At 40.1% G+C, this 1,153,433-nt stretch overlaps 8 protein-coding genes and 5 long non-coding RNA genes across 57 annotated transcripts in view; 7 read left to right on the top strand and 6 right to left on the bottom strand.

Annotated features, from left to right (window-relative positions):
- The window catches only part of TPM1 (tropomyosin 1), a 20,862-nt gene extending 5,217 nt beyond the window's left edge, over window positions 1–15,645 (bottom strand). For 2 of the 27 annotated variants that reach the window (XM_052672025.1, XM_052672034.1), the window contains exons 1-8: window positions 15,365–15,642; window positions 14,295–14,420; window positions 8,309–8,442; window positions 4,679–4,796; window positions 4,488–4,558; window positions 3,605–3,680; window positions 3,041–3,103; window positions 2,705–2,774 (exon numbers count right to left, since the gene is read on the bottom strand). In XM_052672025.1, coding sequence (XP_052527985.1) covers window positions 2,705–2,774; window positions 3,041–3,103; window positions 3,605–3,680; window positions 4,488–4,558; window positions 4,679–4,796; window positions 8,309–8,442; window positions 14,295–14,420; window positions 15,365–15,478 — 772 coding nt within the window. In that variant the 5' untranslated portion in view covers window positions 15,479–15,642. Of the gene's footprint in view, window positions 49–1,282; window positions 1,567–2,704; window positions 2,775–3,040; window positions 3,104–3,604; window positions 3,681–4,168; window positions 4,245–4,487; window positions 4,559–4,678; window positions 4,797–8,308; window positions 8,443–12,025; window positions 12,173–14,294; window positions 14,421–14,607; window positions 14,734–15,364 lie in introns of those variants that run through there. The other 25 variants (XM_052672041.1, XM_052672043.1, XM_052672039.1 and 22 more) reach the window with 23 other exon arrangements.
- Window positions 15,646–33,288: 17,643 nt separating this feature from the next.
- LOC128075127 (uncharacterized) lies at window positions 33,289–64,313 on the bottom strand. Its single transcript, XR_008203659.1, has 4 exons — window positions 64,235–64,313; window positions 55,119–55,254; window positions 37,272–37,389; window positions 33,289–34,340 (listed from the first exon to the last, which is right to left on the bottom strand). It is a non-coding gene; the product is annotated as an uncharacterized LOC128075127 (long non-coding RNA).
- Window positions 64,314–90,219: 25,906 nt separating this feature from the next.
- TLN2 (talin 2) lies at window positions 90,220–234,613 on the bottom strand. 5 transcript variants are annotated; one of them, XM_052671576.1, is made up of 58 exons: window positions 234,589–234,613; window positions 190,730–190,812; window positions 179,292–179,462; window positions 176,594–176,691; window positions 176,144–176,273; window positions 174,593–174,745; window positions 173,577–173,719; window positions 172,162–172,289; window positions 171,295–171,358; window positions 169,140–169,244; window positions 167,291–167,446; window positions 166,493–166,594; window positions 164,026–164,102; window positions 162,562–162,742; window positions 161,731–161,844; window positions 160,975–161,083; window positions 160,104–160,312; window positions 159,277–159,375; window positions 157,876–158,043; window positions 156,259–156,553; window positions 154,205–154,371; window positions 153,032–153,160; window positions 151,802–151,915; window positions 150,688–150,801; window positions 149,238–149,372; window positions 148,550–148,678; window positions 147,844–147,946; window positions 145,932–146,140; window positions 145,221–145,340; window positions 144,269–144,466; window positions 142,059–142,198; window positions 139,737–139,830; window positions 137,870–137,959; window positions 136,608–136,730; window positions 135,290–135,433; window positions 134,964–135,125; window positions 133,827–133,967; window positions 132,503–132,684; window positions 131,366–131,498; window positions 130,316–130,417; window positions 128,658–128,828; window positions 128,026–128,172; window positions 127,033–127,134; window positions 125,578–125,697; window positions 123,225–123,371; window positions 121,192–121,358; window positions 118,953–119,136; window positions 117,458–117,583; window positions 116,102–116,218; window positions 113,036–113,221; window positions 110,044–110,151; window positions 108,245–108,350; window positions 103,971–104,095; window positions 98,478–98,603; window positions 97,090–97,152; window positions 96,792–96,974; window positions 94,168–94,293; window positions 90,220–93,275 (listed from the first exon to the last, which is right to left on the bottom strand). In XM_052671576.1, the coding sequence occupies exons 3-58, from the start codon at window positions 179,425–179,427 to the stop codon at window positions 93,147–93,149; spliced, it is 7,629 nt and encodes a 2,542-aa protein (XP_052527536.1). In that variant the 5' UTR covers window positions 179,428–179,462; window positions 190,730–190,812; window positions 234,589–234,613; the 3' UTR covers window positions 90,220–93,146. The 5 variants fall into 5 exon arrangements, with proteins under 5 accessions (XP_052527536.1, XP_052527537.1, XP_052527534.1 ...); XM_052671577.1 differs by lacking the exon at window positions 234,589–234,613 and adding an exon at window positions 231,621–231,759; XM_052671574.1 differs by lacking the exon at window positions 234,589–234,613 and adding an exon at window positions 231,323–231,444.
- Window positions 234,614–254,575: 19,962 nt separating this feature from the next.
- On the top strand, window positions 254,576–258,280 carry LOC128075497 (C2 calcium-dependent domain-containing protein 4C-like). Of its 2 annotated transcripts, none has more exons than XM_052672313.1 (3): window positions 254,576–254,617; window positions 255,972–256,513; window positions 256,796–258,230. In XM_052672313.1, exon 3 carries the CDS (start codon window positions 256,851–256,853, stop codon window positions 258,144–258,146), a length of 1,296 nt encoding a protein of 431 aa, XP_052528273.1. In that variant the 5' UTR covers window positions 254,576–254,617; window positions 255,972–256,513; window positions 256,796–256,850; the 3' UTR covers window positions 258,147–258,230. The 2 variants fall into 2 exon arrangements, with proteins under 2 accessions (XP_052528273.1, XP_052528275.1); XM_052672315.1 differs by lacking the exon at window positions 254,576–254,617 and having other exon boundaries at window positions 255,670–256,513; window positions 256,796–258,129; window positions 258,219–258,280.
- On the bottom strand, window positions 258,102–289,947 carry LOC128075499 (uncharacterized). Of its 3 annotated transcripts, XR_008203864.1 has the most exons (11): window positions 289,774–289,947; window positions 287,134–287,189; window positions 284,408–284,562; window positions 281,810–281,943; window positions 281,627–281,723; window positions 281,232–281,401; window positions 277,153–277,261; window positions 274,954–275,102; window positions 269,619–270,028; window positions 268,027–268,193; window positions 258,102–260,552 (listed from the first exon to the last, which is right to left on the bottom strand). It is a non-coding gene; the product is annotated as an uncharacterized LOC128075499 (long non-coding RNA). The 3 variants fall into 3 exon arrangements; XR_008203862.1 differs by lacking the exons at window positions 258,102–260,552; window positions 268,027–268,193; window positions 281,232–281,401 and having other exon boundaries at window positions 268,227–270,028; window positions 289,774–289,943; XR_008203863.1 differs by lacking the exons at window positions 258,102–260,552; window positions 268,027–268,193; window positions 277,153–277,261; window positions 281,232–281,401 and having other exon boundaries at window positions 268,227–270,028; window positions 289,774–289,943.
- On the top strand, window positions 289,508–369,166 carry VPS13C (vacuolar protein sorting 13 homolog C). 4 transcript variants are annotated; one of them, XM_052672303.1, is made up of 85 exons: window positions 289,508–289,612; window positions 290,313–290,356; window positions 292,663–292,705; window positions 293,432–293,527; window positions 294,240–294,341; window positions 297,130–297,192; window positions 298,710–298,775; window positions 299,547–299,656; window positions 300,449–300,508; window positions 301,116–301,175; window positions 301,765–301,845; window positions 305,017–305,074; window positions 305,966–306,093; window positions 306,887–306,993; window positions 307,667–307,838; window positions 308,308–308,370; window positions 309,017–309,152; window positions 309,767–309,861; window positions 310,517–310,659; window positions 311,627–311,819; window positions 311,984–312,098; window positions 312,431–312,567; window positions 313,274–313,400; window positions 314,097–314,214; window positions 314,545–314,674; window positions 315,044–315,122; window positions 316,008–316,147; window positions 316,651–316,804; window positions 317,303–317,379; window positions 317,529–317,588; window positions 319,437–319,584; window positions 319,972–320,088; window positions 320,524–320,627; window positions 320,922–321,089; window positions 321,860–322,164; window positions 322,988–323,135; window positions 323,872–323,974; window positions 324,385–324,518; window positions 325,444–325,600; window positions 325,937–326,016; window positions 326,619–326,678; window positions 327,758–327,923; window positions 328,984–329,100; window positions 329,568–329,671; window positions 330,031–330,198; window positions 330,650–330,954; window positions 331,307–331,451; window positions 332,573–332,729; window positions 333,538–333,650; window positions 334,620–334,789; window positions 335,359–335,597; window positions 336,589–336,818; window positions 337,314–337,406; window positions 338,273–338,638; window positions 339,272–339,361; window positions 339,791–339,946; window positions 340,737–341,001; window positions 341,558–341,718; window positions 342,085–342,206; window positions 342,454–342,748; window positions 343,084–343,473; window positions 344,405–344,509; window positions 345,042–345,206; window positions 345,547–345,675; window positions 346,325–346,458; window positions 346,889–347,015; window positions 348,173–348,408; window positions 348,733–348,883; window positions 349,438–349,578; window positions 350,982–351,063; window positions 351,145–351,214; window positions 352,017–352,128; window positions 352,937–353,050; window positions 353,180–353,316; window positions 353,592–353,673; window positions 354,139–354,252; window positions 354,502–354,577; window positions 355,242–355,405; window positions 356,546–356,591; window positions 358,357–358,480; window positions 359,161–359,275; window positions 364,750–364,841; window positions 366,083–366,206; window positions 366,510–366,593; window positions 367,527–369,166. In XM_052672303.1, exons 1-85 carry the CDS (start codon window positions 289,513–289,515, stop codon window positions 367,614–367,616), a joined length of 11,247 nt encoding a protein of 3,748 aa, XP_052528263.1. In that variant the 5' UTR covers window positions 289,508–289,512; the 3' UTR covers window positions 367,617–369,166. The 4 variants fall into 4 exon arrangements, with proteins under 4 accessions (XP_052528263.1, XP_052528267.1, XP_052528265.1 ...); XM_052672307.1 differs by lacking the exons at window positions 297,130–297,192; window positions 298,710–298,775; XM_052672305.1 differs by lacking the exons at window positions 297,130–297,192; window positions 298,710–298,775 and having other exon boundaries at window positions 317,529–317,592; window positions 319,441–319,584.
- Window positions 369,167–487,707: 118,541 nt separating this feature from the next.
- On the top strand, window positions 487,708–866,321 carry RORA (RAR related orphan receptor A). Of its 3 annotated transcripts, none has more exons than XM_052672312.1 (13): window positions 487,708–487,829; window positions 518,752–518,876; window positions 519,901–520,142; window positions 766,418–766,447; window positions 844,951–845,036; window positions 853,351–853,492; window positions 854,840–855,046; window positions 857,894–858,015; window positions 859,439–859,571; window positions 860,346–860,453; window positions 861,889–861,999; window positions 863,014–863,126; window positions 864,433–866,321. In XM_052672312.1, the coding sequence occupies exons 3-13, from the start codon at window positions 519,974–519,976 to the stop codon at window positions 864,595–864,597; spliced, it is 1,386 nt and encodes a 461-aa protein (XP_052528272.1). In that variant the 5' UTR covers window positions 487,708–487,829; window positions 518,752–518,876; window positions 519,901–519,973; the 3' UTR covers window positions 864,598–866,321. The 3 variants fall into 3 exon arrangements, with proteins under 3 accessions (XP_052528272.1, XP_052528270.1, XP_052528271.1); XM_052672310.1 differs by having other exon boundaries at window positions 487,709–487,829; window positions 854,840–855,235; XM_052672311.1 differs by lacking the exons at window positions 487,708–487,829; window positions 518,752–518,876; window positions 519,901–520,142; window positions 766,418–766,447 and adding an exon at window positions 803,586–803,727 and having other exon boundaries at window positions 854,840–855,235.
- On the bottom strand, window positions 826,728–877,575 carry LOC128075500 (uncharacterized). Its single transcript, XR_008203865.1, has 6 exons — window positions 877,294–877,575; window positions 876,106–876,211; window positions 854,147–854,222; window positions 842,681–842,749; window positions 830,886–830,960; window positions 826,728–828,756 (listed from the first exon to the last, which is right to left on the bottom strand). It is a non-coding gene; the product is annotated as an uncharacterized LOC128075500 (long non-coding RNA).
- Window positions 877,537–912,959, top strand: ICE2 (interactor of little elongation complex ELL subunit 2). 2 transcript variants are annotated; one of them, XM_052672308.1, is made up of 18 exons: window positions 877,537–877,636; window positions 878,442–878,546; window positions 880,829–881,096; window positions 881,978–882,097; window positions 883,320–883,454; window positions 883,732–883,848; window positions 885,658–885,817; window positions 887,643–887,827; window positions 888,356–889,298; window positions 891,334–891,512; window positions 892,447–892,576; window positions 898,706–898,790; window positions 898,911–898,961; window positions 899,785–900,043; window positions 902,177–902,356; window positions 912,049–912,122; window positions 912,745–912,807; window positions 912,908–912,959. In XM_052672308.1, the coding sequence occupies exons 1-17, from the start codon at window positions 877,608–877,610 to the stop codon at window positions 912,770–912,772; spliced, it is 3,048 nt and encodes a 1,015-aa protein (XP_052528268.1). In that variant the 5' UTR covers window positions 877,537–877,607; the 3' UTR covers window positions 912,773–912,807; window positions 912,908–912,959. The 2 variants fall into 2 exon arrangements, with proteins under 2 accessions (XP_052528268.1, XP_052528269.1); XM_052672309.1 differs by lacking the exons at window positions 912,049–912,122; window positions 912,745–912,807; window positions 912,908–912,959 and adding exons at window positions 904,999–905,056; window positions 905,437–906,506 and having other exon boundaries at window positions 887,640–887,827.
- Window positions 912,937–938,125, top strand: ANXA2 (annexin A2). Of its 3 annotated transcripts, none has more exons than XM_052672317.1 (14): window positions 912,937–912,959; window positions 918,991–919,050; window positions 922,703–922,802; window positions 926,071–926,165; window positions 926,817–926,873; window positions 928,725–928,838; window positions 931,800–931,890; window positions 933,200–933,279; window positions 933,586–933,645; window positions 934,255–934,348; window positions 934,970–935,065; window positions 936,051–936,109; window positions 936,777–936,899; window positions 937,769–938,125. In XM_052672317.1, exons 2-14 carry the CDS (start codon window positions 919,003–919,005, stop codon window positions 937,826–937,828), a joined length of 1,077 nt encoding a protein of 358 aa, XP_052528277.1. In that variant the 5' UTR covers window positions 912,937–912,959; window positions 918,991–919,002; the 3' UTR covers window positions 937,829–938,125. The 3 variants fall into 3 exon arrangements, with proteins under 3 accessions (XP_052528277.1, XP_052528276.1, XP_052528278.1); XM_052672316.1 differs by lacking the exon at window positions 912,937–912,959 and adding an exon at window positions 914,800–914,928; XM_052672318.1 differs by lacking the exons at window positions 912,937–912,959; window positions 926,817–926,873 and adding an exon at window positions 914,801–914,928.
- A 621-nt stretch (window positions 938,126–938,746) lies between these two features.
- Window positions 938,747–1,052,456, top strand: LOC128075501 (uncharacterized). 3 transcript variants are annotated; one of them, XR_008203868.1, is made up of 4 exons: window positions 938,747–938,877; window positions 970,813–970,954; window positions 1,008,202–1,008,297; window positions 1,052,168–1,052,456. It is a non-coding gene; the product is annotated as an uncharacterized LOC128075501 (long non-coding RNA). The 3 variants fall into 3 exon arrangements; XR_008203867.1 differs by lacking the exons at window positions 938,747–938,877; window positions 970,813–970,954 and adding an exon at window positions 1,004,105–1,004,179; XR_008203866.1 differs by lacking the exons at window positions 938,747–938,877; window positions 970,813–970,954 and adding an exon at window positions 1,004,105–1,004,185.
- Window positions 1,052,457–1,081,206: 28,750 nt separating this feature from the next.
- Window positions 1,081,207–1,082,169, bottom strand: FOXB1 (forkhead box B1). Its single transcript, XM_052672151.1, has one exon. The coding sequence runs from the start codon at window positions 1,082,167–1,082,169 to the stop codon at window positions 1,081,207–1,081,209; it is 963 nt and encodes a 320-aa protein (XP_052528111.1).
- An 8,308-nt stretch (window positions 1,082,170–1,090,477) lies between these two features.
- LOC128075493 (uncharacterized) lies at window positions 1,090,478–1,095,254 on the top strand. 2 transcript variants are annotated; one of them, XR_008203860.1, is made up of 4 exons: window positions 1,090,478–1,090,686; window positions 1,090,879–1,090,974; window positions 1,093,515–1,093,617; window positions 1,094,223–1,095,254. It is a non-coding gene; the product is annotated as an uncharacterized LOC128075493 (long non-coding RNA). The 2 variants fall into 2 exon arrangements; XR_008203861.1 differs by lacking the exon at window positions 1,090,879–1,090,974 and having other exon boundaries at window positions 1,094,223–1,095,253.
- Window positions 1,095,255–1,153,433: the final 58,179 nt, after the last annotated feature.

The following is a 1,153,433-nucleotide window of genomic DNA, read 5'->3' as shown; positions in this document are numbered from 1 at the left end:
TCCAACCCGATGAAGATGTCTTTGGAGAAGTGAAGCAAAGAAAATTATCTGCACAAAAAGAAAAAGCAAGATAAGGTAGGAAATAAAAAAAGTGCAGTAAGAAGTCCAAAAAAAAGCAATAACAGCACAGCAGAATCCAGCATGCCAGGATAACTACTAGCGAAATGCCACACCATGCTGGGATTGGAATGCTATAGCAATTTCCTCATGTACCAGAGGAGGACTACATTTTAAAGCCTGTTTTCCATCAGCAAATATCCCAAATGAAAAACAAAACAAAACAACAAAACCACCAAAAACAAGTTGTAACCTCTGTTACAAAGGAGGGAAAAAAACCCCATTTGTTCAAAAAGCTATTGAGCAAATGCAGATGTGTTGGTACATAAAAAGTTGAAGAGTGGGAGGGGAGTAATGAAGAAATGTATGGATTAGAAAGGGAAAAAAAGGAAAAAATAGTTAAAACATGGATGCATGCAAAACACATTTTTTAGCTCTGAGCAAAGCTGCAGTACTGCTGAAAGTGCCAGCTTCCAAAAGAAACACTGGAACTGAACTGCACACCTCACAGGCATATGAGAAAGCCACATCTCTTCTCTCCCAAGCCAGTTGCATGGGGTTCATGCAAATGAAAGGGATGAGCATGGGAAGGGGGATTTAGCATAGCCGACCTCTGTTCAGAGTTTTATGTCAATGTGGGAAAAGACGGTACGTATCAAACACCACGTGGATTACTCACACTCCTTACAAATGATCACTTTCTGGCTTTTTTCCCACCCCAAACCCTCTCTCTCTCCTAGCTAAAGCTGGTATTACCACACCTCTGGGATTTACTAATGAATTACTACTGCCCTTCACAAGATACATACGAACAAGCAGCACTACACTTGTCACCTTCCTGGGTCTAAATCACAAGATGTCTTTACCTTCCACACTTGTAATTTAGTGGTAGCAGTAGAAAATTCAACTGCAGTGGAATTCCATTCAAGCAGTTGAGGAAATTTAAGAACAATGCAATCTATTACTAACAGAGCTAATTCTAAGTCCCTCTGAAACTTTTGTAAAGCTTTGGCAGAATAAAACAGTGAAGGCAAAAGAACACCCTGTGAATGCAGCATGTGTTGAGATAATAACTACTGGCAAATTCAAAATGATGGTAAAAAAATACTTGAACAGAGGTCAACTAGAAGGATAAAGGCAGAGCTACAAACAAATGGCAACCACAGGATATAAGGATCACTGATGCACACTGATAAAACACACATGAGCTCATCGATTAGCTTACCAAATCACCATGAGTATTTACCAGGCTTGACACGGCACACCCACACTCAGCCACAGTAAATAAATGGTTCATGGTATTCTGTACATCTAATCTCACTAAGGTAATGCATCTCCTACTACGAGGAAGTATAATCTCACAAAGCCAGAGCCACACAATCAATGAGGGCAGGGAAGCAGGCACAGGCGCAAGCTGGAAAGACATTTACATGGAAGTCATATCGTTGAGAGCATGGTCCAGCTCCTCGCTGATGGCTTTGTATTTCAGTTTCTGAGCATAAAGCTCATCTAACAGTCCCCAAGGAAAGGTAGAGGTGCACAAGGAAATGGGAGTGCGGCCATGGGATGGAATGAGAGGGCAGCGGTGTGGGATACCATCCAAAAGCAGCAGGGAAGGGTAGGAACACACAGAAAGAAGTGTTGAGGCAGACAGAACAACAAAAAAAACAAAATACAAAATTAGGGAAGAATGAAAAAACAACAGCAAATAGTTTTCTGTGATTAAGTTCATTAACAGCACTGCCAGTGGGACAACCTGTGATTTAGGTAAAACAAAGCATAGAAGGGAAGGAAAATCTGCATCCTTGTCCTGGAGATTTGTTTTAACGCTCATTAGAAAGGCACACAGGAACTGCAAAAGTCAGTACTGTGGACAGGAGAGCTGAAAACAGGGCTCAAGATGCTAACTGTTTCAAGTGCTTGGCTTTCTTCTCTGCTTCCTGAAACATACCTTTTCCATACATTTTCCACCTGCCACCTAGCTATTCTTCGTACTCTTTACGTGTATGCCTGCCATGCCAAGTAATCAAACTACATGAAATCCTAGACTTGATAGAACACACTGAAGTAGTAAGCTCCAATTACCAAACTGCTGAATTATTTTCTCTGGAAGGAGAAAGCACATTCAGCTGCAGTTCTGAAAGATCTGTCCAAACTTTAAAACAAACTCCATGAATGTAAGTAAGGTGTCCTTCTCAAGATGTATACAATCTATTAGCTTTACTGAAAACCAGTAACTGTTGTTCTGCCCTGCCCTTATCAGAACAATAAATTAAGTCAGCTTGCTACATTTTAACTATGAGAAAACTAACACAGTTCTTTACCAGCTTTTTAGTAACATGACACTATTTATCTCATAATTTACCCTATGTATTTATATACTTCCAAGCAGAAGCATGTAAAGCAAAAAAATGAAGAGTCTGGAAAACACCAGAGAAAAAGGAACAGGCAAGAGCAAAACATTTCACCAGAAACATTTAAGTTATCAATGTGTTTGAATGGGAAATCATTTTACCTTTTTACTTTTTAAGTAGACCCATTTATGTAATCTGGGCAATTTAGGTGAGTAGCAGTTGGGTAGTGAATAAAACCAGGAGCATAAAAGACCTGTATCTCTTTAGTAAGCGCAGAAAACAAAGATCCATACCTTCTAGATCATCAATGCTCTTCTCCAGCTTGGTTACTGACCTCTCAGCAAATTCAGCACGGGTCTCAGCCTGGAGTCAAGATCAATACAAACAATTGTAGGAAATACACACATGCTAGTTACAAATAGAGGAGCAGCAATTCAAAGGAAGAAAAAAAAAGAATGATGAGAGGAAGTAGATTTAAAATAAAACATTAAGGTGATGCTCCTTTTTTTGAGATATCCAATAATTAACTGTCCCCAAAGGGATATGTTCATCCTTAAAGAATTCAAGTGTTTTTTATATTAAAAGAATTGTACTGGAAGATCTGTTGTACATAACAGCTCTAATTTTACCTCCTTCAGTTTGTCAGTTAGAACTTTAATCTCCTCTTCATATTTGTCTTCTTTCTGTGAGTACTGTAATTAGAAAGAAAACCACTGCTATTAGATCAGGTATTCTACATATATAAAAACACCACTCTTCTGATGGATCAACTGTATAAAAGGGAGTAATGTGGGCCTAACGAGATTAATTCCACTGCGATTGCACACACCTTATTACAAAAGCAGAATTTCCCTGAAGTTGTATTCTAGCACTACGCAGTGGAAAATGAGCAGAATTTAGCATTACAGTTTTGAAGAGGAATAGTATTTGGAGGAATTAAATGTTAGCACACAAGTGCCATATTATATAATTAATATTTAACTCTGGGCTACTTAACGGAAGATATATTCAAACAATACCAATTTATGTGGAACCAGAAGGAATGCATATTTGACTGGAAGTCCAATTGCTACTAACAAATGGCCTTGCTGCAATGCTGAAAAGTGATCAGCATATCAAACAACAAAACAAACCAAAAAGCCTATCCAGGGGGCAGCGTAAGGAACACGTTCTCATGTAAGTCTCTAGCCTACCTTCTCAGCCTGAGCCTCCAGCGACTTCAGGTTGTTGGTCACAGTTTTCAACTCCTCTTCAAGCTCAGAACATTTGCTGTTATTTCGGAAGGAAGGCAGGAAAGGGGTGGATGGAAGATTCAGTCAAGCAAAAGAAACAGAAGGAAAAAAAAGGGGGAAAAGATAGAGAAAAATGAAACAACTACAGAGCAAAAGAACGGCCTTAAAAGCAGCTGAATCCATCACAGACTGAAAGCAAACTGTTTACGATGCCAAATTCCATTTGAAGTGTGCATTTCAACAATGGCCAGACGTAAGTTATTTACAGTCCTTGGCTGACACAGAAATATTTACAAAGCTTTTACAAATACGACAGTTCAGCTTCTTTTTGGCTGCACAGGAGACCAGTTTTAAAGGTAAAAAATGAATTAACAAAAAAGAGACCAAAGAAAACAACCAAAGCAAGATGCAAGGGAGTAGAGAGCACAGTGAGGATTTATTTGCTACTGAGTGAGCTAACTGGCTATGGAAGCTGAAAGACTCGGGTTGCAGTTAAACCTAAAAACTGTTTATTAGTATCAGTACCTTATCCTCTGCAGCCATTAATGCTTTCAAGGTTTGATCCATTATTCTTAACTGTTCTTCCAGCTGTCGGACTTGGCTGTTAGTGAACACATGAAATGCACAAAAGCCATTCACAAAATCAGTGTGCAGGTACAGCATGCAGTGACAAAACACGCGCACACATACAAACACTTTTACTTCAGTGCTGACCATTTATTTCAACCATTGAAGAGCAAACACAGCCTTGAGCTGAACACACAGTGTACTGCCAATGTTTCCATGCTGTTACAGTTTCTGTCTTGTAGCACCTCACAGGCATCTGAGGGACAATTGCACTTACCTTTCTGATAGTTCAGCACGTTCCTCAGCCCGCTCCAGGTCACCCTCAATGATCACAAGCTTACGAGCCACCTACAGGCACAGGCAAACAACAATCATGGATTTCATTTTACTGCAGCCAACACCATCTGACCCTAGAATCCAAAGTGTAGGTAAAGTGCTTTAGGCTGCTCCCTGTGCCCCAAAACTGACCTCTTCATACTTGCGGTCGGCCTCTTCAGCAATGTGCTTAGCCTCTTTAAGCTGGATCTCTTGGATTTCCATCTTCTCTTCATCCTTCTGGGCTCTGTTTTCAATGACCTTCATTCCTCTGAAAGACACAAAAAAAACCCAACCCTAAAAGTTCAGACCTTGCAAGTTAACCTTCAGTTCTACCACTGACTGGAGTGTGTCTTTCAGGCAGATGTATTACAATGAATGAAGCACATCAGACACTTGATTCTTCACACCCACGATCTAATCCTGTGTATTTACACCTCAGAAGTTTAAAGTAAAAGCAGCATGAATTACAAAGAAAGAAAAGTTCATTTGTTTTAACTCTAATTCAACTCTGCCCAGAAACTCAACCACTCAACTATCCTTTTTTCTTTTAAATTCCACGAAAACTGTTCTTATAGAAAGAAAAATAAATGGTCTTGCTTCTAAAGACTCAATCATATGACTGAAGAAACCTGTTTTTCTAACATTCATCGTGAGATAGCACACTCCAACTCCTGCAGGACTGACAGATACTATGTTTATGAGAAAACAAATTCCCATGAGTTTTCTCATCTCAGAGTCCTAAAGCACTGACCTAAAGCTCTCTGCGCTCTGAGCATGCAAAATTTAAACTCCTCCATGATAAGAAGTACAGTGAATTGCCCCATCCTTCCACACAGATTTGACTCATTCTCTTCACATTGTCAGCAAGGTAGAAACAGATATGCAGAATACTTTGGATTCGTACCCAATATAAAGTACTATGAAAGTTATATAAAATATTATTTGCATTAGTAGAAGACATCTTTTAAATCCAACAAATCCTGAGTTCCTAAATGCGTCTGGAAATTCCAGCCTAAACCTAATGGAATTTATGTGATCTCTCTCCTTTGTTCACCTTCAAGCACAGATCTTAACAGCAGGAGAACCAAAGCTTCTCTTAGCACTGGTTCTCCACATAACATTTTCTAACCACAGTACAATTAAGAATCACTCAACAGCATGAGTACACATCAACTCTGTCAGTTGTCATTCAAATACAGAGGCCTGGACTGGGTCCAACAATTTTCCCAGGAAGCAGTATGATATAACAAAAGCTTATAACAAATGCTCCAGCGACCAGGCCCTGGTTGAGTTTGAGAAGCAATGTGGGCCTGGCAAAGAGCAGGATCAGGACACTGAACTTTAGAAGAGCAGACTTCAAGCTACTCAATGGATTGCTGGCCAAGATCCCCGGGCGCGCTGCCCTCAAAGACAAGGATGTTGAGGAGAGCTGGCTGCTCTTCAAGGATGCCCTCCTGGAAGCACAAGAGGTCTCCATTCCTCTGAATAAGAAAGTGGGCAGGCGAGGTAGGAAACCGGCATGGCTCAGCAAGGACCTGCTGAGAGAACTGAGGGTGAAGAAAGGGGTGTACAAGCTTTGGAAACAAGGCTGTGTCACCTGGGAAGAGCACAGGGATGCCATCCGGACTTGCAGACATGGGATCAGGGAAGCCAAGGCGCAGGCAGAACTGAACTTGGCAAGGGACGTGAAAAACAATAAGAAAACCTTCTACAGGTACATTGGCCAGAAGAGACAGGCCAAAACGGGCGTACCTACTTTGGTAAATATAGAAGGAGAACTGGCTTCAACAGATGAAGAGAAAGCTGAGGTGCTGAATGAGTTCTTCACCTCGGTCTTCACTGGTGGCCAGGATTCTAGTCTTTTTCACGTCCATGAACCCTGCATCCCCAAACCTCTATGTGGGGACCAAGGAGGTAAATCCCTCCCCACTGTTAGGGCAGAGCAAGTCCGAGAGTGCCTCCTTAGACTGAATGAATACAAGTCTATGGGGCCGGATGGCGTGCATCCCAGGGTCCTGAAGGAGCTGGCTGAGGTGGTTGCCGAGCCGCTCTCCATCATATTTGAGAAGTCGTGGCTGTCAGGTGAGGTCCCGGATGACTGGAGGAAGGGTCACGTCACTCCCATATACAAGAAGGGGAGCAGGGAGGACCCGGGGAACTACAGGCCGGTGAGTCTCACCTCCGTGCCTGGGAAGATGATGGAACAGACCCTCCTGGACAACATGCTCGATCACATAAAGAATGAGCATGTGATCCGAGACAGCCAGCACGGCTTCACCAAAGGAAGGTCATGCCTGACTAATCTTGTGGCCTTCTATGATGGAGTGACGGCATTGGTGGACGAAGGGAAGGCGACCGATGTCATTTACCTGGACCTGAGCAAGGCCTTTGACATGGTCCCCACCACATCCTCATCTCCAAATTGGAGGGAAGTGGATTTGATGGGTGGACGACCCGATGGATAAGCAATTGGTTGAAAGGCCGCAGACAGAGGGTGGTGGTCAATGGCTCTATGTCCAGGTGGAGGCCGGTAACAAGTGGTGTCCCCCAAGGGTCTGTCTTGGGACCGGTGCTCTTTAACATCTTTATTAATGACATCAATGAGGGAATTGAGTGCACCCTCAGCAAGTTTGCTGACGACACCAAGCTGAGTGGTGCGGTTGATACGGTGGAAGGAAGGGATGCCTTCAGAGGGACCTTGACAGGCTGGAAAGCTGGGCTCGGGTGAACCTAATGAGGTTCAACACGGCAAAGTGCAAGGTTTTGCATTTGGGCCGGAAGAACCCCAGGCACCCGTACAGGCTGGGAGGAGTGGGCCTTGAGAGCAGCTCGGCAGAGAAGGACCTGGGGGTCCTGATGGACGAGAGACTGAACATGAGCCAGCAGTGCGCTCTGGCAGCTCGAAAGGCAAATGGGATCCTGGGCTCCATCAGGAGAGGGGTGGTCAGCAGGGACAGGGAGGTGATTGTCCCTCTCTACTCGGCTCTTGTGAGGCCCCATCTGGAGTCGTGTGTCCAGGTGTGGAGCCCTCAGTACAAGAAAGACATAGAGATCTTGGAAAGGGTCCAGAGGAGGGCGACTGAGATGATCAGGGGGCTGGAGCACCTCCCCTATGAGGACAGGCTGAGGGAGTTGGGCTTGTTCAGCCTGGAGAAGAGAAGGCTGCGGGGTGACCTCATTGCAGCCTATCAATACCTGAAGGGAACCTACACCCAGGAGGGGAGTAAACTCTTCAAAAGGGCTGACAATAGCAGGACTAGGGGAAATGGATCCAAGTTGAAGAAGGGAAGATTTAGGTTGGATGTTAGGGGGAAGTTCTTTACAAGGAGAGTGGTTAGGCCCTGGAACGGGCTGCCCAGGCAGGTTGTGGATGCCCCGTCCTTGGACGTGTTCAAGGCCAGGTTGGACGGGGTCCTGGGCAACCTGATCTGAATGTGTGTGTTTGGTGGCCCTGCTAGGCAGGGGGGTTGGAACTACATGATCCTTGAGGTCCCTTCCAACCCAGGTGATTCTGTGATTCTGTAAAAGCTCTAGCCCACTCTATCTTATCTTTACAACCGAGACACAAACAACTACTTAAGTCTGTGTGTGCATTCTGGACATCCCTCTAGACAAGCTGTGACTGAAGGCTGTGTGACTGAAGTCCAAAGGCAGAGTGGATGATATATGCAGAGGGACAAAGGAGTGGTTTAATTTATTTCCCTAACCCACACCCTAGCAATTACCACTTTCGTCATACAGACAATCCAGCTAATCACTTTCAGGAGTAACCCCACCCACCTTTCACTCTCATCTGCAGCCTTCTCAGCCTCTTCCAGCTTCTGCAGGGCAGTAGCCAAGCGCTCTTGAGCCCGATCCAACTCTTCCTCAACCAGTTGGATGCGTCTGTTCAGGGAAGCTACTTCACTCTCAGCCTAAGCACAGAAGAACAGAAGTTAGATCATAACAAGGCACACATGACCCTCTGCAGAGGATTACCCCATGTACCCAGCAGTGCTATTTAATGGCACCTCAATGGCTTCTGTTTTCATTCACTAAAAAGGCCATAGACAGAGATGTGCATGTCTTTACGATGCTTCTTTTCTATTAAACTTATTAAGATTAAGAAACGTGCAACTTATGCACAATCCTTCTAGTCCTGCTCTCTAGCACAGTTCCCTAAATATGTTATCTCATTAGCAGACACAAACCAATTACATCCTTTCTTCCTTCCTAGGAAATCAGCAGAAACAATCACAACCCTTACATATTACCTCGAATCCATTACTTTTGCCATGTTTAGATAATAAAGACTTACAATGTTACCTCGAGTTCCATAAAAAGAGCTCAAAGTAGGAGTGCAAAAACATACTCAGATCAGCATCTGCAATGAGACAGCTTGTTCAGGGATAGCCTAAGAGCATTTAGGCACCTGAGCACTCACAAATGTGAGTTTTGTTTATAGGCAAGATACTCAGTAGCTAACAGGGTACCAGCAGAAGTTACATCTTGGAAGGGTCCTGTAGCTACAACTGTTTAAAACATTTCATCCCCCTCCGTGCTGCCACCCTCAGAATTCCCCCAGATCCACCTCTCCCGCACAACGTATCTGCTTATTCTTTCATACAATAACACTCACAACATGTCTACCTCTTATTACAAGTCTTCTACCATTTTCAAACATACAGTTCTTAAGTTGCAGAATACCAGCCTTTCCCTAATTATTCTGTTATTAAATGTTATTTCTTTCTGAAGAAAGAACAAAAGCCATAAGTTAACTATTAATCTAAATAGTTGATGTGCAAATCTGGATTTTCCAGCAAGGGGGGGAATTAAAAAACAACAAAAAACAAGGAAATCTATCCCACAAAAGTATCAGTTTGATGCTTTTCTAAAATGTTTAAGGAACTGTTGATATTCGCTTGTTTTACTACTGCTGAGGTATTCGGATACAGCTGGCTACTACCAGAATTCTGTTGTGCCCAACACCAGTAAGAACAACTTAGGCACTACAAAAGCAAAACAACCTCAGAGAGCAGTAACACTGCCACTGGAGTTGCTAGCAGTAACACCAACATCTGGGAAGCAAATATAAGTATCTGAACATTAATGGGTGCTGGGAGTGAGCACACTGAGCCAGGAGTGGAGGAGACTGCATTCCTTCATATCAGCCCCCAAATTAAATCTTCACCTAGCCGTGTAATCAAGCAATGGCATTCCAAACCTGCAGGTTTCAGGCTTTGAACAGTAAGAATTTGAACCTTCAGAGAAACAAAGCAGCAGGGGTGGTGGTGGAAATCTATGTCCTTTCATTAACGTTACCCTTGGGAAATCTGTAATAGCACGAGTTAATTATTATCATGTCAAGACTTCTCATCTCGATAAGCACACAGAATATGCTTAGAAACACTGGGTGACTAAAGTTCGAGTTTTTACTTCCTGCTCCACCACCAGTAATGTGCTGTGGGTTTCACCAACCAACCTTATATGGCCCCACTCACCCTTCCGCGGAGCAGGACTTCTTCCTTATATGGCAAGGAAGGAAAGAACCCCAGTGACATTAGGGGCACTCCCACAGCAAATATAACCTCCTGCATTTTTGACACAGCACTCAGACACCACATATTTTTACAATGAGCGATGACATGGGTATGTTACAATTCCCTGTTAATTACTACTGCTGTAAGAAAGACTGTTTTCCAGCTAATCATACAGTTGAAGAAGGAAAATCGTATTAGCAAGACAGTCACAGCCTGGTGAGACACAACCACAGTGACTTTTTGTAAAGGCAACGGCTGCTGCTCGCAGACCCCGTACTTCACTGATCTGGTTTAACAACCACAAGTTGTGAACTGTGATATACTTTGGCTGCAGTTTCAGCTTTTGCATTGTTTGCATATCTGTACCTTGTGCAGGAAGAAATAAATTAAAAAAAACCAGCAACAGCAGTAGCCAGTCACATGCCATACACGTACAGCACTGCACTAAGGGAAGGGTCAGGTTCACATCTCAGCTTGCTCGCTCCATGTTCTCACAGCCTCCCTCAGTCATGCAGAAATACAGCTGTGACAATTAAAAAATAAACTGGCAGTAGCAAAGAAGCACAGGTCTGTATGCGTCCATGAGTTCATTTTTCTGCATTTGTTCACTGAAGTGCTGATCCTCTCCAAACAAAAACTTCGTGCCGCACAAACATACTGTGCAGAATTCCATACAGTCCACGTAAACCTGCTGCAGGCAACAGACTGACACTACCCTTAAGGATGCTAAGCCTCACCGCACGGCCAGGTCTCATGGTAAGACTTCAGAGGCAAGTGGGAATCCAGCACTGTGCCTTCTGCACCCAAAGGTGTCATCAGCACTTCCCATGGCAGGGACACAGCAGCTAACCTAGTTTAGCACTACGTATGTTGCTGAAGGCGTTCTTCACTCACAGAAAGTAGTTTATAAAACAAATCCAGCTTTCTTTAAGACAGAAACCCTTACAAGTTAATCACGAAATCACAGAACTGTAGGGGTCAGAAGGAAATTCTGTGGATCTCCCCATCCAACTCTCTGCCAAAGCAGGTTCTTTACTTTACAGTAGGCTGCACGGGAAAACATCCAGGTAGGTTTTGAATGTCTCCAGAGATGACTCCCCCACCTCTCTGGGCTGTTCCAGTGATCTGTCATCCTCACAGTAAAGAAGTTTTTCCTCATGTTCATATGGAACTTCCTGTATTGCGGTTTATGCCCACTGCCTCATCCTGTTGCTGGGCACCACCAAAGAGCCCAGCCCCATCCACCCAACAGACACTGCTGAGTACTGATCAGGTCTCTCCTCATCCTTTTCTCCATACTGAACAGCCCCAGGTCTCTCAGCCTTTCCTCATAACGCAGATGCTCCAAGCCCCCATCATCCTTGTGGCCCTCCACCTGTGGGGACCCACTTTCCAGATCTGCCCCACGATGTGATGCGATACCTTGCGATGCGATCTCTCACTCAAACAACATTACAAGGCTACGTGCACTGCCTTGTGGGTCTGCTTCACAGCTGCACGGGTCAGGAGTCACACATGGTGCTCCTCTGCTCGAGCAGCTCTGAGCACTCACCAACACCAGACACTGCTTTTTTAAGCTCGCTGCCCAGAACCCGAATTACAGATGAGTTATTTGGCATTAATTTCCCGCAAACTCCGAAGATACAGTCACAAAGACCGCTCTACATTTCATAGAAAGAAACAACAAAACTCCAGCCGCCACCATTCCCCAAGGTCAGCGCTATCGGCTTCGTGCAGCATCGGGCACCCACAGCCGCATCCACACCGATCTGCGCTGCCTACACCTGCCCTGCCCAAAGCTGCGCACACCGCCGCCCCGCAGCCCGGCCGGGCCCTCAGGCTGAGCTGAGCTGAGCTGAGCTGAGCTGAGCTGAGCTGAGCTGAGCTGCGCTGCGCCCGCCGTGCCGTGGCCGCCGCCCGCAGGTACCGCCGCGCCGGGGAGCGGCTGCCCGCGGCCCTGAGACGCCCGGGGCCCTACCTCCTCCCGCAGGGCCCGCTCCTGGTCCACCTCCCGCTGCAGCCTGCCCGCCCGCTCCTCCGCGGCGTCCGCCTGCTCCTGCAGGCTGCGGATCTTCCTCCGCACGGCCTCGAGCGAGCTCATCGCCGCCATGCCCTCGCCGTCCGATCGGCTCCGACCCGCTCCGCGCCTCGCCGCCGGCCTGCGCCGCCTCCCTCCCTCCGCCCCGGCCCCGGAAGTCCTCCGCGCCGCGCCGCGCACCGGGGCGGGGCCGGCGACACCGAGCCGGAGGGGAGCGGCGCAGGGAGGCGGCGGGGCAGCGCGCCGGTCCGCGCCGGGGTGGGGCGGGCGCCGGGCGAGGCCGGGCCGGCGGGGAGAGGCTCGGCGGCGGGGCCGGGCGGCCAGGTGGGCGCGGGGGGCTGTAGCGCCCTCTGGCGGCCGCCCCGCTCCCCGCCGTAGCCCCGCGTCGCACCGGCCGAGCGGCGTAAAGCGATGCCGAGCGGCCGGCCGGCCTCCGTCCTTCGCCCGAACGGGCTCCCGGGACGTGGGGAGCGGGGCTGAACACGGAGCGCGAGGAGTTGCCCCACGCTGCCGAGGTGAGTAGGGAGGTGCTGCTCCCTCATCTCGTGCGAGGTTGCTCCACCTCGGCAGCGGCGCTCCCTGCCCTGCTCTGCCCTTTTCCTGGGGCTCGGAACTATCCGAACGAGTCGTGCAAACGCAGGGTCACTGCAGTGCCCCAAGACACTCCACGTGGCCCAAAAGCACGGCATCCTGACATTCCACGCACACCAGTAAGTACAGCCTTCTCTCCAGCCAGGCTCTCTGCCCCAGGGTGACTGCACCCAACACCCGTCCCAACGAGCTCCCAAACGCTGCTCTCCAGCAAAGGGAAACGGCGCTGGGATTGGTCAGGGGCATCGTGCTTTTCAGGCAGGGAATCTGGTAGCACTGCTCTCGCCTTCATCCCCGGCGATTCCCAAATAGTCTGCATACTTTTCCTTATAAGGAATATCTCCCCTGGATCTGTATGCGGTTCCTTTGAACGAGCCCAATAAGGGCCCTGCTAGGAAGTGCCTCTCCTCAGTGCGGCCTCGCTCAGAAGACAGACATCTGATCCACATTACACACAGAACCCCTCTCATCCCTACGTGCACTTATTACTGAGGTCTCTCTCAAAACTACACAACTTAATTGCTTTGCTTTATGGTTTGCTCTTTCAAAAAGTAAAATAAGATAAAAGCGTGTTGTCTTTGATGCCAAGTTGGCTTTAGCAACATTTCCCTTTCTAAAAGTATCCTTCCTCCACTTTGCTCTGTGACAACTCCTTAGCTTTGAGGCTGATTCTGAAAGCTGCGCTATAGGAAAAGGATGGTCATGGCTTTGGAAGCGCTGTGGTTTCACCACGTCCTATAATTCAGACCCAAGATGTATTTGGAGAGAACTGGGTTGGACTGTAGGAGCCACACCGCAGGCAGAGCCCACACTGCTCTGGCCTTATCTGCAGGAACAGGAAACTCACATCGCTCCATGTGTGTAATGCATTAATTAGATGCATGTCAGGGGCGGACAGGTGGGTGGGCTGAGGCCTGGGAGGGACACAGGCTCTTGCACTATTACCATATAAAGTGCTGAGCTATATATATCCCCAGCCTGCTCCCAAGATCCCTGTCCTCCAAACTGCAAACCCAGCAAGTATCATCTTCCAATTTCCTCTCACGCAGGACTGAACTTTCCTTTGAGATGTGAAATCATCTTCAATTTTTCCAAGAATAAAAACTAGGAGCAGGGACTTTATCTGTGGGATGAGTGAATGAGCCCAACTAGTTCCTAGCAGCAGCACTAATGCATGTATGCCTACAACTCTCCTGCAGAAACAACCAGCAGCCCTTATTCTGCATCTGTGGGACGTACAGGATGTCCCACCTGTCAGCTGTAACCTGTTGCTGTCAGCTCTCTAATTCAGTCTCATCGACTATCACAGCACTACTGTTCCTACCCAAGCTACTTTTTCCATCATCTCAATTGACAATCCACAGCAAATGGAACAACAGCAAGTACACACAAAAAGCACGTGTTGAGTGAGCAGAAACCCAATCAATGCCTCGGACAATGTGCAAATCTCATGCAAGGAGGCAGTGCTGTGTCTCCCACCTCCCTGCCCAGGAGGTGCCAGGAGCCTGAGCCCAGCATGGCCACAGAGCGCTGCCTGGTGGGAGTCCTGGCTGTCCTGTGCAGTGGAGGTGTGTGTTCCTTGTATGAAGGGGGTGGTGGAAGGGACAGGGTAACTTACATCTGTGGCCTTTTTGTCAGCCAGTTCCAACTTTTCCTGTGCATCTTTAAGGGACTCGGAGTATTTGTCCAGCTCATCCTCAGTGCCCTTCAGCTTCTTTTGCAGAGCCACCAGCTCGTCCTCCAGCTGTGACACGGGCGGAAGGTGGTGGAGAGGGGAGGGCAGGCAGGAAAAGGTGCAGCAGGCAATGTGATCGTGCAAAGGGACAAGTGCGAGTGCAGAAGAGACAGAAAAGGACAGACAGACAGACAGACAGAGAGAGAAAGAAGGAGAGACAGTTAGATTCTCTGTGCTTACGGTAAGGGCACGATACCTTGGCAGCATTCTCCTCTGCGGAGAGGAGGCTGTCCTCAGACTTGTGCAGCTCTTCCAGCACTTGGTCTCTCGAATCCTCCGTCACGCGCAATTGCTTTTCCAATTGCACAATGTCATCCTCTAACTAGGTGCACAAGAGGAAATACAATGCACAGATACATTTCTCCCTGGGCTCTGAAAAGGGGGAAGGTCATCTTTAAATCTCTCTCCTTGCCTCTGGCCTTTTCTGGGATCTCCAAGAAACTCACAACCACCATGCCTCCAACCCCCAAACTAACAAAACCCCACGTGTGCTGGGGTGGATCAGGAGGGAGGCTTGGAGCAGGCCAGGAAAATGGGACACATATCTGGAAAGAGGGGGAGCAGCTAGAACAGGGCAAGTCTGCTGGATAGCGCTGGGGGAGGGGGGCACAAACTCAGCTTTAAGTCCTTTGCCAAATCATAGCACGTCTATCCAGAGCTAACAGCTGCTCCAGGCAGTGTCCCCCAGTCATGCCCCTGTGACAAAGGCACGGAGGCCACGCAGCTGTCCCAGGACCCCTCCCCAGCAGGATGGAGCAGTGGTCTCCTGCCGGCCCAGGGAGCCTCCAGCCACGTTCTTTAGGGGAGTTTCAGTACTTCAATCGGTTCTTCGGGCAATGGAGGGGGAGGTGGGGAAGGATACAATAAGGTACGTTAAAAAAAGGTTAGAGAAAGCGATCGCCTGGAAAGGCATGTGCCCCGGCACCAGTAACACCCGGTCTCTCGGTGCAGACCTGCTTGCTCCTCTCCTCCGCTGCCTTCTTGTCTGCTTCGGCTTGCTCGGCTCTGTCCAAGGCATTCTCCTTGTCCAGTTTCAGCATCTGCATCTTTTTCTTGATGGCATCCATGGCGGCGGTGGGTTAGGGCGCGTCCCGCGCGAACTACAGCCGAAATCAGAGCAGAGAAAGCGGCGGGAGAGCCCCGATACGAATCCGAGCCGCGGCCCCGGGGAGCGCTGGGGCCAACGAGTGCGGGACGGGCGCCGGTGGAGTGCGGGCGGCGGGCGGGGAGCGCCTCACTGATATGGCCTTTCCCAGGGGGCTGACTGCATTCCTCAGGACATCCAATACTTTTTTGGAAAGGGTTTTTTTTTTTTTTTTTCTTTTCTCCCCTCCCTCCTCCGTTTGTCCCTACCCCTTTCCCTCGCTTCGCTCGCCCTCGGCTTTTTTCGGCGGCTCGGCTCTCCCATTCGCTGCCGCCCGCCTTTTGACCGTGGATATGCCTATATATGGGATGTGACGGGCGAGGTAAGGCGGGGGAGAGGTTCGTTCCTAGTTCTGAGCGGGCAAGACGGGGCATTTCGCTGCTACTCCTAGGAGGAAAAACTAAATAAAAAAAGGGGGAAGGGCGGGGCGGGGAACGGGAGCAGAGAGCCGTGCGGGCCGCTCAGGGCGGTTGTGATGCCGGGGTGGCTGGCAGCAGGACCGTGCCGGAGCCGCCCTCACCCGTGGAAATGGTTGTTTAAAAGCAGAAGGGGCGCGGGGCAACAACGGGTCACGGGCAAGCGCGCTCCGTGTCCTTCACTGCGCCTCGGGGCACGGGAGGACAGGCCGGCGGGCGGAGAGCTGCCGGCAGCCCGGGCACCAGGACCGCCGCGGTAATGCCAGCCCGGCACAACGGCACGGCACGGCTCTCTGAGGCCGCAAGCGCTTCCCGGGTCGACCACGCTTCTCTACTGGACCGCAGTCGGGTTAAAGGGAGGGGAGCGGGGACTCAGCTGCCCCGGGAGCCGCGAGGTGCGGAGCCCGGGGAGAGCCGGCACACGGATCGGCTGCTGCCGTGCCTCGCACCCTCCGCCTGCGACGCCAGCGAGAAACTGAGGCAGCGAAGAAAGACGAGCAATCTGGAGAACAATTAACAAACCACGTAATTAAGTAGAAACCGATTTTCGCTTGTGGCTGATGTCTGTCTCCTTAGCACGCCGAGCAAGATGCAACACGCTCCGCCGGCACCACGCACGCTCCTTTATACAGCGCAGGAAGCACACGGACGTGCACGAGCCCCGAGGATTTGGTTGCACAAAGAGAAAATGAAGCAGCCTCTTTGTCTGAGCTCACGACTTGCACCAGAAAATTCCTCCCTGGTGCCGTCATCGGCTCTGGTGAGCCGATGTCACCGCGGCAGGAGGGCTTGTGGCTTGCTGGACTTGCAGGGCAAATAGGGGTAGCGGTCGGCAAAGCAGGCCGTGGGGCGGCTCCTGCCCACGGAGTTACAGCGCAGAGCTCCGGCTCCGTGCGACCAGATAGCAAAGCTGGGTTCTGAGCACAGGTCATCTTCCTCTGCCACCGAGAACGGCCTGCGGCACTGACCCACACAGCGTTCACGCGAGCTTACAGCCCGTCTCCAGGACGTATGTGATGTTAATGCCGCTGGCAGAAGAGAAGCTTTCCTATTCCCACTCCTAAGATGGTTTCTTACTGTATTCCCTAAAAAACAGACTCCTCAGAGTAATAGTAACAGTAATGATGTAAAAATAGCAAGTAAGATCTTTCTGGAGGGTGAAATTCCCACTTTTCTGCACAATCCTTATTCATTAGTCCTTACTGGTTTAAAAAAAAATACTGGTTAAACCTGCCTACATACAAACAGCAGCACACAGGCTGTAAGTGTAAAGAGTAAAAAAGAGTAAATGTAAGAGCAAAAATGCCAAAGTACTGACAAAGCCTGCAGATTTATTTGCAGCAAATGCTTAAGCATAGTTTTGCTCTTGTCGCTTATCTTGCTGTTACTGTATGGCCAGTTACAACACAAGGGCCTTTTTAAGTGCTTTGAATATTTAAAAGGCATTTAGTTACATACTAAATTAGTTACATACTAAATTAGTTACAATACAATCAACAACTTGATTGTATTGTTAAATACATCAGTGTTTTGTCCGGAGTTGAGGAGAACTTACTCCACCGCCACAAAAAAATCCCTTTAGAAGTGCATTGTGGCTGGGAATCCAGTGAGGCAGCCCTTTGCCTTTGAGTAAGCACATGTTGTGAAATTAAACAAACAGTGTCCTGTCTGGCTCATTTGGGAGTGGTGCTGATAGGCTCTTAAAGAATTCCTGTGCAGAGCCATTTTTCTACAAGAATGTTAACGATGACATGGGAACCTCTGGGATACATGAGAAAATATGATATGGGGAAGAGGAAAGAAGATGGAAAATGATATGGCCTGGAAGATGCCACCACCACAACAGCAAAACCAAATCCTGAGGCCCCATATGCATGAAAATGTCCAAAAATAGGCTTGGTTTAAGTCTAAGACAACTCTGCATCCACAGAGCTAAACTGGCTGACGTTTTTGTTGTTGTTTTTCTGTGGTAGAGAATGCGAAAAGTATAGACATATGTAAGCGTGCCTGCTTTACCTTAATTAACAGTTTGAATTGCTTGGAAATTTCCAGCTGGCAAAAAAAGATAGGTTTGGAAATCAAGTAGCTTGTATAGTCACTCCCTTTTTAATTGGGACGTGAAGAAAGACTGTATACAAATTAATTTTGTATACTGAAAAAAGAAGGCAGCACAAACCTTGTGTCTCTGACAAAACATTACTTCCCCCACGGCCACCCCACCACTGCTGGAGCTGGCTCATCTCTTGTTGACAAGTGGTGCACAAACACCCCAGCAGCAGTTTTACTCAGTTCTGCACCTCCTACACTGGTTTTGAGTTCTGTTTTTTAAATCAGGCTCTTCTGAACACCAAGGCAGCCAACACAAAGAACTGGCAAAACATATACATAAGCCATATAGGCATACATCCATATACATACACTATATGTAAGTGATGTGGCACTTCAGGCTTCCCAACAATATTTTGTTTTCCAGGATGAGGCCAGAATCTGCTTCTATCGCGATGTTCCTGCCATGCCATAGATCTCTTGACACAGGCAGAATTTGCCTTGAGAAGAATCTGCTTTTCTGTCCACAGTTGGACCAGCTGAAGGCATTTCTCAACAGAGATGCTGATGGCGTACGGATGGCAGGTGGACTCACTTGGAAAAATCCTTCAAACAGACTCTTTCTAAAAAATTGGAGTTGCCTCTTTTTTTCTTTTTCCTTTTTTTTTTTTTTTTGGAATATGCAGGAAGTGACACCTGACTTCATGCTGCAACTGGTCCTTCCAGTTCTGTGAAAACATGACTCTTAAAAGATGATGAAGGATTCGAATTAGGTCAGTCAGAATGAACCCATAAGACTACACGTGTCAGGAGAGTGTTCCCCCCACAGGGAGACAAATAAAGTACAAACATTTTGAAAAAGTTTCCGAGCCCTTTGCAGCCTTTCTAAAAATGGAAGGTTTATTTTGGATGAAGGGAGAAAGAGGACTTGGCTTATCAGTAAAAAATGGGAAATAGGAAACATCTGTGTTTACCTGGAAAATAAATTAAAAAATGGTGCTCGATCAATAAGTAGGTTTTACTACCACAAGTAGTATATATTTAATCCTGTAAGGATCTCAAAGAACTTTGCAGTTCTTTGCACAAAGGGAGCTGAGGGACAATATTCCTACAAGTGTAGAAATGGCAAAACTTCCCTTGAAGAAACTGGTCATATATACTTAGCCATGAGGCAACAGAATGGCTTAAAATAGAATGGAGGAATCCTGCTGGTCAGTGCTCTGCAGCTCCCAGTGGGCAGCAAAGGAGTACAGAAATACCCCTGAACATGCCACTCACACTTGAGAAATGACGCTGTATCCTTCTGAAGGCTCTCCTTAGTATTTCTGAGCTAACTGTGAAGAGCGCTGCGGCCTTGGAAATTAAAGAACCGGGAGACGATCTGTTGGAAAATAAATCTCTGAATTCTTCTAAAATCCTTTTGACACTCTTCCCATTCAGAACTAACGTGTTTCTGTTCAGTTTGTCACTCAGCGAGGCAACTCCACTAAATCTGTGAACTCCTTAAGGGTAAAAGTATTTATAGTACGGCCCTCTGCACCTGCCCTGATCTGTAATGCAAGGGTCTGTTCAGATGCCACTGCAAATGCTAAGGAGCTCATGACCTAACTCATGACCTAAGGGTCCTAAAATATCTCTGAGGTCTTTTTCTGCACAGCTCCTTTCACTCTAATTCCCTTTCAGCTGAGCAAATTTGAGTCTCCCAGTATTTTGCACTGTTTTTTATTTTGAATTGGGAAGTTTGCTTTAACTGATAGCTACCAAAACTACCTTAATTTTCTGGAAGTAATAAACAAGAATCAAGTAACACAGACAAAAACAAACACAACAACAAAACAAGGAAACAAAGAACCAAAAAAACCAACCACTTTTGTTAAAGATGTTTTCCCACACCCTTCTTTTTAGAGGTTCAGATAGTTTTAGGCTAGATAAAGAAAAGCAGTTTCTTTCAAACTTACTTACTTACACATTGCGGAGCTTGTGCTCCGCTCCGTTAAGTCTCTACGGAAGTCACTTAATTGAGTTCAATTACATTCATCTGGTTCTTAACAAAAATAGTCTTGCAAAAAACATCCTATCCGTTTCAATTTAAAGCACGCTAGTGTGGAAGAGAAAAGAATGCTAAGGAGGAAGGTCACAGTAAAGAGCAAGTCGTATGTTATGGGGGGAGGAATTGTATCTGGCTGTGCCAAAATGCTCAGCCGAAAAGAAGTGTGGATCAGCAGATCCAAAAGGAAGTAATTTGCTCCTGGTGAAAGGGCCCACTCATAACTTTATGTGGACACAGACATGGCACTAAATACAGTGGATTTCCTTCTGAATTGCACTGTATCAAATGATATCAGATTCAATTCTGCTGAATGCAAGGTGAGAAAAAAGTTGTTGAAATATCCACTGTCCTGGACAGTGCCTTCAATAAATGTAACTCCATCCCTGTTAAGCAGCCCATCTGCCAGAGCTCTGAGCTATATATAGATAAATACACCATTGCTGTAGCATCTACTGCCACATCTATGTGATTACAGAATCATAGAATTACTCAGGTTGGAAGGGACCTCAAGAATCATTATAAGTTGTACCAGAGTATAGCTTTGCAGTTTTGTTGGAGATTCTCTTCTGGCAGAACAGTTACCCTACAGATCCTTAAAAGATTTGTGTTCCCGACCTGCAGGAACATATGATAATATTAAATAGTGGAGGAGAGCAGGAATGGAAGAAATAGCCAAGACACCCAATGATTTTTCTGACATCCACCCTTTGATACCAGTAGTACAGAAGGAGATATTACAGACACAGCAGGGCAGACAGCTACCTCCCTTGTCTTGGCCACAACTGAGAACACTAGAAGACTTTTAAGAATTTCCTAAAATCAGATATCTAAGTTCACAGCAGGTGCAAGCATGACAGGACAAAGCAGCTCTTCTAAGTGTATCGGCAGAAGCTTCTAGGCTGTACATGTGAATGCTCATCTTCAGCCATGTTGCTTGTTGCTTTTTGTTTTATGGAGGCTCTCAAACTGTCATACAACAACAATCAGATGGAACGTAGACAGCATGAAGGAAAATACATCCACATTCCTGCAGCCCAAATTCCAGCTACCCGCTCATGACTGACAACCTTGGAAGGTAGAAAGGAGTTTTCAGAGATGCTGAGCCAAGCAGAAATACTGGCATAGGTTTCCCATCTGGCTCTGGGAAAAGCAAATGTTATATCACAGCACTTGATCATCAACATTTACTCAATTTTGATTGGATTGGATGTATCATTCAAAAAAATAAGTCATTAAATTGCCAAAATGCATTATATGAGCCCAAAAGGTAAAAAAGATTACTTCTGAAAGACAGTAAACTTCCTGATTTGAACTGAATATTCACCTTTCTGGTGGTAAGAGCCTGAGAACCAAATGAGTACACCTTTAAATAACGTTACTCTTTTTTTGCCAACAGCTGGCCTACCAGCTCTGGCCCAAGTTTTTCATTACCCTACAAGACTACACACATAGGAGAAAAAAAAAGATCAAAAGCATTTGCAGTCTAATATTCCCAATTCCAGGATGTTTTTAGAGCAAATATAAGCAAATTGCTTACTTGAGCCTTCAGCTCCCTGTAGGCACTTGGCAGAGCCAATGAAAGTAAAGGTAGTGATTGTTGTGACATGGTCTCCTGCCCACTTTCCAGATGGCAATCAGCTAATTTTAACAGCAATGTTCAGCCAAACCTAGTAGGGACCAGCTGGTATTGAGGCTATTTACCTAGTTTCTCATCCCTGCTGTCATTTTGTTCCTTCATGCATTTAAAGACTTAATTTAAAAATTTCTACTGTAATGTAGAGGTTTCTTTTTTCCTTTTTCTTTCTTTTTCTTTTTTTTTTCTTTTTTTTTTTTTTTAATAAAGAGAGGAAAGACTGTGAAGAAAGATGCATTCAGCATTATTTTATAAGCAATCATTCATCATGTTGCAGTAGAAATAGTGTTTTATCCTCTTCACTTTAGGCCTTGTGTTTGAACAGCCTGAAACCTGCTGACACAGCAAAGGAGCTGTGAAATTGTTTAGTCTCAGTTCAGGTAATTGTGTGCAGCTCAGGTACCACCTCTGTCCTTCCAACACATATCTGTGTGTATCCCACAATCCCAGCTTGTTCTTTCCCATCCTCCCTAAGAGCAAATACGCGTTTCGTATCACTCAGATCTTTGATCTGGCAACTTGATGTGTTATTATTTAAACATGACAGATGATATTCAGTAATAATAAACATAGAAAAGTCAGTCCACTGGAAAAACAAATACATATTAATCTGACCTCTCATTAGTTCCTTATCCTTTTTATCTCTGAAACCTTGCACTAATTCCTGGCAGTTAATGCTCTTCTGGTTAAAGCACTTGATGTCCTCATTAGTCTTCATGCTGCTTTTTTCTAAGGAAAGCTGTTTGGGCAGAACTCATGGGTCTGTATAATTTACATTTACAGATTTGCCTCCCTCCATGAAATGAAAAAAATGGACTAAAGTCACTTTCTTGGAATTATTTCTGATTTGATGTTGAATGTGTTTCCCCAAACTCAGAGGACATACTTTAATGTCACAGTGCAAGACTAAAATTACCAGATCTAAAGGGAAATTGTGAAATAAGTTGTTGAATTCCACCAAGAATAATGTATTTCTTTAGAAAAAAACTATCTTTCTATGACTTAATTAAAGTCAGCTTACACACCACGATGCCAAAGTGAAGAACTTTCCATTTGCTTGGGAAAGCTATATGAGAATGCTGGGTACAAGACTGCCATAGAAATGCTGTAACAGCAGAGATTGGCATCTGCAGGCCCTTTGTAAAAGTACTGTAATAGTTCAGTACATCACAACATGCTTATTTCAGCATTCAGACAACAGTTTCAAGCATTAAGATCACTGCAGGTTGTTTGGACTTACAGCTTCTTTTCATTATGAAGGTAATACGGCCCTTACATTTCAAATTTACAGATCAATTTTAGGGAGCATTGTTTTGAAATATGTCTAAGACCTCGTGGTGTTCTTTGAGTGCCATACTTCTCTCAGCTGATCACTGGTGCTGTAACAACGCCTATCAAAACAACAGCAGCTTACAGGTGCCAACAATAAAAATGTTTGAAGAGGTAATCCTCTGCACATCGACATGCTTAACATCCATTTCAACCATCCCACGGTCTGTATGAATTGTTAATCAAGTAGAATTGAAAACTGGCACGCAGATGGCATAACTGTTACAGCTGGATAGCAGGCAAAGGGCCAGCCAGAAGCTACAGTTTCATTAGAAGCTATTTTAACGTTCACGGGTCTAGGGGGACAATAGGCTCAGCAAACAATTGGACTTGCACTATTGCAGCTCTCTGCCAGAGTGATTCTTGACAGTTCGTGGCTGAAGTTAACAAGTTCAGAATCATCTGCACACTATTCCTCTGCAGCCAACAGCAGGCTTAACCAGAGACAGAATTCCCCAGTGGCTTTTTTTGCAAAAACTTTCCTTTGTTGATTACAGTTTCTCTTCAGCTGTTTATGAGAAGGAACAACGGTTTCTAACAGAGGCTGCACAACTAGCAGCATATTGAACACAAATCCATAGGAAGCTGAAGACTGCTCACTGATTTTCTTCTCTAGCATGCAGCTGTACAGCAGTGACTTCAAAAACACACAACTACCAAGCGCTAGGCAGATTCAGATGTTCTGGACTGATTGATCTGAGCTACAGAGATGAGTAGGACAGCACATTCTGCTGCATTTGGTCATTGACAGAACAGGGTTCTGCACACCATCACCTATTAATTCCAGACACCTTGCTGCAAGCTGATAACTGCTACAAAGCTAGGATATGTAAAACAGAAGCAGTTCTTGTGTTCCTTACAGGCTGCCAAGTCAACTTCTGCATAGGCAACTTAATTTTTTGCTACTGCCCCTTGCAGCCTGAATGGTTTTAAAGGCAACACTTGGACACTATTTGCCATCTCCTTCATCACTGAAACACCTGGCAGCATGCGACAGCTCTGTAACAACTGCACACTGGCACCAAGTAAGGACCAGGAAAAAAGATGTGTTTTTTGAATTCTACTACTATATCTGATTTTCAATGCATTTTATTTTAACAATTATTAATCCTGTGTCCAAAACTGGGGCATCTGCTAGGCAGCTAAAATTTATTTGCTTTAGACAAGCAATCAGCCATCTTTTGTCAGGGCCGTTGCACCAAGTGTAATTGTTTCACATGTTATTTGTCTTGTGAAAGCAAAGCATGAATTTCATTGTGTTGTTTTCACAAGCCCACAAATCAGAGAAGCAGATCATACCCATCACACATGAAACCTTCTTTTTCACCCTATATATTTTCCATACTACTTTGCTCTGAATAAAGGCATGGCTGTCTGTATACTCCAGGGTATAAATGCATTTCCTGTACTTAAGGCAATGGTATCTGGTACATTTACCAGAATTATTATTTATTTTTTCCCTTCCCACAGTGTCACTTATTACCAGATTCACTGCAGAACCTCTGGGCATGTGTGTCACATCATGAGCACCCTGTGAAAATCCTCAAGCAGGCGTTAAACTTAGTGGCAGGACTGAAAGAAGTTTAGCTGCATGAAAACACGAAGCATGCAGGCTAATTAACCAGCACCTAGAGCACTGCCAGGACACTGACTGTGCTTAGCATCTCTGCACGATACTGTGCTGCCCAGTGTAGAATCAGCAGCTTGCTTGGAGCCAAACTTGGGATCTCTGATATGGGAGTCTTTTCTGCAGAGTAAGCTTGGTCTTAGTTTTCCTCTAAATAAACTTGACCTCTTCTGTTCTGCAGAGTACAACATCTGCATGAGTGTATAGTGAAAAATACTTACTTCTGATTTCTGCATGCTCTAAAGACAATAAATATAACATACTCCTGCACCATATGTTAGAAATAGAAATAATAAAATATAATCTGGTCAGAAATGTTATGTATAGTATATTTCATTTTAATGAAAAATATATTTTAAAAGAAAAACAATAGGATCCTTCTGCCCCCAACCTGATGTGAATTAATTCTCAATGTTGGTGTAGAGGTTTGGTACTGAGAACAAGATCTTTTTTCTTCTTTTTATTCTTTTTGAACTTTGGAAAACCTTACGTTTCTCTCCTTCCTCTGTGCAGTTTATTTTGTTTAATAACTGGTTTTCAAAGCATGAAATCCTTAGGCTTTGAAGGATTCTGACAAAATGGTTGGGTGGATAAATGTTGTTTTTTTTTTTAATAAGTAATTTATTCATAGATGAAAACACCACTTCCTCCATAGCTTTGACTATTATGCTTAAAATTAGGCGGAAACTAGGGATACATGTAACTGTTTTGATAGACTAGATTCCAGAAATCTTATACAATTTTCCTAATTAAAAGGGAAGCTTTATAAAAGTTCATGCAATGTAACAATCAGAAGGAAGAAAGGACTCTTATTTTAAGTCCTTTCTTAAATTTTAAGAGCACGTCACTGATTCCCAGCTGGTGCCTTACCATGACACCTACCCTCTCTGTATCTCTGCTTCTGAATCTGTATACTATGAACACATGTGGGGCTGGTCAGAACTTAGTTGGGAAGCACCATCACAACTGCACGCACAGTAACTGTATTGTCATCTCTTACTACACTGCTTGTTATCAAGGGTCTGTCCTAACTATTTCTAGCAGTCTGTGAATCACATCTTAGCATCGGGATTTGCTAACAAATGAAAAACATCAACACGAAACATTATTAAAATCACTGTAACTGAAAGCCGTATGGAATCAAACCAGTTCCTTTAGCAGTCTTGTCTTCAAGATACTACAGCAGGAGATGATGAAAATTCTAAGGATTTAATTGAGCCAACTATTTCAGAGTGTGCTTAAAAACGTGCTTACATTCAAATTCACTAACTACGAAAAGGAAACAATTACTCACTACTTTTTATTGTGAGCACCCAACTAGAATTATCAGCCTTAAAACAAAAGCAAACGCTTTTTCATACAACGTGTAATTAAACTATGGAACTCACTGCCACAGGATGCTTTGAAGGCCAACAGTATAAATAGGTTAAAAAGCCCCAACAAAACTACTACACGAATACACAGACTATTAGCTCATGAAAATTTGTTAAATGTGTTTGCTTGGATGGAAAACTGATCATGAAATCCCTAAACTGTTGCTGGAAGGAGTGGGGAAGACCAGACAGTGCAGCTGGGAAAGAAGCATCTCATTGTGTTTTTTTGTTTTTTTCAGTCCTCCTTTAACAATTTGCTAGCAAGTACCCCAATGTTCTCATGCTTCTTTGACCCAGTACCTGTATGAACTCAATTTCTTTTCTCAACAATATACCACTTCTCCTGAGAAGCTTCAGAGGAGGACTAACCTGGAATGCATGAATTTCTCGGAAAATGAATAAATTCAGCAGATGATTAGGCAAGAATCTGCTATACGAGAAAGCAACTTCTGAAGACTGTATAATGTCCAAGGAGAAGGAGGAAATGTTCATTGAGCAGAATCTCACTGTAACTATTGCCAACTCCAGGCCCCGTCCTTACAGACACTGTCTCTACACTGTGAAGCTTGCTGGTACACAATAAAGCTGCTAGTATGATGTGCAGAACTGGGAGAACAGGAGTGTTATTCTCAAGGTTTGATCCTCCCATAGAAAAACCATACTGGAAGCATCAAGAGTATCAAAAGAGTTCATGAAAACTCAGGGCGTAAGTCTGTTTGGAGGAAGAAAAGTACTGTGCTGAACAGCGTGAAAAGAAATCTTCCACTCCCTACAAGTCAGCTAATAACAACACAGGAAACATGCTTCTTCTGACTGCAGTGATGAAATACAATCTTTACACGTTAGACAATTTTCTACATTGAGACAACGAAAAAAATGAAGATTTAAAAAACAATTCCTATTTTTCCCTTCTGGTGGGAGCCTCAGTTGTGAAGAATGTTAGCAGTTATATTACGGACACAATAAATCAGCACTGCTGTTCCTATGCAAAGAGATTACATTGTCATCATGTTTATCTACAGAACATTACATCTCAGTTAAGATACTTTTCTCCCTTATGGAGCCTGACACACTTCTCCTTGTCTTCCTCTCAGGGTACAAGCCCTGTACATAGACACCAGAGCTTTTGTTAGCACAGGGGGTATTCCCACAACGTACCACCAGTGTAAACAACAATATGCAAAGAATCATTCAAACCAGACACTGAAATTCACAGATCAAACAGAAACTACAAAGCAAAATCAGCCTCTTTATAAAAACCAACCAAGAGAGGAAAAGTGCTAGAAGTACATATGCTTGTGAAAGTCATGGAAGTAAAAAGGAATTTATGAAAGTGTTTAGAATCTGGCATGTTGAGGGTGAGGTTGTATGACAGATATTTCCGAGCACATCTTGTAAGGGCATGTCTGATTTAGGTTGTAGGATCTTATTCCTTCCCTTGTTTGTCAAACCTAGCTCATTAAATCTGCACAAAATAATTCAGTAACTCCCAACAAATCTGTGGGGCTTTTTGCTATTGTTTGTTGTTTCTCAGTTCAGTGATCTGAATTTGCTCACCGTGTCATCAGACAAAGCCTGACCTGGCAAAAGGGAATGAATGGCCAAATGTGGAGCCATCCATGAGTTGCATCAGTTAAAGTACCCTGTGGAGCTTAGCTCTAGATAATCTAGACAACTGCCTTTGCAACCTGACGGGTTAATGCCTTTCAATTTGAAGATATATATAATTCCAACTAAGATGTCAAGCCTGCAAAGTTCATTTTAATCTGCAATATTTGATTTCTTGATTCTCTTCAGCTCCTAGAGAACCACGTACTACAGGAAGGGAACTGCTACTGAACGTCTGGCACAGCCAGCATCTTCCAGCTATCTAGTGAGAAGCTAACTAATATACCATGTTATAAACATGCAGACTCAGATAGTGACAGATATGAAGCGTGCTACAGATTAATGTACGCCCATCTGGGTGGCTTATAAACTAGAACAAATTTCCAGCTGTTTTACTGATTAAACTCATCCCTATTATCATGCATTTATATAAAGTAAACCATTTTGTCAGTGAAAAATTATCTTGCCATTCTCATCACTCCAACCCAAAGCTCATTTTCTGGACAGGAAACATTAACAACAGTTGAATTCCCAGGGCACCATATGTGCTCTGTTTTGCACAGACCTGCCCAGAGGGCTAAATTAAAGAGCTTGACATTTGTCCCTCACCTTTCACCTCTGCTCAGTTTGTCTGCTTTGGAAGGATGGGAATGAGCATGGAGGGGAGGAACTACCAACGTGTTTGTTATGTTAGATATCAAGGAACACTCACTAACTGGTGCGTAACTAAAAAGCCGCTGCCTTTGAAGCTTTACATCTTGTTCCAGAGTGTCAGTTCACAAGTGTGGCACTTGTAGCTGAAGTCACCATGATGCTTGTGGTACACCACACGTCTGAGCAATGCAACATCACAACATCACTGTCTGAAGGTTCTGAGAGGTTGTGGATGCCTCTCCCTGGAAGCATTCAAGGCCGGTTTGCATGGGGCTGTGAGCAACCTGGTCTAGAGGGAGGCATCTCTGCCTACGGCCTACAGCAGGGGGATTGGAACCAGGTGATCTTAAAGGTCCGTTTCAACCCAAACCATTCTATGATTTACAGGTTTTAGTAAATTAATTCTACTTGTCTAAATGTTTTCAAGACTGAACAAATGCTATGTGTGACCTGAAACTTTTTTGCTGTCTTCCTGGCTGTAGAATACATAGCGCACAGGGATTTCCTAGCCTGAGCAAATGATACTTGCTAATAGAACATGCATACTGGGGCATAAGGACATCATCCCAACATCATACAGTCAACAAAGCAACTACATTTCCTGGACAAACTCATCAGGACTTAAAAATGGCACAACTCAAACATCATTTTAAGTGTCTGTTCAGCATCTGTAGAAAATATGATTTATGCTATTAATCAGCAAGACAAACTTAAGCTACTAAGTTACTACCTAGACTACCAGGCCACAATGTGGTCAGCTTTGCCCCAGACTGACTAGCACAATTTGAGGCAAAGCAATCCCGTTCATGTTAGGTGTCAGTAAAACATGGATTATGGCACTGCTCTTTCTTATGATTTAAATATGAGCGCTCATCAAATGCATTTGTTTTCTAAGATCTTAGGGCAACAGAATCCCATCCTGCATCACAGACAGCATAAGAGAGGAACTAATACCCTACGTTCACAGGTAATGCACAAAACGAAACTCTGACTGAGAACAGTGGATTCTTTGCTCCTTCACAGCTATTTGTTTGAACTTAAAAAACCTCATGGTTTATGTTATGCAATATTGGAATTACAGTGCTTATTTTTAAAGCAAAGTTGGACACCTGAGATGAAAAGAAAAACGAAGAAGTCACTCAGTGAGGCCTCTTCTCTGGCAGCACAGCATTTTGCAGCTCACAAAACCTTCAGGGGATTCTCCATTCAGAGCACAGCTGCTTCCTTTCCTAAATACCCTTTCTGTTACACTTCAATGTTTTCTCGATTTAGAACTAAGATTTCCTAATTTTTTTTTTAATCTCTCACTATCTTAAAAGTATTTTCTTGACGTCCTAATTCTTTATATTCCAAATACCCTCTCTTCCTCTGAGTTCCCTTATCACGTTAAAATTGTTTAAGTCATGAGGTATTGGCCAGACAGAAGCTAAACATTCCTTTCCCAGACCAGCAGAAATATGACTAGTATGAGTTCTGCTGCTACTCTCTTCACAACAGGCCACTTATTTCAGGAAGAGCTGGAAATCTATCGGCTGCAAGAGTTAAAATGATTGGGGGAAAAAAAGGTGGCTTTCAGGACAGCATAGGCTGCCTAGTAGACATTGCATGTAGGCATAGAAAGCACTCACTGTGTACAGAATACAAAACTAAGGTGAAATTTTCCAAAAGTTCTCAAAGAAACTCTCTGCTATCAAAAGTCAGTGAGCATCACTAGTTACAGGGTTTTGCAAATGCCTAATTGAATGAAAGAGAAAAATGAGGAAGAATAAACACAAGTATGCTTTTATCTGTTCCTGTCATGGGCTGCGATGGAGTGCAAAGAAAAAACACAACAGTTTGCTGAGGAGAGGCAGAATGGGGGCAAAGTAGGGGGCAGAGTCCTGTGGCCTCCATTAATTCCATAGATACTCTGAAAGCAGAATGATGTCAGGAATGTCTACCTTAAAACAACCACAAAGTCTTTTTCCTACTTTAAAATGACCAAATAGGTTAAATTCAAGTTTAAGACAAAAAAAAAATAAATCCTGGACTTCCTGTTTTAATGCCAAGTTTCTGTCTGCAACAAATTTTTGTGGTTGTATATTAATCTTGTAAACACAGCATAGAAATGTTGACAGTTGTTGTAATAGTTATTCCTACTGGTCCCTTACTGCCATAAAGTCGTTAAGATCTTGTAGTTAATTATCTATGCTTAATTATAACGTCAAGATTAAAAGATAAATAGTCCCCCTTCCAGCCATTTTCAAGAAAAGGAACCAATATCTGTCTGTAACACCAACACAGGTGACATTTGGCCATGGAACCCCAAGCTTTTGATCAGTACAATAAAAATAAACAAACAAAGGTAAATAAACAGAGCACAATATGGCTTCTGAAGCCAACATCAGTTGGTAAAACAAGGCATTTCTTTACTCACATATGATATCTGTTGTAAGGTTAGAAACAAAAATGAGTACCCAGTGTTAAACCCATCATGTAAGCAAGTTTAGTAAAATATGTTAAGGGCCAGGAAACTGGGCTAATTTCAAAGCAGATCCAAAGAAGCTGAGCTTGCAGGGAGGAATTACATCTTCATTCATTACTCAGAGGGGTAGGAATTTCCAGATTTCAGCCTAAACTTGTAAGAGGAAGCAAAAACGGACAGGGCAGGGATACACTAAAGGCAGATTTTAAACAGAAAGTGAATAAAATTTTAATGAACAGCTTGACCAAACTGAATCCAACTGCTTCCAGCAGGACCCTGATAATGATACTTTGAGTTTATCTGAACTTAAGCTATGGGTGATGCAGTGAGGATTAGAGATGAGGCTTAAATGTTATACCAGTAGAGTAGAATAGAACATACTTTCTGCTTTTGTTAACATGCAGTGGTTAGGGTAAAACAAGTCTAAACTAAAATTAAGCAGTCCTCTCTTGGTGGAGCTGCAATAGGAACTTTTGATAGGGAAGTTTGGGATTTTAATTGTACTATCCTGTGCTAAAGTTCTGCATGTGGGTACATCTGCCTCTACCATCGGATGCATTTTTACAAAGTGATTTTATGACAAACTTAAAACATGTGTTTTGATTGCTATTTTAAGATTATCAGCATGAAGGTGAAAGTCCTACTACTGTTTTTTTTTCCCACTTTGCTGGAATCAGAATCAGTATTTTTTTGGTCCGATTTGTTTGAGATTGTTACTTTTTCTTTTTTCCCCTCTACAGAACACGAAATTCTGGAATGGAGTTTCTGTAGGCAAACAGGCTGACAATGGGGACGCTGTATTCCAGTTTGACTGCTAAGGGAGAAATCATATTAAACCACAGAATTTAAAGACAATTCCTCAAAATGAGGAAGGTTGTCTAAAGAACACTGGCTCTAGATAATATGAAATTATTGTGATTCAGAATCCTAAATTCAAAATGTATGATTAAAAGCCCTTAGATTCAGTTATTTCAACAGCTACTCACAAAAGCCATCAGAAATTGTTAGAGATTTCATGTCCTCTGCTGTAATTTTAAATGGGTAGAAATGAGAAACGTAGACTAACAGAGTGAAGTTATGTACCTTGCAAAAAGTGTTCTGAACTCCAGCTATTTGTTACTGAATGCAACTGCTCATGAGAAAGATATGGGCTAATGGTGGGGAGTTCTGCTAAATCATTATTCGTGCAGCTGATGAGGTCAGAAAGATTAAAACTCAAATGGGAAAGAATATTATACAATTAAAATGCTCTTGTAAAGTGAAAGGTGTGTATTCACCTGTATTGGTGGGCAAAAGCAAAGTTGAGGCTGGTGAGGAAAGTGACTAGAGGAAAGATTTCTCATTGAAAAACACAAACGTGAAAGGAACTGTTTTAAAAAGGAGATTAACAACAACTGGATTATATAAAAACAATAAATGGTGCAGGGAAAAAAAAGACAGGAATTTCTCTTCAGCTATTCCCACGTTAAGAGGAAAATCAGACGTTACGTAAGGTGCTGGAAGTTCTAAAATGAACAGAACAGAACGCTCGGATGAAATATGTTCAATCTATGAAATTTCTGCAGGTGCAATTAAGGCTAAAACTTAGCAGATTCAAATTAGGACCTAATGGCCACGAGATCATCAAGAATCGAAAACACCAAGGGAATTCTGCACAGCACACTTTTGCAGCCTTCCATGTTGCCCCTTTCCCCTCTTCAAATTAATAGACATAAAATATAGACTCAGAGTATAAAGCTCCACGATTCAGGGAGGATTTCAGTAATTAAAAAAATATTAAAAAATTAAAAAAGAACATAGGCAGGTTCTGTCAGAATTGTGCTTTACAAATATTCAGTATTCTCCTTGAAACATCTGTCTCTGACTATCAGAGACAGACTTCTGGACTGCATAAATCATTGTTCTGAGCTGGCATGTCAAGTTTAGACTTAGCCTTTATAATGAGTATTTTGCTTTTCTGTCTCTCTATCTGTTAGAGACACAGTCAAAGCTTCCTGTGTTTATGGAATGTCTGCAAAAACCACTAACATTTTGGGTGGGGAAAACTGACCACAAGTGCTGAATGTTCAGAGATTGTCTCAAAATTCAGCCAGTGATTAAAAACAGGCTTTGGGAAAAAGGAATATCCCTCTCTTCCTCTCCTGGAGGAAGTGTACTGATTTAAATTATTTAAATGCATGCACTTTTTAAAAGGAAGATGAGGGATTTTAATTTCAATATATTTTTTTTTTTAGTAAAGTAACAAATAAAGGAAGTTTTTTGTTTTTTTTTTTTTCCCTAGGAGCAAGAATTCAAGACTGTGTTGGCTTTGAACTGCAAGCTCTGTTTCATTCATGCTTGGATCCCAGTTGGGCATCTTCTCCCACTGTGTACACACATGCAAATAATCCTCAGTATTTTCTGTGGAGGAGGGGGAATTACAAGGAAAAAAACAAACACCCTACCACTCTGCCCCTAATGCAAGCTAACTCCTTCAAGTCCCTTAAAAAAGACCTACCACAACAGCTTGGGACTTTCTCCCTCTCCTGCATCCTCTCTGAGCAGTTAAGTGAAAGTTCATTGAGTGGAGTGTGGAATAAGTGTCACAGCCTTTGCTAGAGCCACAGCCCAGTGCCTTCTTTAAGAAATACATACTAAGCACCATGGCTGCAATGATTCCCACCCAATCTCCTTCAAAATACATCAGGTTGGTGCTCCCCTACAGCAAGCTGTAATGAGGCAATGCAATTAGCCTTAGTGCAGAACCGAGGAGCTGAAGCACAGAAAGGTGAAACCACCTGCCCACTGTAGGCATACTCATGAGAGAATGGACTTGGGTCTCCTAAGTATGAAAATAATGATCCAACTGCTGAAACACCTCTTCCTACAGATACTCACTATTAATTCCCTTCGCATTCCTTATTTAGGTTAAGACACCAATCAGACATAGAAAAAAAATCATGTAATATTGAAAAATACCCATTCTTCTATATCTCATACTTGTTTTCAATGCAGTAAACAAACCTCTTTTCTTTGTAAGGATTCAATAGTACAACATTCATACAGGAGGAGCTCAGAATAGAGAAAAACAAAACTTCTGTAAGACAAATTGAGATGAAACCTGAAGTCTAATAAGGTTGTTTCCTCACAGCAATTGGTCACATAACAAATTTCAACTAGCTGCAAGCCACTGTATTTCTTTCTCACTGCAGTGAACATGTGTACTGGACTCTATGAAGCACACTATGGAACAGCCCTCCAAAACATTCCCTCTCTCCTTTTTCCGAGAGACAGTTCATTCAAAACAGAGCTAAGAGTTGGCCCTTGCCGTTTGACAAGTGCTAAACTGCATAGTTTAACAAACACATCCAGCCAAAAATGCAGAGAAATTTTAAGTAGGAAAATGATGGTTACTTACGCTGGACTTCTTAGAAGATGGAATTATCAGCACTAGCAACAAATAGCAGGTAGCTTAGACTTCTGTTTGTCACATACAGTATCTCTTGAAGTATCTTAGCACCCTCAAGGCATGTCAAGGAAGGAAGATGTGGAAATTTGAGCTTCTTAGTTGCTGTCAGTTCCATTTCTTCAACCATTGCTTTGTTTCTGTGGAAACAGAAAAGCATTAAACGTGGAGCATATTCAACAAAGCACACAAAATTAGCAGCAACAGTAACAACTACAGAGTCAAGCCAGTACAGCTTAACTGCTTGTAAACGAAGAAGGTTATTTACCACTTAGATCTGCTCTGAAGATAATTTGTGTTAGAATGGTCCAATAATCCCCTCAACATTATTGCAAAACAGACGTTTCAGAAACTAAAAATATAATTTCTTAGAATCTAAGCAGAAAGTAATTTTATAATAAAGGGAGAGCAGGGAGGAATCAATCCTTCTGTTCTTCGAGGACTGCTGTATAAAAAGTCATCTCCATTTACTTCCAGACTCTGCTCTCAGCAGCCTGTGGTGCCATTCACTCACCACGTTTTTCAAGCAGCCTGTTTCCTTTAATATGTGCATATATAAGAAGGTAGTTTTACTCCCTGCCTTTCCCACTGATGCTCATCTTTAAGCTATCCTCAAGTGCCTTGGCCAACTTAATTAGTTCAGGTCAGGCCAGGCTCATTTCCCTGGCACCAGAACTTAACAGCTCTGGTCAGCAGACAGGTATTTGGGGTTGGTTTGATGTGGCTTCATTTTGAAATCATAAGAGGGAGAGAAAAAAAAAAAAAGGTTCTCTAGCCCTAGCCTTGGGAGGTGGTGCCATCCATCTGTTTAAGACACAAGTAAAATAGAAAATAACTTCATAACTTAATCTCATACTTCAGATTTTCACTAGTGTAAGATTAGAACCAATGTGGAAGTAGTGACTGTTTGGTGTTTTTTTTTTCTGCATTAACTGTAAAGTTGCAATTTAGTCAGAGATGTAGAAAGAGGAAACGGTTAAAGAACAGCACTCCTTGGCTAAGGCACACGAGTTGATGCAAAAAAAGCACAATGAGCCCAGTATAGTAATTCTTCAACTGCATAAGCTACCAATTTATTACATGATTTATATTTCCCATTTATAAGTATGTGAAGGGAAGAAAAAGAATACTCCTTTGATGTAACAGATCAAGCAAACAGGCAAAGCTATTGTACATGGAACATGTTTACATTCTGTGGTGATAGGCAGCAGCATAGGCCTCTAATAACTTTAAAGCTACCTTTTGTAACACCTTCCCATTTTTGTTCTTGGAAGTGGGAAAACTTGCGTTGTCCTGAAATCACCGTCTAATAAACTGTGCTTCTCACCACAGCTAAATACTTGGAGGAATGCAGTTTTCCTGTGGCTATATTGCATCACTGCTGTGGGGGTGTGTCCTTTGCCTTAGACAGGCTGAACTTAGAAAGAGAGAACAGACTTTTGAACTCAGCTGCCAATGTGTAGAGAACAACGCCAGAGTCTGGGCTCTAAGTTGTGCCCCAGGAGAATTGATTTCTCTGCACTGATTTTATTCAAGCCCAAACCATTCTTTGATGCTGCTTTTTAATACTGGTAGGTCGAGTGAATTGACTCTCAAGCACAAAGTTTTGTTAGTTAGTTGTTTAAGGCAAGCTTTGGGACTGATAGAAATTTATAGGGCAAGCTGCTTTTCCTTTAAATGCTGTGATCCAGAAAGCCACAAATGTAGTTTTACATGGGCAAAAAGAATGGCAAGAAAAAAACTTGGGATGAAATGCTTAACATTTTTCTTTTAATCTAAATTTGAGATTATTGGATAAATCACTTGGAAAAAAATATAGCAAATATGTCAATCCTGCATGAAATACACATCTCAAATCAATAAGCAGTAAAATAGCATCTTCTGTAGAAATATCACAGCTAGGTAAGATACACCTTGCCAGAGACTCCTTCTATCCTAAGACTCTCTAGCAATCCCAGCACTTGATGCAGTGATCCTATGGATTTCCCATAGCAGTCAGTGGGAATGACTAACATTCTTTCCAGTGCTGTCCTCAGTAGTGGACCCCTTGCACAGTCTGCAGAAAACAATCTCTTAATCCCCTCCACTCAGTGCTGATCTAAAGGAGAAGATCAAAACACGACCCCTAGAATGACCTCAGCCTGCTCAGCAAGGGTCAGAGGTGTCAATCTGCTCCCTACGGGCCCTTGTTGTTCTCTGAGGAATGCACTCTGCATCAGACAAACAAGAAAACTCCTTTAGAAGTATGCAATACAAATACACGAGGATTACTGGCCATCTTCTTCACAAGATGTACACGCAGAACAGAAAGCAAAAATTACATGTATGTGATCAGTTTACTGAGGCCAAATTTTTTCAATGCTTAATGTTTACATTTCAGTCATCAAATGATTTCTCAAAATACAGCAGAAGACACCAGTGGCACAGCTATTAAAAATAACTGCAGAATTCCAGCATAGAAAAAAAGACATCTCAAGCAGTTTGCTTCTGATGCCAACTTGTTAAATGTACTATTTTCCATTTTTAACCTTTAGAAAGGGGGAATAAAGCTGGGAACTCGACTGTACATTGAAGACCACAATGCAGATTCCATTTTGTAAGAGGTTGGAGAGGGGGAGAATTTAGATAGATTTTTAAGTCTAATTAAAATATCTCTGACAGAAGCATCTGTTCAACTTGATTGTCCTGATGGTAAAAAAGATTCATCAGTTCACTCTTAGGAAAACTATGAACTAGCTGCTTGACTAATTAGCCTCTAATTTCAGTGTCAGCAATATAGAAACATGAACATGGTGGTAAACAATGCATTACTTAATCCCTTTGACGTGCTTAAGTCGACTTACAAGCTATTCTTTGAGGATAATTACTTATCTTTTGGCATATTTGTTCTTTTACTCTGTCAGGATTCCCTAGCTGTCCACTCACTCAAAAATGAGATCTTTATCTGAAAACGTGGATCTTTTGGACCAGCTATGAAGATTTTGATCTATGTAAGACAATGTATAGCATTTACTGCCTGTGACAAAACTCAGGTAAATGAGCAATGTCAGCATTAAAAAAAAAGCTCATACCTGAATGTGGAAGACCCCCTCAGTTTTCAGGCTCCATTCCAAAATACAATTTGTAAGTAGCTAGAGGGACTCAAGGATTACAGCATCTTGGAGATGGTCAGAAATGCATAAGTTAATTCTGAAAAAAGAGAAGGAACAAAAACCATATTCTTACAAATCTCAGGAGCATACTATTTTTCTACTGTTTATCATATTTGTAAAGAAGCACACTTTGATACCAGTGCTTTTTCACTTGCACTCCCTAGACCAGTGCTGGTCTGAGATAAGCAAGAGAAGGAAATCTGCAAAAGAACTGAAAAAAAAACACCCTCAAATGAACAACCACAAAACAGAAACATGCATTTGATATTCCACTGCACCTACCTGAAGGAGACACTAGGCAAAATGAAAGAAACTACAAACTACAGAAGAACAGTTCAAATTTATCCTCATTCTTATCACACTAACAATGTGTTTGACCATCGTCTTCCTATTATTTAGATGATGTCTAAACCACAGATTAGATAGAGATGAGGAAATATCTGAATAAGTCTCTCTACAAATGCATCTTGTTCTTCTGCTTTCTTCCAGGCATCCAGTAGCAGGGAGAGAACCTTAGGCTCCAGGTTGGAAGAGGACACTCACTCTTCACAGAAAACTGCAACTGCTGACCAGAAAAGCATTTATATGAAGAGTATAGCACTGATGGAGTCAAGGGGGGAGCGGGGGGTGTTAGAATCTTTGTAAATGATTTTCCTTTCCTGCTTCTACAAAGAGTAAGGGTAAAGGCGAGCTGTTAGTGGAACAGCATCCAGCCCACAGACTCAAAATCCTGCTGCAACATTCTAGGTCCTTTTCTACTGTAGTTTAGTGTTAGAAGCAATTGGAACATGTGTCAGCTAGATTGAGGATTTCCACTGGCAGAGCAGCAAAGAGCACTGTCTACCTTCCAAATCAACTTCTGGGTCAGCTGACAAAAGTACAAAGGGAGATGGTGCTTTAGGCACTGTCACTTCTGGCAAATTCTGCAAGGTTCTGCAGATGGTCAGACCTGCCCCATCTGAAGCATTTGAAAGATCCAAATGAGTGAGACAAAGAAAGTTCCAAGTGCAGAATCAACTAACTAATCACAAAACTTAGCAACCTGACATTAATCCTGACTGTTAATCATAAGTCTGCTACAATACAAAGATTTGTTTCCCTTTACTAACTGAACATATGCCAGAATTTACTGGAAGTCAACATAAGATCACATTTGCATTACAGCATTTATCTTGTCAGGTTACTTGTTTTCTAAAGAGACAGTTGCCACTATGGTAAACAGATGCTACTGTCTGCACTTAACATGCTGAATCACAACAAACAAAAGAAATTGGAATGCAGTTCTTCCTCAGTAGCCTTCATGTACCATACCTTTCTAATGCCCATCTATGTCCAAAACCAGCTGTTTGTTCATTCACAGACTGTGTTTTAAACTGCTGAGGGGTCTCAGAAATGATCAGATCATTTCTTGGGATGTCTTGTTTGATGCACTGAAAGCTCTCTGGCAGGAGAAAGCCTCCGGGCTATGCTACCAACATTCTTATGGCATCACATCCCACAAACACAACTGAGCTAGTTTTGCTAGCACTGTTGGCACATCTCATATTTGTCTAGCTTCTAACTAGATTTTACAGCCAGCATTGCCCTAACTGTAACTACTCAGTGTCAAAATTGCTTGTTTAAGGAAAGACGTATTAAATCTTCAGTCAGAGCCTTCCATTCTAATTATAGTTTCTGTTCTCATCTAGACTACTGAAGGAATGTCTCCAAGAAAGGCATTTTCTAGGCATTTTCTTTTTTAAAATCTAAAGAGCAGAGATGGAGAAGCAGATTCATGCTTAAAACAGCTTGGAAGGAAACGCTTGGGATCCCCAGGGGGATTGAGAAACATGTGGGTTTGGGATGAAAAGAACCCAGCCAAGAACTAGCTGGCCACTTCCAGCTTTCACACCATAAATCATTACATTCTTTAATAGTTGGCCAGCCTTCACAAACAGAAAGAAAGTGAATACAGTAGGACGTAGCAGACAAGATACAGCATAGTCAAGGGCACACTGTGTCAGGTATCCTTTCATACTCGTAGTGGCAGTGCAAAGAAACAACTGGCAGGAGGCCCAGCATCTCTGTAAATCAATACAGCTGTTTATTCAAACCAAATGCCTGGCAAAAATATCAAGCTTTGATTGTTGTAGCAATTTCCAAAAGGAAATTAATAACATTTCAGGAGATGACAGCAAACCCATGTGAGAACAAAAGAATTCTTTCCAACTAAGCTTTTATTCATTGTAGGGCTTGCTTTCAGTTCACTGCTTCAAGGTAATAATAGACAGTACCCATTATTATTAGAATTGATTATCATAAACCCCAACAGATAACAAGACAGATATTCCTTCCCAAGTATTCCTGACAGTAGAAAGCTTCAAAATATATTTGCAGTCACAGACGGCATGTGTATAAGCTTTTTGGCAACGCGTGGGAATCAAATGCCTAGATTTACATTTGGCTGCAAAGCCTGCTTAAGGCTGGCATGGACATGTGGTGCTGCAGTGCTACGTAATCCTCTGGGTGAGAAGTCAGACTTGGCACGAATCTGGCCCGAGGTTCTGCCTGCATACAGGAGCAACTGCAGCAGGAGAACTGATTTTGTGCCATGTGATATCTCGCTCTAATCCATTTTTTCCCATTTGTGGCTAAGACAGCAGATACATAAATCACTGTTACAGTGAAGTAGGAAAAACCGAGAGAGAAGGATAACGTGCATCTTTAACTTCCCTTTCCAGACTATCCTGGGTCATACAAATGTTGGTAGTATTTTTGCCATAAATAATTTGCTTTTTATTGTACAAGTGGTCCCTTTCTATTTTCAAGGTTATTGTTAATTTTTTTAAATAACCTCCCAAGAGATGGAACCAGATACTCATAAAAAACCACCAACAACAAAACAACAAACAAAAAAACCCCTATGACCTTTGCCATTTTTAAGCTATGTTGTCACAAAATTGTTGGAAATAATTTAATACAACAGGGAAGAATAAATTTGACAACTGCAAATGAGCACTGGGAAAAAAACCTAAAAACTGTCCTTTTTACAATGACAAACAATGTTGTTTCACCATGGATGGGACTCACAACACAGGCACTGGTCTGGCCCACTGTCAGAGTAACAAACCTCTCTCCTTTCCAAGTTACTGATTACATGCAAGAGGACTTCTGGTTGGAGCAGCACTAAAAGATGAAGAGTGAGAAAGCAGGAAATTCAGCAAGTGTAAATTACTACTGTAATTTACAGTGAAATGTGAAGGGAATCTGCTTTAGCAGCAGGGTTGGACTCCATCAATGATCTTTTGAGGTCCTTTCTAACTCCTTCAATTCTGTGATTCTGTGATTCCTTAGCCTGACTTTCTGTCACACTGCACGAGTGATGGATTCCAGAACATTCATGTATTTAAATAAAACCTGTGGCTGCTGACACTGCCTATGGACAAGGCAGAAAAACAGCTTATTTCATGAAAGGCCTGCCAAGCTGAAAGCAGGCAACATTAGGATGTTCAGAACAATCACTATAACAGCAAGGACCAGCAACCTGCTCTGAGAGACAGGATTCTTTTCATGCTCTGTGAACCCACTTGATTGAGAAGCACCAGGACCATCATGCTATTTTCAGTCTGTATTTTTTGAAAAGAAACAAAACTTGTGTTCCCAAGGATCACAGCTGCTAAAATGGCAGAAAAAAAGTTCTTTGTCACTGTGTTGCGGAAGAGATTTGTAGGCCAAGACAGCCAAGGTCAGCATTAGGAAGTTAAGAGTTTGGTATTGTTCATTCCTGCACAGATACATTGCTGCGACTTCTCAGACACAGCCATGATCCGAAAATAGGTGCAAGGCCATTTCACAGAAGTCCTTCAACTGGCAACAGAAGGTATCTAACCCTATCAGACACAGCTCAGAGAGTTGTGTCTCACCTCTCACAATGAGAGGTGCAAGAGAAGTAGAGTTTTGTTCAGCATTTTTGCTGTTACTGTATTGTTACTGATAAAACTTTTCCTTTATTGCTTTAAGCTTGATGATAGCCATAATAATCTAAGAGAAAAGGAGCACTGAAGATGCTCTCAGGTAAAGGTACTTCAGATGGCAACCTGCAGAATTTCTTCTGATCGATTACTTTCCCTTGCAGAAACTCCTGCATCCAAGTTGAAGCGTAGATGCCCTATTGCACCTGTGCAAAACAAAGAATGTTGAAACATAAACAACTGTCTCACACAGCCTGTAATTGAGGTCTAAATTACATCATTAAATGATTGTTTTGCCCTACATAACGCACAGCCTGCAAACACAGGAACTCTATACCACAAACATAGCCTTACGTTACATCTAGCCTTCTCCCCTAGCTAGTGATCTTGGCCAGGATTAATCTTCATCTGTTTCAGTAAAAGAAGATGAAATGAGAAAATAAGCCGTACGTTACTTCATATTTACAGAATCTCAGGATAGGATTCAGTGTTTACACAGTGCAGTGAGAAACAGGCAGGAAACGTGTAACCTGCTCATCTTTGCATCAAACCAAGCGTGTTGCTGACATTCAAAAAGAAAAAAAATAAAAGCATCCTGGAATGTTTTAATATAGTTTTTAAACAAAGGACCAAAGGAAATTTTACCCTGGCTCTTCAGAAATAGAGTTCTAAAAGTAGCCCCTAGTGGGTGAAAGTGTATAAAATCATTGCCACCACTGAGGAAACTAAAAGTTATACTCAACATAAAACAGCAGAAATAAGAAGCTAGTGTTATATTCTAAAACACCCAGGTAGTTGTGACTCTATTAATAAAAAAAACAAAATAAAAAGAGCTTGAGAATAGCATCAGTCAAGTAATGAATCACTTTATAGGGCAGCTGGGACCAGTGCAGTTGCAACATTACTGTGTATGTATTTGTCTATTTAGTTGCTGCTGGTACTCTGTTTGCTACGTAGGTACAAAGGCTTAACTCTTCCTGGATTGTGACACATCTCAGAAGAGCAGACAGTGACTCCAGATAACCCAATTGCCATTATTGAGTTGATATTCAGGGAATGAGGCTTTTAGAATAGACCTTCCTTATACAGACAAGGTCCATTTCTCTGCATCTTTCCAGAACACTGATGGGAAGGCTCAGTCCCCTCTGCCATACCACCACCATCTGCCTCTGATGCCGTGGGCCTGCATAATAAAACAGAGGCATACATTTTAAAGCACTCCTCACACACATATGTTTGTATACACCCATACACTACATTCCAGGTGTTAGAAATCTGCCTCTACATAAGTTTGAACAATTTTTTACTGCTGTCCTCTAAATCAAAGTAATGCTACTGCAGACAGCAAGTACTTGACTATCTATCTCACCAAAGTATATCCTTTCTGTTTTACGTGTCTTACTTGATGTTCATGCTGAGTGAGCATATGATAGGATTCTTCTAAGATACTGTATAAGGACTGCTACAAAAATAAGAGCAGAGAAGACTCTTAGTTCAATTTAAATGCATTTTTAACTGAAACAAGCTCACCTCTACACTCATGGGGAATGTGCAGCAAATACCGTAGCAAAGAGCAAGCGGACACTTTCAGCTTTTTAAATCTATGCAATGCTGCAAGCTCGCTGTTCTCCTTTCTGTCACACCTCTACATACTTTCTCAGTCTTTCATCACTCCAAAGCTGAATGCCAAAGTCAGATGTCAATAAACATGGGATTTAGAGCCATGGGCTGTGCACACTATGCAAATCTCTATTTTTGCAAGAAATATGAAGTAGGGCCTCTGCTCTCTTCTGTCAGACAGAAAGAGACAGCATTTTCAAAGGCAACAGGTGGAAATTTGTTTTTGACAGTAGAAATTTTTCAACTAATACAGAACATGTGGAACACTTGTAATGGGATATAATGTTGCCCTGCCACCAGGAAATTCCACTGGTGCTCTCTGGAGTGCTGGGTTAGGAAAAGAAAAAGGGAAAAAGGAAAATAAGAACAGGAATTGGCTAAGCAAAATATTTTTTCTGGATTCTGCACCAACAGATGCATTAGAATCACACTATTTGCAAGGTAGGAGTGCTGGGAATTTGTGCACTTGCATACTCTGTAGCTTGAGAATACATGGAAACAGAGCTGTACAAAACTTGTAAAGATTAATTTTGAAAAATGAAAAAATAGCTTCAATCACATTTACGTAGTATAAAAAAATTACAGCATCTCACATTGCTGTTGATGTAGAAGGTTGTTTAGATTTCCTAAACATTAGAAAGGACTTGTTACAAGTGATATCCCCCAGGGGTCGGTACTGGGGCCCATCCTGTTTAATATCTTCATTTATGACTTAGATGGAGGGATTGTGTGTACCCTGAGTAAGTTTGCAGATGATACCAAGTTGGGAGGTGGTGTCGATCTGCCTGAGGGCAGGGAGGCCCTGCAAAGGGATCTAGATCAGCTGGATCGCTGGGCTGAGATGAATGGGATGAGGTTTAGCAAGGCCAAGTGTCGGGTGCTGCACTTTGGCCACAACAACCCCATGCAGCATTACAGGCTTGGGGATGAGTGGCTGGATGATTGTGAAGAGGAAAGGGACCTGGGGGTGTTGGTTGATGCTTGGCTGAACATGAGCCGACAGTGTGCCCAGGTGGCCAAGAGGGCCAACGGCATCCTGGCCTGCATTAGAAATAGTGTGGCCAGCAGGAGCAGGGAGGTGAGCATCCCCCTCTACTCAGCACTGGTGAGGCCGCACCTCGAGTGCTGTGTTCAGTTTTGGGCCCCTCACTACAAGAAAGACATTGAGGCCCTGGAACGTGTCCAGAGAAGGGCAACGAAACTGGTGAGGGGTCTGGAGCACAAGTCTTATGAGGAGTGGCTGAGGGAGCTGGGATTGTTCAGTCTGGAGAAAAGGAGGCTCAGGGGAGACCTCATGGCACTGTACAACCTCCTGAAGGGAGGCTGTGGTGCAAAAGGGTCTGGTCTCTTCTCCCAGGCAAATAGTAGGACCCGAGGAAATGGCCAGAAGTTCTACCAGAGGAGGTTTAGGTTGGATATTAGGAGAAACTTTTTCTCTCAAAGGGTGGTCAGACACTGGAATGGCTGCCCAGGGAGGTGGGGGAGTCGCCATCCCTGGCAGTGTTCAAGAGGCGCCTGGATGAGGAGCTATGAGATATGGTTTAGTAGCTTGTGGCACTGATAGGAATGGGAGGGTAGTTGGACTGGATGATCTTGCAGGTATTTTCCAACCTTGTGATTCTGTGACTTCAGTAGAAGAATTGGTTCTAAGAGTAAGACAAACGTATTTCTTTTCTTGTGTAACCTGCATTTCACAACAGGAACATTTTCAGACCTGAAGTTAGTTCTTGCAATGGCAGCTGTGCTTTCTTTTTAAATGTTCTGAAAAAAGCTGAAAAAAGAAAGCAGATTTTTATAGCCCAGGGCTTTTCTCGCAATTGCCATGCACTGTTCTGTTAGGTCAGTGCCTCCTACAAAAGCAAATTTATTTGTTGATTTAAATCAAACAGAATATTTTATTTTCTTCCGATTTTCTTTAAAAATGCAACAATACAAACACAAACCAAAAACTCTTTGTTACCCCTTAATCTCCTACCCAACCTCTTGCACGCTGGGCTATTTGCTAGCTCATTTATTTGTCCTTCCCTTCACAAATACACTTAATAGAAAGAAAAATGTTTTGCTAATGGACTGATATTGAGCCATCAAACTCTCTAATAGTGGATCAGTGTTGAATACAAATGATGGGTTGCATGGTTATTCAATTAGTAATAAATAACTAAATGGGGTTAAAGATTCCCTCAGAACCAGCCCACTCCTGAATCCATTCTACAAGAAAGAAGTGGTTCTCCCATCTCCAGTGCAACACAGCTCATAAGATGTTTGTTTCCCAAAGACATGGCTGTGGAAATGTATTGTGACTTGCACTGTCCTTTAATAGGCGTTGTATCAAGCACTGCATAGATATCTTGTTGCTCTGGAATCTAGGCTTTGTGGGGGCTACCTTAACTTCTTGCTCCCATCATCACCATCTTTATCTTTTCAGATGTTATCTGCTTTTTCAATGCACACAACTCAGTTTTCACACAAAAGTAAAGAATATGGCACTTGGAAGTGTCAAAGACAGAGAACTGTTTACATTTGTTGTCAATATCTTTGTTCATGCTATGTTATGATCTCAAATATGGACAAACTCAAGAATAAAACCCAGTGCCCTGGAAATGGAGCTATGAATTCTAGACTATGTGGTTTGAATGGAAGGGATATTGGCAGTTTAGTCACATGCTATAGTTAGCTTCTTTCTCAAAGGTGGTATCACTGAAAAGCCTTTTGGCTAAACAACCATCTGGTCACCATTAGAGAACAATAAAGCCAGAGACACTAATAAACAGCAAGGGGCATTAATGAATTTGGAAATGTGTGTCAATAAATTTTATAATCTGTGGACACAGCAGCCAGCGATCCAGGTGATGCTGATGAAAGCTTTTTCCTATCACTTCACGATCATTCCAACCACTTCTGGTTATTGCAGAATTAAATGACAATGCCTGCTAAGATCCCTTACACATTATTATGTTCTGCCTCACCTGCTGCTCCAGCTAGATACAGTCCTATCATCTTCCCAGTCTTTGCAGAAATTAATGGCATCTCCTTTTGCTACCTGAAGGATGAATAGCTTAAGCAATCTCATTTTGTATGGCACAGTTAGGTACAGATTACAGGACTCCACCGAGACAAAATGTGAAGCTAAATTTGATAGCAGCACTGAGATGAACCACTCAAACAGACACAGTCTAGGTTTTACACTGTGGAGTATAAAAGGCATTTCCTTCTGCCCACAGTGAACAACAGTCTACAAGTCTTTATCATCCCTGGTTGAGATATTCAAGCAGGTTTTTAGCTCAGAGACTGAAACTCCTACAGCAGTGTGCACATCCACATATCCACCAAGCAGGTCATTAGAACTATGTGGGTAGATTTATTTCCATCAAACTGTCCAGCAAGAGCTTCAAGTTTTAATTCCCTGTGTGGAGATAGATGTACATGGCAAGGAACCAAATACACCTTAAGTGACCAAGATGTTCTAAGGAATGGCAAAGTAGGGATGGAAGGAGCAGAGAAGTGTCCTCAGGGATGAAAAGGAGAAAGTATCAGCCAACAGATATCTGTTGAGTTACACCTAGAGTGGCTTTCAATTGCAGTAAAGAAGGGCATTTTAAGAACTCAATGGCAAAATTCCTTTCTTTCAAGAAAACTGAAACATTTATAAAAATATGGTATCTGTCATGTATGTCATTTTACAGTGAGGGTGGTGGGGCACAGGAATAGGTTGGCCAGGTTAAGTCCCTCCCAGTTCTAAGGATTCTGTAATTCGATGTGCCACAATAGGATGAGAGAGACTGGCCTCAAGTCACGCCAGGGCAGGTTCCAGTTGGATATCAGGAAAAATTTCCTCTCTGAAATGTGGTCAGGCACTGGAATGGGCTGCCCTTGAATGCCCAGGGAGGCATTCAAGAAACACGCAGATGTGGTAACATGGAACATGGTTTAGTGGGTAACGCTTGTGGTAGGTGGACAGTTGGACTAGATGGTCTTAGAGATTTTTCCCAACCTTAACGATTCTATGATATCCGAGGCAGTTGAGAGGACTGATTTCTCATACAAAAATTTCATGCATGCACAGCTGTACCAAAAGTTTTCTATTTCAGAGCTATTAAATAACTTTGTTTCTGATTATTCTTCATCTTAAATACAGCCAGACCCTGTAGTGAGCAAATATTGAAAAATATGTTCTGTAATCTGACCTGCTGAGTTTATCAAATTACTTTCACTCCAGTAGTACCGATTTTTGCAGCAAGCATACTTAATTTCCTAGAGACATGCTGAAATATGCTAACAGACATATGAATTGCCATTGCTCAAGGCAAGCAGAACACGAGCCAGCAATGTGCCCTCACAGTCCAGAAAGCCAAACGTATCCTGGGCAGCATCAAAAGAAGCATGGTTAGCAGGTTGAGGGAGGTGATCCTGCCCCTCTGCTCTGCACTGCTAAGACCTCACCTAGAGTACTGCGTTCAGATGTTGAGCGCTCAGTACAGGAGAAATGTGGACTTCTGTGACCAGAGAAGGGCCACAAGTGATCCAAGGGGTGGATCCCTACAAGGACAGGCTGAGAGAGCTGGGGCTGCTCACTCTGGAGAGGAGAAGGCTCTGGGGAGACCTTATAAGCAGCCTTCCAGGACCTGAAAGGGAGGCTATAAGAAGTAAGGGGGCAAGCTCTTTAACAGGATTTGCTGTGACAGGACAAGAGAAATGATTTCAAACTAAAGAAGGGAAAATTTACATTGGACATAAGGAATAAGTTTTTTACAGCAAAGGTGGTGAGGCACTAGAACAGCTTGCCCAGAGAGGCGCTGGATGCCCCATTGGACACATTCAAAGTCAGGCTGGACCAGGCTCTGAGCAACCTGACCTAGCTTCCCTGTTCATGGCAGGGGAATTGGACTAGATGACCTTTAGAATTAGTTGGAGTCCCTTCCAATCCAATTTTATGATTCTATGAATTAAAGGAAGTACCCGTGAGCCAGGTGGACAGTTCCTCACCTGGAGGATCTTGGAAGTGGCATTCATATGACACTGACAAAAGCTGATAGGGAAAAGATAAGATGGGGGCCAGTCTATCATGTATCCTGCTTTACCTGGACATAACTTCCTACTGTTCTGCATATAAGGGAAGGCACAGTTATGCCTTTTGTTTCTGTCAGAGTAGTTATGTTGTCAGCAGTCCAGGTACTTCACTGTTCCAAGCTAAATGCATGAGTTTACACAATCTGAACTAAGAAGGTAACACTTTCCTGGCTGGGGCAGTAGCTAACTGGTAACATTCTGTCGGTTGGACAAGAGGCAGATGTACCCCATAGGTTCACTGGCGAGTTTCATTTGTCCAGTTCCTAAATTGCTGGTAAATCTACATAAAAAGAACACGTAGAAGTAATCTCTGCCACATTGCTGTCAATTTGGGTAAAACCAGAGTCCTTGCAATAATAGCTGAAATAGGAGTGGGTAAAGGTACATTACAGTCTGAAAGCCCAGTTATATATTCCTTCAACCTTCTAGCCCTGTCATACTCTGGGCGTTTGTTTAAAAAAGCAGCTTAAGATATACATTTAAAACATTTCATTTCTTCACTCAATGTTTTTCAGATCAAGGCTTCTCATTTAAAGCTGAGGAATGACTTGTACCTCAAAGGTTTGAGCTGTTGAGGCATTACTTGTCAAAGTCTTGTGACTAGTAAATATGCTTATTAATTACAAGAGATGCTTGCTGTGCAAATGCAGGGAGGGGTCTCAGTTTTCCAGCCATTCTCCTTTGCCCAGTTCTACATGCTCAACAGGTCTTTTTTTATTACAGCTCTGGGGATTCTACACATTCAGGTACCAATAACAAGCAGAGGGGTTAGTGATGTGACCAAATGGAAGAGCAAGTCAGGGTTACACAATGCTTCTCTGCTTGACACTAACTTTAATTCTAAGACTTCTTGATATCAATTGAATAATTTTTAAACAACACAGCCTTCAGCTCGCTAATACATATGTACCAGCATACTGGTGATTCTAGTCTAGAAAACTCTTCTCCAGTCTGTCTGCTGGCTGCGAGTGCATTGAGTGACAGGAATTGTGTTCATCTTCTCTGGGCTTTTTTCCATACCCATCAATGGAGAATGCTGGGTCTAAGAAGGGGATGCTGAATGTGCACCATTAGGAAACTGCTTGCCCCTAATGGTTTGCTGGACTTTCAGCTTGGGAAGCTTCTAAACAAGGCTAAGCTTGGTTTTAAGCACTGAATCAATTGCTTAGTACTTATACGAGCTCTGTTATGGCAGGGATCCTGCCCTGAAACCAGTCATACGTATTGCTCTCTGGGAAGATCTCCAGATAGGAGTTTACAGATAACAGTAAGGCTTTCAGACAATCTGTTCTTATAGAGGGCTAGGACTAACCTGAAATAATTTGCTTTGGCAGTCTGACAATGTTTGCACAATGCCCATTTGCATTACACCTTGCTCATACCAACACAATGAGCTACTTGCTTTCATTATCACTAAGTACATTACCAAACTTGAAAGAATGTGACTGTTAGAAATCAAGGAGGATCCCATAGCAATCCTCTGTTGAATACAATTAATTTTCCTTCTGCAAATTACCTGCACTTTTCAAAAGCTCAAAATTCAGAGTCAGCCTTATGGAATATGATAGGAAAAAGGGGACTGAGATGCAATATGGAACCTCTGTATTAGCAAACACCACTCACACAGGTCTCCGAACTAACAGCCTGACATTTATTTTACCTTACCTGCTTACTCAGCTTCTTAGCTTGCCTCTACAGGATCTACACTCATCTCCAAAACTCTTCTGTCTTTAAGGGTTATGTCATCCTCATCCCAATAACATCTACTTGCTACATCTACTTACTGGCATTGAGCTGCTAAAAAACTATATTCCCTTCCTTGACTGCCTGCTTGCTAACAAGTCAGTTCCTTTGATTTTAAGAAAAAAGTTAGTTTTACTGGGAGATGCATATATTCCTTAAGGCACAGCCTCTCTCTTTAGAGCTTTACAGCTCTAAAGAATGGGCTCTTTCCTTTGACACAACTGAATCCCCTGCAATTGTAAGTAAGTGTAGAACATGATTAGTAACCTCTCCCCTCCTCCTCCCCCTCTCCCCCCCAAAAAAAGAAAAAAATCAAGGTAAGATCTGTGCAGCGTATTTCTTCCTCTGTTCCATCTGTTTTTGAAAGACTTTACATACTGAAAAACAGTTTCAGTGATCCACTTACATTCTAAAGCTTTCCAGCTACTGAAGGAGCATCAGGAGAGATATTTCAGACTACTTTCCAAACAGATACTATAGAAGTTCTCCACAGAGAGATCTCAGGAGCTTTTATAAAACAAGAGCCCGAGTGCTTCCATAGTTGCTAAGCAATCCCTTATCTCTCTCTAGAACTCACATTTAAAACATCACAGGAACTTTTAGAGCTGGTCATTTACTAGTCTTTCATTACCCCCAGCAGAGTTGCTCTGCTGAATAACATGAACTGAAAGCTTCTATAAATTACGTGACAAGTGAAAGCAGGCAGATTTTCTTTCATATACACTGCACATAAGGGTATACCTACTTAAATCTATGCTTAAACGTGATCATTTTCTTGCACACAACTTCTGATTCTGTGGGGTTTTTCATTTATTTTTTTGAAGAGCAGAAGTAAAAAAAATATTAAACCTCCTACAAGGAAGTTAAATGATTCTCCCTGTCTTACAGAGTAAGAATCCCAAATACCTTCAGCAGTTGGTTTTTTTTTTTCTTTTGAAGAGTGACAAAAGGACAACCTCACACTAGCTCCTTAAATTCTTTCTGGAACTGGCTTCCAACCTCAAAAGCACATTCCAGATAGACTTATTTTACCTTTCTCTAAAGAAATTCTGTTTTTACTATCACAGAACCCAAATGACAAATTTCATAGCCCCTGTTCACCTTCTGTTTAGGAAGGGAGTCTCAAAACAATCTCTACTCTTCTACTATTATCAAATCTGACTGTATTTGGTTCCCACCTTTGACCTCATCAGCCACTCAGAAATCCCTGTCTGAACACTTTCCGGCTGGTCTCCATGCATGCAGATGACATCATTTCCTGTTAAGTACACCACAAAATGCGACTCCTTATCATCCCTGATTAGTCAGACAGCTTCATGCACAACCCACAAAACAAGCAAAAACCAGCTATAAGTAATACTGTAGCTCCTTAGTTGTCAATAATACCCTGCTTCCTACTCCTTCTATGTGCTAGCTGTGGTAGCTGGATTTATTTACCCACGCTGAGGTTTAAAAATACTTCTTTCCTTTGTCATTGTTTGTTTAAGGATTGCTGCTATGTGCAGTTCACAAACGCCAAAGCTCCATGTCAAGGGTTACTTATCTTGCTTCTGACTTGCCCCCAGGCACTAAAATTGGCTCCTGATGCTCTCAGAGGGAGAAGCTTCCAAAAAAGTGAAGTCACTCCTTGAGTGACCATGTGCCACAATACAATATTTCTGAAACATCTAGACAGATTCTATATAATTTTTATACACATTAAGACTTTGCAGCCCAATAAAAAGGAAATAAACTGATATTTTTAATCAAATAAAACACCATGGAGGTAAAAACACCACCACAACATAACTAACTTTCACAGCAGCATGCAGAAAACAAGCACTGTTTTTTCTTACTTGTATTTAGATTAACATAAAGCATAAAGCCTTTTCAGAACTTGCTTTCTAAATTAGACAAACGTATAAAATCACTGGTGGAGTTGTCACAGGGTGTCTTATTGAACCCCTTCACCTGTTCCTTGTCTCAGAGAGAATCATATATAGAATATGTGTATAGAGTATATATAGAATATATATGATTCTCTCTGAGAATACATGTATATACAGAATATCCCACGTTGGAAGAAAACCCCAAGGATCACAAGTGTACAACTTCTTATTTTGTGGTACCCAAACCTGCATGCAGTGCTTGAGGTGAAGATACACCAGTGAAGGGCAGAGCGGGACAATTCCTTCCCTAACCTGATACAGCCCAGGGCACACTGCTGGCTCACGTTCAACTTGCCATCAACCAGAAGCCCCAGATTCTTTCCTGTGGGGCTGGACTTCAGCTTTTCATTCTCTCATCTGCACGTACAGCCAAGGTCACCCCCTTCTCAGGTGCAGAATCTGGCACTTGTTCTCGTTGCACTTCACGTGGCTGGTGATTACCCAGCGCTTCAGTTTGTCAAGATCTCTCTGCAAGGCCTCTTCACTTGCAAAGGTGTCAATACTCCACCTAATTCAGTATGCACTTGAGTCCTGCATCCAGAACATTTATAAAAACATCAAAGAAAACTTGCTCTATAATGGAGCTCTGGGGAACTCCCTTAGTGGCTGGTCACCAGCCTGATGTAAGCTCATTTACTATATATAACCTTTTGGGCCAGCTGTTTACCCATAGTATAACGCAGTTGTCTAGCTGTATGCTAGATATTTTGTCCAGAATGATGCTGTATGAAACAGTTTTGAACACATTGTGGCACTGCTCTGGAAGAGATGATGCTTCAGAGTGTCTCTTACACTCAGCAAAGGCCGCAAAACCCTGGATAGTCTTTTGCTCCCACTGATTTCCATGCTTTTCTAATGTAAGAAGTTAGAAGAATTGATTCTTTTACCCTTCCCCTGTTCCATCAGCCCAGAAACCTACTATTTTGAAGTTATTTAAAAACCTGATGGATTGCCTTTACATGAAACTCCAACGCTTTTATTACCAGTCCCATTTCAATGAAGTAAAACTTCAAAGTGCAAAGCATACAGAGAAAAAAGTATTGTACTGAGTTCTTTGGGGTAAAAAGTTAGCAACATTGTACTACTGAAATGGAATTCTTTGATATTTCACTCTTGTTTCAAAATCAGCATTCTTCATTACAGGTTAACAGAACACACAACATACTAAAGAACTGAACAAATCCTTTCAGTATATTCATAAATATTTCACCCTCTTTCCTTCCCAGCTTCTCAGCAAAGCATTGTAGGGACAGCATAATCCAGATTTCTAGCTATGTCTTCATATGTTAAATGACAAATACAGAGTTACAGACCAATGATGAAGAACAAACCAAAACAAAACATTGCCACTTCAGCCACCAGCCAGAAGATACAGCTACACTAGGTCAATTTTCTGCTGAACAGTTTCAGACACCCTCCTCTGACTATCATGCTCGTTTTCTAACCACACTGTGAATATGTTTTTTGGTTTCATAATGCTCTGATGCCTAAACTGTGAGCTACTCCGGAGAACAAATTGTTGCCTGACATTTTCAGATCTGTTCAGATTTTCTTATTGTTATTACAATGGTTAAAGAGCCAAAATGCCAAATGATAAGGAAGATTTACTTCCAGTGAGGGAAGTTACTATTCCAGGGTGAAAAACATTCCATACTGCGAACTCAGATACGAAGCTAATCAATTTCTCAGTACTAGGGGTATGCAAAACATAACAGGTCATAAAAAATTCCTGTTTTCAGAGCTTCAACAAAAGGGGGAAACTTCTGGCAGATTCTGCAAGAGTTTGAAATCCACCATGACATGCAAATTTCTTCATATTTTGCAGAGGAAAGGCAAGAATAAAGAACACTCCAAACTTCATCCAAGCTACCTCTTCCTTTTGAATGTTTTTAACTTCACTGATGTAGGCGCTGTGAAAAAATCACAATTTCTTTTGGGAAGAGACTCTTGCTCTGTGTTGATACCAGAAGATATGAATAGCTGTGAGCTGAACTGATAGCTGTTTTCAGAATGGGTGGAATTGAGGATGGTGCTATTAATTCTCTTTTCACCAGAAAAGAGGTAACAGTTAGCACAAAAGAAACATGAGAAATCCTTCATGTAAGAAAGGCTGTAAAATGTCTTGTAAGGAAAAGCTAGCCTACGCAACTTCTCACAGTGAGCTAACATCAACAACTCTGTCTTCATTCACAGCTCTCTGACATCATCAGCCATTTAAATTCCAGTAACAGAAAGTAAAATGTTAATACTTTGATGTCATCCCTGAATATGGCTTCCTCTCTTGATGTGATTTACCCAAAGTACGCAGAACATGAGACTCATACCTACCATCTTCTATGTTCTTCATTTTTCCTTTCTCCCTTGACAGCTGGCGTATACAATTATTCTAATTTAATCTGTTAATGAAGCAAACTCTAAAAGTAGGGGGTTGGTAGGTATAAATAGCATAAAGGTATTTAAGTTCAGCCTTGATCTTAACAGGGTCCCTCAGGAAGAGGCCTTAAGATTTCCTCACGTTTCCCCTATTTCCTCTTTCTTAAGACTAGCCATGCCCATGATGGCTCTGCACCTCCTAGTCAGCTTGGGAGCACAACCAAGTGAAAAGACCTGAAAGATGAAGGCTAACTGAATGTGATTTGTGTGAAGTGTTAGATTAGATGGTTTATTAGGAATATTTATTTTATAATTAAACTCCATTTTTTGTTGTAAAGGGACACCTATGTGCAGCTCAAGAATCAAAATCTCCCATTATGCTGGTGCTGCCACACCACACATGAATTTCTTTTTTAAATCCTGGCAGTTTTGATTTTAAATGAATCAGTCAGAGATGTGGTGAAAGCAGCATGCAAACATTAGCATTTGAATGCTATTCTTCAATTCATTTTGGTATCAGTGAGTGCTGCAGCAGAAACAAAACTAAGGGAGGAAGTTAGAAAGGTAAATCATAGGAAAAACATATGCCTGATATACTGCTGCTTCTGAAGCCCCAAAGTGGAAGAATGGATTGGTATCACAGTGTTAACTCAGCAGGCTTATATTCATTGCTGTGCTGTCTCTACTTGGTTCTGTGGGAAAGGCAATGGGATGGAGGTGGCAAGGAGACAAGAATGTATTCCCAACCTTAAGACCAGTTTGATATCAACCTCAGCAGTCATGACAGCAGTTTGATATGGAGTGCAAACTCCACAAGAGCTGTAATCACAGGAGTAACTGAAATGGAGATGCTCTGTCAGCCTCTTCCTCCTGTTTCTCCCTGGACAACAATTGTTATTGCTGGGCAAACTGTGCTTACTATGTACAGCAGTAAGTATCTCTGGCATATGATACGTTTGTGCTTTTTGATATTCTCAAAACATACAGCAGGAGCAGAGATGTGGTTTGCAAATCATCGGCAGGGGTCTACACATCTTTTGTGCTGACAGATATTGGACTAAAAGAATTCAATCTTGTTCACTTACCTCTATTAACATATTTCCTGGATGTTCTACAGATGCCTCTGCTTCTGCATCCAACACATTCTGCTTTGCTTCAAGCTTGAACACTGAAAAAAATGCTCTGTAGCTCTCTGCATATTCCAAAGGCATGCTCTTTAATCTGCAGAAAAAACAAACAAACAATACAGTTCTTTTTTTCCTAGGACCATTCCCAGAAATCTAGAATAAATACCTGAAGAACACATACTGATTCCTCATTACTGTAACCCTCTACACCTATCACGGATGTCAACATGTTGATGCTGTCAGTATTGATAAATAAATTACACGTCGTTCCTCTCCAATGGTCTGCACTGTAAAGGGGAACAATGTTAGGCCACACTCCAAACATATACTGAGACAACTGAAACCCTAACAACCAAAACTGGCAGTGGGACTGGAAGGAAGTGCACGTTATTCCTCTGCTTACACACTATCCTAACCCATTCAGCTCTATCAAAGGTTCCTTTCATAGTAGCAAAGGAAAAGCAAAACAGCACCTGTCATCTTCTGTCTGAACTTACATTTTAGTCATGGAAATCAGAACTTTTATCCTATTCTACACCAATGATATAGAATATTTTATGTACAGAATATTCTATTCTATACCATATGCCCTGCCAGTAGTATGGCAAAAACTTGGTTTGGTTTCCTCATGGACTCCTAGCTGAGCCCAGAGAAGCATCTCACTCCCACATTCAGTCATAACTTGAAAAAGATATGCCAAAGAGGCTGTTCAAAACGTTCACTAGCCAGGGCAGGAAAAACAAAAACATGAACAGTAAGCCATTTCCCATTCCTTTCCATGGAGGCTACTTCCAAACCTTATACTCAAGCCTAAAACAAGTTAATTCAGAGGGCAGAATAACAAATCCCCTTGTCTGCCCTTCCTGCCCGGGAAGCTGTGAGGGAAGGGAACACCCTTCTTCTGATAAACACAGACCCGGCTTCCACTCCGGGCTCACACAGATTTGATAGGCAGACTGAAGAATGGTAATTTCTCACTCGCAGAACACCTTTAACTTGGCTGTGATATTACACACAGCATACATAAGACAACACTGGCTGTAAAGCCCCCAGCTCAGAACCTGAGCAGGAGAACAAATTGCAATACCTAGGATTTTTTGAATAATTGCTCAGCTATGTAGACACAGTATCCTTACAGGCAAATCACTGCAGACAGAGGAGAAATAGAGGAGCCAGTACAGTTCTTTCCTGAACTCAGAACTAGAGATGTTTCCTCTAGAAAAAAGAATGACAAAACAGCACAGAACACTCTCACATCACTGGATTTTTGAAAGGAGTTCACATGATGAAGCTACAGCAATGAAGACAAATATAATTCATATAAAATTAGGAAATATGAGTTAAATAATCTAAGAACTTCGACCAAAGCAAAAGCTAGACCAAAAGTAGATTTTTCCAGGCCAGAAAAAAAACCCAAAACCTGTGTAGAATCAGTGGTCACACATGAAGCAGCTTAATTTAATCCAGTATGTGCAGATCATAATGCTTTGCACTTGCACACAAGGATGAAATAACATTTTGAAAATTCAGTTTGAAAACACTTCAGTACAACATGTTATAAACTGGATGCTTTTTTTTTTATTTTAAATCCACTTCTCCAAACTCTAAAAGGGGCTCAAGAAATCTACTTTTCCAGTCCTTGTTTCATATGACCAACATGGCACATTAAGTATAGTTCATCTGAAAATAACACAGGATAAGAGAGAGAACTGTAATTCCAAGATAAGGTGAAAGAGTTCATTTATGCTGTGAAGAAATTCCAAAATCAGTACCACGTTTACTTAAAAACATATCTCAGTATACGATCAAAATCAAACCATGAATAATCACAAAGTAGTCCACACAAAAGGCCTGGAAAATAACTCAAGTTCTACAGCCAAACTATAGAACTGTCTCCAGAATTTCGGGTTCAAGCCTCTAGTGTATGCACCTCCTTCCACCTCCTGTAAAGAGAGCGCACTTGTCACCTCCCTGCTGATTGGATTTAGAAGCAGAGCAGATCAGTGATTTTTCCAGCAGTTACTGACACACCTTCAGAAAAATCTGTCCTCGGATGAACAATTTCTCCCAGTTAAAAACAACAGCATAAAGGAATATGGCACAAAAAAGTTTAGTATCGTGTATAATTTTTCACTGCGTGGTTTTGCCCAAGGGTTTTCACTTGGCATTCTTTGTCTCAGAAAGTCAGAATACATCTTACTTCCTCTATGAGTGTCAGTAAGTGGAGGAAGTGGCACAGCGAGTGATTTCTGAAAGCCTTGCCCCTTTACACCTTTACACCATAGCACTGATATGGTTGGAATTGGACTCTCCTGACAGGATTTAGAGTTCTCTGAGGATTTTGTGCTGATTATATTTGAAAACATATTGTAATTTATCTAAGCAGCAGAATTACTTTTGTTCCATCTATGCATGCCTCGTCACTCTTAGGGGGGTAGCTCAATTTCTAGTCAAGCAACACTGCTGCCTCTTTCAGTAATTACTCTGCTATCATCCTGCCTCCAGTGGGTAACCTCAGACCACTATTATCTATTCCCTTCTCATTACATTTTTCCTCTGCCATTGCTTTGAGAAGTACTCCACAACCACCACAGGCTGAGAAAAGCACATCCTAAATCAGAACTCCCTACTGGCAATTTCTGAAGATGTTGCTTTGCTTAGAGCAATACACACCAATGGGCTATGCTCAAAACCCTGACAAGTGACAACGGAGAGAACAGGACGTCTCCTTACCTTATTTCCCTTAATGTGAGCTACATGAGAACTTCAGGAAATGGCTTAATGGCTAGAAGAATAATCAACAAAGTGTTTTGTCTGAAAGCAGATACCAATTCTATACTGAACTTCTACCAAAACATTCCCAAGCTCACAAGTGCATTGGATATATGAATTGCATGCAGCCCAGACTGCCAACTTGTTCTTGTCTCGCTCGAGACAACGCACTGAGGATATTATGGGGCTGAGCTAACACTACATTTGGCACAGTTTGCTCTGTGTGCTTAATGCTGCCATCAAGAACTTCACCTTTCCAGCATGAGAGAAGAGTGCCTCTTCAAACTGCCACTTCTCAAGGCAAGAAGTATGAAGTGTACAATAGCAATCAGGATTCCAATTCCTATTGCCATAACTTTGAGAGGTTGTTTTCTTTGTTTGTTTTATTAAATAAGACCAAGGGAAGAACTGGAAACAGGCATAGCTGTTCTGAATACAGAGGAAGGATCTGAGACCAGGGTACAGTGGCAGGAGATGCCAGTGGGATGGGACAGCCTTCTGTTCGGGTCATCAGACATTTTCTATACAACTAATTATTTGTTAAGAATGCCATTTTCCACTATGACTCTGCTGACCTTCAATCAGTAATAAAATGTTTCACTTGCGTTCAGAGATCTGACCTCAGCCTTATACGGAATTTGGGAGCTCACAAAGAATGCAGTAAAGCTCTTGTCCCTTCTCTGAGGCAAATATTCTTTAAGGAGAATAATGTTAGAGATCCTTTGAGAAATGTAGGAATTTCAAGATCAAGCTACAGCCTGGTTTCTAAGGGAAAATTAAGTTCTGCTGTCCAGATTTTTTTTTTTTTCTAAAGTGTATTTTTCACAATATAGATAAACTAAGCATTGAAAATACTAAGGTGAAGAGCAAATTTTTTTTCATGGATCCAATATGATGAACTCTCACAAACTAAGTTTTAACACTACAGATAAGATGATCTTGAATACTGCTGGGTTAATCTGTTCCTAGGAAGCAGATTCTAGGCTTCCTATCCACCTGATACAACACGTTGCTCCTGCATGCAGAATCTCACAGCAGCAAGATTGTGGGACAGGTCACTCCCAAGATTTCCCAAGGAAACTCCTGACCATGGGATTCATTTCTGCTAAAAAACTGGGTCATAGGCAGATTTGACTTCTACAGCTCCCCTCTGACAGTGGTAGTGGCTATCAGAAAGCTGTCTGAATGCAGGAGCTGGTGCAGGCCTTGGGCTCATCAGAATGAAATGGCAGTTGGACAAGTTCTGGCTGCATCCAGGCGTACAAATCCCAGTTCACTTGCTGCAACAAGACCACAGCAGTCCAAGCTGTGTAAGATGTGTACTCTGACAAAAGTTACAGCAGCCTAATTTCACCCAGACTCGGAGAGAGTTTTAACTAAAAAAAGCCCATTTTTTTGGTTTTCCCACTTATCAGAGAGCTTTTGCAATGAAGTAACCTCTCAGAGCTGAATTCATTGGTGTATTCCTATCAGGAGTCTAAGAATTCCTATTTACTTAGAAGAACAACAGCCTTTCATTCACTGACAGAAGCAGGGTGATGTAAGGCAGTCTGAATTAATATTTTCAGAACGCTATTTCAAAACAGGGTGTTTTTGGACTGCACTTTAAGCAGACTGAAGGTACAAACACTGAAACTTTGGTTGCCAGATGAAAACTTCCGTATCAAACCAGGACAAAAGTGGAGGTTTGTGAGGAAAACATCTGCCTAAAGCCTCCCATTTCTGCTCTTTTTCAGAACCAGCATTTCAAAATGAAGATCTTAGCACTTGACAGCTTCCTCATGAGAGATGATGCCATGCTTTTCACCACCTTCCAATGATTGATATATAACAAAAATGCAGGTTTTTTGGGAAGTGTATTCATTTTGCTGAGGTGCTTTGAGACAATTCATACATGGAATTCTCTAAAGCTTCAAGTTGCTTTGGAGATAGGAGAAAAAAATTTCACCTCTTCACGCAGCCATCCTTCCTTGAGGCAGGTATCAGATAGAGAAAGGCTCCTCAAACACTGGCTGGAAGAAATAAAGTCCAGGTTTTCTAGCACTGCAGACTAATTGTTTTGGCTCTGACTGCCTCCTGCTAAGCAGGTTCAGGCTTTTACTTCTCTGGCTTATGCTTAGGAGGCCCCACTCACACAGGAAAGTAAAGCAGAGGCTTGATAAGATTTGATTTCAAGGCTGTTTCAGAACAAACATTTTTTAAAGAATGAGATCCAGTGCACAAAGCTATTTAATACTGAATGCAAGAATGGTTTTTGTCTCCTCTAGTCACACTTCTAGTGAAGGCACCCCAGGCAAGAGGGGCAGTGCAAACTAGAGGAGCATAAATAGTCTAAATCAGTGTCTGGGGAGCTCTGTAAACAGAGGGCATGTGGAAATGCTCTCCCCTGTTAGTTTCAAATAACACTAAATATCTATTCTCAATGCCCAAAGTACTGAAAAAGCTTAAACTAGCACATCAGCATCAGGCAGAGAGCTCTGGAACACTATTATCCCAGAAGGAAGCAGACAAATACACAAAAAATGTATACTGTACCTAGACTAGGAAGGGGCCAATAAAGAAAAGTGACTTTCCAAAGCTTCTGACACTACCTCCTACTGTAATTGTAAGAGATTTTTAAAGTCTAAAAATCTGTGCAAGAACATCAATGCACTTTGGAGTGGACACTTGTGTTTGGAGGTCAGCTCCTGTACATGCTTCTCATCAGAAACCTGCATCCTTCAGTCAACCTGTCTCACCAGTGAAACTTGAAATCTTGCCGTATTCTACAAAGAGGAGGATGTGGAACTGCAATTCCCATTGCCCACTGCAAAGTGCCTAAGCACAGCAAAGCTTGGCTGGCTGCAAGTAAGGGAACACAGCAAGCTTTCAGCCTCTAAGCAGTACAACCCTTAAAGGAAGCAGGCAGAACACCGTATCTACGGTACCAATGTTTTCTTTCCATCATTCTGAAATTATTAGTGCACACATTCAGAAACACAGTACCAGGTGTCACCATAGTTAATCCTAATAAAATTGTCAAATAGATTACCAGCATGAAATTTACTCCATGTAGTTAAACTGTCTCTTCCTACTTCTTCTTTACAAAAGGCACATTCCAGTGTCTACTGAAACCTGCAGGAGACTTTGCACTGGCTTTAAAGGCTTCTTCAATATTCTTCAAAGCTTCTTCAAAGCTTCTCAGGAATTTCTCAACAGAGATGACAGGTGAGATTAAATTTCAAATTTCAAATTAAATTCTTAGAAAACTTACTGCTGGGAAATGTCAAGAATAGGGATATTTGTTTGGAGTCAGTTTGGGCCAGAAAACATTTCTCAAAAGAGAAGAGAGTTGAAGAGAAGGTGCATGGACAAGATTTGGGGGTGATTTAGGGGCACTTCTGCTTTCAGTGCTTTCTGTTCCCTCCTCAAAAATGTAAATTAACATATCAAATTCAGGGTGACATTTCTGATAAAGATCAGTTTAAATATAATACCAGAGGTCTTTCAACTGAACAACAGAGTGAAAATGTCATTTTTACCTGCAAAAACTGCCAGTGCAAGCTGCTGCTGAATCCAGATCAGCCGCTATTTGGCATGAACTCACCAGTGCATTTAATTCTTTCAGTCCCAGAAAACTTAATCTGATTTGGAGTATAGCAATGTGGTGGATCACATTGTTGCAGTGGTATAATAATGGGAAGGCATTAGATCAGAACAGAAATTGCTCTCTATGACAGGCTCTTGCTGAATGCACAAGGCACATATTTCAAGTACAGTTAACACACATTACTAAAATGCTGTAAGGTAAACTATTTTCTTCCACAAAAGGTCTATCTTTCTACATTTTCTATATGGTAAGAATGTAATAAGATGTCCCAACATCTTCTGTGCTTTCTCTATCAGATAATCTCTACCTTTCGCCCTCTGAAAGCCACTCCCTTTTCATTATGAAACTAATGCATTAATTAATGAGACAGCTGCCTCAGTAGGAGTCAGCAAAATGCACTGACCTATTCCTTTCTCAACCAGATCAACACCTTGTAAGAAGCTGGAGAACTTCTAGTAGCCATAGGCAGTCTGTCACAGCTTGTTATATGCTGGTACAGGGACCACAGTCAAAGAGCAATCGGCTCCTTTCCATTAGAATTCCTGCTATGGGACAAACCTTGCACTGCTCTCTCCTGTGGGATGCTTATATCATAGAGGACAACACAGGTCAGCGTCTCTCCAGCTGTTGTGCCAAGGAAGCAAGAAATTGCTCTGGCCTAGAAGTAACATAAGAAATGACAGCACAGGGGGAGAAAAACAAATCCTCCCACTGCAATTCCAAGCAGAGACCAGAATCACTCTGCTGCTATATTGGGTAGGGATTTCTGGCAGAAAAGAGCACAATTCTCCCATTTCTGTATGGTAAACCAGGCAATGACAAACAGATTTGCATGTCTCAGACAACAAATCCTCCCTTTTTATTTCCCATATTTTACCACTTCAAGGTCTGCTGACTAACAGGCATCCAGTCAACTGAAGACAGCCTCACACGAGTTTGCTGAGCAGTGTGCTGCTGTTGCCTCGTACTCTTCTGCCAAATTATACTGAAAACCAAGACAGACAGCAGATAACTTCATAATGGCTTCAGTTACCTTGAGCCTGGCTCATGGAACAGGCACATGCCTGGAGTTGGGCTTAGGATAGGCTCCAACACGCAGTGACCTTGTAAGACAGCTACATCTCAGTAGCTCATAAAAATGCAACCAGCACCTGCTGCCACACAGCAAAATCCCAATATAGCGTTTAATAAATCAGAAACCTACCCCGATCCTGTCAGCCCCAAACCAGCCCTGCTCGATGGCTGCCATTTTAACTCCATAGACGCCGCGAAAACGTGGAAGGGCTCTCTCCTTTTTCCCCATCGAACACGGGGGGTGCAGGAGGAGGAGACAGGGGCACCCGCGGGAGGGAGGGAGGAACAGCCTCGAGGGGCGGAAACTACAGAGGCGGCCCTCAGCATCGCCGGCTCCTCAGTGCGGGAGGCGGGCTGGGCGCTGAGGCGCGAGGGAGCGCGCGCCCACGTCGTGAGGCCCGGCAGCTCCTCCTGGCAGCTGCCTCGAGCGCAGCTGAGCAACGAAGAGGTGGGACAGGCGGACACACCGAGGTGCTCAGCGTGTGTGCCTGCGTGGTGGAGGATGCAGCATTTACATAGGAAGACCTGAATGCTAAGACCTGTATATGAGAAGGCCACGAGAGAACTGCTTTGCTCAATAGCATCTGGGTTGTTACTATGTGCTATTGGCCACAAAAATCTTTCTAATGCATATAGATAAAACCAACCACTGTGCTGTTGTAAGGCTCAGAGACAGTGGCAGAGGGAGAATACAAAGCTCCACAGGCGTCAGCTATGCTCCAGAGAAACCATTGCCACACTGGCTTAAAGCATGACTGGTCCCACAAAGCACTGCGCCTCCAGGTAGGAGCCAGCATCCCTTAGCACAGGGAGCAGAGAGATGAGGTGTTTCTGCTCGTCAGCTACTGCAGTACGTAGCCCACATTGAGACAAAGAATGGATGTTGGTGGAGCAAAGACACTAACCTGTGCAAGGGAAGGGCCCAAGCACAGATGCTGTTCTGAGAACAGGGAGCTTAGCGGGTGGACAGCAGGAGCAATCTCGGCTTCTGTGGCTTTGCCGAGTTGGATCCTTGCCCGACTTAACTTGGATGGATCAGTGCTCATCTGTCATAGCCTCCAGTTTGGTAAAATACACCAAGCCTTACAATGAACACAGCCTGTCTGAAGCCTCTTCTGAAACACTCCATGAAAGGACAACTTAGGTGAGATTCTGAACACTGGCACAGAAATCCCATTTGTTCTGTATAAGCTTAAAACAGTAGCTATCTTTCCTTTCTCTACTCTGGAGTAACTTACTTCACCATAGCTGTTTTCTGTGAGGTAACAGAAGCTCCACTTTAATGTTCATGAACTTTCAGAGAATTCTGAACATGGGGTAACTAAAAAAAAAAAATTAAAAAAAAATTGAAATTATTGGGTCATCTCAGACCATAATGGTGTTCCATGAGTCCCCGAGACTGATTTGAGAGAAGAGACACCTGTGTTGCTGTGCTCCGTGTTAGTTGTACAGCACAGGTAGCCAAAGTAAAGATAACGTGGGAGTTGTGCCTAATAACACACCTCAAAACTGTGGAGGAGTTGAAAGCATAATGGTGTAACAATCAGAAAGATTAATACAGTAGAATAGCAATACAGAAGGTATAATAACAAAGGAACTAGCACAAATAGAAAGGCATTACAAAGGGAAAAGTGCTCACCCATTTCCGAAGATTTAGGTTTACAGGGAAAACTCCACAAAGGAGGACTCCCCCAACCAAAGATCCTTCCCCAGTGCCAGTCAGCCCTTAAATGAGCTCTGGGAGGGGAGCAACCAGGTTCCACCCCTTCCAATCACACAGCTGCATTGCCTTCACCTGTGCTCCCAGGGCTGACCCGGTCCTTTCCCCAGGTGCTCCATCAGTGGTTCAGGCCAGGACTCAGCAGTTTCCATGCAGTATTAAAGAGGTAAGTTGCACTGTAATATTCTTAAGGGGTTATTTCGGGAGAAACAGCAAATTCACTACTGTATTAGCAATGCCGACTGGATTTTGTTGTATTCATCTAGTTGACTAACTTAGAAAGGACAGTAACCGCTTCTCAGAGTTACTTGAATAATCAGTGAAATTATGCCTGGTATTATCTGTTATCCACAGAGCAGATCTGGTTGAAGACTTGTGTAATGTCTGGACCAAGAGCAAAATAAACCTTTTGTATAGTATAAAGCAGTTTTAAAAACCAATGACTTCTGGTGTCTGCAGAATTACGGAATACAAAATCTTCAAATTTAGGGTAGGTTTTAACACCAAAATATAGTATTCTTTTTTCCAGGATTAAATACAGTGTTACAGACAGCTGTGTCCCACACATGCCCACACATAATATACTGACTGAAGTAAGACTTGGTGTCTTAAAAAGAAATTGTTGAAGTATCACGTGAAAATAGTAATACCCTCACAGATTTCTTAAGTGAGGCAGGCAGATAACTAGATAAGTGACTGGCAGTCTTACATTTTTTCTCCTTTAGTAGTCTCAAAACAGCACCACAACAGTATGTTCAGACTAATGCTTCATGCAAACCACAGTCCAGTGGTATGTGTCTACTTCACCGTCACCATAGCATTGCTGCTTACAGCCTCTGATCCAAAGTTTGCATGGGGAGACGGGTCAGCTTAGATATTCAAAAACTCTTGGATAGTCTTCTCTCTTTCAAAATCACTAGTAAAACAGTGAACAGTCTCTGAGAGAATAACATGCTTAGATAGAAGAACAGATGAGGTGCCAGCAGATGGCACTCAAGAATGTGAGCAAGCACTCCTGAGCAAGCGGAGAAAATGGTTGTGTGGTGCACTGTCCAGTATTCGCATGCAGGCTGTATGTGCCCTGTATGTTCCTAGACTGAACTCAAGAAGAGTAATTAGTAGTGCTTTCAGTGTTTCACATCTTTAATCAGGAATATAAATCCTGTCTTCAGTTTAGGAAATCTTCACACCTGGGACCAAAGTACTCTATGAAGTAGCTTCTTTCTGCTTTTGGATTAAAACCAGGTTTTGCTGCATCATGGATAAGCTGAGCCATTGCTTCTAATTTTTTTGCCAAGTTCTAGAAATTTTATTGCCTCTTCCTTAGGTTCTGGCAGTCAGTTTGAGGAAATGAAACTTGGATGGTTTATGTGTTAAGAGCTCTTCCTAAAGAACAGCTTTGGTCTCTAGACTGCTACTCTTTACTGAGATCACTGCAGAAGGTTATTTCTACTGGTCTTATGAAATAAGTTAATGTCCTCCTATAATTTAATTTTAATTAACAAAACTAAAGAGATTCTGTCTGCTAGAATTTTACTGTTGGAGTCTAGGAAATGTTTGGAAAGAAACATCAGGCTCCATCTGTTTATAGCTGTCTGTCACTGACCTTAAATCACCTCAGATCTATCAGCTAACCTTCCAACTTGCAAGAGGTCATGACTTCAGTTGATGTGGAAGATAAAGTTACATCTTAGAAGGGTGACTTCAACTAAGGAAGGGAGTCTTGTTACTCTAATTAATGAAGTTTGCCCTCAATTTGCTGACAAGACTTTTCGTCTATGATTTATACCTGGACCCTAGGGAATTTGAAGGGCTTTTTCCTTGTTTTTACACTGTGACTGTGTTGAGTATACCCAGCATTCTTACACTCTGGAGTTTTCAAAGTGCCTGAGTCATACTTTTGCTTGTGTTTCTTTGGTCTAATATGGGCAGGTAAAAAAGAAGTCTGCCAATGCCAAAAGCTTTTTCCAGCACTCTCCCTGTAAGGCTTAGAGACTGAATATTAAACTCTGGGCTAAAGTCCAGCATGCTGAATCCACAGAGGTTTCATAAGTTAAATAAAAGAACTAAAAAATATTTCTGCAGTTTCAAGTCTATCCACAGCACCATGGGACTGAGTGTGGCATGGATCTGAAGCTCTTGAAAGAGTCGAATGCAATTTCCCCTATGAACATAGCTGTACAGTGGTTAAAAACTTAGCACTTAAATTGTATCTGCTGAAAGGTTGGTATGCAAGTTAACATGACAGTATTTTTCTTTTGGTCTGAAATATGGTTTACATTGGTAATACCATTTCAAAATATTTTTGTGGTTTATATTCTGGTGGTTTTCATTTATTTGTTTATTTATTTTTGTTGTTGTTTAATAGCCCATGAAAATAGGGCTTAATTAGAAAGCTGACATTTTGTACCGAACTGTTTTTCTCTAAGAAAGGCAAAGAAATGAGCCACACATGCACACACAGGCAGCATTTCTGGCTTCCAGCCCACTCTGAGATTAGCCTGCAGAAAAATTTATTGCCTATTTCCAGAGAGGTCATCTGCCATTCACAAATGTCTTAATTATTTGAGTTAAATTACAACAACTCCAGTTGCCATACATCTGTGGATAGATTTTCCTCCAAACTGTGTAGTCACCCTGATTGAGGGAAGAGTTGGTTAAAAACTGGGACTGAACTAAGTAAAAGAAAAAAAGAAACTTACTTGAAAATTACACATCTGTGTTTACACCTAAACTATTATGTGAGAGAGTGGCCTGGAAACTTGCACAGAAATTCAACTCTGAATCCATCTGTTTGTTTATGTTCTGATTTCGAGCAAGTCCTGCTTTACTGAGTTTTCTTATCCCCATCAGTTTTGGCTGGTAGTCCTAGTTAAGCCAAAGAGATTAACTAGGGTTCTTCTCTAAATACTGGTTAGTATAGTTGATCTGATTGCATTATGAATTATGGTCCTTGCTGCGGGGCTTGAAGGCACCTTGTGGTGAGACTGAAAGTTAAGATAGTTTTCATCCTGAAGACCTGATCTGTTTGGGAGACAGCAGATCCCTGCGGAGCCTGTAGGGCCATTGGAAGCCTGGCAAGAATTTTGATTCCATGTTGTAGAGAGACATTGTGGAGGAACTGAGGAGGGACTTTTTATAAGGGCACTTAGTGACAGGAGGAGGGGAAATGGTTTTAAACTGGAAGAGGGCAGATTTAGACTAGATAGCAGGAAGAAATTCTTTACTGTTAGCGTGGTGGGACACTGGAACAGGTTGCCCAGCGAGGCTGTGCATACTCCCTCCCTGGAAGCATTCAAGGCCAGGCTGGATAGGGCTGTGAGCAAGCTGGTCTAGAGGGAGGCGTTCCTGCTTATAGCAGGGGGATGGGAATGAGGTGATCTTAAAGGTCATTCCACAATTCTATGAAACATATATTTATACTGTGGCTATATAAATAAAGCTTTAGGGGACTCAAGTGGAGAACATAGCTATATAAAAACTCAGAATCATTTAAGTTAGGGTTTGGAGGTAAGTACCACAGAACTGTCATGGAATCTGGAAAAAGACCAGATAAAAGAGTGGATAAAGTGAGATACAATCAGCACAGCTGGAGATACTAACTGGGCCAAATGAAAGGCATGAAAAATGAAGCTGAAGGAATAAAAAGCAAACAAAGCAGACTGGATGAAATGGTGGAAATAGAAAGCAAGCAAAGAGGACCCAGAAGGTCGACCTCTGCTTGGCCTATGCAACAACCATTCCTAAATGAATTCAGCACAAGCTTGCTGAAAATGAGCAAAAGGTTTTGTAAGTGATAGTGTATGCTGCAGGAGAGAAGCAATAAGTGGAAATGGGATGCAAGTTGTATACTGCAGGAAAGATGACCTGCAAGATAAGTGTACACATATTTTCCCATGTTGCATAGTCCTATGCACACTCAATAATCATTTGTAGATGGTGGATTGGTCTTTAAGCTATTAGCCAAAATTCCACAGAAGGCAAATGCTATCTTGATTGGAACTTGCAGCAGAGAGGAGGGGCCCAACATTTGATTAAGAAGCTGGCTTGCACTGGTCTAAATTTGAAGTAAGCTCATTTCCCAAGATAGAATCAAAAAAATCCAGATTTGGGGACGTTTACTTGTGGCAGTTTTGTGCTTGTTTTTGTTTTACTTCTTTTCAGATCACAGTTAAAATGCCTTAGTAACAAGAGAGTCTTGATTCTGATTTTACAAGGCATTTCATACCAGGACAACTTCACAGACTACAGTTGAATTACTTCCAAATATGCTAGCGTAAATGACTCAGAATTAGACCCAGGGTGCTCATGACTTCACAATTCTTCAGGCTCCTGAATGACTCATTTTCTTATAAGTGACATGGGCACATGCAGAAGTTGGAGCATCGATGGAGATCAGTTCTAAACAATTGCTGTTGTGAATAAAGTTTATAAACAGCTGACATTCATTGCACTCGTACATTCTCTCCTCTCAGAGTGCTAAAATGTTGCCTGCCTGCATTAAAGCATATATAATTCAATGTTTATTTTCACACAATTCAAATGGCTACCACAAATGGCAATTCATACAATCATCAAAGCAAACAAATGGTAAATGGGCACACGATAGGGAAAAAAAAATCATTTGATAGAATTCTGTCTTAATGAGACAGCCAAGAGCCTCACAGTATTCTGTCTCGCCTGTAGGATCCCAGTGCAAGTGACAGGTCTTGGCAGACAGCTTCTGAAGAGAGGCAAAAGCATCACACTGAGCTCACAGCTGCAGTCAGTCTTGGCAGATGCTATTTCATTGCCATACTTGGGATTTCTCACTGGGGACGAGGTTCCAGCTGCTCCCTCAAGCTGAATAAGGAAGTGTGAGTGAACACAGTCTTACGTTACCCTTCTCATTTGGGAGTATTTGAAATCTAATCCTCGACAATGACAGGACAAGACAAAACTGTGACAAAATAACATGATGGAAATTTTCATTTTGAACCTCTGCTTTCTCTTCCTGTCCAAAATTACTTTTTTGAAAGTAATTCTTCACAGTCATCTGACTGGAAAAACCTATAAATATCAAAGCAAGTTTCTTTCAGCACTGAAACTAGTTTCCAGCCAAGCTGAACAGATTATATCTGGAGTTAAACAGATACCTCTGAAAGCTACAGTTGAGGAAAACACTAAGTAAATCAAGATTGTGGTGCCTTGACATGGAGTACACTTATAAACGGCAGTTTCATTACTTCCCACATTCCCTCTTTCAATTTTAATTTCCATATTTAAGAACAGGAAAGGTGCTCATGTTCAGGTAACTAGACACTGATGATAAATATTAATTCATCTATTTCTAACATCCCATTTAATAGGCATTGTTTTTAATATATCCTTTAATCTGGGAATTATTTTATTCATTCTGAAGGTACATCTGGTATTGATTCGACAGGGTTTAATCTTGATATTTGTTTTTGCATGCAGTTCATCCATTTAATGGATATTTTTATGAGAGTTTGAAGAAACATATTGAACTACACATTTCAATCCATACGAAAACATTGTCATATAGAAAATCTGCTGGTCATATCAAGGTGAAGGGCAAAGAAGTAATCAGACCACAGATTCATCTGTTGGCTGCATTCTTTGAATTTAGGGTTCCTGAGTTATGGGAATGGGAATCCTACTACTTAGAACAACTCCAATTATCTATCCTTGGGCTTGCTGAGCTTCTATTTCAAAGAGCAAGGGGCAGTACCTGGCAATCTTAGCTGGCTGTGATACTACGGTAGGACTTAGGATGGATTATAGTAGCTGGTTTCAATGACACTGCGTTTGGCTTTCTGCTAGCTAGGTGTCCAGTCCCATGAATCTAAAAGTGTGACAGACAGGAGCTCTATATATGTACATATACATATATATATTTATATGTATGTATGTACTGAAAGGCAAACCCAACTGTATGTCTGTAGATGTATGCAGAAATAGCAAATTTATAGGGCAAATCTTTTGGTACTAAACAACACAGTTTATCCTATAGCTACTTTAGAAGGTTTTATTTCAGACTTCTTATAGTCCTGTGTGGACTGAATGTCTGCTGAGGGTCTGGCCACATCTTCTGTTTCATCTAACAGGTACCTAATCTAGTCTCTGTGCCCCAAGACCACCAACAATACAAACAAAAGCACAGAAAATGAGGTGAACAGAAGTCCACATCAATGCTACATTTGATTTGATTTAAAATGCTCATGAAGGTGCACGCTTTGTCCTTGCTGCAGTGCGTAACTGGAATGGGTGATGCAGAGCAGTACCACTCTTGAAATCTTCAGTACCATTAGATGTCAGTGATGTCTAAATCAGTAACTTCTCTTACGTACATGCACCCTGATTTTTCCCACGTGTTTAACTGCCATTAAAAGTTCATTGCTTCCTAGGGTGGCTTTAAAGCACATTAGATTTCTTGCGGCACCTGAAGCTTATAATACCACACCATAAATGTACTATGCTGCCCATTCTGTTTACAAATGAGAAAATGTTTCCTTTCCAGCCTTTTTTTTTTTTTAATGAACAGTCTCTGTCGTTAGTCAACTCAGTCAATTTTCACTGGCCTGTAAATGCGAAGGGAAAATAAAATATGCTAAGCTGAAATTAAAATACCAAGACATACTTCACTGATTTACTGGGGAATAAACAAAGGACAGATCTTGCCTTTTATAGATGTGAGCTTCTCTGTGCCAGGGTTGTATAATCTGCCTTTGCCAAAGTTACATTACACACAACGGTGTTTACAGGCCTTTAGAATCACAATCTCTCTTAAATTCCATTAAAAAAAATGTTTTTTAAACCTATGTTTAAATACCTCACCAGAAGAAATTTTCCATCATGGGTAGGCTGTCACAAAGGAATCTACAGCAAAATAATATATTGCTGGTAAATGAAGACACTCTGTCTCCTCCCAGGAAACAGTATTTGCATGTAGATGTTTCTGATTTAACATAGCAAATACATTGCTCCATAAATGTCAAGGACAGTACGATGCCCAAGACTGGCCTGAATATTTAGAAAAGAACAATAAAATCCCAGCTCTTAAAACAGCCCGAATGCTGCAACAGTTGAGATCCATAGCACTCAGAGTGTAAAGAGAGGACCATCCAAAGTCACACTGAAAGCTCAGGGCACCACAAACCCCACAGTTTAGCACCGTCAGCATTCCCACCAAGCATCCCAGTATCGTGTACTCAGGTACACTTCACATACTAGGATCCCTGGTATGTGTCAGAATGTCATAAACCTCATTGTTATCGTAATAAGATCTGTGAATATTTTTATAAAGTGAAAAAAATCAATAATTCAATCACTTTTTTTGGCTAACTATATGCTTCAAAGACCCCGCTGTACATAGTCACTCAGACTTAGTTTTTTCTTTGTTCCATTTGGCAAATTCTTCTCCCTCTTATCATCACTCTGCTTCAGTTGTGGGCAGAACTGAGGCTGTGGTTTAAATTCAGCTGTCCAAGCTTCCTAAGCAGAACACCAGCACAGCCAAAGCCTTCAGCTGGCAGAGTTTTCCAAGACACGCAGAGAATTTTGAGGCTATCTGAGTAGCTCTTTTCTCGCATGCCCCTTTCCCAGCTTCCCAGTCATTTGGATGGCTACCATTAGCTGCCTACTTATGTTTGACAGTTCAAGAGGCAAGTGGCAGCAATAAGCTGGGTCTGCCAGACAGCAAGATGATGATGCACATTTTGGATTGTTTGTCACTGGCCACTGGAATGAGCTAGAGCATAGAGCTTTAACCAAATACCCCTAGGCCAGAGCTATTTTAGAGCTGACTCTAGCAGTCTACCTAGCAACAGCCTCTGATGTATATATGCTTTATCAGTGCAAAACTTATCCTACTGTGCATTGATTGAACCCAAAAAGTTACGGTGATAACTATCACTGTTGGATTTCTGCTGCTGAGACAAGAGCACGGCTTGAATGTTTGCTGCAGAAGTATTGATGAGAGACAATCTTTGGGTGCATGTTACTTGGAACAATAAAAAAAATTACAGATTTATAGAACTCCAGAATATTCCTGAATCTGATGGATTTTGCTTTCTGAACTATATTTTTAAGATATACAGTAAAAATCCTGGCCTCAGTGCTAGAAAAGGTGAATACTGAGCTTTTAATGTTTATTTAAGTTTTTAGATCAGTTATGTAATGTCATCCAACCTTGTGCTTACTGGCTACAGGTATTTTACCCATAGACAAGTTTTCCTCTGAACCCTACTAATAACATGAGAGCTTGAACTGATTTCATCCTTATACTTATCTGTTCTACATTTTCCTTTTCCAAGAGCAATGGCATAAACTAGCATGACCTATGTTAAATTGACTTTAATTAAATCATTTCAGTTTATGCTGATTGAGCATCTGGCCAAAAATCCATCCCTAGAACAGCTACTATTGCACTTAGGCACAATTTTTCTACTGTGCTCCTTCAGAAGGTATGGGGAGTTGGGGAGAGGAAGAAAAAACATCTATCCACTTGCATTCAAAACCAGATGTACCCAACTTATGTACATTCCCAAATAATCAATTCTTGGGAGGTAGGGGGAAAATGACATTTTCTTTGCTTTAGATTCTTGGCCATGTTTGTTCTGAGCAACCCAGAGCCTCCAACCCTGGCAGGAGGCAGGTATACTTCTACAGAGAAAACATGCAGGCAATCACTGGCCTTTAGTATTTACATCTAGCAGATTCTGTAGCTGCTGTCCCCAGTAACACATGTAAAACACTTGACACCAGTGAGTGCCAGACAACGTGTTACTGAGCTGTGGATGATAAGCATATCTCCAACAGCAATAACTGTTGTAACTTATCCAGCACATTCCCTGACCAATTAACATCTTAACTGTACATGCATTGCCTGAAGGACATACGGAATTTGACAAGGGATTAGACTAGATAACTTGGCATTATTTTTATCATGATCCTACCAGTGTTGTATCTTGCTTCTATAAAGATATTCTTAACAGCATTCCTGGTAGGAAACAAGCTTCCATCTGTTACTGTTGTTTCCCAGGTTAAGTTTATACTCTTGGCAAGTGGAAATAGGGACACTCCTGAGTGATACTAACACAGCAGACTACTCTCTTTACTTACTAACTTGATATGCATTCTAGGGTGCTGTAGAAAACATTCCCAGTACGTTACCTAGAAAGTGACACTGAGCTGGGATGTCCTTTGCAGTCCTGTTTACCTGCAACTGTCTGTAGAGATAAAAACATAAGTACACTCTAGAGGCTGATTCAAGCTCCTTCAGAAAAAAAGGAGTCCCAAACTGGGGTTCCTCTTTTCTAAAAGAACTGATCGGGGTAATTCATATTTACACCTTTGCAAAGCTCTGTAGAAACCAAGCCAGCATAAGATCAAATCACTTCTCAAGTCTCCCATGTGTTTAATTTTGCCATCTATCTGTGAGTTTTGTGTGCCATTTTACAGATTGGCTACAAAGCGTAGAGGACAAAACTAGCAACTAAGGTCATTCAGGGACTGGAATGGGCCACCCCAGGGAGTCACTGGGAAGTCACTGACCCTAGTGTTCAAGGAACGTTTGGACGTTGCCTTGAGGGACATGGTTGAGGGACATGGTAACTGGTGATAGGAGGACGGTTGGACTGGATGATCTTGTTTTCCACTTACAAGACTGATGCTATGATTCTTCACAGGAAGTCTGTGGGAAGATGAACTACTGAATAGGTTAACAATGTCCTGACACCATCACTAGTATGGTATAGAAGGTTAGCCTTTGTCACTGCAATGGACTCTGAAATAAGCCAGGGAGTGTCCCTGCTGAGAGTGCCACAATCATCGTTTTGTTTCTGAATACTTCCCAGTGCTGTATGAATGCATTTGTGTGTACACTTAAAGGGACAGATGAAGGGAATCAGTCTGGGATGCCAATTACAGCTTTGATCAGTTTGTTTATGGTACTGTGATGGTAGTTGAGAAGAACAAGTCTCCTCTCTGGGTGACTTAAAGAATACAGCTCCTTTCCCTACCATGGGGGGCTGTGAAATCCCTTGGGATGAACAGTCTTGGTGAATACTTGGCAGGTTGCAAGGTATTTTTTGGTTAAAAATAATAGTTGATGCTCTTTGGATGCTTTTGATTCCAACTCACTTCACTCATGAGTACTGCTGTGCTAGAAGTCATACTTGGTGCGTTTCTGATGTTAGCACTTGCAGAGCTCAATGTAGAGCAGCACACCTTTTACTGAGCGGAGAAAAGTGGTGAGAATTAAGAACTCAATTATTCAGTGTGGATTTTTACCAGAATACAGAAAACAACATTCAGCTTCTTAGTTAAAAAAAATGGAAAAAGTAAAAAAACTAACACAGAGAGCTTTTCATGCAAGGAATTAATTTTCTTTGCTTGCCACAGCTATTACCAGGACTCATTCAAAGTTTATAGCTGCATTTTCAGAAGTGCTACACTACAACATCTGCAGGCCAACATACAGCATATCTTTCAGTAAGAGGGACCACTCCTTCCTTTCTTCAAATAAAGAAGAATCTCCATGTCTTACATAACACATCTACCCTTTCACCCTTCAAAGCTTGTAGACATAGCCTCCTGGAACAGGATTACATCATGGAACATCCATATCAGGTTTTAGATACCTGTACCTATCCATCTAAATAATGAGACAGACTTAAGACTGTCTATTCCATTGAAGTGGCAACGTAAAACTTGCAAGTGGCCACAAAACTGAACATGGCTATGAAATCATATAATCATCATAGAGTGGTTTGGGTTTGAAGGGACCTCAAGGATCAAGTTCTAACGCCCCTGCTGCAAGCAGGGTTACCAGGCACTACATCAAGTACTAGACCAGGCTGCTTAGGACCCCAGTCTGGCGTTAAACACCCCCAGGGATGGGGCATCCACAACCTCTCTGGCCAGCATGTTCCAGCACCTCACCACTCTCCCAGCCTATCTTCATAGAAGTGCTCCAGCCATCTGATCATCTTTGTGGCCCCCCTCTGGGCCCTCTCCAAAAGCTCCACATTTTTCCTGTACTGAGGGTCTCAGACATGGATGCAGTAAAGTAAGAGATGGCAGGATAGCATGAGTCACCTTTTCTCTGGTGAAACAAGAGTTCCACTATGGTCAGCCTTTCCCTGCTCCTGAAGAGACCTCTCTATGTGATATTAGTTTTGTTTAAAGGAAACCAAACTGGCAAAATGAAAACCCTCAACCCTTCAAAATAATTTTTATAGGCCCAGTAAATATTTTTAACTTGTTGTTAGAAGCATAGAATCTTTGTGGGAAGCTATTATGTAGTGTACACACATCAATATCCTGTACTAGGAGTCTTTCAAAAATCCTATGGTACAAAGGCAAAGAAATGTCATTAGCCTTTCCAAATGTATGGTTCTTATGAAGTTCAAAAACGTTCGGGCATACCCCCGAAGTTACAGAATCACAGAATTAAAGTGGTTGGAATGGACCTCTACAGATCATCAAGTCCAATCCCTCCTGCAAAGCAGGCTCCCTTCAACAGGTTACACAGGTAAGTGTCCAGATGAGTTTTGAATATCTCCAGAGGAGACTCCACAACCTCCCTGGGCAGCCCATTCCAGTGCTCCATCACACTCACTGTGAAGAAGTCACAGATATCCTTAGCATATTAGTGTGGAACTTCCTATGCTCAAGTTTATGGCTGTTTCCCCTTGTCCTGTCCCCACAGACCGCTGAAAAGAGGGTGGCCACGTCCCCTTGACTCCCACACTTAAGATGTTTAGAAACATTAATAAGATCCCCTTACACAAATGCCTTCTTCTCATTTTGACTCAGCCATCTTCAGAAATGCTTACAATGCTTAGCTCACTGAGAAATCACCTAAAAATTTCTTCACCCTCCCTTAGAAACATGGAAATGACTGCTGCTCAAGGTGCACTGGCCTCAGGCCTCATTGGGGTGTCTAGCTCCAGAGGACTGAGAAGGGTTTGCATCGTAATGGGAGTAAGGTCTCAGACAGGGATTCCATTCCCCTGCAGCAAGAGAATTAAGACATAATCCTTTGTGGTCAAAATCTCTTCCATTCTTTCAAGAAAAACACTCACTGTACAAAACAGAGGTTTGATTCTTTCTCCACTGAGAAAAAGCCAACCAGGGCCCCAGGAACTACAGCAAGCAATAAAGAACAGCCAGCTTCTAGAGATGGGGCTGGTATCAATACATGCAAGTAGACATTAATTTCTAAAGCCAAGTATCACTTTTAAAGAGGCATCTCATGAAATTACCAAGGGTTTGGGGGTCTATTAAACACAAGAAACCTGTGAGACTTTCCTGGTCGCCAGCCATGTTTTCTGTTACATTTTAGGAGCAAAGAAGTAGATTTATACACTTGCCACTTACTATTCTCCAACCTGATTCCATCACTCACTCTTTAGCATAAAGAGCTTTAAGGCTACTGGAGTTACATTCCAAATTCTTTCCCTTCCTTACTAAGCACTTCAGGTCCACAATATGATGTTCTATTTTGTAGCAAAAGAAGTTTCCTTAAAACCATAAAATGTGGCATACTGCTATTCCAGGCTTTTCCCTGCTCTTGTTATATGACTCCCTCTTTTCCTTACACACCATATTTCTCTAGGAAGAAAGTCAAAACTCCCTGATCGATTATGGAAGAAAATTATAACACTTAAATACAGTTAAGTTGCAGAGTCTCAGACTTACATCATTCAGAGATTACTATGCACTACTGTCACTTCGAGTAGCCCCTAAAATGCAAGAAAATATGATACAAGTTTAAAACTGGAAACTGAGAGAAAATATTACTTAAGTGAGGGAGAAATGCACAGGGACCGATGTACGTCGTACTGAAAGTCATTTTTCTGTTTCGTTTTTTAATCAGTCAGTATCTCTTAAAAGCTGCTTGACAGCTTTGAAGATGGAAAGCAGATCTCTCTAATGGATGTCGAGCAGCAACCCAGGAATGCTAGCATGTTCATAAGCCTTCTCTAAGCTAGAGAAGGACTGTGAAGAGAAGCAGCCAAATATGGTATTGCTTCAGCGTCTCAAAACGCCTCGGGAGTTGCATGTGTCTGAGTAGCAGTACGTTCACCTCATCACACACACACACACACAAAAAGATTTTAACAGAGAACATTTACAACTGCAGCTCTTCCCTCTGCATTTTTACCACTCAGATTACCAATAGTTGTACCTAACCCTGTCTCCTCCTTCCTTTAAGGAAAATAAAGTTAGTAGCTTGGACAGATGCAGTGTGATAGCTAGACGTGTCTTCAGTACTGAAGCAACTGAGCCCCTGCCAGAGGGTCAGTATGTTGGCACATGCAAAGAAGCAAGTCTGCACAGCTCTGGTTTTGGAAGGCTTTCACAGCTTGTACAGAGCTATCTGCTGCTGCAAGATGACAGCTGCTGGTTTTCAAATTAGCAGCTGAATAGCATTGGTAATGGTCAGTCTTTCAATGCGGACAGGGCAGATAATTTAGAATAGGGACAAGATGTGTGAGAATGACATCCAGATCAGTCTTACAATGGAGAAAAGGGTGATATCAATTTGTGTACAAAATGAATCTCTGCCTTTCTTATCATGGCAATGATTTGTACCTCAATGAGTCAGCTGTGACATGAAAGAAAGTGCAGACTTAGTGTTAGCTTCCTCTGTTTGCACAGCTGGATTTCTCACAGCAGCACAGTCCGGAGATACTCAAGTCCTAAATGGGAGACTGGACACCAGATGTAGTCATATGAAAAACAAAATGCTTCTGAGGAAGGCCTTATCTCTTTACCATGGTTAATGCTGTAGGTTACCACAGCTGAGAAACCCCTCTTGTTCGTGTCCTCATAAGAGCAGCTGATTCTGAGCTGAACAGCAGAAATAAGAGGGGTTTAATTCAAATGTGGGAGAGGGAAGAAGCTATCCATTGCTTCATTTCCTGGGTATCACAGGGAGGGGGCAGGAGTGGAACACAGCTGTGATGCTAAGCAGCCTGGATAAGAATTATGCTGAACTATTCCAAGGTACGTTAAAAGAATGCAATGTTCACTGGTTGGCCTACTTCACCCAAAATATCTTATGGGGATGTAAATGAAGAGAAAGCAACGTAAGTTAGAAAATAATTTAAGAACCAAAATTAGCATTAACATTTATTCAATTTCTCAAATGATTATGCAGCCATTTTTTTTAAATTTTTTTATTTTTTTAAAGAGCAGTTTAGATGTGAGGCCCATTTTACTCTCCACCTACATGTATCATTAACCTTAATGTCTCACTCTGCTAAGAAAAATGAGTGCCATTGTCTGTACTCCATAAGAAAACAGGAAATTTCCAAGAACCATTCAGCTCCATAGTGAAAGAAATTCAGCTCTCAGGCTTGGGGGCTTTAAGTTACTAACAGAAATTTTGCACAGTGACATAGCCATTTCTGCTTAGCACTAGAGATAACAAGTAGAGGGGCATGTTTGGCATATGAAGGCAGAGGCATAAATTCCACCCAGTTCTTTGTTCTTTTGTTTCCCAGCATTAGCCGAATTCTTCCCATTTTCCATGATTTAAGAGCTCTTGCAGATGTTTTAGATTTCTTCTAATCATAGTTAAACACTACTTACATTTATTTTAAAAAACATGCAATATATAATTTTGTGTTAAGTTCCAGCTTGCCAAGGTCTATGCTGCCCTGTGCTTTTTTGTTCTCATGTTACCCATTATAAAAATGTTCTTGTTGGCCAAAAATTATATCCACAAATATCTTCAGGCTTTACTCATTTTGCCTGTCTATGGACCTTTCATCTATCTACAAGTACAGGGCACTAAGTGGAACTGTGGTCACTAGTATATTTGCAGATTTACACTTTTCCTGGAGAAAAACTGGCAGTTCAGTATTGCTTGCTGAAAAAGAGATGAATAGCAGTCGTGCTTGTAGAATCAAATGAAGTAGCACAAGAAGCAGCTCTTGTAGCTGCTAGGACCAGCTCGCTTTGCAAGACAGGAATGGGAGAAGTCAGAATTGCCCCATGGAGAAAAGGAATACTGGTGCTGCTGTACTGCACACCCCTAACAGTTGGACAGCACAGACAGCATCTGTGGCCATGAGTTAGCTGGGCAGCCTGTCAGCCTCTGCTCTCCATACACAAGATGAAATTCCTAAGTTTGTGTTCTGCCGTTGTCCAAGCCCTGCTTGGAAGACTGCAGGTTTCAGACCACCTTGCTGCCCGCACAGTGGTGCTAACAAATCAAATCAGCTCTGAGAGGAAGCAGGGAACCCAGAGCAACATTAACAAATCTAATGAAGTTTCTCTACTTGCTCCTTGCTTTTTCCTTTCCTTCAGTTTTGCAGCTTCTTTCAAGCAAAGCCAAGTCAAGTGGTTTCAAGCACCAGTATCCCAGAAACGCTGCTCAGGATTTAAAGAGCTTGCATTTGTTTCTCTCTTATGTTCAGTCCAAGGGCAAGCAACAAAGAGGAAATGAAACAGGCAATCTTCACCCAAAATGACTTCCTGAAACAATGACTTCCTCCCTCCTGAGGGCAAAGAGAGAGCGTGAACAGATCGACATGGGCAGGAAACGTGTTCAAGTAAAACACTCCCTCAGTGAGCGAATGCAAAAGACAACAGAAGTGGGTCATTCACTCAGGCATTCAAGAACTGTCGGCACTAGTAGGCATGGGTGAGAGGAGAGAGGCTCTGCTGAAGAGCTCAGGGCAAGCCTCCAAGTTCACAGTCAAATCATCACCAGAGTTAAGTGGAGAGAGAGCCTTAGTAAAACAGGTTTGAGTTTCTACAGTGCGAGCTCTTCTCTATACCAGTTAGTTGAATCTTATTTGCCCAGCTGGTGGGACATTGCCTGTAATCCCAGGCTGTATTCCATGGTGAAATGGTGTATTCAACAATTTGGGGAACAAAGACATTGAATTATCCTTTATAGTTGGGTGAGCAATCCAGAGGAAACACATACTACTCTTTCCTTAGAAGAAAAGAGTTTTTTGCAGCACATATGGAGAATTTTCAAGGGAAGAGGCAGTTGTGTTCTCCATGACACTTCAGCCATACCTGCACTCCAGGGTACAGTTTGCATGTAGAGGCGTTGGCTGCATATGACAAGTTTGCCTGACACATTCTGGAAGCAAATAGGATCAAGAGAACCTCGACGCAATTCTTCCCCATACAGCACAGGCTCATGTGATAGGTTAGGTTACTAAGCTACAAGCAACGTCATCTAGACTCTCCCTCGGCTATTTCTCTCCATGGAACTTAGAAGCAGATTTTCTAAAAGATCTTCTGTAGAGCTGTGTGCTTCTGAAAACTTTTAAGAGCTCTCTGCTTGTAGCAGTCATCATTTTCCAGACCTTGTTAAATGTTATTCTGGGCACTGTTCTATACCCTTGAGAAATTCCTTACTAAGCAACCAGTGACCCCATGAAAACCTTCATTTTCGTGGGATGAGGCAATGGCCAGTTCATGTTCAGGAAGTACAGTGGGCTGAGCAGAATGTGAAATGAACTGCTGAAATTCCCATGTCAGCATTTTATTTCCAATCTATTGAGGGTAAGATTTCAAAGCACAGAACAGTCCTTTAAGTTCTCTCTTTTATGAGGTCAGGCTAAATGCTTCCCTTCTATATATGAAGAGAGGGTAATCTTTGCCAGAGTCCACACTGAGTTTGCTCTTGTTTTGATTTATGTTTTGGTTGAGAGCTCTGTGTGGCAGGAAATGCAACTTTCAACAACAGTTCAGGCTTTGTTAGAAAGTGTCCCTTTAAGAAAAACAGTGGACTTAAAAGCATTGAAGCAGAGCAGCAGCAGCAGAGAAGCACCCACTTAGAAACACACTGCCTACAGGCTCTCAGGTAATCTTCCTTTCTGTCTAGTTCTCAGCTTCAAGACTCCATGCTTGATTTTGGGAATAATGTAAGTGAAAGAATAAGATGGAAAAAAGTTCGTAAGAGTAGGCCAGGCTGTGAGAAGAAGGGTAAAGATTTCAACTCCGGCCTAACATCCGGTGAGGAAGTGAAGGACAGCTTATAAAATCCAGGACTGCATGAGAGGAATCCTGTAAGATATCCTTTGCAGTAATTTGCATCTTCTTGTTTTTTCTTGTCTAGTTGGTTAAACCAACTCCCAACAGAGACTGCAGGAACCTCCAGGAAAGCATTGGAAAGTCCATTAAAAACAGAAGATTGAATGAAGGAATCTGAAAAAGTTCAGTGAGGGGTACTTGCAGAGAGATGAACAAAATGCACTAATGCAATTGTCCGTAGTTTGCCTTGACTGCAGGCACAAGCAGGGTGTCCTGAATCCACACTGCTTTTAAGATCACAGCAGTCAGCAGAAGTGGCTTGAACACTAACTTCAGCCATGTAGAGCATAGTTGTATCTGATCTTACAGAACAGATTGCTTCACATGATATGTGTATGAGAACCACGTCACCATGAAATAGTCCCACTGGACGGAGAAAGCACAGCATCATGCTGGAACACTATTCTCCAGGAGCTCAGTTAAGTTTTCACAGCTCCCAGTAATGGGGAAATTGTTTAGATTTCAGGCTGGTTAACCTGTGAAACTAGCACTGGCTTACCATCACACATTTCAGTGTCAATTCGTAAGAGAAAGAAGCAGAAGGGCCCTGACTGCCTAAACCTGTTTCTCAGCTGTGATGTCAAACGAAGGTTGACTGCTACTCTGCTCTAGCCATACTTAAAGACAAGTCCAGTGTTTCCTGCTCTGATGGCCATGAAATATCATCTTATGTAAACTCATTCACAACCAGTACATACCAATTCTTCTTATGCTAACTGTTCTGAATTTAAACAGCTGTTTCCCAACTCTGTACTTACCTTCTTGCTGTTCTTATGCAACAGATTCATATCCTCTCTCAGACTCTCTAGCAAAAAAATCTCCACCTTGCTCCCGTGACATTTCCCTCTCCTTTCAATATCAGAATTTACACCCTTAGAAATGCTGTGGTTTGCCAGCTCAAGATTTCTGATCGCAGGGATTTCTGCAGGAAAAAATAAAAATAAATAATTTTGTTCAGCATTATTCAGCGCATTCAGCACTGACACCTAGAATTAGTTCTAGGGGAACTAGCTTTGTTACAGAGCTCACTGGGGCACCGTGGAAGTGTTTGGGTTGAAAAGCTGCCAACAGAGTTTTGAGAAAACAGATGTCTTTTTCTTCAAAAATCCAAACAGAACGACAGAAATCGCTGCCGATGGAAGAGGTGGCACTTGAAACTGGACAAGTACTGCTAAATCATTAGAATTTTCCAGGGGCCATGTAACGCTTGTGGAAACAAATCTTCAGCAGATGCTAGATTACTCCTCAAAACAGACTATATATGTTCTTAGTCTAGAAGGGAACAAAATCAGAAGAACTTGATGCCAAGTAGTGGAAAAAAAAAGAAAAAAGCCAGACATTTTCTGGATGTCTGTGATATGAAATGGACCAGCCAGGGATGAGTTATTTGTCTTTAAGCTATACAGCTGTTAAAGTTCCAAGAAATGAAGTCACAGCTTTCAACATGCTCTGGTTATAGCACGTGTTTATGTTTCAACTCTGAAGGTGGCCTTGCTTCTGAGAAATACACAGATGTCTCAAAGGCCACCATCTACGTATCTGCAAGATCAGAAGGGACCAAAGCAACAACTGAGCATACCTTATTTTAAATGTAATCCTGTAATTCAGTGAGCCCTATCATCACCAATAGCATCACTGCAGTGTGACTTACCTTTTCCAACACCTGGGGAAACTTGTTTGCAGAGCAAGGCCATCCCAGCATCACAGAACACGAGCATTCAGTTGACAGTGGCTTTTGCTGTATGAATTTTGTGGTTAACTTTTACTAGCAGGGAACAACTACAGATATTGTAGTCTTGGCTTGGAAACAAAAAACTAAAACAAAGCTCAAATACTTTGAGATCGTTCTCTTAAGTTATGTATTTTCAGAGTTTCTCTAGGAATTTAAATGTAGCACAGCATTTCCTGACCCTGAGATTTGTGCCAGCATTTACCTTTCAGGAAAATCTGAGTGTATCGACCGTAACTTTTATTGTTTTCCTTTTTGCACCAGTATCTTTCATAGTGTCAGTAAAAAAATCAGAGTTGTTATCTAATGCTTTACACCTTGCTCTTGCTCAGTGAAGTTCTTTACCACAGGAGTCAGACTTTTCTGTGGAGTGATGTCTGGCATCTTTCTAGCCACATTTCCACTATACATTCACACATATCCAAATCTTTGCTGGCACCTTGATACCACTGCAGTGCAGGTATCTCTGCAAAACCCAGCGCTGCCAGTAGCCCTCCCTCCACTCAAAAGGCAATTAAGACATTTAAACCCACTCAACACGTTAAGCACGGAAAAAGAAGAGTGTGAAACAACCGAATACAAGTGAATATTTGTTGTGTTTATCTACTGACATAATGAATTTACTCATTATAAATCTACCTGAGGACCAAAGAGTGAACTCTGCTGTTAGCACTTTCAAAAAAGGGCTACATGTTGAAGATCCTCTTTTTTTAGTGACTGCTACCCTTAGGAAAGGGAAGAAGATCCAAAAAGACTCTGACCTCTTCGGTACAAAAGCACTAGCAGCCTATATTGCCTCACAAATCATTTAGTCTAGAAGGTGCTCAGCATATTTACAGTTTTTCTAGTGGAACAGGAAACTCCTTGAGAGGAAGTTTTGCACCCAGGCTCTTTTTAGATAACAAAATCTTGGACAAACCAAAATATGACTGATCTGGTCGTGTAATAAGGAGCTACTCACATGACTTTGAAGAGATCAGAGATGACTCCTGAACAGTCAGATTTACCAGAAAATTCTCTCTGTGGCTTGAATTGATGGGGTCAACAGGATCTGGAAGTATCACAGACATCATAGCAGTGGTTTGGCAAGAGAATTACCCTAAATAGCCTTAATATCACCAAATGATAGAGAATAGCAGTGGGAACTTAAGCCAAACACAACAGAATGACTTTGAAGCTGTTCTTCTGTGATCTTCTGTTTGAAATTGCCTATTTTCTTTCCCCACAATTTTGGTATCTGAAAAGATGATCTCAGTAACACTCAGTTCTAGATCAGAAGAGATCAGTAGTACATAAGAGATATCAGCAACACGTTCATGCCAGAGTTCTCATTCATTTTCATTTTCCCGAGGCAAAAAGAAACGTGCTTCAAGTTATGCTGGCCCACAAACATTTAACTGAAATCACTACTGATTTCATGAAGCAAAATTTCAGGCTTGTCTTGAAAAATATACCCAATTTGTTGCCTGCTATTCCTCCGTCTTAAGTTGTAACACAGATATTCCTACAATGACTGCACTGCTTAGATTCACATAATTTCAAATCTATTCATTCTAATTTCAAATTCTATTCCTCTATTTTATTCACTGACCATACCCGAAGGGTCAAATTTTGTTCCTGTAACTCAGTTTCATGAAGTTAGGGATTGAGTGTCATATCACTAACAGCAGTTGATAAATGGCACTGGAGGATTTGCCCTAACTTCAGAAGAGGTACTGCTCCCGATTTTGGTAATAAATTGCTAAGAGCCCTGGTTTCTCCCCAGAAAGAAACAACTGTGATGAACACTCCATGCACTGAAACATGCTGACTTTCAAGGAACAAAAGCCAATCACGAGTAGATAAAAGCAGGCAAAAACAATTACAAAAGGAAACAAAAAAAACAACCAATAGGAAACAAAATCACACACATACCAACCAACCTGCCAACCAAAACAATGAAACAAAACAAAAAAAAACCCATACAGAAGAGAAATAAACATTTATCTGCAATCTCCAATGATTTTATGGGACAAAAGTTCAGTTCTGGCTTGCAGAACACACTCATTTAGTTTCCTAATAAGCCTCTGTCTTAAGTCATAACCCAAATATTCCCACAGTGACTGGATTAACTCAACTCCAAATTTCAAGTCCATTAATCATTAAATTGTTAGTAATGAACTTCCCCCCCAGTAAAAGAGACAGAAATATCACAAGTATAAGCACTTAACGTGCATTTGAGCTACTAGATGTCTCACACCAGCATTACAGTACATACCATGTTGTGGTTTTTTTTTTGTTTTTTTTTTTTTTAATACAGCCAATAATTTTCATAGAAAAATAGAACTAGATACAATCCTCTGACTGGATCTAGAAAAACTGCACTAGCATATTAGAAATATAGTTTAATTTCATGTTTTTACTGTTAAAAATATAAACAAAGGATGGATATTTAGAAGAGACAAGGTTCTCATATAGCCAATGGCAAAAAGTAACTGCAGGACAGATAGGAGTCATTGCTGCGGTGCTGCTGATGTCTAATTCTCACACGGATTACTAAAGGTGTCTGTAACTGAACTTCAAAACTGGTTCTGTTGCTAAAAGTGTTGCAGTAGAAGGCTTCAATGCCTCAGGATTTTCATCAAATTTTGCGGGCAGCAAAATAAAACAGGAGGCTGATTTAAATAACCTGCAAGAACTCTGTCCAAATTATTACAGCTGTCACTTCTCTTGTAGAAAATGACAGAAAAATAAAGCATGAAATAAAACTGGAGAACTGAGGCCTGTGCCTTAACAGGAGTAGTTGCATGAGGCAAAGCCATAGCACTGTGCACGGATTCCTGCAGATTAATTTCAGCTCTGGAAGACAGGATGTTTATCTAAAGCATTGGCAGTGAAAGACAGAGTTGTTCTTGGCACCAATCACAATCACTGTTTAAGTCCCTCTGCTATATAGTTACAGGAAAAGAATGCATCTGATTTCTGTGGAGCTAACACAGTACCAAACCTTTAATGCAAAAAATAACGTAGACCAGTTAGCAACTAGATGGTATATAAATATTAACCTGTTCCTTGACAAGGCCTCTGCTGGTCTATCTTGTTCTTGGCTCACAGTAAGTAACTTGTTATTTCATTCGGTGCAACCTGCTCGGTGGACCCGAACAAACCACCTCCTCTCCTGCAACGTAATGTCACTTTTATGTAAAATACAGCAGAATTTGCTCTTATCAAAACGAGAGCTGCTCATCCGTAGTTCTTTTTAGTCCACAAATAAAAAGAAAAGAATCTTCTCTAAGAGCGGAGTATTCCTACTAATTCTTGAAAACCACAACAGTAATATTGGGCTGGATATAATGGAGAAGACTGTGCTGGCTAGCAGCATGCAGTAAAGCTTAGGGGTTCTGAGTGTCTGAAACACCATAGTTTGGGAAATCCCATGAGAAAGAGCTTAAATCACATTTAAGTTAAAAATAACTATATAGGAGAAAGAATATGAAGGAGCTTCTTTTTCAACAACAGAAATATGTGCCATAACATTTCCTGAACTGGAACATAAGTATCTTTTCTGCTTCACAAACAAAGCATATGAAACTATCATCTGACAGTACATTCATAATGAACTGCAATTCATTTGCTGTCAAACTGGAGAAGTTACAGCACAGTGCAAACATTCATAATATATCCACTGCCCCAGAATCTGACCAATCTTTCAAGACTTAAGTAAACATACTGTTGATCTGCTTATGTTCAAGTAAGCATTTTATTCAATAACTTAAAAATAAGATCTGCAGTTTCAATTGAAAGACTGTCAACTATAATGCTGGAACAAACAATGCACTGATCTTTTCACTTGATTAATTGCACCTTACATCCAGTCCTGAAAAAGACTGCATACTGCATTCAGAGAAGATGAAGCATGCTACCTGTGTGTATTTCAAAACAAAAGGATTATATGAACAGCCTGGAAAGCACTGAATACTGATCTGTGCAGGATCACAGATTTCAATTAACATTATGAAGTCCTGCACTTTAAAAGCAAGAACTGTATTAAGAAAACAATATATTTTTATTTTACTATCTTTACGCAGCATCTTTTCCCAACTTCAGAATACTTCTGAAACTGCTAAATCAACAATTAATTCTGTACTGCAAACGAATTTTCATCTTGCAAAGTTCTGGATTTCTGAGCTTGAAGTTCTAACACTTTCAATAAAGAGATTTTGACTTTATGGAACATAAATTACAGTTAATGACAAAAGAAAACCTCTTCACATAGGATAAACTCTCACAGTGGACATTTTAGGATGCTGAGAAATCACCAGCTCCTCCTATCAGTTTTTAAAATAACATACTTAAAGAAAATAACAGGTAAAGAATTGTAACATCTGATATATAAACCTTATGTTACCCAAACTAGCAGTGGGCAAACCCTACGTATTATTGTGGATAAGAATCCTGGAAAAAAAACCAAACAAAACAAAACACCAAAAACCCCACAGTTTAGTCTTACAGTCTTCAGGCATTACTGTGCAAGCACAAAGAATGAACTTCCCTAGCGCCTCTGAAGTTGTTTCAACACATACTGAAATCATGCTGCACAGAAAATAAGGACAGCAAATTCCCCAAATCCTTTTTCTAGTAATTGAAATTGTCATAAATGTTTAGTACTTTAAAAAGGTATTTTTAAAGAATTTAGCCTAAAACATGCACAGTGCCTCTGTGTCTGCCATTTCGTTACTAAGCTAACCAGCCCTGAAATAAGAGCATCTTCAGTCTCGTTTCCACCATGGAGGCCACAGGGAAGAAAGTCACCATATCCTCAGCAACAAGGCACACACATCTGGTGATGGACCCAACTGATGGCACTCACGATGCAAAAAAGATCCCAATGAGTGCAGTAGTATCAAAACCAGCCACCCCGCAGTGTCAGACAACCAGTAACACAACTAATCAGAATTCTGGAATAGATTTCATGTAGCAGATGAAGTAATCCATATGTACATACAGAGTTGCACGTGATGTGGAAAGCTGCTGAATAATACAGAAACCATAATGTACATAAAAGCAACGTCAGGCTTCCCTCCACAATAACTAAGGAACATGGCAACAGAACCAAACATCAGGCACCTTTGAATAACTGGCATTTGTCTTTTATACGTGTAGTTAACGTGCTTTAAAGATACTGAAGGGTTTCTGGCCTATGAAGTAGGCATTCATATTTATGTCTGTGCAGAAGAGCTGTACATAGAACTTCTGTCAGGTGGGAATTCTGCCTTTTCCCCACGCTGCAGAAAGATACTTCTGCCTTATTTTAATGAAGTAGTGAAACAATCCTTTGCATTGACAACAAGTCCAACATAAGTCACAAATACTTTCATACAAAACCAAAACAACAGAAGAGGAATTCCTTCAAGGGCTTATTTTTGGCATAGACAAAAATGCAATATATTATTTATACATTTTTGCTGGTGTAGACAAAATACAGTGCATTATTTAGACATTCTTGTTGGTGTAGACAAAAACACAATGTATTATTTAATTTTGTGTCCAGATAAGAACTACACATAATGGTGCAACAATGTGACTGTGAACTCCTCTACCTTTCTTGAGTGTAAAACTTTAATGGTAAAAGATGTTAAAGTGAGAGTTCACTATTCTGATATATACTTACAAAGATGCTGGAGGTTCTTCCACTGCAACAAAGTGTACTAATTTGTGACGAAACAGCAGTCTCTGCTGCTTTATTAGCTTTTAAAAAGCATGACAAAATGTCAAGTACTTGTAGCTCAATAAGTGAAATAATAATCTTCAGATGCTGTCAGATATAACTGTCATGGCGTTTTTCATTCCCACTGTTCAAGACAAGGCTGCTTCTGCTTGCACATTGAGCTTGGCTACATCTGATCAATCCTGTTATTACATTTCTCTGGTGCTGAAACACTGTGTCCCAGGAACTCCCCTGCAGTATCTGCTTTATGCAGAGGCTCCTCAATACGCACAGCTTAGCACCACCTTTATCATGCCTTCTGGAGACCTCTCTATAGCTCACATAAAGCTGTAAACAGCTATTACACTAAATCCAACAGTTTGTTGACTACAACCAACTGGTAAGAGCCCTGATTTGACACCCAGCAGCTAAATTAGGCCATACTGTCAATACTAGAACTACCAGCTACTAAAGAAATGAATGCTGTTGTGCCTCAGTACCAGGTCTTCCTGCATGATACAGAACAGTATGGCCTGAGTTTGGAGGTGCATCCCTCCACCACCCTGATGAGAGTAGGGATGTTGCCTCTGGGTCTGAAATATCCCCGTGTGACTACCCTGTGCTGCATGCACTCGGTGACATTTGCTCAAGGATCTCTGTAGTGTTCTTCATTCAGTGATGCTCTGTGCCCAAGGACAGAGTTCACACGTTAAATGAAATGTAGGTCATGAGCCAGATGCAGCCTGTGCATCTGTCACTTGAGGCATTCATCAGACTTCACTAAGACACCAAGGGCAGTCAAATTAGCCATCTGCAGCAGACTAGCATCACAACTGACCTAATAGCTTCTGCACTTGGCATCAACCTTTGTGCCACAGAAACGTGTTGTTCCATAAACAGGAACAACTACAACATGTTTAACTTACACTGCTGTGAGTACTGAAAAGTAGGTTACAGGAGTCGCTTCAAATACAGGCAAATAATTTGGTAATCATTACGCAGACACAGAAGGACAAAATATTTGCAGTACAAAGCATAAAAGCATTTAAACCTGTAGATTTAGAAAAATTAGGGAAGGTAGATTTAGTGATGGCGTGATCCATACTTCTGGTGTAAACGTTTTATCAGTTTGGTCCAATTAAAAGTGAAACGTGCTCACAAGCTATATGTATTTTAAGTGAAAAGGTTTCTAGAACATTTATGCATTCTCTCATTAGGAATTAAGTAATGAAGATGCAGAAAGTCAAAGGGGAAGGAATAGATGAAACAAGAGTCCAGCCATCAATTTTTGTTTTAAATCTTTTCTTACCTCGAAGCTTCCGACGAAAAGGAAAAGCTTAGACATGATAGAATGTTCCATTCAAATTATTTCCTGGGCACTTGGGGAAAACAACACTGGACTATTTGTACACAAACAACTTTGAGGCATTTTGCTTTTAATTTGCATACAATTTCTTAAAGTGAAATCCACATGAAGAAGGGTGAGATACAACAGAGCCCATTTATCGTTTCACAAGTTAACAGCACAAAGTAAACATCTGCCTTCCTTATTAACTAACCTTCATCCCTTACCCCAACTTGTCACTTCCTGCTCCAAGCTTCCATGCCAAACAAATGCACGGACTAGTTCCAAACTCCACAGATGTGCACATCTGGACTTCAGTGGTACTGCAAATTATAACAGCAAGAATAAATTGAAGTAGAAAGCTTTCAGATAAGTTTATATTCTCTGAATGTTTCCCAGATCAAGACTCAAAGTTCACAATAAAAAAAAACCTCATTGAGCTGTGTTCAACTACTTAGCTGACTGTGTTTCCTCTGTGGAGCACATAGCTAAGGAGAAAAAAGAATAATACTTCCTTGTCTGATAAGAGGGAGTACTAAATCTGAAACAGATAGGCCTCAAAACAACTGTGCTGAAATGGACTTTCCAAACACCTTTATCTGGTACACAATTAGAGCATGCTCTTCCCATCCATCGTATGATAAAATATCCTAGCCATGCAATTCTCACATACAGTTGCATTTGACCAGGATTTTGGCTTCTTTCAAACTGGCAAATACCATTCTGATCATATATTACAACATTATATATACCTACAGTAAAATACTGTCATGGTACTAAAAACAGCGTCATCTTGCTTTGATGAGACTAAATAGGTCAAACACAGCTTGAAAGAGGAGCAGTAACAAATCTGTCTGGAAGATCTATCAAAAAAATAGAGATGGGAATGTGAGGCTACCTGAATTTAAAAAAAGAAAAAAGCTGCAAAGAAGTTTGACCTACCAGCAGCAGCAGAAAATCTGTCACCTGGAGCTGTCTTTATTTAGGCCTTAGAAAAATAAAACTGATTTACCTTTCTACCTAAGATCGTGACAGTAGTCACTGAATTCACTGTGTAACAGCTGAAAGAAAAAACATCAATTGTGCTGAACTGGAAATTGCAGAACTCAGAATTGCCTGCATTTGATAGTAAGGGTTTGTGTATGGACACAAGCCTACACTTCACAGCACATCTGTCAATGCCAGCAGTTCTATCTGGGATCTACCTTTCTTTTTTTCCCTTCTCAGTGTAGATTATCCAACAATTCAATTGAATCTGAAATATTTCAGTACCAGAGAAGAAACTGCCAAAAAAAGAAAATCTTCAAACACACTAATACTTATTAATTCTGTAATCATGTTTCCTATATATTTAACACTAGTGTGACAAAATTCTTGGTAATTATATGTCATGCAAGTAACTTAAATGAAAAGTTAGCACTACCTAAACCCATAAACATATCACTAGGAGTTACTTCTGAGTCTACAAGACAAGTATTTCTGCAATACTGACTAGCTGGGTATGCTCATAACATAATAGGCTCAGTTGGAGGTATGTAACAGGTATCTAAAGACAGCACAGCCTTCAGAAGCACTGTAGCAGCAACACCTTTGACCTAAAGAGACTTGACTTTTCTATTTTTTTTTTAAGAGGGCTTGAACAGAGGTACACTGGAAATTGTAGTTAGGAAAAATGATGGTTCTGTAGTCACTCAAATAGTTTAGCTTTTATTACTTAAAGTCGCTGTAGTTTGTGTTCTTTCTCTGAGAGGATAAAATGTTTTTACTCACTCTACCCATGTTGCTACTGTTTAGGTCACTACAGAGATATTGAAAACATACAGTACCTTTCTGCAGCTGCTTAGACTGCTGCTATTCCTTCTCTGCAATTCTTTGGTGAGTACATTTTCATCAATTCCAAGTATGAAAATAAACTCCCTAGAGTCCAAAATTTTATTTTTTTATATTACAAGAAAGGTCTACTTGTAAATCACTTATTCTTTTCTCCTACAATACCCACAGGTTTCAAAACAAAATAATTACAAATGAAATTATGAGAATACCAAGAGTTGTGATAGCCTTCTGTTGTACTGGGGTATTTCCCTTTTTTAAGTAGCATACATTCTAACAGAAATCCCACAGTACAAACCAGATAATTTAAACTAGAAAACAAAACACAAACTACTCAGTTCAATGTGAGAGCATGTGTATGTGTGTATAATACTGTAAAAGTAGTCACACATTAGAGGTATATAATTGGAACAGCATTTTCCTTCATGAACCTGCTATTATTGAGGCAGTGACAAGGTTTCCATTTCTTTGTTTTCTGCGCTCTTTAAAGAATGGCATTGCCACATTTTGTGAACCGTAATACTGCACAAGCAGAAGCTTGTTGCTATCAGGTAAGGAGTAATAATACTAGTGCAAACAGGTGCAGAGAATTCCTCCAGTTTTGGGATGAACTAGTTACATAACAGACAGGCCAGGCATTTTCTTCAAAACCACACGTGTGCATCTTTCCCACTCAGACATACATCCTTTTCTGTCTTGGTCTTCTTATTACAAGGGTGGGTGGGGGAGAGCCACCAGCTCATGTGGTATTTATCACAGGCATGATTTCTTGACTGATTTCCTACTAATAATATGAACATTTTATATCAAGTCAAGGAACAATAAATGTGTCAAGCATCAAGAAAGTGACAATAATACTGATTTAAAATATTCAGTAAAAAGAGAAAGATTCTCTTCTGAGATGTAAGTCCAGGAAGGAACAGGAATGAACATAATACTGTACCATTACTTGATCATCACAGAATGCACTCCCAGATGACAAAGAACAAGTAGTTATTGCTCTCTGTTCATCCAAAGCTGTGATAGGCAGTTTATTTAGGTAAGTGCTTGACATACCAGAAGTTGTCAGGTCAGTTCTCACTATACTGTCCCCCCTTAGCTTATTTCTTTAAAAGGAAATTTTTTAAAAAGAGGAATAAAGGAAAGAAGGCAAGAAGAAAATCTCAGCAGGCTAACCCTCATCTTCTCTCAGCTCTGTGGGGAGAAATTTGTATTGCTGTTGGCGGATCTGAGCAAGTTTTTTCCTTGCCTCTTCCAGCTCTCTTTCCTTCTTCAACATTTCTTCTTGGGCTGCAATGATCTAGAAAAAGAAGCATTGATTATGTCAGACACGAATGCAGTCTGTAAAACAACTTTTCTATGACACTAGTTTCACACTGGCTGTAAGCATTTTCCAGAGTAGTTTCAACGACTTCAGTAGGAACTGCTCAAATGCTTTCCAGGTTCCAACAAGAAGGGTACTTTATTCCCTCTTGTTTCTTATAGAGAACTTAAAAAGTAGACTCTTCCAGCAGTTTTACCATACACCCATGTTCGATTTTACAGTGCTATGCTTCTCCACAGCCCTGAAGGAGGGGTTAGCAAAAATTGGATATTCATTTTTCCAGGTATTCATAGTACTTTTCTGCATCTTGAAATGTAAGAAAAGAAAAGACAGTACCATGGACACACAGAAATAACAAGTTTCAGTACATTTTAAATGGTAACAACAGCACATGCTGATCCAAATGCACAGCATCGAATTCAGAAGCTAGTATAACCTCAGACCCTTGGAATCTATTATTTTCTCATATTAAGCTTAGGATAATGAAATTCCCATCAATTCTTATCTCTTACTATCTTTGCCTTTGATGATGACACATATGCAAAACTGGTGTTTCAGTAAGACTATGGAATATTTCAAGTGCCTTGTAGAGGCTTGAAAAGAACCATTAATTTAATTTGGGAAAAAAAAAGACACTGTACTGCTGCTGTACAGCTGCTTTTATGGTAAAAGCTCAGTGAAGAGATGCAGTCATGCTATATTATTTCACTTTGCTGCTGTCAGTGGTTACCTACAGTGAGTCATCAAGCAACTCACAGATTTCTAGGTAGCTTTGTCTAGTTTGCAATACAGCGTATGGACATTGTAACACTGCTGCTTCTCCATGAGACAGTTTTTCTCTGCTACAGTTTTTCACAATTGTACCAACCTGAGCAATGCCACCCACAAATTTTGTTTTGACCACAACGTCGTCATCTTCTGCTTTTCCAAAAGCTGCTTTTTGGGCTGCCCTGACAAGATTGTCTGATGCTCTCTTGACAGCATTCCCTGCGGCCTTGGGAAAAGACAAAAGAAATTTAGTAATAATAATAAAAAAGGCATTAATTGTAACATCAGTTCTTCTGACCACCAAAACTGAAACATCTTTGCTTAACTACACAAGAACTGGTTGTCCTTCCTTTTTCTTTGTTTCCATGAAAAGCAAACTAATCTTCAAAAATTGGTGCTTTGGTCAAAAACCACCTTCCTTAATAGAGCTAAAAAGTGGAGTTGCACACGGAAGTGTAAATTGAATCTTCCATATACCACTGGCAGTTATTTAAACTGCCCCCATAAGTCACATTTCATATTTCAATATTTCGTATTTCAAAGATTTGACCTATCCCACCTCCTTGGTTCTTACTGGAATCCTTCTTCCCACCTCTCCATCATCAGTAATTGAACAGAGGCAAGAAATCTCTAGCCTGATGAGGATTTAGAGCTGAGAGGTATCATGGATTACTCATTCTGAGAGACTCCCTGAGAGACTGAGCTGTGTTCTACTCAGTTGTACATAAAAATACTGAAAAGTCGATCAATAAATGTATTTCAAGGAAAGAAACAACTTCACAGAATGGGATAGGCCACCATTCAAAGATATTTCCACCTCCTGAGCAGAAGAAACAACTGTGAAGAATTTAGTAGAGATACTAGAAGGAACATGTTACCTAGACTCCTGTAGCAATGGGCCAAATCAGCATTCGTGGGAAATGCAGTTCAAATGTCTGCTCACAAACCTTGCTGTTGTTTGTAGGGGTAGGAAAGAAAAACGTAATACACTCAAACCAAACCCATTGACTAGACTACATGAAAATACCTGTGCTAAGGGCAAAGCTGGCTGAAAAATCATAGTAGATCTGGCAAATCCACCAGTAAAAATATCTGAGATATCTCAACTAAATGGTTTAGCTATGATAAAGGACCCTGTTTCCAAGCACAAACTGCTTTTCCCTTCATTATTCATTTTGGGACAAATGCAACACTTGCTAAAGTGGCAAAGTTCAATTTCAGTCAGTGCTTGGGCTTCTTTCCATATTCCCTTCCAACGTTTCACATTCCATGTGTATTTAATAATATTTGCCTACAGTGACTGAGTACCCTGAATTTCCTGACAGAGCTGAGAAAACACGGTCTCTAGTACATGACTTTGTTCTTCTTTGTTCTCTTTGTTCTGCATTTAAAATTCATTCAGACTTTTCTCAAATTTTGGATATAAAAATGAAGATTGAATTACAGTCAGAACTATCTACCAGCTCTGATACCTCCCACCACAGACCCATGACAAGTCAATCCATATGAATTCACTTTATAGCACTAAATCTCATCATCTAAACTAAACCACCTCATCTCCAAGGTTAACATTAAGATGCCACTACTGTCTCCAAAAACAAACATTTCATATATTCCTACATTTTCTACTCCAAAGTACTTAACCCACCCCAAGACGTTATCAGTTTCCGTTGCTCAGATACTCAACTACATGTATTTCTATGAGACTTGATTCAGTCTATCCATACACCAACTGTTATAGTGAGTGTCCATTAGTAACATCTCTGGAAATAACAAAAAAGAGGAAATTCCACTATCACCAAAGTTTCTCTATGCTGATGATGTGAAAAAAAGGAGCTGAAGTACTTCTTACATCCCAAACTGAACCTGCAAGACTGAACTCAGAAAAGGCTGCAGCTATTTTTAAAATGAATACCCTTAAAACAGTAGACTTTATTCCTCGTAACTCAGTGCTAATTTAGTGGAAGTTCATACAAACTCGACATGAAATGACGCGTAATGCAAAAGGAAACAATTTTCATTCAAAAATGTTACGATAGGCGATAGTTGAGATATCGCTTCAGTGATTCTTTTTCTTTATTTTCTTTTTTTTTTTTTGGTCTGATAATGATTCACCATCTTAGAAACATTCTGCTTATAATCGATGCTGCTTGCCTCTTTTTCAAAAGAAAACTAACCACAAGCCTAGCTGGCAGCACTGAAGTGATTACTTTGTTGAACATATACGTATAATCTTGCAGAAGTCAGAAAATATACTTGTGCAACTGACTTAAGCATGCTTAACAGTTTGCAGGCTGTTTGCAAGGAGTCTGAGTACAGAACAGCTGCAGAAAAACTCACTATATTCAGTTGCCACAAAAATGCACACAGTAAATATACTCAGCTGGTGTATTCCTGAGATTGACCTTGAGGGTGAGCCTATTGATACTGCATCTAAACCAGGGCAAGGCACAGACTAGTAACTACTTGCATTTCTCAGCATCATTCAAAAACGAAGACTAAAACAAGCAGTGAACTGAGTTTCAGCTCCTGCCGAATAATGCCAAATGCACCATCACTTGATCTTTGATGAACGGTAGTTTCCCCTAGAATCCTACAAAGAAGAAAAATTGGACTGAAGTCTGAAAACACAGAAAACTTCCTAACATTTTGGATTTGTCCATGCAATATTAAAAGTGTGTACAGTGCTCTACTATGGGTTTTTGGTAATAAAGAAACAAGTACCTGTAGCCTCCTCATGGCTTCAGAGTCATGATCAGCCTTCACTTTGCAAGCCACAAGCAATTGTGCTGTAGAAGCTGCGACTTGTTTTGCAGATGAGATGAGCTTCTCCTCACTAGCGTGGCCTTGTACTGAAGCATTCGCTGCTTCACAAAGATTGCTGGTTGCAGCTGCCACCATTCGGGCCTAGGAGTTGGTAAAGAAAGTCACTGCGTATTGTCATAGGATTTGGTTTCTTTAGAGAAGGTGCTACCTTCACTAATACTTTGAAGTCCAACATAAAAGAGAAGTAGTTACTTACAGCGGAAATAAGTCCCTGAGACCACTGTCCATCATCAGCTGCATTCGCAGGGATTGCTCCAACCTGCAACAACAGTTCAGAGATGACTTACAGCAAAACAGAAAATACAACTGTTTTGTCTTAGATTTAGGCATGCAACAAATAGTGGAAAAAGGAGAACCTGGAGCTGTGACTGTGCACAGTACATAACACAAAGTCCACCTGAAAGTTAGTAGTCAGCAAACGTACTTTCAGCTTGAACTGTCCCATCCCTGATTCACATTTAGAAATCCCAGAGTAATATCTGTTGCATTGCAATCTTTGGCATAAGCAACACTGAACAGTGGATCACAATTAGTGACCTTTAATACAAGTTATTTCTGTCTCTACCACACATTTACATTATTTCTGAATCTCTTCTGATCCAAGCATTAGGAAAGGTACAAAATAGAACGTAGATCCATATGGATGCCCTCTAACTGCCTTCATGTTTAATAGTGACATTTGAGGAAAGCATCCCATTTTTCTTCTTAGTTTAATCATCGAAGAGTTCATGGCATCAACAGTACTGGCAACAATCAAGAAACAATTTTCTTTCCACTTCAGGTGAAATAAAAAAAATTCTTACCAGCAAGTAGGAAATTTATGTGGGACAAGAACGTGCCTGCTTCACAGCTATCCATATATCCCACCACTTCCAGATCAGTCAAAAGGTCAGTGAGAAATCTAAGCCAACAGTAATTACCACCTACTGTTCAGTACTGAAGCACTAGATATGCAGCAGATCAAATTTGTCCTTCCTCCTACATACTGGAGCCCACGTGCCTCAGAAAGTTTCTTGCAAAAGCAAAATGCTTCCCCCAGTATCAACAATGAAATCCTCCCACCTGACTCACTGAAGCCATTCACTATGGGCAAGAATTTGGTCAATCATTGCAGAAGGAATCACTTCCTGTACATGTGGCTGTACTTCTATGGAGGTACAGGCCACCACAGGTGTCTGAGGATACCCAAAAGTGACAATTATCTAAAAACTAATAATCAGTAAAGACCGAAAAGAGAGAAAGAACGTGACGTTGGGCTTCACTGTATCAGAATTATCTTAATGGCCTTATTTATTTGTGTATCATAATGAGAGGAACTTGCACAAACAATTCTGAAGTTTTTGGGTTTTTTTTTCCCCCATTACGTTTTCATTTTAGTTGGGGCTAATTTCTTCCTTTACACATCCTAGCCGCATTCACTGGCACAAGAGAACAGATTCCCCATGGAGGCAGGCAGCTAACATTTAACGCCATTCACTGCAAAAATTTGTAATTCTATAGAATAATAAGGAATAGAACAAAACAGCTATATATTCAGATGCCATTTCGATGCTTTCCCTGTTGCAATTTGTCCTTTTTACCCACCTTTCCCTGTGCCACCAGTTCTCTCTGTGCTGCTGAAGCTGACTTCACAAGGGCGCTGGTAGCAGCTGCAATGGATTTAGCTGCTTCCAAGATCTGTTCTTCAAAATCCAGAGTCTCATCTGCTTGCTATAACCAAGAAAAAAACAATGTCACACATTATCCACGAGAAAACAGCTGCATCTGCAAGATCAAGAACATATGCAAGCGGTGACAAAATCTCGAAACAGGAGTAGATTCAAAAAAAGGTGCAACACTTTCTGCAATGGAATTTCACATGGTCCACAGCTAAGAATTAACGTAAGTGAACTTAAATACTAAGGTGCAGCAGTGGTTGATCCATGTGAAATTGAAGATCACACAAGATAAATCAAGAGTTGTCCTCAACTTTCTAATAAACTCCACTCCACTGGGCATACTCGAAATTCCATTCAGAAAAGTCTGAAAAGACCTTTCTATGCCTTCACATATCAAAATTGTCTTTACAGCACTACAATCCCGGCTTCCAGAATCACTAAATCAGATGGAGTGTTTTCTAAATATTTAAAGACTTAGGACATTAAAAAAGAACAGTGGTAGGTGTATATTGTCTCATACGCCTGTACAAAGAAATGTTACACAGACACCAAGCAAATGAATGGGTTCAGCAGCTTTTGTTAAGAGCTGATATTACACAGAGAGCAGCACGCTGCAGCAGTCTGGTTCAGTGGTCTTGAAGATACAAAGTTCCAAAGATCTGTCTGGAATGCTTAAATCATCCAAACCTGTCTTTCCACAAGCAGGTGTAAATATATCAAACCTTCCTAATGAGATTTCTAACTTGTTAAAGACAAATCTCATGTGCCATAAAAACAACTTACTTGACTTTCTAACCATTTAGGCATATACAAAAATTGTTTATCCATTTAAGCATGCACACTAGTTTCTAAACAGTTAACAAAATAGATAGATAAGTAACCTATTTATATATATATATATGTGTATGTGTATAAAATAAACTAGTGTAATTTCTTAACTGTGATCCAATCACAAGCCTCCCAGAATCCAACAGAGCAGCACTGCTGGATATGATACCATAACAGACCACCTTGGGACACACAAGGCTTTTGAAGTACAGTTGTTTTTTTTTCCAGCTTATGCAGCCACCACATTCTTGTGTCATGCAATAACTTTAGGAATATGAGCAATGTGTCTGAGTTAGAAAATTGGGCACTCCATTTGCCAGGCTAAATGCATACATCTGCTTTTAAGGCAAGATTTGTCCTCCGGTTGCTACCATCTGATTAAATAATAGTCATTTACTAAAAAAAACCAAGTAATTATAATTATTTACAAAATAGCATAAAGCAATGCTCAATCCTACAGCATTTCATATCATTGCTACCATACAAACTAAAATAAATACAGGAGAGGAAACTGTAGTGTCCATGAACAGCATAAAATCTGAAAATTAAAAACTGACGCGGAGATGAAATTGCTTGGCACTTTATTTCTTATTAGGAAGAGCCACCTAGTGCAAAGAAAAAGATTTGTCTTGCTGTTGGGCTGATCACATCAACTGAAGTGCATGTCTTTATAAAATGAACAACTCACATTCCATCTAAATTCTTGTCTACGCCTGCAAATGTAAAATCACAAACACTGTTATGTCTAAATAGTAACGACATTGACCTTCTCAAACCTCCAATACCACATTTCCTGTCTTTGCACAACTCCTTCTACTTACAGAAAAAAGGAAAAAAAAAAACTATTCACATTTGATCTACCATGTGAAGAGTTTATTTTTGAACTGGCTTTAACTATACTCAAACTGTAGTATTTCTGATGAGTTTTTATTTTCTCTAAGAATGCCTTATTTTCTAGTCCTTCCCTTCAGCATTTTCGAGTATGACACCTAAGGGCTGGACATGTCTGCCTGAGATGGAGTAGAAGGAATGCTTAGACAGCACCATGGCCGTGTTTACTTTCCTGTAACTACCTAAAAACTTTCCTCAGCTATAGGGACATGTAGAAATCCAAGACTAAGCACACAGTAAAGAACCCTACAAGAAATGTCATTTTTCTGCTTAGTCTCATTATTAAAGACTGTGTCAAGGTAGGTTCATGCTCATCAACAGTGCTTTCACAGCTTGTGTCACTTCACAGCCTTTATGAACAAAGTCACAAACAAATGATGCGACAGCAGAGAAGTTTATGTTGTAATATTTTGAGTTACGTTAGAGAGCTATTTGTTATTTCTTTAGAAAATCAGACCTGTGAGACCAGTGATTAATCTTTCCTTCAGATAGCCATCAAAAGACAGCGCTGCTTCTTCCATAAGTTTAAGCTAATAAGCTATCACTGACTACGCATGGGTGTAAGTGGATTGGAAGATGAGGTCACCAGAACAGACAAGCCAAAACTGTTAGGCTAGCTACAAAGTTTGCAGTATAAAAATGTTGATTATGCCATTAAAAAGAATATAATTTGTTTCTGTACTTTTTTTTGACCTGTTTTCTACTAAGCTCCTTTATTAGGGGTGGCATAAATAAAGTCAGGGTTAATAACAAATAAACCCCAATGTCTCTGCTAAACATTAAAAAAAATTACGAACGACAAACCATTTTCTTTCCAAGTAGCTCTCACCTTCTATTCCATAAAGAGGAAATGTATATGGATAAGTTAGTGCACTGAGCCATGGAAAACACAATAACCATTTCAGAGAAAGTCAGCTCTTGGCATAGCTGCTCCTTGCTACCATAAAAGGCCTTGCATAACTTATAAGTCCCTCAAAGAGGAGCTGATAATGATAGAGGAGCACTTTGTAGATATACTTAAAATCAGATTTGATTATGAGTCTGCAATAAGTCTTCTAAGCCTGCTTGAGAGTGAATGTACTCCTTCACATTGCCTTCTACTATGTTAAAACCCCCGGAGACAGGGCAGGACACTGTAGGAATATGTTTGATATATAGTTGGATTAAATAACAACCTAATATATCAAACATATCACACAGAGTCCTGCAGAAAAAGACATCCAGATTTGATTCATCTTGGGGAAAAAAAGGATAAACTGCTGAAAGCTAGCAGCAGGGAACTCTTATTGACTACTAAAGACTCTTGTGTTTGAAGGCATATGCCTACATAGAAGCATGAAGAGCATACCAACAGAACAGTGTGCATACTGCAATGCTCTCTGCTGTTGTATCTTGTCTACAGCACCACTTTCCTTAGTATTCTTTTTTCAGTATTCACAAAGCATATTGTTTTAATTACATAATTTTTTTAAATTATTATTTATTTTTTTTTTCTCTCCTGCAAAGCATCAGAAATTTTAGGAGTCTGTTATTTTACAGCCAGGTTCGTATTTACAGAATGAGGGGCAAGAGGTGGCTGCATGGGACAATTGGTGCAAAAATACTAAAAGGAAACAGGAAAAAAATAATTAAAAAATATAAAAGTACAAAAAAATGTAAGATAGTGGAACAAATTAGAAAAAAAAAACCCTACCTTCAACCAATGAAGTTCTCTTTAGAGACAACAGACAAACTGGAAAAAACAAAGATGAAAATTTCAAGTCTAAAAGAAGCTCACCCAAAAATAGAGAATCAGCCACCAATTAACAACGAAGAAGATGGTGGGTTTCCTGCAGGCAGGTTATTCTAAACTAATCAGCAAAGGACTTCTCTGCCAGTCTACCTAATGATGATTATTACTAACCAAAGGAAGATACTGGACTAGCTGGGCCAGCTATCTGTTCCACTGTAGAAGACAGCTACTACTGCTGCATTTCTTGCACTAAGCATAAGTAAAATCTATTCTATCAACCCTATTACCTAGCTTAGGTATTCACACTGCAACACCATGTATGTTGTCAAAGACTTGAGCACCAAAAAGACAGAGGCTGTTCAATGCAGGCAATCCTGCTCTCAGAAGACACTAGATAACACGGGTCTTGTCCAAAATTTAACTCTTCAACAGGAAAACTGATATTTGAGCTGCTCTGCAACCTTCTCGTATCTTTGATGAACATTACAATTCATATTGTGAAAGAGATTAAACACCAAAGTACAGACTGGAAGGTTGTTAGATTTCCAAATTAAACAAAGTATGAATTTTTTATTTTATGAAAATGACAAATAAGCAGACCAATGAATCACAGAGAGGCTGGATGCTCAAATTAACATATTAAATGAGGAGCAGGTGTGGGATCTGTATTCACTAGAAAATTACAATGACCCTGAAGTGGCTTAGATATTGGAAAGAAACTGCTCCATGGTAACCAGGCAACACACACATGCTATTGTGCACTCAGTGTATAGAAAAGGTGATGGAGGACTCTTCCTCTCCTCCAACTGCCCGTGTCCTCTGCTCTGCAGAATCTCATTATAAGGAACCATTTTTTCTTTGTAAACAAAATGGATGCACTTGTTAAAAAACGCAGACAAAGAGCACTTCTTTTTCATGAACTAATTTGTTCCTGTCACCAAATGGGGAAAAAAAGGTCCTCAAAGAATTATTTCATCTCATGAGCCTGAATGGCAGGATACCACTCTGTGCTGAAAACAAAAATTCCAAACAATTCTTGAGAGCCTGCTTTTTAGAAAGATTTTTCATTAGCTTTAGAAAACAGTTTTATACCTACAAAGCAGCTTAAGCAGGAAAGTAGACGTAGTCCTTCCTGAATTAAATTATACAAAGCTAAAGTGTAATTTCATTTTAAAGATAGAATTATATTCATCAGTTATTTCTTCTAATGCCTGTCCCTGATTCCACATTGGCAAGAGGTAGCAATTCTTGGTGATCCAGTCACGTGAACCATGCAAACAGACAGAAGTAACAGCTGTGTCATACGTTCCCACTGTATCACTCACGAAGGCAGTTGACCTTATTTTATGTAATATATTCAGACAGGTTTGGAATTAACCTGGCAAGATGCAACACTACCTGCTATCATAGAGAACTGTAATTCATTTTTCTTCAGGAAAACTGAAGAAAAAGGGTGATACGACATACATGATTTGATACCAAAGCATTTACTCTTTTAGCATGGAATAAAACATTATGCTTTTAAACATAGAAAATTCTGAAGCTCTTGCATTCTGTTCAATCCTTTCTATGTTTTTTCTGCTGCTGCTTTATCCCATTATGTTGCACATGTTCAGATGAGAACAAAAGCTCCTCACAGGGGAGCAAGTGAGAATGACTTCGTAACAGTAAAATAAGTTTGGAAACAAAGCTAAGTAATCAACAGTAATTACACAGTAACACAAGCATTTGTAATCCTTGGCTTTTCTTTCTTTGCTTGCTCATGTCTTGTACTTGACTTGCTCCCTGAAAGCATCTTTTTAACCTTTTCCTTCAGAGGTAAGTCCTACCTTGTGCTGTATCTAGTGGTACTGAGACAGATGCAAATTTCTGATGGTCATGGACAGTAACAAACAGCAAGTCAACATACAGGCTACATGCATTATCTACCTTATTACCTCCAAAGAAACAACTGGGACAGACACTCACCTTTGGCTTGGCTCTTGGTTTCAGCTGCTCTAACTTCTTTGCTGCAGCCTCAATTGATGCTGCAGCTCCCAATAGCTCTGTCTCTGCAATGACTGTTGGGTCTTCTGGATCCACCCACTCTGTCCCTGAAATTAATGGAAAGAAGACAATAACTTCAGTGCCTCTAAGCCTGCCATTCAAACTGGGTGATTTACAATCGCATTTCAAGTGTCAAATACAGAATGCATTCTGTAGAATGCTCCTTTTAAATAACACAATGGAACAAAATGCTGTAATTTACGCTGAGTGTAATATTGTTCACAAAAAGGTATTTAGCAGGAATATTCTGTTAAGAAAGTAATTTAAGAACTGCATAATCAAAGCAGCTGGGAACAAAACTATCACTCAGTTTTCAGATAGCTGAGCTCTTATTAAGTCCTTGACCAAATCTGTGAGGTAGAGTGAGAAATCTAAGAAAGCGGTAAAGATGACACGTTACAAACAACAGCCAATCAGGCACAGCACGCTTCAGAGTCTCTTTTTTTGGCACTGGTTAGAGGTGAAGCTGGTATTGAATCAAGAAAGTGTGGGTTTTGACAATGTGTTTGTAATGCATTGTAGAAGCAGCCACTACCAGGTTCTGCAACACAATCAAAGGTTGTCTTTGCTGTAGTTGAGTTTTTGCCATTACTATCAGCTAAAAGACATTTTGTAGGCCTACAGAGTGAATGCTTGGCTGGAGATCATCTTAAATATTTACAAATTATCAGTGCACCCTTACTTTCAATTTCATAACATTATTCTCCAATGACAAGATATAGAAAGCATTCATGTTCTTGACTGAGGGAAGCAATGGAAGTCAAAAGTAACATCAGCTTGGGGGAAGAGAAGAAAAGCAGAAAGAAAACTTCTGAGACCAAAAACAACAAGGGGAGAAAGTGGCATCACAGGCCTTCCAGTGCCTCAAGGGGGCCTACAGGGAAGCTAAGGAGAGACTTTTTACAAGGGCATGTTGCAACAGGACTAGGGACAACAGTTTTAAACTAGGAGATTTAGACTAGATAAGAAGAAATTCTTTACTGTGAAGGTGGTGAGACACCAGAACAGATTGTGGATGCCTCCTCCCTGGAAGCATTCAAGGCCAGGCTGGCTGGATGGGGCTTCGAGCGACCTGGGCTAGAGGGAGGTGTCCCTGCCTATAGCAGGGGGGTTAGAACTACATAATCTTAAATCCCTTCCAACCCAAACTGGATTCTATGAAAAAGAATGGGAAGAAGTATACAAAAGACAAAGGAAGACTGAGCTACAACGTTTGCTTTATTTTTTCAACCTCATAAGGACTTGTAATACTTACTGAAATTTGATACAAGTTTGAGAGAACCTTACATCAACTAAAACAGTAACCACTATTAAAGAAGAATGGATAGGAAGACATTGGCACTTTGCATCAAGAATAGCATAACCTATTTCTGATTCATGGAACACAAGAAAAAATACAAAAAAACTTGAATGCTTATGGGTTCACACTGAGTATAAAAGAAGGCAGTTTCTACTATGGATGACTGAATCACAGGGGACTACAAAATGTCCTGTTCTGACTTACGATGTGCTGGCAGAAATTTAAAATACATGGCTTTGTAATTCCAGGGAGCTATGTCTCAGGTGGCTAGGATTCTCTCTGTCTCTCTCTCTCTCCCCTCTGGATATACATACATAAGTATAAATACACATACACATAAAATATGAAACACCAGAACGTTACCTGAGACAATTTCTCTGCTTAATTGGCGTACAAGATGAAGGAATTCTTTATTACACCCTAACTTTGGCCACAAAAGCAGGGATAAAAATAACAGCAGCATACAGAAATACAGATAAATCCAAACTTGCAAAACGTAGGGATTCCTCTCTCAAAAAAAAAAAACAACAAAAAAAACCCCCCAAAACCAAACACCTTTAACAAAGGTGAAAACATTAACAATCAAAATCAGTTAGGAGATAATTCTATCACGTGTCAATAAACCTAGTAATAGCCAAAAACCATTTTACTTTAAATGAAGAAACTAGTAAAGAAAAAAATCCCTATAGGCAAAATGTAAAAAAGGAATTAAAAAAAAAAAACAAACAAGCGTAGTTTGATTTTAATGAATATGAATTAAAGATCCAGAAATTACTGGCTATAGATGTCTCCAAAGATAAGGACCAGTTTTTCTTAAAACCAGTTGGAGAATTGGAAAACTCTGATATTGGCTTGGCTTATTAGTAAATGAAAAAGGAAATTTCCAAACATATGAAAAAATGCAGAAAAAAAAAGGGGGAAGTGTTCAATAAATTTACCTGGAGAGGAAGAAAGCATAATGAAAGGGACTGTTACATGAAATAGAATGAAAAAAAAATAAAATTAAGACCTAGAGGAATAATAAAACATAGGTGGGAATTAATAATTTATTTCTTATGACCAGTATCATATTCTAAGGAATGTATATTGATTCAAGCAAGAGTTAACTGAGGAAATCACACAGTATATACTGCAGAGAATACGAGATAAATGATCACAGCATTCATAGAATCATGAAATCACAGAATGGCCTGGGTAGAAAAGGAGCACAGCGCTCATCCAGTTCCAACCCCCTGCTGTGTGCAGGTCACCAACCTGCAGCCCAGGCTGCCCAGAGCCACATCCAGCCTGGCCTTGAATGCCTGCAGGGATGGGGCATCCACAGCCTCCTTGGGCAACCTGTTCCAGTGCCTCACCACCCTCTGAGTGAAAAACTTCCCCCTCATATCTAACCGAAACCTCAGATCTCAGTTTAAAACATCCCCCCTTGTCCTATTGCTATCCACCCTCATGTGAACAGCTGTTCTCCCCCTCCTGTTTATATGCTCCCTTTAAGTACTGGAAGGCCACAATGAGGTCTCCCTGGAGCCTTCTCTTCTCTAAGCTAAACAATCCCAGTTCCCTCAACCATTCCTCATAGGAGAGGTGCTCAAGCCCTCTGATCATCGTAACAGCCCTAAGATTCTCTGATCTATCTTAGGAAAGAATGATTGTATGAATTTACTATAAACCTTTTTGGAAAAGCAGGACTGAAAAAACGTGATTACACTTTTTCATTCAAAGTATTTTTCTGTAACAGTCAACAAACAATGAGATTAGAATGCTTGTATACCTTTTGATGGCTGTGAATGCTTGCTTGGAGTGAAGTTTCCTGTTAATCTTGTATTAGATACGCTTTAACAGTAGCAGTCTAATTTGCATGCGTATATATATATAATATGCATTTCCCTGCCTTTTTATGATTACTTCTCTGAAAATGTAATTCATCTTATTTAAAATGAAAAATGTTAGAATTGTTATCCTAGGAGTTTGCACACATCATTTTCTTGGTATTTGAGAAAATACCACAAATCTAAGAACAGCAAACTTCGACTAAGCAATGGAATTCCCTACATTGAGTGCTGAATTTAAGCCTGTCTGCAAGCTGCTCAATCCTGAAGAGTTCAGGAAATCATCCAGACCAGGATTTCTGAAGTCTCATTGTTTGAGTAGCAAACTTTGCCAGAACAGGACCCACATATGCACACCATACCAAAAGTCTGTCATTACTAGAAGCTGAGTATTAATTCAGCCAGATGATGACATCCCCTTTTATCTGAAGCTGTGAAGCAGTTATCACCACAAAGGACGTAGAGTGTGAGAACAAATAAGAGTGTAGGGAGAGGAACCAGCCATTCAACTACAGCCCAACTCCCAGTTCAGTAAAAATTCTATTAAATTTTGTTTTCTGCTACTGTGGTTCTTGAGTGCTATACGTGATGGTTCTACCTTCAAAGGCCACATGCTTTACAGATGATTTAGAACAAAGTGTATGAAATGAAGCAGGGTCAAACTGCCATTACAAACACTGGATATTTTTGCACAGATTATAATACTACAAGCTACACAAGAAATGCAAAATAATCATTAAAACTTTACTGGCAGGGTATGTACATCATACATACTCTGAACTTCAATAAATTTGTTCCTTGCTACACATGTACAAAAAATTACTGCCTTCTCTAACTGTAAACTAACATGGAAGTATCATCACTAAGATCATATTAATGATGTTACTGACTTGTACTCATGTGAATACTGGCAGAGAAATATGCTACCAAGACACATAGATTTAAAAGGGGCTTTGTTAACTTTTGGTTTTGGTCTAAAGTTTAAAAAAAAAAATAAGAAAAAAGAAAAAAAGATCATTTCTGGAGTAAAAAGCACACTGTGCCAGTAACCAGACTATCCAACTCACCCTTCATAGCTTCTGCTGATTGAATAAGCTCTGTAACAGCACTGGCAACCCGCTTGGAGAAAGCAGCCAACTGATGCTTTAGCTCTGGTGTTGGTTTTTGAAGGATCTAGAGAAAAAGATAAAACATAATATTTAATAATAGTAAGGTTCCAGGAACACTGGAATGTTCCCAAAAATTGCAGGAGAGTTGGACTAGATGGCCTTCAGTGGTCCCTTCAAACTCTAAGGATTCTATGATTCTAAAACACGATACTCCTTTTACAGTAAATCACTGTAAACCACCTGGATCGCATCCAGGCTGCATCTTTGTCACAAGTCCAAGAGTTAGAACTCAGGGGAAAGAAGGCAAAAGTCCCTGCATCTAAAATCCGGGAATTTACTTGGTTTGAGGCTCCAATGAAAAAGGTTTTTTTTCTTTTCACATATATTACAGGTCCTACTTCATTTAGGAAGATAATCATGGATGCATTATGTGTGTTTATGACTAATTGTAGACAGTTCATGCAAATAGTCACGATGAAGTTACCATTCTACCCTTTTTTTTTTTTCCCCAACACACACTGTTCTCTTCAATTTTGGTTGTAATTTGGATCAAGGTCACTTTCCTAAGATTGCAAGAGTTTGGGAGGGGACAACATTGAGTTTTACTCTAAAGAAAGTGAAGAGGCTTAAGATAAGAAAGGCCTGTTTCTCTTGTAGAACAAAGCAGAAAGTGGAAAATAAAGAAGAATAAAGTTAGCAAAAATTGACAGAAGTCCTTGTCCTATTCTGCTATTCAATCTGAAACGTTGCTGTGACCAACAGAAGACCAAATCTGAACAATTCCTTAAAGTACTTAAAAACTAAAAATACATGACATATCTAACGTTAAATTACATACTGCTATGCAGCTCTAGGAATCACGTTAATAAATTCAGTCTTTCATTGCTAGTGGCAAGCATAAACATAACTGTGGCTTCATGTCTATGCTCTGCATACTTGAACAAGTTGATGTAATCGATTAGACATGACATTCTCAGCAGTAAGCCAGACTTGGATTTGCTAATCCAAGTTGCAAATTTCAGTTTCATATATTTCAATATGTCTGCTTAAAGTCATTTAAAAGAAATCTCTAGCAGTTCATGAAGCTGATTCAAATTACCTCCAGAAACTTCAATATCTCAAAAATCTTTGTTCTGACACAGATTATTGCTTTCTATAGTTGTAATAGCAACTGAAGAGCAATATGTCATTTGATAATTACTTATTGCCAAGAAAAAACAAATGAATACAGGATGCATGTGTTTGGATTTAAGTGGCTTTTTTTTTTTCTCAGAACTTTGGGTGCATCACATCTGGTATGAATTGGAAAGCTCTGTGAAATGGTGCTAACTTGGGGTTTTGGGATGACATTGGTAAATGCCTCTTATTTTCCTGGAATCTGCAAAAGGCATGCGAAAGTGCTTTCATAATGTTCTCATAAAGTCTTTAGTCTAGAGAAGTAGACTTTGTTTGTTTAATACATCTAATGCTTAGAGTGGGCTTAAAAGACCACTGAAATATCTTGTTTTAATTTCTTTTTTGGGAACCACTTTTAGATCAGCACCCTTACAACCTCCACAACTGCTTCCGAATTCAATCCATTCAGTTCTTCAAGACACCCTTCTGTCTCGTGGTTTGAGCTGAAGTGCTGAGTTTGCTCTAGATTGTTTTTCCCGAATAACAAAACTGTTCATAAAATATGTTACTAACAGCCACTACAGAAAGAGAGATTCTTCTTTTTGGCAGGGTCCAGCACGTGCATGCAGGCTCCTGCTTACCAGGAGGACATGTTCCAAGAGTTCCAGGTATCCCAGTGTACATTCTGTTCCAAAGCGCAGGGCTCTCTCTCGAACTTCTTGACTCACCTCCTGGTGATATGATGCTTGCTGAGGAGGAAAAACAACATCAGTGCTCCAAAAGTGCCCCAAGGAGGTTAGGGAAAGAGAAGGGAAGAGATTTCTCCTAAAATGCAGAAGACTTTTGAACTTGAGAGCCAGCCATTTCTATCATAAACAGACAAGCAAACTGAGCTCAAAGAGCAGCAGAGCTCCAGTTCTGAGAACACTACTGAAAATACATTTCTTATTAGTTCTTCTTTAGCTTTCTCAGCAGTAATACTACTTCTTTTATCAGTGAAAAAGAAATAGAGAATCCTCTGAAGAACACTCTGAAAACAGAGGAGAATTTATGATGCATTTTAATGAAAATATTTATCTTGGAAAATATCTTGGGACTGGAATGGGCTCTCAGGTTGTACACACACTGTTCTACAGTGCAAGTTTGTGCCACCGTGGCTTTTCCCGTCTAGTATCAACAAAAATCAAAATCCTAAGTGCATTTTGCAACTCAAAAATGATGGATATTTACATCTTTCAGGTTAGAAATGTGCTAAAACTCTATTTTATTTTAAGGCTATGCAGTCAGTCTTGAAGGAAATAAAACAGAAATAGTCATCTGGTTCAGACTCAAAAGCACTGGATCCAGACCACTTTGTACCAATCAGAGTTCAAGTACCAGCCAAGAGTTTTCTAAAAGCCTTACATTTTATAAATACAATTCTATGTCACTGGGGACCTTTATACTGAAGGTAAGTGCTGACTGTCAACAAGTAAAACTTCCAAGATTAACTAAAAATGAGCATTTCCTCTCACAGAACAGCCCCATCCACCCGTGCAGCTTTCTGTCTTTGATTAGGACTGCAGATTATCTCATTGCTTGTGTATTTTGAGTATTCTCTGCAAACCCTCCACATTCAGAACAAGTGCTCTCGTGAGCTGGACCTGCAACTTGTCTGCGGGCACCCTCTGCTGGGAAGTTCAAGATCAGCAGAGCACAGCACACACAACAGATGATTTGTCACCATCAACTCCTCATCTTGTCAATAAACAATACGAAGGCAAAGGAGTTAACAAGATGGGATTCTCCCCACTTTCAGCATCCTTCAAACAAATTGCAAAGGTAATTTAAATAAAAAATCCAGTACAGTTTACTTTTTATTTTCAAAACGGAGCAGGAGACTTCCCCAGTGTTCCTTATGAAGAAACTATAAACACCTTAAAAAGTTTCTTGAGTGCTTAAATGTAAACTTCCTTTTGTACTTTGCACACATGACCAAGTCTGATATCAGAATACTTCTGGAAGCACTTTTGAGATTCGCTGAATCTTAAACCATTTACTTTGCAATAGTCTGAAGACATTTTTGGAATCCAGAGATGTACTAATAGAAATCTCACTAGATCAGTTAGGACTTGTAACAGGAATTTTTACTTTCCCAGACATGCACACCAAGCCTGCCATCTTCAACTGAAAAATGTTTCTAAAGATGTAGGAAACATATTTCTTTATGCCAAGGCTTCTCTCTGCTAACAACCCTTATTTTCTCTATATGTGCTTTCAGACCAGACTGCTTAGATCTTGTCTTAGTTGGGTCTTGGGAACCCTCAAAAAGATGGAAAAGTTGGAAATTAGGATAGAAATCAGATTTTTGTTCCAATGACTAACTACCAGTGAAACATAGGTGGAACTTCTCCTAACTTTCAGTTTTTTACTGCTGTGTTTTATCTTCCTGCTACACATTCTTCTAGAAGTTTCAGTTAACTGGATTCTGCCTAAGACATAATATGGAATAGTTCTCATGTAATTAGCATGGTTGTTAAAATTTACTGTGAAAATTAGTTTTGTTAAGCATCTGAGGTTTGCACGTCGAGAGGGCAAAATCAAAATCTGAAGCCTGAAATGTGTTCAAGAACTGTCAGACACTAAGAAACTCTAACAAAAACGAAGTCAAATAAGAAAATTTCATTCAGTAGTTTGTATAAATTCAGATTTAAGTTCTTATATAACTTGCACTTTTATATGATGATCTTTAAAAAACCCACAACACAATAAACCCTTCCATGTGGCCAGAATTAAGCTACAAGTAATGTGGCACTGACTTTGGCAGGGATGTGATGAAATAAAATTCCCACACGTCAGAGAGCACTATCATTTTCCTGCCAGCTTCCATACATGTAAAGGCAAAGCAAATAAATAGAATTTACAGACAAAGACATTTATTTCTGTAGGCTAAAAGGAATGGCTTTGTAAGGTCTTCGTAATCCCAACATTTTAAATTTATGCTTCGATCCTTTTTACGATCGGAGAAAAGATAAATGACTATTATGTCATTTGTACAACATAACCATGGCCTCTTCTCCTCCAAGTTCTGCAGATCTGCTTCTGAAAGTTCTCTAGTTCAAGTTTAGAAAACAGGGTATCACTATTTTCATTGCAAATGCAAAACACGTTTTTGTAAACCACTAAAGAAACTGAGCAAACTGCTAGGTTTAGTAAGAGGAGAAAGAAGCAAATAGATCTGAATGGCTCCTTCCACTGGTGGATTCCTAGAAGTACTGAAATCATATTTCTGACCACAGCATGATGCTTATATTCTACCATCTGTATTCACTGCTTGTCTTCCAGTTAAATAAAAAGACTGAAAACAATGAAAATTCAGGTCATTTACAACCTCTCGTTTTCATAAAAACAAAACAGTGATCATTAGTGTTGTTTGGTTTTTTTAAGCACAGAAAAATCCTCTGCTAGAAATGTTACCACATCACCTTATAATTATTATAACCATTAACTTTCTCATCTAGAAAGTAAAACACTAACAAAAAGAAAACTGAACAGAATCTGTAAGTGAAAGAGATGATTACAGAGAAGGAGAAAAATAAAATACAGAGGGGAAAAAAATATATATCAGTCTTAGACATGGAAGCAATTCTTTACCTTACAAGCTGTTAGCATGTCAGCTACTGCTTTGCGGCTGAGATTTGCTGTAGCAATCACATCCTCCTGTCTGCATGAGTTCCCAGCTGCCACAGCTTTGGCTGTTGCCATGGTGATTCCTTTCGTCATCCGGATTGATTCTTCAGGTGATGATGTCTTTTCTGGAACCTCATTTGACTGAAACACCTTTAAGTGAAAGCAGGAGGAAAGCTTGATACCCACCCATCAAGTCAAAACAACAACTCAAACCGAGAAAAAGAGACAGCAACTGGATGCAGACTTCCATTAGCAGGAAATGAGAAACACATTCAGAGTACTTCAGTATCATTCTCATTTGTTGTGAGCCTGGTCCTGATCAGCCTGCTTACCTACAGACAACAGAGAAACAAGTACTGAGCCCCTGCCGCCAAAACCAGCACAGTGCAGGATAGCCAAAGAACATCGCTAAAATATGCAGATGTCTCTTAAAAAAATGGAGGAGGAGGAAAGAAAAATCGTATTTTCTCTTATTCTACATTTAGTCTCCATTAGAATCATAGAGATCCCATTTTTCATAAGGACTTGCATGAAAATAGTTTAAATTCTGACAACACACAACATTTATGAATGGAAGACCACATTAACAGTTTTAAGATGTAGATAATACAAGATAGGAAACCTTACTTTGAGCTCATCTTTCACATTTCCAAGTTTTACTCAATTTGCTTGCCATTCTTTCACTCTGCAGCAGCAATGCAGCCATCAGGAGATGTTTTCTGTACTACATGCATTACAAACAATGCTTTGGGAGTACCTCTTCATCTTCAGCATGCTAGCGGCTACAGAACCCAAATGTCTTGACAGCCATTTGGCCTGGTCTATCCCATGCTCCTGATCAATCAACTTTTCACTTTCCCTCTTCAGAAATGGAAGCAATGTTAAAAAACAGTCTAATATGAGGATGATATTACTCAGTGTTGTTCAAATTCAGTCCCTGGAGTTCCAGGTCAAGTTCGAAACACTTTCCTAAGCTCATATGTGCCATTCTTGCTTCTTCTCTACACCAATCCAGCACCCTGCTTTTCTCCCCACAAAAGAGATGACAGCAGCTCTACTACAGGCCCATTGCTTAGCAAAACTGACAAAAGGGAAAGGAGGAGGAATATTTCAAAGAGATACCAACTAGATTGAGAAAACACACACAATAACGTTTCAAATATAGACCTGACACATTCTAGAATTTATGCAAAGGAATGATGTTCGCTTTTAGTCATCCAGATTTTCATAAGGATCCGTGACAGCGGCACGCACTCGAAACCACAGATCACCTAGATTAGAAGAGCTCCTCGAGATCAAGTTCAACCATCAACCTGATCTACTGAGTCCTAACACTAAACCAGGGCCATTACAGCTGCATCCACACATCTCTTAAATTCCTCCAGGGAATGAGACTCCAACTCCTACATAGTCAGCTTAGCTGCTCTCTGTGAAGACATTCTTCCTACTATCCAATCTAAATCTCCCCTGGCACAACTTCAGACTATTTTCTTGCATCCTATCACATCATCACTTGAAAAAATATACCAACACCCTCTCCTGGTTGCAACCTTCTCTCAGGTAGTTGTAGAGAGCAATAACGTCTCCTCTCAGTCTCCTTTTCTCCAGACTAAACAACCCCCATTCCCTCAGTTACTTCTCATAAGTCTTGCTTTCTAGTCCCTTCATCAGCACTGTTGCTCTTCTCTGCACATGGCTGGGCAACTCAATATCCTTGTAGTGGAAGGCTTAAAACTGAACACAGCATTTGAGGTGCGGTCTCATAAGTGCCAAGTACAGAGGGACAATTACTTCCCTGGTCCTGTTGGTCACATCATTTCTGATACAACAACCTGCTTTTCATAAACCCATGCTGACTGCATCTGATCACTCCACTGTCCCATTTATGCCATGTGATGACATTCAAGATGACTTGCCCCATAAAATGCCCATGCCCTGCTATCAGACAGATTCTTCTGTAATCCCTGAGTTACCCTTCCTGCCCTTTTTGTGCAGATGGCAGGCAAATTCGCTAACCTCCAGTCAAGGGGAACCTCTCTGGTTAGCCAGGACTGCTGGTTAATTATTGAAATTGTACATTCCAGATCAGATACTAAACCACGAGCTTTTGCCACCTGCTGAAAATATCTGAATTTCCAACAGGTATACAAAATGTTAAGTTTCTTTTTGTTTTCATTTCCCTTCTTCCCCAGTAAAGACTAATTTCTTACTCAAAAGAGCACTGTTCTCACCATGAAAAACAGATGCTTTCTGGAGCACCTCTGAAAAGACAATACTATTCCAGATGCAGTTACACTCTAAGTATTTTAATGCACACACAACATACAATGAAGTATTTCCCAACGAAGACATTGTCTATAGATGTTTTTTATAGATAGGTATGTTTATAGATACTTCTAAAATGCATTTTAGTCAAGGAAAGAGGGAAAGAAGAGCCTTATTCACAAACAAGCAAGTATTAATTTACGTCACTGATCAGTGTACTAGTGGAAGAGTAACTGAAAGATGCAACTCCTGGTTAAACTATCATATCTTAAAGAGGAAGGAAACTGTCATTGATCTAGCACCTAATTTGAAAGGTACTGTCAATTCCTTCTCTGATAAAATATGAGAAACCAGGCTATTTATCACTGGTAATATCATTTCTAAATAAAGGGAAGACGGAAATAAGATTAAACAACAGGCTTGGATGCTAAAGAGACATTCTGAAAGCCAAGATCAATAAGAAGCAAACAACATTTGACTTAGAAAATAAAGTCTGCAGTGAAAGCTTAATGTCTAAACAACAAAGTCGCTTCCAGATTTTTTATGTGACGCTAGCATCTCAAATCTCTCAGTGGAAACCTTTAATATCTCAAAGTAGACAGGCTGAAGAAGCATGTAATTCTATTTTCAGAGATGACGTACAATGGATGGAGGTAATGAAACTGCATCCAATTCACTGCAGAGCTTGAGGACTCCGCTGCAGCCTGGTCTGATGTTAAGAGTTTAGTTTCAAAAGCTGCTATGCATGGTCATTTTATTCTTTACCGTGAGTTCCTGTTTGATGTACTCAATTGTGGCCTCAAGAGCTCTTGTCCCTCGAGTTGCTTCATCTTCTACTGCTTTAACAGTCTTCAAAAGTGATGTGACATTTGTTACCATCACCTGAAAAACAGAGGTGAAGAAAAAAATGCACAATTCATTCCTCCCATCTTACAGAGATGGCATGTTATGAATCAAGGCAAAATAATATAGTTGTCTTATTACTTCTAATGTGGCCAAAAAAACATCATGAACTGTAATTATTATGGGAATAAGTATTGACTCTTCTGTTGGCCAGCTTATGAGAGCTCCCTGTAAGTTGCAGAAACGTCTTACTACAGAACAATACTGCATTGGTTGATCCCAGGAGAAACTCAACAGTCATAATACAGAGAATAACATACTAGTCATTGTCTTTCCTAAACCCCAATATGCTGACATACAAATGATATCTAACTAACACATCTGAATTCTTGGGAATTAAGACGAAGCAGAAAGGCCAGCTTTTTGACAACTGGAATTTAAAACGTGGATAGCTTTTCTGGGCAGGAAGAGCCAAGAAGCCACTCTTCTAGACGAGATGGGTCATTTTCAAGTTGTGCCTCTACAGTACACTGCTCTCCTTTAAAAGGAACAGAGGCACAGGTCTCACAGGTAAAGACAGGAGAGTGAAGATTGCATAGCAAAGCAAAAAGCTACCAAAACACTCCCATAATACGGAAACAGAGGTAATATCATCTCAATCTCCACATCTGGAAATATTTTGTAAGACAGTTTTAAGATCTTTTTGAGGCAAATGTCAAAATATATCTCAGATGCAAGGAAAACATAGCACAAAAATATCAGACATGGTGGAATCTGAGCACTTTTTGAGCTTTTACATCCATGTACTTCCTGGAAACATCTAGAGAGATGGATCGTTAGTCTTCATAAGCATAAAGCCTCACCACAGGGTTTTTGGTGTTGTGCTCCCCACCCTTCAAAGCTGCAAGGCCTAAACAAGGAGGGTAACATGCTCACATCTTGAGCATATATCATCATTCAGATTCCAGGACTTAAGTAAGAGATTTTACTGGATAAATTGTAGTCTGTAGTGGTATGAAAACTGGCCCTTTCGGGGTTGCAAAAGATGTTTCTGTTTAGAAAGATTACAGTTCTTCCATCAAAAATACAAAAGTCATCTGACAACCCACGAAGACTGACATGGTAACTCAGTAGCATCTTCTTATTTTCATATACATCCGAGAATGCTATTGAAACACCTCAAGGAACCAGAAATTGCTGAAATCCAAAGTCAAGCTGTCTAGGAAGCATGACTGGACCTGATACTTGCAAATAAAAAGTAAGAACAAGCTTTCATACCTTGGCAGCCCCCTTCAGCTGGTACATGGATGGGTCATCTGCTGGCTTGCTGGCAGCTCCTTTTGTAGCACCAATGAGGTCAGACAGGGCCTTTGCAACATCCTTGATAGCATTGATCAGGACAACCTATAGGAAAGAGAAACAGACCTAAGGCTCATTCAAGAAATGGATTCAAGTAAGATGAAGACTTCACAGACAATACATACACACTACAACAGCCTTGCCTATTATTTTAGGGTACTGTTTCAATAACTCCTCCAAATTCGTCCTTTTCACCAACAGAAAATCAGATGTTCTAAGTATTTTTCTAGACTTCAGAGCAGTTGTTCACTTCAAGAAAAAATAACACATGAAAGAAAAGTAAAAAAGCTCAGGAACAAACACTTCTCAACTTTTTGTAGCAGTACATAAAAATAAGAATACAGCTTCATTTTTGCCTGATTTTGTTCACTGTGATTTGTATACAAATAAAGTCCTTGATATTCCTGAAAAGTTTATCAGCTTTTGGTAGCGCAGATGCTTTATGGCCAAGGAAATATGGAAAGAACCCCTGACATAAGACATGTCAATGTGATCTGCTGTTTCCCACTGACTACGCTGTACAGCAACTAGCACTACTAGCACTGTAAGACAACTGAAACTATCATGTCAGGTAAAGTCAGCTTTGCCTTTATAGAAAAATGCTGTAATGGCACTGGGTTCTACAGTTATTAGAAATGCTCCATTTAGGACAATTTCCAGTTGGTAATATAAAATTGCTCCAAAAAATATCTATTTGTAAGTAATAGCAGTTTATTCTAACTACTGTATCCTCAGCTACATAGAAAAACAATGTTAGATAAAACTTCTATATCTGTAAATTTTTTTAAGGAAATTCTTCTGTTAAAAACAAGTATTTCCAGCAGACTTTTTCTAGACAGGAAAATCTTGGAAGTTTACTCCATTATGGAGGTCAAAACTGAACGCACAACCCTTCCAGAGCCTTATTTGAGATAATCCACACTGAAGGCTAAAGTTATTGCATTTTATTAAAAACAACACAGACACAGCTACAGAATACTGAAAGCTTGTTAGCCTATGCAAGTAACATACAGTGCCCATCCCAGCTGCCAGATCAATAAAGAACCTTGAAGCGATGCATATCTATCTACAACAAAATGAGGTAAGTCAGGATTCCCATCACAATATAATAAAACTAAGACAAACACTTCATGAAAAGTATCTGAGCACAAAGACATCAATGAAAGAAAAGCAAGAAAGTTACACAGAAGCTTGCCTATTCCTGCTCCGTGTTCCAGGGTGTTGGCTGTATTCTAAAAAATGAGCAATGCCTGATCCAAAAACACCCCCAAAGAGATGAACCCTTCATCTTTGACTTCACGTACTACTCTCACAAGGTCTTACCAAACAAAAACCTTCTCTAGCCTCTTTTTCAACTTCTGTAAATTCCTTTGATTTCTGTAAGAGTATCAGAAGAACCTCAAGAGCATCTCACCTGTGTTTCAGGATCATCTGATCCCAAGCTAGCTGCTCCCAATTTTACTACCTCAGCGAGCTGGGTGATGGTGTTAGCTGATGACTGAGCTGCCTGAGCCAGTTTGTCCTGACTTGAAGCAGCACCGGAAACCAACAATTTTGTATCTTCAACTAAGGCTTTTGCTGTTTTCAGGATATTTTCCCTGCAGCAAAAAGAAGGAAGCAGACAAGGGAGTGGAAAATGTAAAAAACATGTTTTCAACATTATGCTAACAGCTACGTGGAAGAGCTGATATAAGTTACTGTGCCAGTGTCCACTCATGACAATGTATCACAAGCCAGATAGCAATTAAAAAAGCAAAAAATGACAAGTGTTAAAATGATAGTATTATAATTTGATGCAAGGCAGTCAGTGAAGTTACTCAGTCTCAGTAAGAAGTGAGATAGGGTTAACAGCACGATAGATGGCTCCATTTTAACTCTGGGATCAAATCTGGTCAGGCTGCAAAGAAACTACTTGTCAAACCCCCCCCCCCTTTAAACAGCACACAATAAAGAAATGAAAATAATTAAGGAGGGAAGGACACAGTAGTTAGAATGGCAAAAGGAGGAATGTGACTGATTTAGTGCTCCCCCCTGCTGCCACCACCATACAGATCCAAAGCACATCTGGAGAAAAAGAAGAAACCATTTTGAGAATATGCTTCATGTACAAGACAAGTTAACTGACAGCTCTAAGTGCATTTAGGTAAAATGTCAGTCTGGAAATTAATTGCACAAAAAGCCAGTGACTAATATCTTCTATGTCACTCAGCATAGCAGAGGGACAGACTGTTGTTGTAGGGTATGTTTCAGCTAAGCATTAAATTCCAGTACTGCCACCTTAAGTAACACACATTAAAAAACTAAAAGATTGGTGTAAGACAACCATTTTAGTCTTCACTCACTTTCAGTCATCTAAACTGAGAAATGAGTCACTGCCACCCTTCTCCCACTTTAAAAAAAAAAATAACATTCCAGGAACATGGATAGGGAACACTCAGCACTTGTATGTGCACTTCATGCTCAAAGGAATTTAGAAGTAATACCTAAAAACATTATTATTCTTCAGTCTAAAAGAGTTAAATCCTGCTCTTTAACATGACAAACTTCCTGAGTTTGCTCATCCATCTCCTTTCTAAATAAATAATCTGCGTTGAAGAAAAAGAATAACATCCACTATACAATATGGAAACATTCTGGAACAAGAAGAATGCCAGATTTATTCCACATAAGCCAAAACTGCACTAAAAGAAAAAGCTTTAAACACTGTTTAAAACCACTGTAATTTCTGTTTTATTACAGATGTAGAAGCGCTACGTTTTAAATTAAATGTGCTCACAGACAATTTTAATTCATAAATATTCCGTAAGAGAAAATTGAGGCCAGTCTTCAGTACCTACCCATAAACCAATAAAGCAAGCATTAGTCCTGTGAACTTAAGAAAATGAGCCCTGACATTCACTCTGTAGAGCAGCAGCAACTTACACACCACTGCGTCTTGCCTCTTTCCTGAGCAACTCCTATAACAAGGTGGGAAATAAATGCTGACTATGCAACTGCTGTGCTATGTAATTATTCAGTTAATAAATTGTGGCTGTGAAACCTAGAGTTTTGCAGCAAAGGAAGTCAGTCAGATGGCATAAATCTCTCAGCATGCTGAAAAATGCAGTGACATTATTATATGCCAGACGCTACTAGAAGGAAAAACTGGCTTATCTCCCCCAAAGGGAAAACGTGGCATAGCTGTGCCCTATGCATCACTGCTGCTTACAAACATTAACCATATAAAGCATTTAGCATGACAAACTAGCAGTCAGAAACAGCTGTTGGAAAAAAAGTATAGAGAAGATTCTTCTTCAATGTCTTGGATCACTGATTCACCCTAACGGAATGACAGCGAATGCTAGCTTATACACTGATGAAGCTTAATTAAAAACAAAAAGGACAAAATAGTTACAATTGTGGTTATCTGTTGGAAGTGCTCTTAGTAGATGTCCTCCATCTGTTTAAAATTCTTTCCTTACAGAAATAACAGAGTGAAATTTGCTGTCCTCTACACATATCCTATTTTTCCCACTTCTATTCACATTCTTCTGCTTCATTTGACTGCATTCCTGGGAATCTAGTAAAGTAAATATTTATCTCCATGTGCCTTTTGCTTCTGCCAGTTCCATTCTTTCCCTTTGCATGCACTATTTGTTTTCATTTATACTGACCTGTGGTCTGCAAATGATTCGTTGTTTTCAGCATTAAGGGTTCCAGCAGTAGCAAACATGATAGTGGTGTCTAGATCTGCAATTATCCCAGACACAGCACTGGCTGCAGTAATACAAGCTTGCGTGCCTTTGTTTCCTGCTTGAAGGGCAGATAAAACTAAGGAGACCTGGAAACAACATAAAGGAATAAGGTTGTAATTGAAACAAAGCCTCATTATCTGATACTGAGTCAAGCTAGCTTTTAACAGTGGAAGCCCATTACTGGCCTTTGTCATTCATACAAAGACAGATTTGATTGGGCACTTATATATACAATAAATACAATTGGCATTATATATACAATAAATGAGATCAGAAAGGCCTTATCAACATCAGCTTTAAGTATAAAGAATAACATTTGGCAATCAATACTACAAGCATACATCTTCCTTACTATCTGTAAGAAAGGAAAGGTGTCCCTGCTACAATAAACAAGAATTCAAGTTATCTTACAAAGCTTTGTATTGTCAAAAAGCAGCCTGCTCACATTTACTTCAGAGTCAAAATCACTTTTCCATCATTTCCATCATCTCTGGTACTGCTTGGTAACTTGACCACGAGGCTGAAGAACTTGCCTTGTGAGTCTGTGTTGTCCTACAAACAATAGCAGAGGAGGTACACCTCTGCTGGCTGATGCTATCTAACTGCTGTTGCTGAGGTGAGATCCCTCCTCCCTGCTGTTAATAAATACACACTTTGTACAAGACGTGAGGAAAATCACGGCTCAGAGTCAATATCCTGTACTGTCCATAAACACAGTGCAGTGCTATAGTGTTAAGATGACTCTGCCACTCTGGTTTGCCTTCAAAGAAACACTCACCTAAAAACAACCACCATCTGGCAACAAACATCTGCATCCAAACAATACTTAGGACTGAACAAACGCAATCCTACATCCTTCCCCTTCTTCCCCCAAATGCTGCTTTTGTAGTAGAATCACTTGAACTGGAAGGGACCCTTAAGACCATCTAGTCTAACACCTTGCAGTGAACAGGGACACCTATAGATAGATCAAGTTGCTCAGAGCCTCGTCCAGCCTGACCTTGAATGTCTCCACAGACAGGGCATCCACCTCTTCTCTGAGTAACCTGTTTCAGTGCCTTACTGCCCTTAAGTTCTTCCTTATAACCAATCTAGATCTCCCCTCTTTTACTTTGAAACCATTTCCCTTGTCCTATCACAGCAGATCCTGCTAAAGAATGGGACAGACTCTTTTTTATGCCTTCCCCTTTAGGTATTGAAAGGCCACTATTGGGTCTTCCTGGAATCCTCATCCAGGGATATTTATACTAACCTCTAATAGTACAGTCCCTCACGAAGTTCTGTACAAACTTTTCCCCTGAACAGGTTCCTGTGATTCACTATTAATGTCATCTATAACTGTAACTCTCCTTACAAGAAACTGCCTTTGCTCAAATTTAGAATTGCTGATAAGCTGGGGTACAACACAGTAGAGAAGCTGTACAGCTGAGAGCATACTAACACAGGCTGAGCAAGTGATGTTCCATGAAATCCAAATGAAGCTGACATTTAATTCTCCACTTTCATTTCCCCCCAAAAGCAAACTACATATCACACACATCCAAAGACCAAGAAAACCAAGTCAGGCTGAAGGTGCTATTCTAAGTGCATTAGGATGGCCCAGAGAGCAGAGAGAATGCTGATACAGAAAGAAAGTGACTTCAGACAGCCTCACTGTGTTATCTGTGGCCACCTACATGGACTTCAGTGTTTCCAGGGGAAGTGTCTCATAAGACAAGCGCCATCTGCTGCCTTACGACCAGACTCCCCCTGGTACAAGGATGAAGTTTTAAAACAGGATTAGTACTAATTTGGTACACACAGTGCAGTGAATATTTGAAAGAAAAGGAGCAAAGTAAACTTACTTTAATTCAGTCAATATTCTAGTATAATGGTAAGTTTTATATATAAAATAACCGGTGCCTACACAACCAGACTGACTGACTCCTCGGGTTAATACATGGATGTCCTACCTTTTCAGTCACAGCACGAGCGCATTCTATCAGTTCCCTTTTGGTGTAACTGTCTGTAGGGCAAATCTGGAGAGCTCCAGCTTTTTGCACGAGAAAGATACAGCCGTGACCAAGTTCTTGCACCCGAGTCTTGATCTGGAACCCTATCTAGATGATAAAGGAGGTAAAGGGTAGAAGGGAGCAAAGTAAGTAAATGTCACGCTAGTGCACTGTGTCAACACAAATAGAAATGTAGTCACTCTGGTGATTCTTTATTACAAAAATTCTGCCCATCAATGTATTTTCTGCAGAGATTGGGTAGATTTAATATCATCTGTTCCCACAGTAGAACCCTGGAAAAGACCTACTTATAAAACTGGAGTGCTAGTGAACTGGTCCAGGGGACAAGAACACATCTGTAAGCCTAACATGGTTAGCACAACACATTTATCCAAGTCAAGACTACTTAATTCAAGCACACACAACTTCCCCAAAAAGGTTGCATGCATTTGAATAAGTTAATTTTCCCAAAATCTTAAAGCAGAAAAGTTACTGTCAGCATGAGATGTCTTAAAGGTATTCATGATGAGTAAAAAGTAAATGCCTGCTCTACACTGCTGAAACCAGGTTGAATAATACATGAATTCTTTCTTTCATTTTTGAGTCAAGTACATTTCTCAATACTCTAAAACTGACCACATACATATGCAATATTGAAATCTGGAAAATCCTGCCCTCACTGCTTCCAATTCATTAATAATCTTATGTTAAAACGTATGGAATATCCCTGTTTGGAAATTCACACTAGTTTTAGTACCTGTATGTACTGAGGCATATAATTTTGTATTCAGATTAATAATTAAGCAGAACTCACAGTCATCAGTATCACAAAAAATTATTCCTACTTCAGGCTGAAAGTAATGTGCACCAGTGTTCATCAATACAAAGAGAAGTGCAAGCTATTGCTTTCTGTTTAGCTACTGAGTGTGGAGCACTGAAGTAGTCTATCAGTGGTCAAATTACCAAGTCACAATCTCTAAGTAGGTCCTTTGTCCAGACAATCCAATATATCTGGTGACGGTGACACCGTCTTACCAGATCTGAACCAAGTCTTTCCATGCTCCATAATCAGAGGAATTCAATGAAAAGAAGAGAGCACAAAGGATTTATTTTTCGTTCACAGAATATGCAGCACCTGCTATGGCCGGTCATGCCATGGAGGCAAACCATAAGCACAAAAAGCATAATGCCACGTAAAGAAGCCCTTTCTCCCACATGATATTCTCATTCTATGGTATGAAAGACGCCCTGGCAGACAAAGACAACTGCGTTCCTACTGTTTGCCCATACCCCAACTTTCAGAACAGGAAGTTAGACTTGAAATCCCTTACAGCAAAAAAACAAATAAAAACAAAACAATCCCAGAACACATATGTAATTCATTAGATCCCATGAGATGAAGAGCTTTCTTTGTGTTTGCAAGTTGTTTCTAAGTTACCTGGAGGAATCCGTCCCAGTCTACATTGCTGTCTATTATTGTGAGCTGTTTATTTTTGAAGCTAGATGGAGGGGTTTAGACTAGTGAAAGCATGAAAAAAGTAAAATGCTGCTCTTTTTGCATAATCCCTAATGATTGTTAAAAATCTGTGGATTCCTAGTAGGAAATTTGTTCCATAGGCATTTTCTGTGCATCAAAAGGACTTAAAAGAACCAGAAGCTAAGGTTAAAATTTCCAATGATCAACAAAAATGTTTCACAGTAACTCCTACTTCCTATTCCACTACACTCACATGCAAGTAATGTGAAGGCTGAGATGTGCTGTACTAAATATGCACTCTGTAGCACAATGCACAGCTCAGCTGTAGCCTACAAAGCCACAATGTAAGGCAAACAAAGGCTCAACGTACAGAGTGGTATCAAACACAAATCAGATCTCTTCATAAATTATAATAAGCAGTACTTATGACACTTGTCTGTAACTAAATGTTGATGCTTTAAGGTTCCATGCAGTCTTGAAAAGACATCATTTCGTTAGATTCAGGACCTCAGACCCTGCTGCTGTCCCAGAGGGCAGAGCTCAGTGCTGCTCCCCTGCTCTGTGAGGAGCTGCAGCCACTGAGAGGCCTCACCTCAGCTCCACTGCTTTGGGCTGAACGAACACAGGGACCTCAGACACTCCTCATATATTCTACTCTCTAGACCTTTCACCATCACTGTGTCAGAATCAGCACCAGCTGCTCCCATATTACTGCAACTGAGTGATGCCATTACCTCCTGTTATTTTGCTCTATATGTATTTTATTCACTACAGTAAAGGAATACCCATGGTGGTCCCACTGTATGCACAGAATAAAGAGGTCTAAAAGCTGCAGACCTCCTCTGGTTCAGCAGTAGCTGCAGCCATTCGGCCCTGGAGAGCCAAATGCCCATAGTCATTGGTCATTTGTGATGCAAGTCCTCCCAACTCTTCCGGGTTAGTAACCGACTTAGTCATCTGAAAAAAGAACACAGGCAAGAGAAAAATGACAGGCATGAGAATAATCTGTTAATACACACCAGTTTAGATGCACACACTTTTATTTGGTCACACTGATGAAGTGAGGAAAAACGCCTAAAGTGTAAGGGAGGTGTTCTCCAGTAAGAATTCTGTGAGGAAACTCAGGCAAACATGCTTTATTAGAGTCATGATAATCAGGCACTTGCAGAACATCTGGGATAATCAAAGAGCAGCAGTTAGATCTCGCAGTTCACTCTTTGACCCAGTGGAGCAATAGGCCAGCTGCACAGTTATTCTCATTGGATGATGAAGTGGGATTTATCTTTCAGAGCCACCTTATGATGTCAAAGGTGAGCCAGCCTGTGTCAGTCTCGGCTGCTGTGGCATAGGAGCATAACAATTGAGAAAGTCCCAGGATCAGTGCAAGACATTTCTAAAATATGAGAAGAAGGATAAAGTATACCTTGGTATACATAACCGAGCATCTTTCTGGAAAATATCTACTTTTTAGACAAAAATATTTCTTCTTTGTCCAGCTTATGTTAGCAAAAGGCATGAGATTCCTTCCATGGGGGCACAACTAGTTTTAAACAAATTCTTACTATTTGCAAATAAACAGTCATGTCATAGAGAGCAGTAACACGGACTGCAGAACTGAATAATTCCTTAAAGATCATCTCTCCACAGGACATTTCTGCATCTAGCATACACAAATAATCCTCCATCCCTCCTGAAAACAAAAAGTGTTCTTCAAAACTCAAACACTTCATTCTGTTACACAGAATAGCACTGGTTCAATTAAAAAAAATTTTTTTTTTCCTTTGTTGTTTCTAAACACAGATAAACTCCAAAGTGCATGAAAAAATACTATAATATCTTAATCTATATTAATTCATAAACATAAACATCTGAAGAAATTGATGTTATTTCATGGGCTAAATTAAAATCTGCACACACTGTGAAAGGTCAACCTGAAGTCATCAATGAACGTACGGCAGTATTTTGGTGACAAGTAAACAGACTGACCAAAAGTTATTTAGGTAAAACATTTCCTTTGCATTTCTAACACAAAACAAGTAAATAAAACGTATTTTTGTAGAAGAGCCACAAAACAACCCAGAGACCCAGTGCTCCTAGAGAACGCCCCCATCAGCACATCTCTAAGGTCACGCGAGCGTATTTTACAAAATCGTTTCTTTTATTTAATTGTTCCTAAATAGATAATGCTATAGGAAATCAGCATGACAACGAGTTACACATCAGCGTGTAAAGCATTCCATGGTTCTTAAGAACACAGAAGAGCTTTTAGTCAGGTCTAGCCAAAATTCTTACCATTTCCTGTGCTGTAATGGCAATGGCTTTAGAGTATTTCACCACAGTGGTCTGATAATCAACAAATGTTCCCTTGGGATCTGCAGGTGTACTTTCATCCAGCTGCAGAAATGTGGGAAAATTATGGGAAAAAAACAAACTTCATAATAAATAACAAACTTTCCACATAACACTGAAATTATGTATTCATTTTAATACTCTCTCTTGGACTAAATGCACCACAAGATATATATATGGAACTGTAAAAAACGCTTTACGTTATTTTGTGACTGTGAAATAGAACCCAGATAGCTTTTTTTTTTTTTTAAACTTAGAGTCTTTGAGTGCAAGGCCAACTTGCATGGAAAGTTCATATCAACTCTTACTGTTCTCAACAAACGTAGAAATGAAAATGCAAGCTACAGGCAGAATTAACCCTGACAAAAATAAGTAAGATCCCCTTATGAGTTAACAGCGATGTTCTGCATGCCTTTAGAACACACATCCACAGAAAAAACATCCCAACAAAAAGAAAAGTGAAAAGATGAATTATTTGTTTCAGCTCATTTATACTTTAAACTTCAACATTCCAATATGGCTCCTTTCAAAAGGTAGAAAAACTGCTTAGGCTTTGCTGCTTTCCCATTGGCACTAACCAGGCCGATCACTTCAAGGCAAACCAGCTGATCACTTAACACACTAACATAAATAGGAACAGGAAAAAGGATAGCAATTAGAAATTTAGATGACCTGTAACTATAACTTTCTTTCACTACCAGTATGGTCCCAGACTAAAACATTCCCAACTCACTCTAACCACCACTTGCTACCAGTTTAGAACTATGAACACCATCCTATGCCGACGTTGGTTTCACAATTTGCATTACTTCTGAAACAATCTCTGGATTGCCTGTTTTTCCATGTCAATTGCCACATACTGAAATGAATTAACAGTATCTTCTGCACTGCAGATCTAGTGCCAAGGAAAATCATGCTCTGTTCTTCTCTGCTCACCTTGCTCATTGCCTCTGTTATTGAATCTACCATTCCTCCAACCATGCCTACTTCGCTAGCAGCTTCATTCAAGGTAACCATGATATCATCCACAGCCTCTTTCATCAGTTGAGCTGCCTCAGTAATTGCATCATGAGTATGTGATGCCTGAAACAGAGAGAACAACAAGATGAAATTTAAACCAAAAAACATTCTGTCAAAAAAAGAAAAAAGATTTTAAAGCCTTGCCTTAACCCCAAGTCTGTAATAAAGAAGGTTGTAAAAAACAGAACTTCTTTAAGCAAAGACACTAAAAATTGAAGAAAAAATCTACTGCAACAGCTGCAAACAAATTAAAGAGTAGGTGCTCCATCACACAGTTGTTCCTCAAGATACTGTGCGTGCTGCGCCTGTCCTTGTCCAGTAGTGCAGGAGCACCTCACGGCTCTGGGCACACCATACTCACCTCTTACTGAGCAGGAATGCGCATACCTCCAAGTGCTGGTGGGCAGACTTGTGCCCTCTGTCATTTATTCCACCACTGTCCAACTGTTTTCCAAGTCGTGTTTAACACCTTACCTCAATTTTGGTACTATGTACACTGAAAGATGCATTTTACCCTCCGACTTCTCATTATTATGCAGTGACTATACCTTGGGATTTCCTCCTCCTTCTTTGGCTGCATACAACATCTGTAAGGCAGACTCTGCTAATGTCTTGCTCTGGTCCAACACTGTCATTTGTTGCTGATGATCCAGAGTTTTGGATGCTACACCAACTGCAGCTAACACCAAGGGTTCAAAGTAACTTGCAAGCTGTGTAACCTAGGAAAGCCAAAACAACTTAATCAACAGTCTGTTAAGGCTATTTCAGAACTGAGATGAAGAACGCTACTCTCTAATTCAACTCAGATTAGCTAAAGTAGCACACTATTGTAATGCCTAAGAGCTGCCCATTTAGTTTGTAATATATGCCAGGGTGATTTTGTGAGTCAAGAGTTTTCAGTTCTGCAATAATGCAGTGTTTCTCCCCTCAGAAGCACACAGTTGAGGGTTCGTATCAGCTGAAATCACTTTCAACACTGACTCGATATCCTTTTGGGTTCCTTCCAGCTCAGGATATTCTATGATTCAATGATTGTAAGTTGCACAATCCTTAGCAGTGCAAAGAAAACAAGTCAGCCCTGTGCAAGATCAGAACAGCTCAGCCTTCAATTACACACAACAGGTCATCAGTGGCACTGCACTGGATTTGGACGGCTCTGTTGACATCAAGGACGGTTGAGATTCACGTCCTTCAAGCCCTAACCTAACCTGCACTGGATTATCATACAGACTTGGAGGGTTCTCTTATGAATAAGATGCCGTAACAGGCAGAAGCTCTACCATTTCCATTGACACAGGTCATCACTTCTCATGCATTAACTGTTGTACAAGGCAGCCACATGCCCCAACTGTCCTTACTGCTAAGAAGCAGATGGGTGGTTGAGTGCCTGCTGACAGGGCATGCTACAGAGATTACATGCCAGGCACAGGCCATGTGCTGAGTGAACTACTTGGGTTCAATACTTTGTTTAAAATACTGAAAGACACTTCGCTATGCAAGCAACTTCTGTTGAGGTAATTGACTCTTCAGAAATGTGTGAACTCAGCATCTTTTTTTCTCCTTTCTGACCCAATTTACACTGGTATGAGGAAACATCTGCTTTTGGCTAAACAACAATTCAAATAACACGATGAATTTAGTAGCTGCAAGTTCCATATCCCTGAAGCTTTTCCAGAGGAAAACAACAAAAATGCTAAGATCAGAAAGCACATATTTCACAAACATAAGGTCTTTTAAAATGCACCCAGGTGAACAGCAGGAGCCATACATTCTGCACTGGGTGGGTAAAACTAGAGTAAACTGCTTATATGCACTTTGGTAAACATTTATCAAATGAGCGAGAGAAGGAATGTGACTCCATAGCTACCTGTTATCTTTAGCCATGTCTAGTCAGTGGAAATAGTCTCCCTCAGAAAGTGGAAAGCAAGCACTTCACACTCCCTAGAAACCAGTCTAAGCCTCCATCTTTGCTTTTCCATCCCCTTTCTTAATTTGTCCTTTCTCCACTAATCTCTCTCACACCAAAAACTTCAGTGGATGTGCCTTGCTTATGGCTTTAGTTGGTCTCAGCCCCAAGTATTGAGAAATCCCAGATCTTCCTTCTTTCCAAGTACATTCCTTTTCTCTTTCAAATGAGGTGAGAAGCATTGCTTTGTTGTGGTCCCCCCTTTCTGTCAAACTGCTCAAGACTTTGTTAGGACTGCACCTTGTGCCCAAGCTGTGCTGCCTCTCCCCGAGCTGCGGTTGCTATTGGATCAATAAGATGGCCAATTTCCTGAACGACTGATGTCAGCTGCTCCTGTAGAGCCTAACAAAAAGAGAAGTTGTCAGTGACAGCTGTAATCAAGTGACGCCACACCACAGAAATCAGACTTCGACAATCTAAAATACTCCAAACAGTTAAATGGCCCACTACACCATGATACAAACATCCATGCTGCCCATCTGATTTCCATGATCATTTCTTCTCCTTTATCTAACTTCAACTACAAGAACATTGAGGTAGGCCCTGCTGCTGTAAACAGCAGCGATACGGCAGGTTTGGGGAACAAGGGAAAAGGTGGCTCCCTCCAGCTGATCGCAGGAAATTCAGGAGCAGCTGCCTTATGTCATTGCAATATGGCAGCCCCCACCCCCCAAACACACAACCAACAGAAAAACAACACAAACAAGGAAACAAAACAAACAAATTTAACACCTGTTCTTGCCCTGCCTAGGGGTCAGTATCACTGCACTTAGAGGAACTGGCTGGAGCTCCTATTTAAATGTGAAGAGATATTTCTCAAAGTAGACAATACAGCACAAGAGCTCTGCTGTAGACTGTGAAACCAACAGCAGAAATTCAGCAGTGGAGAAAGAAAAAAAAATAATTTATTGCATTAATAAAGAAAGACATTGTAATTTAAATCACTGGTCTTCTAGTAATAAATGCATTTCAAAAACATTCTAACTTCCATTCAGTTGTCAGGAAAACGTTAATTATCAGTCAGTCACATCAGCAAAGGAAACCAAAATAATACAATGGTGGTCTTTAAAAATAACTGCTTTCACCACTGCTTTTGGCCAGTGACTCTATCACCTTTCCAGAAGCAACACGCTTTGGCCAGCACGTGATTTTACCCAGAAAGACTTTAATGACAAATTCTCACCTCAGGCATAGATTCTGCTAACTGCTTGTGTTTACATGTTCAAACACACAAATGCAGGATGAACGAGACTGAGCAGCGTTCCTCTGTTACTACACCACCTCCCTTACCTCAACTGAGATGTCATCCCTTGTGGCCAGACTCTGACTGACAGCTGCAAGAGAGGCCTGCTCAATGTCTCTGATGCATCTGTTGATCCCATCTATAGAGTAATCACATTCTCTCTGCCCTGGGGCTTTATCCCTGAAAGACACCAGTGGTAAATTTGATCATGCTAGGAAGGAGACAGGCCCTATCCTGACTGTATACTGGTGCTCTTCATTAACTAGTGATACATAAAGCATGTGGGAGGAGGGCAACAATGCTTAAGTTAGCTTTGTTGTATTGGCAAGACTTGGACTTATGTACTGAGTACTCCACACACGTGGAAGAAATCTCCTCAGGCTAGTCAGGTAATTAGCTCTATAGAAAATGTCAACATGAAAAGGCAACAGACAACAGGAGAAAATATTTCTGTGCAACTGACCGATCCAGAAAACAACTCCTTTGGGTGACTGGGTGTTATCTTTTACACCCAATTCCCTGGTATCTGTTAATAAAGATTAGTTTCCAGATAGTTTCTCATGACACACAGTTTGCTATTTCAGCAAATTCATTATCATTATTAAATGCATAACTCCTTAGTGCACTATGCTCTGACAATTTTGATACTGAATTGATATTGAAAGACAAAAGATGGAGTTTAAAAGATGAGTTTAAAAGTTTTCACTAAGAAGTGGATCTACAGGTTTAGTCCAAACATAAAGAAATGTTCACACTTTCTAACAGCATACTTGCAAGAAAGCCAAGAAGACTGCAGTATCAGATGGGTAACAGAAATCCACTATATACAAGTACCATCTCACCCACCCACCAAAACTACCCTTTACCACACATTCTATGCTGTTAAGCAGTCTGGATAGAAATCACATTAGCTAATCTTGTTATTCCACAGCATGCCCTCCTGTGTTTAACTGGATCAGAGGTGGAACAGGTGAAATACAACAGAACAAAAAAATCAACCCTACTCTGAATGCTGTAATCACTGATAACAATTAAGCAGCACACATCACACAAATCACACAACAAGTTACTTCCATTAGTGAAGAATATCACAGCACCACAGGCCATAGAATATCATACTTCATTTTTCCTTTATTTGAACAGCTTAAATCTTGACATAAAAGCATTTTCTATGGAAGACATACCTGATAGAGGTGATAAGACTCTTAATAGAATCTGAGACAGTATGGGAATGCCCAGCTAGCACTGACCATGTAGGAGGGTCTTTTGGATTGATTGCCAGAGAACGAGCTGTTTTGATCAATAAAGAAGAGCTCTCTAACATTGTTTTAGCAGAAACTAGAATTGGCTCCTGTGCTCGTGATCCCTGTGATCAAAAGGCAAAAGACCACAAAGAACATTTATATCATTATTTCAGTTTGTCCACACGTTCTGATACTAAAAAAAAATAAAAGGTTTAACTGGCAGCAGTGAAATAACATGATCATTTCTTGTTCTGTACTACAATATTTACTGATAATCAACATACAAATAGTGGTTGTGAATGCAGTTCAACTGTTTCCTCTGCACCATACTTCAAAAACTACTTTTCAAGTTTACAAAGACACCATTCAGCTGATAAACAGGACAAAGTAGAAACACGTCACTAATTGTAGCCTACAGAGATCATTTAACCCACTTTTTGTCACAGAACTTGCAAGATCCAAGCAAGCATATTCTTTTCACAGGAATTACTTTGACAAGAATACTCTTATTGAGTCATTGTTTTCACAACTATCTTATCTCCAGTGACCTGGTAAACACAAGGTTCACAGGACTAGAAGGCAGGATAAGATTAGAGTCCCACAACATTTAGATTGCAACAGTTACTGTATCATCTAATATTTCCAGCTAGTTCTGTGGTTTCCAACAGCAGGAAGCAGAAGTTGTAAACTCACTAATAATACATGATCTTTACTTCTCCCAATGCTTTTATAAGCTTGAAGGATTTTTTTCCACTTAAAAAAAACTTCAACTAGTTCGGCTAGATACTAATCTGTTCTAGTTACAGGGTTGAGGACAGAACTATCAAAAATACAGATGGCCTATAAGAAGTTTCTCTTTGCAAAATGCCTGTTTTTTGTCATCGTGACTTTGCATCGTTTTTGGAAGGAAAAAAACACAGTGACATCCATTCAATCCTTTGCAGAACTAATTATTCTTGAGGGAAAAGAGGAGGTTTATTACTTCATTGCACGGAGGCACCCAGCTAACAAGACACGGAACTCACCCTTCCCATGTTACTTCACTAACAGAAAGCTGCCAGTGCTTACTGGAACATATTATTTTTTACTGGAACATACCATTTTTATTTTACTGGTGCAAAATTCAACACTGAAGGTTAAGCAAAAGACTGCAAAACACCCTAGGAAGATGGAGACATGCTTCAGGGCAGTCTCTACACTCTCTGTCTTCCAGCAGACAATGAAATCAGTGTTTTCCAGGATCAAACTGCCACATCCTGCCTACCTCAGTGCTGATCTGTGCTGGGATGCTGACAAATTCTGGATTTGAAGCAAATGCTGTCAGGTTTTCCACAGCCTCTATCAATGGCGCAGTAGCAATTCTACACTTGTTGCGGTTCTCTTCAGAGAAATCACCATCCAGGGCCTAGAAGTTAAAGCACGGTTTGAGCTCCACATGAATGGGTTTCTTTGCAAAATCAAATATGATAGTTTAATTCCTATGAGTTCAAACTGTTGTGCTAATGCCATTTGAAATCCAAAACTTCCCACAGAAACAATTCTGATGTGAAGAATGCGATAGTTTAACTCTGTTTTTGTTTGTTTGTTTTAAACTTAGATTATTACTGACCCTAAAGTCAACACAGCTGCTTTACTTCATAAGACTGAACAAGTGCTTTAAATCATTGATCTGATTTTTCTCAGAAATCATGTCTCAGTACACCTCATGCTCTAATGTGTGGAAATGGCAAACAATTTGGCTCTTTCTTGAACTATTCTTTTTTGCTTGAAAGCAAACCATTAATTTATTGTTACCATTTTCACACAAATGACCTAATTTCTTTCATAATCTCAGAAATACTTCAGTATGAAGGACCTTCCGTATTACCTTCCAGGCTTAGAAGCAAAACTATTTTCACCAGAATTTCAGTTGCTGATCAGCTAATGGATTCAGATTCATCAGTTCTCTATACCTTAGAAAGTATTATTTTTTGCTTATAAGAGGCAAAACGACCCCCTGCCACAACACAGGCAGGTATCTGGAAAATACATGACCATTAACAGAAGACTATTAAACAGCAGTAACATAAACTACTCCGGATATTAAGCAACACAGCACCACTATAAACCTTCACATTTGGTTGTTTGCACACTGTTCTAATGGTGCCAGCTCATTCTGCACATCAACACACAAGTATTCCATCTCATAATGGCCTCATAAAGGCCAGCTGCCTTTCTGTTAATATTGCCCAGTTCTTCCCATTTTGACTATGACACAGCTATACCCTGTCATAGTTTTCAGATCAGACCTTCAAGAGTGTAATTAAACATTTCTTAAAACACACAGATCACAGGTTAAACGATACTGATAACTGTTCTGATTCTGAAGAAAAAATGCAGCGTGACTAAGCAGCACTTGTACCTTGATAGTCTTAACCAGGTTAGCGGTGCTGTTTGCAACTTCCTTGGCAGATTGCACAAAGTGTCTCTTGGCAACAGGATTTGCTGTCTTTGATGAAGCAATGCGACAAGCATTGCACAGAGCAGAAGTATGTTTGGCCACAATTGTGGCAGCTGACAATACCTGTCAATGTAGATGGCACAAAACAAACAGACTGTCAGAAAGGCATGACAGTTACTATACTCTAGCTCTGCAAAGCTACAGTTCAAAGCAGAACTCCTTTGCTCGGTCACAAACAAAATGCATACCCTAACAGTGACAGTCTCACCACAATCCTCTGGAATTACCTGTGATGGGCTGCTTGCTGGATCTACCAAATTCTGGCAAGCCATCTGGATTGCTTGATTGGCTCTGGCAAATTGAATTGGGTCAACAAGACCTTGCTGACCTGCCTGACTGTTGGGATCTGAAATGCCAACCAGGTAAGCAGCCTAGAAATCAAGAAAGGAAGAAAAAAAATGATCTATGAAACAATGCTAAATTTATCTTGTCTTTCTGCTAAGTTTGACATGTGATTGCAAACAGAGTTTATTCAAAAATTATACTGAAAAATACTATGAACACTGCCTTCAGCAATACATCTCCAGAATCTGATGAAAACAGGACATCTCAGCCACTACACTTCCAAAATTTGACTAGTGAAAACAAAACCATCCTGTTTACTTAGGCAGCTGGTCTCCCTGGAAAGGTTGTTTTGCACTTGGACAGTCAATGGAAAAGCTTTAACGATCATAAACACTCCCTAGAGACTTACTGGATTTGCCACAGCTGGTGGTGCAAAGGGTTTTGATGAAGCCTGAGCAGAAAGTCAGTTTTACTTTTCTTCACTATTTTTTCATATGTAAAGCCAACAAACACCTCTCTGCATTCCTTCTCACCAGCCAAAGCCAGGACACCACAACAAATGTGGCTGCTAAGTAACTGACTATCACATCTGTGGGGATGGTCGTCACACTGCAGCTCAACATGCCTTACAGCCAAATTTACTTTCTTTCTTAATTTGAGATTGTTTCATGCCTCTCAACAAGGAGAAATTGTCTGGACTGTCAAAACTGTGTTTGAAGATCACTTTTAATCAACCTACATTATAATACACTACCTATTACTTTCATATTTCGTAAAGAATCTAGGGTTAGATGAAGTCCATAATGAGACATTCTGTATTTGTGGAAATAAAAAAGCAGTTTCCAGATGCATAGCATGATTTCCCACAGCCTGATGCTTTACTTACAAGGCTGTACCTGCTTTAACATAAGGAAGAGGATCTCAAGAGAGCAAGAAAGCAATTATAACTCTAATCGGGTCTGCAGATGTCCCCTAAATACTCTTGCAGCTGCTATTGAAGTCAGGACTGCAGCACAAAACACTTCTTCTAATTAAGAAGAAGCACATATTCCTTAACTCCAAGACCAATTACAAAGCCTTCCTGTATAAGGTCCAACCACAGTGACCATCTCTTGACTCTTTGGTTATTCAGAAAGCATCTGCTTAGCCCAAATGAAGTAAACCTCAGATTTACACATGCATAACATCCACTTTCTTAAAAACAAAAACAAGCATACATTTGCTTTGCAGACTTCTATTTTACAGGCTTCAACAGCTTACCTGAGCTGCTGCCTCTGTGAGGCCGCAAAGAGCTTTGGATGCAACTCCAACACATTCTCCAAAGACCAAAAGATCCCCGGTTTTTGCATTCTGGGAAATGCCTGCCATAGATTCTCCAAGAGCCTCAGAAATTAAGAAAACAAAGTAAGCTTCTCAATATGTCTCCTTACCAGTAAAAGGCAAATGATTTCTGGTCCTGAACCAGCTCTTGCCCCACAGATCTGCTTGACTCAGCTTCTAGAAATGTTAGCTAGTTAATAAGCTCATGGATTTGAGGACATTCCTTTGTGTGGTGTGAGGAATAACGATATGCAGATTAACACTGTATTTACAGTGCCAAGAACTAACACTATAGAGCTCTAGTGACTATGAGGATACAGAATAACCCTCAATTTTTCTATCATACAGTAATCATTACAGCTAGCCTGGCTCTAAGTAGGTTTCACAGATTTCAGAACATGACAACCACACCAGCAACTGCTTTCAACACATTCTCAATCTTCTTTGCCCCTAAACTCACTGAAACTCCCCGAAGATGGGATTGCATCTAATCCACTGGGACCATCTGGATGTCAGAATGCACACTAACTCTTAAAGCATCTCACCAATTTCATTTCATCTCCTTTTAAAATTCAAAGTAAGATTTGACCACAACAGAATAGGAATGACAGACATAGGCCCAATCCTTTAAGTATTCTCTTTTTCTTTTAGAGAACAAAGAATTCAAAACAATCCCAATGATTAAGTAATAAAAACACCAAAAGCAAAGTTTCTGAGCAAGATGTATGACATGACACAGTATGCTTAAAAATAACTTATGAGATTCCAGAAAGATCTTCTTGTGTACTGGCATATCTGGAGTGCTCAGAAATTTCTCCAAGCTGTTTCACACAGAACAGTACAATGGTATCTCATTACCAAGGCTCCCATTTACGCTCTGGGCATTTCCAATAGCTGCAGTCAAAACATATCATGATGTACAACATGCTGTATAACATAACAATAAGGAGGAGAGGGGGAAGCTGTACCAGCATTGCATACCAATCACATAGTTAAAAACTTTACCAAGGTAAAAAGCCTTTGGAGCAACAAAGAAAATGAAATGACCTCTCTCATAGCCTGATCTCAGGCTAAGTTTTACCAAGGAAAGTAAAATACATTTTAGAATAGACTGTGCTATGTTTCCAGCATGTTTAGCATGTATGTGGAAATATATGATAATACACTTTACAACTGTCACAGAGATAGGAAAAGGAAGTTACCTTTGAGTTCTCCATTACACCCTCAATACAATCAAAATACGAGAGGTCGCTCACAGGCTCATTGGGGTTATCCAGCATTCCCTTCACTGTCTAAAAAAAAGAAGCAGCTTTGGCTTAGTGACATAGTCTGAAATAGTAAGCTGAGAAAAACATACACCATCACAACCGCCCTTGTGATGTCAGTGTGGCCACAACTTTGTCTCCAGCAAGCAAATCAAACTACAGCCATGGAGAGCTCAAATACAGATGTACAAACGACACCTTAAATGCTATCCCACATCAACTGCACTGTGGTACAAACTCATTTTTGCACTACAAATCTGCTGAAAGTATAACCTTATGTAAATTAACCTGCATTTGTTATGACTGACCTATAGCAAATTACACTTGGCTGACATCAGGCAACCTGGTTTTGTGCCTGCTCTGAACAGACTAATAAATGTTTTCAGTAATATTTTAACATCTAATAACTGGAATTAAAAGGCTAAGTGATAGGGAGAACAAGATATCATTAAAGTGCTGCCAAGATACAAAAAGGGCTATCAAACTAAATTGCAACTTAATCACCTGCTGGCCTCCTCCTATAGTTAAAAGGACCCAAAGTATAGTTCCCTCTGTCAAAAACTGCAAGTGTGAGATTTAATTTTTTTTTCCTGAAATGAATCTGAAATCTAGAAATAAAAAAGTAAAAATTAGTCATATCTTCACTTAGAAAATTTATTTACATAAACTTCTAAAAAGCTGCAAGCAACAGAAGACAATAACTCTCTTATGCTTGAAAAATCTGCAAGGTGCTTCTTTCCAAGTTAGAAAGGAGAAAACCTCTCCAAACACTGGGCAAAAATGACTTAGCAACCTTTCTGAAGAAAGTGAAGTCTGTACGTTCAAAAGATCCTATTATCTGTATATTATGATATTCTCCTTGCACATGAAGGAAATCAGGGCATAACTTTAAGCCATTAGATCCGTACCAGAATTCAACTCCTAAAATTAAAACATACCTACAACATTTTTAAAGGCACAGTCCTCTTTTTCTAAGTTATAGTTTAGCAGTCTTTAAAGTTTTACAGCAATTAAACTGTGAGAACAAGGTGATGTGAAGAAGAGGTCATATGTAGAAAACAATTTCCAGTTCTCACAGCGATTCCTCATTGCTGTACCTTGTCTTTACACAACAGGTTGGGAAGTAAGCTACTTCCTGCAATATCTGCACCACCACAGAAACAGCAGCCCTCAGAACATGAGGAAACAACAGCAGAACAAGTCAGCACAACTTCATGCTGACAGGTAACATGTATTTGAGATTGATCCAACACCTCTGCATTCTCTATAATCCTACGAACCTTCCAGCTGAAATTCTGAAAGAAACTTATTGGCTCCATGGAGGCCATACAGTGAGGTCCTCTCAAGACATTATTTCATAATCTCCAGGGAAAGACCACAAAACGTGCTGACAACGATCAAGTCCAAGCTGAAATACACTGAGCATCTAAGTAGCACTGGAAGTAACAACCTGCTAAAAGCATAGAATCAAGGAGCTCCCCCCTTCAGTGCACTGCTGTTCCTGGGAATGTCCAACCCGTTGTGACTCCTTTTTAATTCACAGTAATTATGAATAATCTTGACTAAAAACTGTACTTTCTGGGAAGCAGAGAAGAGGGAGAAGGAGACACATCAGCAAATTTCACCCTGGCCAAAACCGTAAGAGGTTCAGAGAGGTTCTATGCTTACCTTGTATGCAATTAAAACCTCTGCCACAGATATCAAGTGAGAAGACAGTGACAGCAGCCAATCAAAGAAAACAGGGGAAAAACAAACATTTGGGGCCCACTGTTCTTCAATAGAACTTTCTGGAATGTAGTAATACCTCCAGTTCTCTGAGTGCATTGTCACATTCCTTCTGCCCGGGAGCCTGCTGGGTGCACAGCGTGATGAGCTGGTTTATGCTCTCAGTCACAGCTCTAGGGAAAGTAGAAGGGAAAAGATATATTTTCAAGTTGAACTATTCTTCTTATTGAAGCTTTTATTTCAATAACTGCATATTACAATGCTTTCAAGCTTTCATGTTTTGCTACTATTTTTCTTCCCACAGTCTGGGCAATAACCCTGTATTAAAGTAACCCACCTAAAGACCTCTTCCTTAACAAGCTTCATAATGCAAAAAAACTCTCACTAAGGCATTTGATAGCCATCAACATCTGAGGCAATTGCAAACAACTTAGATGTTAGTCCAGAAGAAACAGAAGCTTAATTTCAGTGACATTTATTTTGTGTGTCCATGGCATTGAGGTTCCAGCTCACACCGTGTGGACCTACTGGAGCAAACAGCTGAGCCTAGCAAATAGGCTGCTGGCACCAAATACCTCAAATCTCTTTGAGTACATCATATCAATATTTGGATCCTGCATGGCTCTCAGCCCCTGCCACAGTTCTAATTGTCTGAGGAAGTCAAGAGAAATGGCTCCAAGAGGGAAGAAAAGCCACTGAAAAGGGTAGGATTACGATGATCTCTGGAGGTCCCTTCCAACCCCTACAATTCTGTGTGATCCTGTGATTATCAATTAAAACTAGGTCAAAGGAGGAGAACAAAAAAATACAAGAAAGTTAATCATAGCACTATAAAAGACAAGAGCAAAAATAAGGCAAGTTGGTGGGAAGTAAAGAAGTTGTGCCTTGTTTGCTCATTTTCATGATTTTCACAGAGAAGAGAAAGCAAAAATAGTTGACCTGGCCGTATCACAACAGCAAAGAAAAGTGCCCTAGCAAACTTTGTCACAACTACTGCATTTGCAAAGATCTGAGAAGGGAAACACAGTGCCTAAATTGGATTGAATGCAATCCTATTGCATTTTGTTGCTGTCTAGTGTCCTTAAGAATGCAGACATACCTTCACACAAACACCACGGCAAAAGAGACCATCTAAAGACTGTACTGCTCGTCCTCCCCTTTTTTATTGAATGTTTCTACAGAGGGAATATCAGTCTGGCAGAACCTGATAAATAGGTGGGCTTCACTGGAGACACTAACCGCATTTGTACTCCAAAGAAATAGGAATACTCCAACTCTAAAGCAGAAATCCATAGCAGTCTAATGCTGTGCCATAAACACAGCCTCATGCAACTCCTTCATTTTAAGCAGTGTACCTTTGATTACCTACAGCTTGCCTAGAAGCCTACGTATTTCTGGGAGCCAAGATGGATGGCAGAACGTTTTTGTCAAGAACATGACAACAAAACAGCATACCTTACTTCTCAAAGTATTAAAAGAGTGGACTTCTTTTTTTTTTTAATTATTTGATATTGAAGTGTGATGATTCCAGGGTCCAGGACAAATATCAGCCTCCTTTTCCTTAAGAAAGCAACAGCCCTATCTTAATCACTTCCTCTCCACACTAATCTTTGAGGGAGTAAATATTTTGGAAGGCAGTAATACTAAGAGCAACATACAAATTTCATTTCAGACATCGATCTGATACAATACTGACACTTCTAAGAAAAAGTGCTTCAGCAGTCTTCTTCCAGTTTTATTTTTGAACATTCAATTAAAAGACTTCATAGCAAAGTAAGTTCATTTGATAAAAAAGTCATGAAAAAAATTTGGGAAAAAAGTAAGTGAAAAGTGATTATCCATTCAGAAACACTAAAAAGCAGTGTTATTTTTCAAATAAGCACTGAGAACTGTGACCAAAAATGGGGTCTTAGAGACAAAATTCAAAGCATGGTTAAAAATCTTTAAAGTAAGGTTATCTTTGGCCAAATAAATCTATCATATCATCCAATCCTTTCAGGTCCTCTTGATCATATGCACTCCTGGTTATAGATAGCCACCCTGATTTTTACGTACAGCTTATATAAGGACATGGATTCTGTTCCTTTCTTTCTTAAGGGCTGAGAGATCTACTATCACCAGCATCTTGCCAGAACAGAGATGGAAAGAAATGTAAAACACATTAGTTCCTTTAAAAAAAACAGGCCAACTCTTCAACTAGTGATTATCTCCGTCAGTGCTAACAAGCCATGCCAGATAAGGAACTACCACAGAATGAGCAATTTTCCTAGGACCTACATTCATTTCAACAGAACTGCAGGTTCCAACCACTCAGTAAACTGACAGTATCAGAAGAACATATTAAAAGAGGAGAGGAAAGCAAATACCTTAAGCAAAGCCTAAAAAAGCAAAGCACCCTTACCTGGCTGCTGCCGCTAATAGATTCTTGGCATTAGGAGCTCCAGGATCAACAGACAGAGACTTGGCAGCCAGTAAAAGCTTGCTGGAAGCCATAGAGATGCTCTTGAGGTTACCTATTACTTGAATCTGGTCTTCTTTTGTCTGAAAAGCCATAGCAGCATAACATTAAGTGCCTAGATTGCAATACAGAGGATGCAAAAACATTATGTGGAAACCTATTTTGTTTATCCACCTGAAGCCACTGACATGCAAAGGGCCATAACCCAGAGGAAGACATGGAGCAAAGCCTTTGTTCATCCAGACAGGTGCCTCTAGCTCCATTCACATAACAGAACAAGAAACCCATGTAACAAATAGCTTCATTTCTAACAATGGCAGTATTCAAAAAGGAGCAGCGGAGAAACTTTACTACTTGTTGAACACAGCTTTCATTGTCAAGATTCTCACACATCTCTGCCTGGCACAGCTGATCCACATTACTCCATCAGTGTGTACTGTCTGTATTCTAACATCCCGTGTAAACCACAAGCTCTCTTGCATCCAACTGGGATTACTTACACAGAAAATCCCTCCAGAACGTCCTCAGTTACAAGAAACTAAATTCAAATAAGCCTACTTCAGACCATCCAAGTCAGAATGCTTACTATTACCCATTCACTTTGCACCACTGTTCAGAAATGAAACTTTCACATGCATACAATTACAGGGAGTACTGCAAAATCACAGCAAATAGCGACAATTAGATTCTTCCTTTAGTCATCAGTAAAAGTGAATTTGTTCCAGTAGTCTGTTTAAGGCTTAAAGAAGCTGTTACTCAGTTATTATTACTCTATTACTCAGTTGATGTGAATAGTTTTTCATCTATATTTACATTCTACTCTGCTCCCTACTCTCACCTGTAGTACTTCTGTACAGGCCAAATAACTAGACACAGACAGAAAGCATTCTCTATTGAAAGATCTATCACTAATTGCTAAGATCAATTTAATTCACTATGAGAGCATAACAGGCAAACCCTGAAGGTCCACAATATCAGCTGGAATTCTCGTTTCAAGAAGCAGTTTGCATCATTCTTTCCACCTTTGCCTGCACTGAACTGCCTCGGACAAAACATTCTAAATCTTAATGAGATTTACTGGAGATTAAATTTCAGAGAATCATCTGGTATTCACTGTCTACCTCACTTCACAAATGTGAACCCAGTTACTAAGTTTGATGAAGAATAACCAACAGTTCCTGCCTGATCTCTACTCAGCATTACCTGAAACGCACCTGCTTTATAGAGGCACTTCATAGGTGGCTTTGAAGGACCAGCACACTCCAGCTAGTGTTTCTTTCAGAAACAATTTTTAGGTCTTCAGGTTCTGCTTACTAACTAGGACAAAATAGCCTACTAATTGTTTCTACTACATCCTTCCTGGTCATGTAATACATGACTTCCTCATATGCTGGCATTTGTTATGCTCAAGCATCTCCAAAAGACCAACTAGCATTGTTCAGTATGCCTAAACTCAGTAAGATAATGCAGTAAACATCCTCAACTTCAAATAAGAACCCAGATGACTAGGAATAAATGAGATAATGTAACAACATCCCTGAATGCTACCGAGTTTACCAGAACAGCACTCTTCCAGATTTTTAATCACTAAACAGAAGTGCAGGTGCTGCTGTCACATGCATGGCACTTCTGCTCCTCATCCGCTTATTCCATGCTGTAGTAGGTCTGCAGTGGCACATAAGATAAAGCAGTACAAGCCTGGAATTTAAACACATCTTTCTGTCCTTCCACCTAAAGCATTTGAACTGTAGCATAGAAAGGTGTCAAATGTTGAACGAAGATTACATAAAATACATTCCAGATTACATAAAATACATTCCAGAGTAGTTCTACCAAAATAGAGGCAACTATTTTCATAACCTTCGAGAAGTTCAGCAGGCCTTTGTATCTCCAGATATGCAGGTCATAAATCAGTTAGCAAACAGACCAAACCAGACAGGTGAACATTAAGTCACGCTTCTGACTGGCCACAGAAACAAATATACAAATGTTGAGTTCACTTCACTCTGGATGACTGCTGCATAACCTATCATCTGTCACATTTGGACACGCTTACATTAGCACATCGTACTGCGTTCCCATGACAGCCTTGTTCCCCAATAGCAAGATTTAAAAAAACAAAAAAAAAACAAAAAAAACCCAAACAAACTTACTTGAGCTTGGCCAGCCATTTCAATACCAGCATCAAGAAATTCATCAAAATCATCACTGAATTTTCCAGATGCTGCAGCCAGTTCCCCACTTTGGCCCCGTGTAGCATGGACAACTTCTCCTGCTGACTGATTCAAATCTGCTGCTGCCTGATTCAGCTCACTCTGAGCTTCTTGAAATGACTTAGAACTTGGAGGTAGCTGTAAGAGATTGAGAGCTGTATTACTGTCCACTGAATCACACCAGCTCTTTTTGACTGCAAAGTTCAACACAATTCAAGAATATGAAATGCAAACAGCACAAAGTGCCACAAACTAGAATGGAGTACTGCATCTGAACGTCTGCTGATTCAGTTCTAAAGGCAAAATATCCAACTATGGGATAGTCATCAACAAGGAATCTAGACAGTGAGCTGTTTCTTTCAAGGGACAGACCATTAAGCAAGCTTTTAAAAGGACAGATAAGATGTCAGTTATCTAACTGGAAAATTCCAAGTGTTGAACTCAGTGAAAAAAAGTCGGAGAAGTTTTGTTCTCCATGTCATTGCTTACTTCCACAAACAAGACTTCCAGAACAACAAGCAAGTATCAGCAGTGCTTCAGTGACTAAGTTTAGCCTTGACTTGATCTGACCACGCAGCATTGCACAAACACTAACATAAAATTCCTTCTTCATCCACAGGGTAGCAAGCAGGATCACTGATAGATGAGGCTGCATTGCTCAAATCACATAACCTTTCCACAAATAAGCAGTGTTCAAATGTTTTTTTTTTCTTTTTGTGACCCCTCTCTGCCCATGCCTGATAATGAATTAAGAGAACAGACTTCTTAAAACTGCGTAATAAACAAAACATACACGAAGTACTTCAGGCACATTTGCTACATAATAATTTGATACGTGGGGAACCCAGATCAGCTCTTCTGAAATTTATTTTTATGGTAAAAGACTTCTCACCAAATCAACAAGGAGCTTCTTGCTAGACTCCCCAATACTCTTCAAAGCCACGTCCACATCCTTTTGCCCAGGTAGACAATTCACACAGTTATTGAGTGAGTGAGACACTGCTTTTGCCACCTACAACACAAGTAAACACAATCACACTGAGAAAGGCCTAAGCAATCATTTAACTTACCAACCAATGATCTATAGCCAACAGTTCTGACTCCAAGGTCATTTTTGAGGCTTGCAAGCTCTTGGGTTGCACACCTGTAGTCTAGCGATCACAAACTATGCATACTCATTTGATAGGATTGTGTTGGAGGAGCAGCACCAGGAATAAAGGCTTCACCACCCCAGTTACAGGAAAGCCCCAGAAGTTAACCACATACTGATCAGTCTTCAAAAGCAGTTGCAGCATTCATGGAGATGTGCTTACTTTTTGAGTATAACATGAATACAGATCCTTTTATTAATGGGTTTAATAAGTGTTTTGTCATACACTTAACTGTACTTTTGTCTCCTTTGTTTTTGAAAGATGACTAAAATACACTTTAGCACCAACTACATTGTTTGATGCAAGACATTGAAAGCTGCTAGAAGTACCAGCCAGCTCTGATATTTCTCACAGCCTGCTGTTCTACAGTTTTTCTTACTGTTTAGTGCTGTATTCTATGGAATTTCAGTGGATTGTTCACAATTCACCTAACTGCTGAAGTCACAACTCACCTGGGCCAATCTCTGCTGACTGTCTGCGTCTCCTGGTGCAGCAAGGGCCTGCTTTGCCTCCTGAATAAGCATAGCAGAGCCTTCCATGACATCCCTTGCTGAATCCAACATTGCATGTGCTGCTACAGGGTCAGTAGTTGATGCTGCAACCCCACGTGCTGCCTGAGCCAATGTCTTCAAAGCCTGAGCAGTTTCTCTGGCAGCAACTCCTGCGTTCAGATTTCATTGAGGAATCTATTAGTGCTTTAAAGGCAATTCTTGTATTTCATGGCAGCTAAATTCGGAGGCTATTATTCCATTGCAACACAACATTCCAAACACAGTTTAAAAGACAACTTTCAAATGTGAACATATTTGAAGTATACAGCATCATTTGCTGAGAAAAATGCCTGCAGTGGAACCATGAAGTCAATATTATGCCCCAAAGAGGACGTTCTGAGGCAGCTATAAATCAGTGGCCAAATCCCAGTGAAGCAGAGGTAAAGAAGAAAAAGCAAAAAACTGGAAATAAGAGGCCTACTGTAAGCTACGGGAGAAAGTGATTGATCACTTTGAAGCTGCAGCATCTCTGTCACTTTGCAAAACATGACTTTGGGATTTTAGAGAATAGAGAGAAAAATGGCTAAAGTTCAAGGAATTAAAAGCTAAATAAAATGAGATTATTAAGGATGAGGCAACCTGATGCAACATAATCCCAGTATGAATACACACCTACAAAAAGAAGTTCAGTCAGAAAATGTCATGTAATTACTTTCAATATGCAATGAAAAGAAACTTACTATCACAGCTGTAAGCAAGAAGGAATGCTTAAATAGTGGAGGTAAGCTGTAAAGACCTTCTATCACTGATAAACAGGAGAATACACTGTAACGTTAAAAAACACTGTGCTCTTTTCAGTGCAAAGAACCTTTAACATAACAAAACACTATATAATAAAAAAAAATCCCAGCTGAACCATTGTTATAGCTTGATGTTGAGAGCTAGATCCAGCTATTGGATATCAGGCTGCAATTACCTGTATTCCTTATCAGATATCCAGTACTAACTTTCGCTTAACTGTGGAACAGAAACAAGCCATCTTAATCCAATTAATGTTCTTCAAATGAAAGCAAATACAAGTTACATAGCTCTGATGCATTAACAATCAATGAAATCTTAATTGTCCTAATGAATTCTGTGTCAGTATTAAGAACATTCTACTGTAGTATTTGCATTAATAACACAATGAAAAATTAACACAACGAAGGAAATGGAACATCGTATCATTTCAGTATAAACCCTTTTTTTCCCCTATGTGAGAAACATTCCTCTTAGTAAGTTGTTTTCAGTTCCTAAAACTGCAAGTACATAAACTGGGGCAGATACTGAAGAGAACAGATCGTAGCACGTGTCAACATTCCCCACTGGCATTTCCCCAGACTATGCAGAAGTTATATTAATGAGTCAGAAAGACAGGTTGCATTACACATGGGAGATGGCAACATCTAGTAAGACACAAACTGTCTTCGACATCACCAAACCATCTCAAGTATGTTCACATCTTATGTCATCTTATATTTCAAAACACATCCAAAGACCCTTTCACAGTCTTCTGAAAGGAAACAGAAACATTTCAGTGGTGCTGACATTTAAATTGCACTATATTTTAATTCTGTTCTTTGGAAGCAGTTTGTAATATATTTTTGAAAACAACAGATGTCTCCAGCTATTCTGATTACATACACATAGCAGACTGCAACACTTTTTTATGAAGCACATTATTTACATTAGCAATCCGCTGTAACCTGCCAAAATTCACTATCAGCATGAAGAGGTGAGCAATTCCTTAACTTCAGCAGTTTGTGATGAGAAAGCCCTCTAACAAGCATCTTATGGGAAGCAGAGCTTTCAGATATTATAAGTAAAACAGTACCTGTGTAGTGCTCGTTGCCTTGAGCAGCACAAGTTAGCAACTGGGCCATCGATGAACCAACTGCTTTGGATGTGCTTCCCAGATCCTGAGCACATTTCTCAAGCTGTAGAAAAAAATGGTGAAGGACAGTATTCTTTGCTTAAGAATATTTGAAACACATTTGCTTTCTAAGCAATATTAAAAAATTCCTCTCTCTCCAAAACTTGTCTCAGCTACAGGGCACGTGTGGTTAGTCTGAAGACTTATTAGCATGTTTTCTCAGTTCATGTTGAAATAAAATTACATATAGGTCTTATAAACAATAAAACTAGAATTGAAATATCTCATAATTAGCAAGTGAAATAAGTTACTAAGTTTTTGGTGAGAATGGTGCTTTTACCAAATAAAACATTTCATAAGCCTACCAGAAGATCAACTTCTAAGTTCTCATCTTTGTCCCCATTGAAAACAAAATATCTTTTTGAAAGGATACAACACGACTACTGCTAAACTGTATTTTGCTCAATACAGGAGGAGGATCTACACTCCTGTAATTCTGCTAACAAATATTCAGTGTAATAAGAATATATACTCTTAAAACAAGAATCAGTGTAAAAACCTGCCAGCATGATCATTATCCAATGTCTCAGGACACGTTTTGTCTCAAACATTCAAAATGCTAACAGCTAACTTTGTTTTTAAATGAAGGACATCCTTTATTAATTACAGTTTCTCCAGGAAGAGGCTTTAACTGCCCATCCACAGCTGCCATCTTTGCATCTTGCAGTTCACTTTTGAGGGTCTGGACCGTATTTAAAGCAGAATCAATTTCCATTGGGCCACATGCTTCATGAGCCTATTCAGAAATCAGATCAACAGCACTGTTAGCACATGTAAGCCATTACCAGAAATAGTAAATATACAATCCTTCCAGCATATCTATCAGTTTCATGACTTCAGGGGGCCCCTTCCAAACTACTGCACAATACCCTTAGTCTGTGAATAGACTTACATGCTGTTGAAAGCCACCACAAAATGCAATGCACCCAGTATATCCTTGCTTTCCCTAAAGAGTTTTAATTCCTTTTTTTTTGTTTTCTTCTTCAAATCACTACATGAACCTTGGAAATCTGCATCAATGGGGCTGCTCTGTGTGTGCCCTCCTACCATCTTGCAGGTTCAGCAATGGTAACACGAACTTTTCAGCTATCTTGTCAGTTATTGCTGCCTTTTCTATTACGACACAGGAGCTACATGGAACTCAGAGAAAACTGTTGACCAAGAACAACACTGAAGCATAAACATGAGCCATTTCCTGTTGGGTGCAGGGAGAAGACAGTGAGCCAAGACGGAGTGAACTCCTGACCACTCCTTAGGCCATCTTGCTTTAGCTAATTAGAACTACTACAACCTACCTTCTGGGAGGCAGTCCGCAGCTCAGCTAAGCTGGTCGCAAGGTTCTTTGCACACTGACTTAGCTGCATGGCTGCTGCTTGGTCAGTCACAGTAGGTACTGCAGCTTTAGCAGATGCCACCATTTTACTTCCAGGCTGTCCAAACAAGAGTCAGGAACACAAATTTTACAAGCTAATTTTCTTGATGTGAGACTTTGTATTTAAAGAACATGCTGTTTCCTCCTTTTACACAACAGTGAGGTTTCTAAATCTTCTGTAACGACCACTTCATGCACTGCTCCTTAACCATGCAGCTCCTAGGCTGCAGTCTTCCATTCACATCATAACTCTACATTGCAGTGTCTGCTGCAGCAGGAACCATTCATGCCTTGCTGGGACATCAGCCACTTTGTAGTAACCAATGTCTTCCTGTGGCCTTTAAGTACTCTGCAGACTGTGTAAAAACACTTGAATTTGCAGTGTTGCTGTTCAGCATCTAAGTGACATCTAAGTGCCCACAGAGGACAAATGGCAAATCTCTTTCAGTGTTTCCAAATATTAAATTCTTTCAAAATTTCACCCATGAAACAAGTAATACAACAATGACTCCACAGAGTTGGCTGCTAACACAATTAATGTACTTTCCTGATTCATATCATCACTGTGGTTCACAAATACAGGCAGAGAGGAGACAGATCATTTTAATGACTCCAAAGTTAACCATGCAGCAAAATACAAAGAGTGACAGTACTGTTATATCTCTACTACATAGGACCATAAAGAACCTGCTAATAGCATTCAATGAAAGGGTTTATTTTCACTTCACTTTTAAAGGTATGGCTGATGCCAATTAATGATAGTTATTACACAGACAACTGGTTTCTTCTGTTTGTTTCCTGTACTGTCAACAACATACCCAATAGTGTTACCAACATCCTTTCTCTCTCCTTTTTCATTTTACAAAAATCAGACTCAGAATGCATGCTTTGAGCAGAAATCAAGATCTGCTACATCTGCAGGCTAATATCTAAACCCGTGGTAATATTTCCTGTCTCTCTGCCATTTTTGAAGAATTCTGGAGATTGCTGCTGCAGCACCCCAACTCTGGCTTCATTACAAATGGTTACGACAGCACCTGTTACATTCAGACCTGTGCTTAGAAAGATGCTGAATTGTCACCACCTTGTTCACTAAACTCGTTCTGAAAAAGCAAATGCCATTCAAGTGAATGCTTCCTGTCTGTATATGTCAGGTTTTTTGTTACTTATATTCAAAACTTTGGCAGTTTTCATTCTCCTCAACATGCTTCAGCTATCTGACCTGACAAACTAAGCTCTCCCTAGCCATGGCTCCCTATCTGTGATGAACTTCCTTACGTTGTTCTTATCTGTTTACTGCTTACTTGTCAAGAATAAAAACAAAGAGAAGCGCCATTTGTTCTAACAGAATCTACTACAATGGTTTACTTCACCTGAAGGAAGTTCTGGCTGGAATTTATCAGAGCAAGCTGTGCACTGAGGTCTTCTGCCTGAGCCTGACTTCCTCTCACGCCTTGCACCAACTGAGGAATGTGGTCTGCAACATTCTATAGTAAACAAAGGGAAAAACTTTCAGCATATCAATATGAACAAACCTCTTGACATAAAACAAACTCTTTCAGGATGACTGGTAAAATTCACAGATACAATGCCTTATGCCTTCACAAAATCTGCTTAGGAGTCCATGAAACTGAATTAATACATAACAGGATTTCTCAGAAACATTCCACTCTTATTTAGAAATATTTGTTTATGTGACTCAGTTTAAAGATCCTACAAGACAGCCAAGATTCTTCTGATTTGTTATGTGCTTACACAGCATTCAGAATGACTTCGCACGCATAAATGTTCGCAGGTTTTCAAAGGAGCATCTTGCTTTAAGAAAAACAAAATTGAGCACCTCAGCCTACTTTTCCTTGGCAATCTTAATTACAGTACAGCTGTAGCATTCTGAAATGTGTATTGTCAAAACATTATTCCCGAAGTGCCCAAACTCACACTCACATAACTCCTTGTCTGTCCACTTCACATTAATCTTACCTTGGCAGCGCAACACTGAATTCCCCCCCACCTCAACATACCAAAGTAGCCTCCCCTGTCTAATAAATTGTAATCAGGACCAATTTAGAATAAATTGTAATGTATGTAGTGAATCAGCTTCTTCTTTCTTTTTAATTATTCATGCTAAAATAGCTTCCTGAAACACAATCTTGACACATACTTGGTTTTTTTATTTTTTATTTTTTTTACTATCTGATCTGTTCCTTTCGTGGTTTGGTTCTCATTCCCTACATAACTGCTCTTAAGAAGAATATGATTTTGCCTTCTATTGTCCTCTTTTCAACTTTTACTTTTTTTTTTTTAAATACAATTTCATTAAAAACTGCAAAGTAACATTTGTCTAGCACTGGTTAGAAAGTAAGCCGTAACATGTAGCATAAAACCAAAACAGAACAGCTTCTTGACACTAGGACTCTGAATTTTCACTCGGAACCATAACAACACACTTGACTTCAGGCATTTGGCATTGAATTGTGACAGGTTTACCTTACAGCTCTGCACAAGTTGCTGATGGGCTGCAGTGTTCTTATTTGAAACAGCTGCATTCTGAGAAGCTGCAATAGTCTGAGTAGCAGCAGCTGCAGCTTGTTTAGCTGCAATCTAAGGATGAAAGGAAACAGTTAAAAACTTAGTAGTTAAGACTGAGTAATTCAGAGTATGAAGTACTCTAAAAATACTGAGAAATCTTCTTCAAATGCCTGCAATTTTTGTTATCAACCTTCCCCTCTTGCAAAATTAAAAATTCCAACAATTTACCCAAGATGTTCCAACACATTATGCAATACTCCTCTTTCACTGGCCCACTACGTAAAACCATGTTTGCAAGTTCATCCTCACCATCACACACTTCATTCCTATGTAAGGAGTTAGGTATTATCAGGGCATTATAAAAATCACCTTCTCCATAAAGTTTCCTTGAATTCAGTTAGCAAATTTGAGGCACGATTTATTTCTGGAAATATTTCTGATTTTTTATTCTACAGAAAGCAGCTTAAATACGCTTATGAAAAACTGTTATTTAGTTAGATTATCTTGTCTGTCTAATCTTGCATAACTTTCAGACTACTAAAAACATTTTAAAATAGGTACTATGAAAGATATTTTTTTTTAATCTGTCTTTTCTACATTTCAGCTGAGAACAGGAAGATAAAACCTGGCCTAAAAACCAAACTACAGATAAATTTCATCTTACAGTGCCTTTTTTGCCTTGTCTCTGCCATCAGTTACTATGCATCTTCTCAGTTTTATTTCTGTTTCTTTGGATTCTGTGAGTGACTTAACATTTTATTTGGATATGGTGCATTTCGACATAACTTCATAAGGAACTTCACATGAAACTCTGGCACATGTACTGATAAAAAGCACCAAAGGATATTCTGTGTCAATGACAGATCATATAGATAATTAAAACAGTAATGAAGGAGTTTTAGCTCAGCTGTTTGAAAACTTTTCTGATTATATGGCTAAGCCACCATCAATTATTTTCTGAATCAAATGTTTACACCACTTTTACTCCATCAGTGATAAAAGCTCTTCAATTTTCCATATCAGACTATGGTATCATATGCTGGCATTTTAAATTTCAGGCCTTGATTCCAGAACTGATCTTACAGTGCTTAGTATTTTTCCTGAAGTATGCCTTTCTAATTACTTCCTTGTTACTTATCTAGGGGTTTATTGAAATGAACTGAAAATCCAGCAATATGTGTTTCCAACCTCTAATCTGTTGACAATTTTCTTCTTGATGGCGTTCTGTGCAGCAGCATTCGTAGCAACCCGCAGTCCCTCCGCTGCTTCTCGCAGACGCTGCTGCTGATCCTCATTTTCAGGATTGGCTGCAGCTCCCTGCACAAAATTTCAGAGCAAAATACATCAGCCACATAAGCTGAACTTGAAGAGGTGAATATAGAATCTTCACTTACAGTCTGCTAAGGTGGCCTTTATTTTCTTTGTATTGCCTTATCCAAAACTAGAACATTAGACTATGGGAAGAGCACTAAACCACAAAACAGTCTAAGCAGAAAATTTGTTATGAAATGTTGTTGCTGTTGTTTACTGATACTTTAGTACTTCAGGAAATGGAACATCTGCTTTATATACTACTTTTTGCATCGTGTGCTACTTCAGATGTCTGGGGAAAAAGTTGTTATATAAAAGGATGCTTCTGTGATCTGTAAAACACATTATATGAAAAAATGAAAAGAAATGGAGGTTTTGTACATCTGAAGTCTGAGAAAGTGCTGGAAAGTCAAGCTATGATTGTAGCTTGGCATATAGGTCTTCTAGAGGCCTAGGAGAATGGCTAGCCCTGATTTGTAAACACCTTTTGTGTACAGGATCTGGGACTCAATTCAACAAACAAACCCACCTTGTGAATTTAAATAAGTTTCTAGCACAGAAGGGACAGAGGAGTCTAAATATGTGCCTGTCCTGTGAGAGCAGACATGGAGTAGGGGCTGGGGAGGTGCACACAGGATACAACACATACAACACTCCCTAGAGAGAAGAAACTGTTCCTGAAAGAAACAGAGGCAAAGCAGCACTGTTATGGCTTCTGCCCGTTGGCAGAGATTATTGTAGTTTCTTGTTCTATTTGAGCTGGAAGACTGGTAAAGGAATTTGCATCACAGTGGCCATGACTGGTGGTAACAGCTCAAACTAGCTTGGGTCATGACAACCCTGCACACAAATCAGCAAAGCAGAACAAGAGTATTTAGAAGCAGGTAACTACCAAGCAGATAATTTATACAAACTTTTGGATACGCCATTAAATGCAAAACACCTACAGGACAAAAAAAACCAGTTTCTACTACAACATACTACATGCCTTCTCCTCTTTGTGCCTAACTAAACCATTTTAGGCTGACAATTGCTTCAATTTCCCCTTACCTTTGCAGCTTCCACCATGCGGGCTGTAGAATCTGCAAGGAGCTTCGCAGCTGCCAGGAGCTTTTTTGAGTTTTCCATGTCAATCTCTGCTTCAGCATCTGACCTCATTGCATTGACGAGATCTGAAGTTGCTTGAGCCAGCACCCTGGCCTGCCGTACCATTTCACCTGTGATATGCAAATATGTTTTTACTGTCCTACTCTTTGCATTTCAGCTTCGGTTTGAGAAGTCAACAAGATGAACATAACGTAACATTTGCTGAAGTATTCTTTTCATTTCAAAAAGGACAGGTAAGTAGTTCACAACTCAGGAGCTTCACAAAGTCTTGATGACAATGTATGTGATGGAAACTGCTACAGGGGACATGCAGAAGAAATGCAGTATTTATATTAGATAACTAGACAAAATAGAGTATGTCAAGCTCAGGCAAACTCCTGGCACAGTGAAGATTAACAATAATACTCTGAAATTACAGCCAAGATTTCACTCCTATAATAAAAATTACCCCCTCTTGCCTATTCTTTTAGGGCATTCCTTTTGGGAAATTATCTTCTATCTAACAACATAAACTAGACCAAGAGCTTTCAGGAAGGATTCAACATTAATAAGGTGTTTCCAGCCAAAACAACAAGGGGTGTTCAGGTCAAAGGTCCAATTCTTTTCAAATTAAAAAAAAAATTAGAAAGAAAACCAAAGCCATATTTTTTTCAGGTGCGAAGCTGACATGTAAGGCTACAGCATTAAATGTAGAAAATGAAAGTGTAGTAGCTGTTACCAGGTATTTCCCAGTGTCTATTTTTGCAATCAATATTTTATCCAAACATCTAACTCAACTCCTCCTCCACCTTTTCTCCAGTTAACACTCCCTTTAAATGCTTTCTGCAACAGTATTAGGCCAGCAAATCAAACTTAAGGAATAATCTGATTGGTAGTGATATAGCAGTCCCAAGCCAAACCATCCAGATCATGACTGTAAGGCTATGAGTAATTGGAAACACCACCTGAAATCTGAATGGCTTTTACTAAAATCCAAGTACAGCAAGCATAACAAGATACTTGACTGTGAAAGGAAACATTACCAAGATTATCCTTTATTGCATCCTTCTGTACAGAAGCTGAGTGGTTTATAAATGACATAAAACTTAACATGCTTCATCACACGTATCTACTAATTAGATTCCTTAGGATAGCTACAGAACATTATGATCAGTTCTATCAGTTTCAATGGGAAGATTAGAAACAGTTTAGTAAGCAATGCATCTTTTAAAAATCTTAATCAGATTTCTCAAAGCTGCTTCTAGGGGCAAAATACACTGAGAACTCAAATTACTTCCCTGCACGAGTTCCGCTAGGAGAGTGTTGTGCAGCTGAAATGAGTTCCTTGAAATAAACACGTGAAATAATCTGAATTTACAGGACATTTAATTTTTAATTGCCTCATACTGGCAGTACTACAAATAAAAAACTGATAGTGAAGTACTTAATTTCCCAGCCTTGTGTTCAGATAACACAAAAGAAAAAGCAGACAAAAACCATAAAAATCCCAAAAGATACCACAACTGCTTTTTAAAATTGATGCCAGTTTCAAATATTGCATGAGTTGTAGAGAGATCAAATAACACTGTGCCTTCTTATTGACAATTATCTCATTTTTAACTATTGAAGTTTCAATTTAATTTCTTACTTCCTTAGTAGAAGGTCATATTGGGTCATTTACATGTTGCACATCTCAAGGCTGCTGGTTCTAGCAGCTGCACATTTTAGAAACATCGTAAGAATAAGCACTCGGGTATCTGTCTACCTATTCAGAGATGAGAACTTACTGCACAATTTTGTTAAGTGAAGCAGTAAAAGAAAACAGGTGGAGTACTGAAGTGACTGGTTAGCACAGCTTTCACTGACGTTGAAGAATATTCATTCTATCTAGCACAGAGCTATGTGCATTTCACTGACACAACGTCATGGGTTGAACACCTACCTAGAAGTACAGTACTCTATTTGAAACGTGCACATCTCTGAATCATGAAAAGCTACTATCCATGAGAGAGACTTACCAGCATCCCCCATTGAACTGAAAATACTCTCCGTGACACACATGATGGTATCTGTGGCCTGATCATAGCGTCCAATAGGCTCTCCCCTGCTTGCAAACTGGCGGACATGCTGCAAGAGGTCATTCAGGGCTTGGCTGACAATGCTGGCAGCTGCACTGACCTGCTTCAGTAACTCAGTGTCATCTGTGGCAGCCTGGCAGGCCCTCACACAGTTCTCCACTGAACGGTCCACCAGTTTTCCTGCCTCGATCAGCTGTTCCTGGCATACTGGAGAGCTGATGGTAGGACTCACAACCTGCATGTGGGAGGGAGACAAAGCATTCAGAAAACACCTTATTTGCAAGTTTTCCAATTGCCAGTGAACAAAACATCTATTACATTACTGTTTGCCTTAGTTAGAAAACCCTGAAGTTAGTATTTAAACAGGTAATTTCAGACATCTAAATCGGGAATCTAGGCCCTGGAAATTCATTTTCATTTAGGTGTCAAGAAAGGAGGCTGGCTGCCACTTCATTCTACATCTTCAGCAGCCATTGACTTCAGCAAACATGACACAGTGGTTCTGGGTGATAGGCAAGCACTGAGCTCCTCCAAACTAAATGTACACCTGACACACTTCCGTACTCTGCAGTTTCCAAGAAAATGGAAGTTTAATTGGAATTGATTTGTAAAGCCTTCTGACACCAGCCTCTTGTTTGTTTGTTATAGGAGAATACTTGGCACAGACCAAATAGCATTCTACTCATGAAGTTACAAAGACAGGTAATAAATTCTGTAATCTATTGGAAACAATCCTTGTTTCATTCAGGCATACCTAGACAACTTTTAGCAATGGCAAAACTGTGTATATCTTCTGAGGAAAAACAGTATGCCGCTGCCTATCTTATTCTGTGCTGAAGAAATTCATAGGCAGTAAGAATGCCGAGTCCAAATAATGAAAATTCATACATATTCATTAAAAACATCCCACAGCCAAAGCAACAAGGTGAAAATATTGAAAATATAATAGTTAAAATGGGCCATTAGTTTTATTATGAGCCACCTGGATGTTTCAGAGCAGCTGAATACCCATTTACCAACACAATCCTACAGAAGCAGAACCTGCAGATTTCACAAGCAGTTTCTAAAATAAGAATTGTGAATTGCTTTGATTTTTAATGGGAAGCAATTGTTGGCCAAAAGCAATAGCTCTATTAAAACAATTGAGCTACTGCAAAACACAGTAAATACATTTGAAATCAGCATCACTAACTTGATTTTCATTAAGTTTTAGATTATGTGAATTCATTGAAATTTTAGGCTTCAACAGAAAACTTGCACAGCCTCCCCAGACAAGTCTTATTTCTTATACTAATACTTCTGAGGTTTGTCCTTTGCTCATTACCATCAATTGAAGAGATGAGCTTTATTATTTATGGAACCTTCATTGGCAATTATGGCAGCACCTTGCATCCTCTGGGCCACTCTTAGCTACACTTAGGGGAGACTATTTATTTATCAGCAAGTCTGATACCAACCAAGTTTACAACTCTGTATATTGCCTGAGAATACCAGGAATGTACAGAAGGATGCACCCAGACAGATGCTTTGCCACATCATTAACACTGCTAGCCTCACCTTGGCACAAGCCACAAGCTGGGAAGTAGAGAGTGCACACTGTGTAGCAGCAGCAATCACTCTGTTCTGCAGGACTGTATCTTCAGCAACCTGTGCGACATTCTTGGCCTTCAACACTAACATAGCAGCAGCATTTGCAACAGCTTTGGCCAGACTCATCAGAACATCCTAGAAAAATAAAGGGAAAACTCAGTCTTATAAACGTAAGTATGTGCTTTGCTAATGTAAGATAAAGTCATCTCAAGGTAAACAAAAAAATTCTATGCATTAAAACAAAATAATCACTTCAAGAAAGGCAGCAAACATAGCTATTTCTTAGAAAACTGAACAAAACAATCATAGCTTTATTTTCATCATCAAATTACTGGGCAAGTATGAACCATCTAACTTGAAAACAGCTAGGAGCCCACAAAGAACATGTAACAGTTTGGGACATGGAGCTGTTCATCTTCATCTCTGGAGAATACACCAGGACAGAAACATCTGGAGCTTAGCATTAAACATGCTAAATGTGGTAAAAAGATGAAAACCTCAAGGAGCAAACTGCTAACTAAAGACAGACAGTACTTGAAATTAATATTAAATTTGAGTACTTAATTGTGGTTAACAGTAGAACTCCATGTTGGAAGATGCCATTTCCAACCAAATTATTTCATAATTTACAAAGTAAAAATATTGCTGATCAAAAATACATGTAACAGGTCTTAACCCCAGAACATTTTTCCCCTTGTATAATAATAGTTTAGTTTCTTGAAGATGAAAAATTAAAACACAAATACTGCAGAAATAGTTCAGAAAATTTCTTCCTGTTTTCCCATTTAAAATGCTAGATTTCATATACTTCTTGTTTGTTTGCTTTGTTTAAGTGGGATGGAGCTGTGAAGAGACACTACAGATACATTGATGTGTAGTTTTCATGTGGGAGCAGAAATGGATTTTAATTTCAGAAACTGAAAAAAAACGGATTTTCATTTTAAGACATGAAGGCATCATAAACCACCTCTCTCCTTACCCATCTACAGTTCTTTCATTTACCCAAAGAAGAAAGCAGAGGGTAGGAATATATATAAAACTAGCAGTACAGATGATAAATCTGATGAAAGCTGCAGACAGATTTATTAGCGCATCAAGGGTTTAAAATGGCCTGTAAGTTTTATTTTGCATAAAATACCCTCCAGAGGTCTATCTTCTGCTGTAGAATACTTCCTCTCATTTCTCAATCAAACCTGTTGTTGGCATTGAGTGGGGAAAAAAAAAGTTTTTAATGATGCATCTAAGGAGAACAACTTTAAACTGCTAACTATGTGATTAAACAGGCATTATCCTTTGACAATCAATAATTTTAATCACCTTGTAATAAAGCTATGTAGTTCTGACAGTAACAAGCAATCCCTTCTTTACCTGGAACCTTTCATCTGTTTCATTCTCTCCAATCTGTCTCAGTAGCTCTCCACTGGCTTGCCCAATGCTTCCAGCTGCAGTCAAAACTGTCTGTCGAGGCTGGAAAAATAATGGTGAAATGAATTATTTGAAAGAAAATGAGCTTCACTTAAAACCTTGGATTTCCTCAAGGAATATCTGCATTAGCATGCAATCAACACAACTAAGAAAAATTATACCAATAATTATTTGGAAAAATCTTCATTTTTCCCTATACACAGCTGGTTTATTTTGGGAGTTTCATCTGCAGAATGTGAGATGAACTTGGGAGATTCTGAATAGTGACTACTGTAGTAACTCCTCAGAAAAATAAGGATGGACAGACAATTTGCCAACTGATCTTAAAGCAGATTTCACATTTCTTCAGAACAAATGCCTGAAGAGACTAAAAGCAAACTAGCTTCAGATTTGAACTCACAACAAACCGATCCAGATATCCTATCCAGGTTAGTACTACTTTCATTTCTGGAAAACTACCAGAGGTTAACTTCTCATTTTATTTGTCAAAGATGACAAACAGTAAAGAAATAGATCAGAAAAGAGCATCTCTTCACTTCCAGCTGGCCTCAAAATGGACCCTCTCATAGCCAATCCTGAGCCAATGATTTACATTGGCCATGCCTCTGTGGTAACATAATTCTAGAAAGTGGAGAAGTGCTGCACAACAACAGCTGGAAGAGGGGAGTGGGAAAATGTAGAGACATGACCCTGTAGGCACCAAGGTCTATGAAGAAGAAGGGGAGTTCCAGGCACTGGATGAGAAGTCCAGTTTAAACCAGCACACTCACCTCTCCTGAAGTAGGCTGAACAGCCTTCAGCAAGTCTGAGACAGCAATGGCCAATGTTCGAGCGGCTTTCAGGAGGTCCTCCCCACTTCCAACTTCATCATCCATGAGAGCAGCAAGCAGTTTCACACCTTTAGACATCTCGGTGAGGTTGGAAGAGATGGTTGTAATTGCACATCCCACAGCAGTGTAGTCAGTGTCAACAGGGTCACCTGTAGAGCAAATATTTTTCATGAGAAGAATGCTTCAGTGGTTACAAAGGAAAGTGAGGCAGCCACCCCATGCTATGGTCTGGTGAGAGACAGCAGATAGATGTGAAGATGGCCAAACAATGCCTACTAAATAATTTTAGTGTCATTTAAAAACTAAGGTCTGCTATCATTTTTCCAATCTTTATATGTCTCTTAAATAGAATTACTCTTCATCCAACATTATTTGCCGAAAAGTCCATGGTTTCAGCTATCTTTTCAATTTCAACCTTCAAAGAACTGAAAATAACCCAGTATTAACCCCCTTAAATCACTCAGCTCCTTCAATTTGTAGTTTGCTGAAGCAAAAATATTGTCAATAAATATCTACAATCTCTAACAAGTGTTAAACAAGCAATGCTTTTTTGTAGAACATTGCAGAGTGCTCTGCTGAATAAGCAAGCTACACTTTATTTTCATCAGTGCAGTACTCTCAGCATTAACAATGACAAAACAAAAATCAGAAAATTGGGTAGGTAGCTTGTTTTGCATGTCAATGCACACAGTATTGGACTATTTTGAAGAAAACTTCTCACAAGCTCCCTTGCAGTCAGTCCCTATAAAACTTGAATTGGACTGATAAATAATTAGGAGACTGCAAGCAAGTCCTTCCCTTTGAAATTTACCTGCTGTAAGGTTAACAACAGATGCAGTTCCTGCAGTGATAGCATCAACCTGAGAGTGTATTTCATGTTTCGATTCATCAACCTTGTTCTGAACCCATACTCTTGATGCCTGAAGAGCAAGAACAAAAACCAAGAATGAAGGACTGCAGTAAGGCTGCAACATGAAATCCTGAGTTAATCTCCCATTCCTTCACAAATCTTTAAAAGTGAAACAGAGGACAAATACCAAGCCTTTAAGGAGAAAAATGGAAGTAAATACTTTCTATCGCTAAATCTCTAACTACAGAATTCCCATCAACTCAACAGTTCTACTTTTAAGGTGAGCACCATAAACAGCGTATCCATGAAAGGTTATGACTCTTTACTGACAGTCTCCAATGAATTGCAGTTTCTTGATCTGACCTCCTGAGTTAGCCTGGATCAAAAGTTACAGAATCATATATTATTCTTTTTCATTCGGTCATATTTTTCAAGGTCTAGGAGATGGTTGCACTCACCACAAGTATTGTTAATAGTTTGCCTTTATTTGTATATATGCACATGAAACAAACAGAACCACAAAGTTATGCAAGGATGGCTGCTACAGCCAATCTCAGAAGACTAAAAGTGAGTTGGAGCAGTGTACGTTTATTCCTTACAGCACAAAACATTTAAAAGCTTTAGAGATATCATTTTATCTCTAGGGACAATTACTAAACCAGTCTGTAAACACTTCAAGCATTAACATCTATTTTTACGGAGACTAGAAAAACTCACCATGTCCTGCCCTAGAGGTGGTAGGTTATCAACCTCACTGAGGTCAGCTTGAGCTTGTTGAACAGCATGCATGCTGGTATTGATAGTTCCCATCAGGGCCTGCTGAGCTGAAGTCTGAAAGGCAGAACAAGGAAAATAGCTATGCCATGTTCCAGAGGACAATTCAAGCAGGTGTTACGTAGCCATTAAAAGACAGAGCGACAATACTAAGCTAAGATCGCCCTGATGCAGAGGAGGAGTTAAAGTTCACCAAAACTCCACTCACAGCCCTGATCCTGCCTAAACCATTTTACACTGACACTCCTCTGTACTTGCACACGTTTATAAAACATTAAACTTGCAGCCACTGAGATCAAACAGCTACACATACTACCCTTCAGTAGTAAATCATGAGCTTAAGTATTGAGTATACTCTCTATAGCCTACTTAAGCTTTTCGATATTCTTAATTTAAATGAGAAAACTCAGCATCAAGCCTCCTATTAAATTTCAAATTGGTAGACCACTGACAAGCTGCATATGAGCATTTTTTCCTAAAACTGTTTACTTTTGACAGTCTTTAAAATGCTTTTTTAAAGCTCCTGAATACTGTATTAACTACTTGGAAGTAAAGAAAAGGCTGGAAAAGCTAGTTTTAAGACAAATGAAGAAGTCATTCAAAATGTATCTAAATACTTCAGGGTTGCTCAAAATACATATTCAGTAAGACAGCCAGTACATCACACTCTACACCACCCCCCTGCTCTTCACGACACATGGATAACATCCTGTTTCTAGCTACTTGCAAAACCAACAGGATAAAATGCAGATACAGAACAAGAAGATTGCTCACAAGAGGGGGCATATGTCCTCTGTGCATCTGACCAATCGTGACCTGCTGCTGAGGAGAAGGCATGATGCCAACATTGAAAGTTTCTGGGCCGCTGGATCCTGAACGCATAACAGCTGGTAGTGCTACAGAGCCATGCTCTACCTTCCCTGTTCGGTTGAACTGTTGCTGTAAGATGGTAGACCTAAAAGAAAATGTATGAGTGAATAAATAAACAGACAGCTAGATGGATAAGAAAATAAATAAATAAAACAGAAAATTGCAATAAGGAATTACTCATCTCCTGTAAATCCTGCCAGATGTTCTTCCTTTAGGATTTTAAACTGCATTTCACATCATTTGGAGAAGCTAAAAAAAGTCAGTCTTTTCTTCCAACCATTTTCTAATACTTTAGAAAAAAAATACATCTGCAGCTTTCAGCAGATCAAATATTAATAGCATTAATGAGCAAGCAGCAAGGAAACAAAGTAATGCACACTTTTGGTGTACATGGAACAAAAGCTTTACCTAAGACGTTTCACAGGCAGAATCAGAACAAGGTTTATAGTATAACAGACTGCTCTGTTTCAGCTGTGTCAGAGGCTGATCAAAAGAAGCACAAATGCTTTGGAGAAGGTTTTTGTGAGCAACCTCTACATTTAGGATAAAAACTAACATAACTCCCTTCTTTACACACATATGCACACAGTACTTGCCAATAATCTGGAAGTCCAGATTATTACTCTACCCTCGTGAGGCCCCATCTGGAGTCCAGGTCTGGGGCCCCCAGCACAACAAAGAGGCAGAGTTGTTGGAGAGAGTCCAGAGGAGGGCCACGAAGATGCTCAGAGAGCCGGAGCACCCTCGCTATGAAGACAGGCTGAGGGAGCTGGGCTTGTTTGGCTTAGGGAAGAGCAGGCTCCAGGGAGACCTCACTGCAGCCTTCCAAAACTTAGAGAACTTTTAAACAGCAAGGAAGTCATCTTTTTACACAGGCAGACAGTGATAGGACAAGGGGCAATGGTTTTAAACTAAACAAGGGGAGATTTACATTAGATATTGGGGGAAATTTTTCACTGAGAGAGTGGTAAAGTACTGACACAGGCTGCCCAGAGAAGCCAGGGATGCCCCATAACTGGAGGTACTCAAGGCAAGTTGGATGGGGCCATGGGCAACCTGATCTAGTGCTTGATTTAGTGGGTGGCTATGACTTAGAGCCTGAGCTCCATTGTTCAAGAATCAACTTACCATAAATTGGTACCACTGCTTGTTGCCTTAACAAGCATTTTTACTACAGAAAAGCCTACCCTACACAATCCTATCATGAAGCTAGACTGCAGAATTGCCAGGAGGCAGTTCTCGCTTCTGTTGAGCTACTCTGTAAACAATTTCTGAAGTGTAATAACTATACTGTATTTTGAGTGATGAAAAAAGTTGCCATTACTAATGGATGCAGTGCAAATATTTACTCCTGTTGTACACACTCACTTCTTCGGTGAAACAGACTCTTCCAACATGGTTGATTCCTCATCACCTTCAAGACCAAATCTATCTTTACTTTGTTTCTAGAGGGAAAAAAAAAAAAACACACAAAGTTAAACAATATAAGTAGCTTCTTGGCTGCTATCTCTCCAGTATTTTCTTGCCATTTATCAGAAATCTAGTCAAATAAATTGCAGTCTTGTCCAGTGCTGAAAACTATGGTTGTTAGGATTTCTCATTTTTGAAAGAATGTGCCAATATAGCTTCCACCTTGGAAGAGGTTAAATTGTCCTTCAGCATCTAAGAGACCAAGTTCTAAGTCCTGGAAGACCAAGTGTACGAAGCGAAAAAGCCGTGTCATCTTTTGACTCAGGATCAGCCAACCAGAACTCAGCTACAAACTACCTTAAGAATCCTGAAGTGTCATTATATGGTGCTACCTACCACTAGGAAACACACACCCATAGGAAAGCTGTATTTAACAGTGTACCAAGTTCTTTCACCACAGTTACTTCATATACCTGGACAATCTCAAGATCTGACTTTGAGGAAGGGCTGGGTTTTGTTTGTTTGTTTTAATTTTATAATGTGAAAAAGGAGGTAAAAGCACACAAAAGCATTAACTTAGTCTAAGCCTCTAGAAAACAAACAGGAAACTATAAAAAGTTACAAAAGCATAGCCTTGTAAAAAGCAGTCTGTTTCCACTGGTGACCTAGTGCAAACACACAGCTTTCTTTCTAACTCGTTAAATGACTTGCACTCCAAATATTCAGAAGGCAAGAGGGAAATACTCCCTAATTTAGAAGCTTTAGGATTCTTAAATACATTTAAGAGGAACTCTTCATGCATATCCACATACATGCATGCTCAAACTTTCTTCTGAAAAGTCCTTACTGTTTAAGTTTCAATTTATGCATGAAACACTCTACTTCTATTTAAGATGATATCTTGCTTCCAGATTAACAAGAAATAAAAAATAAAAAAGAAAAAAAAGAATTAAAAACCAAGTAAAAGCTACTCAGGTTTAGGATTCCTTATCAACTTGTGAAAAACAACTTATCACTAAAGCTGCAGTATAAGAGTTTGTGCCGTTTATTTTTTTTTAAAGGAGCAATAGTTCAGGAGGAAAAAAATGTTACCAATCCACATCAGAATATATGAGCTGAAATAGTCCTAAAGATGCCAAGAATCATTAACATTATGCATCTGAGAGATGAACCATACTTCATAATAAGCATCAATGATGCAAGATGGCTCAACAACTGGAAACTGCATGCTTCTCATGTGCACCATGAAGCATCATAGGTATTTACTGCTTAATCTGTTCCAACTTTATCCATTTTTAAATTGGCTTTGTCAGCAGACTGCAAAGAAGAAATCAAAGACTGGAAATGAGTAGAAACATGCACATCTGCTCTATCAGAGACTGCTTTTGTTTGAAATTAAAGAGCAAAGCTACATGTGAAGTTTAAGAGAGTGAGAATTGAGTATTAAACCATCTGTAGAAGTTTGCTGTTTATTTAACGTATTAAGTCTGAGATTGACAACCTCAAAGAAAACACATTTTGGTATCCAACAACCCTCCTCAAACTCTGATTTCATAACACCTGATGTTTCATCCCACACCGTGTGAACAAGGGCAACAAATTCCCTAAACTACCTTGTTTTCTGTCACTCCTTGGCTATTAAAAATCTGCTAACGCAAATCATTAAGGTTCAGCCAAACTGCATCAAGTAAAAACTCTACAAGGAGTAAACAGTGCTAACTGAAGTACTTCAGAGCACAACATTATTTACTTGTGAATATTAATTCTGGAGGTTCATATCAACTTCTCCTCTCTTACCAGGCACACTTCACAAAAATAAACTTCAAGGCACTCTTCACAGACATTAATTTCCTCCCTCTCTCTGCAGAAAGGAAATTTATATCTTTGCTTTACTGACCACAGAATTTGATTTGCAGTATGTCAAAAAATGACTTATTTACTCATTTTTGCCAAAATACTTGCTTGGCTTTGATGCAATATATGCAACAGACAAGACAATTATTACACAGTCTTTAACACAGTTTTAAATGCTGATCATTTCTTCCAACTTAATTCATTGCTTCGGTTCATAGTGTGAAAGAGTCAGCTTAAAAGGACTTTTATTTTTTTTAAAACAGTTCCCTGGATATACACCCATAAACAGAAGTCCACCTTCCATATGAAGCTGAACCCAAGCCCAGGTGTGTTGTATTGACTCTGACCCATATTACCTCTACAGTTAACAATCTTGATATCTTCCAGAAACAACCACATACAGTGAACTGAAACAGCTTATCATACTTAAACGTAAAAGTAAATAATGCCAAAACACTGGATAGTACTGACTTCTGACTGAGAAAAACTGCAGTTTGCATTCATTCAAGCTTTAGTACTGCTATACAGTAATTTTACAGCATTTTTCCTAGACATCATCCTAATATTATACCTTCTTCAGGATGATATCAATATAACCCGCAATTAACTGAGAGATCTGCTCCCCTTCAGTGGTCTGTACTGAGTAATAGCTTTCCTGATATTCACCAAAATCCTAGAAAAAAAAAAAAAAAACTCTTTGAAAATGGTGGATAAATAAATAAATAAATAAATAGTATCAAATGTGAGATAATTCCAATTTTAAAATGGCTTAAATGGATACTTGGTTATATCTAACAGTAGATTAAAAAAAACTACTCCAAGACTATATGTAGAAGAAGAAGGAGAGAAGGATGTTTTTTATTAGTACTTAAAATAAGATTCTCAAATCCAAATAGCACAAGAGCAGTAGATATTTAGTCTGACTTTGTCAGTCACTGAATGGAAGAGGAAACCTAAGAACTGTATTCTAAAGTCTATCACCCATGCCAATGGAAATCATGTCCATTAGAGTTCTTTATAATTTATGTTCACATCCTGAAAGCCACAAATTACGTTTTTAATGGTAATCTCCATAAGGGGTAAGCAGGGGTTAACAATGTTTCTCATAACAGTATTGTTGTTCGTCGCAGAACAGATTGAAAGAGTGCTTTTTGGGAAACTGATCCATGTAACAACATCAGAATACAGGCTGACCCTAGGCACCAAGATGGGCCAACTTATTACTATAGGACTCTGTGGCTCTACTTAATTCTAGAGAATTCCAGATATTAAAAATTATGTTAAATAAATTGTTGAGATTGCAAGTCTATCTTCCTTTCCCTACGCCAAATAGATTCTTCTTCCTTTTGAAGATGCACAGAAAGATTACCAGAGTAAAGCTTTTAGGTGAAGCAGCCCAGCGTTTCACAGTTGTCAGTGGCCATTCCTGCAACACTTCTTTGGTCTTCTCATCCACACGCATCACTGAGTCCTTAGTGACACCCAGCAAACGAGGAACCAGCTTGTTTTTACCTTTCATTTTTTCCTAAACCAGAGTGTAAAAGATTGTTTTCATTAAACTGCAGCATGCCAGAGAAGAAAGGAAAGAAAAAATCACAATGAATACACTGAAAAAGAGAAGCATGCAGATAAAAAAAATTTGAGCTACCAAGCTCCGTTTTTCCAGTCACAGAAAGTGAAATTCCAAGCAATGCATTAACATCAACAAGTTCTTGTCTTTACTTCATTTTTACCAAGCAGATCAGAATACACTCCATTTCCTGTCTCCTAGTAAATAGAAGCATTTTAGGGAGGAAATCTTTGGAAGTCACTGGAAAAAAACATGACAGCAGCCTTTCTAGAAAGAAGCCTTCACAAGAGAAACCATATTAAAGAAGCTGAATGGGAAACTGGAAGACTGAGAAGCTGAATTACCATCAATTTTTGCTCTCAGCCTCTCCACTTCTCTACAAAATATCCGGAGAGTAAACAACACCAGGAAGGGTGACTGGGATTTATTTGGGCTGTAAGCAAAACGAGATTAGCCATAATTTGTTACATTCTGGATTTAAAATTTTAGTTCTTTTCAATCCACAAGAGCATCCTAACTCACGCCAGCATGACAGGGAAGGGGCCAGAATTAATCAGCATGCTACAAGTTTCTCTATCTTAATTTACTGGGCATTCCACCTCTTCAGTTTTTTAAGGTTACAGAACATAGAACACAAACAACAATTTGCTACAAAATCTATAATAAAATAGTAATTTGATGATTCATAATAAACAGCAAGTACTCCAAGATGCCTAATGAGGTACCTATGCTCCGTACAATAGACACTGGCCTATGATACTGAAAATGAACACAGCTTTGGATAGGGTTGAAAAGACATTTCACAGCCAGGTTGCTAGCTCAACAGCTCCTCTGAAGAGCTGAGACTTTCTTCACTAAAATTAACTAACAAGACATTTTTCCTTAAAAGAAGCAAAAATTATTTCAGAGGACACCCCATGAATATTATAATCCTCTGCATGTTTTTTCATTCTATTTCCACCTATCCACTTCCACAGAATTTACAGGTGACTCTAGGAAAAGGCAAGGTATTGACATTCAGCTACCTACAATGACTCTTCACTGCGACTGAGGCAACCTAAGAGTGAGAGCTTTTTCCTATGCTTAGTCTTCTTTCCTTTATATGTCAGGAGTTACTGGACACTGAAACATTAGTTGCTTCAGTCCACCTTTAACAGTAAAGCATTAGAATCTTGGTATCAATTTGTTTCACCACCTTTAGACCACAGTCCACCTTATTGTAACAACTAAGAAAAATTAATCATGCAACTCATGAAGTTCTTCATCAGATGCATGTTTCAGCATGCAATTCATATCACTATTAAGTAGAAGCAGCTTTTGAGGTTTTGTTTTTTTTTTATGTGTGTGTGTGTGTGTGTGTGTGTGTGTGTGTGTGTGTGAAGACTTCTATGATTGAAGTACTTTGTAACCAAAGACAAAAGGAGAAATGTCCATTTAAAGAAGTCCATTTAAAGTTTCTTTCTGGAATTCAGTACAAGTATGAAACTGAAGTGATCCTCTCCCATACGGTCATTTAAGCTTTTTATTTTTTCTCCCAAATGTTGCTTACAGAAAGCTTTAGAAACCTTTGACCTTTGTTTAGTGGAGACACTGAGGTAATATATAACCAAGCACATAATACAGTGTGCAAGAGCTAACAGAAACCAACCTTAACAAGAAAAAAGGACACTCCGTAGGTCCGCAGGGAGCGAGCGAGCTTCACATACTTCACTTTGGCTTCTATTTCAGTCATCTCACCACAGTTTTTATGTTCCTGCAATGAGAATTTGGTATCATTTAGAAATAACATTCTTTCTGGAAACAAAATTAAACTGATAACAGGCAACATGTTTTTTATGCTGAGTTAATAATTGTCCAAATTAAAACACTTGAAACAATGGTAGGTAGAAATGTAAGAATGACTGTATCCAGTAATTTCTGATATCGAAGTTTACAATAACCATGACCAGCATCTATTCTACCTGTGCCTCAATCAAGCAGATTTAAACTACTTCTGAATCACTTCAAATTATGGGTATTGCTGCTATTTGATACCACTAGGTTTCATATTGTCAACGTCTCCTTAATTATACTATAAATCATTTAAAGCTCATTTAAAACTTCTAGCACTCACAATTTATTCTGGAAACAGACTATTTGTGCTTTGTGCTCTACCCCTCTGATTCATAGTTTCATGAGATTCATGCCTTCTAACTTCTCATCTCTTGAATGGGTTTCCTGTGGGCTTTTGTTTTTTCATTTTTCTTTGCCAGTTGCACCTTTATTACAATCACAATTGTAATAAATCACAATTACAATCACATCACAAACTGAAAATAATTCTACAGGTGATTGTTTTTTCAGAACAGTTCAACCTGAAACATTCATCTAGGTATCTTATAACTCCATTTCTATTTAGTATTTAAACAATTTACTCATTACATTTTCTTACCTGCAAGAAATGACAATTACCAATACTAGCCTATTCAAACCTCCTACCAACATCTGCCTTCCTATTCCAAATCAGTTCTGCTGAAAATCCAGTCTTGACTTGCCAGTATTCAAGTACTATTTGTGGGTTTCCCTGGAACACTCCATCTCTCTTCACAATCATCTTCATCTTATGAACTGCTGGTTGCCATCTCCTTCGTGCTGATTGATGGCAGCAGGGGGAGCACCAGCAATACGGGAAAGATTTCCCTATTCCAGCTTAAGTTCCCACCTTAAAACTCTACAGAGGAGCACTGAGAGGAGCAATTTCAACTCTAGACATCTTCTTGCATCCTAAAAATGCTGATCAGATCTCTCAAATTCAGCATAGCACATGGTTAGGATCCTTGATGAACATGGAGCATAGACATTGTAGATGACTTAGAGAAAGTCATCTGCCAAACTCAAAAATTTTATAACTCAGGAGAACTGGTTTATGTTTTCCAAAAAGACAGCCTAGTTCCTCTGACTTAATGTTGTAGCTTGACAAGAGTCAAAGCCCTCACTGATTAATATCCATACACTGACGTACATCACTCTTGAAACTACCCAGACCTGGCAAGTAATTTGCTATCAGTCCCACACTTGGACACGAATGAAACTTCTTTGCTTAAACTACAGTGTCACCATCACCAGCTAGAAGTATACAGAAAAGTGTACCTTCAATGTAAATGAAGTGCACCTTCATTTACAAGCATGTATTACAAACTCCAGTCTGAAGATTCACCAAGCTACAGAATTCCTACATTATGAGTGTTACAGACATATAGGAAAGTATCTGACCTCCTGCTGCTCTTCTACTTCTCCTTCAAGACAGCAAATCACTGGTACATCTTTGCAGAAAACTTGATATGTATGTATGACTTGATTTCAGCTGCTGACCTCAGAATTTTCAAATTAGATTACACTCCCAAATTCATATTTCAATCAGTACAGACATTTCGGGCATCTATAGCACTCAAGCTTGAGAATAATTCCAACAGTATTAGTACTCGAGTACTCAACTGGAGACTCAACTGCTTTGAGTCTTTTACAACCATGTAATTTCCAGGTACATCACAGGATTAAAGTATTAGCTGGAAAACTCCATATTACTTGAAGCTCATAACTTCAAACAGCCAGTGCATGAAAGACTGTGCAGAAGTACTGAAAATGGTTTTCCTAAATGTGCTTCTGCTTTAGTACAAAAATACATCCTTACATTTCAATGCAACTGCGAAAAAGGTGTTATTAAGTATTTTCTCTGTCCTTTTCAACAAAGTACACTGACTAGTCATCAGGGAAGGAAAAAGAATCAGGACAAAAAACAGTCAGTTTTGCAGTCTTGCAATTACCTGAAATATTCTTTTTTCAGCCCCTCTTTGTTTGGTATATTCTTTAGGTAGGAATTCTTTTAGGCTGGGAAAGAAACAAACAAATATTATAATAGTTAATAGTGCCTTCTTGAGAAAGTATGCTTTCCACACTCCTTAACTGCTACTGTCACCCAACCTTCCTGAACTGGACATAAAATACCCATATTGTCTTTAAACTAAAAAGACAGCAGAATGCTTAAAAAATGTAAATAATCACAGAATCACAGAATGGCCTGGGTTGAAAAGGACCACAATGTTCATCTGGTTTCAAACCAGTCGCCAACCACCGGACCAGGCTGCTCAGAGCCACATCCAGCCTGGCCTTGAATGCCTCCAGGGATGGGGCATCCACAACCTCCTTGGGCAACCTGTACTCGCTAGCTCTGGCATAACAAAAGCTTTAGTACTCTTAAATCTAATTCTAGATGTGGCTCTTGAGCTGCAGAGAAATTCAGAGCAGTTCTGATGCCAGGGGCTTACATGTCTAACGTACATGACATGAGAATGAGGTTGCATTAACAGGACAGAGTCTACCAAATAACATTAACTTTGGCTTTCCAAGAAAGCAGGAAAGCTTCCATGGCCAACATCACCATGCGATTGCGAAAAACAGCTGCACAGCAAAGTGGCATTCTGGGGAAATCTGGCACCCTGTAATGGCTAATAAGCCACAGCCAAATGTCCCCTCAGCAGATGGAGCACTGATGTATGCAGTAAGGTTCCTACCACAGAAAACACATGGGATCTGGCTACTCCTGCTTGGAATACTAAAATGCATTTAGAATGTGACAACCTAACAATAGCTACACTTCGGGTCACCCAAATTTATAAGTTAACAGTGTTTACTCTAAAAATCCAGGTTTGTGTTTGTGTTCTACATGAGGTCCAAACTGGATCTGTGCTTGAAAGCCTCCAAACTCACAGGCCTTCTCAAAGGAGACAGGATGGGAACCATTCAGAATGTCATCACGAGCCTGTACAAGGTAAAGACAAGGACACTCAAGGTAATTATTCCATCTCTGAAATTCCTTAAAAGTTTAACCACAGGCCAAGAATCCAGCAACAGTTTTCTGTCTGAATGTCTTTGTTATGTTAATCATAAACACACCCACAATGGAATAATAATCAAAGGGCTAGATTCTTTTCTGGTTAATATCTAAAGAGGCATCCTGAAATAACGACTGTAAAATCTTTCATCAAGAAGTGGATTGACATACATTTCCTTCAAGATGTACACACAAAATACAACTTAAATTTATACACACTTATGTGCACGCATATACATATATATAGCCATATACATATATATATATGTATACATACATGTGGATATGCATACAATACACAGCTTAAAAGCTCTTATCTTACCACCCTGTAATAGCAGCGAAAATGAACTGCACAACTCACAACTGAAAAAACAAACAGCAAGAGGTGAAGGGAAACAGCATTTTACTCCCCTTTATTTACAATTTATGGTCATAGAAGATGATGGATTATTCAGCTCCAGAATGGAATGCTCATTTATCAGTACAGAAAATGACAAGACAGTAACTATGAACACTGTTGTAGGTGCACATACTGAAAGAAGTATGTAATGAGCAAGAGAATAGTTCAGAGTGATAATCCTCTAAAATTCTTGAAAATTTAGTGGAGACTTCCAAGCAATATCATTTTTACAACTTGCCACAGAGTTGTAAAATGTAATTTAGAGCAATCTCACTTGAACTTGAACATTATACTTGCAAGTATAATGTCTGAACACACCCAATTAAATAAATAAAACCATTAACTTATTAAAAAAAAAACAGAACAAATTGTTTAAAACTTTACTGATATCAAACTGCACTGTAGCCAGCTGCACTGGTGTATGCACTTAGAAACCATCCTCTATAAAAAAACACTTAACTTTGCTAAGGTTTAAACATCTTCAACAGTTTGGGGAACCACCTGAGTGGGCTACCACTGTGATAAACGATACAGCCCACTTCAAGCAGGAAGCCACCTGCTGTGTGTTGTCTAGGCTGCAGACTGCAAAGAGCATGAGGAAGATGTTCTCTCATTGATAGGCAGAGAGTAAAAAGGTTTAAGAAGCAGAAGGCTGACTACAAGTTTGATATGATGTTCCATGTTATAAAGAATTTGAAGACCTATGCCCAAGAACTTAAAAGGCTGATGTAAACACAATGCATTATTGAATGTTTTAAGGAAACCAGGAGAAAGCACATCCCACACAGCTAGAACTTGTGGTTCACACAGCGTACCTGAACATAAAGCAAATTCAGTTGAACAGGATCTCTTGAATCTACGTTCTGGTCTGAATAAAAGAACTTCCGTCTCAACAGCAGTGTTTCGTTCTCGTCAACTCCTTGCTCTCTAAACGTTCGGCTATGATCCAGCCAATTTACTGCAACAGAATCAGGCACACACACCCTTTAATATGCCCTGTTGCCAGTGTTGATAGCTATTGTGAACATAATATGAAAATTGCCCTTTCCACTGGAGGGGGCATCCAGCAAATAAAATATTGCTTTTATTTATGTTTCTAGTCAGTGAAACGAGAATTTAATGAAAGAACACCATGCTGTGAAACTAGAATTTACCACAGTGCAAAACACCATGAATACCTTTGAAGAAATAACAGCAAAATCAATGTTTCAGTACTAAATTCAGACCTACAAATCTGCACAGTGCAATTATTTGAAAGCTCACCAACACATTTGTTCCACCAAAACCAATTCTTTGCTCACTTCACTTTTCCGTGAATACATTTTGAAACATCTCCCTCCCAGTAAAAGTTAATCTTAGTCCCCAGATGTTAAAACAAAGATCTTCTCACCACTTTGCATATAAAACAAGTCAAATATTGTCTTAGTCCTAACTGTATTTACACTTCATGAGTTTACTTTTAAAGACTTAACAACCTTAACATGGCTTTCAGGAGGCATCAATAGTTAGACATCCTACTAGAACGAAGGTGTGAAAAAGGCCAATATGAAAATAAAAATACTCCCTTCCCAACTAAATTCTAACCCCACAACCAAAAAGCAACAACAACAACTTCAAAAGTCAAAGTCTCAAAGGTAGAGGCAACAGTTTGTCTATTTAACTCAGTTTAAAAGTACAAAGCAGAAGAAGACATCATATATGAACAGATGCAATACAAGCAGGGATCAACTGCATCACACTGAAGAAGCCTAAATTGCATTCCTGTTGCATTTCTTGTCCTGTTCTGTGGAAAAACAGTAGTGCAAGAATCATCCTGGAGCACGCTACTCACAATCATCATCTGTATGAAGCTTTGCCTTCAATTTTTCCATTTTTCTTTCATCACGCAACAACGTTCTATCTTTCTTAAGTGTGCCTGTACTCTCTTCTTTCTTTTCTTCAACGCTCTCCTGGATTAAAGAATATTCCTCATAATTTGTTATTCCTGGAATTATAAATAAACCCAGTGTTTGTAACAAGAATTTAATACATTTTAGAATAGGTATTTTCCATACATCAAAACACTGGTGGTTCATTTTCAAGTCTAAGAAAGACACTATGGAGAAAATGCAAATCAGAGCACCCAGGCTATGGGGAACGGGATCTCAAAAATAACCTACAACTCCCACATTGACAGTTCTTCAATACCAGGCACTGTACATTATTTCTCTGTATCCTGCATTTGTCAATTTCAGAAAGATATCACTTCTGTTTATGTATTTGCAATATACTGTGAGAAACAGCCAGATTAAGAACATGAGAGAACATAAAACAAGTAAATTCCAGAAAGGAGACGCACCATGGTAAAATTCTTTTCACGGATGCCTACCATCATTTCCTGAGAACTGAGCAATTTCAGCTTGCCAACAATGTGCAGAAGCTAGAAGAGCAGACTGAGGAATAAACGTACATACATGTATATATATTTATTTTTTAATTAAAGATTTCTAGAACTCTTGACTTGTCCTGTGACTTCTACATTAAAATGAATTGAAAAAAATCAGTCCACAGCATACACATGAGCTGTGTTGCTCTGATTTCTGTTCCATTCACCTTTCTCCACTGTTTGGTAATGCACATTTCTGTTTAATATTTGCCTATTTGACTACATTGTGAAAATTACTCAGATTGCTTTTTAAAGTGAATTAATTGCATACACTGGAATTTAGCACAGGAACATTGTAAATAGATACATTTAGATTTAGCTTAATTCACTTTGCAGACAAATTATTCCCAATCAATTTAAAACCACTAATTCAAAATGAGAACTATGCAAGGACGTAACATGATTCAAACTGTTCTGTGCTGAATGCATATTTATGGTAATCTTTGAATAACTTTATCAAAATGTCTGCTTAGTTAAATGTAAAAGCAGACTATAACCAATAGAACATATTTTAGTCCAACTCCTTCTCTGGATAGTTCCCATATGCAGCTATGTAAGCACTACAGTACTGTGACCAAACTTAAGGTTAAGGTACTGTATTATAACTCAAGTATATTTCAGGATTAACAGCTTCTATGATATTAACATTGAGTTCAAATACAGTTCTATTTCTCTACTACCTAGAAGTAAGCTTATGTAAGAAGCTGCACATAACTCTACTGTCACAAAACCCCGCGTCCTCAAGTACCAAATAAATCAATGTTTAAGGACATAACTAATTCTCAACTGACTACCACAAGAAAAACTGGACAATAGCTTTGAAAAGGGTTTCGTAAATGTTAGCTGATAACAAATTTCAACAGCTTTTGAACATGCACGGATTTATATGTAGCATTTAACATGCCAAATGACAAATAAAAAAAGAAATTCCTGAATATGTAGGTTCCAGAATCTTACCTATCCTGCTGCAAATGGTAACAAGCAATTCACCAACAGTTTTGGAATCATCCACCATGACTGTCTTCACCGAACCATCCAACATACGTATTTTCTGAGGTCTCTGTTTCTTTTTGTACTCCAGTACATCCTAGGAAGTAAACAGTACAGTTTCTACGTGTTTATGGAAGCCACAACAAAAAAATCAGCTCAATAGAGTAGATATTTGAAGTATGATTTCTCAATTTTTTATGCACACGGTGCATCAACATCAGGAAAAGACTTAAAATTCTCCTACTCCTCTGAATGCTAAACATTTTTCTTGCTTGAAAAATCAGTCCACAGCATTCACATGAGCTGTGTTGCTCTGATTTCTGTTCCGCTCATCTTTCTCCACTGTTTGGTAATTGCTAAGTTGGGAAATAGATTATCTAAAAACATGCTGATCAAAGAAACAGACTTGTGCCATACCCCATTTCTCAGCATGTAATAATCCAGTGTTCTTCCAGCTTCCAGCCATATACCTTTACGAGGATCTTCATCCGACAAGAACAATCCATAGTCAGAGGCTGTGGAACAGAAGGGACAGCTTGTTGAAAAATGTCAAACTTAATACAAACGTAGTTTCAGTTAAGGCTATTCAGCTTCATACTTACACTTCAATTACATTTACCTCCCATTCTTAACAAATTTAAAAAGAGATATTTTTTGGTCCTTCAGAAAATATTTAGATTAGCAGCTGATATCAGAACAGAGCAGGTATAAGAGAAGACTTGAAAATAGCTTCACTAAGCAAGAGCATTTATTTCAATTGGACCATTTGTATTATATTTACAGCTAGGTCCCTCCAGCAAGACCTTTTCTGAATGGTCATAGAACCTTCTTACAGGGCCTATATCCTTGCAGATCCAAAAATAAAAACAGTTGGGATTTAATCACAGTATACTATTTTAAGCAACAATTCTATTTCCAAATATGATTTGTTTTAACCCATAACATATTGAATTTAGGATAAACTTCTAAATCTTTTTTGGTAAATGCTCCAGGTTTATGCACTGAAGAAGATGCAATGGTTTTAGACTCACATCCATAACAACCATCTCAGGATAAACCTGCAGTTATTATAAGCTAAGCATATTCCAAACCAATTTTTTTGGAATCACAAGTGAATGGTAGAATCCTAACAGCCACAGAAGGCCAAACTCAGGCTTAGGCATCGAAGTCTAAAGTTCAGGTATTCAAACTGAAGATCACGACTGCCAATTCCAGCTCTACTAATTATCTCTTCTTGATTAAAAAGACACATGAACATTATTCAATAAATCCATGGTCTCAAACAGCATAAGCTACTGTTCATCAGCTGAGATTGCTGTAGTTGTGGTCCTAACGTTTAAGCTAATGCCTGTTTTCACAAAAGCTGGCCAGCTGTGTGCACATTCTGTTCCAGCAGTGCAGGGATGGTGCCTAGTTTATTTTCAGCCATACAATCACACCCTCTGATCAGAATGTCAGGTAAAATATAGCCACAGTTTTCGGACAATGTCTCAACTTCAGTGTGATGTATAACAATAATTTACATATATTCAAGAGCTTAATTAATGAAGGAATAACTGAAAGATACCAAGTTTTGAAGAGCCCTGCTCGATAAGAAGAATTTTTCCTACACACCTTAATTAAAAACCCCACTGAAAAGCCAAGTGCTCCATACAGAGATTTTAGGGACACAAATTCAGCACAGAACCAGTTATATAAAATTTTAGAATCTTGTGCCTATAAATAGCTTCTGACCTTTACAAGCAGACAAAGTGCCTTATGCAAAGCACAGAATTAGCAAGGCAGCATAGACTGCTCTAATTTTCATTTCTGGGGAATGCACCTCAGTAATGAAATCGCAGTGGCTGTTTAGCTTGCACGTGAATAACATGGTCATCATCTCTGTCCCAGTGTGCATGCTTGCTGGAGGAGTGAAATGTGTACGGCTGACAATCAAACCACAGGATAACTCTTTCTGTTGTGAAGGTACAAGTTTGATCAGTCTGCACTGTACCACCATGAGTCTTCCTAACATGCAAAGAAACATTTTAACAGCCACAATGAAGAGGAAAGGATATGTTGTATCTATTCACTGCAACTTCAGAAAGGAGTTCTAGTTTGCAGCTGCACTACAAACATGTATGAAGAAAAAACCCTACCATACAACCTCAAGAGAATTCCTTGGCTTCTCTATGCAATTCGTGATATTAAGGGATATTTTTTACTGAGTTTCATCTGAATTAAAAAGCTGCTCAAAAGAATTGCCTTGAGAGATCAGTACAGAAAAATGCACGCACTATATCTGAAAAATTGATGCCCTAACAAGACTTCCTAAGGGCTCCTAAAATGGGTAAGCATAACAAAGTGAAACTGATATCATCTGTTACTAGCAAGTTGTTTCTAAAAGTTGAGATAAGGTTTTCAAAAAGCCTCAGAAATTAGAAAACTAAGCAAACTGTTTTGAAGATTACATTCTGATCGCATTATACGCAGTACAGAATCAAAGGATTCCAAACAATCCGGATTTCTGGACAACTTTGGCTACATTTAAGCCAGGCTTTTTTTTGCCTGAGTGAACAAAGTGCATTTTCATCTAATTTGATTTGAGTAATACGTACACAGTGTTCTGAATATTATTTTATTTAATGAGTTTCAAACATCTTCCTTTGCAGGCTTTGGAGATGAGCAGCCATGTTTGGTAATTCTACGTTGCCCTTCCTTTGCTGAAGTACAAGTCTACCTAAATTTTCCTAGAAAGCACAGCTTTAAACATTGCTTTAAAAAGATGCTACCACAACTGTCTTTCATTTGCCTGTCAGAGAACAGAGATTTGACAAGGCTGGTGGAAGTGTATACACAGAGAAAATGATCCTTCAGACAGACAATTAATGTGAAAAGTCAATGTTTCACAAAAAGGAAAAACAAAAAAAACACCCAATGTAGAAAAAGCTCTGTCTCACAGTGAGAAGGAAGAAAAAACCAAATACATTTTTATTAACTTAAAAATCTTTCCCTTTCATCCAGAGTCTTACTCAAACAAAAACACAAACCCTCCAACCTAAAAGATAAATGGAAAAAGAATAGGCTGTAAAAAAATTAAAACAAAAATCAGTCTGTTTATTTTTTAGGAACTCACCTTGCCCCATCTGAGCCTCTGGCACTCGTTCACGAATAACTCTACAGGCATCATACACTGCAGTGGATGGTTCAAACTGCATCGTCTTCACAACATTGCATTGGCGGACACAGATCTTCAAGGAAAGGGCTACCATGGTGTCAAGTCACTTGCAATTCCCTACTGAAGTGTCTGAAAGAGCAGTGATGCATTCATTATTGCTCAGAATTTCAACTTCATGTCTTAATGTTCTCAAACTTCTCATTTAAGAATTAAACGAGTTCACTGGAATGATACGTTCTCAAATACATTTCTACACGAACTCCTACTGGCATCATCAAGCTACAACTATCCCCCTGTCCCCCCAAACAGATATTTCTCTCGGCATACTGGAAATTCACTTTCAGAAAAGGTGTGTATCCATTCCTAAAGGTTAATATTTTGTTCAAGATATGTCAAAGTGCTGCACAAGAATAGAATTTACTGTTTACATTTACTGCTTTTCATCAGCAGAAGCCAATATTTACTATTAAGAGAAAAGCAACTCCATAATTTTTAATGAATTCATTTTTCAATCTTCAGTATGACATTTAATAACAAGCTCAAATCATTGGTCAATTTTTCAGATAACATGCTAATTTCAAATCAGAACTGTTATTTTTCCTTCTCCTTTTCAGATCCTGACACCTGGGGCAAGGGAAACAGGAAGGAGTAGGTTGCTTTCCAAAGACAAAGGCATTTTCAGATGCGAAAATCAACTGCCTCCCGTAAGGATGAAAATGACTTTTCTCTCAGCTCACCTTCTTGTTAGCACTTTAGATTAACTGGCAACCAACATCTCAGAGCAATCACATAAACAAAAGATTCACAAGTATGCAATACTGTGTGTTCTTTTCAAGTCTCTAGAAAATAAATCCATTAGATTTTTTTACCCAGTTGTGCAACTACCAAAAGCTTCAAGAAGTTATTTTTCATTTGAGTTCTATTTTAGAAACATCACTGAATTTGACAGCATTTGTCTACAGAAACAGGAAGCTACAGATGCTTTTTGCTCTGCTTCATTTTATAGATGGTCTGGGTTTTGTCTCAAGTGCCTTCCCTTGCTCTCATGACACTCCAAGCCACACTCCCATCACTGGACTTTCCGTAACTATCTCCAAGAACTCTACAGAGCTAAAGGCCTTTCTCACTTGCTGAAATGGGAAAGAACCACCATTCACATTTCAACAATGTTAAGAAAACAGAGCTCCAAAGCACTGAGCTTCTCCAAGGCACAAACAACAGATAAATCATTCTTTCCACTGATACCATTTAGGAGTCACTTTTGCTCTAAGATGTCATTCTCCACTATATTTCTGGAGCAGCCCATCCATCTGCATCTTGATAAGCAATATCATCCTATTTTTCTTCTTTTTTAATTAGTTTCAGAACCACTCAGTACCAGTACAAAATGCCAGACTGCATCAGATGCTAAGACTGTCCAACAAAGGGCTGAAGGAGAGAAATGTGCAAGAAGCAATGTGAAGTGCTTTCCAAATCCAAGAGTGCCTGACAAAAACCTGGATTTTGAGCCAATCATTCTAAGTGAAGGTCTGTAAATAAATGAAGATCTTTCCCTATTAATGCTTAAAACCCTCCAAAACAGTCCAAGACTTCAAGATTCAACCATTCAGAATAGTAGCAGCACAAAATAAATGCAGGAGAAAAAACTGCTCCCTCCTCTGCCTGCAGAGGAATTTAATGCAGCTCTCTCTGGACTTTCCCTCTCCTATTTGCTATTCTTCTTTAAAAGAGTAAGAGATATAAACTGACACAAATGAACAGAAGCTCACAAGAAATACAAAAAGCTCCCCTCTCCTCTGCTTTTTTTAATTGCACCCAAAGGTGAGGCTCATAAGCCACCTGTATTGCATCTCAAATCTTGAGCGGATATCTCGTTCAAATACTGCTCCTTAAAGAAGAAAGGACCAAAATGTATTGACAGTCTGGTCTCCTTCAAACTCAATGCTCCTGTTTTTAGATGTCCCAAAAGATACTTTATTATGAAAAGAATATGAAGGGACCCTATTGGCTTCTTCCAGCACTGTGTCCTCAAAAATCTAAGACAGGTTCTCATCTGTCACCTTCAGATTACCCTCAAGCTCTAAATATTCCCACCTGGTTTTCAGTAGGTGCCGAGACAGTTTCCATCTTCTGGCTAACAGCTCAAACAGGAGAGCTGCTTTTTCTAAAACAAAATCAAAAACCCCACCCTCCGTATTCCCTGATTCACACCACATTTAAATATTTCTCGGTGCAGGTAATGGACTCCCTCTTTTTCCTCCCCAATATTACTCACTTTCAGGAATAATGACCAAAAAAACCCTACAGGATTCTTTTGATTTAGGAATAAATGTTTTGCCTTGTATACACTGTACGCAGAGGAGCAGGCAATTTCTAAATCAGACCATGACTGATCTGTGCTTGCAAGGCTGGAGATAGAAATTTTAAGTTACGGACCTGACAGGACTGGGAGAGGTAATACAAGCTCCAAACTCAGTAAGTGAACCGTTCTAGCAGTATGTATTTGGAGTGTGAACACCAAGGCTTGGAGCTGAGTCCTCACACAGCCTGTGCTCTGGGAAGACCTGACCAAACAGGAGTATAACTAGTGGCTGAAACACGATAAGCAGGTGTCCTTGTGCCCAGAGATAGCTTGGACAGACCATGACAACAATCAAACCTATTTCAAGTGTAACAACAAATATATTGCTAAACAGTGAAAAGACCCACAAGTGAGGCAGTGTTAAAGTTCTTCAGAGAGCAGTAACAGGCTGTGGGGATGCCTGCCATTCCAGCTGCAGTTCAGCACTGGTAACTGCTATGACAGCCTGCTGCGTTCCAGCTCCAGAATTTAACAGCTGCCAACATTTCTGTTTGCACAATCACATTCACCCAATTCTGACACTTTTTTTTTTTTTCCTGCATTGGCCATCATATTTAAGTAGACTCATTTCCTTAGTTTTGACAGAACTGGGTTATGGAGTGATTATCTAACATACCTTGCCAGAGAATCCAATGCACTAGTCATCTTCAGCAGTGGAACAGGAGCACCAAGTGGCCAAAGGATAATCACCCTCACTGAGTCTCATTTGGGCCCCCAAGAGACCAGCAAGTCCCTAACTTGGGAGGATAAAACATGCAGCAGGCACCCATGCTACCATTTGCACTAAACTAAATTTTCAGCAAATGCTACTTCATCTTTCCCAAAAGCTTCTTCCTTGAAACAAGTTCATAAAATGCTGTTCTACTGATTCAGTGATCTGATAGAAAATAAGCCAGAAGGCATAAAGGTAACAAAGGATAGCAAGTCATAAGGCAACAAGTCAAACAAAAACAAATATAGTTGTTAAGTCTCCTTAAAATGCCTCCAAATTAACAAGAACAAAGTCAATGTCAAAACATACCCACTCTCTTCTTCTACTGGAAATGCATTTGAAATGCTTCTCCCTCGTGGTATCAAGTAACAAATACACAAATTCCACAGCATGTTCCCTGAGAAGCTAAATGGCAACTGAGTGCCCAGCTGTGCTGGACAGGGAAGGTGGCAGTGGCATTAAGACTACCCCATCAGCTGCTGTGCAAAGAAACAGAAGGGGAAGTGCAATTATCTCAAAAAGCATTTTACAAGGGCTCCCAAGAGACATGTAACCCAGGATAAAAGGCTGTGCCTATGAATATTGACAAGAAGTTTGCATTGTGTAATTCAAGTAAAAATCAACCATCATCAAGCTAAAAGCATACAATAAAACAGTTGTATGATGGCTTACAAGATACATGAGCAATTTACAAGAAATGAGATTTACAGGGGTAACCACTTAGCAAATACTGCATTCCCTGATCATCCACACAACTGCCTCGCTTCATTTGTATCATCCCTACTCCAGTGCCTGGGGTGTCTGGCAGTTGAGGAAATACATATATTTTGAGCTACACTGCTAAGCAAACAGAAAACACAGATCATTTATTTTCTTACTTATTAGTTTAATACTATCTCTGGTTAATGTTATGATGATATGAACACTCCTTTGCTTTCCATTTCCCACCCTTGCTAATGGAATGTTTTAAGTGAAGTGCAAGTCAAACTAGCTGCATTTCTTCAATAGGCAAATGTGGAACAACTAACATTGACATGTCAAATATGAACTACACCCATCAGCAAAGCTGCCACTGTCTGTGCTGTTGGTGAAAAACAAAGCTCTGCTATGATTTTCCAGCAATCTGTCTTCCTGTAGATGTTCCTTAACTCATTCATTTGAGCTTGACCAACACATATGTAGGTCATAAGACTCGCAATCTAAAAGCCTACATTTATATATATTACTATAGGCAAAGCTATGCATTTTTATAATAGAGTAACTTTCTAAGAAAATCCAGTGGGTCAGAAGTTCTCCATTCATCTTAATACCCTTGTCACTGCCTTGGCAGCACAAGGCACCAGAAATATAGGACGTGTTACTTTTCAACTGTTCATGACAGCTGAACATCTAATTCTACTGCAACATACCGAACATTTCTTCAGTGGGTTGGTACCTGTTAAGATCTTAAGCAAGAAGTACTCAAAACCACAAACCTTGTAATATTAACCATGTACCTTATTTCCAAAGTTACAAACATAAATCAAAGTGCCATCTTTCACAGTCAGTGGCGGGACCACAGGGCAGGCAGAAAGATGGTTGTGCAGGCGTTTAGATTAACAGAACTTTACTACAAACTCAATGATACTTTAACCAGTTTGGTCAATGCTACTGTTGTCATCTTTTGTACTTATCCTGCGAAAGGTCAGGCTCCACCAAACTGCTCTCAAAGGTACCGTTAATTTTCTTAGTACACTAGGCAGATTCTCTGTAGGATCACTGTATAGTACCTGTCTGATATACTGTGGTTGTGCCTTGCCATTCATAGAATTGCTCAGGTTGGAAAAAGACCTTTTAGATCACTGAGTCCAACCACGACCTAACCAAACTGCCCTAACAACCCTATGCTAAATCATGTCCCTGAGCACCACATCCAAACTGTTTTTAAACACATCCAGGGATGGTGACTCAGCCACCTCCCTGGGCAGCCTATTCCAGTGCTTAACAACCCTTTCTGTAAAGAAGTTTTTCTGATACCCAACCTAAACTTACCCTGTTGCAACTTAAGGCCATTTCCCCTCGTCCTGAGAAATGGGGGAAACGCATTCCCCTGAGAACACTGTAGAGAGGTGCTTCAGGAAGAATTATCACCTACATCCAAGCAACTTACATGTCTATGCTGAACTCAAAGTCCAATTAGTGTTTCACTGGTGAATTTAGAAGGGAGCAGTACACACTATTCTGGCAGCCAGAAATAAAAGAGTCCCAGTTCTCTTCAAATTATCTTAAAGATGAGAGGAACAACAGTAAACATTCACTTCTGTTCTATGAGTACAAAGGTATCAGCTTTAGAAGTGATCAAAAGTAGACAAAGTCTCAGGCACTGTACGCTGTCTGGGTTGGCTAGTCAGAGGTCTTTAAATAAGCAAACAAAATAACTACAGGTCTTCCTTCCATCACATAACATAAAGGTCACTTAATGCTATTCCACAGAACATTATTCTGTGCTTGTAAAACGTACATGGACAATTAAATGCAAGATCTTTTACACATTCCCTCCCCTAAAAAAAGACCCATTTAACCACAGGGCCTATATACACACACACACATCACGTCCTGATAAGCAAGCTTGCATTTAAATCCTTCAAGAATATCAGCAAACTCACAACACTTACGTGCAGTGTGCAATACTAAGTCTTAAAAATAGGTAACTTGAAAAACATTAAGCTAAAGGTGAACGAGGGCAAGCTTAGGAAGCTACTGTAAAAGTAGCCTTTAATTATTAGCAGGCACTGATCATGTTTGACTGAAACAAGCTCTAGTGTGGAAGTCCTTAGTCTCAAGAGTTAGAAGCCTTGACACAGCAGTCAACAACTAAATTCTTTAAAAAGGGCCTCCAGGCCTTTGTTCTTATTTGGCAAGAGCAGCACAGAAGAAAGCTGAAATAAGAGAGTATGAGTTTTCTGCAAGTCAGAAGAGGTGAAGCAGCATCCTTTTGCTAGGTTCCTCTATAAATGCAGTGCTTCCCCTTTAGGCATGAGATCTTTTAAGCCTCACCTGGTAGGACAGCAATGAAGATGCTCACAGATGCTACGAGTATAACTTACGCAGTACTGAGATATGTGCACTTATTTTTAAAGTGAGAAGGAAAAAACAAACAACAGCCTGCTTGAGGCACTAATCTACATTCGTAACAAGAGCCACAATTGTTTGAAGTCAGATACATGCTTAATTTTGAATATATTTCTGGGAATTTAAAAGCACATAAGTGAATTTAAAAGGACAGAATAAATTAAGATAATGATTATTTCTTTCTCTATGGAAGAATTAAAGCAATGCAAAATTGATTTTCCACGGCAGATTTAATTGTTTCAAGCATTCCACCCACATATTCTAAATCACACTGACAGTGGCAGTAGGTCGAACTACCAAGTGGGCTGCTAAATCCAGGCTTGCAGAATTCTGCATATTCAATCCACTTTCAAGCGATGAAATCCATGAAATTTTGAAGAAAGTTCTTAAGCCTTATGTCTGGTTGTGGTTTTGAACAGACTCACTTCAATGTTTTGTTTTATTGCATTTATTCTAAATCAAAGTTCTGGCTATATCTGCCACTTCTTGACGACCTCCCCAAAGTAGAATGTGATAAACCAACTTGTCAGAGTTGCTAATATAGTCATTAAGTGACACAGCCAGGATGTGACCTACTGGATTCATCTAAATATTATTCCACATTCCTTGATTCTTTTTCAAGTGGAATGAGGGCACTACTTGCCTTCAGAAGCAGCTGTGCTACATGGAAAACAAAAACTGAATCCTGTGATGGGCTGCATATGGAATAGTTCTCTGTTCTTGCTGATCTGAAATGCTGCACTTAAGAGACACTGAAGCTGCTTTCAGTAAATTTTGATTAATTTCTCCCAACAGTCAGTTAATACATTCTAAATAGATCACTAAAACAGCAAGTGAGGCAGAGGAAAAAAAAAACAGTAAGCACAAAATGTTATTTGGATGAATTAAGTGCTATCTAGTAATTAGTATTCCACATAATTAAGTAAGAACTCAGAAGAACTTGAAGGAAGACAGCGCGAAGGATGGCAGTTATGCTGCTAATTTCATCAAATGGGTCTTTAAAATACGTTTTTCTCCTTACAATATTTATTGGAGAACTCAACATTAAGCCAATTGCTACCTGAACCTAACTTATTAATAATTCATTTCTGTTTCTACCTTTGAAATGCCCTTGATTCCATTTCCTGTAATAATACTGAGGCAATCACAACATGAATCAATACACAATACCACCATTTCTGTACCAATAATGCTCATGTCACAGAGACAAAGTTTACAGATCAGTAAAAAACCACAACAAAATACTGTGAAGAGAGCAATGATAATCCAACATTCATCCTTCCCTACAAAACTAGTCATGTAGAATGGTGGTACTTCCATTCCATCTTGACAAGTCAACACCACAGCTGACACACCATCTATGAGCCAAGTCACGCAGTTCATAAAACACATCAAACTGAACAACAGTAGATCATGTCATCTCCTAACACATTCAAAAAGTTACCAGAGAAAGATTTTCCCAGTCTTGCAACCTCCATCACCCACTTCAAACTTACTGTGAATGCACTTCCCAACCACAGTTTGCACTACCTAGAATAGCAGAGGATTTTCAGATAGTACTGCAACAAGTTTGAATGAGCTTAGTGCACACTCTTTTCACTTCCTGATGCTACAAATGAATAGCAATGCTAGCTATGAAATGAATGACATACTAGCAAATGAATAGAGCATAGGAGGAAAGGAGATAAAGACAGTGTTTTTCTACTTTACATTTTCATGCTACCCCAGAGGCTGAAAACCAGCTGTAATTTTTTCTAACACCAGATTTCCGGCTGAAACATCAATTTTTTCTCTATCTTGATTACAAAACAATTCAGATTTAGGGGAAAAAAAAAGAAAAATAACACTACTCTTTCAACAGAAAACAAACAAAAAATGGAATGACTGAAAAAGAAAACGCCAATAAATACATAGAGACTCAGAAGGAAGAGTAACAGTAAAGAAACAAGGCCCATAAACTGTAGAGAGCAGAAGGCTCAGTTACTACCACAACAATGACATCAATGAAAACAGAAAAGGTGAGCAATGGCAGCACGCTTGCACTTACAAAATCAACATTCTTGAAGCATTCGTAAGATTACTGTACGCTAGCTAACTTCAATCTGGTAGATTTTCAGACTTGATAAGGCCATGTGTCACTGCAACAGGATACCATCCTTTTATATTTCAGCTCTAGTAGGTTTGTAAGGATCCAAACGCCTTTGAAGGATTGTTACACATGAAAGGATAAGAGATACATGCTGACAATGAAAGCTGTTAAAACTGGACATGGTCTGACTACTGCAGTCAATGAGGAAAGAATTCTTACAGTCTAGGAGAATTCATCCCCCCAAACCAGGAAAAAGACACAGTTACAGCCTTCCTGATAACAAAATAGAAAAGCAGAGACACATGAGAAATCTAACATTCCTCAGTGACTGGTTCAGGCAAGCAACTCAGCCCTCATTTATTTCCAGATTTAAAAGTATTTCCCAAGGTAAAAAGCTCACAACTAATGGAAAAGGAGATAATAACGTTACAGAGTTGTGTAATCTCTGTGAAAATTTATGAAACTGGTTCAAGGTAGAGGACAGCCCACATCTCTGAGGAAACTAGGATGGAACTCCAAAGCACCTACTACTGCAGGGATAAAAAGGAAAAAAGCTTAAAATATTGCTGGGCTTTTAGTAGGGCTTAGCAGTGTGCAAGTCAAGTAGGCTATAATTAGTCTAAGACACAGTCAACTATGTGCTAATCTCAGGCCAAAACTGTACCTTCATCAAATGTGCTCATAAAGAGACCCTGACAGTGATCTTCCTTAGCAGTTCATGGTCAAATTAGCAGATTCTTCAAATGGCTGAGCCCGAATTCACATTCAGTTTCTAGGAAGGCCTATTTCAAGATGCAGACGGAACACTGGATGAATCTCATGCCTCATAACTATCTGCTCAAAAATGTTATGTAAGTATCGTATGTAAGAATAGATACTCTGTACTTACACAAACATTTAAATATACATGTATATTTGTATGAAACTTATGAAAAAACACTTGCACAGGCAATTGAAAATATATTAGACAGGCTAGTGCTTTTGACACAGGCACAAATTCACATTTAGATGTGCTGAACTCCAGCTAGGACTCTCATCTAAAGTCCAAGAAGATTACTGAGTATATTCTCTGCATAAACCATCTCTCTAGTGAACTTGGTTCCTTAAGCCAGAATAAAATAACCTACCAGGACCTCTCTTATGTCAGCTCATGGACAATAGAACTGATGGAGAAACCAGTTCAACAGGGCTATTTAGGTGAGAATCAGGGGAAAGACTTACAGGAGTCAATTTTCTCTTACATTATGTTTCCCTTGCATCAGTATCTTAATTCAGAAACAAAACAAAACAAAACAGACACTGAATGTGAAAGACAGGAAAGATTAGGTTCCTTAAGTAAAATCCAAGTAAACACACTTTCTATCACTAACCCTGAATAATCTTCTAAGGAATGGAATTTGTGCAATGACAATCATACAACATTAAACCTGATTAAGAGAATTTCCAGAGATTTTATCTTTTGCTCTCCTTTAATCCAACACATGCATGCAAAAAATAAATTGAAATGTTTCTTACTACCCAAACTCTTTTCCAACAGTGATTCCACCACTGACAGTGGTTATTTCCTTCTACTAACAAAATTTTACTTTAGGTCAGAATTGTACAAAATCACTAAATTCCAAATCCAAAGATCTTAAATTAATTTCACAGTCAGGACTTACAGCCATCAATGAAGCAAGATCCCATGAGAAGAGATCTCTGAATTCAAGTGCAGTTTGTTCTCCTACCACTCACTTACATATGCAACATCCAGAAGCACTGACATATTACTGATAGAGAAGAGGGACTTGGAGCAATTCATTTATGAATCAGGTCAACACGAACAAACTGAAAACATTTCCAGGGGAAAAATCTTCTTTCACACTTAAGAATCCCAATACTGAGAATATTCCCAAAATATCTGTTATTTCTGATTTGCAAGGAGTTATCAAAGCAGTTCAGTCACTTACACATCCACAGATAATTAGCCTGACTAATGTAAGAGATGCTTTAAAAAAATAATTTCTTACATCAAAACCTAATTAACATATTTGCCACACTATTTCATTAAACATTTGATAACAGGGATTTAATAACAGCATCACTGACATGAGGAAAATATTGGCATTACAACAGAGGACCTAATGTAGAGATAATTCATAAATACACACTGGTTATAGTGATCTTTTTGGCAGTCTTTATCATAAGAATTCCCCATAAATACTTGATTCCAACTAAAAAATATATTTTTTATATTTTATATTATTTATATTCATATTTTATATATCATAAGATATATAAGAACAAAGTAGAGCTACAAGTCTTCTCTTAACATTTGCAAATAAAATGAAATAAACAGCTTAAGCAACTATTTACTCTTTAATGATTTTACTTCATTTAACCTTGTCCTTAGACATAGCTGGTAATAAACTGAAATGCTGCTTCATTTACAGGCCATTTTAAAAGTTCACTGTAGATATTCTTCAAATATGGAGAAGGGCAGGACAAAATTCCATTAGCAAAATTTCAGTACTGCAAGCACCATTTGCAAATGAGGAATCAGAGCCAGGGACACATTTAGAGCAACAATGTGCACAGGGTCAAAATTACTCCAACAAATCAAGAAACTAGAGTATGATTTAACAACATTTTGTCCGAAGCCAGGCTTACCACTTCAGCCTTCACTTCCCATAGCATTATAGTCTAGAAATAATTTATCTGTTTAGTCTAGAAATGATTTTTCTTTTCTCTCCTGTTACCTCTCTCATATGTATTAAAATGAAGCCAAGTCGTCATCTCAGCTATTTGTTCTCATACCAGTGAAAGGCACAGCCCTTCTTTCTGAGGCTTAGAGAACTCATTTATTTTGTATTATCTTCCAGTCTCCCTGGAAACTGTTTAAAAATAGGCAGAAGATGTAATGGTCAGGTTAGTCTCCTGGCTGTTATTCACAATGTTTACTTGGAGCTTCAACATTCATGTATCACATTTGATTTTCACCTTGATTTCTTTTCACACATACATCCACAGCTGTATATATTTCATATGTTACCAACATACACAGGCAGTAGACAAAGGTTTTAAATTACTGTAATTATTCTCTGTCACACTGCATAAAGAAATCAAAGCAAACAGAACCTTACCTCAAAATTAAACTTCATTTCATAGAAAATAAGGCAGTCTCAATGCACTGTCTGACCATGCAGGATGCTCTCAGTAACCAGGTCTGTAACACAGGAAACAAACAAGTTACTTTCTTATCCCCAGTCCATTCATTTCAACATTAAAAGTGCCTTCTGCCAGGACACTGAAAAGGAAGCAACTCAGGAAACTATGAGTTTCCTTTTCTCTTTTAGAACTGGAATATGCATTGCCAAAGAAAATAGCCTATGATAATCCAATCCAACCTTCTAAATTCAAGGCTTCTAAATTACTCACATTAAAAGTTCATTACGAATGAGATCCGAATTCATAGAGGTAAGCACCTTCAAATTGTCTAGTCACTTGATAAAAAGCCTGTAGCACAAGCCTGAGTGCTAACACAAACAAAGCAATCACAGTCTCTCACACAGTACTATTTTGCAATAACACTGCTTTTCTACGGCTTAAAGTCTCCTTATGAAGTACCTCAGTGTAGTAAACACCTAAACAAAATTCTCTCTGGGCTACTTCCCTTCACAGTGCACCTCATTTTGAAAGTATGGTTGCAAAAAAACAGAGTTAAAGTTTCTGTTTTCTTTTTAGAAAAAAGAGAAGGGGAAAAAATATATATCTATTTCAAGGTTTTGGCTGTTTGGGGAAGGTGAGCTTTGTTCCTTGGGCTGGTTTTAGACTTTGCATTCCTCTGATCTGAGGCTTTGGGGAGGAACTTGTTCTTTGTTTTTAATTCAAACAAAACATAACTTATCATGGAAGTTTAATACACAACTCATGCAGATGAGCAAATCAGTTGGAACAGAAATAAATTGCAATATATATTTTTTTCCATGCAACATTATGAAATTAACAATATCTTCTATCTACGTCAGTGATTACAAAATTGTCTGGTCACTGCTCCAGACAAAGCAATATGTCTCAAGAAATAAAAAGCCAGGTTAGATTGAGCTGTGGGCAACTTAATCATGTACTTGATCTAGTGGTTGGCAACTGTGCCTGCAGCAAAGAGGTTGGAACTTGATGATCCTTGAGGTTCCTTTCAACTCAAGCTACTCTACGATTCAAAAATAAAGCTTGCCTGTGTATGTTCCATGTGTATGTTCTGTGACTGCAGTCACAGAAAGGTGTCACCCTCACTTTCAAATCTCTTGGAGCAGCTATCCAAAAGTTCAGTGTATTTTCCTTGACAAGGCTGGTTAGAAAGGTGATTCTGTTTTCCTTCCCTTGGACTTTAAAGTAACCATAACTGTATTGCCAAACAGCTCCTAGCTGTGGCACAGGTCAGACAAAACACAGTCTGCATTCGGATATTTCAGCATCCAGTGGATCATCCGCCCAGAAGCTGGCATTACAATAGTTTGCTTTTATAACCAGATGCCTCACACGTGTTCAACTTTCAATGCAGACCAAGTTATTTTGATGTACACCAAGAAGGTACGTGTGAGCTGAATTGTAAGGCACGCCATTGGTGAGCACTACAAAGATTTTTCCGCTAACATTTAAGGTGAAGACAAAGCAAGGTCAGTGTTGTGCTGAATATGTAATGCCTTCCCATGTGAAGCTATGTCATCATGCAAATAATTCAATGAAGGCAACTTTTATTTTATTTATCATTGTAAGATGATAGAGGCCTGTTCAGCACAGCCCATCAATTTGCTAGTCACTCAGGAAACTAGTTTTTATTTTTCCAAACTTGCACATAATTATATATTTTTTATTTACTTGTTTTAAATGTGATTCTAAAGTATTTCAATTTCTTTCAACATTTATACCTTTCTTCATCTTCATAGCTCTTCATAGAGGCTATGAGAGATGTTACGAGAGATGTTACGCTGTGAGAGCAGCAAATATCAGGTTAGCAGCATTTCACCTTTGCAGAATCCTCAACTGAGGCTGATACTTAACAGACTTGCATCAAAAACCAGTGTCTAAAGAACATATCATATTTATGGGACAACAACAGCAGAAGTAGCAGAGAAATGAATCTGAGTATTGCTGCTTTCTAGTTACACCTGGTTCCCCAAACAAGCTTTCCAATTTAATACAAGCTGTTCATTCATCAGGGCTGAGAAGCTGCTACGAAGCCTGCTCTTTTCAGATGCAATTCTATAACAATTTATTCCTGTTGCTAAAGAAAAACAATCTCTTGTTTTCAGGTTATAAACTGAAAACAAAATTACAGTTTCTCTGCTGTGACAGAACTCTAAATAGGTTTTTCTCTAGTTTACCATGGAGGTCTACCCAATGTTAACCCTAAATGTGACTATGATGGATGGAGGTGAATGAACTGCCCTCAAAGGTTTTATAATAGAAGGAACAAAACACCACATTTGCACGTATTACTAGAGCAATCTAATGATTAGAATATCACATTTCCAAATTACAACTTCATTTAAAACAAGAGATTCAATTATATGAATATTTAACAGAAGGAAAATGTATGAACATGGTAGAGTCTTAAATAAATTGTTTATCCTATGTTCCATTTTAAGACTGGCTTGAACAAACGTGACTGTGGGAAGGATGTTCATTTTTCAAGTGGGCCAATTGCTGCTCAAGATACAATATACTTTTTTTCAAAAAACTTGCCAAGTGACAATTGTAACTAAACAGCCTGGGATGATTAATCACTGCTTATATAGTCTATTGTCCTCACCTGGAACGCAGCCAGAAATGAAACTCAGCTGCCCAAAACCCCAGTCAGCAAACGAGCTGTGCTGCAGCCTGGGTTCCTATCACTGAGTGCACTCTCCAGCATTCTTAGCCTGCTGTGGAACGGGGGTGATGAGTTCATCAAGCACCAAACTCCACACGTTTACACAGAACTCAGTGGGGCTGAGCATTCCAAGCCTAACTCCTCCCCACTCTTTTTACTTTTAAAATCAGCTGCAGCTGCAGAACTATGAATTTATTTTGGTTCAAGTGCTACTAATGTTATTCACAGAAAAAAAGAATATTGAGTACAACAGAAAAGCACAGGGAAAGTGTTATTTCCAAATTAAATTCCAGAACCCCCCAGAACTGTGAACTGACGTGCTCCAAAAGTAATGCCTTCTATTTATTTCTTTGAAAGTGACAACAGACACAATGTGCAAAACAACACTGTTTGATAGAGCAAATTCTCAGCTACAGAAACATTATTTCTTCAACACAGTCATGACTCTTAGCTTTTCATTTTCATCAGCAATGAACAGGAGCCTACATGCTGCACTCATAAAAATCCACACCAGAAGAGGTGACCCACTGTCACTGCTGAAATGCACCACCCACTGCTCACACTCACTGGTCTCCATTAATATTAAGCAAGCACTGTTGAATGCCAATGGTGCCATTTTTTTCTGCATGGAGTAATTCAGTGTGGCCTTCCAGCAGCTGAAGAGAGCATATAAAAAGGAAGAGAACAGCTGCTTACAAGGATGGATAGTGATAGGACAAGGGAGTATGGTCAAACTGAGACAGGGGAGGTTTAGGTTAAGTATTAGGAAGAAGTTTTTCACCCAGAGGGTGGTGAGGCACTGGAACAGGCTGCCCAAGGAGGCTGTGGATGCCCCATCCCTGGAGGCATTCAAGGCCTGGATGTGGATCTGGGCAGCCTGCTCTGCTGGTTGGTGACCTGCACACAGCAGGGGGTTGGAACTGGATAAGCATTGTGGTCTATTCATCCACACCTCCACATCAGACTCCATTCTGCCAGAATGTCCTTCTGCTGCCATCGGTGGCACAGCAAATACTGGCTGGAGGGTTCAACATCTACTGCCATACCACTTTCATCTTCCTCTGATGTTGCTGGCCAACATAATAAAATAGGAGGCATTACTTAGGAGCTGCCCTCATATGATTTTGCCCCTCACAGATAGTTCAGGTAGTCTGTATTCACAAAGCTCTTGGTACTGCTGCGTTTCACTTCAGCAGTATCTGCATTGGCACCTCTCTGAGACTGTAAAGGTAGATACCAGCCTCCCCCCATACTGTGTTGTTTCCATTCACATATTTTCTCTGTGGTTGTACCTTACCAATCTAGGCAAAGCTAGCTACACCCAGGTTATCAAGAAAATCGGGTAACTCCTTACTTCGAATTTGGGAGTTTTTATTGATCTATCTGAACTCCAAACACATTAACTGTGCTTTGTTCTTTGTAACTCAAGTGGTGCTATTAAACAGTGTGTTAAGTTTGAATAGCCATTTAACCTCAACAACCAATTTCTATTAACTAACACTAATATTCTAGTTTAATCAAAATCTTACACTTCTCTGCATTTACTAAAGCCAAACATTTGTGTCTTTTTGTCTTCCAGTAGTATCTGTTCAAAATAACTACTACAAACAAACTTCTTGTTTGTTCTTCTTCAATAATGTGTAGTTAACAGCTGTGTCAGATCTCATAAATGATCACCTACTCAAAAAATGTTTTCAGCACATAGGCAGTTTTTACTATCCCTCAGCTGAAATTATACTCTCAGATACAATTCTTCCCTTAACATTTGTAACTAAAATAACTTCAACAATGTAAAGTTTATGAAAATGGTGCTTCAGTGTGTGAAGTATTCAATCTTGGGTTTTCTTCCTTCACACCTCACAGGTGGAGCCAACACAGCCTCACAATCACCTGCTATCAACCTCAGAGGCTCTAACTACAGCTTTGCTCTCTCAGGTCTGAACTGTTCTTCTGAGCTTTAAAGACTTGCCAATCTTTAGCACATCCTATAAACACGGGATAGCATCAGGAGGTCTGAACAGGCTCAACAAGTAAGTTTTGCAACACAAGGGGGAAATACAGTATTAATTTCTTCTCAAGGTATGTCTGTATACAAGGTTGAAGAAACTGCCTGTTTTGACCATTTAAAGCCATCTACACTCTGATGCATTTTCAAGATAACAAAAGTCTCCAATCTCTCACCCAATGACACTGAACTCATTTCTGCAACAAATGAGACAAACACCCTGTTTTCACCAACTTTAAGCTTTTGTCAGGTGAGGGCTGCTTTCTTTTGGATCCGCACTCCTCTTTAGTAGTGGGAAGTTCTCTTTCCCCAAACTTCTATTCCTCAAACTACATTCAGAGTTGTCATTTGAACCCTCTACATAACCAGCTCTAATTTTGTTGCCTGCTAGGAAGAGAAGATCTTATTTAATGTGTTCAATTATCTCTGTGGGAGTTGGAGAGCAAAGAAGGTTTACCAAACTAGAAATGTTAACTTACTTCCACTTTATTATTACTACTAGAAAAAGCTCCAGCAAATACTCACATTCAGTCACGGTTGTTAAGTTCTTTGAAATGCATGTGCCCGGAACAGTATGTCATCCTGGCATCAAACTGCAATGCCTTCCTTTGATGCCAGAAAGTCTGACTTGACTGATTCACCAGAGTAATGTGAAATACAAGGCAGTTATGCTTTAGTGCCCTCCTGAGAAGGCAGGCAGTAGCACAGTGTTACCTGTCAAACTCACCTATACTTCCATCATGACGTGAACAACTTCTGCCTTACAAAACATTTAGAGTCTGGCAATGATCAGCCGCTTCAACATAAGCCAGGCTCACTATGTCTGCAAGGAGTTTACTAGAATCATCTTTTAATAACAGAACTAAACTTTTTTCCAATAACGTGATACCTGGTAAATGAAACTGACAGAAAATGATGTGAAATAACACACTTTTGAACCACGAGTACCCAGCAGTTACCATTACATCAGGGTATCGTTCCCACTAACTGTAACTTCTGATCTTTCCTGACATGGAGTCTGCACTGAAGTTATCCTTTATTTACAACTGGACAAACTGCAAACTGTTCAACAACTGTAAACAAGAAGTTACACCTATTTTTCACGGAAGCATAAGGAGTAGCTTGTGTCAGTACAGGCACACTTCCTGCTGGCTTCTGATGCCTGAGCAGTGTAGAACCCCAGAGCATCAGAACAAAAAACCTCTGTACAAGGTGTGTTTTCTTCTCAACCTGTGATGCCATACACTCAGAATAATCAAATACGTACCTGGACATAAGTCAGAATTCAGATTTCTTACCCAATTATGCTGATACACACTACAATAACAATTATTCAGCAACCCCTGATAAAGCCTCGCTGATTCAGCTGAAGCTACTCAACCTCAGCAATTCTACTGCAATATAAGTAAGCAACAGAATATTTGCATTGTCTTTGTAAGAAAAAAAGCATGAATTCAACTGTCATGAGTAATTACTATCAAAAAATACACAGGAACAGCTTCTTCCTGTGCTATTAAGTCATGAATTATTCAGACTGCAAACATTTCTAAATAAGCAACATGTACAGTAGGTAAATGTAGGTTGCATTCCCCTTCAAGGCACTCATCTGAGAAAGGATAACAACTCATGATATAACAAGTTCTGCTCCCAATCTCCATTCAAGCTTTCTCCTTCAAAAAAATGCATTTCACCTTCAAATACCTCTTCTCCCACTCCACCTCTCCAAGAATAGAAGTTACCCAATTATTAATCCTCCAATATTAACCTATTCTTACAGCTGAGGTATAAAAGAATTTATCTTATACAGCAATTCCAACCACCATTGTTTTTGTATTTTGGTTTTATTAAACTTTTTGAGAAGAAATAATTACAATTTTCCTGTTGATCTACTATACAGATGGTGTATACAGATTGGAGCCCCACAGACAAATGAAATTATGGGCTTGAAACTGCATGAAGTTAGTAAGCAAGCATGTGAGAATGAGAGATCTACAAGGCCAGCCCATTCCTTGACAACAAGCACTAAAAAGCATAGGTAAAACAAGGAACAGCGTGTATTTCTGAAACTAAATTTAGCACTGAAGCACAAGCTATTATACATATTATATATGTATATTATATAATTAATACATATGCATCTGTAGCCACCTTTAAGCTTCAAAATGAGCTAACTGCTGGAAATCTGTTGTCTGTACATACGTACTTTAAGCCTTAGTGGGCAGCAGCGCTCTTGGAGTCAAGACAGCCTCAAGAAAGAGAACAGAGGCAGAACTTAAAAATGGATGCCGATCAATGCTCTATTTCTGCATCCTGAGTCTAGATAGTTCAGGCTATGTAATGTCTCTACGTGCTGTACATTTTGATGTCTGATTGACATCAACCTCATTGAAACAGATTTCTAATCATGTATATCACGTCAGAAGCTACAAAGGCCTTTCAGCAGGCTTAGTTTGCAAGTTTCATGAATATTAACTTAAGAATTGAGGTGTTTCACCACTCATTTTCTGTATGTGCATTGAGAATTTATTTAAGTTAGGAACACTAAGATACAAGAGCACTAAAGTACAGTTAAAAAAATGCACCTTCCTTCATAGTCTTTTAAAAAATCAAGCAGAAGGGTGACATTTCTAAGGATGGATCCCATGCATGAATAAAGAGTGCACATAAGAAAAGGGATAGCAAAAAACAGCATCACATGAAGTTTCAGAGCCGGCACTATTCTTGAACAATTCCAAGTCATAGTTCACTGTTATTTGCAATAGTACGTTTTCAGAGACCTGCTGTCCACCTGCAGATTGCCACTTAGTAGTGACACAGCAGAGATGAATTTAGATTCAGAAATGCACACAAGCACTGAGCTCTAGACACTGAAGACTGAAAGTGACGGCTCCCTGACAACCGACTTCAGGACTTGTAGTCTGCTCTTGTGGAAAACAGATCCAGTTAAAACCTGAGCCTTATCTACAAAGGCTGCATCTCAGCTAAGATGCAAACAAATGCAATCCTCAAGTTTCAGGTCTGAAATGTTGGAAATTCAGAAGATCCAGTGGTGACCCCCTGGCTGCACTGGTTTTTAATGCCATCATCATTAACTTTTTTCTGTTTCACTCTCCTTCATCAGGACTCTGTTCTACAGCTCTAGTTACCAACTAGGCAGAGTAGCACAGCAGTTCTAAAGGAGCCACCATAAACAGGGCTTTATTCAAACTGTAAATAGCTTCAAAGCTTTTATCCATCTTTCTTCCCTCCTACTGGCAGCAACAAGTAGGTTTAATCTTTCTGCAGACATGGACAGCAGACATTCTTATTCACTGCTGCTATTGTTTGCAATGGAACTGCAGCCTGTTGCTATTGTTAGTAGTGCTATTACAAGTTAATGAACACAAACTGCGTGGGCCACAGAAATCCTTGCAGGAAGAGTAATAGAGGTGATTGACTCCAATTACAGACAGTTAAACTGATAAAGCTTATTGCATTACCAATATTCTATTTACTTACATAACTCATTTTTACAAGTGATAATACAAGGTTATAATGAAGTTATGAGATTGTCTCCAATGTGACCACTTCCATATTGAATCGTGATGTGAAATTCATACGGAATTTTGGCTAAATGCCTGCACAAAAAGTCACCAGCAGTATGTGCAGCAACAGTTTCAGGATCTCAGCTTTACGCCCAGGGCTGGTGCCTGAGCTGGATAAACAATAAAAATGACCCTTCAAAGGGCAGGTAAAAAAAATACTACGAGGTTTGTGTTTACATAGTTTCCTCACAGTGCGTTACCACAACAGGACAACTGCTGCTCACATGGTGCAATTCTCAAACTATGTTCAGCACAGAATTAACCAGCTAATTCTATTCCCAACAAAACTACAGTCCATCTACACCGTAGCAAAGAAAGCATACAATTTATCTCTTTGGCATGGCTAAAGAGGAGTTTGCCAACTTTCCAAACATTCCTCGAAAGCTGCTCTACATTTGCGCCCTGAAGGTTAGTACAGTATTATTTTAGAAACTCCAGAATGTGTTGGAAATTCATTCTCAATATAAACAACCCGGATTTTCATTTTTATACCCTCCTCGCTGTTTCACTAGAGTGAAGTCATTCTACTTAAGAGCAGTGTTTTGCATCCTTACTTTCAGATAAAGCTATTTAACACTTATCTTAGGCAGCGTGTTTACTATCCTGATGGTAAGAAACATACCAGAGTAACATACTGAAATTCCAGAAGTTTCCATGTGCCTCCCTCTCCAAATAACAGCTACTTATTCAAGTCAGCAAAGTCTCATCAAACACGTTAAGAAGCTTACTGGCTATTTAACAGATTAGGGGTTCATTTTCTTGCAAGAGGTACAATTCTTTTGATATAACTTGAAAAAGAAAGAAGCAGCTTTATCTCTGCTAGTTATCAGAATTCTCCAATGACTGAGAATTCAGTAGCTGTACGAAGTGGACACAACTGCAGTACACCACATCAGACTGACATAAAGTTTCTCTTTCGGCCTGCTGAGTCTTAAGGACCATAAGTTAACATTTCAGATAAAACAGCACATCTTCAGGTCCTAGCATCACCATATTCTTATGTTCATTACTTTAGAGCCGCACTCACACTGTCCCAGGGGACACTATTTGGAATCACCATTTAAATGGGTGAAGAAGAAGAGGCAATGTTGAAAACACTTATGTAAGAAATGTGTGCAGCTTATACTTTTCACTGAAGCCAAACACAAAAGAAACTGAGCTTCCCTGCCACTCCACTACTGCAGTGAAAGAAAGATGTCTTCTTTTGACTGAACTAAGCTTTCTCAGGTAGTTCTGGGCTGAGGCACTGTCCAATATAGGAGTCCTACTGTCCAATATGTCCTACTATATAGGAGTACACAGAATAACCCATTTATAACCCATTTCAGAATGAGTTATCTATTTCCAACTACATGCTCTAAGTTTTGTTTGTGTGGGGTTTTTGTTTTTTGGCTTTTCTTTTTTTACACAGATCATATTTATTCAGTAACAAAGAATGGATAACTCCATCACACTTCCGCTCTGAAATGATCTTTCTCAGATCCCTGAACTGAATCAACCTTCCAATTGCATACAAGTCATTTAACTCAGAGATGTCTCAATCCATGTGAGCATCCACACAGCTGCCACTGCGCTCCAGCAGGGTGGCATGGCTGAAAAACAAACAAGCAAGCAACAACAAAAACCCACCAACCACATTTCAGCAACAAGTCAAGGTGTTCCTACAGAAGAGTAGACTGAAACTTGCCTAAAATTTCCACTGAAAAAATCTACCAAAAAAAGGTTTCCACTGTTTTTATATTCATTTTCTTAGAGTTTCAGAAAGGGAAAAAAAAAAAAAAAAAAAAAAAAAAAAAAACAGGAAAAAGCCCAAACCCAAGCAATTTACTGCCCGGTCTTCTTGAAAATTGTCAGTGTGTCACTGTGACCCCTTCACAATCTGCACAGAACTTAGTCCTAAGAGAGAAAAAGGCAAAACCATTGCACTCTTACTCCCCAGTATGCCATAGCACTGCAGCATCTTCAGAATATTACACAGTTGCTGTCCAAATTCCAATGTTTGTTCATACACCATTTGCCCAAGGGATTGATTCCCCTGCATTCTGAAAGCACATCTGAACTGCCTATCGCTTCCAGATTTTGAAAGGAGAAATTACTGTTATAACTCAGCTGGGTTGTCTTAAAAGCCCTGCTAAAAGCTCTCTGGTTTTCATCCCAGAGTCTTACTTCAGATTAAATACATTTCCTGTGCAATAATTTTCCAAGTATATAAAGCTCATATTCAAGTCTTGGGCAATACAATTCATATAATAAGAAAGAGGAACATAACAGCACTTCCATTGCAGTTCACTTCAAATACGTGCAAAATATTTGGGAACATCAGCTGCTGCACATACTGCTTCCTAATCAAGGATCTGAAACACTACATTCAGAATTTGCAGTAAGCATAAAATCTGTTAACCATGACTAGCACCCAATTCTGCACTTTATGGCTTTATCATATCAAGTTAACACACAGATAAAAACTGATTTTGCCGCCCCAGAAACACAACTAAAGTCAAACAAGTGCAACAGCCAACACAGAGACCTGCTCAAGTTAATGATAAATGAAGCTGATGTACAAAATCTCCACAGCTGCAGATCAAGCACCAGCTACCAGCCTGATCTTAGTTATCAGAGCACAGACACCAGTCAGGCTGCAAAAAAATCAGGAATTTACCCAGATGTCCCTCCCTGAAGTCACAGGCCACAAAGTTAACATACAGGAATCTACTGAGAATATAACTGGTTTTGTTGAACACAACAACTAAAATACCTGTTTGGGAACATTAACTTTCTCCATAGACTACAGGAATGTAAGAACCAACATTTAGTAAATGATTACCATGAAGCTAGGCATAAACCATTTGAAGGAACAGAGGAGCTGAGCATATCCATGAAGAAATGGTAATGTTATGCAACCATCTTTTGGTAGACAGAATTTAGCAGGTCAACAGGACAAACAGCATGGTCAGAACTCAAATTCCATCTCTGCTGCTGTTTCTAACCCTGTGCATCAGTTCCTACATGGATTTTGTCATGAAAAATTTAAAGCGCTCCTGATTAACCCACTTCTGTCACAGCATGCTTAAAAGCAAAGCCCCTGACTTGGCAGAAAATTCAGAGCAGCCCAAGTAAAGGATGCAGTGCAGACAAAGCGAGAAGCCAGCAACAAAACTGAGCTACTACTGAGACTGGAATTAGGTAATTGCCTGCCTATGACTAAAACAGTCATTGAAGCAATATTTAGTGTGCAAGCATTTTCAAGCGTCTGACTTGAAACCAGACAGTACAAGACTACAACAGTGTTTCTTAAAACCAACATTTTATCAAGTTACTGAAAGCAGAAGACAGCTGCAGAACGTCCTTCAGCATCAGTTTAACATCATTCACCATTATTTTCTGAGTTGATTTTCACTCCAGCTGCTCTCATGAAGGATGAGCACTCAAGTCTCCTGTCACCAGGGGTTACTGGCTAGTCAGATAGTGCTTTGCTGTACAGATAGATGGCCAACAAGCTTTTAAAAGCAACTCAAGCCAAGAATATCAAAGCTGAGCCTTGCTTCTTGACTGACAAGACTGAGGAGGGCCATGAAGCAAGAACTAGATCTCTGGTTGACATATTTCCCTCTGGCATGTGGCCTTGACCTAAGTGCAGCCTGCATTTAAGAGGGGCAACAGAGAAAACCAAATGAAATATAGCCCTAAAGTAGCTTAAAGAGACCCACAGATGGGCTGAGGAACAAACAATTTCAGAGATGGAAGGAAGTGAGGCCTGCAATGCGCTGAGAAGAACAGCGTAAAAGAAACCAGAACAATATTAGGCTTTTCCACTGCAGAGGTGTCAGAAGCACCCCGCAGTGTGATGCAGGCTGTGAGGCAGCTTATTGGTCTCCCAGAGACCTGGGCACTTCTTCTCCTGGAAACACAGTTTTGCTGAACTTTTCCTCTTCAAGTTGCAGAGGTTTTCCCCTTAACTTTCATTTACAGCAGGAACTGCTTCACAACTGCTTTCCAGTTCCACCCACCAGATTCTGCTTTGAAATACCAACTCACTACATCTTCCAAGACTCTCCCTTACTCTCCACTGGGACTTAAACTCACTCAGCTTTGCCAGTGATCCAGGAAATAAGCAGTTGCTGCTGTCATGCAGTCCATTTTTTACTAATTTCTGCACACAGTCACATAACGTGACCCCTCTGGGGACTACTATTACTAAGCTGTCAGTCCTAAGAAGCTCCAGTAATTACAGAGATGCCCTGGCCTCAAATTACCTTTCAAAGAGGACAGCATATTAACAACCAAGCAATACTACTCACTGCAAAATAAAGCTGAACACTGACAGTGATTAAATGACAGCTGCAAAAATTTAGAAAAGTTGCATTCTACTTTCACATCTTCCTTTTTGGTTCCAAAAGCCCTGCTTTATTTCAGGTTCTCCAGAACAAACTTGCACTGCGATTTCTGAGCCTTTCTTTCCCACTGAAGATGCTGGGCACAGTGGGAAGAGTTTGAGAACAACGAGAAAAGGCCTCAATAACTGTAGCACATTTCAGCCACAGTGAAAATTACAGCTGTGACCTTAGCTTACCAAATGTTGGTAATGCGAAACTAGTTCACACAGTACTTGAATTATCCCAGAGTATGAAATCCATGATTCTGTGGCTATTAACTCAAAAAAGAAAGTATTCAAAGGGTGCTTGCTCAATATTAAATACTGTAGCAACAACAAATCTCCAAAAATGAAACAGAACTTGCAAAACAGCTCAGTGGATTAACACCATCCAGTCTCCCACAGAATTCCTCCTCCCACACAACTGCAAGTTTGAAAGATGTTCAAAATGGATGTTATCCTAGATTTTCTTCAACTGAAAACAAGATTTGTAGACAATACATCACAGTGTTGATCAACAAGTAAATTTACAAACAAAACTAAAGTTTTTAAAACAAAAGTAGAAATTGCCAGTTAAGTACTTACTGTGTTATAAAATACATGCTAAAAATAATCAGAAATGTAATTTCTTTTACTAAACAAATTAGTCACCACAGCATTTCTCTCATTTACTTCTTAAGAATACACAGTATTAGACTGGTCAACACAACGACCTAAAAGCTTTGAGTGCTTTCAGATTTTGCTGTTTGGGGAAGGGCGTACTTAAAACACCAGTGAAAGCAATGCCTTTCATGCAAAATAATAATAATAATAACAATAATAATAATAATAATAATAATCTAAAAACCAATCAGGTTAGCTCAAGATTTAGTCTGCATGCATCAAGCAAGATGCATCAGCTTATATGCATACTTGGTAAGGATCTGCACTGCTAGGTGCACCTTTTATCTTCTATACACTACGCATGCTCAGTTAGCATACATTCAGATTCAATTAGCAGGTCACTGGACAGCTATTAGAAATCCTCATTTCATCAGTTTTAACCAAAGATTTTAGTTTGATTTGCTAAGTATCAGACTGAGAATCACGTGTTTGAGCTCAGGAGAAGCCAGGCACTCTTAAGAAACCTTCAGTACAATTTAGTAAGGCTGACATTTGTGCTCATCTCTTACCACTACACTGAAACAGCTTTTCAGGTAGTTTTTGAGAAATGCTGGAGAAACTCTTCCTACATAAGTGCTCTTTGCTGTCCTACAAAGCAAAGCAGCTCCTCCACACTCTAGGAAGCCTTTGTACTTATTTGCAATATCAAGCATCAGAAACGCCACATTTTTTACACATCTTAAAAGTCAACTTGTTCAGAGCAGAAACTGCCATGTTACACACCAAGCAACCTCAAGGCCACATCAGCACTCTCATGGCTTTTCTAAAAAGACATAGAGATGCAGAGGGTTACTTGAACCTACCTGATAAATATTGAGGACTACAAATAGCAGTTCTTGAAACACTTCCATTACTGCGCAGAAAACCAAAAGCGACTGAAATGTTTTAAGCAGCAGGCATCCTGTTCATTTCCTATTTGCTGCCTCACAGAGACGAGGTCACTTCTAACAGCCCACAGTTTGATATAAACATCTCTAACTTTGCTACAACTGTCAAGAAAGTGGCCTGACATCCAGGTCCATTTTGTGAATGTTGGTTTGCAATTAACACGCATTAGAATATGGTGGCCTTATTTGACCTGGAAGGGGCCTACAAAGACCACCTAGTCCAACTGCCTGAGAACTTCAGAGCTAACCAAAACCTAAAGCAAATCATTGAGGGCATTACCTCCTGAACAGACACGTCCAACCCGAGGCCCACATGCAGCCACCCCCCGCCCCATGCCATCATGGTGGCAGCTGGCACACGCTCATCACTCAGCAGCAGCAGCCCAAACTTCCACCTGTGATAAAGGAATTTGAAAACAAGATTCAAGATTGCAAAAAACCTACTTTTCTTTTTTGTATACACACAACACCATTTCCAGTCAGCATAAATACATGATCTAAGTATCTGCTATGTAGGGAAAAGCAATGACATGTGGAGGTTGCTATGTAACTGCCTAAAGACTCACCTGTGAAATTCCGATTGCAAAACTACCTTACTTTCTATCTCTCTCTCTCTCTCCTCAGTACAACATTCAGTGCTCTCAGAGTCATTGAGGAGACTCCTATATGAAAACTGATCTGGTTTAAAATCTGAGCGTAATTCAGCTGCCAGGAACACAAGTCACCACCCTACCTCTGGAATACAGTACCAGATTAACTGTTGGAAGTTCACAGAGAAAACTTTGATGAAGAGTATAGCCTAAAGAGTAGCACTTCTCTCCATAGCGCTGTACAATCCGTGACAATTGCCACCACAGACACTTTGTCAAGAGATGGCTTTTCCCTCATTCCATGTTTTATAACTAGACAAAATTGAACTGCTTAATTAGTAGGTAAAATTTTATGCAGCAATTATACCACAATCCACACTCACCATGCATTTCCAGATTAACATTCAATTAACACATTCCACTGCGGAAGATTTAACTCAACTGCCGCCATCTCTATCATTAAATGAAGCAAGATGAAACATCTGTTGCCTGCATTGGTATTATGACAAATAACGTGTTGGCCACCTACAACCACTTGTACTCAATCTGACCCCTTATTACTTAAGCTTTTGCATATCTACCACAAACTAAACACTACTGTTATTCTAAATTGATTTGCTTCACATTAACGCTGTCATACTCACAGTTACGCACCTAACAGGGTCTCAGTCAAGCACAAGAACAAACAATTTCAGTAGAGTAGAATCAGAGAGCACACATAACATGACCTCACAAAAAATGACTGCTTTCTTGCCATAGCTGTGAGAAGATTGAGGCCATCGTTATTTGGAAAGTTAATTTCTGAATGCTGAACTTATCAGCATTGCTTCTAGGATATATTTAGCTGCTGTACTGTAGCTCTCAACTCAGATTACACTACTACGTAAGTTTAAAAGCAACATGTGATCATAAAGCTGTTAAGAGTAAACATGCAAGCCTTAAGGAAAAGTTTGTGTGGACTAGGTTAACCCATACACATAAAGCTTAGGCATTACAGAGGAGGACTTCAGTAACTAGTTTATCACACTTTTCATCTCTCAAAAAGTACTTGCATACTAATTTCACTATTTATGACTAGAAGAGATGAATAGCTCCCCTCATTACTGGGGAATAGCCTTTCCAAAACAGGCAGATAGAAATACACATAACATACTCTCACAGGCTCAGCTTTCTTTCCAAGTCCTTTATCCACAATGATCCACACAAATCACATAAGAGAGAGGATCAGAATCGGGTATTCACTTTGTATGCCCAAACCAAGAAATCTTACCCAGCCTAACACTGTAAAGCTCAGAAGTCAGAGTGGTTCAGCTGTATTCATTCTATGGATATGGTAAGGCAGGAAATGTGCAGCCTCAGCAAACACCAGTAACACATTTGATCTGAAAGCCAAAAAGAAAACAGTAGGCTGAAGGAGAAAGACACTGGAAAGAGTTTGACAGCAGTTCTTCCTTCCGCACAGTACATTTGAAAAGACAGTTTGTGGCAGCCTCACTTGAAGATACGGAGTATCTTAAGCCACAGGAGTATGAACCACAGTCTTCTGTAGAAGACACCACTTGATAACTTATCTGCTCCCCAAAAAGCTGCTTTAAAAAAAAAAAAAAAAAAAAAGGAGAGAAAGAAAAAAGGTAGTATGTATTACAAATAAAAGAATAAAAGATTACATTTTCATTCCTCTGTAGCATTTTCATTGTCTTCAACTTTGGAAAGTCTCAGTGCCTCTGTTCAGAGTATTTAGAAGTCAAGAGTTTTAATCCATGAGTTCAATTCAGTTTAAAACTCAAACTGTTTAAGTTACTTGTGCAGTAAATATCAACACCTGATGATAATTTAGCATCCATCTGCAGAATGAACTATGGAAAAGTTCAATCAAATAAATCATTCTTTACATAAAATCTCTGTAAGAAGAGCCAGAATTTTGAGTTTAACACGTGCACACATCGTGGGACATAGTCATTTATCCAGAATGAAAGGATAACATGGCAAAGTTCATTAACAGGCAAGATCTGCAATCTCAACTCACTTTTGTTTTTAAATTTCACTGTCCAACATTAAGCACTTTTGAATATGTGCTTCCATGCTCTGGTATAGAACAGCCAAACGCTCCCTGCAAGAGCGGTGCTTATCAGCACGTAAATAGTCACAGACCAGGAGACAATAAATATCAGTCCAGCAGTAAGGACATGAAGCAATCTTTAGCAGAGCAAATCCCAGACAAGACTGAGTGGTCATACTTCATAATCAAGTTGGTCCTCAAACTCAAGCTAGCATTCAAAACAATAAGCAAAACTTATATTAAGAATCAACTGTATCGACACAAAGTCATGTCAAAGGAGAGAGGAATGACAGTGGAGAATAAGAGACAGTTCCATTCACACACAAATATTGTTGTGCACAGAAATAATCTCCAATAAAACACTAGTAACACTACTCTTCATTAAAGAAAATTCAAAGCACTGTTAGATGATGAAGGAATGCCATTTACAGATTGGCATAACGGATGAAGACACTGCAGTTCCCAGTCACATGCAAAGCACATTTGGACTAAAATGCTTTCATGTTCCTTCCTCCAGCCATCATACAGTTGATGGCTGTATTGGAACTGTTGATCACAACCTGAACCTCTGATTGACCCCCTGAGGCCCCAGCCATAGCACAGGCAATTCACCTGTGCTACCAGGAAGGGATGGAGCCTGGCTTCACCTCTCCTAAATCCCATTTAAGGACTGACTGCCACTGAGGAAGGATCTCTCTCTGGAGATTGCTCCTTGTGGAGTTTACTGCAAGCCTACAACACCGGTGAGCATTTTCATTTATCTTTATTATCTTTCCACAGTGATAACCTTAATAAGCCTAACCTCTGCATACTTATTGACTTTACAATGGAAAACATAATCCAGAATTTCCTATTTCTAAACTGCCACAGTATGAAATTCTTGCAACAATGCTTTTTTTCTTGTTCAAATGTTTCTCTACAACCTGAATATTGCAGGATGACTGTTGTTTGAAAGACTATGCAGTGGTTGGTATGGCATTCCCACTAAGGAACACCTTAGAGACAATACCAGAGATAATAGTAGAGACACTTCTTTCTTTTCTAGTATTCTTGCTAGAATATTTAATTTAGCTTGAATTCTCCACTTCCCTATGGGTAATGCACCATTTCTGCCACAACGTGTGTTCAAATGTAGTTGTTACACTCTGCAACACACCAAAGTAAAACAGCAAAGGCGCGTCATGGGGACCCAACAGCCTCCTACTTATTTTAGGGACCCATAATAAGTTGTCTGAAATAACAGACATGAAACATTACATTCAGCTGTTCACTGAAGCAAACATACGCAGGAGATGACACACTTGACTGCCTAATCTAAAACGACCTTTGAAATGTCTGCTAAAACTCCAGCTACAGAGATGTCCAGAAAGGGAACCAGTGAAGAACAGACAAAGCAACAGAGCTTGCTGAGCATGAGATCAGTGAGGGAACCAAGTCAACTGCTACAACGCTTCAGTTTCTGAAGCCAGCCTTGACATACTGACAGAAATATTTCATCTAATGTGGCACTTCTTGGTCATTCAGAAACAAAACTGCTTGGACTGCTAGAGTTGTTTCCAAACTAGGCAACTGCAATAAAATAAATTACAAACAAAATCCTCCCATGCTTTTATCATGCATCACTGTATAACACACATGTTAAGTGCATAGGCATGAGGTGAAACATCATGTATACTACACAATACCCTGCCAGAGACAAAAATTCGTAACATGTAACTTCAGGTTATCAAATTACATCCTACTATATTCAGTTAGCTTAAACTTAACATGCTAAGTCTACAGCCTTTCCTTACAGAATGCAGAGCTTTAAGTGAAAGCAAAGTATTCCCCCATTCCACGGTACTTACAGGTTCTTTTGAGCCAATCTGGGATCTCAGAATACTGGAATGGATCAACAAAACAGTCCAGCAGCGAGCAAGAATTGACATCATCCAGTGGCACAGCACTGTTGGAGGGACCACCGTCACCCCTTCTCTTTCAGCCCCCCAAAATAAACCAAGCCAACAAAGCAGCTTAAAATGGTCTAAAAAGACCATTTTAAATATTCTAAATGAGAAGGCAAATGAAAGCAAGTTATGTCATTGCTCTCTGGAACGTGCCTCTGTTACAGGCACACCAAGCCAAATAACAAAGGAAAAAAAACAACCCTTGAAATATGGCAGTAAAATGACCCATGCTCTAGTTTCTTCAAAGATAAATTATTAGCAAACCAGGGATGGAGACCTAACAGCAGCAACTGCTACCAAGCACACACAAGGAATTGCGAATAGACAGGGTTTGATCAACGCTCCTAGGAGCGGAGATGAGAACAGAAAGAAGAAACTCGATAGATAATAATTTTAGGATCTGCAGTGTCACTATTTATATCACTTAATGCTTGTGGGAAGCAAATTATCATTATTTTCAATACGACTGTGATAAACTACAGGAAATCTGCAAGTCCTCAGGCACCTCAAAGTTGTTTGTGAATCCAGCTTCCTTTAAACACCAGCCATTTTTCCTTGCTGATATCTGACAGATAGATCATAAACTTCAAGGTAGCCAAAATCCACAATGTTTTGGCCAAATCATAACAGAATACCATTTAAAAATGCTGTATTTTAGAAGCTTTTTTAAAAGGCTATATTTTACTCTCACGCAACTCAGCCATTTGACATTAACAGACTTGGGTTAGAACTTAACATAAGTGAACTAAGCAAAAAATTACACTGGAGCACTAAAGGAATACACAGTGCGATGAAAAGAAATACTTTCAGCCTACAAGTGTTTGAGCATTGATGCTGTGGTGTTAACTTGGTGAGACATGCACCATCTACAGCTGAGGTGCTTTTTCATGGACTTCATCTCCCTTTCAAATTGCTGAAATACAGATTACATGGGTTTAACAAAGAACTTTTCTAATATCAATAATGGGCTTTGAAACTTGTAACACATTACGCTTTTAAGGATTACTTGCAGTGTTTCAATGTCTTAGAAGCCAGTGATGCAGGTACACATGCAACCACATATATGCATGTAGATATGCATAACAGTGTACCTTCCATTCCTCACTGGCTTCATTACTCCCAGTTACAAACAGGCCACTACTGCACACAGTTTGAGGCTCCAAGGATTATTTTACAAGCGGTTAGCTTTTCACAAAAAGATCTAAAATGAAGTCATTTGTTTGTCTTGAAACTATAGCAGCCGTCATTACTATTCACTTTACAATTGTTGCTCATCTGTGTAGTAAAGCTGGGCATTACAGAAGGCAGTCATTCACAGCATGAGTGTCTGATTGCTGAGTGTCCAACACAGAAGAGGATCAGATTCCACTATTCTAGAGCTACTCACAGTAACCTGCAAAGCCAAAGAAAGTAATGTAAGATACTACCTTTCCCCCTTTGATTATAATACCTGAAAGGGCCTTTCAGTTTTAAGGCTCAGCAGAGGAAGCTGTTTCACAGACAAAGATGGATGAACTAAAAGCCATTTCATCTTGTCTTTACAGATGAGGGCAGTAACAGTTTCAGTTAAGAAAGCTGAAGGCACACCAGAAATATACTGGGGATTCAAAGCAAACCTACATTACAGCCAACTTTTAGTTTACCTTTAATCCTTACTGGAACTATCGTACCCTTCCTGATACAAGACTAAAACCTTACTTTATTTCCTTCTCCCCCAGTTCTGTCTGTTCCATGGCTCCAAATCAAAAATACAGGTTGACATCGAGAAAGTCTAAAACTTTGACTCATCAACTAATCAAACATTTGCAGCTGTAACAGAAAACTGCATGTGATTTGTCTGCTAGAGGAACACTAACTAGAGATCAACACATAGCTCATGGAGCGGTGTCATTTCCTCACGTATCATTTAGATGTTTAAGACAGAAACATCCTTCCTCATGTCTATACTCAACTCATGCAAGCACTAAGACACAGCTCTATACCCTCTGCCACCAGGCTGACGATGTAAAGCAGAAAAAGCATCTCACCTAGAAGCAGAGTCATTTATTTCAATCAGTGAACTCATGATGTGCCATCAATCAACTTGAGTAAGCATACTTATTGAAACTAACAGCATGAAAGCTTCTACCTGGAAGCGCTGAAAATTATCTGAAAGAAAAATCATTCAGCATGGAAAAACTACTCTGCAGACTCCTCATAACCAGGTGACAGATGTTCACTTTCAACAGCTTCCTTTTAACATTAATAACAGAGGTTTGCTGCCATTTATCTTGGCTACTTTGTAGTACCAATACTACCAGCCTTAAGGACATGAGATGTCATTTGACAAAGGGCATAAGAAGGCTTCCACTTTATCACTTGCATAGGAAAGAAGTATCAGCCTATGAGAAATGATCAACTTTCTCACTGTATTAAAAGTTCAATCTAAGAAAGCAACTCTTAACTCTCATACTGCTTGCTTGTCATACGACAGCAGATAAGTCATTATCAACACACTCTCACTGTTTTATCACAACCAAACACACCATACATTTGTTTTCTCCCCTTAGTTTTCTCAGAACTGACTTGAAAATGTTGTTTCCTTATTCATTAGGATCCATAAAGATGAATAATGAGGGGAAAAAAAATCATTTAGAAAGATTCAGAAGCTACTAGATAGTATACTTTCATATTCAGCACACACACCCAAAAGCCACGAAACGTTAAGCCAAAGGCATGATCATTATTCAAAGAGCATCATCCATTTCAAAGGCATACAAAAATGGAAAATTTTCAGATGTCATGTTTTCTCCAATAACAGCTAAAAACTGCTAAGTTGTCATCACTAAACTGTCATTATCAATAACAGTGTTTAAGAATTCCAGGATTTTTTTTAAAGAACTATGTTATTAAACCTCAAGATAAGACATTCTGCAGTGTAGCTTGGGAAGAAGAGTGGTGGGAAAAAAAGATAGAAAAGAAATACCCCATAAGTTTGCAGCGCTACAAATAATGATTACAGAAGGGAATAACTTGGAAGGGGAGACGTTAAAAATGAATGGTAAAAACTAAAACTTGACTCCTTTAGGGCTATTTTAACATTTGATTCATATTGAAATGAAGGAAACAGAGGGCTTAGTATGCAATCATAGCTGTTTTCTGCTGATATCACTTCCCCCTGCTTCCTCTGCAAACATCCATTACAAGTAAAATTATCACCATGAGCTATTCAAAACTCCTGAGATGCATAAGCTTACACAAAGCACCTTCTCACCACAGCATCTTCTGAATAGATGAACAGCAAATAGCTTGTACTTCTGAAAAGGCACAGTTTTCATTTGTCTTTGCAAATGCCTTACTGAGACATCCTAAAATTGATGTATTTCACTCTTTCACATTATGAAAATCTTAGCTAGTCCAAGCATACTGTTTGGACAACCAGTGGTAGCCAGCTAAACACAAAACAGCTTTATGATTGCATCCCTACAAACAGCTTGGAGAGGGAGAATTCAGATCATGTTTCCATCCAGCAGCAGCTGACACAAAAGGAAAAGCTAGACTCAGCAGCAGCACACTCCTATCTTCAGTCTAATCTCTGTACTGTATTCGCACTAGTCAGTAAACACAAATCTAAAATGAAACAGTTAAAAATGGCATATCAGTGTTTCCCTCTTAAAGTTACCATCATGAGCAATTCTGAAGTGTTTCTGAAGGCATAACTCACACAAAGTTCAGCTATTTACATGTGTATTGTTTAGCTTTACCAGTAACAGGCGAGCACATCACCTGCACACCTGAAGACAGGCACTGCAGCAGGTAGGTGGCTGCTTCACTGCAGCTCTTCCTGACCCTGCTCCACCAAGGAGAATCTCCAGGAAGAGATCCTTCCCCAGTGGCAGTCAGCCCTTCCATGGGGTCTAAGAGAGGTGCAGCCAGGCTCCACTGCTGCTCACACAGCTGCATTGCCTTCACCTGTGCTCCCAGGGCTGACGGGTCCTTCCCACAGGTCTCCATCAGTGGGGCAGGCTGGGACTCAGCAGTTCCCATACACTATGTAACTTCTGTCTGCAAAACTATACATAAGTTTTTTTATAATTACTAAGTAATTATTTCCATACTACATGACATCATTTTGGAGATTAAGAGACAGATATCTATCTTAATAGCAAGTCTAGAAGTCTAGCACTCTATAAATTTATGCCATTTCATACACGATGCAACGATCCTTGAAATACAGAACACAAGTATGCTACAGATTTGGATGATACCCTTCTATCAGTATAACAGGGTTGACTGTGTGGTTCCAAGACTTTCTAGGACAATCACATGCAATCTCATGGCCAGCAAGCACAGCCAGCATTGTTAGAACACAATACCAAAAAAAAAAAAACAACACAAAAAAACCCCCACAACTGCCTGGGAAAGGTTTGGGTCTAAACGAAAACTTCTAAGAAATCATAAAGCTTTGAGAGATACTTTAGGTAGATTTCCTGCCATCATTTCAACTTTTCCACCATGATTCAAAGAATAACAACAGACCTGGGCAGTTCATACCAAGAAAAATAGTCAAGCCTTTACAACCCTCATTACATGAACACAGACATTTAGGATCAACTTGGCAAGCTGTCATCCAGTGAATGCAGGGTTATTAACATGCACTTCAAAGTGTACTGGCATTAATGAAGCTGCCCATAAAGCATGTCAGCCTCCAGTGGATTACTTGTGTTACAAGAAAGGGTACTTATTGGTAGTGACCAATACTGCATAGTTTCTTTCTTTTATTGACCTAAGCCTTGTGCTAGAGGTATGTATGCTTGCATATAAAAATAACAGGGATAATTAATTCTAGGACCTCTTACACAGAACTGGCTCTCTGAAATACGTAAAGTAAAGCTTAATGGACATTCAATTGAGAAAACTTAATTAGGACACTGGTTGATTAAAATAATTTCAACAGAATAAAAGTCCATCTGTATGCATGCCCCAAAGAATCGCAGTACGATGCATAGCAATTGCAGCAATCCATGTTATTACACACCTGTCTGGCTCTACAATACAAGTGAGAGAAAGTTAAGTCAAATAGAGCTTCCTGCCTATGAACAAGCATCAGCTGAGCTAACAAACCTCAAACAAACAAATTCTAACCTCAGATAAAAAGAAACACTAGCTGGCTGGAATTACAGTTGCATGAAGCCTTTCCAATTCTGATGCACTATGCCAGCTGTAAAAGCTGTATCCGCTGATCCTACCAAGTATGCCAACCACAATTAACTAAGTGCAGAACTGCCATGTCATTTAATCAATATTTAAACTATCATTTCTAAAACTGTCTAAATCAGAAGGCTAAGCTGTAATTGGTACCTTAACAATACCAGCAGCATACAGAGCAGTCCATCTAAACAGTTCTTAAAAATGCTTAGCCAGCTTCCCTGCCAGTGACCAGCCTGAGTCCATGCAGTGAAATTCCTTTCAGAAGCATCATCCTGCTCTTCAGGAGCACATTTGGAATAAACTTCACAAAAAGATTCAAAGAATCAAGTCTTCAAAGTCAAGTTCCCTGACGTAGGTGCATTAACAACAATCTTCCTCTACAGCATAACTTTAAGCAACCAGGAACTCCCAAGAGCAATAAAGCTAACTCCAATCTTTCACACTCCCAGGGGAAAGGTCTGCAGAATCAATGCAAGAGCTGCTATTCCTTCTACAGGCTCAGTTAACATTCAAGACTGGTAGGTTTCAAATGCTCTCTGTAAATGCTAACTCTGTTTCTCTTGCAGCTTCTTCTCCCACCCTTCTGCAGTTCTGGAAATTCATCCAACATCACCTTGCTCACTTCTCTCTGGAGCAGACAATTTCACTCTACAGTGCATAATAGCACAACATTTCCACATTTGCACCACTCTTCTCACGTTGACTTGGCTATGACTCAAAGCCTTTAAAACACAGGGTTCTTAGCTTGCTTCCTATCCATTTTCCCTTATGCATATAAGGGTTGACTCAGCCAACATAACAGCTCAGTGTTTCAATTAACAAATCACCAAATGGTATTTAAAAATTACTTCTGTCAAAACCATGAATGTGGAAACCCCTGCATAACTCTGATGACAACTGAGTCAGTTGTATCTGCACTCAAAATGGATGCTTGAAGTCCCTCCTTCCCATCTCCTTCTCCCATTTGCTCCCTTCAGCTCCAACGTGATGGAGGTAAAAAGCACAGACATTCTCAGAACAGCCCTCACAGCTTCCAAAGTCTGCCATCTAGATGGTTTTAGATACCGTTACTGAAAAATCATTTGCTTTGCTTCTCATATAAGCTGTGACAAGAACATTCATCACTGTCACAACACCCATACCACCCAGTGTAGGTCAGCAAGCCAGTGAAAGATGGCTTACCCACAGCAACGGATGACATTTGAGAGGTGGCTGTTTTTCTCTTAGTGAAACTGGCCAAAATGTACAAAATGGATAAGAAAGCTTTCTAACCTTTGAAATAGCAAGCTTTTCTGCAGCAGAAAACATATTTATCTTCTTTTCCTCTATCTTTTGCTATGTTCATTGGAAAGTCAGGAGAAAACAAAAATGAAACAACGATATATTAAAAACAAACAACAGTGATATACGGGGGAAAAAAAACATGTTAATTATTTTAAACATCTTAAAGAAGAGACAGGGATGGCTAAGAAAGAACCAGTCTCCCCACAATGTATTAGCTCCCAACTAGATTTTTTGTTTTAAACCTATCCCCTCTCAACCAAATTTTAGGAGAGACAGAAATAAGTATCAGGAAACACATCAACAGTAAACTGACCACTACAAGTGCTAAATTGTATAGGACAACATGTTTTAAAACAATCACAGAAGAAAACTGAACAGTGTATACTGAATTCTGCTCAAATAACTATTTCCTTCTGAAATGAAGGAGACAGATTGGATTAATAACTCACACAGAAGAGCAGGATGATACCAGTTTTACAAACATGAAGCTGCGTAACCTGAATCCAGCTGAAGGTCTAAAGCACACTTCATCTCCAGAAGTAACTCATTTCACCAGTTAGAACTGGAAGCTCATAATGCTGGAGGACACAGCTATCCACACTTGAGAAGCAGAGCACTCCTATGAAGAGGAATACATTCCCTGGGGGATTCAGTTCTCCTCAGTTGGCACTGCCCCAGTCCTATCCTTCACTTCACCTGGCTGTATCCAAGGTACCCACAAGGCCCACAGTGCTAACCCAGCTTTTACGCCTTTAATGAGGAAATACTCAAGCAAATGTGCTCCAGAAATAGCAAGAAATGTCTCCAAGTGTTTCTCTATCAGATAAGGTCATCATTCAAGCCTACAATCAACAAGGAAGTTCAAAGTTAGGCTATTCCTTTCACTGCTGTCAACTGTACAGGAAAAGGTGAACTCACATGCATGGTACTGCCCATTACATTGAGCTTTTTCTGTCAAAGGTTCGTACAGATCTGCCTAGCTGACTGCACCATCACAGCTTCACAACACAATCAGTGTTACATTCACACTCCTAGCTATGAAGAGCATTCGTGGAAACTTCCACAAAAGGCAAATGGCACAAGTTTCTCTCTTCCTTTAAACAAATCATAATTCTCACTTCCTCCCAAAATTCACTCATTTCACTGATTTCAGCTCAAGCCTTCTACACTATAAGACTTAATGTAATGAAAGTGGATTCATGAATAATTTATATAAGAGATGTCAGATAACTCATTGCAATGCTTATAGAAAACCTCAAGACACATGTGGGGAGGAAAAAAATGTTTTCTTAATAAATTGGATATGACAGCTGCCTCCACTTTCTACATTTGTAACCGACAACAATTCTCCACAGTGTGACAGTATGCTATTTCTCAGCTGCAGAAATGTAACCAGAGAAAATAGATTCCTTCTATATTGGTAGCTAAAGAAACGTACGTAAAGTGTTCAGCAGCAAAACATTCACCATGCCATCCTTAAAGAACTGGATACCAAGTGTTCCCAATGTTGACATAACTCAAATTTTTGAAGTAGCTCGAGTGTGACTGAAAACTGGATTTTTCACATCTTATCAAGATGTTCTCTCACAGCTAAAGGAGCACTGTACACGCAGGTTCGCTGTAAACATATGAACCTGTCTTCTTGCCTCAGACACTATCAGTGCCAAAGGTCTTCATCAGCATCAGTTTTAGCAAAGGTAATTACACAGCACAGACCTTCATGAACACAAGGAAACAGCCTGGCTTACAGCAAAACCAGGAACACTGCTGCTCTGGAATGATAGCAGGCTTTGTCCTCCTCCCAGCTCTCATTTAAGCCTTAGCTCCTGATAAATGCCATAGATACAACTATTGCAGCCTACTTCATTTAGCTGCAATAAATAGGGGCTTTGTTTCCATGTTTGAAGAACAGAAAGAAGGCCCACCCCACACATTTGTGAAAGCGAACTGGAATGCAACAGCATAAAGGTCTTCAACTGTTAGTGGCTTCACATTTACAAAATACAAATTTGTTATTAACTTGTCAAAGCTAAAGACTTAATGGATTACCTCTACTCCTCATTAAAAAGCACCATATATACCACAAACACACGTACAAACAGCATATAACAGATGCTTTTAGTCTACTTGACTGTCAGATAATTGCTCACATATTCAAATGCATACTGAGAGCAGCAACTTCCATTGCACTGCAAAGAATCAGAAAGGCATGCATACTCATAAAAGGTTGCATTGTACCTTTTCCCCCTATCTTATTCTGATTATAACTTGAGATTTAAGGACTGTAATCTTGTTTCCTCTGACCATTTCAGAACTCCCACTAAAACTTCCCAAAGAAATGTTGTTCTGCAAGAAGTATAACTGAAAAAGGTGATACTCCAAATCTGAGACATGCTTTCTGTAAGCATGGAAGGCACATGACTGCAGTACTCCAAGTGGTCACTGTTACTAACACCAGCTCTACATGCTAGACGTTGTTAAGGGAAATGCCCAAATATATGGTCAGGAGAACCAACAGTTTCAATTTTCACAGAAGCATCATATTCAAATGCATTTAATTAAAGTGGAGATAATGACTTTAACCATTTCTTGTTTTCCACAGACAAGATATGAGTGCAGGGGTTCTTTTATAACTTTAAAACATAGAATGCTTTCTTGCAAAGATGAAGAGAAAAAATATTATGGGGGAGAGAAAAGAATTGGCTAAGGAGAAGTATGAAGAGAAGAGAGATTAGTTTCATTTAGCAAATAACTGTCGGGAAGTGGCAAATGAAAGTAACAGTTATGGCTTAATGGGAAACATCTATGCAAACAGGAGCTGTAGTTAGCAGAGGAGACGTCAGTCTTGAGGGAAAATTTTGGATATCAATCTTTGTGCTGAAGGCTATGAGGGTGATTCAAGTTTCTGTAATCCTTTTTGAAAACAAAGGCTGCTATTCAACCCAAACCCCTATGTTTAATATTTCAGCCATCTCAAAGTTTGTGACCAATAGCTGTCTCTGTAAAGAAGTTCATAACCACAGAACTGAACTCAAAGTAAAGCAGCCTCATTCGTCTGTGTTTTCCTCACGTTCCAAGTGAGAATTTAGATCTGATGACAAATCAGATGAGCACTCTGGACCTCACCTCCATCTTCTACTGGTGACATGCGTCAGGGGAAGCAGAGCAGCTCACCCAGGTGAGCATTTTCAGCAAAGGAAAGGGAGAAGGCAGAGGAACCAGAAGTACTACATGTAATCATCCTAATCCAAAGCCCTGGACTAATTACTAGAACTGCTTGTCTGTCACTGCCTGATGCTGGGACCTCACCCACCAACAGCAAACATTTCAAAATAAACCGCATTGCCACTTCTGTAACTTTACCAGTGGGTACAATAGATGTTCTCACATTTGGCACCATAATCTCTGTCCATTACTTGTCTTTAGGATTAAAGGAAACACACACACACACACACACCAAAAAAAAAGGTTACACACTTCTGAAAAAAGCATACAGTGTAACCATAATGAAAAATGGCATTCCATCAGTGGTACTCTAAAAACATCAGGAAAACGAGATCAATGCACTAGTTAACATGATAGCATAGAAAGAATTAAGTGTTAAGCCTACTAAACAGATGGAATCACCTCTCCGACAGAAGGCAGTTTTCAACATCTGAAACTGAAATAAAGCAGTAATTTGGATCAAGAGTTTTCCCCTAGAAGGAGCAGAATAGGAAGTTGTTGCCAATGTACCTTGGAGGAGAAAATTATTCTGCCTATTACCACTGACACCGTGATCACCTAAGAATAGTTCTGCATGCACAGACAAGGAATGAGCACTGAAACCAGTGATAAAACAGTGAACACATCCAAAGGATGAGTTATCATTAGTTGCTGCAGCAGTTTTAGCTCCAGCATTTTGACTTAAAAGGCAAACATAAGAAAGCCCAAAGCTGTAAAATCACAAGATCTCAAATGTCTGAGAGAATTACAATATAATGACCAAAGGGATGGGTGTGGAGAGGTGGGGCACAAGTGAAGGAGATGCTGCAAAAGCAATCACTGCTCACGATTTGACCTGATTGTGCCAGTCATGGAGAGCCCGAATCAGACAAATCTGATTTCATCTTCTCTGAAAAGATAAAAGGACAGAGAAGGACTGGCAAGAGCCTACTCACAGCTCACCTTTTTCAGGCTAATTCTAATTTCTCTCACTGCTTCACTACCTTAATTTGGGAAATGATACAGAAAAAATACTTGTCAGATTTGTTTCATTATCCCTTCAGTTCAGCCAGAAACTGAGCTTAACCACATTTTCCCTTCAAAAACCGAATGACACCATGCACAAAATACTGGCAGTTACTGATTTTGCTGTATTACCCACCTACCTGGCACAACACATTTTACACTGCAATACAGGACTAGTGCTTTTCATTCTGTGCACCAGAAATCACTGACTTAGAACTCATATTCCAGTGGCAGTGCGTCCGACAAACTAACACTTAATCGCTGCAAAATCCAGAGATACAAGCAGCATGATCAGGGGGGTGCTAGTAACTTCACCAGCTCACAGCTCAAAGTACACTGGTTTTGGAGTACAGCTTGTTGGCAGGAAGGCACACAGCACTGTAAGACAGAGTTTGAACACGAAAGCCATGAATGAGGGAGGGAGTTGCAGGGGAATCCCCTTCTTTCTCACTTCTATTTATAACTGAAGGCAAGTAAGGTCATTTCCAATTTAACACTCAGTTCTCAGAGCAGCTTCTGCTGGAGAGGGAGAAAGTAACAAAAGTTACATGTATTTCAAACAAAATGCCTCAAGGCAACAAGTAGCAAACTTGATAAGCTATTCATAAACTTTGTAGGACAAATGACACTGAATACCTAAAAGACACTAGCGACCAAGTCAGTACTTGGGGTTCTGTGTGTTATTTTAATGTCAAACGCAATGAATTCTAAAGTATCTGGCGTGGAAATGAGGAGTAAAGTAGTAAAACTAACACTAGTTTCCTTATCAGCAGTAAGAAAGAATACATTCTTTATTGGTTGGGTTTATTTGAAATTTCTGTTAGACTTCAAGTGTCCTTTAGAAAGCAGGCTTCAGTAGTTGGGAACATTCTTTCAAAGGGAGTCTCCAGCCCAACCTAGAAAGGCAGCGCGAGATTAAATACATCTTCATCTCTGCCAAGGTAGGACTGCTCACCAGACAGCAAATAAGACTCATCCCTAAACGTCAGTAAGAATTTATAGCAACTTCTCTACGTGATTCAATACCTGTCAATCCACAAATAAAATCCCTACCCTTACACAGAACATAATAAACCGAGATGAAAATTGCATTAGTGACAATTATTCAATCTGTGCTGCTTGGTAGTAAGCATTTCTCACCAGCATTTGGAAGGAGTTATTTATCACAAACCATAGTCAACCAAAGCCACAAGTTTTTAGTATCAGCACCAAGCAATTGAAACAAATGCTCTCTAGAAAGCACAGCTAAGACAGAACCAAAGAAGAGCAGGCACCCATGCTGTGAGTGGTCAACTCAGAAATGAAAGAACTGCTTTCCATGGAGCTCAGTGCTCCAAGCTTGCTAACTGGACACTGAATTTTTGTGGGTTTCCCCAATGATTTTCATCTCAAGTCTTAAAACTGTCACCTAGCTAAAGAGACACAACCACCACAAGTTTCACTGCAGCAGGATTAACTCTTTCCAAAGCAGGATTCTAACTTCAGTTGTGCTCACCAGGCATGCATGCAGGCACTCATTTCCCAAGGAACCACCCCTTTGTTTTCACAAGCTGTACTTCAGCATGAACCTACTAAACATTTCAGCAGTGCTGAACAGTTTGGGAAGGAAGAGAAATAGAAAGAGAAAAAAAAAAAGGGGGAGGAAAACATACATACATATTTACACTGCATACATGAACTCCACAAATAACAGATGCAGGCATTTAAGGACAAAGTTAAATGCCAAAATCCAAGAAATTTCTTTTTGAATGTTGTGCTAAGTAGTAACAGAGAATAACTGACAATCAACCAACAAAATCTTGTATTTTCCTCCTTTTTACCACTAAAGAGAAGCAAGAAACTCAGAAGCACACACTTAGCAGTTCTTCTTACTTAAGTTTAAACTGAATTAGCAACATACAAAATCCTAAATGAGGCACAAGTGGAGAGCAAGCCAGAAGCTAAAAACCTCATTTAGGTTATTGAGTCAAAGTGACACTAATGCTCAGGAAGCTGAAAGAAACTTGTAGTTACATGTCACTGCAAGATGAGATCAGTTTTATTCCTGTTAACATATATTAAAAAAAAAGGTGTATTCCCAGGTAAAATGGCCTGAATACACTTCTGACCTTTCCTTAACTGCTGGCTATCAAGACAAAATATCATCAGGTGTGTAACGTAGCTCAGTATGATCAAGATGGATTTCTAATATTCACTGTTAGCAATAGTAACTCACTTATGCAGGTCAAAAGCTGCACTTCCCTCATCAAAAATAACCAAAATTTGTCATCAGAAAGCATTTCACCAAAATACGTTTTTGAAAAAATGGTTTTCAGATTATTATGCCAGTACATTCCAAACCCAAGCCAATAATAGGAAACACTTCACATACTTCACATATAACACCAGTGTTTAATACAATAGTCGTGTTCACTTATGCTGTTTGTTTAGCTTGCTAAACAGTAAATTCATGAAAATATGTTGCTACATTTGAGTTATGATTTTATTATTTGCTATTCAGTGATGCTCTGAACAGCACTGGATTCCGAGTGCCATCTGTAAAGGAAACAGATTCCCTACTACAGTAAGATTAGGCTTGCCATTTGTTGAATATGCTTAAAGTAACACCCGCCATCAATAAATCCTGATAGGGCAATCCAGAAACTGCTGGGCTTTTTATGCACTATTAGGTTTCCTGAGAAAAGGCATACTTCTGCAGATTAAGGAGAGTTTTAAAATTAATGCTGACGGGCAAAATCTGCTCTCCAGGCTTCTCGTGTCATCAGAACACAGCAATTCAGACTTGTCATTATGTTCAGTGAATACATAAAGGGCTAGGGACATACAAGCTTAATAAAGCTTCATACTCAAGGTACAGGTCAATATCTGCCTTCAGAGTCAATATTTCAGATCCATACCTGATATTTGGGCTTAGAAACTAATTTGCTATGGCATAATTACATAATTACTTCTCTGTCAACCACCAAAGTCTCTGCCTTCACTTCTGACAGAACAAACACATATCTATGATGCTCCTGAGAAGGGAAGAACAGTCATCACTCAGCCAACACTACATATCCAATGCAAGGAAAATAACTGCTCCCTGAAGAGTCTCAACCTTAACTGCGCTGAAGGACCCTACTGTGCTGCCCACATGGCTACCCCAGCTTTGATCCCCAAAGCAGTCCCAGAGCCCACAGATGGGCTACAGGCTATAAGAAGAGAATGCAGTGTCACGTGGGGATAACTCGGCCTTAAACTACCAACCCTACTTTTCCCCACAGGGAGAGAATGAGAACACAGAAACAATTGATGCCAGTAATTCACTGATACAGGATGTGATAATTCCGTGTAAAGGTTTACTGCAAAGAAACAGTACCAGAACACAATTCACTTGTGAACACTTTAGCAGCTTATGCACAAATAATAGCCCTCTTGCCACTGACTTGTAATGGCCACATTGGAGCATTCAAATCAATACCATAGCCTCGCTATCCAACCGTTTTTTAAAGTTTTCATAAACTTTCTATAAAGTTACTTTGCAAAGTTCTGTATCATAACACAAACTTCAGCAGCTGTTCTATGTGTGCACACGTGCATCGACAGTTCCAAGTCACTTGGAGATACCTTAAAAATGAATCTCTAAAGCCTCCAGCAGCAAACCCCCCTCAAGCACAAGGCCTCTACTCATTGCCAGAGGCACAGAAGATAAAGCCTCAGTTGCTCAGCTTGTCCCCAGCACCTCCATTGCCATGCAAAGCGGCACCCATTGCTGCTTCCTGCTATTTATTCCTGTCCCAAAAGGAGTTAGGTCTCAAAGATAAAAATCACAAATAAAGGCAAGATAAGCTAAATTGGAGACACTTCTTACAAAGGAAATTCACTCCAAAAGAAAAAAAACCTAACTGTAAACCACACAGAAATAAATGTTGGTAACCTTATAGTCAGAGCTTCTTGAGGTCTGCTTCTATGTAAAGATGGGTGCTTACTGTGCCTTGCCATGCTAGTACAAAGACCACTTCACAGGTAGCAACGCTATTTTAAATAATGAGGTACTCCTTGAGCAAGAATTTTTAAGAGTTTAGTGAAGAAAAGATCAGTCTGTATCTCACTACTGTAACTCTTCAGTCTTCACAAAGCTGTAACTACAGGTAAAAAACCTACTTCTCATTTTTCCTTTTGTCCATGTAATTTCTGTGCTCATTCTACATTTTGCCTTTGGTTTTAAGAAGTTCCTTGTAAACAACTGAAAAAGAAACCACCTATTTAGCCTTCCCTTTTTACTGAAGGCCTGTTATCTACAATCCCACCTTGTTTCTGCATCCTCTTCAGGGGCTGAAGTTGCATTCCATTCCTGACGACCCACATAACAGCTACAGAACAGAGCTGTACACGGAGATACACTTTTTGGGTGGGTACCACGACAGCATTGGAGCCTGATAGCAGACGTTTAGCAGGTACTTGAAATTTATCTTTAAGGGAAGTTCTGTAGCTTCAGGATGAAAACTACACTGTAGTGCCTGCTAAACAAACTGAATAAGAATTGCTGTGGCTTCTTAGAAGTCCCAAACAAAAGAAAACAAACAAACAAAAAAAGACTACAATCACTTAAGAATGCTTATTTCTACAAGTTTACCTGGCGTGACCCGAGGCCACACTTCACAAAGGGGTGCTCATTAAACTTAGAATGTTGTCACAACACACAGAGGTCACATTACCAAACACTACCTTTTAAATACAGGAATGTGAGGTCAGCAAAGACAAGGAATTCTAACCAGGGAAACGCACCAGTGGTTTAGGGCCCTCTGTAGCTGTGATCTCGCCCAACCCAGCTCCACTCTGGCCCCAAGAAGTGCTATTATGCATTCCATGTACAGAGACTAGGGAAGATTTCAGTTTTCCTTCAAAATCCACACACGTTAACTGCTACAATCATGGCAAAACTGACAACTTTTTTCTAACATACAGTTGTTCAAGGACACTGAACGCATCAATTCAACACCTGAGCAAACAGACTTCAAATCCCTGCCCTGCTTTGATCACCTGCAGTTGAATACAAACATCACCACCACTCGTGGCCTCACCGGTAGCTCTCCAGTTCCCAGGTGAGGAAACCGGTTACATAACACACAGATCTGGTTCACACAATAAGCAAGACAAAAATAAAAACAGGCCTTCATTGTTCAGGTGTAGAGCATGCAGAGCAAGGAGGAGGCCCCCAAAATTACAGACTAAAGTGAAGACATTAAGAATGAGCAAGAGACCTTACCTAGCTGCAAGACAGTGAAACCCAGAAACTAGATCCATGCAGATGGGCTCTGGCATGTCATTACCAGGCTGTCAGCAGTGATAGAAGTAAATGCCTCATAGAGCCAAGGAAGACAAGATAACAGACAACTAAGAATGGTAAACAGGTCTCTCTAAGGACAAAACATCACTCACCAACACAGCACGTGTTAATCCATCTGAACCGATCCCATACATGACAACATCCTCTTCGTGCAATGGCCTCAGATAAGGACCATTAGACTCTGCAGTTCTCCTCCTCTCCTCTTAATACCTGGGTTTGCAGTACTAAATTTGTAGTCTGACCTGTCCAATATCACATGCAAAATTTAGTTTACCACTTTCTTCACAGGTTTCAGTCTTCTCTTCAGTTACGCTTCTCTGGTCCCCTTCAGCTGCTTTTAGATCTGGTTAGGATCTCCCTGAACACATAATTCACTTCCAGTTGCACTGACTTGGACAATTACTTCCAACTGCAAACAACAAAACTTTACTTGTTACTTGTTCAAGTCTACAATTTTCCAGAGGGTGGGTACATAGAAGACCTTGGGTTCTCCTTTAGGGTCTGTAGATCCCCAGCGAATGCACGTAACATTTCCCAGGTGTACTATAAACACCAAAACAAAGCGATCTCATTTTCCACAGCCTTTGCCTTTTTAGAACGAAGCTGGGCATTTCTCTCTCCCTCCCTGTAACACTGCCTTCAGAGATATCCTAACTTAGGAGGTTTGCTGGTTCCTTCTGCTCTGCCCCCGCATTCCTGCTGTGCAGCAGCGGTGACCACTTGATCCCTTCCTCAGATAGCTCAGATACCTCCTGCTAATGGGAGATGAGTCTTTACACTATGAACTTAATTAATACAAGATAATTTTGTAATTAAAAATAGGAAAATCACAAGGAATTGCAGAACTTGCAGGCTACCGGGAACTGCAGCATCCAACTTCTGATTCCTGATTTCATTTATTTATAAATTCATTTACAACCTTGTTCATGAATTTACATTATTTCTATTACTTCAATGTTTTTACCTTGTCTAGATTATTGCTTCCATTCCATACCACGATCGCATTCCTCTTGCCATTCTTCCCATTAGATTACTACAGGTCTTTTCTTCATCGGGGCCATCAATTCATTCTCCTCTTTCCCTCTGCCAATTACCACCTCGCTGTTTCCCCTTAGGCAGTATTTGGCTTATTTTAATTGGACAGTCAGAGGTAGCTGCCACCGGTGCCCTTAAGGACAATTAACGTATTCACTGGTACACATTCAAGCCTGATTTTTAGCACCAGTAAGTCTTCCAAACTGTTTCATGCTTACGTATTTCATGTACATTCAAACTCTCCAGAAAAAAAACACAGCTTTTCCACCTCTGCCAACAGCTAGATTCCACCTGAAACAAAGGGAGATTTGCCATCTTACAGATACCAGCTCCCAGAAAAGGCAAGAAATCTGTCGACATACAAGCATGCACTGAGGGAAGCACTGTGCAGCACAGAAGGCCTTCCTACACTGAGGACAACCCCGTTATGTAATAGGCTCTCACATCACTCAGCAGGAATACCCTCCAGTAACAAGCACCTCTCTCTCAGCTGTTAAAAATGCAAATTGTTATTCACCTTGAAAAACTAAATGGCCCACGTAATACCATTGATTCTTCATCATCTCAACTGTTATTTGCTGTGTCTAGAAGAGTGGGACCCTCACGGCTTCTTCCTGTGTTAAATGTCACTTCTCAATGGAAATAAAATCTCAGTCTTGCAAAAGCTGCCAAATAGAAAGACACATGGTCCATTTGCCATTCCCTTCAGCTCCCATCGCTTCCTGCTGCCCAAACGCAGAAAGCTGAGCTACCACTGACAATGCCAGCGAGGCAGTTCCAAGTGCCAGGCTGACCCACCCTGGCACAAATTCAAATGGTTGCTGCCAAGAAAAGGGACTCTAAGTAAGAAGCCAACATTATAGTACTGTACAGATATTTTAAGGCACCATATTATTGTACGATCACCCTCGGCCTGTAAAGTCAGTCAGGGTGTTTTCTGACTAAAAACAAACAAAAAAAGAAGCACTGGAGCTTTGAGAATCGAGGGGGTGGATCTCTGGGGATGGAATCCCAGCTTGCAGCTGGAAGTGGAAAACATCAAAATGTTATCACAATTGCTTCAAGTATGCAAGCTAATTCAAACTCAATTCCAAGATAAGCATGTGTGCACACAGCACAGCCAGGGAAACAGCTCTGACACAGCCATGAAATGGGTTTTCAGCAGCATTAGCAGGGACAGCAATCTAGAACGTTCAGCGTTCACAGTGACAAGTTTGGCACCAAGCGTAACCACAGGCTCATGGCCACCACCTCATTCCCAAGCCTCACTCAAAAGGCATCTGCTTATTACACACAGAGATGGAAGGACACAGTTCTCTAACTCTTGATCAGACCCAGGACTGCAGCACCATGTGGGCTGGCCTGGGCCTTGCAGGTTGTGAGCTGCCAGTGGCTTGTGCTCCTTTCAACACACCCAGATTTTTTCTCTTTTTTCTCTTTCCCCAATTCTTATTTTTTTTTTTTTTTCCTGAGAAAGGAATACATTACTTAATGGCAGCAATAAAAAAAAGCTTAAAATCAACGTGATGTTCATACCCATAACAACCTTGTGCACAGAGTTGCAATGGCTGAGATATTGTGCTTCGCATAGCTTTGTACTCAGGAACTGGGTTAGTCCAAAGGAAAAACAAACAAACAAAAAAAACCCCTCTTCTATCTCATTTGCATTTCCCTGCCACTTAGAGTTCTTCAATTTACTTCACATTCTTATCACTGTGTGTGGTCAAAAAGAAAATCCCAGAAGCAAAACCCTGCATTCCCCTTCAACTACAGACACAGGGCTATCTGAAGCCATGTCCAGCCATACAGCAGTAACATTTGTTCCAACTAACATACTCTAACTCAGAAACAAAACCTAACATGCAAAGCACTGCACTCTGGGACCGCCTCCCTCCATTTCCAACAACACACAACTGTTCTGTTTGCTGTTCTCAATTTGCATCAGCTCTCTATTGTCTGCAAAAACATGTATAAACAGACTTGCCAAATCTTGACAGGATTCATGAGCAGAGGAAAAAAAAAGAACTTTTGAAAGCTGAATACAGAGCTCTCACACATCTCTCCCTTTGCTAATTATATTCCAGCGCAAATGCAGCATCTGGATAAGAACTTCTTCACAAGAAACGACCTTTATTTAAACACATCAGGACATCTACATAGCTGGCAATTTCAAAACTCCAAGGCTGGGAGAGACAGGGAGCTGAAAACTGCTCCCAGCAGCAGCTTTGGTACCTTAATGCTAACACAGCGGATTGGAATGATGCTCCAGCGTGGGTCCTTTCCAACTCAGGACATTCTATGCTTCCACGCTACGCTGCAGCAAATGGCGCTGCCTGCACTTTATCACAAACATGCAATACTGCTATCACAGCAGCTATCTGACACTGAAATGCCACAGCAAGGGACGGAGGTGGCTGCCTGTACTACTGTTGAGCTGTGATGACTAATTAAGATCTAGCATTTTTGGAAGCTGCCCAGATCTTGCATTTGCACAGATTTTACAGATACATATTGGATAGGTAAGCATATAGATTAACACAGTCCAAACATTAATGCTTCAGATCATCCTTGCTATGCTGAGTCGACTTTTTGCAGAAACCATATCAAACAAGAAAAAGTTTCCACAGCAAAAACTAAGCCGTCAGGAAGACTACAGAGATCTCAGGATGCCACAGCCAGACCCATCTCTCAAGCCCACATCTCTCTCTCCAAGAATAAAGATAAAAAAAGAATCAAATAGACTGCAGTGCTGTTTTATGCTATTCAGTTATATTTTTAACTGCAAATGCCTTTTCTAATCTAAGCAGAATTTGGTGATTAAACACGTTGGCATATGATGAAAGAAGTCTAAGTAAAACTGCATAGCAAACCAAGCTCAGAGTTAAAGTACTTAATTCTTTGCAGTCCAAATGCAAATTCGTCTTTCCCAGTATCTTCTACTGCTGAACAACTATGCATCCATCGCACACTCCAAAAAACCTCTCACCCTCTGAGGCACTACTACAGTCCAATGGCAACATTTCAAATCAACTTAAATTAAGCTGTACCACATTCCATTACATGATATCAAGCAACAGATGTTACACTCCAAACACACAGGACAATTATGCAGAAGTACTCCAGGGAAAGAGCCACTATTTGGATGATAAAACGCATGGGTATACCATTAAAAATTGCCATGTTCTTCATCAAGTTTTACACAAAGATTCAGAACTTAAATACTGACTAACTTTGTCACAGTAACCCAGAGGCTCCAATGACAACCAGAAACAAGTGCTTTTATCTTACTTCGGCTCAGTGATTTTGCTACCAGCAGATAAGCTGGGAGAAAAATTCAGCCCTTCAGCAGTCAGCAGTTAAAGAAGCTGTCGTGAAGTTCACATGAAATGCACTTCTCAGAGGAAAGAAGACTTTTCCCAGCTCTGTGGTAACCTTCAATCTCAAGGCACTGCCTCAAAGATTTCATACATTGAAGGCTAGAGGGGAAGTAGTTTGGACAGCTTCATTCACTGCTAACCTAGCTAACAGCCGCACTGATTGCACAGCCTCTGACCATTACCTCAAACGAGAAAGCTTTCCACATCCTGCCATTTGTAAGGTATTCCTGCCTAACACTGAAGCTTTCACTCATACTTAGAAAATACACATGGCCATACAACTGAAAATAAACGTTGTTTTATTTAAGCAAGAGCAATCTGCTAGACCTGTTGTGCGTTTGTATTTAATCACACGGACATTTTCCATAGCTAATGGGCTCTCAACCACACAGACCTCCCGATGCCCTGAAGTACCGTGCCATGCTTTCAAACTTTGAGCAGGCTTGAAACTTAACAGGCTCAGAGTTGGCTCTAAGACATGGGTCTGTAACATAAGCTTTTAAACAAGTCGGAGTTTTTGAATGAACGTTCCTATTATCTTCTCAGATACACACTATGCAGCGGCAGGGTTTTAACACACAACAAACCACGTGGAGTAAACCAAGGGAATAGAAGGGCTACAGGGGTGTAGGGGGGGCAGGGAGAGGGGGGGAGAATGGAGAAGAGGCAGCAAGAGAGGGCAACAACCCCCCCGGGCACGCAGGAGCGCAGGCACGAGGCGGGCAGCGCACAGCCCGTGCGGGCAGCACCCCGAGCCGGGCCGCCCTGCTCCCCTGCCCGCCGGAGCGGCCCCCGCCCCGCCTCCGCGCCCCGGCCTGCGGGAACGGGCACGTGCACACTCGCGCGGCCGCACCGCGACGGACAAGGGCGCGTACAGCGAGATACGGCCGTCCTTGGGAGGTCGCCGCTTCGCACCGCGAGGATTTTCCTCTATCGCGGCGCATGGAGGCGGACGGCTCCGCGCGCCCACCCGCTATAGGGGGCTGCGCCTCCCGCCGCGGGGAGGATCCTGAAGGAGCCGGCGTTTCCCTCGCGCCCGGTCCCGCTCCCGGCGAGGCGGAGCCGCTCGTTCCCTCCCGGGGCTCGGCTCTCCCGGCAGCCGCGGCGCTCCAACTTGTTGTGCGGGCGGCGTTCCGTGCGGCTCCGCCGGCACCGCAGCGCCGAGCTGGGAGAGGCCGAGCTCCGCACGCCGGAGGCGGCACGGCGCGGACCTCTTCCCCCCCTCACCCCCCCTCCTTCCCCCGGTCTCCGCGGCGCAGCGCGGACCGGCGCTCCGCGCAGCGGTCGGGACGGGGGTCCGACGGTGCTCCTACCGACAAGGGCGTTACTGCAGCATCGCCTCGCCTCGCCCCGCCGCCGCTCGTCTCCTTCCTCCCTTCCTTCCTCCCTCCCCTCCTTCCCCCCGCTCCCGCCGGCTCCGCAGCCGCCGCCGCCGCCGCCGCGGACTCCAGCGCAGACCCCCGCCGGGAGGACAGGAAGCGCGTCATCACTCCGGGACCGCTCCGACGCCCTCCGCCCGGCTCTCGGCGCGGGCAGCCCGGGCGGCTCTCCCTCTCGCCCCCGCGGAGCGCGGCTGTTCCCTCCGCCGAGCGCGCGGGGCCCAGCCCGTACCTGGGCGCGAGGCAGCGGGCTGAGCGTGGCCCTCGCCGAGGAGATGCGGCGGCGCCTCTCGCGCGCGCCCGTCCGGATCCGCGGTTATCGGGGGCGAGCGGCGGCTCCTAAAGGAGAACGAGAAGGGCCGGGAGGAACGAGAAAAAACAAAACCGAGCGGCGAGGACCGAACCGGGCCCGGGGAGGCGGCAGACCCGCGCGCCGCCGCTCCCCTCAGGGGCCGTGAGGCGCCTCCCGCCCGCGGCTCTGCGCTTCCCGCCCGCACCGCCCCGGCGCGTGGCACCGCCGCTCCCAGCCGCGTTTCTGCGGGAGCCGGCGAAGCCCAGAGGTCCCTCAGCGTGCCTCCGCTGCTGTGCCGGTGGTTGGCGTGCCAAGACGCCTGTATTGACGGAAGAAACGGGATGGCTTTGCAAATGAAGTCCTTTATGTGAAATACCTGCATGCAGATGAGGGCTCTGCCAGCGCAGCTGTCCTTCAAAATCACGCACCCAAGTAACGGAACGCGGTGCAGCTGGAGCACAGCATCAAACCTGTCTCTGCAACCAAAGCATAGAGCCAGCCGGCAGCTGTTGGGCCTACAGAAGAAACTGAGCTGCTCAGAGGCACGAGCTGAGCGGTTTTGTTCTGTTTGCATTGCACAGTGCTGTAGCAATTCATGAGAACATCATAACACACACCAATATAACAACAATATTGTAACAATAACAGAGGTCTATCAACTGGTCCTTCCAGGAACCAGTATTTGTTATTTGAGCCATGGGAAACAGCCATACTTGAGTGGCAACAAACCCAGAGCACATACAGATTGCTGGCTGCCTCACATCACTTCAGCTCCCTGAAACTTGCGGGTGGACACATTTCTTCTGGAAAAGAGCAGCACCCATATAGATGAACCCAAACAGACTCACAGCCAGGTTCTTGTATCATCCAACACCTCTTCAGCATTCCCTGCAAATCTTTTGGCCTTTTGGTTCTATCCAGTTCCTACCAGGCTCCTGGAGCACAGAATCGCATAGCCATGAGCACACCCCACCCCAAAGCAGGTTCCCTACAGCACGTTACGTAGGAAAGCACCCAGGTGGGCTTGGACTATCTTCAGAGCAGCAGACCCCACCACCTCTCTGGGCTGCCTGTTCTAGTGCTCTGTAACCCGAAAAGCAAAGCATTTCTCACATTCAGATAGAACTTCCTGCGTTCCAATTTGTGCTCACTGCCCCTTACCCTGTTGCTGAGCCTCAAGCACCCATCCTCTTGGCACTACCCCTTATATACTGACAAGCACATGTAAGCTATAACCATCAGGCCCTTCTGCCAGCTGTGCTTTATGAGACCTGAGTATCTGCAGACACAGTAATCTCTGAGGTTGAATCTGGCCATAGTTACATGACTGGCAATTTTTTCAGTTTGTAACAGGGTGGAAAAAAATTCACTTTTTTCTTCCCAGAATAGAACATTTCTTGGTTTTACTCGTACTCAGATGACATTTTAAAACTGAAACATTCTAACACCATTCCAACATTTTGTTCTTCCATTTCCCTAGCTGCAAAATTGCAGAGCCTTTGTGGTAAGTGTGCTTTGTCAGAGCAAGAGTGCAGCCTGCTGTGCACCTGGGATGTGGCTGGGACTGGCAGTGGTGCCAGAGGTGTTCTCCAGCAGTGTGAGGTGGGACAGCAAGGCCAGGGGCATGCATCCAGCCTGGGAGAGAGACATTAACCAGCCCTCAAACCCATAGGAATGAAACAGCTACGTAAACCATCTATAAGTGCTGTCTTGCTTGTTCAGAGCCCTGCATTCATCCTTCTAATTGAAAATATTTTAGGATTCTACTACTTAATATAGCCCATGGAGGACAGCAATTTAGTGATACTTCAGGCACACCGTAGCTTAGGTGTGCATGCAGGGCTTCCTCTGCTGTGTGCTGCGAGCAATGTCCTAAGCTCCCATCCCAGATACATTTTAAATCTGCCTCAGAACACGTCCATTAAAATGCAGCACAAATCATACTCGAGCATGTAAATTAGAGTGTGTGTATTACTATGTCAATGAGCATTTCCACTGTGGAGTGACAGACTGAGAAAACTGACAGTGATAAAATAATCTTCCATTTTAAAAATGAGTGTTCTGCCACTTAGCAAGACACTTCAAGCGCCTCCATGGAAATGACATCACTTACAAGGCTCAGGAAGCACGATCCCTGTAGGATAAACTGACTGGGCAAAAATAAATAACAGCACTAACCAGCCAAGCAGCTAGCAGATGCTGGGGCTAAGATGTGACCACAGCAAGAACTGCATTAGAAGGCTTAGAAAGATGAACTGAGGAGGAATAGCTGAAAAACAACAGCATTTACATGGAGTCCAACTCATTGTTGGTGAGTCAGCCAAAATCAGCATGTTGTCAAAAACATCATTAGAGGAGAAATGCCTGTAGAACCCAGCTTACAGGACCTTTGTTTCTCCCTTGTTGTGGTAAGTGTGTTGCTGTACTGATATTGTTTAATTGTTTGGTTTTTGGCTTGAACTTGACTTCTAACCAACAGTAAAATGACTGTCTTTTCTTTCAAGAGCTTGCTACTGAACTCTGTAGTGGTACTCTACAGCACGAAAGATGAATAGAAGTAGTACCTTAGTAGTTTGGCTTCCATACTCTCATTTGTATCTGTCAGCAGATGAAGGCATCACTGATTATTTTTAAGTGTTGCTGTAAAGAAGACTCTTAAAAGCACATGAAGGTGACTGTGTAAATTCCTTCAAAGGTACATAAGCGTTCATTATAACATCTCTGGTAGTAATTAATTGTACAGTATTAAAAAGGTAGCTTGAAAGAAGCCTAAAAAAACAACTTTTGGGACCCTGCTACTGTAAGGTGCTGTACAATCAATGAATGTACAGATTTTATAGTTATGAGGTATATCAGAGAGCTCAGCTACATAGTTATTACACCAAAGCAGAAAAGATAGGATGCTCACCTATATCACGGGCTTGCTTACAAAACTCCAGCAAAGTAGATCTCCAGAAGAGATCTCTCCCCACTGGCAGTCAGCTCTTAAATGGGTCTAGGAGAGGTGCAGCCAGGCTCCATCCTTCCTGCAGCACAGGTGAGTTACCTTCACCTGTGCTTTTCATTGCTGACTCACTGCTCTCCTCAGGTGATCAATCAGGGGTTCAGGCTGTGATTCAGCAGTTCCCATACAGGTGCGTAGGTTTCTTGAGATTGTTGTAGCATTATTTCCTCTCCTAATGATTTTAGCTAATGTCTTCGTACTGCTGGTATTGATATTCTACCAGCTACAGTAGGAGGCTTCTTTGAGGACTTCATCCAGGTCTTAGTGCTAATTTAATTGACTTCTATCTGTATTTCTTTTGTTATTAGTAAAGAATTAAATCGTGGTTCTGGCTGTGTGGTTACTGTAACAATAACTTCATACCTTTTGTAACTATTATCTCATTCTGCCTTTACTACAGCAAAAGTCTTAGGTATTCCTGAAAAGCCTGTTAATTCTCTGTACTCCCGTTTGTACTGCTACTGCTTCATGTATAATTTTCAAAATCTGGGATGGCCCTTCTTATGCTTTTTCTTTTCACTTGTCCTTATATCTAGGGGAAACCAAAACAACAAAAGCACAAAACAAAACTAAAAAATTCAGCCACTTCTCAATTAGAGAATTCATTTACAGAGTTAATATCCTTAGTAAGGAATACTGAAGACAAAGACTGCATAAAATAAAGAACATGTTTGGTACCTAATCTAAGGGGAAGAGCAGCTTCAGAAGTTCAAAAAGCATGAAGAATAGGGTTGTTATTCAGCTCTGGTTCCCACAGAATATGTCAGTCCCAATGAAGTTAATGGGACACAGATTTGGCAATGTGTGAGGTCAGGAGACTGAGAGCAAAGCTGGTCCCCTCTGAGTTGCATCTTGCATGGTACGCAGACTGAAAGGGTCACAAATGGGTGCCCCAGCAGTCTGCCTGCCCTCATGCACAGCATCTGTACCATCAGAGAAACAAATGCCACAGCAGTGGTATGCTCTGCAATGCTGTCCCTCAGAGGGCCTTTTGTTTGTAAGCTCCCTACGGCTTCTGACAAATACACTTTAGCATCAGTGTTTGTGGCTGAACTACATTCTGATCTGCTGAACACTTCCAGGTTTTCAGAACTGTTGTGGGAAGAGTTGGAGAACATGCGCTGTGATTGCTGTCTGCAAACTCATGTGCATCTACGTGATAATTCTCAGTGTGAACAGTGAATAACAATGTTTGGGCTCCAGATACTCTGGAGAATAAATATACACACTTTGTGGTTGTTTTTAAAGGTACCAGCTACACAAGTGCTTATTTTTCCAGAGTTCAACCCTTTGCTTTTCTTTCCCATAGCTGAAGGTTGAACATAACATTTGCTGTGAGAAGTACATCAGGAAATACTAGACGAGCTTCCAAATAGGATTTAGTCTTCTGAGTAGCTTGAGTACCCCACAGCCCTAAATCAGACACTACTTGCCTCGTACTTCTTCAAAATAGAATTATATTGAATTTTTACTTTGTCTGAAATTCATACCATGCAGCAATTAGTGTCTTTTTTTTCCAATTGCTTGTACTTCACAGATGCTGGTAAAGCACTGGAGTGATGCCACATATTTTAGGGAATTGATTGCTACTTCCATGGCTCTCCAGATGTCACAGTGCATTAAGCTTGCTGCTGTAATAGAAAGGGTTTTTTGCTGTATTTCTTTAAGTGTAGTGATTCAGTGTTTTGGAAAAGTCTTCACCTTAAAACTCTTTCTTCAAATGAATCACTCACATAACAAGTGCTATAATGTACACAACTGTTTCCTTTCCCTTTTACAATCTCCTTCAATGACTGGCAACATCTGCACCTCATTTCTCTCATGTGGTTTCATTGTTTGGGATTACTGATTATTTGTTATGATTTATAGCTGCAAAATTCTTTGATGCTTTAAAACAATGAAACGCTCTTGGAGATACTTAAATGAATCCAACAAATGCATTGTCTGAGTCTGTGATACCAAAGGAGAGAGCTACAGCTGACACAGGAATATTTCCTACTGGACGTTTGCCAAAGAAAAATTGGCAGCAGTCACAGTATTTTTTATTGTAAATCTCCTATAATTTTTATGCTTAATAAAGCAGTAACATCTGGACCCACAGGGTAAACTCTGTGTGTACAAACAGCATAGCATTCTTCAAAATGAACATTGATTTGCAGACCTCTTAGTCAAGCAGAAAAACATCCCAGGATGCTGGGGCCACACGCTGCTCTTAGCATGACTGCGGGTTCATGTGGAACTGAAGTGTTAGGTAAGCTTTATTTCCTGCAGCTCCCATTCGGTTACACTCTTTTCTTTATGGCCACACAGGGATTCCCACGGCATGGCCCTAGGCTTCTGCAGGCAGTTGGCACTGCTGCAATTACAGAGCTCCACTGGAGAGCCAAGGAATGAAATCATGGGAAAATGAGCTGTACTGAGGGATGGCCACCTCTAGGGTAAAGTGCAGGGCAGAGCACAGGAAGGCCTCCAGCATCTCGGTTGATGGGCTGTTGCCTATGTTTGTTCCTCTGTCCCTTCTCCATTCTCTGTTTTGGTTCCTATCCCTCATGCCTCAGTGGTTGCGTAGTGACTGGAAGGGGGTATGTGCATGGAGCTGTGAGCATGGGCTTGTATATTTTGTAGAGGCTTTTCCACAACAAGAAGGGAGTTGTGCTGAATGCTTACTTCTGTGGTATCAGGTTGCAGGCCTTAATAGCTCTACCCAAAATATTGAGGAAATCTTGTTTGCATCTAGGTCTCCAGATCTGCTTTCTTACCTGTGCTTTTATTTATGCAAGGCAAACCATGAGACCTCAAGCAGGAGATACAAAAGGCTAGACAGTATTCTTTTTTTTTTTTCTTAGTGATATGCATTGTCTGCATACAAATATTGGTTATTTTGCTAGTGTATTTGCTTATAATATCTTGCTGTACTGCTGACCTGGAATACTCCATGTTGTGGGAGGCTGTGGAAGGGTAGGGAAAGTTAGTGCTGGTGCAGTACTTTGAGTAATCTTAAGAGCTTTTTAAGACACTGATGGATGGAATTTCACTCCAGAGGCCAAGTGGCTACATAGAACTAGACTGTCAGTGACCTAGGGGGACAAAGGAGTTACTATAAAGAGGGCAGGGTGGTAGGTTCTTTGTAGACTTTTTTCTACACTTGTCTTAATTGCTTATCCAGCTCTATTGAAATGGATGAAGAATGCGTTACTTAAAAACAAACAAAAAAACCCAACAAACAAAACTAAAGTAGATTAGCTTGTACAGAGACCATGTGGGAAAGAAAGGAGTTGTTGCTATCACTAAGTGGGAAAGTATAATTATACATTACATACTCAGAACATATCCTATGGATAAATGTGGAAGTGGAGTCCCTGCCTATTAGTTCTGAGCAAGTAACCTCTACCTGTGTCGTCTTTGAGCATAACAGAATGACCTGTACTTCATATTTTACTTGGTGTTTTGATCTTCCACTATTTTCCTTTCTGCTGATGCACTGAATGGATACTGGTGGTAGTGTACTTATTTCTGCCTCTTCCTAACCTGAGATGTCTACTCTTGTTGATGCATGCTCAACCAGGATTTTAAAATTAACATTTGCAATCAAGTAATTAATCATTTCTGAATATCAGATTCATACACAATCAGCTTTGCACCCATAGGAATAGCATATTAGAACTCCCCTCAACAAAATGAAAAATTCACTCTTCATATGAAATCACTGACAGCACATAATTATTACAAAATACAACTTAGATGGGAATAATTTTGTAAAAATAGATCAGTGCATCTTGTGTTTCTCACACACCCTTCTTTTGGGCTGCTTCTTCAAAAGCAAGCTGCCTTTTCTATGACTTCACCAGTAAACTTCTTGACTGTTGTGGTCTCCTGTTGATCTGTTAAATCAGTAATGATTTAAGAGCAGTTGTTAATGAGAACTATACTTCTTCTGGCAAGTCTCAGGTCTGCAGGAAACAGAAGGGTAGTTGTGAGACTTCCTTTATTCTATGCTTAGCTGTAAGACACCTTTGTGTTCTTCTCAGGGCATTTTGGTTACATTCAGGGCCTGGTTGCATTCAAATGCCTGTACCTCTTGCTGGACAGGCTGAGCTGGCATTGATCCTTCTCCCACTCTCACTGTTTTAAACACTTGTCCTTTGTATCACTTTGGGAAGCCTTGCTGCCAACCCTGTCCCAGACATGAAGCCCATTCTCCACTTATTAGTCCCTGGAGGAGCTGTTTCTACTCCTTTTCTGTGTTTTGTGTAATACAGATGAAGTGGGGCGCCATGAGGCATTTAATGTGTGTAGACACAACTACATTGTGTGCATTAGAACAAGGCTGGATGTTCCTAATCTTCATTTTAAATATCTCGTGGCGGAGAAATCGATTAAATCTACTAATTGTAATCAGGACTTGTGTTTTTGGCATTTCTCCCTTATTCCCTAATCAGCTTTATCACTTCTGCCAAGCCACCCTTTCCTTTCCAGTGTTGACAGAGCTTTGTAGAGTTGGACCTGACATGCTTTTCCTAATGGCTGAAAACAGATGCATGGATTTCTTTTTGCAATTGCATTAACTTCTGTGATGATCTGTTCTTCCTTGATCACATTTATTCTTTCAAGGGCAAATTTTACAGTTTCAGAGCAGCCTTGCATTCCTTCAAGAATGGGTGCTCTGTACGTGTGCCTGCCACCTTCATATTGGAGGAAGAGGAATGAGAGGATAGCAAAAATGTCAGCTGAGCAAGTTCTGTGTGGTTAAATCCCCAGGGCTTTCATTGCTTGAATATATCACACAGAAATGCTGTTACCTATTTCATCTTGAGCTCTTAAGGAAGAGCAGAGGAGTGCTGCCACGCTTCATGCTCCTAAGTATGCTGTGGGGTCTTTAAAGTATAGTGAACCTTCCTTAATGTTGAAACAAGAGCTCACACTTTGCTGGGGCACGTGCTCAAACAGGAACTTGGCACAGGCTTTAGCCCTTATGTACCATTCTGTACCCTATGTTGTGTATATCTAGCTTCATAGTTTGTATTTTTTGTACTCCTTGCTACAATTGATCAGCATCTGTGCAAATGTGTGTGTGTATGCCTACCCTCTCTAGTTATTGGAAATGTGATGAACAGTGTTGACTTTGGCAGCTCGGGTGGAGGATTTTTGAACATAGTGTTCTATATGTAAGATTTAGAATCTGGGTGAGATGGAGCCTGGCTCATACTGGATATAAAGATGGACAGATTTTCTTATTTCCAGTTTGCAGGCAAGACTTTTTGACTCACAAATATAACTGCATCTCATCAGATATTTATAGGTAGAAAGCATAGGCAGAGTTGTTTAGAATTTTTTATTTTTGAGTGTGGTTAATCTGGTGCTTGGCAGAACTAGGTCTAGGCACAAGAAGGCAGCAATGGGGATGCCAAGATGGGTGTTGGAGGAGCTCTGGAAGCCAGGCTGGCAGCTGCTGCTGCCAGGAGGGAGGATGAGAATGAATAAAACAGCAGCTACTTCTGGAACACAGGGTGTACACAGGCCTCTCATCCTAGTCACTTGCCTGTGACAGAAGCAGCTATTTTCAAGTGTAACCTAGATTCTTCATCCTCAGGCAGGAAACTTTCTTTATGCTGATAAGATGTCTGGAGCCAGCTCTGGTCATCAACTTGCATTTACTGAGCCTTCCAAATTAAGTAAAATCATTCACCAGCAATTTTATGCAAATCTGATCTTTTTAAACAAAAAATAAAGCCAACCCTTGAAGTGGAAATGTTACATCATTATGGCTGACACAGAAGTCTTGGAAGTATTTGGAACTACATGGAATGAAACACAAAATATTAGCAGAACAACTGAGGGAAAACCTGGTTGTGTCAGCAGAGCAGCAATCTGAATGGTTACAAAGTCTGAAGATAGAAAAAGAGGTGAGATGAGGAAATACAGGAGAATTCTGTCCAAGCTGAAGAGAAAGCATAAGTTGTGAGGCTTTGTGAAAGGGCCTAGGAGCAGCCAATTCTCTTTCATGGGAGGAAGGGTGGGATAAAGCTAATCTATGAATAATCTCATTAAGAGGTGTTGTTTTTACTTTGCCACAATTCTATCCAGAAAGAACTGCAGTAATGTCTCCAATTGTTGCAGAATCCAGTGGATAAGTTTCCTTAGTGGCTCACACCCAGCTACTTCTGTCCTCCAGGCTTTCTCTGATGGAATATTCTTCCCTTGTATAGAAGTGTGGTCTCTCTTGTGGTCTCAGACTGGCCAGAGATCTGGATTTCTCCAAAGGAGTCCAGTCTGCAGATTCTTTGTTGTTTAAATACAACAGAGATTCACAAACCAAGTTTATTTGCACAATTTTAGATGGAGCCACCTCTACAGAATGCAAAAATAGAAGACTTTGGATAGAATGTTGGCATGCAGAAGAGAAGTTTTCATTGCTATTGCTCTTTGGAGAATGACACAAGTGCTACATGTTCCATGCTCACTGTCTGCAGATAACTAATCCATGTAATTAAATGTGTACTGAACTGATCTGTTACAACTCTGAGGTCCACTTGCTCACATGTGTTCCCTCCCAGGTTTGCAGTAACTATTGGCACTTTCATGTCCTTTTCCTGACTCTCGTTTCTTTTTGTTGTATTTTTTTCTACCACTTGAATAAGGCATCATTCCCTTCTTTCCTTCTTTTTTTCTTTTTCAATTCAAAATTCGATTACCCAGATTCAGCAGCTAGACTAAAGGCTGAATGACTGAAATAGTACTGTAATCCATCTATTAGTGTGGCAATAACAAAAGAGTAAGGGCAGCTAGGCTGATATAATGGTAACCTTCTCCTTGTTGGAAAAAGCATTTCAAAAAGTAAGGAATAATTTTTTTGGTAGTTCTTACCTGATAGGCCTTTGTTTTTGGAAATAGCACGATTTGCCTATCTGCACTCAGTATCTGTAAAATCCATTCTTTATGATGTATACCACCCAGTGATACACCCAGGGGGGTATTAGGCCTTGCCATGGCTTGCTTGCGAGCCTTGTATCCTTGCTTTCCTAGCAAGAAAGTACGTCCCAAAGTGGTGATGCAGAGCCCTGTTTTTATGGCTAAGAGGGAGCTTTCAAGTATTTCTGAGCCAGGGCCACAATGCATGACAATACCTGACCTATTGCCTGACAGAATTCAGCTCTCTCTTCAGGGAAGCGCTTAATGAATCTTAAAAATGGACGTTGCAGTGCTGAAGCAACAGCTACTTTGCTGGATTAATTAGCTGCTAGTGCACATGTTTCTAGAGAGCCGGGGACTGCAACCCATGTGATGCTGTGTGCTGCTGGGTGTGCCAGGCCTTGTTATGTCATCATGCAGCTGCAGGAATATGACAAGTGTTACATTTAATAGCACTGTCTGGTACCCGTTCCGCCTCAGGATTGGTTTCAGCATTATTTCAATACAGCATAATTGCCAAACCAGGGTTACCATGCAAATTAGAAGTGCAGCTTGCACAGGAGTGTTTTGTAGCCCTCAATTACTTGATTCAATTTTATTCTAAAATTAATTTACTCTAATGGTTCTACATGAATTTTACTTCATATTCATTTACGGTCATAAAAATGAAGTGGTTAAATATTTCTAAACTACATAGGGAAAAGGGAGTTTCACTCCTGCAGTTATGGAGCAGACTTTCAGCTGTGCTTTCCCTCAGATGAAAGCTCCCCAAAGCCGAGACTGCAAGCTCTTGGGAGCTAATAGGAGCAACACGGAATTGGGGAATGTACCTTTTTGCATGATCTTGGTGCTCTCACATTGAGGCAGTACTGGGAAAATGGAGAATGATTCTGAAGTAAGAAAACACCTCTCAGGAAGCAAGGAATACATACAGTCCTCATCTGAGTGTTTCAATGAGTGCCAGAAAATTGAGGGAAATGCAGCAAGGGCTCAACCCAGGAGCCTGCCTCATTAAACAAGGGATTGCCGTTCTTTTTTTTTGCTGTGAAGTTGGTGATGTGCTTTCATATGGCCATCTTAGATGATGTACTGCTTCATTCTCCATCCTAAGGAACAGGTTGTACATCAGGGCTTCAATGGGACTTGCTTTTCAATTATCCAAAAGAAATAAAAAGTAAAAAAGCCAATAAGCTGTATGTCCAATTTCTAGAACAAACTGAACAGAGGAAGAAACATGTTTTCTTAGGGGGAAAAAAAGTTAAAATTACAATGCTTCAGGATTTTGCAGATTTTCAAAGAAAAAGTTTCTCTGAATGAAACTCTGAATGTGTATGACTAGTGTTAGTAGGGGAAATGGGATTCCAGGATGTTACATTTCATTAAAATTAATGGAAATTAAAAAAATTGATCAATGGAATAACTTGTAATTTCTCCACAAAGTCTTTAGTTTTGTTCATCTCTCTGATGGTCCATGTCAATAATCAATTTGTTGACTAGAATTTAAGGTGGAGATGTGTGAGAAATGACACTGTCACATTTCTCATTTGTAAATCTGATCAGCCCTTCCCTCTGCTTCTGGGCAGGATGTGGCACAGTAGTAGAGTAAGAGGCTTTAACAGAGACAGCCCCTTTCAATCCCTTCCCAAGTCACCAGAGGCTACGTGTGCAAGCACAGGACTGAATGATGAGATGCTGAAGGTTGTGGTGTTGGCATACCAATGGAGCCAAGGTGCTGCTGCTGGGAACCTTGTGGCTTTTCATACTTCCTGGTCAGTGGTTGGAATTAGCACTGACTTGTTAGGATGTGGCATCACTTCAGTAAGCAATGATGGTTCTATAACTGATGGAACTCAGAGCTAAAGGAGGTTGTTTGAGGTGTGGCCCTGGTAAGGGACAGCTGGTTATTTGGGCATGGCGTGCAGCTGAAATCCATGTATGTTTTCCTGTAGGCTTTACAGATGGCTGAGCTGCTGATAAGGAGCTAAACTGGCAAAGGCATGCAACTTCCTGGGAATGCAGGTAGATATCCACCAGAGTGTAAGAGCACCTGAGCTACAAATGCAAGGCACATCTTAGCAGTCAATCATGCATCTGCCTACATCCTTAAATGCACCTGCAACGTTGGCACTACAGAGCTGCTGTATGTCTTGCCTCCTTGACAACAAGCACACGCACCTCTCATCATGGCCTAAACCATGTGTCCAACCTGCTAGTTCTATGTTTTCGTTGCCCTCTTTTTTTTAATGCTGTAATAAGTTTCAATACTTGCATATGTTAACCATATCATATATTTTATATGTGGCTCAGGACTCTTTCTCTTCCCTCAGTGTGGCTCAGGCAAGCCTAAAGGTTGTACACCCAAGGAAACTTTTCTGAAGCAGAACAGAACTTGCATCCAGGGGTCAAACCCTCACTCTGTGCTGCCCATCCATCCTGCTGTGGTGAGGAGGCCCCAGCAGTGTGACACAGATGCAGCCTGTCACAAGGTGCTCTGCTGGGTGGAAATGCTCTGAGGGTGCATCTGTGGCTAGAGGTGTTCAGTGGCAGGGAGTGCTGGCTAAAGGCGCCAACTGGTAATGGCTTGAAAATGGTTTGAAAAACAAAGCTACTAGACAAGGGGGTGGGGGAAAGAAAGAGAGCAAGGCATTAGATATTAGCAAGGCACTAGGTATTAGTGACTGTGGAGGGAGTTACAGCTTTGTAGTACTGTGGGGAAATTTATTCTGCCTCAGGGAACTTGGCTACATGGCAACAGTGCCTACCAGTCTAAATTCTAAATCCTTTCCTGGCTCTCTGTCAGATTTTGCAGATGTTTCTTGTGTGCTTAGACACTGTTCCTGCCCAGCAATTCAATGAGATAAGTTTTCTTCTACCCAGCACTGAAGTACAGCCACTTCAAGAAGTAGTGATGCTTGCTGACTGACCACTTGGACTTGGTTTTTAAATGTAGAGCCTTTGAGGGGAAAGCAATCACTAAAAATAACGACTCCAGCAAAGTAAGGCGTGTTTTGTTTGTACCTGTGAGTGGTAACCATGTTAACAGTGATCAGCTCAAGTTTTTGTGACAACTTTAACACCAGTGTAAACTAGATTCTGCTACCTGCAGCCCAGCTCATATCTTTCAAGTAAACCTGCATATTCATGGAATCCATTGATCCAGCCTATCCAGATCCCTCTGTAGGACCTTCCTATCCTCAGGTAGATGAACACTTCCCCCCAGCTTGGTGTTATCTGCAAACTTACTGGGAGTGCACTCATCCAGACTGTCAATAAAAGTATTAAAGAGGATGGGCCCCAGTGCTGGCCCCTGGGGAACATCACTTGCAACTGGTTGCAGCTGGATCCATTCATCATTGCTCTCTGGGCTTTGCTAAAGCCTAGGTTGACTATGCCCATGGTGTTTCTCTCATCCACCAGGGAGTCACTCAGTCATAGCAGGAGATGAGGTTGGTCAAGCAGGAAACTCTCTGTTTTCCCAAGGAGGAAGAGCCATTACTTCAGTAAGATCTGTCAGCTCTGTTCTTTTTAATAGAATTATTAAAGCTGGAAAAGACCTCTAAGATCTAGTCCAGCTGTTGACCCATCACCACCATGCCTGATACACCATGCTAAAATGAAGTTCATCTGTATCAGTGCCTCTGAGAAAATCATGCCGTGTTATTGATAGGTTAAAGGACTGACTTATGGACCATTGAGCTGGAAAACATGGAAGTGATGCACTGTATGTATTTCTTTGTGTCCCTCATTTTTAAATGAGGCATTAAAGATGAAGTGATAACACTTTCTATCTTATCTTCTGAGAGGTTTTAGGTGCATTGGTGGCTGTATTGCTGAATATCCTATTCATTGTGCTAGGAAACTTCCAATAGCTTAGCTGAGTTTGTGTTACTAAACATAGAAGAAGATTCTTTATGGGAAAAAAAAGATGTACGTGGCTGAGGCTCGATGTTGTTTGGTTATGGGACTCCTTAAGTTAACTTACTAAATGTCCACTGTTCGACTTGCAAAGCTGTTGCAAAACATTATGATCACCTACAATCTTAAATTTGAGTTTGTACTGTCATACCCTGCAGAGAATTAAAGCATCTGCCAAAGAAAAAATTAAAAAATTACTCTTCTCCTTCACTCTGAATTTGCAAAATTGGAGAATAACAGCTGTTCCAGTGTGAACAAAAAAATGTATCTAGCAGGTGGTACCATGTATGTATGTCTAATTGTAGTCCAGCCATCTGCTATTTGGTTACCAAACAGCAAAGAGAGTGAGAAACTGTAAGTTTTGCCTCAGGAAATTACCACATTTATAGATGAGAGTAACCTAGGAGAGAGTAGCTAGGAGCAGTTCGATGCATTCTTCTTGCTTGAAATGTTGTTGTTTTTGTTTTCTGACTAGTCACTATCTAGAGGAACTGGCTACAGCTGCCAAGCATACTGCTGATATAATTGCATGTTCACTGCAGGGTTCACTGCAAGTAAACCTGACTGATGGACTGTCCATCACAGTGACATGGAGCTCATAGTCCACAGATTGCAAAGCACTGATATGTACTCTTAAGGAGCTTATATTGCACACAGTGAATCTCCTACATGTGCCTGCTCACACCTGCGCTTAGAAGGAGCAGTGAAATGAGCATATATTTTCACCTGAACAGTCCTGATGGTAATCCATTTCAACTCTGAGTAGAATATTTCTATGCAGCTTTCCCTTGGCCTCTGTCCAGGAAGTATTGTTTGTTTGGATTTCTGATTACCAACATTCTCTGCTTATTCCCTCAAACAAAGAAAGCCTTTAAGTGAGACATCCTGTGGGGGAGGATTTTGACGAAGATGGAGAAATTCTTGTTCCTCTAACAAGAGAAAACCCAAAGAACATGAAGTTTATCTGCAATGATTGGATTCTGGAATGATTTTCCTCTGGGAGAAACAGTACTGAAACTTGACTTTTCACAATGCAGTGTAAGTTCATGATGGGGAATTGAATAATGTGGTGTCTGCAATAGCAGGGGATCATGTTCAGCAACCTAGGAGATCCCTTCCAGCTCTGCATTCCTTATCCAAAAATGGCCTACTCTGCAAATCTGCCCTGTATAAATAGTCTTCAAAGAAACTCTAATGTCAACAGTAGAGTTGCTGGTAACACTAGAGGGATGTCTAGAGTGGTCATGCCACAGGGAAAGCATTGTCATAGCTGCTTGTTCTGCAATCAAATGTCTGCACAACCTTTAGGAATGAGTTTAGAAAATGGATTTGGTATGTTAAACAGAGCTGGATTTGGAGATGGCAGAAACCTGACAGGCACTTAATTTCTAGGGGAAGAAGAAAGTGGAGTTTGAGTACAATGTAACCTGAGGCAGGAGAAAAGACATAACAGACCGGAAAGGCAATGCTATGTAATATTTTTTCATGTTTTATGAGATGAAGTGCTCTAATCCTACCAGATTGGCCTTCTTTGGTCAATACGTTTTTTTCAATGGCATTGAAATGTGAATGAGGACCACTGTATGACAAATGGTTTCACCAATGGCCTAGATGGAGAGATAAAAGGGTGGCATGGGGACTGTGCTCTGTGAAAGGACTGGTATAGGAAAAAATACAGTAAAATGGAAAAGACACACACTCCACTTTGGGAGCGCTGAAGAAAGAAAACTGTTGCTGCTTTTGATGTTACAGATTGCTGGTGAGATGCTGATTGAAAAGAAATGCACGATAAAATCAGACAGAGAATTCCAGCAGTTCCTGTGTACAAGAACTGGTAAGAAACCTCATGTTGCTGCATTGTTTTCCATGAAACTCTGGGTGCCCTGGGAAAAATGACCTGCTGGATAGGAATATTACTGATGGACACTCTGGAGTCACTGTTGTGAAGGTTGATGGGAGCACAGCGTGCATTTGGCACGTGATTCTCTTCTCAGGTTGTGAAGCATTACACAAAGTTAAACTCAGCACAGCTGAGGGGAGAGCTGACTCCCAGCTGCTCCATCTCCAGGACTGATGGTGATTTATTTTAATCACATAAACTGTCAGTTTCTGCCCCATTTTTCACTGAGCCCCTGGAGGTATAATTTGTTTGCATTTCCTGTGATCAAATCAATCTTTCATCTTATTGTCAGTCATTCACTGATAGCAATCTTCCGTTAATTCTTTCTTTTAATGATACTTTATCATGTAGATAAACTATAAAGTATTTCTTTGCCTGGAGGACATGAAGTGCTGCTAACTTAAACTGACTTATGAAATGGTTTTTCACACTTCCACTAGGCAGCACTCTGCAGATACTTCTCAAAAATACTTAAAGTATCCTGTATAATAGCACAAGCCCAAGAGCATTTCAAACTGGGTGAAATTTGGTCTTGTACAGTCCAGTAGGATTATTTACCATTGAAACAGTCCTTGAAGGGACCTGTTAAATAGTGCAGTACTTTAAGAAGTCAGTGGAATGGAGTATCAGGAGTATGGCTAACAAGACATCCACAAGCCTCTATTTTATTTAGCAATTTTTCTTCAGAACAGTGGCCTAAGCAGTGTTCTGTTATGACCTGTAATGACAGGATTCTATCTGATTTCTGAGGGCCTTTGGTCAAACAGAAAGTAGAAGAGATTTTAATGACATTGTAAGAGCTGAGATGGGTTGTTCTAAAGAGGATTTGACAACTCAAGGGGGCTGAGTTGCTGACAGGTGAAGTGGGGCAGCTGTTAATGACTTCAGATTGCCTGAAAAGGCTGGCCTCTGCAGGGCAATGCTACCCAGCTACGTTGGGGCTGAAGCTGCCCTGGCCTGACTGCCACTTTATCTGCTGTTGAATGCTACTGCTTTGATACTGTAGGAGAATTGTTGAGCAGCGAATCAGTGAGTATAATATTTTAATTAGTAAAGATCAGTTGTGCTTCCTGATCAGAGTAAATAGCAAATAAAGCAAACAACACAGAGTGAGAGTGCTGTTGTTATGTAGCTCGACATTACAAATATCAGAAGCCAGAGCCATGCTCTGTCAGTGCCTGCACACCTGCTGACTCTGAAGGCCAGAGGTTTTTCTTCTTTTGCAGTGAATCAACAGCTTCCAAGTCTTTCCAGTCCCAAAGACTTCAAGGAGGGGCTGCCCTACCATCCCTATACTCACACACACACATCCATGCCTGAGCATCTACCTAGGAGTAGATGAGGGAGTACAGAGCCACAACCCAAGAAGGCTCCTTCATCACTTACTCAGATGGGAGGAAAACAAAAACCTTCTCGATCACCAGTCTGGTTTCACACTCAGCTCCAAGTGCTGCTGGTCACAAAGGAAGAGCTGTGCTTCCCGTAGCTACAGGATGGAAATGGTATTCCCTGCTATCTCATCTTTCTTCTCAACGACCTCGTCTGTGCAGCCTCTTATAAAACCAGTGCTGGGAAGCCATTTTTCAGAGCTTTCACTGCATGTTATTTTTACTGACAGACTGAAAAAGTGGCAAGAGATGCCTCTGAGTGCTACAAAGCAGAGGAAATTATCCTTTAATTTCCTTGTATGGATAGCAAAAAACGCATTTCAAGTGCTCACATATTTTATTCTGCCATGCTTTTGGGTAGTGCAAGACATCAAGTGGAACATGCATGGCAAGCAGATTGTAGCTTATTTCCATTTAAGCATTTGGGGTGGAGAGGGAAGGCTCCCAGCACACCAGCACCATGTGTAACACATCGGCTGCTCCCAGCCTCAAGCGGGGAGGCTGCCAGCCCCAAGGGGCCGGGGAGGGAGGCTCAGACTGGGATCAGGCTTGGAGCTCGCTTCAGGGAATAAGAGAGGCTGAGGCAGCTAAAGAAAAAGGGTTTTGTTTCCTCCTCCCCTCTTAACTGAAGTTCCTAACCATGTTACGATTTCTACAAAGTGCCGGGGAATCTCATGCACTCACATGAGCCTATTTCTGCTTTTCCCTGTAGCAATGTGTATATGACTGCAATCACTTCAATTTGGTTTTCTTTATACAGTAATATCTTGTAGCCATATGTTTAAACTCTGTGTGTTTGGGAGCAGTAGTAAAGCTGTTTGTTTTCTCATGCCAGTGGATTCCCTGACTTGGAAGTGATTTTGTCAGAGAAAGTCCTTGCTTTTCTCACGCTTTTGCTATTCACTGTTTTGAACTGTTGTTGTTCTGTATGTGTTTTTAACCCAGTTTGCTACTTTTCTGGTTGTAAACCATTAATGGCAGATATTCAGCACTGGGATTTGAGAGGAGAGCAGGGGGTGCTGCAAAATTCCTTTATCCCAGAGTATATGACTTTTCGTCTAATTTGTTTTAAATGAAATTTGTGACAAACAATTTCTTTCAGGCAACAAAACTGTCACTATCTGTTCCCTTCTATTTCCTAGCACTATAAGTAGCACTTCTGTAAGATCCCAGGCCTATTCCTAAAGTCACCAGAAGTCTATAGGGCTCTTCACAACATCTCCTGAAATCAATTCTGGTAGCAGTTTCACTGATAGGCTGCTTCTTTTCCTACTACTGATACTCAAAATGACCTGTGTTTTCCAAGTAATCTGCAGGCATAAGGAGCTCTGGCATAAGTGAGGTAACCATGGATTATCTATATGAACATTTACAGGGTCAAGAGCTTAACAGCGCCTGCTTTTTAAATAGAAAGTGAAAAATGCAGAACACTTTCATTTCAAAAATACTTGCACAGAAACACAACAACTTGGTGGACAGAAAACTTGTGTACAGCTGCTGAATGCACCTGGGTGCTTCTAAAATAGAACTGTCCTGAGCGGGGAAATGCTGAGGACAGTCTGAGGATGGAGGGTGGAGTTGTAAGGGTCTCCAAAAGAGCAAGGGAATCTGCCAGTGAGAACTTTAGCATTAAGACAACAGATCTACTGGGAATAAATAAAAAGGCATTGGTTTTGGTAGCAACTGTCAGCCTTCTGAATCTGTGCAAGTGCCGTGTTCAGATGGCAGAAAGCTTGTTGAGATGCTATGGGGAGAAAAAAAATAGTTTGTAAAAGGATGTTAACACTGTAAAGAGCAGAACTCTGCTATCTGTGTTGTTTGCCTGGTTTATGCTGTATTTTCAACAATTAATATTTGTCCAGGCTCCGTCTAACTGCTCATGTAGAGAGGTTGGGAAGAAAAGGATTATACAGAAAAATACCTAGAGACAAAGGAGGATAGAGCTCTGGTAAAATATCAACAGCTTGTGCTGGACTAAAGCTTCAAGCTGTGGCACACAGCTACTGCAAAAGGACAGGCCATAGATCAGATGAAGAATTTAAGCCAGTCAGTTTTTGTACACCTGTGTCAAAGGCTGTGGAGTTCCATATCAGAGGGTAAAATACATTTCAGAAGCTTGTAGGTGGTCATGTTGGATTTGAAGATCTATTGCACGAACAATTTTCTTCTTTCCTACCAGGTCACATCGTGGTGAAATGGTTGTTCACTCTTCACCTTTGCTGCCAGATGATGTTCTGTAGCCCATACAGAAAAGGAAAAGCAAAAGCAATACAGATCTCGGATGGGGCTGATACTGTCAGCACAGTGAGGATTTGTCGTCAGACACTCCATGGCAAGGATGTATCACCTTTCTGCTTCTCCTTTTCTAGAATTAAGTGTATTCTGGTGACGGGCCATTTGCTGCAAAATGCAGAGTTAGCAAGCAGGAGCACAGTCTAGATCTGGAGGGCTACATGCTGTAGGTCTGAGGAAATACTTTGATTCCTCCTTGCATTGGATTCCCATCAGTTTGGAAAAAAATCCAAGTCTAATCTTTGCATAATTTTTCTATCTTGGGCATTTTCCATGAGGGAGAAGCCAGTCAGATCTGGAGGCAGGATATAGATGAACACCAGCAAGTGTCAGGGCTGGGAGTTGATGGTGATTTTCAAATGTCATTTGAAGCAAAGCTTTGCACTGTACCAAAAGCAACCTTTTTTGTTTATGAGGTGCTGCTGACTAGCGATGCCATTCTGAAATGGATTGCGCTTGCATGATTTTTCTCCTATCCACCAAGATGCTGAAGCCAGTCCTATCAGTGTGTCACTTTCTTCATAAAGGCGTTCAATTAAATTGTAATACTTGTAGGAAATCCTCTTCTGATTCATCAAATTGCTTCTTAATGTTATACTTGTGAGTCTGAGTGGAGCTGCCTGGACTGGCAGTGGCTGCCTTACCTTACTGTAAAGCAGGAATATCTCCAAGTCAAATCTTAGATCAAACAGAGTCTAGGGATCAGCTGATATAAACAAATAGGGGTTCACCATGTGATGAGGAGGAGGGAATCAGCTCTGCATTGTAGATTTTTTTTTTAACTACTCAACAAACATTTATATCAAGTTTTAAATAGATGACTAACTTGGTGTTTGTCCTTGAGAAGTACTCTAGCTGTATATCTGGAGAGCACAAAATACTGATGCAATTAGTATTCTGTAACAACAATAGCTTTTACACCAGCAGACTCTGAAGCACCTTCTCATGTGCTCCTGGAGGCAGCTTTTCAGGCACGCACTCCTGCATGTGCACATTAGGAGCCCTCTATCTGACAGCAGAACTCCCAAAATGGGCAGTGGCTCCTTGATGCCTGCTGTCATGGTGTGCAGCTGAGCAGGGGAGACTTGGCTCCTTGGAGCTGTCATATTCACAGGCTCTCACAGAACACTGTGGCCTGCAGGCAGCTGCAGTTCATGTTATCATGGGTGAGCCAAGAAACTCTGCTTGTTCACTGACACCCCCGTCTTTGACATGGGAGGGAAGTGATGTCTGTCAACACACCTGTTTTTAAAACATTTAACACTCTGAATTAAGACCTGGCATGTTCTGACAAGGTAAATCATCCTTTTTGAAATGGCCTTGGCTTGCTGCCTCATTCATTCCCATGAGTGCTGTTTGTACTAGCAGGTTGTTACTTCAACACAGCAACGTCACCTAGTGCACTTAAGCTTTATACGTACTGTACCTGCAGGACACACTGCAGCCAGCCAGGAAGGCTCAACAGCCTGTGTTTGAGGTGCAGAAGAGAACTAACCTTTCCTTCCTTCTGTTTAAGGTTGTTTCTGGTCTGTGCTCTTTGGAGGACAGTGTGTGAGTGTGGAAGGGGAAATAGTATAAAGGCTGTAAATGTCAGGTTTGAAATAGATATGAAGGAGATACTGCCTGGGATTGGGTATATCTCCATTTTAAACATGGAGAAGCATTTAAAGAAACATGTGGCAAGATGCTTCTGCAGTACCATACTTCAGACTGAGACCAGACTGGTTTTGCTGAGTTCAGTGGCAGTGGAATTAGGACAGCATAATCTCTTTGGGTTTTGAATGGCAAGTGTCAGCTTCTTGTCACAGGACCATATAATACACTTCAAAGAAAGAATTCTTCAGATCAACCTGGTGGGCCAGAGGCACTTGATACGCTCTGCATAAAGCCTAAGTGTGCCTGAAAGGCCCTGCTACTCACATGCTCATGCTGCCAAGCAGCGTTCATTCTTCAGTTCTTTCATTCATTTGTTCAGAGGAGCAAGTACACTTACAAAATTGCACAGGAATTGGCCTCTGCTGATGAGATAAAATACCAGCTGCTACACGATATGAAATAGCATAAGAAAGTTTTCAGATTAGATTTGCTGGATCTCTGCAACTACTGAGCGCGCTACACAAATGACTGATCTAGGCTGGAAGTGGTGAGCAGGCTGCCATGAGACCTTTGTCCAAATGACAGGAATGAATCAATGTGCTAAATATTTGCTTACAATATTGATATCTAACAAAAAAAAGTCCAAATGCCTCTCAGTCTATTGATGTTTTTTCAGGAAACTACAACTGAATGACCGTTGGAAGTCTTTGCCACCTCATCCCTGCTCTCCTTGCAAGTTCCCTATTACTCCCTATACAGTTGACACTGCAAAAAGGTTTTCTTTTCCTCTTGCTCATCTTGGCTGGAAGTGCCAGGCAGGAAGGGTAGAGTCTGAGCTTCTTCCAGGGGACTCTTTGAGACTGCCAAGCCCTAGGGGAGGTGATGTGCCCTGAGCTGGGGGTGGGGAGCTCCTGTGCTGTGTGTCTGCACCTCAGGACCCACTGTCACCCGGGGTGAAAGGCTTTCCCCTGGGTTTCCTTCCAGTCCCTTGAGCCAACCACTGCCATAAATGACCAACGGGCTGGAGCACCTCTCCTATTATGAAAGGTTGAGGGAGCTGGGCTTGTTCAGCTTGGAGAAGAGAAGGCTGCAGGGAAACCTCACTGTGGCCTTCCAGTACTTGAAGAAAGGTTACAAACAGGAAGGCAATCAACTTTTTATGCAGCCTGCTAATTATGGAACAAGGGGAATGGCTTTAAATTGAAAGAGGAGACATGTAGGTTAGACATCAGAAAGAAGTTCTTTACTCAGAGGGTGGTGAGGCACTGGCACAGATGCCCAGAGAAACTGTGGGCGCCCCATCTCTGGAGGTGTGCAGAGCCAAGTTGGATGGGATCCTGAGCAGCCTGATCTGCTGAGAGACAGCCAACCCACTGCAGCGGGTGGGTGGGCTTTAAGGTATCTTTCGGCCTAAGCCATTCTATGATAGATGAATAACTGGAGCACACCTCTGGATTAGTGTAAATAGAGATGTTTTCTACCAAAACAGCTGCACTGGACAAGCTGTGCAGTTGTACAGGCTAAGGATGCTCTCCTTCCATCACAGAAATAGCTTACAGTGGTTGGGTGTGGGGCGTACACGCATATTATCTTCATGCTCGGCAGCTTGTGGAGCTACCCGTGTTTCTTTAACAAATAAGCAGGGCATTGCTTTGTTTGCGGGAGAATTAAATCATTTCTAAACTAAACCCTGAATCAAGAACTTCCGGTGGATGGAGCCTCGAGACGCTCGAGGCCGGCGCAGCCCCGGGAGCCGCAGCACGCGGCCGGCAGGGGGCGCCAGTGGGCCGCCGCTGCTCCGCGGCTCCGGGAACGAAAGCGGCGCGGAGTCGCCTAAGAGCGGCTGGGCTCGGCCGGCCCGGCGTCACCCGGCTGGGGGCTTCCGCTGCCCCGGCTCCTCCAGCACCGGTCGTGGAGTTCCTCCCGATGTTCGGTACGGGGGGGTGGGAAAGCCTCATCCACGAGTTATAGCCCTTCCCGTTCAGAAGAGGCTTATTGCAGGCGTTTTTATAGCAACAGGAAGCTTACTTGCTTTTTAATTACGCTCTGAAACTACTAGAGGAAAAGAGCAATTCTTTTGAAGGCAGGAAGCTAAGCAGCTAATCGTGCGCTGGAGTGCCTGTTCCCAGGGAGCTGTACAAGTACTCCAGGGCCGCCGAGCTGCCAGCACAGCAGCTGTCTGTAAATGGCCACAGCGTGACTGGGAGGGGGGTTCACAGCGCCCACCATTAGGCACCTGCTTGCCCTCAGTCACTGGAAGGAGGGGGGTGACAGATGAGGGGATTTGGGGAATCTCTAGCGATTTTTTTTGCTAAGTGTAGATGAAGGCTAAATGGAAATGGTGCACCTAAAGCAGGGTAGCTGCTTTATCACACCGTGCCATGATGACCAGCTCTGGGCAACATCTGTGAACTGTCACTAGAAATAATAAGCTTCCCACTAGAAAGCCCCCAGTTTCTTCACTTTTCTCCATTTGTAGAGGCCAATCTTTCTTTGATATTAAAGGCAGAGGCATGGGATGAAGCTCCCTTACGCTGTGGAAGTTCTGTGCTATGCAGTATACGGGTTGTGGTGCTACCATCCAGTGCCGCTGTAGTGTGTGCCATGCAATGTGTGCCGTGCAGCTCTGCTGCCCAAAGGAGCGTGTTCCCAAGTGCTGGGGAAGGTGCAGGATCCCCCTCCAGACCCCTATGCATTAGCTTGCAGAGCGCTTTCGGGCATTTTGATTGTGTCTTATTTAACCCCCTAGAGGATGATTACGAAAGTGAAGCTTGTAAAATGAGCGGCAGTGAGGCAGGGCTGAGCCCCAGGACACGTGTGTTCCTAGCTGAACCTTTCAGCAGGTTCAAAATGTTCCCTGCCCCTGAAACCCACTTGATCTGTTTCCTCCTGAGCACATCCAGTCTATTTCAAGCCAAGTAAACATGAACTTTAGCTCTTCAGGGAGGAAAGGAAAGACAAAATTGTTCCTGGCACTGTGTTACAGGCATTCAGCTTCAGCTGAGCTTCAGCTAACCTTTCACAGGTGTGCAGTGAAGGTTTCTCTTAGCAGCCTTTAGCACGATCATAAAGTGTGCAGAGCTCCATTTGTGTTCTGCTGCATTGCAGAGCTGTGCTGGGAAAGCTCACGGATCCCACCGTGCTCTGTGCGACGTCCCATAAGGGACGTGCATGCCTGCATTTTTAAGATGCTCCTTGTCAAGGTGACTTGCAAAAGCGTTTCTTTGCCCCCTTTCTACTTATTTCATCCACATTCTGGTTGCACCGTTGCTCTGTGTTACTGACAGGTGCTGCCTCGGGGCTTATTTGTCTCACGCTCTGTGGATAGCATGGCGAGGGGACACGCAGCCCGATGCAGAAAAGCAGCCACGTCTTTTTCAAATGAGGTGGGAAAATCGCTCTCCACGCTTCCTACTGCTCTTGGTTTGGAAAACAGCCAGGCTCTCAAGAAGAAAGGAAGTACCGAGACAATTCTGCCTTTGTACTGCGTTTGATAGATAATCTCGAAAGCGGCCGCGAATGGAAAGCAGCTGGGAACGGGGAGGACGAGGGGCTTCCTCCCGCAGGGGCGGCTGTGGCTCAGGGTTAGCCCTCCCCAGCCGGGCGCTGCTCTGCGAGGGCGCCAGGCGCAAATCGAGCTTTTTCGCCACGTGCTCGTTCTATGACCGTTCCACGCTCGGTTAAGAGCGCGCTGGCATAGAGGACGTTCGGGCCCCGCAGCCCCCCCGCTGCCTCCGTCCCTCCCATCCTGTGGGAGGCGCCCGGCGCCGCTAGAAAAGGACCGGCAGCCGCGGAGATACCGGAGTGGAGCGCGGCTGGGAGCCGGCAGGTAGGGCCTGGGATCGGCTCGGCTCCGGGGGAGCACGGAGGGGTCGCTCGGGGCGGGTAGCGACTCGATGTCGTTGAGCCTCTCTTCTGGTGGCTTCATTTTGTCCTTGCGGCAAAATCCATGAGGCTTTACTGACGGCGGCGTGTCGAGCAGAGGCTGCTCGTTTGGACGTGCGGACTGCATTTGTGCCGGTCCCGCTGTTCTCAGCATCCTCAGTGCTTTGCCTTGTTGCAGCGTGCCTGGGAAACACGTTAATGTAGTTTTGCATTTCTGTGTCTACAGGTAGATTTGCCTTCTCGGCTCTTCTCCTTTGCGGACCTCCCGTCTGGGTGCAGCGATGTGGTTCTTGGACAAGATCAGACCGCCGCAGGGCAGCAGGAACCTCCCGTGTGCCTCCTTCCTGGGCCTGCCACCCGGCCAACATCTGCTGGAAAAAGCCCGCCTGGGGGCTGCTGCTTTCCCCAACGTGCTCACCCCGGACAGAATCCCGGAGTTCTGCATCCCCCCCCGGCTGAGCAGCGCTGCTCCTGCTCAGGGTCCCGGCTCCCGCCAGCAACACGGCTCAGAGGATGCACGTCTCAGTTCCTCTGACCGCAGCTCCGGTTATTCTTTGCCCCACTTCATCCAGGTGGAAAGTGCTGAAGAGTTCCCAGCGCTGGAGGAAGAAGGCACCAACTCAGACCCGCAGTCCCAGGCCGCGCTCTCCCTGCCTCACTTCCCCAGAGCTCCCACTTCCTACGGCTTCTGCACCTTGCTGGAGAGTCCCCACACCAGGAGAAAGGAATCCATCTTCCACGGTGACACGTGCGGGGCTCTGCCCAGCCTGACGCTGCCTCGATCCAGAGCTAACACGTTCGGTGGCAAAGGGAACACGTCCAATCCCATTGCTATCAGCTTCACTTCGGTAAGGCTGCCTCCCAGGCACCTGCACAGGCAGGGTGCTTGCGACAGTGACACTGCCTCCTCCAGCGACTCCTCTCCTTTCAGCTCCCCCCTTCTCAGCAGATCGCCTCCCAGATCCTGCTCCTTGATCAAGGCACGAAGTCAGGAAGGATTGCTCTGCCGAGCACTGAAGGCCAAGAACAAATCTGGCATGTCCAGGAATAATTCTCTGTCTACAGAAGAGAGCAGCTCCACTGATAACAGTCCCAGTGCCATCAGGCGGGCCTCGGAGGGGCTGCTCGCCGCACGGAGCTGCAGTGTGTCTTGTTCTCCCCTCTTTCCCCTGGACTTTGCCCGAGGCCGGCAGAGACTGGTGGGAGAAAGCACCGTAGTCATGGACAAGGGGGGCATGTTGAGACTGTCAGCTGAATACTGCTCAGAAAATGAAAGGCTGAGGATCCGTCTGATCAGTGCAGAGGGTTTATATGATGACTCTGTAGAGCCCAAAAACATAAACTGCTGCATTACCCTCTCCCTGGTGCCAGGGAAAACACAGAAACAGAGAAGCACTGTTATAAAGAGAAGCAGGAATCCCATCTTCAATGAGGACTTCTTTTTTGATGGCATTGCAGAAGAAGAACTGCTCAGCCACTCTGTGAGGATGAAAGCAACAAATAAAGGGTGCAGCATGAAACGGGACTATACCTTAGGAGAACAGGAATTATCTTTAATGAGTATGTTGTCCTTGTAATACTACAAACAGACCCATTTTGTATTCTGAAAGTTTTCTACTAAATAAAGTTTTGGTTTCTTTTTCTTACAGAATACTTGAAAACACTGTGTCATTTGGTGTTGTTTTCATGCCAGTGTGCCTTAACGCTTTGAGCTCCGTAAGGCATTTGTTGCTAAATTCCATGGTGGCTGTTGAGCAGAGCTGCCTGTGAAGGTGAAGAAGAAAGGAGAAGGGCTGGTTTGCCGTTAGGATCAAGTGTTAAGCAGTTACCAAGTTAAAGCTGTTTTGCTTATGGTTCTGAGGAGGAAAAAGGGTTGTTTTTCATCTCCTCTGATCCCTGTAGCACGTACTCAGCATGTGCATGCAGCAGGCACTAAACTCTGGCAGCACCCAGGTAATGCATCAGTTAAATAGACCGTTTTAACAGCACCCATATTTACAGAAAGGAACATTTTAATGTGCCTTATGTTTGGGGAGTGAGAGAGATGGTTCATTTGGTAATTCCCCCTTCCAGAACGTGGGGGGAGGATTTGGATTTCCAAAGCAGGCGTTAACAGTTTCCCTTGTTTTGAGAATAACGCAATCAGCTTCTGCTGAGCAGCAGCTACGTGCTGGGGTGTGCAGGCTCAGCTCTCTCTCACACAGACCTGTGCTGTCACATTATGCAGGTGACTCCTGCTTTGCGTCACTATGGAGAGGCTGACTGCTGTTAGCGCAGTTAGCATCTTCATTCACCCTTCCCTTCCATGGTTGATTTCACAGCTGCCTGGGTGAAGCTGCCAGGTAATTGTGTTTTGATCAGGAATGTACCCTGGAGCTCTAGCTCTCAGCAACTGAGCTTCTGCATCCCTTCATAAACTAAGGCAGACAGATCAATGCTGGACGGACAAAAGATGGCTTGGGATCTCTGCAGGGAATCCCTGCTTCAGCTACGAACTTGTCGTGTACCTTCTTCAAGGCATTAGGATAAAATAAGGATCACCTTTTTCTGTAATGTATCAGCAAACATCCAGTGGCTGAGGTGCTGGCTTTAATGTCATAAGAACTTTAAAGCTACGTTCTTGAGGCACTTCCTCCTTCCCTTTTTTTCCCATTTTTTTTCTCTGCTGAGGTGGGCTGCGCAAGTGCGAGGAGGCGAAATTGTCTTGAAAGTCCAGGACTGCTGCTGCCCCCCCTTGATTAAATTACAGGTAGATAGGCACGGGGCCAAAGGAAAAGGTTTTTTTCAGAGTTCATTATGAGGCTGTAAAAACAGGGCTTTGCTTATGCCAAATCTACAGCTTAAAAGCTCTTTCAAATAGATTTCTAGCAGATCCTCCCCCTGCTCCATTCTGGCAAGAGTACAGCTGTGTGCAATCCATGGGCCTGTTCATGGGAGGCTGTGGTACTGCCTGGCCACCAAAGTATTTAATTCTCTTTTGGGCTTAACTACCCCAGGAAGGATTTTCTTCCTTGGAATAGCAGAAAAAGCCCAAGAGATGTTGAGTGTGATGGTGAGTGCTCAGTGCTAGCCCTTGGTCCATCTCACGTGAAAACTTCTTAAAACAATCTCTGTACAAAGCACAACTTGCACAGGGAAAGGGCTGGGTATATTCCAGAAGATGATTAAAATCAAATGTAATAATAATCCCTCGGTGCTAAAGCAGAGAATTAAATGTTCTGATATGTATTTGCACAGCAGGAGGTGATACACTGACACCTGAATCCTTGAGTCTGGGCAAACTGGCTACTGGAGAACACGCAAAGCCAGTGGGGAGAAGTGAAATTAAGAAGCAGAACTCCAAGGAAGAATCAGTACTGCTGCAAAAGAAACGAAGCCTTTTTAAACACTCACTGTATGCCAGACTGGCTTACAAATGAGCCGTTTCTTCCTGCTTTTCTCTTCTTGTATTGAATTCCCCAGAGGAAATCAAGTGCTTCTTCCTCAGGCAGATGACATTTTTAGTCCTTGGAACCTGAAGTTCCTTCACAGGTATACCCACATGGAGAAGCAGGCTGATGAAATACAGAAGACATTTGTGGTGTCAGAGGTTCACTTCACTCACATCACAGTGCACGTCCCCGTGCTGTGCCACTGCTGTACCGTGGGGACAAAAAGGTGGAACAGCTGAGGTGGGAAGCTGCTCTGGAGGCTCCACTGCACGAATGCTGCTGAGAGCAGTGTCCCTTTTATTGCTCCCCATCAGCCATTCGTACGCAATTACGGGATCTTTCCTGCATGCTCTCTTCACCATGCCAAAGGGCATAATGTATTTTCTAGCATCAGAAACAGGTGGCAGGTGGTTGTAAACTTTTATCTTTCATCACGCAGGGATGGAATGAAGTACTTGGAGAAAGTCCTTCATTCCTGTAATAGGGAAATAAGTTTCCAGCTGGGCTCACGTGGTCAGGTGTTTGGAGAGGAAAACCTTCACCTCTGGTCAGCTGAAAGAGAATTGAGCTGTTTCTAATGTTCTTTAAAAACGACTTATTCCTGAGCAAGTTTTCTTACAGAAGTTTGATGATAGGCTTGCCTGCTAAGGGATGACTTGGGCTTATTTTCTTGTGAGCTCAGAGCTGAACTAGACTGAAGTGGTGAATTCCTACAATGCTGCCTATGCTGCAGCTGCTTTCCAGTAGCGTCAGTTGTCCTGGGGCTGTACGTAAAACACCTGCATGAGCAAACAAGAATGCAACCGGATACGTCAACCTGAAAAAAGTCGTGATGCTTCAGTGCTAGTGTGAGTCAACAGCAAGAAGAAAATCCACCTGCTAGCACTCAAAAACAGCTTCTCAGAGTTAAGCAAGTCCTGATCAGAAGTTTTCTAACTTTAAAATGCCATATATGAAAAGGTGGTACGCTACATTGCTCTCTCAGACAGAACTCCAGTTTGGAGCAGTGTGATCAGAGGTGCTCAGTGGTGCTCACTGGCCAAAGAATCACCTGGTAACAGCATGCTTTAAAAACAGTGACAAATATTTGAGAAAATAAGTTCTTTCTGCTGAGATCCCATGCTTTTGTTTTGCTACGCAAATATTGTTTCTGCTGCACTGGATGTACTCATTGTGCTGGCCTTTTGAAACAGAGTTATTTTAGGCATGCCTCTTCAGACGGTTGTGGACAAACATTACTGCAAAAAGCAAGTACTTCCCTATTTTGATGCCATTGTCCTGATTATTAGATCAGAAACAAACCTGTGCAGATAGCACTATGCAGTGTAAAATGCAGTTCCTGTAACTGTGCTACTTTTCATGTAAATATCAGCAATAGCACCATGGGAAGGAAATACCTATGACCTCAAAAGCCTGAGTGCACAGATGTGCAGATCAGGGATTAGGAGACACAGTTACTGCAGTATCACATTCTATCTATGGCACCACTTGTTCCAAGCTGCTCCTGTTTTTTCAGACCAGCTCTGAAAAAGCAGTGCTGAAAATGGCACCCCTGCTGTCTCTGAGCCCATCCTGGGAAGGAGCTCTTGAAAGAGGATGGCCACAGTAGAGGATGCAGGGAAAAACTGAAAGCGCTGTGGGAAAATTTCTTTGGATTTGATATAACGTAACTCAGAAAGCAGGGGGACAAAAAGCTAGACAAATGTATCAATCTGTGGAAAACCTGCATTTGAGACACCAGGGTATTTGCCCCAGGCCAGGAAAGCTGTCCTGGGGAAATCCCTAGGAGTGCCACAGGCCACGTGTTCACTGCGCCATCCTTGTGCTCTCCAATAACTACTGCCTGCTTCAGTCTCCTGCCTGTCCTGCATCTAGATTAGAGGTCTTCAGCTTGCACAGGGGGCTGAATTGTTGGGCATGATATTTGGTCAAGGTAGGAAAGGTAATGAGTCACATCTATTGATGGCTTTTTGTAGCAGGATGTTTGGTTAAAACAAACAGTAGCCTTACACTCAAGAAACAAATGGCATAATTAAATGCTATCTATCTTCCATTACTGCGTATTCCAAACACACACGCACAGAGCCACGTAAAATTCACATGCATTTTTAAATAAGATGGTATTCAATACAGACATAATGCTGAGGACTGCCACTAAAATGCACTCTAGAAATATTAACATTATTAATAGCGTGTTAGAAGAAAACCAATCTTTCATTCTTTCAAAATCCTTCTGGATTATCTTTCCTCCTAGTGAAGGTAAAAGGAAGTTGAACGTTCCAGAGTGTGGGTGAACTAACCTTCTGTGCAGAAAACTGACTGATAGAAAAAGCAGGTGGCAGGAATTGGTAGACTTCAGATGCCTGAAATTAGCTCTCAGCCTGGACTGTGCACAGCATCACACAGACAGTGGAGTGGGGAAGAAGAGCTACTTCCTCTGTGCTTGCTCACTTAAGGGAGTCATGCTTTATGCTGCCAGTTTCTTTGTATTTAAGGGGTTTACAAGGAAAAGAGCTTCCAGCGGGTCTTTGCTCCTGTGAGGAATAGAAATGGCTACTGCTAAACCACTGTGGTGTTTAACAATGGATAATTGAGCACAGTACCAAAGATGAGAAGAGGATCCAACAAACAGCTGGTGATAAGACCATGGTAAGACAACAGATGATAAGAAATGACAGCCTCTTTTTGCCTTGATACCATCACAGGTCACCAGACAGCTATGTCTTTGGATTTCCATTGTTTTTTTAATTCCCTTTTAGTCCTTTTCTATTTCTAGTCTTAAATGTTGTAATGCTGCAAAATTATCTGTCCTGAATGGTACAGTGAGAACCTGACCTTGCCAAGCATCGCATGTACTAGACAGAAAAACACTGAACAAGATTTTCCAGTTCACTTCCTTCCTGTTGAAGCTTAATGACTTTTCTACTTGCATTTCTCACCCCTTTCAGAGCAAACTCAGGAGGCTTGTGGAAGACCATAAGGTGAGTGACAGGGTTGATAACAAAAGAAATCGAGTGCCTTTTTGTTTTCTAAAGTAAGATAACCAGCCAAAGTTCTGGGTCTTCATTAGATTGCTTAGTTGGGGAGCCAGGTACAGGGAAACAGGTCACAGCCTGTGTGTTTAAACTGCTGCTGTGACGTCCAGGAGGTCACACAAGTACAGTTCTCCAGTGCTTGCACATTCCTCATTGCTGTTGGTTTTACGTGGCTGTGTGGCTTTGTCTCATGATGTTCCTCAGTTGCCTGAAGAGTTCCCTTTTGCCTTCATAATAGGCAAGAAACACACTGAGAAGAGCATTTGAATACGAGCGTCATACTAAAGATGCTTGCTTTCTCACATCTCAAGGATGAGCTAGAGTAGCTGAGTGGCACTGCTCAAATTCCCATGATTATTTCTATCTTCCCCTTACCAAAATACAGTTTATTAAGTTTTCACACCTAACCGTTTAACTTCAATCCTTGCTCTGTTCATTGTGTGCACAAAACCTTCCTGTCCTAACCAGCAGCCACTCCCAGTGAGCAATTAACTTGAATTTATCATTTCAGTAAAAATAAAAATAACTGCTGTCTTGAAATGACACAGCCAGCCTAAGTTTGTCTGATGTTTCTCTGACTTCAGCAGATTATTTGATCTATGTAACTGTGATTGTAAATGAAACTCTGGTTGAGTGCACGTTAGCTTTAGTCCAGTGCCTATAGCAGAACTGTATTTGCCAGATTTTCTTCTTGCTGGGATCCAACCATCAGATTTTGGGGATCAGATGGGCACAGCTGGCTTTTGCTGTGCTGGATGCTAGAGCTACAGCGGGGACCCCAGCACTGTTCTGATACACTTAAAACAGAGCGGCAAAGCCTAGACATTAAAAACAGGCTTCACAAGAACAGCTGCCTGGCCTCTAGGGATTGGTAAGCTGTGCTGAAGCTGATGCTGACTTAGAGTTGAAACCTATATAGGGATATCACCTAGGCAAATGGCTCATCCTGAGTGCTGGTAAGAGCAATGTCACTGATGATGAAATAGTGCCTCTGATCAACAATGACTCTCACACCCCTAATTATTTTGCCTCATATGCTGAAGCTTCTTCAAGCCAGTAATTCAGCTCTGCAGTCTCAAATCAACGTAGGAGTGTACAGGCAACACAAATCAGCAACGAGAATGGTGACATATTCTGTCTGCTCCATAGGCTGTAGACACAAACCTACAGCTGGTAATACCAGCTCACTGTATAATGATCTCTTGCTCTTTGCTGAGCATAAGGAGAGCTTCATTTGCATGAATAGTTGAGCAGTGCAAGACTGCCTCATTACATGCCAGAAGTGAGTTACGCCTGGGACTCATGCCCCTGGTCTGTTCTCAGGGCATAGGGCTGGTGGAAGTGAACGTGACCTCTAGCAGTGAGTGTCCATTTCAGAGGGGCTCAGATGGTGCCACCTGCAAGAACTGTGTCCTGAATTTCCCAAACATGAGATCTGATTGACCTTGTTCTCAAAACAAGGTTAGAGCTAAATATAACCCATAGTTGCAAGGTGCACTTACAGGGCTCTGAGATATACTGTTTGTCCAGTATCTGCTTTTGCTTTGTGTAAAGGTTATCTGCTAAACAGTATGCTTTCCTGAACTCATATGAAGGGTGTAACTGACCTTTTGAAATTAAACTTCTTCAGTAGTACAGGCTGGTTTGGCTAAAGTTAAAACCACTGTTAGGAAGCTGCATTATTAACTATATTATATTACAAAACTGTATTATTAACTGCATTGTTAGCTATATTATTAAGTTATGAGAAACTACACGCAGTGGAATCATTGGGAAAAGGATATATACACACCAGTGTGTAAATTGTGCTTCCAAATAACCTGGAGGCAATCATGGCCAGGCTGGATGGGGCCATGGGCAGCCTGATCTGGTGGGTGGGAACTCTGCCCATGGCTGAGGCTGGATGGGCTGTAAGTCCCTTCCAACCCAAACCATTCTGAGATTCTCTGATTCCTACATAAACACCTCTTTGTCTTCTCTCTCCCAGATGTAACCAGTTTCTTCTTCCAGGAAAAGAGCTGTGAAGCAATAGCTAACAATGTTAGCAACAAGACAACAAAGTACTTGGCACAGCCAGGGGGAAGAATCATGCCACGTGTAGTCCATTTGTGATGGCAGGTGGAGGTGTTGTCTTGTGGGGTTATGTAGAGAATATCTAAGTAGCTACAACTGGCTGCAGAAACATTTTCTCAGAGAGGGTGATTATTCCCATGCCCTGACAGAGGATGCAATGCAGCTGAGGAATCATTTTACATCTTTCTCATGAAGACAAAACTTCTGATTTCCATTCAGAATATTCCCTAAACTATTCTCCAGCTTTGTAAGAGAAATCTAAAACAAAAACATTAATATGAAAATACTAGTAAAACAGAGCTATTCCCACTGGAAGCACTAGACATGATCCAAATCTGTGTAAAACTTGAGTACAAATCAATTCAGTAGTGAGACTTCTAAGATTTACCCTGAACATTTTTAGAGGAAAGGAATGGGCACATTCAGTAAATGCATGCCAAATGGATTACGTGAAGCACATTTCTGTGTTGTTCTGAAAATGCATATGGTTTCATTTAACCATCTGCTTTAAAAATACCTGTAGGAATGAATGTGCTAAGGTTGCCTTAGGAATGGGACTGGATGGAAGTTACTGGGCAATAGCATGCCCCAGATGGTAGTGAATGATCTGGCATGCTAGCAGGTTACCACCTGAGTCCAGAAGACAGGACGTTAACACAGAACAGCCAGATGGCAGAAAACTTGGGAACTGCACAAATGTAAACAGAAAAAAAAAGAGATACTTGATTTGTGGGACCTTTTAAAGGTCAAAATCCAGCACAATCTGAGAGAAGTTACTAGAGGAGAAACTGATAAAGTTTAAAAACAAGATGTGGAGCTAGGATTATCAACACGGAGCTAATCTGCTTCACTTATTTGTATTTCCACTCATTGTTCTTTGTTGTAAATAAATACTGTTTCAAGACTGGATACTACTCATAGTTCACTTTTTCTTGGTAAGAACTTAGTAGCAGTTTAAACTCTTATTTCTAATGAAAATCAGCCCTTGTTAGGACATTGGTCCATGACTTTCTGGCAACTTCATAATCACAGGATAGTTGATGCTGGTAGGGACCTCAGGAGATGACCTGGACATGTCCTGGACCTCTGGGCCATGGGCCACATGCATTCCTGCACAGTGCATCCTGTGTTCCCTGCTCTGTGCCATTTTGGTGGCTGTTCCCTGCCAAGTGGCTTGGCCTGACTCTTGGTATGCACCCATTGCTCAGCACCAAGACAGCAGTCAGGGCTGAAACCAGCATGAGCAGAGGGCTCTGTGCAGTGCTAAATCAAGCTGTGGCAAATAATTTTATGCATTTTGTTACATTGGCTAAATACAGTCCTCTGAACAATGACAAATATGCAGCCATCCTTTCCATTCTGATAAAGGAATTAGAGAATAGGTTTCATGACTGCTGAAAAAATCACCATTTCTTTGGTATATTTGTGATCGTTGATGTTTGTTTGTCCAACAAAAATCTCAAGCTATTTGGATTGATTGTGTTTTGCAGATACAAAATCTTTAAAGCTGTGAACACAGATGTTTCTAGTGATGAGCTGAATTTGTTAATACAAATAAATGTGTCACCAAGATGCTCTAAGAGCTTAGTGCGTCTGAAGTGCTGAGATGGGGCAGGTTGGATGCATGTTTCTCCATGCTAGGAACTTCTGATGGGTGTAAATATTCAGTATGTGTGATGGGAGGACTGTCTGTTGAAAGGATAAGGTGGGGTACAGAATTTGAATAAAACACTGTTAGGAGCCAATAAGCAGTCAAAGGGGACAATGGTTTCATACATAGGTTAGGGTGGGATATTTCTGCTAGCTACATAAATACAGTTAAATGAATACAGGCCTCTGCTACCAAACATTCTGTAAACCACAAAACAGGAGATATAAGAAAATCTTACTTAAAACTAAGTCCTGCAGGTTTCTTGAGACCATGTCCACTTCAAAGTCACAGAAATATAAACATTATCTACTGTGTAGAATTCCCTCAGATATATAAAGTAGGAAAAACAAAAGAGGAAACTGCTGATATTAGAGTAAGATTAAGATGTTAAAACATCACTGACCTCATTGAATGCAACACTACAGCCCATTGGACCAAGCAGGCTGGGCAACAGCAAGATTAAGGAAACAAAATGAGGGCTTCTTGTATCTCTCATGAATTTAAAATCATTCCAGAAAAAACAAAAAGAAAAAAAGCAGGGCTATACTAATGTCAGACTAACTTCTCAGGGGAGAAAAGGTAATGGTTGCTAATGTACCATTTGCTTTTACTATATGTTTCCTCTCCAGCAGTTTCTGAGCCTCTGCTCTAAGCTGTCACCCATGTATGTTTTGTTTGTCTACGAGTGACAAATGTAACAGAAGTCTACTCTGGACATGCGAGTGGGAAGCAGGCAGCCAGACTCTCCATCAGTGTGTATAAAACTAGATAATTCATGATTTATTCTGCTGCTGAAGAGACTGAGGCACCAGTGAATTATCATGATTAATTTAACAAAGCTTACTTAGAAATGGCACCAGAAAAGATATCTAATGGCATGTTGTTTCACTCTCAAAAGTAACACCTTATATGCATTTACAAGGAAGAAAAGGGAAATTAAAACCTGCTTTCCTGTGGTAGTCTGATAGATAAAATGAGAGGTGGCATATTTCTGATTTTTCCCTGTTTGAAGAAGCTTCAGTTTGCAAAGGAGAGGGGAACAGCTTCACCTCGTGCAAAATCAGTGATTGAACTTCAGTGTAATGCTTATGAAAGTAGGTCATTCATGGGTCTGCAGTGGTTACATGCACTGCCTAGCGAGGCTGCCAGTCACACCATGCTTACTTGGGATGTTTTGCTGTTAACCACTCTATCAGACCTGGACAGCAGTGCCCTTCCTCCCTGTGCACCCTGGCCAAAGGCATTGAAGAACATTTTGTGAATGTACCTCTGTGTGTCTCTCAGCCACTGAACTCCATGAACTGCTGACATTTCCCGGGGCAGCTCTGACTTATCAAACAGGTTCTTGAGTGAAGGCTGGTAAAACAGTGAGGTTCAGCAGCCTCATGGCTCACATACTTCTCAGACTGCATCAAAACTGTCAAACCATCAGACCTGCCACGTAAACAAATGAAATTGATATAAAACTGCTTTTAGCCTGTAATTTAATGTTTTTGTGAGGGAAATTGCCAAATCCTCGTTTCACATAAACAGATATATGAGTCATTACAGTGAGTGTGTTTATTGTACACGGCACTTCTTTCCAAAACACACATGTTTAAACAGATGGCTTATGTTGACTATTAATGCAGTTCCTGCAATTAAGTTCAGACTGAACAAAGTAGGCAGAGACTGACATTCTATTGACATCAAAGCCAGTGTATTGCATCTTCTTCTTATGAATGTTCAAATTCAGAGCAGCTACTACAGGCTTACTGAAATGTCAACTGCGATAAGTCACGATGTAAATGAAGAGGAGAGATAAGGTAGCTGGCATCTTGCTAATTTACTTTTTGACTGGGATTTACTATATGCATATTTATGCTGTTACGTGTTAATGGTGAAAGTCCACGTTTGAGCAAATTGCTGTAAATAAACATAAATAGCAGTTAGATTCAGCTTGTCTCTCCATCTCTTTAGCTATAGTGGGCTCAAAGCATGTGCAAACTAGTTTTTATCATACGGGGAGCCCAACAGCAGGGTGATGATGTGCTCTTGCTGTGTTACCAGCACAAGTAGCCAAGTGGCCCATGAACAGTTATGGCTGTGCAGGCAAAGCTGCTGTGCCAGAAACAGAAATGGCCACATCTGACCAACTCCAAGGCTCTTCTATGACAGTATTGTGTTGATGTAGCATATTGCAATAGGGGCTGGCTAAGAAGGAATGTAAGAGCAGCTCACGTGACGTGGCAGTGATTACACAGCTGAGACTGCTCCAGGGCTTCCTGACCTGCAGCCAGTTTCCTTGTGTTTAATAGTGCCTAACAGGTTTCTCCTCTATGAATTTGTTGCAGGGCTTTTGAAATTGATGTAAGCATTCAGTATTCACAGTTTCCTGTAGCAAACTGTTTCATGGAAAAAGTGCCTCACTTTCATTTGAGCTATTTGATCTGCAGGACTTGCACTGGAAGAAACAGTGAACAATAGTTCCTTATTCACTGTTTTCTGTGATTTTTTAAAGATTATTCTATCATCTGTTGTTTTTTCCAGGCTGAGGAGCTCTATACTATTTCTGGTGTGGAAGGCGTTGCATACCAAACTTTATCATATTTCCTCTATTACCCCATGAATATTCTTTACATATCCATCTATCTCATTATTTTCAGAACTTGTGCAGCAGGTAGTGCCATGGCCCTGCAGTTGGAGTCTCATGGCTACAGTTCAATGAATGGAGTCTCCAGCCCCATGTGACTCGTTTAGAAGTTGCTGTCTGTAGCTTCTAGAATGATCTATGAGAACAGATATGGCTAGGCTTAATGAAGTAAAGTGGCTGTTTAAAACAGTTCAACAAGCACTTCATATCTATTAGGTGCTGCTTACCTTTTCCTCCTTCCTTGGTACTCTCTTAAACCAAATTTCATCTGCTGTTTGTATTCTTCATTTAAATTTCGTAGTGGAAAAAACCAGCAGCTTGCATTTCATATACGTCTTTGGATAGAGATGCTTTAAAATGTTTTTATATTCAGTTGTAACTTTCTAAACTGGCACACATGGGAACAGCTTTGGTACAGCACAAAGCTGGGTAGTAGTTAGCTTACTTTGTCCTCTGCTCCAGCAGAGCCTGTGACACAAGTTCTTGGAAGACCTCCAAGTGTCACTGCGTGATGCTGGACAAGGCTGGAGCTGAAGCAGAACAAGGTCCCTTTTATTGCCCAAGTCTGGCACATCTTCAGCGTTACAGGGCTGGTGCTGCTCAGTGGAACACTGCCTCCCTGCTGAAATACCACCAGCTGTTGGAGAAGAGAGATCGTTTTCAGTCACACTAATGCAAATAACCAGAGAGCCATATTCAACAATGTTCAATTAAGGCTGAACAAGGGGAGAAACTTGATACCTTACAACCTAAAAAACAACCAATCGTCCCTCCTTCTGTGGTCATTGCTGGAAATAAAACAGTACAAAACAAAAAATTAAAAAAAACCAACACAGACAAAAACCAAAACCCACAGCATTTCTGGGAAAGACCCAGGAAAGCTATTTCAGGAACAACAGGCAGTACTTAAATTTCTTCCAATTTGTTTTCGACCACCTCTAACAGAATTCACTAAACAAAATACAAGGGAAAAACACATCTCCCATTACACAAAGTCTGCAAGCTTTCATTTCAGTTTTACCTACAATAATAAATGTTAACTTTATGGAGTTACTTCAGCACTCTGTGATAACATTAGGAAAAAACACCAAACCAAATCAAAACAGCTTTGCAAAATACCTGTCAGTGAAATGGCCTGAATGGAGTAGATTTACTCTCTAGAAAGCAGTATTTAGTGTTTTAGTTGACACAAAGCTTCATGAAGGAAATCTCAGACCCAAAAGGAAGAACAGCCTAGTTGCTTTTCCAGTAAGTGGTAACTACAGCAACCACCAGGCATGGCTATTAGCTCTCTACAGAAAGAGAGAAGTAAACTTAAGTCATTCTGCAGCTTGATTAAATATTTGTGAAGCTCATTTAATGTCCTTTCACCAAGTGAACGTATAATGCTCTAAACAGCCATGATTACAATGCATAAATATAACCTAGGAAAACAGATTCTTTTTATAACTTTGCTTGAAAAACGGCCTCAGAGCTGCAAAGGTAATGTACTGATACCAGAAACATTAGGAAGCTGATTACAAGTGCATCTCATAACACCGGTTATTCACGTTGCTTGACGCTTCCTGTCATCAGAGCTGGATTTCAGTCATTTGTAACTTTGCCAATTTATAAGTGTTTGGCCTCAAGTTTTCTAGCCTGAATGCTAACCTCACAGCTGCATTTTAGCAAGAAACATTGATCAAAAGGCACAGCCTTCTCTAAGGATCAAGTTTAAGAATAAGATCTTGGTTTTTAACTCTCATCTCCAAGGGTTTCGGAAAATGATTCAAATACAGCATTGTTGTAACAGTCTTGTAGCAGGGCCAGACCTCTCGATGTTCTCATGAAAGCTAGAAAGCCTTGATAAATTGTAATTTATAATCATATAATTGCATATGATTCATGCAGACTTTCATCTTATTTGCTAAAATGTCAGTACTTCTTGTATGGTTTGTGCATGTTTGACAGAATTAAAGTTTCTTATCTTTTATAAAGCTGCATATGAGAGAGCCATGACTCAGCTCACGGGTACAAGTAGAGTCAGACACTCCACAGCAAAGCTGTGCTGGCCCCAGCACAGTGCTTGTTTTCTCAGAGCTTGCACTGATCCTCCTGCTAGGACTGAATGGATGTGGAAGAAGGAGGAGTGAAGGCTGAGGAAAGGGAAGCAAGCTGTTAGGTTGTCTTGGGAAAGTGGTGGGATATGACAGACCCTGCAGGAGCCGTAGATGACATTGTTATGATGGTGGTGGCTGGGGGGACCAGCAGAGCTGGCCAAGTAGTCAGCAGCTCAAAGACCTGGATTCAGAGAAGACAAAACAAGAGAGGAGGAACAGAGTAGAGACAAACTGAGAGAAGAATCAAAGCAAGAGAGATTAGGCAGGGTCCACATCAGCAATGGTCAAGGCAAGGTAACAAACAGAATAGTGGAAGGTTTTCAAGCAGCAAGAACAGTTCACTAGTTTTGAGGATAAAATATTCCAAGTCAATACATATACATATTTTTAATGTATTTTCTGAAAGTTAAGTTCTAAAACAAGCTATTTCAAACCAATAGTATTAACTATAGCATGATTTCAATCACTGTAGAACACATCCAGGTCTTCCCAGGGACGTAAGTTTCCCACATTATTTCTGAAGATTGCTGGTGTTAGCAGTGAATACATCAGGTAACACACTCATTTAAAAATTTCTTAAATCTAAATTACGGATAAAAGTGAAGGAAAAATGATTAAATTACAGCTGCTAGTAGTTCTTGAATTTTATTTCCTCCTATGTTAAAGAAATGATATGGTTGTGCCAGTGCCTTTATTTTAGATTCCGTGTCTCTAAGCCTATTTCCTCATGCAATGAAAAGGTAGAACTAATTTACTGAGAGATTATAGAGCTGTGATTTATGTTGCTTTAGGCAATGATTCAGCTTCTGTCTGTCATGAAACATCAATCCCTATTTCCCTTTGGCTTGTGGATAGATGTGGCAAACTTTTCACAGCTACACCAGTAAGTTAAGGAGCTTTATAAATAAAGCAAGCTTGTAGCCACCAATTACACCTCAGAATGGCTGCTATCAGTTTAACCTTGTGGCTGCTGACCATCAGTAGCATTCCTATACTGTGCTTCCATATCTTGTGCTGACAACTATGAGGAGAGGGTAACTTGCTGGCACAACGGCCTTGGTTAAGTGGTAAGCCATAAAGCTTGATATTCAGATGTACATAGACGTGAATGGTGACAAAGTGGTGTTTTTGCTTTCCCTTTTTTTTCCCTTAAACATTTAATGTAAGTGAACAGCTTTTGCTTTTTTCCATTGAGAGACAAATTATCTTTATGTCACAAAGCATCTTTATGTCACAAAGTTTTCTTTTTTGCTTTCATGTTGAATATGAACTATCTGTCATTCAGAGAAATATCATCAGGCAGCCCTTCCACGCTGGTGCTTTTGGCACACTGGTGGTATCCTCCTCTTTCTGTGTCACTTGGCTTGGACAACTTTTACCACACACAGACAAGCACCATATATACACCTTCAAGGTACAAAGCAATTATTTGTTGCCTTATGCACAAAGACGACAGCCTGGGACTAACAAGTTCTTAGACAAAGGAAGCAGGCAGGGAAGGGCAGGGGGACTGTGGGCTTCCCTTGTTCCCTAGCAGAGGCACACCCTGAGATTTGCTGAGTTATCACCCTTGATTTTTTCTTCAGGGCTCCACACCTTTCCAGGTAAGTGATTTTCCTCCTACAACACTGAGCTGCTGACTTCAGCCATTTCAACAATTCTGCCTCTGCTTTTGCTTTTCTTATCTTGCCCAGCTCTAGCTGAGCTTTCATATTCAAAACACGGTGATTTTCTCATGCGCCTGAGTCCAGATTACACTGCTGTGCCATGCAAAACAGAGCCTGGGATTACAGAGAGCTGAGCCAAAAGGAGGAAGGTAACTGTGAAGGCATAGCCATGAAATTCCTCAACACCCTGGTTCTGTAGTGGTCTGGGAAATCTGGCACATTCCCCCCAAGTATTGTACTGGCCTAGATCTAACAGCACAGAACTAGGACTAGGTGTTAGTGTACAGAGACAGAGTATTGTTACTGAAGGCCAAAAATAGTTCTCTCAGTTGCCTCATGTTGAGGCAGTTCTGTTTATCAGGGTCTAAAAAACAACCACCGGCCACTAGACAGTCTGCTTGCATTAGCAAAAGAGTTACTCATAAGTGCCTCCCAGGAAAGGGCACATTCACCAATCCTAATGCAGCAGAGAACAGGTCTTCATAAAAAGCACCGAAACCTAGGGACAAACCTGACCTTGCAGTGAAGGAAAGGCAATCAGAGGACATAACAAACCTGATGAAGGTGTAAGATGAGTATGAGTCAACGCCACGTATTTCAAACTCCAGTTCTGTGTTATAAAATCTGACTTTTTAGAAAAATTTTAAATATATCAGCAATGAAATCCTATGAATTGGAATACTGTGCTTGAAGGGAAGGTAGCTGAAGTGACATCAGTCATAAAACTTGAATAGAGATCATAAACTGAAAACAGATGTGAGAGACTGAAAAATTCAAACTGCCTGACATACTGAGTGAATGCCTTTCAAGGACACAACAGAGTAAGTGCCTTGTTCTTCAAGTGGTCAGAGAGCCACAGCATGACAAGCCAATTCTGATATACATTAGGTCACTCTACAAGATCCATAACAATGAATAGATTTACAGTAAAGGCCATAGGAGGAATAAACAGAACTACTATGTTAATACATAGCTGCAGACAAATGAGGAGGCTTGAGAAAAGGAAATTTAATTGAGACTGTGCAGGGAGAATTTAAAGAACTCCTACCTGAAGTTTGAAGGTACAGCCTTGTCTAACATGCTTTCAGAAGGATCAAATCACAAGAAAGTGTATGGCTAAACAGGAAATGGAGCCTTGTCAAAATGAACAAACATCCTTCAAAAATAATGTTCAAACCACAGAAACAGAAAGAGCACAAGCTCTGGTTTTAGAATTAACTTGCCCCAAAAAAGAAGTCTTAAGAACTAATAAAAATCCCTCTAATGGATCTAAAGTAATAAAGCTGCCAGAAGTTCTACAGCATTCATTGAGGAAACAGTATACACAAGATTGCTCATGAAACAAAAAGCTGGATGAAAAACTCTTAAAAATAAATCAGGTTGTATGGCAGAGGTAGAATTAATGGAGGATCCTGCATGAAAATTCTTTCTTTGTAGAGACTGGGCCAAAGAATCTATCTCAAACTGTAGTGTCCAGAGGCACTACCTCTCAAAGCACGTCCATAGACTGAACGATATGGAACTGTCAGGGTCACGCAGTTCTCAGCTGATGACTGGATGATCAGATAGCAGACTGCCTGCAATTACTACATTCTGTTTTTTGTCATGCTTCATGGCTGCTCTGTGCCTGCTAGCCTTGGCCCAAAACAAGTAGAAATTCTTAGAGGTAACAGCATATCTGGCACTTGTGGAAAACATGTAAAAATATTTTACTTTAAGACTTATTATCAGTCATGCCCTTAAAAAGTCTTATTCACTGGTTAGTCAAAACACTGTATCTTTGTAAGAGGACTTACTCCATTCATAGTAGCTGCACATCCTGTCAAGCTTCTGGAGAAGAGGAACATCCAGGAATTGCATTTATGTTACGAATTACATCACGTTGCTATGCACTTGAAGCATTCAGGAAATAATCCCTTTCTTTCAAAAAGCCTTTGATCTGCTTCTAGGGAAAAGAAACAATTTTTAATCTTGCTTGGTGACAGAGCAAGCCTTCTAAAATTTTTGAATCAAGTTAATATAAAAGCACGACAATTTATCTGATATCTCCAGGGATTTATGGCTGCACCAGGTGCACAACACTAACAATCAATAGCGAAAAAAAACTGTATTGCTAATAAATTCAGAAATACCAGACATAGAAATTTGCATCTCAGTTGTAGAGTAGTCCCACTTTTCAGATTTTTTGGACTTGACCTACTATAAACTTTGATTAGAGCCTTAGTCTGTAATGAATATGCTCCTTTATCTTCAGCCACAGTCAGCCTTTGACAGCTGACAGCATGGCCTCATCAGCTCTCCTGCCTCCATAGTACTTGTGACATCTATGAAGAAAAGCTGTGTCTTTATCACCCTCCAATTTGCTAGGCTACCCAAGTCCAGCTCTTTTATTCTTCTCCTGTAGAATATGCAGGAGATACACTTACCTGTTCTCTGATCACGCAAGCAGATAAGTTTGAATTCATCCTTTTCTGGGGTGATTTTTTCTAATAAAGGCATATGTTTTTAAAGCCCTCATTTGTGTTACATGAGGGATCTGTAAAGGGCTATTAAATATGAAGGCATAATCTAGTTCTGTGTGCTTTTTCTGATTTTATTATTTTAAATACAAAGGTAAATATTAACATCACAGAAGCACACTACATAGGCTCAACTACTGAATGTTATAATCAAACCAAAATGGCAACTGAGATTAGATCAGTGTGTTACCACTTATATTGGCTTAGTTCATTAGTTTATGAAATCATAAAGTTAGTGCAGTGTGTAATCAAAGTGTGTGTCCAACAAAGAGAAGATTTGCTGTGTGTTAATTTTGCAGCAGATGATCGAAAGAGAAGTTATTTCCTTATGGTAAAGATCTATCTGTAATGGAGGACTTTAGCAACCTGGAGCTGACCAGACCCAGGATTCACAGAACAAAAGACGTTGCCTAGAAGAGAAGATTTATTTAGCTCATCTTGAGGAACTGCAGAGATTGTAATGCTGTAGCAAAAATTCATTGGAATGCTTCATAGAAATGTTTTCAGAAGTATCTCATAAATAAAAAAATGCATTTATATACAGTTCAATAGCATTAATTATGAAAGATAAAAATGGAAAAAATTTAGTTTCCCAGTCACAGCCTCACAACCTAATTTGTAATTAAGCTGATGGATGCAGTTATTAATTATAATATGCTTTTATCCTTTCCTGACTACACTAATTCCCAGAAATATTGTAAGTTCTGCTTCTGCACACAGTTTTGCTCCCCAGTAAACATACCCATCTGCTCAGTGTTTTTCTTCCTGCATAACTATTACCTCAGGTACAAGCTGCTGACTGAGGGTATTAGGCAAGAAATACGTCTGCTCTTACAGACTGCCTTGTTATAATGAAATTGGAAATCAGCTGATGTTAGTTCTATCAGATGATATCTATGTTGGCAAACGTCAGCTAGAGTTCAGGGATCCAGGTGACAGGAAGCTTCAGTGCCTACCACCTTTACTATCTAAGTGCCAAGGAACCTTTTTTTCTACTTCTGGACAGCTCTACCTTGAAGACTGTTTCAATTTAAAACAGTAGTTCTCTAAACTGTATACACCCAAAGCAGGTAAATCTGATGTGTTTATGGGCAAAATGATCATGTTCTATAAAGTTAGGACTCAGGTTATTTTAAATACTTTTCTTGTTCTCAAGAGAAGTATCACCATCTTCAGATTTGATTATTTTAATGGCAGAGATACACACATAGTGTTGACGTGAAGTTCAGGATAGTGTAAGGAACTTTTAAAACTCTGATAGCAGTTATCAGTTTCAAAGGCCCCACAGACTCTATAGGGACTAAACTTCATTGCAAATTAAACAAAGCCAACGCTACAGTTATGGCGTGTATGTGACACCAGAATAAGATCTGCTAGTTGCCATAAGGGCAAGTGCTCCTATCACATCTCTTCTCATAAAGTGAAAGTGGATAAACTACAGACTGTGTATTACATGGCCAATTACATGCTACTTACATGTGGCCAACTCCTTGATTCTAATTAGAGTCCACTGTCTCCTGAAGCTGTTTGCCAGCTTATGAGTTCTTTGCCAAAAGGCTGTGTTTTCACACTGACTCCAATTATTCTATGAGAAAGTACAAGCAAATAAAAAAATTAGTTCAGTTCAGAGGATAAGAAGATGTCTGCCACATTTGTCAGTCCTTAGTATTTACAGTGGGGACTGGCTGTTCTACCATTACTAGTTGCTTCCCACTTAACAGGGAAAACGTTTTTAGAACAACTCAGTGTCTAATTTAAATCCAGTGCAGATTTAGTTTGTGTATTTTAGAGGAGAGCAAATATTAAAAAAAAAACATTGAAACTATAGTGATTGACTAATTCTCAGAGTTGCAGGAGAAATAAATGTGTATTCGGGCAAAATACATACGTATCTAACCAGAGCATAACTTGGTATTACACGAAGGTGAATGAGAGTTAAACAAATGCAATGTGGAGAGGAAGACAGGACATCTGTCTGTGACAGTACTGCTTCAGAGGTTTCAACCTAGAGGAAGAATACTAAGTTTGGTATTTTAAGTGACTTTTAAACTGAGATGTCAATACTGAAACGTTTGAATGTGAGAGGCTCCTAATCCAGCTATGGAATTCAGATGGACCCTGCACCTCTGCAGTTAATTCATCTACAGGACTAGGATTTTGTATAAAGTGTAGGACAACAGGGCTTTTGATGCGTGTCTCTAGTTCAGAATTACTACACTGAAGTCTTAAAATCTGCAAGTCAGGAGATTTGTCATTCAAGTAGATTAGATCATCACACTGATTTCTACAGTCTCCAGCAGCACAGCATGCAAGTGCTTCATTCATGTATGTGTTTAATATTTAACAGAGCGTTTCTTTGTTAAAGTAACAACAGGAAAAAGTACATATGGTTTGCTGCTGTTAAAAAAAAAAAAAAAAAATTGAAGCACAACTAGCAGAGGCTGTTAATTCCTTTCTCATATGCCAAGAACAACCTTTCACCTAAAAAAAATATCTGGAAAAGAGAGTTGATATGTTGTAACTTTTTATGTTATTATTAAAAAGCTTTTACTCACTTCTGATAAGGGACAGCTTAAAATATGTACAACAACTTACAATACAATTCTTATCCATAAGAAGTCACGTATGCTGACTGCTCAGGGGGTTAATGGTTTCATGAGAAAATCCAACTTATGAAGTAAGGCTAAATCTATAAATAGGTTGATTACTGGACGCTGGTGATTAGGGCTGTGGAATATATAGTAGAAGAAGAGTTTGTGTTTCCTAGTATTTCCTACAAATAATTAATAATTATTCCAGTTTATTCCAGGCTGCCGTTACTGCTTCCTAAGTAGGATGCAGGAGGCTATACAGCCATCTGCTAAACAGTCAGGAAGGCTACAATACAGCTAGAATTGTCAAAAAAAAAAAAACAAACTTGAATCAGATGTTGCCAAAAAAGCTCGGTTCTTTCTTATTTTATCTTTGTATGGAAAGCTTTTTATCTGTATCATAAAGAAGGGCAAGGAAAAGGAAGCGGCACTGATTTTTAGAAGTGTAATAAACAAGGACCCACTCTGCTGAGAGCAACAAAGGAAGGGAACAGAGCAGGTGATTTCCTTGTGCTACCTCTGGCCCTGGTGACGTGGTTTGATGAGCTGAAGGCACATAATAAAGTAGGAACATGACAGCTGACTTCCTTCTATGACAGTGGACTGATTCCAGTGGTTAATGAGGGAAAGCAGAGGCTGCTGTGTGCCTTTATTTGGTCTCTTTGGGACCACTGAAGCATAGATCTGGGAGATTCTGTCTTTTGGGATACTATATTTTCTTATAGCAATCACTGGGATCAATGATGAGTACTGTGGTTTACACTGGTACACTTAATAATGAGACTGTTCAGTTTAAGGATTGCTGATTAAAAGGACATCAATCTATCCAGACCACAACACTGTCTGATGCTTCCTGAATGATAAAGTAGCCATTAGTGCTGTTGGTCATACTGTCCTGTGTTGTTTTATCTGCACATTTCGTAAGAACTCAGGTTGATCTCGGATTTCTGCTCTACTTATTTTTAAATACAAAACATATTAGACATCAACAGCAGTACATGAAGAACAGGAATCCATGTGATGGATTCCTTTTCCATATTCAGAATTTTTCTTTGAGGATAACCTGTTACAATCTCATCTTTAGCCATGTGATACTTACACATATTCTTTCGCTATTTTAATACAATGATTTTAAAATAATTCAATTTTTTTAAAGAATAACTGAACTTAATATTTCAAAAATAGTGATTTGCCACTAGACACTGTATCAAATGCACTGTCTAAATCTTCTTAAATTAGTTCTGTTGAATTCTTTTGGTCAGTGGAGCTAGTTAAGAAAGACAGCAACTGGTATGACAAGATCTTCTTTTGATAAATCTATGTGGCAAATTATTTCAGTCTGGTGACACAGGATTAACTTCTTTGGATATTTACATTGAATCTGCTGCCTAATCTCCTCCCTAGCCTCCATTGACTAGATTCTATGATTTTCCATAGAGCAGAGTTCAATTCTGCAGGCACTGTATCTGATCATATCACTGCTGCATTTTGGTACTGTACAGCTCTGAGATACACATTTGGACTGACAGTGTAACTAAAAATCATTGCCACAGGATTTATTCTTTTGTGTGCGGGGTCTTTCAATATTCTGTTAAGGTGATAACAAGGAACAGCTCAAATCTCAGCTCCTCCTGAAAAACTGTTATTTCTATTTCTCTGCACTTTTTGCCTACCATACTTCAGCATTCTCCTGCCTATCATTCACTGTCCTTACCAAAATCAGAAGTGAAGCTTTCCTATGGAGTTTGGCCTGCAGTTACATTGCCACAATCACTTCTGTATGCGATCACTACTCCAGTCCCTGTACACTTTTAAAAAAAGTCAGCACTATGGAGTTTCAGCTACTGTATGAGGGATGCTCAAAAAGTATTGCCTCTTATTTTACTGTGTTGGTCCCTGACATCAGAGGCGGATGTTGGTGGAACGGCAGTACTTACTCATTCCCACAAATATTCTGTTACATTTTGTTGCTGTGACACATGGCAGCAGAGGAGCAGTCTGACAGAATGGCACCTGACATGGAAGTGTGGACGAAGCAAAAAGGTGGAAATGAACTCCTTCACATGGAAAAAAATTGCAGCCATTGACATGCTTCTTGAAAAATAGTTGAAAAATAGTGTTTTGTAACTGAGAATTTGCTCCATCGAGCAGTGTTATTGTGCTCTTTGCATCTATTGTAGTTTCCATGGAAATAAATAGGAGACACTACTTTCAGTGTGACCTGCGTAGCTCAGTTTAGGATGTCTGACAGTTCTTGTACAGTGAAATGCTTCCTCTCCCAACCACAGGACAAGGAAACAGGATTCTTCCTTCAGTCACATTACACTGGCACGTGACTTAATCACACTGCAGCTACAGATCTCTGGATGAGGTCATAGAACAGTTTGATGAAAGGTGAAGGTTGTGCTAACAATATCTGCAGAGATACAATAAACTCTGCAAGCTTTTGGGGAGCAAAAGACAAAGCAAAGCTGGTCTTTTATCTGGAGCGTGACAACTTTATCAGTTTTTAATCTTATTGACTATTCTTGGCTTCAACAGCAAAGCCATTCTATACAATAGTGTCTATCTGCAACTGGATTTGTTACAACGTCTATATTCTATCACAACAAAATTTACTCATTTCATAACCTCATAAAAAAAAAGAAAACCAGTGAATTCTAGTTTGATTTTAGTTTAGTTCTCAGATGTCAAAAACAGGGAAGAGTTTCAGAAGCTGAACTCAGCACTATCCGAAGGTGCTCAGGCACTCAAAAGCATTGTACAAATTTTCAAATCATGACACTCAATCCACCTGCCCTGCCTTCACTTTTGGCAGAGTTAAATTACAGCACTGAATTTAAAGCTTTGGATTTAGCACAATCTAAGTGCCAAACTTGACATCTACAACATTATGAACTATCATTATTAAAATTACCAAAATAAATGAAGTTTAGATTTCACTACATCATTATCATTACTTACATGAATCTGGCAGTGGGATGTTGGCTGTGCAGGACTTTGGAAAATAGCCATCATTCTTGGTGAGTAGCGTAGGATAGGGAAGTATGAATAGAAGAGTGAAAGTTAAAAGGCAGACTTTGCTTTCAAAATCAGGCCTGGGCTGCTCAGTTCTCCTTCTCAGTTGAGTAGAACTAAAAGATAAAGAAGTTAAAGGCAGATATATATATATTTTAATTGGAGTACTGCATTTCAATATTATAGGTTGAAACCTAACCTCTGAGTGCCTCACTTGCGAAATACCTGATAACTTGCCACTTTTATTCACATACACACACTTACTATGTGAGAATCACAGCATAATGTACATCTATATTAGGAATATGAAACAGTAAAATTGGATTGATAAGCACATTTACCATCACTGGAAATTTAAATATTATAAATCCTGAAATCAGATAGGCTTTAAAAATCCTTCTCAAAGGCTTCTTCTCATATGACTATTTGGTCTCAACACTGAAATGGAAAAAAAATAAATAAAGGCCATGTTCTTCTGTAACGAGAGATCACAGTAGAGATCCCATCCAAAATTAGCAGCCTACCTGGTCTTGAGTATGCCCTTGCAGTGTCTTCTGACACACTAGGGAGAAGTTTGCCAAAGTTCACCTCTGAATAAAGGTTCTTGCAGCCCACGGAGCACCCTGACTGTGCACACACACTGTGTGCAAGATGAGCCCTGGATCAATATCATGATTAAGAGTAAAGGAGAAAAAGAGCACATTTGCATCAAGCAGCGTAGATTTGCAATAACAGAAGAAATAAGAAAATAAATATATAAAAATGTGCTACTTGTACCAACAGTACTATAGCTAATGACAGGATTCCTCCTTTGATGCACCAGTGCCTCAATCTGTTGGAATGACTGATGTAGCAAATCATCTATGTTGAAATCCAGTTTTCTAGCTGTGTTTTTCTTGCTTTTTCTGTCAAAGGAACAACTGATATGGCGACCTTCTTCCTTGTAAGGAAATATTTTTTTTCTGCTCCCCCACCCTGCCTTGCCTCTGGCTTGCCTGTTCTTCATTTCCTGTTGTTAGAACTAGATAATAACATAGAAATATGGGAGATCAGGTTGTATCCTTCTCCTTTTCATTGAGAATGACCTAACTGACAATTTATTATGTTGTTTAACTAGCACTTTTCTTTTTTCAGTTGGCTTTTGCTTACAGACTTTTTAAGACATCTTGGCAAAATTATGCATGTTATACAATGAGAAATAACAAATGCCTAGTTTTGGTATGCCCATCAGTCCCTTCCATCTGTGAGAGCTTACAAGCCTTCAGGTAAGTAAGACATGTTAGGACTGTCACTGTTGCTACGCTCAGTATATTTTCATGAATAAGTCTCATGGACTGCATTTCCAAGCTTTCTGGGGAACATTCAACAAACAGGTACCTGAACCACAATTCTTACTTTTCAGTTAACCTCGGTGCTTGTTACTTCTGTCTGACCCTCCAAATGGTGTAATGCATTACCAAGTAAGGAATCACATATTTTCAGCCTCAAGTAAGATCGTGAACATTTTAGGATATCTCATAAATAAACATTGTAAAAAGTAGGTGATAGTAAAGATTTTGTACTTCCTGTTGTTAAGAGAAATCTTTCATTTAACCAAAAGCAATAGTCTAGGACAGCAATGTCTGACGTGAGACTTCTGTGAGAAGAAACTCTTTTGATTTGAGTTTATATTAAGTGACATTTGGAATTTTTAGTAAAGAACAGGTGTTATAACTGCAACATCCTTCTGTTCTTCTCTTAGTCATTTAAGAAGCAAACTTCAGCTGATAATAAATAAGTGAACATGCAACCTTTCAGCATCCCATCCCTTCAAAACCACTCAGTAATTTGCCAAAAAAAGCCACCCATAAATTTTTATTTGTACAATTCTATCATCATCATTTTGAGAGTTTTGCTGGAAAACTGTTAAAACATCCAAGTGAATATGAAAATAACTGACATTTTTATCATAGAATCATAGAATCACAGAATGGCCTGGGTTGAAGAGGACCACAATGCTCATCCACTTTCAACCCCCTGATGTGTGCAGGGTTGCCAACCAGCAGACCAGGCTGCCCAGAGCCACATCCAGCCTGGCCTTGAATGCCTGCAGGGATGGGGCATCCACAGCCTCTTTGGGCAAGGAGTTAATTTAATGTTATCAAGTTAAATTATTTGGCTTTGGATTAATAGATATTCACATATGCTTTCACAATGGGTAAGTAAAAAATTCCTGTCAAGTGAATAAAAATACACTTATCCAGATTAGAATATTATTTCTTTTTTCCCCACTCAAAGGCAATTTATCCACTGAAACAAGTTCATTTTCATATCAAGCAATTTTCTTATATAGCTAGTGGCTTTTTCATCTTCACAGCTCATCACTGAAGAAAAAAATCTATGATTTCCAGAAATACTATCAAATAAAGTCCTCATAAAAAATTAAGTCAGATTATTTCATGTTACAACTTAAAGATATTGAAGTAATTTATAATTCAAATCTCAGTTGGTATGACATACATGTGATCAATACTAATCAGAGAGACCAAGCCTTTTGGCTTAGAAATTTCATGCAAAAATGCAGGTTCTAAATAAGAAATCTCCTAGACACAGTTAACATACAGCAGGTAAAGGAAATGATGCTTTGAATTCCCTTAGATGATCAGAGGGCTGGAACACCTCTCTTGTGAAGAAAGGTTGAGGGAAATGGGCTTGTTCAGCTTGGAGAAGGCTGCAGGGAGGCCTCATTGTGGACTTCCAATATTTGAAAGGGGCATATAAACAGGAGGAAAACCACTATTTATGAGGGTGGATAGTGATAGGACAAGGGGGAATGGTTTTACACTGAGACAGGGGGGGTTTAGGTTGGATATTCGGAGGAAGTTTTTCACACAGAGGGTGGTGAGGCACTGGAACAGGTTGCCCAAGGAGGCTGTGGATGCCCCATCCCTGCAGGCATTCAAGGCCTGGCTGGATGTGGCTCTGGGCAGCCTGGGCTGCTGATTGGTGACCTGCACACAGCAGGGGGTTGAATCCAGATGATCATTGTGATCCTTTTCAATCCAGGCCATTCTGTGATTCTATGATTCCCTTGAAAATTACCTGTCACAGTAAGATTGTACAGATACAGTGTTATTTCTTACCATGTGGTATTTATGCAGCATTTGTTCTTTTGAAAACACATGAAAGCTATGAAGATTTTTGAGTCTTGGCTTTGAATGAAGTACAGTCTGCAGGAATGCCATTTTTTAATCCAGATTTATCTGAAAACTTATTCACAGTCGAAGTGAAGCTTGTCCTGGAGAATAATGAGAAAAGTAGAATATCTATTTATTCAGAAACAGAGGTGGCATCCTATATAGAGGAATAAATCCAGCCATTGCACTAGATTTTGGACAATATATCTAGTTTAAATTATCCGGAGAAACAAAACTGGGGTTTCTCTAGATGGATGAAGTTATTTTTATTACAAAAGACAAACTTTTTCCCTTTGTAAAATGACTATGCCCGAGTATAGCAGATGAAGTTAATGCTGTCTTCATATACTGACACACTTTCATTTACTTACCAATTAGTTCTTATATTTTCTGTGCCTAGAAATCTTGTATACTTTATTATTCTGTCACAGAGAGGGAAAAAGACACAGTGAAACAGTATCAATATGAGTTCTCCAAGGCTCTCCATTGAGAACTGTGAGACTCCAGCTGTCACAAGGGAAAGGAATAGCAGATTACTGCTGTATGTTGACATCTTCTTAGTGTTTCAGCCATCTAAATATGTCCAAATCAATTGATTTAGTGATTGCTGATGTATTTGAAACAAGTATTGCAAGAGTTCCCAACACTGATCTCAGGATATTACTACTTAGCAGTTTTATGTAATTTATACAAGTCAATTTGGGTGGTTTTCATCCTTCATTTTAGCAGTTGATGTAAAAGTGTTAAGCCATCTTTTGTTTTCCCTTATTTTCCGTAAAGGCATTCAATATGAACAAAATCTCCTGTGCACTGCTTAGAAGAAAGACTAAAAACAGTGAAAAATAAAGTATAAAATAAAAAACATAGACCCAGCAACAACATAAAATAGTATTAGTTCCACAGAGTTATTATTATTATTATTGTCATTACCATTTTTAGAAAAAGAAGGATGGCAAAATTATCAATACTGACTTGTTGCATCCATTAAGTCTAAAATCTATGTATGTCTTAAATATAAAGTTATGTCTTCTGAGAATGTTACAATAAAACATTATTTAACAGGAGATTCTCAGCACCTAAAAGGAATGAAAAACCTCTCAGAATTCGGGTGGATAAAGAACAGGATACTCAGCAAAGCTGTGGTGTATCCATTTTTGGACATTTTCAAAACTTGTATGGACAAGACTCTTGGCAACCTGATGTAACTCATCACAAAGTCCTCTAATCCCTGGAGGCTTTGTGATGAGGAGAGCCGATGCTACATTACTTGGCTGATTTCCCAACTGCTAACAGGCATGCACTCTGTTTTCTGAGGTATAGTGGATAAAATTTGCCATCTGTTCACTTGCCAACAGTCAGATGGTAGGAGCTGGAGATTCTGTAATATTAATGCAGTAAAAGATGAGAAGAAAACTGGGTTATTAAGTGATCAATCCATGTACCCACCTCAAATTAGCTTTATGCTGTGATATTTATTTATGTGTGCAAGACTGTGTAACAGGCAACACCAAAAAAAATTTGTTGTTACAATGTGTATTTCTGTTCATAAAACTAAAGATTGAAACCAATACTTTCTGCGCAGATTTCCTATTCTTTCAGGCTTTGCTCTTCAGGAAGTTCTACCTGAGGGACCTGAGCAAATCTTGCCACATAAATAGTAAAACACAACATTAAGTGTTACAGTGCTGTGTTTATGGCTCCTTTTAGGAAATAGTGCTACCATAGTACACAAGAAACGTGGTTTTGAGGACTTTCAGCTGAGTTAAACTACTGACTCTATTCATATTTATCAAACCAATAATGCCTATTCAATGTTGGCATTTAGAAAAAAATGGGCAGAGTGCATAGGTTCTTCCTTGCAGTGAATGAACATTATCTGTGCTTTCAGTGAATGGTAAGCAAATACCAATGTTCCTGTTCTGCATCTGTTATTTCAGAAATCTCAGTGCTTAAAAGAAACTGCATGTATGTCTACAGTACAATAAAATATCTATGTAACTGCCTTCTTCACAGCTTGCCCATTCATAATTCCACTCTGTATTCCTTCTATTTTGCTTTTGAAATACATGCAGATTTTACTGAAACAAGATACCTGACACAGGCTGGGCTTTCTGGGAATTCAGTTCCAGGTGAAATCACATTATTTTGGGAGCAATTTTTGATCCACTAGGCCACATATTTGTGTTTGTTAGGAAAGCATGTTTGTAAACAACAACAGAAATTTCATTTACTCAACTACATGCTGTAACAAGATGATTTTCAAAAATCATTTTGGTTAAGTAGACAATGATTTGACCACATAAACGCTGTTTTCATCTGTTATCCAACAACTTATAGTTGTGATAAACTGATCTCTGCAGAATTTTCTGTGCAGAAATCAATACAGCTGTTACGAGAAGCAAAGAAAATGGTTTTATCATCCTGTTTATATTATATAATTGTTATAGAGAACATTTAGTGACACTGATTTGCACAACTGCTCTTAAATTTATATACAATAAGAGGATGAGCTGTCATTGATTAGCTTTTGCTCAAAGCTTAGTTATTCAGCCACAGTTTATATATACAAAGCACAATAAGCAAAGCTCTTTTAAAGTTTTACTGTAATAATCACAAATGAAAGTTTGTTACCAATCAGAATGGCAGCAGAAGCTCTGCACACAATTTCCTACCTTGTTTTCTTGCACTGATGCTTCCCAAGGGTACAAATGGCTCTGCACAGACAGCACTGCATGGAAGAAGTAAAAAAACCAATTGTCACTTTCTGTAGTTTCTATAAATTAAATAATTAGAATTTTTTCTTCCTGTCTGAAGCTAAACAGAGCATAGCACAAGAATGTGGTACTCGAATGCCACTCTCTAACGAAAAATCTCATCTGTTACAGTAATCATGTCAGATATCATCACATGTTTAGTTGGAAGGTCCTTGGAATCACCTCTGGCTTGACACAGGTAGAATTCTTTGAAAGAACAAAAATGGCACTAATGACTCAATTTAAAACAAATTTATCCACATACAGGCGTTAACCAGCCTTGCAAAAGGCCCAGAATGCTGCATACACAGATGATTTTGATTAATAAATTTTAATAAAGCATCTGACAGCTCTTGTCCAAGAACTGCCACAGTTAAGTGCAAGGGAAAAGGCATTCAGTGAGCTCTTGGTGCTCACCAGTGGGTGCCTACAGTTATACAAGGGTGAAATTTCCCACTGATGAACCTTTCCACAATTTCCACGTGTCTCCAGCATTCTGCCATACAACTTCTCCCACCCAATCGCACAGATCAACAAGCTGTTGATCAACATGGATCAAGTGTTTAAGAACCACTGCAGATCTGAACTTTGGTCTTAGAGGCGCAATGTTCTGCCTCGCGCTTTAAACGTTGAAAAATGCTTGTGGAAAACTTAAGCATTTAAGCATCCTAGCAATGTACAGATGTGGCACACATTGAGGTACAGCACTACATAAGGAATCTTCTTGTGCTGTCATTTGCTCTGGGCTGGCCGTATGCTTTACTGAACATGCTGATTTAACAGATCCATACATACAGGGGTGACCTCACATTCGTGCCTCCTGCACAATGGAGATAACCACACACAACCCTTCAGATCCACCTCTTTTACAGCTGCTCATAGACTTTTATCAGTTTGCAAAAACTTGCTCCTTTAGCGGTGGTTTCTCAAAACACCCTTGCATTCGTCTCCACAATGTTTTTATCAGCTTTCTGAAGCAGCATTTGGGGGTAGCAAGGCCCTACAGAGGGATCTGGACAGGCTGGATAGCTGGGCTGAAGCCAATGGGATGAGGTTCAACAAGACCAGATGCCTGGTCCTGCCCTTGGCCACAACAACCCCAGGCAATGCTACAGGCTTTGGGGCAGAGTGGCTGGAAGACCGTGCAAGGAATTGGACCTGGGTGTATTGATTGATGCTGGGCTGAACAGGAGCCAGCAGTGTGCGCAGGTGGCCAAGAAGGCCAATGGCATCCTGGATTGCATCAGGAATGGTGTTGCCAGCAGGAACAGGGAAGTGATTGTTCCCCTGTACTCAGCTCTAGTAAGGCTGCACCTTGAGCTGGGAACTGTGTTCAGCTTTGGGCCCCTCGCTGCAAGAGACTCTGAAGCCCTGGAGCGGGTTCAAAGAAGGGGGACAAAGCTGGTGAGGGGTCTGGAGCATAGGCCTTATGAGGAGCAGCTGAAGGAGCTGGGAATGTTCAATCTGGAGGAGGCTCAGGGGAGACCTCATTGCTCTCTGTAACTACCTGAAGGGAGGTTGCAGTGAGCCGGGGGTTGACCTCTTCTCTCGTGTAACTGGTGATAGGACCAGAAAGCTGCGCATGGGAGATTCAGGCGGGATGTTAGGAAATACTGCTTCTCTGAAAGAGTGGTCAGGCACTGGAATGGGCTGTCCAGGGAAGAGTCACCAACCCTGGAGGTGCTCAAGGAATGTTTGGACACTGTGTTGAGGGATATGGTTTAGTGAGACCTATTGGTGATGGGTGGATGGTTGAACTGGGTGATCTATAGGTCTTTTCCAACCTTGGTGATTCTGTGATTTGCCTCCCTCGTCTCTAATCGTCTCCACGTTGCCTTATTTTCATGTATTCTTGAGCCCTGAGTATTGCCAGTACTCATTTCCCCTTCCTCGTTCTCCTTTTCTGTCAGTTTTCACGTCACTCGGGCGGCTGGCTGAACACGAACGTTCTTCTGTGCACAGGAAGAACTATCAGCGAGCACCGCTGCGAGGCGACCCTCGCCCTCCCCGCGCCTCCTTCAGCGCGCTGCTTCCCGCCTCGGGGCCGCTCCTCTCCCTGCCCGTAGTCCCTCAAACAGCGGCTCCGCAGCCACCCCGAGCGCTTCGCCGTCCCCTCAACCCCTGCGCGGCCCCGGCTCTCCGTGTGGCACTGCGCGGCCCCGCCCCGTCACCTGACCGCGGGAACGCGCCCGGCGCTGCCTCGCGCCGCGCCCCGCCACCCCTCCCTGATCCCTCCCCTCCGCGCCGCTCTCCGCTCACGGTGGGCCGCGGGCGGCGTACGGTGGGCCCGCCTCCGCTATGGTGCTGGAGTCGGTGGTGGCGGATCTGCTGAACCGCTTCCTGGGCGACTATGTGGAGAACCTGAACAAATCCCAGCTCAAACTGGGCATATGGGGGGGTAAGGAGCCCGTTCCGACCCGGCTCTGTGGCGCAGCGGGGCCGCCGCTGCCACCGGGGAGGGCGCTTCCTCGCGGGGAGCGGGTCTCGCTGGCTCCGGTCCCCCGAGGGCTGGCGGCCCCAGTGCGGAACGGGCGGGCGGCCCGAGGCCGCGGAGCCTACCTCCTGCTCGCTCCCCCGCGGAGGGCGGTCGCTACGAGGGCCGCGGCGCTCCCGGAGAGGCGGTCGGTCGGCTAGGGACCGCGGACCACCCCCGGGGGGCGGTCAGTCGGCGGGCGCTGGGCCTCGTCGCTCCCTCGTGAGGGGTGGCGGTGGTCGACGGGGCCGCGGCTTCCCGCGCTGTTGGCGCCCCCAGGCGGCGGGTGGTGCCCCTGAGGGGGCTGGGGCGGGGCGGCTGCCCGCTGATGGCCGGCTCTTGTGGGGGCTGCGCGTGCCCCGAGGGCCGAAGCGTTTCTTCTCAGCTCGGTTGCGCAGTTGCCATGGCGGGGAATGATTCATACCTATATTATAAAGAACATCGCCCTAGGAAGTGTGGTGTTGAAGCACTCTGGTGTTACATGTGCAGTTTTCCTCATGTGTGACTCTTATGTGCCTGTGCCCACTATTGTTAGGCCTTATATTTGGAAGGCTGTGGCTGTTTTCCTTGTTCCAGCTTGCTGTGCATAGATGTTGAAATCACTGAACTTTTTTCTTCCACGTAGGTAATGTTGCACTTGACAACTTACAAATAAAGGAGAATGCACTAGTAAGTATTCCACTAATTCTCAAGCTGTATCAGTGGGTCTAAGGACTAAGCCCCAGGTCTGCTTACTGTGTGTAGTCTCACTTCACAGTATGCGCCTTCTTTGCTTGTTACTGAAAATGGTACTTGGTTAACGGCTTCTGACATTGCTAATGGTATTGGAACACAGGGAAAAAAGTCCACAGGTTATATCATAAGTACATGCCCAAGAAAAGTGCTTCTGAGAAATGACCAATGGTGTTTTCAAGTACGTTTCTGATGTTTTCTGCATGTCAGTCTGCCTGAGGGTCGGGAGGCCCTCCAGAAGCATCTGAACAGGCTGTATTGATGGGTTGAGGCCAATGGGATGAAGTTCAACAAGACCCAGTACAGGTCCTACATTTCAGTTACACCAACTCCATGTGTGGGTACAGCTTAGGGCAGAGTGACTGGAAGGCTGCATGGAGGAAGAGGATTGGGGTACTGGTTGACAGCTGAATGTGAGCCAGCACTGTGCCAAGGTGGCCAAGGTGCAGCCAGAAGGACTGGGAGGTAGTAGTCCATGTGTACTTGGCAGCAGTGAGGTTGTACCTTAAGCACTGTATTCAGTTTTTGGGCCTCTCACTACAAGAAAGATGTGGAGATTCTGGAGTGTGTCCAGAGAAGGGTAGCAAAGCTGTAAAGTCTCTGGATCACAAGTCTTGTAGGGAGCTGCAGATGGAATTGAGATGATTCGGTTCGAAAAAGAGGAGGCTCAGGGGTTGCTGTCTACAACTGCCTGCAAGGAGTTTGTAGCAAGATGGGGGTCCCCTTCTCATCCCAAATAGCAGCAACAGGATGAGAGGTAATGGCCTGAAGTTGTGGCAGGGAAAGTTCAAATTCGATATTAGGAAAAATTTCTTCTCGGAAGGAGTGATTAGGTGTTGGGAAAGGCTGCCCAGTGCAATGGTGGAGTCATCATCCCTGAAGGTGTTCAAAAAAAGGGGAGGGACACGATTTAGTGGGCAGTATTGGTGATGGTTGGGCTAAATGATCTTAGAGGTCTTTTCCAACTTTAAAAATTCTATGATTCTACATAGATATCACCTGTCCTAATATTTGAAACTTGAAATAGTAAAACTAAAATGTTTGTACATTTCTGTTACTGCTTTAGTCTTTCAGTAGAACCTAGAGAACTGAATTTCTTCTACTGCTGCATAATCGTATTTCCGTAAGGTCATAGTTTGGACTTCCATAGTGTTTATCACTTGTATGTCTAAGCAGTAGATGGTTGTATGATTCAGAACAACTTATTAGGAACAACTGGTATGCGCAGATCTGTGTGTTCTTTTTTTCTGTTTGTGTTGAATAAATGGATTTTTAAAGCCTGACTCCTGCAGATTGTTATAACTGAAGTCCTCTGAGAGACTGTGATGCTGTGTTTAGGTGTGGGTACACTGGGAGAAATTTCATCTGTTGATGAAATAAAGGCTTATGTTTGTGGCTATGTAAGTTCATTCTCAGCTAAAACTGTCAAGGGTGACATGTTTGAGATGTTTATAGTCTGAATGTGACTTGTATGTACTGATTAACCATGTAATATGGTTATTTAAATGTTCCTGTTAAAATAGGAGTAACAGTGAAGGGGGGAAAAAAAGCGAGAAAGAGCTTCCAATCAGTACCCTGATTCTTGTCTGAAAAATCCTTGGTTGGTTATTGTGTCCTGAGCTAAGAATAGCTGTACTACTGAAAGATTATAACAAACTTCTGTGTGCTTCTCACTGCACTCAGGAAAATTAGGGAAAACATGCTAAATTTTTGCTTGACATCACTCATTTTTCTTTGTTGCTCATGTCTTACCTGCTTCTTTTGCTGATAACTTTATACTTACAGCCCTTGACGAAGACATCTTTATAACATGGTAGTAAGAAAGGGAGTAGGTAAGGAAGGAAAATTAGGAAATTCTAAGTGCTGTACTGATTATCAAAAAGATAAGACCTGTGGAATGACTGAACGAAGAAGTAAAATTATATTCTCATATGTAGATGAAACTTTACTTCTTGGGTAACTTTTGTTGCAAAGCATTGTCATGCTTGTATTAAAGAGGTGCTAGAAATGTGTAACTCCTTTGTTTTTTGGCTTTCTACAAGCCTGACTGTATTTATGGATTCCCATGTTCACATGAGCATTGCTGATTAATGATACCTGTGTCATACAGAGAGCTGCATCTGTTCTGGAACTTCAATTTTGTGTGCACAGTTTTAAGAGTAATCAGGATAATAATTCTGCTGTCTGAACCAAGTTGCCTTTGCAGTACATGAATCTGTTTAATGCTTATTTTTCTTTTACAGAGTGAACTGGATGTACCTTTCAGAGTTAAAGTTGGCCAGATAGGTAAGGATTTTTGTTTTGTTTTGTTTTGTTTCAACCTGAATCTTAAAATGGAATTTTGAGTACAAGCCTCAAGATCAGTCTTGCCTTTCAATTTCTTTTATGGAGGTTTCTTAGGTGGTCTCTGTAATAGTACTTGCTGTTGAACTAGTGCAGATGTCTAATGTGACTGCCCTACGTAAGTGATAAAAAGTTCCCTGAGTAACACTGTTTGTGTAACATTATAGACTGAGTGTGAAAAATGTATCTGAAATGTTTCACAGGTACGTGGATGATCAAGGGAGCTGTTTAGTAGAGCTAGAATGTGTGTCTCTTCAAAGGGTGGATTAAGAATATGAAGAACTTAAGTATGATTGCTGAAAGATTGGCAGACGTGCCAAGAGTTTAGCAGCTCTTAGATACATGTTGTTAAAAATTCTTTCCCTAAAGGTCTGCGTTGCTTTTTCAAATGAAATGTTTTTTTGGAAATAAATGTATTCTATTCCAATCCAATCACAGTCTCAGTTTTTGATCTGAAGTCTTTGGACTCAAAACTGCAACTTCTTGCTCGCGTTTTCTCTGTGTGTATTTTTAACTCCAAGGGCTTCATAAAAGATGTACTCACACAGTTTCTCCTCAACTTCTAAGGCATTTAGAACATGAAGAAATAGAACTAATGACCTCACTATATGTTCAAACTAATCACAGCGTAGGTTTTTCTTTGAGTTAACTTTTATCTGTTTTTTGTAGATAAACTGACTCTGAAGATTCCTTGGAAGAACTTGTATGGTGAAGCAGTTGTTGCAACTCTAGAAGGCTTGTATCTTCTTATAGTTCCTGGAGCAAGTAAGTAATCTCAGCATAGTGAAATAATCAAAGAGATAAATATCCAAAGGTACCATTAAATAAGCTGCTGTTTTTCACACTCGGTTCCCCAGGGAACTTTCTAGACAAATGCAGAGAAGTGAGTGGAAGAATGGTGGGCAAAAAGAGCACTTGTTGCCTTTATGGAAAGTCTTGGTTGTGTCTGTGCGTTCTAAGTTCAGTTTAACAAACGTGATTCCTTTGATGTGTGCTATCTTGAATCCACTCTTCTACCATGGTTTAGGTCTTTTGACTGTTGCAAGATACAGTCTGCTCCTAATTAATAACAATCAATAGCAATAATTCTGTTAGAACTGATTTTTATGGAGGGGAGAAGATCAGGGAACCTAATTTCCTTTCTCTGATGTCAGATGCTTTGTTATAATAAGAAAACTTTAAAATTTCTGGAATATCATGTACAGGTGTAGCAGAAATCACACCATGTTATACAGTGCAGAGCACGTTTACATGCCTCATTATATGTGGAAAGGTACTCCTGTAAAACAGTGCTTGAATGTTGGTAGAAGCTTTTGTATCCTACTATTTTCAGGGGCAGGATGGAGGTTTCAGCAACTAGAATAGCCTTTGTTTAAAGTGTCATTTTGCAACATAATGTTCAGAATGTGCACATTGCTTGATTATGCATTTACATCATTTGCAATGTAGGGTAATGCTGTCCCAACTTGGCTTACAGGCATTAAATATGATGCAGAGAAGGAAGAAAAGTACTTGCAAGATAATAAACAAAAGGAGCTGGCCAGAATTGAGGAAGCCTTGCAGAAAGCAGCCGAAAAAGGTACAAGTTAATAATGCAAACTGTCAATGGAATTTGGGAATTTACTGTGCTATGAAGGAAGGTGTTTCGTAACTGATTTAATAAATTTTAAGTGTCTAGCTAATCTTACTACAGTGCTTTAAAAAGGCTCTTTCCTCTCTAGTTTATGCTTATGAAATGGTAAACAAAATGAGTAACACTTCTTTGTCCATTGGAAATGAGAATTCAGTTATCTGGTATGGTTTTGTTTTTTTTCTTTTTCATAAAGCTCTTTGGGAACAGGACCAAAGAGAGCAGCTGCATCTCATGAGGCAAATGTTTATGTAAATCAACATTCATTACTGAAATTCTAAAGATGTTTTAGAGGTGCATGTGAGAAGTCATTCTTTGCTTAAAAGAAATTCAAAGGAAAGTGGAAAGGTTTAATGCTTTTCACAAAAAAATAGCAACAATAATGCCTTCAGTTTCTGCTGGTTTTTACTGTATGGTGAAAGATATATGATCTATGGTGATATGATGATGGTGGTGGCAGAGCTCAAGGAGAGGGTAGAGAGATTAAGGAGCAGCAGGGAGTGTGAGCAGAAGGAACAGGAGGGATATAGAACTGTTGGAATGGGTTTTGAAAAGGGCAGTGAAGATGTTCAGAGGGTTGGAGCACAACTCTTATGAGGAAAGGTTGAAGGATTTGGACTTGGTTAGCTTGGAGAAGAGAAGGCTCTGGGGAGACCTCATTGTGGCCTTCCAGTACTTGAAAGGAGCTTACAAGCAGGAGAGGACCAACTGTTTGCATGGTCTGATAGTGATAGGACAAGGGGGAAATGGCTTTAACCAAAAGCAAAGGAGATTTAGGTTACATGTTTTTACTCAGAGTGTGGTGAGGTGCTGCAACAGATTGCCTGGAGATTGCCTTGTGAGTGTTCCATCACTAGAAGTACTCAAGGCTGAGCTGGATGGGATTGTGGGGAGCTTGATCGAGTGGTTGGCAACCCTGCCAATAGCAAGGGGGATGGAACTGGATGATCTGCGAGGTCCCTGTTGAGCTAAGCCATTCTGTGGAACTGCATTGGATCTGGTTTAAGAAATGGGACTGTCTTGATGAGGAAAGAAATGTGACACAAGAAAATAGTTAAACTTGAAGACAGCAAACTTTACTTAAAAGTTTGGATCTAGACCATTAAGAATTTAAAACTAATTGGTTAAAATAATTGAATATTTCAGATTGGGTAGTCTGGTTTTATTTTTTATCATAACAAATACTTGTGTTAAAATTATGGTACAAAATAGGCTGCTTTGGACAGAGACCAAGCTCTGAACTCATGACAGGTAACTGTGCTTGTTAAAGACCTGATTACTGAAGGTTTTGTGTGATAGGAGGTACAATGGTCAATAAGATGCATCTCTGTGAAAATGGTAATTCTGCAAGTCATGGGCCTTGGAAAAGCTCCTGAAAATGAAATTGTTCATAGAATATTTGGGGAAAGATAGTCTGTGTTGTAGCCTCTCTGCTTGCTTTATTTTCCAGCTTCAGGACACTACTGCCTTATTCTTGTTTTGCTAGTTTGAAATACACATTTGCAGTCCTTCATACAACTGTTTACCAGTCTGTATGGAGTGCAGAAATGAACCCTGCTTTATTTATTGTCTTTAATATGTCAGAAACTATCTGTGAGCTAAGCTACTTCAGTGGATGAAATTTGCAACTGTTACTTCCTACAGAAGGAGAAGAATATTCACAGAGTACTGAAGTTTGACCTTTGCTATAGCCATGCCTAAGCTGTAATTCTTTGCATCAGTAGCAGTGGGATGAAGGGAGAATATAAGAAGAGTTTAATCTAATAGGCAACACTAAAGGAATAGCAGATCTGGAGCTTTGTGCAGTGGTTAGTGCATCTGCAGAAAAGTCTTAGTATTTCTGAAAGAGATTTAATGCCTCCAATGTTTGCAAGTCGTTGGGAAAGAATTTTTTTAAAATGATACCTCAGTAGATTGACTTGTCATATGAAGAGCTACAATTAGATTTTTACTCATGTTTTGCAAGGCTGCGTTATTAAATTTTTCTCCTGAGGAGTCAGAAACTAGAGGAACATTCAAACTGGATTATTCTAAATTGCAGTCCTTCTCTTCTAGGTTATTGTGGTCAGGATGACTTGTCCAGTTCTTGTATGAGGAGATCTCCTGTCTTTGCTAGATACAAAGTTCTTGGGGTCCAAGCTGCTCTGCTGTTCTGTGAACTAATAAGAAATTCAGCTCTTTCTAAAAGCTTTTAAACTCACTTAGATGGTAAAAATCTGGGAAATAACTGAATGGAATGTTTTCACGTCTGTGAATTCTTGGCTTTATTTGCTCTTTCTATTAGTACTCAACTGACATTAATATGCACAGAATCTTAATTCAGTAGGTCATGCTATTCAGATGTTGAACAAAGTGGTCATGTCTCTGTGTGGTTAGTGTAATGTGATAGAGAAGTGGTAGCAAGATCTGCTAACAGAAGCAGAACACTTTCTATTTTCCAAGCTATTTAAATTTGTCAGTATCGAAACTCATACATGGAGACCAAAGTTTGAAACACTTGTTTCTTGCTGGATTGAGGTAAAAAGCAAATGCCATAATATCCATCTGTAGGCAGTCTTTGAAAGTAGGTATTTCTGAAGCAGCTCTGGTTGTTAGGTACTACAACGTAAATACTGTCTTGACACGAGGTTTATGAACTCAGTGTTATTTCAGGAGCTGAATGTAACATGAAATTGGGCTGTTTTCCTTCTTTTAAACAAAATGCATTTTTTGGTTATTTGCTGCCATGTGGACCAAGGTGCTCATTCACAGGATTCCCTGTATGGGCTGGAGAGTCTGATTTACAAGGACACCAAGCCTGGTGGGTATGCATGGTTAATTGCAGCTTTATGTTTTGAAACATCAGCAACAACAAAACCAAAGCTGCCCAATGTGGAAATAAGGAAACAATGCATGTTTGGTTAGCATGTGCATATCAATGATTCTAGAAATAAGATTTTAATGATTACTGATTCAGGTAGAGGCTTTAAGTGACTGAGGCTCTTCAAGAAGACTGGGAGACTGTTTAGGAAGTTATCTATCAGCTGTGTCAAATTCAGAGTGTCATAAAATGCTGATGGCATTCTTCAGCATTAAAACGTTGGTGTAGATTTTCTCCTACTCCCTCCTTAGCCCTCTTATTTTTTTATTTGTAGGGTGACCATTTTGTAAGTACTTACAGGACAGGTTGAAGTCTTGGCTGGCACTTTTTCCTCCTTACTTTGAAGGAATGCGCAAACTGCATAAAAACCAAAGCTCTTCCTCTAAGTTAAACTGGCCTTTGTGCTTGTTTCCAACTTTAGTAGGATGCACCCTTCTTGTGGTATATCTTATTAAGTTAAGTGCAGGCAGCCCTATTGCTAGGCTCTTTTCCCCCTTATGGCCAGAGGGGTGAAAGAAATGAGACAACTCAACAAACTGGTTTTCTTTAGAAATGTGGGAAAACAGACCATTAGCTTAATTTGTGGAGTGGTTGTGTTTGTTTTTTTTGACTGCAATTTGTGTGTGAATATTAGAATTTAATTTCATATAAAACTATTAAAGAATTATTATTTCTGTATGCTTTTTTTTTCTTTTTTTGCATTTTCAGCTGTCATTCATTCAATTACTTTCATATCCTGCTGTTGATTGTTGTGAGAATCTTACTGAAAAGCCTTGTACATCATGAATATCTTAACTTGGAAGTTATGCACTTGCATGGAAGTCTCATCTGGATTTTGACTTCAGTGTTTTTCCCATATGAGTATTCTATTAAGTGTTTCGTTACGTGCCTTTGCCTGAAGTCGTGAAATAAAAGCTTGGATTACAGAAAAACATATTCACCAGGGTTCTAACAAGTAGTCATGATTCTGTTTTCAGATCTACTTTGTACATTGGAGATCTGAAATGAACTCATTAAAAAGTTTGAGTGTGTATTTGCTGAGAAGCCTGGTGATTATGGCTAACTCCTTAAACTCATGGGATCTTGTGTAACAGATCTTGAAACGTGCATTTACACTTGCAGTTGGCATGGCCCTCGATCACAGTGCAATTTCTATACTGAATCTGAAGTTTTTACTGACATGGAGTAGAAAAAGAAAAGGCAGTGCTTCAGTTGCTTCCATGAAAGTGAATTCATGTATATGTGAATGATGGAAAATGATGCTCTGTGTTGTGAGGATTAGTTGATTGCTTCCTTAACAGCTATGAAATTCTTTAATTCTTTTAATGAGAACTTTCTAAGGTATTCTGTTTTGACAAGCTAAACTTTCTGCTGTCTTTTCTTTTCTTTCTTGCATTTCTGCTTTGCTAACTTGAATTTTATGCTTTTCCCAAAAAAATTGCTTGCCCTGAAAAAAGGACGTAAGCGTAAAAAGTATAAAAAGCATTTTAAGAGACCCTTTAAAGGTCGTGATCACTCAAAAGGTGGGTAAGAAACATGACTTTGATTTTGTTTTTAACTGCTACATAGTTTGCGTGCTGTTTGTATTAGTTTCTCTTAGTCTTGCATATGCGTCCACTGATTATTTTTCCTTCCCTTTTTGAAAGAGAAAATAAAGTAGAGAGAGCATTTTGTTGTTGGTTATTGGATCAGATACACTTGTGCTTAGTTCTTCTGAAATTTGAATTTTCTAACTTAGCTTAAATGATCAGAGTACAGCTCTACTACTGAAAAACTAGAATATTTCACAGAGTATCTTTATATTTTCATTTATTGCATGCAAGCTATTTAATCTTCTCAGGCAATATCCTGTGAAAAGCTCTAATGAACTGATCCTTTATTATCTAAGCATCATCTTCACCTGGGTATTTTAGGATATTTTGTGCTAAATAACACCTTCTTACCTGTTTTCTAATTGAAACTCCTTGTTAGTTGCTGATGAACTTCTAAGGGGCTTCTGCCTTGGAGGGTGCGGGGAGGTATACCTTAAAAGTCAATCTGGAGATCAGTGTAAGCTGCACTATTGTTAGTGAAACTTAGACATAAATTTTCTTACAATTGTGGTGCACAAAACTAATATTACGTTTTCACAATATGGATATACAGAAAAGGAAAAAAAATTAAGTAGCTAAAAACTCAAGTACCAGGTATTCACATTAGAATAAGTATTAAGTGTACATTGGAATAGCTGTTGGTGTAGCTAAACTCCATATGTATTGTTTCACTGGATGCTATTTCTTTATTTTATTTTCCAGATAAACCAAAGGAGGAGAAGAAAGATACTTTCTTGGAAAAACTTGCAACTCAAGTTATAAAAAATGTCCAAGTCAAGATCACAGGCATTCATGTTAAATACGAAGATGATGTAAGTACTTGGAACGTGCTTTCTCCATTTTATATGACTCCAGTGCAGTCGTTATGGTCTAGTCCACAGACACAAACTGTTATTTACCATTTTGAAAAAATGCTGTGACTTCTTATGCGTATCTTAGAATTAAATACTTAAGGTACAACTGAAAGCCAGAGTTATTTTGAATATGTGAAGTAGACAATCTCTATTTTGCATTGCCTGGTGCTGCCTTGCTCACTAAACTTATGTGGTGACAGTTTGTCATACATTGGTACAAACAGTTGATATGCAGAACTTTTCATTGTAATGACCAGAATTCAGAATGGCAGGGACTTGTGAACTTAAGGATGAGTTGGAAAACAAAAAGTTAAATACCTAATAGGTAATAGGTAGTATTCTACCCCCATCCAGCTTCCTGGATATGAGTGAAGCAGTTTGTGATGAGATAGCTGCATGTAGAGAGGAAGCATTGGGCATAAAACATTACCCAGAGCTATTCTAGATCTGTTTTTAGAGACACTGTATTTACAGTGGTGGGAAGAACGGAAGTCAGAAAGTGCTATAGTTGACTGAGACATGGTACTTGACAGTTCTTCAGTTCTTTACTATACAAAGGTTTAAAAACCTGAAAGAAAATTTCAGAATTGAATTCCTAAGCCTTTAATCTGCAGCTGTATGGTACTGACCCAACTGAATGCTTAAAAACTAAGCAAAGGAAAACAGCTCAAGATTTCAATCAATTTTAATGACATGATTCTTAGTATGCGGTGAGTATGGACAAATAGCTGTTCTTTTTCTATTTTGCAGGTCACAGATCCACAGTGTCCAATTTCCATGGGAATGACATTGGGCGAGCTTAGTTTATTGGTAATATTTGTGTGCATGCATGTGTTCATGGTTTTGATTTACTTATATTTGATTGGGCACCAGAAGAGATAAGTCAGGCATGTAATATAATGCAATTATTGTATGGATATGGAGGGTAAGACAGCCTTTGCTCCATGTAAATAGTCCTTGAAGTTTGTACAAGTAGCAGGGAAGATAACATCATACTATTTTGTGACAAGCAATTTCTTTTTTCCACTGTTCCAAGTGATCTTTAAAACTGAATGTGCTTAATTTCATAGGAAAGCTTGTTTCTATGTCCAGTAGATAAATTAAGGCAGATGTTACATCATGCTGAAGAATGTGGTATTTTGCCAGGCCTCCTGAGAAGAGAGGAGAGAGAATTTCAGCTAACTTGTTTGCCATAAATACATGGGATTTCATGGCTAGGATAAGGAGTTGAGAGCTAAAAGTAACTCACAAATTTGGAATTGGGTTTTGACTTGCATGTATGCAGTCTAGAGAAGTTGATCTCTGTAATCTGGTGGCACCAAAATGATTTATTCTGTGCGTGGAAAAATAGTATAAAGCCACAGATGTGGTAGGTAAGGTGCATCACAGAATGACTTCTGTGCCTTTGGAATTTCAGACAACAAATGAGAACTGGAAACCTTCAATTCTAAGTGATGCTACAAAAGTAATTTACAAGGTAATGTGTTTTGTTTTTTTTTCCTAAATGGCTAAAAATTTTAGCTAGCAACTGTTATTGGAGAGATGTAGTATGCAGGTACAGAGAAAAATTGGAAAAACTGTGAATTCTTGTATTTTTACTTAATTTTTTAATAAGTAGAACTAAAAAGACTGGCTTTAAGTAAGGCATACCTTTCTACTCCATAGTTTAAGCAATCAATGCAAACACTGATCTGCTCATAAACAACATTACACAGCAAGACAGAAATCTGTGTAGTAACTATGATTTCAAACTGTTGTCAAATTGCCATTTCCTATAGTAGTCTATATGTAAAACACATTTGGAATTCAGGTAGTGAAGCATGCCCTTTTGCTCCTCCCCACCCCAGTTACCTTTTATCAGTGTGTGTGAATGTGTGCACTTTAAGAGCATGCTTTTTAGCAAGTAATTTTCTTTTCAAAATGGTATTAAAAGATTAAATGTGTCTCAGTGCTTATAGTAGATTTGTTGTATAACCTTTTTTTTTTTCCAAGTGGAAGCTAAATTCATAGAATGTATTGAATACAGAGTATGGAATCTGTTGAATGCTTTTTTTTTTTCTTTGCAGCTTTTATGCTTGGACAGCCTCAGTGCCTATTGGAATGTACACAGCAAAATGTATTATCACGGCTCCCATGAACAGATACTGGTAAGGTAGAGTTGAATGTTGAGTGGTGCTCCATCTCACGACTGTTACACTGTTTCAGACAACGTCTTATTAATTTCAGCAACACTCAACCCCAGACATTTGGTCAGCTCTATTCTGATAGCAGGGCCATGTGTTAATTCATTGTGCCATTGATGGTTAATATGCTTTGGAAGCTCTATGTGTTACCAGCTCCTACAGACTTGGAGATGGTTGGAAACTGGGTTTGTAAGGACAGTTCTATTAGCGTGTGACTTAGTGTGCTCGTGCTCAGTACTGTTTATTAAATGTCTGGGCTATACGAGGTCTTATTTAGCTACTGTAATGAAAGCTGAAATAGTAAACAAACGTAGAGTTACTAAAATTTCAGAATATTAAACCTTATTGGAGCACAGACTTTATATTATCAAGATACCTAAGCTGTGTAAGTGAAACTAACCAATGTGATGTAGCCAAACAGAAGAACAAGTCAGTAAAGCAAAGAACATTGCCAAAGAGAAGAGCAAGAACATCAAGTAAAGAGCATTTATTCTTTTTTCTTTTAGCAGACTATACCTTGTAGGTGGTAACTGTCCACTGTCCGACGTGGGAGTTAGAGGAATTAATATAGTATTTCTCTGAAGGTAGCACCCCTCTTTTGGGAAACAGATACGGAAAAATGAGCATGCTTCAGTTGTCAAGTTGAAAAGAGTCACAGCTTTACATTGGAAGTACTCAGTAGGACTGAGTAATGATGACTTCTGAAAATGAAACATAATTAAGGTAGACTGTGTGGCAGAGATGATGCTGGAAATAATTAAAATGGTAATTACTGGGGAGGGATAAACTCCAGTTTGCATGTATGAGCTACTCGAAGGCTGTGTCTAGTTTCTCTGATTTGTTAGTGTTCTGAGTTGCTGTTAGCTAGATGAGTAGTGGTATACTGCAAATTGTAATGTTGTAAGCCTAGGAAATACTCATGAGATAAGGCAGCAATTAAATAAAACAACTTTTACTTAGTCTAAAGAGAAACTGGGAATGTAGCACTACTAATAGGGCAATTATATAGACATAAATTGCAGCTGAGGGCAAACATCCTCCTTCTGTACTGCAGGTGAGGAGTACTTGATTGCAAAAGTGCCTTTGCTGTTAAGTTCGTTTCAGATTGCTATTACATAAATGTGGTTAAAAGATGGCTGATTTGTAGGTAATGAGAAGCAGCTAGTTATTCTAGAGAGCTGCTGGCTGGTAAATGAATGAATAGTTTACGTTTTGAAAGTGATCTTAGAAGGATTATGAAAACAAGTTAGTTGGCTTGGAATATTGTACGTATGACTACTCTTCTTAGTTGATCAGAAATGTGTTTGTTTCATTTTGTGGAGAACGCTGAACATGTGCTGTATATTGTCTGCATTTTACTTTTGGTTTGAATAAGTACGTCTGTGCAAAATACAGTGCATTACTGACACACTGGGTTTATAAATGTTATACAAATGTTCCGTGTATCCTCATACAGTATTCCTTGTTTCCATTTCTTCTGCAGTCCTAGTCTTCTACAGTTATGATTTATTTTTCTCTTGTGAACAAAGCATACACTTAACGTGATGGACTTGATGCTAATAAGGAAGTATGCTTCAAAACTGGTAAAACCAGCCAGTCAATAAATGTACTCTGAATTCTTGCTGTTAATGTGGAACTTGAAACCCAAGACCTCCTTCTATTTTAGTTCTGGTTCCCATTGTAGGATAATTCTCATTTTCTAGAAGTTGGAATTCAAGTTCACTGCATGTATAAGATGCTGTGAATATGTTGTTTCTTTGTCCTGTCTGCATACTCTTACAGCTAAAATTCCTCAGGGTGCTTTCCATTATGCCTTTTTAGTTTAGTAGAGATGCTTACACATTCTTAATAAGCTGTAATGAAGGAGGTGTGGTATTTGGCATGGGCGTAAGATGCCTTGTGTAAATCTTCTCAGCTGCTTGTGAAGTCCTTTTCAGTACAGAGAATTCTGAAACTGAGACTAGAATACATTTAAATGTAGTCTGCAGTATATCCTGTTTCCTGAAATGCTAGGACTTCCGTCTAGATAGGCCATTTCAGTCATACTTGTAAGCAGTATTATCAAGAAATCAGATTTAGCACAGTAGCTGATTGGTCTGCCTTGTAGTTGAAATAAGCTGTGTAATCCATAGCAGTCTGTCACTTTCACACAACAGTCTTCATATTTAAATAACATGAGCATATGGCTGTTTGTGAGATTAGCTGTTATACACTTAAGCTTATTGAAAAGCTTACTTTCACTACTGGAGTTCAGAAAGTGCATTTAAATGCAAATATCTTTAATTAGCATGTGTATTTTTTTGTAAAATACGAAACATTTTAAAATAAGAAATTGGGAAAAGAAATTAGTGGAAGAGATTTCTATCTGTAAGATGTTTTCCTTGTAAAAACTATGCTTGATATTGATAGTCTTCGTAAAATAGGACAGTAACAAGTACTTCATCTGCCTTCATATAATGCATTGTATGTACTGCTTCTTAAAAGAGTGTGTCCTGTTTTAACTGATAGTGCCGTTGCAATCCATGAACTAGATGAAATAATTGGTATTTGTATAGCATCTTCAAAAAACTGCTGAAGAATTGCAGCAGCGAAGAGACCTCATTTTGAATGAGGACTCAGTTCCAGCATGAAGTTGCTCATTCCTCTCAGGCTGCTGCATTATTTTCCTGACACTGTATCTTTCATTTCTCTCTTAACTGTGGAATATCAGAAGACTGAAACAGCTTCCTTATGGGATAAATATGAGGAAGGATAGATTATGAATATATTGTCTCTGCACCTTCAAGGAGTTTAAAAACAAATACTTCATCTATTACACTACATGTCTGCATGTACACGATTGCTAGAATGTTTTAAATTAGTGAACGCTGGTTGATGCAAGATATGAAGGTTCAGTGAATTTCTGAATGAAGTTGAATTAAATTGTAATAACATTCTACTTGATGAGAGAAACCTATTGAGTCTGCTGTGTTAAAACATTTTACTTTTAAGTACTTGGGGTGAAGGTTTGGGGAAACTCCTGCAGAAACATTATTGGAGTTGAACTGTCCTCTAAATTCCTGATGTCTTCTAAATTTTAAGTAGACCAACAGTAAATATCCTTCAATTGCTAGACAGTATCATATTCCTTTACAGGATCAACTGAAAAGAGGAATTCCATATGGTGATAACCAGCCTCAAGACTACGAGTACAGTAAGTAAGCTACGAGTGAGTGAGCATACACTGTTTTGAGCATTTTTGTTGGTCTGAACTGATCGTACAGGCATATCCATACTAGCTTCATTATGTTTAGGCTTTTGTGAAATTTAACATTGTAGAGGTTTTTTCTTTTTTCTATCTATTGCTGGGCTGATCTCATTTGTTGTATGAATTAAATGTTTCATAGAATCATAGAATGGCATGGGTTGAAAGGAACCATCCCCCTTGTCCTATCACTGTCTACCCAACTAAAAAGTTGATTCGCCCTTTTTTTTTTTTTTTTTTTTTTAATAATCCCCATTTAAATACTGGAAGGCTGTAATGAGGTCTCCTCACAGCCTTCTCTTCTCCAGGCTGAACAAGCCCAGCTCCCTCAGCCTGTGTTTGTAGGAAAGGTGCTCTGGCCCCCTGATCATCTTTGTGGCCCTCTTCTGGATCCTCTCCAACAGCTCTCTGTCTTTCCTGTATTGGGGGCCCCAGAGCTGGATGTAGTACTTCAGATGGGACCTCACAAGAGTAGAGTAGGGAGGGACAATTCCACTCCCTGTCCCTGATGGCCACCCCTCTTCTGATGGAGCCCAGATACCACTGGCCTTCCAAGCTGCAAGAGCACACTGCTGGCTCATGTTCAATTTTTCATCCACCAGGACTCTCAGGTCCTTCTCCACAGTGCTGTTCTCAAGTTCTTCACCCCGTCTGTATACTTATCTGGGATTACTCTGACCCAAGTGCAAAACCTTGCACTTGACTGTGTTGAACTGTTTCTGTGGGTCTTGAGTGTACACATCATATTATGTGGAGTAGGTGATATATCAGGCAGCGGGCTTAAGTATTTTTAAGATGGCTTCCTGTTTTAAATTAATCTCAATTTTTTAATTTTTTAAGTTTTTAGACCAGTATCAGCCTCTGCAAGAGTTTTTATCAACCCAAATGCAGAAGCAGAACTGAAAACTCCCAAGCTTGATTGTAATGTAGAAGTACAGAGAATTGCTATTGAACTCACAAAGCCACAGGTAAGTTGGGTTGGTGTCAGTTGTCACCTACTTCAGAGTTTATGAGGAGCTGTATCAGTAATTGTGATTAAAAAATGTGATCCTTGTGTAACAGTTGCTCCCCGCTGTTAGATTCAGGCTCTCTGACCTTGTTACCTGCAGAAGCTGTGAGAACAGCACTTGGAATAGAGAACAGAAAATGGAATCTCTTATGATTAACCCTTGTCTCACTTTATCTGCTGAAACTATAAGCCAGCACTGTAATGGGAGAGAAGGAAGGGTAAAAGCAAGAGTAGGAATGAGTGGTGTGTACTGGCTTTGGGAACAGAGCCCACTGAAGTACTGTGAAACTCATTTTGATAGCTCCCTAGCAATATCATTGCTTATTCAGTTATAATTTACAGTTTCAGTGTATTTTTAGCTCTAATCGATTCCCAAATGCAGTCTGTATTGAGAACAGTGCCAAGATTATTAGTGCAAATGCAGTTCCAATATTGGGACAATTTTATATTGACAAAGGAAGAAAATAAGATTTGAGAAAGTTCAAGCCTGTGTTTTGAGCAGGCGAATAGAAGTAAGAAAAATAGACTTGTTTTGTCTCTCAAGGAAACCAGAATTTCAGATGGCAGCATCCTCCAACAGCAATAGGTATAGCTGTTGGTCTACTTTAAGTAGCAATGAAAATGCATAGGCCTAAATTTCTGTGTAGTTTGGGGAGCACTGAAGGCAGCCTTACAAACATATATTTCTACTGGAAATACTGCATGTAATGAAATCCAAACTTTTGCTAAGGAACTTGTTTTCCTGTGCTTAGTACCTCAGCATGATTGACCTTCTGGAGTCCATAGATTACATGGTTCGCAATGCACCGTACAGAAAATTTAGGCCAAATGTACCTCTGCATAAAAATGCCAGGCAATGGTAAGTTGCATTTAGTCATGCGCTCTGGGTGATGTGTCGAGATGTGTTGAGTCATTTCCAGTCTTATCATCCTCCTTTGTGGACAGTGTGCTTTTAAAACTGGATTGCATGTGTCATTAAAACTTAACGTAGCTTTGCGTAGCCAAGTAAAAATAGTTTGCAGAGCAGATTATGTGAAAGATCCAGGTGATGAAAATGACTTATAAAGCTAACTTTGATCCCAGAATCTCTGAACAAAACTCCAGTGATCTCTCTGAAGGTTAGAGTACAATTTTAGAAAAACTAAAGAAAAAATTAGTACATGTATTACAAGGGAAACGTGTCAACTGTAATTTTAGTTCTTAGTTTTGAGCTGATTACATTTTTTATGGATCTTTTTCTGAATAATGAATTGATGCTACTTATCAAAGTGTTTAAATGTTCTTTATGCTTTTATAGTCCAGATTTGTAAACATGTGGAAGTCAGTAGTGAATATGAATTTATAGTTCATCAGACATGGAACATAAGCCTTCGGTCTTTTCATGAAGTGAAGTAGAAACTTTAAAATTTTATAAGTGAATTGCTTAAATGAAGAAAGTGTTTGCGTATTAATAAAATACTCCTTCTGCAGTTTCTAAGTTGCAGGGCACAAAATGAAATATGAAATTATTCACGTGTGTGAATTTATTGTAGGTGGAAGTATGCAGGTGACAGCGTTCTTGAAGTTCACATCAAAAGATGTACTCGCATGTGGTCGTGGAGTAACATAAAACAACATAGGCAGCTTCTGAAGAGTTACAGAAACGCATACAGGAACAAACTGACACAGAGCAAACTGTCAGAAGAAACGCAGAGACAAATTCAGGTATGCAGTGTTTCACTCAAGGGCAAATATTTTTTTATCCCTTGATTACATAATTCTTTAAATATTTATGACAGCCATCAAGATTGATGGTTTTCTTAGAGCACAAGAGTTCTAGAAAGACAGTTTTAATCAGAAGCCCAACATAACCTGGTGGGGAAAGAAAGAATTCTAATGTAGATGTGTAAATTAACATTTCTTGGTTGTAGGATAATAAACTTTGGTTTTTTACTGAAGTGTAAGATAGAAGGATAAAAATTATACTAACATCAGGCTTCAGAAGCAGATGTACCCATTAAAAGAAAGGAGCATGTCTAGAGAGAAGTTGGAGAGTAAATATGAAAGGATTGGTAGAGAAATTGTAGTAGTGAGATTTTACTAAATGTGACTGAGTAGCAGATGATTCATATTATATTATTTTTAACATTTTATATATTTTATTTTTATTATAAAATATTTTATATTTTTACAGGACCTAGAAAAAAAGCTTGATGTCTTCAATATAGTCCTAGCAAGACAACAGGCACAAGCTGAGGTAAGAAATTATTTCTGTTCAGTAATATTGTAGCACTTCAAATAGGATTGTTTGGTCATTATAGAGTCTTGACAAAATCTGTGGTGATGAGTATGGCTGAATGGGGAAAAAAGAAGGCAAGCTTCCAGTTTTTCCAGGACAGGAATAAATCAGTTTACAAACTAGAAGCGATTCCCCAATACTTACTACTGCGTGCGCTGTTTCTGCTGTCTAGCATTAATGTCTCTGCATTAATGATTGTTTTGTTCCTTTGACTTCTGTTATTTCAAGACTAGCTCTACTGGTTTTCAAATCAAACATATACAGCTGTTACCACACAATCTGTACTTTCAAATATTCTGATGCCTTTCTAGTGGACAGCAAATTTAATTAAACAACAGCTATGATAGAATTTTTAAGAGGTAGATGAAACCTGCGTTTTATTTTGGAAATCGTTTGTGACACTAAGTAGTTGCCTGTTACAATGCTAGGGAAAATTTGAGGTCTGCAGTTAAGGTAAAAAACACTTAGCATTCTGAAGGTAAGCTCAGAATAGTCCCTCTTGCAGGGGTGATGTTGCTGTCCCTCTCATGCCTATTAAACACATAATCTACAGGAAAACAAAATACATAATAATTAATTACATATTTTAATGTCTGCTTTGTAGACAATAAGATCAGGACAGAAACTACTGAAGAAGAAAGGCATTGAAGCTGAAAAAAAAAGTGGAGGATGGTTTAGTGGTTTCTGGGGTAGGAGAGAATCTAGAAAAAAGGAAGATGAAGAATCATCTGTTCCTGAAAGTAAGTGTAGGCTGTAATATAGTAACTTTTTAAGACATCAGTGTTTCTATATACTTGGTTGAATGAAGACAAAGAAGCAAGTTACGGTATGTCTTACTGTATGTTCCCTACTGTGCAGAAGTGAGTATGAAATAGACAATACCACACAATAGTGATCTATTTTATGATTTTATTTACTGTTATTGATGATTGAGTTGGAAAATAGGGAGTATTTCTGAAATGGCCCTAAATACTTCAGAACCTTCTAAGGAGAAGAATATCGAGTTTTTAGCTGTGGTTTCACAGGTGGCAACTGAAATATTGTATTCTGGTCATCTTCCATCTAAATGAGAAAATGCTTCTGATAGTACTCCTCAAAGCTCTTTTCATTGCTGGACAATGTGGATCGTTTCGTAATATAAATGATGGTAATTTTAGTGCTGCATACATAATGCCATATATGAAGGCTGCTTATTATTTTACAAAGTGGACTTTACTGCAATATAATATAGAGCTTTGTGTCAACAGAACTTAAGCACAGTAGAAAACTAGTGGGAGGGAAATTGGTTATAGTTGCTAGCTGAAGTGTAAGCTTTTGTGGATTTTATTTATGTATGTATATATTTATTTATTAGCTATCGATGAACTAATGACACCAGAAGAGAAGGCTAAGCTTTTTACTGCTATTGGCTATAGCGAGAGCTCCTATCACCTTTCCTTACCGAAACAGGTAAACAACTTCTTAAGGGGATGGTTTAACAACAAATCTTTCTATTATTGTGCTTCCCATGGGAAGGCTCAGAATTCTAAGTGGCGACATTGTATTATTCTCTGTACAGTCAGTCCTGTGAGCTTAGGTGCTTATCAGATTGAGAAGAGTAGAGCCGCAGCAAGCATCTGTGACCAGCAAAGAAGATGCAAAATGCAAACAGTGCATTTGTGTAGGAAAAGGTTGATTTCTTGGTTTAGACAAACAGTGAACTGTAAAGGTGCTTTCATTTTTGTCAATACCACATGGAAATGTGCAGGCTTCAAATTAATTATGGAGTATGGTTCAATTTTTCTTAACTTGCTGATTGACACAGTCACAAATGGTACATAGGCAAAATATGTTTTTGACACTTGATTTCATAGTTTAAAACCCCTGTGAGTTCTTAGAAGAAAAAAAAATTCAAATTAACTCTGCATTTCTTGAAATACCATGTTTTATATTAGAGAAATATCTGGTGAGGGTTGAAGGTTCTGTAAACTGAGGTTATTGCATGTGGATGTATGGCTGCTGGTTTAGCCATAACTCCACATTGCATTAGATTCATTTAAATTAGGAGTTCAGAAAAAATTTTGTGATGAAGATGACTAATTGCAGTTTTCTCTCTCTTTGCTAGTATATTGCCCATATTGTGACATTGAAGCTGGTGAGCACTTCTCTTACAATTAAAGAAGACCAGAATGTGGCAGAAACTCTCAAAGTTCAGATAATTGATTTGAGTACAAAAATATCACAACGCCCAGGAGCACAAGCCATTAAGTAATTAGATTTATATTTTGCTTTTGTAGAAATATTACTTTTTTGAAACTTCTTACACCTTTTTTTTTCTTGAAAATTGTATTTATTTTTTTACATGGATTTTTTTTTTTGTTTCATTCTTTCTAATAATTAGAAGATATTGTCAGTTTGGTGAATAATATTGAATGGAATGAGGAAAAGAATATTATTTGTTGCTGTGTGAATGTGAATGAGTTGTTTGTTGAATTTATATGTTGAAGTGCTGTATATTAACTCTGGGAATTATTTAAGCAGTGTGCAATGGTTTAGCTAATACGTTCCAGCCAAGCTATTGAATGTGATGTGGCTTACTTCCTACAGAAAAAAAAATCCATGCCTGTATATTGTGTGTACATATGAGCCAGCACATGGAAACCTTTCTCTTCTGAGAGAAATCACACCAGAAATAATGGGCACAAGTTATTGTTACACAGTGATGTAAGAATGGTTTCAGTGTCTGGAGAACAAGTCTGCATTTGTTCACACTTTCATTTGCAGTTCCTTTGTCTTTTGACTTCATGCATAGGATCACCAGCTGAGTTGTGAACTGTGGAAATATTTTGCTGAAAGCAGTTTTATTAAAGGTGTGATCACAACCCCCAGAAAAGTTGTACAAATTTGACATAAATGTATGCCATATCGTTTACTTGGCGGGAAGTGGTCCATAGAGAGATTCCAGCAAGAGAGACCCAGCACCCTGAAAAGAATTCTGTTTCTAATAACTGCAGTTGAAAGAAAAATATCACCCTTGTGAAGAACATGGCTCCTACCTATTTCTTCACAGTTTATTCATGTTACAATGAGTTAACCATGTGGTTTGTTAGTCCTGTGACACTAGCTTGATTTCTTATTTTCCTTAATCAAAAGCCTTCTGATATTGCTTGTTCCTCATAGATGGAACTGTTCCAGTTTCTAATCTACATAGTAATTACTCACCTGTCGTCTTTAGGGTGGAAGCAAAGCTTGAAAACTGGTATGTTACCGGCCTGAGACAGGAAAACATTATACCATCTCTTGTGGCTTCCATTGGGGACAGCAAGTCTTCTCTATTGAAAATAGAGTTTAATACTAATCCAGAAGATAGTACTGCTGATCAGAGTCTTAGTATTGAATCACAGCCTGTGGAAATAAAATATGATGCAGTAAGTTTAGTAATCAAAATTGTTCTCTCTTTTGTGATTCTTTTTTTAACTGTTGCTTTCATTCTCTTTGCTCGATTAAGATTTATTTTGTAGTTTTTTTCTGAATTGCTTATCATTATGTTGTTAAAACATGTTGTTAATTTTTGTCTCTTTGTCTTTAAAAGAGAACAATAAATGCAATGGTAGAATTCTTCCAGACAAGTAAGGGAATGGATCTTGAAAGATTAACATCAGCCACGTTAATGAAGCTCGAAGAAATCAAGGAAAGAACTGCTACAGGTAAAGAGACATCTCACTGAAGGCAAAGCCTCGAATATCATAGAATGTTTCTTTCAAAACTTTGTGTTTTGATTGCTGGCTAAATAGAATTACTAGATGTCTTTTTTATCTTGTTCGTTTTCTGTTTTGTTTTGTTTTGTTTTAAACTTAGAATAATGGATGTTCTTTTAGTGGAGAGCAGTTGGTTGAGGTGGAAAACAAACCTTTAAAAAAGTCAGCCTGTATCTAAGATGTGTTATATTTCAGGTAATGTTTCTTCATATGTGACCTGGAAAAATGTTTTCTTGTGAGTAGCATTTCAATTGTAATGTCCCTTCTCTTTTGTTTTGTAGGATTAGTTCATATTATCGAAATGAGGAAAGTCCTTGACTTGAAGGTTCATCTGAAACCTTCCTACCTTGTGGTTCCGCAGACAGGTTTCTACCATGAAAATTCAAATTTGCTGATCTTAGACTTTGGTACATTTCAGGTATGTGAATGATCTCTTTTCATAAGCACAGAAGAAGAAGGAAATAGTCTTTTTTTTTTTTCTCAACATATCTGTCATGTAAAACTGTGAATATCAGAAAGTGAAGGTGTGCATCTGCAAAAGTATTCTCACCCAGTGTGCTTAAAAGATCAACTGCAGTCAGCAGTTCTGTCAGTGTTCAAAGCTGTTGGGTTGACTATGATGTAGCTGTATAACCTGCCCCAGAAACATTGTCTTTTTTGATAAATCATGATAATAATATTTTAATTAATAATATATTTAGCAAAATGTGATTATTTTTCCTTTTGTTTATCTTTAGAATGAGGTACCTCTTATTAATGTAAGAGGATATATGTTTTTTTACTTGATTTTGAAAGTTGATTCTGTTACTTCTATGAAAATAAAAAATGGCAATTATTTAACTTGCTTTTAATTGACTAAATAAATATTTTGTTTGTACTTCAGCTATAAACTTTTAAATTAATGATAAGACTTCATTTCACATTACATGAATTGTATGGTTTGATAGCACCATCAGAAATAACAATTTAATAGCCTTGGTGAGGGAAGTGTGAAAGTAATCAAGGTATGTTCTCTATAATAATCCAACTGGCTATCAGGAAGTTACATGAATCATCTTTTTCACCATCACTAGAACTAATATTTTGCATGAGTTTTATACTTATCTTGTCCTTACGTTTTCTAGCTGAACAGCATAAACCAAGGCAGTAGTGAAGCTTCTAGTTTTTCATCCTTAGAAGAGATTATGGACAAAGCTTATGACAAGTTTGATGTGGAAATAAAAAATGTGCAACTTCTTTTTGGAAGAGCAGGTACTAAAACAAAACTTTTAAACTACTAATTAAATATTTACTAAAATCCTTTTGAACTAATAATCAGTTGTTTACTGAAAAACTGTTTACTCAGAGGATTGCTGACGTACACCTTTCTGTCATTAGTAAATATGTTTTTGAAGAGAAAAGGCAAACAAAAAGCCAGAATTTAAGTAAACAGATTTAGTTTAAAAACAAACAAACAAACAGCCACCTCTTCTAATGTTAAGCTGAGAAATTTCCTTGTTAGTTTTTCTTGAAACATCTGCTTGTGTTTTGGTTGTAGGTCTGTGTATTATTTCTTTATTTTGCTTTTGAGCAACGTAAACACATACAATTATTATTATTATCTTTACTATGCTGTAAAATATGGGTGAAGTTGGCCTTAGTAGTAGTTCATCTGGACTTAAGTTTTATGGTTGATAAAATGCTAGGTTACTTTTAAAAATTTTTTGTATTCAAGTGCATCATTTAGTGTGGAGTTGAGCTTAACAGTGCCAAGTCAATATATTGCTAAGGAATGTAGAAAATCTATTAAAAAGCCCTTAGAACATCTCACCCAAATTGTTCTGACTGCTTTGGTTTGTGAGTGGGTTCTTCAGCTTTTCTTGGGGATGCTATTTGAATACTCACAGTATTTTAATTATAGCAATTAGCAAGCAATGCGTTTTATCTAAATGGATTTAATACTTGCAGGTGAAGACTGGAAGAAAGCTCGTTTTCAGCATTCATCAACTTTACATATGTTACAGCCTATGGATATTCATATACAGCTGGCAAAATCAATGGTGGAAAGAGATACAAGAATGGCAAAGTAATGTACTAATGTTGAGAGGGTTTATTTCTTAATTACTGTGTACGTACAGAACGGAACAAAATATTATACTTTAGAATTTGAAGACATCAATGTCTTAGTTAGCTTACTACTTTTAACAAAGCCTTTTTTCACTGTTTGTTCCCTGATCACCTTAATGAAGTAACTAAATGAATGACTGCAAACCTGATTTTGATGGGTGCAACACTTGCTTTTAATGCAGATTCAGTAGCTTTACTGTGATCTGACTTCAGTAACAGTAATGTTTTAAATCAAGAATTGGTGTGTACTGTTTCTTTTGTCTTAGAACCAGATTTCTTTTTTCTTAAGGTTTAAAGTGTCAGGAGGGCTTCCTTTGATGCATATCAGGGTTTCTGACCAGAAAATCAAGGGGATTTTTGATCTGATTGATAGCATTCCATTGCCTCAGATGTCATCTGTTTCAATTCCAAGCACAAAGGTAAGCTGAACATAAATAATAAAAGTTAAACAATACTACTACTACTAAAACTTTGACAACAGAATCAAAGTGATTGTTATATGAATTCCTCCTAATGTCTGCTCACTTTTTTTATCTGAAATACGAGATCTGTTGCTCATCTGAGCTGTGCAAAGTGTCTTCATTACAACTTAACATCAGAACATGTTGGCTTATTCCAACAGAGCTAGCTTTGTCACTGTCATGTTGGCTTCAGTATAAATATTGCCCAAACTCAAATGTCTAATAAATGAAAGACCAGCTTAAAGATTTATCATCATTGGAAAGTGCAACTCAACATACCAAGTTATGAAAACTTAAAAACTGACTTTTTTTTTCTTCTCACTCTAGGCAGCAACTATTCCCACAATTCCTGTTGATGCCAAAGGATTGCTTCCTACACACCACTTCTTAGCAGAAATGGTGTCAGGTAAGAAAGAAAGAACATAGCAAAATTTATGGAATGACTCAGTATTTTCAGGCAAGTATTGGTCTTAAAGCATGCTATTAGGACACTAGGGATGAGTACAGTTGTCTCTAACTTGGATAATAAGATTATTAAAATGCTGTTGTTACCTCAGAATACTACATATGCTTTTTTTTTTTTTTTAAATATAAACCTTCTTTATTGAAATAAATTCATATTCTGCATAAGCAACTTCTTAAATAAGTAGAGTGAGCTGTTAATAGCAATTGCATTAGGATGTGATTAGCAATCCAGCAATTATCCAGATGTCATGCCTCGTCTTTTAGAGAATTGAGAAAACTTTTTCAAAAGTGAATTACACTGTTTTACTAAAAACCAAATCTGCGGCTGTCATTTGAAGAGTTTGATGTTAAAGACATCTACTTTGAAGTAAGCACATGGCAAAGGCTAAGTAACATATTCAAAGCACATATTCTTTTATAAGTAGCCAGTGTATGGCAGAAATACTGCTGCAGACGTTACAGGAGTGCTGTCTGAAATGTTTTGCATTAGTCAAGCTCTTCTGTCTCTGCAAATACAGAGGAAGACTAGCAAATGGCAAATTAGATTGATGCTTTGGATTTGAATGTTTATTTTCCTAGTTGTTCCAGAAAAAAATTTGCACAGTGGCATCTAATTATACAACTAAATTCTAGTGCTTTCTTCAATAAAGCTTTAATTTTTGTCGCTTTGCCATTTTCATCCAATGGGAAGAAGGCAATATAGATGTAAAAAGTGTGCTTTGTCAGATTAGATTTAAGTGGTACTAGAATGGGAAAGAAACAGGGAGAGATCCATCCTTGTTCCTGGTGAAAGCTTACTGAGGAGGAGGTCACCTCTGTTCTGCAGACTCTGAAGAAGAATATTTTGATTTTGAAGAAAGTTGTGAACAAAGCGATAGGACACTAAGAAAAGGAGAAGAAATAGGAAGCAAGGAATCTGCTAAAGAGGAACTGATAGATCTTCAGCTGAAGTTTGAAATTAAAGAGGTATGTCTCTTTAATTCTGTCTTAATCTCCTATATAAAGACTACTTACTATAAGAAAACCCATTATTCTATTACCAGTGTTGCCCAAGTTTATGGACACACGACACATGTTTACCAAAGTAAAAATATAAGTGTGTGTGTATATATTAGTTCTATTTATAAAACACAGAGAAGAGTACATAAAATGTATATTCTTCAAGTGTGTGTATAAGTTGTGTAATAAAACACAAACAGCAACAAAAAAATCTAAAGAGCCCATTCCTGGAACTATTATTTTATATTAACACCAGCACCCACTTCGTCCCTTCCCCAGAAAAGAAATGGAATGGAAGAACAAAGCAAGTAACTTGGCAGGTCACCCACAAAGAGCAAAATCCATGAAGTGTCTGTGACCGTCAGGTGTAAACAAGGCATTAATACAAATAGCATTCCTTCATTGTTGATTTGAGCAAAGAAAACACTCTATGTAAAAAGATGGCAGAACTTTATTTCTTACTCATCCAGGTTTTGCTAGAACTCACCAAGCAAGAAAAAACTGAGGAAACAGTGCTTGTGTTTGATGTAATGCATCTTGGGACAGAAGCAACTGTCAGAACGTTTAATTTAGCAGCTGTATCATATTTGAAGACAATAAGCCTGGATTACTATGAAATTGGAGGTAATGTAGGAGTAATATATTGTATGTATTTCTAGTAGCCTATATCGTATATATACATATATAGTAGCCTTTTTTTCTGTGCTCCTTAAAATTCAGACATTGCTCTAGTTTTACCATAAACATATTTCACCATGTGCACCCTATTTCAGTATTATGCAACTTTCCACTGGCAGTGCTTGTCTCAGTTGTGCAGCTGTCAGTTGTGGACTGCCACCTTACTGCTTAGCAGATAAATAAATAAGTGAAATACTGCTTAGCAGATAAGTAAATAAATAAAATACTGCTTAGCAGATAAATAAATAGTTTGAGTTAGAGAATACAGACTTGCTGGTTTAGACTTGAAGACAAACCACTGATTCATGTGTCATGGGGCAGTAGATTTTAACAAACTACATTGAAAGCTAACCCCTGTGTTCAAGGCACAAATGCCACTGGCTCACTGAAAGGAGAAATCTAACTAACTTGTGTATTTTGGGTCTGTTTTCTTGTATGTTACAGGTAAAAAAGCACCCCTTCATTTAATTAGTTCATCAGATAAGCCTGGCTTAGACCTTCTGAAGGTGGAATATATCAAGGTAAAGTTTAATCTTTTCTAAAGGATGATTTTTTTGTTTGTTTAAACATAACAAAGTCTTTGACCTTCTATTTACAGAATATATTTTATATTTTAAGAGCCCAGAGGGTGGTTTGAGTTAACAACCTCTATGCTAATCATTCATTTCAGGCTGACAAAAATGGTCCACACTTCCACACTGTATTTGACAACACTGAACAGAAAATTCAAGTGAGTAGGGATTCTTTTCTTTTTCCTTCCTTTTGTACCATGGAGCCTGAAAGTTCATAAGCATGTGTCAGTTTTTATACCCTTAATGTAAAAGCTATATGTTGGTCTATTTCGTAACTGTGGAGAACATCTATGTAGTTACAAGCTAATGTGGATAAAATTAAAACAGTATAAGTGTGTGTCATCTTCTCAAGCATGTAAAATGTTAATATTGGAAAAGTGTAGCAGATGGAGAGGTTTTTCTGTTTCTTGTCAAATTGAATATTTGTATGTTTGAATATTTGAATATTGTGATCTGTGTAATCAGCACTCTGGTTAAATTTGCCATGAAGTCTATGTACATTTAAGAGTGTTTTATTTTTTATTAGAAAGGGGAACTTGTTCTAGTTCTTGCTGTGAAATAGGAGCTTGTTGTGATGCTATTTTCCACTTCTTTCATTCTCTAGAATGATAACTTAATCTCTCAAAACATCCTGTATTGCAGTAATTAATGACAGTGAATATGTACTTTCTTAACTTCTGGTTGTTGTGCTAATGGCATATTTTTGAGTGTTCGTTCTAAGTAAAAACAGTATATTGGTGAGAAATAACTTCTCTGAAAGGTATTTCCCTCCCTTTTGAACATCTTGACCAATATTTTCCTGCCTTGAAATCATTTGAAGGCCATCTGGTCCGTCTCCCCTGCAGTGTGCACTGCTAGCCACATAGTTTTAGAGTATCTGCAGATTTTATCAGGGAAGTCCAGATAATACTGGATTTATTTATTTATTTATTAAGAATTGGCTCCTGAAGCTCCAGCAGGAGATGACGTGTTTATTTCAATGTTAGTGAATGGAACTGATTGATTTTACTCTATGGGAGAGTGCTGATATTTAGAAACTCCACTTAGTCTATGTGGTTAAGTGTTGTATTGTGGCTTCTCAGTAAGGCTTACGTGTCTGTAAGAACTGGATTTGAGGTCTTTTCTATTCCAAGCTGATTCAAGTGGATCATCTGGTTTGCTAAACTACAAGGCGGTGGTTTATCCGTAGTTTTGGATTCCCTTAATCTATTTGCTTACAAATTTCTCTGTCCCGAGTATCTGTATGGCAATCAGCTGCCTCTTATCCTTTTGTCTTGTACTGGGTTATGCATGCAGGGAGTCTGACTTTGACAGAGCACAGTGTTTGAGTGAACTGAATCCTGATTTAAGTTAGACTACCTTAATCCCGATGTGTCTTCTTAAATTAGTCATCTGAGAAGGAATTGCCTCTGTCTAATGCTTCTAAATTCATTTTGTGTCATTTGAGGAAGCAATAACTTAGTGGTTACGGCTGTTGTTGTCAGATTGACTTATTTTTTAAGCCTATCATTTTTCTGCTTTACAAAAAACTTTTCTTCCCTTTATTATCTGTTGCTGGTGATATGTTTAACTTCTCTAATTCTAAGAAATTGTTATGCTCCTGTAGTAGAAATGCTAAGTTATGGTTTGAAAAAGTGATTGATCACCTGATGGGAAGGGAGGGCCAACCCAGGGCAGCTCATGTGCATGCAATGTAATATACCTGAGTGATAGAAGGGGTGGAGCCAGGATCCATCCCTTCCCAGGCCTCATTTAAGGGTTGGCAGTGGAGGTAAGAGTAACTTATTAGAGATGCCTTGTACTTGAGGGCTTCCGAGGGTAAGCAGATTCTTCCTTTTGTTTCTGTGTCCATTGCTGCTGCATTTGTGCATACCCTTGTTTGCTGCAGCCTAGAACTTCTCTGCTATGTTGTCATTGCTGCACTTCCCATAGTATTACAGTTCCATTGGGTGCTTTTTTTACTTGTTACCAATACTTTGTGATGTGGAGTCTCATGTTTTCAACAGGTAGCTTTTTCATCACTTAACATTCTGCTGCATACAGAGGCCCTTATGTCTGCTGTCAGTTTTCTAGCAACTGTTAGTCCATCAGGAAGTAGCAAAGTGACACCAGCTAAAGAAGAAAAGCAACAAGATGACCTTTCATTAAAGAAAGGTATGCTTATGCATTTGTCAGAATGATGGGTCTGGGTGGATATGTTGTGTGTTGGCAAAAAGATGAAATGCTAGAGACTCTGATGAGTTTAGCCTAGCTGGGTGGGGATCATGGCTTATGTCACAGTGCCTCAATGCGTTGATGGACTGTTGTAGAGAAAAGCCTAATGAAAATCTTACTGTTCCTAGAGAACTAAAAAAAATGTTAAGATAATAGCTCCAGAGAGGAGCAGATTCTAACATGCTAAGAGATGAAAGAACCTGTAGGAAGTCATATTGAATCATCGGAATGCCAGTCACTAAATTAAAACAGGCCTCCTGTGCTTTTGGGAGTTTAACTGAAAACATGTGTGCTGTGCCTTGGAAAAACACCTCCTGTCTTTTCTAGTGACGAGACCTTCGAAGGATAAGGATGTCTTTGCCTTCAAGGTCTTTGCCAAGCTGGATGCCGTTTGTTTAAATCTTTGTGATGATACAAAGAACATTGCAGAAATCAAGATTCAAGGTACTACATTTTCTGTTAGTACTGACCTTGTGGTTTAATTTCAAAGCAACTGTGTTTTTTGTGTTTTTTTTCCTTGTTTTCCTCTTTCGGTTGTTTCTGTTGTTTCCTTCTGTTTCTATAAGTCTCAAATGCGTTGGGTATAATAGAGCTCTTAGTTACTGTGTCCCTTGTTGTAGAAATGGTAAATTACCTGGGTCCTAATTTGAAAACAAAGGAAGAAATCAAGTGTTTGTAGGTTTACCTTAATATATGTGTGCCTATGTTTTTTGAGGTATTTGTTTAATTTGATTTGGGATGAAGAACAGAAATTTTTGTAGCAATATTACTTAATTAGGAATGGTGAGGGGAATGTCTTATCAGTTTTTTGTGTGTTGTCCCCCTTGCCCCAAAATTAGGTGTTACTTTGCTACTACTGTTTGTTCTTTCATTTGACAGGTCTTGATTCATCTCTTCTTCTTCAGTCAAATCAAACGGATTTCTTTGCCCGACTTAAAGACATAGTTGTCACAGATGTTGATACGAGGACCCTTCATAAAAAAGTACAGCAAGTTTTTAAGTCTTAATTGTTTCTTCATTAATTTTGTGTGTGCGAGTGAAGTGTAATGCGTATTCTTATTCCATTCTTCAAAATACTTGATTTTACATGAGTACCTCTTTCCCACTTGAAGTGGAGAATGAAGGCTTTTATACTGGAGGAATTGTTGTCCGAACAGACTTTCCTTAAGAAGACTTATGTTACTAGCTTATCTGATAGACTGATAATATATTTGTTTCTTCTTTGTGCTTTCTTAAAAGCTACTGATGGCTGCTGTATATTTTTTCTTTCTTTCTAGGCTGTATCTATAGTAGGAGATGAAGTTTTCAGTTTCAGTCTGATATTATATCCATATGCTACTGAGGGAGAAGCCTATACTGATATGTCAAAAGTGGATGGTACTGTATCTTTGAAAGTAGGCTGTATTCAAGTAGTATACCTTCACAAATTTCTTGTATCTTTGCTGGTAAGTCTTTTTTCTTTATGTGACTTGGGATGTATTCATTAGTTTTCCCTATTTGCAACCTCAGAGAGACTTATAGCTTGAGTTTCTGTAAGAGTGTGCTTAAATTTCCTTATGTACTACTTATAAACTTGGATAAGCCAACTGTAACTGATTTGGAAGTCAAAAACTCCCAAGCTCTAGAAATGCCAGAGGCTGCTCTGTGCACTTTCTACTCACCTATGCTCTTAAGGCGTTTCAGTTCTCACACCAGGCCCCAGGGAAAAACTGAGGTCATTGCAAATGTAACTGAGTTAACAGTGGAGACAAAAGAATTTCTGCAAATTGAGATCCTGTAAGGACTACAAATTAATCACTGTAAATCACTTGTCCTTTTGTCAGATCTTCTAAATCTTGACTTTTGTAAAAGCGTTAGTGAGTTCTCTGCCACTAACTGCTGACTTCAGTATTAGCATTCACTGGTAAAATAGAGGGGCTTTAAAACAACGTGTCCCTTGGAAGGTAATGAGATAAAAGAACCTTACCGCTAATGTGGGTGGGAAATGGAAGCAAAGTGATGAGTTCAAAAATCATTGGGTTGTAGTGGTTAGTACACTTTTGGCCCTGTAACAGATATAATGGGAAAAGGTATTCAAGGAAAACTTAACACAGTAAGCAGCAGAACTTTTAGTTGATGTTGGTTATTATTGATGTTGTAAAATGAGAGATTAGTTGAGATTAAAAAAGGAAAAGCCCTATTTATAGCTGTATTTCTCCTTTCTCTTCAATTCTAGACCTTCTTGAACAACTTTCAGACAGCTAAGGAGGCTCTGAGTGCTGCTACAGTCCAAGCTGCAGAAAAGGCTGCTACCAGTGTGAAAGATCTGGCTCAAAGGAGCTTTCGACTCGCTATGGACATTCACTTAAAAGCACCAGTTATAGTCATTCCTCAGTCCTCAGTTTCCTTCAATGCTATAGTAGTAGATCTTGGCTTGATTAAGGTTCAGAACCAGTTTAGCTTGGTGTCTCCAGAAGGCAATTTGCTTCCTCCAGTCATTGACAAAATGGATGTGCAGCTGACTAAGCTGAAACTGTCTAGGTAAAGTGCATTTCATCAAGTAATGCCTTAGCTTGTTGGTAATATTAATGCTTTGTAAGGCACTAATCTACTTGTTTATAAATTGTGGTTAGTGGCAGTTACATATTTGGTGTTAAAATACATCAGTTGAAATTAATGTCTCCCATTTATTTCCGTGGGAAGTACAGCATATGCAAAGAGCACAGTTACGATGCTTGGTAGAGCAAATTATCAACTACAGAAAGCTGTTTTTTCAGTGTAGTCATTATCATTAGCTATACCTTTTTACCTGTGATGAATAAGAGCCTGCATGATGTGCTCCTAAAAATCTGCATGGCTGTCTGGAACGTTCCTTGTCTTTCGTGTCACTGTCACCACTGCTGAAATGTGCCACACGTGACCTCACTGTGCTGACATCCACTGTCAGTAAGCATGGATGCAGTCTTTTCCACATGAAGGAATTTAATCCCACACCATCTGATGGCCTGTGTCAAACTGCCCCTTTGCCACCATCCAGGAAAATGTAACAATATTGGTGGGAAGGTTCAGCCTATACTGTCGTACCACCACCATCTGCCTCTGACATCATAGGCCCACATAATAAAATTGGAGGCATTAATTTTGGGGCTCTCATACTAGCTGTCATACTAACATGTTAACCTAGGAACAAATAGATGAGAAGTGAAATAAGATTGCCCTGCTCAGGAAGCCATATATACCTAAGGAGATTAAACTTGATATTTTAGTATGTTTTGAGTTAAAAAAAAAATATATATATATATATAGCATGATTTAACTGTTTTCTTTAATGTTCTTTTTATTTTTTTTTCTTCTTTCTTTTAAGAACCACTGTGGAGACAGGTTTATCACATCAGGACATTCAGATACTTCACCCAATTAATTTGAGCCTTTCTGTCCATCGAAATCTAGCTGCAAGTTGGTTTCACAAATTGCCAATATTGGAAATCACAGGGTATCTGGATACAATGAATGTAAGTTTACTGAAATTAAGACAGTGAGAAGCTCATAATACTACTTGATGTAAGGCTAGCATGTATGTTTCTGGTCACAAAAGTGGAACAAACTACATGCTGTTAGCTGAGGAATGTTTCAGGAATGTCGATAGCATTTAACTTATTGAAGCTTGAAAGTGTTGTTAAATACTTAACTCCCTGCGTGCATTTCTTAAGCTGAAAAGATAGGGAGAACTGAAAGGGATGTCAAGCAGTCTTGGTTATTCCCCTTTATAAGACAAGATCAACTTACACTGTGTGTTGTTGTGCCCAGTTCTCTGAGTGAGACTTTTTCATTGCCTTTTGAAAGTTGGTGTCTTTTTGAGAGGAATTTAAATCTGCAAATAATTGCTTTAGTAACTCCAGTTTTGTTTCCTGCCACCCTCCAGCGATCTCAAGAAAGTTCTGTATTTTAGCAATCTGTATACTGTATGTTTAGATAAAAGAGGAGGTAAAATGTCATGAGGTAGCATGTAATTCCTGGTATGTTATTAAAGGGGTTGATACTGTAAGTAAAGCTTTAAGAAGTCATAACCTTCCTAATTCTTTCAGTTCCTATAAAATTATTATTGTTTGTTATTTTCCCGAAGAGATGGGAGTGCTGACAAAATAACTGTCTTGCTAGAAAACTTTGGTATGCTTTGATAGCTTGTTACAACTTTAAAGAACTGTTGTTGTTGTTTTCTGCTGAGAACTGTGATCTGTGATATTGTAGGTTGTAGTAAGTCAAGAGGATTTGAATGTCTTCCTCAAAGTGTTGACAGAAAACCTTGGTGAAGCAGAACAAACTAGTGCAAAACAAATACTGCAAGAGGAAGGTGAGAGATAACTTGCCTTAAATATGAAGCATGTTAGCTTTCAGGAATAATGAAAATCATGTTTTCTCTGGAAAGCAAGCTTAGATCTGAGTATGATGTGCAAAACATAAACTCTCTTTAGTTTTGCAAAGACAATGGTCATACTTAAAACAGTATTGAGGGAGATGATGTGGTGATTTGATTAACCAATGAGTCATGGAAGTAGTAAGGTATTGAGATTTCAGTGAACTTGTTGCCAGAGAGTTTCTACATTCTTCTCTTGCTCCAAAGTTTAAAGCTTTGTGGAAATGTTGCTAATGTATCTCAAATGAATTTAAGCCATATGAATGGAAAAATGGAATTGAATTTGTTTCTTGAGCTAAATGAATGCTAGCAATTTGGTAAGTAAACTAATTTATGTAATGCTGCAGGTAAAATCAAAGGAATGGAGAAATCGACCTTGATGCAGAGTAAGGCTGTTTCAGAAGGAATACTGTCCGAAAAGAGGAAAGGAACATTAAGTGAAGATGTTATCAATGTGCTGCTTAATTTTGAAATCAAGGAGGTATATATCCATTTATAAAACTTACTGTTTCTTCTGTTTATCAGTAATAGGCTGTAATTCATAATTACTTAAAGAAGGAGGTAATAACTGACAAAATAATAAAAAAAAAAAATGTGGAACCCAGATGCTTTAGTTTACAAGGATTTTTTGAGTAGTAACTTTGTTTTATTTTTTCCTTGGTTTGCATGATATGGAATGGTATTAATAGAATACTTAACATACACAATATACCTAACAGGGAAAAACAGTTGTGTTTTTTTTTTTTCTCGTATTCTCTGCATTCACCCAGTCTTCATCCTTCGTAACATGATACTCAGTTTTTCATAATAAAATGGCTAAAGTAGGCAAGCTAGAACTAATACTTTTGCTGTAAAAAACCAAACCAAAACAAAACCAAAAAACAAAAAAACCCAAAAAACAACAACATCAAAATCAAAAACACAGGACTGAGGGTGTTTGTAGATGAAGTACAGGAAAAGTGCATAAGCAGTCTAGAAACAGAGATGTTTGTGGATAAGATATCATCCAAGTACTTTTTTTTTTTCCTGAAGATATCTGTAATACTTACACATGAGGAACTCAGTATGGCCTTTTAATTTTTAATGTTAGTAGTTATATCTAGTTATCTTTAATTTTTAGATGAGTTTAGAAAACTTTTCACAGCTTTTTCTTTTTTGAACTTACTATCAAAAGCTTAATTCACATTGACACCCATTCTCTACTACCTTCCTTCCTTCCAGATCAGTATAATCTCTATTAACTGTGTTTTCTTTTTTTTTACTGTATTCAGGCCATAGCATCCTATTCAAAACTGAAGTATAGTCATATTCTAGCCAGATAAATACTAAATTTAATTAAATTAATTAATACTGTTTCTGAGCAGTTTTACTGAAATAGTAAAGTTAATTCTTTTTCTGTATTCAAGGTTATAATAACCCTGATGAAGCAAGTTCAGAACGAGAGGTGTCCGTTACACATTCTGAATGTATTACAGCTTGGAACCAAAACCAAAATCAGAAATCATGAATTGACTGCAGCAGCATATCTGAAAAAAATCACTATGAGGTGCACTGAAATAACTGGTAGGTGTTCTAGATAGCTGGTGTCTAGTCAGCTGCAGTGCATGCAGTCAGAACAATGCATACAGTCCTCTTTTGTCTTACGCTCAAAGATAGCGTAAACAAACCAAACAAATAAGAGGCTGAATGGCAGGTTAAATTAATGACCCTAGTAGTAGAATAGTAGTAGTGACTATAGCGTTTCAAAAGTAGTGCTTCAACTGCAGCTTCTCAGTGAAAAGATGTTTACTGCCACTGTTTCAGTAAATGTAGTTTATAATGGAGGCATTCCATGGGTGGAAGAAAACTTGTGAATGGAAAGCATTTCCATTAATTAGTATTTTATTTCTTTATCTGCAGACTCAAATGGAGATCCTCTCTGTATTATTAACTCTTCAAGTAAGACAGACGAACTTCTTCTGAAAATGGAATACACTAAGGTTTCAATACCTTTTTAACTGAGATTATTTGGGGAGTAAAATAAAGCTTCCATACTTAGCCTACGTGGGATCTTTTTTCTTGCTTGTTTTAGAACCTGTAAGATTTATATTTTGCTTAAGAGTTCTAGATACCTATTTTTCCTCTTAGCATCACCTTTCTGCTCTGCATGGCATCCATATAGTGCTGGCTTTGCAAGTTAACACACACTTATTGAAACCACTGTGCACCATGGATGTTTGATCTTTTGGTTTGCCTGGGCCACACTGAATGAAAAGAAATTGTCTTCGGCTGCATATAAAGTAGATGATATGGTTAATGTATATGAGTCACAAAATTCTGAAGTTTTTTTTGTTAAAACATAAAGAGGAAAGCAGTGAGAACGCCAAACTAACGAGTTGGACACACGGTGTAACCCAAATGTTTGTAGGCATTCTTTGTAAATGTGAGTAGTACCTTTGCAGAATTAATAGGTGAGATTGTCTTTGCCTATTTAAGTGATAGGCAGTCTTTACAGGGGATTAAAAACTTTTGAAGAGGAATTATCTGGTAGATAGAATACAAACTGACTGTGTGCTTGGCTTTTTTTTTTCTCCTCTTTCAGGCTGATGCAGATGGACCTGATTTTGTTACTACTTACAATAGCACCAAGCAAAACATTAATGTAAGCACAGGATGTATTTCATAACGTTAAGTTGCTCAAGTAGTAATATCTGTGTGAGCTTGTTAGTTACTGAAGAGAAAAAAGAAGTCTTTCTAATCATTAAAACTTACTACTTTGTATTTTGTTACTTCAAAGAAAAATCTGGGCAAAAAAATTACTTATAGTTATTACTGATTAATTAATGAGCTTGGCAATAGAAGTTACAGGCTCCTAGCTCGTTGAAGTTTTTAAAGACATATTTCTGACTATAGGATTTATGAGTTTTTCCTTCCCCTTTCCCCCACCCTGCCTACGGAACAATAAACTTGACAGCATATAAAATGAGGCCAGGTATTGCAGAATTTGGAGGTTCCTAACTGGGAGATCTTAAGAGCGTTCTCAGAAGTGATGTGTTCAGTCAGTGCTTCTTGCTTTTGAGTTTGAAAGCAGTTACTGATGTGTAGTTTTCCATCACTACAGTGATTGCTAAAGTAAGCTGACTTTGGGAATTGTTGCTTTGAAAAACGTTTTCACTGAAGTAATCGTGTTAGGTGAAGCTTGCTTCTTGCTAGCCCTGTGTGGGATTTGTAGTGGTTGATCTACTTCACTGAGAGTCAAGAAAGCTGATATCCCTTAGTGTATCAGTAAAACTGATGTTTTCAGAGAGTTCCTTTTGATTAGAAAAAAATGGTTAACTGATAGTACTTCAAGTAATAGTGAACGTCCTCATTATATTTTGCTCTAGTTTCAAATTTTGAATCTTTTTTTTTAATTTCTACTGAAATTTATCTACTTGGCTCTAAAGACCTGAGCCAAAGTGCTCTGTAGTGTACAATGAAATGCAGTAGAACTAAAAGCTTACTGAAGAAGTTTATCTACATTAAATAGTGATTTTGAGGCAGACTCTGTAGTTCTCTCAAGCTTCTGTTCCATAGCTCCCTCATGTACTTTAGAGTTTCTGTATGGTGTTAAGTCAAAAGAGGTAGAAAGAGTGGTATGCATCTGAAAAGCAGGACTTGAATTTTAATTATGGCAATAATTCTGAGTTGTTATTAAATTGATGTCATATAAGCTCCTTTGTTTTCCTGCCTTTGTTTTAGGTCGTCTTTTCATGTTTGGATATAGTACTTCACACAGAGGCTTTAATTTCCATTGTGAGCTTTCTCACTTTCAGTGTTCCATCAGGTGCTTCTCCCAGCACTGATAAAGCACCAGACCACAAGCCTCAAACAGAGGAAAAAGAAAAAGGAAGTGTCCTCAGACCAGGTATTGTCATAAAAAAGCCCATGCTTTTGTTATATAGCAGCATCTAGACTTTGGTTTCATAAGACAGTACATGTGACACCACTGCAAGTGAGAAACAAGTTATGCACAAGTGTATGTGGGGAGAAAATAATCTCCCTTAAAGCAAACGAAAAAACATTGCTGGTATTATGTTCATCTTTGGAGAGGTCAGATCTTTTTGCTGTTGCTTAATTCTCTAAATCCACTTCTGCCTTATTTTTTTCTTATTTTTTTTCCTAAGTAGTAGACTTCTATTATTGAAGTGAAACAAATGATGTTGCAGTAAACAGTATCAAAGCCTTTCCAAAATGTGTTTTAACTAGGTTGTTCTCCAGTTTATAGGCTGTAAGAGTGCTTGCACTGATATAAAAACACACACACAACAATCCCCCCATTCCTCCCCCCAGAAAAGCAACATGAGCTCTTGGGTCATGGGGAAACAAAGAGATGTTCTCGAGTTTCTCCTCCATCTTCTGTTTATTTATAATATTGATATTTCTAACCTTGAAATAGAATAGTTTATACACGTAGGCTTCTTAAGGATGTTTTGTGAATTCATTCCTCTGTTTGTATTGTCTAGAAACTCAGGATTTTTCTAATCTGTTGGTATTGAGTTTATGGTGGTTGGTTGTTGTAATTTTGAAGGCCCCTTTAATTTTGCTTCTGGAACATTTTTTTTCCTCAGTAAATAGAATGACACTGACCTTGCTGTTCTATGCAAAAAAGACAGCTTAGCTTGTGAGATAATGCTTCAAGTAAAGAAATGTTGACTGTATTCAGTATCCTGTTTTGTTAGAAGCTAGATATTGTCGTGAGTCTTGTTGGACTGAGTTATCTGATGACTTCCTGTACCAGAAGGTTAAAAACTAGTAATAATGGTGTCATATCAAATCATTTATCGTTAACTGTAGAGAATAACTGCAGGTTATTATTTTTGAATCATATGTACATACATTCATGGAAATACAATATTATAAATGTAACATCTGTTTTAAAGCACTTGCAGTGTTCATCTTACATGTGGCTTGTTTTTCTCATCCAGCATCTGGTAGCACAACCCTTGATAATATCTGTGAATTGAAACTTACTGCAAATCTAAATGCCTTCAATATTTCAGTCTGTGATCAGACTTGTAGAATTGCAGACATTAGAATACAAGGTAAGCTTTATTATTTTTGTGTTAAATGAGTTAATCATAGTGAGAAGTGTTATTTCCCTTTGCACACACCTCTGAAAGGCAAATGTGTGTGTTGTGTATGTGCTTTGTGTAACATGTTATGAATGTTATAATAATGTGAATAATTATATAATGCTGTTCCAGGTAATGCAGTAAAATTTGTTTTACAAAAATTGTTTTTGAATTGCTAGATCCTTAATAGTATGAAGATTTATTTTAACTGCTGTTTTAAAACCAATGTATTTTGGCAGATTTTTCGCGCGTAAGGTCAGGACTTCTACGCTGAGCTTTATGTCGGTTGTTACATAGCAGAATTCTGATTTCTAAGGTCTTTTCTTTGTATTCAGTAATAATGTTTCTTTCTTAACAATTTTTGCTCTTTTTTTTTTTTTTTAGTTCATAAATGTCTTTTCATAAATGGCTGTCTTCTTCCTTTTGTTTCAAATCAGGAATGGATGCATCTGTAGCTGTGAAGACTAAAAAGATAGAAGTGTTTTCCAGACTTGAGGACATCATAATTACAAATGTTGATCCAAAAACAATCCATACAAAGGTGATGTATTGCACGGATTCTAAGCAGACAAAAGGACCTAATTCTTCAAGCTGTTTAATGAACGCACTGTAGTTGTTATGCTGTGTGGGTACATATGCATCATATCAAATATGATTTAATGCATCAAATAAGCAAAGTTTCATTGGTTTCTTTCCTGCATCTCAGGGAAGTAAAAACATATTTTTAATTCTGAAGATTAGCATAAGTTAAAAATAGAACTATCGACTGACAATCTAGTGAGATGACAGTAGTTACCCGTTGATTTGTTTGTGGAAATATTTATCCTTTAATAACTTAAACAATAATTCTGTCACTGCTCACTGCTTGGTAGCGTTGACTACACAGTCTTCATCTTCTAGGCTGTCTCCATAATGGGAGATGAAGTCTTCAGATTTCAAATGTCACTTTATCCAGATGCTACTGCAGGGGAAGCCTATGCTGATATGTCGAAGGTGGATGGTAAAATGACTCTGAAAGTGGGCTGCATCCAAATAGTTTATCTGCATCAATTCTTCATGTCTCTCTTGGTAAGGCATTAGCTACTTAACAGTAATAGTTGTTTTTGTAGCTTTTAATCAGCTCTGTTTACTGTTACCAGTACCCTGTGGTGAGCTGATGTACAAGCACAGACAAGTATTTTGTTGATGAACTGTCCGTTTAAAAGTTGCACTGTTCTCTGCCCTTATTTTTTTTCCTATAGATGTCCATAAGCAAGTAATGAATGAAGTTGATAGCTTTAAAAACGTCTTAAAAATCAAGTAAACAGTGTCTTTGTACACATGTGGGTGTGGGTTTGTTTGTTTTTTTTTTTTTGCCATTTTCTTCTTTGAAACTTTCTTGGAATTGGAAGATCAGTATTTCTGACACAACTGAACTGGTTTTCTTTAACTGAAATCTAAATTTTGTCTCAAACATGTATTTTTTTGAGCTTTATTTCGCTCTCCTAGAACTCTTACCCTCTTGACTACTTTCCAACAGAACTTTTTAAACAACTTCCAAACTGCCCGAGAAGCCCTGAATGCAGTCACTGTCCAGGCAGCGGAAATGGCTGCTTCCAGCATGAAGGACTTTGCTAAGAAGAGTTTCCGTCTCTTAATGGATATCAACTTGAAAGCTCCAGTTATAGTTGTGCCTGAATCTTCAACTTCCTGTAATGCTTTGGTAGCTGATCTGGGCTTAATCAGAGTTCAGAATGAATTTAAATTAGTGACTTCAGATGAATCTTCTCTTCCTCCAGTCATTGACAACATGGGCGTGCAGCTAACTCATTTGAAACTATCAAGGTATACATAGAGTTGTCTTCTGTTCTGGGAAATGTTTGCTAAGAAATCAGATCCATCTTCCATATATGGCATTATTCTATTACTGAAAGATTGTAGATAATGGAAACATACCAAAACCAACCAAACAATACAGCCCAAGCTATGCTTGAGTGTGTTTATACATGAACATATGTCCATATTCTTTACAACTTCATGGAGTCAGAGTGTTTCAATTACTCTCCTAACTGCATACCTGGGTGTAAGTGCATGTATTACACACGATTATCAGTTTAAAAATAATAATTTTGAGAATGCTATTGTTTGGGATTTTGCAGATATTAAATATCTTTTCTGCTTATGCCATTTTTTGTAGATGCATTTTATCTGCAGATTCTCAACCAGATTCTGAAATTCTCTGTCCCGTGAGTTTGACTTTACTGGTCCAGAGAAATTTAGCAGCAACTTGGTATCATAAAACCCCAGCAGTTGGAATCAAAGGAGATCTGAAGCCAATGCAGGTAACATCATGGCATGTCAGAGCTGTGCCGAAAGTTATACTTCTGGAGTGGTATTTATTCTTGTTACAGAGCTTGTAATCTTGTTGGAATTTGTAATGTTAAGACTTGTTGGCTGTCCTGTTTGTAGGTCTGTTAGTTGTGATACTGTATAATGAGTAGTTTTGGTAATTGCATACAAATGGGAAACTTTTTTTTTTCTGGGTGGGATGTCTGTAGAGATATCCTTGGGATTAACAGTGGGATCAAAAAGGATTTATCTGTTTAGTTAACATCTGAAATCTAGATAATACTTCCACTTGCTTAGCTGTAATAATCAGCTTACTTGAACATTTAGTAGACTTAGAAACAACAGTAGAAGTGTGTCACTGATTCATAACAGTTTAAAATTACAGTGATGTCTTTGCAGCTAGAGCAGATTACTTTCTCGTTTACTGTGTTAACCATAGGAATTAAAGTAGGTAGGAAAGCACTGGGAGGACTCCTAATAGTAAATTAGACCTACTTTGTTCCTCTGTTCTGACGCCAGATGCAGCACTGGTGAAGCACAGAGGAATGCAGTACTGGTGGAGTACCATTAAAAATGTATATATAGAGAGAAAATATTCTAACACAATCTGTTTTTACTTTCTAAATGACTGTATTTTTCCACTTTTTACTACTTTTTTTTTTTTTAAATGATCCTGCTAAGTTATAATTGGATTCAGATTTGTTAAGTTTTTAGTTCCTTTTTGAATGACAGTTCTTTAATGTATACACTGTAAATCATGGATTTAATGATATCTGGCTATGTGTCTTCATTACTGAATTGTTAAGAAGCATTGGTGCTTAGCAGCTGTTCGTACCTTTCTGCAACCAAGGAACCTTCACAAGGCCAATAAGTATTTAACGCATAGTATTGTTGTTGTAGCTCCTGTTCGTAACAAATGATGTCTTCCTAAGGTATCATTTATTAAATCATTTTTGTTAGAATTTAGGATGTTTTATCTAGGATCTCTGACTCACTGACACATTTATGGTGGAACTGATTTATTGTCTGTTATATGCTGTTGACCAAGACAGGGTTCTGTACTGAAAGGAAACAGCATCACTAAAATTGAGATTGTGGCTTTGTTGCTTTTCAGATAGCTCTCAGTCAAGGTGATCTAGCTGTTGTCATGAAAATTTTACTTGAGAACCTTGGAGGGGCTTCTTCCCGGCCAGATACCTTGCAACAGAGCGTTGAAGATAACCAGGTGGTTAGGAAAGAGAAGGTTCCAAATGAATCTGATAACACTGAAGGTATGTTAAATTCTCTAACTGAATAGATTCAAGGAGAGGACTGCTGACAAATTAAAGCATCATTGATCTGAAGTGCTTCAATGTATATAAATAAACTTTTTATTAATAGTCATCAATTTTTACATGAAAAGTTACAGGATGTGTGTGAACATACTGGAATGCAAAATAAATATTGTAGCTTTTTATTTTGCCATTTATGTTTTATAGGGTGGAACTATTTGGCTTATATCAGAGGCTGAAGTTTCAGATTAAAAAAAGATAAAACAGAAGCAACAAGCTGCCTAGAATGTATATGTTACGTCCTGGGCTTTTATAATTGTGCCTTTTAATATCTTAGGTGTGCATTAATATAAACGTGTCCTTAATCTTAGCATTTTGCCAACTTTCAATATTAAGTCATTCTTTTCTAGGCTAGTAGTTGAAATGCTAAAATATGGAAAGAATCTAAAAGGAAGAGAGCAATGAATGCTCTTTTAACAGTATTGATATTTTCTGTAGTTATTCATTAAAACAAGTGAAGAACTGCCGCAGCAAACTAATGACAACTTGCTAGAAGTTCTTAAACCACTGAGTTATAGGTAGCAACCATTCAAGAGAGCAAAATCCTATTGAATATGTGAAATTGCAAATTGTCATGAGTAGTCTTTTTGAATTAAATCTTTTCTTCCTTTTGTCACTTTCTGAGCTTGGTTTAAAAAAAAAAAAAAAGTAAAAAAAATCCAAACCTGGAAAGCTGTCCCCAGTCTCAGTATTCTAAAGGAATATGCAAATACTTGCTTTTCACTAACATGCTCTCTTCTTTCTTTAGGACAGGAAAACATTCCTGCAGCTCAGTCTTCTGCAGAATGTTATACAATGCTTACATTTGACTTCAATTTTGAGTCACTTTCAGTAACACTCTACAATAGTGACATGAATCAGGTCTGTGACAAAAGCTTTTATTACACTGGTGGGGTGGGGAACTTTTGCTTCTTACATGGGCAGAACCCAAGATAGTAAAACAGAGAATTTCATCTGTTGTAATGCTTTGTAATCCTTGTCTTAAGGATCCTATAAATTTGTCCTGCAAGCTGGAGACTTTGAGCAGAAAATGACCTGAATTTGAAGAATGTCAGTGTAAAATTCACACTTAAAAAAATGAATCAACCAACCAAAATGACCCAATGTCTCTTTTGGTCATTCAAAGCTTGATTCCAGTTGTCCAATCTACGAAATGAGGTTTTCAGTTGTAGGAGTTGCCACCCTCCGTGATACCAGTTCAGTTCATGACTTACGTAGTTAGTAAGCAGTCCCAATATGTTGTACACCACCCATACTTGTGTCTTACACAGTCCTAACAACCTTTCTGTGCTGAAAACAGAAGAGAAGAAACATGTAATGTGGCTTTGTCATCATGACTTTATAGCCTTTATCCACCTAAGAAACTGCCTGCTTTTTAAGCTTTGGTTATAGCAAACAGATGGTAGCTTGTATGACAGTTGCATTAAACACAGAAACTTTTTGTTTCAGGAAATGTGAAAGGAAGCTGTAATGGGATTTCATTTAAATGTCTTGTTTGTATATTTTCAGTTTAATCCTTAGGTCCTGCTTGTAAATGTAGTTAGTGTAATGAGAATGTAAGGATCCTCTGAGGTTCAGAGTCAGGTGGAGTACCATTGCATCATGCATTCTGAACAACTACTGGAAATTGCATGTATTGCAACCCAACATGTTTGTTGTATTTTTTTTTCAGTTAGTTTCTTAGATTCATTTGTATGATTAAAGGAATGATTACATCAGATGGCTTCTGCCATTTGCAGATCAGAATGTGCATCTAATGAGTAGTATCACAAGAACTGTGCTTAATACTTAGTTCTGCAGTAACTAGTTTTACTGACTTTTATTATGTAGAAGTCCCTGCTTTCACTGCACAATGAGAAATTATGCCTTGGTGAACTCCGACTACATCTCATGGCATCATCAGGGAAGATACTCTCCGATGGCTTAATGGATGTGAATGTTAAACTTAAGGCATGCACCTTGGATGATCTCAGAGAAGGAATTCAGAATGTGACAGCGAGGTGAGTATGAGTGGATCAGAAATGAAATAATTCTGTGTAGTTTATGAAGAAGACTTTCCTAGGCCTTCATATTTTGCTGCACATGCAATTAATAATATGTAGCAGGACTGTCAGTCTTACTGTGCCCTAATGCAGATAGTGATGTAATTTTAATAATGTTAAACAGTTATGTCTTGTTATATGTTGATTTTCCAGATCATCCGAAATGAAAAATAACCATGAAACTTGAATCTTACAGTAAACAATGTGGAACTGCTTAGTAGTGTATACCCTGTCTCAGCTAGAGTTCTGTGTCCTGAAATTTTAGTCTGATGGCTAAATGGTGCTTATGTAGTTCCCAAATTGTACAACAGATTTTAAATTCAAATTGCTTGTTAGAAAAAAGTCTGTATCATTTTTCTGTAGATAACACAGTATTTTATAACTGTATTTTATGACTGTATTTTACAGTATTTTATAACTGTATTTTAAAAGACAAAGGGAGGAAAAACGTATTATTTGTGCATCTTTATTTTCTCTATTAATGTGTTATGATAGCAGAAATAATTCACTTTAACCTTGTTTTCCAGAATGATAGACAAGAAAGATAACACAGATGACGGTTCTATGATAGATGTGAGTTACAAACAGGATAAAAGTGGAACTGAAGTTGTTGCTATCCTTGACAAGCTATATGTGTGTGCCAGTATGGAGTTTCTGTTGACAGTAGCAGACTTTTTCATAAACTCCATGCCAACATCCTCAACAGAAAGATCAACGCAGCTCCATTTGAAGAATGTTACTTCTGGTAAATCGAAGCCAGAAACAGGTCTGTAAAACTCACTTTTTCCCCCCCCATTTTATTTACGGATTTCATATTGAAAATAAATCATTCGGAAGTGCCAAGGATGCTTGTCTTGCTGCCTGACTTGGTTTGTTCTTCATGATGTATAAACTGGCCACTCAAGCCATAGTTTACTGTGAGCAGTAGTAAATGCCTAAGTGCTGTGTCGAGCAATGGAGTGCTCTCCAGCTGAACTAAATATTAAAATTTACTCCTGTTAAAGTGTTATTCTTTTTTCTTACCTATTTCTGCAAGGAAAGCATCCATAAAGTAAGATGGATTGTGTGGATAGTAGTTAAGAAAGTAAAAAAGAAACAACTTGCTCTTCAAATGTGAGTGGTAGCAAATATCCTACACATCTGCAAGCTGAGAATTTTGGAATTATGTCCTGTTTAAAAGCATGATAACTATGTTATTTCGAAGTTGTGGAAAACTAAGTCAAGATGACTTTTCCTTTTATGTTAAACACTGAAGTTATAGTATGATGAGAAGTAGGTGAGAAATCATCTCTTAGTTGGGTTTTGTTTGAGTGACTGCCAGTCTTGCTTAGCTTTTGGTCAGACCCAGACCCAGTCATTGTGTTATGTGATCTGGCCTGTTCAACAGCCCCCCTTTTTCTTTTTGGGATGTTGGCAGAGTGGTAGGAGTGACCCTTCTGTTTTATATTGTATCAGATAAGAGTGATTTTCAGCGTGGCTTTATAGAGCCAGTGCTTAGACCAATGTAGTGTATTGAAACAGTTTTTTGAACAGTTAATTGAAAGGACAAAATGCCTCACCAGTTTCTGGAATTCTGGGTGCTGTGTGGTTTTTGACTTTCAGTGAAATGCTACAGTATTTCTGTAAAGAATGAGATGTTTGTGAAATTTATACCTATAAAAGCTACGCAACAATTTCTGTGTGAAGATTAGATATTGCATCTATAATAATGCTTTCAAGCATTTCGTATTCAAGAATGGTTTTACTTGTTTTCCCAGAAACACCTTTTCGGCCAAATATGAAAGTGAAAGCTGTGATCATGGATCCAGAAATTGTGTTTGTTGCTAATTTGACCAGCGCTGATGCCCCTGCCTTAAAAGTTTCCTTCCAATGTGACTTTTCTCTGACATCGGGAAAGCTTGCACAAAGGATGACTGCTCAAGTGAAGGACTTCAAAGTATTGGCTTGTGCTTTCCTCAGAGAAAAACAGGACAAGAGTGTAACAAAGGTATGTAAGGTAACCAATGTATGGAAGATAATGAAGGTATGAAGACTTGACTTCTGATATGAAAAAAAAAAGTAGCAAGAACTCTTAGTGGGCATATTGGACTGTAGAGATGGCCTGTGTAGTTAATTTTGCACGTGATATCTTTATACATGTGTATATATATATATATATATATATATATATATATTTAGAGTTCTTAAGGATTTGGGGGTTTATGACTATACCTGCATGTTGGGTTTCTGTTGTAATATATTTTTAATCTGTATTTAATTTAGTGAGTTTTAATCAGTACAAAAGAGCCCTAGTTCAAATTTGGAAGCTGGAATGAAGCACAGTAATATAGAGCGTAGTCACATGGAAAGAATACTGTTCCTCTAAAACCACTTATTTATGTCATCAGTAGCCCTTTGGCCTTTGGGATGAAAAAATAAGTATTTTGAAAGGCTAGAATCCAGGAGCTACTTGACTGATCAAATTACATTTTTTTTTGCTCAGGTGTTACAACCATGTTCTTTGGTCATGGAAAATATGATGCATGTTTCAGGGTTGCAAACTGTGGTTGTAACAGTAGAAGAGCTTACTATAAAGGTAAGTCGGATTATTAAAGCTGTCTTTGAAAGAAGACCTCTGTTTTCTCAAGGGAGCTATTGATTAGACGTTTTAATCTGTATATTCCTCTGCTAAACATTAGTTTCTCACAAGAGTTGAGTTCTGGAAATAGGTGTTCCTGTTTTTCAGAGCTGCTCTGTGTTGGGCAAATTGTTACTTGTCTATTGTTTTGGCTGTTTCTTGACAATACAGAGTGAACTTCAATATTTGATACTAAGATTCCTCCTATTGGTTTCTTCCTGTTTTACATAGCAAGTGTTTTCTTTCCACCTCTACTGTTTTCCTCTTCAGAGAGGCACTTACAAACAAGTGTGTGCGTAGAAGTGCATATTAACTTAAGGCTCTTAATGTGATTTTCAGAATGGTATATAACGTGAAATACTGTCTTCTTATTAGGTAAATCATTGAGTGTATCTGTAGTAAAAGTCTTTCTGAATATAATCTGCAGAATCTTGTAAATTCACAGTCATTTGTGTTCTGAAGGAATGGCTAGAGATGAAATCTGAAATTGGAAACAACAGCACATTTGCTTAAGCTGTTTTGATGGCTGTACTGTTAATAAAGTGATGTTATATGTAAGCATGCTGACATGCTTTTTTGTGAATATTGTTCTTGAGCCTTTGGTATTCTGAGGGAGGAACTAGAAAATGTAGAAAAATGGGAGGTCCAAGAATAGTTTGTTTGTTTGTCTTGAAACTTAAGTTACATAACTTTTAAGTGTCATCTGTGCTGCGTATCTGTATCAGGAGCTGAGGAGTTATTTGCCATTTCCATCTGTCTTGTGTTTTAAATGCTTGTCAGTTTAAAAATGTGTCAAGTGATGTTTGTTTGTTTGTTTGTTAAAGATCTCACCAATAATTCTGAATACTGTGGTGACCATTATGGCTGCCATAAAACCAAAAACAACGGAGGAGGATTCTAAAGGAGCAGCTGAAGTTCCTGAAGATTTGTGGCAAGTGAAACCTATAGATGAATGCAATGCTTGGTTTCTTGGTGTTGACGTAGCCACAGAAGCAACAGAAACTTTTAAGGACCGTGAACATGCTGTGAAACAAGAGAAATTTGACATTGTAGTGAAATCTGTTCAGATGACCTTGGAATGTGGTCTGGGGCATCGTACTGTCCCTTTATTGCTAGTGGAATCTGTATTTTCTGGTGTCCTTAAGAACTGGTCCTCAATGATGGAAGTCTCTGCTGATATGTCACTGGAGGTTGGTACCATCAAATCATTACCAGTTTATGGTAGGTGCAGATATGTTTTAATTGTCAAGTAACTTGATTTTTGGTAGTTTTTTGTGCTGAGTTTACAGTTGGTTTACACTGTAATGCTCTGATAATTCTCAGTAGTCAAGCTATGAGTTAGCTTGGTGTGTGTACAGACTTCACATAATAAAGCACTGCTGTACATGGAATCAATAAGAGATTCCAATGGCAATTATGTCTGTGGAATAATCTAGTCCTCACTGAAATAATTGAAGTGTTGAAGTTTCTCATCCCAAAACTACTCTCATAGACACTGTAGGGGAGAAAATAGAGAATGCATTATTTCAATAAAAGTTAGCTATGATATTTCTAGACTGTCTGGCTGCATTTCTCTACGAGCTAGCTTTTTAAAAATGCTGTCACTGAAGAAAAATGTATGATATATTTCACTTGATTATACTGATATATTTTTTTTTAAGCTGTTAAAAATTAATGCTAGAGCTCTGAAATGTGAATCAAAGATTGAAAAGAAGTTCTTGCTTTGTTTTATTTTCTTAATGTGATAGTGTATTAATTGCTATAGGAAGGAACTTAGTTCTGCGTTTTTTATATGTCATATTTAATTTTGATTCTTTCTTTAGGTTCATTATTACAATGAAACGTATGCAGTATGGGAGCCTCTAATTGAAAGAATTGAAGGAGGAAAGAAGCAATGGAGTTTAAAGCTGGAAGTATGTAAATGTACTAGAAACTTTGTAAATACTGGGTTTGAGTAGAGAGCTGTTTTTTAATCGTTTTATGTAATGGAACATTGACCTTTCAGATGCTGTTGCTTTGAGGGAGCTATGGAATTTTACAAGATTAAATTCAGTCTGTTAACATCAAAGTTTTTCTGAATGAAGTTATTTGTGTGGTGCACAGGCAAAATGTAGCGTGTAACCACACGTGTTGTTAGAAAGTGAAATAACTTGCCTTCAGAATTGGTATAAAATTTCCATGTTACTGATAAGTTTGTCTGAGATGTATCAGATTTATAAGATAGTGTGGCCATTCCTTTGCTTGGAGAAGGGTTCAAGTGTAGTGCATGCTTTTTCCTGTTGTAACACAGGAGGAAAAATAGTTCAGTACGTTCATAATTGCTAATGAAATTTTTGTTGTAGATGAAGACTAACCCTGTCCAGGAAAGAAGTTTGATGCCTGGAGATGATTTTATTGTGTTTCCTGAGCCACAAACTGCAGTTAACATCTCTTCGAAGGATACAATGAACATAACGATATCCAAATGTTGTCTTGCTGTATTCAGTAATTTAGCCAAGGTAAGCATCAAATTATTTGTCTCTGTAAAAGATTTAGACCCATGAAGAACTCTGTGCTGTTAGTCACAAGCTAGTCATTGTTCTATAGCCCTGACAAATGTTAGCAAGCATGGATGACAAATTTAAATATGATAGCCCTTAAGGGTGAGCAACAACATGGTGCTGGCTTTGAAGAAGGCATTTTCTGTGTTAGAGGAACAGGTGTGCTTGTACAGGACTAAAGGAGAAAAGATGAAAGGCAAGTAAATTTCTCTTAATATGTATGAAAATGCACTGTAGGAAACACTTATGTTAATTAGAGGGTTTTATTTCTATTCAGCCTGCTTCTTTTCTGTAAGACTGTTCCATAGCAGAAATCCAACCATTTGTACAGAAGTATCTTGTGTAATAAAAGAGATGTTTGTATGCCAAAGTTGTGGTTAAGTACTAAGTATGGTGATGTTTGTGACTTCTATGTTGTCTCAGCTCATTTAGTTTTCTTGTAGAGCCTGCTAACAGCAACAGAAATCCTTATACATGTGTAATTATTGAGGTATCAACATTTGCTGTAAGTCACCAAATAACAGTAAAATCTTATGGAAGTTACCTTCCCTGAAATAATACTTCACATAATTACACATATATATGTTTCTCTATATACACTATATGTCTATATCTACATATGTAATTTAGAACATTATTTGCCAGGCACTTTCTTTTAAGACTTGAAATTTTACATTTCCGTAGCTATTTATGTATGATTACGTAATTATAATAAGTTAGTAATCACTATGAATGTTCCTAATTGCAGGCGTTTTCAGAAGGGACTGCATCTACGTTTGACTACTCCTTTAAAGATACAGCTCCTTTCATAGTGAAAAATGCCCTTGATGTTCCTCTCAAAGTGTTTCCTGGCTCCAGTTTTCGAACTGTGAATTCAGCTGAAAAGGAAAATGGGCACTGTGTAGGAAGTGGTCAGAACATGGAACTGGAATACTCTGTTTTTGAAGCTCCTCAACGCAGGAAGCTGTCTGCCTTGTACCGACAGGAGAGCTCCGCCTTCTCTTTAGATTTAGGTATTATGCTAGGGAACACTGTACAATATGTTGAGAACGGGAAAATGGGTGACTCAACTCGGTTAAATTCAGGTAACCTCTGTTGTGTTAAAATTATTTTTGAGTACTGATGGCAATTGGGAAAAAAAAAATCCAAACAACCACAAAGCCTAGCATTGGCGTGTTTCAGAAGGTAGAACTTCTAGTTATTTGGAGTGCTGAGTACACTTTTTCTCTTAGCCCTTGGGATAAAATAAGTGTTTTAGTATGGTCACTGATAAACTGTCTCACAGATCCCTTGGACTTAACTCACTCAAAAAATACTTTTGTGTATTCTTTTGATGTATTTCTTATGCAAATTATAACATGAAGTTAAAAGTTAAGATCTTCAGGAGCGTTCTGCCTTAAAGCTTCAGTTTTCCTTAGTGCTCAAATACCACTTCAGGTTGTTTTTGCTAGAGGCCATCTCTGATACTTGTTATTGAGTCCAGAGAAACTTGGATGTTGTTCTGTTCTTTAAAACTGTAGTATGAGTTATGTTTTGCATAATTAACACTTGTGTATTTTTATGGATTAGAACTGGAAGGATACAAAAAAGTGACAAACGTTCCCATTGGCAAACCAGGTCGACGACTGTACAACATGAAAAGCCTTCTTGGTGGTAATCCAAGCTCTATCATTGTACAGATTGATGCTGCAGAAGGAAATAAGGTTGTTACTGTACGATCTCTTCTGCAGGTAAACAAAAACAAAACCTGAAAGAGAGTTCTTTTGAGTGATTTTTTTTTTTTTTTTTTTTTTTCTTCTTCATGAGTTTGTTTTGTTTGGTTTCATTTGTTTGAAATAATGCATTTCCCAAAAAGCTAATTAGAGACAAATTAAGTAATTTACTGTATTTTTTTTCTCTGCGTTTTAAAAGATTTTTCTCTTAAAATTGAAAAGCTAGATTTCTTTTATTTGGCTTTCTAGTGTTATGAACATTGAGGAGTATATATGTATCCTTTATGTGAATTAACATTTTAAGCATGTTTTTACTGATAGGACTGTAAAGACTGTAATTTTTACTGAACAAATGTAATGAAAACTTTTATCATTTGATCCTAGATTAAGAACCATTTCTCTATCCCGTTTGTAATCTATAAACTGAGTAAGGACTCCAGATTGTTGGAGCCAATTGGCACATCCAAGCCTGAAGAGGAATTTCATGTTCCTTTACATTCATACAGGTGTGTTTTGTTTTGTTTTCTGTTCTATAGGGCTGTTCTTTGCAAGACTGATAAACAAGTATAGCATTACTGTGGAAGCTTAAATTTGCAGCTCTTCCTGGTTGGGCAAAAAGAAAAAAAGTCTTCATTTGGTAATTACACACTGTGCTGCAAAATTCCTCCAGAATGTTAGCAATTTCTTAGAACTGGTTGATGCTGACTGTCACTGTGCAGATGTTTGTGTACCATTTTTGTCTTCTTTCTGCAGGTGTAATCTGTATGTTAGACCAACGGGAATTTTAGAGGGTCAGTTTAGAGAGTCCACAACGAACATTGTCTGGAAAGAAGAGCTACATAGGAGCAATGAAGTAAAGTGCTTGTTACAGTGCCCAGCCACCGAGACAAATTTCTTGCCTCTAATAGTCAGCACAACAGCAGTACCTGATCAATTAAACCATATTTCAGTGTGTGAAGAGAAGTGGGATCCTGCCTATATTATCCACCTTCATCCTACACTGACTGTGAGGAATCTTCTGCCATACTCCTTGAGGTATTTACTGGAGGTAGGTGCAAAAAGTATTTGAGTGTTGCTGCACCTTGTAGCATGACTGTAAAATCCATTTGAAATCATAGTGGAGGGAGGGAACTGGGTCAGGGGGTACGATGGAATGGGTTTGTTGTCTTGAAATTTGCAGGACAGTAAAGACTAAACAATTCAAGTGAAGTGTAGTTGACCCTGGATTGTTCATAGGATCAGGCTCAAATAAGTGATTGGATGTTGTGACAAGATGCTAAAAACAACTAAAAAATGAGCATCCTGCAAGAGAAGAATAAAATGCTGTTTTGTGAATGTTTTATGTCTTAACAGCCTGATTTGCCCCTTATAATTTTATTGCAGGGAACAGCAGAAGCTCGTGAGTTGCTGGAAGGGAGTGCTGCAGATGTTTTTCATTCCAGAATCAATGGGGAAATAATGGAGCTTGTGTTGATGAAATATCAAGGCAAAAACTGGAATGGGCATCTTAAAATTCATGAAGGGATGCCTGAGTTTTTTTCAGTATGTTTTACATGCCATTCTGCAACAGTGATGACAGTGGACTTGTACATACATATCAGGCGAATTGGAAGTCGTATGATCCTGTCTGTCTTCAGTCCATACTGGATAATCAACAAAACTTCTCGTATTCTTCAGTATCGAGCTGAAGACATTCACGTGAAGCATCCAGCAGAATACAGAGATATTGTTCTGTTCTCCTTCAAGAAGAAAAATATTTTCAGTAAAAATAAGGTATGCTTATTGTAGGTGGAGGTTGTACTTTGCAAACATGCTGTTAAGAAGGAAAGTAATCTGTATTGCTTATCTACTTACTCTCTTCACTCCAAGAGACATAAAAATTCTGGAAAATTTATTGGGTGGCGGTTGGTTGGTTTTTTGTTTTTGTTTGATTTAGTTTCTACTTTCTCATTAATTATACATTTAGAAGGCTAATTACACTTCATTAGAGGATTAAATAAGTAGAATAGACTTACTGTCTGCATGCTTTCCCAGCCCCTTCTGGATGTTGTGCTGCATCCAGTCACCTAACTTTTGGTCCCAGTGAGAAACTGTTTGGTGATATAGAGTAGGTAGGGACCCCAGTGTCAGTGGGGTACCCTCCTAGCTTACCTGACAGAAAATTCTTCCCTCAGGGAGTGGATGAAGGATGTAAATTGGGATTGAATATTCCTGTGGAGATATTTTCCACTAAATAGCGAGGAATCACAAAATTTTCTTAATTATCTTTACAATTTAACATGGCCAATGTAAATATTCTGTCCAGTGTTAAACAGACATACTTTGTTTGACAGGGTATTTGCATGGCCAAATGAAGAGTACTGTAGCAGTAGATGTATTCTTTTTGTCCTCAGATGACCCTTTCCCTCGCAATTTTTTTTTTACTAGTGGTTGAAGAAACAGTTTGAAGTGTTATTTTATTCCATTCACCTCCCCCTTCAAGTTGGTAAAGCACCACAAAATAGTATTTTTTCCACGTTTGCATGCGCTCTCGTTAATGAATAGTGATACTAAGTGCTTAAGCTCATCTTAATTTACTGAAGGATTTAAAAGGACTTAAATGTGTTTTTGATGATGTTCCATGTGATACAGTAGCACTCCATAATGTGTGAACTCCAAAATTAATTTATTGAAGGGTTTTCCGTGTTCCCTTTTTTGTGTGTAGATCCAGTTGTCTATTTCAACAAGCACTTGGTCCAGTAGCTTTTCCCTTGATACTGTAGGAAGCTACGGATGTGTGAGGTGTTCAGCTAAGAGCATGGAGTATCTGGTAAGAAAGTTCTTCTGTGTTTCATGGGTCTCTTGGGGTACTTGTTTTTCTCCATTTTGAGGCTTTTGTTTCACTAGTTTTAAATCAAATCTCAAAATGAAAATTAACCAATTCCTGTTGTAAGGCCTTTTGAGATTACACTATTGAATTTTAATGCTGAAGACACAAGTGTTCATTTTGAAAACTCAAAGCTTTTGGGGTTACTTAGAGCCTGACTTAGCAACTTCATCTGAAGTATGTTTGAAGCTATGTAGAATAAAAAATAAAAATTAAAATTGAAAAAAAAGAAAAAAAAATACTACCTGAAGCTCCTGCTATACCGATACCATATGCTACCAAATATTACAGCTAAAACCATCTTTTTTACCTTTGGACTAATCATGTTGTATAATGCACTTCTTCATTCTCGTGTTGCAGGTGTTCCGAACCAGCTAGCCTTTGTAATTAATTTAACATCTGCTTTTCTTTTCAATCATCATGTCTTTTCTCTTAATCTTTATGTTTGTTTGAACCAGTTTTCCTTGTTTAACAGGTTGGAGTCAGTATCAAAATGAGCAGTTTTAACCTTACGAGGATAGTTACCTTCACTCCATTCTACACAATAGCAAACAAATCTTCTCTGGAACTAGAAGTTGGTGAAATTGGTCCTAATGGTTCTTTTCCAACAAACAAATGGAATTATATCTCATCTTCAGAGGTAATTTTTGTTTTGCTTCCTTTGGATTCCATCATAGAGAAATAGCAGGTCTTTATCTATCATTTAAGAAAATAACATCTCTGTGTATGCTCTGTCTTCTCTGTTGCTGTGACATGGACTCTTCACATATCTCAGGTCATGGTGAGCAGCACAGGTGGCATATATTGGGTAAATTAAGTCTTTCAATTTATGTAACTCATTAAATGTACACGGTATGTCTATCACTAGGAACTGGGGTAAGAACCTAAGGCAAGTAAGTTCATCATACAAGGCTACTTACTCTGGCTTGCTATATTGAATACATATGAACTGGAAGTGATTGCTATCTCTTGTTTTACAGTGTCTTCCATTCTGGCCTGAAAACTCATCTGGTGAACTTTGTGTAAGAGTAGTTGGCTTTCAAGGTGTGTCCAAACCATTCCTCTTTCAAGTCCCAGATAATGGCACTCTGCTGAGGCTGGAAGAATTGGTGAGACTACGAGTCTTTCTGTCCTTACAGCTTCATACTTTACTTTAGTTTTGTAGTATTTGAACTTAATACAGCTTGACTCTTGGAGATGACTGAGATAGAGGCCTTCTACTTTAAGGTCTTGGCGCATCACACTTCAGTTCTGTTTAGTAGTAAAGATTGTGAATCGTCTTGATGATGTTCTCAGTGTTTTCATAGATGTTTATTCAAGAGAAATATTCTGCTCAGTGATCAGTTGTTAATCTATGATCACTGAATTTATCATACATTCTGTGATGCAGTCATCTAGACTCCTGTCTTTCAGTTTTGTAGAATTTGTGGAAGGAAATGTCTGCCTATTGGTTTTACTAAGTGTAGCCAAATAAAATAATTTTTTAAAAAAATGTTACACATCTGTTTTTAAAAGCCATTTTTCTTACAATGGGAATATAAATTTTAATTTAAACCTACACATGTTTTGTGAATGCTACAAATGTCTTAAGCCACATTAAGTTTGATGTTACTGTTACTAGATAATGTGGAATAAGTTTCCTTTTTTTGTTTGTAAGAGACCCATGGAAGACTGACATCAAAGTAATAATTTAGCCTCTTCTACTTTGAATGTATGCATAGAGCAAATACTGAACTTTCTTTCTAACTTTTACTCCAGACAGGGGGCTTATTGGTAGAGGTGAATGTGTCAGAGCACTCTACTCTTATAAGCTTCTCAGATTACCATGAGGGAGCTGCCCCAGCTCTTATTGTTAACCATACTTCATGGGACTCCCTCAGATATAAACAGAGGTATGTGAAAGAAACAGTTCACTGATAATTATTTAAAGAGTTGATATCCTTTGAGAAGAAAGTAATAGTTCTCCTTTACCATTATGGTAAATAATAATGTTTTCAATAAAAAATAGTAATAAAAAAATAGTAATAAAAATTGTAATAAAAAAGCTATATCATTCATTTAATGAAGTATTCTTTACCTGCTAGTAAGTAGTTAGTACTATTTGAGAAACTGGAGAAGATAAAATAGGAGTATAGACCATAGTTCACCAAGAGCCCAGCTACAGGTTGGAGATGATCTCCTGTGCCCTTCATGCCTCACCTCCAGGAGGCTGGATCAGAAGAGTGTATGGTACCATAACATGTTGTATTACTTTAAGCAGTGTTCTTTAAACAGGGAATTATATAATCTTTATTTTAATTTTATTATTATTTTAAACTGCAGTGGATTACAGGAGGAAATGGAATTGAAACCAAAGCAAGTATGCCTGTTTGCATGGACAGATCCAACTAAAACAAGAAAATTGGTCTGGAGCTACTCTCAAAGCTTTGGTGAACATGATCTACTGAAGGTAAATCTCAGAAAGGGAGAAGTAAATGCTGAACCACACTAGGACTGTAAGAAGTCTAAAATTTTCAGAGTGAAAGTTTTTTCAGTAACTAGGCATTTCTATCTTGTCCTCCAGCAGATCCTGTTCTCAGTTAAACAAGTTTTTAGATTGATAATAATAGAGGATTTCATACAGTTTCCAAACTGTTTTCACCATGCTTTCCTCAGATATTAAAGAAGAGTGGTGAAGAGCTTTGGCTATAGAAGTATCTGTGTAATACAAAGGACAGCATAAATCACTTTAAGCAATGGTGCATTTGGCTTAAGTATTTCCCCAAAGCTCTAGGAAAAACTCTGTGACTGGCTTCCTTATGAGAAATGCTTGCATGGAGTAGAAAACTGGGTTGTTCAGCAAGAGGTATTTGTAGTGTTTCTAGCTCCCTCAATATTAAAATACTGTTAAGTGGGTGCAAAAGACAAATGATTCTGTTGAAAATGAGTGAGGAGGTGGGGGAGACTAACTACAATCAGGTAAATCTAGGATAAGACTAATCAAGTATTTTATTAAGTTATGGGAAGCAAGCATTTACCTATGTAACCACTTTCTGGAGTCCGATTTTCCACATTTATTTTAACGTGGGTTTAGTTTGTGTGAAAGCTTATTTCCTTGGTGTATCGTTATGATTATGTTTGCATGACTTTTAAGAAGGGGATTTTTATCTATGTCATTTGTACCTCACAAAGTAACAAATGGGAAATCTCTGCATTTGAAGTTTTGAATCATTGTCCATCTTTACTGTTTTATGGTATGAAGTTTAATGCATTCTACCCCCATAACATAGGATTCTAAGTTATACCCTTTGCTGCAAAGGACTTTGTTTACTAATCATTGCCATAGTTCTTCTCACTGGCTACTATTGCTACAGTCAAAAGCACTTAAAAAATAAATGAAAAAGGAGAGGGGAAAAAAAAAAAGAAAACCAGCCTGCTGCTTCTCTTTACAGCGTTTTGAGATACAACATGCCTCTAAATCAGTGAGATGCAATAAACTGAATCAACAACAGAAAATTATTTTAGTTCTGGTTTACTTGTGTGCCAGTAAACTGGTTGCTGTATGTATATAAACAAACATCGTGGGTTTACTCCTGTAATATATTATGTTATTGTTTTCCAATACAGGATGAATGTGGCCAATTTCCATATAATGCAAATACTCAAATACACTGGGTTTCCTTCCTGGATGGTCGCCAGCGGGTGCTGCTGTTCACAGATGATGTTGCATTGGTTTCCAAAGCATTACAAGCTGAAGAACTGGAGCAACCTGACCAAGAAATAATCTTGTCAATTCACAGTCTTGGACTTTCTCTTGTTAACAACGAAAATAAAAAAGAAATCTCTTACATAGGAATTACGAGGTAATTCACTTAGAGGCCTAAATATTTCTTTGAGTACTCAAAAATTTGACAGTACATGGTAAATTTAGCAATGTGGTTGAATTGATAGGAATGTCTTATCTATGTGATTAATATGGGTGAAACCTTTTAAGCAAATTGAAGTTCTGCCTTTTTTCCTGTTGTACAATAATGGGATATGTTTGCTTTTTTTCTTATCTTCTATAGAAAAGCAAACAGTAGTTCATTCAGGCCTGAAAAATGAGGATAGCATCTTTTTATGTGGCCTGTGTGTATAAGAAAGGCTTAATTATTTTAAAATTGTTAACCTTGTTGTATGTCTCGCAGTTCTGGTGTTGTCTGGGAAGAAAAACGGAAGCAGAAATGGAGGCCATTTAATCAAAAACAAATAAACCTATTGGAACAAGCCTATCAAAAGTATCTTTGTAAGAATGCTTTCCAAGCTCCAGGTTGGCATAAACTAGACAGCAATACAGAGGTATGTTCTGAGTTGAACCATTGAAATGACTGTAGCGCCTGAACAACAGTGAAAATACTTACATTTTGTTAATTAAGGATAGGTGACCAATTAAAAGATACTCAATATGAGAAGCAAATTTTATATTGGAGTCATTTTGTGTTCTAAGTAAAATATCTTGTTCTGATGTAATATTGAGACAATATTGATGTGTTTCCTGTGTACTTATTTACTAAGTAAGAGATCACCTGGATCAGGGGTAGAAGCATCAACTGGGAAATGAGAAAGCTGCGTGTAAACATCTTCAGTTACACTAACGTGTGCTGAGTAACTGTTAAGATAACACAGACACTTTTAGTTTGAACAATTGAAGTTTCATGTAATGTGCTTATCAAAATAACTGAATTTCTTTCCATGCAAATACTTAATTTGAGTAATTTTGCTAATACGTGTGATCATGATGTAATGAATAATGCAGGCGATACGTACTAGTCTGTTTGTCGGTATTATGAAACGTTCTTTATCCTCAAGATTAATTTAATGATACACTTGCTCTGTTTTCTTACTATTCCCAGGTGAATTTTAGTAAGGTCCCGATGGAAATGCGCCTCCCAGTTAGGTGCAATATCCGACGTAACTTCCTATCAGGAATTCAGGTTGAATTCAAGCAGTCACCTCACCAAAGAAGCTTACGGGCTCAATTGTATTGGCTACAGGTGTGATCTTTCCTCATGCTTTATATAGAGTAAACACTTAAGATTTTATTGTATTGTACTATATCTACATGAAGAAGTGTCTCCAAATCTAATGTATATCAGAAAATCACAGAATTGCAGGGGTTGGAAGGGAAATCAGAAAATGATGAAATTGAGCCTTCCTGCTAAAGCAGAGTCCCTATGGTAGGTTGTGCAGCAAAGTGTTCAGATGGATCTTGAATATCTTCAGAGGCTCCACAACTTCTCTGGTCAACCTATTCCAGTGCCCTATTACTCTCAGAAGTTCTTCCTTGCGTTTGTATGGAACTTGCTATGTTCCAGTTCTTTCCCATTGGCCCATGTTCTTTTGCTGCACATCACAGAAAAGAGTCTGGCCTTATCCACTTGATGGATGTATGACTCTTTGCCCTCTGATGTCAGGGTAGCTGAAGTGGTATAAATACTCACTGGTGGAAAACAACTTTAAACTATCATTTGGCACAATATGGAAAAGATTGCGCAAAATTATGGATTAGCATAAAACAGGGCCCTAAAATGGAAAGTGTGTTTCTAAAGAAAGTTTATAGGTGAAGAAAAAATAAATAACCTTTTTCAAATTTATCATAGTTGCTTCTGTACAGTCATAGTTTGTATATAGTCATGTGACATGTAACTGTAGATAGTATACCTGGAGAATCAGAGCTCTTTGTATAATCAGAGGACCAACCTCATGGAAAGCAGACAATGGACACTAAACCAATATCCAGCAGTTTATCTGTACACAAGTTTAACACAAAGTGAATTAACATTCAGTATTCGTAGCTAACTAGCATACTGCAGTTGATGCTATGAGTGCTGATACATGAACAAGAATAGCCATATATTGTTTGAGGTAATTCTGAGAAGTGCTTTGTGTTTGAGGGAAATATTGAGGAGGATAGCTATCAACTTCATCAGCTCTGGTGGCCCTTCAGAGTCTTTCACAAAGGAGGCACTCATCAAAGACCCTGTTGATACTTTTTCTCACCAGCTGCTGGGAAGATTTTCCTCTATCTTTCTTTCACATTTTGTTTTTATTTTGCATGAAGGTGGTACTTGTTGTTAGAGTCAAACATACCATCAGCTACAGATCCTCTAAATGACTGCGTGTGTGAAATTCCATAAGCATCCCTTTCCAACAGTTTCAACCATTAGATCTTCTACTACTTAAAAAGTAACTTGTACTATGAAAAGTAACTTTTCAAAATTATTGCAGCAAAATCTACCTTCCCTTTCTCCTTCCCCTAAGAAGAAGGGGGAAGGAATATGAAAACAACATTGAAGTGTATTTTCAGAAAAGGGATTTCCTCGGGCCTTCTAAAACTGAAATGGTCTTTGATTACTGTGGTATTAAAACACATGTCTAATTAATATGATAATTTTAGGTTGATAATCAGTTACCAGGATCGATGTTCCCTGTCGTGTTTCACCCAGTAGCCCCTCCCAAGTCAATTGCTTTGGATTCAGGTAAGTGAAAATCTTTAATGATACCAGAATTATGCAGCCTTGAATATAGCAGCTTGACAATTCATTTATTTTTTGTTTCAGAACCAAAACCGTTCATTGACATCAGTGTTATCACTAGGTTTAACGAGTACAGCAAAGTGCTGCAATTCAAGTGAGTGTAATCGTGTTGTACTGCATCTTTAGAGACCTTTAATTCTTTATAAAGTGAACATTGTTTTAGCAGTGGGATTGTCCTATCCAAACTACTCCTGACTTGGATTGAGTTTTAAACATCTGTAGTAAAAAAATGTTTTAAAATAATATTTATTTTAGAAAGTAAGAATTGGCCTCATTAACTGTTAAGGAAGTTCTTCAGTAATCAGAATGATGTACAGCTTCAACTGAAACATCAGAGTTGCATATCTGCCTGTTTGCTATACAGTGCTGGGTTTATTTGGTGCTCTAACAACAGACTAATTTGGTCTCTGATGTAGCTCAAGACGGTGTTTTACTGTGAAATGTATCTCCTCTAGTTAATACGTCTGTGTCTTTGTTTGAGTTCTTGTACTATGAAATAAGTTGAAAATATACTAACGGTTACTTATAAGATTTTTGTACCTGGCTAATATGGGTGTGATATTTGAGGATGGTCAATTTTATTGAAGTAAATAATAATATGATGTAATGAGGAAGGCAGGGGGATAAGAGGAACAAATATGTTACAGGAGAGCACACAAAATCATAAAGTACAAAATAAAAATTACTGATACTGATATTATTAAGTCAGTTTTGAATAATTTGCGGTATAGCAACACATAATTTCACACGGCTGTTAAGCCCTCCTAACTGTAAATAAGCAGTTAATACTGCTTTTTTAATAAGCAGCATTGAATAACCAAACCTCAGTTACTTGTACAAGTTGAGCTTAAATTCTGGGTCCTTTCAAATACATGCTGTTCATCTTCCCATTTTAGGTACTTCATGGTTCTTATCCAGGAAATGGCCCTGAAAATTGACCAAGGGTTCTTAGCAGCACTTATGGAACTTTTCACTCCATCTACAGACCCAGAAGCTGAAAGGCAGAGGGTAATGTGATTTTTGCCACAATAGGTCCTTAAGGGCCTACGTGATTTTCTGAATATTTTAGTGAATATTGCATTAGAGAAAAATGAATGAAGAGACTTAATAAAATAATTGTCAGTGAAGCATTGGGGTTTCTGTTGTCATTTAGGGTTGGGTATTACTAACAGAGAAGTTTGACTAACAAATACAGTGGTATGTGTAATTGTTTTTTCTTTTAAGGTTTAATTGTTTGACATGATTGTTTCAGCTGTGGCTGCAAAGTGTTAAGGGTAGTAAATGAAGGTTAAGGTATATAGAGTAACCTTTTGACTGACTTGTCAGTAGTGATGTGTAACTGGAAAGTGATTTTTTTTCTTAGAAATGTTACCTTCAGATGTGTTATGTAAAATTCTGATCTGGTGAGGAAATACAAAAATACAAGTGACTACAGGAAGTTAGTTACTTCTAAGTTCTAAGTTAATATGGAAGTAATATCTGTTAATGATTGAGAAATATAAGGACATATCAAGTAATCGAGAAGGACTAAAAAGCCACAAATTTTCACGTTTACCCTTTTAAGGAAGAGACTTGGTGTTACTAGGATGTTTGTTTGGGATGCAAAAGCAAGTAGCTCGTTTCCAGTTTTGGGGTTGCTCATCATTTAGTTAGCTTGCTGTTTTGCTGTGTTTGTACACAATTATTCCTTGTGCTAGCTTTTATTCATATGTTTACGTATGTTTTTGTGTAATACGTATATGTTTGTATGTTTTTTCTGCTGTTACATGTGTTGATAACCTTCTGTTCAATTTTATTTCTTCTTACTTTAAAATAGTCTAAACTAATTCAGCAAGATGTGGATGCACTTAGCACAGAACTAATGGAGACTTCCTTAACAGACTTGTCAATGCTGAGCTTTTTTGAGCTTTTTCATATTTCTCCTATTAAGGTATGTAATAGATGATTTGGGGTAATAAGATACTTGATAAAAATTATTTCTTTGTTCCTTAGGGTAAGGTAGATGGTGCGATTGACCTTCTGGCTGAACTTGTTGGTTTTACTAATTCCTTCTTTACAGTTGCATTTGAGTCTGTCTCTGGCTTCTGGTGGAGAAGCATCAGATAAGAGTGAAGAAATGATAGCCATCCATTCTCTTAATTTACTGTTGAAAAGTATTGGAGCTACTCTAACAGATGTGGATGATCTTATTTTCAAGTAAGCCAAAGAAGTATTTTTATTTTAATAATTCGAAAAATATGTACTATACACATTTGTTAGAATGTCTGTATTAAGGTTTGCTGATTAGTCTCTAGTATAAAGGTATATGGAAGAGGAGGAATGCAGGAGTGGTGTGTTTTCTTCTCTTTTTCAAGGGAATATAGCTTCAAGTTTATCTCAAGTAAAAGACAAACGAAAAACCAGAACTACTGAAAAGGAGTAAGAGTACCTATAGGTAATGTACAGTTACTTCACAATCGTTTGTCTTTCAGACTTGCATACTTTGAAATTAAATATCAGTTCTACAAGAGAGACCAACTGATGAAGAGAGCTGTTAGGCATTATAGTGAACAGGTAAATTTTAATCAAGCCTTTGTATAAAATATTGAATAATTGTCTTTACAGAATGTGGACAATAGGAAAGAAAAGATGAATGAAAGCTACAGATATTTTTCCCCCTCCTCCCCCCCCAAGTTCATGGTACTGAAGTAGGAATTTGGAGGCATGTTACTGAAACCATAATTACAAAAATGTTCTGAAAGTATGTTGAAGAACATATGTAGGTAGTTTTTTTCTTTCTGTCTGTACATTTATTCACTGCAGTGTTCTATTAGTTATCCATAAATAAACTGTACCTTTTACATTAGCCAGTCTTTCTCACAACGGATATACTTGCTTCAGTACTCTAGCACCTTACTTGGGCAGTCGATCAAAAAAATGTATCACCTTTGTACTCTACTATGTAACAGCAGCCATTAAAGCTGTTCTGGATTGTTTGTTGTTGATGGTGATTTATTTTTCGTTTCTGTTTTTATTTAGTTCCTGAAACAGATGTATGTTCTTGTACTTGGGTTAGATGTTCTTGGAAACCCATTTGGATTAATCAGAGGCTTGTCTGAGGGAGTTGAAGCTTTCTTTTATGAGCCTTTCCAGGTATGACTTTGATTCTTTAACCGTACATAAACAGTAGGCTGATGAAATAAATGGGTAGCATTGTAGGCTTTTTGTCATTGTACTCTACACAGTTAACATTAAAAAAAAGCAAAGTGTTTTCTCAATTCTTAAAGAAGTGCCATATTAAAACAATCTTGCTGATGTAAAGGAATTCCTAGAACTTTCCTGAAATGCATGTGTAAGTGCATGTGTAAGTTTTCTTCTAATGATAATAGACTTCATTTTCAGGGTGCTGTTCAAGGACCTGAAGAATTTGCTGAGGGCTTTGTAATTGGTGTTAGAAGTCTTCTTGGACATACAGTGGGTGTGTATCCTATTGCTACTGATTTGATAAAATAGATTAACATATGGATTACATTTTTTGCATTCTTTTCCTTATTTCAGAGAGAAGTTACGTAAAAGAAATATCCCATAGATATTTTCAAAACAGGATTTATAATAAATGTGCAGTGGTACAATAAATGTACAGTGGTACATCAGTACAGCCAGTCTTCACCTTACAGACCATTCATACCTAACTTGAAAGCGTCTAAATCTGTTTCGCAGAACAGGAAAGCAAACAGAAAAATTGTGTGTGCAACTGAATTTGTAACATGTTACAGATGAATAAAGAAAGTGAGGCTGAATGAAGTGATTCTAATGATTCCAAAATATCTGGAAATGCCTGAGAACTGTACTTTTCCTAAGTTTTTGTTACATATACCTTAGATATTTATTCAGCTGTTTTACAGTTCATAGAGAAAGTCAATTTCCATTCAGTATGATATGTGAGACATGGTGAGCTGATGTAAGAATTATATTATACTAAACTAACAGATTTCAGGCCGATTTCTTCTCATACTCAATGTGATAGTCAGCTTATGTAAATTAGTAATGCCTAAATTCAGTATGGGAGATACCTGTGTCTTACTGTATTTTGTGCTATTAATTTGTGAAAGAAAAATAGCTTTTACTTTCTGTTCCATTAGGTGGTGCTGCAGGGGTGGTGTCTAGGATCACTGGTTCTGTTGGGAAAGGTTTAGCAGCCATTACTATGGATAAGGAATATCAGCAAAAACGCAGAGAGGAAATGGGTCGTCAGCCAAGAGACTTCAGCGGCAGCCTGGCTAAGGGAGGAAAAGGCTTTTTACGGGTATGAATTGGAAGCTGATTATATGATGTGTCAGCTCTTACTATATACCTCCATGCATATAATCTTTATCATGTCATCTTTGGCTTTATATTAAACGTGAACTCAACAGAAGACAAAAACAGGAAGTCAAAAACAGGTTATAGTAGACTCGATATCATTTGTTAGCTTTGGTGTTTGAGGTTATGTTCTTTCGGCCAACACAAGGAAACGAAGATAAGATCTTAAAAAGGGAAATCGTAAGAAATAATACGAGTTTTTCCTCTGAAGTAACTGGGCCCTTTATATTTTCTTCCAGTTAATTCTGTCATTAAAGCAGTTTGGCTGTGAATTTGAACTCTGGACTTTAGTGTTCTATATAGAAATGGCATTCTATATGCTGAAGTCATACAAAAACTCGAGTTTTTTCATTTACTTGCACATTCTTCTAAATCAAGTTGAATGTGTATGAAAGTGAGTATCATGCTAGGTGGGAGAGATTTTTCTGGAATAGAAACTGCTGAAGTGTCATCTGTTCATTATTATGTGAAGTCAGGAAACATTTTCTGGTTAAAGAAAAAATGTGCCTGTTTCCTGCTAAGTGTAAAGAACCCATGTAAACAATTTCTGAGGGATTTCTGTTAGATGAAAGTAAATAAGATTTCAATAAATTCTGTGACTTGCCATTCCAATTCATCAACTTATTTCTGAAGAATTATGAGTAATAAGCATTGTGTCAATTTCTGATTGCGTTTGCTGAAAGTTTAGAAGTTACCATGGATATATATATATACATTTTTAAACCTTAATGTCATTCAGTGCTTCAACTTTAAAATCCTTCTCAGTTATTTGATGTTACCCTAGATATTTGGTACTACTCACTCATGATTGAAAATTCTGACAGCTTTTTGAAGAGCTTTGTTAGAAAGAAGCTTTCTTAATTATTCTGACAGACTACTATGCAAAGGATTTCTGTGTCTTTGTAGGCAAATAAATGTTACTGGAGCCATTTCCCTCTTTTAGCTTCTATTTTAGAGTAAAAATAATATATTGATATTGAACTTCATTATCACCTTCTAAAATTGAAGGTGAGATTCTGTTTGCCTAGCTGGACAATAGCATTCTAGCTTCTAAATAGGGACTTAATTGTTTTCTTTGTTCTAGGGTGTTGTTGGGGGTGTGACAGGAATAATTACGAAACCTGTGGAAGGTAAGTTCTAAGCTTAAAGATTTTTTATTATTAAGATTAATATTTAATATAGAATTTTTAATTTTAAGACATTTTTATCATGATGCTAAAGTGTAAGAAGATGATTTTTATATTTCTAGTTCAAATGCAACCTTCTGCAGTCTTTTACTGTGATACATCTACAACTGTTATTTGCTTTTGTATGAAATAGGGAGGAATTGTCTTTGCAATGTATTATGTTAGGCTTGCTGTAGTAACCAGATTGTCATTTAAAGCTAGAATAAAAATACTAGCAATGATTCTATAAAAAAAAAAAACACAACAACAATAACTTAAACACCAGTTGAAAAAGCTTTAGAATTATGACATAAAGGGCATAGCTTCAGTGATTGGACTTAGTAAGTCAAGTTGATGGTTGAACTTAACCTTGAAGGTCTTTTCCAAGCTAGATGGTTCTATGATTCTGTCCTGAGATTCTGACATTTTATATCTTACACTGCTTGTGGCATGTTCATATCACCTGTTGAGTTAATAGATACTTGATACTGCAAAAACAATGAATACTTAAAATAATATGTTTATTGGAGATGACAGATGTCATGCATTTTAATTTTGGGAGGGCTTCAAATACTGGGGAAATCTTAATAAATGAATCTGATTTAGTTCCCGAGAGCAGTTTGCATGAAGGCTGTCACTTCATGAAATGTAGCAAATCTACCACAATATAGATGATGCTGAACATCTAAGAAAGATATATTTTACATTAAAGTTCACATCCAAATGATTTAAATATTGCAAGTTAATTATTATTGTGCTGTGTATCACCTGTCTCTTATACATGGTTGGCAGATAATTTGAGCTGTGGTATTCCTTTCAGTAGTGGGTACACAGATATGCTTTCTAAACATTCACCTGGTTCTTCTATTTTAGGTATCACCAAAAGCATGGAGTTTAGAGAAATAATTAACTCCACTGTGTATATGCAGCTTAGACAATTCCGATTATTTTGTTGTTATTGACTTACAAAGACTGATACGTTAGCTTGAAGACTTGACTGAATATGCGAGGAGCAGAATCTAGTTTGGCTGATTTGTTGGGCTCAAAGAGTTAGAATAAATGAAGTTACATTAGACTGGAGACCACTGGGATTCCACAGGGCTTCATTTTAGGGTCAGTTCTCTTTGATGTTTTTATAAATGTTCTAAATTGTTCTAAATGTTGTAAATTGTTCAGTGCAGAGCCGGTTGAGGGGAAGCCTATGGTGGCTGCAGCTCCTCACAGGGAGTGGAGGGCAGCACTGAGCTCTGATCTGTGACAGCAAATGGGCCCAAGGGAGCGGGGTGGAGCTTTGTCAGGAGAGGGACAGCTGGGGGCTAGGGAAAGGTTTTTCAGTAGATGGTGGAGCATGGAATGAGCTGTTGCAGGCAGTGGGCATGGGCCGGAGCTGCTGGAACTCAAGGAGGACTTGGACGCTGCTCTTAGACGTAAGGTTTGGGTTTGGGGTAGTTCTCTGTGCAGCCAGAAGGTGGACGTGGCCTATGGGTCCTTACTGACCTTGTTTGTGTTAGCTTTGAAGGCAGTTAAAGCTTTAAAAGAACAACTACGTTACTGAATGGGCAATCTGTGACTTGTATGGAGAGCTTTGTAGTAACCGGATGGTACATAATCGGTTCCTGTGGGCTCTAGTTACACAATGATGTTTGGAGCTATAGTGGTTTAATTCTGTGCTACTATCTTCTGTCAGATCATTGAAACTATCGTTTTTTTCCCCCTCTTTCTTCTGAAGGGGCTAAAAAAGAAGGCGCAGCTGGATTCTTTAAAGGAATTGGAAAGGGACTTGTAGGAGTGGTTGCCCGCCCAACAGGTGGCATTGTAGATATGGCAAGCAGTACCTTCCAGGGAATTCAAAGGTAAAAAGTCGAGAGGATGTTTTCACAGTCTCTGTATGTTGCATGCGGCATAGTGAAATGATCCAGTAGTGACACTAAGGCATTTGTCTTATGTACAAGATTCAGTGGATTTATAGGACCAAAAGACACCGAGCAGTCTCTAATAAATTTGTGTTACGTTGATCTCAGGAAATTGTTCCTGTAGAATTTGTCCTGCAATATTGCAGGTCACACAGACAGTAACTAGCTCATTTTCTCATTGCAGTTGCTTCCCTTATAAAAAAGTAATTGAAGGATCTTATTTAAATTTACCTTCTGTGGTATATTTATGTACTGCTGAATGCGAATGTTTAAATGACATTTAACTTACTGTAAAAATTGACTGTTACCAGTTTGAAACTCAGCAATGGGGTTTTGTGTGTTCTAAGAAAAGCTTATGAAAATGTTAATCAACTTGAATTCTTAATGCTTGCCAGGGCACGGGAGTAAGCTTTTCTAAATTATGTTGTAGTTTGCTAATTTTCTAATGTTTTTTTTTTTTTTTTTTAATGTATTACTGGCATTGTATCTTCATTATTTACGCCTTTAGGACAATTGTAAAGTTTAAGTGATGTAGTAAATAGGATGAATATTAGGCATAAATTGGTGAAACTCAAATGTGTAATGAGCTAATGAGAATACTGTTCCATCATCTCTAACAGGGTGGCAGAATCAACAGAAGAAGTACCTAATCTCCGCCCTCCACGTTTCATTCATGAAGATGGCATCATCCGGCCATACGACAGGGTGGAAGCTGAGGGTTATGATTTATTTGAGGTATGACTTACACTGTAAATGCAATTCTAAGTTTTCTGACCTACAGGATTCTTTAAAGGATGATAGAAATTCTGGAGAAAAAAAAAACAAACGCAAATGAAAGCATTCCTCTGAAGGGAGATAGGATTAAGAATAGTTTGAGGAGAAAAAGTTTTGGCACTCAGATGAAATGCTTTGCTGATAGAACAGAACTTACTGCTATTAAGTCATCTTCACAATGAAAGCAACTCTTACATAGGGTGAATAGAGCTTGAGTTGCTTAATGTATTTTTTGTTTGATGCAATTACTGGGATTCCTGGTTGTATTAGCAATGGAGAAAACTATGAATTCTGAGAATACCACCTTTTGGTATTTATTAATGTTAGTGTATTGTAACTACAAGCATTCTGTGAACATCTGGGCTGCTTTTACATGTGGATGTGGCTAACGTACAGGGAATTAGTAACAGTTGTTTTCAAGCTCTAAATAGTCCAGTTGAAGTGTATTTCAACTTCCTTAAATTAAATTTTATTTTATTTTTTTGCTAAAAATTAGAGTAAAGTAAATTCCCTGATGGACATTTGAAAAGTAGAAGTTGCTGTTAGTACTTCCTTCTTAATGTTCAGTACTAGTCCTTATTTCCTAGCCTATTTCTAATGCTTTTCTTCTTTCTCTTTCTCTCCTGGCATACGCAGCAAGAACTGGAATAAAGGAGTAAACGTTTTCCATTTTTCTTCTTAATTTCCTTTGTGATCTTTTATGAACCTCATTTATTTTAGGTTAAGGGCATGACTGCATTTAACATGTCCTCTCCCCACTTTTCGTGTCTTCTCTTTGTAGTAGATAGTGTTTCATGTTGTCCATGCTAAGAAACCAAACTAAAAATGAACTTGAATAAGGTAAGACTAGCTAAGCGAGAAAGATGAGAGAAAAGGGAGCGCTTTTTTCTTTTGTCTGTTTTTCTGAGACTGCTTACCTCCTTATGAATGGCAGCTACTGAGGGCCCCTTAGTAGAAAAGAAATAATCATGGTAGTATAGATGCTGAGTACACTCGGTTGTTAATATTACCATTCTCATAGAGCTAGGGCTATGGATGAAGGGAGTAAACATGAGCACAAGATTTAAAATAGCATTGAAGAGAAAATTATTCTGTGAAAACATTTGCTTATTTCATAATTGTAGGGAAATACTGTTTCCATAAAAACTTCAAGAAAGCTGTGTCTTTCTGGTTTCTGTAATGTGCTATAGGCCAACCACTTACATGTTTGAAAACCCCTGTGCCTTTTCTACTACTACTACTCTATCAATTCTATCAATTAGAAATATTATAGCCAGCTTATTGACTCTGGTTTCATTCACAGAATCTTCTGGGTCCTCTCTGTTTAACATAATTGTCAACTATTAACGTGAATTGATAATTAAATTACAGCAAGTGATGCCATAAATTTCATTTCTAACGCAACACTGTAAATTAACAAAGCTGAACAAGTTTCTTCGGAGCAAAGTACTTTCATATCATAAATGAATAAAACTTCAAGCAGATGCATCTCTGCTGCTAATACCTTTCTAGAGTTTACAGTTCGATAGTCAACATTTTTCATTTAAGTTGATTAAAGAAAGGAAATGTAATAGAGTTTTTTAATTTTAGCTATTTTAGAAAACTTATCATTATTATGTATGAAGCAAAGCAGATTTTTTTTCATACAATAATTTTTTTTTTAACTATTTTTATTTTTAGATTATGCTGAAGATATTTTTCAGTAATGTTGTGCTTTCTCACTGGTTTCACAATTGCTCCATCTGTCAGAAAGGAGAATGTAGCGTAATTAGCACTGAAAACTACATGTTTTGCATTTCTTGCGCATCTAATATTTGTATCTTTCTTAGGCCTAAATTGTTTTGATCAGAATTGTATACTAAACAAGAACGAAGCCTGTGCATAGTCCTCTAGATAGTCTCTTCCTTTTGGAAGCCAATTAATTGAACACAGCTTTTAGTTTATTTACATACATATTTTAAACTGGCTTTGATGTCTTTGCTAGAGGCTAGCATTGGGAAAGTTATGTATCTTAGTGTAAATTCCAAGCAAGATGGGCAGTGTCTTACAGGAAATAAGATACTTCAGCAGGGAAAGCAATTCGGAAGGTCAGTTTATACAGACAAATTTATTTGCCATAAGTTTATGTTCAGTTTATTTTTGGTTCCAGTTCTGCCCCAAGATCACAAGTAGTTCAACCAGGATTTTCTCCTTATCATCATCTCATTAACTGTATTTCCCCCCTTCCCTCTGTAAGTAGCTGAAGAATAAAATTTATTCAGAATTGGAAAACTGTAATATGTAAATGTGTTTTGGATTCTTAATTCTTATATTCTCTTGCATGCCTGGCTTCTTGATGCTTTCTATCTGCCATACAAAAACACTGACCCAGAAATTATTTTCCCGCCTATGCAGTTGAAATTATTTCAAATTCCATTCTTACCTCCACCAAATACTTCTGTATCTTGCCTTGATTGTATCATCCCTGATTCTGCCACTGACTTTTACCTTATTAAATTGAGTAACAAATTCAAATTCATTTGAGAAAGCTCTGCTTCTTGCCTGTTGCTTTAGCCCTCATAGTTAACGGCACAGCTCAGATTCATTTACAGAGTTCATTGTTTGTGTCAAAATATAAGTGACTTTCCTTGGTTGATTTGAAAACCTCATGTTTCAATATGCTTTCTTTTCCAGCCACACTACCTCTATGCACCTTATGTCATTGACTTGTTCACTTTTCCATGGGAAAAGCTTAGCAGTCTTAATACTCTGACTTAATTCCTCTACAGAGGAGCTGTGCAAAATACTTTTCTAGTTCACTTGCTTTGACCTTTTTAATTTACTCTAATATGTATATTCTTTTAAAATAAATATGTATATCCAAGGTTGAAGCTTTGGCATATTACCTTAAGGAAAGAATGCCTTAAAAATATCCAGTGATTGGATAAAAGATGTTTGACATAAAAATGTGGATGTTCCTAAATGTTAGAGCCGTATCTTGCAGAGCATGTCTCTAGCTCATACAGTGAGGCTTAGTAGTAAAGAATATGTTACGTGCAATCTATGTACAGTTGGAGGAAGCAAACTAAAAAATACAGCAACTTTGGGAGAATTGTTTCTTGAGAAGTGAGTTTTCTCATGAGCTTTATCTTCATGCAAGGCTTTGTTAGTTGTTGCCTTTTAATGTGTGGGCATTACTGCCTGTTCTGATGAGGAGACTCCCATCTATACCCAGTACTTAAAGGTCTGGCAGGATGTGAAGTGTTCTTGTTTGTGTTTACAGTGCTACTTTGCTTCGTTTCCTAGTTAACACATGGAGCGTTATTAAGAATACAGAATACTTGAGGATAATTAGGTGATGCTAGTGTTTCACAGTATGAAAAACTGCAGATTATATATCCAGTTAAGTTTCAGTTCTGCTGTGTATATGTGCATTACTTCTTTCATTTCCACGCAAAATAACTGTAATTGAACTTCTTAAAAGCACTGTAGTGGTCTCATCAAAATAAAAGCTTCTGATAAAGATGCCTGAATTTGAACAGTGTATGCAGGTCACAGTGTAGTTTGCATCAAGTGTCCCAAACCCCTTTTTACATAATGCACCACTGTAATGCATTGAATTTGTATCAGGAGTGTTGGTACAGCTCTGACAAATACTGCATCTCTTGGGCTGAGAGCTCCATGGAAGCTCTTGTCTTAGTATACAAAACATAATACCAGGATAATTTTTGAAGTTAGGGTTACGAAACCAGACTTTCTCACTAAAGTTTTGAGTTTAAACAGAGGAATAAGCTTATGAATGAATCTGTTTAAAAGTGCAGTGTGTCTCACTTTTTACATATCCAACAAAGATTCAGAATGAGTTGCAACTTCTGAATTGTGGTCTTGCGTAGTGATGTGTTTTGCTTTTAATTTCGTGTTTTTTAATTTTATATATTCAGACTTACATAACTGAATCAGCTATGGTTTGGGTATAAAATGTGAGTTCATGTGGTTTTAGTCATTTGCTGCTGTCTTTCTATGTTCTGAAGAAATGCAAAGAGTGAGATGAGCATTCTTTTGTGGCGTGCTTTTCTCTTTCATGTCTATTTTACAATATCAAAGTTCTAAGATGGCCAGAAATTGATTATATAGGTGTGTATTATAGAAGATGGAGACTCTATATTTTTGGTTGGTTCAAAAAAATAAAAATAATAATAATAAAAATATATATATATTAATGTCACATCTGTTGGGAGCAACTCCAGGAAAACACTATGCCATTGATTTCATCGACTGCACATTTATTGTCATGGATCTTTAAAGGGTTTTCCTGGGATCTCTTCAAATGTACGATGATGCTTTAAGACATTTGTTAAGCTTTAAATAAATGAGAATAAAATGTAAACTTTGAGATTTGTTTCAATTCTGAAGTAGGCTGGGATGATGGCTTTCTTTGTGGTTACTTGATATATACTGAGCTTTTAGCCTGTGTGCTTGACCAAAGACAGATGAATATGGAGTCAAGTCGTAGAATCAGCTATGGAAATTGAGGAGGTTGTTTATTTACAGGGAGTAACCAAAACTGAACTGGCTTGTTCTTCCCTCCTTCATTTCCAGTCTGCTCTTCCTAGTTTATCAATTAAATTCAAATTTACTGCAGTACAGCGGATGAATTCCCTAATAACGGAATTAAACTGAAACTTCCTTGAGATCCATTGATGTATCATTCTGAAATTTGAGGTCTTTAAGCTAAAATTATTGTGAGTGTTTTTGAGATACTGTGATACTCTGCAGTACTGCTCTTTGGGGTTGATTGAATATTGTAGAGCTGGTGACATGATGTAGAAAAAATCACTCTTCGCTTAAGTGACACAAAGAATGGAAAATCAGAAAAATACTTCATCAAAAGATATTGAGGAACGTAAAAATAGTTAGAAAGCACTTCAGTGGTATTTTGAAGCTTTTCTAAACCTCTCTTTGTCATTTAATTTGTAGCTAACAGGAATGCGATGGGTAGTTTGATCTGCACTTTCATATACCTTCCATATTTAAATGTTGAATATGCATGCTTTTTCAGTGCTGTAGAAGCTGACCCTTGAGGAGCACTGAGTGTTTTTAATTTGGTTATCTCTACGGGTCTAAGCCAAACATTATATTCGTTAAAGGTACTGTCACAGGATTTTCACTCTTGAATCAAGTCTGCAGATGTAGCAGAATAGGAATTGCTAAACAATAATTAGCACAAAAGGGAAATTCAAGGTAAATAAGTAGCCTAATAACACCATAGTGTCATGTTCTCCCTTTTGAATGGTGGGAGGGATCAGATATTTCTCTGATGCTTCAGGACTGGGAACACTGTGAGAGAATGTCTTGAAAGAAGCAGTTCAACAAGGTAATCCTCTTGAAAAGGTTAATTAAATACATTGCTTTGACTTCTGTTTTTACAGGCCAAACGTTTTCATTTTCTGTTTCAGAAATTGCACATAAGAAAGCTGGAAGAAGAGAATTACCGATACCACTGTGAGCTTCCAAAAGGCAGAAGGGCAAACCTTATTGTTACCAATAGGTACTAAGTTCCAAAGGCTTTTTATGAGCTTGTTTCAATTTAGGCATAAGGCATCTGGCTAAGTCTTAAATAATAGCTGTTCTTTGCACATGCACTTTCCTTATTTGTTTTCTTATTGATTTTGTAATTTGTTTTCTTTCTTTTATTCAAAATTGTGAGGTCATGGTCAGTTATATTGACACTACCTACTAATTCAGGAAGCTATTTTAATTCTTAAGTCAGTGACTATTTCATTCTGTTCATGCTTTTTTTGTTTCTGATGTTTGAAACTAGCTTGTGCGAAGTGTCTGCAGTCAAACCAATGTTTTAATAATGCACGTTTACAAGCTTGTTAAGTAAAAAGTACTCTGAATCAGATTTTCTTTTGTTCAAATTAAAATGAATACTAAATCCATCAGGCAGTATTTAGAATGTAAGATATTGCTTGTCTTGGATGGTTTGAGAGCTCAAAACCTTGTAACTGTGCTAAGACAAGATGATCCCATGGGTTATGATCTCTGCATCCTAGACATTACTAGTTTTTGCCCTTTGCCTGGGTGTATGAGGTAGGCTTATCCATACCAAAACTCTTGGAGACAGCCAACCTGTATTTGTTTTATAACAGTGCACTTCATGTTGTAGCATAACAAGATTTTTAAGATAGATACTGACACATTTTTATGATAGATGGTTTAGGTTTGGTTGTGGTTTTTTTTTTCTTATTTGCAGCTTTAGTTAAAATATGTACTGCTGTTCTTAATCCAGTTGGTCAATATATGCTTAAAGCTTCTAGCTTAACTCTGTTTGAAACTGCTACTTTTTTTTCTTTGTTGTGTGCTAGATGACATTGGATATCTGAGGAGATGAAGGGGCAACTAGTAAACAAATGCAAGCTGTAGCAATGGATCATCTGTCAGTCTAATTACGTACTTATTTCACTGTGTAGTCAGTATTCAGCTGGCTGACTGCTGGCATTGAGGAGCTGGTTAAAATTAAGTCATCTCCCTCTATTATCCAGTGGCTGGCGGTTTTGATTAATTTGCCTGAGCATCCCATATGATAATATAGAGCATCTGAGTCTTAAGGACAAAGTAATGGTCTTAGTATACATTAAGGAAATACAGTTGAACTGCTACTGAATGGATACTTTTGATCCACATGGAAAATGCATTCTGAAACATTTCTGTTTTCCATTTTGTTTTCTTGTACAGCTGTAATTTCTGGTGGAAATTGTGTATTGACGTGTTTTTCCTTCTGAACAGGAGGGTGATATATGTAAAAGAGGTGGAAATCTTAGGTCATTTAACAGCAGAGTGGGATTACTTATTTGAAGACATTACGCATGGTCCTACACGTGAAGGAAGTGTTTTAAAACTAACTGTTTTGGTAAGAAAATCACATGGTTTGTTGTTTTATTTTTGTCTTTTCTAAAAACTCATTTTAAATTATTTATTATTCAACACTGCTTATTTAGAGTTCCCAAGATGCTTTTAATTTATCTAATGACTCTTAACTCCTGGCTCTGGTGATAGGAGAAATTAACTCATATTTTTTGGAAGTATGGATGTGTTGGACAGAGAATGAACTGAAGTCTAAGCCGAAGCTGACACTCAAGCCATTGCTGTATCAGATTCTGCGTTCTTGTTTTATGAGTCACCTGAAGTATATTTTTGTGCCCCTTTGCAACAGGATCAAAGGATGTTCCAAAAGAAGGACAGCATAGGTCATAAATGTGAAAAGGCCATTCAGTTTCAGGATGAAGCTACAGCAGCGGTATATTCTTTATTCTTCTGTTTTCTTTTATTGTTGTTGTACTTGCTGAAACTCCAGACATCTAAAAAATAGTAATGTTCACATTCCAAGGAACTATTGACTATGTTTTCTTGTTGAAAAATGAGTTTGACCAGGAAAACAATGAGATAAGGCAGTTTAAAACATTTGAGGATGTGTGCGGGAATAAAGTTGAAGTTGCATCGTTTTATACTTTGTACATTATAACTTAGTAAAGGAAAATAGTTCAAATAATTACGTTCATTGTAGTCAGTTGTATGTCTGAATTATGCTCCCTTCTCAGTATTTCAAGGTAATTGAATTAACCCAGTAAGTGCACCTGTATGTGAAAAGAATTACTTACTCCCTGCTCCTCATGCTCTGCTGGTTTTCTACCATTTATTTTCTGATGTTTGAGAGGCTGATTTGGGGCAGTTTTTGTTGAGTGTGTGCTTGGGTCTTGTAGCTGACTTGCATAGGCTAAGCTAACAATTTGCATCAATTCCATGATTCCTCAACAATGGAAAAATTGACCTGGGTAACTATCTGCCTTAATGTAGTTTTGTAGCAAATTCTGAATTTCTGTAAGTTACCAACAGTCTATAAATGCTTGAAATGCTTCAGCAACACTAATGCTTGTTGTCTGTCCACTGAGCTTAAATTACTTTCTCTTCATATTCATGGTAGAAATTAGTTAGACTTAATGAAATTGTGAGCAAAAGCACACTGACAAGCATTTCAAACACTTCAGCTTCCACTGAATGCTGGCATTACTTACGTAAAACTAGGTGGGCCATCCAAGCTGCTCCAGTACTCAATGCAAACAAGCCATGCTTTGCATATATAGGTTTGAATGTTGGATTAGCCATTTTGGGTAGTATCTCACAGAAAGAAACTACAGGCTAACTTGGACTTCTTTCAATGTGTTCTTTACAGAGCGTTTGTGTTGCCATTCAGGGAGCACAGGCAACAAGAAAACAACAAAAGCTGGTGAAACAGGCATCGCTGCGGTTGAAGAAACCATAAATACTGTCTTGATAACAACAGGATCTGTGGGGTTTGACTTCGACATATGATCTTATCACTAAAATTGATTAGAAGCAACATACAAACATTTTGCTGAAACTACAGATAAAAAAACAGAGGTCTTCCTTTGATGTTAATTGTCATAAACACTTTCTTTTGAAAATCTATGTGTTTTGCCAGAACTATGGATTTTGTTACTCTAAAATAAGCATCCAAAATTTACAACTTGTTATAAAAGGTTTTCTTACTCTGAAATGTCCTTTTCTGCTTTTTTTTTTTTTTTTTTGTATATAGCTTCTTTAAAATAAATGGTTGTCTAATTCATGTTCTAAGGTTCTGGTTTACAAGCACATTGTGGTAATTGTGCACTTTGCAAACTAAAGTAATAAGAAAGTAATTGAAACTGGTTAAAAACATAAAATTAGTAACATTCTGTTAAAGAAAGAAGTATAAACAATTTAGCTACTATAACTTAATCTGTTTATTTTCCCGGAAGTGCTGTGCTGGAGGAACATAAAAATGAGTGTGTAATGGATGAAATAGACTGCTGCTGCACAGAAATATTTACTTTAGAATGTTGTCATTTATATAGCAAATATAAATCTGCACTTTAAAAATGGAAAAATACTATTTACCTGTCATGAGAATGTATATGTTTTTATTATACCACTGTTGATTAAAGACTTCTCCAGGAGGAGCAGTGTAGTTGTTAGAAAACTGTGTATGCCAAACGCATAAATCAAAGTAATTTGTTTTCAGTATTTCAGTGTAAAGCTATTTCACTCCTATTTTACTGCAAGAGTACTATCTAAGTCACTTCTCCATGTTACTTTCTGTTGCAGTTTCTCAAGGACTCTTAGAATACAGTTCAGTAAGATACTTAAGCATATTCAGAGCATAGTTCTTAATGGGATGGATAATCCTACAGACATCATTGAGACAAGTTGTGTTCCTAACACAAGGCATACACAAGGTAACTGTCTGTATCAGGGACTATATGAGCAAAGGGGACTTAGTTTATTAAGTGCTCTTGCTCAAGTGCCCTTATGTACTTACTCTTAAAAATGTGTTATTTCCATCATATTTCACTTAAAAGCCATCAATCAATGAACAATTTGTTTTTTTTCTCTTTTTACTTTATTACTATATCATTTTGTACTAGATAGGAACTCATAATAAAAATGTCTCTATTCTTGCATAGATCACTCTGTAAGTGGAGCAATTGTGAGAGCTAGGCCTGGGGTTTTGACCTTTCATAATATTTAAGGGCTGGTGGATTCTATAAATATGTTCTGAGCTCACAGCTATGATCTCATGAAAATTAGAGAGCTAAAGAGTGTTGATCCAATTGAAGATAGTTGAATCTAATTAAGATAGTTGAATCCAGTTTACTATGAGATGAGGAGAAATGCAGTATGACACGTTTTGATTCTGTCGTAACACCTATTTTCTATACTCAAACATTAATGAAATCAGCTACTTAAGTTGTATGTATTTCAAGCCTTGTTTAAATGATACTATATAGGGAGGCAATAAATTTTTATATGCAATTCTTTGTGCTATGATTTTAATGATGTTGTTTCAGAAGTGCATTATATGTTGCTGGTTTGTTGCTTGTCCCTGATACCATATGGGAAAAAAAGATATTGGACTTCAGTGTACTGCATGAGAGTTATCTTGGAGCCCTGTGCTTCCTTCGGTTTGATGTCTGGGATATAAGAAGTGATTCAGATATGTATCACAGAATGGCTTAGGCTGGGAGGGACCTTAAAGATCATCTATTTCCAAACCTTCCTGCAGTGGAGTTGTGACCTATTAGATCAGGCTGCCCAGAGTCCCATCTGATCTGTCCTTGAATGCAGGATGGGGCATGCACAGCGTCTCTGGAAAACTCCTTCCACTGCCTCATCTTCACCCCTCAGAGTAAAGAATTTCTTCCTAACATCTAACTTAAATTTCCCCTGTTCTAGTTTAAAGCTGTCCCTGGTATCCCATCTGCCTGTAAGACCGTGCATAAAGTTGGGTCGCCTCAAGTGCTGGAAGACTGAAATGAAATCTCCCCAGAGCCTTCTCTTTTCCAAGTGAAACGAGCCCAGAACTGTACTGTGCTGTCTTTTAATCCTAGCTGAAGACAGATTACAATTTGCGTGTTTTAGTCCATGTTTAGAAGTTACTATGTGCCTTTTTTAAGGTGGAGAATGTGAGCTTAAAACAGTCCTGATGACATGTTTCTGGCTCTAGACTTCTGCTTTGCTTCAGTTCTGTACTTCCTCGTTTTTATTTGTAAACCTTCTGGCTTTGAATTCTCAACAGTAGATAGTTTTTCTCACTGTGTGATTAAATACTGGGAAAGAGCTTCCTATTTAAAGTGGTCTGGAGAAGCAGTAGGGTTTTAAAGAGAACAACTTCTGATTTTGAAGTGCACGTCATGTTGTTAGCTAAGTTTGAACTGTAGATGTCAGTAGGAATTGCAACTGAAGTAATGAAGGACCTTCTGTACCACTTAGGTCAAGCACTTTAGAAAACGTGATCACTTGCTTAGGAGTTACATTTCTTGCTTAAATTAATGTGGATATTTGAGTGTAACAGATTTTTAATGCTTCTGTTGTACTTTCTTCAGTCTTCTATTTTACTATGCATCCTTCCCTGTTTTGCCTTGGTTTTTTTGTCTAGCCTTTTTTATGGCTGTAATCTCTCCAACTGCAAATGCTCTTGGCTGTACCCCGGTTTTGCTGTCTGACTTTGGCAGCTTTTTTGACCTGTTACATGTCTGTCCTTTTTCTTAAATTTCACATCCTGTTGGTGTGCTGGCTGAGAGCATTAGGAATGAGAAGTGTCTTGACTTGTTCCTAAGTATATGCACAGTGTAAGAACAACAGCTGAATTAAAGGCTGTTCGGATTATCTGTAAGAAGGAGGGATTGCTGGGGTGGAATGCTGTTTTGGTGAATCTTTAGTGAGGAATTTCAACGAGGTGCTGCGATGTCAAGTGAGGTTTATCAAAAATTTAAGCCAGTTCTTGCAGTGTGGCAACAAAGGGATTTCCATCCGGTGTGGATATTATGCTGATAGGAACTCTGGTTTCAGTGCTACTGAGTACGAGTTAGCAAAACTGCCCAAAGAAACTTAGGCCTTTCATTACAATGAACTCCCAGTTTTTTTTGCTCTCTCAAAAACAATTTTTTACTGAATACAAGACATGGAATACTAGATTCATTAGAATACCAAGCACTTAAGAAGAAATTGATCCTTGCTTTGTACAGGCTGGTACTGCAGTGTTTTAGTTATTGGTTGATGTAAGAGACAGTTCTACGTTTTCACTGTTTTTCTGTCAAATCTGTAGAGTAGTGAGTTCAGATTGTATTCTGTTTCCTCTTAAAAGAGCACAGTATTCGTTAACTACACCACTGCCATACATAATGATGTTTTTCTCTTCAGAATTAGAGTAAGCCAACTAGTTAAAACTGCTTAAGTGAATGTAAGTAACATCAAACAAATTGAAAATTTAAAAAAGAAAAAGCAGCAGCAGCCCTATGTAGCTCTCTTTAAAAGCATTCAGTCTGTAAAATCTTCATTCCTGGAGATACTTGCATCCTCACTGGACGTGGTCCTGCATAACCTGCTCCAGCCAACCGTGTTTGGACTGCATCATCTTCAGATATCTTTCACCTTCAGCTGTTCTGTGTCAATAAAAAATCTGAAATACGTTTAGAGAAGAAAAAGTAAACAGAAGGTGTGATGGTATTTTTTCTTGGGTTAACTTAAACCTATGAGAACAATTTTACACCTTCCACCTCACATTCAACCGTTTAGATTCTAAACACTTGCAGACTGGAAGAACAATTATTATGGACTCTGAATAGAGTGCCTCTTACTAATAAGAGGTTAAATATAGTCTTTTAGAGGATTGCTTGCCAAGTTGAGGAGGGGCAAGTATAAATCAAGAAATTCAGCTTACCCATCCAGATAACAGTACTTTTATTTCATCATTGGCAGTTGTTAATGCATTTGTTATAACAGAGTAACATAGTGATTACACTAGGTACTTTCTAATGTTTCTCTTTCATTAAGAGAAAACTTTGTGAAACCGTTTTGAAACGAGCTAGTGTTTATTTGACAAAATAATTCTTTCAACAGCTTAAAAAGTCACATTTACTCAAACCTGAATGTGAAGATTTGAGTTAAAATATGTGCCAGTGGACTGACTGCTTCAAGGGACATGATGGTATAAGAAAGAAGAGGGATTTAGAACCATTGCATACAACTAAAGATTCCATCTGAAAAACCCAGGCTGTAGTTTCATTGAAGTTTCCTGGATGAAGGTATGTTTTTGAGAGGGAGGGTAGTTACCAGTTAAGTGTATAATACCACACAGTACATGAAGGGCAGCTGGAAGAAAACAAAGGCTTAGAGACAAAGGCATAAAAGGAAATGCGTTCAAAATTTGTTAGCATTTTTCAGTGTATCGATGCTACCTAATGCAAGTCCATTCTTTGGAGTATGGCCCTCGTTTGTGTAGTTACTAAGTAACAGTGATGCAAAAAATGCAGATCTCTGTGCTTCAGCAGTTATTACCTGTTCTGAAATTTACTCATGTTCTGGAGTTTTCTAGATGTTTGTCAGCAACTTAGGAGGTTGCTTACTCAATTTACCCGATCTAGGGAAATGAGAAAAGGATATTTCTGCTTTTAAAATGATTTTATATTTTTATCATCTGTTTTGCAGTGAGAACATTCAGTGTCTATCTTGATCTAGTCTTCAGATGGCATTTGGGAAAGGAAGAACCCTTTTGTAGTGTAGGTGTGGTAGCTGGGAGCAAAAGTGATACATCTATAGCACATCTCATCCTTCAGAGGTAGGATATTTGTAAAAGCTAAGTATGTTGAAAACCTGCTACAAATTCCTTTCACATCAGTAATGATGATTCACAGGAATTAAAAATATCTCTTCTAGTTATGAAGAGTAAGCGCAGTACTTGAAAGCAATAACTGCTGAATTGTAACAAGGAAAAGAACTTTTTGTTTGGATTTCAGTCAGGGAGGCACGAACTCCCACACGTGTATGGCTGTCAGCAAATGGAGCACTAAAAATCCTGTGGTTTTTTTTTTTTAATAACGTGACAACAGACAAATTCCAGTGTTCATCTTGTATTTGTACTCGTGGTGTTTGGAGACTTTGTTGTTGGTTATAGGCAAGCATAGTAAGGGTGTATAATTCTATCCAAAACAAAGACCTGGAGAATAGGGAAGGTGGCTATGTGCTGTACAAGGGCTGCTCCAAAAGTAGTGCCTCCTATTTTATTCTTTTGACCCACAATGTCAGAGGCAGATGTTGGTAGGATGGCGGTAGAGATTGAACCTACCCACCAATATTCTGTTACAGTTTGTTGCCACGTGACAGATGGCAGCAGAGGGGCACTCTGACCAAATTACATCTGGTGTGGACATATTGGTGAAGCAAGGGTGTGGGATTCAATTCCTCCATGTGGAAATAATTGCATCCACTGACATTTGGATGCTGAATGTCAGTTTAGCACCTGTGGCCTACTTGCAAAGGTTTGAAACTTTTCTCCGTGAAATATGATAAATTCCATACATATATTTATATCAGTAGGATTTCATGGGGACAGTCTTGAAGGAACAGACACCTCTTATATTTGAGCCCCAGTCACTTAAATTCCTTTTGTGCCAGTCTTCAGACTTTTAACAGGACACAGCAACTTTGAATTATTGATAACAGATGCTGATAAGCATCAAAAGAGAAGACATTCTCCACATTCTTGTGAATTTTTAATAAATAAAAGAGAATATACTACTTCAAAAGTATTTGCAATTCACTCAGATTTAAGATTGACATCCTGTAGTATAGCAAAAATGAATGTGAAATTTCATAAATGTGTTGCAAGTGATGAAATACCCCAGTAAATTGTTGTTTCAGTAATTATCCACAAGGTGGGGGAATGGATCTTTATGTTCTGCTGCTGTTGTCTTTTAGCTTTCTTGCCCACACTCCTCCCATTTGGATACTGTGCTGTTAAAATCCCCTTGTCAATATGTTCAATGCAGTGCATGGAGCAGTGTGTCAGAGGCTGTCAGAAAATTTTACCAACTGTAGATCCAAGCCTGAAGTTACAGAAGTATAAGGGGAAAAAGAGTATAAGGATCATTTGTATATGAATTCTTACTTGCAAATGCAATGTTTGTTGTAGAATTGGTGATGATTTCCATGTGAAAGAATTTCTTTAGAGGCTAGTGTTTTTGAGTAAAACCTCTGTGTAGATTTTATTCATGTGCTCATTCTGCTAATGCTACTGTTGAATTGCAGAAATTCATCTGAAGATGGCTGTATAACAGACTGTCATATAAGGTACGTACTGCTTTTCTTCTGTGTATCTAATAAATTCAGAGAGATCAAAGGCAACCCAAGAAGCCATCTCAGAACTGTTTAACAGGATTTGATTTTTCTTTGCATGGTTCATCTAAAGCTAAATCTAGCTTTTCTAAATAGAAGAGCTTGTTCTATAATAGATATCATACCTATTTCAAATAGTGCTTAAAAGCTACCTGAGACTGCCTAATAGTTGTAAACAGGGAAAACTGAAAAGTAAGTGGTACTATTCTGTATATGGGTCTTTATCATCACTTAGTATAGGTGGTCAATGTGAGCTACTGCTCCAGAGAGCCAGTCTTCACACAACTTCAGCTATAGGAGCCATTCTCATACTTGCGAGCATCCAGGAGAGTGCAGAATAGCATTTATATTCGTCTATCGTGTGCAAGAAGTGGAGATCTATTAGCTTGTTTGCTCTTTCTCTGTCTGTGTTGTTGGTTGCAAGTGTCCTTTTCTTTGTCTTCCTTTAGGATCCTTTCCTATTTCTACTTTCCCCTGCTACTTCTACAGAACAACATACCAAAACAGGAAATAGGTAAGGCTATCTAAGTGCTTAAAAATAGTAATTAGGCCATATAGTTCTTCTGAGTAAAAAAACAAAACAAAAAAAAATTGAAGGAAAATGTTGCTGGGATGGCATACACATGAAAGATGATGTGTAAATGTTTAAAATCAACGCTTTGAAGCATAGCATTTCTAGTGTCTTGAGATGTAAAGCTTTCTCTGTTTCTGAGGCTTCATGGCTTCTCAGTTCCTCCTGCCATCCTTCTGTTTTCATATCCTGCAGCACCTGGGGCTTGCAGGCAGCTATTTCCTGTTACAGACAGGAGTTGAGATTTGAGGAGAGGAAAAGAAAGAGGCAAGGTGCTTGATTACTTCCAGCAGATGTAGTAAGATCGCTGCCTTACTCCTCTTCTAGTCTCTGCCCAGCTAGTCTAATCCACGAGAAGAAAAGAACGTACAGCTTTGTGTGGCCCATCTATTATATCCTAGGTAGCTAGCAAGCAACACATGATTTTATTTTTTTTCCCCTTTTAATTCTAGGAGCTAATGGCTTCCCCTTTCTAAGGGGATACTTTGTGGGGTTTCGTTTTCACTTGAAGGGCAGACTAGGCTGGATGAGAGGCCAGTTCAGGTGGCCTCTCTTCTTTCTAGTCCGTTACGTTTGTCTGACTAATCGGGAGGCTTTTGGAGGATTTAAAAGTTTGTAATGGAGTTTGTAACCTGGAAGAGTCAAGAAACTTGAGAATTGTGTTCTGATTCTGTAGCTTCACTACATAAGCATTATAACGCTTATATTTGACTTCTAAGACCTTCAAAAATTCTTAGACTGAGATAATATTAATTTCTGTCATAGATAAGAGCACATGAGGACTTCCTTAATTTTCCTCTACGAATGTCTCATAATGTATTCTTTAATAATTGTTTCTTTTGTATTTATGCATTTCCAATTTTGAATATAAATTCTATGTATATTTAGGTACATTTTTTGATGCTGCACATTATGTGTTTCAAGTCTCTGTTTTCTGTTTTTGAAAAAGTATTCCACAGTCTGATAGGCCTGGGAAGTGCATAATGTAGCTGAAAGCATGTTTAGAGCTGTGTCTGCAAATACTAAGCATTAAACAGGATGGCTAAAGTAGTATTAAAATTAGACAGGTAGTCTTACCAGTGCTTATAAGGAGGTACTGATATTTATCATGGGCCTACTTTACTATTTTTCAGTCATTCTACATGACACGTGAAACAAGTTTGACAATATAAAGATTTTATAAGCAACATTAGTTTGTGGAGTTCAAGTATAGTCTAAGCCACTCGTTCCTGTTAGTGTCAGCTGAGTAAATCCCATTGTTGGTGGAGCCAAATGCTAGATCAGATCAGGAAACTCAAGCAGCCGAGGCAGCACTAGCAAAACCCTTCAGCTGTGGGACAAAGCAGTTGGAATGAGTAGCAATATTGCTACTAAATGATTTGTGTAATTGAACCAGAGGCTTGGCCTATGTAACTCTTAATTGTTGTGCTAGTACTTTTCTAATGCACTGTCTGTACATCAGCGTGAGAACTTGTACTTTTTAAAGGCTATTTCTGTTCTCGAGCATGAGATATACACAATTTAACAATCCTTCTACATCTGTTGAGGAAACATATCAATAATCCTTATGGTATGGCATTTCAGTTGTTGCAGTGCAGTAGTTAAGTCAACAACACATCAGTTTCCCTCCTTTATTTTGATTTGTTGCAGCAATCATAGCTGTGCACTAGATGATTGTTTTTCTGTTTTGTCTCACCAAATAGAAGGCAGCCTTACATTTCTCACCTTAAAAAGAGCTGTTCTAAATTGACATAATATACCAGGATGTGTCCAGGGGATATTAGTATGCTTGATACGGCCTACATTTGATGGATCAGAGGACATCTATGTAAGATATTTGTGCATTAGCCATTTTTCAGCTTGTTGGAATCTATTGAACGTGGATGTTACTATTTCACATACAGACTGTAAATTCAAATGAGCAGTATGGTTTAATGCTCAGAAGAAATGGAGGTGGTACCAATCGTCTTAACAACTTTAAGCTCAAAGATACAATGGAAGGGTGAAAAAGGCACACAAGAAATATTATGGAGACTACATCAAGCCCTGTGATGTCAACACCTAAGTACAAACAACAAAATTAACCAATGTGGATTAAGTCTAAAAAAGTTGCATCCCACTTGCCCTCTGATGGATTAATTTTCTGCCAGGTTAGCAATCAGCTGAGTAACAGAGAGGAGGGGAAGTAAAAGGGGGAAAGCAAGGGAATAGATGTTCCCTTTGGATGATGGGAAATCGTTAGGTTGGATCTTTCAACCTAAAAGTCACTGGAACTGAAGAGCTGGAATTTCTGCATTGACATTACGCTGTAGAAGGTAGATTAAACCATGGTCTGGTAAGAGGTGTGAAAGTGATGGTCATTTTACAGATATCTTTGATACTTCATGAGCAATACTGTAGCCACTGATGAAATTCAGCTTTCTTTTCACAGCTGGTTCATAAAGGCATTTGCTGCTCACTGAGAAGGGGGAGCAGGTGATTGCATTTCTGGTCTGCATGTTGTGTGTGGTTACTAATGCTGCCCCAAATTTGTAGTGAATCTTACAGCAGATTTTTTTTTTTTTTTCTTGAGTGCTTTTTACAGCCTCACCCTTAAATGATTCAGTTTCCCATATGGCAAATATGATTACAGTGCTTTTTGAAACTGACTTGTATTTGATGTTTAAAATTGTCAAGTAATCAAATATAATTATGTTAATTCTGTTAACTCAAGTTAAATCTCCGCTCAAATGATTTTGTGCATTGACAGTGCGAGTATGTCAAAAGAAAATACGATAGATATTTGCAGGTCCTTTGTTTTTATATACATCAAAAAATATTCATCCCTTTGCACAGACTCATCGTGGCCAACGCTTGTAAACCAAATCATTACAGATATTCTGTTGTTATACTTTGCCTTTCCCTTCTTTAATGAATACTTGGAGAGATCCTGAGGGTAATGGAAAATAATACTTACTGGATATTATTTTAGTCAAAGTATGTGGATCTACTGAAATCTTGGTTCTACCAGATTATGTCAGATTTGGAACTATTTTACTTTTTACAAGAAATGGATTTTAAGGTAGACTAATAATCTGCTATCCAGTCTGCTATCCAGATCTCCTACCCTAGTTTGATGAGATCTAGACCCCTATGGTGGCAGCACAAAAATCCTGACTTCTAGTTTTTGAGTGTTTTCAGTCCTACTGGAAACAGATGAGGTAGAGCACTGATCCTTCCAGGTAACAGTATTTTGTTGAAACTTCTGTCCTCCAAAGTCTCCAAAACATAGTGCTTTTGTCTTATCAGGTGATGGAGAAAAAAGTTACGAAGATATGGTGGAACTGGAGATTAGCTTTCCTCCTGGCTGTGAATCTAAGCTATAATTTAGAATCAACTCAATCATGTTATGGTGCCATACTAAGCCTTAGGGAAGAAAACGCTTAAAACCTACTGAGTACATCTGTCTTGTCATGATAGTGTGTGATGAGGAGGACAAGACAATGCTGACTCACCTCAAGATATCAGTATTCTAGAAGAGTTGGAGCTATATTTCTCCTGTGTGGGTGTTCCAGTGTTTGAAATGGCCATCTGTAGGGACAGCACAGCACTTAACCTTTTTCTTCTTTGTGAGTTATTTCTGTAAAAGTCAGAGAAATAAACTGGGTTCTAATCTACAGAGGAAATTCAGATGGTTACCCACTCCATTTTTACAGAAGATATGATGCTTATCTTGATAATTTACCTAATAACTTCAGAAAGATTGTTAGTACAACCAGTGAATGCTTTTAGATGATAATTAAATACAGCAGTAGTGCTTACTCCAAATGTTCTGAAGCCTGCATTAATTTAGTTAAAATCGTAGCTCTAGGATAATAGGTAAGCTCCTCGAATATCCCTGAATTAAAAATATAATTTTAATTAAATATGATTAAAATACATTAAAAAAGCAGAATATTAACAAGCAAAAATTAGACTATTTTTTCTTCTTTCTGTCTTCACTGTTGTCAGTTCTGAATCAGTGACCTTTGCTTATGATACCAGTAATGTGATTTAACTTGCTTATATTCACTAAGGCATTTCTTTCAAATATACTACAAGAAAATTGCCTTTTTCTCTGATTAGGCATAGATTTCTCAAGGCTATTATTATTTGTAGTCAGAAATAAAGCCTATAGGATTTTTCTGGTGTAGGGTCTCTACAGATACTTGTTCATTAATGAGTTCTCGTGATGTTTATAAGTTCAATATCTTGAACAACCAGTAGTTGACTGAAGTTCAGAAGTGTTCATGAAAGACCTTCAATTAGAAGCCTTCCTGCTTTTGACAGTTCAGTATCTATCTCAATTGACTCCTTTTTTTCCAGAGAGACAGTGATTTAAGATTCACCCTAAACATAAAACCAATGATCGATGGCAGCTGACAGTTGCCATTGTTTGTTTGTCCAATCCAGTTAGATGAGCAGCCAAGTCGGAACAATTAGTCCTCAGCTCAGTTCTCCTTTGGGCTGTAGCTAATTTTGTACAGTGTTTATTTTTCTGGATGACCATGTAGAAAGGTATGTTTTTGACTGTTTGGAATCTGGGAAGAATGAAGTTATGATAAAAAGTTGTACTACGTTGCAAGAAGCTAAAGCTTTTCTTGTTCAAAATGAGCCTGGGGGAGGAGCAGATACTACTAATTATATCTGATGATAAAGTTACTTTAAAAATGAATTTCTCTTCTTATGGTGTTAAATTCCTGCACACAAGATCCTCATTCTATTTATTTTCTATTCTAAAACACAATGTCTTGGCTGTGGCTCATTTAATGAAATCCAGAAACGTTGAGAAGGCACACAGTTGTCTTCCCTTCTGGTCTGTCCTTTTTTAAAATGCTAAGTAGTTATTTTTGCCATCGTGATTCTGATGAGAAAATACATGTTTCAAAATGTAAATTCTATGTATTTGAAGAAAGTAACTGAGCAGTGGAACAAACACCTAGTTTTATGCAAATGGATGAATTTTTCAGATCAAGTCTTCCTTGAGACTTCTAAAAACTTGGTTTCTAAGATGATGGAACTAAGATGCCTGTTCTAATACCTGTGAGGTTCTATTTTTCATCTCAAAAGGGTGTTCACTATTTGTTACTGAAACCCTTAATTTGTATCTTTTAAACTTTTTTTTTTTTTTTTTTAACTTTTTTCTTGTGGTTTTAGCCTTGAATTTTATCTAAATTTTAACCTTTTCCTGCATAACAATTATATCAAGATCATCAATAGCTATTAAAAAATGGCCAGGAAGAGCAAAGCAAATCCTAGGCTGAAGCAGTGGGGATGGATAAGAGATGTTTAATTTGTCTGTTTTTTCATGGGAAAGTTTTGTTTACAGATTTTAATGATAAATTGAGATTGTTCCTTAATGGTATTTATGGTGGCTCCATTTTAGATGCTTTTCTTTTCATTTTATCATGTTTCTCTCCTGCTGGATCAACTCTTTCTCTGCTATTGGCTCTGGAAAAAAAGATGAAGTAGAACTTGTGCTATTATTGCTCTGACAGCGCCTAAAGACTTTGGTAAAAGGTCTGACTGTGGTGCTTACCTGTTATTTCCTGCACCATTCTCTGAACGCACCGTTGAAACCCAAAAGATTTGTGGCTAACACTCAGTTGAAAGTTTGCATAATTTAGATGTGCCAGTGTAATGATGAGCCAAATCCTCCTTCTCTGGATTTGTATCACTTATTTAACATGGTGGCTGGAATCACACCGTGATTAAATCCAGTGACCAGCTTTAGTACATGGGAAGTGAGAGTTCCAGGGGGGAAGTGTTTGCATGCTGCAGTTAGAAGGGGTGTAATACAGACAGACCTGGTGGTAATACAGTGCTTACTGGAATGTTTGCTTGCGTAGTTACACATAGCCAACAGGGTAAATGCAACAACGTGGTTGTCTAAGAGGAGGTTAGCTGCTGCTGGTCTGGGAGCTGGGGACTAGCAAGTGTGGGTAAACCAGATACAAGCACTGCCAGTTGTTTGGTGAGTTCATCTTGCTTTCTTGTGGTGAGGCCCGTGCCTGTCCATTTTTATTAGTGAATGCTGCAGGAAGCGTTTGTCATCAGTAATCTTACTGGCTCGGGGAAGGGCTAGCCCTGTGCTTATGCCACGTACATCCTTCAGTGGCTGGAGGATTTTTATGCATTGTTATTTGACACTTGGCAGATTTTAATTGTATATACACACACACTGTGATTAAATCAAAGACAGTGGTCTTGTAACACCTGAAAAAGTTCCAACAAAAGAGTTTTGTGTACATCTGGATGGGATGTTTCTAAATCTGTATGTGTCAAAATAAACAGAAAAACAAGGCTCAATTCATAAGCATCTGCTTCAAAACTAACAAAATCCTTTCTTGTCAGAACCTCTCTGAAGAGTGAGGATTCAATTAAAAGTGTGGATTCAATTAAGAGTGTTTAAATAAAGAATAGATGTGTTCTTGTATTACCTACCTATATCCTGGTAATGTTCCCTTGTAATCCAAGATAACTAATTCTTTAAAAATATTTAAAACTACTGTATTATAGGTATACCCTACTTGGACTCATGTGGTCATTCTGTATTTCCTTTCTTGATAAATATAAAAGAGAATGACCTGTTTTATTCCTAGTTTTTCTCCCAGTAAATAATCTCTACCAAATGATGTCCTGTATTAATATCATAAATTGAGATGTTTGTATCTTTCAAGCTGCGGAGCACAAGAACTAATATTCTTACAAATTTTCACTTTAGGAAATAAACCTTATTCATCTTTTAACTTGGATTTTTTGTTTTATTCTACTGAATTCATAGCAAAATTTTTCAGAAAAAAATATTTTACGTTGGCTGTTGTAGAATTGTTTTTCTGGAGAAGATGGGTTATAGAGCCTCTTATTTGAATCACAGTTTCCTTAATTCATCCTTCATTCTGCCATAGCAGAAACAATAGATTTCACATAGCTCAGTTGCTGAAAATGTTTAGCTGCTGTGTGCTTTACTCAGACCTTTTGAAGGGTATGGCTTGAATGGAATCAGCTATAGTAAAATCCTGTATCTTTTATTCTGCGGCAGTTAGATGATGCATTGAATTTAGGCAAAGCGCTGTGTAGCGTATTTAAGGAATAGTTGTGGGTTGTTTTACATGAAGTGGTGTGAGTACAGTGCTATTTGCATTTGTATCTTGTCTGTGTCCGTGCATGCAGTCTCAATTACTGCTAATAGGACTTAAATGAAAAATCAAGGAAGGCTGGAGAAAACAGTTGTCCTGGTGCTGTAGTGCTCTCCTGCACAAACTAATTTTGTAAACCTAATTTGGAGCCATAACTCAATTCAATTTTTCTGCATGTGTGAAGGAAGAAGACTTGAATGTAAAGAGGTCAGCGGAAGGAATAGAGATGTCCTCGCATCCAAGGTCCACGTTGCTTTACAAGGCAATCCCTTTTTTTGAAAAGGAGCAGGGACACAGAAAACAAGGGAAACAGTGCTTTGCTCAGATCTGTTGTTAGTTTCCCTCTTCCTTCTCCTCTGGATGTAAGTGATTTGATGTCTTTTTATTTGTTCCTAGTGAGGAAGACAAGTTAACCATGCAGTCAATCTTTGATACAATCTTACTTGTTTAGAAATAATACATACAACACTACTTGAGTGAAGGAACCCAATTCAGTAAGTGCTGCATGCAGTATCAGCAAGTAAAACCAGTGGTGTGGTGGCTCCATACAGTCTTTTTTTTTTTTTTTAACCTAAAATTTGTTTAGTGAATTACTATGACCAACCTTGTAATCCCTAAAGGCAGCAAGATGTTGCAAATTGTTAGTGATCATTAATACAATTTTTTTCCGATGAGAGCTTATGTTATTCTTCCCTTGCACCTTCAGTGTTCACTTGCCCAATTCTTCTTATAGTTCTAATAATTACAGCTCCTTAAGGAAAAGTATTACTTTGTCTTGGATTCAAATTGAATTCATATCTTCAATGTCTTTCTTTAATATGAAGTGGTGGAAAAAGTGAGTAAAATGGAGAAAATTTAAATCAACTGTGTGATGCATTGAATCTTTAAATTACAAATGGCCTATGTTTCTGAACACGAGCCTGATTGATTTGTCTCCATAAATACTTTTAAAAAGATGAGATACACGGAAAACTTGTAATTCCATATCTCAGTAGCTGTATTTTCATGTAGAAGCCTTTTCTTTGCTGTATGACAGAGTGTATGAAAAAAAGAAACAACTTATCCAAGCTGTATGCTTCATGATTGATAATCTTAGGTTAAAATACTCTTGGAGACTTGAGTTGTTATTTTGTAATTATTACCGCACAGTTTTGTCCTGGATGTGTTCTGCATTTTCAGATGCAATAAATTAAATATTTACTATACTCTGTTTTCCATAAAAGCTGTAAATCTGTATTAAGTAATGCCCACAGCAAATGTTTTTGCCTTTGGCTTAGCCTCTAGCTTTAAGACTGTCCAAATGTTGATGTTACTCAAGAAGCATGGTGTCCAAGGTTCTTGGCATGTTCATGCTATAAGACTGATAGAGGACTTGTTTGGCTGTACTATAAACTGCAGTTGTTTATGACTATCTCAAACAGCAAGTTCTCCTAGTGATGTTGAAATGAATTTCCCAATCAGTGAGACAGCAGACTTGCTGTAAGGGGAGCACAACCTGATTGCTGTGTCATATGAATAGTTATTGCTGACTTTGGTTATTTTTTCTGCCTTTGTCAGCTGACTGACATAGATGCATAGAGTGAATAGATCATCTTTGTGGTTATGAGAGTGGAATAGCATGAAGCTCTTCCTGTTCTACTCATATCTGGGCTATTGTGTTGGATTCCACTGCGTTGAATCATCTGACATCTGCCTTTTAATTGCAGTAACTGAGGACTTTTTCCTCTGAGGTGTTTCATGCTATTTTAGTGGTTGTAGCTAACTGAGCTACCAGGGCGACATTTTCTCTTGAGTCTGCTGTATTATGATTATATCATAAATCTCTGTCACAACTATGTTCATACTATTCTCTAAAATTTGGCTTATTTTCACAAATGGGCATAATGATAGTCATTAGTATTGGTGAGACTCAGCAGCTGCCGGCTTCCTTAGAGCAAAGCCCCTGCTAATGCCAGAGTCTGCTCTTTGTTAACAGAAGGTCACTGCCATTTCCTTCTTTCTTTTCTCTCCATCCCACTGCATCTTTCAGCAGGTCACGTTAAATAAACTAAATTAAATAAATGATCTCTACTTTTCAGCTGCATGTAATGTGCCATGATGTTACATAATTTTATAAGTGCCATTTCTGAATGAGGGCTACAAACATGAAATTGTAATGCAAGATCATCTCTGCCTATGTTTCTTTTAAAATAAGTCTCTATTCTAGAACCATCTCTCTTAAAGCATGGAAACCAAAGGCTACTTTCCAGTGAAGCTGGAGAAAGGGTGTGCATGTTGTGGTTTATTCTGCAGGCTAATAGATGTTGTTTCCATTCTTCCAAACCATTACTTTGATACTTGCAGAGATATTCACAAAGGTTGTTTAACTTTGAGAATCTGTCTCAATAGGTTTCTTTTATGGCTGATTCAGAGGTTCTGCTAACAGTGATGCAAAGAAGGAAAGCAGCCATTCCTCAAGGATGTGTTGTCTTTCGGTAACATCCAACTTGAGACAGGACCTGTGGCATCCTTGAAGGAAGGTTTTGGAAACATAGCATGCTGTGTTTTACAGGCTCTGAGTCTAGGAAGGTGGGACTGCCTCCTGACACATAGCTTAGCTGTGGTCTCCTGGTGGAAGGAACAGCTGTGGGAAGGAACAGACAGTCTGCAGGCAGATTTTAATACCCATTTTCCAACTGCATGTGATTTCAGCCCTCACTCCTGCTGAATTGGACCCAACTGCATCTAATGTCCTCCTCAGAGGAGAACTGCACTGGTGATGAAAGTGACATAGGTTGATTAACCTCCCCTGGCTGAAGTTAGGCTCCTTAAATACCTCCCTGATTTACAAACTAGGTATCTTCTTGGTAGAAAATGATGAGCAGAAAAATCTCTACCAGGTTAATACTAAGTCAGCCCTCAGCATTTTTCTTCTGTTTTCTGTTTCAGACAGATGCAGGATATATTCTTCACTTCTTTACTTCATTAGTGTAGGATAAAGTGATAAAACTAAGAACTGGAGATGCTTTGGCTGTCAGGTGTTTGGCTTGTGATGCTTTTGTATATAATTTAAGAGAAGGGACTAATCTTTGGCAGGGGGGGTGGACTCGATGATCTCTGGAGATCCCTTCCAACCCCTACAATTCTGTGATTCAATTCTGTGATTTTAATCACAGCCATTGAGCCTGGAACTGGTTTTATTGCAAAGGCCACCCAATAGCACAGACAGGCCTTGTGTCTACTCTTCATTTTCCTTGCAGTGGTCTGTAAGCTTACTTGTAAAGTAAGCAACTCTCAAAAACAACTTAAGGAGCTGTACAGTTTTCTGAACATTTAAGGGTACATTTTCATTGTTCTTGAGCAAACGTTTCATTGTTTCAGTGGAAGAAAATGTTTATCCAGAAAATAAGTTTACCTCATAGCATAGCTTCTGTAGCACATCCTGTCCTGAAGCAAGCTGACTGAGGTGAAGGAAATGCCTTCACTGAGGATTCCAGAGGTTTGCAAACTATTTGCCAGAATCATTCCAAAAAAGTAGTTGTGAAAATGGAAAGTTAGAATCAGTCTGAGAACTGTTTTCTTTCAGGAACTGACAGAGTAAGTGACTCTTTATTCAGTGCAGTGTGTAAGCTGTGCATGGTATTGGCACTTAATAAAATGTATTTCTTTTGCGTTCACAGAGCATTTGGTTAAAATGGAAAATCTGGTTGAAAGGACACCATTTCCTCTTAGCTTAATATTGTGAGTTGAAGTAGTTGAACAACTTGTGTGGAACTCATATAACTTTAATGCCCTGTGCACGCTTTGTTTACTTGATGGGCTTGTAACAGCTACACTGCTTGAGCTCCTTGAAGACAAAATTTGTTTCATACCTTGAGGGTGCAAAGTCCCAGGGCAGCAGATGGCCCTATGATTATTATTTCCAACCTGTCTTACCTGACCATTCCTTCCCTGTATGAACAGCTGTTTCATTTACTTCAGTGCAGCCCAGCCCGATCGGCTATTTTTCTTCTGCCCTTTTCTTTGTATGCAACATAAATCTTTTTTCTTTTTTTTTCTCCTTTGACCTGGCCTGCAGCTCCATCCACCTGTGCATGCCTTAAGCAATGTCAAACTCTTGCCAGATCCACTTCCCTTTTTCCAGCTACATTATTTTGAAACTGAACTTCTTTGCAGTAGTACCGTATGGTTACAGACAGCCTATTCTCCTCTTAGAATTCTCACTTCTTGTGCATTTGATGGGTGTGAGCTTAGTTCTGTTGCAGTGAATTCAGCCCATTGATTCAAAGGTATCAGCCTGTTGGTGTTAAGCTCTGAGTGGGCACTTTGCAACATAAAGGTTGTGCAAAGCACTTCATATAAACCTGTGAAGTTGATTTTCTCTAATGTTGCAAAGTCAACTGTTGATATAATAAAATGTCAAAGCTAAGATATGCCTGTGAAACCTCAGTTTGGCCTCTTAATGCACAGCTGCCATTTTGAGGTGGTTTTAAATTCTTTAATTACATGCGTTTTCTGAAATAACCCAGTTTCCTTCACTATGCATAGTGAATGAGCAGTTCTTTTTTGCTTTATCCTTTTTATATAGACTATGGCTTATATCCTCCTTACTGTGCAGTACTCAGCGTGCTGAATGTAAGGAAAGATTTCTGTAATGACAAACATCATTCACCTTTAAGAATTTATTTTTGGAATGCCATTTCTAGACAAGTTAGAGACATGCCTTCCAGTTGACATCTGGACCATTGGGAGATGTGGAAGTCTGGTACGTACCTTACTAAATGATGGCACATGATAACATAACCTCAGTTAGCAAAGCTGTGGGTTTTTAACCATAAGGACAGCTCCTGTAGTGACTGATAATGCTCAAAAATCCTGCAAACTGAGTTACTGAAGTTGGGCCCCCGTAAAATGAAGTTTCAGTAGAAGCTGTAGAGCTCCTGGCTGTATGTAGTTTGCACAGCATCAGGTGTTCCTGGAGTCAGAGCCAGCACCAGAATCCAGAGAAGAAGTAAAATACCTTCATAGACTGTCTCAAACTGTAAGATGAGAAGAGGACCCCACAGATACCAGCTTTGTTCTGTACACCATTCAATACAGTTACTGGATGCTGATATTTCCGTCCATTTAAGAGGTCTCCTGATACAATTTAGAGATTTGCCAGGTGACAGGCACTCACAAAGTGAACTTGCTGAAGTTTCACAAGCATTCTGATTTTTAGTATTTCTTAACTTTGTACACTTAACTCTGTGGATCTGCTGCTGTTTTGATGTTATTTTTTTTAGGTTTTAGTCATCCCATAGAGATGTTCTTATCTCCATCTTCACACCATGGTAGAATAACTTGTGGCACGGCAGATTTCTGATGTTGCTGCAGCACAGTGTCTGTCTCCTGTTACATGGATAATATTTTTTTCCTCGATCAAATGCCTTGATTTAGAACCAAGTGTCTGGCTTTATCCACTTTGAAACGCTGCAAGCAGTTCCTTTTAGGTAACTTGAAATGCAAATAAGGATATATTTGATATAAACTAATCCCTAAAAGGACTTGATGAAGTGCTGCAAGCTTATTTTTCTGAAAGCTGAGTCAAGTCCCACTTAAACATCAAACTGTCTACCGGCGTGTGCTCTACACAAATAATGAGTAAATGATGCTCTAAAAACATTTCATCAGACACATCTCTGATCTTGTTCTGTGATTTTCTTCTTTAAAGCACATATAGTGTTTTACATAGCACACAGAATTCTAGCCCTAATTCTGTATCATGTGAAAAAAAAAAAAAAAAAAAAAAAAAAAAGAGGTGTTTGTGAAGAAATATCTGTAGAACAACCACCTTAAGCTGAGATACACAGGTACAGTTCATCTGGAAGCAGATCTGCTTCTTGTATTGAAAGACATAAATGTAACAGGGACGTGAAACAGTTATGAAACTAATTTTCAATGCAAATATGTTTGTGATATAACTGCAGTTTACTAACTTCTCTGGAGAAAAAATAATAACAAAAGGTGATTTGTGGATGTAATGGGGGAAGAAAGGATGATTTTACCTTTATTTTCTAAGCAAAAGACCCAGAAATTATTTACAGTCTATGAAAGACTGGAAGAGAAATAGTGATGATGGCAATGAATTACATAGATATCTGAAAATTAACAGGCACAGATGTTCTTGTGTTTGACAGACATATTGATTTGCAGAGTCAAAGACGTAACACAAGGATGGTAGTCATATTCCAGTAGTACTGTTAGATGGCATGGTATATTTCCTCCCTCTTTCTGAAGGTATGTAGATAGAAACAAATCTTTGCTGTGATTTCAGGACAATTTTATGTTCTTTTCTTAGCTTCAGTCCAATGACAAATTGTATTTCAAACTCGTTGTTTTGAGTCTGGATTTAAGAACACATGTAAATCAGTATGATGGTCTTTAATTTTTCTGTTTATCTGTACTTGTTTTACTGAATATAGCAACTCTGTGTACAGAGTTAAAATAATAGCTGTAAGGTAGGAAGGAAAACATGGTACGGTTAGTGTATAACTGGGCATTCAGTCTGTGTACCAAGTGGTTTCAGTTGTTAATGCTTTGAGTGGTCCAAGAGTTCTTAGTGAGTGCTTTGCTGATGATAGAGAGCAGCTGGCTAGAAACAATGTGAGTCAACGTGTTTTCCTGAACTTCTGGCCAGCTTCACAGCACAGCTCTTGTCTTTTACCAGATGCAGTTCTCCAGGTGGGAACTTGGGACAGTCCTAGAGATTCCCCTAGATAGCTCCTTCTGTTTCTAGCCCAGTTAATATTGACACTTTGTATGCTTCAATGTGTCGATTAACATCCTGGGTGGAGAATCTGGCAGTCTCAGGAACTCCCCCAGGCAGCTCCTGTTGCAGAGTTAACCAAACTATGCAGGTAAGATACTTGTAAACAGTCAGCAGAAACTGCTGATGGGAAATTAAGAAGAGAGATATGGAATGTAGTTTGAGGCAGTCACTAGCAGTGGATTGTGGAGGTGCTGGAGTGTTCATGTAGGACCATGAACCAGCTTGATTGTAGGAGTTTACAGGGTTGATGGGTCAGGAAGGCAACATTCACCTGACAGCTGACTGCAATTCCAGGCACTGATGCAGCAGACTCCTACCAGCATCAGACAGCACCTGTCTGTCTTGTTTGAAAGGTTTAATTTCCCCATTTAAATATTATCCTGGAGAGTATAATTTTTTTAACCCAGCGCTGTGTCTGTGCAACATAACACACCAATGGTTTTTCTGCACATCCATCTGCAAAATCATTGCAAGTGTGAAGCTGGGTGGGAGATGTTAACCTGCTGGTTCTGCTGACAATATACAAGGCTGGATTTTGACTACAGAACTCTTCTCTTGAGGAGGAGGCCAAAGAATCTGTGTCCTGCTTTAGTACCATGACCTTGCCACAAGGCAGTGACAGATAGTGTGGATTATACTTATAGAGTTAACCAAAGCAAATGTTATGGAAATGACTGAAAATGATACAAGTAAGAACATTTAAAAGGCTTCTCTTACTCAGCAAGCAGTATCATTAATTTCCAAATTAAATTTTTGTCTGGTCTGTAATGCATTTTTCTCAGATCAAAAACTTCTTTTGGTGTTCTCAGGAAGTTACAATATTAGAAGATCACATTCTGAGGGTCTGATAGCTTTCAAAACTTTAATTCAGTGTGGATTTCTTACAGACATTTTGATGTATATGTCCTTAGGCCACTACAGACACAGAACTGGAGTGTTCCTTAGTGTTAAGGATACTCCTTAATATGATTTCTTAATATTTCAGAAGCTAATTTGAAGTTAAACATTTCAGTAGCTAATAGGACAATTGAGTAAAAACTGGTATCATACTTGAGGTGTTTCTGAGAGCCAGATGTGTGTCAGCAGTATGCTTCATCTGAAAGCTGTTGTAAAGTAATGTGCGTCCCTGTAGGGTATACTTCATTTCAGATAGTGAGCCCTTTTTCTTCTGGTCTTGTCTGTTACTACTGATAAAAGGAGCAAATGCTCTTCATAATTCTCCCTTGGACGTTTTTATGAACATCTGTAGCGTTGGAAATTCAGAGAGGGAATAGTAGTGCTCATTTTGTGTTTCAGTGAGCAAAATACAGAAAGTAGGCAACACAGGCGGAGGGTTTGCTAAGCGTCTTAGCGGCTACTGGTCTTGCATTTGTAAGGACTTTTTAAAGCTCCAAGAAACGCCCAGTCTCAGGCAACAAAGGAGATAATTCAAGTTCTTTGATATCTCTTAGAGCACCCAGATAAGTACAATTTAGATGAAGTACAAAGCTGAGGGCTCAGAAAGCAATGCAGCTATTTTTATTTGCTAAATCACTTCTACCAATAGAATGTACTGAGACACTCAGCAGTTCTTCAGCAGAGCTGCTTGTGTCACCTGGCTTAAAAGGGTTTCTGGAAGCAAATCCAAACATGATTTGTTGCATCTGCTTTTGAAAGCTGAAGGTTGATTAAAATCACTGGGGTCACTGTTTCTTAAGCTGCTAGAAATTGTAGAATGTTCACAAAAGCATGCAGGCAGTGTTTGGAAAGTTTCTTTGCTTTGGATGCTGAAGTAGATGGTGACTGAAATCCAACTTGGAGCTATGCTTTTTTACTTGATTCTTCCCGCTGTCTTACTCATCTGTAGATGCACAGAACCTCGTGTGTAAGGCTAAGGATGTTTGCTTTCTTTCTTTCTTTTTTTTTTTTTTTGGGTTGCAATCATGACTGTAAAAGACATGATTAGTGCATAAAGTGTTTTAGCAAGAAATTTCTAGAGCAGAGATGATGAAAAATTTGTTATGGTAGATCCTGTCTCTATGTCTGTGGTGTTAAATGTATGTTTCCACTGCTGCTCTGCCTGCTGTGGAGCAATCCTTCCTGTTTGAGTTCACCTGTTCCAAGAGGAAAAATATTTCTAACCCCTTACAAAGAAGGCAGAGGCACACATTCACCTTGTGAAGAGTGTGTGGTAAGTTTTTCAGTTAGCCACTCCTTCGTGCTGCAAAAGAGGAGTAATGTGAGAATGTGATTATTTTGGATGGTGGTGCTCAGGGACATGATTTAGCTGAGGGTTGTTGGGGTAGTATGGTTAGGCTGTGGTTGGACTGGATGATCTTGAAGGTCTTTTCCAACCTGATGAGAAAAGACATGTTGTTTTTTTTCCTAGTGTTTAACTTCACTTCATTTGAACCTCTTTGGCAGTGTTTCTGTACTACATGAATACACTGGCATAAGATGGCTCAGTTAGAATTAATAAGAAAATCTTCAACGTCAGAAGTAATGTAAGATGTAAAAATGTTAGAAAATATAGCCTCCTAATTTCCTGACGTTTCAAATCCTTCAGCATACTCTTAATGAATGTAAATGGGAATTAGAAGAAAGCTAATAAAACTGCAAGACCAAACTTTTAAAATTAAGGTAGTGAATTATTAAAAATAATTGATGTTAATGAAACAATGCGTGCTCTGGGTTTCTGAGAGAAAGATTTTCTTTCTGAATTAAAGGTCAGAGCTCTTGCACTTTTAAATGCCAGCTCTGGCACTGTTATACCATTTTGGGCTTTCATTAAGTAGTGCAAATGTATGCTAGGAAGACTCCCATTCCCCTAGAAATTTAGTACCGCTTACAGGAACAAAAGTTAAAGGAGATATACTACCAGAGCTACATTTTAAATTTGGACCTGGAGCCTGTATCACCTTGAACAATTGTAATTCTGGGGCTAACTAGTTATCCTATCTTTACATTTAACAGTAACAGGGTGTAGGTTATCGAAGAGGATGGGGATGAAGTACAACATCTTTAAAAATAAGTTTAAAAACTGTCACCAGAATACTAGCAAAGCAAAGCCTGATCTGGTGTGTGCTATTAAAACAGAAATAAATTTATCTGTGTGAGGAACCATGTGTTAGCTCCCCTAAGAATGCCTCAAATAACAAAGCAGAAGTTCATTCCTCCCCTAAACTTTAAACTTTCTTTTTAGCTTTGTTTTTCATTAAGATACATTGTACGGAGATTTCCTGGGTCTGAATTCACCACTGATTCAATTTCCCCTTCTCCTATTTGCAATAAATTATGCCTATAACTCTATTTTGACTGCATCTGTAGAGTGAGTTAATATTCTTTGGAGAAGCTGTGCTAACTGGATAGATTAGCCCAACCACCTGATGTTGTAATGGATCCAATGTGATACTGTTGGCAGCAGAGAAGTGTTTGTTACAAAACACACACCGTGTTTTCTATCTGAGATCCTTCCTCCAGATCCATTTCTCTCCAATTAGCCTGTCTTCTTTTCTTGTCTCAAGGTACAAAGGCACACAGAACATCAGAGGTTGATGAACTGTGATAATTATTGCATAATAAATATCATCAAACATCTTTTGCCATAAAAATAGCTGTTTGGTATTGCCTCTGGGATATTTGAGTTTGATTCTTCTGATGTTTTTCCAACTTACTTGAGATAGATTTGGAGAGCTTTTTTTCAATTCGTTTGGGCTTTGACACTTAAATGTGCAGATAAAATAGGCAGTATTTTACTGCTCAGCTGGGTGCATGTTACTGTTGTGGCTGCTGGACAAGGCACCCCCACAGAGTTGTTGAACGGTGGTGTTTTCTTCTGATGCACATGCATAACTCTTAGCCAGAATTATAGTTACAAAGAAATTAACGCAGCTGTAATACTCATGAGCTCTGTGAGTTTAAATATCATCTCATCCCATCCTTATCACATGAATATGTTGTAGGCCATACCTGGCTGAAAGGGTAATGGGCATCAGGCAGCTTTGACTGCATGCCCTGACTCTGGGAAAGGGTTTGCAGAACTGTATATCTTTAAGCTCAGTCTCACAGTGTAAAATATATGAGGTTACCTTGTAACTTTCTGTTGTTACTCATTTTTATATATTTAAAATGTACCATTTTACCATGTACCATAAAGTCTTGGTTTACGCTCATGGTTACAACTTCTTTTGATTGTCTCTGGAACACTGCAGCTAAATGCAGAGGGGAGCTGGGAAAAGAAGCTCAAGGAACTATGTTTTCTTGTTTTTTTGTTGTTTTTTTTTTGTACTGAGTATTGTTTTTCTTTCCTTCTTTTAAAAGTCATATTTATAATTAAAGCTGCTTACATTTCATTTATTTTTTTCTGCAGTTTACACTTTTTTTAAGCTTGGTTCTTGCTTACATGAAATACACTTCAAATCAGCCTCTTTGTAGCCATTTTGAACATTTCAACAGTTTCTGTGGGTTAAATGATTCACTAAAGTTTCTGCCAACTTCTGGAAGTCTTCCCCAAGGTGTAGTGCTGTTTATACTGCTTCTTTTACAGCTAATATTTATGTGTATCATCTTGATACTGCTGACATTTCCATGTTGTTGGGCATCATAAAGATTTTTGCACTGTTACAATCCCTAATTCTAGGCATGCATTTTCTTAGCAGTATACTTTGGAATTACCCTTTTTTTTTTCCCTGGTGCTTCTTAGAATAATCCAAGGCACAAGTTCAGAAATGCCTTCCCCTCACTGCTAGTCATAATGTGCTGAATCCATCTGCACCAAAAAGTAAATAGCCAAATGCAATGCTTGCTTGTTAATAAATTATTAATCTTTCTAACTTATTATGAGCACATATTTAGATGTGCTAGGTGAGGTAAGCAAATAAACAGTGCAGTCACATACAGCACCCATGGCCAGCAGCTCTGGAAGCAGCAGAACAATGCATTTTGTGCTGAAATCAGGAAAAAGGAGCAGCGAAGTCTGACAGACGCTGTCGGGCTTCTTGGAAGTTTAAATAAAACTAGTGAGCCTGTTTGCAAAGGTGGTTCCCCTTCCTTGGCAGGAGGAAAGTATCAAACATATTTACAGAAGCACTGTTTTATTCTGACAAAATGTACCAACTTCTGATATTTTATCAAAAATGCCAGTGTAATTACCATCTGCTCTTATTCTGTTTGCCTTTTCCATCTGGATACCAACATATCTCTGTATAAACATAACCCACCTACTAACTCATCAGTCTCTAGCCTGCTTTGTGAATTGTAACACTTAAATGATGACTTAACCTGTCGTCACCTTAATTGAGAGCAAGTTATGACCTTGCTGAATTAATGACTCCAGCTAAGGAGCTGTGCTGAGTGGGCATGGAGTGGGAGTTGCACAGAAATATGTCCATTAACAAAGAGAGTGATGGACTGTATAGGGAGAGGGGTTAGCATATCCAAAGCTGTGTCCATGCATGAAACAGCCCATTGGGGTAATTCTGCCTAGTATCTGCTCTGGAAAGTATGAAAACACACAGGTGTGTGTTTATCACATGGTATCTCTGATGCTTGTGAGTTGTTAATTTTCTGAGAAATGATTAGATTTGAACTCCACTGTTCTGGATTTTACAATTTTGTTTGTTCTCAGTAAGAGGCCTGAACTCTTTGTTATTGTATTTTGATTTCAGACTTGGAACTGATTTGCTTTATTCTTCACCACAGTTCTGAGGAATTGCCAAAAAAAAAATTCACTGCAGAATGCACCTGTGTTGGGACTTCCTCCTTCATGCAGAAAGGGATGAGAAATAGTGCAGATGTGCAGTGTGCCACCAAGCCAATGTGTGTGACCTGGGATTCTGGTTGTCCATTCCTTTCTTATCCTAGCATTTACATTTTACCTCTGTGGTCTTGTTACCTTCTGAATGAATGGAGCAGTGGTGCACAATATGTATTACTCGCTAGAATGAAGAGGCTGGGGAAGTGGTACAGAAGATGTATGCTGCTCTAGCCACATCTGTTCTTGGGCCTGACCTGCTGGGTTGTTTTATTTTCTCAGTACTTTTGTAGCTGTAGGTGTGCACTTGGAAAGTCTGTTTTAGCTGTGTCCTATCAGGACAGCAATCTCTTGAGGGTTTTTTTTTAAATAATCAATATCAAACTAAAGCCTTAGAAGAGCATTTAAGGGACCTCTGGAGTAGATGCTTCTTGTTTTCTCAGTTCACTAGGGCTACACCTCTGTCCTTGGGGGGTCTAGGCTTGGTTGGTAGCACAATACTCTGCTCCTAATAAAAACTGGGGCCATGTAAATCACCTATGTCTGCTGGCACTACATATCTTGAATAGATCGTGTTCTGACCAGAGAAATTTCACCTCAATCTTTTCCTTATGTTGTAAATTGAGTTGTGGCTTTCTGCACACCAAGTGTCTGGCACCTTGCAGCTTCAAATGGGAGCAAGTGAACTGATTCCTCCACGTTCAAATTAATCACACAAATTACTTCTATGCATAAAATACTATATAAATACATGAGGTGGCATTAAATGCCATCTCCAGCAGCAATTGTTCATTGATTTGCTTAGTTTACTGCTATTTTTCTTTCAAGGAAGTGCCCCAGTGTCTTTCTCAGGTTCGGTCTGGTAAAATCTGTCCCGTGATTGAATAAGAGACAGGATAGCCAAAAGCCTGGGCTAGTGCTTCCAGAGTCATTAATTCAGTCTGTCAGACAAATGGGAGGCAAGAGAACAAGAAACAGTGACCAATTGGTCACATGGCAGGGGATCTGCCCTGCAGCATGAGACACACTGAGTTCAGCCCCTAAGCTGGATGGTCACAAATATGCCATAATGATTTCTTAGCATGGCCCTGGCTGTGGTAGCTCATGCCAGCCTGCTGAGCAAGCTTGGCCGGGCTTCTTGAGATTCACAGATAAGATTTATTCCTGAAGCCTGACCTACATGAGTGTGTATCTAAATGTGTGAAAGCTGTGATTTGATGGCAAGCAATGAAAGGTCATAGAAAAAGCAGGCAATGCATTTAAATCAAAATGATGAAGCTGGGTAATTTCATTAGCAACAGTTGTATTTACTGGAAGTCACAGATGGTGCAGTTTAGCTTATGGCCAATTTGTTAAGACAAAATAAGTATAAAGAAAGAAATATTCCAAGTGAGAGGTGGTTAAAAATTAAATAGGCACCAGATGGCTCAAGATTGTCCTTCATACAAATTTGGTGAAAGAAGACATAAACAATCCAAAAGCATTTCTGAATGGGACACTCACAGGCTGGCTAGGCCTTTATCAAAGCTAGGTTTAAAAGCAGAGTGATTAAACTTCCCTCACTTCGTTCTGACATTCCAGCAAAATGCTCTAAATCAACTGATGAATTATTTTCTGTTGCATAAGCTGTTTAAACTGAGAAGCAGTGTAAATGGAAAACCCACATATGTGTCAGTTTTCAGCTACCATTAAACTAACTTCACTAACTTTTACTTACAACCAGGAGAACTTTACTGCACAATGTCTGTGTCGATACTCAAGTGATGCTCAGAGAAGTAGCAATATTCTAAGTGTTGTGTGCTCCTGAGAAATGTCAGCAATTGTTGGGGATCACGAATAGTAAACTATGGTAATGGCTCTAGACTGAATTGCAAGAGATTCAGATTTCTTTCCCAGGTTGCACTTAAATGTTTTCTCTGGTTTTGGACGAATCACTTTCCACTGTTATAGATACTATATAGACATACATAGTATATGTCAATATATCAGCCCCTCTGCTGCATTTTGGGATGTTAATATCTTCTGCATGGTTCTAGAGCTGCTAGATCACTAACACTGATACCTTTGAACTCTCCCATGAGACCGCTTCCCTTGTTTCTGGTTGGTAGCATCTTACTGTACATGTTACCTGAACTCTTTTTTCTGGCCTCCTGTTTTTCGCAGAGGCAGATGTCAGGGGACTTACAGTGTTTTGTTCAAATTATGGTACCCTCTGTATTGTGGCAGGAAATCTAACAGTTAAAAAAATAAAGCGCAAACATTATAAATGAATTCAAGGAAAAGAGTTGGCATAACGTGACTGAAATGTGCTCTCTGGTTTTATGTGGAGCACTTAATATTGATGACATCAGAGATACAGCAGAATCCTCTTTAAAGAAAACTGTATGCGTGGAGCTGGTTTCCCTTTGCGAGGAGAGGGAAGGAATCTAAGGAAAACAGCCTTGAATAAGGGAGGCAGCTGGAGACTCTGTTAACTAATTAATGAGCAACATCCACTTGAGAGCTTTTACTAGTCCTGCACTGGCTTTGCTCATTTTCTACTGCATGTTACATTCTCTTGGAATGAAAGCTGTGCAAGTTGTGCCTGCTTGCAGGGAAAAGATGCATTGAAAAGGTAGCGGTACTCTCTCAAGGGCTACGAAAACACAAATGTCCTGAAAAAGCCTGGAAGAGTCCAAATGGGGGACAGGATTTGAAGAATTTTAACAATAAATTAAATAATAGGAAAAAAAAGTAGGATGATCCAGGAATGATGTTCTCAATGTGTTAAGTGATGCACAAGCACAGCCTTGCCAGGGAAATACATTCTCCCCCTGTCAGGAACAATTTATATGTCAGAGTTAGACCTATGAGCAGGAAGGTGATACACAGCCACGGCTTTGTGCTGAATGAGACCATCCAAGTGGGATAATAGCATAATTTTTTTTTTTTAAGAGACAGAATGACAAAAAATTTTGCTGCCCTTTGAGTAAAAATAGAACTGAGTCCTGTATGTGTCTACAGTGTATTCCATGTGGGAAGAGAAAGGGGGAAGGGTGGAGAGGTGGGCTGGGAAGAAATGGCTCTCCTTAAAGTGCACGCTCCAAAAGGTTTGTGTTTAGTTACTGCCACTCTTTGCAAATTGGTTAAATGTCAGTGCCCAAGCAGTGTGCCTTTGCTGTGCTCCTGACAATCTGCCACCTGTGAGCTCCGGCCAGCATTTACACCAGTAAGGTCAGAGCCTCTGCAGGTAGCACACCATCCTGCACGATGCCCGTGACCCCTGCTCCTCACTGCAGGAGTTGCTAGTTTATGAATGTAGTTCTGTCTCAGGCCAGTTGTCCTGAACTTGCAATTAATGGGGCTGTAGGGACAGAAAGCTTACCCTAGTTACAGATGGCATTGAGCAAGAAATCTTGCCTTTCCCAATGTTTGAAGCTAATCGTGTTCAGTAGTCCGGTAGCCTTGGTGAACAAGGTGTAGGGGCTGTGTGGATGATTAATGACGTTGATAATTGATACTTGTTGAACAAAGGGTGTTGCTCTGATATATGCCTCAACTTCTTTTTAAATGTGGCAGAAACCCTGAAGTAGAGAAAGTAGAGAAAGTATAAAGCTTGCAAATCACAGTGAAGTTTCAAAGTTGTATCTGTTTTTCTCCTGGCTCAGTTTCATGATTAAGCAGATTAAATGTTAGTGCATTAAAGAAAATGTTGGAGGTGAATTTAAAACAACTTTCTGTGAACAAGATATTCCATATATCAACTGAACAACTGAGGCCTAGTGCTAAACACCTGGTAAATGCTGTTCTGCAGAATGTTTTTGAGTGGAAGAAGAGGTACTGATATTGCCCTAGTATTTGTTTATGTTGCTTTTAAAATCTGAAATCTTGTGCGGTTTAAATTGTGTGTATGTTTTTAACTCTTTGGTATCCAGCATAATGCAAGATGCTTCTCAGCTCTGTCTTTGTTTATATATCTTTGAAGACTAAACAAGCTTCTTTGGGTCGCATGGATATTTGTGCAACCACCCAGCTCAGAGGTCAGTGTGACTTCCCAGATTTGCCATGTTCTTTCTGCACATTCACTTTTTCTTGTCTGCGATCGTCTGTGTTTTGATAGTTTACCATGAATATTTGTTTTTTTTCTCATTTATTCTCCTGTTAATCCTTTTTCAAGATGAGAATATCTAGTTCATAATGACAAATTAGACAGAAGAAGAAGCATGGGGATGTGTAGTTGGCAGATAGAAGAGAAAGTACAGTGTATATGTGACAACTAATTGCTATCAGACAGTCACAGAAACACTATTAATTGACTTTCAATACTTAATACTTTCAGAGCAATTTACATCTTCTAACAACCATTCTATATGAGCACTAATTAATATCTAATTAACTTACCTACATGTATTAGCCAGTTAATTTCTAATTAGTTTATTTACAGATTCTCCCACACTGGAAATTTAGATGGGTTTCTTTTTACTCTGTTTCTAGAATACTGTCCGTAATATATTTGAGGGAAGGCATTAATTCCCTCACTTTGAAGAGGTGGTATAACTGGTGGTTTGTCTGCTTCAGAGATGTCCATTCCCACTGTTCTCCTTTGCAGTGGGTAGGAATGTTTAAGCCATTCAAAGGTAAACCTTCCACGGTGAGTGTGCTGCAAAGGCTTGTCCCAGGACAGTAGGATGTCTGGCTTGGACCTTGGGTGGCATGGGCTGCTTCAGCTCCTGCTTCCAGGAGCATGTTGTTTTCTGTCATTTCCATATAGAGCACTAACTATGAAATACAGAGTCTGAATCTGGGCAAAGCTAGTATAACCAAACTGCCCTGCAGTTCTTTTGTTTTTGGGTTTGTTTTTTTTTGTTGTTGTTATTGTTTCTCACTATCCCATTAAAGGAGAGAAATACGTGTGTTCTGAGAAAGTTATAAAGATCCTTGTGTTGTATTTACTGGATTAGTTAATTCAGCTGAAGTCAGTGGACTACCGCGTACTAAGGCTGCAGCAAGGAGACTTGCTGGAGACAAGGAGTCCAAGAGTCATGAAACTGATATTTTATTTAGATGTCCTTGCAGCACAGGACATCATGTTTATAGTCAGAGTGCAGTAGAAGAAATATAAGAAATCATATACATTTTGGTAGGTAATGTTCAGATTCGGTTGTAATAATTCACAGTGTTGCTTCAGGGCTTCCATATTGCTTTAGGCATAAAGCTGTACTATAAATTACAGCACACAAAGCTGAATTTGACCTACCAGTTGATGCATAAGAAACTGACTTAATTCTGAATATTAACTACATATTGTGGCCTAGAGGTTTTTTCTTCTCCAAGTGTAGCACTGAATTATACAAGAAGCTTTCTCTTGAGTGAAACCTAAATATAAATACATTCCCAGTCTTAATACCACACAAAGGTACCAGTGGGAAAATATTTTCATTCTAAGTATTTCTAATGATAGCAGAAAGGTAATTTCTGAATATTGCCTTCTACAAAAGGTAATTATCAGGACTTTCCAAAAACAAAGCATCAGGAGCTGATTAATATCGAAAGGATTTAGCAGTAATCATTGATTCTGATTGCAGTGCCATATGATTCCTTCCTGCATCCAGACCTGTCTTTCAAACATGGATCCTAGCTCAGCTCTAAAATTTTGCCTCAGGCTGAAGCACAGGATAAACAATTTTGGCCATGGTAAAAGTGTCTAAAATAAAAAAAGCTGTGGTTCAGCCATCTTGGAATTTGAATTCCACTCACAAGGATTTTGTTCCCAGTCAATGTATGTTAATTTAATCTGCAATATACTTGCTCTCCAGTAGTAGTAGAGTTCTGTCCTTAGAGGTTGGGTCATAATGTGCTTGTTTTCTGGAACTACGGAACTTTTATGGAACCTTGCTGCAGGAAGCTACAAACTGGTTCTTTGCGTTACTTCACAGCTATTAAAGACATAAAAATCATGAAATATCATGAACTCATTTTTAAAAAATTAATTACCCCCATGCTATATTAAAAGTAAACATGTATTAATTACATGCAGCATTCTGCGTGAAATTCTTATGGATTTGCAGGATTTTTCCACAAGAGGTACAGCTAAAATATGAGAAACATGTTGTGTGACCTATTGTAGGGAATCTGCTTTAGCAGAGCGGGGGGACTTGATGATCTCTTAAGGTCCCTTCCAACCCCTGCAATTCTATGATACCATTTTTCTATTCATTATGAATCATATCTCATACATAACTCTTTTTCTTTCAACCATCAGCCTAATCTGACTCCTAAGAATATTGTATAGAACAGTATCATTTAGTGCAAAGATGACAGCATATTTAAAGTGCTTTAAGTAGCAGACATACGCTGCCACACCATCTTACTGTGTTTGTGATGCTGACACATCACTGTTAATTCTCACCTATGTGAACTGAGCTCTGAATGGCATCAAATCAGAAGGCCTCCCTCCCCTTGTACAGTATGGCTTCCAGGGAAGCTGTGACCCTTTGCTGGGCCAGGTCTGCTGGCTGACAGGATCTTCCCAGAAGATGTTCTGGAAGCCAGTAACTGCCTTTAAAAAAGAAAAAAAAAAAAAAAGAAAAAAAAAAAAGCAAAGCTGTGGCAGTATAAATTTCTCAGAAGTGCTGGATGGAAGATTAAAGAATATCTGCATGTCTTTTTCTCCATGGCACATCAAAAGGAGAGAAGATGAGTAGACTATTTTTACTTCTGCTATCATCCAACCTCAGAGAACAGAATAAAGAGGAAGAACATGGAGCTGGTCTGTTTGGGATATCCCCATCCCTTGTATTCTTGCTGAAGGAAGAAGACAAAAAAATCCCAGATCCCCAGGCCCTGTCCTCTAGCAAAGTCCATACTAATGCTATTAGCCTAGATAGGCAAGGACCAGCGTTAGTAATTTAATCAGAGTCAGTCAGGCTTTCTTTTCAGATGTCATAGCGTTTACTAATACCAGCCAATTTCTGTTTTCTCTTGCCTGAGACACTTCAGGTAGAGCGCAGGTGATGCATATTGCTAGTAAATGCTAAAATACATTTGGAAAGTTGTGATTCAAGAGTACTTTAAATACCAAGTCATCAAATTGTTTTTAAGGGGGGGGGGAGGAAGGAGCTCATTTCAAAATATTCTGAAAATATTCTTGAATCCACTTTCAACTACTGATTTTTTTTTCCTGCTTGTCTCAAAAAATTCCTATAATACTATATCCCAAAATTATAATCTGATGTGATATTATCACAATTTCAGTTGAGTCCTGGTGAGAAGCATATGACGAACAGCAGTACATCCAATAATTTCTAGATACATACTTCATCCATCGTAAATATTTAAAATTTAATCATTGATCAAAACAGCTGCACACTTTCTTCAAGTGATCAGCCACTAATAGCTTAGGAACCCTGATTTTAATTTGTATTTTAAAAAACAACAACAACACAGCAACAAAAGAACCCCACGAAGCCCAGCTTTCACAAACTCCCCCTCTCACCACCTTGCATAATGGAGAATCGTGTAACAGCTCTCTCTTCTAATGGCTCCAGCTAGCAGGTGAGCTAGCATGACAGTTGGAATTCCTACTGTCTGGAATCCCTACAGGGATTACTCCTGTCTGGAGCTACCTTATGGAGTCTGATTCTGGATTTTCATCCAAGCTCTTGACTATGAGAAACGATGTCATGAATGATGCTATGTCTTTCCTAGTCAGGCAACACTACAAGAATTACTTGTTTGCATTCATAACCAAACAGGATGAAAAATAAATCTTAGCTAAAGGCTTTTTTAAACCAAACCAGCAGAGAAACAAACACTTTATCTTTTATTTCTAGAGTGGAACATAAAAATCTTTCTTGAAAAGAACCCCAGTTGCTGCCTTCTGTGACTACATTAAATTCACTGCAGATAGTTAGCAAGAATAAAAACTTCCTGGCTTTGCTTTGAATCCTAGATTGCAGTCTCTGTTGTTTTAAATCTGGGGCTTACACCTGGTAAATTTTGAGTGAAGTGGCAGCAGGATAGAACTGTAACAAGTTCTCATTCTGGCTGGTACTGTAGGATGGTGGTTCATTCTTTTTCCTGTATATGCAATTGTCAACATGCAGTAAAATAGATAACAGCTGATATTTAAGTGCTACCTGAATATACGTGGCCTGTTACAGTCAGTTTTCATCTGTCTTGTATTTATTTAAAAATGTGTTTGTGAGGCTTCTGATGCTGTGACTTCATGTGCATTGGAACAGGACTGAAACTGTCTGATAATCCTTAGTAGAAAAGAGACGGACCATCCCTGTTTTCTATAATGCCTTGTAGCAGTGATATACAGAGCCCTTATTTATGTGCTGTTCAGATTCATGGCCTGCATTCAGACCCAAGCTTTGTGCGATGTTTTGTATCTAGCCATGTGATAGCATTAGAGAGGTCTGAGGGTAGTTTATGTCTCAGGTCATGCACTTTCCTACTGTATCTTCCCTCTCCAGGGTGGAACTTGATGAATTACTGACACTGAGCAAGTCTGTATGAATAAAGGTGACCCAGTGTTTGCCCAACACTAAGGATTTCCCAGTGGCTTTTTTTGTCCCCATGTCACGTGTGCTGTGTGCCACCTGTTCCTCCTGACACAGGTCAATGAATGCGCTATGTACTATTTGCATGCACAGTGTTTTATTGGAGTTACTGAGCTGCTATGTACTGTGCAAGAAAATGGTTACTTCTCTGGAGGTGATAATCCCTTCTGATGCCATTAGCTAGTACTGCGATGTGCTGATGTTTTAAAGTTGTGTTGTGATAAGTGGCCACCATTTTAGATGTGTAGATGTTGTACTGAGGGACGTGGTTTAGTGGGAAATATTGGTGACAGGTGGACGGTTGGACTGGATGATCTTAGAGAGGTCTTTTCTAACCTTTGTGATTCTATGATTTTCCCTTCCTGGCTATTTTGGTCAGAATTATTCTGGCCTGGAGGACAAAATCATTTCTTGATGCCTAGACCTGAAAAGACAATGTATTCAAGACAGAGTTTGTTCCATGGATAAACACTCCCTAGTTCAGTGTAATAAAACCTGGGTAGTGGGTAGGAGAGAAATATGATATAGAATCTTACATCGTGGTGCCAAAGCGTCTGCATTTGTGAGCTGTCCATCTTCAGAGACTAATCCAGTCTGCCTTCCTTTCTTTCTGTGATTGATATGAGCAAGCACATCACCTGATATGGCCGTATACGATAGCTGCTCCATAGTGCTGTCTAGACCCCTAAATGAGGAGATAGAGCCACTCTTTAAAATGCTGGAGTATCCCTTGATCAAACTCCTGAAGGTTTCACCACTTCATGGCAATCTTGGCAAATCCGTCCTCTTGTTCTCTGTCTTCAGATACCGCATCTGTTCCATTGCAGTGCTTTATCACGCTCTGCTTTGATGTCTAAATCTAAAGACAGAAGAAGTTGTCCCAAATTATTCTCTGATTCCCAAAAGCTATGGTCTCAAGAACAGTGTGTTTCTGTTCACAATGCTTACTTCAAGTATTCCTCCTGCTCTTCTATGTACTGCCTGCTGTGTGGTCCCATGCTTCTGTTGATGGGATTTTATTTAAACCGGATCAGCTCACTGACTCAGTGGGCCACACAACTGCACAAGTACCTGTGTTGGCACCAGTGGAGAAGGAATGTGAGCATGCAACAAGGGCAGTGTGAAGGAAAAGAAATGCCGTCACTAGGGAGAGCTGTCACCAAACGCTACCTGTCCTGAGCTATGGCCTAAGTTCTCCTGTGAGGCACTTCCTTTCGCCAGGAATGCTTTCTGCTTTCCTGGGACTTCTCTTTTCTTCATTTCTCTAAAAAAGTTATATAGTTTCCAAAATGTATGTTGAGTTTTCTTTCTAGTTACTGTGGATGAGCAGCTCAATGGATGAGTTTCCACTGTGATTAAATAATGTCTGAAGGGAAAAGATGCTGAAAACAGCATATCTACTGTTGAATCTGATTTGTTTATTGCAAATGTAAAAGACAACTGTCTTACAGCCTCAGCAGGACATTTATTTTGCAATATTATCCACTTAAAGGTTTCTCACATGGAATTTCTGTGAGGTGAATGTAAATGTTACTTATAAAAGATAGCTCATGATTTGGAAAAACAGCCCGTCTATGCAGTGAAGAATTAATCTCATGAATGACCTCCCCAGCTGTTTAGACTGAGAAGTAGTATTTCAGAGTGTTAAGAATACAAATTAAATAAGGAATTTGAGGTTGTGAAGGATATTAGATACGTTAAATGCCTAATTAAAAAATAGAAGTGTCAAATTCTGAAAGGAAAATGGAATCATAACAATAGGACATTCCTTGTAGGAGGGATAGAAAATATGTTTTCCTTTTAGATGCACAGTGTGTGTTCAAACCTGTAAGCCAGAGTGCTGAAATACAAATTTAGATACGCAGACGTTGACAGAGATTACAGACTTTCACATCTGGAAAACTGGATAATAACAACAATTCAGTTCATGTAGATGCATGAAATTATGCTTTCAATTCTGAAGCATGGCATGCTCTAGATGAGCAGATACAAAATGCAGTTTGTATGAGTTGACTATTTTCCTTTTTATTTTCCAAGTGAAAGAAAGAAATAGTAACTTGCAGAAGCTGTTGCTTGGTGGATTCTAAAATAATTCTTATGACATGTCTAGATTTTGTTTCCCATGCTGCTCCTAACATACATCACCTGTAGTAGAGTAAGTGATGAAGTACCATCTGACTGAATGCCAGTGTTTTCGAGTCTATCAAGCAGTAGATTATCTAATTTGTTGTATACATTGCACATGTGCACCTGCTAATTCGAAATGCTGATGCACCAGAGAGAATCTAGGCTGCCTGAGGAGTCAGCTCTGACCCATTTCTTTGATATATGACTTGTTCTATCTTTGATATTAGCAAAGAAGTTTTCTATCCGCTTGTAGTTTGAAGAATAATAGCTTGGGGCCTGAACACTACCTATGATTTCCATTTTATTGTGAGCATCTGTATACTGCACAAAACCCAAACTACAGACTTCAAAGGAATAAAATGTAAGAAGATAGGAGAAGCATCTCTTCCCCACTCCTCCGAGGTTAGAACAAAAGGCAATCTACTAAAGATGAGCTCACAAAAAATGTCAGACTTTGTATACTTAAAGTAGAAAAATGTGACATTTTTTCCCAGATTAAAACATGTTAATGGGAAAAAATTGCAGCCATAATAAATATTGTATGAAAAGCTGCCAAGTAACAAAGCCTTGACAAACTCAGGAGAACAAGGAATTTCAGTTGATGCTGCCACTTTATTTTAGTATTATATTCTACCTGCTCTTCATGTGTATGCAGAACTCTTCAATGTCAGTAGGAGTTTCACATTGAGGGCAGATTAACTTATACATCACATTGATACATGTCTTCTAGAACACTATGTGGCCCAGTGGTGCTGTTATCATAAGATGCTACCATCTTTGTGATCCCATGTGAAAGCCTGTACACCAAGGGTGATTCTTGCACACATCATTATGATTTTTATGGCTGACAGACCAAAAAGACAGAAAAAAATATGTAGAAATTTCCTTCCAGTAATGATTGATTCTTTAAGTAGGTAGAAATGTGTATCCGTTCTGAAATAAAAAGTTCCTAATGCATGTGAAATGAAGCATTGTTATTGAGAGCAATGAAAAGATGTCAGACTTTGAAGAAACTCTGAATCATATCAGCAGAAAATTCAAGCTGATGTTTTGGACATTTGAATGCACATATGGATAACTGATGTCCTATGTGTGGGATGTCAAAAACAGAATTTGCCTTTCACAGGATCATAGAATGGCTTAGGTTGGAACGGACTGCAAAGATCATGTAGTTCCAGTCCTGTGCTGCAGGCTGGGTGTCAACTGCTAGAGCAAGCTGTGCAGGATCCCACCCACCTCAGCCTTGAATATTTCCAGAGCTGGGACATCTAAAGCCTCTCTGGGCAGCCTGTTCCAGTGCCTCGCCACCCCCTGAGTAAGCCATTTCTTTCTAACATCTAACCTAAATCTCACCTTACTTAGTTTGAAGTCATTCCCCCTGTCCTATTATTATCAGACCATGTAAAAAGTTGGTCCACCTCCTGCATGTAAGCTCCCTTCAAGTACTGGGAGGCCACTGGAAGATCTCCTCAGAGCTTTCTCTTCTCCAGACTTAACAAGCCCAACTCCCTCAACCTTTCTTCATAGGAGAGGTTCTCTCTAAGCATCTTCGTGGCTCTCCTCTGGACCTCCTCCAACAGCTCCACATCCTTCTTAAACTGGGGACCCCAGGCCTGGATGCAGTATTCCAAATGGTGCCTTACAGGGGTAGAGCAGAAGGGAACAACCGCCTCCCTCGCTGCCACCCGCCTTTTCATGCAGCCCAGGATACTGTTGGCCTTTTGGGCTGCAAGAGCACACAGCTGGCTCATGTCCAGCTTTTTGTCTGTCAAGAACCCCACGTCCCTCTCCACAGGACTGCTCTCAATGAGTTCTTCTCCCAGCCTGTACTCGTATCTGGGATTACCTTGACTCATGTTGGCTTCATTAAGCTTCATTAGTTTCTCATGTACCCAATTATCGAGCATGTCTGGGTCCTGGATGGCGTCTTCTCTTTTAATGTGTCAGCTGCACACAATTTTTGAGCTGGTTCCCTTCCTGTGGCCACAAGTGTAGTGTTGCTGGTAGAGTTCAGCAGGCTGAGCATGTGGTAGGAAGAGGGAGTTTGTGGTCTGCTCCTAATTTGAGCACATTCTTCAAAATAATTGGGGATATATGCAAAGTGCAGACTTATTATAGGCTTGAACACAGTTGTGCAGGCAGGCAGAATGCCATAGCTGAGGAATCTGCAGTGCAGTTTGCTGGTTTTTTTTGCAAAAATGCAGTGATCTGCTGGTCAGGAAGTAGCAAAGATTCTGAAGTTCAGTTTGAAGGTATAAAGAAATTGTGAACAATGATTCTATAAAGATAGTGTATTTAAAATTAAAAAAATAATAATAATTCAGATGTTTATGTAGAAGGTCAGCTAGTTTTTGCTTATTTTGCTTTATGTAAAATAGTGTTGTTGAAGTAGGTAGTTGAAATGCGGAAGATGGATGATGTGACTACTTTTCTTATAAGTGAGTTTCTTTAACTCCTCTCAAAGCATGTGGATTAAGTACACTATTCTGTGTATCCGTTTCTGGAGAAAGTAACTGAATTTTGTACTGACAACTGGTGAGGTGGTGGTATTCAAACTTCTATGAACTGCCCACTGCTGTCTTCTGTGTAGTGAACTCAGTTTCTAAATCTAAGAATTCACGTCTTTCTGAATTAAATATGTAATAGTCTACTAAGTAAAATGTAAAACCATCATAATAGTCTTAAAACCTACATGATCCAGATTCACCCCAGAATGGCTGACTCGAGCAATTGTAACAGCACTGCTTCTGTGTGTGAGGATTAACTAAATTCTGCTAGTTTCATCCATAAAGCTGGATGAATCTGCAGTAGTGCTGCCCACCGTATTACTAGAATGTGATCTGTTTTGCTTTCTGATTCCTATTTCCCTGTTGTACTGGCCCCAAAGCTTCTCAAAATACCTTAACAAAAACTGAGTGCAGTCCCTACAATGGACTCCAGAGTCTGTCTATAAACACAGCCACCTCTACAATGTGGAGAGTCAAATTCCCTGTGTGTGACAGATCATTTGTGTTTTCTTAATAGTAATTTCTGTAACCAGGGTTTCAGTCTTGTTGCAAAAGTGATGTGCAGGTTTCACAAGCCTGTACTTACTCAGCAGTCTTTTTTTTCCCCTGTTCTTTCATGACATAAAGTGGAAAAGAACATAGCGTAACAGGAAAAAATTACCAAAGAGTTGGAATCTGCAATATGAGTAACTTTCTGTTCTGTATCTCAGCGTGCATTTTTCAGCTTGCTACCCAAACACTGAAACACTGAAATGTTTTATAATTCGGCAACAAAGATACAATGGGAAGGAGAAAAGTGGGAGGAGGGAGAGGGAAGGAAAAAGAGAGACGGATAGATTAAGCAGTACGGGCAAGAGAGCAAAGCCTTTTGATGCTGTGTTTTCAGACTCAAAACTTAGATTAATGAAGACTGACTGTCTTAGATTTCTTTGGAGTACTGCACATGAACTTCATCTGATAGAAAAAGGACACTTTCAATGTAACCTTCCCTCCTATGGTTCTGAATAAGCTGCTGGCTAATAACGTGGAAAACTTCAAACCGTCTCTAAATATTAGAGCATCAAGCCAAATGAAGAAAGAATGACTTATTAAGGTGTTAGCACAATGTGAGTGACCTTCTTGATGTGACATTTGTTTGGCAGAAGAAACACCTCCAGCAGATGTTTAGTATTTAAAACTATTTGAGAAGAATACTTTTCCATGGAAGTAAGTTGCTAGATCATTTAAACAACAAACTGCAGGCTGTCTACACAGGTAGCAGCAAAGTAATTGTTAGGATTTCCATACAGAAAAGAAAAAGATGCTTCTTTCTATTTTACTTGTAAGTTCAGGATTCTTTCCTCCTTGCTCTCTCACTTCCTGTATGGTTTGGGGGAAAAATATTCTCCTCTTCACCTCATTTCCTCTACTGCAGATTGGACTTTGTTTTCTTTTTTTAGCATCACTTTGGTTTTAAAACTTGTCTTTTGTCTCTGAAATGCTTTGAATATCTCACTGATAAACAGGAGTAGGGGGACAAAAACCAGGGTATCCCTGTCTGAAGAGCATTCTTTCCCAAAGTGGTATTTTCTTTCCATTGGCAGAAGAATACAGCATAAGCTTTTGTTGTCAAGAAGAAATTTGCCAGGGGATGTAATTAAGAGCTGAGTAGGAAATCTATTTAGTCATAGTGATTTCAGGTTTGGAAGCATCCCCGAGTGCCTATGCAGAGGTAAATGAGCCTACCTACTACCTTGATCAGAGGAACAGGAAAGACTGGAGTTCAGATCCCTGTGTCTGATCAGTTGCTCTCATCCTACAGCTCATGCCATGCTGCTGATGACTGGGGAGATGGAATGATTTTCACTTTGACCTGAAAATGTGCTGTGGACCCAAGAAACTCTTTCTGATTAGCATGTCTTTGAACTTGGTGCATTCCCATGAAAGCTCTTTGATTCTTCACAAATCCATTGAATTTACATTTTCTGATGAGGCAACTAGAACTGATCAGGAATTTCTCTAAATGTCCTGTACTTTATCAAACCCTTAAAGGGAAGCAAAAAGGAAGAGAACGGATACAGCTTCAATTCATTTAGTTTGCTGTCTTGATCAGAACAAATCTTTGAAGGACAGCTCACACAATGCTGGTATCTCACAGGTTTTGCCAGTACCCTTGGGACTATGCAGTTGCCTGAGTTACATAAATCATTCTGAAAGTAATGCCTCCTATTTATTTTCATGGAAACTACAATGAAGAGCACTGCTACACTATTTGATAAATTGAGTTCTCAGCTATCAAATGCTATTTTGTGACATAGTCACTGCCATTATCTATGCCTCTTTGCCAGTGATAAATAGGCACCTGATTTCCATGCTTGTAAAAATTTGCACCACCAGAGTTGACCCACTGTTACCACTGCTGAAGTGCACCATCCACTATGCTGACATCTAATGTTTGGTCTCCATAAATATTCAGCAAGTGTTGATGAAAGTCAGTGGGTGCCATTTTTTCTGCGTAGAGGAATGCACTTCCACCCCTTTGCTTCATCCACACTTCTCTGTCAGACTGCTTCTCTGCTGCCATCTGTCACACATGCGCATAATTTACTGGCATATTGGCTGGAAGGTTCAACCTCTACTGCCATACCACCAACATTCACCTCTAGAGTCATGGACCGACATAATAAAATAGGAGGCATTGCTTTTGGAGCAGATACTGAAAGAAGCATTGAATCAGTACACATCAAACATTTATAACAGTATCACTCTCTGTACTCAATCCATACGGAAAATATCTGGATTGATCCACTGTTGGTGTAGGGAATGCAACCTGAATGAAATTTCGGACTACCAAATTGCTGCCCAGTACTCACAGTTGTCTTGTTATCATGAAGGGTCCTCAGCATGGTGCACCTGTTTTGTTCGTGCTGTAATTACAAACTTCCCAAAGCACTACGTGCAACATGGTGGCAGTTACTCTTCTTAAAACCTTCTTAAAAGTATTGCTTTTGTTTTACTGACAGAAAACCTGATGTAGAGAAGTAAGGAAGTGATGAGAGAAATCCATGGCAAAGGCAGAAACCAGGTTGTACCCATGAAATCACTGACACTGGACGTGTACAACATTTGTAGCAGTAGCACACAGGCTGCTACAGAAATGTGTGCTACTGCCCATGAGCAAAGCTGCTCTCTTGTCCGTTGCCAGCGGCTGTCCCTGAAGCACGCTTGCTTAGACCAGGTCTGAAAATATCTTAGTTCTGAATTTTTTTTTCTGTTCCAGAACTGTATGTCTGACTATTTGAATGTTGCTTAGTTCATGGCTATCACCCTCTAGAAATAAGCAGTATAGGCTAATGGAGATCTTGGAAGAAAGTTATTCTCCTGTAACTATTTTGCATAAGTTCTTCTCTAGCAATAAACCTTCCTATCAGAATTCTCTTCACCCTTCCCAAAACACTCACCTCTTTGCATTTAGGTTGTCTGTAGATTAACAATCACTACTCTTTCAACTCAGTATCTGGAGAGGATTTTCCAATGCTTCTGATTGTTGTTAGTGTTCATCATTCTTAAAATGGCAAGAAAGTCTGTGTGTATCTACTGAGGCATTCACATTTAGATTATAGAATTATTTTGTAGTTTAAACATAACAGGGTTTGCAGCAGGCATAACTTTCATTAGGCCAGCTAGCACAGCTGCAAGGGGAAAAGGCCTATTGTACCAAAACTTGCTAGGTATCAAGCTCTTCCACTTGAGTTAATACAAGATACTATAGCTACCTCTGCCATTATAGTGCTTTATTAAGGAGAATGTACCAACATGTTGCTGAACTTCAAAACTCTGGGGCAGTTATTCGACATATTTTTACTTTACTTTGTCAGTTATCAAAGAAATCTGATAGGGGCCCTGTGTGAATCAAGAAAGATTGCTTCCATTTACAGAGTACAATGATTCCAGTAATTCAGTGATTCACTGAAATGTTCAAAACAGAAACATATGAAGAATTATCACATTGATTTCTGGAACATACATGGTTGGTTTATCACTGTGCTGTATATTTTTTGCAAACTCTGTTGAGACCGTATAAAATCCTTGAGGAAGTCAACACTAATATGGTGATGAGAGTATTGGTTTCAACAGTGCTGCGGGAAGCCAAAGCAGCATGAAACTTTCTGTGACACAGATCATATTTCTACTGGCTAATCATACTGAAAGAGCAGTTATTCCCCAGCTCATGATATATCGTACCCAATTCATTCCACATATAGCCCCATTGAAGTCACAAGGATATGGTGGAAAAGCTTTCAGCATTGTGTGAATAAGGACATCAATATTGTCCTGATACCTACTGAAAGTAGCTAGGGTAAATTTGTCATTTTGGACATATTGTCTAATAGCACTTTCAACCTTCCATTAAATACTTCTATTAAGTTTTCTGAGAAACGTTTTTCCACTGGCAGGGCCTTATTTCCACAATGGATCTAAGTGTAGTGCTGCTTGAACACAGCACTAGGAATCATGTTGTGCATGGATAATCTGCCATTTTGGTGTAGCTCATGAAAATGTTCACTAAATCACTTGTATTTAGTCACAGTTTTTCCAAGTTTACAAGGGGGTGTGCCCAATAGATAAGTGCCACTGATGAACTGGAAGTGTGGTATCTTTGCACAGCAGCTGCTGATTTCTTTATTAGCAGATGCTTTACTTCTTTTAATGCTAAAGAATCCTTCAATTTTAAGTCCCTGTATTTACTGTCTAATGTGTTGATCCCTACATTTGTTTGATTTTCAGTTGCGCAGCCTGGTGTCAGCCCTTCCTGCTTCACAGTTTTTTACTAGAAACAAGTGTTTGGTTTTCCCTTTCTTGAGAGTTCTGTCCTTAATTTTGCTGCCGCTTTGGAGGCATAGAGCATCTGTCAGCATAATTCTTACCTTTCATCTGTCACAGGACACCTGGACCTAAAATCCTCAGCTTGCCTATCTGCATGTTCCCAGCAAGTTACACAGCTCATGGCAGACTATTGGGTGTCATTTTCCTCATTACCTGGCATCCCCCAGCAGTGGGGGCACTCTGCTGCTCTGTGCTTCTCAATGCTTTGCTGCTGGAGCAAGGACTTGGCCACACTTAACAGTGCTGGGTCATCGTCCTCAGGAAGAGACATTCAGGCAGCGCTGAGCATTGCTGACATCTGAATATTTCAGTGTTGCCTCTAGCTTAGTATTGGAATGGACTAGGAGTTGTAGTCTAAAACACTGCATTTCTAATGAGCTGCTACTGCAGTCTTGATCATGGCTCAGATGCTCTCCCCTCCTTTTCTCAGGATGTGGCAGTGAAATACTGTATTTTAAAAAGCTTGAGTGAGTTGTGAAAAGCTCTTTATTACCCACCATAAGTCACTTGTCTTTGCAACTCTTGCATGCTCCTATGGTTATTTTTACTTGCAGAATGTTTTTTCACCATTCTTCAGCTGCCGGGCAAGATGGCGTTCATTTGGCTTCAGTTCTGACAAAAGATAAATGAGCTTTGGGCCCTCAGTGATTCACTCTGGCTGCCAGGGGGTTCCAAAATAGCAAACTATTTTTCATAACCGCAATGTGATATGAAGTGAGTTGCAGCAGGTGCTCTAACGTATACTACAGCCGTCCGTGGAGTGGGGAATTCATTAAGTTTCCTCGTTTGTCCAAAAAAAGTCACCTTTCTGACTGGCTAGCATTCTGTCTTTGCCAGCTGAAGGTTCACTCTCCTGAAGCCAGAAAAAGGCTTTTTTTGTTGTTGTGTAGCATGTACATATGGAAACAGTACTGTGAAGTTAATTTGATCATCTCGTGAAGAATAGTTCTCATTTGGGTGATCCATTTTTTACTTTTCCATTCAGTGCGATTCTTTCTTTTCTTTTCTTTTGCTCTTTCTCAGGGATGCAGAAGACACGAGTCCATGATTTTCACTTTGCACTGTGTTACGCTGTCTTTCTGCACTTACAGATTTGCTGGAAGTACGACTTCTAAGTGTGGTTCATGAAAAAAATTAAGTATCTAACATTTGATGGTGCGCTCTGGATAAAGCGCTTCTGTCGTGGACCCTCTGTGAATAAATCAAGTGTGACTGCTACACCTATGGCTTCATGTGCGCTGTAACTTTTTGTGTAAGGTACCATAAAATATTTTCTAGTAGAAATAGGGGTCACATAGAGAAAACGAGGTCACGTGGTTTTCCTGCCAGATTTCCAGGAGAAGCTGTCCCACAGCTGTGAGCTGTAAGAAAGGGGCCCTCAAGCTGAGTACATGAAGTAGAAGGCCTCCTACCACACCTCCCATCGCTGTAAAAGGGGAACCTTATCTGGTTTTCTGGTGTTTTAATGGCCAAGCACAGCTTTTGCACAGGCTCCTACCTGAGCTCCCAGTGACATAAATAGGATACCATGTAAGCACTCAGGTCCTGCAGCATCAGCTCGTGAAGAATTTATGCCTCTATAATTGCTCAGACATGGAAAATGTAATAAATATTAATGTTATTCTCAAGGAACAGTTTCCAAAGAAGAAACGTGCAGATAAATTTAAACTTATACATATTTTAATCCATAAAATATAGATCTTTCTTAAAGTGCTGGAGTACTTAAACCTTATATATAAGCAAGTGTTCTATGCAAATATTTTCATACTAAGATTTATGTGGCCATATATTGCACATAGTGTCCAACACCCAGCATCATGTTTACAAACATTTCCTAACTGAAACATGTATTTCTTCCCTGAAAGGCAACACCCAAATAAAGAAATATCATCAGTGTGACTTACAGACCCCTCTCAAATTGCAAACGTAAGTGTTGCAAATTCTCATGTGCTGCGTATGATTTGGGGCTCAGTTTCTGCTGCCCTGCAGGAAGTCAATGATCTGGACTTGCTTGTAAAACCATCATAATAAGCGTCTCCTCTCCTGCAGTATGTAATGGATGTCAACACCTCACCCAGTGGGCTGTTTCCAGAGCACACTGTTCTTTCTGTATGATTTTTAGTATGATTGTCATTGCAGAACTGGGCCTCACTCCTCAGAATATTTGCTGCTGCTGAAGAGCAATGTAGAAAAGAACAAACAAAAAGACAGGCTATCTAACTGCCAGGAAAACTGAATGCTATACAAGTGTTATATGCTATACAAATGCTGTGCGTTTGTTGTCTTTCTCTGCCTCCAATGGCAGGAGGAGAGAAACCGGTGTTACAGCTGCACCACTCCTCTGCTTTCAAGGAAGAACAATATCATCAAGCTTCTTAAGTTTCTAAATGTTACAAGCAAAACCAGAAGGCAGGGCTTGGTTTCCCAGTTAGAATTAATGCTTTTTTAAAAGTTTCTGGAAAAGGATGGTGGTGAAGAGGAATGTCTTCAGGCCACTAGCATACAGTATAAAGCTAGAGCAAAAATGGAATAGAAAAGCAAAAAAAACCAAAGCAATTAAAACATATTCATGAGATGATCTGTGGTGCACTGTTCATTCAGCACATTGAATGTTGCAGCTGGAGTTTCTTAAAACAAAAACTTTCTGTTACTCGTTAATTATATTCGATTGATATTTACTTGTTACCCTCATTTACCTTCATTTTTTAGTGATGTACTTCCACAGAAGCTCGAAGACCCATGTCCATTGGTAGAAAAAAGAAGTGGAGAACAATTAAAATAATCTTTGGTTTCATATTTTCACGTTTACCTCTGTAGCTGGAAAAAAAACTGGACACCTGGTGCGTGATTAAAACCAACTTTCAAATTGTACAAGGCTTCAGGGTTCTTAAGGAAGCAGGAAATCTTGGCTTTTGAGAATGCTGTACGTAAGTGATTCTTACTGAACATAATGGTGAGCTCATCTTTTGACTCAAAATTCTCAAGTTAACTGCTCGTCAGGTCTCTCCCTAGCATACTTTTTGCATCTAATACGAAGTGTAGAAACACTGATTTCACACAATATCAGTAAGTGTTTTGACAGATGAGATCTGGCAAATTTTCTGTGCTGATTTGTGATGTTAATTAGAACGACAGCAACAAAAAGCCATAAAAATTTAGTTTCTGAGGTGAAGCAGTGAGCTCCAGTGCAGTGGTTAATGATTATAGCTGTGCTGAGAGGACATTTCTGCTACATCTTTGCATCAGTAATGTCTTTCAAGGGCTGAATCAACTGGTTTAGTTGGGCATCTGTGTCGTTGTGGGATATTCTGTTTTAACTAATTTCTGCCTGATAGTTTTGATTGTTATACAAGTGATATAGGAATGCCTAGTAGCAGTACTGGCAAACTGTAATAAAGGAATAATAAAGCTTTAAACTAAGCATTCCAGCATTAATGACTACTACAATTAGAAATGCCCAAGTGCTTCTTTTTTTCCCCATGTATACTTACCATTATTGTGAAGTGCTTTGTTTGCATGATCCTTTTCTTTATGTTCATATATGTGATGCAAGCTGAAGAAAATATTCTGGACTAATCTTTGGGTCTTGTATCATGTGCTGCAGATGTCATTAAGGGAGTTGGAAAGTTTTATTTCCTCTTAGATCTTAAACACTTTAAAGCTGCTGATTTTCAATACAAGCCAGGATGAAATTTTATGCCTACAATTCAATGAAATTGGGATATTTTTGTGCCAACCTCCCCCCCAGAATTAAAAATAAGGCACATAGCAAACAGGATGTTTTAGTTTCAGTGGTAAAATGACAGGGACAACCGTGATAACATTACTGGTGACTTTCACAGTATTTCTGTAGTGTCAACTCTTATTCATCCCATTTTCAAAGTAAGAACAATAAAAAATAATGTAACAAATAATAATAATATAATAATAATAACTTTAACAAAACCAAACATGCACACACACATACACAAAAAAAACAAAAAACAACAAAAAAAAACCACCAAAAACCAAGCACTTCTTATCTTTCTAAATGTTTTTTTGTGTGAGTGTTTTCTTTTTCTTGGGAGCACTGACAGCTAAATTCAGGTTTGAAATTTGATTAAATAGATTACACTTCTGTTTGCAACAAGAGATGAAGGATATTGTTGCTGTCATTTGCTTTGGATGATTTATGCAAGTATATTTAGAAATACAGGATGGTCTTAAATTGCTAATAGTAGAAAAGAGTGGTTTGCAAACAATCTGTAGAACAAAAATTATTATTAAAAAATGAGCTTTCAGATTTTTATTCTCTGTTTGTGTAACTATTGAGAATTTAAGCATAACCTTGCACTATAATTATGTTTTCATATTACAGTGCTTTTTACAATTCAGTATGACTTGATATTTTAAGATTGATACAGCGGTTTGTTAAACTGCCTTGTACAGGCAATGATACGTTGAATTCACATCAGTGAGTTTAAAGAGTTCAGAGCCTACTTTACTGCATAGTCTTTAATTGGCAAGTCCAGAATCTGCGCTGCTCCCAGCTTTCAGATTTTCAGAAGAGAAATAACAGCAGCCATTACTGCATTGAAAACTTCATGGCATATGTGTAGTGAGATTCGTTTGTGTTGGATGGCTTTATTTGAGAAGCAGCACTGAGATATTATAGACTTGATACAGCCATAAAATGCCAGCATTAACCAGTATTGTATGCATATGGGTCACAAACATGTAAAGGCTGCGGATGGGATTTTCCAAGAAATAAGATTTTTGCTAGATAACAATAAAGATTTCCAGGTATGTATCTCAGCTGTTATCATTCTTGTATCCTTATCTCAAAACTGATGGACTACTACTGTCCCCAAAAGGGTATCTGTCACACACCCTGAGATTGTTTCCTGCTCACTTCCCTCCTACTTCTAATAGCTCTCATTCTTCTTGTGGAGGGAGCCCTTCTCTGTCCCTTTTCCAGAGAAACACATTTCTGTATGTAGAAATCATTTGCCTTTTTCCTTTTTTTTTTTTTGCACTCATTTGGTACTTTCCATTCTAGAATTTCACACTCTTTGTGTATACCTTTTGCTGGCCTTATGTCCCTTAGACCACTGTTCTTTGTGGTAACTGTTTCTGCAGAGAAATGTCAGAGGGGCTAAGGAGATCAACTTCTAGCTTCCTTCTGGTGTAAGTAACTCACCAGTGTGGGGTGTGCAGCCATGGCAGATCACTCTGGAAGCTGTCTTCTCTAAAGACCAAACATCTGGTTAACAGCATTTCCTAACATTTAGTATCAGCAGTCATAGCAGTCAGCAATTAGCCACAGTGATGAGCAAATCAAAGGTGTGCTGATGTGTTGTTGTGAGGTTGGCTATAGATGTTCTGCTTGTATCTCTTAAGTTCCAGCATTGACACATACAGGGAGATATTTGGTATGTGCTATGGTGAGATCTCAATGAAGATGTGATTTAATACCTTGTGGTACATCTTTGAAAATCATGGTGCAGAACCTGGGTGTTGTTTTATAAAGCCAGTCTCTCTCCACTGTATTCTTATCAGCAGCCCTGGATTCTGTTTTTCACCTATTCCTCTGTCCATAACTTTTGAGAGAAACATATGTCATAATCTTATTTATTATCTGAAAATAAGAGCTGTGTCGTTCTCTGCACCCAGTCGTGTTCTTAGATTGGAAGCATTGCCACCTGCAGCTCTAACCACCCTCCTTTCTCATTATAGCAGCATTCTTAGAACCCAGTCATTTTAGGTGTTATCAGAAGATACTATTATAGAAATGCTTGCTGTAGTTAATGTTGCATCAGCATTTTTATTTTAAAGTGTTTTGTATCAGGCCTATAACCAAGCCATAAAACTTAGGGGAGGCAGCCATTTTGATCCCAAACGGGCAGTCAAATCTGACACCAAAGGAACTCTGTCAGCATCGATAAACTCCAATTCATTGTTTTAAATATAAACTAATGGTGAGATTTGAGGGTTGTATATATCAAGCAATCTCCTGCTCTGCTGGAAATCTAACAGCAGAGTTGCCTTCATATTTTCTGAGTTGGCTTCTGCTTCCCATAGAGATGTGCTAGAGAGTTACAGGAGCAAATCTCCAAGTGGGATAAAGCAGATGTGTAAGATTTCTTCTAGCCCTAATTTCTGTGAATCAAGCTGAAAAGGAATACAACTCAAACCTAAGATGAATAATTGGATTCCACTCTATTTCAAATCTAGCAGTGAACAAATGAGTTAATAATAATGCAGTTAACTCAGATAGGAAAGATGTTTGACAGGAAAGAAGAAAGGCTGTTACAGAATAATTTAACTCATTTCCAAAACTGTTGTAGGCAGTTGTCTTGTTGTCATAACAGTGGCAGACAAGCTTGACAGTTACAGGTGTGCATTTGCTGCAAATTCAGACACATAAGAGTTGCAGACATCCTTTAATACACCTGGTTTTCAAAATTAAGGCTCAAAAACTCAGGAGGTACTGTAGTACCTCTGATCACTCTGTTCATTCACTGGTGTGTATTATCTGACAGACTTAGGTTGAGCCCCACTTTACATGTTCTAAGTTGCTGCACAGAGAAATTGCATAGTAACTGCTACGTAACTGTATTCAGGGTGTTCAGGAAGAGAAAGAGGGACTACTGGAGGAGAGAGACTGGATATTATATCCTCGGTTGTTCTTTTTTCCACCAGCTCCATGACCACGTCTACTTTTCTGTTCGTAAAAGGATAGTATTCCGTGGTGTGCAGGTTGTTCTGCAAGTTGTTCAGGAATATTCCACATACCAGGAAAATGTAAAGTACTGTGTGGGACCCACCATATTTATTAGCATCTATGGCTCTGTCTGATTGCTGCCATGGAATCTTCTGGGAGATAACTCCTGAAGCTAGAGCCAAAATATTGGGGAGCAGCAGCCCTAACTATAGTTATTACTATGGAAGCTCTTGTCTCTTGGGTATCCTGTGATTTTGACAATTGCATCTTAAGTCAGAAACAGCTATCATACTAGCAGTGAAAGATATTTTCATTCAAAGCCTCCAGAGCTATTTCTGAAGTGCAGCAAGGGATTATGCATTCTCAGAGAGGGCCTTTTACCACAAAGACATCCAATACAGAGGTCTCTGGCGCCATATCACAGATCTTCATAGTCTAACTTCAAATACCCAGACTTGAGTTTTTCTAAGGTTTTCTAAAAAGTGATTTAAAGGAAGAGGCCATCTTCCTGTCAGCTCTGTTTTGTAAAGAGCATAAGAACAGAAAAACAAAAAAATGGTTTTAAGAATACATTTATTTCATTCGTAACATAGTTGTATGTTGATGTGTACATCTCCATTATAATTACTGCATTGGTGCAGTGTCAGAGAGCAAGAGCTGGCCCTTACCATATGTTTTGAATAAGATTTGGGCATTATAAGAAGCTTTGATGTAGTTTAATTTTGATGTAGTTTAATTTTGTTTGTTGGCAATGTAAGTGTGGCTTCAACAAAAATAAAAAGCATCTTTGGCTAGCAGAATGATTCTATTCAAATAAAAGAAATATTATTACTTAAGAATCAATTGAATCAAAGCTAATTTTACTTTTTGGCTTTGTATTACATTTACATTTCCAGAACATGAGCCCATCCTAATATGTATATGTGTTCTGAACTTCCTTTCTCTTTACAACCTAGTAAGAAATGAGATATATTTGTGGCAGAGAGAGAAATATACCACAGAGCCATCCTTCAGTCCTCAGCTGCAGCAGTTATACTTACCCTTCAATACAAAGCAAATTACAGAGTCCAGTGAATTAGAGATCACTAAGGGTCAGAAAGAAATTGCCTTAATATCATGGTGGTTCTCTTTCTTCTCAACAGATGACATATTAAAATATGAAGCTGAAAGACTGCTGTGAAGTTGTTTCCAGCTGTGCAATGCTCTTTCTTGGAATCCCAACATTATGCCTGTTAGAAATACATTTTTCTCGGCTGAGAGAAGTGGATGGCTTACAACTTTATCCATAACAACACTCAGAATGTTGGGGCAGGATAGGTATTTCCTAAATATGTAAGCAATCTAATGGATAGCTAAGCTTATGCCATTGTTCCTGGGGGAGTTCTTTCATTGCTTGTGTGACATTAGACCCCTTCTAACATTCTACCTTGCAGAAGATTCTCAAGGAATTGTTCCATCAATGACCTAATATGTGAGAATGTAGACAGCGAGGTTCTCTGTGCCTCTGTTGATTGTCGATTCATTCAGTGTTGTGTTTGTGCATTATACTGGAAAGATTATAAGTGCTCCAGTACAATTACTTTTTTTTTCCACATGAAAATGCTTTATTTCCACCCAGATATTATGCAGCTGTGAATATGCAGTGCTTCGGTTGCCAGCTATCAGAATGGGGTTCCCATATTATGAAAAATTAACTCAGGTGTGCAAGCTTTTTAGGAACTCTTTTGGCTGCCTCAGAAAGTTTCTTTAACTGGGCATGTATCTGTTCTTCATCCATTCTGTCTTGCACAGTTTTGTACCGTAGGCGTACCACAGGTGCTGGTCACTGATCCTGAGGGCTATATTATTGTCAAAGTACAGTAGCATCATTCTGAATCACAGGAATAACAAACCACCGTATGAATTTGTATTTGTGGGCACTGTCTTGTGTCTTGTATTTGAAGCATTTTAAGCAACTTCATCTTCAGAAACCATTGAATCTGAAAACACTGGCAAAGTGTTGTCTTCTGCTCTTTACATACAAAGAAGCTTGCTCTAGCTGCACATATGTTGGTGCATTTCCAAAAGCTGAAATGTAAGGGGCTTGCAAATTATTTAAATCCTTCCTGCACACTTCTCAAAAGTAAACAGGACAAAACAGAGGAAATTCTGAGACTTGCTAAATGTATTCTCCATGCTGTGTTCTTCTTGTATTGCATATGCTTCCTAAGTCCTGTCCAGCACAAGCTAGAAAAGCTTTGCAGATCTTGAAATATTGTTTCTGAAATACCCACTGTTTAGCTTTGAGCCACTTAACTAATAAAGCTCCAAACAGTACAAAGTGGCACATAAAATGTCAAGCAAATGCACAGTATAGTTTATTTTTGCATTCTTTGTTTTCATGTTCTGTCTTTTGAGGCTCTGTATTCCTGAGAAGACAGTTTTTACCATCCATATATACTTAGGGAGTAGAAAGAAATTTTATCTATGAGCTGTACATGAAGATAGTTAAGCTCAGCAGAAAGCATACTAGAAAAAGTGTAGACTACATACATGCATGTGTGCTTATGCTGCTCTACTTTCAGACGGACTGTCACGCTCTCTGTCCTTGTCTCTCTGACTTCCTCCCCTCTCAGTGAGTGTTAGAATGTGTGAGCAGAATCTCTAAATTCAAATGAAAGTGCTGTTACAGAGTACACTGCAAGAAGACTCAAAGCAAAACGCTAAGCTCTGATGATGTTTTGATCCCTTACTGTCTTTTTAAAGAAAAGAAAATGGAAATATCTGTTTGGCTGAAAGCATGTTCTCTCCTTCAACAAATATATCTCATATATAAAAAGTCATTCTCCTGTGTCTGTTTCTGAGCATAGTTTCAGATCAGCTTATGGTAAGTTGGAGCACAAAATAGACTGTGTGTTTTTGTCAGATAACCTGAAGGGGTCTGGGAGGAGGTCTTCTCTCTTGATAAGATCTGGCACAAATGGCTGGATGCATCACAAGAGTTAGTGCTTTGGTTTCTGCCTCTGTAGGAGCAGGGAATAAAACCAGACGGACGATCTGTCTGCTCCAGTACAGCAAACTCTGCACCTCTGTACGGCAACGTTAGATCCTTTTGTTATTTCCTTTCTCTCTAAAAATACACAGTGTGTTGATGCTGACTTGTTTTGAATAGCTGCACTGTGAAGTGGCATTGCAAATGAAACATCAGTGAAGACTGCGTTCTTGCCTATATAATATTTGCACACATTTCAGTTGTCATTATGGTCCTTAAGCCTTCATTTAAAATGTTTCCAGCCTTCCACAAGCACCTGAGCTTTGTGGAAGAATTGATGACCTTCTGAAAGTAGCTCCTTTTTGCTTCATGCACAAAATGTTTTGCAGGCCAGACACTGCCCTCATTTCTACCTGTGCCACCCTATGACTTTCCTAGAGGTTGCACAGGTGTAAGTGGTGTCAGAGTTTGAAGCCCATGAGGCTACACAGCTGGTCCAAGAACCTGAACTTAGCAGTGCTAGCAGTGCCCTTTTACTCTGTTTTGCTGTATGACTAATGAAAAGCTCTGACTGAGTAAGGATTCAGGTCCATGATCAGTTTCTGAGATGCTCTAGTCTTTGTACTGTACTGTCACATAAACCAAAGGATATAGAAAACTCTTAGACTTGTATCTGCAGAACTCCACAGTAATCATGAGAGGCAGCTGAAATCCTAACACAAGCAGAAATGAGGCTGCAAATCCTTTCAGAGATGATCTGTTGAGTAAGAAGGCGCCATCTTCACAGTGTCACATCTCAAGAGTAAAAGAGCACATTAAGTATCTCAGGAGGTGCAGAAAAACAACACCTGGATGTGTAACAACTGGACAGGTTTGTTCTGGGATCACAGCATTATGGATACAGAATCTTCCACAGTCTGTCTCCACGATGTTTTTTTCCAGCATTCTCCTGTAGCTTTCTTGGTAACTTGGGCAAGTCTGTAAAAATATCCTCATTTGGTTATATTGTTGTTTTGCTGGGGTTTTTCCCCCTCCAAATGCAGAAAAGTCTAATACATTTTCAGTTGGCTTTTAAAGATAATCTTAATTTGATTCTTTTACAGTAAAATATATTTTAAACTATGGGTAGTGCAAAAAATTTCTGAAGTATTTCTGGTCAAATTTCTTTCCTGGTATATTACTTTGAGATGACCCCATCATGCCCTGGTATGGAGCTCATTAGCTGGTAGCTTTTCTGGTATAAGTTGGCAGAGGAGAGAATCTATTAGCTATTCTTAATGACTAGGCAGCCAAGCAAGACTGCTGTAGACAGTGATTGACAGGTAGAATCAAGTCAGGATAGTTCATTCTTCCAAGCAGAAATAAAACAAAAAGGGTCAAAAGCTTTTTGGGGGAAAGATATTATTATCCTAGAGAATTCTGCCCCTCTTCTGCTGTCTTTTTTTGCTCCTCTCTCCTTGTTTGTAGTCTCAGAACAGCGAGTAGAAACAAATGAGTAATTTCTGGACTTTTCCTTGGTCTGCAAAGTTATTCTCCTTATATTTGCTTCATTTTTCACACAATGTACACTTTTCCCAAAGACTTATTGCTTGAGTTTACGTAGCTAACTACAGTGATTTCTCTGTAAATGGAAGCATGACGCTTTCCATCATGTACTGATGTACGAAGGAGAGCAGAGGAACCCATACCTGCTTACCTTTCCTCAAGGACAAGAAACAAAGGGCGTTTGTTGCTTTCTCTTCTTGCAGCTAAAGGCGAGCTAGGAGCTGGGTGCTTGGCTAGCTGGTCGAGATGGAAGGAACAGGAGGGATGGCCAGCTGCCACTGTTCAGTTTCTTAGATACAGTTGTTTGATGCTATGGCTCCCAAGTATTTCCATCATTGTTCAGTTTCTAGAGAGATTTGGAGAAATCTGTCAGATACTGCCTCCTGGCACACAAAATGAATCCTGGCATTTACTGCAGAGAGGTTTAAGCACGTGAGCAGTTCCACCTGTGCTAGCACAGCAATGTTCACACACTTAATTTAAAGCATTTACTTAAATGCTTTGCTAGGTTGGGGCTGCATGCCACTGAAGTTTACAGATTTTTGAAGAGGCAGATAGTAGTGTGAAGTCTTTGGGAAGCTATTTTCTTAGACATTTGGAGTATCTTTAAAAAACGCAAGAGCAAGAGAGCAGTTATCTACAAACTCAGTACAGAGAAGGAAATAAAACAGTGCTGGATCAATAGAGCCGAGGGCTTTTTCTCCCACACCTGCTTTATCTGAGATTATCAAAGCCAACAGCAATGATACCTCTTCAGTTACTGTCACTAGGCAGAGCCTAACAGATATATTCCAGCTGTTTACCCTCAGATTTCACTGTCTCTGCCGGAATACAGCAGTAAACTAAACCCCAGATACAAGACAAAAGGGCTTCTCAGCTGTCTGTGGCAGGTTGGCGTGAGAGAAAAGATTGCGGACCTCCTTGCTGGGAAACGTGGCCAAAGCTGCAGAGGGGCTTCTCGAAGATGGAGTGGGAAGGTAATGAAATGCATCTGGAGGTAGCTGTAGTGTAATGCATAAATTGACTTTAAACAGGGGGGAAGGATTGAAGAACTTTCCCAGAGTGAATGATTTTGCAGATTATTGATTTGGGCAGCAGTTTATTTAAACATTAAAACTCTGAATGAAGCAAGTTACCCTGAAGAAAAATGTGTCAGGTATCGGACTTGTTACAGCTAACTGTTTAGCCTCTGAGGACTTTGTAAACTGTCCAGATATATTTATTATAGAAAATATTTTCTTGAGGAAAAAATAGACTGTTTTCCCCCTCCAGAGTACGCTGTGATATTTTTTGAAGCGAATGCTTGAATTTTGTCATCTGTTATCATTACAGTTACTGTAATATGTACGTATGTCTGTACCCAAGAATTTGTAACCTCTCTATATTTCCCAGGGAAAGAGAACAAAAAATAACAACTCAGAGAAAAGACAAAATTACTGCAATAGTAAATAGCAACAGTTGTACCATTACCCATCGAGATGTATTATTGTACTTAGAGCTGTCTCTGTGTAGTGCCCCACAGCAATATGTAAGCTCTTAGAAAGGATCTGTCATTCAGAGCTGGAGGGGAGCTTCAGGACAAGGAATGACAGAGCATATTCCTGCATTCCTCACTACTAGCAATCTGTGGATACTAAATCCCTCACGCTTCTGTGTTTACTTGCAAACAAGGTAGGTGAAATACAAGTCAGGCAGTTAGGAATGGGGGAGCTTATGGAGAATATTTATTCTGCATTTAATAAGGACCAGATCCTCAGGCCTTGACAGAGCTAAGCAAAATGAAGGTTTGTAGAAGAAGCAAGTGAAACAGCCTCCCTCCTTCCTGCTGCCAAGGGTGAGGAGAGGTTCTCCTTAGGCTGAATGGACAAAGTGGATGCTTTGAGAATCCCTATGGATGCTCTGCAGCTGCTAGTGCCGATTTCAACTTCTGTCTGGGTAGTGACACAGGCATAACAAGCTGGCTCCTGGCAAATGTGACTTAGCTTGAAGTTGCCTCTCTGTGCATCGGTGCACAAGTAGGAGAGAGGAGGATTTGGCTAGACAACTCTGAGTATCAGAATCAGATTTCTGAGCCATCAATCCTGAAACATTTCAGTGTTTTCTTGGTTTTTGTAGCAGAAATGCTAGGTCAGGGCTGGAAACAGTGATTGAGCACCTGGTGGGAAGGGAGGGTCAATCCAGGGGAGCTCAGGTGCATGCAATGTAATATACCTGAGTGAACAGAAGGGGTGGAGCCAGGATCAATCCTTCCTCAGACCTCGTTTGAGTGTTGGCAGTGGAGGTAAGAGTATCTCAGAGGAGATCCTTGTGTACCTGAGGCCTTCTAAGGGTAAGCAAATTCTCTCTTTTGTTTCTGTGTCTACGGCTGCTGCAGCCTAGAGCTTCACTCCTATGCTACCATTGCTGTGCTTTCCATCATGTTATTGTATTACAGCTTTTTATGTGAATTTTATTTACATGAACGTTGTGGAAGTTCAATAAGCTTGTGTAGTTGGCACAACTGGCACTAGATGACTTCCTAGGTTTTGCAGTTTGAGCTCAAATAATTCCTTACGTCCATTTCTATCATTACCACCCCCTCATTTCTGTTCTTCTTTCCTTCTTTGGTATCTACTTTCATCTCCTTGGCTTTCATCAGCACATTGCTTTCCAGCCTCTGGTGAGCAGTACCGTTCCCCTCACAGCCCAACCTCATGGCCAGCTTGCACCCTGAGTGTCTTATAGTGAAGAGGTGTTCTTGAAGTATAGCTCAGCTCTGCACAACTCCATTCCAAAAAGTAGTTCTAACCTCCAACAGTTTTAATCTATGTCTTTCTTCTAGAATTCTCTCTCTCCCCTCTCTCTCTTAAGCATCACTTGAGCAGTTTAGAAGTGTTTCCCAGTAACATGGTTGTACAACTGTTGACTCCTTGATTTGATTGCCCTCGAGCAGTTTGCATGTATGTTTTGTACACTGCTCTTTAAAGACTTGCAGCATGAAGAGTGGTCTGCAATTTGCTGCACGGAGAGAACAGGAACAGCAAATGTGATTTGTGTGAGTTAGGTGAACACGAAAAAAAGAGCTTAGTGTACAAATTAGAAGTGCTTGAAACTAAAACTCATTATTTTGGAGATGCATCTACTTTGGGTTAGCTTACTGCCAGGAAATGGTCTTAGTGGATTGTCCACTGTCCAGATTGTACGGTTCATTATCCCTAATTAGCAGCAAACATCCACCTGTCCGCTCTCCTACCAAATTCCACTATTTTGAATTAGAGAAGCTTGATGCTTCTTTGCTGTGCATTTGCACTAGTGCGTATCGGGTCTACGCACGTAATGCTGTTGGTGCAGCAGCTCAGGAGTTCAGCCTCACTGTTATCTGACTCACTGCCTTAAGCCATTTTTTCAAGCTAAGCGTAACACAGTGAGCACTGCATCAATAATTTCTGACTATCCCAAAACCAAGCACTGTGAAGCCAATGAACTTGGCATTAAGGTTAAATTGAGAGGAAAGAAACTAAGAAGGGCACGTTAGCATCCTCTCTGTGACCTGTGCTGAGGACCATATGTGAATAATAAAGGCACTGCAGAACTTATGGTACCTCATCAGTTTGAAGAGTTCATTGTTTGATTTAGTTTATTTGCTTGCTTTCTTTTTGTTTTTAAGGTGGCTTTCATTCTTTTTTCTTGGGTGCTAGGAAGCTCCTGCTTCAGCCTTGATTTCTATTCCATCGTAATTGTATTTCTTAAATTAACTTTAATCTGAATTATCTCAGTAAATAATGCTTTTCTGGGAAGGCAGGTAGCACCAGAGAAGAACAGTTAAAGCATCTCTGTCGTTTATTCCACCTTAAATTTTTGATAAGTACTCTACTGCAATTCCACATCCCCAGAGCTTTTCTTTTTAAATATTTAAACAATAAAAATTACTAAAGCTCTAAGAATGATGTCTCATGATATTCAGTGACCTGAAGATAAGCTGTATCAGCCTTCAAGAGGGTACAAAAAATACTTTCATGTAAAAGGTGAAGGAATATAGTTTCAGTAGACCTCTGTGAGTGAAATCACCCACATTCTCTTATGCTAGGGCATACTATCTGACAGGCAAGTCCTGGAAAATGCCTGTTGCCTTAACTTGTACACAACTGAATAATTTAATTTTTCCAAAACGGGGATGCTCTGCTTGGACTTTGGGTGTGATGCAGATCTTATATTTTGTCTTACAGAGAACTGGCTGAGAAATAGCCCTGCATGCTCTACCATTTCTCAAGGGAGGACCATTGCTTAGGGTGGCTGAAAAGTTAGTTTTGACTATTTTCTACAGTTTTGCCAGTGGATTAGCCATTAGGAACAGCAGCACTCCTTTTCCCCTGTTACAGTCAAGCACACCATGCACTGCAACCAGCCCGCCCCAGGAACACTCTGCAGTTTGTGCATTAAGGCCTTGGGCAATGCTGCCCAGGGATGTTTCACACTTGCTGCTCACTGGAGGTGGCTGTTTGAACTGTCCTTTAAGTTAAAGAAAATAGGTTTGCACAATCAAAATATTTCTCTGTTGAAAACGAATGGCGAAGCGAGTCATTTGATATCTGTCATCTTACATAATGTACATCTGTCATACTGCACATTTCAAAAGTATGTATTTCCAATTACATCTTGCTATAAATCTCAAAAATAATTATTCACCTCTTCTGTTAAGCAGGGAGGCAAGGTCTGACTGCCCTTGCTAAGGGGCAGAGGAACTATTCTTTTGCTCTAACACTCAGTGAATCTGAAATCTTGTGATAAGACCTAGACCAGACCCAGATTTCTCTGTGTTCATACTGAGAGTCATCTTGCAGCCCTGGAACCCTGAGTCCCAGTCAGCAGTTGCCACAGGAAGGTTTGCTTAGGTGCAGTTCAGATTTGGGCCCATCTATAATGAGAAGCCCAGATGGTTTCGTGCAGCTAGGCTTCTACTTTTTTTTTTAAAGTGTGTTTCTTCAGTGAAGCTGAAACCTTTCCCATTACACCTGGTTTTTAACCCTTCCCTTATCAAAAAAGCAACCAGATGGTGATTTGCATTTCCTGGGGGAACAAAAGCAGTGGATGCTAGCATGGAGTTCAGGGCTCACTAAGCATCTACTGCCCTGCTGTGCTGTGTGTGGTTCTGGGAACCCAAACCAGCTGCTGACTGGCACTGTATTTTGTGGTGTCCTAACCCTGTGTGGATTGGTCCTGCTTGAACCCACGCTATTTTGCACAGGAAAAATCATCCTATGTTTAATTCTAAGAAAACCTGGTTTGCCTCGAAAAATGGTGTGAATCTCTTTGAAGTAGAAACATATCACATTTTTATGTGTGAAAGTGGGGAAAAAAATGCTTTCGTGTATTACTGGTTTGTTACATTGAATATCATTTGTGTGGTCCCTGACGAGGCCACAGCAATATACAGCTGTGCAAATGGACACGTTATTGGGCTTTTGTCAGCTCGTATCAGTCAAAACAAATGCTGCCTTCTGTTCCTCAGCTGCTTTGCCCACGCCTGTGCCTTCCTGGTTTCCTTCCTCAGCGGAATCCCTTTTTTTGCTCGCATTCTGTCTGCTACAAATGGCTGAGAGTGGGAGTCAGCAGAAGCAGCTTGGTTTTCATTCACACCGAGGGCAGCAGCAGACAGTGTAACAGCCAGGCTTCCCAGCGCTTCTCTGGGGCACAAGGGGCCCTGCACGAAGCTGGGGAAGCTGGATTAATGCTAGTGAGAATTTGGTTTTAGCTTGTTTCTCCGGTGCAAACGTGGCCAGGTCTGAGAGAAAAGGAGGCAGTGGCAGGCTGGGTGGGATGGGAGCAGGTGCTGCAGGACCTGGGCTGCGGTGGAACGGGGGGCTGCTCTGCCATTGCCCTGAGCGCTGGCAAGGCTGGGCTCCAGAAAGCCTTGCTGAATGCAGCGCGCTGCTCTCTCCGTAGCACCGTGCCTTCCCAGCAGCCGTGTCAGGCTGGGATTTTCCGGTGTTTCACCGCAGTTCGTTGTTCTTCAGTTTGTTCAGAGGAGGCTGAGCTCCTGGGAGGCCTGATGGCGGCTGCAGCTCCTCACAGGGGGCAGTGCTCAGCTCTGCTCTGTGACAGCGACAGGGCCTGAGGGAGCGGCATGGAGCTGTGTATGGAGAGGGTCAGGGGGGTTAGGGAGAGGGTCTGCCCCGGAGAGTGGTGGGCACGGCACAGGAGTTGCTTCAGTGCACCTTTTCTGTCTTGTTTTACTTAATTGAAGTTACTCAAGAGTACTTCACAATTCAGCAAATGACCAATTTGTATTGGCTTTTTTTTTCCCCTTCATTTTCTTTTTTTTCCACTCTGTAATTTTTACAAAGACTCATTTATTTTCCCCACTTTCATTTTTAATCCCCCAATGTCATGGTTGGCTACATAAGTAAAACACTTCTTCCCCTCTGGGATTTCTTAGTCTTTTGATTCAGAATTTCATTCTTATGAAAAACCTTTAAAAACATGGTCGTTAAAACTTCATGGATAATCAAATGGAGTGATGAAATACTCCCCTAAGAGAAAATACACTTCGATATGTAAAATACTCCCTGCAGATGTCTTAGAAAGCGTTCCCTCTTCTCCTGCAGTTCTCACTAGCAATATGACATGCTTTGCATTGTAGATGTTTTTCCGAAGTGTCAGGCATTGGGACTCCACAGAAACACCATCCTTCCCCATTTGCATTCTGTGCAGCTTAACCAAAGGAATTTCTTCTGAGGGCATTTGCAGACAGAGCCAGGGATGGATACAGACCAATCTTCTGTGCTGTGCTGTTAAGCAGCCACATACATGTTTGCTAAGCAGCTATGTTAGATAAATAAGGTAAATCTCCAGCAGAGAAGTATTCATTCTGGGCTTTTTAACATAAATGCAGGATTTTGCCTCAGCAGTGCAAGCACGTGTCCAGGGTGTCCTTGCAGGGGCTTGCCTGTAGGCTTGGCTGCAGCAGAGCTATACCTCATGCTCTGGCTCTGTTTGCTGTGAATGATGCAGCCCACGTGATACAGCAGCCTGACATCTAACACTTCCCCTAATCAGTTGTTAATTTGAGTTTGATAAATGCCCTACCTGGGAAATTTAACAAGTCGAAATAAAAATGTGTTCTGGCCATTCCTGAGCCAGAAGCTTAGAACCTGGGCAGTTCTGCTTCATTCCAGTCTACAGATTTTGCTCAAGCCCTAGTTTTGTTGTTTGTGAAATGCACTAGATTTGATCCCGGCTTGCCTTTATCAAATAGGTAACCTCTCCTGACAAACATATGTCACAACTGACTATTTAAATGTTACCTTTGCCTCCAGAGCTGCTAATGCTTAGAGAAGCTAAGCATTTTGACCCTAATGTTGGCCCCCCCTTCCCCCCCCAAAAAAATTTATTTGGTCTGGGCCTTCTCGTATCAAAGTAGCACAATGCAGTGCAGTGGGAAGCTCACCTTTGTTTTGATTCGATTCACTTCACTTTTTATTCTGATGTTCAATTTGCTTTTGTGCTTATTTGAAATTCTCCCCACCAGCTGTGGGATAATTACCTATCAGGGTGTAAATGTGATGTTTATAAACCAGTGAACCTGCTTGTCTTCTCCTCCAGCATGACCTGATCCTGGTAGCTGTGGAGCTTTATTTTTTCCAAATGACTCAAGGGCCAATAATCATGACTGCTGTCATGTAAAACACCATCTGTGGTTCTGGCTTGGCTGTGCGATGTTCCAGAATGCACAACACATGAGCATTAGTTCAGATTGTGGTAATATGTTGCTATTTCATTAGTTCTTAGTATGAGCTAAGAATCATGCATGTTTCCTCTGCTGTTTTTACTGGCTTTGACATGGCTCCTATGCTCTCAAATGTGTGATAGAAAGGTGCACCCTCTTTCTGGAGGCCCCCATCCACACTTACTGTACCATGGTTTGGCTTAGTGTGTTTTTATGTCAGTTTGATTCAGTTGCTCAGCAGAACCTTATGCTATGGTAATGTTTTATCCATCAGTATTATTCCTCTCTGTCGTTCCAGATCAAAGTCAGTCATAGCAAATGTTTTGGGCAATGCTGTGTCTTCCATTCATGGGTTTGGCAAGAACCTTCTGCACTCTGCTGTTATCAGTCCTTCCTTTCTCATTCTCAAGGAGTTGTGAGAAGATGGAATTCCTTGCGCGAGAGAGAGAGAGAGCTGCTTTTCTTTTAACTTTCTTCTTCAGGTTTATAAGCTTTGGGTTACAAACTCCACACTTGGATCTTGCCTTACTTGTTATAAGAACTGATCAGATCTGAAGACAGAAAGCAAACAGTAATTACTGAGTGAAAGAGTGAAGTGTTATGTGAATGTTATTTGTTTTCAGCAGTTTACTGGGTGACTTTTAAAAAAAAAAAAAAAAAAAAGATGGAAAAGAAAATTGCATTTAGTCATCATTACTGTGACTATCTTCTGGAAGGGTCCTGTCACAGAGAAGAGGAATTCTTAAGGAAAACAAAACTGTTAGGTTGAACTTTGTCTCATAAGTAAGAAATAGTGTGAGAGTTGCCTTTGACTATTGCTGATCTAGAGGTAGAAACACCAGCAGATACAAATGGTAGTTCCAATAATCTGCCATCCTTCTGTTTCCCCTTGAGTAGTGCTCTGCAAAACCAAAAGCTTGTGACTTGTGATGCTGGAACATGGAGGGCCTCTTATCTGAACATTTTCTAGGTGAATGATCTAATTTTAAAGACTATTGGAGAACTGCATCTCCTCTTCATGCTGTTTTTATTTTTTGCTTACTGCAAATGGTCCTGGAAGGAAGTTTTATTTTAGTACTTTTTATCTTTCCATTTGTATTTTTAGGGCTGTGGACACTGCTGTATAGGCTGAAAATACTTTCTCTGCCTTTGTTTCACTGTTCTGTGCTCCTCTTCTCTTTGGGGAGCCTTTATTTGCTCTCCTCCCTGCAGATGGAATCGCATGCTGCTGATAGAGGGTCATGCTTCTGAAGGAAGCAAGTGGTCAGGGGTTGGCTGCTCTGAAGAGCTTAAAATTTTAGATTGGACTGGGAATCCACCTTCCCTGGTCACTCCGATTTTTAAATGTCAATGGCAAAAAGCATTTTTGGAGGTTGTGTTTATACTGGATGCTACATTGGGATGGGTAATGTTGTTTTTACTGCAGTTGTCTTTGGGTTGCAGTGGACAGCTGAGATTCTTTGGTGCTGTTCAGAGCAAGGAGATCCTGCCTCTGCTCTGCAGAACTCACAAATAAGCATAAAACAAAACTCAACAGGTGGGAGCAGACAGAGTAACAAATAATTGATTCAATTTTGTCTGCATCCTGAACTAGCAGATTTGTAAACAGCTGCAGATCCCAATTTGATTTTGAGCTACATACATACGAAGATCAAAGCCATAGAGCTGGAGTTTGATTTATGAATTAACAACATTCTCAAAATAGCAGTTAGCTTGGTTGGTAGGCTTTTAGCTGTTCCCAGGATTTGTGCAGTCCCACTCCCCACCCATACCTGTCCTCAAACCTCAGTTTGGGGGCTGTTGTTTGAAGCCTGCTGTGTGGGATGGCAAGTCAGTCTTGCCAGTGAGTCAGCAAAATCTACTTCACACTTGCAGGTTCAACAGCAGCTCCAGGCAGAGGGTATTTCAGGCAAATGCCATTAGTCTGTTACAAGCTATACTGGTCTAAAGCAGTTTGTGCAAACAGCAGTACTGAAAAAACTGGTCATATCCATATGGGATTTGTAACTTCAGAGGCTGTAGGAAGTCCTGACTCATCTTCAGAGCACAACTGGATGAGTGAATGGACACAAGGATGCTCAGGTAATCTGTTGTGTAAACACATGCATAGGGTTTTGCAGGTGTGACAGCATGAAAAATGAACTTGCTGTATCTGAACTCCTCAGATATGGTATCACGCTTAGTCGGCTGCTTTCTCTTCCATGTTTTTTGTGTGCGGACGGCGCTCTCCCCAAAGCTCCCAGCATGGAGCAGCCTGCCCACAGTGGCACTGGGACAGAGAAACAAGCATGGCTTGGAAAGGGGGTGACTGCCAGCTGAAGCCAACGAAACTTGCTACCACCAAAGCGACTTCTAAACTGCAGAATTCAGAGCTTTTCTCTGTGAATGAGTAAGGCTGGTGAACTTGATTGCAAATAAGGTACCTGGTTTCTAGCAGTTTCCATGCACTGCTGCAGTGACAAAAGAAGAGGGCAGTAGCACCAAGACAGGCAGAAGCAGGTAGGTAGAAGTGTGGGGAAACAAAAGTGGGGTGAATTTTGGTACCTGTCATTGCCGTTGAAGAAAAGGTTTCTATCACTGGAACTTAAACGGATGTGTGAGCGTGCAGGTCATCTGCTGTCTTTGCAATAGGGCAGTGATGTAGAGTGGGGAAATGGGTGAGGGAAAGAGCAGGAGCCTGTAGCACCAGCTATAGCACCATGGGCTGTGTCCTGGAGTTCTCTGAGTGAGCTGTGTGCAGCACCTGTCTCCTAACCAGCCCTGCTTCTCTGCGCTGAGCATTCATCACTCACTGGAGAATTCTGTAGCATTTTACATGGCAGTGGTCAGTGCCATGAAATGAAGGGCCAGTCCTGGCAGCAGCATTATTCACGTTTTGCCTATAGCTGTCCTGCAATATAAGCCTTCCCAGTGGAAAGGGCTGCCACAGACTTTTCTGGTGTTGCTTTGCCACTGCTGTGTTGGGTTGTATTCACAGCCCTGTTACTACTGAACAGCAGATAATTGGAGAAAAATGTTCTGTATGGCAACACAAAGTGTATATCTCTTGGCAAACAACTGCAAAGAGCCTAGCCTGAATTTTAAAGTAAAGCTATTAATTACATGCCATTGTGCTAAACATTGATGAATTTCTTTGTGGTGGAAAATATGTGCACATTTCTTCTAGGCATTAAAGCCTTTTCTCTTTGGTGGTGGTAATTAAAAAACAAGGACAATATGACTGGCAGAAGGGAGTGGTTTTTTTCTTTTCTAAGAAGACATAATTTATAAATTAAAAGCAGTACATCTGAGCCAAGAACAAGCTGAAGGGTGGTCTTCTGAACTGCATAATGAAAGTCATCAATGAAAATGAAAGATAGAAGATGAAAAGCATTATTTTTCCTGTTAGGATGAGCATTTTTTTCATTTTTTTCATTTTTTTTTCAATTTTCATGGAGCTGAGTTTGTAATCCTTACTGACTGAAAGGGACAACTGGTCAAGACAAGCTCCCTGAAGCTGGCTTTCACAAGGAACACATTGGAGTCAGTGACACTTCAGAATATGAACAGACAGAACACCACAGTGTCAGGGTTGGCTGTGTTCATCTGGGAAAGCCGTGCCTCTACAGAGCTGACCTAACCAAACGTAAGGGGGTGGCTGAATGACCTGCTAATAAGTACAAAGAAGTAATTGTGTTCTTACAGATACACATTTACTTTACAAATGAGCAAAGATCCAACATAACATCTAAGGGTGCTTTCCACCATTGCTGTAGATAGGGCAGATATGTGCACCATGTGATATCTCCTGGTGTAAATGTTTTCCCAAAGTCTGCAGAACTGCTTTTTTCACCCCCAGTCTCTATAGGAAGAGGTTGTGGCCTTGCAGTGCTTAAGTGAGAGGTTTAGGTGATCTTGCTCTGTTGTGGCTGTGCGGGATGGAGCTCTGTGGTCAGTTCTTTCCAGTTGCATTTTTGCTCTCTTTCTGGCAGTGCTGTTATTCTGCCTTGTACATGTCAGTCATTTAACAGTCTCTTTATCTTCAAGTTAATTAAGATCAGGGCTGGCTGAGCACTTTTCAATTTAAAATAAAGAGCAAAGACAATATTCTGTTTTCAAAACTATGTCCCTAATATGTCCCTAAACTTCCAAGTTCTTAATGAAAAAATGTGGGGTTTTAAAGACCTTTCCCCCAGTACTTTGTTCTCTTTCTCTGTTCTGTCCTGTTTCAAACTGTGTTTTGTTTTTTTTTTTTTAAACCAGGGACAAAACTGGAGAAAAGGGTACAGAGAGATGGGAAATATAAATTTTTTTTCAACTCTCCCCATGCAAGTACCTGACTTTCAATCAGTGCAGGTTGGAACCAGCTGCAAATTCATTCCTGTGGCCCCAGTACGCCTGCACTGTGCAGCACCTCTGCCCTCTTCTTGATATTTTTAGCCCTGCTTTTCTTAGCTAGATCTCTGCTCTTCCTCTGCATTAGAGGACAAAGTAGCTTCCTGTGTGGTTTGCCTGTTCTCACTGCCCTTTGCTGACCTCTGGCACTTTTTCCTAGAGGCAGAAGGATGAATGCTACTGGTCTTCCAGCTCAAGGCACGACACTGCTAGAAGGCTCTGATGATGTTGGGTATCACAGGAACGCTGAGAACTCTGCTAGCGCTTTTGAGAGGCCTGATTATGCAGTAGGTGTCTGTCTTTGTGTCCGTACACTGCGTTACCACGGGGGAGCTGAGTGGGAGATGAGTTCTCTCAGCTCCTGGCCATTAGAACAGCCAGAGTCTGGATGGCAGCATGTATTGCCTGGGGCCGTCCTCCCACTTGGCATCCCCAGCCTGGCGGGCCTCTGCCGATCCCTTCTGGGCTGGCTGCACGTTTTCCTGATGCAGAGAAGCATCAGCTGCCTTTGTCTGCCACTGCTGCTAGCAGCTTTTTGCTGCAGGCTGCTAACGCGACAGTGCTGTTTGCATGTCAGTTATCGTGGGCCTGGGAAGCACAGGGAGGACATCCCTGTGCCGAGCCCTGTGTGGATGATACCAGAAGGCCGGCAGCCAGGCTTCTCATTCTCCTCCTTCCTGGGGGTTGTAGCCATCAGAACTCGCGCAACTCCTTTCCATTCCTGAGCCTCAACTCTTCACTTTCTTATTCTTTTTTCTGTCTTAAAACTATTACTGAATTCTGAAACTTCCCAAGATTAAATATAGAAACGGTGTCACAGGTCCTGCATCTGTCTGAAGAAAAGTGAGAACAGGGCGCTGACTGTGAGGAAAGTCACAATTACTTCCCCAAAGTGATGATTCTTTTTCAGACCTCCGTGTGCTCATAATGTGCGTAGTTGTAGAACACCAATGTGCTCTCCTGATCTAACAACAGAAATGAAGTAGTTGGAGGCTTTGCTTATGATTTGTCAAGTGAGGAATGTTTTGAAAGGGAAGCTGCATTCTGGCTTAGTCTGATCTCTGGGGCCATTCCTCTGGTGGAATGGAGGAGATGACTTCAGTGCACCTGGAAAATATCACTCATGGGAAATGGAACGTGTGATGAAGAGACAAAATGTGAAAGATAATATTTAAACCTTTTTGCTTTGGATAGGTAGATGAGGTTTTGTTTTCTTAGAAGATGTTTAAGATCAACAAAACCGTATAAGGCTAAAATACAGGCAACAAAATGTTGCTTGGCATGGTGCAGTGTAGGTGAACGGTCTGAGGTGTCTAGAGCATTTGCATCTGGTGCAGAATGACTGTTCTCTCAGTAATGCTTGGATGGGCCGTGGGATTCTTCTGCAAAGTTTAGAGACAGCAAGATGTGTTTGTTCCTGCTGTGGTCTCAAATGTTTGTCTGGGCAGCCTGGAGGGAACACAAAGCCATCAGACCCACTGGGAGTTTCCCACAGAGCTGCAGCTCGGGCTTGTTCCAGGACAAGAGGCTACAAATGCTGTGGGTTGCACTGTTGTCTTTGGGTATTTCACTGCTTGTTTTTAAATATGACATGGAATTCAGAACATATACTTAAAACAGGAAGTCTGCGTGACAAAATACACAGATGCAAAGAAAATAAATAGGAAACATAATATGCAAGTTTTCACTGATGTTGTAGATTTTTTTTATTAGTATGGAGAGGTCCCAATATCTCTTGGGTGTGTTTTTTTTTTAATTCTTTTTTTTTTTCTTTTTTTTTTGGAGGGGGAGGTGGTGTTATTCTTCCAGAAGTTAAACTTTGCAGTGAGGAAAAAGAAGAAAGCTCTTCCACAATGGCCGTATCATTTAGGCTCCTTATTTTAGTTTCACCTATTGCATGAGCTGGCTGTTTTTCTTACAGTGCTTTAATGCAAAGTTTGAAGTGGAAAAAGTGACCTTATTATGAGAATACCTAGCAGACATTCAATATGCCAGCAGGACTAGCCTGGTAAAGCTAATGGCTTGAAAATTCAATTTCCAATGGTACTTTGATTTTTCTTTTTGAAAAGAATTCCTCTTTGCAGTAAATTGACATTTAAATAACATGTCTAATTCTACCAGCAGAAGTATTACAAGGCAGTGGTGTTTCTGTGTCATCCTCTTATGGCTTTTAGGGTAGCTGCCTGGCATAATACAAAAAAAAAAAAGAAAACAGAACAAAAAAAGGAAACAATTGAACACTTGAAATTCAGCTACAGGATTTGAACAGTCTCTCTCTTTCTTACTTCTCTTTTCTTAGATATAACTCCCATTATATATCTTCTATATTCATGTTTTATAAACCATCAATTGACTTCAGTTTGACTATTGTTGAACTAATACTGAACTGGGGTTCATATTTTTCAGAGATATGAGAGAAAATATGTAAGGAAAAACAAGTAAGGATTTGGCTGCTTTTTCCTCATTTAAAGAAAAAGTAGACAGTAGGAACGTGAGAAGATGCAGCGTAGCATCTGAATGTATTCAGAGTTTTGAGGCCCTGGTATGAGACTTCTCTGTAGTTCAAGCAATGTTTTTGAACACACATTTGTTATCTACAGAGGAGGTCTTTTTCTCCTGTCTGCTTTTCCTTAGTTAATGGCTTTTAAAATTATTTTTCAGACCCAGCAGGCTCCACCTGCCATACCAGCATAACCCGCTGCAGCAGCAGCATGTGAAGCTAAGCAAGGTTTTTATAGCTGGCATTCAGCAAACTACTTATCATAGCCAGCCTGAGACTTTGTGAGTGGGGCAGCAGACGAGGGGTTATGTGAACTTGCATATGTTGGAGCACAAACATGTCATAGCCAATTTTAATCCTTAAGCCTTCTTTTGTTTCGAAGGTTCTTGTTTTCTGCAGGTATCTAAATTTAGCTATATTTTTGTCAGCTAGAACTTATGTTACAGAAAAGAATGCTAGCAAATCTCAGCAATGTCACACTTTATTAGTCATGCAAGCACTTAAAAGCAAGGTTAGAAACACAAAATTCTGGAGATTTGTGGTGGCAGTTGTTTAAAAATGCCACACTGAGCTTTTTAGGATTTACCTTCTGAAAATGGACCAAGTTAGAGCATTAAATTTCATGAACAATGCAGCTTTTTTTTAAGTTTGGGAAAAGGAATATTTAAATCCCAAAGAAAAGCTTCACTGGACATGTACACTCCTCTTTTGTGCCACGTTCTTGAGTCCATGACATTCTCTTCCTGCTTCTGAGGCAGAAGTCAGTATTTGTTGACAGCCTGCTTTTCTCCTTGGCAGTGGCTGCAGGCAGCTCAGGTCCTGCTGATAAGCTCAGGGGAATGGTGGCATCCCTGTGCAGCCCCTTTCTTCCTGTGGCCAGCCGGCTCTCCTGCTGCAGTGCAGTGTGGGCAGGAATGATCTGTGCTGGGAGGGTCCCACGCGTGGCCCTTTGGCTGTGGAACTGATAAGCAGGATTAAAATCAAAGGCTCTTCCACAACATGGACTTTTTCTGATTTTTTTACTTTTACTACTTGTGACCATTGGCTACTTGAAATCCTAATAACAGAATGCCTTCTATTATTATTATTTCTTAGTAAAAGCAGAAAGTAGCATACCGAAGGAGCCAAAATGTTTTAAGGTAACATGGAAATTGCATCATTCTTATGATAGTGCAGTTATATAAAAACTCGTTGGAGCATCCTTTGGTCCAGCCTCCAGGCAGCCTTTGTGTCCTGTGAGCTGATGCTTGGCTCGGGAGCAGAGCAACGACAGATCATGCACAGCAGCCTGTTGGCTTTATGTTTCTCCCCAGGGTGCCTCTGGACATCCCAGCTGGCCACGTTTCATGCTCACAATGACTTTCCTGCTACTTTGCTGGAGGATTCCATTCTCCAAATGGAGTAATAATTGAAACAGGCAATTTGTTTAGACTGGTAATCTAGATTGCTATCCAGTAAGCAGTTGAGCTATGCAAGATGGGAAGGAATTGGATTTGGGAGCTAGGATTGTGAGCAGGAGGTTCAAAGCCATCGCTGGGCAGCTGGAGCAAAAGGGAAGGGCAGCACACAGGAGCCTGCCGGGCTGATGTGCAGAGTCTGCCTGGAGCCAGGAGCAGGCAGGGTGGCCTAATGGAGCTGTCTGAAGAGAAACCCAGTCTGTGGCCAAGAGTAAAACTGCCTGTGCAAAGGCTCTGCTGAGAGCTTGTCAGCTATTGCCTTCTTATGTGGATTCTTTCATAAAAGAGCTTTTCTCTGAATGCCTAGACAAGCTTGTACAAGTTGTCCTTGCTCCAGATCATGTTCTACATTACTAATATTGCTGAGAACTATCTGCTTTTCTCTGGCCAGGAGAGATGTGTTGTAGCTCTGATTTTTCACAGACACCTATCTGCATTGATGCAGGGCCTCAGCCACAACATTGCATCTCTAATTGCAATAATCTGTTTTGCTTTACTGTTGAATACTGGGTAGGGAATTGCCACCTTTCCCAGCAGAGCTGTGCATTCTCAACAGTGATTCATGTGTTTGTTTCATTTCATAAAATATCTAATTTCGTGCTCATAAAATGACTACCAAGACTTCTCCTTATAAAGGACGTACAGGTTTAAAAAGGATAAGGCCCTAAAGGTAGGGGTCTCTAGAGGTCTGGGTACATTTTGGTACATTCAGAAACTATAGTTTGTAACGTGTTTTGGAATGCTATCATGGAGCAATACGTGTTGTAAGGAATAAGGACACTTTAAAGGTAGCTAAATCTATGCCTCTTCCTGTATAAAGATGATTAAACTGTTAACAGGCAGAAGTAATCAAATAAATAATCCTATATATGAATTGCGAAGTACTTCCCAGTCTACAGAGGGAAAACATGTAAATACTGTAAATTAGCAGTGCTATGTAGCTTCTAGCCTTGCTCTGAGAAAACCTGCAGAATTCTCTATGCGTTTATGTGAGTTATTTTACGTATCCTGAAATAATGTAAAATTGTCCAAAAATTAAGGCTGTGGAAGTAGCAGATCTGGCTTTAGAAAAGGCTTATGAAACCTTTGAAAGTCTCGTAAGAAAAAAACATAAAGAATTGGAAGGGATTGAGTTGGTCAAGAATGTAAGTTGCTGCTGATCAATCCTGTTTATGTCATGCTGAAGATGAACTCTTGTATTTCTGCAACTATTCTTCCTTGGCAAGCATGGTAGCAGCTAGTTTTACTAAAATATTGGAGAACTGAGCAATTACCACTGCTGTACAATGGCAGGTGGGGAAAAGGCAGTTCCAGTTGTGTTTTGACACTGGACTGTATTGTAGTGGTTCCCTTTCCAAATATTGTTCATGAGAACATGAAATGTGACCTAGCTGGGGATGGAGCAGGAATTTTGTCCTCTGAATTCTAGAACTGGTCTCCCTCTGCAGGAACCTGGCATTCTGCTGTGTGACATTTGACTAGCAAATGTTTCTTTCCTTTCAGTGTTAGAGCCCTGCTTATTCCTGAAGTTGGGTTTATTTAGGTAAGCCTTCAGATTTGCATCTTATCTTGCATCTCTCTCTTATACTGTACGTCCTACACAGATCTTAGACCTTAGGAAAACCTCTGAAGGCTTCAGATTTTTTTCAAGTCAATAATAAAAATAATATCACTGTGTCAAAAGCCACCAAGAGATGTTTATTTTTTCTATGTCCTTTAAAAATATTGAATAAGACTCCCTTAAGTCTTTTCAACTTTTCTATCTAGCAGATTGGTGGGATTACCTTAGAACATAAAGACACACTTTGGGCTTCCTTCTCTGTATGCAGTGAGAGAAAAGGATATAAATACAGAATGCTTACCTGGAAAAAAGGACATTTTCAAGATTGCTTTGTTAAGTTGAGTTTGTGCCAGAGTCATAAATATCAAGAAATAAAATCAAAATTCATCTAGTTCAACTTTTTTGCCCTTTTCCCAGACCCAGAGCTGCAGCTGCTAATTTTACAAGCTATTCTGCTTCCAGGAACAGCGAATGTGAATGATAAACATCAATGAATTGCACTTAATATGGTTCCCCGAACAGATTTCTGAAGGCAGCACAATGTGGAGTTGTGGGTAATTGAAGCCTCAAGGCATTCTTGTCCCTTGATCTTTACCTGGTTACAGAACCTCATCTTCTAATGCCAAATCCCATTAGGATCCCCCAAAATGACAGATGGCTCTGCCTAACTGCCAGTCGGCACAGATGTGATCCTTGGTTTTGGACAAACAATAGGGCTCATTTCCGTATGTAGTAACCTAAATTTCCCTGGCCCCAGTGTAGCGGCAGTGTGACAATAAGGCAGGTTGTTCCGTGTAAATGAAGAGGGCTGTGTGTGTGTATACATGCGTGTCTGTAAAATTTCTCTGAAGCAGAGTTACAGATCTGGGGCCTGGGAGAACTGTGGTGTGGATTTTCTATTACTCATTTTTCAAGAGTAACTCTTCCTGTGGAGCATTCTAACCATGGATTTCTGCTTTAGTTAAGCTGAAATTAGGATGTCTGAGGTAGTGATGTGACTGAAGTGGCTTAAACATAGCAGCTTAAAAGAAAATACTTTTGTCTATAGCCTAGCCTTCTGGCTAATTTTAAGAACTATGTACATATATATTCAGATAGCTATTGGAAAATGCATGAAGCATTGTAAATATAAATGCATCCTCACAAAATGACTCAAATAGTCCATTTAATTGTCCTATTATACAGTTGGTAAACAATAAATATTAATACAAAGCAATAATTTCCACAGGATGAGATACCTTGCTGTTAAATGCGTTCTTTGTGACTTTCATTACTGCTGTTAGCCACTTCTTCTGCAAAGTGCAGCAAAACTGCACAGTCTCCAGGAATCACAGCACAGAGGGAAGGGCATCTTAGCAAGCAGAAGGGGTTCCTGAGGGTACACAGGGGTTGTGATGTTTATGTACTTCTATGCCCTTTTTCTCATTTAGGTTCTGAATGGTTACTCTGACACAGACTCCTTGCATGCAGTGCGTTTGCTCATTATAGGCATAATTCACTGTTTCTGTATACCTACATACAACTTCGTGGGATGCAACCCCAAAATCATTGGTGAACTTGAGGTTTTCAGGTTCTAAGCTCTGAGACTGAGACAGGTCTAGTCGACATCCAGAAGACATATGAGGCTGCCTTAGCTGCTTATTGCAGCTTCTTCATTCATCTCCATCTAGCAACTGTAGATGCAACTGAAATTAAGGAACGTTGTCATTTGCTCTGAACATTTAGACTTCGTGGTGCAAATTCCCTGGAGCACTTTATGCCTGTTTTAATTTCTTCAGATGGCAATCATCCCATCTCTAGTGTTTGTTGGAAATCTACTTGAGGATTATTTAAAAAAAAAACAAACTCCTTAAACTCTTATGTTTTGCTCTCAATGTGCTGAGAATAGCAGAATGTCATAACTGCCCCCATGGCTTCCAGCATGTGCTGCAGGGGAACATTTGCTGTGAGCAGCAGAGCTTGTTCCAGAAGGGAATGGAAAGCTGCACTGCAAAAGACAGAGGAAACCTCTGGTAAGGACAGTGACAAAAAGGCCAGAGAGCTTGTGGGTGCTGATGAAAATGTTCCGTCCAGGAGAATTCTGTGATGTTTGGTAACTCCTGAAGCCGTTACACAATGTGTTATTCCCACTTCATGGTTTCCACCAATATGAAAAGCAATAATTCATGCAGAATAGGTTTGTAATCCTACCTTAGAACAACTTGCAATACTTGGGTTGGAATTCAGGGTAAATTGACTCTTTCTTTACTAAGATCATGCCGAGAGGGTTGTGACAGCCAAAGCACTCAGTCCCCATTGCAGTCTGAGACAGGGAGTTCCTTAATGGCTTTGTGCTTTCTTTTCCTGGCTGGCTGTTGACTTGATGTCAATGAAGATAACAAAGAAGGAAAGGGCTCACTGTTTTACCATGTTTGCAGCTTCACTGTGCTTCTCTTGTATCAATCACTCTTTTTTTTTTCTTTTGTGATGGGAAAGATGGATCAGGGGAAGCAGCCTCTAGAAAACACCAGTGCTGTGGGTCCCTGAAGAACTACCACTGTGACCCACAGGCAGCAAGGAGAGGGAAAGCCTTGGGGCAGGGATGTCAGTTCCAGCACTCCTGTGATACCAAATGCAGCGATTTGGTTCTGTGTCATTAGAAATATCTCATCTGTAATAATTAACTTCCTCCTTTCCGGGTTATGACTTTACTATTTGAAATACCAACTTCTTAGAATGAGTGTTATTTAAATTTTTCCTAATTTTTTAGCAACTTTTTGCTTTGACATATTTAACTAAATGAGCAGAGGAAAACTTGCATTTGTTTACTTGTTCTTTTAGAGATAAAACACCTCTGTGCCTCAGCCTTTGAAATACTGTGAATGATGTTTTTTTGAAAGTGAATTTAGAAACTATCCTGAATTAAATATTTATGTTTAAGCTTTTACAAGGCAATCTGAATAAGTCTTTTGGGTTTTTTCCACAGCAGCCTTAGCCGTACTTAGCCGTATAGGAGAGTTCGATTTCCTAGCTACAAAAGCCTTCTGTTGTTCTTTGTGGGAAGCTTTGGCTGCCTGTAACCTCAGTGCTAAGGTGCTGAGCTAGGAGGAACTGAAGAGGGCCCTGCCCATGTATTGCACTCCTGAAGTGCTCCCGGATAGGGTCCAAACAGCCAGCATCTCCAAGGCTGTAATCCCTGGTGGATCAAAGTAGGTTAAGTGCACAGTATTCTCACCAATTACCTGTGTCACTTAGGAAGGCAGCAGGCTGTGGTATTGACTATTCCAGACTTGTCGGTAGCAGAGAAACGTCTCTGTGCTGGGAAGGAGTGGAGGAGGGTAACACAGGTACAGGAGTCTCTGAGAAAGACCAGGAGACAGCATGATCTGCAGGGTGTGGAATGCTGGAGAGGAACTGCGCTTCTATGCTGACAATAGGACTGGAGAAATCAGTAGGGTTTGGGACTTCTCTCCCTGTCCTCAGAGAATGGAAGCATATGCTTCAAGCATATGCAGTTACAGAGATAAGAAAGCAGGGATCAGAGGTAAAAGTACACACTGCTGGGAGCAAGCAAGGCTCCACTAGATGTCCTTCATGTCCACAGAAATGACACTGTCACATTTCTCTGAAAAGGCTGAAAGGTGTTCTGCACAAGAACACGGAATGTTCTTCAATGAGTGGATCTGGCAGTACAGTGGGGTTTCTGTCTGCATGAAGGGGATTCATGCATCATATTCCATGGCTTGCTCAAAACTGTGTCCTGTTTCCCTGAAAAGATGCTTCTGTTGGTTAAAGCTTCTCTTTAGATTGCTGAGGAAGATGTCAAAAGCTAAAACTGACACCTCTGAGTTGTTAGTGTGATGTATGTCTTTTTTTTTTTTTAAATGTTTCAGATGGCTGCTGATAGGGTCTACATACTTTATTTTGTAGTTTACTGTTGCCTGTGTTGACTGTGGCCAGTAGGAAACTGGTGTGGGTGTAACAGTATTCCAGAGACAATCTGATGGAAGTATTCACTGAGGCTATACTGAAATAGGGGAGGGAGTTCAAGCTTTCAGTTTGGATAGCATCTGTGTCACTGAAGTTGATGCTTGTTAGTGTTATTAATACTAAGATTATTAATAGTTATCAGTAATCTCCTCCTAGGGATGTGGTGAGATGGATCATGGCACAGCCTGAACACTGTAGCTATGTCCACAGGCTGGGGAAATTGTTCATTACTGAATGCAAAGTTGTACATGAAAAGGAATTGTATCAGATGAACTTGATGATTGGCTTGTTTTGAAACAGTGAATATTAGACTTATAGGTGCTTCAGCTGGATGATGGAGAGGGGAATGGTGTGCTTCATTAATGACCTGGGTGGTGCTGGTGAGAGCATTTATGGAGCATGGATTGTGGATATTGTGTGTATACATTGGATCACTGAACACAGAGTGGAAGAACTGGAACCTGCATCACACAGAGGACAACAGATATCACTAGGAAAATGAAAAGTATCACTCTTGATCTGACGTTCTGTGCTGCAGTGATGCTAACATTGATGCTAATGCTGTGCTACTTTACACGATGCTGAACTCTCTGTCAGGAGACCTGAGACTGGAAGGAAAACAAAGTGAAAATTGCTAAGGAATTGATTATTGGGCAGTGCCTACTCACTGATCTGTTAGTTCTATCAGATGTTTAGGTTCAAAAGGTTTGCCAGTTTCTTTAGCAATGCTGTGCTACTTCTTACCATGTGATATTAGCAACAATGCTGGATTACAGTGCCACTTCCATCTTCCTACACTGCGCATTATGCTATGAGGAGGTATCAGTAAGTACAGCTTTCAAAAGCTAAATGTTCTTCTGTGATCAGTATTGACAAAATGTTAGTTTGCACATAGCATGACCACATGCTTCAGCAGACTGGGAGATCTCCAGCTGTATGGAGAAAATCTACATTCAGCAGTGAAGGAACAGAACAGGGAGTGCCTAATATGCATGGAATAACCACAGTGTACTCAGGTAAATTGCTTTCCATCATGTTAGTATGGGAAGTATTAAGTGAACATTGCTGAACTTTCAGCGTTACAAGCAGAAGAAATATGGATATGTATTTTTAAAGTTTCTCACTCTGCTATTATTTTCTTTCTTTTTTGAATGGGGGAGAGTGGAGCATTTAGAAACTCGAAACCCTTAATAATTTTGCATGGACAGATGTATGCGTTGTGATGTGCTGTTTCAAGTGCAAAGGTAAAATTAGAATTGCTGATACCATGGCAAAGGTGTGTGGGGAATTATACGTCATAAGAAAGTACTTCCTATGCACTGAATTCTGAGTCCTTTAATACTTTGTGCCTGTTGATGTTTTAGGAAGATTGATTAGGTTGACATTATCTCAGAAAACCGCAACCTCCCTGTTCCTCTGCAATGTTACAAGGACAATATCTCAATTTAACAATATGTATGGCAAGCTGGAAAGCTCCCCTGTGCTTATCTGCCACAAAATAAAGCTTAGAAATGAATACATACGTTTCTGGATGGTAGAAACAGAAATATGGGGAAGAGAAGGGTTTCAGAGGAAAGAAATGTTAAAGAATATTGAAGAATAGGAATGGTAAAGCAGGAATTTAAATAGATGTGGCGATTTGTTTTACAACATAACCATAAAATGCAACTTAAAATGCTTCATTTGTATTTTGTGTCAATGTTATGGAGGTAAATCTTTCAGAGAGTTACTAAATATACATTTCTGTTGGCAAGTACAGAAAGCATATGATCAATGGAAGAAACTCACAGGTATTTTTCTGTAGCTAAGGCAGATGACTGCACTTTCTGGGACAAGATCATTCAGTGCCTTCCAGTGTGACCATCCATTCTGCATCTCTCTTTGGCATTTTATGACTTTATGGCATTGAACCATTCATTTTCATCTTGCAAGGCAGAGTAACTGGCAACTGATGTCTGCTGTTGACACTCATTTGCTTATCTCACACATATATGTTACATCTATAAATAAGGCCTTCTGCAGACTGTTGTACATGATTTGCATTAGGCAGAGCATCGCTATCCGTGATGGGTATTGCTACAAATGAAACCTATCTTTGTCAGGATGAAGTAAATGGAACGGTAAATTTAAATTTAAAAAGGATTCCTCTGAAAAGATGGAATGGATATCAAAAGGGTTTTTGAGGTTTCAGCTATACTGAGTTAAAAACAGCGTGTGACAATATTGGTGAGTCTCATAGTGGCTTGCCAAATCCACTCATGGTTCAGCTTGAAATTCCTTTCACAAAAATATTCAGAGATTTCAGGGAAAAAAGGGTGTTAGTATTGTAGCATATTGAGTGAAATGTTTTCATCCTCAGGTTCCACAGGAGCTTTCTGCATCTATGTATAATGTATTTCTCACCTTGTGATTAACTAGTTCTTTGCTGGGAGAGCCATCTTTGTTCATATTTTCCACTAGAGTATTAGGTAAGAAGTGGGATAGTCTCACAGATTGTCAGTGGAGTGTATCACCTATATGGAGCAATGACTTGGGAAACAGAGTTAATTCTGTGTTTTGTGCGTCTTCTCTTTGACCACTGCTCAAGTTTGGAAGTGGTTCTCTGTGCTTTGCACAGAGGGAGAAGAGCCTTATAGTGCCTGCTGCAGCTTCCTGCCTTCTGTAGTCAAGGCAACTGGTTTACCTAAATCCAACATTTGATTCCAAATAAAAATCCTGTGTTTCCTACAGTCATTTGCCAACTTCTGGGATATAAGATTCCCAAATCCTGCATTTTCTAGAAAGTGGAAAGTAGTCATTCTAGGAATCATTTTGTGTTGCTAACATGAAATTGGCTTTTGGAGAAGCACTGGCACAAGATCTGTTTTTTTTCTAGGATCTGCTGGGTTTCCACCATCACTGTACTTAGCAGTACTTCTTGGTGCTCTCTTTGGATGTATATTTCTTTCTGCCATACTTATGTGACATTTTTTTTTAAATCTTTACAACATTATACAGTAAACAGAAGTAAATTTTATCCTTTAATGCTGTGTGTTAGTAAGAAGCCTGAGGCACTCTTAGTTTGCAATCTGCATGAAAACTTAGTCCAGTGTTGTTTGCTTAGAAGACCATGATGGAGATAGTCCATTCATCTGGTGGTACCTGTGGGTGTCCTCTTCATTCATACTCCTTTGCTGCACTGCATCTGCTATCGTTCAAAATCTGACTCAAAGCATATGAAAGCAAAGTCAGTACTCTTTGAAGGAAATGGTGTTTACATCTCCTGTGATTCAGCCAGGCCTCTCTGACCTCACCCTGCATACTTGGGAAGGCTGGGTGATTTACTGAAGTCTGAGGCAGGTTAGCATCACATAGATATGAGGCAGACTGAATCCAAAGCTTGCCTTGTTTTTTGTGTGTAGTCTAGCCATGGAATTGTCTGTTTCTATTCATTGCAGTCCCATTTGGCTCCATAGCTACTAGGTGGGACATAGCAGTATCTTAGATAACAACTAGTTCTTAATATCTTTTCCTTGTAACTTCGCTACATATTGAGAAGACACACGTATGACAGATCTTTTCTAGTGTTTCCCTTATTTCCTATTTTACCATAATGTATTCTTTAAAGTCTAACATTCCTCTCTGGATTACTCAATTTAAAGTGCTGCTTTGAGGTACTCCATCTCTGACAAGTGGCATGTGTATTTGTTTTCTTTCTGTATCTGGAGGAGTGTGTATTTCTTGGATCTGTTTTCTATCTGGAGGAGTGTGTATGTGTAAACTGCCTTGCTCTGCAATGGTTGCCCAAACAAGTACCACTCAGGCACGTATTCAGCAGCTGCTCTGCATGACTAGCAGGCAAGGAAGTAATGAACTGGTTGTTCATTTGCTTGGAAGACCAGTGGAGGTAGTCAGCTCCAGCAGAGGAAAACTCCATGTGATACACCTGCATGCAGTTGCCTCTTGGCTGCCCGTCTTTAATATCCCCTGGTCATTCCCTTTCCATTCCCATGAATGTGATGCTGTTATCTTCCAAAAAGCAACGTTAAATAAAACCTTACGGGGCTCCATGTTTAATCCTTCTCGTGACTTCTGAGTTTGACTTTAAGGATCAAGTCACCTTTCTCCAATGACTTGTTTTGGTTTTTAGCTTTTCTCACCCAAAATAACACAAGTAAAGGAGTTAAATCTAATGCGTGTTCAGGGTTTGATCTTGACTGATGTGTCTAGATGTGGCTGTGCCTATGGCATGTGTGATTTGCTCTGCAATAATTAGAAAGTTGTATCCTTCTAAGAATAACTTTAATTTCACTCTGAACATAGAACATCCCCTTTTATTTGTACCCCTTTTCTAAATGCTTTGCTGAAAATCTTTGGACAATTTCACTGTATGGAGAGAGCATAAGTCTGTTTCCCAATTTGAATAATGAGGAGTAAGAGAAGAGGAATGTGGAAGCAGCAGGTGGGTGTTTGTGGCAAAGCAGCTTGGCTCTGGAGCTACAAACCCTGTTTCTAGGGATGCCTGGATGGTGTCAGGCAGGTTGCTGTTCTCTGAGCCTGTTCATTCAGTTTTTAAAATCTTTGGCAGGTAGCCACTATTTGTACTGCACATAAGTAACTAAAAGCACCGTGGACTACTTGATATGCAAAAACTAGTCATAATCCTTGGGTTCTACTTCCAGTTCCAGTTAAACAGGAACCAAGGGTTTGTACAGCATTGCAGGCACTGATCAGATTGGACAAGTTTTATGAACTGTACTTAGAACTGCAAACAACTGTGTTTCCTCAAACAACTTTTACCTCCTATTCCAGAGAGCTTTCTCTGAAGATTTAGTTCTGTAAGTAAAGGATCTGACTACAGAAGTTACCGAGAATGAGTCTCTGGAGCTACCAAACCTTCCCCCAGGTCTCTATGTCTGTCTCCCATTTAGCATGCAGTGCACAGTGTAGATGATTGCATCCCCCACACCAGGCTTCTAAGGACCTTCTCTGTCCTGGTAGGACACACTTACACACTCAGGAAGAGGTATAAGATTTCATTTAGAATTTAGTGGAGAATATTGCAGTGCCATTACTCAAGCCCTTACGTTTTCAGCATGACTTGGCTCCAGCAAGAAGTTGTGTGAGATTCATGGAGATCAGCGGATGCAATAAATGATGGTGACTCTGGATGGGATTCTTCTGGCCTTGTTACCACTAAAGTATTTGAGATCACGAGATCTGAACTCTGTGCTACAGTTCTTCCCAGACTTCAGCAAGAGAGGAAAGGAAAGGTGCAGGTGGTATGGCACTGATTGCTTTTCCACCAAAACTGTCTTCACTTTTTATGGGATCAGTCAATATCACTATTACAGTAATATAGCTGAGATGTATTTATATTGGTGTTATTGCAGGTTTCACTGGGGACTAGAGAGGAAGGTGAGAGCTCAGTAAGAAGGAAAGTAGCAGTAGTCTATCTGTCTCTATTTTCCAAAGATGAGAATTAGCCCAGAGCAAACTTAGCAGACAAAGCAAGTGTTGCTAGCATTTTTTATAATATTTCTACGGTTCCTGGGAAAGCTGATGATTTGGGCAACATGAATGAAGGAGCAATGATGTGTTTTAATTTTCCTCTTATGATGTATTTAAAGCAAATTTGGAAATAGTGACAGGCATTTATACAGCAGCAAAGAGAGACCTTTTTATCACCACCGAACCACAGGATGGCCTGGGTTGAAAAGGACCAGAATTATCATCTAGTTTCAGTTTCCCTGCCATGGGCAGGGTTGCCAACCACCAGATCAGGTTGGTGATAACAAAACATTCTAATAATTATTCTAATTCAAGTGGCATTTAGGTATGCTTAATCCTGATTTTTTTTTAATGCATTATTTTGTACACCATAAAAAGATGCAAGCAAGTGTACTGTATGCTGCAAATTTTATGTCTAGCTTTTGAGACATGAAGTAATTTGTTTTTCTTTCACCACGAGCTTCATTTGGTTTGGACCATGTAATTTTTTCACTTGCTGTTTTCGAAGCATATTCTTAATCTCAAGATGCTTTAGCTATAAAAACAAAAATGCTTATGAGAAGTAGTATTAAAATGTATTTCTTAGCTTTATATGCTTTCCATTTTCACGAAGCACAATGTTAATCTCCTGGAAATGTTAATCTTTGAGTGTAGACAAACAGCAAATATTTTTTCTAATTTAATACTTAAAGATAATAGGCTGATTCACACTGAAAGCAGTGAAGCCTGAAAGTGGAGTAGGTTTAAATCTACAGCACTGCATTTTATATGTTGTCTTGCTTTAAAAAAAAAATTCATGGAAATTTACGTGTACTTGTACATGCAGAATACCTTGCTTACGTAAATATCTTGTTCCCTACTTAGAGCTTTTGTTTGTTTTCTGGATCTTAAACCCAAACCAAAGTTTACAAAAAATTGAAATCAGAAAGCTAAATGCAGAGAGCCTATCAACATGAAGCAAACTGTCAGGAATCTCTGAATATAGGTTTTAGCAAAAAGCATGTTATCAAGGAGTTCTCTCAACTATATTTGGCATTTTTGGAGCAAGTGGAGTGTTGGTGCTTTATTAAAGAGCAGCTCTGTGAAAAGGGAGAGTTTGTGGAGCCTCAGCCTGGAGTGTCCTTGAAATAAATATAGGAAATCTGAAAGGTGTGCTCCTGCAACTATGGCAATATCCAAAAAAACGTGTATTTTTTATTTATTTACAGCTTTTTGGAGCACACATCAACCAAAAAGCTGTAAATAATCTACAGGAATGCTGAACTGTCACAAAATTATTTATGATGAAAGCGAAGCTTATGAAATATTCATCTTTTTTTTTTTAATTCATGTAAGATGGTGAAATTAAACAAGGTGAGCAGCACACCTGTTTTCTGTGTCTCCTGCTTTCCCTCTCACTGCCTAACCGTGATGGCAAAGAGGCAGACTGCGAGCATTTTGGTTGTAGTTTGGAGCAGAATTTTATATCATTACATGCCTCAGAACCGCTTTCAAATTTGTACTTAATCTGATAACTTAGCCCACAAAGCGTGTGTTCTCCCTCAACACAAAGTATTAGTGACAGAATTGCAGGCTCATCTTTATGAAGAAAGAGATGTATTTTGAATTAGGAGCTCATTACTGTGTGCTCAATCTTGTGCTGCTCTTGCTTTTCAAAACTTCTGTTGGAGTTAATAGGGGCTTTGTGTGAACGTGTAAGGCAGGATCAGACTCCAAAATGGTGCATAATGTAGATCTCTCCAACCAATAAAATATAATGGAATTTAGGGTTTTTTTTTTTTTTTTTTTTTTTTTTTAGCCACAGACTAAATTTGTACTGGTTTGTTCAACAATTAAGCAGTAGCCCCTTTGGATTTCTCTCTGCTGTTGCTGTTGGAAGCCAAAGGAGCTTACATTTTCAGCACTATTAATGCATGAGCACTGACCACATCAGTGTGTGATCTGAGAATCACAACAGCAGTTCACGTGGTGGGCAGGAGGTATGTTGGGAAGGTGACCTTGGTGGAACACAGATTGGTGCTGGTGCTTCTTCTGGTCCCCAAAGAGATGGAGAGTTTGTGAAAGCCTGGCTGCATGGGCTGTAAATGACATTTGTTGGGCTAAAGCAAGGGTGGAAGGACTGCCAGGAATGAAGGTTTGGTCAAAGCCCACAGCTGAATACTGAACTGTTTCTCTCTTCAACAGCCTCCAGCAGGAGGGGAAAAAACACATAGCACAGAAAGAGCCTGTGTGTGTGTGTGTGTGTGTGTGTGTGTGTGCGTGCACGTGTGCCTTTTTCTCTTCCTTCTTCTGTGTTGTGTCAGTCAGAGCCTTGAGCATGTTAGAGGAGGCCAAACAGGAAAAGGGAGAAGAGGGCTGTGGAGGGGTGGAAAGGAGAACAGCACCATCCAGTCCCTGTGATGTGGGTATGTTTGCCAGAGAAAGGGATACCATCCACTTCCAGTGTTGAGCATCAGGCTGCTGCAAGCATTTATTCAACTGCCAATGCTGTATTCAGCTCTCTGGATGCTGTGCCTGAAATCGCCTCCCAAAGCCCAGCTGTAAACATAGTTACTAAATGCATACCTCATAAAAGCACTTCTTTATGCAAATGGCCCCTTTTTCTTTTGTGTATATAAAGCCATTTGGGCGTATAAAGCCTGTGTGTATGCATCATATTCCATTTGTTTATGATTGATAGACTGTCTTCCAGACCACAGAAATAAAAAGAAAAGTGGAAGTCAAAGCCTCTGATTTTTATTTCACTGGTAGCCAGGCACATACATCTGTGTGCAGAATTTGGCACTCAGCAAATCTGCCTTTTGCCAAACCAGCAAGAGTAATTGGTGTAACAAGGCTCCCCTGAAATAAAAACGTGCATGAAGTATTTAACATCTCTGCATTGGAAGTTATTTTTAGGGTTAATTTGGGCTATGCTGTTATATTGTTCAGGGTTAATATAGAGTCTTTACTATGCAAATACTGCATGTAAAAGCACAAGCGAGTTGTTTTTTGTTTTTGGTGATGTTAATGTCCTATGGCCTGTTCTCACTAGTAGGATCCTTAGAGTTTAATTTCAGACAAATCATTCCTGTGGTAGTTGCAGGTGGTGAGGAGAGAAGAGAGAAGCTGCAGTAATCCACTGATGCTGACTAGGTAGCGTGGAGGGATTCTTTGTCCATCATGTTCTCTGCAGTTCTGTTACAAAGGGATGTCTTTAGTAGACACTACATGTAATAAAAGTAAAATGCTGATTGGAGCTGGTTATGTGGCATAGTGATAGAATTGCTGTTTCTAAATAATGTTATGGTAGATACATGGGTGTTTAAAGGCCTCTCTTGGCAATGCCACCACAGATTTATTACTTCTGGAGCATCATGAGGTATTTTTCAAAACATTATGACTTTTGTATGTTGCAGATTATTTTCACTTACTTCCTGGTGGGGAGTCATGGGGTTGTACTTCCATCTTTTCCTCTGCAGTGTGCTTAGCATTTTCACTGGAAAAAGAAAAACCAAACAAAAAATCATATGAATCAAGAATTTCAAAGGTCTTATGCCTTATGATAAAATCAGGAGGACTGGATACAGCCTTTGAGTGTTTGATTTAAACATTTTGCTGCAGCATTCAGGGTCCTTAGGCTTGTGCTGGCTGTGGAAAGGCATTCTCCCAGCTATTCGTTCCCTGCCCTCTCCCAGATGATCTTCGAAAGCAAAGATGGACAAAGAGGGGAGGGAAAGCAGAATTTAACCCCTTCCCAAGTATTTTATAAATATTTTTTGCAGTATGGGTAATTAGAGCATCAATTTCGTCAGTTCCTGAAAGTACTGGATAAACAGAAAATTAAATTTGTCTTCATATAAAGCTTCTATGATTTTTTTTTTCTTCTGATTTTCCAGAGTGGGAAACAGGAAACCTTCTGTTCTCCCTGCCTGAAGACGAGTAAAGGTGTTAGATATCCAGGTTACAACCCCACAAGACATATCGATGCCCTTTCAAATTGAGATTCAAGTAAGGCATTTTTCTTTGTGACTCATGTGGAAACTGAAAGCTGTACAGTTCAGCCTGGCCTTCAGAGGATACTTCTGATAAAAACATCGTTTGGTTACCAAAATCTGTTTCAGCAAGCTTATCAAAAATCTCTCAAAGTTGAGTTCAGACCAAGAAGTATTACCTGCCACATCCTCTGCTTTCAAGAGCTCGCTTCCTCCTCAGCACTCATCTGGCTTGGAACCTCCTTCTAAAGCAAAACTGTGGCAGATTTTTTAAAAAGAAAAAAGAAGAGAAAAGAGAAGAGTAAAGAAAAGGAAAAACTCATCCTTAATCTAAAGAAGTCTCTTATTGTGAACTTTGAGCCCGGGTTTTGTGTTTTTTTTTTTTATTTTTTTATTTTTATTTTTTTACAATTTGTATACTTGCAATCTGACCTCCTGCATAACCTCACCCTGAGCACACGGAGTGTTGTGTCAGTGTGAGAATCTGAGCTGCTGCTCGTGCCACCCCCGCTTTGAGATCTTTGCAGAAGCCTTTACATAACAAATAGATTCCTAAAACTACTCAAAAATCAACAATTTCTGAACAAAAATTAAATGTGGTCTTTTAAGATGAAAAGAAGAATGCCAACCTTTCCATCTAGAATGAAGTGATAGAAGACACATTAGATGCAGGTGCTGTTAAATAATAATGCCAGCTCTGAGAGCAGGGCTAGAGCCCTGGTCGTGTCACCTGAAACAACAAGTGTTCCTGGTTTGGTAGTGCCCAGCCTGGTCTTTGTCTTTGTGTTCCTTTTAATAGGGTTTAACCCGTGATATCTCTATGCATCGATATCCCCACATAATGATGATCCGTGCCTTGAAGGCTTTTTAGATGAAATACAGCTATTTGATATTTTCTTTTACATTCTGTGGGTCTTTTCATGAAGGAGACCATAGCGATCGAGCTATACAGCCTAGCACAGCTTTGTCTGTTGTATGATTGTTACGTTGCCATTTATATCACAATCTCCTCTGTACTATTCAGATCCAGAAAGAGGGGGGAAAAAAATCGACTGCAGTTACATTTTCTGTTTGTAGAGATGCATTTGATAGCTGGGGTAGAAGGTGTTTTCATAAAGTTCGATTTTTTTAATAACGTCCAATTTTCGCATCACAGCTACGCTATGACAAAGGGTTTGCAGTGGGTGCCTTTCACAGACAATGGAACTGTGGGGCTCACTTCCAGCTGCCACTATTGAGGCACTGTGGCTCAGAGGCACCTCAGCATGCAGCAGCAGCGAGCTGGGCAGGACTGGGCTCTGTGCTGCAGTGGGGATGGAGGACAGGGCTCCGCAGCTCGGCACAGCAAACCTTGGTATTTTCTGAGCAAGAGGGCCTCTTCCAACTACTCCTGGTTTGCATCAGAACCCTGCATTTCCTCCTAGCACCTCAGTGCTCAGCTGGGAGCTTTTATGAGGGGCAAAACAGTGATAGCTGATTCTTTCTCTTCCTTTGACTTCAGCTTCCAAGATATTCTTCATCTCATTCTCTTCAAGCGGGCCATAGTGAGGTGGGCAGCTGTGATGCTGCAGACCTGGGGCATGGGAAGGCCAGGATGGCTTTCATTTTCAGAGCCTATGTGCAGTTGTCTGACAAGGATGCCTTGCCATGGATGTTGTACCTCTGTCACTAACATTCAAAACCTGTATTGAAACAGAGAAAGTACAAAAGCTTGAACAGGAAGATTCTCAATAATTTGTAACAGACCGCTGGACATCTGCTTGTTTTTACTGATGTTAGTCCTTTGAATAAGCAGCAATTTCAATATTTTCACTTTCCAAGATGCACTTCTCATTTCAGTGAAGATATCTCAGATGGTGACACCTGGGAGTAGATGTTGCAGTGACCTCTAAGGGGGCTGCCTGCCAGGGCACTCTCCTGTGTGACCTGCCATAGGGAGCCTGCTTTAGCAGTGATGTGTGAGATTGGAAGGGACTTCCATGTCCAATTCTGTGGTTCTTTCAGCCGTGCTAGTGCAGGTCTCAAATCTGAATTGTTTCATTGAATGGCTTTATTTCTGGCTCATAATGTGAAACTTTGAGGTTACTGTGTCCAGTGTTGTGTCTGCAGCTGCCCTTTCCGAATCTTGATGATAAGCTCTGTTTGATCAGTAAGAATTACCATCAGTGTTTTGAAATCACCTGAAGACAAGGTGTCCTGCTGAGTGCTTCATAACTGTGGAGAGGAGCTGCTCTGTGCTTCCTTGATACTGTTTTCCCCTGTTCAGTAACCTTTGATTGCTGCTGTCTGTTGCACACTGTTATACAAGCTGATTTCCAGCTTCAACTGTGTGCACATCCCTTGTTATTGTCTGTATGCTTAAGTAATCATTCATGTTGGCAGAGAGTTTCCCTTGTTCTTTCAGGTCAGGGACCCTCTAGTCATTACATTAATTTCAACAGTTTAAGGCTGATCAACAGCAAAAGCAGAGAACACCATTCGCTTTCTTTAAATAAACAGCTCATTTCCCTGCAACACTGCTATACCCTCTGCTTATCTTTCTCATATGTTATGCTATAATTTTATGCTGTCTGTGAGCTCTGACCTCCTGGATTTTTCATAATTCTTTGAACTGCCTCCTTGGCAACAATTCTGACTTGCAGCCCATCACTGAGAATGTTGTCCAGGAGTCTGAGACCAAGTGCGCTGTGTTGTGAAGCTGACGTAGTTCTAACACCACTAGTTTGCTAGAGATGTTTTGATAAACTCATAGGAAGAAATCTCATTTTTTTAAAAAATGATTGTTTTCTTAGTCTTCAGTGATACGGATTTCAGCAAGATCTTGATTTTGTGGGTTGTTTTTAACCCAGTGTGACATCAGAAGCATTACTGAATCATATGGGATATTTTCTTCTCTTCTTTTTTTTTTTTTAATCAAAAGTTCTCATTAATGACACTTCACACACAGTTCAGTCTAAACCGTTGCTTTCAGGTTAACACATTCACTTTTCCACCTTTAACTGTCCCAATTCCTAAAAACTATGAACCCTTAAAAGCAATTTAGTCCCATCCTACAAATGACAGGTTTAACTCTGGACATATCCATAGTGAATTTGTTATTCTGTCAGATGGACCTTTCAATGCACAACCTGCTCATTTCCTACAGTTTCCAATATCCAGAGCTGGTGCAGTGATAGTTATGTTTGGTTTATGTGTCAAGCTTTAGCCATTTGTGATTCATACCTATGATCTTCTGAAAACATTCTCTGAATGAATCTTCTAATGTTTAATTTCTGGCTGTTTTACATGTGCAACCAATGTTTTTCTGCAGTTTCATCTTCTAGAAGGCTCTTGGCTCTAGATGAGGGATTCACGGCTAGGAAGGGCTACAGCATTGAGCAGTGAGTTGAGCACAGAGCTGACTGCAAGGTGGTGCCATACCCAGCCATCTATTCTTGCCTCCTAACAACCAGCAACTTGGAAGCTGTGCATGGAGCTGAGAGCAGAGGAACTCTGTCCATTCATGCAGCTGACAGAGCAGGCACAGTCCTGCTGGCTATGTTCATACCAAGCAGCACTGCTCAGCTGTAGCACAAACCCACAGTAGCCTGTCCTGAGCAAAAGCAGAAACTGTTAATGCTTCACCCTTCTTTAGTCAATGACATCTGGTGAGATTGCCACTCTGGAGAACTGCTCCTTCTCAACATCTGCACAACAGAAACTGCAACTCATAAGCTGCTGAGTAGGTCTCACATGGAATTAATTCTTCTTTCTTTGTGGTGTGGCCCGAATTTGAAGTGGCCACTGAGGGTAGAAGGCTGTTTTTGGTTTACATTTCCAGGCAGATATTCAGGAAGTTCTCTACCCAATTTTGAATTATTTTGTGTCATTTGGGATATGTAGATTGAGTTCAAATAAGCTCAATCTGCATATATATACAATAAGCAACTGTTCTTCCCCACCTACTCACACACACAACCTTTTCATCCATCATCTTATATCAAACCCTTCCCTTTTCCCAGGAAACTGCCTGTGCACTGGGCTGCACAAATTGCAGCTCAGACAGATTGTTCAAATTTAAAGATACAGAATTCAATGCAGAATGCAGCATGGATGTTGCTAGAGCCCTTCACACCAGAGTGACATTTGTTCACTGTAGGCATGAGTGTGTTCATCACACTTTGTGCTTAATCTGGTGAAGCTGAAAGTAAATGCAGTTCTTACAAGAAAGACTTTACAGTAAAATCTCTTTTTGCAGCCAGTGCTGGAGTCTGCAAGGACATTTGAGGCTTGATTAGCCATTTTCTTTCCCGTCATCTATAATCAGAAGATACGTTGTCGTGGGTTTTTTTTAATAATATCTGCAAGGCATGTTGGAAAATATCAGTAGTGTGGTCCTTTTGATTCCAACCACTGATTTAAATTCATACTACCTGCCAGCCATATAAAGGGACAATATTGTTGGGTTTTTCTGGGGGCAAGACACAGACTCCACACAGACTAAATAAACTCAATATTATTAATAGCTTGTCTCCTACCCTCAATTACTTAAAAGCAACAGGATGTTTTGAGAGAAGTATTGAACTGTTATCAAAATGTTTCACTCTCCTAGCTTAGGCTTTGACATGTTCTATAGGGAGTTTATTTCTTTAGCCAGAAATATGGCATTGAGGATTCCACTCAGTAACTTCCCACTCAAGTTATAGATTTTCTGTCAGAAAAAATAAAATCATGCTTGTATACAGCTACAATTAAAACATATGGCTCTGCTTTAGCATCTGTTCTTTTTTTCTATTTAAAGACTTGGAAGTGTATAATAAAATGCGCAGCTCCATGACTGTGTCTACTTTAAGTTAGGGATTTTACACTTACACTGCTATAGCCTTTCTTTAAGAGCTATAAAAATAGCTCTTCACTGTTGGTCACTAGAACATAGCTTCTTCATGGGATCAGTAGTGCATTGGGTTAAGCTAATAAAACACTAAAAGCTGGAAATGGTATTAAAGTGTATTGTAGAAGTCCAGCTTAATTAAGCAGAAGAATTTCTTGGCCACAGTTATAATTGGACACCCTGTTTACCCCTCTGAGTTTTCTGAATTGGAGATAAATTGTGTTATATTTGTATTGAAGATAAAGAAATTCCATCCTCAATACTTTGACTAAATCTGGAGAGCAGAAAAGATGTATGGAAACTGCATAAAACTTCTGAGCCATATACAAAATCTCAGTGAAGTGTATGGGTTTTAAAATAAATCTTGCTTTCCATTTTAGTGCTATTTTTACTTCTCATGTTCTAGCTTCTGAGTTATCAGATTGAGTGTTATAGTGTTATGGACACAAATATGGAAAAGATCTTGGTTGTTTGGCAGTACCTTCACACTCACTGATCAAACACTAAGTGCCATCTGATCACTTTGACAAATCACACCAAATAATACAGTTTACAGTTGAATTATCAGGAGCCACAGAGCAAAATATGTGCTAACATATTCATCATATTCAAAGCTGAATACGTTTGAGGAAATTATGATCTTCATGTTGAAAATCTATGAACCCAAGTGTGCTGAATGTAGTGAGTAAGTTACTCAGCTCTGAAAACCATGACGAGTCTTTTCGAAGTAGCTGTAAATTTTCTGATGAATCTGAGTCTTGAAAGCATCTTGTTTGGATGTAACCATGTATTCACACTTGATTGGAATCTTTTTTCATTAATAGCCTCATGAGAGAAGTAATTTCTACTGCTAAGAAACAAATCCTCCCACTGAAGCATTGGAGTTTGGCCACTGATTTGTTAGGAGCGGTGCCCTGCGCCTCCCTGCCTGTTCTCAGCAGTCTGGGTGGGGAGCTGGGGTTCCACTGGGTTCCACTGGGAACCAAGGAAGAAAATTCTTCAAACAAGTTTCTTGTCTGTATAGCTTTAGATGGCACATCGTGATAACAACAACAGTAATGAGTATAAACCCACTAACAGCACTTGGAAGAAGCAAACATTTTCATTAAGCTGTATCAAATCCCTGTAATGATCTAGTTCCAGTTATGAGATTGAGTGATCCAGCAGGCTGTTAATAGAGCTGTGGCTGTTAAAGATTGCAAAAAGAAACAAGGGATCTCACGCTTCACAGCCTCAGGTAACGTCCCACATAGTTCAAGGAAAAAAACTCAAGACAAAATTCTGACTACACTGAAGTGTAGTCCCACTGAAGTGGGAATGCTTGCATGAGGAATTAGTCATTGCCTATGAGACCTAGAGAGAAAATGGACCGGGGATGCAGCTCCTAGGAGGAGATTCCGACCTCTGGCACTGGTGTCTGGTGGTACATCTCGTGTCTCAGAGGATCTGTTATTTCAGCCATAATGCCAAAGTCTTCTATGAGCAGATTTCAAAATGCTTCAGTAAGAATTTATCTCATGGTATCTGACTTCATCTGTGGGGAAGCTGAGGCACTGAGAAGCCACCTGGCCTCACTGAAGTTAAAAAAACAAAGCAGGAAATACAACCCACATCTCCTGTCTCATTCTTGTGCTGTCCCCATCAGACTATCTATGCCCCGTGCTGTTGAAGCCCAGACTGACAGTCACGTTTTGCTGAAGTTTTCTTTTAATCAGCCTGTTATCTTTTTCAGTCTTGTTTCATGTGAACTTTTAAACCCATTTGCATGTTACTCTAGTTGTTTATTACAGCTGATGCAAGAAAAGCTTACATTCAAGGACTATATGCATATATATTTATGTGAAATTCATATGTGTATATGTAAATATTTATATACATATAAAAATACACATTTGAAGATAGTAAATAACTACTTTTTTTTTTTTTTTTTTTTTTTTGTAAGGGCAGCAGAATTGTGGCCTTCAGGTTCTTAAATCAACTATATCACTCTAGGGCTTTTAATTTACATATATTGAGTGTTCCAGCCCTACATACTTTAAGCATTAGACATACAATCAGTGCTCAGTCTAAAAAAGTTCGTTGCTGTGACTAGAGAAAGAAAATTACTGTGGCATAAATTCTTAGTCTTTCCTAGGGCAGCTGCAGTTTTTGCCATCTGCTCGTATTGACTTCTCCCTCTTGGCCAACTTGAGTAGTCATCTCCTTGAAACAGAGGAGATTTTCACTGTATTAATGATTAGAGATTGCATGATGGGTGGAGATATAGGCAATGAACATATCAAAAGCCCTTTCAAATGCTCTTAGATTTTTAGCTGTGTCTTGTTCTTGTAAAATCTTCTCAGTTTATTACCCTTTGTGGATGTGGTAACTTCCAGAAGCTTCCTCTCTTGATATCCCCAGGGAAAATCTTTTCCTTTATAGAGTTTGAAAGCTATCCAAGATATTGTTTTGTACCTTTTGCACGCTTACTACTATGGAGAGAGACTAGAAGAGTATTTAGTTGGATGCAGATTAAGACTGTAATCACTCACACTGCATTTATTGTAGACTGTACGTTTTACAGTTAACTTTAGAGAAATGTTTCTTTAAAGCTAAAGATCTCAGTTATTCACACCATGCTGAATGCATTAGGATTTTACGCATCTGCAGGGTCAATTAGTCTTACTAGCTTTGACCTGCCTTATTGGGAGAACACTTTATAAAATACAGTGTTTCTCAAAATAGAATCGTGGTCATTAGTGTGTGGATCCTCAAAGTAAAGCAGTTTTGATTGTTGATATTGTTTAAGGTGTAGCTGGGAAGAAATCAAAGTTAGATGTTGGAAATGAGTGGGAGTTGTAGGACAAAAGGTCATAATGCAGCTAAAGGGGAAGGATGAAAAGGGAGGATCATGGTGGGAATTGCTCCATATTACTTTCCAGGGAAAAATTACATCTACGTGGAAGCTGTCTAATGAAAGTTCAAAGGAAAGAGTGGAACAGAAGAGACAAGCAAGCATTCAAAGGCCCAGGAAGGACTCCCAGTTTGAGTCCTGGAGGATACTGTTCATATACTAAAAGTGAGACCTTAGCAGTGAGATGGAAAGGACACAAAAAGCTAGGAAAAAGAGCTGGAAGCGTTTTGTTTAGCCTGCTTTTTTTGGTTTAACCTTGCAAGGGTAGGATTTGTAGCTGGATAGACAGCTACAATCACATGAGCTTATGTGAAACAGCTGGAGTAAAAGTTGAAAAAGGTAAAAAGAGACAAAAAATGGTATCTGTTAACATCTTGTTTTAACAGGTGAATATGGGGCCTGTACAGGTCTTGATAGAATATCTGTTGAACGTTAAATGTAAAAATTTGTTAAATGATAAAATCTCTCCATGCCCACTTCAACTTTGTCATGGTAACCGTGGCTCTATAGGTGATTTCTGTCATGTATCAGTCTTGCTGTTAGTCAGAGTTAAAATGAAAACCTATGTGCATAGTACCCATGGAGCAGAGAACTATTCTTCATATTTTGTTGATGTTTGAAGAATAATGGGTTTAGTTATGTTTGCTCAAACATAAAGCTGTTGTTGCCTCCAGTCACTTTGTTCAAGGTGGATATAATAAATCTGGTTTGCCCTTTTTATCTATTTAAGATCTCAATTCAGATATTGAAATCAATTTATAACAGTACTCCCACAGCTCGTATTATCCTTATGTGAGCAGTCTAGTGAGCATGTTTTATTAGGAAGAATATCTGTGGAAAGAGAATTCTAGATTCCTGTATGTGTGGGAAACAAATGTATTTATGGGAACTGCTGCACTGAAAGTATTACCCAACTATTGTTTCACAAAGCTTAACTGGTGATGGGTCCAACAGCTGGAAATCTAGGTAAAGATATTCAGTAGGATACTGTTAATAACAATTAATAATTCAGACTGTAACTTTTCTTCCCCTAAAACAGTATTCATTCTAAGACTGTAGAAACTGATAAAAGTAACCAACAACTTGTGCTTATTTTGCACAAGAAGCCAATTCTATCACATAATTTTCCTAGTTCCAGAAGAATTACCAAGGAAGAGTAAAAAGTGCAGAAGAGTGTTTCCTTTGTCTCTTTTTTTATTTTTCTGAAGAGGGAAAGCTATTCTCTCCTGAATTATTTCTTCAAATTTGGCCTCAAGTCAGTATTAATTTCTCTAAGTGTTTGTTAAGCCTTTGTGTGCTTGATAAACCCACCCTCCCTGAGCCAACATCTGCTCTGTGTTCTGTCAGTGTGTCGGTCCCTCATTGTGTCAGGGCACAGAAACAGGAGATCTCTGGTCTATGTGGGACCTGTCACCGAGCATTCACGTGTCATGGAACTTCTTAACCTCTTGTGTCTTCTGGTTAACAGTAGTTAGAATCAGAAATGGCTTTACCATTTCTCATTTTTATAATCTCGGTGGTGTTTTGGCAAAAAGAAGGATATTCCTTTCACTTACACTTCTGCATCACATGCCCTGCTTTGTAATTCTTTGAGAACTGTTTGACTCTAGGATTTAATATCAGGTGTTATCTGTCTTTTTCTGTAGAGCTTCAGGTAGATGTTGACCAACTGAATGCTGGAAGCAGACTGCTTTCACTTCTTGAGGAAGAAGCACAGAGTGAATCTGAAGGCTTCTGTTGCAATGCAATCTGTGTATCCATTAGCTGGCACAGCTAGAGCAGCCAATGAAGCCCTGCCTTGGTACATTTTTAGGCCTTAATGGGAAAGCAAAACCATTCACCAAGAAGGGGAAGTTTTGTGAAGATACTAGAATTATTGATCTGAAACTGACAATTTCAGATTATGTTGTGTCTTTTGTCTCATTTTAGTTACCTCCGTACTAAGAAGTGTGCTAAGGAGTATTTTTGGATCTATTTGGAAGCTGTGGGCCATTTGTGGCAAAGGCACTGTATTGTTGCGTGTTCAGGCTCCCAGCGAAACAAGCAGAGATTAAAGACTTCCAAAGCAGTTTTGGAAAATACACAAGCAAAGAGCAAAATTTGTTGACCCATGGTCAACATGTGGTGGGTAGAAATGGCTGTTGTGATATATTTGGAAAAATCTATTGCCTAGATTTAAAATGCTTCTTGGGAAACTGATAAGGAATTTAATAACCTATCGACTTTCATGTCTCAAACTGCAAGCTTTAATAAGATATTACAAAAAACCTTCAAACTTCTTCATTTATGGGTCAGATTCTCTTCTGTATATGTACACGGAATCCTGAACAGTATGTTGAATATATATATATATACACTAAGTACACTATACACTATACACTATATATATACACTATACACTATATATATACACTAAGTTATGGTGGGCAAAGGAAGTGCCTAGGTAGATTCTTCCACTGTGATCTTCAGAGCACCGTTGTGCTGTAGATTCACCCATAGTTGCCCACAGAAGGAATGGTTGGATAACATGCCAGTGCAGACAAGCTGCAGGCCTTGTGCTACGAGGGGCTTCAATCTAAAGAAGGTGAACAGGTGCTTTAAAATGTATGTGCCTTTACAGTGGTGTAGTAAAGCAGTGCTTGATATTGAATTAAGATATGCTGGTATTTTACAGCAGGAAAGGAGCCTTTCAAGCCATTTTCATGAAAACACATTTTATGGGCATACAAAATCAGATACTATATAGGATGAATTGTCACTTGGTTACATCTGTGGAACAGTAAAAATTATAAGTACTCATTTGTCATATAACTCCCTTATCAGCAGATAATTCAGGTTGATACTGACTTCTTTAGTAAAGATTATCATTATTTAGCAGATGGGAAACTGAGGCATATAAAATCTCTACGGTCCCCCTGCCATTCATACATTAGATCACACTGCCTGCCTTCCACAACAGAAATACTTTTAGAACAGAAGCCTCCTCTAATTAAATCCATTCCTCCTCTCCTACATATAGGAAAACTGCCAATGGGGCTACGGGAACGGGAATTGTGAATTACTCAGTGCAGTGGATTTGCATAATTTGGGGTTTTCATTCCTTTTCAATATCTGAGTTTCATTATCTGAGCTGACTCGGGGTCGAATGCCTGAAGGATTTAATGCACCCGAAAGCAACATCAAGACCATAGTTCTAATCCTTTGGGAAATAAAAGCAACATATTATCTGCAGAAGGATCACAAGTTTCTCTGCCAGCTGAGGAGATGCTTGCGACTTGCCACAGGACAAAGGGGAGAAGTCTGGGATAGAAATCTGTTGAACTCTGGATCCTGATTCATTTGTGCACTTCCCAGGAGCTGAAATGACATACAAACACTGAACTGGAGCTCTTGCTACAGAGTTGGGAAGAGCCAAGGGACTTCTTGTTTCTCCTCAATGTTGTAATGAGGTTTCTGTCCCTCTAGCTCTGCTTTCATGGTTTTCCCAGGGAATTTTCAGGACCTAGGCAAGTATTCCCTTCTATCAGACAGAAGGGAAAGAAGTAAACAATTTCTCTTAAAAAAAAAAAGGAAAAATCACAAGCATCACAACAGCTTTGCAAACAGAATGGCATGAAGCTTAGCAGAGGAAATCCTGGGAAAGAATTCAACTTGGAACATTTTTGTATCAGAAGGGGAATGTGAGGTATAAATCTCAACCATTCTTTTAAGCAACTGTACTTCAGGAAACATATATTTAAAAGTTCCAAAAAAAGCTCAGAAAGACCCCAGTGAAACAGATTCCTTCTGTTTTACTTAGATAAAGTGAGGAAAGTAAGCCTTGAGCTAAAGCAGCAGTTAATTGCCATGGTGTCACTGCAGACCAGGCAGCCAGAGGAGTGTTGTGCTGCTGGGCACAGAGGGGAGCATTGGTAAGGAAGTGGTAGGGATGCTTTGTGGACATGCAGTGTGGAAGTGCCTTGTGAGAGGGCTGAAGAAAGCAGAGGGAAGATGGCTCCTTGGGAAGCAAACAGGAGATGAGAGTGCTCCCTGGTGTCATTAGCGCACAGGGATGGCTCCAGGGGTGGGAGGCTAGCAAATGGCCATGGGGCACATAAGATTTAGGTGTTACCCTCACAACCCTACGTCACATGGCCTACATTTTTTGCTTAATTATGTAGATCTGAAGTGTCCCCGATCTTTTGCAAGGGAAAGGACATAGTGTTCAGGCTCCACGAATTCAATAAAGACCTCATGGTGTCTGTGCAATACAGAAGTGTGCAGACAAATTTAGAAGAGGCAGAAGAGCTTTTGTTCCCCGTGGAGATGGCTCTGCACAGCACTGCAGCACCTCTGCAGCTCCACAACATGCACATCCCCAAACCAGCTGACTGTGTCACAGGTCTCCAGACCAGGAAAAAATCTGCAGTACTGTACAAGAGACAGTCATCAACAACCCCCAGTGCAGTGCAGTGCAATCCAGCAGGCACAGGCATCCCTAGTTCAAGAAGGAGCAGCATTCCTCTGCTCCCACATTAACAAAGAAGTGTCATCCATGCAGTTATAGAAGGAAAAAGAAAAGACATATTCTCAGAAAGTTGCACGTATGAAGTAAACATACAGAAGAACAAGATCGTATGTTGTACTGGGCAAATTTTGCTGAATATTCAGGGGCACGTGTTAGAGTGAGGTTACATCACTACATTGTTTCCTTTATTTGTCACTGGTTAATACATTTCTGCAGACTTGTGATCAGGGACTGAACCATTTTCTAATATTCCTGCTAGAAAAGTAGGTTTTTGTCAGTTGTGCCATTTGTTGTTATGTTTACCTCTGCTCTTAATAAAAATGTCTACAGTGCCTTCATTCACTTCATTCATTAAAGAATTGATCTGGACGTGCTGTAAACAATGCTGGACAAAACCTGAATTTGCCTCAAACTGTCTGTCCCTAAAGGATAAGAACATTCTATTGCTTAAAATATTAAAAGATTGGTTTGAAGTTACTTGCAAGATAATGATTGCAAGGAAAACTAGTATTAGAAGCACTGCTTCTGAACTGATCCCAGGCACTTGTTTCAGTTGAAATGGAAAATGCTTTCTGCTAAAGTCAGCTGAATTTTGTACTGAGAAATATTTCCAAGAAAAGAGGTACTTGGTACATTTTGACATGAGGAAAAACAATCATGATCTGAATGTCCAGATACTGATTTAAGTAGTAGTAGTGCATTATCTGCAGGATACTACAGAACTGCTCACATTCCATTGAAGCACGATGTAAAAACTCTCATTAAATGCTGCTATGGGTGTGTGGGAATCACAGCAGAGACTGACATGAGCACTTTTCTGTGCAAACCTGTAAGGTAGAAAAACTGCTAATGTATTACTGAATATATCACTTCAGGTTTGGGCAAAATTTTACCAGTAGATAGGAATTTCAAATTCCAGTGGTGGCAGTGGTATTTTACTACTTTATATACAGTATTTTCTTAGTTTGTTGTTAGAAGTGTATCTAAAGGCAATAAGCAATAAAAGTGTCTGGCTTAGAATTCAGGGAGATTAAAGTTTCACTCAGGTAAAGGCTGTCAGATATAAAAGCAAATATATAAATATATGTATATATGTAAATTTATAAACCTACTCAGTCAGGATTCCTGTTAAGCAGTGAGTTTCTCTGGTACTGTGTTCATTTCTTATCATAAAACAATTAAAAGTGGATAGCCATATTTTATCCTACTTATGAAATAACCAGTAAGAGAGCTTTTTCTACGTAGGAGAGACGATCAGTATTCAGCTTCTTCCATTCTTGTTGGCTTTGTAATATTTGCCGGATCTGTTCTTCTGGGAGGACGTGTGAGAGCAGGGTAGGAGGGTAGTGAGAGATCTGGAAATGCAGAAGCTTAGGCAAGGCTGGCAGTGAGAGCAGGCAAAGCTCTAGGTCAGTGGCTGGCAGATGGCTTCTGAGCTGAGGAGTCTGCTGGCAGATGGTATTGACAGTGTGGACAAGACAAAGATTTTGGCTACAGAAAGAGATCTTTGGAAAGACACTAGAAGTCTATCTTTCCTGATAATATCACCATCCAATTTGGATGCAGATCACATTTTGTTTTTTTTTCCTTTTTTTTTTTTTTTTTTTTTAAGAGGAAAGATAGAGAGGTTTCGCTGCAGTAGGAAAGAAAAAAGTAACTAGAATGTGTGGTCTGTTATTTGGTTTAGCTCTGAAATCCTGACCATTCAGTAACAACGAAAAACCTTGCTGTGCGTAATTGGCACGTAATTATTTGTGATTACCAGTCTGATTCCTCTGCTTCTCTCACTGTTACTGAACTAATTATACCTCTTATGCAACATTAGCAAATTAAATCATTCAAATTATCCGCGTTTATTTCCTTTCATCTACTTGTGTTTTCTCTACTGCCATAGATCCCTCTCATCACCCGGTGCAGCAGTGCCTGTCACTCCTCTGCTCACAGCCTCACTTCTTCCTCCCAGCTCTTAGTGGGTGTGAGGCCAGGCCAGGTGCAGGCATGGCTTTGCCCCACGCTGTGCCTGCTGCAGCCCCATGCACACCTGGCCCAGCACAGCCATGGGCACGTCCTGGAGTAGGGCTGTATCCATGTGTGTGAGCAGGTGGCTCAAAGGCAGAAGGCCTGTAAGTCCCCAGAGGAGTTTGAGGGCAGGGGGATCGCTTGAAGAAAGGAACTGGCTTAAAAGGTCACACACGCAAAACTGAGTCTCAGTACTCCATTACTGCTTATTTTGGTGTTTGTTCACTTGAAGACCAAAAAAAAACACGGCAGTGAACCCTTAAACAATCTGAATGCGCTGTAGGAAAGTGGAGGATCTGCCGTAGAAATGTTTTTCCATAACCATAATCTGGACAAGTTTTGCAGAAACAAACCCTGAGGATTTTAGCAGCACTGCAAACCCCAACTCTCAACATAAGGCCCCACCACAGCCAGCATCTTGCAGGCTGGGGAGCAGCTCTCTGCTCTATAAGGCCTTCGTTGCCCTGCCCAGCCTTACCCAAGACCTCCCATCCCCACCTGTGGTCCCAGCAGCCCTAATAACAACCTGGCAGCTCAGTTCCCAGTTGGAGTTCTGCTATTTTCTTTCTCCAGCTCAGCTCTGTACCCTGACCTCAGGACTGCCTACTTGCCACCATCCTGTCTGCTGGTTTGGGCTGGGGCTTGGCCCTGCCTGGCGCACCTTGCTTAGGGCTGTGGGTCTTGCTGTGTTCCTCCTCTGTCAGAGAGCATGCCATGCCATGCCCTGGCACCTCTACAAGGTTGTTTCTCCTGGAGTTAGGAGGTAAGTCTGAGTTTTGTTTATGGTCCTTTCATTATTCCAACTAAAATGCCTCACTATAGCAATTATGTACTGCTTCACAAGCTATGATGCCCGCGTAATAGTTTCATGGGGTTCAGGCAGCATTGTGTACTTGGAATATTCCACTTCTGTTATGGTGTGATTGAATGTTACAGTCAGAGAATCAGAGAATGGCCTGGGTTGAAAAGGACCACAAGGATCATTTAGTTTCAACCCCCCTGCTATGTGCAGGGTCACCAACCACCAGACCAGGCTGCCCAGAGCCACATCCAGGCCTTGAACACCTCCATATTACATACAGTGTAGTATGGAAACTCAGGTGGAGGTGCTGCCTGCTTTGCTGCCAGCAAGCACTATCAGTGCTGCACACGGAACTCTGCTTCTGTGTGAGAAACCACCCACAGCTGCCCCCACCTTCAGCACAGGAGGCTGAGGACTGCTGTAAGTCAGCTTTGGTACCAGAGCTGATATAAAAGATAATTGTGGCACTTCTGGGCACAATTTGTGATTTTCTTTTTTCTACACTTAACGTGTTAAATCAAGAATAATGTCTGTTCACTTAAGTCCTTGACTGGGAAGCAGCTTTTCCCTATGCAGCTACAAATGAAATACGGTTGCCTGTTTAGGTCTCTTATTGGTAAAATGAACAGATGCATTAAATCACTTGGTTTTATTTCCCACTGCCACGTCTAGATTTGTTTCTAAAATATCTATTTCTTCTGTTTTCTTTGCTCTGACAAAACAAATCTTCACAGCAAAACACATATTTTTGCATTTAACTTCAGGAGAAGATCACAGTATACTCCCATGAGGAGCACCTAAGCAGAGAATAGACACAAGACAGAATCACAAAATTATTGTTCAAAAAGGAATCAGTAGGAGAGAAATCAGTATTCTTTGCTTCACCTTGTGACTTGGATCCAGTGTTTGAATTCAGAAGGCTGAAAATATTTAGAAGACAAACCCAGAACGATCACACATTCAAACTTGAGCACTAAGGAGTGAGGCAAGGAGTATATTTGCATGTCTCAGGTTTGCCTTGATTTTTTTCACTTGCAGAGCTGAGAACAGGTGAAAGGCATTGGTAATTAGTCACAGAGGGATTTTTTGTTTCCTTTCTTTCTAGATAAAAACCTTGCTTTATGTGAAAACTGGAAGCAGATATTTAACTTCTTTTAAGGTCTTTGAAGTATTTCCTCTAGAAACAGTGTCAGTGTTTATGATGTGGCAGCAGGGTGTAATTTGAAGTACTAAGGACTCTGCTTGATAAAAGGAATATCCAGTGCTGCTGAGCTATTATGAAGCTATCATAGGAAATCTATAAATTTTGCAAAGCAGTCTGCAGTAAAACCTAATTAATGCACTATATTAACACAGCTGTATGTTTAATTTGTCATTATCTCTCATCTGATGCTACACTGTGGTAACATTTGGTTCTGAATTCCAGCACATGTTTGAATGAGGACTGACTGGAATGAGGCTTGTGTGCGTGGCGGTAACTTTGCTTGAATACGAGCGAAAAGAACTGAATGCTTGTTTGTGGTGACGGATATTATTTAGGTTGGATAAACAATCCTGCAGAATCTTTTCTGGATTTTGACATATGCAGATAAATGAGTGTACAGGTTTGTGAACAGCGAGGAGTTTTCATCAGCCAAGTTATCTACCTCTGCAGCAATCTGAAAGTCTGAATTCCTCTCACTTCCTCCTAGGAGAATGGGAATTAGATTTGTGTCTTTATTTCTGAATCTGCTGCCTTCTGTCCTTTAAAAAATGAGCAGCAACAGCATGATGTGGAAATTACTGTCATGCTGAACACTTGGAGGACTTCTAGAGAGTGTTGTAAACTGTTTCAGTTTATCTTAATGGAGGCTGCTGAAGACTTCTGTTAAATCTGGCAACTTTAATGTTTGAACATAAGCTTTTAATTGCATAAGTGCAAGATGCTGATTGAGTTTAATGTGGTAATAGGTCTGTGCAAGCAGGTGAATTTCAGTCAGTGCTTACCAGTTGTACTGTGAGATGGGTGATATGTTCTTAACGTCGTGAACTAGCCCCACGTCAAGCACGTGTGTTCCAGCAGTTGTCAATTATACGTATCAGTGTTTACCCATTTTACCAAACTTCATGGCAGTTCTATTAAAAAAAAATAAAATAAAATCTCTGACAGAGGTTCTGTGGAGATTCAGTAATTTGCTTTTGAAAAAGTAAAGTTTTGAAGTTCCATACTTGTTAAATTTGCTGGCATCTTCTTGACAAGATATTCTTGGTGTTAACTGCACTTCTCAGGTACTGCAATTCTGAGAGCATGATTACAATATTTAGTGTGATACTGCCATCCATTATCACCAACACCACCTACTTCTGCAGAGCTGTAGCAGTGGGCGTGATGCTATCTGGTTCATGTTATTGGCCTACAATTCCATACACAGGGAAAAAAAATAAGCTTCAGACTTACGGTAATGTGGGTATACATTTTAATTTACTTTTATTATCCATATCTTTAACTCAGGACCATCTTTTTGCAATTGGAAATGATTTTCACCAAGAGAGGTGCAGGTTTCTTCCTGTGGCTGAGCAGTGGCAGCTTTTGATCAGTGGGTCACACTGCTCTCAGTGGGACAAAGCCTCTTTGCATGCTCTGGAGGTTGTCAAAGCTGATGCTGTGTAGATGCTGTGTGGATATCTGTGTGTCACAGCCTACTTAATTGTTTTGACCTTAATGAATCTTCTTTTCCAGTTCAAGCAAGATGAAACAAATAAAATACATGCATCATTCAGAATGACACGAGGGTAAAGAGCAGATGCTGCGAGTGCAGGAACTTGTAATCTGAGTTGGATCTGATAGAGAAAATGTTGTCGGATCTTTCCATGTATAAAGCAGCATTTATCAGCCCAATCACTGTTACCATACAGAGGTCACTCAACAGAGACCATGGTGAATTCTTTGCAGTTGATACTAAAAGATGCAAGCACTTGCTGTATTTTGTATACAGCGATGAAACGTTCCAACAGGGACTACAGACTCCTTTTACATCAGCAGCCATCTTACAACATAGGAAGACATAGTGTCTGCCACTGGCTTACAGCTTTAAGGCAGGCCAAGGTGCTGCCAGACTTGCTGCTATTGCTCTTTTTTTGGTCCACCACTGTCCTGCACTGTTCCCTGATCTGATGTTTGATAGTCAATATCTATTTTCTATCAAACTATGAGCAGACTCTGGGAGTGCACAAAATACTAAACCTCACTGCAGGGTTTCATTTTGCTCAAGGATCAATATGTAGCCAGTTGCTTGTTTTATTCTCGTCCTTATGACCTTTGGTCCCTTTTAGAAAGGATGAGGAAGAAACTCCTGTCTCTATTACCTTTTGTTCCCAAATTCCTCTCAACTCCTTCAGCTATAATTCTCCCTCCAGGCAAGAATCTCTGTGTGAGCCTTTCAGCCCTTCTGTCTCTGTTCTCATTCTGTAACAGCACTTCGAAGCCTTCCTGTTGGACAGTCAGCCCAGCTTCCCCTGGTGGCTCAGGGCCGTTCCTTGGTCCAACAGCAGGAGGTAGGAGGCCACCTGCACACTGTCCTGGCTGCACTAAGTTTGCTGTCATTAAGCCAGTGATTCTGTGACATATGCAGATATAATAGTTATTGCAGAGAAGAATTTCTTTTAGAAATCACTTGAAGCCCTCAAAGGAGCAAGAGTTTCAACAATCTTATCTAGGTTTTGAGCTGCATACTATGTAAACAACTTGCATAACAGTATTTAAATATAAGCACAGATGAATGAAGCTTATGTTCAAGTTCAAATATCTTTATTTCTTGCACTGAGATTGAGAAGAGGATCTTCAAATTAGACAATTCTCTGCAGGAGGAACTGTTTCTCCATGCAGTGACTAATGTATTTACCAACTGTATATAATGCTCTGTTCAAACTACTGCAGTACAAGGTGAGCATATTCAACCTAGTAAAGGATGAAGTTAGGATGTTTAGTTTTATCAGCTGTACTCGCTATAATAAGCATAGTACTTGGGGTAGCTGAGTGAAAACAGCAAACTCGGGGCATTTTCTCATATGTTGGGTATGGGAGGAATTTTTTTACGTTTATCCTATCAGCACATAGTGCATGTAGTCCTGTTCATTGCAGGAGTGTTGGACTAGATCATAGAATCATATAGAATCATAGAATGGCCTGGGTTGAAAAGGACCTCAATAATCATCTAGTTTCAACCCCCTGCTATGTGCAGGGTTGCCAACCACCAGACCAGACTGCCCAGAGCCACATCCAGCCTGGCCTTGAATGCCTGCAGGGATGGGGCATCCAAATAGATGACCTTTAAAAGTCCTTGCCAACTCTGACAGTTCTATGATTCTACATCTGTGAAATTATTGAAGTGGTTTCAGTACTGTGCTTCTGCTGGCTGATGATATTCAGCCATCAAAACAAGATATCTGTGTGTTTTGAAAATTAGATGTAATGAGATTGGGCATGCTCAACTAACAGCTAGAGCAGTGAGTATAGTAAAATGGAGGAAAATGGAGAACTGCTCCCAGTGGTATTGTCAACACAACTACTGATCCACAGCAGGTGGATTATTTCTCCTTATTTTTTCCTTAATTGTCTTCAAGCCAGGGCCTCTTATCTCCATGATGTCAAATCCTGAGGTTTGTTCTCAGTGTAGCGGACAAGTACAGGCAACTTCTGGTGAGAAGGGGGAGGACAGAGACTGGCTGTGGTAATAGGAGCTGCCCTGCATCTTCCTCTAGCTCAGGTTTGCCTGAAAGCACAGGAAAAGATGCTATTTTTATAATTTCACAATCTGTGTTTAGTAGCTTCCGCTTCATTTCACTTGAAATTGCAGATGTAGTGGCTGGAAACAATTGTGGATAATGCTACTTTTTAATGATATTTAAGTTTTGGGAGATGCCACAATGGGAGTGCTGGGGAAATCAGAATCAGTGTGCAAACCAGATGAGAAAAGTTGATGAATGATTTTGTGTGACAAGATACTGCATGGGAATTAATGGGAGTGTGTGATTATTTGATGTTTTATTGGTATTCATAGTGGGAAGACTGGGAGATGTTACTACTATATCAGCCTCCTGGTTAGAGTAGGTAATACAAGCTTTTGGTGCTGCTTGTTTGCTTTTGATTACACTGGTGCAGTCTGGCAGATAGAAACAAGTTCAAAATGCAGGTACATTCAAAAATGTCATTAAAGCTCAGATTCAGAGTAACATTGTAAGGCTGGCAGATTTCATTGCATAGCTGTTGTATGAATTAGAGTGAGAAAATTGTTTTCCAGAGCTCGTTGCTTTAACTTTGGATACCTGACCCACAATAAGTTGCAATAAAGAATATCCTGTAAACTGCTTTCTTTCCTTAATTTGAATTTATGCATGCTGGGCATTTTGTGCCCAAATATTTATTTTGTATTCAAAATTGTTTCAAAAGACTTTATTTCAGATACGAGACTTAGTTGCATCACGTTTTGATGTTATGTATTTGGAATCACAGAAAGCAAATAATATTGACTAGGACATTAACTAGCTGACAGAACTTAGATTGGTGATCACAGCTCACATTGCAAAACAAGAACACATGTGAAGTATTTGTAATAAAACTTTGCTCAGAGCTGAGAAAGCTTTTCAGATTCAGAAATGTACTGATGTTAATGAACGCTTTGACAGTGATGCTACCATATGAAATTTCTAGGGAAATAACAAGGTTAGTGTCTCATGAAATGGCCAATCCCAGGTATAAAATAGTTCAGTTTTTTTCAAGTGCCTGTCTTCTATCAACCACAAGAAAAAGAGCTCCTGTATTCTGTGAATTCAAAATGCATTAAGAGGTGCTTATTTTAAGGTAATGGCAAATAAGCGAAATAGGACCACTACAAAAGCACATAAAATGAATTGGTGTGTATTGAAGTGGTGTCTCTAACAAAATTGTGAATTTTGTAGAGCTTTAATTACTAGTTAACTAGATTCAAGATGGATCTGTATATCAGCTAGACAATAGATACAAAAGAGTATTATGCAGAGCATAACATGCCTCTAACCATTGTTTGTTCCACTTGATTTGCAGTTCCACATAATAAGATGCCATTTGGGCTAGAGATTTACAGCATGCCTTATCTTTAGTAGATATGTAGAAATTTTTTAATCATCTGTAGTCACTTCTCCAATTAGAAGATAACTACTTGAAAGGTTTGTTTGTTTGTTTTTCTGTTTCGTTTTGTTTTTTCCTAGAAATCTTTTCCTATGACTTCATTATAGTGGAGTATAAATTCATCATTTTTTTGCAGGCTGGAATTGAATAAAAGTTCAAATAGCTTACTTTGAATTCCTACCTATGTTATTTATCTATAATCATTTCAAATACAGCTTAAATTATCAGATTTTTGTCTTCATATATGTACATATATACGTGATTAGTAAGTACCACATTCTTCACCAGCTGTTAAGTTGCCAGTGCTGGGCAACAATTGTATCACTGATGAATTATTTGGCATGGAGACTTGGGTGAGTTTGTTTTCGGTGTGAATTTAGCAGTGTTAGGTGGAGAACTGTGCTTGAACACAAGGAAGGGAATATTCCTGCGAGTTTTCCTATTCTATATGTGTCTTGGTAGTGTGAGGTGTGTGGAACACTCTTGATGTCAACTTGCTTTGTGTAGAAGAGGCAGTAAATCCTACTGGACTGGTTTTCCATCTTCTCTTCAGTGAGAATTTCCAAGTCACCTCAGAGACACTTTTCCTTCTAGCTTCTAGGTTAATGGAACAGCCTGTGGTAGCTGTTGGGAGTGCACTTAGGCTGGCATGCAGCCTCCAGCAGAGGTGCCCATTTGCTGTGGAAACCCATGCTCACCAACAGCTAACTCAAGGCTGGCTCTGGTAAGACGTGCTGTAAAAATGCTCCCATCTGAAGAGAACACCCTTGTCATTTTATTAAACTAGATCAGATCATGTGACTGATTGAAGAGTGGCAGGGTCCAAGTAGTGTGCAAGGAACAGTGTTGTGAATAGGAACAAAAAATGGCAAATCTCCATGGCTGATGGGATCCTGGGTCAGCATTATACAAGCTATTGCTGATAAATCCCACATGTAGGGAGTTTAATTTAAAAAAAAAAAAAAAAAGGAAACTTAATTAACTCACAGCGTAGTCATCTTGTCCTTTCTTCTGACTGTCCAGAACAAAGTGTATCTCACAGTGTATGTGTTGCATGGATACATCCAACACGATGTAGAGTTTTGGTTGCTTTTTTGTTTGGTTGGGGATTTTTTTTTGCCAGTAAATAGTTTACTGCGTTAATGATCTAAGATTTAGGGAATGGATTATTATTTTTAATAATAACATTTTATCATTTTATTATTTTTAAAGTAAATAACTTAGAGGTGTATGAGTTCGTTTTGTATCCTTGTGAAAGCAATTGTAGTAATGTAATAGCATGTATGAAAGAGCCCTGCTGCGTTCTGCAACTGGTGGGTGTTCATTTGGGGAACAAATGGCATTTACAATTCACCAGAACATCTATTTGCAATCCGCATTTGAAATTCAGTAGTGTCTTTCATCTGTGCTTCCAAATATGACCAGTAGAAGAAAGACCAGAGTGCTTTTAATTTCACCATTGGAATCACTGTCAAAATGTACTTTTTTGAGTGTTAGGTCTTTCTCCTGAACTTGTAAATTAAAACCAGACATAAGTACAAAAAAGATCATGTACTTTCTCTATGTGATATCAACTTTTGCCAGATTTAGAATATGAGCTGAAAACCACAAAATTGCATCTAATGAAAACTGCATTATTCCTTAGTGCTTAGTTGTGTGTAAAACCACCTAGACAGATGTGCATAAGGATCCCTGTTGTAAGTGCCTTGTTTTTTCAGGTTCTATTATAAGGACAGTCAGCTCTTGGTCAGCAGATGGGACCTGCTGTTAGTAGTTAGTAAACCAGAATAGTTAAATGCTCTCAGAATTTGTTGTGTTAGTACCTCCAAGCTGGGATGTTTTCATGCCAAGCTGCAACCATGGCACAGTGAAAGACTGCATATAACTGCAGTTTTAAGGTCTTGACCAATTTATTACCCAGAATCATTTGGGCATGATCATTTTCACTATCATAACAGACAGAAATAGACTTAAAAAAAAAAAAAAAAAAAAAAGCATTTTTGGCAAATGCTGCAAAGGGAAGGCCCGTTTTTACTTGTCAACACTTATCAAAGTGATGAATTTCAGATCATGTTTTCTGAACAATTTGCTGGTAAGAAATTTCTGTTGATGTATATGCATTGTCTTTTTTATTTGAAGTGTTGGAAACAATTCCTTTCTTTCAGCTGTTGGCTGTGTCTCTTGATAACTAAGTGCATGGAGCTTTATATCAAGATGTCTTTGAGGATGCACAGTCTCAAATGTATCAGCACAATGGAAACAGCAAAAGGAAATGCTGTCCCACTTAGAGAGGTGGTGTCCTGGCTTGGAGAAATGCAGTTTGTGGCAGATGCATCTCCTGTTCTCCAGCATATGGTGGGGTCTGGGTCTGGATCTGGGTTTCAGCCCTGTGCAGGGCTCCATGCTGCTGTGAGGTGCTGCTGGACACCTGTTCTGTCACTGCTTTCTGGCTTCCTGGGCACCCATGTGCCAGCACTGAATATACTTAGCATGAATATATTCCCATCTGTGTTGTATACTTAACACAGACACTATGTTGTATATTTGATGCTCCAGAGGTTGCCAGAGTGCAAATCTATGGCAGTTTGCTGGATTGCAATCCTGTCATTTTACCTGCATGGGATGAGGGTACAATATGGGTCTTTTCTGACACGTACACCCAGACTTTGGGTGAGATAGAGAGTAAGGCTTTCTGTAGCAGCTTTTGATAAAGCTACCTTGAATGAACTGTTAGCTCTGGTTGTGTCTTTCAGTCTGTGAAGGAGAGAAGTAGATTTTGGAAGCACTTTACACAAGTAGCAAGCTGTATCTACAAATAGGATAAGGTAACTTATCCTTTAATGAATAAGCCACTGTGTCTCAGGGAAACTGTTTTAAAGAATACGGTGGGAAAGAGTGTCACAAGTGACTCAAGAGATGAGACACCACTGACTGGGTTTCAAAGATACGCAGTATTTAATTACTGGGCAGATATCACCGTAATCACCAGTATCCAGCCAGTGCCTGTGGAAGGCAATCCACTTTTTGAATGAATTCAGGGAGATTTGGATCTGGATACAGCCCAGATGTGTGTTTAAGTTTGCTTAATGATCCTACTTTTGAGGTGTGACTAAATAACGTTAAATATTTGCATAATGTCTCTTAGCTAGAGAAGGCATATAACTACTGAAAGTTAATTTGAAGCAGATAATTGCTTTGAGTGATCAAAAGCCCAGAAATATCAAAGCTGCTTGTTTCTTTTTAAGCCATTGCAAGATGTATAGCTTTTGTGATGAATTTTTACGTAGAAAGAAAGCTCCAGCTGGCTGTTAGGGTATCCCGTTGCACAAGGTGACAGGGTGCTCTAATGGACATGGGCACATAAAACATTGAGGGAGAAAGCAGGGTGTGTGTTACAGTGCATCAGCTATTCTGCAGTACTTGTCTGTATGCATATTCCTTGTCTGCAGAAAGCCTGATGTAGCAGCTTTCCTGCTGGGCAGAGCACAGACGGGTGGTTGCACTGGGGTTATGCTGGGGAGGGGGTGGGAGGGATGTAGCATGTGCTGTAAATGAAGAAGTATCAAATAAATGTGGGGAATTATCATTTTGATAAATATGCTGAAAAATCTCCACAGTGTTATGGCGTAGGCATGATTGTGGCAGAGGGGTTGGAACTTGATGATGCTTGGGGTCCCTTTTCTTTTTACTGTATTATCACTTTGTTTGCAGTGAGATCCTTCTCTCCCTGATGTGGATAAGAGCTTCAGTGTGACTGCAAACAACAAAAATCCTTCTTGTGAGAGGAAAGCCTTTTTTCCTTGTGAGGGATAATCTCCTTTTATGCTGGTCTTTCTGCTTGTGTCCAGAGAGATTACTGGAGGGTACTTGAGTGTAATGTCTCCAGAAAAGAACAATTTTTCAGGCTCTTCGTTACAGTCATTAGTAACTTCAGTAAGAAACCTGACTTCTCAGGCATTGCGATAATTGTCAAGGTGAAAGTGTAATTATAGGCCAAAGCTGGTGAAAGTTTTTGCATATTAAAGAGCTGTTCTGAAACTTATTCTGGGGCCATTCAGTTATTTTTCAGTTTTGTGGTGGAAATCAGCTGTTCAGTCAGCACAAATGTAAAGAAACACATTTCACACTGGCCTGTACTGTTATGAATCACATTAGAACTTGCAGGAGTCCTAGGGCTTGTGTGATGTCTAGAAAAGGACTATCTGATGTAGAAAAACTGAGGTTATGCTTTTTCTTTACTACTGATGGTCTTTTTCAATCATGTGAACAAAAAGAATATCTCTAGAGCTGGGATATCTTTCACTGGAGCAGCCATTTGATGAACAAAGATGAACAGTTCTGTTACGTCGTGCCCAGCGCATTCAAACCTTGATCCCATTAGGGAAAAAAGCCTGATTTTAGGTGGTCGTACAATGTAGCCATTGGCAGCTCAGTTCTAACTATCATGGCTCAGGACTCCTTTTTTCTTTTTCAGAACCCTCCAATGCTTCTCTTTTTATATTGAATATCCTTTTCCCTTGAGGCTCAAAACATTACTGTGTCTATTGAGCAAATATCCAACACAAACAATGACACTCAGTTTATCTTCTTCCTATTGCTAATGATATTTTTAATCAGAAGCATAGACAATTCCAAAGAAGTCAAATCAACATGTGCTGGTCTGTAAGCAGAGAAGATGCTATTGATGCAAATGCCTGATGAGATAACTGAGCTTTTGTCACAGCACTGATATTCTGTGACCTTCCATGTTAGTTATGATGGAGAGTGAAATCATTGCTGTGTATTTGATGGCTCCTTTGGCTGGCATGGTGACAACTGCAACAGACTGTCAATACTGTGTACTCGGCTTTACTTTTTTTCCCCTTAGGGTACTGCCTGTTTTGCTCAGCTGGTAAAACCCAGCACATCCATACTTGCTCTCCATTTGTCACTAACTGCATTTCATGTGGTATACTTTTGAACTAGTGCTTCTTTGCTGTATTAGTCCTTGCATTGTAGAGATGGTTGCAGCAAGACGTGCATGTCACATTCCAGTGAAAGTTGTTGGAAAAATCTGTGGCATTACCTTCTTGCCTGCTTGCCTTTATCATGCCAGAAGACAATAGTGGATGGTGATCCTGATTCCTCATGTTTGGTTCTGTCCTTGAGAAGATAGGATGCCTCTATACTTACCAGACAAGGCTGCAATACTTGTTTTTCTTGATTATACTCTCCATGAGTTTACACGTAGCTTTTGACAAGTTGACTCTTCTCTCTTTCAATCTCTTAATGTCTCCCATGCGACATGACGAATATGAGTTGTAATGCTTGATTTCCTGTCATCACACTGCATCCCATTCAGTGTTACCTTAACTTCTAACTTTCTCTTGGCAACCAAGCTCCTGTAGCACAGGGATTTTTTTTTTGTTGTTTTTTTGGTTTTTGCTGCTACTGCATTTTGACTGAATTATTGGAGGTGTTTTTTCTTTACTCCTTCTGGTTCAAGTGTGGCCCTTTGATCACTCTCAATGGATATTTCAGTGTTTTATTAATCTGTTTGCTAATCCATACCTCTTTTTAGGTCTATAATAGTACATGAGAACATGCAGGCAAACTGATTGTTACTTCTCCTTTAACAACTGCATTTTTTTCTCCAGTTCTTCCTATAATGTTCTATAGCCTTCCTATGAGGTCTGTTATAAATTTTAATATACGTGATTTGCTCAGAGTAATGCCTTCTATTTATTGCTGTGGAAACTACAAGTACAAAGAGCACAATAACACTATTTGGGAGTACAAATTCTTAGCTACAACAAACTATTTTTCAACACAGTTACTGCTGTTAGCTGTGCATTTTCACCGGCAGTGAACAAGAGCCTGTCTCACTGTGCTCACATGCACTGTTCAGTCCCTATAAACATTCATCAAGTGTCAAGGAAGATCAATGGATGTGTCTTTTTCCACGTGGACGAATTCAATTCCAGCCCTCTTCCTGATCCACACTTCCATGTCCGATGGCATTTTGTCAGACTGTCCCTCTGCTGCCATCTGTCACACAACAACAAAATGTAAACAAATATTGGTGAGAAGGCTCTACCTCCACTGCCATGCCACCAACGCCTGCTGCTGACATTGTGGGCTAATGAAATAAAATAGGAGGCATTACTTTCAGAGCAGCCCTCATAGATAGCTACTTTTTCAACCATGGGACAAAACATCTTGGCTTAAAATCACATCAGATTTGTCTGTGGCATAGGCTAGGTACATCAAGGGTCAAAGACTCCTACGCTTCCTGTGTAGATTGCGAAAGCTCATGAGAATGTGTTTTCATTAATATTCATGAAACATTCTGCAAACATTCGTGTGAACGGTATTTGTCAGAACCTTCTTATTATACCTAAGCTTCCAATAGGAGTTTAACATCTTAGGCCAGCATTTCTTTCAAGGCTGTAACAGGTTATTCATTTCGTCAAGCAGGCTGTTTGCAACACTGTGTGTTTAGCTGCATGTCAGCCATAGGAAATCATGGATAAGCTACAAGATTGGCTTCTCTATGAGAATTCATGTCGGCTTGCACGCAACTTCTTTAGCTAACTCTATTACTGTAAGGTTATTATCGAGTAGATGTATGTGGTGCTGACAGCTCCTGACAGAAAAGTGCTTTATTACATAGAAGCTTGCAAAGAAAAAACTTCAACATTAAAACATGATAATCTTTTATGCCCAGATAGCTACATATTGGACAAGAAATCCATATAATTAATATTAATTGTAATGAAGTGTGACAATCAAGAAAGAGTAACAGGAGATCCTGCTCATAAGTCAAGACCTCAATAGAACAGAAGATACAGAGCCAGCCAGAGATGGATGATGGAAGAACATTAGACTGAATAATTCATGAAAGAACACAGTAGATTGCATGTGAGGTCTGAAGCCTTTTAAAGGGCTGCGAATAGATGACAAAGTTCACTCGGTTCAGGTAAATAATGATGAGCCTTAAGAGAGGAGGATGGAGAATGTACATGTGATGTTCATGAACTATTAATAAGAGTTAAAAGGTCGTATATTTGCCATGTCAAGTGTGAATGATCAGGAACTTAACATGCAAGGAGATATATATGTAATGTGCAGCATGTAAGGAAACAAAAGCAAATATTACCTTTATAACAGCTTTCTAAAATTTGAATGCTTTTTAACTGCATGTTTATGGCATAAAAAAACCCTATTATGAGACCAATATGTGCATAGGAGCATTAAAACTAAATACTGAGCCTAAAATACATGGGAGCAGTAGGTAATAGAGATTGCCGTGAACAACAATGTTAGAGTGCTTGGATTATAACAGGAGGTGAGTGTACAAAGAGAAAAGTTCTACTTGGTATTTGAATGTCATGATCTGAAGTAATTTCTTTAAACAACTTTATGGTTGCACTCTTTACACAAATCTTACAAGCAACGATATGAAGCTGTGGGAGATCTGGGGAACTGGCTAGAAAAGATGTTTTGTCCTGAATTAGGTTTCCACTAGAGACATGAAAAAGTATACTTCTGTGGAAGCATTTCCATAGACAGAATATTGTATGAGGGAGAAAAAAAACGTTTTAAGGCTTGTCTACAAGATTCAATAATGTCTCTTAAATTCTGCTGGCTTCTTGTGAATCAATTTGTGTTGACCATCAGCCTTGTTTGTGATCAGCGAAGCCAGTGCTCCCTTTTGGGGTTATGAAGAGAACCAACTGATGGTGACAAGGGGCTGATGCATGTTTTATGGGAGTTCTTTTAATTTTCTCAACCTGAACAAATTAAATACTGCAATAAATAGGAAATTAAGTTTTCGTTATTTCATCCACACTGTTATTAGTCTGCCAGTTTTTCTCCTTACCAGCAAAGCTGTTGATTCTTAACATGAAGATAGAAAGAAAGATCTTAGATTAAATGTGAGAAAGTCTTAGCAGATAAACTCTGGTCTGAGGAAAACAGCTTTGCAGCAGCATGGAGCAGCAGCCCTTGGTTGTAACCTGCGAGGAGCTGGAGGGGATGGGGTTGCAGTGTGTGGCAGCAGAGGTTGTGGGCACCAATACTGCTTCCTACTGCATGGTTTGGCAGCTTGGTTTCTTTGAGAGCACTGTAGAACAGGTACTTTACCACACCAGTATTCAGGAATGCCTTACTGACAAAAGCCAAAGGCATAAGAATTTTCTTTATAGGAAATGATAAGCTTGTGTGTTTAATAGAAGTTGGTACAGCTCAAACCCTGGTGCGTGAGGCAGTTTTGTACTGATAAAGGTCTTGATATTCTGCTGCAACTTTTCCCAGTGTTATAAACAATATATTTTTTTATGATTTCAAGTCTGAAAATCATGGATGCAGCTAGCTATATGATATGTCCTTTGTCAGATATTTGGATAGTCAACTGAGCTTATTTTACACTGTCCTACCTTTCTCGTTTCTGATGTGACAGATCTGTGTTAATGTATATGGTTGTGCCGTAGAGGTTGTCACGGGAAGTGAGAAGTTCTGGCAGCTGAGTAAAGGGCATGTGGGAGCTCTCAGTGCTGGGAGTGGTGTGGGACATGATTTGGAAGCTGGGTACTGGTGTGTTTCTGCCTTCAGTGCTGCAGGAGCAAGCAGCGATGCCCTGAAACAACATCAGCAAAACGTTCCTTCTAGTAGGAGGAATTTTTGCCCAGGGGGTAACAATAAACATTACAAAGTATCAAAGTTACTTTACCTGCATACTACACTAGCATGGGATACTGGCAAAGAACATGCAAGCTGGTCGGGTTTGTTTGTTTGCTTGTTTTTGTTTGTTCCTTTGTTTTCAGCAAGCATTTGTATTTGAAAACAGTCTGGGAAAAAGTGATTCTTTCACTGAATAATATTCAGCATTTCTCTGCTTGTAAGGAGCTGAAACTTCCAAGTGTACAGAAATAGCACATCTAGAAAACAGGAAAGCAGCCCTGTCTAGGGAGTCAGGAAGGCATATGTAATTGTGGCAAGGTGATCACTAAAGACAGATACTTGCAGATGTGAGTGTAAGAGCAGATGGGAAAAGGCACTTAGAAAATCTGTTACTATGTAACTAAAGTCTGTTTCAAGAACTTACATAAATCCTGGTTTTAGGTGGAGTAAAGCTCTTAAATAAGTGATAGGAATGGGTTGGCAAGATGGTCTTTTACACATGTATATGCTAATGTAAATGTCCTAATGCAAATTTAAGTGCTGAAGAACACTGTGTGGATTTGGGAAAATCCCTTAAAATTTTAATTCCATAAGCAAAATATTATTTTGGCAGCACATGACAGAAGTAATCCTGCTCCCAGATGTTTCATACTATTGCATACTATTGCAATACTGCCTTCTTCAAGGCTTTCTTCTCTAAAATAGCACAAATGGATCTTGGAATGTGAAGCAACTCAGACTTATGGGGCAGCATAGCACTGTGTGACCTGCTAACATTGCGGTCTGATGGGGAAATACCCCAGGGAACGGAGTCTTCATCAGGCTTTAAAGCATGTCGATGGGAGAATGAACTGGAAGAAAAGCTCTGCAGGTTTGTATGGGTGCCATGCATGCCAAATGTGCTGACTGCCGCCCTATAGATGGTGGAGGTGTCAGAGCAGTCTTTCCGTGGGCATGAAGGCCTCTGGATTCCTTTTGTGGAAAGGTGAAAAACATGCTGGCTACTGGCTCTGTGCTTATGGCGGTGTCTCAGAATGCAGTTATTCTTTTACTCCATTAAAACTGAGTCTTAATGGAAATCATTTCATGCTGAGCAAAATACACAGGAAGTCTTGGATGTGTTGCTGTATGACTGGGAAGGTTGGGTTCCATCGGTTTGATGCTTTATGAACAGAGAGGGACTTTCAGATGAACACATTCCTATTTTTTTCCCCTTTTTTTGTTTTGCTTTGTTTACTTAAGGATAATTTTAACTGAGTAAATCTCACTTAAAATGCTTACTTTCACTGACCGGTTGGTTACAAGAGCTAAACCTAGTGCAAATAGCTTTCCTCTGCTTCCTTCACCGCAAAGGGCGGCGGGTCTGCTGCGCGCAGAGCGCCTTTCGGCCTCATCGCGCTGCCTCTCGTGCAGCTGCGCCCAAAGCCGGGACTGTTCCCTCAGCGCGCGCTGCTGAAGCAGCCGAGCGGCAGCAAGCGAGCAGCTGCGCCAAGCACCGAGCTGCCGGGCAGGGGAGGAGCCGGCCGCGCGATGCCCGCCGCGCGATGCCCACCGCGCCCCTCGTGCACGGCGCGAGGCGGGCGGCTTCGGCGGGAGCGGCTGCTCGCAGCTCCTCACGGCCTGCGCTGGCAGCGAGCGCCTTCTCGGGGCTGGGAGCCTGCCCTTCCCAGCCGGGGTGCTGCCCGTCCCTCGAGTGCTCTGGGGCTCGGAATGGCAGCGGTGGAAGGGCTGAGAGCTCCGTGGCTGCAGGGAAGCCCCTCTGGCCCGGCGGGCCCGCCTCGCCGCCTCCGCATCCGCTAGCAGCCATGTTGCGTGCCCGGCTGCTTCGGCACCGGGGCAGCTCAGCCGTCGCTCTCGCAGCGGCAGGCGGCTCCGTTCATCGTGGGCTCGAGTGTAGATAAGGCGCTGAACCACGTTGGGAACACCGAGGTAAAGTGAGAACGGCTTGAGAGATGTGGCGAGCCCTGTGAGTGCGATAGGTGCGAGAAACGCGCTGCCTCTCTGACCCCTCCTGAAAGGGCTGCCCTGAGGCTGCCAGCGCTGCGCTACTGGATCAGCTGCTGTTGTGACCCTTAATGGCAGTTTGATTGTTTCTGTGGTGATGAAGTCCATTCCCTTCGAAGTACCTCTGCTTTTAAAATGGTTTTTATTGAAGTAAGCGCAGAGGACGAGTGGCAGCGTTACTTGCCTATTGCTCTGCCACGTGCGTGCATCCGTTGGGCTGACTGGCAGAGCGCTCCACAGCTGTGACATGGGATCTGGTGTGTGGCCCCGGGCAGCTGCTGCTCAAGATGGAGGGACGAACAGCTGCGTTGAATCTAGACCATCGATCGCTGAGCAACTCACTTGCTGTGCTAGGGCATGAAACAGGGTATACCTTGTCCAGAGAGAGCAAGGCAGTGTTGTTCACGCAGTGTGGGATATCCTGCGGTGGTTATGTGAGCACGGCATGTTTTTGTAAGGGAATACTAGTGTAAAGCAGGCTGTGGATCATAGGTTGGAGGTAATAGGCACTGTAGTTCCACATGGCCTTCCTTTCCTCTTGTTTTCTGCTTGGAATGCTGAAGATTCTGGACAAGGAACTCAGTGTCAGTTTTTGTGGTCTTAAGCACCAGGCACAATCTGTTATGGTGCAGTGAGTGGCCTAATTTTTGTCCCTCCTATCTACAACGTCTGTTCTTGATTTTCTCACCTTAAAAGCCAGCACATGTGTACCAGCACCAGTGTCTATTACCCACAACATTTGAAGATGATTTTTTTCTTTAAAAAACAAACAAACAAACAAACAAAAAAAAAAAAAACACTTTCAAAATTGGAAGGAAAAAAAAAAACCAACTCAACTCTAAACATTCATGGTAGGCCTTCCCCAGAAATGCAATGACTAGCATGGCCTGTTAATGAACTCTGTTTAGAATCAAGTTTCTTTTCACGTTTGTGTGGTTCCATAAGGACTTGTTCATGAGCCTCAAAGCAGTATGGCACTTGTCCCATGAAGTGGCAAAGTGTAACAAAGATAACAATGTATACATGGTAGTGGTGACACCAACTGTTACCTGGTCTGTAAACATCAGTAGCAAGCTTCTGCTACTGCAAGAAGTAGCAAGAAGTCTTCAAATGAGACTTCTCACAGCTCTTCAGCTGCTTGTATTCATATGAACTATATTGTGTTGTAAATATGCTTTTTTTTTTTTTGTTTTTTTTTTTTTCTCTGCTGCAGGATAAGTTCTACCTGAAGTTGACTGTATCAAGTGCAAGAGATTTCCTCTGTAGCATGTCTAGTTAAAGATGGAAATTCTCACTGTGGACCAGCAGATTCCACTTCTGTGAGTGGATTTGTCCTGGAATGCTGAGGACTTGTGTATGTAAGTCAAGTTACTATGTGTGCAGTATAAAAGACCTGAGTGTGGAAATCACACCAGAGTGGAATAAAGGAGACACAAATACTTCTTATTAGTTATAATGCCCTGAAGTTACCTTTACATGTTTAATGTGTGCCATAGTGTAGTGTGTTGTACAGAGCCTTTTCTAGACTGCTTACTTGAATGTGGAAGTGAAGAGGAGGGGGAGGTATTCCCCCTCTTGCATCTTGGTATTGTACTGGAGGGTGCTTGATAGGTATATTTGAGTTCTTTTTGTTGTGTTTGTAAGAGTACACTACAGTTTCGTGAGATTACCGAAGGTTTGAGGAACACAACTGAAGAGCATTCTGGCAGCATTGCTGGTTCTGATGTCTTTTGCTATTATGAGTATAGAGAATGATGTCTGGTATTTGAAACTGGGGAGAACTTAGAATTTTGAAATACTTACCAGCAGTAGAATAAAAATGCAAGTAGTTGAGAGAAATCTTGTAAAGTGATATTTGGCCATATAACAGTTAGTATAAAGGTGGCCTGAATAAAAAGAACTTAGAGTGAAGCAGGACTTTTTCCAAATGCTTTTTATACTCTTCAGGAAAAATTAAAGACAATGCCATGTTCAGCATTTAAAAATTTATTTATGGAAAAAATCAGAGGGACTAACTGAAATCTCTTGAACCCATAGTAACACTTCTTTCTGCATGTCTATGTGGTGTGTAGTTAGTCATTTTTGTTGTGCTGTTTTTGTTGTTAGGCAGAAGCTAGAAAATACTAGGTTTACTCCCCTGGGGTACTTCCAAGTAAGGGCAGGCTTAGTAAACAATCCTTTTATTCCACCAATAAACCGCTCCTTAATTGGGGAAAGACACTAGTTTCTCATTAGTGTTAGAACGGGAAGCTAACTCAAGCTTTAAGCCTCACTTTTGACCTATGACAATATTTAGAGCTTTCCATAAGAGGATCTCCACGTGCATCACAATCATTAACAAATTCAACTTTGCCAGCTGCCTTGTGAGGTAGGTAAGCACTGCCTTAGCATGCTGCCTCTACAAATGGGGAAGCTGAGAAACACGATGTGTGCCTTATGGCCTGAAAAAGCACTTTCCAAAACATATAGAAGACGTTCTTGCCTGCGGGAGATTATAGCCTAAGTGAAGATATAATAAATGGATACAAGAGAACAAAGGAGGTTGAGGTGAATGAAGAGACAGGCTGAAAGACTGCATGGTCACTTTGAGACTGATATGCACAATTCAGTCCTATGGGTGTGGATGTTATTTCATAATACTTCAGATTTCTCACTGACATTTGTAGAATTAAAAACCAAGGACAGTTTCCAGAAGCATCATGGACATAGATTAAAATGATGCTAAGCAGCGTAGAGGTCAAATTCTTAGGAAGAAAGCCAAAGCCTTTCATCTACCATAGACAACAAAATAGAAAGGCTGGCATGCTATGACTTGAATGAGACATAGACTGAAGTGACATTTGGATTTTATTAATTGTGGGGAAAAGTCAAAACTCTGACTTGCTACCACTAGCATAGTAGATAGTGCTAACTGCTCAGGACAGGGGAGCCAAGATGTCCTTTGAAAGCTTGTCCCAGCAGTTCAGAGGGGAGAAGCAGCAATTATAAGCAATTTTTTTCCTTAGCTTTCCTCTATTTAAAGCAGCTCTTTTTTTTTTTTTATTCTAAGTAATCAGTCTTGGTGATAGACACTTCCTAGACAATCCTGAGGAAGGAATGTGCTCTCTGTGAGATGATGCTAGATCTGTGGGTGTTTCTGTAATAGCTGTGGACATCTGATTCTATTTCCCAGTGCTGCAAGCTCCAATTGACTCTTTCTGCAAGCCTCCCACTACTTGTGAGTGCCTTAAATAGTTAAGGAATCACCGAATCATCTGTAAGCATAGAATCATGGCGGCTGTAAAGCCAGAAAATTCTACCAAGGAGATTCTGTAGAATTACAAAACTGAAATACATTTGACAAAGCGAGAATCATAGAATCATAGAATCATAGAATCACCAAGGTTGGAAAAGACCTAAAAGATCACCCAGTCCAACCGTTCACCTATTCCCAATAGCTCCTACTAAACCATGTCCCTCAATACAACATCCAGTCTTTCCTTGAACACCCCCAGGGTCGGTGATTCCACCACCTCCCTGGGCAGGTAGCTATTAAAGTGTAATTAACGTTGGAGGCCGTATCTGTGGTGATGTTTGGATGTAAGGGTGCTACTGTTACTTTATTGAGGAAGAGTGTGTCGTTACGGATGGTAATGCAAAATATTTGTTTTGCTGCTGATGTTCTTGTAAGATACCATAGGTATTGCATTAGCAACTGTTTACTGTTTTGGTGCCAGCAGTGAAGTCTGCAGCCTGCATTCAGCAGCTGAACAGTGTTTCTCTTCTTGGACTATAGCAGTAGTACCCTTTGCCACAGTGGTGTTTGTTTTCAGCTGGTTAAATGCATAGTGTATTCTGTTAGAAGAAAAAAGAAAACCTTCAGTGCTGGAGAGAGGGCAGTGGCATCAATGATTGTTAAGTGGTGCTCTAGGAATAGCTGTTACTGTCTTTCATTTTCAACCGTGGTATATTTCTGGGCATGAAAAAAAAATGAAAGATTCCTAGGCCTTTATCCATAGGATCAGTCTAGCAAAAAGTTGCTTGTAGAGAAAGGGAAAATAGAGGTTGGCAATTCAGAGCTAGAAACGATTGGCTGTATTTTGATTAAATGTCATTAGTGCCACTTAATGTCAAATGCTTATTCAGCTTATGATTTAAAGTCATGCAATGCATAGCATTATTGTACATAGGAGACATTCATGCCTCTAGTGCTCAAATAAAGTGTTATTTGCATTCTGGAGCATCCCTAAACATTGTTGTTAGAATTGTTATTTTAAAAATATGTTTTGTCCTGCTTTTAGAGCACACTTAATCTTTTCCCCATTAATCTGCTTTCCCTAAACCTTTCCCTAATACTTCTGAAGGATCCCCGACCTGCTGTGCAGGCTATACAACAGAGCAAATCTAATCATGTCTGGAATTATCATTTTTATCAGTTTAATCCATATTTTTCTGTTATTTGCTTTCCAAATTCTTAGATGTTTTATGTACTGTGGTGAGTAATGGAGCAATTGTGGCCGTTAGTATCTTAAAAAAAAAAACAACAACAAAAAAGCAGCGACAATGCAGCTAAAATAATAGATTTTCTGGAACGTAGCATTAGTGCTCCATGTTCCAAGCTTAATCCTTTGATTTATTGAATATATTTTAGTCTTCAAATTGTAGATCAGTTGAGAAATTGTGTCCCTGTGTTTAACTTTTAGAGCAACTATTCTGAATAGTCCTGATTATCACTTGGGCATTGATCATATGCTCAGCATTCTGTTCTCTTTCTGAATTTGTTTTCATGCTCTCATATGAAGCCTTAAATTGCTATTTTTTTTCTTCAGAAAGCTTTTATAAAATGACTTACAGCTAAGACAGTATCTATTTTCTTTAGGCTACAGTTTGCTGTCATAGAGCGTAGCTACAAGCATCTAAGAGAACACCATCTTAGTTCAAACTAGGAGGCACGTTTGTGGAGCTCATTTGAATTTAGTGGTCTGAATGGAATTTGATTTGATATTTCATTCTTACTCCCCATATCAGTGCTACTTAAGGACATCAGTGAAATGCTAGTACTGGCAAGGTCTTCATCTAACAAAGTAACTACTAGCGATACCCATTTGGATGGGGATGCTTTGTTATAAATACATGAGGTGCTCAAGAGCAAACGAGGTGACTTCGTCTAGATTTTGTATAGGAAGAGCTGTGGAAGTGCCATCCTTCACTTTTGGGGTTTCCTCTTTTCCCTGATGTGTATTCCAGGTAAGCTCTGTAATCAGCGCAGCCTTCTGTTCTACTTCTGTCCATCACTTTTTTTGTTGTGAAGCTGTGGGACACTCAGTGTCAGCTCACTGCTTGTTGTTCTTGTAAAGCTCCACTGCTGCTGCTTCAGTAAGGCTGCTTTGTAAAAATGTAGTTTAGCAGAATTTTTGCATGCATTATCAGGCTGTAAACCATTTGTAGAAGGTTTGATTTGTACTGTTTTCATTCAAAGCAGGACATTAGGGCTCCAGCCACATTTTGTTATCCATTTGAGTAACTTTATTCAATTTAGAGCTCTCTGCCTAACCACGAGCGCTAAATTAATACTAGATTTTCACTCTGCCTAGTGGGAACACTAAATAGATAAATAAAAACCATTGCAGGATAATTGTAGGTGCTGTGGGCTGAAAGCCAAACCAGGCCAGTTCAGCCTTTGAGCTCCGTCTGCCAGCTTTTCTTTTTTCCTTGCCCATCATAATAGGGTATTCAATTATAATCTTTTCTCTGTATGTACAGTGGAGGTTTGCATACAGTGGCCCAGAGGCATTATTAATCTCAGTGCATTTGGAGAGTGAATAAAAAGACTAAAGGTTTAAGGGAAAAATCTCTCTCCCCTGTAGCTGTATTCATCACTTAAGGTCTTTGTCAAAAATGTACTTTTCTTCCTCCCTCCCCCCATTCCTTGGAGCATAAGCTAGAAATGACTCCAGAAGTTAGAGGACAATGGAAGCATTAGTAGAGAGATTATGGATCTTGATGTGGAAGGTGGGGGTTGGGGAAGAAGGTAGAGACAAGGATGGAAATTCATAAATACGTGAGTAGGCCAGTGTTTAGCAGTGCTTAAGAAGCAAACAGGGGTGTAATCAATCAGGGTGAAGCTTTCCAGGCCTTTTGGAAAGAGTTAATACGAGGGCTGTTTCTATTGCTGGCAAATAGATTAGTTAGGTTGCAAGCTTATTATAATCATCTAAAGAAAATTATTGAGGAAAAAAATACATGTATTTGATTTCAATCAATTACAGAAAATCACAAAGATGCTGGAAGAATTCTGTTGGGGGAAAAAGTCTTCTGGGAAGGTTTGGTGAGTGATTCTTCTCTTGCACTTTCTGTGTGCTTCCCTGTAATGTTCTCATGGAAACCTAAACTACCTTAGTGTTTTGGAGAAACTGAATATCATGGCTACTACTGAAGGGATTTTGAGTTGAGCAGGGGTGTGTGGATCCGTAGTCTCGTGTCAGCATTATAAATCTAGCTAGTATGATTTTCAAGGCAGTTTCCTGTCTGTTTTCTGCAATGTGATAGCCTGGATCAGCAATAGGGCATGATGGAGCAAGTAGCAAAGTCATCCAAGTTGTAATCTTTATTTGTTGTAGGTTAACCATTCATAAAATGTAGCATTCCAGATCATCATGCCAGGAAATGTTCTTTCCTGTGAGAGCAGTAGATATTGGTGCCATATACTTTATTTTGATGGTCAAGCTGCATTGAAGACCTTAGAATAGCAGTATTGCTGCCTCTGCTTCAATGAAGTTGCTTCATTCTGTTGGTAGCTACAAAACCGTTTACAGTGCTTTTCTTGTAGTGCTCCTGTGCAGGTCCTGCTGACTATTCCTTAAAATAAAAGTAGCTGTTTACTGATGTACTGAGTCCTTTCCAAATATTTAGATGCTAACATCTTTGGAGAAGTTTTAAGTGCACAGCCAACTGCCAGATGCAATCTAAGTAGAAATGTACATTATGTTGCTCAATTAGATTTTCAGTTATGCTTATGAAAGCTGCTTTCTCGTATGCCACTGACATAATTAAACACTATTAGAAATTATTCTAAGTGACAAACAATTAGTCCTCTCTTCCCCTGCTCTTTCTTCCCTTTTGATAGTATTTATACGTGACTACTCAATAATAATAATAAAAAATACTGTTTAAATAACTTGTCAGTGTCTAATATTTAAAAAAAAAAAAAAAAAAAAATCAAACCAAAAAGAAACCCAACAGAACTTAAAATGTGCAAAGAACCCCAGACTACAACTGAAACCAAATGAAAAAATTCCACACCTCAGATATTGTAGAATTCCCCAGTGGAAGGCTTCACGCCTGCCTACTAGTAAACTGGTATTCTGTGGAATCTGATTTAACCTGGATAATGCTTTAACAGTGTCTTCCAGCATAAAAGCTTTAACATTTCACATCAGGACCTTGATTTACTTACCATCTGCTCAGAGGTCTGTCATCAACAGAGATGATTTCTAGCTCCCTTCAGATAACTGGCGTTGGCAGAGTTCTGCTAAACAGTCTATAACCTTGAAGAGAAGGAGTATATGATAACTCATGCATGTCGGTTAACCTTTCAGAGGTGTAATTGTCTTATTTCCTAAATAAAACTGTCAACTACTTCAGTTTTTTCCTAATCTTTTTTTTCCTCCCACCGTCAGAAAAGGACAATAGGAGATAAGGAGGAAAATGTGCTATTTTTGGTTTTAATTTGTATTAACATCATTAACAAACTTTTATTTTAGTAATACTTTTCTGTATTATTCACTGCTATGGTAGTGATGCTTATTTCAGAATGATTTCAAGAATGTACTTGTGGCTTAAAAAAAAAAAAAGCTAGTGCTACTATCTCATAGAACTTATCCCAGCAAACTCTAGAAACTTAATGGGATCGGGTTGTCAAAAGTCAGTCAAAAACTGACTGACCTCAATTTTAGCTTTAACACCAAGTCTGCCATTTGGGGAGGCTAATAATACATTTCTTAGGCTGTCAAGTTAATGACTGAATTAGTCATTAAATTTAAAGAGCAAAAGAATATTTCCGTAGAGGCAGCTACATTTTTATGTTTGCTTAGACTGACGTTTAGATGTTGGTTAGGCAGGTTTCCTATTATTTTGTAGTATATTCCTAGTCTTCATTCTTTTGGCTGGTTGAGGTGGAGGATTTTCTCTTCGGATAGCTAGGAAAAGAATCACAGTTCTTTCCAGTGAATCTGGATGAACTGGCTGTGAACAGAACACTGTGTTCTACCTAACTGAACGTTGCTCCTGATTTATTTTATTTTTATTTTGGGGACAATTTTGATGATGACAGGGTCCCACTTGTAGTGGTAATGAGAACTATAAGCCTGGGCAAAGAGTTTAAGATGAGCTTGAGCTCTCCTTTCTAAGCTTTAAACATGTTTGAACCCATATTGTTCAGACTATGGTCTTTGCACGAACATAGACAATTATTTAGTTGAATCCTTTAGATAAATCCTTTTCAGCAGGACTTTCTCTCATGGGAAGCTCTACCAAATATGGGTTAACTTAGGCCACTTCTGTCAAAAGAAGAAAGGAACTGGGATGGAAGAAGGGCCAGTAAGCCGCACTGTGAGCCAGCAGGGAGATGGAGAGTGGCAGGCATGTTTAATCCAAAGCACAGCTTTATGGTTGAGGGCTTGCAATCAACATCTAACTGAGGCAGATGATTGTAGTTTGGGGGGGGGGGGGAATAAGAGAAACCCTGAAAATTTGACTCTTGATTTTTTCCAGTAACTTTTTAACATGATGTCTGTGATTAATGGGTTCTTTATTCTACTGTTCAGAAGCAAGTTGGAATGCAAGGTGACTTTCTAAGGAACAGGCTGTGTGCAATCTACTTTGAGGCTTTGTATACTGTGAGGGAAAGCAAGCTCCCATGTTCACTGTAGTGTCTGGTTTTTCTAGGTACTTCCAGCAAGTTAGCATAGATCTTTTTTCTACATGGTAGGGGAAGTCTCACCATATGAGCTGATAATTTCTTACTGGAATTAGTTGAGTTGATGTAGTGAAGGTCTGGTACCTGCCTGCTTCCTCCTTTTGTATCTGACTGTCAGGTGTGTTCAGTGTTTATAAGCAACTGAGAATTTACAGATGTTGTCAAGCATGCAATGAATTAGTGGGCCCCTTGCTGCTTTAGTAAACTGAAATAAATTGACTGGGGCTAACTTGGATTACTGTTGGACAGGTAACAGATGAGAAGTATAACTGCTGGAAAGAAAACAAACAAAAAAAAGGCCTAGGTCCACAATAGATTCTCCATAGGGAATGCTAGATTTCTCTGCTGCATGAAGGACTGGTAACCTGGAGGGACTGGGCAAAAAGTCTCAACTATGTTTACTTGATGTAAACATTCATTCTGCAGTAGTGAAAATGTGGTTGTGAAACTTGATTCTGTGGAAAAATCTCTGAAGATGTATACAAGCTTTGCATGTCAGCAGCTCTCTAACAGAATTCTCTACAGCTTAGTCTGTATAAACAGGAGTGTCATTACTGTTTCACACACAGAACACAGAGATAGAATAATTGGCATAAAGTTGGTTAATAGTGCCAGTCTGCTTTTGGGTCTCTGGAGGCCAGCTGAGAATTATACTGCAAACTGTCCTTCAGTCCTTGCTTCTAAAGAAGCTGTTAGGAGACTTTTTAATGCTTAATTCTTAAAAATATTTATTCAGTGAAATGTTGGATGGGCTGGATATCAATTTTAATGGCATTATTCCTGATGTACGTTGTTTCCTCTAAGATGAAAAACAGAATAATGCGACTCTGAGTGGTGTCCAGGTGCAGCAACACCTTTTTGTATTGCGTTTGAATTCCTGACTATGCGCTAGGACTGCAATTAATTCAGAATAAGGTTTGGCATAAAACACTGTAATTTGGCTGTAAAGGAGCCCAAATTAGCTTAGCTGTGATTAGCTTATGAATGTTTCTTTACTGTTAGTGATTGACAGGATTCCCATGGACTTCATACTACAAATAAATATGATTTATTCCTTAATGAAAGTCATTGCTAGGCATGTTAAAATAAAAGAAGCTACACTGCAAACCCATTGTTGCTTTTTTTTTTTTTAAACACTTAAGCTCGTTAATTACTGTGCAAGTAGTATTCATAAACATCTGTATTGTAAGCCATTGTTGTCTGCATATGGACGTGGTTGGTTTTTATTCATTTCTGGGTACTGACGAGATGAGGTTATGAAGATTTTTTGTGGAAATGTCTGAACACTACTGTGTACAGAAGTTGGTCATTTGTTAGGCATGAGTTCCTGTGCCTCAAAGTGTCTCATGATAAATGTCAAACACATTGAGATACTCAGGTATCAAAGCTAAAAAGACTGTGCTTCTGCAGAAGCTAGTTTTCTGTTCCTAGTGTATTGTAGGATGTACAAGTTTGGGACTTTCTTGGTGGGATTTTGACAGATTTAGACTGTCTGGCACTCATTTAAAGCAGGTGATCTTGATTGTTTAATTCTGAAGATTTTTGAGAAGTCATATTCGTAGTCTTAATGGCTGCCTGCCATTCAACTTAGTCTGCTCTGCTTCAATTTTGTTCTGCAGAGGCACAAGGGAAGCTGGAAAGGAAGCAAACTTACTTGAGAGAAGGGGAATTCATGGTACTAGAATCTTCTTTTTTTTTTATGACGTTTTGCCTAAGTTTCTCTCATTGGGACTGTCATTGACATTTTTGCTTCGTATTTGTCTGCATCCTGTGCTCAGCATTTTTTTTTTTGAATCATGCTTGGTAAAACTCACCAAAGGGTAGATCATCAGGCCAAACTCTTCCCTTTTACTAGGGCCTATTGTGAAGCATTTTTTCTGTCTTTCCAAGTGTCACCTATTCTAATACCTTAAGTTGTTCTGACCAGCCTTCAAAGCCAGGAAAGTGTACAGAAACATCTGTAGATGGAAACCCTTTCCAGGTGTTTCATTTAAAAACAAAACAGCAACAACAAAAAACCCCAAACATCTTCTAATGTTAAAACAGAGATGTAGAACTCTGGTTTCTGAACAGAAGGTTGGTTTAGTTACCAGATAGCCCCTCTGATCGGTAGTAGCACAAATGAATGGATTTTTCATCTGCAGAAGGCAGAGAGAAAAGAGGAAAGAATCCTGAGAGGACAGAAATCAATTTCTACTTGCTGATCCCCTCTGGCTTGTGATTCTTTCAGTCATTCACTGATGCCATAAATTAGGGCAGCATGAAGGGTCCAGAATGAAGCAGGGCACCCTGCCTCAGCAGGAGCGTTCAAGCTTCTGTGTATGACACGAGTCCATTCTCCCCTTTCCACACTGAGTGGAGCTCTGGCACAGGGGGAGGACCTTTCCCTGTTCTCTTATTTTGTTCTGATAATCTTAGGTGTTGGAGATACAAGAGCGTAATTATTTTGTAGGCACTTAATATTCTTTTTATATACTTTTTCTATTTAATTTTTTAACTAGCTATGCTTTTTATCAAATGTCCTAGCTATGTTTCCCTGATTTATTTTCTTATTTAATAGACTGACATCTCCAGACATCTCCATCATTAGCAGTAGTAGATGATTTTGATAAATATTTGGAAGCTGCCCAGGTCATGCATCGCCTTCAGATAAAGCATTCTTCTGTTTAGAGGTCCTCCATTGATCTTCTCACTTTTAAAGTTCCTCCAAAATGTGTGAGAGCAGGCTGAAAACATAAGTTAGGCTTACAGCAAATACTGCTACCCTTTTATTGAATTAGATAAGTAGAAGGTAATGCAGTCTGATCATGAACTAACATGACCAGAAATGAAAAGGACCAGATCTTCTCTCTTCTTTCTATTGTTCTGGAGCCAGAATCCTGCTATTCCACTCACTGCATGGTTTCTGTCTTGTCGTTTAGTCATGGAGGAAAGGTGTACTCTAAATCTGTACAAATTGAAGCTTGATTCTATATTCAAGTGATAGTCTTTACTTTTCCAAGTACTTCCTGCAGATCATTCTTTTCTGCTATTTTCATCTTTTGGGAAGCCATTTTCACGTCACAAATAATGAGAGGTTTAATATTACATAAGCTTTGGGAAAACAATGTTGAGTAAGAAGGTGAAATTATTCAAGATACTTTTTAAAGCAGGCCAATCTATCTGTAGCTATTTTGAAAACTTTTTCATATTGTACATTTCCACTGTGGTCAGGATTTAGGCACAGTAATTACCATCCTACTAGAAGTCTATATGTTGCAGTGGGTATTTGTACCATAATGATGGTAAATGCAAGCCATGTCTTATTTTTCAAACATATTATATTAAGGAATCATTCATCTGCTTCAGGCTAACATTTTGGTGCAGATCTCTGGGTGCCTTGCAGACAAGACAGGTGTAAAGATTTCAAATGCTGCATCCTAATCAAACTTGATTTTAATGAAAATATCTTAAGAGAAAAGTGAAAGTATGTAATTGACCTGTCTTTGTTCATCTGAATGTGATTCAGAAAAGAAATTCAATAATAACCAACAGAGACATCACTTAAGCATACAGAAACTGTTACTGTCAGATATGCAAACAGGGAGGGGGAAAAAACCTCCAACTGCTCATTGATTTCAACTGAGATGAATTACATCTATAGATACCAGCAATTCTGACTATGTTTAAAGGCATTGTCCATATAATAAAAATATGCATTCTGTATGGTTCTGGATGTCAGGTGTGGTTGGGAATGACTCTGAGTGGAATAACAAATTATCACTAGTCAGGCTTACACTGTATGCTGGTGGGCACCAAGCCTGTTATGCCACAGAAAATCTTCACTATGAATTTCTTAAGGTGTTTTGAGTCTGCCTGGCTTACTGAATCTCTTGTACACAGTAGTGGGCTCTGCTTTTCAAAAGGAACTTTGTCCCACAGGGCTGGGGACCAAACAACAGAAAATATGTGCCAAAGATCAGGAGAAGAATTTGAGGTAAATGTCCTTATGGAATCGTTTGTTGCTTCATCAAATATTGAAGAATGTTTTGAGAATATTTACAATTATTTAAGAGCATACCAGCAAGAGTTCTGTTTGTAAAACCAGGAACTCAACCCAGAAGCAGTAAGTACCCAGCATTCCGGGAAAATAAAGTTGCAACAGGAATCAGTGTTGGAAGAAAACTGGCCTAATCACTAGGTTTTGCCTGTTGATGGTGGAGCCCAATTCTGCTCTTCCAATCCCAGCTGTAAAGAATTAGCTTTGAATAGTTTCAATACAGCTGGGTGTGACGTGCATTTCTTAGCCTGTCTTCTGCAGAAACAGTGCCTTGTTATGTTTACCAAAGTGAACAATAATGCCAAATAATTTGATAGGCAGAAGAAGCTAAAAGACTGTTGGGGACCATAAATATTATCTGTAGATTCATTAGATAGAAGCTATGGGATCTTGACTTGAGCAGTATGCAATGCATTGCAGTAAATGACGTGTTTACTTCAGAGTAAATGAGGGGTAATGTTTTTAAACTTGAAAGAGGATATGTGGAGGTTAGATTCAATTGAAGGGGGGTTGTTGTGTTTTTTTTTTTTTTTTTTGTATTGAGGTGTCAGATAGTGGAACATGTTGCCTAGAGTAGTTGTGGGTACTCCATCACTGGAATTATTTAGGTCTGGTTAGATGAGGATTAGGGCAACCTGATTGTGGCAGGAAGATTGGAACAGGTGATCTTTAAAGGTCCCTTCTGGTCCAAACCATTCTATGATTGTAAATGTGAGAGGTTAGGTTTCTAAGGGAGGGAATGAGCCTCTTGCTCTGTTAAATGCAATACTAATTACCTTGGTAAATAGTAAGGCTAGAAAACAAAATATTGCATTGCAAAGTAAATATATCAGGCAATTAAAAACACAAATCAGTACTTCAGAAGAAGTGGAGGAAAGATGTACTCTACCATCAAATCAATTTTATCACTATGAGAAGCCAGATTATGATTGTTTTCCAACTTTCATTATAAAAAGAGAAATGCCATTTGTCCTGGGAGGCAGAGCTGTAGGTCTTAGGAGGTTGTAGCTGCCATATTTGACAGCTCTCATGCAGTGCTGTGCAAAGGAAGGATGTGATCAATACGATACAGTAGAGAATTCTTGTAAGGATTTAACTAGTTTGTTTTGATTAAACATGCCAGCTACAAGGAAGTGACAACAATTTCTGCCATATGTAAACAGAACAATTTTGTAATCCATTTATTGACTGCTGTAACTGATGGAAAAGCTTTACCGTCAGCACAATATGTTCAAATCATCCCCTTTTTCTTCCAAAAAAGCCCAACACCACCAACAAAAAACACAGACCAGCAGGCACAGCCTGTTGAGACTGTGAGGAGCCCTGTTGTGCAAGCTAGTCAATAAAGAATTACAGTAATCTAATCCTGAAGAAAGACAAAAGTGTAAATAGCCTTTTGAAAGGCTTCTTGAGTTGGAAATGACAACTACTTGGCAGCAGCCTTTTGAAATGGTCTGGAGATACTCTGGTAATGGAGATGAAATGCTCCTGCGGTCTAACATGATTTTTAAATGTTTCCAGCTCCTAAAGAAACCATTTGATTGCAAACCAGAAAAATATGTGATGGAGGAATAACCTCCTTTGAGATTTACAGCCAAGAGGCAGTGTGTCTGCTTTGTCCAAGGAAAGTTTGACCCAGGGTATTGAAAATTCACCAGAAATTGTACCGCTGATATTATCCAGTCTGCATCTGTTACAATGGGTAAGCTTCATACAGCTTCTTGAGACAATTACTGCTCTTAGGCCACAGTATGGTATCTGTACGTCATTCCTACTGTGGGACTTGTGTCTTCTTCTTAGAGTGCTGAAAGACTTAGTGAGCCAGTTCAATCTGCCATCTTCATCCTGCACAGACCTTTGTGCCGATCTTCTGGACAACTTAAACTCATAATTGCTGACTTTTATTTTTTTAGGACTTAAGATAATTTTTCTTCATGTGCTGTTAGTAAAGACATTTTCCATTTCATGCGCAAAAGATTTTAGCAGAATAATGCTGTCTGATAGAACAATAAGGTCTCTTGCAACCACAGTAGGAATTTGACACTTGTAGTCCGTGAAAGAGGAAAACCACATGTCTTTTCCTTTTATTGTTAATTTTAAAACAAAAGTTACAAAAGAGATCTGTTAGTAAGAATGACTTAAGCTCTGCAGTGTTCTATTACTGAGCCTGTTAGTTAAAAAAAAAAATTGAGGTAGCTCTTCAAACTGCACAGTTACAAGATCAATCTGGAAGTGTACATTGATTCTAACGAGAAGGTTGAATCTCTTATCATTCCAGTTAGATTATTTACTGCAGAAATTCTGGATTTTCTGAAGGTTGATACTGTATCAAGTGTCTGCTTTATGTAATTTTAAAGACTCTTGTAGTTGTAGAATCTTTTCATCTTGAAACGTATACTTTTCCCCTAGAATCACTCTGTAGCTGCCCCCAAGTTTGTTTTCTGTACTTCTGATCTTATAAACAAGTGTTTTAAAGCTCTGTATTTTTCAACTAGCTTGTCTTGTGTATCTGAGCTCCCTCTGAATGATTGTGTTCATTGGCCTTGGCAATTATTGTTCTCATGCATGTCTTTTGGGACTGTCTTCTAAATGCATTTGAGGGGGTTTCTAGTAGTAGGAGCAGCAGTGCTGGAACTGCACCCAGGTACATGCACCGAAGGATTACTGACAGGGGACTGAAATAGTGAAAAATGAGTTTAGGATAAGCGTGATCTCTTGTGCCAAGTGTCACAAAGAAGTAGTACAAGTATGTGTTTGGTTCCTATGTCTGGTTAAAAGAACACAAGACTTGCACTGGAAAGCAAACAAAGGGAATTACGTGTGCTATTTTCTAATATAAGCCTGATCTTCTCCTACTTCATTTACTCCCAGTGCTTGCTGTCTGAACATGAACATTGCAAGGGATAGTTTAGAACCTGTGGTCACATCAAACTGCTTGCATGCTTCTAAAGACATCAGAAGACAGGTCTAAATGCAATTAAGCACGTGCTTGAATTTTGTATTAACTCCTTAAGGTTGCATTTACAGAGGCAAATCTGAGCATTCAGGTGAATTACGTGGTAAGATTCTATAGAGAGGGAAGGACAGGCTTGTTCCAAAGGATACAAGGCAGCTTTGGATTTCCTGTAGCACAGAAGACATTAAAAGTGCTTGATTTCAAGCAATGCATTTTATGTAAGAAGCAAACATTCTCAGGGTCTTCTCTTTTTTTCCTTTAGGTTTATCTTTTATTCTAAGAAATTAAAGTAGAGATACAAAGATGCTCTTTGAAGTTAAACTTTGTAATTTTTAATCAGTTCCTCTATGTTTCAATAAATCAGGAAAAAAGCCTTCCCACAATAGATCTTTGTTGGCTTCTTTGAGGAGCAGATAAGAAGAGAAGAGCATCTTTGCCTCAATCAGAACATTGTCCTTCTCTCCAAAGCTGTTTGCTTAGGGAAATGATGTTGCAGGGATCAGAGGAGTGGGAGAAAAGTACAGCTGAGACTGTGCCAGTGGTGTGAGGCACAAATTCTGTCATGGAAATTAAGACAATTGTTGCTACTTCAATGTTCAAGTGGAAGTGGGAGCTAAGGAGTAAGGCTGAGATGGGGCAAATGTTTCAAGAGAATGAAATGCATGAAAAATTACTGGAGAAGGAGGAAGACGAGTGAGAAATGGAGAGTGAAAGTACAAGTGATAAGAAATAGAGACTAAAAAGGATTGAAATACTTTGGATAAAGTTATTCTTCTTGAGAATAATGAAGAAGTAATTACAGAACTTCATTCGTATGCAGGTGAAGCAACGGTAGGAGATGTGAAGAAATACAGAGGAAAAACCTTTCATTTCTGCAGAAAGTTTACCTAGAAAACATTTTAAAATCCCAAACTTCATTGTAACTTTGGCATTTATTTAAACAACTTTTCAGTTGCCTATTTGCTTTTATAAAACTGTGTATGTTTATAAGAAGGTGGTTATAAAACTACCACTAGGACACACTATGAAAAAGAATACTGATAGCATTGTAGAAACAATTAGTAAATATCTTACAAAAGCTAATGCAATTAATGATGATTTTCTTGTTGTTTAAAGACTACATGATAAGTGAGGCTGGTTTTACATTTGTTGCTTTCAGAATGTTTTTCTCACATGAAGTAGGCGTTTTTCATTTAAAGATGTGATTGTATAATCAGTCTGTATTTTCATGAGAGCCTGAGATTAACCTGATGGCTTTTTATTCTTGTACTTCTTCAGTTTTGTAAATGGTGGTCTTATGGTGGTTTGGCTTCCTTGCTTTCAATCTATTTTTGTTCAGATAGAGTTTTTATGGAGTTACCACCCTAATTTTGGTATGAAAATGTAGTAAGGCATTTTTGTACAGCTTAACATTCAAACCTGACCTAAAGGTAAGAATTTGCTAGAGCTACATTTGGTAAAATGTAGTTTAAAAAGTCCTTTTAGAGTTGATACTGTAAGAGTTGCTGTGAATTTGTGTTTCTGTGTAGTATTAGCAAGTCAAATACTGAACTACTAAGGACTGAAAAGAACACTGACTACGAATTGATAGTGAAACTTACTGCTTTTATGAGAACCAGTTCATCTGCCTCCATGTGCTCAGAGTAGCTTAAGTAACACCAAGTGGTATGACTTGAATAGTACGTGTGCGTGTATGGTCATGTCACAGTGGTGTAAGCAAATATTTTATTAAAAAAATTCTTAGCTTATATTGATATAATTTCTGTGTCCAGATCACCTCTAAATAGTTAAGATACATTTGGGAAGTTTAATATGTATAAAAATCTGAAACAAATTTTAAAAGAGTTTGATGAAAAATATTAATAATAAAGTATTTGTATAGTTTGGAATCTTCAGAGTTTGCCTTTTTAGGCTGAATTTGGAAGTCTTTCATCACTGATGTGACAATTGAGAGAAGAATTTCCTACAAGTCCAAACTGTAAGAAGTTCTGAAAGGGATTTTTTAAAAATTAAATTCATTTTTCAGAATATAGGTATTTTGCAATGAGGAATAGGAGATCGTGGAAGCACATGGGTCAGAACAACAACAACAAAAAATCCATGCTGTTACTGCTATTTCAGAACCAGAACTATATGAGGATTTGATCTAAAGCCATCCCTCATGTGAAGAGAATGGTAAATTTTAGAATCTGTGGGAACAACGGGTTCTAAATGTTTTTGCACAAAGGAAAGAGAAGCAAAAACCTCCGTGCCTTGGAGTAAGAATGTAAAGTTTTGTCTTTTTCTAAAGCTCTTTAAGGAATGCCTTGGGCAAGGCACTGTGGTGGTGGTGCTCAAGCTTTGAAAAGTCCTTAGTCCGTGTAATGTGTGTTATAACTGGAAGCACTCGATTCAGTGCAATTCAGTGTGGGATCTCAGTTTTACGTTTTTTTGAGTGAGCATCTATGTGCATGTTTTCCTACTAAAATATGAGAAGAAAGGTCCAAATTATACAAGGAATAGCAGTTTGTTTGGCTTATTCACCTCTCCTTTTTGGAAAAGAAAAGGAATTCATCTGGCAGGGGAGTGCTGTCACAGCCTCCATCGTGACAGACTCAAAAAGGTGTGACAGTGCCACGCAGCAAAGCACAGTTTGTAGAAACTATGGCTTCCCTTAAGTCCATGTAAGCATGGAAACTACAGCCTTGTACTGCTGCAGGATGTACGTCTTTGGCGTTGGGAAGCTGGGAGGAGAAAGCTAAACTGTGATGTGCAGGCTAATCTGTCACCAGTTACTGCAGTTCTCCACTTGTGGTCCGGATGCCTTCTGCCAGAAAGCAAATGTCAGTACTGTTTACACCTTACTTCATGCCACTTACAAGCAAATTCACTACTAGCTTAAGGCTGCTGATCACTACTTCTAGGAAGTAGTTCAAATGTATTTATCTTGTAGAATAGTATCTGGGTACTACATTATGGATTTATACCATTCTCTTTCTCTCTTGTCCTCTGGACAGCGGGGAGAGCTTCAAAAAAAATGTAAGGGTAACTTCAGGTAAAGGAGAGAACTTTTGTGAGCTCTCTAACTGCTGAGCTATTAGATGAAGAAAGAGTTCTTTCTATAACTATTAATAAAAGACAGATGCACCCTTAGTGGTTGGCGAGGGAAAGGCTTCAGAGTTGGAAGTTCAGTGTGGAGGCAGCTGTTTTCCTGCAGTGAGAATTGTTCACCTGATGCCTGGAGCCTTAAGACACAGCTCTGCTATTGTGTGAATCTCGTACCTGCCCAACCCTCCTTCTGCTCTGTACAGGAGCCCTGGCACCTGGCTGGGCTCTGAGGATTGTTTTAAGACTTTGAGTTATGCGTTCTGTCATTGTGCAAAAACTTTTGAGTTCTGTTCCAAAATTTCACGAGCGTTTTTGAAAATATTTAATTTTCTTTTTCTAAGCCTGCTCTTGAAAGGTAACACAGGAGCCTCTGCTGAAAAGCAGCTTGAACTTCATGATCTGCTGACAATCAGTGCTATCTGAAAAAAAAATTCTCAGGCTTTACTTCCGTGGAACTCTTCTCAGTATGTGGTACTACATCTTGAAGTGAATGACCTCTTTAAGTAGTCTTTATTCTGATCTTCCCATTTCGTGTCCTGTAGCAATGCCTTTGAGAAAAATCTGGATAAGGCAGTAGAAAAAGTTTTTCTGAATGAGAAGTATTTGTCAGAAAACTGCGAGGAACACTCCCTAAAGTGTTTCAGGAGCTCCATTGTTTTTGCTAGACTTGTGTCAAATGAGTGCCTCTCCTTGACTGGAAAACCTGAGGATTGAAGCTCACTCACACTTTTATCCAGACTTCACCACGCTGCTGTCAGAATGTGCTTTATAGGTGCTTAATGTAGTCTGTAGTAATTTAAGGTGAGGACTTTGTCTACGGTGTAGTTTCATCCAATTTCTTAACAAAGCTGAGAACTCTAGTTGAGGTGGGTGCAAATTATGTGTTTAGTTACTTTTACCTGTGTGAAGCAGTTAAAAAATGAAAAAGCTGAAAAAATAGAATGAGTGATTTATTGTGGTTACCATATGTTAGAAAGTTAGTTTTTATCTGTTTTTAGTGAGTCCCTTTCTCCCTTTATGAACACTAAAGCTCAGTGTTTCTTTTCCTTTGGAAATTAAGGTTCCAGCACAGAATGCATTTCCATCTACTTATAGCTTCTTTAATGGTGCATGGAAATTTTACTCAGGAGAGGATTTTTTTTTCCTTCCTGGGGATGTATAACAGTTATTATTTCTGTCCTGTATTTATTTTAGCATGCAACAAGAGAGGGGTAAGGCATCTGAATCTCTTTATATGGAGAAATAACTTCAGAAAACTGTGAGATTACGCAGTGTAATTCAACCCAGTAATAATTTAAAGCATAAATATAGAATCAAATAATATGGAAGGCATTTAAGTTCAGTATTGAAACATTTGTTGGTCTGAATGCTGACAGCCCTACACTTTGTTAGAAACACTGTAAGTCTGAACATGATTCAAAATTACCTGTGGAAGTCTGGAGCATAAGGCTCCTACTGCATAAGAGGTGGTTGCAGCACACCAGGAGGTTAATATCCCAGCTCAGCAATTTCTGTCTGTTCCTCTAAGCTCTTAAGAGCAGAAACTTTGACAAATGGCATCTCACTCATAGCGCAGCCCCTTAGTACGAGTCTCCGGTTCAGCTTCACCTGGGCAAGCTGCAAATTTACCTGTTGCAGCTACTTGATATCTTCATCTTGCTAAATTGATACAGAGTGCCAAAGTAATTCTGAGTGTACATTACTTAAGATCTGATTGCACCTCATTAGCTCAGTGGAGGAGACACCAGCGTGTGGGCCTGTCGACAGTCGACAGTTAGAAATGTGTTAGGCAGCCTAGACTTGCTTCTTTGACTTGTACTGCAAGTGCAAGGATCTGAATTTAAACTGCAGATGTGAAAAGCCCATTTTTTAGTCTCTATAAGAAGCCCAGCTCTGGGTTTTCTACTCCTTTACTCGGTTTTCACATGATCTTCAGTATATCCAGTTTGGAGAGCATTCAGGACATAATGTGAATCTCTATTTTCTTTTCTGTATTTGTAAAGCACTCTAAAGCTGCAGCAGGTAGAAAAAATCCTAATATGCTCACTACTGGGTCGGCATGATGACTGTTGCGTTTTCTGGGTACGAATTTTGCAGTTTGTTAATGCAGGTCAGGATCATTCATACCTTGTAGTATTTTCAGTTATTAAACAGAGCAATCTACAGTAGGAATTTGCACAGTATGATTGTGGAATATTTGCAAGTGGCCTGCAATTACTTTTTGGCAGGTGCAATGACCACGTTAATTTTGCTGTACTCCATAACCTGCCTGATCACCTAAGCTGTAGTAGTTATAAGCTCTCCCTTTGTTGTCCTGGAACTTGAGTGAGATCAAGAATGGCCTTGCATAATGTAGAAATGGCTGCACAAGATACAATATGCACAGTAGAATAACGTATACAGCTTCCAGGAAATAAACATAATATTGTTCCAATTCACAGTGAAATTAAAACAAAATTCCTCTGTGACAAGACTGAGTCAGGATTGAAGCTGTGAAATGATGGAGGTTCATGCAGGAGTCTCCTCTCCTTTCTCTATTGATCAAGGAGAGTTCGTGGGCAACAGACCTAATGGGTTATGCAGACAACTTGTGTTTGAATGTCACAAGCAGTTGACGATGCCTTTGTATCTTGGAAGGCTTGCAGCCTGTTTGAGTGTGTTAGCCCAGCAGTGGCATGCTTCAGAGCTAGTTTCCTAAAAGGTGGTGGTAGTTGTTTCTTATTCAGTTATTTTTCTTCTTCAAGTTTGGGGTAAACCACTTGGTGTTTGAATAACCAGCTCATTTTGTTCTATTTGCTGTCCTAGAGATAAAGGTACGCTACTGTAAGGTAGGATTTTATTCCAGCAGCAGAGCAACTGGGTTGGACTCATGAAAAGGGGATAACAGTTCTCAGATATTGCATTCTAATGAACAGCTGGCTATTATTCAGTATTTACCTATTGCAGAAGTTTGATGAATAGCTGGAAAGCTAATTATTGACTTTCTGTATTTGTGAAGCATAGTGCTTCAGAAAGTGCAGACTGCTGAATACCACAGACAAATCTCTGTGAGTATTCACTTAAATTTAGAAATATATTTACTTCAGCCAAGCATGTCCTCATTTACTTATTTGCCCTTAATGGCTTTTTGCCATTGTTTAGCCATCTGTTTGGAAGGTACACAAGATGAACTCGAGACAATTGAAAATCAAGGAGCAGCTGTGTAAAAGCTTAGGTACTCTTTGCAGTATCACTCATCACTTCATCTGGGAAAGAACAAGGATTCTTAGAAGGCTGACAGGTCCTGTTGGTATGGCTAACTTCTTGTGGATGTGCTGCTATGGTTGCTATGCCGTGACGAGGTTAGAGGTGGATCTCGTATTGTGCCAGCTGTATGTCAAGTTGTGCTGTTTGAAAGCCTGCTGTGGAGCTCTGACCAGCTGGGACAACTCCTATTGGGAGTTCGTGGCTCAGGTGACTGGGCCCTGCTTTTAAAAGGAACACTGCATTGTTGGAACAGAAATGAAAACGAAAGGGAAAGAGGAGAGGAAGAAAAGATGTTAGAGTAGGGCAAGGGCTACCAGCAGGTCTGTCACCCTGAGGCTCTCTGCTCCCCTCCTTTGCCTCCTCTGAAGCTCAGTCAGGTCGCTGCAGATGTGCTCATCAGCCTGACAAGAGCAGAGTGCTGTTATTTAACTATTTGTGGTTCTTTTGATCTCTTACTTCCCTGCACCGGCAAAACAAGTACTGTAACTTTGCTTGAGCTTCTTGACAGCTAATATTGAAAGAGGTAAATAATCCCACATACGTTTCCATCAGGGTGCCAATTTTGAACCCATTTACTGTTTTTTCCATATTCCTGGTGGTTCAGAAACTAAACAGAGAGAAATAGGCATATGAATATTCTGCTTAGTGTTTGGATGTAGATAGATGCACTCACCACAGTATTCTGGGATGAACACAAGGTTCGTATGGAGGGTTATTGTTTTTTCAAGCAGCTCAGTTTTCCAACGTGGAAATAGTTTTGGTTCCTTGTCAAATATAATTTTGTGGTTTAAAAAAACAAAAACGAAACAAAAAAAACAAACAAGGGGAAGTAAAGTAAAGTGCAGCTGTGTCACTGTCTTGATAACACTTGGAGTCTGAATCAAAACTTTAAAAACTGGGGATATTAAAAAATAAAATAAAGCTGGGCCTTATATTTTAGTGCAGACCTTATATTTTAATATTGGTTGGGTTATTTTTTTTTTGGGGGGGAGGGGGTAGGAAGAAAACTTCCCTAATTTTTGTTTAATGTTATCCTATGTCAGCAAAGTATGAGTGCTGTCTGAAAGTAATGCCTTGAAATTTATTATGTTGGCCCACAGTGTCAGCAGTAGATGTTGGTGGTATGGCAGTAGAGGCTGAAACTTCTCACCAGTATTCCATTACGTTTTATTGCTGTGCATCAGGTGGGGCTGTCTAACTAAGTGGTGTCTGACATGGAAGTGCTGATGAAGCAAAGGTGTGTCACTGAATTCCTCCCTAGGGCCAAATGGCACTCACTGATGTTGATTGGTACTTGCTGAATGTTTCTGGAGCCCAAACAAACAGCAGATGTGAGTGCAGTGAGGCCGTGGATGATGCATTTCAGCAGTAACAGTGACAGTGGGTCACCTCTGCTGGTGAAGATTGTTACCAGCGGGCTCAGATTCATTGCTGGTGAAAATGTGTAACTAATGGTGGAGACTGTTGAAAAAAAGTGTTTTGTAACTGAGAATTTTCTCTGTCAAATAATGTTGTTGTGTTCTTTGTACCAGTTACAGCTTCCATGAAAATAAACAGGAGGTGTTACTTTTGAAGCAACCTGTGTATTTAATAGTATGTCACATGAAATACGTGATTACTTTCATTATTTGTTAGCTGTACACTTTCCCAAACTGTAGCTCTCCAAAAACTTTACGAAATACATGCAACTCCACTGACACTGAGTTCTGTTTTCTGGAGATTTTGTTTGCTCATAGGTCTGAGCAAACAAGGTATGAGGTACATTCTATTAATTACCCATAGGTAAATGAGGCACACAGATGTTATGTCTGATAGTGGGAATTGATACGAGGGGATTCTGAGCAAATCCATTCTTGTCCTGTGTCAGTGTATGCAGTGCAGGGAGAAGGTAATTTTGTTTGTAAAAGGATTTTAAGAGTGTATGCAGCGTTCCTTTACATATTTCGTTTTAGGCTATTAAATATACGCTTAAAATATTTTTTGAAACTTTTTGTCCAGTTTGAGATTTATTTCTCCCCTTTCTTACATCTAATCCCTCTCTTTTTGGGGCAACCATTTAGAGAGTTGGGCTCTTCACGAGAATCTCTCACCCACAAACCAGAGGACTACAGAAATATTACTGTGATGATCAGCACATTCATCTGAAGTGGGGAAAAAAAAAAAAAGCTGAGCTATTTATTTATCTTTAATTATAAGTGGCTAAACAAGGAGAATAGACTTACAGTTCTTACTTAACTTAAAAAGGCTTATTTGTGCCAGCTAAAAATTAATTAGTAAGGAATTTTCAATTCCAGCATCCTGGGCTGAGTTTGTGATAAAGATGTCCCCATGGAATAGAGTTATGAGATCAGATTAGAGGGAACGTAAAGTTTGTCTTATGAAGCTCGTACTTGGTGCATCAATGCGCAGAGCATGCCCAGCACTTTTTCTTGCATTGCATCCAAAGTGCAGAACTGAACGGCCAGGAGGCCCACTGTGCCAAACAGAAGAGCACAGCATCCTTGAGTGTAAGTGGAAGATTCTGAAGTGGAAAAGTATTAATGGCATTTTAAGGCCAAGGATGAAACTGCTTTCTGAGAACTGTTTGTGAACCTGAAATGGATTTAGTAGTTACAGTGTCTATTCTGGAAGGTCATGATACACCTCTCTCTCTGTCTTTTTTCCTTGAAGCAAGGATGCACACAGCACTTACAGTAGAAGTCATGTTGCTTTCATCTAGACACATTAGATTTTAGCTTTTTTTGATGTGGGGCTAAAAATTGAAGAGGACTTTAAAATTTCATAGTAAAAAACAATCATGAATAGTAAATAGGGGAAAAAAAAGACCAAAAACTTTCTGCCTCTCAAAATCCATACTTGCCAATTTCAAATGTTTTCTTCAGACACACTTTGCAATGCTGTATGGAAGTCGAAAGAAAGGATGTCTGTGATATGAGTTCAGATTTCCATCCAGACAATCAAAAATTCTTAAGTAGAGCTGCTGTGTTGTGGTTGTGTGCTGGTTCTGCCATATGAGAAGTTACAGACGTTGATGAGGAGCTTTGAATTGAACAACTTTTTCTTCCTCTGGAAGTTACTCACTGATCTTGCCGTCACTTAGAAATGTTTAATGTTGCCCTCAGAGCATTCTAACACTGTACGTCTCGTGGGTGGGAGCCATGGCAGTAGTTTCTCTTGGTAAAGGTACCAGAAAAATAGCAGTGTAGTGTGAAGTTTATGGGTAACTTGAAGAAAGTAAAATGATATTAGTGTAAGGTTGGTTCTATAAATATTAAATTATTGGATTAATCCTTTTGAATCTGAGGCAAATGTTCTCTAGCAGCTTTTTCTCACCTCAGCATGACAGAAAACATTTTGTGTTGATTACTCTGAGTGACTAATGGCAAATGTACAGAGATGAGATGTGGTGGGTGCTGCAAGGAGAAACTGGGAAAAGATCTGTGGATGCTTCACTAATGTGCCATGGGATAATATTCCTTATGGAAAAATATATTCAGTTTTAACTAAATTGACTTCCACGTTACTCACTGACAGAACTCACTGGAAGATAGTAAAGGTAAAAAACAAACAGAAAGCCAAACATAAAAACCAGAGCATAAAAGTGGTAAGTTCAAATGGAAGAGTGCTGTAAGATTCACAGTTGTTACTTTTTGCTTTTGCTTTAAAATTAAAAATAACTGTGGACTATTGAGAACTCTCCTGGTCATGAGATTTGAACCTCAGCTAATACCAAATCTGTACAGCAAAGAGCTTTCTATTTTGATTACAAAACATGTGAGGCAAATATTCTTCTAGTAACAGAATAAAGTATATCTAAATACATTTGTGAGGATATTTTGCATAACTTGTGTTTGCTTTTAAATGACAGTTTTGTTTAAAGAAATGAATCTTCTGAGAAGAAAGGAGAAATGCCTTACCTGTCCCAGTTGATGTAACATCCATAGGGTTGGCAATCTGAGTAGTTCAAATGTACCTAGCATCCTTTGGCAAATGAGTTGAAGATAGTTATTTGGCTAATAACATTGTCCAATTTAAGTTGGTTGCAAATAAAATACCAGAAAATCTGCCCTTTAAATCATTTTAACTGCATTGAATGTTAAAAATTCCTCTGTTCTTTTTACAGAAGGAGACCGTGTCAACGTGGTTCTTCCCTCTGGCTTTATTTCAATTATAACTGATAAAGGTTTTGCAAGTTGTACTATAGTAGGCTCTTTGTTTTGTTGTTTGTAGATTTGTTAGACTGGTTTGTTGGTTTGAAAGGCAGAAGTTGCATGTTTATTCAGCAATACAGTTTATTCAGCAATGGCTATAGGCATTGCAATAACCAGCTGTTACACTTTGCAATTCATCTGCGTGTGAGAGTTCATAGGTAGTCACAGAGCAAGAAGCACGTTCAGCCAAGATGAGAGGTGAACACAGCTTGCCTGTGGCTTCAATCCTTATTTTGGAAGAGCTTCTTACAACCTCACACAGATACAGTTCTCAGAACACGTGTCCTACATCCAGAACCATGACTAGGAAGGCTATCTATGACGTTCTAATAAGACCTAACTTTTTCATGTCAATATGCAGATGTGTCTGGAAATTCTCTACAACTCACCATATTCGTAGTTCAAAGGCTACCAGAAAGCTTTGCTGTATCATAAATGGATATGGATTGACTTTTTGGCTTGACAAATTCTTACCAATTTCCAATTGAAAGGACTCGTGTGTGTGTCTGTGCTTGTGCTCTTTTTATACAACTGAAGAAGAGGAAATACGAGGAAATGAGACAAACGCTGCTTTTTTATTATGTTCAAAAGGGTTTTTTTGAGTTAAGAATCAAAATAACATACATTCTTCAGCACTGTACTTTGAAGTGTATCTAAATCTGCTTTTTAACAAGTAAAATATTGAGGTGCAAAAAGCATCTATTAATTTCAGGTCAAATATAGTTTGATTAAAGGAATACTTTTCCCACTGTATTTTTCACCGCAGAAAACATGAACGCTGGAGGAGAGAAACCAAAAGCAGTACTCTTACTTCAGATTTCTGTGCACTATTGAACACGACAGCTTTAAGAGCAACTTTAAAAAAAAAAAAAAAGACTTTTTTTTTTTTTTTTTTTACACAATTATAACTGTCAGTTGTGGATGTTCCCTACCCTTGCTCATCTCCAGAAACGGGAAAACCAAATCTTTTTTTTCTTTCTTTACCTTTGCTCCATTAACACGCTTAAAAATATTTACTATGGAATTCTTCCAGGGATTTTTTCAGCTTAATACTTGAAACTTCATCTTTCTAGCCCATATAAAAACAGAAAGCATTTTGGAGTTGCCAAAGACAGAGGCTTCATGGACATATATTTACAAAACAAACAGCAACAAAAAAACCTTTTTATCCTAGATTTTCAGTGTACCTGTTTAGACTTTTTGGTACATTAGTTTTCCTATTCAGATTCCCTTCTCTGTCTCTCACTGTTTCTTAACTCATGTTGAGAATTGTGTCATTAGGTAGCATCAGTTATGTGGAACATGGTGCAAAACTAATTCAAAAACCATTCAAATAATGAAGTCAATCTGCATTACTTTGGTATCTAATTAATGGTAACAAATGATCGTCTCCAGGGCAAATGAAAGGGTTAATGGTTTTTGCTTTATATGCTTTTGCTCTGGGAATGATGTTGTGTTATAGAGTGTTTAAGTTTTCAAAGAGCTCAAGTGGGCAGGGAATGCTTTCAGCAGTGCTGGCCATGCGCTGGTTTACCTTTGCGCGCAGTAGATGGCTTTCTATTGTTCTTTGAAACAAAAATATTCTTCACGATACAGTGTTTAAATGAACCAAATGAGGCTTCAAGTTATATACAAGCAGAATAACTATTTTACATTAAATTGCAGCTTTCACTTCTGCCTTTCTGGTATAATTTAGATTCAATGCTCAACTAAGCCCAAATGTTTCTGCTGTATGTTTGGGCTGCTTGAATCAGCTGATGGTTAGTGTAATTTTTTGGTATGTGTTAAATGAAGGAAATGTTTATATGTCTAAGCTAGCTAGAAGATCAAGTTCTGTGACCTGGAGAAAAAGGAGGGAAACGGGAAGGTATGAAAAGCATGGCTCCTTCCCAGGGGAGTAGAGAGCTGGGGAAAGCTTCCCACCTGCTGTTCAGAACATGTGCTTTGACTGCTGGGTTGTGATGAAGTGGGAAAACTTCCCCATCTTTCTGAAGGTAGCGTGTTGGAAGTCATCGTTAACGATGAGGTGAAGTACACAACTCTGTAGCATCACGAGTTGGAAGGGAAGCGTGGCAGTGCCATAGTGGGTTGTATGAGTAGTTGGCGGCAGCTCCGTGTCAGTGAGCAGGCTGTTCTTCACATCCTCAGACCGGTAGGTATCATCTTTCTCTCCAGATACTTAGGAGAAGTCTCAAATAATGTTTTAGATTGTTGCAAATAAGTACTTTGGCTAAACTTTGTCTTCCTGTACGTGCGTTAGTTCCTAGGAAGTATCTTGTTAGTGACAAGTTAAATCACAACAATAGAACTTCTTTTCCTATTCAGAATGATTTATATGTCTGAACTTCTAATCTAATATGCTTCTCTTGGCTAGTGCAAATTTTCCTAATGATTTGGAGAGAAAGTGAACTTTGCAAATGTGTGTGAATTTTCAAATGCATTGAGTTCTTGCCAGAGAGCCAAATAAATCAGAATGGTTCTTTCAGGTAGGATATTCTGAGGGGGGTTACTGACAAGCTCTGCTGGAGGATGACAGGTACACGAAGGAATAAGACCAATGAACAGTTAGATGATAATATTTTCTTCAAAATGAGAAGTGATTCTTTCCTCTTTAATTTGCTTGTAACCTACAACTGCTTTTAGGGAAACACTTTTATTTTTTTGTAACGAAGAACACGAGTTATGAGTCTGCTGTAAAGGAGGAGCTAGGTAACAAACACTGCATTTGAGAGAACTACTGTTCAGTAAAATGCAATTGAGGATAAAGTGCCACAGCAAGAGCTGATTAAAAAACAGCCAGACAGAGAATGAGAGAATGATCCAAGATTTCAGAAATGATGTCTGACTTTTTTACTAGAGGAACTTCCGATTTCTTGGGAAGAAAAATATATCTTTAGATCTGATTTTGCTCTTCAGTGTTTCCCTTCATGTCTCCAGAGAATATGGGCAGGCTGAATTGCTCCTCTAATTCGATTAGATTACCTTTGTGGGAGGAAGAGGTTGTCTGCAATTGTATGAAATGTGAGAACGGTGTTCATTCTGCTGAAGGAAAATACGCTGTTGTTTTGGTTTTTTTTTTAAACCAATCACAGGAGAACAGCAGCACAGACATACTGAGAAAGACGGATCTCTCTTGGACTTTTGCCTTAATTCATTCTCAACGTGTTGAATTCTTTAGAACTGGCCTCAGCTGTTGCTGTTTACTCTTTACATACAGGGCATGCTGATTGTGGATGTGGTGCCAAGGGTTAATTACTTGATACGTTCTGTGCTTCTCCACTTCCTTTTCTCAGAGATGGAAAATCCTCTAAGGAATGAATACAAACAGCCTGCTACGTACTTACATGACTCCAGAATTTGCTCATCAGAACATCTACTGCTTTTTCTTCCATCTGTGACTTTTGCTCTTTCTTCTTTTCCTGAAAAGCCACCAAAGCCACAGATGTAAACTGGTTCAGTAGAAGCAAACGTGCCTTAGCCTTGGTAACTTGTTGTGCCAGGGAAGCTGGATAGGAAGAATCTGGGGGAATGCTGCAGGGAACAGCAAAGACAGAAAAAGCCACCAGCACCAAAATACCATAGTAGTTCTTCCTGTGCTCCCAAACACAGGTCTGCATCACTATGCTTTCCACAACTGCTACACTGGGGCTAATGAACTTCCTAGGAATGTTTGACAATTGCTTTTTACGTGGCCAGAAGTCACTGCAGTGCAGATCCGCAGAAAGGGAATGCAGGCTACTTCTGAATTGGGAATGTACGTTGGCATCCTCATGAAAGTAAGATATCTTAATAGCCATGTTAGTTATGTAATTGGAGGTACCTTTCTAATTCAAAATGTGCTTGCATATTAGTGGGCCACTACCACTAAGGTAACGCAGTGCTACTCCACTCTCCAGTGGTGTTTGATTTTCCTGCTCGCGTATGCTGTGTGCCTTTGCCTCTCCTGCAGTCCTTTTGGTGGCGTTTGGCTGTGTGCAGCATAGCTGTTCTGCCACTTGCTCTGTCACCCTGGCAGTGTCCTGGAAAGGCGTCTGCATGATTCTAATATCTTGTCTACTCCAGAGTCACACAGGCTTTGTGTGATTTTTGTGTTATTAAGATTTTTAGTTACTGAACGTCTACATGGAATCAACAAGATAAACATGAAATGTTTGGCAGTTCCAATACTGCTACTTCTGAAAGAATAATTTCTGGGCCACTCTAGCAGGTAACATGCCCAGCAATTTCCACAGCACTTCTAAATCTAACAAACCCTTCCTTTCTCAAGTTTCTCAGCATACAGAAACTTGGTAGATATCTTCGTTGCTAATACCATCACACTTGTTTAAACAGGCTTAGTGATCAAAGTTAATGGCTTGTGTTTTGGACTGAGTTGGAAGCTAGACATGAAAGACCAAAGATTGAAGAAGACCTTTTCTGTGCCCAGGAGATGTCTCAGCAGAGCACCCACAGTCAGAGGGATCTTGAAAGAAATCACGATTTTCCTCATTTATGTAGAGCATGAGCAAACTGTGGCCTTAGCTTTTCCTGATGGGGTCCTCAGGTTTTTCAGGCACCCTCTGTTCTTCTAAAAAAGCAAAGCTGTTCCACCTCTTTGCTATGTAAGTGCTGTGAAAACGTAGATGGTTGCCTCTACGTGTTTGCTGAAGGTCTGTCCTGCTTTAGCCGATTCCTACTGCTGGTGACTTGAGAGACTTTAGTCTGGAAACTAATTTTTTCTCCATGAATTCAGGCTCTTCAGACACTATTTTCCTCCTCTGTGATTTTTTCCCCCCTGTAATTTCTTTCTAAAAACCAAAAAAAAAAAAAAAAAAAAAAAAAATTGCTTAGTTTTCAAAATGGGAGAAAATGTAGAAAATGTACACTAAATGACAACTACATTGTAGGGTAAGTATATTAAATCTCAGCAGCCTTTAATATATTGAGGGAGGAAAAAAGCCCATACTTCTTCCTAATTTAAAGTATTTGGAATACTAAAAACAGTCCTGCAAAACTCTCACTTGAATAATCCTCCCTGTGGCAAGTAGCTCGATTGTTCCTGGTACTGGTGAAAGGCAGTGCTCTGGCAGCTTTGAGGAATGAAGTCCTCTTTTTTTATTAGCTGGGCAGGTTTCCCAACACACACTGCCTGGTCAGCCTGCTTAAACCCTGAAGAGAGAAGGATAAGCTTTCTCTAAGGATAACAGGCATTTCAGTTTCCACAGCTCACATAATTCTTGCTTCTATTTGGAGGTTGCCAATTAGTGAAAAGTGAAGGAAGAGAGTTTGCAGGAAACTGCAACTCTAATCCAACCAACTTGCATCACAGAAGGACCACCTCGCTGCTCCCTGCACATTCCAGCACAGCCATGCCAAAAGGACTGTGAGCTGGAGTTAGAGTGCACTGCAGTGCAAGGGTGGAACCTTCCCCTGAGCCTTGAAGTAAGGCACTGGGAGCAAACTGTACTCCTGCCTCCTTTGTTTTTACCCCCACCCCATCCCTTGCCCACTATCAAGGAGGAGGCAGAGATGTTTTTGTTTATCACTGGGAAAAAACTACACAGCCTGTTGTGCTTATGTACTGGGGCTTCAGGTCTGCAATAACTGAGGACTTCATCTGTGAGGACAACATCACTTACTCAATGGAATCTGGAAGTTGAGCTGTGATCTCTGCAAATTTATTTGCCCTCTGTAAATGCAGAATTGTTATTCTATATGCTGCAGTCTCCGCTCCTCCCCTTTCAGATGTAGACAGTGAACAAATAATCAGAAATGTCATGCGATTTTTTTTTTTGTTTCTTTTTAGACACGTAGTTGGAACTTCAGGACCTCCAAGTCAACTAATGCAAGACTCTGTGCTAAAAGATTGAATATCAACAATGCAAGGGATAATCCGATCTGTGGATGCCATCCTGGAGCAAGTATGACATGGTATGTTTCCAACCTATTTTTGAGCAGGCCCTCTGTGAGAGAGCAGTGACTGAGGGGCTGTGGGGCTGCTCAGGCTGGGTTTGCCCAGCGTTTGCCTGGGATTGCCATCAGGTACTAATGCCAGCAGCACTGATAGCATAGCATAGGACAGCACCTGGGTCCTTGCTGGCAGGAGGTGGTGTATCAGCTGCCTGCACGCAACTGAGCACCACAGTGGAAGAGCTGGCACTGCTGTCAGTACCGATACTTGGTTTGACAGACGTGGTCGAGCCATGCTTTCTGTCAGAACCTTCTGTGCAGAAGGCTATAGGGCTGTACAAATGTGGCCTCTTGCACAAGAGGGATGCGTCCTTCAGCCTGCTCTTTATGGCAGATGTTACTTTATTTCAAAACGGGGTGAGCAGAGCACATCATTACACTGTGCTGCACACGGATGCTTTTAAAAGTCGGACTCGGTGTGTAAGAGTTTTCTGGTACCTCTCCCGTCACCTTCTGTCCCGTGTCAAAGTGCACTCGTTGAAAGGGAGGTATTGTGTGAAATGTGCCCGCGTGGCTGCTGAAGGGACGGGTCCTGAGACGCTTAATATGGATGGCATCTTCTGCTGCAGCTCCAGCTGAAACACCAGGGAAGGAGGGGGCCGTGGCTCGAGGCTCTTCCCGCCGGGGTGAGGCCGGAGCCGCGACCTCCCCGGACGGGCTGACCGAGCCGAGGGTCCGGGTTCGGGAGGAGGCCGACCGCTTCACGCGGCCGCACCTCGCCTCCCCGGGGCCCGGCGCGGGGCTCGGCAGGGCCGGGGCGGCCCAACCTCCCCGGATACCCGCCCGGTGCCCGGGGCCGTGCCCGCGGCTCGGGGCCATGGCGGAGGGCGGCGGGGCGCGCGGCTGGCGGCGGGGCGCGGAGAGCGCGGGGGGTGCGGGGGCGGGGGTGCGCGGCTCTCGCTAGCGCTGCTTGTGGTCACAGCCAGGCAAGCTCGCATCCCATCTGGATCGCGCTCGCTCTCTCCCTTCTGCTTTTCTACCATAGAGTTGCGCTGGAAACAGAAGATAGAGGGAGTGTAGGAGCTCGCCATCTCCAAGCGATCTACATTGGGAAAAACATGGAGTCCGCTCCGGCAGCCCCCGATCCAGCAGCCAGCGAGCCGGGCAGCAGCGGCTCCGAGGCGGCCGCCGGCGCCAGGGACGCCCCGGTGAACCTGGAGCCCGCCCGGAAAGGCGATGCGCCGGCTCCGGTCCGCAGGCAGAGCTACTCCAGCGGCGGCGGCAGAGGTAGGAGACTTGGGGAGGGGGGAGGGGGCCGGGGGAGTGGGATCGGGGTGGGTGGGAATAGGAAGAGGGGGGCAAGAGAAGGGGGAAATGCGGCGATTTCATCCCCCGGGGTGCCGCCGGCGCTCGTGGCAGCCGCGCACGCAAACGCGGCGCGCTCCAACCCCCTGCCAAACCTCTCAAACTTTTATCGCTTCTTTTAATTGCGGCGGGAGGAGGGACGGAGGCGACGGAATACCGAGTGGGGCTCGGGGTTCGGCGGTCCCCTCGCGCTCCAGTTCGCTGCCCGCGGGGTCCGGATGGGCACCGCGCTCCCGAAATTACATAATTTATAAATATATAAAGCAACAGCCCGAGTGTGGGGATGCGAGGGAACAAACTTTTAAAGCTGCAGCGTCCTTCCTGCCCCCCGCCCCCCTCCCGGCGCGTCTGTTTGACAGTTTCCCAGCCGGTGCGCTTCGCCGGGTCGCGGATGGGGGATCCGCGGTTAAAGGGAGCTCGGCGGTGTGGGGAGGACCCGCTCGCCCTCTGCGTGCCGTTTTCCCTCGATTCATCGCCGTACAGCCGGCTCCTCGCGGGGCGGGCGCTCTCGCGGCCGCCGTTGTTCTGCGGAGGCGCGCAACTTCGGAGGGGGCTTCGCCGCCGCTCCTCGAGCGGAGCCCCCGGGAGCCCCTCCCCGCCCGGCCCCGGGCCGCTCGCACCGCGCGGGGAGGGGCATTGCCCCCGCCAGAGGGGGAGCGCTCCGGGGGGCGGAGGGCGACGGATTAAATAAAGGCGCGCGACTACGCCCGCGGCCGCCCTGCGGGGCGCCGGGAGGTGCGGGGCGCCGGGAGCGGGGCCGTCCTCGGCGGCGGGGCGCGCGGTGCGGGCCGGAACATGGCTGACCATGTGCCGCCGTGTGTTTTACAGTATTTTTCCCTGCTCGGCCACGCCCCCTCCGCGGGCAGCTCCAGCTCGGGGACCCCGCGCCGTGCGGGGCGGCGGGGGGCGGTGGCGCCGCGGGCGGGGCCGGGCCAGGCGTGCGGGGCGCCCGCGGCGCGGTATATTTAGCGCTCGAGAGAGAGGATGTGGCGCGCGAGCGCCTTATGTAACGGGGTTAATGAGAAACACCGGAGAAACGGCCTCTCTCCGGCGGGGAGTTCTCCGGGCGCTCGCGGGGCCGGCGACCGTTACACAACGGGCGGGCGCGGGCAGATGGTGCCGCGGGGCGGCGGGGCCCGGACCCGGCGCTGGCGGAGGGCGCCGCGGGGCGTCCATCAATTATGTAACGCTCGGTCGGCGCTGCCGCCGGGAGCGCGCGGGACGGCGCCGGGGCGGCCGCGACCGCGGTGCGGAGCCGCGAGGTCGCGGCGCTTCTGACCCGCTGACCCACATGTCCCCGCTGCGGGACGGGGCCCCGCTCCGCGCCCCGCTCCGGAGCGCTCCGCCCCGCGCCGAGCCGCCCGGGCACGGCCGCACGAGAGCGGCGCCGGTTATGTAACGCGCGGCTGCAGCGCGAAGGTCGGCGGCGGAGATGGCGCGCCGCGCGCTCGGTTCCCGGCGGTGTGCGGGGCTGCGGGACGGGGACGCCGGGGTGGGGGTGGGGGAAAGAGGAAAAAGAAATGTTTGGGTTTTTCGGATGACGTAATGGAGTTGGCGGAAAATGCGAGTCTACTCCTCGAGTGCAAACAGTAAGAATATTGGAGCTGGCGTTCTGTGCTAATGTTGCAGAAATTACAGTATTGGAAATAAATTGAGCTACACACTGCACAGCAGGCGACTGTGGTACTAAAAACACGAAGGTACAAATCTGGGCAGGAAAACGTCATGGTGGTTGTATTTTAGTCTCCTTAAATTGGTACTCAGTGGTGATGCAAGGTGGTCCCTGCAGACTTTGACCATATCGTGTTATAATTATTGTTATTATTGACATCAGATTTTACTTCTTGCTTCTTTCGCATGGCTCTGGATTTCTTACTGCAGCAGCATGACCTTACTGTGTACCTGGTACAGGTGAATGTATTTTTAGAGCAGCTGCCTGTAAGTTTGTGTGTTCAACTGTGCATGAGTGCAGGAATTTTCCTGCTTGGGCCACAGTTCTGCAAGCGTGATCCAAACCAGCAGCACTGGGCTCTGGGGTGGCACGCAGAGAGGAGTGGTGCTGTCAGTACAGCTCCACGTGCACACAGCTGTCCGTCTGCATGAATCCTTGTCAGACTTAGCAAACCCTTCAGAACAGTAGAAATGTTTGGTTTATGCCCCTTCTTTTTTTCCTGATTGCGTCTGCTGCAAAGCTGCTCTGATACTTCAAAATTTGTGACAGCTTATCTGAAAGGAGGGAAAACAGTGAAGAAAGCTATTGGTGAAGAGCAAACGGGTACATTTTGCTGTAGGCTAATTCTTAAATGCAGCCGTGGTTACCGTCACACTAGTGTTTCAAAGTACCCGGCTTCCTGGTGTGCATACAGGAATGCCAGTTCCTCCTGTGCCTGATTATTTTACTGAGGTTATGTTCTTTGTGTCACTGTGTGCAACGCTGAACTGAAAATATAAATCCAGGAGTTATCAGCTTTCAAACTGAGCATTATTACCAAGTTTGTTTGGGATACAGGTGTGTATGTGTATGCTGGCATGCTGCAGACAAAGTACTTCGGTCTGCTATTTGAAACATTGTTGGAAGGGTGACAACGTATATGAAAAAAGCAGGAAACTATTGGAAAAGCCTGTTTTCTCCTCCAAGGGATGTGGTTAGTGTTACCACTGCCTGCAAAGGTTTCCTAAGAGCAGTTACTGTGCAGCAGGTTTGATGTCAGCCTGTGCTCGCGTTCCCACAGGCTCTGTAGCTCCCCATGATGAGCAGAGGCAATGCTTGGCTCAGCGGCTGTGGCCCCGGCCCGAGGCTGAGTGCTGTGTGTTGTCCTCTGCGGGCCCTGGTGGCTGTGCAGCCCTTCCCAGGCGTAAGGCCTGATGTTCTACCCATCTACTTAAAAGTAGGCATAATTGAATAAGCAATGTTTTAATAGAAAACGATTGTCTCATAAAAAATGAGAAGTATGTAAAAGCTTTCTAATCTGATAAAAGTGCTTTGGTTTTGGTGACCTTGTTCTCAGTCAAACGAGACGATGTTTTACTGGGGAAAAAAAAACCTCTGAAGATAGCATTCAGGTCAGTGGAAGATGCTGTGTTTAGGTATTGTCACGAGGCCTGGTATTTACTAACAGGAAACTGCTGCTGTGTAGGTGCTTGTGGTCCTCATTCACATTATCATGCTATTGAGCTGCTGTTGATTATTTTCCAGAAGTCTTCTTCAGAATGTGGTAGGTCACCTCATCAGCCTAATCCTTTTTCTTCCAATAATTGGGTGATGGTGGTGATTTCTGTGTTTAATTTTAGTTGGGTGCTGTTCCACAAGTAGGAATGTGACAGCATTAACAGTGACATCAGTAGGTTTGTTTTGTTCTTCTAATCTTCCTGTTTTCCCTAGGTTCAGACTGCTCTGCAGAGTAAAGTTGTACCAAATGTTGGTGTTGTTTTGGGAGGCCTCTGAATTTTTGCAAATTTGGATCTGTTGTGTAGATGCTGAGGGCTGCCTTTGTTATGACCAAGGGCTGTTCCACACTACTGGCTTAGTTTGTTTTGGTGTGTGATAGGCACAAGGAACCCTTTAAAGGACAGCCCTGCTTTAATGCTTGTAACACAGGAGTGATAATAGCAGCAGTATGCTGTTCTCCTAGGAACAGTGCAGCTCCTATTTCAATAAACCGTAACCTATTCTCTTATTTTATTTGCTTGAAAAATATCTCAGGAGCTCATAAACCAGTATGTAAATACTGTTATCATTCAACTAAGTGCTGTAATTTTACTAAATAAAGAATGTGTTTTGTCATGGAGATTAACGGGCTGTGTGACAGTTTCAGTTTGGGTACAGCACCGCATTTGAATGGAAAGGGCAATTTCAGCTTTGGGAGGTTGTCTGGTTTTTCTAGTGTTTGTTTTCTAAGCTACAAAAATGCGTACTGGGAAAAATCTGGAATGTCTCAATTGATCTCAGTGGATTTAATCTGAGAGCTATCCCAGTGAAAAGGAAAGGAGAGAGAAAAGCTAGTTCTAAATTATTCTGCTATCTATATCTCCCTTGAAATTAATTCACACGCAGGTGATCCATTCTCTGCTGAAACATGGTTGAAGAATTACTTTTCAGGCCATTGTAGAAGAGCAGGTGTTAAGAAAAAAAAAACAAAACGGGGATTTATCTAAATGTAGTGGCAAGTCTGGGTGCTCTGTAGCCTCAGGGTTGCATACAGACAGGGATTCCTGGCTTCTGAGCCCACAGTAAAAGGGCCTGCAGTTGGAGGCTGGTGCCAGGCGGCTGGGTAAGGCTGGGAAGGAGAGCGTCAGGCTCAGAGTGGGGGCTTGGCCTCGGGCCCTTGCTTTGTGTGTTGCAGGCAGTTGTGCCACGGCCAGATGTCCATCCTGGACCTTGGGCTCCACATCCTCTTGACATCCACTCACCCACCCCAGATCCTGCTATCTCTGATCTGCAGGACAGGATGTGTGCAGGAAGCTGATGGCTGCTCAGGTGGTGCTGAGTCTGTCACAGTGCACTTACACCCAGCCTGGGCTCACTGGGGACATTCTGTCATTTTTTGTGAATTTCTCTGGCTTTGGTAGAAGTAAAAGTTAATGCAGATGTGAAGTCAGAGAGGCCTTTAGGTGGAGGAAGCTTCTAATGCTTCATACGGGGAGTTCTGCTGTCCTGTATTCTTTTAGTTATTCTTTTTTTCTTTCTTTCTTTCTTTTTTTTTTTTTTTCCCCAGCTATTTCATGTGTCCTCTCTTGCAAAGGCACTCCTTGTACCCTTATTAATCACTTGTGGAAGTGTAATATACAGAGTTGTGTGTTTTAAGATTCAAAAGTGCGTGTCCGCTGCTGGCAGATGATTTGTGCCTCCGTACCACGCTGATCCTTATGGATCCACGGAGCACTGAGCCTGAGTCCTTGTGCTGTCACTACATCCGTTGCACAATTTGCATCACAAACTGATTGAACTTCAGTTTAAAGGCTGTTAGCTTTTCTGGCTGCCCTGTTCTGACAGAAAGTTTTTCTACAGCTTTGCTGTTCAAGTGATTGGAAGGCTTCTTCCAACTAAATGCACCTGTGACCTGTTCTCTCATTTCTTTAAATACTGGTTATAAAATCTCCTTGGACTGAAAATGAGGAAGAGGCTGGTACTGTTTTTGGTAGCTGGACTGGCATACCGAGCTCTGTTCTCTCACTCATGGCTTAGATCTTCAGCCTGTCTGTTGTAGATGGTCTCTGCTGATAGAAACACAAGAATAGCCTGAGCTGCGTGTTAGGAGGAGGCAGTTGTATAATTTCTTGAACGTGCAGGTTATGAATTATTTCTCAAACTCTTATCTGAGGGCTCATCTGGGCATGTTATATGTTCAGCAGCAACTGAGCTCTTCAGAGACTGAAGGTATTAGGGTGTGTACTTTTATGAAGAAATTGTGGGGCTTATTTTACGGCAGTTTAATCTTATAGTTTAGCCTCATTGCACCATTCATTTGGAAAGATCCCCAGGTGTTTTAAACTCTATCGGGAACCATTTTGCTTATTACTGAAATCCAGCCACTTCTAGTGTGGAATCTGACAGCTGCTTAATGGTGCTCAGCCATGCTAAGCAGATCAGAACAGAAAGTGAAGAATACCATACCTGATTGAAACACTCAGAGGGATTTTAGGTACAGATAATATAATTATCTACATTGGAATTGGGTCAAACGGCGCTATTCCTGTAGAAAATCACTAGATATTTTCAGGGACTGTGTATGGTCAAGAAATTGGTTTAAAATATCTTCCTGAAAATTGTACCTGCAGCGGTGAGATAATCGAAGATCCTGCTGCTTAACCTATTATGATCACCAGTTGCAGTATTATCGGTGTTCTCTTCGGGTATTTCTGTGTATGTGAACTGTTTGGTTGTGTGCTGGTGGGGGAAATGTTACAGAACAGACGAGAGGACTGTGTTGTCGGAGTCCTTCCTTTGTGAAGCAGATTTCTGTGCGACTCTTCCTTCCAAAAGCATTCTGTGATGTGTACTGATATTAACAGAAGTTTTTACATTGCTTGTGGAGGTTCTGTTGGCACTTAGGGGAAGGATGTGTGCCACTGTCCTTACTTTGGGAAAACGTGGGGCTCTCTTCCAGTTGTCTTCAATTTCGCTTCCCGTATGGTCTTGAAAAACAGAATGTAAAAAGAAGATCTGTAAAGATGCAAAGGAAGAAACGTTAAAATTCACGATCAACCAAATGTGCAAAAGTGTTCCAGTAATCGTAACTGACTGCACAGTCTTTCATTTGTAATTTAATCTAATAATTTCCATGCACTGCTAAAGGAACGCACTATGAAGCTGGCAACTTCTGAGAAATTGCTGTGCTGTTACAAACAGCATTTGAGCTGGCATTATAGCAGCATGATAGATAGGGAGATGGAGAACAAAGTTAGCATTGGAAACCGAGCTGAGAAATTGTTAGCAGAATGTGAGAAAGCGGAGCTGGATTATGATAACCTCCCTGGTAGAATCAAATTAAACCTTTTTAAAGGCATTATTGATTTTAGTTTATAGTTGTACCATGTATTTACCTCACATGGGTGCAGGAGATTAATGAGGCAGGTGTAGTGATCAAGGAGCGAAAAACTGCGGTGCTGCTGTTCTTTCTTAAAGCTTTCATTTTGTACAGACTGTGGGATATTTACAGCTTTAATTGACAATATGTCTGTGGGCTTTAGTTCTGCAACTGTTTAAATGGATTGGAAGTGTTTAATCTATGGTATTGGAAATGAAAGCTCCTGAACTGTGTGAAGGGGGTTGAATGGCTTCCCCCCCTTTATAACTCAGTTAAGAACCCTTAAACAATGCATTCTTGTCCAAGGAGACACTTAGTGTGAAGAGTGGTGACTTTGGCTGAGAGGCCTATGGCTAGTTTTGAAAATATGACTGAAAGAATAGAAAATGAAAAATGAAAAGGCAGAGGTGGACTTTTCAGTGTAAGTGCTATTGAGTGCGCATCCAAGAGCGCTGCCAGCTCCTCACATAGGAGAGAGGAGGTTTTTTCTGTACTTAGATAGAAGTGTTTGCCTTGTATTTCTGGAAAAAAAAACCAACAACCATGTTTTTGCAGAGCTGTGGACACCATGGGGAAGACTTAAATTATGTATTAGTAGAGCTTGACTTGACTGTTCTGGAACTGAAGCAAGGTCTGCTAGATACAGTCAAGGATAAAACCAAGGCCAAGGCTTGTGAAATACAGATTGTAGGTTTTATTTTCTTCCTGTCATGGAAGTGTGAGAATACTTTAAGTAGAGGTGGGAAAAAGCCTCTTTATGAACTGATAGATGATGATACCAAAGTCTCTGCCAAATGCAAATCAGTTAGAGGGCTGTGCTGTGTCGCATCTGTAACTTAGGGCAGAAAGGTAAGGGTTGAACTATTGCTTTGAGAGAAGTACTGAAATTTGATAAGACAAGCTGAAACACAGCTTTTCTTAATACTTTACTTGAAGTCAAAATCTGTCAGTATAAAAGCATCTTCTAAATCCTGTGTATATTAAAAAATAAAATAAAATGAAGCCAATCTCAATGGAAACTGGGGCATAACAGAAATCTGTCTCTGCATCATCATTCATTTGTGTAATCTTCAGGAGGAGTTTTGGAGTCGTTTATGTTGTAGTTATAGAAGTTAGAAAGGCTTTTTTCCTGCCTGGATTGTTGTCAAGTGTCCTTTTAAAGATTCTAATGAAATATACTCTGAATTATTACCATCTGATGTTGAATCATGGTGTTTCTGAGGCAATACGTGACAGTCTGTTATCAGAAGCACAAGAGCAATTCTTCCTAGGGCTGATGCTTGGAAGAATAATAAATGAAGACAAATGTAGTCATACTGTAATTTCAGTCTCTACACATTTTTACTCATTTATCAATGACCAGTTTATCTTCAAACTGAGACTTTCACAACCAAGCCAGTAAGTCATTTCTAAAGATTTTATCATTCAACACTTGTGATATTTTTAGTGATACATTATATACTGCTAAGTTCAGGTGTATTTTAAAAACTGAAATCTTATTTCCATGAACACCAATCTGCAAGAGATCACATTTACACCTGTTGTGTTAGCGGAATGAAGGCTTCTGTTGGCTATTAGAGTTCTGATCTGCAGGCAGAAGACTCGATCATATGTGTGTTTAATATTAAGCATTGTGAATGATTCTGTTGATGTCAGTGATACTGTATAAATGTGCAAAGCTGTGCATTTGTTAAGGATCAAGAGAAGACTACTAGGAATAAAGAACTGCACTGTAAAGTTGTTGAAAAAAATACAGACTCATAATACTGATGAACTTAATTATGGAAAAGCAATATATGGTAGTTTTCAGTGCAGGTACCAGTGGTGAGTAGTTGCCATTACTTTGGCAGATATTACCCAGCTATAATCTTGCTTCCAGAATCATTTGCAGCTCTGTTATGGGAGAAGAATCAGTCTTTGTTTCAGGAGAATCTTGTGCATGAAGCTGCTGTTCCACTTCCTTGATTGTTGTATATGCAGGTGTGCTGATATTAGCAAAAGTTTGTAATATGTAATTGGTGAAATCCTAACTCCCTTCTTTTTATAACGACCAAAAAGTTTTTTCTGTGTCCTGCTGGAGAAAAAGAGGGAGGGAAAGGGAAACAAACTGTGGGATTGAACTGTAGAAAACTGGAAGGCTGATTGTTGAGATGACTTGGCTTACAGGTGTTGGTATCTTTAGACATTGGCTTGTTACCAAATCTGTGTGTGCTGGCTTGGTTTCATCCAAGAGAGTGTGACTTATAACTGAATTTTCTACCTTTTCCCCCCTTCCCAAGAAATTATGCTTCAGGAGTTGATCTTTTTTTAGGGCTCCCTGTTTTTGATGAAGTTACAGTTGGTAATTGTGCTGATTAACACCCCATGGAAATTACTATACACAGGTCACTAGCATCCCAGAGATGCTCTGGTATGACTGGAAGTGCAATATCCAAGGATATGCAAAAGATGGAGGTACGATCATACTTATTTATTTCTTAAAAGGAAACAAATTCATTTCAAAATTCCAGCTGGTCGTTAGCTTTGCCCAGCAGTGGTTGTATCTCTCAGTAGATGAAGCAGATCTGTCCCTAGAATCTTTAGTGTCGGTTCTCCAAAGAACACTCTCTCCTACCACATTCAGCTTAGAGGAAACAAACTACTTTAGATAAAGCCAGGATCAGCGAGGTTTACAGGTAGCCAGCTGAATGGAACTTTGTGTTTGCGTTTTGTCCCAGTGTTGGGTTTCTCTGTTCTAGCTGTGTGCTGAAATGGCTGACTGGAGTTCCCAAGTCTGCCTTGCTGTTTTCAGCTCAGTTTAGAGGTTGCAGAAGTGACTTGTCACAGATCTCTGGAATTGACAGTTCTGTTCTGAATTTCTGCTGCATATTTTCTTTTCCAGAGCAGAAGTTCAAAGCGAAATGTCGTTAGGGATTTGAGAGCAAATGATCGCAAATGTCTAGGTGATAACTTGTGCCAGTATACTGAAAATATTTTGTTGCATTGCTTTAGTCTGCACGCAGCAGAATGCGCGCTGGAAGCAGACTCAGCTCGGGAAGAACAGCAATAAAAAATGTGAACACAAACCCAGAAAAGAAGCAAACGAAGGTTAAAGGGGAACTTGGTAGTTTTGGGTAATGAGCAGTAAAAGGAAGACATGGTGCTTAGGGGGAGCAATGATAGGGCATAAAGGATAGATGGCTGATATGGAGATCAGCCTGAAAAAGGATCCAGACACATTTGGAAAAGGACTGGAGTAATGGAAGAAACATCGGTGCCTACTGAAGGGAAAGGATAAGATTCTGTTGCTTTATTGCCTCAAGACAATTCATAAATTAATATTCTATGATGTCATCTTTACTATGGAATGTAATAAAACATATTTTTAGTGGACAGTGGGGTCTCAAACAGTTGCCTCTCGCAGATTTGCTTCAGCACCCTATTGTTCTCAATGAGCTCTGACTAACTGCTTTTGCCATAGACGTGCTAATGTGTTATACAAATTATTTGTCTTATCTCCTTGCTGTGAAATTAGAAGCCCTTCCCCACAGTGTGTTAAGCAGATTAAAATAAAAGCCTGTTTTTATGGTCCAGGAAAGTGCAAATATCTTAAATAAACAAAGAAAAATAATGTGATCTAATAGTGGGGTGCTATTAGAAGGCTGTATGAAGCAAATGTATTTCGTAACCTAAATGATAAGTCCCAAGCTTTATAGTTTTATATTGTTTTTTCTGATGTCTTAAATCAAAGGGAAGAGCTTGAGATAGGTAAATTCCACCAAGATACCTTTTTCGCTGTTTCTTGAAGTTAACTTCCTAGACAATGTGCAGTTTCCTCTTCGAAACCCTTCTGATGGCTGAAAGGCTGTGTTTACCTTCTAGCACACCGTCTTGAAGCAGATTTTTGGCTGTCCTGGAAAGTGTTAATCATTATACAAGAGGCAACTACCTGCTGTCTTTTGTTTGTGAGAGAGAAGTTGTTTGAAGTAATACTCATCTGATGGCTTTGCAGAGGTAGATACAAAATTCAGGATTCGTGTTGCTCTCTCAAGCTTCTGTCTTGTCTACCATTCCCTCCTATCCTCTACCTCTGTTGTGGGTAGAATGTATTTTGGTTACAGCTCTATTTTAAGTTACCAATTTAATCTTAGTATCATAGTGTTCTGAGACACTTCATACTTTGCTTTTCTACGTGTGTGGCCTTTGTCCCATAGAAAGCTTAAAGCTGAAATGCCATTATTGCAGATAGGATGTGGTTAAGGTAAAAAGAGTATCTTACTGTGTTTGAACAATAGCTTAATTAAGAGTCACATGCTAGCACTGTGCATTTGGGAAGAGACAAATGATGGTATAATGTCAGAACGAGCATTGTATTTTTTCAGGACCATTTCTGTAGTTTTCTTAGTAATTTCTCTGATTTCCCTGTGTGGAAACAACAAACAAGGTTGTATATTGTGATGTCAGTGTAATGCTGGTGGTTGGAGCCTCTTAGTGTTCCTGGTCAGGGTTGAGAAATTTGAAAATTGCAGGCTACACTGTTTGGAGGTTTAAACAGAGGTGTGCTGAATTTCAAATCACTGGGACAGTAAAAGGCAAAAGGTGTGTGAGGGAAATCCCCTGTCCATGGGTTTTACAGCACCAGGCTGAGGAAGTGTCATAGGGCATACTTCCATGGCTGACATCTGCTCCTCATAGGAAATATAGGAAGGGATAAGTAGAAGTCACACATTATTCTGCCTGCCAGAGTTAGAGGAGGAGGAGTCGGTAACAGCTGGGCTGTTTTCCTTCTTACTCTCCAGCATCTGCTCTAGGTAGCTCCATGCAACCACATGTCCTTGGGTATTTTGTTGGCGCAGCGAATCAAAAATGCATGCTTCATCCCTGATATTGCAGTCACAACTACTGGTGTGGATGTAGCTATGCTGGCAGAAGGGAAATTTTAACAGTTAATCTTGTGTTAAGGAGAAGAGTTTAGCTATGTCAACACAAAAGTGTTTTGCATCCTAAAAATTGTCCATTCTTAAGATAGCCATACCAGAGATAGAGTGAGGGCTGGGGAGGAAGGGGCTCTCATCACCGTCATGTCAGCAGAAGCCATACTGCATGGATGGTGGGAAAAAAAAAAAAGATAGTAGTCCTTCTTGTGGTATAAATTTCTAGCAGAATGGAGTGGTTTATAAAAAACGTGGTGTTAGAGCAGTCCTTTGAACAAATAGCCTCTTGACATCTTCTGACAGGACAACTTGGAAAAAAATAATGGAACACCTTTCTGTGGCACAGCTGTGGTTATAAATCTGTGTTCTATTGCTGGTGAAATTTACTTGTGAATGTTGCCGTTGGGGTGCCCGTTCCTTGGAACTCGTTTAAAACTTCATGGGGTGAAACTGAGGAAGGTGGAGTGCTGATATTGTGATGCGCTCTGCTGAGCATCACGCTTGTTTGTTTGGGTACAGTGTGTGCAGGGGTGCTGTGCTCAGGGCAGGGACCGTGGTTTGAAATAATTCCTAGGTGGTGCGTTGTAGAGGTGAATTAGGTTCTATGTGCTTGGTGACAGTTCTTACCTTGGTCACTGCATTGTCAAGGAGAAGAAGCCTGGCGGAGAGAAAGCAACAAACACAACCTCAGAATTCCTTGGTAACGGTGTTTCAAGTGGTTGAGTCTACCTGACTCAACCTGTACATAAGGAGAGCCTGTCAGGGATGATATGGCTGTAAAACTCCATTTCTTCAGAGCTACATTTTCCTTTGGAGGCAGGAAAAACACTTGAACCCAGCCCATCCCTGAAGTTCAGCCACATCATCTCAGCGCCTGCAAGCATCTCAGGCTGCACCTGGTGCATTACAGCCAGGGGCAGCTATCAGCTGGGTATCCCATGGCTTGGCAGAGTCAGGGACTGAGAGGGCTCTGCTTTGTGATGGCCTTCATCAGACGCGGCTGCAGATTCAGAACTTAGAATGCAACTGGTTGTATCTTATCAGCTGTCAAAGACTCTTCAATATTGAGAGAAGTCTCGGATTCAGGATGTGAAAAGGATTGGAATATAGTCTGTTATCTAACTTCAGCTTTTATGCAGTTGTATTACTGATGATGAAGGACAAGCTTTGTCCAGAGATGCTTTTAGGAGCTTGAGATATCCAGAATATTATCAGTGAACCTGCCTGCTTTTTTATTAAGAGTATCTTGCTCATGCAAGCGTTACTGTTAACACTAGCAAGGAAGGTTGCTGGTTAATCAAGTGGTATTGAAGTGGAGCAAAGGGGCTGAAGGTCACTGCTGTTTGTTTTTTCCAGTAACCACTCCGACTAACAAAATCCAGAGTTAATCTTAATATGAAATGCTCACTCTGAGGTGTCACTTGGAACCCATTATTAATGTAGTGATTAACTTCATAATCTAAGAGCATCCTTGTCATGCTTAGAATGTGGTCAAGGTGCTGTACCCTCCGAGACTGCACTTGAAAAAAGTTCTGTCCTAATTGCTGTTGATGTAAACAGGGGGTTCTTCTGTAAATTTTGATTCAGACACTTAAGAATGATTTTTTTTTTTTTTTTTTTTTTTTTTGGAAAGCTTCAGTAGTGGAAAAATATATGCAGTCTATATGTTAATCAGTGTTCTGTCAGTTGGTTGTCAGCCACTCATTCTTCGTGCTTATATCAGCTATTTTGAAGACACCCTTTATATTTGGCTATAACAAAATGTTTCAGGTTATTGTTTATTCCCTAATTTCCACCTCTTTGCTAAAATTTATAATACTCTGAATTAAAACTGCTATTTCAGGAGCAAATTTTCAGCTACAAAACACTTTTTCAACATAGTCACCACCAATAGTTCTGCATTTTCACCATTGAGGAACAGGAGCCTGCATGCTGCACTCGTAAAAATCTGCACCAGTGGAGGTGACTGTTTCACAGCTGCTGTGACAGCGTAGTTACTGGGAAGGTGCTGCCCACGCAGTCCATCTTTCATCAGCCCAAACAGATGGAAGCCAGAAGGTGCCAAACCTGGGCGACATGGTGGGTGTGGTAGGGCAGCCCAACCAAGATTGGCTGTGTGCTCCATGCCCTTCAAACTGGTCTGGGGCCTGGCATTACTGTGTTGCAAGAGAAAGGTTGTTGTCTTCTCTGGTCTGACTGTGGAAGTTTGAGCCTTCAGCTTAGTCAGCATTGCAACAAAGCAGTCAGTGTTGATGGTTTGTCCAGGTTTTGGGAAATTCACCCCTTTCCCATCCCGAAAGAGAGCACGTATCACTTCACCTGGATCTTTTTGAACTATTTCTTTGATAGGGAATTCACACATCACCGTACCATGGACTGCAGTTTTGACTCTGGCTCGTAGTGACCAAACAGCAGGAAACAGTCATCTTCAGCTCCGTATGGGTTCAGTAGATCCTGACAAACTTGCACATGGTGTCCTTTTTGTTCCTTTGTGAGCATTTGTGAGACCCACCTGGTGCAAGCTTTGCAATATTCCAATAGTTTCCAGAACACTGAAGCTGATACTGAGCTCTGTACACAGTCCCCTGGTTGTAATCTGCCAGGTTTTGTAGATGAGCTGATCAAGATGCTCTTCATTTCATGGTGTGACAGCTGTGCATGGTGGATTGAAACGTGGCTGTGAAAATTCACCTCTGTGTATGGGTCTGTGTGGTCTGTGTCGGTCACCCATTTGAATATAAGCTTTTTATTGTTGGGATCAGTAAGATTTTCTACATTTAAGATTAAGGAGAACATCTGGAGACAAGAAGCAAGCAATTCTAAAACGGCAAAGGAGGATTTTAGAGAACAGCAAATGAAGGGGGCATGGTGTCCCATTAGCAGAGATCATCTCCCAATCTGTTTTGTTGGGTTTTTTTTAAATTAACAAAATTAAAACAAATTGTGGTCTGCAGGGATCAACATGCTAGACTGACCAATTAATGGAAAGAAGGAGATGATTTTGTTTCAGAAAATTGATGTGATGAGCAACAGGAGCAGATGTAGGTATGCTCATAAATTGCTAAATTGATGCATTGAAGTACTGCTTCTGAAAGATGAACAGCTGGGTAAGAGTTTGAGGAAGTGTTGATTTTTGACTTAGTGAGATAAGTACTGATAATCACCCTAACAGAAATAATGTTTGAGTGGTATTTTACTGGCTGATATGCTTTGTGTGTTGGAAGTATAATCGAGTTGAGGTCTCCCTCCACTGAGGATTAATAAACCATTTCATTTGTGTCTTTGCTTGGCGTAATTTTTTTTTGCTTTAATATTTTTGTTTTCTCACCTCTGTGCTGGTTGTGCTTCAGCCTTCTCAACCATGGGTATTTCTCACTTATTTATTCCTTATATATCTTGTTCCCCATTTATAGCAAAGAATGTTTTTCAGGTTGAGTAAACTTCATGATAGCTTAATGAAATTTAGCTTTGCTTGTTGCTGTCCCAACAACCTTCCTTCTGGCTAGACAAAATTAAGCTCCAGTCTTTCAGAAGACATTTTTATGTACAGATTTGACAAGTAACTTTAGCTGATTGCTGAAAACAAGCAAAGATTATGGGCTGGCAGTGTTTGCTACCAATTCTGAATATTAAAGAGGCAGTATCTAGTACCTGCTGGGAAAAGAGCCCCTGTTAGGCTGGTGATTTGATGAAATAAGCTGCTAGCCCAGTTGTGTTTTAAGAAGTATGATGACCAGAGTTTATTATTTTTGCCATGGGGCTGATTACTGATGTTTTTGCTGTGTTCTTCTTTATGTAAGACTCAACCTGAGGGAGAAGAATGTTGTTCATAACTCTGAAACCTCCTTGCTTAGGTTAGCTGACAGCAGTCTGTAGACCAGTGCTGGTGTAGTCTGCAGCATATCTCCTCAGCATGGCAGAAACTATAAACATCTGTAGCAATAAACATCTGCAGAGGTTTAAATGGCTCTCTGACTATTTCCTACATGATCTTTCACTTTTGAATCAGTCTGTTTACACTTCAGAAAAAGTAAAACTTGTGCCAGTTTTCTTTGTTTGCTTTCGACTGTAATGCTAGATACAGGATCGGTGCTGCAGTATTAAGTAGTCATGCAATACAAACAAAAGTTATTTCCAAATATCCAGGATCAAATTAATGGGTTCCTAAGGGACAAAAAGAACAATATTCCTAAAGTTAGTTGCTCAGAGAACAGTTCTGTTGCTATTGCCATAGGTACAGTAACCATCAAAACTATAGCATTATAATGCACTTAAAAGGAATTTTTGGAGGGGAATATTTTGGCTGTTCTATATTCGTTTTCTTTAAACAGTACAATAATATCTATAGTGTAAAAATTATCTACGTAGATTCTATTTTTTACCCAGACAGTGCAGAATCCTGAGAAACTTATATACATACATTCTGCTGCCTTGGTCCTTTCTTTGGGGAAATTATGTGCGTGTGTGTGTCAATGAAATTAAATAGTTTTGGCAGAAATGTGGAAAAACCCTGCTGGTATCCTGACTAGATATTGTCCCTGGAAGCATAAATCCTGAAAAGCAAATGAAAGCTGCTGTTTGGGCTGGGGAAAGGAGTATGAAAATATTGTTTGCACGATATCCAATTAATGGACTGATGAGGAAAGTGCCTGACATGAACTGGGAAAAAGAAGATGAGGGCAACCCTGTACAGAGAGGCTTCTGATGTCTGAAAACCAGATGAGCGAGTTAAATGCTCTAGAGGATTTGAGATTTGCTTCATGCGTTTGATGCCACAGTGGAATTGTGTGAATGCTGACTTGCAAGTGTGTTATTGTGTCACAAGTCCAGTAACATAAAGCAATATGGTGAAAGACATTTACCTTGTTTGCTGACAGAGTCTAACTTGTGATCCACAGTTTCTTTGTAGTGGCCCTGAAGGTTCAGCCATTTTCCTTACCAGTAAGGTCTGCATTATCTATCCCTCATCAGGTTTCTCTTTCATAGTTGTCTGAAAAGGATTAGAAGGGAAGAGGCAGGTCTCCAAGGTTGATAAGAAGCCTTATTGTGTTTCACTTTCCACACTGATAAGTGCCATAGGGTGTTCTAATACTCCTTGTCTTCAGGTATGCAACATTGATACCTCTTACTCATTCAAGTACTGAATGTGAGGTAGTCATCTCATGTTGGGTTGATCAAACCATTTGTGGATGTTTGCACAGTAAGTTCTTCAAAATGTCCCTTATTTCCTAACTGAAAAATGAAAAAAAAAGAAAAAAAAAAAAAAAAGCATTTTTAAGTATAATACTGGAACATAAAAATTGTGACGGTTGATATCCAAATAAAGTCAAAGAATCCCTCTCAGCCTACCTCCTTCTCTCATGTAAAATAAAAACATTCCATAAAGAAGCCCAGTGTTTTTGGGTGTACAGCAAATTCAGGTGTGTACACTATGATTGTATGTAGGAGTGGGAAAGGAATGCATCTCATTGGTACAGTGTGCAGGGAAGAGTTCTATGGGTAAGTTTACTTGGGCTGTACTTCCTCCTACTTGGAGATTTTAGGACAAAGGTAAATAGAGAGCAGATGACTTATCTACTTTTTTCTTCTAGCCATGATGTAATAAAGTTAATTCTTGTGAGTTTGAGTATTGGCTCTGTGTGTATTTAGATGGCAGAATTTTCAAATTGCTGAGCATAGCTGTCAACTCAGTGAAGCTGAACATGATTTTACTGTTGGAGTTGCAGTCCTCTGTACACGCTAATGCAGGAAGAGTCCTCCCTTTCTTGTGAATGTTGCATTCCTTACGGGCTTACTGCAGCAATCAGAAAAGTCACTCATAATTCATTAGGAGAAAAAGAAATATATATATATGATCAGAACTGTATGTTGGAGAATAAGTGGCCCACTGCAGTTAGCCTGCTTCAGGTCTAGTAGTTATTGTTATAAACAGAGAGCTCTTCAAATTCCTTTTATTCAAGTGCTGTATAGTGCTCTCCATCTTCAGCTAATTTGTGTGCTACTGATTGGAAAATACTTCAGATTGAATGAAATGGAAAGTCACTTCCAGTTCTGTGTATGCAATATTTAATTTTTTATGTGTGACTCTTGGGCCTAAATACGCTTTCATGAGCACTTACAAAGCTGCTGTGAGAATCCACACGTGGCATAACTGAGGGTAGAATTTGGCCTTTAATAGCACTGTATTGTAGTTAAAAACAAAACCGGAACCCTCATGAAATTGTCATAATACACACAATATTCTGATAGCTGGAAATATTGCAGCAATTTAAAATTTCGCCTTTTATTTACACAGCTCCCTCCTTGTTCCCAACTTTCTTCTTTAGCTGCTGCTGTCTGACTCTCATAGGAATCATTGATTTTATGCCAGGAACATTAGTGGATCAGGACTTTGAAGATTAGTAGGTCATGACCAGGTACAGAATGCGTGTTATAAAACCCAGGCTCTTGCATTTGCAGGAATCTTTTCTCAACAAATGAGAAAGGGTAGCTTTGAACAACAGTCATCTTTGAATGGATTAATTCCTTGTGTATTTCAGAGAACTGACAATATGCTGAGGAAACTACAAATGAATTAATTTTCAGCGACTTGAGAATTCAACTAGCTGACAAATACGTCGTTTAGATAAACCAGGGTGGTGAGGATGGAAGTGAAACAGTGAAGTCTTGAGGAGGAGAGCAGTACATTCAGTTAAAGTTTCACTTTTTGTGCATTTCCACATTCTCTTGCAAATGGAGATCCACAAAATTGGCTGCCATATTTCAGTCACATTTCTCTGATTTCAAAGCTTTGTTTTCTGTGCAAGACTGGACGCTGAAGTACTCTTACATACTCAGATGAAGATAAATATGGCTGATTTGTGTCTCTTGCTGAACTAATCTTTAACCATCTAGCATTCAGCTACCATCTTGAACTGTCCTGCGTAGGTTTTCTAGAGAAGTTTGACTAAATTCAAGCAGTTTTTGAAGGTCTCTCCAGTGATTGCATTCCAGTTGTGTGTTGTGTCACCTGCTTATACGTGAAGCCGAGGAGATTTAGAAAAGCTTGCTGGTTTGATGGGGCAGATGAGTTAAGTGGGAACACAGAATTCTGAGTGGCATTTGTTTGTTGTGAATAGACTAGCCATAGGATGCTTGCATTCCTTTTCCTTTCTTTTTCCTTTCTCTCAAGATTGCCATCTTTGTATTCTCTTTCATTTTCATTCTTTCACGGGGATTTTGATTTTAGACACGTTTCAGGTTTTTTATCTGTCAGTTTTTGGTCATGTTTGACAGGACAGATGTTTCAAAGATAATGACGTATCTCCAAGTTTTCTGAGAATAGGCATACAGCAGAGGCTTAATTACATGCAATTAAAGTAAAGTACTTATTAGGCACTAGAGAATCTATATAGAGGAGTGAATTCCTCTCCAGAAAAAAAATGCAAGTGGAATTTCTAATTGATAATAAAAAGCATCAGGTCCCTTTAAAATCTTTTAACATTGTCAGGGCTCCTTGCTGTGCATCAACCCGCATTTATGATGAAGCATCAGTAACGTTAGTTGGCAAACTTGGTTCCTCATTCACTGACTTCCCAGTGTAAAATACAGCTAATTCTTTTCCCACTGCAGCTAAAATTGGTACTAATCTATAACAACCATATGAGTCTTGAGTGTTCATTCCAATTAGTAAATTACCATACCAAGCTTGACCACAGTATTGTTGGGAAGTGAAAGAAAATCTTCCCTAGGGCGATTTTATCTGCTTTCTCCTTTTCTAAGGCATTGCTTCTATTTCTTTATATGCTCGATACAACAGGGAAGCCTGTATTTGAATCAACATGTCCATAGAAATTGGTAGTTGGGGGGCTTACTGAAAGGATTTGATCTATTGTGAAAACGGTTTTTGTTTTACTGCATTATTATCAAAGGCTTTTTGTGGGCTTTCCCTCACGCTTGTTGTTAGGGAAAGGATCTGTCTCTGTAGTTGCAAGGTGTGCATTGCATTTTTAGGGCCATCGACAGTTTAATTCAGGAGCCATCTAATTAGAGATCCAGAGAACCGGATTCAGTGTATCCTTAAGTATTGACTGTCCTGAGAGATGCTCTGGCAGATGGTTAGTTCAAAGTGGGTTTACCTTGGGCTCAGTTTCTTTAGACTGACAGCTTTTTTTACTCAATTAAATGAGACAACTGTCAAAAGAACAGACTCTGAGTTGATGCAAATAACTATGCAGCACAGATAAAGCTTAAATGTGTTCCTTGAGTCAGCTGAAACTGTCAGGTGCTTTGAGTAACTAGTTCAGCCAGCCAAAAAGGCACACTGGCAAGTAAAAGAAAAGGCTGGGAGGTGCCTAAAAATAAAACAACTCCCAGGTTTTTGCTATCTTTTTCATTGACTTCTGTTTTTGTCACATGCCACTATGGGATATTGGAAACTGTTTTTCGCTCTCGCTGTTCTGTTCACTTAAGTAAGGAATTCTCGTTATGTTTTAATTATCCTCTGAAGTTTATTTGTTGTTAGTGTGCCCAAAGTCCTTAGGCTATGAAAGCGTGAAAATAATGAGCTATTGCGATGGAGCTGTCAGGCAGTCCCTGAACTAGCTGTCCTTTGCCCTGAGATTTCAGCTGTTGGCAAATAAATTACTGCTTTTTTTTTTTCTTTTTTCTTTTTTTCCCTGTAATTTAAAAATCCACCTGTGAAGCTTATAGCTAAAATTCACTACGCTCTTCCTTACCCTCTCTTGACCCTTTCAGTAAGAACTCAAATAGCTCTTCCTAGGGAGCTCCTCATTCGGCAGGTGAGATCCTGTGTTTCTGCTCTGCACTTTGGTTTCCTCATGAGTTAGTAAGTGCAGTGAGCTTAGTGCAGCAAGGAGACCCTGCTGATGCTACACTGCTACTTGGATGGTGGCTCCTCTGCACCAGCATTTCTCCAATATAAATTGGGAGTGGAAGTGGTGAAAGAGTAGACAGAATAGTCTTGTGGGCAAAGCAGAAGCTGCTTATCTGCTGCTAACCTGAAAATGAGTTGTTGAGATCTTAGGAACACGTACTTAAATGTGAAATAAGAACAGCAGTCATGGAAGTACAAAAGCCAAAAGCTTTGGGGTGACTGCAGAGAAAGCTGTGATATTTGGGTACGTGCTTGTTGCTGCGTTTGCAATGTGGAGTGCTCGGGCAAAAACAATGTTAAAACTTTACTGCGTTTTAATTGAGAAAGGGGTGAAAAAAACAAAACAAAAAAACACCCAAAAACTTTACTTACCTTTTCCTCTATAAGTTCCCAGTTAAAAAAGACGACTGACAAGAGCAGCATCCATCTCATGAAAAAGTAGATCAGTGGCTGTGTGAAATTATGCAGCTGTTAGGATGCTTTTTTTATGCCCTCAGATATGGGCTCATGGAAGATTCCTAATTTTGCATTGTCTGAGATGATTAGAAGTGTTAACAAACCCAGGTGATTTAAATTCTTAGGAGGTGGGCAGAAAGTCCCTGGAGAGAGCTCGGATTCCTTCTCGTTGCAAAGCCAGGAGCCCTTATAGGTTTGTTACTGTATCAGCTCCCAGTTTTACAAACTCCTTCATAGACTGACTGGCAACTTCTGTCAGGCGACTGATCAGAGTGCTTTCATTTAATTCCTCAAATGTATCAGAAACATGAAGCTTTCAAGTCCTAGCTCTAAAATTTCTGTTATTACTTGCATGTGAAATGTTCTGTTTTGGGCACCTCCTCCTTGTCAGTTTGTTGCCAGCTTCCTGAGCAACCACTTCCCGGCATCCCTCCCTCCAAGGATGACGGACTGCTCCCTCTCCTACTGGCCTCACAGCGCAGTCGTGAGAAGCATACAACACCAAGCTCATGCCAAATGCATTAAATCATATCAAATATGTTCCTATCAAATAAATAAGAGTCCAGCAGCAAGGAGGCGCATTTAAACTTTCCACCTCCCTCATTTGGATGAAAGTTTTCAGTGCTATTATTTGTCTGGCATTCCAGCTTGCTTCTGAAGTTGTGGAGTGAGAAAGTTTTCTTTCCCTGAACATAGCTCAGTCCAATAAGTTTTGTAGAGTTTTTGCATTTTAAAAACATATATATGCCACTCAATACATTTACATGTACTTATTTGAAAGCCTTTTTAAACTAGGAGCGTTAAGCTCTAATTTCAGTGTGAATGAAAATGCTGACTATAGTGAAAGTTAAAGAGAAGTGATGAGAACATCAAAGGCCTTGTTATTTTTATTAGGAAACAAGATACAGAACTGTCTGCAAGCCTAGAGGGAAACGGGAATGATGAAGCCAGGAGTAATTGGGCGGCCAGGTGTGACTGGCTGGTGGGTGTAATCCACAGGCATTGAATGGGAGAGGAGTGTCTGCCTCCATAGCAGCTTGTAGGTGGGCAGGGATTCTGATGGCAGTCTTAATCACAAGGCCTTGCAGCTAGCTACTGTCGTGTATTTTTTCTTTCCTTGTTGAAAGATCATTATTTGGTTGACTTGTTAATGGAAATATTGTGGATTAATGCTACAACTGAGTGATAAGTACTTAAAACCAGTGCACTTATCTGACACAACTGCTTGAAGTAGTGCTGGAAAGATTCTCATAGTCTGAGCGTATAATTCTAGCAGATGTATGGCAGTAGAGATTAGCAGAGACCTTCATGTGAGCATGATTTATGGGTCGTAGGAACTGAGGAGTACTTGGTCAAACCTAATTCTGAGCTTTCCTCTGTTGGTATTAGTGAGGACTCACATTTTTGTTGTATGTATATACTTCTGAAGGTAGGAGTGGTGAAAGTGAAAATGGAGAGCTTTTTATCACTCATTGCTGATCTTGACCTTTGCATTTTATTTAGTACTCTGCAGTATTGTGTAGTCATGTCTCTGACAGACAAGTTTTGATCGTGTGAGATTGCTTTGACCAAAGCTGTGCAATCCTCTGACTGCTCTAAAGCACTCTCACTGGTCACCTTTATCTCTAGCAAAGAGCTGTAACGATCTGGAGTGCTGTAGGGCCTGGGTTGTTAGTTAGTCTGTCTGATTATTATGCTTATTCATTGTTTCTTATTTATAGAAATCATTAGATTGGACAATTGATGGAGCTTTCACATTTCTTTATGGAGTTTCCCTTAAAAGAGAAAGAGGAGATTATATCTGTGGTGCAGTGTGTAAGTAAGGGAATCTGCTGGTGAGGAAGGACTTGCACGTGGCTGTCCATGCACTGTAGAGGTGGTCTGGGCATGCTCAGTTCAGTGCTCTTGGGCCTTGAGCGGTCCAGCACAGAACTCACAGCTCTTTTTTTGGCTGTGCTGCAGAATGTCTAGAAATAAATCCCCGGTAAGTTTTGTAAATCCTGCTTTTCAACCCCAACAAGATTTGTGGTTGAAAGAAGGCAAGCGTGTTATTTTCATAACCCCAGTGCTATATGCCTGTTTGTAAATACGTTAGCATATGCTTTCCAGTTTAATTTTAATAATTTTTTTCCTTACCTTCTTTTTCATGTCTTTTTCATTTTTCATCCCATAGCAATCTACTATACTTTACTTATGAATGCAGAATTATTAAGAGTTTTAAGAGATTTTCCTGTGTCCTTACTTTTCAAAACATCTGTGGATGCTTTTTCAGCATATGCTTTCCTGAGGTCACAGTCATATTTTCATCTTGCACTGTTTAAGTATATTTACTTCAAATGCTTTTCCTTCCCAGCGAGTTCAAATGTTGGCATGTTCTGTCTCTACCCTATGAACTGGAGGATCAGTTATACTCAAAGTGGTGAATGCTGGTGATACAGTAATCTTTCCTTTTGCAATGTCCTGGCTCATTTAAGTTTGAAAACAAGTTTTTCTTTAGAACTGAAGTGGAGACTTTTTAGCAGTGAAGGTAGTCAGTTGTTACATTCAAATAAGTGCAAAACTTTCCCAGTGAAACCTGAAGGGATTTCCAAGTCAGAAAACAGCTATCTCCATGTTCTGGCCTGGTCATTAAGTATACAACAGTGCGAGGGAGAAGGCATCTCTTCTCCTGAACCAAGCTCTGGAGTTGTCTGATATGCAAAGAACTTTATGATGTTTCAAAATCATTAGAAAAGAGTATGTAAAGACCCTAAAATGAGTTGATAATCAGGCACAGAGAGGCATTTCTGTAAAAAAAAAAACAAAAACAAAAAAAAAAACAAGTCAGTTCTGAGACATTTGTGTATTTATTGCCACCTGCTTTCTTGTTTATTTTCAGACACAGGCTGTCTGTGTTACACTTACCTGATGCTCTGTTCTTCCATGGGTGCTAAGTCACCAGTTTCAATGAACGGTAACTCAGTGACTTGCCTGTTGATAAATGATGAGAGGAGAACAGATTCACAGATTAACGTTAACTGATAGTCGTAGGGAAGCACTAATTGCAAGTGCTAAAACAGTTTCATAACAGTGCTAATAATATACTTTATTCTCATTATAAGGTTCCCTGTTATGATTTCGTCACGGTAAAGCACGCGCACTTTGGCTTCTCGCTATATTAAACTGTGAAACTGCCTGTATCGCCTGTGCCTGCTGTCTGAATTCATGTGGGAGAGATCAGAGCCAGCTTCGTAACCGAGCAGCCATGCTTTCCTCAGGATTTGCAAGCTTGCTATTACAGTGGCCATTAGCACCAGGTTTCTCTAACAAGCAGGCTGGGGGCTTGATGTGTGAGTGCCTTATCTAATTATTTCTGTGCAGGAAAGAGACTAGAATGGGCCCTATGTCTTTAAATTTCTATTATTTCATATGATCTGTCAGGCAATAGACCTCTGTCCTAAACCTGCAGAGTTAAATTTACCCGGAATGACAACTGTATACTGAGGGTTTAGTTACATAACAGCAGTTGCTGCGTTTCACATTGCACTAATCCAAACACAGTGATAAAGCAAGCCATGAAAAAGCTGTCTGTTTTTGGTGTGTTACATGGGCAATAGGATAAAGAGCTTTTTAATTTTCCTTTCTGCATTGCTGAAAGTGTTCTTTTGACTAGATTGTTGTGCCATCCGGCACAACATTTATTTATTCTTTTAACCAGTGTGCTGACAGTTATTTGTTGCACAACTTTGTAAGTTACAAAGATAGCTGAGAAGGTGATTGTGTTTGTAGGCAACATGCATGCACTTCTGTATGTTTTTAGACGATAGCATCAAGCCTGGAACTCAAAGGTACCATAGCGATTAAACTGCCTGTAATTTCACCTTACATGTTCTATTCTGGAACTGCTCGTAGCCCAGCTCTGCAGCAGTGCTTTCCAGCAGTACACAGAGGAGAATCGTGTGCTGATGTAAGGCAATTATCTCTGCATGCTTGCAAGCCCGCAGCAGTCATATCATCTATCATGTATCCTATTGATAACATGGCATGGCTCAGCTTTTGAGCCCTTCTCAGAGCATGCCATGGCAGGGAGGTTGGAACTAGGTGATATTTATGTCCCTTCTAGCTCAAACCATTCTGTGAATGGTGCACTGCTGAGTTCCCTTTCTGAGTATAGGCATTCAGTTCCCCATGGAAATGTTTGCAGAACTTTGTTAAGTATTAGAGACGTTTCTCCAACTTCACATGTGTTTAATCAAAATAAGAACTCTCCCTGGAGGTGAGGAATGGCAGTGAGGAGGAAGGAAGAACACATTTGATACTTGGGTTATGGCAAGAGCTTGGAGTTAGTAGTCAGCTTGTTCTGGGACACTTCCTCAGCATCCTTATTGAGTCCTTGAGCTTCTTTCTCAGCAATGTCACTTTTGTGAGACTTCTTAAACAGCGATAGTTGGTATTTGCTCTCTTATACCATCTTGCTTGGCACTAAGTAAACAAAAATAAAGGCCATCCATGCCATATAAAGTGCCTGAATGCTGGGAGCTTATGCCTCTGATCCTGGGAGAGAACCACGTCTTATCCCTGGCAAAATACCTGTGTCTGCAGTGTAGCATGGCAGAGACCCATTACAACACCTTGTGCATCGCTGCGCGGTGCACTGCTAGGCCAGCTTTGTAAGGTAAGCTGCAGCATGCAGAAGGGTCCTGAGCACAGCAATGCGGGAGACCCAGTGCAGAAGTGCAGCAGTGCAGAGGTGGTAAACGTCATGAAACTGTGCTGTAGTCAGTGGGGTTGGTTTGGGGCACCAAGGAGAGAAGTCTTAGGAGAGTTTAAAAGCAAGAGCGTAAAATAAAGTTGTTGAAAGAATGGAGGTTATCATAAAACCTTGTAGGGTGTTGCAGGTGGAGGAGGCTGACAAATCCGTTGTTTTGCATTCAGAAATACTGACTGTTTGAATTAAAATAAAAAGTTACAGTACAGGACTTAAATGCATGTTCAGAACAATGTATTTTACTGTTTGTAAATTCAATTTATTTATGTTATTTTTAGTCAAATCATTTATTTGGATTTTCTTTACTGTGGTCTCCCTGCTAATTTTTATGCACAGAACTGTTAAGATGATTAGTTAAATAGCTATATGCTGGCCTTGGCAAGATTACACTGAAATAATTTGCATGAATATATTACCTTTAATCTCATGCACATCTGTCTTGAAATATAGAGATCTTCTTGGTCAAGAACCCAAAAATATAAAAATCATTTTCTTATGCGAAATTAATGAAGGTAGATATATGAGATATAGGGCATAAGTGTTAATGGGTGACCAAAACCAAAATGGTTTGGTTTTTGTTTTTTTTTTTTTTTTTGCTGGAAGCAAAGCTTATAGGAGCCAATAAGGAATTGTGGTTAGATAACGTCTGAGCGTTCAGAAATGAGGTTCTTTCTTCTGCTACAGGATGATTTGAAAACCCCAGCATAATGGATTACATTTTGTTTTGTATTTTTTATTTTGGACAGGCTGAGCTCCATTTGTGAATGTTCCCTGATACTTGCATTTTATCTGGGAGCTAATGGGCTTATTTTCTCTTTTGAATGAACACATGTACTGTTCATCCCAATTAGAATCAGAAGATGTAAAACTTGATTTTTTTTTCCTTCCTATTCAGCTCTCCTGTATTTCCTAATTTGTGTTCCATTCCTTGGACACTGTTGTACGAGCAGCTGTTTTGGTCACCTCTTTCAGGATGAGAAAACTCAAGTGCGTGTGACAGTGGAAAAATAATGACGAGGAGAAGGGTGTTTCTTGTCTCTTTTGAATGTACAAAAAAGTGTCGTGGTAAATAACTGGTGTTCCTGAGCATCACCTTGGTATAGCTCACCTTCACCGTGGAATGGAGCTCTGAAAGGTGGATGTTTTAATGTTAATTCATTTCCTTTCAAAAAGAAATGGAAATAAAAAATGGAACCAAAGATTGTCATGGTTTTTGGAGCAAGGAGTAAGCAAGTAAGCATCAAACTGTTAGTGGCTGTAGTGACTGCCCTTTTTGCATTCACAACAGAAGGACAAGGAGAAGGGCCTAGTCTTGATCTCTGAGTGTTAATTGAAACTGTTGTCTTAGGATAGCATCATTCTCAGATACACTGAATTAGTGTCCATCACCTCCAATCTGTGAGTGTAAGTACTTGATGGAGGTCTGCAAAGTCCTTTGGTAGTTAGCTCATATTCAGCTTTTGGAAACCTGCTCTTTCTCCTTTAAACTTTTTTGCTTTTCATGGGAATAATCTGTGTGCCAGGAACTCAGGTTTGAGAATAGCGTAATGAAGCTGCTGCGGTTGTTTTTCTGATATCCTGGGCAGGCAAAGCACTGGAGGATTTTTGTTTTCCTTTTGATTGGTTGGGTACTGTTTACTTTTTTCTGGTAGTGATTTTTTTTTCTTTAGCAAGATGTCTCTTTTCCCTCATCTTATAAAAAGACACATCGTGAAGCTGTCTTTCAGTTCCAGCAACATTCGTAAGAGGTCTTAATACAACAAGCTCTGTCACTTCTTCCCTGCTCTGAAGTTTTCCTCAAATTTTATGGGTGTCTGAATGCAGATATACCCTCCTTCTCCCTTTTTTTTCTTTTTGCTGTTTGAAGGTTAGTTTTCTTTAGGGTATCACTTCATTCCTGCCAATCTGATAAAGCTAACTTAATTAAAAATATTACCATTAGATCATACAGTTCTCTTTATTAGTTTAGTCCATGGGGTTCCTTTTCCACTGGGAAATTATTTACTTCAGAACTTGCAAGAGGAGCCTTCATTGGCTTTGTTTAATGCAGCAGCTTTAAAGCCTTCTATCAGATGAACGTTTTCCAGGTCTTTTCTTGCAGGTACACTGTTATTTGGAGATAACTCTGCTCAGATCTGCAGCGTTCACTGCAGAGCAGGGATCTGATGGGAGTGCTTTATGGCAAAGGAGCCACACTGATTTAATTTGGATGACTGGTTATTTACTCCATTTTTCTTCTTTTTGCTCCCTCCTCACTGCCCCCACTTTTATTTTCCTTCCAAGTGAGAAAACCACCTTTTGCCATATGGACTGTCTGAAGTCCTTGTTTACCCTTCCAAGGATTCAGGTTATTTTTTTGGGGGGGAAGGGGGGTTTGGCTTTACGAGGTGGGGGAATAGGGAAGCACCAGATAGATCAAATGGCTGTTCTCTTACAAACAGTTTTAAGCAATAGCATGGACAGCTTGTTTTCTTGTAGGTCTGACCTGCAGGTTTTTATTTAAACTTCCATTTATTGTTCTCTGATGTGGAGGAGATGCTGAGCAGGATGCTGAAAGCAATCAACGTTGTATCCCATATAATGTTACAGGTTAGAAGAGCAGAGCAATGTGTAAATTCTATGCTCTTGATCAGATTGTGGTGTGACTTGGCCTCTGTCCTTGTGCGGTACTTTCCATCCTGCATTTGATGTTTCTTGCAAGTACTTTCTTCCTGGGTGCTTCTGCAAAGCCTAACGTGATCTTTAAAGCTGCTGAGGCTTCAGTACTGCTCTGGTGCGAACAAGAGATGACAGTGAAATTAGTTTTGTGGTTTTATTCAATATATTTAAACTCTTTCAGCACAGATACCCATTTCTCTTTTTTCCCTAATCCAGTACATCTAATCGAGAGTTCAACTTTTATTTTTCAGTAGGTACTTCTAAAATCCTGATACAGACCAAATAAATTTACATTAATGCATCAGAAACATTTAGAAACACTCTGGCTTCCAAGTGCTGTTGCTGTAGGCAGCAATCCCAGGCCGGGCAGGGTCAGAGTTGCAACTGCTGCAGTGGGAACCAGCTGCAGGACTGCCAAGGGCTCACTGGGCACAGCCACGTTTGAGGCTTATTTCTAACCTGTTCAGTAAGTCTTCTGTTTGATGCGTTTGAGATGAGACTGTTATTACCAAACCTCTCTCTTCTGAGGCACGTGACATGATTACCTAACATGCCTGTATTAGTCTGTACAGTAGTAAATGTGCTCATGTTTGTAGCTTTTTTTTTTTTTTTAAAGCTGATTCCTGAATATTGAATCTACCTGCGAGGCCAGCTCCTCTCCTACTCAGACTAGCAGTCCTGCTGAGGTGAGAAATGCAAGTAGGGTTTGTCCCCTAGAACCTTCCCTATTTCTTTTTTCATGGCAAGCGACTGTTGCAGTTTAGCCCATACCCGATGTTAACATGCAGGTGGCATTACTTTTCAGGTAGCTCCCTCCCTATAATTGAAATTCATGAGCGGTTCCCCAGGGAGCCACCTGAGGTAACGGAGTCTTTTCAGTCCGCCATTAGTACGCAGGAACACTGAATGCAGGCATTTGGCTGCGTTGGCTCTTCCTCAGTCTTCCCTGGCTGGTCGCCTGTTTGTGTTGTGGAACAACAAAACTGAAATCTGGACAATTTATATTTCAGTAGCGATGGGATATTTTCTCATTCCCTGTCACTTCGCATTAAGGACCTGCCACTAATAAAACTAATTAATAACTCTTGGCTCCATGCAGAACTCTTGGGCTCCCTGGTGCTGGCACAGTGCCACTGTAGCTTTTGAAACAAGTGCTTCATCTTAGTCAGGGGCAGGATGAATATTTCTGCGCAGTTGTAATTGGACAAAGTGCCTCAGCATTTCAAAGGCAGCAGATTAGCAGGCTGTAGATACTCCTGGTGGGACCTCCCTTCCACAGCCTCTGAGGGGAGGGACCGCAATGTCTCATCTGTGTGCTGTGGCATGGACAGAGTACAGGAAAGGACTGCACCACAGAGGCGGCTCCCAGGGGAGGATTTCACCCTTCACGGAGTTGGCCCTTAGGGAAGGTACCTATAGCACATGCAAAAAGGAGGAGGTATAGGTAGCATAGCTTCTCACTTGAGCAGAAAATGAAGCGCTGTTGAAAGGATTCCTCTGACTGATATAAAATCATCTGACAAAATGATAGAGACGGTACTGACCAAATGACAGTCTTGCTGAAAAGCTGCACATCTGTGGGAGGCTTTGTTGGCATTGTGATTCTACTTGTGGGCATATTTTTTTTTCTTTTTCCCTTCTCACTACTGACATAACTGTGGCAGCAAAATTTTGTAGTATAACCTGGGCTGTGTTATATAAAAACATTGTTCTGCCATCTGCTCTCACCCCTCTTTCTCCGTTTAAAAAGATACTGTTTTGCTTGCATACTCCAAGACCCAGAGATGGATCTCTGTTCAAGGCAAGGAAGCAGGTATACCAATGGTCCTGGCGATCCCAGGTGTCATGCTGTATTTATTTATTAGTGAAGAGGTCATTATAAACAAGAACATTCCCTCTGACAGCCATGAAGCACTCTCTTAGTTCCTGCTCAGACAGTTGCACTTCTTTCTGGACACGGTTTTTCATACAGGCTTGGTTCTGAAGGAGGTCAGTACAACAAGAAATATGTTTAAATGTGAAGTGAGCCAGAGAATTTCTCTCAAAGGAAATTTAATAAAAACAGTGATGTGATTGTATGTAAAGAAAACAAATTGCAAACAGCAAGCCCTTTCGGATTTTCTCACTTGGGAAAAAAGCATCCAGTCCCTTACCACAATTTTGCTGAATTTCTGACTCTACCTCTGTATAATTGGTGATTATTTTTTAGGCCACAAAAATATTTCAGTGTTTTAGTATAGAAAAGCCTTCAGGCTTATGAACAACTGAGTAGATTCATAGTTGGAATTATCCCAGAATTGATTTAAATATCTCAAAATGTATCAGGTAAATAAGCATGTATGTTCTGCATTGTACCGACTAGTTTATTGTCAATATAAGACACTTCTCATTTATTATAATGAATTTGTAATGGCTGTAGATATTCCTTTACTGACAGGTAGATACTCTGACCACTTGTGCGAGTAAAATGAAGCTGGAGGAGGTGGGAAATGTTGGATTAGAGGTGAAGGATGACAGTGGTGATTGTGATAGTACAGAAAAGCTTGGGTTCTTCGCAGGGCCAAGGCATTCATAACTTTATGTATGTGTGATGAGCTAGTAGCCAAGCATACACTTCTGATATACTTGTATTATTATTTTTTTGTTCCTGATACCTCTTATTGCTTACAGACCCTTAGCAATCACAGTGATGGAGCTTCAGCAAGTGGTACCCATGAAACACGGAGTGCTTCTGTTTAGCTATAGTGGTGTCTTTGTTATTAGGAGGAATATGTTGTCAGATGTGCATATGGAGTTTGTGCTTTTTCACGTTTTCTGTCTTCTTTGTTATGGAGATGATAAAAGACAGGATATGAATCCAGCCCTTTCACGATGGTGAGAGTCAGTAGTGCCACTGGCTGCACTGTAATTGTTTTGGAATTACACTTGCGAAACTACAGACAAGAGTTTGCCTGCTGGTCTTCTTGCCAAGTCAACTTAGAAGTGTCAGTATTAAATTACTGAAGAGCAGCTCCTGACTCCACAGATCCTGCAAAAGTATTAAAATCCATGTTGTGCTGTCAGAAGAAGGTATGAGTCTCTAACTCCCAGCTACATGCTTTCTCTAGTCCTGCTCCTGCAAGGGTTCTCCTTGACGTTATTCTTTAATCCTTTCCAGCAGAACAGCCAGTTGGCAGCTTCATGGGCTCAGAAAATAAAGTTGTTGTCTCTTCCCCCCAGCATTAAAAAAGGGGAAGGTTGGCTGGGTTATAACTGGTAACTTCAGTCCTTCATTACAGAGAAAGCTTTCAACTACTGCCATCTCCTTCAATTTTTGTCTGGATGTCAAGAATAAGAGCACAGCTGAGCAGAAGTGCCTCTCTCTCCAGCTATGGTGCGCTGAGTTGTTTCCAGTTTCTTATTTGTGAAGTCAGAGGTGATGCATGAGTGTAGGATCTGTGAGACCTGACCCTTTGTTTTTCCTGGGATTCGCTGTTTTCTCTACCCCCTCCCGGATGCTTTTTTTAATAAAAGGGTTGCCTTTTTTCTATTGAACAGCAGTTGCCTTCACAGAAATAGTTAGGCTCAGGCTGTGTTTCCCACCAGCGATTCTTTTTAATCAAATCCAGGTTTTCTAGGCAAAAAACCAAATTCCTCATTTCTTAACTTAAAGAAAACATTTCAAAAATAATAATAAAGAAGTATTTTTTAAAGGTGCAATCCACAGTAGTGTTGTTGGAGGAAACCCAGTGCTGGGTTACTAAATTACCTCTATTTTACAAATTACCACACAGCAGAGGCAGGTAAGAGAGTCACTGTCAGTGATCAGCTGTGTAGGAGAGCTGTCTTGGGGTGATATACAGCCAATTAGTATGCCAATTTGGCATACAGGGGATTAGTTGAGAGAGCATCAAAGGAACTGTGGGTGACAAAATGAGCTGGGCATTTAAGCAGCATCCGAGGAAGCTTGGTCATATAGATTACAGGAATGCAAAATCGGGCTTTGGTTAAGGCACAGGTACTGCTGAAAGCAAGGCTGTTGTTGGAATCAAAGTTTTGCAGAGAGATGTTGCTTGTAATGAGAGGGATTTGTTTCAGAATATTGAATTATGATGTCTTTCCTACTCCAGTTGAGATGCTTTATTACATACTATTGCCTCTATCACTGCATTTTTATATAATTACTTCAGTTTTCCTTTAGAAGTTGTACTTTTGCTCAGAACCTAGGATGTGGAGGTCTGCGTTCTCGCAGTTCTTGTCCTTTTCCCAATATGTTTGTGATTTCTTTTTACAGAAGGTATGACATGGTTGCACTTCAGATATGCTTTGATGTGCTCCGCTTTATTCCATAAAATCAGGAAATCCAAATTTCACCACTTAGTTGAATGCCTGGATGTGTAGGAAATGCTGTGCTATCTTTTACTGGAGTTCTTGAGGACTGATTAAGGCAATCAGAAGTCTGGAGCATCTCTATAATCGATGCCCTAAATGGGACTGTTGAGAGATGATCATGTAGCGCTTGCTTGTGGTTTGTAGTCAGAAATGAGAGCACTTCAGGGACTGTGGAAGACTCTAAAAATGTCATCTTCAAACAAAAACAATTGGTGTATGTCAAATCAAAAGCCTGGCTACAGGCCTGGTCTCTGCACTGTGGCACGCAGATCTTGCAGCCATCCTTCCCTCCCACCCTGGGCAGCAGCAGATCCTGCAGCCTCTGGGCAGGTCGGGCTGCATGCCCTGCTGGGGATGCTGCTTGCCAGTGCTCAAACGCCTTTGCTGGTGAATGCACTTACGTGAATAGGGAAAAGAGAATGGGCTTGTCTGTAGTGGCACAGCAAATCCTTTTTTACATCCAGTTGTTGAAAAGAAGCGTAAGAGTTAAGAAGGAGGATGTTTCTCTGAGTCAGAAGGTGCCATGGAGAAGATTGAATTACTATTGAGTGCTCCAATTTGGCGTGCAGGGAATATTCTAAAACATCTTGTTGGTTTTGTTTTATTTTAGTAGTTATGAAAAATAATAATTTAGAGCAGAGCCTCCCTAAGTACTCCTCTTTAAAAGCTTTCTTGTTCAAACAGATGATTTACTTGACTGCTTTTGGAAGGCTTTAGTGTGTTGTTCAATACTGAGCTTATTTGCAATTTAAACTTACGGTGACTTACAGTGTTTGGAGGGCGAATGCCATTTCGTATTTGACTCATATTTTAACTGTTTGCTCCCTAATGAAATAGCACTGTTGACTTTGATTCTTGCACGTCTATCATCTAGAAGAATCCCTCTCAGCTTTTACTCCATTGTAAGGTTCATTCATCAAAAGTAAAGTAGTTGTTGCTCCTGTTAGTTTTGATGATGGTATAAATACACAGTGCTATCAGTGCTGTCTAAACAAGCTGCACACAAAGAAAAGTGACGATGCTGTAAGTCAGGATGGAGGGCTTCTACAAAGTCCCTGCCCTGGGGACTCATCTCTCTTCTGTTGGGTTCGTTCTATACATTTCATAGATGAAGTCTATAATGTACTGGTTACGGTGAGACTTTACTAGTTGGATATAACTATTTCTAGTTGGAGATCAGAATATGTGATGCTTCTGATAATGCATAAATTGTGATTGCTTGTAAGTGGTTTTTTTTCTGTATTTGCCGAAAGGTTACAGCTTTTCTATAGGCAGCTATTAGCACTGAGATTTCCTTTTTTTATTTTTATATTCTGGAGAGCCTCTCAGTCTGCAATTTCTGTGTAATTTTCTACATGGACATGCAGGTACAGAAAGTTTAGCTGATAGGCCTTGATAGCTGCACTCATAGCAGCTATTTGTAGGGGGGAATCTAGTTGTGTAAATTTTGATACAGTCCAACTTCTTCATGTTTTCTTGAAAAAGTTAGTTAAATAAGGATTTGTGACTTTTGTTTTCTTCCTAGCAGTGCTCCACAGAAGTGTAGCACTGGAACAATCTTTTGCTACAATATCTTAGAGCTGATGGAGGTTTTATGATGCATGTCTGCAAACAGACCAAATTCTCTGGACAGTTGTCAGTCCAGCCCGTGCAACAGGAATTCAGAAGGGAATCTGTACAGAAGGAAAACTGTGGTTATTGTGGAAAACAGTCATGGGTTACCCACAGGAACTTCAGTGAGGCATCTGCCAGCTTGTTCTTAGTGACAGCACGTGTGTAATTGTGTGTGTGCATATTGCTTCTTGCAACATTGAGAACAAAAAAAAAACCCAAAACACCCCAAAAAAGATGCAAACTAGGTAGTATGTAGGATATATTTAAACAGCATGAGGCCTGCATATAAAACCTACCTTATGATTTAAACTTGAAGAACTTATCAGGTATTTGTTGCAAACCTCCCAGTAAAGAATAAAAATTGAATCTGAAACTAGTGGTTAATCTTGTGTTAGTTCTGTTAGTGCCTTGACTCAAAAATGCCCTGTCCGTTGTTCTCTGTACAGATTTGTCAGCTCTGTACTGCTCTCTGTACAGATTTGTCACTGCTGGTGAGTGCTGGACAGCAGGGCAGCTGGAGTGCTGTGCCTGCCAGGGGGAATGGCTCTTCGGAAATGCACAGTGCGTCACGACATAGGTCCTACCAGGAGGCAGAGGCTTTCTGCTCAGGATTTGCTTGTCTTCCCATTCCTTACAGAAGAAAAAAATAAAATAAAATAATCTCATTTTTAATATATTGCCCTGAATGTGAAAACATGGTATTTTTTGAACTTGGGGGGAAATGTTAAACACAGGTGTCTGCATGTCAGACCCCTCTGCTGGGCTGATGATTTATTTGTAAATTCAAAACAATCCCTATTAACTCAAACTTGATATAACATCTCAAAACATGTTTGTCTTTTCCTGTGGTGTGAGAATGTCTATGCCTATATAAATATATATACTGGCACATGTTTTTTTTTTGCCTTCAAAATGACTTGTGGGCCGTAGCAGAACAGGCTGCTCAGTTACTACGCTTGGATTGCTTATTTAATAAATCTGGACTTAAATGTCTTGTGTGTGTTGGTTTGGGGGTAAAAATACGCACTCAGAAATAAAAATTGTTGATTTATTTTTTCAAAGGAAAATTACTCATTGGATAAAACATGCAACAAATGGACTTTTCCTATGCATCAGACATCCCTTTTTGTGAAGAGCAATGAGGATACTGAATGAGAAATACCTTCACCTGTAGTGTGATGGGCTGAGAGTACAATTCTGAGCTGTTTTTTTCCTTTGACTTTGTTTCATTTATAAATGTGGAAGTGCAAATTAAAATGCATCATGTAAGCATGACCCAAGATGTCTCACCCAGAATCAGATATGTTACATAGTACTGAAGTGATGCGATATCAATAGAAATAAATACTGCTGTCCAGTATTGCTGAACATCCTGCAAGCTTTTCAGGCAATAGAGATTTTTGATCTGAAAATACCTTCTCTAATAAGCTTTTCTACGTATATCAGGACAGAACAGTTCTATTACAGGTCACCTAATTTGCTAATTATTCAGAATTCAGATCAGGTATTTGCAGTGAAATTAGCATGCAGAAGGAACGTTTCTGAAAGTGTTTTCTGCTAGGAGAGCAAACAGAAACAACCAAAAACCCCAAGCAAAATATGGAGTAACATTTGGAGATGTAAAAACATTTTCATGCCCATGGACTTGGTTGCTGTAGGGAATATTGAATAAAGGTAAATAGTAATAATAGTGAAATAAAGTGGCAGTTACAAGCTTGGAAATGGCTCTCATCTTTAGTTACAAAGACAAAAAAAAAATAAAAGGGAGGGGGCTGAAAGAAGGGAGAGGAAATGGTTAAATCTTTCACTTTGGTGGAAGCAGGAGTATAAACATTCATACATGGAGCATACGTAGAGGTTGAAGAAATTAACAACAGCTGGAAAAAGAAAAGAAATAAAAGGTTTATGAATCTAAATTACAGGGAATCTATTCTTCAGATGACTTATACCATCTAGTTGAGAGCTTGAGAGGAGAGAGAAGAAACATTTATGGTGTTGGTCTGTTTTCTGCCATCTGGATGGCAGTTTTCTTTTATGCTATCCTTTGTGCTGGTTTATTTGGTGTCACAGATGGATCAGCTCATAGCTGATTTCAAAATATATTCGCAGTGCTCACTGTATATTATTTATTATGTGATAGAAAAGATGGTGAATTTTCCTTCCTTCCAGCTGATGTGCATTTCTAGATATCCGTAGCAAACACTGAAGATGCTAAGTCATCTTCCTGTGCTCTCTTCTACCCTGCCCCAGAAGGCAAAGCCCAATGAGATAAATGTTAAGAACAAAAAAAAAAAAAAAAAAAAAAAAGAGGCAATATGGTAGGAAGATGAATGCATTTTGAAAAGGTGGCTGAATTTTAGCTTCTTACTCCCCTGTGGTTTTATCTTTATTTACTGTCATGGTGCTTGTATGTAACTTTATTTTTTAGGGGTTCCTGCTTCTCTTCAGTACCCACTAGGGTGCAGATATCATGCCATGCATACCAGATCACTGTTCTTGTTTGGATATGCTTCTGTCCTCACTGGCATGACTGCCATGTACTCCACCAGCAGCTTTGCTTTGGAGGAGAGGGCAGGCATGTAAATATTCCAGCTGGACTGCTGGGGCTCTGCCATGTGCAGTGACAAGGATCCATTGCTTTGGTGCTTTTCTCATGATGCTGCCTTCTGGTTTTGGTCGAACTCAACTCGGGGTGCCTGTAATCCCATTTGTCTTGTTCACCCTTTTTGCAGAACATGAGTTGTGTTGCACCTAGCTAGTGGCATCTTCAAAACGAAGCCTGTGTGCTCAAAGGAACAGCCTTGGAGACTCAGTTACAAAACTGCTTACAGTAAGATGTAAGAATGGTAAAAGCACTTGGCACGTCTAGCTGAAATATTGGACTGGAGTTTTTGGAAGTTCTATAGAAGGAGAAACCTTTCAGAAAAAGATATGTTGTTTCCCTCCACAACGCAGTGAAAATGTGCCGAGCTGTAAGAACAGCTTTATATCTCAGACCTTGTTTCCGTTGGAATAGTGCCTCCGGTCACCTGTGCGGTCAGAATCTGAAGGAGGATGGTGGCCCAGCAACAGGGGAGGAAACAAAGTGAGCAGTGAAAGTGTTCATCGCTGTGGTACTTGTTAATGATTCTTCTGTGTAGCAATAATGAGCAGTTGAAAGAAGTACTGTATGTACCCTGAGTAAATTGCTTCCAAACATCATAATTGCCACAGTTCTGGCTTTCACTAGTCCTGGTAATGAATTTTTGACTGTTGTCCACATGTAATGCCTGTTACTGTACTTGATTTCCATCCCATTTTGAGTTTTCGCATCACGGGGTGCATGTTATTTGTATTAAATGGATTTGCCCAGTATTAGGAATGGTAGTAAATATGAACTTGAAATCAATTCTGCAATTGACTGCAAGCTGGTTTTTGTGTGCGTATGTTTGTGTGCCTCCTTTTTGTGATTCGGATTAATTTTGGTTTAAAACAGATAGAGATGTTCATTTCAGATGGTACTGCCTGGGAAACCCGGCGTACTGATAGCAAGGGTAAAAAGATACAGCAGCCTCTCACAGAGTACTTTTATACTTAGGGAAATATAGATGCCTTCTTGTCTGGGAAATGTAGACAGCACTGAGGTGCTTTGAATGCCAGAAAATGCCTTCAGTTCTGATGGGCATGATAAAGCTGAATGTCCCTTAAAGGCTTGTGGCATGCGTCTGTTGTCAGAATTCAACATGGTTCTCACCTTCTGCTGACAAAATGAGAAGGAGAAGGAAGTGGCAGATCTTAATTTTTTTTTCTTTTTTTTTTTTTTTTTTCTTTTTTCTTTTTCTTTTTGGAGAGAGAAAAGTAGAGAAATCTGGAGAGCTTTTTACCTCACTTACATGAGCTCTTCCTATATGTATAATTTAACATGGCACCTTATATATAATTTAACATGTGAAATAAACATCACATTTGAATTTCACAACTGGAACTCTTCTACTTACAGAAGTGGATTTTTCTCCATCTGCTTTTAATTTGAAAATTCCCTTTCTTAAATGAAATGAACATGTATCATGACTTACAAATACTGCTAAATCCTAAGGGTAAAGATTGCCTGACATCTTGTGCTCTTCCTAAGATAGTGAGCTGAACCACCGTACAAGGTATACATTGAACTGGCATCAGCATCACGACTGATAAATCACTTTCATCCTGCAACAGAGCCTTATTTATAAATAGCTCTTTAATAGAATGCCCTCAGTTTGCCACGATGCTTTTTCAAACCCCTGAGAATACTGGCTCCTGCCTCAAAGAGCTTATAGTCCAAATTAAATAGATAACCAGGAAGAAAGGATCAAAGAGAAGTGGTGAGAAGCAGTGGGTAGCAGAGAAGGGAGGTGGGCATAAATCTCAGCTCAGGTCCTGTTTTTATATTCTTCTGTTGGCTTCTTATTTTTAGAAAGAATATTGTTTGCTGCAATTGTGGTTGAAATCAGATAATGTTCTGGAGCAGAGCTCATTGAACAAAACTACCTGATCTTGATGAGTTTTGTGGACAGAGAGAGGGTGTCCTTTTGTGTTTCAGGAGAAGAAAGGCTGACCAGAACATCAAGAGCAGCACGAAAATGCTGCTCACAAGGAGATTTTTACAGTACATCGACAGCTAGTTGAAGTTTTACTTCATTGATGATTTTGATTCATTCCAGCTGAGCATGTAACCCAGAGGAAGCAGTTAGGAGGAGAAGAGGGAATTGTTTTTCCTGCATTAAGCCTTTGGCCCTGCAGTCTGAATTACACCTTTGCTCCTAAGCAAATGCACAACAGAAGTGACCAACTGTGCGAGCACATTTAAGAACAAGAATAAACAAAAAAACAACCCCAAACAAGCAACAAAGCAAAAACAAAGAACAACAACAAAAACAACCAATGCAGAATAAGAGTTATGTGCCTTTCTTCTTTGCTGCCTTCTGATATGGAATTGTTTGTGACAAAACTGCTAGTGACAGAGACTGCAAAAATGAGGAGATAGATTTATTTAAGGTTTCTTAGCATAGAAGAAAAAATAGCCTCAAATAAGATGCTCGGTGCATTTGCAATTTAACAGGTGTGCTGTATTTTTGTTGTTGTTTGGTTGGTTTTTGTGGGGTTTTTTTTGCAATTCTGCAGAAAGTTTGCTTTTTGTGTTGTTTGCTTGTCAGCATCTGGGGAGGAGAGAAGGGGAGAAAAAGTGAAGCAGAGTCACTTGGTACGAAGTGTGATTTTTGTCTCAATGTTCATTCATTCATTAATTGTAATCTGTAAGTATTTGCTGTGTAGGTGGCCAAATACTAGCAACAAATGGAAGAGGTTGGGATTGGATGAGGCCTGGACTCTTAGTTCTCACTCAATTGCCAAATAAACTTAATGAAAAAAAAAAACCCAAAACCAACATAAAACAATATAATATAGAATTACAGTTAGTAATTGTCTTTAGTTTTAGAGTTTTGACCTTTCTGCTTTTTGTCATACTGTGTAGGGAAGTAAATGTACCTACACACCTGTAACATAATCAAGTAAAGCTTCAAAGCCCCTATGTGTATACTTTGTTACTGCTTAAAGAGCTTTACTTCTGTAAGTATGTAATTAGTTTTCTCAAATTTGACGAGGTGTATGTAACAGCTGTCCTTTATAGTTCCATTTCTAAAAGCAGAGATTTAGACTCTCAGGCCTGACATGCAAGAACTATGGCTGCTTTTTTGGATTTTCAGTCTTATCCCCATTATCTTGTATTTGAATTTAAGCACTTTGCCTTTCTGGGGAGAGATGGTAAGGCATGAAGTTTACTTGTTAGGTTTGACAATATGTGCTATTTTAAATTGAGTTAATTCCAAGGAAAAAATCATCTTCAGAGATCTTCTCTTAAAGGAAAAGAAATCTGCAGGTGAGAAGGTATCTGGAGATACAAAAATTCCAGGTTGTACTTCTGGGCAATTTCTGTGCCCGCCTCAGATTCAGAAATACAGTATCATAGAATCACAGAAGGATTTGGGTTGGAAGAGATCTTAAAGCCCATTGAATTCCAACTCCCTGCTGTGGGCCAGTTGCCACCCATCAGATCAGGCTGCTCAGAGCTCCATTCAACCTGGCCTTGAATTTCTCCAAGGATGGGGGACCCACAGCTTCTGTGTAGAGAATTTCCTAGGTAAAGAATTTCCTCCTAACATCCAACCTGAATCTTCCCTAATATTAGTAATAAATTGGTCACGTTCTAAAGCTGCACAGGTCAATTAAGATTTTTTGTGTGTTTGTTTTAAACCCTACTGCATTTGTGTTTAGTAGATGTCTACTAGATAGGATGCTTACAACCTGTTGCAAACTTTTTGTGTTGCTGCTTGCAGCTGTGGGTATCTCTTCAGGCTGAGGAGATTGAGAATGTTCTGTTGAAATGAAATCCTGACGATCAGCCTGAGTATTGGTAGTAGATTACAGGCCTGATGAAATTTTGGGGAAGTACATTGCCTGTTTACCTGTGGTGGATGATGAGAGAAGTTTTTGTGGCTTGGAGTGATTGCAAGTTTAGGGTGTGAAAGTAGTACAATGGTGCTGATGTGTGATAGCTTCCAACCTATCTGTTGGAAATGGAAAGCAAATGGAAACCCAGAGGGAGAATTGGAGCTCTCTGGTCTGTGGCAACTATTTTTAGAGCAGTAACTTTACAGCCATTTAGCTGGTCTCATAAAATGGTCAGAATTTCTTAACAACACTTATAGCCTTGTTATGGAAACCTTGCAGAAACTGGAGTTACTGAAACTTTCCCTTTCAGTCCTTATGCCATCAGTGATGGTTTTAAAATATTTCCAGCGTGTGGAAAAGTTTGTTATTCCAAGAGAGGTTTTCACATGTGAAGTACAGCATCCCAGCAGGACTCCTAAGTTGTGTCAGACTGGTAGAGGCTTCTGAATAGAACAGGCAAGTTCTCTTAAAAACAGTACTAAATTCTTAGTTTAAAAATGTATCTTGTAGAAATGTTGGATTTGTTTGCCATCGTCAAAAGTGGAAAAAGTCGTTGTCCTTGTTTTCTTTGGTGCAAGAAATTTCGATACTGAAGTGGTGATAAAAATCCTTGGTACTGAACCTTCTTGCTGCTAGGGAAGATGAGTCAGAGTGTTTTAATTTCCAGTCTTCCAAAATGCCAGTTCTGTAACGTTGCTGTTGTGTGCAGGCTGTTGGTACGGCATGCCCAGTTAAAACATTGTGCGTTATTAAGCAGTCACCAAATTTAGAAGTATTAACTGTTACTGTTGCCACTTGACAGTGGTCCAGTTGTTAACTTTGCTGCAATAAGACCATTCCACTTCTCATTTTCTCCTTGTAACATACCGTTTTGATCTCCTTGCAGTTATGCCCGTGTTCTTGTACTTTACTTCAAGTTAGTAAAACACCTTGCTGCTACTTTTCCATTAACCTTGCTTGGATGAAGATAACAGTGGTGTAGCATAGTATTTCTTTTATTGATTCCCTCCTTTGCCTCCTTGAATTGCTAAGCCAACATAGAGAAGAGTGAATAGCTATTTTTAAAGTACCTGTTATGATTAAAAACTGCAGATAAGACACTGACAATTTTTCTCTTATTGTGCTTTCTTAGTTGTCAGCTGCTATTGTGGCAATTTAACCTCCAGCTGGGAGGGTGGACAGGTAGCAGCACCCTCTTGGATGTTTGTGAGGCGCAGGCCATGAAAAAAGCTTTGTGGATGGGTTGGTGCAGTACATTGTGCTAGCCAATTTTCCTAAAGCAAATTGACCTGTTTTGTGTCAAGTAACAGATCAAACCCGCAGCCATCCGTGCTGGAATTTCTTCTAAGGCACAGTATTAGATTTTATGTTGTGATTGTGATGCCAGCTATTTTGCTAGTTGGTGTCTTCTCTGTTCGCCCTCCCTCTTCCTTTGGTTCAACCAAGGAATGTGTCTGTGTAAATACTCATAGTGACTTGTAATCGCAGGGCAAGAAAGGAGAGCCCTGAGGATGTGGTGGCCTAAAAATACCCTCTCTGTGGAGCTGCTCAGTGCAGGTAGCTGGCGGTAGCATCTCTGCCTCTTCTAGAGGCACCTCTGTGCTCACACTTTCACTGCAGGCTGACATAGCAGAGACAGGTGGGATGTGGGACTGAATCCCAGTCCTGCAGTCAGCAGTGTCTGCAGTGCCTCGAAACTGAACAAAAGAATGGCTAAAATCTGTGCTGTTTTACAAGATTCAAAGTGATACGTTTGTCTGTTAGGCCTTCTTCAAGCTATGGAGGGAAAAATAGAACAAGATTAGTTTTTCCATAATCTTTCCCCTGTAGCCCAAAGAAAACTACATGGAAGAGATGTCTTCTCTAATCTTCTCTTTCTCCCCTGCATTATTTTCTTTCCCTCCTCCTTCCCTTCTGTCTCACAGCTCCCCTCCCCACACGCATGCACGTACACAGACTTTTGACAGAACACCAGTTTTATTCCCGAGCTCTTTTTAGCCCACATGGGTGTCTAGTCAGTGCCTTAGCCCCAGCTAATACACGAGAGTTTGAATAAATGTATAACAGCAGGTAGCAAGTGACTGTTGACAGGGTGACATATTGACTTAATATCTTGTGTAATGTGATATGAAGGATGTGCCTTTTGGTGAGTATTTTCATTTAATTTTTTTTTTTTCTTTTGCTTTGCTTAGGCAGACACTTGTAGGCAGTTTTGAGTAATTGTCTGAAATCATTAACATGTTTATTAAATAAAAAAGCAGAGTGCATTATCTAGCGAATCAATTATGTAAATGCACAAAAAGCATAAGAGATTAGTCTTTAACTGTTGCTGAACTGCAACCACTTTCCTAAATTATAGATGAAAGTGGTTTTTTTTTTTTTTTTTTTTTTTTTTTTGTCAGTGTCTGTGATGTTAGGCTCCACTTTGTTCTGATGGAGCTTAAAGTAACAATTAATTGGGGGTACTGTGCAAGAAGAGGGCACTTCTGATGTACACTAATGAACACCAATGTGTGTACATCATTTCTATAGAGGGAAACAGATGGTCTGTAGTGAAGAACAGACGTAATCTCAATTGAAGGGTCTGGATGACAAGATAAACTGACAGTGAAGCTCTAGCAATTTATTCTCTCATCTAGACACTGGGAAAAAATCTCCAGGAAAATCTGTTAATCTTCAGCATTTTTAGCAATATGCTTTCTTTCTTGATAACTTATGATAAAGTGAGAGTGTGCCTCTATAGTTATACCTCAACTTACTATATAATCCTCAACTTACAGAGTGGGGAGAATAGAGTTTAATACTGGCTGTGTATGTAGAAAATTCACCACCTGCAATTATAGCTATATAAATGGTAGGGGAACATGTAATAACAGCACAGAATCACAGAATCAAAGAATTGCAGTGGTTGGAAGGGACCTCCAGAGATTGAGTCCAACCCCCCTGCCAAAGCAGGTTCCCTACAGCAGGTCGCACAGGTCGGCATCCAGGCAGGTCTTGAACATCTGCAGAGAAGGAGACTCCAAACCTCCCTGGGCAGCCTGTTCCAGTGCTCCGTCACCTCACTGTAAAGAAGTTCTTGTGCACATTTGTGCAGAACTTCCTATGCTGCAGTTTCCGGCCATTTCCCCTTGCACAAACTACACCGCTCCGTTTTCACCCACTGCATCTTTGATTTTGCTCAGTTGGAGAGTACTCGTCTGTGATTCTGTGGCTACGATTTACCCATAGTCCAAAGCATATTGTACAGAAAACAGGAATACTTGCATCTGCTTATGTATGTGTTGGATACATCAAGAGTCATAGAGAAACTTACAGATATGTTTTTAAAGTAAACAATGCTCATGGAAGCATTCTCATTCTTCTGTATTAACTGCAGGTGTGATCTCTAGCTTCTAACATTTCCTATGGCATCAACTGTATTTTTTTTCCCTCCCACTATTGTTTTGCTGCCATGCTAACTCCTGTGTATATTCCATGGAGATGTTGGACCACATTCAAATGCCCAGGACAGGGGATGCTGACTTTGTCTGTAATGTTGCATAATTTTGCAAGTTATCATAAATATTTGAACTGTCATAGTTGTCCTGTGCAGTCATTTGTGTCTGAACTGGCTACTTGCTGTCACTGGGAGGACTTCTGGAATGTGTATTGCTGATGTTAGAAATGTGCAAGTGTGATAATTTAGCTGGAGACATTCAATTACTTTACAGCACCTGAAAGTGTGATTGTTTCAATTTCTGATGAAACTTTCACTTGTGCAACTCTTTTATAACGTTATTCATAGTGTTAAAGTAACAGGACATTAATTGTATCATGTTTATTAATTGTCAAAATTAGATCAGTTTTAACGGAGCTAACAGATACGTCTGGTCAAACTGGGAGATAAAGATGGAAGAGCTAATGAATATCACCAAGGAGCTGAGAAATGCTAGGAGAGGTGGCAAATGTGGCTGGACGAGCTCAAGTGGGATCGGAAGAATGCAGTCCTAGTCATTTCCTCAGGGAATAAATAGTAAGCATTGCAGACACTGAAAAAAGGTTTTGAGTGAGCAGTAACTGAGGAGTTTGATTTGTGCCATCATCTCTGACTTTTTGGAAGTGTCTCCATCTTCATGAGAACTTAACGTAGGGGAGTCAGTGCTGTGAGAGCTGGGAGTGGAAGTTTTATTCGTGTTTAGATTAAAAGATAGAGCACAAACTGTAAAATATGATTGTGCTTGTACTGATTCTTTGTGACCTTAACAGTATCCATACCTTTAGTACTCACAGAGACTTGAAAATCTTTTGCCTACAGTGTTAAAGATCTATCCTGAAATGACTCACTTGGGAGCAGAATCTCGTACCTCATCAGAGAGTAGGAATAAGTCCAAGGTTAAAAGATGAGTGATCGAAGTCCAGCCTCCCTCCTTTCTCAGAGGCTTTATGACCTTTCCAGTGAAGTGGGAAGAGCATCTCACAGTAATATGAGAAGAAATGAAGTGGGATTTGCAAAGCTCCACATTTGGAGTTAGCAAAGTACCTAACAGGCTCTGATAGTACGGCCAATATGTACTTAATATTATTTCTAGTAATTATTTCTAGCTAATTTGGCTATAATAAAAATAGTAAGAACACATCTTACTGCATTTGATGTTTCATCCCATCCTTTCACGTACATTTGTTTTTCAAAACATAGAAGATAAGCTAAGTTCTTGAACGGTGACTTTGGAAACAGAGAACTTGTGGTTGTTTCATGTGATAATGCTGCATAGGTGTGGTACTTCTGTAAAAGTTGGTTCAGAAAGTCTGCATAACGCCCCCTCGATGCTATAAAAACGTCTTTGTGATGAAGCTCAAAATATGCCTAAAATATTTTGAAATTGTTTTTAACTCTCTGATACATCTCTTGGCTTCAAAGATGAAAGGATTCGCTCCTGGAATTTACACTTCTCTGATGTGATTAAAACCAGATAGGTGTACTCTAAATAGAATATGCTCTCTATGATGATAGGTATGGTTTACTGTTCTTTGAGCAGGCGGTTTCATGCAGTAGAAAACAGCTCTTCTTGATGAGTTGCTTGTCACTGTTTTCAGCAGCCCCTCCTTTCATCTATTATTCATTTTGGGAGACTTAATAGTATAGTTTGGGTGTGGGCTGGTGCTGGGTACCAATAAACTGTAACCCCTGCTAGCATCAAGCATAGAGCGGAAAACAGTAAAAGTGTTTTTTTGTTTGTTTGTTTGTTTGTTTTTTTGTAAATAACTCCAGCTTCCAAAGGAAGCTGCATTATATGGTGTAAACTCTCCTTTAATCCCTTACTTGACTGCCTGATGAAGCAGAAAAAGAAGAAAAGCTTCTGTGCACCATTTGCTTACAATACGGTATGATGTGAATGAAGACCCCTGTACTGTTTTGAATGGAGTGGGAGATTTGATAGCTATTGGAACACAAAGCAGTATCTATGAAGATTGCATCTAATATTTTTCTTTAGCTCTCTGAAGACAAACTTGAGTGTTTGTGAAAGGTCTCATTGGCACAGTTGTGGGATCTTTTCCTTGGAGATCTTCAAATGTGACCTATTTATGGTCCTTGACACATTGCTCTGGGTGGCCCTGCTTGAGCAGGGGTGGGCCCAGGTGGACCCAGAGGTCCCTGCCAACCTCAGCCATGCTGTGATTCTGTCTGTGTTTTCTTCCTGTGGTTTACTGTGAGGTCTGAAGGGCTACAGTTTAGTGTGTATATAATGACTGTGAAGTCCTACGTGACCGAGGATATGTTGCAGTCTCTGTGTGCATATAGATGGATGTATTTATAGAAGAATCCCTGTGAATGTGAGAAATAAGCCTTTGAAGTGTCAAGCCAAATATTCTAGGGGGAAAAAACGGATTTCTTGTCTACATCAGAAGCTTGCATTTCATGTAAACTTGTCTCATTTTACCCAAAATATCTCCCCACAGGTTAGGAGAGCTGAAAATAATAATAATGCAGCAAGTAGGGGGAGGGAGAATGGGAGAGAGAAGAGAGGGAAATAACAAACATCTTTGAAATGTTTTTGTTTTTCCTTACTTCAGGCTTGTTTCTTTTCAGTAGCTTTCCCTCTCACTTCATTTCCTGTTCTACTAGAGGATTGCCAGGGCTATGGAGCTGTCTTGCTTCCCTTTGGTTGGGCCCCTGCAGGTGCCTTGTTGGCAAGAAGCAAGTGGTAGAAGACAGCTTTCAGTCTTCTCTGAGCAGCATGGACCCCTCTAAAGCTCTGTGATGTGATGCTAAGTCAGTGTGTTGGGAGCTCTTTGAAGGACATGCACACCTCAGCTCCCAGCGTGGCTGCCACCACAAGGCTAGCCCAACCCTCACACAAAGCTTTTTGTTTGTTCTTTGCTTCCCTTTGGAGAAGAGAAGGCGTGTTGTCAAGCCAGAGTCACAGAAGGTGTACAGTAGTCTTTCATTAAGCTGCAGCAGTGATATGAGGGCAGGCTGGCTGATTTTTGGTTATGGATTAAAGCTGGGGAGTGTTATTGAAAGAGGCTCTTTGCAAAGTGGAAAAGGCAGAGGTTTTTCAAAATTTGATGTTCAATTGATGGCAGTGTTTTTATGTGTTTTATGTATTACTTTCATTCCAGCAGTAGGAAAGCAATCATTTTTATCAAGAACTGTTAGGGACAGCAGTTTGAGGCAGGTAGGCGTCTTAGCACACGTTGATACTGGGACATCTCAGAACCTTCAGCTGGTGCTTTCAGTGAGAAATCCTTGATCTCTGTTAGCAGGTTCGAAAGTGATTCTCCACACCCTTTGCTGTGTATTTATGCCTCAAATACAGTATATTCTTCTCAAGTTGAAAAAGTGTTTTCCAAATAGTTCACTGTGTTAGGATGAGAATTTTTGCTTTCTTGCTTGCAGTTAGTCACTTATATATATATATTGCTCATTATTTTCACATTGTAGTTGGTCTTTCCCTTCCTTTTTCTGGTTAATATAACGTGTCTTACTGAACCTAAAGAAAACCAAGAAGGCAGGAGCATTCACTTACAAGTGGGACACAAGAAAGTCTGTTTTTAAAATACCATATATTTTGTATTGCGTTAAGCCTTTTCATGCTATGCTGTAAGCTCATGTGCTAACAGCATGTGCTGTTAAGAGGTCATTTCAGTCCTGAGGAACTAAACCCTTCCAAACAGCTATTTGTTGTGCTCTGTATTTGAAATCCATTATTTATAATCCTACCTTGATGTGATTTTGGTGATTGTTCTAGTGCTGTTCTTCAAAACCATTAGGAATAACAGTTTTCTTTAGTGTCTGGCAGACTTAAAAATCTTCAAGTTACAGTAGTAATAGGGTGCTAGCTGCCATCTTTAGTATTTTGATGCAATTTTTTGAGCAATTCTATAGGGGCCCAAATTAAATGAGTAAGTGTCTGGAATTAAGGAAGCGTTCAAATGTAGCCTCAAATAGCTGTAAGAATCCATAACTGCAAGCACTTCATCTTTTTGTGGAAATATCTGGGCTGGGCTAGGGTTGCACCTTGGCATTTGAATTGACTCGCACGGCTGTAGGTAAATGTTAACATACAGCAAACACTGCAGGCAGATGAGCTGGCTGCCAAAAGAAGGCATTTTTCAAACGCATTGCTGTAGCATTGAATGAGAAGCTGAGAATATGGGAGATTTAAAATACTAAAGAAGCCATTAGCAGTAAATGGAAGTGTGCCCATTGGTGAACAGCATTTGCCTGTGTATCGAGATGGTTTCTGGAAGCAAAACTTGTAATATAAATTACTGAATACTGAATTACTGCAATGTGTTAAGGATTCTTTTTAATTACAGGATGTTAAGGCTTCAAAAATAAAATTCTTCAAAGTTAATCATGGAGTAAAATAACTCCATATTTAGCTGAGCTTCAACTTCATTAAAGCTGTTCAAACGGCTGATGGAGCCCTAATAAGTTTTGTTCAAAGATAGGAAATCTTTGAAAATTTTCTGCAAATCTGACTGTTATCTTTGATACGCTTTAATTGGATATTGCTATCTCTATTCATGTTGCCCATCGAATTGCATCCTTGATACAGTGTTGCAGATGTATCCCCTTGTCCTGAGTTCAGTGAATCAGGGCTCGGAAGGGCTATTTTCAAGGCAGCACTGAAGCCATCAAACAGTACTTTATCATCAGGCAGGTACAAAATATACAGTTTTCCTTGTGTAAGTATAAAAGCACATTGTGGAGCAGAAGGCAGGGGAAAAGCTGAATTCAGAGCATCATGCTGACAGTATCAAATCATTAATGAGGGCACCAGTTCCTTAATTATTTACAGCGTATTCGATGTGCTAATCTGTTTTAGGATTGTTAATATTGAATGTGTTGTTTTCTATATACACATCTTTTTCTCTTTCTTTCTGGTTTCCTTTTTGAGATATACTTTAATTACTGCTGTTATTCCGTCTCCAGAGCTGTGAAGATTGTTTTGTGGTTTTTTTTTTTCTTCTACAAAACAAAACCACGAGGTAATTTACTCCAGATTATACCTCTTACTGCGAGCTGCCGATACGATGGGGGTGATGGGGGCGACGCTTCCTTTCTCCAAGCGCTGCAGAGCAGGTCCGGAGCCTATGGCCGTGGGCGCCGCGTTGCCGCCCGCCGGAGCGCTCGCTGCTCGGCCGCGGCTGCCCGCGGGCAGGGCGGTACGGGGCGGCCGGGAGCTGTTCTTTCAGCACCGCCCGGGCCGTGGCGCTCGGCGAGCAGCGCGCACCGCTTTGCCCTCTGCTGGGAACCCGGGTTTGGCAAGCAAGGAGCGTGAGCCCTGATGCCAAACGTTCTGCTCACTGAAAACGTGCGAATCTGGAGAAATATTCCTCTGATTTGTAGATTAAAAAAAAAATAAAAAATTATATCCCCTAATCCCCCCACCCCGTGGCTCATTTTTCAGATTTTTTAGCAGCAGCTTAGGTTCCTTGTTCTCTTTGTGTATGATGCTTTTTCTCCTTTATGACACCTTCTAATTTTACATCAGTGTGGTCATTAGAAATCATCTGTGGCTCTCAGGCCTCAAAGAAGTCTTTTGTCCCTATCTCTTATAATAATATGAGCTGCATTCTTCCCTGCCATTGTATTTATGGATCTGATGTGTGGTGTGAAAAATCGGGGACTCAAAAGGAGGAAATGACCTACTTTCTAGTTCTGGTATGGAAGCAGGAAAATGTATTTCTTATGTAATTGTTGCTAAAGTTTTTGGAATGGTAATAAAATAATGTTTTAATGTAATTTTGTTGTTCTGAAATTCCATTATTAATAAATTCTTTTAGTCGCTGTTTCGAGATGCTCCTTGAATGAGCCCGTACATCTTAGATAATTGTAATAATTGATAATTGTAATAATGGATAGGACCATTCCTTCTTCATATTTGTCTTGTTACCAGTAGCATAAGACTCTTTGGCTACAAAGCTGCATAGTGGCTTCAGGAACATGATGCTTGCATGATGTTTAGCTGACCAAATGTCTTGCTGCACAACAGCAGGAATGTCAAAGCCCACTTTTCTGAGAAAGTACATACTGACTGAAAAGACCTGAACAGTGGATAAACTTCATGTCTATTCACTGCAAAGCATCAAGTTAGCCTGAACTCTTGGTGATACAAAGGAGAAATATTAACGAGATAGAAAATATTGTTTAGCTCATTTTGTCTTGAAGATCCTGAATTTTTACCATCAGTGTCGCTGTTTTTTGATCTTTACTTAGCCTGAAATTGAGCAGCTCATTAACACAGACCATCAACACAAAACCCTTGTGCTTTATTCATGTGAATGTAATGTGTCATGGATATTTTGGAGGGGAAATTTATTCCTTTCCTTGCAGGGCCAAGCAGCTTCACAAAACTTTCCAGAATCTTCAGCATTCTTTCATGTAGGCACATTGTTAATTGTGGTTTGAGAACCCCTCTGGGTTGGGATGAATTTTATCCTTGGGATTATTTAGTCAAAATCTGAAGACACTGATCTGTGGCTGGTGGCCATCTAGAACCATACCATTTTCAGAAGGAAATCTTTGTGATTCATACAGGAAAAAAAAAAAAAAACAGGCAGGAAAGTCACGCAGAGGACTGTATTAGAAGAGATGTTTTGGCATCTGTCTTCAGTTCAAATACTTGGCCTGCATTAGAAGCTTTATCTATGTAATTTACTGGTCACTAGGTATTGTGAGGTTCTTGTTACAGCATTTTTTACTTTATGAAACAAATTTTGGCCACTTTAACTGAATGAAGTTAGTTGTTTTTTTTTTTTTCTGTAAGTTGTCATTTTATCTGCAGATCTGCCTCAAGGACATAAGTTACCATTTTGTTTTGTTTTGTTTTTCTGAAGCATTTTCTTTGAGGGAAATGTCTCCAGAGCAGAAGACAAAATAAAGGATAGGCCCATACTGTTTCCTTGAAAGCATGTGAAAATGCCACATATATGTTTTGATTTTCTGCCCAGATGAAAATTTGGTTTTATCAGATTATTCATTTTTATGATTTTATTCTTTTAAATTAATGAAACAGTGAATTAACTGAAGGTCAATTTAAAAACCACATGAAACCCTTTTACCTTGAAACTTATTGTTGTATATGAATGCTTTGTGTTACGTGCTCACTGAGTACTGGGAGATCAATTTACTTAATCTTTATTTAACTCCCCTCAACCCCCAGCACTGTGAACCCAGTCTGTATGGTGTTCTTATATGCATGGGCGTGCTTTCATGTGCATCATTAAATGAAATGTTGTTTAAAATGTTCTCTTGTCTAAGGCTCACACTGAGGAGTATTTTGTTGTATCAGTTTTCTGATCTATGCTTTCCCAGTTGTTTTGATGGAAAGTCTCACTTCCATAGGTGTGACCTTTTCTATTAAGAGTGGGATGATGTGTTGTGCCACAGTGTTTGCCAACGTAATATACGTGTGCACATGCAGAAGCCTGTGAAAAGATGTGGTGAACACATCTCTGAAAATTTTCCAAACTTAGAGATGAGAAAAATAGAGAAGTGAATGGATGAGGTACAGATGTGCTTTATGTAAGTGTAGTGATTTATGAGAAGTATTGTTTTCTGGCTATGGCAAGTATCTTGAAGCTAGAAGGTTTGAGTGCTGTTCCCAGCTCTGTCACAGACTTCCAACGCAGTCATTCAGTGTCTCAGTGCCTCAGATGTTAGTGTTGCCAGATTCTTAATGGTCCCTTGATTGCACTGCCTAAGTAGACATGTTATTGACACAGTGAGCTTATTGCTACAACTGTAAGTTTGCCAGGACTATAACACTAAGAAATTTGAAAGAAACACTAAAAATATTGCTCCTGCACACTGAGTTACAAGCTGGGGGGAAACATCTGTAATTGTATGGGATTCATTATGTTTTTGCATTTTTTTAAAATCACTGAAATATTTTTGTCAAAACTCAGCTGCAAGCATTTTTGTGTTGCTGTAATGTTTTTTGAATCTTGGAAGATAATACAGATAACATTCTTGATTGTTACAGGATGTTGCATTGCTTAATGTAAAGTATTTTTGTTTGTATCATTTTCCTTCACTTCAGATGTTCTGTCCCTTGTAATCCTTCGCATTTCTGCGTTTCATCAGCAGCCTGCACTCAGTTTCGGTTGCTTGGTGGTTTGAGCGATAATATTCTTTTCCATCTTCTGAACCAAATTGTAACAGTGATACTGAATCTACACAGTCATGAGATCCAGAGCTGGTTCCTTCTGCAAAGCAATATGGCAGACATTGCCAAACACAAATTTGAGACTGGAAAATCACAGTAGGTGTGAAGTTAGCTCATTAGATGAAAAATGTATTGCTGTTCTAAGACTATACTCATTTATTTTATTCTTTTTCTCTGTACAGATGCCTCATATAAAATAAAAGGATTTTTTATTGTCTTCAGTAAAAGAGAATAACAAATCCTTTTATAAATATATCAACGGCAAAAGAAGAACCAAGGATAGGATTCTCATCCTATACTTGATGCAGCAGGGAATGTGGCCACTGAGGACAAGGAGAAGGCTGAGGTCCTCAATGCCTTGTTTATATCTGCCTTTAATAGCCAGATCAGTTATCCTCTGGGCATTTTATGCCCTGATCTGGAAGTCTGGGACACTGCTCTGAATATGCCCCCAGCGATTCCGGTGGAGACAGTCTGAGAGCTTCTCCTCCACCTGGACTTCACAAGTCTGTGGGACTGGATGGGCTGCACCCTCAGGTGCTGAGGGAGCTGGTGGAGGTGATTGCTGAGCCCCTCTTGGCCATCTATCAGAGCTCCTGTTAACTGGGGAGGTCCCAGAGGATTGGAGCCTTGCTGATGTGACTCCCATCTTCAAGAAGGGCCGTACGGAGGATCCAGGGGACTATAGGCCTGTTAGCCTGACCTCAATACCAGAGAAAGTAATGGAGCAAATCATGTTGAGTGAGATCATATGGCATGCATGGAGTGTCCAGGGGATCGGGCCCAGCCAGCACAGGTTTGTGAAAGGCAGGTCATGCTTGACCAACCTCATCTCCTTCTATGACAGGGTGACCAGTCTGGTAGATGAGGGAAGGGCTGTTGGTTTAATATACCTAGACTTCAGCAAAGCCTTTGACACGGTCTCTCACAGGCTTCTTTTGGGGAAACTGGCTGCCCATGGCCTGGACAGGTCTACAACAGGTATACACTTCTTTGGGTAAGGAACTGGCTAGAGGGTCGTGCTTTGTGTTATGGAGTTAAGTTCAGCTGGTGACCCGTTACAAGTGGTGTCCCCCAGGGGTTGGTACTGGGGCCCATCTTGCTTAATATCTGTATTAATGACCTAGATGAGGGGATTGAGTGCACCCTCAGTAAGTTTGCAGATGACACCAAGTTGGGAGGTGGTTTTGGTCTGCCTGAGGGTAGGGAGGGACTACAAAGGCTTAAGGGAGATCTCATGGCGCTCTGCAACTTCCTGGAGGGAGGTTGGGGTAAAGAGGGGTTTGGCAATAAACAGGACCCGGGGAAAAGTTGCATCAGAGGACGTTTAGGTTAGACATGAGAAAAAACTTTTTCTCTCAGAAAGTGGTCAGGCAGAGGAATGGCTGCCCAGAGAGGTGGTGGAGTCATCGTCCCTGGCGGTGTTCAAGAGGCATCTGGATGAGGAGCTGTGAAATATGGTTTAGTGCTTGTGGTGGCAATGGTAATGAGAAGACGGTTGGACCAGATGATCTTGTAGGTCGTTTCCAACCTTGTGATTCTATGATTCTATGTTCTACAGCGTATCTACTGAATCTGAATAGTGACCTAATTTTTTGCTTTTGTTGGTGAATGGTGTCAAGATGGCAGTCACACACAAGCATGTTGTCTCCTTGCTACGTAATTTGTTCAAGAATACAGGAAATGGAAGGCAACATTTATGCATATGGTAAATATTATCTGCACATTGGTTGGACAGAGTAATGAGTGCAGAAAGTGAAAGAGAGCTATTTGTTGATTATTGAGAGACAGAGAAGTAGCTAAGCTATTAAGCTAAGAAGCTTCCCCAGGTTCTTGTTACAGGTTGGTCAATAACTTTTGTCTTGATACATTGCTCATGCTGAAACTGTCCTAGCAACAGCTGTGCCTTGTGCTGCAGGTTATAGATAGTACAGCAGGAAAAGTAATTTTCACACTGTCCTTTATATAAACAAACTGGAAAAAAAGGATTATTCAGATACCTTTTTTTTTTTTTTTTAATAAAAAGCTTTATCATATCAAGGATGAAAACATAAGTGAAGTGCAAATTAGTGTGTGAGCAGGATATGCTTTTAAAAAAAGCAAGTATAGGTGAGTGAAAGGAAAATAGCAAAAATAGAAACTAAGAGATGAAAGATGGGAATAGAGAGCAAGAGAAGGTTAGGAAAAATACGAAGTGGAACCAAGATAAACTCTGACTTTCAGACTTAAAGATGACAGAAATCACAGTAGCTATTCATCTCTTCAGCTTGGCTGAATGAAGAGGAGTGTAAAAGTTAAGGTCCTGTTAAAGGGCAGGTCAGCAGTGTGGCTTAATCATTCTGTGTTCCTACAGCAGTACAAGGGCTTAGAAAAAGGAATGCGATGAACTAAAGGAACATTGGAACATAAAATATGCCTTTCTCTTCTTTTTTTCTCAATAGATTACGATGATTCAGCATGAAACACAGGCAATAATGCCCAGTGCTTTGAACTGGATTTTTTTTTTTTAACCTGAGTGTTTGAAACACTTGCCACATTAGGGATGAAATCACCAAAATTGGATTAATTTAGGCTGTCTTCATCCAGATGAAAGTTATTTAATTGATTCAGACCTCTGCCCTTTTTAGTGTCTCTTTTATCTGACTGTGTTCTGTATTGGCTGCTGTGAAAGAAAGTGTGGAAGACATAGAATGCCAAGTTAGAGAATGACATGGTGGTATGCAGTATTTTTCCTTTCTCAGATGAAGACTGGTTTATGCCATGGAGTATTTGGATTTATATTCCTTCAGCATTTAGTTAGTTCTGTGCAACATAATAGAGGATATTCTCACTAACTGTATCAATCTGAAATCCTTTTAAGAAGCTGCAGCACCGATTATCCTGCGTCTGGATTGTCCATTCTTTGGCTGACCAGTAACGTTCATTAAAATGGTGTCAAGCTTCTTGGGTTGGTCGTTCACACAACCATAATAAATGCTATAAAAATAGAAGTATTTTTTTAGCCTCCTAAAAAATGTGAAAATATTAATAGATAAAGGTGAGAATTAAAAAAGGAAGAAACCCCCTTTTTTTTATATATATACAAAAGTTCTTACATTTGGAAAACAAGCACAATTTCCTAATGTGTAGTGTGTGAGAGGTAGTCCTGAGTTATTCTTATAGTGGCTGCTTTCCTCTTTGAGGGTGCTGGGGTAAGTTCTGGGCCTCTGCAACACATGAACACATGGCAATTGTCACTTTTTTCATGATTATCACCAGTTTGAATGTGTGCAGGAATTCACAGAATCACAGAATCACAGAATTGTAGGGGTTGGAAGGGACCTACAGAGATCATCGAGTCCAACCCAATTCGTTATGAAGTTAAGTCTGAAACAGCTAAATTATCTTAATAGTTTATTCCTGTCATAGCATCAAAATTCTGTTACTTCCAGTATTTTTAGTTTGTAGATAAATACCAACGCTTCACTGAAGGATGTTTTTATACCAATAGTTTGGTAATGTCACATGTAGACAGAGTTCTCATTTGCCAAATCTACTAGTCAATGCAGCATGTTCTGCCTTTGGCACGTATCGTATATTTATGGTAGAATTTCCAATTCTACTGGATATGTGTAGGTTTACAAGCAAAGAAAAAACATTCTATTTGACCGTCAGAAAGCAGACTGAGTTGACATAGGTAGAAAACAATGTTTGCATGTCCACCCATGCTGAGTTTGTTCTCCATGGGAGTGCTTTAGGAAATCGTGGTTCTTGTACATGATTTCTCATCACATGAGTATTCAGAGCATGTTTCACTTTTTCAGTTCCTTCTTGAAAACCTCTGTATTTCCATCAGTGATCTTAACTATTAAGATTAAAAATTTGCTCCAGAAATATTGCTTTGATGCTTCCAGATGATGTATTAAAAAGAATGATCCCTAAAACTCCAAGTGCCATGAGATATTTCCCTATTTAATGCCAACAGTTCCATACTAGGTGGATTCTTTTTGTGTGTGTTGTCCTCAAATTTTTCCTAATAATGCTGAAATACATGATGTGTCAATATCTTAGCCTCCTCAAAAGCCACTGAAATCTGTTTGATAGCATGTCATTGAATTACATGCAATTTTCAACTCGTATTTTTGTATTAAGAAAAGTTTTCTTTTGGTACAGTATTTCAAATACCTTTTCTTGAGTGCACTGATATGAAACTTAAATTCAGACACACCTCAAACATGTCCCTGATAATTAAAATTAGGGGAGGAACATACAAGTCTTCCCTGTGGGATGGGAATTCAAAAGGAAAGTAGGAGAAATGTTTGTGAGAAGTCGTTGACTTCCTCTGACTCGTGACTTCCTGTGTTGACTTCCTCTGAACGGTGAGCATATTGGTTGAGCTTTAATCCAGGCTTTTTCCCACTGTCAGATTTACTAAACAAAATGGAGTTGGTAATGTAACAAGTAGTTCTCTAAATTCAGGTAACCCTCAACATGCCTTAGGAGATGAGTAGTGAAGTCAAGAAGAATTAGAAACCTTGTTTAGAATCCTTAATGGAAACAGAATAACAAATCTATCACTGAGGAGGGATAATTATTTTATATGTGAGAGATATGTATCCTAATAAGGCATCTTCTTACACCCACCAGGCATAAGACATACTGTGTACTTTTATATCCCATCTTATTTTCAGTAGGAAGAATATATTTTTAATAAGAATAATGTTTAGGAAAGACAAGCCAAGAGGTTCTCCCATGTGTAGGAGAAATCATGAATCATTTCCATCAGAGTATGTTTTGGAAGAGGAGGAGCAGGCCATAAGAGAAAGAACATCTGGTATTTTTCAGTTGACCTTCCAAAGGAATGCAGTCTGGTTATGCTGTAACTGGTTTTGTGACAAAGGAGATACCTTTGGTGAGGAAAAACAAAATAAAAATAAGGGTCCGTCCATCAACTGGGAATACTAAATATATTGAAATATATCCTCCTGGAAGAAAACTACTAAGAATGGAGACAGCAAATCCAGGAGGGGTGATAAAGAGGTGCCCGTGTTGTACCGCCTTTTGCTGTGTAGTCCCCAGTGAGAGGAATGCTGTTGCTAGATGGGACCTGTGTGCTCTGGTGAGGAAGTTCAGCCAAGAAAGAGGAACAGCCAGAGTCTCTGAGTCACACGGCAAAATTCTGTTTGGAAATGGCAGTGGGGGGCATGCTGGGAAAGGAAGAGGAAACTAAGTTTAGAGTAATCACAGAAGGAACCTGAGGAAAACAAAATACTTCAAGAGGGTGCTAAGTGGATGGCAATTGCCCTTTCATCTCCTCCCTTTCTCTCCTGGCAAACTTTCTTCTGTCCTTGCTCCCCTCCTGGAACCTGTATCTCATCTGTGAGTAGCAGCATCCACCTATCTAATGGAAGTTTTAACTTTACCTATTGGGCAGCTATGAAACTGGAGAGAAAAGACAACACGTTATATCAGAGGGAAAGACTAAACAAGGCCTGAATGGGGAAGCGGGAAGGCAGCTCCATGGGGTAAGCATTCTTCTGTGGTTTGCAGGGGGAGCATACTAAGGGCTGTCTGCTATCCAAACTACAACCTATTCACCTATATACAAACAAGAGAAGCTGTTGTGACTGGAATTGTTGGCTGGCAGCTGTTCCTGGCAGATGTCTACTCTGACTGTGCCTTGCAGCAGCCCTGGGCATAAATACTTGAACCCAGACTTGGGCCTTTTCCTGTTCTGGCACACTGCATGGAATGAAATTGCTGAGAGGAGAGAGCTAGGCAGCCACACCTCAAAGCTGAGCAAGAATGCCATGTTTCTTGAAATCTAGCTGTGTTTAGTAGGCAGCCAGTTTGTGTGTTTAGTAAATTGTTGGTCGTTTGGTTTAAGATATATCATTTTTCTCTTAATTGTTGCTGGAATAAAGAAATTGCTTGTTGTATTCTTGGTATTTGGTGCATTTCAGAAAATGACATTCCTTGCTTTTCCTGTCCTTAGATTTCAGAAAAGACACAATTAGTAGTGCGCAAGGAGATGTCCAAGAGAGGAGGACAAAGAGGGATGGATGTGCTCTTCTGCCTGGTGGGGGAGCTAAGTAGAACGATGTCATAATTTTGCAACAGTAAGACATGCAAGTTGAGGGATAGCGGAAGAAGAGTTGTGGTAAAGTGCACCAGCTCTCCTAGTTGACTAAAATAGAAGCATGTAATTGTCCTCCAGGTGGAAACATACTGGCATAATCATCTAATGTCTGCACTGCCAGAAATAGGAAACCTGGAGAAAGGAGGGTCTCCAGCTGTAGCAGATAATTGAATAGGAGCAGTTTCTGTAAGGGTAGAAGACAAGAGGAAGCTGTTTGAAGTTACAGCTATCTAGAGATAGTTTTTATGGGCCTATTCAGTAAGATTAGGGATTTCTCTAGGTAAGTGAAGGTTCAGTTAACAGTTACTGTGATCTAGAAGCTCTGAGGTAAGCAGAAGTCTGGGAACAAAATTATATGCTCTTTTTGTTTCTTTTCTTTGCAAAATGCATGATGGCTGGGGATAGATGAGGGGGAAAGAAAATCCGTACTTCATCCTGACCCTTTCACTCACTCATTCTGGAGCTTGCCTAGCTACTCTCAACTCCGCTTAAGAGATTTCTTTTCCAATTGCTTTCTGCACTTGGTTGTTAAGATATCTTCTGAATACTCTGCGGGGTAAAATTGTTTCCCACATCTGCTTTTTTTACGAGACTTACTGGCATAACTGATTTACTTAAGGTAGTATACCAGTGAACTTGTTCATTTCAACAAGAGTTATCATGCAGGATTTTTCCTCCAAGAAGTGGTAGGACTTGATGTGATCACATGCAGATGCTTGAGGTCAGTTTTTCTCTTAATGAATTTCAGCTTCTTTAAGAAGAGGTATTTTCTCAGCGTCTTATTTTAAGAAGTTTGATAGATCTTCAACAAGTGGTACAACTGTCTTTTCTAATGGCATCCCAAGGAATGCATTAGCCTTTGAAGCTGAAATACTTTGACATCTCACTGGGAGATGAGTTGCTATGGTTTCAAGGCAAGTGTTAGTGCTAGGAAGAGTCTGCATCCTTGAAATGTGCGCATGGGCAGTCCTGTGCTCCTGTATGTTTCGAGGCCAGAACTTGGGAACCTTTCACATCAGTGACTTTTTCACAGGGCATAAAGAAAATTAGAAGGAAGATGTGCAATTTGATTCCTCTTCACTAATAGCCATTTTGTGAGGTTTGAATAGGTGGAGCTGTGTGTGGCAGCTTTCACAACTTTGGTGGAAAGACAGGAAGTTTCTGCCCAGAGTGCTCTTTGTGTGCAGGGGGAACTTTTATGGCAAGCAGAATGCAGAGTGAGAGGAGGTACATAAGGAGAGGATTCCTGCTCTGGTGTTGAATGGGCTCTTCCTTCAAGCCATTCACCAAACTTCTTGAAGTAGATTTTTCAGTCTGTAAAAATTGCCAGATTTTATCTGGTTCAGAGAGCCACACTGTGTATGTATATGTACTTTCTCTGAAGAAGGAGCAATGCTGCAGCATGTTTTTAAGGCTATAAAACCATATTTTTAATAAACAGAACAAGTGTATTAGCCACCTTGCCTTAATTTCCATTTAAATGTCTTTAAAAATAGAGCTCTCATTACAATTTTCCCTTGAGTCCTGTAGCCTGCAAATAAGAACCAGATAAATGTTGAATGTTTGCAACAATATATTGTTTTTCAATATATCATAGAAATTAACTCCTCTGAGTTGTATTTAATGCATATATTAATAGTAAATGTATAATAACTTCTCTGTGGTTAGTGAAGTGTAGTGTGGTTACTCTGAAAGTAAGAATGATTTTCTTAGGTCTTAGTGAGCCTTATGAGAGTTCCTCTTCCCTACAAATAATCTGATTTTGATAAAACAGGTATCGTTCCCATGATTGTCATGGTTAAATTTCCTCTGATTTTTCAGTTTTTCCTTGATGTAGCCGCTGCAGGGTTCAAGAAAGTACTGCTTAGATTTGGAGCTGTGCTTGGTTTCTGCCTTTGTCACACAGTTCCTTTTCTCTACCTAAAACATGAAGCCCTATAGAAGCTTCATAAATGCACCCCAGGTAACCTGTCAGGCACAGGCCTGGGATTCTCCTGCTTATCAAGTGCTTTTGTATATGTGGAGAGATAAATAAGACTTTGTGGGCACATGGGAACAGCGAGGAGTCCCACAGTTCATTTATCTTCCTTTGTGTTATTCCTTTTTTTTTCTCCTTGATCCTTCTTCCTTCACCTCTGTTTTTCAGTTTAGTTGGTAAAATGCGACTTTTCAGAAAAAAGCTACCTGATATTTTTGGGAGCAGTTATTTGATCCTCAGTGAGTTTATGGATGTGTTTAGACCAGCAGGATTAGCAGTTTTCGTCTAGAAATTTCACATTCTCACCGAAGCGTAGAAAGGAAGAAATGGTGCCAGAAGGCTGAAAGCTGTAAGAGCTATTTCCAACTCGAATGGTTGTAGGCACACTGCAATTTTTTTATTCGTTTTATTCGTCATCTATCTAGCGAGCTCATGGCACATGTGTGTATTTGCCTGTGTATAACAGGGAAGTGTTTTGGACATCTGTAGGGAATGCAGTTAGTGAACTTGATTCTTTGAGGTATTTATTAGCCATGATGGCTGGGCATCAGAAGATTAGCCATTTTCTTTAGGTAAAGTTCTCTGTATTCTAACACCAGATTTTTGAGATTAGTATCTTAACTTCTGTTTCCCAAAGGAAGTACAAGTCCCGGACCTCCCCAGTGGTTTCACATGGAGTGAAACCAACTTTTTTTTTTTTTTTTTAATGGATTCAGCCAAAGTGCAAAGTGCAGACATACAGAAATGAAGGATGGAAGAATCTGAATTCAGGTGTGTGTCCTGCTCAAATCTTACGAGGCCATTTAGCAGTCCTTTTTATTTTGTCTCTTTACCCGCTGCTACTTAACAGCTTGTAGAGATCTTTTGAAACTCTATTACTTTATGCATTAGAGATTTGCCTGCTTCCACCCTCCCCCTTCTGGGATTCTGTGAGGCTTTCTTCTTGTATGCTGTGCCAACAGCAGATTTTGCCTGAGTATTCTTTTTCTCATTAACATCAATTGAAGTGAGACGTCAGAAATCCAGGACCATTTGCAGTGACAGGACAGTGCCAATGCTCTTCCTTTTATAACCCATAGGAATAAAACTATGCAAAGCATCATTTCATTATTCACTTTATGATAGCCTGCATAAATTACAGATCATAAGCTGGGGAAATAATTTTCATGATGTCCTTTGTCAAATATCCAAAGTTTAAATTTTGAGAGGAAATAGGAGGAAGAATGAAAAAAAAGAAAATGCTACCGTGGTGGATTTTGGATGTCGTTTTTCTTTGTTATTTTTTGCAGGAGGCAGTGTTATCCTAACTCAGGAAGTGAGGATGAACATCAGACCACCCATTTCTTTGCTGCTTTAAGTAGTGTGTGCTGAAAATTATTTAGTTTTAAAGCTCATCGGTGTTTTCTGCTTTTTTAAGTGGATCTAATAGAGCAAACAGTAGCATTCAGACTGTGATTATAATGAGCATTGCTCTTGTTTTCACTAGGCAAAATATTTGGGGTCAGTTAATGAGATAAAATCCAGTTGAATTGAGTGGTGGGAAAGCCATATTGTAGTTTACTCTTAGAGTAGCAATGACCTTTTATTTTTTGCTGGATTCTGTGAGTTTTGCCCACATGGGCAGAACAAACCATTTTTCCTCATGGGGATGCAGCCACAGCAGCCTCTGCCAGAGCTCAGTTCCATTTTGTTTTTCTGCTCCTTTGTTTGAAAGTATTGCTTATGTTGGGATAAGCCAATAGCCGAGGGGGATGGCAGCAGACTGTTTTCTCTAACACACCCAAGCTTTAATAACATGTTGATTAGGCACGTACATACATTTCCTGGTTTAGCATCGTGAATCTTGCTACTTTCTGAAAATAACAGATATTTCTTTGGAAAGAATGGCAGAAAATAAGAAAATGAAAGAAAAAGTCAATAGGTATCCCCTCCGATCAGATGTTGCCATCATGCTTTTCTCCTGTAAAATAAGCATTTTCATTTAAGGAAAGCTGTGGAAGTTAGAGAAGGGACACCATCATTATGGAGGAAAAAGATTGAGGAAAGTTGAAGATATTGGAATAATAAGTTCAACACTTCTCTGAATTAGTTTAAATGCAAATCAATTACACTTAATGATTTTGAGAATTTTTAGTCTTAAAAATAAATGTGAGACACCTGTTTGATTTGGCATGTTTTTCCTGCTACCCTGCTCAGGGCTCTGTAGAGTGTGGAAGTCTTTGTCTGACCAGAGGAGCAAGAGGGTTGGGTTTTATTTCCCTTCTGTGGGTCATGAGAAGGAAGTCTGAGTTTTAAAATGAGAGGAAAGGCAGAAAGCCTAAGGCGCGTTCAGAGGTGTGACTTAGTGTATGTATTTCCTTACTTTTTCCTAGGCAGAAATAAGCTTTAATAAGCTTTTTTTCAGCAGTGAACAGTTATAATTAAAAAAAAATGAAAAAAAAAAAAAAAAGGAAATGCAGTAACGTTGTTTGATATGAGGAAAAGAAAAGAAAAAAGAGAAAAAAGCCATGCTTTCTATCAAATGCAGAAATACATAAGAGTTTGTTGCTGTTTTTTAGATTCACAAAATGCACCATACTCGTGAAGTAGCATTTTTGGGTGGTTGGAAGGCATGTTTAAGGACAAAGGTTTTCATCCCTTCCTGCATGCAAATCATTTAGAGTTGCGGTGTTCATAGATTCTTTTCTTTGTGCCACAGCTTTCTGGGACACGGGTTTTAGATGTCTGGAGCTAAGAGAATGTGATAGGAATTGGAATGTTATACTTAACATCCTGTACCTCTTCGTTTTGTGCTTGTGCAGAACAACCAAGGTAATATTTTGGGAAGGTTGTTTTACCTGTCAGCAAATCTCTTTAAGACATAGAAAAATAAAGGACGTTTAGCAGTCACTTCACATAGTTCTTCTTAGATTGAGGTAAAGTTCAGTAGTAAAGATTAAAATGAAAGCAAAACATAACCAAAGGCACTGTTAGTGTAACTCTAAATGTCATACACCCCTTACAGAAAGTATCTCTCAGATTAATTATGGAATCCCTGGATATTGAGAAATCAGCTACAGAGGCAGGAGGGATAGCCCTCCAGGGAGAAATGTAAAGATGCCTCATGCAAGCAATGAGAAATTATTAGGGAAATGAATAGCTATGAATGGTTGAAAACAAAACAGGAATAATAAAAAAAACAACAACACAACAACTCAGAAGTTGTCAGGCTGAAGTAAGAAGGGAAATGAAAAAATATAATGATATTTAAAGAATTAGTGGCGTAGAGGGGGCTTCATGTGGCTGCATCCAAAATGCTTGGCCAATTTCAAGTATGTTATCAATATTCATTTGAGGTTACCTCTGTAAGTGCATTGGGTCTGATGCCTACAGATGCAGCTACACATCAGGCACACTTCAAATAAGGCATATTGCATTCTTTGTCATTTATTTGGGTCTAAATCACTTTTTGTGCTGTCAGATGTCATGAATGTGTTGTTTATCACACTGTCAGCTCTAGTGGCCATTTCTTCATTGTTAGGGGTTTGATTTTTTTCTTTTTTCATCCTGTAGCATAGTAGAAGTAAGTTGCTGCCTATGTCTAATCTGCAAATAAGGAGGATGGCTTTTCTGCTGCTCACCTTGAGCAGCCTTGCTGGCATTTGCTGTTTTAGCTGCTGCAGTTGTGTGTGTGTGCCGTATTTGTGTGACATTAGGCAAAAAAAAGAACAATATTGGACAACAACAGTTAGTGCCTGTATGGCAGATCTGAGCATTTATCATGTGGGTCTGATAGTTGTGGAGATGAGGAGTATGTGACTCTGAGAATAGCTAGGGCTCTGTAATGGCCTTAGTGTGTTACAGAAGAGTGGAAGACGTGTTGCACAGCTTGAGGCAGGACTTTCATTTTGTTTTTGCTACAGACTGCATGTGAAATGCACAAGAGAAAAGTATTTATTGTGGCTTGTTTCAGCCTTGCTGGTAGCCAGGGCTTGGAAGGATTGTCCAGTCTGGATGGAAGGCAATGGGAGAGGTCTGTAAAAACTTGGCATAATCTTCAGAAATTGTCCCTGTTTTTTATTTTTTTCCCCAGCGTCCATAAGATGGTAAGGCAAGAAATTCAGCCTGAGAATCAAGTTTTTGTCTTCCCAGGAATTTTGGGATAGCAGTGGGTTTCACCAAAAGTCCTTTACCAGGAGTCAAGCTGTTTGGATTTTATGGATTTGTTCATCTGGTTTGCAAGTTTTTATGCTGAAGTAGGAATAAAATGTTTTTGTTTAATGGGCAAACTTGTGTGTATAGTTCTGCACTTGTGTGTTCATATCTCATCCTTTTAGTTTAAGCCAGTCTGTTTTATTTTGATATTTAATCCTTCAGATATGAGAAAAAGCAGACGTGCAATATTTGGACAACAGTTTACTAAATCATTTCTGATTCTTGCTTCTCAGCTGACTGAAGTGTCAGTTGGCTCAGTCAATGTGTTTGCAAAGCAGCAGCCTTTATTTATTTGCAAATGTGTATTAAAGTATGTCCTTCTTTTACTTCTGGGTTTGAACGACTAATCACTGCCTGTTTCCTTGAGGCAGACAGAGTAGGTTGTCTCAAGTAACTATCAGACAGCACTTGTTTGGATTATGCTCAGATGTGTAAATGGTGCTCTGTAAGGGAGAGCAGTCCATGGTGCTCGATGCAGACAGAAGCATTGGGAGTTTAAATGTACTGCAGCTGAGGGAGTATGATCTCCTTCACAGGTTTCAAGTTCAAGCTGGTCACCAAATAGTGGAGATGGATGAGGTTCAGAGGGACTCCTGGCCTCCCTTCCCTACTGCTCTGTTATAAAGCACTTTGGGCCTGGCATGGTACCTCATTAGTAGGAGGAGTATTTCTCTCACTTGTCAGGTGTGCATGTGGCTCAGGCAGCTTCCAGAGTTTGTGGCTTGGCATTGTGATGCAGTCTGGTAAACTCTGGTTTTGCTTTCCTTTCTTGTTGACCACTCGTTCGTGAGCATTTTTGAACCCTACCTTCCCCATAGTAGAATATTTCAGAAAAGGGAAGAGAGTAGGGTAGTCCTAGGCCTTCAGTTTGTGAAACATTACAGTACAAAGCCTTGGCTGATTGGTTTCACTGACATTTTACCCATAATGTGATTTGTGGCTCACAGTTTGGTTTTCACAGGGTTTGGGTTGACGAACTTTTTCAGTAAGTGTTCCAGACCTTGATGTGCAGAGGTGATTGGAAAAGAGAATAGATTCTTTTATTTGAGATGGATGACAGTAAAAGAGCAAGGCCTAAGAAACCCCTCTGTGGCAAAGAGAAATAAGGCATGTGGTGATCGACAGATTTATGTATCTAGCTACAATCTTCCACCTTTCCAAAAGAAGAACTTTCTCTTTGTGCAGTGTTAGTTTCAAAGCCTCCAGCTCCTGCAGAGCCTAATGGCAGGTATGTTTCCAGCTACTTCCTTTTTATGCTTGAAAATAGGATCATTCTTAGGTCTGTTCATTGTCATCTGGTAGCTCTTCCCTTTCACTAATTTCCCCAAATGAGTTGTGGCCCACTCTGAGGACTATGGGATTCATTAGAGTGAAGCTTTTTGAGAATGTCCTTGGTGTTCAAACAGGAAGGAAAAATCCCCAAGGCTGTCAGAGATAAAGATCACCCACTGAAAGGATAAAAATGAATAACGCTTCTCAAAGCAGACCTAAAAATACAGTACTTGGTTCTCTCACACAGAGTTTAGTTAGTGAAATAACTTGATTGTACAGTGCCAGAATTATTTTTATCTAAAGGAACTATGAAGCCTTTCAAATGTAAACAAAATGTAATGTCAGGGAAAGCAGTTTCAAGTCTAAACGTTACTTGGTGTTCTGGGATGGGAGGGGTTTATGTGTGTGCAGTACGAAGAAAATGGGAGATCACTTTTCACGTCTTAATTTTTCTACCGACTTGCTGCATAACTTTGGTTTGGATGCTTTGTCTTTTTGTGTCTGTTTTCTATTGGCAGGTTTTCCAAAAGTGAAATGTAACAATCGTGCTTTTTGCATGTGAAAGTGGATTACAGATTAATTTGCTGTGTTATGTGTTCTGAGTCAGAGACATACGAAAACAAGTCAAGTACACTGCAGAGTTTGTGACAGTCGTCAGGCTGATACCGTTGCCTTTTAAACTCATTATTTATTATGTGAGCTTACGCTGAAGTTCCTTGCTGAGTAGTAGTTCCACATTAATAATTGAACTGTTCTTTATCTATTTTAACATGAGAGTCTGCTTAGCGTATGCACACAAACATAGTAGTGATATTTATGAATTCTGCATTTTGTAGTCCAGATTTTAAGACACTGTTAAATAGCACAACTCTGATGTTAATGTGCATAAACACGCAGTTTTCTGTTGTGGATGTTTCTGAGTCCTGCTTCAGATTGTAGAACTGGAGGAGAGAGAAGAAGAGAGGTATAGTCAGTGCAACCAATTATTCCTACTAGGTAAGGATATGCCCCTTCTGCTGTGTCTGTGATGATGCCTTTTTGTTTTTAGCTACCAGCAAATCTAATTTGCAAATGAAAAATATCATTATAGCAGAAGCTGCCTGCAAGGGAATTAAAGCAGGCATATTCAAAAGAATTCAACAGAACACACAATTGCTTCTTAAAGAATGGGTTTATGATCCCAGTTCACAATTAAAATAACAATTGCTTTTAAGTGGTACCTATTATTTTTAAAAGGTTAGATGTTGCAACAATAGAATTTTAAAGGCGTAAGTCAGCTTGTGAGCAAAACATGTGGTAGGTAATTGGCAAAGCTCACTTAATATTTTTTGTTTGCTATCCAAGAGCTATTCACGATGCCACTGTAACAGTATGTTGTTGGTACAACAGAGCTGACAGTTTTGAGATGAAAAGGAAGAGAATGGAATTAATCACACAAACTTCATCATCCAGTCTGGCATAACTGAAAGAGTGAAGTGAGTTCTGCTGTAGTTGAACTATTTTAAATAACTGCATGTTTTATTAATGCAGTTTTTTTCTCTGTTAACCTCTTCTTTGCTTTCTGTCCAAAATCATGTTGTGACTTCCTGCCTTTTGAAGGGAAGCCCCAGAAATATAGGTAACTGTAATGCACAGCAAAGGGGAATCCTGCGACAGCCCCTGTTCTGTTCTGTGTGTGTGTCAGGTAAACTCATTGTAAGCTTGAAGGCTCTGGCATGCTACTCGTTCAGAACGGATGAAATAATTTTCAGTATGTTTTTCTCCAAGCCTACTTAGCAGTGTTCTGCTTTTAGCTGCTGTGTTTGACATAATATGGAAAGTGCCTGGCAGACCTCAAGGGAGTCCTGCTCTTGGGGGAGGGGAGGGTAGAGTACTAGCTGTTGAACCTTTCCTGAAATCAAACTCTTTCTTTATGGTTTTGGGTACTGTTTTTACCCCTTCCTATGTTTTCTATTCCTGCTGGCTTAATGTTTCTTCGGAGAAGGAAGGGTTTCTCTCCTCTCTCTTTTATTTATATATTTTTTTTAATTTTTCAGTTCAGTGCAATACCACATGACCTGCAAGTTCCACACTTTGGAAATATTTTGATATGTTGGCCTTTTTCAGAGAGAAAGCAAAGAGGTCATGAAAGACAGCATTGCTAGCTTCCAAGAAAACTGCCCTGGGTCTTAGTTTTTACATATTTAATGTCAAGCTGTGAATGTGTTTGTGCAAATGATGTAAAATATTGGTCTTGAATTAGCTATTAAATCACAGGATCTCTTTGATTCCTTTCACTCTTGTTCCATTGAAGTTGCAAATTACATCCACTGTGATATAACATTTGTTGGATGTTATGCTGGATATTTGGACCAAATCTGTTATGAATGTATACACCCATCTGGAGCTCAGATTTGCCATGTTAGACTCTGAAGATTCTATTCAGTCCTTCACTGAAGCAGGAGTCCTGCACCTACAGTCAAAGAAGCCGACGCACCGTGAAACCTGTAGTCTTAGCTCATGGTGTTTGATATTCTCCCTTGACATCTTTCAGAGCTGCAAATTTCTGCTCTTTCAGGCTTTTATATAATTTCTCTGTCTCAGGAATATAAATTGTGTACTCAAAGAAGACAAAATGGAGATTTGAAATATTGTATCAAGACAAATGCACAAAACAGTCTGAAACAATTCAGCTGCCACATTTCTTTGAAACAGATTCCTGCATGTTCCTTGATATGTGGAAAGTAGTCCGAGAAGAGTGGATGACTGTGACTACCATGTACATTCTCTTGTTCTTATGGATCTGTTAACTTTCTTTTTCTGGAGCTTCTCACACGAGGAACTACTGTGTGACTTTCTTCTGGCTTCGCACAGTCATAGACTGATGTTGGCAGGGATCTCTGGGTCCATCTGGTCCCACCCCTGTTCAAGCAGGGCCACCCACAGCACGGTGCCTAGGCCCATCTGCAAGTGGCTTTTGATCTGCAAGGAGAAGACCTCGTGGCCTCTCTGGGCAATTTGTGCCCGTGCTTCATTGCACACACAGCACAGAAGTGCTTCTGTGTGCTTGGATGGAACCCCCTGTGTTCCTGTTTGTGCCCGTTTCCTCTTGTCCCAGGACTGGACACCGCTGCAAAGAGCCTGGCTCCTAGTATGTCTACATACCTCTTGTACTGGAAGGGACCTCTCAGGCCCAACCCTTCCTTCCTTCAATGTAATTGAAAGTATTACATGTGGCTTTGCAGAAGGGCATATGCTGGCACACAGCAGAAATTAAGGTTTCAAGAAAAACAATTTATAAGCTGTGGGACTTATGTTATAACTTTATGGATAAATAGTAGTTAAATAATTGCAAAGTTTTAGTGTAAGCAGTGTGCCAGCTTGACTTAATCTACATTATTTGAACTCTTCCGTTACACAGTTGAAAATAGAGATGTATTGACCACTCTTAGAGTGTCTGCAGTTGCTTTTAAGAAGCAGAAACAATGCTGCAAGATATTCCAAAAGCTACGCAGAAGTACTGCTTATGTACAAAAACTTTCATGGTAGCCACGGCAGATGTTGACCACCAGAGGATTGCAGAGATGACAGTTCTCATTACTTTGTCAGAATTCTTGTCATTGTTCTTAGAAATTTGTAACTAAATCTCACCTTTAACTGGTTAGGAAAAGAGATCTCATTTTTTAGAAGGGATAGTTTTACATTAAGCTCTAGTTTCCTTAATGATCTTGTCCTCTTTTTGAGACAGTGTGGTTCTTGGAAACTTTAAAGTGGTGACTACAGAGCTGTGATGAATTGCTCTAGGCCAGGAACCACATTTTAATACATATCACGTACATGTAGCACGAAGAGCTCAACTACAAATACTGCTCAGTGACACTGTCCTGGAACGGTCCTTAAGAAGAGACTTGGTAGCACTTCTTTAAAAAGTAAAAAAAAAAAAATAAAATAAAAACCAAAGACTGTTTCAAATTAGTGTTATATCTTAGTTAATGTAGTTAATGTCAAATCACAGTAAGGAGTGCTTGAGAGACTGCACCAAGGAAAGCTTGGCTGAACTGTGTACATTTATGATTAACACTCTGGCACTGCATTCTGAGACCTGTTTCAATTTTTAAAAAGTAAAAAAAGAAAAGTATTCTTTGTTCCCAGATTGTTTTCATGGTCTGCTTGTTTTTTTTTTTTTTTTTTGCCAATGAAATTTCATGGTCTGCATGTAGTCTAAGGGATATTGCTTTCTAGAAATCAGGAAAGATATTTAACCTGACCTGAAATAAACTAGCATCACATGCTGTAGACACGGTAATGTTATGAGATGGTACAATGAGCATTTTAAAGAATATTTGGAAAAACCTGACTGATTTTCGGGACACTGAAACCTCTGTGCTCCTTTGCTGGAGAGCTGAATCTGACTCACTCTCTCCCCTTGCCTTTGAGCTGTGCTTCTCTAATAAGGAACTGCTCCTAGTGCTGCTGTCACTTTAGTTTATTTCTTGACTGTCTTTTTACTCATCTATCTTATTGCAGTGCTTCAAGTATGAGTAGACAATTTGCCTTCTTTATGCGATGTGGAAACGCTTTATTGTTGCTTTATAAACGCTGACAGTGCATTTTAGAACAAGGATTGCCAGCCAGTCTGTTTTGTTCAGAAGAAGGGAAGTTTTGAATTAAAGTTTATTTTCTTTCATAGTCTGAACTTTCAGATTAACAAATAGCTTTCTACATGCTAATCAGTTCAGATCAGCAGAATTTACATGTTAACACTGTTGTACAGATGGGGGAAACCAAGATACAGGAATGTTAGGAAACTTGCTTGAGGAAGTCTGTTGCAGCTGACCTTGTTCTGTAAGAGACCCACGCACCATCCTTTCTTGTCAGATTCTTTCTCTTTACTTAAACTCCTCCCTCTGAGAAGTCTCTGATACATAAAAAGATCTTTCAGATTGTTTCTATGTATCTATATTTACCTACAGCTAAAACAATTTATTCTTTTCCCATATGTGACTGAGATCCTCATTCAGTCGGGAAGCATTTTCTAGCTTTATAAAGTAAACGTGGCTTTGCTGGTTTTCTGGCAAACTGCTTTTCAGATGCAACTGCACCAGGAAGTGAGTTCTGCAAAAAGTACAGCAGTGTGCAGCGTGGAGCTGACTTGCATAAAGAAAGTGTTCCTTCACCTCAAGTACCCCGCAGGTCGTGAGCCCGGCTGCACCGAGCTGCACACTCTGTCCTCATGCTTAAATAAGAATCTCAGTGGAGCTGGGTACTGTGGAGATACGGTGTTTTTCCTCTCGGCAGGAATGGATGTATGGAGTTAAACAGTATAGGGAACTAGACATTTACTATTTCCATGGCAACTTCAGATGATGATTTATTAAGCTGCATTTTTTCCACCTTCGAGACTGTGCATTTTTGTTGGTCTGTGCTCTCCAGTGAATGTTTCTTTCCACTCCCTAGTGAGCCCTTTTCTCTCATCCAGTTCTTCCCTTCTGTTTTCTAAAATGACAGAGGAATGGAAATGTATTTGTAGCAATCTTTGTCAGGCAAACGAGGCTTGATACAATCGTTAATTTATTAATAAATATACTAATTCTAGTTACCACTTAGAACTCTAATGTAATTCTGATGGCTAGTGTAGCAGGAGCTGAAGCAGTAAAAGGGAGAGTGTCACAAGTGCTAACAGAGCACAGAATGCTTCTGGAAGAGAGAAGGAGACCTTTTGGCCCAGCTGGGCTCTCTTTTCATTGATCTTAAACTCTCCCTCTTGCTTTTGCTCCCCTGGGACCATCTCTTGCTTCTCTCCACTCACAATGGTGGTTTCCAGCATCCCCCACTCTGCAGGGTCTGCTTAAGGAGCACAGTACTGCTGCAGTCACTCCTTTGAATCACAGTACCCCTTTGGAGTCTGCAACCTGCTCTTATTGTAGCTCAGTGGAACTCAGCTTGACTGAAAATGCAATGGTCTGTGTTTGTGATGTATTGTGAAGTTAGGGCCTCGGTGCCTTCTGTGACCATAATGACACCTTCCAGCTCATTTGTTGCTGTTCTGGGCAGGCACGGAGATGGCCTCTATTGGTGTGTGCTTCCTCACATATTGCAACCATTCTCTCAGCACTTTGCATCATAGGCAAGCCTGCTTTGTTCAGCATTTGGAATGCCAGAAAGATATAGCCCTAAGTAAATTCTCCAGATGCAAATACAGGAGACTTAATAAATTATTCATTTTTGAGCTGCATAGACACAGTTTGAAAATCTTGAGCATGATGGTAACCAGGCCCATGCAAACAAAATGAACGGAACAGTTACTGAATATAGAATTGTGAAATGAATCTGAGAGCAGAAGACATCTTTTTCAAAAACCTGCCATCTTTCTTAACATGTATCGATCTTTATGAGCATGCAGCAATCTTTATGGCTCTCATTTATAACATCAATTTCTATGTAAACTTTTTTTTATCTCAAATATTAATTGCAGATGGTTTATTTTACATTTGTCTTTATTCTCTGAATTAGAAGCATGTCTTAGAATGCTAAAGTACCATAGTTCTTGATGTCCCCTACCGGTTTCTGTCAGCAGCTTGCCTTCTTTTGATAAAACGCAGTCTTGTACTGAGGTTCCAATATGACTTGGCCATATTTGATGCTCTTTTTTTAACTCAGTAGGTGATTATGGACCCCCTAATATGACAAGTATGTATTTTTGGGTGTATTGGCTTCAGTATTGGTTAACTAAATTTTTAAGTAACTAATGTATAGCTTAGTTTTTCAGCTGAGCAATCTGAGTTTACTTCACCAACAGCAACTGAGTTTACTTCACCAACAGCAAACAAATACATTCATATCTCGGTGGTTACTTTCAGTAATGATTTTCAAGTGAATTCAAGTCATTGACTTGGCCTGGACACACAGCCTTTGTCCAAGAGAAGTTCTAACATTTTCCCTCTTAAATAAAATACACTGCTCTGTTCTAAGATAGGGATATTCTCCTGCCTTAGTCTCTAAGAACACTGTAGAAGTACTGTAAAAAATTATAAAATTAGATGTAAATAGTTCAATGTACAACACTGGATTCAGTCTTAAGCCTTGCCAATATAGAAGCTTTGTTGATATAATGTCTAATGACAAACAAATCTGGATTTAGGGTTTTTCTTGAAGCGCCCTTGTGTCTTCGTCTTTACAGAGTATAAACAACCTTTAATGTAATGGCTTTAAGTACTATGATGGTTCATTTTTGAAAGTATCACTTTCCACACTGTGAAAGTATTTTTAAATACTGGTGTGCAGAAGGAAAATACCGAGTTTAAAAAAAAGAAACAAAACAGAACTGTGTAATTAAAAAGGGTTGCTGAAGATCACATGTAATATGTATTCATATTCCCCTTCTCTGTCTCCCAGTATCAGAATCGTTATTCTGCCACGCTGGACCCGGATTTATAGGAAGCATTTTTAGGTTCAGCTAAAAGTGGCTCCTTTGTGCTCCAGCCCTCTGCCACCCAGTTCTATTGTTTGCTCCGTGCTGCTTTTCAAAACCTGGATAAAATAATTCATCTTTGAATGTTCATTGCCAAAAGACATTAATATATCTCCCAGCCAGTACTTATTAATATGCCTCTATCTTTTAGATTTTCGCGTACAATGCAAGTTTGAAAATGTCTTTGTTAGCTATTACTGGTATCCCATAGAAATCAGGTGCAGTAGAAGAGCTGCAGCCTGATCATAGACTAAAACTGAAAATTCCCGTCATCGTTAGGAAAGTCAGCACAGTATATTGTAGCTCTGATATGAAAAAGTACTTTGCCAACTCACCAACTGCTACAGGCACATTTTCTATAATCCAGTGCCTGTCAGGCACAGAAGAGATTTGGTTCTGGCACCTATTATATATCAGCATATACGTCTGATGAAAAATTTTGTACTAAAGGCATGTAGGAAGATGGAGAAGAATAAGAGAGGCCTCTGCCTTTTAGAATCTCTCTGTTTGAAAATTTGAATGAAACCCCTGGGTAACATTGACTGTAATAATAATAATAGGACAAGATGAAGAATTAAAAGGAAAAAAAAGCCCAAATACCCCAAACTGTACAGCAGCAGCCCCAGAGAATCACTGGCTGGATATAGTAGCTGGGGAGCTGCAGTCCCCCATTATTATCGTGTCAGAGCAATCACTGGGAATTGCTGCTGCAATTTTATAGACACTTGGGGAGAATTCAGCCAGACAGAAAGAAAAAAAAAAAAAGCAACAATCCCATAAACATATTGTTAAAACTAATGGTAAAAAAGCAAACAGTGGGGAAAAAAAAAAAAAAAAAAAGTTGCATTTCCTGCACTTGCATCTTGGGTAAATTGATGTTAAATTTTCGTACTGGAAAGGTCTTCTGTAATTGTCTAATCTGACTTCGATTTAACAGCAGCCACAAACTTTTGTGCTAATGTCATGCCCATGGATTTTTCTGATCATTTTGAGGTTTTCTGTGACCTGAAGGACTTCAGGCCAGGCATAAACAGTCCCTCTGGCCTCCATACTTACTGAGTGCAAGTTTTAGAAAGGCTGGTTGCTTTTACAATACTTCCTGAGTCTAGAAAATGATTGAGGAGTAAGACTGCAAAACAAGGGAGCCTATCTCCTACTGCAGAATTTGTGCCCTTCTGTTATAGGGATCTAGCTTCTGACTTTGGAAGGATCTTAGATAACCTGCCAGCAAATCTGTTCTTCATGTGGTGAACATAATGGTTGCAGGAGGTAATCTATACAGTCTAACTCGTGCAATACCTTTACTGTTCCTTGAGTGGTGGCGTAACAGCTTCATGGCATAAAGGTGCTCATTTAAGTGAAATGAGGAGAAGAATTTAGCGGAAGAACAAATTTGCTTTCTCTTAGTGACATAATGTGGGATTAGAGAACAAATATTGGTGAATGTCTTGGTCTCTTTGGCCAGGAAGGCTCACACAGTATGTTTGCATTTCCGTATCGTGACTCATCACATCATGCCCAGGAGTGTTAGCCTTGGAGCTGCTTGTAATTATTATGACCTAGTGAGGAAGAGTCATATTCTGTAGCAAAGCAAGTTAAGTGTGCAGATGATGTTTTGTGCCAGTACTGCTTTCGGATGTAATGTACGTGACTGAGCTGGGACGTACCTGTTAGCAATGGCTGGTACCTCCAGTGTCGTGTGTGCAGCAGTGTTACTTTAAGTCATGCAGGTGACAGGATGAAAGTCAGTGAAAGCTGTGACAGTGAGACATTGCCAGTGATTGGAGGGAGACAAGGATGTTGCCCCAAACATCTGTATTTTTTCCCTGATTAGTTCTTTTTTTCAAGAAGTGAGATCAAACTTGGTCTTGTTAGGGTGAGAACAACTCATGCAAGAGAGGAAAGAATGATTATAACAATAAAAGAGAATTATTAATAGGAGAATAATTTACATCAAGGAATAGTGGGAGTAAAGTGAATTTTGATGTTTTGAAGGTTGAGTGGGTGGGTGGGCATGTTGACAATAACAAGACAATCACAGCTTCTTTAGCAACTTAGTAACAGGCTTCAAGGTTTTCAAATAAAATGTATGAATTCTGTGGAAAGTATTGTTTTTTTTTGACAGCATGAGAGTTGGTGTAATTTTGTCTGCAACAGACCTGAAAATAACTTCAGTTATGTGCTGACCTTTTGGGTCACACTGCCACAAAAGGTTTTGTTTTCTGAAGTTTTCCTTTGAGCATTTCTAGGATTAAGTGCTGTAGTTCAGTTTTGCTCTATGTAACTTAGTAGCTTTTAGAAATCTTCAGAATATTATTCCTCCTTTCCAGGAAGCCTTTCCCTCGTGCAGAAGCTGATGTTATGGGACAAAATCTTCAGATGGTGCATTTGAACAACAAATGTAGACAAACTCACACTGCCTTTTTTGTCTACATGCGTACTTAAAATGTACCTTTAGCCTTAAGAAATTTCAAGTGCTGGCATGAAAGTGTTAATAAACAATGGCAGTCTGTAAAATGACATTTTAGAGGAAAAAGCAGATAAATCAGTGGCTGTTTTAATGTACTGTTATGATGTTAGCTGAGATGATTAGGTGTTTTCTAACCATTGTGTCATCTGAAGCAAGTCTTTGGGTGGATTCTGGCTGTTGTCATTTAATTAATATATTCACTGGAAAACCCATTTGTGTACCAAGGCTAGTTCATACTGAAATGTGATTCATGAAGCTAGCTTGGCTGAAAACTCAGCGAACAGATCATGTTCCACTCAAATACAAGGTGTGATGCCGAGCACTTTGGGGTTGGTCGACAGTCTACAAAATTAGCAGCTTGATAAGGTGGAATTAAAACAGAAACAGATGCACCATCTACTGCAGAGAGTACATTTCTGGACAAGAAAGTAGCAGAAGGTCATTAAAAGCTGAGTTCGCAGAGCCAGTGCTGGAAAATAGGCACGGGAAATAAGGATTCTTGGATCTGAGGGTCCTCCTCCAAAATTTCAACGTCTTCCAAGGCCTGAGTCTGTGTGGCCGGGCTGTTCATTTGGTAGCTGATTTTGGCCTGTCCTGTGACCGCACCAGGTTCAGATCAGCATATCTGTGGGTGCTTTTGGAGCTGTGTGAGGTGCAGACAGGGCAGCTGTACCTTCCTGCGGAGGAAAAGTTCTTGCAGCACAAACTGATTAAAGTTAAACTTAATTAGCTTCTGCATCTTGCCTTAAATTACTTCGTATTTTTTCCTAGACATTCAAAGTAATAAAAAGGCAGTTAAAGGTGCTGATGACTTTTTGTGGCATTTCTTTCTTTCCAAATTGCTAGTTCCCATGACCATTTTCCAGAATATATACTTGATATAATCTATACATTTTGAAAAGCGTGCGTGTATTTCTGTGTATATATATACGTATATATATAAATTATTTGCACGCCATTTTGGTTTCATAGTAGACTTCAATTCCAGTGGTAGTAGTGATTAAGCTTTAAATTTGGGCAAGGGATGCTTTATTAACAGGTACTGCCTTCACTCTGATGAGGTCCACTGCGTCCTGCTGCAGAGGCTGAGGAGGCATAAAATCTAATCAGTGTAACCACAGTGGGAGGTCAGATGTTGAAGGTCGTTCCTTTCCTGGCCTTCTTCAGCGTTCATAGAGCTCAGCAAGTCTGGGGGTCAATATATGGAAGAGGCAGCCAGAAACCCAGGGGCTGTTAAAAGATGTAGCATGTTACTTGGATAGATTTCTTGGCGTAAGCCTTCCCAACAGTAATTATCTGTCTCTCCCTGTTATTGTTCTTAGGGGATGATTAAAAATAAAAAGCTGTATTCCCTAACATCTTATACAATATGCCTATGTCTGTGGTTTTTTTTTTCCCCTCAGCGTGTAGTAAAAGGAAGTATAAAAAGATCTTCTTGAATGAGAAAGGAAGGATCTTTAATCAGATGCACTTACTGTATCTCATACTTTCTCTGCATCAAACATGCTTTATGTCTTTTTAAATGTATCTAAGTATTACGACCTCTGCTGTATCTGTCCTTTGTTGATGTGCACTGTCATGTCATCCACTAGTTTTGTTTTCAATATTATTGTTATTTCTGTGTTATGTTGTTGTCATACAGTTACAGCTGTAGATCTTTCAGGATGCTTAATCTGAAAGATACTGCAGATGGAACCTACGGGCACATTTTTAAAGACATATATTGTGAGTGTGCAGATTTTAAGCCACATGTATTTTTCGGAGGTGTTCAACACAGTAACTGACCCCAGTGTGTGTTGTGCCCAGGGAAATCTCCCAGAATGTCTCAGCCACAGGAGTGGAAGTTCTCCAGTTCTGGGTGGGTGACCTGCATAGGAAGCTCCTGTTGCAGCTCTAAGGAGCTACAGAGAGGTGATGTGAAAGTCATGCATTTTACTGGCCTGATTTCCTGCAGTCAGTAGGAAATTCTGCAAATTGCACTTCGTCATAATGGGCTGTGCAAGGTTAAATAGAGCAGTCATGCTTTCAAAAGCTCAAATAAATACCTACTGTCCCTCTTGGAACCAAGTTTTCATTTGGGAAGTACCACTTGATGACAGAGTTGATGAAAGGTCTTCAGACATCAAACACTTATCAGCTATATATAAAAAAAGGCAAGCTATATATGGTGATTACTTTTTTGGGGAAGACATTCCTTCTGTTGTTCTTCTTTGCTTATTTTAGTCATCTGTTTCGTACCTCCTCTTCACCACTTGACCCTTCAAGATAACCAATCTGTGGCGCTGATCCATATTTTTTTCAGAAAACTTGGAACGAGAAAGGCTGATAGAAATGGTGCTAGGAATTCCTCATGATCTTAATTACTGCTTAACATCAATGGAGCTTCACCTTTATGTTGCAAATATGATGTGGTTTTGAGAACTTCCGAACTGTAAATTCACATGCAGTTCCTATTTGTGAGAGTTGTTCACACAGCCACAGTGTGGGGGATTGAATGCACTTTATTCACCAGAACGTAATGCAAAGTCCCTTCTTGCTTCTTCCTGTGAGTTCTGCTTTAGCTGCAGCAATCTGTGCACTAAATGTGGCTCTGGCTACCTGCCGTATCTCAGACACATTCATGGAGAATCGGTGTAAGCTGGCACAGCAATTCCACAAGGATCAGGACTAATTTCAGCATTTCAGTATTTCCATTAATTATTTGGAAAGATCTATGTGAATCACTGATGCTTTATTTCCAAGTAGCACAAAGAGCAACAGAATATGAGATTAAAAAAGTACTTGTGACATTTTACAGAGTAGGCTCAGAATTGTTTCGCCTCTTTAATCAGGAGGCTTATGTACGTCAAGTCACCTGAGAAAAACAGCATGTTTGAGTGGGAGAAAACTGTCCCGTGCAGCAGAAATGCTCCGCTCAGATAACAGCTGACCACAGGCTTCTAGTAGGGAAAGAAGTCACGTGATGCTTGTTTGTGTCAATGGGAATGAGACAGAAGAGATATGAGGCTTTGCCTTTCTATATGCCTCTGTGTTTTGCCAATACTATTATTGAAATAATAATTCTTTACATTCTAGGGTAAGCATGTTAGGAGAGACCTGGAAACATTGGTAAGGTTCAGAAAGTTACCACAAAGTGTTTGGGAAGGAATGGAAGGGTCTTCATCCATCTTTCTTGGGTTTATGAAGGAGAAAACTGGTAGTCTGTAGGATAACAGTGTTGAAGAATCTTCAGAAAGAGAAGACTGGATACTGAAAGAACTGTATTTAACCTGATGGAGAAACAAGATGGGAACCAGTGGCTAAATGCTGGAGCAGATGAATTCAAACCAGAGAGTTCGGAAAAGTCTTCGGTGCTGAATGTGGTTAAACATTGGAATAAATTAATAGAAGGAACAGCTGATGCATCTTCTGTAAAAAATGTTTTGATCAAACAGGGGTTAACAATGTAAATGCATCAACTCATGGTAAGCAAGTTTTACAATATGAAAGAATACATTATCCCACTGGTCTTTTTTTTACTTCAAAGTCTGTAATTTCATGAGTGTATGATAGGGACACATCTTGAATACCTCTGTAGTGTGCTCTAATTCTACAATTACTTTGCACAATTTTTTTACATGATCTTAAGAATACCTTACGTATTATTTTCTGGGTTTGTTAGCTACTATTGGCCACTCATAACTTCTGCTGTCAATGTTATTTGGGAAATAATTTCACTTTCTCACACTGCGTAGTAATAAGGCAAAAGTGAATTCAACTTTTAACTGAACATTTTGAAGAGAAATGTTTTGAATTGTTTGACTTATATTGAATTATAAATTTTGGAGGTTGAAAAGTGTAATTAATGCTTACATATTCAGCAGTACATGCTAGCTGTTGAATTCCTCTGTTGTTTAAAGATTGAAGCTTTTGCTACATGGTTGGGTAGGTTGGAGGTCTGTGCTGGTGTGGCAGCGGCTCGCTCTGGAGAGCTCGTTATTGTTTGTGTGCGCTTTGCTTCCCTGTGGCAGGCATTTGGTCCATGTTGGAGCTGAGTCGGAGCTGCTGAAGGAGGAGAGCTGCATGGAGAGGCCGGCAGAGCTGCCCTGGCCTCACATGGGCACATTGCAGGTAGTGCAGCGAGGGCTGCCAGCCAGTGCACAAGTATGGCTCATTTCTGCTTTTTCTCATCTTTAAGAGTTTCAGTTGGCTAGTTCTCAGGCAGGTACTCTGCTCACCAGGGTTAGTGCTGACCTCGCTGTGATGTTGACAACCTGCTCTAGCATCCACCATGGCAAAAAGGGAAAATCAGCATGACTGTAAGAAAGTGGAGATTTTTTCTGTTCTTAATCACTAGAAGATATATAATCTTCTCCAGTTTATAAAGATGGTATTGAAGAGTTTGCATAGTGGTTGGGTTGGTTTTTTTTTTGTTTTGTTTGTAAAATCAACTGCTATTTCTGAGCACCAAGGGCTGACAGCTGTTCTAGTTTTGCTTGGGGACGTTTTCACAACGTGGATTAATCAATGTTATGAACTGGGTCCATGGGGTTTTGGGAATGTAATTGGTTTCAGATGACACTTTGCTAGTCAATCTGTGAGACAGCCTAATGTTGACACAGCTGAACAATTCCAGCTGTTTCCACTCACCCCTTCTTCCCTCCCTGAATGCACCAGCCTTTTCCCTCTCTCTTGTCTCCCTTTCTTACTGTGACTTCATGAAATAAATCTGTGATCAGTGTTTCTGTCATTTATCTCTGTTTTAGTTTTGCTTCTCTACCCAGTATGCTTTCAAAATAGATTGTTGTAGGAATTTTTTGATACTTTTTTTTTTTTTTTTTTTTTTTTAAATCAGTTTGGGCCTAATTTGGTTTAAAGGAAATTAACTTTTTCAAAGCATGTTAAGATGTTGCATGAGGGGGCAGATTTCAGATATTTTAGAAAGCTTGAAAATACTTTTGTTTCTGTTGTGGCTAGCCTATCTTTTCTTTCCTAAAAGCTAACATAGAAATAATGATAATAGAAGAGAGACTAACCCTGAGGTCTGTGCACAGAAGTGTACTGCAGAACACCTTCCCCTGCTTTGTCTGAGGCAGGTTTGCTGTTTTGTTGTCCTACATGGTATCCCGGCTTTGATAAGGTTGATTACATTTCCATGCTGCTGTTTGAGAGCTTATTGGCTGTTACTAATAACTCCTAAGTAGTCTATGTCGTTTATATACTCCTACAATTAATTTTTGAACATTTTTAAAATTTTCCCTTTTTTGTCCCATGACACGACAAGCATAGAAAAAAAAGTCATGCAGCCTGCATCTGGAGCTTTTAGTCGCTGTATCTGTGCTGTACCTGATTTATTGCAATAAAGAAGAAAGCAGGTGCACAACACTGCAATGCACGTCTCTTTTCTGTGGCATTTTTCATGCTACTCGAACTTCAGGAAGCTTTGCAGCAACGACCAAAGCTGGGGCTGTTAAAAAATCTGCTTACACACACGTGTGTACATCCAGTATTTTATAAGTAAGCTAAAAGCACTGAAGAGATTGTCTGGCTATGTTAGGACAGCCTTTGTGTCCCTGTACCTCTTGTAAGATGCTCTTGGCCAGTTTATGCTTCTTATTACTAACTACAGTGGTAGTGATTTTCTGTTTTTAGCTTTTTCCCATTACAAAGTCAGAAGGATCTTGAAGGATGTATGCTCACTTTTTTATTTGCATGGCTCCTCCAATGGCAGACTGTTCTAATTTAGAACTGACATTTAAATGCAAAAATCTGCTGTCTTTGGGAACCAGTTAGCTTTACTAAATTTTAGGAAGTGCAGAAATCACCCACGTATCTTGAATCACTTGAAGTCATGCCTATTATAATGTAATATATTAGAGTAGCATGGAATGGAATAACCAATTAAGTAGTTTCCACATATAGTTGTTAATGCTTCGCCTATGAATTTGTTCAACTATTACATACGGCCCATTTTAAAAATTATGTATGTATAACGAAATAGAAAAATGATGTCTCTGTGAGCATCTTAGTAAAGTGCTGCTGACAGAGAAATCTCCAGATTTGTGCGCTGTGGTTTTTGGAAGGTCTCTATGTTAATTCCAGGGATTTCTTTGTGTTGTGTTTTGTTTTGTTTGTTTGTTTGTTTACTGGTTTTATGTTTTTAAATAACAGAGTTATTCCATAATATCTCACCCTACAAACTTTGTGCTGGCAATGAGAACTTGAGTTTTTGTGGATTATGGGATGGGAGAGACTGGGGAGGCATCCTCAGCACCCAAATCCATGCAGTTCTCCTGTTTTGCTATAAACCAGCCACTTCACTAGTCAGAGGCCCTAGGATATAAGTTTCTACATTTTCTGAGCTTTTTCCATGTTCTCTTTATGCCCTGGAGATTTTGGATTCTTACCAGCAGTTTTAATGAGCATTGAAGTCCTCACTGGGTGTGAACTATTGGGTTCCTTATTAGTGAAGATTTTTCCCACTACATCTCTTAGCTTCTGCTGGAATTTTTAACATGAGTAGAGAGGAAGGAATCTGTGGCCTGGGATTACTAGACCTATGTATGCTGGATCCGTGCAGTTGCTCGTGGGCTACCTGGAGATTGATGCCTCTGCTCAAGCGTGCTGTTCTGCAGGTGGATCTACTGTAGAAGTGCAGTGCATTCAGTCCTGTGCATGAACAAGAAAGAGCAGGGCATGGGATGTCCTAAACAGAAATAGCTACAGCTTCCTCTTTGTCTAAACAGATTGTTGTGCATTTGCAAAAGGAAAAATATTGTAGGTTACAGTATGTTACTAAGTGTTGTGATTTGTCAGATCAGAACGTTTGCCTTTTGAGCTAACAACTGATCTGATGAAGGAAGATGGATTGAGCGCAGCATACCAAATTCCTCTCTGTTAATTTGAAGTACTTTTTTGTATCTCTTGTAACTCTGTCCTGGTGTGGTCCTGAAGTACCTAAATGCTGAGGCAAAGAGGTGGAAGGCTGCCAGCTGATGGGTTTCCTTACCAGACCAGCTGGCTTTGTCTGAGATCTGCTGATTGCAGGGATTACTGGGTGCAGGTGCACAGCGCCTGGCCAACAAGGCTGCTATTTCAAAAGCAGAGAAGACTTGAGATAGTATGAGGTGACTAAACCTCACACCCTAAGTTACTGTGCTCCTACCCAGAGTAAATGCCTTTACTTTGGAACAATCCACTTTCGTTACTTGTTCTCCTCTCATACCTCTTCTGGGCATCAAAGCCCAGGTTACCTCAGGAAACTTCTTTGCTAATGTCACTTCTAGGAACAGGAAGGATTTCTGAAAAAGTTTCTAATAATCAATCCAACTGTAGCTTTTAGTAATTCCAAATCACCAGTCGCTTCAGAAACGCGAGAGGCTTTATGTCCCAAAGCACTAGAGGGGCTTGTACTCCATAGGTGGGGACATGCATTTCCCTTGCTGCCTGTCTTATCTGTTAAGTTGCTGTTAAAGGTTCTGAGGAAGAGAGCAGCACCTGTAATTTGCGTACATCCAGTGTCATGTTGCAGAATCTTCCATTTCAGCATTACTGTTTCAGAGAAAGCTTTGGTGTTTTTCTCCTCCAGCTATTTTGATGTCAGTCAATACTTAGTAAGTCAGGGGGCTGCATGCACTAACAGCTTATAATTGCCCTGACTATCCTCACCTGTGGCCTCCGCCCTGGGGCTCCATTTAAGCTCAAGTCTGGGCTATGTCAACAGGTTTACACATTTTCTCTTACAATTTAACAATGCAGTTATATGTAACTTAACAACCCTCCTGCAAAGACTGATAAGAAGAGATAACAAAGCATTCAGAAAATTTCCATCCTTGATTGTATCGTCCTGTACTGGTAAGTGGTTGGCATTGTGATGCGCTATGCTGCTTAGTTTTTGAGTCATTGGAAATAAAACTTGAGTCATAAGCTCATATATTCTCTTGATTGATATATTTTGAGTGGTTTTTGTTTGTTTGTTTTCTTTGCTGATAGTAGTAATTTTTCTAAAGAGGAAGGGTGGCAAAGTGGTTCTGAGAAGCAGATAGAGTAAGTTACACTAAGAGTTGTGTGATAAAAAGAGGAAGAATTGGAATAGAACGCAAGAACCTTGGCTGGTATTTCAGTGTATAATTTGGTAGGTAGGCATAAGTCTGCTGGGAGTTTGTTGATTTGGCTTTTGCCCACTTAGTCAATAGCTCATGCTATTGAGAAGGATGATTTTGAGAGCGTGACAGATGCATTGATGAAAGCTTTAAATTCAAAGTTCTTCAGAAATATCAGAGTTCACTTTAAAGTAGAATCAACACAGTTTCGGTCTTGAAATTACAGTTGAGTTTTGTAATGCATAAAACCACACCTCGCATCAACTATGACACCGCAGATTCTGACAAAAATGTTAATCAGGAAGATCTCTGCTGTACTTAAGTTATCGTTGATAGAGATTAAAAATAAGGTTAAGATATCGCTGTATGTGGGAGGAAGCTGCATGAGAATCAGCAGCTTTGTCTAAGGCTTCATATGTTCAGCTTGCTTCCCAGTTGTCTGTCATCTTCTGTCTGCCTTGGTGACTGAAAACACCATGAGAAACTGTGCAATACCTATCATTTCCCCCATTTTGTAAGATCTCAGGATCTGTTTGAAGGTAAGTTCAAATAGATATAAGTTGATTCAGGAAAAGGTGTCATGGAGGAATTCTTGCCTTTTTCAAGTGGTTCACTTAATTTCATGTGCTCGGGAAGCAGGTGAGAAGTGGCAGCTAGTGGAGGCTGCTGGCAGACCTCGTTTCATTAAGGATGCTGAGAAATGGCTGAGCCTGGGCCTTCCTGAGTGAAAGAAGCTAGTCATGACTAGAAGGCAGTAACAGCAAGTTCTTTCTTCAGCTCCTTTCTGTCCCTTCCCACATCCACTTTCTGAACTGTTCTTTCATGTCCTTAGAAAACCATAAGAATGTCACTGGTGTTCATGAGGTGCAAATCTTGCTATCTCTAGGAGGCTGGCTTTGTGGGTTGCCACATGCATCGTATCTCTTACGTCATGATCTTGTTCCTCTCTGGAATAAGCCGTCTCTGTTGTTGGTGGACTTGCTTTCTGGGTCTCCTATGATCCTAAGTCAGGTGTGATGAGTGAGGGTTGTAATTTCCTCAGTGCCCATATGCAGACCTCTGTATTGGGGAACATCAATCTGTGACCCAATCCCCAGAAAAAATGTGGGGCTGCTCCCCTCTTTTTTGTTCTTATTGTTTTTCTTTTGTTGAACACCATGAAACAAAGGCGTTTCTTAGGGAACACACAGCTTGTTAGAGGGTTTTGTAAACTTGCTGTGATGTTCTAAACCTTAGAACTGCATTTCCTACTCTCTCTACTTGCTTATACAGTCTGTTGTGGATACTCTAAGACTTGCAGGTAATCACATCTTTAACCTGTTCTGCTTTTGTTTCTTTCCTTGGCTTTTCTCTCCTGTTTCCTTAAATAAAGTGCTCAGGTGAGTTGAGCAGAAGGAGGTGCTGACTTCCCAGGTGGGTGCCATAGCTGGCAAATTCTACCTCTCTTGAATTATAGCTTTCTTTGCTCCTTGCTGAAAAACGATGTGGATGAGCCAGATTTCACTTCTATAGACCTCAAGCAGAGAAAGGTGTACCAGCTCTGTCTCTCTCAGCTGCTTGCCCTGGCCTGTGATGCAGCTGTAGTATAAAAGCCTTGCTGAGAGGAAGGAGCCAAGCCCCAGCTGCAGCAGCTGAAACAGACAGTGATGGTTGGATTAAAAAATGTTTTGCTTTCATGGAGCATTTGTATCTTGACTCCACTACTGCTGGTACTCTTTGAAAACGATTTTGAGAACACCTGAAGACAGAAAAATCAAAACCTTTGGCAGTATTATTCCAAAGAAGAATGAGCTGAAGTAGATCTGATGGGCACCTTCCAATATCTGTGGGGAGGTTATCAAAGTGATTGAACTATGCTCTTTACAGTAATATATGGCAGGAGAGGGTGGGGATTATGGGCCGAAGTTGAAACAATAGAGATTCCACTTGGTATAGGGGAAAAAAAGATCTCATGAGAATAATCAGGCAGGGGATAAACAGGTTGGCTGTTGGCTGAAGGACTGAATAAGGACTCCGATTACCTGATCTTATCCTATAAGATAGCTATAGCTATCTTATAGCTATAAGCTGACCCAGCTTTGAGCAGGAGGTTGGAAGAAAAGCCTCCCAGGCACCCTTCCAGCTTACGGTGAGGAACTGTGAACAATAGTTTTATGGAAGTCCGTGTGGTTGGTCTGTGTGTGTAGCACTGTATTTATGTTGTTGCATATTATGCAACCAAATTTTGTCACAGCATTGCCTGTTCAGAACAGAGCCTTCTGTTTAACTGCTAGCTCTTTAAATATGTCATTCTTTAAAAAAATAAATTGCTTGCCATGGGGTTTAGTGGAATGAAGGCAGACAGCCTATAAATGCTTGGGGGAGGAGGTAGGATTGGCAAAAAGCTGCCCATCTGAAAATGTTCTCTTCATCTTTCTTGTTTTTGTATAGAAGGAAAAAAAAAAAAAGGGTAGCAGTAGATTGCCAATGGAATTTAGATAGAAGGGACAAAAAGGATCACCTATTGAAAAGTAAATGAAATACGTGAGCATTTCAGAACTTAGGGAAAACATGTTATGGCTAAGTTGACTGCGTAAGAAAAAGAGGAGAGCACAGATTCCATAGTATACAAGAAAGCTTCCCAATTCTCCATTTATTCATCTTTACTGTATGCTTTACTGCTGTAATATCTGACTGCTGTGGTGAAAGTATCGAGTCCAAGCTGAACTGGCAACATGAAGAGTAACCATTTCATTTCTGGTGCATGTGATTCATGTGCTTTTGTTTTGTTTCTTATGTTTAATGGAGACCTTTCTAAAAATGGAAGACAAAGGACTTATTAAAGGAACTCAGCAGGGAGGAGAAATCTCTTAAGTAAACAGTGCTTATTTTCCCTTTGATCCTGGTGCTTTTTAACTTCTTACGATCCACTGCTGCAGCATTTCGATGACAATGTTTAAGTTTTAATGAGTTCACTGGCCACAGCTCCATGGAATCAGGGCCTTGGCATGGCCAGATGCACCAGAAGGTCTCCTATTACTGGCTGGAGCTGCAGGCCAGAAGTCAGGCTGGCATTTCTCCTTATGCCTCAACTGAGCTGCAGCAGTGCATCTCATTAGGTGTGCTCTCTAGAGAGGCTAAGTAGTGCCTGTGAGACCCAAACCACAGCACGAGGCCACTGAATGCGTGTCTGGGGAGAAGAGCAGGAGCAATTGGTGTCTTGTCAGTGCGGGTGATTCTGAGCTGTTAGGCACTTACCTTTCTGTGCAGCTTTTTCAATGCCTGATACTGCTTTTTTCGGTTTGTTTATTGCATAACTCCAATATAAAGGAATTCCTGAGGCATGAATGCTAAGGAGGAAGGAAAGAATAAGTGGTGCCAGTTAAATTTTCATGTATTTATGCCTTATTATGGCCTGACAGTCAGAAATAATATTCTTTTCCTTTTATCCTGATTTTCTCTTTTGACTGTGTATTAAAAAACCACCAGCAGTAACAAAGTGTAAAAGATTGAATTAAATCCTAGTTAGAATGACTTCACCTTAAATACTGGAATATCTTAGATCTCTTTCTCTTCCTTTTTTCTTTCTCTCTGTCTAGTCTTCAGAGACTTGGCAGTCTTGGATACCCTTGGGTGTTCAAAGGTAGATCAGTCTGCGGCAGGGCTGCCTTTGATGTTTTCACCTACAAAAATGTCACATCACAACCTGCTCTGTTATTTCACATTGAATGTGAAAGATTCACTAAAAGGTTAATTTCAAGTCTTGTTGAATTTTACACTATTAAAGTCAATGCCTTTTCAAGGATGCACCTAGAATGTGTTCAGGAGGGTGAGAGAAGGGGCTGGTTACAAGCTCCAGCCACGGCTGCACTGGCACCTCGCAGCCATGTGCATACAGTGCTTGTGGCTGCACAGCCCCTCTGTGAGGCAGTGTTCCACCCTGTTTTCCAGATGGAGGAGGTGGTGAATCACCAGATGTACCCTGAATTCCACTACATCTCTCTGTGCTGCCTTTACCCACTTAGGCAATGCTCTGTCCCGTAAAAGAGAAATCTAAAGGGGGATTAATACTTCTAAACTGATCTTGCGTGGGGTATTTTGTAGGAGTAGTTCCAAATTTCTGTTCTATTCTGATTTGTGGGTTTTAGGAGTGATTTCTGGAATGACTGGTAATTACAAAAGCATGAGCAAAATATTTAAAGACATTGTTCCTCTTGTTTCTGATCCCTTGCCTCCTCCCCGCCCTTTCAAAACTGATGGAAATGTTCCATGTTTGCATTATAGAAATGGGTGATGTCTTTGTGGATGCCATGGATGTGGCTGGAAAACATTGTTTTGGAAGGATAAATGGTACTGCATTTCAAATGTTATGTTGAAAAGAATAAGCTTTTCTAAAAGACTGTTTGGATTTAGAAAGAATGCTTATTTGTTGTGTCTGCCACACAGTGCACTTGCAAGATTCAGCATGGGCAAACGCTGAAAGAATGGGAGAGGTAGGCTGTGTGTTCATTTCTTTAATAATTACCCCACGACTATATTTTGTTCTCTCATTTTACAGTGAATCTTCAAACTTAGTGAGGGCACTTAGGAAATAATGTGACCTTTCCTTCCAGCTTCCCGTAGCTCAGGTATGTCCTTTAGTTGCTGAGCTCAGCGTCCTCCTTTTTGTCCCTTCTCAAAATCCCTTTTCCTAGTGAGCAGTGAGAAGTCGGGCAGCTCGCTGTGGTGTCTTCATGTTTGTAGCATAGCAGAGGCTGGGATTACATGCTCCATCATGCTGTGTTCTTAAGGATGTGCCACATTCTCCTACTGTTTTAACACAGGAGCTGGCTCTGTCGCTGCTTTTCCCTGCATTCCTTAATTGTGTGAGAACCGAGGGTGCAGCCGGCGAGCGCTTCCAGTCTAATTGGTGTTTGAATGCTGAGGACAGGAAAAATGATTAGAAAGTTGTGGTCAACTTCGAGAAGGGCTGTAATTGAGGCAGAACTTAAATGGAATGAAATTGAAAATTGAATTTCTACTGATCTGAAGTGGAAAGGATGTATGGAAGTCAGTTCTAAACAGCAGAGCGACTGGGGCTCTGAAGTTTGGCTTTCTGCAGTGAATTAGGAGAGACTGAGCGTCCCTGGGAGAAGCAGTGCTGTAAGGACCTGAGCGCCTCGAGCATACCTGGCATGGCATTTAGCTTCTCAAGCTGCTTCACATTTTTTTAAAGATATTTGAGGATTACTGTTGCTGAACTCAGGATGTTACAGAATGTCTCTGATGTTGTTCATCCCCTTTTCAATCAATTATAATCTAATGATAGTACTGCAACATGGCCCGGCTGGTCCATTCCAACCCTCTGGCTTTCTCTTTGTGTAAGGTCAAATAAAGAAATAGAGGTACTAGGGACAGTCTCGAGTGCTATTTCAGATCAGCCTGATAAAACCGAGGTAACGAAGGGGATAATTTTACTGTTCAAGCTGTAACAGTTGCTGCATAAACTGAGTGATGAATCCATGTAAAAATCTTTCTCTTGCCATTTCTAGTAATTGGATGTGGGGTTTGTAAGAGTGTATTAAAGTATATAACTCAGCAGCTCATTGCTGTTTTATCATTTGACTGAAGGCTGATAAACACCAGCAAGTTCTAGTTCTTAGAAGTAGCAGTCCAATCTGTCACACTTACTATGGCATGTGTAGTAATGGTTGATTTTTTAAAATCAATCTTAACACTAATTGTAGCTGTATAACTGGCTGGTTGTTGTGTAGGCAGGAACATAGTGTGCATATTAAGCCTTGGTGCTGGAAGAACTGACAGCACCTTTCCTGGTCATGGTGCTGCAGAGCTGCTGGCAAAGAACTCAGTCCAGCCCTTAGCTGAGATGCAGTGACCCTGGGGAGCAGACGGGGGCCCAACAGCCCTCTGCTGCCAGCAGCCTTCTAGAACATACTGGGAGCAACTCTGAGCAGCCAGAAAGCAAGAAGTGCCTGATGTTTATTAGCCAACCCGTTTGTTTTTTTTTCTACTTTACCTTGATGTTAGAAATCATGCCATGCTGTTGTTCTCCCAGATATTTGCTTGTTAAGATGATATAGCAGTGTTTGCATAGGGGAGCTCTGAAGCTGCTTTGGCGAAGCGGAGAAGCTGTAAACTAAAGAACTGCACTTCTTACTTGGGAAACAAGATGGACAGCGTGCTCGCAGAGCAGCCTGGCTGCATGGTGTATTGCACTGGAGTGCTTATCTTTCACTCATTTTAAGTGATGGCTGTAGTGCTATCTTTCATTTCTACTGACTCCTGTTCCCTTAGTCCCTCCCTCCCTCTGACTCCAAGTATGAAAAATTCATTTGGGCACTGCTCTGAGTTCTCTTTTGTGGTGTGCTGTGTGCTCTGCTGAGGATCTGTGGTGTTCCTGCTGCAGCTGGAGCAATTCCTGATTGAGACATGTAGCTGTAATTTGTCAGTTTTTGTAAAACATGATGCTGTTTAGAGAGGTGGGGTTGCAGTTGTAAACTTCTTGGAAGAGTATGATCAAAATCTGAAGGTCAATGTTTTTTAAAGGGTTTTGAAATATATTTCATGTATATGTTTCTTCATTGAATTCTCTACATTTTATATAGTTAATTAGGATCTTCTGGTTAAAAGGAACTCTTGGCCATGCTGTTTTCTTAACAAGGACAGTACTTTCTAAAGGACACTATCCTGCAAGTAGCAGGATTATTATTATTTTTGTTCACGTGGGAGTTAGTAGATGCTTGTTGTGCAAAAGACAAACTCTACAGGCTGTAAGGAGAATTAACCAAAGTGATTTATGTCATGATGAAACCCACCTTCTGCAACAGTGATGCTGCCATAGCAATGTCAGCTTGATCCTGCCTCGTTCCTCTTTGTCTGGCTGCAGTTTGCCCTGTGTCTGCCTTGAAAACTCCTCCTTGTTCTCTCTGGTTTCTGTAAATCTCCAAGGCTGCTGCTGGCACTGCAGAAGTGATGGACTGGAGCTGCTGTGTGCTCTTTGTGCCTTGCTGCTGCTCTTGGCCTGGTGAACTGTATGGGTGGCTGTGCAGGAAGTGAAGGAGTGCTTTGACGCATGGGCTTGTGCTGAGCCTGGTCTGTTCTGTCTGTGATCTCTTTCTTCCTCTTACTCTGGGCTGAGAACAGTACATGACAAATATCACTAGGTGGCATAGCCACCCTGGTGTACTATGAGGTAAAATTGCATTTGTAGCAATTCGGTTGGTGATTAGAGTTAGAAATAATTCCTGTCTAAAAGACGCTATGTCCTGGTCTTTTATAGCACTCTTTTAACACTTCATCATTGAACTCGATCACAAGACAGAAGGTAGATAGGCATGTGCACTCAGCCTTATGTAAGTCAGAGCTGTCCTGAGAAACCTGAGCTGTTTCTGCCAGTCTGCTACAAAGAAATGCAGGCAACACGCTGAAGATTTTGCTTACTTGGAACAAATGAAATTAAATTAGTGTTTCCAGAGCTTTTTAAAAAGTTGTTTCACCAGAAGCATAGTTTAATCTCCCTGTTGAATTACTGAGCTCCTGTGATGTTCTGTTTCAGCCTTTTTGGAATTTATTACAGGAAATCCAGCGTATAATCCAAATTTAAATAAAGCACTTTAAAGTAGGTGCCTACGTTTTAAACATATGCTTAAGTGTTTTCACCAGGGAAAGGAAGAATAGAGAGAAAGCTTTTTCTTGAAGTTGAGCGTTCATCCCAGCCCGACAATATTCTTGACTAGCCTGAGTATGTATTTATGAAACTGGTTGGGGGAACTCCATTTAAAATTATATGTCAGTCCCTGTATGCATTTCTCGTAAGGTAGAAATCAAAGTATGGAATGGACTGTATCAGAGAAGTGATTTAAGTCACTTTTACTTTGAGTTTTTGTAAATTGGGATGTCTTCAATCTTGGACTGAGAAAATTCTCAGAAATTGATGAGGAATGCCCTTTTGTTTTGAAGTAAACTCATTGAACTGTAACGTGTCAATTCAGTTCTCTGAACTCTGACAAGTCAACTTGTGAAAACTCACATTGGTTCCTTGAAGTTGAAGGGATTTGTCTAAAAATGGAAGTTTTATCTGAATTAACGTCAGTTGCTCTGAAAGTAATGCCTCCTATTTACTTCCATGGAAATGACAATAGATACAAAAAGCACGAGAACGCTTTGATAGAGCAAATTCTCAGCTACAAAATACTCTTCTTGGACATAGTCATCACCATGAGCAGTGCATTTTTGCCAGTAATGAACATGAGCCTACGTGTTGCACTCGTGCAAATCTGTATCAGCTTTCACCGCTGCTGAAATACGCCACTCACCCCTTGCTGTGCTCCCATCCCCTCTTCCATCCCTCAGTCAAAGTTCAGCAAGTATCGTTTAGTGTTGAAGAGTGTCATTTTTCTTCATGAAGGAATTCAGTTCCACCCCTTTGCTTCATACATGCTTCCGTGTCAGCCACCACCCTGTCAGACTGCCCCTCTGCTGCTCTCTGTCACATGGCAGCAAAATGTGATGGGATATTGGTAGGAAGGTTCAACCTGTACTGCCATATCATCAATGCAATAAAATAGGAAGCATTGCTTTTGGAGTAGCCCGTATAAAATAACATTTTAAGATGGACAGTTGAAGTAGATGACCTTGAATGTCTTTTCCAACCTTGGTGATTCTGTGATTTAGAAAAACAGCCAAAATTGTTGAAATTCTGTTGTGGTTGTGCAGTTTGTAGAACTACATCTTATGATGTTATTGTTATACTTTCTGCGTTTTATGCACTGCAGTATAACTATCCATGGAACTTCAAGAACTGATTTTGTCATGACTACTGTGTCAGAACAGCTGCAGGTGAGTGAGTTGCACAGCCTGGTCACTCCTAACCTCACTTTTCATTAGCTTGGTTGTAAAATGGAGCTGCGAAACTGCTGTGACCCCTCTTTCAGCTCACAGCTTATTCAGAACTCCAGTGTATGTCTTAGGTCCTTATGTATGACTTATATCCATTCCATGGTATCTTTCAACTAGCTGAATTGGTTTCTTAGGGATGAACTTCTTGCTCTCTCATGTGGTCACAAGTGAACCACATACCCTTGTTTCATACCCTCTCAAGCATTTACTGCAAAAGTGCTCCATTCCTGGCATGGGATCATCTGTGTCTGGGGCTATGGGAATACCTGCTGGCCTGAATGGGTACAGATAGCAAGCTGAATGTATAACAGACATTTGTCTTCATTGAGTGCTGTTATTGCTTGCATTTCATTTTTGGTGTATGTCTGAAAAGACAGTTGTCTCATCAAAAGATTCTTAGAAGATCAGAATAGTTTGGCAAAGTAGAGTTTAGAGATATAAATGAAATGTAGAGAGCTGGGCACATTTTACCTGTAGCAGTGTGCGTTTCTCCCTATTCCTTATGTCAAAAATATCACATTTATGTATTATGGAGTATTTTCCCACTTGGGAGAAAGGACCTTTCATTGTAAAAGGAATGTGTGCAGTGGGACAGCAGACAAAGGAGGTGTTGCTAGAATAGATGCAAGGAACAGAATGTATGCATCTCCTTCTAATGTATCTTTCTTTGTATAGACTTGTTTAATATTGTTCTTAAGATTACTGAAGTTGCACCACTGATGCAGAGGGGTTCTTGGGCACATGGCAGGCCTTCATTTCTGGTTATTAAAATTAAAAACCAATCTAACAACACCAACAACAACAAAATTTAGGCCTCTCTGAAGTTGGCCAGCATTCGGTCTGGGTTCAGTCCCATCCTCTCCATTTTAATCATTGCAAGCAAGCCCTGTGTCCTTACCTGAGAGACTGCTATGGGCTTCCCACACAGGGAAAGTGAGTTGCAGGGGCTCTGTGGCTCACCCTGTGGCTGATGTCACACTCGCCCACAGCTCAGGATGCAGCAGCTCTGGAGCCATGCAGATGAACAGCTCTTTCCTCTTGGGCACAATAACCACAAGCAGGTAGGCTACCTGATGCTGATGCATAGATTTCTGCAGGCAGAAAGCGAGCTTTCCTAAGAACACTGGGTGAAAATGGAAGACTCCTTAGAGGAAAACAGCTCTACTGATCCATGTCTTTTTTTTTTTTCTTTTTTCTTTTTTTTCTGGTTTTAAAAGAGATGGCTTTCTCTCTGCGATCTTTCTTTTACCCTCTGCCATCTCACTTCTGCCTAATTTTATTTCTAGATATGTGCTTTTCCATGTGCAGATGAGAGCATGCATGTAACTGTTGGTTCATACTGTTCCTCTCCCTTGATGTGCCCTTTTTCTTTGTTCTGCTTTTCTTCTTAATTAGGCACTCAAAGCAACCTTGGCCAAAAGCATGCTGCACATCAGTGGGAAAGCACAGACCAAATCTCCAGACGTTTTGTCTTCCACTCACATTATAAAATGGAAACCTATTTTCCCTGAAACCCTTGCTCCTAAGTGTTCTTGAAATGAGAAATTAAGAAACAGAAGAATTTATTTTTTGGCTCTTACTTGACAGCCTAAAGTTAAAACCTTTTAGCATTAATCTTGCTGGAAAGAGAATCATTTGTTTTAAACATCACACTTTCATCTTGACTTTGAGTGTGATGTGAAGAAGAGACAAGACCAAGTCCAGCCAGACATGCTTGGTTTCATTGGTGCAGTGTGGGAGATGAGGGCAGAACAGGGCAAAGGATGCCTTGCAGTGAAGAGGTCAGGCTTAAGTGCACCATCTGCTTTGGCTTTTTGAGCTACAAATTACCAAGTAGCACATTGCAAAACCCAGCTATGAGGAGTTCATAGTCTGACATACTTGCATGTGGTGCCAGTAATTGTTCTCACATGGGATGTTGAATTACATCAGCAACTACATACTATGTTGGTACCTGTGTTGAATCCAGTTGTCCTTGTTTAGGCTTTGCAGATTCCTAGAGGTTTGTTAGGTTCATCTAAACTTGATTCAAAGGGGAAGGACATTGATGAAGAAACATAGCAGTTGCCTTGCTGTATCTCCTTCCAGATGCTGCTTTTCACAAAAGCTTTTTTAAATAGCTGAACCCACAAGGACTTTGTAGAAGTCGTGTAGCTGAAAGCTGTGAAGCAGATTTTAGCTTTTCTTGCTTCTGTGTGGCTATCACTGCTATACAAATACCGGTTTTGAGGACAAGCAGAAGAACAATTTGGTCTAGTTCCAGTGTGATCAAGTGGTGCCATAGATGAACAGTGGATTCTACTTGTTCTGTGCTCTGAAGCTAACTATTCCAGGTTGTCTCTATGAAAGCAAATGAAAGTTAAACATTGTACACACTGCCTCTCTTATTTAAGGAGTTATGCTACATGTGTTTGTGTTGCTACATGTATTCCTAGCTGCCAGCCTTTTCCACTTGTGGGCCTGCAGGACAGCTTTGACTTGAGATTTTCAGAAGTCTTCATGCTGTTTTCTGAGCTGAAAAATGCAGTGTGTTTGTGTGGAGTATTGTGGGCATGTAACTGGAGGCTTGTTCTGAAGAACTGACTTGATCTCTGAGGATATGAGTCTTGTGCTGCTGGTGAGATGGGAAGGACTGGGAGCACATACACACTTTGACAGATAGCTTTTGTCTTTTTTCTTTCGGTGTGCTGCTCTTTTTCTTTCATTCATCAACCAGGATGTTAGACACTCACCCCATGTTGTGGACTTGTGCTATGTCAACTTGATGGATATGCTTACAGTAGTGGTGTTTCTCTGCCAGATCAGCAGGAAAGCCCATAGCTATGGTTGGTCCTTTTAAGCAGGTGCAGATTACTTTTGTTTTGAAATTAAGATAGAGATTGGTCCACAAGGTCACTATTTGATGGCTGACGCTTGAAAAGCTGTTATATTTTGCACTTTTCTAACTTGAGATGGTAATAATATATATAATATCTTAAAAGCTGTTTGGTTTCAGTGGATCTATTTTGTGTTTGGATTTTGTTAGACAGCAAATGGAATAGTGGCCTGCCTCTGGAAAAGCATCACTTGGCAGTTTGTGTCTCAGATGCTAAATTTAATAAAGTACTCAGAAATCAATTTTAAAATGCACACACACAGGAGAAAGAGGAAAAAAAAAAAAGAAAAAAAGCCCTAACCAACAATGACAGCAAAAGCAGCGCTGGTGGTTCCAAAACTGTGCTAGTGAACATAGATGTGTCCATGTGATATTTTTGAACTGAAGCCCTTCTGTGGGGAATCTTTACAACCATTCAGACAGAATTCCTTTTAATTTCAAATAAGACCCCAGGGCAGTGAAAAGAGGAAATATTTCAGCAGTTATTCTCTGAGCTTTCTGCAGAAGGATAACATGCAGCAGGATGGGCATGGGAAGAAAAGAGCTGCAGCAGGGGCTGTATTAATGTGTTTCTAGCAGCCATTCTGGAGCTATCATCATGCCTCCCCAGCCACTGAGAGATACAAATTAATATCCTGTGGCTGACCAATTCCATTACTTTGTCAGAAAAACAACTTCTGGGCAATAGATGCTTTAAGAATGCTGCCAGCATTTTTTCCTCCCTTTCACAAACTATAGAAAGGCTTTGAAGCTTCTGTTGTCTATAGCTCACTTGATTTTTTTTTTTTTTTGTCAGTAATGGTTTGAAAATGGTCAGTTCCACCCAAAAATAAATGAATTCTCAGGAACATTTTGGAAAGTTTCAATACTGTACTTTGTCTGGTTTCATCCTGTAAGATCAGTTGAGCATGTCAGTAATGCACTTGATGACACCAGTGTTACAACTCAGAAATTACACTGCTGTTTTACATATGAGAAAGGATTGCAAAGCAAGCTAACAGGAATTCCTATGTTTGAATGATTAATCAATGGAAAAAGCCAAAGACAACTTAGTTTGTTAGCTGCTGGTTTAGTGAAGTTGTATACAACGTTGGATTAATTCTGCATTAGTTACACTGCTTGTAGCATGTGGATAATGATGCTGGCCTACCTCTGTTTTGATTTGAAGACATGCACTGAAAAAAATGTGTCATAAGGGTTAAAAAAAGCAACCTAGTAAACACGAGAAAAACATGAACATAAGAAAATAATGAGTAAATTTAGTAGATGAATTGCAGTAATGGGAATGGCATGTATTTGAGGAATTTTTAAGATAGCATAAAGGAAGAATATGAAGGAATGATTCCTTGGGAAAAGCAAGGGAATGACCTGTGAGGTGTGACAGTGTGAAGTAAGTCTGGGGAAAAAGAAGCGATGCACAATTTTCCTCTTTTCTTTCCCTCTGTAGTTCTTACTGGTATTTAAAATGAGCAAGACCTCCATTGTACAAAGGCCTTCAGGAAAAATGTGTAACCATAAACGTGAAAGCAGTTATGGGAGAAGCAAAAATCAGCAGCTTCCTCCTAGGAAAGCAAGGGTAAGCGCTGTCAACACCAGGCAGACTGTCAAATACCAGTTAAAAACTAGATAAGATGCAGAATAAGATTCTGATAAGATAAGAAAGTGAATAGGGCTTGTGGAAGCTATTGTCTCTTGCTGATTCGATGTGTCTGGAATTGCACTTAAAATATATTGTGGTTGAGATGTTCCCTCAATTCAGTAACTTGTCTTTTTTTTTTTAAGCATTCCTTTAGCTCTATTTAGAATTTTTTAGCTTCTTCCTACTGCTGTAACCAGTTCTGAGCAGACATGAGGAAAACTGTGCAGAATGTTCTGTGCTGGTGACCAGGTGATGTGGGCTTTGGTCTCTGACATGTAAAAACGCTTGGTCTCTATAATGCGAAAGCTTAATTTTTTTTGTTATAGAAATCACAGGACTTGTTGAGATGTTCCAGCAACTTAGGTGCACACACTGAGAGAATTACTTTCCTTCTGGGTGTGGGTATTGTTTATGGGAATACAGAAGGCCATGTATTAATGATGCCATGAGAAGATGTTTGCAGGACTTAGACATAGGCCATCTTAGAATTCAGATAGCCAGGTGAAGTGAAATAAGTCATGTTACCATGCTGCAGTTTGAAATAAGAGCATGAGGTTTTTTTCACAGTGAATTATGTAAGGAGATAATGGGAATGGCTCAGAAAGGAGTGATGGTGACCTATGAATTTGTGGTGATAAATCTATAAGTGAAGAGAATAGGATGGATGGAAGACAGTGTTACAGAACTGGCAGAGCTGGTGCTATAAGTTAGGTTGTGAAGTACTGACAAGTCCTATTGGAGTCTGTGGAAAGATAGGGTGTTTTTTTCCAAAGAATTGCCCAAGTTTTTCAAGTATTTTTCCAAAGTGTATTGAAGGAAGAAGCAGGAGCAAAAGATAAACTTGGAAACTAAACAAATGATGTTATTTAAAGAACAGGAGCGCACTTGAATATGCAGAAGAGGGCTGAGAGGTTCAGAAGGGTAACTGCAAAATTTTCCTTTTGAGTTATGAATTTGAGTCTGCAAAGGCAGCAACCTTGGTCAGTGTGGGGAATGGAGAACTTGTTTTATGGTTCCTGTACTGCGCTTGGAGCAGACTTCTTGGCAGTAAAATATTTCCTGACAGCTTAGAGAAGATGGCAAGGTGATGGTAGTGAGTTAGGTCAGTGTGTCTGGTGTGGAAAAGGTGAAGGTTTGACTTACCTTAGAAAAGACAAAAGAAAAGATGAGATGAAATGCTGGATTTAGGCAGGAAAGATCGGAAGCATTAGAAAGATGGTGATAAAATATTGCCATGGGGAAAATGGCTGTGTTGGAGGAAGGAGGGGGAAAAAAAAAAAAGAAAAAAAAAAAAAAAAAAGCAGGACATCTGTTTTATCGTTGATAGAAAAGGTGGGTGACGTTATGGAAGAAAAATCAAATTGAAGAGAAAGATTTCATTACCCTCACCAGAGTTCTGTGAAGAAATTGTTAAAATCCTGTCCAGAAAAGCAAAGGAGATGGATATGAGTCAAAGGCAATTGAAAATTGACCATGATGGTGGGTGCTGGAATCAGTGAAATGACAGAAGTAATGGTTTTGCAGGGAAGTTAGCCAAACAGAAGGAGTGTTTATATTGGAAGAGGGCCGCCTAGTTTTGTCATTCAGGCTGTGTTAAAGCAGCAGAAGGGCATGGTGTGCCAAGAGGAGGGGATGAGCCAGGCTGGAGACTGAGTCATCTCTGACTTGTGTTCTTGCACTGCAGTGATTCAGTGCTACCAGTGCAAGTTAAGGAAGGGGGTGGCTGAAATGAGAGAAGAAGGTGCAAACCAGCCCTAAAAATATTCAGAGACTGATACGATAGATCTGTTGGCCATCAGAGAGGTGTGGGTTACTGTGAGTGGTAAAGCTTTTTCAGCTTAGTCCTGGTACCTACAGGCTGCCTGAATACAAGTATCACATCTGAAATCTTAGGGCTGTGCTGGTTGGTCAGGAAGCTGTGGTTTCTGCACATAGTTGTTGAGATGCTGCAGATGTAACCAGAGTTCTCTCAGATGTGCATAGATGCCAGTGTGAACTGTGTTCTTGGAGCCTGGTGGAGCAAGGACATGAAGCAGAAATGGATTTTAGATGTCCAAACAGTTACATGTGATTCCCAGGCTGGTGCCAAGGTGTTATAACAGTTCAAGGTGAAAAATATGATTACTGCTTCTAAAGTAATCCTGGCTTTCCATATGTTGGTAGGTTTATGCATGTTCGGGCTTTTTTTTTTTAGCTTTTTATTAAAAGCTCAATTGTAATAGTGTTTGAAAAGTGAAGAGTACACAAAGAAGTATCCCTTGTTCTGGTATGGGTGGTCATGTCCTAAATTGCATGAAATATTCAGGAAAAAAAGAAGCTATGTATTTCTAAAATATTTGTTAGTTGATTCAGTGGATTTAGGAAGTACCATACTACTCAGTATCCTTATGATACCTAATTTTTCCCTGCCAGAGCAGAAGTAGACAGCATGTATGAGCTGCACAGATATTTTTCCTGTAGTCTTTCAGAACAAGACATTGCCTACTTGTCTTTTAATTTTCCAAGTAAGCCCTTCAGGTCACCATTTTCAGGTGACCTGAAAATAGAAACAAACTCCATTTAACTAATTCTGTCTTGTGTTTGGGCCTTTAGCGGGATGTTTCTCCAACAGACAACTATGTTGCCTTGCCAAAATGGTTGTTTTTACACAACACCACAGCAAGCAACCTGTCACAGACAGCAGTGGAATGCTTACCTAGATGACTGCACTGTAGCTGGCCTAAATTCAGAGGTACAAGAGCAACAGCCTTGAGAGTGACAAGTAAAGGCCATGGTAAGAAAGAAATGTGAGTAACATTTGAGACACTAAAACCTCATAAAAGCTCTAGCCCTGGTTTTTATCACAGTTCAGGGCATTCACTTTCCTTCTTCAAAATGAGGAAAAGTGAACTCTCCTTTGCTGCCAAAAAATACTACTGTTGGCTTCTCAGTATACTTTCTAGAGTTTGGATGCTCTAGTAATACAGAAATTGGTGTAGTCCTTCTTAATTGCAGCTTTATACCCCATGATAGTTTGATTAGGGACTGGTTGTGTTTACCTTTGAGATATATGCCAAGTCCTAGTTTGAGTAATCTTAGCTTTGTCATGAGACTTGAGGTTTAGCACCTGGATACGAATTTACGTTTTATGAATATTTTCCATCACAGTGTATAGAAGAAAAACCTCAAATGGCTTTTGACCAGTACTTTCAGGTCAAAAAGCTAAGTTTGGGACCATCCATGTTATTAATTTTTCAGAGGCTCCTAGAAGCCCATGTTACCATTTAGTTACATTTCTACTCCCTGGATCTGTTGGTTTCTCTTTTTAAAAGTAGCTGCCATGTGATGTGAATGATATTTTCAAGTCCTGTGTTTGAGTTCTTGAGATACCAACGTGCAGAGAATTGGCAAGCTATCTGAAACAAAGTGGCACGCTTTATTTTGTCACTAGAAGTCTGTTCAGTTTGCTATTTGATTCCCTGTAGCATTTTGATTAAGAGCTCCAGTGAAGTTATGTGAAAAGTGAAAATCCTCTTTATTCTTTCTCTCCAAGAAAATGAGACGCACAACATTGTCAAAATATTTGCCTAATCTCACAGATTTGGATGCTTGTTGTAGTTCTTCTGACAGACCAAAACAATGGTCATTAAATGAGAAGCAGATGCAATAAGTATGCAAGCAAACTTACCGTGATAGACTGATTGGGGGGGAGCTGCCAACAACGCTCACTAAGCACTGGAGAGAAAAGGAAAATAAAATCCTTCCTTGCAGTTGTACCCCATAAATAATCATTTTGTGTTAGTAATCTAGGCATTATGCTCTTATACATCGGTATTTTCATATGTTCTCTTGCAATATTGACTTGAAATCTGGATGCTCCTTTTGGCTTACTGTAATTTTTTCCCTGCCAGTGAAGGAAAATGCCAAAGAAATGATTTATCTTGATTTTTATTTTTTTTTTCTCTTCTGGTTTCGCTCACTGTGCAGTGCTGTTATTTTGGGACTAAAGGACATTGTCCAGAAAGAATCTGGTTATGCTAAGTTATATTCACAGCTTTGTGTGATTAGGAAGGCAGAGAAACTGATAAAAGCAAAGCCGAGTATGACCCTGGCAGCTGGCAATTTTTATATCAGATGCACAGTATGTTTCTTGAGCAGATAACTAGAAATCTGCTTTCTGGTTGCAGGGTTACTGCGTGGACCAGTCAGGATACTAGTGCCACAACTGCCTCAAACTATAAGGTCTGCCTTTCAGAAAGAGAACTGTTACCTTAGAAATGTGAAGAAAAGTATTGTCCAGGGTCTTCCTCAGAGGTTTATGCAGACTCATATGTGCGTACTGCTAGTGTTTGTGGTTTCTTGTTTACTTGTGTTATCCATAAGTTACTTGTATTAGCTGCTGTGTGAGAATTCTTGATCCTTAAAAAAGCCAAAGCCAAACATTGACAATATGGTTCTGTCATACTTGGTAGTTCAAATTCTGTCTCTCTCTGCTGCCCATTCTCCAAATCCTTGCGTCTTGTTTGCATTTGCAAACACGTGGGCATAAGCTTATCTTCAGAAAGAACAGAAAGAAAATGCTTGTTTTGGCATATGTGGAAAAGTATACAATAAGGGCATAGGCAGTAAGATCACCCTATGCATTGCAGAGAAAGTTAAATGCAATAGGCAGCCTCTAATCCACAGGTATGACAATTATGCAATGTATTGCATTACAGAAATACATCATTTATTTAAAAAAAAAAAAAAAAAAAAAAAAAAAAGACATTGCTGTTCACAAAACAAACTGAGTCTATCTTGACTGCAAAATCCTGTTCTGGTTCAGATGACTCCTGGTGCTGGCTCAGTTCATTAGTGTGTGGTAACTGAGATCAGTTGGTTACAAGGTCTGTGTGCAGAGACCGAGCACCCCTTGTGCAAGGTGTTTATGTTGTTAGCACAAGCTGCATGTGTTCAGGGCCTGCGTCCACATGAACAAGGCCTGATGTCTATGGGTTGGATTTGTGTGTGATGAACTGGAACTCATGTCTAAGGCTCAGGAAGAATCCTGTTGTTTGTCTTACATGTTAGACGTGGCCTTTTGCAGAGTGTTTTGAAAGAAGATGTGAGAACTACTATGCAGGGATGTACAGCTGCTTGTAGAAAAGAAATGATGTCAGGCAACATCACTGCTTGAGTTTGGGTGGGGTTTTCTTCATACTTCTGGGTTCCAACTGTAGACTGCTGTAACAGGTAGTGATTTTTGTAAATGGTATTTGCCTTGATTTCAAGGCATGGAGTTATTTGGGAGAGTGTTAGCCCATGGATTATGAATGCGGTATATAAAATACTTCTGTAGCAGCCTGGTCACAGATTGAGTGCTGCCCAAGTTCCATATATACAATAACTACAAGTGGCTTCCTTTGCATTTGGCTTGTGGGTGGTGTTATAGTATTTCAGGTTCTCTTCCGTTTATTTTTTCTTTTCTAGTTTATTTATAAGAAGTTACAGAGAGTTGATAAGACCGAAAGGATTGTAGTTGGGTAGTTGTTAGCTTTCTGCAATGAACTTCCAATTAATGGTAATCTTCCAATTAACAGTTCTTGGATATGTGTTGGGGTGTCTTGAGCTTGTGTGATACTTTCTTATGCTGTCCTTCTTATGTATGGCTAGAAATGGACACTGTTTCAAGTAGAAAAGAATTTCTAAGTGGCAAGTCAGATTGTTCCTTTCACATAGCTGTCTACTAGAGGAGAAGCGGTGATCCTGGCCAAAGCTTAAAAACAGCTGAATCAGACCCAAGATCCAAGTTTACACATCTGGAAAAAAATATTTATAATTCCTGAGAGAAATACAGTAATGTTGATCATTAACCATGGTTAGAGAGACTTCATTCACACATGCACTGCTTCAGCGAGAGTTCACTGTGTACAGCATAGGATAAATGCTGGATCTCTCTTAAGGATTTCCATGTGCCATTAACTCTAGGTCCATTCCCACTGACTAGCTCAGCCTAAAGTACAATGTATTCAGGAACAGAGTTCTGCCTGCTTGCGGCCCCCTTCTACTCCTTTATGCATTGCTTTCTCTAAAACATATTCTTTTTCATTTTTGTACTTTTAATGGCTCTCATTCCTCTGGTGTGAAAGACTCAAAATTCTGGGGTTTTAGGCAGCACTGCTGAGGTCACTGACACTGTCGGCTGTAGATCAGGGCTGGGGAGTGTTGGGTGGAGGAGCTGAGGTCCCACTGCAGGGCACACAGCTGAGAGAGCTGTTTTCACACAGGTTGGATAAAATGACCCAAACCCGCTCAGAAAAGGTTGGCTACAGTTGATAACAATGAAATTACACTATTTTTCACCTATTCACACTAAAATATTATTATCTTCATTTTACTTCATTGTCTCAGCATAGGACGATTCCCTGTAGAGACCAATGTGTTCTAATGCTTTCAAGATGTAGGAAGAATGATTTAAGTACCAAAAGAAGTGATCTGAATTTCACTCTCTGTTTCTGATGATTTGAGCGTCTTTTATGTGTTGTTTGATGCCTCTGCAAATTAGAGCAGTAGTGTAAGTGGCTAAGCTGGAACTCCTCGCATACTCTTCCTGAAGGGTGTGAATTGCAAGAGAAAGTTAATCTTGGCAGTGCTGGGATTAGGAGCCTTATCTCCTTGAATGAGTGTGCTAACCACCACGAGCCTCCCATTCACCATCTTCTGATTAGTTTCAAACTCAAGTTTGAAGCCATCACGAGTTAATAAGAGGAATAAGTGCTCCACAGATGCTCAAAAAAAGAAAAAAAAATATATATATATGTATATATTTCAGGTTGTGGTTTCTGTCTACCAGTTTCAGCTGCCTTATGAAGAGACTGTAGCAAAGCAAACTGACTTGTATTAATTTTTTTAATCAGTGAAGTTAAGCTGAGGGCCAACTTGGAAGACTTTGGTTCTACTGGAATAACATCTCTGATTAGCTTGGGGCAAAATTACTAATTCCAGTCAGGGATTTTGAATTTTTAGTTGAGTTTAATGTGCAAAGCCCTTAAATATTCTGTCATGTTTTGTAATCTGAAATATCAGGACCCTGTGAATCTCTGTCTAAAAGGCTCAACTGTAGAAAAATGCTGCTGAAGTTTTTTGCTATAATATTCCAAACTAAACTGTTTTTGACTGTACTGTAGTTTTCTGAACAGTAGTATAGTATTTGAACCTTTTTTCACGTGACGATTTCTTCCATGTTAAGATTATAATTCTATTTGATACACATGAACTTGTAGTATTGTCAACAAATAAATCTTGTCAAAAGCTTTAGAATTTTCTGAGTGTTGTACCATATTGGTGGCAACTCAGATACACGTCCAAGCACCAAATGTGAAGAAGCATGTACTGAAATGTATGTAAATTGAGTTCTAGCTGATGATTACTAATCTATACAGCTGTTAGCTTGAACTCTGTGAAATCTGGGGCTTTACAATTCAGCAGGGAATAGAGCAGAAGTGGACATGATCGATGTGTTGTTAGTGGGCAAAAATAAATAGCTGATAATTGTGATAGCTTACAAAGAATGAGGTTATTTACAAATGCTCCATTTTGCATGTAATCTGACGTCTTTTCCCATGAGCTTGCTTATAATTCATATTCCGCTTTAATGTGCCTGCAAAATGTGCTTCTTTCTGAATGTGTATTATTTTTAGGATGTTATGTTTCCTTGGTGCATACACAATGAGCCTGAAATCCTGTAGGAATGTGTTTAATTTGAAAGTTTTATCCTCTGGGCCTGGTTAATTCAAATACAAGGCTCAGAACATTGCTGCAGCGCCTGGAAGAATGCAGGAATGGCAAATCATGTGCGCAGAGGCAACAGGGAGCCAGCGCTCCCTCATCCTGTGATGCCTGTGCTGAAAGGGGCTGCTGTCCTGAAGATCTCTCTTCTGCTGTTCCTCCGCTCGCCTCTTTCCTCCGGCAGTTCTGCTCACTAATAAAGGGAACGTTTGGCCAGGTCTGCTTTCCTTTCTGCCCTTGGGGTGGTTCCTACGGATCTCACTGTTAGCACACGCACAGAACCTCCGTTATCCCGCAGCATGGTACGTAGTGAGGAGCTGCCTTAGCTTCCTTGCTGGTGATGCAGTGCCTATACAGTAATTTAAGAGGGTTTGTCGGTGCCATTCCCCACCCTGTTTTCTTTGGCAGATGGAAAAATACAGCTGCTACGTCGGTACTGCTCGGAGCAGTCAGCTATGTTTGCATCTGTAGGAATGTGTGTGCTGAGGAACAGGAGTGTGCAGCCTGCTGGAAAGCACTGCTGGCTCAGGGCTGGCTGTGAGAGGGGAACCAAAAAGCATTTTTCATAATACCCTGGGCACTGTATGCAGGATGTTATGTCTGGCTTAGATAGGGCTGACGTGGTGGCTCAGAATTTTTTTTTTCTCTGGAAAAAATAGATAGAAGGGAAATAGGGAGAAAACTGGTACAAAATTAAAAGCAAGTTTTATATTTCACAGTGAATAATTTGCGGCATCTTTCTTCTGAGGAATTGGGTGCTGCTAGAGATAGAAAGCAAGCGTCAGATGTATACAGGCCTCTTGAATATCCACATTCCAGCAGCCCTGCTCGGTGTCTGAGGAGGAGGCCCACTAGTGGCCAGCGGCCGGAAGGAGCCCCAGGCAGCTCAGCCGCAGAGCTGGTCTGAGGGCTTAGGGAAGAGGAGATGGGGACAGAGGGCTGCAAGCTCCTGGTTTCATTGGCTGAAGAGCAGCTCTAGACCAGTGTGTGCTGAAGGGAAGGGAAGGGAAGGCGTCGGCTCCTTCCTAAAAGGGATGTGCAGTCGCTATGGATGTGTGCAGCCATTTCTCCGAGTGCCTTGGGAGGGTGGAGTGGCTCTGATTCCTTTTCCATAACTGTTCGGGAGCAACTGCAGTTGAAAGATGCTTCCTTTCCAAGAGTAGGGTGTGGCCAGATTTCTGTGGTCTGAAAGTAGCCTGTATTCAGCTGCAGGCAGTGCTCAGACTGGTACCCTTCTTGGAATAAGGCTCTCTTCCTTGGCTTTCATTTTGAATTGATGCAAGACAGATTTTCTTCCTATCTGAAATCTTGAAGCGTGTACAGACTCTATGCAGTCCTTGCCCTCTGTGGAATTTGCCAGACAGGGCCCAGGATTTAGCCACTCCTTTTAGAAACAAATGTATTTAAAAGCAAAGAGGGGAGGGGGAGTGGAGGTGGAAATCCCAGTTAGTGCTGCATCCCTGATTGATGGCTGCGTGCTGTCAACTGCCTCATTCGTTTCAGTATATTAGTAAATCCCCAAGGCCGATTGTTGACTGGATTAGACTACGTGCAAGTGCTTTTCTATTCCAGCGAGTTTGGTAGTCAGAGTCCCAATGGCACAGCCAGTACAGAGCAGCCCCTGGCTTGGAATAGGCAAAGCATGCTTGTTTCCTCTTCTAGGCTGAGCCTTGCATCACCCAGGAATTATTACGTTCCTCCTCCTGACTTTTATATACAGCCCAAACAATAGACAAAGGTTTCTTTAATCATTTTTAATAACCATTTTTAATATTGAGATAGGAGACAATAAAATGGCTGTGCTGTTTTATCTCCATCTCTGTAAATGACAGGTGCTTTGTCTGATGAAAGGGAAGTGAACGTTTATTGGGATTCATTGTATTCTTCAGCTTCCAGAAGTTGCAGGGAAAGGATTATTCCCCCTGCTTCCCTAGGTGTGTACACTGGGACTTCCAGCTCAATTTTATTTTGCCGAGACTTTGGAGTCAAGTTTTATGTGTAAGTTTTTGATGTAGGACCTAATTAGGCCCTACATATCTTAATGCTTTTTGCTACATCTGCATTAAAGATGGTATTGCATATATTTGCATGCAATTTACATTTAAAAGTTAGCCATGCTGTGAGCAATAATCATTTTAACTGAACACCATTGACAGTCAATATTGTGAATAAGCAGACATAATATGGATTTAAACATGCATTCTTTTGTCTTTCTCAAGCACCCTGCATAATTTTGTATATCTTTTTAAGCATCTGAAGTTAGCTGTTGTCAGGAAGTTTCTCTCACGAACAAGTGAATGAGTGCAATTTAAAGATGAGATTTCTTACTTTAACTAGAACGGTCTGTGCAAGGCCATGGCAAGTTACCCTGAAGTCTGAGCATATCTGGGCTGCAGCAAGTACCAAGGTCAGCCAGGATGCTCAGATCCGGCATTCGTTTTGGAGCACCAGATGTGTCTCCAAGTCTAGGTGGTAGCTAAGAAGGGGGTCTCTGTTAGTAGCTATTGGCTCTGGTGTGTAAAAGGTTGTTTTCCAATCTGTTTTCAGAAGTGCTGCTGGTGGCGAATCCTGAGAAGTCCGAGGTCTTCTGGGTGTTGCCCTGGAAGCACGCTGGGTTTTTCAATTTTTCATCTATCAGAAATGAAATCAAGATAAGAATTTACAAATAACATGATGTCATCAAAAGAAATGAACAGTTACCTTAAAGGGCAAAGAATCTTCATCCTTTGACATTTATGCCAAGCATTCAGTCCAAGAGGTGCAGATTTACATCTTGAATAGTCAAGGTAAAGAACATACCAGCAGAAGTGTCTCTATTTAACTCAGCAAAATTCGGGCTGTGTTCTTTAATTCAGGGGATCAACATTTTCCTTGCTATGATTATGATGCAAGACTTTCATAAAATCTGTTCTAATGATCATAGAAGGATAAAGGGCATGAGAAGAGCTTTGTGTCTGCTAGCGGTAAGGCAAGTAAAGATCACACTGAGCCATGTTCTCCTTAGATAGAATTTGGATCTCATTCAGTCAGAGGGAGAAACTAGAAGTTTGAGTTCGGTACTGCAGGTGACACGTACCAACCAGCGGAGTCAGATGTTAATTTCCATCTTGGCAGTTAAGTAATACATTTCATCCTTCTTGGCTTTTCCTACAATCTCTCATCTGCAGCAAATAATTTTCCTCCTTTGCGTTTAGTCAACGAATGCTTTTGACTGTGTAGATGCTAGAGGCAGCTGAGGTTCAGCAGATTGACAAGCTGATGGATTAAACATTTGATTCTTCAATATTTATGTTAACAGGAGGTTTTCCCGTTGTTTTGATCACATGCCCTAGAACTATTCCTCTGTTCAGGAATGGAGTTAATCATTTCTTCTTCTGCAGTATTCCCATTTAGATGGAGATGTGTTCCTGATCGTGGAACCTTTTGTATTTAGTACCTTTCGTTTCTTCCTCTAGAAATTGAGCACAGTTTAATTCATCTGAGAAGTTACATATGAATGTGCTATGTCTGTAGCAGCATGAAATCAGTTGTGCTGGTACACCTGCTCCATGCATGCCAGCTGATGTGGTTTCATGAACCGGAGTTGCCAATAGTGGATTAAGTGTTACGGTGCTGCTAGAACTGACTGGGAGAACGAGGACAGCTGTGTTTCCCTTGCAGTTGAATCGACTGTGATTCGTCTGTACCGTGTATTGTAGGAATCAAGCAGATGTTGTGTTAATAATCGCAATAACAGAGGCAAATGTACTTCAGAGAATCTGTGAAGTAACTGCTGTGTCTCACCAAGCATCAGTGAGTGGAGATTTACAGAGCGGTAAATGCAAGACTTATCTTGAGTCAATGTTTCTGGCCTGTTCAGAACTTGGATTCCTTCCTGCACAGCCTCAGCAGTGTGCTGTTGCTCTGAGGGCTACATAGCACATGAGCTACGTGATACCTACCTCGCCTGTACAAATTTAGGACACTATGCTGTTGTAAGACTTCATTTGGACTCCTGGATCTCTGCTCTTGTGGCTGCTGGAAAACTGGCCTTACAATAGCTGATTTTGCTACTAAAAAAAAAAAGTCACTGCAGTGTGTTTCAGTGATTTTGTTCTGTATTAACTGTGCTTCCTAATCTACACAGGTTTTTTTAATATCATCATCATCCCATCCAAGTCCATCTAACAGCTTTTTCCATCGGGGCCATTTTCAGACAAAAGGCTTTCAGAGCAAAGCTACTTCTCTGAATGCATTTTTCATCACAAGAATGGTGTGAGGCTGTTGCTGTTATATTTTTTTTTTTTAATTAAAAAATGAATTTCATATTTCTGTGAAATATGGACTTAGTTTCAAAATCTACCATCTCTGTAGTGCTCCCTGCTTGGAGGGTACTTTTCTGAGGCAATGTTTCTGCTGTTGTATTTGCAGGCAGCTGTTCTAATGATCTGAATAACGACTATGTGTTGCTTATTACCTGTTCTTTGAAGGATGAAAAAGCTGGAGGATGATTGGTGATCCTGCACTTCTCTCAAGTGATGAGAAACTGAAACATAAGAGAAGAATGCAGAAAATTGAGCATAAAAAAAATTAATGTTTTACTTAAAAAATCTTCCAGATTAAGCACAAAAAGGAAAGAAGAAGAAGGAAATTCTTACAATGAGTGTTGCTAAAACAAGTGAGAGATTTGAATCCAGTTCAGAATGCTTTATGTGTAGCAGTCACTATGTATGGTATACCTTTAATGGAAAGTTAGTGTTCTCTGAAATGCTTTCCTCTTAGATTTGTGCTCTGAAATGATTGAAGAAGACTAAGCATAGAACTTTTGAAATACCCTGCCTACATGCTATCATTCAGGCTGTATTTTATAAAAATCATTTAAGAGGAGTGGTTCTACATGGCTGTTTACTGCTCTTAGCTGTTTAATGCTCAAAATTACAAAGCTTAGAATGCTTCTTGGTTTTTAGTACACAGCAGATGGATGTGCAAATGGTTAGAAGTTCCATGGAAGATGAGCTTGCACCATTTGTGGTTTATGTGTTTATTAATCTGCTGGATTTGATTTCTTCTATTTTTACATAGTGCAAATTAATGACTTGGTAAGCTCTTCATCATGGTCTGACCTGGTCTGGCTGTGTCTTTAGAAATCTGCTACTACACATATCAAAATGCATACCCACACTGGTGAAGGTACTTTTCTGCTCTGACATTTCTTTTTGTTAATAAAGGGAGTGTGTGACCAGATTCTGCCCTGGCAGAGCACTTGTAGAGTTACAGTGGATGTATGTGTGAAATATTTTCAATCTACTGTTCATCGTATTTTGTTATTTAGGCCTATGATGACTTATGTTGATTTTTGCACTTGGAAAACGGCCTTACAATCACAGTTTATCCTGTCTTTTTGCAGACTAGTAGAAGGTGGGGAGACTGTGGTGAAGAGTTAGCTGTGGTTTCATTTATTAGCCATGATCGTGCATCACATTCTTTAACTGTAGTAACAGCCTTGTACTAAGATTGTATTTCTCCAGAGCTCATCAGGAGCTCATGGATTTAGAAACTCAAAATATCTGTGTATATATATCTGTTCAGAGCTCAACAGCATGAGGTTTTTAGTACCGTGGTTATTCTACTTGTGCTCTTTGCTCATGCACTTGATATACGCCTCAGTTATATTAAGATCTCTTTAGAACCAACTTTAAAGAACTCAGCTTGATCCTTGCACCTTGGATTGGCCTTAGGACCTCTTCTGAACAGATGTCCTGACTGATGCTTCTCAAGGCGTTTCCAGGTATCCAGGATTTAGAGGAAGCATAGATAGCTATGAGGAGAAGAAAAGGTCACAAGCTTACTTAATAGAACAAGCCAAAAAAATAGTTTACTTGTTAAAGCAGTTGAAATTCTTCTTTGCTTTCATCTTGTTTCTTGGTGGATGTTTTATGTTCCGTCTTTAACAGCGAATTAATCTCTTCTGTCAAGAAATGCTGTCAATAAAGTGGAAGCATAGTAGGTAATTTATATCAAGCAATAAAATCTCATAAATAGGAGGGAAAAGAAAAGTGTTTTCTTCAGTGTTGTAAAGTGAACATGTTGGAGATTTTCAAAAGGGTTGTAAAACTTCCCCACTTTGTCTTGTGATGTTTGTGAAGCAGGATCCTGCAGGTCAGGGGCTGTACGTTCTTGGGCCGTGGCTGTGCGTGAAGAATCCTGTGATCTGCATCTATTTAGGAGGGACAGCACACCAGCCTCCTTGCTGGCATGGACGGAGCACCATGCGTTGTGCAGTGGGGGAAAATCAATGTGTTAAGCATGTATTCTGATCAAAAGCAGCAAAATGATTTGCCTTGATTTCCTTACTAATCGTCTGCTGTTCTCTCCCTCAAATTAACGTGATGTTATGGAGGTGTCAGGTGAGGTCACTGATCCATCCATTTGTCTGTGATGTTACCTTTCAGGGAAAGATACAAAAGCTCTACTTAGCAAACCAGTTCATCTGTCTCTGCTGGCAGGGGGTGTATTAATTATCCGTATCAACTCCGGGAGTTTCTCCTCGTCTCTTGGCCTTTTATGATCTCCTCTGGCAATGAGTTCCACTGGCTGCTGTGCCTGTCTAGCCTGATTCTCTTCAGGTATTTTTCTGTGTGAAAGGATAGACAAACAGCTTATATGTTCTTTACCTTTTAAAAGCTACCAATTCATTGTGTATATTTCTATCCTACATGATCATCTACTTTTGGAATGAAAGCGCCCAAATTTCATAACCATATGTGCAGTTTTTTTATATTGAATTAACTTAATGCAGCTGTTACACATTATGCTTTTTGTTTATGCAGTAAACTCTTTGTAAACTTTTCTTTGCGTGAGAAACATCAGAGAGAATATGTTTATGCCAAGTGATATCATGATTATTTGAAGTTTTTCTGATTAAAACAAAAACATGCCACTGAGTACTGGGTCTTTGCCTTTGGTTTTAATTCTCTCTTAGCTTCAGTGTTCTTCCTTTCTTCTGTTCTTCTGCCTTGCTTTTCCTGTCCTCCCTCAAGCCTTTCTGTGCACCATCAGTTATTTCCATTCTAGTTGGTCTTTCTTAAGCAGTCTGTGGGCATCTAGGGGCCAGAATAAGTGAGATTTGTCTTGCTAGTTCAGAGCAAAATCCTGCTTACCAGTGTCTCTTTTTTTGTTTTGTATTTGACAGCACTTTCTCAAAAATGTCTTCTGTGCAAAATTAGAACTGAAGATATGTTGTTATATGCCAGGGGAGCAGGGGATGAAGAATTTAGAAAGCCATGCATCTGCAAATAGCTCTGTGACCAGATTGTTACATGGCTTTGTGAAATGCTTTTAAGTCAGCTCTGTCTCCCTTTTTGCCACTGTAAAATGCCTAAATAATACTTTTCTCACCACGGCTTCTATGGCTTTATTGAGGCTTGATTAGTAGATGCCCACAAAACACAGAAAAAATTGCCGTGTTTCTTGGAGTTAATTACAGTGATTTGCTTAGTGATGCCAGAAGCCCATAAGATTGCCCCTGTGAGAATGGTCGGAGTTGGCTGCTGCCAAGTGTTGTTTCCTTCAGGTCACAGATCTAAGAAAGCTCACAGCTGAATTTCTTACATTGAATAGCATGAAATAATTAAACAAATTGCTCACTTTTATAGTATCTATACACTTTAGATGATTAATGGTTAATCCAGGATCTATCAGAGAGACTCTCTTCTTTCATCTGGCAATACCAGCTATCAAAGAAGAGTTGAGTTTCCTCTTCAAAGGACAACTGATCTGACCAGCAGCTTACAAGGAGCCCCTTTTGCTGCTGTTGGCTTAATGCAGGTGTGTATGTGCAGGTAAGATAACTGCAGTCTGCAGTGAATGAGGTTTGTGTATCATGTTTGTCGTTTGAGAGGGAAGTTTCAGAAGTTCTCTTTGCTCTATAATAAACATGTGGCTTTGAGTCATGTGCATCTGTTCTGGAGGTTTTGACTCTGGATATCCATATTCTTGACCATTGGTGCAGTGGGTAGCTTCACGCTGTCAGTTGTGAATCTGACAGTGGCTGTGGCTGAGAAATTGTAGTGAGTGGGGCTGCCTCTGTAACAGGGCGTCCGCATGTGCCTGAAGAAATGTGATTTCTTCTCTGTTTCCCTTTGCTGTGGTTCGCCAGTACTTTCTGTCCCAAAGCTTAGTCCCATCTGCTCTACACCTAGACACACCCCAGCTTTCACACTGCTTTCCATTTCTGATTTGGCAGTGCAAGTCTGAGCATTTGGATTCCCACAAGTAGCAGTTACTGCCCATATGAAGCAGAGGCAGTACCTAAGTAAGTTTCTAATATCTTCTAACGATCTGTTTTCAAGTGTCTCTTCTTGGCTCTAGTTATAAGAAGCATTGGAATGTGACAAGGTATGCCTGTACCCCTTGCTTCTACTGCTGACTTCAGGATTGGCAGGTTTATTGAATAGCTGAACTAAACAAAATAAAGAAGAGGGTGGAGTTGGAGTCTGTGGGTGTCAGATGCTCCTGGGTGCTCTTCCAATATAAATAAAGAAAGTTGCAGATAAATACAGCGGTGCTTGCTGTAAACCTTGTGAAATAATTTAAGAAGACTCCTTTGAGTTTAACCAAAGGCTTTGTCGCTGGTAGCAAAAGATTTGCCACCTCAGGAAACCATCGTGATGACTGCTGTTAAGGAATAGCTGTTACCTGAACTGTGATTTGTATACGAGACTCTTCCTGTTTTGTGTATTCAAGGAAGCAGGAAGCATGACATTGCTGGTACTTACCTGTATGGTAATGTGGGTAGGAATGCTGCTGTTCTACAGCAAGCACTGTGCAGGGTTTATCCATGCTAAAACATGTAATAGTGGCTGTGCTAGGTCAGATCAAGCTTAAACATCCTGTCTGAAATGGTCGCCCTCTCTCTAAACCATTTAATATAAAATCAAATTTAATATTTTAGAATCAGTATTTGCATTCCGAGGAAATGAAAGCTGCAGTTCTCTTCATGAAGCCATTGCTCTAGTTCTCTCTATATTCATTCTTTTAGCGCATTCAGAAGCTCTCTGATGTTCAAGATCGAATTAACAGGATTCCCCCTGCTGTTTCTATTGAATTCCGTTAATGTAATGAGTTTATTGTTAAATTATACAAAATAAAGTCTGCCGTGTGGCAGTAATACCAGTGAGATCACGTAATTTCCGCCTGGTAACTGGTGCCTGCACTGTAGGTTAGAACTTAAACGGTGGGGTGTGCGTCTGTCAGACATGTTAAATACTTATCATAATAATTTCATTTGGACATATAATCAGCTATAAGAGCAGTGCGCCTGTGACATGGAACGCAATACTTCTCTCCCTAGTTTGGTAAGTTGATTTCCCTACGGATTTCTTGCTTCGCTTCTGTGTGCTTTAAAAACTCACCAAGTGTTTTCCTGACTTGGTTAATGCAAATTGTCTTACCTGTTGCTGAACCCAAGTATTTGAAGAGCTGTTGCTTAAACTGATGCCTCAGTGAAATTACTCACTCTGATGCTAGTGGTAATACAGACGTGTTCTGGGGAGAGGCTCGACAGTACCTTAAGGGCACTAACCAGGAAGCACTGCCCTGCTTCCTCAGCAGCTATGTTCCTATGTTTTCTTCTTTGCCACTGCAGTTTCATCATATAAATAAGTTTTGTGAGTCTTTTTAAACTAGTTTTTGTTTTGTTTCATTGTCTGTAATTTCTCTGCTTGATAACAGCCCTTATCCATAATCTCTCTTACTGTTTTGTGTATGCGTGTCTCCTTTTGTAACCAAGCATAAAAGCTAGCTAGAAACTAAATGTTTGTGTATTCTCACATTAATTCAAGTGTTAGAGCCCTGGGGTTCTAGGATGATTGTTGTTAATGACTGCAGGATTTGTCCTAAGTGAATGTCATTACAGAGCATTATTTGTTTTTTTCTTAATTTTACACACTTTGATTTTCTGTGATGTGCCTGTTCCCCTATGAACAGCAGGAATTTTAAGCATTGAGGCCTGTCCAGACCTGGAAAATACATAAATTCAATTTTGCTGTTTGTTTTATTTGATTCTGATCTCCAAGTGATACAGACCTACTTGTGGTTTGCAGGCTTGTTTGCGTTTCGAGAGGATTCTAGCACTTGGATTTTTGTCCATTGCTAATTGAAATCCCATTAAACTTAAAGCCTGCTTTTGATTGATTTTAAACTGTTATTTGATTGGTAAAACTCTGAGAGATGTGGCTTTGGCACTTAAATGCTTGCAAGGCATGTATGTGCGTGTGTGGATCTAAACCTGAGACGATTGCATAAGCCCCTCTGCAAACTGCTGACTTACTGCTGATGCTTACTCTGAGATGAGATTTATTTAACATTTGGAAAGTAACGTGTAGCTAATGTTATTACCATTCTTTTAGGCTTTATTTGAAAATAAAATAAAACAAGAATAAGAAAACCAAACCACTCCACTTCTGGAAAGTTATTTTTCTTTCCTGTAAAAGACCTCTACACATTAAATATATTCAATAATTTTTCCATCAGTTGAGCGGCACAAACTATTAAATGTTAACTGTAGAAAGGTTGCTGTTCCAGCTGCTAAACTATTTGAAATGTTAAACATGTTGCAGGAAGTTGTTTTTTCCACTCTTTTAAGTGGTTCTAAATGTTGGAGAGATGTTTAAAATTCTTACCTCTCTTGCCCTCCCCAGAAATCCATCTGCAGCTCAGCTGCTCATAACGGTCTCTGCAGTCGGGGCCTGTTTAGGTTTTGCTCATGAAACCAAGTGTGAAATCTGTGGCCACGAGCCAATCCTGTCCCATAAGGCTGAGATGGCTTCAGTCTTCTCAGAAGCTAAAAGAAGAGGAAATGGGAGGACAGGGCTGCATATTTATAAAATCCAGCCTCTCCAGGCATCGTGTTTGATCATGCAGGACTTCTTCACAGGTTACCTCCAAAGGCTTCTGCTGCAGGATTCTCTTCTGCAGGGGGAGCAGTGTGTGCCCTGTCAGGACGCAGGGCTTGTGCTGTTGCTGGATGACTGTGGGGGACTCATCTTACTTTGGCTTTCCTGGTCCTCACGTGTGGTTTGAGTAGTAATTTGCATTCTGATTCTATGGGGACTGCTTGAGAGAGGTTAGTTAGAAGTTGGCTTCTCTTAGCTGATTTGGGGTGTCAGATTAAATTCACAAGTGCGTGACAAATCACAGAGAACACATATAGGTTGTTATGTGATGTCCTTAAAGGAGCTTGAACTCTGTTGGAAGCAGTAAATGCTTTGTGTGTAAATAAGTACTGTAATTTCTTCAAAGTGGGCAGTCATGCACTGGTGCAGTGACCAGCACGAGTGGAGTCCCACCATGTAATAAAAAAAACCTTCCCTGTGTAGATGAGAGGGTGGATGGACAGCTTTCTGTGGTCATTCTTTTCTCTTTTCATTTTCTTTGTGCATTTGGTGTACTTCTTTTTTTTTTCTTCAACAGAAAGACAAACAACGTAGTAGGTGGACCAGCCTTGGCTTGCAAAATACGTTTCTGAGGGAGAAAACAGCCTTAGTAAATCTGGTGCTTAGAAAGAGAAGCAGGCACAAGGTACTGCATGCAATTTTCTCTGCTCTTTTCTGAGCTGGGCTGTTAGCTCAAATAAGTACAGAGAAGACGAGAAGTTCCAAGCTGAACTGGGACTCCTGGCAAGCATCAGATCAGTCTGAAAATACCACTCCAAGTTAGAGACAGTGCTCCAGTTAGAAGTGTGACATCCCACACAGATCAATGTGAACAACTGCGCTGGGAAAAGTGTTGGGTTTATCCGCTGCTAAATAAGAAAACATGTCTAGCTGTAAGACAGGAGAAAGGATGGAACTGGAATGAGGAGCTGTGGGCTTGTGGAAGAAAATCCTGCTCCAAGGTCACCTTTCACCAAAGTTAGGGAGGGGAGATTGAAGAGAGCTTTCTTGCTGCTTTTGATGGCTAAGGGCTGCGGCAGTCCTGGCAAATCTCTCAGGAGTGGTTCAGGAAGATCTGCTGCCATACCTGAGGCAGACACTCATTTATCTGAGGCACAGTGCTCCGACTGCTAACAACCAGCCCAAATTGGCTTATTTTTTCACATTTGTCACAGAGCCAGCTGCATTGTCTCAGCTGTGCCTCTGAACAGGGAAGCTCAGACCTAGAAAAAGTTTGTCATTACCATTAAGGGTTTCTTCACCCTCTTGTCCTTCTTTTTTTTTTTTTTTCTTCTTATTTTAAACTATTTTTCTAACTCTCCTTTTTCCTTCTGTTATCTTGGAGTCTTTCCAATCTCTTCTGTACATAGGTGCTCATTCCTGCCAGTATCTTGTTAGAACGTTCACCGACAAAAAGGTGAAATTTCCTAACTCTCAGGTACTCTAAGCCCCACTGTAGTATCTGTCCTTATCAGGCACCAAATAGAATTTTTTACTGGAGATGGAAGGGACAGTGAGAAAAGATGGTGGATGAATCACTCCTTGTTGGGGTGATGTTTGAGTTTTGAGTCTTGTGAGCTCTGTGCCTTGTTCCCACAAAGGGATTTCTGTCAGAGCCTCTACAAGAAATATCTGTTCCAGGAATTTTGGTGAAGCCTTGCTTGAGCTGCCTGGGAAAAATGTTGACTGGTATTCTTATTAATTATTATACAGCAGCAATTATTGCATATGTGTGGTCTGGCCATCTTCCCTCGTTTAGGTCAGGGATTGGTCCACCAGGTGGCTTTGTGTACCAGAAAGGTGCTTTCATCAATGAAAGGTTGTGTACCCAGCACGTGATATTGCTGGATGGGACAGTTGTGTTTGTACATCACTTCATGGCAGGTGCAGGTATTCCCAAAGGCATCTTCAAGACTTGTCACTGCAGGTCACCCAGCAGATCAGTGGCAAAGCTGGGAATATTCTAGAAACGTTCCTAGGTTAAGAACCTAATGCTTCTATTCTAAACTTGAGTGTATGCAGTCTGCTTTTCAGGCTGTTTTTCTGGGTATTGGTAACAGTCACAAGAGTTAACAAGTAACAGACAGATGCACTATTTTAGACTATACAGCATTTAGAACGTTAAATTTTTGTAGTGGTGCTAGTTAGCCATATTGATCTTTAATCTTCTTAGTAGTTTGCTGGGATTTAATTTAGCTCTGTTTGAATTGTTGTTTGTTTTCACCTGTGAATGCTTTCTCTTCAGGACCTGGAGTTGACCTATGATTTCTTAAATGCATTTTATCTTGTCTCAGCCATGGAAGAGGGGATTCTCTTTCTGCTGATCTGCAGCAGGCACATTTTGGAGCAAAACATAGAACCAGTCTGTATTGGTATAATCAATGGGCATTTCTTAGACTTATTTCTTAGACTGTACCACTTTGTGCTCTGATTATACTCGCTGCCCTCAAATAAGTAATCTTGACTAGATCTCAGCTGTCTCAGATTTTAGCTTCAAAAGAAGCTAATTTCTAGGTAGTGTTTCTCCTTTTCCCCTCACTGGCAAATTTGTCTGCATGTCCCTGGGTGATGAGATGAGGGCTGCTTCATTGCTGCAGAAACCCATCTCAGAGAAGTCAAGAGAAAAATACAGAGAGGGAAAAAAACAACCAGCATAGACAAACCATACTAGACAAACCTCTCCAATTTGAGATGAGTCTTTCTCAGTTTCTGGTAATAAGAGACAGCAGCAGATACCCCCAGTTTACATCAGGTGTCTTCAAACAACAAACTAAGTTTGGGGTCTTTGGTAAAAGAGAGCTCCCACTCACCTCTGCTGTTACACTGTGACATTTCAAACAGATCTCTTGGAAAGAAATGCTCTCCTGCTTGAAAGCATTACAATTTCCTGTACTGTAATAGCTGATGAGTGAGGTAGTGGTAGAACTGACAGAACGATAATACTGGTCGTGCTTGGAGACACCATCTGTACAGCTGGAAAAGTTGCTAAAATGAAAAACCTAGATCATTTCCAGAAACAAATCCATTCACAGACTTAGGAGTGTTTGCCATGGAAGATTTATTCAGCACAGACTACTTAGTTACAGGTGCTGCTACTTAAGTGTCACTCATGCACAGATGAGCGCTGGTTTTGACATCAGGTTGGACAGTCTTAAGAAAGCCCTGTTACAGTGACAGTCACTAATTAGTCCCTTCATGTGGAGAGCACTGTAAATATAGGTACCCAGAGCTTGAGATTTATTGGTAAGTGAATCTCACAATAGAAGAAGTGTGGTAAGAGATTGCTGTTGTGTTATTTTGTGATCATTTCCATCACAGTGGATGAAGCAATTGTGTTCCAGCAGTGTTGATGTGCCTCCGAATACTCTGAAAGCACCTAACTCTTGCAGCTCCTGGTGGCTATGTCAAAACCCTGGCGTGTAAATATTTATGGATTTAAGTGACCCTTTTGTACTGGATAGAGGTAAATCTTTACCAAGCACAAATAAAACATGTCATTGCTTTAAAAAAACAAAGCAAAAGCTTTAAAATGTGCCATTGTGTTGTTTCCTGTCCCAGACGATGTCAATTCAGTAGCAAATAGGTATGGAGATGGCTTCCAGATGATGTTGTTATTGACAGAAGCGCTGAAAATACAGCATTTCTACCCAGGAGACTTAAGAATTGTGAAGTTCAGCTCAGAATTGTTGAATGCATTGAGTAACCAACAGTTTTTTGTTAGTTCTATGTAGTAGGATTGTCTGTCTGTCTTTTTTTTTTTTTTTTTTTTTTTGTGGTTAAGTAACTTGAGATGATTCTTCTATGACTTCTGGCATTTACAGCTGAAAATGGAAGTATTTTATGCAAAATTGATAATGATTGAAAATTGATAAAAGGAAAAACACTAAGACCAGCAGTTTGACTTCTTCAGAAAAGTGAAATTCCTCTTCGAGAGATTGCATTTTAAATGATCTTCTCTTCTAATTAAAGTGATCCTGAAAGCTGCTGATGTTCTGAATGAACTTGCCTTGCCTATAAGGATCCTGTTCTGGACTTAGTCCTGCTCTGAAGTATGTCTGGCAGATTACTCTGGTTCATTTTCTTGGCTATTTTCAGGACTTGTTGCTAGAGCACTGCACCAGTGGAAACTGGCTCATTTACTGGTGCTTAGAGGTCACATTAGCAGCCGGCCATAACGCATGGCAAGTCGTGTCGTTTGAAAGCAGCTGCTAACAAATGATGAAATGCATCTTACTGCCACTGTGATAAAAGAACCTGTGGTATCATCTAGATAAATGAAAATTGACTTAGAATTTCAATGAGCAGTGATTTGGATTATGTGGAAGAACACAGGCTTCTGAAGCTCTGGTTTGTGGGGCTGGCACTGGCAGCCCAGCCAGCAGCACTGCAGGTACACACCAGGAGAGCTGTGGGGTGAGCACCAGGATGCTGCTGTGCCACAGCTGGGAGACATGCTTCCAGGGGGCTGTGCTCTCTATGCCTTTTGTGGCTTTTCAAAGAGAACACCCTATTCCTATTGCAGCCCTAATTATTGGCAAGGATGTATGCTAGGTGCCCAGGGAGTTACTTGTCTAAAATACCTTTGAAATATCAATTTAAGTCTCTTCACATTACAGACTTTTGTTGGTGTTGTCTCTGTGCTAAGGTTTCTGGCTGAGGAAATGGGTGTGCTTTGAGATATGGTACAAGGGAATGACAGGCTAGACAGATGAGACAGGTTGTTTATGTGGAGACAAGGAGCAGCTCTGCGTGGCCAGCTTCTCTGTATGAGCCATGTACACATGCGCTCAGGAGCAGAACATAAACACTGACCTTTGGTAGCTGCTTACCAGGGAACTTGTTTCCAAATCCTTAGTGAGGTGGTAGTACTGACCTTAAAGGGATTGGTAGAGAACATGAATCCAAGTGTCACAAATCTGTAATGGTCCTGCTTGTCTGAGGCACCGTTGGCTCCTGGATTCTGAGCAGAAGCCCAGGGATACATCTCATCCCAAACAAGTAGCCCCTGGTTATGACTATCCTTTATGTTTGACAAGGTGTTTGCACACACGTGCAGCTTTAGGCATTTTCTCAAATATGCCACTAGCTTGAATTCTACTGCAGGCAGAGCAGAACTGCAGTGAGTTCTGGCTCCTAGAAATTGTCTGGTACCTACAGAATAGGCCAAGTGGTTGTTCTTGTGAGTGTGGTGTAGAGGCCTTCAGTTTAAAATGTAATTATAAATCCAGGCTTTTTTTTTCTTTTCATTGCAGGATGTTATTTACTTTGCTGGGAAATGTGTGTCATGAAAGTCAAATAATGCCAACCTCATTACAAAAACTTGTGAAGGCTGGCTAACTAACTACTATCCAGCCAAATGGATTATTTCTAATTTATTTGCTTTTAAGAGCACCTACAGTGTTCAATGTACAAAGAAAGCATAAAATATTCTATTTGTAGTAAACTCTCCTGGGTGTAACAGGTATAACTGCAAGCTGAAGTAGTGTTTGTGCATGGTAGAACAGTGTTATATTTTATTATCTGTGTAAAATCTGGAGTAAAGCTCGAAGCGCCACAATGCAGTGTTCTGCCACAGAGACACACTAAAGGCTTCTGGAAGTCTGGCTGTTAATGGACTTATTTACCCCTTTCTACTGTTCTAGTTTCAGCTGGGACAGAGTTGATTTTCTTCATAGTGTCTGGTATGATGCTGTGGTTTGGCTTTAGGAGAAGAAAAAAAAATTGTAGCACACCCGCATTCTAGTAGTTGCTGAGCTGCACACAGCCAGGGACGTTTCAGGTTTTCAGCTCCTTGTACTTTACAGCCAGCAACGGGGGCTGAGAGGACACAGGGAGCTGAGAGGGCAGAATCTGGGCAGTTGACCTGGCCCAAGGGGTATTCCACACCATATGATATGTGGGGAAATAACAGAAAACTGGGAGGGGCTTGCTGAGGGGGCAGCTGCTGCTCAGGGACTGTCTGGGCATTGTGCAGTGGGTGGTGAGCAATTGCTTTGTGCATCACTTGTTTTCAATACATACGTGTGTCTGTGCACATGTGTGCATATGTATATATTATTACCATTGCTGTTATTTTTCCTCTTTTTCCTTCCTTTGCTGTCTTAAATAGTTTTTATTTCAAACTACAAGTTCTACCTTTTATTATTATATACTATTATACATCTTTTTTCATTCCCCTGTTCTTTGCCCCATCTCTCTGTGGGAGGGAGATGGGGAGGAGAGAGCAAAAGGCTGTGTGGTGTTCAGCTGCCTGTCAGGTTAAACCACAGCACTTACCTTGCAGTGTACAGAGGTATTTTCAGAGCATTTGTGTATGTGTATCTTAAATAGATATGGAATTTTATATTAATATGAAAGAATGTGACAGTAAATGCAATAAGAGGATTGGCATCTTGAATTCTATATGAAAATGTGGCATTCTCTGTGAAAAGCTTCTTTTGTTTTAAAAATAGTTTATATAGCATAGCTCTGCTCTAGAATTGTTCACATAAGCATGGTAGCACATGAATCATCCAATAAGATGCAAAATAAATGTTTGTGTTAGAAAGTGTAGTGAATGCTTTTTTCCCCCTCACTTTCAGAAAATAGGCTCTGCCAGATAGCATGCGACTGCATATAGTCCCACTATTCTGTGGTCAGGATTTCAGCTGGAACAGTGGAAGAAGATGAACATTAAATTCTTGCCTCCACTTGCCAGAATGTCTTTTTGGAAGGTTATTTAATTGGCATTTGCTCATCATTCAGAATAAGCTACTTGACTGATTTATGAATCTTTTTATTGGTTGAATTTAGTCAAAATGGGCAGTAAAGCTTTATTTAGCACTATCATACAAAGCCTGAGTTTCAAAAGCTCTCAGATACATAGCTGACCTTTCAGTTTTAAAGGGGTTGTGGGCTTGGTTTGTCTCTAACTATGAAAATAAATAAGATTGTTTTGAAGCATAATAAATAATGTAGGCTTAGGGGAACACTCTTAATGGCAATATTCTTAGTTTTCAACCAGCACATACTGGCTTTCGCCTTAAATTTCACCATTTAATGTCTCCAGAGTACGATGTGCTGTGAATATACAGCTCCTCCTAGCCTGTCATCAAGATGTAGAAATAGCTACTGTTGAAGACTGTGTTTCTAAGAGGGATACACCTGTCAGCCTATGAGCATCCCTTGTGGTAGTCGGTTTGTATTGGTTTGGGGTTCTTTGTTGCTTTTTAAAAAAGTGTTAATGTCAATATTTTTATTAGATGGTATAAGATGAGGCCCAGGCAGTCCATTCCTTAAGGCTAAGTGCTAAGGGACACGCACTTACACACAACTTTGCATAAGTGCTTTCTTAGTTACCTTTACACACACTTCTCAAGTACTGTTTTCACACCTTATGGTTCAGAGCAGAAGTTGAGTCTTGCCTACAGCTTGGAGCAGTTGTGCTCTTCATCTGTGACCCACCATTACAGATGCTGCTGTGGAGGAGCAGATGAATCTCCTGCATTTCAAGGTAGATTTTTGAGGTAAACAGTTAAACAACTTCAAAACGTATTCAGTTTGAACCTTAGTTTAGATTATATTCCACAGTGCTTTTAAAAAATCAGCTTTTGTCCTTATTAAGAAAGGGTGAAGGTGACAGGGAAGAATTTCTTATTTTTCTCTTTGTAGCAGTTGGAACATTTTAGCAAAGCTAAGCCTGATTTATGTCGGTAGCTGACACTGGGGACATCCCTGTGATGTTTTTATAATGGGAAAAGAATACAAGGCACATACATCTTATTGCAGATCAGAAAAGGTGCATGTGATCCCTGCCTCGACGACAATCAGCACTTATTAAAAAAAATGAAAATAAAAAAATCTGGTGTTCATGATTTTTGAGAAAAATAATTGGAATATTGGATATTGGAAAAAGCACAGCAGACTGAGGACCACAGAGGCTGTAAGGACTCCTGGTCCATATTGTGAGGGAGGGGACAGGATGAAGCTGCTGTGCCATCGCTGAACCAGTGCGTGTGGGTGCAGGGCTGCTGTAGATCACTGTCATCTTTATTTTACTTTTTCAGAGAATCCATGGGATTTAGAAGTGAAAATAACTTTGTTATATGTGACAAAGCTGCTTTAGATAAGACTCAGATTTTTGAAGTGGATTGATCATTGAAATCTTTGTTTTCCAACTAAAAGGAAACTTAGTTACCAATTAAATTGATAGATATTATGCAGATGTTTAAGTGAAATAATTGCTTTCTTACAGCACTAAATAACTACAGTCCAGCTCGATGCTGGCTGTTGGAGAGCACAGTAGCGTATCCTCATGGCTCTGAGCAGCTGCTCGTGCTCCCCGGTGGCAGGGGGTGGGGTTACGCCATGTAACACTGGCGCTGCGTGCTCTGCAGTGCCCCCGCCTTATTTACATGAATGGGATTGATCTCTTCTGATTGAATTCAGTTATAATCTGAGTCTGTACAGGATCATGAAGTCGGAAAGCTGCTGCTTTTCTGAGGCAGCACCGAGGGCAGGAACTGTTTGTTTACGTCCTGCTTTACTTGGTGTTATTTATTATTTGTACTGTGGAAAAGCATCGTGCCATTTTCCAGGAGCTGGAGGGCCAAGCTGGCTGTCCAGACGCGGGGCCTGGATGTGGCTGAGGGCGTTGCAGGCAGTACGAGGCTGGGCCGTGTCAGGGCTGGGGGTGAGCTGCTGTGGGCCCCCGCCCTGCGCAACCCCCCCGCCCTCCCTGCTTAATCCAGCCATGTGCCCCACTGCTCAGCGAGGGGGATTACTTTAAGTCTGCATATTTTCATCTTCCCTGCGTCCAGGTCAATTTACTGGCTGGGCACAGAGAGCCAGAAACTGATTGGTGCGGTGCAGTGCGGAAGCTGCCAGCTGAACTTTAATAAAAGGCGAGGCATCAATTTGAGAGGTTACTATGTTTACAGGTTCTCCTGCCGGAAAAATCACAGGAAAGGCAGGCCAAAATAAACAGTCAGTTTTTCTTTTTTCCTTTCTTTGTGGCTAGGTGATTATATTTAAGAAAAGTGTAGGAATTTCCATCTTTCCAGTGACACCATATGAGAACCCGCTTAGCGCTGAATAGTGACAGCAAATGCTGAAGTGGAAAAAATATTTTCATCCATCTGCGCTAATCTTCTTTTACTCCAAGATTTAGAGAGAGGGGGAAAAAATGAAAGAGTGGAATCAGAAAAATCTTAAAAGCTCGGCTTAAGCTTTTAGCTTTGCCAGCTCATTCCCTAGTCAATGAAGAAAGTGCCAGACTTCTGCATTTGTGGTGGGGATATTGGGATTTTAATAATTTGAACAGTGATGCCTGCAGACCTTATTACTGGAAATAAATAAATATCAGCCTTGAAATATAAACAGAGGAAGGAGAAGTAATAGCTGTGCAGAATTGATTTTTTTAAAGCAGAGTGGAATACAGTGTATGACTGGAAAAAGCCATAGACTAGTACCTTGATGTTTAGAGAAACCTGTAGAAATAGCTTGGTGGTTTTTTTTTGTTTGTTTTTTTTTCTGTTCCTACATAATTTTTATCTTATTATGCCATGGAATCAGTGATCACACACATTGTTGTGAACTGCACTTTGGAGCCCTGCTCAACTGACAGCAAACTTGGAAGGATTTAAAAGCAGTAAGAGAATAGTTCAGAACATTTACCTTGATACATGTCACATTTTCAAGGACTTTTCTGTACAGAAGCCTAGGGTATTTTACTCCTGGATCAGACTTGAAAGTCACACGCTTGCTTAATCAGGAATGTTTTTTTTTCTTACACTATTGTGGGGCCATCCCTACAAATACAAGGAAGCGCTGGGTTTCTTAGTGGTGTGTGTGAATCTTGTTTTAGAGCTGGAACTTCCCATTCAGAATCTTAATCAAATATGTGAAAAAACAACAAATTCTTTGAAAATCTGCTGAGATGCTAAGAAAGGTCTTGTAGCTCTGGTCCACAATGAGTGGTAACAAAATGGCTGGGAAGGGAGTGATGACCAAACGAAGGACTTTGCAGAAGTCCATACCTCTCTTTTCCCTCAGGGTGGGTTGGCTAAAAATATTACCTGGGTTTTTCTGCTGAACAAAAAGCCTGGGCTAAGAACCAAAGTTAGGACACCAGGAACAGAAGCATCCTTTTGAATTTATCTTTGGCAAAATAACCCACCATTTAAATATTCTTCTGGTTCAGATTTTTTCTTCTTACCGTGTCTCTGCTGCTTTATTAATGCAAGCTGTGGGTTTTTTTGCATTCCGTTTTCTATTCCTATTTATTTCACTGAATAGTTCTGCCTCCTTTATCCTTCTGAGGGGGAACACAAATGTATCTTGCAATTCAGTTTTGAGGTCCCTATATTTTATATTTATATTTATATTTAAATTTTATATGTATATATATACATAATATTATATTATATATTAAGGAAATCTGATTTCATGTTATTCAGCTTATTCACAATCCTCAGGTAAAATAAGAACAGTGTTTTTTTCTTTATGGTGTTAACGTAACACTTTTCAAATCAGAAGGCTTCGGTACAAGGTAAAATAATATATGTTATATGCTAACCAAGTTGCCTATCCTATTTGCTTCTGAATTACACTGTATGTTAAAAACCCCATTAAAAAAAGGAATCCAGCTATGCTGCATTGCGTGTCCAAACTTCAGTGCCTGTTGGCAAAACAACGGGTCTGTGATGTGTGCAGTGTTGCTACGTTGTCTACTGCTTTGAAAATTGGCATTACATGACTGCTGAGGCACAGAATTAAAGGGCACAAAGAAAATAACTTTTTTGGTTCCTTTTCTATGGGGTATATATATAAGGATAATTTTCTCATTTTTGTGCAAGAATACCGGCTGTTTAACTTATGCTGACTTTAATATGCTCTTCATAGATCATGTTTTCCTACCATGTATTTTTGTATTATTTGGTGCAGTAAAAATACTATCTAACACTGCATATAGAAATACCCAGTGTTTCCCTTCATTATGCTGCTCAGTCCATCAGCTGGTTGTGCTGGAGTACTTACTGTCTTCTGAGTTGCTAGAAGAAAATATTTTCCTTTGAAAAGTTACTTTGTAATTGTGATTTTGTAGCGATTTTTGTTTCCCTTTGATGCAAAATGGGAAGTCTGTTTTTCCCCAAATCCGATCTTGAAGTTCCTGTAGTGCACTACTGACTCAAATGTAGCAAGAGAGTGCTGAGCAAGGCAGCGAGGATCTTTCTGAGGCTAGAGAAGCATGGGAATGGATTTCTTGGAGAGACTCTGGAATCCTTCTGTTAGAAGCCAATAAGGGCAGGACAGCCAGGCTTTTCTTTAAATGACACAGAAATTGCTGATCTCAGCTTTAGGTTGGATGCAGATTACGTGACTTCTTGAGATTCTTCCCTGCCCTATTTGTCTGACAAGACTTGAAGATACCCCTGCAATGCAAGTCTGTGCAGTAGAAGATCATTAACTTATATAAGGATTGTATCTTAAACTGTTGCTTCAGACATCACCTATGCTGTCACCTTGACCTATCGCTGTCATTTACCACCCTTCTGGTGCTGCTCACACACGGTTCTTGAAGTAAAAACATTGTTACACATTCAGAATTTCAAGCTCTAGGGCCAGACTAATTGCAATTGGCAGAGTTTGTATTCAGGACTTAACAGAGGAAAGTTCTTGTTTTGCTTTTATTCCAAACGTATAGGAGGTGAAATGATTCTATTATGGAGGTGATATTAGCCAGGGAAAACAATCTTGCTTTTGGAGTTGTGTGGTGCCTGTTGTAATTGCCTGGTTTTGATTAAATCACTGTTTTCAATACGCGTTTTCTTTCCATAAAAGCTTTGTGAACCTCTGTTCTGATTTCTTTGGGTTCTAATCTGAGTCTTTGTTCTTCTGGGACAAATAGTCTGAAGGTTGATTATTTGCCAAAACGAATATTAGAGCACTTCCAAAACGAATTACAATGAGAACTAAGGAAACCCACTTTGCTTCTGAATGAGGAATATTTCAAAGAGTTTAATGATCTTTAATACATAGTAATTTTCACTTTAGTTAATTTGATTTAACTCCACTTGAATGAGAATGTGCAGACAAGCAATAAATCCCACTGATTTTCTTTGGGACTCAAGTTCTTAAAAAGTACCCAAACAAGAAAACAAGAAAACCTTGAGAAAATATGGATAAGGGTGCATCTGGAAATGTTGTCTAATCTCTTTTGTTTAAAAAGTACTTAAAACCAGTAAACGAACAAAAACTAGATTTATCTTCTGTAGCACCTTTGATAGACACTAAATTGCAATAAATCCACTTCTATTTTAAGAGCTTTTCTCATCGCTGTGGGACACATCATGGTCACTCAGAAGCTGATGGTGCCATGGGCTTGGAATTGGTCTCCAAATTCTGAAGCCCCCACACATCAAAGTTAGTTATCCTCATCTGCCTAACATATTTAAGTTGCTGGAAGAAAGAGAGTAGGAGAGGCTTGGTAGAACATTTTTACTCCTTGCATTTCTGAAAATTAGCTGGGTTCTGGTTTATTTATTTACACAACGAGTGGAGAGGAATAGAATTCTGCGTATAAACAGCAATAATTACTGGCTGTTTTATAGTCATGAAAATCCTGGAATGCTTCTTCCAGATGGTTCTCAACATGCAGCACAGCAACTTTCTCAGATTTTTATGACATCAGCAAAGTATCACTTCATTCAGCTATTAAATGGAGCTGAACTCATACTGAGGAGTAGAAATATATATTTTTTTTTTCACCCTTGCTTGTGATCCAGTGCAAATAAATGATGAGCTGGGAGTTTGGAATTTGTCTTGCTTGAAAGTGAATCCTAGAGCTCACGCGAGGTGCTAACCCTTCTCTGCTGAAAATGCCTTGGATGCCCTGTCTGCTTTATATATGCAAGGTTTGAGGGTGTATGGATTTCTTTTCAGTGTTGTGTTACTGTCAACAATTACTTTCATGTTGGTAATAGTCTGTGTGGTGATTTGCATTAGATTAAAGTTTCACAGAGCTATAACTGCTGTGTCATTGATTTCTGCTTATTCTAATAAGTAAGCATGATGGCAGATGAAGTTTGAGCTAGCATATGTGATGATAGTGAGTAGTTAGCTAACAGTTGGTCATAGATAATTGAGTAAATGGTCTTGAACAGAGCTGGAAGGCCATACTGTTAGTTACTAATGTATTTCTTTCCAATATAAAGCATGTGCTTTCTTTGTTTAGTTATAGCAGTCTGTGGTTGATGAAATACCTTCTGGATTATTTCTTTTGATCCCTCAATACGTAGTCATTTGTATTCTAATAAACCACGTATCCGATGATATTGTTATTAGATGAGAGGTCATCTTAGCCATTCCTCCACCTGAAGGCGGGATCTTTATCTGGAAAGCGTTTCAGACAGATGTGTGCCTTAAAAAAAAAAAACTTCTCAGATGTCTGGACATTCTATAACTTCCTCAGATAAGCCGCATCAGGTATCTGTAATGTCCAATCTAAATCTGCTTGCTTTGTTCAATTTGTACTCATTATTTTCTAGGGAATCCTCAGAACTCAAAGAGAGAAATACAGCTCCTCCTCTGAGTGGATTTTATTTGCAAACTCCTGTGCTGTCTCTGTATGGTCTTCTAGTTTCTAGGCCATAAAGCAAATAGTGTCTTTCAATGTTTCCTTATGTCCTTGTTACCCATTCCTGCTCTCTGCGTGCTTTCCAGCTGATCAGCATTTTTGAGATGCTCAAAAGTATCAGATTCTCCCCCAAATTATCTCCAACCCTGTCCTTGCTTTTTTTCCATGTTTTTGTGTAGTTATTCGTGTGAACCAAGTTTTGTATTTGTTCATCCTAATTAAGACTTGTTTCATACCACTTTCCAATTTGTTGAGATCACAAGCAGTTTGAAAGAATGAGAATTGAAATGATCGTTCCCACCTTTAGCCTGCTTGAAGATCAAGTATTTTCCTTTATTGTGAAATGCTGCTATTAAATACTGCTGGTAAATGACTGCTTCCTGAATCAATGCCAGTAGGAGCTTAATCCAATTGGCAAAAACCAGCCTTCAAGCATGCCAACGTTTTTTCCTTCCTTGGAGTACTGTTGTCATCCTCATATGTTCAGGTTTAGATAGTTGAAATTTGGTCCTTCATGTCTTCCCGTTGGCTCAGCTGTATTATGTGTGTGTTATGTTAGTAGTCTAACTGGAAATGATGCAGGCTCTTTTGCATAAACAGGCCCATATGCTGGGCCAGGACCCGCTCATAATTCACCTACATTGCAATAAGGGTCTGTGCCCACCTTTGTATATTTTCACTTTCTACCATAACGTTAGAATTCATCAGTTTTGTAGACCTGTACAGTAGTGTTAAGCTATGATAAGTCATTTGGCCTCCAAGAATTTCTTGAAAAGAAAGCGAGACTTACCAGCCTATTTTCATCCGTTCTTTTCCTGGGACACTTCAGTCATGGATTCTGGATGCCTTGGCCCATCTATCACTGCAGTTATTACATTGCCAATGGGAAAATAATCCTTAGGGTAAAATGTGTGATGCTTCTCGAGACTTATCATTTAAATGTTTTCTCTGGTTCCTTTTTTTTTTTTTTTTTTCCTCCTCCTCTTCCCTGTCTGATGCCCTAGGTGTTTTTTTGGAAAAAATGACAGCTTCCTTCCTTCATGCTTGAAGGAAATTATCTTCAGGAACTGGTTTTCAATACATTGTTTGAGCAGATAAATCTTTAACAGACGGTTGCTCATTAAATGAATTCAGCTTTTAGTCTTAATATTGTCATCCATAAATCAGAAGAACTGAAAAGTGTGTGTTGTGTGTCAGCTTGGAGCACCCCTCTCAGGGACTTAGGCTCTTGACTTTAATGGGAATTGAGATGAGCTTCTTAACTGTAAAACATGAAGGAGAGAGAAATTAAATGGACTTCTGCTATTTTATTGGGTGCTTTTACTCTTGTAAATGGCAAATTATTAAATTAATATTGATGTTTCTAATTTCTAAGCAATTTCCCCTCTGATATTGTGGAAAAAAATTAGATTTCCTTTACAGCCACAAGCATTGTTCCATGCTTGCACAGTGTTCTTTGTTGATCAGACTATTGATCAGACTGAGATGAGCTGAGACAAGGAGCACTGGGTCTTCCTCCAGCACTCTACCAGGCATCATGGAGAGAAGGAAAAAGAAGATCCAGATGTCTACAGTTAATACTGGGCTGACCAAGGGCCTAGAATAAAGCAGGCGGCCATAAGCTGGTGCTTCATGAAGGTGAGGGACTTTCAAGCAGAATGCATAAGTTTGATCTTTATTATCATTAGTAGGAGGGGGAGGAGGAAATGAGAAAAAATAACAACAAAAACAAACAAAGGGTACCCCGTGTTAAATACTGATGTGTTCGTTTGGTCACTGAAAAAGAAAGAAACAAATCAATATCATTTCATGAGATGACTGTGTAATGAGGCACAGTGGTTATCTGGGAAAGGCACTTTTAATTTGATGTTAAATGAGACAACAGAATAATTGAAAACAACCCTCAAACTTAGTTTAGCTTTTTATATTGAAAATAATGATTGAAGTTCATTATATAAAGAGTACAACAAAATCTAGTTACATGTTCAGTAAATACAGTCAGCAATGAATAAAGGCAAGATTTTGTCATTGGCTTAAGATGGATTGGTTTTGCAATATTTAGTATTTTAGGACCTTCAGAGGAAAATTTGTTTGCATGAGCACCTGAGCTATATCAAAACTGTGTAGATGCCACATCTTTCTATGTTTCTCCAATTAAAGTAGAAAAGCAGTTAAGATTACTGAGTGGCTTCTTGGAATTACATCACAGCCTTCTACTCTCCAGCACTGGTAATTCATAGAATTCATAGAAGTTGTGAATATGGGAATGTGCATCATCTTTACTGTAATTAATCTTCAGAAGTGAATGTTTCCATGCGGTACAGTTCAAATCATTGCTTTTTGGCCTTCCTCCTGTATTTCATCTTTCCGGTGACTGAAAGCAGCCCAGTGAAGCCATGCAGGCTGTGCAGCGTGCTGCAGGCATTTGATAATACAGCATGCACTCAGTTGTAACAAAGAAGGTACAGTGTGAAGTCTGCCTTGCTGACTTTCCTATCACTTAGAAGTGGACATTGGTGGTGGGGTACGTGGCGTCGTGATTAGCGATGTTCAGCAATGAGAAACATACACCCACCTTTTCCTGAAAGTGGGTGATAGATTTGATAAGGAGATGTATGTGAAACTTGCAGCTGGATAGTTTCGATGCTTAAGAGATAATTGGCGTAGCAGCTAATGGATGTTCCCACAGAGGAGTGTAGCTTACTGACCGTAGTCTTATGACTACTGTGGAACAATCGGTGGACCCTGTCCCTTATCAAACTGTGAATGGGATCAATATCATTACAAAGAAAAGAAAAAACACGCATGTCCTAATGCAGCAATTTCATTTGTACTTCTGTAGGGATCAAGTTGTTAAGCAATTAATAAAAATTTGTATAAGTATCTACCTGCTCCACTAACGTGCATGGGGAATCAGGCCTCCAGTACTGTAAGGAATCGTGTAATCTGCACGGATATCATCTCATAGTCTCAATTTCATAACTGAATTTTGTAAGCTGGCTGGCAGTACTGCAAGCCTGTTGTTCTCTGGAGGCCTTTTTGAAATGGCAGCTGTACGCAGTGCAGGCTCTGAAAACAGGGAGGGCTTCCTTCCCGCTCAGAGGAAGTGCAGCATTCCTCAGATTGCACAAAATTGAACTGGAAATGCGAGGGGTAAAATCTTTAGGACATTTTAAGTGTGAAGTGCTGCCTTGAAACAGCATCAGCATTATCATTTGGAACTGAGGGATAGCCTCCAGAAAATTCCATTCCCGTTATGAAGGGCAGACAAAAGGTTGTGAAGGGTGGTTGTAACTGATTGCTGATGAAGTTATGACATACTGCAGCTAGCAAGGCTCCTGCTAGCAAAAGGCATAATATATATTGCTACGGATCACATAATGGTAAATGAACACTTACTGCTTCTGCGGCAACTGGATTGATTGTTGTGTCCACCTTCAAACAGTTTTTGCTTTGTTTTACAAGTGAACGTATTTGTCCCTGCTGTGTTGAAGTCAGAAGATGTCAAACACACAGAGCTCAAAGTGAAGACCATAGTGATGTGCATGGGAGCTATTTTCAGCTTTTGCAAAAATTGCTTCTTATATGCCTGTATAGTAATAGAGGATGTGCATTCTTCTCTTGCAAATACAATCTTGTTTTCACAGACCCATATACCTAGAACGTCATTGCAAGATAGCAGAGTATTTGGTTGCCAGACACCAATTTCACACCATAAGCTGCGATCTGATTATTTAAAATAAAGGAAACTTGATGAAAAATATCATTAAACTTTCTTAGTACATTTGAGAAAATTACAGTTGCAAGAAAGTCAGATTAAAAAGTTTTTCAGTTTGGAGCCTGTGATGCAAATTTCTCTTAACTAAAATGCTGTATCCATTGCCCAAAATGAGAACTTAAGTATTTCTGTATTGAATATTCACTTCCCTGCAGCCTAAATGGAAGAGTCACCACAGAAGGATAAGGATGTCCATACATATGTCAGTGTTGTGGGAAAGGCAGTTGTGCTCAAATGAGAGCATGTCAAATCTGCATGGTAATGAACTCTAGCTTTTAACCTTCTGAGACTGTGTTTAGGAGGTGGAATGGTGAAGCTCCAGTCCTGGCTATGCCTGATTTGCCACCCCATCTCAGATAATAGCCTAAGCTACCAGGCTGCTAACTGTTCTGAAGGAGCACATTTGCAAAATTCTCGGGAGTTTCATCTTTGCTCCAGCATAGAATGAAAAATATTTTCTAGTGCTTGATGAAATATAGTTCTCATGTTCCTGCCAGCCACAACTGTAACTTCTGGCAAGAGTCACTTTGGCTTCCAGTCAGCATCGCGGTCGGGGAAAGCAGCAAAGTAGCCTAGAGCTTGTTCTGCTGCCCTCCTCCAGAGCCGGGTCACGTAGGCAGAGACCTCAGCCCTGAGTGTGTTGTGCATTTCCTCCCCTTAATTATGTTTGACAGGAGATGGAAAGATACCATGTTTTGATGGAAAAGATTTTCTTTACAGTTAAAGGCAATCATACGTCTCATTCTCATGTTTATTAATGTATGCATATACGTGTACTTAATATGTATCTCTGAAATCCAGATAGATTTTCAGAGATTGAGTGTGTTAGAGCTGTTGGCAGAAGATTCTCTCGTGCATTCTCCAGAACTCCTCGCTCAGGATTCTGCATTGTATAGCCATGCACTCCATTGGAGAGTATTTGCCATGCACAGGTATTGCTTGAATTGAGGTGGAAGCAGTGCAGCACTAATTGCCAGGGATGTATAAGCAGCAGCGCAACACTTCCTGCTCCCTGAAGAGTTCAGTTCCACCACAAAGTGAAGGGTGGCCCAAGCAGTGAATGAGCCATTTGCCCTTTTCAACTTGGTGTGTTTTCACATAGATGTTCTATTTTGTCCTCAAAGCACCACTGTCACTCTGGTCATTAGCTGCTTATTGTCTTTTTTTTTTTTCCTTCCTTCCATTACCTTGCTCTGCTCTTATGGCTGGCATCTTTCCTTCCATCCAAGTAATGTCAGAATGTAATAAGCTCTTGCTATGGATCTGGAAAGCAAAGTTTCCCTAGAAACGCTCTGTGATTTCTAAGTGGCTTAATTAGATACAAACTACTACATAAGAACATCTTAGATAAAAACAGCTTTAAAAGCAATTAGAAAATGGAACAACAACTGTAGTATCTGTTTGGTTTTGGTTTGGTTTTTATAGGAAACTAAAAGCATATGATGTTAGGGAATGGAGACTTGAACAGACCAGAGCAACCTTATGAAGAAAGCAAAACAAAACAGACGTGCTTGTCTGGATTTGTGTCAGTGGGAGGCTACTGTGGCCCTACAGCAGTTAATTTGCAAAGCATGTTGCTGCTGGCATGCTAATTAGGTATTCCTTGAACCAAGAGACTGTCAGTTGCAACTTTCAGAGCTAATCATTTAAGAAAAAAAGGGCTGATGAAAGTTTTTTGAAAGTGTACAGTTTAGAGGCTGCCTGTGTCTTTCTCTGTGTTTGTCTCTTAAAGCTCATTCTCTTTCTGTATGAAAAATGGTAGCATAGTAAGATTTTTCAATGCTTAGAAGAGATTAACAGCTTTGAGAGGAAAGGCTTCTGCTTTGAGCTGCCTGCTCTGAAGGGTTACCTTAGTGAGGTACAAGAGTGAGGGGAATGGTGCAACCCACACCCAGACCTGCAGGTAATTATTTGGCTTGCAGATGTTAATGCGACTTCCAGAGTCGGTGGAGCTATGAACCATGAGTTGCTGTAAAAGCTAACTGTGCCTATTCGAAGAGCTGGATGATGCACATGTTTGTTGCATGTAGATTTTTTTGTATTGATAAGAATTTGTGATCCTTTGTTTTAATATAAATTGCTGAATATTATGACTCACTTGAGGATATCTTCACTCATGCTAGACTGAAGAAGGCTTAAATACACCTTGGATGAGTATGCAGCTGTGAAGAAAAGCCATCTACAAGTATGATGCCTCCTTCTAAACGTTAATGCAACAACACATCAGCACAACAACACTGCTTCCACTCTGATGCAGTGCAAGCAAACCTGTGTTTCCCATCAGAGCCCCTGAATGATTTTAATCCCAGAATCAGTCACTGAAGGGATGTTAAGAGTGGCTGAAAACTGGCCTTTTGGATAAGGGAAAAACACTGCTGTGTATTTTCCCTATTTTTACATGCTCTTTTTAATTCATGCAGTTTTTGTGAGAATTGAAGTTCAGTCTACAACAATTTTGCAGACATAGTATGGTTAATTTTGGTGCCACTGAAAAATCTTTTAAGATTTTTAAAATAAAGCAAGATTTTAAGTAAAATTTTAAGTTTTCAAGTAAAACAATTGTGATGCTCTTATGTATATAAATTAAGCACATCATCAGCAAGCCAGAAGACTGGAGAAATGTCCCTTTCAGTAGTTTTGTGTTTCTGAGTTGATTAATGAGCAGTCTCAATTGAAGTGGGCGTACAGGTTTGCAGATTACACATCCTTACTGTGGATCAAAAGAATCTGAATAGCATCTTTCTTCCCATGCAGATAATAATGATTGTACAGATCAGCTTCCTTGAACCTTGTTACACTGTAGTTTTCTATGTGAAATAGTAGACACATTTACAGCTTACAAAGAACTCGCATTCTGTGTACACAGAAACTGTTATTTTTAATGTAGCTTTCAGTTTTAGCATATAGGCATGTAAATTATTTGGAAATGTTGCTGAAATTTATGGAATCCATCCTTAGCATTTAGTCTCCAAACACCAAACGTTTGGCTCTGTGGTCAAAAATAACCTCAAGAAATCTGATACCTGTCTTAAACAGCTTCTGTGACTTTGGAAAGGCATCATTTACCTCAAATTAGCCCAAAGGATGGGGAGAAAACTGCTTCCTTTGGTCTTGTTCTCTCTTTTCAGCAAATAATTGTTTTGTGCCAGCATTATTCTTGATGTTTGGATTTGGTGGGTTTTGGTTTTTTTCATGTTCTGTTGATGGGCTTTCTGCTTCCACTTTTGTATCAGGCCTAGAAAACTGGCAAGCACGTATCATCCTGATATGGTAGTTTTGATCTTTTATTTAAATGTATGATCCCAAATAGAATTGCTTTCACACTAATCTGTCTCAGTGTTCATGGAACTGAGGCATGTTTGGACTCAGGATGTCAAACTATAGTTCTCACTGGCAGTAAATCCTCATTACTGGTTCAGACCACTGCAGGAAAGGCATCATGCCTTCCTACAGACCTCCAATTCAAGTAATGCTGAAATTGATCTCATTCTTACCTGCTGAATATTTTCCATTGTTTGCATCTGTGAGTATGTTTCAGGCCTGTAGATATTGCATTTCAAGTGTTTCAAGGAAGATACTAATTGACAGATATGCTTTGTTGTTAGCTGTAACGATGTAGATCTGGAGTACTGTAAGTGTATTAGCTTTTACCCCAGCAGAAGCTTCCTTCTAGTTTCAGGACATTAAGTGTTTTAGAGAATCTTCTCTTATTCACTGTAGTACCTTTGAGTGTTGCTTTATGAATCAAAAAATGGTTTTAGTGTCTTTACATTCATTTAAGCTTTGCAAGAACAGGCTTTGAACTGGGGAATTCATGTGAATGAGTTAGCCACGAACAAAACGCATTGGCAGCCATCAGTTGCCTTACCTATTGGTGGCAAGTGTGAGAAGACGAAGCTCAATAAGACTGCCGTAGTAGAGATTACCTAGCTGCTTGTTTAACTGTGCAGCAAGTAATGAAGTCAGGGATTGTAATGTCACATCAACTACATTACCTCATTTTCTTCTCTTGTAGACAGAGGGAGGTTAAAAATAATGAGCCTGTCTGCCTTTCCCCATGCCCCTGAGCACACTGAATCACAAGCACCTTCTTTCTAAAACAAATTTATTTCTTGCTGCCTCCTTCCCAACCAAGACTTGCCTGTGATGAATACCAGACTTCACAGCATATTTGTCAAAGCGGTGCACCTGTGAGGGTTCCAGCACAAGATAAATTTTGGCAGGCCGGGGGAATAGAGGGAGGTACTAGGCAAGGAATAAATCTTTGTGTGTTACGCCAGACTGCGAATGAGCGTTCTCCTCCTAAGAATCACCCCTGTGACAAGTTATGATAAATTACACTCTTTGTTGACACCTTCATCGTGTTATTTATGGCTCATTAATTGAACCAAAAAGGAGACTTGTAGCCCAGCAGGGGCATTGTACAGTGCTTTTCCAGTAGGTTGGAACTCAAACCAAGGAACAAAAAAAGGAGGAGAAAAAGGTGAAGTAATACATACATATGCATACTCGTCACTGGAAACAGCTCAGTGCTGTGTGGTGTCAGTTCAGAACTGCAGCAAGTATGCTCTGCCCTCACAGGAGCATTCAGGCTTGGTCCCCCTGGATGTGCTGGTAGGCTGTGCACGTCTGTCTTGCACTTTCAGCTTTAACTCCTGGGTTGTCCAGATTCTCGCTCTAGCCTCCACCATACCTCATATTCTTACTATTACTTGTCCCTGCTTCTCCCTAACATTCTTTTGCCAAGAGTGGTCTTCTGACGTTGTAGTGGATGAGAAGGAAGGATGCAGATGTGCTGTGAAAAACTGGAATATTTCTAAACCAGCACCAAATGCTATAAAGCCCTCTGTTACCAGAGAAAATTCCCCGTGCTTCACAATCACTCCTAGTTGATGTCATATTTTGGCAGAACAATTATTTTCAAGGATGAAGCCTAGAGAGAGTAAGATTTCACAACACTATCTGATGAGCACCTTGAGAACTCTGAGAATTGTAGCCACCTCCGGCTGCTCAGGTGCAGCACAGCTGCACTCCTTTATGTGAAGGCAGTTAAGGTGTTTCTGTGTGCAGGAGCAAGCTCCCCTGTGCTCATCCTACCAGGGGAAGATGCTGCATTTTTCCTGCTCTCGCTGAGATGGATATTGACTTGGCCTGGGGCAAATCAATAATAACAAAAATGAGTTTGTAGTGTTGGTGCTGTTTTTGTCTGGAGAGCAGGGGTGTTCAGAGCAGAGGAGAACCAGTGGCAGCAATCTATGGGTGGCTTCCAGCTCCCTCGTGGCCCACCAAGCAGGCTTGGTGCTGCCCAGAAAGGCGCAGTGCCAGCACTGCTCTGGGCAGGGAGGGCTGCCCACCCTGCGCTCCAAAGCAGCTGCAGGAAGGTCAAGGCATGAGGGAGAACCCACGTGGGCAGAGTTCACTGCCCTGTGAAGCAGCAGTTCCACACCAGTTACTTTTAACCTTGAAATATACAAGACTGTTTTTATGTTCTGTTCTGGGCTGAAATGTAGTCTGGAGATCTGCTAGACTGCTTGCAGGAGGACCTGTCCAGCACTGCAATGCACCCTGCACACCCTTCTTTCTCTCCTTTCTCTTTAAGCACTGAATGCTGCTTATAGGCCTTCTTCTATACTTCACATCCTGTATTGCATTGCCAAAGTATGGGCAGCAGCTTCTGGAGCCAGGAAGCAGAATGTTGCATGTTGAGCATGAGCAAAGAGAGGGAAACCATACATGCAGCAGAAGTCTGAGAGAAACGTATTAGGTGGGGAAGAAAGGGCTGTAGCAGGCAATGTACAGCAGCCAGTTTCAAAAACAGCTGTCACACAGTTCTACTGAGCTAGGCTGAACCCCTTCCCTGAACTCTGTGCCATGATTGGGAATGGAGCATTTAGCAAAATCTTTTGTCTTTTTGTAATTGTGTCCTTCCTGCAGCATTTTCTCTCCAGCCAACTGGCCTCATTTTCAGTTACAAGACGAGGGTATGAAGTTATTATTAGTATTTTTAATAACGCTCACAGAACAATATTAGAGTAATTCTTAAAAGTATTTACTGACAGGTAACTTTCTCATTTTTGAAAGTTGTTAATTACTTGTAGTAATTTGGGCCACATTACTAAGCGCAAGAAGCAGGTCTCTGGATGAAGCATTTGACTGAAATAACCTTGAAGAGCTGCTGCTTCCTCATCAGTCCTTTTGTTTTCTCTAGCCGTCAGTTTTCCAGAATCTGACCTGCGCCCAGTTTAACAGATGACTTTTTATGATTGCCTGTGGTGGGTATGGTAGAGTATCTGCACTTGATGAGAAGCTGTACTGAAATAATTCCCGTTTAATATTATATTCAAGTTTCCTTATGCAAACTTTTTTTTTTTTCCTTTATTATTGATGAAAAGGGAATTTCACACATGGTGGTATCTTGTCTCTGTCCTTTATAGAAAGACATAATTTAAAAATGCTTTTTTTTATTCACCAGTTGTCTTGTTCAGTCTTTTACTGCCTTGGGGCAGTTATAGACTCACCCAGTTTTATTTTTCACTGATCATGTCATTGAGAAATACAAATTGATTCCCTGCACATTTGCACATGCCCATTGCTTTGTTTCCAGATGCTGATATTAACTGTCACAGCATGCAAAAACAGCTCCAACCCTTGGGTCTCAAACAGTGTAAGCATGTGAGTAGGATCCCACAAATGGGACTATGAACTGGGAATTGTTGTCCCCAAGTTACCTGCAATTCACAGAACTTAAGTAGTCTTAGGAGGCCTTTAATTCTTAGACCACTTCTGCATAAATCAGTCAGATACAGTTAGTAAAATGTTCTCTAACTTTGAAACTGATTTTTTCCACAAGCTGTGGAACAGTATTACTGTGTCTGTGACACAATTAAAAATATGCGCTGTCATAATGAAGATACCAAAAAGAAGTGATGATGTCTTACTGAAATTGAGCAATTAAGGTACATGAAGGCAAAATCAAACTCTTTGTTGGAGGGTTAACATTTGAAAATATTGTCATTCTCAGTAACAAATAGGGGAGAGCAGAATCAGCAACTGTAAATCTGCTCTTAGGAGGTAAGTGCCGCCCACATGAAAGAAATGTTGGCTTCGTTCTTTCTGCTTTCTTGTTGTCAATTACAGTGCTAAAGGAGGAGGGAAAAACAACCTCTAAGTCAGTCTTACATAATACTTTGTTTTGTAAAGGTTCTACTAATCATGTCAATACTGAGCCTCTAGTAGCTAGTTTTTGGTAATTACACTGGAAATGCCCAGTTTGTACATAGTAATTCCAACTATAATTACCATGAAATTATATAACTACAAATTACCCTGTCATGTGGATGGCCTAAATAAGCGTGTACAGTACCTGCTCTGTGATAACAAATTAGAATTACATGGTTGGTTAGCTAGTAGTAATATGAGATGTTTGAAGTGGCCAACCGAGCTGGCTAGTTATGTGGGGAGAAAGTGTTGTGTTTTTTTTTTTTCTAACGTGTGGTTTAAATTTACAAGTAATAGGCTATTTCTTTCCTCACTGAAAAGAAAAAAAGGGTTCTGAATTCTGCTTTGTTTGTTTTTAATGAACATCTATATTGGATTGAATCATTTGCTTGGTCACTGCCAGCTGCTGTTTGTTTGCCTGGGTGCCTGCTGCTGCGTGTGGGGGACACATTTCCAGTTTGGTTTTGTTTTTTGGTTTTGTTTTTTTTTTCAGAGATTTCTAACTGTATTCATTCGTCTGGTTCACCCTTTTATTAAAAAACAGAGCATTTTTTGTGTTACCAGAAGAAAAGAGAGAAAATAACTGGAGAGATTATATACAGGCAATATACAGGCACAACCTTTTTGTTTTCCCTGTGAATGGGAAAAATCACATGTGGAAATAATATGCAGCACAGAGCAGCTTGCTCACTGTATCTGAATCCCCTTTCAAAACATCCGTGCTGTAAATTCATTACAAACAGTGGAAATAATGTTGATCTTTATCTCATGTCCTTCACCTCTAATCTTGGGAGGAAGAGCAGAAAATGGTGGCAGTAGGTCGTTTGAAAGACTACCTAGTCTAGAACTGCTGTACCTCAAAAGACAGACCAACTGTGGAAGTGGACTCATAGTGTGAAGGACTCATAGTAGCCTTCCTTTATGATGAGAGCAAAGAAGCAATCTTGACAAACACAAAACAGATGAAATTATAGTTTTCTTCTACAGGTGTGTTGCTGAACTTACTGCAGGTACAGCTAGGAGCAAAGTTACTGCTGAAAATGGTTTCTGCATTCAGTGTAAAAGTTATGGGAAAGTGACAGAAGAAGAACTCCACACTAGTGTGGGCCTCTCTGGTGCGGAGAAATTCACTGATTGGCAGTTCTGGATTTTGCTAAGCGTGGATGGTGTTATCATTAAAGCCCACCAGGTGGCAGCATGAAGAGGTTCTTATATTGCTTTATTTTGTCCTGAAGTTTCATTGTGGGGGGATTTGCCAAGAGAAAAATGAGTTGCTTCAATCAGAGCACGTTAAATGTGGTTTCCTCTTGTCTAGCTGGACTTGGTCTTAAAAACAGCATGAGGAGACTTCTATCTCACTGAAATGCTCATTTGTTTTGATTTGTAACAGTCTTAGAGTATGTAGTTGTCTGGCTGTGGAAAAGACTGTAACTCGGACCTAAAGTTTTTACTGAACGTTAGAACTTTTCCAATGGTCACTGAATCTTTATGCAGAGGTCATGTCGGCTGTATCTTTTCATCTGTAAGAATCACTGCAGAGAAAGGTGTTACTACAACTAAATTGTACTTGAAATTCTTAGTTTCTAACAACCTGGCTTCACTTGGAATTTGCCAGGATTTTTGTTGGTTCTTTCCTAATCCCCTTTCTTTACGTGCACATGATTCTCCCTGCTGATGGGTGCTTGCAACCAGGTCTAGCTAAAACTACCCTGAACTAGGCTGCTGGTTGAGTTGTCAGGATAAAAATCATTCATCCCCAAGTGCTCTGACCACTTTTCAAAGTGGGTGCCGTCAGTGACATAAGAACATACTGCCCGAGCTACTTAGAGAGACAGAACAGTCACAGCTTACAGCAAGGCCAGGAGATGCACTCCTTGAAGTCATGGTGAGACGAAGATCGTGGCAGCTGCTGTGGAGAGACAGAGATTGGAATCTGAGAGAGTTTTCTGAGTTTTCTGTTACACCAAATCTCCACTTTTGCAAATATATTAATTGCCTGTGCTAATGCTGTAATGGAAGTATGCTTTAAAGGGACTAAGAACTGAACAGCTGTCCACTAATGAAAATGGAGTGGTCAGCATTTAAAGTCTAAATGTACCTCACTAATTTATGGTGTGCTGCAAGGTTTTTAGTTTAACAGCTGAGGCAGTGGAGTTTTCTTTTTAAAGTCTGTCTTGTGGAAAGCAGAATTATTCATGTTTCAGAAAATTAATTATCAAATGTCCTGATAAGTATGTAAACTTAATGATCATTCAGAAAAACAGCTGAAGTCTGTGATTTATTCTGCAAACTTAGAATAAGTTTTTGGCCTTACAAAAAGGAGAAGGATAATTCTCTGGTTTCATGTTTTTAAAGTAGTTTTAGAATAACCAAGGAATTGTCAGTGTTTCAAGGAATGTTAATGAATCTTTTATTGTTTAATTCAAGCCAACCAGTTGCCTTTAGGGCTGCGTGTCATCTTGGCTAGTGTGCAAGTAAAGAATTTTAAGTAGGTGGTATTTTCAAGCATCATCCCAAGGAATTATGCTACAGAGAAGAACTCTGTAAATTCTGGGTCTAAATTTAAGCAACAGATATGTTTCTTCAGTGAGTGTCTTTTATTAGCAGAGATTTCAAAGAGAAGATGTCTGAACGGTTAGAACTTGGAACTTCTAGCTGGCTAAAATATATGTTGTCAACATCTTTAACAGTAATGTAAGTATTTTAAGTTGATTTCCCTTAGGGATGCCTGAAGAAAAGCATATCTTAGTATGGAGTAGCATGTAACACTTCAAATGTGCTATATGAATGGAAGTAACTGGGGAATGTGCGTTGCGCCGTGTGGGATCCTTTTGAGGCATGGCATCCAGCTTTACAATTAGAACAAAGCTACTGTGTTGTACTTGACAGTTTGGGGTTTCTGTTCATTACACTTCAATAGAGAATGATGTTTATAACTCATTGGCTCAGAAGTTTGTTCTTTTTGTTTTTGGTTTTGTTTTTTGATGGTTTTTTTGTTGTTGTTGGAAAATTCTGAAGAAGTGCCAGGATTACAGCTGTCAAATTTAGGCTACAGAAAGAATTACCTTGTAACAGTATGTATTATCTTCTTCAAACAATTAATTTATTATAGTTATTTATACTAAATATATTTGTAGTAAATTATAATAAAAATGCAACATCACTAAACATTTTATAGAAGATATATAATGAAAGAGCTCATGCAAAGTCTTTACAATTTGTATTAGAATAAATGCTTACACAAGAGTAAAAAAACCCATGTCTTGAGTACTTCTGTAGTTCAACAAACACTTATAGAAAGTGTTGATGCATAGCAATATGAATTATATGGGAGCATTTCATATTCCCTAGAATGCAGAAGTGAAGTAGAAGCGAGTTGTGAGTATGTGCTTTCTGTTAATGAAGCATCATTAAGCCATGCTGACTGTTTCCTTGTTGTCACATAGAAAGGTGCTGCATATTATGTAAGTAAATAAAATCTACATCTGAATTTCAGTAGGTCTACTAAAATGGTAGTGGTATAAATAGAACCAGAATTCTGCTTTGCCTACAGAATAAACGAGTTAAGGAAGTTGCATGTAAATTGATAATTGGTGAATATCTTACAATTGCACTTCTTGTCTCGCATCCACAGTTTTTTTTTGTTTTTTTTTTTCCCCCTTTTAAAGGGCTATGTTGAAAAAGACTGAAACTTTGGCAATTGCCTCCAGCTGAGGAAAACTAGTTATAAGCTCTTCCAAGTTATACAGAAGAGCCTGCAATTATTAGGTGCATTCTGAACTAAGGAGGGGAATCTAGAGATAATGAAATAAATCTGTCAGAGAACCCGGAACAGACTTCCCAGAGAGGCTGTGGATGCTCCACAGGGTGTTCAGGTCTTGATTGGGTTGGGCTTTGGGCAGCCTTTGTGTAGTGGGAGATGTCTTTGCCCATGGTCTTTAAGGTCCAACCTAACCTCTTGATAAAATTCTCTTCAGTGATGAAACTCGTAATGTTTTTGATAAGCCTGTTTCTCTTACTGCCTTCGGACCTGCAGAATTAACACCTTCAAGAGTTTCTTGTATAGATACATAAGTCAGTCCATAACTATATAACTGTTCCCAATACTGTATTTATGAGTATTTGGCTGTATTAGCAGCAGTGGGCACTTCCCAGACTTAGATCTTGGTTTGGCAACCTTTAGCTACAAAAAGAATGTGCAAATTAAATCTGTAACTTGTGCAAATTCTTCAGATTTCTTCTTTTTTCATTTGCAGAAGGTGTCAAGTGTATGGGTTGATGGAACAGCCAAGATCATTTTCATTTTAGAAATGCCCTACAATTACGGCAAGTGCCAGCGCTGCCTGTAGCTTATAGGTGTAAATTTCTGTGCACGCAGCCAGACAGACAGACAGGAGAAGTGAGTTTGTGTGGTACAGCAGTTTCTGATGACGCCATGCCTGTGAAATAATGACACCATTTGGAGACTCAGGTTTTGCTGACAGTCTCTTAGTTGCTTTTGTCAGTAGCCAGAGGAGTTTCTTTTCCCAGGATCAACAAGAGCAGGCATTTTCAAGGGAGAGCACATCTTTCAACTTCATATGTGCTGCTAAAGAAAGGTCGTAATGTCTGAAGTTTGGAATTCAGTTTCACTTAATTTTGGGATTGTGTGCATCAGCATTTACACCAGAAGTATTTGCATGAGATCAAAGAGCATCTTTTCTGTGGTGCATCTGTTCCAGAATTACTAAGCAAGGCAACTGTAATCACTAGTGCTGAACACGTTTGGATTATGATCAATCCATAGATTTTTTTTTTCATAACAAAAAGAAATAGCAAGAGGTAACTTTTGTTAAGTTAGTTATTTTTGAATATAGCTTTATATCTGTATTGGATGCTATATTTGAAAGGCTCTACAGTTGGGACTCTGGAGCATTCTGAGATGATAATGATAAAAGTAGCTTGCATTAGATGTTTAGGGCAAAAAAGCATAAGCTTGACGTTCAGATCATGAATTCAATCAGCTAAATCAATTAGACTCATGCATTTGTTTGATTTGCAGAATTAGAATATGATAGCATTTATGAGTTTATGCTTTTTAGAAGTAGCTGAAGATGGGTGCAAAAGTAAATGGACCACACAAGTAGTTCTGTGACTTGTTTACATAGTATACAGCTTTTCAATCAAGCAGTACAGCAAAACAGTACTCATGGTAGGCTTGGCTGCCTGCAGCAGGATACTTTCCGTGTGTGATAGCTGGTCTTACACCATTGCTGGGTGAGCTCTCCCTTTCTACATGGCTAATAATGCAAATTCTGTGATGGATGAAAAGGCTCCAATTCCATAGAGTCACTTCTTTTCCTTAATGACCAGCATATGACATATTAAAACAAAAGCATTTTTACCTTTTAGATTACCCCAACTATGGATTAATGGCTATAGAAGTACATAATTTGATGTCCTAAAGCTTTTATATATTCAGTTCTGAAAAGGAGTTGTGATGAGAAATTTTGGACAGTAATTGAGTAACATAAACACTGGCAGATAGGGGGATCCATTCACAAGTTGGACATGCGTATTATTTCTATCTTGCTATCAATTAGTGCCAAGAGTAAGCAGTCCAGAGAAGCTTTGTAAACTCTAACGAGGAAACAGTTTGGGAAAAGCTCTCTCACAGTTCTGGTCCAGGAGGTGAATGCAATCGTACTGTCATATATCGCTGGTCAGTTCTCTGGTTATTGAGAAAATCCTCTGTTTTTTGTAGTGCAAATTGATTGCAATTATTTAATTCACAACAGCTCAGAGTGCAGAGACAGATGCATTCTGTTACTGATGTAAGCTTAAGTGACAATCCAAATGAAAGACTTGTCCACATTATTTTAAGACAATAAACATGATGGGTTCTCATTGACAGCATGCTAAATATTAATTTCTCAAACTGAGTTTTAAAAGCTTTGACATGTGTCAAGATTCTGACTGTTTAAAACCAGTCTTCAACCAAAATTTCTTATAAAGTGAAAGCACAAACATTGAATTGTGTGACAAACAAGACTCTGTACAGTCTGTGTATTTAAATGTAAAAAAACCACCACAACAAACAACTCTGTGTATTTTCCAGGCATAATGTAATCCCCAGGCAAGGTATTCTATGATTGTAATGTAGGCTACATTTCTGAAATAGTTCAGGGCTTGTTAATTGCCTTTCACTCATGCTGGGCAAATGTTCCGAAGTGCACTGTCCTGGCTAATAATACCACCAGTGACAAGAAAAAGAAATCAATGTTGTTGCTTTAAAGAGTTGCCAAATTCTGTGTTTCCTGTGAAAGTTAGGGCTTGGATAAAAACAACAGGGGAAAAAATAATATCTATGCTTCTGAAGGCAGCACCATTCAGATGGCTCTTCTGAGAGGGAAGTGCATTTTCTGAGATCTTCTGATACTGAAACCTTTTTACTGCTGTTGAGAAAAATCTCTCTGACAGAGGATTTATCTCCTGCTAATCCTTAAGGGACTTGTTTTGACAGAGTCTTTATAGAAGATTTTCTCAGTAAGTTCTGATTTGTTATAAAACAGCAATTACTGATCTGTCCTCGAGCGCCTTTTAGATGCGTGTTTGTTAATGAAGTTCATGTATGTACAGGAATGAAGAAGAAAAGCCAATCAGAATTGTTTACCACAAAAATGCGGAACATTAGGATTTTCCTGGATCTCCAGTTCTCTTTCTAGCCCACAGGGTGCCCGCAGTCTGGGTTTCGTTCAGTGTGTTCCTCGGGTTGCTCTTGGCAATGGATCCTGCTTTCTGTTTGTGCTGGGCTTTGCATTTTTATTTCTCCCTCTATATGTGAAGGCATTTCTTTGCCTTCTCAGTAACGTCTGCTTCTAGATTGTAATCTCTTTTCTGATAATTTGCACAGGTAACTGGGAAGTCCTACTTCTACAGTGTCTATGCTGGTTAAGGGGGCTCAGCACACTTTCTTGAAATACCTATGCATTGTTTTTTTTAATAAAGCTCCTTATCTTAGATGGTACACGTCTACAGCATCTAGAAAAGTAGGGCTGCATTACCAGTATTGCTTGGGTCTAACGAGAAGATGGCATGTTTTTAACTAAAAGCTATGTGGGTCGTGCTCTTCTGATTGCTGTTCTCCTGCCAAGCTGTCTCTTCTCTGATGTGGAGGAGCTGTCTGTGTAGTTGACATTGTAGTTAATGCATCCGTTGGCTTTGCTTCAGAAAGTGAGTATGGCTGTAAACAAGTATTAATAGGGGAATAATTTTAATAAGTTGAATAATAATAATAATTTGAATAAATACAAAACTAATAAGGCATACCAGACTGATAAGAAAACTTAAGTTTTCAGGGCAAATTGGGCCTCTGAACATTTTAAATGCTTACAAATATTTTCCTTAATTCTATGAATGTGCTTAGTCTAAATTAGCAATCTGTGCTTGCTTTGCAGACTTTCTGAACCATGTCAGTGGCAAATCACACTGCTTTCAGCCAAACGTGATGCTGTAGGACGTGTGTCCCAGAGCACAGTGCATTTTTTGCAGTAATACAGGCATTTTGTAAAAATGGTTGAATTTCTCTATTATTTTTTTTTTAGAAAAAATACGCAGTGAGGGGGCATTTCAGAAGCTTTTTTTTTTTTTTTTTTAAATATCCTGAACCTCGCTGGCAGCTTGGGTTTGTCAGTGATCTGACAGGTGATTGCTGTAATACATACTGTTCAGATCTGGAAAGCAAATGATTTTGTTTCTTTCAGCAAAGAATGTGAGTTAGAATTTGGGGGGGGAAAAAAAAAAAGAAAAGTTAATTTAGATATTAATTGGGGTGATTTCCTCTGATTTTCTTTCCTGACTTATTTTAAAATGAAGAAAACTATCCTCACACAAAGGCCTTTCAAAATACCCACAAGTTGACTTACAGGAGAAAAGATGAAATATAGTCTCTACATACTAGCTTGTTCTTTGAGCTGTGTTTATGTGTCATTTAAAAAAAAGCTGAATGGAGGAGATGAGAAGATGGATATAACCTGACTGGATAAAGTGTATTGGTTTAAGGACGCTGCAGGGCCCCAGCTCTGCAAAGCATGGGCCATGATGTCTCAGCTCCAATTGGCAAGAACCAGGGTGAAATTTAAGAAAACATGACAATTACAGATGTGTTGTTTTTGTGAACTGTATTGTGGCATGAATGATATAGTAGACTCCAATAGAGCTGATGAAACTTTTTATGGTAATAATGGATCTCATCCTGTTTGTTTTAACTTTGTCTGGGAGTTGCAAAATGTTTGTCTAATGTCTGAAGGAAGGAAGAGGTGCAGATGATTACACCTACCTTGGTCTAGTTATAACAATAAAAGGTGAAGTCAGATTTTTATATATGGAAAGAGTTGTGGAGCTTCATGGGGAAGATTATCTGATGTTTATTATGGTCTTTGGAAGCAGAGCTGTGTAGAGGATGCCAGTGAGATGGCTGCAGTGTCAGAACTGGAATGTATCAGTGGCCAGAGTGCAATAAAAAGGAATGTTTTAAATCTGTGTAATTGAGAGCTATATCTGATTATGGACATTGGTTTTGCCAGTTTTAAAATCCATGTAAATAAATGGTAGAAATATATTTTTACATGTTACTCTGAAGTATGCAACTCTCTTCAGTCTTGGAGTCCAGCTTAGTCTTACTGCTTGTTTCCTGTACTCTCAGTTCTTCCTTTCAAACTTACCTTGCTAATTAGGATATGCAGCAAGCCTGTGTTAATTCATGATGGGCACTGTATTGCTTTTACAGTAACCCAGAATCTACCTTGAATACTTCATGTTCAGAGCCCTTGACACTGTATAATTCTCTCATTATAAATTTGTGTTAAGTAGTTCTCAGAGTTAGTCTGGTTGACTTTCCCCCCCTAGATACTAATTGCCACCTCTGTGCCATTATTGCAGAGATCTTAAATAATAACATACAAAGCAGAACAGCCACTTATCACTGCACAGAGGTATCTCTTGAGTGATTTAGCAGTTGCTTGATGGTCTGCCCGTCCGTGATGAATGCTCACAAGTTACTTTGCTTTCAGACTAAGCCAAAGATCACTAGATCCCAGCTTTCAAAAACTTCAGTTGAATTTAAGTTAATTTTCTTTCTGTGTATGAGAGAGAATTCTTAGTACATGTGCCCAGTGCTTGGTGAGACTGTGAGAAACTAGTTATAAATTATTGTCATGTAAAGCAGGAATTTTGAAATTGCTATTTATGATCTTGCTAAAGATTCTGGTTGAAAATACCAATGCTCTCATCAGTCCAGGCAGTTGTTCACGCATGAAAACATTACTTCTTAAAAATTATCTTTACCCAATGTTAAAAAGTCTGTGAATATTACATGAATTACTAAGGCAAGATACTTACCTTCTACAGAATGAATTCATTTATATCATTCCAGCTGCCTGATTTTCCTCTAGGATTCTCAAAACAGAAGTAATCCTGATAAAATCACTGGGTGCATCTCATTATTAATATATATAATGACCACCAATGGGCAGGAAAGGAAATGGTTAAAACACAATCAATATCTGGTTAAACATAAATAATACCTTTACTAAGATGGGAACTGTGCTTGTAGTCTCCATTTCCTGGGCACTTAGATCAAGTAAAACATTTATGGTAGTAAGAAAATGAGGGAAGAAGGCATTATCAAACAAAGCTTTTGATCTAAATTCATGCATACTTTTGAACTCCTCACAACTTTAATTGAAGACAAAATAGTACCTATCTGCTGCTTCAATCCGCATTTGCAACCAGGATTTAGCAGTCAGGTGTTGTCATTGATTTTAATTTTTATCCTATTTTTTTCGATGGTCATCTTATGTAACCTTATGGTCATCTTGTGTAATTCTTTAGTTATGTAGCTCTGTCCTGAGAATGAAACCTATCTTTCTGACTCTGCAGTTTGGTCTGTTTATGACCTGTTTTCCCTTCTGACAGTAAAGGAGGTTGTTTCTCAGGGATCACGGAGAAGCCCAAAGCTCTTCCTTACATTGTCTTCACCTTTAGTTGAGAGTTGTTGGCTGAAGAGTCAACTCCCAAGGGTTTACAGCAAGCCTGCTCTGTCCCTTCTCTCATCACTGGACTTCCCTAGCATCAGGTTATGCTCAGATATTTGCTCTATAAACAGCTGGATAAGAAAAATAATTTTTGATCTGTGGATTACTGGGCTAGGTTTTAATGATGACCTTATTTCACTTGAACATACAAAGCTTCTTTTTCTGTATCCTTCTTTTTCCTTAATCCCTTTGCTTTTAGTGTTTGTGCAGTTCACTAGGCTACTAGCAAGTGTTGTTACTAAGGAGCTTGGTCCTTATTACTCTTCTTACTCATGAAAGTATGTATCCTGAGAGAGTTATGTTGAAAAGTTAGCTTTGAAGATCTCTCCCACTGCAAATAAATGGGCTTCTCATGGTGTTATGGGTGCTCACAGCTTGATGGTGAAAAACAACACAAGTCTTGAGGATTCGGATGACATTTCCAGTGTTACAGTTAATTCAAAACAGACTTCTGGTCATCACTTACCACATGAGTATTCTCTAGCAGATGTGAATTTAATTGGCTTGATATCTATCAAAGGACTATTTCTCATTATTACTATATTCTGGTTTCAACTTCATGTGAAATCCAAAAATGTATTTGATATGTTTCAATGCTTCCCACAGCAGTGTATGTTTGTAGTTTTATGTTTCCCTGGTATTCTAAGTTAGAAAAATCTCTTGTCCATGGGATGAAACAAGCAAAAGAAGCTTTCTTTTTTAATTTGTTTTGACCCATCTTGTTTTTCAAGCAAGAAATAAAGAAATTCTAGATCTGTTCACAAATTTTAAGTGTGTTAATCCTCCTAATATTTACACCAAAAACAAGTGATGCAGGAAAGAATAATCAGACTCAGAATGAAAACCTAAACAGGAATTAATAAAGGAGTTGTACTGTTTACCCTACTGTATTATAAATAAGGAAAAATGAAAAGAATAATTTCCTCAAAGTTAGAGCATGTGAATATCTGTATAGTTTTGTTATATTCTAGCCTTAATATAAGAGATTAATGTCATAGAACCAACTTTGAGCCATGGAAAAAATATTCTTTTTCTTTTGTTCTGTAATAGTGTAAAAACTTGAAAAACAAGCAGGTAGATTCTAAATTTATTTGACTATCAGTTATAGATGTTCTAGATTGAAGTCTTTCTAGCTAGTTCTGTTAGAGTTAGGTGCAACAGTGCAATGCTGAAGGTCACAAATATTTCTGTGCTGCTGTCATACAAAGCACGTATTTTTCCTAAGAAATACATAGCTGTGAAACTCCAGGTATTTTCTTAAATCCACAAGGTTTAGGTTGCAAAAAAAGACAAGATTCTGCAAATAGTCTCTTTGTTAGGTAAATATACACTTGCAAATTTGAATGTGGGAACAAATTTCTTCTGCACTGTCACTCACAGATGCCTTAGGTCTCCTCTAAGACTGATCTGTGAGGCCATACTTCATCCTCTGTGAAATTATTTACTTGCAAACCCTGATCAAATGACCGTTTGATTGGAAGAAATGTAATCTTTGCACGTATGCCACACATATGGAGCTTTGGACAACTTGATTTAGCATGAGATCTCCTTGCCTATGATGGTGGGGTGAAACTAGATCCCTTTCAAAACCGAGCCATTCTGTGATTCGTAATTCTATATATGGCAACGTGCAAAATCTGTTGATGTGAGAAGCAGCGATTGAGTGACTGGAGAAGCCTCGTTTCCAAATACTTTTCACCCTTTTTACTTTTAATCTCTTTCTGCCTCTTGCTTCAGTAAGTTCCCACTGGTCTGCTTAGCTGGAAATGCATGATGGCACAGTTCATTCAAGGAGGCCTTCCCTGTCTGTGACTCTTTTCACATTGGCTGAATTTCTCCTTGTCGTGCCATCATTTATTTAATCCACATTCCTACTGTGTTTTATACTCTAAGATTTTATCTTTTATTTTCAAAAGAGAATTTGGAATAATCATTTCAAAGGCCTGTTCAAACATTTCAAATAGGCCTGTTTTCAGAATGGAACGACTCACTGCTAGTCGTACTGTTCTTCCCTTTGCCCTACTCATTCAGGAATTTCCTTAGTGTCCAAAGCAAAGCAGGAAAAAATTGACTTCTGCTGTCTTTAGAATGATTGTCTCTCAAGTGGTAATGACAAACTTTTAAAATGCTTTTCAAGTAGTGTCACATTATATGTAAACACATGAATGCATGCACAGGTACACTTGTAAATTCATTGTTAGAGACTCAGGCATTTTTTCTTTCGTCTGAATGTCTGTAGGATATTAGTGTGTCAAGAAAGCATCTCCTTTGTTCTCTCAATAAGTGTTTGCACCTCTTTCTTTTAAGTGAGCCCCGAATATCTACTCATCAGATGTAAAATGAGTAAGCATTAGCATCTTGCAAATTAAAGAAGAAAATGAGAAATGTGATGCAACTAATTATTCTGTGCTGTTCATAGCTTCTATTAGGAAACTGCAAAACCTATTCTTAATCTCTAATAGAACAGACAATTAATTTGTTGTGTAGCTGTGAGGTTATGTGGGATCAAGGCAAAAGCACTGGAGAAAAACTGTAATGTTATATTTGTATAGCAACGCATTTCTCACTTTCCCAGCAATTATTTTCCAACTCATTAAGTCAGTCTATACAGTATTAATTACACAGGCCGTGCAAAGTCTGATAATCATGGACAGAGGTTGTAATTGAGACCTGTTGGGGAAGGAATGGAAGTTAAGGGGAAAAGTCTTCAATGACAGAAAACACGGTAGTTTTATCTCACTTATTTTTTGTTCCTTTTTCTACCTAAGGAACATATCTAGGTGAAACAGAGGTGGAGGACTTGAAAAATGTCTTTGTGAGGTGCATTTGATAAATGGTGTTGTGCATTGTTTGGATGGCTGTGCTCTCCTAAAGCAAGTAGTGTTCATAAAGCAGTTAATATATCATGTAGATCCAGCTTTCCCATACTATGGACTTTGTATGGTGAAGTGAATAATAGCTACAGCTTGCTGGGGCAGCAGTTCAATGCAGGTCATGTATTTAGAGCACACTGCGCTTGAGTGCTGAGCTCAAAAGCTTAACAGCAGACTTCCTGAAATCTGCTTGAGTGGCCTTGAACAGTACTGAATCCAATGTTGAACTCTTATTCCCAAAAAAACTTTTTTGCCCTAAGAGCTCTATGCTGGCAACAGAACGGAGCCAATATTATCAAGGTATTTACTGAATTGCCAGACATCCCGGATTATTTCGTCTCTCCAAGAGCTGCTCCTGGGAGCATCGTAACAAGGACAGTCAGTAGTCCAACAGCTCAGGTGTCGTATCAGATATTTTCTGGAAGTATTAAAAACTTAGTAGAACCACACAGGAATGGTAATTTTTGTAGGTAAATTATCACAAATTCTTCACACAGAACACAAGCAGTGTGGAGCTGCTCTGTAGTTCTTCAGCCATTTGTTCTTTTTTTTGCAGGATCATTTTATAGCAGTGTCCTAGTCTTTCTAGCTTTGCTTTGGTTAACATAACTTGAATTGCTGGAAATGACTGCTTCTACAGAGTTAATTTGTCAGGAAATGTTTAGTCTTTGTATTTCTTTATTACAGTCTCAGGGCTGAAATGAGTACCTACATGCTTATCATTTCCCTTGTCAAATCACATAATTACCTTGGTCTAAATTTGAAGGTGGCCAAGTATAGCAGGAGAACAGAAAATTTCAGATGCATGCTGCTACCTCTGAGGATGGTGCTGTTATAATTTTAAAGACTAGAATACCATTGTAGAATCTGTATGACTGTACTTGGGTTTAATAATAATTATTTGGTAGCAGTAAAGTTTGGTTAATAAAGCTACTAAATCAGAAACAAACGGAAGCGTGTTCCCAATCAGTAACTGCAAAACCTAAGAACAACACCAAGCAAGCCTGAATAACAGCTAGTGGTATTCAAGCTTACTTTGTCAGTGTAATGTAATTTATGTACTTTAAGTAGTATCTCCAGATACATTACATTGATAATTTTTCTGGTGTTTCATCTTAGTGTTTTAGTATACGTTATCATTTCCATGTCTTCCATGCATTTCTGGAGGCTGCATCCAAGTAGGTTTTCCAAAAGGTAATTTCACAATAGCATAGCTAGCTTGGAATAAAAATGCCTATTTTTTTCCCTTCAGCAAGAAAAACAGTTTTTCCTTGAAAAAGTTCTGAACTAAAGTAAGAATTAAGTAGATGCTCGCTGAACAGGAGCATTCAGAATTAGAAATGAGCTTGTAAAATGAGCCTGTGAAATGTTCTTCAGTCAGTAGCCTAAGTAACAAGTTTGGACAAGCAAGTGAAAAGCTATTGCAAATCAGGCATACCTTTACTATTGTGACACAATAATATGCTTTTCAACATGGATCAATGCTTATGTCCTTCTGTAAATTGTATGTTGTAATAGGTGCTGTACTTGACATTGTGTAAACATGAATGCCTGCTCATAAAAGGACACGTGAGCTGTCACTGCAGTAGAGGTTCATGGGTTTTGGTGAGTATGATGCTCGGTGGATTGTTCTTTAGTTTGATTTCATTTAAAAAAAAAAAAAGGAGATAGTCTTCTACTACATATCTGTAGTACTTTCATACAGAGATTACAGTGTAACTGAGTACCTGCTAAAGACCTTGGAAAATATACTGGCTGGTTGTGTGTTGTGATGTCTTCCTATCTTCACTTGTATGCAGTGGAGAAATGATGCACATGCAGTTTAACACAAGCAAGTGTCGAGTCTTGCATCTGGGTAGGAACAATTGCATGCATCGGTACAGGCTGGGGGATGACCTGCTGGAGAGGAGCTCTGCAGAGAGGGACCTGGGTGTCTCGGTGGACGACAGGTTGGCCATGAGCCAGCAGTGTGCCCTTGTGGCCAAAAAGACCGTTGGGATTCTGGGATGCATTAAAAGAGCGTGGCCAGCAGGTGGAGGGAGGTGATCCTCGCCCTCTACTCTGCCATGGTGAGGTCTCATCTGGAGCACTGCGTCCAGTTCTGGGCTCCTCAGTACAAAAAAGACAGGGAAAGAGTCCAGTGAAGGGCCTGGAGCATCTCCTCTATGGAGAAAGGCTGAGTGAACTGGGTCTATTTAGCCTTGAGAAAAGAAGACTGAGAGGGAACCTGATCCAGGTCTTTAAATATCTAAGGTGTGGGGGGCAGAATGGCGAGGCCAGACTCTTTTCAGCAAATGTGTGGAGACAGCATAAGGGGAAACGGCCTGAAACTGCAGCGTAGGAAGTTCTGCACAAATGTGCACAAGAACTTCTTTAGGTGAGGGTGACGGAGCACTGGAACAGGCTGCCCAGGGAGGTTTGGAGTCTCCTTCTCTGGAGATATTCAAGGTCCACCTGGACACCTACTCGTGTGACCTGATGTAGGGAACCTGCTTTGGCAGGGGGGTTGGACTCGATGATCTCTGGAGGTCCCTTCCAACCCCTGCAATTCTGCAATTCCGTGATATGCAGCACTCTGAGGTGGAGACTGGCACCTGAAATTTGCATTGATGCGCTTGGATTCTCAAGACAAATTCTACTCCCATTTTATTCAGTTTTTTGGGGGGTTGTTTGTTTGGTTGGTTTGTTTTTGTATGTTTTTCCAGTCTAAATCACATTTGTGCAATGCTTATCTGAACACGTTCCTTTAAAACCAGCATATTTCTACACTGGGGCTGCATTATGCTTTTAAAAAAAAGAGAACAGTGCAACTGGGGATGCTTTGCTTGAATAATGCAGGTACTGATACGTGGGCTTGAGAGGGAAAAGGATTGTTCATGATCTGTGTGTAGCAGTTAACTTGTTCATGCACATGTAGTGTAATAAATTGAAAAGCCCAAAACAAAGGAAATTGTGTGGAATTTTGTTTCAGTTTTTGTATTTTCACTAAGAGGTGGACTTTGTTGATTGTAATTACTATTGTTATTCAGTTACCTGCTGAGAACTGAACCAAATGAGAGCTTGTGGTGTTGTTATTTATAGAGCCAGGTTCTGATGCTGTGTTTGGTTGTGACAGACAGACTGCCACAACCTTTCTGAGCCCGGCAGTCTTCTGCCTGAGTTAAACTGCGATGTGCAGTGGTGGTGCTTTTAAAATGGACTAGCCCAGAAGGCTGAATTTCATTAAATAGTGATAAAGCTTGCCCTACTTGTGTTAAACACAAATTTACAGTTTTTAAGCAAAAACCTGTTCTGGGGAGAATGTATAAAATTGTTACAAAGCTCAAATAAGAACTTCAGTCTTCCTTTCCTTCTGTCTGAGGGAGTAGTAGCTGCCCTGTTGCTGGTTGAGCCCATATTTAGAGGAGTCATACGGAGTACAGAGCACAGATTTGTCCCGAGGATGGTTACAGGTACACAACCTCTATCTTAGAATTTGCCAAATTTGTTGAAGTGGGAGGTTTATGAGCCATGGAAGAAGAACATTAAATACCACTCATTAAGTAAAATTTAACTTGGGGTTGTTATTTCATTAGGAAAATTAGTCACAGCAGCGTCGGCAGCACACTGTTTGGCTCCTGAGGACAGCAGTGTAAAGCAGATTGCTAAGGACATCTCATTATTGTGAATCAGTGGGCTGCTGATTCGGGGCTGGCTGGGTTTTTCACTGCAAGCAGCCAGGAGATGAGCCATCAGAAGTCTTACTCAGTTGTAATGTGAAGTGATTAAGTATTCCCCACTGGTTGTTAGTTTTCTGGCTAAATAAGTGTGCTGAGCTCATTTCTCCTCAGTGAGCTGTACATCCATTTCCACCTGCCTGAAACCTTTTGCAGGTCCAGGGACAAATAAATCACTTTTAGTATATTCCCAGGACAGTCTCAACTAAAAAAAAATAAGTATATCAACATGAAGGACAATTGTAGTGTTGAGCTGTCAGCCAATCCCCACAGGTACAATGAAAAATTACAGCCAATAAGGTAACATTTTTCAAAATGTGACACTACTCTTAAATTTATCTTTTGCAGTAGATGGGTTATAGAGAGAATTTCTGTCCACTTGAGTACAAACTATTCTTCAAGCACTCAATAATAGATTATAGTTGAGTGGAATTATTAATTTATGATAAAATAATTGTTTTGCTTCCTCAGTCACTTTCAGCAGCTCAGACGGCAATTTTCTCTGATCTTTTAGTCTCCTTAAAGATGCTTTCCATAATGAAAGAAAATAAGAAAAAAGTTCAATATTGCACTAAGGCTGTTCGAAGCCACAAAATCCAGTGTTGGAACAGAAATTGAGGTCTCAATTCAGTCTATTTAAATGAGTGGTCAGAGTATGCATATCTGCTGTTCTCTGTATGTTCCTTAGAGAACAGCACATCAGTTAAAAAGGAATCCTTACTGTAATTGTGAATGCCAGCCTTAATGATTGAGAGAATTCATTTTTCTCTCAGTTCTGTAATCTTCAGTGTGATATTAATGTAGATTTAGAATGAGTTTTTGTGGTTTTGCTTCAAACTTGTTCAAAAGTAGTGCAGACAAAGCCTGTATCTGAAATTCCTAGAATTTGGAAATGACTGTTATTTATGCACTATTTATGCGTCTGTCTCCCCCGACAGTGTAAACCAAGAGCATCATTAACATTAAAAGGATTTGCATCCCGCACAGAGAGCTGAGTAGACTGTTCTGTTAGGATCTGTTGTATAAACATGTTGACAGCAACAGGGAAGATTTTTTTTTTGTCCTACTATCTGAAGTTTTTCCTAATGGACTCCAATGGACATAGTGTCAGTTGTTTGTATCTCTGTATTTTAGACACAGTTGCAATCTTGTGTGTAAATCGGTTGCTCAGACAAGTACGTAAAACTAGAGGTCTAAAGGCATTAAAGTGTGAATCTTGTTGTATGCAGAGACCTGAGCTGTGTTCTGCGGTGAAGAATGCTCCTTCTTGAAGTTACTTATGCAGTGAATTTGAAGATAGATTGCTTCTTAGATTATAGATACAGACAAATTTCTGTACTGTCAGCTGAAGTGTTTGATTTTCAGCTCTCATACACTTATCCAGATTGAATCTTTTGTTAGAACATTTCCATTTAAATATACTGTAGGTTGCATAATATGATGCAGTGATTAATCTTTCCTTGGGAAGTTTTCTCTTCTGACTCTGCTTCAAGGTTTTAGAATACCTTGAAACACTGCAGCCATATGGAAGATACTCAAGCAGGTACTTTCCTGTAGGTTTCCTGAGTGGAGAGCAAACTGGTAGTAATATCTTGTTCATATATAGCACATTTCATCCATTTTACATCCAACTTCATTTAATAGTTCAGCTTTTCAGCCTAAGAGACAAAGGCATGGAAAGATGATGTGACTTGTTTATTGTGAATCAAGGAGTAGCACCAGCTTTCTGAATCCTGGTACATTACAGTAATTTCTTTTCTTCCTAATTAAATAGAATGCGTGAGCCATCTTTAAAAGATCAGTTGTTAAAGGAACTGTTCTATTCCCTACCAATTATTAACTGTTTATTCAGATGAGGGGTTAACAGTGTGTTGAAGCATACTGAAGTAATTCTCTCTACTGTTTAACTGTGATATTAAGTGGTTCAAGGGATTTGGTCCTTCTCACTGTTTAGCTGTCATGGAATCCTTGTCATTTTAGTAGCAAAGGAAGTTTGCCCGGTGTTCAAAATATATGGTAACGTGCACAACACAGCTGTCAATAACTTCAAAATAGATCCCCTATTCTTGCAGGAGGGTATCTACTTTCCCTTTCATATTCTTTTTCTCTTCTTTCTCTCTGAAATCTCTCTTTTATTCATGAAGATAGTAATTTGCTGTTGTAGGAATACTACAGCACAGAGGCTCCTTACTAGACTGTGCAGTGCGCCTTTAGGGTTTTGTTTCATCCGTGGTATTTGTGCCAGAGACACTGAGATGCACATCGTGATTTTCCTAACTTCACATCATTCATAGAAAGTCATTCACACTGTACAGCATCTGTTGCTGAGACTAAAAAAAATTGTGCACAGCCCCTGTTTTACAGTCAGCAGAAGTCCATCAACCCTGTAAGTTATGTAAGGGTAAAAGTGTGTGATCTGATAAGACTTTGAACTGTGATAATTTGGGAAATCCATTTGTATGTTATATGAACTCTGGCTCAGTATATTAAATGTGTTAACTGTTGAAAGAACAGTCTACAAATGTAAGCCATATAGTATTAGAGCCAGGCTGGGAATTACAGCAGCTTCTATTTAAACAGGGGAATGTGAGCACAGTGGCATGGCTACATGATTGTCAAAGCAAGGCTCACAGGCTCAGAAAAAAGAAAATCAATAGTTCTGCTTGTGTAAAGGAAAAAAAAACAGCAAGGTAGATCATTCCAGACTTCAGAAGGAGGAGGAGAAGAAAGGGACCTGGCAGGGCTGTATGGCAGTCAAAATATTTGGGGGTGGAGAAAGAGACACATCTGATAGAGGAACTGTAATGAAAGAAAGGCACAAGATGTTCTGTAGGAGAATCCAAACTTAGGAGAAGAGATTCTGCAGTACTCTGAGAACTGCAGAATATATCCGGCAAATGCTCAAGTGTTCTGGTATATTAGAAGCTTGTGTGCTGACATTATTAGAATGAGTCGGAAAACTTGTATACATCTCAGTTTTGTGCTAGCTAAGGGTTGCTAGGTAATAACAACTCGTTTCATTGGCGCCCTGATGTGGTACCTCTGTTCACTTCAGCTGTTTCTTATCCCTGATGAGTTGAACCATTAGCCCCAAATCTGCTGAGTACTGCTGATGTACTTTAAGCCACTGAGAACTTTGTATTCTGTTTCTTGGGGATTTGGCTCAATGCTGTGAGAAAATAATTCTGTGTATGCTTGGGAATGGCGGAGGGGTCTGGGAAATGCATGCCATGTTACATCTTCAGGCTAAAGGCAGTTTGAAGGTGTACTGCCAGAGTCAGGTGTTCTCTAGTTTTGGTGCAAATGCTTACAAAGAACTGTAGTAAAAGATAATGGTTGCAAAAGGCAATGACTTTTTATGGTACCCTCCTACCAAGGCCCGTTGAATTTCTCTCTAAGGAGTGATTTGTGTGGAGCGTCATTTCTTCATACAGTGTAATTTATAAAGGCGAACAGCTCACATTTTAACAAATCTCTTTGACATTTTTGAAGGCAAAACAATAGCACTGGAGCACTGTTCTTTCCTTCTGTTGGTAGAAAGGAGCAAAACCAACAGCACCCTAATGGATAGTTAGAGCCAGGACCTCACTTTATATTACAGCATTTTGTTTCAAATCTGCCCTTCGTACACATAAAAAAGATTCCTTTTACAGTTACTTTTCTAAGTATATTCATCTTAAGGCTTGCTCCTAATTGCAAGTTAATTTTACTGCAATTGTCATCACACTTAGCCTATTGTACTACACGGAAATTATTAAACTGGCCCACCCATCATCCATTTACCAGACTCAATTCAGAGGGCTACATGTGTTTTCTGTTTGTAATGCAGTATTTTCATGCTGAAATGATGCCACAATTTCTATAAGAAATAAATAATGCTACTGCAAAGTGAGTACAATGCTGCATGTTAATACGGACACCTATTTAACTGTTTGTCAGAATTGAAAGCCATGCTTATTTCCTTCTTTTTGAAAATACTGTAGCAAAAATGTTGGCCAGCATGTGATATGGACACAAACTGATACAGGATTGCAATTCTAGAGAAGCTCCAAGATTTTGTGCTGAGACCCATATTTCTGATGAGACTTGAATTCACTTTGTGTTAAAGTTTTCATATGCATATTGTTTAGAAGGAATTTTGTCCTTTTCACACCTGTGACAGATAAAAGCTGCAGCACAAAGTATCCTCATGCTTAGTGGAGTAGCCAACTGCAGGCATAACCGATGAAATGTTTTGTAAACTTCAGCAAATATTTCTGTGTATATCTCTGTTGGAAGAAAAATCATATTTATTTTATTGTAGTATATTAAACTTCTTAAACACATCTGCAAGAAGTTGTGAGCATGCTCAAAGCCAATTACTGCAGACTAGGGGAGATGCAAGGATGTGTGTGGCAGAACCTCCAGTATCGGTCTGAGTGCACTCACTCAATCATAGATTGATTCTCATTGGATGTCATCAATAAAGGTTTTGGTGTGGAGTATCTTCACCCATTCCTGTCAATGAGTGAAAGACAGGACAGAAATAAATGCCAAGAAGTAGTTGTGGATTCTGCAGTTAAATGCATCTGGATGAAAGCCAAATCATGCTGTGCATTTCTTGTAATGCTATAAACAGTCGGAACATAATGTTATCACCACTTGTTTCAGGCAGTGTTATTTTGTGTGTGATGAATATATTGTAGAAGACTAATTAAGGAACAATAGAAGGCATGTGGAGTTTACAAGGCAGGCGTACCAAGTGGATAAACTGCAAGGGAACTCAGGTTACTGCTGAATAGAGTGGATTGCTTAGAAGCTTTGGAAGTTCTTTCATGAAAATTGTTCCTGTTGAGTGGATGTCTTGCAAAGAGCTCGAGAGCCATTTGAAATGGCTTCAAATTACGCTGAAGCCAGTCTTCAGAAGAGAAAAGCATGCCTACAGAACTGAAATATGTGAATTCAATTGTTGCACTTCTTATTTTTGTCATTTTTTTTCATGAAAACTCTGGGCTGTTTTAAAGTAGACCTTCATAGCAATGGCTTTGGTTGTTACTAATGCTGAGTATCACCAAGGACTGCTGACTCTCCTTGTGCTGTGCCCTGAGTACAAGTCTCTAATGGGAAGTGCTGTTGATTACTGCAAACTGGGGAACAAGCCAACTTGGCTTTGAATGTATCAGTTCCAGTAGGCTGATACGGTGAGCCTGTGCAGAGTTCTGACATTAAGGATATGAGTAACCAGAGATGGGTAACTTTTTTTCTGCCGCTCATTTGTTTACCAAATCAAACCTAGCAGTTCATATAACTAAATAGTAAGGGCACACACTTGTGCCTTCGTATTCATTAAATCACCAATATCATCACAAATTTCTTCACGTTTACTAGGTTGGTACAATTGCCTTGCATATGAGAATGCTTTTAGCTTGTTATTTTCTCCTACTACTCACTTTATCATGCCTGCTTGGTATACAGAAGAGTGTATGCTTGTGCACACGTTGCCTTTGGTAGCCTGTTACTTTTTCCTTGTACAGTGACTTAATTGCAAGTCATGGAAAGGCTCATTAAAATAATGCTGAATGACATGTGAGAACGAATGATTCTACCTCTTATTTTTCTTTGCAAGGTGTTCTGTTCATACATAAGGCATTTAGCTAAAATGTGTAGCTGTTCTTGTATTTTAGCAATCAGATTATTGGGGTTGAATATTATGAATAGCTAAACATTTTTGTAACAGCTCAGGCTTCTTATTCACACCTATTGGAGAAAAGAGGGTAAAAAAAAGTTTTAAAACTGGCATTTGATATTTTTGTGTGACGTGAGATGCTTTTGATAATAATCTTTGTGTATGTGTCTTTTTTCTGAATTTTCATTTGCAGACCTTCTGTGATTAAAAATATGTTTGTTAAATACAGTTACTGTGTCTGTGCAGTAGCAGTTGACTCTGGGGAGCTGTTCTTTATCTCCTCATGCAACATGAAAGGAGAAACAGAAGTTCATAAAGCGTTGTTGTTTTCTTTTGATACAAGTTGCTCCAGGGAGCAGAGAGGAATGTGAAAAACAGGTGTCTCCCAGATTTCACCAAACATTCTTTTTATATTTTTTGGCTCAACAGATGAGTACCAGACATCCATAAAGCTGAACTCTTTTCAGCAGTGATCTAGATCAGAAAAATCATTGCACTGAGCAGGACAATATTTATGCAGAATGAATCTGAATGTAGTAATATGATAAAATGTTTAGAAATACTTCTTCTTCCTTGCACTAGAGGCTGATTATTCCAGTTCTGGGTAGCTTTTTCTATTATATTTTCTCATATGTGTAAGCTATGCTTTGAGGGATGAATGTAGCAATTGCCTGTTATGTAAAATACTGCGATAATAGTAGGGTTTAAAGCTGTTTTTCTGTAGAAGTTATGCATTGTGCAGGTTTTTCTTTTCATGACATAAAGGGAATAGGAGTAGTGCAGAATAAGATGGGCTCCTTTCTGCAAAAAAATAGTAACTCTGGGAGTTGCTTTGTATATGGACCCTAGTAAACAGGGTTCCTTGGGTCTTTTTGTTATACTGTCAAATAAGCTGAATCTACACGAAACGTTCAGTCCACATCTATCGTAGGGAGTAAGAGTCAACCAAAGGTGTGTCACTAGCAGAACTTTCACTTTGTTGCCAGATCATTTGTAAAATACTTTTCTGTCCAGTTTTGGATTGAAAAAATCAATTTTGTTCCCTGTATATGAGACCAAGTTTTCTATCTGCAGTCTAAACTGAGTAGTACATAATGCAGCTGTTGTATTTTTTTATTTTTTATTTCACTACAAGTATGGAATATATCAAGATCTCATGCAACTGTTGTCCCAGCATAGGTGCATCTTGACTAACTGTACAAAGCAATCAGATGTGGATATCCTTCATTGAGGAGTGTGAAGCCTACTTCTAGAAGTTCCAATAGAAGTGTGTGGTTGCTCAAAAGCTGTAATTTGGAGCACACTGTACTGTTTATTGTGAGAATCCTTCTATTGTGAGTGTACACTTCTAATCAGAGCTGATACAACAGTTGTCCCCATTCCTTTATGCCAGCCTTTTGCTGAAGAGGCTATAGGCACACTTAAAAGCTCTCCCATTTATCAAAAATTCTTTTGTGTCCAATTACTATGGGAAACACCAGCATCCAGCAACATGCTGTATTGAATATGCTACTACATGTAATGGAAGAAAAGAAACCAGTGCTGTATGAATTCTTACATCTTTCTTCAGTGTTCAATTTGGTCCATGCTTGTCAAAATATGTTTTTAATCTGGCTACTCAAAAGGCTTTATCAGCCTTCTTTACTTCTGGTTATTCTGACGCTTCACTTCAAAAGTTATGGCTCCCTACATCACTAATTTGGGGTTATGCATTTAATCTTTAAACTTGTATTTAATAATATTGTTATAGGTTCCATGAATTAGTTTTGGGAGAAAGTGTTTGTGGGTGTGAGAAGTATGTGGGTTGCTTCCATGTGTGAGGTCAAGATTGCTACAGAGATTACATACATCTATTGCATATGGATGTTGTGCATGCAAAGCTGAAATGTGGGGGTGTGTGACAGTTAAAAATCTGTCTGCTTTCAGTGTACTTATAGCTTGTACTCAGCAAAAACCACTGGTTTCTAGTTCTCTGGGCAGTGTAGAAGTTGCATCTCAACTTGGTCTTCTGTAGCTTTAGTTCTTTAGTTAGGACTTAGATGAACTCCAGAATTCTGATGTACCTCAAGACAGCCAAAGTTTGCGTGCAGTATTCAAAGATAAATCAGCTTGGAAACACTAAAGTCTCATCTCAGTTTCAGTCAGATTAGCTAATGTTGGTGATTTCTAGTTTGTGATGATCCACGCAAGTAGGAAAAGCAAAGCAGTTACAGATGCCATAGAATTGCTAAACTACCTTGAGTTTCATTTAGAGAGGTCCTTACGTGTTTGAGACGTGTGACTTCATCCTGTGAAAAGTGTGTTTGTTTCTCATTAAGGCTTTATAGAAAGAGGGTCATTAAAGTTTTCCATGGATAAGGAAGGAAAGTCCAACAGATGGCTTAGCATTAAAAACACTGATTCATCTGAAACTGAAATCATGCAGAGGCAACTGCAGGTCATAGCACACTGCTACAAAGACACCAGCTCAATACTGGCAGTCGAGGAGATGAGTAGTTAGTGACCTTAATTGTCCTACTGATTCCTTTTTCTTTTGCTGTTTAATGCATATGCAAGTATGGTGGGTTTTTTTAGTTCATTATTACTGAGCACCTGACGTAAATTTTATTGGGAAATTGCTGTTGCTATTTGTAACTTACGTGATTAAACTTCTGTAGTATGCAGGAAAGTCTCATTTTAGATTGTTTTTTTGATTTCCATAAGGCAAAGTGATGAAAAAATTTGGTGTCGTGCCATATTATCTGAAAGTTATTGATTTTGCATTGAACGTTCCCAGGCTGGTAAATTTTAGGTCAAGGCCGTTTAGACTTGACATTTTTGGTCTAAAATGGCTGGCAGTTCTACATTCTGAATGATACAGTTTGGGTATTTTGTTCTTTGCCATGTCTGTTGGTTTTATTCTTTGGGGTTTTTGGAGGGTTTTGCTTTTTAAATTAAGAGAGCACACTTTGGGAATTGGCTCATTCCCTACTTCAGGTACTGTGTTAGTAGTGTGAGAACGTTTCACAGTATTGATGTTATAAATGAGGTTGCTGCCAAGATCATTGTAGACCTTCATATGTGCAGGCCTATATATTATTATATTACATGTGTAGACCTATATATTCTTGCAGGCATACAGAAATAAATACTTGGCTTAATCATCACCAGTGACTGCAACTAATTGGTCTCAGTTGTGTGACCCTCACACTTCTTATCAAATGGTATCTCAAATGAAGGGTGGATAGAGTTTATTATTAGGGATGTTCTCTGTTCAGACTGTTATTTGCTTTTGTCCTCTTGAGGTTTTAGCTTTCTCTACTTTTTTCTTGATTTTGTTGTACTTGCAGGTTATCCATTTGCAGTGTTCACTACTTTGCCACAACTTCCCCCTCCTCCTTCCCCAAAAGCTCTGGTGCTTTTCTTCTAATGACCAATTTCAGACCTTATATATAAATCAATGCGTTTAGTCAGAATAATACTGAATAAGAACTTAATGATTTATAAAAGTGCTTTTCTGCTTCATGGTCTAAACAATCATTGTCTGAGATCTGTAAGAAAGCCGGAATTGATGTGACATAGAATTGCAAATCTGACCATGTGTAGTATGGCTGGAGGAAGGAGGTTCATTTCCTCTGAGGCATTTGATGAAAACCTCCGTAGGACATGATACCAGACATAGATTATCCTGTCATTTTGCAGTAGAATACATAGCCTAAGATTTTCAAATTAAATGTGGTGTGGGGATTTTTGTAGTTGTTGTGTTCTGGTAGTTGGTATTTTTTAGTATTGCTTATGGAAACATAGCTAAACAAGCACATAGTATTCTTTTTTTTTTTTTTTGCTGAAAGATCAAATCCTATCTTGCCTCTAAGAGCTGTGTTAGTGGCACTACATCGTTGCACGCTGTCCTTTGCCTCTGCTTATCTTTTACCCTTGCTGACTTTTCACATTTGATTTTTTGTGTAATTTTTAATGATTGCTTTTTCCCAGGTATTCGTAACAGTTTTTTCAGTCACAACAAATTCTGAAAACATGTCTAAACATGAAAACTTCTGAAATTCTGACACAAACTCAGCAGTTTCCTATAATTCCATGTTTCTTGCATTCCATCACTTCATTCAGCCAAATGGCAGAACAGTCTGAATAGCTGCTTCCGGCTTTCGGTAGGAGATCATGAATGTCAGTATATTGTATCCCACATTACCTGGAGTTAGATAAGATTAAGCCTTGAAGAATTGCTAAACATGAAAGTTAAAAGTTTCAAGCATCAGTTTGTCTATCTGTACTGGCTTCTAACCTTTCGCAAAATGTTAGAATTGCATTTGGTACCAGAATGTTGTAATGTTAATGTGAGTCTGCGTGCTATCACTGCACTTCATTAGAACAGTGTGCTGAACTGGACTACAGCAGCTTGCAGAATCCCCCATTCACATAGCCTTACTAGCAAACACACTGAGTTTTAACTGAAAAACTGTGTTTATCTGCACTATAAGGAGATTCTAATCAGGACAGAGAAAAAGCTGGTTTTTTTTCTAAGAGCATCAGTGAGCTGTCAATTGAAATTGATCGGATTCCTCAACTCTTCCTGAGACTTATGCAAGTTGAATTTAGAGATGTGTAATTAAAAAAATTAAAATTCAATCTGCATCTGACTGGTTTTCGAGCAGTCTTGTGCATCAGCAGATCACTCCTCAGGATGTTTTCTTGTAACTAAGACTGCCACGTACCGTCTTTTTCTTGTTTATTATGAGTTTGTTTTTCTGAAAAGTTTCAGGTATTTATTATTACAGCAGCTGTATCTCAAAGCAAGTCTGAGTACAGAGCTTTTCTTGCAACACTGAAGGCAGAATTGATTGCAGGAGGCTTTCTATTGAGGAAGGGAAGTGCTTAAGCTCATGTGTTTGTCATGTAGCCATGCCAGTCTGGTGTTCCTGTTCATTTAAGCAGCCAAGTTTACAGCGAAGCTTCATCCATTAAATTCAATCTTAGTTTAACAAGAAACACACCAAGCACAACATGCTTTTCTTTGGTGTACAGCACTTCTTCATTGTGCACCAGTTTGTAAGAAACATGATGCAGATCTTCCTGTTGCTGTCGATTGTAGTAATGCAGTCAGTGCTGTTGATGCTAAGAAAGCAGACTTTCCACACCTTTGCTTGTTACTGTGACATTTGTGTGGGGCTTTCTTTTTATTGCATAGAAACATATAAAGAGAGTAATGCAGCTTGGGGAAAAATACCCTTACCAAATACACTTAAAGAGCTAGAGCTAATTACAAGTTTGACAAACAAGGATTTGCCATTCCAGTTTTCTCATTCTCCGACTCATTTATAACCTGATTGAAATTTTATGCTGTCTGTAATCAGGTAACCCCTGGTCTGGCTGTGCTCCCTGGAAGTTTTAGTGAAGGTGTGCTATATAAATGTCGGTGGCAACGGGAGATTGCTGAGACTCATCTGTCTTACAGGTCATTTGCTGCTATGGTTTTCCTGCCAAACGCGTCTAGGATAATAAACCCTATTTAAGCAAAACAAAAATGGTTTTGGTGATGCGGCTTATGTCAGTTCCGTGAATGCTGTAAGCTACAAAAGTGAAAACAAGCATGGTGCTGTAACTGCCTCTGTGCTACAGGTTTTGCTTGTTTAGTACTGTTATAAAATACAAAGGGAAAAAAAATCACACCTCTAACCAGCAGTATTATATGGGTCAGAAATTTCTCAGATAGCCCTGGACTCATTCAGGAATAGATGTAACAGAGATCTCACCAAATTACTCATTCAGTTCTTTCAACCAAAGTTGAATACTATGAAAGTTATGAAACATTTTCCACTACTCATTATCTGAACTGAGCTGGAACAACTTACGGTAGTTTTGCACCTTAAACAGTGTTTGGTTGAAATCAGAGCTAAGTCCTTTACCTCATTTCCAAACTAATCTGCACTACATCTAGCCGTGATTTCTCCAAACTGCTTGCAAATCTCTTCCAGTTAGAATATGTGAGCCTTGTCCTTCTGTACGTTATAGAAAATGACAGGGTTGCACACGAGCTCTGTAATTCCAGAATGTTTGCTTGTACTGGTATGTGCTATGCGTAGAATGCTGATGACCCTTCCAGTACTGCTTTAATACTGTGCAGTTTGTATCACAGAGCCCTATAAAAAATGTATCTACAGAAACAATGTATTGTTTCATTTCATGATAGAGGGGACAGAGCTACCAGAAATGATGAATGTTCTGAAACTTTGAGAATTAGTTAATTTTTTTTTTTTTTCTTTTGCCTGTTGTGTTATCATTGTAAGCTGATTCATGGAAGAGCCCAGCTGAGGCAGATACTATCAAATGGAAGAACCCATCTAGTTTCTCAACTGCTCAGCACCCAGTTTTGTTTATATTTTCATAGATGTGCAAGTAGATCACATTGCAGTGCTTCCAAAAATTTGGGTTTTGTTTTTGTTTTTCTCATTAAAGGGGAGGATGATGACATTTAAAGCCATATCAAGGCAGAAAAACAAATACTGATTGAAACTGATACTTCTCAGGTTGGCAAAGTGTTGCTGAACTGTTTAACCAAAATTGTTGCTTCGCCTGCTGAGTTCTTACTGTCAGTACGTGATTGTACTAAAAACATTGCTTTGCTGTTTTGTGAGCCTACCTGGTTCTTCCCATACATTTACATTTTATCTAGTCAGCTATCTCAATAAACAATTCAATAAACTGTTACCTCTGTGATGCATACAGCGAACTGATACGTACTTTATCTGAGGATGCTATGCTTTCTGTAGAAATTATCTATCATAGCTGCATAGGAATTTCAATCGCAGCAAAACCAGGATTTAAATAATCTTATTTTAACATGCTAAATAATAAAATGTGACTAAGTTTTGAAAGTTTTGTTAAGGCACTTGGCTTTACCACGTGATGCAGATGCAGCTCATTGATCTTAGCAGTGTTGTAGACTCTTGCAGAACAGCACTGAACCCTGTGTTGTTTTGTTTTCCTTACAGCCTTGGGGTAAAGGATGTGGAGCCCTCCCATTTTCCACTACATCGTTCAAAAAAATATCTATTTTTTCCATATTGTTATTGGTTTCTTTGAGATAAATGACATTTGGTTTGTGGCTTTAGGATCTCGTAGTAATTGAGTAAGAAAAGGAACTTTGCTTTCTTCCCTCATACCCAAATTTAGGAGCTGATAAAATCTGTTGTCACACTTCTTGACATTGTCTCAAAGTTTAATTTATAAAAGAAAAAAAGAAGGAGTAATGGGGAGTTAATGTTTAACATTCCCTGTAATACAAACAGACTGCTAAACTGAGCTTTAAGTATTTCTTTGGTGTAGCATCTCAACAGGTTTGAGTTGGAAGTACCTCCTGCTCGTGCCTGTTGGTGCGTTTTAGCAAACAGCATTTCAGTGGAAGCCAGCAAAAGCAAACTAAGTGTAAGTCTAAGCCTCTTGCTTTACCATGGGGCAGATTGTCAGGTGATGCTGATATTCTAATCACCGGTTGCTTATGGATGTTAATGCTTATGGATATTATGCAGTGGAGACTAAATAGTGACAAAATGCACAAGTTCAGAAAATCCAGAAGGCTTCTGTGGGCATCTGAAGTGTTTCTTTTCCTTCCAGTTGTGCAGTTGTTAAGCTGACAGCATTCTGATAGTCCCATCAAGCTTGCCGTGCTAGCCATTGAAGCAGCCTTGCTGCAGATAAGGGCAAAGTTTGTTCTTTCATTTTCAGAACGGTTTTGGGCCTCATGTTAATCCTCGCAATTCCAGGTGATGATTTAACAGCTAAAGAAAACAGGACAGTCTTAATTAGCAGTTTGCTTTTCCCTCCCACAAAATCAGTAAAAATAGTCAAGCAAGCATTACACCTTCTGGCATTGGAAATGCTGGCTATTGTATTTAATTTTTTGTTTTAGATCTACAGTCCTAGGGGAAGAAATGCACTCAAGTTCTTCCTGACTTGGAGAGCAAAGATATTTTAATGTCAGTAATCAAACTCAACAGGAGTTGGGCTGTTGACTGTGCCTTAAAAAATTCCCTCAGAACATAGTGTTTCACTAAAATGATTTTCTGAGGTGTAGAGTGATTTTTCTTCCATCTGTCGTATTCTGCTTTAATTATATATCAGGATTGAGCTTCTAGTATGGTAAGGGCTCTAGAACCACAAAAAAGTTTTCCTTTTTTTTTTGAAATCATTGTTAAGTATTTTAGAGAGCCTGGAGAAGACCATATTGTTCTCCTAACCAGAGAGAGCAGAAATACCAGGAGAAAGCCTTTGTATTCACGTGCCTAGTGCTCACTGGGTAGTGATGCCTTGGTGGTCAGTGTCTCGTTGTTTATGTTGTGTATCTTAGTCATCAAATTATACATGAAAAATAAATACTCCCTTCATGAAGCCCCAAATAGAGTTTTAAAGTTAGTAAAATTTGCATTAGGTGATAGTTAATGTACGTATAGGAGAAAAAAAAATCTTTTCTGCATTCATGTCACATGAGCTTGGACTTGTAATAACAGTAATCAAAAGTTTAGTGGAAGTTTCCCATCCTTATCTCAGACGCGTGGTATTTGATTCTTTGGTTTTGCTTGCGAAGATAAAACTGCTAAGCTTTGCAGCGTACCCTGTTTTGGACAGATCTATAGCCTATCAAAATGTAGTTAGGTCTACCACAGAAAAAAAGATAATAGTGAGAAACTTGAGCTACAACATTGGTGCCATTGCGTTTATTTCCACTTAAAGAATCAAAACTGGGGAACAGAATTTCGGCAGCTTGGCAGTAATTGCCGGTTTTCAGTGAAAAACAGCTATCAGGAACTTGTGGGGTTTTGTTGTTGTTTTTTTGTTTTGTTTTGTTTTGTTTTTCCTTGCTGCCACTGTGTCAAAACCAAGAGATGTAATGTCTTTCAGATTTTCTGATCAGCAAGTTATTGCACAACTATAATTAAAGTGATTATTTCATATTTCTTAATGGTACAAAACAAACCAGGAAGCAAGAAGATGATCTCGAGTGTGCCCTACTATCTTAGTTTTGAAAGTCTTGATTTTACCTAACAATTGCAGAGCTGAAAGAATTCTTTGTCAATGCTTAATTTACCATAAACTATTTTTTTTTCATTCTGTCATGGTTGAAAATGGAGGTTGACATATCTTCCTGAAAGTGTTGGTACTGTAAAGGCTGTGACTGGGGATTGGTCACTGAGGATGGGTTGAAGGACCCACCAGTCTAGTTAGAAAAAAGAAAAGAAAAAAAAAGTTGTTTATAAGGACCACGAACAAAGAATCTGAATTAAAGTAGACCTCAAAGGTTTTGTTTGGAGTGTGGTCCAAGGGTTACATTTCTGCTAACTGTCCAACACACGGAAACTTTCTGGTGGCTGTGTATCATTTTTAAAGAATTTTAAGGGCAGTAGGAATGATCAAAACTTAAAGCTATACACGAGTTGTAAAGGATTTCCATTTGGTTTGTATTTTGAAGCCTTAGATACAATTTTTTCAGAGATTTTTCTGTAACAAAGTTAGGATTAAGAAATTTAGCATGTGCTAAATAAAGCGTAAGAAAATGTTATTAGCTGTCCTAGCCCACATCTCTTTTTCCCAACTGAAACTAACCATGGCCATGTTCTCTGTCTTGTCTTGACAGCAAACGTCTTAAGGTAGTGTGGGAATTCAGCAGTTTTTCCTCTCTCTCTCTGCCAGAGAGGAAACATGAAAGCTCTTCACTTGCGTGCCTCCTGGTTAAGCTACCAGCAGGCTCTTACAGTCTGTTTTGTGTTTAAGGCAGAAGAAAACTGATAAAAACCTGTGGCTATTATTCACAATGCACATATATGGGAGGAGGAGAAGTTGTGCTTATTTCACTCTTATTTTTCCTCTTCATAGTTTTGCCTTGTGATCCTAGACTGCTTTTCAAACACTAGAACAATATGTTGTTAGGTTTCTTTTTGTACTGTGGTATAGCTCTAGGAAGCAAACTCAAATACCTGCTTAGGGTGGAGAAATGTGAGCAAACTCTGTCAAAGCTTGAAATGAGCTTTGCAGTGACATAGTGAAAAACAAATTAGCAATCTTTTCCTTCATTATCTGCAAAGTCTAAGATCAGTTATGAATCACTTCACATTTGGTAAGCATCTTTCTTCTATTATTTTTTCAGAGTTAATTCTTTGGTTTTGAGTTTCTAACAGTTTTGCAAGTTCCTTGTTGGGTAGATTCAAGGTTATTTGGTTGGGGTGGGGATAAGATGTTTTATGGTACCATAAGGACGTAGAAAATATAATGAAATAAATGTAGACTTAGAAACAACACCTTTTTGTCCCACTTCAAAGAATTGCATTTCATTATGCTTACTATGCTGATTGGATTAACTTCTGAAACAGACGATCATGTATTCTACAGTTTCTTCTTAGTTGATAGATTACATATTTTCTTTCGTCGCTGTTCACTGCCTGGCACTATGGATACAAATACTAATCAGTTGAACACAATTTAAAAATGGAACAATGTCATGCATTTAAGAAAGCGTCTGAAAGGAAGAATGACAACTTGCTTTTAAATCAGTGCAGTTAGATGCCTTCTAAATGTCTAACTAGATGCTGTACAGTAGCCCACTCAGAAGAGGGAGTCTGTCATGGTTAACCCTGCCAGAACTGGGGGCTGCTGACAGGGAGAACATGTTGCAGTGGCAATTCTGCCATCCAGCAAGAGTAAAATATGCTCGCTTTCTGTCCTCACGGTTGGCTTTCTGCCTGCATCTTGGACAACTTTTCTAAATTCCAAAGTCTCATTGCTTACTCAGAAATACTGATGAAAAAATGTGACTGGATCCAATTGGATTTGAAGATCGCAGAAGTGAACAAAGATTTCTTAGTTTGCTCATTAGGTTATTCAGAAGTCTCTGAAATTTATGACAGCCTAGTGTCGTGTGGACTGTAAACCCAGCCCTAGGCAATACATTATTTCTGTCTGCTTTCCAGCACCTGCTGACAATAAGCGAAGCTGCTTGGTTCTCTCTTTCCACCCCCTTTTTCTTATCCTTTTGGTTTTAGATCTACTTAATAACTTATAATTAAACTGCAGGATTCAGCCCTGTATGTTTGGAAGTCTGGGTTTCATTCTTAAGGTACTAATATAGCTGTAAAGCAATTTCATAAATTCAAAGATAATTTCAGACTAGGACGAATTTCTAAATTTGACTTATATGTGTTTTTCAGTGGCTTTCTTTAATTAGGCTCCTTAGAAGTATTCTGTAGTCTTAATGCAATTTGACACACAGGAATGGTTATTCTTCTAGTGGGATAATTGATCGAGATATATTTTTTTTAAACCATAATTGAAATTCCAAATTCAGTGTATTAAGAATCAAACATCCTTGGCTTTTCAGCAACTAATTTTAATTGGCTGAGATTTATTAGCTGCATCTGGAGATAGACCACTGTGGATGTAGCCTGTACGCAACTTTGTTTCCTTTTTTTAGAATGCTTGTGTTTTGTATTATAGGCTGAGGGTTGTGAGATTGCTTTTAAGGTAGATTGTGACACTCTGGAGGGAATAAGCATCATTCCATCTTTGGTTCTGAAAAGCAAGTGTGTGACTAGTTCCTTGCATTTGGTGATATTGTTCATACGTGTTTTGTGTAACACTGAGGCTGGGTAGTCCATGTGTTGCTATGAACCCATTGCCTTTTCTAGCCTGGCCTTGGTTTTGTTTTCATTCTCAGCAGCATGACTCGAGAGAAAAAAGCAGAACAGTATAGGAATTGAACAGAAGACCTGTCCCCTTTCCCTTCTGCTTTCATTTCAACTACCTTTAATCTGTATTTTTATTAATAAGCCAGAATTATTCATTTTGTAACAGATGAATGACTCAGTTGTAGCAAATCACTGTGGGCTGAAAATCCACATGCAAAATCTAATTAAATATTTTGTCTGATTCTGATTCTACTTCTATGATGTAAATTTAACTCCACGGAGATGCGTTAACTTATTCTGGTTTTATGAGAATGAAAACTCTGGACTCATCATTTGAGTGAAACAATGTCCACAGAGAGCATGAACTTCCACATTTGTGGCTGTTGGTGCTTGCTTAGCCATTGGCATGCGTGTTATCTGGTACTGAGTAGTCACTTAGTCACTTCTCCAGTTTAAAGCTTGGATGATGATGTAGTGAAGCCTGGGTATAGCAGGTTGTAGTCTGTAACGAATGCTCTGTGGTCTATGGATGAAGAGTGTTGTAAGGGTTACACGACCTACATTCAAGCAAAAAGTAGTGCCTGCACTTACAATATAATGTCAAAAAGAGACAATAGCTTTTGTTTGTGTTATTATTTCAAGCATTTTTCTCAATGAGGTGCAAAAGTAAGGAAAAGAGAAATATTCTATTTCCCATTAAGTTTCCCACTGGCATTAATGTAAAATGTGATTTAGTATAATAAGCCATTCTTTTTATTTTTATTTTTTCCTTAAATATAATATAACTACAATACTGTTTTGAAACGTGTGTCTCATTCAGGGTTTAGAACACCTGCTTGTTTATCATGTCTGTGTCAGAACTGTTCGTGTACCAGAGCCCTTGCTAATTTGGGTTGTAATTTGCACCACTGTAGCTGGGAGTTGGCTGTCTCTTAATACAAGTCTACAGAGAGTTTGTGTCCTGGGTTTCCTCTTGAGAGCTTGTGGAGGGAAAAAACTAAATAAATCTGCAGATAGTTGTGATGTTGTGATCAGTGTTCCACAGTTACTTCTGCCTGTCAGGGACTATTGAAGTTGCACTATTTGAAACATTAAGCATCTGCCCTGTAATTGTTTGGCATCAGGATCGTTACATCATTTGTTCATGGAGGAGAATTTTACCTCTGCAAATCCGTATGTGGGGTAGACAGGGGCCTGTGATTTATGGAAGAATTATATAAACACATTTATAAGTAAGTAAACAAAATAAATGAATGGATAAATCGAGTGTATAGGAAATAAGTAGTTTCTCTCCTGAAGTTTCCCAAGTTGTGTTCAGTGAACAGAGGTCTTAAAATGTCTGAGAATCACAGTTTGTTATTTTTCTAATAGAACAATCAAGTAAGATTGATGTTAGATTTCATTGTTCATGTTTAAATAATTTGGCTACAGTAGTATCTGATGTTTAAAAAAAAAAAACCACAATTGAAAATTCTGTTAAATGTTATTCACTGAGGTTGTTTTACAGGTATGATTTCAAAAAGCTTTTTAAATTATGCTGATGCATGCCTGAAGCCTGGTGTTTTACTCATGTTAATATGGCAGTGGAGCAACCATTAGCTTTTTTACCATGTACATTTTCATGAGCTTTTCCTTAATTTCTTTATGTATTCTAGTTCTTTTTAATGCACTAATATTGTGTGCAAAGGTATATATGAAGAAACATCCACTGAAGGAGGAACCTTCTCTTTCTAGACGTTATTTGAAAAAGCCTTGAAATCTGACAGACATGCCTTCAAGTACAGGGGAAAAATGAGCTTTCTGAAACTCTCCAGCTCTTCCAGTATGAGTGAATAATTCTGATCCTGTTTATTTTTGACTAGCTTAGGAAATTCTGAGTGTTATCTGAACGAATACAGAATGAATTAGTTCTTAAATTTCTATAAATGAGAATTCACTGGACTAGGCAGCAGGCTGTTGTCCTGAGTCCCTTCCTCAGGTGGGCACATTTCAGTTTGTTGAACCAGTCACCGTTTCACAGCAATTGCAGTACTTGTTCTATGTGCTTTCTGAAAATCCCATCCCTCGTACATGAGTATTCTGGGGTACTGTTGTTGCTCTGCTTAAGCGGAGGCCCCCCTCAGTGCTTTTCTTAACCAGAAAGACCAAGTGCTGAGGCACTGTTTAGTGCAGTGCTCTCTATTTGTAGAGAGATGCTGATGTGTGGTTTTGTGCACGTTGTTGGGCGACGAAGTTCCTTGTTGCAGTTTCATTAGATCCACAATTAAGCAGGAAGCTGTTTGTAATATGAGAAACCAAAAGTTCTTCAAATAGTTTACCATAAATGCAAGGTACAGGAAGACTTGTAATATGGTGTTGCGTTTTGTCACAGTGGGAAACCAAAAATGGTGACTTGATATTACATGCAGGTTTTTTTTTTGCGTGATTCTTGAACTGTTCATTTTCGGTACTTCAGTACGTCTTTTTCATCCTCCACATTAATAGCTCTTTGGTGTAAACTAGTTTGAGGGCAGGATGCTAGTGGTGTTTGGTTGTATTAAACAGAACCCCCGTTCTTGGGTTGTTAGGTGGGGTGCTCAAATGCTCAGCCGAGTTTGTTCGGCTTCTATAAAAATGGCTTAACACTCATTGCATGCATTTAGATTTTAACAGCTTCTTCAGCTTGTGGACATGTGCCATGGAAAGGGATGGTATGAGCAAGTAAGGGAAGGAATGGAGTCAGGGAAACAAGTAGAGTTTGTTCTTATGTCAATCTGCATGCCAAGCCACTTTCTATGTTAAAAACTACAAAGGAAAGACTGTAATCAACAGTGCAAAAAAATAGCTGCTCTGACAGTAGCTTTACATTTGTAGTAAATAAAGGAAGTCACTCGAGTTTGAACATCGAATCAATTGGAAGGCTGAGTGTAAGATTCTGTAATTCAATTGCTTCTTGAACCTCACCATCCTTTGAGGTGTTCAGAGTTAAATACAAAATGAGGTTTATCCCCAGCTGGAACCTCTGTGCCCAGCAGAAAGTACCAGTTGTCAGGGAGACTTTTACGAGAATGGTATGGAACCATGGAAAACAAAGTTGGTGACTTAAGAAAATACCTCTGTGCCAGGATATTCTGTAAATTACTCTGGAGGAATCCTACAACACTTCAAGGAAGTTAACCTCATTTGCATGTTTTGATTAGTTTGCTGTCGAGCTTCTACAGAAGAGAGAAATGGTTTCCTGAACAAATCTCAGAAACTGCTTCATATCAGAGTGTATTCCTTGCAAACAACTTTCTAACTGAAGAGTAAGACTTTTGTGTATGGTAGAAACACACACAGTGTGTACACAGAGTGTATTGTCGTACTGAGAAATGCTCTCCATTTGTATTCCAGTTTATTGAAAAGATCGCCCACTCCCAAAGTAGATTTTTAAGTATTTGAAAAACTCTTTGGAAACTCTTTTTTTTTTTTTTTTTTTTAATGGACTGCAAGTAAAAACATAAATTACGGCTCATAAAAATATGAAACTATATGACAGCCGTGCTACTGTCTGCTGGAGAGTCTTCAAAAGGTGTGTGGGTGGCAGGGGGCAATGTGTGGAATTTTATACCCTCAAGCAAGAGGAAGTCTAGCAATAAAAAATATGAAGTATGATGTCATTAATATATTTAGTTGCAAAATAATGATGTGTACAACAGAATTTAGACATTGAGGAGGCTGCAGTATTCACTTCCCTGTAATTGGAGTCATGAATGTCTTGAACACGGATCAGAAGAATGTGTACATGTAAAGAAAAATAAAGCATACATAAACCCAGGAAAAGAGACTGTACTCAAAACTGCACTATCTTAACTGCAGCCCCCGTTTTTCTAAATACATTTAGTCACAATGTTTGCGTCTCAGTCAAAGTAATGGCAATAAATGTAATCTGAAGAGACTTGGGACTTTGAGTTTTGTAGCAGTGGAGTCGAGACAACAGACAGACAACAGCCCATCTCCAGACTAAAGCAAATAGCCATAAGTAGGATGCAGGAGAAATGATGTAAAGATGGACAGATGTAACTATTGCATAACACAAACACCAAGTCCGTTTTCACCTTTTCACTGTTTGCATATGGGTTGTAACCCAAGCCTGCTTTGGCACTACCTAAGTAATTTCACTGACTGCTTCATATGGCTGTAACAATAGACTTATTAACAAAAAATTCTTTTTCATTGAGTGCTATATCCAATTTCAAAACTGAGGGAAAAAAAAATGTCCCTTTTTTAACAAGTTTGGCTTTGTCAATACTGCCTTAGGAACCATTTTTTTTCTTTGTTTATTGGTTTTTAAGCTTCATACATTTACGTTTTATAAAATGCAGCATTGAAACATCACAATAATAGCAGAGACAGTAATAGAAGTTAAATGTAATAGAAGGAAATAGAATATTAAATGTAAATTTAATGAAAGGTAAAATTAGGTGAATGCGTTTCCTGCTTTGTATCGAAGGGTAACCAAAATTGTTGACCACTAGGTTAAATATTAAGGGGTTAAATATTAAGCTTTGTAAAATGAATTATGGAATAAGTAGACTTTTTTTTTTTTTTTTTTTTTTTTAATTTTAGTTACTCTCCTAGATCTTTCAATTCACAAATAGGCTCCTTTGATTTGTCAAGAAATAGGGCTCAGTAGAAGAGTGGTGGAGGTGTAGTGCTCTTTTACCATCATCGTAAAGTTCTTCCAAAGGCACTGGACAGCGAGAGCATTGTTTCTTGTAGATCAGATCAACGTACTGTAGATAGTACTTAGTCACCAGTTAGTCAGATGGCACTCTCCATTTAAGAAGCAGTGTTCTCAGTTACTTCTGACTTTACTCAAATCTGGTCAATTGGAATTTTTTCTTCTCCTTTTTTTCTTGATTTTTTTTTTTTTTTTTAAGTTTCAGTCATCCCCCTCACATAGAAAGTTTTGTTCATTTGCTACTGAGCACCAAGCACTTGAATTAGTTCAGATGGGGGGGATGAAGTTTTAAGAACAAGTAATAAATTAGGCAGCATTTTCAAATTGTTTCCCAGATGTTGCTTTTTCTCAGGTGCTGTAAAAGCAACTTTTTTGCTTCTTACAGTAAAAGTCAGGAGCAGAAAATTTAGACTTCGGACGACTTTAGCTTTTCTAAGAAAAAAGGAAATACTCAAAACAGTGTTTCACCAACCAAAATGCATGTTACGGGTGCGTTGGCTGTATCCCAGGCTCTTTAGAGATGAGCCATAAAGCTCATATTTGAAATAGTTGTGCAAGTGGTGGTAAATGAATTATACTGCTTTCCACTCTCAGCATTACAAGATGCTATGACTTATTTCTTCCTTTTGCCATCAAAGGTGGAAATTGTATAGAATACAGAAATATTTAGTTGTCATCTTCCTACTTCAATTTATTGTTTTCTGTGAGTTTGGAGTGGATTTTCTGTTTTTTTTTGGGGGGGGAGGATTGGTTGTTTTGTATTGTTTTTAGAAGAGGAGAGCGTACATCTGCTTTATGAACTATAATGCTCTGTGTTGGGTTGGGATAATGAAGTGGCTGGTTACAGTTGACGCTTGTGTTGCTTATATAGGAAGGAGCTGTCTTTGTTTGGTTTGTTGTCAAAGTAACAAATTTGCTCACTAAAATCATTCATGTATTGGTGGGTGTTCCCTTGGCTGTTGGAGATGGAGTTTAATTACCATACTCGAATAAATCAGTAGATCTGAATCTCCTGAGTTGGACAGCCTCACTTGCATGTTAGTTTGCAGATTATGTTGGAGTAATGAATCATAATTTGGATGAAATCACAGTTTGAACAATGTCTTGAGTTTCACGTCTAGGCAAACAAACTATTTTCTCTCAAAATATTTTACTTGACTGCAGAGAGTATTCTGCTTCTTCTTTGTATCCCCAAAATCTATACTCTGAAAACTAGCAGACAAAGATGCCTAGACTAAAAAAAAATTACTTTGAATTTCAGTATTTTTCCATTTGAGGATGCCTTTAAACCTCATATTTCCCTAAAGTGTTGGAAGTTTTGATCTTCAGTCTCAGCTCAGATTTCCCATTACTAAGAATGAATGGAGCCAGAGATGTCCCAGAACTGCAAAGCACGTTCCTAATGACTCAGACCAAGTCTTCAGAGGATTATACGCTATGTGGTCCTTTCTCAGTTTGAGGTGGAACTGTCTATGCCATGTGTTTGGTCATGCATGCTGTACATTCCGAGCTGCAGTCTCAGTTCACTGTCAATGGGAAAGAAATCAAATCACCAGGGCAATTCATACTGAAGTGAGCCAGGCCACAGCAGTATATGGCTTCCTTTATGTCCAGATGTTTGGTGGGCAGAGATAGAATTTCTGTCCTTACGTTCTTCTATTGTTAAGCAGAAAGGTGATGCTTCAAAATACATCAGGGATACCTTTGAAACATTATGCATCAGTTGGAGGGGGGGAAAAAAAAAGTGATAAAGTTCCAGTAATGAACACTGCTGCATTCGTAAATAAATTGTGGTGGTCTCCCCCAGAATGGGCAGAGAGAGTGTGTGATTAAATGGTGTGCTTGTAAAGACAAATTCTGTACTTCCCAGGTGTTAAGGTGGTGACAGCCAATTGCCTTAATTTCTGCTGAGCTTAAGAGTAACCCTGCCCCTAAACAAAATAAAGCCAACGTTATTCAGGGCAACGGGCAGTGAAATACCAGAAAATGTCCCCTTGAAGGTATTAATTTGCACATGCTTGTTGGTTACCTGTTTCTCTCAAATGCAGTGCTCTGTTATAGAAAACCCAGTAAGAATTTTGTTATCATGCCTATTTATAACACATTCACTGGATGTGGTGCACTAAGGAGGAATTCTAGCTTGGCTTTGTAAGATTTCTGTGAATGCTTCTCATTACTTCCAGTCAGCCCAAATATAAAATAAACTATAGGAAACTTACACAGGCCCTTTAAACAGGTTGAGAATGAGGACATTTAAGGTCAATCTGTTTCACATCTTTATGCCATTTGTCTTTTGAGACATCTGTAATTCAGACAGTCCCAATATCCTTTGTGTTTTTCAGTTTTACATTTTGGCATCATATTCGGAGCAATTTTCCAGAGTGTTTAAAGAGAAGAAAGTAAAATTTTTGGATGCAGCGCTACTGCAATGCTGGACTCCAGGGTCCCATTTGCTTTAAGAAATATTTAAGCAGCTAAAGTTGTTTCCACTCTTAATGGCCTCATTTGTTTTTAGAACAAGCCAACAAAACTTTTTTTTTCTTGCAGTTGGTGTAGTATTCAGATGTATTGAATGAAAGGAAGCCTCTGACTTCTGTTGTTCATTATGTGTGTAGCAGTGTCAACAGAAGATTGTTAGAAAGTAAAAAGCAAATCTTCCTGTTTTTCTTTCATAAACTTCACACTGTCTTGAATGACACATTTTCTATGTCAAGGTTCCAAAGCCGAGATACATATATAATATGTGGAAGTTTTTTCCAAAAGCAGTGATCTTCTGTTTAATCTTGTGCTATGTAGCGAGAATTCATTCCTTCAATTAATCTAAACTGCTGAATCTAGCTGGCATGCTGCTTCTGTTCTGCTCCAATCACTTATTCCATTGTTTTTTGTCAGGGAATTTGAAATCCAAGAAGTTAAGTGAACTGCATTTCTGGCAACCAGACTTGTTTTCCAGCAGCTCTGCACAAGCCGTTTGTTCATTCACTTGCTCACACATTGAGCCTCGCTAGCAGTGACGTTTTCAGACAAAATCTTATCAATAGGAATTTAACAAATTAAAGCTTTCTCTGGAAGTTTTGTGTGATTTTTTTTTTAAACCCCAAACAATTACAAGTGTGCCTGCAGTTCAAGGAGGCTGAAATTGCATGATACGCTTTGATACAAACTCAGCTGTGTCCTGACACTCAATCCTAGTGTCAGGATTCTTCCCTAGAATTCTTCCCTTTGTCTCTTTGAACACTGTCTCATAGGCAGCCTTGTCAGTTGAATTAGTAATGCATTGGAGCCCCACTGTATAAGGAAAATGACAGAAGATCTTATCTTAAATGTACTTTGAGCTGCAGCTCCATCCTATCCACATTCATAGCTCTTAAGGCTGATCTGAAGTTCTAATTCAGTTTCCTAGCTTTCCGTCCTATTTTCAGCAGAACCCAAGGAATCTTCCCAGCTCCAACTGTGTCTCTTGAGTTACATCATGAACCTGACCTCAGCCGTCATCATACCTCTCCAGGCTGAGCAAGACAGAAGAATTCCAACTTTTAAAGGATTTAAATTCACTAACCCTCATATCTACAAAAAAATAAAAATAAAAACCAAAAGCATCTGCTGATACTCAAAGGCTGTCCTAAAGACTCTTCTTTCTAGAAAGGCTACAAGCTCAGTGGCAGTTACAGTGGTTATAGTTTGTGGAAGAGTTTGTGATCTTTGCTAAGGAGTCCATCAGACAGATCACTGTATTGATTCTGTTTTCTGACAGATGTGTTCTTATGTGGTGTGACATATATTAATGAACCTGGTATGTTTTAAAGGGTTTTTGGTACACACATAGGGTCAGTTTGTATGTCAGAACAGACAGCTCCAGCTGAGCTAATTATAGGCACTGTAAGCTTCTTTAATTGATACCAGTCATATTGCATGATAACTATCTGAATATCAAAAGAAAGAATGGAAAAAGGAGGATTCTTTGCCAAATGCAGATATAGAGATGTTATATACATGGAATGTCAGAGCAGGAAAGAAAATGTTTTCTTTATTTCTTCTTCTGAACAGGCTGACTTCTGTCTGCAAAGAGTTAACATTCATGAGAAATGTGTGGAAACCTTACATAACTTGTTCAGCCTCATCTCATGGGTGTTTCTCTGTACACTCTGCCAGAACTAATTTCACGGTTTTAAAACAACTCACGATACAAAAAGAATACGTAATGAGTTGCTGTGAGATATGATTGTTTCCCATTTGAGAGATGGAGAGACCTGTAGCTCTCCAGGACTTATTAAGAATCATTTCTCAATTAGGCACAGGATGTATATAGCTTAACAAAGGCTATGTGCCTCCTCTCAAATACATCAGGGCTGGGCTGCTGAAAGCAAACCTATTGCATGAATCTGAGATACTCTTCCCCTTCTTTTTCCCCAGCATCCTTTCCTCTACTGGTTTATAAATTCAAAGAGACTGTAAGCTTGTGTAGACAAAAACACTGACCTGGCATGGTCTGTCTTATCCTGCATACTGAGCCCCTGTCAAATCTTAGAGTTTGAAAACAGACAAAGCTTTCTGGTGCTGTCAAAAAAGTCATCTCGGAAAAAAGCAGCAGCATCCAAACTGTCAAGACCAATACTTGCTCCCTCTCAGCCAGTGACGTTTCACTCCTGGAGCTTGCATAGCAATAAACTACTTATTTGAATTATCAGAAGACAGTCTATACAAAATGCTATCAAAAGTAGAGTTCAGGGAAAGGGCCCTGGTGTACAGGAGTCTGTTAATTTGAAGATGCAGCATTTATTGATAAATAAAATTATGTTCCTCTCAGCCAAGAAGGCTTTTGCTGCAGAAGATAAATGGCAGTTCTGGAGAAAGCAGTAAATACTGTTACAGAAAATGGGTGAATACTCCAGAACATTTGCTCAGGGGACAATTGAACAGTTCATGGTACACCCAGTCTTGTTGGAAAAAATTTTGGTTAATGAAACAGAAAAGCATATGAAAAGAGGTTGATCAGTTTTCTGTTGCAGAGACAACGTGGTATGGACCATAATGTCACTCCTCCGATCTCTATATTCCAGAGTGTTTTGAAGTGAAGTTCACTTTGATGTCCCTGGCGAGGACTCATATTACCCTCTGAGGCAGGAAGTAAAAGTGGAATTAAAGGACTACCATTTGCCCAGATCTTTCCAAGCTGCAAAGCAAGACATTTCAAAGCATGAGGTGCTTCAATTCAAATGAATTAGCACAGCATCTAAAAAGATGCGAAGAGAAATTTATGAGGAATTTTGGACCTCCAAAATACTGCAGAAAAGCAGCTGGAATTGCTAGAGTAAATTCACTGCTGTAAAAAATTTAATTTGAAATGAATCTTAGTGAATAGAAGGGGAATCTCCTCCAACTTACTATGCATTGTTGTTGCACGGTCATGAAAGTTATCATGGTAACTTGAATGCTTGAATACACAGTGCAGTTTGGTAACTTAGAGCTTTCTGCAAACTGATGTACTAGAAACATGGTAAACAAGGCAAAGATTCCTTGACTTATTCTCTTATTTGCTCTGCTGTTCTTTGGTGAAAGTTGTTTTGGTCATCTGTTTGATGGCTTCAAGAGAGGAAGAGTTGGTGTGATTGTGCAGGAATTCATGACTTCTTTACCAGCGGATACCAGTGTTGGCCACAAGCTGAGGCTTCAGTTTCAAAAAAGGGTTAAACTGGTCTGCATGCTGAGGAAAAGTAGTGATGTGACAGATGATATGGTGGCAGGATGCATGAAATAATTTATATTAACCTCTTTTTTTTTTTTTTTTGTAACTGAAGTGCTGAAAGTCTTGCAAGTTACTGGGAGAACTCCAAGAACAAATTTCCATGCTTATCCCAAATGCACTAGTGATGAAGGAAAATCTACTTTGCTAAAAATCATTTATGCTTCAGGAGGAAATGAAACCTTTTTGGGGAAATAATTCTTTTCACCTGCAAAACCTGCCATTTGTAATGTGTGGAAGGACCAGAATATGTAAGGCACAAACATGCGTTGATTCTCTTTTTAGAAAACCGGTGAGACTAGTGATGCAAATTAGTTCACTGTAAAGATCTAATTAATCAACCTCTCTTTTCTTTATTCCAGTTACCTTGAATTAGAAGTCATGTTATCCTTTGGGTTCCGTCTGACTGATGTTTTAGAAAACTGCCTGCTACTAATCTGACAAGAATGTCAGGAAGGGTTGATGCTCTTTTATTGTACTTATGCTGGAACAATGACTGATTTCAATTAGAATGGCATTTGGGGGCTCTTCTGCTTCTCATATTTCAAAGGACATCTGAAAATAACATGAATGTGTCCTGAGACAATAACCATAACATATGTTGAAGGAATGCTCTGTGCAGATAAAAGTTTTCCAGCTTTATCTGAAGATAGCATAAAGATTTGATTAGGATTTTTGACCCATCCACAATTCAGAGATGTCTGAGGCTGAGCAGTGTTTTGGGGTGCTCTGTTTTGCAGGGAGTGAAGGAGAAGCAAGGTTGTGGTAAAGGAAACTGAAAATTATTTGGCATTTGACTGTTATGTCCATATGGAAGGCAGAGTTAGATGCTGAACTGTTATTCCATCAAATCTTCATTATGTCAGTATTTGTAAAAACTAATAATAATGGTTTTTTTTCTTTTTTTTTTTTTTTTTTTAAGAACAGTTATGTTCAGTGAAGGCTGTAATAAGGTGATAAAATGTATTGTAGTCAAGAGAAACAGCTGTAATACCATGTCCTGTTTTGAAATGATTTTCTCACCTACTAGTCAAGCTGAGTATCGGTGCTTCTGGGTTGCAGGTTATTAACTGTATTTGCTCTTTGAAGAGAAAAGAGCTCATCGTAAAAATGATTCAACAGCAAAGAAAGATTTCACAGCAGTAGCCAATTTCCTCAGGGAACAATTCTATGATTGCCCAGTCCAGTGTAGATTTACTTGTCTGCCCATTTGGTGGTAGTGGCAGGGAAGCCAGGAGACCATGCTGCATGAACAAGGGAAATTTCAAATGTCATAGGGACTTAACTGTATCGATGCCAACAGCAGTTTTTCAAGACAGAGATGAAACCACACAACTGAGCAGGGCCTAAATCCTAGCTCTCTCGTGAATCGCTCAAAAAAACCCAGAAATTTTATTAAAAAAATTCCAGGAAAGGAACAGTGAATGTGAAGTGTTTCCTCTAGGATGTGTGAGTTTTCTTCCTTACCTGCTTCACAGGAGCTGCTTGTGCCAGTGACCTCGTGCGCTTTTGTGAGCAGAAACCCGCTTAGTGCAGTTGAGCCATTCCTTAATGTTTAGAATGATCGAGGAGCCAGGGGGAAAAAAAGCATTAAAAATCAGTCATCCGTAAAGTGGCACTGCCTCCAAGGTTTGAAAGACTGCATCATCTTATGGGTAGAAGTGGAAAAGCACTAGTTTATTCATTTTGCTCATTTATTAAACTTCTGTGGGAATTTTACAATGCAGTCCACTTGGATTTGCCTAATTTTTCTGTTTTAACTTCAACCACAAGACTAGACGTAGCCCAGAGGAACATACATACTGTAGCTCTCACCCTAATTGCAATTCACAATGTGCTTTGGCCAGCTGAGTGAAAAACAGGATTTTACTTCTGTGTGCTGTGATGTGACGTTCTTGAAAATCACACAGTGGTTGATCTGTATGGCCAACATTCAGGTATGCGGATTAACTAAGGTGAGCACTTAGTATTCCAGTAGCGCTGAATGATCACTGCTTTACACTAAATGAAATCCCAGGCTTCTAGAATTTTTCACGTTCTGAAGTTCCAGGGTCTTTCATATTTTCTCTGTAGCTGTAGTCCGCATAAAGAGTAGCACTAAACTAAATTTATCCTGGTGAAGAGAGCAGGAAGATCTTGTAGGGTGTACTATCTGACATAGGCCTCCCACTTGCTTCTTCCTTCTCTTTCCAAGTCGAGGGAAGCATTGCCACCACCTTGAACTTTGGTTGGCCAGTCAAAGAGTAAGTTTTAATATTAATACCCTTCTCAAGCTATACAATTTAAGGAAATCCTGTTTCCAAAATGTGTATTTTTAATAGTGCTGATAAGGGAAAATAATTTCTAATTCTCTTTTAATTTTTCTTTTCCTGTTTTTCACTTTGGGATGCCAGTCTTGCAAATCAATATTTCATTTTGAAGGTGCCATGTTTGATGCCAGTTCTACTTATTTGCTTTGCAGTCACTGCAGTAATGCTTTGTAGCTCTGTCAGTATGTAAATTAAACCAAGCATAGATAGCTTTGTGTTGCTTAATGTTCAGCTGATAAAAATTAATGTGGTGTGAAATGAGCATTTTATCTGACTGCAGATACAGTGACGGAGTTAATTAGACTGGCAGAGTAAAATATTATTAAACATGCAGGCCCCAGATCGTCAAGAGCTAAGAGAACCTCAAAAATGTGGGTTTGGGTGGGCAGTGTAATGTAAATTGACTGAGGCAGGCTCAAAGCAAACATACTGAGAATGGTGCACTAGTTCAGCAATAAGACATGACAGACCGAGCAGTAGTGCTGATGAATGCATGCCTTGGGTGCGCAGTAAGGTACAAGGCAAGCCAAATGCTTCCAGCACGCTTAGGAAGTGCATTAATCAGCATTAACACATGATCTACAGTGCCTTATTGTCATTAAGCATTGCATCTTCTTAAGTTCAGAATTCGGTGACAGTTAAATGATCAGGAAGCCAGATCAAATAAAGCAACAAAACATTTCATTCAGCACAAGTTCTTGCAGAAGAAGTATTTTCATACATTTAGTTCTGTTGGCAGATTGCCTTGCAGCACTTGTTCAATACCTTGCTATTTTCTGTAATTAAAAATAAAAAAACACTAACAAGGATGTCTTGTATTCTATAAACAAAATACATTCCAGAAGTGTTGATTCACTTATGCTGTTGTCAGAGTATGGACTCTATTTTCATATGCCTTCTATCTGTTTATGTGGTTGGATACCTTTATGAAGAGAATCTGAGATATATTAGAATAGTGGCATGAAGATCTGTACTGGCTGCAACCAAACATGGTTTTTTGCTTCTGATGCTGGGAGTGTGGGACTGTTATCCAGCTTCTATATTAGTGCATAGGCAGGATGCAATGAGTCTAATGGTTTTAGGCAGTTTGGAGCACGCTTCTTTTTTACATATGATTGAAGACTTTGGGCTATTGTGTTTCTATTCAGAAATGGGATGCTGTAAGTCTTGTTTAGTCTTTCAAGCCAACACTCAAAATTTTAGGTGCATCTGTGGATGCTTGGGCAGTCAGGTTGAAAAGGCTCTGTAGAGGCAGAAGAGAAAGTCACCCCAGAGAAATGTACATTTAAAAGGTTTCCAAAAGGTCTTGTTCACTTTGTGGGCTGAGATACACTGAGGATGTTAGTGGGCAGTGACATCTCAGAGCATGCTTTTCTGCCTCCTTGGCATATCTGCTCCTGTCAGAGCCCTACAACACTGCAATAAACTGAGTTTTACTTCCTATAGCAACCTCACTTTTAATTAAATCTCTTGATAAGCCCAAGAGTCTAACAGACTTTTACCTAGGACATGGTTCCCTCAGTACTCAGTAAATACTATCTCTGTAACTGTTGTTATCTATAATCGCAGTCGTATTTTGTGCACATCATCTGCTTATCTTTTTGCTGCCTCTTTGCTTTTGATGGTGCAGCATAGGTTTGTGCTCTCCTTTAAACAAATGGACCTTGTGTTCTCCAATTAATACTTCATTATGCTGCTCAAAATACATCTCCAAGTTAGTAGTACCATTTCAATTGTCTATGTCATATCACATAGCATTTTTCTGGGGCCTGCAAACTCATCCAGTGTAGTGGAATGCTATTTCATTCATCTTAAAAGGTGGCCTTTACTCACAAGGGTTTTAAGAAGAGCACCTTGTGCTTTTGCATTATTTGATTGTAATTGTTTAATGTCTTCATCAGTGACATGGGTGAAGGGGTAGAGTGCACCCTCAGCAAGTTTGCTGCTGATACAAAGCAGGAAGGAGTGGCTGACACACCAGAAGGCTGTGCTGCCATTCAGCAAGATCTGGACAGGCTGGAGACTTGGGAAAAGAACGTGCTGAGGTTCAACAAGAGCAAGTGTAGAATCCTGCACCTGCGGAGGAATAACTGCATACATCAGTACAGTTAAGGGACTGAGCTGTTGGAAGGTAGCTCTGTGGAGAAGGACCTGGCTGTCCTGATGGACAACAGGTTGGCCGTGAGCCAGCAGTGTGCCCTTGTGTCCAAGAGGACCACTGGTACCCTGGGGTACATTAAAAAGAGCGTGGCCAGCGGGTCAAAGGAGGTGATCCTCCCCCTCTACTCTGCCCTGATGAGGCCAGATTTAGAATACCATGTCCATTTCTGGACTGCCCAGTTCTGCTAAAGAGAGTCCAACAGAGGGCCACAAAGATGATAGGGAGCTTCGGAAATCTCCCATATGGGGAACAGCTGAGAGACCCTCGGACTGTTCAGTCTGGAGAGGTGTTCTTATCAATGTTTATAAACATCTAATGGTTGGAGTCAAGTAGATGGGGTCAACCTTTTTTTGGTGGTGCAAAGCAATAGTTCAAAGGGAAGCAGGCACAAATTGGAACGCAAAAAGTTTCATTTAAAAATCAGGAAAAAACTACTTTGAGAGTGACACATTGCTGGGACAAACTGCACAGAGAGGCAGTGGAGTCTCCTTCTCTGGTGATACTCAAAACCATCCTGGACATTTTCCTGTGCAACCTAATCTAGGGAGCCTGTTTTAGCAAAGAAGCTTGACTAGATGATTTCTAGATGTCCCTCCCAAGCGCTCTAGTTCTGTGATCGAGTGATTCTCTACTATTAGTCATTGAGAGTCCTACTAGTCTGCTGCTGAGTACTTCTGAACAGCACATGTGGGAGAGAAAAAATATTAGGAGTAAACAGCAGGGCTCTCACTAGTTGTTGATAAATGTATTAATGAGAAACAGAGGAAAGTCAGGACTTCAGTGGACATACAAGTTGATGTCCTCTATTTAGCATAATTAATATGATTGACATTAAGAAGTGTTTCAGACAGAACTAAAGAACTTAAGAGGTTTGGTTGGCTCTCTAAGGAAATATTTGTGAAGGCGACCAGGTGATCCTCTCCTACATTACTATAGAAGTAGAAGGATTCGAGACAGTTCTCTCAGTGTACGTAGTTGTTTACATCTAGGTATGTTTGTGAGAAAGATGATATTAGACCGTCTTGGTATTTGTATGCACTTCTTTGGTATCTTTATGCCTTAGTGATTATCGGATAAAATCCAAATCCTCACTCTGTTCACTTATTTATTTAAAGTATTTACTACAAGAGTATTTACTACCCTCCCTCAGCAGGGGCATGATAAAGAGATACAAGAGATTGTTGTAATTCAGCATTGCATCTTAAGAGATGCACAGTCCTGTTAACTTCTCAGGTGTGTGCAGCTGAACACGAACACTTTACTACTGGTTCAGAATTTCAGGTATCCCCTCTAAAATTCCTCCACTCTCAAATATACAGAAATGTAGCAAGAAAGATGTACTGTACAAGTACTGTACTAACCGCGAAGTAAGGAGTTAGTGGAATTGGCAACATCTGCATGCTAATCAGGAGTGATCTCTATGCCAGGTCCTATGAAGTTCCATTCCATTTTTCATCATACTGAAAGGCAGTCTGTGGAGTCACATTTTACTTAGTACTGTTTCCCTTATGATTCATTCTGTCCTGCACAGGGCTCTCAGTGTGTCTAGGAAGACATCCAGTTGTTCAGAGCTGTTTTTGTCATCTAAGAGATCAAACCCGTATCCTTAAAGCTACTTTTTGTGAAGGTTTCTTTGTTTTTCCCTACCCCAACGTTTCCTTACCAGGGAATAAAAATTAGCCCACTTCCTCTATAGCAAGTTGTGTTTGCTGCCTTTTATTCCTGCAATGTCCAAGGCCCAATTTTCAGGTATACTACTACTAGTGAGTTTATTCCTTTTTTTGTGCAGCTCTCCAGAATTTTAAATGGCACAAGTTAGGAGTTTCTAGCACTTTGGTTAGATTGGAATTTTGAATAGATATCCAAAACCAAAAAAACTCATTTTGCTTGGATTAGAATTCTGTATTGAGCAGAGACAGATTTTCCAGACTTGCTTTTGTTAAAGATCAGATGGAGGAAAAAAATGAAAGTAGCTTCTCATAGTAACTGTTTCTGGTTTTCACCAAAAGGGAAAAAAGTAGAGTGATCCCTAGGCTACTTTAGCTTCAAGCTGAAAAGTTTTTCCCTCTTCTAATGGTTTTTGGGTTTTTTTTTAATTTGATTTTGTGTTGCGTTTTTAATTTAGTCAACTGGCACCATCCATACTTTGCTGAATTAAAAAGGAGCACTTTGTCCTTATATGAAATTGTTTATATTTTTGTTTCTTCCAAATCAATGGATAGGACTGCAGTGGAACAAGCTGTCTTAAATGTTGTGCAGTACTATCAATAAAAGCTCCTTATCTTAAGAAGAATCTTTTAGTTTTTAGACTTAATCCTTTTGATGAAATAGAAGAATCTCAAGTCTTGCCCTTATCTTTCTAAGTCTGTGTAGAGCCCTACGGAAGTAGTTTGAGTCTAAGAAACACTGTGGACACTGACTTTCTGACACACTGATTTTCTTCCTCCATGTCCATCTTTTCTTTTCTTACTTAGTGGCAACCCAGATTAATAGTGTCAGAATTCTGTTACGCTGCAAACTACAGTCTGTAGTATGAAATAAATTACTTTTCTTTAAAACAGCATTTTGTTGCTGTGTTAAAACACTTGCCATCTGTTTTAGTGTCATGGACATAGGGCTGGATTCAGTGGATAGTGTTCTGCTTAGAGTTATTCCCTGGTGGTACCTGGCTTAGTACCACAGCCACATTTGTGCTGTGTGGATGTCTGGACAAAACGTTGTGTGTTAGTGTTATCAGAGAGGTTTGGCTGTTTCTTATCAGTTGCTTACCCTTCCAACAGGGGTGAAGCACCATAGCAAAACTCTACTGTCGTTCTAGAAATAATGCCATCACTTAATTTCACTTTTTTTTCAAACACGTTGGGAGACTCCAGATAATTACTTTCATCCATTTAAGGCTTCTGTCAGGTAAATATGTGGTAGTGACTTGGCTTGGCAACACTCCTTTAATGCATACACTGTAACTCATTAGATTTACTTGAGGAATGAAAGTAACAGTGCTCAGTATCACTTGTTTGTCAACTACAGACTGAAGTGCATGCAACTTTGTGCAAGTGGCTGAGCCAAATTCATTTTGATGTTTTCACTGATTGTTTAGATAGAAACTATGCCGTGCTCTACACTGAGGAAATAGGGAGAAAAAAGAGGGGAAAAAAAAAAAAAAAAAGAAACTTCTGCAAAATTGAAATCCATTAGAAGAGTAGGAAATCAATTCTTGTAGTTTGCCAAACCGTAATGCCCTTGAAATGTGAGTTCCTGCTCCTTTTTCCCTTTGTGCGCTCTCTTCCCTACACCAGGGAGGCATTCAGCTCCATGGGTTATATAACTGTGACTTGGTGCAGCAGCCAAGTTACCAGCAGCTTTGGAGTTCAGCCTGCTGAACTGCAGCAGAGTGTGAATTCTCCTCAGTGTACTTGGCGGCGGTGCTGACTGCATGGAGGAGCATGGTTAGAAAATAAATGGATGGCTTGGTGCTACACAGCAGCTGTATTTAATGCACTAAGCTGTCGGTTACTGACTTCATGTTGTCAGAGTATTGGTAAACATGCTGAGCAGAGCGCGGATCGGTAAAATTAATAGCTCTGTTTTGCCAAACTGCGTTTAGGCCTTGTCAGATTAGCTTGGAGATACAGCACTCAGTATTCATCTCATGGAAGCAGCAGTCTCTTCCAACAATGAAATAGTCAACAGCGTGTGGCTGCACAGTGACTGGATTGCAGAATGAGCTCTGTTTTGTTTTACTTTTTTTCCAAAGCCTTACAACCTAAATTCCAAAGCTGCTTAATTCAACCTACTTCAACAAATTGCCTCTAAGTGGAAGTTAGTTGTGAGGGCAGGATTGTGACTCAAGAATACATCAATGGATAAATGGAAAACAAATGTTAATGTTGGTATATTCTCATAGATACTGGATAAATTCTAACTTTTTGAAAAGCTTATTTTGAAAATAAAAGGATGTGGTTGGCATAAAGGATTATGCCAATTTTCAGAGGTGTCCCTAGATAAAACCATTAATTTCTCTGCACAGTGCAGCACATTTACACTTGTAACAATGCGACCCATTCTTTTAAGCAGTACTTGTATTAAAATCTTTCTTTTTATTAAAACCTTTCTTTTTTATAAATGCACATAACCTTAACTTTTAAGCCTAACCAGCTTTTTTTAGCCACTCTAAATAAAAAACACTTCAGCTTGTGGGAAAACTGTGTAAAAGAAAACTTCAACAGATATGGGAAAGGTGAGTAGGTTTGTGTTTCTGTAGCTCACTGTTCCTGTATTTGTCAGACATAACCCTGAGAGTTACAGGAAGTTCAGAAGAGATCATGAAGTCTGTACTAGCCCAGGTTCAGCTCAGTGCCTTTCATTTCCAGCAGTGGCTCAGCTCCTCCAGTGTTCACATGTGTTGTTGTTAAACACTGCTTGTGTGGAAAGCCTCACTCACCACGAGGACGCAAAAGTAGCTCTGTGGCAGTTGTAGAGGTGTTCTCAGCAAGTTAATTCAGGTGGGCACAGTTTGATGGGTGCAAAAAAGCCCACATTCACAAAAAATGTGTATAAATATACTCCATTAAGTCTGTTTGAAAGTTCCTTGACTTCTTGCCAAAGGGCAGGTGCTTTGTGCAATTAGTATGGGTTTAAATACCCCTGAAGCCATACAGTATTAGCAACAGTGGGTTGTGGGATCAAAACTTAAAGCCTTTCCTCCTTGTACTACTGCTTGTCTTCCCCTCCACCATATATTCATTGAAATTACAGATAGGGGTGACAGCTGTGCAAAAGTGAATGCATGTCAGTTAACATCTCTGTATTAGCATGAGCCATAGTTGGTGTATCTAACAAATGCATGTGAAAATTCTGGTATTAGCATTTTTTTGGTATAATTTTCTTAACCATTCTCTCTCTCTCAAAAAAAAAAAAAAAGCAACATATATATATGTATATATACCAGGTGAAATCCAGAAACAAAATCCATCACAAACATTCATTATATGCTTGCTATGTTCCCACAACAGTATTTCCTGTCAGGAAATAATGATTTGCTAAAGCCAAAGCTTTTTGTGTAATCCAGTGTAGCATTTTCTGCAGAGATGCGATTTCCAGTCAAAACTTCAAAGCCAGACTCCTCAGCTCACTAACTGCTATTACTAAGCAAGATTCAGAACAGAACTAGAACTTCAGTGCTTCATATCCCAGGTGAGTAGCTATGGCCTGGCTATGTCCTAGTCTCTTTAGCTGGAGCTTTCTTTTCTCAGCAGAAATAAGTATTCAAAACATCAGGTAACATAGGCTTTAATTCTGCCTTAACAAGCAGTGAGTAATCTGATGGGACCTTAATGCCGCTAGCTGAAAAGTATCCTTTTTAATTTTAATTTCACCTGGGCATAAGGCTGCCTAGAATTCCCCAGGAGGCATCAGACATTCCAGGATAAGGTACAGATTCTTAGCATATGGGTTGTATTAGAATAAGCCCCCAAATATTTGGATGCTGATCTGAGACTTGGATCTGCAAGCCAGAACTGTAAAATTTGCAGGCAGGAGCTTTATCATCTGATCTGCGGTACTACCACCTTCTGTTCATACTCAGGTGTTGTTAACAAGCTTTAGTATGGGCTGCTGTTGTTGTCTAGCTTGAAGCCTACTCAGATTCCACAAGTGCAAAGACGGGCAGCATGAGGTGTCCAGTTTAAGTAATACAGCTGTCTTCTACATTTTTCAGAGGTTTATCAGCTCTGATAACACGTCACTTGCAGCAGTCCTGTACAGCTGCTGTGTATTTCTCACAATTGTGGTGGATTGGCATACATCTCAAATCAGTGGCAGTCTGCAGCGTGAACTTAGAGGTGGGAAGATTTCCTTTAAGATAGCAACAAGCAGGAAAATTACTTACTGCTTAGGTTGCTGAGGTGAAATAGAGAATTTACCTAAGGCTTGGCATGTGTAAACGGTGCAGGGGGGTTCAGTGCAGAGGTCTATAAGCTGACCCTGACTGATATAACTCTAGAAGCAGAAGCCACGTCTTTTCATCAGACCCTACAGAGTAGCTAATGCGATAATCTCAGAATGCTGCTATTTCTTTGGTTATGAAACTATTTCTGCGGAGTTCTGTGCTTTCTGAATGTTCAGGCAAAAGTATACTGCAAAGGTTTATTGTCCTGTCTCAGACCTTTTAAAAAGTAATAGGCCTATCTTAAAAGGAAATGAAAAAAATGAGTTTAATAGACAAGATAATCTTGACACAGTGAGTGTTTATTTGAGTGCCTCTACTTTAGGAAACATATGCTGTCATTTCAAATGTAGATGAGGTTCTGCTTCATCCATTATTTTGTAAGAAGTTTTCTTTCTGACAAGTGTATTACCCACTTCAGTCTTTTAAACAACTTGTTTAATTAACCACACCAACTAATAGCATCCATAATTTACCATCCTGTTTCTTTTTTCCTAATATCCATCCCATGCTGCTTCTGCCCACAGCAGTTGATTGCCACCACTTGTGACAAAATGCCAAATTTGTTAAAGATAAGCATAAAGATAAGCATGAAGCTGTGGCTCATGAACAAGAAGCAGTCTTAAAAATGTTGTAGTGTATAAATCCCATCAGATGAGCTGTTGGTTCCCTTTTCTTTGAAAGAAGACATTTTTAGTGAATTAAGATAGAAGCATGCTGCACTGCTAGATGATATGACTGAGAAAGCTGGCATGGCAGATTGTCAATCCATTGAAATGTTGAAGATGGCTTTTAAATAAATGAAAGCTGTGTTTCTGCCATGGTATGAAGGCGTAGCCTGCTTAATTTGCAGAACTGTCTGGTATCCTACATTCTCCCGCTTCTTTTGCCTCCTTGTAACCAGAGGTAGCCAAATTTGGAAATAATGTGTTTGGCTTTTTTGTGTTTTTTGTTTGGTTTTTTAATGAATTCTGCAGGGCAGAGTTTCAAGTCAGAAGTGTTACAGTATACTTACATTGTTTCCATCTGCGTTATGCAATTCTGGTGTCAGCTCTAGAAAATAGATTCCAATGCATGTCTATCTCTGTCTGCATCTAGATGACTGTATTAGCAGCTTTGCTAAGTGAGATTCAGTTTTGTAAAGTCCCAGATCTGTTGTGGAATGGATACTTGGACAAATGTCATGAAAATCAAATGAAACATCATTAGTATGTAGTTTGTTGTATCTAAGCCTTTAATAAATGTCAGAGACAGAGCCATCTTTCTCTGTGTTTGGAAAAATACAGCTTTCCTTGGTTGCTTTTTGAGAGGGCTTTCCTGAAAGTAAAAAAGAAGTAATGCAGACCATACCCCCAGGCATAATCGTGTCTGTTACAGAACTTTGAGCCATGCCTAAGTTAGTAATGTATTAGCTGAACTTCAAAATAGATTGAAAAAAAAATCCTTGGGAAATCTGAGGTGATCTCTAGATGACATCTGTTTCCACAACACACATTTCTTGACAATTCTTCATTACTGAAGGAGCAAACTCCTGTGATACCCATCAGCGTAGCTTAGTTGCAGTGTGTGTTTGTGTTAGGCACCCTTTGCTGGAGGCTGTATTTGAGCTCTTTGTCAATAGTCTGCACAACAGGAACTCGCATTGACTGTTGGATTAGGCTGCAGCCACTTTGTATTTGGGCTCCAACTGTCTGAGTGACGTGAGGCTCCAGGTGTGCTTTTGTTGGCTTCTGTTAAACCATGACTGTTCTAATACTTTTTAAGCCATTACCTCTCACTGCCTGACACGTTACCTCTCACATTCTATTACCAAGATTTAAAGAATCATAGATTCATAGAATTGCTCAGGTTGGAAAAGACCTTCAAGATCATCAAGTCCAACCGTAACCTAACCGTACTACCCTAGAGCCAAACCATGCTAACCTATAGGATATATTTGTGTGTTTTGTGCTCTTGAGATTGCACTTTGAGTTCTCTTTCTCCACACTGAATTAAAAGCCTCTGCAACGTGCACCCTGGTTGTTCTCCCTTTGTTTCTAGAGAAATGAAATGCCTGTCTGCTCTGCATTTACAAAAGGATTATGAAGTTTGTTTTAAACAGATTTTTCTGCCTTGGATGTGTGTGTGCATCTTAGGTCACTGATTGTTTAACAGCGTGGGTTAAAACCACTGTTCTATACAATGCTTATTCTACACTGCAAGTTTTAGCCTCTAGCTGAAACTAAGAACATGTATTAAATTAATACATACAAACTTAAGCTTTATGTGTGCTGCAGCTTATTGGCATTAGCGAACTCTGAAAATGAATCCGCCTGAATTAAGTCAAGTGAGCTCCAAACTCAATTTACTGTTTATTTCATTTATTAAAGCACTGTGTTTAAATGTGTTTTTTATAGTTAAACCGATCCTATTCATGTTTAATTCAGATAAAACAGGATATAACATTTTAAATCCACATCCTCATGAAAAAGAATCAAACTTAGCAAAGGCACAAGAATTAGTTATAAAATTCCATTTTTCATTTCAGTGTTGCCACAGTGAATAAGGTTTGAAAGGGCAGGGAGCAGTACTCAATTCAGTGAAGTGTGACAATTCTTCCATGTCAGTGATTTCAAGCCTAAAGGGGGTGACATCCCGTAAGCACACTCATCCATTTGTGTTTATTAAATTAAAGCCTATGTGAATTTGCAACAACAGACTGTTCATTAACAGGCAAAGAGACTATTGCTTTTCTCGTGGGACTGCTTTGGCTCTGATCCATTGATCCGTTCTTACACTGACATAAATATTAGGGCTTCCTTTTTTGTTGTTGTTTCTCTCCTTTAAAAGATGAGACAATAAGCAGCAGAAAGTGATTTTTGTGCTGGTACTACTTATATCTGCCATATGACATAACTAGCAAGATGAGTTACAAAAAATAATAAAACAGTATGTAATGTACTACCCTGAGGGAAAAAAGATACTCCAATTTTTTCACAAAGATCTGTATTAGCATTGTGCAATAGTTTGCTCGATATGCAGGCGTTGTGAAAAAAATAGGTAAACGCTAACGAGACATTTTTATGTGAATGTTGAACAGTCATTGGAAGCTGCGTCTTTACTGTGCCGTGCACTGAACAGAAAGAGATGAAAACAACAGCTGTACCTCAAAGGACGTGCTCTAAGAAGCTGAATGTCAGACAAGGCAGAGAGAACATATCTGTGTTACAGTTAAGTCAGTCTCTTATAGCAGTAATGCAGATTTCATGTAATTGGAAAATACCTTCTGTGTTATGAAGTAGTTAACTGACTGCCTCTGCACAGCCAGAGGATTACAGAGAAAGGGTTATGGTATTTCTGACCAGTGGGTGAAGTTTGTGGGGAAGGGTAGAAAGAAGGAAGCATTCAGTAGCTTTTGCAAGAAGATACAGTTTTTCAGAACAGGATAGTAGGTTTGGGGGTCCCAACAACCAGATCACCAGAGAATACAGTGTAAGAGTATGATGAGGGTATAAGTGGAAGGATACAGAAATCATAGCTTTGTTTTTGAGGATGAAAAAAAAAGAATTCGTGAGTGTAGGAGTAGTCGAGAAAGCAAATATAGGGTTTAGAATATAAATGTTGTGTTGAGTCTAAATGCATGAATCCAGAAAGAGAGAGAAATAAAGTGACAGAGCAGTCGTGCACGATAGGGGTTTTTTGGGTGATAGAAGGTCCACATGGAACTGGCTCACATGGGAGAGCAGGTGTGATATTCTGCATGGGAAGATGAGATACAAATCAGTATTTTGCTAAGGGAAAAAATGGATGCAGCAAGGTAATTGGGCTGATTATTGAGTTTGAAGCTGCTGAGAATGAGTGTGTGGGATTTTATGATGGCATAGCCAGCAATGAGTCAGAGAAGAAGGCAAAGCCAACAGAAGACAAAGCCACATGAAAAAGAGGGTGCGTCAAGCAATGGAAGGCATAGTTTGGTCAAGTTAATGGGGCTTCCTGGCTGTGATTAGTGTCAGAGGACCTTCTGGGTATTTTAATGTAAACAGAAAAAAAACACCAAAAGCCTGTCAAAATGAATAAACATTTCATTTAGCTATGAAACTAGAAGATGTAAAATGTGGTGGATTCCTGAAAGACCAACATAGTTGTGTGTTTAAATGAGAGAACAGTCTGGATGAACAGAACTGACTACTCTCAAACTGAATATTAATGTCTTTTTTTAACTCCTCTTTTCATAAACATGAGTAAGAAACCTGGTTAAAGTGAAAACTGAACTAAGTTATGTGTTTGAGAAGAACTGTCTGATGTATAGCAAGGTTTGTCAGTTCATGCCTATGCATCCTTTCTTGGTTTTGGCACTAAATAGAAGTTAAAATATTTAAGAAACTTGAAAAAGCATCAAGTTCTGCCACCAAAATACAGAATGAAGTACACCCAGAAAACTGTATTTATCTATGATGCCTCATAATTATGATTTCTGTACTGCTCAGTTGCAGCCATTCCCAAACAGTGAAATACAAGGCCCGAATTTTGTAACAGCTGTTATTTTGTAAAATGGTCATTAACAGTGTTTTTGCCCCCTTGTCATGTAAGGGAAAGTCACAAATGCTGCCCAGTAAATGCCAGGATCCAACCTCAGGTGTACACAAGATCTGACTCGTTCCATTCTCTGGAGGTACTTGTATCTATTCATTGAGTAGTGCAGGTTTAGAAATGACTGATGTACTGTAAAGATTCCTCATCTTCTGTTGAGCTGTGCAGAGAGCTTGGAAAATTTTCTGATGTGAGCACCTTGAATTAGATGCCTGGTGTTTGGAGAGGCTGGGTGTATAATTCTGAGCTGGGATGTGTCTCTTCTATTACACGAGTGAAAGTCAACTTATTTGTTTGTAGAGCCTTTTTTGCTATCAGCTATTAGAATAAAGACCAGTTGGGTCAGCAGGCTCTGCAGTAAGCAAGAGAGAGCACAGAGTCCATCCACATGTTCTGTGAGCTGTTGTTAGTTTGCATGCTGATACGTGTGAATTTCCAGGCAAGGAATGTTTTGTAGCAGCTTTTTCAGCCTGAATAGAAGAAGTAGCGATAACCCAGCATCAAGCTTGATGAGTAGACAGTGCAGCTTCCTTTTGCATCCTCACAAAATTACAGAGCATCTCCTATTTCAAAGAAATCCTGGGAGCTGCTAAAAGATGAGCATCTTCAATAAACAAAAGCTGTGTGCAAAATAAGGGACTTTTTTACAATCACAAGATCCTAGTAGCTTGTGTCAGATTTGAAGTTTCTAAGGCTTCAAACTTGACCTGTCCACTATCAGCCTTCCTCCCAGCCAGCCTTGCTGAGTTACATGTCTTGAGTTTTATTACAAGCTATGCAGTCCAGGGTATGAAGCAGATGCATTTCTTTGTCATTTAGTGACCTCTCTTCATAGATGGACTGAAAAGTGTCAGTAGATTTGAAAACCAAACGTTGTTTTCTTTTATATTCATGTAACCTGAAGAGAAGGAGGGAAAGTAGGAGAGACAGGGCAAAAAGGCTTTTGCATTCAAAGTGGTGATGATGTATGTCCTACGGTTTTGCTATTTGACACAGGTAAGCTTGGCTTTCCAGTGCCATTCTTAGTGAATTATTTTGAAAGTGGCACATCTTTGGACATATTCTATACTGCTGTGTATTAAATTGTGTAGTTATTCAAGTTTTCGGCTGCTCTGTAATTGCGTGTCTGATTTCTTAATTGTAAATGTTAATGCCAGGATATTTTTGATACTTATGTGCATTATGAAAATACCTTTCTGCATGGCTGTTTTTCTAACCCCTATGAGTTGGCAATGACTTTATTTTTGCAATCTGTGCAACACGATGATTTTGCGATCCTTTTTATTGCTGACTCACTAATCAGTGTTGAAAGTGTTTCTGTTTGTTTGTTTGTTTGTTTTTAAAAAAGGTTTCCTTAAACTTTTAATACCTAGCATAGAGGGTGAGGAGAGTTAGGAAGTTTCACCATCTTCACTGGCTTTTTAAAAAGTGCTGACGTGTTTTGGCTGTTAAAGCGCCTTCTTCCAGAATGGATTTCACTTAAAGCTTCGGGAAAGCTTCGATATGGGATTTTTAATTCCACTGCGTTCAGAGCATAGTTTTATGTGAGAAGATACGTACTTCATGGCTGGAGAAGAGAATGTGGATACCTAAGGTTTTGGAGGATGCACAACAAGGAGTGCAGTACAAATGAGTCCATTTGCTATTAGTGATCTTTGCAAAAAGGAGAGCACCTTTTTTTTTTTTACAGGTTGAGAAAGCTGCTGCCCTACAGAAGGTTTTGATGTGGGTTGAGCGTGAACGTTTGCTGTCTGGGAAAGAACTGGCAATTTAAAACAGGGAAAGTAGGAAAGAGAATATGCAAAATAAATACCATTTCACTTAATCTTTTTTTTTTTTTTCCATTTCTTTTCAAAAAAGCTGAGGCTTTGCAGCTGCCGCTAAGAAACAATAACACAGGACCTGAAATATAAAAGGGGGGTTGGTCTGAATGTATGAATGTGTTTGTGTTGGTGTTTAGATAGCTGACTGTTTTTATCCTGGTGCTTCTAGTAAGGGCGTACTTATACCCAGTCAAACCATGAAAACAAAATTGGTGCTGCATCAGCATCTTGGCTGCAAATAAAACTCAAAACAGATTATGGGACATGCTAGGAATACAAAATAAGGTTAGAAATAATGCTTCAGCTGTGAGTTCTTCAGGCTGTGGAAATAATAGAGCATAATTTAGTAGAAGAGGAACTAGGGAGTCAGCACGCACAGGAAAAAAAATGAAAGGAGCAAGAAAAATGAAGGGAAGTGGAAATAGATGTAGGGGAAGTTTGGCAAGTCTTGTCAGTAGTAAATTATCATGCTGGCTGCATGGAAGGACCAGAAGGGATTTAAAGAAGAGCTAGAAGTAGTTCTTGAATAAAGAGAGCAGTGATTGATCTTTGTGGGAGAGCAGCATGGAAAGTCCCCAAAAAGACACCAAATATACATGGAAGCAGAGTGCATCTGTTAGCAGCATACAGGTGACCCCAGCACAGTGCAGGTGTGCATTACAGGCTATTTACAGACTGTCCCTTCTTTCTGTGAATGCCGTGGGAGACAGGAGGCCTGCGATCCCCTCACGGAACCATGTGCCTCCCTTTCAGTTTCAAGTTGTCATTTACATGTAAAAGTACTTCATAATGCTAAGGATTAACTTTGAATGCTTATTTAGTTAGATTGTGCTTTTTTCTTTAATTAGACATTACATACACTTTTTTTCAGTGTAACCCTCCTCAGTGTTACGGGAAGCTATCTCAAGAAATAACATAGTACTGTATTTAGTGTAGAAATGTTGGTTTTCTATCAGTCACAGACCTCATTTCTACACATTGAGTGAGATTTGAACCCATTGTTTCAGACAATGTAGTGTTTCAGAAAGGTGCTGTAAAAGTCAGCAGCACAGTAGAGGAGCAGGGACCTCCCATCATCCCAGAAGAATCATGGCTTGGGGTTTCAGGAGCTCTCCTCCCTGCACTTCTGCTCCATATGCAGACATCTGCTGTGAACTGAAAGCAGCGAGCTCAGTGTGGTAGATGAGCACATACTTGAATTTATGGTATTTGTCAAAATGCCATAACAAAGAATGAAGCTGAAAATATTAAGTGAAACTGATTAATGCAATTCTGCTGCTTTGAAAAACGGTTACAGCATGCCTGAGTTCTTAGTGTCTGATTTCTCTATCATATCTGAGCTTTTCTAATACATATTTCACTGAGACCAAAATGAATTTCCAAAATTCTTTGCCTTACGAGCAATGTTGGGGTGTGAATTTTTAACAACAGATTATCTCTTTTTATTAAAACAAAAGTAAATGGAGCTACATTTCCAAGCATCTGGAAAGATGAAGCCCTGTAACCAGAGCCATAGCTTTTCTTTATTCCATTATCCAGGTTTGCTGTCTGGGGAACATCGTGCACTTTAATTCTAGTCCTGCCAGTAGCAAAATAGGGAAGACAGCCAATTGAAAGAGAGGTGTAAATTCAACCTTCAAACAGTGTAATCTCACAGCAACCATCATGTTAAGTTTAGAAAACCTAAAATCAGTAAGAAGCCTGGTGGGAGCACTGGCATCTCTGAATAGGGTTCAGTCTGTGAGGTGCAGAGTGTTGCAATCTATTAAACAACGTGTTACAATAGTCAAGTCTACATATTCCAAAGTGGGGGATTAATCTACACACATCCACACAGGAATCTTTGATGCTTTCAAATGCTCCTTGTCATCTGAAAACCAGTCAGCAGGCATCGCCTACATATTTCACAGCAGTCCACCTATCTGGGCATTTCAGTATGACAACAGGAAACCTTTTCAAATGATAGTGAGACATTGCAGTGTCTTGCATTCAAAGTTGTAATGCCAGTGGTGCTTTTCTTCTTGTTTTTTAAAATACATGTATGTGGAGAAAATATGTGCCTATATTCACTGACGGGAAGCTGACCATGCCAGTGCTGGCTAATCTAGAGTGAGATTTTGTACCTTACTATCACAGGTAAACAGCACATCTAAAACTTGTGTAGCATCTGATGTAACAGTAATGCTCTTCTAGCAATAACTGTAATAGAAAGAGGAATTGATATGTTCACAGGTAGTAACAACTAGAAAGCTACTAAAACACTTGTAAAGTGCCCAGAAATCTGATTGTGTAACTGCTCACCAGTTTTTTCTGTGGTTTGAGTTAGGATTTTTTTGGTCGTATTTCAAAGGAAAATTGTTTAATTTTCTGGATGCAATTTATTTTGGGGTAGAAAAAATTTAAACTTGGATTGTCTGCTCAGCATCCATCGCTAGCTTGAGAAACAGTCATATAAATGGCTCTTCTGTTTGGTTTTGTCTTTAGTACGCAGTGAGAAATAATTAATGCTTTCCCAGCTGCATTAGCTAAGATAAACAGTATCCAAAATATCACTGCAAAAATAGTCAGCCTTATAAAGTTATTACTGGAGTTTTTAGAATGAAGGGTGTAGTAAATTTAAAGTACATTTAATTTCATACTTGTTCTACTCTTGCCCAAGCAGCAGCAGCAGTGTTGCAGAAATTTTAATGCCCAAATTAATATCATTATTACTATTTAATCCTTTTTTACTCTTTCCCGAGCATTAAATCTATTCAAATATAAAGGAATAAGAAAATTCCAATTACTATCAGTATGGTTTTTCTTACATATAAGGCAAACACACATTGGTCCTTAAATGAAGTGTGATGTTGATGCAAATCTGTACAACTAATGATAAACTGGCAGTTCTGCTACACCATTTGAGTCATGTTGCCAGGAAATCTTTAAACACACATGGCAAGTGGAATCTCTCTTGATAGCTTTGATCCTGTGGTAGAGGAGACCCTGTTGGTATAGGTGCCTGTAACCCACTGATGCCATGAGTGCAGCAGTCATGGTTCTGCTATTTCGCACTAGCACCACTACTCTTTTAGTAAATATAAAATAGTAAACAGAAAGTGTGAGTTGTGAAAGTGTTAACGATGTGCAAAGTAAAATAGCCTGCTGTAAAGGGTATAGAGTAGAAAAAATGGGAGAAATAATAATATAAGGAGCTGGCAAATACAATGTGCTTGGAAGCTGAGGTTGTTTACTTCGGAGAGTGAGATGCTGCAGAGCTGTGTTGACTGTCCCTGCATGTGCTATAAGCAAACGAGTTAATAATTGAGGGAAAGTCTTTCAGAACTATGTTTCAGATTATAGCTATAAGAGAGTTTGATCTGTTCTAGCCAGTTCACTCTTCTCTCTTAATTAGGTTTCTATTCTTACAGCGAGGGATATGACCTTCTCAGCCTGGGAAGCAAACTGATTTCCATACTCCTTAATTTCACAGGAGTTATGCATGTGTTGCCACAGATAACTCTCACAAACAGGGAAGAAAGTTTAAATGGTTGAGAGACCTGCTTAACTCTGTGCACTAGGCACAGGCCTTATTACTGCTTGTTTGCCTGTGGAGTTCTCCTCCACCCTGTACATCTTCAGTGCACGTTCTCCCTTTGAATTGGACTTGGTGGTTACTCACAGGGAGCCTCTGCACTTGCATCTATCTACTGCATTTCTTAATTTCTTTTGGAAATACTCTATTCTCTCACCTTATTAATGTTAAAACAAAAAAAAAAAAAGGAAGCTTTTTTTTTTTTTTTTTTTTTTTTTTTTTTATTGCTAAAGGCAGCAGAACAGTGAACTTCTTGGTAGAGTACTGTGCCTTCCCCAGCGAGTGAAAGCTAAATTAGTTCTGAGGTGCTTTCACTCAGTGGAAGCATAATGAGAGACACCAGCCACCTCTCCATTAATAACGTGTCAGTCACATTGGGAGCAGCATACAAAGCCTGCTGGGAGAGCAATACCACCATCAGAAGCAGGTAGAAAGCAAGAAATAGGCTTAAGAGAACAGATACACAGGTGTACATCAGGGCTGTAATGTTAGAAGATGTGATTTTTGTCTGATGATAAAGAGTGACTCAGCCTGACTGGAAAGGCCAAGTCAGTGCTAATGTGTAAATCACAACGACTGCAACATTACAACAGCAGTACTTCTACAGCTCGAGAAGAACTGGCAATGTTTAGGGCATGGACTGATTTTTTTTCTAAATGCCTGTTAATTTTTATTACTTGTTCACAGCTTAGTATACTTATTACTTGCCTTATAAAACCTGTGTGGTTCTGAGCTCAATAGGCCAGCTCCTGTGTGAAACTGCTGTATGCATCTAACACAAGGTGCTAGAAGAACCTGAGCATGATCTCTGTTATTAAGATCCCCATAGTGTTTCTGCTTCCTTATCCTGCATTCATTCTTACATGGGAGTGGTTAGAGATTGAGCATCCAAGTAAGAGCACAGACAGCAGATTCCTGCACTTCGTTCTTTCTTTTGCCTTTCCAAACCTGATAAACAGCAGTGTGAAAATTTCTCTATAGCCACAAGAGTACATTTTACATATTAATATTTAGGCTTGCGTGTTAAACCTCAAGGAGCTGTGGACCTGGCTAGGGTAACCCCAATTTTCTGCTAAACTACAGAGAAAAGGAGAGAAAAGGACAAAGTGTGCCTTCTGCTGCAGATGCAGTAATAGCCTTCATATTCTCCTGGTCCTCCTGAAACATCTGCTGTGTCTGGGAACCCAGCTTTAGGTTTTGGGTGGTTGGTTTGTTTCTGATTCTTCTGATGTTTCTGGTTTTATCTTTTTCCATAGAAAAATGACTATGTTAGAACCATGAAGGAAAGAGCTGGATCTGTTTTCAGTTGCAGACTGTATTATAGAAAATAGACTTTCTCTTTTGTTTTTCCTTGCCTCCAAAGATATTTCTGAATCTGTGTCATCAATCTACAAACTCAGTGAGTGGTCCTAAGATTTCTTGGACTTCTGTGTTAGTTGTGCAGTGTAACATAGGTTTGCATAACTGGTTACACTGGAGAGAGAGCTATTCTTCGGATTCTGTAGTCTGGAAACTTGGCCATTTGCTCAAAATCAGATGCAGCAAAATGACTCCTACTACCTCTATTTTGGTGTTATTTATTACTGGGGATGTTTTTCTGACCTCTGAAAGTTACAGTACTTAGAGCATAAGAAGCAGAGATCACAACTTAAAATGAGCATACAGTTAGGCATGGCTGTGTCCTTTTAGAGTCAGCCACAACTCTAATCAGCAAAATAGCATTGTGAATGTGTCATTTGTTGAATTTGTTAGACCTTGTTTAGTAGAGAGGAGAAAGAGCAGTGGTTTATGTTATTTTAATTTAATCCTTTCAGATAAATAATCTTGGGTCATACGCTACAGAAACTGCAGAGACTAAGGAATGAACTTAGGTATATTATAAATTGCAAAAGCATCATATAAAATGGCATTCATTAGAGTCATTTGACTCCTGTTATCTGAAGAAATAAATACATGGTTCCTTGCATTGGCTAGTACACATACACATTAAGAGATCTCAGCCTTATGTCCAAATTATGCCAATCTTACATCACTTTTGGTGTTGCCTGTGGTATTTGATAAAAGGCTTTCAAATGGTGGAAGTACTAGTATGTACTTTATGATTACTGCATTAGCTTCTAATGACTTAAAAGCACATTAGAGACATAAATTGGGCATTACAGCACAGTGCCCTCAGCTGTTACCTTAAAGTAGTGTCATCCGTCTTATACACTCCTGTGTATAGGAGTCTGAGGCTGGAGTTTCTCCTGTGCAGAAACGCCAAGCTGGTGTAGGGATTAGCATTGTCTTCTGCTTATGAATCAGGACGAGTAAATTTGGTTTTGTTGTTGGTCACTAAATGCAGGCTGAAGAGTCCATGGTTTGTCATAGATGACATGGCTATTGCCATAGATGAGACTGTAGATCCTGCTTTACATGGGAACAAATGAATCATGAGAACTTCTTACACCTTAATTACATCAGTGACAGTTGCTGTAGCCAGTACTGTGGAGGATCTTTATCCTAATAGTTTTTGTTACTTTGGCTGTAAAGTGCACAAGCATGAGCAGAGAGGAGATTTACAGAATTGAACTGTCAATTGTTCTACAGAATTGAACTGTGAATTGTTCAGTGCTAATTGGCTATCCAACAATACAGGTGTTAAAAAATAGCATTTTCTGTTGTGAAAGCCTTGGTGACAGATCAATCTGTGTAGCGTTTTGGCTGTGTTTCAGATTGGAATACTTCACTGACAGGGGGTAAAACCAAGGGCTTACAAGGCTTGAATTACAGAACTCTGCCCATTTTAAATGTGGAAATTCTATAAAAGTTGTGTCTTCTATACACTGTTAAAATCACCAAGCAATCAAAATGAAGGATATGTAAAGTAAATCTCTTTGTTTGTTTGTTTGTTTTCACATTATCCTTTATGATATCACTGGTTTTTCACGTATCTTGCATACAGAGAGCACTGTACAAATCGTACGTGCAGCATTGAAGTAGTCGACATTGGGATACTCAGAGGTTTTAATGTTATATTCTTAACATAGGCAATATAAATATCTGTAAGCAAACTGAGCATTTAATAAAGGTGACCACAGATGAGACATTTTTAATACAGTAACATGATGGGCAACCTTCATGATTATATGGCAAAAGGAATGAAGTAATACGCTTCTTATTAAGTGTAAATGAGATTAATACTGACATGTTGTCTTACTTACGCAGAAATTACAGACATGGGGAAAGAAAAAGCACAACAAATTATGGTATGTCTGTGCATTCATACTTGCATGTCATCAAAGCGCTGTAGTGTTAATAAAAATGAGAGAAGCAAACAGGAAGGAGGAGGAGCGGTAGGTTTGTAGATTATGCTTCCAGCTTGTCTACTTATGTTGTGTTTATGACACTTCAGGAATGAATTGTGTAATATTTGCCTTTGTGTGGTCTCCATTGTTTATCACCATGATCGCTTCCGTCTATGTGGAGGGCTTCTGTCATTTCATCAGATGTAGAAAAAGGAAAAAGCCTTTTATTGTTACCTTGGTTAAGAGAGGAGCTGGGTACATCAATGTATCTTGACTGCACACTTGATCAAATACAGTAAGTAGTAGGTGCAATACCATTCAACTTCTAGCCATGCAGAATAGCTGTGAGAGCTGATGTTCTCTGTGATCATACTTAAATCAGATGGAGTTAGATTTAGTGACTACGCAGTATCTCTTCATACTTTGCATTGTATATTGAGGATAAAGCATAAATATACAATGAAGTCGTTAATAGAGCACTGGAAAGAAATAAAATAACGGATGATGTTAGGCCTAGATTTACTTCTTATGATAAAATCTGTACATTTGGAAGATTAGATAATTTAAAAAGAAACAAATCTGCCTTTTTCAAATTGCAGAAAGTGTCAAGGACTCAATACTGTTTGCAACAGTGGCATGCAAATACGCACCACTCCTAGTTATTGTGCTTACCTCAGCTTATGAAGCTGGCAAGGCACAAAGGATGCTACGATGGCATGTCAAGATGTAAAACTGAAGATGGTGTTAAATCAGAAGCAGCTATGTTAATTTGCCTCCATTAAAGCATTTGGAATGGAAAGTAGATGTCGACATTGGAAGGAAGAAAAAACAAGCAGGAGTCATTTGCTTATTTCTGAGAAGTTGGACCCAGTCCCAACTTGTGTTTATCCAGTCAGCTTGAAGCAGTAGTTGTTTAAGAAGTACCTACTTTTCCGAAGGAAATGTAAATGATTTGTAGGTATTTTGTGTGCAAAGATTTAGCAGTGATCACAAACCGGCTGTGCTAGCTGGGCGTTGTGATTAACGTGGTGAATGGTTGTTTTCCTGCATCTAGCCTGCTATCAGCAATCAGTATAAGTCTGCTAAGTACAGAACTGGTCTTTGTACGCCTTTTAGAAAGCTGTCTTGTCCTAAAATGCAACACGCTTATAATCCTGTGGCTTGATGCCAGTAGGAAATTGTGCAGGAGTCAAGGGAGGAGCCACTCAGAGTTTCTGAGTGCCAGAGAACTGAGATGGATAGTGTTGGGTCTCTTGGACCATCTGTATAGGGTTTAACTCAGTGCCCTTGCTTCCATTTCATGTAGCAGGAGCGTATTATTTGTCTTACTGGCTGTTGGCCCTATAACATCCTCCAGTAGAAAGTACAACACTAGTTAAGCCTGTATTCCAGTACTTTTGGAAAGGTCTTTCCAAAAAGCCTAATCCTACTGAAAGGCTGTGTATATTGCCTGTGTATATTGTATATTGAAATATTGTATATTTCAGACAACTTTCGCCAACTTTCAGGTGGCGATAGGTGTTTTGGAAACTGATTCATCCTGGTGACTCTTTTTATAGAATATTTTATAAAACTACTGTCTTTATTTCGAAGTTCTTGCTCTCGTTTACAAGGTCAAGCCTAATGTTTGGGTTGTTTTCCAAACAGTGTTCCACACATTTTGTCCTAATTTCTGATGTCACTTAAATAAACTGGAGAGGAGGAGATTTCAGAACTCAAATGTTTTCCTCTGTTGTTGTGCTCTGCTGCAAATTAATTTGATACTCTTATGTAAGTGTAATGACTCCAGTTACAACATTGGGAACAGATAGAAATAACAGAAGGGAACGTTCTGGGTAGTGAAAGTGAGTCAGTGGAACAGACTGTTGGTCAGAACTTGAATGGGAAAACTTCTGAGACTGAGTTACCGAACTCACTTGGGCCATTGTTTTTGCTCACACCGCTGGAGATGTAGCTGATAAAGAACCAGGGGCTTTTGCTCACTACAGCCTACTAACACTACTTGTGTGTCTTATGATTCTGTTTTGGGTGAGAGCTGAAGAGTCCTGGGTTTTCTTGTGGAAGTTGATAGAAAAAAATCCTGTATTGCTTGATCTTGTTCTTCCTCTGTTTATCTGCATTTCTAAGAATTGGATAAGAGCTCACATTGACACTTCATATCTCAGTGGTCATCTTTCTCAGAGTAAACAAATTCATAAACGTGAGTAAATAGGCATGGGCCTATGCTCTGCTCTCTAAGATTTCTCTTTGATTAATATTGTTTTGAGACTACTGGCAGCTGTTTCTTTAAATCTTTTGAGTGCATTTAAGTTCATCAGCTAAAATGTAACCTCCACATCTTTCATTCAAGTGGAGATTTTCCTTGCAGTTGCTTGACATTTGTAGGTTTTCGTTCTACCAGTGGTACTCAGCTGTGTGTACCGTTTTCCTTTTGCAGCCTGTAGCAGGGCTGTTCAGTGTGAATTGCTCAGGCATTTAGGAGAAGTTTCACAGGGAGTTTTGTATATACAAAATGCACAGAACTTTTTGGGAACCCCACTTTGGCTTTTGTCTCCTTTTTGGTTTTAATTAAACAAAAGTTCATGCAGTGCAATATGTGTTGTCTTGCAAATGAGCAAATGTTCTCTGCAGCGTGCTGTTACCTTTTTAGCATAATTTCCACTGGATAAGGAAATGTAGGAAGAGGGATTACAAAGCATAACTATGCATTTGAAGCCCTGATGGAACCTAGTCTGAGCTGTTAGACCTTTGCTTTTTTTCTTGATATTAATTAGTAGCGTATTATCACATAAATTATCTCACTTCTTTGTTTTTTTGATCCTCATATTCAGTCATTCCCCTTCTTCTCTCTCCACTGGAAGTTATGATAGTAATCTGACTCACAGAGCTATCATTTTTACACAAGTAGGAGAGAAAGATAATTAGAACTTCCTTGAAAAGTGATGCAGTGTGATGAACCTTAGCACTGTTGTGGTACTTTACTCAATCGTATCCCAAAAGAGCATCTCAATGAAACCACAACTTGTGAAAGTGAAACTAAAAAGGGACTTCATACCTGACAGCACAGGGAGACTTTGTTTCTGGAAAAGACAGGAGATAAACGAATTAGACGTCCAGTCAAACATCCCCAAAAATTTACCAAAAAGGAAGTGGTGAGATGCTGCAGATAAACAGAAAGTCCAGAGTCAGGAAATGAGACATTCAGCGAAAGGTGTCACAGGCACAAAACAACATTCACGAAACAGTAAAAATGCCACATGCCTTTGTGGTTGTGAAAGCATGTAACAGTGGCCTGAGAAGCTAAGAGGATGCCCCTCCAGCAATTTTACTTGATTTCTTTTAGCCTCTGTATTGTGTGCAGAACTAGCTTGCAAGGTTTCAGTATGGAAAAGGAGAAGAGTAAACCCCTGGGAATCTTAAGGGAAAGCAAAAGAGATTAGGGGAGAGGGAAGATGTATGAAATTGGCACTCCTTGGCAGCTCACAGCTGGAATCATGTAGAAGATCTGCTACTTTTCCCAGGACCTGTTTAGTCAATGTCTTGAGTGTGCCAATTTTTTCTTTTGCAAAGGTCAAACCAGTACAGTTAAGTCCACAAATTGAGTATTGTGCAGCAGAGCAGGGCCGTTACTGTGGGCTTGGTAGACTAGCCTACAGAATGCCTCCTCAACTGGTGGTGGTTTGTGTCTTCAGGACAGTTGGCAGTTTGAACTCTATGTAACAGATGGAAGAAGAGAAAGACAAAGAAAAAAGCATCTACTGTCACATTCATACTGGAACTGGAATTACAGCAAGGAGTGCCTCAAAAATAGCCAAAAAAACCCCCAAGGAATCGAAAACTATGGTTGTTTTCTCAAGGGATGAAAAAAAGATGATGTTGAGCTGTGGACCAAAAAGAGAGTCAGATGGTATCTCTGCTGTGCTGAGACTGGACAGGTGACTGAACTAACAGTGGGTAACTTTTGCTGTTTTCTTAAACATTAAGTGGGAGTACGCTAGAAAGTGGTATTTGTAACTAACTTGAGTCAGGGTATTGCTATGAGGTCTTGCTGCAGGAAGAGAGAGAAGGTGCTTCTCAAACAACATTTCTGCTGCTTAAAGAGGACACGTTTCCACGTCTGCCCCTTATGATCCCTATAATAACTCATCACTAAACATAGCTTCCTTTTTCTCCAGAATTGCTCCAGTAAAATAGAGCATACCTTTTTAGCGTTGTCCCAGACTCAGCATGAACATTCCTACCTCCTCACGTTCTAGAGGGTCAGAGGCTCTGTAGCTTACTGCAATCTGTGCTCCATCCATTTTCACTCCTTTGGGGCATAGGGGTCAGAGAACAGAACAGAAGTTTAAGGTCTTTGTTTCCCACCTTCTTATCTCAGTGACAGGTGTCGTACCAGCTTTGCAGCATCCTAGCTTATGGAAGCTCTTGGCTTTTCAAAATTTTCAGAATTGTAAAAAGTGTCAAATGCAATATGGATAATATTTTAAAAATTTATGATTTAGGGAGAAAAATCTGTATCAATTATGTAACAAAGCCCTTTTTCTGTTGTTCCAGATGACTATATTGCTAGAGGATTGGTATCTACATTTATGTTTAAGGGGGAAGTTAAGGAAAGGAATCTCAGGGAGGAGGAAGAAGAGCCTTTCATTATTGTTTTAGTAGGACTGAAGGAAATCAGCCAACGTACTTCATAATGAATGTGATAGCTGCCAGTGAGAGTAACACAAGCTGGTATTCTGCTGCTGCTGTTCAGAACAGATAGCTTCTTTTACAAGGAAAAGTAATAATTTAGACGTGGGTATCTGTAGCTCTAAGAAGCTGAAACAGAAGGTGGAACATTGAACAAGTGTTCTAGTTAAAAATCTAAGGACGCAGTGTGTAGGGATCATATGATGAATGGCCCTTGCTAAAAGGTGCTTTGATTCTTTTTTTTTTCTTTTCTTTTTTTTTTCTTTTTTTTTTTTTACTACAAAATGCCCGTTTTGTAATGAGCTCCTATGTTTGGCAAGTGCAGGGTTGGTTTTTTCAGTGTATTTGAGAACCACTGTGCCAGAAAGTAGGAAGAGGATCTAAGGTAGTCATACCTCTGAAGTGACCTCTAGAGACTAGACAGAATGAGTGTAAGATAGTGGAAAATGGCTTTGTAACGTTTTGTGCGGTAGATCAAGCCTCTTAGTTAGAAACAAGAAGTTGAACTTCATCTGGTCTACTGGGGAACGTTAATTTAAGGTTTTTTTAGGTTTTTTTGGTCTGTTTTTTTTTTTTCAAATGGAGGAAGAAATATCTAAATTTCAGTTAAATTGAAATCCTCAGGTAAAAAATTCCTGAGAATATTGCTGTATGACTGCCACTGTCTTGGCCAAAGTATTAAAGACTGAGCAGAATAAAAAGGATGGATTACCTGATCCTAGTGAGTTCCTGCACGTTTTGCTAGGGACTAACATCCTCATCTGTTACTCTTTGCTAAGGGACATTGTGGACCAAATTACTAATGAAAATACCACCAACAGGAAATGACAAGTGATTATAAATTGGCCTTAGTGTGCCTGATCCTTGACAAGCATGTCTGCCATCTTACTGCAGTTATTATGTCCGTACCAATCGTGTGGCCCATTAGCTAACTGAGTCTGCAAATCATCCTCCGTATCAAATCAGCCACTGTTAAAATAACCAAGACTAGGTGGGCTATCTGCTGGTAGGCTTTGAACTGATGGTGGCAGAAGGGAGACCAAGTGTGTGATTTAAGATGCTTTATCTATATGTAGTAGTTTGGGTGATCGTGATCGAAAGGGCGTTCACTGAAAGTATGAAAAAGAAAAACTTAAAAACTCCCTGTGTCACTAACCACAGAGAGATTTTCTGGCAGCCTACAATCTTAGCAGCTGTGCTCTCACGATTGAATTTGACTTTAAACAACGGCCATTATTCAAAGAGATTTTGGGGTTTATGTGACATAGCTCCAGCCCAAACGTACAGAATAATACTTTTATAAGTTCTGTGTCGTAATAACCTTCTCTCACATATGCTGGTATTCTCCATTCAAAGTTAGAGAGATTTTTTTAGGAGAGCAAACAGGCATTTTTCTCATACTATAGATTCTTCCTGACTGAGCGCCACTGGTATACAGGAAGCGAGTGTCTGTCTTCAGACTGCTCTGGACAGAACCTAGCAGTTCATTGCTTAAATATAGCAAAGCGTTTTTCAAATCAGTAGAAGGCAAGCTGTACAAGAAGAATGTGCATCAGGTTAGCCACAGATGAAATAAAAGCAACCATTTTTTTTTGTGACAAGGCTGCTGTAACAATAGGAAACGCTAGGACTTGTGATTTTTTTTGAGAGTGAACATTTGCATAGCTACTAGCAGAAGGATATTGTGGAATCTCTGTTAACTGTATGACTAAAAGAAAACTTGTCTTGCACTGATTTTTGCATCTGTGCTCAGGCTTTGAGCATGCTTTTGATGAAATTTCTGTTATCTTCTATTTGCTGTGTTTTGTTTTGGACTGGGTAGCAGATTTGGAGTACATGAACTGGATTCTTCTCAGATGAAAGTAAATGGCAAGATGTGTTTGAGGGGCACATTCAGTGAACACGCAAACACCAGTGAACTTTGAGCCTCTGGGATTAGACTGGAGCTGGTCTGATGTACCAGCATAGAAAGGACAGCGTGGGTGCCGGAGCTGTCAGTGGAAACTGCTACTCTACAGACCTGTTCCCAGTGCACTACATTACTTTTTACGTAAACATAAACTGAGGCATGATAAAAGGCCAATATGTTATGGAGTTTATTTTTATGTTAAAAAACAGGTTTTGTCATTAAAAAGCAATCCCTGAAGCCTCTGAAAACTGTTAGAGCTTCTCAGTGGGACATGGCTCTGGGGCTAGGTTCCAAACCATTTCCACTTCTGACCTCTTTGTTCAAGCTGACTGCACATAATTTATCTTACCAAGTCATCATGGCTGAATCTAAATAACATTTTGAATTCATCTGCTCTTATATTCCTCTTTTAGCTTTAGGTGTTTTTTAATTAGGATGGGACTATGGCAGATAATGCACTGAAGAATGTGCTATGAGTTGCATGGTTTTTCTGTTGATCTTTGGAGAGCCAAGCTGTGTGTTACAGTCGATAGCTTTTCTGTTGCATCAAGCAGTGTAATATGTCATGGGATACATGGGTAACAAGTTATAAATGTCTAGGATGCTGCCCTATTTGATGCTCAGAAATTATTACTGCCTGATGGTAGTTTCGTTTCTTCCAGAAGTGAATTGGTAATGGGAAAACAATACCTTTCAGAAGATTTCCCTATGAACTGACTTTGCAAACACTTGCTGTGAAATCTGAAAGAAATGAACTCTTTAGAAGATGCAGTGCATGGCAAGGAGAAGTTAACAGGTTATTATTGTTCTCATAGGTACAGACTTCCTTTGCATGTGCAAGATGGAGAAAGAAGCTAGTTCCTTGTGAGCTGGTGAATAAATAGGGTTAGCAGTCATTGGTTACCTTGTTGGTAATCTTCAAATTGGGATCAGAAGGGAGGGGAGGTAGTGGAACTAATTTGAAACTAGAGCTGTCAGGGAAAATAGATGCATCTGTTCAAAGAGTATACATTTTTGTGTAGCAAGGTTCTTCATTTACTAGCTTTCCATTGTACAGTGAAAGGCATTACCATTTCAAAGATCCCAGTAAGCTTCTGGCTAGCAGAACCACCAGTATTATTTCATTACAGTCACTTTGCTGAAATTGAGTCTTCCTGCAGTGGTTTTAACTTTTACTCTGCATGAGTATAAAAGGCTTTATTTCTGGCGTGCTGTCTAACAAAGCAATTACTGTTATTTACCTCTGTTCACTCAAAGGGAACCATTTCACCAAGGCTGTGCTGCATTTGACAAAGCTTTAACAGTATTGTGGCTTTTGCCTTTAATGATTTCTCAGGCTCCAGTTCACATTAAGGAATCTGAATGGCTTTTCCTGACAAAACTCTGATCCTTAATTGAAAGTTTTGTATTCGAAATGGATCATCAAAATTCATGCACAAAATCATTTTTTACTTTACATGGACCTGAAGTTATTTTATTACTCTGCTTATATGTAAAATTATTTTGCTTTCAAATGTGCAGTTCATATGTTGTGGTTTCCACCTTCACTGGGAAGTTTAGCATCTGGCATCACTGAGATAGTTTAGTGACCATTGCGTGAAATTGATGGTAATTTCTAAAATAGGCCCTACCAAATGGAGTACTTACGTGATCTCAGGTGTTCCACTGCCCAAAAAAAGCCCGTGGGGAGAGCAGATGTGGTTTGTATTTTTTTCCATCTTAACCTTTCTTCTCAGACAGAGTTTCACTTTCAGATGTATGTTTTGACTGGTTGATCAATGAATTGTCAGGAATAAATTACACGTACCTGCAGAAAAACATACCTGATGTCAATGCAAGAACATACGTAGTATCAGTGCAATGTAGCTGCAGGAAAAAAAAACCTGAAAGAAGGAAGGCATGTAGAGATTGTGAGCTGAAAATAACACAGCTGGTTTCTCTTCACCCATATAGGTGAAAATAGAGTAATTGATCAATGAAACATGCTGTAAAATTTATGAGTTAAATCATTTGTAAAAAATAGTTTGAAATGAATGCTTGAAAGCAATAAAAGGAAATATTCTTGCATATGATAGTCTTTGCAGACAGAGCCATGTGGTGTTCTTAGAACAGAGCAGATGATGAGCAGAGGTTGGTTTGAGGTTGGGCAGCCAGAGCGACAAATCAGATATATGGAAGAGTTATATCCCAGTGGCATTTCTCTTGAATATCTAACCACATACAACATCAAGTAGGGTAGTACCAGCTCGGCAGGACTCTGATATGCAGCTTCTGACTTCCCTTGTCCGCTGCTGCATGGACTATGTGAGAGAAATAGTCCGTAGCCTGTGTTGATGGTGAAGCTGAATGGGCAGAGATTTCTCTCATTCTGCCTCTTGGGGGGGCTGTGTTCTCTGTAGCTTATGTTAATCTTTCGCTGTCTGGAAGAGATTTGATAAACTGGGGGTAACTGGACTCGTCTCAGAGCCTTTAGGCAGAGCAGGAGAGGGACAGTGAAGTAGACTTTTCAAATGGAATGATTTTTTATATTATTTGGGAAAGGACTGAGCTTTTAAAATGATCTTGTGCGGAAAGTTTAATTTCTGTTGTCAATTCATTTTTCAGCAAATCTCTGAAATGCTTTTATTTCTTTACCTTCTCAACCAGTTTACATAATTGGTGAAGAGGAAGTCGCAAGGCGCAATTAACCATCTTTGATCCCAGATTTAGTTCAAGTGGGTTTCCTATCTGCTATGCATGTTAAGAGTATCTCTAAGCACAAGCTTACCTCTTATCTTAGACATCTCGGTGCTTACAATGTTAGGTTCTTTGGGGGAAAGATGTCTTTTCTCTTTGTTTGTTAAAATACTTGACACGAGTCCTAAAATGTGATTTTCTATTTTTATTATTACTAATAGCAATAGTTAAAAAGACTATTGCTATTGGATTAAATTTTTTTAGTGTCAGTATCTTGCTAAGTTCTGTAAGCTGCTGTAAACTATCATGACTTGTCTGAGTGAAAAGAGCAGAATTTCCTGTTTAACAGCGTCTGTTTCAGACTTAATGCCTGGCACTATGTGTTGTTTTCAAGGTACTGCCTGTGTTTCACCTTGCCTTCTGTTACACTGCTGACTGTAGGAACTGCTCATGTTTGACAAGTAGATTGATTGGGGATTAAATGTAGAGAAAATGGAGTGTGGTTTGTAAGCAGCCCAAGTAGGCTTGATTCTTATTCTCAAATTTTAGAACAATCTCATAATTCGGTGATGTAATGGTTATGCTCAGGGAGGTTAGCTGTCCCCTCAGTATCTGTGGTTGTGCAGCCCTCTCCATGCCCTTAACAACTTGCTCTGGTGTGTATTAAAACATCCGCAGTCTTTTCCAGTAATTAAATGTTAGCAATTTTCTGGAAGTCTCTAATCCAGCTGCTGAATGTCATTGTAACGCAATACTATCTTTATTCCCAGAAGAGCCACAACTTGTCAGCCATCAGCTGTTGTCCTCCAGTGTTCTGCTTTAGTTACAAACATGCATGTTAGCAGGCAGGGAACAGGAACAGTCCCTCAGGATTAAACAAACTATAAGCATGTGGCTGTGATCTGTGATGCTGAATCCTCCCTGTGCAATGGCAATGGTTTGCTAATTTATTTTTCTTTTCAAAGGATCAAGTCCTTTTAAATCACAAGTGAATTCAAGAATGTCAAAGCCTATTCCTAACGAGGAAAAGAGAGAAGTTGGTACAAAGATTATCCTCTGTGAATAGTTTGCTCCAATCTAATTTGCATGTCCCAGAGTCAGGGGCTAGAGCTTTTCTCCTTTCCAGACAGCTTTAGTGTCACTTGTTTGTAGACCACACTGCTTTGCTTCTGTAAGTGGAGTGCCCAAAGAGCACGCCTGGTGACATGAAGTAGCTGTTTCACATCTAGCAATGCTAGAGAAACCAAGTTAACGTACCTACACATCTCCCACCTTTGATTTCTAGACTAAGATTTTCTGTTCTTGAGGTTCCTTCACATCAGTGGCATGTATCTGTTCTGTGTTTGGCTGACTAGGATTTTAGACTTACATCTCAGGCAGTTCCTGACTCCACGAGCCACATAGCAATAATGTGTTGCAGGGATCCACACACACCTTTGGAAACTGAGGAAGGGCCAAGTCTGGAAATGGCCCCTGGGCAGGAGAGGAGAAGGACCACCCAGAACCATGCTGCTGGGCTCCTGCAGCACTGCTGACAGATTGCAGCCAGTGGCTGCAGGCGCTGCTGGGCGCTCAGAGCGGGGCCCTGCATGCCCAGGGCGGATGGGGGCCCATGCTGAGCACACACTGCAGCCAGGAGGTGGTTGGCCTGGGCCCCACCTGAGGTACCACTGAAGAGCTGTGGTTTGGTCGTCCCCGTTCTAAAACGAAGCTCTTTTACTACCTTATCTACCTTTAAAGCACTGAAGAATGTTTCTAACTCGCAGCTGCAATCTTTTTCCCCATCAGCCATCCTATCTCTCTAAGGTGATGCTTGTACAGTGAAGTCAGCACGATTTTCTTCTTCAAGGGTAGCCACTACTTTTAATATATAGACAATTATCTGATAGCTCCTTTTGCTTTTATTCCCTGACTTATGCAAATTGGTGTTCTAATATTGTTAATTTCTAGTTATTACCAAATGTGATTTAATTTTTCTAATTCACTAACTGGAATTGACAGCCAGTCATTATGATGAAGCTACTATTTTGATAGTTTTCATTAAAAAAAAATAACGCTGGTAGTCTCTGTCGGTAGGTACTCTTGCTACATTTATAATGCAGTGATTCAAAGCAGATGAAATCATCTTTATTTGGCATCTGTATGCTACAGCGTTGTATCAATCAGAGCACAATATTTCAATGTCAGACTCCCAGCAGTGTAATAAGAGGGCTCCATTTAGCCAAGGAGGCAGAAAATTCCTGATACTCTATTAATCTACTCTACTAATCTGCTCAGTCTGACTAGAGTATGCGGCTGCTTAAGCAGGCATCACCTTGAGTTATGCAGTGCAAAAGCATAATGCAAAGTGGTAATGCAACTGCTCAACTTTTAATAACAAAAACTTTCAGCATCATTAGTTGCATGCTGTGAGTGCACAGCTTGGGCGGGAATAATAGGGTGTGCTTGCACAACATTCAAAGCTGACCTAGCATTCATTTACAAGATAGCAATTTTAGCTGTTTCAGATGTTTCAGACTGTTAGCTGTTTACTGTATTTGCTCTTAATTGTTTTATTATGTCAAGAGGAAAGCATTAGAAATGACAAATCATTAATAAGATGATTCTGTGCTTCATTTCACTGCTGTCTGCATTACAACCTTGTAAGATAACTGGTAAAAAGGAAAAACAAGTGTGGGAATTTCCTGTGATCAAATCACTGTAGCCACAGTCAATGTTTCTAAGACAAAGTGATACCTTATATAATAATTACCCTCAAACTTCATACCTCCTGGTTTCAGCTGCCTTCTGGTGTAGACTGCAGTAGACACTGGCTTCAGGTTTAACTAGTATTATCTGAGGAATGCAACTATCAATTCAAATGAATCATTGGCTGTATTAAATACTATCGCATTGAAAATAATAGGAAGAGGAGAATATTGAATGCCTCAGGGTTGAGCAGCTTTTGTATTATTACATATTGATTGAGAATATGCAGTTTGGTTAAGATAGGGCTTCAAAAGGAATGAAAAAGGACTGAGATATTTTTCAGAAGAGCCTACTCACATTTTGAGATATTCTATTCTCACTCAATTCCTGTGGAGGTTGAATTCCTCTTTACCAAATTCTTATTCTAATGTCTTAAGCGATATAAGAAGAAATCCTGCCACTGTTGGCTCTCTACAAAATGTTGCCATACCTAGACAAAGTTGCTTGATGTGAGACTGAAGTCTATTTTTTAAGAAGCAAATTTAGGACCAGAGTTAAGCTCTTGCTTTGGAAGTAATACTTTATTTGAAATTAGTATCTGTCACACAGACTTGTGTTTTTCTATTTTCTTGAGAGGAGCAATGTCTTTGTCTAGAGAGTATGTGCTGACCACAGGATAGCCTCCAAATTTCTGTGCTGCTGATGTTTCCCAAACTGTGTGAACAAAGCCCTCAGACCCCATCTTTCCAAGGTAGAGATTGCTTAAGGATTTTAAAAACACACTTCTTTCCACAGCACACACTATAGATGAAACCTTAGAGACTATTGTCCTTTGATTGGCACCGATTTTGGGACTAGTGCACTCCAGACATGAATTATCTGAGGATCTGCTGACCGTTAAGAACTAATTAGCAAGATTTTTCAGTTACGTAAAGGAATTATAGAAAGTAAGAGGAAAGCTTCGTATTGCACTGTGAAAATTGATTAGAAGTACAATTTCTGCTGTTGTATGTTCTTACTTGTACATATGAATCTAAGAGCGGAGCAGGTCTGCTTTCTATCTGCAGAGCGGTCTGTGTGGTATGACTAGAATTAATGCAAAAGATTGAAAAAGAAAAATAATGAAAAAAATACGGACGTGTGTAGATGCCTTCTTTTGAGGGCAGGTTTCAGAAGGCGTATTCCTAGATCTTTTTGTTCCTTCAGATCAGTTGTAGAGCCATCCACTACTTATACAGTGTTGCTCCAAGTTTTCTTGTGAAACCATTGCACCTATCAGTATGTCAGGCTGGTTTGGGAGTTCTGTCTTTCTACAGAAATTGCTAGCCTTCATCCCAGAAAAAGCACCGTCCTTTGAGGCTTGCTTATTTTTGACAGCTCAGCAGAAAGTCTGACTTGTTTTTAAGTCATTAGAAATGTCATGATGATGTTTACTCATTTTCCCAAAAAATGTAGGTGAACCCAAGCAGAGATCTACTATGGAAAGAAAGTATGTTGAGAATTTAGCTTGCTACCTGCAGTAGTATATCCTACATTTATTAACCAAATATGAAATACAAATGGAAGTCAATGCCAAGGCCTATAGCCAAGTCTGCTGAAACTGGTACAACCACACCAATTTCTTTCAGGGATTAATTTCACACCAGAATAAATTGTGTGTACCAGACATGCTGTCAGAATAAAAGGAAACCAACATGATAATCAGAGTGGCTGATGACAAAATAATTCAAGTAAGTTAATATTTTATCTTATTTCTTTATAAAAGAGTTAAACTGCTACATTAAAAGTATCTTGTAAAACTAAAATAGCTGTTCAAAAAAGACTGGCAAGAATTAGCAATCAAATCATTGTACATGTGAAAGTTATTACAGCTAAAAAAAAAAATTTAGATCAGGGTTAATTATAAGATGATGCAGTAGTATAATTAGTATTCTTCCTATGGAGGATTATGGGTCCTTCTAAATGCCCTTTTTGATTGCCTTCTTCCCTTTTTTAATTTCCTCCTTGTCCTTTTTGATTATCTACCCCATGACCCTCAGGGCTCCTAAATGTAATACAATTGAAATAACATTTTTGTTAGAGGTGTTTTTTTTTTATAGGCTATTAACCTCTTGCTTACCCAACCACTGACAAATTGTTTTCTGAGGGCTTCACTAACCATAGAGGGACACTGGTATCCCTGGGGGTTTTATACAGTGTCTTTTTGCCTGTCCTGAAGCAGTCTCTACGGATTTGCCAGGGACTGATCTGCATGAGAAGGAGCAGTGAGAAATAAAGGACTTCCTTGAATGGCATTTTACAGCTTGGCAACTTAAGATCTACTAGATTTGGTATTTTTTAGATTTTTGCAAAGGCTTCTTCAGTGATCTAACTGTAAGCATAAAGGTTTAATATAAAAGACTACTGCCAGCTGTCCTTAACATGATTTTCAGAATATTCACAGTCTTAAGCAAATCACTGAGGGCTTTATCCAAATGCTTCTTGAACACTGACAGGAATGAGGTATCAACCACCTCTGCCAGAGGGCCTTTCTACATCTGGACAACTCTCTCTCATTTTTACTAACGTCCAGCCTGAGCCTCCCCTGGTACGGCTGTGCCATTCCCATACATTGTGTCCTTGATTCCCAGGAGCAAAGACAGCTTCTCCCTCTGCCTTCTGCCTCAGGGAGCTGCAGAGACCAAGGAGTTCACCTCAGCTTTTTCTCCAGATCAGACAACCCAAGTGCTGCCAGCCTATCCTTAAACACCTTGAGCTTTCTGGCTGTGTTACTGGCTTTGTTATTTTCAGGGACTTTAACATCATCTGCATATGACAGAGCCCAGAACTGCACGCAGTACTCAAGACTAGGCTACAACAATGCTAAATATAGCAAGAGAATCACTCCTTTTGACCGACTGACTGTGCTGTGTTTAATGCACCCAAATTACAGTTTGCCCTCTTGGCTGCCAGGGCATGCTGCTGGCTCTTAGTGAGCCTGCAGTCACCAGTGTGCTCAGAACATCCTCTACTGAGCTGCTCTGCAGCCACTCATCTCCCAGACAATGCTTGTGCCTGGCATTGCTCCATGCCAGTTTCAGAACCTAGCATTTTCCTTTGTGGAACATCCTGCCATTGCTGATTTCTCAGTGCTGCAGTCTACCTAGATCCCTCTGCAAGACCTCTCATCCCTCCAGTAAGCCAACAGGAGGATCAGATTATTGAGGCAAGACTTTCTTGTGATAAACCCACACTGACTGTGCCTGATAATCACTTTGTTGCGTCAGAAGTATGCTCCAGAATAATCTTCTCCGTGAGTTTTCCAGGGACTGAGGTTAGAAGAGTAGGTCTGTAGCTTCCTGGGTCCTCTCATGCACTTTTTAAAGTCACGTTGGCTAGCTTCTAGTCACAGGGACCTCTCCGTGATCTCTGGTTAATTCCCGAGAAAGAGCCAGCTCTAACATCCTCTAACTCCCTCAGTCCTCTCTGTAGTGAATTCTGTCTAACCCCATGGACTTAAGAACACTGAGATTAGGAAACTGTTTGCTAAAAATTGTGATAACCACAGATGGAAATTCAGTGCTTTCAGTGACTTCAGTATTCATCAGTGTGTAGTATAAAACCAGTGTGTGATGGCAATTTGATTTATAGAGGCTAGTTGTTAATTAAAATATGTGCATCCTCATGCTTGTTTTCAGTTTGCTGCTCCTAATGATGGTCCTTTATATGAGGCTTGTTGAACTGGGCAGATGTGAGTCATGGTTCCTGTGTTACCAGGCAGTATCCCCTCCTCTATCCAGATAGTTGAACAAAAGCACTGTATGCATCTTTTTGTTGTTGTTGTTGTGTTTTTTTTTTTTTGCTATGTGGAGTTTTACAGTTGATGAAAAAATTGTGAACAGATTTAGACTCTGCTTATATCAAAGTCTGTATTAAAACTTTCTTTGCATAAAAGCAGTTTCTGCCGTGCGTCTCTACAGGTATTTTGCCAGACAGATTTGGTTAGATAGCCACACAGACTGCTTTTTAGCACAGAGATGCTTATATGATGGTGTAAAAACAAATTCATTGGCATTAGTAAAAAATGTTTACAGTGAATTAGATAAAACTTAAGGAAGAGCTTTCTTCTCTATCTTGTCAAATATCAAAAATTACCTTAAAAAAAGTGAGAACCAAACATAATTAATATGAAAAAAAACCAGATATGTGTCAGTAAATTGCCTGACTTTTAATGTCTTGTGCTTCCTCTAATAATTATGGGAAGGAACTAAGCATGCAATAAGTAATAGGTAGCAGGAGTTGTGCTGTATGTTGAAAACGGGACGTTATTCTTCATTTTCCAAAGTGGGACTGCTGTTGTGTTCAGTGTTTTAGCACTGATGCTGAGGTCTGTGCGCTTTTCACTGTTGACAGAGAAAACTATGGAAGGTCTTGCGTTATTAGCAGTTAGGGAGACGTCAGAGGAGACAGGAAATCAAAATCCTGTTTGTTAAAAAAGCACCAGTTGTTTTCTGCCTTTGGGAGAGCTGGGTATAAGAATGCATCCTTGCTGCCTATTTCTTCCTAGTGGGAAGGACCTAACGTGAGCTCATCTGAGGAAATAAGTCAGTAAGAACGCATGCTTAAAAATTACTCAGGAAAAAGCTGTATTTAGGCGAGGTGTTGGTGTTGAACTCGCTCAATGATATTTATTCTGAAGTGGTTTAGAATGAAAAGACCAGTCTTTCAGGCTGCCAAACCTGGGGGCCTAGCTAGGAAGACAGCCGGGAAGTTTTCCAGTGATGCATCTCAGCAGAGACCTGGGGAGTGCTGAAACTCAGTAGCTGGCAATGTTGCTCAGCATTTCACACTTAGGGGTGGTTGAGGTATGAAGTTATGAATCACTGCTTCGCTGCAGTCCAGGTTTAGTTACACTGCCCAGCTTGTCCTTTCCCAGCTTCTGTCCCAGAATGGTGTAACACATTTGGTCAGTTTATATTATGTTTTTGAAACTGAAAGAAGAAAACAGAAAAACCATGTGTTGTTCCTGGAATACGCTGGCAACTTGCTTTTGAGATAAAACAGCTGTGTATGCAAAGCTTGCAGCTTGTGTTTTTTTGGGACTTAAATGCCCCTGCCTGGCTTCACTGGATTCTCTCCTTGATTCCAGAATAAGCGATGGCAATTTCCATTTTTTCCTACTTATAAAAAAACATAGCAAAAGAGCAAGAAAAAGGAAATATAAAAAAACAAAGCACTGCTTAAATTCTGCATTTGTATTAGCACAAATGGAAACATAGTTTATTCACAGCATTTCAAGACTTAGTAATTCCAATTCTCCATTAGCCAGAACCCTAGGCTTTATTTTCTCAAAAGTCTGTAAATAGATAGAAGCTTATTGTCTCAAGTTAAAATGTTTGTTAGCTGACAGAACTGAAAGTCAGGTTTAGGCTACGCCTATGCTGCCTTTGTTAGCCAGACTGCCTAGTTTTGTTTGCCCTGTGGATTACACCCGCCTTGCCTGGAAAAGGGCTGGGGCTGGGTGTGAGGCTGCCTTCAGCCACTCATCATCCATGGCTGAGTTGTTGTGGTAGCCAAGTGGGATAACTGAGTCAGGACTGAAGCAAGGGTTTGGTAGTGTGGATGGTTGAGGTGCGAACTTGAAAATGCAGGTGAGGGGGAACCCCTGGGCTGTCACTGAGGCACTTCTGCATGATGGTGGGGCCTTTCTGCTCTGAGGACCTTGTCCCATGTGTGAGCAGATCTACCAGTCTCTGGGTCACTAAGACATTTGCTTTTTGCTGTCTCTGTGAAGAAATGCACAAAATTTATTAAACCAGTTTTTAAAGTTGTTTTTTTTGTTGTTTGGTTTTGAATGCTTATTTGTTTTGCAACGGAGGCACTTAAAACCCCACAAAACAGCGCATTTTGGGCTTGAAAGAGTTGAAAAAATACAACGGTGATAGGTCTATATTCCTTAAATTCTGTACTTAAAATTTTTGACCCAGTGTACTGCCGTAATCCAAATGCTTGCTGGGCATTCTGCTCCACATGTAGAGGAGCTTTCAGAGGGTTGAGTACCAGCATTGGGGAGCGCATATGTAGCTGCTCATCTTCTAAGACTTCATTTAAAAGACGAGCATTTCACAGGAAAGTGGACATGAAGGCAGAGGGAGGAAGCTGACAGGACAGGCCTGCAGTTTGCCTGTGACCTGTCCTGCTGCTGCCCGTTTTCCAGCAGATGTGCAGCAGCTGAGCTGAGTTAGGATATGAGCAACAGGATCTTTGTAGGCCTAAGTCAGCTACTAGTTGTGCATCTAACAGGGCGGATTTAATGTATGCTGGGACAGCAAATGAATACAAAACGTTCCTTTTGACGGAGCCCTGCAAAATATTTGCTTTTGAAAAGAAAGCCTCTCTGAGGGAAAGGTGGTGTTTCCTGTTGTCACTACCTGTCTTCATGGCTCAGTCTCAGAAGCTGAAAGTCAGATAGTTCGATTCCAGCATGCTTTGCTTGACCAACACAGGCAGGTAATGTTTCTGATAAGTGTGCTGTTGCAGTGTTACCAAAAGAGAAGTGTCTCAGTCAGTGTGCTTGTCAGTCTGCTTGTCACCTGCAGTATCTCTAGGTGGTAACAACGTGAAATGGAGGAAAACATTGTATGCAAGACAATTTTCCCCAAATTGAAACTCTCAAAAGATAAGGAACGCTGCTTGAAACAGAAACCACAAAAGCTAGGAAATGACAAATTACAGCTATTAGTCATTCTTTACTGGCAAGAAGAGGCAATGAAAAACCCCACATGTGCAAATATGGTGTGGCAAATAAAGTGACTTTTATTAACAGAGAAGGCAGTAGTGTTAGGATCTTGAAAATGCTTTATACAAAGAGCAGACAGCAGTGGGCTGCTGTTTTGAGAGAGAAGGTTTTGTCGTGCACAGCACTATTATTCCTTTGGTAATATCTTGTTATGACATAATGAGAGTTGCTCTCTTTCCTGATTCGCTCTGGTTACACCCGGGGCATAAGAAGTGGTCTCTCTTTATGACATTCAAATGGTTCAAATTTTAAATTATAATAGCATTGTTACTCCTCAGAAAAATGAGGGAAAAATTTTAAGTCGCCAGTTTAACAGGAAGGGTGAGATTTTAACAGGGCTTGCATATATGTTGGGTATAATGAGGAAGTGTACCACCAAATGAGGTAAAGTTTAAAGAAATACATTTATAAAAATTAAAACTTTGATACACAGATTGATTCCATTCAGCGTATGAAAGCATTCCAGACAGAAGCACAGGTAGGAGGCTGCTAGGCGAATCTCTTAACAAGCTGATTTTTCAGAGATTTTTTTGTGCACTAAGGAACATGAAAGCTATGTTTAAAAATTTAAAGCCTTGATATGTTCCGGTTCTGTGAAGCAGCAGAAGGAAGAAGCTTTTTAGAGTGCTGTAATTCCCTGTCCAGCAGCTCTTTAAATTAAGATATTTATGACAGCTGTTTGCACTTAATGAAATGCACATAGACTTGGTCATTAATTATTTCTTTTTTCCCCTGTTATTATTGGTATTCAGTGAGTCAGGTTACGAACCTGCTGTTGTCAGTGCAATTTTACACCATCCCCTCCAGCCCCCCCCAGAAATAACCTTTCCCCCTCCCTATTTATTTTTCCAGTGGCTGAGAATTTTGTGGAAAAAATATTCAACAGTAAGCTATGGAGGTTTTTTCGTAATGCAGTCATTTAACAGCCTCAAGTTGGCAGTGATCCCATCCACCTTAATCCTCTTCACAGTTTGTGAGCAGTCAGCCGAGAGCAAGAGTGCACTAGGCCTTAATAGACTCTAGTCTTTGAACTGTGGCATTTGTGTTTAGCTTCCAGAACTGGTCTTAAGTGCCCATTAAAAACCCTACAGCTTTGGTTTCATTAATTAGAGACTCCCTTCCACCGATTGGTGGAAAACATTGGCCAACTTGTTCTTTTACTCAGTAAATATTTATACAACTCCTGTATGATTTTTAGTAATGAATACTGCTCCTGCTCCTTTTTTTGGTGCATCCACAAGAGGCTCTTTCCACAAACAAATGCCTTGTCTGACCTCTTCTCATGTGGCGATTCAGGTTAGAAAGAGGTAAGGAAATAGGTAAATGCTGTTTTTTTCTCAGCTCCACTTTGACACGCCATCATTTTTCATTATATATGCTAGGAGTTTGAGTGGAAAATGAAAAAGCCAGTGAAGAGCAACTACTAATTTAAACCAAGTAGCTAGCTGATAATATCGTTGAGTATCTGCCAGATAACTGAATGTTGTGCTGTGGTAGTGTTAGTTAGGAACCTATCAGAATATTGATATGAGCTTTCAGGGTTGTATTAGCACCTCTCAATCTTAATCCTATTTATCCTTATCCATAGGATCCCTGGGGGACAACATTATCCCACTAACGCAGATGGGGAGCAGAGATTGAATGCCTGGCTCAAGGATACATTCAAAATCCTTGCTTTAGACATGATGACAGAATTGCCTATCTATATGGAAAAATACATAATCAAATACTCACATGTACGTATTTAGCTGCATATGCATCCATTTCCTCTGCACACAAATAAGAGTAAGGATTTTTTTGAATTCCTTCATCAGAACATGTGGAAGCTGCTTGGAGAATTTCTCCTGTATTATCATATAGTTGTTAGTGGGTTCTTACTTTCAAGATGCCCCTACAAGGCCTTTTTTCGTTTATTCGCTTGCCCTTCTCTTCTCTTTTGGTTTAGGTGCTACTCTTAGTTGCATTTATGCAGTGCTATTGATGTCATAGAGTGCAATATTATTTTTATATGAAATGACTTAGTGGTTTCCTTAACTTCTTTAGTGTGTGCAGTCCAGAGAAATTTAAAAAAAAAAGTTAGCTCTGAAAGGGTTGGTGGAACGCTGCATTCCCATTTCTGTGTAAAGAAACTCTCATGTTTCAGACTGTAGAAGGCAAGAGCTGCTTGGAGGCATCACATCATTGTTTAATGCATGTAATAAACTTGATGTAACTGTAATGAGCATGAGTAGCTATTTTTTCACTTTAGTGGAGCCCAGCCTATGGGTTTCCATTCTGCTTCTTACATGCATTAACTTGTGGAGTCGTTTACCCAAAAGTTTGGTAAACTTTGGCTTGTCTGTTTGTTACAGACAAGTTGAGTTTTGTTACGGTCATCTCGAGAAAGAAGTGTGATAAGCCATGGTGTTGGCCTTGAGGCATATGCTAAGCCCATCAGCTTAAGGCACCATGTTCCATCCCCTTTTGGTCATGTTGAAGTTAATGGCCGTTTTGTTTGCACGAGGAGAGTGTAGTGTCCCCCTAGAGCCTTGGATTGCATCAGCTGTAAAGTTCTCTCTGAAAGCACTTCTAAAAAAACACCTTTCATTTAGTCAATGCTAAATCTGGTAGCAGACAAGAAGGAAGAACACTAGGTTGGTTGTAATAAGCATGCATGATGGATGTCAGTGTAAATTTTCTCAATAACACATACAGAACAGAAAGTGAATCTCACACAATTACATAGTAATGTACACATTTTCTATCTGTGTGTAACTATTCCCACCTATGCAAGGTTATCAAAGCCAGAGACCTTAGTTAGATACCTAGTGTTAAAATATCAATTCCATTCTTCGTGTAGCAAGGCAGTGCTGTATCAGCTGTGGGTCATTTGGTGCAGATGAGCGTAGCTGAGCTACCTGCTGTGCAGATCTGATTCCATCTGGGCAGCACTGGTGCGCAGCGGCCTCGGTGGATGGCCCAGCCTGGAGCTGTTAGGGAGGAACTGCCCATGGTTTGGCAATCCTTCCCTTCTGCTAGAGATCCCATTTCAACCACTCTGACTTAATTTACATTTTGCTTGCCAAATTCCCTATATTCTGCAAAGGATCATCACCTGTAAGGCTGTAGTTTCAGAATTTTAAAACTGAAGGCTTTTTTTTTTTTCCTCCTTAAGTGGCTTTCTGTTCTTTATTTTTTTCTTTCTAGGAATAATTCTGTGGGTATCGCCGTAGGGATAATTATGGATGTACATGGTGTGCAAAAAAAGTGTATGTAGTAACAAATGCAATGTAAAAAGTAATGCTTACACTAATATTCTATGCGTATTATTTATCATTTTATAAAGAAATGTGTTTGACAGTAGACAGTATCAATTACTGTCATGCAATATTTTACATACACTTGATGTTTTCAGGCAGGGAATGCAAGAAACTTGAATAAAGAGATCTGATTTTCTTACCAGTGTACCACCCATGTATGAAGAGCTCCATTCAGAGCTTTTGTTGACTTTAATTGGCTGCAGTCTTGCCCATTTTGAAAGAGATTGGTACGTGACTGCTTAAAATCTAAGAAGTCATTTAGGCGCTTCAATATTTGGATGACTTTTTTTATCAGTGAGACTGTGTTTGTATGTTTAAAAGTAATTTTTACTGATAAATGAGCCTGAAGAGCTAAACTCACTCTAACCCCCTCTGTAGATCTAATTCATTTTACTCTGAGATAAAGAGCAGTGGCAGAAAGGAGACGATCACTCTGCTGCAGCTTGTTGGATTAAAGAAAACCCTTTGGTACTGAGTGTTGTCAATGCAGCAACTTTTTGCAAGCACTAAATTTACTTATAAAAAGTTCTTTTTTAATTGCCCCGGGACAAACCCTTGCATGTCATATTTTTGCCTGGAAAAGGTTTTTCTGTGGAAATGCAGTTTTCTTTAAGATGGTACAGAGGATGTCGAGAGTTTGTCGTGCCAATTGATCCTGCAGGGAATGTGCTGACTCTCAGTATGTATGGAGGATTTTTAAAGCAGCTGAGTGAAATCCCTTCTCAGATAAGATGCTTTCTATATTGTCAGTGAAGAGCATCCTCAAATTGAAATAGCTCAAACGTAATCAAATCTCCCTTCCTGAATCCCCTGCGTTCTCTTCCCAACCCCCTATACAAGCCGTTCCCAAAAGAATAATCCTGGCAGTGATGTCATTAGAATGAATTTACAGACCAGCGCTCAATTTTCTTGTCTTGAGCTTCAGTTGCTAATGCTGTAGATTTGAGCTGTGTATGTAAAGGAGTCAGGTTATGCCTCTCTCCTACCCATGTTTAATTTCCCTAGAGCCCTGAGAATAACTAATGTGGGATTCTTTGGATATTTTCTTTTTTTTTTTTTTTTCCTGCTGTACAGCTTCATATTGCTTCCAAACATTTGTTAAAGCTCTCACTGTGTTCCTGAGGAAACCGTAGTCTTCAGAGATCAAAAAGTTTAAGGGAAAATTTTGCTGGCTAATTGTGCTTAGATGCCTCCACTTTCTAGAGAGTGTTAAGGATGATGCAATGTACAGAATAGATGGAAATTGCTTGTTTTAATTAAATCTGTTTTCTCATAAGAAAAGTTACAATCACTGTAATGGAACTCAGTGATTTTTACCTATAGAGAATATTTCAGTACTGTTGAGAAGCACCAACATGCTGAGTGGAGTTGATCCAAACTTAGAGCAAGAATCAAATCTCATCTTAAAATGTTTTTTATACGTAGGTACCAGGCAAAGACTTGGAGGATAAAGGCTGAGTTTATTGTTTACAAGCAGTTGTAGTACACAGAAGTCGAGTGAATTTTGTACAATCATTAGAGAAATTAATGGCCAGACCAGAATGTAAATACAAGTCTCTTGGTTCTTGATACAGTTGTTCAGATCCAAAATAATTCCTCCTTTTTTAACTCTTGAGATGAAATCTCAGCCACATAACTTCAGTCTGACAGGTGTCAACTGTATCAGTAGAGATAAATATATATTGTTTGAAGTACTCCACTGCACTTTGTTGAATTTAATGTATACGAAACAAGAAATCTTTCAGATCTGACAGAACAAATGGGCAATAACCCAGCCAGGACAAACTGAGGCTTGGTAGGCAGTGAGCAGCTTTAGAAATCACATTCCGCAGATGAAGCCTGCACATGTTGTAGTAGAAGCTAGGAATGATGAATGCCACACATGGGTTTACTGTCACACTCAGTAAACAGGAACATGTAGTTGCCTATCAGCAGAACTGCCAGAGGACTGGACTAACAAGTGCACAGGCCCATTTGTGTTTTTCAAACTATCATAGCGGTGGTGTGAGCAGTTTCTCTGTACAGGACATATATATACACAGTATTTTAGGATACTTCTTAACATAACACAATCTTCCCTTCCTTTTCTTTGTCCTTGTTAGGTATTTTCCACTCAGGAGTATAACTTTTCAGAGAAACTCTTGATGTTCTAATGGAAGATCTTTCCCACTTGATGGGAAGGTGTCACATCCTGCCTATAAGAGGGGGGGAAGGGGGGAATTAGTGACAGATTTGTGAAGGTACTACTAAATTCCGGATCATGGGATGCATACTGACTTTGTAATGCAATTACAGGCTTGAGAGAGTCTTACTGTAAGAAAAAAATACATCTGAGTGGTATGTGTGCTCTATAATTAAATGGTTAAAAGAAGTAAAGGCTTATAATAATGAAGGGCCTTTATTCTGACAAGGTGAACACGTAGCTGTCAAAGTACTGATTCAAGGTGTGTTTTTGGCTTGTCTTCCTGAAATGGCAAATGCTTTTTCATATGTTACAAAAAGAAAATGGATTCTGTTTTCATTTATTTTATTGCTTTTTGCGGTGTAATTAGATATCTCCTAGGCTTCTTTATTATAGAATTTCTAATATTATTATAGAATTTCTAAGGTCAAAGGGATATTAACACCTTTCTTAAACCATTTAAATGTGAGCTGCATTTAGTTCTGTAACATACAATCATTTCTGTAAAAGAATTAAGCTTTGCCACTAGTCCATGAATACAAGGATCTGCTCAGAGTTAGACTGTACTCCCCATCACCATCACAGCAGTGCAGTGGCTGATTCGAAGCAGCTGGGCTCCTAAACATATGGAAATGCAAAGCAGTAATGGCTTTCAATAAGAGGAGAAGAAAAACTCTGAAAAGTGTGCGTCCAACCATGTTTAGGGTGTAATTATGCTAAATGAGTGGAGCTAGATGACAAATCAATTCAATTCTGTTTTGATTTGTAGCATACTGTTATGGATTTATCAAGGTAACTTTGAAATTATTAGTTCTGGTTTCTTTCAACAAAAATGGTCTGATGGAGATTAAACTTTTTTTTTAATAGGGAAATAATAGGTTGACCTTTTTGGCAGACTTTCATGTAGACCATAATTTTCCTTTATTGTTTGTGAGAAAGGGGAATTACGATAAAGCAACTGGAACTGAAAATGATAAGTGAGTGAAAGTTAACAATTTTTATCCCTTTTATTGTGTTAGTATTAAATAATTGTTAAAAATGAGCAACAAGTGCTGCATTCACAAGCTAGCTAAGAGGGAATTACAAATTTGTCAAACTTCTGTCAGAAAATGTAGTTCACATCAGCAGCAACCAGTTTATTAATTTTGCTGGATTCAACAGAGTTTTCTCCAGAGTGTTCTCCCTTTTCCTGAAATAAGTTTAGTGATTTAAACTCAACTCTCCAGGGGTCTCAGCATGGAAGGAGTCTGAAGTGTTGAAGTACTACTTGTGCTATATTCAAGTCTCAAATTTTGCATAAACTTCTAGCACAAATTTTTTCCTATCCCTATTTTCCCCTCATTCATCGAGGCTGATCAAGAAGACATAATAGAATCTTCTTTCTTTCTCTCAGGAGAGTGAAGCAATGAAAAGTTGAGATTTAACCTCAGTATATTTTGAAAGAACAAAAAGTTACCATGATGGGAGTCTGCTTGAAAAAGTATAATTTTTTTTTGCGACAGTCAGTCTCAGAAGAATAATGAAAGACAAATGTGCAGGCACATTACAACAGGAGTATTCAGTTGGGATAGATAAAGAAGTATGGAAGAAATCATTTTTCCTGGATCAAAAATATTGCTGTCTAAACACTTAGCAGATCAATTGAGCAAAGATAACATGTCTGTATTAAAATGTTGATGGTCTTTCAATTAAAGTAATCCTAACATTATAGTAAGAACTTGATATCCAGAGTTGGCTTCAGTTAATCTACAATGGGTCAAACTCATCCAAAGTGTTAAATAAATGAAAGTCAGCGTGAACCAAGAAATTTATGCTGCCTAATAAATTTCCTTAGTGATTTTGAAAGGGCTTATATGGTGGAGAAAAAGCTACCTAGTGAAGCAGCAGTCCTTTACAAATATACAAAGCAACAATGCTCTGTAGTCAGGGTGAAATTATGTACTACATATAGAATCATAGGCTCATAGAATATCCTGAGTTGGAGTTGAATGGGACCCACAAGGCTCATCAAGTCCAACTGACTCCAACTGACCGTACACAGGACCACCCAAAAATCAGACCATACATCTGAGAGCATTGTCAGACACTTCTTAACTCCGGCACTCGGTGCCATACCACTGCCCTGGGCAGCCTGTTCCAGTGCCTGACTGCCCTCTCAGTGAAGGACCTCATCCTAATCCCCACCTCCCCACTTCATACACAGCTCCATGCTGTTCCCTCAGGCCCTGTCACAGAGCAGAGCTCAGCGCTGCCCTCTGCTCCCTGTGAGGAGCTGCAGCCGCCATCAGGCCTCCCAGGAGCTCAGCCTGCTCTGCTCTGGCCTGAACAAACCCTGGGTCTTAAGCTGCTCCTCACACATCTTGCCTTCTAGACTCTTTACCGTCTTCATAGCCCTCCTTAGTACAGGAGGATAATTTCAAATATCGTAGGGTAATTTGAAAAACTTTTAGGAAAAAGTTATTTTCTGTATATTTTCACAAGGAAATACACAGGTACTTTCATATCTTCTGTTTTAAAAAGATCTCGGCACATTATTACATGAACCCATTTTAGAATAGAGGCCCAAATTTTAATTGATCTCAGTCATCTTGGTGAAGTCAAAAACAGATTGAGAGAGATGCAGTGAGAAAATCCTTGCTTGCAGTGTTTGATTTAGGACTGGTACTCTAAGTCTGGCAACCCAATCTTACAAATACATTACTTGTAGTTACATAACTGCTTGGTTTCTGTTTCACTGTACTGTAAATGGCAACTAATATTTGCTTTTCAAGGATATTTAAAAGCTAACTTGCTGATGTGAAGTATTGCAAAAAGTGTCAACCCACTAATAACTAAGGAAAACAAAGTACCTGCGATTATTTTGTGCTTTTTGATGTGGGATAAATCTTCACATTTTGAATAGCTTATTTTTCACTCAGTTACTCAAATCTTTGCAAACACTGCAATTCTACCTAGTCAATCACAGAGGTCGTAAGTCACTCAGTAAAGTCAGTAGCAAAGCACTTTATAATAATATGATACAATTTTAAGTTACATAAAGAATTGAGGGAGAGGGGAAAAAGATAAAAAGCTACTTTAGATTGTATGTTACATCATCTTGTATGTTATTCCTGTTCGTTGTGAAAAGTTAACCTGGACTTTTTTGCATTGATATTTGGATTGGAGATCTCCCAGAGCAACTTACATGTCAGAACAAATGGGATTGATGCATCACTTGATAGCATCCTTCTCCCCACCTTTTTTTCCAGCTTAATAGAGAATCACAGAATTGTAGGGGCAGGAAGAGACCTCTGGAGGTCATACAGTCTACCAACCCCACTGCTAAAGCAGGCTCCCTACAGCAGGTTACATAGTAAAACATCCAGACAAGTTTTGAATATCTCCAGAGGAGGGGACTCCATAACCTCTCTGGGCAGCCTGTTCCAGTGCTGTGTCACCCTCGAAGTAAAATTCTTCAGAATTTTTTAGTCACATTCACTTGGAACTTCCTGTTTTCCAGTTTGTGCCTGTTGCCCCTTGCCCTGTTGCTGGGCACTACTGAAAAGGGCCTGACTCCATCCATTTGACTTTTCCCCCTCAGCCTTCTCCAGACTGAACAGTCCCAGATCGCTCAGCCTTTCCTTACAAGGGAAGTGTTCCTAGCCTCTAATCATCTTTGTGGCGCTCTGTTGGACTCTCTCTGGAAGTTCCCTATCTGCCTTGAACTGTGCAGCACAGAACTGGACGCAGTAATCCAGATGTGACCTCACCGTTGCAGAGTAGAGGAGGAAGATAATCTCCCTTAACCATGCTTTTTTTTTTAATGCACCCAATGGCCTTCTTGGCCACAAGGATACGCTGCTGCTCATAGTCAACCTGCTGTCCGCAAGAACAGCCAGGTTCTTCTCTGAAGAGTTCCTTTCCAGCAGCTCAGCCCCTAACCTGTACCGATCCACGTGGTTATTCCTCACTAGATTCTGCACTTGCCCTTGTTGAATCTCATCAGGTTCCTCTCCTCCTGATTCTCCAGAAGCCTTGTCTGTGTTTCACTGGGGTTTTGTGCTATTCAAAATGCCCAACTTTCAGCTAAAATACTTAGCACATGCCAATTACTTCACAGGTCTTGCGTATCCTTTTTCATCCCTATTTTACAGCCTGCCCAGCTACATTTGAATAGTCCATGGATACATCTGTTTTCTGTCCAAGAGACCATCCTTGTCTTGCAGTTGCTGGAGGACATTGGAATATGATACTGTCAAGGCATAGTACCATGGCACTTTTCTTACTGGCGTTAGCATCTTTGCAATACTGATAATTATATTTGTCCATTGTCCTCATTTTGTTCAGCAGTTCTAAATCTGTAGAAGCTGAAGTGTTGTTTTGACATGGATTAAGACCATGCTTAGTGTTCTATACTGGATTTCCAAGAGGACTTTATTTGCCGTAGAATGACTAACCACTGGCTCTGAGGGGGAAAATTGTCTACGTTTGTATTTGATCACTTAAAAGGAGTACTTTACTTTGAATGCACATAGGTGGTTATCTAATTTAATGGTTAATATACAAATTACATTTTTAGTGGAAAGTTTTAACAAGAAATATTATCCGTTCTTTTTTATTGTGTAAATTTTGTTTATTTGAAGGAAATAATCTGTGAGCATTCTCTTTTCATGGTTGTTTTTGAGAATCAAGCAGTTACAATTGACATTTGAATTGGTAATGAATTTTTGAAATCACAGTGATCTCCATGGTCTCTTCAGTTCAAGAGAAGTGAACATCTGACTTAGACAAAAAAGAGGGGGAATGCTTTGATGTAAGAAGCCAGTAGGGCATGTTGCAGCACACCTACTAACCAAGTATTTTGCATACCAGCTTTGATTTGAACTCATTTAAGAAAGAGGGTGAACTGAAGTTCTTGAAATCCAAAACATTCTGTCGCTTTGATTTACTTTTTGATTCTTGTTTTCATTTTATATGAAGCGCTAAACATACACATCATTATTTTAAGCAATTTATATTCCTATGAAATAATAGTTCAGACTATGATACTGTCTGATTTGCTTCCTTTCACATGAAAAATCCTTCAGAGCTTTGAAGGGGTTTGATACCAAACTAATCGACAGAATCAACCTGATTGTGACAATTTGTTCCCATCTTAAATAATCTTAAATATTATATGGGTTTCAATACCAAAACTTGCTCTTAGATGGAAATTTTGGTGATGGAAAGAAAGGAACGTTTCATCTGGTGATATTTCTCCAAGAGAAATTTAAAGAAGTGTTACGTAGTTGAACGAGACAGCCTCGGCAAGTTTGCAGATGACACCAAGCTGGAAGGAAGCGTCGATCTGCCTGAGTGCAGGGGGGGGGAAAGGAAGGAAGCGCGACAGAGGGATCTGGATAAACTGGATCAGTGGGCTGGAGCCATCTGCATGAGATTCAGAAACACCAATGCCGAGTCCTGCACCGTGGTCACAACGACCTCATGCAATGCTACAGTCTTAGGGCAGAATAGCTGGAAAGCTGTAAGGCTGAAAAGGATTTGGAGGTGTTAGTCACAATCTGGCTGAAGACGAGCCAGCAGTGTGCCCAGGTGACCAAGAAGGCCAGCGGCATCCTGGCTTGTGTCAGAGACGGTGCGGCCAGCAGGTGCTGGAGGTGATCGTTCCTCTGTGCTCAGCACTGGTGAGGCAGCAGCTCAAGTTCTGTGTTCAGTGTTGGGCCCCTCACTTCAGAAAAGATATTGAGGCCCTGGATTGTATCCAGAGAAGGGCAACTGAGCTGTGAGGGGTCTGGAGCACAAGTCTTATGGGGAGTGTCTGAGAGAACTAGAATTGTTTAGACTGGAGAAGAGAAGGCTCAGGGGAGACTTTGTTCCTCTCTGCATCTCCCTGAAAGGATGTTGTGGTGAGGTAGGGGTCAGACTGTTTTCCAAGGTAACAAGCAATCAAACAAGAAATAATGGCCTTTTTTAATTGTACCAGGGGAGGCTTAGGTTTCACATTAGGAAAAACTTCTCTGAAGCGATGGTCGAGCATTGGAACAGACTACTCAGGGAGTTGGTGGAGCCATGTCTCTGGAGGTGTTCAAGAAAAGGGTATATGTGCACCAAGATGTGGACATGGCTTAGCAGGCAATATTAGTGATGAACTGATGGTTGGACTAGATGATCTTAGAGATCTTTTCTGACCACAATGGTTTTATAAGACAGAACTGGACAAAGATACTTCTAGGATGTTTGGAGGTGTAGCAAAGAGGCAAGACTTTTAGTTGGACTAGAACATGAGCTACTACATGAGTACAGCTGTGTGAGTAGTGTGTAGCTAGTGTAGGAAATGATTTTCCAGAATGTACTTTCATTCTATAAAATTTAGAGTATCTTATTTGGCATATTAATGCTATTTCAAATAGATTCAATTATATGTAAGCAATGTATGGCACAATATACTGTGAGTTCTTCAAGGAGATATGATGGATATGATGCTGTGGCTGGAAAATATTTGTTGCTGTCTTACTGAATTCTGGAATGATTCATTTTATAAATGAGTGTGCTTCAGTAAAGACCAGGTAGTCCATTGCAGCACTAGTATACACCGGATGTCATCTCACAAAGCATAAGAGTTTGTCAGCTCATGAATTATGGAATTATATCTTTTGTTATTGCTGTTATATTTTCTGAATGTATACAGATTCTAAAGGAAAATTTTATTCTCACATTTGTGTATTTCACAAGCATATTCTGTTCATGAACATAAACAGTTCATGCTCATAAACAGTTTTGTTTGTGGTCATAGAAATAGTAGGAGGATTTCATTGGCTGTCTTCTGGAGTTCCAATAAGATACTGGAACTGCATGGATTACAGAGCTTCTTGCCTGTATAGTTTGTTCCCATTGATGTGCTGATAGGACAGATCCTGTAGGTGAAGGAGACTGTTCTTTGAATGTCACTGAGGAAGAATGGGAGCACTTGCAGAGGTGTCTCTGCAGCTTGTATTCTGCAGACTCTGTTACACTGAGTAAAATGGTGACTTACTGTAAGAGCTCTGATTTACTTAGAACATAGCAGCATTAGTAACATCTGTGACAGGTTTTAGGAAACAGCTTTTACTTCACATCCAGAACTGTAGTGGTTTGCTTGGATTTATGCAACTTTGTACAGTCAGCTGGATTCCGTCAATGTAATTGTGTTGCTCTGCAAGACTGTTTTTAAATCCTTACTTTGTGATTTGCTCAGACAATTGTGTAATGAGTAGTCATTAAAACAAAGCTCATTCAAAGTTTTTCTGTATGGATTCCTGCTGAAAATACTCTTACATGCAGTTCTGAACTATCTTTGACTTCTAATATGTAAAATAAGGTGCAAACTTGGATTATCCCATGGCTATGCATTATGTGGTGACCTCTAATATATAAGAACATAATGGTTACTTAGTGAAGTTTCTTCCTCTCTTTGCTTCTAATCTACTCCAGTGTTTATTTGTGAGGATGAAAGAAATACTAAAGCTTAGAGCGATATGCGGTGAGTTTATTTTTAAAAAAAAAAAAAAAAAAGATGAGGAACTGATTAAAAATCATCTTTATTGCTTAAGAGTTTTACTCATTCTGTGCTCAGCTTTGTTCAGTACTTCATCACACATCAGGAGTAAATAAAGTAATAAAGTTCTCCGTGCCATCAGGTGATGCCATCACCTCATTATGCAGTGTGCCAGCTGGGATGGAGCCATGCATCAAAAGGTGCCTCTTCAGTCCGGCCTCAAATGAGTGTTACATTCAGGTTTTACACAGTTAGGGACAGAGTATTTACAGCAAGATTTGCAGCAGTGAGTTGGATGTAGCCACTAGTCCAAGGTGATGTCATGAGGAGAGTGGATTGTTTAATATTTATCATTAATGAGGAGTTGGCATTTTAATTTTGGGCCAACAGTAAGTGCATTTATATCGTTACCTCAGCCTTAAACAGAGGACCTTGTATCCTGAATTTCTGTTGTGACGAATTCTCGTTACTTTTTGGGTAATTTTGACATCAGAGGTGTTAAGTCAGCTCAGGGGCTGTAAAGCATTACTGACTTGGGAAAATTGAAAAGGATTGGCGAATTCTTTAACTTAAAATTGTACAGATTACAAATCACTCTCATGATAGTTATTGTTTGTCTCTTATGAATACTCTGCAATGTTTGAAAGAATTACAGTAATTTGTTTTCAGAGATGCTGCTGTCATTATAAGGGCTGCTGGGTAGGAGAGTCTGTCACCTGCTGAAAAATGAAGTCATGACATTCTTAGATGATGCAGGAGGTCAGTCTCAGAAACAGGAAGGTGGTCTCAGCTACAAGGGCTAAAAAGTTCATCTGTTGGTAAAATAAGGATAATACATTAAGAAAAAAAAAAAAGAAAGAAAAGCGAGAAAAAAGAAAACTTGGGTTTTAATCTATTTTTGTCAAATTTCCTGCATCCCTGTTTGGGCAGGAAGTTGAAGAAATAGTGGACATTTTTCTGTAGCTAATTCTGAAATAATTGTGTAATTCTTGGAGTAGGACTAGAATAACATCTCAAAAATAAAGTTCTGAGAAATACTCCGGTAGTATTTATGTATGAGGAACAGCTGTGCATCTTAGAAAATCAAGATTTTGTTTTTCACTACTGATGGAAAGATTTAGGTCAGTCTTGATTTCTAGAATTTTGGTGCATATGGTCCTTATAGCAAAAGCATAATGTAAACCTCTGTAGAAAAACTCATTTCAGGTGGTGAGCTTTTTGCCAGTCATTAAAAGCTGTGAAAAAATCTGGGGAAAACTGGAATATTATTAATATATATATTACAATTATCCTATTCAAAATTATTTTTAAAAGAAAAACCAATGCTTTTTTTTCCCCCCTCGTTACATAATGTTCATTGTTTTCTGGTACCTAGTGCTTTGATGCCTGGTGTACGCCGTCCTTGTCCTTTGCTACCCTGGCACATCATTTATTTCTCTTTGGAGTGCAGTACTAACATTAATGCCCATTAACAATTTTTGGATCAAAATGCTAAAATTATTTGAAGCCCTTTCAATAATATGTGCTGATAGTCATTAACAGCTCCACTCAGTGCCCTAGACAAGGATTCTGTTTTACAGCGTTATTTTCTTCAGTTAAATCCACCTACCCTGTATTCCCATACGTGTATGCACATTATTTTTACCTTGGTTGCTATAAACACTGCCTGTAAAGACCAACAAGCACCCCCAAGCCAGAGATCCATACTGACTTAAATATGAATCATTATTAGGGTTTCTAAAAGAATGAACTCCTGTCTGAATGTACTCAGATCTATTATTCCGCTTTGGTAGGTTCTCTGCAAGTGCCTGAGTGTTACATATAATCTCCCACCTTAATTGCTAGCTTTGTGTAGTGACAAAGTAAAAAAAAAAAGTGGAGTGACAGGACGAAACACAGTGGGATCCAAGCTTGTAATACATTTCCTTCCTGATTTTACACAGTACATTAGGCAGGAGACATAGAGTTTAAAATTTTAATCTTTTTTTTTTTTTTCCTGACGATTTGCAATCTGTCATAAAAGGGCTAAGTTCCAGAATATACCAAAGCCACAATGCTGGCTTGGATTGAAGGTGGAAGTAAGCAAAAAGTATTGGTGTTTATGCTTGCACTCACACGAGCAAAGCATCGTGCATGCAGATCATTTAACTGCATACTCTGCCATTGGACCAGTGAGAATCACCTGGGCTTGGGCATCAAAAAGTAAGCAAACTCTAAACAGTGCTTAACAGAAGTCCTGAAGATTAGCTCCTGGTTTTGCCAGTGACACATATCTTTATCCATACAAACTTCTGAGGAAGGGTTTTCTTGGAGTTTTAAGAAAATTGCTCTCAAGAATATTCTCCTTTGATATTTTGCAGAGTAATGTATTCCACCAGACAGGGGACTTTTTGTTTATCATTCTGTACATCAAAGTATGCTTTCCCCTTGAAATATGGAAAGTTGACAACTGTACAGCAGCAGCGGGGATCTGGGTTCACAGAGTAAGCAGCATTTCATTATGCTTCTTTATTTGGATGGGCAACTGTGAGAAATAGCTTATAATGTATAAAATATCTGAGTCTTTTTGTACTTGAAGACATTGTTATCTCTATTTGAAGCTGGCTGGTGAAGGTCAGTCAGGCTAACTTCTTGCAAAAGAATATCCTGTCTCTGTTGTTAGATACTCTTTTCAAAGTTCATTGCGTACAGAAAGCTCTTTTTGTAAATATCACCCATCGTGGCAAATTACATGTAGTTGGCAGCAGGGGGAAAGGGAATGTGCTATGAATTCTTTTCATTAAAAAAAAATGATTGCTGTTGCAAAGAGCATTGCATAGCAACAATGAAAAGTCTAAGAAGTTAATTTGCTTAAGATTTGGTGTTTATCTGGAATGTCAAATTGCACTGCTGAAGTGATAAATTCTGTGATAACTGTAATACTGAAACTTTCACTCACTGATAACCATGGCAGTGATATATTGTGGTATTTTCATGACATTTCCTTTGCTTTACTTTGAAGTCTAGTTGGTTAAGTCAGGAAGTCTTGATGTATTAACAACATGAAGCTAGGGTTGTTTCTTGCTTTCTGTATTTTAGGTTTTTTTTTTATTAATTAAAAAAAGAAATGGAAAGTCGTCAGTTTAGGATAATGCTAATAATGGCAAGTTGTCACGTATTACTCAAGCATGTTGTACTTTGAAATGATGCTGCACGTAGGAGAAATGCTAAAAAATGGAATTCTACTAAAAATTCTATATCATTTTTAAAGGAATCAGTAGGTCACTTGCACTCCACTTACTACAAATAAATACATCTTTGTCTATCAGCATTGTATTAGATCATGTCCACTCAAACTGTGTAAATTCATCCATTCCTGGAAATATGTAGGAACAACGGGAATTAATTGTGCCTGTTCTTGTGAACTAAATTACTGATGTGTGTTGAACTTCCAGAACTAGTTTCTCAAGAGATCTTGTGGATTTCAAAAGAACTACCGAGTTGTCTGCATAAGACTTATGGAATACAGACTCGTAGGAAAGGCATGCAAACATTCATGTAAGTGGGATTTAGCACTGACTGAAAGAAACAAAGCCAAAGCTTGTGCAACAGCCCTGTCTTACATGAAGTAGTTTTCAGACTGTTTTTTTTTTATAATTAATTTCTAGGAGTTTATTATACTTCTTAGATGTTTTGAATAGCAGGCCTCCTGCATTAAAGCTAAAACAGAGTGCTACGATGTAGGAATTCATTGCATGTTTAATATTTAAAGCTCTAGCTGCAGTACATCCAACCTGAGTAACTGTTTGGATAGCCCAGTATGTTTTTGCTCACATTTTCCACTTGCTCATGGTTACTGATGTGACAGGGAAGGCTTCTTAAAAATAAAAATTAGAAGGAAAAATTAGACTTATTTTAATACAAGCGTAGATTCCTGATTAAATCTCATCCTGTTGAACTGCTGGCAACATTTATCCTGGGTCCAGCAGGTCGCAATTAGTCACTGTAAAAACTCAGTTCAGAGAAAAATACTTTGATTTCACTGCACCTACCAGTGTAATTATAAAGATGATAAACAAACAAATGAACACAAAAAAACAAACAAAAAAACCTTGCCTCTTAACAATTGTTAAAGGTTATCTACAGATATCTATATAAAATAACTGAAAGGCTCATCAGATGGTACTCAGTAATTATTGTGGAAACATTTGATTGGAAAAACCCACCACTCATCTCAGATAAAAAAGAATTAAGTCAAAAAATATAAGCGCTGCTATTTCCATCGCTGTTTTGTATCAGGGGAAGTAGTCCCTCAGTCGGCGAATACAGCTAAGTCTGTTTTGTGCTGAGGCAAATCCCGTTGTGAAGAGGCTGTGAGTAATCAGAAGTGACAGCATAAGCACTTTCTGTTCAAAGTGATTTTACAGAAAGCGTTATTTTCTGAGAAAAGCACACATATGGCTCCCATAATGCTGAAAATGCACTGACGTATCAATTCAACAGCAGTAGTGTTTGCAGAGGAAGTTTTGCAAATGGTGTTTGTATTAAAAACCTATTTCCTTCGCATTTCCTATTCAGTAAGACATCCTCTAGGTCGTAGAACCTGACCAAGGAAGCTGGGCAGGGACAAATACTTCTGTGTGAGGAACGCGTAGGCTTGGCTGGGACCTTCCAGATCTAAGTCAGTAGACATATCTAATCAAGGCCTTTTAGTCTCATTTTTGTGAATCGCTTACCAGTGTTTCCCATTCACAAAATTACTCAGAGGAACTGCTCAGAACTTCTTTCCCCAGAGCCTGCAGACTTGGCTTTTCTTTAGTAAAGTGGTGTCAGTGCTCATACTTGCAGAAATATATCATTCAAAACCAAAAGGCTTTTGGTGATTAAAGGAGAAAGAGGATAGCTGAGGAGATACAGCTTTCGTAATGCCTCTTTCGTAAACAGTAAGACAAATGATTCTGATTCCTAATTGTCATTACTGGTGTTAATCGGCAATCAAATATTTCAAATACTTGTTCTACTTCCAGTAACTTCTCATGAAATTCCCCTCAAGGAAAGCGAAGCTTAAATACTGCAGAGTCTGAGTATAGAATCAGTTATCTACTAAAGTGGAGACAATATTGATTGTATTCAAGCATGAATTCCAGTGACATTTAGCAGAGTTAATTTTATCTTTATTTGGTATTATGAATTTTGCCTCGCTGTTCATTGTGTTGCTTTCTTTAAAGTGCCCCTCAGATTTTACTGGTGCTGGAAAATTGGTGATTTGCTGCCACATGCCTATGTAGTATAAAGACATTGCCATTATTTCAGAAAGTGTGTGTTTAACAGTTTGGAAATACTTGTATCTAGCTTGAAAGTACAGCAATTAATACTCATATTGAGAGTGCTACTCATTTTTAATGAGCATAAGACACGACTTGCAGTCAGGGAGCTACTTGAGCTTAATAACATAGCAAATGAATTGTACTGCTCAAATCTGTTCTGGCTGGGTAGACCGTTGTGTACTGGTTGATATGAGCGTGGTAAAATTACTGACCAGGGGAAGTAAAAGGAAGCTTCCATAGTGTTGTGGATGTCCTCCATTTGCTTCAGCACGGTGTAGATATGCATTCCAGCAAGCGCATTTAAGTGATACATGCTGAAACATTCATTAATGAGGTGTAAGGAGAGAATATAGCATTAAAGTCTGAGTGCAAAGAAAGGAGATCCTTCTCTCCCTAACATAACAATCGTTATAATTTTCATTCCTCTTTTGTAGTAGCAGCTGTGTGCCTGAAATAAAGTAGTATAACCATGAAATACATGTCAGAAGAATTTACGTCGTGGTCATTTTGCTAACATTTATATCATTTCTTCCCTACAGGTATTTCTGTAACAAAGAAGACTCATACATGTAAGTAATGTCTTTTGATTTGTCCTTCTTTTATGAGTGGAGTACATGTTTAGGCCATGCTGTGGAAGGTTCGATTTTAAAAATGCTGGCAAGTTTTCTGCTTTAGGGTGGTTCCAGTCCTCACTGAAATGTCATCTATCTGGATATACTGTGTGTGTGTGCATGCATGTGTGTGTGTGTGTATTAAGGCAAAGGGCAGGAATGGAAAGATGTGAAGACAAAAAATAGAATTCTTTATTCTAATATGTGTATCTTACAATTACCTGGTAAGTAAAATATCTGGAAAAACACGGTTGATCAGAAAGACTTTTCTATTATATGTAGAAGTATATATATATATATTGTTATATATGCAATGTGTTTCATGTAATAAGAAATTATTTAGTTCAAAATCTTTTGACTCTTCCTATGCATTCATCTATAAGGTAAATCATTCTGTGCTTGTGCTTTAAGGAGTTCTTGATGGAAATGAGATGATTATTGTTTTGCTCTCAACCACATAAATAGATAATCCTCATAAATGGCAAACTTGGAAACGGATGTGGATGTGTGCATTTACTTACATGTACATTTATTCTGAATCCTCTTCAAAGACGTCATTATTGGGGATCAACTCTTATCTACTGTGAGTTAAAAGCACAATTCCAAGAAAACGTTACGATTTGTAGCTAAAGGAGGTATGTTGAGATTCTTTGGATACCATGAAGCATTGGAAATCTAGTGCAGGAACTATACTTGCCCAGGATCTCACATAGCAGGAAGATAAAGCTGAGGCTACTAGTCTTATGAGAGCTTTCTAACAAAACAGGAGGCACAAAATTTACTAAGATTTACAATGCAATTGAACAGAGTTTTGCATTTAAAATACTTTTACTGCAGTTTTGTAGGCCCAAAATATCTTACAATAATTTCATTCTTATTCATTCCTGTTTTTAAAATGTTTCACATAATGTAAAACCTGACTTGATATCGTCTGCCACTTGTGAAATCTCCCCATATAGATTTACTAAATACAACTACTTGATATAAGAGCTTTTACTGAGAAGCTGTTTGATAAGAGTTTTGAAGCAAATGTTACTTGTTACCAAGTTCTAGAGCGTGACGGTGCTCTGATTAGGTGATCTTGCTCGCTTAATGCATTCCTAGGGTCAGCTCCTGTTTGGGTGAATGCAAATGTGGTTTCCATTCACCTTAATGAGAGCTACAGATAGGCCTCTGAGAGCAGAATGTGACCCTTACATATTTAGTGAATATTTGAGCTCATACTGACTAACAGTACAGGAGACTGAAGTCCTCTGTATATCCGCAGGCCAGGCATTGTACAGACAGCTTCCTTGCACAGCCTTGCCCATGAGCTCAACCCTGGCCTGGAGCGACCACCCTCTCTAGAGGTGGTAAGTAACTCAGTATTTGTGCTAGCTCAGGCTTGGGCCTCTTTCGTATGGAGGCTGATGACTACATGGTGTTGTCTAACACTCCACCTGCAAATCAGCTGAAACTACAGCTGAGTGCAGCAGTGCCACGTGCTGACTTGTTTTAAAAGTCGCGTCGCCAATTCCAATATTCAATACTTTTTTAATAGGGAAAACTAAATCACAACTAAGGACCTAGAGAGCATAGGAATGTTCTTAAGGTCTGCTGGCCTAATAAAATGGGATCACATGTGTCTCAGGGGATGCTGTGATTGAGGTCTTTTATGACAAAAAGTTGTATTCATCAGCTCTGCTAGATGATTAGCTACTGTTCACCATGTAACGCCTGTACACTACCGAAGACAGAAATTAGGATCCCAACATCTTCTATGCTAAGTGAGAACTGGGTGCTATTCTGACGAAGAGTAGCTCCCCAATTTGTTAATCAGTTTTCACGAAATTGTTGGAGTATGAATGGGAAGATTCACTTAATAATGGGAAGATTAACTTGTGCATTAAGGAAGGATTAAAATAGGAGGATCAATATGCTGTAATTGGCGTAATGAAAATGCTAGGCTACATTTGCTAACAAATCTATGGGATTCATTCAGCTTTATTTGTTGTTTTTTTTTTACATACATTCCCATTATGACAGATAGAGTAGGAATTGATGTATGTTGTGCATCTTTGGCATTTTAAGATTGCACAGAAAAAAACATTTCTTCCTTATTAGAGAAAGTTTATTATTGTATAGAAAAAGTAGATATCAAAAACCAGTTTGGGAATGGCTTGGAAAAAAAAAATAATCAATTTTATACAAAAACCCAAATGCAAAAATAAAGTTAATGCCTGAGTTTTTGAGTTTATAGGGTTCACCAAATTGAAGTTTTATCCAGGTTTTCTTTTTCATTGGCTGCTTCTCCACATTCTCTCTGTAACAGCTTTTGAGCACTACAAAACCTGCCATTTTTAAACATGGGCTGTAATGCTGCTGCTTCCAAGCAGCACTAATGAGAATAAATTTTGTCCACCCAAAAATGCGATATTTCACTCTGAAACAGACTTCTGAAGTAAAAATTCTTATCTGCTGTCTATTTGCAGAGTTATTCTTTCTTGGGCTCACATACTGATTTGTTAAGTTATCCCTCATCTTGTGTGAGAATAGCTAAGTCAGATATTAGAGACCAAGTCCTATCTCATCTTCCATACAAAGTGGGACTTCAGGTATTTTCAGTTTCCTTTTGATTGGAAAAAGATTATGACTGACACTTAGGTTATTTTCCAGTCATTTAATTCAAAGTAATACTCATAACATGACCTTCTTCCTCTCGTGTTTCATGCCTTGAATCAAAAAATATATAAGTTAGATACACAGCTCCAGCTTTTTCACAAATTCAGACAGGTGTCTTTGTTGTAACGGTGATGATAAAGATATGATATTCCAGGGAACCAAAGGCTGCAGAGCACCTGGCATTTAGTACCTCCTGGCTTGGAGCTATGCTCACCCCTGCCATATATAGTATTTCACTTGTCATCTTAAACCAAAATCTTGCCATACTTCATAGAATCAGTTTGCTGGCCTCTACCACACCACTTGTGTTTCAGAACTATCATATAAATAAAGGTTCCTCTTGTCCAGACTTCTTCTGTATCCTGGGCACTGAACTTCTTAGAAGCATTTGACTTGACTGCCTCGCAGAGAAAGGATTTACCTCTTGCTTATGTACCTAAAAGACTAATGTGGTGAATTCTTCATGTAATGGAAACTTCTTATCTTGGTATTTTGGATTTCAGTGAACTATGGTCAAAGGCTTCAGAGGAGTTAGATTACATAGCTGGGATTCATATCTATATGAAGGTTCAGGTACATTCAGTTACTTGTTTACCTGATGTTTTTAAGTTAAAAAAAAAAAAAAAAAGTACACCTTGATTTTGCTGTCCTTCTTTTCACACTATCTTTTGTCTCATCTGTAAGGCCGTTCTAGAGCTCCTGCAGTCCACTGGAGGAAGCTCTTAGATTGGTACAATGCTCTGCTGCAAAAAAGAGTTAGGAGCCCAGCTCCTAGAGATACTCCTGTGGGCAGAGCATGACTGAGGACCTCACTGGAGTGCTCTCACCTGCCCTGACGCGATACTTTGAATTAGAGATAACTTGCTGGGAGTATCTTTTTTGATACACCCTTTTTTGAGTACAGCCACAGACTGCTTCTACATGCAGTGTGTGAGGTAGCCCTTTGTAAGCTTTGACTAAAATTGTTTGTCAGTGACCTACTTCATCACTTCGAATGAGGTGTTATTCAGAGTGGAAGAGCATGCTTCTTTTGGCAGTCCAAGGGATCAGTAGCCAACTAGCTCAGTTCCTGCACCTCAACCAGGTCGAATAAAATTTAATCCAATTGGTTCTTCTTATGCCTTTGTGGTAAAGATTGACCTCACTGATAATGGAACTTTTTTTAATTATTTTTTTATTTTTTTATTTCAATGAGACTGAAATTCAGAGTAAGTGCTCAATTCATTTTTCAAGCTTATACTGCAATTGAAAGTTTTGATTAAAACATAGGGAGATAAATTCGGCTGTATTTAAGTGCCCAGATGTTGTACTGGCACAAAGTTCCATAGCTTTTTCAGTAGGTACCTCTAAACCTGACAAGCCTCCAAATTTTTGGCTGGAGCTCGGAGTGCTTTATTTTCAATGCGGCTGCACCACAACTAGCCCCAAAACAGACAGTGCCTTGTTCGTCAGGCATTGACTTCCTCGTAATACTATCCTGAGCAGAGATCCATTCCTAAAACAAGCCCTTCTTATTTCTGGCTCTGAACAGTTTTTAAAAAGCAGTGTTCTTTTCTTAGCAACTGAGAGGATGTTTTAGGAAGGGAGACAGAGCTTCAGCTTTTGAGACTTACACATACCCTAAAACTGTTTTTGTCCAAAATTCTACAAACATATTAAGGTTTTGCAGCTTAATTGAACCCAAGATCCAAATTTCAGTTTTTCTCTAGCTTTCTTTTCCTCAGTACATGTACAAGGCCATGAGTCTCACTGCTAAAGATTTCTTGAGGCATGTTGATTATTCTGCTTAATTGCATTATAGGGAAAATTTTTGATTTTTTTTTCCTGATCTGATTTATAATTACTACATGAGTTGCACTGTCTACTTCATGTAATATGCTTTGAGTCCCAGCTGAAGTAAGTAAATGCTGCTTTTCCTCACAAGATGGGAGCCTGCAGAATATTGATAGTTAACAGGATCTGCTGTTAGCACCAAGGCCTAAAGAGAACAGGTGAAAACTAAACCCTGTCCCCTGAGGCCAATAAAATAGCTGTTTGGTCCCCTGTGTGTAACCTCCTAATAACTTTACTGGGCAGCCTTAAGTTCCCTTGGGGGCTTCTCTGCAAGAGCACTCCCTCTCTTTGCTCAGATAGCTTATTAAAAATGATTTTATAATGAAGTTGCCTCAAATAGCAGCTACTTTCCTACTTGTCCTTGAAGCACTGTTTGCCCTGCTGAAGAAGCCTAAGAACTATCTAGGGCTTTTCTCTTGTTCAAAACTTTTACTGAACTACTGCTATACTTGATTTTTTTTTTCCTATGAGCCAAATAAAACCTCTTCATAATCAGCTAGATATTTTACCCTTAATTCAATTTTGAAGTCACTTCTATAAGTATAAAAAGTTTGAGTGCCCTCAGCTTCAATCAGTCTATTTTATTTGCTGCCACACAAATCACCACATCATTGACTTTTATACCTGATAAAGAACAAATGTTGCCTTTTTCTTCCAAATCTGCTTTTGCATTTTGGATGTTTTTGCTGTACAACTGCTGTGAAAATAAACTAGAATGGTGGCTGCTTGCAACTTTCTTTTTTAATATGTGAATCTCAGAGGCTGAACAAAGTACATTGTGACATAGTTTGACTTAGAACCGCCTGAGTCTAGGTAGCTCTAAATATACATACATAGGAAGGCTCAAAGCCTTCTGAGCACTTGCTTAGCAATAGTTTCCTAAGATACAATTTCCTAAGATATAATCACTAAACTTTGTTCTCCAAAGATTGATTCAATTTCTACTGAAGCTAAGGAACGCTCCATTTCATTGATGTGGGACCAGATTTGGTGCAAGGTTCTGTCGAATCTTTCTTGAAGTCACCGTAACCTTTGAAGAAGAGAAGTCTCTCTTTCTGTGAACAGATTGTCACCAAATGCAGCAAGGTCTTTAGTTTTGAACTACTATAAAGTTAAAGCATGATCTTTGTGTCTAGTTTGTTCAAAGATCAAAAGTCAAAGGCTTCTTCCCGAAGTATGTAGCTGGCTTATTCCTGTGGACAACAGCACCGCTGCCTTTTTTAACACATTGAGAAGAACCTGTCTTTAGAAATTTCTGCTCAGTCATTTCACTTCATGACATTGTTTCTTATAAGACAATACTACATTTTTGTTGTAGTAAGGCTGAATTCTAATGATTCTAAAGCAGACTGTCATGTGGATTTCTCCAAGGTTGATATCCGATCCCAAAAAAGCACATTTTATTATCTGAATTTTGAAACCAGTGACTGATTCCATCATTCCTAATAGACTCGTGTAGTTGACATGCGTTGCTAGACTTTTTCAATCACCATTCTGAAACAACTGTTAAAACCTGAAAACAATTTTTTAATGTGCAGTAATGTTTAACCTTTTAAGAACTGTGAAGATACTGTGAAGGTCTTGCAATCTTTCTCTGAGATGTTCAACCTGGAATTATTTAAATATTCACCCTAATCATGGATAAATTTTTATGCAAACAACACATAAGGCAGCTCTTTATGGCAGATCAGTTAGTTACTGTAACTTATAGCTCATTCTTAGTATTATGACCAAATGATGATATTATGTAAATCTCTTATAAAAAAAAAAAAATTATAATTAAGTATATGAAGTAGTTCCTACTTGCCTAAAAAGGACCAAAAAAAAGTATCAAAGGGCAACATGGGTCAGTTTGAGGAACTAAGACTGCAGTTGAAAAGTACAAATGGAAACGGATTAGCCTGACATTGAATAGAATCCTAAGATAACTTACAGTTCAGTAGTATCATAGGTAATTTGGGGGTTCTATAATAATTGAGTAATAGACCAAAATGTAGTGACAGACACCTCAGGACAAGTCTCAGAGAACATAAATGTCAGCTTTTTCACTGGTAATTTGCATGGGAACTGGGGCAACAGTTATCTGCTAACCTTACCTATGATCACAAATTGCATATGCAGAATTGTTCAATTAACTAAAAGACTCGTTTCAGAAAATGTGGTGCCTCGTGTTCTGTTAGTATAGAGGAGTTGCTGAATTTCTTGTTGTGTTTTCATAGCTGTATTTTAATTTAAAGCAGCAGAAAAAATACAGCTGCTTTCAAGATACAACACATAATTTTTCTATAATGCCATAATGATTTCCATTCAGTCAACTCTATGTACACTATGAAAACATCGTTAAAATATGTGTGATTTTTCAAGTACAGATGTGGTTATTTGTGCACATATTGAAATAAGCATTGTTGACATTAGTTTTTGCTTCAATGTATTCTATAACACATAGATAGACACAGAAAGAGGGGAAATTATCAGGATTACATCCTCCAGTCCAAACTTCTTTCAGTCTTAGTGTGAATATCTTTTGGTACTTTATTGCTTGCTATTGTAAGACAACAGAGTTGCAGAATCTAGACTTGGTCTTGAATCCCTGTGCAGTCACCATGCCTAGAATTACTCAGTTTCCTCAGGTTCAGAATTACTCAGAACCCTCAGGTTTGGGGTTCACTGTTTGCTTCACTAAATGAGTAGAGCTCACCTAAACAGAAGCTAGGATCCTGAAGGATTGAAACTGGGACTTCAGTAGACTTCCTGTCTTTAACTTACTACTGCCATTACTGGTAAAAACTGACTTGAATAGAAATGGAAAATCTTCACTAAATTATTGTGCATGTATAAATGTATATATATATATATATATACATACACATATATATAGAAGCAGTCAGTTAGAGATATGAAGTGTTAACTAAACATAAATCCTTGACAAACAGGACGATGACTTTGTTGCAAGAACTAATGCTGTTTTGAGACCTTTTTGCTACCTAGCATGTCTTCCATTGTATGATGGCTTCTTGCTTGAAGATAACATAAGCTGTCAGTTGCAGCAGGCTGTAAGAATACGACCTGCTGAACAACAGACTAGACACACCCTCAGAGCATATTTCCTCTCTTTTCTTGAGGTATTTACCACGGACTTCAAAAGCCAACACACGACAAGGGTGGTATGCTTAAAGATTTCTAGAAAATCAAATCAGGCTTTATTTTAATCTCTTAGCAACATAGGTAGGGAAACCTCTGGTTTCAGATAGCCAGTATGTTACCAAAGCCATTTAGTGATTTCCTTTTAGATAGAGTCATCAGTTGATAACCATCCTTCCCACCAATGTTTGTCTGAAGAGTCTGTTTGCTTATCTTTGTTACTGTTACCTAACTCATAGATAGGTGTGATATCTGCTGGCTGCAAAGACCGCTTTTACAGATAAGGCAAGTTTCCTGTTCAAACTCTTTAACATTTATTTCACCCTGACCCCTTTTCCTTTTTCCTCTTTCCACTGCTAACTTATTCCAGAGTTACAGTCCTTGAAATAGAAGTAGAAATAGAGTGGTCATCCAAAAAGATGATTTTACATACTGTTTGAAGACAGAGTACTGAAGTTTGAAGGATTGAAAATAGTTTTCCTGTTGAACAGAGGTTTTGATACTTCAGAAGATATTTCAGATATTTCACTGATATACTTTCTCAGTTTTTCTCAGCAGTTTCCAGGAGGAAAAAAAAAAAAAGAATCTAATTAACAGGATGAGTATAGTGAATAGTACACGAGATGGTGGGAACTTGACTATAATACCTGGGCTAGAAACCAGGAGGTGGTCCTTACATTCCCATGCCCTCTTTGGATGACTTCACCACTTTACTGTCAGCTGTTTTGAAAGTTGGTTTTGATATGAAATCCTGTCCTTGATGAAGCAGTAATGTACTTTCCTGTAGAATATTTCATCTTTGACAAGCTCATATTTCAAAATGAACAATGTCACCAGAAAATCCCCAGCCATTTCTAACAAGGGGGACCTTAGAAAAAAGACACAGAGAACCTTGACCTGGGAACACAGAGTTTGCAAACTTAGTAATATTCTCTGTGAAACTGATACCTGGCAATCTCAGCTTCTCATGAAAACTGCCCTTACTGCATCCTAATTTGCTGGTTTTTATTGTCACTGGAAGGTGAGTTGCATGGTAGTCGATTGAGGTAGGAGCCTGTCAGGTTTTCTGGCAAATAGACTGCTTGCCTCACTCTATTGTTAAATCTGAAGATAGGTTGCAGTCCAAACTGGTACTGTCAAGCTAAGAAGGCCTTTATGTAGCTACTTATTTTTGTGATTGAAGATATTGACTTCCCTATCTTGAAATCTCAAAGTTGAGCACGTGAATGTGATTGACGTTTTATTTTATATGCAAGGTAACCAACAAAAGATTATCTACACATTTATTTCTAACATCACATGGACAGACTTAGGTTGTCCATTAAATCTCAAGTACCAGATGTGGCTTGTATATGCAGAATTAGTGGTACTTGTACAGTAAACCTCCACGATACCTCTCAACAGATTCGTTCTTCATAGTGCTCTTTTTTGGTGACCAAAAGGTCTGTTCAGCAGCTGTAATTTGAATGAGTATTAGTTTGGCATGGACTGCTTCTGCTGGTGGGATTTGGGCAGTTGTTGAGAGATTTTAATATCCTTTACAAAATTTTTTGAAACTAATATCATTCCACGTTCTTTCTTGTGTTTTTTGCTAATCTCCACCCAAAATCTTTTTCCTAGACACTTGTCATTAAAAAAAAAAAAGAAAAGAAAAAAAAAAAGATTAATTCAGTATGCTAGTTCTGAGTGGCATACCCAAAAATAGCCATTCCCTTTATTAGGTTAGTTCATTGCTGTATAATAAATCCAGTTCTTAATTGACTATTTAAATAGTTTTAGAGCAAGCTAGTCTTTTCTTCTTTTAGCTTGAAATGTTTTTCAGTCTGGGACCACTGAACGCATTTTAATGGATATCTCCTTTAATGCCTTCTATGTTTGTTCTGCATTTGCTTCCAAATAGTTTTGAGATTAGATTTATTTTATTTTTTCTGTTACTCTTAGAGCTTGAGAGAGAAAGAAGTAAAAGGAAAGGCAAAAATAAAGAGGAAATAATTGAGTTATTTTTGATAAAAATGCAGTGTGCGGACATGATATATTGGCACATATTAGGTAAGAAGAGACACAAGAGACACAAGAGACTTCCAGCTGAAGTACTTGGGGACAAAATTGCATGTAATGGAATGACAACAGGAACTGAGGGGTGGCAGATTTTTTATCTGATCCATTAAAGCTCTTAAACTTCATTTTTTCTTTTAGTGGGGTCATAATTCATCACACTGCTACCCTATATGCATCAAGCTAAGCATGCCCTAGCTAGAACAAGATCAGAGCAGAAGTTCTTTGTCTCTTTCAAAAGAAAACAATAACCAACAAATACAAAACATTTCTAAGATGCATTGTTTAGGAATCTCCATGTAAAAGCAACTACAATTTCAAGTCTGATACTGTCCGTTCTCTAAACATGTCACATTCATAAAAACATCTAATTTCTTTGAAGGCTTCAGTTTCTATCTTCGTTTGCTGCTGTATTCCTGATTTTCCTCACAAAACTTTTTCCATCTGAGAAAAGAAATCATCAAGGATAGGGAGAGTTGAAAAAAGGAAAAATTACATATTTTTTTGAGTCAGTAGAAAAACTTTTGGTTTTAGAGACAGAAGACCCTGTTTGTTCTGTTGATTGCCAAGTGTTACAGCTGCTTCTTTATAACCAAAATATACCTGGTGGTTTGCTGCTCTGTTGTACAGGAATTAATTTCAGTCAGGAGAGAAAATAGATCTTATCATTCTGTTTCTCAATAAGGTAATGCAGTTCTCCCAAACCACCTTACTGTGTTAGCTTTCTCTGCCTTTAATATCAAATGCATCACTCATGTCCTCTGGTGCTTTTAAATAAATTTCCAAAAGCATCCTGTATCTCAAGCTCTTGAATAATAAAATCAATTTTATTAGCTGTTATGTTGACCTTATTTAATATACATTGTGAATCCTAAACCATTTGTTTTTTAGCATGTATTTTTCAGATGACTGTGCTCAGTGTTGAGGAAATATCTCCATTTCATTTCTAAGCATGTGTTTTCATGGAAACAATCCATCTATAACACATTGTATTTCTATGAAAATACACACTTATTAAATGGCAAACAGTTTATGTTTTCATGGCAGGCATCTTCAAACTGGCACATTCGCTGTGTCAGTGTTTTATGATGCAAGCATAAAACTGTCAGATTGTGTATGTTCAAACATGAAAAGGTCTGGAGTATCACACATGGAGGAGGAGAAATTGTCAATTAGCAGGTGGCAGGAATTTAGGAGTGTTTGTTTATGAGGCTTGTATTAAGATAATAGGAACTCTCAGTCTGAGTATCCTCAAATATTTCAGCTGATCAAGAGGTAGCTTCCATGCCGGAGTCGTGGAATCATTTTTGCTTACTAAGGGCTGACTACATATATCAGGATTGCTGGTGGAGCTTGAACTGTCTTTGCACATTTCACTTTAGCACTCAGCTCATGCATTACAGAAATTACTTTCAAAAGCAAGAAACCTGAGAGCGATGGCTTCGCACCCTCTAGGCTTCTGGAGCTGACTGATCCTAAGAGCTACAGCAAGGGCTTTGGCATTGCCAACGGTCTGGGAGATGTAATTGCAGGTCCGTGGATTGCTTTGTAACAGGCTGAAAAGCTACTTTCAAAGCCATGTGGCTTCTGGAGGACAGAGCCTTCTGGGTAACATTACAGCAGCAAAGCCCTGTGTCAGTGTGTGAGGGCATGTTGAATGACCTCTGGTTTATCCATATAATCAGTTCTTCTATGTTCTGTAGTTTAAACAGTTGGTGATCGTATCGTGCTTTAACTGAGTATGACTTCGTTAGAAATGGCTCATTATAGTGAAAATTTTCAGAAATAATCTGCAGGATTAAGTGCTGTTGCATTTATTACCTTACTAGATTATGCAAATAATAAGGAAAAGATAGCAGAGTAGTTTATTATTTCTGTAAGGAAAATATACTATTTAATATGCACATTTCAACTGTATTTCCTCTTCTTATGAGTGAAGAGACACCTTTCATATGTTGGTACTGTAACTTTCAGGTTTCAGTGGAATTAACTGAATGGATGGGATTAAAATCTAGTTTTCACATCGTCCAGGAAATGTCTCTGTGCATCTTTGTGACTTTATTCTGTGGTTGTCTCTTCTGAGCTGCAAAACCATAGGCATCTTCTTGTTGGAAGAAGATGCAGCACTTGACTCAGAGCAGCATGGATGGATGCTCAAAGTTTCTTACAGAGTTTGTGTAGCAGCTGCTCATCTTTCAAACACTCTTTGAGGGTAACTCATCCACCCTTGTTCTTCTCTGAAGTGTCACGTGGAGCTGTGAGAGCCCAGTTCCCAGTTCCCAGCTGAGCCTTCGTGACTGCTGGAGTATCTGTAAGACCATGTGAGCTTCGTAGATCAGATTGCAAAACCTCATTCTTTCATAAGTGACACTCAGACTGCACTTTCTGAATTCTGTCCTTACATTCTCTTCCAGGAGCTCCAACTGTAGTTAATGGCAGACATAAACCTGGTGACAAGCTTAATGATTCATGAAATCCCAGTCCTCGGGGCATGTGCTGGTTATTTATTGTTGCACATAAACACAAAGCAGGCAGTGAATTTATCTCTTTCAGGTTTAGGTGACTGAAATGGGTGTTTGAATATCTGAAAAAGGTGGTGAGTGTTTATAGGCATTTGCATAAGTCATTTTTCATTTCATCTTACTGCTACACACAGTGGATATGCTGAGACTGGCTATAATTCTGCTGCAATTGCCAATATTCTTTTAGTGTTGCACTAAGTGTATGTTGTGGGTGTTGCACTTCCTGACAGTACCATTGCATTAGTATGAAGCTGTCATTTAATTTTAAAGGATGAAAACTGTATAGGTGCTGCTGAGCCATGATGTCAAACACTGTGTACTGCTTTATACTGTTTTTGTACTGTGGTCTTTCACCACACAGTAGCAGAACAATTTTCTTTCATGGTTTTTTCTTTTCCCCACAAGTCAGAGGAAGATTTTCTGAAGATTTAGCAATATCCCTTCTGATTCACATTGATACAGTCTGTGCTAACTACTCAGTTATGTGTTTATGATTTATTCCTGTCTGAACATGGGATAGACCAAGAGTAAAGGCAGCAGTCTGGAACACTAAAGGCACACCTGCTTTAGTGAGTGGTGTAGATCAAAGGGAGCAGTTCTATAGGGCAGAGCAGTTGAGAGAGTACCTAATATCTATTTCATGTGTGTTTTTGATTGTTTTAGAGTAGCTCTAGTCTAATCCCACGAAGCTTAGTGCAGTTGGAGTGAATTACACATAGTCTGGAAGCACATCTTTCTGTTTAGTTTCATCTGAAAGGAATCACATTCATGTGCTCTAAGGCCACTTCATAATGCAAACCAAAACAGAGCAGTGATGGGGAGAGTTCCTTCAAAAGCACACTTCTGATCTGAAGCAAAATACTATTGGAGATGCACGCTGAAAAGCTAGAAGTGTAATTTTTCTGAATGTATTTGCAGTACCAGCACTGCTGCATTGCTTGTGGCAAATCTCCTTGCTTTCTCCATCTTTTCATGTTCTTTCTGAAATGTTCTCCATGGCTGCTGCCCATTTCATTCACATCACTGGAACACCTGATGCCTTCATTTCTCCCTAAGCCACCATACATGCAGGTACACTGTAAAGTGAATAGGTTTGTACAAGGATGAGGTTGTCTATAAATGGGAAGCATTCCTTTGTTATGCTGGATAATAACTGCTAAGGCATAAACATACTGAGCTTTTAACATTGCCCCTGTTCAGACTAAACTGTTGGTTCAAGATTGTTCTTTCTCCTTATTAAGGAACAATTTAAACTCAAAGCAAAGTCAGTCTGATATTTTGTTGTTGTTGTTGTTTCTGTTGTACAGTTATAGGCAGTACAAAACTGCATGTATGTAGGAGAGATTCTGGAATTACTACTGGATGCACATAAAATATTTCTTGAAACAGCAGGGAGAGAAAATATTGTGTGCCCAGCATATGGTTAAAATGGTCACTGAAATGCAGCTTTTAATGCTATTCCATGTTATTTTTGTATGTATTTCAGGCCCAAAGCCTCCTTTGCTTGCTCATCGTGGTGTGTTGTTTATTTGCTCATAGCACAGAGATCCAGTAAGAGAAGAGGAACACAGGGAGAGGTTCTAGAAAGAAAGGCTTTCTGCACAGAACCAACTCCTCTGCAAGTGTGCAGACAGGGCCTTTTCCTTGCCATTATCTATGTATATAGCAGTCTATTCATTCAATGTCTGTTCTTTTTTGTACTGTGGTAAAGCTCTGACTGTCTTCACTTATTCAAAATGAGCCTTAGTAAATCCTAACTTGATGCTGTTTGTTGCGGTGTTGGCAATGTGTTGCTTGTCTGAGTAACATAAAAAGGCTGTGATAATTAGCTCCTACAAGGTAGCATTTTCATTTGTGTTTGAATACAGGGATTGGCCTTTGCTGCCAGGATCTGCCAGAGTGTATCAGTAGTTCCTCAATTGTTTTCAGTACTTGGAATAGCTCAGCTATCTCTGATGCCTTTGTCCTTCTGCCTGTTTGTTGTGTGCCTGAATGTGCTACAACAAGCACATTCCCACCTTTCTTTTTTTATAGTGTTACCTAAAAATGGGCCTCCAGAATCTTTACAGGTTCTGGGAGAGCATGTTTTTCTCAAAGTCACTGTTGTTCTGTTTCAGTGCCAGCTCTTTCTCTGCAGTCACTCTTGTTTTCTTCACCCTGAAAGTATCCAAAAGCATTAGACTCTAGCTACATTTACATTTGGGTCATCATAACTTTGGCATTTCTTCTAAAGATTTAATCTATCCATTTTCTGTCCTAAATTGTTCTGTTTGTTGGCTCTGGTCAGTGTTTGTAGGTTCGTGTTTCCTTTTCCTCCAAGTCTTCTTTGTTAATGGAAAGGGGAGGCTCAAGCAGGGTATGCATCATTTTTACTCAGAATTTCAGTATGCTATATTTATCTAGCTTTCATCTTGTTTTTCCATGCTGTTTCATAGATATGTTGTTATTAGTTTGAGTAAGAGGGAGTCATAGACAATGACCCTATGATGGCTTGTGTGCAGAAGTGGTAATCTATGATTTGTTTCTTTACATTCACATTTTTTATTTTTTTGTTGTTGGTTAAAAATATTTTTTAAAGAATTTTTTTTTAAAATCAGGAAAGGTGATGATTTAGCTGGAAATGGTGGCTTTTGCAATCAACAGTGTTGTTTTATAGTCTACATACATAATTCAATACAAACAGACCTTTTAATTTACATTGCTGGCATAGGACACAGCCAGCAGAACTGCTTTGTAACATCCTTTTAAGCAGTAGTTTTCCTCCACCACTAATGAAAGGTGTCTGTTTTATAAATTGTTGCCCATTCATCATTCCTCAGTCAGCTGCTGCCTCAGTTATGTCTTAAATCTGAGTTCACCTTCTGATGTGATGCTGCCCTCCTCTTTCTCCTTGGTCTTACCAATTGTTCCATGACCCAAGCTGTCAGGTGAGCCTTGTCACCTATGAACACGTGGCATTAGGATTTTGTTATCTATCTCCTATGCCTCCTGTTCCTCAGAGCCATTTTCACCACATCTCTGTGAACAGAAGAGCAGAGTACCTAACTAACCCGAACCATTCATTATGTGCTCTTGGTTTTGCTTTGTGTTTTCCCTTCCTGGCTTAGGACTGCACATTTTTCTCTAATTCATTCTGCAGTCAAGAATGGAACAATTAGCCTCAAACTCTCTGGCTCTGGCAGATGATTAATCAAAAAAAATTAACTTTGGCTGATAATACTACTCTATGAATTATGAGCTGGCTATAACCCAGGGAATACTCCTATTGTCCCCTCTACAGCGGCCCATCCTTCCTTGACACAAATGCACTGAAATATTAAGATTATTCATGTAATAGAAATTTAACCACAGTGTTATTAAGTTATTAACTCCTTAGTGCAGTGTTTCTGAATCTCTTTTAACCACCTACCAGGTAATCCTCAGGAAAAGAGCCCATAATTCATTTTGTAATTAAATACGCTTGGACACTTGAGGGGGGAGGTGGTAAATAAAGTTCAAAGCGTTTAGGCAAAAAGCTTTCACAAAATGTTATTGTTTGAATTACAAAGGCGATGTTTAAAAATGCTGGGTAGAAACAAAAAACAAGTGCCTTGGTTAGGCACTGCCAGTGTCTGAGAATCACTTCCCAGCTACGCTTTGGTATTGACATATACTGATGTATCTGTGAAAGATAGACTTGTTACTTCTACTGTTGTTACTCTTTTTCATATTATTTTTGTAGGCTATCCTATTGACCACTGTGCCATATGGCAGCCTGTAGCCAGTCGGTCAGATACTTCTTTGATTGTTTTTTTGTAGGTTGTAGAGAATGAGTGCTTCCAGTTGAATTTGAACAACGTTAACAATTTCCTGCCCCGGCTGCATTTATTTCTGGAAAAAGTCCCAACTTTGCTTGTAAACAACAAGTGTTGTAAACCACTCATTGGATCAGCTGAGATCTGTCAGACTCTTCCTAAAAGAAAACGCAAATGTGTACTTCTTCTAGCTGCACTCAAGTATGTGTACATATAGCATGGTTTTTCATCCAGTGAGAGGTTTGTTAGAGAGGTGCTCTGCCTTCCCTACAGTGATGCAAATGCAATGCAGCAGAAGGACAAGAACCTGGGTCTGAATTGTGCCCTTTTCTTTACTGGATGATTGCTGTTTCCAAAATACAACCTAAAGGGAATATAATTTGAAAATAAAATCCGTAAAAATAATAATAATGAATTATGATGATGCACTTATAGGCAAATGAGAGGGTAATCAAGACTGGAGCATTAAAAATGAAACGTGCTGCCAAGACTTTTCAGAGAGATTTTCATCTAGCACTTTATCTTTCATTCCTGATCAGCACACAGTGCTTAGCTGCGAACAGTAGTGTAATTGCCCATGTTGAGACTGGTTTGGCATGCTTCTGATATGGGAGGCAATGCTTGGGTGAGTACTCATTGTTACGAGGCTCAGGTAGCTCCCACTTGATGTTTAAATTGAAATTCTAACTCATACTTCTGAAATTTAAAGGTTTAATTTAGAAGACTGTTTACTGAAAAAAAAAAAAAAAGTAAGTATAAACAAAAGTCATTGTGAAGTAACCTGATCCATTTTGGTATCATCCTGGTTGTTGTTACTGTTGGTGACTGTTTGCAGAGTGTTCCAAGCATGACCTCAGTGCACAGAAATGTACAACTTCCTTACATTCTGCAAGCCATGGTGTCTCAAAGGGGGCATATTTGCCAGCAGGGATCAGTCTGTCTTTTAGGATCATGTTTGTTGAGGTTCATCAAAATAAGGACCAGTGCCAGACTTTGAGTGGAATCTGTCCATTTGTCATCATAGTCACAACAGGAGTTTCCCCTCATTGCCACCAGAGCCAAGTACTTTGCAGTTCTAAATGTCTCAGAGTCTGCACAAGGCATAGAAGTACTCTAGTCTATAGAGGGAGACCCGAGACAGAAACTGATACAAGTCCTTTTCCAGCTCCCATCTGTGGCATTGGATACAATACTTCGTGCAATGTGCGTAGTCTCCTTTTGGCAGAAGCAGCACAATTAGTCCTGGTCAGCAACTCTGACAGATATATATTTTTTTCTGATGTACATTAGGGAGCAGTTCCTGTTAAAGCAGCTCAGAAGCTATCCTGCAAGCAGGAACTGAGGATTGCGTTACTGGTCAGTGCTGCTGATCTGAGAGAGAACATCAGTCTGTGCCATCACAGCCAGTCTGCATCTCCTGCTCAAATGTTCTCTTTAATTCTTAGGTCACTATTGCATTATTTTCTTGAGGATTTTACCTCATATTTGCAAGAATGTATCTTTTTTTTTTTCTTTTTTCCTCCCTAGTCTCTATGCATTTTGAATGGCAGTATTTCTACCAGCGTAGCTTGTTCCTACGTAACTCTCAACACTTAACCCTGACTCCCTGGTGTAAGCATTTGAGAGTGCTTTACAGATACACCACCCCTGCGAGGGGAGAAGGCACCACATTACTCCTTTTGCACAAAACTGAAGAGGAGAAGTTAACTGGCTTGCACAGCGTGCCTGTGTGTGCTGTGCCAAGAATACAGGCTGGAAGCCTGGATGCCTGCTGCACTGTTTAGATCTGCGGACCACTTCTCATCCCAGAGTGATGTATACTTGTATAGTAGTGATCAGACATTTCTTTAATAAGGGAAGAATGCAAAAATCTGCCTCCTGAGATAATCTGTTAGAAGGTCATTACCTACACAATGCATTCCAACAGTTACGTAATCTCTTACCAGGCATTGCTTCTATGAAAAATATACCTCTGAACAGGCTACACTGAAATTAAACAAACAGGATTGCTTTCAATATCTTGATCAGGACTTTGCTAAAAGCAAGCATATTTGTGCTGAGAAAAAAAAAGCTGGGATGTGTAAGTGTAAAGATACCCTGAAAAAGAGCATATTGGGAATGTGGTGCATCAACCAACCTGGGGATATTTTCAGAGATTAAAACTAGTGTGATGGCATTAAGGCCTTGTTGGCAGTATTTACAAATCCAGAGGTAAGTCTCTGCACAAAATCGTGCTGTCCCTTGGAAAATCCAAGCTACTGAGTTGCCAGGTGACCTCTTTTAAAGGAGGCAACTGCTGTCATGGCAAACCTTAGCTGATCTCTGCTTTACTGAAAGAAACAAAAGCAGTCAGTGTGTTTCTTGGCCCTGCCTGTGCTGCTTTGAGTTCACAGCTTTTCCTCCTAAACTCCACTTCAGGTGACAAGGCTGAGAGACTTCCGCCAGCCACAGTTAGAGTTGGAAACCGCTGATCTCATGCCATTTATTGGTCCAGCCACAACCACGGTTTTAGCTAGCACCGTGTGGACAAAGCTGCCCTTATCTCCTGGTGATGTGATGCTGCGTACCCCTCCTCTGATAGATGACTTTCCCGTTGTCACGCAGACCAACTACGTGGTGTTGGGTGCTGTGTGGTTGCTGCATATGCTCCTCATTTTTCTTTTTTTTGCTGCTGGCAGCATTGGTATGTAGGGTATCTTTTGACACTGTCAGCTAATTGAAATTTCTGTGGGACAAAGTAGTCCTTGCTGACATTTGAATGTACTTGCTTTGGTTTCTCTGTCAGCAAGCTTTTCTTGTGTTGATATCTAGACTCTAGCAAGCATATTTTAGATAGAGCTTAAAGTCAAACTGCTTTAAGGGCAATGCAGTATTGCTGGTTGATGCTACTGCCTAAGATTTTTACCATGTTAACAGACCAATAATTTCCAATCAGAAAATCTTTTTCTACTGCACTGTTTACACTTATTTCTATCTCCCTTGCAGTAAAACTTAGAGACTTCTTAAACATGATCCCTTCCCTTCTATCTGTCCTCTCCTTGTGAAATAGCTTAGTAATAGCTGTTTCAATAGATGTAAAAATTAGTTTGGTTTTTTTCCTCATCTGAAAGCCTTTTGCACTGTTCTTTATATAGAAGAAAATAGTATTTTTTATTAAGACAAGTATTTTCAGTTGTCCAGGCCCAACTAGTGCCACACAAAGCTGCCTGAGTTTCAGGTAAGGCCATGCTGTGTAACAGAGATCCCTCTGCCCTACATGCTGGAGCCAGGAGGCTAGAGCTCTGTAGGAAGGGTGGAAAGAGCCTCCTCTGTTTTCCTGGCGGTGGGAGGTGAAGGAAATAAAGCATCTGACACACTAGCTGCTGCAAAGGAGTCAAGTTGATGACAATTGGTCAATTGGGATTGCTTGTCACTTTGTGCAAGTTGCCCCTTTTACGTACTCTTGGCACTGTGTCCCTGTGCTTAAGCTGCACCATCTTTGTGTGCCCTTGTCCTACTGCTTTCTGTAGCAGGAGGCTGTGGTGGGCCATTACAGTTCAACTCTGCAGCTAGTGGTGGTGTATAAATACTGGCAAGAAAACTACTCACAAGAAATACTAAAACAAAGTAGAACAGTTACTGTATTCTCAGCCACAATTCTATCATAGCTTCCAAGCTAAGGAAGTTCATATTGTACTAATAAGCAGCTAGTATGGGTAACAATAGCTGCAACCATCATAGTGGTACACTTGGTAGTTTCTAGCAACCAGATTAATAACCCTCCCTTAGCTACTCCCTTCAGTGGCAAGTATGTGGTAGATACTATCCTATCATCATTATTATTTCCACTATCCAAGCCACGTTACCTGAATGCATGATACCATGAGGTAAAGTTTTACTGGAACACATCAGAAGACTCGGATTTGCCATTTGTAGCTAAATTGATCTTCTGGATGAAGAACACACCGAGTGGCTGGGCTTTCTTTATATCGATCTGGAAGGGAGAGCTAATAACACAGAGCCCCTGAAACCTCTACGAGTCCCATTAAAATCAGCTTTGACACTGCAAAAATTGTAGAGAATAAATAAAATGTATCCATTTCTTTGAATCCTGGCTCTCTTAATGGAGCACCAAGTGGCAAAATAGGCCCGCTTGTTTTTTCATTTCTATTTTTTAAAACCTTCAGCATTCACCTTTAAGAATCTGACCCTTATTCTTTTTGCTAGGGAGATAATTATTCACTCTCAATTGCTATCTCTAGAACCAGTTAATGAATGCTACATAATAAACAGAAGTAGGGCAGCTGGATGAGAACAATGCACAGGTGGGTAAGAACACTTCATTTGGTGAGGAGATAATGAGCATGAGAACTTGTGGTTTGCCTAAATACCACCCTCACAGATAGCTCCTGCATTGTTACAGTTCTCAATCAGTTTTTCAGCTTGTTAAGTGGCAAGAGGAAGGCAGTTAGAAAAGGAAAAGAGGTTTCTTCAGAGGAAAGCGATTCAATCAGAAGATCCTCCTTCTCTCCCAGACCTGTCCTAAACATTCTTACTTTCCTTCGTGCTATTGTGCACCTTCCCAGAGGAAGCTAATTCTGCAGGCAGAGCAATCACTGTTTTGCTGTGCCTGGTTTTATTATCTCTGCAAGGCTTATACCTTCCATCCTTAGAAAAATTGTTCCAAACCTAACCCTTGGAGGTGAGGACAGGATTTATTCTTGAAATAACAGTTTATATGATGTTGAGAAGGAAACTGTCTCAGCTCCACCATTCCTGGTCTTGCCATCTGTATTGAACAGCTGCATTTCCTACCCAGGTTTTACTGCATGCCTCATCTGTCACAGTGAGGCTTACTGGCCAATGCACACACACAAAGGCAAGCAGCACTGCTATCCAGATTAAGAATTCTGACGTGTAATACCATTAAGTTTTACCTTTGCCTCGCAGCCTCTCCATGACTGCGGTTTTCAGAGATGTGGTGCGTCTGCATTTTTGTAAGTCGGCGCTGGGTCACTGTGAGATTGTTGCGGAGTAAAGTCATAGCAGTAGAGGCAAATGACTCGGTGGCAGGAACTACTGAAGATGAACTGAGGACTGGGCAGTACATTCTGTGTTCTGCTAACCTGGCTGACATATGGAAAGGAAACAAGGTCTGAAGGTTTCTGGGTCATTTACTGAAGCATTAATCACTTAGAAACTTTAAAATTTAAGTTGGTAATGTGGTTTCTGATACTCATGGTGTGAATTGACTTTATATAATGTCCCTTTTGAACCAAAGTGAATTAAGGTGGAATTTTGGACAAAAAAAAAAAAAAAAAAAAAAAATTATAGTAGCTATTTCCACTGGCTTTCATGATATGAGCACCTGTCTTCCTTAGAGTCTTTTGAAAATGTCCACCTTAATCTTTCAAAGGCATATGTAATACTCAAAATGGCAAAAGACATGGCCAGAGCAGCTTCCAACTAAAGATGCACTGGGAACATTATGCACACCATTCACTAATGCAGGCACGTACAGGCCAGCAATAGTTCCAGTATCTGTGCCAGAAAGCTAATGAGAACATATTTGGCCATAAACTTTCCTCTGACGTGAACAAGGACATACCTAATTTCTAGTTGTCTCGTATCCCTCAGCTGTAAAATGGAGGTGTCAAAGCAGCGGTGCCAGAATAAAATGTGAACTCATAAGGATTTGCAGTGAAAGACTGAGACATGATAATCAAAGAAACCTGCTATGGGCTGTATTTGCACAGCCAGGTGTGTATATTTTTCTTGAGTAAATAGACTGGTTTTGTGTGTGCCAAGAGCTTGCCACATGTGACAGGCCAGCAAGGAAACACAGCTTTGTTCATTCCACTCAGAGGATGTTTGGAGGCGAAAAAACTTGATGTGAAGTGCCATCTTTTGTGTAACTGGTGAGCTGAATTGCCAGTGAAACAAGGCAAAATGCTGCTAGACGTAAAGCATCATAACAGAGGGAGTCTCTCAAAGAATGCGCCTCTCCACCATGCTCATGGCCCTTGTTCACCTAAAGCTAAAGCCTCGAGCTGCATGTCATCCTTTCATTCTAGGCAAGTGATGGAATTAGAATGGGCATTAATTTTACCTTTCTGAGTAAGATAGAAAAGTATGCCTCTTTGCTGATACTCTCTTGCTTGAAGCCTGTCAGACCACAACCCAGACAACTGAGAACTGGGATGAGGTGCTTTTCAAGAGTGCTGTGAGAGGGTAAAACTTGCTCTTCTGCTTTTAAGCTCTGACCCTCTTCCTGCGCAGGCCCTTTGCTGATAGAATTCAAGGTGATCCTTAGAACTTGTGGTTCATTTTTAGCAGATAACAGGTGGCTGAGGTTGGCAAGACTCAGAGCTCCATCCAAAGGTCCATCTAGTCCTACCCCTGCCCAGCAGGGTGCTCAGGACCACGCACAGGCAGCTTTAGAAGATCTCCAAGGAGGAGACTCCACAGCCTCTGAGCAATCAGTATCAGTGTTGTTACCCACAAAAATCTTTTCTGCTGATCAGACAGATCCTCCTGTATTCCAATTTGTCCCAATTGCTTTTGTCCTGGCACTGGACATCATGGAAAAGAGCCTGACTCTTTGCACCCTCCATCATGAGTCAGCATTGTCAGATTAAACATCACAAGACATAAGCTGCTCTGTTAAACGCAAAATAAAGTACATGGCGATGATCATCTATTAAAGGCTTCTAGACCATATGCCTGGTCTTCTGTGGGACTCTTGCTACCTGGGAGACGAGAGGCGCTTGGAAGTTGATGAGTGCTTGGAGTTCTTTCCCCAGATGAAATGCAGATCTCTGGCAGTGACAGACCTTCTCCATGTCGTCTGGGCACACTCCCAAGGTTGCAGTAGGAGCAAAAAGAAAAGCGTGGCTGTTGCCCTCCTGCTGCAAACAAGACGTTATCTCCTACAGTTTGAAAGCTGCACAAGGAATACTGCATGGGGACAAAGCAGGTGTTTCGGGAGAGGTGACAGCCTAAAGCAGTGGTTTGTATCCAACTGATTCCAATCATACTGTAGCAGCTATAAATGTTTGCTTTCCTTCTTGGTACAGTATGCCCGAAAGATGCTTACTGCCAACTTGCCTGCTGTGCATAACTGAAGGAAGAACAAGAAAGGAGATTTTTTATAAAACCTTCAGATCATAATGAGCAGTTTGTGAAAAATTAAATTTAGAAAGATGTGAAGATTGGAAAGATTAAAATGTAAAACCCCACCCAACCACATGCAAAAGTAACCTTGTCATCCTCTTATTCTCTCTGCCATATTGCTTGTTAGTCTGCTCAGTGAATAACTAAGTCTAAACCTAATCAGACAACTCTTCAGTTCAGGAATATTATTTTTTATGTGTAGCATGCTTGAATCTCTGATAAGACTTCAGTCAAATGCCCGAAGACTAAGTAAGGTTTCAGTGACAGGAATGTGGATTTGTAAGAGTAAAAACTGCCACCTCCTCTGGTGGTCTTCCAGTTAGCTGGAACTACTTAGCAGGTTGAAACTGCCCACCATTAGAGTTAAAACTACATGAATGGTGCTCTTCAGTGCTGGGTAAAAATCACTCTACAGCTAGTCTTGGGTAGCAGAAGTGCATTTAGCTGTATCATGTGTGCTTTGGGAGCTCCAAGGGGTTTAAGAAGTTATCATGTCCATCCGCTGTGTGGCCAGGATGCTGTTAGTGGCATGCAGCTTCCACTGTACGTGTGCGACCTGTTCTGAAATGGACAAGTCACCTTGCTAGCAAGACAAGCTTAGGGTTCTTGAACTCACTGTATCACAGCACATTTGACTGTTCTTAGCTTGATGTTCCAGCTGAAGCCCCGCTGAGAGGTGCTATTGGTCTTGTATATGTTTGCATGTTCAGAGCTGACCTGAATATTCATATATGATACTGGCTCTTAGGGTCTGTGTGGAGTTAATTAGTTGGACGTATCTGAAGAATTACAAGCCATGGATTTACAGGAATTGTTATTATGTTTTTCCTCTCTGTTGGTGTTTGATTTATACCTACAAGTCATTCCCAGAAGGAATTCAACTAGATTTATCTCCCAGATTTTTAATTTAACTGATGACTGTTTACATGAGTGTCCTTGCCAAAGTGAGGTGATTTGGCAATCCTGTGGAATGTAAAGGTTAAGTATATTGATTTAATCTTTTCCCAAAGGAGCTGTTCTCTCTATGGCGAGGCATCATCATTTTTGTTCTTGAGCATTTGCAGCTTTATTTGCATGGGTTTAATTGAATTTTGTCTATATTATATTGTAAGTTGAAGACAGCAGTTTCATATAGTTCTTCCTTCTTGGAATAAGGATTTTTGTACTCTCGGATGATTTGGTAATGAATCCTGAATTTCCCTGAGCAGCACTTCTTCAGAGCTTTCAATATGATAAGCACTGAAAATAAGGGAGAATCTGTTCTGCCATTATGTGCACTGTTAACAAGAGCTATTCACAGTGATGGTAGGATCTTATACCCATGTCTTCATGTGATTAGTGCTATACTTAGCTTACAAATAAGCTTATCTGAATTGTTAGCATATGAACAATATATACAAACTGCATTTATTGTAACATATGGCACAAGCTTGTAACAGCCTCAGCTTTAAAATTACACGTTCCTGAGGAAATGTGATCCAGAACCGGTAGCTTTATTTTTAGAAATGAGATAGAATCTGGGGCAAGATGGGGGTGGTCCACTTTTGCAGTACGCTTGTTGGGTTTTGTGCCTGTAATTTTGGTGTAAGCTGTTTGTTGCCACTCAGGTAATTGAACAGCAACCAGAACACCTTGGCTGAAGTGTTCTCTCATCTGTTTTAGAATGGGTGGTCCTCGCTGGGAGCCACAGGTCTGGATGGATCCCTGAGCTGCCGAGTAGCCTGATAAGGATCTAAATATCACAGCTACATCTGAACTGGTACGCTGGCCCTGCCAGTAGTCTGAAGCCCATACCCAAAACAGATGATTTTGCAGTTGTAAATGAAACTTGTTATGCGAATGTTTTTTTTTTCTTAGCAACGTCTTTTATTGGTTATTATTTTTCTGCTTTGTTTAGATTTATCATCAGTTTTTCTCAGTGATCTTATTTGAGATCCGTTTCACAGAGCAGGGGAGTAACAGGTGTATTCTAGTTCTGCCTCGTGATTTATCTCCCTTGTATCCATTCCACTGGCCTGGGTTGGAAAGGAGTTGATGAAGAAGCCAGTTCCCAATCCAGGGCTTCTAATCATGTGTCTGCAGAATCAGATTTGGATCTGGTGGTTCACAGGCAGAGTAACTCCCACCATGAAGTGTGATTACAGTGGAGATAAATCAGGAGTGAATGTGGTTCTCTTACACCTAAATTTGAAAAGACCTTTTGCTTTTTTTTTTTTCCTCCTGGCGCAATGCTTCTTCCTTATGCACATGAGCTCAGTGCTAACAAATGAGGCTTCTTTTTAGATTTTTTTTTTCCTTTTTACCATGTCAAAGCAACAGATTTCCTGTTATTTTGTGTTTCTTTTCCCTCATTCCTGCAGGGCTCATTCTTAATTCAGGGATTTCTTTTGATCCATATAGACCTTTAGGAAATGAACTTCAAGCATATGATGTTTCACTTTTGTGCCTCCTAACAGTATATTGTTGTTAGTTAAAAAAGCCAAGACCCAGCAGCCACAGGAATTTATGCCCGCTGTGGAAAGTCTAGCACGGTTTCTTTGGTATGGCAACACCAAAATGTCTGCTGGCATATTCTACTCAAGTACTTATAACCATATAAAGTGAATGCCTTTTAGGAATTGGATAAAAACACAGACATAATATTTTCCATCAATTTGACATTGAGAAATCCCAGACATACAGTGCTGCAAGTGAAATTAGATACCTTGGGAAGCCTATTCCAAATGGAAATCTAATATGCGGGATCCTGACTCAGTCACCACTCCCTCAGGTTTTTACCCTCCCCAAAATATATTTGGATACACTAGTGATGTAAATATAGTAACATGATACCCAGTAAACATGCACAGATTGAATCAGGCCAGCTGCACTAAGTGTAGCCATAGAAAAACTGCAAACTTGGTTGTGAGTGTTAAAAAAAAGCCAACAACGGGTAACATGCCAGTAATGCCTATTTACCTGTTTTCTGATGTTAATGCAGATGTGCAGTACTACCATTTGTGGAATAATTTTGGCAAACTGTATTATTTATAAACGGAAAATGACAGAGTTTATGGTGAGCCTTCTGTCACAGTCGTTTGGCATATGGGAATTATAAATAGGACTGGGTAATCACTGATGTGCAGTGCTTTTGGCAGTGTGGTCATTTCTGACCCAAAAAAATAACCCACAGAAGATAAATATATGAAGGCCCCTTCTAGCTTTTTTATGTGTAGGAATATGTTATGTTTTGGTTTCCCTGCTTCAGCTGTAAGGAAAAGTGGAATATTTTTAACATAATTTGTTACATGCTCACACAGCAAGGCTCTTTTCAAAATAGCTTGAGCAGTTACAGTGCTTTGGGCATTTCTTGATCAGGGTAGTAAAACTAGCTTGTAATTAGCGGTCCTGCATGCCAAATGTGTTTGAGAGCCCTCCTCCAAAATATCCCAATGAAGTACTGAACACCCCAAGTTTTAGGCCTGTGGTGCAGCTCACGTAGATGTAATCTGAAATAACCGTTTCTGAGTGCACGCTCAAGTCTTCTGCAAATCATGTGGGAGAGGAAGTGGTTTCTTAATACATGGACAGCTTGCAGGCTTGGTTTGCAGTGATACCAGGTATAAAATGGCAGTCCAAAAGGTGCCGTTTGCTTTTGCCTGGCCTGGTTAAGGTGAGTAAGAGTTATTAAAGTTACAGAAGCCACTGTGCTCTTTGCAGTATTTTTCTTCCTAATTTCCCACGTGCAATCAATACAATTTGAAAGTCAATCTGATTCTTTTTTTTTTTTTTTAATCTTTTTTAACACGCTCTGTGCTCCAGCTTCATCCAGTTCTGCCAGTCCTTTGATTTTTGCTATTCTCAACGATAACTGGTTTCTTATCTGAATTTAGTTGGCCGCTGTATTGATTGATAGTTGTGTAGGATAAAATCCAGTTGTCTTCACCTCCATCATCGTAATGCAAGACAAATGCCTTCATCTATGTCACCCACATAAACAAACAGTGGTTCTGAAACAGCTTAAATTCACCAAGAAAATGCCAGCCTGTGTTCCGTTCTGGCTGCAAGTACAATGTGGACAAAAACCAGCTCTGGTTTTCATGCCCTGAATCACTGCAATAAGCTAGTAGGGTGATATGCTACTTAATACTTTAATTATGTATATCAAAGTTGCCAAATAAACAGCTTTTGAGACTTATGTATATTGTAACTGTGGGAAATGTTTCTACTAGTTTATTAGATAATAGGTGCAATTTGGAGAAGGAACAAGTAGTTCTCTTCGTCTCCACTCCCTGTGCATCCTTTGGGTGTGGGCACATAATAATGAAGTGCGCAGCTCAGCACATTTTCAATTCACATGTTGACAAGAAGTTGTAAAGCAGCATAGATTTCCTTTTGCTTTCCAGCTACTTCTGGTGAACAATAGACTTTTTCTCAAATGATTTTTATTTTCTTTTTTCCCAGAAAAGGCCTATTTAAAGAATTGCTAACAAAATGCTAACAATATGACTCGTACACTTTTGTAACCTCGTACCTACAAAAGCTTTCTGCATGAAGATCTTCTTGCAGATACAGAGAATAAAGGAAATGAGCACCTTCCAGGTGTTCCAAATACAGTGCACATGGAAAAACTTCCCATGTACACACAGTGGTGCTGGCAGAGGAGCGGAGACTTTAGTAAGCACAACTCCAAGTATCCATGTCCTGATCCACCAGGATCTGAATGATTCTTTTAGACTATGGGAATTTAATCTGTAAGTTTTTGGCTTCTCAGGGAGGAGTCAGAGGCTTCTGGCTTTTGCATTCCCCAGTGTCCCTAGGTGGACCTGCTTTTTTTGATCTCTGTAACGTTGTTTTCAGCACTTCTCTGTGGAGAGATCAGCTAAGCAAATGATCAGCAGAGACCACAAATCCGTAAGATGGGTGGAAAAAAAAAAAAACAACGTTAAATGGCCGAGTCTTTTTAAAAATCACCCTTAATGAAATATTCTCGAGCTAGGGAAATGCTTACAGAGGAGGAGGCAGATGGCTCTTTACCACTAAAAACTGCAGTCTTAAAGATAGGATAGCAGATAGTGCTTTTGTTGAACAAGAATTTTTATCTTCCTATCCAATCACCCCCTGCCACTAGGCTTTAAAATTCTTGTTTCCTTGGTCAGAAAGCTGGTTCAGGCACCACACCTGCGGTTTCCCTCGTATTTGGGTCTTTTCACAGAAGTTGGTTTCCATAGTAAGTGCTTTTCAAAGAAGTTAGGGTTCAAATAAAAGCTCTCCGTAGTCCATCGTTTTATAAAGGCGCTCTCTCATTAACTCACTGTTGAATAACTCTTATAACCTCAGGTCTATTTGAATTCCACTCCAAATGTTCTGCTGCAGACCATCTGACACCTCACAGAATGGATTATAAGCTCCAATGCTGAGTTTCTGATCTGAAGTCTCACTCTTCAAATTATTTTATCATAATTAGATTTGAATAAGATGTGCTAACTGATACAGTGATTGAGGGCCTGTATTTAGAAGCCAGGAGAAAAATAAGGAAATATTTTCCATTAAACATTTCAAAAGGCCAGTTTTTCCATACTTCCTGCAGTAACATAGTACGAGCCTTATGTTTTCTCTTATGTTTTCATCTCAAAAAGCTTCCTGTTTTGCCGAGACACTGCATTCTGCATGAATCTCAAAGCTTTAATTCTTGTGTCAGGGAATGTATCTTTTTAATAGGCTTTACAGATCTTTCCTTTTGATTTTATCATGCAATAATCCAGTATATTTATTCCTTCTTAATACTGTTAATGCTTTGCAGGCTTACAATGGTGATTGCTTGAAAACATTTTTTTCTGACTTGACAAAACCAATGAAGCGTTTCTGTTGGAGTGTGTTGGCATGATTTCAGTTTGGGATCACTAGACAACTAAAGAGGAAGGGCTAGAGTTTGTGAAGGCAAAAATAATGCACTTACTCCCTGCAGTGAAACTGCATATTGCTCTTTGCAGAGACTGTCCTTAAATGGAAAAGCCTAATATGCAACACAGTGCTTTTGTGTGGCTTTGAACACGTGGCATGGCAAGGCTGGCTTCTCTATAGATGAAGCAAAAGAAGAGGGCAGATGTAAAATGTGTGGGGTTTTAAAGTGGTTCCCTTCCCACCTGAAAGCTCACAGTGGTCAGGGAAGGCTGTGGGGCTGCCCCTGGGGGCTCTCCCCAGGAGGTGACACCCTCAAACATGTACAGGAGGCAGAGTTTGGCCTACTGTGTGCATTCTACCTGTACCATCCTACAACTTAAAGGTTGTATGGATTGCATAACTCTAATAGGTTTGTTTAACAGATGTACGTATAATACCTCTGGTGATGGATCAATTTCAGCTGCTCATACTAGCAAGCAAATAAATTAGTTGTTTAGAACTAAACCTAAAATACTAATCTGGGGAGGAAGTTAATGATCACGTACACGTGTGTATATATTCTTTATCCTTCAGCTAAAAGTGAGTAGGAAGATTGAAAGCACCAGTTACCTTTTTACTTTATTGGACATTTTTAAACAAAATTGTATTGAAATCCAAGTGTCTCTGCTTTATGATAGCTGGTAGAGTACATGCTTTGCAATACATTTACCTTGGAATCAATAAATCTCTGTTTTAATAACCAAGGTATGTGTTAGAACCTGATTACAGATGTGTGCAGAAGAACAGCTGCCATGTGTTAAGGGGTAACCCCTCCAGCTACAGCAGCCTTAAAGATTAACTGTGTCTTAAATTAGCCTTGATTCTATTAAAATGTCCCTCATATTTCATGCTCTGGAATGGAATATGGGGAAGGAATGTCATAATGTTTCCCTGTTCTTTGACAAGTCTTTCAGTAGGCTTGTCAAAGATCCTTTAAAATTGAACTGAAATAATAGGAAATGATGTGTCTATGTGAAAAACACTTGGTGAATTCCTTTCTGTGAGACAGTGGTATGCTAATGAGTTTAAAATCAGGAGTTCAAAATGACTGTTATCAAGTGAGTGGTCATAGTTTATATCAGATTACTAAGGTAGGCAATGAGGAGGCTTCTAATTACTTGATCTGTTTTACTTTTCTAAGTAAGATTTAAAAAAAAAGTGCTTGAGCTGAATTAATACAAGTGCAGGTAACATAAACCAGGTTTTATATGAAGCAATAGATCATTTCCTATAGGTGGTCTGCCCTATATGCTCTGCTTTGTAATCACATTTATCAGCTTAGAATACTGCTCTCCCTCCTTTTAACGCAAGAGGTTGTGCTGTGCAGGTGTTCTCCTTACAGTTTGGTGATCATTAGTTAAAAATCAAACAAACAAACAATATCCTCTCAATTATCTTCCTTTGTGAGTGAATCATCTTATTTTGCTTTTACTAAAGACTAATATCCTTCAACAGTGTCGCTTGATCGTGTCTGATAATTATAATTATGCAAAGGAATTATCTGTGTGGATTTCATGCCCAGGATGTGTACAATCATTGTTCAGTTTATTTATCACCATAAGTAGATGCATGGTGGTTGGTTTAAGGATGATCATTTGAGGCTGTGTTTACTTCTGAAAGTTATCATCCTTTATTACCCTTGCAGTTGAAGCCTTAAAAGCTAAAGCATATTTGTTGTTTTTCACTGACCCGATCAGAAGTAATGTGTTTTCTTTGATGCTATTAAGAATGCAATGGTGACATGGGAGAGAACATCTGGAGTGAATGTTGTTGGAGTGGATCTTAAGTTTCGTTAGAGCAAGAGCAAGCACCTATTCTATGACTGCAGTGCATAATCTAGGGGAAAAAAAAAAAAACAAGCAAATAAAAGCAGTTTGCTAGCTACCATCTGAATACCAACAAGTGAGAAATGGGAGAGATCATCAATGATCGAGCAGTGCGTGATCAGAGGGAATGTTGGACATGCCAGTATTCACACTGCGAGTTCAGTGTTGACCTGAGGAGGATCTGGTCACAGTGTGCTGTGCAGGGGACCCTACCAGCTGTCTGTAGCAAAGTGCTTGAACACTGGAAGTCAGACAGGCTTCCAACCCAGGTAGGCTGGGGTTTGGAAACTAATTCTGGAGATAGGCCTACCATAGAACTTGAATTGTCTGAGAAAGTTTTTGTGCACCTAAGCTTCTATTTTGTATTGAGACATGGGGAAAAAAAGCTGGATCTTCTAATTTTTCTCATGCTAGCACAAGTATTCCCAGTGCAAAGCTGTATAAATAATGTATATGCTCACAGAAGCAGGAAATATGCTGCTGATCAGACAGTGTCAACTTGGATGAATCCTATCCTGGAAGCTTTACTTTAAATGTGAGCAATAAAACCACTATTGACATGTGGCACTACTGACTGAAATGTCAATAGTTATAAAAAGAGTATTTCGTAACGCAGAATCATTGTTTAGTTTGCTTGACTGGACAGATGCTTCTGCTTTTCCATGAAAGAAAAATGATTTCCATATTAGTTCCCCGAATGCTCAGCATAGCTTATTTGTTCCACTGAAGTTCAGATCATATGTTGAAAATAGGAGCAAATTGCTTGCTGGTCTTGTATAGTGTAAGATGTTGACATGGGCATGACCTGAAGCAATGTAAGTGTTGGCGTGCTTACAGGTTAGCTTAGGGTAATTTTGCTAACTCTGGAAATGAGTAGAGGGTGAAGCATCACTGTCCTTACCCCTTGGCTGCTTAAGTGAGATTGCTTCCATTCTCTGGCAACTCTGACTTAAACATTGTTTCCAGAGCTTTCAGGCAGAACTGACAATTTTCTTTAGCTGTCTTCAGAGTATAGACTATTACATGTCTCTCGTTGTTGTTATGAGAGCCTCTTTTAATCGTTCTGTTTGTCAAGAGGTGAGAGCATGTGCCAGGAGCAGAGAGGCAGACAAGAGGCCAAAGTGCTGTTAGTGCCCTGGGCACGTTCAGGGGCAGGGGATCCACTGGCATATGTATGCCTGTACTGTCCTGACTGTTGAAGCATTCATCAGGAAAAGGCAATAAAACCACTAAGTTCCTTCCTGACGCTGCATTTGGACACACAGATTGGTGAGGAAGATTCTGAGAAAGGGATCTCCCGTGTCATCTCATGCTTGGCTCACTGCTACCCTTTCTCCAACCTTGGCCATCCCCAACCTTGGCCAGTGATGCAAAAGAAGGTGGAAAGAGAAACCCAAAAATTTAAACAGAATGAAGAATATTATTTGTTCAGCGTGCATCAGGAAAAAACAATTGTTGTTTATCCCTGGTGTGTAACTGGCTGAAGAGCACAAGTGTGTGGTCAGGTCAGTCATGCATGTCCTGGGGAAAGCAAGGGAGTACACCCTTCCTGTTAGTTCTCATTTTCCTGTTCTCTAGGAATAGACGAAAACAGGGCATGCTTGTAAGCACTGCAAGTCCTCCGCAAATGACTATGCACAGTGTTTGGGGAAATTGGCCTAACCATAGAACGGCTTGTGTTGGAAGAAACCTCAAAGATCATCTGCTTCCAACCGCCCTGCCACAGGCAGGATTGCCACCCACTACCTGATTGCCACATCAGGTATTAGATGGTTTGCCCAGGGCCTTGAGCACCTCCAGGGGTGGGGGACAGCCAGCATCTCTGCACCCAGAGTTGTTCTCACTTGTGACTAGCACCACGTTCAGTTGTTAAGTGAGCAAATGGTAGCTGTGCTCCAGAAGCCCAAGAGTCAAACTGAAAAGGAGCAAAAGGATTTTTGAAGATTTCAGAATACTCTGAAGAGAGCTCAGTTCTTTTTGATCAGTTTACAGGGAAAGGCATTTCTTTGGAGAGCCTGTTTATGACAAAAATTATTATTTGATGATGATCCTTGAACAAAGATCTAACAGTTGCTTCTCAGAAGATAAATGAAATGTTGCTGTGTTTTGTGCCACTGACAGCCATCTCGACTGCAGCGTTTGCACCGCCTGTTGAGTTGTCCCCATCGGAAGGGACATGCTACACAACAGCAGCTCCAGCTTCTGGCAAGCAACACTTGGCCAAAAATAGCCAGGTAAAATTAGATGTGAAAACGAATGCTTTAACAACTTGCAAACAATTCCTGCTTTTTGTTAACGTGAACTTCAGGATGAGTGTAGAAAGCTTTGTCAGCACAAAACTGTGTAGATGAGTATCTTTCTGGGACCAAGGAGGGACTTGGTGATGGCAGTGTGATCAGTAATCCAGTACCAGGCACCATTGCAGAGTACTCAGATAAAAGGGGAGGTTACTAAATCCAGCTGGATGTGTTTCTTGCCCGTCGTCTCTCATCATGGAGCCATCTGCAACTGGTGGCAGATGGCAAGATGAGATTATGGCCAGTCACTTTAATTCCGAAGTGCTCTGATGTTTCCTTACATTTTGAAAAGCAGCAAATATTGTATGCTTTCAAGGGATGCCAAGGTTGGAGGAAACTGGTTAACAGCACAGTTCACTATGTAGCTCCAGTTCCTTACTGCCAGCAGTGTCTCTAGCTGGTAACAACATGGACTTTGGACTTAGCTCTCCCTCAGATGAATCCAGAACGTTTTGTCAACTTTGTACTTCATTTCACCAGGTGCAGAACTGCAGCAGCCTTGAACAAAGCACAGTTCCCAGTTCAGCAGTTGTGAATAGCAATGTATTTAATTGAAGTTGAGGGATAGTTTATAAAATGGCTTGATTAACAAATATAGCTGCAGGCACACACTGCACAAAAGCATGTTCCTCAGCGAGAATTTGGGAAGGCATTTTGTGTGAAGCAAAATGGTACGATTGCAGGGTCAGCATCGTAGCGGTTTTAAATAGATGAAAAAGAGTCAGCTTAATGAGGACAACCTCAGTTAAATTCATCTTCTACGGTGTGAATCACTTGGAGTGCTGGAAGGAAGTGAAGACGAAAATACCCCTAAATGTAGGGGGAAATGTGTTAGGGAGCAGTCCTTCTGTGGGTGTTGTGTGTAGCGATTAGAAACCCATTCAAAAGTGAGTATCAACAGGATGGGCAGAGTTGTGTTTTGTATTTCAAGCTTCAGAGCAGCAGTCTTCCTATACTTTGTTTTGGATGTGTTTGGTAAGCTGGGCTGTGATGGCCCTCTGCGCCTGTGGGGTGATCCATGGAGCAGCCATGTGGATCTCTGACACTTGAGGTGAGCTGTGCATTGTACACTGCTGTGGCATCTGGAGCTGCATTCCTGGTGGGGGCTGAACGCTGTGCCCATCAGTAGGAGCTGTGAGCACCTGCTTGGTGCTATTTGTCAGAGTACTGTTACCTTTCCTGGACAGGGCTTAGCTCCAAAGAGGAGCTAGTTAGTGGTTGATAGGTGTTCTCATTTGTATGGGTACTTTTTAAGTACTAAAAATACCTCAGTGTTTCCAACTGTCACTAATATGTGTTGGAATCAGTGCAACATTTCCTAAACATTTAAAAGAATTTATGTCATTATAAGCATATGAAAAAGTCAGTAAAAGAAAAAAAAATAATAATAACTTTATCCTGACATAGTTAAGGCTATTTTTAAAGCAAAAACATATGTAGGAAATCGAATTCTAGGTGATTTTAACAAAATGAAAAGGCTCTTTTCCTGCCGAAATTGAAAATCTGAAGACCCTGGCTGATTTACTGAAGTGTTTTTGTGCCACATCTTTTCCAGTAAATTAATTCTCTGCCTGAGAGAAGCGCTGCATGCAGCCCCTTCTCTGCAAGAGGATTTACGTGCAGTTGTGTCTGCAGCAGTAGAAGAGCAGTGAGCAACCATACGTCGGAGTGGTTTGACAGCTTCAGCTCCAGCACTGCCCCGTGTGGTTCTACCTGCTTTGCACAGAGGATTATTACATGACGCAATTTTCCTTTAAGAGTGCTTTTCCTCCACGCTATATAGGGGTGGAAGGCGATCGTTACGCCCTGTTTTTATTATTCAAATCGTATTGATAAGGAGAGCTCAGAACTCTTCCTGAATTAAGTTTAATGATACAGAATGCAAAATGTGTCCCAGCAGGCTGCAGCAATGCTCATGCTCCAAGCTAGGGCAATATCAGCATCCTTCTGCAGCTAGCAGCATTTACATTGCATCTACTTGGGAATGCCTTCGGTGGAGCTGAGTAGGTAGGAAGAGGTTGATGTTTTCTCACTGTTGTTGCTCGCTGTTGTTGAAGGAGAGCTGGAGGAGGAGAGCTTTTTAGATTCTGCCCGGTGTGCTCAGAATGCCCGATAAGTTAGCACAGCACGCACCTAGCAGTCCGGCGCTGGCAGCTCCTGAGCGGTGACCGCGATGAGAACGGGCGGTCGCGCTGGAGCGAGGCTTCGGGCCGGCACAGCGCCGGGCGGCCCCGCGTTGCCCTCCGCCCGCGGCCGCCCCGCCCCGCAACGCCTCCCGAGCGCCGCCCGCCCCGCCCGCCGGGGTCCGCTCAGCCCGCCGGGGGGCCGCGTTGTACGGGATGCGTGTTGTGCCTTGCACGTCAGGTGTCATCCCGCATCGCAGGGCTCATTTCAGCTGGACTGGAACTAAATGCAGATCAGTAATAATGTAATGCTGCGTACCTTAAGGTTAAATGTCTGACAAGACAACTGCCGCTAATGGACTGTGACATTTTTCAAGCCACGGGTCTGACATTACTTGCTGTGTCAGGGAGAAATGTTCACGGGATCTCACTCACTGCCTTACATATATTAAGACATCCTTCTTTTCTCTTGTGCGTGCTGCATGTTGCAGTGCTGCAGCTCATGCCAGGCATGCAGCACGGCCACGGTCACAGCAATGCTGCAGCTCATGCCAGGTGTGCAGCACGGCCACGGTCACAGCAGTGCTGCAGCTCATGCCAGGCGTGCAGCACGGCCACGGTCACAGCAATGCTGCAGCTCATGCCAGGCATGCAGCACGGCCACGGTCACAGCAGTGCTGCAGCTCATGCCAGGCGTGCAGCACGGCCACGGTCACAGCAGTGCTGCAGCTCATGCCAGGCATGCAGCATGGCCATGGTCACAACAGCGCACTGCAGGCCCAGCTGCTCCCAGCAGCACCCTCAGCCTTGGTCGGGCCCACAGGGATGCATTACATGTTCTGTGCCGATCCCCCCAGCACTGAGCTCAGCTGGGGCCACTCATTCAGCATAAGCACAGACAACAGAACCAGATTGGAACTCTGTACCAAATCCTTGCTAAATTGATTCTGCTGCACTGCGTTAGCTCTTGGCATTCTCTGAGTAAGTAAGATAGGAAAGCATCCTGAAGGCTGCTTCTGCCCGTGTTTGAGTGGCACTGTGTTGCTCTGAGAGCTCCTCACGGCAGTAAGCAGGCGTGAGCCATTAGGGGTCAGTGCCGGAGGGCTGGACTCGGTGTTCCAAGAGGGCCCTTTATGGACACAGGTCTGCGTGTGACACACTACAGTGCTTCCTCCGGTCTGCTTTCCCTTGTTTTATCTTCTGTATGTGTGTGCAGTCTGATTTGTTGCTGGGAATGCCCTGCTCTGTCCACTGTTACACGTCTCACAACGCAGTGCTGCTTTCCCCGGGTTTTCCTCTCTAGTGACGCTCCTCCACCAGCTGCCGGGCACTGCAAACAATACCGCCGTCGCTCACGGAGGTTCCAGGGAGCTGTGGTTCTGGGGAGCGGGTTTTGGCGGAGGGCTCTCGGAGCAGCGCAGATCCGTGCCGCGAACGCTGCCCTCCGCGATCTGCACCGAGCCGGCGAGCTCCGAGCGGCTCCGCGAGTGCCGAGGCGTCCCCGCAGCGCTGTTATTTTCCGCTTTAAGCGCCGCTTCCCCGCGGTTCGAGGAAAAGCGGAAGCGAAGCGGGGCCGCGGCTCTCCCTGCACCTGCCGGCCGGGCCGCGCGGGGCGGCGCTGCGGGACCGCCTCGCCCCGTGCTGCGCGCCGCCCCTCGGCGCCGGGAGGGAGCGCGGCGTAAACAAGGCGGGGGCCGGGGCTGGCGCGCTGTCAGCGGGTCACATGGAGCCTCATATGGGCCGGGGGATGGCGGCGCGGCGCGGCTCTCCGCTGGCAGGCGGCGGCGGCTGCTGAGGCGGCGGCGGCTCGCGCCGAGGGCCCGTCCCGTCCCGCCTCCGCTCCCCGCCTCCCCGCGCTCCCCGCCGCTTCGCCCCCGACAAATGATGTGTTTTGTGCTCGCCGCGATGAAAGGTAGGCGCAGCCCGCGGGGCCGCCGTGCCGGGCGGCGGGGCGGCGGGGCCGGCGCTCGCTCGACGCGCGGCGCTCCCCCCCGGGGCGGCCTGCGAGCGGCACGCGGCCGGCGGCCCCGGGAGCGGAGCGCGGCGCCGAGCCGCGGGTGGCGGCGGGGCGGGCGGAGCCTCCGAGGGCTGCGGGCGTGCGGCCGGAGCTGCGGGAAGGGAGCCGTCCCGACTGCCCGCCGAGCCGTGCGGGGAAGCCCTGCCTCTGGAGCGGGGCAGCGCCGTGCAGCATCCTGTGGGCAGCTGGCGGGGCGGCTGCTCGCGTTCAGAAGGGTTTGGAACGAGAGGAAAATCGGAGCTGCCGGGCGGTTACTTTAAACCTCACCTTTTTTTGTGTGTGTGCGTTCCGATCGTAGCCCTTAATGGGGACGGTGCCGGACTGAGGAGAGGCAGAGGAAGTTTTGAACGGGAAATCAGAAGTGTAGGGACACGTTCTCATGCTCCTAATAAAGTAGGCTGTGCGGTGTAACTTTGCATTGCACAGTTTTTAAAGTAAGGATTCTGTTTAAAAAATAATAGTCATCTTAAAGCAGGAATTTCTTATCTAACCGCGGTGTTCTTTGGTAGTAACCGAGAAGAGTCTCGTGCTGTCACTTGAATTTCGTGCCCTGACTGAGGTACAATATCTTTTCCTTTTGAATTATTTTCATGGGTTGTGCCGGTAAAGCTTCTCCAAAGTCTCTTCTTTTAATGAAATAATTGCTTGAAAAAGCAGGTTAATTCTGGTGTCGGTGCCAGGCTGCTGCCTTTTGTCCCACGTAGCGGGCAGCGCTGCCGGCAGCAGTGCGGCACTGGGAGCACAGGGGCCGTCCGTCGGTGGGCTCCTGCTCTGCTCCGAGAGCCTGTGTGGGTAAAAGGCAAGCACTGTGTGCATTAATCGTTATTGTGCTGCATGTGTTTGGCAAGAAGATGGAATTGGGTTGCTTCAAATACCAGCATGCAAAACGAAAGAAGATGTATTTTTAAGTGTGAACTACGTGGCCGTGTTAGCAGCCCTGTAGGATTTTACATACACAGACAGTGTGGTTTGTCAATACAACCTCTGCCAGCAGGCTTGAACTATGTAACCCAATAAACAAAGGAGAGAAAAAAACGTCACTGATTGATTGATTTATTTAAAATATATAACCATTTCACATGCGTTTGGACAGAGGGTGAGGAGCAAGGAGCTGCTCCGCAGCAAGTCGCCTTTGAAGTAATTGTTTCAGTTCTTCAGGGAGTTTTGTGTAAACCAATTTCCATACTGATATAAAGTCTTGTCAGAGCCCAGCTGTTGGATTTTAAGGTACAATTCACAATGGCTTGATTATGGAGTTACTTAGGGCTCTGTCCTTTTCCAGAATACTCATGTGGTACGTTTCATTTGTATTTTGTGCTACTTAATTTCATGATACGCTGAAAAGCTTCATTGATTCTTCTTGTTTTTTAACCTGCTGGACAGAGTTCTGCTGCAGGAGATGTGTTGTCACATGTCTGACAGTGACCTCCGACTGCCACAGAATAATGGACCCCCAGTGTTGCTGTTTGGGAGATGAGATGTTTGGGAATGCAGTTCAGGTGTGTGAGGGGGAGATGCCAGATATGCCGCTGAATGGAGCGTTTTACTTCTTCCTGATGTTGCGATGCTATCTTTTGAGTTTTCTGGTTGTTTTGTAGTTCAAACACAGAACATTATGGTCCGAAGGAAAAAAATAGGATTCTTTTTTTTTTTTTAATAAGTGAAAAAGATTGTTAATTCCTTCCTGGTTGCTGGTGAGGTACCCCAAATTGATACTGTTGGAAATGAATTGTGAGTCACTTTATTCTTTTTAATGCAACATGACGTTTTGTGGAACGGGTTTGCTGTCACGCTGAAGCCCAGGCTGCCAAGCCTTACGTGGGTCAGAGCAAGCACACATTGTGGTCAGCTGTCAGCACACCAACACGTTCCCAAGGCTGGGAGGGTCATAGAGTCACAGAATGATTTGGGTCAGAAGGAACCTGAGAGATGGGCTGGAGGTGTCGGTGGATTGGGCTACGTGGTAGGAAATGGAACTTTCTGGTTTCAGGCAGAGGAGAAAGGTGTTTTTTCTCTCTGTTTCTAAGAAAATAGGCAATGGTGAAGCATCCAACGTTATGAAGATTGAGTAAATGTTTTGCAGACTGATGGACCTTTAAAAATGGTTCAGCAACTGTTACAAGTCTGCACTGGGAGCCAGGGAAGCCTCACACTGTTAGTTGTTGCAAGCAGGCCAGAGTTAACTGGGGGATCCTTTCTACGGGGAGTGCCGTTTCTGTGCTCACCCACTGGAAGTTTGCAAAGAAATTGAGTAGTTCTAGCAGCCTGCTCTTTGGTACAGATCTTAGTCTTGCGAGAGTCCTGGCTGGGAGAAGAAGTATCAGGATTGACTGGTAGGAGAGAAGAACTAATGATGCTGAATTGGTGAGCAACTGCTCTGCTCTGGAGCAGCACCAGTGGGATAGGTTACTGCAGCTGCGTGGAATCGGAGGTGACAGACTGGGAGCTAGATCCAACCTGGTGGTGTTTGGCAGGCTGTGGGGTATGTGGGGGTACCGGGCAACTACTTTGTGAGGGACAGGGATGAGGTCTGTGGGTGGTGAGAGCTGGAGGACTGGGCTTCTGCTGTCCTTAGGCCATGTCAGTAGAGTTCCATCTCCTGTGGTTAATGAAGTACAGAACAGAACCTAGTGAGAATTGCACTGCCCTTACATGCACGTTTCTGAAGGGAGATCAGCAGGATATCAGGCCTAAGCCCTGCGAGCCTTTTAACCTGGATGTATTTACTGTTAAGATAGAAAGGTGTGATTTCAGCTTCTAATTCTGACTGGTGCTGCGTAGCATCAGTGAAATGGAATCTGTTGCTGCTTTGAGGACCATGAAAGAAGAATTGGTTATTCTGTTGTAGAGAACACTGCTTAACTGTCGGGGTCTGCACTTGAACCTTTGGAAACGCAACCAGTTTTCTGACTGGCGTTGGCGCCACATGAGGGTTTAATCATTGACAAACACCTATTTAAGGAAACAAAACACCAGCTTTCTTTATTGGTGCAAATTACTTCTGCACTTTGCTGCATTCTCCTGCTGGTGCATACAGCCCATGGGGCCGGGCTGTGGTGCTGTGGGACCCCCTCCTGCAGCTCCCCGTGCCCCCTCCCCACAGGCAGCGCCCGCAGCTGAGCCGGCCCCTGCGTGCCATGCTGCCTCTGACGTGTGTTCTGTCATGGTTCTTGGCACTGAACTGTCAGCACGTTGGTAATTACTCTGTGCTTTTCACCAGTAAACAACTGCACGGGGAAAATATCTTGAAAGCCGCTTCACAAATTGAAGCATGTTTAAATTTGCCTTTGCTCTCGCGCTTGTGAAAGTTAAATCCAATTTAGCAAATATCCAAGTGCAGGACTTCTGTTGACTAAATATTAACAAAATCTGGCCTTTGGAACTGCGGGCTGAGAGGCCGCTTTACCTGACTGCGCCGGAGCTGAGCGAGTGCCTGCGCCAGAGCTGTTTGTTGCGGCACATTCTCAAGATACGGCTGGTTGGAGGCTTACTGCTGAAATGGGTGTTACAGGCCCTTTGAAAGACTCGAGATTTGCAAGTAAAAAGAGGAAATCTGTCTTCATGTCTCACTCTGTGATAATCAAAGGCAGTTGCTTGCTCTGTACAAGTCTCGGCTGGGGACGTTCTTTCAAGTGTGGAGAATCTGTACGTCCTGTTTAAGTCAGCGATAACCGGGGGTGCTGAACACCTCCTAGATCAAACTCGTTCAGCTTTGGTACAGCTCTTGCCTAGTGACAGTGGCGAGCCTATTGCAGCCGGCTGGCAGCACAGCCTTACAGCTAGTTCTTCTCGCCGGGTCTGAATCAGCAGCGTACAGCTGCGGCCATCTGCGGTGCTCTGTGTGGATGCTGCCCATCTGTACTGTTGTAAGAAAGAAAGAAAACCGCTGAAGGAATGAGGTGATGGGGGCAGGTAGTTAGGAGGGCTGAGCCTCCTGGTTCAGGGCCATGTTTGCGGGCCGCAGCCGGGGGCTGATTCCATATCAAGTATTTCACCAGCATCGGTGAAAAAGGCTGTTTTTTCTTGTTCCTTGCGATAGAGATTCTTGTATGTTCTCCTTCTTTTAGGCCTATGTAGCACTAAATTCTAACCTTCAGGGTTTTTAAATATTCGTTATTCCTTATAACTTCTCTTGCCTACAGTACATAAAGAAACGATCGTTATCATATACTAATTACTGGCAGGGCTGCAAGTGTTTCATCTTCACAAGAGAATTCTAAATTGGTGTATTTGTTTCTAAACTATATGTTACTAAATCAGAACTGTCAGACCTTTGTGTCTCTCAGGGGTAGTGCATGCGGCTGTATGTGTCTGACTTTGCAGTTCTCTATCTAGTATGAGAGGAAGTGCAATGTGGAGCCTTCTTTTCTTTTTTTTGTGCGTGTTCTCATGAGATAAGTTACTGTCGTGTGCAAAATAACCACGTATGAAAAGAATTTGTTAAGTCATTACGAGACTAGTCAGGCTTGATACCTTTTAGAGTATATGTTAGTCTTTCATTCGCAATGAGAGAAAGAATTAGACATTCACCTTCCTCGTATTTATGTGTGAGCTGTAATTTGCAGTTGCAGCTGATAGCTCAGAGATCAAACACGCTGTAGTTCTCTCCTTTCATGATTTGTCTTTTCCTTGAGGACTAATATCTGAGGGATATGCACATAACTAATGGTGCAGAAACTCTCCTCTAACCTCCTTTACGAAGATCAGTTTTCCTTGGGTTTGCAATAAGCAATAAAAAGGGAAAGGAGGATTCTGTTCTCCAGGAACAGCTGTGTTATGAGAAAAAGGTGACTCTATGTGGGACAGAGCTCTTTGCTCATTGGATGGAAAATATCCACAGACTGAAATACGTAAGCAGAAAGCCTTGTTAGGGGACCTGGCAGATGGATGCTGCTTTTTGTGCTTCATACTGTTTTAAAGGGAAGTTTGCCCACGGTTAATGAAGTCTTTAGTTTGCCCTTCTTCTTTTCTTTTTTTTTTCCTCTCTCTTCTCTCCTTGACTTGCCGGTGGCATTTGGGCTGAGCAGTTCAGCGAGGCGCAGGTCGGCACACGGGGGCAGTTTCAGGCAGCTCCCAGTGCCTGTGCCGCCAGCTGAGAACGCCGGGGAGTGGCTCAGGGTGCCACGCTGCTCCCCACGGGCTGTGGCAGCTGCGGGCCGAGCTCGTGCCAGCTGGCACACCTTGCACGTCGGCTGCGGCTGCGCAGCATCCCAGGCAGGCTCACATCTTCATGGAGAAGGCGGTATTTGCTTCACTCTTCCTGCTCGGTGGTGTGGGGAGCTGAAGCCTTCACGCCAACAGGAGCAAGGAGCTCTCCCAGCAGATCTGAGCGCTGTTAGGAAATGGTGGGGAATCCATGTTACGTCCTGCTTCCCTTTGCCTCATGCGTCTGTGTGTGCTGCTTGAAGCAGTGCTTGAAGCACGGAGCTGAAGCCTGGCTGTTAGCTATGGGGCGGCACTCTCTGAGGTGGCTAATGCTCCTTATGCTCCTTGGCTGCAGCCTGACGTTAATCTCTGACACCTAATGTTCTCACAAAGTGCAGGAGCCCCCCAAGAGGCTGGGGCTCCCGGCAGTGTTGGAAGTGGGGTTCCCCACTGCCCTCACCAGCAACACAGGCCCTTGGTTCGCTACTGCTGCAAGAGCAGCAGGGCGCTGTTTACTGCAGTGTCAGCCTGCAGTACATGCTGCCAGCACCTGCCCAGGCACAGCCACCAGCCTTGCACAGCAGCTTGTTGTTTTCCTTCCTCGGTGGTGGGAGTGATGCAGGACCCACACTTGTGGCTCTCCTGTTTGTGTAAATCTAGCCTTTGGGCCATTTGTCATGCTCCATACGTAGCCATCTAGGCTAAAATCAGCGAGGAGAGGTATAATCATCCCGGCTTTCATTTTAAGAGCATTTATCTCTGAGGTTAATTAAAGCTACTTGAATGTAAATAAGGCTAACCTCTTCACTTCTGAACAATGCAAATAGAATAGTCAGCATACTTATAGGGTATCAGCCATGTAATTATTGTGTAATGTTTGTGTTCTTTGAAACACCATGCTATTTATTGCCATTGAATCCTGGTATGAGGTGCTTCATAAAACCAACTGCGTGACTCTTTATTTTTGCACTTTAGAAGAAGCTGATCATTCACACATGGGGGAGGAGTGACATTAAATCTTTACATAGAAAGAGACACTGGTGTTACAAAGGCTTTGTCAGAGTGTGTTCTTTCCATCTCAACAACCGCTGCCCGCAGCCCCATCCCATGGCAGCACGCTGCAGGCTGTAGCCCCACACACTGGCTTCAATTTCAGACAGAATTGTCTTAGTTTTAAATGGTATAGTGTGAAGAAATCAAATAGAGCAGTGGGAATAGGATGGTATGCAGGGCCTCAGGTTTTCAGTGTCTCCACCGTGGTTCAAAAGGGGGCAAGATGCGTTTGTGGTACTGAATTTCCACCTCTCTCTTCAAAGCACTGGGAGAGCCGGGACTAACTCAGCAGTTTTCTCCATTCCATCCAAGAACCATTTGCTTTTGAAAACCCAGTACAGTTTACACGGGTCAGTTAGAAATGGGTTTTTGTTGCACTTGGCACTTTGGCACTTAATCGACATGTCCCGTGTGACTGAGAGTGGTCTTACACGTGCTCAGCCCACAGCATGGGATCACCTAGAACTTGGGTGGGATGTGGTTCTCTGGTCCTGAGTTCTGAGCAGAACTGTGTCTTCCAGGGGCCATGCTCTGCATCCCGAAAGGATGCCAGCTCCTTTCTGAGCCCTGGGTGCTCTTTGCCTGAAGGCAGTAGTCCAGGCAGGGTACGGACAGCCCAGGAACAGCACTCCCTGGTCATCAGAGCACCAGGAGCTTCCTTCCAAGCAGCAGCATTTACATCCTTTGCTTCTGACTTGCATCTGAATGATATTAATTGCTGTCCTAGCTGAAAGGAGCAGCAGTAACTGCTGACTTCCTATATCAACTGTAATGTTACTCATAATGGGTGTGCTTTTCCATTCAGCTAAATTAATTAGCTCATCTTTGTCTGTATTTGATTTGGCAGAGGAGTTATTGTGGGAAAACACATTTTCTAGTTAATTTATAGTGATTGCTTCAAGCTCAGTTTGGGAGTTAATAAATCCATCTTCTACACTGCGCAAAACTGCTTATCAGATTTTCACTGTTTTCCCCTTGGTTGAGCTAGATCCTGGCTTACTTCGGCAGTGCTGTATTACTGAGAGATGCTGTGAGTATTAAAGGTCAGTGAAACTACCCTTTGGTGTGGGGCGGGCATGTTGGAGGTGTTCTCAGCTACTGCTGCAGCATCAGCTGTGCCACACCGAGGGTGCAAACTGCTGCTCTGCATGTGGGGGAGCTGAGCCTGCCCTTGGCCTCATCTTCCTTTAGAGGGACACTCCCTGCCGCTGTTGGATTAACAGATGTACTGTAGTAGGTTTGGGAGGAGTTTTTTTTGTACTGCGGGTACACTGTTGAATTACAATAAGTATTTGCTTAAAATATGAGTACATAAGGATGTTTATGACTGCTGGATAGATTCTTGCATCAACAGATAATAAAAATCCCAGACATGTTAATTAAAGAGCTGTAGATCTTTCATTTGAGAAACCTCATATACATAGGCGCCTTCTAATGGCCAAGGCAGCTGGGTGCAGGTGTCCAGCCTTGCAGCAGGAGCACCGCCATGGGGAGGGAGTGCGAGCAGGGCCAGCCATGGCAGCAACATGTGGGGATTTCACATCCTGATGCTCTCTTCAAGGAGCATCAAAATATCCTGTCCGCCTCCTGCATTGGACCTCTTGTTGGAAATTAACGTGCAACCTCTCCATGACACAAGCCAGTGTTTCATTCTTCAGCTTTGCTTGGTTGGTTATCTTGCTGCATGTGGTAGATGCTGGGTGAGTGCTGGGAACTCCCTTTTGCCCAGACCTGAAAAGGCCCTGAAAATGTCATGTTTTCAATCTTGCTATGGCTGGCTCCCCATGATCCCATGTCCTAAAAACCATGCTGGTATCGCAGAGTAACTTTGGATTCCCATTCAGAAGGTGAAGTGCAGTGCCTGGGCAGACTGTGTCAGCTCTGAGCGTGCTGCTTCCATCACTGAGCTGCCTGGTGTTCATGGAAAATGGGAATTGCTATCTGTAACAAATGCTTTTTTTGCATATTCTTTCTTCCTCTAGTACGGTTTCCTCATTTTAAATTTAAACTGGAAATTAAAATGCTCAAAGCAGTGCATTTTTGTGGCCAGAACACTGGCTTGTCTTCAGTCTAGGAGGCTGGACAGAGGCTTTGGTAGCAGTGACAGAGGCATCGATAGCAGTGTTGGCTTCATTGCGGAAACAGAGCTGAGTATGGGGAAACTCCCTGTCCTTACTGTCAAAGGTCCAAAATATTCTATTTTTTTCTGATGTTTTCCTTTCCAACCACACTGTTTATACTTGCAGAAGTGAAAAATAGCCAAACATAAAGGTAAGGCCAAAGCAGAGATCTTTTCAATGGCAAAACCTCAGTCTAAAGGATTTCTTTTCTTACAGTTGATTTTAAAGCCCTCACAAAAGTGCTTCATGATGAAGGCTCTCCTGTGTCTCATAGGGGCAGCTCTGGCATGTACTGGTTGTAAATTTGCACTCCATGGTGTGTTACTGCTGCCCACACTGACTAGAGTTCTTTAATGGATGTCACCCACCTCACCACTTAGCCTCCTTGGTGTTGCCAGTCTGACCTCTGGTGTGCCCACTGCAGTTTGAACACTGCCCCCGGGGGCAGAGTAGAGCCTGAAGGAGAATATCCTGAAAACAAGCTGTGTAAAATGCACTGATACACTTGTTCAAATGGGACGAAGCACGCGACTCCAAAGCCAGGTGGCCTTAGATGTTTGAGGAGATCCTAATGTGTAGCTGTTGGTGCTTTTTAGTGGCTGGATGTGGTCCTAGTTCAGGCCCAAAGTATTGAGAAAAAAGCAAGTAAAAGCACACTTGACTAGTTAATTACACTTTGTCGAACATGTTTGGGTACATTAGCTACTGCTCGTACTAATTCGTAACACTTGAAAAATACGGTTGGATTTGATTTTTATTCAAGTTATCATTCCAAAAGAGTAGCACAGTTATTGTGGAAATTCTGAAAACCCATTGCTGAGAAATGTGACTCACAGAGCGAGCACCTCATGAAATTTGAATGTTGAGAAGGGGGGATGACTGGCAGCTCCTGTTGTAAGCATGCTAGTTACAATAATGTATAAAAGTTCAACATCAAAGAGATCACTGCTTAGTTTGTGGCAGACTTGTACATCAAAGAACAAACAGAGGACAAAAGGAGCTGTGCAGAGATACAGTTTGGCCTCACAGACAAGTCCCCGTGGAGTGCTAGGGAGCTGCTTTCATAACGTGGAAATTATCTTTGGTACATCATCATTTCTGATGTGGGGAACAAGTGAGACTAAGATTAAAAGCACTCTCTCAGAGTTCCGTCTTGCCAGTGCAGTGGGTGCAGGTGCCCCAGCTTGCACGATTTTAGCTGCGGTGTGACTCGGGTGCAGAACGGGGCTGGCAGATTGCAAGTATGCCTACAGCACGGCGCTCGCTCTGGGTGGAGCAAAAGGCAGATAAAATGCATAAATGAAGGCTAAATGCCTACTTCTGGAGTAATGGTTCTGTATTATTACACTTGCGGTCACACACTGCATGGTGCTCCCAAAAACGTTGTGGAGCTTCCCTCCTCAGAGGTATTGAGACCTCAGCTGGACTCAGCCTGGAAGTGGAGTCGGCCCTGCGTTGAGCAGGGGCTGCTCCAAGCAGTCTCCAAGGTGCCTTCCAACACCAGCTCTTTTCTGATTCTGTGAGGATAATACTTTTATACTAAGACAGCCATCCACCTATATTTGTAATATGATTTCTCCTAAGACAAGGCATGATTTACCCAAAAACGTAACCAGCTCCTACGCAACGGATGTCCCCACAAAGAATTTTTTCTATCATTTCTTTTTTTTTTTTTTTTTTTTTTGAACTTCTGCTGCATGGGAGCCAGATGTGGTTTTGCTGATTCAGGGTTTTAGTAGCTAATGCATTATAACAAAAATCCTAAATTCTCCCTTAAGCCAAGGAGGAAGTTTGTGAATTTCTTACTGTTGTGCTTTAGCTTGGCAGGCAGCCGGGCACCATAGAGCTGTTTGCTCACTACCCCCTCGCAGTGGGACAGGGGAGAGAATTAGAAGGGAAAGCCTTAGAACAAAGAGAAGCAATACTGACTGTCCTAAGCACACGTCCAGCGTCAGAACAAGGCAGGGTGTGAGAAATTTGTCACAGAAAGTGGTTCGGCTGCTGCTTACCAATCGGTGATATCACTGTGCTGAAGTCATGGAGGCTTTGCCATCAGTGTGAATGCATCTGCTTTAATACTACAATGAAAAGTAGGTCACATCAGTTCTTCAGCTCTTGTCTTCTTCATTTGTATTTCTTGTCTATATGTGCTGACTGCTTATGTGGTATAAAAATGTTAATCGTGAAATCCAGACTAAATCTGAATTCTCTGAAGTTTAAGTTGTGCTTGGATCAACGATTTTAATAATAATTTCATCTTTTATGGAAATATTGTTGTCAGCAGACTTAGATTTTTCTTTTATTGCAGAACTAAAAATATTTAGAATCTGAGGGAATCATTAGGAAATACAAAGGGTTTCTGTTTAAAAACCCTAGGGAAACCTGATTAGGCATACTCCTGTATAATTAATTGATGCGCTACTACACTAAGAGGAGTAGTGCAGCAGTAAACAGAAGTCGGAATGTAAGAGGCTGAGAAGAGCTGCTGGGAATTGTGTAAAAACATCAAGGCTTGGAAAGAACAATTTGGGCACCTCAGGAGAAACCAGCATTTGCATTTGTTCGAAGGACAAGAAGTTCTCGGTAAGGCCATGAAAGAGGGAGCTGTGAAGGCTCACGCTTGTGATTAGCACTTGCTTTTGCCAGTGAAACAGCTGTAAACACGTTGGGTATTATTGCTGGCAGTATTCCCTGCTGCCTTCAGGTTGGTGCTATGATTGTTCTTAGGCACTGTTTTTAAAATATCATAGGGTCAAGCCTTTTATGAATACTGTCTTTCAAATGCACTGTTTTTAGTAAGTTGTCACTTGAAATGTGAAATGTTTGTGCCTCCATTGCTCTGAGGCCAAGAAATTATGGCCAGCACATGGCCTGTTCCCTTTAATCTCTTCAGAAGAGCTAGGGTTTCCTGTGAAGAGCAGCAGTAGTGTGTCTGTGGGGTCCAGTGGCTGAATGACCCATTGGCAACACGTTTAAAGCCATGTGTCAAATTCCTTGCTGCTCCCCCATCGACGGCACCAGTCCTGAAGGAGGGCTTCCATCCCGAGACAGAATGTGTGCAGGACCAGTAGCAGTGGCCCAGGAGAAAGAAGGAAGGGAGGCCTGTGTGTCTGTTGCCTCGCTTGTTAATTGGAGAAATGAGCCGTACTTGAAGAGCTTTACTAAGTGGCTTTACTTGAGCTGCACGGGGTGCCTGAGCACTTGTAACAGCACTGCGCTGCTGCACATAAGGGCTGGGCACACTGACATCCAGCCTGTGCTGAGGAAACTGTAACTGTTTGCAAACAGTGGCCACTGCTCTCAAGTGAACGTGATGACGATGTGTGTGCCCTGCTGCAAGGAATTACAGCAGATGTGTTTCTTCCATACTCTTGCAGGGTGGAGGTTTCTTCATTCAATTAGGTCAAGTCCTGACCTGTTAGCTGGCGTGGAGTGTGGTAGGAAGAGACGAGCTGTACGTTTTAGAAAGGCTAACCAAATCAATTCAGCTTATATGCTGAACAGGAAGAATTTTTAAAAGAATTTGCTTCTGAATTTAAAAGCAAAGTTTTAGAGCCTGTCTTTCCCCCTTAAAAATAGCTGCACTGTCAGGTTAATAGCTTGTTATTTCAGAGAGCACGTGTGCATGGGGAGAGCTGCCAGTAACTCATAAAGCCAGAATCCCAAAATGAAATCCTTGAATACTTTTTTTTTTTTTTTTAATTGCATTGAGCTGAAATATTCCTTAGGGAAGTGCTGGCAAAAACACGGTGCGGGGTTTTGTTGCTTAACTTTGTTGTATTGTTGCCACACTACTGGAGATTTGGTAACTATTACAAGTTCAGATTTTCTGTCAGCAATAGGTGGGATCCCTGCATACAGGAATGAATGTCTGAAATGGGCAGCATGCACGGATGTCCAAGTTGGGCATGTTTCCTTGGAGTGTAAAGTTCAAGCACTGAGAGCACATCCACAGCTGGCATAGATCTATGTGTTTCAGATAAGAAGCACCACTAAGCATTATTTCTTAAAGGCACTATTTCTGAATTTGAACAAGTTTTGGTTAGGCAGGCATATTTTCCTTGGTGGAAGTTTAACAGTTTTTGAGGACTCTTATCTATTTCAAAAGTAAAAGTACCTTCATAATTGAAATTACAGAGCATGACTTGAAATATATAATCACCAAATACAATGTGGGAGAATAATTATAATTAATTCCAGTCTTCAGAAAATGCTTTCAAATTTGTATTAAGCTGGGTACTAAAATTGTTACTGCTTTGGAAAATGTTCCAAATCTGCAAACATCTCTGTAATATGCCTTTTTCACAAAGGACTGCTTGGTCCAAGAGATTTATCCAAGGAGACAAAACCCAGTTTGCTTGGTTCTAATCTGGTGCTTTGCAAACAAGATTATAACTTTTGTTCCCTTGACTTTTACAATTTAGGCAGATAGATAATGGGCTGGTTTCCTCCCATAAGTAATTAATCTCATTGTAAATGTCAGTAGCATGTAATTTCGAGTATCTACTTTTTTGTTGCTTGTTGTTGTTTTTTTTAAGTAATTTTTTTAAGTAGCATCCCAGGCATTTTGATCACCCATATCTCACATTAGCAGAATTTGAAAAATTATTGCCAACCTGTGTATTCCAAAGTGCGCGTTAAGCATTTACCTTCCTTCCCAAGACTTGTTGGCTGTACCAGAGACTGTCCAGAGAAGGAATTTGTCCTTCAACTTAATGCATAGCAAGTTGCTGTAATGGGGCCGTTTGTATTTCTCTTTGTGTTAGTGGAGTTCCTTGTATCCTCTTTGGATGGTGAAGCCAATAAAGAAATCAGGTGACTCTCAGTGGAGCTGAGCTTAATATTGTTATTTGAAATGATGCTCCTTCAGTGCTGAGAGCAGGAGTTTGAGTGACCTAATCAGGCAGGGTTTAGCATGGCCTGGAAGAATAAGAAGTATTCCCATTTAAAATAAATAAAGGTTGATGAGTGTAAGCACTGTGTTGGTTTTCAGGTACGGCACCGTACAGCAGTGATAACTCAGTAAGATGCTGAAGGACTGTGTGCCCAAAGAGAAAATACATGTAACTGAGAAGGAATTTAACTAAGCATGTATTGATTTCCCTGTGTGCTAATTCCATCACCGCAGTTCCAAGTACATTGTTCAGTGGAGTTAAACAACCCACCTAAATATTTTAAGGGATTGTTCCTTAACAGTAACTGTTTGTAACATCATTGGGGGCAAATTATGTTGGTTGCACAATGTATCAGACGCTGTAAAATGTTGTGGATGTTGTTAGTTATTAAGTAACCAAGAGTAGCACTGGCAGTGTATTAAATCTCTTGGCATTGCATAAATAGCCCTAGATGAGAGAAACAGTCTCCAGTTCAGCCGTTATCCAGTCTGACTTTTGGGGTGGCTGTCCTGGCACTGTCTGAAATGGGGTGAACCAGGCAGCTGTGCTTTCCTCATTGAGTGGTAAACTTCCCCTCTGCAGGCTTTGTATTTGAAATTATTAAGACCAGGGCAGGCTGGAACTGACCCCAAACCAGTGGCACAGGACAGTGCTCTTCACATCCTGTAGTTGTCATGGTTATGTCTTTCAAGCCCTTTCCAGATGAGCTGATATTAAGCTTGTAAAGCTCTTAGATCTGTCAGAAGTTACATCTGTGATAACTGCCTGCCCTCAGCTGTCCTTCCGAGTTCAGACTTTCTCTGCTGTGAGGCAGATTTTACCTTCACTCACCTGTTACACACTTTCTTCCCATGGCTGCCCCTCCTTGCCACAGTGCTGCTTGCACAGCTCTTCTCTTTCCCAGGAGAAGGGGCACCTCACTGTGATGAGGGCTGTGTTTCACTTGCTGGATGCAGTGAGCTATCTGTATTTTCTTCCCGAAGCCAAGCTGCACATCAGAATAACACCAGCACTACGTAAAGCTGGATAAATTCCTGCTTCTCTTTTTCCTCATTTCTTTCTCGCCAAGTACTCTGAACAAATCTTCATTTAATTTTTTTAATGAAAATGTTTTTTATTCTGCAGTGAATGTGTCAAAGTAAACTGACGTGTCATGTAATAGCCTTGTGGTTTTCAGTTTTTCCTCCTTGTTATAAGTTGATGCAGAAGGCATATTTTGATGCTGTTATACTGTGACGGATGAAAAAACTGCGCTGACTTTTATCCAGGAGATGGAAGCGAGAAGCTTTCTTTCAAGGGCTGTAGATCAATTGGTGTCTTACAGAAGTAATACCATGAAAGGAGGGAAGAACTCCTCTTTGATTCTGAAGTCTTTCTATTCCAGTTGGTACAATAATGGGCTTTTGAATTAAAGGTTTGTTAAAGCTTGTATCTATTTCAGAGTACTGACAGCTGAAACTCACCAGCTGAGCCAAAATTTAGATATTTATCCAAGCCTGTTAAGATCAGAATTTATGTTGACTGGACTAAGGTCTAAGCTCTAATACCACTGCTATACAGAAGGCTGCTATTTGGATGTTCAGTGAAGTTCTTTACAGTATGCCTTTAAGTTATGATTTATAACTGGATTCGTAATTTGTAACTGGATTCATAGAAATAAATGCTTTCGGCCAAATGCTGTTGAACTAATTCTATTTTGAAGTCATTAATTGTATTTAGCTCATTTTAGAACAGGAGGGGGAAAGGCGTCAGCTAACCCTACGTAAAAACGACAACAGGATTGTTTTATGAAGAGGCTGTTGGCTCTCCTGAGCTGCAAAGAGGGAATGGTTTGTTGGGTTGTTTGTGTTTTTGTTGTGTGTTACGTTTGGTGTTTTTTTTAATCAAAGAAGTGTGAGCAGGAGCTAGATAATGCATTATTATACTGCAAAAACAGTTCACTGTTGAACAGGCATTAATACAGTTAATGCTTTTCTCTTTTATCGTGTTAAGGTCTTTCCTTTGCAATAGGATCTGGCTATGCTGTGAGCCTACTAGATTGTGTTCAGTAAAACCCTTCTATTTGTTAGTAAATCCATTAACTCTTGTCAGATTGGTAAATTCTCAAGGTAAATTTCCTCTGATGTATTTGCAGTTGAATAATTAGTTTGCTGTATTCAGGCAACTTAATGTAGGAAAGAGATGTTACAGCTTTGACATCTCATATTTAGTGTGAAGCTTAGAATAAAGTGCTAGCTGATCATCAAAACTAAAATCTAGATGCAACCAAAATGCAATGATTTTTAATGTAATTTTTGGTGAGCCCTTGGAGTATGGAGCATGAGTGAAAACAACAAACCTACGCTTTGCTGATGGCTGGGGTTTGTGCTGCTCAAACATCTCCAGCCTCAGTTTCATTCTGTGTCCAAAAAAAAAAAAAAAAAATCTGAAAGTTTTTTACTTTAATTTCGCCAAGTAGGATTAACACTGTAAAAACAGATTGGGAAATGAGTACTGCATGTATTTTTAGACTGAAGCGTGGTACTACTGCAGTCTCCATCTTCAGTCTTCTGTTTTGGCTATTCCATTTGGGTGGATGTAAGAATCCTCCCTCTTGGAATTCACGTCTCCCTGGGACTGCACAGGCTGCATGCAGTACTGTCATCTTGCTGAAGTGAGATGTAATTGCCTGATCCTCTTTGCTGTCTAGTTCCTCATTTCTTTCATTTCATTTCTTTCATTTCTCCTCCTTTATGTCAATGTTCTTCATCTCCAATTCACTTTCTTGTGTTCTTCTTTCACTCTCTTTTGACAGCAAGCTGCTAGTGCCAATTTAATGCCTTTATCAGTGTAGTTAAGGGTAACAACACAACTGCACCTTTACTCCCTTTTTAGCCGTCTGTTTCATATCATCATGAAAGATGGGGGCCCCTAGAACACCTATATGCTTTACCTTCCTAACTTTTATGCCCTGTTCTTCAAGAGATCTTTGTTCCTTTAGCAGCCTTCTGAAATTGCTCCAAGCACACCAGAGGTTATGACAGCTCCAGAAACCATGTCTGAGAAGGGCTTTAATTGTCTTTCCATTTACCAAAATTCACATGTGCTTTGTAAAGCCACAGTTCTTCCTCACCGTGCTGAAAAATTTCTGATTTTCTTAGCACTTTTTGACAGTCTGGGCTAGGAACTCCAACAGAAGCTCACTGGTGCACATAGGAAACTTAATTCGTGCCTGCTCGTCACATGGCTTGGATGTGCCGTTGCATTCAGATTCTGCATGTCATAGGAAAGGGCAGTGGAAATAACGTTCCAAGGTGCTGCAGTTGCTAAAATGACTAATTTTTGTGATGAGCTCCCTGAATATATACAAACCATTCTGGTTACGAGTGTGATCAATAACAAATCATCCACAGGGTGGATTTTTAGAAGAGATCACTCAAACACCCTCTTTGCTCATGGATTGCTTAGGAAATGTGAGTTTGTTAAAATGAGCTAGCATGAAGCAAGAGCCTGCATGAATTTACTCTTAATCAAGCTGGTAAACAAAACATGGAAGTCATTGTAAATTGTGTATTAAGTTTGCAGAAGGAGAACTACAGTAAAGTGTGTTTAACAAGTTTGGGAACCAAAATAGAGAGCAGGGAAAGAAATAGTGCTGTATTGCCATTAAACAGGGACCTTCTTTTTATCTGAATGTACTTATTATTTGTTTGTGTATGTATGCGCCAGACCCTCATCCAAAATCCAAAAAAGTAGAGGTAGTTCCTCACCTCTACTACAGTGATGGTGGTGGACAAACTCTCTACCTGCCCTTGCCTTTATTTCTCTCTGAAGAGGTTATCAAAACCTTGTCTTATAGAGGAGAACCTGATGCAGACACGTTGCTTAATGCAGGTAGCTATGAGATGTTGTTTCATGCAAATCAGATTGTTCAGAAAGCAGTCTCCCAGCAGTTTTGCTCGCAGAGCCCTATCAGTGTAAAAAATAAAAGCATGCCCCTCCCATACGTGTATTTTTATTTATAAATTATACCCATGCACTAATGTACTAATGTTGTGCACATTATAATATTATGTGTATAATATTCTGTGCATGTATATATGCACTGAGAATACAATCAAAAAGGGATCTAAAAAAAAAACCAACCTCTTCCTGTACCCCGATGGATTGTCTTGTGCACCCCACTTTGAAAATGAGTAGCTGAGAATATAGAATGGTTTGTTGGTCAGTATTAAACCTTACTTTCATCATTCTGCATATTTTGTATTCCGAATGTCCAGAGCTTGCCTAGCAACTAAAAGCTTTGTAAACTAACATAATGTCTGGTAACACATCTGTATTGCTGGCAGAATGCAAGACTGAAAAGCTAGAAAGTAGAGATCCATGGGCCAAAGCATGGAAGAACTTTGTTGTAAGGTACAGGTTTATATTCACTACCTGAGTATCTGCAAAGGAGTTCCCAGAGGTGGCGAAATCTACTAAGGGCCACTAAATCTGCTGAAATGTACCAGATCAGTCAATCAGTCATGAATGTTGCGAGCAATTCTGGATGTAATTTCTTATTTTCATGGACTTGTTGCAGTTTTTGGACAAACTACAGACTGATGATAGCGTGCACTTTACACTTGTCCATGAGAAGCATAATTCAAGTTGGAAAATGCTTTCTTTTTTATAGTGTTTCTTCCCTCTCTTTTGCCCTGCTCTGGCTTTTGGAAACAGGTGGGTAAAGTTAGCTAATTCTCAGCTGCCATTAAAATTATTCTTAGTGTTTGTTGGTATTGCATGGAACATTGCATACTGCATATGTTGTTCTTCTGTGCATCTAATCCATGGCTCATCTAATTTCTGAAACAAAGACGTCCTCAGACTCCATTCAGAAGCTGTCAGTCCTACATGTGGACGATGCCAGGGACAGTATGAATGGCAAAAATCATCCATTTGTGCTTCGCTGTTCTTCCAAAAACTTCATCATTTTTGTCCCTCTCAGAACTGTCCAGTAAAGTGCTTACACATCATCAGTCAGCTTGTGTGGAGCTGTTGTGTCTCTTATGATCCAAAGCTGTAGTAGAAGTCAGAGCATGAATATAGCTTTTCTTTTAATACTAATTAGAGCTGAAAGGAGTGTCTGCGTGTGTGGTGATCACACCATATAGAAATGTTTCTTTGTCACTGACTGGTACGTGAAACTTGAGCAGGCTGCTTACAGAAACCTGTCGGGGTTCTTAGGCTTGATCACTGCTTCCTGGAGCTGATCAAGTAGATGTTTCAGTTCTAACAGTTATTTGTCCTGTCTACTCTCAGTTTTCAAAAGATCTTCAAGAAAGTGATTGCCATGAACTATTGAATCCATTGGCTGCTTTCTTTCATATTATCATTTTGCTTCATTTGAATGTGATTAAGGACTACTTGGAATTACAGAAGACAAGCAAACAAAACAGATAGAATAGTTCAGATGTATTTTAAAAATCTTAGACTTCATCTGTGCATTCAGTTGCTTCTTTCTTGTTTTATAGTTTTTTTATTAAGTACTTGAGAGTTGGAAATTCTGTGCAGTAGGACAGTGAAACGGTTGTAACTGGAATATTGTATGGCATCTATCTCACCCTTGTTTTGCTTGAAAACAATACTGGATCATCTTGGCTAGGCTGACTGAAGACAAGACCTAAGGGATGTGCATAACTTTGGCTGCAACTTCACCTAACGCATTTGGGAACAGTGCCCAGCAATAAATCACACAGCACAAGTCATCGCCAACTCCCTGATGGCTCCAACCTGTACAGGAGTGCTGCCATCAGCTTGGCACCCTCCTGCTCCAGGGCCGTACCTGCTGCCCTGTGTGTTTGGACTGTGTGGAAACATAGAGAAAGGAGGGGGTTGTTTCTTTGCTGTGCCAGTGTGAGCCACAACTCCTTTTTCACAGCTTTCTCAGGGAGCTGCTGGCCTCACTTGGTTTATTTTTCCTCTCTGGCAACGTGACTGAAAAACCGTGGGAATGTATTTAAGACAGGTACCACCTAGGAGTGGCAAGTCCTGTACCTTCCCACTGCTCTTCCTGGGTAACACCTAATTTCAGAGGATCACTGACATCAGATAAGGGGCTAAGGAAGCCTTTGTTTGCATGGGCTGCACTCAACTGCTCACTTCACTTTAGTGAAGGCTTTATATTTCAAGGTCCAAGATGAAAATTACTGCCCAGCTTGGTAATGCATGTTTTTCATCTCTTGCTGCTCAGGCAGTTGTGCACATCAAGACCCGGCTGCCCTGTTATTCCACATTAGGGCTGCAGTTTCTGCCTGGAATAGTTATTTGGCTCTTTGCTGCTGCCTCCACTTGCAAAGTAAAAGTGTATTGGTCAAAACATTCCCCACTGCTAAGCTCCCTAAGGCAAGTGCAAAATACTTGAATGGTTTCAAAGTTCAGTATTGTTGCTTTACAGGGAGGATTCAGAGCTGTACCATTGCTAGTAAAATACTGCTTTGGTACCCTGATAGTGTATATTCTGAAAATGTATGGTCTAATTTCAAAGTGGCATTTCTCCAGCTTCTTTTTGGCAAGCAGCACTTTTCCCTGCCCTGGCAGAATTGATTCCAAGTTCTTAAAAGTTACAGCTTCACAGTGATTGTATTTCCTCTGTAATCACTTGCATTCTTTTTATATAAGGAAAATAAATTACACTCAGTTGTGCTAGGATATGAACAGGCTGGAAGCCTACTGGAGTGTAGTGATGGCGAAGTCCCAGCCATAGGACTGTGTGTAAAGATATGTGGGAAACCCCAAAGGTGCTCTACCACTGTATTCCCAGTTCTGGGAAGCATGGAGGATCAGAGCAGCTTCCTCCCTTCCATAACACTGTGTACAACAAGAAGTTGAGTTTGCGTTTTGAAAAAGTAACATTGCTAATACATTGGTTACAAAATGGTAAGGAATCTTATTTCTTTAAACTTACTAATAATCGTGGAGCATGCTGATCTTGAATGTCATTAATTATGCAGCAAAGCTTTTGAGAGATTAATGACACCACCTGTGAGTAAACACAACCCACAGATGAAGCTAACCTGACTTTGACTGAGAAACTCAAAAGTAGTCATTTGCTGCGTGTGTTCTGGGGATTCTCATAGGCTGTTCTCAGATGTAATGCTTTAGTGAGGTGTTGCTATATTGAAATGAAGGAAGTGAATTCACTGGTGCACAGCAGCAGTGAAAAATCCGTTTTCCTGTACTGAAATATGGTCTTCAAATCAAAGGCAACAAATGAATATTCAGTTCCTGTGACCACTAAGTTGCTACATTTCAGAGAGAACTCAAACTATTTGGTGTGTGTGTTGGGCAGTAACTTACAACAGAATTCTCCATTGTTTCCATTGTTTTCTGAAAGCACTCCTAATTGTACAGTTGCCTTTCAGTGGCCTCTGAGAACCACACCTGCAGACTTCATAGAAAGTTTATCTGGTTTTTATTTTTCAAAGTTGATTATTTGGATTGATATTTGTTACAGAATGAGATAAATGGTTCAGTACTTCTTGTTAGGTAAAGCTTGTGATAGTGAAGACTGCAAGTCTGTCTATGCTATATAATTTGTTAAAAAATAAACATTCATGGTTCTGTCCTTTCTCATTCTAGTCTCTTTTGTCAGTGTAGGTGGAGTAACAACTAGTAATGCTCCTTCTTGTTTGTAGTCTGTTTCTGGTCACTGCAGTGTGAACGCTGCATTTTGTTTTACTGCACTTGAATTTCATGTTTAGGTATTGAATGGGTTTATGGAACTTAGAAAATTAAGTTTTGTCGAATACTGCATATGCTTCAAGTGCAGCCAGACAGTGGGCACTGTGTAAACACATGAAAAATCATCTGCCCAATGAGCTTATATCCCAAGATCTGTCATAATTAACGTGCTTACTGTACAACTTTTGCTTTCTCCAGTGAGGTAAGACTTGTGTATTTGTGGAACACAGTGTGTCCAACTTAAGGCTGTTCCACACCAAGTAAATCTTCCTGTATTTCTCCAATTCAATAACATTTTGTCAACATACCATATATAAGTTGTACTGACAACTTCTCATGGTGGCATTTCATTCCAGATAAAACTAAATGCAGGAGATACCCTATGTTATATGAAATCCACATGGCGAGATGTTAACAAGAAATACATATTCTTAAAAGCTATCTTTGTGGAATTCAGTAAGCTTGGTTTTCTTGAATCGTCTGCAGATCCTATCATTGGTTCTGGAATGTGCTCTTTCCCTTTGCCAGGGCTGCCAGACAGAGCCCTCTGACAATCTCTTTATCTATAGGGCTGTCTATAATGTTAATTAGTGAACTCTTTGAAAAACCGGCTTCCATGAGTTAATTTATGCACAAAACATCACTGTGGGTTGTGTTTTACCTGTTTCCCAACTCAGGGACCAAAGTATAGCTTAGGAAACTTGGCTTGGGCCACACAAGAAGCCTGTGTCGTAGCCAAGAATTGAGAGATTCACATTTCATTGCCTGACCACAAGACTTTCAGAAAATAAAGAGCTGAACAAAAGCAGATGCAGCCCTAAGAATTTGAGGTTGAGTACAGTTTGCCGGGTGCTTTACTCTGCCCATAAAACTGGAAGGATCTGCTTTGGAAGCCTAATAGTGCTTATGCATTCCTAGCTATTTATTTGCAAGCTACCAGACTGCAGAGATTTCAGCCTGACTTGGTCTTCAGTGCAAATCCAGACAGTGCAGTATTTAGTTTTCTGACTCTCTTAACTCACTGGTACAACTTCATAATAATTGTTTAGGGCTGATCCCTGGGCTCAGAGAAGAGGAAAAGGAATTTCAGTGCTATGCTTTTTCAAGAGCTTTTCAAGAGCTAGATCCAGGTTACAAAATCAAGGCAGGATCTGAAATCATGAGACTGGTATTCCAAAGCTTCGGTGGATTTTTCTGTTTGTCTGTATGTGTCTTCTGAGTACGCGCTTTCCAATGTAGCAAGGAGATACAGTAAGCTCAGTAAGACTTGAAGTGCTGTTTACCTACTGAAGTGTTTACATGGCTGCTATTCCTGTTGGTGTATCTAAGCACTCTGCAGTATTTAATGGATCTCACAGACAAAAATTCTCCAGTACTAATATTCTGTAGGTTGAAACCGATGTACAGAAGGGCATAAGCCCAGCTTCATGATGCTATTTAATCATGTAACTCCTGTGTTTTCAGTGAGACCTTTGCATTTTACAGAAGTTAGGCACACACACAATTTGGTGACAGTTCCGTGACTCGCCCCGGCTCTCACACAGTCCTTGTCAAATGATCTCAGTCCTGTCATAGCAGTCCTGTATTAGCACAAGGAGAATTAATGTTTCACATATTCCTCTGTGAGAAGGTAAGACAATTCAGGCTAGACGGAACAGTTTTTAGCTGCAAGGAAAACAAGCTGCTGAAACAATAGCAGTCTAACTTGATGGCTCCTCACGCATTAACAGTGGAAGCTTGAAAAGAGATGCCTCCTGGTATTGCTGCTGCTACGTGTGGGTGTTGTACAAAGCCCACTTGCTGATAGTCCACAGTTTATATCACACAGAACTTGAGATTTGATTCTAATGGCAGCTGCCACCTTTACATCTCTGCTTCTGTAACATTTTTCTTAGCCTGAGCTCCTCATACTGGTGTTGGGAGCAGTTCATAGACTTTCTTTCAATCTGATGGCGTAGACAGGTGGGATATTTTGTAACAGGCAGTTCTGTGCCAGATATCAAAGTCAGAAATTCCAGAATTGGGAATATGAGGAAGGGGAGTGGGATATAGTCTGTCCCTGAATTTTGGATGGCTGTGTTAATACTGGTTAATTATCCTTCAGAGTGCAATTATTATTTGGACATAGAAGACACCTCCCTCTAAATTCCTTGTGACATAAGGTCTCTGACTAAAATTAGGTCACAGCTATTGAATTGTTCAGTTGTCCACCCACAAGGGAGCTACAGAGACCTCTTACAATTCCTTGCAATCAAGTAAGTAGCAGTTTCTCTCATTTATCCTCCAAGGAAGCAGTTCACCAAAAATAATATGTTGATTCCTTCACCCCTCCCTGTCACTAATCACTCCTCTCTCTTAGCTATGTACTGACTTGGCCCTCATCATCAGAGTATCCAAGTCATTAATTTTCAACTTACATCACTTCGGTGATGTAAAAAGTGTTGTCCTCATTTCACAGCTGGAATTGACACATCAAGTGAGTGACGTGCCTGAAGTTTCACAGCAATCATGGCCGTAGAAACTACTGACTTATTCTTAGACTATTCTGTTTCTTGGAAAACTAACCTGTGTTCCTTCTCCTTGTTTCTGCTACCCCCTTTGCCTCCTCTTGTTGATTACTGGGCCAACAGTTCAGTTGTCTTAAGCATTCAAACCAGCCATTGACTAGCAGGGCCAAATGGCCCCTCTCCCTTGTGTGAGCATGAGCAGCATCGCTGCTGCCATGTAGGGAGTTAAGTCAGGGAACCGATTCAGGGTGAAGCTAATCTATCACAGAACACTTTGAGCCCCTTATCAGGCTGGTGGCAGCAGCAGAACAGGGAAAGGACAGGACAGTGCCGTGCAATGGCTAATAGCTTGAATGGCTTGTGGGACTGTGTACTCTCTTTTCCCTGGTGGGAATGCAAACAGCATCAGAACCTTAACCAAAATAGTTTCTAGTTTCTCTTTTCAAGTGTAGATTGCAAACTTGGTATTTTCACCGTGTCTGTAGAGCCTCCCCAAAGCGAGACGAAGGGGCAGCTGAGAAGTGCAGATGTGTTCTTGTAATGACTTTACTTGTGACCTATGTGGCAAGCTTTTCTGTGTGGCTGTTAACATTAAAAGTGTTTGGCTCCATACAAACTTTTTCTGCTTGAAATTAAACTGTTTGTGAAGAGTTTTAAGTGCAACCAGAGAAAGGCACTATTACCAGGATAAGTACCTTCACAAAGGGACTAATTTAAGTGTTGCAGATTGCTACCACATCTTGCCTTGCAACACTCGGACCTGCATCAGCCCATGTAACCTTGAGTGGCTCCTTAGAAAACAAGACAAATAAAAATGGTGTGTGGGGTTTTTTAAGTCTTTGGAGTGTCATCTCGAGGAGATTCCTGCTGTGACTTTGATGTGAGAGTCACACATATAGGGAGAATGTCCTGCTTTGCTGATCCCTCCCCAAAAGTGGCATTCAGAGAGCTTCCAAGTTGCCCTTCTGAGATGTGCTTTTAGCTTTCAAAACAAACCATGTATTGAATCCTGCTGCTTCACTTGAAGAGTTGCAATGTAAGAGAACTGCCAGTGTGCAATGATGCCCTCATCCTGACTGTATCAGAAGTCTAGTAGGGACCTAGTAGTTAGGGGACTTCAGGCAGGGACCTTGCCATGCTAATGGCTTGCTTGTTGGTGACTAAGGCAGGAGAGAGATGGCAAATATTTAGAATAAAAGAAGCTTTTTTTTTTCTTCCCACATTTAAGGAAATGCTACAGAAGAGAACAGACTTTTTAACAACTGTTGTTAATATTTTTTTGAAGAGCGATGGTATCTTTCCACCTGAACTGCCCCGTGGTTCCCCTAAAACAGCTGAGACCTTGAAGAACTGTGTTGCTGTCAGTGAGGCTGTGACATAAGGTCTCTGGCTGGGGGGGAAAAAAAACCAAAACATTTCTGCTTTTCCATCTTCTGTGCGGCACACGAAGCTTCCCCAGGAGAGTGAGAGGCTCTTGTAGATGGACCTCAGTGCTGTGAACTCCTGTAGAGAAAAAACTGCCCTGTATCAGATGCAGCCACAGTCCTGTTGCCAGGCATTACAGAAGCAGCAAAAGAAGTGTGTGGGATTGTTGCACTCGTTCAGTTTGTTCAGGCTCAAACTGACACAAATCAGTTTGATTTTTTTCTTCCTGCGCTGAGTACAGATTGTAATGTAACAGCGCAGCCACTCTGTGTAGTAGGAACCTAACAACAACCAGATTTTAACATAGTTACTAATTCTTTTGAAGGAGGCAGTGTTAGCAATTATAAACTAGACTAGACATTGGTAAGAACTTACAAAATAATTACAGGCTTCCTGAAGTAATACAGTGTGAGTAATTACAGGTTTTAAAACATTGTTATGAGCAGGAGTTTATACCGAAACTTCATCCTGCTCTTTGAAACCAGAATACATAACTCTCACCATGCCACAGCCAATGCTTGTCCTTCTCCACAGAAGAACTTAGCCTCGCTTTACTGTACAGCAAATGTTCTGTGGTACATTATTTAAATTAGCATATAATAGAAACCTAATTGCCCACTAGGGCCCACAGCTTTAGCTGGTGTAGATCAATGTGCTTCCACTGAAGTCAGTGTAGCAATGTTGATTTTCACCCCTGGAGGATCTGGCTCAGCAGCTTGTTTCTATTCCAAGCATTGTTAAAGGAGATAGTGCATTTAGAATATTAAACCATGGCACTGTCAGAGATAGCCTGCTCAATTTATGTGCGAGTGAAATAAAGAGGTAAAACTATTATTTTTATCTGAGGATTTCAATTTGCAATGTCAGTTATTCGCAGTGACTGATCTGGTACAACGGGGAAATCTTAAACGTTGGGGTCATCTTGTTGTGGCTTTAATTTCCTACGTCCGTAGTTATCTAATCCTCTCAGTGTGAGTGAGCATGATTAGTATTTACTTCTGTTCTGTGTTCCAGTGCCCTGAGCCAGGTCCTGTGCTAAGTCCTAAGTGACTCTCCTACTTCATTGACGTTAACTTACGCTGCAGTAATTTAAGTAAAAACTGAGACTTTATGTTTGAAGCCCCTGTATGTATTTCTTCGATGTGGATTCTGCTCAGATGTCAAGGTTTGCAGAGTATTTGTTGGTATTTTTAAGTGGTTTTGGATTTTTTTGTAGCAGTGTTTTCTGTCACAAGGATTTGGAACGAAACTGCCTGCTTGATTGGGACACAACCGGGAGCACTGTTACAGCTGTACAACTGGTTTGTAAGTTGCTACAGTAAGAACAACAGCTGTCTCTCTCTCTGGAGAGTCAAGTACCAAAATGAATAATAGTTCTTCACTTTATCAAGTGGCTTTTACAATAATTTGAAATGCTTGGTGCAAGAAGCTTATTTTGCTTATGAATGCTCCATTCAGGAACAGAGAAACTTCAGTTCTGAGCCGAGCCAACAATCCTTCTTTGTTGAAGTTTCCTCCCATTTCGCTGCCATTATTCACAGGCCTCAGGCTGCTCCCCCCACTTACCTCTGCTTCCATTTGTCCCCTGGTAGCTCTAGATAATCACAGCTATTCTTCTGAGAGTAGGAATGTGGGAGTTCTGGTCAAACATTTTGGTTCTTTATCAAGGACAGTGTGGCAATGGACTGCATATGAGTGGTTTGAAACAGTACAGTGTTAAAGCTCTCAACAGTTTGAGTTGCCTGGTGTTCTTGTCTCTCTTCTGGCACATGCAGAATACAAGCATGGACAGAAACAGCATCAGGAGTGATGAGTAAAGGCTGTTGTGAAAGGGTTTAGTGATTATTAACTTCATTCTCAGTAAAGTAATGCATGCTTTCATTCAGCTCTGCTTATGAGGTTGTTGGTTGTTTTTTTTGCCCTGACGAAGTATAGGTCAGCAAATGGTTTTTGTTATCTTTGCATAAGATGATTACAGTAATACAGGTGCTGTTTCTATTATTTTCTCCTAACCTTTATCAAGCCTCCTTTGTTTTAGGAAACACAGATCAAATCCTTTCACTACTTGCCTGCCTGCCATTGTCTCTTGGCCTTTAGGACCTTGTGTTGACCGTATGAAGCAAGTTGATTCTTCTCTTGCAATCTCTCAAACACATTTAACAACTGAGTCCATCATTTTCTTCTGATAATTTCCTGTTCATACTTACATTCTGCACAGTGTGTGTATTCTGCCTGGCTCTTTGGGGCGTAGGATTGTCTCCTTCTTCATGGTACTTTCATACCTGTTTGAAAAAGATGTCAGCATTCTCTGTTTTTTGGGGCATGATTTTGAAATTTCAATAATTTTTTTTTAGTAAGTGTATAGATAAAGTATTAAGGCAACCATACGGACGTTGATGATAAGGCAGTGCTTCAGGTTCCTTTGTTTTCAGTATTATGTTTTTCAGCCTTGATATGTCTTTATGGTGCTTTTCTTCCTGCTTAAAAACATGGGAACATTTAACCTATGTGGCCGTATTTGTGTAATATGAATCATCATCTCTTGAGGTAAGGATACTGTCTTGCATGTGTGAGAATAACAATGCAATGTAATTTTAGAATCTGAAGGCCAGCTGGCACAACACTGAAGATGGTAGCTTCCCCGAGCAGTTAATCGTGTTAGGTAACTCATGATGCAAACTGCCGTGCTCTCTAGAGTGTGTGAGCCTCTTACCTGGGTAAGATAGAAGAAAAGCTGAATGAACTTTGAGAGCTGCAAAATATGCTGCAACTAAACAGCAGAAGATCAGCTGATAGTGCTGTGCTTGTATCACTTTACTCCCCAGTGAGGTCAGAGTAGTAAAGCTATTATGTGCGGGGCTTCTTGCTTTTTTGTTAGGAAGAAGCAGGATTGCTAAGATAATGGGTGAAGGCACTGGAGCATTCATGGCAATAATTTCTAAAAGTTGGAGATAAATAGGCAGGCAAAGTTGAAGACTTATCGGGATGGGGATATTAGCATTTTGAATACTCTCTGCACAGATGCAGTTATCATTTAATTGACTTTACCTTAGGGAACACTAGAAAATCACTACACAGCCATAAAGGAAAAGCTTTTGCAGAGTCCATAAGGGCTCTGTTCTGCTGTACAAGCAACTGAAGCCGTTACGCTAATGGAGTCGCAACAGGGAAGGAGAAAGCCTGCCTCTGATCTACTACACCAGCTCGGACATGACAACCTGTATCCTGTCCTTCCTTTACACCTATCCTCATGAGTAACTTCATTAGCTTGAATCACAGCTGTCACCTTGCTTCTCTTTTGATGCAAGGAGAGAAAGTTGCATCTTTGTGAGGGAATGGGGCCTTTTGCCTCCAGGGGCGATTTGCCCCCAGACCAACCCAGTCCCCACAAGCTGCCATTTAAGCCCAAGGCCCAGCTCATCATCAGCAGCATGTTGCAGAGGTCGGTCTTGAGGTCTGTCTGCCATACACAGCACTCCTGGCTGGCAGTCTGGGCTTGCTCTGCTGCTCTTTCCATGGCATTTTTAAGACAGAGGGGAATTCTGCATTCAGGGCTGCAGCAATTTGTGCTACAAATTGGATTGTAATTGCCTGCTCCCCCGAGAGGTGCATGTGATGTGCAGCGTGCCCGTTTACCCGCTGCACACATGGCTGGTGACAGGGCTCCCAGCTGCCGTGCTGTCCTGCTTGGCAGGAAGCAGTGAGGGGAGGCAGGACTCGTGGATCACAGGGGAGGGCAGACATAGGCACCCTTCTCCTGTCACGTCCCGTGTGTCATCTGTGGAGCCAAAGGACCAATGTGGGAATGAGAAGATGACCAATTTGGGTTTTTCCCTAAACTTGGTTTTCAGTCTGATGTCTGGAACAAAGGGGGTTACTTTGAATTTTAAATGATTTTAGTAGAAAAAGAATTGATTGTGTAGTATTTAGTGAGGCTGCAGTTAGACCTTGCATTTGCTGTATTTTCAAAGAGCTGCCTGGAGCTGCAGAACAGTATTGTGCTTGTATGAATACAGAGTAAATTCTTAGCAGGTGCTTTACTAGATTGAGATGGGTGTTGGGTGTCTGAGCATTGCTGGTCTCTTACCTTGCTGATTTGCTGAAATTCTCCACTCATCAGGCCTGCACAGCAAACGACATTGAAACCCCCAGTTCATTGGGAACTTTTCATACAGAATAGTTGCTTGTTTTGTTTGTAGTCATTATTTTTAAATTTGCTATCTAAGCATGTTAGGGTTTTATTGGTATTATTCCTTCAGCAGCAACATCAGTTACTCCAGGCATTGTTTAAAGCTTATTTTTTTGCATTTCTTAGTGAGATTTGGCTTAAAGGAAAATCAGTAGAGGGAAAAGAATTAGTAAATCAAACCCTTCCTTTCCCTTTCGAACCTCTAGTTTTTCCACCCTCAAGTAAGTACGTGAAAGGAGTTTAACAACTTTAAATTGGATTTTGGAATGTCAGATGACTCTAATAGCCTTTATACACAAATAACAACAGAAGAGCTGATTATTATTTCTGGGCTCTGCGATGCACTTATGTAATCATTAATCTTGGCACTTCTTTATCTCCAGCAGATTAGGAGGCCACTGTCATTTTGAAGACTGCTATTAAGTAGACTTCGTTAGTGTTTAAATATGTGAAGCTTAACTGTAAGCTTCCTTAATGTATATGATGGAGTTATCCTGTGCACAAAGCATTCTAATAGAGCTGTTGTATTAAGTTTTAGTCGCATATTTGCTGCCACGGAGTCTGAACTGAGACATGTTTTAATGTAAAACAGCAGGTACGCAGCATCTGAGGGCACTGCAAATGCTTTTTAAGTTGAAAGCATTCAGCAAACAAACTTGCTGTATCTTCTACCTTTCAGTTAGTTTTGTCACAGACAGGCAGGAAATTAAATTCTATGGAATGAATAAGTAGAAGAGGGTTTTCATGAAGGCCATAACACCTAATTAATTGTGGCAATGGAAGATCTTACACTAGGCCTTTTCTTTCCACAAGCTTGTAATTTTCAAAAACATTTTTGTGGGCAAGTACCTTTTTTTTTTTCCTTCCATCATCCATGTCAGAAAATGAAGATGGTTTTCAAACACAGGATGGTTTATGCAGACTTGATAAGGAGATAAGAACCACAGAGCCAGAGCCAAGGCTAGGAAGATGCCATGAATGTACTTGTTTGGGGGACAGCACCATAGTGCAAGGTTTAAAGAACATACTGAAAACTAAACTTTCCCTAGCAGGAATGTTTTTGACAGTGTTCTTTAGACTGATTTTATTTTGCTGTAAACCTCAGCCTATCAAATTTCCATCTCCTCTGATATGATCCTTGACATTATCCCTCCTGGTCTAGCTTATGGGAGCAGTTCATAGCATTTGTTCCTGTGAAGGTGGAGAGAAGTGTGTGCCCAACAGCAAACAGCAGGGCAGGCTGCCCTCCAGCAGCTTCCCTCAGTCACTAAGGGATGGGCAGTGCTGGCCCTCCTTCATCAAAATGAGGGACCACCGAGAAACTTTCATGCAAGTCAATGAAGTACTGCTGAAAGTAGTTTCATTAATCTGAAGCAAACTCACAAAGGAGCTGTGAAAAGGCAAGACAGCACATATACACTAAAAGCAGGAGTGATGAACAGCATCCATAGTTTTGTTGTTTGTTTTTTTTTAAAGTGTTGCCATGTCAGCTAGGATAACACTGAACAGACTTCAGAAGAAGTCCTTTTTGTGAGGTTTGAGGGATTCTGGTTTGGGCTTCAGTAGGTGAGCTTCTAGTAGACAAGCACTGCAGAACTTGAAAGGACTTGCAGAATAAGTTCTCAGTATTGACTGCTATCTGAAACCAGACAGGAGGTTTTGGAGGGAGTTAAACATGAGCACATGCAGCTAGAAGGCTTTTTACTGTTCAGAGTTCTGAAGTCGGTTTTGGTTGTTATTGTTCGTCTCTCAGATGAATCATCAGAAAATGAAAATTTAAACCAGACATTTAGAGCACACCTTTGTGAGAAACTAATGATTCCACTTGGCATACAGCATCAAAGGAAGCCTTTTTAATGACATCAAATTTGTGTATAGCCAAAAAGAAAATAAAAAATCTTAAAAATGCAAATGCAGTCTCTTCAGAATGATGGAGCTTTTCTAGTTCGGGTGAAATGTTTTTTTCCTGCTACTTTTTCTTCTAGAAGTACATTCAGCTTTTGAGTGTTTTTTTCATCAAAGTACATCTCCTTTGCAAGGAAGTGGCTTCTTTACCAGCCACATTTGTTTGGTTTTAACTTAATGATACAAAATGCTATTTCTCAATACGCATACAGTGATACATCCTGCAATTTATGCAGAGGCCAAACCCTTAATAAAATTTTTGCAGCTTGGCAAAATGGCAGGACAGTTGTGAATCATGACAACTCTTTGTTTAAAGGGATACTTACTTTATTGGGAAGGGAATATCTTGCTCTACCTTCTAGATGCTTTCCATATTCCATTTTCCAAACTGACTATTGCTCTCTCTGGGTCAATAACTGTTGAACTGCAGTATGGCTTGGTTGAATAGTAAGTGTAACAGGAATCTCAGGCACTGGAATGGAGAACAGGTAGGGCTGATGCTGACCAGTGACAACCTGCCTGGGACCTCGTAGCAGCATTCAGGAATTATTGACTGATCTGAGAGCTGTGTTAAGAATTAAAATGCAGCATGGCCTACAGTCAGATTGAGCTTCATTGACCTAATGTTTCTTTAACATTTCAGGAGCCTGTCATCGTGTTAATTGAAATTGTTAGTAATTTTGACACTGTGTTGCAAGTGAAGTGAAATGCCACCCCTTTCCTCCCCCCCCCTTACCATTGTTCTGAAAAGCTAGTAAAAGATCTTTCCTTAGTAAATGTTAGTGCAATTTAGCCAGCAACTAATTAAATCTCATAATTTGTCAGGCAGTATAACTATATGCCTTTTAATAGGGACTGAAATGACTGCATTCAAAGTATTGATAATTTCAGACTGTCTTGGAACCCAGGAAAAATAATCCAGGGAAAGGCCATTGTGCTGGCACACAGCTGTGTTCAGCTGACTTGCCTAAAGTTAGCAGGCAGTTGGTAATTTCTTCTTTGTTTCTGTACAGCACAACAAATAATAAGATGCTACCATAGGTGAGAATCCTATAAAAAACACATACACTGTGGACTGACATAAACATTCGCTTGCTGCTTACTGAATAAACGCAGCAGCAAATCAGAACAGAAAAAGCAGCCAGTGCTGCCAGTTATTCTGGTAATAGCTCACACCTATGTTGCTGCTAAATTGTGTGTATTTTGTGTAATTTTGTCAAGAGGAGCCTTTTCTTGCTGTTCAATTCAAACTGTAAGGTTTGTTTTCAGACATTTTTTAAAAAATAAGAATATTCAGACAACTGTCAGTACTGTTCCTGTAGTTCTGTGACAGCGTTTACCTAAGCAGTGCAAAACATTGCAGGTATTTGAAGAACAGTGTTTGTTTGGAGGGCTAGTTTCTTGGTTACTTTCTTTGACTTAGCTTCTTTGACTGGTTTCTTGGATCTTAAGACCAGGATGCAATACTTGGCAGTGCACACCAGGCCCCTAAGATAGCTGTATGGAGATAAAGAACGATTATCCTGATTATGTAAATAGAGAAAATGAGACAAGTACTGGTGTCCCCATTCACACAGCAAATCAGCACTAGTGTGAAGATTATAGTATCTATTTCTTGACAAGCAGTCCAGGGCACTGAGTAAAATATATTACATTTCATTAAAGAGAATCACATGATTGCAGTGTCAGTGTGTTTTCTTCTGCTGCGAAAACCTGCTGTACTGCATTGCTTTATTTAACAAGGAGTATATTTAGCCTAGTCTTTAAATTAATCATGCTCCAAGCCGTCTTCGTTGTAGCCAGTACATCTAGTGTTAATTTTCAGCCGAAGGACAGGGGAATAAAATAGTTGTTTACTCATAAGCGACTGAGCACCAAGAAAGAAAGTGAAAAGCCAAAATATTGAGGGAAATAATGGTGTTTCATTGAATGTGGAAATCATTTCTGACCACACTGAAATAATCAAACCAGTCTTAAAATGCTTTGGTTTGAAATGCATAGAATGTTGCACAGAAACTCTATTCTTTTCTTTCTCCGTTCTTGTTCTTTCCCATTAATTTTGGATACTAAGTCTTGTTACTTGTGTGAGGTCTAAAGATTGACTCTTGTAAAAAGGCACAAGTTGTATTCAGAGTTGGTGCTTAGGTTTTTCTTAGTTTTATCTTATCATCAAAAGAGTTTATATCATTATTATATAATCTCCTGCTGCGTTCAACTCCTGGTTGTATTTCAACATGATTCTTTCGTAAGCTCATGAAAGTAGTAACAAAAATGGAGCTTTCAGAACCTGTTTGATTTCACAAACTAAGCTTTTAGTTGTATATCCCGTGAAGTAACAAGAGGCTTTCCAAAAAACTGGTATTCCATGTTCCTGGACAACAGAACATGTCCAGATGGGGCAGTCCTGATTTTTTTAATGACAGTGGGTCATTCACTGCTTTGCCATTGTATCCTGCTCTGTGGTATGGTTTCATGATGTGCTCATAGTCCCAAGCTAGAATTATCTCTACCTGTCATTTCTTCAACAAGGGAAATCAAATGATCTAGTTTTCAAATCAAATCTGCAAATCAGATTGCTAGTCTTTTTTCATCAAAAACAGAAGGAGAAAAACAGATCTTTCAGTTGCTTGGTGATAGAAATGTTGAGCTAACAAGTTGCATTTTGGGGTCAAAAAAGGATGGCAGTATTTCTGGATGGATAAAGTCGAGACTGTGGAGAGAGAGAAGATTATAACACAGTACAGGAAGAAAATATAAAACATTTTAAGTTGCACACACGAATGAGAGGGAGCAGGCATTCTCTCTCTGATTTCCTCTAAGAAGTTTTTAGCATGTTTGTCCTTCTGCATAGTTGCAGGAGTCTTAAATTTTGTGTTGGGAACTTCCTTTTGTTTTAATCGTTCATTATGGAGGTTAAGAATATTTTGATGGTCTATTAAAGTTTTTCTCAAGAGTTTTTCATTTTAATATAACATTAATAATGCAGAGATCTCACCGCAACAACTTCACAGGAATAGCTGTGCTTATTAGAGATCCTGAACTATTTTCCATAGAACCTCCTGTCATTATGTGTTCAGGTGTCTTTGCTGAAGCCCATGCTTAATGTAATAGCAAGCTGAGGTTCTTCCATTTAAAATGTTCAAGTAAAATTTCCAAGTTTGAAGTAGAACAATAAGCAAAAGTGTAAATGATCCCAGCATAAGAACATGAGCTCTTACTGCACTGTTCTCTTTGACGTGTCCAGATCAGTAACAAAGGTTGAAAGAATTTAGATTTATTCCTAAAAGTTAGTCTTACAAGCCCCAAGGGACTCATGTTGTTGTTCCATGCTATTTATCATGCATCTCATTTAATACTTTCTGAAGCAGAATGTTTTTAGCATTATGGAGTGCTGCACTCTATCAATTGGCCTACTAAGTGGGGATCCAGCTGTGTTCAGGCCCAAAGATCTAGCCTTGGCATTGCAGCATTTCTGCCTGGTGTGTTTGAGGTGTTGCTCATACTTTACTTTTAATTAGTACTCTGGCCGTGTTCGTTTCTGCTCCACCCATCACACCCACGGGCTTCAAAGGATTCATACCAGTATAACCCCTCTGTTTATTTCGTTTTATTATTAGCGTGATTTCCTAAGGAAACGAGGCTTTGAGAGGTTGTTGTGTTTGTCTAGTTTTCTGCCCATCACCCCGGTCTTCCTCATTTCCAAAACAATTTTGAACCTCTGGTAAGCTGGAGAGAATTGGCAATCCCAAAGAGGTGCTCCTGCAAGTTGTGTGACAATTGAAGAAAGACAGCCTAGTAATGCTCCCCTGAGAGAAGCTGTACAGCTGAGAAAGCTGCTGTGATTTTAACCTTACTGGACACTAGAAAATCCAACCATGAGACAGAGATTGCTAGGATAGCAGGTTTTTTAATTTCTGCACAGGAATGACTTATTACTAGCTACACCACCACAATATCCAGCAGTCCTGCTCATGGCCAGAATGCCATTACATGGAGGATTACACATAGAATAAACAGACCTTTCATGCAAGGAACAGACAGAAAAAAAAAAAAAAAAAAAGAAATAGAGCTTGTCTCCATCAGCTATTGATCAAAACAGTGTTCTAAAAGTGCCTCAGACATCTACCAACCAGATGTCAGCCTTAGAAGTACACAGGCTTTAAATATTTTAATATATATGAGTGGACAGATGGTCACTTAGCATAACGTATTAATGGAATGGGCAGAGCTGTGCTGCCACTAGCTTTTAGTTTAGTGGAACTGCAGTGTTTGTAAGCTGCAGGTGTTCAGAGGCAAGTAATTTGCAGCCAGCTCAAATTACTTAGGGTACATGACAGAGCAAATTATTTAGGTAATGAAGCTGAAAATGCAGGAAGATTAGAATATTATATAGTAAAATCATTCCTTGTTAATTCAGTTTGTGATCAGATATTATGTTGCTTTAAATACCACATTACATGCAGTACCCTTGTTTGAGTCAATGAATATGTATGAATATGTCAGTGAATATGTATGCCTCCTAATTTAATCAATATACTTACAAACAGCACTAGCAATGTCGTCTGGCACAGACTGCATCTCTTTAGAAGCAAGTTAGCCCAATTTGTGTTTGTATCATATTTTGTTCAAAGCCCTTCTGAATTAGCTGCAAAGTTCTGCATGCCCTCTGAAGCGAGAGATGTGTAAGCCACATTCAGGAAGGGCAATTTAAATTTTCTTGAAGCAAAAGAAGGGATAACTACTCAAGCAGTACCTCAAGACTCAGGAGATCCCAACTCCTGTCCTGACTGCACGCCACATCTAGCCTTGAGCAGAGTGTTCAGTTCAGCCAGCAATTCCAATCATGGTGCTTTCACCATCTGAGAGGGATGCTCAGTGCCCAAACACGTAGCTTTTAAGAATTCAAGTCCAGTCTGACAGACTAACGAGAAGAAGCTTCAGTTTTAACTGAGTGATAAAAGAGGGTATACACCTGGAATTTCTTCATACTGTATCTGGAGAGCTGAAAGGGGGGGTGCTCCTACCTGAATAGTGTCAGTGCACCGAGGTGATTAGCCCTGTAGGTACTGCAGATGGGAAACGGAGCACAGCCTACATCAATTTTCCTTCCAGATAATGCTGTTTTTAACTCAGAAAACAGAAGCAGAATTAGAAAGAGGCAGTAGAATGCACCTAACTTTCACATTCTAAAAGTTAGGCTTGTAATTTAGTTATCAGTAAATTACTTCTGGTGATTGAAGAGGAGGCATCTCCACTTAGGGGTTCATTTCGCTTCTCCTGTGTGAGATGAATCATGCCCCTTCTCTCGCTTTCTCTATCTTGCTTCCTCCCATTCTTTTTCCTTCTCCTTTCCTCATGACTCTAGCAGCAGCCAACACAATGACGTGAGCTAATTACCTGACCTTCTAGATAGCTCAGGTCAGCTAGGTGAATCTCACCTGACATGAAAGAATGGGACCAATTTTTGCTTGCACTGAAAGTCTTTCCCAAGAAACCAAACCTGAGGTTTCATACTTGTTCCAAAGTGGAAAATATAACATGATCGGTGTGAACTTACAGTTTTAAAATAACACTGGGAAAACATGAGGAGGAATTTTATATATGTATTTATATATATATATATATATATATAAATTCCTAGACAAATATTTCACCAGAAACAAACATACCATTCAGACACCTTAATTAGGTGTCTGAAAAGTGTTTTCCTCCGAGTGAACTGATAATATGTTTTCCTCTGTTGAGGCTCTGTGTGTTTCTACTTAAATGTCAGAACTGGGGAGAAGGATGCTCCTTGCTTTACCTGGCTGTACAGTGCCCTGTCCTGACTGAAGTCTGCTCAAGTAATCAGAAAGGAAGGAACTGTTACAATGAACTCATACAGAACATTTCCTTATCAATGCAGAATTCGTTTTCCTGCTATTGCTTAAACCAGAGAAACAACAAAGCAGCATTTCATGATGTGATAATTAGTAAAAAGGGAGAGGCAGTCTGGAGGGGTTGGTTGGGGATAGACTGAAAATGGCAGGCAAGCCCAGGGAAGGGAAAGAAGTGAAGCCTGGAGTAGGAAGGAATAAGGGAAATTCTTCTGTTACAGACGTCAACAAAAGATGTTGTTTAGTTCTCCCTCTGGTTGTCTGGTAGGCATGGTCACTAGGAATTAGGCGGAGATAATCATGTAATTTAAGCATACCAGAGCTACTTAAGAAAATTGCCAGGTAAAGACACAATAGATGAAGGAAGAAGAATAGTTCAGTGGACAAAACATTTTTTCCCTTGCAGTGCTTGGGCTCACGTTACCATTTTGTCCGATAATGACCAGACCAAAGAGTCTGCATTCAGTTTTCCTGTTGTAAAATGCAGACAAACAGTACTACAGCTATATTTCTTGGAGGCTGCTGGACATGTCCATGATATTAAAATCACATACATAGAGAGGTCTCAATGGATGTAGATTCCTTTCACTGTAAGACTAGTTTGCCTGGTGTTTGACATGAGTTCATAGCAATTACTACCTCTGATACTCAACTGCCTTTGGCCCTCACTGGCTGCTTGTTTTCCTCATAAGCTATTTCTCTAGCAATTTGTTCAGTGCTTGAGGTTGGTCTTTGTGCTTAAGTTTTTTAAGTATTTGCTGCTCTTGTTTGGTCCTTTCTTCCTATTCATTACTGCCTTTGGCAGAGGACATCACTGGGAGTATTGTGGAGCACTGTTATTTCAGGGTGTGAAAGATTCTCAGGCCTTTAATCTAGAAATACAAATGACATCTGTCACCTGGGTATCTTAGCGGTTTCTAAGCAACCACAAGAGTTTATTTTTTTCTGCATTTGATATTTAAGAAATAATTTGGTCATGCATGAACCAGAAACAGCCTGAGCACCACCTCTGGAGACAGAAACTGTAAACTGTAATTTAGGCTAATTCTAGTCTAAAACATGAATTACAGTGTTTTATACAATCTTGGAAAACATACTGTATAAATATATGTAAGCACAGAACAGGTACAATTAATTTGAACTCGGCAGGAAGCTCTAAGTAACTCAGGGAATGTGAGAAACCAAGTTGGAACATATTCTTGACATGTAAAAATATTTCCCACCTGCCTTGTTTGCATAAGAACAAGGTTTTAGCAAGTACATATTTGCATGTCAAAGTTATAAGTGGGGAAAATATTTTCACCCTTATAAGAAAAATGCATAATCTTGGCAGAGGCAATTTGCATTTAGTAAGTTTAAAGTATCTAAGTCCTTTCATGCTATATGGAAAGTGTATGAACTTGTGACAGAGATTCCATTTCAATGAGCTGATTTGCAAAGGCAGCCACGTAGAGCAGTAATTGATCTGATGTCTTTCCATGCATTAATTTGTAATACAATTGGTTGTGGCAGTCCCAAGTAATTTATGCTTCTGAATTTCATCCCACTGTTCTGTACCTCGAAGTGAAACATTAAGTTGTAGTTGTAAATGCTGTGTGCTCTTGAAAGTGAGTACCTTGAAGGTGCAGTAAGCTCTAGGAAATTTGGAATTCTAAAATGACTCTGGATTTTGTGTTGCTGCTCATATGGCCAGTGGTCAGCACATACTGACAGAGATGGAAACTGTGAATGTGTGTAGATTCTCTTCCAACAATAACACACCCTGGCAAATGCATTTGGGACTAATTATTGCACCTTTTAGACTATTAGTGAGCTAGCTTTAGGCCATGACTTTGAAGGCATGTTACATTCCTTCAGAAATACTCTGCAAATCTCCTGTTGCTTAAGAGACGGAGATTGCATAGACAGGCTTCATGGGTGATTTAGCTAATATGCTGGAGACTGTAGATAAACAAGATCCAATTATATCATACCTCCTCGTAATAAGGCAGTAATTATGTATATAAAAGCGAATTGTGAACAAATATATTACCATGTAGCTGTCCAGGTGAGCTTTATCACTACTGCGCTGGCAGTGGAGTTGGAGAAGGCCAGTGATTTCCTGTAGCAGAGTAGAAAAACAGAGATTGAATAAGCATAACTGGGAATCAACAGATCTATTCCAGAGCCTACCCATGGGATTTCTCTTTGAATCTGAACTTTACGTTGCACAAATTTTGAACTTCAGTGAATTTCAGTCTGTTACTCAATTTGGTAATGTGATGTTAAGTGATGGAAGAGGAGTTATACTCCCCTTTCTGCTCATAAGATCTGTTTGTAAACATATGATGCACTACTAATAATTAATGCATGGAACAAATTAATAAAATAACTTACACTTTTTTTTTCACCCTCTTATTATTTCCCTTCCTGCTTCATGTTATTTAATGTGTTAGCTGAGAGCAAGGTGAAATGAAAACACTTTTTAGAGGACTGCAAGGCAGAAGTATTTGTTTACTTTAGTATCCTAAACAGACATTTTAATCTCAGCCTTTTGTTTTGTCGCTGCAAGGAGGGTGTGGGATTCAATGTCAAGAATGCAAAAATCTTTATGACGGAAGCAGATGTGAGTGGAGTGGGGTCTTGTACTACAAAAACATTTTGAAAGCTGCTGATATGAAAATACCAGGCAAACAACACCGTAGTCCCTTGGCTGTTGGGTACTGCTTTCCTCAGCAGAGCATTTCAGATGCTATTAGGTTCTTAGGAACAAATGGGTTTCTTCTACTTAGGTGATCTGTTCACTGCATTTGATGCAGTCTGGAGAATATTCTGAAGTAGTGTTTTAGCACAGTCAGTGCTGTGCAGTCTACTGATTTGGCCTGACCTGGAGCTATGGTGTTGTGCTGCAGTGAAGTGAAGCACAGAGAAGTACTAGGAGATTATTCTTGTTATAATAAGATGATTCTTGTTAACAACAAGCAGTTGGTTAGGGATTTAATGGCATGTAAAATACAGTGTTTCAAAGAGTGGACATGACTTTTTGAATGCCTTGTTGAGAGTACAGCAAGGCTAAGCTAATGCATTATCTTAGATGTGATTTTATGTGTTGTCACAGTCTGGATAACCATAAACTGGATGAAATAAAGGCTCTCTGAGGCAATCAAGCATCTTGAGAATGGATTTCAGTTCCTCGCAGGAGATTAACTGCACTTCTGATGTTTAATAAATCACACAGCGAGAAACATAGCTAGAGTTGTGTTTGTATTCCTTTTCAGTGTAATCTGGTTCAGGAAAATTAATATAGCCCAACCCAACACAGTTGCAAGACAGGAAGTGCATTCTTAGGATTCTGTTATCTACATGGTATGTACGCTCTGTATGCTTGTGAGAGCACATGCAAGCGTAGGTAAAATGTTGACTGTTGGTCTTTGGTATTATAAACTAATGCCTTGGTATGATGCTATATAAAAGATACTTGGCTTGCAAAATGACTTCAGTGATGTGCTGAACAAGCAGCTGAAGAGATATTCCTGAGGAGTTGTGATTTAGACATACATACAAAGAGTTTTATCACACAGTAAACTGAACTACATATGCTATATTCCCTAGAATATCACATATGCTACATATATATATGAAATCTGGAAAAAATAAAAATCAGAGCTTTCCTATCGTGTCTTTCTATGGCATTTTCAAGACGAAGTAATTTCATTTGTTTCCTGTGTTTTGAATAGAGTACTGCTGTGTTTTTGCCCCCATTTGCTCTGTGGGAGCTAATATACAAATGCATACTGATTATTCAGTGTAGCTATTTGAATTTTGGAATTCTTGTGTAAAATACAGTTACTATTTACCGTGGTGCTTCTCTTTTGTGTTGGCCAGTCATGTGAGCTGGATGGCATGATCAAGACTTCTCTGGTAAAGAAGTTACGTTCATTTTCAGGAAGGACAAACTTGAAAGTTACCTGCTACAGCCAGAGTTAAGACTGGAAGAAACCACTCCAGTGTCTTCCCAGCTCTTTGGCCAAAATGTGAACTCTCTGACTCTTTTTGGCTTTGAAATGCTGATTCCAGCCTTCTTGTGGGTTCTTAAACACCTTCTCAAATGACCCATTTTAATAACCCAAAAGCTATTATATAATGAGCAGCCATAATTTAGTCCAAAGCTCTAGGGGACCCTTGGAGTTCAGCAATGAATAGTTAATGCAGTATAATGTTTAGCAGGTTATTAGTTTTCACTGTACAAATGCTGATCAGGGAATGCTTTTATAAGGTGTTTAAAAGAAAATGTAATTAACTGGTTGTGTGCTTCTGTTGCAGCTCAAATTGAAATTATTCCATGCAAGATCTGTGGAGACAAATCATCAGGAATCCATTATGGTGTCATTACATGTGAAGGCTGCAAGGTAAGGATCTAAAAAAATAAGTTTTGAAAGAGTGCTTGGCCTTTGAATAGTGATTATTTTCCTTCCTTTTTTAAAGAGCAACTATTACTTGGAAATTGAATCAGTAGATTTCATTTCAAAGAATATGAAATCAATGGGTGAGTCTGAAGTACTGTTTTCATTTGGGTTATTAAGAGGCATTTTTGTGACACACCTTCTCCCCAGAGACAGGCTTAAAAAATCATGCAGTTTTGCTGCATGTGCTCTAAACTGTCTCTCTATGAAGAAGCAGTAAAAGCTTAAGTAGCATAAAAAGATGAACCAGTTCTAGCATATCTCAAATAATCTGTTCTGCAGATGCCCTTGAGAGGGAGTTGTGGTTTTCTTGATTCTCCCTCTCCATTTTTTGCTTTGTAAATTGCTGCGTATCTGTGTTGAAATAGCTATGGTGAGAGCTCTCTGACTTCTTGGTTTTCTTCTGCAGCCTGCTACAGTTAAAAATCTATTCTGTTTTGCATGGAAGATGCTGTTGTGCAAATTCCACTTGCTTCAGGTGTTAAACATATATGTTCAAAGCACTGTGAGCAGTGCTTATTTCTTGCAGCGTAGCTCACTGTTATGTTAAGATTTAAGATTTTCTTTTTTTTCTGGATGTGTACCTTTAGAGGCTGTAGTGAAAAAGGATTACATTAGAAGCACGTATGTTTTGCTTAGTTTGTCCCTCCCAACCAAGAACTGTATCAGACAGTGCTTGCATTAGTCCAGAGTGCTGTGAAACCAATCATTGCTTTCTGTTACTAGTACAGAGTTACAGCACTAGCTTGGGAATGGCAGTTTGTACAGCTGTGCTGTAGCTTGCTGCTTTCTTAATGCAAGTATGTGTAGGAGTCCCATGCTGATAGGTTTTCTACTAATAATCTACATTTCAGAAATATTTATGTTAGGTTTTAGTGTGCTCTCCTGACATGCTTGATATTATCTTTAATCTATGTAGCAATTTCTCTTTTTTTTTTTTTTTTTTATGGAAGATTTTAATGTTTTTGTTCTCACATTCTCTCGGTCTCATGGAAGTATTGGTAAAAAGGAAGAAAAACTCCCCAGAGTGTTAAAATGATGCAGGACTGCACATCATGCCTTTCTGACAGCTGTTGCTACGGAAAAATTTGGGAAATCCACTAAAAGTGCATTTGATAATAAAGTTTCTTGCAGTTAGTTCAACATCATTTATCACACACCAACTTTGCAAAGCGGCAGACATTTACAGGGGCAGTTGAGCTGTATGAATAGAAGACCATGACGTTACGTTCAGTGTTCAAGACCCTTTAATCTTTAAATGGTCTGGACCAGTATACCTGAAAGACTGCCTCAAGATCCCTGACGAGCATCACTGTCAACAGACTGAGGTTAGCATAATGCTAACGCTCGTCTGTACAGAAAACAGGGCTTTCTCAACATGGCTTGTTGCAGAACAGGAACAGTCTGCTGAAGGGAAGTTGCCAACTATATTACCTTTTGCTTCATCTTAATTCATGTCTTTGGCATTGCCTTCTCTTAAGCCCTGTATGTGAGAAAAGCCCCCAACAAAAGCAGCAGGATGACCACAAACAGCAGCAGCACAAACCATATCCACAGGCACATTAGTTAGTGTGTAAATGGTAAGAGCTTAGCACTGCAGCTGTGAGAGAAATATCTACTGAGAATTTCTCCATCTGAGTGACTGGTTTCCCAGGAATAATGCAAACATGAGTTATTAAAGAAAAGTATTTTTCGTGCCTCCCAACAGCCAGAACAAGAGATGCTAGCTGGTAGTGAGAAATGCATATGGAATTCCTTACATATTAGAACAAACAGTATTCCTTCAAACTCCATATAAATTGAGCTCTCTGGAGGTCTGTGCAGCCCACCGTTTGCTCCAGAATGATCAGCTGGTGTGAAGGGGCAGAAGGGGGCACAAACAAGCAAGTCTGCTCAGCTGAAATGAAGCACACTGGAACCTATTCGAACTTTGAAAGCGGTGTATGCATGAATAAACAAGACAATGAAGTTAGGCATTTTCTCCTTCTCTTGCAGTAGCAGAACAGCCATACAATTTCAAGCAGCATTTCAAAGCCAATGGATATAAACTTATTTATTTCCCTTCTAGGAGGCAAATAAATCTGAAGCTCACTATTCTTTACTGCCAGATCCTGGAAGTAGTGAAAGATAAGGGAGCTCTAGTAGGGACAAGTGACAGGAAGAGTTTACAAGATAGTGGTCAGAAGCATTTAAAATACGCTAGTGTAGCAGATGGATTTTGTTTGTGCTAAGCAATTCCACAGTAATGTCAACAAAGTCTCACCCAACAGAACTATTTTGGCTGGTGAAAAAGTTGGCATAACGTGGCTTCTGCCAAATGAGCCAGGTGTTTATTGGTCTGGAGTTTTTTTGGTTTTGTTGTTGGTTTTTTGTGTTGTTTTTTTCCCCCTGAAATGCATTTCCCAGGTTTTCTGTGGCTATGACTGCTGCAGGTTTGAGCATGCTTACAATTGCTTTTCATGTTATGTTAAACCTTCTTTCATAAAAACTACTTTGTTATGAAGAGCTAGTTCCCAGCCCTACACTGATTGCTGGAGTCAACTTCTTCCTCCGTGGATAGACCCAGAGAAGTCAGTGAGGTTCTGCACAGATGTACAAACCTATCTGCGTGCATCAGATTGCAGGATCAGGGCCTTAATCATCACAAGGGAACAGCTGTGCTGCTGCCCTCTCAAGCCAGGCCTGTCAGGGATGACCTACAGGCAGCAAAGCAGCAGCAAGGTGGGATTTTTTCAGCTCCCTTACTGTTTTTCATTCCCTTTCAGTGTGAATGTTAATGTTTGTTAATAGCAAACTTAACTTAAATACTACTGTTTAAATACTAATAACTATCAGCAACGTGATTTATTTAAAATATAAAGCTTTAGTTGCAAAGATTTACTTTGCAAACTTAATCTGTGTCATGTATGGAATCACAGAAAAGCTCAGGTTAAGGTGATTTTTGCTGATCCTATTGTCCTGCAATATTTTAGCCCTTCCTTTTTATATAACAAAGTTTTCAAACCAGTTTTTCTTGCTATGTTTCATTTCATACACAAGAGTTGAAAACATTTATTGAAGTTAATTAGTGTTTTTTGGAAGTTTTAATGTCCTAGCTTGCTGTGAGATTACTGGCTGTTTCTATGATGTTATTGGCTATGTTTTACACAAAAGTCTCTGAGTACTCCTAACCAATCAGTCTGTTTGTCTGATTTGAATCTGCATAAAAAATAATAATCATATCGCCACCCCTTTTTCTCCCCTAACTGAAAAATGAAGTTGGTAGCCAAGCTCTGTTTTATACTTGAGGGAGGGCTCCTGTGGAGAGCTTATGCTAAATAAAGAAAATTTTGAAAGACTTTCCTATCTGACCATTGCTGATATCCAATATATGTCACACAACGGAGATGAAGAGGAGTCGTTTAATACCTAACTGAGAAGCACAGATGAAGAATGCCTCCCTGTTGCATAACTCAGCAATAACAGTTTATTCCCATATTTAATATTGAAAGTAGAAGTACTGTAGTAGCACTACTGAAAAAACTAAAATCTGTATGGAGCGCTTGTTCAGCTGTTGTAGGAACTCATTTGCTCTGTGTTAGGCACTATGATGAGAGAAGAGATTGGTCTGTACACAGCCATGCTCATTTATCACACTAAAGGTTCTGTTGAGTGTTTTCTGCTTCATATTGGCCTATTGACCTGTTATCAGATTAATTGATTTATTTATTTAAGTTCTGGCCTCTGGCTATTAACTGTGCATAGTCCCTCCCTTCTGCTCCCTCGCCCCCTGGCAGTAGATATTGTTTGACATGTTGTGAAGAATTAGACAGAACTGAAACAGTTGTACAGATCAGTAAATGCATCTTTCTTACAAATTAGCTCAGTTTTTTTAAGAGAGATATCAACAGCATCTTTGACTCTACAAGGAGAAATTGATGTCAGCAAACACTTGAATGTTTCAAAAGGGCACAGCAGAGCGTTTACTTTGAAACAAATATTTTGTCAGTGAACTGTCTTCAAAGTTGCAGATGCAGTTTACTTGATTTTTCTGTCAACAGTGACAGTTCATGCTCAAATGACCCCCAATTGTATTAGTATGACACCTCTCCTTAAATGCCTGCAGTTGATCTCAAAACCATCCATGCAGGACACTGCTGAGCATCTCTGTTACTTTCAAAGATTTGTAACTCCTAGCTTCTGTCTCCTGTATCTTTTTAGACATCAAGCAATGGTGTTCATTGCAAATACAAGGATCATCCCTATTTGTTACTTCAGAAAACAGTACTTGGTATCATTTCCCATCTTGCATTTCTTTTTCCAGTGAGACATCCACTTTGTGTAATGGTTGATTTTTCGTTACTGAACACAGAGTGTCACAGTGGTGTTGTAAACATGCACCTCTAATTCATGCTGTTGGAATTTTAAAGTTTTTTGCCTAACCAGTTTCAAATAAAAAGTCTCAGAAAATTCATCAGCTATGTTACAAAAAGGTCTCATAAGCCTTTTATAACCTGGTAAACAAAATCTATTTCCTGGATTTATTATGTAGGTAAAACTGAATGTTTTTGTCTGCTTTCAGTGGTGCTATAACTTGATTAGCAAATACTTTATTAACAGTTCATTTTAAAATATTTTCACAGTATTCTTTTCCCCTGTAACTAAAATCATGTTTGTTGTCATAAAAGGGTTAAAATCCACTCTGAGTATTTACATTTCTTACATTCAAAAGTATATTTTTCTGATGCTTCTTTGAAGAAAATTGAATGTAGTTTGCTATAGAAAAACGAACCCTCCCAACTAATTGTTAATTGCTCAGAATATTGCAAAACTTAATGATACGTGGAAGACTTTAAGTATTAGCCATAAATCATGGGATTATGAATAAGTCTTTTTTGTCACAGGCTTGCTTACAGTCATTCCAAAACGTCTGCCATTAGGATGCAGCAAGGCAGCTGTCAGCTGTTTTCTTGTAATTAAACAGCCAATGAGCAGCTAATTAAGACATATGTGTATACAGAAATGGAAGTGGGTATTTTAATGAACTGTAGGAATCAATTCATTAAATGAAAATTTGTCAAAAGACCAAACATGAGATCAGCATTTCAACCCATGCTGCACTGGAGAGGGAGTCTGTGTGGTGAAATTTGTGACATCAGAGAATCACAACAGGATTTTTCCCCTTGGAAGCAGGAAGCTTAGACACAGACGTCTGTAGTACAGAGCCATTGAACAGTAAAGCGACTGGAACTATTAATAGACTGTGAAAACTGCTATTTACATTTCAAAGTTCTTTTTTAACAAGTTGTTATTCAAACTGACTTGCAGATGAAAAGTTCTTGCGCCCTTTTTTTCCAAACTTGATTTTTTGGCAGCATATGAAAAACCATATATTGTTTTGTATATAAATAGGAGTCTGAAATGTAGAGATGGCTTGTAATCTGCTCTTCACTTCTTCTGGCACTGTGTTAATACAGCAACATAAAAAGGGAGATGGGCAAAGCTCAATGACGCCTCATCAAAATCAGCTGCCTCTTCATCCTGACATCAGAAGGCGGCAGGGCTCCACACACTCACAAACACACTGATACCAGGGACCTTGGCTCAAGCCATGCCATCAGTCAGAGAGCAGTGTAACATGGTGACATCTTTTAGTGCAGGAACAGTTTTGTTGGTCTGTTTGATCAAGAGGGGTCCAATCTGCCTGTGGCCCATTATGCAATTGGATGAATGTCAAATGATGGTTGTTCTGAACATGCATGCAATTAAGAGTATGTGGCTCTGGCTGGTTTGCATAATGATTGAATGTATGCACGTGTACCACACATGCATACACCTCCTCCTTCCTGATGGAAAAATTACAGCTAGCTCTGTGCCTCTGGCAAAGGGGAAAAAATAGCACAACAACACAGTACAGTGTCTCTCCTTCACCTAATAGACGAAAAAAAAGCAACTAGTAGGGAAACCGTATTTACTCACTAAAGGCACCTGTAAGAAGGGCCTTCGCCACGTATTTTCAGAATGATGTGAGATACCAAGGACCACCAGAAGGTAGAAAAATCACAGGTAAATGTCAACAACATCGAAATTTTTTTGTGATTAAAAGCCTTCATTTGAATGAAGTTTAACCTTATTGTTACTGCCATCCCAAATCTCAAAATATTTCTGAGCTCTAGAAGAGTTCAGATTCACTTCTGAGATTTGAGGCAAGCTTTTTCTGCTTTAGGTAGTACTGATGTTTTCAGCATGCCCACTAATACTGCATGGTTTGTCTTTAAAAGCACTTACCTACATCTCTGATTTGTGAAATGGAAGAGTTTTTAAAGGCCCCAGTTTCAGGCAGCCCTGCTCTACTGAAAACTCAGCTTCGAGCTGTAACTTCGCTGATACATTGTACACTAAAATGTATTGAGCAGCTATGTCCCTAGGGAAAACCTGGAAGAAGCAAAAAGCTCAGTATTTTCTCCATTATGATACTAAAAATAATCCTGTCTGACAGGAATATTCTTAATAGAGAGAAATAGGCCTAATTGGCAATACAGACACAGTACAGGTCCCAGTAAAAAGAAAATGGAGGGATAGTTGAGGTCATTGGGCCAGTTTCAGCTTAGATATTGATAAAGCTGGCTTACAGGATCTCAGCAGTGGCAGACGATGTAATGCAGTCATTCATCAATGAGCACGTCATTCAGGGCAACTGGTGAAGTGTTGAGAGAACTGAGTATCATAAGGGACTGATAATGCAGAGATGCAGAACCTTGATCAGTAAATCATTGCTCATGCTGATACTTAATCCTGTTTTTCCAGTGAATTGCATTGTCCTTGCATGCACTGGAGTGACAGGCTCCACAAAAGATGTGAACAGAACTGGAAATTAAGCTGTCTACTTATCTAAGACCTGGTTCCTCCAGAGGGATCAATCATGTTGGAATGATACCTAGAAATTTCCTTGATATTTTAGATTTTCTTTAAGAAATGCACTGAGAGCTCAGTATGTGCACTGCTCTCAGTCTAAGTGACTTACCACCTCTCTATTGGCAAACATTAGTTGAAGATCAGATAGAAACCAAGACCTTTTTTTATACTTCACCTTTGACCATTAAAGCTTAACCGATGAAGATTTTTTTCCCTCCTCAAAATATGGAGCATATGGCTTTAACTCAGCATTTTGTCATTCTCCTGTCTGCAGGAAATTTGCTAGGTAGTCTCTTACTTGTCATGCAGAAGTCCTTCTTGTTTATTTCACCAAGTGTCTGGACAGAGTGTGCATGTGCTGAGGGACTCCAGAATACGGTCTTTAAATAAACAGAAGATTGGTAAAAGTCCAACTTTAATTAAAGGGTGCCCAGCCTTTCTGAGGAGGTATTTTCTTTGCAGCAGTGTTAATTAATCCATTATGTGGCAACATAAAACTAAAACACCGTGCTCACTGATCTCAGATGCCTCTTTAGAATGACTACACCTTCCCAGAATCCTTGTGAAGTAGGTATTACACACACCAGCTTATGTTTGGGCAGTCTGTGGCAAAAAGATGAAATAAACTTCAAAACAAGCAGCTGGCATAGTGATTAATAATGTGCACATTCTGGTGGAGAAAACTAAGTTGTATCTACGGCTCAGCCTTCCAGCCTTAATTTTTCTTTGGGGAAGGGTTTTCCATTCTAGTTGACTCAAAAGGAAAACAAGTACATAGAACTTGTTTCAGCTTCCCCCTTATCGTCTTACAAATCTAAACCCTGCCCTGAGTTGAATGAAAACTCAGTTGTCAGCATTGAACTATTAAAAATATATATATATTATTCTTCATAGAGGGAACTGTTCAGTATCATGTGTATTTTTCAGCTCGTACATACACTGGTGAGACTGAACATCAGAGCCTGCTACTGTCATCTCCAAGAGCAGAAAAGTGTATCAGGTTGAAATAACTAGCTGTTGAATCCTTCTTGTTTTGGATATCCACGCTGACCAAGAAATGATAAGGAAACCTAGGTTTATAATTATCTCGTTTGGAAATAATCAGTGTGCCGTACATCACACAGGGTCTACAAAAATCAGTGAAGAAATGTGCAATTCCTTTATATGCCATAACATCATTTTATTGTTTCCTACTCTTCACTGGTTTTTGTTTGTTTCCAGGGGAAAAAAAAAAAACCTATTAACTTCCTTTAGTGACTATAGTGCACTTGAACTTCATTTCCAGTTAGGTATGCTACCTCTCAGAGTTTTTATTCGCTCCATTAGTTAACAGCTTCTTGACTTGTACTTTGCAATGCAATCACAGGGCTTTTTCAGAAGGAGTCAGCAAAGCAATGCTACATACTCCTGTCCTCGTCAGAAGAACTGTTTGATTGACCGAACCAGTAGAAACCGCTGCCAACACTGTCGATTACAGAAATGCCTTGCTGTGGGGATGTCTCGAGATGGTAAGCTCTGCTAAATCCCAGTTTAAATGCAAAAAGAAAAAGTAAAACAATACTGAGTATACTGTGTATTCACCTGGAATAACAAAGGATTTAAAAGTTACTGTGCATCAAGCTGATTGTTGAGATCAGAGTGGTTTTTGTGTTGAATATTTAGATAAATACATATAAATCAGGGGACGTATGAAGTTCCTGTTGGTTGGTTTTCTGCTCCTCTGTTGTAGTTCATAGCTGAGTGCTTTGTCTTTGGTCACTGGAAGATGCAGTTTCTATTCTGATGTTAATACTTCCTCTCTGCATTCCTTCCAATTTTTGACATCCTGTAGCTGCAAGTAACATCACTATATTGATGGGGACCAGAACTGTTTAACAGTTTACACAGAAGTTAAATGTGTATGAAATGAATAATGGAAAAAATACAAAGAGAAAATAAGTGTTTTTTCAAGCCCATGCTGTGGTTTGCTTTTTTATCAATGATAGATTTCTGAAGAAAGTGTGTTCCAGTGCTATTAATATTGAGCTCAAAGTTATGCCTAGTGTAATGACAAAATCCACCTATCAGTAAAATGGAAGCGTATAGAACTCTTATTAGAACTGGATTTGCAGCTGATATCAGTACACCTCCTCCAAAGATGTAATGAACTTGCCATCACTTACCCAATTTGAAGGTTGAATTCAAGCGTTCTTGCCTGTATTTGACAGCAGTGTTGCATGTTGTATGCATACCTGAGGCCTGAAGAAGGAGAAAAGTTTTCAGGTTACATTTACTTCTTAAATTACATGGTCTTATTTTTTTATTGGGCATGAAACTAAAAACCTGAAACGGTACTGACTAGTACTAGTAATGACTAGTTCCTGGAGTATATTTGCTTTTCTGTAAAAGAATATAAGGTGCAAGCCATCTTCTTAAACTATGAGGCTTTTACAGCTGACACTGGTCCCAGAAATCATGTAATGTATTCTTAGGAACTCTTAGAAATTATGAATATGCAGCTGGTAGTAATTGAACAGTTCATCTCTCCTCTTTCCTAGGTGGGATTTGAATGCACAAGATATGCACAGTCAATACAGTGGATATAAAAGAAAATCTTTTAGGCACAGAAGTGGAAAGCTAATGAATTAAGCTAAAATAGTAACTTCTAACGGTCGTCTTCAGTAGCATGCTAAGTACATGGAAAGAGTACGTGATGCTGCTGTGTTACCTGTAATTGACAGGAATGATTCTTAGGTCTACCCATTTTGCTGATTTGCATTTTATATTCTGCCTTTCAGTGTAGTATTAAAGACCCAAGACAAACAAAATTCACTACTGGAGTAATAGAAATGAAACGTTTTGTTTTTGCATTTCAGCTGTGAAGTTTGGTCGAATGTCAAAAAAGCAGAGGGACAGCCTGTATGCAGAGGTGCAGAAACATCGAATGCAGCAGCAGCAGCGAGATCATCAGCAGCAGCCAGGAGAGGCAGAACCACTAACACCAACGTACAATATCACCACCAATGGGTTAACAGAGCTACACGACGACCTCAGTAATTACATTGATGGGCATACCCCTGAAGGTAGCAAAGCAGACTCTGCAGTTAGCAGCTTCTACTTAGACATACAACCTTCTCCAGATCAGTCGGGTCTTGATATTAATGGAATCAAACCAGAACCAATATGTGACTACACACCAGCATCGGGCTTCTTCCCTTATTGTTCTTTTACAAATGGGGAGACCTCTCCAACTGTGTCCATGGCAGAATTAGGTAATGAGAGAGAAAAACTTCCATTGTAATTGTCTTGATAGTACCCCTTGGATTAAACTGACACATTTAGCCAGGTGATAGCGAGAATGCTGCTTCAAAACAGCTGTGAGCATGTATGGGCATTCTTCTGTGAAGTGCACAATACCCTAATTAATTGTGGTACGTGGTTGAACACATTACAGAAGTGGACTAAAAGTCACATAAGCTTGTACTAGATAAGGTCTAGTAGCGTTGCTTTTGTTTTCAGTTCATATAATAGAATGTTCTGAATACTTATTAACAAGACAATCTGTTGTGCTGAGGAAATGGAATATTTCTTTATTTATGATTTTTTTTTTTAACATTTAATCTTTTTTTATTAGCTTAATTCTCTGTTTCCTAACAAAAAGTTACGTGGACTATCTTTTTCTGCTCTTTATCTGTACCGGGGGAATGTGGAACCAAAACATCGGTCTAATCGGAGGGCAGTTCGCCTTTCCAGTGGCTGAAGAGAATCTAGCTCCAGACTTGAGAAAAAATTTCCATGTAGCATGTTTTGACAGCTTCCCTAAGATCCATATAATGACCACATTAATTAGCACATTTTTCTTTAAACCTTTCCCTCAGTGATTATAGGAAGGCTGAATTCCATTACGAGGACTTGTTAGCATCCGGGTCTTAAGTTAGAGAGCACTGTGTCAAGTGGTCATAAGCAAACTGAAACAGGACGTAAGAGAAATGGCTTTAAGATTCTAGTATTTATATAAGCAATCAGGAGTTTAAAACATTTATTTTGTTTAAATGACATTTTTTGGCCACATATTTCATTATTAAAACAACCTAAAAATTGAAAAATTGTCTATTTCAAGATAAAGTTTGTCTCTTTTGTTGTTGGTTTTAACTAGAGGCAGGTATTTGATGAGAAATTCTGCTTTAGTTTATGTTCTTTTTGAGAATTTTTGCAGAGAGGAAGGGACAAGATTTTTCATGTCCTTATGTTGCAGAATGCAGTTCTCTGCAATAGTATATGTTGTGACAGCCAAAAACATTGCATCTCACTTGAGTTCAAATACCTTCAGTAACAGATGAAGTAAAACCAAAAAGAAAAAAAAATAAGGCAAAAGCTGCGCTTACAGTTTTGTCTCAATAAGTGATTGTTAATATTCTCATGGGAATTACTAAAAGATGAACATTAATAGTACAGAAAAAAAGAGAAGGCTTCTCCTTCTTAGGCCAGGTATTCAGTCTGGAGCACTAGTGTAAGATAAGTTTGTCATATTCCTTATCCTTATTTACACAGTGCTTGCATTTAAACCCTATGGAACGTGATTTGGGTGCCCAGCATTGACATTGCCAAACAGCCTCTGAAGAATGTTTGTCTGCTAGACTGAGGTTTCAATTTAGGAAGGTGGGGCTGTTCAATGAAAGTATTTAAGTGTGTGTACTTAAATACAGACCAGAACTGAGGCTGAGGTTAGTGAATAACACGGTAACATTTTATTTCTGTATCCTTCAAGGGCAAAGGAATAATGCTGTCAGATGCTGACAGTGAGAAAAATAAATGTTTAAGTACACACTGGTAAACAAATATTGCACTTCAGTGCTATACACCCATGTTCGTGATCACCAGTCTTACTCAGCTTCCACAAGTAGTGGGACACCACCCACTAGATCAGGGTGCTCAAAACTCCATCCAGCTGGGCCTTGAGCACTTCTAGGGACGGGGCATCCACAGTTTCTTCCTAATATCTAATCTAAACCTATCCTCTTTTAGTTTAAAGTCATTACCCCTTGTCCTGTCACTCCCAGATAGAGTCCCTTATCTGCCCACTACTCCCACCTCTTTCTCTGCAGGGCTGCTCTCAACTCCACTCATCACCCAGTCTGAACTGATGTTTTGGGATTGCCCCCACTCAGATGCAGGATCCTGCACTTGTGGCTGTAAGCTTTCCCTTTCAGTGGTGGTCTAATCTGCAGAAGTACCAACTGCAGAGACAAGTCTACTTGTCGTGTGCTAAAATATGAGACGAGACACAAAGAAAAATGGAAAACTTTTAAGACTGAATATTAATTCATAGCATAATTCTGAGCCCAGGTTTCAAAGCTGGCTTTTTTTTTTTTTTTTTTTTTTTTTTTTACTAAAAGCAGCAAGACCACTTACTGAGTTTACAGCAGCTTGAATGATCCCAGGTTTCACTGAGTTTTGACTTTATCTCTCAAGCTTTTTTATCTTGCAAACTTTCTTTTGAAGAAATGCCATCCAGGAAGTAAGTTTGTCCCAGATACAGTATTCTTCATTCAAAAATAAATTAAAGTTCACCAAAGCATCTTCAACTAGTGAAAGGATTCTGCTTTGTGTAACTATTAAAATCTCAGAGCTGCATTGTGAGAGTGTGTGTGTGTGTACAGAGTGCCCTCTAATGGCTGCACTGGGCCCATTACGAGCTAGGCAAGGTATGTTAAGATCCAGAATTGTTTTGTTTACTGCAGTATTAGCAGTTTGCATTGATTTATTTTTAAGGAAAAAAAAAATCCAAGGAGATATTAAATTAAAGCATTTCTTCTAACACCTAAGCTTTCCTGTGGCTCCCAGTTGTAACTGGAATATGTTCATTTTCTCATGTCTGAAGGTATAGCTTTTCATTTTTAATGTGTGTAACTTTCTGGTCTTTCTTTTAGAACATCTTGCACAGAATATTTCCAAGTCTCACATGGAAACTTGCCAGTACTTGAGAGAGGAGCTACAGCAGATAACATGGCAGACTTTTCTGCAGGAAGAAATTGAGAACTATCAGAACAAGGTATAAAAGCATGCCAAACAGTGGCATGCTTTTTTAAAGCATGGTATTTCCATAACACACTGCAAAATTCAGTTTTTCACTGCTTTCTGTTCACTATCAGGAATATACATTTATGTGTGTTTTCAGGACAAAAATGAAACAAAAAACATGCTAGAATCAAGATGAGCAAGATGGTTGCAATTTGGTTTGTGATTTTGCATTTATGATTTTAACCATAAATACGAGGAAATGTAAAGCTCTGGAAATATATTTGTCTGTAATTGATAAAATTGGATAAGAAACTAGAGAATTTTTTTTCACTCCAACATGGCATGTTATTTACTGTTGTTACACTGTAATCTCCCTAATCATTCCCACTTCCCCTCCTCCCCCAACAACAACAACAACAGCAAACTAGTTTGAAGCACCAGGTTATAACTGTGGAGTCCTTTACAGCTGACCTGTGAAATACTGATCAATACCAGGACATGCATCAGTCTTACTTTGTTTCCATTCCTATCTGGTAATTGAAAACCTGAATAGGAGCCAGTCAAAAAGCCATTGGCTTGTTTGACACTTTATAATTTTGCATGGTGCGTTTTGTTTTGATATTATAAACTCAGAACTCAGATTTCCTGCCTTTGGTGCCTGGTTGTATCCCTGATTCATTCTACAGTTGTCACAGTGTTTCAGTTTCACCTGTAGAACAGCAGCAGAGCGCTGCCATGCCTCCAGTAGGTACTACACGATTTATTCAGTGCTTGTATTTCCATTATGCCTTCCATCCACGCACTACTGCCAAGTGGCTACTTTTGGAAAACTATCTTGAGAAGCACTATTAAAGCACACTTCTGAATATTTTTTTTCATTTCCACCAAAAAAAAAAAAAACTTAACCCTTAAGAATATTTTTTCCACTTGTTAGGTACTCTCATTCTGAATTATTATTAACATCTGAGAAGAACACTAATTGCATGCCTTCTTTGTTGTTAACAAGATGATCTTCATATATGTGTACTTTATATGTATCCTTATGAAGACCAGCTTGTTAGATAATTTACATTCAGGACAAAAAAGAGAGGTTGATAGGAAAAATGTGATTGTGCACCGCTAGCATAAGTTGGTATTTTCTCTCGATGCAGTAAGTAGAATTACCACTGAAATCACCAGCATCATTATACTTAGATTTTTTTGGCTTATGACATAAAAATATGCAACCTGGATCTCTCTGCCATCACTGAAGAAGTTTTACATGCTTGCATTTTCACTCATCCTCATGAGGCTTTGTCTTTGAGACTAACGGCCCTTTTCTCACAAGCAGACTGTAGCCAGGACTGCTGAAGAGCATTTGCTCTGCTTAGTTTTTGAGCTAAGTCTTATTTTATGAAAATGAGCTTTCCAAACTTTAATTAGTAACTTTTCAATTTTTCTTCTCTCTCAAACAGCAAAGGGAGGTAATGTGGCAATTATGCGCAGTCAAAATAACAGAAGCTATACAGTATGTAGTGGAATTTGCCAAACGCATTGATGGCTTTATGGAGCTGTGTCAAAATGATCAAATTGTGCTTTTAAAAGCAGGTATGTGGGTGAATTTTAAGGTCTACTTCTATTAGTTTTGACTGAGGACAGTGCTACCTATATAGAGTGATTATGTATATATATAAGTATATATATACATATGTTGAATGGTGATTTAAAATAATAAAATAAAGAAACCTCTATGTCTTTGTTTGAAGTAATATGCTTTCTTAGTTTCTCTGGATGCAACACGTTCCACCTAATGGAAAGTGTCCTTGCTCGTGGCAGGGAGGCTGGAACTTGATGATCTTTATGATCTCTTCCACCTCAGACCATTCTGTGATTCTATGATAAGTTCAAGTCTGCATATGAAATTTTCATTGTGAACTACAGGAGTAATTAAGTGTGAAAGAATGAAAACATTGGATTCAGGTTTTCTTTATTAGGCGTATGAATAGTGAATAATATATTTCAAGTTAAAGTCCAGATTGTTCTATGCAAGATACTGTAGAAGGAATGCAGTTTACAAATATTGAACAAAGCTATCAGAGCTTCATGAGTAAAGATCTAAATGAACTGCTTTGACTTCAGAGACTTCATTATCCTAATAAAAATATTTATTAGCATTAACTAAGTTACTTTAGCAAAAACTTGTAAAGGAGTTTATGGGAAATAATTACACTATAAAATCAAAATTATTCTTTGTTATACCACAGAAACCTACTGCCCTAGTCAGTCTGTGCTGAAGGCAGAGCACTAGGGAACTTTTCTCTCACTTCTTGCAACTGAAGTCTCTCTACTTAAATAGTCAAACATACATTGTTTCTGTTTTAGGGTCTTTAGAGGTTGTGTTCATCAGAATGTGCCGTGCCTTTGACTCCCAGAACAACACAGTCTACTTTGATGGCAAGTATGCTAGCCCAGAGGTTTTCAAGTCCTTAGGTAAGGAAATACCAAGTGTTGTACTTTAAAAACACAGAGAAACAATAAGGTAGAAAAGCATGAGGACAGCTGCCTTGAAAAAAATAGAGACTGTAGTATTCAAATAAAAAAACAGTTAAAAAGTTCAAACTGCTTATTCTGTAAATAATTCTGCCAACTGTGTTTGAGGCCAAGCTGATTTCAGGAGTTACAACACCTTAGCTACTTGCAATGCAGGACTATTGGTATTGAAATCCAGCACTTTCCTTACTTAGGTCAGGGTAGAGCAGCTTGGAGATGCTCGTAAACAACAGAAGCCCAGATGTCTTAACTCATGTAAAGCTTGATGAATCCAGTTGAAAAGGAAGAGAAACTTTAAATTTAATTTCAGATATACTGACAGTACTGCTCTGAATATGCAAAATCTAGTTGTTTGCAGGTAAAATACTGAAATACTCTTAATTCTTTTTCTTTTTTAATTAAACCATTGTTTACCTTTTTATTTCTTCTTTTCTGCATACTTATGCTAATTTTAAAAGGAAGAATTTAATTGGGTATGGATTTGGTATGTAAGCCATTCTGGAGGGCAGTGAAAAATGACAGTAGCAATATGGCAGTGAAGAAAGCCATACAATTACTGAAGTACTCTCTGCCTTTTCAAAACACCTCAAAATATTTGACTAGAAAGAGTATTAAAATAGAATTGTTTCTACTCAGAAACAATTCAGAGAATGCAGTATCAGATATGGGCTTCTATCTGCTAGTAGTTGCAATGAAACCTAACTTTCAGCTGCTACTGAGTACACTCAGAAATTTAAGCTGAGCTGGGGGCTGAGATCTGCAGAGGAGAACCCTATTCCAACAGAGGTTGCAATCCTTTCAAAGCAAGGCGCAGCTTTTGTGTAATGGATAACAGCATGTGTAACAGCAGCAGTAACCTGACTTACACCTGTGTGAGCAAGAGAATGGATGAAAGGAGGCACAGTTCTTCTTCTGCATGAAAAACTTTCAGACCTTCGCTTCTCCTTTTGCTCCTGCATGTACCTTGTATGCTTCTTCCCCCTCCCTCTTCCGTGTGCTCAGTATTCATAAAATCGGCATTTTTCAAGTATACATTTCAAACATCCAGTCCACAGTAACATGAGAAAGTTTCATGGAGAAAGGCAACAAAGCCAAAACAGTGTTGAGCTTGAAAATGGCTTGGTTTTCACCTATATTTACCCCAAAAGCACAGAAAAGATGCAATGCACAAAACCTTCAAAGTACTGGGTACCAGGATGTGATAGCTGGGGACCTGTGGGTGAAGTTCAAGCATAACTGAGATCTCATCAGTCCTCAAGGGGAAAAGCATTTACCTATCAAGTATTTTACATCCATTTTTCACCTAAATCAGCAACTGTGTAGTTTTGAAGTAATTTCAAACAGTTTGGCATGAGCTGTACCTTCTTTTTGGCAGGTTGTGAAGACTTCATTAGTTTTGTGTTTGAATTTGGAAAAAGTTTATGTTCTATGCACCTGACAGAAGATGAGATAGCTTTGTTTTCTGCATTTGTTTTAATGTCAGCAGGTAAGAGACAGAGTATTTATTCTAGGTTTCTATGGCAGAGTTCACTTTTATTTTAATGTATTCTTAAATAGTACTGCTATCACACAGTGTGAAATGTCCACCTCTTTTTGGTCCAGTGCCAGCTCAGAGCTGTTAAGCAGGGTTGCTGTTTTAGCAAGGAACAAATGTATGGAGGTGGTTGCAAACCCTGGTAGCTCAGGTATCTGTCACCTTTGTGAAACCAGGTATGGGAATGATGGCACCAGACATACAAGAGTCAGCCTGGGTCTGCTATAGCCATGAATAAAATAGCTTCATCTCAAACAGATTCACACTGTGCTCCAGGTACTGGGAAGGCTTATCGGGTTGGGCGAAACAAGATATTAGTGCAGAAATTCCGTTTGTGTCTGACATAATAGCCAAGGAAAAATATAGTTTTAAACCATCATAGGAATAAATGCTGGAGGAATCTGTTACAACGGAGTTTTACTACATCATAAATACATTCTCATGCTGGTTGCCATGCTGGAAATATGTTTGCTTTGTCTCTTAGTATTTAAGCCACAGAATCCCTTAGTTCTGCCACAGATGTAGTACCTAATACTCCTTTTCTGCTAGAAGTTTAGGAGCACTTTTTTAATAGCTGAATATTTGTTCTGATTTTTTTGTATGCCACTGTAGATCTTACTAAGAAGATCCACACCAACTACTTGTTCATTATGTGATCCATGCATTTCTCACTAAAAGGGGGCTAGCTTCATTTTGTAAATATCCTGCATTTTAAAGAACTTATTAGCAAATAATTAATGAATCTTACTCAGATATGCTGCAATCTTCTTATTGAGAGTTTCATAAAAGTAATTTTAAATGCAAGTAATAAATGTGTCCAAAAGCTATTAATTTTGAAACTCATTTCCTATGTAAAACTGTTGAAGTGGAATGAAGGTTGCAAATAGGAAAAATGAACAGACTATTTCCTGATGCACCGTGACTGATGTATGCACTACTAGAGGTGTTAACTTCATTTGTATTTAGATCGTTCATGGCTTCAGGAGAAGGTAAAAATTGAAAAACTCCAACAGAAGATCCAGCTAGCACTTCAGCATGTCCTACAGAAGAACCACCGAGAAGATGGAATTCTAACAAAGGTACAAATCATATTGAGCCATGTCATGTGACTGTGAAAGCACACTTTCTTATGAATAGTGTAAAAGCTTCTGTGCAGTATTTTTTTAATTTATAAGCCCAGAATTCTTTGTTCACAATCAAGGTACTTAGCTGAAATCATTTGCTAAAAACAAGAAAGGGAGAAAGAATGATGTACTACGAATATGGCTGATAAAGGTCTGAAAATGTTTTTCATGTTGAACTAAATGAAAAGCCATCAAGGTTTTTATCTTGTTTCTCTTAATAACACCTCTGCCACGCAGAGCACTATTTCTACTACATGTAAGATTAAATCTTACGAAACCTGTGTCTACATGACAACTAGCTTGTGATGGCACACAGCACCCAAACTAACCTTGTTTCTCAGTACGTCATGAGAAGTTCTGCACAAGCCTTTTTCTCAGCACTTCTTCTAACTATTGGTGGCTAGGGAAGAGAAAAAAGATACTACATATTATTATGGTAATCTCAAGTGTCTTCAATTAGGTGTTCAAAATGCAGAGGCAGTGTGAAGGCACTTCCTTACAGATGTAGTTCCTTTTAGAACTCCACACAGCAGGGAAGGTCATGCTTAGTTTCACAACGCAGAATTAATTACACTTAGACTAACTACAACTAGGAGCAGGATAGTACAGCCCAGTATGAAGATCTGGGCTTTCCAGATTGTCCTCATTTCATAGCTTGTATAATTATTTTCCCAGCATATGCATTGGATTCCTTTGCTAGAAGGAGATTTCTTCCAGGTGCTTCGATACAAATATGTACTCACTAAGTTGAATGAGCACCCTAGTCCTATTTTTTCAAGGACAGATTGTTCTGATCTGTTTAATACAATTTCATCTTTTACCTTTTTTGGCATAAGTGGAAGTAGCCTAATCCATTGTATTGCAAGTTCCCTCCATAATATAGCATATTTAAGAATAATCAAGCACACCTTCTTCCAAGAGAATTACTAAGTTGCATGAGTAAAGATTCAGCCATGAAATAGTTCCACATCGATCTGGAGCTTGTGATATGGCTTACATAGGTAGGCAAGTGATACATTTTCTTAGACACCCAAAGAAAAAGTTATTTCACAGATAGCATTAATACATTACTCAGTAAGTTTTTACTGGCTTCTTTATTTGTTTTTGTTTTTAATATACGAAACTTAACACATCTGATATGTCACTGCTAAAGCAAACAAGTGAAGTGTGCTCAAATTGTTTGAGAGTTCTAATCCTGAGCTCAAGACTGGGAGGCCTTGTTCCATATATGACTGTGTGACTTCTGTTCATTTTTTTACAGTTAATATGCAAAGTGTCTACTTTAAGAGCACTGTGTGGACGACATACAGAAAAGCTTATCGCATTTAAAGCAATATACCCAGACATTGTACGACTTCATTTTCCTCCACTTTACAAGGAGCTGTTCACTTCAGAATTTGAGCCAGCAATGCAAATTGATGGGTAAACGTATCACCTAAGCACTTCTAGAATGTCTGAAGTACAAACATTAAAACAAAAGAAAGGAAAAGATTAAAAAAACAAAAAAGAGAAAAAAAAAGTAAAGAAAACCAAGACACTTTATATGGCCCTGCACAGACCTAGGGAGCCAACACACTGCACATCTCTTGGCGGTCCGGGTCAGGCGAAGGATGGGAAACAATGAAACAAAGTTGAACTTGTTTTTCTCATGCATATGATTTCCATTTTGCCTACAAATATGGACCCTTTTTCTGTCTCAACTTCTCAATCCTTGACCTCTGTTTACACAGACTGAGGGTACTAGTATCAGAAGGTTGCTTTCTCTCGTAGTTCACTGCCCAGACTTCTGACAGAACAATCAATTTGTTGATCAGAACCAGAGAGTCCACCTAGTAATCAGCGACTGGTGTGCATTGCAGAGATTTAAGCATCAGTTTGCACAACTTGCTCATTGTTTCATGAAGGACGATTTTTTTCACCTACCACTGTTTGCCAGTAGACAGAACGGCATGAAAAGGGTCCATAGCAATAGCAACAATAGCATTATAATATATTACAGGGTAAATGGGCATGAAGACTATATATAGCAAAAGAGATATTGTTTATATATTGTTTTAATTAATATAAAATGTAGTTACTGGTATAGCTTTTCTTGTTGAATTGATAAGGCACTTTCATTTTGCACCTTTTTCTTTAAATTAAATGCTAGCGTGTTCATTGTTGTGTTGCATGTGCACCAGAAATTCAAGTTTAACTGAAAAAGGTTTTTGGCAGGTACTGGTACATTGGGAGGTATTTATGCTGCTGTTTTCCGTGTTACTTTTAAGGAGAGGCTGGTCATATCCTGAAACGGTTACACAGATTTAAAAAAAAAAAAAGGAAAAAAGGAAATTTTCTAAATTAAAATCAGATGTTCAACTGTTCATTTAGCAAGTATTTTTCATTTCAAATCTTTCAAATCTGGATGTTTAAAATTACACACCTAGATTCTGATTTAGGCACAGCAAAAGCCTCATTTTCAAAGGTGCTGAGTTTCTGTGATCAAATTAAGCAATTACAGATCACTTACAGATAGAATAACGTGTCATCCTTGAAAATCAAGCCAGTAAAGTGCACATCTACCCACCATAAATCCAGATTTGAAGGTATTTACTCAAGTCTGTATCTGCAGTAAAAGTATGTGTGTGACATGTATGTGGAAAGCCAATTTTTATACATAATGTTACATACTTTTGTACTCTGTATTGTAAACAATGCATTCAAAACTCCAAACTCTATCCTATCAAAATTCATAGGTTTAATTTTGTTTTAAGTGAGATTAGAACCCATGTTCTTCAAACATCCAGCAGTTCTATTTAAAGTAGTTGAATGGAGTGCTGACCATTGCTCTCATTATTTACATACATGCACTTTAAAGTTTAACAGATGAGGAAAGACTAATAGAAAGTACCAACTGTCTCTGAGTAAATTTAGCAGGATTAGAAATTAAACCAAGTTCTGAAGGGAACAGATCCACAGTGAACAATATCACAAAATAAACTGTGACTGTTTGAGCCAGAGGTCTGTAATTGCTTTGGATGAGATGAGGAAATACAACCAGGAGGCTTGTAGGCCTGTGTGCCTGTAACTTTCTGATGAAATATGTTGCAAGGGGAAAAAAAAAAAAAAAAAAGAATGTGCTCCACTGCTTTAATTTCCAAAAATAATAAATCTGTTACATTAGTCACTGAGAAGTAACACTGAACTGAAGAACAGAAGCACACTGAAGAGAGGTAGAACTAGGCTAGTAGTCTAAAACAGTAAGTTTTATTCTATGATTTGAAAATTTTACCTTTGGGATCAAATTGAGCCACAGGAGCACAAGATCTATTAGTGTTTCATCATAGCGCTTGGCTCTCATCCGTTTATATGGTTCAAAATTGAGGAGATGAACACGGCATCTCTGCCCTTCAAAGCAGTGTAGCCCTGGAGAACGGCACAGGAACACCTGCACCTCTGTGAGTACCTGGATGGAGGCACGAGTGGGCTTGAGGAAGCCAGCCTCATGCTGCTCCATCCTGCTGCTCCAAGGAGGCAGCTCACAGCCCCGCACACTGACTGCATTCTCGCTGATAGACTTTTCCTAGAATCATTGTTTACTTTATTGGAGTAGCTGGCATGATACGGTACTTTGATTCCAATGTGTGCTCCTATTTTTAAAGCAGTCTTTTTAACAAACAGACGTTTTCGGAATATGACCAGCCCTAGGTGCTAGTCCTTTAAAGATCAACTAAACTTAATTTCAGTGTCAACTAATGAATAATGAGGTAAGATTCGTACTTTTTTAGAGAGAAAGATACAGCTCCTACTTTTGACAATAAGTAGACTACCAGGCAAAATACTTTGGGATTAATTTTCAGTCACATCCTTTACTTATCTATTCCTGATTAATATTACTACTTTAGCAGGCCTGTAGATACCAGTGGTTTTGTTTGGTATCTAATTCAGAGTATTTACACCCTTAAGTCATTGACAACACAGAATTTTGGAGTATTTAATAACAAAATACATAAGTGTAGAAAGGTTCCACATGGGGCCTTAGTTGAAAGCCTGTTGTATCCAGGATTGGCTTGTGACATGATCTTTCATTCCAGGCTGTGCAGCACCTACATGCTGTCATTTTTGTCAAGGGGAGTCCCTGTGGACAACTAGCACCTTTTAAAATCAGGCTGTGTGTACATACCCCAGTAAGTCTGCCTTCCTGAACACAGCTAGCAGCCACTTGGCAAGAGACTATTACTCGTTTCATTTTGCTTGGCATAGAGAGGGGAAAAGGGGATACAGCATGGCAGACATACTGAAAAGACTGCGGTTGCCTATGAGGCAAAGGGGATGTCAAATAGCCTCAGAGTGGCTGGTCAGAATGGCTGCCATGGAAGAACTTGTGTGCAGCAGTGGAAATGCACTCTGCAGAACCTCTGCGACTATGGCCTGGTGTCAGACAATCAACACAATATTCAGTTTAAAAAAGCATATTGGAAGTAAGTGGATTCACACAAGTATTTTCACGATCTGTCCAGCTGACAACAAACAAAAACGTGAGGACAGCTGAAGACAAAGTAGTACATTGCTACTGAATGATTGTACGCTAGAGTCTGCGAAGAGCTTTTCATTGGGTTTTCATCTTTCCACAGAGATGTTCCTGGGCTTTCTAGAAAAGAGGTAGTACAGTATACTGGCATTTGAACTACCTTAATACACCTCAACATCTCTAACACTGATTGACTCTTAAAAACGATGGGATTAGGAGAAAAGGGAGGCTGTTCTTAAGTTTGGTTGCTCTTTATTAAAGCTTGTCTATCTTAGTATGGATACCAAGATCTCTGTGTGTGTATGTGCACCTACCTGTGTGTGTGAGAGAGTAGCGTTGTGTGCGCACATGATGTGTGTGTGGGTGTGTGTGAGTGGCTGCTTCTAGGCTGGTAAGTGTCAATGGAGAAAAAGAAAATGTATTCAAAATACTTAAGTCAAAAATAGAAGGTGAAAAAAAGATTTATTCTATACAAAGCCTTGTCTGGACCACTTTAGAGAGACTTCTATTTTTTTAACCCTTCTATAAATATTTGATGGCACTTGAAATATTCCTGCAATAAAATGTGATTTGTGTAAACATTAAAAAAAAAAAAAAAGATTTTGTAATGTGAAACAATGAAAGAAAGTAATGTAATTTTTCTAAAAAACAGAAAAAAAAAACAAATGAACGAACTTTGTATTATTTTCTTGATGGAATTTGTCTATTTGTCTTTGGAAAACTTTTTATTTCATTGAATGTGCCATAGTAGAGGTGTGTGTTTCTTTTTCTTTTCTTCTCTTTTCTTTTTTTTTTTCATTTTTTACATTGTAGATTTAAGGAATAGCTGTGTTCCGACATTCCAAAATGCAAGATGACATAGCAGTCATGATTAAAAGGTTTGATTAGTAAGCTTCAATCATTGTTGCTTTTTTTGCACATGTTCTTCATTCCTCTACAGTGCAATATGTACATAGAGCACTTGCGGGTGTAACCTTGATCCCTCAGGGAAAAATACATATTTGTACAGGATTTTTTTTTTGCCTTTTTTTTTTTTCTTTTTTTTTTGCTAAGGAATGTCGATTGAATCACTTGTCTGTTGTCGAGGGGCAGCCAGATAATAATCCTAAACCACTGTCACAAAACTTTGATTGTTTAATAATTTTGTGCCCTTTTATTATTTAAAAAAGAAAAATAAAAGTTATTTTCTGACAGTTCTTTGTGCTGATTGGTGAAAAAAAGGGTAAATATATAAGCACCTTATGATTGACTTAACTGTGAATGACAATCCATCTCGTTATCAACAACAGAAGCCCTATCGTTTTGGAGCTGGGGTTAAGAGTCAGAAACTAATGTGCTCAGGGATCTTCTAAAACTCTTCAACAGGGTGGCCAGTACTACTGGTGGGACAAATTATTTTAAAAAAAGAAAAAAGAAAAAAAAAAAGAAAAAAAATGCAAGTATTTCTTCCTTTCCCTTCTCCCTCTCCCCGCAGGCACAAAAAAACTGGACAGATTTCTTTTTAACCGAATGCTCAATGTGTGCCTCATTCTGTATGCAGTCCTGCAGAATATCTGCTCATTGGTCTTTATTTTGTAAAAAACAAAAATACTCCAAACGATGCAAAGGTTTTGCAGTTGTACTTAAGGAAATTAATGCTGGCCCATTAATAGTTCACAACTGAAATTTAATTTAAACAACCTCTGGATGTTTTTATAGCCATTGGAGTGTTTTTCCAAATTAATTTCAATGTTTTGCAATAGAAAATTGGTTTTCAGTATTTAAATGATTGTCAAACGAAACAAAGCAGTTTATGGTAGTACAATATGACTGGAAAGGCAGTTATTAGATTTTGCAATAATGTCATATAGACTATGAGAACAACAAAAGTTCAGACCTTGTCTCTCACTGTCTCTTATGCTTCATGGTATAGAAAAAAAAAAAAAAGACTGGAAGGAAACGAAAAGACTGAAGTCATTTTCGTATCTCGTACATCAGTTGCAGCAATTTAAAATGATCACAACAGTTGCAAAAAACAGCGAAGTCTAGTAAGTGTCTAAGTGCCAAATTTTGTGATGCTGGGAGCCTATCACAATTAGTCTTGTTCTGTGACTTCACATCCTTTTGAAAACACAAGTAGGAAATTAAATAAGCAACTGTGTACAAAATGAGCAAGATTTCAAGACTTCAGTTAGATCAGGAAGAGAGTGAAATTCTCTGAAAAATGAGTGAAAAACATGGCTTTTTTCTTGCAAAAAATATCAGTTCTCCGGTATCTTAGGTTGAGGTTTTGGATTTTTTTTCCACTGGATTTGTGGCTTCCATTTGTTTATGTTGCTAATAATTAGGGAAACCTTTCTCAATATTTCCCAAGCTGACCCTCTAGCTTAGCTTGGAATGGCCTAAGGCAGATGTTGCTTAGCAACTGTGACTCTTGATCAGTTGGTGTCCTGGTATCACCGCTACAAGAAAATCCCCGCTACTGTTGATTCCCAACAGAAAGTATCTTACACATACTTGCTGATCAATGAAACATACTGCTAATTTGTGCAATCTACAGATGACTTTGTAGGGAGTGATCCAAACGTGACAGTACTTTCTTTTGGGCTCTAAGGATTGACACAGACATTCCCCAGTCTGTACTTGAACAAACAGGTTGCCAGTCCAAGCTGTGTAAACAACGTATGATTTTTTCCTGCAAATTCTTGAAGTCCCCAAGTAGATAAATTTATTAATACAAATGTTAGAAACAACACTTACTATCCAATATCCCAAAATAAGAAGCAATTTGCTCTTAGTATTTAGCATGATCTGAAATCCTACCTGTGCTAGCTGATTTAGATTGCAAAGAGGAAGCATCTTTATTTATTTTTCTTAGCTGGAGATCAGTAACTACTCAAAATAGATCTTCATCATTAATGCTAACATTACTTTAAAAGTTGCATTCCATGAATATATTTGAATTTTAACCTGCTATTTTCTTTTTGCTTAAATATTCCTGTCAGTAAATCATTTGGTGGAAATGAGGGCAAATGTATAAGGATACCAAATACAACAACAACAACAAGAAGTTGAAAATGAGTATTTGTCAAAAAATTGTTGCAGTATGTGCTTTAATCCTAGTACTGTGTTAATAGCTCACTAAACAATGCTAAGTCACTGGACTTGAGGGGAAGAATATCTAACATGTAGGTTAATATACTGTCTATTTTTGGAACTTTATTCAGGTACTAAATAGAACTTTAACATCAAAATAAAAGCTGTATTCTACCTATTTCATATGTAATGTTGCTGTTTGTCTTCTTTTGTTGTTGTTTTTTTTTTGCCTTTATCATCGGTAGAATATAGCAATAACTTTATAGCAATAAGTAGGCTATCCAAATAAGAAATAAAACATGATAAAGGCTTCAGATCAGTATCTGTAAGTTTTGTTATGCCACAATATTCACTTTTTTGTCTTCCCTCATAATCTCATTACTTCTTCAAGCTGAACTTTACAATCAAGTTATTCAACTTGACATGTGACACCACACCTTTTTGTTAACACCTGCATGTTTTCAGTGTTTATTATGTCCTTTGTACACTTGTTTTCCTGTAAGTCAGTGTTTCTCAAGCTCTCTGAAAGCACACTCCCTGGGGGCTCTATTTTTTCATAGGGCTCTATGTGTTGGAACTGACATACGTCCTTTTTCTGGGTTAGGCAGTGAGAATCAGCTGGAATTACCGGCTGTCTTTTCTAACGAAGCAACTGAGCTGGTATTGAGTAGCAGTAACTATGGCTTCTGCAATAGCCAACTGCCAGCTCTTCCTGCTCCTCCTCGCTGGGAGCTGAGCTGCATGCAGTGAGCAGGATGAGCTCCCTGCCCAGCGTGCTCGTCTGCAGTGCTGAACGGAGCTGCTGCAATTGACGCAGTACCGAGCCACGTTTGCCTGACGTACAGTTTTGTGATAGTAATCTGAACACTTTAGCAATTTTCAAGCGGTTGTGACTTTCAGTTTGAGAAACACTACCCTAAATTACCCCACAGAGTCTTAATGTAAATGCATAAACTTTACAGGAATTTGCAATCTGTAATGCTATCATATCTAATGCAGAGAATTCATAAGCAATACAGTGAATTTTATTTCACAAAAAGGCATACGTACTGTACACTTTTCTAAATCCAAAATGTTCCTCATTTCTACATTGATTTAGAAACAAGTTACAGAACAGTGGTGAATATTTGAAATATTAGGACATTAACTGGCTGCTTCTATATATGTAACTGTACTGTCTTGCCTGCTCCTTTTCTGGAGATGTGTTTTTGTATTGGACGTTTGGGCCAATGGGAGGCTTCAAGCTACAATGTATTTTCCCAGTTTAAATATATTTAACATACGACAAACCCCAGACAAGGCTTTTTAAAATGTATAAAGAACTGCAGTGTTAGGTGGTTTATTTGCAAACTGTTTTCAATGTTGTCCATTTTTATGGCACCTTTAACAATATTCTTGTTTCCAAAGTACGAAAAAGGTTAAAAAATACTCTAGCCATAACTGAATGTCAAGCAATAAAAACAAATGACTTTTTGTGCATAGATTTAAAAGAAATACAAGTTTTAGACATCTGCATGTAAATGCAATCTCTTGTTTACTGCTTTCTTAAACTTGAGCAACTGATTCCTTATTTTACTACTAATTTAAGGACTTGTAATGGCCTGTAAACATTTTATCTTGCTCTATTCTTTCAACTCTTAACTTCGTCTCTGCTTTGGAGTCATAATATTTAATGTTGTTCTGCTCACCTCTATACAGTTAACTTTTTGCTTTCATTCTGTATAGATAAAGTTATACTATAAACAGCCTACACAGTGCAAATATTTATCTGTTTATCAAATACCACATTATGCTGTATAATATCTGTTTTACTATATAATCTATTTTAGACATAGCTGTTTAGAACTAGAGTGTGCTATTTTTGTGTTTTTCTGATGTGTGGTGCTAGATAAGTTACTTTTGTGAACAAAAGCAAACAAAAACCCCTTTTATTCCTAGACAATACCACCTTTGGGTCTTGTTAATTTCACTGAGTATAACTATATATAAATATATATATATTTGTGTATATATATATATACACCTACATATGCCCAACACGTACCTGTATCAGCGTACAAGATTTGGGACATGGTTCTCTCTTTAAACGCATAGTGTCATTATATAAATTATTCTATAGTATATTTAATAAGGAGAAAATTACTTCACCGGTACAGATACTTGATATCAAATGTAGAATTGTTTTCTACATTATTAACATTAATAAAAATGTTCTGTCCAGTTTGTTATCTTTTGGTTACTAAAGCAGTCTGCCTGTGTTGTATCAGAAAAAACAAAAGCATCAAATCTACAAGAATAAAGCATTTACAGTATGCTGTCTGTCTGAAAGGGAGGTAGTTCTTTGGCTGCTCGGAAAGTACTATCTGGTTGTGGCACTCTGAGGGGTGCCTTCCTCCCTCTTCACTTTAAATAGGATCTGCACACACTCAAACTGTGGATGTCACTAGGCCATGCCTACACGCTTAACTCCAGTTACTGTAAATAGGAATTTTCTGTAAATCTGCCGTGACAGATTGATGGCTAAATTCGGTCCTTGGGTATGCTTTATAAATCATGCATACATATCTGAGGTCAGCCATTAGCAACTGAAGTTAACTAAGAAGTGGAATTTGCAACATTCTGTCAGGTCTGGGGGTTTTGTTTTGATTTGTCATGTATACCTTAATTTACATAGTCACGTACCCTTAAAATTATTCCTGTCCCTTGTTCCTTTCATTCTAGATACTGTTTTTGTGTTAATTCTTAAAAACTGATGGATATCAAATATCTAACTAAGGAGGTAATTAACCTTTTAAATATTTATTAGAATTTTTCTGTAATATTACTGAATTTATAAGATCTTTAGCAAAGATTTTTGAGCAATTTATTAAATACAATTGTTTCTGTTTACTGCACTTTTTGATAATAGAAGGTAGTGAATTTTAAAGCCATGATTCTTGGCTTCCATGCACTGCTTTTATACCCTCAATTCAAGGAATATATATATATAAATAATTTTTTTTAAACAGCAAACATACTGTTGTCCTAAAAATAAAATACAAACTTTACTGCACCGTGGGTATATTTTCATAAGTGGAATGTTTAATTGCAAACACTATCAGGATAATTATAAAAACCTCTTGAAGCTACAATCTTATTTAAATATAAGCCATGACAATTTTGTTTTCCCTTGTTGATTTAAGTCACCTTTTGATATTTTAAAAAAGAAAAGGAGTCGCACTTAAATTTGTATTTACTAACTTATACGTAATGCTAGGAACAAGTTCTTCCTATTATTTTAATTTTAATAGTTTGATATCTTTATGCAAAATCATTTGGTTAACATATTTTCCCTGTTGACTAAATGTTCAACGTAACAAAACCAGAATAAATACTGATTACAAATACATGTCAGTTTGAGGATTAAGCACATAAACTTCAGAAACCTCGTTGAGTGATATGCTCAGATTTCTGTAAATACACACAACTTTAAATGAAATTATACTGTACATGTAAATGTATGCTGTCTGTTATGTGTACAGTATGTACAAATTCCTTTTCTAGCCACCATAAAACGTAAGCCATCAAGAGGAATACTAAAGTGGTATTGTACTAAACCTTTGCTAATGATCTTTACCCAGTCACTTAACTTCTCACTTTCATGGACCTTTCCAACTCACTCTTATGATAGCCTGCTTATATTCCAGTTTGTTATTTTACTCAGTCCCGATAAAAAAAGTATTTTGATTCATTTTGTAAATACGACTGTAAAAATAAGAGATTTAATGTTGTCTTTTAAATACTCCAATTTTCATTCTAATATGAATGTTGTTATATTGTACTTAGAAACTGTACCTTTAATATTACATTACCTTTATTAAGTGCATTGAACACATCGATTTTAGATGTGCTTTATGTACTGTTATCCTGTAATAAAACTTCAGCTTCTAATGGAAAAATCTGTCTTGCTTTTTTTTTTTTTTTTTTTATTGTCAGTAGCACCTTTTTGTTCTTCTGAATCTTGATGTGTGTTAGGTTCAGTTTTTAAGGAATCCACCCTTACAAAATGAGCCATGATTCTTGGCACATATGTCAGTTTTTTGTTAGGTAAATAAAGTAATGTTTGACAGCAAGGAAATGTGAAGATTCCCAAACACCTTGTAAGTTCTCCTTTTGGCCAAGAAGAGTGTAAATATCCTCAGAATTACCTTGGATCAATCCAGTTTCCTTCTCTTTGAAAATGTCATCTTGTTCTACATCAGAGTACATTGTGTCAAGCGCACAATAGAAGAAATTTGTCTTAGAATATTCCCAGTGAATTTGGAGATGGTGCTCTGGGCTAGATTTGAGAGGATTCAGTTAAAATTTGCATGTAATTTAGGCATCAAAATTCAGAGTTGCAAGCCTCCTCTGGTGTGCTAACCACCTAAATGTCAGCAGTACCTTTGGTTTCCATTTTAAGATTTTGTACATGTAAAATTCTACTTAGACTTCTACCCAAAAACACTTCATCTTGACAGAGCTTTAACAGCTCAGTATTAGGTTGCCGGCCTGCGATCCAGAATTAGGTGTTAGCTTTCTGCTTTGAAGCACTAAATGTGGAAGAAGCCATCGCCTACTGATCAAGTCAGGAAAGTTATGGAAGCCATAGCTTTCCTAGAACTGTAGTGCCATTCGTTCTACAGCAGCTTCATGACATAAACACTAAGACAGTGAAAGTCCAGGTTTAATTTTCTCACCCTCAAGAAAGGATTCCTCCCCAATCTCTCAATTCACAGGAGAGGTCCTAACCTTCAGAAAATTTGACAGCTGTTCATAATAAAACAGAGGAATAAGAGACAAATCAGGGATTCCCTTGCTTGCCAATAGGAAAGCAGAACCAGGGGTTAGAATGTGGTTTTTGATCCCCAGTATATGTCACAAAATCACAGTATGGGTTTGGCTGGTAGGGACCTCTGCAGGTCAGATCATCTGGAGATCCATCTCCTGCTCAAACAGGGCCATCCCTGAGTAGCTTTCTCAGAACCAGGTCCAGGTTCATACTACATATTGGGCTACAGCTTGATACATCCTCACTAGATAAAGAGGAGGGGAAGGTTCCGATTTCCCTGATTTCTGAGTATCTCCAAGGAAGAGACTCTATAACCTCTCTGGATAACCTTTATCAGTGCTAGGTCACCCTCACAGCAAGAAATTGTTTCCTGATGTTAATGCTTATGTCACAGAAGTACAAAAATCACATGTAGGAAGCAGATAACTTCAATTGAAAAATGGACAGAATTTAGGAAGATGGTAGACTAAAGTTGGATTTAACGACACATTCACAAGCTGGATAAGTCTTCTAATTCTGCTATGTAAACTTCACCATACCTCAGCTCTGAAGAAAGATTATTCCTTCTAAGGCTAACTCCATGACTGGGCTCTGGGTGATTCTGTTTTTATCACCAATGGGAGATAAAAACCTTTCTGCCTCTGTCTGAGATAAACAAACAAACAAAAGAACTGAAATTAGACAGTGTCCTTGCAAGCTAGGTAGAGACTCTCTGGTTGGTGGCTTTGGACACAGAATCATAAAACTACACAGTGTCTTGACTTTGAAGGCACCTTAAAGGACCACATAGTTTCTACCATCTGTCAAGTGTAGGGACACATCCCACTAGATCTGCCAAAAGCCCCACCCAGCCTGGCCTTGAATACCTCCAGGGAAGGGGCATTCAGCTCCTCTGGACAGCCTGTGCCACAACCTCACAGCCCTCTTTTTTATGTCTCATCTACATCTATTCAGTTTAAAGCCATTATGCCTTGTCCTTTCACTACACTCTTTGACAAAGCGTCCCTCCACAGCTTGCCTAGCGGTTCTTTTAGGTACTAGAAGACTGTAAGGTCTGCTTGGAATCTTCTCTTGGCTGAACAACCCCAACTCTCTCAGCCCCTCTCTTCACCAGAAAGGTGCTCCAGCCCAACAACTATCCTTACGGCTCTCCTCTCAACTTATTCCAACAGCTCCATGCGCTTGTGCTGGGGGCCCAGATCTGAATGAAGTATTCTAAGTAACCTTGAATTTCAGTATCTTCACGTATTAGCATGCAGTCCCCAGTTTCAGTTACAGGACTGGATGCAGTGAATGCTTCAATGCTTTCATTCTGCAATACCCCAAACCCTTATTTCTCCATCTGTTGAGCTGAAAAGGGGATCACCTTTTCTTATAATGCCACAGGTTTCCATTGTCTGAACCTACAGATAGACAATGTATAAATTCCACATTTTACCACACTGAAAAGCCTTATCATCAGAAAGGAAAAAAAAAAAAAAAAAGAAGAAAAAAAAAGTTGATTTTTTGTGGCTCTGCCCTGATGGTAACTATCGGGAAGCAAGCCAAGGAACTGAAAGCCCACGGGGAAAGAAGAGAGAAACTGGGAAGTGCAGCTACCCTGAGACAGCCCTCACACAATCCCAACCCGAGGGCCTAACCGCTCTGTGGAGCCCAGCCCGGCTTCTCAACACACCCAGGGCGGGAACAGGCGCCGCGAGGCACATGACACCTGGTCAGGACCACACCTTAGCAAAGCGTAAGAGTCGGTGCCGAAAGGCCTTAGACAGACTTCATCACCCCGAGGTAAAGGCGAACAGGCTAGGGTGAACACGACAGAACGCCTCAAGCCGCCCTACGCAGCTTCGCCTCCATGCTGCAGCCCGCCACAAGATGGCCACCCGCAGCGCCTCCAGCAACCGCTCGAGCCGTGCAGCCATTGGCTGGCTCACAGCATCAGCTCCCGCGCGCCTACACGCTGATTGGCCAAGGCCATGAGGGCCGGCCCGCCCGGCAGCGAAGCGATGAACCGGCGGGTCCTTTCCCTGTGAGGCGCTCTAAGATGGCGGCTGAAGGACAGCTGTTGAGTTGGTGAGTACAGTCCCGCTCTCTCCCTGTAGCTGAGCGGAGGTGCATCTGAGGAGCGGAGGGAGGGAAAATACCCCAGGGGTCTCAATGCCGCCGCGCTGTGCGCATGCGCGGTGGAAGGAGAGAGCGGGGCGGGCCTGGGTTCTCGTGTCCGCTCCGCCCCGCCGCTGGGCTGGAGGTGGGGGCTGCGCGGTGCCATTTTGTGCCGCTGTGGTGGGGGAGTAGGAGTCGCGGCTTCGCTGAGGGGAGGCGGCTGCCTTCGTTGTTCAGTGCTGATGGCGTTCGTTTCGTTCTCGAAAAGAATAAACTTTAAAAAAAAAAAAAAAAAAGCCTAGATGAAGTGCTTTTGAGTTCATCTCCGAAGGCGACGGAAATAAATCTTTCTTAGCACCCTTCAGAGTAGCTTAGTTGACCTTGTAGGAAGGGCTGCTTCCCGTGGAAAAACGGCCGTTCAGGAGCTGTGTGGAAAGCAGTCTCCGGAGTTGCGTTCTGCCCGCAGTTGCGGTCGCTGTGTGTGGGCTGGTGCCATCTGGGAGCTGAGGGCTCAAACTGCGCCTCTGCCACGGACCTGACACCGAGTTAATCTGGGGCTGTGGAACGAGTGCTTATCTTAGTGTTGAAAACCAGCGGGGTGTTAGGTGTGGTATAAATATATTCTGTGAGAAGAAATGGGAAAGCGCTGTAGTGATGGGCGCTGATTTTTGTATTTTTTTGTAATTTTTTTTTGTAATTAATACTGCTCTTTGTTTCTTGGGATCAGATTTTTGTCTTTAAATGTTATATATCACAGCGTTCTTTTTATCAACAGGGATGTTTCACCCAAAAATGGCAAAGAAGTGTTTTTCTCACGTGAAACGTATGAAAAATATTCCCTGGCTCCGAGCCTCTTGGAACTGTGGAATTTATCCAACAGGTACATTCTGTTACGACTGGGTGCTGTTTGTCATCACTCTCTTGGTACACACGTGCAGTTACTGCCTGGCAGACAGCTGCGTGCTGCCCAGTGAGGAGTGCCTTGCCTTGTAGTGGCTGCTCTGTGCCTTACCCGTGAGGTGCCTCAGGAAGCAGAGGGAGTTTAGGATGGGACCTGTGGTCTTTTCTCTCTTTTGAGAGGTGGAGCTTTTCTTTGTGGGGATTTGTTTTGTTCTGGGGAGGGAGGGTTGTGTTGAGTTTTTTTGTGGCCGTTTGGTGTCTTTTTTTTTTTTTTTTTTTTGCTTGGTTTTGCAGACCAAAAATTTTGAAGCACTTAGTCCTCACAAAGATTCTGTAACCTGTGAACCAAAACCCAGTCTCATGTGTTTATCTCCTGCTGTTGGTCTCTTGTGATCTCACTTTGTACCAGGCTGATGATACTGTACACAGAAATCCTGTTACTTGTATCTTTTGGAAGTAGCCAACACTATTTAGATAGAATCAATAGCTGCCCTGGAGTTGCATTTAGCTTCTTGACTACTCAAGGAATTGTATGAAGTGTTAGACGAGCAATAGGAGCTGAAATGCTGTGCACGCAAATCATTTTGGCATAGATGGTACTGCCTGCACACTTCTGATGCCTTTTGTTTTAAATTGCGGAAATAGAATCAACTTTTCTTTGGCATGATGAAAAGCACAGGACTCACACTGCAAGATTTCAATAGCTGGAATATTATATGATATTTAGGCTTTGTATTTTTTTCTTTTTTCTTTTTTTTTTTTTTTAATCTCCTTTCAGCTGTTAAGGGTTTCTGGAGTAGGTATGACTATACTTAGGAGTGAGATTATGTTCACTTCTGTTGGATAGAAGTGAGCTTATAGCCAGAAAGAGATTGCAACAATAACATAAGGATATCAGTGGGTTGGGTTGAGTGGCCATCAGGAAGAGGAAAAGAAATGTAACCTGTTGGTGCAAATGTGGACGTGAGAGCTGGAACAAACATGTCAATTTGTATATTGAGATTTGTGATAAATATTTAGTAACATATATGTTCACTCACCATAGAAGCTGTGAAGGCAGGTTGCTGATAAAATGAAGGGGGAAAATTTAAGCCGTCAGCTCAAATAAAGTATAATGCTGTAAATGTGGACAGAAAAGCTCTGTCAGATTATTTTTGTTTGCACCCTGATGAAGACTGTGACAGCACTGCATACTGAAATGATCTTGATGTGCTGCCATTTCATTCGTTGCTGAATACAGCCAATTTAAGCTGCTAGAATTTCTTGACATTTTAACATTGGCGTATCTGAGTCAGCATCTTGTTGCTGCTGCAGCTTAATTAAATTTGCCAGGTTGTGCCATAGGGATGGACATATTCTCATATTCAGAGAGACAGCTGTGAAGTATTATTAAGAACTGTAAATATGATACTGTTGGGTTCGAATAACACTTGAGGTAGGTATTTTCTCCTGCTGAAATTGTATTTTAAAAATATGTTTTCTCCAGGATCAACAGTTAATGTTCATTTTGTTAACCTTTAATATCTTATTTCTGAAAAACACTTCAAATAGATTAGGATAGAGATGGCCTTCACCTACTGGAGTCATTATAAGAACCAGCTTTTTGATGTTACTGCTTTGTTTTTGTTAGGGCCATTAGTATTTCTTACTTTAGCCCAATGTAATTTCTAGCCACTGATTTCCGTCAGTGTTCAGAAATGAAAATGAAACTTGTATACCCTATTCTTGGGAAAAATTTTCACTGAAATCTGGGATTCCTGTCATTAAAATGAAGTACTTTTCTTTTACTTCTTTTGCAGTAAAAGAAAAGCTTTTTGTATTTAGTTTTTCTCCTTTATTATCACAACTTTTACTCATAAGATAGACCTTCCCAAGTGCAAATTGTTTCTAAATACCCACTATCATGAGGAAATGTTGAAACTGTACCTTTTCACTGTTAATGTGTTTTTCCAGAGCACTCCATCAGTTTTGAATGTACCTTTTTGCCTCAATATCCATTATGTAAATGAATACGTGCGTTTATTTTTGTTTTTAATTGAAATCAGTAGCAAAGCTGCTGTTGGTTCTAAAAGTAAGTTTGGCTCACATGAAGTTTCGGAATAGGAAAATTCTTAGAGTGTAGGCTGTAAGTTGGAGTGGTAGAGTGCATTTTGCTGAATTTGAAATTTACAGTTTTGTGACTGCCTTTATCATATAGTTCTGGCAGATACTATTTTCTAGGTAAAAGTATGTCAGTTCTTTCACTTGTTACTTTTCTTTCAGATTGGCAAAGAAAGATGTGGAGATATTGGCAAATTCTTCAGAAAACAAACAGATTGGTAACATACAGGCTACAAATGCAGCTGGAGTGGTGACTAAAACCACAACTGATGATCATCCTTTTCCAGAACCTAGACTTCCCTATCCATTTACCTCCTGTCTGACTGAGAAGGAGCAGAAAACATATTTATATCTGATGACTAAGTTCTCAAAAACACCAAATCATTTTCCTCTCAATGCAGCAAGTCAAAGAGAGTTACTGATGTATCTGGTAAGTGTAAATGTGTGTATATACACATAGGAATATCACGGAGGAGAGTTGTACAACTTCTTCAGCTTTGAAGAGCAAACAAAAATGTATCAGAAATATTTTCAAATTCTATTTGTCTGAACCTCCTTTTAGGTTCAGATATTTTGATGCAATTTTTGTCAACACCCTGTATTTGGGGGTTGGACACAATGATCCCTAGAGGTCCCTTCCAACCCCTACAATTCTGTGATTCTGCATTCAGAACTTTCTTCATCAGCATGTGAGAAAACCTGCATGTTGACCTTAGATGCTTGCCACATTCAGACTTTTTGTAGTAGAAATGCTCAAGTCCACACTTACTGCTCGGTCAGCAATGTGTAAATACTCTGTTTAATGTACGTTTTATTTTATCTGAATCCTGTATGTGGTAAATGTTTTCAAACTGTACTACTTGGTGTACAGTGCATCATTATTAATGCCACTTCCTTTGTTCTGCACTGTATCACTGGGAGTGTCTTTTCTAAGCAGATCAATACCTACTGCACTGCTGTTACTTACAACGTAATGCTTATCAAGTCAGAGCTCAGATACCTTTGTCATTCTATCATGTAAACTTGCTCCACCAGTGTTCTCTAATTCTGTTTTATTTAAACCACCTATGCATGGTCAAAATAAGCCTGCTTGGTATTTAGAGGATGCAGACCTAATGTTGCAGAGTTTCTTTTTTACTTAAGTGAAACTAAATGCATGGGAAGACTTGCCAGATATCAGCAAGTGGAAGCTGTGCCCTTCCTCATTACCATCACCTGTGCTACATCTCTGGAGATTTTGCTGTTCACATACCTAGCCTAGGATTCCATTGTGTCTTAGAAATGAGTTTGTTTTTTTTTTTCTCCCCACAGCAAATGAAAGAAGTAGTAAACAGTGAGGTTGCAGAATTTATGAAGTTCGCCCAAAATGCTGCGAAGAGCTGTACTCAGGACTATGATTGTATTTCTGAAGATGCTCTGCTTTATACTGAGGTAATTACTGATGCTCTGTTTAATTCTGCTTTTCAACAATGATATTGAAATTGTGATGAAGTTGCATACACACTGCTTGTGGGATGCAGTTTCCCAGAGCTGCTGATTTGAAGTTGGAGCGAGACATGAAAGGTTGCTGTTCCACTGATGCTGTCCAGCACAGCCTGGTCCACAGTTTGGGGCAGTAACACAGGATATGAGTAGGGTTGTTGAATACAATACAGTATGAAGATAGTCAGCATTACAGTGCAGGAGATCTTTATATTTGTGAAGGAAGAAATTACACTGTAAGTGTGTTTATATTGACAAGTTGATACTGAATGTATGCTACTAGGGCATATATTGAGCAAAACATGAAGTATGTTGCAAAGTCACTTTAATCAGAGGTTAATCAGGCTGTAATCATAGCTGTCAGGAAATTTGTACTGTGTTAAATCACCAGTTTGATGATTGTGCAATTGAACACAAATGTAATTTATCTGTCTTTCTTTGTTTGATACATTTTGGGTAAGAAATTCCAGAATGCAGGTTTGATCAGCTTTCACATTACTGAGTTGACTTGCTGACTTGCTGTTGATTTTTTATTTATTTATTTATTTTAGTGCAGTGTGATGCCTTATTTAAAGTGTTGTAGTTAAATACTTTCTACTAAAATTCCTGTCTCTTCTAGTAAGTGCCATAATACTTCCTACAGCAGATTAAAACAGAAATGCTTTCTGACAGGAAAGCAAGTTGGAATACATATAAATCCTTCTATGTCTTTACCTTTATAGCTTTTTCCCAGGCTGGTATAAAATTAGGTAGTGAGTAATACAAAGAACCAGTTTTCCCTGTAAAAATAAGGAAAAATTAAACAATGGCAAAAAAAAAACCCTTGAAAGCCAAATAATGACCTTTTCTAACAAATTTCTGAATTTAGTGGGAGTTTTTTTTGTTTGCTTTTTGTTTTTGTTTTTTAACTGATTTAAGCCTGCATGCATATATTGTAGTCTTGCCTGTGGAGGGCTGATGGGAATTCAGAATGTATTTCAGTTCTGCTACCAGTGATTGTAAGATTGTTACGGGGTTATATTGGTTGAACAAGTATGTGATCTGCTGAATGTTTCTGTATTCTTTACAGGAAGTAAAGCTAATGTAACTATTGCAGATGCAGAAAATAAAGATATTCAAGTTCTTATGAAATATACAAATGCTTTTTTTTTGTTTTGTTTGTTTCTGTTAGGAATTATTCAGGGCTTGTATTGGACATGTGAAAAAGTATCCTGAGTTTTACACATTACATGAGATAATGAGCATCATGGGAGGAAAATTTAACACGCAATTGACCTTTAAGCTGGAAAAAAATCTTCTTGTAATGGTAATATCCTATGTACACTTATTCTTCTGGTGTTATTCTCAAATAGGTAGAACTATACACAGATTCAGTAAAACTAATGGAGTTATTCTGGCAGAGAGGCTGTTAATTATTGTGTGCTCCCTAAAAATGTGATGTTAATAGTACTTCTTTAATTCCTGACATAACACTAACTTGCACCTCCATAAGTTCTTAATAATTTTCGTCACAAAAAGAGGAATGTTGGGTCATCATGATTTCATTTAATATTGTTTCCTGGTACTGCTTGATTTTCTTCAAGGGTACAGCAAGATATGCTAAGACAGCATTCCCTGCCATGCCTGTTCAGCTCTGCACAGATTATAAAACCGTTACATCTATTATAACTCCAGAAAAAAAGGCTTCTCTTATCCACAATGTAAGTAGCATTTTTATTGTCATTTTTATGGCACATATTGGAGAAAAGAACCATTTCATTTCTGTGGCTGCATAATTTCATCATTTTGATCTTAATCTTACACATCTTGTAGTGTGGTGGTGCACACTGTGTCGTTGTTTGTGTAGTAGTTAATGTACAGCAGTCATACTGCCTTCTTCCAAAATTGGTTTATCACAATTGTTACGCTGGTGCATCATGGTCGAGAAATATTTTAGGCTCCTCAGTTTCTGAAGAGTGAGTTAGGTGTCCCTTATCTAACTGTCGCTTTTGCTAAGCAATATAAATTGCATTCCTGAGTTGAGCAATTCATAGATTCCATTCTACTTCACTGTTAAATACCCAGTGTTGCTGTTTGTGTTGAGAAATGGATTTGTTTTGCTCATTCTGCAGAACTTGTTTTTTGACTATTTATTTCAGATAGTTTGCTGTGCACTTATTTGAAGAGTTTGTTTCTGTATCAGAAACCAACCTGTCAACGGAGGTATTATGACTGCAAAGAAGTTTGTTGGTTAAGAAAGCAGTAGAGATGACACAGGAAAATAATATTCCACAAAAGCTGTTGGATCTGTAAAATATGAGATCTGCTCTGAAAGTAGTGCTTCCTATTTTATTATCTTGCCTCATAATGTCAGAGCTGGATATTGGTGGTATGGCAGTACAGGCTGAACCTTCCTGCCAACATTCTGTTACGTTTTGTGGCTGTGTGACAAATGGCAGCACAGGGACAGTCTGACAGGATGGCATCTGATGTGGAAGTGCGTGTTAAGCAAAGGTGTAGAACTGAATTCCTCCCTGGGAAAAAAAATGGCACCCATTGACCTTCATTGACAATTGCTGAATGTTTATAGAGACCAATCAGTGGATGTGAGCACAATGAGGCAGTAGGTGTTTCTGCTGTGGTAACAGCAACATGAAAGATGAACTCTGTTCCAGACAGCCATGCCTGGAGAATGACATGCAGGCTCTTCTCTGTGGCTGGCAAAAATGCATAGCTAGTGGTGGTCACTATGTTGAAAAAGAGTGTTTGTTGTAGCAGAGTGTTTGTTCTATCATGTAGTGCTATTGTGCTATTTATATCTGTGTAATTTTCATGGAAATAAATAGGGGGCATTACTTTCAGAGCAATTTCTCATGTTGTCTCAGATGAACAAAGAAAGAGCACTGCTAGATTTTCTTACTTACCTTTCATGGCCCTTAATGCTCCCAAACATCCAGTATCTCCATGGTTCTTACTGGTTTTCTCCCACCTAATGAATATGCCCAACCTTCTTTTTTCCTGGAAACTCATACTCATAATTTTTATACTTCTTTTGTTTCAATTCTGAATTTGTTTTCTTCGTATTTTTATATTTGCTTTGACATTCTTTACAGGCTATCTGCATTGAAACAAATGTGCAGTTTTAATCATACTTTAATGTTAGGCTGCTCCTTGATGCTATTACTTTTAAGAGCATCTGAGATACATGTGAGTGAATGTGTTGCTTTTTTCTTTTGCATTGCACTCCCTTATGTCACTACTCCTTTGTTCTTGTTTGACCTAATAATTCAATTTATTAGGAATTAATAGAAAGGTAGAAGGCAAGATATGTTTTCTTGTGCTACAAGGTAGAGGTGTAGGATTCAGCTAAAACTGTAAAGCTGTTTACTTTGATTTTGAAGCCTGGCACAGTGGTGGTAGTTGGGTGTCTGCAGCTGTGGAGCTAATTCATGTTTGTTGGTTTGTTTACAGATTTAAATTACCTGTCTTACCTGAAAACCTTTCAAAATCTACCTTCTTTTGTTGTTTAGGATATTAGTTCAGATTCAAATGCAGAAAAGCTTGCTTTGAAATACTCCCCTCAAGTTGTTCTAAGTAATCAGTCATTATTTACATTGCTGAATAATCATGGATTAAACTACAAGGAACAGTGGGAAATTCCAGTTTGTGTTAAGATGATCCCTGTTGCAGGTATAGTATATTTTTTGCTATAAAAACTACATTTTTGTCCAGGAAGTTCTTGATATTTTTTCATAATCCCTTTTCATCTGACAGAAGGACAGAAAGTTAGTAAATCAAGCAAGATCAACTGAGAAAAAGGAGAAGATAGTCTAGATTTGTTCACACAGTAAAATAATTTAACTTTGATTTGATTTAAAGGGGAAAAAAAAACCCAGACCTGAAGTTAGTTAAAATCATAGTTGTCATTACAAATTAGGGTTCTTAGCATTTCTTGAGAAGTTGCCCCCTGGAATGCAGGAGTGAGTTTCTCAATACTTCCATGGTTTTTAATTTAAATAATCAAACAAAATAATAAAATCTGACATCATAAGGGACAGAAATCCAAAATAAATGATTTTTATTGGATAACGAGTCCAAGGCCTTTGTTTTCGAAGAACTGTGTTTATTTTAATTTCAGCTATCACAGAAATGAAGGTTACAAATCCACCGGTATAGTATTCCTTCTGCTCTCAAGGAGGAAAGCTAATAGCAAGGTCATTTCATAGTTCTCTGCACCTTGTCCTACCTTGTTACTGAGAATAGCAACAGCCTCTAGAGATACTGCCAGTAACACTGAGTTTGGAGACGCTCAGTTATTTTCCACTTGGAAAAAAGCAAAGTCAGTTAAATGTCCTTTTTGCTTTCTAAAACAGGAAACTCCTTGGGAAGAAAATAACTGCATGTGACTTCTGCAATTAAAAGAACCAATTTCCATCATTGTTTAATGAATGTTCATGGAGTACGGCCTTTTTCCTAATTAGCAGAAAAAATGTTTTCAGTAAATTGATTAGCTCATCTGAATACTGTCCCATCAGTAATTTGCGTATAGATTTCCCTTCTCATTGTCTTTTTTTAGCTAGTTGAATTACAGTGGAAGCTGTCTTGAAATGTCAATGTTGTGTGCATCACACACAGATCTGTATGGCAAACTTTTGGGTAGTAGTTGACAAATATCTGCAAGTCTTAGAAATGCTGATCTTTCTCTACATCAAATTGAAGTACTTTGTGCAATGTTGTGCGTGGCTCCTTTCCTGTCACCTTTATAGTTTTCAGACTTAATTTTTTGCTTCAAAGTTAACAGTCAAAGAGTCACATGAAGTACACTGGGAATACAGCGCTGCGTAAAGATTTTCTCCTGTCCACCCTTAGCTCCCACCACTTCAACCCACCTCTTGCATTAATATATTTTTCTTCCTCACTCAGATTTTTCTAAAGCAGATATAAGGTGGCCCTGTGCCGTTGATTTCTATATCACATTGGCCAGAGTGTCATTGTTGTTTTTTGGTGAATTTAATTATGATTCGTGTTTAAGTTATAAACAGCAGTGAGGGAGGCAGAAGTGCCCTAACTTAGTTACTGATCAGAAAGAAATACAAACTTCAGCCATCGCTTTTGGGCAATGAATCTTTAAAAGAAAATAACAGTCCCCGAGTCAGATTTACTGAGGTTAATGTATGCAGAACAGAGGAAGAAGAAAATCTTTCTGGAAATAGGGTACATTTTATTTTCATAATGCCATGTGAGAAATGTTGAATCCTTAGTTCTTTAGGAATTCCTTATGTAGTATGGCATTTAAAATCTGATGAATTGTCAGTGTGTTGTGTGTTGGTGCTTCAGGATCATAATTCAAGCTAGCTGGACATACTTCTCTGATAGTGAATGAGAGCATGGTTTTTCATCTGTTTGCAAATGTACATTATGGACTGTAATATATTTGGAAGCTGAAAGATTTATGGCGTAAATTCTAAAGTGATATTCTTTCTTTCATTTAATATGCATTTCCTTTCTTGAGAAGATAACAAAGCAGCTAAAGTGGTTTTTGTTGACTCACCTCTCCTGAAAAAGGAAATGACAATAAGAGAGAGGAACCAAATATTCCATGAAATTCCTGCAGACTTCCTAGCAACTAAAAAGTCTTACATTGCGATTTCCGATGTTTCGATGGACAAACCAGATGAGGACAATCTGTTTCAGTGGGATGTACGTAGCTTCACTTCTTTTTTGGAGGGGGGGAAAAAAAAACAAAAAAATACTGTGTTTTAAGCTACTTGTGTGATAATGGAGGAAAATTTAGGTCTCCTGTTGATTGTTTTTTTTGTTGTTTTTTTTGTTTTTTTTTTTTTTTTTTTTTTTTTTTTTTAACTACTGGGCTTCAGGCACTGTCTTGAGGATGTCTGTCCGGTTCCTCTAAGTGCTTCTATTATATCTTCAACTCAGCTTTAATGTTTATTTCATTAAAATATGTTTTAACGGGTTTATTTAGGTGCAACAAGCTTTATGGACTTTATTTCTGTTTTGAAAGACCTTTTAATACCTACAGTCTGAGAACATTTCACATGAAACAGAAGGAATTTGGTTCACTAGCTGCCCCTCTCACTCAACAGTGAAAATTTGGATCCTAGAACAGTTTTCAGGTTTCCCCTTTGGTAGTGTCTCATTCGTCATTAATGCATTCTATTTCTTGGCTTTTTTGATTGTGCAATATTTATTTTTTCTCCCTATGTTAAGGTGTCTGCTGATACCTACCAGTGCAGGAAGATTCCATTTACAGATGATGCAGGGATGGACTTTGATGATGATTTTACAGAACTGGAAACTTTTGGAGCAGCTGTCAAACTTTCAAGGACTTCTAAAACAGAAAACACTTGTTCAGTTGGTAACACTGATAAAGTTTTGTCATGTGACTTACAACCAGAAAAAAAACTGACATCTACCACAAACAGTGAAGCTCAAGATAGAAAAACTCCTCTTTCTGAGCAGGGATTTTCAGCGTATTCCAGATTGCAGCTTCCATCATGTGGCAATGTATGCTTCAGCCCTGAAGGAAATTGGTCTCATAAAAACTTTCATTCTGAGGAGATGGAGTTGAAGAAAGCACAGGATGTCATGACCAAAAAAGTATCAGACAATGAAACTAATACTTTATATCCTGCTGTAAGTTGCAAAAAAGACTCTCATGCTGCACAGAAAAATGAGATGTATGCTCCTTTATGCAGTAGTGACACCGACGAAGATCGTTTAATAATTGATATAGAGCATAAAAATACGGAATGCAAAAAAACTGTTCCAAATGCTGTTTCTCAGACCTTGGTCCAGACTTGCAAGTCACCTTCCCCCACCCCAAATTCATCTGCAAGCATGGCTGATTGCTCAGAAACTGTGCATCAGGGGAAAAATGCCTCCAGAAAGACTGCAAGAAGGTTGTCCAAAGAATTTGATCCTGTTGGACGGATTTTGAAAATGCAAACGGAGCTCCTCAAGTCACCTACCCAAAAAGCCCATGAGCAGCCAGCAGTGAGCTGTGATAATGCTAATGCTGCACAAACTCACGTGCCTCAATCTTCAAAGCCACCAGTGATCTCCCACACAGCACCTGTGCTGGGCCCTGCCCCAAATCCTCATGGCTCATGTAGGAATACCTGGACGTGCCTTTTTCAGGGAGTGCAAAGGAGTGAGTAGTAATGTTTGTTGTCTGTGGAGAAAAACTGAAAAATTTCAGTTCAGCTGAAAAGCATTTTAATTCCCTTGCCTGAAGAGGATCTGTAATATCTCTGTAGCTCTGTTGCATTTGTTCAGATATGACTTTTTTATGACCCCAGAAATACTTTGTGTTTGGCAGGTATTATGTTGCACGAATAAGGAAGAATGTGTGGAGCTGTTTATCCATAGAGGCGAATAAGAAATGTTAATTTTAATTATAGAAACAACAAGGCTTCTGAGAAAGGAGAAGTTGTTTGGTGTTGAGATTAGTTACTTTTCCATAGAAGTTTCAATGTTTGAGCAGTCTGGTCTGTGAGAAGGTCTACAAAAATCATTTCTTCTCAGTTGAAAGTGGAATTACTTTACTTTTTCTGTAGATCAAATTATGTAATTAAAATTTTGAAGAGAAGTTGGTATTGACTTGTCCAAGTTTTGAGAATTCCCCCTCAGCTTCTGTTTATCAGCTCTTACCAAATCTGTTCCAGAGGGCTGCTGAGAACTCACTACAAGGCACTTCTCCAAGTTTTCCAGTGTTCAGCTGGAAATGCAGCCCATGTTAGATCCAGACCTCTACTTGAAGGTCCTAGGGGCCGTAAAGTTTGAGGGCTTTTTACTTGCCTGAGTAGCTTCTGAGCTGTGTAAAACTGAAACTAGGAACCCTTGCTTCAGGTAAATTAGCAGGAAAGCGGGCAGTTGGATCAGCATGGATACACTTCTCTCAAATATTTAATTGCATTGAATCAGTGCTTTTTGGTGGGAGAACATATTTTATTGGTGTTTTCTGATTAGCTGTGTGCTTGATCACATAGGAATTAATTATTTAACTGTTTCCATTGCAGATGGATTAACACAAGTAATACTTTTATGAGCTGAACTTGTTGTTAGGTACGTTTCCTTTGAGTCAACCAGATTTTAATTATTGGTCAAAGACATGACTCTTTTCCCTCCTCCCATCTAAAGGACTAAGCAGCATGATGCTCTTCCAATTTCTTATCTTTTCACAAAGCCAGACCACGGAATTCAAGTGTTGTTTATTTTTAATCGGAGTGATAAAACCAATATTGCTAAGAAACTGAGATGTGGTATTGTGAACAAATAGAAAACAGAGTTCAACAGCTTGGAAGTGATATTGCAAGCTGATAAGTGGCTTTACGTGTCTTTTTGGCAGAAGGCTGGAATTAAGTTAATTATTTAACAAGCAGAAAGTTATTTTTTGTCACTTGAATGTTAGTACATCACACAGTATTCATTCATTCAAACATGCATGTAAACAATAAGTATAATGGTGCATGTATTTATTAGTAGCACTACAGCAATATTTCTTTGTGGTGTAGTTTTGATATGTATTATTTCCACAGGTCTGCAGTACAAAAACAGAATTGGATAAATAAACATCAGAGCTTATATTTTGTGGTTTTGGTGTTTCGTTAAAATATCTGTGAAGGACACAGATATGGGTGTTCATCAACCTCCACGCTGCATCTTAAGATCTGAAGAAGTTTCTTTTGAATATGCAAGTTAATGTAATTGAAATTGAAACAAACTCAGTTTGGAATGGAGCCTCGAGCCACCAGCCAAACCTGAGGCTTGAGCTGCTTCTGTAATTAATAAATGGATAACGTCTCTCATTCAAAGTAATTTTGTGGGCTCTTTGTGCTGAGTGAAAGTAACTGAAAGAAAAAAATCACCTTTCCACTCCATCTGCACAAAACGCTCTGCGTAAGAAATTGAACAGCAGGATAAAATATGGGAATAATTAATAATACATTCTTTAAAAGCCATTGTAGGCATTTTGTGGAATTATTTTTTTAAAAACAAGCACCTTAACAAGTGATTTACTGTGCATAATGAGCAAGCTTTTCACCTCCAACTATTATCAAACAAAATGGCTTTTAAAAAATCAACTACTGTCAGAAAGGGCAAAGAAAGCCCTCAAAAAAAGCCCTTTGATTAGCCTCAAAGTGAGGAATGCCCAAGTTTGTTGTTTTTGGTTTTATTTTCTGTAGGAAAGCTGCCAGATGAACTTCAGATGCTTGTGGAAGACCCTGGAGAGTATAAAGCACCTCAGGATGGCAATCTTGCGTATAAGCTGTTCAGTTTGGATGACCTGTTGTTACTTGTGCGTTGCAATGTGCAGAAAGTGAGATCATTGCCACGTTTCAATAAAAAGAAGAAAGCTCAAAAGGTGAGGAATTGGCTCTTTTTTTTAACCTACTTGATTAGAACAGTTTCTAAATGTGATTCTGCATTTGCTACTACAGCTACATTTCAGTAATGTGTATGAATAATTCTATTCATGTAACATGATGCCTCTTGGAACTGTTTTTAAAAGGTAACGTAGAAATTTTTTTTTCCAAACACTTTAAGATTGTTTGGAATCATAAAAACATTCTGTTTAAAAAGGCTCCAGAATACATCTTAGCAAACTGTGTGTCTTAAGGGCTAAAATGCTTTAAGTGCAAGTGAAATCCAATATTCTGTATTATGACAGGAGAAGGAAAACTTAGTCTGGAATCCTCGGTAATTCATAGTTTTGTCAAGAGTCCTCATAATCGTTTGACAAACTTGATCTGATATAGGCTTCCCCAAAATACCAGAATTATGATGGACAGGTAAACAGCTTGTAAACAGCTTGTAAGATGTTTGTACTTTATTGAAATAGAAATAGATCTTAGTAGTTTTTACTTGTGAAAATTATATGCTCACAGTCTTGCTTTGAACTATCTTGCCTTTGCTTGATGTGAATAAAAGGCAGAATTCTAACGGGCAAATCCGTGTCATAATTGCATATCTAAATTCCTGCAGAGGGCAGTAGAGCATAAAAGTGAGAATGTCAAAATAAGTTTCATGGGTAGTGGCTTAATATCAGTTTATTTTTTTGTGAAAACATGCCTAGTGTTTTCCTGTTTTATTTTAACCTCTCTGTTTTGCCTTCCTTTATGCAGGGTCTCCTTAGCCTTAAGCTTGTTGTGTGGGTTTCATAGGGCACAAGCTGTTACATCTTTGTTGCTGCAGTTGTAGTGGAAGATGATGATGATTATAAGTGTCAAAATGCAGCTTATTGCAACAATCATTTTTGCACAGCATACTGATTTTTGTCTGTGTGTTTGCTTTGATAGCTTATTCCAATATTCCTGTTGCCTAAACTGGAATACCAAGCCTATTATGGTGTTGAAGCTCTTACAGAAAGTGAAGTATGTCAGCTGTGGACAGAGAGCATGCTTCATTCTGAATGCTTATTTTATATTGGTAAGTCAGTGTGTTGATTTGTGCTTGCTTGTATGACATGTGGATGTCTAAACCTCCATGAAATAACAGAAGAGGAACGTGTTTATGGCAGGTATATTCCATACATCCTTATTGAGTTTTCTAACTTTGGTTTTCACTTTTATCTTAAGTTCTTTTTCTAAAATTTCTCTTGGGTGCTGAATGGGGACATTTCAACTTTGGTTTTCACTGGATAACATCCAGTAACCTTTGTTTGCAAGAATTGCATTTGTTTGCTTTTCAAGGAAAAATTTATAACCCAAACTTAGCTCTCAGAAATTAGCAATCTTCGTGACTTCAATTATTTATTTTTTTTAATGAGTCAAATGCAACACAGATTATTGTAATGTTGGAGCAGTGAGAATTCTTCTCGATTAAAAAATGAACTGTAAATGTATGCTATTTTGTGAAATCATTTTAAACCAATTTGTTATCACGTGCCAAAATTGGTGAATAGGAATGATTGTGTATGTGGCTCAGAGAATACAGATCTCTTCGCTTCTGAACTTGTAGCAGGGGAGAAGGTCAAACATAACTTGTTTTTCTTTGGAGACATACAATAGTGTTTATAATTCAGCACTAATAACATGCAGACAGATAAGATACAGGAGAATGAGGAAAAGCAAGCAAGATATGGCTTGTTTTGTTATTCAGAAATATGAGAAATTGCAAGCTTTGGAAACAGAAGATTTGTCTCAAATACAATGTACTGGAAGTAATTTTGTCTTTGCAGTAACGAGAAAAATAGGTAGCATGGGTTTATTTAAAACTGCTTTCTATAGATGTGGTATTGCATGGGATCTCTGAACACCAGTATGTAATGATGTTTTTCAGATAGTTGAACAGAAGTTGTCTGTGCCTTACTGGGCAGTGAAATTTCATTTCCCAGTAGATGATGTGGTCAAAATATCCCAAAGGGATGGGTATGATAACCTTGTCCTTCATCTCCTTCCCATCTGCTGTTCAAAAATGTAATAGGGCCTATGCATGCAGAGTAATCAATACTCAGAATGAAGCAGTCCTGTATAGAAGAGATTACATCTGTAATTAGGAGCATGGAAAATAGAATAAACTGGGATGAAAAGCAAAAATGTTATTAGAAGGTGTCTTACTGTAAACTCTCTTTTCTGCACAACTAAGACCTAACATGAGTGCAGTGTTCTAAGGAAAGTGATCAGCATACTTCCAGTAAAAAATGCTACATTCAGATTTGTACAGTGACTGTTTTGAAAGTCAAGAAAGTTTGTCTGTTCCTCTTTCTGGAGAGAAAGAAAAATGATACATATAAAGAACGGGGCCAGATAACTTTACCAAACTTTTTAATATATGTGTAGCTCTTTGATATCAGTTATCTAGTGATTAATTAATTTTTAAAAGGACCATCTGTTCAAGTGGTACGTCACAGTGCATCTTAGAGTATGCTTAATGTTTGCTGTGGGAAGAGGGCAATCCTCTACAGTGAGTGAATGTTCTGGAGCTGGGACTGCCTCGCTTCCTGTTACAGAAAGATTTGTCTGTTTTTATGGTTGTTATGGCAGCAGTTGTGGCCTGTGGTTGCCTAACCTTTCCACTTTAGCACTGAATGACACGTTCTGCCCTTGGTAGCTCATGTCAGAATACTATTTGAGAAATGCTGAGTTTGGTTGTTTTTTTTTTCTAGTTTTTACATACAAACTTTGCATCTTAATCACAGAACTGTAAGGCTTATATGAAATCAGATATGATCTAAAAACCTTCACAAAGCCAAATTTATTAAATCATTATGCACAAAGTTCTCCTATTCTTCTTCTCTAATTTACCTTTTATTTACATATTACCATTCAGCAAGACCTGGAAAGGCTGGAGAGCTGGGCAGAAAAAAACTGGATGAGGTTTAACAAAAGCAAGTGTAGAGTCTTGCATCTGGGGAGGAATAATTCCATGCACCAGTACAGGTTGGGGGATGAGCTGCTGGAGGGGAGCCCTGCGGAAAGAGACCTGGGTGTCCTGGTGGATGACAGGTTGGCCATGAGCCAGCAGTGTGCCCTTGTGGCCAAAAAGGCCAATGGCATCCTGGGGTGCATTAAAAAGAGCGTGGCCAGCAGGTCGAGGGAGGTGATCCTCCCCCTCTACTCTGCCCTGGTGAGGCCTCACCTGGAGCACTGCGTCCAGTTCTGGGCACCCCAGTACAAAACAGACAGGGATCTCTTGGAAAGAGTCCAGCGGAGGGCCACAAAGATGGTGAAGGGTCTGGAGCATCTCTGCTATGAAGAAAGGCTGAGTGAACTGGGTCTGTTCAGCCTTGAGAAAAGAAGACTGAGAGGGGACCTGATCCAGGTCTATAAATATCTAAGGTGTGGGGGGCAGAATGGCGAGACCGGACTCTTTTCAGTGGTGAGTGGAGACAGGACAAGGGGAAACGGCCGGAAACTGCAGCATAGGAAGTTCTGCACAAACATGCGCAAGAACTTCTTTACAGTGAGGTGACGGAGCACTGGAACAGGCTGCCCAGGGAGGTTTGGAGTCTCCTTCTCTGGAGATGTTCAAGACCTGCCTGGATGCCGACCTGTGCGACCTGCTGTAGGGAACCTGCTTTGGCAGGGGGTTGGACTCGATGATCTCTGGAGGTCCCTTCCAACCCCTGCAATTCTGTGATTCTGTGAACTTGATGCAAGGTCCTGAAGTTGGTTTTTTTGTTTGTTTGTTTGTTTGTTTGTTTTTTAAGTACAGTAGTACTAAACTACACTGAAATATTTCTCCCCTTCAAGAAAATGTTTCTGTTTATTAGCTTCTCCAGAATCGCAAGCAGTGTGAGGAAATAATGTAGCTGTAAAGAGAGGGCTGACTGTCTTAAAAGGCATGCAGGCTGGAAGAATGCATGTCTATCTAATCATCTATCAGTAACAGGACACTTAGCATATGGCTAGGGCACGGAAGTTTGCACACAGCTCAGCAGCCAACACCCATTTACTGAGGCTCTCAGGATTGTAGGAGAGAGCGGTTCTTGTTCCGGCATGAGCTGTCATCCCGTTCTGATTCAGAAGTTCCTTAGTCTCCACTGTACCACGCAGGCAGCTGTTAGGCATGGAGTGGGTGTGGAGCCCTGAGCAAGCAGGCTCCTGGGAGCCAGCCTCTGACAGCTCTGTGCGCTTAGGGAGAAAGCCATAGTGAAGCTGAGATGCTGATTATTGCAGTGTGTTTGGTTTTCGGTTCTTGGATGCACTTCATCCAGCAGCAAAACCTGGAATCCTTTAGGGGTTTGTACTGGTTATCGTAGTTCTCCTAGCATTTGTGAAGGCCCCCTCCCACCACTGTTTAAACAAACAAAAAAAGATTTAGAATATTGCTTGTATTGACTTGGACTTCTGATGTGTGAATAACTTTTGGTGCTTGCAGAATATGGGTTTTATTCAGGTAGGCAAACTGGGGACTGTGGATTTTTGGTACCAGCATGTAATTTCTAATATAGCTAGGTTAACAGATGCCTGGAAGGCATCAATCAGTTTTGTATAAAATTGAACCTACAACTGCTATTAATAGGAAACTTACCACATTCTACTTCAGGATTCATAGAATCTCCACTCCTTTAGTTTGAAACCGTTTCCCCTTGTCCTGTCACAACAGACCTTGCTAAAGTCTGCCCCTTTCCTTCTTACAGCCCCCCTTTAGGTACTGAAAGGCCACTCTTGGCTGTCCCCAGAGCCTTCTCCTGTCCAGGCTGAACACAGCTTTGATTCTGCCTTTCATTTTATATTTCTGGGGAGCTCTGAAAAATCCAGTGTTGCAAGTGTTCTGATTTAGTTACACAACTCTTTGAAAGACTTTCTTTTTTCCTGAAAATCAAGTGGCAGTTCCCCAGTGGTGATAATATCCCTGTATTATGGATGGCTTAAAATTGGGCGAATATTTCATTCTTTTTCATTGCAAGACTTGAACTATCACACGTTTGTTGTAACCAGAAAGGCAGATGTGATCTAGGTGTCTTCTTAGGTCATGCTATAATTTGAAATAAGTGAAATGTCCTGTCATAATGGGATGTTTGAATCAGCAATAGTATAGCCATAGACTTGTTTACCCAATAACATGTGAAGGTATGAAAAAAACTATTTGAAAACTTTGCTCTTACCATTAATAATACAGTACCTATCAAGCTTCTGTTCTTATTCAATTAGTTCTAGGAATGTGTAGATCTGAAGTGAACCTTTCAAACTGAGGTTCTGAATGGGTAGCAGATATCAGTGGTAAGTTGCTTAGGCGTTCTTGGCTCTTGAAAGGATTGGAATTCACTGTATTAGCAACCTTTTGCGTTGCTAATAGGTATGGGAGAAAAGTTCTTTGGACCTTGGATAGTGCCCCATAATTTTCCAGCGTTGTTGTTCTGTGTGACTCAGGGAAGTACCTCACAGTGCCTCAGTTCAGCAGATGAAAAAGGAAACGGAAAGGGAGGTATTGCCTCCTGCATACTGTGCAAGGTGTGCCGTTAAGTTGGGTTTTTGATTTCCTGACATATGGACTCTCCATTTGTTCAAAAGCAGATATATCGTCTTCACACCAACCAAAGAGTGCTGTCTTTCTGTAGAGCATCTTGCTCAGTCGTTTTAAGTCCTGTTGCTGTTCAAATAGGATAACATGCGTACAAAAAGGCTGTGACATTTCCCAAAGTATCTGTACCTGTTTTAATTGGTTTAATTGGTTAGGCGTTGCTGATTAAGGCTGGGAATGCTTTACCCCCAAAATTCACTTGTTTGCATTAAGCACCTGAGCATAGTTTATCTTCATCTGAATGGAATAACAATGACTCTTAAATAAAGATGATTTGAAGACTGGAAAAAAGTGCTTTCTGTATAGATAACTTACTGAATGTCAAGTGGACTTGGTCAGTCACTTCTTAAATAAAGGTTACAGTAATATATATCCAGTATGAGTAGTTCATAGGTATTTTTCTCCAGCTATGCTGACAACGAGTTTAGAAATGGAGATTTTGAGAAGATGCTGACAAATAATGGGCAACACAGATTTTTTACTTTCATGATTTCAAGTTTCTTTCTTCATAGTTAGCAATACAGAATATTAAACTTAGTGTTTAGTCGTACAGAAAACACTGCTATCAAGAAAAGTAATACGTGTGTGGTGTTTTAAAAGTGAACCAGGACAACTGATTTCATTTCGAATTTGTTACAAATGAGAGTTCATACTTGATCATCATGTAACAGATTGCTGAGTAATGTTTAGCCTTGAACGTGAAATAATTTTGTTTAGCAGTTTTAAATATACTGTTGAGACTTTTAGACTTCCTACATGGACAGATATATAGCATGTGCAGTAAATTCCACTGAGTAGGTTATTTTTATTATACTGTGTTCTCCTTCTGATTCTTATGGAAGCTGAAATAGGGCAGTTTTCTGCAAAAACCCCATCTTGAGAGAGAATCTCTCTTGGTAAGATGCAGTCACTACATCAATGTACAAGCTATGGTAATTATCTTTATTGCTTTTCAAGTGAAAACTTGGGCTAGCCTGTGTCTGTTATAGCAGTATGTTGAGGAAAGCCCTTAGTTATGTGAGGGATAAACAGTCTTAGCAAATTTGCTGTGAACAAGGCCAGAATTGTAAGCTGCGTTTCACTGGAGGAAAGAAAAAATCCAAAGACAAAGATACAGAATACTCAGAAAACCAAATAGTATCAATGGTCAGATAACGCAGCAGAACAGAGAAGCGAGTGTGTTCAACTCCAAGGTAAATTTGTCTTAAAAGTTGAGCTCATCATCTACACTGTAAGGAATTGTAGCATTAAGCATCAGGAAAATTTGAGAGGATATAAACTAGCTGACAAGAGTAAAGCCACAGCAAGGTGAGGTTGCACATGCTGGACATCACACAAGACGTGAGATTTGCAGGAATCATGGGCCATCCTTGATCTGTAAGACAGCCCACACACAAATGCCCGTGCTTAGAAACAACTGTACATTCCATTTTCAGTTATTGGGCAACACTGGTAGATGCTTTCCACTCTCTACACTGTGAAATAGGAAAAAATACTGCTTTTAGAATGCTCTAGGTCTGCAAATTATGCCTTTATGTTAGTTTGTTCTCTCTTTTTTTTTTTTTAAATGTTTTGATTAATGTTTTCCAGGGCATATTGATGGTCTCACTTCAAAACTTATTATGCTGGAAAAGATTTCTCCAAAAATATTAAGAGAAAAACTTGGATTGATTAAGTGAGTATTGTTTTAATGATGAATCTGAAGTTCTAACAAGGCTTGCAGGATACTCCTTTTTTAAGTGCTTTTACTTTTTTACTTTTTTAAATACTTTTTTGCTGTAATTTTTTTTAACAGGCCAGCAAATTCATTGAATATACTTCATCATATTTTGAAGAAAGTGTCTGAGTAAGTGCTTTGTTTTTGTACGTTATATTCCTTTCCAACTGTGCCCATGCAATCCTGTTTCTTATGTACAGTGGTAGTCTGCTCTTTGATTTTTGTGTCTTTGGATACATGAAATCTATTAGAGATTCTTTTAGGTCTAGCAGAGCATAACTCAGTGCCACCTAAAAATGTGGTTAGGTTTGAAGGTTTTGTATGAATGGTACAAAAGAACAGCAAGTTGACTTTTATGAACCACTTACTCAGGAGAGGAGATGGGATACTTCTGAGCTGGCGTAACAGTACATAGGAGTAAGCTGTAATAGTGTGTAGGCTGACACTTAAAATTTTGATTTTTGCTAGCAAGAACAAAGTTCCCTTCATATGTTCCCTTCTGCTTAACTTTACGAATAACAGCATATATCTTCATCTGCACACTGTTACAACTTCTCTCTTGTTCCCTATTTTTCTTTCTTTGGCTACTCTGAGGCTTTCAGTCTGCAGCTTCTTTGCATGCACATGGGCTGCTCTGAAGTAATGCCATCTATTATGTTTGTTCATGACATCACAGGCAGATATTGGTGGCATGGCAGAAGAGGTTGGACCTTTTTGCCAGTATAAAATATAAATGAGCAAGATCTAATTTAATTTATTAATGCAATTTAACTTCCTCATTTGTGTCCATGGTCTTTTTATAAAACAAGGACTGGTAAGTAAATACCTAAAGATGTTTTGCTTCTGCATTAAAGCTATTACTAGCTATCCTGTTCAGGTTGTCAGATAAAGTGAAACAATTAATAAAGCAAACAAAAAAACTCTTTTTTTTTTTAAATTTATATCCTTTTAGTTTGCAGGAGGGCTCTTATCTATTGACTCATGCTGCAGGAGATTCATCAGTTACAATCTACAAGAGTTCCCTTGACAAGCCAACAAGAGCTTCATATAACTTACATAAGGCTCATGGTGATCTGCCTTCAGTACCTGCCATGCTCTCAGTCCCCTGGGTGCCACTGGATCCCAGTGTCCCTTTGCCCTATCACATGAAACATGGAAGAGTCCCATGCACCTTTCCGCCTGCACCCCAAGAAGCCACGGGGAAACAGAAGGTGGGTATTGCACTTAATGGAAAAACAGAGTAGCAGTTTGGAAATAATCTTTTTCAATCCACTGGTTATAGGTGATATATTTGTTTGTCATCTTGTGGGTTCAAAGACACCCTTTGGAGTTCTGCATCCACAGCCAGGAACAGGAATGCCTTTTTCCTGAAAGGCATTTCAGATGAGATTCATCTTACCTAGCTTTTAAGTGTTACAGTATGGAAAAGCAATGTTGAAGCTTGTAGTACTGTCAGCAGAGAGAAGTGGAATGCTTTAATGGGGATCCGTCTGTAAACTAGGATAGATCTCTTCAGTAGGTTGCAGGACTCATGCTGTAATTATTTTTTCCCCAGTGACCACAGAATTATGGATGATTAGTGCAACTGTAGACAGGTGCAGTCAGGTGAGATGAATTATACTCTCAGGGTCTAGTTTGTGATAAATTATATTGAGCTCTTGTTCCAGTTTTACATGATATGGATGTGTTTTTCCAAAAAAACACACTTTTTACCCTGTTTGGCAAAATCTCTTTAAAACTGAGCTTTGCATCTTTAATGTGAGCTAATGATACTTTTGGACAGTGAAAATGATGCAGCATTTGCCCTACTTAAAAGCCTTGTAATTAAGGCTTTCAGTACAGCTGGAACAGGTACAGTATTTCTATTCATAAAGACTTTCTAGTGTTGCCACTGATATTGTTTTTTATCAATATGCTTTATCTTCAGACAATTTCAGGAAGGATCTGAAACTATTTTAACTATTTTGCTGTCCTCAAGTCCCCACTTCCCCTCCATTTTCCCTTTTCTTTACTCCAAATCTCAGAATCTTGAAATCTTGCACTGTTTCAGTGAAAACTGACATGCCTTGGAGGCATGTGATGGTGAGTTCTGAGGAGCTTGGTGAAAATAAGTAACAAGACAGAGGAGAGGAATCTAGGTTAGTCCTTTCTCTGTGCACTCAGCTCCAGTATTTGTACCAGAACCCTCATGTGGGCAGCAGAGATTGTAAGGAAATCACCCGTGTCAAAAAGAGATTTTCTGTTGTTAGCTGTGGCATAACACTACAGGACAGCAGACCCAAAGAAGTTACTCTTTATTAGAAGTTTAAGTTCTTTCTTTTGTCTCCTCATGCTGTTCTTTCCTGATTTCAGCACACAGAGTATCCTGAATCTGTTCTTGGTTGATTAGGATGTTGAACAAATCTCATGTATGGATAATGGCAAATTCTCTGCAGCAAAAAGGTTTCATTTTAGTCTTTTCAGGTGTGTTAGCTCAGGCAGCTAGATAACAGCTTATCACCTGTCTTTGGTTGTTCTGAACACCTTTTAGCTTTGAGAAAACTTTGATTGCAGTTCAGGTGGTTTCCCTGGTATAGGGAAACAGGGGGACTTAGAATTCTTGTAGTGTGCTGTTCCCTACACGGGGCAACATTCCTAGCAGCATCTATGCAATAATGTTTAAGAGCAGCATGCTGCCTAGTGCAGAGGTAGGTATGCTTTGTGTAGCACCTAGGAGTAACTTCTTAGTTAGGAAACATTTCTCAGACATACGTAATAATTGTTTATATGGATGGCTTACTCCTAACATTTGCTTTTTGCTGCTATTGTTTCTATAACAATAGAATTTATCATGAGCAGAATTGTTTGTATCCAAAGAGAATTTTAATAGAATCTTTTAAATAAACTGTTCAGAACCTCAGCCTGCTTTGTAATTTACAGTGATGATTCAACAGTGTATATCATGCTGTGGAAACTTCCCAAAGATCCCACTCTTAGCTCTTAATATTTTGAGCAGGTAACACGACAAGGTACCAGCAGGAAACTTTTCAGGCATTATTGTTTTTCCAGTGCAGGTTTACCAGTTTGACACTTTCTTATATGAGGGCAGTGTAAAGTTGCACATCAGTTTCTGATGGCCTCGTGTACTTTGGTTTCTGCCAGAGGGAAATTTGGGCATGAAAGGAGTGGGAGTGGTGAGATGCCACTGGTGCCAGGAAGAGCAGCACCTCTCATCCTGTCTGAATGTGGCCCTGAGTCTGGCTGGCATTAGAAAGCAGTTCTCTGAAGGTAGTTACGTCTTTGCTTAATAGAGAAAGAGATTAAGATTACTCTTTATCTTTTTTCCTCTCTCCCCACATGTCTAGATGGCTGGGGTGAAAGGGCAGTCAGACACACCCTACCAGGGAGAGCCAGTAACTATGGAAACAAAAGGCAATCCAGCTAAGCCTGTTAGAAATGAAGGTGTGGCTGCAAAGAAGCTGAAGAATCACTGCAAACAAAGAATGATGAAGAAAAAGTGGAAAATGAAGCAAAACAAAACACAGGTGAAGTAGGAGCATCTGAACCGTGCTAAGCATGGACTGGAGAAGTTCAAAATGGAACAACACATCTGAGGGCTTTTGAAGTTTCAAAGGAGCCAGAACAAACCGGTAGGGGAAACAGCTCCACAGCCATACTTAGGAACACTGAAAAGTTCTATAAACCTTTAACCCCTTCTTACCTTAGTGGGCACGTTTCAATTGAAAAATCTTAAATTCAGTTGGGTTTAAAACAAACAAACAAAAAAAATGATGAGTGCCTCCTGTTGAAGTCAGTGGAAAAGTACGACCTGTTAGCCTCACCATTGTCATAGAATAACTACAGCTTGAAGCGTGAAGATGCAGTGGTCTACAACAGTGTCTGATATGACAGCAACAAGAAAAGCAACTCTTCAGTTTGCTTACTTCTTCCAGAATCACTACAGATTTGTATTCTGGCAATTTTAAATTATATTTTACTTTATGTGGTATAGCTAAGAGATTTATCTAGTTAAATTTTTAACATAATGTCTACCAATTTTTTACAATTATTCACTAAAACACATTCTCTTTTTAGGATGGTGTAGCAAATGAGTCTGGGAAAACAAAAGCTGTGTTTTATAGAAAAGTACGTGCCATAAATTTGCACTGGAAAGCCTAAGCTTTGCTAATAAGCAAAGTATGAAACAGTTTCTGCTTCCCCAGCACAATTTCCAGGAATTACTTTGGTTTCTAGCATGTCTTCAAAAATGAATATTGATGGTTTTTTATTGCATTACTGAAAGGTTACAGTCTAATCTCCTATCAGAATGCAGGGCGATATGTGGTACTGTTTACCTGAGGTATTAAGGTTTGCCTTAGTTGTCACTGAAAAAAAAAAAAACAAGACTGTGCTGAGTCTCAGCAGCTCACTTAAAATTTTGAGCCAAATGGAGTGTGAGGTTAGAAAAAGAGTACACTGACTGTCTGTTGCAGTTTCCTAGTAAGAAAAATGAAATTCTTACAATGGTCTGTGATGGTCAGTATTGAAGCACCTTGTAAGCTGTGATGCATTTGTAATTATTTTCTAGATTTCTGGGTGTTTTTTATGTATTATGTGTATAATTGTGTTTCTTCATTAGGAGAACTGATTTTAGAAAAGTTAGGAATTCTTTAGTCAGTAAATTCTTTCCCGTGTTTGCCTTTTAAATCACAGAAGTATTTTAAAATGAGCCAATTTCTGTTTGAATTTTCCAGTTTCCAGTGGGTTGTTTGTGTATGTGCTTAAACAAAAGCCTTCAAGATTTTCTTCCACTTCTTTTACTTGGGGACAAAGTGCATACATCTGATTGGAGTTCTTCTACATAACGTGGAAGTTTTGCTGCTGAGTTTCTTTTATCATAGAGTAAAAATAAACTATTTTATTTGTTTACTGGGTTGTACAAGGTTTTTAAAATTCTGAGGACAAGTTCTTTTAAGGAGGTTTAAGCAGTGAATGTACATTAAAATCTATTCTTTGTGAAATACAAAGCATTTTCTGAGCTGTTTTTTCCCTTGCTGATGTATTTATAATATTATTCAGTTTATTATGGTATTGGCCACCACTTCTGTTAGCTGCAGTGTTATGTTGCTGACAAGCTGAAATGGCTTACAGTTGTTTGCAGGCTACAAGTCTTCCTGACTCAAAATCCTAAATCCAGCCAGTGACCTCTCTTAATGGGAATACTTTAGCTGTGAGTCATTTCTGTGAGATAACTCTGTGTGGGGAGTCAAAGCAGTTTTCAATGTGTATACATAAAAATTGAGCAAAACTTGTGTGGAATTTAGGTTTTTTTTATACCATTTCTTTAAGTTTCAACTGTATGCTCTATGTGCCCATGTGTTGGTGCAGCTGGAAGAGTTCTGTCTTTTAATATTATTGTGTGTGTGTGTACATATGCACTAATTGTAGTTTATTATCCATTTAGAATATGTAGGCAATGTGGAGCAAACAACAAATTCTGTTGGATTTGTTCTCTTTTGTATTAAGTGGGACTGGGGTAATGTGCTGTAAGTTGTTGGGAGGGCTGGTTTTGTTCATACAGCACAAGACCTTGTTGAACTCCATCATTAGGTGTATAGAACACATGTTACTGAGAGCTGTGGCCTGCTTGTTTTCTCACAGCCGTGTAGAGCGTGCCTTCGTAAAGTTCATGTACCAGTTACCATGGCTTTATGAGCCAGATTGAGCACAATAACATTTCTGTTGTTAGAAAGGAAACTGATGCTGAAACAGATCTTGGGCTATTCCTTGTGAGGAGGGATTGAAATACAGTCACTTGGATAGCTCTTGGATGCAATAGTACGGTTGTTTTGTGATTTGTGTGTGTAGAGGCACCTTAGATCTGCATGGACTTGAAAAGTAATGAATGGGTTGTTTCTGCTAATGGTTGTTACTTCCTAACTCAAGATCACAGCCTTTTCCTGTGTCTGAACATGAGCAACAACAGTGGGAAATTCTTAATATAAGTTGCCTTTATAGTCTGCCACATCCTGATGAGGTTTGATGGGAAGAGGAATGCTGCTTTTAACAACATACGAAAACTGAATCTTGACATTGAGAGCTTGATGCAGCAAAACAACAATATGCCTTTGATCATCTTGCTGCTGGATATTTCTGTTTCCCAAAGGATTGCCTTGTTTTTCAACAGCTCGTGATTGGTGAAATAAAAATGGAGGATTATGCAACATCGTGGACTAAAATCTAATGTGAGTTTGTTACTTTACCTAAATTGCAGCTTTGTACTCCAACACGATCTCTGTATTTAAAGTCAAATTACATTCTTATTTTCTCTAGTAACAGTTCAGCAGAATTCCACTTAGTGAAATGGGTCTGGTAGCAAAACGTGTTATTAAATGCTCTTTAATTTGAGGCAAATGTACAAAGGTATACTTCAGTTTGTGTTAAACGAAGTTCCATTTAAATGAGTTTGATAAAAGGAGAAAGAGGAAGGGGTAGCATGTTTATTTTGTGCACCAATATCTGAACTTTGAAACAAAGGAAAAACAAAATAATATAGTTAGGTTTAAAAAAAATCAAGTCTGAGAATGTGCTGTGTATCAGTTGATGAATCTCTGATTCTGTACAGGCTAATCCCAATGGAACAGCATCTTTGGAGAGAAGGAACACAGGGGAGCCTGACTGTTATGGTACCACCAGAGTATGAATTCCTACATCTAACACAGACTGTACAGTTGTGGAAACTACAGCTGAAGGAAAGTGTGCAGGCCTGGATCTTATTCTGCAGACATCTCTGCTTCTGCAGCTACTTAGTACAGATATTTTACATGGCCTCAATCAGCTGAGTTTAGGAGCAAATTTTCAGGTACCACCATCTTGTCTTGTGGTTTCAGTCTTCAGTTTGCATTTGGAATGAATTACATATATTTGTATTGCAGTTTGTGATTCACTTTTAAATGTAATTACTACTTCTTTGTCCATCTGTGTTATGAGAATATCTTTTGGATAAGCATTTGAAGTGCAAAATTAGATGTTACTTACCGGATAAGAATCTTCCAATTTTATGTATTTATTCTTTGTTAGCTTTCTGTCTTTGCACTTTACCTGGTTATGAAGGGTATGGACTGTCCTGTCTGTCAGAACTGGAAGTTGTAACTGCTGGAGAACTAGACTGATTTCAAAACTCTGCATTTAGTTCTCTCCTGATTGGTGTAGATGCTTGTAGTCCAGTACTGATGGAGCAGCCAGAGCTGCTGCTTGTGCTTATTTTGTCATGGTGCTGGAGTTAAATGCCATGCAGTCCTTACTGACCTTGCTGTGCCGCCCCAGTCTCTCTGAATAGCGGCTCTTCTGTCCACTGTTGCTCTCCTCTCCATTCTGCGTCATCTGCAGACTCGCTGAATGCTGATTCATTTGTGCTACCCAGATGATGTATAAGAAAGCTGAGAAGTACTAGACCTTGTGTTGGCCCCTCCGGAGCTCCGCTCATGGCTATCTACTAGTACAGCTCTGAGCCACCAGTTACCTCAGTGAACATGGAAGAAACCCTCTGACAACATAGTTTTCCACGTTGGAAAAGATCGCAGATATTAAATCTGTTTCTCTCAAAGTCCTGGTGTTTTTTGTTAGATTAAATTGGCAGATAGTCTGTATTTGGTTTTAAAGGTCCAGAAGAGGAATTCTTACCAGGCATTAGAGAATATCGATTGAAACATTAGCAGTTCTTCGTATCAGCACAAATAGCTGCAATGGGCTATTCATTGCGAAACTTTTTTTTCTGCCTTAATAAGTGCTTGCAAGCTTAAATCTGCAGTGTGCACTGAAGGATCACTGCGCTGCTTTCCTTGGCATGCATTGCTGGCGAGACCTTCACCATGTCTGCGTGACTGAAAAAAAGTTAGGAAAACATTTACTGTGTTTCTTCAATGTCTTGTAGTGGAGCCTGGCAGGTGGAACCTTAAGTATGAGCCATGACTGTGGGACAGGACATCCACTCCTGTGCTGGCAAGTGAGAGCTACCAAGTCATTATCAACCCAATGCCATGAAGTTCAGTACCAAATACTGGAGCATTCGTACAGGTACTTCTGCTTCTTACTTGACTGCTGTATTTTAGATAGGAGATTGTCTCTAAAAGACAGTTAAGGCCAGTTTAGAGGTAGTCTTTTAGAATGTTTAGTGATGACCTCCGTTTAAGCTGGCTCTATTTCCACTAGTAGAGGGAAATAAACCATTTTCAGTCTCTCCTCTCCTCTGAATCTGACTGGATACATAATGTCTCAGGTGCTTCTCTGAGAACTTAGGTAACTAGGCTCCTTCTTTCTTAAACAAAATACAGCCTTTCTTACAAGGAAGGGCACAGTCCTAGCAGAAGCACTGTCATTTCTTGATAGGTTTCCAAATTTTTCTTTGCTGACAGTAAATTTGGGCTTTTTAGTTGCTTTTAAATTGTATTTTTCTGCGGAGATCTTTAGTCTTTACTATTGTCATGCTTCTGAAAGAGATGGATTTTATAGTTAACACATCCAGTTAGTGCCATCATCTGGATCTGTCCCCTTGATTGGCTCAGATTTCCTTACAGCTGAGATAGATTGAGGAGATGAAATACAGTGCACTTCTTTTGCTTTGGAATGACAAATGTCTGTGGCTTTGTGTTACTCTGTGTGTTTTAAGAGTCTGTGCCCTTGTCAGACTGTGGCTTAAACTTTAAGTTCTAGCCATTACATGGCAAAACTGAGCTGAAGGTTTTCTTTGGTACCTCCTCCAAATCCAGGGGACAGGTATCAGGTGTATGTCCCTCCGTTCTGCAGATGGCTCAGCTAGTCTTGTGCTCCTTTCCTCGGCTGCTTTGTACTCAGTTATTGTTTATGGGCTGTGATGATTGCTTGTTATTGTGTTAACAACTTCCTTGATGATGGCAATATCAGGCAAGTAAACTTCAGTGTTTAAGACCTGTTTGAAAATCATCTGTAGTTGTGCTGTCTCTGCAGCTTTTTTTCTGCTTTAGAGTTATAGAACTGTTCCCCGTGGAACTAGTCAGCAGGGCACAGCAGTGACAATTGTCCATCTCAACTGTTTGTTGAAGGCTTGTATGAGAGCAAACCTTACACATAACACAGCTGTTTTGTGATTCCTTCATGCTAAAATGACAGGGCTTTAAAAATACACTGCTGATTCACTGGAAGGAGGGAATGCTGTTTTTAGAATTCAGAACTGGAAATGTGAGTTTTAGCCTGCCTGGCAGAAACAGGTTTCTTAACAGCTGCTCCTTTTCACTGCCTCATCATCTTTGAAATCAAGCGTCTTAGCCTTAAATTTGATCTAAAGGTGTATGCCATTTGAAAGAACAGAAAAGGATGTCTGTGTAGACAGCAATATTTAATGAAGACAATTTTTTGAATGTGACGTTGTTTTGTGTTGCAAGGCATCCTTTCTTCCCCAACCAGTACAATTTCAGCTGAGCCTTATTAAGTAATAAAGTTCAGATCGTGCAATGACTTCTCTGTTATTTTGTACTAAAACAAGGTTCATAGGCTTAAGAAAAAAATGCTGTTTCACAAAATCATCAATGTGCTCCTTATTGCTGTCGTAACAGCATGCCAGTTCCAGTACGTGATCTTTAATCTGCAAGTCACTTCTGTTTGTTTTCAGAGGTTGCATGATACTAAACAAAAAGGAGCTATCTTTCTGGTTTGTGGTTAGTAGCCTGTTAGTTTGACACAGGAATCTGGCATTGAGAGTAAGCTTAGCTGGTGCTAGGTCAGATTCCTGAGACTTTCAGAATTATGCCTATGAGCCTCAGGCAGGTAGTGAGGTGTGAGCCTCCCCACTACTTCAGCAGAGGTCAGGAGACCATGGGACTGTTTGTGTTCTGAGCCACTGGAATGAAAAAAGGCATGGAATGGACTTGGTCATATGTGACTCTTTTATCACTATTCCTAGGAAAAAGCCCCATGCTGTAAAATCTTTTGTAACTGTTTCTGTCCTTTGGCAAGAGAAACCAAAGTGATTATTCTTGCTGGTCTGTTCTAGGTGATGTCAGGGGCTCCACATGCACCAGTAATATTTCCTACAGTGTTTTGCAGTATGTTGGCAGTCTGGGGAATGTTATTGTAGAGCTGGCAGCTGTGATCACTTTATGCACTGTGTCATCTAAATGGCTTCAAAATCTCTCTTAATGCTGCTGCAATGTACTGGTAGTCTGTTTGTGCTACCAGCGTTATGCTGATATTGGTGGAAAAGCTGAACCTTTCATAGCTGTTGTTAACCCATTAATGTGTATAGGACCAAGAACAGCTTGATATCTCAATTTAGGTGGAATTGCAACTCTCCACTGCCGAGGAAATGAAACTGTGCTTGCCAGTATTTGTGATAATCTGACAAGTAATGTAACCTTCCTTCACAACTGACCTATGTTCAACAGCCTTTGTAAAGCATGATTGTATGATTTTTACCCTAGCAAAGGTAGTTGGCTGTGAAGCAGGAAGTCAGGAAATCCCCGTGGGATTTGAGAAAATTCACTGAACCATGGTTACACACATAGTGACTGTTTGTTTGTACATTCTGTGACTGTTTCATTCACAGGAAAGATGCTGAGTTTATTCATGCTGCCAATACCACCAGCACAAGGAGTTTGGCAAGTGTGTTTCATTTCTGTTTGTGTATTTGTCTAGGCAGTGCCTCCTACTCAGCACTCAATGGTTGCTTCTGTGAGGCACCCTTGAACACCAGAATGCTAGGGATGAGCATTTCAGTTTGGAAGTCAAAATGAAGTCCAGACATCATGACTGCTAATGAAGAAAGTATGCTGGAGAAGTGTCCTAAAGAACAGAAGGTTATCTAAGGTGTTCTCATTTGTTCCTGATGTATATTCCTCACTGAATGTCTGTGTTACCTCCCCTGACTGACTCCAGTGAGCGCGATGAACAGAAGGAAGGAATCCGTGATAGCCTGCTCTTCAAGGCATGGGGCAAACAAGCCTGCTGTGCCTTTTTTGCTGGCCTGTGTTGTTTTCTTGTCAGCTAGATGAAAGTAATGAAGGGTTTTGCTTCCTTCTGAGCATCTTGATTGGAGCATACATGATTCCATTTCATTTTCTGTTAGCAATGGACAGCTATGCAATGAGATTTCACTATAGTGTTAAAACTTTGGTTTTGGCTTTGTTTTTGATAGGGACTTTCATTAGCCTGTAAGTATGCCTTGTGAGGCAGCTTTTATTAACTTCTGGGTGTAGTTAAAGGAGCTTTTTTCTGACCAAGTCCTGTGGTTGTAGTCCTAGCTGATATTTTACTTTGGTTCTCCCTTGCCTTAATGCAGATCCCACATCACCCAGGCATCATTTCCTTGTGGAGGCAAACTCCTTGCTACCCAAAGGCGTCCACTGAGATGTGAGATTAATGAGGATGGGTGTGATATTTCCATTAGTGATGAAGAAAATCTCTGGAAAGAGATTAGAGTTCAGTCTATGAGCAGCTGAAAGTGAAGTTGCATGTATAAGGAGTAGAGAAGTAGCTGAAGACGAGTGCAGTGATAACAGTATCAGGAGATGGAGACTTCTTTAAACTAAGAAACTGGGGGAGAGGTCAGCGTTTCACGAGCCATGGAAGGTAGTTGCTGTCAGGTTCTAGTGCTACAGGTAAAACCCTTAGAGTTCAGTTGTAACTGTAGAATATAACTGGCACTTCTTCAGCTAAAAATATTTCTATAAGACATACTTTACAAGACAGTTGATGTAACCTTGTTTAGTGTAGACTTCATACTACACAGATGGAGACAAACCAAATACAATTTACTGAACGTACTGTATTTCTTTTTGTTGAAGTAATTTGGAGAGTCAGAAGGCAGGACCTGATCAGTAAGGCAGTGATCCGACTGGTTGCACGCCGTACCGCAGCACTACGGGGCGTACAGTGCAGGGTTCCTGTTTCTGGCTTGGATGGAGTGCTCATGAACACTGCCTGCCTAATAGAGCACGTGTAGCAAAATAGGTGAGAGCTGGCCAACACTAAAGATCGCTCCACAAGGAAAGCTAGTTCTTTAAGAAGGGCTCTTTCAATAAGTACAGTTCTGAGTAGAAAGTCCTGTTTGTACAGGGATATGCTTGTGTGTGCAGGAATTAGATTGCACAGAACAGAATGGATCCCAAAGGTTAGGATATGAAGAACATATATCTAGAACTATGTCTATTTCCCTGGTATTCTGTTAGGTAAATGATGAAATTGGTATTAAGCACACTTATCAAAAGCATACAGCACTGTTAGTTTGTTAAGATTTAGAGTAAGTCACAAATGAAAAATTTTGCATTTCACAGGGAAAAATAAGAACTTCAGAACTTCCAGTGTTAAGAACTTTCCTTATTTAGTTCAGGTGTGCCTTTAGGAGTCTGCCATAGCTGTACCTTGAACAACTTGCCAAGGTAGTGTCCTGGGAGTCCAGCTAGCATGACTTTGAGGTTATACTTTACTATCTTTGAAACCTGTGATCACTCACAACAAATCTCCATGTATTTGTATCAGAGCAGTTCCGAAGATAAACCAAATAACCAAGATACAAAAATAAGACCCAGAGGTCTGCCTGATCACGCAGGATGGAATTTATATTACCCTCTTGCAACATACTGCATTCAGTGAAGCAATACTGGATGTAGAGGTTCAGCCGCGCCTAAACTAGAAAGTCCTTTTGTCCCGTTCCCAAGGTTTTGGTATGCAAGAAAAATGTTTAAGTAGGCAGCAAATGTTGACAGAATTGCGTTCTTCATAACTACAGTGTTAATGCAGCTTTGGTTTTTCTGGTTTTTTTTGGGGGGGGGCATGGGGGGGTAGAAAGAATTCTGAAAGAGAGTGAGCAAGATCTGTGTAGATGAAGGAGCCAAGCGTTCCATGGGCAGACATGAGTGAGAGAAAAATCTTTTCAGAGCGATTGACCCCATTTGTGTTCATGCTGTTGCAAAAATAAATCTTGGATCAGAGGGGAGCTTAACATTCAGGTTAGACACATCGATTCTCCAGTAGCGTTACGTCAGGTAATGACAAGAAAAATCAAAGTTGTTACTGGAGTGGAAGAGAATAATTGAAAATAGTTGTCAAACAATATTTAGTAGTAACAAAATAATTGGAAAGTTAGCAGTGTAAATGTCACTTGAGACTAAAAGGATGGACATGTGCATAGGATGAACAGTCACAGTCGGCTGTCGGAAAGGAAGAATGAGAATTAGCACAGTCACTTTTGTTTTTCCATTCTCAGGTCTCTGGGGAGCTGCAGTCAACAGAAGTGCTCTCTCTGTGGTCAGCACGCAGGAAGCCAGAGATCACAGACAGGTAATTGGAGCTGAAGTAGATTAAAAAATTAAAGTAGATTAAAAAGCAGGTTAAAAAATCACTTTCTGTGCAAAAATTTCAAGGGGTTGTAGGAACTAAGCAATGGAAAAACAAGTAAAAACCTTTCCTGGCACTGCTTAACTTACAGGCTAGTTGCTGCTTGTCTCTTCGAGTTAAATATCTGGGCTTGTGATAAGTGCAGTCCTTGTCCCAGCCCTCCATCCAGCCTAACGCTAACTGCAGTTACACCAATAGTGCTGAGGAGCAGTGGCTGTGGATCAGAACCCATTGTGATTTACCCTCCAAGCTTTGAGGTAAATCTTCAGAAATAACCCGTGTGACTTACAAGCTAATGCCTCATTTTAAAAAGTGATTCAGGCACTTGGCTGCTGTTCTCCCATTGAATTAATTTCCTTTCCCTGTTTGGCAGATAACAGGTCTTTCCTTTGTGCAGTTTGACTGTTGCCTTCTTTTCAGCTAACTGGTTTTGCGGAGTGTTTTTCACAAAGAAGAGAGGAATGTGTAGTATTTCCAGGGGCAGGAGAGCCAGCCTTTGGTGTTAGGAGATGGTTGGTTGTCTGCCAGAAACGCTGATGTCTTTTCTGCAATTCATACTGCTTAGATTCCCCAGCTGGTACAAGTGCCTCTGATGTCGGTTGATTTACACAAGCAGAGACCAATTCAGGTAATTCATTATGATATTAATACAATGTGCATATATTCATAACTGTAAATGCAGTTACTCTTTTTCCTTATTGTTTGTTTTTTGTTTTTGATCACTGAAGCTTGTGGAAGTTCAGACAGGCTGCTGAATGTGAGAGACTGTTTTAAGCTGAGGTGAGTCTATGATTCCAAGGTTGAATAACTGATGATTTAGCTGGATATTAGAGCCAATGTGTCTGTGCTCTTTCAGAAGCTGTTGGAACTGTGGGAAAATCCTTTTGTGCTTACTGAATGTAACTAGACCAATAAATGTTCACCTGCTATCAGAGCTTCTTCAACCTGTTCATGTGAAGATCTAGTTAACTAGAATTAATGGTACCGTGTGAGCTGTACAGCTTACTTCTGGAAGTACTGAGTTATTAAAAATAGCACAATTTTCTAAGGAAGTGGGAGTAGAAGTGTCATTAGGAGAGGCTGCGGTAAAGGACAGAAAGGCAAATGGACCTTCTGTTCAGAGTGTGAATGTGCTCTTTGAGATTGGATGGCTGTGTTAGTATGTGGCTTGGGAGGTTTTATACAAGAATGCAACATATGCTGCACGTTGGCATTATGTTTGTTATGTGAAAATATTATTTTTCCAGCTGAGGGTGTTCTGATTGTTTTCCTGCTGCTTTGCTCTCAGAATGTTTGACAAGAAATTGCCCCACCACCCAGACTGTCCCTGAGCAGCCATTAGTAAGCACATGGCTGTCTGGCATCTGCTCAGCTGCTCATCCCTATTTAGAGCCCCCGATGAATACTGCAGCACAGAGTGGCTGTTACTTGCAGTATCTGTGAATCACCTTTCCAAGTCTCCAGTGATTTTTCTAAGAAACCTAAGAGGAGGGGAAATGGTGTGTTTAACTGCTGGCGACAGACTGGTGGAACCGCGGTGCCCAGGAATTGATTTTTAAAGCTGGTCCCTGGTCTCACCAAAAATAAAACCTCACGGGCAAAGTGAGAGCAGTGCTTGCAGTGAGGTTCTCTGCCAGAATGCTGTGCCACAACAAGCCTTTTCCGACGGCCGTCCCCGTGCCTTGTTTTCTTTTACTCGGGAGAACTGTTACCATGATTTTCACATTCTGCAATGACTGGTCCATGCAAGCCCAGTCTAATGCCTCTTCCCTTCTGAGTGTTCTTGCTCCATCCCCGTGTTACTGCTTTCTTTGTCCCATAGCCTGTGTTCTGTCTCTGGTGGTTCCATGCTTTTACCACTGATGTTTTTATGGCCAAGACTAATGCTTTCTAAAAATGTATTTTTTCTTTTTAACTATATCTTGTTTTTTCTGACTGGTGTCACATCTGCGCCTTGACAATTTGTTTTTCCCTCGTTAGAGTAGCATGAGTCTGGGTTTCTTTTTCCCGTTTCTTTCCTTTTTTTGCCACCCTTCTTCTACTCGTGGTTTACACTGTTGGGGTTAACCGAGCGTGCACCCTGGAGCGTGGGGGCAGAGGTTGTCTATGTCGGGCTTCTCGTACGCACTGCTTGTGGCACCCAGACTTCCTATACTTCGGACTTCGCACACCGAGCTCTGAGGGCCGCTCCTCCAATAGCGTTGCTCCGAACGGGGCTTGCACGCCTGCACGCCGCAGGGAGCGCGGCCCGGGCCGGACGGGAGCCGCCCTAAGGGCTGCGCCTCGCTGGCAGCGCGGTGCATGGCAGAGGGCCGCTGCGGCTGACGTGTCGGACCTCCGCCGGCCGCGGCTCGTCTGCTGCGTGCTAAGGAGCGGCGCCGCCCCACCTGCCGGCCCGACCCACCGCAGCCGGGCCGCTCCGGGGATCCCCACGCGGGGGAGGCGGAGGATCTCCGGAGAATCTCTGAGCCCCCCGCCCCGGGGCGCTGCTCCGGGCGGCTCTTTTAGCGCGGCCCCGGTGGCTGCGGCTCCGCCAGGCGCGGAGCGACCGCCCCTCCGCTGCCCTCTCCCATCCCGTCCCTCGCCCCTTCCTGCTCTCTCGGAGGGCGCGGCCGGGTGAGTCAGCGCCGCGGGTGGGGGCTCCGGGGCGGGGAGCTCCCGCCCGACCCTACAAAACCCCTCCCGCGCGGCCACCGGCCCCAGCCGCCGCCGGAGCCGCCGCCAGAGCCGCCTCGCCCACCCCGGCCAGGTGAGCCCCGGGGCTGCCAGCGCGGCACGGAACGGGGCCGGGCCGGAGGGAGGGAGCCGGGGTACGGCGGCTGCCGCGGGGGGAGCGGAGCGGGTGCTGCCCGGCAGCGGAGCGGAGCGGGGCGGTGGTTGGGTGCGGTCGCCCCGCTCCTCTTCCTCCGCCTTCGCTCGCTCGCCCGCCGTTGTCCCGTGGGCGGCTTCGCGCGGGGTCGGCGGGGCTGAGCCGGGAGCTCCGTGCGCCCCGCGCCGCGGCTGGGGGTGCGGCAGCGCCCGGGAAGGGAACCTCCCGTACGTCGTCGGGCTTCCCCAAAAGCCTTCCTGCGAAGGCACGTAACGGTTCGGCAGAAGTAGCGGTGGGGCCGTAAATTCGCTTTCCACCCCGAAGCTTCTCCTGCCGTTTAAAGGCAGCGGCGTTCGTGCGAGGCTGCGGCGAAGGCGGCGAGATGCGCTCGGCCCCGGGCAGCCGCCCTTGCCTGCCCCGTACGCTGCCGGCGCCCCGCAGCCCTTGCGCGGGGCGGGGCCGGGCTCCTCGGGCTGCCCCCGGGTTCCCCCCGCCCACGACGGCAGCGCCTGGCTCGGGCGTGGCGCTCTGGGCCGCGGCGGAGGTTCTTCTGGGGGCTGCTGCCCGCCTGAGTCAGGCCTGGCGGGATTCCTCCTGCCTGAGCCGGAGGGCAGAGGGACGGAGACTTTTATTTCAGCCGCAGGAAAAGCGAAACGCTCTCAGGGTGACGTGCTTACTCATAGTGGGCTTAGTTCCTTTTACCTTAGCTGTTCTGATGTTGGTGTTCAAATGCTGCGTCTGCATAGCGGTACATTGACCCTGGTGTGCGAATGGAGAGTTAAAGGATCTTTCAGGTCCTCTGTGCCGCTGGGTGATCCCTCTGCGCTCCTTCTGTAGCAGCTGCCTGTGCTAAGCAGCCCCAGTGTGTATGGTTTGCATTACCATGGAATGGTTTCCACTGGCAGGAAAGCTCTTCCCGTTAAATGTAGAAAATTCAATAACTTGAATTCAGTGAATTAAAGGCCCTTATTTTTGTGCATGCATGGCATCTTCTTGGGCTGGGACATCTCCTGGGCTGTTAGTAGGGTGAGAGCAGTTCAAGAAGGTGTGGTTGAATGGTTTTCTGGATCTTTTCCTTTAAGGCTAGTTTTTCTCTGAGTGGTGACTGACTTTGGATGTCCTGCTAAACCTTACAGCACGCCCTGCAGGGGGAGGACCTGGCCCATTTGTACCAGCAGTCAGCAGTATGCAGTGAATGGTTTTGAGTCCTTAATTCATTTACACTGAGGCATTGCAGCTCCTCCCTGCTGCATCTCCTCTGTTGCCAGACTTCGCCCTGGTTTGAGACCTGACACAAATGTGCTCTGAGTTCTAGTTTCCATTCTCTCATTCTGGGGATGCCGTTTCCTTGGCTCATGATTTGGGAACACCCTTTGCCCAGCTTCTGCCTTGAAGGGTGGATTAAATTCTTAAAATGGTAGCTCTGCTTATTGAGCAATATTGATTGTGTGTACCTGGCATGGCTTTCCTGCATGAATCATGGTGGGTGTTGTGCTTTATTTTTTCTCCCCTAACTTTGGGTACCTGAGCTGTGCCTGGGAATCAAGATACAGAGCTGCTTCTATGTATGCTCTTCTGTCACCAAACAGCTGAGGGGATGAGGCACTGCATGTAGGCCAGCCACAATGTAAGAGTAGCTTTGTAAGTCAGAGGTTGCTGGCAGTGATGAGGGACCTCAACGCAGGTAATCTAATCTCCCTTAGTAGAATAATATTGTGCTTCAGAATTGATAGTTTGTATTTAGGAGTAAAACCAATTGCAGAAGCTTGCCTTAAGGTATTGAAGTGTTAGCTTAGGAGGGGAGGTGCTGGTCGTTTCCAAGTAAGGAAGAACAAGTTAGTGCACGTATTTTCTGTTGACATGCTCAAACCCAGCCAGAACTTGTCCAAACGGCATGGGAATCAGTTCTCAAATATGACGGCGTTACAAAGCAGGGTGTGACAAGACGTGCATTTGTTCTGAGTAAAGCTCTGCAGTTTCTTGCAGAAATGCGTGTTTCCTTTTGCCAACATGCTGCTGCGGAGCGGCGGTTGCTATAGCATTGCTGTGTGCTGATGGCACAAACCTCCCAGCTCCAGCCCTACGTGAGGGTGTGATCGTTCTGTTCTTGGAAGCTGTTCAAGTGCTTTGTTCCAGCAAGCCCGATTCAATGTGGTTTCTAATTGACTTAGAAATAGGAGTCTTGCGAAAAGCTTTGAGAAAGATTGCACTGCAATCACTTTGCTTGTTTTCACTGGTGGTTTCCAGTTCTTTGTAACAAGGAAGGCTGAAGGACCAGAATTGCTCCTCTCTGGTACTGGCTGTAAAGCTGTTAGAGTACAAAGTTCTCATTGTTAGGCACTTCATGTTATTAACATAGACATGAAGGATTTCACAGTGCAGGAATGTGTTGTCCACCTCTAACCAGTGTCACTGTGCCAACAGCAGGTAGCAGCTTCTTGCCCTTTCTGCTGCCTGTCTTAAAAAGGCCGTGCTGGAGTTTTGCTCCAAAGAGGATTTATTTATTTAATTTATTGGATTATTTTATTGAAGGAAATTGACGTTTACTGTGCTTTGCATTTCTCATTTTCTTCCCTTGGGATCTTACTTTCCCTTGAAATAGATTTGGTGTTTGTTACGTAGGTTATGACAGAAGATAGCAGGTTTTCTTGCTGTATTTTAAGCAAGGAAATGTGCAATTACTGCGTTTATGCTAAAAAAAAAACCAAACAAAAAAACCCTCATCAAAATACGTTACTGCACTTTATTTCTGAAATCCAGAATTTCTCTGCTTTTTCCTTGTAGAAGACTTAATGAAAAAAAAAAAAAAGGATTTAAAGGTGTTTAAACGAAGAAAAAGTCTTGCTCTGGAGTCTTTACCAGGTCTCTGTTATTTTGAAAATATTTCCAACCTCTTACTGTGCTCTGAGCTCTTGGGTTCAGATCCTGTTGATGAGTGGAAGGCAGTTTAGCTTGTCTGGGAGGTGTGCCTGGGTGGCAGCACTGCTTGCCTGAGGAAGCCCTGGTGTAAGGAGAGCACGGAGTGATTGAACAGAACATAAAGCCCAAACAGCCCTTGGAAGGGCGAACCTGGGACTGGCTGCAGAGCAGCTGGGAGCGAGCTGGGAGAGCGCCGTACCGACATGGAGTGGGGAGACTGATGTGCATGGAAATGAAGGGAAGAGCGCTCCGTGTGGCCGAGAATAATACCATTTTTATTCCAGGCCCGGTTATCAGTTAAACGTCTCTGATCTTGAGATGTCGTGTCCTGTCTCCTATCCAGCCAGCTCTTTTCCCTCTTTGGTAATGCTGTCTGTACAGATGGCTGAGTTCTTGAAGAGCAAGCTCTAGTTTTGAAAGACCTGGTAACGTTTGCTGTAGTTGCCAACCTGGTTGACTAGCTGGAAATATGATGGGCAATCTCTCTCCTGTCAGTGGAAGAATTTGTGAGCTGAGTTTTGGGTCTACAGTAAGTCACTTACACACTGCCTTTGGCTTCTAATCTTTGGGAAAGAGAGTCCATGTCAGCAAAACAGATCTACAGCACTGGTGAACTGACCAGAAAGCAGAGCTGAAAAAAAGTATGGTGTTGTAAAGCACAGTTATCAAATTGATGTTTATTCTTGCAGTGTGAATAATTTGTTTCAGGGTTATTTTTTTTCCCCTGATTTTCTTTGCATGTCTTAGCAAGATACCATGTGGTTTAGGGAGGTGGACAAGTGATATTATTTTATGTTGCCAGGCGTTACTGTAGCTGTCAGAGTCTGTTACCTGCTGTCTAATGATCGTGTTGCCAATGGGTGTTTGCAGACTTGTCCCAGTCAGGACAAAAGCCTCTCACTTGCATTATTAATGGCACTGTGGCTTGGAAACCCTTAAATCAGCAGTTTTGCTTGCAGTTAGCAGATTGGATTGTATTGGTTTCAGTGGTGCAGTATTTCAGGGCTGTATAGCCTGGACTGTAACTGTAAGTATGTTTATGTCTGTAAATTATGTTTATGTCTGCTTGTTTCTCTCCTCCAGCGTTCTGTCAAGATGTCTACTGTCCATGAAATTTTAAGCAAGCTCAGCCTGGAAGGAGATGTAAGTATTATTATTCAAACCAGAAAAGTTTGCTTGACTTAAATGCCATATATTTTCTTGCTTTACAGGATTTTCTTCCAGCAGTTGTGCTGAGCTGTACCATTTACAGCATTCCACACATTTCTTCTACTTAATCTTATCTTGACTAAAAACTTTGTTAGCAATGGTCTGCTTTCAGCCATAAAGCTGCTGTAAACCACAGGGAAGTTGTGTGAGGTGACGAGATCTAATGACAACTCACCCAACTGACCAGCAACATGAGCAATATTCATGTGCTAGAGGCCGTATGAAGGAGACAGAGAGCAAACTGGCTGCCTAGTTTGGTCATTCCTTTTTTGTTGTTGCAAAGCTTTCAAAATCCTGGTGTTGGTTGGGTATTTTCCACCACATCTACACTTACTCGGTAGTTTCATCGAAATACAGGACAGCCACACTTTGATTTCTTGTATTGCAACATTGATGGGAGGGTTGCCATTGCACTGTGAAGATATTGTGTCATCACTCTGTGGTTCTGCAGTTGATACTGAAGAGGAAGTGAATCTCATCTATGCATCATTTCATTGGCTGCTTACAAGCTTACTGTAATTGTGATTTTTATAACCAGCAAATGCAGACCTGAACATGGTACAGGCAAACTTTTTGGCTGTTTTTGCTACTTGTGAAATGAGTTACTTGTGAAATAAGTTGTATTTGATCTCTGAGAAGGTGCTGTTGAAAAGAACTGAGTACTGCACTGTGGGTAAGTAGCAAAGCTGATTTTGTACAGCAAAAGCAGTTAACTTCAGATTTCTTGTCAATTTCCATTTAAATGGGGAGTTTCTTTTAGAATAATATTTTAGCAGTCGAATATTAGCAGTAGATCTGTTTCTTCTGTGGTACAAATCAATAATGGCAGAAGTCAAACTTGAGTACTGCTGGATCAGCATTTTCATCAGATTTTACCATAGAGTCTAAGAGATACCGGGGGGGGTTGTTTTGGAGGGCCTCAGTTAGAAGCCAGAGCTGAGTAGCTAGTCCATATAAATGTTCTGCCCAGTTCCCCTAAGCAATGATGCAGCTTATTAACTAATGTTAAACACAAACATTCAGCCACTATTTTTCTCTTAACAGTTTTTTAACCTTGATGGTATAGGATGGTCACAGCTGAACCCTGTATTGCATGTTAAGGGATTTGTACATTCAGCATCATTGGCCAACTGATCTGTTTAGGACCAAAAAACTGCTTTTACCATCTGGCTTGGGCTGTCTTCTCTTTCCCATACGGGAAGGAAGGGGTTGAGCTGAAGTTAAGCAGCGTGTGCCATTTCTGCTTCTGTCTGCAGCAGAGACTAGAGAGATTAGGTGGCAAAAATCTCCCCAGTGCGTCTCATCATGCGCTCTCTCTTTGCACTGGAAATTGGAAGCCTCTGTTTTTAGTCATGACTTTATAGGCTACTTGCCTGATGATGGAAGGAACTCAATTTTCAAATGTAACTGATGGTTTGTTTGAAGGCAAAGAGCTCTTGAGATATAAATGTCTTGAAAAGTTCTTGTTTTGTTTTGTTTTTAGAGAAGGAATTAAACCTTATAAGCTTCCCTGTTAGTGATACGTGTCCCCTGACATTCCTTTCTTCCCAATATGGTTCAGTTCCTCAATCTTGGAGCAAGTGAACCAGTTGTAGGACCTCTGAAACACAATAAATATGTGTGGAGAGAATAATCTTTCTCTGCTCTAATCTTGCCCAAACTGCCGGTATGCTTACACAACTTTCACTGCCACATCCTGGAAATGTCTGTACTGAACCAAATGCAAAGTCAGTTGGAAAAACTCCCTTGAAATTGTACAGTGGCAGACCACAGTGTCTGGAGTGGCTGTTTTTCATAGGAAGAATAATAATCCTGATAAGACTTTTCCCTATTCCACTGACATACACAAGAGTCAATAAACACCACTTCAGAGAGTCACACATCTTTACGGATGCTGAATTTAGAGATGGTCCATTTGCTGGTGGAGCAGCCAGCAGAAGGTTTCTGCCTTACCTGTACATATGGACGTGGCACTTGCTGGGCCTTTTGACCGCTGCCAAGGGGTCTGAATCTACCTGGTTACATACATGTGGAGGGACACATGGTGGCTCTGACTGGCCTCCAGATGGCTCTCAAATAGCAAATAAGCTGCTATGTGTTTTTTCCATGTGTGATATGGTCTCGCAGTCCAGTCTTTGTCCAAATGACTCAGAACAAGTGGAATAAAGACATCCAACTCTGCTGAGCTCACCGGGTGGCAAATATCAGGTTATCCAGCAGTGGTTAAACAGAAGTGCCACGTGGTCGTGTGTGCTGATGGGCCTTGGAATCTTTCAGGCACCCAGATTTCTCTGAGACAAGAAGGTACAGTGGCTGCTGCCAGAGGGATCTGTTCCAGGCGGTGTGACCTCTACAGGACAGCATCAAATGTACAAACAAACAAAAAAACCTACCTCTTAGATTTCTTAGTTAAAACTTGTCCTCTTTTTAATAATTTGGGTGTAAAAAGGTCCTCCAGATGTACTAAGATAACTTAGTACTGTTTATGAACCCTGTTTCTGTTGCTTTTAGGGACTGAAACAAATGTTTCCAGGGATCTTTACCAAAAAGCTTAGTCATTCGTTCACGAGGGAAATAGCTATGGCAATTTCAGATGTTAGTCACTATGTATCTCTGCTGCAGTTTTAAGTGTCTAAATTGGACTCACTGTGTTTCTCAGCTGCTTATACGAATGTCTGAGGTTTAGGTTAACCTGCCCATGGAAGGTGACGTGAGCTAATATTGATACTTGCAGCAAAGCAGCTGAGATGGTTTCAACTTCTGTTCTACTGATCTCCTGTTAGAAGCTATAATCCTCAGGAAAAGTAATCAGGAACAGCTGATACAATCTGGTAACTTCTAGAGCATTCCAGCTGTTTGCTTGGTACCTAAATGTCCTCATGTTCTCAGCGGTGGTAATTTGAAATGTCATTCAGTTTTGTTAGCCTCACGATGGTTAAACCAAGTCATCTGAGGCATGGACTTTGAGAAGGAGATGGTAAGTAGCTTGTGCTTTATAGAAGCATAGGCTCAAAAAGATTTGGTCTTGCATTTAAAATCTGTGAGACAGAGCATGAAACTTGTTCTGCCTTGTTACTTTTCATCTTCTGTCTTCCCTGTCTTTTTTTTATTTAATCTTTACTTTGTGTAACTGTGGCCTGAAATGTGAAGTAAAAAGCTGGCTTCAAATCTTAAATATTTCAGACTTAATGCAACAGATGTTTAAACTTTTGTTGAATTAGCTTTTGCTTATCAATTTCCTTCTACTCTAGCCTGAAAGCACCAAATCTGGGAAAATAAAGATTTAGTGAATAATTTTTGAATGTCAGATTGTTGCTGTATGGCACCGGTTTGTACGTATTCTTTTTTAAAATAAGCATGTCTCTGAATGGACTTAGGGACAGTACACCTCTGGAGAGCAGAGAGAGCAGAGTTCGCTAGCAGAATTCTGTCTTCATGAATACCCAACAGTAATTCTTGCATTTAAGAATTTGAGTAAATGACAGTCAGCTGCATATATTAACTGCAGCAAGAGCAGATTGCATTTACATAATTTAACTTTGAGACTTCTTCCTTTATTTAATTTATTTATTTATTTTTCCCTTAGCATTCTCTCCCTCCAAGTGCATATGCCACAGTTAAGGCTTACTCAAACTTTGATGCTGACCGGGATGCTGCAGCCCTGGAAACAGCCATCAAGACCAAAGGTGAGGAACATGGGCTGTGGTTTTGACCCTGTTTTTTAAGTTAGAACACTGGCATGCAAATAAAAAGTACGGTGTCTCGCAACCGCCGTGTTAATATCCTTAATCTGGCCACCTGTTTTAGGAGATTTAGGATTTCTCAGACCTCACATAAGCTTGACAGAGCTAGATTGAACTGTGTAAATCCGTGCTTTAGAATATGTTTTAAAAGCTTGTGCCCAAAAGTTGTTCAGACTGTTGCTAAACTGCCCACTTTTTTACTCTTGATTTATCAGTACTTCCAATTCCAATACTTTTTTTTTTTTGCCTCTGGAAATGAAGTGGCAGCTTCTGTGGCAGTGCTTTGAGACCAAGCTCTGATTTCTAAGGGATTATTGGATTGGACATTTCTCCTTCCTTACAGCTTCCCAAGCAGCTGAACAGGGGGTGGTTTGAAGTACATCTTGTGTTATTGTAGAGGTCAAAGTCCTAGAAACAGAATCCAGTTTCTGAAATGATAAGGTAGTATTCCAGGAGCAGGGCAATGTGGGAGTTCCCCACTTCACAGAACCAGGTAGGCTGGCATCTCCTTGTCTGTGCCAGCATCCATCATTTGCACTGATTGGTGGGAGACCAGGATGGAGCGGATGGGATGCAGTCCCATGGAAAGCAGGAGCACAGGGAATATCAACTGCAGCTCCCAAGCAGTGGAACCTTGTTGGTGCTCCTAGGGCAGTGACTCTTGATCCTCATCCTGCAGAAAGGATGTGCCAGGCTTTCCAGACTTTCTCCAGGCCAGAGAAGCAACGGCTGGGCCCAGCTGGACCTGCCAAGTCTGTTGCCTACATTTCAGCAGACGGAGAGATTTAAAAGCCAAACAGTTTCTCATCAGGAAGAAATGCCAAGTCAGTGCCAACAGAGCACATGTCTGACTTGCTACAAAATGTGAAATTGCCCCTCCCTAACAAGCGTGAGGCTTCCTCTCACAGGATTTCTTTTATTTAACTGGAAACGTCTCTTGCATACTCACTGAAGTAGGCTAAGTAGTGGCTTTTAATCATTTTACGGTCTGTTTTAAAAAGTCCTCTTATAAGAGAGGAGTAAAGCTTATTGTGTTTGACAGAAAATGCTTTGTGAATATGTGGACTTTTGTCAAGATTCAGTGTTTTTTAAAGTGAGCAACAATGTCCATTCTTGTTACCCATTGATAGAATTGCACTGATGAAATCCACCCTGAAACTTCCAGAGATTTTAGTGAGCAGCAAAGAAAAATGTTTGAGCAGCCCAACTGCTTCACCCCGCCTCAGCAGATGTGAGTCAGCATCCTGTCCATGCAGCATGATTCCCAAGTGTGCAGGGCAAGCACTCATTTTCCATGAAATGCCAGAGCAATGCATTAGCTCATGTTTCCATCCTCAAAGCATTTGAATTAGAAACTTGAATGTAGTCATTTGTGGGTTGCTAATCTATCACAATTGTCATAAGAATTGAAAATGTCATTTGGTAGTTTTGAATGCAAAGTGTGGTTTAAATTTAAAACTCATTAAAACGCCTAAGAAATTGCTCTGTGCTGTAGCTCTCTCAAGGGCTGAAAAGCTGTGTGTGTGTGCATGGCTGTTCCTGGATTGGGAGAGTTTGCTTTCTTTTACAAAAGAAAAACACTGTAAAACACACTAGCTGTAGATTATGGCTGAAATGTACAGTCAGCATGTTTTCAAACCAGAATTTCTAACTGAGACATGATGATTTCCAGAGCTTTGTCGTTTCAGGCTGAGCTTCTGTGAGTAAGAGCACAGATGTAGGCCTGCCTCAATAGGAGCTAAGGTCATGGAGTACAGCATTTCATCATGAAAAATGTGGGCAAGAGGGAGAAATAAGTCTGAATATTTTGGACTTGACTCCTTGTTCCATATTCTGTAACTAGTGGCTAAAAGGCTTGTTGTATGCAGGTCACTCTGAAAGTAATGCCTCCTATTAGTTTCCATGGAAATTGGAACAAAGGGCACAGTAACACTATTTGATATAACAAACTCAACTACAGAACACTCTTTTTCAGCTTTGTCACCACTATTAGTTGTGCATTTTTGCCAGCAATGAGCAAGAGCCCGCATGCTGCACTTATAAATATCTGTAGGGCCACCTGAAGTGTGGCTTGTCTCTCATGTCTCAGTACCACTGCTGAAACACACCACCCACTGCCTCACTGTGCTCACATCCACTGCTGGGTCTCTGTACACATTCAACAAGTGTCAGTGAATGCCATCAGGTGCTATTTTTTCCCTACACGGAGGATTTCAGTTCCACACCTTGGCTTCATCTGCACTTCCATGTCAGACACCATTCTGTCAGCCTGCCCCTCTGTTGCATGGCAGCAAAATGGCATATTGGTGGGAAGGTTCAGCCCCTACTGCCATACCACCAACATCCACCTCTCACGTCATGAGTCAACATAATAAAGTAGGAGGGCTGCTCTGAAAGAAATGCCTCCTATATCTGCTGTGGTTGCTTCTGATACTAAGGAGTATAAGTGTAGATGGGTTCTGGAGGGGATCTGAGACCTGCCAGTTGCTGCTGATCCATTCCTTACCGTCTGGTTTCTATTAAAAATATTCATTTATACAAATGTAAAAGAAGCTATTTGTTGTGTTTGTTGTAGTAAATACAGAGACCCAAGTCAAAACTCTTGGTAGGACATCCATGTTAGAACCACCTATTTTCTTCAAAGGCTGGCATGCAATTTGCTGTGTAAAAATAAGGACAAAAAAAACAGTTCCTTCCAGTATCCAAAAAAAAAAAAAAGCAACCCACAACAAACATTCCTGTTACATTCTGAGTGAACTTAGTGCACTGTCTTATTTTCTCATTTTTATATTTGGAGTGTTAGTTAAGTGACTTGAGGTGAATTAGAAATCGTAGTTGCTTTATTAAGAAGCCTTAACTGAAAACACTCAGATGAAAGGCTTGAATGAGTTTGCATTTGTGTCAGTTTTAAAGCGTCTGTTCTTGAGCAAGTTTCTTTGCAGAGTGTTGACTGAGAACAAGTGAAGCAGGAAACAGAAGCAGTGAAGCAGGTCATGGATGAGACTTTGTTGATGCCTGTGCACGTAAAGATCTTCATTGCATTGAAAATTTGGGCTGCTTTCAAGGCCAGGGTGTTACACATACCAACTAATAACACCAGGGCAGTTGAGCTCTGCTCCAGACTGCACATATGCTGTGTTTTGAGTGTCAGAGAACACGGCAATCCAAAGAGAAGAGATCTGCTTTCATTCTTTATCTTATGTCTTTGTAGGTGTGGATGAAGTTACCATCATCAACATCCTGACAAACCGCAGCAATGAACAGAGGCAGGATATTGCCTTTGCCTATCAGAGGAGAACCAAAAAGGTAGCAAAATACGCAGAAATAACAATTATTTAATATTTTTCTTGTGGGTAGTTAGATTTTCAGGCCTTGTACATCTCACAATTAACTGTGAACAAATGAGATCATATTATTGGGCTTACTGTTTCACTGGAAGCAAAGATGCATTTACTTTGTCCGAATCTGTTGAAGATTTCCTAGCAGTTGCAGAGGTCACGATGGGTGACAAATGAGCCAGCTAGCCACCAGGCACGTCAGTGAAAAGCCAATCTCAGGGAATGTCTCCATTTGAAGGCAGAAGTGGAGAGGCTTGGAAGCATAGTTACTTATTTATTTATTTATTTATTGCATGGCAACTTTGCATAAGGAAAACATTCTGTTCACATGGGTAGTTTAAATGAGAAAGGATTGCAGTCAGTTGTGCTGAAGTTCTGCGGATATGGAACAAAGTGATACACTGAGCTGAACTTGTCAGAAATACATGCACTCATCTGTTGATGGAAAGAGATCTCTAAAATGTTTGCAGCAGTCTGCATAATAAGTCTTTCTGTCTGGAAGGCAAGAGATGTTCTCTTGACTTTTGAAGTTGAGAGTCTTACTATAATTTAAGTTTTACGCCCACATAGAAGAAGAAATTTGTGTAGAATTGGGTTAAGATGAATGTATCTCTTCCAGGTTTGCCAGACCCCAAACGGTAGTCCTCCAATAGCAGCCCAGAATGCACATCCAAATGTAAATCTAGAGTTAACGTTTGGAAATTCACCAGCTTTATGCATGGCTGATACAGGCACATACATGCAGGAGCACGTACAGTTGGACATATGCATGTGTTTGCCTGTCTGCACTCTGACCGCCACTCTCTTGTGAGCACTGGGGGAATTTCCCATGTAGGCTGGACGTTAGTAATGAAGTGTGTCACTCAAAGCTCCGTTAGATGTTTTGCATGACCACAGAAATGCACAGTCAAGAAAATATACTGCTTCTTTCATCTAAGTGTTATCTCTTCCTTTACTTTTTTTTCTGCACTGCAACCCAAGAGCAAACTGAATTTATCAAGTATAACAAGTGCCAAAGGATAAGCAAGTACAGAAAGAATGGAAATGTGCATTAGAAATCACTCGGTGAAATAAGCAATTGCATGATAAGAGAGGAGGAAATGAAACACAAAAAGACATATCTTGAACTAATATGTATGTTTCAGGGCAAGTATCTCATGGATTTCTTTGGCAGTGTGTTGTACTAGGCTGCTCATTTTGCTCAATATAGCTGCTTGTTTTGTGTATTGTTGAAGTAGTTCATTATAATAAAAAGCCACAGATTTACATGTCTTTACATTCCTGTGAGTTGAGCTAGGTTTAATGGGAACTACTGATAATCTTGAGGAACGTTTTGATTTGTGAAGTCCTTCCCTATTACCAACATCAGTGGAACTATCACTGACTACTGGGGAGTCTGCATTTGTGTCTCACCAAAACTTTGTGTGCGTGGAACTTTGGATCCAAATTTGGATTAGTATACTAGAATATCTCTTGGACTAAAGCAGATAGATGTCCAGAGCTCACTATCTCGGTCAGTCAGCATAGTAAGCACATAGAGTGTTAGCATACATTAACGTTCTGGATGGAGTTGGTGGCTTTGGAAGCAAGTTAAATGCCCTGGCTGTTTATCTCACTGGTATAAACGTATCTGCAGTTTAGCTGAGGTCACTTTCTCTTGCAGTTAGCTGCTGTCCCCAACCTTACCAATTGTTCACATGAAAAGCAGCATCTCCTAACTTATGGGACAGTATTAAACTTAGGAACGGTATTGGCCTGTGTGGACCCTGAACTTGATTCCAGGGATTTGAACTTTGGAACTGCACTATAATGAAGCTGGTGCTAGCTTTATTCAAAGTACATATGAACTCATAAAAGATGAAATGCCACTGACTTCATTTGCTGCAGATTTGCATGCATTCTATGAAGCAAACATGCCTGTTGCTTCCTACAGAACTGACAGTTCACAGTAGACTCAGGATAACACAATCCTGGTTGTATTCTTGAAGTTCTTGAATTTTTCTGCTTTCAGGGATTTTTGTTGTCCTCCAGCCAGCCGTTTTGGAACTGGACCTTTACAATGGAAAAACTTTGCAGTTTTCCAACTTCTCAGCTAATGTGGGGCTGCAATAATAGGAAAAACACAAATGATATGGTGCTACAGGAAAATATGAACATCTGATGGAGAAGCACTGACTGCAGGGAGTCAGGCTGAGATCCATCGGTGCTTATTAGATCTAATGAAGTGTCAGTGCTTCCAGACTGGAGCTGAGCCGTTCAGAGTCACTTGGATGTCTCTGCATCGTGCTCCCAGCACTCTGCCAGCCGCCGGTGGATTTCTTATTTTCAAAGGATGAGAAAATCTCCATTTGCCAGGCTTCTTTCTTAGACTTTCACAAAACAAAAGCTCTTTGTGTTCCTCTTCCTTGTCAGTTGTGTAAGAAACACTGTGCAGACTTGGAGACTTAAAGTGCTACAGGCTAAATTTTCAGGAGATCAGAAGTGAGCTTTAATTCTTTTCTTCCATCTTGCCTCCTTTATTTTACAGGAACTTTCTGCAGCACTTAAGTCTGCTCTGTCAGGTCATTTAGAGGCAGTGATCTTGGGCTTGCTGAAGACACCATCACAGTATGATGCCTCTGAACTGAAAGCTGCCATGAAGGTAAATGAGCTTTGAAATTCAAATGTTTTTCTGGTGTGACTTTAAATGTTATTCTGGTGTCACTATGTTAAGAATGAATCTGGCCTTTGTATCCAAGGCCGCAGTTTTCAAGTATGTCCACTGTTAGTGTTTTGTTTGTTTGTTTTTGTAGCACAGTTCACATATCCATCTGCACAGCACACAACATCCGAGTGAAATAAAATAGATTCTGGAACCATGTGATTTTTGAAATGGTAATTAAATCCTCTTTTTAGGGAAGAAGTACAGTCAGGAATAATTGATCGGCTGCTATGGCTGGTTGCTGCTCTCAGTACTGCTCTTAAAAATAACGTACAGGTTTGTAGTACAAAATGGCCTAAGAAAGAAACTGTTTGCTGCAACTCTTAAATCCTTGGCATTTGTAGACTGAAAAAGTAGTTCCTGCTTACTGGGTCATTTTGCTGATTTGGACAGAACATCCTGTACCAGATCTGCCTCTGCAAAGAATACGAGGAGGAGGAGAATGTGATAATGAGATATCAAAGCAATCTTGGAGAAACTGCACAGCAGTGACTGAACTTGCTGAGTTCAGACCCCTACGATCACAGGCAGGCGTGGAATAAATGGCTAGTTTAGAAACAGCTGCTCTGCTGAAAGAAGACTTGGAGCCGTGCTTATGCCAGTGCTTCTACTTTTCTAAGCACGTGTATGTTTGGGAGTTTGTATTTATAATCAGCTCTTACATTTCAGCTTCTTTATTAGGTTGATTATTGATTGACTGATCAATCAATCAAAACTAAAAACAAGCATTGAAGTACATCTGCTGGGACTTGTGACAAGACAAAGAGCGGATGGACTCATTCGTCCAATCAATGAAAAATGAGTAGAAAAAATAAAATGCCAGTACTGAGGTGGTAATCCTGTAATTGGAGGCCAAATCCATTCCTCAGCAATCAGGTGCTGCCCTCTCCTGGCTTCAATATGCACTATCCATAATTAGCTGCAAATCTGATTTTTTTTCTTTTTTTTTTCTATTTGCAATTATTTTATATTTCATATGTCTAGGATGGCCATATACTTATACAGTGTATCTGCTGCATTTACAGCCTGTATCCTGAGCTATTACCTTATTGTAGCCATAGGTATTATATTCTCTTGGTTCATCAGATATTCTCCTCTCCCAAGCACTCAGCCTGAGCTTAAGTTTATCTTGATACTGTTCTTAAATTACAGCTACAACATGAAAACCAAAGTTGGGTAAAGACAGGCCATCACTGAAGAGTTAATTATTTTTCTGGAACATATGCTTACAAAATGCTTTGAAAACACATAGAAAAACGTCAGTTTCATTAGCCTTTATTTCTCCCCTAGATATTTATTAGAAGTGCTCTGTAGAAAGCTTTCCTGATTCTCTCAGCTGTGATCCATTTCTATGAAATTATTCCGCTTTAGTCCTCTAACTGTATCCAAGAAGGCAGTTTTTCTCACAATTACCTCAGCTTTCCAAACATGAAACATGAGAAAATTTCCCAGGATGTTACCCTGCACATTTCTCTTTCAGTTCTGTGCAAACATTGCCTGTTTTTGCCAGATACCAAACACTTTGTTAAACAGAAGCTTAACAAACTCTTAACAGTAGGCATCAGAGGCTTTTTCTGCCTGCTCTTGATGCTGAAAGACAAAGGCATTGGGATTAGCATGAACACGGTTCACTGGTAGGCAGAACAAAAACAAACTCAGTCCATTCAAAGAACAGGTTCTTTTCAAAAAACTGAAGTATCTGTCTGCCAGATGGCTTTACTAACTAGCAACTCAGATGCACTCAGTGGTCACTGGATAGGGAAGAATCACCAACATATCCAAGCAAATCTTCTATGTTAAGTGATCTTTCAGAGGCTCCTGTCTCACTCCAGTAACAAGATGATAGTGATGCTGTTAGCAAGATACCCATATTTTATTTAAATATGTTTTTATATAAAATAACTGAGTAAGTTTAGAGCACATTGATCAAATCATGTTATTCTAGAGTACTGAAATTCCTCTAAGGTTTAACTTAGATGCTGATGCATTTGATGTAGTTTGTTATTTTCTTTTAGTGCTAATACCTATATTGTTTATCAAATGGTAGTATTGCTGCTTAGTTCAAAGTACTCTGACTTCATTAAGTTGATTTTAGTCCTGCAGAAAGGTAAACAGAAATTTTATTACTATAAGATGGACCTTGGTTCCAAAGCAAAATGTCATCTCAACCCATTCTGCTTATTTAATATATACATATAGATTTCATTTATGTGTATATATATGTGTATATATTTATATAGGTTATCATCCCAAATACCTTTTTATTTCTTAATATCTCTAATGGTAATAGTTACATCTGTATTTATGCATTGAGAAGTACACAGTGTGGCCAAGTGAAGAAGGGACTTGGTCTTATGGACCTTTTCCAACCTAAATGATTATGTGCTTGTATTTATTAGCTGGAAATCCAGACATGCTTAAATCTTTGTTGACTTAGAAACAAAGCTGAGACAAATGAACACGTCGTGCTCAGACTTGCATTTGTAGTAGAGGAAGCCTGTGAAGGCAGGTGGGGCAGAAAAGCAGGAAAGAACAAATTTGTTGCTGTCCATTTGCATGCTAAGAATGAACGTGGGCTGCAGTTAGTGGACCTCTCTCATTTATGGTGGTGGTGAGGTTGCTGAGTATTATGGGAGACACTCGTAAGAAACATGTTACACAGAGGTACCATCAGTTAGACTGTCAAAACTGTTAGAATAATATTTGGCTGCTAAAAATCTGGTGTTTTTCTGACACTTTAAAAAGCATCTCTACAGCTACCAAAAGTGTCCCTGAATGGTTGTGAAACTGTTGGAGTTGGAGAAAGGAGAAAAGATAATGAAACGTCAGTAAAATATTTTGAGGCTGTTCAAGCATGTCTGTGCATTTCTGGCATCTAACTCACCTGTGCATATGTTCCAGGGCCTGGGGACTGATGAGGACACACTTATCGAAATCATTTGCTCACGGACAAATCAGGAGCTTTATGAAATTAATAGAGTCTATAGGGAAAGTAAGTTTATTTTGAAAGTTTTAATGCAGTTTGTTTGTACGTGAAGTTGCTTGGCTAATTTCCCTTTAGGGTTGGCTTGACTGAGATTCTTACACCACATCTGCTCTGTTTCTTTTATGCTGGAGCATAAGAAATGTTGTACTGGCATCTTGGATATTAATGTGTTTATATAGTTTAACCTGTTGCTTGGTAGCAAACAAATTGGAGATGACATACTGCTCACCTGATAAGTTGCATACAAATATTCTTTTGTAAGCTACAGATGTCCTGTGCGTAGGGACAGAACGAATGATGACGGACTCATGGGCTGTAGGTTCAGTTACGTAGTAAGTAGGTGAAGCATGTTTGTAAGTTTATCTGGGAGACCTGCCATTAAAGACATGAGGTAAAACTTCACCAAAGTATATATTCTCTTTTGTAACTGTTCCAAAGCATTTGATCTGATTTCAGGTATAATTCTTGATTATAACTGGAATTGAGAGCGATGTAAGATCCACCCTCAAAAATATTCCCCTCTTTCAGTATTCATTATATTTTGATATTGACTACTCTGGTCATGTTCATCATAATCAGTAGTGCAGCTGTCAGTGCCTGTTTGTTTCCTTGAGCTTCAGAACTGAGCTCACCAGACATAGACTGAAATGGAGAAAACTGCTGGCTGTTAATGCGTGATGTTGTCCAGCAGTTCTGATAAGGTACTGGCTGAGTCCGAAAGGATGAGCAAAATCAATGTGGTCTTAATGATGCATGCTGAATAAAAACGTGTATCAGTAAGGAGAATGTTGCTGCTGCAGTTTAGATTGCTGTTGAACAGGAGACAGAAAGTGATTTTGTAGCAATGTAGCATGTGATCATTTGAAAAACAAAGATGTTGAGACACGTACTGGAATCTTATGCAGGATTCCTTTCTTTTATAATAGCGGTTTCTGTCTTTTTGCATTAAACTTGCAGTTGCAATTGTCTAGTTGTAAATCCATGAATAGTGAAGGTCTAAATGCAATGGTTGGCAAACAAGTGGCCGCTGGTTCAGCTTAAAGCAATATTCCCTTCTTTTCAATGTGCTCAGTTTCAATATTTTATTGTTCCACGTTTGGCAGGCAGGCTTTGATTGCCTGGTATCTCCAGTGACTAGCTGATAGCAACATTCTTTCTTTTGTATGCAAGCATGTGTTTGTTTTCCTTCCCCTGTATATATGATCTTTAGATGGTTGCTGTTTGCTGATGTCATAAAATGCAGTGATTAACTCCTGTGCTTGTAAGCAGGTGTTTGTGGGATGCTCTTAAATGCAAAATAATTTTTGTTTTCTAGTGTACAAAACAGAACTGGAGAAGGACATTATATCAGACACATCTGGTGACTTCCGCAAGCTAATGGTTGCCCTGGCCAAGGTAGATCTCTTCATATCCCTCCGCTTCTCCAAATGCCTGCCCATTGGGAGTTCTCTGCTGATTGCCATTAAAATAATAGGATTTCTAACTCACCTTAAAATTTTCTTGTATTTTCACTTTACAAAAAATAAAATAAAAACTGAAGGGCAATGTATTTTGACAGTGACATTGTTTACAGCATCTTCACATGGAGATGAAACAGGCTCATGTAGCAAATAGTGACTAATTACTGATTAGTGAAAGAAATATAATAAACTGATTGAAATCTATTAAAGCTCTTCTTAATCTTGCTATTCTCATTTGAAGGGCAAAAGGTGTGAAGATACTTCTGTGATTGATTATGAGCTGATTGACCAAGATGCTAGGGTAAGTCCTAGTAATGGCTGTTAAATGTCTTACGTTGATTAAACCTGGGGGGATATTCAGGGTGCAGATGCTGTGAAAATGAAGAGTTTATGAAAACAGATGTATTTCAGATCTCTCTCGCATAGCAACGTGTGAGTGATATCAAGGTATCTGCTGTTTGCAGTACTGATACCAGTTTTCATGGGACACTTACCCCTAGGATCTATACAGAGACACTCTGGTATTTCCTGTAGGTCTTTTAGCAAAAGGAAACACGTGCCTTGTGAAGACTGATGGCAATCAAGCAGTTACAAAAGGTTAAGGAAGAGGTATCTTTGAACTTAGTGGCTGGTAATGCTGTTGATTATATCTGTACCTTACTAAGAGCAGTTCTGCTGAGGTAAACAAAGCTAAATTTGGAGCAAAACCTATAAATAGAGGTAAATAGAAAAGTAATTAGTCTTAGTTACAGGGTAGATCCATAGGTCCTGTCCTTAGTGATCTGCCCAAATCTGTCCTTTTGGGTGTCTCCCACTGACACAGCTCCTGTAGTGCTGTTTTTCCAGTAAGGAAATGCTCTGTGTTTGAAATGGCTTTCTGTGTAACTTGTGATTTTCATTCTTTACCCAGGAGCTCTATGATGCTGGTGTCAAGAGAAAGGGAACTGATGTTCCCAAGTGGATCAATATTATGACTGAAAGAAGTGTTCCACATCTGCAGAAAGGTACAATTTGAAAGACAGATTTACATTTTTTCTCCTGTAAGAAAATAACAGTCAAAGCGCTATCTATTTTGTTCCACGTGGCTTTCAAGTAAGTGTGAAAAGCAATCAGATCTTATTCACACACAAGTTGTTACAATCTTTTAAGTATTTGTGTACAGATCTCTTTATTTTTACACATGTGCAACCATTGTTTAATGGTGTGCCATGTACACTGAGAACAAAAATGTCAGAAACCTAGAAAACAGGGCTGCGTGAGAGCTTTTCATTCCATCCTGGTTAGATTAGCTATATCATGTGTTCAAATCTGAACAGGGGAAAACCAATCGAAGATTTTTCATTTCAGGAAGCAAATCACTGTTGCTTTAAAAAATACTTGTGACACAACTACCACGGTATGTTGTGAGATAATGGAGTTGTGAGCTAATGGAGGTGCTCAAGAAAAACAAAAAACTGTACCATCAGCTGGGTATCTTGGGCTGTACTGAAGAGACAGTTCCCAGAAGGACTTGGACAGGTTTTCTTAACCATGTCAGCACATTTCTCTCTCTGCATTTTTTGTGTGGTTACTTTTAACCATTCCTGGTTTGGTTTTGATTTGATCTGCTTTCTTTCTTGTAACAGTGTTTGAAAGGTACAAGAGCTACAGCCCGTATGATATGTTGGAGAGCATCAAGAAGGAAGTTAAGGGAGATCTGGAGAATGCCTTCATTAATCTTGGTGAGTTACCATAAAATAAACACTATGTTTAAATAACACCTTTTCAGTGCTCTTGCACTTGTGATGAAAATAGGCCCGGCTTCCTCTGTATTGCTAGAGGAGAAAGAAACTGGAAGGGCTGGTATTATTGGATCTGTGTATATTTCAGGACGTTACAGGCATTGAGAGGTAGCATACTTTGTCCCTCTGCAAAATGTAGATCTTGCTTTCCAAATGAAAAGGAAAATGCACGTGTTCTGTGATCTGTTGTTAGTTTCAATTTTGTCCAATACAGAAGTTTAATGCTTGTTTCCCCCACATAAAAAGGTTGGAACTCTAGCTGTGCACATCAATTATTCAACATGGATAGGCTGGAAAGTAAGCAGTATGTGCGTGAGGAAAGACAGGCTGTGGAGGATACTAGAGGCTAAGAAAAAAGCTAATTTTGCTCTGAATTCTCTGAAATAGGGGTAAATGAGGGGGATAAATAAGGTGAAATAAGGTGGGGGTGACTGCTGTTGTGGATGAGACGAGAATACAGAGGAAGTTGCCAGGTTTCACAGGACGTTCTTTAAGAGGAGAATCCATTTCAGACTAAGGGGGAAACAAGCTGTCTAAGGCTAGTGTAGAATCAAGACAGCTCACCCTTGAAAGGGACACTGCTCACCTATTAGCATACAATGAACGTTTCCAGAAAAAAAGGTTGTTCATGAAAGTGAAAGATGGACTTAAGAGTGAATTGTGTGGAGGAAGGTTAGCCTTCTGAAATTATACTAGCAATAGAGGGAAATATTTCTCCAACTGCAAGCATTCGTGCTTCAATCATAAGCGTAGCCAACCAATTTATAAATAACAATTCAGGTAAAAACAATTCCTCTTTGACCCTGTTGGGGAAACTTTTGGTGAATACCTTATTTTGACAGCTTATAATGCCTTTGAAAAAGATTTTGTGTTCTATTCTCACGTGGGCAGGATGTTTACCCATTTACCGTATCTCTCTCTCTAGTTCAGTGCATTCAGAACAAGCAGCTATACTTTGCAGACAGACTCTATGATTCCATGAAGGTAAGAAAGACTGCTCATTCTACTCATTATCTTCTAACCATTGTTTCATCAAATTTTTATTCCTTAGGTGGTTTCGTTCATATGATGTGTAACTGCCGTGTGGATACACAATGATGACTTCGTGTTGTTCACAAGCATTCTTTAGTAGCTTAACTCATAGGCTGTCTATTAACATGCATCTGGTATATGGAAATACAGGGAAGAGTCATATAATAATTATCTTCATTATATCAGTTTATCAAAACTGCCAAAGTTAGATGCATCTTTTGTAGGTAAACACAAGTTGATAGCAGCAAATCTGTTTACTGAAATGGAAAAATAAATAACTAAGTTTGCCTCAAAACATTTTATTGAGAAAAGGTATGAAAGAGAAATACATAATGACAGGCATTAGGCAATAACATGAAGAAGATGAGGACGACCTCCTGGAGAGCCAGAACTGTGGCTTGCAGTCTAAGTAGCTAGATTGGTATCTAGAAGTTAGTTGAACACTGCTAATGAGAGAGGGATGTTCATGATGAAGTTCCTGGATCAAGTTCAAGGTCACTGTACCTTTTACTGAGGCTACCCAGTTGTCTGTAATTTTGCTGTATGTCCTCCACATCAGTTACAGCATCCTTTTACGTGTTTTATCTATTAAAAGTTCTAAATGTCACTGTGCTCATAGGGCAAGGGAACCCGTGACAAGGTCCTGATTAGGATTATGGTCTCCCGCTGCGAGGTTGACATGCTGAAAATTAAGAGCGAATTCAAGAGGAAATACGGAAAGTCCCTCTATTACTTCATCCAGGTAAATTTTCAGCATTCTGTATATATTAATTGTATGGATCTTCCGAGTCCTTTTCTTTGCATTAATTCTCCATTAAAATTCATGTGCGGTGTTTCAGAGACTGCAGTGAGAACAGTAGGTTGTTACCATGCACAACTGAAAGAATGTTTATCTTTGTAGTCTACCACCAGTATAATTCCTGGCAGCCATTTGACTGCCATAGGCAAGTTTTACCTTTCGGTTGATGTGTTACAGACAAAAATTCCATTCACCTGTCTCTATCCCCAGCCCAAAAGGAAAGAATTACTATGGGTTTGCTGAATTAACATAGATCTTCTAAATTGTCACTTCTTTCATTCTAGTGCCTAAGGAGCAGACTTTTGAGAGTGATTTTTTGTGATATTGGGAAATATTAAGTGTTAGGTTTTATTTAATTGGAAATATATTAGAAGAGGCCATGCATCTGTTTAAACCTGGTCTACTGCCCACCTTTACATCTGCATGGATGTAATTGCATCAAAACCTGAAGCCCAAATCTTTTTCTGAAGTAAGATGACAGCTTGAAATTATGGGTAAATTTTCAAAATAGTGAATGTACTGTAAAATTTTTTGTGGTGATCAGTGAGAAGGAACAGAATCAAGTCTCCAGCTTTCCTTTATCTTGCTTTTCTTTTTTGCATTAGATCTCCCTAGGGCCTTGCATATGTGTTGTAAGAACGATAATCTCAATTCACAAACAAGTAAAACTTGGTCTAGATAGTTTCCTCCAGGCTAGCAAGGCTTCAGTTGTGAAGATCAGTTCATCCCCACAGGTCTGGAATATAGTGTGTATACCCTCATGTTTTGTAGCTGTTTCCTAATACGTGCTTTGCGTTTTTTCCCCTTTATAGCAAGACACAAAAGGTGATTACCAGAGGGCGCTGCTGAACCTGTGTGGTGGAGAGGACTGAAAGCTGTGATGTGGGAAACAGAAACGCAGAGACATGCCTGTTCTGCTCTTCCTTTTACTGTAACCCGTGACAAAATCGAGCCGCCATGCAAACCCTGCCCTGCCTCTATCCCTGCTTCACCACTGAGCAGCTCCCCAGCGCTGCCTGCACGTCTCAGCAGCAGCTCTGCTTGGCTCTGCCAGAGTTCCTAACAGCGTAAAGCCAGAGAAACTAACATTCCCCAGAGATAAAGGTTAAACGTGCTAGTGGAGAATGCCTCTTTGTGTAATGTTTCTAATAAAACATAAATAAAACAGATGTATTTGTCAGACCTTTAATCTGGAAAATTGGTGATCAACTGATGCATACTTGGCTTGTGTCAACCATTGGCTTTTTTCCCTTGTCCGTAATTCATTTTCTTGTCTTTGTACCCCAAAGCCTTTCGTGTTTAATTATACTTTTTTTAAGTGAGAAACAGCCATTCTTGTGGTGGCGGTGTGTTTTTTTTTTTTTTCTTTTCCTTTTACTCAAGTGCAACAGCAAAACTCAAGCCTCACCCATGTGTTGTGTCTGTAAAAGAAGGGCTGAAGGCATTGAAATTCCATTTAAATGCTTACAGCGAGCCGTCGGTCACACGACTGAAGGAAGGAACCGTTCTGGAGCCGCCCGGCACTGCAGCAACGGGTGCTGCTCACCCCTCTCAGGATGCAGCTTCCCGCCCTTTTTCTTCCCGCCGTGGGACCGCGTTCCCCGCGCGGCAATAGCTGGGACGGCGCCTCGCGCTGGGCGGGAGCGTTCCGGAAAGTTCTGGTCCGCCTCTGGGCGGGAGCGCGGCTGGGCTTTGCGCGGGTCAGGGAGCGTGGCGGTGCGAAGCAGCCGGGAGGTGTTACGGATTGCAGGTAAGCTGAGCGCCCTGCTAGTCCTGCGGTGGAGACCGGTATTGCACGCTGTGATGGCGTCTGCGGCGACTCGCGCCCCACATAACGCACTTTGCTCGTCCTGCGGCAACATTGTTTCTTTCTGAGGTACGACAGACGCAAAGTGCGAAGAGCAAAACTTTCTCTCCGACGGTGAGTGCTGCAGCTGTGCCACGAGGAGCGGGACGGAGTAACTCACGTCCTCCTTCCTCAGCTTTCTGCATTTGGAAGTGCAAAACTAACAGCCAGCGCCCACTGCTCTCGGATGTTTGCTGGTCTGTAGCCCCGTGCCAAAGGCAGATCGCTCCTACAGAGTCGGTGAGACTTTCAGACGAGCTCTTGTGAGAGCAGAAGCGCACAGCTCCTGCTTCAGGTCGGTGTTAGGGGCTGAGAGGTCTTGCTGCAAAGGCGTTGTCCATAGACCACGAGAAATATTTGGTATAAAATGCCATAGCTGATAAAATATTGGTAACTTAAATGCATAATGATAGAATTTTTCAGGAGCAGCTCCAATTTAATGCCTGATGGAGCAGAGTCGTTCGCACCTGTTTACAAAATGTCTCTCTGGCTAGAATTGTACATCTAAAAACTCGTGCTGAGGTAGCAAATCACTCTTTGAATTTAATTAGCTAAGTCATCTCTATAAACTTTGCTTGCTTGAATGTGGCCTTGTAAAAGAGATCAGAGGGTAGGCATTTTTCCAGGCAGTGGAATAGAGCTAGAATTTGATGGCTAGCATGCACTGCCTCACTGCTACATGACATTCAGAATTGCAGGCAGTCTTTCTCTGGGAGCAAAGCAGTGCTAAATAAACCTGTGTGATCTCAAAGGCCAGGACTGTTTTAGCCAAACATGGACTAGAAACCAAATTAGCCTCCTGGGAGATGTGGAAGCTTTCTGTTTCCTTCATGTAACACTGTTGGGTTGTTTTTTTTTGTTTTGTTTTGTTTTTTTTTGTTTTTTTTGTTTGTTTGTTTGTTTGTTTTGTTTTTGTTGCTGTTGTTGTTTTTGCTGGTGGCATTGATTGATTGATTTGTTCTATTGGCTTTCTGCTGTACCAGACAGGGAGAAATCTCCAAGCTCCTGTTGGTGCTGTGATGAGGTTGCAGGCTTGCTAGTGTGCAAAGCGGTTGAGTGCCCTAAGCTTCTTTGGTCAGGAATACCTTGAAGAATGGTGTTCGGCAGTGCTATAGCATTTCACTAGTAATTGCCTGCCTGGCAAGTGAAATGCTTGATTTAAAAAAGAAAAAAAAAAAAAAAAAAAAAAAGGCAAAAAACATATTTTCATTTGCTAATTGTGTAATTTAGGCTGTTACCTTATTTAAGGTATTATTTACCTTCGGATGACAAATATTAGATATTTAAATTTTGCCTCTCCAGCTCATTGCTTTCCCAAAACTGTGAGAAGAAAGAGTCTGAACTCATTTTCGTGGGATCAGGCGTTGATACAGCTCGTTGTGTTTGCTCACTGGTGTCCCATTCCAATAATGCATAACAACCAAAATTTTCCAGGGATACTTGACATTTCTTTGGCACAATTTCTTGGAGTATCTCGAATTGTACAACAAATAACGACAGTAGAATTTGCTTGGATGTAATAATGGTTTCTTACCAGACCTCCTTTGCAATGCAGGCATTGTACCAGGACTGAAGAAGCACAGCTGTGCACAAGTGTGGGCTTAAACACCTATGAAGACTGTAGTGTTGCTTCTAAGATGGCTGCAGGTGGTTTCCTTGATGTAGTTTTCAGTCACACAGATAAGGGTGACTTTACTGTTTTCTGTACACCATTTCCTTCCTCACCTTTTGGATGACTTAGGTTAAGATGGTCCAATGGTCCAATTCAGGATGAGATCAAGTTAATTACTAATTCTGGAATAGCTGTCAGGCCTGTGCCAGGCTGAACTACATCCTTGATGCAGAAATTGCTGCAGTACCACTCCGTTTGCACAGCAGTGCATCGAGTAATGCAGGCTGTTGTACAAGTGAGAAAGTGAGATCAATTAATTGTAGTTCAGTCAACAGTGAAGCCAGTATTTACATCCTATGCAATGAAAAAGTTTCTTCCAGGATAGAAACTTTAAGTGGTTGCTTTTAAGATACCTTTTTTTTTTCTTCAATGTTTTAAAACTGTGTAGTGTTTTTACTTCAGAAGTGGTAGCGCTTGTTCTCTGCACTCTATGAGTGTCTCCAAGCTTGTCCCTCGCTTGTAATTTTTTCTTGCTGCAGTGAGAGATGAGGAAAATAAACACCAGATAGATAAACCTTATTACTATCTATACCCTGCTTGTTTTTCGGAAAGATAATTGTATGAAAAATATCTTTGGACCCAAACCTTGCTATTTGCAAGGCCCTTTGGGGCATGGCACATCAAGAAACAAGTCGTATGAAATAGCAGCTCGTAGGTTATTCAGGTCCCGCTCTTGGTGGTGCTTTGCTGCACTTTCAGCAGCTGCTCACGAGAGGGAGCTCACAGAAAGCTTCAAGCGTTCCTGCGGTTAAAAGAATATTAAGAACCAGAAATATCTCTGTATGTTGTGAACTCTGCTCTCTCCAAACATTTACATTCCGTGACTATAAACCTTCTTGTCAAAAATTCAGTTTCATCTTCCGGTGTTTTTTCTATATCTCGAAATTGACTGTGTTCTTTGGAATAATTACCCCAGTTTTATAATTGCTCTCTTTTGGGCAGAGGGAGCCAAAATATTTTCTTACATTCTAATCTTACTATGAATTTTCAAACCCAAAAGGTCTCCTATAAATAACCCTCAAAAGAGTAGATTAATAATGACAATATCCATAAAGGAATTTTCTTCCTTCTTTAACAGGAAGATCTTGAAAGATCGAGGTGCTGCCTCCTGATTTAAAACAGGTGCCCAGTCTCGTGTTCTCTGCATGGAATTAAATACAGAGTTCTTCATGTTAGCACTTCAGAATTTAGCTGCGCAGTCTTTGCATTTTCACTCTCTTTTCTGATGATAAAACAGATGTGCCACGAATGTCGCTTTCCGAAAGGAGCTGTTTCCAGTTGTGCACTGCTGCTCCTGTTCCTCTCACACAGACTCTGTTTGCGCTCCGGAATGTTTTTATATTTCTCATACAGCAAGAATTATTTCAGTGATGTGAAAGGGCTTTGTTTATGTCCAGCTTAAGCATTTTCAGTGTCTTAATGAAGAAGACACTGGCTTATTTAAGGTACTATTTGATGATTAATAGACAAAATCACGCTTTGCTCTTTCAGAGGGCTGACTGGAGGGAGTACATACAGGTGTCTTCACAGTCAGAGCATGTGAGTTCCATGCAATAGCTAGTAAAGGATTTGTCTCCTGCTCCTCTGTGCCAGGTGTCCTCAGCAGGCTTGTTTAGACCTCCTGCTCAGGCCTTGGTGTTCTTGTGAGAGGAAAACAAGCTCTAAGATTTGTGGGGAATATTTCTGAACTTACACAGAATGTAGTTGTTGGATGAAAATCTGCTTTTATTATTGAAAGAATGTTTGTAAAATACATTTTTATCACTGTAGTGCTTAAATCAGGATGATCTATCTGATCCGAAATGATCATTTTTCTTACAAGAGGTTTGTTTCATGAAATGTTTTTGAAATTATGTTCCCCACCAAAAAAAAGGGTTATTTAAATTAGCAGTACTGCTGATTGATTTTAAAATAAATGCAACAATGAAAAGAGTTGAGATCTTCTGCATTTATGTAGCAGTAAAGAAGAAGAAATACTTTGGAAACATAATTTTTAAAAGATTTGCTCAGAAAAATATTAAACGGGATGCTTTGTGCACTTGTAGGCTGTGTTCATGTAGTTAATTAAGTTTTGTTTCTGAGGCAGTATTGCAATGAACTTATGCAAATAGAGTTAATAATGACATACTCAGGTGAATAAAGCAACAGTTGGCATTTAGGAATCAATGCACTAATAACAGGGGATCTGCATCCTTTCCAAGTGGTGATTTTCCTCCTCATTTCCAAATGGTGCCAGGAGATTTTAGGGTGTGTTTCAGGTTTTACTGTGAACTGTTTGGAATTTCCATTATCATTGCAGCAAGTTTTCTTCTTGCAAGCAGGCAAGCATAAAAGTTTATACTATATAGTGGTTCTGAAGCGTGACTAAATCTTAATATTATTGCAAATGATGGATTACAGGAGGATTGTTTTTTTTCTGGACTTGTAAAAAAATTTCATATTGCAAGTGCACTCAGAATTACAGGGCTTTCTTAAGTTAATTTTATATCCCTTATATTATGGGGTTTGATTTAGTAAAAGCTCTGGATTAATCAGAAGAGGCTGAGATGTGCAGTAACTGCAGCTGGGACGGAGGAAGGCTTTCCTTTGTCTATGAAAAAAAAACCAAACAAACCCAAACAACTTTTTATTTTCCAGTGACTTTGGATTGTAGAAAATGCAGATGTTGAGGTACTTCAGAATTAGGCTGCTACATCTGTAATCAGAATAGGATGTTTTAACTGGGCAGGAGCCAAAGGCTCAAAATAATGAATGTCAGTGCACTAAGTGATGAACTGATGTAACATTCAGTGGCAATCCATGTGTAGAGGGTTTGAAAGCTCACAGCAATACAGAACATAGGAAGGGAAGATGTAATCCAGTTCCTTCTCTTTCTGCCTCTCATTATATGTGTTACATGTATTTTAGATTAGCGTAGGTCATAGCTTGGGAAACACCTTGTTGCTAAATGAATAAGCTGCAGAGATGCCTCTAGATTCTGTCTGTAAGAAAGTCATTTTAAAGGATACAAATGTGGGTAAGTAACAGATAATTCACACGGAGTGATTTGCTGTGATGAAATATTAGGAAAAAAAGGGAACATTGTGTGTAATTTATCAAAGAAATAAAGCCCATGAGTGGGGAGAGTCATACTGTAATTCCTGGTCTGATGCATTTGCTACGCTGTAAGAGCCCATCTGAGCTGTGCCAGTGAGTGAAACGCTTGGCTTGAGTCAGCTGTCAGCTCAGGGCTGCCTCTTTGGTCAGGACTGCAGAGCATTTGGTACTCCAGAGCCTCTGAAAACCTAGGCCTGTCACTTTTAGCAGTGGGAACACAGTGTACACGTTCCTTTGGATCCCTGCATCTGGTGCCATACAAGTGCTGCTTGCTCAGGTATTTCCCAGGTTTTGAAGTTCTGGGAAGCCCTTCAGCCAGGGCAGTGTGCCACTGACCTTGTTCAGAGCTTTTCTAAAACAGTGCAGAAACGGAGCTTGCAGCCATGCTGTTTGATCCTAGATTTTCTTTGTCTGTTAGCTCGATCTTTATAATTCTGTATTCCTATGCCAATAAAGATTCTCTTTGTTTTAGAAAAAATAACTGTAAGATTGTGTCACTCCACACCAGTTGCAAGAAACATGAATTAGATGTGAAAATACTCTCAATTCAGGATTAATCCAGTACTTAATGTGCTTTGTAAGTATAGCTGTCCTCTTCTTCCCCCAAGAAAAATTAAGATGCTAGCTAACATTTTCTAATTTTTCTTAGTGTATTCATGACTGCACATTTTAAAGCAGTCTTAACTAAGGTATGCGGTTCTCAGCTTAATTAGTTTGGCAGCAGTTAGGACTTGATGCTAAAAGAAAAAAGATAGCATGTGTGGTACAGAATTATGTGACTGTGTTACTCTGTCGTTCTTCATATATTGTGTGACATTGGATAAGTCATTCAGCTTATCTGTGCCTTAATTTCCTTTTGGAATTAGAGATAAATTTCTTCATTAAAACAAACAAACAACCACTCCTACATTTCTTAAATAAATCTTGACCTATCAATCCCACAACAGGTGAGCTGTTCTCATTAATATTTTCATTTCCTAGGTTCAGATCTTCAGCACTGATCACTGTTGGTTGTGTTTCAGCTCAAATGCTGCCTGACAAATGTATTTTCAAGTACTGATCAAATTTTCGTAGCTCGTGTACCTGAACTTATTTTTGCAGATGGGCAGGTACCATCACAGCTGTGTCTGTTGTAGGCGCAGGTCTTGCACTGCACCAGGGTACAAGTGAGTCTTGAGAGCTTGGGGACAGGTGTTTGGAAATGAGCAGTTCTACAAAGAATCCAGCTGGTGACTGAGCGAAGCCTTTGTACGTAAGTCTGTTCAGTGATGGGAGAGCTGTCCTGTTTCCTGTGACGTCTGCCCTGACAGTGTTCTGTGCCCTGTCTTCAGCCTTTTGTGGGTCTGATCAGTGATTCTGGATGATTGTTTCTGAATCCAGTTCAAAATGATTGCGTGTCCTCCCAGTCTCTCGCAAAGAGATGGAGCATAAAATGCATAACTTCTCGAACCATTTTCCCTGCTACCTATCTTTGGTGTGCATACTGTCCAAGTAACTGGAGACTCTGGCATTGCAATGGATTAAACTTTTGATCTGCAACTTTCCCAATGCTTCTGAAGTCCCTTCATCTCTTTATGTCTTTTTTTTTTTTTTTCCCCTGACAATTCTATTGATTTTCCCCTCTCAATTATTGTGGAGTGAAAAACAGGGCAACTCTTTAGAGCTTTAGAAGACAAGAGAAATCATCCACAAGGGTGGCTGGTGATTTCAGTATTTGGGAATATTCAGAAAGGAGGGGAGAGGGAGTAATTTTGTTTTCCGTACTAAATATTATACCAGGTCATTGAAAAAGAACTCAACTTTGTGTTAGTGTATAGATTTGCCATTAAATTGTTAAGAGGGTCATTAGACTGATTCAAATTCACTGTTGGATTTTCCAGATGGGCTTTCTTGATATTAGAGGCGCTTGTGTATTCAGAATGAATTGCAGGAAGGGTGTCAAACAACTGTCAGGGTAGCTGCTGCTGAAATCTCTGCTTGGCTCAACTTAGAATTTATTGATATTTAGTGAAAATATTGGTGAGAACATAACCTTTTGTAATGTTTAATGTTTTATTGGCTGTAAAAGATAAAATATAGAGTAAATGGAAGTAAAATAGTATTTTGTTAGATCAGGAGCTAGATTTATGCTTCTGCTTACTGATAGAATAATCAGTGGGTCATAAAGATCAGACCGCCTGCCTCCTATCTCTTCGTTTTTTATGTGTGTATTCAACAATCCCTTCTTTGTGATAGTTAGACCCATGGGAGCTTACCAAAACACCAGGCCCCTTTTGTCCAAGCGTATTAAATTGGCTCTTTAGATCAAGAAGAATGTAGTGGATACTTCTATTTCAGACATTAAGCAGTTGGGATAGGACTAAATAGACTAGGATGCTTGACATGTGCAAATGGAGCACTTGCTCACAAGGGACGCTCGGCTGTGTTGGGAGCTAATTCAGTGCACAAAAACCAGGCATTAAATAAATCGTGCATTAACATTTGGTGAGGAGTAATAAGCAAATAGAGATGTCTCGACCGTTCAGATTAAAAATGAGTGGAAATGTGCACCTCAGCATTTTTTGCAATGTCTGTAGTGTGCTCTTCTTTAAATAAATAGTGGAAATGCAATATTTGAAGGCTTCTCTGAAAAATGGAAATACATTGAAATTAGAACTCTGGTCATACTGTCGATAGTCTGTGTGCTGTTAATGAACTTGGTAAGCTCTTGTGATCGGTGTCGCAGGGAGCAAAGTGTGTGTGCACCATGAGGGAGTGCTGATGGTAAAACTGGGTGCTGTGGCAGAGAGGTGTGAGCAGCATCTTTGTCACAGTGCAACTGTCCAGTGGAGGCACAGGGAGTTTCCTACCCTCCAGAGCTGACAGTGCTGGGCTTTTTTGTTGCTGTTTTGGGTTGGGTTTTTGTTGTTGTTTGTTTGTGGGCTTTTTGTTTTGTTTTGTTTGTTTATTTGTTTTCCATGGGTAGGAGAATAGGCTTGTACCTTTGAGTTATTGTAAAAACTGTGGTGATTTTATTGGTGGCATTTAGAAGGCACTGCTCAGAATGTGTTTTTTTAGATTAAGGTGGTGTTTCTGATTGTCCTGTTAAAGCAATTTTCTCAGAGTAGAATTCATCCCAATGACCCAATCATTTAACTGAGTAAATCTTGCAAGAAAATGCCAGCCTCAGCAATGCCTCTTGTAGACTTGGTATCAGCACTCTCGAGTTTTGTTTTGTTAATTGTACCAACTTTGCAAAAACTCTGAACCTCCCTTTTCTCTCAAAACTAGGGCTATAAATGTACTTTTTTTTTTTTTTTTTTTTTTTTTTAATTACATGAACTTTGTAAAAACCATGAACCTGCTTTTGTGCTTTAAACAAGAGGATCGGTTTTGCTTCTGGTTACTTTTCCCTCCTTCCTTTCCCAACCAAGGCCTCCTTTCTACCCCTCAGTAGGAAAAACGAAACTCTTTTTCCTCTCTACAAAATCTCCAGTGCTGTACAAGAAGTAACATACCAAAATTCAAAATGTGAAGTGAGAAAACCTGGACAGTGCATGTCATTCTTTCCAGAATTATATTTGGTGATCTGTTCTTAGATTTCTAGTAATACAGAAAGATTTTTATTACAGTTTTACACTCTGGCTTACCTGCGCTGAAATAATCTCTTCAAGCAAAAGTAACTGAAAACCTTGCTGTAAGAATGCAGCACCGGTTACTGGTGCATTTCTCTAAGTCCTTTTCTCTCTGAAGGAAAATCTAGATGAGTTTTTAGCCACCACTGTGAACTGTAACAAAAATTCAGAATTATATTTGATCTGGGTTATGAAATGGGCTGTTTTTCAGTGCTTTCCTTTAACATCAAGGAATGTCCTACTCTTACAGCACTGGCAGTGTGGCAAAATGCATGAAAAATGGTACTTTACATATTATTTCTATTCAAGCTTTTATCCCAAGAGATCCCAGAGATCTTCAGTAACTGCAGTGGAATCCGCTTTTGATTGAAGAGGACTGACAGGCCTCAATTGTTGCAGCACATTTCCATTAGTTGTGTTGTGATTTTTTTTCCTCTCACAATAATAATTTTTTTCTGTCTCTAATGGCTGGGTGGGGGAAGATTGCTGTATCTGAAGAGACTTCTGTCTTTGCAAACCTGCTGATATCCCAGGAGACAGAAGTGAAGAAGTCTTGGTGTGTAGCTTAAGGACAGTAGCTCACAAGAAACATTCTCGCCATGGCTGTGCTTTTCTGGTGTAGTGAACTGTGCATGCAGACATACTGCTGGAATGCAGCTGTAATTCAGTGGAACAAAGCATCCTATACACCATGATAGAAAGGGGGGGAAATGAAATTCTGCTTCTGCTGTCTTTCCCTATCACTAACTATCATCTGTCTGTTTTCTTCTAAGAAAAACAAAGATTTCTCTCTGATAGACTTAGCCAGATCAGTTATGGATTTTCCTGCAGCACTGATTTCCTGGCTTCTGGAGCATCTTGACCAATCTACTTAGAAAGTGAACTGACTGAGTGAGAGCTTGAGTCACAGGAGATGAAAGAGATCTTAGAATAGAACCATGCAAGTGCTGCTCCATTTGGCTCTTAACAGCTCTAGTTGCTACTGAGGAGCACAAGATTCTTTTTAAAGCCTAGTTCTACTAATGAAATATGGCACTTCTATTAAATATGTAAAACCGCCCAATTGTCAAGTACATACAACATAGAGAAGAGACAGCTGAGCAATGCTGCTTGGCTGCAGGCAGGGATTTGCAAAGTCTGCAAAAAAAAATAAAAATAAAAATAAAAATCCAGCAAGGAATGGTAACAATCTGCATTGCAGTACAACTCCTGCAAGAGTGCGCTGTACTTTTCATCTTCCTTCGTTGTACCTACATGAAAGGATCATCTGGAAGGGCAGCTGTTGGCCTCGCACCAATTCTAAATAATGGATGGTACCAGTGTTTGCGTTCTTCTTTTGTGCAGCCAGTTTATGTGTCATTTTACTGGCTCATGGAGCCCAAGGAAATATGATTTGGAGCCAACTCTGGTTCCATGGCTCTGGTTTGCCTAGCTCAGGAAAAAGACAGGGCTGTTTCAGATGGGCCATCTGGCTCTCTTGTATGGGCTTATTAGTAATAGTGGAGGTGGGTCTATTAGCTTGGGACAGGAACTCAGAAACAGATGCTTTGTTTACGTGAAAAATATGGCTGGAAGCCAAAGCACTAATCATGATTGCCTCTGAAGTGGTTCTAATCATCTGTGTGAGACTGCCTCAGCTCTTGTGTTGTTTGTACAAGCTGGTAGTTTAGAGGTGTTGTGTACAAGATATTTGTAGTCATAATTTCTCCAAACAGGTTAAGGCAAACATTATGAGAATCAGCATATTAATGTGCCGTGTTTCAAATTAGAATTATAAACACTTTCCTCATTGGAGGCCTAATCTGCTAGGAAGAAGCCAGATGTTTACTGATGACACCATTATTTAGAAGGACCTATCAAACTAAAACAAATTATTATTTAACTGGAGGAAAGCCTTGTTTTACACATCAACCCGATGAATCAACTCTGTGCTGATACAGTCTGAAGTAATTTTTGCTTTTCAGGCAGCAGGCCAAACATGAATCCCACCATATTTGCAGGTTCCTCTTATTGGCTTTGGGAAAGCAAAAGGAGGAGTGCCTACATTTGAATCAAACCTGTACAAAATAAATGGAAGTAGGAAAAACACAGGCAGAATGATGGTGGGGTGTTGCCTTCTTTTTACCAGAAATGACTGAGCAACAGACTAAATTGCTTTTTAAGACTTCAGTGAACATTAAAAAAAGAATAAAATAAAGTTAGAAAGCTTTGACAAAAATTGAACAGTTGAGCATACTCTCTTTAATTCCCTTCTCTTTTTCTGTGTTGTTTGTTTTTTACTGGTTTAAATATGTTTTGAAGATGTGGGAATTATAACTAGCTTCATATATGCTTGTATTCTTAAATTCTTTGGAGTGTTCTGAAATGGTGTGATAAGAAATGATGCTTTTAGACAGGCTGGCTTTATCTGTTCACTTTTTTTTTTTTCCAAATATCTGGCTCTATAATTGCCTTCTAACAGAGATTTGCAGGAAAGGCAACTATCTGAATCTGTCTCATGATCTTCTGAAAACGTTAGTATCAGAAAATATTCTCATCTTACATAACTTTGCATCAAAGCAACTTTGTTTTTCTTTCATCAAGTCTTTCCTGCTTTGGTAAGCTGAAAAACCAACACTGTTTTTTGGTACTGTATATAACACTAGAATCTATAAGTCATTTAAGACCACGTTTACGATGCTAAGTTTTTAGATTATTGTGAAGTTTACTTTTTTTGTTGAAGTAGTTGAGCTTCAGACTGTGCTTACGCTGATGTCAAAATGTTGCTGTGCCAAAATAAAGGCTTTTGCTCAATGTAGGGAGAAGAAAGTAAGGTAGTATATGGATTGTCTCATGATTGCAGTCATCTGCAGACTAGTCAGAACACGCAGGATTTGTGCCACCCCAGTGTAATTTACATCATTCTGCCTGTGGGTACATAAATCGATGCTTTTCATGTGTTCTGATAGATTGCAGAACGAGCAGATGGAAAAAAAAGGAACACCACCTTCATTGAAACCTGTGTGTATGGCCGAATTGTCAATCTACAAAGTGGGATATTCTTAATATTACGAAATACACAATCAAAATGGGTTTAGTGTGTAAGGGGAATAAATGATCCCTGGAGTTAACTGTGTGATAGAAGTGCCCAAACATTACAGTTATTTGCACGTAGTAGAGACTCAAACAATTTGATTTCCAAAAATTAAAAAAAGTAACCTGAAATCTATATTTTTGGTATAGATATTAGCAAAATGTATTGTATGTAGGTTCTTGAGATGCTAGGTGGCTTGTAGGAGAAAATAAAAGGTATAAGGTGGAATAAAATCTGGCATCATATGACTGTATCTGCTGTTAATTAAGCATTGTACCCTTTTTTCTTTTTTTTTCTTTTTTTTTTCCCACTCCTGTATTGCAGAAGTGCAAAGGTTGGGCATGTAAAAGCACTCCTGTCATCCTTTTGATAGTAGAGTATTATAGAACTGAGCACTCTCAGTTCTCCACTGAAATCTTCCTAGAAGCTTGGACTTGAAGGCAAGCATGATAATCTCTGAGCAAATCCTGCAATATTGCTCTTAATGAAGCCCTTTTGTGGCTAGGCTCTGCAGCCTGTGATATGTGCAAAAATAACTCGTGGTTCAAAAAACACCTCTACACCCCCCAGAGTGTACTAGCTTAATTGGTAGAAATCCCTGCTGTACCTATCACTCTCCTATCTGTCATCTTACTGGGCTTCTTAAAGCACAGAGACAAAGTGAAAAGTTATTTAATTTCTTTTCTGTGTGTCAGAACTTCCTGAGTGCACATAGGGCCATAAAACAAATAGTCATTTCTTTTTTAATTAGCCCATTCCTCATTTTTCCAGCTACTTTCTCTGACAAGTGCATCATCAGTTTTTGCCTTCGTTTTTAAACTTAGGACAACGGTACAAGTCTATCGAAGTGAGCATCTTTTGCATGCACAAAGAGTCTGCTTTAGTGTTCCTGGTATTGTCTAGACTGAGCGCTGTGGTTTGTGTGAAGATTTTTGTTAATAGCCATGTGGAGTTCTCTCTGTATTGGATATATTAATGGCTGCAGGAGTCATCTATATTTTAAGTTCACTAGGTGTTCAATGAAATGAGGATATGAAATATTGGCTTAGCAATAGCATCAAACCATAGTTGAAAACCAAAAATGTAACTGAGGTCTTTTTTAAGACTGTTTCAAAACTGTGCATTCTCAATTAGCGTGGTTAGATATTTGGTTAGGTGGTATGTCTTTTGTTCAGGAGTCAAGAGAACATCAGGAAGTAACTGTGAGGACAAATTCAATGGTCCTGACCAGAGAAAAGCTCATACTGACACGTGTTCAATAGAGACCACAGAATTTGCCCAGGAAGAAGGAATTCTACCTTCGTAGGCTGAAAATGTATAATTAAAGGCCCAACTGCATTTTCTTTGAAGTCAGTTGGGGCTACACATGGAGAGAGTAATTGTTCAGTGTAAGTAAAGGTGCCTGGCCCAAAAATTTTTTTTAACAGATGTTGTAGTGCGTTAAAATAATCTGAGAATCAAACATAGAACAAATGTAATGTTTCAGTTAATGAGTCTATTATGCCTTATTTCCCTTGGAAACTTGTAATTATAATTAATTACCTCAAATCTGCTGCTAATCCATTTCAGCTTAGAAAAGACATGAATTTTAAAAAGTTAATTTTCTTTTGCTATGTTCTTGTATTTGAATATTGAAATAATATTACAATTGCATAACTTTGATTTTACATATATTTTCAAACTCTTGTCAGGTTCTCACTGTGCTACACTCAATTGCTGTTGAGCAGATGCTTGTAAAAATATATCAGGGAATGAATAGGTAGACTGCGCGGTTGCATCAGCTGGAAAATAATACTTTATATTTTCAAGCTGTGTTGAACAATGATAAAGTTTGTGTGTTTCTGCATACTGAAAGGACATACAAAAGCAAAAATGGTACCCTTTCACCAGTTCTCAAACAGAATGTTTTTGACTGAACTTTAGAATGTCCAGCCATCATATCAGTTGTCATAGAAACACAGATGGTCCCATGGGGAGGGCACCCCTTAGGATCAAGTCCAACTCTTTGGCTCCATATCGGGCAACCTAAGGATTAAGCCATATATCTAAAAGTGTTGTCCAGGTATTTCTTGAACGATAGCAAGCCTGGCACCATGGCTACTTCCCTTGGAAGCTCATTGCAGTGCCTTAGTGCCTCTCTCAGTGAAGAACATTTTGCTAATATTCAATCTGAACTTCCCTGGCACAGCTTTAAGCCATTTCTATCCAACTTCTTACTTGCTGTTCTCGGTGAGACAATGCTTTTTATGTAAACATAGAAATGTAGGATGGGTTGGGTTGGAAGGGACCATCTAGTTCCAACCTCTCTGCTATAGGCAGGGACATCCCCCTCTAGTTCAGGTTACTCAGAGCCCCATCCAACCTGGCCTTGAATGCTTCCAGGGAGGGGGCATCCACAACCTCGCTGGGCAGCCAGTTCTGATGTCTCATCACCGTCGTAGTAAAGAATTTCCTCCTAATATCCAGTCTAAATCTATCCTCTTCCAGTTTAAAACCATTTCCCCTCCTCCTGCTACTACCTGCCCTTATAAAAAGTCCTTCCCCAGCTTTCCTGTAGGCCCCCTTCTGGTACTGGAAAGCCACCAATGTAAGGTCTCCTTGGATTTTTTTCTTCTCCAGGCTGAAGATCCCTGGCTCTCTCAACCTCTCCTCATAGGAGAGGTTCTCCAGCCTTCTGATCATCTTCGTGGCCCTCCTCTGGACCTGCTTCAACAGCTCCTTGTCCTTCTGGTTTTGGGGGCTACAGAACTGGATGCAGTACTCCAGGTGGGTTCTCATGAGAGCAGAATAGAGGGGCAGAATCACCTCCCTCGACTTTCTGGTCACACTTCTCTTGATGCAACCCAGGATATGGTTGGCCTTCTGGGCTGCAGAAGCACATTGCTGGGGCTCATGTTCAGTCTTTAATCAACTGACACCTGCAAATACTTCTCCTCAGGGCTGCTTGAAAGCCATTTTAAGAAAGAAAATACTCTATCAAGCTAGCAATACTAAATCCAGGGTAGTTGTAAACCTATGACTGTGACTATAGACCATATTGCTTTACATTAGCTGAAAAAAATGTCCATTATGAGGTAACAGCATGACCAGTCATTTGACCAATTAGATTCCAAGTCATTATATTTAGCCTGCTGCATATATATATATGCATATGTATCCAATTTTGTTCGTGTAGCTTTCTAACAACTTTTTCAGAAGACTTTTAAATGTTCTAGTAGCTATAGCTCCGTTCTCGCAATGGCTCTGAGGAAGAAGAATCAGGATTGTCACGGAGTTATCTAGATCTATCTGTATCCATGACAGGGGAGCAGCGGGCCAGCAGGCCCACCGGCCCAAAAAGGGAAAGGTAAAGGGGGAAGGCTCGGTCATAAAACCATGACAAGGCTTTATGAAGATAGGCCTTATGGCATAACTGACTGCAGTTTTCAAGGAATGATTGCACTTCACAGTTCATTGTTTTGCATGTTTTCTTGTATCTGCTAAGCCACTGTTTTGCTTGGTTGCTGACGGTTGGCCCTGTCTGAGAAGGGTGAATAAATTTCTAGGGCTGGCTGGAAAAGCTGCAAGAATGACACCCACAGCAAACCATGTGTGGTATTACCTGTATGTAGTCTTTCAGAGTCTGTGCTCTCCTGCAGCTTCTCCTCCAGCACCAAAGAGGTCCTGGAAAGAATGCAATGCATTGATAATAGTCTGGACTGTGTGATCAACTGCTTGGAAAACTAGCCATGGTAAATGGAGACAAAAATGGTGAGTCATGGTTTTATGATTTTTGTTATTGGTGTTCCACATCATAACATTAAGTGGAACACAGAGATTTAAACAGTTAATGCTCCAGTTCCGTGGACTGTCAGTATTTCTGGGTTTCCTAGTTCTCAGAAGAGCTACGTATTCCAGACTTCACTGTTCTGTTTCCATTTTCTATTCAGAGGGAAAGATAAAACTGCTTACAAGTCACAAGACAGCCCCCCTTCCTTTACTGCTTGTTTCTGCAGCGCATGCTCCCTAGCTGTTTTGCATTCAGCATTAGATTAAGGCCTTTGGTTTTGGACACTCTTGGTTGATTTATTAGCCTCAATTTCAATTGTATTGTATTACATTGTGTTATCTTGCATTTCGATATAATATTTAGTAAATTAGTTTCTCCCTTAGCTCGTTGCTGCTGTTTTCTTTTTCAGCCCATCTCCTCCTGAGGTGTGGGTCCATGGTTTCCCTCCCCATTAGTCACAGAACCAGGCCAAATCAGCCCAGAAACCGTTGACACAGGGACATCCAAATATCACTCCAAGTATATAAACTTGAAGTGTATAAACTCTAGTTTATTTTGGTTTATAGCTAGAACTGTGCTACAACGCGTTGTTTCTAAGTACTGTTTTATGACAAGGTACTTCCAGGTGTGCGGTTTGTGGTGTACAATGTTACGATCTGACACTTCTTTATCCCAACCAAGTGCTAAATATTTGTGAAACGAATGTTATAAACATAGACGAAGAGAGATCCTCTTTGCTTCACTTCTTTTTTTCTGTAAAACAGCCTGTTTGAGACTTGAGTGATCTTGTCAAAGATTCAGGCTGTTTTTCTTTACCGTTTAAAACGATTCTTTTAGTTGCTAGAAAGTCATAATGCTTATGAAATAGATGGTGTGAAAATAGAGCGTAGACATTTCCCAGTTGACCTAGGAGTTACTCTGGAGTTATTCCTTATCTTTAAAAAAACAGTTATAAGGATGTGAATCTTTGTTTTGCTGCTCTTCAGCGCTTTGCAGGATTGCAAAGCAGTGTCCTCACTGGATTTTAATTTTTATCCTGCCCTCCAACTAGTTGTAGAAGCTACAAGCTATGTACTGCCTTTCTGGCAACTACTGTCCTGAAGACAGGAAATGGGTTAGGGGAATCCAGTCTAGGTACCCAGGGACAAATCTCACTTCAGTTGTAAGAGCTCTTGGGAGTTTCTGGAAGAGGACAGGTTGATTTTAGTATTGTCTTAATAGTTTATGAGCCTTATGGGAAATGTAATTATGGGAAGAAACAACAAATGAAATCTATTTCATTTGTTAAGTGTAAAATCCACCTTTGAAAGTTGGAATCACCACCTATGTACAAAGTTTGCATATTAAAAGAATGCTTGTATTCTGTTTGTATATGTTGGAAAGGGATAGTCTATGGTTGGTGGTATACTGAAGTAAACCCTAGTGTATCAAATGGTTAGTGTGATATTTGTAATTTGGGGCAGTTCCTGAAAGAAAGAGAGTCGGGCATAATTGCTTCAGTTGAGTGAGGTTGTGTGTGTGTGTTACTGATAACTACTTCTGCCTGAAAACAGTTGTGCGCAGAGGAAACGTATCCAAAAAGGATTGCATATAAAACTGAAAAAATCAGGGCGCATTGACTCATGGGGTTAAACTGAAAGATACTGAAACATTACTATCCTTATGGTCTGGAGTTTAGCAGCCTCTTTAAACTTAGAGGTCTTGGATGTAGGAAACATGAAGAGTATATTAGGAAACAAAAGGTATATTACAAAACATAGGGCACATGACCTGTAGCAGCTGTTTTTTTGGTGTATTTTGAAAGTGCCATATTCTATCTATGTATAGCATCAGGCTTTAACAACTTGCATGAGACTGTCTTTAATTTGTCTTCTACTAAATGTTATACATACCTAGGACCATTTAACTTGAACCTGATGATCACTGTGGACCCCTTCCAACTCGGGATATTCTATGTCTTCGTGATAACATGGCTAGAACTGTGATTTCATTATCCGTGTGTCACTGGCAGGATGTGACAGCATGCAGTGTTTGAGCTCAGCATGCAGGTTTGACTTCATGTGAAGTACTTTACAGATCTTGCTGCTGTAAGGATTTGTTCTAGATCTCAGGCAATGGTCAGCGCTTCTTGCGAAACCTGTGCTTGAACTACCAGATTCCTAAACCCCTGAAAAATGTTTGCAGGATGGTAAAGATATTAAATAAAGATTCTGCTTCAGCAAATTTAAATTCCTCAATTTCTTTGTAAAATATATGGAGAGAAATTAAATTAAAAGTACTGTAATTAAGTACAGTTTCCCTAGTATACAACATGTAGCAATAGGGGCAGGTCTAAGTGTAATGGTTTGTATTAAGTGTTTAATTTTTATCAATAGCATCAAATGTTAAGGAAAACTATCTACTACTGTGACCATTATTTTTAAATCAAAAAATCACAGGATAAATGTTTAGGCTCAAAGCTTTGATTTTTAATTGTCAAAACAAGTTTTGGCTCTGTATATTACTTTTTGCTAAGTCCTATCCTGTAGCATGCTCTCTCATGGTAAGTTAAGAGGGGTTTTACTTGTCCTTAGGCAATTGAGTAGTCATCTCCAGTAAAGACAGCAGTTGATTATGTTCATTAGAAACAATTACAGTAAATTGATTTCTGCTGATGTCAATTAATGTCTTCCAAGAGCTGTTCAGAATGGATAATGGACAAGAATCAGGACATTTAAGACTTTGGAATGTGTACTGTGAATGAGAATCTGCTGTCCTTTTCCAGGTTTAACAGCATCATCTTTGGCAGACTTCTAAAAGTAACCTCCCTAATTACTGTGTTGACGTTAATTGATCAGTTCATTCCAGTACTGTATCTGTAGGAGGACAAGTGCTGTGATTAGGGGTGGGCTGCACTGGAATCCTACCTCCCACCAGTGATGTTTCTCCAGTATTTCCAAATAGTAGGAATTGCTGGTTGAGGTGGTGTATTTTGTACCTCCCATAGTGGCTCTATATGTGTGCTTGGATGCAATTATTTACTTAGTTCTTTATTTTTGTATCACCAAACAATAGTAAAGGTACAAGAGTGCCAAGAAAGAAGACTACCCTGTCTTTCAGACTGGCTTGATTCCTGTGTGCAGGGAAATACAATTATATTAAGATATAGAAAGAAACGGCATGGATGCCAATCTAAAGTTCTTGTGCCAAGTTGCTATCCATGAAGTTTCTTTTATAAGGATATTTGGAAATTCCATTATGTATAAAGTGTCTTCTTTTCAAAGAATTTCTTGAATGGGAGTTCTTTCCGTTCTGAAAACTTTTGTTATATTTTTTAGTAGTTACTTGGACTTTTTTTCGGAGTTTCCTTATTTTGCTTTGCTCCCTGATGTGTTCTTGTGGAAAAATCAGACTCCAAATGCCTTCTCTGCCTCGGGTGGCCTTGGATATGCAAATCTGTCTTGAATAGCAGAGGAGTTGATAACTCTGGCCTACAGCTCTCACACAAAGGAGACAGATTTGTCTTCTTTACCCCCTGTTTGTCTCCTCAGGAACTGTGTTCTTGGTTGACAATATAAAGCAAAAAAACAGAAAGGAAAAAAAAAAAAACAAAAAGCCCGCTCTAAGCAAAAGTGAGAGAAAGGGGAGTAGGGAAAGAAAAAGCACTGCTTGTGTTTCAACCAAATAAATTGCTTACTACATTTTTTGATAGGTGCTGCTCTTACTGTTTTACTCTCATTAGTGGAAATGAGGACTATTTTTCTGTCAGATTCTCCACATTTCCCCGTTATTATTGGATTTGTCACAATATGTCACTGAGAAGCAAATGTTTCACAATGGCTCTGAAGTACTTTTACTGAAGAAAAAAAAAAGGTATGAATTGAGTTCTCTCCAATTAACTTATTATGGTAGAGAATAAGGAAACACTACTGTGGGTGGATGTGGAAGAAAAGGTGGCTACTGTAAACATACAGAAGAAATACAAACCTGTGTTGATTAGCAGCTATGTCAGCTGTGTTTAAACAATAGCAGCTTTTTCTCACTCGGTTTGTTATTTAAAGCTTTAAATGTTCAATTTGTGGGTTAATCCTTCTTGTAGGTTTTTACCCTTCATAAGTTGGCGATTGAGGTGTTTATCTTAATTTTCTTAAAGGATGTTGTTAAAAGAAATGAGTATTAACACTCCGAATGGTAATTAAAGATCAAAGCTGTTCTTGGTGGTTTGTGGGGAAGGTGCTATAATAGACGGGTGGCGGCAATGCACCTAGGAACGGTTTCTAAGCTAGTTACTGACCGGCTATTCCTCACCTTTTGTGCATCGCTGGCTGAATGCAGGAGCTGGTAAAAACACAGCTACCAACACACGTAAATTGCCACTGTTTTTGTACTTTGGTTTGTTTTTTAATCTGATCAAGTTTACAGTACGAATGAGAACAGCCATAATTAGAAAAATGTGGAACTGGAAAGGCCTGTTGCGTGTGTTAACACAAAAGCCTCTACAAAAGTTCAGCAGAGAGAATTTTTGATGTAGCAGGAGTGTTAACAGCTGCACTAAATTAGAAGCTGTCCATGGAATCCATAATAAAACAGACAGTGAGGCTTCAAACAGAATTTCCATGAGTGAGCCTGTGTTCCAGAGCCATCACCATTTTTTTTGCTTTATAACCTTCCCTCTTTCCAATTTCCTTTTTCTGATTTTGTGTTTTAATAAACAATAATGCAGTAAAAGAGTTTTCTGATACTAATGATGTAAATGCATTGTTCAACAACAATGACTTTTTAAAATAAATTAATAGCTTAGTAGGAAAAATGAATTAATTGCTGCAGCAGGAGACCAGTGAGTCTGTAGGAGTTTTTGACTTACTCAGAAAATTGGTGAATTGTGAGCAGCAGAAATAGAAGTTTCATTATGCTGCCCTACATAGGTGCTTCAGATTCCAGAGAGCGTCCACTGGACAGAATGTACCTCATTTCATTCCAGTAGCTCTTTTGTATCTGAAAACCACTGGACTTAAAGGAGATGTTCAGAGAGAAGTTTTTGTTTCCTGTGTGTGGTAGTTTGTTATTATTTCCTATCAGTGTAGAAGCCTCTACCATTTCATTTTCAGAGACTTTCTCCTCATTTTGGTGTCCTTTGCCAGGCTCCTGCCAACACTTTGTCAGAAATCTGTTGTCTTTGATCCAGGCCGGATGTGGCTTGAGTATAATTTTTATTTCTGTAAAGTTTATCCCTAGGAGTGCAGTTTTCTTTACTTCATTGAGTGCCAGTTCCCTTTCTCCTCAACTAATTGGTGTGTACCACCATCACCCCAGTCAATGCATGTAAGTTCCTTGCTGATGCACAAATAACAAATTAGTACACAAATTCATTTTCCATCCAGAGTTATTTTACTGAAAGCCTCAACTCAGCTGCCATCTCCACAGCCAATTTTTGACTTGTTGCCCAAGGGGTAGTACTGTGTTTCAGATGCTTCCTTAGGAGGGTGTCTATCTTCTGCCCCAGAATATTTTATACTCTTTATACTCTAAAAAAAAAAGGCTATCTTCACATTAAATATAATTGAACAATGCAAAGAACAGAAGCACAGCCCCACTAGTTGTGGAAAACAACTGTCTAGGAGCTTTCATGATCTACAGTATGGAGTATGGAATAGCGAGCCCTCCTCTGCCCCACGGTCAGGAGCAGAGTACTGGAGAAGCGTGTTGTGCTGACAAGAAGCAAGTAAGGCTTTCACAAAGATCTCTTGAAAAATTTCTGGTTCTTTTCTAGAAAAGATACTACTCAAAAAGCTGGTGCTGTGACTCTAGGAATAGGAAAAACAGCATTGCTCAGAGTGCGGCAAGAAAGTACTCTGGTTGTCTTCAACATGTATTTCACTTAGATTTAATAGGATGTGTATTTTATGTTTGCTGAATGCTAATTTTTAGATAAACATTTATTGCTGTTTAAGAGCTTTGCAATAGATATGCAAGTATCTCACAGACATGTTTTACGTAGCTGTTATTTCTTAATAAATATATTTTAGGTATAGTATTTAATGAGTTCTTAATGGGCAATTACTGTCTTATTAAATCTGAATTGAATGTGTGGTTTAGAAAATGGAGAGCTGGCTCCAGCAGCCACATATGTCTGCCTGTTTTGCTGCTTATGCTATAAGACTTCGTTTACCAACAGTGATTTGACATGAAATCCATGATTTTAAAAAAGCTGCTTCATTTTCCCACTGAAGCTTGCCATGAGTTTATTGCTCTGTCATTAGCTACTAGTGAGGGTTTGATTAAGTGTTCTATGGAGTTGGCTGCAGGAAGTGCTCTTGTCTTGGTAGAATGAGAAATTTAAGCTTGTGCTGGTCAATGAATGCTCTTGCAAAAATGTCTTCTTTGCTGAAATGCTGAAGGCAGGTAATAGCTTCTCACAGCTAGGAGAAGCTGCTTACAAGCAGAAAAGTAACTTGCTTTGTGTGGTGGTAAGTTGGTTGCAAGATTCGTCCTTCTTTCCCTCTCTTCCCGCTGTTTCTTTTGGGTATAGTGTTTTTACAAGTCAGTTTACCAAGGAGAGCATTTGTTTATGGGAATTTTTCAGTGCCAATTCATATGAGAGAGTGATTTATTTTAAATGTGTTGTTCTACTAGATGCATCATTCATTAGCTGTGAATGAGTTTGGTTCACAAGCTCCAGAATTTTCCCTGAAGAGGCAGACTGAAGATCCCATGAAGATTTCATGGGAAAGATGAGCTCCCCATGTATGTCTTGTGTGAGCTATGTACTTCTTTTGAATGCACAGACATTTCTGTTTTTGGGCTTTAGAGAGAATTGATGCCAAGCAGCTCAAGATAGATACCGCAGAAAGGCTGTTTTTAAATAGGAACATGTTCAAATACAAATCATCTGGAAAAGCAGCTATTTAATAAAGGCAGTTACTGCTTTCTTTGGGTAGTGTCTTACAAAGGAGCCTCCTAATAAAGGCAGTGGGAGATTGTAAAAGTCGAAATGTTTCTATGTTTATCTTATAAACGGAAGTTGGTGTTGTGGATCCTTCTAGGGAGAATTAGCCTAGATTGAAGAGTTACTTCTAGGAAATGATTTTTTCCTGAAGACTTAGTATTTCCTACAGTTAAAAAGTTGGCTGAGTATGAGGTGCCTGCATCCATCATGAGCTGCTTAAAAAGCTCATTTGTAAACCTGAAGCTTATGATTGAGATTTTGAGAGTTATGGAAGGAGCCCCAAGACTTGAGTCCAAAGAGCTGGGCTGTTTGTGCTGTGCTGCAGAACACAGGAGATCTGCACTGCAATAGAGTGCCTCAGAGCCTGAAAAGAGATTGTGTGTGGTTTTTTTTCTGTCTGGCATATAGAGGCTGAAAGTAGTGAATAGGCTTGCTTACGCAGCAGTTCAGATAGTAAGCTACTGAGGTACATGATAAAATTTGCAGATAGGCTTGTTTAATCAAAATTTGTTACCTATTCTTATATGTTCTAAGAGACTAAAGCTCTCATATAGTGTAGTGTCATTCTTGATCATTTAAATAACATCTCTTAGCAATTTGGAGTGAATAAATATACAGAAATGGGGTTATTGTACTTCTTTCCTTACACTCAACTTCTTTTGGTGCACTATGGCTTAGTGGAGAAGGCCAGTTATTTTTGAAATCATGCTAATTAGTAAAATGGCCATGCACCCACAGCCAGTTATCTGAGCCCGTGGTGGTCTGAATCAGACATTGTTCTCCATCTCCAACCCCACCTCATGCTGCCCTCTTGCCTGAGAGGGGAGAAATGTGTCGTCAATACTGAGCAGATCCCTCTTTGAGGTACATCACAGTTGCTGGAACAGCAGTAGAGATTACATATCATATTAAGATGCCATGTGACAAACGTATGGGTAAAATGGAGCAGGTGTAACTCTTCTGGAGGACACTGACAGTATAAATAAATGTACATCGTGGAGTACTGATACAGTGGTTTAGCTAGCCAGCCAGTCAGTGTGAAGAAAAAAGGAGAGAAACTATGAAGAGGCTTATCACTGTGCGGCTTGCTAGCTGTTCATAGTATCATGACCTGGCATGTACTTGTTTTCCTTCCTGCCCGAGTGCTTGTACTGGGCAGATGAACCCTTGTCCTTTCCAGTGAGTCATAGTGTAAGCAGAAAGACAGAGAAGGCCTTGTTCTCTTTTACTCCCATGTGATTAAGAAAAATATATGTCAGTCTAGCCCCAAGCCTCTGTTGTTTGTTGAGTACTCACAAATGCATAGATTCTCTGCAGCAGGCAAGTCCAGTGTGTGGTCCTATTGTAAGCCTGGTGTCCTGTTTAGTTTGAAGGTATTTTGTGTATATGTACATCCTGAATACTAGTGAAGGCCCCAAAGAAAAGATGTTAAGCCAGAGTTGTTTGCTGGGTCAGTCTTATCCCTTGTTCTAGATTCCTCCTGAGTTGAAGTTCAATAAATTAGGAGTTCTATCACTCATAACCTCTGATTATTCCACTCCAAAATGTGATTTAAGTTTTGTGGTATATCTGATACCTTGATGCGGCAGTCAGGAGATAAAACGGATGCTTCCTAGGCCATGCTGAAATGTAAATGAACAGGAGAGTGTGGGGGGGATCTAAGTTCTTGCCTCTTTAAATTTTTATTATTTCCCATCCAAGCTTACTGTTTTTGTTTAATCTTGCCATTCCTTTTCTTCTTCATTGTGTGCTCTTGTTCTTAGGGATATGCAAACTTTATTAGTCAGCTCAGCTTTCAAGCTCTACGCGCTCTTGTGTTTGAGAATTGGGAATCAGGTACTTTTACAGTTAGCCTAAGGGAAGAGCTGGGCAGGAGGAGCCTTTATGAATAATCAGGGTTGACATCTCCAACGTTGTTCCTTCATTATAAATATTGTTAAAGGAGCTGTGACCACCATGGGCTCAAACAGAACAGAGCGTGGAAGGGAAGAAAAAGACAGCCTTTGATATCCGCTCTCTACTAGTTATCACTCCATTGATGACACTGGCGTTGACAGGTCTCTCAGATTTGGCTGCCTTTTTTCAGAAAGTTTTTTCTTCTATTAGCATAATTATTCTGTTGAAGGCTGAGTTCGTTGTACAAGCTGTAAAGGCTGAGAACACCAGTTTGTGTTGGTGCTTGTAAATTTTCTTAAATGTTGTGTGCCTAATAGATGGGCAGAGTTTTCTGATTGCATCAACTGTTTTTTGCTGCTTTCCTTGACAGAATTTACTGAATACCCCAACTGTTAATGAACCTCTTTCTCTGTATATAATCTAAATGATTGTTTTGCTTCTTTCTTGCGAGAGTACACTTGTGCACACAAGAAGTACGCAACACTGTTCACTTGGTGACTTGCTCTATGCTTTTTCTCTACCTTCCTAATTTAATTGTATAGGAAATTAGTTGTTTAAGCCTGGACTTTTCTGATTGTTCTTTAAGGAAACTAAAATGTGCTTTTGCTATGACAATCAAACTCCCTACAGCATTAAATATATTAAATATTTCTTTGAGAAGGAGAGAGTTCTTTAGTGGGATGTTTAGTCCTCCAAAGGATTAGCACAGTTTCGTGGAACATGTACTGTAAATTTTCTGTTCGTAAGATACTTTGAAGTTTTAAAAGATATAAAAGTTTTAAATAAAATCAGATTATATATTCAGAATGACCTAGCTTTTGGAAGAGAGTACAGAGTGTTTGATAATTTGAGCACAGTTACTGCTTTTTCAGGTTCCCTAGTTCTGGTACCTATATTTTCCACTGCTGAAATCACTGGCAGTTGGAATTCTTACTGTAACACATGCAGTGCCCCAGGCACTTGTGCAGAACAACTTCTTCTACTCTGCTCAGGTCCTCCTCTAGCCTGGCTGTCTTCCTGATTTAAAAAAAAAAACGAAACACTATTTTACAGTGAGGGTGGTCAGGCAGTGGAAGGGGTTGCCCAGGGATGTGATTGATGCCCTGTCCCTGGAGACATTGAGGATGGGGCTGGACAGGGCCCTGGGCAACCTGATCTAGCTCTGGTGTCCCGGCTCACTGCAGGGGAGCTGGACTACATGGCCTTCAGAAGTCCCTTCCACTTCAGGGATTCTATGATTCCATGAAAAAAAATAGTCTGAAAATTACTTCCATAGATGAACTGAGAATTTTCTTCAGTGCTCAGCATTGCTACTGGAGTATAAACGGAAGTGATGAAGAAGGAATGCTGAGAAGATGCTGTGTTTTTCAGTGGAGCTGAGGAGAAGTTAGTAGAAATACAGATGCTGAGATAACTTTAAGCTCGTTTTTCTTTTTTTAAATAGGAACACTCCTCGCTTATTTTAGTCTGTAGATTTACCTCTAAATAAGCTAGAAGGTAACTAAGAAAATACAGTCTATCGTAACTTAAATTCTCCTTATCTTGATATATCTACATATATATATGTATGTGTGTATATATATATGCACAAGATATATATAGACGTATATATATAAGAAGTGTGGCCTTATATGTGCCCTTCATTTGCACACAAGTGACTTTGCTTTGCAGCCAGATTCAGTGCTTTCCATATTTGGGATGAAAGCCTGGGCTTGATCGTGGTGGGGCATTAAGCACTGCTTGGGATAATGGTTTTTGGTACCTTCCTGCAGAATTCAATTTTTTTCTTTCAAGCTTCCTACTTTGATTTAATTCAGTTGGCAGCTACAAAAACATAGAATACTGAGTTTAAGGCATATTACAAAAAGCGTATGTTAGATATTACAGCAAGGGCTTATGTAACAGCCATTATGTGTGGGAAAGGAAAGGAATGTTTCAAGTATGCTGGAGAAGAGAAAGGCTGGAGAATATTTAGAGTAGATTCTTTGACAGTTGTTGTTGCTTGCTAAATTACAAACAATTACCTCTTTCTGTGACACAGGGAACAGATAAGGTAGCTCTGTAAATCTCTCCCATCCCAAAGTACCATGAAATGGCAGAGGACCTTTGTTGGAAATCAGCAGTAGTTCATGTGCTTACATTTCTTTAGTCTTCAGCTGTACTCTTGTAAGTCACCACTTATTTACAAACACACATGCACATATTTTGGTGTAAATGAGTCCAGCTTCAGTAAACTACTGTGCCACACAACTTCATGTGACTGTAGTTTTGGATGCTAAGCACTGCTATAGTTATCAGACACTAACGTACTTCACAGTATATTAAATGTCATTAAACAGGTCTGAGCATGGTGAGTGCAAAATTAATGTATGTTTTTGTGACTGAAATCCAGGAATCATCTTTCATAAAATTCTTGATCCATACTGAAAAGCCTTTTTCCATTAAAGAAAATGTAACTTCATTTGGGGTCTTTTATTTTTGAGAGCGTAAAAACAAGAGAAAATATAATGGGGAATAAAACTGTAAAGGAAGCAAGTTTATTAAATAACTGGTGAATCTGGGAAAAGTTAGTATGCATTTACTTATAATAAAAATGATTCAACTGCAGACAATTTTAATACATCATCTTCTTTCCTTGAAATGGATAAGAAAAAAAAATAGTGTTGTTTGTGGGGGGGGGATAACGGGACACTGGCAAGAAGATGTCTTTGTTTTTCTTAACATAAATCACTGAAGGCTCCAAGATACAGTGAGGATGTATTTAAAGCTCACTACCAGCATTGGCTTTCTGTAGTTGCTGAGTTTTTGTTTGAGAAGCAATCAGTTGGTTTTCTGTTGAGTGATCTTGAATGAGCGAACAGTTATGTGAGTGGGATCTTGAAGAGACTTTTGCATAAACACTTGTATTCTCTGTATCCTCAGTTTTGAAGTTAGAGACAAACTGTCCACTGGGTTCTATAATTATTTATGAGACCAAGGTGTTAAATAATTTTTTTCCTGTTGGATGAAGATAAATGAATGTGGATATGGGAGGCTGGACTTGCTAAAACGTTAATAAGTTGTTTTGGCATTTTATGTTCTATTTTGAGATTTCTGGAGCCAGGGGTACCTGCGAGATAAAATTCTTCGAAACAATGTTTGAAGTTGTAGGGTGCCTTGTGCTTTTTACTGAGAAAATCTTTAGTATGTTTTATGAAGGACTTAGGGGCTGGATTTTCACATGTTTGTCTGTTTGTTAGTCAGTATACTTGTACATTATTCTTAGCAGACTAGCATTGTGTTAAATGGCCAAATTCCTTCCCCTGTTCCAGAATTTTAAAAATACTGATCTTGCATTATGAGCTGGGAATTCCAGCTTGTGTTTTCTGATCTCTGCATTATTTGCTGTGCTAAGATCCTATAGAAGCAGCTTCAAACCTAAGCGTTTTGCCCTGCTGCCTGGTTTTCTTTCCTGGCTTGAGGTGTTTGTCTTACCCTTGTTTATAAAACAAGGAACTGTGAATAAGGGACTAGTTATTTCAAAGCTTGATAAACCTTTGTAAAGCAACGTGCTGTTGCGAGTAATGGCCTCCATCCATTATTAGCCCAGTTGATTTTCATTTACACTTGGCTCTAACAATTAGCTTGAGCAGGTGTGAAGGTGATGGAGGGCCAGGGACGCACAGAGGTCAGCCACTGCTCGGTGTGATAAATTAACCATTATTATCTGCAGTGAAAGTGGCTCTTTACGCTTGTCAGCAGCAAACAAAGGGACAACATATCTCACATAAAGTGGAATCAGGACCACTACTGCAGACGTGATGTGTCTGTAATTTTATCTGGCAAATAAAGGCAAATCCTTTTGAAGTCACACCTGTGTGTTTTACTTCAAGGGTGTAAATCTATGCTGTCTTAGAGGTGAGTGTGTATACATATATATATATACATGTATGGATATTGAGCTCAATGCTGTAGTAGATTGCATTGTATATTAGCACATTCTAATCTGCACTGGAAATTAAGCAGAAAATTGTTAGTTTAGGGTTTGAAACGTGGAATTTTTCAGCAGTCTGTAACAAGGAAATGATTTCAGACTCCTGCATTTAAATTCCTATGTTTCTGTTTACTAAATATTTAAGAAACACCTCTGATTTGTCTGCGTTACACTGGCATTCCTCTGACACCTACCTATGTTTATGTTTCAAATTAACTGTATAGGCTTTCCCAAAAGATGTCCTGTTCTGAAGTGTGTGGGACTGGGAGAGGGTCCTGTGTGCTATGTGTGACAATGGTGGGTTGCAGATGGAGCAGTGCTGCATGGCCTTGGACCACACGGATGTATCACTGCCACTCTACTGTTGTGAACTGTTTGGACAACTGAGTTGCAGATGGTTTTGGTGTGTTTTTTTTTTTTTCATCAATATGCTATAAAGGATTAACAGGCCTCAACACTGTGTGGTACTAAAATATAAAAATGGAGAATGAGGACCTTTTCTTTACTATAAAAGTAGTTTAGTGGATTTGGTTGCTTGAATTGCCTGTTCCTCTCCCCCCTGTGCAATGAACACTGACTCTGTATTTTCGTTCTTTCACTAGCAAAATAGCCCACTGGTTTGCAGCATCTGAACAATGGAACTTCCCCACGGTCTGTTGTACAAATTGATAGGAAGAGTACATGGGGATTTTTTGTTACTTTAAGTTGTAACCATGCAGTATTTATAATGGACCTGATTTTCAAAGGAAATGGATACTGAGTTACAGTGTTAGCTGTGATTATCTGTGTTGGGAGCAAACATTCCCTCCTTCAGCAAAGAAGTCAAAAGAGTTCCACCATGGCACTCCTCCCAGCTTTTTAATTGTTGCTGACAATATCTGCATTGTTAGATCAGGCAGCAGCCCCATCAGCTTGATCGCAGTGGGCCATATTGTTATCATTTGAAGCACAACTTATTTTGCTGTTGAGCCTCTTTTGATTTTGGTTAGAGTGATGCTGGGTTTTCTTGACGAGCCTTTATTTCAAAATGTGCTCGTGCAGCTTATTTGCAGAATTTAGCTGTCACTGACTTGGATTTCAAGTACTGCACTGGCTTATCAGTCAAATGGTGCTTGAGCCAATTGTCATCTTTGGTGAAGAATTAGTAACTGATCTTATGGAGACTTGAAGAGAAACAAAATAGTACTGGTGTATGAGCAATGCACTTGGTCTGCAACCTCTCTTTATTTTCTAGGGTAGGAACCTCTGAGGCTGCCCGTACAACCGGCTGGCTATCTGTGGCATGGATAGCTTTCCAGTGACAGTGCTTTCTTTTATGTTATGATTTTAATACAAATGTGATAGTTACTTCTCAGCCTTTTCTGGGTGTAGTTAGGGATGGCCCTCAAAGTACTGGTATAACTTCCAGCTATGCCACACAGAAGTTGCATTGCTGAGTGAAGGATAACACTCTCCTCTTTGGGATGACAAATGTTTTGTGTTTAGAGCTGCTGCTTATATTGATAGAAGCATAAATTAAGGGGGAAAAGGGAAAAAGATGAACATTGTTGTTGTTTTTTTAAAAAGCCAAATGTTTATAACAGAAAGCAAAGTTCTTGCAACCAAGTGGCAGCAGTTCTGTGTTGCATAGTCTTGTTAGAATTATGTGTTTAATCGTTGGATTTGTCAAAAGGGAGGGTTGAACTCATGGGAATAAATATAATTCACATGGGCTTAATTACTGTGAATGGGTAGGCGAAAACAAAGTATGCAAAACAGTACATTTACTCTTCACATATGTGTCTATATACATATATAATTAGAGTTGGGCAGAAAACAGTTTTTCCTGCCACCCACACTTAGCTTGTTTTTTATCAAAATAAATATTTTGTTAGAAAAGCATGCATCAGCTCTACCATATATAGGTATTGCTTGTCACTGATGAGAATTAAAAAAAAAAAAACAAAAACAAACTGTCTTTGAAGCTGAACTCAGAGCAAAGAAACCTACTTTTACTCATTAGAAATACATAACAACCTAATTGGGAAGGGCATAGTTAGGAACACAAATATTTGCTGCATCTGTAGAGCAGCAAAGGAAATGTACTTTAGACAAACATCTCTCTTGAGTTCCACTTGGTAGCTTATAGTGTATCTTCAGCACAGGCAGGTCAGTGTGATTAAAAGGTACTTTTTAGTGATGCATCCCAGACTGCGTTGTAAATCAGTGACACAGCAGACTGGTCTTGGAGAGCTAGAAATGAGTTGTCCCATTTGTAATGCATTCCATAAAAGATACTTCTTCTATATTTGAGCAACTTGTGAAGTTAAAATAAAAACATAATTTGTGTCTGAGCTATTAATGACCATGGATGGTACTGCACAAATTAAAGAAATCAAGAAGTCTACTTAGTTATTCCCTTAGAAATGGGGACAAACAGAATTGTGGTGTAGTAGGAAGTTAGATTTGTTCATTCTATTGAGATGTTCAGATAGGAAAAGGTCAATGAAAAATGATTAAAATATGCTTGTGTCTCTTTGATGTGTGTAAGGATCTTTTTTTCAGTTAACGCATACAAGTTCAATGAATTAAAACAGCCTGATAAGGCAGAAGATTTATTTTCTTCCCAATGTCTTTGCACAGGGAAGCATTAGTTTAGGAAGTTTATGATTTGGAGAAGATATATAAGGTAGACTGGGCATGATGCCAAGTTTGGTCTGTTGTAGATTCATCACAGGCTGAGAACGTGGAGGATAGTGATTACTGGTACTCAGTGGTGTGCAAACATCAGGAAGTTCAGATCAAGTATGGCTTCATGTAGCATGAAGCCATTTCTAAATCCCTGGTTCTGAATCCCTAGTTAGATAATCTTCTGGTGTCTTTTTTGTTGTTTTGTTTCTTCCTGTAGCAGGGCAAAAATAAAACAAAATAATTTAAAAAAAGGATCAGATCAGGTAGGTTTGCTTGCTTCTTGGCTTGCTCTAATTTGTCATGCTAAAATGAATTTTACTTTGTGGGTTTTATTAAATCTGCAACTTCAGAAGTTAGTTCAGTTAACGTGTCAGAACAAACGTTTGCTTCTAACACCATTACCAACAAGATGTAGAATGTGTTTTCACTTGAAGAACAACATCTGTACTTAAAGCTGCACGTTTGAAGCAGGGAATTCTACGTGTTAACACCGTGTGCTTTCCTGGAGGAAGCAAAGTATCAATACTTGTGTTGATCACATCTCTCCTGGTGTTCAGAGTGTGGACTCAAATCTGAGAGCTCTCACCGTATTATCTCATATGATCTCTAATCAACTGAAAGAACAAATTTTTGTTTGTTGAGTCAATAAGCTCCTCACATGCCTTCTTGGAGTCAGTGAAACTCAAAGCATACATTTAAATATGGCGTATATTCAAGTCTCATGTTAAACAGTCATAATGACAGTTACTTAAGCATCCCAAAATTTTGCTGAATAGTCTCCAGTGTTGACTAATTGTTATTGTGTGTGGTTTTTTTATGGCAGGACTAATGTAAGATGACAAAACTTTGAACTATTTTCTCCGAAGTTTCTGTGGGGCAATGGAAGTGCTGAAAACTGCTGTATGCTACTGAGAAGTATTTTCTCAGTGCAAATCATAAATAAGTGAGTACACACACACCCACCTCCCAAACCCAGAATGAACTGGTTGTGCAACTGACACAAAAATGCACGGTATGTTCCTTATTCAGCACTAGAGAATGAAAGAGTAAAAAATATGAATGCTACAGGTCAGTTTCCCTTTAAGGTGATATAAGTTCTGACCTAGAAAACATAGGTTTTAAAGCACATACAAGATAATGAAACGCACAGGAACTTGATAATGTTAATTAGTATAAAACCACCTGTTAGAGAAATGATAATGTGTTTAAAATACAGGCTTTGTCACTCTGAAGACAGAGAATTTACATTTTTCAGAATTTATTAGATTTTATAGTTTTCATGTGCTGAATTATTTTTAGAAGTGTTTTTTTTCTTTTATTAGGCCAAATGCATTGCTTTATGTACAAGAACAATATCAGCTAGTGATTATCTGCATCTTTCAAGTGAAGCACATGCTGAAATTGCGTAGCGGATTGCACCATTGCACCAGAGTAGAGGAAATTCCTTGGTTCCCTTTTCTTCAGGTATGCAGTTCAAGGACTTGTACTTACAATTTCTCTCAATTTTTCTTAAAATGCAAACTGCTTTTAAATTGCCTCAATGGTTTATGCACTCTCTAATTACATATAGTTCATAGTACATTTATATTTATATGCTGGGAAGTGTTATATATGCTCTGCATATATGTTGTGCAAATGAACTGATGCTTTTAGACCAAATTTAGGTTGTGACACTGAGTCTCTGAAGGCTTATTTTTAAAGTGACTCTTCATTTTTCTCACTTAAGTAAAATTCTATTTCTGCAAAGTAATTGTATGAGTAAACGCTCCTGTTTAAGTGAACAGTTTATGGTTACTGTATTAAAGTGAATATTTCAACTTGGCTAACACAACCACTGAATAAACACATATTGATATTATAGAACAAAATAATATATCAGTGCATTGCTCATTTGTGCTCTGATAGTCACCCTGATACTATTAGTCATGCGGGGAGTGACAAACACAATTACACTCGAGTGCTAATAGAGTGGAAGGGCAAAACTGCCTGACCTCGGCATCCTGGGTCGATTTAAATGTTTGATGTCTCATTGAATTAGTATCACAGTGTGAAAGACAAAGCTCAAACTAATGGAAATGAGCCTGGACATGCAATACTGCTGATTGGGCTGACATAATTAGAATAATATTCTTCACACAGCTAATAACAAGCAGAAGAAATAAATAACCAAGAGATAACTTAATGACTGCATGCTAAAATGCTCCTTTGAATATGCTAAGGTTAGCATTTTCTGTTTACTTACAGAGCACTGGGAGAATTTTTTTTTCCTGTGTAATCATCAGCTGTGGTGATCAGCTCCATACTGGTCACTAAGGCTGTATAAAACTATGCAGGTTGACCTAAATTTTCCCCCTCAGTATCATTATTTAACCCTCAGAGCATTGTTACAAATATCTGCCTTTCTAGAAGACTCTCCCAGTCCCTTGCAAAAAGAGGAAAAAAGCTGACATGTGACAGATTTATGAATATATTGCCTTTCGTCGTCTTATTGTAAGGTGCTAAATCATGAAGTGTAAGTAAGCATGTGGGGAATCTGAAGGTTGTTAATTTCTGTGGGCATGAGGTGAGATTTTTTTATAATTTCATAGTAAATTAGGAATGCTTTTTAAAGTAGCATATCTTAACAATTGATCTTTGGCAATATCTTCACTTAGTCTTCCAGCTTAAGACGAGGTGATATCAATACAGACTTAGGAAAGATGTAGTTTAGACAGCAGCTTGCAGGAACCTCCTGGACATGACATCAGTTCCAGCTAGATCTCATACTTATGCCCTATAATGATGTGCACACTAGAAATCCAATCTAACAAACCACATTAGATCAACTTCAGACCTTTGCCATCAGTATGATGTTCAACCGAAAGAACGGACTGTTAACATTTTGTAGATGGACATTTGATACTTACGCAGGATCTACTGAAATCACAGATAAAGCCATTGCTGCCTAGATACCAGGGAGCACGAACCTGAAACCCGGACAAAAGAAACATCATTCAATGGTTTGATTTGATTTGATGAAAAAAAAAACGTTTTATTTTCTTTTCTGCTTATGAAGGCTCACAACTTCTATTTCAAGATTTTCCTTCTTATATGAATAATTCCTTGGACTAACAATGAAAATGCAGTGACTTCCTGGAGAGGCTGAAGGTTTGTTTTCAACAAAAATTAGTGAACTGTCCTTGAAAGGTGTCAGAGAAAAAAATTAAAAAAAAAAAACAAAACCCTGCTTTTAACTTTAAGTTTCATATGGTAACTGTCTTAAAATTTATTAAGAGCTGTCTTTTGGGCCAAGTCTCCAAGAGAGCAGATCCTCATCATGCTTCTTTCAAATCAGGAAGTTTTTTAGTGCCTTTGAAAACTAGTCCAGGAAAATTCCAAGATTCTTGAGGCAAGATCTGGAAGTGAGCTTTGCTGTACTTCTGGAACAACGACTTCGTTCATGAGAGGATTTCACTGCAGCAAAAAAATTGCTGATGTAATCTTACTCACTTATGTTCTGCATGTTAGTGATAACTAAATCTTTCTGATCTTAGAACATGTAAAACAATGTAGGTGTTTTTTATGCCCTGTTAGCCCATACATTTATATAATGACTAGCCTTCTATCATGAATGTACTGAAGTGGAAACCATGTTCTTAAATGAGTAAGATGTTGCATGTTGCAAACTCGCAGGTAGAGGATTCTCAACAGAGCATTTTAGCTTTGACCAGCGCGAGACAGTGAAATCTGTTACATTCATAAACTGACCTGCATCTGTTACTTCTTTTCAAATAATAATAAAAAGAAGGCCAAGCATTTTCAGCAGATCACATTATTTCACTTCATTAAGGGTTCACGTTTTATGGCAGTCTATTACCCATTCAGACTGAGTTAGCATTGCTGAGCCAGCAGATGTCACAGTATCAGGAGCTGGTACAGAGGTGGATATCTCATAGACTCTCAGCACAAGTGCCCTCAGTACTGTGGGGTCTGTTCAAATGTGGGCTTAGGAAAGGGCTTGGTGTTCATGCTGTAAGTCACTGCCGTTAGTAACCACAGTTGGCATGCGGGAAGTAGGAAGCGTTTCTGATTTTGTGACCCAAATGTATGGTTCTCAGAAGAAATGTCCTAAGTGGTGCCTTCCTCATCTCAAGATACCCTGCCTTCTGAGTATCAGATAGTTTACGTTTGTCTGCTCTTCGTAACCTGTAGAAATGCTGATGTAAACTGTGCTTGTCTGCTCTGGGCTATTCCTGAATCCTTATGGTAGAATTTCTGTCTCCCTTTAGTAACAAATCTATTCCCACTCCATAACGTGGAGAAGACAGAAACAATAAATATAATAATAATAAATATAATGAATATGATAATAAACGTAGTGATTTATATCCTCTGTGATAATGCAGGTACATTGTCTGTATGGCAGTAAGTGGGTGACTGTCCTTTTACCTAGATCCTCCTTTTTTGCCTGGAATCTTAAACCAACAGAATTAACTGTGAGAATTGAAAGATGAGGGATTATTTTCTCTGTCATAAGTCCATTTGAATTTATGCTGCTGAGCTATACAATTGTCTATTTGATCCCTTTAGATGACATCCCAGAGTTTCTATTCAAAATGAATTCTCTAAAAACAGAATAAGAGGTACCAGTGCTACTAAAGTCAAAAGATGAACATACAAGCAAATAAAAAAAGCTCTCATTCTTGCAGAGGGCTTTCTTAGAGCAAATTCTTTGGCTTTTTCTCAGCCTAGGTACAAATTTTTGGTAATTTCACTGGCCATTTTGACGTTGGCGCCTGAGTCCTGAACATATTTACTGTGATAGTGCTAATAGTGTTAACAGTAGCCTTAGCACTTGTGGCAGCTAAGCCTAACAGAATAGAAATCCTCCCTACAATAATAAAAAACTAGAGAGCTTTCAAAGCTTAATATAATCAGTGACTTGGAGCAGTTTCTCAGTGTTGTTGACCAGTGAGGAAATGCACTTTTTCATGCATACTGATTTATGCTTTTCCTGTGTTTGTGATATTGACAGTGTTATGATTTTGATGGTAGAAATATTTTCCCAGTACATGTAGATGGTTCTGTTAGTATGCATAAAACTCTTAGTAAGTAAAGGAGAGTTTATGCAAAGGCTGTTGTCCCTTATTTAGCTTTAGTTACCAAATGCAAATCTCTCAATATTACTGCTCAGCATAACTTGCACATCATTTGACTTATTAGAGCTGGCTAATTTTTTAAAAATTATCTTTCTATTTTCAGTAGAACTGGGAAAGAACTGGATCTGATTTTCTGCATCTCCCTATGGTAGTTATGGTGAAGTCCAACCTCAGAAATTGTGGTTATTATTTGTCTTCATCTGAGTGATACAGAGAAAGTTAAAAGCCTTTTTTCTTTTAAAAGGCTTCAAGCAATGACAAGTTCAGCATCGTGAGGGTATCATGCTAATCACTGAAAGGTAGAATATTATCATCTTCAGGCTAAACACAGGGTTTCATCAGTATCCATCAAGTCTCAATCGTGGATCACAATTCTTCTGCATGTCTTTTTGCAGTTCATGCCTTTTAGAACTTCAGTCCCTGAACTATGTGTGTAGGTACATTCCCAAGCAGCTTTTCATACACTCCTTCTGAATATTTCCCATATTCTGTATTGCCTTCATTCTCTGATTGTGCAGGAAAATCTTTATTCCTTCATTTAGTTTTGTCCCAAGAATATTGGAATAATACTTTGGAATATCTGGATAATATTTTTCAGTCTTGTCTCAGCCCTATTTTTATCATGATAAATTGCACTAGATGATCTCTGTGGTCCCTTTCAGCCTGCGCTTTTCTATAATTTCTATGATGTCTATGAATGTGAAGAGTAACTGTGTGAGTAGCTAAACCTTTCTTTAGAAACACTTCCACTGTTCTAACAAGTTACATGTAATTAGTTAAAAGAAAAACTGCTGCTTGGCACCCACTAGCTGGTCATTACCCAATGACCCTTAGGGTCATTTTCATAGTGGAAAAAAAAATTAAAAGAAAAAACATGTACTTATTTTTGTTTTCAGCCTCAACTGGTGAGACTTTTTTGTGCTCTGATTTTCTGTTCTATTTTATAGCATTCTTATCTTGTGGTCTTGAAGGATCCAAATCAGGTAAACTGAAATCTTTTGATTAAAATATAAGCTTTTGAATTTGAACCACAGTGCTTTTCTTTTTGGTGTTCGTAGACAAGCTAAAGCTTTCAATAAACTAGGAGATCTTTTTCTGTTTTCTTTCCTTTTTTCCTTTCTATTTCTTCCCCCTTCAATAGCTGCAGTCCTAGTGATATCTTGTGACAGCTAGTTACATAGGCTGGTACTGTTCATTTTTAAAGCAACAGGTCTAAGAAAAGAAGTGTTTCACTCAGTACTACGTGTCCATTTTAAACAGCAGATACTAATATTGACAGGACAGGTATCACTGGTATTGATTACTAATAATGCACCAGCTGGCCTTTGAGGTGTGCTGGATGTGTTCTGCAAAGCATTGTCTGCCTTTCTAGACAGAGCTGTAGCTAGTTTTGCACCTCATTCAGACAATACAAAAACTTAGTAATTTGAAATGAAGCCCTTTGTGTTGTTGAACACACCTTTCACTAGGAAGGAGTGCACTTAAAGTGGTACTCTGGTTTTGGTTGAACGAAAACAGCCTTCAGCAATCAGGGCTAATAAGAATGAAGAGTATCTGCAGATATAAAAAAAAATTTTTTTTGGTACTGAGCAAATGTAGAAACATCGTGTGTAGCTGCACACTTGATTTATTTCATACCTTTTGTCAATCAGATAATTTTTACAAAGATGTACTTAAAATGCTGTTTCATGCAAAGTTCACTTTTTTCTCCTTGTTTAAAATGACTCTACATCTTTAATTTGCCAGGCTGTGTATTAATTTTGCTGAGAGCACCGTTTATTTCCCTTTCCTTCTACTTTAATAAAGTCAGTTGTTGACAACTCTCAGGCGTGTCAAACTCTCACCACTAATAATTGCTTAAGGTTCCCTAACTTCTATAAATGTTGGTTCCAGCTAAAAACCCCATGCTGTAGCCCTGTTTAAGGGAAGGGGAAAAAAAAAAAAAGAAAGAGGGAAAAAAGAGGTGGGGAAAGAAAGAAAAAAAATGAGAAGTTCTTCTGATGAATTTTTGATTTTCCTTCTTAACAAAGAAATGTCTGTGATTCAAAGAAATAGCTTAAAGTGATATTATAAAATAGAATATGGAGTGCACTGTTCCGAATGACTCTTTGCTTTTAATGTGAGACTGAAAAATTGTCAGTGCCTTTTTTGATTAGATGAGGTTTTTTTGTTCTTGATCTAAGAATTGAGGAGAAAAACATGCTACTTGCATTTGAATATGGTATGAGCTAGATGTAATGTGTTGAAGATAAAGCAATACCAGTACTGCCTCAAGGCGGCACCTGTATCTGTGGGTCAATGCCATTTCTCTTTAGATCGCTGCTGAGCCCCTCTCTTGGCTGCTGCTTTATTAGGCCTAATTAGGCAGACTGTCACTTTTATTGGTGATGGAAAAGGAAGATAAGTAGATTACTTGTGTCATCTATCTCTATCCGGACGTGTCTAAAAAGTCTAAAGTGATTGCTGTGGGCCACAGATATATTTCACAAGAGGGAGAAAAAGAAAAAAAAAACTCAGAAATGTATTAAACCTCTAGAAATGACTTACCTTTGGCACTACTGTGTGTAATTTCAAATCCACAGAGAAAAGAGTTACAGTACATACATAAAGTCCTTTTGTTCAGAGGAAGAAGGTTATATGTAATGGTTTTTGTGATATCAAAACAAAAAAAATGCTTTCTACTTAAAATTTATAAGTAGTTTTATATATATATTAAAGTTAATCCTGGTTGTAATTAGAGCACAGTGTTTGTGGATGGTGAAGAAAAGTGAACTATTTTTGTTGACAGGCTTGTTGACGTGTTCCTCTGATAGGCTTCCTGTTTGGATCATAGCTCAGGGCATCTCCAGTTTGTGTAGTATGTGTATGTTTTTGAAGACTGTTTATAGGAATAATTATTTTCTAAATAAAAGAGCAGATACCTTAAGTTGGATTAACAAATTATTGACTAATTTGTCAAGAGCCAGCCAGCACTCGCAGTTCTTTAATTTCTGAGACATCATCTGCATCAGAAGATCACACTCCCCTGGTTGTTCAGAGAAAGATTATTAGGTGTAGCATCGTGGTAGGAAAATGGAACTACCTCTGTATGATCTCTCTTAGGAACACACAATATGATCTTGATTAAGGGTGTTGGCAGAATCAGATACTAATCCTTAGGAAACTTTAAGATTGAGAATAAAACAAAGTAGATTTTATATTTTTAGGAATTCTTAAAGCTGCCGAATCACAATCACACAGACGATAAAATGCTTTTAGAAATTTAAATTCTTTCTTTTAGATATGTGCTCTTATTTCATCTGTTGGTGTGTGCAGCCATGTGGGATGCAGATATTGATCTGTCAAAGTCCAATTGCAATCACCGTGCAAGATAGCAGGGTGTCAGCACAGGCATTTAAAATGTATATTCCAAAGATGTCTGGGTGATGGTTCTTAAAATCTAATCAGCAAGAGTCTTTGACTGCTAGCTAGAAGAATGAAGTTATGGATATAAGTAAAAACTACTTGTAGACTCAAAATTAAATTCTGTCATATCACAAGGGTAAGCATGAGCTTTTCCTGCTGTTTGTTTCACTTTTTACTAGTGGTAGATTAAGAGGCATTAGTGCTACCATTCTGTGATAACAAGTTTTTGCTTCTAGGGCCCTCTGCAGTACTCCTTACTCCAGAAAATTCTTATATTGCTTGAGCTTTATAATTTCAGAAGACTTCTTATGGTGTGTAGTGAATGCTGTGTAAGGTCCTTAAATGACAGATTCAGACTGCTGCAAGAATGGCATTTTTATTCAAGATTCTGCTTTCCACAGGCAGTCAGCCAGTCTGTTTGCTTGGAAGCTTCAAAACTTCTCATTCATTATTCAATCCAGGCTGTTTAGGGTTTATTTTCTTTGCCTTTAAGACCCTTCTTCACAGATGCTGCCTAATTGTATCCATACATATTGAGATAGCTGTATGTACAGTCTCATGGAAATCCACCAGTAGGATAGACAATTTAATAGCTAGTTGCTGTACCAGTCTTTCTGTGTAAGTTGGCTTTTTCTTTATTAGATGTATTGTACTAGAAAAATTGAAATATGAAACAGAGAGGCAATTATTGTCAGAACCTTAGGTGAGTTTGTCTCAGAGATCACCATTAAGCTGACGAATTTTGGGAAGTTGGTACTGGTACATTCAGGTTTTCAATATTAGTTTTAAGATTTTTGCTGTTCACTACTCTAAGGTGTGACTTTCCCTCTATACACAATCTTGGATTACTTAATTACACTATCTGCTTAGGCTGGTAGTCTTTTAAGATCAGGAGTGGAAGTGCCAAGGTCTCTCATTCACAAAGAAAATGTTTTGATGTCTGGCCAGTCTTTGTCTTCTAAAACTGAAAGTTTGAATCTACTCCAAAATACACCACAGTCAACCTTAATGTATAAGAAAAGTGTGTGTAGTTATCTACACAGTAGAATTCCCCTTTGGCAATTGTGTGCTACCTGTCGGCCAGGAACTTGAGAGTAGCCTTGCAGGAGGTGATCTTGTCAGTATCTCAGTGTAATTTTTGAGGACCCCAGTGAACTCTCTGAGAAACAAAACATCTTCATAACAGTGCTGCATTTTGGCTCCAGTTAATTTAATTGGAATGAGTAGCTGTTTATATCTACATTCTCCATGGTTAAACTGCAGTAAACACTGGAGCAGTCACTTTGCAGTGGTATGTATGCAAGGCAACAGCATGTGTCTTTGCTGTTTGAATATTGCCCAACACTCAAAGAGACATGACACTCCTTTACTGAATTTTAGCTGGTGGTCTAAGTCTTGTTTCTGACTGTGGACACATCTGGTTTCAGAGCTCGATGTTAGTCATAAGGGGGGACTGCTCATGCCTATTAACTAATAAGCAGACTTACACCAGGACAGCAGCAGAGTAGAGCTACTGATTGCACAAGTGCATCATGCATGAATAACCATACCTCAGCCTACCAAACACAGCTGATAGAAGGTCACAGGTGGGCAGAACTGAGACCCGAATTTGGCAAGGATGATAGTTACTCTTTCTTGTCACTGTGTCTCCTAACAGAAAAGGACATAGGTCTCTTTATGTTGATAGATGTTTGGCCCCATGTTTCCCTGAGTAAACCACGGTGCCATTTTTGCTTTCGCTATTAGAATATCCAATTCCATGAATTCCTGGCAGCATCTGAAGCGTTCTGGCTTTCGGCTCATCCAACTCAAAGTACTCTGTAAAACAAGAAACTGGATCGCTCACTGGAGAGGCATAGAAACAGTGTTCTTGCATATGGGAAAAGGCACTGTTGTCAATTTATGGGCTGGTTCATGGCAAGAAGAAGTAAGAAGACTTTTTTTTTTTCTTTTTCCTGTTTTCCTTTTCTTTCTTTTTCTTCCTTCCCCAGAAGCAGGCAGATTGTCTGTGTCCATTCCCATGCTATGAGAATTCACAGGTTATTTTGCCTGTGAATAATTCAAATTTTTGTATATCTAATTCACTAGATCAGAGTATGAGGAGCAAAGATGTCATCCTGCCTTCAGGTTGAAAAGCTCCAGAGATTGAATAGTGCTTATTGGAGTAAGAAAGTTTTCAGAATATGCAGTTTTAGTCAGATTTTTGTGGTAAATACAGACACGTAAAAAATTTTCACGACAAAAATGTAACTTTATTAAGGATATTTAGGTTTGGGTTTTTTCAGCCAGTGCTCTTTCTTTGTATCTGCACGATGCTTGCTTGTTTCATTCATCTAAAAGCCTTTTGGAAAAATTATGTTTCCAGCTTGCTTCCTCACCATTCAGAGTTTGCATATTGATATGAATCCAGGAGAGAACCTGCATATGTTGAGCAGTAAGAGAATAAATCGGGTGTGTCCTGGAGAAACTTTTTTTCCCTTTTTCTTTCTGCATTCTTGCAGATAATGCATGTGGGGTTTTCCACTCCATGTGAGGTTTTTTTAAGCAAGACTGACCATGTAATTATTGTGAATTTTTAAGTTAATAAATGGAGCTCAGGCACCTATAGCTCAAAAGCACTGGACTAGATAGCTGGATCCAGCTCACATCAAGGGATATTCAAGATTCAAAGAGGTTCTTGATTTCAAAAGACAGCTTGCTCTTCTCTAGTCATGTTTATTCCTTCTCTTCAGGCATCAAATAAATTAGTCACCAAGAAGTACAGTCTAAAAAGCTAGATTTTATTCCAGGAAATTCTTACAGGACTAGCTAGGATCGTTTTTCAAGGCTCTCAAAAATTTTCAATGAAAAACATCATGTTTATCCTTTTACTCTATTTCTTATAAAGCTAAAGCCAAACTATCTGCCATCTACACTGGGCTCTAACATCCATATTTATTCCTGATGACTTCATTTTTGTCTTTTGATATTAATGTACCTTTTTTATTTCAAACTTAGCACAGCTGTGTTGGCAGTGCAGGGATATTCTTGAGCAGTCAGGTGAGAAAGCTGATTTTAATGACTTGCTGCAGCTCCATGCCAGCTCTGCTGATGTGGCCTTTGCACACCTGTGTTGAATGAGCAGCACTAGTTAGGAGTTTCTAGTATTCTGCCTAACACTTCCTTACACAGCATTTCTACGTGTATTCTACCTTGCAAAGCCATCTAGTCTGCCAGATTCTGCACAGAATCCAAAACATACATGGACCCCTAGTGTGGCAGCACCATGAAAAGCCTTATCTAGCCCTCACCGCATTAGTGTTTTTCCTTATTTCTATCTGATCTCATTAGCATTAGTTTTTGCTTTTGGAATGTAAAAAGCCAATACTAAAGTGCACAAATACTGTTGTTCTGTATTAATGACTTCTATATCCAATTAGTGAAGATCATTATTGCAATATGTTATGACTGTGATTGTACACAAGAGGCAATAAACAAGATTCCCCAGAAGCAGCTTTATAGTTTCTCTATAGCATTTTTTAACAGCAGCAAGTCCTTTGGTCTGTCATTTTGCCATACAGCAAACTGACTTGAATGGCACTAGAAAAAAGCTTTTGTCACAGAGTGAAGATTTTATCTGAGTGAGAACAGGGGGCAGGAAGTAGCAGGTTTCCACACCCTGTATCTAACTTTCTTGTAGGATGAGAGTGGTTTTATGGCTGAAATAATTCACATTTCATTGCAGGTGATATAACTTGTTTGTTAAGCACATTTTAAAGAGATGTTCTGTATTTTAATGGCCATTTAGTAGCTGGCTATCAACAGTCTGAGCTCCCTGCCTGGGGACAGCATGCAAGGTTTATTAAATATTAAGAAGATGTTCATTACTTTGTGGAACTATGACAACAGAACATCTGCATATTTAGAAAGCAGTAAGTTAACATTCTTTAGACTAGCTGCTTCAGTTAGGAGAAAGGACTAATGTTTGTCTGGCTAAAGATGCATAAAAGTATCTTCTTTGAAGTTGACTCTTTTCTTTTGGTACTGATGAATGTTGAAATTTACCTACGCTGCTTATTTTAGAACACAAAACACAGTCTCCTTCTAGAGAAGACTAAAATTGGGTATCTCAGAATTTTTGTCATTTCTTTAAAAATATCAATAACTTTTAAAAAATATATCTATTCTGTAGAGGATTATCTATTGCCAGTAATTTGGAAAGGTGATATTTATTTCTGTATGTGAAATAGTATGGTTACTATTCAAATTCCATTGCAAGTGTTAATGAAAGGGTTAGGTCTTTCAAGGTAGACTGTACCTTTCTGACAAAAGATCAGCAGAATTCTTGGGAAAACTTCCTTCCCTTCAACCAGAGTTTGAGGCAAAGCAACAGCTCTCAGTATATTGGCTATTTACATTGGAGTGGCTCTTCGACACTGAAGCCAATTACTTACTGTGAGATTTTGTACCTACTCTTGCTTACATGGGGTGATTGGAAGAGTTTTGTTTTATTTAAAAAAAAAAAAACAAAAAAACTAAAGCTCTTTTGTCCTCATCTTGCGAGTCATGCTGAGTGAGCAGAGTTGTTTCCATGTAGAGCAGCTTGCATTAGAAATCCCTCAGTGATTACCATGGGGCAGAAGATCTTTTTAAGTGGATCCCTTGTGAAGTATAAAAGGACAGGCAGCAGATTTATTTAGCATCAGGCATGATTCTACCTTGAATGTATCGTGTTCTGAGGATCCCAAATGTATTGCTACTCAGTGATACGCTGCTAATGTTTTTTAAAGAGTCCAGGGGAAAAAGAAGAAAAAGGAAAAAGAAACCCTCAGTCTCCTGTGGACTGTAAAGGTGTTTTTCCAGGCGTTAGCATATGGAACTAGCAGAGCTATTCATATGTTTTTCCCATTTCAGCACTAAGAATACTGACAAAGAATAATAGTTGGATATGAACTTCTAACAACAGTTATGTCTGCAAATTATTCTTCATGGGTACCAGGTGAGATACTAGGCCAGAGACTGTGCAGAGTGCGAGAACAGAAGATAAAATAGATTGAGGTAGCACTGCGTCATCTTTTTGTTTGGTGTGCCAAGGCAGATCCTGAGGTTGTTTTGTTGTTTTATTGTGACAACGAATAGGTTAGACATACCATGGAGCCTAGAGTGGACACTAAGTTAGTAGACTACAGCAGAATATCATATGGAGAATAAAAGCATTTTGGGAAGCTGTGGGGATATTTTGCCACAGATAACACTACAGGCTGAAGAATGTTTTGTGAAACAGTGAATAATATCATCTAGAGTACCTGTGTTCTTGAATTGCTAGAAAGCACAAAGTATGATTTCATCTACTCTGTAAAGATGTTCTAAAATGCCACCCATGAGTACCCGAGGTTGTGTTTTTTCTACTGTATGATGCAGGACGGCAGGACCATCTTAAAATTAAAATAAATGCCCTCTAGCATCTGGACATAAAGGCCAATTTCTGTTCAGTTCTCAGTTGCCATTAATGCTACTTAATGTTGTTAAACGAGTAATTTTATTGGTTTCAGCATATGCTGTTATGTTTGTTTAAGCACTCTTCTTGTTTTCACTGACGGTTCTTTTTATTTTTCAAAATTTGTCTACTATTTCTTTCCTAAGTCCCCTTATTCCTCCTGTATGCCCATCTTTTCTTTATTCCTCTTCTGATCTCTCTTTAGCCTTCCCTGTTCTGTTTATCCCAACCCTCATCTCCTTTGTTTTTACCACCAGGCATCCCTTTTCTTCCTTGTACTTCTGTTGATCTGTCTTCCCTGTTTAATATTCTTGACTTTTCCACACCCTTGCATGTGTACTTGTAGTTGAGGGCTGCAAACACTGCTACCTATATCCTATATTATCTATTCTCCTATTCACTGCTTGGATCTGACCCAGTTTATGCCAGCATATTGAAGGTTGTAGATGAGATTGGCATGGCTGTTAAGTTTTGTGACACAGTACATAAATTATTTTCTTTTTAGAGCTACTTTGAAAAAATTGTAAATAAACAGGTAGAAAGTAAAGTGTGGATCTTCCCTTTTTTATTGTAAAGATTGCAAGAGATAGGATTCCTAGGGATGTTAGTAGTGGTTGGCAGATTCTTGTCCTTTTTGAGGACCTTTTTGGTGGCTGCTCCGTGTCTTTTGTTCTTTTGTTTATTCCTTTCCTACTCCCTTCCCAACAAACTCTTGCCTTCAGTATTTAGGGAAAAAATGGAATTAAACACTTGTAAATCTTATCAGTTAAATCTAAAATCCATTTTGATATAAACTTGAGCAAACCCACTCGGGAGGAAAAGAAAAATCCTCTAGATAACTCGTTCAGTGAAGTTTGTTCCTCTTGATGAGAAAACTTTCTCCTAGTCCTGGAGAAGCCTGATTTTGCAGTTATTCCAAGAGATTACAGCTCAATTTATTGATCACATTCAATTATGACCTTGTGGCAGAGCCTGGAATACTTGGTTTGATTGATTGGTTTGATTGGTAACTGAACTGGACACAAACTGACAAATCCCATATAAGACTCATTACTTGAAGAGACCACCATCTCTACTTCACTTTCAGTAAACAGCCACAGCAATGCTGGCTGTTATTTCTCCTTTTGGTGCAAATCCATTTCATGTGAAGTTATAATTCACTGGCTGCAAGCTGGTGTTAGGTATCAGAGTTGTACTTCATTGCTGTAATTTGAGCGTGGCTCATCTCAGTGCTTTGATCTGGGTGGTCATGCTGCTGTTTCATTAATATTTCTGTTCTCATTGTTCACTTGAACTGGGGAAGACTTACTTGTGTATCTTGCTCAGCAATGGGTGTAAGGACTTCTTCTTCCACTGCAGCTGTTTTCTCTGCAATCTTTCTGTTTTCCTGTTTCTCAAATCTTCTATCTGCTTGCTTTCCCTCCAGATAGGTTTCTTCATTCCCTCTGCTAGTAACTTGAATTGTTCTTGGCTGATCCGGCCCTTGTTCTTTGTCTCTTTCTTCTGTTCTCTGAAGGATTGAAACTTTCAGTGCCTTCACTTAATCAGGAAAATGTGAGGAACAAGTCCAGGGTACACGAAATACTTGCAGTGTAAAAGAGCAAGTGTGTGTGTGAGTTGTCTTATCTTTGTCTTACTAAGTTGAGCACACATGAATTGGAATGTGCATTGGCCCTGCCAACAGATTTCCATGGTTTGTTAATGGAAAAACTTTTGTAAGAGCTGTTCCAGGGGGACTTGGAGCAATTCTGAATTTCATTATTTGACACTTCCATCAACAGGTTACAAACCCTGTAAGTTAGGGAAGGAAGGAAGTCTACTCAGACAGAAGAAACAAGGGAAAGCTATTTAATTTCTTTCATTTGCTTCATTTAATGAAAAAAAACTGGTGTGTGTGTGTTGTAAGGGAATGAAATAGAAAAGAGGGAGCAAAACCTCTGTGGGAAGCTAGATTTCTCACGAAATGCATGAAGATAAATTGAGGGTGGGGGAGAAGAAACTAGAAACTTTTCAGAAAGGAAGACCTACATTGGTGCAAACGAAGGCAAATTTCTGCTTTTTTGAGTCTCCTTGAACTCAGATTTTTCTCATCTATGTGTGAACTGAAGTTTAGAGAATTTTCTTTTTTTCCGATTCTGCTTTCTACTGAGTTTGCCAGGCTCCAACTTCTCTGTGCCTTTATAGTGCTCTTCTCTAGTGGGAACCATCCCTTGAGTTCTTCCCCCACAAACAGTTCTTTGGTTGATAAAGGAAGCATTTTTATTTTGTTTTTGTTGCTGCCGTCCAAGACTGACATATGAGTTTAGTCTCAGGCTCTTCCTTCAATTATTAATGAAAAATATTGTATTACCTGAGGCTAACCCAACGTTGCATTCCGTTTCCAAGCCTTTGGCAACCAGCAATCTCATTGCTGTCTAATGCAGAGAAGAAAATGTTTTTCTTGTTCTTTTTTTCCCCCTCTCCTTCTTCCCCTCCCTTCCTTAAGAAATACTTTAGTGTGTGGATTGCATGATGGCTCCGACGAGTTCACTAATAAAGCATTGTTATAATTAAAAGTGAACGTGCCATGCAGCCCTGTTGTCACTCGGTTAGGATTTAAAGTATCGGTTCCTGAACATTGCAGAGATTTAGGCATGGGTTAATTAAACATTTACATACATGTGTAGGACAATATATTGTATGGTGCAATAATATGCACTTTAATCAGAATCTGTGGGTGTTGTGTGTTTGCTTGTTCCATGTTAATTGGTATCATGCTGGCTCCTTGCTTAGGTCTTTGGCTGGATGGAACGGAACAGACATGGTGTTTTAAATATTTTAATTAGGACCAGCAGTTCCCGGCTCACTCATTTCTCATTGGATTGTTTTTCATGCATGAATAAATTAGCTAGCATGGAAGTACTTTGCAGAAAGTAGTTGCCCTCTAGCCATAAAATGAGTCCTGTTCATTAATACTTTAATGAAATTAGCTGTGAGCAAAATATCATTCCTTTTAACTGTGTTCTAATTTCTTAATTTTAATTAGGCACATAATTGTAGTGCGCTGAAATTATCTTAATGTACAGCAAGAAAAGTTCTGTCACTGTGGGCCTGTGGCTGGAACTTGAGCAGACTTGCACCATATATCCCAGCTTGCAGTTTTTCTCTTCAACTTTTCCTAGCTCTAATCAAAATCTTTCTCTACTTTCACAGTGTCAGAAACTGATCAATGCTTTAAGTACTTTGAAAATTAAAAGTCACTGATGCTAAGTTTTGTTGTTGGGAACATCTGTTAGACGACCCTAATTTTTGGGTGCAATATAACCAAGAACTGAGCTTTTCCTGAGAGCACAGAAGACAGACAACATATCTGGTGTTTTAATTTTTTCTCCAGAGATTTCCCATTTTTTTTTTCCACCCATTAGTTGCTACATTTACTTCACAATTTTACAAAGATGTGAAGTAGTGAGGATGTGTGAAAGCTTCAAAATTTAATTTTTGGGAGCTTTAACATTAATCATTTTTAGTAAGAAGTTCAACTGGGATAAATTAGCCTACGTTGCTTTATGCATGAAACTTATTTCCACTTTGACATTTACTGTTCTTCTGGGTATTATTTGTTTCCTGGAAAGAAGAGTGTACTCTGGCAAAAGCGTTGCTAACTTCTTTACAGTTAGTTTGACGTGGATATTCAGAGAGAATGGCCTTATCCTGGTACAGGACTACAGGCAGAAACATCAAAGCAGATCAACTTTTTAGGAGACCTAAGCATCTTTGTTCTAGCTTATGTCAGTGGGGGTGAAAATTCAGACTTTACTGATTTGTCAGAAATTAATGTTATGAGTTTTAAAATACTGGAAAAAGAGTATGGGGGCATTCAGCCCTAGAGTTTTCATATCCATAACTATGTTGTGTATAGCATATTCTTAAAAGAATTTCAAACATTAGTAACTAAACTGATATGAAATGTAGGCCTTCACCCAAAGTATTTCAAATTCAAATAACAGTACAGCAGCATCTTGAAATTAGTGTCTTTATGTAGGGATTTCAGTCTCCTGTACCGTTCTATACAGACTTACTCTACCAAAGCCTACAGTTTGGTCTGTTAAAATGGCTCTCCTGAACTTCTGTAAAACCCGCAGTGCAAAATGGAAGTTTCAAATCAGCCTCCCTTCCACCATGAAGGTGATGTACATCTGTGCTGCTTTACCATTTTTCCAGTGTGACAGCAATCTTTGTCTTTGCTGAAATTGAATTTCTAATTGAGATCTTTTTCTTTTTTTTTCTTTTTTTTGTTGTTGGCATATTTCATTGCCTGCTGTAATTGGCACCTGCTCTAAATAATATTGATATTTCTTATTTAAATAATATATTATGGCTAATTGTAATACTTCATTATGCCCACAATTAAGTGAACTGAGGTTAGTTTACAATTAATACTAATACTAGTTGATGTGTAATTTGAATGTAATTTGCTGCTGTTAGCAGATTGCCAGTGGAAAGAAGAAAGCTAAGGGATTTCATGTTTCCAGTGGCAATCTTGTTTTCCTAGATAAACAATTTTAAATAAAATGTGAGTTATGTTCAGATAACTAATAAAGTAATTAGATTAAACATTCTGTTTTCATTTCTGATCGATCACTGTCATTCTTCTGGTGATATACACACACACAAACTCTCCCTTTGGAGACCTAATTCCAATTATAATTTATTAAAGATTAGTGAAATTAATGCATCACATATTTAATTGTTTCATGTTGTAGGAGACACTGGGTGCATTTGGAAAACCCAGACTTCTCATAAAGCAATTCTAAGTGTTGTGCTTTTTTATCGATGTTTATCCCATCTTTGATCAACCATTGCTCTAACAGTGGTAACAGGAGCTTTAAGAAAGAAGAAAAAAAAAAAAGGAGGGTGAGCTGAAAGAGTGGGGTGGAAATCCAACTGCAAATGGCAGATAGTACAGATAATGATTGTTCTGAAGAAAGGAGTTACCAAAGTAGATCTTTCTTGATTTTAATCTGTGTGTGAATATTCAGAAGCTTCCAAAACGTGTTAAATTGGAAAGTATTTGCTACTGAAGCAAATAACGTAGATTGAAAATAGTTATTTAGGTATACCCCTCTGGTTGAAGTTCTTCTGGCCCTTCCAGTATCAGAAAGGGTGCATAACTTGTGCTTGAGCAGCCAATTCAAATTGTCGTCATTTTATTTGCTGACTTGAAGCAAACGTATTAGAAAAATGACCTACCTATACTTCTTATAGGCTTCCGTATAATAGGACTTGAAGAATAGTAAAACTGAAAAATTGCTTTAGTCTTTTGTTTACACAATCAGGTAAGATACCTCGGAATCTGAGCTGAGCTGATGCTGTGTAAACTCAGGAGTGCCCCTCATTGAAAAACTGCACGGAAGTGAGAGTGGAGGGGATGAGAGGGAAGGTGTAAACCCTGAGGGAATGTGAGTAATGAATGACTTAAAAGCCTGTTGCGACATCCAAGTGCTCACAGCTGTAATTGAGGTCCTTTTCTCGTTTCTATGACAGTACAGTTAGGCTGTGTTTTGAAGTAAGGTAGTGGAGATGCTGTTTTCAGCTACAGAAAATGGATTTTAGGCAGTTGGGAATTTAGGGAAGTGAAAATTTAAATTACTTACGTTGGGTCTGGTGGAGGAAAGCAGTGCATAAATGAGGTATGGAGCTCCCTGCAAAACTGCCTGCATTCGATTTTTTTTTTTTTGTTAAACTAAAGTGTATACTTCTGTGCACGTTCATTTATGTGGAGGTAGTTAATTTTCCATGTTCAGTGTCCCCAGTCTCAGTCAAAAGCAGCTTAGGATGTAAGAAGGGAGACTCACGTGTTCAGTGTCACATGAAAACAGGACACGGGGTAGAAAATTGCATTTTGGTGCTTCGTGGCGTTAGAATTTGATTTTATGGTGTTCTGTTGCTCATTTTCAAAATAGCAACTCTGGGGTAAGGTTTTATTTCCCTGCTAGTTTAAAGAAGGACTTGTGATGCAATCAAGCACAATCTTGTAAAGAATTTCAGTTACAAAATTTAGAAGTACAGTTGCCGATATTGTTTTTTAAACGTGGAATCTAGATCTACAGAGGGCCAAATTTATAAAAACAAACAAAACGTTGATTTCTTTGAAAGTTTGCATTGTAGTTTTAGTGATCTTACTGATACGTAGTTCTCATCTAGCTTTTTGGTTTGCTTCTTTGTTTGGAAGGAAAGCAAGCTTCCTTTGCAAAGGAAGCTAGAACTTCTTGAATGGTCACTTGAGTGTGTCATTATTCATTTTTAAAATGGTAAAAAAAAAAATAGAAAAAGTAATTAATTATTCAGAATAAGGAGATATGTTGGGAACTGTGGAAGCCCAAATTAATCAGCCTGGTTGAAAATTACATAAATGTATTAAAAAGCCTCTCCCAAAATTTTTCACTTATTCTTGTCAGTCAGGAGCTACCTGTTATGCTTTTGTTTCTCTTGCAAAGAGAAACGGTTTCTAATTTGGGAATAAATAACTAAATTTCATTTACCAGGAATTTAAGGTGGTCTTGATAAAACACATTATTGTAGTGATTTGAAAGGAGAGGAAGACAAACATTTTAACAGTGCAAATCCTTTCCTGGCTTAGTTTTCCTTCATCCACGAGACTTCTTAGGCAAAGAATTAAAGAGGTTCTGTTCTGTTTCAATACTGTTTCTCTGTGTTATTCTAAATAACTATATAGCACAGGAGCTAACTATCAAGTGTAACGTTAGCATTAAAAATTCCTTTGGATCCCCTGTTGTTACTGCAAGAATTCTGTTTTTAAGGCACCAATCACTCTCTTCTGATTTTCCCTGCCTTCAATTAGTGGCGCAACTGATTTCACTATAATTACGTTATCATTTAGATTAATCAGCATTTTATAGTTTCAGTTGATTAGAAAATTAGAAGTTGAACACTGTATTCCTAATAAAAATACAAACGAGATGGTAAGTAGAAGAGTGCTGGAGAACAGCGAGTGTATTAGTCTGTAATTTTTGTCTGATGATTGCTGCTTACTGTTGCCACAACTTAGAAAAAATCCTTGGCAACAATGCAGACATCAGTGGTCTTGGAAGCTAACTGCAGGTTGCCTTTTTGAGGATAGATGCTTTTTATTTCTACAGTTATGGAAAATTTAGTTTTACATTTGTTTCTCTCAGTGTTTGGAAATTCTAGCTCTACGACAAAACCAAGAGCAAAAAAATTTTGGTATTATTTTGTTTGTTTTTGTAGCCTGCTCTCTGCGCTTTGAGGTGCCTGGTATTTCAGAAGTACTGGGTACCTTCCCAGACTGCCAGTCGTGGAATTATTTCATGGTATCAGAGAAGTGTGCTATGCAGCTGCCAGCTAGGCTGCTCCATTTGGACCTTTATCGCCCGTGGTCAGAGTGGTCATCTTCATTTCAGAAAAAGCTCTGTGGAATTTTCCTATTAGTTCCTGCTTTCAAAATGCTTTTTGCAATGTTTCTGGAAAAAAAAAACAAAAGCAACACATCAGTCGTACCTTTTGCACTCTCTGAGTTTTCCATGGCTGTCACCTTTATTTCCATCCAAGCAGTGGGGAAAGCTATTTGACAACTTGCATCCTGTGATGTAGCTTTTCCTTTTAAGTATCTTGAGTTGAGTGTGTGTGTGTAAAAGCACTGGCTCCTTCAGTAGCTCTTCTGCAGGTTAATACTCTGTTGTAGAGATTACAGAAAGTCAAGACAATTCTTGGTTCTGAGTGGAAAATTGGTATGAACTTCCATTAGCCTTGAGTGTCCAGGCTTGTAAAAGAGCGATGTCTTTGTTACTGCTCTAGGACAGTTAGATATGCATTCCTCTAACCGTTAATTCCTCTAACCTCTAAGCCCATAAAAATAATAAAAGAAACCCCACAATCTCATCAATATTCTTATAGCAAATGTTATCAGACTTCACAAGAGTGATAGAGGCATGAGTGTGCTACGACAATACCACTGTATTAATAAAGTATTCATTACATTTATGCAGATGGTGGGTTTTGTGTTGTTTTTTTTTTCCCCTGAGGAAGATATATTGATGTTTACCATTATGAATATGGAATTGTTAACTGTGGATTTTGAAACTTCAAGAGGCATTTTGAGTATGCAATTTATCTTATTACAAAATTTAACCTAATAGGATTGTGTCAAGCTCTCAGAATGACAAAAAACAGCAGGGCAGTTAGGCATATTGTCTCTGGGGATAAAAGAAACCAAAACTGTTTTGACATCTGTCTGAATCCTGTTGTTTTTTTTTCCACTATCGGATACTAAAGATGCTTTGTTTGGTGCTGTGGAGGGCGTGATATGAGCCAGTGACTGTATGGGGGGCTCCAGATCCACAAAAATCATAAGCTAGGTGTTTTAAAGCAAGATTTTACATTATTTGTTTATTAGCAGTGTATGGATTTGTGATACCTGAGATAACCTAAAGCGGCCCAATTTGAAGGGTAATATTCTGCAGCTCAACTGTCCTAGGTGAGGTGGGTATATGCTCGTGTTAGTGCTGTATTCGTGCCCTCGTGTCCTAGCCAGCAGAAGGAATGGCAGTGTAGAGGCTCCTGAGGAAGCTCTAAACAACCAGCTTTTCTCAGGGATGGCTGTTGCCCTTCTGCTATGAAGAGGGTGGCTTTCTGGCCATTGATAAACTGATCATTCCATGGTGGCTGATTTCAGTGTTGTTTGATTTCTCTCTTGTGGAAGCCTGTCTTCTGTCTTCCTGATATGCCTTTGAAAAGTGACTAGTGCTTGCATCTATACAAGGCTTTTTTTTCTTTTTTCTTTTTTAAACAAACAAAAGCCATGAATCTTACTTGTTCTTGATTTAATCTATTTCAATTATGTTTCAAGAAGGAATGTGGCTTGCTGCCTGCAGAACAGTCATAAAGCAGTGACTTGATGTGCAAGGGAGGTTTGGTCAGATGAGGGAAAGAGTGGATGGCTGGGTTTTGTTTGCAGGGATATACATAAAGTTAAGAGGAGATCTTGGCTGAATAAAGACAGGCTCTCTATGGGCAGGAAAAGACTCAGAAGGAAGAGTTCAAAGTGGAGACCTTCACAGAGAGGCAGGAGCTCTGATTCTCAGGATTCTTAGGGATGCAGCTATGCTCATAACAAGGTAATGCAAATATTTTATTTTTTTTACACCTGAGTGGAATTAACCCTATCCATTGTAAAATTAATGGATGCAGATGGCTAACTTCCCTGCTTCAAAGCTTTAACCAAAAGAAAACAAAAATGGGGAAAATGAAGAACTTTCAGCAGTGTTAACTCTGATTTGTTGTATTTTTACCTTAAATCTTACCTATTTAGGATTGTTTCCAGTATTCTGAGGGCTTGAGATTTAGATTCTGTTTAGACTTTTTTCATACTTGATGTAAATTTTAAATTTTCAGCTACTCGTGGACAGACGAGGTGCCGTTATATCAGAGATCACCAGGTGGCGCTGTTACACACAGACATCCAAAGTGTTTCTCTACTGTGCGAGCTGATGTTCAGTTATGGGAAGACACTTCATATTGTTCATTTTTTTTGCTGTGAAGTCTTGGGAACTTGAATACATGCTTAAAGCAGGGTCACTCTTTGTGAGCAGACACCAGTGAACCAGTTCACAGAAAAAAGTCTACACATACACACACCTGTATTGTAGAGCTAAAACCATATAAAGAAAATGAGTAGTAGCTTGTCAAAGTGCTGCACGTTAATATCTTTTTTTCCACAATAGAATTCTTAATATTTCCTCTGTGTTAAACAAGAGCTAGATGACTTACTGAATCTGTGTCACATCATTTTGGACTGAAGTAGTTTAAGCCTTTCTGTCTTTAATTTTTTTTAAAGGTCCTAAGAGTTCCACTTAGTTCCCACATTCATAGGAGTGAGACCAGACTGAGAGGTTTTGTTCCTCCTGCATGCACTTAGTGAAAAATTGGTGAAATTAAGCCAGGATAAATAACACATACATGCTTTATAGAGTCGTTAAGCATAGGAATAAAGTCTGTAACTCAGTCTTTTCCAAGGAATGTATTAAAAGTCAACATTGGACATAGTTAAATACAATATGTAGCTTCTGTGGAACGAAGGTTGATAATACCCATGATTTGGTAGCTGAGCTCCTCTGCTCAAGTGACTGAGAACAGCGTGCAATGCATGCTCATTTCTCCAGCTTTCTCACTGAAATTGCTGACAGAAACCTAGAGATTGTAATTTCCTTGTCACATCCTACTTTCTTTTCCAGATGCAGGTCGTTAGCACATGAAGACCCATATTGTGCTCAGCTCTTCTGTGTAGGTGCAAAAGAGAAGAATGGCACAGAGGATCCTATCTCCTCTTCCTTAGAAAACTAGGCAGGGACGAGGTTCACACTGCCTCTGCGAACATTTTCATTTTAAATTAACATATTTTCCCTATGAATAGCGTTCTGTGGCAGATAATTTTCTTAATAAGAATCAATTACCTGTTTCTTTTTTTCTCTTCTTTGAAAATCCAGTTGCATGGAGCAAGTCTCAGGGGAAATGTGAGATTATGTTTTTAAACCATTAATTTCTTCTGATTATCATACTGCTTTCCTCATGCTAATTGCTAAACCCTATGGGATCTCACTAACATGAGATACAGCCAAGAAGAGACAACAAAACCAGAAGTCAGCAGAGGTGGTGATTTTAAAATCCTCTCCTAGGTTCATGGCATAGCATTTAGAAATAGGAAGAAAAACCCAAAAACAGCAACTGATCTTTCTCTCTTCCTGATCAGTATTGTTCCCACAGTACTGGGGACATTTCACAGCATTGTGAATGTGTTTCATCTCCCACGTTTCATGTGTTCCAGATGAGATATGAAGCTTCTGTGCACTTCTCTAAAGAGACTGTTCCATTTACTTGTATAATTCATTGCGAGAGTCTTTGCTGATGTTCTCCCTTTCTTCATTACTGAGATGTAATTGTCAGTAATGTAACTGTACATACTGTAAGGAATTTCCTTTTCTCTGTGTGATATTTATATCTTCTTTTAGACCCCAAATCATGTTTTTTTCAACTCTTTTCAGCCATTATTTGCTATTGCAACTATTACACTGTATCCTATAAATGTTTTGCTACTCTTCGACTAATGAATCATGGTAACATATGAGTTGACCTCAATGGAAGACTTAGAGCTGGGCAAAACCTCACCATCTAAAAGTTTTGTTTAATAAAAAAAAAAAAAAAAACAAAAAAAAACATTCTCTGAAAATGCTTGCATTTCCTCCATATAATCAACTTTTATCTGTTGATGAAGAATGGGATACCCCCAAATTACAGACAGGGCAGTGATAGGTATATCTAGTACCTAATTGTTTTGTTGGAAATATTTCCATGTAACTGCCCACTGTTATGTGTTAGAGATAAACATGAAGGTTTAGAAAGACTGTCATTCATTCATTGCTGCTGCTACGTTATGCTTTGCTATTCCAATTGGCACCCTGAACAATCTTTGAAGATATGGATAGTGTTAGGTTCCAATCTTGCATGCTGTGACTCTCTCTTTTTTCTCTGCTCTCCTGCCCCTGTCTGTAACAGTATACCCATTTGTTTATAATAATAGCTTTTAAAGCTGTTTTTGCTTTATTAATGGGAAACATGCTCCAGTCTTTTGTAGAGGTCATCATGTGATTGTCTACCAAAAAGCAACTGAGAAAACAGAAGTTTCCCTATGACTTGCAGTGCTCCAAGCGGAGGATATTCGTGTAAAGAAGTGCAGGCTTGATGTAATGAAAGAGAGAGTATTCCTGCAGGATTTGTTCGTCAGGGAAGGGAACTCAGTGTCTGTTGCCAAGAAGCTGTCATACTTGCCTTAATTATGATTAACAACATACTCATGTACCTGAAAAGATTTTTTTTTCCTCATTGACTTTTGTAGAACGTCCATGTCATCGCTAAATATTATTTCACTGGCATCTGCCATTGTAGTTTTAGTGATAAGAGCTAATCTCTGGTGCATTATCCTTCTTCACAGAAAAATCACTTGCAATGCCTGCATCTGTTCCCTATTTCATACATCTTTTTCAGCAAATTTCTGTTTTGGCTGGCACCAAACTGCAGTTCTTGTATAGCTCTGGGAAGTTACGTAGTCTAACCCTGATAAGAAATGAAAAATTTCCTTGAACAGTGAAGAATGATGCTTCTGTTGTTCATGAGCAAGGTATTTACTACCTGCATTTAGCCACAGATTCCCAGATCCATCTTACGAGTTCATAATCTGTACTGATGAACTGTACAGTTGCAATTAATCCAAGAAGTTTTCATTGTAAAGGTTGTTATTCTACTTTTTTATTCTTGTTTATTGTTAGAGAAATATCAGTAATGTTTAGTATGTTGTTATTAATAAATCCAGTTAGCTTCATACGTTGTTTTCTTAGGTGCTTGCGTAGCAGGGCTATTAAAAGTTACGCTGTTTTTGTAGCAAAATGACTGTGCTCAGAAGCATTACAGGCTCTTATTGTACAATTACTCTGTGTTCTAGAAGTGACTGTAGTTTCTAGCATATTTTAAGTTAAATAAGCAGAAATCAGTAGAAACTAGTGGTAGAACATTCTAGGAGAAACTGTCAGGAATAAGGCAGTCAAATCTAAACCCATTCAGTATTCTTATTTATTTATTTTTAAACGCTATCCAGGCGTTTCTTCACTAATCTAATTTCTGCTTTCTCTGTCTCATCACCTAATTATATTGTACAGGTAGAGTTAATGGTCATAGTCCTCCAAAGTCAACAGTAGAGAACTCTGTCTCTTTCTTGTTAATTAGACGTTTAAGCTCTAATTGGCAGCAGTTAAGACAATCAGCTAGTGAGCATACATAGCATTCACTCATGGGGAATTGCAAAGGCAATTGATCTATCTAATCAATGGTTTGCACACCAGAAGCAATTACCTATTCACAGCTGAGTAACTCTGATTCCAAAGGACAACTGCTTTAGATATTCAGAGATGGCAGAGAAGGTGCAAAAGTGCACAGGTACCATTTGGGCATCTTGCTTGGTTTCAGTGGGAAAAATATATCCATGGGCTCATTTTTTATTTGGAGTGTATATCAATCATTCTCATTGGAAGTGGCTTTGTAAATTAATCTCAGTGAAAGAGGAAAATTAAAGAGGTGTTTCACAGAGAGTGCCAAGACAAGTCCTAGGAAACTTCCATTTGCGGGGGAGGGAATGAGAATGATTCATTGAGTATTAACAAGAGGGAATGAAACCAAGAGTAGAATATTTGGGAAAAGGAAGATTGTAAGAGGGAAATTCTGCAATTTTTTTTCCTTTGGAATTACTGGCTATTTGTTCATTCTTCAATAGTATTTAACAGATATTTCTGTCTTTTGCACTCAGTGATTTGGAAGCTAGACTTGCACAGCATTTATCTTTCACTATGAGTTACCTTGGAGCTAGTACATTATATAAAATGTTTTGCATTGTAATGACTCGTGCATATAAACTCTAGATGAGAAGCACAGTCAAACAGATCTGCCATGATATCCTGACAGAGCAGCAGATGTGGAGAAAGGTATGTTGTATGCATTCTTACTGGTTGATACTTCGCACACGTGTTGCGGAAGGGTTGAGCTGATTGACTCTGTCATCATGTTCCCTGTTGGAGCACTACAAGTTTTTCCCATCCTAGTTATAATTCTGAGACATTTTGCCCACTAAAGGTATAATTTGACTTATAGATGCTCAGGGTTGGGTTGGTGTACCTTAAGAGAAGTATACTGAATGCACTTGAAAATATCACAGTAAGGCATGCTATAGAACATGGGCTGCCAGCCCTGCTTCTTCTCCCTGAGCTACTGACCCACACGCCTCGTGAGCAACTGAGAAGGAAATGAAACCTTAGCTCATAAAACCTGTTGAAACCAGGGTATTTAATTGCATTAGATGTATACTGTAGAGCACTGTAAAAATTTACTGGGTAATTAGGTGATGTAAAAATACACTGGGTAGGGTGTGCTCTCATACTAGCAATACTAGCAGTGTTACACTGGTCTGAAGTTGGTTGACATAATTTAGACAAGGACAGATCAGTGGCAGATCTGACTTCTGCCAGTTGATTGCACCAGGAAGAGACTACATGTGAGCATGGGGAGAAAAATGAAAGCATAGTGCTGAGATTTTGCTTCAGTCCACAACAGTTGAATAAAATCGCTCAGAAATCATAGAGGAAATCTTAAGATGAGCGTATTTTACCTCTTTTAAATTTTAAGACAAAGAAATTTAATTTATGCAAAAAATGCTTCCTTTTTCACAGTGCAGTTTTTAATGTAAGGCAAAGTAATAAGAATATATAGAATATGAAGTGTATTAATAACAGAAATTTGTGTAAATTAATATGATTAGGTGATTAGATCAAGAGAACTACTTTGGATGGATTTAGTGCATCTATAGGATGAGACCAACAATTTTAAACCCCCAAAAACTTTCAGTTAATTTGGGACCCTAAAAGCTATTCATTTTGCATTGTTCTTCTTGCTGTCTGCTTGAATATTGGTCTATACATCATCAATTGTAATCATCTTCACGTGGCATTTCTGGAATGATACTAAAGGGGATGAAAGAAACTAACTGATAGTGAATTTAGCCCCTCTTCTCTTGAGTGAGCTTGATTAGGTTAAACATTTCTTTTTTTGAGTTGTATTTATTTACCATTTATATGTGCAGTTGGTAGCACAAACTCTGAGCTCTTTGCATAATGACTATATATATCATTATGCACCCCCTCAGCACAGTGCCATATATGTTGTCCTTGGAAGCAGAGTAGCTGTATTTTGGTAGCAAGATTAGGTGAGTGCGTAGATGTCTGCAAAATCTGTTCTTGTACGTGGTGGTTGTGATTGCCAAGCCCCAGGATATTATGGTGTTTCTCTAATTGGAGGTGTCCAACTGACGGCAGCAGTGAATGTCCTGAAAAGGAATTTTTAGCCTTCTCAGCTGTGAATATTTATGCTAGCAGTTGAGCTTAGTTCCAGGGACTAAGGCTGCAGAACTCATTCATTTTGTGTGTTTAAAGTTCAAGAGCAAGACGTAATTTGTCTTTTTCTAAGAAAACTAAATTTTGCAGTTCACCTTTTAGAATCTCAGTTGGTTGTGGCAAGAGAAGCAACACAACATATTACAGTGAAAGTGTTGGTTGTATATACACATCTCTACCCAAATCCGTCACTACAATCCAGTAAGCCACTGACTTTGTTATTACCCACTTGCAAATATGTCTGTCAGGTCCTGCACAGTTAGTTTTGGCTAATGTTTATTTTATACTATTGTTAGTGTTTAATAGTAGATTTGTGTTAATAGTAGATTCTAGTGGTTTCAGATGTACTGGCTATGCTTAGACTTGGGAATCTATTATTTTACCTTGGACTGTGACACTAAATTATAACAGGTATGAGTCATTCAACTTGTTCAGTGGTGGGCATTTACATGTGTAGACTATGATTTTATTTAATTTTTTAATACCCACTCAAAGCAAGGTAAATTTTTTTTCAAGTATTTAAGCATATTACTTTTATAGTAGTTTGTGTGATTCTGTGAATCAGGTTCTGAGCCTCCAAGAATTACAAACGTTGCATAGTATGGGCAAGTTATCCTATGGCTCTGGAAAAACCTGTGTGTATTTCACTATGTGAGTAAAGGCACTGTTTTTTTTGTACAATGATCACTGAAGTAGGTGGCTGAGCTGCAAGCCATTCAATTGCAAATAATTTCAACCACGCTTCTTAAGTAGCAGCTCAAGTGACCTTACCTGGTTTTTAGTAAGAAAGTAACTTGCAGCTACCATTTTTGTCCAAGCCAGCTGTCTTGAAAGACTGCTTGTGGCCCTATCATTGGCATTAGTCTCCATGTCCCTGACCCAAAGCCTTTTTTAAAGCTAATCTTCAGAGAAACCCATGCTACATTTAACTTCAGTATCTCTCCTGTGGGTCTCAAATCTAACCAGACACGGCCGATCTGAATATTTCCTGCATGTTAAACAGACCATTGTAAGCCTTTTCCTCCAGGCTAGATTGTTATAAATGCTGTTTATGATCCTGCTATGACAACTGTGAAGGACATGGCAAAGAATTTATCACAGGATTATTCATCCACCATCAGAATACCTAATAAGATTCTAAATGACCCAAGATGATAATAAGATCTAGCTTGTAGCAATAAGGTATTAATAAACTGCTTTTTTCAATAAGGAATTGTCTTGGCATCATTACCCTGACATATTTGTTTTCCTTATATTTTGCTGGCAAAGTAGCTCTGGTGCTTTATACAGCAAATTTATAAAAACCTGTGATGTATGAAAAATACACCACATATGAAGTGGAACCCATAGGTTAAAGTCAAGAGCATTCTGTTTGCCTATGCCATAGAGGACTAGACTTTCAAGTCATAGATCCTAATTTTTTCCATGCTGTTTCTCTTTGTATTTAAAAATTATATATAGAATAATGCATAGCCTAGTGCTGAATACAAGGCCATAATTCAAATGAAGGGATTTTGTCAAAATCATAAACCCAGGAAGTTCAGCTCAAATGATTAATGACTGATACTGGAACCCTGAAGTCATACTGAGCTGGAATTTCACCTGCAATCCTTATTTTTGCATCATCTCAAACTGAAAATACAGACTTCATGAGAAAAATAAATTATACACTGTTATAAAAAATTCTCGTGTTTGTTGGTAGTAAAACAAGTAAAAGATACAAAAACGTGCAGCCGGTCTGGTTAGAAAAATAGTTGATGTCAACAAAACGTGTTGCTCTGTTCTGCATGGCCCTCTGGTCACCTGGAATTGCTGTGCCTGGGAGCTTGCAGCTTCAGTTGCTTCTGTTGGTCCTAGAGGAAGGACTGGTGTTGACAAGAAAGGCCAGCAAGTGGGGAATTGCCAAGGAGGTGGGAGTTCACAGTGTAGAAAGGAACGGATTTGCAAAGCTACAGCTTTTCCTGTAAACCTGCTGAGCTTGGAAATAGACAGCTAGGTTACACTTCTAAAATGCAGAGCTGATACAGTTTTTCCAGTGTGAGTTTGCACTGCAAGATCTCACAGTCTCTTACAAGTTGTTTCTCCCTGCCCTTTATCACAGGGGAAAGTATGAAACAGTTGAATTGACTAACTCAGAGCTCTGACCTGGGGCAGTGACTGAATTTGTTATTTCTGGTTTCTGTCAGCTGCTATGACCATCAGTGTTCATGGTGTCCCAAGTGGTTCAATTTGAAAAGCCAAAGGTAGGAGTACATTTCATTCTTAAATTTCATCAAAAGTTTATTCAAGCTGGAGAGCGGTGAGACTTAAGTATGGAGAGCCTCAAAGTTTATTTAAATTTATTAGGCATAGGGAGATCTGGATTATTTCAGCTCCTTGCTTTCACTCATGCTGCTAGTTGGAGAAGTGGCTGCAGTAGCGTTTGCATTCAAATGAACTGATCACTTTGAAGAGTGGGTTCATGATAAAGAAAGCCAGCATGGGACACTAAAGACACAAAAGGCCTTCTGCTCCCTAACAGACTTCCTTGTGAACGTGGGAAGATTGCTCTGCCTTGTTTCTGCCTTGCTTCCTCATCTGCAAGAAAAGAAAAAAATCTTTCCTATCTCATGGGAATCCTGTGAAGACTGCTACCAAACACTTTGGTAATGGAAGTACTCAGATATTATTGGAATGGAGGCCATATGAAAACCTAACATAGATAAGGCCCAGCAGCCTGTACTGTATATTTGGCTTTCCTTTCCCGTGCAGCAAAAATATCACCGATGTTCTTACTTCCCTAATGGAAAATTAAGATAATGTATTCCTGAGAGTGCTGTGGGTGCAAAGTGAGCAGGTGCTGAAGTGTGCAAATGTGAAGCAAAGAGATAAATCTGAGTAGCTAGTTATGGGTAAAAATCAGCGAGATCAAATATTTTATCTTTTTTGTTGTTGTTTTTCTTTTCCCGATAGCTTCTGTTACTTCTTTAAGCAGCTATTCTATGGAACAGTTTGTTTCTGCTTCTGTAGAGAATACACAGCTCATTAAAATAGATTGGAAAGTAAGAAGCCGAAAGTGCTTCCTTCTCCTACTGATGGCTCGACGTGGAGTGTTGTTGAGGGCACTAAAATGAGAACACTAAATAGCAGTGGTGTTCATTTGCTACTATCATTTATTTTCCTCAACAAACTTAATATGCATTTAAACCAACACATTTTTACTATTTGCCCATGATTCATGTAAACTTTAACGTAATGTTCAGAGATTGGCACAGTTCTGGAGTGAGACTGGGGCAGTTTCTTTTTGTATTGTGTATGAATGACTTCCTGAGAAAAGTGCATAGCTGTCACAGTGCAGTCTGGCAAAATACCTCCCTGGGTTTGTTGCTTGCTTCTTGGAACATCCTTAATACGTAGTTGGAAGGGGAGGTTTTTGTGAAAGCAAATTGTGAGTGTGTGTGTGATCATCAGCCTTCTAGGAAATAGAAGTAGTTTTCCTTTCTAAATAGAAGTAGATGTTACACGAAGGCTACAGGGAGAGGAAAGCAAACTACCAAAGTGGCTAATTGCTAAAAGTGGGCTTAGATCAGCACATCGCAGTGGGCCCTTACTAAGAAACAGCATCTTGTCAGGCTGAATAACAACATAGGAGGTTAAGAGTCACAATTCATTTTTCTGTTTCATTTTGGGATACAAGAGCTGCAGGAGGAAAAAAAGCTAAGGCCATTCATATCTTGCTGTCTATCAGAATGCTGCTGTTCTACATTGTGTTGTGTGGAGATTAGAAGCATCTTTCCAAGTGCTACAGTCACGGGGCTGTTCCAGGGTTCCTCTGCACAGCAGCTGAGAGAAATGCCCACCAGCCAGAGCCAAGGGGCAGTTTGCTTTGGAGGTGGTGAGCTAAGAGGTCAGAACCCGACTGAAATACTTGAAATGGAGATGCAGAGCCTTTATTTTGGAATGGGCACATCTGAAAGATTTTGCAGGATTGCAATAAAACACAAAATTTTGTATGCTAGAAAAGAAATGTATTTTGGTTACTGGAGCCTTTTTTCCTTACTAGATTAGTTTTCTGCTAGTATGCATCTACATACTAGCATACTGTACCTGTGTCATTCTTAATTTTCTGTAGTGTGAGGTGTTTCTCCCTGTGATGCCATCACAATAGGGAAAAAAAGTTAAGAAAGGAGGTATATTGATTTTTAAATTACGGATAAATATTGATTTTTAAATTGTGGAGAAATATATATTGCTATAGTATCCAAAATCTGAGTGTGTCTGCTTTTTAGCTCAAGTAAGTTACAACCATATTGAGGGCAGATAGTAGGTACAAATCTGACAGAAAGCTAATGAGCTCTCCTGTGATTATCTCTAAGAACTATGACTCATTAAATCTCATTTCCTGAGAAAGTCCACACAGGGAAAAGAAATTGACTGGAATAAAGGTCTGAAAACCTAATTCGAACAAATTTATAGGTAGTCTTGTAGATGCTACGTAATAATCAGTGAAAACAGAGAAACCTTTTAATGAGATCTTTTGAAATGGTTAATGGTTTTTGTTGGTATTTTTTTGGGGGGGGGAGGAAGTCCATTTCAAATGCAGAGAAAATATCTGCGCTTCTCACAATTTGAACAGTCTGAAAAGTGCTCTTAAAAAATACTTATTTTAGATGTGTGATTACAGCTGAGACAACAAATAAGGACCTGTGCACAGTAGGATTTTCATTCAAAACTATGCTTAAAAATGAACCTCTCTGCTTTTTTACGGGTTGATTGCATTGATGCAGAATTTTCTACTTGTTATTTATGTCTTTTTTGTGGTATATTTTGCATATGCTGAGTAGAAAGGAAGTACCTCTCCCATTGCAGTGAGGAGACTTCCATCGACTTTAATGAGCTTTAGATCACCATTTAGTAACATAGCATTGCAAAAACTTTTTTTTTTTTTTAAAAACAATTCTTTCTTTGTAGAGATTGAGTGAAGGAAACTTCACACTATATTGTGAGTTAGCAGAATTTGGGTGGTGACAAAGCAAGAATTAGTGTGGTCTCCCAGTGCAATAAATAGATACCCATCATTGCCTGACCTGAATACAGCAATTGCCAGGTAGCTGAGGAATGTGGGACAGTTATTCACATTTGTAACCCTGAGCATGTGCTGAGGACTTCAGGCACTGAGCTGGCTTGCCTTGGTAACCAGGCTTTTCTCACTAATGGGAAGGACCTCACACTGGCTTCTGCAAGGAATTTTGAATAGTTTAAATTATGGATGTGTCTCTTACTTTAGAACAAGTTATAAATGCTAAGGAGCAGTGAGTTGTTAGCTTTTATGCTTTGTAATTTGTTTTTTCCAGCATCTCCTTTTCGCTGTATTTGTCAGGATCTTTTTTCTTCTTTTCCTTCACAATGAGGTAATGATATGGCCACTGGAATTAGTGAGGACTTAGATGGGCATTTGTATGAGAGCTGCTGAGTCCCGGCCTGCCCCACTGATGGAGCACCTGTGGAAAGGACCCGGTCAGCCCTGGGAGCACAGGTGAATGCAATGCAGCTGTGTGACCAGAAGGGGTGGAGCCTGGCTGCACCTCTCTTAGACCCTATTGAAGGGCTGACTGCCACTGGGGAAGGATCTCTTCCTGGAGATTCTCCTTGGTGAAGCTTTCTCTTGTGAACCTGGAATCTTCTGGTATGGGTGAGCAATTTTCTTCCCTTCCTTTATAGCACCTTTCTATTGTGCTGATCCTTCTGTCATCACACCTTTGTTGTAATGCCTTTCCTCTTGTCCTGATCTGTCTAATTGCTACAGCATTTACAGGGTGGTAGGAACAAAGAAACACTGATACTTCTTCCTGTTGTTTAGTCTGGGAAGAGGAGGCTGAGGGGACGGACCTTATAGCTCTCTTCAAACACCTGAAAGGTGATTGTGAAGAAAGCAGGGTTGGTCTCTTCTCACTGATAACAGGTGACAGGACAAGGGGAAATGGCCTCAAGTTGTGCCAGGGAAGGTGTAGGTTGGGTATCAGGAAAACTTCTTTGCAGAAAGGGTTGTTAAGCACTGGAATAGGCTTCCTGAGAAGGTGGTCACCATTCCTGTAAGTGTTTAAAAACCGTTTTGATGTGGTGCTCAGGGGCATGATTTAGCGGAGGCTTGAGTTACGGTAGTGTGATTAGGTTATGGTTGGACTTGATGCTCTTTAAGGTCTTTTCCAACCTGAGCAATTCTATGATTTGACATGATGTTAAATAGTATGGAATGTCTCTTTGGCCAGTTTGTCTTGATTCCGTGCTCTCTCAGCTCCTTGGGCCCTTTGCTGAGAATGGCCGTGGCTCTGTACGCCACTGCTTAGCAGCAACTATGGACAGCTATGCGTTATCCACATTGTTTTTATCCTTGAACCAAAACACTGCATCATACCAGACACTCTGAAGGAAACAATTCTATCCCATCTGAAACTAAGCCAATGTGCAATACCAAAATGAGAAAAATGATGAATCCTTATTTGACTGAGGAGCATAGCTGAAGATGAAGTGATACTGAAGAGAAATTCAAATTTCTCTTGAAATTGTCAGTTTCATCAGCAGTGGTGCTTTCCTGTGCTCACTGGAATTAGCCATTTATTACCTTAGGTAGGAAAGACTTAGCAATACCTAAGAGGTTAGGGAGTTATTTTCCTTATCTAGTGCATCTGAAAGCTTGCAGCATTGTGTTGTATTTTCATGTAAAAATAATCAAGGGATAGAAAACTTAAAATTATCAAATCATAGAATCCTTCAGCTTTGAAAGGACTTCTGAAGGCCATCTAGTCCAGCTCTCCTGTAATGAATAGGGACACCAGAGCTAGATCAGGTTGCTGAGGGCCTTATGCTGCCTCACCTTGACAGTCTCCAGGGACAGGGCATCAATCACAGCACTGGGCAACATGTTCCAGTGCCCAACCATCCACACTGTGAAAGATTCTTGTATCTAACCTAAATCTACCCTCTTTGGGCTTGAAACCGTTTCCCCTTGTTATGTCACCACAGACCCTGCTGAAGAGTCTTTCCCTTCTTTCCTGCAGCTGCCCCTTAGATACTCCAAGCTGCTGTCAGGTCACCTCCCAGACTTCTGTTCTCTGAGGAGAAAATTTTGTGTTCTTGGTTGTCAGTGTTGTTCCTTTTTACACCTGAAATTGAAGTTTCTTATCTGAACAGAACTAAAATAATAAAGCAATACAAAGAAATAATGTTGAGTAGTTCAAGAGATGCTACAGCACTGCTGCCTGAGGGAACATACTCTGTGAAGTCTGGGCATCAACTGTGTTGCTTATGGCAAAGAGCCTCTTCCGTAAACTGACATATAGGTTTATTTCTGATAAGTGAATGTGTTAACATTCAGGCTACTTTAGTGATTTGTTGATTGTCACCAATTTTATGCCACTAGGTTAAAAAAAATAAAATGAAACTGAAATTGCTCTGTTACAGTCTTATCAGAGTAAGGAGAGTCTGGAGCAGACAGAAATTCTGTGTTTGTTCTTCTAGCTTTATCCATATTTTAGTCTCATCTTCTTGAATCCGTGTGCCCTGTCTTTATTTCGCTGTCTTATAAAGCAGTGCTCGAGAGCCTCAAAGGTGCTACTGCTCATATTTGGGGAGGAGGATGGGAAAAACTTCTGAAGCAATCTACATGCAGTGCTCCCTATGTAGTTTGATGGAAACCTTAGCAGGTACAAAGAGCATAGTAGCACAAACTGATTGAGCAAACGGTCAGCTACAAAACGCTATTTTTCAGCACTGTTGCCACATGTTAGTCATGCTGTGCTCATACAAATCTGCACCAGTGGAGGTGCTGTCGCCACTGCTGAAATGTACCGCTCACCACATCACTGCTCACTCCCACTGTTTGGTCTCCATTGATGTTCAGCAACCATTGATGAATGTCACTGGGTGCAATATTTTCCATGCAGAGGAATTCAGTGGCACACTTGGCTCCATCCACACTTCGATGTCAGACACCATTCTGTCAAACTGCCCCACTGCTGCCATCTGTTGCATGGTAGCAAAATGGAACAGAATGTTAGTGGGAAGATTCATCCTCTATTGCCATACTACCACCAACATCCACCTCCGATGTTGTGGGCCAACAAAATAAATAGGATGCTTTACTTTCGGAACAGCCTCATATAACATCAGTGGGAAAAAAGGTTCTTGTGGGCCTGTTCTCTCTGGTAATTTTCCAAAGGCTTGATTGGCTTAGAAACCACGGTGAGACCTATATTAAGGCCTAGATAAACTGATTAGTTATGTGACGTGCATAACTCCGTTTAATGCACGTGTCAAATTGAGACTAGACCCCTTAAGGCTAATTCGCTGCCTCATTAGAAGCCAGTAAAATTCCTTCAACATCAAGTAATATGCTTAAAATGTGCTGGCTTTGGCAGGCAGTCTGTTCAAAATGTAACCTTTTAAGGTGCACCTGGCAAACAGTACCTTAAAATCCAAAGGTGACAGAAGCATGGGCCACTGCTGGCCATGTGGAAGTGTGATATTTGTCAAATGCTAGAGGACATGATGAAGGGGAAGGGGCTTTGATATATTCATAATATTGATTCATAATCAATTTTCACGCTATCTGCAATTTACATAGGCATAGATGAGCTTGAAATCCCTCAGATTAACATGTCAAAGGGACATGCTGTACATTTGTTCCACCTAAGCCTCGCTGGCAGTTCAGGCTCTCTGGAAGAGCAAACTAACCACATCAGATTACTCAATTTACTATCGCAAAACTATTCTTAAGCTAAAAAAGGGAGGACGTTTTACACATTAACCTATCTGTCTGCCTGTCCTTCATTCAGTCATTGCACAATAGGACTGGCTTTTTGGCAAAGTGATGCTAAAACCAACGTTGTCCAAATTTTTCAAATCAAAGACAAGAACTATGCTTTGGGAGTCCATTTTCTGAGACTCTAATGAGGAGGGAAAGGCAATTATTATTATTTATTTCTCTAATTAGCTGGATAATAATTCATTGTGAAATTCTTCTGTGTCAGAAATATGCTTCTTGTACAGTTTCCTTAATTCAGTTTCCTTTTGATCAAACCGAACCATTGTGTGCCTCCTTTTATTAGTGGGGCAGGGGAGCACTTTGGAGGAAAAAAAAAAAAAAAGCAGGTTAGTTTCCAAGCTGTGAAGATAATGCAACAAGAAGCGACAGTCCATAAAAACATCACCTTTCAGTCTCTGAAGACATAATGCTTTATGATAACCATAAAACATTTTAGTGCAAAATAAATTGCTGTCCTATTCAAATCCTTAAACGTACTACAGTGGATGTCACTGAAGACATACAGCTATTTTTTCCAATACTGAGATATATTTTATCATAATTTGTGGTGTAGGTGACAACCTTGTACACATGATTGCCTTTTCTTGCTTAGTTAGTTTGCCAAGGTCAGAGTTCTTTGGCCTTTTATGGCTGTAGGACTATTAGGAAATAAATAGGATAACCAAGTATCATGAAAAGAAAACTTGTTTCCATGACTTGTTAGGTGTATATCTACCTCTTAAAGATTTCAGTGTATTGAGTGTATGCTTAGTGAAATTGATCCCTTTATTATAAATGCTTTAGCAAATTCTTAGCATCTGTAAAACATTCAGATTTTCTCTTCTTTCGTTTCTCTCTTTAAATTAAATTTGGGTTGATTTTTTTTTTTTTTCCTCCACCTTTAGCTAACACCAATATTGGCTTTGGAGCTGTTGAGAGGGGAATGATGACTGTGAACTAAAGGAAAATACTGCAATTACAATTCAGAAGTCTTGATCCAGGTAAGCACCTCAATTCTCTGTAGTTGAACTCTTCGTATGTCATTTTGTATTTTGCCACTGACGAGGTCTTGGAGATGGGCATTCTTGAGGACTTTCTGGAATTTAATGTTAAAAGTGACCAAGAAAACATTAGAGAAGAGGTTTTATTCTGAAGTGTTATTGCGTTCCTTCTGCTGCTGCTAATGAGGAATTAGGCCTTAGGAAGATGATATAGGAAAATGGTGAATTATTTAAGAGACATCCTTCTCCACAAATACAAGCATTTTCCTTGGCTGGTTTGTTCAAATTTGTTACAAAGTATGGTAGTGTTGAGTGGAATAAAAAAAGCCGTACGGATAAAATATGTGGATCAATAGAGATGTGATAAGACCTGGTTGCTGACATTTGTATAAATGATATGCAAGTCTGATGGAAAATAAATACAAAATGTATTTTAAATGTTTGCCTTCAAAATGTACTGAAGTTGAAACAGAAAATTGGCAACAATTAAACTTTACCATCTGTCCTGAGTTGCTGGGAAGAAATTGTGTGCAGTCCCCCAAGGAAACTAGTATCTTTACAAGTGTAAGTAAAAATTCAGTCACGCGCTTTCATTTGTGTGTTGGTTGGTGGTGATGCTGTATTTTATGCAGGGGTTTTCCACTCTGGTTTTGAAGAGCTGTTATTCTTTGGTCAGTGAACAAAAGTTGCTAGCATTCATATGTTACTAAATATCCTATGCAAGATGATATGTAGAATTGCACAGTAGGTCACTTCAAGTAGTTTTTCCCAAACTAAAAGGTGGAATTTGAAATGATCAGAAGTCAGACTGATGTGGAGATCTGACAAACCAGCATTTGGGTTTTTAGACCTGGGCCTTTTGCACGATCCGGATCGTTTGAAACTTGTCTCTCATCCCTTAAAATAATCTTATGAAAGGTTTTAAATTATTAACCATGTTACCAACACGTTAAAGGATTGTGTATTTGAACTAAGGGATGTTCTCCCATAACCAACGGATAAAAGAAGGTTATAAGCAACTTCTTAGCCTTTTAGACTTACAACCACTTGTCACAGCATCTATTATGTATAGACCCTTTATTAAGCTATTTGGAATTGTTCGATTAATATGATGTTATGTTCTTGAAATGTTCATCTTTTGCTTGGCAACCCGTACCATGTAAGAAAATAGTTCCCCTGGGAGACAGGGAAATTGGGTCTTTAGTTTCTCATATTTAATGTTTTTCTAGTTGTTCCCCATTGGTTGTTGACAGTTTGTTTTAGATTTTACAAATAATATAAGCAAGCAGCACTAGTAGTGTTTGGCTTTTGGATTCAGCAGATGCATACATTTTAATCTAAATGACAATATTTAGTAACAAAATTGCTTCATTTTAACTTTGCTGCATTTCTCAATCTATGGGATCTGTAATTTAAAAATAATGAATGCAACAGGGTGAATATATGTCTTCTATTAATTTCAAATACTGCTTATTTCCAGCACTTTTTAATTATTTGAATATACTTTTCAATATATTTAACTGGAGTGGAAAATCATTCAAATCTCAGACCATTTACAACTATCAGCGTATCTGTGACTTTACATCCAAATTATTGAACTTTAGCATAATATTTCTTTTTGAGTATCTGTTTTGCCTCTGTGTTAGAAAACGCTAAAATAGTCAAGAAAAATGTTTTGGAAGATGCAGGTTTTATAAACAATGTTATCATAGAACATTTTAATTTACAAGTCTTGTGTCTAAGCGGTGTTACAGAACTTAAGGACATTCAGTATTGTAACTGAGAACATGTGAGGCATCTTTCATCCTTCTGTCCTATTAAAATGGTGCATTCTCTGAGTGGCAGTGGAGGATTTTTGGAACTCCTAGAACAATTGGCTTTAATGCCCCTTTCACATCATAACTGCAAGCACGGTAAGAGCTGTAAGGGCAGTTACTCACATGTGTGAATTTTGCTTACCTACCTTGTGCATCTGGAATGAAATTTTGTCCATTTAGGGAATATTATTTTTTCTGATTGTTGAGACTAAATGCAGAGTTCTTGTCTTGCTATTGACACAATGGTTAACAAAATTTCATAGTAGCATGGAGCGGTGGCAGAAAATGCTTATGTCATAAGCCTTACAGATGCTGGACACAGAAAAAGCACATAGTGGGAAATGTGTAATATTTCCCTCTTTTTCCTGCCTGTACCCCAAACTTCTTAATGATGAGTAGGCTTTTGTTCTGCATTTTGCCCTGGTGGTGCTTTTTTAAAGCATGTGATTTGTATCCCATGATTGCACTTTCCCTGCCTTTTGATGGCTAGAAACACTAGAATGTTGACAACTGGAAAAACAAAGATGAATATATATTCAAGTTTTCTTTTTGACATTTATGTGTGTGTTATGCTCAAATAGACCTGGGTCACCATGAGGAATTAGTTCAAATATTGTGATGTGATGGATAATAAGCATTTATACAAGGAAGCGTCTCTTCCCTTGCTTGAAAAGGAAGCAGAAACACCTAGTTTATTCCTATTTTTTAAATCAAAATCAGAGTTTAGCAGTGTGAGTATGCTCTATCTGTTTGGTTTTTGTTTGTTTTTGTTTGTTTTTTTTCCCCACTGAAAAAAGTTAATACATTTTCAGGGCTCAGGGAACGTTATACTGACTGGAGCAGAGTATTGTGTCCATACGATGTTTAGTCACCGATTTAGTTGGCTCACGTTTTTGCTTGTCACAGTTAGTGAGGGAAAGCAGACTTTGGGCCAAAGTCTTTGTGCTTTCACATAAGGAAGTACTGTGGTGGGTTTTTTTCCTTCTGTGTTATATGAGAAAATTTTGTCAACTTGGGAAAGGTAATGAGGGCTGGGGAAAGAGAAAGTACATTGTGAGATAGTTTCAAGAGCTCTGCCATGTAACTGATAGGTGATTGCTGTTGAATTCCTTCATTGACTCCAAGGTTAGTTTTCTCATCGTGCTCTTCATGATGCCGTGCGCTCTGCCTTCTTTTGCATTTGTACACAAACAAATATGTCTCTCTTCATGTCTCTTAAGCTGCAACACCAACTCTTCTTATCTTTGTGCTACCTTTATGATACCTATGATATCCCTTTATTGTGGGACCTCCAGTATGGGCATCCTCTTTTGCATGGATAGTTGCAGTCAGTCTCTCAAAGGAATTGTACTCCAAGGGAAGCGTATGTTGGTGGTCGATCAGCTGTTAGCTGATGTTTTATCCCAGAGCTATGTCATCCTCAGGTGTCAAGTCACGATCCATCGCTATGCAAGTGCCACACGTCACAGACGATAGTCAGTGAGGGGCTGAGCGATGACCGTGTATCAAGTACTGAAATGCTACTTTTCAATTGCAGGTGTTATGAAAATTTCACAGTTAAAAATTCCAAAAGGCAAACCACTGAGGAATTGATGTGTGCACAAGGAAACCAGCAGCAGCTGGCTCACTCAGAGTGTCTTATCACTGCGATCTCCCAGAGTATAAACACTAGTCTTCTCTTATCTCTAGTAGCCCACACTGTTTCTGTTTGTGTTCCCTATGCTCTGTTACTGGCAACTGGTAGGTGGGTGCTTGTGGTTCTCTTTTCTGAGTGACATCAAGACATCCAAGTCTGTAGGAAATATATAGTTGTTCAAAGTGATGTACAGCCATATTCAGAAAGTTCACCTGAAACAGTCAGGATCCCAAGTGACTGACCCAGGTTATCCTAATTGGGTAGCTAACGATAAGCTGAAGATTAGATATGCAAAATAAACTTTTCATTTTCGATTGGCAGGAGTTTATGAGTGTATGAGAATTGTGTTTGTGTAAAATATCCTGTTTTGATTGAAAAAGAGTGCCTCAAAATTCCAGACTAGTTTCTGAGATTTTGCCTTTTATGTCTTTCAAGTATTCTAACTTTCAGGCAAGGATGTGATTATTCACAAGATAAAGGCTCAATGCTGACAAACTTGATGAATCAGAAATTGATGCAACTGTAAATTCAGCTTAATTATTTCATTCTATCCCACCTGTTTCCAAAGAACAAAGGCAAAAATCACTTGTCAGATTTCATTTCTGTTCACGTATTTCTCAATGGATTACTGCCCCTCGCTGCCCCTCCCAACAGGAGTTCACAGAAGTGCAGCAAGACCTTATTATTCTGTTTATGATTGGAGGTCCTATCCTAGTACTATGCAGTCCATAGTAAATCCATCTGCAGAATTAATTCTGGGGTTGTGAGAGAGGTATGCAAGTAAAAGCTGTAATGATTTACAGTTTGAAGACACAGCTGATAGGAAAATAAACATTGAATCAGTTTCTTCTATATGTCTTGGTTCAATTAGAATAATGACAGTAGGTGATATTTTTCACATTTTAATTGGTGTTTTGCTGATTTTATCAGAATTTCTGCTGATCAAAGCAAACTGACTATTTATTTATTTTGCAGTGATGCTAACTATTCAGTGCAAGTTTAATGTACTGTAATGAATTTTAAATATCTTCCTCGTCATTGCGAGTATGTGAATCTAGTCTCTCTCATAAAAGTTTAAATAATTAATTGAGTAGCACAGAAAGGTAACATTTAATATAATAACTTTTTGAAAAATACTTCACTGCGTGTTTTAGAGTACTATCTCCAACTAGTAGAGCATAATTCTGTTCCGTGCCCCACTTGCTTAACCCAATCCTGACTCCATTGTTTTAGACTGATAGGGAATACCTTAATTATTAGTTTGTTTCAGTAGCTTACTGAATGATACGTTTTTGTGTTATTTATACTTCAGTGACTTTGGCTTAATTGGTTTCTTTTATATTATTTATCCATATAAATATATCACACTAGTTCTTTTAGTATTAATGATGCATTTTATGTCATAGTATTATTTCCTACCTATAATGACATGCCATAAATCGACCCCATGCTTATAAAAGAACCAAGTTAAAAAGTATATATGTAGCTTAATTGAAGTAGTTTGTTAACTCCATGGTATAATTCTTCATTTATCCTTTGGTTGAGGAAATGAGTTCAGCATGCGTTTTAAATGTTTAGGAACAGGATGTGTTGCCTGAATTAGAGTGTTAGCCTTTGAGACTGTACAACTGAGTTGTAAAGAATTTGATTACACATGCATTAAAATTAAACTGATGTCAGGCACCAGTACATTTCTGGACACTATGTTGTATACTTTCATGCTGTGCTCTGAACAAGAGTTGGTTCAAATGTGTTGCCAACTGCATGTGAAAAGTGAAATTAATGCCTGAGGTTCAGTGTATTTATATTTCTAGGTATTAATTGAGACAAGAAAAATGGGGAAAAAAACATGTTCTCATTGCAATAAGATGTGATACAGTTCTGGGCCCAAAATAGGCATATTTCCTTCACAGAAGGGCAGTAGCTGTAAGGGGAGTGGATGTAATTTTAGCTTCAGTGCAGTCGTATGTTTTTGTTCTAATGTGAACTTTTTTTTTAGTGTGGTTTTGTGATGAAACATGCAATAATACTAATTAATTTCTCAACTGGTCATTTGGTGTTTATTTGTTAAATGTGAGAGAGAGCACTTCATGGAGGTACAATAAATGCAGCATGTTAGTGGTCAGTAGGAAGCAGCTGTACTGCACTGTGATTATAAGGGAGTAAATGATCCGGGGATCTTTGTGAAAGAGCACAGTTTGGGTGATTAATAAAACGGGAGATTCAGTAGGAGATTTGTGTTCCTCAGTAAAGGTAAATTATTAAACACTTCAAAAGTGTGCCAGTATTGGTTCTGCATCACCAGATTAGCTCATGTGGATCCTGTGTATACATCAGTTTTTTGAAGTCTGTTTTTATCAAGCTGAATGTCCAAGTGAGAGACTTTGATGCTCCTTTAGAGCATCAAAATGTGAAATTGTAGACTGATTCCCAAGTGCAAAGGAATGCAACTTTCATTTCGGTTAAATTAGAAATTCTGTCAGGGCCTTTTTTTATTTCCTTTTTAAATGTTGGCCTCTTGGAAACAGAGACACTCCTGAATTTTGGGGGGGATCTTTTTGCAATGATGTTTTAATCTTCTGTGTTGTTTTAATAAACAAAATATATCAAGTAATGGATTGGCAATTCTTTTATGCCAAACATGATTAGATTCTGAACTATTGCTTGTTAGGATTCATCTACTACTCTATGTAAGCACAAAATTTTAAAGAAATGAAGTAGTTGTTGTTAGAGTAACAGAAAGCATCCAAACTAATAGGGAAGAATTCATACTTTTCATTAACATGACACGCATGGGAACATAACTATCAAGTGAGCTTGTAGGCAGATGGTATCACTCTGTGGTGGATGTGGCTGTTAGAGGAACCTGGATTGAGAGCCTCAGATATACAGAATGACTCCAAGCACTGATGACAGTAAACAGCAAGCTCTGTAGTGATTTAGCAAATGTTTGGTACAAATCTGACTGATAGATTCTACTCATCTCACTCAGCCTTTTGACAAGCTGGAAATCCATTACTTTTCACAGAACTTCCTGAACTTCAGTTGGACAGCAATTCAGAAATCCCTGAAATGATCCTGTTTCAGAAAACACAAGTGTCCAAACTCTGAAAAACAAAGCTCCTGTAACATATCTCCACTAGGTGTTGTGAAAGTAACAAATCTGCTTGTCATTCATCACTGAAAAGTTTTTGATTTAATTTAACAAATGAAAATAAGGCATGGAATCGGAACGAGCTTCTCGTCTTTAAACTTTCAGTCAACTGGAAATGCTGCTGAGAAGTTTGAGATTCTATGCTGATCATTATATACTGGTCTGTAGCTGATGAGCAAGTGTCTTTTCTGATGTTGCTGTGATGAAATTAGGAAGCCAGAAGGTTTTTGTGTTTAAAAAACAACAACAAAAAAAACAAAACAATGAACTGGAAGAAAAAGTGCAAAATATTTTGGTTATTATTTATCTCTAGAATATGTTGAGTTTTGCTGTTGCTGCCGCAGCAAAATGGCTGTTGTATTCCCAAAGTAATACTGCTAGAAACCTTTCTTGAGGGCATTATACAAAAAGGCATTTAAAAAAGTAAAAGGAACAACACTGATGCATTCTGGTTTAATTGTTGTTCTGTTGCTTCTTGTCGTTCATTTAACACGTGAAAAAAGACACCTATGATTTATGGAAGAAGCCTGGTTCTGTACCAGACATTTTCCGTGTGTAACAGTAGTTATGCTGGAGTCTATCTGGTCTGTTGGGGTTTCGTAGCTTGAGGAATTAATGAATATTCATTCCTTTTCCCTGGGTACAAAGTAAAATAACTAGTAATTAGTATAATATTTAATACTCCTATTCAAAATAAATAAATCTTTTGTGAAAAAAATCTAATTATTATAATGTAGCAACTTCTGCGTGTGTAACTGAAATTGGATGTGCTGTTTTGAAAATGCTTTTAAGCCCTCATTTACATGTTTCCAGATCAGTTAATTATTCCCCTTGTATGCATAAAACAGAACTCTGGATTGTACTTGCATATATTATTCATTTTGCTATCTATCTTCTAAGTTTAGCTGATTCTAATATTTTAATTTTACATTATTATTTTACCAGCGATATTTGTCTTCTGATACAAAAGCTATTCTTGTCTGCACTTGGTTCTATGCTCGTTTTTAAATGAAATGGCTTACACAGTAGTAAGTGTGACTGTTATAACTTTTGGCTTGTACAGTGCATATTGCACTAAATTAGTCACGTTCTGTGTTCCTGTGAATGCAGAGTTTTTCAGGTGTGAATCTACACAAGGGATAAAAAGAAGGCAGGACCTTTGAAGTTGGTCACCAGGGCCAGAGCTTGGGAATTACTCTAATAAGTAAAAGCTGAAGCTTTCCGAAATCTTCAGTAAGATTCATGGTTGCTTTCAATGAGAGCTTCAATGTTTATCTCAGCATCGGTAGCTGAAGTGAGTATTTTCTTGATGCCTACTGGGTCCTTATTGCTACAGTCATTAGATACTGTTCATTCTTCCCATCTTTGTAGGTGTGAGCGGGGAGGTGTTTGATACCAGCGAACCCTGCTGCAGTCATACTATTCCCTCCTGGGCATTGGCATTTACAAACCATCCCAGTCTCCTCATTTACCACTAGCACCATGGCTGCTCTTTTGCCTCCTTGTAGAATGTAGGGAAGTGAAGTGGAATTGCAGTCTATTTATTAACGTTCTTAGGAGTTCATATGTGATAGTTGTAAGTATATCCTGAAAATCATTATTATCTCTGCCATACTGTGTTAGCTCCTATTGTTTCACAGAGCCAAACATCCAGTAACTGCTAACAATCAAATTGCAATTGTTATCAGCTGGTATCTTTTATTGTGGTGTGTGAGAGAACGGAGGTTAACACCTAAAGCAGTTCTCTACCTTTGCTTTAGTGTACATGACTGTACAATCACAACATGCACATTCATTATTTGCCTAATATATATTTATACTTTTCCCCAAACGTCCATCCTTTTCCAAGAGCTGAGTCTCCTGTTTTCTCTCCTTATATGGTTTCCTTCTTCCAACCGAATTTGAGTTGGTGGTTGCACATCCTCAGTTCAGTGATCTCGCATGCAAATTTCTGTCATGAAGACTCAGCTGTCCTTGCTCGAGCTTACAACATTCCTTTACTGTTTGTTTTGTTTGTTCCCATTCTGGAGACTTTACATGCCTTTTCATTTTGCTGACCTAGTAAGCTTAGCAAGTACGATTATTGAGCAACATACTGTCATTATCCCATTTTGTATTGATGACGTCCATTTCAGCCTGCTCCTAACAATAACAGGAAAAACTCCTGTTCTTGAGAAGGAAGTTGGTTGTTGGTGGGAAACAGAGATAGAATATGGGCTGTTGCCACCCTGTATGCTTTGACTTTTGCCATTGTGGGTGTCGGTTAGTATGACAGCAGGAAGTTAAGTCAGGAGAGAAAGCTTTCTTTCACCTCTAGAATGAGCTTGTCGAGGTGATAAGTAGCTAGTCTCTCCCTCATTTGATCTTTCTCATGGTTCTTTTTTTTTTTTTTTTTTTTTTTTTTAATCTTGCATTTCAGGAAAAAAAAAAAAAAGACTACCCTCTAAGGGTTTTGCTGACACCTCCAAGTCACCTATTTCTTTTCCTTGGTTGTAGATTGGGATTTTCAGTAACCTTTGGGTATGTGGTAGGATTTTGGCTAGAGCTGTCAAACGTGAAGTACGAGGAAAGGTAAGGTAGTGCTCCTGCTGTCAAGATATTCAAGGTTAAGTGTACCAGAAAAGCTGACATAATTATATAGGGAGGATTCAGACAGAGCTGTCTAATGCAAAGAGTATTAAATGCTAGCAAGGAGGTAAGAGGCAAAGTCAGATAAGGAGCTGTTTTAATTGAAACTGAGGTACAACAGCATTTTAAAGATACGCACAAAGCATGAGGTTAAAGTATGCTAACCAAAACAGACATAGAAGAAAGAGATTTGCCATGCCAAATGGGGCTTCCTGTCTTATAAGCCATTACTCCATTTTCTAACTGCATGGCATGTCACCTCTACGAAAGGTGGCTATTCTATTTCTGGGAATACAGACAGAGAACTTGTAGAACAGGGTGACTAGCGAGGTGTAGGTCTTTCATTTGTTTGGATCTACTTGCAGAAAGTTACGTTAATGTCCTTGATTAAATTTCCTCAGTCAAACCCTAAATGCTGACTTTCCTTGCCCTAATGGTAGATAGTATTTAGTATTTATTTTTCCACAAGATCTTGGCCATTCTCAGGGCCCACAATATATGGTGTTTACACTTTAGTAGCTTATTTTTCTTATTCAGATATGACACATTTATTTAGCAGTGCTTTTCAAATTTTGCTTTGTAGAGAGAATGACTGATTCACCCAGGGGGCTATTCAGCTTTTCAAACATTAATGAAATTGCTTTTACCTTTATGAAGTGAATGAGTAGGATTATCCCCATTATAGAGATTACTAGCTGAGGTACAGAGTGTTAAAAAGCAATCTCTGAGTTTGCATGTACAATTCAAATTGTGAAGACCTTATTTTTTGGGCATCCCAGTGAATGAAAAGCTGGACACAGGCCAGCAGTGTGCTCTTGCAGCGTAGAAGGCCAGCAGTATCCTGGCCTGCATTAAAAAACGTGTGGCCAGCAGTGAGAGGGAGGCGGATTGACCGCTTCTACCCTGTGCTTGTGCGGCCCCTTCTGGAGTACTGCATCCAGGGCTGGGGCCCCCAGTACTGGAAGCACGCAGGGCTGTTGGAGTGAGACCAGAGGCGGTCTATGAATATGATCAGGGGCCTTGAGCGCTTCTCCTATGAAGAAAGGTTGACAGAGCTGGGCTGGGTTTTAGATTGGAGAAGAGAAGGCTCTAAGGAGACCTCATTGCAGCCTTTCAGAACTTAAGGGAGCTTCTAAGCAGGAGGAGAACCAACTTTTCATGCGGTCTGAAAAGGATAGGACAAAGGGGAGTGACTTTAAACTAAAAGTAGGGAGATTTAGGTTAGATATTAGGCAGAATTTTTTTACTCAGAGGATGGTGAGGCACTGGTGCAGGTTACCCGGGTTGGGTGTGGATGCCCCATCTTTGGAGGCATTCAAGGCTGGGTTGTAGGAAATCCTGGGCAGCCTGATCCAGGTGTTAGCAACCCTTCCTGTGGCATGGGAGGTTGGGATTGGATGGTCTTTAATGTTCCTTCCAACTTAAGCAGTTCTGTGATTCATTCTATGATTCATTCTGTGATTATTATTATTTTTTTAAATTCTATTTAACTTTAACTGCTATGTTTTTATTCACATAACTCCAACTAATTTTGGGCACAAATGAAGATTTCGACAAAGACTTTGGGATCTCAAGTAGTGAATCTATGAATGAAGAATGTGCTATGACAAAGGATCTCTGTGAAGTGTGTTTCCATGTTGTTAAGGTGCTTAGTGGGCGGGAATGTAATCCAGTTTTCCTAAGCAAATTCAGATTCATTAATCAGTAGCTGTTTAATTTTTTTCTAGTATCCTTTTTTCAATATTTTTTTCAGCTTCAGCAAGAAATTAAGTTGTAACTACTGTGGCTAGTTTAGTGAGCAATATCAAAGCCAGATGCTTTTAAGGAAGAGAAATATAAACTTCTAGTTTAAAAGTAATAGTAATCAAATGCATATGCATAAGAAAAACTAAATGGATTTTGTGTGGGCAATCTTTATCCTGATGCTTCATGACCTCAGAATGCTTGGTTTTGTAAGCCAGAAACAATTCACCAGCATCACCTTTTGTGCATCATGTCTTCCTGACATGTCATGTCAGCTCTGATGTTTCTACTTGGGTTTTCTAAATACGTTCAAAGGAACAGGATTTTTTTTTTTTTTTTTTAACTCTGCATCACCCTCAGTCATTCTGCAGTCTGCTCATTGTGTTCATCATATCTGCTATCAATGTTAGCACAGTAAATAGCGGCAGTAGTAAATTCTCTCTCTGCTTCAGGTGAGTGAGAGGTGCTATTGCCAACTGTGAAGCAGGCAGTGGTGAGGTGTGAGGAATGTTCAATCCCCAAGAAGTGCCAGGCTCTGTAGGTATTTCTTTTGTGTGCTTCCTGTGAATCTCTGCCTCTGTTCTGACCTCTGATCTGTTCAATTCTCATATCACTACATCCTTACCCCACCCCAAGACTTCCTTCTACAAGAAACACCACCCTGCACATACTGGTCAACTGGGTGAACTGCACGCTGGCAGCTTGCTTACGTTTGCTCCCACTCTTCTATGGAATTTTCTTTTAAAACAAGCTGTATGGGCTGCTCCTCTAGAGCCATTTTTAGGCTTTGACAAAAGTGGGCAGATCTTCTCATCTTCTGCGCTTGGCTCTTGTTTTCAAGGCTGTCACATCGACTAGCCATGACTTTGTTTCTGAACAAAATGGTAAGTTGTAAAGTACAAGGAGCTCGTGTGAAAGATATGCCAGCCTGTTGTTTTTTGTGTTGGCCTAGCACCCTGCCAGCATACAAGGATGTGAGGTGAGGAGAGACTCTTATTCACAGCAATGGGTTTGAGAAGACCTATTTCTTTTTTTTTTAGGCTTTTTTTTCAGTAATCAGAAGATAGAATTATGGTTTTCTGCATAGGTAGTTTGAAACTCTTTGTTTTAGTTGTCTTGACTGTAGATCTTGGTTCATGTGCCGTGAACTTTGAGGTCAGAAAGTTGCAACTGAACTAAAGGTAGTAATGCTTTTGATATTACTTGAAAGCTGAGCATTTTTGTCTGCTATTGTCAGAACAAGCCAGTCTCTTATTTAGGGTATAAGTAGATATTTCATTATCATTTGTTTTTCTTTGTTTGGTTACACTGTTTTTCATTTTAAAAATCTGCATTTAAGTATGTTAGTATAATAAGTATAAAGACTTCATTAAGTAATGCAAGCCTTCAGGGCGGGAACTTGCCTTATCAGTTTGGTAAACCTTTGTGCATATTTACAGTGGCACATAAAGAATTATGGATGGTAATACCATAAATTGTTTCCTAATAAATTGCTGCATGTTAGAAAGGTTGGAAAGAGGCACAACAAAGATGAACAGGCTAGGAAAATGATGTTATAAAACCCTGCTTCAAAGCACTTTATTAAGTGGAAAGTAAGAGAATTTACTGTGCTGCTCCTAGCTAGGATAGAACTAATAATTAGGGATAAATAAATTGTGACTTTTTACATTTAAGTTCTTCCTGTTGTCCTTCAGCTCAGCTCTGTCCCTGCCTGTGGTGTTTCAGAGGTGTAGTGGTAAATTACAAAGGAACAATTCATCTGTGCTTCTGTTCCTTATCTCTAAGAAGTGAACGAGCACTGTAGTGCTGAAGTCGGAGGTCGCTGGACTCTATTCTTCCATAACCCTGGCTGTAGCACCACATAACTGTGTCTCTCACAACTTCACCACTTATTTGCCAGCAGTTCCCACAAACTCCCAAGAACCCATGAGGTATCTGACTTTCTTTAGAATTAGCCAGTTCTTTAAAAAATCGGTTTGAGGGGAGTGCCTTCACATCTCAGAGAATTTCAGAGGAACTGAGGTCACACTTTGGTTGGTATGGTTAGGTTTGCATATTAAATTAGCTTGAAATTCATGTCCTACAGGAATGTGGAAGCTATTAGGTCATCTATACGACCTCATCAGTGAGCCACATTTTTCTGACTTGTACTTTTTTGCACCCAACTCTTTCACATCAGGGGATTTCCAGTACTATCTGAGTTTGTTCGGTAAAAACATTTCAGGTGTTCAACAGTGTAGAGAACAAAAGCCTCTGGGATTCATTTTGCTGCTGGGCACGGTTGCAACCCTTTTTCTTCTCCTTCCAAACACCCACTAGTTTAGTCGCTGAGATGTGCTATTATTGATCTGCAGATGTACCACTGGGCTACTCACTGTCATACAAAATGTGTCAGAATTTGCACATCAATCGCGGTAGGTACTTCAAAAATCATACTTCTCAAATCATACTTTATAAAAATAAAACAGAAACTCACATGCTGCTCGAACACCTCAGCAATAATTTTGTCGCTTCAGGCACTTGTGCTGTAACAACTATTGGCATTTTCACTGCAAACCTATTTTTGAGAAGTTTTAAAAAGCTCTGTCAATTCATGCCATTTTGAAATAACTGACGAATGCATGAATGGGGCAGACAGCTGGTAATTAGGCCAGTCAGCTGACCACTGCCTGTTTGCTGCTTACACTTGTCATCTTGCCTGCCTTTTCTGCTCTGTTGAAGTATTTTTTGCTAGGTACAGTGTGGTGTTTTTTTTTTAATCAGGTGCATGCATTAAGTACATTTTAGAAAGATGCTTTGGAAAATGCATATTGTATCCCATTACAAGCAATAATCAAGACATGAATTTTTCATGTGCATTGAAGACATAGCATAATAAAAGAAAAAATTGACTTTGTTCGTAGTTACTTTTCAGCTATACAATTCTCAGGTTGAACTCAATCTACTCTCCATCTTTTCATCTGTCCTCTTAAGGAAACAAGGATTATTTGGTCTGTGAATGTGTGTTTTTCTCTCCCCATTTGTCGGCATGTTGAACTTATCTTGTGCATTTTGAGTCTGTGTCAGCAGCAGCCAGATTTGAAGCGTTCCTAAAGATACTGAAGTCCTTTAAGCTTTCTGTCTATATGAAGTAGGGAAAACCTAATAGTACTTTCACTAAGAAATAGCCTGTGGAGTGTGTTCCAAGTGGTAATAGACAGTAGTCGCTCCATAGAGATGCTCAAATCTTGAGAGAGAGATTCATTTTGGGGCAAGATTTGTTAGCTCTGCTGTTCACAGATTTGCTCTCTTTGCTCTGCTACTCCTTCTTTCAGCCACGCATTGTGTCTTGTTGTTCATTTGCTTCTTCTCCACTCCTTCTGCCCCCAGCTTTTCTTTTGATTCTTTTTTTCTCTATAAAATAAGCTAGGAAAGACTAGCCAGACATGGCCCTCTCATTCACATTTTTTGCGCCAGTATTTTTGCAGTGAGATGCTTCAGTGATGATTGGAGGAGGTTAAAATGGTATGCACAGACTAGGAACAAATTACCTGTGTAGAACAGCATGGGAGATTGTATGCTGAGTAATTTTCAAAATTTAAGTCTGTAGCAAGCAATCCATGTAGTAAATCCTTTAACATATTCACCTTAACATCTTTAGCCAGCTTACGATTTCAACAATGCTTTCTCTGAAGTGAGAAAACTCTCATCTGTTCATGCAGGCTTACAGTCTGTGCAATCTGAATGCTCCAGGTGCCAGCAGGGATTTCCCCTGTGACACCAATAGTGGAGTCAAGAGCATCCTCAGCAAGTTTGCTGATGACACCAAACTGTAAGGTGTGGTTGACACACTGGAGGGACAAGATGCCATTCAGAGGGACATACACAGACTTGAGCAGTGGACCCAGGTGAACCTCATAAGGTTCAACAAATTCAAATGCCAGGTTTTGCACCTGGGTCAAGGCAATGCCCACTACCAATACAAACTGGGGGATGAAAGGATTAAGCATGGCTTTGCCGAAAAAGATCTGAGGGTATGGGTGGATGGCAGGCTGGAAACGAGCCAGCAATGTGCCCTTGCAGCCCAGAAATCTAACTGTATCCCAGAGATGGAACACCTTTTTTTGTGAGGACAGGCTGAGAGAGCTGGGGCTCTTCAGGCTGGAGAGGAGAAGATAGTGAAGTGACCTGATAGTGACCTTTCAATATCGAAAGGGCAGCTACAGAAAAGGTGCGGACAGGCTCTTCTCTTCAGCAGGATCTGCAGTGACAGAACAAGGGAAACTGGCTTCAAGATAGGAGAGAGAAGATTTAGGTTAGATGTAAGGAAAAGGTCTTACAATGAGAGTGGTGGAGTGCTGGAATGTGTTGCCCAGTGCTGTGATTGATGCCCTGTCCCTGGAGACTGTCGAGGTGAGGCAGGATAAGGCCCTGCGCAACCTGATCTAGCTCTGGTGTCCCTGTTCATTACAGGGGAGTTGGACTAGGTGGCCTTCAGGTGTCTGTTCCAACTTGAAAGATTCTATGATTATCCATTGTTTGCCCAGTTTACAGTGGCCACTACTTCAACTACCATGAAAACGTACGTTCTAGGCTTTGTCTTTGGTGTGTCTGTCCTGCTGCCTCGGGACTTAGAAAGTCCCATTTTAGTACACCTGTCTAAATGCACTCTATTAAAAAATGAGATGATAGAGAGAAAGATTCTGTTATCAACTACTTCTGCTGCTATTAAAGGTCTATCTTTCAATAGATCTGTGCCGCCCAGGAATACAAACCAGATTCTCTGCTGAAGTATCTGTTTAGTCTTACTTTGTTTCTGCCTGACAGCTTTCACTGACTAATCTAAACTGCGTTACAGTAAAGCTCTCAGTTTAGTGTTTGTAGTCCTTTGTCTAGTGACTAACAGCAAAATGTTATGAAAATATTTCTCATGACTTGCTACAGAGTGCCACGTTCATCTAGCTGGCTCTGTGAACTGGCTGTGTATTTGAGAGAGAACTCACACGTACAGATCCCATGCTGGTGAAGGATGAGTTTGTTACGAAAATGATGCAAGCATTTAGTGGGGAGGGGGACGATTGCTGCTTTGTTCACAGAGTGCCCTATGTCGACTGATTAAAGCACAAATGAAATGCAGCATTGACAAGCCCACATTGCATGGCACACTGTGAGAATCACAGGATTGAGTAAGTGTGGGTTAGTTTTGTGCCATTACTGACACTTGATTAGGCGAATGGGTTCCAGTTGTGCCATTTTCTGGTGTTGTTGTTGTCTGCACTCTAAATCTGAATTATCAGGCCTGAATGTGCTTGTAAGAACTTCATCTTCTCAACATCATTTTTCCACTCTTTTGGTTGCTTGGCTGACCTTGTTTTTATGTTGGTGGGGTTATTGATGGGAGTAGCCAATGAAATGGGTAGTGAACATGGGAAGCGTTTTCAGAATGAGTTATTAAACTCCTACCAGAGCTTGCATCCCTTATAATTATCACAAAACCTTTATGTGGCCCCATAAACTACCATGATGATTTATAAACTTAGTCTTAAATTTTATTCGTGTATTAAGTGTGATTTTTTTTTTTCTTGTGGGAAGTTGCACCTGTGAGTACCATGGATGGGGTGGGATCTTTATTCAGGATATTCACAAGTTACTAATTTAGACTGGAATCATGGCACTGTGGATAAGGGAGCTTATTCACATTTCTGAATTCTTAGAAAAAATTGCCCGTGAAAATGGTAGTTGCCTAATCCTCGGGGGATCTGAATCCTTTGTGTGCTTTTTAATACCAGTGGGAAAGCAAGATACAGTGGTATCTAAAGAGACACAAAACTGGACCTACAGAAAACTTTTCCAGTTTTCTTAGCATATGCTAGTTAGTAGCAGGAAGGATGTCTTTGTTTTGTCATAGCAGATGGTTGGATGTCACCTATTTCTCTAGTGTGTAAAAATTTTGCAGCTTTTCTAGCTTCTGGAGTTCAACCTGAGGAGCTCTAAATAGTCTAATTAGAGTAGAGTAGATTTGCTTACATACAATTTGATTAAATTGTATTTGGTGTTCTTAACCTAAAACTATGAGTTTTCAGACATGTTTGCTGGAGATGCTGCGTGGCTGCAGTGAGTGGCTAAAACCAGCTGAAAGCCTTAATGCAGAGGGGAAAGGGCCTGAAAGGGAGTGAAGAAGGATTACTCCTTCATCAGTTGCTCTCCTCCCTCCCTGAAATGCATACACTCCTGATTCTGGCAATTGTAGGTAGTCCCAATTGCAGAGTGCATCACTGGGCACTGCTTGCTTGCACATTAGGGATTCATCCTGAAGTGAAAATAATATTCTAGGAACCGTTTTAGAATTTGGAAGATTTTATATATGTGTGTATATATATGTGTGTGTATATATACATATATATATATATATATATATAAGAGATGCTGCTGAATACATACAAGGGGAATTTTCTGGAAAATATCTCCATAAATCTTAGGAAATGCAAAACTAACAGACATGAAGGATTTGTATTTAGAAAAGGATCTCCCAGTGGGTTGCTCTCAGCAGAAAATGAAAAGGTCTTCTTTGCATTCAGTTGAACTATTAGTGCATTTTTTGCTGATATCAGCAGCCATCCAGGTACAGCCACTGTCACAGTCCCAGATCTCGGCGCTGCAAATTAGCACACTTTTAACTTTGCTCCAAATATCACGTAAGCTCATTTTCATTATGGAAAAGATGGAGGGAGGAGAATGGGACAAAGCACCTATTGGCAAAGCACATTATAATTGTTTAAGCAGGCCTCACAAGTCATGCATTTCAATTATTTGTTCAAAGCTGCCTGCAATTAAGAGTTGCAAACAAGGTTTTTGAATGCAAAGTCAGACAATTAAAACGTTTCTAGAGTGCCTCAGAGAGAGAAGTTCTGAATCAGTACTTTGAATACACAAGGCCTCCTGTTTACTAATCTCCTTTCCCTTTTACTGTGAAAGAGAGGACATGTATATTTTTGCCCAGAATTTTTCTTTTCTTTAAGCTGGGCTGATCCTAGGGAAGACTGAATCATCCTAATCTCTGACTTGTACATTTGAATGTCTTCTGCTCCTAGAGAGATCATCCTTCTTGCTTCATAATGGTCCAGGTGCAAAAAAATCTTTGCCTACGTCTGGCTTGTTCTCGAAGGGGGGTCATAAATCACTTTAAGCATCTCTCCTCCCTCTTGTGCACCCTCTTTCTCCCCCTCCCCCCTATCTTCTTCCTTCCCCTTTGAAGAGGCAGGACCATTTTAGCCTGTGATTTGTGGCACTCAGGCACTTAGAGTGCAACCCCTGTGCTCAGTAAGCTAACAGACAAGATGTGGGAAGCAGTGATGCATTGGCTTGTTAATGGGAGTTCTGTGGATGTTGGTATTATAACTGTTGGTGGTGAGCAGGTCACAGCTGCTCCCAGGAGAAGGCCTAACTTTCTTCCTTTAACCATGCAAAACAGACTTAACTTCCAGCCTCCTTTCAGGAGGACTGTGCTGCTCACAGGGGATTTTTATTTATTTGTTTATTTTGTAGTGCCAGGTAAATGCTGGTTGTTCACATTTAGAACTTGCACTTAGTGAGTTTGTAAGGTTTATTTTTTTCCTCTCTGTGCTCATAAATCAGCTGTTTCGAGAGCATTTGACAGGCTTTTCCTTTCAGTGCTTTGTTAATTTTTGTCGTAATTATCATTAACGGCTTTAATCTTCATGCAAAACAGTGCAAAATGCTGCATCCTATTAGAAGCTTTTTTGTTTGGTGAAGGTGAGAACCTGTGTCACTTAAATAAAGGTCTGCATACTGAACTGCAGAAGAAAACTTTCAGATTTATTCTTGACTTTGTTAAACTAAGAAATAAATGGAATTGTGATGCAATACTGTCATTGAACTTTCCTGGGGTTTGATGTCTTTTAAAAGCTTTGATCTCTACAAGAGTCATACCAGATGTGTTACTAAAAGTAAAACATCGCACCAGTTAATGGAATCATCCATTACTTTTGCTGCAGAACCGATTAATGACATTTTATCTCTCCGAGTGAACTAAAGTGTAGTTTATGGAGTTTCTTTCTGAATGCAGCACAGTATGAGGACGAGGAGCTGTATTGACTTGCTCAGAGTCTTTCTGCTCATGGGATTGAGCATTCACTGAGAGTTTTCAAAGGCAGGGATTAGTGAGTTGCAGGCTAAGGAAGCAAACTGTGCGTGCCTGGAGTCCATCCCTCTGCAGCAGGGCTCGCATGGGTTGAGGGGGCTGTCAACGCATGTCAGCTTGCCTGACCTTAAATACGCTGGGTGTAGCCACGGCACCTTCAGCAGCACAGCAGTGTCAGTGTTTGAGAGGACATGGGGTGAGACCCCATTGGCAGGATGGACTATTATCCCTTATCTCCCTTTTGTGAGATTTCTTACTCCTTGCTCTAAAGCAGCAGAGGTTTATCTGTTCCATACGCAGGCAGAGTCCACCTCACCCTCCCGGCTGCGTGTTCCCAGGAGCTGCCGGTCACCCCCTGGTAGCTGCTCGTGAGCCTTCAGACTGAAATGTTTCTCCAGGGAGTTTTAATCATTTAAGCTCTGTTCAAGGGAAGTTTTGAGTGCAGTATAAGAAGCTGACTGAGAAATACAGGAATGGGATGTCAGTGTGGTACCTAAATATCGCTCAGGAAGGACTAATGTGTACTAAAACACATTTAACATTTTTTCCAAAGAATACTGTGGGAGTATAGCTGGAGTCTTTGGTTATCACATCAGCACTCAATATATGTGTATCAGTTCAGAGTGAATCTCATAGGTGTGTGTTTATGAGGAGAAGTATATTCCAGTATGGAACGTCTTGTTTACTGGTACAAATAGAAATTTCTCATGTATTTAAAGTAGAACCTACATACAAACCCAGGATTTTACACTGGAGCACATCAGGAATGAAGAGAGACACACACACAGCCCATAGCGTGAGAAGTGATGGGTATGGAATGTGTGTATGTCTAAAACCTACTAAAACACATTTGGTACTGTTACACTGGCATCAAGTTGTCTTTCTATCTGAGAATAACTGTACTCATCACACCACTTGAAATGGATATCCTGCAACAAGATTTTCATTTTGAAATGCAAGCCTAGTAAAAGTCACTTGTGTTTATATCACAAGCTTACACTGCTGGCAAGTGGCAAACAATAAATAAACAGAATGTAATATTTTGTCACTTCTCAATTTTCAAGGCTTCTTGTTTGCTTGATGAGTGTTGATTATGCTGCTGCTTTTTCTGCAAGATTTCAGAGATTGAGAGGAAATGTGGAGGGAAAGCTTGCAGGTCTTGCTTTTGTTCTTTATTCTTCCGAGAGTAAAGGAGTAAGGAAAACAAGTGTCCCAAAATACAGCCTGGGTAATAGCAGAAAAAATGTCAGCATATGTGGTAGCTTTACAAAAGGCATAGAGCATCATTGTGCTTTGAGATGATAATTAGTACTGTCACCACTTGAAACAGATGTTCAGTGCCTGGATACAGAGACCTATGAGCTCACATATTCATAGAATCATAGAATCTCCCAAATTGGAAGGAGCTCCCAAGGATCATAGCACACAACTCTTGGCTCCTCACAAAGACAAACCCTGTGTCTGAGAATGGTGCTCAAATGCCCCTCAACTCCAGCAGCTTGCAGCTGTGCTCCCTGCCCAGGGCAGCCTCTTCCATGCCCACCATCCTCTGGTGAAGAACCTTTTCCTGATACCAGCCTGACGCTCCCTTGGCCTGGTAGCTGTTACCAGAGAGATCACCATCTTTTTGGAAGTAAAATATTTATTAACAGCCATTTAAAGAAATGAAGAAAAAATCATAAATACAAAGGATTTTTTTTAAATTGCACTTTCTTTCTTCATATTTCGTAAACCAAAAACTTGATGTCTTAATTTAAAAATGTTGTGGAAAAATTACAATTCTTCTGTTGTTTTGACCAGGTTTAATACTCAGTATTCATATTATGAATATTCATATTATTATTGCAGATAGCAATACATATTTTCATATTTGCAGGACATAAAATGTACAACGGGATTGAACAGATTTAGGTGTGTTCACTAAACCCAACACAAACATGCACACACACATATAATCTTCTAGTTAATCTGTTTGTGTTAGAGGTATGTGACCAAACTGATTTGTGTGACATTACAGTCTGTGTTCTGCACTGCTGGAGTGGCAGCTGAGAGTACGTAGCAATGCACTCAGCCTAGCGATTGCCAAGATCGCTCTGTTCTTTGGGTTCTGGCATAGAGAAAGTGGAGCGGACGAAAAGGAAGGTCAGTTCAAACATGGTTCCAAAGGAGAGCAGGGGTTGCTGTTACTGTTACCTATGAGCCTTCTTCTCCTTCAGATGTTGAGGTGTCCTACTAGGTCAGTTTTGGCTTGGCTGTGGAGTTTGTCTTTGAACAAGGAGCAGTCTGAGACACGCAGAAGCTGAAGAGGGTCTGAAAATGGTCTTTGAGGGAATCCGGGGAATTTCTCTCCTCGTTATTCCTTATCCTGAGGATGTGGCTTTATTCCTTACCTAGCTTTGTGTTTGCTTCCTCCCCCCTTCACCCCCCAGAGTTAATTAACTGTTCCTGCATGGGTGATTCAAGAGTTTTTGCTATTATTTGAAAATTAAGGGGGCAAATCACCATATCTTGCTTAGTATGGCTATCCAGCACATATTACAATTTCTTGAATGCTGCTAAGAGCAGCCATTTCCTCCTGAATAGGATATATTTTAAGCACAGGTAGAAGTCATGGAGGGAAACTGAGGTTTCCCAGTTGGTTACTGTTACTGGAATACTTGTACTCAACACCATTCACAGCTGCCCACAAGTTAGACTTTTTTTCATATGCAAGCAATTTCTTGGGTCTCTTAAAGTAGGATTGCTTTTATTTAATAAACTGTAAAGTGGGAAATTTGTGACGGAGTTCTGGGAAAGCAGCTGCAGACGCAGCTGACTGGTGATGGATTGTGACTAAAATACCAGGTCCTGCCAGTCTACAGAGCGTGCAGATTTTTCAGGTATTCTTTTTGTTCGACAGTAGTATAAAATATTTGAGCAATTATTCTGTTGCAGCAAACTCTGGCCCCTCAAGGCAGTGTCTCATCCTGGGGAGCAATGTTCCTGTGACAACCACGAGACGGCGGTGTGCCTCTCTATGAAGTCCATTGTCTTTGGTGGGGAGAATACTGTAAGTTAAATGCTGGTAATTCTTACTAGAGTTTCAAGGAAGCGTGATAGTACTTCTTATCAGTGCATCAAAATAACTGCAGAAATTAAGGGAATTGGATACCTGCATATCAAGTTCCTAGCAAAACTTTCACTGGCCTTAAAGTTACTCGGATGTTTCTACTGTGATCTGATGTATGGAAGAATGTTTCTTTGTGAATGGAGACAGCACAAGCTCCTTCACTTACTCAGGCCAAAGAAATATCTAAGGAACACCAACTGATTTTGCCACTGATGTCTTAATAGCTTCAATGACAAAGCCATAGCATGGACAACAGTTGTAGTAAGGGCTGGCTTCCAGAGCAAGGAGTTTAGCAAACACTGCTGTTATTGAACCTGCCATCCAGTCCTTCAGTAAGGTTCCCTCAATAATCTTAGCACACAGAATGTTTTTACTACTACAAATCTTGTGACCCAACGTTTCTCTCAGTGCAGAGAACTGAAGTAAGCACACATTCTCTAGTCTGTCCCAGAAAGAACTGAAGTTCAGCCAGAAGACAATTCTGTATGGATCTGAAATGAAAACCATGGTTAGTAGACTGATGGCCCTCCACAAGAGTGTCTTCATTTCTCTGCCAGCAGTGTCCAGTTTCCATTGAGTCTGTGTCTCTGAGTCTCTGTTACTCTGCTAGAGAACCCAATTGCTGCTGGACAGTTGCACTGGAAGAAGAAGACATTTGCTCTATGCCTTCACATCTTTCCATAGCAATACTGTGTTCACTTTATCACAGTACTTAGAAGTAATTCTGGACAACAGCCATGATTGGGCTCAGCTCTTTGTATCTTCATAATGCTGTGCAAACATTAGCTAATTAATCTAGAAGTGATGGAAGGGTAGGTGGGAGTTTTAAATGTCAGCAAGGGAGTGCTTCTTAGGCACTGCTCTCTGTCAGCAGCTACTGCTCTAGCCCAGGCTGTCTGGGTGGCTAATCAGGCAGATTGCTGGTAACCACAGTGGTTAATCATCTGGGACAGCTGCCTGCTTTTCCTAGCACCCCTTCATTGCTCCTGCAAAGTGGAACTATTGGAGTACTGTTTTCAAGTTTGTGGTGCTGTGAATTCTCAGCATGTCTAAAATGACTGTCTCAAAATTGGCAGGCTTTAGTTTGAAAGGCAGTGAGTGTGAGCATGAGTCTGAGCATATTTCTGTACACAGCCCTCCCTGCAGGCCCCTGATCCACTACCTGCAGCAAGGGGGCTCGGCCCAAGTTAGCAGCATTGGTGCCAACATAAGCTCTTCTCATCCAGCTCTAGAGAGCAGGTAACACTGCAAAAGCCCTGAAAAGCTTTCCGGTTGCCAGCCCCATATGTCAGTTAAAGCCAACTGCTCTGCAGAGCTTGCATTTTATTTTACTTTGGGATGCCAAGCATTGACTCCTCGTTGATTTGTTATTTCTTCTTGGTGTTTGCTTTACATGTGACTGTGTTCATGGCAGAGCATTAGCTGCTAGGTAAGCATTGATGGGGTATTGAGAGAGCTTTCAAAGCTCAGTTAGTACTGCAAGTTTTTGCACCTGAGTGAGTAAGACTTCCTTCACATTGTAAAAGGGAAGTAGCACATTAAGTGGTGAAGTTTGCAAATAGCAGGGCCAAATGCTGGGGAGCAGCTGTACCTTTAGGTGCCTTTGTCCTGTTAGCAGACCCAGAGGAGAAAGCCATGAAAGTCTCACTTATCTGTTTATCTAGCTTGCAGCAGTCTGATGCCTTCTGCCACCTTTGCTGATAATGGTCCCTTTGAAGTTGAGTGCAAGTGTGAATTTATGGTTTTGTAAAGACTGGATTCCAGAACAGGTCATAAATTACCTTGTAAGACAAAGGCTTCTGGGGAAACAATATTGCCTTACAATCCTTCACTGTGTTGTTATCCTGATGTGTTTGTAGCATTGCAAATAATTGACCTGAATGATATGCTGGCTGGCTCTCCAAGCGAGCTTTAAAATTGTTTGTGTAATCTCTTCTACCAAGAAGAGCGCGCTATGTAGCTCTAGTACATTCCCATTTTCACTCTTAAAATGAATCTTGAAGTAACTGCAAATGATTGTTAATACTGTTAATTTTCTGAAGCTAAAGACAGCTAGGATCTTTATCTGCTTGAAACATCTGTTTAATTTACCACTGTTTCTTTTTAATAAGAAAAGCATTTTTAAATACTAAAGGTCCGTTTCAGGCCTTCTCACAGTGTAAGTAAAGAGCAAAAACATGCAGAAGAATGAGTATACGTGTATCTTGGCTATGAATGGAATAGATCATGAAGATGACCTGCTTTAGGGAGAGATAAGGGGCCTAATCTGCTGCTCAGGTATCTCTAAAGCAAGGTGTCTATGTTCAAAGCTCATAGCTATCCTTGATACTCTTACTGCTTTACTGATCTCAAGTAAAAGTAAGTTTGCATTTAGCTGGACAGCAGGTGGGTTGGGTTCTTTTGATTTTGTAATAAGGAGATATGCTTGAAATGGTTTGTGATATATGTTTGGTTGTCATATTAAAGTTTCAGTAGTAACAAATTACTGCTTTCCTTTTGAAATGTTTCTTGTTTTGTTGGTTGGTTTTTTAGTTTGCTTTATGATTTGATTTGGATTGTTGGATTTGTTGCTGTTGTTGTTGAGGGACAACAGGAAACCAAAAGCATCATCGTGCCTTGTGCATGTCTGCCTTGGGCTCCTGACCTGTTAGCCAGGCTCCTCAGGAAAACCTCATCCCAGTGATTTACCACAGGGAGACTCCTGAGAGAGCTTGGGGGGGTGGGGGTGTTGGGGTAATGTAAAATTGCATTGGACATGCAGTAAGGACGACGTTGTGTTGATTTCAAATTTGCCAAGTAGACATTTTGGAGAGTTTGTTAGATGAATAACTGTTTTTATCACCTAAACACCTTAACAGAAATCTGACTTCTAGCTTGTTCACTGAAGTATCCTACAGTTCCAAAAGAGGCAGATCTCTGCCCTTCTTTGTATTTCATACTTGCTCATTCACTGTCAACACAAGCTGAGCTCCCCAGGACAGTTGTGGTTCTAAATTAAATATTAAATATCATTAGATGCACTTGTCCATAACGTTACACAAAGTGATTTCTTCTGAAGAAAATTAAACTGCATTGTCTGCTTAGAAAGTGCTGGAGAAGATTTTGTGTGCAGATTTTTGACTATCTTGCAGTGCTGTGTTTCTCTATTTCCACTTCCCTCTCTGTCCTCAAGTCCTCAGAACTGGTAATTTTCTGTTGTCATCTGTTACTGAAATGGCAAAAAAAAAAAAAAAAAAAAAGCTAGAAATTAGTTTTAGTAGATCCATGATAAAATACATGCTCATTTTCACTGCTGCTTTTGCCCTCCCAATTCTGTCACCTTTATTACAGACTGTAAGCCCTCTGGAAATGGTGACAGCACTGTTCTGAAGGCTGTTGAACTCCATTTCTGGCTCCTGTCTTTAGGTGCTATGAGTAAGTAAGTAAAAAGAAATGTCTGGGCTTGTTCTTGGCTGAGGGTTGAAAAGGAGCCACAGTTTGAAAGGAAAAGCAAACAGACAAATAATGGAATAATCGCTGGTATGGACATACCAGGACATCTGTGAAAATACTGCGTATGTCTGCTCCAGTAAATGTCTACTGAATTATTCTCATTCACTGGATAATAGGTGGCTGTCCAGAATAAAAAACTTTCAAAGTCTTTCTGAGGCGTTGCATTCAATTGCTCCGATGTGCCAACATTGTGTGATGTCGAGGAGTAGGATATGTCTTGATGTACGTGACAGCCACAGTAAGAATAGAAAATAAGAGATTAGATCAATTCCCTTTGACAGTTTGATTTCCGTCTGATCCATACTTTTGTCGGATAATTAGCAGGTCAGATGCAGTACATTTGCAGGGAGCAAAGGCTCTTGTAACCTGTGGACAGTTAGTTTGCCATAGAAAGCAGAATACAGCGTTAAAAGAAACTGTGGAAAGTTAGATTGCTAGGACTTTGACACTTTTGAAGAGAGATCACAGGAAAGGTTTGAATTGGCTTTAAGGCAGGACCTAACAAATGGCTGTGCAGTTGTACAGTATGTGGGATGAAGCAGTAAGGTTATTTTATCCAAGGCTTACTATTCTGGAACAGTACAGGAGACCGTTATCGTTAGAACAGTCAGAACAGGTGGCTCAGTTGAAACGTGAAGATACTACTAAACTTCATACAGAAATTTTTATTTCCTTTTGCAAAGGTTCAAATGATCCTTAAATGCTGGAACTCTGGCATCGTTTGCTATCAGTTTTTAACTTGGATGCACTTTCTTAATTGTATGGTTTAGTTGTCTGACTTGATGTTGTGGTCTATGATACATAAACTACAGATCACAAACCAAGAACTGGATGCATGCTATGGCCTGATTCTTAGTTCTTGAATCTAGAAACCCTGCCTCTAGAGTCTCTCTAGCGTTAGATAGGAAGATGAAAGCCACTGCTGACCAAGGGGTAGTTAAAATCTGCTGGTATGGTCCTGGTTTTCAGCATTTTATCCTCTCAAAATAAGAGGGTGACACAGCAGTGAGTGTAAGAGGTTTCAGTTTTCCTCAGCATTCCTCCTGTTTTCGAAGAAGGCCTGGATTCACAAAGCAGGCTGTCCTGTTAACACTAGTAGCCACACAAATGTAGTTGGTATTGGATTGTATTTTGTTAGGAAGAAAATGGGGGCATATATTCAGTGCAAGAATTCTGGAAATTATCTAGGTCTTCTAGGATGACCTTAAAATACAATTGTACCAAATCTAGACTCGAACTCTGCAAATAATTGTGGTAGTAAAGTGTAATTTATTTCCTTTTCCTTCTCTGCCTTTCCTTACTACATTTAAAAGGGCTTATTTTGGTAAATAAACATGGATCTTAGTAGTCATCAATCTGACGAAGGATTTTTAAATCTAACGTACCTTATAGGCATTCTCTAAAATATAAGCAGAATTCATCATTGGTACCTGTGCTCTCTGTGCTGCAAGGCCACAGAAGTGTTTCACAGGCACAGATAGGGCAATTACTAGAAGAAAAGGAAATAATAAAGTTATTGAAACTGTATTTGCCAGGCAAAGCAGATATTGTGAAACTCCTTTAATTGGGAAGCGGCTTTGTTGATCGGTTAGAGCAGAGGAACCAGATCTCTAGGCTAATATTCTGCTCAATTAACAATTAAGTTCAGGCCCATGCCAGATCTATCTGTGCAGTGGCTGCAATACCTCTGACATCCCCCTGGGGAAGGGAGGCACGCTCAGCTGACGGTCGGGAGGCGCTTGAGAGGCTTCATCAGGGAAGCTGGAGAGCCCTCCTACATTGCATTTTTGGCGATAGATAGTTGAAATTTTTTCTGTAAAATTATTGTTCTTCAAATTTACTGTGTGCTAACGACAGGCTTAAATTTTTTTCCTAAGTGTTGCTGCGTTGTTTGAGCTTGCAGATCACTGCAGGTATTAAGAAGGTAAAACTGAGGTCAAGTGTTATTACCTTTTGACAATATTTTTGCTAAAAAGTTAGGGAACTTCTAGTATGCCATCCAGAGTGTCGTGTGATAAATGTTAGTAATAATGAAACTGAGCAACTGAAGCCATGCAGCCTTGTCAATACATGCCAGACACATATCGTTTGGTTTATTACAGATAGTCTTTGATCTCATGTTTGAAGACTTGATTAGGCCCATCTTGTTAAAGACATAGCACATGAAAGCTGGGAATTGGTTCCTCTGATAGTGAAGCTCTTGAGAAAAAGTTTCTCAAATTAAAGAGTAGAGAAAAGTTCCCAAGGGCTGTGTAAGCCTTCCACATTCAATATGAAACGTGTTTGCAGATGTTTCTGTGTCAAAATGGTCCTTCTTCACTGATTTTTGAGTAGTGTTCAGAATTTTGGATTTCACTTTAGAAAACTTTCTTTCTGAGTCAACTTAAACACATCTCCCTGTGTTGCAAAGATAAGATGACTGTGTGTACTCTGCACGCTCGTGCAGGGGAAGGGTGAGCTTCTTATTCTACACCATGAATCTTAATAGCTACAGCGAAAAATATTTCTATACATACTCGTCCCTTAAGTCTCTATTAGTGAGTATGATTTGGATTCAGAACTTGTCAGCACTTCCTTGTGGTTATCTGGGTGACAGAAGGAGCAATAGAGCTCTGAGTTTTTCACCTCTCTGCGCGCAAGGCGCTGCTGGCTGGCATACACAGCAATAGCAGGAGGAGCAGCAATCCTCCTTCCCACATCCGGGGCATGCTCACGGTTTTGTCTCTGAGTACTGAACAGCAGGATGAGGTTTCAGATGTGTTATAATGCTGCTTCCAACTATTTCATTTATTTATGTTAGCTATATTTCCTTTCTTGGTCCAGGCTTTCCCATGGTTAGACAGAAATGAATTTATACGCGGAAAGGAAATAATGATTAGCCTGATTATTTCTATATCAAAAAACAGAAGGGCTTGATTATCACACTTTCGTGTTATTGCTCTTCCTGCTACTTGATTTACAGCATCGTATAGAAAATCATATTCTGAAGAGAATGTAATGTAATTACCAGCTACTGCTCCTGTTCCTAAATCAGTGATTACAACCTCCTCTTCAGATTTTCTATGTTTTGCATTCCATAAGTAGCAGTAGGAAGGAGAAGGCTTCTTTGTGCTCCCTATTGTGCCAACACAGTGGATTCAAGATAATGGCCACCCTTGCCCAAAGCAGTCTTGGATAACTGTTTTCTAGCCAGCTGCTTGTGAAATACAGTGTTAGAGTGACTTTCTTTGGAATTAGCAAAGAGCTTTCCTGCCTTGCTTGTCCTCAGTCTCATGTTGCTTAGTTCCAGTGTTTGCTGTATCTGTAGAACTAGAAAACTTGATCTCAATTGTGATAACTGATTGTGTGTTTTAGCTTTAACTCAGCATATTGTTTTGTGTCACCACTTGTACAGTTATTATTTGCTTCCAACAAGTGATCTTTAACCCTTTTGAACAGGAGATTATGTTCAATATTTTGTGATTATGGAAGTGTAATTTGGACTGAACAATCTGTCCTTAGCCAAATACTCACTACAACTTATACACTTATACATAAATTCAGTTAGTCTGCACCTTCCTTGGGTCGCTAGGGATTTAATTTCAACTTAGGTGCCTTGATTCATGTGATGGGATCTGGGACATCTGGCAGCTGGTAGGATTCGTTACTGATTGTGTCATTTCACCATGAAAGTCTCTCAGATGATGTAGTTTCAGGTTCATAAGTTAGTACCTTTCTGTGGCCTTAGCAGTGAGATGAGTTTTTGATGTACTTTAGGATGGATATGGGCAGAATTGGGATTTGTTACTACACTGCATTTGAACCATTTTTAGAGAAAATTTGCTGTGGTGCGGGCTTCCATCTGTGGTTTTGAATCGAAGGTCATCTGTTTACCAAGGACATTGGTTTGATGGAAGATTATATATTCTACTGAGTAACATTTTGCTTTGTTAATTCTGTTGATAGGGAATTTCTGTTTTAGTGTCAGCAGTCAGAGATGTACATAGTAAAATGGAAAACAAAAGTGTGCTTAATATGAACTGTGCATTTGAGTAAATCTTTGCCGATAGGAGCACAAATAATTTTTACTTTTTCACTGTTGTCTGTTTATATTAAAAACACATTGTCTTCCTGCATCATTGATGTTACTTCTCTTTACAAATATTAAAAATGTTTGTTTAAAAGAAATTTGTGACAGTGAATTTTAAATACCACATTATTCTTTTTAATAAACAGCAATATGAAAGCTCATGAAGTAGGGCTCTGCAGTAACTCCCTAATTGCAATGGAGGGACTGCCCTTCTGGGCACCCTCCAGCCTGCATAGGACCCAGACTCCAGCATGTGGCCAACTATTCCTTTGGGAAAGGCATGCAAAGTATTAGGTATGTAATTTTGTCAGTTTGGATTGCTAGCCTAAGGTTGTTTAAAAGCAGGTGCTAAGAATAGGTGCATCAGTTGAATGCTTTGTGATGAGAGTGATTTATGATGGGAGGTTTAAGGGAAAAAAAAGAAAATTATTGCAAGCCAGATGAACAAAAGCTGACTGTAATTAAGAATGTATTAAACACCAGCATTAGAATGTATTAAACACCCAGTGCTGACTTTTTCTTTTTGCCATCTTTTTCTGGTACTGTTCTGCTCAGGTTATTTGTATTAAATCCATACAAAGGAGCATATTCTGTGTTCCTAGCTTGCTTTTTATAGTGATCAAGCTGGAGTGACCTTTAAAAAGCCAGATAATATTTTATTTACCTTTTTTCTCCCATTTACTGCTAAATGTTAATGAAGGTAAGAGATTCAAATCCTTGCAAATAAAACATTTTAATTGACTTAAGTGTAACCATAACAGTAAATTGGCCACTTTATATGAAAAAGCTTTTCAGTATGTTGAAACACACTTGTACAGTTCTTTCATTTGTCCGTAGACTCGGAAATCAGTAACAAACATTTCCTTTGTCTCCAATGACAGAGTTTGGAAATGTTTTGAGGGCAGATTTTGCCAGGACAGGTTGCTGTAATCTGCTGCTGACCACGAGCTCCTCCGACACAGCTCCACACAGCAGTGACTGCAGTTGCTGCTTAGCTTCCACTGGTCCCAAGCTGCACACAGGCCTTGTGGTAGTGACAGCGTCTGAGATTGCACTTGGCTCAGCTTTTCAAACTACCTGCTTAAGTCAGTTTAAGTCTTGGCCCTTGTCTAACGGTGTTGTTGAGTTTGCCCTGGTATTTCAGCTAGTCTGAACTTAATTGCTTTAAGCTTTCACTGCTGAATTCTTCTTCAGTGGAAATAGATAAAATCCCTTAACCCAAGTCTGAGCTTGTTTATTAACTGAGTGGAAGAGCAGCAGTCCCAATGGTAGTGAGACCTTGTGTGTGTTACAGTGCAGGGGCAGAGGCGCTGCCGCAGCACAAGCAGTGGGCAGGCTGTTTTCAGAGCTCTCCAGGTGAGCAAGTCCTTGGAGACCCACAGCTTGGCTTTCGCTCTTCGAGTCGTTGGGATCCTAAGGATCCTGTCAGAGGAGCTCTATGTCAGAAGGAATGAGCTGCAAGGAATGAGCCTCTGGAGAACTTTATTTTATGAATATTTCTCATTCTTTCTTCATGTTCTGTTAAGGAGTTGGGGGGGGGGGCTGTAATTGATATTCCTGAGGTCAACTTGGAATAATATACTGCAGTTTCACACTTAAGGCCTGTGCAAATTGCTATCTCAGTATGCAATTACCCATGCTTGCATGCTCAGAGTAGCAGCATGCTGACCTCAAGAAATAAAAGACTAAATGAATTTCTAACTTTGGATCCATTTGGAGCCATTTTAGTTTTGTTTTAGCTAAAAGCAAAGCATCTGCTGATAAAGGCAGAATCAAGTCCTTAGTTTGCTGGATAACATAAAATACACGTTTGGGAGCTCATTTTTCGGTTAAGGAAAGGAAGATTGAACTAATAGTTGGTGTGCATTAAGGCTACTCTCAGGACCATATGCTTCTTTTCCAGCAAACAAAAATTCATGCAAGTTGAATGTATCTTGTCCAAGTGCTGCTGAGTCTCTACTTTCATATTTAAAACATTATTCTGTCTACTGCTAGAATAAAGCAAGTTTGCTTATGTAAAAATTAAATGCGAATATTGCATTTGGACTGTTTGAAAGTTACTGAATACCAAGAAATATGTTTAGTTAATAGAATTCCTCAGGTGCCCTTTAAAAAAAAAAATAAAAATTAAAGCAAAGACTATATTTCAAATTTCTTTCCTGTTCTGTTTTTCTTTATTTCCTCTTCCTTTACAGTGACAAAACAGGATAAACTAAAGAAAAGGGATAGTTGAGTATTTTCAGATGTGGTTTAAAGAAATTAAACATTCTAGGGGAAAAAAAAAAAAAAGAAAAAGAAAAAAAAAACGTTTTTAACTGAACAATGTTTATTCCATTTGGGGGTCATTAATTCATAACAGCAGAAACAAATTTTCTTTTCTAGCTTTGTGGTTTCACACGACATCTCTGTGGCACAATGTTTTCTCTACAAACCTCCTCTGTCCTTGCTGCCCAGGGCTGTGTGCTGAGTCCTCCCCTCCCAGCACTCCTCTGCAAATGCACTGCCTGCCTTCTCTGCACTGTTTCAAGGCTTAGTGCAAGATGAGAGCCCTTCCCTCCTATTGTTTGAGTTGCCCTGTAACGCAGCATCTAGAAGGATGGAAATATTTACAATAAACAGAATGTTAAAAAAAAAAAGGTGAGGGCTCAGGAATGAAGCTGCAGCAGAGCCTGCCACTCACTCCATGCATCATAACCTGTTACCAAGTAGAGTGTGTGTGTGTGTATCTTTACATACTGTGATTCAAGACAAAAGTGGATGTCCGACAGGGCAAACCTTACATGCAAAATTCCCATCAGAAGGATGTTTGGTAGAAAAAGTGGCAGGGATAAGTAAATAGAGAATTGTATTTTTTTTTCTAAAATTAGAAAGAGTGCAGTGCTTAACCAAGGAAAAATAGTTTATCCTAAGCTATTATGAGCTAACTGTATAGCTAATTTATTCCCAAATTATTGCAGTCCTAATGTAACCCAGAACAGTCTCCTCTGGTAACTCTGATGAACAACTTGTTACTGTAAGGGAGTTGACATAAAAAGTTCGGATTCCACGGTTGTGTTCCTGCTAAACAGCCCGAGCAAGATCGGAGCAGCAAAATCCAGCCTGGTGTTGCTGCTTACAAAACTCCAGGCAGCACGAGAACTGACCAGTGCCTTGGAAGTATTTACTTTCCTGCCAATTTGAGACCTCTTCATGCACCTGCTGCGTGCAGCTGTATCAGCCACATCTGTGTTCGTTCCTATTTACTCTTTCTGCGGAGCAGTGCTGTGTTTGCTGCGCTGAGGTGACTGCTGGGATGCCATGAAAGCCAAGCTCCATTTGTGATTGTTCCTTTTTTCCTCTTTTCCTCTGTTCACCCTTCAAAATTTGTTGTCTGAAAAAATAAGACAGTATATGGGTAGTGCTTAGGGGTTGGTTGGGGAATTTTTTTTTTTTGCAGTGCATGAGAAGAATATTCTAATCTCAGCATTTGTATAGAGCTTATCTGACCAGAGTGAGAGATTCCTCATGTGGAAAGCACCTCTTTTTATACTTAGTTTCCAGGCAATGTCAATTCATCAAGGCTGAAAATGAAAGTCAGTTCTTTAGAGTTGAATTTTGTTATTATTGATAAATTATTAGATCATTTTGAGGTTTATGGTTAGAACAAATAATAATCTATGAGTTTATTTCATTAAAGGTCAGATTCAACCTATTAATTAAAATTCAGCTACAAACTGATTGCTTAAAGAACTTCATTTTTCACTTCCTCAAAACTATTATGTACCCAGCTACCTTTGCAGAGAGAGATTTCCAAGTTTATCTTTATTGGCTTGTTATATTTTCAATTTAGAAATCCAGCAGCCTAATCAATGTATGAGTTGATTTACTGAGATGATCCCAAACCTCATTATCCGTCTTTTCTCGAACAGGTTGATTCCTTCCTTGTCAGCACTTTTCTGCCTTGCACTTAAAGGAATTATCTGTATTTTCTTTAAAGATCACTGATTCGGGTCCAGATCCTCTGCTTGTCCCATCCTTTTCTCACCTGGCACCCATCATTACTTTGCAGTCTCTTCAGGGCAGAGACCATTTCTGATTTTTGCTGTTTGGAGAGCAAAGACACCCCGCTCCTGCCTGCCAGGTGTTATTCCAATAGGAAATGTATAAATATCAGCAACTTTTAGCAACAACGCATCAAATAATTTTGTGTGAACTCAACTTACCCCATTGCATTCAGATGAATTTATGCATATTTAGAGTTGCACTGATCTGTGCGTGCTGGGCCGAAGTCTGCAAATACATTTGGAGAGTGTTTGAGCGGGACGCCAGCTGGTCAGCTGTAGCTCAGGAACTCTGCTAACAGTTTCATCCAACTGAATCGAGGCAGCAATTCAGGAGATGATTTTCTCTAAGAATCTTTTCACTTAAAGTCCTCCCCAAGTGTTTTAACTGTTAAACACCTTTGAAGAAGGAAAAAACCCAAACAAATAAGAACAACAACAAAAAAAACCACACAACTTTTTAAAACAAACTTTTAAAATTGCTTTTTGAAACTTTGGAAATGGCTGAGCTTAGTGAGACTCATTTGATGCATTTGACTGAGCTATGTTTAATCCACTCAGAATCACTCAGTCACCCAGGAGCCTCACACTGCCTGTTTATTGTCGGCAGCAACCTGAGCAACACAGAATTCCCTAACAGCTTGTGAGAAAACCATTTTGCAAGTTTGGAAGATTTGTTTTGTAGAAAATAGATCAGAGATGCAATGAAGGATGTATTTGGCCAAAACGCTGAACTGTCTCTGTGTGCTTTGAACATGGCAGTAAGCTGAAGTACTGAAAGCAGTTTAGAAAAGCTTTTGAGAATTGTAAATTTTCTGCGTACTGCACACAGCTATTAGAAAATAAAATCTGGCAAAAGATCAGATTTCTCAGGATTGTTCTGTAAATCAAACCAAAATCAGATTGAATCCTTAGAACAAAGGCAGATATATTTTGCATTTGAATATAAAACCTATCAAGTGGGTGGTGGGAGAGAATGAGTAAATAAATACAAAACCTCTTAAGGGTTTCTTTCTGGGTTGGTTTCAAGAATGTCCCACAAAACAGGTTTTCATGGTTGTATGGGGCAATGTGATGCCATTCAACCTTCTTCCCTTTCTTTAGAAATTCTGAAGAAACTGTTGAAAACAGCTTCTGGGCTTTTACTAAGATAGTTTCCAGAGATGAGGAAAATGAGAGAATGCATATACAATCTTAGACAAACGATCTGCTCATATATTGAAGCCTGGATTGTAAAATGACTGCTGTGCTTTCCAATGAATGAATATTCAGTGCTTCCCTGCTGGGTTGGCTTTTCCTATTTGAACCAGTTACTGTTCTGCACTGTGATTCACTTGTTACCAAATTAAACTCTTTACACACATGGGAGATCCAACTTTATAAAGTCAAATTTTTGCAGTGCTTTCTGCTCAGCCACTGTGCCTGTCACAATCTTCATAACGCACTGAATTAAGTTTAAAATATCATCCATGTGTGTTGTTTTCTCTTGGCTGTTCAGCAGCCCTTCTGTACATCACGCATTTTTCTGTTGACACTACGTATCACTTAGCAACTCTGTGAAAGGCCCTATATGCATTGATTGCACACAATTGTCTTTATGGGGTGGAAGTGTTAAGTGAATAAACCCCCACGGGTGACCAGACGGTCATTCCTCTCATGTTGATAATCTGTTTACATCAAAATATTGTTTACTCAGCTCTCTGATCTTCAGGAATTTACATGAAGCTGAAAGAATACAGTTAACTCCCCACGCTGACACACAAGTATGAGCTGCGTTTACGTTCTCAAAGATGGGTAGATTAAGAAGAGGAGGACTGTTTTGTTTTTTTACTTAGCTCTCCCAAATAAAGCATTAAAATGCATTTGACAGTTAACCACAGATGATAATGCAATCTTTATGCTGTGGTTCTCATCATAATGGAGAAGTTACAAGGCTGTCACTACACCATAAAGAACCTTTCCTGCGGTCTTAGTGCTGTCTTTTCTGCTTTCCTCTATGCAGGCAGTGTTACCAAATTACCTTCTGAGAAGTTTGATGGTTTATGCTTATTTTTGTGCACAGGGTGGATAGCTGAGCCTTTAAAATTAGATACAGTGCTCTGCCCAGGCATTTTTCCTCAGTATGAAGTAGTTCAAATATGCAAATTATTTTAAATTCCTCATTTCTTTTTACTTTTAATTTGCTTTTTATATTCTTACTATTTTGTTAATGAATGGAAAACGGTATTTCCTTTGTTAGTTTGTTTTTGGACAAAGAAGTAACTTTTAACACACACCTCTTGGAAGAGTTTAGTAGTTTATGTTGCAGAGAAAAAGAAGCAGAAGCAGTTTTGAACTTTTTTTTTTTTTGTACTTATTTGAACAATTCTGGAAGATTTGGAATGAAAAATCCTTCTCTTTGAAAAGATTCCAAAACCACATACCCTGAAGTAGGTGAAGTAGCAGAAAAATTGCAATCTGTTACTGTGATTTTTTTCCCATGTTTTTTTGATTATTATTAGGAAGAGTCACGCTGTAGCATCTGTCTCAGTAGGTAAAACAAGTGCAGTTGCAAGAAGGGAGTCAGTGATATCTGCGCCTTCTGTTTGGTGTTTTCCCAGGAGCAAAATATTTTGAAACTCTTATACTCTTTTCACATAACTTTTTAAAAGATCACCTACTTGAGTGGCTTGATAGAAGCTGTCCCAGACCTTTGGAAGTCACTGGTAGTAGATATCTTGGCAGCAGACTTGAAGTATTTTGAGCTTGTGAAATGGCAGCTCGGCCGCATGCATTACATGTCTTATTACAATGTGTGTTTTCTGAAGTCAATTTAGATCAGTCTTTGAGAAGTCTGGAGAATAAATGATCTGGATTTCTCATTATGTATCCCATCTTGATCCCATTGATGTCTGTGTATCCAATCCCCGTCTACAGAGCAGTCCTATTGAATCAAATTGATCCTTGGTGAAGTCAGTGGAGTTATGCCAGTGATTAATTTGGCTCATTAACTTCAATGACGTTTTTCTAGTGAGTAGGGCAGTTAGAGTTCGACCTGACGATGAAATTCTGGTTGCCTTCACTTGAGAGTAAGGCTGAACCTGATGATGTGCTCACTGATAGTGACTAAACGAAAGGAGGAAGGGTTGAGCCAAACTTACTGGTGTGGGATGACCCTGGAATACAGGTAGCGCAGGGTGGTGAGCAGAGGAGTTGGATGCAAGCTGTTTCCCTCTTAATGGCTTTCAGCTAAAGCTAGTTTTTATATGCTGGAAAATAAAGTTGATAGATTAGTTTTTAGTGGAATCATCTAAAAACTCTGTCTTTCTGAGCATTAACTATGAAGCTGATAGCTGAAGCCTAGTTCTACAACTAAATGAATGGTTGCTTCTATAAACATTTCACTATTACAAGTTGGATTTTTCACAGCATTAACTTTAACAACGTGGGTGTTTGCTATGAAATAAAACTTTAAATTGATGTTTTGCCATTTTGCTAGTTAAAATGAGGGAAAATAAAAAGGAGCTAGAAGTATGATGGATTCTGTGGCAAAATTGCCTTGTGGTACATAGGGCTTATTGGGAATTAATTGGGAATGCAAGAAAAAAAAACAATACTATGTCTTAGTCTTACTATGTCTTTTAAATCTCTATAGTACATTTAGTTTTGTGTATTTATTTCTTTACTCTTTATAGTAAAAATAGGTACTGTTGAGTATCGTATGTTCGTTTCAAGTATGTTTTATTTTAAAGTCTGTACAACAAAATACTGACTTCACATCTCAAAAATGATTGACCGCGTGGGAAACAACTCAGAAATGCTAGGAGCACCTTAGGAAAACTTGGTGTTTCTTTCAGTCTTCTAAAAGTTAATTTTATTTCTTTTTAATTGAGAAGAAGCTGGATTATGATCTTGTTTCCATGCATTTTAAAGTTTGATAGCTCAAGCCGAACATTTCCAAGGCTTTATTTGTAAAAAATTAATTAGTAAATGGCACTTCTGCCCTGAAGATGCAGCTTTCAGCATGCCGTAGGTTTGTCACATGCTGTTTGTCACTTACATTCCATGGCGATCGATCTTTGATATTTTAAAATCATTGAGTAGGGCAGGAGATTGTTGATAAATCTGAACTGTGTGTAGTGAAGGTGTGCAGTGGGCAGCTGCAAGGAATTTGCTGAACCTTTATTTGGGTTGTGCTACCTTATGCTTTATCGTAAACTTGCTCTCAACCTCTGATATCTTTGCTTGCCTCTGTATTTTTTCCATTCTCACAAAATTCCTGGCCTTCTAATTCTAATGATGTTGACATATTAAAATGGTAAGGAGAAGAGTGTGAACTGAGCCCCTCCTTTTAGCTAAATGTTATCTGCTTAGACTAATATTGCAATTGCCACCCACTGACATAATTTGTTTCACAGTCACAGCCTGGCAGCATGAATCAAATGTTGACATTCTAATTTCATGCACACATGGGTGTTTGGCTGAGCAGGCCTCAGCCGCTGAGCCATTCACGCCATACCTGTGTAAATCAGGGAGACAAGGCCTTTTCAAGGCAACCCGAAGGGAAGTTGATACCTTCTTGCAAAGTGCAGGGCTGGCCAAAGCTGGACAGCCCTTTCTTTTCCCCAGGACAGGCACGTTTACACAGAGAGTTTTGCTTAAAATAAAATACATTAATTTGGTGTCTGTAGATGTTTGTTGTAATTCCTGGGTGGAACCGATGATTTAATTCTCAAAACTGTTTGCAATTTTTTCTTGTAACTGTTTCCAACCAAGTAGGTTTAATGCAAAAGCTGTCTCAGTTTTGCTCTAGGAGACTAAGGCATTGATGATGGTTTTTGAAGATGTTTCACCCAGTGCTTCAGTCCTGACTGCAAGGAGCCACAGCCTGGCTGAAGTAGTGCTCAGGATCACTGTGCACCTTACCTTATCTCTGAGCACTCTGTGCAGGGAGAAAACTGCAGCCAGCTTCTGACTCCCACCTTCCAGAAACTGGGTTTAAATGTTCTTCTCCGTTGTTTTTTGCTCTGCTAGCCCCTGTCCCCAGCAGCAGTGCAAGGACCGTTGTGAAGAGGACAGGATGTGACCCAGCGGGGTTCGGTGTCGCCTTGCTGTGGAAAGGGAGAGGCGCAGCCGGGCTGGGGAGCTGGCGGTGAGCTGGGGCGTGGAGGAGGCAGCCGCCGTTTCTGGCAAGGACTGCTGCCTCCTGTGGCCTCTCGCCCCTGTCACGGCAGAAAGCCTGGCTCCGCAGGGCTCTCGGATGGCCAGTGGGCTGCCTTGGAGACTGCCCCAGCTGTCTGCTGTGCCAGGGAATGGCTTGCTTTCCCTGCAGCTCGCTCCAAAAAGACTTGCTTCCCACTTTGGAAAGTATCGAGTACAATTCCGAGCCTTTCATGGGATAATCGTGGCCTCAGAAATGCAGTTTTTCCACTGTAAATACAGTTAAAATCTTGCAAGCACCAAAACCTTGGATTTTTCTGTCTCTGTTTTGAGGTTTTCTTCCATTTCTCTGAAAGGAGCAGTTATTTGTGGTGGAAGAGGAGATTTATTTTGCTTTAGAGAACGTCTTTTGTTTTTCCTGAAAGGCACCCAAAAGTCACGGCAAAGCCAGAAGAATGGCTTTGAATAGTTATTCATAGATCTGGAGGCACTCCACAGTGCTGCATCTCAGAAACGTTCCCAGAGCTTCGTGGTGGAATCACTGAGAGTGATGCCAGTTGCAGCGAAGCTTGGTGGCACCTGATCACTGAACAGCACAAACTGTCAAACATCAAAATATCTGTTTGCTGGTTTCCCACTTGTGTGTTTGGAAGCTCTGAAAGATCTGGGTTGTTATCGAATCCTGCTGGGAATAACAGGCAGTCTGAGCCACATGAAACTCAGCAGTTTCAGTTTGCAGTGCTCCAGAACAGACTGTAGCTGAAGGCTGGTGCTTCACCTGAGCATCCCTTAGTCAGTGAAGGGTACTGAGCTACGGATCAGGCAGGACTGCCACAAGCTGTGTAACGGTAGTAACATACATTTACAGTTTGCCTGTCCTGCTTCCAGGCAGTTTTCTTCAGACAGTATATCTGCAGCTCTCTGAAATGCTCTCTACGTTGGACTGGAAGACAGGATATAGCTGGCATATGCAGTTCTGTGCTGCAGAAGTGGAAAGGGAATAGATTTTAATCAAGATGCTTGTGTTTGAGATATGCCAGATCTTTCAAGTTCATTCAGAGTGAAAATGATCTCTTTTTCTTCAGTCCAAAAGAATGACACTCAGTAAATTGTTACAGAAGTGAATTTATCTCCCTCAGAAGGATGGAGCGCTGAGTAAACCCTGCTGGTATCAGATGTGCTGTTCCAAGGATGTGCAAAGATTTCAAATGAAGCTTCATGTGCAGAGCTGCTCTTAGCTCAGCTCCTGAGCTCGCTGCTCAGGCAGCGGTGTGCCAGAAGGCCTTGGCTTTGCTTTCGCTGTTTTTGCAACAGTTCACAGGTCTATTTTCCTTCATTTTGATGAATGTTGTTTGCATGCCTGGAGCTCCTTTGGTCCAACCTCAGCTAAAGATTTTTGCCTTCCATCAGTGGAAATTCAATGGAAGGCACCAAATGCAGACATTTTTGTGGGGAACAGCTTCTGCAAGTTACATTGTTAATGTTCATATGGCTCAGTCTGAGATCTATTGGTAACTGCAGGATACTGCAGAAAAGTCTTTGTGTAAAAAAATTATGGACTAAAACTCCAAGGCAAAATGTTCTTGTTTTTTGTCTTAATTTGTATGACAACTTATCTCCTTTTACATCAATATAATCAACAAGCAGGGCATTTGAGAGCTTGTTTTTAAGTGTGCACAGTGATGCAGTTTCTGCCCAGCTGTGGTTACCTAAACTGGGCTCAGTTCCTCATTTGCATCATCAAGCAGTCAAGAAGCACTATATGGGGTACTGCTATTTAACTTCTGTAGCACTTAAAGCTCTGAGCAGATCCTGTTCTGAGTGAGCTTCAAGAATCTGGCAATATTCAATATGAGTAATTAGAAGAAAATTATTGTTTGACAGGAAAAGGAAGCTAACTGGGGCTGGTGCGGTGGGTCTGGCTGATGGGTTTTATTATTTGATAGCTCAGTTATTCTATTTCATGCTCTGGACTTGCTGGAATGCTTTAGTGGCACCCTAAAACTTCCCTTGTATTTGCTCATACCTGCCTGCCATGCTTCATCTGTGCCAATACATTTGCATTTCTCCCAAGAGACATTGATATTTTTCTTTCAGACTCCCCATCGTCTCCTCCATGCTCTGAATCAGCTCTCTGGCTTGCCTTTGGGCCTTTCTTTTCCCAGCTAAAGAAACAAGCTATGGAGAAGACACTCCTCTGCCCTGGCATAGCTGTGGGCAGGACTCCTGAGGATGCTGATGAGCTGCACTTCTCTTGCCCATCAGGGCTGGCAGGAGGTCCTGGTGGCCGTGCCTAACCTTGCTCTTGCTTTGCAGGAGGTTTCGTCAATGTTTTGCAAGGCAAAAACTAATCAGAAATTATTTTTGTTTTGTTTTTCTTTCTCACTGCTTTATTGATTTACTTGGTTGCTTTTGTCCATCTGGTTAGACCAGAAGGAGAGGGCTAGAAGGGATGATTTCTTGGTTTGGACGTTTCTGAACAACGAAAACCTGGCAGGGAGGTTATATGAACATCTCCCGAGAAGAGGCCTTACCAGCTGGCAATCTGCTGGAAAGTTCCTGCTGCAGGCTGCTGTCTTACCAAACTGCAACCAAAACAATGAGGAGTGAGGTTTAGATACTGAACTTAAACAGGAAAATTTCTTTCATAAATCCTAGCCATAACATGGAGCATTTCTGCATGTTTAGATAAGGCAAACAGAGGGACAGAAGGGATGAAATACTGTGCCACATAGGCATGGTGCTGAGTTGGCACAAGCGGGCAGCTCACTAAAAGAGCTCACACAGAGCAGCCTGCAGTGGGCTGTGGAACACTGAGATGTTGTATTCCTGCCTGAGAGAGTGCCCTTGGAACAGTGAGTATAACCTGAGAGCTGATGGGATTCCATCAGGTCACACATACGGTGTCTGGATTAGAGAATATTATCAGCTGGGCCAACCTCCTAAATCAATTAGGAGTTGAAGGGCTTAGTAGCACATTTGAAGCGGCTTAGTGGTAAATTTGTCTGTGATTTCCATTGCAGTCACACTAGCTACTGTGAGAGAAACAGAGATGGTCTCTGTGAAATAGAGGAGGAGATAGGCAGCAGAAAGTACTGAAAAAAAGATGGCTGAGAGGGTTGAAATCCACACCTGAGAATAAATGGATATGCTGATGGTATTTGCTCATCCTTCATGAAAGCTGTGTGAATGACACCTAATGTTTTTTTACAATCTGGGTAAGAATATAATCACACAGAATCACAGAATCACCCGTGTTGGAAGGGACCTCAAGGATCATGTAGTTCCAACCCCCCTGCCTAGCAGGGCCACCAAACATCTGTCATAATCACCTGTCTCAGTGGCTTGCTGGGTGTGTTGTTGTCTGGAAAGGTTGTGCTGTGAGTGAAAAGCTGCAGCTGCACAGCTCTCCTGTTAGCTAATGGAAGCTAAGCCTTGTTTGCAGGAATAATGTATGTATTGCAAAGTTGCATGCTGCTGAGGACACATTCACAGTGATGGAAAGCACCCTTGGCAGGCTTGTGGCTTGGCCAGCACCAACACTGCTGTGCTATTTCTGGGTTTCATCTGAGTTCCGTGCAGCCAGGCTGAGTGTGGAGTGACCCCCCCACTTCTGGTTTGGGGCTGGCACTGGCAGAATCAGCTCCAGTGTCTGTAGCCCACGTCCATTAAGTTGTCATTTCATAATGACAGTACATGTGTGTTAGAAATGGAAGTGCTGAGCCTGGCAAAAGCAGAAAGAGGTAGTGTTACAAACACTGAAGTGTCACGAAGTTTGAGCAAGTGATGTCCAGATATCAGGGTGGTGGGTGTGTTGGTTATGGCAGAGAAAGAGCAGGTGTGTGACAGAGGCTTGTATTTAATGCTGTCCTTTATGACAGTATGGTCACACACTATTTCAGGCATGGCCACCTTGAGCAGCTCATGGCTTATGAGGGGAGTTGTGTGTCCTGGATGCTTGGGGGTGAGCTTCTCCACCCTTTCTAATCCATTATTCTTGAGTACGTAAGATAAGACACCTCCAGACTTATCTGTGGGTTAAAGTGGACTAAGTTCCTGATTGCTGGCCAAGTAGCGTGGAAGCCAAAAAAGCAAATATCCAAACAAAAATATGTTGGTGTGAAAGCTGAGATGTGGAAGTGCTGAAGTACGGCCTTAAAGAGCCGAGTTACCGAGACCTGACCTTGTCTGTCTCAATTTCAACCATTTTCTTCTTGGAAAGATGACCTGTAGCAATTTCCAGAACTTTTAAGAACTGGCTTTCCCACCCAATTCCAGCCTAATAAATCTGTAAGTTTAATGCTTAATGCAAAAGCAAAAAAAAAAACCAAAACAAAACAAACCTCTTTACCTCATCTTTTAGGTAGTTTCTTGCCTGGAGAACATTTATAATTTTTAATGTGATCTTTGAGTGTAATACTTACAAATTTAAGATGTTTAGAAAAATCAGGAGGTGAATTTAAAAAACCTACTTCTTTATTCTATTCATTTGTCTTCCCTTTGTCCTTAATCTTGATTTGCCCTGTAGGTTAGTCTTATCATAAAGACAGTATGAATGACTGTCTCAGCGCCTTTCCTCATTAATGCTGCAGGAAATTGATGACTAGATCTCTGGAACTGTGGATTTTTTTGGCAAGAATTATAGCCCCTATTTATTTTGGAGGGACCCATGTGGCTTTCTAAGTAAATATATGTAAAAATTTTCCCCAAAAAATAAACATTACAAGTAATTGCTTGATATATGAAGTTGACATTTTGGCTTTGTGATTTGCTATGATACGCAGAAATCTAATTTCCTCTTTGGAAATATGCTACTGCAGAATTGTAAGTAAATTAAAATCAGTGGTTTATTCAGAAGGTGAGTAATAGACTCTGTTTTAATATATCAATATTTATCCTTCAGGTTCTCAGGTCTGCCCAAATATGCACCATCTAATGCTAAATGTATGCTTGACTATGGGATTACCTTTGTTTGTAATTGGAATGGATAAAGATTGATGTCCATGTCTTGCATATTCACACTGGATGGAATTCGTAAATAACGCTGCTCCGGATTCCACACAGAGCACTTCACTCTGAGCATTACACTCACTTGCTCTGCTTACTTATTTGATGTTACTCAAGTAAGTACTGGAGTTCTGAAACTCAAATGATGAGTGTAATTTAGCGAGCATAATGAATCTGTAGCTGGTATTACACCTCAGCCTTGCGGGTAGTTGTTGAGTACTTGTTGTATTAAGAGTGGCTTCTGTTTGTGCCTCTTTTTTTTTAATTATTTTTTTTATTTTTATTTTCAATAAACCTAAAAATAGACTCCAAGAGAAATAAATATCTGGCTTAATATGCTGAACACCCTTTGACACCCTTTGAGGTGCCCAGTGAAGTGATGCTGTTAGAGCTTTGGACACGTGCCACACTATGAAAAGTAATGAAGCAAGCTAGATGGTAGCATTATGGGGAGGAGGGGGTGCAACTGTGGCAAGAAGCCTGCTGCTCCCACAGGGCATAGACACCTCAGGGAAACTGTGCCAGCAAAAATAGCTTAAAGATAGGAAAACTGATAGATTAATGGAATTGGTCCAATTTTTTCAGGAGTGCATCTAGCCATGCATCTAGAGACAATTTCAAAAGCCTTAATAATAAAGTTAATAAAGTCTGTCACAGTATTACGTCCTACAGTTAATAATAACTATGAAATTCATTCTGATTAATTTCAGAAAATCTATTGCTCTGCTTCTGTTCTCCAGTTAAGTAGTTTTGTTGACCAATTTAGTTGCTTCTCCAAGGTCTGGAACTGCCTGATCATTTGGACCGTACTTACAGTGTAACTCTGCATTTACATATTGCTGGGTAACAGATGATGAAAAGGTCTAATTTACTTTATGGTATTATATGGAAAAAAGAGAAAAATATTCAAATTTAGCAGTAGTTGTAATAGCATTTTGTGAAACTGTATGAAATTGAGTGACTGTGTTTCGTACCTTAGCTGTAGCAAAACGAGTTTCTCTCTGTAATGCAGTGAGCTCTGTGTATGTTTGGATGTTTTGAGTGAGACTCCAGTTCAAGAGCGGAAGAGTGGATTCTGCTTTGTAAAATTTGCTTGTCCTCCCACTGTTTTCTTTGTCAGTAAGAGTTTCCACAAATATACTTGTTCAAAACGAGAGAATATTTATATTTTGGAAAAAGAAATGCAGTTTAATTATTGTAAGAGACATTTGTATCTGCTGGTCATTGCTTAGTACTAGAAATGTGAGTTTTGTTAGAAGTTTGTAGATGGTCTTAAAATTGAACACTTCTGTTATTTATGTTTTGTGTTTGAATGGTTAAAATTCATACACGTGAATTTTTGAAAGCATGTGCACATGTGGCTGAAAATGATTTTCATCCATCCTTTTGACTTATTAAAATTTAATCTGAATTATCTGAATGTTTCTAGAAAAGAGCATAAAAAGCCAGAAATGTGTAGCACGAATAACACGTTAGTTTTTAAAGTTACTGTGCTTGTATGGCTGGCACTGCTCTCTTGCTATGTATTCCAGGAGGCACGACCAAATCTGTGTACTTGCAGACTTGTGCAGACTTCAGAGGTTCTGGGGTCAAGCCTTAGCTGAGTGCTACCAACTGAAGCCAAAGGACGCCCATGCAAACAAAGCATTCCTATCCAAAGAAAGGCAGATTATTGTTGGGACTGCTGACTCCATTTCAATCAGCATAAATTCAGCTTCCTTTAAAGCAAAATATAGCCCACATTTTGCCATCAGTTTCAGTAAGGTTGAGTCCTGGCCCTCCATACGGTATCAATTGATTCTGCAGGATGACTCTCATTTGTTCATCTCTTTCTACTGTGAATGTGGTAGTGGGAGATGTTCAAGCCAACACCAGGATCATCAGTGAAAGCTGTGGAGTAATGATAGCTAACCCTTAGAAGAAGTTTCCTTATTGGCCATTGCACAAATAAATACAACAGAAAGCAAAGAAAGGCTCCTTAGTGATGGAATAGACCTCATTTGATTTAGCATCATCTATGTATTTGGAGCATAACTCCTAAAATTATTGCAGATAATACCTCAGAATGACTTTGTTCTTCAGCTGAAAACAAAACAGACAAACGAAAGTACAGAGATGATTAGATAGTCTGTATTCTTCTGTATTTGAGAGTTACAAGGTGTCACGTGTCTGCTTAGGAGAGCAACTATCACAGGAGGAGGATGCACAAAGACCTGGCTTCTGGCTGTGGATTCCCCATGTTACCAAATGCCTCCAGTTTTTATGCTGTTGCTGGAACATGAAAGAATAATAGGGAGCAGCAATCAAATAATTTGAAGGAAAGATAACACCCATTCAGCATCTTCCATTAGGCCTAATCCAAACCCCACACACTGCAGGGGGTTTCCCTACTCACAGGCAACAGAGGAAAAATATCAACCGTAGATTTTCTTTTTTAAAGATTGGAAATATGATGAATTCCTAATGTGGGTATAAAATAGGGAGAAATGTGAGAGTGCACAAGGCAAAAGTTTTGACAGGATGGAGAGAACTGTCTTCTGATCTGTCTTGTTACCAGAAGGCTTTGGGGAAGATTTCTTTTCTGTCGCTGAACTTCAGAATTCCTCTAGGAAAGCAACAAATCTGTTCTGAGACATCTGACTCTCTGGCCTTCTTTCCATCTGTCTATTACAAATCTGCCTGACATCCTTGTAGCTTTTCACAGGATCTGCAAGTCATAGGCCTGGCTTTCACAGACTTGTATGAGAGTAGAACTTAGAAGGATGCCTGAGGGCTCATGAAGGAGAGCAGTAGTATAGCTGCACTTCAACAGTTTGTATGTAATCATTCTCTGCTTTATGGAACAGATGCTTAGTGCTCGGTGGATGTAAGGTTGCTAAGGTATTCAGCAGCAGTTCCAACTCGAGTCACTGCTGATCCTTTTGTGGGCACTCAGAAATGACGTGATGGCATATTTAGGCGTATTGTGAACTGAATCCTATGGAAAATAGTTCATCAAAATAAAGTGTGTTGTATCGCTTTGCTTTTGGTTGGTCACATCAGTGTCCTGGTTTGGTTTGCAGTGAGGCAATGCGACTGAAGTTACATCAATCCAGAGAGAGGCGGGAGCTGGAAGATGAGGTAGGAAGGGCAGTAGATCAGGGTGCTGCGAAAGCCAATGAGTTCAGATTACAAAGCCCTTCCTTTGAGGGTTGGTGTTGGAGCCTTTTGCTACACTTGGGTCTCACTGAAAATTTCCAGGGCTACCTACTTTCAGGTTAAGTCCTTACTAGAAACTGCGTCTACATCATCACAGACTCTGTGCAACAGAGCTGGTAACTGATGTGGGTGAGAGATATCCTTCATTAAGAAAAGAAAAAAACCTTTCATCCCACTTGGTAGGCAGCATTTTATGAAGAAAATTGAAGAAATTAATTAACTATAACAGAATTTCACCTCTTTAACCTTAGCTCTTGAGCAAACCTGAGCTAAATAAACATCTGACCATTCAATTTCTTCCACTTAAGGTTAACTTGAGTTTATTATTCAGGCTACTGCCCTTGTGTATTAGGCAAAGCATAAATTATGCATACTAATTACCTAGGATGGAGCACGACTTTAATGAATTCTTTTAATTAAACTGCAACACAGTGCTTTTGTAGAGGATGGTCTATATTTCATCCTTAAACTATGTAACCTTCATCTTTGTCTGGAGAGATCACACATTTGAGTTGATTTAATTCATTTAAGTAGCATATACAAAGAGCATCCTAGCTCGCTATCACTAGGAAATTTCATAAGGGTTTGTGTTCCGTAGCAGTGCTAAGAAATCAGCTTCCTTGATGAAAAGTTAGGATTCGGACAGGAAGGGCACAGGAAAAGAAGGGAGTCTTGAAGGAATTGAGTTAAGGAATAGTGTAATATTTGTAACTTTCAAAACAAACACACGGAGATCATTTCACACGACTTCCCACTTACTGTTCATGTTAGTGATAAACCAGCAAAGTTACCTTGGTCCCTGGTATGTTCTTTGCTTTCTTGAAAATGATCGAGCCGTAACAACTCAGTGTAAAAGTTATGCTATTACCCGGAAAGAATTTGTTCCCATTGACAATGCCAATAACCTGCTAGCAGGAATAGCAGCAGAAACACCATAATTGCCCACTCTCAGTTATTTTATCCAGTGAAATTCAGAAATTTAAAATGCCTTTTCTTTACCTTCTGCTGGAGTTCCTTATTTTGTTCTTGTTATTTACCTGCTGTTGGCAATTTTGGAACTTCTGTGGCTTCCCGGAGTCCCAGGAATAAAAATGATCAGCAGATGTACATCAGCTGACAAACAAGCTGCTTGCTCAATTAAAGAGAAATGTGGTAGCTGTTAGTAGTCCATTTATAAGGAAAAGCAGTAAAGGCTGCCAGTCTTGACATCTATTCTGTTCAGACTGTCCAGGTCCCCTGGCTCTAGGGTGCATATAAACCAAAATGGTAAGGTGTATTTTTGATGGATTCTGCTGACACATTCACGTCCTCTTTGCTCATAGATCTAGTGCAGAACTGTGTCCTTTCCTTTGGGGTCTCAGTTTGGTGATTTGCTATTTGTGCAGCAGCCAAGGTGTAAAGCTGTGGAAGCAAATGGGAATTTGTTATTTTAGATTCACTCTCATGCTTGTCCTTTGCTCCTATCAGCACTCTTTATTAAAGTGTTTCATACATTTTTGCTTCCTCTAGAAAGGAATACCTGCCCCACACAGTTATTCATGTAGTTACCTCCTACCACAGAGAGCACTTTTAGTAACATGTGTGGAAAGCTGCCTGGTGGAAGGCCATACAAGAAAGGAACAATCATGCTCCTATGTGTTCAGTACATCCAAACTATTTTTGCATACTTGATTATATTTAATCTGAAATGTGATACAAAGATAAATGGTTAATGCAGAAAATATGTAGTATCAATCTAGCTTTCAAGATTTGTGTAAATATTTAGGCCTCATAAATATTTAGGTTCTCTGAGGACTTCTGCTAGCAACAACAGAATTGAGCACTTTGTAAGCAGAAGCAAAAGTCTGGACTTCAGTCACTGAAAGGAGTTAAAAACAGGTTGTGCTCATAATATGTGATCCGTATTACTCCATGTAGAGAGACAGATTTTAGGAAGTTGGAAAACACTTGCTGGCATGCAAATTTTGCATCTCTGTCTCTGATTTGGGGAATTAATTTTAATTTGTGCTTTCGAACAGATTTAATCTCATCTGCACTTCCCTGCGTGAATCTGCAGGTTAGGTTTTGCTCTTAGTTGAAGTGATTCCTATGCGATTTCAGTTGTTCCTTGATGCCAGTATTAGCCATAGGCTTGTCTTCTTCAGGGTGCCTACAGGCTGTGCTCTTATATAACATACGTTTTAACAAACCATCTGGCTTTATTGGGTTTCCCAAGTGTCTGCTATCTTACAGCCTGTCGTATTGGCAGACATAGATGCCCACAAACCCTCTGTCTGGCTTTCTCCATGGGTCAGAGATTCTTGGAATCTCCAAATGGAAGAGTTAATCTGTAAAGAACAAAGTAGGTTAGAAAACCAATGGAACATTATTGGTGTAGGGATGGGACTGAAACTGAAGAAGTCAGTGCAGTTTCTATGAGGGCCCATGTCAGACACAGGTGAACGGAACTCAGCTGATTCAGCAGCTCTGTTTCTTACACTTGTACATCTAAAGCCAAAGAAATTGGTCATGACTCCTCCAGCTTTTTTAACCCCCATTAAACACATGCAGCAGAGCAAAGATTGCAACCAAATCCTTTCTTCAGGCCGCCATGGAGAATCAGCCTGAAGGTTGTCATGGTAGGTGACAAAACAGGTAGTAACCAATACAAAGATCAGTATCTTTAAACAGAAATGATAAACAACAACAAAACACTTTCACGGACTAATTTCCTTAGTGGCAATGAAAGACTAATTTCAGTGATTATTGCATGTCTTTAACATTTTGGATTGGAGAATAGAACAGAGAGAATTCTCTCTGCTTTCTCCATCATTTGTAAAATTTGATTATTTGGGGTACTTGTGAGCTAGTAGAAATCTAACATAAAATTACTGCCTGTCCAAATAGGCATAATACCCAGCTTTAGTGTATTCCAAATCCCCAGATATCGAATATGCACTTGAGCTTATCATCTGGTTAGGAAGGGTGCATGTGCATTTTTTCTCTTTCAAACTCTTCAGTTTCTAAATTTCTGCTGTCCAGAAATTACTTGACCTATCCTTTGACGTGCAGTGATTAAATGAATGTGAATCTGAGACCAACTTCCATATTGAACAAATGACTTCTGCTTTGCCAAATCCACAGCAGAAAAATAGTACCAGTGTTAGCTTCAGAAGTTACTCCAACTTCTGGAAGCTGCTGAGGGAAAGTGACAGAGAAGAGCCAGGGAATGCTGTCACTCTAGGCAGTGGTGGGGGAAATCCTCGGGTTTGCCCCAAGGGGTTTGTGGGAGGGCTCCTCTAGGAAGGCAGCATGTCTGAAAGCCCAGCTGAAGTGCCTCTATACTGAGGTGCGCAGCATGGGAAATAAGCAAGGGGAGTTATAAGCCATAGTGCACTCAGAAAACTTTGATCATATTGGCATCACAGAAACGTGAGGTGATTCACATTATTGGGACAATACAATTGAGGTTATAAGCTTTTTTGAAGGGATAGGCAAGCAGGAGGGATGGGGGAGTTGCCCTCTATGTTAAGGAGTGGATTGACTGCAAGCAGCTCCCTCTGAGAAACAGTCAGGAAAAAACAGAGAGTCTGTGAGTTAAATTTAGGGGTGACAAGCTGGAAGGGATCCATGAGATTCCTGGAGTCCACTGATGATAACTTTCAGGTTCAAGTATTCGACAGACCGAGCAGAGATGAAGCATTGCTGGACCTGGTGCTCACCAATTTGGAGGAGATCATTAAAGATATGAAGATTGGAGGCAGCCTGGGCTGCAGCAACTGTGCTCTGGTTGCGTTTGTGATTTCAAGGAATGCATACCTGGCAAAAAGTGCAGTCAGGACCCTGAACTTCAGGAGAGCTAGCTTCAGGCTGTTTACAGAATGGTTGGACAAGATCTCCTGGGAAGAAGTTCTTAGAGACAAAGGAGTTGAGCAAAACTGGCTGCTCTTTAAGGATGCCTTTCTGAGAGTGCAGGAGCTCTCTATCCCTCAGAATAAGAATGCAGGCAAGGGAGGCAGGAAACCAGTGTGGCTTGGCAACAACCCGATGGGCAAACTGAGGGAAAAAAAGTGCATGTACAGATAGCGGAGGCAAGGGCACATCACCTGGGAAGAATATGGGAATGCTACCCAGACTTACAGAGATGGGATTAGAAAAGCTAAGGTGCAGATGAAACTGAACTTGGCAAGGGATGTTAAAAACAACAAGAAGGTATTCTATAGGTACATAGACCAGAAGAGACAGACCAAAGAGTGGGTACCCCCTTTGCTAAATGAAAAAGGAGAACTGGCTTCAACAGATACAGAGAAGGCTGAAGTACTCAGTACTCAAGTACTGAAGTACTTAACATAAGCCAGCAGAGTGTGCTTGCAGCTCGGAAAGCCAATGGTGTCCTGGGTTCCATGAGAAGAGGGGCGGCTAGCAGGGACAGAGGGGTAATTATTCCCCTCCACTCTGCCCTCGTGAGGCCCCATCTAGAGTACTGTGACCACATCTGGGGTTCCCAACACAGGAAAGATGTGGAGCTTTTGGAGAGGGCCCAGAGAGGGCCACTAAGATGATCCGATGGGTAGAGCACCTCTCCTATGAAAAAGGGCTGAAGGAGCTGGGCTTGTTTAGCCTGGAAAACAGAAAGCTGTGGGGAGACTTCATTGTGACCTTCCAGTATTTAAAGGGTAGATAGTGATAGGACAAGGGGGATTGGTTTTAAACTAAAGGAGCAGAGATTTAGATTAGATGTCAGGGGGAAGTTTTTACTGAAAGAGTGGTGAGGTGCTGGAACAGGCTGCCCAGAGCAGTTGTGGATGCCTCATCCCTGGAGGAGTTTAAGGCCAGGTTGGATGGGACCCTGGGCAGCCTGATCTGGTACTTGATCTAGCAGCTGGCAGCCCTGCTTGTGACAGGGGGATTGGAACTTGATAATCCTTGAGGCTGCTTCCAATCCAAGCCATTCTATGATTCATAAAATGACAACAGAGAATACTGTAGCCAAACCTAATGCTTTGGCTTCTGAACAGATAATTTTCTAGTTCTGTGATGCTAAAGAGCATGTCCCTGCACTTTCTTGATGGTCTTTCCAGCTTTGAGAACAGTCATTCTAGTAATTCTAATACAGACCTTGAAATCCTAACTGAGGAGCAAAGGAGTCATCCATCCATTTGTTTATAAACCTCAACTCTAAAACTGCAGTATAATTACAGCTGCAACTGGGAGACAGTCAAAGCCTGTAACAGGATGCCTTTTTGGAGAGAATCTGAGAACAGGAATTACCTGTGCAGGAAATGAAACCACAGATTAGAGCTTCAGAATTATCTTGGAAGTTACAGTTCGAATGTTACATAAGAATTAGGATTCTATATAGAAATAATTTATTGTATTTTTTTAGTTAATTAGTTTGACAGTTTTTATCTACCAGGATATATTGGTAATAGCTTTATGCCTCTTGTTTCAGACAGTAAATTCACTGAAAATAATTGGCACACTGGATGCTTTAAAACCTGGCTTGTTCAGGTGTCAGATTCTCAAGGTTTATTTGCTCTGGAAGCTCAGTCTCAGATTCCTGCAGAAAATGTTTCTTTCTTGGTTTATTGGCATTACAGTGGCAAAATTGAAGAATAATTTGGCTACCATCACTTGAAACTTTTATCACAGCAGTTTGCTGTGAGATTACTATCTTGGATTCAGATTATAAACCAAAGGATACCTCTTTTTAGTCTCAGTGGATAAAGGAGTTATTTTAAGAATTCTCCAGAAGTAATCTCATCTGCATAAAAGAGATTACAAACTCTATGCTTGTAAACTCTCTCTCCTTTGTCATGAGAACAAACACAAACTGAAGTATATAGCCTGCCTTCTGACAAGTCTGCAGCATTGAAAAGAATTATCCCAAGCTTTCTGACACTGGTAGAAATATATATGCACAATGGGCACTTGCAATCCCCCAAATAATTATACTTCTTTTGCATCTTTTATCAATGCTGAAAATACAATGTGATAGTGAAGTGGTTTCCTAATTACAGGACTGATTTAACAAAATGCTTACACGCTTGTTTGAATGAGGACCAAATTATTCTCAAATTCATCTAGATTCTTTATTGAAAGGTCAAGAATTGCTATTGAAACACACTACAAGTGAGATAATGTAACGTTAGTTTGAATTGAACTGCACCTCTTCTTTCATAAAAGGTAATACTCCAAGGATAGGCTAAGTCTGGTGATTCAGATGTGATGAGCTAGGCAGGAAGCAGTTATCTATTGCATGAACATTCAACTTTTCCTATTTGGAGGTGGGCTAAAGGAGGTCTACTTATTCTCAATTTCAGTTTAGTCTATGGAGACGAAGGGTAGTGAATATTAACACCTAAATAATTTACAACTCTGCTTTAGATTAATTTGGGGTATACAGAAGCAGAAGATGGTAATAACCCCATCAATCACTTCTCAACCAATTTCAAGCAATGCCATTAGATTCTTTTTAAAGACATACAGCAACTTTTCCAGAGCCTCAGCTGACAACCTAAGTAACTCCTAAGACAGGTTAGTTCACTCTTTTCTGATTACTTCTGTAGAAGAGCATCAAGAATGAACAAAATAGCTGTGAAATATCCTGGAAGGACCGACTTTTAATTGCTCAATTTCAGTGATTGTTGCTTTCACGTTCCAACCAAAAGTAGTTCATGGAAAATAAAGCTCTGTTGATACTTTATTACAATCTACAGAAAATGGAAGTGCTTTAAAAAGCAGTGCTTGGCAACTATGAGCATGTCTGCAATCAGTGGTGTTAACAAAGACTGTGACATTGTATGCTTTGTTTAGGTTGTACTGACCTGCCAAATTTGTTAGCAGCTTTCCAAACAGAAAGGAACATATGGAGCATGCCTGATTTTAGTAAGTTGGGAGCCTACCAGTTATTATACTTGTTCAAATGCCTGTAGCAAAGAGCAGTTTGATTTCACTGGGGATCTGCACAGGCCCTGGGTCACTTCATTTACTACTACTCAAAGTGCAGGGAGCGAGTGCTAAATGCTCACTTTGATTTTATTCAGGTTCTGAATTCTGTGGTAACTTACATAACAAAACAGTAGAAGTTAAATTTTCTTTTTCAGCGAGTAAACAGGAAAAATCTGAATTGCACTGGAATTATTTCCTGAAATCCTTCCACACTTCTGCCTGGAATTCCTAATCTTCTGTAGATGTTTGGCCATTCCAAGTCAGCCAGCATAATAAAGGCAGCATGTGCAATGGCTGGTACGTGGATGCTAAATCGCAATCATCTTAACGGCGTGCATGTAGCTAGGGGAACAACTGGAAAGTGTTCTTGCTTTCCTTCAGACTTGTCCCACTGCACGTGAGAGCATCTGTGGCAAGGTGGCTAAAAAGCAATGTGTGTGGTAGCAATTTCCTATCTCACATTGTTTTAATCTGTCTGTTCTTTCTGAATAATGCAGTTCTTGTAGTAAGTTTTTTTTTTCTTTTTCTCAAGATTTTTTTTTTAATGATTAAGTTATAATTAATGTAATTAAAATTTGAAACAAAGTATGAAAATCTTATCTGAGTTTATGTTACCCAGGAGATAAATTCTCCTTTCTAGACTCACTTAAGGGATTATTGTCTATCTGTAACAGCTTTTTGGTCGGTGTGGTTGGGTAGCAAATGGTGATGATTTCCTGTGGGTGGCCTTTAGTGAGGAAATTGTCTGCACCTTGGCTTGGCTGACTTGCTATCAAAGTGAGAAACCAGAAGCAGTTGCTCTAGCTGAGTGCATGACGGGGGCTGGCATCCAGAACCTGCTGAGGACTGGGTGACAACCGAGGAACCAGAGGCCAGTGGGATCTGCACAGAACTGGCTCGTCTCCTCGCAGTGGCTGCAGATTGAGAGCAGAAACCACACAGAGCTGTGTGAAACTGTCTTGTCCAAGCACACAACTGGTCGTGTGATATATTTTTTATTTTTCCAGCAAAATCAAGGTCTTGAAAAGAGCTCCAAGTGCATGGAGCTCCTGCAGGAATCAGTTCAGTTTGAATGAGGGGGCTCAGTCCCCACAGAGCCACATGCAGTACTGAGATACTAAACATGGGAGGGAGGTGTGAAGTTAAGGAACGTGCAGATATTTGGCTAATGCACTGGGAGAGTCATCAGATTTAGAACATGCATAGAGATAGAACCTGGAGCTTCCGAGTTCCACTGTGTGCTCTGAAAAGTGCCAATGGCAGTAGCAAGATGTTAATATTGTAATAGGGGAGAATTTAGATGTGACAGGAGACAAGTATGTGGCTGGAAAGAGAGCTGCTGAACCTGTTAAATCAAGCTCTATTAATTTTGAGAAAATGGAATCCTCTCCTGGTATTATTAGGAAGTGGTAGATGAAACTGTGATGGCACAGTGGCAGTTAAAATTTCACAAGCTCATTCTACGTAAGCCACTTCTTTACTGATGCTGATTGCTGATGCTGAATTTGGTTAGAAGAATGGAAGCTATACAGAAATTTCCCAAGAGTTTTGTCTTCTTACATATCAAACTCTCAGTTGTGGTGCCACTGTCCCTTTTAGAGATAAAGTTCAGCAGGACCAGTGAAATGCTTGAAGAGAGCATTGTAATGAAGTGCTCTGTTAGACTAAGGGGCAGCATCTCTGGATTACAGCGTTGTTAGCTGTGATGTGACCCACATGTAGAGAGATGCAAGCCTGGCAAGGGAGAGTTGATGTGTTTCAATAGAACCACTCACGTGCTTGAAAAAAAAAAAAAAAAGAGTTCAAAGATTAAGATTGGGTGCATAGTTTTAATAAATTAATTAGTCTCATAGCTACATATTAATTACTACATTCAGTTTTTTATTGTGTGTGTCAAGATTTTTTTTTTCTACTTTGGAACATTGAAATTTAGGTCACAGTGGACTTTGTGACTTTATTCTCTTTAAATCTTTATTCTTACTTGAAGTAAATAAACCAACACAGTAAAGAGAGCTGATAGCTACTCCATCTGTATTATGGCACACAATGATGGCTGGAAGTTAAAGGTTTGATATATAGATCTATTTTTTTATTGCCAGCCCCTGCCCCTGAAGAAAGTATTAAAATTTCCAGATGAGTAACCAAACAATAAATAGATGAGACAGTTGCTGTGAATATCTGATTTTTTGCATAATAATGAGATATTGCTGGATAATGCACTTTGCAGTCCACAGTTTGTCTATATTATCATTTTGATTGGACAAATGCATAAGAAAGAGATATAAATAGAGCCACACAGAGTCTTTTATTGTAAATTGATTCAGTTTAGTTAGATTTGCAGAACATTCTAAAAACAAAACCAAATCCAGGAATATGTCCACATACATAATCCCATCAGCATTCACTTGCATGCATATGCACACACTAGCACACAATATATAGCCAGTACCTGGTTTCACAATTAATTACATGCAGCAGAAACATCATGTGCAAACTGCAAGCCCTTTCTCATGCCAGTTGGGGTAGATTTAGGATCATATTCAGTTCTGTCCTTTCTTGCCACTCAGAAGGTTCAAAGAAACACATGCAAGGGAGCCTTTCACCTCATAGCTGGGCCTTGTCATTACCACAACAGGGCAATGCAAGGGGGGCTTCAGGGTCAGTCTTGAATGGTGGGGTGGATAGGTGAACTCTAACTGCATTCTGAGTAGAAACAAATCCAAAAATTTAGCTGTACTTATCTTTATGGACAAGATATTAACCCACAGTGAATCTGTAATGAATCTTCAAATAAATCTGTAATCTAGAACCACTTTGGTGCAATTTCATAGGGGAAAGATGCTGCTCCTACTGAATTCACTGACAGATTTCTTATAGCTGTGCCGTGCACATAAGGGCATGTCTGTCACTGTTACCATTGCTAGAAGATGTCTAGCAGAATTGCCAGTAGCAATGTACAGGTCATAGCTTGTCCTCAGTTAGAAAGCTGGTTGTCACAGTTAAGTTAATCCTTTCTCTTAATTCATTCCAGGCCTGTTTGCTTTGGAATTTTAAAAGAAAGGATCAAGATGGAATCAGAGTTGTGTTTTCTTTCTAGGAAAGAAGAAAAAAAAAAAGCAAAAAAAAAAGCAGAAAAAAAAAAAAAGCACTAAATTTTGTTTTATTTGAACATAGTTAACTGTTTTGTGCCTTTGACCATGTAATAATCATATAATCTGAAAGGGGTTTGTTAGTCCAGTCTTCAAGTTTATTTCCTTCTAATACACAAATATCCAGCTCCTTTTGTTGTTTTGTCCAAGCCCTCTAAATCCTAGTGATGTCATCTTGTTGCTTTTTGCTTTTTGCTATGTTCTTACATCTGTCTTCCTGTCTTCTACAAGTTTTCCCACAGATGGTTGCTTCCTCCCAGTTTCAGGAGGGCAAGGATGTATTTCCTTCACCTTGCCCCACTGGTGAATGCAGCAGGAGATTTTGTTGTGCAAACAAATGAAAAATTCTCACTCAGGGCCCACTCAGTTTCAGACCTGCTGAGCGCTAGAAACTGGACGGGAAACAACTGAATGCAACAACTGTTGGCTCAGCTGAGGAGCCGAATCATCTCTGCTTTCTTTTTTCCTTTGTGTGTATGTGTGCATGTGCACCAGGTAAGAGATCTACACAGTTGAAGAAATAGTAAAGAAATCAATAAACACTGCAGACATAACTTAGATGTGTCCTGAAATAATGAAATCATTCACAGCCATCTGCTCTCCTCAGCAAAACAGAGATGAAGACTGTTGCTGAATTACAGAATCTTTCATAGCTAATGTATTACATCTCTAATAATGCACGTATTATTTATGTTAGGGAAGGACATGTTTCCTAGTGGTTCCTCCATATCAGATTTATATAGCAGTAGAATTGAGGTCCTGTTTCTTCAACAGGGAACATTCATGCTAGGGAAAAGTAGTGCAGGATTTTCCAAGAGATTGAAGTACCCGTCAGGATTTCCATCATGACCAACAAAATAAGTGCTCTCATGCACGACCATCAGTGTTGTATCCAGAAACCATTTCACCACCAAAAAGAAGTGGGACAGATTCTAGCCTAGTTACTCACCTGCAGGCGAAAGGTCCTGTGCTGAGACATTACATCTGGGCTGTGTTCCAGTTCAGTTCTTCATAATCCCTTAAGGCATGGCTGTCCAAACTTCTGGCAACCCAACAAAGACATAAAACTAGTGGGATATTTGGCATTCATTTTTTGTGAAACCGTTGCATCAGTTTGGTTTAATGGAAGTGGTTGAAATTCTTAGTGAGTTCTCAATATGTTTGTCAGAGGTTTTTGATGAAATTTTACTCTTCCTATACTTAATCCTCGAAAACTGTCGTTCACAAATATATGTACTGTCAAAAAATTATGACATGAGTTCAGGTGTGATTGTGAAGCTAGAGGTATTTTTCCCTGAAAAGATAGATATTACAGAAGTCTGATAAAGAGACTTGATCAAATTTTCGACTGAATATGTGATTGCAACTCTATACATCCCATTTCAAAATTCACAGATGATCTGTCTATACTGACTGAAAATGGAGTTGCAGATACACCAAAAGATTGTTAATTTTTTCAGCAGTGATGAAAACTTGTTCTCAAGTTCCTCTATTAAAACTAAAGCATGGTTGGAATTTTTTCTGTTTGTAGGCTTGTGTTTAGCTAGTGTATCAAAATACATGAAATTATTTGCCATAACTTGAGTTGGCACTGCACTGTGGCCTCCCTGTGTCCTGGTTCCAGCTGGGCATTGTTAATAGCACACCGATGGTTTGGTTGTTGCTGTATGACAGGCCTGGGCTGGGCTGCTTGGTGGGAAAGAGCCACACGTGATGGCACGGGGTAGAAGGTGGATGCAATGCAAGCTGTGGGGCTGTGTGTGGCCCACGCACTGCAGGCTGGACATGCCTGTCATAATGCCTAGCAGATAAAAAGGCCTTCTGTGGATTCTTCCTCAGCGATGCAGGTCCACCCCATGTTTATGAAGCATAGATGCAAGTTCAAGCTTTACAACACGGACTGCTTTCATTGGGCAGCATGGCATTCCCTGCCTGGTGAAATTAGAACTTACTGCATTCGACCTCTTTTGCTCTTACTGTGCTACCAGAATTACGTAATGCCAGTTAATTACATTTTAAAGATTAGAATGTGGATAATGGTTAGCTGTCTTTGTGAAGTCATCAGACTAACTGTACTGTGGGTGTGACATCTTTTCTTACTGGAATTTGTTTCATTCACAGAGTGATTTTTCTGTTCAAAACAACTGTCATGCATCCTTTGTCCATGGATAATTACATAAGCTTTCAAATTTTTTCATATATTCTAACACATAGAGTACCAACTCATCCCAAAACCTCTACTCACACAGACAAAAGACATAAAAATAAGCCTAAATGTCAACTGAAGCATGGAAAGAACAGTCCTGGTTGGTGAGGGCAGTAGTGCTATAGCTTGGAGCCTGGTATTGGGTGTTCTCTGTAAGCACTGGTCATAAAGACTGAAGTGAGTTGTTCTACTGAGTTTGCTTGTCTTCTCATTTTATGAGGTTGCACTGGTTAAGTATGGAACTGAGGAACTGAAACCATCTGTGCAAGGATTTTATACTGTCTTCACTAACACCTTCTGAAGCTCATCTTTCTAGGGTACAGTCAGGTACTCAATGTGAGAGTCTGGCCTCTTGCTGGACTTTTCAGACACTTGGCTTTGCACAGACACACAGCAGTAAGCTAATTCACTCCAAAGCTTATCAGCTGTGCTGTTTTTCTTATGCACAGACTTCTTTCAGCTGAGCTTCATATTTCCCAGCAGTTATTTTCTCAGTCATAGGTACTCTTGTAATACCTCCTACCATAACATTTGAATTCTTCACACGCACTTGTGTGCTGCTTTGGGAAGTGTTGACTTTGGGAAGTGTTGTTGGTTTCTTTATGGGCACAAAGGAGCTCTATATGTAATTATTGTGGCAAAGAGTATGTAACTAATGTGTCAGGACTACTAACTGTAAAGATACTCAGAGGCTGAAGCAGGTAATGTGGGTTGTTATGAAAGCCTATGCAAGTTTTAGAGGGGAGGGTATACATAAGCTTTCAAGGCAGTTGAGGCCTGTGTCATATGGTCTGGGTGCAGGAAAGCGGTTGTATGTTTGCCTGCAATTCCATCTTTTGTAAGATCCTGAGGACACAATGTGGGTCTGTGAGTGAGCTGGCAGATGAACCTCTTTTTCCTAAGCTGTAGGCATACCCACTGCTGCTTGAACAACGCTGTCTCTTAACTGCCAGTCAGACAGGGGAGCAGAGGGCAGGCAGCATCCTGGCCAGCAGGGGATGGGGCACCCATGCAGCCCATCCTGCTTCAGGATCTGGCGCTGTGTGGGTGCCATGTGCAGCCCTGTGCCCACACTGGGCATTGCTCCACCTGTTGACTTGAGGACTTGCAAATGCAGGCTGATGTACAATTCTCAAGTGTGCTGTGTAGCAGCTCCTTTTTTCCCAGACAAGGCAGTTCATCTTCAAACATCTCTCTCTTATTTGTAAGCAGTTTAAACTTTACACTCAAGTTATCTTCTTTTTCCCCAAGCTTGTAGTTTACAGGGAAAACTATCAAAAATAAGTACATAACATGTATACAAACCCTTAAAATCTACCAGAACCTTTAGTCTCCACTTGTTTTCCTTTGTGGTATTTTGTTTTATTAATAAGGCTGGCTCTATATGCATGACAAAATAAGAAAGCTATTTCTGATGAAGCAGACAAGTCTTCGTTAGACATCAAATATAACTAATATTTGATGTCATAAATATTAATAGCTTACATGTCTTTAGATACTTTAGAATCAATTCCAAACATTTTTTTTATTATTCTCTGTTATTTATTTTTTCACACTGAACTGCTGGAAGGAATTTTCCCCCATTTCTCTGTGAAAAAATCCATCAAGTTCTGCAGGCCTGATTCCATCTTTTGAAACCTCTTTTTAAACTATTTGAAATAAGATTTGTTCAGTGTGCTTTGCAGCGTGTGGCTAATCTGTACCCCAGCAAAGTCAACCACTAGGGTCGTCATCAGAAATGAGTTATGATAGCCAACAGTTTGGCTGTCTGGGCTGACGTGGGGACTCCCAGAGCAGAACAGAGCACACTGTCTGTGGACCAGCACCGCACAGCCACTCGCTTGGCATGCAGTCTCTTGGGCAGTTTTCTACAGGTACTGAACAGTACTTGCCATTTCCAAATAGGAGTGGTTTCAGTAACCCTGTGTTGGTCTTCCTTAAAAATAGCAAACGCCTCTTTCTGAGCTGAATATCTCCATATCTTCCCTTGACTGTATAGTCTGTTTAGATCACAAACTCTTTTGATGTCTGGTAAGTAATGACCAATATTACCAGTTGAACAATTCTTGATGCAGAGAGCAGAGTCTCCCAGAGGTTACATAGCCGTACCTGTTTTTAATATTGTGGTTGGGACCCAAGTTAAAAGATCCCTACACGTGCTAAGGAGAGAGGATTCTTTGCCTGAGGAGTGTTAAATATAAATAGGGAATGTGCCAGTGTGAGGAAAACAGTTGTTCTTTCAAGAATTACAACTTGCTCAGTGTATTTGTGCATGTTTGTTTCTGGGGGACTTCTTTCTTTCATGTAAATAAGTTTATAGAAAAAAAATCTGTGCAAAACCAGCATTTCACTCTGCCTTTGCCTTTGAGTCTTCGCTCTTAATAAGCTCGGCAATGGCTTGCTGACTATTGCTGCAGTAAAACACAGTTGCTGTGTTACAGACTCTACTGGTGACATATTCCAGTTGTTTTTCTAAGATGTATAGAAACGATGGAGCACAAACTTAGTTCTTATAACCCAGTCCTTCCTATTGCTATAGGAATAAATACAGGAATATAAGGAAAAGTCCTTCATATTCCTATAGAGGACTGCTGTGCTGTCTGTGCAGTCAGACCTCTGATGACTACATATATTAACCCTGCCATGTTTCTTCTCTGGCTCCAGGTTCCCTGTGATCTCCTACAAAGGCCTCCGTTTTCCTTGCAGTTCTCCCCCTTCACATTGTGCACTCGTGGCACTGGAGGATGCAGCTGAGATCTCCAGCTAGCCACTCACGCTGCTTTGGACAGCAAGCACATGAGTGGCTGTTTCTGGGTAGAAGCATTTTTCAGTACCGGGTCGAAATTGAGGGGAGTTAAAGCTCTCTTTCTACTGTTTCTAATTTCTTACAGTGTTTTCTTAAATATTTTCCTAAAACATTGCCTGGATAGAAAACCCAGGTTCAAATTAACCCCTTCTTGTGGAAAAGACAGTCTGAATTCAATCACTATTTCATTTTGGTTGGCAGCTGTGAACCAGTCAGCAGGTGCATCATCTGACAAGTCAGCAAACAGCTCTCACTTAGGAAATAGGAAGGGAGGGCTCCTAAAGCAGGTATGGTATAGGGAACAAAGGACATTATCTGTAGGGAACCAAGTAAATCTATTCTGGTGCTTACACTACAATATGCTTTTCAGTTCTGTTCTGTGTTAGCCATCCCCACTGATATCAACGGGAGTTGTATTGTGGGTTGAAAGGATAACAGCATTAGAACAGTGATATACAATCTTGAAAAGCCTCTGTGTCCAGAGAGAGATCCCTGAATGCTCTCACTAATGGCTCCTTACAGAACTTACAGAATGAAATCCTAGTATTGCTCCTGCCAAGGTCAGGGAGACAGCTTATGAGAACAGATTGAAGTTTTCGTTGTGTCGGGGTCTGGATGTTATTGTATTTGAGAAAACACTTAATAGCAATACTTTTGCAGCTCTTTCTCTGGCTATTGATTTTTCCAGTGATTGTGTGTTAATCATACAGTTTCAGCAAGTGAATGAAGAAATGGAAATGTCCAAGGGTAGTCTGAATCATTTGTTTCAGAGAGTTGAATATGTTGCTTCTCACTGTCAGTAGTTTGGTGACTCCCAGGGAATTGATGAGTAGATGGAACCTTATTGCCTAGGGTTTTGAATTGTCGTAGACTCAGAAATGTGCTTATATTGTGAAAAAAAAAAACCAAAATCCATCACCTTTTCATGCCAATTAGCTTAATCTTAACTTGCATGGTGATTTCTGTGCACATAGCAGACAATTGCATACATTGTTCAGCAGCATAGGAACTTTGTATATAAACTTCTGTCTTTCTCTGTGTGACTAAAATTAGACTAGTTCTGCTGGCTTGAAATAAGGAGTCTGCAAAAGAGGTATCAGGAAGTTCTGGAAGAGATTTAGATTTGCTCAGGCAGCTTATTGTAGTTAGTACAGCTAAAACAATAATTTAGTAGGTTTTTCCCTTCCATATAGACAATAAGAATCAGTCATAATGCCTTCAGAGTCAAAGGTTATGTAGAAAGAGAGTCCATGCAGAATAGGTAAATATTTACGAGAGAAGTTTTCTCTCCTAAAATGTACAGTCACTATTTACTATCACAGAGAAAGGAACAGTGAATATAGCATGCTTGGAAGAGTGAAACGTTTCCTAAGGCCCACAGAGAGGCCGGGTGGTGGAGCTTCTGCAAGGCAAATTTAAGTCCTGATGCTATGGCACAAGCTTTTCAGGTGTATGAATTACCTGTGCTAACAAAAACAACCAAAACTCCTGCTCCAAGTTCTCCTGAGCCAGAGGCTTTCCTCTCAGCCGTCGCTGTGAATACAGGCATGGTTCACATCCCCCCACTCCTCAGAGGAGAAAGGCTTTTACCATTGCTGTGCTGAGAGGTTTAGGGAATTCTTCATGTCAGGATGCTCCAAGGATCCAAGCTTATATAGTGAAGCTTGCTGGTTCTCTATAAGATAGTTCTTGGCCTTCATAAGAGGTATTTTCAGAGCTAAAGTGGATGAATAGTGACAGCTTCTGCTTTGTATCCTCAGAAGCTGAAGGAGAAGACAATGCTGAAAATAGTATTTAACTCTGTGCTGCTGACCTCCTACCCAACTGTGCCACATCCATATTCACAGAACCATAACCTCCCTGACTTGCACTGAGAAATAAGGACGCATTGTTAATGACTCAGATTCATCCCATTGAGTTTCTTTGCAATGGCATTTGACCCCAGAACTGTCCTTTTAAGCAGTGTCTCTTTACTTTAGAAGAAAAAAAAAAGATCATCTAGAGCTTGGTCATGGAGAAACAGTTTGAGTATTTTGGTTGTTTTCTTTGGTTGTAGGAACTGACGATGCAGACTGATCAGGACCAGAGACTATTTTTGAGAGACTTTTAGTATTTTGGACAAACAGTGAAACAGTGGCACTTGGATGTATATACAGCCCTTACTGCAAAGGCTAATGAGCGATCAAGAGTATTTGATATCGCATGGTTTTTTTTCTTTTCTGGTGCTCTGGGTGGTTGTATGATCTGATGGTTCTGTCAGGGACTTTGTGGTCTGACAAAGCTTTTAAGTTGTTTTTGAAATACACTTTGTTTTATAATTCATGCCTGTGACCAATGAGGGAAAAAAAACTTGTTCTCCAATGCACAACTCCAACACAGCAATTGCAGGTAGAAAGAGCTGACCAGTTGGATAGAATTTGAGTGCTACAGGCAGAATGGGGCTTGTTTTCCAATGGTGAACCTTCATGTGAACGTGCAGCAGGTGCCCCTGGTGATTCCTGCTTGATGACTTCAAAACAGCCTGATCTTGATGGAAACATTTCAGAACAATTCCAGGCTCAAAAATAAAAGACAGCATATCTTGTATATCCTCAGAAAGAGAAGGAAAAAGCAAAGCGTCAGGGAGAACTCTCAAAAGCCAGGCTTTGGAAGCAGAGCTTGATAAGCAAGTGGATTTGGAAGGCATGGCCCAAGCCATCTTAGACAGTAATGGGATTTATAATATGCAGCTCTATAGAAACAGTAACAGGGCTTGTAACTATATACAGACAGTGGAGTTTATTGCTAATTGCCCCTCACTGGGTTCACTCAGTGGGTGAAGAAGAGAATAAGGTAATTTCTGGAGTAGTCAACCCTTGCTTGATTGCAGTTGGAGGTGTCCCCCCTCTGGGTTTGCAGGCTGTAGCTGTGTGGGCACAGCAGCACTTTCAGCCCTCTTGTGCACTGCTGCCTGTCTCTGGACTTGCTGTCTGTCCTGTGGGAGCATAACCAGCCATATGGTCTGATGGAGCTAATCCCTGTCTGCATTGCCTGGGGCTGCTGGCATCCATGAGTGAATGCCTACACCATCACCAGGGCAGCAATTGGAAAAAATGTGGCTGTGTAGATGTCTGCCATGGCAGCAGGGCCAGCAAGCCTCATCCTATGGAAATAGATTACACTGACGAATGTGCTTTCACTGATGTGACTTACGCTTTAAGTTCTCCCAGAAAACACCAACAGCTTTAATACCAGCATAACTAAACTTACTAAGGAGTTTGCCAGTATAGAAATGCTACAGAAAATTAATGGGTCCTTCACCCTGTTAGATCAAATCCAACCAACGTTTCTACAGTGGAGACGTGGCCTAATACTGTCAGGTTTAATGTCATTAGTGAAATTCCATCACAGGAATTCATCCACCCACTCTTTTAGTGATGATTTCCGAAGAAAATCCGGTGTGAGTAGCTCTGATGGTTACGTCACGTCTCACTGCGCCTGGTGGCTTTCCTTAACAATCCTGGAGAACTGAATATTAGAGTATCTCAAATGTCTGTTTTGTCATTTGAAAAAGACGGAGGAAGTACATTTGAGGTCTTACTGAGGGATACAAAAAAGCAGATAATGTGGTTTTAACCCAAGCACAGAAAAGACAGAGTCTCTCATGTTTTTCTTGTTTTATCTCTAAGTATTTAGGACTGTGATTTTGTTAATGCACAGAATGCTCAGTCCACAGCCTGAAAGTTATCCTATCCAATTAAAAAAGGGGATTCTGGGCTGCTCTTCTTTCCTCCAAACACTCAAAAAACAGATGCACTTTGGTAAAAGAAAAGAGGAACTTAGAACCCAGTATTCTGAGTTTGAACCTTCTTTGGGCAGTTCTGTTGGTGTGTGCTCTAGATGTGACTAAAAACAACAACAGAACATTTCTGGCATATGGTCCGAAAGCACTAGGCTAACATTTGAGGAAGAACAGAAAAAGAACTTACTTGTTTTACAGTTTCCAGGCACCCATAACTGTGCAGCATTACGGTGCCTGTGTACGCACTCTACCTGACCTACCTATCAGCATCAGTCTGCTGGCTGATGGTGACCCCCAAATGAGAGAAAGGCAGAATATTTGCCAACTTAAAAAAGTGTTTGAATGTTTTGAAAAAAATACTTGAGGGTGATATCCTGGCCCCATTTAATTTACTTTATGGTTTCAATTGATTTTAATGGAATTAAAATTGTTCTCTGAAATCCCCAATTAATGTACAAAGTGCTCACAAATATGGCTAAGGTGAGCTCTGCTGTGGGAGCGGGCTGAATGACTGGTGGGGTGTGAAAACTCAGAGCATAAAGAAAGCAGCAAGGCACAAGCTCTTCCCTCCCTGCAGAGTTGTTCATCACAGGGGTTGTGTCTGTTTCAGAGGACGTACCCGCACCAGTCGTGCGAATCGCAAATGATTGAAATTGCCTCACTTGGAAAATGTGCCTTTGGGTATCAGGGGAAGCACCTCCGTGGTGTTCAGCCTGCATGCATCCACTTCTGAGAGTAGATCTGTTTCTCAGAGCCTTCAGATAGATCTGGCCCTTCTACATCGGTGAAGGATGAGGAAGCTGCAGCTCAATGAATGAACTGGTATTTGTTAGTGTCTCATTAGAATGTTCTCTATTAGAATCTGTTAGAACGTTCTCCTTGCCACCAATGTAATGTAAATTTGGAGCCCATTTACATGTGATAGGGATCAGTCTCTTGATTATCTTCCCTATTCTCCAGAGAACTTCCTTAGCCTAGAAATAGAAAGATGTAATTATGAAACTGTCTTCAGCCAGGGCTCAAGTACATCAAGCACAAACTAAGAGAAAATACAAATTGTTTGTGTTTTTGTGTGTTTGTGGGCTTTCTCAGCAGGCCCACGCCAGCCTAATCCTATCCTTCTGAGCAGTCTTTCCTGATGTAAATAACCCCACATGGCAGAAAGCTAAGGAGAGCACAGAGCCCCGAGTGGAGCGGGCCAGGGCTCTGGCTGGAGGGCTGTGACTGTGCAGCCCCGTGAGCTCTGGTCCTAGCAGGAGTGTTGCATGAAGGCACACAGTGCTGACTGCGCCTTTCAGCTCCCCAGCGCTCTGCATCTCATCGTGGAGCTGAGGAGTTGCATCTGGCAATTTCTATCAGATCCACAAAGGCTACAACAGGAGAGAAACACAGGAAGACGTGGGAAGGAATGGGATGCAGCTATTGCTCTGCTGAATAGAAAATGCGGATCTGTGCTTTGGAAGCCCACGAGCTGTGTTTTTTGAAGAGATGGTTGCCCTCTGCGTGTGGCTGGCTGTGGAGGTTGCTTCCCTTGCTCCCAGCCCGATGTCCTGCAGCAGACTGCAGGGCATGTAAGGGTGTTTCCATCTGGCCTAGTGCTGACCTGATATTTCCAGCACATATTTTTGGCCAGGGTTGGGAAGAGTGTGTGGCAATGTCCAGACATTTCTGAACAGAGGCTTTGGAGCCTTTGTGGTTATTTCAGCTGAGCTCATGTTTGTTCCGTGTTCGGTTGGAGATCCATTGGCACTGCCAATAGTAGGAATAAATTGGCCCTGCAGTTATTGGCCTGGGCTGTTAGAGCAGATGTGTGGGGCTGCTCATGGGAGCAGCCCTGGGACCAAGAGGTTCAGAATGCTCCAACGGGCACCAGTCTGCCCCCAAGATTGGAGCTGAAGCCACTCGTGACATGAGGCTGGGCAGCAGGGCACAGCTCGGGGCACAGCCACAACACAGCTGGACGGCCTGAGCACTGGGGAAGTGCTGCCCCTGCGTGCTCTGGTTTCATCGTTGGGAAAAATATTTACAAATAAGCCTGGTGCGTGCGGGTGGTTAGTGCCGCGTAGGCTGAGGGAGTGGAAAAGCAGTTTTCCCGTGGCGTGAGATTATTCTTGGCCGTAATGCCTCTCTGAGGAGCCGCGCTAATGAATGCAAAACACTCGAGTTACTACTTAATAAACGCCGAGGCCCTCCTAAATAGCGCAGAATGAAGGGCCTTTATGCGGCGGCGGCCGCAGAAGGGGCACGAGCCGCTCCCGGCAGCGGCAGGGGCGGGTGCCGCTGGGCTCGGCTGCGGTGAAGCCGCACGGGGCCGCGGACGGCGGGAGGGGAGCTGCGCCGGGACCGGGCCGCCCGGGGGCCGCGTCGCTCCGAGCGCTGCTCCGCCGCACGCCGCAGCCCTCGGCCCTCGCCCCTCGCTCTCGCTGCAACGGCCGGGGCGCCGCTTCGAGGTCTCCCCTGGCAGCCCGGCGCGGAGAGAGGCGGCACGGCGCGGTTCGGCGGGCGCGGGGGGCGGGCGGGGGCCTTTGCCCGCTCTTCCCACGGAGGGGCTGCGGGCGGCCTTTTCTGCTTTTTCTCTCACCCTGCTAAATAAAAACGTTATCTTCCGAACCGCGGCGGGGCCCGGCGGGATAAACGTGGAACCCGCGGGTCGCGTTGTACGATGTTGTGTTTCTTGCAAACGGGGGTGCCGGTGCAGCCCGCGTCCTAGCGCAAACGGACCCAGAAGGAGAGAGGAAGATAAAATGAATTTAAATTCCAAAGGAGTTTCAGCGCTGGTTTCCTAGTCCCCGAGTCAGCAATGTGTTTGTGAAAATTCAGCCTTTTTGTCTCTTAGAAAAAAAGGGCTAAATCTACATCGGTGGCCCAGTCTAGGTTTGCTATTCTTTGCATTTTCTATTCAAGTGAATGAGAGTGAATGAAGTGGCCTGGGACCCTTTATTTGATCTACTCAATTGCATAAAGTGACAGAATTCTAATATATTTGTTTAATGCTCTTCAATGGGGCTTTCACTTTCTAGCTTGCAAATGAAGCCTCGATCTGCAAAGTTTTGTCCTTTTCTTCTTTCCACCGTTTTTTTTCTTGGCACGGAGACCATATTTCATAACTCGGGCCACGGTTTGAAGTGATTTCGAGAGGAGTTTTAGACTCGAAAAGTGGGAAATAAAGAAACAGATGTGAAGTTATTGTAAATTCTTATAGTGGGCTCTGGGGCTATTGTAAGCCCACTGCAGGCGGTCCAAAGCCTCTCTTTTTCATGCTGTAATTGAAACATATTAATTAGATAATTTGTTGTTAGTTTAAAAGAAACAAATAAAGCCCCTCCGAGGCTTCACAGCCTCGGTTTCTTTTTGTTAATAAAAACAAAACCAAAAACAAAAACCCACAGAGTGACATTTATATTAGGATCTGCAGATCAGTCGGCCCTGCTGCCACCGAAGCGCCGCGGTCGGTGCCTCTTCCCAAGGAGCGCGGCAGGGCCGGGACGCACCGGGACCCCGCACCTGGCCCTGGCCGGCCCCGAGAGCCGTGCCGAGGGGCAGCGAAGGGGCGAGCGAGAGCTGCTGCCTGCGGGCTCGCTTCAGTAGAGCACGCGGTGCTGCGGGCGGTGTCCCGTCACACGGCGAGGGAGCGACGGGGGCGGTTGGAAAGGAAAAAAAAGAACCGTCCGGACGAGAAAGGGTTCACGTACCGTGCACTGACCCACAGCGAAAGCCCGAGCCGCTGAGCGCGGCCGGCTCTGCCGCTTGCCTCGTGCACTCGGCAGCTTTCCGACGCTAGAGAGCCTTCTGGCTGGGGTGAGCTGTCTGTGCAGCGAGAACGCTTGGCCGGTAGCATCTCACCGGCAAATAAACCAAAAAAGAACTAGATAGCACTCTCTTCCCCCGCGACCCTACCGTGGTCTCCGAGCACGCTGCTGAGCTCGGTCGGAGCTGATTATTCGCACCCCCTTCGCCCCTTCCCTCCCCGCCGTTGTCTCTCACTGCTGTGCTTCAGATCTGTGTTTATTGACATTGGACTTGAGCCATTAGGGAGATTTACCAAGTCAAAGCAGTAAATTCGAGCGACGCACCGAGCGGCGTGTTTGTTTGCGACCTGCCTCCGGGCAGCGCCGGGCAGCGGGGCCGGGCTACGGGGCTCTGCCCGCTCAGAGTGTGGGTTAAAAAGGACCCTGAAAGTGCATCCTCGTCTTCTGAGCTCGGCTCGGATTTCGTCTTTGAGGATCTCTGAGGATTTGCTGTGAGTGCTGGGTCATAAAATGAGACGGAAAAAAAAAAAAAAAAAGAGAGAGTCCTCGTCGTTTAAAAATGTGGGTCAGCGCTTGTTTAGGAAAAGTTTGTCGAGTTCTGTGTCCATTGATCTGGTGATAAGTTTTGAATGCTTTCTTTACTGATCGTGTTGATATAATCGTGGGCTGCACTTGATGAATGAGTTCAGTTGTCCCCCATCTGACAAGCTTTAGCGGCTTCATGCATTTTAATCAGCCCAATGATTCATGTATTTTCCACCTTTTTCTGTGTGGGGGATCCGTTCTCTTGGAGGAAAAAAAAAAAAAAAAAAAAGAAAAAAAAGAAAGAAAGCAAGAAAGAAAAAAAGTCGCACCAGGATTAAATGCCTTTTGTATTAAACTTAAAAGTTCGGCAGTACCGTGTTGTAGGTACTGGGGAACTTACGCTGCTCCTGGTGCAGAAATTCAGGGCTGCACCACTGGCAGGGATTCACCTCCATAAGATCGGGGACGGGGAGTCAAAGAATCCCGGCGGCTTATTAGAATACAATGTCATTTGCTTTCTAATAAGCGTTGAAGTACTCAGTTGTGTGTACCTGCGTTCTTGGCGGACCCGGCTCTTCCCCGAGACACCTACTGCCTAATTTCTCCATATTGCTTCTGTCACGTTCAACAGTTGCAGAATCCTTGCGAAATGCCCATAGGGCTGACCGGCCCGGCCGGGCGGTGCCGGACGGCGCTCACAGCGGCCGCTGAAGCCCCGGTCTGAGGGGCACCGCGCTGACAGCGGGGTGGGGGCTGTGAGCTTCGAGCTTTGCTTCTTGCTGCTTAGCGGGGATGGAAAGTGGTTACAGAGCTTTAGGAAATTACCAAGTGAAAGGCTTCCATATTCTACTTTTACTCGGAACAGATGCGGCTGTCCCTTTTGTAGGAAACACTGCAACTGCCACAATTCAGTATTCTGACTTAAAGACTAATTAATCCTGTAAGAGTTTTAATACTCTTTTATGTTTGCTGTCTTGTGGACGCTCACACATCTCTGCTTCGCAGAGAAAAACTAGCTGCGGCTATGAGGATGGCACACACACGGACACGGCCGTGAGCGCGGCGTTTGTGGCTCTGCGTGTCAGTGTGTGCGTGGGTCGGTGTGCAGACAGACAGACAGACACACACACACACACACCACGCGCACTGTGTTGTCTCTTCACTAAGTCATCGGTAAGGACGATTTTTCCCACTTTTCCCCAACACTGGCGTGATATAATGACTGCATTTGCAGCGATCTCCCGAGAAAGAGCGTCCAGAGATGGGAATGTCATCCCTTGTTCGTATGGAAACTCTTCAAAAAGACAAATAAGCTGTGTCTGCATTTACATATTTTAATGAGAAAATATTATTTGGACGACTAGGTTCATAATTTAACGTAGACACTTTTTTTTTTTTTAACCTTTGTTTTAAAACACACATGCTGGGAATGAGAACACCGATATTTCAAATGCCATGCTCATTCTGTACAGGAAGAAAAGAGTTAAAAAGAAATTTCTTTGCAGTATCAATAGACACTAATGCTGTTCGTAGAGGTTTGCTTTTTCTTTTTCCTTAACTTAAGCAGTTCACGACAGAACAACAGTTCGGTTTCCAGCAAACTACCTAAAAACTAGAAAATGTTTCAAACAAAAGTGCGTTTTACACATTTATAACCATTCCTATTCACAACCATGTACAGCTTCCCCAGCCCCTGCCTGCGCCGTGCCGTACCCGGGGCACAGCTCTGCCGGCGCCGAGCCTGCGAAGGGCTGGTTTGGTTCGTTTGTGAGCCGTGAAATAGCTACAGAATTAAAAAAATAAAGAAACCCCGAACCTCCGTCTGAATCGGAAGTTATCAGACAAATCAACTTCGATTTCTCTTCCACCGGAAAACTACGGTCGACATCCACTTTACAACATGTACTGCGAGGGGGACCTCGTGTGATGTACAGTACAGATACGAGCCCGCTATTTACAGGGAAACACGCGCTTTGTAAACAGTGCGGGCGCGGGGGCGGAGCGGCTGCTTCCCCGCAGCACCGGGCCCCGCTCCCGACGCCCCGCTCTCCGCTCCCGGGCCGCCCGCCGCCGCCTCCGCCCCGCGGCGCTCCGGTTCTTCACGGGCGGCTCCGCCGTGTCCCCGCACCCCGCCCGGCGCGGCTCCGACCCCGCCGCCTGAGCCGCGCGCCCTCACTCGCACCGCGCGGAGGGAACGGGCGCGTTCCGGGCTTCCGGAATCGGAGCGTTTGCCGCTCGGAGACCGGCGACGCCGCCGCTTTCGTGCGGTGAGACTGCGGCCGTTTTGTGCCGTTTATGGTTTTAAAGGTCGGTCCTAGGTAACACCCTGCTTTTCCCCAGACAAAGGAAAAGAAAGAGGCGAGGCTCGTCCGGTGCCCGGCACGCCGAGGGTATCCTGAGCGCTTCGGGGCGCGGCGGGTGGGAGGGCGGGGGGCTCCGCTCCGCTTTACCTCCGAGGAGAGGATAAACAAAGTTAAGGAGCGGCGAGGGCGAGACGGGGAGCGCGGCGGGGCGGCTCTGCGCCGTGCGCTCGGCCGACAGCGGAGAGCGGGGAGGGAGGTGCGGCGGGACGGAGCGGAGGGACCGTGGGGTCAGTGCACCGCCACCGAGTGCAGAGCGGGCGCCGGGCTCGTCAGAGTCTCGCTGGGGGTGGCCGGGCTGCTCTGGCTGGTGGCCGTCTGCGAGGACGTGGGGCTGAGAGAGGGCGGCGAGTTCGAGAGGATGGTGGGGATGGGCGCGGGCAGCGCGGGGAGGGCCGGCACGGCGGCGGGGGTCGGCTTGATGGGCACGGGGATGGCCGGCAAAGTTTGCCCGCCGTGGCACAGCGGCTTGATGGGCACGCCGTAGGCGCCGTACTCGCCGCCGGCCATGGAGATGGGGGTGGCCGTGTCGATCACGCCGGAGCCGTACACGTGGGGCCAACCCGTGCCGATGGAGCTGCCCACCGTGGTGAGCTGGTTGGGGAGCGGGTAGGCGGCCGGCACGGGCTGCATGGTGGAGAAGGCGAGCCCGCCGGGCATCTTGTATTCTCGGGCGATTATGTTCTCGATGGCGAAGGGGTGCTTGAAGCTGGACGGCTGCGACACGCCGAGATTGTAGGTGGACATCTGGGGCAGGTGCGTGCCCGTGGCCGCCAGCGCGCTGAGACGCAGCTTTGCCTGCTGCTGCAGGTACTGCGCCGCGTCGGCCGGCTTGCTGGGAGCCAGGTGCTCCGACTTCAGCACTTTGAAGCGCTTGCGTCGCCGCAGGAAGCTGCCGTTCTCAAACATGTCCCCGCAGCTGGGATGCAGCGCCCAGAAGCTGCCCTTGCCCGGCTGGTCGGGCCGGCGCGGGATCTTGATGAAGCAGTCGTTGAAGGAGAGGTTGTGCCGCAGGGAGTTCTGCCAGCGCTGCGTGTTCTCCCGATAGTAGGGGAAGCGGTCCATGATGAACTTGTAGATCTCGCTCAGGGGCAGCATCTTCTCGGGAGAGCTCTGGATCGCCATGGCGGTCAGGGAGATGTAGGAGTAGGGGGGCTTCTGGTCGCTGTAAGTGTTTCTGCCCGGGCGAGGCATCTTCGCTTGGGGACCCGCGGAGATCTGCGGAAGGGCAGCGACAGGGATGGGGGGAGGGGGTGGGGGGGGCGGAGGGGTGAGTCCGAGAGGCTGGGAAGAGCGGGCACGGGGAGCGGGGACCGCGGCCCTCGGGGCGATGCGGGCGGGGGGATCAGCCCAGAGCCGCGCGGCGCCGGCGGGGGCTGGCGGAGAGCAGCGCAGCGCCCTGCTGCCCGCTCCGGCCTTCCCGCTCCGGCCCCGAGCCCGCCCGGCTTCTGCGGCGGCCGCTGTGCGTTCCAGCCTCTGCCGGGGGACGGGACTTCCTCCCGCTCGCTCGCGTCCCCTCCTCTCCCCTCGTCTCCCGTCCCCCCGCCCCGGCAGCCCCGAGCATGCCCACCTTAAAGTTGCTGGAAGTTGACAGTCCGCATCCGGGACGCTGCCGGGAGTCGGGGCTGCTCCCCAGGGCGGTGCCGCGGCGCCTTTCTCGCCCCCCTGCCCGACCGCTCCGCTCCTCTGTAGTCCCGGCTCGCTTCGGGGAATCCTTTTGCGTAGCCTTCCCTTCTCCTCCGCGGGCTGAATCAGCTCCTTTTACACTGGCGGCAGCTGGGTTGCGGCAGCGGCTCGCCCGCTTCTCTGCAGCCGCGGTGAGCTAAGTAGTTGCCTCCATGTCCTTCCTCCAAGCATCTGATAGTTTTATGTGGTGACATGAGCAGAAAAGACCCCTGTAGAGGCGCTTCATTAATGTGCCACTTCTTCGCTATCATATGACAATCGCCTTGGGAGGAGGGGGAGGGCGGCGGGAGGAGGGGGTTGGAGAGAAAGGCATAATCTGGTTTCATTTACACCTATTTACATGGACACCTTGGGCCAATGGGAATCATTTCCATTTGAAGACGAGGCGAGGGGTGAAAAGGCTCTGCCAGCGGAATTGCGGTGTGATGGTCCTCAGTAGCTGGGGGGTGGGGAGGGGAGGTACGCGCCAACCTTTCTGTGGACTTTGCAGGAAGCTCGGTCCGCAATTCACACTTACAAATGGAGCTGCTGAGCGGTGCGATGTTTGACATGGAAATCGCTTGGCGGTGGTATTCTGTTTGTTCTGCATTGTTATCTGATTTGTGCTGTTGGCTAACGAAGGCGAGGCTTTCTGCCCGGAACGAGGGACTTTCCCTCGCCGAGCCCAGGCGGGCTCTGCCCCGTTCCGGGGGCTTCGTGCGGGGCAGAGGAGGCGGGGATCCCCCCGCACCCGGCCCGGGGAGGTGTCTCCCCCAGCCGGCCCACCGGCTCCCAGCTCGCGAACCTGTTGGTGCTCGGCCCACGGGGGTGCGGGGCGCAGTGGGGTCCCCGCACCCCGCCGGTCTCTGCCCGGGAGCTCCGCGCCTCTGCTCCGTGCGGGCGCCCCGGGCAGCCTCCGCGGTGCGGGATGGTGCGGGGCGCTGCGTGCCGTCATCCCGCGGCGGGAGCGAGGGGGCTGCGAGCCCCGGGAGGGAGATGCTTTGCGGTGAATGCACATCCACTCCATTACCAGCGTTTTCGGAGTCGGTCAATAAATCACCAAAACGTAACTTAAACACGATGAATTTAGGAGATTAAACAATTTCATTAATATTGAAATGGCCGCTGAGGCTGAGAGCGGCCGCTTGAAATGCAAGCGCACGTTTTTCAATATTAACAGAAGTACTTGAAGAAAAGAATAATGTCACCTTCTTAATTCAGCAAAAATAACGGGGGGAGGAGGGGTGGAAAGAAGGGCAGGGGAGGTGTGAGCGCCAGCACTCAGCTCCTCGCCCTGCAGTGGGGCCGGGCCGGGCCGGGGGCTGCGGTCGGGCTCCGCCGTCCCAACTCGCCACCCTCGAGCCCGGCCGATCCCTAGCTCGCGGTGCAGGACGTCGTCTAGGGAGTAATGGGCAAATAATCGCGTTTTTAAGAAAGCGAGAAGCCGAGCATAGAGGGGACACCTTCCGCACGGCCCCGCACAGAGGGCTGGGGGCTGCCCCGCCGCGGGGTGCGGCGGGGGGGCTGGGGGAAGAAAGGGGGAAGTAGCGCTGTGCGGCCGGCGCAGATTCCTCCTGACGTGCCCTAGCACGGGGCAGGAGGCCGTGCCATAGAACGGAGAGTCCAAAATTCGCGGCTCCGCAGGGCCCCGCCGCCCCCAGCTCCGCGCTTCCACATCCCGGGCCGAGCTGATGTTTCAGCCACAGATCGCTCCCGAGGTGTCAAACAGAGAGCTCGCAAGTAGCGCGAGAGTAAATAAAATTCGCAGGTTGACAAATTCTTTTCTTATTGTTGTTGCCGGTGCCTTTTATTTTCGAAGGGGGGAATAAAAAAAAAAAAACAACGCTGGCGCAAATGGGAGCCCGCAAGCTGTAAAGTTAAAGAAAAGTCGACTTCCGTTGTCATTTGCTGCTCCGAGTGCAAATGAGGTACGGCTGGGAGCGGCACGACCGCTTTCCCAATGCGAACGAATGTGTGCGATGGATGTGGGCACGGAGGGTCGGCGCGCAGAGCCGCTAACCGCCACCCGGAGCGCAACAAATGTCGGAGTCGCGCAGTGCGGGACTTCAGCGGAACTCGAAGCGTTCTCCTTTCCCTTCGAAAACCGAAGATAGGGAGGGGGGAAAGGGGCAAGTGTGGGTGCGAGGAAAGCGAAGCCAAGCCCGTTATGCGGAACACCAAAACAAATCGACGTATTTCTGTAGCCTAATCAGACCGGCAGCTCAGGGGAAGCGTTGGGAAAACCGTATAAAATACGCGTAAGTCAATTACGTCGGCGTGCAAAGCCGGCGGAAAGGTATTTCGTGCAGCAGCCGCTCAGCCCCGAACGGAGCCCACGCGGACACCTTCCCGCACGGAGGGCTCGCGGCAGCCCCTTTCCCACAAGCGGGACCACACACGGTTACCGATTTGGTAATAATTTATGCTAATTTTCCTCCATAAATCCACAATTCGCTTCAGTGGCAAGCGGGGCTGTTGGGAGAGGAAAAGGGGACAGCGAAGTGACAAATACAATATTGGTTTTGAATCCTGTGGCTGCGGGCAGGTGCGGTGCTCGGCGGAGGGGAGGGGTGGGAGCGGGGCTGGGGGGAGCCGAGAACTTTTCCGAGGATAAAAAAAGAAAAAAAGAAATCCACTCTGTGTGAGAGAGTGGCTCACACAACCTTGTTAATATTTACAAACCGGTCGGGAGAAAGAGAGGGGAGGGGGAAGCACCAGCTTCTTAGGGTTTCCTAGGCTGCGGAACACAATGCCAGGCTCCGAGCAAGCTTTCCTCGTTTTGGAAAGTCAACTGCAGAACTGCGGGCTGAGGCTGCGCTTCGGCTAAGCCTCGACGGCTTTTCTGTGGGCTACTTTTTTTTTTTTTTTTTTTTGTAATGGTTCTGCTCCGTGCCGCCCGGGGGGCCAGGAGGGAGCGGAACGAAGGGCGCGGGGCTGTGCCGCTGCTCCGCCCGCTTCGGCTCCCGGGGAGGCGGCCCGGAGCGCTGCGGCCGCGCTGGGAACTGCGGCCGAGTGAGCGCGGCGGGGCTTTGTCCCCCCGCACATTCTTTACCAAATCTGCCACTTTGGCGTGAAACTACTTAGCGCCTTTTCAAAAGGATTTTGTTCCTTTCGCATTCAGCGCTAAACAAACTCCCCCCGCTTGTCAGCGCTGAGCCGAGAGCGGCTCCCCGAACCCACGTCCGAGCCGCCACGTAACCGCGCCGAGGATCTGCGCTGCGCTTTGTGCGAAGGGGCGGACGCGGGGCTCGGCCCTCCCGGTGCGATGTCGGCGCCGCGAGCTCCTCGGCTGGGGCCGGGCCGTGCCCGTGTCCCAGAACACTCTCCCTTCTCGGCTTTTGTGCCGGGAGGGATGCCCTGGCACCGCTTGGCCTCCTCCTCCCGGGATCTACCGCGACCCAACTCCGAGGGAGGCGGCCACTGCGGTCCGAGCTCCCCGGCCCGGGAGCCGTCCTCTTGCGTACACGTGGGCCCGAAGGAAGTCCGACGCGGACTTTCCCTAAACTCCAAAGCCCCGATGGCTGCGCCAGGCCCCGCGCAGGGGTCGGTCCCGCTCCCTGCTGCGGCTTCCCTAGGCCGGGGACAAGCCGCTCATCCCGCGCTGATCCGGGACAACAGGCCCCCGACCGGAGCCCGTTTCCCACAGGGCTTCGCTCCCCCAGACCTGCCGGGACTTCCCTGGCATAATTCTGAGGGATGCCAGGGTTTTAGGGGGCAGACAGAGCGGGTGCCTGAACTCTCCACGCCGGCGGCCGTGCCACCCCTTCTGTGGCCGGGCCCTGCTGGAGTGCCTGGCCCTCTCGTTCCCCCGGGCCACCGCCTGCGTGCCAAGATCTCTCCAAGCGCCTCTTTCCACCCCGGCGTTTGCCAAGCACCAAATTTTACCAAATTTTTTTTAAGTGGGTCCCACTTGCTTCTCCCCGTTATTGCCCTGAGAGCCTAGCCTTCTTTTCCCCTTTCCATTTCCCTTCCCCCTGGAGTATTTCCACGTTTGGATTGTGATGGTTTATTTATTTATGTTTCTGGAGAAGTACCAGAGGAGGCCTCGAAAACTTTTTTTTTTTTTTTTAATCTTCTCTTTTAGATAAATGTCGCATTTTAAGCTGCCCTCTCTTCTCTTTTTCGCATTGTAGGAAATATTGAAAATGCCACCTTAGTATTGAAGGGATTAACTTGCTTTTCTCCCAGCCCCTAACTCTGGTGTAAAGGGAGCAGTAGATCAACTGTATAATGTGTGCACTGTTTGGTCATTTGTACAAGCAGAACAAAGGTTGAGCTAAGCCAAATTGCATTGCACTTGTGAACCGAGTCCCAATTTGAAGTATCTTTTACAGCAGGGGGAATGAGAACAATTTCGTGTATGTCTAAAAGGGAATAACAAAGCCACTTTCTAGAGCATCTCAAAGTGAAGTAGTGAGGCGTGACATTCCCAGGGTGAGGAGGGACAAAGGCAGGGTCAGGGGGATGAAAAAGGGAATCAAACAGCCACTTTCACATGTCTGCCCTCAACTGCTGCACCTCTCCATAATAGGAAACAACTGTTGTAAAAAGGGGGATTGCTCCCATTCATTCAAAATAGCAAATGATAGCTAAACAACATTGTCAAAACTGAATCAACTTCTGTGCAGTACCACCCAGAAAAAGGTATTGTGTTTTGGTTAATAGCTGGGTGGAGCAAACTTGATTTTCCTTTCTTTTTCCTTTTTTTTTTTTTTTTTCCTTTCTTGCCTTTTTTTTTTTTTCTTTTCTTTTTAATTAATGTGCTCTTCTTTCCAATTCGGTCCGTTTCATAAAGTTAATTTAAATTATCGGACTGCCTCTCGCTTACACTTTCTCCCACAGTCTGCTCCTGTGCTGCCGTCCCTTACACAACCGGGAGGGGAGGATAAAGCTGGGGCTGAGCTCCTGCTGTCGCTGCGGGCGGTGAATGCGGTTCCGGGGCTGCGTGCCGAGCAGCGCCGTGCGGACCTACACAGTGCTGTACCGGGCTGTGCAGACCTACACAGTGCTGTACCGGGCTGTGCAGACCTACACAGTGCTGTACCGGGCTGTGCAGACCTACACAGTGCTGTACCGGGCTGTGCAGACCTACACAGTGCCTACCGTGCTGGGCTTCCTGCACAGACACCTGTGAGCGCCTGCAATATGACTCGGCCAAACATTTTGAGCTGACAACTGACAATGACTTTAATACTGCACAGCCACAAGAGTGAACTGCCCTCTTCCCCTATTACCGAAGGCAATAACCATTTGCGGAGCTCAAACCCGCTCAAACTTTCAGAGCTACGTTTTCCTGAGGGCCACAACGACGGCGGGGCGCGGCTGCGAGCGAGTCCGTGTAGGCACGGCCGGGAAGGCCGCCCCGGGCTGGGGGCGGTGCTCCGCCCGGCCTCCCGCCACCGCCCCCCTCCCTTCCCTCTCTCCCTGCCTTCCTCCGTCTCCGCGCCGCCCGCTCGACCGCCACCCACGGAGCCGCCCCGCGAGGGCACGGCACCTCCCGTGCGGCGGCTCCCTCCCACGCGGCCGGGCCGGGCGGGGACGTAGGGGCGGGGGAGGGGGGGCAGCGCCTTGGCTGCAGCGCGTTCCCAGAGAAGCGCCGGGGCTGCCCGAGGGCTGCGGCCGCACCGCCGCGCGCTCGGGAAGGGCAGGGTAGAGCGAGGCGGGGAGGAGACGGGCGGGGCGGGGCACAGCCGGCCCTGCGGCGAGGCCGGGCACCGGCCGCGGTTGCTGAGGCCGCGGAGCTCCCGGAGCCCTTCCGTCCCTCCGTCGGCCTCATTTCCCCGGTGCCATCGCCACGAGGCCAGAGCTGCTCGCGTCTTCCCGTCAGCCTCAGCTCCGCAGCTCCGCAGCAAAAAAACACATTAACCCGCTTTAATATTTTATTCCTGGGAGAGGTTCTTCGGATCTAAGTTTAGGAAAGCTTTACCCGCAGCGATTTCTTCGCTCCTGTTTTTCACTTTGCCTTTATTACCGAGCGACGCTCTAACCGTACGGCGTTTAATCAGCTGAAGGGGAAAGAACTTAGCGGTCTCATTTTCTTTTGGCGAACGGAGATGGGAACGACAAGCGCTGCCCTTCGGCCCGGACGCGGCCGCGCAGCAGCCGAGAGGCAGCGCCCGCAGGGCCTCGTCCGCCCCGACTGCCGCCCGCTCCCTCCCGCCGCGCTGCGGGGCGGCCGCTGTCCCGGGAGCGGGGAGCCGCCGGGCCGGGCGGGACGGCGCGGGCTGCGGCTCTGCGCGCGTATGTAGCATTATCCTCCCGCTGTCTGCAGGCAATGTAGATTTTCTAAAGATCTAATGAATAAACAACCAGCAAGCGCTGGCGGTGTAATTTACATTGTTAATGCCTACATGTGTATAATAAATATGCATTTGTATGTCTTCAAATAAACTCTTTTTAGTTTCTAACCTGTGGTGATTTTTGTTTAACAGCCTCCTTTTGCTACAGACCGATTTTCCTTTTCCTCTGTTGAGCGGTAGGGCGGGAGGAGGCCGAGCGCCCCGCTGCCCACCGGGGGGGTGCGGCACCCCCAGCCCCGCCCCTCGGCCGTCCCGGGCCCGGCGGATGCAGCCACGGTGCGGGGCCGAGGGCCGCGATCGGGCAGAGGTGGGCGCTCCGCTCTGGATGCAGCCGGGCACGCTTTGAGCTGCTGAGCTCCGTGGCTCCGTGTCCGACATCGGCTCGCCGTGTTGGTGTGGAGGTGCAGAGAACAGCGCGTTCGGATCGCGAGCTTCAAAGGCAGCGGATTCCCCTCGAGGAAAAGTTTACAAACGTGGCTGCTCCTCCCCCCCCCCATCATCTCCCCACCGCTCTTCCGCACGCCTCCGCAGAGCAGCACCCCCTCCTCCCCGCCGCCTCTCCTCGCTCCGAACGGCTCCGGGCCCCGCGGCGGTGCGGGGGGGCCCTGCGGGCTGTGCGGGGCTGCGGCTCCGCCGCCCGTTTGTGCCGCGGTCCGGGTGCCGCCTCCTCGGGCCGCGCGGTGCCAAATGCCTCATCGGCAGCGGGCTGGAGCCGGCATACATTATTTTAATTAAGTCTATGGCGATTTACTTTCCTCTGAGATCCATTCCGTACCGCAATTAGGAACGTCGCGGTGCCGGCGCATATGAATATTCAGGAGGGTGTCAATTAATTAGCAGACAGAGGAATCTCATTATGGTGCTCAAAACCCTTTTAGTGCTCAGCAGAATTAAGGGGGCATTTGCCAATGTGCCGGATTAGTGAATATTTTACTGCGCGCTCATTTAACTTCATTATCATAGCATTTACGCCGCTCTCTGGTTTTATTAATTAAATCGCTCATTAATTTATCCGGAAGAGGGACACGCGTTGCCCGACGCCCGCCCGCGTGGGGCTGCGGCCGTCATCGCCGCGGTTGGACCGCGCTCGGAGCCGTGGGGCCGGGCGGGAGCGCGATTCGGCTTTCCAGGACGCCTCGTACCGAGAGCAGCGATTTGAGAAAGCCGTCCGTGCGATGTTGCACTTCGCAAAAGCAAACAACCGTTCCCTCGGAAGCACTTGCCGTCAAATATTAATGGCACAAAACCCCTCCGCCGGACGCGACGGGCCGCAGCCCGCCCAGCGCTACCCGGGCCGGGAGAGGCCGCGCGCTCAGCGGGAGCGGAACAGGGCCGGGACTACGGCCGTGTAGCGTTAATTGGCTGCGTTTCGTGACATCTAAATAAGTACCTGGGAAACGAGAACACCTTCTGGGCATTGGGAACCATATGCTAGAATTAGAGCTAATTGACTAATTACATAAATTAGGCGTTAATTTTGCAACACATCAAGTATAAAAGATATCTCAATTAATTGCACGTGGCGGCGGGGGTTAAAGGCGAAAGCGTGGGGCAACGCTTCGGCCTGGGTTGCTGCTCCCATCCGCACAGCTCGAGCCCGGCCAGCCGGAGCGCGCTGCTGCTCGAACCTGGGGGCACGGCCCGAGGAAGGGCACAGCGCGAGGTGCGCCCCCTCAGCTTCGAGCTTTGCCCGCTCCGTCTGAGACACAGCGTGGGCTTCACGCGGTGCCAACACGTGGAAGCTCTGGTGAGCTGCGGGGTTGGGTTGGGGAGTGGCTGCGGCTCCTCCTGGCCGGGCGGTGCTCCGGCTGGGTTCCAGGGGCTCCAGGTGCCGGGCGGGCTGTGCCGCTGCCACTTGAGGACGGGGTGGCTGCGTTAAGGTACAGGAAGCATTTTGAGCCGGTGGGATTAATTACGTCTTAAAAACTTAAATCGGAAGGATTCACGCCGGAAAGGGAACTCCGGGGGTCTGAGGAGAGCGCAGGCCCAAGAACAAAGAGTGGAAGGGTTTTTACGGTGTTCTGGAAGCGTGCAGGTAGGGATGTGTCGGTGGCTGGCACTCAGGTTGCAGAGCACGAACACCAGCCCTCTTGTGGAGACCGGCACAGGGCGGGGAGCTCCCACCACCCCGCGGCACCTCCTCACGGCTCGGTACTCCGCTGGCGCTCCTTCCACCCCCTCTCCCCCCAGAAAACGCACGCTCTGCACCCTGGTGGCACCAGCAGCAGTGCGGTCTGGCGGCTGATGGCCGGGAAACAGCTGAAAACCTGCCGCGTGCCTGCGTTTTTATGGAGGCAAAATGCTCGTTCTGATGTAGCGGTGCCGTGGCGTTGCCAGATGCTGAAGGTACTTGAGGGAGATGTTGACAAGTGGATAATTGTCAGCAGAACTAAAACAGGCACTTTGTTTACAGTTGAGCATGATTAATTGAGAGTAAATAAAACCGTGGCACTGTTCAGGAACTCTCAGCTGTGCAGGTTGTGAGGGGGAACCGAGCCCCCTGTGCTGCCACGGGAGAGCCCTGTGTAGAGGCTGATGGCTGAGCTCAGGGGGGGCTGTGCAGGTGCCCCCAGGTTCTGAGCTCCGTGGCCTCCTGCTTACTTAGCCTCTCTTCTCTGTTTTGTTCTTTTCTTGCTTGCATTCTGGGTCACTGGGGTGGAATGCCGAGTGTCACTGGTCGCTGATTAGTTTTACAAAGTAAAGTTGTGCTCTGGATGCTGGAAGCAATCAAGGTGTTGCCAAATGGGGGTGTGTGTGTATGTGTAGCAGTGATCTGAGATACTCTATGAGCAGTCAAATACAGAGCGACTCAGTCATTTTTTCCTTCCTGTGTTGAAACCTACTGTTGTTAGGAAGTATGTAAGTAAGTACCTTGTAACTGCAGTGAACAGCACAGCTTAGTGCTGATGGTGGTCAGTAAACCAGAGTGTGGCTGCAGTGATTTTTTTTCTTCTTTTTTTTTTTTTTTGTGATCTGAGGTATGCTTCTATTTGACTTCTGAAGCAGTGTATGTTTACCCAGAGTTGTACAGAAGGTGGCATAGTTCATATCTGAGTGATACTTCAGCTGCTCAGACCAGACAGATGCTACGGCTTAACTGGAGGGAGGAAATAGCATTTTACCAATGCAGAGTTGCCCAAATGTGCTGTTTATGCATATATTTCCCCAAAATATGATTCCCCCTGTCTCTGGTGTACTTTGATCTACTCTGAAGCCACTTCCTATGAATTATTCTTGCTTTCATGGATGGGAGCCCTGCTAAGAATGGTAGCTGCCTGCTTGGCCTCCTGGTGTGTAGCACATCTCTCAGCAAAGCTGTGAGCCTGTTTATCTGTGCTCAGACTTTCTGCTTCAGCTCTGTCCTTGGGTGATGCATTATTTAAGAATGGCACATCCACGTGTGTACCTGTGGCCACTGAGCGTTAGGATGACTCCAAGTGGATCACAGGTGCCAGCAGCCTATACAAAGGATGTGCAGTTCTGTCACTGCTGAATGAGAGATCAGTTCCCTTATCAATGACTGTTGTGTATTTCTGATCGGGACAAGATACTGCAGCATTCAGGGATTATTATTATTTTGTACTAACTCTAATCTGTTACCAGTGACTTTGAGGGAAAAGAGTCTGCTGACAGTAATTCAAGGCCAGCTCTCAGGGAAAACCTCTGTGAGAGCAGCTTTCAGTCTCAAACCCACAGCTTATAACGATGTAGCACCTGGAGGCTGTGTTACAAGGGATCTTTGGAGGGTGGCTGGGCATTACTGGTGTGTTACTGCCTTACCTGCTTTGTAAGGGGGGAAGACAGACAGGGATTTCTAAGAAGTTACATGGTGATGCATGTTGAAAAGATAGATAAATGTACAAAGTACTGCTTTGCATTCACAGGACCAGTGTTGCCATCAGCCTTCTGTCCAAGGCTATCAGCGGCACTGAGGGCTCTGCTGTTATGTGCAACGATTCTGAGGTGGTGATTTCTGCAGACGTGTCCAGGGAGGGGTAACACAAAGCACACGCAGGGGGGCAGGCATGTGCTGGCAGCAGTGGGGATCCATCACCCATACGCAGTGGTCTGACACTCCCCACATTGCTCCAGCTGCTCGCTGGCTGCTGGGTTCAAGCAGGACCCTGGGTCTCAGAGTCATGTCTCAAGATATTTACTCTAATTGGCCAATAGCTTGTTAATAGGAATGTTAATTAGCTTGCTGTTGGATAGTTAATGCTATCACTGACATTAGGACTGTTTCTTTTTGCTTTGTAGCTTTCCACATCCTCAGCATTCCTTCAGTTCCTTCCAAAACTTTCCCCTTTGCTTTGCTGGGCCTATTCCTCGTCTTGAACGTGTCTCTTTCTCTGGAGCATATGCTTGTCTAAGCTGCAGCAGTTGTTACTTGTCTGTGTAGCTTAGAAGTGCCCCAGGACACTCCCCAAACCTGCATCACTTCAAAGCAGATGCTGCAGGCTCATCGAAGCCAGAAAACAGGTGCTTGGGGTCCTCTAGGCCCTAAAGACGGCTGCTGGCATGGATGTAAGAGGAAAAGCTTCTTTCAAGGAGCAGCTTTAGATTTTCCTTCTGCAGGGGAGCACTGGGCACTTCAGGGACAAGGCAGCAAGCCAGGAGCCTCTGTGCAGGTTGTGAAGATCTCCCCAGAAGCTAGAGCAGCTGTGTGGGGAACTCCTGGGTGAGTCACAGCACCTAGGAAGGAAGGCAAAGAACATCCCCTGACAGAGAGATGAGAGCATCGTGTGTTCTGCTGATAATCTTTCCAACCCCCAAGCTCAGGCTGTCTTATGCTACCCTCAAATCCATCGTGGTACTTGTTTAGATGGTGGTGGGTGTCAGCTCTCTGAACAGATGGTTATATTTATCTGCAAGGCAAAGGGAAAAAAGTGTTTTCCATGCTTTTGTCACCTTTGCAGATGGGAAAGACTTCTGAGATAAAATGTCTTGCCTGTACCCATGAGCCTAATTTACCCAGCACTTCAGTGAATAAGATCTCTGTGCAAATGAAGATTTATCACTTAAATGAAAGTCCCAAAGCAGAAGGTTCTGCTGTTGACATCAGTGGGACTGGTATGTTTTATAAATGGTAATGGTCTCTGTCACTCACTGATGAATTGTATGGGACCTCTGCGTGGGTATATGTTCAGATTTTTATGACCCAGGGACAATAGCTGTGCTTCTCAGACCTACAGCAGTGTCTGTCAGAATTCCTGCAAGTTTCGTCTCTGTCATCTCAAGTGGCAAATCTCAAGAAATACAAATTATCCTGTGATCATATTGCAGGGATGGCAAAAAGGTCTAAGTGACGTCTGGGTTTCACTGAAGAAGATAATGTGATCCATTGCCCTTCTACTTCACACAGCACTGGTCAGTGCCTACCTGTCACTTGCGTGGATAAGGTAGCTTGAACTGGGTGCTGCAGTCCAACTGGCCTGAGGAGCTGTGTCTGACTTTCCTGCCTGCCCTATCTATATAAAGCCCTGAGAACTGAGGGTATAAGTGGAAAACAGATGCAGGATACCCTTTTCTCACTGTCGGAAGTTGATAGTGGTTCCTGAGGGCGGTCCTTCTCTGGGCACAGACCCCCAGACAGCCAGTCACCTGCTGCCTGGTTGTCCTGAAAGACCTTGAGGTGGAGTCAAGATGGAAAGAATGGGCCAGACTCGTGGACTGCAAACACATTCACCTTCACAGTGGGGACACCTGCTGATAACCATCTGCTGGAACGCACTGCAGTGAGCTGGTCAAGTACATTTTTACATATAGACTGTGAGTGCTCTATGCAGTCTACTTTATATGCATATGCTCTCCAATTAAATAGATGCCCTGGTATTAAAGTTGGTTTTAGTGGTTTTCATCTTATGTGTCCTTCGTGTGGGAAGAGACTGTCTTTAAAAGATTCTTTCCATCAAGACAGAATGGCCAGCCTTCTTATGAAGCATTTGTACATGGAAAATCCTAAGAGAAAACAGTTTTCCTTGTGCACTCCGTGTATGTCAAGTTTGTAGGTATTTGCAAAGTAGAACTTTGTTTAAGTTAGTTGTCACTAATGGCCAGAGATGTCGTGGCACTAGTACTCTGCAAGTCAATTATACATAAAACATTGTAACAGGGTTATTAGGAAGTACTAAATGTTGGAGGATATATGTGGTACAGGAAGAGGCACAAAATTGCTGTGTACTTAGCGTGTATAATGCAGCTCGCTCAATTTGTTCCTGGCTATTCATAGGAGAGTACATTTTCTCTTTTTAATTGCACAGGATGACAAGACCTTTTAATTAAGGTGGCATCTATAGTATTCATATACTGCAAAACCCACAAATGACGAAAACTTAATAGCGTCATAAAAACTATGGTTAAGGCTTTTACCAACACTGCCATGACAGCGAGAAGTTTTAAATCAGGTCTGTCAGAAGTGAACATATGCCTGCGCAGAGAAGGAGCAAAGCTATTGTCTCTGAGAGCTCTAACCGACATCTTTCCTACAGAAATAAGTTGCTGTCATCTTTGTGATTGCGGTACCCAAGCTGGCAAACAGCCATTCTGTCTCTGCAGCTCTTCCTGCTGTCTCTTGTCAAATTTCTGTGCCTTCTATGGCAACCTGTGTTTCCAGTTAAAAGATATAGTTGGGAAGGGAGGGCAAAATGATTCTTCATCTTTCAAAAGGTTGCTGCAGGCTTCAGTAGGGCAGGGAGGGGATGCTTATGGATTACTTATGGATGTGCATATGCAGGCAGTGCTGGGCATCGTAAGAGCAGTCGGGCAGGGAGCTGCAGTTCCTTGCTGCATGGCAGAGACAGCTGTCTCACCTGGAGTGAACCACTCCACTGCTTGAGAGATCGCCTCATTGCCAGGAGGTCACTGCTGAAGGGTGTCAATAATTTGTGAGCGCAGTCCTTTGGCAAATATGTCTACATAGGGGGATTATTTATGGTGGAGGTGCTTCTTCACCATCACTGCTTCGTGGGATGCTAAGCTGCAGCATGCCAGGAGCTCCAGGAGGAGCACTCAGCTGTTGATACGGGTGTGTGTGAATATTCCCAGGTTTTGCCTTGACAGACATGGTTAAAATGGTGGTTGTTATGGGTGGCTCTTGTGAAGAGTGAGTGGTTTTCTTTTGTTTGTTTTTGTTTTGTTTTTGTAATGTGAAGGAATATTATGCAGATACTATTAAAATGCAGGTGTGGTCTTATTTCTGACATGAGCTTTTTTTTTTTCTTTCCCCTTTCACATTTAGTCAATGGAAAAAGCACTTTTGTGTATATTTAACAGTTACTCTGTGAGTGTGTGTGGGGGGGGGTGAGGAGGGGGGGGAGTATGCAGGCCTTCTTTTCCCTGTAGGATTTGATACTTACCAGTTTGTTTTTAATCATCGAGTCGCAATGCACAGAGTTCCTCAAGCACTCCTTGTTATCAATTAAACAATAAACCCAACTGCAGATTTCAACAATTCCTTAGGGATTAGTTCAGAAAGTGACAAGATTTTCACCTTATTGTTAAAAATACCACATTGTTTACCAGATGGGTATTTAAATAATTTAAAGATGCTGTTCCAAAGAGAGACCTTGTTAGAGTGAAAAGTGCTTTTCCGTGAGAACCTCCTGCAAAAGAGAAAAGGAGCAAGTAAATAGGGAAAGAAAGGACCTTGGGAGATATTAACATTTAGCAGCACTAAAATGAGTTTTGTTAAGCATGTTTTGATATTAATGAATTATGCTAGTTGAGCGTATTTTCTTCATTGTCAGGTTTTTGAGCACTGCGATTTTTCATTTTGGGGTGTGGAAGCAGCCGTCTGAGGATTGTGCTGGGCGAGGCTTTGTGGCTGCTGGGCTTGTTCAGTAATCCTGAATCCTTCAATCCTCAGCCCCCTTTATATGGGCAGCGCAGTCCGGAGGGCCTGAATGGCAGGAGCTGATTAGCTGAGAGGGCTGAAGAGGCTGCAGTCTTCCCACTGGCATTGTCTAGACCTGCATGTGTGGCCTGGGCTTCACGGCACATTAAAAGCTGCCTGTCCTCCTCCTCCAGCCTTCACCTCGGCCATCTACATTCTGTTCCTATTGTACAGAGCTGCCAGGCTGGGCTTCAGCACATGCCTTCTTCATCCGGCAAGGGGGACCACCATCGTGTTGACAAGGATATAATGTAGCCCTAAAAAGCCGAGGAACTGAAAGTAGAATGAAGCTATTTAAACTGATCTCCGAGGCCTTCTGTGGTGCTTAAAGGATCATTTTGTTAATTAAATGTAGGCACTTCAGTCTGGTGTTATAGTAATGCTTCTGAATGCAGACAAAATATCTAGGTTATGATGGATCCTGTGCATCAATGCACCTCTCAAAATCTGCGCTGTGCTGAGAGCATGAGGCAGAACTAGTCTGATGTGTTCAGGAAGGGATCCCTGCACATCTGCACAGCTTTGGTTGTTTTACAAACCCATCGCTTGGATGGCCTTTATCTTGGCATTTGTCAGGCTGCCACATGCCGGTCACCCTTCTTTGCAAGAGAAGTAACCCAAGTTGGCCACAGAAAGGGAGGAATGGAAATACACAAACAGATTTTCATGAAGTGCTTATTTGAGCCCCGAGTCATGAAGGCAACTTGACTTGTTCTTGATCAGTTCATCTGATAAATGACTTGCTTAAATTTAATTTGGTAAGCATTGTCTGAAATGGTGTTATGTTCCCAATTGTCCTCTGTATGTTTTCAGTTTGTTTAGGAGTTTCACTTCCTTTGCACTAAGGGAAGAACAAGAAAAATAAAATTGGATACAGGAGTTTAGCTGTAAGTGTGGTGAGCTGAGCGCTGTGGGAGGACAAGGTTTGTAGGCAGGGTGGTAGCTTAATCAGGCTATCTGGTACCAATGGACAAATCAGACAAGCTTACCTCAGAAAGAATTCCTCCATAAATGTTATGTCCTTCTTTTGTGATTTTTTTTTTTTTCTTGTACTTTGTTCATTAGCAAAAGTATTCTTACCCAACTGTCAGCATAGTTGGAAAATATTTTGCATGTTACCAGAACTTTAAAAAGCATGTATGTTGAGGAAGAGTCAGTTCGTCTAAAACAGGTAACTGCTCCAAAGAGCTCCAGATCCTTGGAAGATAGGAGAAAAAACAGTACTGTTTCCTCATTCAAGCTGATCCTGCATGCCTTAAGCAATGATGCTCTCAGCTCACGTAAAGGCTTTTGGGCTACCAGTGTTTGCCAGTTAGTCAGACTTGGGAGATGTTCGGTACCATATAGGATTCAGTGACTCTCCCTGTGTTCAGGTAAGATGTTAGGAAGAAATTCTTTATTCAGAAAATGGTGAGGCAGGCACTGGAATAGATTGTCCAGAGAAGCTGTGAACGCCCCATCTCTGGAGGCATTCAAGGCCGGGCTGGATGGGGCCCAGGGCAGCTGATCTGGTGGGTGGAACCAGGCCGTGGCGGGGGGCTGCAACTGGATGGGCTTTAAGCTTCAACCTAAACCAGTCTATGGTTTCAAATGGCATAGCAGCAGGCAGTGCAGCTGACTGCCACCCCTCTTACTGAAAGGAGGCTGGGGACAAGACACTGCAGTGAGGAAAGGAATGCTTGGCTCTGGGATTAATTCCCTACCTATTTGTCTCATGGAGCTTGGAGTTCAACTTCAGGGCATATTTTCAAGGCATTATTTCTGTTCAGGCACAGGTCTGACAGCAGCACTGTGTGTAGCACTCCTACTGACTTCAATGAGAGCTCCTTGTGGAAAGTAAAGGTAGAATGGCCCTTGAAGTCTGTGACACAGTGTGGCTTGGGGAAATGTGTATGTGTTTTGTGCTTTAGGTGTTTTTTCAATGAACGTACAGCCAATCTAGTTATGGTTTGGACCCTGATCCTGCTGTGCAGGTTCAGTAGATGCATGCATACTGTGAATACATATTGAATGTGGCACACTGAACACTAATCTATGGGAATTTTGTAAAAACAAAACCAAAATACACATATAATGATTGTAATAGGCATGCTTAAGAAAACCTTAGAATGCCTATTTAAAGTTTTCCTGGGTTTTGTAGTGCTTACTACAGATGCTACCATTTTGAAACTTTTGCTTAATTGTAAGGAGGGGAAGCATGAAATGTCACTGTTCAGTAATAGCATCTTTCACATGCTCTCACTTATGTTTAAGTGCAAATATTTTCCATTGTGGGATGGATCCTTTAAAAAAAAAAAAAAAAAAAAAAAAAAAAAGAGGGTGGAGGGGTAGAAAAACATTATTATGTTATTTCAGAACGTATAGTTTGGGATTCTGACGGAGTAAAGTGAGTGATTTGAAGCAAAAAAGGAAACAAATATGATGTTTGGGTCCATCTCTCCACATTCAGGTGATTGGGCAGAGCCTGTCAAAGACTGAACCTTAGTTATCTGCTTCTGTTTGCAGGGTGTGGAGCCAAGGAAGGGAAAGAGATGTGTGGCACAACCCCGGAGCTTGTTGTGCTTACCACCTGGCTCTTAGCCTTTGTGACCGTGGTATTTTTCTTGTTTTCATAAAATCACAGAATGGCCTGGGTTGCAAAGCACCACAATGCTCATCTGGTTTCAACCCCCCTGCTGTGTGCAGGGTCACCAACCAGCAGCCCAGGCTGCCCAGAGCCACATCCAGCCTGGCCTTGAATGCCTGCAGGGATGGGGCATCCACAACCTCCTAATGTCTGTTATTCTGTCCTTCTCACTGCCTCTTCAAGATAACATTTGAGACACCCGAATAGGAGCAGAAAGGGCAAAACTTTTTGTGCAGTGTAATAGGGTGAGCTACTGTGTAGAGAGAGTAGCAAACATCTGCTCAGGTTAAAAGCTAAATGTGAAGCACTGGATGTGTGGTGACTTGATTGTGCTGCTTTGCTGTTGGAAAGCTTTTTCTGCTCCAGGAAGGAGGATTGCCTCCCACCTGTGCCAGAATCCTGCCCCTCATGAAACTGGCAGCATTGAAAAATGCCTCTTATATAGCTGCTATGAAGTACCACTATAGAACTTCAATCACAAAAGTATCCCTGTTCTTTATTTTCAAAAGATGGTCACCTTAAGCTTGACAAACTTTCACAGCCTGAACAGGCATAAGGACCATGTGGAGGAAAATGTCTCTGGGGATGCATTTTCAGTGAGAATGTTCACTTGAGACGTGAGTCTTGGGTAGAGTGATTCGATTCCATTTACTAATGCAGAATTTGACAACAGTAAGAACTCCTTCGCTGTTTAATCTTCCACTAGAGAAAAAATCAAAATACTTTTTTTCTTTCCCAGAATAGCTGGCTGGCAGAAAACTTGAAAAATGTGAATCCCCTTCTTGATACCAAGTCACTTTGTTGATGAACAGTGCTCCCAGCAAAAACTGGGAATGATACCAGACAAAGGATGCTTGGCATCATTATCTGCATTATATATCAATAGCTGTGCTTCCTTGCTTATCAAGTGTATAACCTTGTGTGTCCTTAAAGTGTAAAAACAAAACACCCACAACCCTAAGGACACCTGGGACTGCACTTCTAAGAAGGCAAGAGAAATAAAAAGACTTTATTAAAATATTATGAGTTATTGTTAACATATATTTACATATTTTAATTCATCCTAGGAAACATCTTAAGGAATGAAATATTATATATCTACAGTTGTGAAACCAGCATCTTATTTTTTTGTTTCTGCGCTAAAATCTGTTGGTACAGTGTCTTTGTATTTGGGGGTATTTGTGTGATTTATGTAATAAGAAGGTAATTTAGTTTCCAAACGAAATGTGATTAGATGGAACAGTTGCCTAGCTCCATTATTTAGTCCAGTCCTGAACTGGAAGGATAAGGGCTCTGGAAGATCCATCTTTGAATAATTCATAGTGTTACAGGTGGGCAAAGCAAACTGGGTCAATGGTGTTGCTCAAAAATGATCGCTGTGTGATCAAGTGACTTTTGAGGCTTTGACGTTTCTATTGCCAGGCTTTTTTTTTGGGGGGGGGAGGGGGGAAGGAGGTAGGGCTGGGGGGTTGGGAAGGGGGCAGAGTGCCAGATCTGTAGTATTTTTGTAGCCAGCATCTGTCAATTCAGTAGGACTTCGGGCATTTTTGGTTGATTGTTTGCACAATTACTATTTTATATAGAAAACCTTGCTAAGAGTCTGATTACAGTAACAAAAGTGAGGAGGAAAGCAAGGCTTGTGGTGTTAACAATGCCGTCTAGATAAATGTATTTTTAAATCTAATCTATCTCAGAACCCATTGCTAGAAATAAAATCTTGGAGTGCTGTCATGTATCAAAAGGCAGAATCGTAGAGCCTTCTGTGTGCCATGTACAGACAGTAAGGGCTCTGGTGAAATATCTGTTTATTCATGGGATAGTTTTGTGCACAAGACCAAGTACATAAACAGGCAAAAAAAAAAAAGTGGGGGCAATTGTGTTGCTGCCAAACAAATCCAATTGACAGCACGTGCATTAAAGGGCATTATGTTAGTGAGGGAACACAGTGAGGAATCCTGAAAACTGTTTGTCAGGAAGTATAGCTACTGTTGGGGTGACCAGATGTTTGTGAACTGCAGGTGTATTGTTCCTTGTGGCTTTAATCTTTGGGATTTGAAATTCAGGAACACCTGCATTTCCTGGCCACATCTGTCTGTTTCGTTGCCATCTCTATTTTTCCCTCTGTCAGCAGTTGGCTACCAGATGAGCTTTAGATGAATGGCATTCACCTTACCTCATAGTTGTTTTATGATGCTGGTTAGATGAAATAGTTCCAGCAGATACTCTCAATAAGCAGAGGCCTGTACTCTCTGCAGTTCATTGAGCCCATATGGATGAGAACAGCTGGAAAGATGGGTTTGCTACCTGAGGCCAATGTTTGTGTTGCCAACCGCGACTCCAGCTTGCTGACCCTTGTATAATTCATTGCAGTTGAGGAAATGTTGCTCACACTATTCCATTTTGTGATGAATGGCGTTACTTAAAACTGATAGTCTTGTAAAGCAGTGGTGACTTCCCATGTCTGACAGATGTGAACGAAGAATACAGTCAATAAATATTGCCATGTTCTAAAGGAAGATTCACTGCCTATAGTTGATGGAGAGAAATTTCAGTGCAAACAGAAAACAGGTGGAGAAAAAGCTGGTTTAAAATTACAGTTTAGAGTTTATGGTCTTTTGTGGAGATCCATGCGTTGTGGATCTTGGAATTGTCCAGGTATTGTGCTGGGGGCACAGATTTCAATCTGGTGCTGTGGAACCAATACTGCATCAGTGGACCCATTAGTTTAGCCAGGCAAATTGTTCTGATGACCTTGCCCAGCCTACCCTTCATGGAGTTCTCCCAGAAAAGGAAGGATGCCTTAGGAAAGCCTGGTTACCATAACAGTGTTTTCAACATAGTGTCAATGCTTCTGGGGATGTTCTTCATCCAGACATTGCCTGCCTTGTGGTTTCATCCAGCAGCAGCTCAGCACCATGCATTTACTCATTGCCCCTTCCTTGTGGGATGGAGGGTGAGAATTGGAGGAATAAAAAACAAGTTGAGCTTGGGGGTGGGTTGAGATAAAAACTATTTACTAAGACAGAAAAGGAATAGCAAATGAAAACAATAACAGTAATGATAATAATGTATACTCACAAACAAGTGATGCGTATTACAGTTGCTCCCCACCTGCTGATGGATACCCAGCCAGACCCTGAGCAGTGGCTGCCCCACGGTTTTTCAGTATTTTCTCTGCATGATGTCCCATGGCATAGGGCATCCCCTTGGCTAGTTAGGTCAGCTGTCCTGGCTCTGTCTCCTTGCAGCTCCTTGTGCCCCCTGGCCTGGTTAGGCAGTACAGTATGAGGAGCCGAAACATCCTTGGCTCTACGCAGCTCTTCTCAGCAACAGCTGAAACATCAGAGTGTTATCAGCACTGGTTTTCTCCTAAAGCTAAAGCCTAGCATCACACCCGGCACTATGAAGAGAAAAGCAACTCTGTCCCAGCTGATACCAGGACATCCTGGTATGTTTTTATTGACAGCTGTTTCAAAATGGTGGTTGGGTGATGTCTCTGTGAAGGACTGCCTGCCCTACTAACCACCTTCCCCAAACGCCACAAAGAGTCCTCAGCAGACTTTGCTTTAGTTCTGCAGGCAGCAGCCAAAAGTACCGAAGGTACCGCTCAGAGAGAGGGAGATGATTAGAAGCAGATGATTACGTCCATAAGACGACAAAAGGCAGCTCTTTGAAAGGTCAGGAATATCCATGGGAAGACACTGAGAAAAGAAAAAGAAGAACTGAGAAGAAAAGCAAAAAGGAGGATTTTAGCAGGAGTCCATGGCAGACCCCCGTAATTGGCATTTGTCTGTGCTTATTCTGCAGTATGTGTGCAACTGTTTCAGCTACCTACTTATCCCTCACCACTCCATCTGGCTATAAAGAAATTAGATCATGTCTTTACAGAATTCGTTGAGGATCAGGCTGATCCTGAGTCCTTCTGAAGCAAAGAGGTGCGGATTGATATTTGTTTCCTTTTCTTTTGTGATTCTGTAATGTACAAGCTGTGGTATGAACGATTTTTTTTTTTTCCCCAGAAATGTTTCATGTGATTAAACTGTAGCCTTTATTCAAGGGGCGATATTATCATCATTCTCCATGGTCTCCGTTCGAAAAACATGTAAAATCTCTTCACTAAAAGGCTCTTAGGAAGGTGCCTGGAGTTAAATCCACAGAGTCAAGTAACGAGAAAATTTAAGTATCTGTGTAGGTTATGGCTGAAATGGTACCTGCCTTTTTTGTTTTGTTTTGGTGCCACTGCAACATGAAAAATGTTAAGATATTAATATACTTTGTTTTTCATCCTCAGTAGCTAAAGCTTGCTATGCTACAGAAATCAGTCCACAAAAGCATATGCAATAACCTTACACTTGAGTGATGTTGTTACTTGTGACGGAAGGAAGATAAAGGAAGATGAAGGCTTCTCACCTCCGGGTACAAATGCTCCAGCAGCCTCACCTTCTGCACAAAGTTCTGAGGATGTGCTGTTCCTCACCCCTGACTCGGCCCCAGGTAGGACAGCAGGGATGCTCCTGAAGTTACAGATCTAATTTAAGCAGTCCTGACAAAGTAGATCAGATATATTTGTGGGTGCAGACAGTATGTCTGGAGTTTGGTTGAGAAAAGGCAATTCATTTGATTTTTATTTCGCTTTCTTGTCACCGGTGTTACATCTACTGAAATCAAAGTTTCAGCATTGAAATACAGTTGTGATTTCTGTGCTTCTCTCTCATGTTTCTTTACATCACAGTGCATAGCCACAAGGGGCTGAATTACGTTATCCTGACAGGTTATCTGTGGTTAACTTTGTAATTAAGCTGTTCTGAAGATTTTAAAGCCATTGCCCAATTAAAAATCAGAGTAAGTCAAAATAAAAAATAGCGTGAAACTAAGCTGATACTCATCTGGTTAGTAACAATTCCTTGAAATGTGTTGAATGGACCTGCACACCTTGATTTTTCATATTAGCAAAAGGGTGGTTGTCCTTTATCTTCCACGTGAGAAAACCTGTTGTACAGAGATGCTTTATTATTACTGTCCTTAGACATTGCAATTGTGTGCAGCAAAGGAACGTGGAGGCTGAGGACTCCTTCTGAGCTGCATGCAGATGCTGTGCAAAGATTTTTCTCCAAAGACATCAGGCTCTTGTGCTGGTGGGCCTCTGGGCTTCCCTGGATATAGCATTGTTTTCACCTTGTAGATTTCCCAAGGTGGCCTTCTGATTTGTCTGTGCTTTCTTGAGCTGGCCACCTACTTGAAATTATTGCACAACAAATCTAGAAACAATGTGGAAACTTATTTCCCTGAGCATGTGAGATGGGCACAAGGCTAAACAGAACTTCACCCGCTTTTGGTGCTTCTGCTAGCAAGCTGAGATCCAGCAAACTATTCCTCCTGGTGCAGCTAGCTTAGAAAGCAGAAAAGATGAAAGGAGAACACAAAGTTGGAAAGAAGCAGTGTATGGCAGTGGAAGAGGAGTGATGGTTACTTAGGGAGGTGAGGTGATAGAACTAAGGTTTCTCTGCTTACCTTCTTTCTTCTTCCCCCAAGCTTTGATTCTACTGCCCTGTGTGCTGCCTCGAGTAGGGAAGCAGTGGTTGCTAGAAGTCAATGCTGTGTTTAGGGAATATGGCATGCTCATTTCTTTCTGCTTTTTGAGGCTTGGAGGTATATTTAATGCAGTATCAACTGCTGCAGTTCCTTTGGTGGTGAAAAGCGGCCTGTGTTGCTGCTGAAAAGCTGCAGGGGCTTGGGCAAGCTGACAGACTCACTTGCAGAAGCAAGGGGAAAGGGGGAAACTGTGATTCTGCGCTTTATATCTCTGCCAAATCTGAGTGGGATTTCGTGAGACAAAGAAAAGGCACTCCACCACCTGGAGGGCTGAATATCAAATGCTTCCTGCACACAATAGAGGTGTGAGAACTTTTCAAAAGCCAGATCACAAGCACTGTTTAATATTGCAAGTATTAGGCAACCTAGATAGAAAAGTTATTTACCAGATCTGCTGGTGATAAATTAATATAAGCATTTATGTTTGTGCACAGGTGTGTATGTGTATCTGCCAATGTAAATGGATATGTGTAGAGTCTTGGCTATTACTGTTATTTCACAAATCTCTCTACTGGAGCTATTTCAATATCTAAGTCCATTTGAAGTATGGTATTCATCATTTAGAGATTGTTGCATTTGGTAATGTATTTCCTGTAATTGTTGCTGGCGTCTGATATTGAAATACTAAGTATAGACATTCTGAATCTATTAGATAGCAACAGATACAGCCATACTGGTTTGTTTGTTGCAAAATATATGTAATCTTCAAGTTCTCTGCAACAAAGCAGGATCTGGAATGGTGTATCTGGTAACACTATGTCCTCTAACACTAACAAAAGTCAAGAATCTCTCAGTAGGCAAAAGAAATAATTTTCATGTTCTTTTGGAACTTTAAATTATTCTGGCTACCTAGAATAGGTTCGCTGCAGCTGTGCAATGCAGCTTAGTATATGGTAAAGTAATGCACTTTTATTTCATTTGGAGTGCAATCTTTTGAGTCAACGTATGCGAAGATCTGCCGTTGTGCCCTCAATACTGATTGGTAGTATGGTGCTGCAGTAACGGTGCTTGACTTTCGTGGATCAGCCTGAAACTTGCTGTGTTATACGCAGTTTCCTTAAGAGGAACTGTTACATAGAAAACAATCTTTTCAACACCTCTACTTGAGTGCTACAACAGTAGCTTTGCTCCAGTTCAAACCTGGGTCATTGGAACCTGACAGATTCTTCAAGCGCACATTTATCAATCACCTTGATCCTCCCTGGAGATCTAAGATAAGGTCTGTACTTTGAAATGTGCTCATGTGTTTGAAAATATTGCTGTTTAGGGTCCACCTATTGTGCCAAGATCTGATGTGACGCTGTGAACAGAAGAATATCTACAAACAAGTGAGAGTTAACACAAGTCAGGACTCAAAGTAAGGCATAGCTTTGCTGGCGTTCTGAGGAATCCATAAATAAATAGCAGTTACAGCTTTTCATTTGAGAAGTGGAAATGGTAATAAGGGCTAACCTGTTCACAGAGGTTTTCAACAGTCAGAAATCTCATTGGCTGGGTGCTGTTCAGGTGTGCTTTGCTTTGACGTCTCCTCCCTCTGTGCCCTACGTTCACGAGGAGACCAAAGGCAGCTGTATGTATCTGAGAGCGTGAATTCAAGTGATTCCATTCATACTGTTAGTTGTACCTGAAGCTTTTGATTTTGTATGTTAATCTCCAGAGTAATGAAATGACACAGTAGTTTCTGTCCTAATCTCAATGTATCCCTGTTTTTGTTATCAAATCAGTGTTCTCTGTTTTCCATGTGATTTTCTTACAGTGAGAAACTGAAGGGATTTGAGAAATAAGCAGCTTCAGCATATATTTTTTTTTTTTTTTCAAATATCAATGAAAATCTCCCTATTTAGAGACTCTGAAGACATCAAAATAATACATCTCAAGGAAAAGCAGGATTACTTTCATGGGGGTAGAATTAGACTTGAAATACTCTGTCATTGGACATTTAAGTGTAGTAAATACTGTGCTAGTGCTAAGCTTACCCTGATATTCTTGGGCTTCCCAGGCCACTGGTTGATGTTAACTGATCAGTAAAGCTAAAATCACTGCTTTCCCTCATTTACCTGGACTTGTTTTCCATTCTGTACAATATAAGTGCTACACTGTACAAGTGTGATTATTGGATAGATGCAGTATCAGAAATGTTCAGATTTCAATGGGCAAACCCAACCTTCTAGCATGTGCATCTTTTAGTGCTTGGGATTTTGAGCTTAGAGGATGTCAGTACTTCAGAGGTATGTGTACATTTCCTCTGGTTGGTTATTTCCAAATCTGTTATGTACATGAAATGTGACAAAAATTGAGATTGTTGGAGATGAGCTGTTCTTCCCAAGAATTCAGTGGGTGTCAGGATAAATCCCAGCCTTGTGGGATAAGGGATCTGAGAAGCCCTGTGAGAGCGTGGTTGAGGGAGTGCTGCTCTTCACTTTCCCCTGTGAGAGATCTGCAGTCTGGGGGTCTCACTGCATCCATTAGGAGATAGGCAGAGGTGCCACAAACAGTGAGGCCCTCAGGTCCAACCCAGCAGAACTTCACAGCCTTCTCGTTCTGAGTCTTGCTTCTCACCTGTAATAAACAGGGATGGTGTGTGCATGTATTAGCACAGAATCCAGTGCTGCCATGGCACAGGGCAGGGAGCACAGCCAGGCCAGGAGGTTTGCTGCTCCTGCTTGGAGGCCCTTGCTGTGGGGGATGCCCACTGATACTAAAATGCATCAGTGCTGCTGCGTGATAAAGAAGAAAACAAAGAAGTTACAAACAACAACAACCCACCTTGTCCCAACACTGCTTCATGTGTTAAATAATCTGTACCCCAGTGTAGACAGAGTGTATGTAAAAATGAGTTCCCTATGTTGATGTGTCATGAAAATGTATGAGTGGACACCTACGCATGCATGCAAATGATTCATCTCATTATGGTTTAAAAAAGCAGCTGATAGCTGAGAATAATCTCAGCAAGTGAGGTTAGGGGAAAGGTATTGATTTTGTGTCACACAAATGTAGGTAGAACATCTAAGCATTATTTAATGTTCCCAGGGCACTTTTCAGCGTGACCGGCTGAAACAGAAGCACACAACATATTTAATGATCTGTAGAACACAGCTTCCTTGAGGTCAATAATGTGTACTTAACCTTTAGGCTTTCCATGTTGTCTGCTTGTCCAGTTGGTTTATGGAGTGTATGTTAACATGATTGGGGATTTAAGGCAGTGATAACTTGATCTCTCAAACATGCGCTGCTGTTGCACATAAACGTTGAACAAATCCATTGTGAATACTGCCTAGGTTTCCCCAGCACAGCCTGCAGCAACTGCTGTTTGTCATACATTGCCAAGCTGCTCAGAATGCGAGTCGGCTGCATTTGTGATGTGAACACTGAAATTGCTCTTTTTTTTCTAGTTTTACACTTTCTCCATTGTTATGGTGTTAAAATCCAAATGTTTCGGCCTTTAGCCCGGTGTATTTACCTTAATATATGTCTGGTTAATTGGTCAGCAGAATTCTGCTCTTTTTGACACTGCAAATAATGATTATTAAGTTTAAAGAACAAAATAAAAATAAAGATGGCTTCCTTTAGGAGCAAGCATATCCCTCAGACAAGAGAAAACTAAAGATTTCTACAAAATGATCTATAATAAACACTGAAGTGAAATTAAGTCTCTTAATTGGCAATTTCATTCACGAAAGCTAAAATCTGACTTTTATTCAGCTTTGGTATGCGGATGAGAAATGTGTCCCAGTTCAAAGAATGATGGTCCCTCTGAAGTGGACTAAAAAACTTGATCTGATTTTATCCAGAAAGATTATACCTGTCCTGTTATCCCAGAGTATCAGCGGCATAAATTCAGGGTATGCCCTAACTTAGCATGTCCCTGGCATTCTGATTGTTGGTTCTTCTTACTTGTCTGCAGAAGATAAGTACACAAAGTGCAATAGTCCAAAACAAAATTCTTCAAAGCTGATTTCATTTTAGATTTTGTTTCAGGAGAGGAGGCTCAGCAGACAAATTTATCCTTGTTGTTACTGCGTCTTGAAATTACAGGAGTTGAAGTGTGGGAGAATTAAGAGCACTCATCCTCTATCACAGCAGCAAATAGTGAGCATCCTCTGCACTCCTCCTCCCCTCTCCTCTGTGACATATGTGGGCTTTAGTGCTCTGGGACATAAACCCCAGCTGCGTTACCACAGTTCCACAAACAGCTGTTCTCTGTTGAGCTGAGGTAACTAGTTTTTTTTACACTTTTCATCTGTTTCTAATGCAAAGTAAAACTAGTTTGCTTAAATTGTAATTAATACTTCTGTGACAGAGCTTATCTTGCTGTCACCACAGGCTAAGAACACTAACATGCTCAATTACCCTAAGTCTTTCAAGTTCATTAAACTGATGTAGAGCTGAAACTGATGTAGAGCTGAAGCCTTTCCTTAAGAACTGTCACTCCAGAGCACTTGCCCTACAATCCTTCTTGAGAACTTCGCAGAAATGTATCCCCAGCCTTTAATTGTCCTGTTCATGGGCAGTGGAGAAAGAAGGTGATGCAGCCGGTTAGTTACAGTAGGCGCATGCAGCATGGGCTGTCTCTAGTTTTGGTACAGGACATGATATGCACACATATAAAAAGAAATCAGCATTTTCTTTGAGTATGTCAGGGCTCAGGCAATATCCTTGGTGATGCAGAGCTCATGTGGCCCTCGTATCAACATATAGAATTTCTACTGGGTGCAGTTTTTTATGCTGGTGTAAGAGTATTTGCATTCTAGACTTCTAGAGCACTATAAGTCATGAGAACAAAGCTCAAGTGATTTGCATGTTTCACAGTAACCCATCTAGAATATGCTTCTAAAATACACTTCTGCAGGCTTAAGTTGTCTGTTTTTAGTAAGGTAGGTCTTGTGTAGGCATTAAGTTGTCTTACTTCTGTGTTTTCTTGATACTGTGGAATCTCTTTGATACCTTTATCAATGTTTTTAGGGTTTTTTTTTTTCTGTTTTAGGTTATTTTTTAAAAGGCAAATCCAAGGCAAATATTTCCACTGTTTTAGCAAATGATTATTTCCCCCCTGCCACATGATGTCTGAAATCTTTTTGTGTTGTTTTCCAAGCTGCTACTTTTTAAGTTACAGTACCTGTCAGCCATCATCACAGACAGAGCAGTCGTTCCAGGAAAAGAAACAGGATGCAGACTGACAAATGTGTTGAAGGAGAATAACGGGGATTCAGGCATTCAGACAGCTTTGTGATTCTAGCCCTAATTAGATGGGCTGATCATCCATCTGTCCATCCCTTAGGTGTGTCCTTTGAAGCTGGTCTGTAGAATGGTGTAGGCCATGTTCTGCACATTCATGTTCTTCTGCCTGAACTGCAGGCCATGCAGAACCCACAGAAATCTGCATGCTGTGCTAGGCTCTAGCTTATCCATCGTGCTCGGTATGTTGTGCTTATTCTGCTGCAGTAACCAAATGCGCTTTGGTGCTCCTAGTAGAAAATAAACGTCATAATTTTGTAGAGGCTTATCTCTCTGGAAAGCTTTAAGTCCTAAAGAAGAGGCACATCTCAAGTGTAAAGACGATGACTAAAGGCTGTGAGTTCAGTTTCCGGCTCTGCAATAGGGGTGCTGTGGGCTGAAAACTCCAAGTCTGTGTATGATTCTGGAGAGCACTTAAGCACCAAATAGCTTCCTTGGTTTCTGCAGAATTGTTTCGTTGTTTTGGAAATGCTTGAGGTCCTTGCTGGATAAGGACTAGTCAGTGGAATGCAGGTACAAGCACCTCATGAGTATTTGCTTCCCAACTAAAGAAAACAAGATAATTTTGTGTTTAGAGCAAGATGACATCTTTCCCCAGCTCCAGGTAGGAGTGGCAAGAGGCAGGAAGAAAACTGCTGACAGCATTGGTGAAATTGGTCCTAGTGTGTAAAAGATTTTATGTAGAAGAATTGTGATTTAAGAAAAAACCCATTTTTTAGTCCTTTCTAAATGAGAGAATGACCTCTCTGGATTCTTTTCTGGATGGTTAGGATGGAAGTGAAATCCAGAGTTTTAGGAGTACTCAAAAATGCAAGTCAAATTACTTCAGTTTCCTTCATCTTCTTCATATTTCTATTCTGCTCAGCTATTACTGTGTTTATTAGTAAGTAACTGTTAGATGATGTTCAAACAGAACTTTCCATGTAAACTGAGTGATTGATAACTTGTTAGAAATGAGAGGACATCTGAAAACTTTTGCCCAGAGAAATGACTGTTTTCATATGAGTACGTCTACTGATTTGCTCCTGTATACAGGCAGCTGAAAGATGGAGCCATAAAGTTCTAATGCATGGACATGATGCCAAGCCTTTGAGGGGGAATTTCTCTGACAGAAAAAGGCTACTTTCCTTCAGTGCCCTTTTCCCCTACAAGTAATCTGTCACTGTGTAATTAAATGAGAAAGTAAATAATGCTATTATTTCTGAGCATGGACACAGTGCACACAGTAACAAATCAGAATCAAAAAACAGCTGATGAGAGGATTTGTAAAGATCCTTGATGCAAAGTTTTAAGTACAGTGCAACCATATACCTGCTGTAAATTGGCTGCTGCTGTAATTAAAAGTATAAATGTTTCAAGACGAATGCATCCTATTAGTAAGATTTTAGGAAACAAAAATTTAATTTATTCACATTCGATATGGTCTGTAAATGCCACCATTATATGCCTTCCACTGGCCTTTGATTAGCTATGGATTAATAAAACTTTTATACCTTCTTTGTCAGCCTCATTTTGAACTCTGTTTTTGCATACTGTTACTATTAAATAAATGAATTAGTGTCCAGAAATGTGTCATGCATATTACCTAGCAGCAGGAAGCATAATACAGTGGTCAGCTCCCCAGGAGCATTATAAATCCTAACACGCTCAGTAACCTGCTCATGTGGACCTATTAAAAGCTTGATGATTTAGTGAAGCAGTATTTGTGCTTAACAAAGGAATTTTAGTTAATTCAAAACAAAGTAAATCATCTCCAATTACAGTATTTGAATATTCACAGTAGCTATAGGAGGATGCTTAATGTTGCTAGGGGGAAAAAAAAAAGAAGGAAGGAAGAAAAGGCATTATAAAGGTTGACTGGAGTTTAGTATTGGGAGCGGTTGTGGTACCTAAATGAACACCAGTTTTTGTAAAACACGCTCATTTGAGATAGCTGCTTACTAGGGGGATTAAGGAGCTGGAGCTGCAGAACGGGCTGTTCCAGAGACGACGAAGGCTGCTGTGGTCAGGAAGGCTCCTGCGGGTTAAGCAGCAGCAAAAGCACAGTAGTCACTAAGCCACGGAGTGATGAATGTTTTACTGCTGTGTGTGCAAATGGGGCATGATCACAGTGATCTGTGATCAGTTTAATGGTATTTCTCATTTCTGGGCTGACCACGCTCTCCACAGCAGGGCTTATAGCTGGTCGAAAGCTGCAGCTGTTGGAAGTGAGTGACAGCATCTGCCTGGTTACCCTGGGACTCTGCTGCAGGGCAAGGAAGGATTGATGGGGAGGGCCAGGATCCATGAAAGCTCTTACAGCTTCTTTTATGTGTAACCAGCATACTGTGCTTGTAGGTATCTGTGTGAATACGTGCTCGTTGTGTTATGTGGAGAACCAGATTGTGTCTCCTTAAACAGGCTGCTGTTTATAGAATCTGCATCTGATGTTTTTGGTCTAGTTTTTTAGTGCCACAGCAACTCTTTAAAATGTTCATATGCTTCCAGAAAGATTTTTACTGCACTTGGGGGCCTGGTACCCTTGGTTTCACTAGGACTTAGCATCTCAACTGTGATGGACAGTTTTGTGCTTACCTAGAAGGATGAACTATTGGCTGTCTTTTTCTTTGTCAGGTCCATGCCTGCGACCTCGATCTGCAGCTCAGATTGCAGAGACTTAAGTCACTTTTGAAAGTAGGACTCAGGTTTCTCAGTGCTGAGGTGTAGACAGGCCATCACAAAGTTATGGCACCTGCTGCGTGTCACCTCTGTGCAGTGAAAGTAGAGGCAAACTGGTGACTCCCAGTACGTGAATGATAATGGAGTTCCTTACATTTTTTTCCTGGGGATTAATCGCTCAGCTCTGAACAGTTAGAAAACTAGGGTGACATCAGGGCACGTCAGCTTTCTGTTGATCATCAGTCACATTCAGTGGTTGGTTTTTGGTTTTCTCAGAAGGGAAGCAAGGGAACTCAAGGAAAATAAGGAAGACTGGGAGTTTATGGAACCCTACTTTCTCAATCTCAGTGGAATATTCTTATTTCTTTTTAAAGATTTATTCTGACAAAGTTTTTCTCTACAAGCACTGGCTATATGCAGATACAGTTGCATAAGCCCCCTTGTGAACTACTAACTTTTGTAACTTTCAGGTCTTGATTCCATTATTTACCTTAAAATACCAATATTTGCTCTTGGCAGTTTATTGGTCTCAGCGTAATGATCTCCAGTTGAAGGTGATGATAATCATGAGATATTGAAAAACAAAACAAAACAACCTAAGGGGAAACACTCAGGAATAAATTCATCATTAGAATCTATGTTTTGCTAAAGTCTGTAATATAAAGGCTCATCCAATACCATCAGAATTATTTCTTTGTTAATTTGGCTATTTTGTTACACCATGTAGCCATGCACTGTACGCACATTAACAGTCTTTTATCCACAGAAATGGATCAGTTAAACATGACATATAAGGAATAAATCAGGACAGTTAAGTACGAGTGCTACAGGTGTTCTGGTGATCTTACAGAGTCAGGTGAGAGACACTTGTTAAAAATGTATCTACATGCTAAGAAGTTCTATGCTAATTTCTGCTGTGCCCTTAGTATATTAAAAACAAGGAATGGCATTTGATGCTCAGGGTGCTCAAGAGAATGCCCACAGAGAGGGCTGCAGACCACATCTGTAAGTAACTGTCAGCACCTGTGATGGTATTGTGTGAGGCACTCAGAAGAGGAAGGCGGCCTTAATTAGCAGTCATTCCAAAGCATTCTGGGGCCCAGCAGACCCCAGTTGTTCTCTTATAAGTTGTTCTCTTTTCAGTATTCTTCTTCCCACTTTTTATTTATTAGCTTTTTTTAAAAAAAGAAAACAAACCTTAGAGCTATCTTGCTTGGCTGGTGGAAAGAATTGGAATGCCCTTCTATTTAATGATGGTGATAAGGGGGGAAAAGGAGATTGTCTTAATGTGCAGTCACCTTTGTAGGCTGCAGCTGATGGGAGACTACCTCAGTTTGAGTGGCAGCTGTGAGTCTGTGTGCCCTGAATCAGTGTGCAGTGTGGGCAGTTTGCTGGCTTCCTTGGGGAAGGCCTCTGTCTGACCAACAGGGCGCATGTGGTTTGGGAACAAAATAAACCAGGCTTGTGAGGGAAGTTTGCCTCTACAAGGAGGTGCTGTGTTGGTACCATCCTGATCTCTGAGGAGAGGCTTCTGGTTGTGCGAAGTTGAGAGGCTCTGCTCAGAGGCAGAGAGTGCATAACTTCATTTTGGATTTAATGTGACTGAAAGCAGTGTACGTTTATCTGAGAGTAAGCCTGCAGTAGTGGTATGTCTTTTAGTTGTTGCTGTGCAGTTTTATGTTGTGCCTGCAGTGACTTAAATTCTAGTGATGCTGCCAGGAATCCCAAGGACTGACAGAATACTTGTGAGGTAACTGATGCTTTTTGCTTTATTCTCTTACATGTGTGACATACAATGCTGTGTGTTTTCTGCAATTTGTTCTTGTTTCCTCTGATTGCAAGCCATGTGCTGTGTGGGGGGGGAGCAACCAGTATTGAGGGAGAAAAAGATATCTGCTCTAACTTTAAAAGTAATTACTTACTTTTACTAAGTTTAGCTCTGTTATTCCTGTTCAAATACATTTTTAAAAAATATTATTGTGTTTATGGATGGATCTTGAATAGTTCTCAGAGCATTTGTGGGCGGAGATGTCACGTAACTAATGCGGTAGGAGGGAGACAAGCTTTGAAGCTTCTCCTGAGGTTGTTTGCTCCTTCAAAACAGGAAATGACGTGATCTAAACGCTGTTTCAGAATCTGTAGCATGCTTTGCAGGAATATTCATCTTGATGGAACTTTCACTATATACGGTCAAAAGAAACAAACAGGCTAATCCTAGACAAAAGCATGAAATCAAACATAGCAAGTGTGGCCATTATCCATTTGTTGTTGTTTCAGCATTATTCTTCATTGCCTAAGAGATCTTATAAATCAGAAAATAAATTATCCATTGGTCTCTAACAAAACATGAATTGGATGCACAGGAATAAAAATAATGGACATATTTCAGACCCTTGTTTTCTTGTTCTTATGATAGTAAAGCTAAGAGTTGTTCCTATTTAATATAGGAATTGCTTGAGGTATGCCAACAGCTAAAATGTGACAGGTGTGTATATAGTTTTCTTGGCCCACAGTTTAATGGTACAGTAAATGCTTCTAGGGCTTCTAATTGAAAGCAAAAACTTTGCTTCTTCATGGTGCTCATTGCTTAACCAATAAAATCGTTCTATTGGTTTGAATTTGTTAAAGACATTCATGGTACACCCTGTTCTAGTAACACTTCTTCCAGATCAGGTATCGTGCATACGTAGCACTTCAGGTCATTCTGTGACACAGTTCTATTTTGAAGCAGTACAATACAAAAGCACAAATTGCAGTTTATTGACCAGTAAAGCTGGTTAATACATTGCTCATGTTTACCAGCAAAGCTAGTGAGTTTAAATTATGCTTTGCATCTAGCTTGCTTATCTTCTGTATTTCTGAGGCCGCCTATGTGATGTGACATGCTTTTCTAATCTTTGACTCATGTTTAATAAAAAATGAAGGCTGTTCATTGCATTAAGATGTACATGTTTAGTACTCTCCAAACTGAATTTAAGCTCATTTTCACCTTGCTAAATAAACATAAATTTTTGCTTCATAGTACCTTATGTCTATACGTGTAGGTCTTTGTGTATGTGAATGAGCAATTTGTTCCCAGTAGCATAAGGAAACATCTGTAAGAAGGACATATTTCATTGACAGTGGCAGCATGCCAGGAATACACCCCAACTATTGCTCTCAAGTATATGTGCTTGTGTCTCAGCTCAGGCACAGCGTGTAGTGAAGGAAGTTTAGTGCCCGTTTACAAGATATCCTACTCTCCTGTGCAGTTTAACGAGTAACCAATGTGGAGTTTGTTGCACTGTTAAAAGAGAACTAGTGAAAACTAGTGCCAAAATACTGTAATCTGTTCCACAGTGCACGGCTCTTCTAGTGCTGGCTGGCTAGCGGTTTTATTTTTAGGCAGCAAATGTTATTTATTCATCTTCAAGTCTTGCAGAGAGAATGAGAGATTTAAACACTCTATTAGTTCAGGTGGAGGGGCACAGGTGGGCTGTGCTGCTCCTGTGTAGAGACCAGACACGGAGCACTGGAGGACCTCTCTTAGCTTTGTACCACAGCTACAGTTCTGATCGTGTGCGTAAATATTCTGCGGAGCGTTTGCCTTAATTTACACACTTTGATAACTTGAACTCACAAAGAGTAAATCAGTGCAAATCAGGACAAAAGCATGTGGGGCTATTTAAGGAGAACATTCTTGAAGGTAACAGGGAGACTACAAGTAAATACTTGAAATGAATGAACGAGTTATACTCAAAGAAGGTGGCAAAACCAGCTGCCAAGCTGAACTGCCTTTATGTCAACACATGCAGCTTGGGAAACAAAGAGGAGGAGTTGGAAGCCACTGTGCCACTGGAAAACCATGATGTAGTTGTCACCACTGAAACCTTGTGAGAGGATTCCCACATCTGGAACGTGGGTATTGATAGCTACAGTATGTTTGGAAGGACAGGTGAGGGCTGAGGTGAGGGCTTCTGGCCTTTCAACTTCGTCTCAGTGCCAGGAGATATCATGAAGCATATCTTCCTGGAAGCTATGCATGTGGAAGAGAGGGAGGTGGTAGAGGATGACCAGCGTGGCTTCACCAAAGGCAGGTCCTGCCTGACAAACCTTTTTGCTTTTTATGATGATGTAACTGCATCAGTGGACAAGGGAAGTGCCACTCGTGGACTTGAATAAGGCCTTTGGCACAGTCCCCCATAAAATTCTTCTCTCCAAATTGGAAAGATATGGATTTGATGGGTGGACTATTTGAAGGATGAGGAACTGCTTGCGAGGTTTCATCCAGAGAGTGTGGTCAATGGCCCATTGTCTGGATGGGGATCAGTGACAAGTGGTGTCCCAATGGTGCTGGGACTGTGTTCTTTAACATCTTCATCAGTGACAATGACTGTGGGACAGTGAGCACCTTCAGCAAGTTGCAGATGATGACAGGCTGTGTGGTGAGATCAACGCATCTGAAGGGACTGCATGCCAGTCAGAGTGACCTGGACAGGCTCAAGCAGTGGGCGCAGAAGAGCCTCGTGAAGTTCAGCAAAGCCAAGTGCAAGGTCTTGCATCAGGGTCATGGCAACTGTAGGCTCTGGGGAGATCTGAGAGCAGAATGGCTCTCAGATGGGGAAAAGCAGGAGAAAAAGGAAGAAAAATGGAAGGGAAAGGAATAGGAAGTTGTACTTTCGCATTCCGGGACAAGAGAAAGAGGTAGGAGATATCAAAACTTAAAAAAAGGAAAATCTCTTAGACTAAAATAAAACCCAAATTATGTTTAAAGTAATAGAAAACTATTATTTTTGTGGGGAGAAAAATAATCTGAGAACTTCCTGATGTTTTGTCAGTGGAATCTTATTCTTCAGTAGAAAGGTGGTGGGGCTCATCCTCACGTTCCTGTTAAGGAATTAATGCAATCTCTGCGTGAGATAGGAATAAGAGCTGTTCACATTTACAGTTTGAATTGATGTTCAGAGAATCTAAATGATGTGGTCATGATTTAAAGTGGCCCAGTAGAGCTAAGATCAGATCCCTCACCTGCATCCTAGACTTGTCCTTTTACTAAATTGCATTCTCTGCAAAGAGATTTTCCATACAGTTTTGGACAATTATTTTTTCTTTTTTCCCCCCTCTTTTTCTTATTATCACATAAACTCTTGTTGTCTTTCTTGTTTTCACGATAAGTCCTAGTAATTTCCTTTCTCTGAATGCTGTTCATTTGAAGGTTGGTTTCAGTTTGCCTGTTTTTCTGGCATCATAGGTATTCGTTGCCCGTCCTCCAGGAAGAAGTTTCTTTAAGAACACGTGCTCTGTATCTGTTGGGATTACTTTGAGGAGTTTAATGCATACGTGGTGAATTTGAGTATTTGTTATGAGATACCGAGCAGTTTTCAGAGTATCACATGTTTGTACTGATCAATAACTGATGAAGACAGAAACAATCTGTGCAAGAATATCACCTTTGATTTTAATGCTACTTCAAATTTTCTTCATCTTGTAATTGCAGGGCATCCATTCTGTTTAGACATCCCCCTGCCTTGCACGTTGCTGACAAGATTTGTATCTTGCCTTTCTTTTAATCTTGTGCCTTGTAAACCAGTGTAATCAAAGTTCTCTTTATATTTTTCCCCTTCGTTATAACTCAATACATATCTGTTAGCTTTCGAAACAGAAGCAAAATCACGTAGGAAAATAGCTGCTGTGAACCGAGAGGAAAGCAAAACCACTGTTCTTTTCATAGTAGGAAAATCATTATTCAAGAATAAAACTGAGAGGCAATGTCCTTAGTTTTGTCACTGATATAAAATAGCATTATCTCTGAAAGTGTAAATTTGTGTCTTGCAGACTTAGAACTGCTGGATACTGCAACAAAATCATGTGTGTTGGTTTTATTATTAACTCCAGCTTTGAATTAGAATTCCCTATGTTACAGCTTGGAGCTAAACTCTGTTTACAAAACAGTATTTACACTTGACTAATTTTGCAGATCAAACTAATTAAATCAATTAAACTGGTGATTAACCAAATGAAGGCTGATTGCAAAAATTAGTGGGTTTATTTTGGAGGACTGGAAGTAAGCTAATTACTGCAGTGATTACTTGAACCTGGAGTACTCTAAATGTGGTATAAATTGAAACCTCATAGTGAATTAGACTGGGAATTCATTACAGTTTAAAGCACTGTTAATACTATTCAGGCTGCTACTCCTGTGGGAAAATTTCACTCAGTATTTTGTATACTGATAAACAATCATTTAGTCGGTGTCCTTTTAAATAACGCCAAGCAATTTCACACAGCGTTTTTTTCTTGTAGCCCCAGTCACAGTTCTGTCTTGTCAGGAAAATGTAGTTACTAAAACTGTCAGTCAGGTTCCTGCACGTTGCATGGTGGGAAATGTAGTCTGATTAGACCTATCCCCATTATAACAAAAGGTTATTTCATATGGTTACTACAGCATTTTCCACACTGACGTCTTTGTGTGTATTAAGATCCTTCAACTGTGAGCTTGGTGAGCAGCAGAAATGAAGGACTGGTTTGGTTTCCCTGCACGGCACTTAGCTGTCTCTACAGCAGAGTGTGTTTTATTTTGTGATCTGCTGTTTCGTGCTCCTGCTTGGAAATGTAGAGCCATAACAGATTTTAGAAACGAAGGTGGTTTGCGGCCAACTCACTTTGCTATCAGTGCGAGCTGCTCCCTGCAGGACGGGTCCTGGGTGTCCCAGTTAATGGTTGGTGTACAAGCAACTGGTAATGATGACCTATGCTATAGGCTTCTTTAAAGTGTGTCTCCTTGCAAAGGGGTTAATAAATTGCACAGTATTAAAACAGAGCTGGAATACGATGTAGTTTATAACTATTTCATATTGTACTTAGGAATATTGTAAGCACTTCTAGTTTTAATTTCTATTTGCAAAATGAGAGTTATCTCCAAAAAGATAGGCAGTTAAAGTCTGTGAATCTGTGTGTGAAAGTCATGCAAAATGTTTGATGATTGATTTATTTTTTTCTCCAGTATTTTCATTATTATTTCTAGCAGATGTTTTCCCTAACTGCTTTCACAAGTGAGGAATTTTCATTCGTGTAAACAGGGAATTCTGTTTGTTGTTCGTAGTGGAAGTAAGATACAGTTTAAAAATGCAGTTGATTAGCTGGCTGCCTTGGGGGAGGAAAGTACAATGTGAAATACAAGAGAATGCCAGTTTTGTTTGAACAGTGTACCAAAATGAAGCTCTTTTCCACACTCTAAGATCATCTGAAATTCTTTATAAAGCTGAAGAAAGCAGAGCAAACTATATGGTTTGTTTATTCTTTTGAAATATATTAATAAAATTTATTATTTGAATGTATCCCAGTGACTCTCAAATTACACTTTTTCAGTTTGGCTCTATGAAAGTTAAATTCTGTACAGTAAATCAGCAGCAAGTTTGGCAGACTTGAGTAGGTTTGCCTGAAATGTTTGTTTCACCACATCCATTTTCAACCGTGCTCCATTATTTACTATTATGGCAGAAACATTTCATCCTGGCAGTTTTAAATGGTTATTATTCATTTATATTGTGCTACCACCCAGAGTGCTCATCTACACTGAATGTTCCTGGGATTTCCACCAGATCTTAGAAACCAAGTCTCTGAAAAGACAGGAAGCTGAGGAAAAGCATTCGTTAATCAACACAACAAAGGCCTATGAAGTAGTTCCTGTAACACCCTGACTAGAGTAAAATCGGTTAAGGAAGAGATGTGCACGCTCTTAATAAATCCATCATGTAAAAAATGCATTATTTTTCTTGAGGAGATAGCAATATTATTCAATACGTGCTAAAGTGGGCAGGATATCCCTGGAGTAATTGTGAATTATTAGGTCATAGGGACCTCATTGCAAACTATTTGCAAAACTTAATTGGTGTAATAAATAAAATATGCATGCAAATTAGACTACTTTCTGAATTAAAGGAATCTGTCACCCAGCATTGAAAATGTTCATTCCAATTTAATACTGGTTTTGTCTATGGTTTGAGATAGTGCTGTTTCAAATTCTTTCTGAAAAAAGCAGCTGGTATTTAACTAAACCAGCCAGCCAGGTAGTGGCATCTGGTGGCTGTCAGTCTGTGGGGCAGGATGCCACAGGCAGGATGACACTGGATTCTAGCAAGAGTGCAATGGTACCTTATTTAATTCAGCACATAGAAGAAAGTGGTTAAGCAAGATGACAAAATGAATGGTCCTGTTCACTCTATTCTGCCTGAATGGCTAAAAATAGTAGCTTTGAAAGCTCTTTTGCAAACCCTGTTATTTGCTGACTTGTTTGCTATTCATCTTAGAATTCTAGCAATGAAAGAGTGCTAATGAGTATAGCTGATTTCATTACCCTAGATATAAAATAAGGATTATGTAGTCATATAATGACTTTGTATCCTAAAGCAAAATCTGAAAATCAAAGTGGAAAGTCTCTTAGAATAAATATAAATAGATAGATATGAAGAAATAGTTAACATTCTCTGTCTCGTATCATTGCTAGACTCAATAACACTGTCTCGTCATCAAGCCCAAATCAAGTATTACATCTGCTTTTTTAAAGCAGTTGATTGAATGAATACAAATGTCTTGCTGTTGTCACTTGGGATAGCACTTGATATATCCCATTTTCTAGACTCTAATTATTCCATTTGTAGACATGAATGCCATTTAGATGTAAGCTAATTCAGCATGGTAACTCAATTAGATTTGTACTGACTAGGATTTATGAAACATCAATGGATTCTTGGTGAGACCAATGGGACTCTGGTTATTTATCCCTAAGTCTTACTGATACTGCCTCTCAGGAGCTCAATTAAACATGCCAGAGATGAGAATGTTTTGTAACAGTAGTCTTTCACAATTAGACTAAGATTTTTGTAAAGCATATTGCATGTAAAGCTGGGCATCATGTATTATGCAATACAAAGTTCTCATCTGAATAGCTTGTGATGTTGAAGGGTAAAAGAAATTCCTGTTAGTGCTCTGTTAGTGTAATTATAAAAAAACAAAGCTAAGATTATCAAGTTGATATAAAATACAGTAATTCTGCTCTGCTGATGGAAAAATCCAAGTCAAACAATATTAATAGAATGGCATTTACTGTGAATAGAATGGAATTTACTGTGTCCAGGTGTGGAGCCCTCAGTACAAGAAAGACATAGAGATCTTGGAAAGGGTCCAGAGGAGGGCGACTAAGATGATCAGGGGGCTGGAGCACCTCCCCTATGAGGACAGGCTGAGGGAGTTGGGCTTGTTCAGCCTGGAGAAGAGAAGGCTGCGGGGTGACCTCATTGCAGCCTATCAATACCTGAAGGGAACCTACACCCGGGAGGGGAGTAAACTCTTCAGAAGGGCTGACAACAGCAGGACTAGGGGAAATGGATCCAAGTTGAAGGAGGGAAGATTGAGGTTGGATGTTAGGGGGAAGTTCTTCACAAGGAGAGTGGTTAGGCCCTGGAACGGGCTGCCCAGGCAGGTTGTGGATGCCCCGTCCTTGGACGTGTTCAAGGCCAGGTTGGACGGGGTCCTGGGCAACCTGATCTGAATGTGTGTGTTTGGTGGCCCTGCTAGGCAGGGGGGTTGGAACTACATGATCCTTGAGGTCCCTTCCAACCCGGGTGATTCTGTGTGATTCTGTGATTCTGTAATGGCATGACAGCATCTACATCTTTCAAGCTACATACAGATTTCTGTACTGATGTGGAAACTATTAGGAATCCAGCGTTCCTTGTGTGAATTTAGAGGTCTCATGGCACTTGACCCTGAGATCTTTTGTTTGGTCCTTTTTTGGAAAATAAATTAAGTAGCAGGAATGCTCAAAATTACGTGTTTTAAACAGTGATAAGGGATAATGTGAATAAATCTGTGTTCATTGTCATTCAGTACTTCACCTCAAAAAATTCATTCAAGTATTCATTTAGTCTTTAAAAGGACATGAAATTAGGAACTGCATGAAATTCAGAATTGATAGGTCACAGTAATATTTAAGCTATGGAATTTTATTGAAATACAGGGTGTGTAATATGCCTTCTCAGGTTTTCGGAGTATTTTGTGCATATGTTAAATTGGAGTCTGTATATTTCTTAAAACAAACAAACAAAAAAACCCTCTGTATAAGTCTTGAACTATGGTTGTTCTCTGCTGTCCTTGCATGCTTTTTGTAGCACTGTCAAAAATGAGAAGCTTTAAAAGGAAAATGTATTAGGGGATCCTCTGGTTAAAATCAGTTTCTCATTCCAGGCACTCATAGGCTCAGTGACTTTGGAGTCTTTGCTTTCAGGTTGGCCAGGATGCTCTACAGCTGATGGTTAGCAAAGTGCTGGATGCTGTTACTAGGAAATATTGACAGCTTGCAGGACTGGGCACTAATATCACTTAACTGACATGGCAGCTACTGAAAAATGGACGCATGAAAAAGTTTTTAATATGGAATTATTTCATGCAGGAGTAGTGTTTGGAGAGACCAATGAAAGAAGTTTTTTATAGCTGAGTGGCGTGATTTGGATGCTGATTTTCTGTACAGTGTGCCATTTCTTTTGACAAGTTTACAATAATGAGATCATCCCATTCTGTTACTCTGTTTGTTCTTCTGACTACTGTTAACACCTCAGTTGTGCACCTGGCTGCCAGCAGACATCAACATTTTCCAATTTCTATGAAAGCTATTGAGATTTGTGCATAGAACCAGAGTGAACGAATACCTTCCAAATTAAATAAAAACAACCAAACCTGCTACTAAAATACTAAGAATACTAAAAAATGTTCAGCCTATCATTCTTACTGAGCCACTGTTTAAAAGACATGCAGTAAAATTGTTACTTACATGCCAAAAAGGAATTTAGAGGACCATGTCTGCTGTCTTGATTCTTGCCTGTGCTTTCAGACAGAATCAGACCGCTGTCTTCCAAAGCTGGGAGGACTTGTCATGGCTCCACATCTAATTATACCTTCTTATGTAATTAAGAAAAGATTTCAGTTGCTTATATCAGGTACTTTTTTGGTGCAAAACGATGTTTTACTAGTGACATGAGCCAGCAACATGAACTTCCAGCTGCAGCCCAGAATGTCAATGGTAACCTGGGCCCCATCGAAAGAGGGGTTGGCAGCAGGACCGTGAGGGGATTGTTCCCTTCTGCCCTTTGTGGCCCCATCTGGAGCCATCTAGGTTCAGGGCCCCCAGCGTGAAAAAGATGTGGAGCAGCAGGTCCAGAGGAGGGCTGTGAAGATGGATGATCAGAGGGCTGGAGAACCTCTCCTGTGGAAATGGAGGAGGAATCTGGGCTTGTTCAGCCTGGAGAAGAGAAGGCTCTGAGAAGCATTGTGGTCTTCCAGTACCTGAAGGGAACTTATAAACAAGAGGGCAACCAATTATTTTTTTATTTTATTTTATTTTTTTTTTAATGCAGGCATATAGTGATGGGACAAGAGGAAATGGTTTTAAGCTAAAAGAGGGGAGATTTAGGTTAGATGTTAGGTAGAAATTTTTTACTTGAGAGGTGATGAGGTGCTGGTACAGGCTACCCAGAGAGGTTGTGGATGCCCCCATCCTTGGAATCATTCAAGGCCAGGGTGGATGTCTCTAGACGGCCTGATCTGGAGGGAGGCGACCCTGGCAATGGCAGGAGGTCTTTAAGGTCCCTTCCTACTGAACTCATTCTATGATCTCAGTGTATATGAATAGAAAACATCTGGTGAAGGTTCACTATTGAAAAATATTTTTGTGGAAATTTTAAAATGTTTTCTCTAAGCTTGTGTTCCTTTTAATGAGGGTATACTTGAGGGGAAAGAGCTCCAATTAAAAACAAACAAAACCACCTTGTCCAAATGGATTTTTGATCAGCTTTTGAAAAACTTGATATAGTTCATTTCACGTAAACAGCACATAAGCTGGAGTGTGAAGTGTCAGTGGAAGCATTCCTTTTTAGATTATTTAAGAAAAACACTTTGAGCTGAAACTGTTTTAAAAATATATATATATTCGTAAGAATATTTGAAAGTAAATGTATTTTGTTCCTAGTAGGAAGGAGCACATGCTTTGAAATTTGCACACTAGTATCAAAGTAGAAATGGCGGTTATTCCTCCCCCTTATTAGAGTTTGACTAATTGAAATTCCAATCTCAAAGTGTAGGTTTCAAGTCTCATTGGACACAGTGCTATTTGTTGATGCATTTTTGCATACCAGTTCCATACAATAGTGTTTAGGTCACATCTCACTCATATTTGCCATGATGGATCAAATTGAGAATCAAATTACATCAGGAACTGTAATGTATAGATTAATTGGCCCAGGACCTTTTTGATGTGGCTCAAATGAATTCTAGTTAAATGATACAAGAGATGTTACCTTATGGACTGTGGAGAAGAGAAGAAAAAAGAAAAAGTATTCTCTACAGCACCATTTAATGGCAAATTCTGCAAAGAAGTCATACTCCAAGGCTTGGAAACTTGAGCTACAGTGAGTGTGTAGTTCAGTTGTGTATAAAGATCCACTCTGACCTGGTCAGTAACGCGCACTGAGCCACTGAAACTTCAGCAGCTCTCCGAATTTTACTCCTTTAACTCAATAAAAGATGCACTTTCAGAGCAGCTTCCTCATAAAACTGGATTCATTCTAGAATCAGGACTGGAATAACCCCAAGAGCTGGTCACCCAGTCTGTCTTTTCTTCCAACAGCTATTTGGAAGACGTTGCTGAATTACTTTTTTCTACACTATTCTTAGACCTTGGTGATGAGGATGGTACAAGCTGTCTCATATAGTGTTTCCTGCTGAAGTATATTATTACTTTTCTTCTTGCTATCATCTTGAATGTTGGGGAAAAATCATTTCCTTAATAACAGTCTTAAATTTCTGTCCTGTCAGAAACCTCTTTTGTTTCTTTACAAACAATCCCATTTTCTTTCAGTTTTCTCTCATGGGGTTTGCTTGATAATGTTCTTTTCCCTCCAGGCCCAACTCCATTCAGCCTGTATCTTTGTTATCTGATAAGATTAGTTTGGATTTTGTTCTTGAGAATATTTGCAATCCTTCCTACCTTATGACAGCTGTGCAGACTTACTGTCTTCCACTCTTCAGGTCAGTAGTGAGGTACCAATCAATACTAATCCAGGACAGAACCATGCAGAACTCAGCTGAACCTTGCAGTTTGACACTAGAACAGAATAATTGCTCTTTAGAGTGGTTTTTGCACTCATTTTTGAATTCAAGCTCTAATGGTTTATTATTGTTATTATTTTTTGCTTCATTGATGAGTTTACTGTTTAGAGATGATGTAAAAAAAGCTTTAAGACTTAAAACATCCACTGCGTTTCCTTTCTACGGAACTGATTATCCTGTAGCAGAAAGATGTTAGATGGATTTGTGAAATGGAGAACGTGTCAAATGGGTGTTAGCCATTGCTATCTGTTATTTATGTTTCTGTTATCTGGGGAAACTGTAGTGGCCTTCCTACTCCTGGAGGGGTCTACAGGAAAACTGCGAAGGGACTTTTTATGAGGGTATGTAGTAACAGGACAAGGGGAAGTGGTTTTAAACTGAAAGAGGGTAGATTTAGACTAGATGTCAGGGAGAAATTCTTTACTGTGAGGGTTGTGAGATTTCCGAACGGGCTGCCCAGTGAGGTTGAGGATGCTCCCCTCCCTACAGGCATCCAAGCCAGGCTGGATGGGGCTCTGAATAACCTGGTCTAGAGGGGTGTTGAAACTAGGTGATCCTAGGCGTTCCTTCCAACCCAAATCATTCTATGATTTTCTGGTGCTTTCACATTAAGTATTTCTTAAGGAGTAAAGTGAAGTTGTCTCTAATACTCAGGCCCTTTTTAATGAATGAACTGTATGTGTGCATCCCTTCTAATTTATCATAAAAACTACTCCAGAGTTTAAAGTAAACACTGCATGTACCTTTTCTAATGATGGTTACATTTGAAGATAATAGCATACATGTATGTTTCAGTACTCGTGCAAGCTTGCATGGAAGAATGTGGTTAAAAATCAAAGCTCATGGTCTACTCTGCCTGTACACATAACTACTGGTGGTGAGTGGAGCAGCACAGCTAGGGCTGTACTCACTGGCTGCTGGCATCAAATCCTGGTTCAGTATCCACTGAACTTAAGCAAGACATCACTATGAGCTCCATATCTTTGGCCTTTAAACTGATAATTTGGCCCTTAAATTAAGAGCACTTCAGATACCGTCTGTGCAGGCACTGTACTCGAGGCAGCAAATGTAGAGCAATGCATCAGTGCTGCTTCTAGAAATGGGGAAGAGGGAAGAAAGAAGCAAGGTCTTGCCTGCTGTATATGGTGGCACCAGCGTATCTGAAAAAGTTCCTTCAATTGCTCCCTGCAAGCCAGGCCCACTGCTGCATTGCAGCACTGTGGCAGTTTCAGGTGATTGTTGCTCCAATGAGGTGTTTCATGTCTGGAATTATTTCTTTGATGGAAGAAATTGAGAGCAGGACCAGGAACAGATGGCTGATAACGACATCTTAATTCTAGAGAGAACGAAAGTGGTATTTCATTATGGAGTGGTATATTTAAATTGCCTTCAGGTGTTAGTTTAAGAGAGTAGAGAAAAAAGAAAAGTCAAAAAGATTTTTAAGATTTAGTAAAAGGGATAGAGCGGTACAAATCAGACCTAGTAATAATGCCCTACAAACCTGTCAGATTGTAGTAACGTGACAAGCAGTAGCTGAAGGGAATCATTGCCCCATGTATGGTGATGGACTTGTTTCACTTTGATGAAGCAACTGGTATGAATTATTAGAAAAATGAAATGTTTGCCCTGGTTCAGAATTTCCAAATGCCCCTTAAGGATAAAAGGACATTCATTATGTCTTTCTTAATAATCTGAGGATCAATTTTATGCCATGTAAAATGTTATCTCTTTAAAGCACTAACATAAATTTTAAAACAAATCCATGGTGCAACTGAGCTTAGTGACTAATAGGCTTCATTTAAATAATTTCTTTCCTCTTGCTAAACTTTCCTACAAACACTGAGCTTCCTTTAATAAACATGCATCCTAAAGGTTTATTATCACACTTTCAGTAGGCAGAATCCTGGCTGGTAAAGATGTTGACATAAATTAGGATTAGTCAGACTAATTCCTCTGTGAATTTCTGGTATTTGTGTGCGAGAAATTAGAACACTGTCACTGAGAGGACCTGTATCATATTGGAAGCCTCACACTGACATCTTTTTCTGTGCAAGTTGTCATTGCGGTGCTATTATTTTTGTTATATATGTAATCTAAATTGTGAATAGATTAATAGAGATCCATGCACAAATACTTTCAATCTGTTTGTATGCATTTTAAGAAAGCTCTCATAGATTTCTTAAAAACACACAAATTAATATTGCTTACTTTTCAGCAGGGGTAAATTAGGGTCTCGGAGACCTTCTTAAAATAGTCTGGAATTAAATAATATTGCATGTTTTTCATTTTACTGTGATGAATGCAAAGCTATTAAACAACCTTTTAAAGAGTTGGTGTAATTATCTGTAAACAGTAACGTTACAAAAAAAGGTCAAGTTGTCCTGCCATTAGAAGTTTATGGATATAAACTGGATTTATGTTCTCATAAAACGGGCACTGACTAACTAGATTAATTCTACACAACTAAACCAACTGTAGTAATATTTAGAAACAATAAAATGATACCAATTAAAACAATTTTATTTTTTGTGTCATATTGATTAATGGTGCACTAAAATTAGCCAAAGACCTTAAAACCAGAGTGGTTGCAGGACGGCATCCACATCTCAGTGTTATTACCAACAAGAAGAGCAGTTAAGGGAGATGGCCCTGCAATAGTATGAATATTTAATTAATAATTAGTCATGTAATTTCTCCTCAGGAATTATTATCCCTCAAACTGGTTTGTGAATTTAATTATTAGCAGCCTTTTTGTTTCCATGTCCCCTCATTACTGTCAGGATTGATGTAACATAAACTTCATTAAAAATTAAAGCAAGAGTCTTAATTACAAGGCTACCCTGACTGAAGTCAGAATTAGCCAAGTCAGTGATGTGCAAATGAGTGCATTATTTAAGAAACATGCTGGAAGTAGTTATGCTAATGTGGAAGGTTCACAGTAGCAGACCTTTTCACTTGCAGTTGCATATTCATTAAATGCACTATGCAAATTTAATGTAGCAGCCTTAGTAATGCGTTGTTAATTTATTCAGATTTATTGAGTACGACTTGTAAAAAAAAAAAAAAAAGCACAAATTTAATTACTCTATCTGCTAGAATGATATTAGGGGAGATAGCAGAGGTTTAAAATGTGTTGATCTGGATTACTGCAGTTTGATGGAGGATGTGGTATCAAAGGACACAATTTTGATAACTGGGCTTGAAAGCATGTTTGATTTACTTACGGAATGATCTGAGAAATCACTAACATTGCACATGCTACTTCCCAATAGGAAAGTTGTGTGGTTTTTTTTTTTTTAAGTCTCAGTTGTATAAAGTTAAGAGCTAAAGCAGTGCTGAGTCCACAGTCTAATAGATGTAATGATGCTACTGAGACCAGTAAAGGTTATGTATGGAGATCTATGGGAACAAAACTGTCTTTGTGGAAACTTCACTGGTTCCGTTGTAGTGCTGCTGATCATCAAGTAAGACTACCAGCAAGTGCAAGGCAATTTGCTAGCCCTGGCTGATGTGAACTTTAAAACAACAAAACACTGTAAGCCTGCTGTTGTGGAAGAATTCTTAACTGGCAGATCTTCTCTATGAAAGCTATATGTATCGGAGAAAAAAACCTCCAACAATACAACTGTATTGAAACCTATTCAAATTCAGACTTGCTGAGAGACTCAAGCCAGCAAGTCATAAGTCCTTGCTCTTAAGAAAAACAGAAAACTTGAACTAGGACAGTTAATTTCCAAACATCTTTGCTTCTCCTCTTTTTAAGTTCCCTGTTTTGTTTCCTACCTGTTGTATAGCTTTAGAAGACTAATTGCTGCAGATGTCTTTTGTTTTTTCAGTCATCAGCCTCATAGGTTTAGACAATACACAGACACTTGTAAGGACTGAAGCGTGATCTACTTAAATAAGGGGCAATAAAAGCATATAGGGACCCATTTCTTCCTGAAGTGATTAACCCTTGCACGTTCTCTCCCATATGGGGTCACGATTTATTCACTGCTGGATTGTGTGAGCACCATCAAACTATGCATTATGCTACACAACCTCAATACTTGACTAGTAGGGAGTGGTGAGGTACTGGAACAGGCTGAGGTTGTGGATGCCCCGTCCCTGGAGGTGTTCAAGGCCAGGTTGGATGGGGCTCTGGGCAGCCTGGTCTGGTATTAAATGGGGAGGTTGGTGGCTCTGCATGTGGCAGGGGGTTGGAGATTCGTGATCCTTGGTTGAATCCCTTCCAACCCTGGCCATTCTGTGATTCTGTAAGGGACTTCTATCACTTTGATGTGTGATCCATCCTTCCCTGTATAAAATCAGCAAACAGTCTGCATGTTTATCTCTTTCAGAAGACTTCTTAAGGCTTCTCTAATCCCAGGTATGCAAACCTTCAAGTCAAGGCTTTAGTCTGTGGTAGGCACAGGCACTTTTGCATTAACAATCCTCAGATTGACTTGGCCAGATTGGTTCTTGCTCTCCTACTCTCGCCTCCTGTTCCTGCACTGATGGTGAGGCTATTCTCTGTCATATGAACCACACTGCAGAAATGATCTGGACTCTTCACTTATCTTTTAAACCACTTAACTACTGTTTAAAAATAACGATTATGTTTATAAAATTTATACTCACAGTTATAAGTAATGTGAATCCACAGTTTGATGTATATTCTTAAGTCTAAATAGATGTATCTTATAAAAATGAAACAAGCTCCAAATCTTCCTAATTCTCACACTTTCAAATGTGCTTTATGTGTTCTTACAGGTATGGATATTTCTGTAGGAAAAGGTCAGGACCTTGTTGGTTGTTTTTTTTTTCTTTTGGGTGGGACAGTCATTTTCAGCCAAACTTTCCTCTCACCCAGCTGACGAACTCTATTGCTGGGATAGCACAGCTGGCAGTGCAGATCTAACAATGAAGCCACTGGATGAGGTGGACAAAGGGCTACTTTTTCAGGCACACTCACTTTCAGTGTATGTTGTCATGGTCACTGGTACAAGGGATGGAGGCAGAGTCCAGTCATGGCAACTGTACTGTCAAATGCAGAAGTGCACCTATAGCTTCTCTGTCCACGTCTTAAGCTTCTTTCACAGCCAAATATAGTATTTTTGACTTTATATTGAAATTCCATAATCCATGCTGGAATCTGTCCTATTTTTGATGCATGGTTTGAAGAAACTGCAGAATTGTGCTGGTCTCTTCCGCCGGACCTTCTTGTAAGCATTCGAATCTGTTGGGTATGGGTAAAAAAGCCAACTGCTTAATGTATCTGGAACACAGGCCATATGAGGAGAGGCTGAAGGAGCTGGGAATGTTCAGCCTGGAGAAGAGGAGGCTCAGGGGAGACCTCATTGCTCTCTATAACTTCCTGAAGGGAGGCTGTAGTGAGCTGGGGGTCGGCCTCTTCTCTCGTGTCATTAGTGATAGGACCAGGGGGAATGGCTTCAAGCTACGGCAGGGGAGATTCAGGCTGGACATGAGGAGGTATTACTTTTCAGAAAGGGTGGTCAGGCACTGGAACGGACTGCCCAGGGAGGTGGTGGAGTCACCGACCCTGGGGGTGTTCAAGGAAAGACTGGATGTTGTGTTGAGGGACATGGTTTAGTAGGAGCTATTGGGAATAGGTGAACAGTTGGACTGGGTGAGCTTTTAGGTCTTTTCCAACCTTGGTGATTCTATGATTGTATGATTCTATCAGAAAAATCTTTTTAGTGAACATTCTTACTTTGAAAACTGTCTCATAACTGCTACACAAGAAGCATACACAGGAAAGTATTTGCCTTCTCTAATGTCAGGCATCTTGCTTTGAACATTTAAAAGTCTGTCTAGTATGCAAAGGGCTTCATCTTGTAGATCTCTGAATTACTGACTCTGGGAAAATCAGGATTCCTAATTCTGCTATCCTGGCTAGATATTAAAAGATAAATGGAAAGTAATTGTCTCTGGCCTCCCTCCACCCCACATTCACGTCCCATAATCTAAAGCTGGTAACAATCAGGACTGCACCCTCACACATTTATATATATTATATATATATATATATATATATATTCACTTTCATAAATAAATGTGAACATACAGCCAAGTTCTTCTTAAAATGTTCAGAGTAGAATTACTTTCCTTGCCCAAACAAGGATCTACTTGTTATCCTATACATTCCAGTAGTATTGTTTGAAAGGTGTACATAAAGCTTTTCATAGTGCAGCCTCTTGACTGATCTCTGTGGGTAAGAAGAAGCAGGAGACGTAGGTCTGCAAGACTATTTCCTGCTCCTTACAGAGATTCTCATTTCACATACATACTTCACTGGAAACAGCTCTCAATGAATTCACATTCACCCTTCTTTCACCTGCTTATTCAGAGTCCTAAGAGAAATTCTTCTGTTAAAAGCATAGGCTGGCTTATTTGAAACAGCTTGATTGGAGTGAAGTCCGATGAAACTGTGCCTTCATCATGTGGGTGGTGAGATGAAATGATATGCTGTGTATGCTCAGAATAGCTGAATGATTAGGCACTTACATCTGTTTAATTAAAGAATGAGCTTCAACCAGTGTTTAATTAAGGACTAGCTCATTTCAGTTGTGATAGCATGCTGGGAGTTATAACACTTCTGTAATTTAAATCTAAGGATACAAGTTGATCTTTCAATCCTTAATAGCCAGTGGTGCACAGCGTACAGCAAATAAATGGTTTGTAGGTGCAATGTAAGAATTTGGGCACTATTATGAAACGATACATTTAAGGTAAGATTTGGGTCAACGTGGGGAATATGAAACCAGGTGTGTTGCGTGACAAGGAATGGAAGCTAACAAATCTAGTTCATCATCTAGCATTATACGGATTCTAGCTTTACTCCTGGTCTTTTTGCCTTAGCTTGGTCTCTTAAGTGCTTTGTTCCTGTTACTGAGGACTGAGCACCTTGCAGAAAACAAGAGAATTGTAAGGATTAAGAATTTGAGAAGGGACGGTTTCATGCTTCAGTGTATGTGATACTAACTAGTGCAGAAAGCTGAAGCATTGTTCTGTGAACGCTTTTTTTGCCTTTTCTGTCTTCTATTTCTTCAGTCTTCCTCTGTTGATACGTGGTATCTGCTGTTAGAGATAAGGTAAGGGATTGTTGCTTTAATGCAGGAAGGTGCTTTCTATGTTTCTTATTTGTAGTAGATTGTAGGAGTAGCGATTCAGTCAGTGTGTACATGCATAACTTGTCAGACATCCTGCAATTACAGACAGTTCTGCATCTCTCTGATTTTAGAAGCATGACATATCAAAGAATATATAGTTCTTGGGTTACAACAGGAGCACGTTACAGTTTTTTTCTATTATTATTATTTCTAAAAAGCTGGAGTTGCCTTTAATTTGTGAAACTCTGTGGTTTTCTTGTTAAACCTCTGTTTTAGTTTCTTCCTAGAACAATAAAAAGACCGGGCTACCCCGAATGCTAGGCAGACAGAACAACTGAAGCTATCCTCTGGCAAGTGTCATATCCCAGTGAATAATTTCTCTGCTGTTGTGGGTCTCATTCTTTGTTGCAGATTAAACTAGTTTCAGTTCATGTGTTTGGGTAGCCTCTCATCTTCCTGCCTTCCTTTCCTATTATCTCTCCCCTGATCCTCCACCTACCAATAACCTGGGGGAAAAATTTGTGATCTCATTAGTTCTGCATATTAATTCTCTTAGGACAAACACAAGCTTAAAAATGGCACTCAACTTTGACCTGCTATGAAAGTATCTAACGCACTGAAGACTACTTGAGTGTTTCTGGGTGACTTGACAACTCCAGTATCTGGCTTCCTGTAAAAGCTAGGTAAAAAAAGGACTTTGTACTGATGCCTTTGATCACCAGGATCATTGGTACCAAGCCTTGCTCACAGCTTGATCAAATGTGCTTCTGTGCAGTTGCAAACATTTGATTATAGCAAGCTGACAATTGCATGAAGTGGAGACATCTTTCATTGGCTTAAGACCTGCTGATGGCAAGTGTCTCCCATAGGAGGTTGGTCCTTGTTCCCTCTGCTGTATTACAGTATTTTTCTGATCTGTGTTATCAGTCCACACTTGCATGGAAAAATCTGTATTTCTGAGCGATTTGTTGGGGCCCCTTTTCTTCCTCTTGTAACACGGATTCTGAGGAAGGATCGTGAGAGTTTTGAATAGGGATCAATTCAGGGATCCAGAGATGTGGATTTGAAGACTGGACTAGTAGGTAGATAAAGAATTGATAGGATGGTTGTAGCCAGAGGGTTGTTGTCCACAGCGCTATGTCCAGTTGGAGAGCAGTCACAAGTGATGTCCCCCAGGAGTCCATCTTGGGACCACTATTTTTCAACATCTTTGTCAGTGACATAGATAGTGGGATCAAGTGTACCCTCAGCAAGTTTGCTGATGGCGCTGAGTGGAGTTGACACAGTAGAAAGGCGGGATGCTGTATAGGCTCAAAAAGTGGGCAAGCAAGAATCTAGTGAGGTGTAACAAGGCCAGGTGAAAGGTGTTGCACTTGGGTTGAGGCAGTGCCAGATATGAATGCAGACTGGGAGAAGATCTCATTGAGAGCAGCCCTGTGGAGAAGTACATGTGGTGGCCCTGATGGTTGAAAAGCTGAACATGAGACAGTTGTGTGCTCTTATAGCCCAAAAAGCCAACAGTATCAAAAAATGGGTAGCATCAGGGAGAGGGAGGTGTTTGTCTCCCTCTGCTCTACCCCTGGAAGGTCCTATCTGGAATACTGCATCTGGGCCTGGGGCCCCCAGTATAGGAAGGATGCGGAGCTGTTGAAGCAGGTCCAGAGGAGGGCCGTGAATATGCTCAGAGGAACACTGCTTCTGTGAAAAAGGCAGAGGGAGCTGGGCTTGTTGAGTCTGGAGAAGAGAATGCTCCAGGGAGACCACATTGCTGCATTTTAGTACTAGAAGGGAGCTTACAAGCAGGAGGGGGACCAGCTTTTTACGTAGTCTGATAGTGACAGAACAGTGGGGAATGGCTTTAAACTAAACAAGGGAAGATTTAGGTTAGATATTGGGCAGAATTTTTTTTTGCTCAGAGGGTAGTGAGTCGCTGGCACAGGCCACACAGAGAACTTGTGCATGTCCCATCTCTGGAGGCACTCAGGGCCAGGTTGGAGGAAATCCTTGGCACCCTGATGTAGTAGTTGGCAACCCCACCAGTGGCAGGGAGATTGGATGGGCTTTAAGGTCTCCTCCAACCAAAGCCATTGAATGATATGATTAATTCATTAGTCTTTCCCTTCCATGCTGACATAGCATGCAAAATTATAACTCAAGAGAAAACTGTGCATAGATGGACATCAATCTCCTGATGTAGTTCTTAACAGCTCTAACAGGCTGTGAAGTTCTGGGATAATTCTGCAACTCATACTTCCTGCTGTTTGAAGCAATTATTTTTCATGTACGATATATGGCCCTATACAGGGATTTTTACAGGTGTCGTTGTATCCCATGGCAAAGATTTGATGCCTAGGGCTACTTTTTTCTGTGTTGTTATTGTAATTCCAACATAGATAAGCTATTCTGGGGCCCCCTTCTCTGTCAGGTACTTGGAATTTACAGTCTGTCTCCCTTGCCCTCTTTGTCAGACATGAAGACTCTCTTGCCTTAACTGAAGATGATTTGCCATATGGTAAAATGAGTCTGCTCTCTATTAAATGTTTTTAATTGCAGCAGTGTTTACAAAGAGCTCTGTAAATACTTACATATCTGATGCTGCTAGAAATTAGTTTTACATTATATTTTCCTGGGCCTATTCCAAATGATGCTGTTCAGAGAAGTTAAATTGCATTTTCTGCCATTCAGAACTTAATGACAACATGCCCAGCATGAAGCTGTATGGCATCGTGCTTCTTACATGCCCATAAATAAGACTTCAAAAGGATTACTTCAAATGATATAGGTGAGTAAGCTCACAGTGAGGTCTGGCAGGAATGCCTGCACCACTAGCACTGGTGAAATTACTCGTATGATTTAAAGCCAGAGACACAACCAGTGTCATTAGTTTTGAACTCTGTTGTTTGTACTACAATTTTACATTGATTTTATTTTTTAGTAACCTCAGTATGACTTCTGCACGACTGTCTGTTCTTCTTGAATTTTTTTTCAAAAGGCTTCTCACTACCTTCCATGAAAAGTTTAATTTGAGAAATAATGTTCTCAGCTCTTGAGAAAGCGTGAAAAATGAGAGTTGGAGAAACTGTTTCTGTAGAAAAGTCAGTCACTTTAATATGGTCAGCTTAAGCACGTGTGCTTGGAATACTTGGATCTGGCAGACAAAACAAAGCTTCAAGTCCTCTGGGGCCTTTATGGGTATAGGTAATGGAAGTACAATTCAGCATTGCCAATCTGGAAAAGTCATTCCAAAAACGGCTTTTTCTCACCTTTGCAAAGTTCCACCATGTAAGTAAGCTTTGATGGGTCACAAGGTGTTTCCTCGTGTTAGGTTGTGATGAATGTGGTTGAAACACAGGGGCCCTAGGGTGGGAGAAAGATGTAGGCTCCTAAGTGAAAGCCAATTAGTATAAAGTTTGACAGACTTATGTGTAATATATGTGGAGAATACTGTGATGTTTGAGAAGGTGAATGTCCAATGTCCTGTAGAAAATGGAAGAAGTGCCAGCAACATTGGCACTGGATGAACAGAGGAAAGAGCCTCTTGACAACTCCTCATGGACAGGAACTCTGCCACAGAGGAAGGCTCTCTGCCATTTATTAATTTGCCAAAGAAATGCCCAACGTATTCATCCCTTTTTTGCGTTTCAGTTACAAAGTGTGTTTAAGTTTGGCATTTTTGTTCAACTATACATCTACATTTGGTTTATTTTTCATAGTAGTGTGGTGTTCTTTGTTTGCTTAGCAGCAAACTGAGTGAATGGGAAGAAAGTGGTAGGAGCTAAGAGTTTCCTTTGCTCCTCTGATACTTGCTTATATATCCTGAAGGGTAGGGAAGTCTCAGGATGTTGTTGACTTTGACAGGCTGTGAGATTTCCCAAGTTCACTTCCTTTTCTGCCATCCACAATCGATCTTTCTCTGGTCAGGTATATCTTTTCTCCCACTATTATTGCTGTGCTTTAACTCGGCAGGCAGCTGAGCACCATGTAGTTGTTTGCTTACTGCCCTCTCCAAGTAGGAAGAGGGAGAGAATTAGAAAAAAAAAAAAGGTGAAACCTATGGATTGAGATAATTTACTAAGACAGAAAAGGGAAAAATATTAATAATGATCATATGCACATACACACACATATATATGTATATATAGTAACGTGCATTATTCATAATTGCTCACCACTCAGTAACTGATTTCCCCACTAGCTCTGAGCAGTGGCAGCCCCCCTTGCCAGATCCCTCCAGTTTCATAGTTCCACACGACACCATGTGGTGCAGGACATTCCCTTGGCCAGTTGAGGTCAGCTGTCCTGGTCCTGTCCCCTCACAGCTCTTTGTTCTCCCCATCGTCCCCTCATTATCAGGACAGTATGTGGGGCTGAAGTGTCCTTTGCACTGTGTAGCTCTGCTCAGCAAAAACTGAAACACTGGTGTGTTATCAACATTGTTTTTCTTCTAGAGCCAAACCTGTCCCAGCCATCTTCCCATCATCTTAAGCATCATCCCAGCCACTATGAAGAAAATTTGTCCCAGCTGAGTCCAGGACAATTACCATCCTAACCAAACACCTGGTATCCAGAACATGATGGTTTAGAAGCGGAGCTACATGCCAGGCCATGCATGGTTTGATTTTGGTATTTTGCCTCCTGCTCAGAGTCTTTCGTTTTGGTTTGGTTCTCGTCAGACTTGGTGCTTAATGATTTGTAGAAGAATGTGTTCAGGGAGCTGTGAGGGGACAGGACCAGGACAGCTGACCTCAACTGGCCAAGGGAATGTCCTGCACCACATGGTGTCGTGTGGAACTATGAAACTGGAGGGATCTGGCAAGGGGGTTCTCGTCAGACTTGGTGCTTAATGATTTGTAGAAGAATGTGTTCAGGGAGGAGATGGAGGGGCCTCTAGTGCTGAGAAACTGGAGCATTGCTATCAAGGCTTGTGAATGTTAAAAACTCTACTACAGCAGAATAAGGTAGGGACCAGATAAATGCTTAGAAAAATTGTTTTGGAAAGCAGTCAGAAAATGCTGGTATTTACATTCTACTTTTTACCTACTCTTGTAAAAGCCACGTATCTCCAGAAGGGAGACTCTTGGCTGAACCCTTTCAATACAGTTAATTAGTGTTGGTTGAAAAATAAATAGAAAATAGCCGCAGGCCCAAGGTCTCAAATCTGACCAGGACACTCGAGTGTGCTGGGGAAACACTATCCTTGTGTTGAGCCAGCCAGTGCTAGCCTTCAAGCTGTCCCAAGCTTCAGCTTGAATCTTTCCTAGACACTGCAGCCATGAAAGGTACAGCAGGCCCATTTCTTGTTTCCTGAGGCCCGCTGGGTATCTTGCTGGTTGCTGCTCTGCTCCGTAACACCAGTGTGGGAAGAGATATAATTGGGTGTATGAAAGGACTGCTGGAATAGGCTTCAACCCGCCACGTTACGCAGCTACAGCACAACTACAGGTACTGGTGCAATGAAATGGGAAGGCACGTGAGGAACTGACGCTGTTCTTTTTGAAACTGGTTTGTTTGTTTGTTTGTTTTTTAAACAATGTCAAACTAAGAGCACAGAAGTCTCTGCAGACTGATTATTTGTTATCAAATGGACTGTGCTTTCCCCATGATCATCTTATCACCCTGGATCACGAGATTTATGATGAAGATCACATATTTTATTTAATTAAATTTTTGTCTATCGTGTCTCTGTAGCTTGAACAATTCGGAGCAATGATGAAGAGTTTAGGAAAGTAGCTTTGGGGTGTCATTTCATGGCTGCCATGTGTGTTGGGCGTAAGCAGTTTCGGTAAAATAGCCAGAGCATGCAAGGGCAGCAAGTATAGGAGGAGACTGTGAACTGCAACACCTTCATGAGGAAACTGAAGAATAAAAAGTTTGGAGAGAAGAATATTCAGAGCAAAGTAGTTTTCTGGTGTAAGTTAGCTTAGTTACTGTGGTGTGGTGCAGACTTGTGCGACTTGAGGATGTACATTTGTATCACCAGAGAATTTCTTCTCTTGGGCTTCCAGCCTCTGAAACATTAGAGCTCTGATACACCTTGATTCTCCAGCCTCCTTTAAGTTTTAAATGTCTGTCTTTTGGGTATGGTCTTAATAGACTAGGGCTTTAGGACCAGTTTCTCTGAGAAGCCAGTACTGTTCAAGAAGGGCCCTTGACACCATTCTGACTTAATGCTAGACACATCTGCAGCTACTTGGACAAAATTGACATTGTCTAGAGAGCAAAGCAATCACCTAGTGTAGCATTACAGAGCATTTACACTTGAGCCATGTTACCAGGCAGTAAATCTTGACCTTTAGGAGTTCAGAGATTAGATTTCTTTGCTACAAGCGCTCAAGATATTGTTAGGCATTTGTTGCTATTCAAAGCAGATTTCAGGGGTTACCTTTGGGTTTAAATCGTGGCATCGATCATTTCTGTAAGGTTCTTTTAAAACTGAGATAGCTTCAGATAGAAAGTAGGATTACTTTTACATTTATTGTTAGTAGTTGGCAAGAAGCAAAAAGGAGTGTGGCAGAGGAGATCTAAGTCATTGCTGTAACTTTCAGTGCTTTTCTTCTTTGCAAACAGTTATTTCTTTTTCATATTGTGAACTAATGCACTTATTTCAATGACTTAATTAGCTAAAAGAAGACTTTAAAATAGGACTGAAGATTGGCATGATTTGAAAGAAACACAATTCAAAAACAGCAGTTCCTCAGATTATCACTGATTTATAAATAGATGCAGTATTAATACTGATTTATTCTTGTTAATACAAATAAATGCTTGACAGTAGCTTGTGCTTTTTATATAGGTCACTCCAAAAGCAATGCCTCCTATTTATTTCCCTGGAAACTGCAGCAGCTATAAAGAGCACAAGAACACTGTGGTGGAGAAAGCTATCAGCTACAAAACACTCTTTCAACACAGTCACCACCATTACCTACATGTTTTCTCCAGTGATGGACTACATGCAGCCTGCATGGTACGTTCGTAAAATTCTGCACCAATAAAGGTAACCCACTGTATCACAGCTGCTATGATAGAGTTGTTGCTAGGAAAATGTTGCCCATGCAGTCAATCTTTTATTGGCCTGAGCAGATGGAAGTCAAAAGATGCCATATCTGGACTATACTGTGAGTGTAGCAGGACAGTTCAGCCAAGATTGGCACAGTGCTCCAAGGTCTTCAAACTGGTATGGGACCTGGTGTCACTGAGTTGCAATAGAAAGGTTGTTGTCTTCTCTGGCCTTACTCTGGAAGTTGGACCCTTCAGCTTAGTCAGCATTGCAACATAGTGTTCAGAGTTGATGGTTTGTCCAGGTTCTAGGAAATCCCAAAGGATTACCACTGTCCTATCAAAAAGGAGTGCATATCAGTATATCTGCTGAGGGCTGTATCTTGACCTTCTTATTTGATGCAGAATTCACATATCTCTATTCTGTAGGCTGTTGTTTTGTGTCTGGCTCATAGTGGTGATGCCAGACCTCATCACCAGTAGTGATGTGATCCTGGAAACTGTCACCTTCAGCCTCGCACTGGTTCAGTACATCCTGAAAAACTTGCATATGGTGTTCTTTCTGTTCTTTGTGAGCATCCAAGGGACCCACCTGGCACAAACTTTGAGATGTTCTAATATCTGTGCCATTCTTTTCAATGCTTTTAAGCTGATATTTAGCTCCATATGCAGTTCCCTGGTCATAATCCATGAATTCATGCAGATGAGCTGATTGTTATGCACTTCATTTTGTGGTGTAACAGCTGTGCATGGCCACCCAGAATGTGGCTTGCCTTTCACATCACTGTCACCACTGCTGAAACACGCCATGTGCTTACATCCACGGTTTGGTCTCCAGAAATGTTCAGCAAGCATCAGTATCAGTCGTTGCCAGTAGATGCCATTTTTTACACATAGTGGAATTCAGTTTCACCCCTTTGCTTCATCCACACTTCCATCCTGTCAGACTGCTCCTCTGCTGCCATCTGTCACATAGCAACAAAATGTAATGGGGTATTGGTGGGAAGGTACAACCTCTACTACCATATCACCACCATCTGCCTCTGATATTGCAGGTCAGGAGAATAAAATAAGAGGCATTAGTTTTGGAGCAGCCCTTGTACAAACCAGGCCCTTCAGAAGGACAGGTCAGGAAGATGTCAAACCAGGCCAAAAGCCTCTTCTACTGTCAGGAATCCCTCTTTTATGTGACAGAAGAGCATGAATGATCTAATTCAGATAGGTGCATGTAGCACCTATGGGAATCTTACTTTTTCTGAAAGGCATAAGGATCGACACACAGAACATGTGACCTTTTTTTCTCCTCCCCTTCTGTATGAACTGTTGGAATGGGTCTTAAACCTGTTTTTTGTCTTTTTATCCCAAGCTTGTTTGTCTAAAACAGAATTACAGCCATGAAAAAAGCTCAGGATTTCATCCAGAGTCAAACAGGTATACACAGATGAGTAATGACTGAAAAACAATGTAATAAAGAACTTTTAAATGCTAGCCAACACATGTCCCACATGGTGCTAGAGCTAAAATGGGGTAATCAGGAATGCGTTCAGAAGAAAATTAGCAAGAAGAGTAAGGATTTATTGCCCTTTACCCAGGCCAGTGTTCCAGCATAGAAGCACACTCGAACCCCTTGGGCACTGCATTAGAGAAGGATTGGAGAGTACAGAAAGGGAAACTTTGAGGAAAGGGAAGAATGATTAAAGTGATTAACTACCATGAAACTGTTCATTACAGAGTCCTTTAAAGTCTAAGTCTCCCAGCCCCTAGGGTTTTACTTTTTTTTTTTTTTTTCTTAATCCTGTGAAGTAAAAGAATAGTGATTTTTTTTCTCTGAAGAAAGGAAGAGAAAGCTTGACAAGTGGGAGAACCTCAGTTTTATTTTTCTTTGGAATGTGTAATTCATGATGTAACTTCATGATGAAACAAGCTTTCCTAGGCCTTTGGAGAACACAGCCTCTGAAATTATTTTGCTGACATTTCTTCCTGGATAAACCTCATAAATGTAGAACATGAAAATGCACTTGAACTGGCTGGGTGACCTTCAGTTGAGCTGTTCTAGCTCCTGTGCAAGTGATAAAAACTATCCTCACAAGTCCCGGGCTTTGTTTCCAGCCTCATTGCAGCTACGAGTGCTGAGATAACTAAGCACTGCAAGTAGCAGTGGATGCTTGACCAGCTGTGTGGATTTGTTAAAGTTACCGTCAGCACTTTTGAATATTTCACAAGTTATTCATTTTGACTTTTGTGCTTAGTCTTGCAGCCTTGAAATCCCAGCCAGTGAAAATAGGTTTGGGCCTACTTGGAGGTAATCATAAAAGCTGCAGTGAGATTCCATAGGAGCAGAAAGACATCTTTGACTTTGGTGATGATGGCAGAGGTAGCTGAAGGCAATCCAACTATTATCAGTTTATTTCTGTTTATCAGTCATGAGTGAAGGTGTCAGTCCTGTATCTGAACTTCCATGGCCTCATTTTATACAGCACTTCTAGCTTAATAAGCATGGTTCTGCATCAATATTTACCGTGGTTTTGTGTGATTCCACTGCCCTGAGCATCTAAGCACATCACTGTCAATAGAGTGTTTGCAATAAAGTCATTAGAGCAGTGCCATTCCCATTTATATGGATCACAAGTTGTATTATGCTTTCTGTGATTGAGTCCTCTAAGGCCCCAGTTCTCCAAGGGGCTCAGGTACCTAAACGTCTTCTGAGCTTTCAGGTTAAAACAGGAGTTGCATAGGAGCTCTGAAACAGAGAGGAAACAGCAGGAAAACCACAGCCAGGCTCTAGTCTTCAGCTAGCAGCCTCATTTGTCTTTGGATCCTAAGTGAAATAAGAAGTGAGGTCTTTGGATGGGGGTATGTGAAGTGCTATTTTAGGTAAAAGCACTGTAGGGCTTTGGCATAAAGCCTTGTGAAATGTTGACATGCTTTGTTGTTCTTAAATTCGGAACTGTTCGCAGCTTGCTTGAAACAGTATACATAGTATAGGGAATGTCCTTTTGATGAAAATAAAAGAAATCGCAGGAAAACATTATCTAATTATCACTGACTATGCTGAACCTCTGTAGAAGTTTTTGTTTTGACTTGTTTCGTTCCCACTTCCACCCCCAGGAAGACACACGGTTGTTCATACTAGTGGATGCATGGTGTGCAGTGGTTGCTATGGTAATTATTTCTTTTAAAGAGTTAGAGTTATAAATGGTTAGGATTTAATAAAGAGTTCCCTCAGGAATATCTTGATCAGTTCAGATTGCCTTCTTTGGGCTATGCATCCCTATGAGAAACACCAGGGTGCCAGGCATTCATACACTGCAGCAGAAGCAGGATAGCTATGATGTTCATTGCTTCTGAAATCTCCTACACTTTTTACAAGCTAATTCTGTAGAAAACACAAGTAAATGATGCAGAATTTACTAAGTGACTGAGCTGGGAATCTGCATGGTTCTGTGTCTTTGCACTGAGAGAAGTACTTGTGGCCATGTCCAAAGTACAATAGAAAGTTGGAGGGGCAAGAAGATTTTCAGGTTAGCAAAATCAAAAGAAGATTCAGTTTAAAAAACAGAATCGCCTTCATGTAGTGCAGACAAGTGCTTAGTAACATTCAGAAGGGTTCTTATACCTTGCAAAGGCAAATGTTGGGTTAATGTGGGTGATGTGTAAATCTCAAACTAGATTTTAAATGTACACTTCTAGTCACAATCTTCTATTTTAGATCTTGATAGAAACTCAGCAGATATTTTTCACAATTTGAATCTCCAAAAAATCTTAGTGTCATTTTGAGACTACGAAGGTACCTTGGTTCTGCAGCTCATCAGGTACTCCTTTCTCAGTGACCAGAGACTTTAACAGTAATGAGGCTGCCACCAGGTCTGCTAGGATCTAGTGGCCCAGTAATTGTTATGGTTAGCTCTTGTCACATATATAAATAAAGGTGACAGAATTGGTTCTCTAACAAGACCAGTCAGGTTCTCCCTGCATTCTGGCAATGCAGATAATGGTTTGGTCTGTTTAGCAGTGGGGAATCAGTGTGTTTATTTCTGGAAAATCGTGGACATGAGAACAGGAAAAAAAAAAAAGGAAGTTTAATGTCTCAAAAATAGATATGTCTCTATGTGCATCTTCAGGGCAGTCTCTACAAAAGTACCTACAAAAGTAAGCCAAGATTGCTGCATGACAAAATGGATCTGAACAGCAGCTTCTCTCTGAAGGTGTTATTTAGTAGGGATGTGGCCTGTGCTGAAACAAAATCCGACTAGTTGCTGATTTTTGTGGACATTCTAATCAGCAGTGGGGACCAGATACATGAGCTGCAAGAGAAGTTGCATGCTGTGAGGTGGCATGGGGCAACAAGTAACTTCAGCACAGGTTTCAATCTGCTATCCAGACGTGGAGAGTAACAGCACAGTGGGGGAGAAAAGCAGTAGTGTTGGAAGGAAGTTCAACATGTTGTGTGTTAAATTTCCTGAAATAAAAACATCTGGCTTATAATTGATACACTTTTGGTTATTCCACATGGCAGATTTGATACTTGAGCTGGTTAATGAGGAAGAAGTTTTATTTGAGATGTACAGAATCTCTTCAGAAGTGATTTATTTTATAGAGAGATTGTTTCAAAATTGACTTTTGTCTGAACAGAGACATTTACATTTCAAGTATGTAAAAGTGACTGTCAGAACCTCTCACAGTCGTTGTCCATCTTTCATTCAGCTAATCTCTGTGCTGTTCCCCTTTTACCAGAGGTACCAAGGGTTCTTTTGTTGAGAGCATTGTTTTTCAGTCTGCGCTAATGCATCTTTAATCATTTGTCTCACTCTTTCTTATGCATTCCCTGAATAGTTCTAGGTGGAATTGCCTCTTCAGATTTTTTCTGTCTTGCAGTGGCACATTCAGGCTCAAATTGTTGTGCTCAGTAGTGCCATTGTCACATTATAGCAGGGAAGATGCTTCATCATGTGTTGTGAAATGAGCTGAAATCTTAAGTGAGGAGCTGAGGGATCATGCTGTAGAAATACGCTCATTTTTATGCACAAGCTATTACAGTGGAAAAAGAGACATTCGAGTTATCAAAGTATTTTTAATCTGTAATATTTGTATATGATGTTATCAAGTTGTGATGCATTCAGTTTTCAGTATACATTACAAAGGTAAAAGACTTAGAAAGATCTTTTTTTAATAACTAGTTTTCTACTTGATTATGAGTTTGGGAGCCACTAACAACAAGCACTGGTTTCAAAATATTTATAGATTAGATAATAGTATTTGTCGGTCCTAATTAATACAGTCAAGTTGGGTTCTGCCTCTTCTGCCATTACTGTTTTATAATTATGGTCTTAGAGCTGTCTACATGTTCAGAAATTCTGTGAAAGGTGGCAGAGCCATACAGATTGTCTCATAGTTAATGAAAAGCTCTATAATATTTTTGCTCATTGGCTGGCCAGAGAAAGGGATTTAAGTGCGAGAGGGTGATAAATACAAATAGGCATTATCCAGGAAAAGAAAGACCCTATTGATGCATGAAAAGAAAAAAGCTGCCGGAGTTCAATAAGCTAGAAGTGGAATTCAGAAAATTTGACAATTGGAATTAAAAAGCTGCATTAAATTGATGAAAATACATGCTTATGTCAGTCTTACTGTACTGTTATTTCAAACAGTTGTGAAACTGCCACGCTGTGCCTCTGTGAGAACTGGCAGAAGCAGAGAAGCAGAGTAACTGTTCTGTAAATCATTTCTGTGGTGCCATGAGTGTACGGCTGTGACTTTGTTGAGCTGTGAGATTGCCGTGCTGCCTTGCTGCAGTCATATTCCAACAATCTTTTATGAGCAAAAAAAGTGGGCTCAAACTCTCATTTTTGTTTGTTCACAAATTCATCTAATTCCAATAATGCCTTTTACCACGTTAGGAAAACTCAAAGCTGCTGTTGTTCCTCGCCAGCTCTTCAGTGCATATCAGAGTTCTTCAGTTCTTTTCTAAATCTTTCTAGGTTTTTTTTCTAGTTTTCCTCTCCCCCCGCAAATCTTCTTTCTCCCAATGATTTTTTGCTTTTCTCATCTGACAGAAGAAAGCTGCTTGGACTGTAGATCCTCCGTGCCTTGCTTGGGATATTAGTTTGGGATACAGATGTAAAACAATCAGACTGGAATCAACAACTTTGAGTCCTAAGCTTAAGTCCTAAGAGATGAAAACTGTTCTTGTATTTGAAAGCCCAGGCTTTTCTTATGCATCCTTTGTGGAACCCCGGTCACAATGATGCAAGACTTTGCAATGAGAGCTGAGTCAAGAAACAAGTTCTAGAAAGAAAATTTCCCTTAAGTGCTCAAGTTGAAGTGCATATTCAATCCATGTTAAAGGTGCTGTGCAGTAGAAACAGTGTAGCTGGGAAAGAAACATGTAGTCACTAAGCTCAAGATACGAAAATGGCTGCAGCTTTGTTTTTGTTTCTGTTTTTGTTTAATATTCAAGCAGTGTTGCTGAAGTAGTTTCCATATATCTAAATGAACTGATTGCAGGTGGCATCTGATGAGAGTGGTGACGTGGTAGGTAATTTCAAAAGGCTGGGATCAGGAGTTTTTACATTATATAATTTCTTCAACACTGAAAGTAAATACCAGCAGTTGTAAATATTTTTCATGTTTCAGCTTGATCTTGTGGGTTTTTTGTTTGTGTTGTTGTTCTTTGCTATCACAACTATTTAGAAGTCAGTGTAGCAATTCTGTGACATCTCCTATCTGTAAATTTGTAATAGAAGGACTTCTCTGAGCAGGTAGAATATTGCAGTCTTCATTTGAGAATGTGTAGTAATCTGAAATAAGCTTTTGGGTGTGTTTTTTTCCTTTTCCTTTTTCATATTCAGAAAAGTAACCATAGGCAGAATTCCTTATGCTTGTTCAGCAAACTAAGGAAAATATGCTTGTAATATGAATATACTTTACAAATGTTAGCAGGTAGAAGAATGTCTTCAGTTGTTCCATATGGTTTTGGTTTTTTTTTTTATTTGGCTCATCAGCTGATGATATTTTGCTTGACACCTTTTTAATGTATATGGAAATTATAACATTACAGACCTGATGTAACATGAAGTCAGACACCATATGTAATTGGTATCTGAAGAACATTAATATGAAAATTTGGATACTTCCAGCTGTATTAACGTTGCAGTGCTTCAGCACAGGACACCAACCCAATCTCTGACAGGTGAAGAAGACAAAAGAGACAATTTCTGAGGTGTGATACAAAGAAAATGCAGACTTTTGGAGAGATGGGATTCTAGAAAACCATGTCAATTGGTTTGAAAGAAAAATGGAAGGAAAGAGCAGGGCACTGGAACTGAAAGCACATCATGTTTGTAGTCATGGCATCAAAAAAAGAAGAGAGCAGGCTTCCTGGCAAGGAATTAAAAGGCCTTTCCTTAATTAATAGGCCTTCTCTTTGTACAGATGAAGATGCTTCTTCAGGGGGCCAATGAGTAGAAATAGGACCAGAATAAGGGCCATAAATAAAGGAAGAGATCTCGGGTCCCCAGCGGTACTCTGGGCACTAAGAAGGATCAGATGTTGATGGCAGTATCCACAATTCACTCCAACTTGACCACTCAGTAGATGAGGAACAAAATTAGAATGATGAGAAACAGTGAGACGAATGTGTTTTGTATTATAGATTAAATAGCTGGAAGATCAAATAGTACTGAATCTGTATGGTAGAAAGTAAGCAGGAAAGAAGTGGATTTTGTACAGTGTTCTGAGAAGCTAAGCTGAAGTATGGGAAGAGCAGAGATAACTTAAGATTCTGTCTTGAGAGGATAGGATGTATGGGGTGATATACATATGATTAATTGCCTAAATATACCATGAAGTGTCACACCCTTATTGACTTGTATTCCAACTAAAACTAAGTGCTGTAGAGAATGTAGCACTGATGCTTAAGACCAAGGGATGTGCAACCAATTGGTGAGTCTCAAAGGATCTTCTCTAGGGGGAACAGAACTAGGATCTACAGTCGTTGCTACTTTTCTCTTTCTCATTCTGTAGCAGACATATCAAAAGAAACTCATTTGCTAGCAAAGTATCCTGCTTGATAGCAGACGACCATAAATAATGCCTTCTACCACAGCACAGAAATTTTGCTAGCTGATGAGAAAAAAAACAATATATAATTATTAATTGCCTCTTTAAGAATATAAAACCACTCTGCTGCTTGGAGCAGTGCAGCTTTTTAGGATCTTTAGTTGCTAATGACCACTGGATTCTGAGGGGCTAGGGTAGTCTTTCCAATTATTTAAGAACCTGGAGCAGTCTCTGAGTGGTGATTATTAAAAAGGAAAATCAAAGCAATGTGCTATAGTGTGCATTAAAATGATTGTTTTATGGTACTGTGTTTTTATGTAATTCAACATTTAGAAAACTAAAGACAAATTAAACTTAAAAATCTGTTTTCTGCTATTTCCAAGTTTTTATTTCCCAGTCAAGCATGCTTTGGTTATTATTTTGAATAAATCCTTAAGGAAATTTCCACTCAGAAATGAGGAATATACTATTTCTTTATTTCTCTTAGAGCAATGCAAATCTTAAAGTGTGGTCTCCTATGGAGAAAAAGCACCGTTGAAGGACTTGTGCTGTTGTTTGCACAGAAACGCAATTTCAGCAGGCCCTCTGTGTCTGCTGCTCTTCTTCCTCTGGACGTTAGCTGTGTGCCAAGCATAGGATCGTAGCTCTGGATTGAAAAACTACCCTGCGGCAGCCCTGGGTATTCCTGTTCCCTCTCCACCTCTGCCCCAGGCAGAGGTTTGGGGAAGGAAAAAAAAGTTTGTTAAATGGGGAAACTTAGGCTCTTCCTCTTACATAAGGAATCACTCAGAGACTGGATTCTATGTTGTATCTACTAGAATTTAAGAACTTGGAAAAACCAAGTTTTCCCCAAAAGTCAGTGCCAAACATCATGTCTCAGAAATGTGAGCAGCTGTCTCCATGAATAATTTTGAGCTAGACTCAACTTTATTTGGGTGTGTGTATTGCAACCTCCGGTTCACCTGGATGCTTGTAAATTAGAAATCAGGAGCTGAGACAAGTGGTTCCTCTCTAAAACATATAGTGCCACCCTGGGTGAAGACTGAGAAACAAACATTTGTGTGGTGTTTGCCTGGCTTGACAGAGGTAAAGCACCTATGAAGATACAGCTTGCTGTAAAGGAGAAGCAGTCTGAGCATTTAATCACGCCACTGCTTGGGCTGGTTTTAGCATGCTGTCTCAAGAAGGACCTAGAAAGGAGTTTTTGTCCAAAGGTTTTGAGGATACAAAGAAAGGCACTGTCTTGGTATTTTTGACCTTACAAAACTGAACTTCTTACACTTTTGTGCCTCAGTGGAGCTGCACAAAAAGCCTGACTCTCTGAAGAGTTTACAGTCTGCTCATCACCATTAGGCATTTGTGATCTGCAACTACCAGTGATCTAACAAAAAAACTGACGCACATTACTTACACATCTGGTTCATATTATAGAGGTAAAGGTGATTCTGGTGCCTTGGGAATGGGTTGCATAGGGATAATACTCGTCCAGAAAGATGCTGAACACTGAGGTATTGCTGAAGATAATCAGGTTGAATGAAGTCAACAGTGTTCAACTTTAAAACGAATTGCCAGTGACTTTATTTTAATCACTTGGCCAAGCTGTTTCATTGCAGTACAGATTTAAAATAGCAGGGGAGTTCATCTTTCTGGAAGGCTGGAGAAGGGGAGAAGAGCAACTCTAATTCCAGCTGATATTTCACAAAGCAGGAAAGTGGCCAGTGTTGCACCTGAAGGAGCACTGGTAATCACCCCCCATCCAAATGAATAATTAGCTGAAATAATTACCAGCCTTGAGATGAATTCTCACACTTTTTTGCCCATGACAGTATCAAGGATAACAGGTGTTGAGAGTGCCTTGAAGGGACAAAGATTAAAGATTATTTCATTATCAGGATTCCTTTAGGCAGAGAAGTCTTGCGTTTTATCCTATCATGCACAAAAAGGTCTAAGCAGAATCTCATTCTCCTCATGCTTTGACAGTTTTGAAGCTGAGCTTTTGACAGAGAGTGAATATTGTTTAATTTGGGAGAATGGCCTGTCCTTGAAAATTCAGTAATCTCTCTGTGTTTTCACAGGCTGATTCCTGCTCAGAGGCCCAAGGAAAACTGAAAGTAAGGGTGCTGCAGAGACACTGCACAAAAGTCTTCCTTTTAATGAAGTTTAGATTATTTAGAAAAGAAAGTATTTTAGCAGTTACTTGGAGGCTTGCTGATGAAATATCATGCATGTTTCAAAAACTCATTGTTTATATTTGCAAAGTAGTATCATAAGGAATCCTAATAGGATTTCTTTTTGTTCTGCCGTTTCCTCATATGGCTTTTAGACCATTTTGTTTTGTTGGTTATACTCAGAGGCCAGACTGTGTTGAGGCAAACATCCGCATGGAGTGTGCCCTAGAAAGCGTCAGCTTTTACCTCTTCACTGGAAGTCCATGTCAGAAACACTGTTGTTCCAATGTGCAATAACTTGTTCTCAACTGGGCATTCTGAAATTCCAAATACTTTGGAACTATCATAGTCATTTCCAAACTCTTTTCCATGTCACAACTATGTCCTGCAGGAATAATGTGTCTGCAAACTGTATGCAGAGTTGGATAAATTCTCAGGGCACACCTGCATTGTATTTACGACATGCCTGTGCACGCCAGTGATTGAATCCCAAGATGATGGGATGGACAGCGAGGTGAAACAAGGTGGAGGGAACTGATGGTAACTGGCTGCTAAAAAAATCACATGTGTAAACATTGTTGCATTTGAGCTTTACTTCTGTCCCCTACTTATTTTCTCCTCTAACTCTGCTATAATTGCTGTGTGCAATATATCTGCTGTTAAGAAGTACATACTTGATGCTGACCATACAGTTGTGCTATGCTAAGACACGTGGATCTTTGTTACTTAAATTACACTCTGTGAAGTTAACCACTATTGTTTTAGGAGTTTTCTGGAACTATGGAAAAACGTTCTTTTCAGCAGTGAAGTTAATTCAGTTTGGCTACAAATGAGGATTTTTTGCTTAACTGTACATATTTGTTGTGTGCCTTGCTGCAGTGCTCTGGTTTTGTCAAGGATACATCTTCCTGCTGACTGCTCTATGTGGACCACTGTTCCCATAGAAGATATACTCTACTTCCTTTTGTTGGGTTTCTGTTCTGAGAGCTGTTCACTTTTCATTGATACTTTAGGCAAACTCATCATGTTTGATCATACTTTAAACTAGCAGCTGGCCCCTTTCTTCCCTTTGACATTCACATGGAATTCCCGTTTTTTCAAGTATGTTTTTGTATACATGTTGTCCACAGGGATGGAATAGCAGCAAATAGAGAAAGCTATAGAAGCCCAGTTACAGATGCAGAATTGGCTGGAAGACTTCAGTGAGGCGATTTTCCTTGAGAAAAACTAATTCAGTTTAGAGCAGAATTCCTGGATTTGGGCTGGATGCGACTTAAGTGCAAACAGATATTTTACAATTTCAGTATCCACTGTTCTTCATAAGAAAATAGTATGATATTCATGGAAAAGTTAATCTGTGACAAGACTTCAGCTGAAAAGATCAAAGTCTTTTTGGAATAAATGTTGTATTTTGTCTTTTGGGGACCAAACCAATCCATCTTCCCATAAGTTATTACACCTTCTCACAAAGGAGCTCACCCTTCATTTCATGGGTCGTGCTTCTAGAACACCAAGTTTTTCTTCCTTCGACTGTGTGGGCTAGCTAACAATGGCAGATTAAGGAAAGGTCGTGTTCTGCCACTGGTTTTTGCAAGTGTTGTGAACAGTCCCAGTGATTTTCAATAAGCTTCTTCAAGAGTTTGTAAAAGCAAACTGCTGTTTATTGTCATAGAATTATGCTGTCTTAAACTAGTTAGAATGACAGGAAGAAATAAACCTTTACAGCATACCTTTCCTGAAGACTAAGGAAACTGGGGTAACTTGTAGAACTCTACCACTAATTTAAAAAACACAGGAAACTATGGTAAAGTTTCATTCTGCTAATTAACAGAAGCTCTTGGGAGAAAATGGAGAATCTTAATATGTAGATGGGGCGAAGTACTTGTAAATACACATAAATACCTGTAATGCACTTTGTGAATAAGAAGTTTAATACTGCTGGAGAATTTAGAGATATTTCCTAAAAGGAGCCAAAGAAAATGTCCAACCCACTAGACTTCCCAGGAGAGCTGGGTACTTCATGGTACTCTGCACAGTGCAGTTTTCACATCTGCATGCCCTGAGGGAGGGAGGAATTATTTTTCTGCTCTCATTGTAGAAGATAGTTAATGTGAATCAGAAAGCCTCGGACTTCCTTAGTGACCTTCCTAATTTACTTTTCTTAAGGATTTCTGAACCTATAATACATACAGGTATACCTATATATTGGTGGATGTACTGAGGTCCAGGGACAGAGTTGCAAGGATACACAGCAGCAGAGTAAAGGCACTATATTAAAAGCTACAATCTACGTTTGTCACTGAAGAAGACTAACCTGAGACATCCCTGCTGGTTCCACTGTGGAATCCCACTTCTGCTTGCCAAAATGCTCCCAAAAGACAGGATATTACATGGGAGCCAACTCACTGGGCTCTGTGCTGCGTTTCAAGTCTAACACCTGCTTGGTAATCCATTTCAAAAACATACAATACAGATATATTTTTCAGAAGGAAATTCAACATGCAAAGAAATTAAGGTAGTGCATCAATGAGACTGAAGCTATTTTGAACAAGAACAAACACCCCTAGGCTTTTAGGATTTTAGTACAGAATTTTGAAAAAACATCAAAGAAGGGAAGAAAGTAAATACTGGTTTTGCAGCTATTGACACTTCAAATTTCATTTAACAACAGCAATATCAACTGGATCTTTAGCAGAGATTTCCTTAGCAAGATAAGCATTTGCTCTTGAATGCAGACTCAGGCTTTTTGCATTGAATTGAAGAAAATGTAGGAAAGTTGGTCTCATTTCAGTGACAGTAATGATACTTTGGGAGTGTTCTTCTTTACTGATCTTAGACTTTCAGTTATACATGAAACAAATGAGCTAGAAAATCAAGATAATGCAGTAATTAGTTGATAAATTGACAGGCTGAGCATTTTTACTTTTTGTGAAGTTTTTATACTTACTACTTCATGTCTTTGCTAGCACAACATATCAAAACTTAAGCCATCTTTGATTTATGTATTTTCCTGTTAAA

Source organism: Tympanuchus pallidicinctus, unplaced genomic scaffold, assembly GCF_026119805.1.
Source record: "Tympanuchus pallidicinctus isolate F22 unplaced genomic scaffold, pur_lepc_1.0 scaffold12, whole genome shotgun sequence".
Lineage (NCBI taxonomy): Eukaryota > Metazoa > Chordata > Aves > Galliformes > Phasianidae > Tympanuchus > Tympanuchus pallidicinctus.
This window is presented reverse-complemented; position numbering and strand designations above follow the sequence as displayed.

Bases quoted from the DNA above. Each gene is read 5' to 3' on its own strand.
- LOC128075497 (XM_052672315.1), top strand. From the start codon at position 256,851: ATGTGGTTCTTGGACAAGATCAGACCGCCGCAGGGCAGCAGGAACCTC. The intron at 258,130-258,218 runs GTATGTTGTCCT...TTTTTCTTACAG, and splicing joins ACAGGAATTATCTTTAATGA to AATACTTGAAAACACTGTGT.
- FOXB1 (XM_052672151.1), bottom strand. From the start codon at position 1,082,169: ATGCCTCGCCCGGGCAGAAACACTTACAGCGACCAGAAGCCCCCCTAC.
- VPS13C (XM_052672303.1), top strand. From the start codon at position 289,513: ATGGTGCTGGAGTCGGTGGTGGCGGATCTGCTGAACCGCTTCCTGGGC. The intron at 333,651-334,619 runs GTCTGTGACAAA...TTTATTATGTAG, and splicing joins ACAATAGTGACATGAATCAG to AAGTCCCTGCTTTCACTGCA. The intron at 353,674-354,138 runs GTAAATTTTAAT...GTTTTTATTTAG, and splicing joins TTAGGCATTATAGTGAACAG to TTCCTGAAACAGATGTATGT.
- TLN2 (XM_052671576.1), bottom strand. From the start codon at position 179,427: ATGGTAGCCCTTTCCTTGAAGATCTGTGTCCGCCAATGCAATGTTGTG. The intron at 128,829-130,315 runs GTGCAGTCCTAA...TGGCTTTCCTAG, and splicing joins CAGCACAGCTTGGGCACAAG to GTTACACAGCTTGCAAGTTA. The intron at 113,222-116,101 runs GTAAAGAATAAA...TTTCACTTAAAG, and splicing joins ACATCAAACAGGAACTCACG to GTGTTTCAGTCAAATGAGGT.
- RORA (XM_052672310.1), top strand. From the start codon at position 519,974: ATGGAGTCCGCTCCGGCAGCCCCCGATCCAGCAGCCAGCGAGCCGGGC. The intron at 766,448-844,950 runs GTAAGTAATGTC...CTTCTGTTGCAG, and splicing joins AACAAAGAAGACTCATACAT to CTCAAATTGAAATTATTCCA. The intron at 863,127-864,432 runs GTACAAATCATA...ATTTTTTTACAG, and splicing joins AAGATGGAATTCTAACAAAG to TTAATATGCAAAGTGTCTAC.
- ANXA2 (XM_052672317.1), top strand. From the start codon at position 919,003: ATGTCTACTGTCCATGAAATTTTAAGCAAGCTCAGCCTGGAAGGAGAT. The intron at 922,803-926,070 runs GTGAGGAACATG...ATGTCTTTGTAG, and splicing joins AACAGCCATCAAGACCAAAG to GTGTGGATGAAGTTACCATC. The intron at 926,874-928,724 runs GTAAATCTAGAG...TTTATTTTACAG, and splicing joins CCCAGAATGCACATCCAAAT to GAACTTTCTGCAGCACTTAA.
- ICE2 (XM_052672308.1), top strand. From the start codon at position 877,608: ATGGCGGCTGAAGGACAGCTGTTGAGTTG. The intron at 881,097-881,977 runs GTAAGTGTAAAT...TTCTCCCCACAG, and splicing joins GAGAGTTACTGATGTATCTG to CAAATGAAAGAAGTAGTAAA. The intron at 882,098-883,319 runs GTAATTACTGAT...TGTTTCTGTTAG, and splicing joins ATGCTCTGCTTTATACTGAG to GAATTATTCAGGGCTTGTAT.